At 40.6% G+C, this 1,153,433-nt stretch overlaps 2 protein-coding genes across 11 annotated transcripts; both read left to right on the top strand.

The window, feature by feature from the left end:
* Positions 1 to 106,261: 106,261 nt before the first annotated feature.
* Positions 106,262 to 625,958, top strand: DGKB (diacylglycerol kinase beta). Its single transcript, XM_038392537.2, is given in 30 exon segments — positions 106,262 to 107,104; positions 107,776 to 107,905; positions 168,113 to 168,389; positions 237,611 to 237,687; positions 242,597 to 242,617; positions 265,397 to 265,550; positions 269,711 to 269,851; positions 275,567 to 275,616; positions 279,539 to 279,613; positions 280,801 to 280,920; positions 303,974 to 304,091; positions 310,125 to 310,178; positions 310,181 to 310,220; positions 310,295 to 310,352; positions 310,355 to 310,414; positions 328,307 to 328,405; positions 346,115 to 346,231; positions 355,711 to 355,784; positions 363,876 to 363,950; positions 376,177 to 376,262; positions 379,321 to 379,396; positions 379,398 to 379,408; positions 387,765 to 387,892; positions 387,894 to 387,926; positions 455,542 to 455,606; positions 521,410 to 521,500; positions 527,455 to 527,650; positions 611,414 to 611,534; positions 615,763 to 615,823; positions 623,523 to 625,958. Coding segments are annotated over 28 exon segments (2,379 nt in total). The 5' UTR covers positions 106,262 to 107,104; positions 107,776 to 107,905; positions 168,113 to 168,319; the 3' UTR covers positions 623,631 to 625,958.
* A 64,949-nt stretch (positions 625,959 to 690,907) lies between these two features.
* ETV1 (ETS variant transcription factor 1) lies at positions 690,908 to 766,629 on the top strand. Of its 10 annotated transcripts, none has more exons than XM_038393340.2 (13): positions 690,908 to 691,065; positions 691,506 to 691,640; positions 692,403 to 692,490; positions 694,268 to 694,315; positions 704,035 to 704,088; positions 728,831 to 728,960; positions 730,589 to 730,777; positions 735,510 to 735,757; positions 752,493 to 752,561; positions 753,248 to 753,316; positions 757,431 to 757,600; positions 759,764 to 759,865; positions 763,817 to 766,629. In XM_038393340.2, the coding sequence occupies exons 2-13, from the start codon at positions 691,596 to 691,598 to the stop codon at positions 764,036 to 764,038; spliced, it is 1,434 nt and encodes a 477-aa protein (XP_038249268.1). In that variant the 5' UTR covers positions 690,908 to 691,065; positions 691,506 to 691,595; the 3' UTR covers positions 764,039 to 766,629. The 10 variants fall into 10 exon arrangements, 9 of the variants coding, with proteins under 9 accessions (XP_038249268.1, XP_043365171.1, XP_043365169.1 ...); XM_043509234.1 differs by lacking the exon at positions 690,908 to 691,065 and adding an exon at positions 691,249 to 691,373; XM_038393341.2 differs by lacking the exon at positions 690,908 to 691,065 and adding an exon at positions 691,263 to 691,326.
* The last annotated feature ends 386,804 nt before the right edge of the window (positions 766,630 to 1,153,433 follow it).

Consider the following 1,153,433-nt stretch of genomic DNA (forward strand, 5'->3'; position numbering starts at 1 on the left):
ATCTACTCAGGGAGGTGTGGATGATGCTACAATAAGATGCAGTAATATCTATAGAACAGATGAATCGCTTCTCCCTTGCACACACATTTTGGTCCTCTGTGCAAATACCTGTTAGCTAATTTTGGGTGAACATCAGAAATTTATCCAAAGAGCTTGTTGTTGTTGTTTTAAAGATGAAATCTGAATAAACATTTGCAGAGCACAAAACTGCATAATCACTACAAACTAGATTAAAAGTATCCCAGGAACCACAGTTAGACACAGTAACATGAGGTTATAGACGTATGGATTCATTTTTCACAGCAGGCAAACATAACTGATAGTATTTGTGGACTTATCTACCATAAAGTGAAAATCTCTCCTTGGGGATTAATAATTGTCATTGTTTGGCACCAAGTTCTAATCCTAACAAAATGTTAACTGCTAATTATAATATTATTGGCCAAATTCATGCCGGGTGTAACTTCATTGAAGTAGTTGATTTTTTTGCAAATTTTTAGAGATAATTGAACTAAATTTCATTATTTTTGTTATATTTCTGTCTACACATTATTGAAGCACAGAAGTCATCAATGGTTAGTTAATGGTCAGCAAAACTGCTGACTCCCTGAAGACTAAGATGATGTAATGGGTCAGGAATGAATATTTCTTCAGTCTCTATATACACTTCTCAAAGTTGTAAATGAATCATACTTAAAAGCCATCCTGGTAGAAGTCCTCAGGTGGATAATATTGCCTTGCCATCTGGCTAAGCTAATGATGATGACATGCCATGGAATTGCCTATTTCCTTCCCTCTTATATCCTCCCAAATTAATGGTCAGTTACATCTTTTCTGCACGGTTAGAAAGATCTGTACTGGGTTTAAAGTAACTGTGCTCCTGTTGCTTGTTTTTCTTCAAGATTGATGCATATGCAAGGTTGGGTAACTGACTTGCTAAATATATCTCAACACCAAATATCCTATCTTCTGTTAATTGCAGTTCCCCTTAATAAATATATTTCTCTTTTCATCAACAGCATAAGAAATGTTCTCTGGAACGTTGGCTGGATTTTTGTCTTTTAAACAGCTTTGCCCATGTAATGTCTGTTGTGAAATTAAATCCCAAGAGGTCAGGAAATTTGATTCTCTTGGTAATGTTAATTTGCCCACTATACGCCTAGTGAATGTAATTCACCACTGTTACACCCCAGTTTTCCAAGGGTGGCCTGATTTTTGTAATCTTGCCAACTAGTGGCATCCTCCCTGCACCCCCCCCCCAAAAAAAAGTTTGTGTTAATCCTAAATGGAAAATTTGTTGGATTGATGCCTACTATGCTGCTAGGTCTGCACAGCTGAGATTACTAACACCAGACAAGCTCAATATGTTTTCAAAATCTTTCTTTTAAAATTGCTGGTAGAAAAGCCTGTCCCATGGTAATTCACAGAAAACTAGGATCTGCTCCAAGCACGATTAATACTGTAATATGGATGACTGTCTGCAGGACACAGGGACAAATACTGCGTTGAACTGTGATAGATCATTGTGCTCTACCAAAATCTAGTGAAAGAGTCACTGAGAATGAAGCTTCCAGTTATGATATTAAATATTAATTCAACTACCAACATGGAAAGTAAGGTTCCCTCCACCTCTCCCCGCCCCCCAAGCTCATACACTTCAAAAAGCTGTGACTAGAGAGTCGGGTTCAGCTTGCACACCTGGAAGCCAAAAGAACAAGGAATACTGTTTTATTTGTAAACCACTGTTTCTTTTGAATTAATCTTTATTGCTTCAGTACCACAGAAAAATTAACTTTTATTCTGGGCATCCACCTGTAGGCAACCCAATTGAAGAATAATTCTAATTTCATATTCAGCTTGTGAAATAATCATGAGGAGACAGTTCTTTGGTTACCCCAAACCTTAACATAAGGTATATTCTTTGATTGCTGTGAATGTTAAAAATTATATATTATGAATGAAATTCACCTGCGCCTGCACAAAGCTAGAATAGTTAGGCCTTGTGCAGGAGATTCCGTGTGGGATGGGAGGGACAGAGTCTATCTTCTTAGTATGTGGGCAGGCTGTTGAGCTCATCTGTAATGCAACTATCCACTCTACATTTTAGTTTTATGGACTAGGGATCCTTTATCAAGATTGTCCTGCATGGTCTGATCTATTGGCTTACTTAGGACTTACTTATTGAACCCATCTTCACGATCTACAAGGGGTACTGTGAGGCTCCTTTGTGTGGCTGCCAGCACCACATGTTCACCACCCCAGGTTTATCACAGGGTTTAGCCCTATATGCTATTCTATCTTTAGACAAAGGATATGTCTACACTACCCGCCGGATCAGTGGGCAGTGATCCATCCAGCGGGAATCGATTTATCATGTCTAGTCTAGACGCAACAAATTGACCCCCGAGTGCTCTCCTGTCGACTCCTGTACTCCAGCTCCGTGAGAGGTGCAGGCGGAGTCGATGGGGGAGCACCAGCAGTCAACTCAGACGACACCACAGTAAGTCGATCTAAGTATGTCTACTTCAGCTACATTATTCATGTAGCTGAAGTTGCATAATTTAGATCACCTCCCCTCCCACCCCCATGTAGACCAGGGCTAAGAAACAAGCAGATTAATTCAGTTCCTATCCTTGGAGCTCATACACCAGAGACAAATGCATTCAATAACATATCTGTGGCTTAGTTGGTTCCTTTCCTGTGAAACCAAATCACAATATCACTGGGGGATTTTCAAGTAATATTGAAACTGTTATGCAACATTTTCTTTTGTCCATATTTAAATTATTCCTTGATTTGGAAAAATATAAATAAAAAGGCTGCCAAGGTTCCTAATACTGTAATGAACACTACTCAGCCCAAGAGGTTAATGGCTTTATATTAGAAAAGACACACTGATCATGGCATCTCCATTAATATATTACTTTCAACAAAGCATTAGCCTATGGTAAACTTTCTATGTGTCAGGGCTACTGGAATCCATAGGGAGAAGGTTTCTGATAGTAAAGGGCACATTAGTTGAATCCTTACTCTGAGTGTGAATTGATTTTTTTTAATAGTGAGGGTAATTAACCATTGAAATAACTTATCCAAGGGATGGATGTTTTTCTAGAAGGTATTCTGAACTCAACCAGAAGTTGTGGACTTGATGCAGAAATCACAAATCATGCAGAAATAGTGAAATGCTATGGTTTGTTAGGAAGAGGCCTTAAAATATACAAATCTATAGTTGACATTCAAAAAGGCCAACATAGAAAGACTTAAATAATAACATGGGGCAAGTTGCTTTATCCTCAAAGCCACACATTGATCAGGATTTTAAGATTTCAAATATAATAATCTTCACAATGCAGCTGTTTGAACTCTTTAGGTTTTGTTTCATGTAATTCACATTAATGTATCCTGTCATAACAGATTGGAAGGTCTGGCTGTATGCCTGAAGGTTTGCTTGGAGGTATCTGAAACTTTTTGGACAAATGACCACAATTTCAAGGGGGAGAATCAGACCACCAGGCTTCCCAAAGATATCTAAAAAGAAAAGGAGTACTTGTGGCACCTTAGAGACTAACAAATTTATTAGAGCATAAGCTTTCGTGAGCTACAGCTCACTTCATCAAATGCATCCTTTTTGTGAATACAGACTAACACGGCTGCTACTCTGAAACCTGTCAAAGATATCTAAGGTAAAGTTGGATATGGGACGTGAGTGAAGGATGAAAACAGAAGGGACTGGTTTGGGTGGGACATTAGTTTGACTACTCTCATTATCAGGAAGGCTTTCCTGATATTTCTCTCTGTTTCTTCCATCCCTGTACTTCTATTCATGCCCCCTTTAGTTACCCTGTCGTCACTTGATGTTTGTGACCTCCAGCTATATGTAAACTTATGTCATCACTGGATGCAGCCTTATCCTCGCCTTCTACAACTCTATAGTGTCATCCCTAAACACTTTGCCTTAATATCAACACAGATAATGTTAATACAGTATTTTCAATATTTCCTCCATTTTTCAAAGGCTCCCTCCTTCCAAGGGAAGACTTTAAAGGCTTGGAAGCATTAACAGAGCACAGCAAAGCAAGAATTTCAGTCACCCTAGTTTGGGATCAGCAGAACTGTTTTTTCTTCTTCCCAAAGTAGACTTGTGGGCATCATCTACAAGCAAAGTCAGGAGGGAATGGGAATGATGTGGGAAGTTGTTGCGCTTAGATAGGGAGTAAGTAAAAGATGTTGATGTCTCAGTCAGAATATGAGTTCCTAAATAAATGGAAAATGTAGGTAAAGATTTATTTCTACAAAAAAATAGGACAGAGTTAAAGAAAAGTGTTGTCTAGGATTAATTTTATATTAAAACTAAAAGTAAAGATATTAAAAAGTAAGAATAAATTAGGATCCTAAACCCAACCTAGAACGATCTGATTTTCAAAAGTGATGAGCACTCACACTTTGACTTAAAATTAGAGCTGTGTGAATAATTGATTTGTTTAGTTTCTTGGCACTTCTGGAAAAAAATAATTTTAGGTATATAATAATTTAAAAAAAAACAGCAAACCAAAAAGGCAAAATAATTTCATTTGGGTTAATTGAAACATTGAGGTTTTTTAAATGGTTTTTAATTTTTTAAAATAAAACTTAAGGAAATTTCAAAAGATAGTTTAGAATCTCAACTTCTCATTTCACATTTGTTTTGTAGAATTTCTATTTTTTTTGGTCAAAACAATTTAGTGAATTTAACCCAAATCTGTTGTTTTGGGGGAAAAAATTTCAGCCAAAATTGTTTTTGCCCCACTGCATTTAAAATTCGTATAAGAAAATTAAAGCAATAGAAACTTTTGGGGACTCAACACTTCTTAAAATCAGGCCACTCATTAGGTGCTTAAGTATTAGGAGTTTAACTTTAGGAGTTTAGAAGTCTAACTTTAGGTTCCTATTTTTTTAAAATCTCAGCCAAAATTTAAAAAAAAGTTAAAATCAAACAATAATAAAGCAGGATGTGGGAGGATGTTTGGGTGACTCAGAGTTGGGGGGTGAAGATATGAAATGAAAAAGCTAAAGGCTTGATTCAAAGTCCATTGGAGTCTAGATAGATTCTCATTGGACTTAAGTGGCCCATTAAAATCAATGGAGTTAGGCACCTAAATACTTTGGAGGATCTGGGCCTATGCACCTCTCATGACCACTTTGCTTGCATGCTCCAACTCTTTGTGTGGCTTTTGTAAGCTCTTTGAGCCGGGCCTTATATTTACCTTATATTTGGAATATGCCTAACACATTAAGGGCACATCTGCAATAATAAAATTATAAAATACATTATATTATACTACAGATAGGATAATTCAGCTGTACAGTAAATCCTCTAGCTACTGAGGGACCATTTTCTAAAACAAACCTAGAAAGTTTGTATGGGCCACCTCTGCAGTAAGTTTATATGATACCAGCTGTTTCTGTGAGATGAAACAGGATGGATTTGTATTGGCGTTTACTGCACCAATCTAATGGCGAGACCATTGCTATTTTAGATCTTTTGAAAGATGGAAAAGTAGCTCAAAGTAGCTAAACTGAGGCAGCCCTTCTCAGGAACCAGCAGAAAGTTAGGGAGGTATAATTAATCCTGACTCAGTGCAGCGGGATGGACTAGATGACCTCCTGATGTCATTTCCATCCCTACATTTCTATGCTTCTATTAAAAAGGTGCCTTTGTAAACCAGCAGCTTAAAGTCAAAGGTTTGCCTGGCAGCAGGCTTTTACCTCTGGAAAATTATCAGCCAGAGCTAGAGGCCAATTTTGTATAGTTTCATAGTTTCAAGAATAAATAATAACAATAAGGTGAAATAGCACTTTGCAAGCCAAAGCCACTTAGACTGCTTTAACCCAATCAGTAGCAATCCACTGCAAAGAGATACTGGAATCAGTAGGGTCCAATCCTGCACTTAGGTCAATGGGTCCAGGATCAGACTATTAGCCTGCTCAGAACAGATACCCAGAGATACAGCAGCCTGTTTTCAAAAAACTAAAAGGATCTTCCTGGTGTAGACCAGATAGTCTCAGAATGAGTTGGTTTTTATTTTATTCAATAATTTTTTTAAAATTACCAACTTCTCTCTCCTTGCCACCTTTTTTTCCCCCTCCTCCTCTTCCTAGCTAGTGAATAGGGAACTGCAAACAGGAGACTTTGAGAGGGGGAGAAGGAGATCCCCCTGCTGAACAAACAAGGTGTGACTAAAAGAAAAGGAGTACTTGTGGCACCTTAGAGACTAACAAATTTATTAGAGCATAAGCTTTCGTGAGCTACAGCTCTCTTATGCTCTAATAAATTTGTTAGTATCTAAGGTGCCACAAGTACTCCTTTTCTTTTTGTGAATACAGACTAACACGGCTGCTACTCTGAAAGGTGTGACTACTAACCTTGGGGTGAGTGAGTTTGCTTGGCTGTTTGTGTTTTGCTTTCTCTTTCAGGTTATTTCAGTTGGGATTGTGTGTCTGGGGATTGTTTGAGCCTTTGTTCCCTGGATCATCATTGATCATCTTTGATCAGCCTCAATCAGCCTTGTGATCACCCTCCCCCTGTGTGATTAATGAGGGGGTAGGGCTGACCTAGGAGAGAAGGACTTAAAAGCCAGAGGCTTAGCGACCAAGGGAGTTTGTAAGAGGAAGTCACTCTGAAACCTGTCATAATATAATCGATATGGTTAGGAGGGGCTGCATCGCCAGTGTCAACGCTGCTCCTGTCTCCTTCACCTGAGCCTGTATCCAGACAGAGAACCTTACCATGGATTAATTTACCCAGATCCTGATGTGGATTTACAGAGATTGAGGTCTGCATTTCCCACTCACAGAAAATCAGTCTGTAGCAGAATCTTAAGCTGCTCTTGCGGCACCTTCCTCCTGAGTCCAGTTTGGGAAGGCCCCAGAACCCTGCGCAAAGAAGGACTCGCAATACCCCAATTCCATTCTCCATCTTATGTATCCCATAGTCTCTCAAATAGGCAATAGTCCCCAGAGTCTTCTATCTTCACCTTGTATCGGGTGACCATGTGCCCCCATTCTTTACCATGTGTGACGAGCTCAACTCACTACTGCAGCGCCTCCTGCTGTGGCTGTCCTGGGAATTACCTCAGGCGTTGTCAGTGCACCTTCCTCTAGGTGGTGTCTCACCTGTCGTCTTGTCTGTCTCCAACTTCAAGGACCTGTGTTGCTCCCCAGACCACGTTGTCATCTTCTGTGCACAGGCCTCCAGTTGTGCCCCAGTCAGTTCTTTCCCCCCTTCCGAGGGACCAACAGTCCTCAATCCAACCATTTGTCGCAGTGGTAAACTGCAGTCCCAATTCTTTTTCATTGAAACATAATAAGAATAAAATCTATTCTTTGAGCAAAACCCTCTATCACACCATTGAAAATCGAAAGCTTCCACTGACGTTTTTGCAGCAATATATTGAGACCTCTAGGCAGGATAATGCATCACAAACTTTAAATTGACAAAAAAAATTAAGTAGCTTAAGTCACACCCAGCCAAATGAGGTTATAGGACTATGAGAAAGAGAGAGAGAGAGAGAGAGAGAGAGAGAGTCTGAAACGAAATTTCAGTGTGTGAATTAAAGTACAAATTGGGATTTATTTTTGCAAGTCTTGGCCAATAGATTTTAATTTGACATTATACTTGCAAATGGCATATATTAATACATAATCCATGAGAAGGTATATCCGAGAGAAGACTAGTTAGTTAATTTTGAGTCCGCATGAACTGCGAGAGATTACTCAAGATTTTTAAATCCGAATTCCAAGTTATCCCCGTTTGAAAGAACATTTTCTAGGAACTGCAAATTGACCAAGCTGTGGCTAGTAGCGTGCTGTACTTGTTGGAGTGCTTAGTGAGTAAAGGCTTCTGTTGATCTTTTAGTTGCTAGTAGGAGGAAATTTTTTTAGTACCTTTTAAGGGTACTCAGTTTGATCTTGTTTGTAAAGTGCTTTAAGATCTTCAAATGAAAGGTGTTAGAGAAGTGTAAAGTTACTTTATTTAGTAAGCAGTAAAACATAATTGAATGCTTGGTTTTCTGAGCTATTACCAAGCGACCTAGAGTTGTTAGGTAGAAGCCCAGTTGTCACAAATTCCCAGGCAGGGAAGCAATACCTCAGCACAAAACAGCAATACTCTCAGGATTTTCTGATTACAAACTACAATAACTCCTCGCTTAACGTTGTAGTTATATTCCTGAAAAATGTGACTTTACGCAAAATGATGGTAAGCGAATCCAATTTCCCCATAAGAATTAATGTAAATGGGGGTGTTAGATTCCAGGGAAATTTTTTTCACCAGACAAAAGAGTGTGTGTGTATGTATGTATATATGTGTATATACAGTATATACATACAGCATAAGTTTTAAATAAACAATTTAATACTGTACATGTATGTATGTATGTATATATGTGTATATACAGTATAAGTTTTAAATAAACAATTTAATACTGTAAATAGCAATGATGATTGTTTCAGAGTAGCAGCCGTGTTAGTCTGTATTCGCAAAAAGAAAAGGAGTACTTGTGGCACCTTAGAGACTAACAAATTTATTAGAGCATAAGCTTTCGTGAGCTGCAGCTCACTTCATCGGATGCATTTGGTGGAAAAAACAGAGGAGAGATTTATATACACACACACACACAGAGAACATGAAACAATGGGTTTATCATACGCACTGTAAGGAGAGTGATCACTTAAGATAAGCCATCACCAACAGCAGGGGGGGGGAAGGAGGAAAACCTTTCATGGTGACAAGCAGGTAGACTAATTCCAGCAGTTAACAAGAATATCAGAGGAAAAGTGGGGGGTGGGGTGGGAGGGAGAAATACCATGGGGAAATAGTTTTACTTTGTGTAATGACTCATCCATTCCCAGTCTCTATTCAAGCCTAAGTTAATTGTATCCAGTTTGCAAATTAATTCCAATTCAGCAGTCTCTCGTTGGAGTCTGTTTTTGAAGCTTTTTTGTTGAAGTATAGCCACTCTTAGGTCTGTGATCGAGTGACCAGAGAGATTGAAGTGTTCTCCAACTGGTTTTTGAATGTTATAATTCTTGACGTCTGATTTGTGTCCATTCATTCTTTTACGTAGAGACTGTCCAGTTTGGCCAATGTACATGGCAGAGGGGCATTGCTGGCACATGATGGCATATATCACATTGGTAGATGCGCAGGTGAACGAGCCTCTGATAGTGTGGCTGATGTGATTAGGCCCTATGATGGTATCCCCTGAATAGATATGTGGACAGAGTTGGCAACGGGCTTTGTTGCAAGGATAGGTTCCTGGGTTAGTGGTTCTGTTGTGTGGTGTGTGGTTGCTGGTGAGTATTTGCTTCAGATTGGGGGGCTGTCTGTAAGCAAGGACTGGTCTGTCTCCCAAGATCTGAGAGAGCGATGGCTCGTCCTTCAGGATAGGTTGTAGATCCTTGATGATGCGTTGGAGAGGTTTTAGTTGGGGGCTGAAAGTGATGGTTAGTGGCGTTCTGTTGTTTTCTTTGTTGGGCCTGTCCTGTAGTAGGTGACTTCTGGGTACTCTTCTGGCTCTGTCAATCTGTTTCTTCACTTCAGCAGGTGGGTATTGTAGTTGTAGGAATGCATGATAGAGATCTTGTAGGTGTTTGTCTCTGTCTGAGGGGTTGGAGCAAATGCAGTTATATCGTAGCGCTTGGCTGTAGACAATGGATCGAGTGGTATGATCTGGATGAAAGCTAGAGGCATGTAGGTAGGAATAGCGGTCAGTAGGTTTCCGATATAGGGTGGTGTTTATGTGACCATCGCTTATTAGCACCATAGTGTCCAGGAAGTGGATCTCGTGTGGACTGGTCCAGGCTGAGGTTGATGGTGGGATGGAAATTGTTGAAATCATGATGATTGTGAAGCTTGGTTGAGGTGGTGAAGTCAGAGGGTGGGATATTTCCCAGGGAATGCCTTACTGCTAAATGATGAACTAGCACTTGGCTGAGCCCTCAAGGGTTAACACATTGTTAATGTAGCCTCACACTCTACAAGGCAGCATGAATGGAGGGAGGGGAGACAGCATGGCAGACAGAGATGGAGATGCACACAATGTGTGTGAGAGAGCGAGCGAGCTGCGCATTGCCCCTTTAAGTACGCTGACTCCACTCTAAGTACATTGCCTTTTTAAGTAGATCAGCAAGTTGAGGCAGTAGCTTCTGCCAGCAAGCTCCCTTCATCCTGAGCCCTGTTGTGTTCCTCCCTCCCCACTCTATGGACATGGGGTGAGTGGGGGGCAGGAGTAAGGAGGAGGGGGATACCCTGACATTACCCCCTTCCCCACCTGGCACAGCAAGCAGGAAGCTCCCAGGAGCAGTTCCAAGGCAGAGGGCAGGAGCAGCACGTTGTAGTGGGGGAAAGGACACTGAACTGCCAGCAATTGATAGTCTTCTGGGTGGCTGCTGCACAGGGAACTTAAGGGAACAGGGAGTTGATGGGGGGCTGCTGGTCCACCCTGGTTCCAAGCCCCCACCAACTTGCTCCAACGGGCTGCTCTTTCTACAAGCAGTGGACAGAGCAGGCAGCTTCTAAACAACTTTAGAAAGGAGCATGTTCCTTAATTGATCAGCAACATAACAACATTAATTGGGACGACTTTAAATGGGGAGTTACTGTATATCTCTGTATCAGTTTTCTTAACAAGAACACACAATGATTTATTTCATTTTGTTAAGGTTTTCTTACACCACTGAAAATAGTGCCAAACAAAATATAAACAAACTTCATACAATTCTCTAAAATTAAATTATCTTTGTCCTGACCCATAACTATTTCACATTTGGTGACAATGTATACCTTCAAATCAGCGGCACTGCGATGGGTACCCGCATGGCCCCACAGTATGCCAACATTTTTATGGCTGACTTAGAACAACGCTTCCTCAGCTCTCGTTCCCTAATGCCCCTACTCTACTTGCGCTACATTGATGACATCTTCATCATCTGGACCCATGGAAAAGAAGCTCTTGAGGAATTCCACCATGATTTCAACAATTTCCATCCCACCATCAACCTCAGCCTGGACCAGTCCACACAAGAGATCCACTTCCTGGACACTACGGTGCTAATAAGCGATGGTCACATAAACACCACCCTATATCGGAAACCTACTGACCGCTATTCCTACCTACATGCCTCTAGCTTTCATCCAGATCATACCACTCGATCCATTGTCTACAGCCAAGCGCTACGATATAACCGCATTTGCTCCAACCCCTCAGACAGAGACAAACACCTACAAGATCTCTATCATGCATTCCTACAACTACAGTACCCACCTGCTGAAGTGAAGAAACAGATTGACAGAGCCAGAAGAGTACCCAGAAGTCACCTACTACAGGACAGGCCCAACAAAGAAAACAACAGAACGCCACTAGCCATCACCTTCAGCCCCCAACTAAAACCCCTCCAACGCATCATCAAGGATCTACAACCTATCCTGAAGGACGAGCCATCGCTCTCTCAGATCTTGGGAGACAGACCAGTCCTTGCTTACAGACAGCCCCCCAATCTGAAGCAAATACTCACCAGCAACCACACACCACACAACAGAACCACTAACCCAGGAACCTATCCTTGCAACAAAGCCCGTTGCCAACTCTGTCCACATATCTATTCAGGGGATACCATCATAGGGCCTAATCACATCAGCCACACTATCAGAGGCTCGTTCACCTGCGCATCTACCAATGTGATATATGCCATCATGTGCCAGCAATGCCCCTCTGCCCTGTACATTGGCCAAACTGGACAGTCTCTACGTAAAAGAATGAATGGACACAAATCAGACGTCAAGAATTATAACATTCAAAAACCAGTTGGAGAACACTTCAATCTCTCTGGTCACTCGATCACAGACCTAAGAGTGGCTATACTTCAACAAAAAAGCTTCAAAAACAGACTCCAACGAGAGACTGCTGAATTGGAATTAATTTGCAAACTGGATACAATTAACTTAGGCTTGAATAGAGACTGGGAATGGATGAGTCATTACACAAAGTAAAACTATTTCCCCATGGTATTTCTCCCTCCCACCCCACCCCCCACAGTTCCTCTGATATTCTTGTTAACTGCTGGAATTAGCCTACCTGCTTGTCACCATGAAAGGTTTTCCTCCTTCCCCCCCCTGCTGTTGGTGATGGCTTATCTTAAGTGATCACTCTCCTTACAGTGTGTATGATAAACCCATTGTTTCATGTTCTCTGTGTGTGTGTATATAAATCTCTCCTCTGTTTTTTCCACCAAATGCATCCGATGAAGTGAGCTGTAGCTCACGAAAGCTTATGCTCTAATAAATTTGTTAGTCTCTAAGGTGCCACAAGTTCTCCGTTTCTTTTTGCGAATACAGACTAACACGGCTGCTACTCTGAAATCTAAAATTAAAGACAGTTTAACTCTTAACACTGAATGTGTTTTAATTAGTTTAGCTTTCCTCTTTTTATCCACTTGTTTTCCACCTCCTCAGCTCCTGTTCTGTGGTTTCCTTTCTTGCAGGAGGCTGTTTAGCTTTAAATTTGATAGTGAAAAGAGCTGAATCAGAAGCTGTAAAATATTACTGATACAACTACGGTGTATGTCAAGGAGGTTGAGGCACGCTGGATTCATCATTACTACTGAAAAGCTGATTATTCTGTGCTGAGATCTGTGGGACTGAGACATCAACATATCACAGTAAGGGCTGGGTTTTTTTAAGGATGGTTTGCAATGGTGGTAGAACTCTTGCAGGTGGGCAGTAGGACAAGGTTGGTCACTGGGCATTTGGTAGTTGTGGAGCCTGTGCTCTGGGGCATTGTTTCTAGAGCATGGTTCAGAGGGGAACAGGGAAGCAGATATCACAGAAAAACATTCTCTGCTCTACTTTACTCTTCCTTCCTGTGGCCAGATTCCTCCTGCTCCCCTCCCAATATCAGATGCCAGACTGACTTCCCAGCTGTCAAACCCAAGTCCCCATGTAGTAAGATATCTGACTACCCACCCTCAGCCGGATCACTTTCTCTTCCCTGACAATCTGCCCAACTCTCTGCTCCCAGATGGTAGTGACATGACACACGCCTCCTCCTAACTTCCTTCTGCTCAGTAATAAGGGCCCCGGTCCTTTTCTATCTACCAAACCTTCCCCAGTCCATCCAATTATACATTCCTTCCATGCTTCTAGCTGCAAGAACCCTTGCCCTCCTTTCTGCCCCACCCCTGATATGGACCCTCATCTGATCCTTGCCTTCCCACCTCTCTTTCCTAACTGCAAATGGCCTGATACCTCTCAGTTCTCATGCATTCAGAGTTAGGCACCTTAAGAAAACTTATTCAACATTTATATAGCCAATGAAAACATAGACAGTTACATAAGATGAGAGAAAAAAATATAATGGATATATCCTGCTTCTGGGCTGCGACCCCAACAGTCCCCTGATGCCAGCTGGCAAAAGGGTTCACTCTTCTGTAACAGCAACTCCTATCAGGTGGTGCAGTGCCTCCCAGATCTGAGTGCCCTGGGGAGTGTAACAAACCAACTACTAACTGATGGGAGTTAGGAAGCAAGTTCCACTGTGGGCAGAGTGTTTATTGCACCCTCCCTGAATAATTTGGCAATGGTGCTGTAAAACAACTACAGGGCTAATCTGGTATAGCAATTCCTATGTTCCTAAGCAGTGCTGGGACCTCCTGTTCTGGGGTCTGTTGAATGTAAACAGGATCTGTTTCCATATTCACCTAGCGTTCCTCAATGTTCAGCATGCCGAATGTTTATATAAGCTTCCTATTTCCCACAGTGGCAAAGGATAGAGGAAATAAGTGTAAAAGCTGTATTGGGTTTAAAACAGGCACCCTTCTCCTCTTACTCAAGGCTCTTTTGAACCAGGAGCATATTTTTCTCAATGTGAAAAATGTGGTCCGCTGCTCTAGACAGAGTATTTAAAAAAAAAAAAGGGGGGGGGCAAGTAATTGGCATGCGAGAGCAGTTAGACCAGCCTGAAGGATAGAGTACAAACCAAAGCTTGATCCCAGATATCCATTCATAAACTTCCACACTGGAGCAGCCAACCTAGCAAATGTGCAACCTTGCTGAATGAATATAAAAGACAACAGAGGCAGTTAGATTTGGAAGGAGAGAGAGGGAAAGGACTTTGCCCATTCTTAACTTAACATTCAGGAGTCCGAGTGACTAGCTGTTAAGGAATGGTCACACATACTCTCTTTATAAAAAGAAATTAACTTTCGTGACCTGAAGCAGGATAGAAGTGATTCAAACTAAGAAGCAGAAAAATAAATTGGTTGTAAAAGATTTGCCAATCTGGGCTCCAAACCAGCACATTGTCAGTGCTTTGGAAATGCAGGCATGGACTGTAAATAAGCATTTGGGTCACATTTTTGATAGAGTGTGGGAACTGAGAAATCTAGTTAGTTACAGTCAGGAAAGGAAGAAAGACTCTGGAGAAAAAAAAAGGATAAAAAGTCAGTGGGGAGACAAACATTAAAGGACACTGCAACTGAGGGAAAAGGCTGAGAGAAAACATGTTAGTGATGAGGAGAGGGCATTAGAATATGATCATAACCAATCCAGCACACTTTTAATAGCTCTTGTTTCATCATAATGAGCTAAACAGATCATAAAGATCTGGAATAAAAAATGATTGATGGAATGAAAGTTTGCCATGTGGATCTGTCTAAGAGTTATGATTGTATGTTGTATGATACAGTTCTTGCTTTTATTTCCCATTGTATGTAATTAAATGAGGAAATCCCCATACATTGATGATGTGAATTGATGTTTCCTTTATTACTGGTCTGGACTCTCTGTTTGGCCTATTATAAGAAAGCACAGCTCGGGGCAGGGATCAGTAAACTAAATGGTAATTCAGATATGGACTGCAAGGAAAGTCAAATCCTACTAGATGGCACAATGAACCAGATCCCAAACTGACAAGGCATAGACTTCTTCTCAGTTGTACAAAAAAGAGGCAAGTTTGTGGGCAGAGGAGGGACAGTCTTGTATTAATTCTTGAGAATCGGTTTCAGTCTTTGCTCCCTTTGTAGGTTTGTACCTCAAAACTCTGGTGCCAAGTTGTATCACAGGGCTCTGTGGTTTGGGTCACACTTCCCATCAACTGCATCTTATTATTCAGCATAATTTAAAAAGAAATAACTGTGCTGCTTCCACCTGGACCTATAAAGTCCACATTTGTTGAGTGTGGGAGGTATGGCAGTATCTACATAATCATTTTGAGCAGAATTACATTTTTATTAGGAAAAAAGTTATTAATACTTCCAGTTGCTTCCACATGAACAAATTGTAAACTAATGCAATGTTGTCTTGCTGGGTTTTAAGACAAATTCATTGCCAAACAATGGTAGAGTGAACTAGAAAACATCAAGTTAGCTTGTCAAAACCATGTGGGAAGAAAGCTGTCAAGAATCATCAATTTCATGCTGCATCTGCTTGGGGAAGACAAGCTGCAGCAGAGACAGGCACTGGAGATACTGCAAACCACGCTGAAAAACTGAAGAGGGTTACAAGAAGGATTAAAAGTCTTGAAAAGATGCTTTACGGGAAAGACTTAAGGAGCTCAGTCTATTTCTTATGAAAGAGGAGTAGCAACTTGATCACAATCTATAAGTACCTACATGGGGAGACCATATCTGATAGAAGAGGGCTCTTTAATCTAGAAAACAAAAATATAGCAAGACCCAATGGCTGGAAGCTGAAGCTCAAAAACATCTAACTGGAAATATGTTGCAAATTTTTAACAGGGAGAGTTATCAGGCATGAATGTGATAGATTCTCCTTCACTTGAGGTCTTTAAATCCAGGCTGGGTTTGTTTCTAGGAGATATGTTCAATCTCAGGCATAATTAATGAGCTCAATGCAAAAATTACTGAGTGAATTTATTTGCAGGAAGTCAGAGTAGATGACCATAATGATCCCTTCTGGGCTTAAAATCCATTTTCATGGGGAGAAGAATCTTAAAAAGGAGACTGAGGAGGTATTGGGAAGCCAGTGTCTCACCTACTCCCTTGCAGCAGCAACAGGATCTAGGAGAGGGACAAAGTACTGGACATCCTTCCCCATCACAACAGCCAGGAGACTCTAGTATGGGGAGAAGACACAGATGTATTTCTTCCAGAAGAAGAGGGGGCTATCTCTTCAGAGTTGATATTTATGGGCCATATGCTGATAAGAAAGAACTTTGGGCAGTGGCTATTCATGCCATCCTTCTAGGAAGCCTGGCACTATCCTTTCCAACAGCTGAGAGTGGCAGGAGGATTCTGTTTCACCTTTGGCTAGTTTTCAGTTTCTTTTAAGGTATAGATTCATAGATATGAAGGTCAGAAGGGAACATTATGATCATCTAGTCTGACCTCCTGCACAACACAGGCCACGGAATCTCACCCACCCACTCCTGCAAAAAACCTCTCACCTATGTCTGAGCTATTGAAGTCCTCAAATCGTGGTTTAAAGACTTGAAGGAGCAGAATCCTCCAGCAAGTGACCCGTTTCCCATGCTACAGAGGAAGGCGAAAAACCTCCAGGATCTCTTCCAATCTGTCCTGGAGGAAAATTCCTTCCTGACCCCAAATATGGCAATCAGCTAAATCCTGAGCATATGGGCAAGATTCACCAGCCAGATACCCAGAAAAGAATTTTCAGTAGTAACTCAGATCCCACCCCATCTAACATCCCATCACAGGCCATTGGGCCTATTTACTATGAATAGTTAAAGATCAATTAATTATCAAAATCACTATATCTGAAATGGAGCTGGTTAGGAAATGATCATTTTCCCCATAGCACTTTTTTTTAAGACCGTGATATTCCAATTTATGCTAAGATCCAGATTTATCCTTCCTATAACTCCATAATGGTGTTAGCTCCAATGCTTACCTTGGAGCAGTATCTTTATATACTCTTAAAAGAGAGTTAGATGAATTCTAGTATACATTTGTAGTGTATAGGAATAGGGTAGTATCCCTTTACAGTGTGCTTCCAGTGGTGCTCACTATAATCTGTACTTCAAAAGCCTCCAGAAATGAGTTAGAGCAGCAGTATGTATGTACCTATGTCTTGCATGCCTGTATATCAACACAGTTATCTGGGACCCAACTGTCTCCTTGTGATACTTCATATTGTTTTTGTTGTGTAAAGAGCAAAAGATGCAACAGTAAAATTTTATTACTTGATTTTATAATACAGAACAAGTCAAAGAAGTAGGAAAAAAGATGGTTGCAAATTTACAAAATCTAAAGACAAAAAGGGCAGCCAATAATTACTCCTCCCTGTAATTCAGACTCTACTAATGTCTAAAATAAATTTTAAAGAAATTAATAAAGGAGCAAAAACTTCTATCACAGAAAACCTTTATATATCGTAAACAATTATAACAAAGACTCTACAACAGACTAAGTGTCAGTGTCATCTTTATGCTGTACTGAAGCTACAACGTCTAAAATCTCTCATACTAAATAGAATTAAGGCACAGAAAGCAGCAATGGGGGAGGGGGGAGGGAGTTCCAACTTAAACCTCCCTGTAAATCATTGTCTAATTTAAGTGAATTTTTCTTTAGTTTTTCCCTTTTCCTTTTAACAAGACAACAATTTATTATGTCTCATCACAATGGCTGGAAACAAAATGTGTGGACATTATTGGTCTGATGCTACTTGGTGCAAAGGAGCCTAACGCTTCACAGATTTGACCCTCAATTTGTTCTTTACTTGGTGCTTCTATGCCAATCTCATTATTTATATAGCAGCATTGATTTTACTGACATATAAAGTAGCCCAAGAATCTGACAATTTAGGATTTTTATTCTAATTAGACCTTTCTTGATAGCTCTTAATGACTTATTTTTTTCATCAAGCTTGTGTAATTGTTGCAGTATCAGGAAATTGTGTATTCCCACTACAAGATAGATGTATTAAAGCCGGACAGACATATCTAATTAGGTGCAATGAGGAAGAAAGTACAATTAGTATGGTTTTTAAAGTGATTTGATTAACATCAGTAACCTGGTTAGAGGCTTCTCTCAGAGCTGGAAATCTCTGTGTACAAAGACATCATGTACAAGGTTTTGTACATAGCTGCATAAACCTTGGACTTGAACCTACAAACCCTCACTCCTGTGAGTAGTACCATTGATTTCAAATGGACTCAATGGGGTGGCTCGTGTATTTAAGGACTACTCAGCTGAGTACAAGTGTGTAGGATTGAGCTTTAGTAATCTACCACAGTATACCACAGTATAAAGTGCCAGATACCACAGTATAAAGTGCTATGTCTAGCATCTGCTACATGTGCTTCCTTGCCCACTCTCCAAGGAGTGATTTATCTAACCCATTGCTAACACAGTTTAACACCATTTATATGGAATAACATTTGCTTCAAAAACATTGTGGGCATTTTTTTACTATCCAGAAAGTCCAATTTTTGGTTTTGAAGGACATGACAAAATGTTTTGGTCTGTAGCAGCCAACTTTTTCATCCCGATGAACTAAAATGTTATTACAGAAAAGTCAAGGGGTCACAGTCAATACTTTGGGGTAGAGTCTCTGCCATTCAGCCTCTCAGGTGGTGCAAAGGGGGCAGAAACCACCTTTAAGTCTCCTACTACGTATTTCCTGTTATGGGGGAGTCATCAGTGGGTGCAGAGCCATCAGAACCAGCTCTGATGTCTCCTTCACTGCAACTTCTGGCAAAGGTGGTGCTCAATAGGAGGGGATGTAGATGGATCATACTATGCTGCAGCTGTCCCTACCTAGCACATGATCCCTTGGCTCCACCAGGCTGCTCTAACCTGCACAATAGAATCATAGAATATGGTTGGAAGGGACCTCAGGAGGTCATCTAGTCCAACCCCCTGCTCAAAGCAGGACCAATCCCCAACTAAATCATCCCAGCCAGGGCTTTGTCAAGCCTGACCTTAAAAACCTCAAAGGAAGGAGATTCCACCACCTCCCTAGTTAACATATTCCAGTGTTTCACCACCCTCCTGGTGAAAAAGTTTTTCCTAATATCCAACCTAAACCTCCCCCACTGCAACTTGAGATCATTACTCCTTGTTCTGTCATCTGCTACCACTGACAACAGTCTAGATCCATCCTCTTTGAAACCCCCTTTCAGGTAGTTGAAAGCAGCTACCAAATCCCCCCTCATTCTTCTTTTCCAGGGTCAGGGCAGAGGATAAGGGAGCCATAATTTGCAATTGGTTCTCAGTGTTTCTCCTTTCCTGGACTGTTCTGGGTGATTGTATGGGGGATCGTCCCCATCTTTTGCTAGGCCCTTCCCTTGGCTGAGGCAGAGCAAGTGAAGTGCCTGTCCTGCTCTCCCTAGGTTTCTCAGAACAAGCATACAATGAAAATCAAGAACTGCTTTTCTCCATGGCTGCAGTATAGCATGCTGCAAGCCAGGAAGCTGCTGAGCAGCTATGGAAGAGAAGGGCCAACGGCTGCGCAGAATGCTCCAGGCTCATGCCAGAGCTGCTCTGAGGTCAGCTGGGGAAGCATTGGCAATCTGAGGGATGTGACTGATTCATACACTTCAATGTAAATATCACAAGGTGTTTCTCAGAACACATTTTTCAATTCATAATCAAACATAATTTATTAATACAGTTGCACTTGAGGGCCACAGGCTGGACACCACTGGTCTATAGGAACTCCAGGTACGTTGTATTCCCTAATAAAGACTAGTGTCTCTGAGCATTTGAAATAAATACAACTTTTGGTACTATAATTTTGAATTATTTCCTATAGTTTTTTTTAAACTTGTGAGATGTCTGAGCTCTCTGGAGACTGTAGGTCTCTTGGCTAAAACATGTATAGGTTTATAATTGCTACAGGAGTAGACAGATCTACCAGGGATGGGTCTTTGGGATAGTGTATCAAGAGTTAACTTGGAACCTGCACTCTGGTCACTCTCACACCAATTAGTTCCCCTGGAGAAAGCTTTTTGTGGTAATTGGAGATAATTATCTAATTGGATAGGGTGTGGCTGGTTGAGCTAATGAGCCCATCAGACAGCTAAGAAAAGCACAGGAAGGAAGTGCAAGAAAGAGGAGCAGGTTTAGTTGAGCCCAGAGTCAAAGATATCTCCAGGAAGGGAGACCTCTTCACCTCCTATGTCCTGGGAGAAGGGCTGAGGATATAAGGAATGCTGTAAATAGCATTGCTGCATGGAGCTGTAAAGGTGTTGGTGAAGGAAATATAAATATACAGCACAGTAAGGATATCCACCCACTGGACTCTCAGTACTGTTCTGTAGTACAAGAAGGCAGGAGTGGAGCTCCCCCAATAGTCTTCTATGCCATAGGATCCAAAAGAGTGGGAAAAAAAATCACTGGAATCAGATGCCTAGAACTGTACCCAGACTGGACCAGATGTTGCCTGGAGACAAGGAACTGGACAAGATCTTTCTGAAGGAGAGGAAAGGAGCCAGACCAGGGGGTAAGTGTGAATTTCTGGGGAAGCTAGAATACGCTTGCCTATAGGACCCATCTGTAAACTGTTATAATTTATAGACTCTGGCTTTTGATGTTTGAGCCCTTGTTGATTCCAGTTCTACAGGCATTTATCCAGATAAGAGGATTATTCTACAGGGTAGTTATAATTACCTATGAAATTTGTGCTTAGAATAAGTCAGTTACACATCACTGATATATGTGTATTCCTGGAGTGGCTTCCAGTTAAAGTGTATTGTTCTATGAGAGGATTACTGGGTGCCCAGTAAAGAATTCTTGCTTACAAGAAGATATTAATGCTTTTCTCTCCCATCCGAGTATTCAGTAGCCCACATTTTCCTTAGTCTGTGAGATTTGGACTTGCTCAAAGCCCACAGTAGTATGGCAAAACTATTTTATGTTCACTGAAGCACAAGGGAGCAAGATAATAGGATGAGGTAGCAAACTCACGTCTCATGTAGCAATGCAGGGTACTACCACTAGCTCAGTTGGCAAGATACCACACAACACTTTTTTTTTCAAAACATACTATCATGAAATATGTACAGTCAGTGCCACTTCCAGGGGATGTAAATCACACAAAAGCCACAGGAAATCATTTCTTTGCCTCCATCAAACAGAACATGCTTTCTGTGGTGGTACTGGGACAATCAATCTCTCAAGCCACTTTATTAGGGAGATTTTGGGGGGGCTTAACAGTCCTATCATTTACAATTTAGGGGTGTTAATATGATTCATAGATACTAAGGTCAGAAGGGACCATTCTGATCATCTAGTCTGACCTTCTGCACAATGCAGGCCACAGAATCTCACCGACCCACTCCTGCGAAAAACCTCTCACCTATGTCTGAGCTATTGAAGTTCTCAAATCATGGTTTAAAGACTTAAAGGAGCAGAGAATCTTCCAGCAAGTGACCTGTTTCCCATGCTACAGAGGAAGGTGAAAAACCTCCAGGGCCTTTCCAATCTGCCCTGGAGGAAAATTCCTTCCCGAACCCAAATATGGTGATCAGCTAAACCCTGAGCATATGGGCAAGATTCACCAGCCAGATACCCAGGAAAGAATTCTCTGTAGTAACTCAGATCCCACCCCATCTAACATCCCATCACAGGCCATTGGGCCTATTTACTATGAATAGTTAAAGATCAATTAATTACCAAAATCATGTTATCCCATCATACCATCTCCTCCATAAACTTATCCAGTTTAATCTTAAAGCCAGATAGGTCTTTTGCCCCCACTGCTTCCCTTGGAAGGCTATTCCAAAACTTCACTCCTCTGATAGTTAGAAACCTTCATCTAATTTCAAGTCTAAACTTCCCAATGACCAGTTTATATCCATTTATTCTTGTGTCCACATTGGTACTGAGCTTAAATAATTCCTCTCCCTCTCTGGTATTTATCCCTCTGATATATTTATAGAGAGTAATCATGTCTCCCCTCAACCTTCTTTTAGTTAGGCTAAACAAGCCAAGCTCCTTGAGTCTCCTTTCAGAAGACAGGTTTTCCATTCCTCGGATCATCCTAGTAGCCCTTCTCTGTACCTGTTCCAGTTTGAATTCCTCCTTCTTAAACATGGGAGACCAGAACTGCACACAGTATTCCAGATGAGGTCTCACCAGTGCCTTGTATAATGGTACTAAAACCTCCTTATCTCTACTGGAAATACGTCTCCTGATGCATCCCAAGACCGCTTTAGCTTTTTTCACGGCCATATCACATTGGCGGCTCATAGTCATCCTATGATCAACCAATTCTCTAAGGTCCTTCTCCTCCTCTGTTACTTCTAATTGATGCATTCCCCAGCTTATAATTAAAATTCTTATTAATCCCTAAATGCATTACCTTACACTTCTCACTATTAAATTTCATCCTATTACTATTACTCCAGTTTACAAGGTCATCCAAATCTTCCTGTATGATTTCCCGATCCTTCTCTAAATTGGCAATACCTTTGTATCAGCTTTGTATCATCCGCAAACTTTATCAGCGCACACCCACTTTTTGTGCCAAGGTCAGTAATAAAAAGATTGGTCCCAAAACTGATCCCTGAGGAACTCCTCCGGTAACCTCCCTCCAGCCTGACAGTTCACCTTTCAATATGACCCGCTGTAGTCTCCCTGTTAACTAATTCCTTATCCACCTTTCAATTTTCATATTGATCCCCATTTTTTCCAATTTAACTAATAATTCCGCATGTGGCACGGTATCAGATGCCTTACTGAAATCTAGGTAAATTAGATTCACTGCGTTTCCTTTGTCTAAAAAATCTGTTATTTTCTCAAAGAGGAGATCAGGTTGGTTTGGCATGTTCTACCTTTTGTAAAACCATGTTGCATATTGTCCCATTTACCATTAACCTCAATGTCCTTAACTACTTTCTCCTTCAAAATTTTTTCCAAGACCTTGCATACTACAGATGTCAAACTAACAGGCCTGTAGTTACCCGGTCACTTTTTTTTCCTTCCTTAAAAATAGGAACTATGTTATCAATTCTCCAATCATATGGTACAACCCCTGAGTTTACAGATTCATTAAAAATTCTTGCTAATGGGCTTGCAATTTCAGGTGCCAATTCCTTTAATATTCTTGGATGAAGATTATCTGGGTCCCGCAATTTAGTCCCATTAAGCTGTTCGAGTTTCAGATACGGTAATATCTATCTTCATATCCTCATTCCCATTTGTCATGCTACCATTATCCCCAAGATCCTCTTTAGCCTTATTAAAGACTGAGGCAAAGTATTTGTTTTGATATTGGGCCATGCCTAGATTACCCTTGACCTCCAAACCATCCTCAGTGTTTAGTGGTCCCACTTATTCATTCTTTGTTTTCTTCTTATTTATATGGCTATAGAACCTTTCACTATTGGTTTTAATTCCCTTTGCAAGATCCAACTCTACTTGATTTTTAGCCTGTCTCACTTTATCCCTACATGTTCTGACCTCGATAAGGTAGCTTTCCTTGCTGATCCCTCCCATCTTCCACTCCCTGTATGCTTTCTGCTTTTTCTTAATCACCTCTCTGAGATGCTTGCTCATACAGCTTGGTCTACAACTCCTGCCTATGATTTTTTTTCCCTTTCTTGTGATGCAGGCTTCTGATAGCTTCTGCAGCTTTGATTTAAAGTAATCCCAGGTCTTCTCTGCCTTTAGATCCATAAGTTCTTCAGTCCAATTCACTTCCCTAACTAATTTCCTTAATTTTTGAAAGTCAGCCCTTTTGAAATAAAAAACCCTAGTCACAGATTTATTTTTGTTAATCCTTACATTCAGTTTGAACTGAATTAGCTCATGATCACTTGAACCAAGATTATCCCCTACAACCATTTCTTCTATGAGGTCCTCATTACTCACCAAAACTAAATCTAAAATGGCATCCCCTCTAGTCAGTTCAGCAACTACTTGATGAAGAAATCCATCAGCTATCGCATCTAGGAAAATCTGAGCCCTATTATTATTATTACTAGCACTCGTCCTCCAGTCTATATTTGGGAAGTTAAAGTCTCCCATGATCACGCAGTTTCCATTAGTATTTTCTTCATTAAAAACATTTAAAGAGGGTTCTATCCGTATCCAAATTAGATCCCAGCGGTCTATAGTACACCCCAAGCACTATCCTGGGGAGGCTCTAATAGTTTTCTTCCCAATGTGATTTTTGCCCAGACGGACTCTGTCTTATCCATTCCATCGCTTCTTATTTCTTTACATTCTACCTCATCATTGATACACAATGCTACTCCACCACCTTTACCTTTATTTTGGTCTTTCCTAAACAGTAAATACCCTTCAATACCTGTAGTCGAGTCATGACTACTATTCCACCATGTTTCTGTTATCCTTATAATATCTGGTTTCACTTCCTGCACCAGTAGCTCTAGTTCCTCCATTTTGTTACCTAGGCTTCTCGCTTTGGTGTACAAACATGTTAATTTTTGCTGTTTGGCCTCGCTCACATTCTGTACCCTATTAGGCATGGTCATTCTACAGCCAGTATAACCTATTAGACTGGTATCCACACTGCCCTTCCTCTATATACATTCTCCTACCCACGGCTGTATCCTTTCTTACTTCGTTTTCTTCCCCCTTAATGCTAAAATCTGGCGTGGAGATTACCTGGACATCTCCCAACCATCTTCCCCAAATTCCTAGTTTAAAGCTCTATTAATCAGTTGTGCCAGCCTCCATCCTAGAAGTCTATTTCCTTCCCTACTCAGATGAAGTCCATCCCGAGAGAACTGTCCTCTGTCCATGAATGCCTCCCAGTGGCCATACATCCCAAAGCCCTCCTTATAGCACCACTGCCTAAGCCATCTGTTGATAGTCATAATCTTGACACCTTTGTTGCCCTTCTCTAGGAACAGGCAGAATCCCACTAAAGATTACCTGAGCCTCGATTTCCTTAAGCATCTTCCCCAACCTAGCATAGTCTCCCTTAATACTTTCCAGCGAGAATCTAGCCATATCATTTGTTCCAACATGAAGGATAATTAGGGGATTCTTTCCTGCTCCCTTTAGGATCCTTTTCAACCTCAGGTCTATATCCCGTATCTTAGCACCTGGAAGACAGCACACCCTTCTATTCTCTGGATCAGCTCTAGTTACAGGCCTGTCTATTTTTCTCAGTAAAGAGTCCTCGATCACATAGATCTGCCTTTTCCTGGTGATAGTGCTATTCTCCAGTCTATCCCCGGTTCCCTCTGGCTGCAAGTTCTTTCCATTCCTATTCTCCCTTGTAATCCTCTTCAACCCATCCTGTATCCTCTTGGGGCTCATATTTGCTGTAGTTTCCATTGACTCTTCCCCTTTTCCTGTAGGACTAGCCTCTCTTCTCTTCTTCCTTGGCCTTCCACCTTCAGTGACTACCTGCTGAGCCCCTTCTTCATTTTCCAACTCTGCAAACCTGTTCTTGAGCTCTATTTCTCCTTCACTAGCCCGTCTTTTCCTCCGCCTGGTTCTTTTAGTCACATGCTTCCACTGATCACTTTCCTCACCCAGTCTCCCCTCAGAATTTCTCAGTCCTGCTTCCATCTGCAAGTCTGAGCTTTTCCTTTCAGATACCTCATGTCTTTGCTCCATATGATGGGTAAAAGCCAGAAATTGCTCATGACTGTTGCTTTTCTTTGCCTCACCTGAGGGTATCCAGGAAATAGTCATCAATTCAAATCAGAGGTGTTAATGTGCAATTAAAGATCACAACAGTGTTTGCTGAATTAAATGAGTTGTGGCCTAGAAAAAATTTATTTTAATGGGATGTCTGCTTAATTGGGATGGATGAACCTTCACAATTAAATAGCTGCTTTTCAAAGGGGCCAAAGAGTTAGACCTAGTCTAAGCAAGAAAATTAATTGGGTTTAACTATGTTGTGTACGGGTGTGAAAAATCAGCCCCCCGAGTGATATAGTTAAGCCAAACTAACCTCCTGTGTAGACAGTGCTAGGTCAGTGGAAGAATTCTTCCTTCAGCCTAGCTGCTGCCTCTCAGGAAGGTGGATTATGTATGCTGATGGAAGAATCCCTGATATCAGCATAGGTATTAGAGCTACAGGGATGCAGCTGTGCCACTTTAACATTTCAAGTGTAGACAAGACCTTAAGTTCCCAAATTCCAGTGTCATTCGATAGGAGTTGGACACTTAACTCCTGACAGTCCCTTTGAAATGAAAATATGGCTGAGATTTTCAAAGTTAACTCTGCTAATCCTAAAAATGTTACCCGAGACATGGTGTAAGCAGGCACACTGTAAAGCCATACCTGAGTTCCTGTGTCCTTACTGGAGTTGTGCTAACCCGTGTGGTGTTGCTAATACTTCTGGGGTACGCCGTTGGGTCTTTGAGCTGCACTAAACTGAGTTGCTGTGTTATTTCCCAGCAAAATGAGGGAGCACATGTCTGTCCTTCTGGGCATACAGGGGAAATTGTGGGAAGGCATTGGAGGACTACCATCGCTCAAGTTGTTTAGCCTGTGTCCTCACTGCACTGTGGGCATTTAACCAGCCTGACTGAAAGCAGCATCCTGGCTTTAGTCTATACCCCAGGACAGGTAGCTCAAGTGGAAAGCACCACCAAGTTCAAGTGAGAAGGTTTTATGTGTGTGGCCAGGCGGAGGGTTGGGGCAGCATCTGAGTAAGAGCCTGTGTTAACTCTATAATATAGACATATCTCCTAAATGGAATCACTTAATCTAGGGAAAAAAACCCCCTCAAATATTTAGGTATCAATCCCAGGATGTACTTACATGGCTACAATGTCATTATTAAGATTGTAATACTGTTAGTGGCTTATGAAGTGCTAAAGCTATATACAGGTGTAAAAAAATTAAGGCGTGTCTGTGTGGTGGTGTCCCAAATAAAATGCACTGAACAGTAATCATCTGGATTAAAAGGTCTGAGCTCTTAAGAAATTTGCTCTCTTAATACCTGGAAAATTCTTCAAAGCAGAAAGACTGACAGCTCTAAACTACTCCTCATTATTCTCTCTCCCCATAAATCAAATGTTTGCATCTGAAAATATTTTTTTTCCTATGCTGAAGAGCCTGTGCGAGGTGATGAAGGCCACTAATGTTCACTGAACTCAGTGTGAGCTGAGGTCAGAACAGGATTGGATTGGGCTGTTAGGACCTGCTCCTGCTTCCATTTGAAGTAAATAGCACAATGTCAGTATTTTAGGGATTGGGTCCTTATTAATTTAAGTCACAGAATACAGGAGCAGAGGAAATGCCACACTAGGTCAGACTAATGGTCCATGTAGTGCAATATTGCATCTCCAGCAGTGGCCAGTATCCGATGTTTCAAGAGAAAGTGCAAGAAGCGCTATAATGGAACGTTGTTATTCAGCGGTTAGTGGTTTGTTTTTGACCTAAAACAACAAGATTTTAATTTCCTTGTATATTTTTATCCTATCTAATGAAAGGATAGATGTTTTACTGTCTATATGAATGGATCTTGCTAAGCTCTTGGCTTCAGTGATGGCTTCTGGCAATGTGATGTACAGGCTAATTATACTTTTTGGTTTCTTACACATATGTATTTCTTCTTGTTTGTAATTTCTTTTTGGTATCCTTGTTTTACAAGTAGGAGTGCTCAATTAACCTTCTCTAGCATAAAGAGAACATGACAGACGTATATAAAATTGCTTAAACAGTCCCCATCCTTTCATTCCTTTCTCATATGGAAGTATTTCCCTGTATCTATCTGCCTGTCTCTCAACCACACTGTTTCTAGTACATTTGCTGAAGTAAGGTGATCAGAACTGAACATTGTCTTCCAGGTAACATTACTTAATGTATGTAATGTATTTATAATATGTCCAGTTATATTTTCTATCCCCTCTTTATACTTTCTAACACGGTTTGCTTTTATGACCAGTGCAAAGCATTGAGCTGATGTTTCCATTGAAATTAAAGTCCAGGTCAGAGAGTCAATCAAGGTGTGCATTACTTTGATATGTCAACAGTGACTATCTTCTGCTGTCATGCTGCCCATTAACCTAGATGTGATAGGTCCCTCTGGAGTTCCTCAGTCTTCTGTAGTCTTGATTAACCGAAGCAATTTTGTACTGCACACATGGTATGATTTTTTTCAAATTTTTAATAACAATCTTTTTTTCAAACTAGGCAAAGCCCACATTCCTTTACAGAAATAGACATAAAAATTTTAAAGTTTTAAAACAAAGATGGTTTTGAAGTATTGAATAAATGTTGTTTTTTTAATAAAGCTCAAAAAGAACTCAAACAGATACTGTAATTGTTTCTCTTCAAATGTTCCAAGAAGGAGATGCCCCCGTCACCTCTGGACCATGAGAAATTTTAGTCTAAAAGATAAATACATTTTTCTTCTTACACTATAATTCTAGCATGGGAAATGATGGCGTGGGCAAATACTGACTCACTGTGGGTAGGAAGGACAAAGACTGTTTGGGGAGAATATGAAATGGATTTGATTAGGTGAGGTATAAGAAAAGGAATGAATGTGATCAGATGAATATTCTTTTAAATATTTCCTTCTGGCAGAATGATGAGGGCTTGTCAAAAGATATTGCCCAGGATGCCAAAGATTGTCAGTGTGGCCCTGAGTGAAAGAAGAAAAGTAAAAGCCTACAGTAAACTGTTTGCAGCCTCCCATTCATCTCAATGGGAGTCTGCAATATTGCATTTCTGCCACCATGTGGTGGTGTATACAGCTATAAATCAGCGGACTTCTTACAAATTCCATTTGAAGAGATTAAGGAGTCATAACAAACTGCTTAGAGAGAGACAAGGTGAGTAAGGTAATATCTTTTTATTGGACCAATTTCTGTTGGTGAGAGACAATCTTTCAAGCTACACAGAGCTCGTCTTTGGGTCTGGAAAAGGTACTCAATGTCACAGCTAAATACAAGATTGAACAGATAGCACATATTCTGTTTGATCTTGTATTTAGCTGTGACACCCATCTTGCATCCTTGGACCAATACAGCTACAACTGCATAAAAAAATAAACTGCTTAATATTCTGCACACAGCATCATCTGCCTGGATTGTGCTACCTATTAATGAGGCCCTGCTGGATCCAACAAAAGTAATTTGACATACCACAGCAACAATACTACCTGTTTGTAAAAGGGCTGTTAAGAATTATTATGTTACATCTAAAGATTTGGAATTTGTTTACTCATTCCTCACCCAACTCCCTAGTTGTCGAGCCTGTAAATGGACATGGAAGGCAGTACCACACTAAATCAGTGCTGTAAGATAAAAATCAGAAGTGTCTCGATTTATTTGGTCACAAATCCTATTCATCGGTGATTCTGCAGTTAGAATCACCAACTACCAAGCACTGATGGTGAGATATAATCCCACCAACTACTCAAAGTTCAATTTGTTTGAGCATCTACCTCCAGAGCAGAGAGACCAATTCCAGGCAATTACAGAGTCAGCTCCTTGCCAGAACATCTCTACAGGCATCTCTGCATGCTGCTATACAGCTGCTTGCTCTGTTTCTACAGCGGTGGTCATGTGATGGGTTTCAAGTCTCAGGATTTCCAAGGGAGGTCCAGAATACAGTCCGGACCTTTCTCTGCGAACAATTTAAAGCCTTTTGAGGAAACAAATGAGTCTCTCCATACATTGAAAGCATTTCATGGCATTCTCTGGAAATTTGCACATAAAAGGAAATGTAGTAAGTCCCAGATAGGGCAGAGATCTCATCCTGTCCTATTCTTTGCCTTCCAGAGACCTTATGAACGCTAATGAAAGAAGCAGAGGTTCCAGAAAAGGAAACCACTTGCTACACAGACCTCAAATTCATAACTCTTCTCATCAAAACACCAATCTTGATGGAGTGGTCAAGGTTTTGAGTTATCTCCTTCCTTCTCTTTACCAGATGCAATGGTTTGCATGTCTTCCTTGCTTTAGAGACCTTCTTTCTCACTTCCAACAAGCTTAGGATCACATAATTATGGACAAGTGGGTTTCGGAGATCATATCAGTAGGATACTCCATCCACTCTAATTCCTTCTTCAGGGACCTCTCTCATATGCATCTTCTAAAGCAGGAAATAGATTTCCTCCTGAATTTAGGTGCTATAGAACTAGTTCCTGTACAATATAGAGGTAAAGGGCATTATTCCAGGTACTTCCTGGTTCCAAAAAACAGTGCATGGAGACCCATTCTAGATCTAAGGCTCCTCAACTGGTTTGTGGTGATCAAAATGATAACACTTGCAGCAATACTGCTGTTATTTGGACCTAGGAGATTGGTTCCCAGTACTCAGGCTACAAGATGCATGTTTCCATATAGCGATCCATCCTTTCCACAGAAGCTTCTTACATTTCATTCTAGGTCAGAACCACTTGCAATACAGAATGCTTCCATTTGGTCTCTCCTCTGCTCCAAGAGTGGGTTGTTGGTTTTTTTTGTTTTTGTTTTTTTTAAGGGTCTGTCAGTGCTAGCAGTTTACCTTTTCAGAGATGGAATATTAATATCTCCTATCTTGACAATTGGTTCCTAAAGAGACACTCCTACAGCGAAACCTGTGTAGCCACTCTGAAGGCCATGAAACTATTTTTCATCCTGGGACTGCAGTTAAATATTCAGAAGTCCACCTTGACCTTAGTGCAAAGATTGGAGTTTGTAGGAGCTTGCCTTTATGCAATACTGGCAATGGTGTCTACACCATGCTATGTCAATGGGAGATGCTCTTCTATCAACATAGCTTTTGCCTCTCAGGGAAGTAGAGTACAGCTGTTGACAGGAGAGTATTCTCCCACTGACTTAGCGTGTCAACTTAGCATGTCTTCACCAGACCCGCTAAATTGACACCTGATTTAGCTGGTAATATAGACATGGTCTGAGATAGTATGCATCACATCTATCTATCACAGTTGGCCACACCAGAGGTCAAGGATTAAACTGATATGAAGACTGAACTAAACTCTACCAGTCCTAGAAATTGTACATCTAGGCCAGTATGAGGAAACTGCCACTGCCTGTATTTTGTCTCTGTTACAACTCTATAGTTATGGTTGAGTAGAATTTTGCCATTAAAACCAGAATTCCCCGCGCTAATGGATGGGGGAAATACAGTATATTTCCCCCCAAAATTACAGAGCTTTGAGTACAGAATGAATTTGTGGAGAATTCACTAGCAGATTCATTAATTGGTTGAGTTAAATTAATTGGTCCATTAAGAAATTTAGTACTGAGTGTCAGTTTCCCGCCAAATTTTCTCAATGGCAAAACACAGACTCTTTAAACTCCTATATAGTTAACTCTCACTGATATCTAGAATCTGAAGAAATTTTTTTTTTGAGGATTAATGGTCAGTTTTGTTGTTCATAAGTAAACATTTCTCTTCATTTGGGACTGGTGAATAATCTTCAGAGAATTTAATGAACTGCTTTCTTTCTAATTTTTTTAAGATGCCACAAGTATTATTAGAAGCGTACTCTTTGAGTGTGCTACCACCTCCCATTATTCCCACTGGCAGAGAAGCTAGGCTGCTCTCAGGAGGAAACTTGTGACCGGTAGGCAGGTAGGGTCCCTTCAGGGCAGAGTTAAAGTTGTTTGGGTGCCCTTTGTGTGTATTTGTATATCCTAACTTATTTAGATTTCATTAAATTTGACCATAACTCTGCATTTCCTGAGTTATAAAGCTTGTTTCTTGAATAACAACACAACACTAATAGCTATAATTCATGTTTCCCAAATTATTGATATGTACTCTAATTTTCACTTCATCTTGCCATGGTTTTTGTCTGGGATTTGTCTTACTTCTGTGGATTAAGAGAGCTTCATTTTCCAGAGCTATCAGCCTGGCTACTTCATAGCTTATGAAGCTTGGAGCCTTACTATTAAAAAGTAAGTATGTACTCTTAGAAATGCCATACACAAAAATGTTAAAAGAACATTAGTCAGGCTGCAAAGTCAAGAACTCAAAAGCTAGGAAATTTCAGCATTAAGGTTGCCTGTGCAATCTTAATTTGGCCCCTTTGTCCATATACATTATGAAACAACATTTAAACACATGGTCACATTTTTCCACAGAACCCCTCCAGAACCTGGAAAGAAAAACCCCACAAATTCCATCAGGTGCATCATATTTACACCCACATGGTTCATCAGGGCTGGAATCTTTAGATCCACCTCTGACTTGAGCTAATGGAGTTACTGATAGTAGTAAATTATCAACCTTTACGAGCAGCAGTGCAAGAGGGGGATGAGACACCTACTTTGACAGCAGGATTCACACACTTGCAGACAGCAGAGGAATGACGACACTTGGGAATCTTGGATTTCATTCTGTTCTCTGGGGAAGGGAGAAGAGTGCTGTAGTGGGTGCCGACTCTTCTGCTCATTCTCCAGAGCTTTGACTCCTTCTGCTCCGACCCCTCCAGTCTGTCCCAATCCTGTCTCTTCCCCACCCCAAGCTCTGAATCCCAGTCCCATTCCTACCATCCTCCCATTCCCTTGCCTACCCAGTCTGTCTCCACTCCTCAGATTTCTCATCCCGTCCCAGTCTCCTTGCCCAGCCAATCCTCTTCTTCCTCTCTGGGTTCCCTGTATGAGTTCCAATGTCCCACCTTTTTCTTTTGAGGTTCCTGTATAACCCTTCATATTGTGCACTAAAGTAATACAGAAAAATAATGTATGTGATATGATTAATGTAATTTATGCTGGCGAGATAAATCAGAGAGCATTTAAAGAGGTGCTGAATACCCATAACTCTGTTTGTTTGAAGATAAAAGCTGCTCAACACCTCTGAAAAACAGGCCCATAATACAATGTTGTGGTTTCTTGTAAATGATTGCTGTGCTCTTGAGCAATCACCAGGTTTACAGTGAAGAGAAGGTAATCTTTAGGCCTCTGTAGTTGTCTTGTCCCTTGCTGATATCTCCATTTTGGAGGTCAACAAGAGAGAGGCTGCTTTGGATCCCTCTCCAAGTCTGTCTTTCTGTGGAAGAATCTGCCCTGGATTTGAAAGTTGGGTGAGGGGGAAGCCTCATTAACATGCTTCCTTGGTGTCATTTTTATGCAACTGACTTTAGGCAAGTAGCGTTGAGAAATCAGAGTTGCCTCTCAAGTACTGAGCGGGGAAAATACCCCACTTAGAACAGATAAAAGCCACTAAAGGCAGTTTCAGGGCATATTGGTAATGTTGTTGTATGGGAAACTCCCATTGTTGCTCTCCATGTTCCATTTTCTTTATAAATAAAGGGGGGCTCTCAACATCTAATCTGACACCTTTCATGAAGACAAACTCACTTAAAATTATGATGTGAAGAATTACTATGTCTTGAAGAAAGGCCATTTAGCTAATATGCAGCATTTCAAAGCAAAAACATACATTCTCAATCATCAACTCCTAATAAAGGACCCTTTTCTGCTACTTTTACTCATGTTGAATAGTGCTTTACTTTATAAGCAGCCCCTGCTGATTTTAATGGGATTATATGCAGAGGTAAGGTATTGTGAGGCAGGGTGGTAGAATTAGGCCTCACATGGTTTTTGTGATGCTAACAAATAACTTTCAGTTTTTGATATGTTTGACATTTTGGCACAAACTTAGATTTTAAATAATTCTTGCATATAAAAAATAAGCTTGTTTACAGTGTGACAAAGTTCCTCCTCTACCTGGTGGGTCTTGCACTTATTGGCAGATTTTCTCACCTTGGAGCTTCACGGCAGCCCTTAGTTTGGCCGTTTTTGTGAACCCACAGTCCAGGTCAACTCCTTCTGTGTCGGACCAGGAGTTGGGAGGTTTGGGGGGAACCCAGGCCCATCCTCTACTCTGGGTTCCAGCCCAGGGTCCTGTGGAATGCAGCTGTCTAGAGTGCCTCCTGGAACAGCTGTGCTACAGCAACAACTCCCTGGGTTACTTCCCCATGGCCTCCTCCCAACACCTTCTTTATCCTCACCATAGGACCTTCCTCCTGGTGTCTGATGCTTGTACTCCTCAGTCCTCCAACAGTATGCATTCTCTCTCACTCTCACTCTCACTCTCTCTCTCTCTCTCACTCTCTCACTCTCTCACTCTCTCACTCTCAGCTCCTAGCGCCTCCTGCTCCCAGCTCCTTACATGTGCACCACAAACTGAAGTGAGCTTCTTTTTAAACCCAGGTGCCCAGATTAGCCTGCCTTAATTGATTCTAGCAGCTTCTTGATTGGCTGAAGGTGTTCTAAACAACCTGTGTGTCTTAATTGTCTCCAGAAGGTTCTTGATTGTTCTGGAACCTTCCCTGTTACCTTACCCAGGGAAAAGGGACCTACTTAACCTGGGGCTAATATATCTGCCTTCTATTACTCTCCTGTAGCCATCTGGCCCAGCTCTGTCACAACAGCTAGAAGAATTGGTGTAGTATAATCTGAATTAAGAAATAAGAAACAGCATAGTAAAAATCTAATAAGACTTGAAAAGGAGATCAATATAAAATACACTGAGGAATCAAATCAATGCTGCTGATTTCTTTAGATAAATTGCTGCACTGATTGTCATGAAGTATATTGATGTCACTGTCATTATGACAACATTATGACAAGAACTAGTCACTCTAGGCTACCTTGTAAAAGGATCTGTCATCTATATTTTTGTATAAAAAGTAATAGAACTGAGAACATCTGACTTAGTACAAGCCTTTAGTCATTGTAAGGTTAGATGATTTGATGTAGACATTGGATCAAGGTGTATTCAAGCCAAAGACAAGCTAACTTATCATGAAAGGAGAGATAAAAACAAATTATCCAAGCTGTATATGCTTTTACTTTTTCAGCCAATCAGAATAAAAAGAGAATATTTTCATAGTATTGGTATAAATAACTTTATTTTAATGCAGAAAAATCATTTAATGTTAAATTTGTTACAAGTGCAGTAGGAGTGTGCATTGAGGAAGTATTAGCATTTTTGCAGCGAAATAATAGTTCAATTTGTTTCTGTTTAGTTGTTTTCACCTTTGTCGTTTAAAACAGTCTTTCATTCTCTTCCTGCATGACTTTCAGATTTTTTGTGCCATGTTAGTTTTAGCCACGGGGCCTTTGATGTACTGGACTTCAGTCATATTGTAAAATCCCTAATCCTAGATTTTTCTCAAATCACTTGGCTTCCACTATCTCATATTTTAAATGCTCATTTCCCACATCAGAAATATTACACTGCTGCTGGCAAAAGCTTCTTGTGAAGATCTTAGTCATTAGAAATATCACAAGTTTAGCAAAATCTTTTAGTTGCATTTTTGCAGCTGTTCCAGTTTTCTACAGCACAGAGCCAAAATTATGACATTAACTCTTTAGGAATATGTAACACAAACATAATAATAGCATGTGAATATAACCAAATAGCATTTTCCCTAGCAGTCAATATTTGTGTTATTAAATCAGATCCAAATCCAAAACTCTTCAGGGGATCCTTTGCCTGTCATCTCTGTCTGTCTTCACACAAGCCTGATTCAATAGCACTGGCTTGTTCCATCTTGATTTCACTTATTTATTACAATAAGTTCAATGGGAGAATATTTCTAAATGTGGACAGCTCACAGTGACCTTCTTTAGTTTTGCTACAAAACCATCATAAGTAGTGAAAAGATGACGCTTATTATTCAAACATCCCTACAGGAACAAAAGCAATTACATTTGTGATTAAGATTTAATAGGATTACTTTTTACATGCATCCATAGTTTATTTTACTTGGAGGATAGGTTATTTCAAGTGAATGGGAAAAGAATAGAAGCCAAAAAATGTTATTCATATTGACATGAAACTTCAACAATGTTCATGATTTAAGCAATATCTGCGTAATTAGACTTTGGGGATGTGCATGAATGGTCAATCTTAAAAAAAAAGACCACACACCAAACCACCACACAGATAAAGGGGGGAAAGGAGATTAAAACCTTGGCAGTACACTTAATAAATAAAGCTGTAATGTTACCAAAGATTATTACTTTGAGGTCTAGCAATGCATACAGACAGGCCAAACTGCTGTTCTAGAGTACATCTAAGCAACTGGAAGAAGCATCTTAGTAAATTATCTCTCTGGAGAAAGATAAATTGCTGCACTGAAAAATTTGCTGCTTCTCTTTTTTTAAAAAAAAAAAAAGGTGGGGGAATGAGGGAATGGGGAGAGGAGAAGCTTTCCCCCAAAGAACACTATAGAAAATAAATACTTATTTCTAAAATAAATTACTCAAGGAGCTAAGTCACTCTCCATGAAACCAACACAGTTGTGTATTTTCTATCCTTAACTTAAAGCACCAGCGTGGTAGAATATCATTTCAATTTCTTTATAAAGCCTGACTTAAGTAGTTTTGATTAGTTCCCCTTGCACACACAGTTGGGGAGGAATGTATCATATCGTCTAAGTGCAGTTTATCTAAAGATATGTGAAGCATAATAACTTAAGTGACTCTTAGACCGCTGGATAAATGGAGCAATGTTAAGAAGAAAGAAGACTGTGCCCCCATAACGTCAAAGGCGGGTCTTTGTTTGAACTAGTGGAGGCTGCTTTAAGGGTCTCCTCCCCACTTGGGGTTTGGTGAGCGAGGGAAGGCATCACCTGGGTGGGTGGGACAGTGGGACTTGGAAAAGTCATTGGCCCCTATTACCTGGGGGAGAGTATATAAACCCCGCCCCTGCAGCCTGAGGTCCTTCTCACACCTGGATTAGCCACACACACCCGCCCCTGCCCCAGGATTAGCAAAGACTGAGATTTTTGGTTTGCTGTGGGTACTGTGCTAGTTGCCTTATTTGGGACTGGAAAGGAATTTTTCCTTCACTGCCAGATTAGCTGGGGTGTGTGGATATTTTTTTTACCTTCTTCCTTGCAGCTCAGGGACTTGGTGGGGTTAGTTGAGGAGGTAATATTTAAGTTACAATTTAGCAAGAGGCAGGTATCTAGTGCAGGTATCGGTGGAACCAGAACCCCTATGCCTGAAAAACTGGATTTAGAAGTAGACTTGGGGGAAGGAATCCCCTAAAGAAGCTGGGGGACAGGGCTGAAGTTCCTAATATCTGGTACAGCAAGGAAACAGCCCCCTTTCCCCAGCCCCCTAACCTTCATCTGAGGGGAGGGGGTGGGGTTCCAGAAACAGCGGGGGCCAGCTGGGAAGAGGGGCAGGGAGCTGATGCTAGGCAGGTGAAATGGCTAAGGAAGGAATCATGAGGTGTACTGATGAGTTATTGCTGGATAATTCCCAGATGAGTTAAATTAATAAAATTGCAGACTAATTAAACCACATACCTTGTATCTTTTTTCTTCTTCCCACATGCTTGGGACAAAGGCACTATGATAATGGTGGGCAACTTGCGGCCCATGGGCCACATGCGGCCCCCCCTGGTAATCCACTGGCAGGCCATGATACAGTTTGTTTACATTGACCATCCGCAGGCATGGCAGCCCGCATCTCCCAGTAGGAGCTGTGGGAAGCATCAGCCAGCATGTCCCTGAGTCCCACGCCGCTTCCTGCAGCTCCCAGTGGCCACGGTTCCTGGCCACTGGGAGTTGCAAGCAGCCATGCCTGCGGATGGTCAATGTAAATAAACTGTTCCTTGGCCCATCAGCGGATTACCCTGACAGGCCACAGGTTGCCCACCACTGCACTATGGTCTAGTGAAGTGGCTCTCAGCCTCTTCTATACAGTAAACATATTAGACCAGAAAAATCTTTCTGGACTCCCTTTCATCTAGAAGGCATTAAAAAAACCCTTTATGTTTCAAATTTAAACTAATCTCTAACTGTTCGGGATTAGGATGAGACCTCGGGTAGGGATAGGGGTAGGGTGGGGGCAGATTGTTTACAGTGGGGTTCTTGTACCTTCCTCTGGTGTTAGCTACTGTCAAAGAGAGGCTACTGGAGAAGATGGACTATGGTTTGATGTAATATGATAATTCCTATCTTGGGATGAAGAATAATACGCTGGTTGTGACCCCTTACATTTATTTGTGATTCCCTGGGAGTAGTGACCTCCTTCTTCACAAATTTACAAGTCGTAATGAGTGATTTTTATCTTCTGAGGTAAGAGACTAACATTAGATTGGGTCCTATCCAGAGGGTAGGTCCGCATGCTGCTGAGGAGGGGGAATTGGCTCTGCAGGAGTGTGCCATGGAAGTGATTCACCTTCTACTTTTAGCTTTGGTTTTCCTATTCTGAGGTTTGCAAGCACAGGCAAGTTACTACAGCCATACATGACAGGTTTCAGAGTAGCAGCCGTGTTAGTCTGTATTCGCAAAAAGAAAAGGAGTACTTGTGGCACCTTAGAGACTAACAAATTTATTAGAGCATTAGCTTTCGTGAGCTACAGCTCACTTCATCGGATGCATCCAATGAAGTGAGCTGTAGCTCACGAAAGCTTATGCTCTAATAAATTTGTTAGTCTCTAAGGTGCCACAAGTACTCCTTTTCTTTTTACAGCCATACAGCTAGATAAACTATATGAGAAATTTGATCATTTACAGAGAGCCCTGCAAGGTAAGACTTACCACCTTTGCTGCCGCTTGCTCTCCAGCTTGGTCACACCACAAAGAAAATGCGTTCTGGCAGGGTTTGTGGGGAAAATTTCTGTCTACTCTTTAATTGTCAGTCTGCTTTGAAGAAGGAGTCCCAGACTTGATCCTCAGGCTACTGGGCAGGCCTCATTATTGGCTGTGATGGCATAGGCCCCTCTCTAGTTGATAAAATGGAGCTGGTGGCAGATACTGATGATTTTGGGATGTGGACACTTACAAGGTCTTGCCTAGAAGCCCATTTCTGTATCTCCCTGAATCCAGTGTCATTCCTGAGGGTTTGGCTGGACGGAGACATAGACCCTGCTCCTGGGATTTCTGCCCCTTCCACATTTGCTATAGAAGCCCAGAATGAAGTGCTGTCTTTGACTTGGAAGCAGTTTCCATAGCTGCATAGCTCAGAAAATTCTCAGTGAAGCCACAAGGACCCCCTTCCTATTGAGAGTAGTCCCTATCATATTCATGTAGTGTGAAATTCCCTCCCCTCTTGGAAGGCTTGCACACCCATGCTAGCAGTGGGAAGAAGGTTTCAGGCAGAGTGGCCATGTAGGGATGGGAGCTATCCATCCCATGCACACAACAGTGGTAGCTTTTACATCTGTTCTGAATGGGCTAGTAGTGGACAGTGCTCCCCTGAATCAGGGGAAGTACATATTTGGATATAATATCCAGAAATCACCCCACATAGCAGAAGTGGAGAAGCAGATGTAACATTGACAGACCCCAGTTGGTGGTGGACAGGATCAAACCTGGGACCTCTGGAGCTAAATGCATGAGCCTCTACTAGAGGCGCTAACTTCTCCTGGCACCCATGGGTGTTCCCCCCCCACCCCCACCCCACCCCATTCCAACCCCTTCTCCAAAGTCCCCGCCCAACTCTGCTCCCTCCCTGCCCCATTGGACTCCTTCCCTAAATCCCCGGGCCACCTCTTCCTTGCCTCCTCCCCTGAGTCTGCCGCATTCCTGCTCCTCCCCCCTCCCTCCCACAGCTTGTTACGCTGAAACAGCCATTTTGCAGCAACAAGCACTGGGAGGAGAAGTGGGGATGCAGCGCGCTCAGGGGAGGAGGCAGGAAGAGGCAGAGGCAGAAGTGAAATGAGCTGGGGCACAGGGAGGGGAGCTTGACTGCCGGTGGGTGTAGAGCACCCACCAATTTTGCTCTGTGGGTGCTCCAGTCCTGGAGCACCCACGGAGTTGGCACCTATGGCCTCTACTGCATGAACTAAAAGCCACATGATCTTTAGCTAAGACTGTAGCCCGCTCATTAATCTTTAAGTGGTCTCATTGGGACAGAGCACCACACCCAGGAGGTATGTGGGTTACACAGACACTGCTTTTCTCTTGCATAGGCTTGAATAGCAGCCTTGCAGGAGCTGTGCTTGCAGCCCTGCCAGCTGCTAATGGGAGATGGATTCCACTTTCTACACAAAGTCCCAAATCAGGCACCTAGATTTGAACACTTTGAGTTGAATCCTGAGCTACTGTGAATGAGCATGGACTTGAATGAAGCTATGCTAGTTTACATCAGTGGTAGATCTGGTCTTAACTGTTAGGGGTTAAGTTTTGAGGTGGGTTTTGCACTTACTGAAAACCTAAATACCTCTAAACTTGAGTCCAAATCCTGGTTTGATTTTTGCAAAAGTAAATCTGAGCGGATCTCATCCTGCTCGTCTCTGTGCATTCCACAAAGCAACCTGAGAGTTACTAGTAGAGTCCTGCAAACCTGTGGATATCCACTTTATATCTGCAGATGTGGATATCCATGGACCACGTTTGCTGATTGCACATACAAATTTTGTATATATGCAGAGCTCTAGTTACAACATTTTGCTCAAAAGAAAATCAGCATCACATTATCAGAGGTGTTGCAGGCTAGGGGTGAATTGCATAGAGAAGATTGTACAAGAGTAATTTCATCCCTTACTTTCACAAACACTAAATTCACTTTCAACAGAAAAATATGTATTTGTGCTATTATTGGGATAGATAGTGTCCTCCACTTTCTTACATACAATATGGTATGCAAACAAAGAGCTTTTGGTTTCATTAGGCATCCCTATGAGTGTAGAGATGACTTAAAGCAGATTGGTGGCAAGTACCTCTGCTGTGAATTACTGCTCAGAGATTAATTGTATATGGTGGTTTATCACACCCAATGCAAGGCCATATATCTAGAAATAGAGCGTAGGTCACACTGTCATGGGATCAGGACTCTCCCCCGCTGGCACGTCCCGCTGGTTGCTCCAGGAATTAGCTCCTGTCAACTGTGGAGTGTCCTCAGCATGTGGTGTCTCACCCGTTGTCTGCTCTGCTGTCTTGGGACCCACATTGTTCCCCACTCGGCAGCATCTTCAGGACACTGCCACTACTCCAGTCTCACCCCCTTCCTGGAGTGGGGGGAGAAGATAACAACAGTCCTTCAGCTAGCACCTGCCTCGGTGGCCAACCACAACCCCAAAGTCTAGCCCCTCACCTCAGGGGCAAGTTGCAGTCTGTCTCAGCCACACTCCTCTGTGGCCAGGTGCAGTGTAAGGGGGAAGGGAGGCCCACCTGCTACTCTGGGTCCTGGCCCAGGGACCTTCTAGCAGCAGCCTCTCTCTGACCTCCTTTGCTCCCCTCTTGTCCATCTATCTTCCCTAGGCCACTTCCCCTTTGGCCCTGTGCACTTTCTCAATCCTTTTTAGCAGGGGCCACAGCCTGGCAGGTAACTGGGCCAGAACTCTCCTCTGCTTCCCAGAGCCTGCCTAGCACTGCTCTGTCCAAGGTGATACCTCCTTGCTAGTCAGGGAGAGACCACTCTCTCATCTGCCAGGAAGCCTTTATGTAGGGCCTAGCCCAGCCCTGATTGGCTGCCTCTTCCTTGGCCCTGATTGGCTCTCCACAGGCCTTTGTCAATTGGCTGCTGGTCTGTGCAGTCTCTCTGGCCTGTTCCAGGCCTTTTCCTCATGGGGTGGGGCAGCCACCTCACCACACACACTTACATAAGAAGGGGGCTGTATCCTGGAAAGTAGTGACTGAAAGAGACTCAGGGATTGGGGTATATAACCAATTCAAAATGAACTTCCACTGTGGTGCTATAGCTAAGATGGCAAATGTGATCCTTGGAATATCTAGTAGGAAGATGGCATTAATGATAGCTTTATAGGATAAAGTGATGGTACACTCCAAAAAGAATGTTAGAAAATCTAAAGGGTTGAGAAAAGAGCTACAAAAATGACTAGAGGTCTGGAAAACCTATCTTGCAGGGAGAGACTGAACCTCAGTCGATATTTAGTTTATCCATGAGGAAGATTAAGAGGTGACTTGGTACTTGTAAACCATGATCTACATGGGGAAGAGATTTCTGATAGCCCACAGCTCATTAATCTATCTGAAAATGATATAAAGTCCAATGATTGTAAACTGAAGCTAGACAAACCTAGATTAGAAACAAGGCACACATTTTAACAGTGAGGATAATTAATAACAACTTAACTAGGCTTATAGTGGCTTCTTTACCACCTGTAGTTTTAAAATCAAAATTTTGATGTCTTTTTTGTTTATTAAAGTATGCCATAGGGTTGTGGTTCATTCTCCATCACTGGCAATTTAGATCAAGAGTGGATCTTTTTGAAAAAAAATACTCTAGTTCAACCAGGAATATAGGTTGCACTAGAAAGTAGTCCATTCTGGCCTTGGAAACTATAAATCCATGATAATAAACATAACAGGATAAGGTTATTAGAATGTATAAGTTTAAATGTTGTGTGTGTGTGTGTGTGTGTGTGAGAGAGAGAGAGAGAGAGAGAGCTGGTATCATTAACTGATGTATGGATAAAATATTTATGTAACTCCTCAACTGGTCATTTTCATACTTTTTAAGGCTTAGTAGTTTTTAAAATTTTTATCTTAGGTGTTGTATATTTTGAAATAAGGGTTTTGATTTACTGCAACAACTTTTAATTGTAAATGAATTCAACTTTTGTTATGGTATTTATATACTCTCAGACCAATCCCTATGGGGGAATAACCCACAAAGATAATAAGGAACTGCAGGTTTTCCTTCTTTGAGATCAATTTTTTGTCAGTGGAAGAACGGCTTGTCTCTTGTAGAACAAATAAGGAGGCTGTCTCCAGCATGGAGTTCCCATCCAACTGTAATGCCAAGGCCTTGGCTAATCTAAACATTTCCATATGGGCTAAAAAAAAAAATCTGTTTTTTGGTTGGTTGGTGGTGATATGGTGTGTGTAGTTTGTTTGGTGGTTTTTTGAGGTGTGGGTTTGGGGAAGAAAGGTGACAACTACTGGAGAGCTCAATTAGGTTTTAAGCATTTTTTATTTTCAAAAGAGGCTGCCTGACTGAAAAGGAAAGCACGTTGTCTGTTATTCTTTGAGTTTTACTGTATTTCATTCTTTGATCTGCCAGAGCCCTGATGGAGAGAGAAGTGAAACTTAGGCTCCATACACTTGGAGCTGGAGGGGTGATTCCCAACTTGAGCAGAACTATGCAGCAGCAGCACAGAAGTAAGGATGGCATGGTATGGTAGGTATGGTATGGTATTGCCACCCATAGGCGCTGACTCGTGGTTGCTCTGGGGCTGGAGCACCCACGGAGAAAAAATGGTGGGTGCTCTGCACCCACCGGCAGCCAAGCTCCCCGCCCCAGCTCACCTCATCTCCACCTCCTCCCCTGAGCGTGCCATGTCCCAGCTTCTCCTGTGTTGCCACCTGTACTTCTGCACAACAGCCGCCACTCTCCAGTCACTCAGCTCTGAAGACAATGAAGACGTAAGGGCAGCAATACTGTGCTTACCAAATACCAAATACCAAAATAACCTTGCGACCCCCCCCCGCAACTCCCATTTGGGTCAGGACCCCCAATTTGAGAAACGCTGGTCTCCCTGTGAAATCTGGTCTTTGATGTGCTTTTACCCTATATTATACAGCTTTCACAGGGGGAAACCAAATTTCACAATCTATGATATATTTTTCATGGCCCTGAATTTAGTAGGGCCCTAGTTATGGTCTAGCTGCCCTCAGTACAAACCCACCAGGATGCTGTGGGTATGAACTTGTGCCATCGTTCGCTGCTGCCTATGCTACTGCAGTTGTGCTATTATTATTTTTAGTACACTAGTTTGATCAAAGCTAGCACAACTATGTCTGCTTGCTCTGGGAATTACCTCCCTGGAAGTCAAATGGTCAAATTCTGGCAAGTACAGAAGTGCATATCCACCTCAAAGAAGGGGCTCTTACTCGCCGTCCAGATGGTGATCATAATATGCGTCCACTTTCTGCACAGATCCTGCACAATCCATCCTATTGAGAGCAGAAATAATTTGCCCAAGAGTCTGGTCTCACAATGACAAATATGCACAGAGAGCAAATGTGTATAAACAAGCAAGCTGTGTTTCCTTTCCCTTTTACTGTGCCCCATTACTCTGTTTGTCCTGTCTCAGACAGGCTGTTGATACAGTTTCACTGTAAGAACATAGGGGGCTGGAATAGGGTAGAAAATTTCTGTTCTGCAACCATACTGCAGGCCATTTGTGCAGTGCAAGCCACTCTTTGGCTCCATATTTTCATTTTGGAATGTCAGATTGGCTTTGCCTTAAATAAGTGTGAGCTGTTGCAAGTTCAGAATCCACGTTATTATTGCTATAACATATTTATTTACCAGTGAACATTACTAAGGATTTGCTGTCCACTCTTCCTCCTTCACTGAGGAAATAATGTGTAACTGTCGAGCTGTTCTAGCACATACAAATAGTGAACAATGTGAAGGTGTTGGTATGAGTATTAGTTCTTTTATCTTTGTGTGCCCTTTTACTACCAATGTAATCACCTCACATTGTTCTTCAGTTGTGGGTACAGGGTGAAACTCTGATCTAACTCTCTTGGGAGCATTTTAACCCGGTCTCTAACTTGGGAGCATATTAATGAAGACCTGCCAGCATGCTGTTGCCCATGCAATTTACAAATGGCAGCAGTATGACTTAATTGCATTAGAGGAAAGATCTTGGTGGATCTAGATGTTATGTGCTGAAATGAACCTCAGATTTCGTCCCAGAACACTGCGGGTGGGGCAGCTGTACAGAATGAGCTTTGGAAATTCTAGCTAAGCATGGCACAAGTGTTAGCACATACCTATTAGCTGGAATTGGTCCCAATAAATCAGATAGTAACTGAGTTACTATAAGATAATAAGAGGTTTCAGAGTAGCAGCCGTGTTAGTCTGTATTCGCAAAAAGAAAAGGAGTACTTGTGGCACCTTAGAGACTAACAAATTTATTAGAGCATAAGCTTTCGTGAGCTACAGCTCACTTCATCGGATGCATTTGGTGGAAAAAACAGAGGGGAGATTGATATACACACACAGAGAACATGAAACAATGGGTTTATCATACACACTGTAAGGAGAGTGATCACTTAAGATAAGCCATCACCAGCAGCAGGGTGGGGAAAGGAGGAAAACCTTTCATGGTGACAAGCAAGGTCAGCTATTTCCAGCAGTTAACAAGAATATCTGAGGAACAGTGGGGGGTGGGGTGGGGTGAGGTGGGGTGGGGGGAGAAATAACATGGGGAAATAGTTTTACTTTGTGATGAGTCATTATACAAAGTAAAACTATTTCCCCATGTTATTTCTCCCCGCCACCCCACCCCACCCCCCACTGTTCCTCAGATATTCTTGTTAACTGCTGGAAATAGCCGACCTTGCTTGTCACCATGAAAGGTTTTCCTCCTTTCCTCCCCCCTGCTGCTGGTGATGGCTTATCTTAAGAGATCACTCTCCTTACAGTGTGTATGATAAACCCATTGTTTCATGTTCTCTGTGTGTGTATATCAATCTCCCCTCTGTTTTTTCCACCAAATGCATCCGATGAAGTGAGCTGTAGCTCACGAAAGCTTATGCTCTAATAAATTTGTTAGTCTCTAAGGTGCCACAAGTACTCCTTTTCTTTTTGCGAATACAGACTAACACGGCTGCTACTCTGAAACCTGTCCAATTACGAAACCTCCCCTTTATTTCCTCATGTCTTTATTTTGATATTCTCTATTGATTTTTTTCCTATTCCTCCTAATATATATATATGATAGTTGTATGGGTTGCTCCCAACTTAGGTATGACAGCAATATATTGCCCAACTGTTTAAAACAACAAAACACAGTATTGTTTTTTCTCTTCACTAGATTCTTTGCTATGTAAATAGTTTTGCTGCTATGTAGCATTTATATAGTGCTTTACACATTAAAAGCACTGTACAAACACTAGCTAATCTTCATAGCACCTCCATGAAGTAGGTTGGCAAGTAGTAGTCTTATATTACAGGCAGGGAAAATGAAGCAGAGAGGTCAAGTGACTTGTCCAAGCCCACACAATCAGTTAGTGATGGAGTCCAGATTAATAGTTGGAAGCACCTAATTCCAAATAATGATTATTCCTTCGCCAAAGGGATAAAATGGGGTCTTTAAGTAAACTCATACTTATAATATTTATAGTACTTCTACCAGTAAGTGCTACTTGCAAGTGATCAATCACAAGTCTAACCTACGTTATTATCTATACTTTGTTGTTTGAAGGTTGAGTCAGCTGCTATTGCTTCCCACAGTTTCCTCACTGATATCCCCTAATAGCACATGAATAATGACGGACATCAGGCCTTTGTAGACTATTTGCATTATTTTCAGTTTTATCGAGCCTGTTAAATGACTTTGTATGCTAATTTATTTTGCTCTTTAAAATTCTCCATTGACTTTACTTAGCTTCAAAAGCTTGCAAACTTTATAGGTTTCCTTTTTAGAAGTGAACTAGCTTGCCAAATAGGCTGTGCCATGTTCTCTCATCTTTTACAACTAATTTTCCCTTCAACTGCTAAGAAGATTGTTTTCATGTAGGAATAAATTACATATGGCTTAAGTTGTGAAACATATTCTCCTCAAAAAGAAAAGGAGTACTTGTGGCACCTTAGAGACTAAGGTGCCACAAGTACTCCTTTTCTTTTTGCGAATACAGACTAACACGGCTGCTACTCTGAAACCTGTGATTATATTCTCCTCAGATATTTGTGGCAGGGGTAATCAAGAGTTTACTTATCTTCATTTGTGTAAGTGAAAGCTTCTTTCAGCTTTAATTTCCTGAGTGACTTTTTTCCTGCAGAGTTTAATTTTTTTTCAAACTATACACCAACTTGGACTTCCTATAAAAAATAAACAGTTAACTCTGAACCAACAGCAGCTGTCAGGTAAATTACTGAATTGTCTCATTTCAAATAACTGTCTCAGAGCAATGCAAAGTTATGTGCTATATACAGTAGATAATGTCAGGATCTAATTAAAGTTGTATAACTTATACAGATATAAAATGCACATAAATATGTAATTTTTCATTACCGAATTAACTAATTAAAATATGGCATCTGCTGCTGAGATGTATTAATATTCGACATAATATAGGCGTTTAACTGTGTGAAAGGGGGTATGGTGGGAGATTGTATCTGTGAGAATTTCAGGCAGTTTGATTGGCCTTGTCCATATTGAACAGAAAAGTGAAGGTCAAAGTATCCCATAACAAACTCTAGGTCAGTAATTTATCAGACCAGCTTGTTAGCATTCAGTTACTCCCAAAAGAGTATTCTATTATGATCCAATCTGTGTCAAATCCTGCTTACCTAATCATGCAGTTAGTCCTCTTGAACTCAATGGACTGATTTCATGACTAAGGTGAGCATGATTGGATCCAATTTTAAAATTGTGATCTATCTGTGTGCAAAGTAAAAGATACAATATAACTTGTCTTTTATTTCATACACAGAAATACAAATGACTAAAACAGTTGAGAGAGACAGATCAAATGAATCCAATATTTGAAACAATCATACTGCACCTATTTATGGCAACTCACTGGGCTGATTCTCCATCCTCACTGTTTATTTATAGAATGTACAGATGACAGCTCCTGTAGACTCAGATCCTATAGAGCTGATTCCAGCCAGGGCTTGTTTGTGGGGGGGTGAGAACAAGAATATAGGAAAGATTGTACAAGAATATAGGACAAATAATCACTAGACTCAGAATGTTAGTACGTCATTAGAGTTGCCAACTTTGGTTGGCTGAATTCCTGGAGGTTTTATCACAAGACATTATCTTTAATTAAAGAATTTTTTTTAATTCCTGGAGGGTTGGCAACTTTATAAATTCATTGGTATTCTCTTCATAGAGCACTGTCCTCCTAAAACAGTTCCATGAAGCCTTTCAATGGTAATCCACCAGAGTGGGAATTGGGGAGAAATCTACATTGATTTCAGATTGGGCCTTCATCTGTTGTGGGACATGTAACTGTATTGTCTTTTAATTTAGAGGGTAAGCTCTTTGAGCTAGGGATCATGTCTTCCTCTGCTGGTAAAGTGCAAAGGATATTGTTGTCTCTAGACAGTGTATTGCATGCTATATTATTATCAGACAGTAGTCTGTAAACAAGCAGAGATGAAAGTAAATAATCCAAAATGGGGGAAGGAAATGCAGTTTGATTAACTGAATAAGGAAGAAAAGAGCCCTTCTAAAATTATAAAATGTTTTGTCACCTTGGGAAAAGAAATGCAGCACTAAGGACTTGCATAAATAAACTTGACTTCAAAATGTAGGATTTTAAAAGTCCCTCAGTCAAAATATGTTCAAGTAATTGAGAACTCAATATTAGTTTAAAAGTGAATAGTCTTTCAGACAGAAAACGAGGGAGAAAAAATACGACGATCTGCACAAACTGTGACATGGTCAATAAATCCTCTCTAAAACCATTACAGAAGAGTTCCATGCTATAATGCACAAATGGAAATGACAAAAAGTGACAAATCAAGCTGAAACAGGCTAGAGCAAATGCGGACGGAGGATGGTAGAAATTGCTGTTAGTTAGAAACAGGAAATCATGAATCCTTCAACAAAAGAGAGAATCCTGAGAGCCATAAAATGAAACAAAGATGATTGTCTTGAAATTCAGACTTCCATGATAGATGGTGTTAGGGGGCTTATTCCTTCACCCATTTACTTCCCTGGTCCTTCTCGCATGAACAGAGAGCAACAATACCCGAAGTCCAAAGGTGCAAACAATTGGATATTTATTGGGGTGAACTTCCAGCAAGCATGATTCCAGTTTCCTTCCTTAGTATCCCCCTTCCTAGCTCTGACACCACAGAGCCTTACCCATGGCCCTGTTCCCATCCCTGCCCTTAGCTAAACTTGATTCCAATTTCCCCATTCCCATTCCCCCCCCCCCACGCTTCCTGATTGACTGCAGACTATATAGTAAAACTTGAGTTCTGCTTAGCTATACATTAACCAGTCATTTTACTGAAATTTAACTAACCAATCCTAACATATTGTAACATGATTATGTAACCAATTATATCCACCATCTTAATTAGTTTATACCCAGCAAAATTAATTATACAGCAGACGGAAACAATCACAGAACCAGACAGAGATTATACAGACAAACAATAGCAAAGTGGGAACTATAATGACAAAACAATACAGAAGTGAGGATTTCACATCCCAGCTATTGATAGGTGAGTTCTTGCCAGACAGGATGCTATCAAACTAAGTTTCCTTTTACATCTTCTAGGCACTTCCCTTTCTCTGGAGGCAATAGGCACTCTCAGGGCAGGATTGTATTCCTAACAGCCCAATAGCACCTTATTTCAATGTGACTAGTTTGGAATGTGAGGAGGTGACCGGTCGCTTCCCAGCTTATGGCTGCCTCTGCTGCTTAGCCAAAGGCCTTAGCCTAAGCACAGGGCCTCACACTGTCACAGTAAGAGAAGGACTTTACACTGGCAGACAGTGATTTTGATTCTCACTTTTATACCTCTAGAACTAGCCAAGTGATAAGAATACACCTAAATTCTTAGAGTATAGGCCTTTACAGACAGGCCTGAATATCTATATCCTAACAGATGGTGTCCAAGGAATTATAGGTCTGAGTATACTCAGCATTGGAGGAGGTGACTAAACATGAGGTAGATATCAGATTCAGCAAAATACATAAGGTCAATTGAAAAGAGAACTAAGAAGTTCAAATGAAGAAAGTGTTTTGGTTTTACACTTGCAGTAGTTTGGCTGCCTCAGTGCTAGGCCTAGACCAATGGGTCAGTCAAAGCTTATGATCTTAAACTTCCTGTCTTCAAGGTAAACACTTCATGCCGAATATGAAAGTATCATTTAGGCTTGCCACAAAGTGCAAGACTTGAGGAAAATGCTATTTGAATCCCAGATTACCCAGACACACAAAGTTTTGAGAGTGTGGATTATGAAGAAATCACTGACTATAATGATCAGATGTAGAAAAAGATAATTGACCCATGATGTCCTTCTGAAGATGACTTCCCCACCACAGAAGGAAGAAAAGCCAATGATGAACTGGTGCTCAGGGGAAAAGAAAGGAAAGATGCTCATTGAGCCCTGTGATAGGGTATACAAACCACACACTGAGCAACAAGGGTTTAAGGGCTCATTCTGGGCTCAGCCAGCCCTGCCCTGCCACACCTGCAGCAAATGCTCCACCTGCTGTAGGAATTTAAAGGTAGTGAATTAACTCAATTGGAGAGCAGTGCTGAAGGTGAGCAGACCTGTAGCTCACAGCTCGAGCAGAGCAGAGCTGCCAAAATGAGCCCTCCGTGAGGAAAGGGAGGACCCTCCACAGAGGCAAGCAGAGAGGGAAGTATCCTGTGGCCCTGGACAGTGGCGACTCCCTCTTAGAATCATAGAATCATAGAATATCAGGGTTGGAAGGGACCCCAGAAGGTCATCTAGTCCAACCCCCTGCTCAAAGCAGGACCAAGTCCCAGTTAAATCATCCCAGCTAGGGCTTTGTCAAGCCTGACCTTAAAAACCTCTAAGGAAGGAGATTCTACCACCTCCCTAGGTAACGCATTCCAGTGTTTCACCACCCTCTTAGTGAAAAAGTTTTTCCTAATATCCAATCTAAACCTCCCCCATTGCAACTTGAGACCATTACTCCTCGTTCTGTCATCTGCTACCATTGAGAACAGTCTAGAGCCATCCTCTTTGAAACCCCCTTTCAGGTAGTTGAAAGCAGCTATCAAATCCCCCCTCATTCTTCTCTTCTGCAGACTAAACAATCCCAGCTCCCTCAGCCTCTCCTCATAAGTCATGTGCTCTAGACCCCTAATCATTTTCGTTGCCCTTCGTTGTACTCTTTCCAATTTATCCACATCCTTCCTGTAGTGTGGGGCCCAAAACTGGACACAGTACTCCAGATGAGGCCTCACCAGTGTCGAATAGAGGGGAACGATCACGTCCCTCGATCTGCTCGCTATGCCCCTACTTATACAACCCAAAATGCCATTGGCCTTCTTGGCAACAAGGGCACACTGCTGACTCATATCCAGCTTCTCGTCCACTGTCACCCCTAGGTCCTTTTCCGCAGAACTGCTGCCGAGCCATTCGGTCCCTAGTCTGTAGCGGTGCATTGGATTCTTCCATCCTAAGTGCAGGACCCTGCATTTATCCTTATTGAACCTCATTAGATTTCTTTTGGCCCAATCCTCCAATTTGTCTTGCTTCCTTGAGATTTGGATTTTCCCACCAGGTGAAGGCCTTGGACTGAGATGACCCTAGGAAGGGAGATGAGAGCAAGAGGCCCAGGGAGGACAGCCTTTAAGTAGCTTTGGTTGTGAGGATCCTGGTAGCCCAAAGGGCCCTGGGTTGGAGCCTAATGGAGTGGGAGGGCCTGGGCTCCCCTCCCCACAACCCCCTTGGCAGTCTAGGGTTGTGGCCATGACCACTGGGCCATGCTTCCCTACCGCACCCTGAGTGGAGACTATTACAAGCCCCTACAATATTGGAAGCAACTCTTTTAAAATGCTCTTCTTTAAAAGCCAGAGACTGAAGAACAAAGAAAAGAGAGAAGAGCTTAGATTTTTGCCAGATAAATCACTTTAAAATTCATCTTGAGGAAAGAAAAATCACACAGGAAGATGGAAGAATGAGGAATGGGAGAGCATGAAATGAACCTCAAATTAATTTTAAAACTCTTTTTTTTCACTTCATCATTAGTATGACAGGAGGAAAGCTTGTTAAAACTTTTCACGTTAGAGGAAGAATGCCTGGGAGCAAATCATCAGCTGGTATAAATTGTAAATTTATACAAGCTAAGGAACTGTTCCCAGGGGTATGGCAGCAAGCTTAACTTTTTTCCCACAAGAGTACTGATAAAACAAACTTAGGGAATACAAGAGTATCAACAAGTCTCTTCTCCAAAGATATTGACTTAGTTGATTCACTGAACCAACAAGAGAGGCAAATTCCATACACATGATCAATTATTTCTATAAAGGACAACCAAACGTATAATAATTTCTCCACTGAATATTTACTGGCTAACAATTTTTTTAAAAGCAGTAGAAATTGGGAGGGACCCCTTTGTATATTTAAAGTAATATTCTGTAATAAGCCAAAGAATATAAAGAGGTTAAATTTAAATCCAGATTGTAAAATTCAGACAAAATGGAAACAATGCTTTTGTTGTGTTTTTAATAGATTCCAGAATGTACAAACCAGAATTATGAGACTATTGATTAAAATCACTGATGACTTCAAGAAATTATAGGACCAGGAAAAGCCTCCATAGTAATGGGAAAATGGCATTACAGTATAGTCAAAATACAAAAAAAAAGGTGATCTAAACAATTGCAACAATTGGCAAGTTGTTATACTTTTAGTGATAGCTAATGTTTTCTGCAATATCCTCTTAAGCAGCTTCATCTCAACTGCTTCTTTCGTTCTAAGTGAAGAGCAGGTAGGATTTAGGCCCAAAAGATCATATGTTGGCCAGATTTTCAACCTAAGAGCAAGCATCAAATGGCAAAACCCGCTCATCATAAACTTAATTGATTTCAAGAAAGCATTTGACATCCTCCAATCACAATTCACTCTGGAATATCTCAGTGTTATGATATGCCTACAAAAATAATTAACATAATTAAGGCTTTATATCAAGGTGCAGCATGCACACTTAAAGTAAAGACAGACTTGGGCAGGTAGTCCAATATAGAGGGCATCAAAGAAGGATGCAGTGTCACCTTTGCTCTCTGGCATTGCCATTGAAACACAGCCATTATATGGCTCAATAGTAGTACACTGAAAGAACTAGATTTTGTTGAGGAACTAGCTCTTCGAAGTGGCAGCTTAACCAACATACAAGTAAAGAAAGACACTGTCTAGAATTGTGGTTATAATCAGTTGTGAAGAAAAAAAAATCTAATTAGCAACTCCTATCCTAAGTATTACTTTACAAGGCAAAAGAATACAAGAACTGAGTTGCACATGGTGACCGTAACATTCAAGCCAGTGGAGATTCCAAAAGGAAATAATGTGTCACACTGGGAAGGTGGCAGCTGCATTTACCAGCTTCAACAAGATTTGGTCATAGAAAATATACAACCTAAAGGCCAGACTATGAACATATGGATATGAAAGCTAAAAATCCACCTGAGGTACAGACAGACATCTAAATGCCTTAAATACATTAGAAATTAAATGGAATGAATTTATAACAGCATACAACCTCTTATCTCTAAAGTTACCCAGAAGAGAAGATAGAAATATTTGGGACTTGTGGTGATAAGGAAACCAGAGCAAGTATGTCACAGGGAGTGGGATTCACAAAGGCACTTAGGCACCAAAGTCCCAGTTTTGGATCCACAAAACTCCCACCAAACCCTGTAGGTGCCTAAACTCACTTGGCGCCTAAGTTTCTGTCTGAGCATGTGTTCACCTGCCACCCCCTAGGTGCCCAGATACCTATCTCCTGCCAAAGCACCAGAGTGAATCATAAACCTGGGAAGACAGGCATGTGGCAGCCTAGCTCCTGTGGAGGGCTTGATCCGGTAGGCAGCCTCTGAGTACAACTACTGAATCAGGTGTCATTAAAAATCTGGCTGGAGGAAGTGGTGCCACTCTGATAACTCTTAGTCTCTGTGGTTAGAGCACTGATGTGGGATGTGAGAGACCCAGGTTCAATTTCCTCCTTTGGTGGTGGGGTCCTTTGGGCAATAGCATGAGAGAGAATATGTGAGAGACCCCAGGTCCAGTCCCCTTGCTCAAATGACTTTCACTCATTTATCCATGGTGGAACAGCTTTAACAGGAGAGATTAAAGGTGTCCCACATCAAAATATCCCATAGGCAATAGTTAGACTACAGTCCTCAGAGGTGGGCAAAACTTTTTTTCCCCTCTGAGAGAGAATCGGGTCACTGAACCTGGGTGTCTCGCATCCCAGGTGAGTGCTCTAATCATTGGTCTTAAAGTTATAAGATGGGCACCACCACTTCCTCCTCTGTCAGCCATTTTGTATGCAGTGAGCAGGCACCTGTCTCATTCCCACAAGAAACTGTTTAGGCACCTAAGCCACCTGACTCCAGGCAGAAGGTTCCCATTTGTGGTTTGCACACAGAGCTAGGCACTTTCCTGCAACTTGGAGATAGGTGCCTATCTCCCAGGGAGGGATGGGACTTAGCACATACCCCTCTCTTCAGCATCTCCATTGGCTAGTTTAGGCAACTCCTTGCCTATTTGTGATGGCTTTTGTGGATTGCATTTTTAAACGCCCATCTCTCCCTGTAGATTGTAGAGGGAGCTTCAGCACCCAACTCAGGGTTTGTGAATTGCAGTGTTGTTCCTGGGACTTTCTAGATGCCTAAAAGTTAGGTGTCATGATGCAATGTTTAAGTTCCTATGTGGACCCCACCCAGGGGGACTAGCCCTTGTAGGGGTGATGGATCCAGCTCAACCTGTGATACACTTGGTTTGCCTCCCTAGGTGGAGAAAATAAAGTCCTGTGACAGGCAGATCATGTGGCTAAAATCAGGCCTTCTGATGTGGTGAGAAAACAGCCTCCAGAGAGCCAGGAGGAGAGAGAAGGGAGACTCCATGAAGCAGGGCTGGAACCCAGCTACTGATGAGCTGGGGGTGCTGGCTTGAACCACTGCACATCAATGAGGGAAGGCTGTGGAGAAGCATTGTACAGCCTCAGGAAGGTGGGCTGTGGAATTCCTTACCCTGAGGGAAGCACTGCACAACCCTACAGGGTAGGACTGTGCATTCCTTAATAAGGAAAAAGTGTGTGTTTGTGCCTGAGACCAAAGAAGATAGTGCCCTTCTTTGGATCCAGTTTCTTAAGTCTTTAAATAAAGATACTATCTGAGCTGTGAACAAGTTGTTAGGGAGAAGCCTGTGACTGAGGATGTCTTGCCCATATGGCCACGCCGTGACACAAGGGGGTGTGCTCTGTGATGGGACCATGCCACAGTTTGCCATGGCAGATGGGCAGTTGGGCAACTAGAAGAATGCACAAAAGGGGCTGACTGAAATAATCCCTCCATTGAACATATTCAGAGGGAAAAAATACGGGATTTAACCCAAGAGACATATAAAGAGCAGCCCAGGATAGACAGGGATAGTGAAGCTTGTTTGTGCAGTTAAGTGATGTCTGATGGCATGGGAAGGGTTCAGATTCAGACAAACCAGAGTTGACTTTAAATGGTTTTACCCCATCACAGATTTACAGATGGTATGATCTTGTTATGGACAATACAATTATACACTGTCAGGCACTTTCCCAAAGGGTTTCAACCTCAAGATCTAGAAAATTAGACTGAAAATAACCATAAACAGAGAGAGCTCTCAGGAATGCTACAGATCAGCATCATGAAAGATCAGCAAAAGAGCACTACTGGTTTTGGAAAGGTGGATTGTCTTGCAGAAACCATAAAGAGGAGGTCAGGAGGACCACTAGATTGCTAATGGATATAATTGCTATTTTGGAAGATGGAACTGGGCTGATAATAGGTTTGATTACTGTCAGAGTACCAAGCAATGGTTATAATTAGAACAGGGGAATAATTCAGAAACAACTCATGAATATTCCATTGACTACATGGATTGTTCATAAACAGGAAAAATGGCTAACTTAGTTACAGATTATTTATTTGTCCAGCCCTAGCTGCACCTAGAGAATTGTTCCATTAATTGCAAAGGGCTCAAAGATACAAAGTACATTGCCACAAAAGCAATTAAGTAAAAAATCTTTGCCCCTCAAAAGAAACATTAGGAAAGATGTTATTTTCCTCCCCATTCTACTGGAGTAGCAACTGGTTCCTTGGATAATGCAGTGTGCTGAAAAAAATAACATTTATTTTGAAAGTCAAAGGAACTGAATAGCAATAAATGACAGCTCTAAAAGCCCAATGCTGAAGACTTCTGAGAGTTTTGGCTGAGGAAGCCTGAGCCTTACAAATGTATGATTTTAAAAAAACAAATTAAACTAGTCAGTGATGATCTGAGATGCTGATACTGAAATCTGTGTTCCAGTACTAAGGAAGTGTTTGTTCAGCGGTGGACTGGCAGAGCATGATCATGATTCTAATAACTAACTTAGTGCCAATGATTTTTTCCAACAATTTGATTAAATATACTGTGATACAGCCATGTGAGCTAACAGCAAACGTCACAGAGAGCAATAGGGCAGAACTTAAAGGTGACCACAGACTATTGCACCAGTGCTTTCCAATCATATTCAAATACTGAAAGAACACAGAAGACAGTGCTGCAGGGCACTAAATCCAGAGAGTGTGCATGAGCCTCGTTAATGTATAGTCTGCTTTCTTTACCTGCTGAGGCCAAAGCTAAGGAGTGAAGTGGGTTTTTCTGCCCTAGTTTTCAGTTTGCTTTTTAAACTACTGCTTGTCCTCATGGATAGTTACTCTTTAAACATATATATGTCATGTGTAAACAGACTTCATTTGTGTACTGAGGAGCCCAGAGGTAACAGGCTTTACAGCAGATCTGATTAAATGACAGTATTAACTTTTCCAGATCTAACTGTGCTATGGAGTACAATAGTGATGGTTCCAGTGCTGCCTACAAGAAAGACCTGGGTACTTTGGTGCCTATATATTAATTTGAGCATTAAAATGTATTAACATAAACGTAGTAATTGATATGCTAGCATACTAAAGACAAATACTTCCAACTATATGGGAGCCCTCTAGATCAAAAAACCCCTTCACTAAAAACAGCTAGTTATGTAAGTGAATACTTTTAATTTCATTTCCTTTATATACAGTATGCATATGTGACCTGGATTCTTACACTGAATGCAAGCTGGCACTTAAAATACTCAAGGCCAAATCATGTCTTGCCCTTACATGGCTATGCATTGGGGGCAGCAGAAGGGTCATGCCTCAATAATTCTGTGGCCTGCCTAAGGCACAGCTAAAATTACTGTCTGCTGTGCTTGAGTCTTTAGCACCGCTACCAATCAGTACCAGCCTGCGGAGTGGGTCTGGCTCATGCGGGAAGGAATGTTGTAGTCTGTGCATCTCCTATTCCTGTGTGTACTGGGAAGCTCAGAGTAGGATCATGGCTCCTCTTTTTTTTTTTTCTTCCTAATGATAGGGTGTCCCCTGACTGGCTTTTCCTGGGCTTCTGCTGACAGTTCTAGAGCTGTTGCAAGTTCTCTCCTAGTCACCACTACTTTTCTCTTCTTTCAGTACAAAAGTCAACATGGCCTCTGGCCACATGGGGCCATTTCAAATAAAGGAGCAGATTCAGCTGCTGGTTTCTGGCATCTGCGGAGGAAAGGAAGGGAGTAACACTAACTAACCTGTTTCCAAACCCTTAGCACCAGCAGAGGGATGAGGTAACATGGTGGGCAGAGGAATGGAATGAAGGAATATGTTCTATTTTATTGCCCGCCTTCTTCCTAAGCAGCATCAGCCTCACTCTGTGTGGGGAAGTAAGAGCATGAACACTACTGATAGGAGAGAGAGAAAAGAAGGCCCTATTTAAGGGGAGGAAGGGAAGCAGATATGTCAATAGTGACTGAGGCAAGTTAGTAAAACTGCTTCACTTTACTAACAAGAGGAAATAACATGTAAAGTAAACACAGCACTGGTGCTGCTATAATCAAGCCCATATTCCCTATCTCATTCTCTTCAGCTGGATATCATCTCTGTGGGAGAGTCTTCGTGAAACGTGGCACTCCCTTAATTCTTCATTATGTGTAAAATGTTATACTGCTGAAGCTCAATATTTTATATCAAAGTAAAATTCAGGAGATGGCAAGCAAGAATGAAAAAAGGAGAAACGAGAGTGTCAAACCCTAGAGAACCAATGGGAAACAAGGAGAAGAGAGTTATTTAAAGGCCCCAAACAGAACAATATATCATCCTGGATGTAATAATTGGTTTATGTATTTGTAGACACTTCACTTCCAAGGTGATGGTCTCTCATCAAGGAACATATATTATTTAATGGGAGTTATGGGTATGTATCAAGAGAAGATGAAACACCTTATTTTAAATAGAACAAGACTATACAATCAATTTAGTGCTTGATACATATTGGGCAGTATAATAATACTTCAATCAATGTATGGCCACCATCAAAGAAAAGACGGTTTTGATTCTTGTGCAATGGGGATTACCTTATGAAAATTGAAAAATGTAAGTGACTTATGATATTATATGTCTGGTACCTACTGAGGCAAAACTATTTAAATATTACAAATGGGATTTTTAAAATCTTCTTTGCTAAATAAGCTCTAATTTTTTCCTAATCATCACAGACTTACACTTAGTGACAATATATGCCATATTTGATACTATATCTGACTATTTTGACATCCTTGATTAAATTAAAGAACCTTCTGTTCTTTTCTTCTTTCATTTTAAGTGATCTCACTTTCTTAAAAGCCAGTTAAACAATTGTTTCTCTCAAGTGACTTTTAGTATGAGTGATATCTTCCTGGTTGGTAGTATAATAGAGCAGACGCTGTGCAAGCTTCCCTATGTTGTGGCTTCCCTTGCCTGTGTGCCCCAACCTTAGTCTAAAGGGAGAACAGGTAGTGCTGTCTGTAAATGGTCAACTGTTGACACCTCAGCTGATCATGCTAGCAAGTGTGCCACTTACTGTGGGCATCTTCCCCTGGGGGGACTGGATTGAAACCCTCTGCTCCTTTAATATAGATCACTGATCAACTATCAGATGGAAGCAAATTTCACTACCTACTTGGGTCCAATTTGAACAAGTGGCTGAGAGGTGAGTGACTCAAAATTCCAGTGTCCCTGAAACATCCAGTGTTCTGGAACTTATCTGAATATACCTTTCTTTGCTTTTAAAGGGAGATCATATTGAGCTCTGTGATTGTTTAGGAGTTTTGTTGTTTGTTTGCTCTGATTTTCCCATAGCCATGAATATTGAGCCTTGTGCAAACTGTTCTCTGGCAATCAATGTATTGGCAGATGTTTAGTTTTGTGTGTGTGTGTGTGTGTGTGTGTGTGTGTGTGTGTGTGTGTGTGTGTGTGAGAGAGAGAGAGAGAGAGAGAGAGAGAGAGATTTTTCACTGTGTTAGAGGAGTGGGGAAGAAAATAACTAGATGCTAAAACCAGATAAGCATTAGCTGCTAGTGCTTTGTAAGCCTCCTGTACTTCCATGCTTTGAAATGAATCTCTAGTATAATTTATATCTGTTAACCACTGACCATGCAGTAGGTATAACACAAGACACAAAATGAAAACTGTCCTTGCCCCAAAGAGTCTGGCAGATACACCAGAGACGGTATGCAAGGGGAGGCTTGTGCCCAAAGTAGGAGGTGGAGTTGCAACCCTCCTCGCCTCCTACCTCCCCTTACAGGTTGACCAAAGTTTTCAAACAAAAACCTGGGGGGGATTTTGGTGTGAGATGAAGAAACCCAGTGGCAAAATAGGAAGAAAAAGGAATCCCCTGTTTTTGACTTGAGAGAATCCATGATGATGATTTGAAATTCTTTGCTAGCTCACTAGGTGGTGTGCATTGTGTAGTTAATCTGTGAAACCTCTATTGAAAGAGAGGGCAGTGGAGAGTCTGTAATGAGTGGTTTGCAGTACAGAAGTGTTTGAGTTAATTAATTGCCTCATCTTTATTTAATAGTCAACTTGAGCCACTATCATAGCAGTGCTTACAAATGACTCTTATTAAAGGTTTTATACTTATTGAAATGTATGTTAAAATGTTCCCTGCTTTTGTTCATTTTAGACAGAACCAGACAAGTAACACACCTTCAAAATTTGTTAATTTTTATTAGTGATGATGGAATTTTTTCTCTTTTGCTACAGAAAGGCTTTTTTGTACAGTTCTTCCCTTTAGTGACATCCCTTAGGACTACAGGAACAGACATAAACTTCTCTAAAATAATTGCATAGTGTCTGAGTCATCAGACGAGCACTTGGTGTATACGGTTGAAGGGACATGTTCTAATTTATTCCTTTTCCTACATTCAACATCCCAAGTTCTCTACCTGTCATTAAGGGAAAAGCAATTACTGGGCTGTAGCTGATCAACTGGAATTAAGAAACAAAATTAATTGATATATCCTTCTGACTTATGCCGCTATGTGAATAATTATATAAGGCTTAAACCACTGATGAACTTAAATAGTTCTCAAAGATCTATGACAGACTAGAATATTTCTTGTTTCAAAACCCAAATTGATTGATTGTTTTGTAGATGAGAGGAGCCCATTTTAATATCCTTAATGTCTCTCTTTTTAAGCATGTATCAGCATTTTGGGAGCTTAGCTGCTTTGGAATAATTTAATTTACTAAGAAATAGTCATTTTGCTACATCTTTTTAGAGATTTTTATTCGCTCTCCAATTCTTTTTAATGTGGATTAAAATAAGTAACTTGATGAAAGATCTGAATTACTGTATAAGGGAATCAAGCTTATAGTTTAATCGAATTATTCATGTGAATAAGCATTTGCAGGATCGGGTGCTAATACAGGATATGGTCACCCTGCCCTCCCAGTGGGAAAAAACCTATGAGGCTTGTCCTAGAAGAAAATTTCTATGCATATCCCCTTGCAATGAATGACACCATGCACATTGTTCCTTTTGGGCAAACTTTGTTTCCTTCCTTTCCCAACACCATCCATCTGAAGTCAGCAAAGAAACCTACCACCAAATCTGGGAGATCCTCAAAGATCCATGTTGTTCTTCAGGTCTCTGTGGCAGCCAAGGCCTTATGCTTCCATGCTGGCTTACGGTCCCAGTTGGTCCCCAGCTCCCTGGAAGTGTGGCTCCATTGGACCTGTGCCACCAGAGACTCACTCTATCTGCAGCTGCCTTGGAAGGGATCAGATGCAAAATTGGTAGTAATACACAATATCAGTTGTCGCTGTGCTAGGAAAACAAAAGATGTATGTATTTTTCATTATTTCTGTATCTGTTATATATGTGTGGAGTACAGGTTTCATATAACTACCCTAGTGCATGTAAAAAAAGTGATCTTTATATGTGCACACTATGACATTCTGGGGTGCAATCCAGACCAGTAAGGAGAAGTGTCACCACTTGCCCTGCAATCTGCGGTGCCTCACAATGCCTTGCTGCTGTAGCGCCCAACCTGGGCTTCTCATAAACAGCATGCAGTTCATATCCTGAATGTCATATAGAGCCACAGGCCTGGTCCAGTAGCATTGACTCCAGCAGCCTGCCAGCAAACATGAGCCACACTCTGGCTTCCAGCAGCCTTGCTTACTACTTGCAAGGTGACCCCCCAACACACTCCCAGTCCCGGATTTCCCTGCAAATACATGTGCTCTGCACATTCCAGCCATCTCCTGGAAAATTCAGATATAATAGGCCCATTGCCCCTCCAATGGGATCAAGATAGAACAGCTTGTCCTTTAAATGAAGTTACCCACACAGTTCACAACACTCATGGTGGGAAGGGCCAGCACAATGCCCTCTGCTCCACTTTACCTCAACATAGGTGCAGTTCAGGGACTTGTTGGTTGAGCTATTCAGGCATGCCTGTGTGCACACCCTGTCTGCCAAGGAAAGGGTCTGTGTGCTGGTCCCCTAAGTCAGTGATGAAAGTTGCAATAATATGGCTCATAGGATGAATAGCCATGCTTACGCAGGTGGCCCTGACACTTTGTGATACCAGTGTAGAGTGGCTGCAGATGCTAAGCCGGAATAGTAGCCATGGGACTGGCTGAGCAGAATCCCTGCATCCCAGTTGTAGGCTTGGCAATGGATTTCTTGTCCCCAAACCCTGTGAACTCCAACTACGTACAGTCTAAATATGCCTCTTGCATGCTGCCCTAGTAAATGATATTCTAATAAAGCAGCTTTGTAAAAAAAGCTGCTGTCTATAAAACCATTTTTCTGCTTGGAAAGTGAAGGCATTTTATAACTTGCAATCAACACACAGGTGCTGATTATTTAAATATCTACTACTATTCAGGTGACCTGATTTTTCTGTCAAGACTCCTTAAAGTGTTCTTTTAAAGAATTATAATCATACATGTGTTAAATTAAGGACATGAAAGAGGTGGCACCTCTGCTATTAAGGCGGTTTCAGCTTTCCACTTAAAGAAGAGATTCAAGCTCTCTGTTTCAGAGGAGGAAACCAGTGTATCTTCACCAAAATCTATAGCACATCAGTTTTGGGTGAAGATTGGATTTTCAGGAGGTGGAGGGGGGCGGTTTGAAATAAATCTGTTACTTTATTTGGGTTCAGTTGTGGCTTTGCTATGAATCCAGAGCAAGGGTCAGCTCTTTGTTACCCACATGTGTTAAGGGTAGGTGCATAGTTGCTGTGCAGAACCCGCTCTCCTGCCATACACTGCAATCTCTGGTACAGGTAGCCTGCACGCATGACTAATGGGATGCTGATGCCCTTTGTAGCTGGATCACAGGTTGACTCCATGTGCATTAATAAGATAATTAAAATATATGACCTTTAAAAATTTACTTTACTGTAATCTCTTTTGAATGAAGTTTTTAATTTATGGAACAGAAGTTGGGGAAGAAATGCATGAGAACATTTTCATATATAATTGACTACCTTTGATACTGGCAATAATTTCATGTTAAATAGGTGTGATTTACACACCGCTTAGTGTTCACAGTGGTATAGCTTGTTATTTAAACAGTTACAGAAACAAATGATGTCCATACACTGGAGATAAAACACAAGCCAAACAAACAAGCTTTTTCAGACTTTTGTTTTTTACTAGTGTTCAACCATAGCTTGTTCATTTAACCTGATAAGAAAATGTTGTTCATACTACTGGTGACTCAGACACACTTTGCTGATTCTCTGTGATTAGCAAAATACAATAATAGCACCAAATTACTGTTATTTGGGGGTTGTATCTGTGACACTGCACTGCCTTTCTGTTTGCCTTTCTTTTGTGCTAAAAAGGTTAGATCTCTAAATAGGACATGATCTAATAATCTGTAGAATTGCCCATCCTTTGCTTTTGAGACTCCTGACTTTTTCTTAGGCTGATAACAGGTTCGGTAGTGTTAGACAAGTACAATTGTTTTGGAAGAAAATGGATCCTAAAATGATTTAAGCTCCAATCCCGTTTATCACAGCATATTTTTCTGCTAATAGTCACAGTTTATTTGTATTATCATTCATCTAGACCCCATTTTAGATGATGTTTTGGTATTATTTTTTTAATCATTTGCTTGTATTTTGCATGTTTGCCATGCAATATTATATAGGGCAAAATTGTGGCTTGACCAGAAGCACCATAGAGGGGCAGCACATTGTTGCACTGCCCCAGTAGGAGACTGAGAACCAAATTGTGACCCAGAGTTACAATTGGCTTCCCACTTCCTCCCCCTGCTTAAGGGAGAGGAGGGTAAAATCATCTGCATGAGCCCTACAGCTGATGAAGATTAGATCACTTGGTGGCTTTTGGGGGGGATGAGGTGGACAAAGCTCCACCCATTCCATGCCCACCTGCATGGGAGGGGTGAAGTAGCAGATGCATGCACTGCTACCCACCATGCAGGTATCTGGCATCTCTTAGTCTGATGTTCCTACGCAAGTGGCTGTGACCCATCTAGTGTTTAAGGAGTAGTCTCTCACAATTTAAATTCTAGTGGATGGGTGCTCAGGGTTCAAATATTTTTGGAGCAGAAGAGATAGTAGTGGTACTCTTCCAAACTCATGCCATGCACCAGTGTTCATTCACAGACCTGGGATAGTAAAGCAAGATTCTACTCACAGTGTATGTCTGTACACGTCTTCTCTTGCATTTCTTGATCAAATGATCAGTAGTGACACACAAATAAAGAGGGGAGTGCCGGGGGGTAGCAGAATGCCCTGTAGATAAAGTTAAGTTTCTAACTCCATTTATAGGCATGTAAGTAAAGGTGATGTGATTTTTTTCAAAGATGCTGAGTGCCAACAGTGGCTATTGACTTCCGTGGGATTTTTAGCTGTTCAGCAGTTTTAGGATTGTAAGGAATTGTCAGTAAAGGTAGAGTGGGCAACATCATGTGCATCTGTCAAGAAAAATCAAGATGTGAAAATTTGTTGCAACTAATCCAGTTTTAAAAGTTGTCAAATAGCCCTTGCCATGTATAAAAGATATTTTTTGCTACATTAACAGCTGGACAGTTGATGCTTTCTCACTACATAATTCAATCCCATGGTTCATATTGTCTCCTACGCTTTCCACGCTTTGTGTTTTGATTGTTCCATCTGTTGTGTAGCGTATGTAACCTACATCATGTATATCCCATTGCTCTCTAGTGACTGGTCCACTTGAGGATAACTTTCTATTACTTTTCTATCAATTAATGGAATTGTTTCTTTAACTCAAGTGGTAGAGGATGGTGTTTTGGTACTGAAGTTTCTGGGTTCAAACCCTGAGGGCTAAACATGCATTACATTTCCAAGCAGTACAAAGGACATTAAATAAAAAGTTTCATTCTTCCATCAAACACTGAAGTGGACTCTCTGATGTGCCTAAAATGCATATGGCATCCTGTTTGAAACAGGCTGCTCTGAATGTGGCAAGTATGCTATAAGGCTATGCAAAGCAGTTGATGACTTGATATATGACTGTGTCATGCAAAAAAACGAGGAGTACTTGTGGCACTTTAGAGACTAACAAATGTATTTGGGCATGCGCGGGGGTTGCATAACTAGTCATGCAAGTACCTAATTGATTCTAAGGAGCACTTGCTGTTATCAGTCCATACTTTTGCATGCTTGATATATGTTGTTGATCAGGTTTATGGATCCACATTTGTAATACAATCCCCAGTCCAAGACAGCTACTTATAAAGTAGCCTGACAGGTATTGTGTGGACAGTGCACTGAATACCAGCATGTTAGGAAGTGCACCTTCAGTTGGAGTAACTAATATCCCTCTTGCTGTACTGCAGGGGTGCTGATTTCTGGATCAAAACTACCTTCACACTGATGTCCTGCACTACCTCACTCTCAGTACTGCATCCGTATTGATCTCTTGTCTTGCAGCTGTTGTAAGCCAATAATGACAGGTCTTCTAACCAGTAGTGTTTCATGGATGTTTCCTGTGAATTCAGTCTATTGCATTACCATCACCTCATCTAACCATGAAGCATTTTTATTAGGCATGCCTACTGCAACCTTAGCTAGGGCTGTTGAGTATTGCTTTAGGGGAAGCTAAGATGTTAAGTTCATAGATTTATTTTGGGGCACATCTGTTTCCCTTTGCAACTTTTTGCATGTAATAGTGACTATCTGGTTCCTATGCAGATATGTGTGAAGAAAGCTGTAGAGGGGGATGGGGGAGAGAGAGGACTGTATTGTATCAAGATCGTCAATATATTGTATCAAGCTGTTCAATATACTGTTGAATGAAAATATTACAATAGATATTTTTTATGGAACAGAAAGGGAAACATTTGACTAAAACTGTGAAAGGAATATTTGTCCAGATCTACATTCCAGCAGCTCTCTCTAGAACTGCAATCTAACATGATATGTATAAAACAAATGTTAGACATGTTGTGTGGCATTTTCAAAAGTGCTCCACGTTGGCCTTTTTGCTCACAGTGAAGTGGATGGTAAACTCCCATTGTGTAAAGTGGCAACAGAGTAAAGAAATGCTTGGGCGCTTTTGAAAATCCCACTCACTGACTGGATCCAGAAAGAGAGATTAGCAACATATTTGTTATGTACAAATTACAGGGTTTTTTAATTATCCAGAGTACAGCAAATAAAATTTAATTTAAAAGATCTTACCTCTGGACACCAAATAACAATATTTCTTAATTTGAACAGACTTCCAGACTAACCAGAAATGTTTAAAGCTTCTAGAAACAATAGAAATAGTTGGAATACATAACAAGCTACCATAAAAATCTTGTTGTGAGCTCAGAATCAAAGTGCAGACATATAGAACCCAAACTGGGACAGCATGTGCTTAAACATTAAATATTCACTGTTAGGTTTAAGAACATGAATTATTCCAGAAATAAAATCTTCTGAACACATTAGACTCCAAATAAAAAGCATTAATATGGTATATCAAGGGGTAACGTTTGCTAGCATTATAAAAGTCACACTGTGGGGGGGCAGGGAGGGGAGAGTGGATGACGTAGGGATTGGCTAAAACTTTTCATCTCGACAGTGGGTCATCAATTCAGGAAATCAAATTAGGAAATGATCCAAAATCATTACCATCTGATGATAGTTTGCCCCAACATAAACATTGCTTAGCTTTCAATGTTATAACAAGTTTAACCCCTGTTTTTTTTTTAGGATAGATCTTGGAAAATGAAAAGGGTTGGTCAGTTGAGTAATGGAGACTCTTTGACCCTATAAAAATGGAAAAGCCGATTGATTGTGGACTTAAGTGTTTTCTTTTGAACATGTTAATGACAACATTCAAAATTAAAAATAAAGGGAAAATCTTCATTTCCAGTTTGAATAACTTGGGAAAAGTTCAAGAAGGGCCAAAAGATGGGTTCAGGGTGGTTTTATTACTTTAGATTTGATGTCTCACTCATTAAAAATACGTTTGTTAAATTGTTTTCCTAAATCTTTATTTAATATCGAGTCTAATTGTTCTAGATATATCCAAGTTGCCATATATGGTATCAAGGGACAAAATTTAGTTCTGAGGGCTTGATCATGTCAGGTGCTGAACAGTCTGCCTCCAATCTAGGAAAGCACTTAAGCTATCAGCATGTGCATAGTCCCATTGACTATACGGAACTACCCAAATAAAACAAATATTTGAGTGCAATGCTGGATTGGGGCCAGAGTGCTTTGCACCTTGCAGGATTGAACCCTAAGTGAATGAAGTGGCTGATTTCACCTGAGTGGATGTATGGAGTTCAACATTTTAATAGACTCCATTTGACTTTCAAAGTGTGACTGTTTCTCTGAATGGTCTAAGGGCCTGATCCAAAGACCACTGAGGTCAATGGGTATGTGTGGGACATTCTGCTGACTTCAACAGGCTTTGGATCAGGTCCTAAAACTTCTTAAGAATAAGTGACCTAGGGCCAGATTTGATTTCAATGGGAGGTAGGTGCTTTTAAAAATTCTACTAGCGCCTATCTGCATCTTTTAGCAGCTTTAAAAATCTGGCCCATTGGGCCACATGCCACATTCTCAGCTGATGTGCATGGCCTAGCTCCACTGAAGTAAATAGAGTTATGCTGATTTATACCATCTGAGGATTTGGCCCATTAACTGAAGTACTGAGTTGCTGTGAATGCGTTTTGGTTTTCAGAAACGTTTAATACAATGCTTCACTTGAATTACCCATCTTTGACAAACACAATCTTTGTGGTGTTTGATTTCATGCAAGTAACATCTCAGGGTTTTTATATAAACTAAAACCATGCACCCTGCTATCTCAGTTCACTTAATAGTTCTGTACCAATTTTGCACATTTTCTGTAAGCCTGACAATTAAAAAGTTCAAAGAAAACCAGAAGGAGTACACTCCTAATCTCAGATTTAACTAGCATTCTGTCCATTTATGCAACATTTGTTTCCACATTTTACACTAACATGAGCAATTAGCAGCATTCTCAAAAAACACAGGAATTTGAATTGGTACCCTGTCTTGGGGTATATGCCAAACCGCTAATGCTCCCTGCTGCTGTTTGGCAAAAACTTAACTCAATACCATTTCCTCCCCCGTTCCAAACTGGACACTCATGGGAATGCAGATGGAGTGACCGCAATGAGATGTAGTCAGTCACAAATGGTTGACAAAATGGATCATTTAAAAGACTCAGTTAACAAAAATAAGCTCTGATATTCTTGGAAAAAGTTTGGAAAACATGTTTGCTACCCAAGCTGTTTTCAGCTAAATAAGAAGTCAGCTGTGAAAATACACTGCCAGTTCCTTTGGCAGATACCCCATTCTCAAATTTGCACACTCTGTGCCAAAAACTATTCCACAGCTCTACACTTGCAAGTTTGCTATGTAAGTGTTGTAAAATGATAGCTTTCAGAATGCGATTGATTTCAATACTACACAGAGTCTCAATGAGGATATGCACATGTAACCTATCGAACTTTAACAAGAAACTTAAAGGCTGTATAACAAATGCACGTTATGGGTGAAATCCTGGCCTCTTTGAAGTCAATGGGAGTTTTGACATTGACTTCAGTAGGATCAGGCTTTCACAATATATGGCTAACATAAGACTAACTATATTTGTACTACAGATAGTGTACATTCTGCATTTTGTCCTCCATGTACAATAAAAGTATTACAAACTGTCAAGGTAGGTACAATTGGTGGACAAAGTCCCCATTTTTTAAAAAAAGGGGATGGGGAGGGAGGCTCAAGTCCATAAGCAGAAAAATATTCACAGGATGAAAGATTCTTTCTTTCTCTAGTTCAATTATTTATACAAAGTGGAACAGCTTCAACAGGAGAGACTGAGAGTGATCTACTCCCCCACACCCCCCCGTCAGCCTGAGAGGTGGGAGACCCAAGCTGTAGTCACTGCACCAATACAGGAAAAGCAGGGATTCAAAGCTGGGTTTCCCACTTGCTGGATGAGTGCCCTAACCACTGAACTATTAGATAGAAGCAGTGTCATGACAACATGTGTGTTTGGCATGCTCAGAGCACATCTACTAAATCAAGTAAGAGAGGCAGGGAAATGTACAGTTCATGAACCCAGGCAGGGCTTAGGCGTGAGCTAGGCACTAAGCAACTAGGCTGTGTTAGAATGTAGGTGGATGTGCATGTGTCCATCAGCAGAAATTTAGAGGATTCACCAGTGGAAACTTAGGTGCTTAGGGACTTCGGGTAAAGCTGAGTGGTGGTTTTGTGAATGCCAGTAGCGCCCAAAGGTTGGCTTTAGGCACCTAAATCTAGTCCATGGCACATAATCTGTTGCACTGTCTCTTTCACTCCCTGTTTCTGGACCCATGAACCCACCTTGTTGAAGAGTCTAGCACCTCTGGAATCACTTCCGCTGGGCCCGGTTTGCCATAAGCGCAAATTTCGTAAATTGTGGGGCATGTTGCACATGTAACCCTAAGGACCAGTGGCCACTCCTGCTTGCAATGAGAAGCTGAAACACCAGGGATTTTCCTTTTACTGTGGGAAGCCTGGTTCAGAGATCACCAGTTTCAACCCCACATAGTGAACTGAAACCAAAAGAGATTAATCATTCTGAATCTAATACTGTATATTTTTGTAATATTAACATCTCTTTATCAAACACATTGAGTAAGTGGCTTTTAAATAACCGGTGCTATAATCGTATTTGTTATGAGCCAGAAAGAATGAAGTAAAGCTACTGAAGCCAATATACTGAAGCAAAGAGAATTGGCATAAATGAATGTTGTATTTTTTCCACTAGAATTTTTTTTTTAGAATTTAAATTGTTCTATGTCAAACGGTCCATTAGAGACTAACTTAATCTAAACTTTAGTTTCTTATTTTGCATTGCCTATTCTCTGCTTTCCTTTTGCTACTGTCTGAAAATGGAGGATTAGTCAGAAGTTTTGTTGTTGCTGCTCTACAGCTAAATGTATGTTAGTAAGCTCATGTTTTATCAGTTTTCCTTTACATACACGTAGTAATTAAACTAGGCAATCATCACTTAAAAGAAAGTGTAGTTGAAGCCATGTCAGCCCCAGGATATCCTGGCGCAGCTGCAGCCACCGGATTCCAGTTGTGGGGTTTGCAAGGGGAAGTTTTTGCTTATTATTATGCACCAGGCAGGTTCCAGGGTGGCTGAGGAGGCAGTATGTGCTACTCAGCTTCCTTGGTTTATCAAGTCACGTTCTTTGCAAAGAGACATGAGATTGTTCCCATGGGGTGGATTGGGGTCTCAGGAGTGGAGGTGCTGCACAGGTGTGGGGGCTCTGGCTGGCCCGGGGGTCCTCCCCGCCATGGTGGAGGGAAGCCTTGGGCAGAAGGGGTGGGGCCAGGTGGCCTACCCTCCCTGAAGGGGAGCTCCACCCGCCGCTGATGAGTAACCCACAGTGTCTCCACAGACAACTGCATCGCCCTAACTACACCGACATAAGCCCTATGCCTCTTGTGGACCTGGAGTTTTGTCAGTGTAGTAAGGGCATTTACACCAGTGGGAGCAAGTCTGTAATGTATACACTGACATAATTAGGTCAACGTAAGCTGCAATATGTTGACCTAACTCTGTAGTGTAAACCAAGCCTTAGCTATAAGACACTTAATTGGATTCCCATCTCACTGTTTTCTTATTTGACATGGATCAAACAGCATGAAATTCAAAAATGTCTTGGGAAATTAGGAAGGCCAATATATCACACAGTTCTTTTGAAGTTATAATATTAGTATCACTCAAAATTTAATCCTTTCAAGAGCCCTTGGGTGGTTTATATGCCAAAGGTTCTCAAAGCGCTGCTTAATACTGTGTGTTATACCAGTCAGTTACATATGTGTAGGGTTCTGTATTCACTCCGGGTCAAACCCTATAGTCCTTACTCAGACCAAATTCCAGTTGACTTCCATAGGAGTTCAGTCTGATTGAGGAGTGGAGGTTGTGATCCTCAAGGTTTGTTTGGCCTTTGTGTGTACAGGAAGCTACTTGTCAGAAAGAGTCTATTTAGTTTGATAATGTTGATAAGTTGTTTCATTTGAAGTTTGGCACTACCTTGTCTAATAAATGCATTTTTATCCATAAACAATAATAGAATATCTTTTGCTGTAGGCCTGTACAAAAACTGTTCAGGCAAAATTTAGTATGAAAGAATAATGTAGCAGAGGTATGTAAGTATTTTGCAATGGTAGCTAAAAAAAATTTCTCTTTAGTGTTATATGCACACTCAGGGTACAAGAAGGTTTTCTTAGCACCTACTTCATTACATGAAATCTCAGGTGCATGCTCAGCTTTATAGGGTATGTCCATAAGTCTCAGACTGTCGCTGCTGTTACTCTGACAGTGCATTGTGCGTGCATGGAGCGGTGAAGGGTTTAACTCACTCAGCCATCACACTGTTAATATAGGAATATTAGCCCTTTATTGGGATTATTTATTTGTATTACACTGAATGCATCCGATGAAGTGAGCTGTAGCTCACGAAAGTTTATGCTCAAATAAATTTGTTAGTCTCTAAGATGCCACAAGTACTCCTTTTCTTAGCAGCTTCTAGAGGCCTTTTCCAAGACAGGACTCCACTGTGCTAGGTGATGTTCAGACATGACCACTGGAAAAATTTTCTTGAGTTTCAGTTCATGACACTCCTTTTTTGTAATCTAAGGATTAGAATTTCTCTTCTTGCTTCAAAGGTTTTAAATGCAGTTTTTATCAAAGACCTCACTTCATGCAGCAATTTGAGATTCCCTCATTCGGTTCCTCATTGGCACTGGTGCTATTGCTTAAGCCAGAGATTTTTCAAGGTCATTTAGGGGGTGGGATATCAAATTGAAGGAGAGACTGTAATGACACAGAGTGAGACCTTAATCATATCCCATTCTTGTCCATTCAACCAGAAAGTGACCTTGAATAATCAATTAAAAATAAAAACAAAATCACTCCATTAAAAATAATTAAAGTGATTCATGTCTGAAGCCCGCTGACAGCCCCCTAGGTAAATGACACTGTTTGGCCTTTGAATTGATAGCAGAAAGGGACTATGAGATCATGGATACAGCATTTTAAGTCCTTCGTGCTGCTGCTGCTGTGTAATACAATTTGTTTTTTGTTTTCATACTTAGCAATGCAATGTGCAAGAAAGATCAATGGAAATAAATGTATCAAAGGTAGAATGTAGTTCCTTAGTCTTTGCAATATTTCACTCCTTTCGTTAACTACAGTACGATCATTTTCTCATCACTCTTAAAATTATTTATCATAGATATACTTCAGTCATCATAGGTATATTGTGCAGGGCTTACATCTTAGCATAATCACATACTTGGGAATGATTTGTCTTATTGCTATAAAGAATGGCTATTGTTTTATTAATAGAAATATCAGGTACATGTTAGTGGATTTTTGTTTAAAAAATGTTTAAATGTCTTCATACTAGTTTCAGAGTGGTAGCTGTATAAGCAAAAAAACAAAACGAGGGGTACTTGTGGCACCTTAAAGATTTATTTGAGCATAAGCGTTCATGGGCTAATGAATCTATGAAGTGGGCTTTAGCCCACGAAAGCTTATGCTCAAATAAATTTGTTAGTCTTTAAGGTGCCTCAAGTACTCCTTGGTTTTTTCCCCTCTATTAGTCTTTCCCTTTGGTTAACTTCAAGACATATCCTGTGTACACAGATCTATAGTGCTCCTGAGGCCACTCTAAATTTGAAAGCTATTTGCAGCATCATTAGTGAACACAAAGCAGATTACTCACCAACCATTTGTTAACTGATATGTTCAAGGTGATGTAAAAGCTTCAATAGTTTTCCAATCCACTCAAATGCTAACAGATTTTAAAAAAGTTGAGAACTCTGTTTAGGACCCTGTTGTATTGATAACACAAATGGAATAATAAGGGATAGCACTGTACATTCCTTTAAAATAAATCATAGTTGTATCATTCTCTTCATATTGAGATCCTATTATACACTCTTAAAGTGCAATTCATTGGATACGTTTGAAAACTGAAGATGCCACCTGCAAAATACAAGCAATAAGTTCCATAAGAATCATTAGCTAATAGGTACGATAACTTCAGTAAAACAGATTTGTAGCTACAGCAAACATTACCTCTTATCGCTCTTTGTTTCTGTGCTTCTTATGGTTCAATGACGTTCATTCAAAACACTGGCTATGGAGTTCTCTTGTAGTGAAATCATCTTCACAGGAGTAAACTTTTTCTTACTGAAGAGAAAAAAGGTGTGTATTTAATTAAAATGAATATCCAGAAATGTGTGAGTGGATGAAAGCTTTCTGAATCATTACAAATGATTTATCTAGAGTACAATCCGTTTATGGTCAATGTGGATGTGAGGTACAGCATTTCTTTTCAGATGTAAGACAAAGAGTCACATCAACTGTGACATAAATGGAAGCATAAATTACACATCAAGTGTAAATTAGCAGAGTATGGTGGTTAAATAGTGTATGTGTAATGATTTGGCATTGAGTGGCTGTACAAAATGAGACTGGTTTGGTATTCTGTGGAATCAAATTTAGCAAAAGCATAATTAGGCACAGTTCCCATTAAATTTAATAGGAGTTGTGCCTTCTTATGGCAGTGCTGAATATGACTCCAGAAATGTTGGGAATAGTGTGGGCATAAGTTAAATTAGGGGTGGAGAAACTCGTATCTCATATCTTCCTGCTATTTGATTTTCCTGCTATGTCTCCCATCGGGACACTCATTTTGTATACCCATTGAATAACAAATTGGTGTAATCTATTCTAATTTGTCATTTATGGCTATTATGTGACCTAATTAAAACACCACTGAATTTGGTCCTGGCTGCTTTTGGCTAACTATAGCCCAAACAATCCATGCTATTAATCAATGGAAGGAATAAATTTAATAGCTGATGAAACTACACTGATTTCAATGGGATTACACAAATTTTGCTGCATTTGTTTTGTTTAAGGAGAGGGTAACAACGTTTTAAACTCAGAATGTAACCATGTTTGCTTTGAACTCTTTTTCAAAACTGTTGTACATGTAAATGCATTACACCTCAGTAAGAGCTCCAGACATTCTAATCTAAATGTAACACTTGCAGATGAAATGGTGGTTGAAACCAGACACAGGGACAACATGCTCTGCCCAACTCATTTCTGACAGGTAATTCTAATATTTCTTGGCCTTCAGGATATAACTGGGCTGTCTATGGCTATAAAAGAATAGAAGATATTCAGATATGAATAAACAACCACTGGAAGGGTTTTTCTCCTCCTCCAGGTGCCATCAGATAGCCATGCAGAACACATAGGTAAATCAAGCATTTGGTAAGTCAGTATATCTCAAAGCACTGGGGATTTGTGAGTCTGATTCTTCTGACAGCCACACCAATCTCATACTAGCAGCCTGGGCTATGCTTAAAGTTATACTGGCCTTGCTATGTTGGTTAGGCATGTGGAGAACAGTCACACTGCTAACCAGCATAGCTATACTGGCAAAATCCCTTGTGAAGAAGCAGTCTGTCAAAAAGTGCTATTGGTGATATATTTTGTGTCATTTCAGTAAATGGTATAATCTGCACTGGCAAAAACTTTTTTTTTTTGTATAAAATAGCTCTAACCTAGTAAACGTTTGCCAGTATAACTACATAGTGTCTCTAGTATAGACAATGTAACTCCATTGAGTTAAAGGGAGCTACTACTGATTTACCTCAGTGGAAGTGACTATTTAAGCAGCTACTGAAGTCTTACATTTTTAAATCAGCAGGTCCAAATAACTTGCTTCCAAGAATTTTAAAGAGCTGGCTGAGGAGCAAACTGGACCTCTAATCTTGATTTTCATTAACATGAACACTGGGGAAGTTCCAGATGAAAGCAAATGTTTCCGTGCCAATATTATAGACCTGTCAGTCTGGCATTGATCTTGGGCAAGATAATGGAGGCCAGTTGTAGGGGACTTTATTAATAAAGAATTAAAGGAGGATAATTAATGTCAACATAGGTGTATGGAAATGGAGCCTGTCAAACTAACATCATATCTTTTTTAAATGAGATTACAAGTTTGGTTGACAATAGTAATAGTGTTTGAAAATTAACATGGCACACACTAAATGCATTAAAAACTAGCTATTTGATAGGTCTGAAAATGTAAATGGGGACTCGTCATTGAGCAGGTTTGTTTCCAGTAGGGTCCTGCAGGGATCAGTTCTTGGCCCTTGCTTTTTAGCAGTTTTATCAATGACCTGGAAGAATATAAAATCATCACTGATAAGTTTGAGGAGGGGGAGTGGTAAATAATGAAGAGGACAGGTCAGTGATTGAGAGCAATCAGGATCACTTGATGAGCTGGGCACAAGCAAACAATGTATACAGCTAGGAGCAAACAATGTAGGCCATACTTACACAGTGGGATACTCTATCTTGGGAAGCAGGGGATCCGAAAAAGATTTGGGGATCTTGCTGAATAATCAGCTGAACATGAGCTTCCAGTGCAGCTCTGTGGACAAAAGAGCTAATGCAATCCTAGGATGCAAAAATAGGGGAATTTTGTGTAGGAATGGAGAGATTATTTTACCTCTGGAATGGCACTGGTGCAACTGATGCTAAAATACCGTGTCCAGCTCTCATGTTCACAGTTGAAGGACATTAATATATTGAGAATGATTGTCATATGATGACAAACTGAAAAAGCTCAATCTATTTTACTTAACAAAGAGAAGGTTTAGGGGTGACTTGATCACAGTTTATAAGTACCTATATGGGAACCAAATATTGCATAATTGGATCTTCCTTCAAGTGGAGAAAGGTATAACATGATCCAATAGCTGGAAGTTGAAGCTAGACAAACTCAGACTGGAAATAAAGCATATTTTTTTTAATAGTGAGGACAATGAACCATTGGAAGAATTTACCCAGGGTTGTATTTTTAAAATTTTAAAATCAAGATTGGATGTTGTTCTAATAGGGTGCACTCTGGGAATTATCTTGGGGAAGTTCTATGCCCTGTGTTATAGACAGGAGGAATTATGCAGAATCGAGACCCAATTTTTCATTCATGAATTAAGAGTAATCTATCATTTTGAACTGCAGGGATAAGACTGAGGTTAAATAAAAAGTCACTTCAAACTCAAACTAAATTCACTGGCTTATTTCAGAATATGGTTCATTATGCCATATTCCAAAAGTACTATACAGACAGTTGTATGTGCATACTGCTGTGAGACAGAAGCAGGAAATGTAACACTCCTTTCTTACTACATAAGAATGGCCACACTGGGTCAGACCAAAGGTCCAGCTAGCCCAGTATCCTGTCTTCTGACAGTGGCCACGCCAGGTGCCCCAGAGGGAATGAACAGAACAGGTAATCATCAAGTGATCCAGCCCCTGTCACTCATTCCCAGCTTCTGGCAAACAGAGGCTAGGGATACCATCCCTGCTTATCTTGGCTAATAGCCTTACTACCTTTACAATCTATTATCAAAGGAATACTTCCATCTCTAATATTCATCTTCCTTAGGGATGCTATGCAAGCTGGGTTTTTTTAACTTTCTGTTCATTTTTAAAGTGTCTGATTTAATTCCCGACTAATAATGCATCTTGTGTTTATATAGGAATCCCATAAGGTTTTTATTTTTACTATCACAATCATTTATATTTTATTTCTTTGCAAATATAGGGATCCAGTTTTGGTTTTTATGATTTTGTGGAATAATATTATTTACAAGTATTAGGAGAATTGCTGAATATGAATGAAAATTATCCTGAGTGCTAAAGTTTCATGAATCACAAATGACTATGCATCCGCAAAAAATCCTTCCAGAAATGCATGATTACTTATTTTCCTGTTTTGAGCCATTTCCGTTATCCAAATGGGGAGCAATATCAATTCCATACAACTTGGGTGGCCAATCACATACCATGAATAACAAAATAAGTTACCCCATTATGTTGAAATTATTCATCCAAATTATTCTTCCTATATTTATGAACAATTAATACATTCAAAGAAAATAGAGAAAATTCAAAGAAATCAAAAAGGAGACTAAATTATTAACAAATATCATTCATAAAACTATTCAACGGGCTCTAGCCAGGTCTCCTCATTTTATAAAAGTATCTACCCTAAAAGCTCCAGCGGACTTGAATTCAGGCATATGGGGCTAAATTCCGTTCTCATTGATTCTGACATGGATCCAGCTCAAATTACTCTGTTTACACCTGACTTACACAGGTGTTACTAAGACCAGAATTTTCTCTATCTACACCCCACAATTAGATTCCAAGGCCAGAAGGGACCATTGTGATAATCTAGTGACTTTATTCTGCTAGGCTGAGGATTTGTTTTGGAGAACATGTTATTTTAACAGTTGTGGGGAGATAATGAGGTTGATGTAATACAGATTATCAAATTTCCTTGGTGTTCTCACCTAGTACAAAATGCATGTTGTTATGGTCACAGGCTCTCATGACTTGCATACTGAAAAGAGTAGCAATTTATTTCAAATCTATGCAGAAGATCTGCAGATTTATAAATTCTTCTAAAGTAGGTGTGGTTTGGAGATATATGGAAAGAGTAAGGACAAAGCATAAGTACTTAATGCTACCTGGAAAAACAAAGAGAGAACCAGATCTTGCCTTGGTGATCCACCCCATGGCTGTTCCTTTGCCTCTGAGAAAGGGTGCCCCATTGCCTTTCTATTACCACCATTTTGTAGGGAAATTTAATTGGGTTTTGCAATCCACACGAGGGGCAGGGGCTGGGCTGGAGGGGATGCACATAGTTAACTGGACAGTGGTGGGTAGGAAACTTGTTACAGTGTGGGTGCTCTACACTGCTTCTGGATAAGAAGGTGGCAACTGCCAGCACAGACTGATTCATGGGAAATGTAAGTTGTTAATGTATCTTGTCTTTATTATGGGAACTGAATCCTAAGCAGAAAGAAAGTTGTATGAGGCTTCTAATAAACAGCATATTAATGATTTTGATAATGCACAGTTGGGAGACTCTTAATTGAGAGAAAAGAATAAGACCGATTGGACTGGTGGTCTCCAAACTGAGGTGCACGAGATGATCCCAGGGGGTGCGCGGCAGGAGTAGCGCTGCCAGATGGCACGCCACCATTTTTTTCTTCAGCGGCAGCTCTGCACATCCACAACTGGTGTTCCCCTCCGGCGGCCTGCCTGTGGCAGGTCTTCCGGTCGTCCTCCGTCGGCGGCGCGTCTGCAGCAGGTCACCCTGCGGGTGCATAAGCCAAAAAGTTTAGAGACCACTGGGTTAGAGGTTTTCTGACAGATATTGGTTTGGTTAACTCTTTTGGGAAATCTAATTTGCAAATCTTCAATTTGTGTTTGGTGTAGTTAAGATTTGGGAGCTAGGAATAGATGACTTGAGAGGGTAAAATAAGAGCTAACTCAAATTTTGCTCAAAATTAAACCCAAGTCAAACCTTTATGGAGTTTTGCAAAAGTTTAGATAGTCTTTTCTGAGATATTTAGTTGGAGTGTTTCTGCACTTCCTTGTTCTATCAGGAAGCCTGAACACCAGAATAACACAAGAAAGTCTATTGTCAAGACATTTGAAAATGTCAGAGCCACTGCACACAAGTAGAGCAATAGAGCGGATGTCTTTTAGCATGGCAATTTAAAAGAAGATAAAGCTTTTTGTTTTATTCCACACACACACAGAGAAAGGAGATTACTGGAATTAAGACTGCCTCAATAATACTAGATACATTCCTTACATTTTATTGTAAGGTAGGTAGATGTGTGTGTGTACACAATATAATTTTTTTTTAAAGGAGGAAATCACTGACACCAGCAAATGTATTTTATAATTCTTGTATACATTCCCTTCTCTGTCCTCAGAAATTGAAATCCCTTCAGTGCCCATGTATAGGTATTGAAGTACAATAAACCACAGGATCGTTTGAAAACAAAGCTACTAGCCCCAGTAAGTATACTCATGAATCCATTTTTCTTTTTAAATTCTTATCTTGCTGTATTGTAAAAGCTTTTAATTATTTACTGGAAAGGGTGGGGTAGGTCTTCTCCGATCCTCTCCTGTTTTTAATGAGATATTTTCTGGCTTTCCTAACCAGAAAAGAATCTCAATCATATGGAAATCATAAAATCTCATGGAAATTTGGTCTGGAAACCTACCTGAAAGGGAAAAATGGTTACATAATAACATGCCCCAATTGAGTAGCAACCGCTAGTTCCTCAGCAGACATAATGTCAGAGATGACCTCTTTGGAGCCTGGCAGGGGCGGGAGGGTAGGCGGCCAGGGAGGTCAATTTGATTAGTTCATATGGGGACTATTCACTTTATATAGTGGATAGAGGGGACACAGGGCACCTAGGTTCTATCCTGGCTCAACTATTAGCCTGCTAAGTGACCTTGGGCAAGTCACTTCACTTCCAAATGCCTTGCCTTGCTTTCCTCATCCGTAAAATGGAGAATGATGCTTACCCTCTTTGTAAAGTGCTTCAAGATCTCTTAATGAAAAGTGCTGGGAGGTATCATTATTATATGTCCCCTTGTAGCTTATCAAGTGTGTAAGCATAAAATTTAACCCATTGATTTTTCCACCATCATTCCTGAGTGAACATGTGTCACTCTGGAATTTCTTAACCTTCATCACAGAAATGGAGGTTTATCTTATTATGTATATTAAATAGTACCTAGATTGAGACCTAATTGTGCTCGGCGCTGTATATAAATACAGACAGTATTGTATTGTATTGAAACAGACAGTCCCTGTCCCATAGAACTCATAGTCTAAGTAGACAAGACAGACAGGCAGGAAGACAATAGTGAAGTGGCTTGCCCAGCAGTGTCACAGTCAGGAACAGGACCAAGGTATTTTGATTCCTAGTGTAGTACCCTATATACTTCCCCTTGATAATCCTGAAACAATAGAAGAAACACCATGAAAATTTCCACTTGCTTTACAGTTTGGCTATTCTTAACTCTTATTGCAGCTATCTGTTGTCCCACCTGAATTGAATCTTTGGGGCCATGTGGTCAATCTGGAGTGTCTGAGAAAAGTTAAAATATTTCACGGTACATGCCGCGATCTCAAAATTATTCATGATGTCCAGGGTCCTTTCCCAAAACACATTTTCTCAGTAGGCACCTCTTAATTACTTGATGTGCTTCTCCCTGCTGCTAATTTCATACACAAATTGCTCTCTCAGCTGTCATAACACAGCACTAAACCTCCACAGGGAAACTAGACCTTTAAAACATGCTATAAATACAGGCAACTTTTCACCTGGATGCTGTCTGCTGTTTCAGAAACTATAAATTTCAGCTTAAGACAATTTTCATAAGTGAATAAAACTCTCAACACTTCACTGAGAACATTAAACTTAATTTCACCTTTTTTCTCCCAGTGCCATGAGCTCTGTTAGCCAAGGAAACTTCTTTCACTTATTTGGTCCAACTATGGCAAGGAACACCATTCTTTGTATGCTTTCCTCAATATTATTTGCTTTTCAAAAACTCTGCTAGATTCATAATTGCTAAACTCATCAGATTTAATCAAAGCAAAGTCCAGACTGATTGCTGAAACAAATCATTTTCTTTCTCTGTTTTCTTTCAAAAAAAAAAAAATTTTTTTTGGTCTACCTTCTCTTCTATAACACCATCAGTCACATCCTTATTTTCATATTGTGCTTAGTGTAATACTCTCTACAGGTTATGGGCCCAGCACACTTCCGCTGCACCACTCTGCTAGGTGACAATTAAGGGCTTGATCAAATGCTCACTGAAGTCAATGCTTCAGTGCTTTATTTAGTATTCTGTTCTGTTCAGTTCTTGGTTTCCCTACTTTTCTCTGCTTCTTCTCCAAGAAAAGAGGAAATACATTTTTGTGTTTCTGCTCTGAAAAGTGACTGTAAAAATGGTTCCTTCAAAGTTCAAATCAACAGCTATGCTCCCTTTGTGCTCAGATTCAGGTCTGCTTCCTTTTGTGACAATTTTTTAAAACTGCTTTACTCCTGTTAGTTGAAAGTGAATCAGCTTGGATTCTCTTCTTTCCTGTGTATCTTCTATAGTATTGTTTTTCTAATCGGTTACATCTGTGTAAACTTATTGTGGCCACTGGAGTGATGCAGATGTCGCTGAGGATATAATGAAGACAGCAGGGTCACACAGGTGTAACTGAAAGCCTAATTTTGCTTGTAGAACATTTATTACTGGTAATGATACATAAGAAGGATGAACCTAATTTGATTCTCAGATCCAAGGCTGAGGTTGCAATAGCAACAAAAAAAACTAGTTGCTTTTAATATGAACGCAGCTGATAAGGAAATAATGAAGAGCCAAAGAACACTGAAATTCCACAATCCCATTTTTACAGATTAACTTTTACAGAGTAAAACCACTTTAAGAAGAAGCAGAGTGTTCTCTTTCTCTCCTCTTTACATTTTGAGAGGGGGGAGGAAAAGGTTAATAGGATTCTTTCATGGCTAGGCAGAACAATTAAATCCTGGAGAGTGGGCTGAAGGGACTGGATTGAATTAATGTCCTTACATGGTTTGCTTGACAATATTAGGAGTTATATAGTGGTGAGGTTAGGACCAAACTTCTATTCGTGCCTTTCTCATAGATGAGGGGCACTTGAATCTCTCTACAGGAGAGATGGAGTATCGAGTACACCTGGGAATTAGCTCTTAAATATTCACAAAAAGAAAAGGAGTACTTGTGGCACCTTAGAGACTAACAAATTTATTAGAGCATAAGCTTTCGTGAGCTACAACTACAGCTCACGAAAGCTCGTGCTCCCATAAATTTGTTAGTCTCTAAGGTGCCACAAGTACTCCTTTTTTTTTGCGGACACAGACTAACACGGCTGCTACTCTGAAACCTCTTAAATATTATCACTGCTAATAAAGCTCACAAACAAACATCACACTCTGCTTAATGTGAAAAGCTGTTTCACTTAAAATATTTTTCTTGCTTCCAGATGAAGAAACCCTTTTCACCAGTGACCATCAGGTTCTCTTTTGCATGCTAAAATGCTGGTTTGTGGCAACATTTAAAATGGAAAGTGTTCTCTCATAGCCTAGTCTGCCAAACTCCCCCATATTGTCTAAAGCAAAATTTCACCATTTATGGCAAGGCTATGTCTTGATACCCTTAGGGCGTTGGAAGGTGTGTGGAAGGGCCACGCTCTTAATATCAGAATTCCTCGTGGGGTTCCCAGTCATCAAGTGCTTGCACGATAATAGCGATATCACCCTGTAAAGTCTTCAATCCATCCGTCCCCGATACCTCTCTCCCACACATCCATGGTGGGTCACCAGGGTGTAGGGAAGAGCCCTTCTTCCACTTTCCTTCAGGTATGTATAGAATGGTGCGATGCTAAGGGTGAGAAGGGCTTGCACTTCCAAGGCACACTGTGGCCGCCCACTGCATGGCACGGGTAGATTTTGTTGCACACTTCCCACTCTTGAACACCCATCCAAGGGTCAGATACAATCAGAGCCTTAAAAATGTATTTAGATCAGATTCGTGCATTCTTGTGAATACTACTGAAAATTAGCATTTCACATACAATATTTATAAGCTATGATTGGTAGCTGCGTGCAACTCTCGCCTATCAACACTGGAATGTTAACTGCATTATTTCTACTATGCTGCCAGTTTCAGATGATGGCTGCATGGGGGAGCAAGTTCTAAAATGGGAAAATGGAGCCAATGTCTTAGTCAAACTTCTCATGTGTCATTGGATACTGACTGTATTCTAGATATTTTATTTTTGTTTACATTTTGGAGACCAAATTGTAATGACAGGAATTGGTAATCAGTATATTTATAGTTTCTGTAAACAGAGAAGCAAATCCCAATGGAGAAATCTTAGTCTGTGGATTGAATAATTGTTGGAAAACTTATGAGAAGGTACAAGCATCTAAAAACTGATACTGGAGTATGGAAAACAGGGAGTTTGCCTCTTCTGTGTTTAGTTGGTAGTAGGGTAAAGTTTGCATGCTTGCTAGCCTGACTTTTTCTTGTTTTTTGTTTTTGTATAAATCTTTTCTATTTCTTTGATATTTTGTTTAAACATTGATGGAAAATTGGTGCTGCTTTTGTTACTCAGCTGGTTTATAAAGAAGGGGTATAAAAAGCAGTAAACAGCCTAATTTGGTCCATTCTCCAAACATCATATTTTAAAAACATAGGCACAGGAGGGTTGAGGGGACATTTTTGTTCAGAAAATAAAAATTAAAACAAACAACAACAAACCCAACCCTGATGAGAGTGTTTATTAAATAAAGAGAACCCTTCCACTCTGCATACTATTACTGTTAGATTAGATTAGTAGGTGAAGTCAGTGATACTTTTTCACAGAACATCCCATTCAAATGGGATTTTGTTTATAAGGCATCCTTGATTTAAAAAAAAAAAACTGCAGCTCTTCAATTAATCCATACATTCTCTCTTTACAATATATACACCTCACTGTTCTACTGAAGCTATGTAAAATTATTGTTCTTCCAGAACAGCTAAAGAACCATATACTGCTTTTAAATCCTACAACTTCTTCTGAAAACAATGATAGATGTTTGTGAATCAAAGGCAGATGTTGTCCTTTGTGAATTAAACCTGCACTAAGGTATTCCCATAATATCTAATTAAAACGTCCTGCTTCCTAGTTGCCCTATATTCATTTATCTACCTAGTCCTTAGCTTTTGTATCTTTCTTCATTCTGTTCTATTAGCTCTATGGATGCTACCTGTAGCATATTATGAATTGCAATCTAAATTTTATGCTTGTATTTGCATGCCCAGATTGTAATAGACTGTGAAACAATTTTCTGATACTTTAATATAAAAGAATAGACAAAGCAATTGTGCTCAATAGTGCTAAAGCCATGAGGGTTCCACTAGAACAATCCTTCCCCATTATTATGTTTGAAAAAGACATGCACTAAAAAAGAAGTATGTAATGGAGCGGAATATACAAATGCAAATCAACAGTTACTGCAATATCATCAGGGGAAAGGAATACAAGTGCACTTATAACAATGCTACAGACAATTTTTTTAAGCACAACATTTCACACTAAATTAGATGTAGATTAGTTAATCAAGAATCTGTTATATGCTTTAGTTTCTGTGTCATTAAAATCAACCTTGTAATTAATGAATTTTGAATGATATATTTGGTCATCTTTTAAAGGTGAGCTGAAAGCTTTAGTAAAAAATAAGAGGAGAGAAACAATTATGATAGCACATGGACAGCAATATGACTTTTTTGGAACATAAAATGTAATCAAAGTATTTTTGAAATAACAAATGTTTCTGATGTGTGTTTTTAAAAAATAAAAACCAGGAATTAAGCAATAAGGACATTTTAGTTTGGCACTTCTAAGTGCTCCAGTTTCCCTTTTTAATTATTTTTAGTTAAGTTACAGATCATAGATGTATCCATGAAACAGAAAAATAATTTAAAAATAAACTATTACAATAATGTAAGGCTACATTATGCAACCCTTACTGGTGAGCACTTACTCGTATGATTGTCCCACGGTCTTAAATGAAATTATTCATGCAACAAAGTGCTTGTCACTGTGAATAAAACTGCCCAGTTTAGCCCATAGAATGTACAGTAAGTTCGTGCATTCAGGCCTATGATATTTAAACTTAGGCCTTGATCTGCAATTGCCTGCCTACAGAAGCAGGCACTTGAATGCAGTCTACTGCAGGTTCAAGGCTTTAAGTGTTATGGGTGAGATCTTCAGAACAGTTCTGGCCCCTATACACTGAGTAAATGGGCCAAAGTGGTGTAAAATCCCTATTCCAGCTGGGACAGGCATTCATAGACAGCTGTTCTATGACAACCCTTCCCATTCATTCTTGTTCTTCCTCCATTCGTCTTCGGCTCTCACCACTCCATTGGCAGCATCAGTATCAAAGTCATTAATTACCTCTTCCTTACTAATTTAAAGAGGCATCTCCCGTTTGACAAGTTTCAGAATAGCAGCCGTATTAGTCTGTATCCGCAAAAGGAACAGGAGTACTTGTGGCACCTTAGAGACTAACAAATTTATTAGAGCATAAGCTTTCGTGAGCTACAAAAGCTTCATTGGATGCATAGAATGGAACATATAGTAAGATATATACATACAGATAAGTTGGAAGTTACCATACAAACTGTGAAAGGCTAATTAGTTAAGATGAGTGACACCTTCAGCCCCCAACTAAAACCTCTCCAGCGCATCATGAAAGATTGACAACCTATCCTGAAAAATGATCCCTTACTTTCACAGATCTTGGGAGACAGACCAGCCCTCGCTTACAGACAGCCCCGTAACCTGAAGGAAATACTCTCCAGCAACCACACAACAAAAACACTAACCCAGGAACCTATCCTTGCAACAAAGCCCAATGCCAACTCTGTCCACATATTTATTCAGGGGACACCATCATAGGACCTAATCACATTAGCCATGCCATCGGGGCTTGTTCACCTGCACATCTACCAACGTGATATATGCCATCATGTGCCAGCAATGCCCCCTGCCATGTACATTGGCCAAACCGGACAGTCTCTATGCAAAAGAATAAGTGGACACAAATCTGACATCAGGAATCATAACATTCAAAAACCGGTAGGAGAACACTTCAACCTCTGTGGCCACTCAGTAAAAGATTTAAGGGTGGCAATTTTGCAACAGAAAAGCTTCAAAAACAAAAGGAGTACTTGTGGCACCTTAGAGACTAACAAATTTATTTGAGCATAAGCTTTCATGAGCTAATAAGTGATCTGTAGCTCACGAAAGCTGAAGCTCAAATAAATTTGTTAGTCTCTAAGGTGCCACAAGTACTCCTTTTCTTTTTGCGAATACAGATTAACACCGCTGCTACTCTGAAACCTTCAAAAACAGACTCCTAGGAGAAACTGCTGAGCTTGAATTAATATGCAAACTGGATACCATTAACTTGGGTTTAAATAGATACTGGGAGTGGCTGGGTCATTACACATATTGAATCTATTTCCTTAAGTATCCTCACACCTTGTCAACTGTCTAAATGGCCATCTTGATTATCACTACAAAATTTTTTTTCTCCTGCTGATAATAGCTCATCTTAACTAATTAGCCTCTCACAGTTTGTATGGTAACTTCCAACTTACTTGTATGTGTGTACATATATATATATATATCTATATATATATATATCTATATCTATCTATCTATCTATCTTACTGTATGTTCCATTCTATGCATCCGATGAAGTGGGCTGTAGCCCACGAAATCTTATGCTCTAATAAATTTGTTAGTCTCTAAGGTGCCACAAGTACTCCTGTTCTATTTCCCTTTTGGTGAAGTGTCTGCTGCTTTTTGCATGTATCTATTCCTATTGTAATGTAATGGCAGGCATTTACATTAAGTATATTCCTGTAACTAAATAACTCATTGAATATAAATGAAAAAGAGTGCTAAATTCAAAGCAATTGGCCATTGTATGGGTACAGACACTTGTCAGATTGTTGTCTGTGAAAAGAAGCTGTAAGTACTGATTCTAAGAGAGATCCTTTGTTTCTGGAAAAAAGAAAAGGAGTACTTGTGGCACCTTAGAGACTAACATTTATTAGAGCATAAAGCTTTCGTGAGCTACAGCTGGATTGTTTGGATTCTAACAGCGCAGAATAACTGAACGAGAAGACAGAGCTCCTCAGAGTTATTCTGGGTAGGACGTTCGGTAAACTGGCAGTTTATTACATGGTTGCCACCATTTGGAGTTACAAACTATGATTAACCTGTTATATTTTATCTGCTTCAACCTCTCAATAACTCTCATTCTTTTTTCTTAGTGAATAAACCTGTAGTTAGTTTACTAAAGAACTGGCTGCCAGAGTTGCCTTTAATATAAGATCTGGAGCATCAGTTAATTTGGGGCGAGTGACTAGTCTCATGGGACCAGAGGGAGAAACCTGATGTGGTGTGATATTTGGTTTATGTGATCATTATCACCAAGTCCAGTTTGTCTGGGTGGCAAGATAAACTGGAGAGTCTAAGGGGACTGTCTGACTCGATGAAAGAAAAGGAGTACTTGTGGCACCTTAGAGACTAACAAATTTATTAGAGCATAAGCTTTCGTGAGCTACAGCTCACTTCATCGGATGCATTTGGTGGAAAAACAGAGGGGAGATTGATATCACACACAAAGAACATGAAACAATGGGTTTATCATACACACTGTAAGGAGAGTGATCACTTAAGATACGCCATCACCAGCAGCGGGGGGGGGAAGGAGGAAAACCTTTCATGGTGACAAGCATGGTCGGCTATTTCCAGCAGTTAACAAGAATATCTGAGGAACTGGGGGGGGTGGGGTGGGGGGGAGAAATACCATGGGGAAATAGTTTTACTTTGTGTAATGACTCATCCATTCCCAGTCTCTATTCAAGCCTAAGTTAATTGTATCCAGTTTGCAAATTAATTCCAATTCAGCAGTCTCTCGTTGGAGTTTGTTTTTGAAGCTTTTTTGTTGAAGGATAGACACTCTTAGGTCTGTGATCGAGTGACCAGAGAGATTGAAGTGTTCTCCAACTGGTTTTTGAATGTTATAATTCTTGACGTCTGATTTGTGTCCATTCATTCTTTTACATAGAGACTGTCCAGTTTGACCATGTACATGGCAGAGGAGCATTGCTGGCACATGATGGCATATATCACATTGGTAGATGTGCAGGTGAACGAGCCTCTGATAGTGTGGCTGATGTGATTAGGCCCTATGATGGTGTCCCTTGAATAGATATGTGGACAGAGTTGGCAACGGGCTTTGTTGCAAGGATAGGTTCCTGGGTTGGTGGTTCTGTTGTGTAGTGTGTGGTTGCTGGTGAGTATTTGCTTCAGATTGGGGGGCTGTCTGTAAGCAAGGACTGACCTGTCTCCCAAGATCTGTGAGAGTGATGGGTCGTCCTTCAGGATAGGTTGTAGATCCTTGATGATGCGTTGGAGAGGTTTTAGTTGGGGGCTGAAGGTGATGGCTAGTGGCGTTCTGTTGTTTTCTTTGTTGGGACTGTCCTGTAGTAGGTGACTTCTGGGTACTCTTCTGGCTCTGTCAATCTGTTTCTTCACTTCAGCAGGTGGGTATTGTAGTTGTAGGAATGCATGATAGAGATCTTGTAGGTGTTTGTCTCTGTCTGAGGGGTTGGAGCAAATGCGGTTATATCGTAGCGCTTGGCTGTAGACAATGGATCGAGTGGTATGATCTGGATGAAAGCTAGAGGCATGTAGGTAGGAATAGCGGTCAGTAGGTTTCCGATATAGGGTGGTGTTTATGTGACCATCGCTTATTAGCACCGTAGTGTCCAGGAAGTGGATCTCTTGTGTGGACTGGTCCAGGCTGAGGTTGATGGTGGGATGGAAATTGTTGAAATCATGGTGGAATTCCTCAAGGGCTTCTTCATCATCTGGACCCATGGAAAAGATATCAATGTAGTGCAAGTAGAGTAGGGGCATTAGGAGACGAGAGCTGAGGAAGTGTTGTTCTAAGTCAGCCATAAAAATGTTGGCATACTGTGGGGCCATGCGGGTACCCATCGCAGTGCCGCTGATTTGAAGGTATACATTGTCCCCAAATGTGAAATAATTATGGGTGAGGACAAAGTCACAAAGTTCAGCCACCAGGTTAGCCGTGACAGTATCGGGGATACTGTTCCTGACGGCTTGTAGCCCATCTTTGTGTGGAATGTTGGTGTAGAGGGCTTCTACATCCATAGTGGCTAGGATGGTGTTTTTAGGAAGATCACCAATGGATTGTAGTTTCCTCAGGAAGTCAGTGGTGTCTCTAAGATAGCTGGGAGTGCTGGTAACGTAGGGCCTGAGGAGGGAGTCTACATAGCCAGACAATCCTGCTGTCAGGGTGCCAATGCTTGAGATGATGGGGCGTCCAGGATTTCCAGGTTTATGGATCTTGGGTAGCAGATAGAATACCCCAGGTCGGAGTTCTAGGGGTGTGTCTGTGCGGATTTGTTCTTGTGCTTTATCAGGGAGTTTCTTGAGCAAATGCTATAGTTTCTTTTGGTAACTCTCAGTGGGATCAGAGGGTAATGGCTTGTAGAAAGTGGTGTTTGGAGAGCTGCCTAGTAGCCTCTTGTTCATACTCTGACCTATTCATGACGACGACAGCCCCTCCTTTGTCAGCCTTTTTGATTATGATGTCAGAGTTGTTTCTGAGGCTGTGGATGGCATTGTGTTCTGCATGGCTGAGGTTATGGGGCAAGCGATGCTGCTTTTCCACAACTTCAGCTCATGCATGTCGGCGGAAGCACTCTATGTAGAAGTCCAGGCTGCTGTTTCAACCTTCAGGAGGAGTCCACCCAGAATCCTTTTTGTAGTGTTAGTAGGAAGGTCTCTGTGGGTTAATATGTTGGTCAGAGGTGTGTTGGAAATATTCCTTGAGTTGGAGACGTCAAAAATAGGATTCCAGGTCACCACAGAACTGTATTATGTTCGTGGGGGTGGAGAGGCAAAAGGAGAGGCCCCGAGATAGGACAGATTCTTCTGCTGGGCTAAGAGTATAGTTGGATAGATTAACAATATTGCTGGGTGGGTTACGGGAACCACTGTTGTGGCCCCTTGTGGCATGTAGTAGTTTAGATAGCTTAGTGTCCTTTTTCTTTTGTAGAGAAGCAAAGTGTGTATTGTAAATGGCTTGTCTAGTTTTTGTAAAGTCCAGCTACGAGGAAGTTTGTGTGGAAGGTTGGTTCTTTATGAGAGTATCCAGTTTTGAGAGCTCATTCTTAATCTTTCCCTGTTTGCTGTAGAGGATTTTGATCAGGTGGTTCCGCAGTTTCTTTGAGAGTGTGTGGCACAAACTGTCAGCATAGTCTGTGTGGTATGTAGATTGTAATGGATTTTTTACCTTCAGTCCTTTCGGTATGATGTCCATCTATTTGCATTTGGAGAGGAAGATGATGTCTGTCTGTATCTGTACGAGTTTTTTCATGAAGTTGACAGATTGACAGAGCCAGAAGAGTACCCAGAAGTCACCTACTACAGGACAGGCCCAACAAAGAAAACAACAGAACGCCACTAGCCATCACCTTCAGCCACCAACTAAAACCTCTCCAACGCATCATCAAGGATCTACAACCTATCCTGAAGGACGACCCATCACTCTCACAGATCTTGGGAGACAGGCCAGTCCTTGCTTACAGACAGCCCCCCAATCTGAAGCAAATACTCACCAGCAACCACACACCACACAAAAGAACCACCAACCCAGGAACCTATCCTTGCAACAAAGCCCGTTGCCAATTCTGTCCACATATCTATTCAAGGGACACCATCACAGGGCCTAATCACATCAGCCACACTATCAGAGGCTCGTTCACCTGCGCATCTACCAATGTGATATATGCCATCATGTGCCAGCAATGCCCCTCTGCCATGTACATTGGCCAAACTGGACAGTCTCTACGCAAAAATGAATGGACACAAATCAGACGTCAAGAATTATAACATTCAAAACCAGTTGGAGACACTTCAATCTCTCTGGCACTCGATTACAGACTAAGAGGGCTATCCTTCAACAAAAAGCTTCAAAAACAACTCCAACGAGAGACTGCTGAAGTGGAATTAATTTGCAAACTGGATACAATTAACTTAGGCTTACATAGAGACTGGGAATGGATGAGTCATTACACAAAGTAAAACTATTTCCCCATGGTATTTCTCCCCCCCCCCCCCCACCCCCACTGTTCCTCTGATATTCTTGTTAACTGCTGGAAATAGCCTACTTGCTTGTCACCATAAAAGGTTTTCCTCCTCCCCCCCCCCCGCTGCTGGTGATGGACTTATCTTAAGTGATCACTCCTCCCTACAGTGTGTATGATAAACCCATTGTTTCATCATGTTCTCTGTGTGTGTATATCAATCTCCCTCGTTTTTCCCACCAAATGCATCTGATTGAAGTGAGCTGTAGCTCAACAAAAGCTTATGCTCTAATAAATTGTTAGTCTCTAAGGTGCCACAAGTACTCCTTTTCTTTTTGCGAATACAGACTAACACGGCTGCTACTCTGAAATCTGTGACTCGATGGTAAGACTAGTATAGTGATTCAGGAGTTCACATTGTTACTGGCTTGGTGAAATCTAATTATAGAGTACACCACTAGCCTGGGGCATCTGCCCTGTGTTTTGATGGTCTGAGCTGAGATTGGCACTCATAGTTGTGAGCCACTCCAGACAGCATGACAGCACCTGTGTCCTCCCATGCATACTGATGATTATCAGGGTTCTGTCCTTGGCTTCATTCTTCTCGTCTGTATTCTTCTTCTTGAGGCAACCTTATCCATTCTGCCCTTATCCAGCTCTTCTATGTGGATGATTCCAACGTCTGCCTTTTGACTCCTGACTTCCTCCCTTTTCTCCAGATGTGCTTCAGGCATCTCTCTTGAATGTCATGCTGCTTTCTCAGATCCATCTTTCCAAACCTGAGCTGCTTATCTTTCCTCTTAAATGCTCTTCACTTTCCCACTCTTAGTATAATAGCAGTAATAGGATATTTATATTAAGATAGCACCTGAAGATCTGACGGGGCCACATTGCTGTTGACTGTTCTCCTATTCTCCCTTGGCCAGATTCACTGCAGTGGCACAGCAAGGTGTGTATCTCTGCCCTCTTTTCCTACTCCTCCACCTCTGTCTATACTTACCCTTCTCCCCAAATCTTATTTCCTGATAAGTTTGTAAAAGCCCAATTAAGTAAACAATTAGTTAGTAGATTGGGGACTCCCAATTTCTGTGGTAGGTGTTTTTGTTTACAGAATTTCAAACTTATTATGAACTCTGTTTATGACTATTTATGTTTGAGGAAGAGAGATACTTAAGCAGTGAATCTCATAGGTGTGTGGGTTTTTTAAAAAATTTCATTTCATTAGACTTTGTGGTTCTTTCCCCCCCCCCACACATGATTTTTAGGTGTTCCACTCAGTTTGGGGGAAATAGCAGTCTTGCCCCTTCATCTCCTCCTATTACACTCAGCTCTGTGCCTCCCTCTATGACAACCTGGAAGTTGGTAACACATTCTCCTAGTTGTTTTCCACAACGTATATTCAAATCTCCGCACATGTTCTTGAAATTCACAAATTAAACCCTACTTCCTATGTTTATCTCTTTGCTATTGGTACCTTGGTGCCCTCAGTTATCTCTGAACTGTTGTCCTCTGTTTTGCCTATCTCTGTTAGATTACACGCACTGCCTCTTTATCTGTATCTTGTAAAATGTTGCACAGATACGCAGCAGTGTATAGTTGCTTAATAATAACCTATAAAAACTCTGTATGTTAGCAATAGAAAATACATCACTGAGCAAAAAATCTATGCTCCCTTTTCTACCATGCTCCTCTCTCCTTGTGAAGGACTCATCAGGAGTGGGGAAAAGGCAGGCTGTTAACAGTTTTTCCTGTACATATTTAGATTTAGAGATGTGATTATGCTTTTGCTGGATAACCCACGATAGCTTCCAGCAGGCATCACTCTTCCTGTGGCTCATTGAAATGGACTCTGAGGGACACAGCAGACAACTGTCAGTGGTGACATCATGCACAAAACATCCCAAAATTCAAAAGAAACTGTTGGGGGTGGGGGAAGAGATAAGGGGAAGAAGGCAACCAACAAAAATGGTCATTTCAAAGGTTTGTGTCTGTTCTTATAATAGTAAGAATGAGCTCTGCACAGGGCACTTTCTGGGAATCAATAGCTCATTGGGGTTAATGATCCTTGACTACAGGCCATCAACTATTCTGAAATGATCAGTGGCCACCAGAAAACATATTGCGCTTCAGTTGTTACTACATGCTGCAAAATTACATTTGCTATTGAATGTTAATAAAATAGTGATTATCAAGAACATTTTTTAAGGTTCAACAAAGGTTATAGTGATGTTACATATTTTCACAGTCGTCATACCTCAGTAAACATACAGATGGTAATTATATTTTAAGACAGTTTTTAAATGATACATTAGAGCCATATTTGAGACACTTCACATAAATTTAATACTTTTGTGGAAAGTCTGTGGGTCATATACTCTCTTTATGTAGCACATACTGAAGGAAAACATAGTATGCAATAAAAAAAAATCTCGCATGTCACTGCGGGGAGATTATGCATGATATTATGCCAAGAATACATAGGAATATGATTTACCACTTTGCTTACAGTGCAGCCAGAGCTAAAGAACTCATATGGGCTAGTACTCTGCTGTCTTTATTCCACAGCATTCACATGGGGAGCTATCGCCCATCTGCTTCTGAGGTAAATGTAAGCCACATGCAATGCTTTGTGCTGTGCACAACACTTATGAATTGGCAAAAAGAAAAGGAGGACTTGTGGCACCTTAGAGACTAACACATTTATTTGAACATAAGCTTTTGTGAGCTACAGCTCACTTCATCAGATGCATTCGCTCAATAAATGTGTTAGTCTCTAAGGTGCCACAAGTCCTCCTTTTCTTTTTTGGAGAATACAGACTAACACGGCTGCTACTCTGAAACCTATACTTATGAATTTGTTTCCACTATTTGCTCACTTCTGAAGTTGAGTCCCACTGTGGCTTAATCCTGCACCCCATTGAAATCAAGTGAAAACATGGAGACTACTTAAAATTACCATAATGGAGACTCTGATTAAATGTATAGCCCAAATAAAAAAATACAGTAGGAGAACCAAAAGAATCCTCACCATGGCTAAACAGCAGACTAATGAAGGGCATTAGAGGCAAAAAAGGCATACCTTTAAAAGTTGGAAGTCAAATCCTAATGAGGAAAATAGGGAGGAGCACAAACTCTGGCATGTAAAATATAAAAGCATAATAAGGCAATCCAAAAAAGAATTTGAGAAGCAACTGGCAAAAGATGGCAAAACTAACCAAAGATGTACAGCAAAAGCAGAAAGACTGCCAAACAGGCAGTGGGTCCACTTTATGACAAAGGTGGTAAGGAGCACTCAGGAAAGGGAAGGCCATGCAGAGAAGTTAAATTAATTCTTTGCTTCACTCTTCACTGCAGAGGATTTGGAATACCCCGGGGTGGTCCCGGATAATAGGAAAAAGGCAAATATAGTGTCCATATTTTAAAAGGGAAGAAAGAGAACCTGGGGAACTACAGACCAGTCAAGCCTCACTTCAGTCCCTGGCAAAATCATGGAGCAGATCCTCAAGAATCCATTTTGAAGTACTTAGAGGAGGGGAAGGAGCTCAGGAACAGTCAACATGGGCATTCACCAAGGGCAAGTCATGCCTGACTAATCTAATGCTTTCTATAATGAGATAATTGGCTCTGTGGATGAGGGGAAAGCAGTGGACATGTTGTTCCTTGACTTTAGCAAAGCTTTTGACACGGTCTCCCACACTATTCTTGCCAGCAAGTTTAAAGAAGTATGGCTGGATGACTGGACTATACGGTGGATAGAAAGCGGGCTAGATGGTCGGGCTTAATGGGTAGTGATCAATGGCTCCATGTCTAGTTGGCAGCCGTATCAAGCGGAGTGCCAACCAAGAGTCGGCCCTGGGGCTGGTTTTGTTCAATATCTTCATTAATGATCTGGAGGATGGTGTGGATTGCACCTCCAGCATATTTGCAGTGACACTAAAACTGGGAGGAGAGGTAGGTACGCTGGAGGGTAGGGACTAAGATACAGAGGTCCTAGACAAATTGGGAGATTGGGCCAAAAGAAATCTGATGAACTTCAACAAGGACAAAGCAGAGTACCTGCACTTAGGAAGGAAGAAATCCATGCACTGCTACGCGCTAGGGACTGACTGGCTAAGCAGCAGTTCTGCAGAAAAGGACCTGGGGATTACAGTGGATGAGAAGCTGGATATGAGTCAGCATTGTGCCCTCGTTGCAAGAAGGCCAAGGCATATTGGGCTGTGTTATAGGAGCGTTGCCAGCAGATCAAGGAAGTGGTTATCCTTCTATTCAGCACTGGTGAGGCCACATCTGGAGTATTGCGTCCAGTTTTTGGTCCCCCCACTACAGAAGAGATGTGGACAAATTGGATGGAGTCTAGGAAGATAGGAAACAAAAGATAGAACTAATGGTCATTTTTCACAATGGGGAGAGGTAAACAGTGGGGTACCCAAGGATTGGTACTGAGACCTGTGTTGTTCATATATTCATTAAGGATCTGGAAAAAGCGGGTGAATAGTACAGCTGGCCAAGTTTGCAGATGATACAAAATTATTCAAGATAGGTAAGTCCAAAGCAGCCTGCAAGGACTTACAGAGGGATCTCACAAAACTGGGTGAATGGGCCAAAAAAATGCTGATTAAATTTAATGTTGATAAACGCAACACTGGAAAAATAATCCTGACTATACATATATAAGGGTGTGTTCTAAATTAGCTGTTACCAACCAAGAATGAGAACTTGGAGTTACTGTGGCTAGTTCTCTGAAACTTCTGCTTAGTGCTTAGCAGTGGTCAAAAAGGTTACCACTATGTTAGGAACTATTTGGAAAAGGAAAAAAATAAGACTGAAAATATAATAATGCCACTATATAAACCCATGGTGTGCCCACGCACCTTGAATTCTGAATCCAGTTCTGGTCACCCCATCTCAAAAAGGATATAGTGTACTGGAAAAGGTTCAGAAACAGCAACAAAGATGATCGACTGTATGGAGAGCTTTCATACAAGGAGGAGAGGACTAAAGATCAGGAGTGTTCAATTTAGAAAAGAGACGACTAAGGGGATGAAGGATATGACAGAGGCCTATAAAATCATGAATGGTTGGAAAAATTGAATAGGGAAGTGTTATTTATCGTTGCACACAATACAAAAACAAGGATTGCTGATGAAATTAATAGGCAGCAAGTTTTAATACAACCAAGAAGTATTTTTTCCACACAACTAACCTGTTGAACTCATTGCCAAAGTACAGCTGAGTAAAAAAAACCAACCAGGTAAATTCAAGGAGGATAAATCCATCAGTGTCTTGTAGCCAAGATGGTCAAGGATAAACCCCATGCTTGGAGCGATCCTAAATCCTCTGTTCTGACCCAATATGGTAGCTCTTACGTTCTTAAATTCTAATGGAAGTTTTTAACATTGACTTCCAGTATGGTCCCTGTCCACTGAATGTGGGACGGCTTTCCATTGACTTCAATGGGCATTGGATGCGGCTTGCAAGTAGAATCAAGTCCTGTATGGTCAGTCACGTGACAGAATGACGTACACACTGTGTCTGCACTGATGGCAAAATACACATGAAACCAAAAAACAGAGATGATGTTAAAAATTAAAAGTGGAGAAGCGAAGTGATACAAAAGACATATACATAGATATACAACATAGACAAATTCAGTGGAATGACCCTCCTCATAAGAACGGCCATACTGGATCAGACCAAAGTCTTCTAGCCCAATAGCTATCTTCCAACAGTAGCCAATGCAGGTGCCGAGAGGGAACGAACAGAACAGGTAATCATCAAGTGATCCATTCCCTGTCACCCATTCCCAGCTTCTAGATCCTCCCCAGATCTAGTTTACCTGAAAGGAATTTTAGTTTGACCATTTGTATAGTGACCATATTTTTTTCTTAAAACATGGCAGTGTTTATCGAATCAGAGTATTGTCAAACAAACAATAACTTTGTTGTATTAATTTAATGATAGAAATTTGTTTTAAATTTGTTTATATGGGCAGTAATTAGCATGGAAATTTCACTCCTGCCTCCCCACAACTCTCTTATTATTCAATAGCGTTATCAAACAGCTGTTTCACTACTGGTGATTTTAGAATGTAAAGATCAGCTAGGGAGTCAAACACGCATGCTTTTATATCAGTAACAACCCAATTGTTGCAGATTTTTAACACTTCTTTGTACTGTACCTGCACTGTAATGACTAAAGTATATCTAAAGAATTCAATTAGAATTATTTCATTTAAAGATGAAAAAAATAATTCACAACAAATTAATTGGAGAATTTATATTATGTTTTCTGGCTTACAGAATATCCTTTAGCAGGTCATGATTCCCTCAAATGCAGATATATCATTTTTTTTCAAATTTCCCCCTCGCTTCTGTGGCTTTATCTAAGAACAGTTCCCTATAAGTATTTGATAATCATATTCAAAATATGTTTTTAAGTGTGATTGGTCACAAGTCACATATTATTGATTTGTTCACTGATTGATTAACAAACTCTGGAGGGTCTGAAGTTATTTTGTTTTTAATGATCCAGGCAGAAGTAACAGATAAGCAGAATTAGGGACTTTTCTAAAATTTGGGTTATTGTGATCTTACCCAAAAAGATCATTTGTTGAACACGGAGGCCAGTGTGAACAGTGCTTTCCTCGGCAGGAGAGCTCTCTCCTGCTGACAAACAGCAGCTACACTGCATGCCTTTTAGCAGCAAGGCTGTAGCAGCACAGCTGTGTTTCTGAAAACCTCATAAGGTAGCTATAGCCTTATTGCCTTTTATATCCCTTTCTAGATTAACTCACTTGTGTGCCTTAGCCTGTCTGATTTCGTCCCTATGTACATACGCTATTCTTTTGTACTCCTCCTTAGCAAATTGTTCATCTTTCCACATTTTGTAGGATTCCTTTTTGATTTTCAGGTCATTAAAGAGCTCCTGATAGTCATACTGGCCTCTTACTACCTTCCTATCTTTCCTTTGCATAGTTTGCATTTGTGCCTTTAATATTGTCTCCTTGAGAACTGCCAGCTCTCCTGAATTCCTTTATGCCTTTAGATTTTCTTCCTATGGGACCTTACCTACCAGTCCTCCGTGTCTGTTAAAGTCTGGTTTTTTTAAGTCCATTGTTCTTATTCTGCTGCTTTACTCCGTCCTTTCCTTACTCAGTTATACCATACACTACTTCTGGTGAGAATACTTGACCATAAAAGCTTAATATCTACTTTCTGCAAACTGTTGTGTGAGTATACCTCACTTGCTTGAAAGTTTGCAGAAAAAGAACACAAAATGTATGGAAGAATGGCCAAAGTTAAATAGCTTTAAAATGTGATCATATACTTAAGAAAGATTGTTTTGTGGCATATGCCAAGCTCTAATAAAGAGACACTATGGGGCAGACCATTAGCTTGTGTTTACTGTCATTTGTCATAGCTCCATCGAAGTCAATGATAGTTTATATCAGCTGTAGATCTGCTTCTTTAAGCCTGATCATGCTGTCACTGAAGTGATGGCAAGCAGGATTGGGCCTATTTGTCCCAAAGGTTCTAAGAGTATCCATAATTCACCATAATTACAGGTGAATTATATGGTTACAACTTCTCAGTAGTAAAAAAATGGTTTGGGAAAAAGTTTTTAAAAATGTGTATCTGAAGTCCATATTTAAGCACCTAAATAAGGAGTCTCAAAAATACTGAGCAACAGGATCCATGAGTCCAACACATGCCTATGACAAGATTTGGTGTACCTCATCCAGTGCACTAAATGCCCCAATAGCAACTATGTGGGTGATATCAGACCATCGCTATACCAGGGATTCTCAAACTGGGGGTTGGGACCCCTCAGGGGGTCGTGAGGTTATTACATGGGGGGGTCGCGAGCTGTCAGTCCTCCACCCCAAACCCTGCTTTGCCTCCACCATTTAAAATGGTGATAAATATATGAAAAAGTGTTTTTAATTCATAAGGGGGCTTGCACTCAGAGGCTTATGTGAAAGGGGTCACCAGTACAATAGTTTGAGAACCACAGCACTATGCTATCAAATGAACTCATATAGGAATATGATAAAAGACAAAAACACCATATTACCTGTGGTAACCATTTCACAAATCGATCACTATCTACCCTTTCAGTCCTCATCCTCAAAGAAAACCAGTATAACACTTTCAAAAGATGACCCTGGCAGTTTAAAGTCATAACTTTGCTAGACACTAAGGCTAGTCTACTCTGGCAGCACTACAGCGCTGCCATGGCAAGCGCTTTAACATGCCTTGTGCAGTCACCGTGCAGCGCTGGGAAAGAGCTCTCTCAGGGCTCTAAAAAACCCACCTCAATGAGGGGCACACCTCCAGCACTGGGGCACTGTTTACACTGGCGCTTACAGTGCTGCAACTTGCTGCGCTCAGGGAGGTGTTTTTTTCACATCCCGAGCGAGAAAGTTGCAGCGCTGTTAATTGCCAGTGTAGACAAGCCCTAAAAATCATGGGCTTAATAGAGACACTGGATTTATGGTTTATTACAATAATCTGCAACCCACTAATGCCCTCCCTTCTTTTCCTCCCTATGACTGGATAGGTTGTTAACAGGCCACTTAACACATATTTCAAGGGCCATTCAAGGTGAAATACTTTGCAATGCTGGCAAAAAAAGTGCCATGGGAACACCTGTTCTCACTTTCAGGTGACATTGTAAATAATAAGTGGGCAGCATTATCTCCGTAAATGTAAACAAACTTGTTTTCTGAGAGATTGGCTGAACAAGAAGTAAGACTGAGTGGACTTGTAGGTGCTAAAGTTTTACATTGTTTTGTTTTTGAGTGCAGTTATACAGAAGAAAATGTACATTTCTAAGTTGCACGTCATGATAAAGAGATTTCACTACAGTACTGTATGAGATGAATTGAAAATACTATTTATTTTATCTTTTACAGTGCAAATATTTGTAATAAAATAATAATATAATGTGAGCACTTTGTATTCGGTGTTGTAATTGAAATCAATATATTTGAAAATGTAGAAAAAATCTAAAAATATTTAATAAATTTTAGTTGGTATTCTATTGTTTAACAGTGCGATTAATCACAATTTTTTATTCGTGATTATGCTTTGAGTTAATCGCGAGTTAACTTTGATTAATTGACAGCCCTAAAAAAAAAATAAAATAAAATCCTATATTGAGTTAAAATGATCAGTGATGAAGAATCCACCTCAATCCTCAGTAAGTTGCCCCAGTAGTTAATTGGTCTCACTGTTTAAAATATATGCCTTATTTCCAGTCAAATTTGTCTACCTTCAACTTCCATTAGATCTTGTTAGCAGAGAAAGATATATTTATTAAATATTTGTTCCCTATGTAGTTAACTGTAGTCAAGTCACCCCTTAACCTTCTTTTTGTTAAACTCAAGGAGTTCTATCTGTATAGTTTATCTATATAAGGCATGTTTTCTAATCTTTTAATCATTCTTGTGGCTCTTCTCTCAACCCTCTTCAATTTATTAGCATACTTCTTGAATTGTGGGCACCAAAACTGGACATGTATTCCAGCAGCACTTGCACCAGTGCCAAATACAGAAGTAAAATAACCTCTCTACTCCTACTTCAGAGTCCCCATTTATACATCCAAGAACTGGATTTGCCTTTTAGGCCCCAGCATCACACTGGAAAACTGATGTTCAGGTGATAACCAGAAATGACCCCCAAATCTTTTTCAGAGTCACTGCTTCCCAGGATAGTTTCCCATCATGTAAGTATGGCCTACATTCTTTGTTCCTAGAGCATACATTTACATTGTCATATTAAAACACATCGTGTTGCTTGCATGCAGCTTACCAGGCGATCCGGATATTTGTGACATCTCCAAACTTTATCAGTGATGACTTTGTTTTGTTCCACATCATTAATAAAATACTAAATAATGTAGGCCAAGAACCCATCCATCTGGAACTCTACTAGAAACAAACCCATTGATGATTTCCTATTTACAATTACATTTTGAGACCTATCAGTTAGCCATCTTTTAATCCATTTAATTGTGGCCATGTTAATTTTATATCTTTCCAATTTTTTTTAACTCAAAACCATCATGTGGTACCAAGTCAAATGTCTCTCAGAAGTCTAAGTATATTACATGAAGACTATTATCTTTATCAACCAAACCTGTAATCTCATCAAAAATATGAAGTTGTTTTGACAGGATCTATTTTCCATAAACCATTGTTGATTTGCCTTAATTACATTACCCTCCTTTAGCTGTTTATTAATCAAGTCCCATATCAGCTGTGTCATTATCTTGCCTGGGACCAACAGCAGGCTGACAGGCCTATAATTACCTGGGTCATCCTGTTTATCCTTTTAAAAATTGGAACATTAGCTTTCTTTCTTCTGGACCCTCCCCATTCCTCCAAGACTTATTGAAAATCAGCATTAATGAGCTCCTCAGCCAGTTCTTTTAAAAGACTTGGATGCTAGTTATCTGGACCTGGTGATTTAAAAATGTCTGACTTTAGTAGCTTCTGTTTAATATCCTCCAGAGATACTAGTGGAATGGAAAGAAGGTTATCATCACCATATGATGGGATTCTGTTCTCTGTTTTCCCCCCAAAATACAGAACAAAAATATTTATTGAACACTTCTGCCTTATCTGCATTATTATTAATAGTTCTACCTTTCCCATCTAGTAATGGACAAATACCATTGTTAGGATTCTTTTTGTTCCTAATAACTTAAACAGCTCCTGCTTACAGTTCTTAACTCTGCTGGCCATGGATTACTCTTTTTCATCAATTTTCTATAATTCCCTGCCTCTGATTTATATTCATTACTATTAACTTCTCCTTTGTTCCATTTGTTATATATATTATTTTTATAGCTACCTTCACTTTCCCTCTAAACCAGGTCAATTATTTAACCAAGACAGCCTTCTTCTTTGATTGCAGGATTGTGACTTTGGGCATCTAGTAAAGTTTCTTAATCAATTCCCAATGATCATTCACATTTTTCTGATTAAATTCTTTCTCCCAGCTAATATGGCTCATAATTGTTTTCAGTTTTGTGCAATTGACCATTTTAAAGCACCAAATATATATATTATTGGTCTGGACTTTGTTTGCACATTATAAACGTGATCAAGTTATGATCATTTGGACCTAAGCTACCATTAGTTTTTTTTTTAAAATTGCATTCCCTTCATCCATGCCCATACCATCTCAGCTTCCTCTCATGCAATTTATGTATGATACCACAGACCCTGGTGTGACATGGTGGACTAGGCCCAGAGGTTCCTGCCACACCCATCTCAGGAAAGGAGCAGTGGAACTAAATTCTCCAAGTGGCCTAGAGAGACTGCATAGGAAGCAGCCAATCAGGGGAGGCTGTCAGGGGCTTGCCAATCAGAGGGTTGCAGGCTAGAATAAAAGGAGCTGCAGTGCTGACCGGAGTCATTTGCTGCTTGGAGCCTGAGGAGTAAACGCAGGTGCTGCTAGTGGGCGGAAAGACTGCAGCACCTTGGACAGCTCAGTTGGCAGGGACCAGAGGAGTGAGAGAACACTCCTGGCTGGCTGCTGAGCTTGAATATAGAAGAGTCCTGAGGTAAGGGTGAAGGTGGGGACTGCAGGGAAGTGGCCCCGGGGGCTGAAAGCAGTTTCATTAAAGGGACACAGTGGCATGTGACTGTTATTAGGGTCCCTGGACTCGGACCCAGTAGTGGGCAGGCCCAGATCACCCCCTAGGACACTGGAGAAGTGGCCTGCATTTGGACAGTGATAAACCCCCAGTGATGAATTACTTAGTGGCCGAGCTGGAGAGCTGGGGCAAGAAGGGCCCAGAGAGGGTGAAATCATTGCTTTAGGGAGGAACCCCAGGAGGTATGACCGGATACCAGAGCTGGAACTGTTAAAGACTGCAGACACATCTGACCAGAAGGGGTACTCGTGAGAGGTAGGTGCCATACTGTTACACCTGGTCTGACTTCTGATGACATCATTCTGCTTGTGGTTCACAAAATCACTGTTCTCATTGCCCAGAAACTTCTCATTTTTATGGCTTCAGGTCTTATGTACCTCTTTGGTTGCCCATGTTTCTGATCCTACAGAAGAGCTTGTTTTACCAGAGTTTTGTATAGTTGTGTCTTAAGTAGTCTAGGTGTCTGTTTGTTTATCATAAATCACCCTGGTGCTCATCAGCCTTGCTTGCAGTTCTCTGTCAGTTTTCTCCCTTTGCTGCTAACCAGCCTGCAAGATATTTAAACACAGAAATCTGATTTCGATGTTGGCCCTCATATTGATATTCATCGGTCTTGGTTCTGCCCCATACACTTCAGTCTTTTCTTTCCTCATTGTGAGACCATAGTTTGTTAGTTCCTTGTTCCAGGCATCCATCACCAGGACCAAATCTTCCTCACTATGGGTCATTAGTAATATCATATGCATAGATCAATTTCATACCTCCTGTCATTTGGATTTGCTAATTTATCAAGCCCATCACAATTATGAGTATTGGGCTAAGTGCTGGTGCCTGGTGGAGCCCAATCTTAGTCTCAAAAACCTCTGTGATGCCAAAGGGCATCCATACTTTTTTTTGTCATGGAACCATCATACATCTGGACAAGATTCTCTGATATTCTATACAGTTGTAGCAGAGGAATGAGCAGTCACCTAGGTACTTTGTCAAATGCTTTTTCCAAATTGAGGAAAGCCCAACTGTGCTCGCTGCTTCCTTCTGGCTTCTTTTCCACCAACTATCTAGCACTAACCATATGATCTGTTATCCTTTTTTCCTTTTCTAAAACCAAATTGCTTCTTTCCTAGAATGGGCTCTGCTATTCGTTCAGTGAATGTGACTATAATACTCTACAATAGTTTCATGCAGTGGCACAACACTTAATTTCTTAGTACTTTGAACAGTCATGTGTGTTACTGTAGTGGTCCCCCAGTCTCAGGTTTGGAGGGAGGCCACTCTGTCTCGCTGTGTCAGGCAACAAACAGTCACTTAGCAGTCTATGGCCCAAGCAGGGCAGAGCAGTAAGCAGCCCCTAGCCCAAGACTCTGGGCCAGGGGAGGTGGCAATCAGGGTCTGAGATCTAAGCTTCCTGGCTAAGGCAGCAAACAAACAGTCTGGGTCTCCACAGTCTTCTGGCTGGGACAAGCCAAAACACAGTTCAGGCCTTCTGGCCATGGGGAGTTTGCCACCACTCTAGGGGATGGGATTGGCAGTAGGGGGACCCGGTCCAAGACCAGGGCCCTAACAGTAGTGGATGGTTCCGCCACTGGGTCAGCGGGGATCCCACCAAAACACACTGAATCACTCTCCGGCAGCAAAACCAAACTAAAATCTGGTTTCTCTGGGCTACTTCCTACCACAGTCTGAATGTAGGGCTCCCTAGTTCAATGGTCCTCAGTCTCCTTGCGGTACACGACTGATGACAGTACTTGCACATGTCCTCTCCATGGTCAGTCTCCTGGGGGCTAGGCGCTGCACAATGCAGTTTGGGCTCTGGAGTTCTGCAGCAGGCTGAAGATGTCTGGTTCCAGCCCAACTCAGCTGTAGGGCCTGCCTTTTATACTTCCTGCTATGTCCAGGGGGAGAGTAGTGGCCCCATGCTCTCAGGCTTGGAGGAAGGCCAATCTGTTTTGCTACAGTTATCCTTTTGTTTGTATATTGGTACCAGTATGGACTTTCTCCTTTCCCTTGTGATTTTTCTTCTAGTTACAAACTGCATGAAGGACTTGCATGAACCAGCGTGTGCCAACCTCTGTCAAGGCTTTGATAACTTCTGCCATGATTTTGACTTGGACCTGCTGCTTTTCCAAATGCCATCTTCAGCAGTGCAGCCTTGATGCTCCCTCAGGTCATTGACATCTATAATGATCAATTCACAGCCTATCAAGGGTTTTCCATTAAGTAGATCCGCATAGTATTTGTTAGTTGCATACTGTCTTCTGTCACAAGCAGTCTGCCCCTGCATCTTTTGTGAATGGTGTGTTCACTGTCTTCGTTAGTTTTGTTTCTTGTCAGCATGATTGCATACATTTTCTTTTTGAGAAGTTTGAAGGCAATTGTTCAACTCATATGGCTTGTCTAAAGCTAGGTTTCTTGCCTTTCTGTTGGTTTATGTCAGGGCCAAATTCCATTTTTGAGTGAGAAAAATCTCCTTGAAATAGTGTATTAAAAAGGGGAATCAATGTCTTGAATATAGAAGAGGTGACAGGGACTAGCAGTGTACCAGAGGTAAATTGTTGTATGGACAGAGGAAATGTCTAGTTTCAGTTTTTGCCACATTGTATCTGCATCACTGGCTGCAGTTGAAAAGTTAGTCTGCCCGAGACTGTCACCAGGAAATGCTTCTCCAAATTCATTGAGACTCCCCCCCCACCCAAGTTTTGTGTGTGTGTGTGTGTGTGTGTGTGTGTGTGTGTGTGTGGTGGGGGTGCTCTGGCATGTTGGAAATAGTTGCTTACATCAGCCTGATTTTATCATGCTCAGAATGAATTGTGGGAGTTACTTAACATGGGAGAACAGGGTATTAGCACCACTCAGAAGTCTCTCAACACCTTTTCAGCTCAAGTCCTTTAATCCAGGACTAGCTCCCATTATGGAAAGACTCATTAACTTCAGTAAAAAGAAAAGGAGTACTTGTGGCACCTTAGAGACTAACAAATTTATTAGAGCATAAGCTTTCGTGAGCTACAGCTACAGCTCACGAAAGCTTATGCTCTAATAAATTTGTTAGTCTCTAAGGTGCCACAAGTACTCCTTTTCTTTTTGCGAATACAGACTAACACGGCTGCTACTCTGAAACCTATTAACTTCAGTGTGAGATCTGACTCTAATCTATTTCCTGTCCTTTAGGCATTGGTTCGGAGGATGGGGGAAGAGATGTTTTAATAAACTATGCTCCGGGATTAACGAAGAGAGACACTTTCTGTACAGCTTCTATTTCACTAAGGGAGGTAGGGGTGAGTGTTGTGGGAAATAAGGGTGCCAGAAGGTGAAGTAGGTAGAAAAGGAAGAAGGCCTCTGGTTGTGGGGATGACAAGACTGGCCGTTAAGCCTACTTTTTGCTCTGAAAAGTGTTCCACTGTCTCTCTCAAAATTTATTCACAGATTCTTCTAAACTCCTTACTGCTGCCTACCACTCCATAAATAAATGCCCCCTTGGGTGCTGCCTTGAGAGCCATGTCTAGGGACGGAAGTGGGGGAACAGAGGGGGCAGTGCGTGGCAGAACTTTATGGGAGGAAGCTTCATGAAGGTATCCACATCCCACAGTGGAAGGGCAAGGCCGCTCAGGCTGAGAGGGGGTCTTGTGGCAGGGGAAGGTACGTTGGTGACGGAGCTGGGCCTGAGGCACTGGGCACAGGTGCAATGGTCCGAGGGGCTGCGGGCAAGCAGCCAGAGCCTGGGGCGAGCGGAAAGGCGGAGGTCCCAGCGTCGGGGAAGGGAGCGACACCCTGACACACACACGCACGCCACATTTCACACACACACACACACGGCCACTGCCCAGTGAGCTCACACCGGCTGACACACTTTGCTTGTTTGCGCGCGCCCACACACACGCGCGCGCTGCCCGACATAGCTGGTGCCCCCAGGCCGCCCACGCCCGGCGCTGCACGCTAACCCCTCCCCCCCCGCCCGCCCGCCTTAGGGCCCCCACGCTAACCCTCCCCCCCCCCTGCCCGCCCCTTAGGGCCCCCACGCCTTAGGGCCCCCACGCTAACCCCCTCCCCCCCCGCCCCGCCCGCCTTGGGCCCCCACGCTAACCCTCCCCCCCCCGCCCGCCCGCCTTAGGGCCCCCACGCTAACCCCTCCCCCCCCGCCCGCCCGCCTTAGGGCCCCACGCTAACCCCTCCCCCCCCCCGCCCCGCCCGCCTCAGGGCCCCCACGCTAACCCCTCCCCCCCCCCCGCCCGCCCGCCTTAGGGCCCCCACGCTAACCCCGCCCCCCCCCCCCGCCCGCCCGCCTTAGGGCCCCCACGCTAACCCCTCCCCCCCCCGCCCGCCCGCCTTAGGGCCCCCACGCTAACCCCTCCCCCCCCCGCCCGCCCGCCCGCCTTAGGGCCCCCACGCTAACCCCTCCCCCCGCCCGCCCGCCCGCCTTAGGGCCCCCACGCTAACCCCTCCCCCCCCCCGCCCGCCCGCCTTAGGGCCCCCACGCTAACCCCTCCCCCCCCCCGCCCGCCCGCCTTAGGGCCCCCACGCTAACCCCTCCCCCCCCGCCCGCCCGCCCGCCTGCCTTAGGGCCCCCCGCCCGGGGCTGCACGCAGACGCGCAGCCCCGCTGAGATGCCCGGCGAGAGGCACCGACACACACGCGCAGCCCCGTGCGCGGCGCCAGTCCGCGGGCTCTACCTCGGGGAGGGGAGCCCGGCACGGGGCTCATTGCCGCCGCCTCCGCCGCCGCCGGGAGCAGAGCGACAGCCCCCCCGCGGGCAGAATCGGTGAAGTTTAGGTGAGTGCTGCCCAGGCAGCCGCCGCCGCCCTCACCTGGGGGAGGGGACTGAGCAGCTGCTACCGCCGCCGCCTCCTCACTGGCAGCGGCGGCGTTGGGCGGAGTCCTTCCCGCATCTCCTCCTAAGGAGACCCAGCCCGCAGGAGACGCCGGGGCTGGGGCTGGGGCTCGCCCGGCCGCCGAGCAGCGCGGGAGGAGACACGCCGCTGCTGGCCAGCGGGTACCGCCGCTTTGCTGGTGCCGGGCTGGCGCTGAGCAATCCCTGGGCTTTATTGGGAGCTTCTGTGGGAGACCCTCCCCCTTACCAAAGGGCGTGGGGGTTTTGCGGGTACAAAGCCCGCATACAACGCCAGGGCAGGGCTTGGGGGTGGCCTCTCCCCGGGACGAGAGCGGCGCAGTGAAGGTGCGCGGTTAACTGGACAGGTCGGCCCATCTCCAGCCGGGGCTGGCAGAGAAGCTGCGGTTAGCAGTTGTTCTGGAGGCCGGTGTTGTGCTGTTTCAGGGGGGAGCCAGGTTAGGGGCTCTGCTGCCGCAGCCTGCGAAAGGGGTGACGGTGGCGGAGACTGTGTATTTGCAATGAGCCCCCAAGGGGGCGATCCGATGCTGCTGCTCTCTGCTGCGCTGATCCCCCTCTCCGTCCAGAGCTGCACGTTTGCCCGTTCTGCATCGCACTGCAGTAAGTTAGCAAATCACCGGGCGCTTAGATTGATTGATTGCAGTCTTGAAAGCTTAGCTGAGAGGAATATGTGTGTGTATACATGGGAGGGGTTGGGGAGAAAGTTGTAGCAGCCATGAGTGCATGGGATGTTTCATGATTCAGTAATCTTCAGTTAGTTCCTACTTAACGTCAAGTCCATTTGTCTCGCTGACCTGTATCTTTTTTGTTCATGCCACAGTAAATGTCATGTTGCCTGTTGGCTTTTCATCAATTGTTTGATTCAGTAAACTTGGCCTCTTAAGCATTCAGTGTGACTAATAGAGAAGGGAGTGGATGAAACAAAACATGCCACTGGAAACTTGAACTGCCAAGGGCCATCTCCTGAAACTTTCTGTTGAGGTGGCAGCCTGTGTATCTAAATGGCTTTCCAAGAAGGAAATCAAAAATATTGCAATGTTGTTGTATTTTGCCTAAAATTTCACATGTCTGAGGCCAACTTATTTACCGTTCGTTCATGTTTTACAAAGTCCAGTTGTGCTTTGATTCATTTTGTTGCATGAAAGAAGTGTGAAGTTTTTTTTAAATGTCAGAAGTGTTCACATTAAATTTCTGATAAGTGCACCTTTTTTGAGGTGGATTAGGGATTCCTCAGAACATTACATAATGAATATTCTTCCTCTTGCAAACAGGCAGTCTTTGAGTTCCTCTGGTAATAATTCTCATGGAGACTGTTTTATAGAGGAAAACCAATGACCTTTTGCAGTATTGGAAGAAAGGAGACGTATTAGTCATCTTGAAAAAAAAAAACAATTTTAACAGGTTAGTATAGCTTCCAAAAGCCAACATTGTAAAAATATGTCAGCAAAAAGAAAAGGCATGGCAACAGAATGAAAAGAGGTAGCAATATTTCCACAAGTGAGGGGGGAGGCAGACAGGGGCTGAGATGGGGGAAGCCATAACTCAAAACCCAGCTTTTTTAAAAAGAAATGCCACACTCCGGTTGAGGTTTAATAACCTATTTTTCCCCTCCCTGTTTTGTTTTTTAAATGGATTTTTTTTCATATGCAAAAACCACACGATTACCATTGTCTCTGAAAATTCTAGGAAGTGCTGTAGGTTCCAAGGAGTGCCTTAGATCTAAGTGAAAAATATGCCTGGACCCCTCGCAGGCTTTGCAGATTAAATGAGTGTGTGTGTGTGTGTGTGTGTGTGTGTGTGCGAGAGAGAGAGAGAGAAATGACAATCCAGAAATACTGCATCATGTGTTAAAAGGATAGGATGTACAGAAGGACAGCAGCTTCTAAGTGCACCTTAGTTGACATCCAGAAGCAGAATCTCTTACAGGATTGTCATGATGTCCCATGTTCATTTGTGGGGGAGGAACAACAGGGACATGCAAAATAACAGCTGTTTATCAGGAAATGCAAGTCCTCAAACAATGCTTTATTAGGGGTCTAAAATGGAGAGGGGGTAAACTTTCCTCCCTTCCCCCTCAAGTTTTAAATATTTTGGGCCAAGATCTAGTAACCCATTTGGAATTAGTAGGATTGCATGCATCTACCAGAATACAGATTCTTTTATTTGTCTGGGAGGAGGAAATATGTGCAGGATGCTACTTGCAGAGGCTGTTTCATAAGCTAATAGAATATGATATTTGCAGTGTTGTTGTAGCTGTGTTGGCCCCAGGATGTTTGAGAGAACTGGTGGTGAAGTAATGTTGGGTCAGTATTAATACCTAGATGGATAGATAAATAGCTTTTTAAGAGTTTAAACAATCTGTGAGTAGCAAAGCTATTACAGATTAAAGTATATTGTGTGGTTTTATTATGTACAAGGATTTTTGTACCACCACTCCTATGAGGCAAAATGTCATCCATATGGTCCCTTTTTAGGATGCAGGTGGACACTCTTGACAATTGCTGAGATTACTAGAGGAGGAATGAATAGAATAGTGAAACAGCTGTAGGAGTCTCTAAGGTGCCACAAGTACTCCTTTTCTTTTAGCTGTAAGAGAGCTGCTAGAGCAGCATGTGGACAAAGCAGGAAGTAGATTTGATTGATGTCTTTACAAACAAATTTATAATAGGCTGACTAAGGCTATGGTAGTAAGACAACACTGTTGAAAACTTTCAAGACGGTCAGCTAGGTGACAGAACTGGATTTGTGCTTACATTGTAGCATCTGTAAATGCTTTTGAATTTGCCTTTTAAAACAAACTATACTCTTGCAATCAAATTTTTTGAAATCAAATAACTAGAGGGAAGCTTGTTTGAATGTTAGTATAACATTCATTTCCTCTTTGAATTGGCATGACCTTTATAGTGCATTGGTGTGTGAAATATACATTCTCCCCACACATAATTTTAACAGGTCTGTTTTTAGCAGGCATTATTTCTGGCATTTTCTCTGTTTTTATAATTTAAATTTGTCACACAGAACATATTTTTATAATGAAAGCTATGCACATATTGTATCTCCCTATCCTTTGTTATTCCTTGGTCTGCTGTGTCTACTCTATGGCCAGTTGTTCCCTGCTGTTTCCACAAGTGGAAGAGAGCAAGCAGGATATGTACAGGGAGAGGAGAGGGATGTGGTATCTATGGACAATTCTTGCTCAGTGGTATGCTGTCCAGAAGCATAGGAAACTCAGACAAGTTCCACGGATGGGAACGGGATGGAATTCAGACCCGTTCCCTCACTGTGATATGCCATCCCCCTGAAAGGCAGTGTGGAGAGTGACAACATTTGGGGGACATGGTAGGAATATGCCTCCCTGGTGGATAGGAGGCAGTTCAGAGGCACAGACCTCTGGTGGCCTCTTGAGATTGATTGGTTTTAGAGTCAAACCCCTTCTCTGTTCCACTAAACTCTGCTCCCATTCTCAGTGGGGATAATCACTATCTCCTCTCTTCAAAAAGAAAAGCAGCAATGGAACTTGCATAATGACAGGTTTCAGAGTAGCAGCCGTGTTAGTCTGTATTCGCAAAAAGAAAAGGAGTACTTGTGGCACCTTACAGACTAACAAATTTATTAGAGCATAAGCTTTCCTTTTCTTTTAGCAATGGAACTGATTCTCTTCAGCCTTGTGAAAAAAATGTGTACCTGTGCAAAGTAGTCTAAAGTGCTACGTAGTCATAATGCCAGCAATTTATATATACATTGTACTTTTAGTAGTAAATTACGACACAAGATGAAAGGCAGTGGAGAAAAATTGTAGTCCCTTTTGCAGGAAAATCACAATTGTAGGATGGCTTGGTTCTTTAGTTGTAAGCTCTTTAGGGTTGGGAACTTTCTTCTATTTGTTGTAATGCTCCAGGAATACCTGTGGTGGTATATATTATTATTTTATTAATAACCTGGAGTTTTCTCGTTATAATTCTCTACACACCATAAAAAAAATTCTTTGTAGTAACATAGCTCTTCAGCGCAGTAATTTTTCTATACAATGGTTGGCATGGTATGATAGCTTTCTACCGGGACAAACCAATTAATAATGCTGTTAAAAAGTTTAGAAACTTTTTTAAAGTTATTTTACATGTGTTCTCACTTTTATACTCTGATAGGGAGAAAAAGCCACTCAGAAAATTCATATATTTGGCATTGGAACTGTTATTGCTAATTAGTCTAATTTTACCTATTTTTTTTAACACCATTGTTGATGGTTTAATTATGCAGTGATGAAAATAAATGATTTGTTGAAGATAAATGATTTAACATAATACTATCAGCCAGGCTTGCTGACTACACTATCTACTCATTTTTAAAGGAATATATACAGTGTGCATGCTTTTTAAAATCCATATTTAATAGTTCTAAATCATCAAATAAAACAGGTTTATACAATCTAAAACATTTTCCTCCTTTAATTATTTTTTGCCTTTACATGAAGATAATGGAGGCTTTGTCTGAGTAATGCTTGCAATATTGGGCCTGAGGGATGTGTTTTTTCTTTAGTTACTTTGACACACATTTGAAATTTTAATGAATGTAAGCACTTTGTGGTTGCTTAATTATTCTGTGACTGACCCATTAGTAGCAGTTTGGGATGAAAATAAACAACTTGTGACACCATTGCGCTGTCCTAAACTTTTTGGGGAAAAAAGAGAGAATTTACAAACATATCTGTCACTTTAGTGTTACTAATTAGAGTTCTAGTTGATGTAATTCAGTAACTTCCTCCACCCCACATAAATGTTCTTCTGTTTTAAATAGTGTTTCTATTATTTAATAAACTAGACATTTTTGAAAAATGTCATCCCGGTAAACTTTTTTGTGTTTAAAACATTTTTGTGCCACAAATGTCAGTTTCTCTGTGTTTCTCAGTTTCTCAGTATTGATCCTTTTGAATTTCATGCAACTTCATAAGAAGCAGAAATGACATTTTCTGTATATAATAGCAGAGGGATTTTCTGTCCTTCTCCTCTCCCCAGTTATTTTCAAATTTTATAAAAACATATTTTTCTTGAAGCTTTTCAGCTTCATTTGAGGATTTTTTTTGACAATATTTTTTCTTTTTGTAGTAATAGTTTTTGTGTGTTTAATAGAAAGTTCTGAAGAAGCTGTATGAATATTGTCAGGTTGTTATCAAAATTGTTAGGAGTTTTTGGTATCTATATTTTATTCCACCTGACAATTTTTGGCAAAAATAAGACTATAAATTAGACTTGAAAGAAAAAAAATGACTGATCTATTTAAACACAAAAGAGTTTGTGCCTCATTTTGATCGGAGTTTCCAAAAGCTCAAATTCCAATCTTAATCATTTTCTCCTCCTTCTGTACTGAAAAGGGTATGACTTTACAGTGTATCTGCATAATAATTACAGGAGAACCTCAGAGTTATGAACACCTCGGGAATGAAGATTGTTTGTCATTCTGAACAAAATGTTATGGTGGTTGTTTCAAAATTTTACAACTGAGCATTAACTTAATACAGCTTTGAAACTTTACTATGCAGAAGAAAAATGCTGCTTTCCCTTTATTTATTTATGTATTTATTTTTAGTAGTTTACATTTAACACAGCACTGAACTGTATTTGCGTTTTTTTTTTTTTTTTTTTTTTTTTTTTTTTTTTTTTGGTCTATAATGCTGTTTTATTGTGTGCTTCCGGTTCCAAATGAGGTGTGTAGATGACTGGTCAGTTCATAACTCTGAGGTTCTACTGTAAGCTTGTAATGTTGGCTATGAAAGTAGTCAGACTGAAATGTATGCAGGTTTCTTGCAGATAAGGCTGGAAGCTTTGTGTATGTACTTAAAAATTGGATTTCATAATTATGCAATCTCCATGAAACAGAAGGGGAAATTGACTTGAGGTTAGTGGACTAGTTTCATGATACATGGGCAATGCTGGCACTTATTGTCATGTAGATCATTTAGTCCAGGGGTTCTCAAACTGGGGACCCCTTAGGGGGTCACGAGCTGCCAGCCTCCACCTCAAATCCCCCTTCACCTCCAGCATTTATAATGGTGTTAAATATATATAAATGTGTTTTTAATTTATGGGAGGGGGTCGCACTCAGAGGCTTGCTATGTGAAAGGGGTCATCAGTACAAAAGTTTGAGAACCACTGATTTAGTCGGAGCCCATGTTCATTTGTCCCACTAATGAGCAGTTATGTGCATGAGTAGACTCACTGGATGTAATCCCAGCCCCACTGAAAACATTGTGAGTTTTACTATTGTCTTTAATGGGACTACTTGTATGATCAACAGTTAATCAATGCGAGTAAGGGGTTCACAGTCTGGCTTTTAAAGAGGGACTAGTACAACAGGAGTAAGAGACAAAAAAAAAATCATTGCACATGTCCAAAGTAATTTCCCCCCAAAGTATATATTATGCTTTCCGCATTACACACTGTGGACCATCCGCCATGGAAAAACTGCTCCATTTCCCAGTTATTTCTCTTGTGTGAGTTTATGAAGTATTCTGTTGCAATGGTGATTTATACAGGGAACAGAATGTGAAGGAAGCTTAGCAGGATTGTGCAATCCTGATCATATCATATAGCCTTTACCATCTAAATAATTTAATGCCAAAGGAAACTGACCAATGCAAGTCATTTTCCCTCTACCACAAATGTATAAGCCTTTAGGTGTTCAAGAGTTGTCTTGTGAAATTGGCAAGAGTCTTCAGGACTTTTCATCTTCAAGGCTCAGAATGGGCTTCAGGGATCCATTATGGGGAGGCATCCCTGGGGAAGAGTAGAGTCAAGAGACACAGAATGCAGGATTCAGGTTGACTAATGGCTGTCTCTAGTTGACCTCTGCTGCTACTTGTGTTTGTATTACAGCAGTGATTTGAGGTATCACATAACATTAACAAAGGCCTCAATCCTGTGTGCATGTGAGTAACCATATTGAACACTAAGGGACTACTCAAATAAGTAAAGTTTCGTGTGTGCTCATGTGCTTGCAGGATGGGGGCCATAGCATGATAGTGCGCTAATTTCAAACACTAGGGACAGGGAATGGCAGGAGAGCAATACCTGTGGCAAGCCATGCACTGAGGCAGCTCAGCCCTCAAAGAATCACAACAAGATGGTGGCAGTCTTTCCAGGACCTTTCTGTGAAAGGAGAAAAGTCTGTTTCCATACCTCTGGGACCTAAAAGTGGGGGCCATGAGTTAGCACAACAAGACTATAACATTCCAGGGTGCAGTCCAGACCAATGAAGGGTTGTGTGCAATCTTGGGTGCCTTACAATACATTGCTGCTGTAGGTCCCAACCTGGGCTCCTCATAAACAGCCAAACAGAATGCAGGTCACACCCTGAGTGTCTTTTGTATAGCTTCAACCTGCTAGCACACTCCAGTCACACTTCCACTAGCCTTTGTTACCAGTTGCAGCGGGACCCCAACACACTCCCAGCCCTGGATTTTCCTCAGAAAATGTGTTCTGTGCTGTACAGCCCTCTTCTGTAAAGTGATATCGGAGGTTCATTGCTCCTGTAAGGTGTCAATGTACAACAGTTTGCTACTTTATTTGGAGTTACCAAACAATTCAGTTTAAACACAATACTGAATTAGTTTTGATTAACGTTTACTTAACTACAAGCAACAGGTTTTAAGTGATACAAGTATAAGGCATTAAAATCAGAAATGGTTACAAGAGAAATAAAGAGTAAATGCATTTAACTTAACAAGACTTAACTAGACTTGGTTCAAGGTAAAATCCTTACTACATGTTCCCAGCAACAGAACTGACCAAATTCTCAAGTCAGAGGCCCTCCCAAAGTCCAACTCTTTGTTTTCTTTGTAAGGTGAAAGAGAGAAAACCTGAGATGTTTTTGCTCCTCCCTTTTATGGTTTGGTTACTCTTTGAAATGCATTTTCCTGAGGATTACTCCTATATAAAGCACCTTCCAGCTGTGAGGATGAAGCCATGGGGTCTCCTGATGAGAGGTTCCATGTTATTGTTTGTTAAAATGCAAATTGATCTGTTCCTGCCCCTCTCTGCTGCCAAAGAATGGCCACTTGACCAATGACTGCCAATCAACTTTGACACGTGGCTAGAAGTGTCAGTTTATCTTTTGTCTTGAGAAATTGGTTAACCCATTCCCCAGACTTGTCTCTTAAACACATTTTAGTCATAACTTCAGTTTATGATAATAACTTTATATACTTTGCTCTTATGTGCATTTCACCATGATATTAATGACCAGTGAGTTATTAATTTTCAAATGATACCTCACAAGGCATATTTTGTACAAAGATTATTACAATGTGTAGGGTGTGAATATAAGGGTACAGTGAGTCACCGCTACCCAGTCAATCCTCATGGGCTCCTCTTGTTTACCTGGAATTCCTTGCCTCCCCATTCCAATGCTTACCTGTCTCCTGCCAACTTTTTGTCAAGCAGAAGAGAAAGCAATATTGTGATTGCAGAATAGAAGGACATTTTAAAACAGAGCAGAAAAAGGGAGGGACAGAAAGTAAGAAATAAGAGCAAAGAAGATAGATGGATAGGGAGGAAAATATGCCATCATGTGCCAGCAATGCCCCTCTGCCATGTACATTGGCCAAACTGGACAGTCTCTACGCAAAAGAATGAATGGACACAAATCAGACGTCAAGAATTATAACATTCAAAAACCAGTTGGAGAACACTTGAATCTCTCTGGTCACTCGATCACAGACCTAAGAGTGGCTATACTTCAACAAAAAAGCTTCAGAAACAGACTCCAAGGAGAGACTGCTGAATTGGAATTAATTTGCAAACTGGATACAATTAACTTAGGCTTGAATAGAGACTGGGAATGGATGAGTCATTACACAAAGTAAAACTATTTCCCCATGGTATTTCTCCCTCCCACCCCACCCCCCACTGTTCCTCTGATATTCTTGTTAACTGCTGGAATTAGCCTACCTGCTTGTCACCATGAAAGGTTTTCCTCCTTCCCCCCCCTGCTGTTGGTGATGGCTTATCTTAAGTGATCACTCTCCTTACAGTGTGTATGATAAACCCATTGTTTCATGTTCTCTGTGTGTGTATATAAATCTCTCCTCTGTTTTTTCCACCAAATGCATCGGATGAAGTGAGCTGTAGCTCACGGAAGCTTATGCTCTAATAAATTTGTTAGTCTCTAAGGTGCCACAAGTACTCCTTTTCTTTTTGCGAATACAGACTAACACGGCTGCTACTCTGAAAAAAATTAAAAATGGAGTTTACAAATCAGAGATGGGGAAGAGATGCAGAAAAAGAAGTAAAAAGGAAAGGTAGAAATAATAGTTAATGTTCTATGCTTATGGAAAATAGATTTTAAAGAGATGACACCAATAGGCTTCTATAGAAATCTAATGAGGTTTTACAAAAATGAAATATTAAAAGTTGATTCCTCTTCTTTCCTTGCACCGCAGACACTTGACCACATTTTTGCTTTTAATTGTTTTTTAACATTGTGGATGGAGCAATTAAGTTGAATTGGTGGTGGTTCAATAGTTAAAATTTGTCACAGACTTCAAAATATAATGAATGATCTTCATAACTAGAAAAATCTGGGAGAATCCAAATCCTAATAATACATACAATACATTTTCAAGCATTATTAAAAATGAATGAAGTAAAAATCTCTTATAAAAATAGAGTAAATTTTCATCTGACTTAATTATTAGCCATAGAAAATGTGAACACCTTTTAAAAAAATTGCCTTTACAAAATAAGTACTTTGTCAGACATTTCCATTTTTTGTTAAAATGTATTTTATTAAAAAGTTTCTCCATGCCTTAGTTCCATCTCAATAAAAGATACTCAAAGTATTTTATTAGAACAAAAATTAAAACCCTTTTATAATGTTCTGAAATATTGGATTTACTCTATTAAGCTTCAGTCCACCAAGAGTTACTCAGTTATTTTACATAATATTATTTCTTTATTATTTACATCCTAAATAAAATGAAAATAAACATGGCAGTGAGCAGACATATTAATTTTATATGATATGTCTGAAAATGAGTGCATTGAATGCAGCATTACTATAATTTCATCTTAATCGGTAGAAAACCAGCTGTCCTAGAGATGTGGGGACTTTTTATCCCTACCTGATTTTTCAAAGCAGACACAGAAGGAATTAACCCTCCTTCCCTTAGCAGTTGCATGGCTGCTTTGTAAGATATTTTACAGATTCTATAACTTTGTGCACTATGTAATTGTAATGATAAAATCTTCATATCATGGCTACAGTACTATTCCTAAGAACTCTTTCAGAACAAAAATAAACAGGTTTGAGAGATCCCAGGAATGCTTGCAAAGCACAATAGATGTTCTGGGGATTAAACAATGTTTGCACATTGCAGGGCCCCCAGTCCTCAGGATTAGTGGAATGTACTAACTACTCCCGAAAGAAGGCACTATGGAAAATGGTAAAACACAATGGAAAGAATTGGAAGCTCCCAATAATTCTCATGGCCTTAAGATTGGCTCCAGTGAGCCATGGATATACCCCTTCTTTGCCACAATGGGAAGAAATATGAGGAGCCTGCAGCAGGGGAGGCTGGGTACAGAAATCCCAGATGAATGGTAGTATAGAGTGCTGAACAACCAGTGGATACAGTGTGCTTATTGTTTAACAACATGAAATGAGTACTCAGTGTTGGATGCTTGAAAAAGAAGTAAAACACTATAATCAGTTGTGAAATTATCTGTCTCTGAAAAATCACTAAGAACTTTGTACCAAAGACTGAAACCTCTCCATATTTTGTAATTTAGTTGGGGCATCCAGAGACTACAAAAGGAGCTCATGTGGTTAATTGTATGACCAGTCAAGATACTTTTCTAGCTCAGTTTGTGTTATACAACATACTAGTAAACTTTGGAGGTTTTTACTTGTTGCGGTTGGTGATGAGAAAAATAATCTTGATGGATGACCCAATATTTCCAGTTGTATTTCTAATGCACAAGAGGAAATTCTAGCCTTGTTACCAAGAATTTCTGTGAATTCGTACTTAGGTTGGATGAACATAAGGTCACAGGCATGTCTTTTGTCTTTTGACAGAAAGAAAAAAGGATTTGTTGAACCTTAGAAACAGACTTGTTCTACTTAGGTCTACATTAGTGCGACAAAGAATAACTAATAGTGTCTAAAGCTTTTTTTGGTTGTAACAGTTGGCATACATGTGGATTGCATTCATAGATTAGGTTGTTATTCTACAGAGGGAATCCAGACCTTTGCAGTAGATATTCTTATATACATATGTGCTGTGATGATGCTTTTGTACAATGTAGGTACTGTTTCCTCTTAAAATTTAAGTTCTTTATTTTTTGTGTTAAATCAGAGCCTTAACTCTAACTCTTAACTTTAATTTTAAAGATTGGTATCATTGTGGGGAGAAAATCTTCTCAGCAAATAGCTGTCATTTAGTAAAACGCTCTCTCTGCTTCTTACCTTCTTGCAAAGTGGAGCTAGTTTGGCCAAACATGTCCCACAGCAATGATACTAAAGACATGGCTGGTCAGATCTGAACACGTAGTCCTCCTGGATACTCACCCCTTTGATGACCAAAATGGGTGAAAACAGAAATTGATTGGCTCCTGTGCCAACAACACTATTCCCAATGTAGCTCATGAATGGCGTTGAAGTGGTTTGGATCAAAAATCAGGGATTCTATTGGACTCTAAACTTCAATAGTTGTGTTAGGCTGCAGTTATTTGTCCTTACTCTTAGTACTGTCTCATCCCCTTGTAACAGCCATGTTTTGCAACTTTTGATACATTTTAGAAATATGTATAACTATAAAAAGGCTTGTTGTTTTCATTAGAGGGGCTGATAGTGTAAATTGTACATTAATTGCTATGGTTATTCAGAAAAAAATGCACATCTAAATTTTAAGTGATTGAATATGTAACATTTGTGGGGATTGTAAGTAGAAAGAAGACGCATGGGACCTTTCAAAATGATGATTTATAATATGAATGTCAACAAAAATGACATTTTAAAAAAAGGTACTTTTCTACTGCATTAATTATTGATTATAAGGTATATTGGGACTTGTGTTCGCTCTAAGCTGTGTGGTTTGGCAGCCACCGTACGTCTCTGGCAGTATGTGTTCAGGTGCCCCTCCCCCCGCTGCTATGCAGTCATGTCGCTACGGCCCTCTGCCTTGAAGCCCCTGGCCAGCTGCTCCTGGGACCCTCCTGCTGGTTGTGCAGAGTGGCGGGGGGGAGGAGGGGGAAGTGCTGATGTCAGGGTGTCCCCGTCCTCCTATACCCTATCTCTTTGGGAGACAGGGCTCAGGAGCAGGAGAGCTGCTGGGTCTGAGGTCTGAATGAGCCTTCCAGGCAGTGAGTGAGAGTGCGTTAAAGAGAAAATGCATGGCTGTAATTTTATTCTTTCAAAGTGTGTTTTAGTTTTTTGACTGGTGTATGCATTTTCATATTTTTTTATTTCTCTTACACTTAAATTTAATTCTTTGAGTTCTAAAATGCCTAACCTGTCCTGGCTGGAGTAATTATCCCTATCGTAACTTTTTAAAAATAGATATTATATCTAGGTTTTTTTGTGTCTACTAGTGGCGCACATCCAAATATTGCCTCGGTGCACATAACAAAATTCATTCCGCACATGGATGGAAAAAATTAGAGGGGACTGTGATTGGGACATCAGTAAACATGGCACTTTACAAAGATGGAGTTCAAGTCTACCGCCTTTACTTACATTATTGTTGTACTATGCAAGTAGTCCCATTGATTTTAGTGAGGCTAATGGTGGGGAAAGGTTTTAGTTAATCACAGAATATCAATATTGGAAGGGACCTCAGGAGGTCATCTAGTCCAACCCCCTGCTCAAAGCAGGACCAATCCCCAACTAAATCATCCCAGCCAGGGCTTTGTCAAGCCTGACCTTTAAAAGCATCTAAGGAAGCAGATTCCACCACCTCCCAAGGTAACACATTCCAGTGCTTCACCACCCTTCTAGTGAAATGGTTTTTCCTAATATCCAACCTAAACCTCACCCACTGCAACTTAAGACCATTACTCCTCGTTCTGTCATCTGCTACAACTGAGAACAGTCTAGATCAGGGGCGGGCAAACTTTTTGGCCTGAAGGCCACATTGGGTTTCTGAAATCTTATGGAGGGCCGGTTAGGGGAGGCTGTGCCTCCCCAAACAACCAGGCATGGCCCAGCCCCTGACCCCTATCCGACCCACCCTGCTTCTTGCCCCCTGATGGCTCCCTGGGGACCTCTGCCCCATCAACTCCCCTAGCTCTGTCGCCGACCTCCCCCAGACCTCCTGCCCCATCCAACCCCCCCTCTGCTTCCTGACTGCCCCCCTGCGACCCCTGCCCCATCCAACCACCTCTTCTCCCTGACTGCCCCCAGACCCTCTGCCCCTAACTGTCCCCCACCGCCCCATCCAACCCCTCCTCTCCTTCCTGACTGCCCTCCCATTCAAGCCCCCTGTTCCCTCCCTTCTGACCACCCTCCCCCCCGAACTTGCCTGCCCTTTATCCAACTCTCCCGCTCCCTGCCCCCTTACTGCATTGCCTGGAGCACTGGTGGTTGGCAGTGCGGCTGTACCAGGACAGGCAGCCATGCCGCGTAGCACAGAGCACCGGGTCAGGCCGCGGCTCTGCAGCTGTGCTGCCCTAGGAGCTTGCTGCCCAACCACCCAGAGCATTGTGCAGGGGGCATGGCGAGGTGAGGCTGTGGGGGAGGAAGGACATCAGAGGAGGGCGGGGCAGGGACTAGCCTCCCAGCCCAGGAACTCAGAGGCCGGACAGGATGGTCCCACGGGCCGGATGTGGCCCATGGGTCATAGTTTGCCCATCTCTGGTCTAGATCCATCCTCTTTGGAACCCCCTTTCATGTTGTTGAAAGCAGCTCTCAAATCCCCCCTCATTCTTCTCTTCTGCAGACTAAATAATTCCAGTTCCCTCAGCCTCTCCTCATAAGTCATGTGCTACAGCCTCCTAATCATTTTTGTTGCCCTTCGCTGGACACTTTCCAATTTTTCCACATCCCTCTTGTAGTGTGGGGTCCAAAACTGGACACAGTACTCCAGATGAGGCTTCACCAATGCCGAATAGAGCAGAATGATCATGTCCCTCGGTCTGCTGGCAATGCTCCTATTTATATAGCCCAAAATGCCGTTAGCCTTCTTGGCAACAAGGGCACACTGTTGACTCATATCCGGCTTCTCATCCACTGTAACCCCTAGATCCTTTTCTGAAGAACTGCTGCCTAGCCGCTTGGTCCCAAGTCTGTAGTAGTGCATGGGATTGTTCCATCCTAAGTGCGGGACTCTGCACTTGTCCTTGTTGAACCTCATCAGATTCCTTTTGGCCCAATCCTCTAATTTGTCTAGGTCCCTCTGTATCCGATCCCTACCCTCCAGTGTATCTACCTCTCCTCCCAGTTTAGTGTCATCTGCAAACTTGCTGTGGTTGCAATCCATGCCATCTTCCAGATCGTTAATGAAGATATTGAACAAAACCGGCCCGAGGACCAACCTTTGGGACCCTCTGCTTAATACCAGCTGCCAACTAGACATAGAGCCATTGATCACTACCCTTGAGCCCGACGATCTAGCCAGCTTTCTATCCACCTTATAGTCCATTCATCCAGCCCATACTTCTTTAACTTGCTGGCAAGAATACTGTGGGAGACTTTGCTAAAGTCAAGGAATAACACATCCACTGCTTTTCCCTCATCCACAGAGCCAGTTATCTCATCACAGAAGGCAATTAGATTAGTCAGACATGACTTGCCCTTGGTGAATCCATGCTGACTGTCCCTGATCACTGTCCTCTCCTCTGTGCTTCAGAATTGATTCCTTGAGGACCTGCTCCATGATTTTTCCAGGACTGAGGTGAGGCTGATTGGCCTGTAATTCCCCGGATCCTCCTCCTTCTCTGCTTATGTAAGGGTAGCAGAGAACAGATTAGAGGGTAAAACATATTATTTTCGTCTTAAACCCAGGTGCCGTCACTGAAGTCAGTGGAGGTGCACGGGTGTAAATTAAGACAGATTTTTGCGTTTTGTATCTTGATATTCACATCTGCTTATTCTGATGACATTTTTATTTCTGTGTCAGTGTTGTAGAGCAAATACAAATATTTTATTATGGCTATCAGTTCTCTTTTCAGCTTTTTTTTTGGGTGGGTGGGTGCATGGGAAGACAAGGACTACTAGGGAAACTGGCAAAGGATATAGATCATTCATCTCTTGGTCACTGAATTTAGACCATATTAGTAGTGACCAAAAGTTGTCATTGTCTGCAGTTTTTGTTGGCCAATGTAAAATAAGTTAGTGCTCTAACCACCTTCCTTAGTGGATAGGTGCAAAAATGAACATCACCGTTGCTGTCCTCGTTATCAGTCTTGGCAGAAGGGACAAGAAATAGACATGGAAACTGAACTGTCATCTCACTTTTAAGGTTGGGTCTCTTCAGGTGAGGGCTAAAGCACATTTGTGCAAAGAAGCTTTAATTCTATTGGCCATAGAGCAGTGGTTTTCAAACTTTTTTTCTGATGACCCAGTTGAAGAGAATTGTTGATGACTATGACCCAACGGAGCTGAGGATGAGGGGCTTGGGTGTGGGAGGGGCACAGGGTTGGTGTGAGGGGGTGAGGGCTGCGGGATGGAGCTGGGCATGAGGGGTTCAGGATGTGGAAGGAGGCTCAGGGCTGGGGCAGGGGGTTGGGGTGTGGGCATATCTCGGGTAGCTCCCAGTCAGCGGTGCAGCGGGAGTGCTAAGGCAGGCTTCCTGCCTGCCCTGGCACCATGGACCACGCTGCACCCCGGAAGCAGCTAGCAGCAGGTCTGGCTCCTAGGCAGAGGCACACAAGTGGAAGTGCAATGGGAGAGCAGAGCTGGTGCTTGGGGCAGGGACAGCGCATGGAGTCCTGTGCCCCCCCCCCCCCCCCCCCCGGCCTAGGAGCCGGACCTGCTGGTGGCTGCTTCCAGGGTGCAGTGCAATGTCAGAACAGGTAGGGACTAGCCTGCTTTAGCTAGGCTGCAATGCCAACGGAACTTTTAACAGCCCGGTCGGCAGTGCTGACCAGAGCCGCCGCAACCCAGTGCCTTGACATTCTGTGACCCAGTACTGGGTCGCAACCCGCAGTTTGAAAACCACTGCCATAGTGTATCTGTTGATGAATACAGAAGAGAACTTGAGTCTCTAGTGCTATCTATATGGCTTCTTTCTGTCAATTCTACATTCATTTAAACACACACAACTACCAGCTAAGTTCTAGTTCCAGAACTTTTAACATTAGCAACAGTGAGGAAGATCCAAGGACTACCTTTTTGAGTGTCGGATAATAGGAAAAATGGCACTTAGAAAAATCCGATATTAGTAAACTGAGAAAATCTTTGATGTCCAAAATAGAAGTTTTTGTTCATCTTTAGCATATTTACTGTAATGGTAGCATGGGGTCATAGTATAGGGATTGGGGCTGACTAAGTGTCTGGATAAAGAAATGGTCTTCATACTTAGGCCTCAAAATAATTAAATATAATATACTTTATATGACTTCTGAATTTGGAAAAAAATATAGACAGCTAGATCCTTGGGACTGTCTCATTGTTTTTGTTTGTCTTTATTTGGAGTAAAATGTCATCAGTGTAATGGCTGGCCTTGATGCTGACAGTGTCTTATTGGCTCAGTTTGGTGAATTGCTGCAGCTGGTGGCCACTCTGGTCAGTCAAGAAGCAAAGCTCATTAGTCTGGTATTTAATCAAAAAAAAAAATCGATGTCCCTGGCTATTATCCTCAAGCAGCATCTAGCTCCAGATGACAACCAGATTAATATTTACCTGTTCAGACAGGACATTGAGCAGGTGACAGCTGTCAAATATTTGGACTGCATTATAGACATTGCTGGGGAATGTCCAGAAGACTTGGATGCTTGTCTTCTGGAGCAGCTGCTGTTGTGTTTTGGGCCTCTGTGGGGACATTTTGACATCAAGCTTCCAAGAAGCTGTGGATTTACAGAACCAGGTGGGCAGTGAGGGAGGCTGAAGAACACTGGATTAATATTGATTCTTGTCTACTCCATGATTTGTTCCATATTAATTGACAGGATAAGATCAGAAACTAGGATATTTGAAGCCAAACTCAGCAACTGGTTCCACTGGCAGGCCCGCCGACAGGGATGGGGCAAAGGGGCCAAGCGATTTAAAAGGGCCCAGGGCCCCCGGCAGCTACTGCTGACGGCAGCACAGCGGGGCTAAGACAGGCTTCCTGCCCAGCCACCACATTCCTGCGGTCCCTGGGGAGGGGGTCTTTGCACGCTGCCTGAGCACCGACTCCACAGCTCCCATTGACCACAATTCCTAGGCCCTGTGGGGGTGGTGCCTGCAGGCAGCGGTGCACAGAGACTCCCTGGGCCCCCCGCCTAGGAGTTGCTGCCAGAGGCGTGTGCCATTTGCTTTTGCAAGCTGCCCAAAGTAAGTGCTAACCTCTTGCACCCCAACCCCCTGCTCCAGCGTAGAGCCTGTACCCTACACCCACAATCCCTTCCAGAGTCTGCACCCCCTCCCACACTCTAACCCCCTGCCCTAACCGGGGGAGAGTGAGCGATGGAGGGAGGGAGGATGGAGTGAGCAGGGGGTGGGGTCTTGGAGAAGGGGCAGGGCAGGGGCATGGTCTCAGGGAAGGGGCGGGGCAGGAGCAGGACAAGGGTATTTGTGTTTGTGCGATTAGACAATTGGCAACCCTACTGGGTGGGCATGTGGAAACCCTGGTTGTGCTGGAAGAGCGTGCCCAGCCACACAGCTGGCAGCTCACTGGGCACCAGCCAGGGCAGACGCAGCACCACCCTAATGTCAGGTGGATTGCGTCCACATGGGCGCATCTTATGTGTGTGTGAGGGCCCATTAACTGTTTGCCCTGCGGCCCAGAATTGCTGTCAGTGGGCCTGTCCATTGGCTCAGTTTCAGCATCTTTCTTGGTAGGGTATTATAAAAATGGAAGACCAACAAATTCTGAAGCATGAGCACCATGGAATGCCAGTACACAGCCGAGGATAACATGGGTGCCAAAAGTTTTGATGGCATAACAAGATTGGTGGTATATTCAGTTTATGTCCATCACCAGCAGACAACCTTAAGCACCTTGCCAGAGATTGATCTGGATGGCACTTGATTTTCGAGGTGGCCACATCCATTTTTGGGATTTGCCACGATGATGATGATTGTAGACTCTCCAGGTATGTCTACCTGGGAAGAGAAGCCTGTGGCTGGCCTGTGCCAGCTGACTGAGGGTTGTCAGGCTGTCTCATTGCTGCATAGACTTCCAGCCTCTGTCTGGGACCTGGGGTCTAGGACCCTGCAGGGTAGGAGGGTTTTAGAGCCAGGGATCCCATACTAGCCTGGAAGTCTACAAGCAATGAAACAGTCCACAGCCCACGGGTTTCTCTTTGCTGTGTAGACATAGAAATGTCAGACTAGAAGGAACCTTGTGAGGTCATCTAGTTTAGCCCTGTGCATTAAGGCAAGATCAAGTAAACATGACAGGTTTTTGTCTAACTTGCTCTTAAAAACATCCAGTGATGGGGATTTCACAGCCTTCCTTGGAAGCTTATTCCAATACTTAACTTTCCTTGTAATTAGTTAACTTTGTAGTGTAAAAATGCCTTAAGTCAACTTAATTAAGTCGACATTCAGCCACAGCATTAAGTCGGTTGAGCATGTCCACACCACGCTCATTGTGTTGGTGGAGTGCATCCTCGCTAGCTTTGTTTGCATCAATGCAGATAGCAGTGCACTGTGGGTAGCTATCTCTCAGTGCATCTAGCTGCAGGGGGTTTTGGGAAGGGCTTGCAATAACTCATGGGACCAAAATATTGTTGCGGGGGGAATGGGAACATGGCTTCGACCTCCCATTATGCAGTTTCCTCCCTAACCTGATTTCAACGGCAAAAACCCCATACTTTTTCATGCTATTTTTCAAAAGGCTGGCTTAGCTACTCATATGCCATAGCCTGAGAAGCATGGACTCCGTTCAGTTGTGCTCTTTTGTTGTGAGTATTACAAACACCTTGTCTTATCCTGCAGTATTTCCAGAACCAACACAGAAGCCACTGCCTGAAACATTGCAATGTTCTTCAAGCAGCCCCGCTGCAAGCCATAGAATGAAATAATTCCTGGGTGCTGCTGGCAGTTGCTCAGCAGCTGAACATAATGGAGTGCCATTTCTGGTTCTGGGAGACGCACTGACTAGAGGGATCACATCATAATGCAGTTATGGGATGATGAGCAGTGGCTGCAGAACTTTTGAATGCGGAAGTCCACTTTCCAGGAACAGGGCAGAGCTTTCCCCAGCCCTGAAGCACAACATCACTAAAATGAGACCTTGCTCTGACAGTGGAGAAGTGAGTGGTGATCTCTGTGTGGAAGCTTGCAACACCAGACTGCTACCGGTCAGTGGGAAATGAATTTGGAGTTGTTAAATCCACCGTGGGAGGAGTTGTGATCCAAGTGTGCAGGGCCATTAATTGTCTTCTGTTAAGAAGGGTAGTGATTCTGGGCAGTGCAGGATATAGTGGATGGTTTTGCCACAATAGGGGTTACTAGCTCTGTGTGTGTGTGTGTGTGTGTGTGTGTGTGTGTGAGAGAGAGGTGGGGGTTGATAGACTGCATGCATATCCTTATCTTGGTACCAGATCATCTTGCCAAAGAGTACATGAACAGAAAGGGGTATTTTTCAATGGTGTTTGCAAGTGTGGAGGATCACACAGGGGCATTTCACCAACATCAATATGGGATGGTCACAAAAGGTGCATGACATGTGCATCTTTAAGAACACAGAAAGCTGTTCAGAAAGCTGCAAGGAGGGACTTTCTTTCCTGACTGCAAAATAACCATTGATGATGTTGAAATGCCAATAGTGATCCTGGGAGACCCAGCCTACTCCTTGCTCTCATGTCTCATGAAGCTGTACACTGGACAGCAGTAAGGAATGGTTCAACAATAGGGTGAGCAAGTGCAGAATGGTGGTGGAATGTGCCTTTGGACATTTAAAGGGTTGCTGGTGCAGTTTGCTTAAGCTTAGTTCTCAGTGAAAGCAGTATCTCCATGGTTATCACTGCCTGTGGTGTAACTCCATAATATCTGAGAGGCAAAGGGAGAGAAGTTTCTGCAGGGGTGGGGCATGGAGGCGGATAGGGTGTTTGCTAATTTTGAGCTGCCAGATACCAGGGCAATAAGAAGAGCCCAGTGAGGTATACTGCGACTCCGGGAGGCTTTGAAAACCCACAGTAATGCATGCTGCTTATCTGTGTTGTGCCTTCCCATACCATTCCCTCCATTGCATCATTTCCCTGTACCTCCCATTCCCTCCACCCCCACCAAAGCTCCTATGCTTGGATTGAATAAAGGATATCTCATTTTTGAAACATTGACTTTTATTGCACATATAAAGAAACTGAAAAGAATTTAACCTTGGACAGATGGTATGACAACATTGGGAGGGCAGAAACCAAGTCAGCTTGTCTGTAAAAGCAGAGTAGACTTGCCCTTCAAAGGTCATCTAATGGCCTTCTTTTAGTACACTCCCCCGGTGTTGAGTGGAAGGGATACCTTATCTCCCCCTGCCTCCTTGAACGTTCAAGGGGGAGTGAAGGGGGATACGGCAATGTTTGAAGGCTGTTCTGCAGGGGCTACAGAGGGAGTCTCATCTCAAGCTATTTCTCTTGAAGCTTAACCAGATGCCTCAACATGTCTAATTGGTCATTCATAATCTGGAACATTTCATCCTGCAAGCTGCACTCATGCTCCTGGGCTGCTTTTCTTTCTTCGTGTCCAGTTTTTCAGGGAGTGAAATCCTCCAGGCTCTTAGCTCTGTGTCTGTTGTCCCAGAGGTGTTCATTATCTTGTTGAACACACTGTCATCTCATGTTCTTTTTTTTTTCCATATTCTAATCTTGGAAGTCCTCCGGTGGTGTGGAGGATGAGCTAAAGGCCAAGTCTTCCACTGTAAGGCATGCAAAGCACAAGGTAACCATTGTCAGTGCTTACCCTGGGTCTTGTACACACTTGCTATTTAAATATCACTCCCCTTATTCCACTGAAGTGCAAGCCAGAACATAATCAGTATCACTAGCTATTCAGTGAACCAATTGCTGTTCCAGCCATGTGACTATGGTCCCGTGGCATGAGTGATGAGCCTTGTACTGCAATTTGTGGGCAACCCTGTGTTGGGAGTACAGGTGGGCAGGTGTACAATGCCCTCTCTTCTTAGCAACATGGATGGTGTGAGGAGACTGGGGATCAGTGTTGAGCCTCCCAAAATGTGATCTTTTTTCTGAGGTGGCTCCAGGGAAACCTCCTGCCTCCTTCCCTTAATGCTGGTGGTAACAGTTGCCCTGGACTTGCAGGTTTAGGTTAATGCCAATCTCTGCCACCCAAACCACCAACATGTTAGTGGTTGAGAGACCCAGAAATCACCCTGGGTGTGGGATCACATGCTCTATTGTTTGCGGTACGAGCACTTGTAATGAAACCGACCACCGTCTCCCCTAGGTGACCCTATGTGATATCAGTCTCTGAGGGTAACAGAGGTGGCAAGGGAGCAGATGCTGCAAGCATCTGGTTACAGATCTGGTCCTTTTGCTGCTATACTATGCTATTGCTATGCTATGCTGTGTACCACAATGATGCCAGCAGAGTTAATACTGGAGTGGTGTGGGAAAATGTTCTACTATACTGAAAGAAACAAAGCAGCCCTCCCCAGAAACCTTCTGCAATGGATTGCAGGGTACCTCTATGAAAGTTTCCTGGAGATATCCATGGAGGATTGCTGGGCTATCCGTGTGCACATAAACAGTCTTTTCTTTTCTCTGCCTAGCTGGAGCGGCCACTGAGAATCAGATGTCCCCTGCATCTCACTTTTTCTTCATATTAAACATAAAATATAAGAGCGTGTAATCCCTACAGTTTGACTGGAATTGCATACTCACCAGAGCTGCCTTCCCTGTCATCACACTTGGCCATGACACTGTCCTACAATTGCCTGGACTGCCCAGGGGTTAAAAATAACTCCTGGCTCTAGGGCAGAATGGATTTCCTGATTTCCTGCTAGTCTGTCTCCCATTTTCCTGTTCCTCGTCCACAATGTCCTCCTCAGTGTTGCCCTGCGTGGCCTGGGACTCGGACTCCTGTGAGGTGTCCATATTGCATTTGGGAGTAGTGGTGAGGTCACTGCTAAGAATTGCTTGAAGCTTATTATAGAAGCGCAATGTCTGTGGTGTAGAACCAGAATGACTGTTCGCCTCTCTTGCCTTCTGGTACCCCTGCTGAAGTCCTTTGATTTTCTAAGAGATGCTGCTGCATATCCTAGGTGTAGCACTTCCCTCCCGCCCCATGCCCTGCATGATCTTCTCACATATGTCAACGTTTCTCCAGCTGGTTTGGCACTATGCCTGCACAGACTTTTCTCCCCACACACCAATAAGATTCACCACCTCCTGTGTGCTCCAGCCTGAAGCATGGTTGGGTCATTGAGTTGTCATGATGAGCTGGGCTGCCGAGCTCTCTGCACTGATCCAACAGGAAATAGGAATTCAAAAGTTCCCAGGACTAATAGGGGAGGGGCTGTTTCCTATGTACATGGCTGCTGTGCAGCGGAGTGGAAAATGTTTACCAGAGTGGTCACAGTGGATCATTGTGGGACACCTCCTGGAGGCCAATTCAGTTGACTTAAACAACGCTGCTTCTACACTGCCTCTGTATTGACCTATCAACATTGAATTAAGCGCTACGCCTCTCACAGAGGTGGAGTAATTAAGTCAATGTAGCAGCTGAGTTACATTGGTGGAAGGGATCTGATAGTGTCGATGTAAGGCAGCTTCTATCGACCTAAGTTTGTAGTGTAAACCAGAAATCTTCAGAAATCTCCCTTGCTGCAGATTAAACCTTTTATGCCAAGTCCTATCTTCAGTCAATAGGGATCACCATACTTTGATAACATCCTTAATGTATTTGAAGACTTATCAGGTCCCTGCTCAGTCTTATTTTCTCAAGACTAAACATAAAAAGACAATTTTTTTTAACCTTTCCTCATAGGTCAGATTGTCTAAATCGTCTATTTTTGTAGCTCTCTTCTGGATTCTTTCCGATTTGTCCACCTCTTAAAGTGCATTGCCCAGAACTGGATATAGTATACCAGCTGAGGTCTCACCAGTGTTGAAAAGAGTGGAACCATTACCTTCCGTTTCTTACATATAATACTCGTATTAATACACTCAAGAATATTAGCCTTTTTTGCAACTGTATCATGTTGTTTGACTGATATTCAACTTGTGATCCTCTGTAACCCCCCAGATCCTTTTCAGCAGTACTGCTACATAGATCAGTGGTTTTCAAACTTTTTTTCTGGCGACCCAGTTGAAGAAAATTGTTGATGCCCACAACCCTATGGGTGTGGGAGGGGTCCGGAGTTGTGGCACAGAGTTGGGATGCAGGGGTGAGGGCTGCGGGTTGGGGCCAGGAATGAGGGGTTCAGGGTGTTGGAGGAGGCTCTGGGCTGGAGCCTGGGGGTTGGAGTACTGGAGGGGGTCAGGGCTCTGGGCTGGGGGTGCAGGCTCTTGAGTGGGGCTCTGGATGTGGGGTTTGGGATGCAGGATGGGGCTCCAGGTTTGGGGAGGCTCAGGGCTGGGGCAGGGGATTGGGGCACAAGGTTGGGCCGCGGGCTTACCCAGGTGATTCCAGGTCCGTGGTGCAGCGGGGGTGCTAAGGCAGGCTTCCTACCTGTCCTGGGACCAAGGACTGTGTTGTGCCCCAGAAGCGGCCTGCAGCAGGTCTGGCTCCTAGGCAGAGGCGTGCAAGCGGCTCCACACGTCTCTCACCTGCAGGCATTGCCCCCAGCTCCCATTGCCCGGGAACCAGCCAATGGGAGTGCGGAGCTTATGCTTGGGGTGGGGGCAGAACGTGGAGCCCCATGGTCCCCTTGCCTAGGGCCGGACTTGGTGGCCGCTTCTGGGGCGCAGTGTGGTGTCAGAACAGGTAGTGACTAGCCTGCCTTAGCTGGGCAGCACCACCCATGGGACTTTTAATGGCCCAGTTGGCGGTGCTGACCAGAGCCACTGTGACCCAGTGCCTTCCATTCCACCACCCAGTACTGGGTGGTGGTCCGCAGTTAGAAAACCACTGACAAAGACAGTTATTCCCCCTTCTGTGTTTGTGCATTTGATTTTTCTTTCCTAACTGTAGTATTTTGCACTTGTCTTTATTGAATTTCATCTTGTTGATTTCAGATCAGTTCGCTTATTGGTCATAGTCATTTTGAATTCTTATTTTGTCCTTCAAAGCACTTGCAACCCCTTTCAGGTTGATGTCCTCTGCAGATTTTATAAGCATACTCTTCACTCCATTGTCCAAGTCATTAACGAAAATGTTGAATAGTGTCGGACCCAGGACTGACTCCTGTGGGAACCTTCTAGATACATCCTCCCAGCTACTGCTGCTGATTTTCTCTAAAATGATAGGACTCTTATGCATGAAAAGTGTTTTTTAACATAACATTTAATGCAGTAAATAACTTATGTAAATCAAATCAGCTCTATTTGTTATATTTATTTTGATGAGTCCAGAACTGCATTTTTTCCATGGAGCCTCATTCAGGAGCCTTACTGCCATGATGAGGGCAGCAAACCATGCCACTCCAATGGGATAATGAGGGCTGATCCTCAGTGTTTCTCATGGAGATTTCCTCCCCTGTGGTTTCTTCTGTAGGTGTTTCCACTGGAGAAGAATATTTGGGCTTGATTTGAACATGTAACCATCACTTAATAGAACTTTGTCAATTTATGCTCAGAATAACAATTTTTAATAGTTGGTGTGGAATGTTCTATGGGTTCGGAAAAAAGGTTATTTTAAAAATTCGCTAGTCTGTTGATGTGAATCAACACAAAAATAACATTTTGTTCTTCTTTGTACCCTTTGCTACCTCTGCCTCAGTAATTAACTAAATGACAATAGCCTCAGAAGTCTGCTGACATTAATGATACTGGTAAATAACTAAACAAAAGCCATGTTAATTTCAAGGTCCATTAAAAAACAAGGGGAAAAGATCTGCATAAACAATATAAAGGAAGTTTATACATCATACTATTTTGTTAGGTAACTATTTATGAAGAGTTGGTAAACATTTAAAGTTATGAACTCCAAATGACACGTGAACAAAAACTCTCAAATTCTAGTAAAATAGAGATAAAATATGTTATAGAAAAGGGGGGAAGGGAATTTAAAAATTAAGTTGCAAATATATTTACAAATATGTAAGAAATCTGATATGCAAAACCTGTGTTTTTAAATTTTTTGAAGGAAGATCTATACTTCAATAGTTCAGCTGAGTTAATTTAAGAAAACACAAGATGCTCTGACACAAACTTCCTGAGTGATCTTAGGTAGGTCACTTAGGATATGCCTATACTGTGTAGTGTGTGTAGACATATCTGAGCTATCTTTAATCTAGCTTTCTTGGGCATTTGAGCAGTGAAGGCTCCTCATACAATATATGGGAAGAGTTAGGTGCTTAAGGATTGGATTTTCCAAAGCCAGCAAGCTGAGCTGGAGCTGCCTGAGATAGCCAGGAGTGAAGTTCAGAGGAAAGTGGCTAGAGGGTAGGGCTTACATCTTTAAAGATATGTAGGTGCCATTGATCTGGGCCTTAGGCATCTGAATGACAGGCTGGAGGGAGGCACATATGTCTGCTCAGGACTCCCAGCTATGAATCCTTTTCTGGAGTAATGTGCCCAAGATACCTCATCCCTTTCTTGCAAAAAAAAAAAAAACACAAAAAACCCCACAAACAAAAACAAAAAACCCAACAACAACACAGAGAGAGACCTGCTGCATTATAGCTAATACCCCAATGTTTGGGGCACTCCCATGCAGTGTAGGAGACTTGTTTTTCAGATCTCTGCTCTGCTTGATTTGGAGCAGGGACATGAACCCAAGTGGCTCACATCCCACTTAAGTGCCCTAACCCCAGCCTATTGGTATTCTGGGGTGGGGCTCTGTCAATTTCTTTTGCTGAAACTTTTCACTTTGTATAAACTAATGAATGAATATTCTTTGGGCCAGAGAGAAAGGAAAGATGAGAATTGACTGTACCCTGTGGTTAGGACATTCAGCAACGATCTGGGAGAGTCTGGTTCAAGCTCCAGCTCCATTTAAATACTTGAACTTGGGACTCCCACAACCCAACCTACACACATACTCTTGCTACTGGCTGTCTTTTGTAGAGGTGTTTGGAACATGCCTATTGGATTGGGCTCTACAGGCAAAAAGATAGACAGGGAAATGCCTAGTTTGAGAATATCACTAAATTAAAATAAAGTCCATGTTTAAGTACTTTGTTGAATCCTGTGCGGCCACATGATACTGGTGTAGATATGAAAATATACATGTTTATTTAGAGACCTATGCATCTTAAGTATATGAGTCACATCCATATTCCCTAAAAGGGTAATAAGTAAGAATGATATAATGGTAATAGTCTCACTTAACCTCTTCATCATGTTATTAAATTGCTTTTATGATAAATAACCTAATGAAATATGTGCTATTTCCCCTTAAATAGCTCCTTGTTGTTTTGATGGTTTGTTTATCTGAAGGTTAAGAGAATGGCAGCTACATGTATCACAGTAGTCTGTTGAAACAACACTTTAAAATCACCTTATAATAGTTTCACCTACAAGTTTAGGTTTAGTCATGTTGGATTTTCTACTGTAGATATTAACCATCAACCATGAGATCTGAGTGGCATCTTTTTAGTTTTAATTCATGAAAGAATTAAACAGTGGAGGACTCAAGATTGAAAGTGGCCAGAACATTTCACTTCTAGATCATCAGTTCATCTCTGAACTGGTAACCAAGTCAGTGAGAGAAGGTTGAGAGAAGAATCTGACTGCTTTCTCAGGCCCATGTGAAATGAGTTGGTGGTCTTAATTCAGTTCTTACTAGATATGCAAGCCGCCACCACCACAATTGGTACTAAATTACTTCTTTGTTGGCAGTGTCTATAGATAGGCCAAGATCTAAATGTGCATGTGACCTCAAATACTCTCTTCCCCTTAGAGGTGGTAACTCCTGAACTGGGTTGAGGTACATTGGTGAAACGGTGTGAAGATGCTTGCACTGTTGCTTGCATTTTTAACAAGTTTCATCTTTGTATTATAGTGTTCTACATAAATAACTGCTAAAAGGAGATTATGGTGCATGGTAAAACATTCAAAAGTCAGAAACTGTTAACGCTAAGGTAACATCTGTTACCTTAATTTTGCTTTTATTGTGTGTGCATTACAACACAATATATGATTACATAATCACATACTGTTTCTCATATAATACAAAAAAGCTGTAAAAAGTTAGCATCACAATTGTATTTTAATTCTTAAAAGTGACTTTTGTCTAAAAGATTACGTGATAAATTATGACAGCTGGGTGTTACTTGATTGCCAGGAATTACTATCCATAAAATTTAATATATTTTTATTATCTGAAAGAATAATGAGACCATTATGCTGACTATGCAAACAATGTACGAAACTACTCTGGTAAGATGTTTTTAGATACAATTATTGTGAAGAATTTTATTCTCTTTAAGGGATTATTCAGTTTTTAAGGACTCTGATGGGGTGGACTAGGTTCAGAGGCCCACTGGTGAAGGCCTCATGGCCTTGTCTCACCCTGCCGTAGAAAAGAGCAGAGGAGATGTCCTCCAGGCAGCCCAGAGTGACTGCAGGGGAGCAGCCAATCAGAGGGACTGCTGGAGCAACCAATCAAGGGCCAGAAGGGCCACATAAAAGGAAGGAGCATAGGCATAACAGTCAGTTGCTGCCTGGAGCTCAAAGACTGGGTGTCTGGTTGGCTGGAAGAGCAGTAGGACCGCGGACAGCTTACTGCAGGCAGGACTGAACCCAGGGAAGGCTGCAGAAGACTGGTGTCTGGGTGGCTGGAAGAGCAGTAGGACCATGGACTGGTCAGTGTGGGCAGGCTGAGGCCAGGGGACTGAGCCCAGAACCTAGCCAGACTAGGCAAGGGTTCTCTGACGGGCTCTGCTGGTCTGGTTGAAGACTAAGACCAGGTGAGGGCTTGTAAAAGCACACCAACTCAGGGTACCAAGATGGGACCCTGTTGGGAGGTTAAAGAAGGCAGGGCCTCCAAGGAGGAAGCCTGGGTGCTACAGCTCCATACAAGAGCCGTGAGCAAGAACTAGAGACTATACACCCCAGAAGTGGGGACAGTGTGTGTAACTTGACTGGAGGGCCAAGTCGTTGAAGACCTGCTGAAAGAACCATCGGTGGGTGGGTGGGGGGAAGGAGGAGGAGGAGGGAGGGGCACTTGCAAGAGGCAGATGTCACCCTATTCAAAACTGAGCGATTTGCAGTCACATATCAACCCGAAGAGGGCACTTTCGAAAGATGGGGACTGATGCCATTACAAATATGTAATAAAGTTGTTCTTTGAAATACTGAGAATAAAGAGCCAGAATCTGTCACCCTTTCTTTGTTGAGTAGTATCTTGCTCCATAGATAGTTCCTGATTTAAGTGGGATGACTTGAGGAGTAAGAGATTACTCAGTGGGAGTAAGAGTGACAGAATCTGATCCAAAAGGAACAGTTTTACCAAAGAGAGAATATCCATGGTTTTGGGTGGGAGGAGGTTGTATATGTAGGGTTTTTTGGGTCGGGTTGGTTCTTTTGGTTTGCTGTCTTAAAATGGCTGGGCTCAGCCATTTTTTTTTTTTTTTTTTTTTTTGGGCATTCGGCCCAGTTTCCAATAAAAGTTATGCGGATCTGATTCCTTCCCCTGGCGCTTTCTTGCCTCAGTTGGCTTTTCAGAGACAAATCATACAATTTAAGGTGAATGTGAGTCCAGGGGTGGAAGGGCCTGATTCAAAGTCCATGGAAGCCAATGGCAAGACTCACACTGACTCTGGTAGGCTTTGGATCAGGCCTTAAATGGATTTGGCCCTCAGCTCTCTAAATGTAGGTGTGCATGTACCTAGAAGCTGTTTTACTTTAAATGACAAATTGTGGGGAAAACAGGTTTTCATTAATTATCTTCTCAAATAACTAGGATCCATCTACTTCTCACTTCTGACATTTTATGTAGAGCACACTTTGTTGTTCAATTCTTTTTTAATCGATCTATGGTTTTTATAGAACACCAGTCATTGTAGAAGGCCAATTATCTTCATAGTTCCAAAGGGATATTGGGGCTGACGGTATACAATTAACTCTGTAAAAGTATGTCTATACTGCAGCTGGAAATGTGGTTTCCAGGTCAAGTAGATGACATGTACTAGCTCCACTTGAATTAGTGCGCGAAAAGTAGCAGTGTAGCAGGGGTTAGCTAGGTGCCTGAGTGTGTACCAAGGGGTTCTGGGAGGATTTGTACTCAGGTGGCTTCCCTGAGCTACTGCTTGTGCTATTCACAGCTATTTTTAGCATGCTAGATTGACCAGAGCTAATGCATGTCTGGCTACCTGAACTGGGAAGTACCCTCCCAGCCGCAGTATAGATGTATTCTAAGGGCAGGTCTACACTACAAAGGTAAGCTGATCTAATTTAAGTTGACATCCAGCTGCCACCGTAATTGGGCACCGTAATTGTCCACTCCATGCTCATTGTGTCGGAGTGAATCCTCACTAGCAGCGCTTGCATTGATTCAGAGAGCAGTGCACCGTTGATAGCTGTCCTACTGTGAATTAGCTGCAAGGGTTTTTGGGAAGGGCTTGCAATGTGTCATAGGACCAAAACATTGTTGCAGGGTGGGAATGGGAACATGGCCTTGACCTCCCATGATGCAGTTTCCTCCCTTCCTACCTCCCTCCCCTAATATCAATGGCAAACAACCCATACTTTTTTGTCCCTTTTTTCAAAAGGCTGGCTTAGCTGCACAAATGCCATAGCCCGAGAAGCATGGACTCTGCTCAGCTGTGCACTCTTTTATTGTGAGCATTACAAACACCTTGTGCCTTATCCTGCAGTATTTCCAGGAGACAGGAACTGCTGTGCAGAACATTGCAATGTCCTTCAAACAGCCCTGCTGGAAGCCATAGAATGAAACAATTCCCAGTTGCTGTTGAGACTCACAGCAGCTGAACACAGTGAAGTGCCATTTCTGGTTCTGGGAAACAAGCACTGACTTGTGGGATCGCATCATAATGCAGTTATGGGATGATGAGCAGTGGCTGCAGAACTTTTGAATGAGGAAGTCCACTTTCCAGGAACTGTGCAGCGCTTTCCCCAAGTACAGCAACACTAAAATGAGACCTGCTTGGACAGTGGAGAAGTGAGTGGTGGTCTCTGTGTGGAAGCTTGCAACACCAGACTGCTACCGGTCAGTGGGAAATGAATTTGGAGTTGTTAAATCCACCGTGGGAGGAGTTGTGATCCAAGTATGCAGGGCCATTAATTGACTTCTGCTAAGAAGGGTAGTGGCTCCGGGCAATGTGCAGGACATAGTGGTTGGTTTTGCCACAATGGGGTTCACTAACTACGGGGTGCATGATAAATAGTACGCATAGCCCTATTTTGGTACCAGACCACCTTGCCAAACAGTACATAAACAGAAAGGGGTATTTTTCAATGGTATTGCAAGTGCTGGTGGATCATGGGGCATTTCACTGACATCAACATGGGCTGGTCAGCAAAGGTGCATGACATGTGCATCTTTCAGAACACAGGTCTGTTCAGAAACCTGCAAGCAGGGACTTTCTTTCCAGATTGCAAAATAACCATTGATGACGTTGAAATGCCAATAGTGATCCTGGGAGTCCGTCTACTCCTTGCTTGCATGGCTCATGAAGCTGTACACTGGCCACCTGGACAGCAGTAAGGAGTTGTTCAACAATAGTCTGAACAAGTGCAGAATGGTTTTGGAATGTGCCTTTGGACATGTAAACGATCACTGGCACCGTTTGCTTACTAGGCTAGACCTCAGTGAAAGAAATATCCCCATGGTTATAGCTGCCTCCTGTGTGCTGCATAATATCTGTGAGGCAAAGAAGTTTCTGCAGGAGTAGGGCATGGAGGTGGTTAGGCTGTCTGCTAATTATGAGCAGCCATATACCAGGGCAATAATAACCCATACTATTCCCTCTGTTGAATCATTTCCCTGCATCTCCCTTTGTCCCTCCTTCCCCCTGAAGCCCTCATGCTTGGAATAAATAGAGTATTTCATTTTCAAAACATTGACTTTTACTGCACAAACATAAATTATTTTCCTGGTCTTTCAGTTTCTTTATCCTTGGACAGATGATGTGATAATGTTGGGAGGGGAAAAAGCAAGTCAGCTTGTCTATGAAAGTACAGTATTTTTGCCCATCAGTGGTCTTCAAATGGCCACCTTCTGTTCTTTGTACCCTCTGCTGATGTTGAATGGAAGGTGTGCCTGCAAGGGCTGGGGGGAAGATACTAGCGAAAGGAGGATACACAGGCCTAAGAACAGCAAACTATGCTTTATTGAAGGAAGGAAGAACTTGCATGCCAATCTGCGCAGGGAGCCCCTAGGACATGCGGAGGGGCTGCAGGGGACTCTGGCTGTTCGGGATAGCTGACCAGACAGGACTCCGCCAGTTGGGAGTCCTCTGTGGGTGCTATATTCTCCATGCTTATCTCGGGGTTACATGGGATCAACAGCCGGTTACATTCTTACATGTATGATTCATGCTTATTACATAAACTGACTTGTTTACAGGCAAAAATGCGCTGAGCTATGCTACAATATCTTTTGGCAGGGTCTGTCGGACAAAGTTCATTGCAACTGCCTGCATCATCCGCTTACATCTAGTCACATACTCAGTCCACCAGTTAGCTCCTCATCAATCTTCCGTAACCTTGCCCCTACAGAAGGGGTACTGAACTCTCCACTTCATTGCCTCCTGGAACGTTTCAGGGAATGGGGAATATGGTGATGTTTGTAGGCCATTCTGCAGAGGCCCAAGAGGGAATCTTGCCTCAAGCTGTTTCTCATGAAGTTCAACCAGACACCTCAATGTATCTGGTCCTTCATAATCCACAGCATCTCATCCTGTGTGCCACGCTCATGCTCCTGGGGTGCTCTCCTCTCTATGTCCATGTCCAGTTTTTCAGACAGTGAAGTCCTCCAGGCTCTTAGCTCCATGTCAGCTAGCCCCCTTTGTTTTGTTTATTTCTAATAGCAGTATAAAGAGGGGAGCTCATTACCACAGCTAGGCAGGTTCAGCAAAAACTTCCCTGTGAATAGTCATTTGAACTTTTTAAACAAATTCACTTTGTGTGATTTGTCCCTTTTTTTTGGCTGCCTTCCAGAAACATTATAGCGGACAAATTTACTTTAGGGATGCTTACAAAAACAGCAAACTTTAAGTGAATTTTGGAGAACGTTCACAGAAAATGAAATGACACTCATCCAGTCAGGCAGCAGAAACATACTGTTTGACCTATGCACTCCCTAGTTTGTGCACAATCTGCACGACAGGAATTATTTATCAGAGTTATTTGGCAAGTGCTTCAAATAACAAGTAAATATGGGAGAATTTCAGAGTAGCAGCCATGTTAGTCTGTATTCGCAAAAAGAAAAGGAGAACTTGTGGCACCTTAGACTAACAAATTTATTTGAACATAAGCTTTCGTGAGCTTCAGCTCACTTCATCGGGTGCATTCAGTGGAAAATACAGTGGGGAGATTTATATACACAGATACCCATTGTTTCATGTTCTCTGTGTATTACCATACACACTGTAAGGAGAGTGATCACTTACGATGAGCTATTACCACCAGGTAGGGAGGGTGGGGGGGAAGGAAGAAAACCTTTTGTGGTGATAATCAAGGTAGGCCATTTCCAGCAGTTGACAAGAATGTCTGAGGAACACTGTTATAAATCTCCCCACTGTATTTTCCACTAAATGCATCCGATGAAGTGAGCTGTAGCTCACAAAAGCTTATGCTCAAATAAATTTGTTAGTCTCTAAGGTGCCACAAGTACTCGTTTTCTTTATGGAAGAATTATAATTTTTGTTCACAAATTTTGAATAGGTGGTGCTATTAATAAAATAAGTTTCTTGCTGTTCCTTTACCCAGACCTCATATATTCACTAAAATACAAAGAATGAAAGAGGAAGCTCTATTGTGGTATGTTTTTCTTTTATTATACAGAGTAGAAATCCACTCTGCATATTCCAGAATGTAAAAAAAGAAACTGAAGCTTTGATTCCTAACAAATCATTTTATGAAGCAGCACCAAACCCCTCTTTTAATTGTTATGATAAATGAACACATGAGTTTTATTCTCCCATTGGTGGAAAAGGGCTTTACATGGCTAAATCATTTTGTAAGGAAGTTATGCATGCCAAATTTGTGCATATTGATAAGCAAATAGACCACCCAAATGGCCTTTCAAGAATCATTTCATTTGAAAACTTCTACAGTGATAGAGTACTATGGATACAGTCAGGAACAAACGGTAGAGAATAATTCTTGTAAACCAATCTGCTTGTTAGACAACAAATATTCAGACTAGACAATGTCATTTATATTTTCTTCTGTAGGATTTCAATTATGTACAATATTTGTAATGTACAATTCAATTATAGCCTTCTCCTTACACACCTCAACCTTTAGTAACTTCCCAGTGGAGGTGGAATGAGAGAGAAGTGCACAGTGGTAACTGTGTTCAGTATAGTCTGAACTACACAAAGTCTTAACATGAAAAACAAGAATAAAATACAACATACTGGTATAATGGCTAGCTTTGAAGTAACAAGGTCTTCATTGTTTGCATCTCTCTTTAGATGCAAAGTCCAAAACTGGATTTGTAAACAACAACCCTATTTGTAAGATACAGTGCAATGAAACTATTCACTAAAGTATAATTTGAGCCAATCTTCTGTAACCTTCTGTGCCATGTACCTACCAGCTTCTTCAATCACCAGAATGTCCTTCCAAAGTCTCTCCCACATCCATCTTACATGGTCTTTTCAAAAAATAGAAATAAATGTCCATTTGTCATCTTTATTATTTGATTGGTACTAAATAGTTTAACTGTGAAATAACAGAGACCTTCTGAGATCTCTTCCAACCCTAATCTTCTATGATTCTTAATTCCTACAGTGAAAATGAAATGTAAGGCAAAAGAAACTATGTATGTTGCTGTAGAAAATGTTAAGCATGCTTATGAGTGTAAAGTGATTGGATGCTCTCATGTGGAGTGGGCTCAAAATCCAGTTCCTAAAACTAGTAATGCCTTATTCTTGTAGAATTTTGGAAGAACGTAATTATTGAACTAATGTGTAGTAATGAAAATTTTATGCTAGACTTTTCTAGCAAACCTTATCTAGTACCACTTTTTAGAAACCATCTCCTATAATAGGACCTTTTTAATTAGGAAAACAATAGTCCCCCAAAAGAAAAAAGCAAGAGGAAAAAGCCCCCAAACCCAAAACCACTCTTTAAAAATTATGTGACATTCATTAAAATAGAGTTCTGTATTTTAGTTTTAGTGTATTTTAGTTTGTTTAGTGTGTCATGAATTGAAGCATGAAAGATGCCATGCTCTTTGAGTCAGCAGGGACTCTCTGAATCAGTTGCTGTTAGTCTAGGCTCTGTTTCTGTCATGCTGACTTTTGTAGTTGAATGTGATATGTCAAGTGCAGTGGACACATGCCAACATTTCATCTTAAAAAGAAAATGGAGCCCAGATTGGAAGCAGAAAGTTTTTCTTTTCTTTTTTTTTCTTCCCAGAGAGAGAGAGAGAGAGAGAGAGAGAGAGAGAGAGAGAAGTGATGGTCCTAGTGAAATAGAAATAAGTTTGTGGTTGCAGCTATGCTATGTACTTAGTGCTGTTGCTATAGAAATACATACATAAATAAAAAGAAAAGGAGTACTTGTGGCACCTTAGAGACTAACAAATTTATTAGAGCATAAGCTTTCGTGAGCTACAGCTCACTTCATCGGATGCATTTGGTGGAAAAAACAGAGGAGAGATTTATATACACACACACACAGAGAACATGAAACAATGGGTTTATCATACACACTGTAAGGAGAGTGATCACTTAAGATAAGCCATCACCAACAGCAGGGGGGGGAAAGGAGGAAAACCTTCCATGGTGACAAGCAGGTAGGCTAATTCCAGCAGTTAACAAGAATATCAGAGGAACGGTGGGGGGTGGGGTGGGGGGAGAAATACCATGGGGAAATAGTTTTACTTTGTGTAATGACTCATCCATTCCCAGTCTCTATTCAAGCCTAAGTTAATTGTATCCAGTTTGCAAATTAATTCCAATTCAGCAGTCTCTCGTTGGAGTCTGTTTTTGAAGCTTTTTTGTTGAAGGATAGCCACTCTTAGGTCTGTGATCGAGTGACCAGAGAGATTGAAGTGTTCTCCAACTGGTTTTTGAATGTTATAATTCTTGACGTCTGATTTGTGTCCATTCATTCTTTTACGTAGAGACTGTCCAGTTTGGCCAATGTACATGGCAGAGGGGCATTGCTGGCACATGATGGCATATATCACATTGGTAGATGCGCAGGTGAACGAGCCTCTGATAGTGTGGCTGATGTGATTAGGCCCTATGATGGTATCCCCTGAATAGATATGTGGACAGAGTTGGCAACGGGCTTTGTTGCAAGGATAGGTTCCTGGGTTAGTGGTTCTGTTGTGTGGTGTGTGGTTGCTGGTGAGTATTTGCTTCAGATTGGGGGGCTGTCTGTAAGCAAGGACTGACCTGTCTCCCAAGATCTGTGAGAGCGATGGCTCGTCCTTCAGGATAGGTTGTAGATCCTTGATGATGCGTTGGAGAGGTTTTAGTTGGGGGCTGAAGGTGATGGTTAGTGGCGTTCTGTTGTTTTCTTTGTTGGGCCTGTCCTGTAGTAGGTGACTTCTGGGTACTCTTCTGGCTCTGTCAATCTGTTTCTTCACTTCAGCAGGTGAGTATTGTAGTTGTAGGAATGCATGATAGAGATCTTGTAGGTGTTTGTCTCTGTCTGAGGGGTTGGAGCAAATGCGGTTATATCGTAGCGCTTGGCTGTAGACAATGGATCGAGTGGTATGATCTGGATGAAAGCTAGAGGCATGTAGGTAGGAATAGCGGTCAGTAGGTTTCCGATATAGGGTGGTGTTTATGTGACCATCGCTTATTAGCACCGTAGTGTCCAGGAAGTGGATCTCTTGTGTGGACTGGTCCAGGCTGAGGTTGATGGTGGGATGGAAACTGTTGAAATCATGGTGGAATTCCTCAAGAGCTTCTTTTCCATGGGTCCAGATGATGAAGATGTCATCAATGTAGCGCAAGTAGAGTAGGGGCATTAGGGGACGAGAGCTGAGGAAGCGTTGTTCTAAGTCAGCCATAAAAATGTTGGCATACTGTGGGGCCATGCGGGTACCCATCGCAGTGCCGCTGATTTGAAGGTATACATTGTCACCAAATGTGAAATAGTTATGGGTCAGGACAAAGTCACAAAGTTCTGCCACCAGGTTAGCCGTGACAGTATCGGGGATACTGTTCCTGACGGCTTGTAGCCCATCTTTGTGTGGAATGTTGGTGTAGAGGGCTTCTACATCCATAGTGGCTAGGATGGTGTTTTTAGGAAGATCACCAATGGACTGTAGTTTCCTCAGGAAATCGGTGGTGTCTCGAAGATAGCTGGGAGTGCTGGTAACGAAGGGCCTGAGGAGGGAGTCTACATAGCCAGACAATCCTGCTGTCAGGGTGCCAATGCCTGAGATGATGGGGCGTCCAGGATTTCCAGGTTTATGGATCTTGGGTAGCAGATAGAATACCCCAGGTCGGGGCTCCAGGGGTGTGTCTGTGCGGATTTGTTCTTGTGCTTTTTCAGGGAGTTTCTTGAGCAAATGCTGTAGTTTCTTTTGGTAACTCTCAGTGGGATCAGAGGGTAATGGCTTGTAGAAAGTGGTGTTGGAGAGCTGCCTCGTAGCCTCTTGTTCATACTCCGACCTATTCATGATGACGACAGCACCTCCTTTGTCAGCCTTTTTGATTATGATGTCCGAGTTGTTTCTGAGGCTGTGGATGGCACTGTGTTCTGCATGGCTGAGGTTATGGGGTAAGCGATGCTGCTTTTCCACAATTTCAGCTCGTGCATGTCGGCGGAAGCAGTCTATGTAGAAATCCAGGCTGCTGTTTCGACCTTCAGGAGGAGTCCACCCAGAATCCTTCTTTTTGTAGTGTTGGCAGGAAGGTCTCTGTGGGTTAATATGTTGGTCAGAGGTGTGTTGGAAATATTCCTTGAGTCTGAGACGTCGAAAATAGGATTCTAGGTCACCACAGAACTGTATCATGTTCGTGGGGGTGGAGGGGCAAAAGGAGAGGCCCCGAGATAGGACAGGTTCTTCCGCTGGGCTAAGAATCTGGACCCATGGAAAAGAAGCTCTTGAGGAATTCCACCATGATTTCAACAATTTCCATCCCACCACCAACCTCAGCCTGGACCAGTCCACACAAGAGATCCACTTCCTGGACACTACGGTGCTAATAAGCGATGGTCACATAAACACCACCCTATATCGGAAACCCACTGACCGCTATTCCTACCTACATGCCTCTAGCTTTCATCCAGATCATACCACTCGATCCATTGTCTACAGCCAAGCGCTACGATATAACCGCATTTGCTCCAACCCCTCAGACAGAGACAAACACCTACAAGATCTCTATCATGCATTCCTACAACTACAATACCCACCTGCTGAAGTGAAGAAACAGATTGACAGAGCCAGAAGAGTACCCAGAAGTCACCTACTACAGGACAGGCCCAACAAAGAAAACAACAGAACGCCACTAGCCATCACCTTCAGCCCCCAACTAAAACCTCTCCAACGCATCATCAAGGATCTACAACCTATCCTGAAGGACGAGCCATCGCTCTCTCAGATCTTGGGAGACAGACCAGTCCTTGCTTACAGACAGCCCCCCAATCTGAAGCAAATACTCACCAGCAAGCACACACCACACAACAGAACCACTAACCCAGGAACCTATCCTTGCAACAAAGCCCGTTGCCAACTCTGTCCACATATCTATTCAGGGGATACCATCATAGGGCCTAATCACATCAGCCACACTATCAGAGGCTCGTTCACCTGCGCATCTACCAATGTGATATATGCCATCATGTGCCAGCAATGCCCCTCTGCCATGTACATTGGCCAAACTGGACAGTCTCTACGTAAAAGAATGAATGGACACAAATCAGACGTCAAGAATTATAACATTCAAAAACCAGTTGGAGAACACTTCAATCTCTCTGGTCACTCGATCACAGACCTAAGAGTGTCTATACTTCAACAAAAAAGCTTCAAAAACAGACTCCAACGAGAGACTGCTGAATTGGAATTAATTTGCAAACTGGATACAATTAACTTAGGCTTGAATAGAGACTGGGAATGGATGAGTCATTACACAAAGTAAAACTATTTCCCCATGGTATTTCTCCCCCCACCCCACCCCCCACCATTCCTCTGATATTCTTGTTAACTGCTGGAATTAGCCTACCTGCTTGTCACCATGGAAGGTTTTCCTCCTTTCCCCCCCCTGCTGTTGGTGATGGCTTATCTTAAGTGATCACTCTCCTTACAGTGTGTATGATAAACCCATTGTTTCATGTTCTCTGTGTGTGTGTATATAAATCTCTCCTCTGTTTTTTCCACCAAATGCATCCGATGAAGTGAGCTGTAGCTCACGAAAGCTTATCCTCAAATAAATTTTAGTCTCTAAGGTGCCACAAGTACTCCTTTTCTTTTTGCGAATACAGACTAACACGGCTGCTACTCTGAAACCATACATAAATAAGGTAGGTAACATATACAGAGTAATAATTGGGTATTGCTTTTATCCCTGATACTCTGAGTGGGAGTTAGGTCTAGAAGAGTGAATTATATAATTCTTCACTTTATGAAAGAATCAATGTAGTAGTATCACACTGCCATCCATCTGGTGTTGTTTATTCTATTGTCCCAGATGTGCAGGAAGAAAGACAAGATGCAAGAGATGTGGTTTAATTAGGCCTCAACTTTATTAACTTATCTGGGAACTACTGGCAATAACTCATACAGTGCAGGTTGTGATTCCTTCCTTAATAGATTTCAGCTGCCATCAGACTCCCCACTCCTCCATAGTTAGTCCCAGCTCTCCTGTCAATTAGCAAGGTTCTCCTCTCCAAGGACCTCATCACTCTGCTGAGTTCCAACATGCAGTAGCATGTGTGCTCCATAAGTTTTGACTAAAATCATGAGGCCCCTGCAGTCTTAATCTACATCTTGGTTGATCTGTTGCAGACACAGCCAACCAACCAACTATTTTGATTGGATACTTGGTATCATCATTAAGGGCCAGATTTTGCTACCCTTACTCACTCAAAGTAATCACTCACTAACCAAAATCAATGGAAATATTTGTGGAGCAAGGTACAACATAGCAGGAGTAAGGATGGCAGAATCTGGTCCTAAGGAAAGTCTACATCTATTATGTCTTTTTTGGCTTTGGTATTTGGGTATGCTATGCCTCCCACTTCAGCATGCAATACTTATAGCAATTATCTTAGAGTGGAGCATGGATCCTTCTTTTCTCTCCTTGCATCTTACCTGATTTACCTGTTCCTAGTTTCATCTTTCTCTTGCCCTTGTCCTCCTTTCAGACTAGATGGAGATTATAAAACATTTTAGTACAATAGAGTAGCCAGTTCATTTGTTTCCTCCTGAGAGCAATCATATTTTTAGCCATACATTATTACCACCTTGACTATTGGTATCCTCTATGCTTGTCTACTCATCAGCTTCACTCGTCAGGCGACATCATAATGTCACCAGAGTCAGCATCAGCTTCTCTCTTGAGCAGTTCATTAGCTGAGTCTGATCCTGCTTTCCTTCTGTCTATTTCTGGCAAGGATTTCAAATTCAAATTGAACTTTTCTTCAGCAGCTCTGGCATGTTTTATGAGGAGATACCAGAAGTGCCTCTTAGAGGGATGGATGCTGGAGATCCAAGCACTGGAACAAATTACCTAGGCAGGTTATGAAATCTTTGTTACTGGATGTTAGACAAACATCTGTCAGGGATGGTCTATATACTACTTAGTCCTGCCTCCATCCAGGGGACTAGACCAGATGGCCTATCAAGATCCCTTCCAGTCCTACATTTCTGTGATGTCACATCTGTCCCAAAGTCCGGTTTTGACCTCCTTGTAGGTGCATCATGCTGCATGTCAACTTTGAAAGCACACAAGTTACAGCATAGCTTGATTTCTTTTTGTCAATGTAGTTATCTCACTGAGTCACAAAATAAATTGTCTGAGGAATGTATTATGGCTTTTGAGTGAGGGGCTTCCCATGCAGCTGCTGACACACTTAAATTCTTGTTGAGCACTTAAATTTTACCTGAGTTATGAAAAGATTGAAATTTTAGGCCTGTGCTTTGTACAGCCTGTGTTCAGGCCTTCCCAGTAATGATATGAGTAAATACTTGGTACTGCTAGCATCTTTCGTTCAAGGATCCTAAAATAGTGTTAAAACATTAACTCACATGTTGCAATTTTTGTCAGAGGCAAAGTCCAGTCAGAACCTCTGTCTCTGTACCTCCAGTCCATGCCGGCCTCCTTTCTGTACAAAGGCAATGACTCTGCAAATATTTAAAATTAGGACTTTTTTGGTGCTTATGGATACTGTGAAATTACAGAAGTGTTCTAAACACTGCCTTCCACTGTGTTAGCCTACACTCAACTGTTATTGCTGACATGATAATGTATGGTAGACTCAGCCAATTAAGGATCAGGAGGAGCTAGCATGTGTCTTGCACCATGTGACATCCTGCACAAAGTTTCATAGTGAAACCAGAACAAACCACAAAACTTGGTTTCTCAATCTTTGTGCCTATTCAGGAGCCACAAAAAGTTTTGTTTTGAGTTTGGGACTCAAGGTGCCTTATGCTTTGCACTTGGGTTTCAATGAAAGGCAGGCCCAAATCTTGAGTTACCTTCCTCCCTGCCCACTTCGTTTCCATATTCTAACCTGAACTTGACTGAATTTCACCTGTGAGAAAGTATTGTGGAAGATCTAGCTGTACGTATGTGTGAGATAGAAAGAGATCATGTCAATTCTTGGTTAGTTGACAGACAAGAAGCCAGGGAAAAAATGAGTTAAGATGGTGGATATGGGATAGATCTTATACACCATCTTAACAGCTAGGATTGATTTGATTTGGCCATTTTGGCAACAGCTATTGGTTTAATCCTTGATGGTTGCATTTATGCTGATGAAAGTATAGTAGAGTTGGACTAAACCTTTTCTGTTGTGAAATGGAGGTTTCCAAGTACACTGGATTTTGAAAGGTTTTCTTATTACAGAGATCTCTCCACTGGTCCACAGAGGTTCTGCATAGTGGCAGAAATACTGAAGTAGACTAGTACAATTGATGGCTCATAAAACAGTCTGGGAGGTGCATTTTATATGTGTCATCTGCTAATAGCAAGCACTAACTCCTTGTAACAGGGCAGCCTGTCCCTTTAAGGGTCAGGGGGCCTGGGGCCAGCCTGCTCTGTTCAATTTATCAGACTCAGCTGGGAAAGAGATGGACAAGTGATCCCTATAATGAGTTGATGGAGCGGCAGGAGGAGATGGGTTGTTGCAGTAGGAGGGACTGACAGGCAAAGGGGAAAAGCCCTTGGGAGCTGTATCTGGGTGGGCTGAAGTGTTTTGGCGTTTGATATTGCCTTATTTTTATGATTGGAGAATAAAACTGAACCTGAAAAAAGACTGAGCGTAGCTGTGAGTCCTTCATGGGCTAGGGAGACAAGCCAGCAGTCTACATGTGGTAGAGACATGAGCAGGTGATAAGCTGCTGGAACTGAAGGGAAACTGAGGCAGAAGCTCTCTGAGGAGTATGCTCTGGATGGTTTTTTATATTAAAAATTTAAATGGACATTTTTACAAAGTCTGAAGCCAGACTGAGTAAAGCAGCCCTGCAACACTCTTAAACTGCAGTTCCATTGTGTCTGTCTGGGAAAATTAGAAAATAACAAAATCATAAGATAAATTTGAGATAAACGCACAACTGGGAAAACATACAGGGGAAAAAATAGAATTTAAAAGATCCTAACTAGAGAGATGAACTGGTAAGATGACATGGGCTCCAGTGCCAGCAATATGCAGATGAGACACTGCTCTACTTAGTCTTCACCACCTATGACCATATTACTCCCACCAAGGTAACCCACTGCTTGGATGAGATCAACTCAGATGAAGAACAACTGGTTGAAGCTGAACCCGAGCAAGACTTAGTTATGCAGGTGGGTAGTAGATAGCACTTTGAGGTGCTACTGTCACAGTGCCATCTCCTTGAGTTGAAGATACAAACCCACAATTAGTTAATCTAGTCCGTACTGTCAATAAGCTCTCTCATAGCAACATCCCTAAGTAACACATTCAACCATCTCCAGCTGTCTGAGACTCCATTCTATCCCAACAGACAATGATCTGACCTCGGTGATACACATCTTGACTCTGGACTATAGCAATACACTATACTTGGAGCCAAGTATCAGGGAGTAGTTGTGTTAGTCTGTACCCACAGAAACAACAAGGAGTCCTGTGGCATCTTAAAGACTAACAGATTTATTTGGACATAAAGGAAAGCTTATGCCCAAATAAATTTGTTAGTCTTTAAGGTGCCACTGGACTCCTTGTAGTTGGAGCCATCACCCTTTAGGAAAAGCCAACTAGTAGAGAACATTGCAACATCTCTCCTCTGCAACAAGGGCTACCTCTGACTACATTTTCCCATTGACTAGCAAATCTGGGTTAGAGTCTCAGGCCTTATCCTCAAGGCAGTTAGTGGCCTGGGCCCATGATGTCTAAAAGATCGCTGAAAGCTCTGGGATGAAGAGTGTAGTTAACAACACTGCACCTCAGGCACAACAGAACATCAGGATTGGAAGAGCCCTCTAGAGGTCATCTAGTCCAACCCCTTGCTCAAAGAACCCCAACCCCAACTATGCAGGAGACAGAGGTGGGTTTTTTTTTTTGAGGGTCTGTCTGACACTGTCGAACACCAAGTACAAGGAACGCTTGTTCAACTTAACTTTCTCCCATATCAACACCCAACAGTGTGTACATATAAATTAAACCAAGAAAACAAACTAAAAAACCACCACCAGCAAAAACCTACTGAAGCAAAATATTGCATTGCACACACATACACCCTGTGAAGGGGATGGGAGGAGTGGAGAGAGAATTTAGCATTTAGATTGAATTCTGTATAGCTTCTTCTACCACCTACCTTGCTGTTGTATTTCAGCACCTTCTAGTAGTATGTTAAGCAGTGTTAGCCAGGGCTGAAAGTAACTCTGAAGACTTGCCAGTACGGGGTCCAGCTCTGGGTCCCAGAAGGGGTGGGGCCTCGGGTGGAAGGGTTGGGGCTGGGGGTGAGTATCCCCCACAGGCAGCCCTTCCACACTGCCTGTCCCGCACCACCCAGGGCTCTAGCTGTGATTTAAAGGGCCTGGTAGCAACAGCAGTGCCCGGAGCCCTGGGCCCTTTTCAATCGCTGGCCCTGGGGCAACTGCTCCCTTTGCCCCCCACAGTGCTTTAAGCGGGGTCCTTTGCTGTGGCAGTACTTTAACATTGCTGCCCCTTCCCTTCCCCCTGTCAGTGGCAGCGCTTTAATGTGAGCTACATACAGGCCGGTACCAGCTTCTTACTGGTACGCCTCACTTTCACCACTGAGTGTAACTAACGTCTGCCATGTGTGGTTAATTCTTTCCCTGGGTATGCATGGGTGGTTCCTTTTGATCTAAAGAGCTATACACATATATCTGAAGGCAGAATTTGACCCCAAGATGTTTATTTCCCAGTATTTCTGTACTTTTGGAACTTTATTTTTGGGGTTAGGGAAAAGTGACAAACTCATAACATAGAAAAATGTTTGTTTGGTCCATACAACAGAAAGTTTTATTTAATGTTCTGTAGTGCAAAGCACTCCGTATGCCAGCAGTTTTATAGTACACCTATCAATTGGTAACAGGCAAATCAGAAATCACTTGCAGCCAGCCATTCATTAACTGAGGCTGGGTCATAAGTTTTGTGCTTCAGCAGTCTTTCATTTTAAGAGTCATTTGAACTTAAAACTGAGCCAGCATATCCCATGTTTCTGAAATGGGTCATTTGCGGTATATTAACAGATTTTGATCTAAATAATTTATTATCCACTTTTTTGGTGAGATTGAATCCCATTGTGTTGTCTCTCTGTAGACCACGGATTACATATAAAAATCAGTAGAGAACGTGCGTGTGTGTGTGTGAGACACACACACACACACACACACACACACACACACACACGAGGTGGATGAGGTAATCTTTTATTGGACCAACTTTTTCTCCAACAGAAGTTGGTCCCTGAAAGGTATTACCTCACCCACCTTGGATCAAAACAGCTACAACTGCATAGAATTTTGTCCTATAGTGAACAGTACCTATTCTGATGGGACTGTAGATAGTTTTGCTCATTTGTGTACGTGTGCACTTGCCTACAAATGGGGGGAAAAAAGGACTTGCTCATCAAACGTCATGTTTTCACTTTTCATATTTACATAAATGATTTTTTTAAACTCTGATCCGGGAGTTTGAACTCTGGGAAACAAGTCGCTTGAGGCTTATTTGGAAAAGCTTTTGAATAAGTATTGTTTGCCTGTAAAATGGGGGCCTGGAGGAGATTTAGACTGGCATCTTTCATGCTGGAATTATATTTATTTGAGTCAGTTGTGTTGTCTAAAAGGAAGACCGCCAAAGGACAAGAGAGGCTTTGTGAATCTATAACAATGTTAGTACATTTATGTGCTTATTTTGTTCCTCTGAAGTTTCCTCCTTTGATTTTATTTTTTCTTTTTAAAATGTTTTTTTTTGCAGCAGAGAAACCCTTAGGCATTCAGATGTAGTCTTCCTGACCGAGCAAAAAGCTTACCTTAACGCCCTGGACATAGCAAGAATAAATGGAAGTGGAAAGCCTTTTTTAGGTTACTTAGGTTTTGGCTTATGTAAGTTCTGGCTTTTAAAATATTTGGAAGCTTAGAGAGACAAAACTTGTACCCTGATGCACCCCAAATTATTTCACTATAACCATAGTGGGAAAGATGCATTGTAAATATGTACCTCTACATTTAAAATGTAATTAAGTGTTAAATGATTTTATTCATGACACCAAGTCTGTTTCTCCTCATTGGCATAAAACTTGATATATTGGAGTGGAGGATCAGGGTTTCTCTGGTTAATATTCCTCTTAACCATGGGGACTATAACAGTGCAATATTTTCTCCCCAATTCAAATGTTCTTCTTAACGTGTCACATGTGTTTTCTATGTCACGTGTCCCCAGTGTTACTGGATATATTGCAAATAAATAATGTAAGAAAGAGCATTTGAGTAATTGCTTTTCTGAGGAGTACACTGGGTGGTTTTTTTTTTTTTTGTAATATTAAAAATTTAAATGGACATTTTTACAAGCTCAGGAACACACTCCAGGGTGTACATTTGTCAGGCAATATGCACATTTCTTAGTTGTGTCAAAGGCATTCAGATAAATTTTATGGCTCAGTGGGTAAAAATCAGCAAAGCTCCATTGACTTCAGTGGAGGAATTCCAATTCATACCAGCTGTGTATCTCACTCCATACCTCAGTACATTGGGTATGTATTACTAAAATGAGTGAATGCTCTTTAATGTGGTTTTTTTTCTATAAATAACAAAAGAGAAAGTTGCAGCTTCTAACATTTGTCAGGTTTCAGAGTAGCAGCCGTGTTAGTCTGTATTCGCAAAAAGAAAAGGAGTACTTGTGGCACCTTAGACTAACAAATTTATTTGAGCATAAGCTTTCACGAGCTACAGCTCACTTCATCGGATGCTTATGCTCAAATAAATTTGTTAGTCTCTAAGGTGCCACAAGTACTCCTTTTCTTTTAACATTTGTGTATTCAGTTAGGGGTTATGAAAACTGTTACTACAAAAAAAAAAAGGCAAATAAAATCAGGCCTCAAAAAGAGGAGTGGTAAATGCCTTTGATTAGTATTTCATTCAAAGCGCATAATGTAAACGTAATTGGCAGGTGAAGTCTCGTCAACACTGTAGCCATGAATTTTCTAGAAACTGCCAAATGAATTGTAAGGTGTGATGCATTCATCAGTGATTTCACATACACAAATCTAGAAAGAACTCAAGGATTGTTAACATTTCCCCCACCCCCCCGTATAGCTTGTATGGCACTAACAACCTCAGTGCAGGGCACAGGTGATTAATAGTGAGGCATCAACTCCTCTGAGCTGGTCATTAATTCCCAGGAAATACCACCTACTTTGATCAATATTGCTTAATTAATAGAGCAGAAATAATGTAACTGGTAACCTTGCACATTTTTAATATGCTACAGAGTTGGAAGTTAGAGTAATTCAGGACTAAATCACTCCTCTGCTGTTCATTATATATGCAATTTTTCATTGTGTGACAAGCCTGCAAATGGCAATGTTGATTCCTTAAAGAAAAATGTTTAGACACTGTCTGTATAAGGAAATTCTCTGTGTTCTCAACTGACTTACCTGAAATAGTATAGAAGATAATTTCTTGAATGTGTCTGTGCCAGCATCTGCTGGCTAATAGATGGTCTTAAACTGTTATGGAAGACTATTTTGAAGAGTCCATTTAAGCACTTCAGCTCCCTCCCTCACAAATAAAAGTCCTTCTAAATGGTTAGACTTTGCAAATATCCTTGTGTAGTCAGGGCCTCGCTCTACAGAGGTTTGACTGGTTCAGTGCTGGCAAACCTGCAGGCAAAGGGACTCATGGGTCAGAGGTGCACTGCCTACGAGCAGGTTAAAAGACCAATGTGATGTTTGTTGGTTGTGCTCCACTGCTGTGTGACGTGGAGTACAAGCTGTTTTTGTGCTGACCAAGTGTACTGTGGTGAAAATGTTGAGCCACTGGGGAGATTTTGATTTCTTTCCCCTCATTGTTGCCTTGCCTGAGACATATCACAAATTCGTCATCCCTCTTACATTTCCCCCCCACCCCACCATGTCTCCTCCTGTGAAGCAAGAAACATGTGATTGCTGTTTCTATGACTTTCTTCACAAACACACACAAGTTTGGAACCATCCCCTAAAGCCCAGCCTCTATGGGAAGGCTGCCACCCAACAGGCATGTGAAGGATGTGAATGAAAATGTTTCACACTGAATCTTTGACAGTGAAGTTAGGGGGGCCAATACAATGGTATCACAGAGGGCCTCAAGTAACTTTGCGTCAGCCCTGTTTAGAGAAGTTCAATTCTTGAAATGCATAATTGTTTCAACCTCTATAGCAATTAAGGGGTGAAACATTCTGCTGATATATTATTTGTTCCTGTTACTCAAGGAAAGCCACCAATCAGTCATGCTTTGGGGGAGTAACTGGTTCCATAGAGAGAAATTGTTGTCCCTCTGTGGTGTGTGTTCTCTTTCTCTTTTCTTTTCTTTCAGAAGCATAAAGTTGGAATAGGTTTCTATGATTGACTCCCATTCATTTAGCCATTCTCCTTTTTAGTGGGGGGGTAGTGTTGAGGCTCACTGGTTGGCAGGAATGGGGAGAAATGAGTTTGCAGAGGACCTAGATCATCCCACTTCTTTCCTTTTCCTATAACTTGGAGGATGCCTACTTAAACACAGGTTTTGTGTTGTAAAACCTTGTTGTAAAATCTTATGTTCTTGACCAAACCATTCACTCAGCCCAAGACTATAACAGGGTTCAAAAAAGAACTAGATAAATTCATGGAGGATAGATACATCAATGACTATTAGCCAGGATGGGTAGCGATGGTGTCCCAGCCTCTGTTTGCCAGAAGCTGGGAATGGGCGACAGGGGATGGATCACTTGATTACCTGTTCTGTTCCCTCTGGGGCACCCGGCATTGGCCCAAGGATACTGGGCTAGATGGACCTTTAGTCTGACCCAGTATGGCTGTTCTTACGTTATCTTCTTATGTTTTTCTTCTGTTACCATCAAACCCACCCTCCCCTTTGAAGAGTAAGTGACTGGAAAGTTTGTGAATAAAGTTGTGTGAGAGAATTTCCATCATAGGAAGATGGAAAGACTTTCTATATAGTGGAAAGTCACAGAGACAACAGAGTAAATTCAAGGGCCAATTTCTGGGACATATTACTTGGAGACACATTGTGACCAGGAGATACCAGAGGAAGTTTTTTATATTTGTATTGTAATAAAATGGATGCCTTAGTAATATTAGGTCTTCAATTTGTCTTATTTGAAGGATCTGCTTTGTCTCTAAGCTCTTCATCAAGGAGGACTGGGAAGTTACCTAAACAAAGATTTTATGTGAACAAAATGATGGCAGAGATCCATGTATTCTGGAATAGGTCAAACTCTTAGAGGATCAGTGGAGTTTAGTATTTGACATCCTGTATATTTTAAGAGTATACCTTATTGCTTTCTTCGAAATAATTTGCCTTTGCATGGAGAAGTAAATGCACTGTTTATATCTGTAAAATGCAGGCAATCAATATTTTGCTTGCCAACAAGCAGGGTCATGTTTGATTAATGCTTTGGTTGTTTTCTTTTCCCATTTGTTGTGCTGTCACTGTGATGGCTTTCCACTTGGTAAACTAGGATAGATTTCTCTCATTGCATGACTTCTATAAGGTCCTCGGGGAACAACATTTTAAAACAAAGTGCAAATAATGTATTTTAGTTGAAACTTCATCAAATTCATGTAAATTATATGTTGATTTACATTACTGAAACCCAACCCATTTGTATGAAATGTGTTTCTTGTTGAAAGGAAACATTTATATCTGATCTGACTTATACAACTGAGGAGAAGTGTGCATCAGTGGATATTTGGCATGTTTCCACTATCTCTATAATCTATGGTACACAGGATTTTTATAGCAACATCATCTATATATAATGAAAGACTTAACTGTAAAAAAAAAAAAAAAAAAAACTTAACAATGAAAACAGAGTAACAGAGCTGCAGGAATGCTACCTTTCCTTATATAGGGCTGGATTGCTCCTTCTGAGTAAAACACGTGAGAGGACTGAGAGGGGAATCTCCATGAGGTTCCCCTTGTAGAGATTCCTCCATGTTCTGCTGCACCATGTGATAGTCTGTAAGACCTGACCCCAAGTTAGGAATCAGCAGGAGGGCAGGGCATCCTTATAGGGACTTTGCACCTCTGATTTGCCTCCACAGCATCACTCAACCCATGCGAATTGGTTTCATTGGTCCTAGCTGCCTCAAGGGCCCTCTCCTTAAAACAGATCAGAGAGGGCTTTGTCGAAAAGATATAGCCCCAAAGTCTAAAAGCTTTTCCTTGAAAACTCTGCTGGCCCCAGGATAGGCACCAAGTACATTTCCCCAGGCCCCACACCTTGTCTACCCACTGCTCCCCCTGCTTGCTCAGTTCGTGGCCCCTTCTCTCTTGTTAGTCTCGATCAGTGGAGAGCCTTTCAGGGGGTTTTGGGAGAATGGCATGCTGTCTCAGAGATGGCAGAGACCTCTTGCACATGTGAGGTGGGAGATGTATGTATGTGAAGGGTACCCCCATACATGGACTGGGCACATGATGATCCCCCTTCATAGAATGTTCAACTATAAAATCATTCTAGTTGCACAGGGACAGAGCAATTAGTTAAGATCTCTGATTAGTCACTGTCTTGTCATGGGCACTAATGCTAATGCCAGATTTTTCAAATTAAGTATGTTTATTAAATAGTTGAACTAAGCTACAATGATACAGCATACACTAACGTTAATTTGTACAAATGAAGAATTTAATATAATTCAGAAAACCAGCAGTAATGTGATAACAGCGTAATAAATTACATGAATCGGCTATTTAAAAATAAAACTGTCTTCAGTAAAACCTAATCAATCAGAACCAGTCTGTCATTTAATGAAAAATTCCCTGATGATCTTAGCTATTTTCTGACATATAAATAAAACAATGACTGAAGTTCCCAAGTTAGAATTGTAGTGATCTGCTAAAATGTCAGTACCGCCTAATGTAGTTCTTCCCCTTTTTCTTTGCTATTGAAGTTGACTCATTACTATCTAGCACTGGCTTCTGTGAGAGCTGACATAAATTACCATTAACTGCCATCATCCGCAATTTTGCTATTTTTCCATTCCACTGTGCTTGCTTCAACCAACCTTTACTATTGTTCAATCATCATTTTAGTGCCATCTCTTTCACTTCTATCCCACATTTGATTTTAATTTGAGAATATGAACACAGTAATCTATCTTTAATGTGTCTTATTTGTAAAGCCTGTATTGATTCTGGTTTTTAATTGAACAGGACAAGGAAGCAGTCCAAGCAGAGATTCACATGAACAAAGATAACGATTATTCTCATCAGATGGCCATGATTCTTTCTTGATCCATGTGTAAATGCTCACCTTGCTAACCCGAGCGTAGCTTTGGTGAGGCCAGGAGCAGTGGAGAGAGAATGAATATCTCAATTGGGATCAGCTGGGGCAGTGCTCCATGTGCTTCCTTTGCTTGCCCCTCCATTTTCTGCTTGTTTTTAGCATGCATGGGGTGGTGGAGGGGGACTGCTTCTTTCTCCTCTCCCTTTTTCCCTTCCTCATGCTGCACAGTATAGGGATATGTGCGGGAGTGTCACATGCTGCATCTGAGCCTAAACTTTGGAATCTCTCACTGCTGCTACCATTAAGTGCTGGAAGTGTTTGTCTAGTGGCTGGAAAGTGAGGGTGCTGCTGCTTCGATGAAGTAGCCATTGTGGGCTCCCTGTTTCAGCCCCACCTTCCCATTCTTAATCTAGTTGCTGGATCTGATCTCCTGTGATGCTGAGAGCTAGACTGATTGTCAATTTTGGGGTCTGGAAGAGATTTTCCCATATGCCAAAATTGCCAAACTGCTGCTGCCAAAACTTCCATCTGGCATCCAAGAGGGATGGGTTTTTGGGGGGTGTAAGTTACAATTGTTATAACTTTGGAGGGTTCCAGTGCAGTTGGTGTGTTAGAGAGGGTCTAGTCTGAGGTCCTGTAACCCAGTAGTCTGCTTGGGCATTGGTCCTGAGAATGACATTGCTTCTATGTCTCACAGTGTTTGGCTCCACTTATCTTTCCTACTTCCAGTGTGGAGGAGGAGAATGGGCTGGAACTCTGGTTTCCAGTCAGGATCCCTTCGTTGATTGGAGGGCAACATGGGGACCTGACCTTCATATGTGCCCTCAGGTTGGTAGTACCACAGACATTGGTGCCGATTTGAGAACCACACTGGAACAATTGTGCCATGTAGTTTGGGGTGGCTAACCAAGTTAGGTAATAGGTTTAAATAAAGTTGCCGCCTCCACATTTAACCATACGATGAGCTTTGTATCTCTTTGTTTCCATGTCCACATCAATAATCTATATTTCTTAGATTCATCGATTTTTAAAGCCAGAGGGGACGATTGTGATCATAACACAGGCCATAGGACTTTCCCAAATTAGTTCCTGTTTGAACTAGAGTATATCTTTCAGAGAAACAGACAATCTTGATTTAAAAAATTTCCAGTGATAGAGAATTCACCACAACCCTTTCTAAGTTGTTCCACTAGTTAATTACCCCTTACTATTAGCAATGTGTACCTTATTTCTAATCTGAATCTGTCTAGCTTCTACTTCCAGTGACTGGACCTTGTTTTGACTTGTGTCTGCTAGATTGAAGAGGTTTTTTTTTCTATTTTCCATGTAAGTAGTTAGAAACTGGTGAAGCCAACTCTTCACCTTCTCGTTGTTAAGCTAAATAGATTGAGCTCCTTGAGTCTTTCATTATAAGGCATGTTTTCCCATCCTTTTAATGATTCTCTTGGCTGTTCGCTGAATCCTCTTCCTCCCCAATTTTTCCACATCATTCTTGAATTGTGGACACCAGAACTATACAATGTATTCCCGTAGTGGTTTCACCAGTGCAAAATACAGAGGTGTTGCATATAAAAATTGGTGATTAATATAGATTTTTTTTTTTTAAATATTTTTTTTGTTTAAAGTTTTGTTTGTGGGAGGCTGTGGTCCTAGTCCTTTGCAGCCCTGGCCAGGAGTCTCTGCTCTACTGAAGACTAGACTAGATGATCTCCTGTGGTCTCCTCCAACCCTAATCTTCTATGATGCTAAGAGGATGGTCCCCCAGCCACAAGGGAGGCCACCCTACTGCTGAACAGTTCCTACCCAGGGATGTCCTACCCTCCCACTCCTGGCTGGTGAATGAATGAGGATTGTGACAGTGGAGCTGCAGAGGGCTCCTCGCCTGGCTGCAGGGCTAGTGACACCCGATCCCTGCAGTGCAAAGTATGGGGAAGGCCCTGGTCCTAGCCCAGAAGTGGGCAAACTACAGCCCGTGGGCCACATCCAGCCCACAGGACCCTCTGGCCCCTCCCCTCCTGTTCCCCTCCCACGCAGCCTCAGCTCACTGCACCGCTGGCGCAATGCTTTGGGTGGGTGTGTGTGTGTGTGGGGGGGGGCTGTAGCTCCTGGGGCAGCGCAGCTGCAGGGCCCTGGCCTGACCCAGTGCTCTGTGCTGTGTGGCTGTAGTGCCGCCAGCCACCAGTGCTCCAGGCAGTGTGGGAAGGGGGCAGGGGGGTCGGATAGAAGACAAGGAAGTTCGAGGGGGGTGTTCAGGGGCCGGGGGTGTGAATAGGGGTTGGGGCTGTCAGAGGGCAGGAAACAGGGTGGTTGAATGGGGTCAGGGGTCCCAGGAGGGCAGTCAGGAAGGAGAGGAGGGGTTCGATGGGTGGGGGGGGGACAGTCAGGGGCAGGAGGGTCTGAGGGCGCTCGGGGACAGGCAGCAGGGGGTGGTGGATGGGGCAGGAGTCCCAGGGAACAGGGAATGGGGGGAGGTTGGATGGGGTAGCAGTCCCAGGGGGGCCATCAGGGGGCAAGAAGCAGGGGCGGTCGGATAGGGGTCGAGGGCCGTCCACGCCTGGCTGTTTGGGGAGGTACAGCCTACCCTAAACGGCCCTCCATACAATTTTGGAAACCTGATATGGCCCTCAGGCCAAAAAGTTTGCCCGCCCCTGTCCTAGCCATTCAGCTCCCTATGGATTGGGGCTCGTCCTCCACTCTGCCCTGGTCCAGCAGTCTCTGCTCTGCCCTATCAGGATTGCAGCCTTCCTTACATCTGCATGGATCCAGTGTCACCAGCCCCATGGTCATGCAGAGAGCCCTCTGCAGCTCTGCTGTAACAGCCCTGCAAGGTTGCAGAGGGCTCCTTGCTCTGCTACAAGGTTGGGGGAATGCAATCCCGGCAGAAGCCAGGTGTGAGAGGAGGCTACATTTCCACAAGCTGCTTCTGATGGATATTGTTTTTGTTGATTTCAGTGTGTTAGCGGAAATCGACATTTACCAACAGCTATAAATTTAATTTAGATCTGTCCAAGCCTAAATTTTCTCTCTACTCCTGGCCAAGATTGTCCTGTTTATACATCTCAGGATCACATTAACGTTTTTGCCCCAGTGGTGCTCATATTCAGCTATTACCCACCCTGATTCTCCCCCTCCCCTCCCCCACCAAGTTTTTTTTGGTCACTGCTTTTCAGGATAGCATCTCGATTCTGTAAGCATTATCTCCATTCTTTGTTCTTAGATATGGCTTTGTATTTGAACATATTGAAATACATATTATTTGCTTGCATGAACAATTCCTTCAACTTCACTAACAAGATGCTCTCCTTTCACTACTGTAGTAGCTACTAATTCTTTTTTTCTTAACATTGCTAGCCTTTGTTCACTGTAATTAGTTGTTTTGGCTCTTCAGCCTATACTGTGTATCGTGTGTTGCGCAGGATTTAAACTGGCTACAGCTTCAAAAAGCAGGCATGTCAATATAATCAATATTGCTAATACTTTGTCTGAAAATGTTCTACTGAGGAACTCAGGACTAGGATATTAAGTATTTGGCATCAATAGCTGCACCCTGTGGGCATATTCTACTCCAGTCTGCCTCAGTTCTGGATACTGTTGATTTTGCACTTGTCTTGATCTTCCATTGCATATTGTCACAGGTGTGAGTGTAAACCATACACCTCCTGAGTGTGGTGTTCTGTACCATCTAGTGGCAGCGAGACCACTGTGAGAGAGAATGAGATTGAGTCTGCTCTATAGCCTTAGCTGACAGCCAGTTACCTTTTAGCTCATGCAGTAGACTCCTGCACTAAGCTCCAGAGGTCACAGGTTCGATCCTGCCCACTGGTGTGTCACTGTGGCATGTGTCCCCCACTTCCCTCTCCTGCCACAAGGGGTCATGAATACCCTCTACTGAAATTCCAAATGATTAATGGGTCTATTTTGATGGGCAGGGAACGTGACCAAGGAGTAAATGCACTCAGCAGCAAAGTTCCCCTGGGACATGGCTGGTTTCTGATGGGAAGTCCGCGTTTGAGTAAGTGTTGCTGGAGCATTAAATCCTCTGTATGGTGAACTGGTTGGGGTGGCTAGGGAGTCAGCCAGTTGCAGCATGGCTATGAAGAGAACCATGATACTCTTGGGGAGAGGATCCTGCATTTTGTATAGATTTCCCAGTCATCTCTGGAAGAGTCTCTAGAATCTGCACAGATACCCTCTCCCATGGTTGCTTTCCAACCTGAGAGACAAAAGAAACTTCCCACAGATAAACTTCTGCTGTTTCTAGAGCATGTTTATTCTCCTGAATGTTTTTCCATACAGAGATTATTTGTACCATTGTTTCTTGAGCACAGGTGGAAAAATAATTCAATTGAAAACAAAACACCTTTTTATGCTATTTAGATAACAGCTTCTTGGCATTTGTTCTTATTTTTCCAACTTTCCCCAGATAGAAAATTAGCATGTTTAGGGCTATTAACATACTTATTCTTAGATACCCATAAAGTAAATCACATATGCGTCAGTCAATACATTTTGATCACTTGTGTAATGAAGGGAAAGACATTGTTACCTGGTTGTTGTTCTATGATATAATAGTGCTACACAAGTTTGCCATTTAGGTGACACTAAGGCCTTGACTACACTACAAAGTTAAGTCAACTTAAGTTACGCTGATGTCGTAATTAAACTGGGGTTGCATGTCTGATCTACGCTCCTTGTTTTGGCAGAGCGCGTCCACAGTAGCAGCTGTTGCATGGACACAGAGTAGTGCATGGTGGGGAGGTCCTCCAGTTTTCAACTGGCTGCAGGGTGTTTTGGGAAGGGTTTGCAATGTCTCATGGGGGCAGGTTCAGGATCTCATGATGCAGGTTTCTCAATCCCATCATTCCATGGGCATCCAGCTGCTTTTCAACTGCCCTGGTAACCTGCAAGCCAGCCATCTCTGTCACAAAGCATGGATCCTGCACTGCTCTTCAGTATTGTGCTGTGCATTATAACCACAGGGATATAAGAGGAGATCAATAGGTGGGCTATTTGGCTGAGGGGGCCTTGAAGGAGCATTTTAATAATGAGCCACAGTAATGTGTGTTTCTGTAGTGTCCTGAGCCTGATGTTTGTTTGCATCATGCTATGAACCTTGTAATGATGGCTGTGTGTGCCTGACTATAACAATGCACATGCACTTATTGCTATTGTCCAGTGAATGTAATCAACAGCCACCATGTGATAGAGAATAATAAAGATAAATTCAGTTTTCATAAGTAGATTTTTTTTTTTTAATTTCACACCCATGCAAACGTACCTATGTAATTCTGAGGTAAACTTCATACATGCAGGGGAAAGTATCTTTAAAGGGGAGGGAACAGGGAGTTCACAAGCACATACACCAACAAGGCGCTCACAGCTAGGTGTGGCTGTCCATTGTGTTTAATCTCCTGTGGGGTGGAGGGCCTTGGGTACTGGTTCAGCCCTGGAAGATGCATGGAATGGGGGAGCGGAAGAGTGTAGGGAGGTTCTGGATACTGGAATGCTTTTTCTTTTCTAATTAAGCTTTTGTATGATTGAAGAATGTTTCAGTCAGAATTCAAACAAACCTCAAACACATGAATTTGTTTCAGATAGAGATTTACATTTTTATCTAAGGATTGGTTGTTGAGTGTTGTAACTCGCATGCAGTACACTTCTCTCCCCTCCCTCCCTATGATCCTATATCAGGACATGTGCACTTATGCAAAGAGAAAGCAAAGGGGAATAAATCCTTATGATTTCTCTGTAGCTACTAGCTCTGATGAATTCTGTTGTAAATATATTTCAGTACTACCACTCCAATAGAGAATTGAGGCAATAGATTCCAAAGAGTATATCAGAGCAAATGTAACTACAAGTGTAGTAAGAAGACAGATTCTTGAAACTGGAGGCACTGGTCCAGTTTTTTTCTGACATCTGGTTGCTTTTCAGACTCCTTCCTTCCTTTGAAAGAGGTGAGAGACCACTGTGATCACTGTGGAGGTAGAGACCCGAGTCATGTCGTCTCAATAACAAAAGTTCATTCCAATTCTGAATATGTGCAATGCAGTGGAAATACAGTATCTCTCCACATGACACTGACTCACTTTTAATAACACTGTACAGAGCCATGTAATGCTGCAATTTATTTTAATGTAACATGTTTACGAAATTAAAGATCTTCTAAACTGGATTTTGTTTTAATACAAAAACCTTCCTCAGGATAAGTAAATCTCTCTTCTTTAATGAATAATGTACAGTAGGTGTACAAAAATTGTACCAATTTCCCACACTCCATCAGTAATTAAACCCTGTGCAGTTTACATCTATATGAAAAAGTGAATGCCAGTGGTATACATTTTTACTTGTTCCAGGAAAAGTTTTAAATCCTTTTTTTTTCATTCTTCCTTAAAACCATGCCCTCTTTTCACACTACTTGAGGCTAAGCACTCTGACCCCCACTCTGATTGCTCCTCCCCATTTCCCTCCCATACCACCTCCCTGACCCCAGCCTCTACCTTCCTCATAGCCCCTCCCACCCATATACCATCCCATATCATAGAATCATAGAATATCAGGGTTGGAAGGGACCCCAGAAGGTCATCTAGTCCAACCCCCTGCTCAAAGCAGGACCAAGTCCCAGTTAAATCATCCTAGCCAGGGCTTTGTCAAGCCTGACCTTAAAAACCTCTAAGGAAGGAGATTCTACCACCTCCCTAGGTAACGCATTCCAGTGTTTCACCACCCTCTTAGTGAAAAAGTTTTTCCTAATATCCAATCTAAACCTCCCCCATTGCAACTTGAGACCATTACTCCTCGTTCTGTCATCTGCTACCATTGAGAACAGTCTAGAGCCATCCTCTTTGAAACCCCCTTTCAGGTAGTTGAAAGCAGCTATCAAATCCCCCCTCATTCTTCTCTTCTGCAGACTAAAGAATCCCAGCTCCCTCAGCCTCTCCTCATAAGTCATGTGCTCTAGACCCCTAATCATTTTTGTTGCCCTTCGCTGTACTCTTTCCAATTTATCCACATCCTTCTTGTAGTGTGGGGCCCAAAACTGGACACAGTACTCCAGATGAGGCCTCACCAGTGTCGAATAGAGGGGAACGATCACGTCCCTCGATCTGCTCGCTATGCCCCTACTTATACATCCCAAAATGCCATTGGCCTTCTTGGCAACAAGGGCACACTGCTGACTCATATCCAGCTTCTCGTCCACTGTCACCCCTAGGTCCTTTTCCGCAGAACTGCTGCCGAGCCATTCGGTCCCTAGTCTGTAGCGGTGCATTGGATTCTTCCATCCTAAGTGCAGGACCCTGCACTTATCCTTATTGAACCTCATTAGATTTCTTTTGGCCCAATCCTCCAATTTGTCTAGGTCCTTCTGTATCCTATCCCTCCCCTCCAGCGTATCTACCACTCCTCCCAGTTTAGTATCATCCGCAAATTTGCTGAGAGTGCAATCCACACCATCCTCCAGATCATTTATGAAGATATTGAACAAAACGGGCCCCAGGACCGACCCCTGGGGCACTCCACTTGACACCGGCTGCCAACTAGACATGGAGCCATTGATCGCTACCCGTTGAGCCCGACAATCTAGCCAGCTTTCTACCCACCCTATAGTGCATTCATCCAGCCCATACTTCCTTAACTTGCTGACAAGAATGCTGTGGGAGACTGTGTCAAAAGCTTTGCTAAAGTCAAGAAACAATACATCCACTGCTTTCCCTTTATCCACCGAACCAGTAATCTCATCATAAAAGGCGATTAGATTAGTCAGGCATGACCTTCCCTTGGTGAATCCATGCTGACTGTTCCTGATCACTTTCCTCTCCTCTAAGTGCTTCAGGATTGATTCTTTGAGGACCTGCTCCATGATTTTTCCAGGGACTGAGGTGAGGCTGACCGGCCTGTAGTTCCCAGGATCCTCCTTCTTCCCTTTTTTAAAGATGGGCACTACATTAGCCTTTTTCCAGTCATCCGGGACTTCCCCCGTTCGCCACAAGTTTTCAAAGATAATGGCCAAGGGCTCTGCAATCACAGCCGCCAATTCCTTCAGCACTCTCGGATGCAATTCGTCCGGCCCCATGGACTTGTGCACGTCCAGCTTTTCTAAATAGTCCCTAACCACCTCTATCTCTACAGAGGGCTGGCCATCTCTTCCCCATTTTGTGATGCCCAGCACAGCAGTCTGGGAGCTGACCTTGTTAGTGAAAACAGAGGCAAAAAAAGCATTGAGTACATTAGCTTTTTCCACATCCTCTGTCACTAGCTTGCCTCCCTCATTCAGTAAGGGGCCCACACTTTCCTTGGCTTTCTTCTTGTTGCCAACATACCTGAAGAAACCCTTCTTGTTACTCTTGACATCTCTTGCTAGCTGCAGCTCCAGGTGCGATTTGGCCCTCCTGATATCTTTCCTACATGCCCGAGCAATATTTTTATACTCTTCCCTGGTCATATGTCCAACCTTCCACTTCTTGTAAGCTTCTTTTTTATGTTTAAGATCCGCTAGGATTTCACCATTAAGCCAAGCTGGTCGCCTGCCATACTTACTATTCTTTCGACTCATCGGGATGGTTTGTCCCTGTAACCTCAACAGGGATTCCTTGAAATACAGCCAGCTCTCCTGGACTCCCTTCCCTTTCATGTTAGTCCCCCAGGGGATCCTGGCCATCTGTTCCCTGAGGGAGTCAAAGTCTGCTTTCCTGAAGTCCAGGGTCCGTATCCTGCTGCTTACCTTTCTTCCCTGCGTCAGGATCCTGAACTCAACCAACTCATGGTCACTGCCTCCCAGATTCCCATCCACTTTTGCTTCCCCCACTAATTCTACCCGGTTTGTGAGCAGCAGATCAAGAAAAGCGCTCCCCCTAGTTGGCTCCCCTAGCACTTGCACCAGGAAATTGTCCCCTACGCTTTCCAAAAACTTCCTGGATTGTCTATGCACCGCTGTATTGCTCTCCCAGCAGATATCAGGAAAATTAAAGTCACCCATGAGAATCAGGGCATGCGATCTAGTAGCTTCCGTGAGTTGCCGGAAGAAAGCCTCATCCACCTCATCCCCCTGGTCCGGTGGTCTATAGCAGACTCCCACCATGACATCACTCTTGTTGCACACACTTCTAAACTTAATCCAGAGACACTCAGGTTTTTCCACAGTTTCGTACCGGAGCTCTGAGCAGTCATACTGCTCCCTTACATACAGTGCTACTCCCCCACCTTTTCTGCCCTGCCTGTCCTTCCTGAACAGTTTATAACCATCCATGACTGTACTCCAGTCATGTGAGTTATCCCACCAAGTCTCTGTTATTCCAATCACGTCATAATTCCTTGACATCACCAGGACCTCCAGTTCTCCCTGCTTGTTTCCAAGGCTTTGTGCATTTGTATATAAGCACTTGAGATAACCTGTTGATTGCCCCTCATTCCCAGTATGAGGCAGGAGCCCTCCCCTCACAGACATTCCTGCCTGTGCTTCCTCCCGGTATCCCGCTTTCCCACTTACCTCAGGGCTTTGGTCTCCTTCCCCCGGTGAACCTAGTTTAAAGCCCTCCTCACTAGGTTAGCCAGCCTGCTGGCAAAGATGTTCTTCCCTCTCTTCGTAAGATGGAGCCCGTCTCTGCCCAGCACTCCTCCTTCATGGAACACCATCCCATGGTCAAAGAATCCAAAGCCTTCTCTCCGACACCACCTGCGTAGCCATTCGTTGACCTCCACGATTCGACGGTATACCAACACCTGACCCCAGCCCCCTCCTTGTAGAAGCGGCTTGTCTGCAGCTCAACACCGGAGTGACTATTTGCTTCCCTTGCCTTCTGCTCTCCCTGTTGCAGCTCTTTGGGTTTGTTTTGTTTTTTTTTACATAGCACGGCTGCATGTCCCTATCATTGTCCTTCTCTACCATGCCCTGAGCAAATTCCCGCAGCTGGAGTGGAGCTGTGCCTGCAAAGCATCTTCTCCCCTCAAACTCAGCAGATCCACCACTACTACACAGGTACTCCCAGGCAGGAGCCTGTTTGTTGCATGGAGCCAGCTACTGCCCAGCTGAACATGCCATTTGAGCTCTTCACACTGAGCAAACAGGAAGAGCAATTTCAAAATTTCCTGGGGTTTTAAAAGAGAGGGCCGCCTACATGTGTACCTGGCTGCAGGGCAGTGGAGTTCAAAACGGTGATCGGAGCAATTTCAGTGGGCATTGTGGGATACCTCCTGGAGGCCACTTAAGCAATGCAGTGTCTACACTGACACTGTGTCGCTCTAACTATGTCACCTTAAGCTCTGCACCTCTCCTTGAGATGGTCAGCGTATCAGGCAAGTTAAAGTGGTGGGAGGAACATTGTAGTGTGTATACCTCCATAGTTAGGTCGATGTAAGCTGCCTTATGTGGACTTAACTTTGTAGTGTAGACGAGCCCTAAGTATGATCAGACATTCTGCAGTGTAATTCAGGATTCAAAATTCTTCAAGGTGATATGGTATTGCACTAATGTCTAAAAATAACTTAATTTGGGATTGACCCTTAATTTTTTAAAATTATCTTACATTAGGTGAATTAGACCTACCCTATTGCTCATTTCTCTTCTTGATTTCTGAATTGGTTTACCCAGATACCGTAATCAAGCCTGAGACTGAAAGGAGATGCTGTCTGTTGTTAAACATTTGTTTGTCTTTCTTTTCTAGTGCATTACCCTCTCCTGTTGTCCTTCATTTAATTTTCCTCTTCTTCTTTGACACGATGAAAGGGAAAGTGGTCTTCTCCTGTCTGAATTCCATCTTCATCATTACCATAGCCCGACTCTCCCATTTAATACTACTGTTACCCATCCAGTGTACCCCATTAGTAAGCTTGCCATCCTGTCTGATTGGGGATGAAAACTGCATAAAGTTGGATTGAGACTGGGCACTAGTTTTATCCTGTTGCCTGAATTGAACCATCGTATGTAACTATATTTATGCTAAAAATTGTTTTTTAGAGATGGCATATAAAGATTAAAACTCTAATTATAATCATAATTTTAAAAATTAATTAGCATTACATAGCTAATGAAAAATGAGATTTGGAAATACAAGTAGAAAGTAGTCATTTTGGAATATTAATATATTTGAACAACTATTAATCCCATCATTATTAGCAAAAGGTATACCAATTTTGTACTTGGTATGTATATTTTAACTATTTTTCCCTCTTCTTTTAACAGTGCTGTAATTCGTCATTGAAGCCACATATTCAAAACAGTTTATACCGTCAAACATTGTATATAGACGGATTCTATGTCTATAAACTCTCTAACTCTCTATAAACTCTGTGAATTGAAACTACCAAACTACGTGGAATTTGCAAGCGACCAACACGTGGGTCAAATGGCACATTTTTCTGATATTTAATAAGGAGCCTTATCACCATTATGATGAACCGAGAGAAGTGGGTTAACCTCAGTCCTTCAGAATTTTCTCAACTTCAGAAGTATGCAGAATGTAAGTACTTACTGTTTGAAATTTTCTACATAATTTCACTGTTAATTCAACATTAAGTCTACTTCAAATTGAAATGTAATACAAAAGATTGTCCTGAGGCTTTATGTTGGCATGTTAAATTTGTATTCTACGGGTTTCAGAGTAGCAGCCGTGTTAGTCTGTATTCGCAAAAAGAAAAGGAGTACTTGTGGCACCTTAGAGACTAACAAATTTATTAGAGCATAAGCTTTCGTGAGCTACAGCTCACTTCATCGGATGCATTTGGTGGAAAAAACAGGAGAGATTTATATACACACACAGAGAACATGAAACAATGGGTTTATCATACATACTGTAAGGAGAGTGATCACTTAAGATAAGCCATCACCAGCAGCAGGGGGGGAAAGGAGGAAAACCTCTTTCCACTATGGATGTAGAAGCCGTCTACACCAACATTCCACACAAAGATGGACTACAAGCCATCAGGAACAGTATCCCTGATACTGTCACGGCTAACCTGGTGGCTGAACCTTGTGACTTTGTCCTCACCCATAACTATTTCACATTTGGTGACAATGTATACCTTCAAATCAGCAGCACTGCGATGGGTACCCGCATGGCCCCACAGTATGCCAACATTTTTATGGCTGACTTAGAACAACGCTTCCTCAGCTCTCGTCCCCTAATGCCCCTACTCTACCTGCGCTACATTGATGACATCTTCATCATCTGGACCCATGGAAAAGAAGCTCTTGAGGAATTCCACCATGATTTCAACAATTTCCATCCCACCATCAACCTCAGCCTGGACCAGTCCACACAAGAGATCCACTTCCTGGACACTACGGTGCTAATAAGCGATGGTCACATAAACACCACCCTATATCGGAAACCTACTGACCGCTATTCCTACCTACATGCCTCTAGCTTTCATCCAGATCATACCACTCGATCCATTGTCTACAGCCAAGCGCTACGATATAACCGCATTTGCTCCAACCCCTCAGACAGAGACAAACACCTACAAGATCTCTATCATGCATTCCTACAACTACAATACCCACCTGCTGAAGTGAAGAAACAGATTGACAGAGCCAGAAGAGTACCCAGAAGTCACCTACTACAGGACAGGCCCAACAAAGAAAACAACAGAACGCCACTAGCCATCACCTTCAGCCCCCAACTAAAACCTCTCCAACGCATCATCAAGGATCTACAACCTATCCTGAAGGACGAGCCATCGCTCTCTCAGATCTTGGGAGACAGACCAGTCCTTGCTTACAGACAGCCCCCCAATCTGAAGCAAATACTCACCAGCAACCACACACCACACAACAGAACCACTAACCCAGGAACCTATCCTTGCAACAAAGCCCGTTGCCAACTCTGTCCACATATCTATTCAGGGGATACCATCATAGGGCCTAATCACATCAGCCACACTATCAGAGGCTCGTTCACCTGCACATCTACCAATGTGATATATGCCATCATGTGCCAGCAATGCCCCTCTGCCATGTACATTGGCCAAACTGGACAGTCTCTACGTAAAAGAATGAATGGACACAAATCAGACGTCAAGAATTATAACATTCAAAAACCAGTTGGAGAACACTTCAATCTCTCTGGTCACTCGATCACAGACCTAAGAGTGTCTATACTTCAACAAAAAAGCTTCAAAAACAAACTCCAACGAGAGACTGCTGAATTGGAATTAATTTGCAAACTGGATACAATTAACTTAGGCTTGAATAGAGACTGGGAATGGATGAGTCATTACACAAAGTAAAACTATTTCCCCATGGTATTTCTCCCCCCACCCCACCCCCCACTGTTCCTCTGATATTCTTGTTAACTGCTAGAATTAGCCTACCTTGCTTGTCACCATGAAAGGTTTCCCCCCCCCCCCCCCCCCGCTGCTGGTGATGGCTTATCTTAAGTGATCAAAAAGAAAAGGAGTACTTGTGGCACCTTAAAGACTAACAAATTTATTAGAGCATAAGCTTTCGTGAGCTACAGCTCACTTCATCGGATGCATTTGGTGGAAAAAACAGAGGAGAGATTTATATACACACACACAGAGAACATGAAACAATGGGTTTATCATACACACTGTAAGGAGAGTGATCACTTAAGATAAGCCATCACCAACAGCAGGGGGGGGAAGGAGGAAAACCTTTCATGGTGACAAGCAGGTAGGCTAATTCCAGCAGTTAACAAGAATATCAGAGGAACAGTGGGGAGTGGGGTGGGAGGGAGAAATACCATGGGGAAATAGTTTTACTTTGTGTAATGACTCATCCATTCCCAGTCTCTATCACTCTCCTTACAGTGTGATGATAAACCCATTGTTTCATGTTCTCTGTGTGTGTATATAAATCTCCCCTCTGTTTTTCCACCAAATGCATCCGATGAAGTGAGCTGTAGCTCACGAAAGCTTATGCTCTAATAAATTAGTCTCTAAGGTGCCACAAGTACTCCTTCTTTTTGTATTCTACGATAACTGAATTTTTTTTTTATTCATGTGACAACTTGAATTAGACTTTGTCCCCAAAGATTTGGTTTCTAAGTAAATTATCTTTTTAGCATAGATGGCTTAAAAAGTTTTTTATTAACATATAGGGTTTTCAGTTTGGGAAGATCTACCTATACTGATTATTCATGGATGGGAATGAAACACTTCTGCCAAAAGGATTGTGGACTATCTGGAAGCCAATTTGCCTGCCATATGGTGTTAAGCTTACTGTTTCACTTCACAGGCATGCAGGATTTGGAAGTGGTGTAGAGGTAGCATGCTCAGCCATCAGTGAAACTAGTATCTTGGCTTGTACTACTGCATTAGCCTCTGGTGGATGCAGGGAAATATTAATTCATTTTAAAAGGAGCATATCCAGCTCTTTACCAGGAGGATGGTTTCCAGTGTTGAGACATATGAAGATACAGTAGGGATTTGAAAGTGTTGAAAATAGGAATGTGTGAGTCCTGTTGTTTTCAGTGGAATCTGTTTGCATGCATTAATGGGAGGACTAGGATTTTATAAAGTAAATTATTTTACCCAATCTGGGTTGTATGAAACAAAAGGATGTTATGTCTTCCAGGTGCTTTGTATCAGTAATAAAAGTTCTCACACAGTAAAGATAATTTATTCAAGAGACTATTGGGTCTGCGAGATATAACCCTTGGTTTGAAACTCTAACCAGGTGAAAGTGTTCTCACTGGATGATGACACTGGTAAGAACATTTTTCAAAGTGTGCTCAAGACTTCTTAATTTAAAATGTATAGCTTCGTAAGAAACACTACTTGGACATCCGGTACAACTTTTTTCACAGTGTCTCACAAATTTGGCTGGGTTTGAACCATTTCACTCAGAATCCAACTACTGAAAATAGTAAAGCTAATGTTGAGAAAAGAGGAGGAGATATAAATATGGCAGAATTAGATTACAGGATATGTTTCCAGTGTACCCTAAATCTGAGTCTTAAACCAAATACCACTCTCAGAAGGATAAAAATTGTAAAAAAACCTGAACTTTAAACAAGGTGAATGTTTGGGCTTATGGATTTAGCAGTTACTGAAGGAATAAGAATAGGAACATACACAAATATTTTGACAGTTTAAATGAGCTGGCAGGTGTAATATTGTAACAGTAATAAGGAATGATACAATATGTATATTAAAGGCTTTTATTACCATGATATGTATAGTTAGAACAATGCTGGCTGCCACAGTGAGAGTGCTAGGGAATCAGTCAGCACAAGAGTCACATTAATAGTGCCAGAGCTACATGCTTTTAGATCCACAATAATATTTGTAAAACGAAATGAAAAGACATATTGGATACTGTAATATCTTCATGGGAACTGAGAAAGGGTTAAACAAGCTCCAATTGTTTTTTTTCAAACATGTTAAACATTTTTATGTATAACATATTTTTGAGATGGTTTGTGAAAATTATAAAATATATCAGTGATTCACTTGCCAGCCACAGACAGACATGGGATTAGCATTTGTTGTTTCTTGCATTTAATTTGATGTATCAGCTTAATTTTCTAAAATCTTAACTAAATTATGTTATGTATAATTTTAACTTTTCTGAAAACTCTTAACAGGTATAGTAGTTTGTAATTGAGAGATAACATTTACAGTTTTTATTTCAGTCAGTCCTGATGCATATAGTACTCCTTTTTGGGGCCTGATTCAAAGCCCATTGAGGTCAATTGATTTTGGATCAAGCCGTTAGTGATTGATAGGACAGTCAGACTCTTTTACCAATCCTCACTGAGATCAGGCTAATGCTTCTACAGCAAAACAGTGTGAACAGGGTTTTTTTGGGAGATTTTTTTTTTTTTGGCTGAGAACAATAATATAAAAGCATGCTTTAGATTATTTTAACTGCATTGTGTTGACATAACTGGTATGGTACACCAAACCCTTTTAGATATTTGGTAGTGTATTACATGCACCAAGAGATTGAAAGAAACCTTTTTAAGCACTTCAGCATTTCATTTCAATATCAATTTTTAAATATTTTTTAAATATAATTGAAAGAAATTTTGACAAATAAAAAACAAAATATTTCATTTCAAAACGGTTGAAACAAAACATTTAGATTTTTTTTTAAACCTAAACAATTTGGTGAAATTGACATGAATTTTCAGAATGTTTCAGTTGACCTGAACTGCCTTTCTCACTGAGAAAAAGCTTTGAATTAAAAATTTCACCTATGTCTAATTTATAGCTTGATCCTAGCTTTGTTAGAGGTGAGGACTGATAGCTCAGTGAATGTAGTCCCTAAATCAAGGGACTTCCTCAAGGACTGAGCCTTAAGGACTTCCCCAGTTTCTGATTAGTGTGGATTGAGAGTAAAGAAGAGTGTTCACCCAGATTCCTCCTCATTTGCTCACAGTTACAAGAAATGTCACTTAAAGTTGCCCAGAAGTTGGCAATAAGTATACACCTCTCCACTACTATGTTTACATATGATTATAGATGTCATGTCCTTGGAATCCAACTGTGGATAGGACCTATGTAAGTAGCACATTGGGGATTGCTGTCATTGCAATATAGTGGAAGGAATGTGGTACCAGATTAAAATAATGCTTTCTGTACTATCTATTAAAAATTTTTTAGTGGATGATGTCATGCAGGGCCAGTGACTTTCACAGTTTTGAACTCCTCCTTTCCGCACTACAAAAACAAATAGACTAAGAGTAGCTACAGAAATTCCCAGTATGGAGACAACACTTTATTTCCAGTTTAAGAGCTTTCCTCTTCCTGGTGTCTGAGATGTTTGTAGAAGATTAGGAGTACTTGTGGCACCTTAGAGACTAACACATTTATTTGAGCATAAGCTTTCGTGAGCTACAGCTTACTTCGTTGGATGCATTCGATGGAAAATACAGTGGGGAGATTTATATATATATATACACACACACACACACACACACACACACACACACAGAGAACATGAAACAATGGGTTTTATCATACACACTGTAAGGAGAGTGATCACTTAAGATGAGCTATTACTAGCAGGAAGGAGGGGGGGAAAGGAGGAAAACCTTTTGTGGTGATCAAGGTAGGCCATTTCCAGCAGTTAAAAAGAACGTCTGAGGAACAGTGGGGGATGGGGTGGGGGGGGAGAAATAACATGGGGAAATAGTTTTACTTTATGTAATGACTCATCCACTCCTAGTCTCTATTCAAGCCTAAATTAATTGTATCCAGTTTGCAAATTAATTCCAATTCAGCAGTCTCTCGTTGGAGTCTGTTTTTGAAGCTTTTTTGTTGAAGGATAGCCACTCTTAGGTCTGTGATCGAGTGACCAGAGAGATTGAAGTGTTCTCCAACTGGTTTTTGAATGTTATAATTCTTGACGTCTGATTTGTGTCCATTCATTCTTTTACGTAGAGACTGTCCAGTTTGGCCAATGTACATGGCAGAGGGGCATTGCTGGCACATGATGGCATATATCACATTGGTAGATGCGCAGGTGAACGAGCCTCTGATAGTGTGGCTGATGTGATTAGGCCCTATGATGGTATCCCCTGAATAGATATGTGGACAGAGTTGGCAACGGGCTTTGTTGCAAGGATAGGTTCCTGGGTTAGTGGTTCTGTTGTGTGGTGCGTGGTTGTTGGTGAGTATTTGCTTCAGGTTGGGGGGCTGTCTGTAAGCAAGGACTAACACTGCTGCTACTCTGAAACTTGTAGAAGACTATAATTTAGAGATGCTCTCTCATAAGGGACAGTATTATTTACATAGGAATTTGGAGATGTTCCCAATCCCCACCTTCAGGAGGGGCTGGATTTACACCTTATGTGCCAGTAGGCACAGCGTCTTTAGCACCTCCCCTGCCTACAGCTGACCTTTAAAATTTTTCACGGGAAACACAAACTTTTAACCCACTTTTAACTTTGAGTGGTAGCCTGTTACTCTATATCAGCAAAAACAACGAGTACTTGTGGCCCCTTAAACTAACAAATTTATTTGGTCATAAGCTTTCGTGGGCTAAAACCCACTTCATCAGATGCATGGAGTGGAAAATACAGTAGGAAGATGTATATACAGAGTACATGAAAAGATGGGGGTTGTCTTACCAATTCTGATGAGACAATTCAATTAAAGTGGGCTATTATCAGCAGGAGGAAAAATCACTTCTGTAGCGGTTATCAGGGTGGCCCATTTCAAACAGTTGACAAGAAGATGTGAGTAACAGTAGGGGGGAAATTAGCCTGGGGAAATAGTTTTTAGTTTGTGTAATGACCCATCCACTCCCAGTCTTTAGTCAGGCCTAATTTGATGGTGTCCAGTTTGCAAATTAAAGTTCTGCAGTTTCTCATTGGAATCTGTTTTTGAAGCTTTTTTGTTGAAGAATTGCCACTTTTAAGTCTGTAATTGAGTGTCCAGGGATGTTGAAGTGTTCTCTGAGTGGTTTTTGAATGTTATAATTCTTGACATCTGATTTGTGTCCATTTATTCTTTTGTGTAGAGACTGTCCGGTTTGGCCAATGTACATAGAGGGGCATTGCTGGCACATGATTGCATATATCACATTGGTAGATGTGCAGGTGAACGAGCCTCGGATGGTGTGTGTGGCTGATGTGATTAGGTCCTATGATGGTGTCTCTTGAATAGATAAGTGGACAGAGTTGGCAACAGGGTTTGTTGCAAGGATAACCCAGGAACCTATCCTTGCAAGAGTAGCTTGATTAGCTTAAGAAGGTGGGAAAAAGCCACAAATGAATGGGTTGCAACCTCCATCCAGTCTGCAATTATCAGGCAATGTTGCAGAGAACTGGACAAAATCCAGACAGAGATCTGAATTGTATTTAGCAGCCATGGGGCAGAGGAGAAAAATGATTAAGTGAAGTCATCACTCTTTTAGCATGTTATTGGGGCGGAAACATTGGATATTTATAACAACTTTCAGTTTGAAGAAGGTGAAAGTATGAAATTAAGTAAAATACTGAGTACATTTGAGGAATATTGCATGCCAAAAAGGAATTAAACCTTTGAGAGAGACACATTTTTACATGCATGCAAAAAACTAATGACACCATCAAGCAATATGTCACAGAATTAAGGAAACTCAGTAAAACCTGGGACTTTGGTGAGCTGATAGAATCTCTGGTCAGAGAGAGAATCATTTCTGGCTTTAAGGGCAATGTGGAGAGAGAGGGGGAGGGGGAGAGACTCTGCTTCATGAAGGAGACTTAATTTTAGAAAAAGCTCTCCAAATATGCAGGGCAGCAGAAACTGTGAAAGTACAAGCCAATAAGCTGAACTCACTGAGTACAAAAGAATATAGCCAGAATAGGTCAAATCAAAGAGTGGAGCCACTTGCTATGAAAAGCACTGCTGGGGGAAGACTGGGTGCAGATAGTCATGTGGAAGGTGTGGATCACAGCATGGCCCCAGACAGTGTGTTGCCTTTGGGACATTGTCATAAATGTGGGGAAAATAATCATTTTGCAAAATGCTGCAGATCCCAAATGCAGAAAAGTCAAATTCAGTTAAAGACGATCTGGTTGAGGAGTTTTTCATAGACATACTGGGATCTAGCAAGACTGAGGGACTGGATACTGCCTATGACAGTGAATGGAACAATTATTCCACTGAAACTGGACACAGGTGCTCAGGTCAATATTCTGTCTGAACAAGATTATGAGAGCCTGAAAATAAGATCAAAACTGGAACCTACAAAAATAAAAACTGATTATTTTGGAACAAATATACCAGTGAAGGAGTATAAAAAGAGAACATTTCAGACTACAAACCAGAGAAGAGATTTTGACTCAATTTGCAAATGCTCAATATTTCAGTAAACTGGATGCAGCCAAAGGTTTTTGGCAGCTAAAATTAACTGAAGAAAGCTCAAAGCTATGCACATTTACTTTCCGATTTGGAAGATACAGATTCTTATGCTTACCCTTCAGCATAGCTTCAGTACCAGAAGTGCACCACAAAACCATACATATTATCTATGAACATATTAATGGTGTTGACGCCTCAGTGGGGCTCAACGAAAAAGGAGCATGATCGCAGACTTTGGGAAGTCCGGGATATAACTAGAGCTACAAACCTCAAACTAAATAGGGAGAAATGTATTTTAGGGATTACAGAACTGACTTTTTTGTTGGGGACATTATTTTCAATGAATGTTTTAAACCTGACAAGAGGAAGATTTCCGCCATTGAAATGATGCTATGTCCGCAGTCAAAGAAAGATGTCTAGCAGTTTCTGAGAATGGTTAATTATCTTGGAAATCTCATATCTAAGGCTACATTTTAGTCACTGATATTTTTAGTATAAGTCATGGACAGGTCATAGGCAGTAAACAAAAATTCACAGCCTGTGACCAGTCCATGACTTGTACTATATACCCCTGACTAAATCTTGGGGGGGGGGGGGGCGACCTGGAGGGTGCTGCGGGTGCTCTGGGGTTGGGGTGGGTGGCCCGGGGGCGCTGTGGTTGCTCTGGGGGAGGTTGTTGGCAGGACTGGCAGGCCTCCTATCTGGCTCCTTGGGGCTCCCCCCTAGACGCAGGACCTTCTTCCCCCCCCCCCCCCCCCCGCCACGTGGAGGTGCCAGATGGCTCTGTGTGCTGCCTCTGCTCCAAGTGCCAGCTCCGCAGCTCCCATTGACTGGGAACCATGGCTAATGGGAGCTGAAGGGGCGGTGCCTGCAGGCAGAGGCAGCGTGTGAAACTGTCTGCTAGGAGCTGAGGGAGGGACATGTTGCTGCTTCTGGCAAGGTAAGCGCTGCCCGGAGCCCCTAACCCCCTCCCGTGTCCCAGCCCTGAGCCACCACCTACACCCAAACTCATGCTGCTGCTGGGGGAGGAGGGCGCAGTGGCCTGAGACTGTCCCAGCAGCAGCCGATGAGGCTGGCCCAGGGGCTGCCTGAGCTGCTCAAATGACCCCCAGGCCAGCTGCTGGAGAAGTCACAAAATCTGACTTCTGTGACTGCCGTGACAAACTTGTAGCCTTACTCATACCTAATCCTATCTACCAAAGCAGTGGCATTGAGAACTCCTAGAGAATAAAAATGAATGATATTGGGATGCAGAATAGGAGGAATCATGGGAAGGTTTAAAACAACAACTGATACAAGAACCAGTATTCAAGGTCTATGCACCCGTAAGGCCTGTTAAAATCTCAGCAGATGCTTCACAGTCTGGGTTAGGTGCAGTGATTTTACAGAAGTGTGAGGATTGCTGGTAATCAGTGGCATAAGCATCAAATCACGGATGGAGGCAGAAACCAGATAGAGAAAGAGCTTTTAGGAATATTGTTTGCTTGTGAGAAATTTAATCAGTATATTTATGGACAGCCGGTGGAAGCTGAAATGAACCACAAGACCCTGATTACATTATTTAGTAAACTTCTAAATGACTGTACCTTAAGGATTCAAAGCATGATGATAAAGCCACAAAAGTATTATTTGGTTGTGACCTATGTGCCCGGTAAATTCATGTTCACTGCAGATGCATTTTCCAGAGCAGTGGCTCCCATGAAACCAGACAAAACTTTAGAGACAGAGAAGCAAGCGTATGCAGATGTGATTGTAAAGTCAATTCTCTTAGCTAACAGGAAACTGCAACAAATAAGAGATGAAACAGAGAAAGATGAAGTGTTGGGATCCTTAAAGTAATCATTAAAGGGTGGCATGAAGAAATAAGTAGTTGTTGTCCAAGTATAAGAGGCTATTGGAACTGCAGACATGAACTTACTGTGATAGATTGGGTGATTTTTCAAGGGCAGTAAGGTTGTAATTCCAATGAGCCTCCAAAAAGAAATGCTACAGAGTATCCATGAGGATATTTAGGAATTGAGAAGTGCAAACAATGAGCACGATATATGCTGTACTGGCCGCGGATTGATCACAGCATTGCTAATATGATAGGAAACTGCTTTTCCTGCCCGAAATACAAACCATGCCAACAGGCAGAGCCACTGAGACCTCATCCAGTTCCACAAAGGCCTTTTGAGGCACTGATTTATTTATCTGGCAATCAAAGGATTATTTAATAGTCCCAGATTATTATTCTTTTATATGCAGAAATTTGCACACTGCACAAACTAATAGTAAGTCAGTGATCTCCAGCATGAAGGCAATCTTCTCCAGACATGGAATTTCACATGAAGTCTTTAGCAATAATGGGCTTCAATTTTCCAGTGCAGATTTTAGGTAATTTGCCATAGATTGGGGGTAATTTGGACTTGATCTTTTTTTGATGAAAATCCCAATCAAATGGAATTGTGGAAAGGGCTATATGAACAATAAAGAATCTTATGAAAAAAACTTTTGACAAAAGGGGTGATCTGTATAAAGTGTAACTTTGTTTACCGAAGTACACCCCGGGAGAATGGCTTTTTTCCAGCTCAGCTGTTAATGGGGAAAAGGATCAGATGTTTAACAAGCACTGATATCTTGCTGAAATCTCATAACAATGAAAACATCCAGAAGATTAAAATCAGACGTGGAAGCAGAAATATTATTTTTACAAAAGGGCCCATGATCTCCCATCTCTTAGCCCAGGTGATGGAGTGTGTCTGAGGAATCACACCTCTAATGCTTTGGGTCAAAGAGGTACCATTAAAGAACAGCTGCATCCAAGATCTTATATACTCTAGACAGACCAGGGGGACACATTCAATGTAAGCAAAGGGATTTATGACTAATCCCAGAAAATTCCAACACTTTGACTCTGGCATTTCCCATCTGACTGATCCTTTATCATTGAGGTACAAAGGAGAAACTGTCAAGGAACAAGAGAACCACGCAGAAGCCAATGAAGATCAGAGTGGGAAATTGAGTCTTTCAGGACTTTTAGAGACTTGCTAACCTGCCTGGAGAAGGGGTATTTGGGGAAAACGAGTGGTAAAGATTCACTTGAGTGTGATTTGCTGTAACCTCTCCTCTCTAGGTAGTTGACAGATTGGGTTTATGGAAATGTACTAAATGGGTTGAGAATTGTTGTTGTTAAATAGTTGTTAGCTGTTTATATATACCTCTACCCTGATATAACGTGGTCTTCGGGAGCCAAAAAATCTTACCGTCTTATAGGTGAGACCGCATTATATTGGAGTAGGGAGAGGAACTGCTTCCCGCCCCAGCTCATCTCTGCGCTGCCTCTGCCTCCTCTCCTGAGCACGCCGCCACCACTCTGCTTCTCCCCCCCCCTTCCGGCTTGCTGATGCGGAAAGCCTGGAAGGAAGGAAGGCGCGGGGGGTGGGCGAAGCGGACCGGCGGTGGTGCACTCGGGAGGAGGTGGAGGTGAGCTGGGGAAGGGAGCGGTTCCTCTGGCCCCCTCCACCCTGTCTTATCTCCGCTCCGCCTCCTCCCACAAGCGCGCCACAGCTCCTTCTCCCCCCTCCCAGGCTTGCTGCGCCAATCTTGGTGCGGCAAGCCTGGGAGGGGGGAGAAGCAGAGCTGTGGTGTGCTCGTGGGAGAGAGCGGAGGTGGGCTGGGGTGGGGGAGCTTTAGCAAGTAAGGGGGAGGTGCAGAGGAACCGCTTGCGGTAACACGAATTTGGATATAACGAGGTAAAGCAGCCCCACTTCCCAGAGCGCTGCTTTACCACGTTGTATCTGACCGCATTATATCGGGGTAGAGGTGTATATGTACGTAAGAGTGTATATGTACGTAATTTGTTTTTCTTTAAGAGGGAGGATGTAGAGAGATGTTTGTAGAAGATCATAATTTAGAGATGCTCCCTCATAAGGACAGTAATCTGAACATAGGAATTTGGAGATGTGCTCTGAAGGCAGGCACTGGGGACACCCCATGGCTGAGGTCACCAGAGACGCTCTCCAGTTGGTTTTATTAAAGTTTTAATCTTTCTCATTAACTAATTTTGTTATTTAATGAACCCCAAGATCATTACAGTATCCATTTTTAATTAATTTTCTGCTTCAAAAGTCTATCTGTGGAGCAACACAAACTTTAATTTAAAGAGAAGGAAAGTGAATTTGTGGAAGTGAAAGTACATTTTAATTCAGATTTGGCTCTTCAGTAGCTAATGACTTTTAAAAAATAATAATTGTTCCAGATTATAGTTATTCTTTTGTCTCCTCCAGTCTGATCAAGTTAAATTCTCATAGCTGCTACTCTTATGAAGAAGGGGTAGTGGAAGGTTGTGGGGGCTTGTCCTTTTGGTTTTAGAACACTGAAGATAATAAAAGAAAAATAAACTACTCTCTGAACACATTATGATTATGAAAATAGAGTAGATGCCAAATCCTGAAGAGCAAAGCATAGAGAAATGCGTACAAGTTATAACTCATGGAGTAGAAGACCAAGGTATACTTCTTCCTATTAAATCTTCACAAGTGATCACCTCTTTGCCCTGTCTTTGTTCTCTTTGCTCCTGAACCTTTTACTGTTTTTGTTTCTTTATTTCTTAGTCCAACTTAGTGACTGATCCAATTCCTGTTAAAATCAAGGGCAGTGTTTCCATTGCCTAAAAGAGGAGTTTGGATCAGGCTTGTATTCTTGAAACTGCAAGGTCTGCACATGAAAAGCTCTTATTGAAGTTGGTGGGTATTCTGTGTGCAGGATCAGGCCCGTAGTCCAAAAGGAGAGACCTTGCCTCCTTGAGTGTTTGTAAAGTGCCAGGTGCATGTGTGATGCTACATTATTAATAACAATAGCAGCCTGGATGGTTAGGATAGTGAGAAATGTCAGTGAAGCTGGGATGATAACTCTCTCCATTTCGATCACATCGCTATGTGCAGGACTAGTTTTGGAGGGTCAGTGCTCAATGGGACATCACATTTTTGTGAGCTAGGTATTAGAATCCTCATTTTCAGATGGGGAAACTAGGGCTCCCATTGATGTCAATGGGAGATTTGTCATTGACTTAATCATCGTAAAATATGGCCTTTTGTTTAATTCCAGAAGCAGGATTAGGAAACAGTGCCTTGCTCTTAGGCTGATCTTGCTCTCCTGAATCATGCAGCATGTCATGCTCCTGAGCTGCTCTTTGTGACCAAAGGGCATAGTGGCTGCTCAGGCACCCAGCTGGGAGGGAGCTTGTTACCACCCTAGTGCTATCAGTGGCAGCTGAGTCAGTGCTGCAAATTGATCTAGAAGTACTAAAAAGAGCAAAGCCACAGGTCCTCAAATCCCAGCCCTAAATGGCAATAATGGGGGGGGAGCATGAATAACCTATAATCTTTAGGGAAAATCACAGTGACAAACTTTTAGTCCTGGAGATTGGTTTTCATAAATTTTATATTTTCAAGGATATCTTTGGCAGGAACACTTTTAGAAACTTCCTTAAGAAAAAGAGAGAGAGAGAAAGAGGAAATGAGTGCTGATATTTCTAGCTTTTCTGGATCAGGGGTTCTCTGGTTTTGAGATTAACAAGCCTTAAACGCTGGTATTGTTTCTTACCATGTCTCAGGGTATATCTACACCAGTGGTTCCCAAACTTTAACAACCTGTGAACCCCTTTCAATAAAATGTTGTTGTCTTGCGAACCCCCTCCTAAAAACGAATTTTCTCCTTTACCTGAGTATAAATTATAAAAGCAGTGATCTTGGAAATATAAAATTTTGTTTCTTATGACATGCTTATTACACACTATTTATTTATTATGATTACATTATGAAAATGGCAACACTTTTCCAATATCTCACTTTTGTAGCTTGTATCACTTTGAATGAGCCTGTTTTAAGACAAGGCTCCTATGTTTCATCAAGGAGTATCAGATGTGAAACAGCATAAAGATATTTAAGAAGCCAACTCAAAGAGTTCCTCCTTACCAAGCATTCAGGTCTTGAGCAGTCCAGGCAAACAGCTCACGTTACAACAAAGCTTAAATTTGTTCTTCATAATAATTTTAAAAACAATACTAGCTGCCTATTTAATTTTAAAAACAGCAAAAAATATTCACCTCCCTTTCCATTTCTTAAAAGGAGTCTTGAAGTTTAAATCTCCTCAGTGTGATAGATAGGCGTGCTTTGATCTGCTTAGTTTTTGGAAGTCCAGGGGCTCCGGGCTGCTGGCCCCGTGCTGCCTATGGGGGTCCCTACGGACAGCTCTGTCTGCCATTAGGGAATTTTTTTCCGCGAACCTCCTGTAACATTTCATGAATCCCCAGGGGTTCATGAACCCCAGTTTGGGAACCATTGATCTACACAGCAATAAAACACTCATGGCTCGCCCATGTCCGCTGATTCGGGCTCGCAGGGCTCAGGCTGTGGGGCTATCAAATTTACAGTCTAGATGTTTGTGCTCAGGCAGGAGCCTGTGTGCTGGGACCCTCCTTCCTGAGTCCAAGCTACAGCCCAAGCCCAAATGCCTATACTGCATTTTTTACAGCCCCAACAGCCAAAACCCCACAAGCCTGATCCAGCTAAGCCGGGCAAGCCGCAGGTGTTTTATTGAAGCATAGACATATCCTCAGAATCCTGAAGGACAAAAGGTGTTTCCTATCCCTTATTGAGGCTTGATTCATTAGCGCAGTGGACTCTTCCCATACTCTAGACTGAGAGGGAAGTCTGTCTGAACAGATGTGCTAAGAGAAAACCCAGAGAAACCTCTAGGACTTTGCCTAATACTGCAGCCAAGGTGTTGCAGCATCAAGTGATACTACCTTTGAACATAAATTGCTTTGGCTATTTAAAAAAACCCCTAACCAACAACTTATTAAAATTCTAGAAAACATTATTTGAGAACTAATTATGCCTCTGTCATGTTTTTTGCGTTTATTTTCTCATTATCTACTTTTTTTTCTTATGGACATTTGCATGCAAGCAGGCAAAATCTTTCATTTCTTAAGAGTTCATCTGTTTCTGTTGCTCATTCCCTATATGGAGGATACAGGGGATAAATATAACTGATTTCGGTGGAATTGATTATGATGGCACAAACAAAGAATTACAATGTCAGTTCAGCAAGCTGAGAGGAAACAAAGTCCTGGAATTGTGTAATTATGACAGAATATCAGCTTTAATTTTTTTAAAGTTGTGAGCCCTCTTCGTTATGAAGAAATGCTTGAAAATGTATCACACCCAAGTGTAAACAATACAGTCTTGTCTTCCCGAGTCAGCACACAACCTGAAACAATAGCTCTGAGAAGTGGGAACTGCCTTATTTGGCTCCATCAGATGTTTACTGTGGGGTCCACTGGCTGGAGGGCCCATCAACATCACCTTAGTAGAGGAATGTTTGTGGCAGGAGGAGAGGTGTGCAAAGATCTTGGCTAACCCACTCAACAGATATATCCTGCTGCTGAGTGGGCCCTTCTGCTGCTATTTCTGCCTCTCAAGAAGCCGGCAAAGCTCCCATCCCTGCTGCTCCTGAGGGAAATTGTTGCTGTTCCGTGTGGGGACAAGGAGGCCCTATGCTGTTTCCTTGTCTCTGTGATAAGGTGTGGGTGCAGCAGGGCTGCATGATGGATCCCGCATATCAAGGTGGTCCAAGGGCCCTGGATTGCCTTATTCTGGCAATGCTTTCTGCTAATAAAGCTACCATTGTTCACATTCAATTTGACTTATTCATTTAAATAACAATTTGAGTCATATTTTAATATGTTCATGGTTATATGCATTTTCATTGTTTTTGAAATACTGAAAATATATTGCTTATTGTGTTGCTTTAGAAGAGTTTTATTGGGACATTATGGAATACCACTATGTATTTCTGTTGGCAGCATTGCAAATTTTATTGGCTGTTTGTTGACTATCTGCAGAAAGACACTGCACTGTGGTATATAATTTATTGCTTAGTAAAGCAGTGTGGAATATACTGGAAGACTATACTGCCATTAAATGTCAATATTGTATAATATAGTACTTTTTTATATGGTTAACAAAATAAGTTTCATTTTTGCTTAAAGATCAGATTACTTTATATGAAACCTTGCATATATTGAAACCGAATAATGTTTTAAAAACTATTTGTTGCCTGATAAAGGTGACATATCTTGGATTGAATGTAATTGTGATGGTAGCTGTTGATAATGGATTTACTTAGAAAAATGTAATAGGTCAGGATGCACTGACTGGCCTATTCAGAGATAATGAGGTTTTACCCAGAAAGACACACTCAATAGCCTTGGAATTCTGAGATTTTGCTTGTGTGTTGAAATTTAAAAGTATTCCTTTTTTTATTAATTGAATACTATATGAAATTGATAGTGGACAACTCCTGCCTTTAGTTTCTCTTTTATATCAATGGCTCTTCACAGCAATAAGGGCAGAATTTGGCTTCCTTTCTTTTATCAGAATATTAGTTAATAGTGAATATTTTTGGCATATAGATTTTGTCATGGTTGCTTGGAAGGAAGCACCATGTATCCTTAAGTAAGGGGAACTCGAATGAAGGGAAAACAGTAGTGATAGTCTGGAGTGTCACAAGAGAACGATGAGGACTTTAGATAGTACATGATTTCAGTTAACCATGTACTTAGATGCTCCCCAGGGAAGCATTTAAGTAGCTGGGAAATTACTAAAATGACACCAATGAGGATGAGAGAGGATTGAATAGGTAAGGAAAGGGGTCAGGGCTTTATGGATCAGGATGTAGGTGGTTTAGCCTGGTGGTCAGAGCAGGAGTCAGGTCCAGGGGGCGGAGCAGGCATGTAGTTTGAAGAACAAAGCCAAGGGTCAGTACCAGAGTTAACTGCTGATTTACCAGAGTCAGGAATCAAAGCTGGGTCAGATACCAAATGCCAGAGCCAAGGGTCAAGCAAGAGTCAGAAGTCAGAACCAGGTCTATTAACTGATGACCGAAGCAAGATGTAAGGAAGGAGCTGGAGGAGAAGCGAGGAGCAAGCACAGAGCAGGAGCACAGTGGGATCAGGAGAAAAGGCCGGGTTGAGATAGGAGCAGAGCAGGAACAGTGTTGGGTGTAGGAAACAGGCAGAAGCAGAGTCCAATGCAAGAGGAAATCACCTGGTTGCTCAGACAAGTTCCTGTGTCTCCTTCTGGCTTAAATAGTGAGGTTGGGCCAATCGATGGAGCCAGTTCCTGTGAGTGGTGCCTTGGCTCAGGCTGTAGTCCTACTAGTTTCTTGGTCCACCAGGTTTTACCAGACATTAGATGGAGGCCAGGATGTGATGGCTGTCCAGGAACTCTCAGGCCTGGGTTTAGGACCTGGGACATCCCAGAAAACAGAGACCAGAGCAGTTAAGGGACTTAAAATATGCATGCCTGATTCATTACTGCATTAGTCCAGTTTTATGCCAGTGGTTGCAAATAGATATTGGAAGTGCAATTGTGAGCCTCAATGAGGGAAGAAAAGCATTGCTGTTTTGCAAGAAAAATGGAAGAGCTGGAAGAGGAAAGGGGAAGTGTGTACTGGAGCAGTGGTGCCCAACCTTATTACACAAGAGGGTCATGTAAACCTAAGCACAACCTTGTGTGGACAAAACAGATTCTACATATTTTAATAAGATTTAAAGTCACCTGTATCAATGTATATTTTAAGTTCAGCTTGTTTTGTATGTATTTAGATAGAAACAACCTATGTACAGTACTGTCTGTTTAAAAACAAATAAAGAAATCAGTGCATAAAAAGTGTATCAGAATGACAGAAAACAGAAAAAAAAAAAAACCATTAATGAATCTGCTGTTAGTATATTGTGTTGAAGCAGGCTGAGGGCCTTACGAAATGCGCTGGTGGGCTGTGTACAGGCCATAGGTTGGGCTCCCCTGTACTGGAGGAATTCACCATGGTCCTTGGAGTTTCTCCAAAGATCTTTAACAGTAAGGGAGCATAGGCCAAGGAAGTGGACTGAAGTATGAACAATGGTTCATGAGATGAACTGAGTGGTAAGAAAGCAAATAAAAAAATACATAATTGATAAGAAAAAATGAAGGGGAAAAGGACTGAAAGGAAGAATATCACTCTTCAGAAAATATGAAAATGACTTCATATTGAATTTGAGAACATGTTGTTCTTAAAAGGGTTTGCAGACCAAGACCCATGGGTGCCTTGTAAATTTACAGCTCCGATATTAAATTAGTTACTGGAGAGGTCAGGAAGCTGAGAGAGATCAGACCTCAGAATGGAATGAGTTTAGAAAAAAATCAGAATAGTGTTGGAATAGGTTTATAGAGAAAAGAACAGTAGAGGCAATCCAGCAAGGTAGCTTAGCTAAAATTCATAACACATAATTCAGAAATTTTTGCTTTTAATGAACATTTGTATACAATGAATAGTAAACATTTGGTATGAAACAGAATGACTGTGACAAAGAGGCGGATCAGATGAAAGGAATCCAAATGACATCTACTGAACAGAAGAAAACTGTAGAGATAGGGTAACCAGCTCTACAAGAGCTATTGCATTTTCTGTGCAAGTTCCCTGTAAAGATTCCGCAAGTGTATAAAAGAAATTTCATACTGAAAAGCTGTTAACTAAGTAAGGCAATAAACATTATTTTAATTAGCAATTAGCTAGTAGTTGTGGTAAAAGAATGACGGCTTGCTTCTAACTTCATGGCTTTAACATAAATGTAGAGCCATGTGTCCCTACCCTATGAATTTTGCATGAAGCTAGACTTACTGAATATTGTCACGTTGTTGCTTAAATCCAAGCTCAGTACTTCATCTTTTAATCTGCAGAAATGGTCAAGCACATGTTCTTCCTAAAATGTATTACTAAACAGGATTGCAATCACACTGCTATGCCTTTTAAGTAATAAATGCTTTAAAACAATGTTGCAGTTTTGATATATACCCTTAAAAGAATGGCATTTGTAATAAGTTGTCACTTCGTTCCTAATGCACTTTAATACTTTCCAATCAATTCATATAGGCCCTGATTAATCCAACAGTTAAGCACATGATTAAAATTAAGCACTTTATGAAGTGTTTTGCTGAATGTGGATGGTTATAAATATGTGCTTTAAAGTTAAACGTGCACTTATGTTCTTTGCTGAAATATTCTTACCAGACAAAAGTCTCAGTCTCTCTCTCTCCATATACATACACATATACACAGTAAGTTTTAAATAAACAATTTAATACTGTACACAGCAGTAATGATTGTGAAGCGTGGCTGAGGTGATGGAGTCAGAGGGTGGAAGAGGGTGGGATATTTCCCAGGAAATGCCTTACTGCTAAATGATCTAGCATTCAGCTGAGCCCTCAAGGGTTAACACATTGTTGCTAATGTAGCCTCAATCTCTACAAGGCAGCAGAAATGGGGGGAGGAAACACAGCAGGGCAGTGGCTGCAAACATTTCCTGTGGAAACTGAACATGATGATGAACCCACACTATCCCACTGGAGTGCACCACTCCCTCCACTTTCCAAAGTGCTGGGGGTGTGTGTGTGTGTGTGAGAGAGAGAGAGACACCCACACACTCACTCACTCGCTCACTCTATGTGTGAGAGAGACTCACATAGCCCCTTTAAGTACACTGACCCCACTCTAAGTACACTGCCTTTTTAAATAGATCAGCAAATTGAGACAGCAACTGCTGCTAGCAAGCTCCCTCCATCCTGAGCCCTGTCATGTCCCCTCCCTGCTCTGTGGAGATAAGGTACAGGAGCGAGGAGAGGGGGGCCACCTGGACATCAGCACCCCTCTTCCCCCCCCCATCTCCTGTACAGCAAGCAGGAGGCTCCTGGGAGCAGCTCCAAGGTAGAGGGCAGGAGCACCACGCGGGGGGGGGGGGGGGGGGAGAGAAGGGACACCTGAACTCCCTGGCAATTGATAGCCTGCTGGGTGGCTGCCACACAGGGAATTTAAGGGAGCTGATGTGGGGGCTGCCGGTCCACCCTGGTTCCAATCCCCCACCAGATAGCTGCAATGGGCTGCTCTTTCTGCACGAAGTGAACAAAGCAGGTGGCTGTCAAACAATATTATAAGGGAGCATTGCGCAACTTTAAATGAGAATGTTCCCTAATTGATCAATGTAACAACGAAACAACGTTAACTGGGATGACGTTAAGTGAGGAGTTGCTGTATTTTGAACTGAGATTGTGTTGTATCCCCATTCCTGAAAAAACAAGATGCTGATCAGGTCTGATTTGCATCACCTCACTGGCATGCCTAATGGAAGGCTGAAAGTGAATACCTTATGTAATGGTTAATGTCCCTAGTAGCAGTTATGGCCAACACTGAGCACTGGGGAGAGCAATAATAATGTGTGTTCCTTGAGGGTAACCATAATTGCCATTTGGAGTCATTAACAAAGAAACTAAACTGGAACGCCTCTATTTACTTTCCACTGGGTGTGAATTATGGAGTGCCATTAGTTAAGTGAGGTAGGGAGAGCACTTAGCAAAGTAAAGGAGTACTTGTGGCACCTTAGAGACTAACAAATTTATTAGAGCATAAGCTTTCGTGAGCTACAGCTCACTTCATCGGATGCTCTAATAAATTTGTTAGTCTCTAAGGTGCCACAAGTACTCCTTTTCTTTTTGCGAATACAGACTAACACGGCTGCTACTCTGAAACTTAGCAAAGTAGTGGTCTGGGAAAGCAAATAATCTATTTAACTTATTTCTTATCCCATTCAGTAGATTTCATCAGGCAGCTAAGATGGGTGTCTAATTTCATTTTCAGCTTTAGGTTTTATGTACTGATCAATCTGAGTGTAACTGAGTATCTTTCTCTCTGTGTATAACTATTCAGACTCAAAGCAGAATGTTCTGGACAATGAAAATGAATGGAGTTTTTGAATTAAAAGGTTGTGGAAGGTTCCATGGTATGTTGAAATGGCAGTTTAGGAGTAGGAGATGTGTAGGTAGGAAGGGTAGTAGAGAAAAGCAGTGGCAGTTGGGATTTGCAATTGGGATTGAGCTGTTGACAAGAGGCAGGAGGAAGGAGAGGCAGAGAGGGAAGACTAAGAGGAAACAGGGTAATGTGTGCAAGTCATGGATTTGTGAGTGAGTTGAAAGAAGGAAGAGACCAAAAGGAGGAGGCTGCAGAACCAGAGAGGAAGCGAGAGCAGAGATAGGGCAGAAAGAGACAAACAGCTTGAGAAATGCACCTGGATGCTTGCTGAGATCATGTGGTTATCCAATGAATGTATTTGTTTTGCTGCATGCAAATTAGCCACACAATCATCTGCAGGCTTCTAAAAGACTTGACTGGCATTGAATTCTAAAGAGATTAATAGTAACCCAGTTCTTAATTCTTAGGAAGGGATCACTCCCCCACAAGATGCAACTGGCTGAATCAGAATTCTTCCTCTTAATTTTCCAGCTTTTACAAGATTAAGAACAGCCCATAGAGTGCATGATGAGTCATCTTTGTGATTAAGGCATGCACATGACAGCATCTATATTATACTAACCAGGTGAGCCAGTCTTTTATCTAAGTAAAAGGGGCCAGAAAACTGCCAATAAAAGGATCATCGCATACTTGTAAGTTGTATAGTATGGCGCAATAGGGGATAAAAATAGAGGACTTCAGTAATAGTTTCATTCTAGATATAGGTACTTACTTAAATATTAAGGCCAAACTTAAGTGCCTAATTGTAAGAAATGTGGAACACTTAGGGAGCTCTCGCTGACTCAAATGGGAACATTAGGCACCCATGTTGAGAATCTTGGCCTAAGAACTTAGTTGTGAGATTGATTTTGCTGGGATAAACATAGGTGAACCCCTGCACCAACCTGGAGCCCCATTAATTCCAGTGGAATTCCGCTTGGGTACAGGGTTACATGTGTTCACATCTCATTGCAGAATCCGGGATGGATTTGCAGAAATAGTTACACATTGTAAAATATATTTTTGTATTAATATCCTCCATTGTGATATCTTAATTGTTTACTGACTCTTAGATGTAACATAAAAGATAGCTAAAACATTTAGGCAGAGATTTCCAAAGCTGCCTTAGGGAATTTGGGTGCCCAAGGAAATTTGAATGAGATTTCAATGTTCAAATTCTTTAAGCAGCTTGGAATGTCTCGTCCTTTAAACCTGTATTTAAAATGGAAATTACCTTCCTCACTATCAGACGGGTAGCAGAGTTAGTCTGGATCTGTAAAAGTGGCAAAGAATCCTGTGGCGCGCTATAGACTAACAGACGTATTGGAGCATAAGCTTTCGTGGATGAATACCCACTTCGTTGGATGCATGTAGTGGAAATTTCCAGAGGCAGGTATAAATATGCAAGCAAGAATCAGGCTAGGGATAAGGAGGTTAGTTCAATCAGGGAGGATGAGGCCCTCTTCTAGCAGTTGAGGTGTGAACACCAAGGAAGGAGAAACTGCTTTTGTAGTTGGCTAGCCAGTCACAGTCTTCGTTTAATCCTGAGCTGATGGTGTCAAATTTGCAAATAAACTGAAGCTCAACAGTTTCTCTTTGAAGTCTGGTCCTGAAGTTTTTTTGTTGCAGGATGGTTACCTTTAAATCTGCTATTGTGTGTCCAGGGAGGTTAAAGTGTTCTCCTACAGATTTTTATATATTGCTATTCCTAATATCTGATTTGTGTCCATTTATCCTTTTATGTAGGGACTGTCCAGTTTGGCCGATGTACATAGCAGAGGGGCATTGCTGGCACATGATGGCATATATTACATTGGTGGACATGCAGGTGAATGACCCGGTGATGGTGTGGCTGATCTGGTTAGGTCCTGTGATGGTGTCGCTGGTGTAGATATGTGGGCAGAGTTGGCATCGAGGTTTGTTACATGGATTGGTTCCTGAGTTAGAGTTACTATGGTGCGGTGTGTAGTCGCTGGTGGAAAATATACTTCAGGTTAGCAGGTTGTCTGTGGGCAAGGGCTGGCTTGCCTCCCAAGGCCTGTGAAAGTGAGAGATCGTTGTCCAGGATGGGTTGTAGATCACTTATGATGCGTTGGAGAGGTTTTAGCTGAAGACTGTATGTGATGGCCAGTGGAGTTCTGTTGGTTTCTTTCTTGGGCTTGTCTGGTAGCAGGAGGCTTCTGGATACACGTCTGGCTCTGTTAATCTCATAGACTCATAGATATTAAGGTTTGAAGGGACCATTATGATCATCCTGTGTGACCTCCTGCACAATGCAGGCCACAGAATCTCACCCACCCACTCCTGCAATAAACCTCTCCTAAGTCTGAGCTATTGAAGTCCTCAAACCATGGTTTAAAGACTTCAAGGTGCAGAGAATCCTCCAACAAATGACCCATACCCCATGTTACAGAGGAAGGCAAAAAAAACCCAGGGCCTCTTCCAATCTGCCCTGGAGGAAAATTCCTTTCCAACCCCAAATATGGCGATCAGCTGAACCCTGAGCATATGGGCAAGATTCACCAGCCAGGTACCCAGGAAAGAATTCTCTGTAGTAACTCAGATCCCACTCCATCTAACATCCCATCACAGGCCATTGGGTCTATTTACTATGAATAGTTAAAGATCAATTAATTGCCAAAATCATATTATCCCATCATATCATCTCCTCTGTAAACTTATCAAGCTTAATCTTGAAGCCAGATAGGTCTTTTGCCCCCATTGCTTCCCTTGGAAGGCTATTCCTGAACTTCACTCCACTCCTCTGATGATTAGAAACCTTTGTCTAATTCCAAGTTTAAACTTCCTGATTGCCAGTTTATATCCATTTGTTCTTGTGTTCACATTGGTACTGAGCTTAAATAATTCCTCTCCCTCTCCTATATTTATCCCTCTGATATATTTATAGAGAGCAATCATATCTCCCCTCAACCTTCTTTTGGTTAGGCTAAACAAGCCAAGCTCCTTGAGTCTCCTTTCATAAGACAGGTTTTCCATTCCTCGGATCATCCTTGTAGCCCTTCTCTGTACCTGTTCCAGTTTGAATTCCTCCTTCTTAAACATGGGAGACCAGAACCGCACACAGTATTCCAGATGAGGTCTCACCAGTGCCTTGTATAATGGTACTAACACCTCCTTATCTCTACTGGAAATACCTCTCCTGATGCATCACAAGACTGCATTAGCTTTTTTCATGGCCATATCACATCTTATAATCATCCTGTGGTCAACCAATACTCCAAGGTCATTCTCCTCCTCCGTTACTTCTAATTGATGCATCCCCAATTTATAACTAAAATACTTGTTATTAATCCCTACATGCATGGCCTTACACTTCTCACTATTAAAGTTCATCCTATTACTATTACTCCAGTTTACAAGGTCATCCAGATCCTCCTGTATGATATCCCAGTCCTTCTCTAAATTGGCAATACCTCCCAGCTTTGTATCATCGGCAAACTTTATTAGCACACTCCCACTTTTTGTGCCAATGTCAGTAATAAAAAGATTGGTCCCAAAACCGATCCCTGAGGAACTCCACTGGTAACCTCCTTCCAGCCTGACTGTTCACCTTTCAGTATGACATACTGTAGTCTTCCTTTTAACCAATTCCTTCTCCAGCTTTCAATTTTCATATTGATCCCCATTTTTTCCAATTTAACTAATAATTCCCCATGTGGCACGGTATCAAATGCCTTACTGAAATCTAGGGAAATTAGATCCACTGCGTTTCCTTTGTCTAAAAAAATCTGTTACTTTCTCAAAGAAGGAGATCAGGTTGGTTTGGCATGATCTATCTTTTGTAAAACCATGTTGTATTTTGTCCCATTTTATCATTGACCTCAATGTCCTTAACTGTTTCCTTATTTCCTCGTGTGAGTATCGTAGTTTTGAGAATGCTTGGTGAAGAACTTGTAGGTGTTGGTCTCTGTCTGAGGGGTTGGAGCAAATGCAGTTGTACCTCAGCACTTGGCTGTAGACAATGGATTGTGTGGTGTGTCCGGGATGGAAGCTGGAGGCATGAAGGTAGGCATAGTGGTTGGTAGGTTTTTGGCATAGGGTGGTGTTAACGTGACCGTCACTTGTTTGCACAGTGGTGTCTAGGAAATGGATTACACTCCTGTGTAGATTGGTCCAGGCTGAGGTTGATGGTAGGGTGAAGCTATTGAAATTGTGGTGGGAATTCTTTGAAACATTTAAATCAAAGGAAAAAACAATCCAGGGTTTCCTTCCCATGGGTCCAGATGATGAAGATGTCATCACTGTAGCATAGGTAGAGAAGGGGCATGAGTGGACGAGAGCTAAGGAAGCATTGTTCCAGGTCAGCCATAAAAATATTGGCATATTGGGCCATGCGGGTGCCCATAGCAGTGCCACTGGTCTGGAGGTATATATTGTCACCAAATTTCGAAATAATTGTGTGTGAGGATAAAGTCACAGAGCTCAGCAACCAGTTGTGCTGTGGCATCATCAGGGATACTGTTCCTGACAGCTTGTATTCCATCTGTGTGTGGAATGTTCGTATAGAGAGCCTCTACATCCATGGTGGCTAGGATGATGTTTTCTGGAAGATCACCGATGGATTGTAGTTTCCTCAGGAAGCTCACGAAAGCTTATGCTCTAATAAATTTGTTAATCTCTAAGGTGCCACAAGTACTCCTTTTCTTTCTGTCTTTTTTGAATTACTGTTGATAATTCTACCATTTCCATATAGTAATGGACCAATATCATTGTCAGAATTCTTTTTCTTCCTAATATATTTTTAAAACTACTTATTGTCCTTAACTCTGCTGGTGATAGATTTCTCTTGTCCCTTTTTATTCTTTTTTTTCTTTTTTCAATTTTCTGCAATTCCTCATTTCTGATTTACGTTCAATACTATCAGCTTGCCCTTTCTTCCACTTGTTATGCAGTAGACCTCAGAGTTGCGTACACCTCAGGAATGGAGGTAGTTTTTGTAACTCTGAAATGTTCGTAACTGAAAAAAATCTTATGGTTCTTTTAAAAGTTTATGGCTGAACATTGACTAAATACAGCTTTGAAACTTTGCTATGCAGAAGAAAAAATGCTGCTTTTAACTATCTTAATTTAAATGAAACAAGCACAGAAACAGTTTCCTTACCTTTTCAAATCTTTTCCTAAAGTTTCCTTTTATTTTTTGAGTAGTTTACATTTAACACAGTACTCTTCTGTATTTGCTTTTTGCTTTTTTTCGTCTCTGCTGCTGCCTGATTGCTTACTTCAGGTTCCAAATGAAGTGTGTGGTTGACCGGTCAGTTTGTAACTCTGATGCCCATAATTCTGAGGTTATAGTGTGTGTGTGTGTGTGTATGTATATGTATATGTATATAGCATAGCTGCTTTCAGTTCCCCTCTAAACCACGTCGGTTTCTTAACCAGCACAGCTGTCTTCCTTGATTGTGACTTTTTTGGGTATCTAATAAGGTGGTGGTAAACAATTCCCAATGGTCATGCACATTTTGCTGATTAAATTCTTCCTCCGGTTGATTTGGCTCATAATTGTTTTCAGCATTGTGAAATTAGCCCTATTAAAGTACCTACTGAAATGTATATATGATTGATCTGAACTTTATTCTGCTTGCACAGTATAAATGTGATCAAGATGTCAGAAGTGGGTTTGTTTCCAAATTAATCAACTTATGACTAATTGGTCATGCAAATTTCTTGCCAGCAAAGCAATTTATTTGCTCATTTTCCTCCAGTGAGAATTGTCTTAACAGAGCCATATATGGCAAGCAAGTGGTTTCTAGAAAGTAGATAGTGTGGTTTTTTTTCTCATTCCCTTCTTTTGCTAGACATGGATGAAATTTGATTTCCTTGCTGTCTCTATGAATAGAGAATAATCATGCTTAAATCTCGGGGGAGACAGAACAGTTAAAACAGCAAAAACGTACAAATACTTAGTAACAGCCCGAAATGTTGGATGGTAACTTTATGAACAAATAGCACATGATTTATCAATTGCTTCCTTTCATAAGACAAGCCTTCATCTATTTTAAGGATAATATATATCCTATACGTCTTAAAAGCTTTTGTTGATATCATAAGCAATAAGAGTGATCTGGGTGTCTGTTTAATGCAAATCCAGCTTCCTCTATGTACTTCTGGGTATTTCAGTACTATAATAATAGATATAGAGGGTCTGATATACTACTGTTGTTACTTCAACTTTACCAATTCCATAAAAGTGGAAAAATTCAGTGGTTGACCAGGTTCAAAATATATAGTTTGGTACATTTGGGAATTCCACTGCATTTGTCAATCTAGCCATTGTCACAAGGCCATGTTCTTTGAGTGCCTTGGTACAAGGAGAGGAAGGGAACTCTAACCTATACCAGCATTGCCAACTCTTGCGATTTTATCTTCTTGTGATATTCGATATTTTATTTACAGCCTCAGCTCCAGGAGGACTGACTGAATGGGAACCTGCAAGAATCCACTGAGCCAAGAGCTGTCTCCCCATCAGACCACCTGGTGGGCTGAAGGGGAGCTGTGAGCCTTGATTCTGTCACAACTTCTTCAAAATAGGACTGTCTTCATGAAACATTTTGATTTGGCACATAAACATTCTCTGATGGGACAAACCTTCCACAGGAGAATTTCTAACCAGCTCTACTTTACATAACATGACATAATTTATTATTTACTATCTAGTGTGAGGAATTTTTATTCCTTTTTTAGAACTGAGAGAATATTTTTTGGTGAGAAAATATTCTGATATATCATTAAGATACTGAAATGTACTTGATTTAAAGATGAACAACCATAGCTCATTAAAATCAAGTTAACATGGTAATTTAAAACAATAACATTTTATTGGAGAAATTTATTTCTGATGGTTTAATTCATAAATATAAATCCCAAAGGAGGGATAAAACAGGTCAGCTTGTGAAAACCCAGAATTACCTGGGGAAAAATGAAGAGTTTGGGAACACTTCTTGTGATTTTCTTTTTGGCAGCTGAGAAGGACTCAAACTACTGTAATGAAAATGCTGTTATACAGGAAGTTATCTGAAATATATTTTTGAATGTGTAATTTTTAGTATCAACACAATTATCTATTTTTACTGTTACACACACAATAAATAACGCTTGCTGAGAAATACAGAGTGAAAGTCTGGCCCCACTGAAGTCAATGGCAAAACTCCTATTGACTTCACTCAGGTCAGGATTTCACCGCCACACGTTTACACACATGATTAATCTCCATGGTTATTTTGGTGGAACTTAAATATGCAGTGAAATTCACCTGGGTATGGTGTGCCAGTGCAAAGCTTATTCTGCTAATGCTTACACACATACTTAATTTAAAGCAGGTGAATAGTTCCACATAATCCTTCATTTCATCCCAGCGGTCAAGAATCTGAATTTTAATTACTACAGTTTGTTTTTTTTACACATCCTCACAGCGTGTGTGTTTGTCTCTATAATATATATAATTGAAAATCCTATTCACTAATTCTTCATAAGTCACACTTAAATATTAGACAGTCAGTTTTGGAGTTTTGAAAGTAGGGGTCAGAGTGAGAGAGGGCACTGAAACAGCAAAGAAAACTTGTGAAAAAATCTGACAAACAAAACAATTTTTCTAATACCCATATCTCAAGGACAATCAGTGCAATGAACCTCACACTCTTTAAAAAGAAAAGAAAAAGAAAAAAACTTTTTTTTTTACCAGAAATCATAAATGACAAATTTCAGGAAAAAAAAATTTCCCTTAAAAAAATAAGTAGGATGTGTGTAAAGATAAGTATCTGGGCTTTTACAATAGAAACTGGCTCACAGCCTTATTTGTGCAGTCAATAGCATGGCTCCATGATTTAATGGTGGTATGATTGTCTCATTCTGCCTTTTTATAAAGCTTTATCTTACAGATACAGACAAGTACTGTGAAACATGGACACAAATGAACAGAGAATGAGAGAAAAGTGACTTAGAGGGAGAGCACCACAGAGTCACTGACCTTTCATCGCAAATTTCAGGTGTAGGTGCACAAGCATGCACGTACCCCGTTCAATTAATAAATCTGCAAGTACTTGAACTTCTTTTCATATTACAGTGTTCTTGTTATAAATAATATTATATGTGTTTTGGATGATGGGGGATGTGTAATCTTTGGTACCAAAGACTGCATTATCAAATGTCTGCTACTTTTGGCCTCCAAGGGGCCATTGCAGCTGGAGTATCTCTGTCTGTTCCAGCCCTAATCTACCTAGAAATTTCCTCCATGCCAGGGAAGAAGCTGGGTAAGGCTGTCTTACACTGCCAAAGCAATCTTAGTGGAGAACGTAACCTCAAATTTGTTAATTAACAAAATATGCACAGAGAGCCTGAGGTTTCCCAGAATTCTGGAATACTTGTTGCTTCAAAACAATTTCATTTAAAATTCTCCTTTTCACTGTTCATCCTGTTTAGCAGTATAAAAAAGCTTCTTCTAATTGTTTTGTTTGTTACATATAATGAAAACAAAGATTGCTGGGCCTGATGTAGTAAGATTTGGAAGCCTTTTCATATGTATGAAATATGGTGGCCAGTGCCATGTTTGGAAAATCTTTCTGAAAATTCTTTGGAGGCTTTCTCACCTCCACATATTCGGGATTTTGGAAGGTTGCTGACATTTTTTGTGTCCCTACTGTATTAGGCTTACAGAATGAGGTGCAGGGCTAGAAAATGACTTTTCATTTCCTATTTATTGTAGGTGTCAAATTCAGTTACTGTCCAATAAGGAACTTGATTATGAACAAAAAGAAAGAGTATTTGTGGCACCTTAGAGACTAACACATTTATTAGAGCATAAGCTTTCGTGAGCTACAGCTCACTTCATCGGATGCATTTGGTGGAAAAAACAGAGGAGAGATTTATATACACACACACACAGAGAACATGAAACAATGGGTTTATCATACACACTGTAAGGAGAGTGATCACTTAAGATAAGCCATCACCAACAGCAGGGGGGGGAAGGAGGAAAACCTTTCATGGTGACAAGCAGGTAGGCTAATTCCAGCAGTTAACAAGAATATCAGAGGAAGAGTGGGGGGTGGGGTGGGAGGGAGAAATACCATGGGGAAATAGTTTTACTTTGTGTAATGACTCATCCATTCCCAGTCTCTATTCAAGCCTAAGTTAATTGTATCCCCGATACTGTCACGGCTAACCTGGTGGCAGAACTTTGTGACTTTGTCCTGACCCATAACCATTTCACATTTGGTGACAATGTATACCTTCAAATCAGCGGCACTGCGATGGGTACCCGCATGGCCCCACAGTATGCCAACATTTTTATGGCTGACTTAGAACAACGCTTCCTCAGCTCTCGTCCCCTAATGCCCCTACTCTACTTGCGCTACATTGATGACATCTTCATCATCTGGACCCATGGAAAAGAAGCTCTTGAGGAATTCCACCATGATTTCAACAATTTCCATCCCACCATCAACCTCAGCCTGGACCAGTCCACACAAGAGATCCACTTCCTGGACACTACGGTGCTAATAAGCGATGGTCACATAAACACCACCCTATATTGGAAACCTACTGACCGCTATTCCTACCTACATGCCTCTAGCTTTCATCCAGATCATACCACTCGATCCATTGTCTACAGCCAAGCGCTACGATATAACCGCATTTGCTCCAACCCCTCAGACAGAGACAAACACCTACAAGATCTCTATCATGCATTCCTACAACTACAATACCCACCTGCTGAAGTGAAGAAACAGATTGACAGAGCCAGAAGAGTACCCAGAAGTCACCTACTACAGGACAGGCCCAACAAAGAAAACAACAGAACGCCACTAGCCATCACCTTCAGCCCCCAACTAAAACCTCTCCAACGCATCATCAAGGATCTACAACCTATCCTGAAGGACGAGCCATCGCTCTCTCAGATCTTGGGAGACAGACCAGTCCTTGCTTACGGACAGCCCCCCAATCTGAAGCAAATACTCACCAGCAACCACACACCACACAACAGAACCACTAACCCAGGAACCTATCCTTGCAACAAAGCCCGTTGCCAACTCTGTCCACATATCTATTCAGGGGATACCATCATAGGGCCTAATCGCATCAGCCACACTATCAGAGGCTCGTTCACCTGCGCATCTACCAATGTGATATATGCCATCATGTGCCAGCAATGCCCCTCTGCCATGTACATTGGCCAAACTGGACAGTCTCTACGTAAAAGAATGAATGGACACAAATCAGACGTCAAGAATTATAACATTCAAAAACCAGTTGGAGAACACTTCAATCTCTCTGGTCACTCGATCACAGACCTAAGAGTGTCTATACTTCAACAAAAAAGCTTCAAAAACAGACTCCAAGGAGAGACTGCTGAATTGGAATTAATTTGCAAACTGGATACAATTAACTTAGGCTTGAATAGAGACTGGGAATGGATGAGTCATTACACAAAGTAAAACTATTTCCCCATGGTATTTCTCCCTCCCACCCCACCCCCCACTGTTCCTCTGATAATCTTGTTAACTGCTGGAATTAGCCTACCTGCTTGTCACCATGGAAGGTTTTCCTCCTTCCCCCCCCTCCCCCCCCCCGCTGTTGGTGATGACTTATCTTAAGTGATCACTCTCCTTACAGTGTGTATGATAAACCCATTGTTTCATGTTCTCTGTGTGTGTGTATATAAATCTCTCCTCTGTTTTTTCCACCAAATGCATCCGATGAAGTGAGCTGTAGCTCACGAAAGCTTATGCTCTAATAAATTTGTTAGTCTCTAAGGTGCCACAAGTACTCCTTTTCTTTTTATAAATATTGAAGTACACCTGGATTTTTAATTGACATTACTCGTACTCTAGCTATTGTTCAGTAGCAACTACTGCAGTTCAGGTTGCAAAATAGTTTGTTATATAGCCCCTTGTTTTCACATTGTCTTCCAAATTATTCTCTTTTTGGGACTTAAATATTTCTTGCTTGCTCTCATTCCAAAGGATTTTTTTATTATTATTTTGGGTGGTAGTAAGGAAAATCTGATCAAAATTTCCATCATATTTGAGTTATCTGGAAATGGAAAAACAATACATTGAATCCAGTTCTTAGGTACACATTTTCTCTTGGCATCAAAACTATGCTTCACTGGAGAGAGAGAGAATTAAAACAAAACAAAAAGCAGGAACCGTACTTTTTTAATGTGGATTACAGCAAAAATGGTTTGGAATGAGCATGCAATTAGTCTTCAGTGAGAACTAGCATCTTTGTTAAATCTGAAAAAGTTGGTTTTAACAAAGGTTCTGAGTCTGAAAATTGCACTGTAGCATATGCAATATTACTATTTCTATTGTTGTAGATTTATTTATTCTGTCTTTAGACTATTCTGAAACAATATTGTTTTAGCTCAACCCTCACTGCATACCCTTTTCTTTGAACCCTTGTTTTTTGTTGTAAAGTAACATTTCTGCATTTCCATCCCCAGTTCTACCTACACCATCCTTCCTGGCAGTGGCACTATAGCAGTGTTCTTCCCACACTACCATTGTGGCAATCATCCTGTGACGTTCCACTCTGGTGTTATCTGTACTGGTGATCTCTAGGTCACTCCAATTGACTCTGGGAGCCAGCCTTACCCTGCTGTGCTGTGAGAATCCCCACTCCTGGGGCTGTTCATGCACAGACTCTGGCATGTAAGCTGCTCCTTGGATTGTGCAACCGAATGACACTAACCAATATCTCCGATCCCAGACACAACCCTAGAAACCTCCGTCTTGCAGTGCCCAGTTATGCCCGCTGGATGCTTATGAGTTCGTCAATTTAACAAAGAAAATGATATGTACCAGGCTTGTTATCCCAAGGGGAATCTCTGACACACTTCAAACCAAATGCACTGCTTCAGGTACAATAAACAAACAAAATTATTAACTATAAAGATAGATTTTAAGTGATTATAAATAAAAAAATAAGTCAGATTTGGTCAAATGAAATAAAAGCAAAACACATTCTAAGCTAACTTCCCTGTTAACAGTTTTTGAGACTTTTATATATTAGCCAGTTTTAAATGCATTTAATGTGTTACATATTGATTTTTGTATCATTCTTGTTTCAAGATGTCATGTGGTACCAAGCCAAATGCCTTACAAAAGTCTAAAAATATCTTTTATCAACTACACTTTCTCCACCCCTGCCCCCCAAAAAGAGATCATTAGTTTGACAGGATCTAGTTTCCATAAGCCCATGTTTATTAGCATTAATGATATTATCTTCCTTTTAATTCTTTATTAACTGAATTCCATAACAGCTGTTTTGCCCAGGATCAATACTAGACTGACAGTCCTATAATTATCTGGGTCATCACATTTACTGTTTTAAAATATTGGCGTGACATTAACTTTCTTTCAGTCTTGTGGAACTTCCCCAGTATTTCAAGACTTATAGAGTATCAGTACTAACAGTCCAGAAAACTCCTTGAGCACCTTTTTTTAAAATTCTTGGATATAAGTTTTTTGGATCCACTGATTTAAAAATTCTTAACTTTAGTAGCTGATGTTTTAACATCATCCTGTGTTAATGTTGGAATGTAAATTATTTCATCACCATCATATGATATGAATACATCATTTGGCTTTTTTCCAAATATAGAACAGAAATATTTATTGAATTCTTCTGCTTTTTCTGATGTATTTTTTGGCTTAGAATTGAAAGAGTATACCATGTATTATTTAGACCTCACCAATTATTTTATGTTGAGTATTGTATGGAAACATGTCTTGACAGAAGCTAACAAACAAGCTAAGTGGAGATCAGTCGGGTACCTATCTTGTACTGTTTTGAAAATATACCCATGCTTACTCAGGAGATTTCTGAATAAATTATTAAATTGAACTGAATATTTATGCTTACAAAATTATCATTTGGGTGGCAGACTCTGAATTCAGATGCGTGGTTCCATCTCTAGTCTCTGACAATTAGTAGGTTCCCTTTCTCAGGGTGCACAAGCAATGCAGCCATCCATGCTACATATGAGACTAGCATCTATTTATTATTGTTTATACCGTCATAATGCCTTGGAGTCCTTACCTTGGATCAGGACCCCAGTGTGGTAGGCATTGTATAAACACAAAAAAAGACTGTCTCTGTCCCAAAGAACTTACATTGAAGTATAAAGCAAATGATAACAGATAGCTATAGATGGACAGGAGTACAAGGAAACAATGAGGCAATTTGGTCAATATGATAGTGTGTTGTCAGTACACCAATGGCTTGACTGTTGTCAAGCTTTTTGTAAACATCATGGAAAAGGAGAGTTTAAGGAGGATTTTGAAGGAGGATAGTGAGAGCACTGCAGATGTTTACAGGGAACATATCCCAAGAATGAGGGGAAACATGGGAGAAAGCACAAAGGTGCTTGTTTGATAATTTAATAAGTGGGTGATGGAGATTGGCATCATGGGCCAATCGGAGGCAGGAGCTGACATTGATAGTGAGTGACAGATGATGTCTACGGTGGGGATAGGCCATGAAGGGCCATGAAAATGAAGACAATTAAATTTGTTTTATGCGATAGAGAAAGCGGAGCCAATGGAGGAATGCAAAGAGAAGGGTGATCATGAAAATGAGGGGCTAAGAAAATGATCTTTGTAGCAGAATTCTGAATGGATCTGAGTGGGGCAAGAGTGCATTTGTCATGATCGGAGAAGAATGTTGTAGTAGTCGAGATGCAAGATTATGAGAGCCTGGAAAAGAATGTTAAATGTGTGGATGAACAGAAAGGGCCATATCTTAAAGATATTATACAGAAATAATCTGCAAGGTTTAGACATAACCTGGATGTTTTAGTACCAAGAGAGAGGTAGGTGTGAGTTGAAGATGACAAGGGTCACTTTGTGTACTTGCATGACAGGCAGGATGGTGGTGATGTCCACAGTGATCAACAAAAGAAGGTAGCAGAGCGGGCTTGAGGGGTAAGATTAAAACCTGTGTGTTAGCAATATTGAGCTTCAGATAGACATCTGCAAGGAGGTGTCAGAGAGAATGGGTGACATCTGGTGCTTTATTTTAAATTTTGGCAGTTCAGTGGTTTAGAATTATAAATATTATTTAGAGTCGTTACTTGAGAATGATCTGAGATTGAGAGCTTTAAGCAGAGGACTGGGAATCAGGAAGCCCTGAGTTCTAATCCCAACGCTCAAACTGATTTCCTGAGTGGTCTTGCGCAAGTTATATGACCTTTGATTAAAATGTAATGTCAATCGTTTCACTACACTTGTGGTTTGCTATTAACAGTGTTCAAGAGACCAAATAACCAAACTAGCCAATTTATTATTGGCTAAAGGCAAAACAGTACAGTACAAAAAAGACATACATATCTCATTTTTTGGGAGGCAATTGTTGTCTCGCAGCATGTTGACTTTCTACGGTAGGTGTGCTTCAAAGAAACACCCACAAAACTACCTCTATTTATACCATAGCTGTTTTGCAAATTAAAAAGCACTGTCCCCTGGGACTAAAATTCATCAATCAGCTTTTAAACTTATTTTTAGGTACCATGATGTGCCTTCTTTATTTTTTGTTTTAGAAATCGCATCCCAACCTGTGCTAGGACACACCATTCATGTTTCTTGTCCTTGACAGGATTCCTGTGTACTAATGCTACAGCTTTATGAAAGTGTCGTGGGATACTTGACATGGGTAAGCAGAATTGTGGGAAGAGCATAATACTTTCAGTTAATATAACCTCCCAATACATACACATACAATGAATATTATATTAATAATGTGCACATAAATACTACGCCTAACATGTATGTATTAGCTAACAGACCCCTCTGCATTAATATTAACATTTTATAGATGAGGATACTACTTACCTCCCTCAAAGAACTGTCCTAAGGATTAATTAAATAAATTTGGAAAAGTGTTTGAAATGTTGTTCAAAATACCACTTTTTGATTAGTAGATACAGGTTTCAGAGTAGCAGCCGTGTTAGTCTGTATTCGCAAAAAGAAAAGGAGTACTTGTGGCACCTTAGAGACTAACAAATTTATTAGAGCATAAGCTTTCGTGAGCTACAGCTCACTTCATCGGATGCATTTGGTGGAAAAAACAGAGGAGAGATTTATATACACACACACACACAGAGAACATGAAACAATGGGTTTATCATACACACTGTAAGGAGAGTGATCACTTAAGATAAGCCATCACCAGCAGCAGGGGGGGGAAAGGAGGAAAACCTTTCATGGTGACAAGCAAGGTAGGCTAATTCCAGCAGTTAACAAGAATATCAGAGGAACAGTGGGGGTGGGATGGGAGGGAGAAATACCATGGGGAAATAGTTTTACTTTGTGTAATGACTCATCCATTCCCAGTCTCTATTCAAGCCTAAGTTAATTGTATCCAGTTTGCAAATTAATTCCAATTCAGCAGTCTCTCATTGGAGTCTGTTTTTGAAGCTTTTTTGTTGAAGGATAGCCACTCTTAGGTCTGTGATCGAGTGACCAGAGAGATTGAAGTGTTCTCCAACTGGTTTTTGAATGTTATAATTCTTGACGTCTGATTTGTGTCCATTCATTCTTTTATGTAGAGACTGTCCAGTTTGGCCAATGTACATGGCAGAGGGGCATTGCTGGCACTGTTTGTCAAGCAAATTGGACCCAGGTCCTGATTGAAGCCTCTAGGCACTATGATAATACAAATAATTATTAATAGTAAATTCTGCTTTTAGTTACACAGGTGAAGCGACAATTGAAGTCAGTAGGAGAGGCACTTCTGTAACAGAGCAGAATTCAGCTCCAAATTTGTTCTGTGATTGCCATCGCTAATCATAACTGCAGCGAGAGTCATGTGAAGTGTTTACTGAATACTAATTTGAAAATCATCCCACTGCTTACATATATGATAACCTGAGTAGACCTTTTTTTATGGCTACCTTGATTTTCTAAACAAATGATGCATTTTTTCTCATGTCCACAGTAAAGGATGCCAGGAAAAATTATTAATAATGACAGTCATTTTCCTCTCAGTATAAGGAGTAAAGCTGTCTCCCTAAAGTACAAAATATACACTTTTTTCAGCATTATCCCATGCATTTCTAAAATTCATGTGATGTTCTTATAGAGCATTTCCCTGGGCCAGTGTACAATACCTTCCTGTCCACTGTGTGTGTATATGAGGGTGCCGTAGAGATGCTGGATCCCTTGTTTGAGCAGTTGGGTGAAAAAATATAGGGAGTGGACAGAATTTTGGTTCCATCTGCAGAATTTTGGTTCTATCCCATTTGATTTTTATTTATTTAGGCAGTTCAACATAAATAATATTGAATGTTTCCTGCTTAGTTCTCTTGACTATTAGTATATGTGTCATCAATTTTTCTGTGTATACACTTCCATAGAAGGAACGTTATCAGAAGTGTGGAGTCCAAAGGGTCTGATTTTGGACCCTGAATATGCAACTGTGATATTATTTTACTGAACAGTTATAAGGTAATGATACAATAAAATAGTTCACACTTGAATCATATATTCTTTAATCTAAACCTAACCATGGCAGAAAATTGAGCCAAAAGACTTTTTTGAACAATTCTGTTATTGTATATTTTAATTAACAATGGCAAAGAAGAAATTAAGGAGTTCAAAACAGAGGGTAGAAATCCTTGGAAAGATGGACTTTTTTGAAGTTTGAATGCCATCTGCTGGTTGGGCAGGAAACTTGTCATGACACTTGAACTTGTTCAGTTAATGAATAACCATCTGCAATAAAAAGAAATACCTTCCCAAGTTTAAAAGGGCAAATGGAAAATTGCCAAATTTCTACATTTGGAGTACACCAAGCCCTTCAATACAACTAAATCGGTAAATAACTATATAAAATGGTTCAAAATCCCAGTTTGTTGTTTCTTTCTCCACTGCAGAAGAATTCTCTCCATCTGAGAAATCCTCCACCTACAGGTACAGAGGTCTCAAACACGAAGACATTCTGACCCTGACTGAAGAAGAGACCTCCTATTCTTGTCAGCAGTCTTCAGTGATCTCCCAAGAAAGGGTTCCTTATAACTAAAGTCCTTTACTGACAAGAACCCAGGTTTTGGAATCTTACAATATGTCTAACTGTAATTAAAAACTCAAGGCTGGCCCATGCCAGCTGATTCAGGCTTATGGATCTTGGGCTAAGGGGCTATTTTAACTGCAGTGTTCTGTTCAGGCTTGGGCTGGAGTCTGGGCTCTAGGACCCTGTGAGGTGGGAGAGTATCTCTACACCATAATTAAGCAGCTCCTTTAGCCCGAGCCCCACTAGCCCAAGTCAGCTGGCATGGGCCAGCTGCGGGTGTGTAATTGTAGTGTAGACATACCCTTAGAAGTCCAAAATCCCCAAAATAAGCAGCCTTAGGAAAGAAAGTGCTTTCCTGAAAATCAAAGACGTCAAGAAAGAGATCCTCACCACACCTGAAGTCTCCCCAGACAACAGAAGGAAGCATGAAATAAATCCCACTTTGATCTAAGGCATAGGAAGATTTAAGTCAATACTTACTGATATGATTCCATGGGGAATTTTTGTGTTTTGAAGGAAAGCAGAATTTGGCCTGGGAAAGTGTAAATACTGCCTTTCTAGAATCCTGCATTCCCTTGTAGTTCAGATTCTTGTTTCTAAATTCAGACTGTTCTGAATCTTTGAATTAATAAACTTAATATCTTCCATAGATACTGTAAAGATATCCTGATCTCAAATAGAGACCAAGAAAAATTATACTAGAAGTAGGAAAGAAATAGAGCCTTAAAATTGTTTTAAATTGGGGAAAATTCTACTAAAAATGTAACTGGACTAAGTTTTTTTTATAGCATTTGAATCTGACAACATTGTAATTTAAACTGACTTGATACTGATTTAAACTACAGGTTTTCACTTGTATCTGTCAGAGTTATTGTTTACATCTTGTGTATCGTGCTAAACTCACTTCACCTGTCTTTCTAAATTATCTGGCTTACTGCTTAAAAGAGCTACCCTTAAAATCTCTGGTTTGATAAGTACATAACGAAATCTAAATTGTACTTGTTGTGTTCAGATTGGGAAAAATCATTGGTTAATTTTTGTTTTGATTTGCTTCAACTAAATTCCTAACTTTAAGTGCTATTAACTAGTAACTTCATTAAATTACTGTTTTGCTGTGCCCTGTATTTTACACACTTATCCTCTGTAGCTATGCTGTTTTTGCATGTGTGAATTACCTGCCATGAGAGAAGCATCTCTAGATCTCGTCCCTTTGTAGTAAGGGTGAGAAAAGTGATCTTTTTAACTTCAGAATCTCACTTCAATCGTTTTTGGGGTGTGTGATATAAATTTTAGAATACTTTTATGTTAACTTTAATTATCATATTTTTCTAACTACAGAGGGCAAGTCTACACTAGAGCACTACATTGGCACAGCTGCAGCACATCTGGTGAAGACACGCTATGCAGACAGGAGAACGTTCTCCTATTGGCATAATTATTCCACCTCCGTAAGAGGCAGAAGCTATGTTAGCGGGAAAGTGTCTCCTGATGACGTAGCGTCAGTGTGGACAATGCTTACATTGATGTAACTTACGTTGCTCAGAGGGGTGTCTTTTTCATACCGCTGAGTGACACAAGTTACATTGATTTAAGCGGTAGTGTAGACCAGTCCATAGTTACCTAATGCTTTAATTCAGGCGTGCTTATGTGCTACATGGGGCTCTTTTACAGTTAACATGCAGCTTGTGGAGCCCTCCCCGTCCCTGCCCCGATTCTCCATCTACCAGTTTTGGGGGGAGCTTCTGCCCTGTGCCAGAGTGATGGGGGGGTAGGGGCTTCTGCCCTGTGATGAAGGGGGTCTCAGGGCTTTAGCCTTGTGGGGGGATGCTGGGGCTCAGGGCACGTGTGCTGAGGCTTGGGGCTTCAGCAGGAGTGGGACTGAAGCCCCAAGCCCTGGCAGGCATGCCCTGTGGCTCTCAAACTTCTGAAGATTATCTTATGTGGCTTGGAGGGTCAGTAAGTTTGGACACCCCGTTTTAATTCTTTACACTCCAAACTAGCCTCATTTCCATTTTTGTGTGTGGATGGTAACTGCTACTGGTTTGCCTGAGTTTATTCCAATTACTAAGTATTGTGCTCCTTTCATTACTTTTCTGCATATCCTACTTTTCTTGATAGTGTTTATACAATATATGTATGTGGGCTTTGTCTGTGACCATCTGTATCTAAAACAGGGGTGGGTAAACTTTTTGGACCAAGGGCCACATCTGGGAATAGAAATTATATGGCAGGCCATAAATGCTCACAAAATTGGGGTTAGGGTGCAGGGGTGGTGGTGAGGGCTCTGGCTGGGGAATGTGGGCTCTGGGGTTGGGCTGGAGATGAGGAGTTTGGGGTGTAGGAGAGTGCTCTGGACTGGGACTAAGAGGTTTGGAGGGTGAGAGAGGGATCAGGGCTGGGGCAGGGGGGTTGGGGTGTGGTAAGGGGTAGGCTCCGGCTAGGGATGTGGGCTCTGGGGTAGGGCTGTAGATGAGGTGTTTGGGGTACAGGACGGTGCTCCAGGCTGGGATTGAGGGGTTTGGAGGGTGGGAAGGGGATAAGGGCTGGGGCAGGGGGTTGAGGCATGGGGAGAGGCTCAGGAGTGCTGTGTCCGAGTGGCGCTTACCTCAAGCAGCTCCCAGAAGCAGCGGCATGTCCCTTCTCCAGCTTCTATGCGGAGTCATGGCCAGGCGGCTCTGCACGCTGCCCTGTCCACAAGCACTGCCCCTGCAGCTCCCATTGGAGTGCTGCAGGGGGCCATTGGAGCAGGGCCATTGGAGTGCATAGGAGCCAGAGGGAGGCCATGCCGCGGCTTCTGGGAGCCGTGTGGAGCAGCCCACTCACTCTGGGCTCCAGCTGAAGCGCCGGATCGGGGCCATGCAGCAGCTTCCAGGAGCGGCGTGGTGCGGTCCCCGACCCTGCACCCTAGCTGAAGTGCTGGATCCAGCCTCGGGCCGTAGTTTGCCCACTCCTGATCTAAAAAGTCTCTCCCTTCTCCAAATTAACTGAAAGACAAAAAGAAAAGGAGTACTTGTGGCACCTTGGAGACTAACAAATTTATTTGAGCATAAGCTTTCGTGAGTTACAGTTCACTTCATCCGATGAAGTGAACTGTAGCTCATGAAAGCTTATGCTCAAATAAATTTTAGTCTCTAAGGTGCCACAAGTACTCCTTTTCTTCTTTTCTAAACTGTTCACCTTGCCCATAATTCAGCTTGCAACCTTATGTACTAGCTGCATTATGATCTTTTTGTCATTGCCAACCTTTAGCCTACTAACTCCACCAAATCAAAGCTAATTCCTGTCTGCTCTGCACTGTTGTATAATAATCACATTGGATGATTCTTGTACCCCAGCTTTTATGTGTTGTAACCATTTCGACTAGGGTCTGGGTATCTAAATACTGATTAATTTTGAGCAGTAATGGTTGTATGACTGTGAATTTGCCTGAGACTCGTACTTAGCTCTCAGAATATTTTTTTCTGAAGACAGAAGTAAAGAAATAGTAATGGTTTAGCTAGCTTTTGTTTTAAATTGACTACTTTCAATTATATTGTCCTATTAAGTTTTATCCTAAACTGTTCTTTCATTAAGTCTTGCTATCAAGTTGAATTATAGTTGTTGTAATTTAATTACTTCATTTAAAATTATACTTCATTATCTGATTCTATTTCTTTCAATTTAGCCATTTAATTATGTTAAAAATTCTCAGCTACTAGTTAACCTTAATTAGGGTAAACAAACTGTTGATGCTGTTAATATCTTAAATAACCGAGTGAATATCATGGTGGTTGATGCTCACAGTTTTTTGAATTTTATATTCAGTTTAAACTATTAGTTTGTTCAATATTGTTAACTAACCTTGTTTTAATTTATTTTATATTTTAGAATTTCATGCTTATTTAAGAGGGTGCTTTAAGAGTTGCTTCATTGTATTAGTCAGTATTTTTCTTTTTATTTGAAGTACAGTAACACCCCACTTAATGTCCTCTCACTTAACGTTATTTCGATCTTATGTCCTGCTCAATTACAGAACATGCTCCATTTAAAGTTGTACAATGCTTCACTATAACATCGTTTGGCTGCCTGCTTTGTCCACAGCTGGCAGCCCCCCTATCAGCTCCCCTATGCCCCCCCCCCACAGTGCCTCCTGCCAGCTGGCAGACCTTGCGGATCAGCGCCTTCCCCCTCCTCACCCCGCTTCCTGCCTGCAGCAATCAGCTGGCTTGCGGTGTTCAGGAGGGAGGGGGGAGGAGCAAGGACTTGGTGCGCAGGCTACCCCCTGCCCCGCTGCCTCCTGATCTCGGCAAACCAGCTGATTGCCATGGGCAGGAGGCAGGGGAGGGAGGGAGGAAGCTGCGCACTGAGTCCTCGCTCCTCCCCACACCCTCCCGCACCCTGAACCTTGCAAGCCCGCTGATTGCCGCAGGCAGGAAAGAGGGGAGAGGAGGGAGGACGCGGCGTGCCTCCCCCCTCCCTCCCCTGCCTCCTGCCCATGGCAATCAGCTGGCTTGCGGTGTTCAGGGGGCAGGGGAGGGGTGAGGGAGAACCTGCACACCGCATCCTCGCTCCTTCCCCCATCTCTCTTGAACGCCGCAAGCCAGCTGGTTGCTGCGGACAGGAGGCAGGGAAAGGAGGGGGAGAAGCGAGGACGTGGCATGCGGAGTAAAGGGGCAGAAGGGGGGGAAGAAGAGGCGGGTTAAGGGTGGGGGCTGGGGGGGAGTGGGTGGGCCGAGGGTTGAGCCCCCCACCCCTGGTGCTTGCAGAGTAGGGGAAGCTGCTGCTGCTGTTGCACAACGTGCTTCTCCTAGCTTACAGCACCTTCAGCCTCCTTGCCTGCCTCATTGTCTCTAGTGCCAGTGAGCTGTGCCTGTGTAGGGTAAGGCAGGGGCACCTCCGAACTATCGTACTGTACTGTATGGCAAAAAAAAATAAATTCCCTGGAACCTAACCCCCCCCCCCCCCATTTACATTCATTCTTATGGGGAAATTGGATTCACTTAACATCGTTTCACTTAAAGTTGCATTTTTCGGGAACATAACTACAACGTTAAGTGAGGAGTTACTGTAGCTCATTTGCATACTTCTTGTTTTAATTGTTTGGTTTCTTTTACCATTTTTGAATACTTGAATAAACATTTGATTTCAAAGTCAAGTTAATTTGTTTATTTTATGGCATTCCTTAATGTATAGGAAAAAGAATCCTTGGTAACTTTTATGTGATGCAGTGTCATTAATAACAATAATTAATTCTATCTCTTGATTTATTTTCCTGAATTAGTTGTAGGAGAAGCAATTAATTCTAATTATTTGTTTTCTCTGAATTATTAATTTTAATAATTATTTGTTTTTCTTTTTGTAATTTTATTTTTAACATTACCTGGCACCCATCTCCTCTCTGCCCCACAAAAGTACAAGGCCAAAGCCTGCTTGCCCTGCTTATTTGGATATCATCAATAATAATATTTTAATAATTGTATTACCATAGCACCTGGAAGCCCTAGTCATAGACCGGGATCTTATTGTGGTAGGTGCTGTGCTAGTCCCACAGACTTCAGTAAGACTTCTTCTCATTTTACTCACATGAGGATTTGGCTCATAACGAGGTCACTGTTGTGTCTGTGTGTCTGTGTGTCAGAGGAAGGTAATGTCAAAGCTTGGATAAATTGTTTCTTGGGATCTTTAAACAGTATTTCCATTATTTCTTTTAACAAGTTCAATAGGGAAGCTATACATCCATAAAGAGAAAAAACAAAGTCAAAGAAACACAAGAGAACATATTTTCAGGGATATAAAACAGTGTTGCAGCCAAGGTCTTCAAAACACACAGAAAAAAATAAATACTAAAGGGATTACTGAATACTAGTTGTAATGATAAAAACAGAAAAACAAAACTGACCATAATTTTTTTTAAAAGCCACAAGCTAATTAAAAACATAATTAAAAACCTAAACATATTCATTTTATTTCAAAAGATAAATGTTTTGCAAATGTGCAAATGTTTAAACTCCAAAGGGGCTTCCTACGGCTGTAATAGTATGTACTGGAACCACAGAGTGGTTAGATTGGCATTCATTTTGGATGATTATTGTTCCCCCCCCACCCCCGAGTATAGTACCTGCCATTGTACCACAGTCTCTTCACCTCTACATATGAGAATTTTCATGCATAAATGTATGTATTTAATAAAAATAGCGGTCTTTGTGTTTAAGGTCATGTATTAGGACTGAGGAAACCTGGATTCAGTTTGCAGCTCTGCTACAGACTGACAGCCTGGCATTGGGCAAGTTGTTTAGGCTTCATTCCTGAAGACTTGTTCATGTTTACTACATGAATATTACATTTAATATTATGTATTGTGAGTAGTCCCGTTAAAGGCACTCAGGCCCCTTTGTTTGTACGGTTAAATGTGCAGAATAAGATCTTTAGTCTCTTTGAGTCTCAGTTCCCCATCTGTAAATTATGAATCAGGTGACTTCTTTGTCTGATGAATTAGATTGTAAGGTCTTTGGGGTAGGGATTGTCTCTCTATATGCGTAGGCAGCACGTAGCTAGGGCTAGAGGGAACTCGGTCCCCCCAAATCAGAACCACCCCACTGCCCATGCACACAGCCCAGAGCAAATCTCTGCCTTTGGTGGCACCAGGGCCAGCTTGGCACTGAGCTGCTGGGTGCCCAATAGCAGGACAAGCAGGGAGAGTCCCCAGAGACCAGCAGCAATCGGTGAGGTAAGTCTGTGGGGCCCTGGCATAGTGCTGCAGGCAGAATTTATCCCCAGTGTGGCCATCGAGCCTGCTCCATCCATGGTGTGTCCCACATCTCTGGTCTCTGCAAGAAGAGCCGGGGCTGATGTAAGGGAGTCAAAGGGAGGAGAGGAGAGGTGAAGAGGCTACACAGGAGGAAGCCAGACACAGCGACAGCCAGCTGTGGCCGCTGGCATTGCCACACCATTCCCTGCATTCCCAGCCCCTCCTACCATAGACCCCCCACATAAACCCCTCCCACAGTCACCCCATTCTCCTCGCCATGACCCCCAAACCTCTCTGTCCCATAGCCCCCCAGATAACCTCCAGAGCCCTGCTTAAATCCATCAACCCCCATGATAACCTATCCCTAGGGTGACCATATTTTCCAAAGGGAAAATGGGACACTGAGTAGTTCTGGCCCAAGCCGCTCACCCATGCCCTGTCCCTCTCACCACCCGCCCACATATGGGCTGGCCTGTGTCCTGCACCCCCACTCTTGCCACAGAGGGCTCCTATCTGAGCCCAGGTTGCCCCCCGCATGGGGCTTGGATTGCTCAAGCCCTGCCTCCCTTCCCCCACTTCCCTCGCTGGCTGTTGCTGCTCACCTGAACCCTGCCTCTCCCTCCCCACCCCAAGTATAGCTGGTGTTGCTGTTCGCTGGAGACCTGATTTCCGCTCCACCCCCCGCAGAGCTGGCATCACCACTTGCCCCTCCTGCACATTCCTCTGCATCCTGCTAAGGGTGCGTGCTGCAGTTTTGGGGCAAAAGTGGGCATTTATCCCATTTGCTCTTGCCACCTGATCATCACTTTTGCCAAAAAAAAAAAAAAAAAAAAAAAAAAAAAAAAAAGAAAAAGCCAGGACAGAGATTAAAGAAAGGGACTGTCCTGGTCAAAGTGGGATGTATGGACACACCATCCTATCCCCAAAGAAACACACCCGATACAAGTTGAAATTGCCTACTTTGGATCAATCTATAGTCCTGCTTGTAGAAGCAATCTTTCCAGGGTAATTACTTGTTAGAATGGTTTCCTCACAAAGAAGGATAATAATTATTCATTGGATGATTAATCGCTTTGTTTCCTTTTTGTATTATGCCTGATCCATATCATACTTTGCAATGTGTTTAGTTCTCCCAGGAAGCATTTACTCATTAGTTGTTTTAATTATCAGTATGGTTGAGAAGGTGTTTTGTTGGATCTTCCCGTTTTCACTGGCTTATAACTTTCCAAATCAATATTTCTTATTTTATTTGATGTGGCCTTCATGTAGCAACGAAGTTTGGAAATGATCTTACAATTCAAGTCCTCTTACAGAAACATATTAAAGCGAGCTGGGCTGAACATTCTCCCAGTATTGGTTTATGTTACCGAAACTGTGAAAGGAGAACTTGATTTCTTTTCTGATAGACGTAGTGAATGAAGGGCAGGCAATCGATGTAATATATTTGGATTACAAAAAAAGATATATTGTCTCATGACATTTTTAAAAATTCATTCAAGTTGGCGTGGATATTAATACTGTCCTATGGATTGAAAACTGCTTGAAAGACTATAAACAAGGGGAAATTATAAATGACCGTGCCTCAGTAGTTGGAAGGTATTGCGCTTTGCCTAAAAGACTCCTGGGGAGTTGGGGCAACCCAGGCAGAACTTAGACCCTCATCCCTCCTTTTCAATTACAGGTATGCAGAGTATGGGAGAAGTATGTCGTTAGACCACAGAGTCCGGCTGGCATGCATAAAGGGAAGGGGTAGAGATGCTATTGCTGAAACTTTCCCCATCTTAGTTCTACTTGAGATTTTTTTAAAGCATCACTGCTGGGAGCAGAATTAAAAATATTCAGAAGTTATAAGAAACATATCCAACTTGTTGGTAATACGGTTTGTATTAATTACAGTTACATGTGTATATAATCACAGGTTTCAGAGTAGCAGCCGTGTTAGTCTGTATTCGCAAAAAGAAAAGGAGTACTTGTGGCACCTTAGAGACTAACAAATTTATTAGAGCATAAGCTTTCGTGAGCTACAGCTCACTTCATCGGATGCATTTGGTGGAAAAAACAGAGGAGAGATTTATATACACACACACACAGAGAACATGAAACAATGGGTTTATCATACACACTGTAAGGAGAGTGATCACTTAAGATAAGCCATCACCAACAGCGGGGGGGGGGGGAAGGAGGAAAACCTTTCATGGTGACAAGCAGGTAGGCTAATTCCAGCAGTTAACAAGAATATCAGAGGAACAGTGGGGGGTGGGGTGGGAGGGAGAAATACCATGGGAAAATAGTTTTACTTTGTGTAATGACTCATCCATTCCCAGTCTCTATTCAAGCCTAAGTTAATTGTATCCCCGATACTGTCACGGCTAACCTGGTGGCAGAACTTTGTGACTTTGTCCTGACCCATAACTATTTCACATTTGGTGACAATGTATACCTTCAAATCAGCGGCACTGCGATGGGTACCCACATGGCCCCACAGTATGCCAACATTTTTATGGCTGACTTAGAACAACGCTTCCTCAGCTCTTGTCCCCTAATGCCCCTACTCTACTTGCGCTACATTGATGACATCTTCATCATCTGGACCCATGGAAAAGAAGCTCTTGAGGAATTCCACCATGATTTCAACAATTTCCATCCCACCATCAACCTCAGCCTGGACCAGTCCACACAAGAGATCCACTTCCTGGACACTACGGTGCTAATAAGCGATGGTCACATAAACACCACCCTATATTGGAAACCTACTGACCGCTATTCCTACCTACATGCCTCTAGCTTTCATCCAGATCATACCACTCGATCCATTGTCTACAGCCAAGCGCTACGATATAACCGCATTTGCTCCAACCCCTCAGACAGAGACAAACACCTACAAGATCTCTATCATGCATTCCTACAACTACAATACCCACCTGCTGAAGTGAAGAAACAGATTGACAGAGCCAGAAGAGTACCCAGAAGTCACCTACTACAGGACAGGCCCAACAAAGAAAACAGAACGCCACTAGCCATCACCTTCAGCCCCCAACTAAAACCTCTCCAACGCATCATCAAGGATCTACAACCTATCCTGAAGGACGAGCCATCGCTCTCTCAGATCTTGGGAGACAGGTCAGTCCTTGCTTACAGACAGCCCCCCAATCTGAAGCAAATACTCACCAGCAACCACACACCACACAACAGAACCACTAACCCAGGAACCTATCCTTGCAACAAAGCCCGTTGCCAACTCTGTCCACATATCTATTCAGGGGATACCATCATAGGGCCTAATCACATCAGCCACACTATCAGAGGCTCGTTCACCTGCGCATCTACCAATGTGATATATGCCATCATGTGCCAGCAATGCCCCTCTGCCATGTACATTGGCCAAACTGGACAGTCTCTACGTAAAAGAATGAATGGACACAAATCAGACGTCAAGAATTATAACATTCAAAAACCAGTTGGAGAACACTTCAATCTCTCTGGTCACTCGATCACAGACCTAAGAGTGTCTATACTTCAACAAAAAAGCTTCAAAAACAGACTCCAAGGAGAGACTGCTGAATTGGAATTAATTTGCAAACTGGATACAATTAACTTAGGCTTGAATAGAGACTGGGAATGGATGAGTCATTACACAAAGTAAAACTATTTCCCCATGGTATTTCTCCCTCCCACCCCACCCCCCACTGTTCCTCTGATAATCTTGTTAACTGCTGGAATTAGCCTACCTGCTTGTCACCATGGAAGGTTTTCCTCCTTCCCCCCCCTCCCCCCCCCCCGCTGTTGGTGATGACTTATCTTAAGTGATCACTCTCCTTACAGTGTGTATGATAAACCCATTGTTTCATGTTCTCTGTGTGTGTGTATATAAATCTCTCCTCTGTTTTTTCCACCAAATGCATCCGATGAAGTGAGCTGTAGCTCACGAAAGCTTATGCTCTAATAAATTTGTTAGTCTCTAAGGTGCCACAAGTACTCCTTTTCTTTTTATAAATATTGAAGTACACCTGGATTTTTAATTGACATTACTCGTACTCTAGCTATTGTTCAGTAGCAACTACTGCAGTTCAGGTTGCAAAATAGTTTGTTATATAGCCCCTTGTTTTCACATTGTCTTCCAAATTATTCTCTTTTTGGGACTTAAATATTTCTTGCTTGCTCTCATTCCAAAGGATTTTTTTATTATTATTTTGGGTGGTAGTAAGGAAAATCTGATCAAAATTTCCATCATATTTGAGTTATCTGGAAATGGAAAAACAATACATTGAATCCAGTTCTTAGGTACACATTTTCTCTTGGCATCAAAACTATGCTTCACTGGAGAGAGAGAGAATTAAAACAAAACAAAAAGCAGGAACCGTACTTTTTTAATGTGGATTACAGCAAAAATGGTTTGGAATGAGCATGCAATTAGTCTTCAGTGAGAACTAGCATCTTTGTTAAATCTGAAAAAGTTGGTTTTAACAAAGGTTCTGAGTCTGAAAATTGCACTGTAACATATGCAATATTACTATTTCTATTGTTGTAGATTTATTTATTCTGTCTTTAGACTATTCTGAAACAATATTGTTTTAGCTCAACCCTCACTGCATACCCTTTTCTTTGAACCCTTGTTTTTTGTTGTAAAGTAACATTTCTGCATTTCCATCCCCAGTTCTACCTACACCATCCTTCCTGGCAGTGGCACTATAGCAGTGTTCTTCCCACACTACCATTGTGGCAATCATCCTGTGACGTTCCACTCTGGTGTTATCTGTACTGGTGATCTCTAGGTCACTCCAATTGACTCTGGGAGCCAGCCTTACCCTGCTGTGCTGTGAGAATCCCCACTCCTGGGGCTGTTCATGCACAGACTCTGGCATGTAAGCTGCTCCTTGGATTGTGCAACCGAATGACACTAACCAATATCTCCGATCCCAGACACAACCCTAGAAACCTCCGTCTTGCAGTGCCCAGTTATGCCCGCTGGATGCTTATGAGTTCGTCAATTTAACAAAGAAAATGATATGTACCAGGCTTGTTATCCCAAGGGGAATCTCTGACACACTTCAAACCAAATGCACTGCTTCAGGTACAATAAACAAACAAAATTATTAACTATAAAGATAGATTTTAAGTGATTATAAATAAAAAAATAAGTCAGATTTGGTCAAATGAAATAAAAGCAAAACACATTCTAAGCTAACTTCCCTGTTAACAGTTTTTGAGACTTTTATATATTAGCCAGTTTTAAATGCATTTAATGTGTTACATATTGATTTTTGTATCATTCTTGTTTCAAGATGTCATGTGGTACCAAGCCAAATGCCTTACAAAAGTCTAAAAATATCTTTTATCAACTACACTTTCTCCACCCCTGCCCCCCAAAAAGAGATCATTAGTTTGACAGGATCTAGTTTCCATAAGCCCATGTTTATTAGCATTAATGATATTATCTTCCTTTTAATTCTTTATTAACTGAATTCCATAACAGCTGTTTTGCCCAGGATCAATACTAGACTGACAGTCCTATAATTATCTGGGTCATCACATTTACTGTTTTAAAATATTGGCGTGACATTAACTTTCTTTCAGTCTTGTGGAACTTCCCCAGTATTTCAAGACTTATAGAGTATCAGTACTAACAGTCCAGAAAACTCCTTGAGCACCTTTTTTTAAAATTCTTGGATATAAGTTTTTTGGATCCACTGATTTAAAAATTCTTAACTTTAGTAGCTGATGTTTTAACATCATCCTGTGTTAATGTTGGAATGTAAATTATTTCATCACCATCATATGATATGAATACATCATTTGGCTTTTTTCCAAATATAGAACAGAAATATTTATTGAATTCTTCTGCTTTTTCTGATGTATTTTTTGGCTTAGAATTGAAAGAGTATACCATGTATTATTTAGACCTCACCAATTATTTTATGTTGAGTATTGTATGGAAACATGTCTTGACAGAAGCTAACAAACAAGCTAAGTGGAGATCAGTCGGGTACCTATCTTGTACTGTTTTGAAAATATACCCATGCTTACTCAGGAGATTTCTGAATAAATTATTAAATTGAACTGAATATTTATGCTTACAAAATTATCATTTGGGTGGCAGACTCTGAATTCAGATGCGTGGTTCCATCTCTAGTCTCTGACAATTAGTAGGTTCCCTTTCTCAGGGTGCACAAGCAATGCAGCCATCCATGCTACATATGAGACTAGCATCTATTTATTATTGTTTATACCGTCATAATGCCTTGGAGTCCTTACCTTGGATCAGGACCCCAGTGTGGTAGGCATTGTATAAACACAAAAAAAGACTGTCTCTGTCCCAAAGAACTTACATTGAAGTATAAAGCAAATGATAACAGATAGCTATAGATGGACAGGAGTACAAGGAAACAATGAGGCAATTTGGTCAATATGATAGTGTGTTGTCAGTACACCAATGGCTTGACTGTTGTCAAGCTTTTTGTAAACATCATGGAAAAGGAGAGTTTAAGGAGGATTTTGAAGGAGGATAGTGAGAGCACTGCAGATGTTTACAGGGAACATATCCCAAGAATGAGGGGAAACATGGGAGAAAGCACAAAGGTGCTTGTTTGATAATTTAATAAGTGGGTGATGGAGATTGGCATCATGGGCCAATCGGAGGCAGGAGCTGACATTGATAGTGAGTGACAGATGATGTCTACGGTGGGGATAGGCCATGAAGGGCCATGAAAATGAAGACAATTAAATTTGTTTTATGCGATAGAGAAAGCGGAGCCAATGGAGGAATGCAAAGAGAAGGGTGATCATGAAAATGAGGGGCTAAGAAAATGATCTTTGTAGCAGAATTCTGAATGGATCTGAGTGGGGCAAGAGTGCATTTGTCATGATCGGAGAAGAATGTTGTAGTAGTCGAGATGCAAGATTATGAGAGCCTGGAAAAGAATGTTAAATGTGTGGATGAACAGAAAGGGCCATATCTTAAAGATATTATACAGAAATAATCTGCAAGGTTTAGACATAACCTGGATGTTTTAGTACCAAGAGAGAGGTAGGTGTGAGTTGAAGATGACAAGGGTCACTTTGTGTACTTGCATGACAGGCAGGATGGTGGTGATGTCCACAGTGATCAACAAAAGAAGGTAGCAGAGCGGGCTTGAGGGGTAAGATTAAAACCTGTGTGTTAGCAATATTGAGCTTCAGATAGACATCTGCAAGGAGGTGTCAGAGAGAATGGGTGACATCTGGTGCTTTATTTTAAATTTTGGCAGTTCAGTGGTTTAGAATTATAAATATTATTTAGAGTCGTTACTTGAGAATGATCTGAGATTGAGAGCTTTAAGCAGAGGACTGGGAATCAGGAAGCCCTGAGTTCTAATCCCAACGCTCAAACTGATTTCCTGAGTGGTCTTGCGCAAGTTATATGACCTTTTGATTAAAATGTAATGTCAATCGTTTCACTACACTTGTGGTTTGCTATTAACAGTGTTCAAGAGACCAAATAACCAAACTAGCCAATTTATTATTGGCTAAAGGCAAAACAGTACAGTACAAAAAAGACATACATATCTCATTTTTTGGGAGGCAATTGTTGTCTCGCAGCATGTTGACTTTCTACGGTAGGTGTGCTTCAAAGAAACACCCACAAAACTACCTCTATTTATACCATAGCTGTTTTGCAAATTAAAAAGCACTGTCCCCTGGGACTAAAATTCATCAATCAGCTTTTAAACTTATTTTTAGGTACCATGATGTGCCTTCTTTATTTTTTGTTTTAGAAATCGCATCCCAACCTGTGCTAGGACACACCATTCATGTTTCTTGTCCTTGACAGGATTCCTGTGTACTAATGCTACAGCTTTATGAAAGTGTCGTGGGATACTTGACATGGGTAAGCAGAATTGTGGGAAGAGCATAATACTTTCAGTTAATATAACCTCCCAATACATACACATACAATGAATATTATATTAATAATGTGCACATAAATACTACGCCTAACATGTATGTATTAGCTAACAGACCCCTCTGCATTAATATTAACATTTTATAGATGAGGATACTACTTACCTCCCTCAAAGAACTGTCCTAAGGATTAATTAAATAAATTTGGAAAAGTGTTTGAAATGTTGTTCAAAATACCACTTTTTGATTAGTAGATACAGGTTTCAGAGTAGCAGCCGTGTTAGTCTGTATTCGCAAAAAGAAAAGGAGTACTTGTGGCACCTTAGAGACTAACAAATTTATTAGAGCATAAGCTTTCGTGAGCTACAGCTCACTTCATCGGATGCATTTGGTGGAAAAAACAGAGGAGAGATTTATATACACACACACACACAGAGAACATGAAACAATGGGTTTATCATACACACTGTAAGGAGAGTGATCACTTAAGATAAGCCATCACCAGCAGCAGGGGGGGGAAAGGAGGAAAACCTTTCATGGTGACAAGCAAGGTAGGCTAATTCCAGCAGTTAACAAGAATATCAGAGGAACAGTGGGGGTGGGATGGGAGGGAGAAATACCATGGGGAAATAGTTTTACTTTGTGTAATGACTCATCCATTCCCAGTCTCTATTCAAGCCTAAGTTAATTGTATCCAGTTTGCAAATTAATTCCAATTCAGCAGTCTCTCATTGGAGTCTGTTTTTGAAGCTTTTTTGTTGAAGGATAGCCACTCTTAGGTCTGTGATCGAGTGACCAGAGAGATTGAAGTGTTCTCCAACTGGTTTTTGAATGTTATAATTCTTGACGTCTGATTTGTGTCCATTCATTCTTTTATGTAGAGACTGTCCAGTTTGGCCAATGTACATGGCAGAGGGGCATTGCTGGCACTGTTTGTCAAGCAAATTGGACCCAGGTCCTGATTGAAGCCTCTAGGCACTATGATAATACAAATAATTATTAATAGTAAATTCTGCTTTTAGTTACACAGGTGAAGCGACAATTGAAGTCAGTAGGAGAGGCACTTCTGTAACAGAGCAGAATTCAGCTCCAAATTTGTTCTGTGATTGCCATCGCTAATCATAACTGCAGCGAGAGTCATGTGAAGTGTTTACTGAATACTAATTTGAAAATCATCCCACTGCTTACATATATGATAACCTGAGTAGACCTTTTTTTATGGCTACCTTGATTTTCTAAACAAATGATGCATTTTTTCTCATGTCCACAGTAAAGGATGCCAGGAAAAATTATTAATAATGACAGTCATTTTCCTCTCAGTATAAGGAGTAAAGCTGTCTCCCTAAAGTACAAAATATACACTTTTTTCAGCATTATCCCATGCATTTCTAAAATTCATGTGATGTTCTTATAGAGCATTTCCCTGGGCCAGTGTACAATACCTTCCTGTCCACTGTGTGTGTATATGAGGGTGCCGTAGAGATGCTGGATCCCTTGTTTGAGCAGTTGGGTGAAAAAATATAGGGAGTGGACAGAATTTTGGTTCCATCTGCAGAATTTTGGTTCTATCCCATTTGATTTTTATTTATTTAGGCAGTTCAACATAAATAATATTGAATGTTTCCTGCTTAGTTCTCTTGACTATTAGTATATGTGTCATCAATTTTTCTGTGTATACACTTCCATAGAAGGAACGTTATCAGAAGTGTGGAGTCCAAAGGGTCTGATTTTGGACCCTGAATATGCAACTGTGATATTATTTTACTGAACAGTTATAAGGTAATGATACAATAAAATAGTTCACACTTGAATCATATATTCTTTAATCTAAACCTAACCATGGCAGAAAATTGAGCCAAAAGACTTTTTTGAACAATTCTGTTATTGTATATTTTAATTAACAATGGCAAAGAAGAAATTAAGGAGTTCAAAACAGAGGGTAGAAATCCTTGGAAAGATGGACTTTTTTGAAGTTTGAATGCCATCTGCTGGTTGGGCAGGAAACTTGTCATGACACTTGAACTTGTTCAGTTAATGAATAACCATCTGCAATAAAAAGAAATACCTTCCCAAGTTTAAAAGGGCAAATGGAAAATTGCCAAATTTCTACATTTGGAGTACACCAAGCCCTTCAATACAACTAAATCGGTAAATAACTATATAAAATGGTTCAAAATCCCAGTTTGTTGTTTCTTTCTCCACTGCAGAAGAATTCTCTCCATCTGAGAAATCCTCCACCTACAGGTACAGAGGTCTCAAACACGAAGACATTCTGACCCTGACTGAAGAAGAGACCTCCTATTCTTGTCAGCAGTCTTCAGTGATCTCCCAAGAAAGGGTTCCTTATAACTAAAGTCCTTTACTGACAAGAACCCAGGTTTTGGAATCTTACAATATGTCTAACTGTAATTAAAAACTCAAGGCTGGCCCATGCCAGCTGATTCAGGCTTATGGATCTTGGGCTAAGGGGCTATTTTAACTGCAGTGTTCTGTTCAGGCTTGGGCTGGAGTCTGGGCTCTAGGACCCTGTGAGGTGGGAGAGTATCTCTACACCATAATTAAGCAGCTCCTTTAGCCCGAGCCCCACTAGCCCAAGTCAGCTGGCATGGGCCAGCTGCGGGTGTGTAATTGTAGTGTAGACATACCCTTAGAAGTCCAAAATCCCCAAAATAAGCAGCCTTAGGAAAGAAAGTGCTTTCCTGAAAATCAAAGACGTCAAGAAAGAGATCCTCACCACACCTGAAGTCTCCCCAGACAACAGAAGGAAGCATGAAATAAATCCCACTTTGATCTAAGGCATAGGAAGATTTAAGTCAATACTTACTGATATGATTCCATGGGGAATTTTTGTGTTTTGAAGGAAAGCAGAATTTGGCCTGGGAAAGTGTAAATACTGCCTTTCTAGAATCCTGCATTCCCTTGTAGTTCAGATTCTTGTTTCTAAATTCAGACTGTTCTGAATCTTTGAATTAATAAACTTAATATCTTCCATAGATACTGTAAAGATATCCTGATCTCAAATAGAGACCAAGAAAAATTATACTAGAAGTAGGAAAGAAATAGAGCCTTAAAATTGTTTTAAATTGGGGAAAATTCTACTAAAAATGTAACTGGACTAAGTTTTTTTTATAGCATTTGAATCTGACAACATTGTAATTTAAACTGACTTGATACTGATTTAAACTACAGGTTTTCACTTGTATCTGTCAGAGTTATTGTTTACATCTTGTGTATCGTGCTAAACTCACTTCACCTGTCTTTCTAAATTATCTGGCTTACTGCTTAAAAGAGCTACCCTTAAAATCTCTGGTTTGATAAGTACATAACGAAATCTAAATTGTACTTGTTGTGTTCAGATTGGGAAAAATCATTGGTTAATTTTTGTTTTGATTTGCTTCAACTAAATTCCTAACTTTAAGTGCTATTAACTAGTAACTTCATTAAATTACTGTTTTGCTGTGCCCTGTATTTTACACACTTATCCTCTGTAGCTATGCTGTTTTTGCATGTGTGAATTACCTGCCATGAGAGAAGCATCTCTAGATCTCGTCCCTTTGTAGTAAGGGTGAGAAAAGTGATCTTTTTAACTTCAGAATCTCACTTCAATCGTTTTTGGGGTGTGTGATATAAATTTTAGAATACTTTTATGTTAACTTTAATTATCATATTTTTCTAACTACAGAGGGCAAGTCTACACTAGAGCACTACATTGGCACAGCTGCAGCACATCTGGTGAAGACACGCTATGCAGACAGGAGAACGTTCTCCTATTGGCATAATTATTCCACCTCCGTAAGAGGCAGAAGCTATGTTAGCGGGAAAGTGTCTCCTGATGACGTAGCGTCAGTGTGGACAATGCTTACATTGATGTAACTTACGTTGCTCAGAGGGGTGTCTTTTTCATACCGCTGAGTGACACAAGTTACATTGATTTAAGCGGTAGTGTAGACCAGTCCATAGTTACCTAATGCTTTAATTCAGGCGTGCTTATGTGCTACATGGGGCTCTTTACAGTTAACATGCAGCTTGTGGAGCCCTCCCCGTCCCTGCCCCGATTCTCCATCTACCAGTTTTGGGGGAGCTTCTGCCCTGTGCCAGAGTGATGGGGGGGTAGGGGCTTCTGCCCTGTGATGAAGGGGGTCTCAGGGCTTTAGCCTTGTGGGGGGATGCTGGGGCTCAGGGCACGTGTGCTGAGGCTTGGGGCTTCAGCAGGAGTGGGACTGAAGCCCCAAGCCCTGGCAGGCATGCCCTGTGGCTCTCAAACTTCTGAAGATTATCTTATGTGGCTTGGAGGGTCAGTAAGTTTGGACACCCCGTTTTAATTCTTTACACTCCAAACTAGCCTCATTTCCATTTTTGTGTGTGGATGGTAACTGCTACTGGTTTGCCTGAGTTTATTCCAATTACTAAGTATTGTGCTCCTTTCATTACTTTTCTGCATATCCTACTTTTCTTGATAGTGTTTATACAATATATGTATGTGGGCTTTGTCTGTGACCATCTGTATCTAAAACAGGGGTGGGTAAACTTTTTGGACCAAGGGCCACATCTGGGAATAGAAATTATATGGCAGGCCATAAATGCTCACAAAATTGGGGTTAGGGTGCAGGGGTGGTGGTGAGGGCTCTGGCTGGGGAATGTGGGCTCTGGGGTTGGGCTGGAGATGAGGAGTTTGGGGTGTAGGAGAGTGCTCTGGACTGGGACTAAGAGGTTTGGAGGGTGAGAGAGGGATCAGGGCTGGGGCAGGGGGGTTGGGGTGTGGTAAGGGGTAGGCTCCGGCTAGGGATGTGGGCTCTGGGGTAGGGCTGTAGATGAGGTGTTTGGGGTACAGGACGGTGCTCCAGGCTGGGATTGAGGGGTTTGGAGGGTGGGAAGGGGATAAGGGCTGGGGCAGGGGGTTGAGGCATGGGGAGAGGCTCAGGAGTGCTGTGTCCGAGTGGCGCTTACCTCAAGCAGCTCCCAGAAGCAGCGGCATGTCCCTTCTCCAGCTTCTATGCGGAGTCATGGCCAGGCGGCTCTGCACGCTGCCCTGTCCACAAGCACTGCCCCTGCAGCTCCCATTGGAGTGCTGCAGGGGGCCATTGGAGCAGGGCCATTGGAGTGCATAGGAGCCAGAGGGAGGCCATGCCGCGGCTTCTGGGAGCCGTGTGGAGCAGCCCACTCACTCTGGGCTCCAGCTGAAGCGCCGGATCGGGGCCATGCAGCAGCTTCCAGGAGCGGCGTGGTGCGGTCCCCGACCCTGCACCCTAGCTGAAGTGCTGGATCCAGCCTCGGGCCGTAGTTTGCCCACTCCTGATCTAAAAAGTCTCTCCCTTCTCCAAATTAACTGAAAGACAAAAAGAAAAGGAGTACTTGTGGCACCTTGGAGACTAACAAATTTATTTGAGCATAAGCTTTCGTGAGTTACAGTTCACTTCATCCGATGAAGTGAACTGTAGCTCATGAAAGCTTATGCTCAAATAAATTTTAGTCTCTAAGGTGCCACAAGTACTCCTTTTCTTCTTTTCTAAACTGTTCACCTTGCCCATAATTCAGCTTGCAACCTTATGTACTAGCTGCATTATGATCTTTTTGTCATTGCCAACCTTTAGCCTACTAACTCCACCAAATCAAAGCTAATTCCTGTCTGCTCTGCACTGTTGTATAATAATCACATTGGATGATTCTTGTACCCAGCTTTTATGTGTTGTAACCATTTCGACTAGGGTCTGGGTATCTAAATACTGATTAATTTTGAGCAGTAATGGTTGTATGACTGTGAATTTGCCTGAGACTCGTACTTAGCTCTCAGAATATTTTTTTCTGAAGACAGAAGTAAAGAAATAGTAATGGTTTAGCTAGCTTTTGTTTTAAATTGACTACTTTCAATTATATTGTCCTATTAAGTTTTATCCTAAACTGTTCTTTCATTAAGTCTTGCTATCAAGTTGAATTATAGTTGTTGTAATTTAATTACTTCATTTAAAATTATACTTCATTATCTGATTCTATTTCTTTCAATTTAGCCATTTAATTATGTTAAAAATTCTCAGCTACTAGTTAACCTTAATTAGGGTAAACAAACTGTTGATGCTGTTAATATCTTAAATAACCGAGTGAATATCATGGTGGTTGATGCTCACAGTTTTTTGAATTTATATTCAGTTTAAACTATTAGTTTGTTCAATATTGTTAACTAACCTTGTTTTAATTTATTTTATATTTTAGAATTTCATGCTTATTTAAGAGGGTGCTTTAAGAGTTGCTTCATTGTATTAGTCAGTATTTTTCTTTTTATTTGAAGTACAGTAACACCCCACTTAATGTCCTCTCACTTAACGTTATTTCGATCTTATGTCCTGCTCAATTACAGAACATGCTCCATTTAAAGTTGTACAATGCTTCACTATAACATCGTTTGGCTGCCTGCTTTGTCCACAGCTGGCAGCCCCCCTATCAGCTCCCCTATGCCCCCCCCCACAGTGCCTCCTGCCAGCTGGCAGACCTTGCGGATCAGCGCCTTCCCCCTCCTCACCCCGCTTCCTGCCTGCAGCAATCAGCTGGCTTGCGGTGTTCAGGAGGGAGGGGGGAGGAGCAAGGACTTGGTGCGCAGGCTACCCCCTGCCCCGCTGCCTCCTGATCTCGGCAAACCAGCTGATTGCCATGGGCAGGAGGCAGGGGAGGGAGGGAGGAAGCTGCGCACTGAGTCCTCGCTCCTCCCCACACCCTCCCGCACCCTGAACCTTGCAAGCCCGCTGATTGCCGCAGGCAGGAAAGAGGGGAGAGGAGGGAGGACGCGGCGTGCCTCCCCCCTCCCTCCCCTGCCTCCTGCCCATGGCAATCAGCTGGCTTGCGGTGTTCAGGGGGCAGGGGAGGGGTGAGGGAGAACCTGCACACCGCATCCTCGCTCCTTCCCCCATCTCTCTTGAACGCCGCAAGCCAGCTGGTTGCTGCGGACAGGAGGCAGGGAAAGGAGGGGGAGAAGCGAGGACGTGGCATGCGGAGTAAAGGGGCAGAAGGGGGGGAAGAAGAGGCGGGTTAAGGGTGGGGGCTGGGGGGGAGTGGGTGGGCCGAGGGTTGAGCCCCCCACCCCTGGTGCTTGCAGAGTAGGGAAGCTGCTGCTGCTGTTGCACAACGTGCTTCTCCTAGCTTACAGCACCTTCAGCCTCCTTGCCTGCCTCATTGTCTCTAGTGCCAGTGAGCTGTGCCTGTGTAGGGTAAGGCAGGGGCACCTCCGAACTATCGTACTGTACTGTATGGCAAAAAAAAATAAATTCCCTGGAACCCACCCCCCCCCCCCCCCCATTTACATTCATTCTTATGGGGAAATTGGATTCACTTAACATCGTTTCACTTAAAGTTGCATTTTTCGGGAACATAACTACAACGTTAAGTGAGGAGTTACTGTAGCTCATTTGCATACTTCTTGTTTTAATTGTTTGGTTTCTTTTACCATTTTTGAATACTTGAATAAACATTTGATTTCAAAGTCAAGTTAATTTGTTTATTTTATGGCATTCCTTAATGTATAGGAAAAAGAATCCTTGGTAACTTTTATGTGATGCAGTGTCATTAATAACAATAATTAATTCTATCTCTTGATTTATTTTCCTGAATTAGTTGTAGGAGAAGCAATTAATTCTAATTATTTGTTTTCTCTGAATTATTAATTTTAATAATTATTTGTTTTTCTTTTTGTAATTTTATTTTTAACATTACCTGGCACCCATCTCCTCTCTGCCCCACAAAAGTACAAGGCCAAAGCCTGCTTGCCCTGCTTATTTGGATATCATCAATAATAATATTTTAATAATTGTATTACCATAGCACCTGGAAGCCCTAGTCATAGACCGGGATCTTATTGTGGTAGGTGCTGTGCTAGTCCCACAGACTTCAGTAAGACTTCTTCTCATTTTACTCACATGAGGATTTGGCTCATAACGAGGTCACTGTTGTGTCTGTGTGTCTGTGTGTCAGAGGAAGGTAATGTCAAAGCTTGGATAAATTGTTTCTTGGGATCTTTAAACAGTATTTCCATTATTTCTTTTAACAAGTTCAATAGGGAAGCTATACATCCATAAAGAGAAAAAACAAAGTCAAAGAAACACAAGAGAACATATTTTCAGGGATATAAAACAGTGTTGCAGCCAAGGTCTTCAAAACACACAGAAAAAAATAAATACTAAAGGGATTACTGAATACTAGTTGTAATGATAAAAACAGAAAAACAAACTGACCATAATTTTTTTTAAAAGCCACAAGCTAATTAAAAACATAATTAAAAACCTAAACATATTCATTTTATTTCAAAAGATAAATGTTTTGCAAATGTGCAAATGTTTAAACTCCAAAGGGGCTTCCTACGGCTGTAATAGTATGTACTGGAACCACAGAGTGGTTAGATTGGCATTCATTTTGGATGATTATTGTTCCCCCCCCACCCCCGAGTATAGTACCTGCCATTGTACCACAGTCTCTTCACCTCTACATATGAGAATTTTCATGCATAAATGTATGTATTTAATAAAAATAGCGGTCTTTGTGTTTAAGGTCATGTATTAGGACTGAGGAAACCTGGATTCAGTTTGCAGCTCTGCTACAGACTGACAGCCTGGCATTGGGCAAGTTGTTTAGGCTTCATTCCTGAAGACTTGTTCATGTTTACTACATGAATATTACATTTAATATTATGTATTGTGAGTAGTCCCGTTAAAGGCACTCAGGCCCCTTTGTTTGTACGGTTAAATGTGCAGAATAAGATCTTTAGTCTCTTTGAGTCTCAGTTCCCCATCTGTAAATTATGAATCAGGTGACTTCTTTGTCTGATGAATTAGATTGTAAGGTCTTTGGGGTAGGGATTGTCTCTCTATATGCGTAGGCAGCACGTAGCTAGGGCTAGAGGGAACTCGGTCCCCCCCAAATCAGAACCACCCCACTGCCCATGCACACAGCCCAGAGCAAATCTCTGCCTTTGGTGGCACCAGGGCCAGCTTGGCACTGAGCTGCTGGGTGCCCAATAGCAGGACAAGCAGGGAGAGTCCCCAGAGACCAGCAGCAATCGGTGAGGTAAGTCTGTGGGGCCCTGGCATAGTGCTGCAGGCAGAATTTATCCCCAGTGTGGCCATCGAGCCTGCTCCATCCATGGTGTGTCCCACATCTCTGGTCTCTGCAAGAAGAGCCGGGGCTGATGTAAGGGAGTCAAAGGGAGGAGAGGAGAGGTGAAGAGGCTACACAGGAGGAAGCCAGACACAGCGACAGCCAGCTGTGGCCGCTGGCATTGCCACACCATTCCCTGCATTCCCAGCCCCTCCTACCATAGACCCCCCACATAAACCCCTCCCACAGTCACCCCATTCTCCTCGCCATGACCCCCAAACCTCTCTGTCCCATAGCCCCCCAGATAACCTCCAGAGCCCTGCTTAAATCCATCAACCCCCATGATAACCTATCCCTAGGGTGACCATATTTTCCAAAGGGAAAATGGGACACTGAGTAGTTCTGGCCCAAGCCGCTCACCCATGCCCTGTCCCTCTCACCACCCGCCCACATATGGGCTGGCCTGTGTCCTGCACCCCCACTCTTGCCACAGAGGGCTCCTATCTGAGCCCAGGTTGCCCCCCGCATGGGGCTTGGATTGCTCAAGCCCTGCCTCCCTTCCCCCACTTCCCTCGCTGGCTGTTGCTGCTCACCTGAACCCTGCCTCTCCCTCCCCACCCCAAGTATAGCTGGTGTTGCTGTTCGCTGGAGACCTGATTTCCGCTCCACCCCCCGCAGAGCTGGCATCACCACTTGCCCCTCCTGCACATTCCTCTGCATCCTGCTAAGGGTGCGTGCTGCAGTTTTGGGGCAAAAGTGGGCATTTATCCCATTTGCTCTTGCCACCTGATCATCACTTTTGCCAAAAAAAAAAAAAAAAAAAAAAAAAAAAGAAGAAAAAGCCAGGACAGAGATTAAAGAAAGGGACTGTCCTGGTCAAAGTGGGATGTATGGACACACCATCCTATCCCCAAAGAAACACACCCGATACAAGTTGAAATTGCCTACTTTGGATCAATCTATAGTCCTGCTTGTAGAAGCAATCTTTCCAGGGTAATTACTTGTTAGAATGGTTTCCTCACAAAGAAGGATAATAATTATTCATTGGATGATTAATCGCTTTGTTTCCTTTTTGTATTATGCCTGATCCATATCATACTTTGCAATGTGTTTAGTTCTCCCAGGAAGCATTTACTCATTAGTTGTTTTAATTATCAGTATGGTTGAGAAGGTGTTTTGTTGGATCTTCCCGTTTTCACTGGCTTATAACTTTCCAAATCAATATTTCTTATTTTATTTGATGTGGCCTTCATGTAGCAACGAAGTTTGGAAATGATCTTACAATTCAAGTCCTCTTACAGAAACATATTAAAGCGAGCTGGGCTGAACATTCTCCCAGTATTGGTTTATGTTACCGAAACTGTGAAAGGAGAACTTGATTTCTTTTCTGATAGACGTAGTGAATGAAGGGCAGGCAATCGATGTAATATATTTGGATTACAAAAAAAGATATATTGTCTCATGACATTTTTAAAAATTCATTCAAGTTGGCGTGGATATTAATACTGTCCTATGGATTGAAAACTGCTTGAAAGACTATAAACAAGGGGAAATTATAAATGACCGTGCCTCAGTAGTTGGAAGGTATTGCGCTTTGCCTAAAAGACTCCTGGGGAGTTGGGGCAACCCAGGCAGAACTTAGACCCTCATCCCTCCTTTTCAATTACAGGTATGCAGAGTATGGGAGAAGTATGTCGTTAGACCACAGAGTCCGGCTGGCATGCATAAAGGGAAGGGGTAGAGATGCTATTGCTGAAACTTTCCCCATCTTAGTTCTACTTGAGATTTTTTTAAAGCATCACTGCTGGGAGCAGAATTAAAATATTCAGAAGTTATAAGAAACATATCCAACTTGTTGGTAATACGGTTTGTATTAATTACAGTTACATGTGTATATAATCACAGGTTTCAGAGTAGCAGCCGTGTTAGTCTGTATTCGCAAAAAGAAAAGGAGTACTTGTGGCACCTTAGAGACTAACAAATTTATTAGAGCATAAGCTTTCGTGAGCTACAGCTCACTTCATCGGATGCATTTGGTGGAAAAAACAGAGGAGAGATTTATATACACACACACACAGAGAACATGAAACAATGGGTTTATCATACACACTGTAAGGAGAGTGATCACTTAAGATAAGCCATCACCAACAGCGGGGGGGGGGGAAGGAGGAAAACCTTTCATGGTGACAAGCAGGTAGGCTAATTCCAGCAGTTAACAAGAATATCAGAGGAACAGTGGGGGGTGGGGTGGGAGGGAGAAATACCATGGGAAAATAGTTTTACTTTGTGTAATGACTCATCCATTCCCAGTCTCTATTCAAGCCTAAGTTAATTGTATCCCCGATACTGTCACGGCTAACCTGGTGGCAGAACTTTGTGACTTTGTCCTGACCCATAACTATTTCACATTTGGTGACAATGTATACCTTCAAATCAGCGGCACTGCGATGGGTACCCACATGGCCCCACAGTATGCCAACATTTTTATGGCTGACTTAGAACAACGCTTCCTCAGCTCTTGTCCCCTAATGCCCCTACTCTACTTGCGCTACATTGATGACATCTTCATCATCTGGACCCATGGAAAAGAAGCTCTTGAGGAATTCCACCATGATTTCAACAATTTCCATCCCACCATCAACCTCAGCCTGGACCAGTCCACACAAGAGATCCACTTCCTGGACACTACGGTGCTAATAAGCGATGGTCACATAAACACCACCCTATATTGGAAACCTACTGACCGCTATTCCTACCTACATGCCTCTAGCTTTCATCCAGATCATACCACTCGATCCATTGTCTACAGCCAAGCGCTACGATATAACCGCATTTGCTCCAACCCCTCAGACAGAGACAAACACCTACAAGATCTCTATCATGCATTCCTACAACTACAATACCCACCTGCTGAAGTGAAGAAACAGATTGACAGAGCCAGAAGAGTACCCAGAAGTCACCTACTACAGGACAGGCCCAACAAAGAAAACAGAACGCCACTAGCCATCACCTTCAGCCCCCAACTAAAACCTCTCCAACGCATCATCAAGGATCTACAACCTATCCTGAAGGACGAGCCATCGCTCTCTCAGATCTTGGGAGACAGGTCAGTCCTTGCTTACAGACAGCCCCCCAATCTGAAGCAAATACTCACCAGCAACCACACACCACACAACAGAACCACTAACCCAGGAACCTATCCTTGCAACAAAGCCCGTTGCCAACTCTGTCCACATATCTATTCAGGGGATACCATCATAGGGCCTAATCACATCAGCCACACTATCAGAGGCTCGTTCACCTGCGCATCTACCAATGTGATATATGCCATCATGTGCCAGCAATGCCCCTCTGCCATGTACATTGGCCAAACTGGACAGTCTCTACGTAAAAGAATGAATGGACACAAATCAGACGTCAAGAATTATAACATTCAAAAACCAGTTGGAGAACACTTCAATCTCTCTGGTCACTCGATCACAGACCTAAGAGTGTCTATACTTCAACAAAAAAGCTTCAAAAACAGACTCCAACGAGAGACTGCTGAATTGGAATTAATTTGCAAACTGGATACAATTAACTTAGGCTTGAATAGAGACTGGGAATGGATGAGTCATTACACAAAGTAAAACTATTTCCCCATGGTATTTCTCCCTCCCACCCTACCCCCCACTGTTCCTCTGATATTCTTGTTAACTGCTGGAATTAGCCTACCTGCTTGTCACCATGAAAGGTTTTCCTCCTTCCCCCCCCGCTGTTGGTGATGGCTTATCTTAAGTGATCACTCTCCTTACAGTGTGTATGATAAACCCATTGTTTCATGTTCTCTGTGTGTGTGTGTATATAAATCTCTCCTCTGTTTTTTCCACCAAATGCATCCGATGAAGTGAGCTGTAGCTCACGAAAGCTTATGCTCTAATAAATTTGTTAGTCTCTAAGGTGCCACAAGTACTCCTTTTCTTTATGTGTATATAATGTTTGTTTAAAGAGTAATAAAAATACCGCTGGGAAAACAAAAGAAGGAAGAGGTATAGCCATTTCTAATAAAAAGCCTTGACTCAACCTTATAGCACTTCAGAGAGGGGAGGCTTTTATTTGGGAGTAACTTCTGGCCCAGAAAGGGGGAATTTTTATATTTGTCTATTCTACCTACCTGTCTTCCCACGAACATCAACTTTGTGTTCCTCAGATTTAGTTTCAGCCATCTACCTTTCATATACTTGCTGATCACAGTTAGGCTCTCAGATAGTTGGATGACTTTGCTATCAGCAAGGGAAGTGATTAGAATATAGTGCAGGTGTGTTCATATGGTTATTCAGCAGGATGGTCAGTAGAATAGTTCCTTGTGAGGGGTCTCGTGAAAGAGGAGAAGTTGTCCATCAGCAAGCTCTGAATGCGGCTCAAAAGGAAGGATCTCATCCAACTGAGTGCTTTCTCCGTGCAATTCCTCAGATGACTAAATGTTTCTAGGATCAAGGCCTTAGAGCCTGAAGTGCTTCTCTGCATGGAATATGAGTTTTACAGCACTTAGCCGGTAGCACTTTGGGGCCCTAATACTGATTCAGGCTTCCTCTGGCACTGCAATCACATTAATGTTTAATAATACAAATAGGGCTAATTTTGCCCTGTATCTGTGTTCTTAACATAGTGTATAACTTGCATTATATGCAAGTACTATTTTCTTATTACAAAGATTTTTTTTGTGTCTAGAAAATGAAGTGAACTTGTTTGGTGCATTTCAGATTGTAGGGCATCCACACACTATAGATCATGGAACAAGACAGCAATTAGCAACAGTCTTTCATTATCAGGGTGGATAAAAATCAATGATTTTTTTTTTTTAAATCAAAAATATTCATTTGGTTGGTTGATAACCGTATTACCAACAAAAACATTCATTTTTTTTATTTAAATCGGATTTTTTTTATTTAAATCGGATTTTTTTTATAAAAAGGTTTTTTCCCTGAAAAAGCAATCTAAAGATATCTCGTCATGGAATAGGGATTATAAATTCTAAATCTATAGTCTGAGACAATATATTCATGTAATGTTTATGAAAAGTTTTGAAAATGAGTTCCAGTAGTTCCTGGATTCCAGGCCCAATCTTATGGGGTTCCTCAGGCTTCTGTATAGATTATTTAGGTTAATCTTTCTATCTACCCAATGGGACTCAGTGCTCAGTCTAGAAGATACCATCAGAGATTTTAGTTTTGCAGTTCTCAAACTGCGGATTTATGTCTCCAGCAAAAATGTTTTAAAATAAATAATAATATATAGAGATGAGAAATAACAGACCTCAACTCTGTTGTCCCTCTGCAAATTTGTGTACACAGTTCAATCCCTTACCTCTCTCTAAAAGTGCAAAGTTTCAAAACGTTCAATGAATAGAAGATTGTTGGGGGCGGAATAGATCTGGACAAGAAGAAGTCTGGAGAAAAATGTGAGAAGTGAGGGACATATGCTTGTTTTGTTAAAATATTATACATTTGCTGTTGAAAAAATATCCAGAATACTTAACGTTGTTGTTTTAGTTAAATAAAACAATTTAAATGTCTGTCTGGTGATGTTCTCCTCCTAATACATCATGGCAAGAAAATCCTCCAAGTATTAATGATTAACCGGTTGAATTGGAGATAGTTTAGCTCCCAATGACTTCATAAATATCTGCTTCAATTATCTTTGGTAAATGAAATAACCAAACAATCATTCATTTTCTGATACAGCTGTAAAACTAATCTGAAATGTTTTCCAAATAAATCCTATTTAAAAATGTATAGTGTACCTTCTAAAAATGAAACCTACATCTATCTCTGAGTTGTGAAGAATATGTATTAAGCTTATAACAACCAATAAGAATGCACTTTTATGTAGAAAACCATTACTAATTCGAGTCTTCCTGACTGGTGATTTAAATCATGATTTAAATCAAATCCACTCTGCTCATTATAGTGTCTTATTCGGCTATCCCTCAATACAAAGATTGTCTGCGAAGGGGGTTCATTGGTAGGTTCTTAGGGGGCTAAGGAGTCTTCTCTGATGGATCGCAAAATTGTCATGGTGGAGAGGCTTGCATGGGCTAAAGACTCTCAAAACTATATTGTCCGGAGCTTTCATTATAATGTAACTGTGAAAGCATTAGTTCTTACAGTGCTTGAACTGCTTTGAAATTATTTTCCCTAAGTTTGTAATGTGTTACAAGCATGACTTTTTTTTAAATTACATACATTCCTCCTTGGTGTCATATTTCCCTTTTCAGGTCTATTTATTGATTTAAAGATGCACTTTCTTTTTTAAAATCAGTTTGCAGATGGTTAACTCTCAAAAGCTACCACAGTATTGTATTTTGCTGATATAACTTAAAAAACCACAGAGCTAGGCCTGCTATTTGTAACTTAAAGTTTCAGCTTACTTGCTGAAAGCTATTTTAAGACATGACTGAGTTGTTAGTTTCTTTTAGCTGGTTGAAATAACATGAGATAGTCATGTGTAAGTGAATGGTGTGTTTTGAAAGAATCTGAGTCCAGGGATTTGTATAGTGAATAGTTATTGAAATTTTTGTAGTAATAGTGAGCAATCAGAATGTCAGTTGAAAATTATTTATCAGTTGTGAGTCAATACCTGCAGAGCATTCCTGCATGTGGAGTGCTTAAAATCATTAAATTTCAGTTTGAGATTTATAGCTGTGGGGAAAAAGAAAATACAAAATTAAAGAGCCATACTGCTCCATACTGCTGCGGTAGTGTTTCTTTGAGCCATTCTGCTGGGGTAAAATAACTCTTAACTCTTGCATAGCTGGCCCTGATAAGAGAATATTTGAGTGGTATAGAGTTGGTGCAATGGCTTCTATGCCCTTCCCTGTGTCTGGGATAGAGGGCATGGTTGCAGAGAAGGGGCATTGCCCTGGTCTTCCCTGCATTCTGGTGTGCGCTGGCTGCTTTGATGACCCTTGTGCCCATTGGGACCTATGCCTGAAAACATCCAGTTTACGCTGGGGAGGACTAGCCTGATCCACTGCTGGTACAGGATCAGGAGAGTGCATCAGTGACTTTAAGTCACTTTTGCAAACAGCCTTTTCTGAAATGTGTTATTCAACCACAGTCAAAGATTAGGTCACAGAGTATACAATTTTTCAAATGTTTTTGTCTTTGTTTTTATTAAATTGGAAGGTACAATATGTTCTCTTCTTACCGCACTGGTAATTCCTATACTCCTAGAGGAGATTATGCATGCACTTTGAAAAGAGACTTTATTCTCAACAGCACAAACCCAATCTGAAACAAATAATGCCTTTCTTGACTACAGTTCATACCGTATAAATCAATTTCCTGTAATTTTTCTGTTTTGTTCTAGATTCCACCAAGAAGATTAAGGATGTTCTGGAAGAATTCCATGGTAACGGTGTGCTAGCAAAATATAATCCTGAAGGGGTAATTCTTCTTTGTAATTCAGTGGTTTAAAAATGTGATTAATGTAAAAAATGTTTTAAAAATTGACATGGCAGAATAAGCATTTATAAATAGATAATTATTTACAAATTCTCTGTTTGGAGTGATGCTTTATGCTTTTGAAAGTAAAACATATACTGAAGAACTAAAAAAAAGATTTATTTAACTAAAAGGATCTATTAATATGATCATTTCATAGAATCCTAGAAATGTAGAGCTGGAAGGGACCTCAAGAAGTGATCTAGTCCATCATTCAAAAGCCATAGAACACGCATGTTTATTCTGATGAATAATTTATTTGTGTAAACAAAGTTAGTTGCTTTTTTATTTAAAAAAAATCACTTACAAAAATCTTTGAGGTGAAGTTAAGATGCTGCCACAGAACAATGCCTTCTGCTCCATATAGCCTTTTGGGATTTGGGACTTCATAATACCACATTCAAATTTAAAAAAACCTAGAAATGCTCAGGTAAGATCTCCTCATGTATCCATGAAAGAATGTTTAGGTTAGAAAAAACAAACTCAGGAAAATCAGGCAATGCTTATTTGTGGTGCTGCTTCACATGCAACCTTAATCCTAGCCACATAAGGACGCAAACACCTTGGTGTATCATTATTTTGGGAGTGAGGAATATTTGCCTGAATTGCAAATTGCTTGACAGTAATATTAAGAAATTCTACAATGCATTGTTAGGTTCTGTAATTGCGGTAGTGCAGCTAGACCAATAAGGAGAGGTAGCTCAGTGTGTCCAGCGTGATTCCTGTATCAGTGCTGCTACACAAGCTACTACAGGGTCTTGAATATGAATTCTGATTTGGAGTTATGGCGGACACGGATATAATGCCCATTATTATTAGGAGGAGTAAGGGCACTCTGATGTTACCAGTTCCTATTGAAATCAGTGTAGGATAATTAAGGTTGTGTTTGCTCAAGTTTAACCACAAGTTACTAGGCTTCATGCAGGAATTATTGGGTGAAATTCTATGGGCTGTGCTGTGCATGAAATTGGACTAGATGATCACATTGGTCCATTCAGGCCTTAAAATATATGAAGAAGTGGGACCTTGACTGGTTTTCATAAACTTTTTTTAAAATATTAACTTTCTTTAGTGATATGGAGGGAATCCTTAGCTGAACAGGGAGCTGCAAAATTTATGCTGCTTTTGGTATTGCCCTCAATTCTTGTAGGGAGTTCTTATGTATGGATATGGGTTCTTAATCAGTATTTAAAATAAATATATATATTTAAGAAAAAGCATTTGTTTATCTTTAAAAGTATTTTTCTATTTAAACCTATGGAATAAAGCCACATACTACTTTTTAGCACATCCATATAATGTATATCAAAATAGCTAAATAGCTCAATATGTATTTTCCTTCTTGGCCTATTTTTCTGTGACTTATATGGAATTTATAATATGAGAGCACTTGTGCTAAGTAAACTTTGTTGTGAATCAGTTCCCATATATATTACTTTGTATTGTATATATTAAAGACAAGAAACATTGGCAAGTAAACCAAGTAAAGCCCCTTGAACTTTGAGATCTCTTTAAATTGTGGTGGTAAAATGCAATAATAAATAATTTTATCTGACCTCTGGATCTGTATGTATCTGTAGAGCAGTGGTTCTCAACCTATTTATCATTGTGGGCCACATGCACACAATATATATACTACCTGTATGGCCCTGAGGATGTCACATGGGCTGCAGCTGTGTGGTAATTGGGCACCCGTGGGTTGAGAACCACTGCCATAGAGCTAAGAGTTATCCTTGGCTGATCATCTTGAATCTGCATTATTTTTATGCCTGGAGTTATGCTATGAAACTTTGTAGTGAACTATATTTATGGAGATAAAAGAGCCTAAACAATCTCATGTTCCAGGTTTCTCCTTGCCCTGTGGGTTCAACACTGTATTCCACTCTAGTGCTGTTGTAGTGCAATTCTTCATTATATGCCACTTTAATAATCAGATTGCTCCAGTACAATTATTATCTTTTTGACATTCAAAACTGAGTTCTGAAATCAGAGTCTTGTTTCTTCATTGTCTTTCACCTTGTAGAGTCACATAAAGCTGTGCAGAGCGGTCAGATTGGGAGGTTAGTTCAGCAATGGAGATGATGAACTTGGCCATCCGAGGGTTATCCAACATAGGAGGGGACCCTCCTTTGTCATGGACCTGATTGTAGCAGCTCCTATGCCACTCCCTCTTCCTGCTTTTGGTGTAGGGAATGTGATTGGGGCTTCTGTAAAGACCATTGATACCCAGACGTCATTTCAGTCTCACTGTAGTCCTTTTCAGCTGGCATAGTTTGGAGCAACCTTTTAGACTTGCTAGGGGATGAGCTCCTAAAACTCATCTCAGTTATTCAGGATTTATCTCAGCTAGTTCATGGCACCCAATGGCCCTTTAGAAAAGCTATATTGAAAAAATAGTCAAGGTTAAGTTAAGAAAGTAGATGAAGACAATGAAATGTTTATGTATAGAAAGACCAGGGCTCTGTTGTAACAAGACTGTTTCAAGGCAGGCTGTTTCAGCAATTGTGTGGCTCAAGGGGACATGCTATGGCCATTGGATCTAAGCTGCACCTATGAACTGTGAGTTTGAGATCCTGCCTTTGTCAGAAATGTGAGAGTACTAGGTGGGTGTGTTGCTACTATCCACCTGTGTCAAGGGGATTTTATACTTTTGGGGACATTTTCCCTCATTAAAGCTACTTTACAAGGGTATCTATTTCCTGGGGGACCCCTCTCTATGCCCCCCATGTGAGTTGGTGTCAGGAAGAACCTAGTCCCTCTGTGTGGGAAGCTGAGAATAAGCATGCATGGAACTTTCACCCAGTGCCAAGACTAAGGTGAGTCTTGGGAATGGGCATGCTTGGTGCACAGCACAGACTCACAAGTGCAGTCATTGGGGAGAGGAATAAGAACACCCACTGAGATTAATAGAGCAGTTCACATGTCTCAGAGTTATTGTTTAAAGCTGTATTGATCTCCCTGGGGTGTTCTCGTTTAGCTGAGAACATGTCATTAACATGAAATGGGCCACTTCATCTCTCTGAGGTTATGTTTACTCTGCAATAAAAGACCGGTGGCTGGCCCAGGTCAGCTGACTCAGCTCAGGCTGCATATAAAATTGTAATGTACTGTGACCCTCCCCACCTCTCAGGGTCCTAGAGCCAAGGCTCCAGCTCAAGCCCGAACGTCTTCCCTGCAATTTTATAGTCACATGAGCCTGAGTCAGCCGAGTCACACTGTAAGTCTTCTGTGCTGCATATGCTTGTCCCAGATTTTTGGGGTAGTGACTCTGCAACTCCATTCCCCTGCCTCTTTCTGCCTCCTGCCTATGGTATATGCACGCCTCAGACTCACCACTTTCCCACCTCCGTATGGCCTGGTAGCATGAAGTGGCAAGGTGGAGTTGGTGAGAGCGCGCGTGTGTGTGTGTGTGTGTGTGTGTGTGTGTGTGTGTGTGTGTGTGTGTGTGTGTGTGTGTGTGTGTGTGTAGGGTGTACTCAAAGCCGCTGGTGTGTGTGGGGGGGGTGTTGGCATAGTAGGTGTGCAAGGAGGTGGCTTGGAATAACAGGCATGTTGGAGGGACTGAGGCAGTAGTAGTGGAGTAGTAATCTCAGCAGTTAGTGGGGAATATATGAGTCAGAGCAAGTGAGGGGTAGTCTGGAAACTGTGCAGAAGAGTGTGAGGTGGAAAGAAAGAGTCAGAGTGGTGCAGTGGAGGATGTTGTGGGGTCTGCAGCTCTGTCTCCCTCATCCCCCACATCCCTCAATCAAACAATGATAGGTACTAATATGGCCCTATCACTATAGCATCTGAGCGTCTCACAATCTTTCATGTATTTACCCGCACAAGACCCACATGAGATAGGGAGGTGCTGTCATCTGCACTTTTACAGACAGGAAACTGAGATACAGAGAGTCCAATTGACTCGACTGAGGTCACGTAGGGAGTCTGTCGCATAGCAAAGAATTAAACCTGGGTCTCCTAAATCCCCTGTCCTTATCCTGGACCATCCTTCCTCTCACATCACCCACAATGTCCGTTCCCCCTTCAAAAAATATCTCCACTGACTCCATACTTGTTCCCATATCCTCTGCTCAAACTATGGGTTTCATGTTGATGCCTGCCTCTTCTTGGGGAGGACAGTTCAGAAGAGAGAACCAGGCCGTACGGGACAGGCAGAGAGATCTGAGATAGAATTCATACCCAGAACACATCTTCTATAGATACATCTAGAGTGGTAATTTTTGCTTTGAAGTAGTTTTGAGCATTTGTAGATAAATGGAAAAAGTGAATACAATCCCTTCATCCGAAGCACTGCTTTGATTTACTTATTGTTCAAATGATAGGAAATGCAGCATTTCATCACAGGTTTTTAAATGGTGCTGACCAGAGTCTGTCCTTCTCTGCGCTTGCAGTTAAACTGCTCAGAACTGGTTCAGCATCACCTGTTGCTGACATCAATTGTTGACAACATATAACTTACATAAAGTGCACTGGGGTGATGGTGAAAGTTTCAAGACATTGTTTTCATTGTTATTTTTCCTTGGATATCTATCATTGCATGGTTAAAAACCAAATGCTTGCACTGTCTAACTAATCAAGACTAGACCCATTTTTAACAACTATGCTAACATAAAATAATGGAATGAGTTTGTTTTCTTTCAAACCTGTTTATCTACAAAATGAAACTTTCAACTAAAATAGTCCTATTATAAAAACAGAGTCTGAGTGTCACTATATATATACTACATTAATATGTGCTTTCTTTCTTTCTTTCTTTCTTTCTTTCTTTCTTTCTTTCTTTCTTTCTTTCTTTCTTTCTTTCTTTCTTTCTTTCTTTCTTTCTTTCTTTCTTTCTTTCCATGCACTACAGAAACAAGACATTCTTAATCAAGTAAGTAATCTTTCTTTATTAGATTTTTTGTTATTACTAATATGAACAGTGATTGTTTATTTGCTGGGTTCCACTGAAACATTCTTATATTGATAAATATTTCATGTGGCCACTCTTTCAGGTAATGTATTATAATTTGAAGCTGAGAACAAGGTGTATTCTTACTAAGACAGCATGCTGTTTTTCATTAGGTGAATTTAACTTGTATCATTGTGACTTTTCCAAAATTTTGCTAAAAGTGTAATTAAGAGTAACATGGAAAATTGAGGTAGGGTAATCAGCCACAAGATAATGTGTAATTTCTAGTGAGCTCTTGTCAATGTTTTCTGTTCCTGTGAGATGATATTTTTTGAGAAGCATTAATGTGATCACATAATCTTTTAATGATCAGACTGTGTCATTGACATGTACACTGGTGTGTGATACAAAGCCAATTAATTCCATAAACTATCCACATTTCAGAATTTGAATAGAATATAAACTTTAGTGTAATTAACTATATAATAACATTACCCTGTTGTGCTCAGAGCCTAAAACAACAAAATATATCCACACTACAGTAGATAGCTAACCAGATGAATCTGGAAGTTGAAAGCTGCTTGTGTCTTCCTTCTGCACATCTGTGCAAGGGCCAGAGACAATGCAACTCTTAAGGTTTGTAAATCCTGCTTAGTTTACAAAATTTATTTTCAATTGAAATCTTCCATATTATCCAAAGAGCATTTATTTTCCACGAAACAAAACCATGTCAAATGCAACACAGTTAGTAGCCATGACTCTAGAGAGGCTCAGTGCTTGGTATAGGAATGTTAAAAATCCTGATTTATATTCAGGAACAAAGTGTCTGTGAGAAATATTGAATAGAGCAGTCAAACACTGTTCCTGACCTCTAAAAATCCAGTGCAGCTCTTCCTTAGCTTTCATTTATACCAAGTTCATCCATTTCCCAGACCCCCAAAACAGTAAATGAAAGATATTTATCTGGGATATGAAACCATGAGAAGAGGGAGTGAATGCTCTATATAATTGGCTTATTATACAATAACAGCTTAAACAGCAATATGTTTGAAGAGCCTCTGCCAACAGTGGCAGCAAGGGATTTCAGAAAATTATGTTCCTCAGCTTTCCAACTACCCCACTACCCCAATATAATGTGACCCAATATAACACAAATTCGGATATAACGCAGTAAAGCAGTGCTCCGGGGGGCTGGGCTGTGCTCTCTGGTGGATCAAAGCAAATTTGATATAATGTGGTTTCATCTATAATGCAGTAAGATTTTTTGGCTCATGAGGACAGCATTATATCAGGGTAGAGGTGTACTAGAGAACAGGTCAGCTAGCAAATATTACATACTAACTCAGTGATGGGTAAACTTTTTGGCCCGAGGGCCACATCTGGGTATGGAAATTGTATGGCGGGCCATGAATGCTCATAAAACTGGGAGTTGAGGTATGGGAGGGGGTGAGGGCTCTGGCTGGGATTGCGGGCTCTGAGGTGGGGCCAGAAATGAGGAGTTGAGGGTGTGGGAAGGGGCTCTGGGCTAGGGCAGGTTCCTGGCCAATGGGAGTGGTGCTGGGGGCACAGACAGTGTGCAGAGCCCCCTGGCTGCCCCTACGTGTAAGCGCCAGAGGGTGGACGTGCTGCTGCTTCTGGGAGCCGCCAACCCGCTCCCTGGTTGGAGCAGCAGAGTGAGGCAAGCCCTGGACCCTGCTCCCTAGTGGGAGCTCGAAGGCCAGATTAAAACGTCTGAAGGGTTGGATGCGGCCCCCAGGCCGTAGTTTGCCCACCCCTGTACTAACTAGTTACTATATGTCACGTTCTGGGGTGCAATCTAGACCAATGAGAGGTTGTCACTGCCTGCCCCTCTAACCCATGGTGCCTTACAATGCTTTGCTGTTGTAGCTCCCACTCTCAGTTGGGCCACTCTCAGTTTAGCAGCATGCAGGTCACGCTAAGTGTCTGTGTGTAGTTGAAACCCTGATCTGGCAGCTCTGACCCTAGCAGCTTGTCATCAACACACCAGTCACAATGGCTTCCACCAGCCTTGGTTACAAACTGACTTATGACTGACATATGACTTATTTTTAAATATGATTTTATGTGTGCACAAGATTCAGCTTTTATAAGCGAGAACCTGAAATGATTGAAATGCTAAGCCTCTCCAAAATCAGGATCATAATGGAAACAATATATGAATATAGTAGCAATTTGTGGATGGTGATATTGATGATGAGAGGAAGGATAAACATTATCCCTTTTTATGTGACAGTATTTCAAAGTACTGTTTAGTGATTCACTTTAAAATGAAAGTGATTCACTTTGTTGGAAGCAAGATTCATTCAGATAGCTATTGATATTTTTTTTGTATGGCTATTGATTAATTTTTAAAGGTAAAGCATTTGTAAGCTCACAAGTATAATGAGAAGAAGCACAGTCTTTATGTTTTGGACTTGATTATGGGTTACAGCAATTTTGTTTATATCAGTTTTCTCTGATTGATAATGTGGTACAGTTGTTAAATTGATATGCTGAAACATCAACTGAAAAGCAGTTTTTCTGTGAAATTACTTGCTGCAAGAAACCATTAGAAACAAGGTGTCTTCATTGCAGATATTGTCCTCTGTTTTTGTAAAAAGAAAAGGAGGATTTGTGGCACCTTAGAGACTAACACATTTATTGGAGCATAAGCTTTCGTGAGCTACAACCCATTTCATCAGATGCATGCAGTGGAAAATACAGTGAGGAGATTTTATATATACCGAGAACATGAAACAATGGGTGTTACCATACACACTATAACGAGAGTGATCAGGTAAGGTGAGCTATTACCAGCAAGAGAGAGAAAAACCCTTTTGTAGTGATAATCAAGGTGGGCCATTTCCAGCAGTTGACAAGAACATGTGAGGAACAGTGGGCGGGGGGGAGGGGAGCTTGGCTGTAGACAACGGATCGTGTGATGTGGTCTGGATGATTATAAAAAGATTCTATAGTGATTTCTAATATCCTTTAACTCCAGTTCCAAGATGGTGTTATGTAAAACACATCAGAAGTTTGTGGTCATGTTCATCACAACACTCTTTTGCGAGTCCTAGTGTTCATATTGTATAATTAACAAGATAATAGAGAGATGAGATTGATGAGGTAATGTCTTCTATTGGACCAATTTCTGTTGGTGAGACAAGCTTTCTAGCTTACACAGAGCTCTTCTTCAAGTCCTGGGGACAAGATGGTTACAACAAGACATTTACAACACTGCATATAACAAAATAATGACATTCACAGTATAAAAATATCTATAGAGGAAGGAGCGAGCAGTGGCTCCGAAGCTAATTACTTTGTTTATTAGACCCTGTGGTATGCAGCACAGTGCTCGTGATAAGAAAGCATGGTGTAAAAGAACCTTCTAAGCTGCACAAAAGAGAGTACAAATAATATTTGATTCCATACTGTATAGCTATTCATACTATATACCCAGAAATCATTTTACTAATACAGTAAACCTCAGAGTTACTAACACCTTGGGAATAAAGGTTGTTTGTAACTCTGAAATGTTTGTAATGCTGAACAAATCATTATGGTTGTTTTTTGAAGGTATACATTGTCCCCAAATGTGAAATAGTTATGGGTGAGGACAAAGTTCAGCCACCAGGTTAGCCGTGACATTATCGGGGATACTGTTCCTGACGGCTTGTAGCCCATCTTTGTGTAGAATGTTGGTGTAGAGGGCTTCTACATCCATAGTGGCTAGGATGGTGTTTTTAGGAAGATCACCAATGGACTATAGTTTCCTCAGGAAGTCAGTGGTGTCTCGAAGATAGCTGGGAGTGCTGGTAACATAGGGCCTGAGGAGGGAGTCTACATAGCCAGACAATCCTGCTGTCAGGGTGCCAATGCCTGAGATGATGGGGTGTCCAGGATTTCCAGGTTTATGGATCTTGGATAGCAGATAGAATACCCCAGGTCGGGATTCTAGGGGTGTGTCTGTGCGGATTTGTTCTTGTGCTTTTTCAGGGAGTTTCTTGAGCAAATGCTGTAGTTTCTTTTGGTAAGTTATTACACAAAGTAAAACTATTTCCCCATGTTATTTCTCCCCCCCACCCCACCCCCACTGTTCCTCAGATGTTCTTGTTAACTGCTGGAAATGGCCTACCTTGCTTGTCACCATGAAAGGTTTTCCTCCTTTCCCCCCCCCCCGCTGCTGGTGATGGCTCATCTTAAGTGATCACTCTCCTTACAGTATGTGTATGATAAAACCCATTGTTTCATGTTCTCTGTGTGTATATAAATCTCCCCACTGTATTTTCCACCAAATGCATCTGATGACGTGAGCAGTAGCTCACGAAAGCTTATGCTCAAATAAATGTTAGTTTCTAAGGTGCCACAAGTCCTCCTTTTCTTTTTGCGAATACAGACTAACACGGCTGCTACTCTGAAACCTGTCATAAATCTGGTGTGTCTATTCAGTTCATGATTTTTAGTATCTAGCAAAGTTATGAATTTAAGCTCCCAGGCTCATCTTTCGGAAGTGTTGTGCAGGTTTCCTTTGAGTATAAGGATTGATAGGTCAGGGCTTGGCTACACTTGCAAGTTAGAGCACATTAAATCAGCCCCGGGCTTCCTAACTTCTGAGGTGTCCACATTAGCAAGGCATGTAGAGAGCCTGTAAAAGTGGCAAAGAGTCCTGTGGCACCTTATAGATTAACAGACGTATTGGAGCATGAGCTTTCGTGGGTGAATACCCACTTCATCGGATGCATGTAGTGGAAATTTCCAGAGGCAAGTATAAATATGCAAGGAAGAATCAGGCTAGGGATAGCGAGGTTAGTTCAATCAGGGAGGATGAGGCCCTCTTCTAGCAGTTGAGGTGTGAACACCAAGGGAGGAGAAACTGCTTTTGTAGCTGGCTAGCCATTCACAGTCTTCGTTTAATCCTGAGCTGATGGTGTCAAATTTGCAAATGAACTGAAGCTCAGCAGTTTCTCTTTGAAGGTTGGTCCTAAAGTTTTTTTGCTGCAGGAGGTTGAAGTGTTCTCCTACAGATTTTTGTATATTGTATATTGCCATTCCTAATATCTGATTTGTGTCCATTTATCCTTTTACGTAGGGCCTGGACTCTGCAGCTGGACTACTCCTCGTAATCCACCTCCATGAGAAGCATAAAGCTTGCTGTGCCCCGGCTGAAATGCTCAGATGTCAGTGTGGATGACGAGTTGCATTACTGCACTGTGATTGGACTCTAGAAACGCCCCATAATCCCCTGAAGTCAAGGGGCCACTCTTCTCCTTGTTTTGAACTCGGCTGCAGGCATCCGGATAGCCCCTTTCAAAGCTCCATTTCTGACAGCCCGCATGCTTATCTGCTCCGGGACAAAGCAAACCATTACTGTGGAATGCTGCTGCTGTGAGTGTGTGTAAGAGAGAGAGGCTGGGGGAAGGAGGGGTCTGCTGCTGTCTGAATTTACAAGACAGCATGCTGACACACTCTCTGCCCCCCAAAAAACAGGTTTCAGAGTATCTCTCCCCCCACATACACACAACACACTCACTGTCACATTCCACCCCACCCCACCCCCATTTGAAAAGCACAGTGCAGCCACTTGCACACTGGGATAGCTACCACAATGCACTGCTCTTTGTGGTGTCGCAAGAACTGCTAATGTGGCCACGCCAGTGCGCTTGCAGCTGACAGTGTAAACACTTGGCAGCATTTTCCCTGCTGCGGTCTCCGAAAGCTGGTTTAACTCACAGCATTCTACATCTGCAAGTGTAGCCAAGCCCTCAGTTATAGAGTGATTGCTTTGTGGAAAGTGTTCAACGACAGGTGATGTGGTGTGTTTTTGTCTTTTATCATTTTCCTGTGTGAAATTTGAGAGTGTAGTGATTGTCTGGTTTCGCCCACGTAGTTGTTACTGGGGCATTTAGTGCACAGGATGAGGTACATCACAGGTTATGACAGGCACTTGAAAGACCCAGGGATTTTGAAAGTTCTCTTGTGGGAGGTTTTTTTTTTTAATCATAATAGCAGTGGAGATATATCTACAGGTTTTGCATTTGTTGCTCTGGCAGGTCTGGTGCCCCTTTGAATCAATGTGTCTTGGTCTGTAGGGAGCTTGTTTGTGATGATGAGCTTGGAGAGATTAGGGGGATTGTTTTAAGGCCAGAAGAGGGGGTTCAGGAAAGATTTCTTTCAGAAAGGGGTCCCTATTGAGTATGGATTGTAGCTGTTTGTTACCCTATATAGGTTTCGGTGTGGGATGATAGGTGACAAATAGGGGTGTGCAGTCAAAGGGTGGGAGGGTTATTTCTGTATTGAAGCAAGTTCTTTTGGTGTATTTGGGGTTGGGAGGGCTGTTCCATGATGCGATCTACTTCTCAGGTGGAGTGTATGTAATTTATCTAAAATACTTGACTGATGTAAATGTTGAAGTATTGTGGCTTCAGAGGAATCTCTTGAACAATGGCCTAAACCAAGGGCATGGCTACACTTGCAGATGTAGAGCGCTTTGAGTTAAACCAGCTTCCGTAGAGTGCAGTAGGGAAAGCACTGCAGTCTGTCCACACTGACAGCTACAAGTGCACTGGCGTGGCCACATTAGCAGCTCTTACAACGGCCACTGAGAGCAGTGCATTGTGGTAGCTATCCCAGCATTCAAGTGGCTGCAACGTACTTTTCAAATAGGGGTGTGGTAGGGTGGAGTGTGACAGGGAGTGTGTTGTGTGTATGTGGGGGGAGAGAGATGGGTTTTGAGGGGGCTGAGAGCATGTCAGCATGCTGTCTTGTAAGTTCAGACAGCAGCAGACCTCCCCTCCTCCCGCCTCTTTCTTACACACAGCATTCCACACTAATGATTGCTTTGTTTTGGAGCAGATAAGCAGCCGGCTGTCAGAAACGGAGCTTTCAAAGGGCACTTCCGTATTCAAAACAATGAGAAGAGTGGCCACTTGGGGGATTACGGGACATTTCTGGAGGCTGATCAGAGTGCAGTAATGCAACACCTCATTCACACTGACACCCAGGCATTTCAGCCAAGGCGCAACAAGCGTTAATCTTCTCGCCGAGGTGGAGTACCAGGAGTGCTCTAGCTGTGGAGTCAGAGTGCTCTACATGTCTTGCCAGTGTGGATGGGTAGTGAGCTAGGGCACCCAGGGCTGCTTTAATGTGCTCTAACACACAAATGTAGCCAAGCCTCAAGAGTGAACTCTTAAAATTAAGTCGGTTTCCCAGAAAATCTCTAGGGGACATGAATGCAAATGAATCTCCTCTGGTTATGCAAGAACTGAGGTTTTTGAAGCTTCATCCTAAGGGTGAAAGACCTTTGTTTGGCTGATTACCTATTCATGGTGGCTTCAAAGACCCAAACAGGATAAAAGAATGACTCTCAGAGTCGTGAGGGTGCCTGTTCTGAGCTGAAGCTGTGATGCATATGTTGGCACAGGAAAAAAAAAAAACCCTTGTGCTGGGGTATGAAGGATTAATCAAGTGAGGGGGTGATCTCTGACAGGCTTTTAAGTTTGTATGTAGGCTCTTATTTTTAATGTGTGTGCTCTGTAATGCTTCACCTTAAGAATAAATGTGTTCTCTTATAAAGGGCTGTGTGGTAACTTAAACTGCTGGTAAATACACTGTTAGTCTCTGAAGAAAAAGGACACTGCAGATCCTGGCCATTTAGGCATTTTGCCTTGCTAGAGGTTATCACCATGTAGACAGGGAACTGTTCATCCTGGAAATATCCCAGTCAGAAGGGAGAGAGATGAGGGTCTCTGCCCAAAAGGGGTGACGTCTGAGGTCAGACCCGGGAGCCTAGAGTGGGTGTTCTTCTGGACTATAGAAGAGGAATACAGGTGCAGTTGCCCTGAACTGTGACAGATAATACTGTCACATAATATGTGTGTGTAAAAAGCCTCTGACATGCCCTTTTGTACTTGTAAGATATTACTGATATTTTTTTCCCATCCTGCAGCATTGTTTGTTTCTTACTAATAATAAATGAAAAAAACTTTAGGATTCTTAAAGAACATGAACATCTTGCAAGATTATGATACAATTTTTTTTTAACAATGCTTTTGAGAATGGCTGGAAGATGTCAGCAGGGGATTTTTTTCCCACTCATTCTGCTTCATAGTTTCATATATTTGCATTCTTTAGAAAAAATCCATCCCTAATTTTGAAACATTTCTTCTATAAAATGAGAAACCTGAAGACACTAAACAGATGTTTCTGTGGTTCTGTATTATAATGTCTGATTTATATCCAGTTATACCTGTTGGCTGAAAAAGGACTGTTCAGTGCTTGTAAGCAATTCTATAAGCCTCTGTATTTTCTGTTCAGATACACAGTAGGCCTACAGTATTTTCCTCTACTGGATATTATCTGTGAAATTACAGGTAGTGACCAGACTTTGGTAGAATCTCTAAATTCATTTAATTGAATTAAAGTTTATTCAGGTTGAATTAGGAAATACTGGTTAAAGTATTTTCCCAATATATATTGAATTGTTGTTTTTCTATTTTTTATTCTAATGTACAATATTCCATCCCTTTCTGTTTTTATGATGATGGCTTTGTGCTGCAGGTCTGAACTTGTGCAATGATATGTGGGTGATACTTAAGTATTTCCCCAGTAAAACAACATAGGAAAAACACTCCCTCCAATCATAATACTTACAGTCATTGACGAACCATTGGATGTGACCTGGGGCCCTTTTTAGTAACACAAACAAGAAACCATCTTTTCTGGCATCACCCCAGAATAAGGAGGTTTTAGTACCATTATACAAGGCACTGGTGAGACCTCACCTAGAATACTGTGTGCAGTTCTGGTCTCCCATGTTTAAAAAGGATGAATTCAAACTGGAGCAGATACAGAGAAGGGCTACTAGGATGATCCGAGGAATGGAAAACTTGTCTTATGAAAGGAGACTTAAGGAGCTTGGCTTGTTTATCCTAACTAAAAGAAGGTTGAGGGGAGATATGATTGCTCTCTATAAATATATCAGAGGGATAAATACAGGAGAGGGAGAGGAATTATTTAAGCTCAGCACCAATGTGGACACAAGAACAAATGGGTATAAACTGGCCACCAGGAAGTTTAGACTCGAAATTAGATGAAGGTTTCTAACCGTCAGAGGAGTGAAGTTTTGGAATAGCCTTTCAAGGGAAGCAGTGGGGGCAAAAGATCTATCTGGTTTTAAGATTCTACTTGATAAGTTTATGGAGGAGATGGTATGATGGGATAATGGGATTTTGTTAAGTAATTGATCTTTAAATATTCAGGGTAAATAGGACTAATCCCCTGAGATGGGATATTAGATGGATGGGATCTGAGTTACCCAGGAAAGAATTTTTTGTAGTATCTGGCTGGTGAATCTTGCCCATATGCTCAGGGTTTAGCTGATTGCCATATTTGGGGTCGGGCAGAAATTTTCCTCCAGGGCAGATTGGAGAGGCTCTTCGCTTTCCTCTGTAGCATGGGGCATGGTTGACTTGAGGGAGGCTTCTCTGCTCCTTGAAGTCTTTAAACCATGATTTAAGGACTTCAATAGCTCAGACATAGGTGAGGTTTTTCATAGGAGTGGGTGGGTGAGATTCTGTGGCCTGCGCTGTGCAGGAGGTCGGACTAGATGATCAGAATGGTCCCTTCTGACCTTAGTATCTGTGAATCTATAAACATCACTGTTGGGCACATGCCATCACTCGCTTTGTAAGCCACCCCTTTTACTATTTATTTCAAATACAATAATTTGTCTTAGAAAATATATTAAAAAAAAAAGCCCAACCCCAATTGGATCAGATTAACATATCTCTACTGATTTGAAGTGGATATATATCTGAATGTGAAGGGAACCAAAGCAAGGGGTAAAGGTCTAGATTCACCACTGCCCTACACCTTGTACATTGTTGAACACTAGTGCAAAGTGGATGTAAATTACTGCCAAATCAAAGTGGTAACATTTTACACTCACTTTGCACTGATATAAATTACTATATAAGGTGCAGGATAATGGTAATTTGGGCCCAGACTATTTAAAGCTCCCAGAAAACCAGTCAGTCACAAGATGAAATACTGAGGGTGATTTGCCAATTTGTAACTCTTAGCAATTTTCAAGGCAGAAGAGGAAGAAATATGACTATTCACATACCTTACCTTGTACATTTATTTTTCATTAAAAATCAGAGGTAGCAAATCTTTCACTGAAGAAGGCTGAAAAATTTGGAGCATCTATGCAGGTTTCACTGTAAAGGAAATTTCATTACAGTTAGTATGCAAGATAATATGGCTGCAATAACATGTTTTTATAATATGAAATTTCTCAAGAATTTTATCAAAATAAAATTAAATTAAAATTTATCCAAACTCAAGCTATCACTGGATTTTGGCAGTGCCTTCACAGGCAGGGGAATGGTTTGAAACAATCTGACTTCCACTGTTATCAGCTTAATCCCTTTCAATCATAGTTATTCTAAAACAGTATATTATCCCCCTTTCCCAAACCTGCATGGTAACTGTAATTTCTAGCTGTCTCCATTGCAAACAGTCTGTTCTCACCTTTATGTATGCACATGATAATTGTATTTGTGTTATCACTTTGGCTCTGTTTGCACTACCACTTATGTTGGTATAACTTATGTCACTCGGGTGTGACACACTCCTGAGTGACACAAGTTACACTGACCTAAACAGTGCTGTGGGCAGCACTATGTTGGCTTCTCCCACTGACAGAGCTACTGCTGTGGGTTGGGGTTGGATTAATTAAATCATGTATTAGTGTAGCAACTCTACCTTTCCTGCTGAAAACTATAAATCTCATGTGCTTAAATAATTACTACTGGCCAGATTCTTCTCTGAATTAAGCAGATCATGATGTAAATCCACAAAGGTTGATTATGTAACTTGAGATTTAAACCAGCATCACTGAGATCAGGTTTTATAATCTACATCATTTGTTTCTTTATCATTTCTCATGTTATCGTAATGCATGATTTCATGCAATGACACTTTTTTGCATAAACATAATTCAGGCATAGGGTTGCAGTGTGACCAGTCCTCAGAACCCTGCGTCACTGGAACTGTGAAGATTTTCCATTCTACTCTAGTGCATCCTGTTGAATTGACTTCTTTGAGGAGACAAACCATTTACGTTAAACATTGTGAAGCTTTGTTGTCCTTCGAATGCTTCTTCATGTCGATTCCATTCTAGGTGTGTGTGCGCCCACGTGCACAGTTGTTGGAGACTTTTGCTTTAGCATTATTAGTAGGTTCAGCTGTGGAGCCTCCTTAAGTGCCGTACTCATGTGTTGGTATATTAGGCATCACCGACCCTATGCTCGCTCGGCTCCTTCTTACCACCCAGGACGGTTGGTTGGAGTTCCTAGTCTTGCATCTCAAGAGCATTAGCGGTTCTTTACAGCCATTGTCTATCTTCTCTGTATATAGTTTGTAGGTACTTAGTTAGTGGTTAAGTTAAGTGTTAGGTTAGTTTTATAGTTAGAGTCCCAGCTGGAACTTCACCCCGGAGCGGGCATACCCAACTCTCCCAGCTTCAAACCATGCTTGTCATGCAGCAGGCCAATGCCTATTAGTGACCCCCACGACAGCTATTTGAAGTGCCTGGGGAAGTCCCAGAGAAAGGACAAATGTAGAATCTGTAAAAACTTCAACCCTTGAACGCAAAAGTAGCAGAATATCCACTTGAGGGCCCTCCCTCCTGGAAGCTGCACTTTGCCTTGCATCAGAGCCCTCCCACTCAGAATGCATGCCAAGCACCTGGGCATCGGTGAGGAGCACATCGCTGGCATCGGGCTCCACCCAGCACTGTTTCCCCCTCTCTAGTGCCTAAGAAGCGGCAAAAGAAGAAGAGGTCCTTTGCCCAAAGCCCATGTCAGACCATATGCCCACCCCTGGGCTTCACGGGGGTACCACAGAGATTGGACCCCCCCTAGCCCAGCCAGGGATCTGCCTCCGCCTCCCGAGAGCGGCAGGGAACTTTGGACTCTTCTAGGACCCTCATTGCCAAAAGCAGCCCTAGCGGCTAAAGAACAAGTATACCAACTGGCACCGCAGACACCGCACCAGGCAGTAGACTCAGCTAAGACCTCGACACTTAAGGGCAAGCTGATTATTGGACCATCCCATAGGTCAGTAGAGCACCCTCAGTCACCTGATCGCAGGCATAGATCACCATCTCTGTGGCCTAGAACCCCAGCACGGCATCCTAGATCTCTGGTCAGAAGACCCAGGTCCCTGACATGCTTTCCTCCTACAAGACATGGGACACTGAAGTCAAGGCACCAGTCCCCGTACCACCGGTACCAGTCCTTTGCCCAGACGGTCTCCCAGACACCGGTCCCCACTGGGACAGGGTTGCTCCCTGTCACTGCACGGGTCTCCTTGCCCCGGTACCATTTGTCAGGCAGGCGCTGATCATCACCCTCGCCTCACCAGTCACTGACCAGGATCAGTTGGCAGACCCAGGCCTTGATGGCTCCTCCCTGGTTACTGGAAAGACAATGATCTGAGTCGGACTGGGAGTTCAGCCCATCAATCTCATAGTCGCTCACCTCCCCGGGGCCAGGAATGCTTCAGCAGATCTCCTCAGCAGGACATTTTCATCTTGACACGAGTGGTCCCTCCATCTGGAAGTGGTCAGCTTCATCTTCCACAAGTGGGGAACTCCCGAGGAGGACCTGTTCGTGTCCAGGCAAAACAGGAAGGGCCACATTTTCTGCTCAGTTTGGGGGATTGGACCTGAATCTCATGCTGTCATGGCTCATGGGATCCCCCTTTGAGCCTCTGGCTTCCTGCTCTCTCCTTCTCCTGTCCTGAAAGGTTGGATTCCTGGTTGCAGTAACATCTGCCCACCAGGTCTCTGAGATTAGGGCACTCACCTCGGAACCGCCCTATATGGTCTTTTACAAAGATATGGTCCAGCTGCGGCCACACCTGGCATTCCTGCCCAAGGTGGCTCACAGCTTCATACAGGCCTGACCATTTATTTATCTGTCTTTTTTCCAAACTCACATAAGTCGGAGGACGAGCATCGGCTGCATTTCCTAGATGTCAGGAAGGTGTTAGCCTTCTACATTGAAAGAACAAAGCCATTCCGCAAGTTGATGCAATTGTTTGTCACGGTGGCCAACAGGATAAAAGGTCTTCCAGTATCCACTCAAAGAATTTCTTCTTGGATTACTGCCTATAATCACTGCTGCTATGATCAGGCAAAGCTACTGCCTCCTGCAATTGTAACCTCCCATTTGACCAGGACCCAGGTCTCTTAGTCAGCTTTCCTGGCCCAAGTGCCTATCCGGGACATCTCTAGGGCAGCCACCTGGTCGTCCGTCCATACATTCAAGTCCCATTATCCTTTTACCCCCTCAGGCCCAGGATGATGCTGGATTCAGTAGAGCAGTACTGCAAGCCATTAGACTTTGAACTCTGAGCCCACCTCAGAGGATACTGGTTGTGAGTCACCTAGAATAGAATCGATATGAGCAAGAACGCAAAGAAGAAACAGTTACCTACCTTTTGTAACTGTTGTTCTTCAAGATTTGTTGCTCATGTCCATTCTATTACCCACCTTCCTACCTCTCTGTTGGAGTTGCCGGCAAGAAGGAACTGAGAGATCGGCGGCACCTAATATACCAACACATGAGTGCGGCACTCAAAGGAGCGCCACAGCCAACCCTACGGATACCACGAAGGCAAAAGTCTCCAACAACTGTGCACATGGGCATGCACACACCTAGAATGGAATCGACATGATCAACACACATCTCGAAAAACAACAGTTACGAAAGGCAGGTAACCAGTATTTATTTATTTTTTTTATTTGGAAATACATAGGGCAAAATTTTGGCAGCTGTATTCACATGGGCATGTAATAGAAAATTCCTCTGGAGAGGGGACTCATGAGCCAGAGTTTCTAATACATTATCTGGCACCAGAAAAACCAGCAGACATGTCACTCTGTGTGCGCTCCTAGAGTGGCAACATCTCTGTGTGTGTGGTCTATGCATTGGTGTGGCAATGACAATTATGCATCTTATCCTGAATATATGATTTATGTTCCTAGTAGGAATATGTTCAAAAGATTTTTAGTTACAAATGCCAATGCCATTATCTGCCACATAATAGGAATCCAATTCTAGCTCATTTTGGTGCATATTAACTCAGCAAAATCACAATTATTGTGTTCCTGTCCATAGACTGTTCCCAAGAAGCAGTGCTCAAATATGCAAGGAGAAGTCTATGTATGAGCACACACTAATTCTGATTTTGCTGTGCTAACACCTGCACCACAATGGGCCAGAATTTGGTTTCTACTGTGTGGTAGATAATGACATTTATATTTGTAGCTAAAACCTTTCAAATATATTCCCTAATTTTATTTAAAAAACAAAAAAAACCCTAAATACTTAATTCAGGAAATGCTAAGAGAACACATTCACCTCAATACTCAAATGCAACTCTCAGTAAGGGCAATCTCCATAATAAATTTCCACATTCTACCCCTATCCATTTCCACACTAGAACAGTTTAAAAAAAACAAAAAAAACAAAAATACTCTTTCAACTTCTGTTTTAATGGGTAATGTCTATTTTATTAGCTCTCTTCATACTCCAAAACAATAGAATAACATTAGCATCTTTTCCAGACCAAGGCTCTGCCCAAAGTGTGGAAATTTAAGAATGATTTAAAAATTGGGCTTATATTGGAAATTCTTAGGCAATCTTAACTACAGCTGTGACTAGTGCTCCAGCTTTAATAACGTATACTTCTGAGAGTACTAAGTCTGTGCATAGCAGTGCACCTAGACCCTGCAAAGTCTTGTCCTGTGACATCATAACATTTTTCAAGTATTGGGCCCATATAGTGTTTTAAAAAAAAATGCTATCACCATCAGTAGGTTAATACCAATTATACTATACGTGCTTGGGATCAATTGGAGAACAGGCAGGTTAATGTATAATTAAACAAGCACTTAACTGAAAATTGTATTTTAACATCGTCGTCCTAATAATACTTGGAATGATCTTGTTTACTGAAATAAACATATATTTCATGAAAATGTGACAGAATGTGTAATGACTTTTATTTTCCATTTACGTGACAATGGATACAAAGGGACTTATGTTGAAATACTGCATACAGTTTTGAAAAAAAAACAACCAAGGGAGTATGATGATATTTTAAATATTATTTGTATAAAGATAAATTCTGAAGCACTAGATTGTACCTAATCCCCTTTACTTGGACAGTGAGTTGGTGAAGAGTGTCCAGCCCTTTCTGTAGCCCACCCACAATAGTAGCTTTTGTGCTCAGGTGAGCAAAAGACAACAAGTTTCTCCTCTGCCCTCTCCCTCATAGGGTATATTTGGCGAGGGCAATGTTTCTAAGCATAAGTAAGGGATCCTCAAGATGCTTAGCTTAGGTTAGTCCTAAAGGACACATAGAGCTTGTGCTTTACAACAACTTTTATTACTTTTTGGAAGCTAAAACTGCAATTCATTGGTTTGTGTGTATACTTTCCCTCTTTAACCTTGTAAATAACTCTCATTTCTTTTTCCCAGTTAATAAACGTTTAGTTAGTTTAATATAGGATTGGCTACAAGTGTAGCCTTTAGTGAGAGATCTAGGGGTAAGTGACTGGTCCTTTAGGAATGGGAGTAACCTGAATATTGTTGTGATTTTTGGTGTAAGGGATCATTTATCACAAAGGTAGGCTTGCCTGGGTGGCAAGAGCCCATATGACTCCACGTTAAGGCTGTTGTGGTGGCTTGAGGAGTTCACACCTGATACTTGGCTGGTGAAATCTAAATATAGAACTCACAGCCACTTTGGGATTAGTGCCTTGGTTTGTAAGTCTGCACTGAGGTTAGTGCTCACAGTCATCAGCCATTCCAGATAACTTGACAAAGAACACACCTTTTTTTTTTTTCAGTGTAGAAATGCCATTACATGTCCCTACACCAAATGCTACAACAAGTAAACGGGAGAACTCCAGGAGTTATTTTACCTCCCTCTGGGGCAGTTTGGATCCAATGCAAGTCCATTTAGCCCCAATAAAATTACGTATTGTGTACAAATGTGTAACTGTCAGATATTAAATGTTATATGCCATGATCAAAAACTCTTACTATTTGTCATTAAGAAAAAAATCCACAGGGGAGCAAAATTTGTCTAATGGCCATATCGTGTTTTGAATGTAGAAATCCCATTTAAGTCAGCAGGAGTTATTTATGCTTAATATCCGGATATAGCTAAAGCTGTATGAATATGAGAGCCTTGTGGCATTTGTTCAGTGCAGGAGTCTCTGTCAGGCTAAGTCTTGTTAATATTAGTTGGAGTCACTTACATAAATCCTCATATAATGGAACAATAAATGTCTCTGAGCTCTACACTTCCATGTGCTGTGAGACATGGAGAAGAGCAAAAGTAAAATGGAACAGACAAGCTACAAAACAGCAAGAGAAGGAGTAGAGCTAAAGCATCATGTTTCCTCATTCCGATGAGCCTGTGGAAGTGCCCCTATTATCAGTTCTGCTCTATGGGGGACAGATGCAGGGAAGGGACAAGGGCCCAGCCACTGTATGTTGTGTGCTGCACTTTAGGGCTTGTCTACACTGGCACTTTACAGTGCTGCAACTTTCTCGCTCAGGGGTGTGAAAAAACACCCCCTTGAGTGCTGCAAGTTTCAGCACTGTAAAGCACCAGTGTAGACAGTGCACCAGAGCTGGGAACGACTCCCCTCGTGGGAGTGGTTTTTTTAGAGCGCTGGGAGAGCTCTTTCCCAGCTCTATGCTGCGACTACACAAGCCACGTTGAAGTGCTTCTGCAGCAGCGCTTTAACATTGCCAGTGAAGACGTGCCCTTGAAGACCCACACGTATTCAGGCAGGTACCAATGATAAAGTTAATGGGCAAAGATGTGTTAATTTCTATGTCTTCACTGTCAGAGAAGGATCTGCTTCAGAAATGTGGAATGAGGAGCCAATGACTGTATGGATCCTAAAGGAGCTGCTCTTTATAAACTTGTGGTTATTAAGAAGGGTGTTTTTCTTGAACTGTAATTTTTATAATGAGGAAACATCCTATTATTTTGCATAACCATGCTACCTCTCCACATTTATTCATATAACCTCTTTTGCTATGAAAGCACTAAAATAAAGTAAAAATAAAATGATGCATCAGATTTTAAAAGAGGGTGGGAAATCAGATTTTATCAATAATTTATATACTTTTCAAAGAGAACTGGAAAATGGAATTGTTTACCACATTAGTAATTGAGAATATGATTGAAAGTGGCTAGGGATTTTTAATACCTATGCAATCTGACATCCCTTTTAATTTTACAGCTCTGTTGTATACAAAGTTGGCTTTCTTAACAAATATAGATTCAAAATGAGCAAGCAACTCAGAATACATGGTTACAACCACCAGAGGCCTGTCCAGCTTCAAGCAAGTTGGTAAGGATGAGAACACAACCTTTCTCATGGGTAGCCTTTTCTGCACATATTAGGCTTTTTGTCAGGATCCCTGTAGAGGGACTTCCTTCAAGGTCTTTTCTCAGCCTTCATAGTGAACTCGGGCTAGCCCTTATGTAGTTTCCAAAAAACTTGTCATTTGTACCACAGTCTATTTCCACTTAAAAAAAATATCTGACAGCTGCAATAGATGCACTGATAGCTCCTGCTTGGCTTTTTCACGTGGCTAGACAGCTTCATAGGCAATTTGGAAGCACAGTACCTAATACAGATTCTGGTGTGTGGAACCAGAATACATTTAACCATGGACACTTCCGTTCCTGCATATTTGTATATAATGTTGTCTGCGCATGTATGTATGTGACAACATGGTGCTTTGTATTTTCAATTTCCTGTCATCTCTTCACAAGCCAAAATCTTCAAAGATTTTGCACCATCACTTCTCTGTGATTTTTTTTGAAAGTGTAAAATGGTGAAACCATGAAATTATGAACTTGAGGTGGGTATGAGAAGCCAGTGTCTGAACAATGAATTGAGCCCTTGGAGTGTTCAGTACTTTAAATCACAGGAAAGGAAATGATGGAAATGTTAGTGCAAAGATTTGTGGAAAATCTTCCACTAGTGTTTCACAGACCTATCAGATACTAAGTTGTCTGCAAATATTAGTTTTGAAATGCACAGCATCTGCAGGCTGACTTTTGGGTGCACTGTTTCCTTTTCAATATGAAAATGTTGTGCCATAATATCTCAGTATGAATATTTTTTATCAGTTGTTTTTTTTACATACCAGTAGGTCACTTGATGAGCTAGAAGAAAAGAGACAGGAGTAACATTAGAGAAAAAGAATAAATTGAAAATTGTGCCTACGTATGTCCGACATTCCTACTTTATCAATTCATTAGTCTGTTGGGGTGGCACAGTGGGAGGAGATCCCTAGAGTGCAGGTGAAATTTGTCAGCCCACAAGTCCTCAAATAAAAATAGTCTTTGCAGAAAATAGCATCTGACATCTTATGAACAGATCTCTCAATTGACCGTAGGAATGTACGAGATTGCAAGACAAGCACAGATCTGTATTTAAAGTTTGCATGCTCGTCTTAAATCACCTGTAGTAATAACAAATGTCTTTGGAAGATGCTGGTATGAAGATGCTGGTAAAGCTTATATGTTTGCATTGAGGATAAATTGGCTTACAACTGCATATGTCTTACAGTATCTGAGAAATTAGCTTAAATGTGGACAATATATAATGTAGTTTTTAATTTATTTTCATATTATGTGGCATGGATCAAGGTGTAGCTTTGTATGTTTATTGTCCGATATAATTTAGTTTTCTGGTAATGATTTTCTTACTGCCTTATGGTAAGGCAACTGTAAATAATATGAGCCAGATTCTTGGCCTCATTAAATCTGATTTGCACTGTTTCCATGCATAAATGCCTACCTGAGGGTTCCTTTAGCATACGGTTGTCCTTCAGTGCTGTAGAAACAGGCATAGCTGTCCCTACACTATTCCTCTTTTTGCACTTGGTTCACTGGAAGCTCCTGTGACAAGCTGAGCTCTGGAACTGAGGTACTAGCCTAATGTATGTATACTTATTTATTGTATCTTTTATATTGCACTATTTTCATGTTACACGGAAATAGTTTTGACCTGGCATTAGCCACTGTCAGAAAACAGGATACTGGACTAGATGGACCGTTGGTTTGACCCAGTGTGGCCGTTCTTATGTTCTAGGGCTTTGTGGTTTTGGACATGTGCTAATAACATCATGCATCTGGGATGATGTTGTTATAGTGCCGAGGAGCCCTAGTCATGGGCCCCACATTTGTGCTGGGCATTTGAGGAGGGATTTCAAGGAGGATGGTGAGGTTGCTTTGTCAATATTTACAGGGAGTGCCTCTGTCACATTCCGGAGCAGAGTCCAGGTCAGTGAGGGGTTGTGGCACTGCCTGCCCCGCAACTCTGGGTGCCTAACAATGGTTTGCTGTTGTAGCTCCCAACCTGGGCCACACACAAACAGCCTACCCAACATTCAGGTCTTACCCTGAATGTCTGTGTATAGTTGCAGACCTGGTCCAGCAGCTCTGACTCCAGCAGCCAGCCAGCAACACACCAGTCACACGCTGGCTTGCACAAGGCTTGGTTACTATTTGCAGGATGATCCCAACACACTCCAAGTCCCGAATTTTCCCAAAGTTGTGTTTTCTTCACTGTCCATCACTCTTCTGGACAGTTCAGATATTAAAGGTTTCTTGCTCCTGTAAAGAGTTAATATTCAACAGTTTGCTTCTTTAACTGGAGTTACCAAACAGTTTAGTTTAAACACAGCACTGGATTGCCTTAGATTTAAAAAACAAACAAACAGTTTATTAACACAAGAAGATAGGATTTTAAGTGAATTCAAGTATGAGATAAAGTTAGAAATGTTTACCAGCAAATAAAAGTGAAAACACATATCTAAAAGTCTAAAATTTAATCTAGCAAGTTTTGGTTTAAGGCTTTAAGATGACCTTTCTCACCCCCAGTCTTCTAGCAAGATGGTGACTGACCCTTTCCTTGGTCAGGATCTCTTCCAGAAGCCCAAAGATGCTGGTGCCTTTGTCTTCTTAGAAATAGAGAGAGATATCTCTGGGTTCTCTGCCCCTTTCACTTATAGTCCAGTCAAACTTTGAAGTATATTCTTCTGAAGCAAAAGTCAAGTGGTAAAGGAGGCGTCATGTTTTTTCTTCCCATCTGTGTTTGGTGAGATGCAAATTTTGGCTTGTCTCCTTCCATTTCCTCTCCCTACTGTCTCATGGACTCTGTTTACTACTCATATGTAAATTGGGATAAACACACATTTCTTTGTTTAGGATAGACCTGTTTAACAATTTCTGCCTGGGAAAAAGTGTCCCTAGCATCTGTTTTGCCAGAAGCTGGGACTGGGAGACAGGGGAAGATCATTCACTTGATGATTTACTGTTCTGTTCATTCCCGCTGAAGCACCTGGCATTGGCCACAACCGGAAGACAGGATACTGGGCTAGATGGACCATTGGCAACGACCAGTATGGCTGTTTTTATGTTCTAGGGCTTTGTGGTTTTGGACATGTGCTAATAACATCATATAGGGGGATTTCATAACTTTACATATAATGTTGCTACATACATTTCACCATGGTATTATTGACCAGCAAATTATTAGTTTTCAAATGATACCTCACAAGGCATATTTTCTACAAAGATTATTACAACAGTGTACAGAGTGTGAATACAGGTGTGCTTGTGATCACAGCCTCCCAAGCATGAGGGGCAACATGGGAAAAAGCACAAAGGTGCTTATATGAAAATTTAATTTGACAGTGGAGGCTGGCATCTTGGGCCAATTGGAGGTGGGAGTTGACATCTCAACAATGAATGACCCTTAATATCCACATCTCAGCAGTGCATTTTAGTCCTTGGGCTCACCATAATTTGTTCAAAGTAACTCTAGAATCTTGCTGCTTAAAATATTTAAACAGACTGGTTTATTTTAAACAACAGTGTCTGCTTATCTTTATTATTTCAGAAATGAGAGGCAGAATGTCTTACTGGCAGACGTATAGCAATATAGTATGTGATGAAGGGACTTACTTGGGGGCTAGTAGATTTGCAAACCACAGGTGCTACATTAGTTACAAATGACTTCTGCAGCACCAAAGTATCATTATATAACATTATAGCTTGATTCTTCAGTACTTTAGTGAAAAATCTCTAGGTTATTTGTCCTGTTGACTTCAGCCATATTAGAGGTATGAATAAGTTGTTTGCAGTGTAAGTGTAGCTGTGTTGTTCCCAGGATATGCGAGATACAATGTGGGTGAGCTAATAATTTTTATTGGACCAACTTCTGTTGAAGAAGGCAAGATTTCAAGCTACATAGATCTCTTCAGCTCTGGAAAAGGTAATCAGAGTTGAAAAATGTGCACAACAAAAACTTGCTGAAGAGGACAAACGTTGGTGTTGGTGCTGGGAGAGCAGGTGGGAGCGTGCGGCCTAGGACCCCTGCTGCTGCTGCTGGGGAGTGTTGGTGGGGCTGGTAGGCTCCCTACCCAGCTCCACTTGGCTCTCCGGAAGTGGCAACATGTCCCTCCCTCAGCTCCTAGGCAGAGGCGCGACCAGGGGACTCCGCGCGCTGCTCCTGCCCCAAGCCCTGGCTGTACAGCTCCCATTGGCCGGGAATCGGGAGGCAATACGCAGAGCTGCACCTCTGCCTAGGAGCTGAGGGAGGGTCATGTCACCGCTTCTGGGGAGCCCCCCAAGTAAGTGCTGCCCAGAGCCCTCACCCTCTCCAGCTCCCCTGCCCCAGCCCTGAGCCCCCTCCCCCACCCAAATTCCTCCTGCTGCTGGTGGCAGGGGGAGAGCGTGGTGGCCGAAGAATGCCCCTGCAGCAGTAAGCTGCCCGAGCTCCTTAGTCAGCCCCGGGTCAGCCACACCGGCCGCTGCAGAAGTCATGGAGGTCCCGGAAAGTCATGGAATCCGTGATGTTCGTGACAGACTTGCAGCCTTATTTATGATATAGAAACAAAGGCAGGCAACATAATTTATCCTTTATATTAATTTTAAAAAAATGATGAGCTGCTTTTTTGATATTATCACTGACATAATAATATAACTTCAGTGATAAGTATATAATTATGACACTGTAATTGTAATATCTCAAAATCTTTTGATCAGTTCCATGCCATCTTTTATCTCAGAGTCACTCTATATTACTTAATAGGATAAAATGTAATTGTGAGCTTTTACTGTTCATTTAATAACTGATATTACCAAAACAAAAGCAGCAATATAGGCTGATTAGTCTCTCCATTTTACTTTGATGTAGAATACAAGAACAAATTAAATTAAATGGCAAAAAACACAAGGAAACTTTTTTGTTTATATAATGCTGTATAGTCAATGTGAAAAATTTTGCTATTGGAAGTCCTCAAGACAAATGGATTGTTTCTCATTTACACTGAGGTCCCTTTACAGCATTCTGGTAGTGTAATGGAGCCATAGAGTGAATGTAATTTACCAGATTTGTATAAATGAGCCTTAGAGTAAATAAGAATCAAGGCCAAATACTGTAGGTGGAGTTTTGAAGGCTGTGAATTTTTGAAACATTAATAAAAAATGGTTGCTATGTGAGTTAAAACAGTGTGATTGCCATATTTTATAAATGTATATTATTGAAGTTTTTCTGCTGTTTCAACTAATAACCAAAATTTATTTAATATTAGACTTATCCTGAAATGCCAGAAGTTAAAGGTGTTTTTTTTTTTTTAACTTTAGACAATTGATTTAGAAGGTTTCAGGCTGTTCATGAAGACCTTTCTGGAAGCTGAGCTGCCCGACGATTTGAGTGAACATCTCTTTACATCATTCAGCAACAAAATCTCCCATTGTAGTCCCTTAGTAAAAAACAAGCCCCAACTCCTACCAGGAGGTAAGTAATCAAAATAATACTGGTGTAATGAAGACTGATCTATTTTAAAGAAAAATATCTACATGAGAAATTGAAAGTATAGCAGTAACATTTGTTTCTAAGAGCCATATAAGTATAGAGTTCTAGGCAGTGTATTAAACTTGTGCTTTTATCCAGGACTCATGTTGTGATCACGTGTTTGCAGAATTGGGGGAAGTATTCCATTAAACCTGTTTTTCAAGGCTGTGCTGTGTTGTGAAGGGAGAATGAAATTAAATATTTGCACTTTATTAATCCACAGTCACCATCCAGCTGAGGCACCAAGTGGACTAACTTTGCCAAATTAAAACCTATTCAATTTCCAATCTTACGTGGCACTGCTGACTATTTTCCATGTTACTTAAACACCATTTAGGAAACCACAGTTCCTGTAGCAGGTTCCCACAACTCCTGCTTGATGCTTTGAAGCTTCCTTGCCCAATTACTTCCTCCCCTGTAATTGACTGGTTGGGCTGCTGCTCCTACCCATCCTTTCCATTGGCTATTTAAGATAGCTGTAGTTACTATTGATCTGCCACATTTCCTCAAGCAACATAAGGCCCTTGTACTCATTGAGTAGTTTGAAGTTTTTCTGCCAGTTTGCAGATTTTTATTAAATATGATTGAGTTCTCAGAGAGGATAGAGCATCTCAAAAATATATAAAAACAGAAAAGTGTAATAAATAAAACAAAACACCAAACATCCACTCCCCACCCCCAATAAAAACAGATAGACTTTTACTAAACTTCACAAGAAAAATTAGGTTTAGTGTAAAAATAAGCCTGAGATATTTCAGTGCACACAGTAATTATTTTGAGAACTTATAACTGCTTGGAGAAACTAAATAAGTTCCCCAATCCTGAAACTACTTATTCACAGGCTTATTGAAATCAGTAGGATTACTCATGGCAGTAAAGTTACATGTGTGTAAGAGTATGCAAGACTGGGGACTGTTTAATATAATTTTAACCATTAGCATAATGCTATATTAAGTGCCTTGTAGTCTCATCATTGATACTTATCAGAATGCTTGTGCTGTTATACCAATAAAATAAAAACCAGCAAGATCTTCTTAAAGGGGATAAGACAAAATGTCACATTTATGTGAATACAAAAAGAATCATAGTAGGCAGTCAGTTATAGCTATAACATTTCATTCAGTTTCTCTCTCTCTCTCTCTCTCTCTCTCTCTCTCTCTCTCTCTCTCTCTCTCTCTCTCTCACACGCACACGCACACACACGTTCTGCAAATTTGTTATACTTACCAGCCTACAGGTTGCTCATGCCAAGTTACTGGCCAGGTTCTTCAGTTCTCCCATCCTTGAGGCTGTTGGGTGGATTCCAGTTTGCTCTCCGGAGGTCATCTGGTTGTCTCCACTCTGCGCATTCTTTGGCCAATCGATACTGAACTCCTAGGCTGGCACCTCCCTGATCATTCATTTATTATCTACACCAAGCATCCATCCACATACATCCTCTGTCTCTATTTTATTCACAATTGTTAACAAAACAAGATAAATACAACAAAAAGGTGTGGAGTTTCTGTGTGCTGTTTCTGTTGTTACAAAGTATCGCTTTGAGTCTCTGTTTTAGGATGTACTAACACAATTAGCAGCTTGCAAGTTTCACAGAGAGGGAGAGAAACAGTAACAACAACAACAAAAACCCAAGAGATCTCTTAATTAGCAATGTCCTGGAATTTAAACTATGGGGAATCAAACTTACTTGTGATTTTAATACAGAACTTCTTTAATATGATCCAACAGTGTAAGCAGTTTTCTACTGTGTAATTAGCCTTTTGCTCCTGCCTGATTTTTACAGTGGTGTTATAATCCGAGGTTTCTAACGTCACAAATTCCCCAGTGTGGAAGCAATTGAGATTCATTGGCTGGAAGGAGTATATGACATTAGTGAGAGCATTACTGGAATGCTGTGTCCAGTTCCTGGGTCCATTTTTTAAAGTAAATGATGGGAAATTGGAAAAGGTTCAGGAAAGAGCTACAAGAATGATATGAGGTCTTTACAATCTGCCTTACAGAGATTAAAGAAGATCAAACTGTTTTGTTTATCCAATGGAAGATAAAGAGGTAACTTGATCATGGTCTATAAATATCTCTAGGGGAAAAGACTTTTTGATAGAGGGCTTTGTAATCTCGCAGACAAAGACATCATCATAAATCCAATGGTTGGAAGCTGAAGGTAGATAAAATTAGACTAGAAATAATGTGAGGGTAATTAACCATTGGAACTGCTTACCTAGGGATGTGGTGGAGTCTTCATCACTTTGGAGTCTTTAGTTTGGGATTGCATGTTTTTTATAAAGGATACTCTCTAACTCATCCAGAAGTTATGGACTTGATGCATGAGCCAATTGGTGAAATTTTAGGTGTGGTGCTATGAAGAAGATCAGTCTAGATATCATAATGGTCCCTTCTGGCATTGAAATCTATAAAATGTGGTGATTCTTTGGGTGTCAGAAAAAGAGGACAGGACACCTTTAAGGCTTCCTACTGCTCTTGGATTACAAGGGAGTGGGAAAGGGGGATAGAGTTACCTCATGGAGCCAAGGGGGAAATAGGAAGTAGCTGGACTAGGGAGCGGCACTGACCCATCCCCACATTGGGAAAGGGGACGGTATTTATACCCCTGCATTATGGAACTCTCTCAATCACTGACCAGAATCACCCTTTTCCCTACCCAGGGGATCAGAGTAGAACCAGATTTTATGATGTTCCCTGTGCTTGCACTAGTTGCCTTTTTGGGGGGGACTGAGAAGGAATTTTTACCTGATCACCAGATTGACTGAGGCAGCGTGGGTTTGTGTTTTTTTTTTTTTTTTGTCTTCCCCACAAGAGGTTGGTGACGTCACGATGTTGCAACTTAGTAAGTAACAGATGTGGCAGGTGTTCCAGTACAGGTAGTCATTACAGAAGGGATACAGTTCCCTGATAAACAGGAATTGGAAGTGGATTTCGGGGATTGCTGAAAGGCAAATCCTTCTCACCTTACTCACTCCAGTAATCCCATTGAAATAAGCAAGGAATACAATTTATGAGATGAATGTAGAAGATAGTGGGATTCTTTTTCCATTAGCTACAGTAATTATTTTAGCCAAGAAAAATATGTGTGAGAGAGAAATTATGTAGGCAGCTTATCAGTGAAGAACCTGTTCTGAATGAATTACACAAAGTCTTTAAGAACAGTTAATCCTTTTGTTAAGATTCTCTTTTAACATTGCCAACGTCAGTGAGAGACATAATAAACCTCCTTAATTAGAAACTTTTATGATTCCTCTCTGGGTTGTCATGTCCTCCTGTTGTTCACATCTTAACTTGGGGCTTGATCCTGCAAGTAGTCACACATCTTTGGGAACAGTCCAACTAACTTCCGAATTGAAGCATGAGGATTGGCAGTGCTGAAATTTGTATTTTACAAATGTTTTCTCACTAATTTGGCTCAATAATAATTGAAATATTTATATTAAAATTGGGATATTTATTTTCATAATATCTAGTGGCAGGGATTTTGACAGTTTGTTTATTTGTTGCTCTGACACGTGTATGACTCTGCCACTGGCCAGGGTACAAATGTAGGTGGCATGAAAGAGCATTATGTGGCAGCAAGCATCTTTGAATAGGGAGCAGCTTATGAAGCTACATAATTTAGAAGGCCCATGGAGCTTCTACAGGGCTGCTGTACTGGAGGCAAATTTGGGCTGGATTGTGACAGCACAGTGGGGAAAAAAAACAATAACATATCCACTAAGTGAAATAAGGGTATTCAACAAAAACTACTGCACAGTCAAATGACAACAGATCACCCTAATTGGAAAGAAACTCAGTGAGTCCCAGAATTCCTTTCTTTATTTCCAGTAGCCAGGAAGAGTTTTGCTTTACCTGTGTATTTTATTGTTTTAGTCCTCTTTTGTGAGACCTATAACACTATCTTTATCTTTATTCTGTTTTTTGGGGTAAATGTGAAATAAAACTATAGATGTTTCAACTGTCAATTGATCTATTTATCTAAATATTAATTTAACCCCATTATATCTTTAAGGACTATAATGACATGCAAGAAATCTGGTTTTGATTCTCTATTTATTTTTTTGATAAAGATAACAAAGCATATGTATTATTTCCAGGTTTGAGAATTAATAAAGGTACCACTACATCACGACCTGCTGCTCCTGCAAATTTACATGTACCAGATGTAATCCAGTTGAAAGACATTGTTTGCTATTTGTCTCTGCTTGAAAGAGGAAGACCTGAAGACAAACTAGAATGTATGTATATAGTTTTTCGTATCTGAGGAAAAAGCTGCTAAATTAAAACAAAATAACAAAAGCCCCTAATAATTTGCTAATACATCCACCTGACTATAATGCTAATAACAACAGACATTGGTTTATTTTTAGCTTTGCAAACCTGAGCTGTACGCAATCTTGAGGAAATTCTGAAATGGAAATTTCTGGCTCTAAATTTAAGACTTAATGAAGTGTGTTTTTTTTCTTAAAAAGTGACACTATAAAAATGGCATAGCAGAGTTCTGCATTCTTGTGTTTAGCTGATTTCCATATCAAGTTTGCTCAGTAAGTTACAAGATGTATTTTTTCAATTTCCAGCCTCAGTAATTGATCCTGAACTCTGACAAACTGGGTTCTTTCCATCTTGCACATCATCACTAGTAATATAGGCTCTGCAGGCCAAATTATCCCCTCAGATACACTTGCAGGACCACATTTTCTCCATCAGTCATACCTTTGAAAATCCACGTAAGGCTAATGAGGATGCCTAGGGATGCATAAGTGTGAGTGTAGACAATAGGACTTGCAGATGTAGTTGAGATTTAATATGGCCCGTATATACTATGTTGCTAGTGGTTATCAGCAAGATGGAAAGAACCCAGTTGTGTGTCCAGGTGAGTCTGTAGGGCTAGCAGTTAGAAAATATGTCTTTACTTACAAACAAAGGTCTCAGTTCAGAAAAGCAATTAAATATGTGCTTTAAGTTAAGCATGTGCCTAAGCACCTTTCCTGAACAGAAATGCTTTCCTCAATCAGGACCTGAAAAGCTTGATATGGAAATCAATGAAACACAAAGAATATAGAACCTCACAGAGTCATTCTTACAGTCAGTTCTTGGGTTAGACTAACACATAGGCTACATCTACACTTGGAGTTGGGGGTGTGATTTCCAGCTTGAGTAGACATACTCGCGTTAGCTTTCATTGAGTTAGTGCTCTAAAATAGTAAGGTATCTGGGGTAGCCTGGGCATTGTCTAACTGCCCTTAATATGTACCTGTGGGGTTCAGGCAGGTTTTTGCTTTTGGCTAGTCCATGCCACATCGCTCTCCACTGCCCGTGCTACCATGGCTATGCTACTAATTTTAGTGTGCTAGCTGAATGAGAGCTAGTGCAAGTATGTCTGCTCAAGCTGGGAATCGCACCCCCAGCTCCAACTATAGACTAAGGTCCTTGCTGTCCTTACTGAGGCAAAAGTTGTATTGATTTTGATGGGAGGTTTGTCTCCATAAGAAATGCAGGCCCAGAACCTGATAGTGTACCAAAGGTAAATATTCAGTATCACTGCTGTAAAAATACAGGCATTAGACTCTATCTGCTGGAAATTTATATTCATTGCAAGTTTAATGACCATGTCTTTTATAAGCCTTCAAGTTTTCTAGACTATAGCTAGTGTATAACTACAGCATGCAAGGTCCTAGTCCTGATAACATAGGGTTAGTGGGAGTTTTGCTGAGTAGTGACTGCCCCAAATTTCCCAATATCATAGTACTGGTATCGTATAAGTGCTACAATATTCCAAGGTTAATGATGTATTGGATGCTTCTCTGCAACCCAAAACAAAATCTGTGGATTATGTGTTGATCCCATGAATAGGAAAATCTAAATTCCTAGGTCTTAATTCAGCAGACAATACATTGAGCCCATCCAAGTGGCAGACTGTGTAGGCCCTTCCAGAATCCTAAAGCCCAGATCCTCACCTTCAGATCCACATACAGAATGCGAGAAAGCTGCCTCCACTGATCCTAGGGATCTGGATTGTGGGAGAGGGTAGTGACCGGGGTGCTAGACCCCGGTCAAGGATGCACATCTCCCTTAGGTCCTGCAGAGGTTCTCCAGAAAAGATGTTGCAGTCTGGGGCTGTATTATCTTCTGTATGCAATCTCCTTTCCAGAAGCTGCATTGCCAGAGAAATCCCTGGTATTAAGATTCCAATGGAGCCCTGCTGCCAGGGAAAAGGGATTTGTCAGGAACCAGAGGTGCTCCAGAGGCACAAGACCCCTGCCCAGATGGTAGTGTCCTCTCACCAGTCCCTTGCTATCTACCAGCTTTCAGAATAAATCCCACCCTGACTGGACAATGTGGAGAATTGTCTGTGAGGGAATTTTGTGGAAATTTCATGCCCTGGGGCCATCTGCCACAGAATGCAGTCCAATAATTTAAATCACAGCCCTTGCAGTATAAAATTGTTCTTAATACTGAAGAGATTTGATTGTGATAATTTATTTGGGATGGAGATAAATGTGTAATCTTAATGAACATCAATTGACGCATCATGCAGAATATAATCACTTGCTACAATGCTATAAGAAGTGCTTTGATAAAACACAGACTCCAAGTGCAAGAGCACAGAGTATTAAAAACAGGTCTATATGCATTTTATATTAAGTTATTTGGAATGTTATCCTCATACACATTACAATATTTACATAAAACCACTCAAAAATCTATTCTAATGTAGATGTAACTGTTTTTGCTTCCTTGAAAGGCTGTTTTTTGATTATCAAGATTTTATTTGCTGTTCTATTTTTCTTCTACTACAAAGACTGGTGCATAAGGGAACCTGATTGAGAGATTTGTCGTAATTAATAGCATTTGAAAATGACAGTGTACATAATTCAACTTTTTTTTAATTTACAAAAAAAAACCCTGTAAATAAGTAGTTTACATATGCTTTGGATGATCTTTGGAAATTAAAATTAATTGCATTGGATAAGCATATACAGCAAACACTGAGATTATATATTTTTGGTTATCACCTTCAACAGAGGAAAAATTTGTCCATATGGTCACAGTATATTTCACCATGTAAATTAATGGTATTTACTAAGAGGTCCTGATCCTGCAAACATTTAAGTACTCAAGTAACTTTACACATGAGTAGTCTTGTTTGTAGAATCAGGAACCAAGTACTTACTAAAGTGAAAACATTTTAGAGTTAAATAATGCAGTGGTAGAATTAAATACAAAAAGAGTAGCAGAAAAAAAGAAAAATTAAGAGGTGGATTGATTTAACTGTGCCCATAAAGAAGTCAATGGTTCTCCCATTGTCTTCTGTGTCAGCAGGGTTAGATCAAAACTGGATGCTTTTGAAAATCAGATACAAGACACACAAAGTAGTGGAGAAGTTATGCTTTCAGATACAATTTGAAATACAATGGAGACCCACTGAGGAAGAGAGATAAAAGTATGATATAATTAATGTTTTTAATAATTGGTTAATCATTTGTTATAGATTGCTATAAAGTCCAACAAGTCAATAGGTTGCTTATAACCATGGCTTACAACTGTTTATAAAACCTTCTTCTGATGTACTTAAAGCCATCTTTAATGCTATTAATCATATCTGTGATGTGCTTAAAACATCTATTAATCCTTTATAAACTATTTATAAATGGAATTTTACTATAAAGTGTTATCCAAAATTGTGTGGTGGATCGGAGAAGAATATAATACTGATTGAAGAATTGAAGTTCTACAGATTAATATTGAATACATTTGTGTTAATCAGTTTAATTCATCCCTGTGCAGAGGATACTTAAATACTAATTTGAAGACCTAAGTGGGAATTAAATCATGTATGGGCCTGATTTAATCTACATTATTTAAAATTGCTAACATTATTGGGATTTTGCTATGTGTTATAGCTATTTATTGATGCTTGTATATCAATAGTTATCTTTGTCTTGTACAGAGATACATATTTTCATGATTAGTGCATTTTACTCTAGTACCATGTGTTAAAACTTCGGTGTTGTATAAAACTCTCCAGCTGACGGCACTGCTAGAGACTGCAGGATTTAGTATGAAATCCATTCTGGGAAGAGAAGGGGAATGGTGAAACAGTTTTCTTACTTTGAACTGAGAACTTTTAAGAAAAATATATTTTTCTTTAATTTAAACATTATCTGATGAGTCTCTTTCAGTTTGGGAGATTCTGAAAGGTTTCATAAGTAAATCAGTTTCCTCAAATGTAATACAAGTGGCTGCTCAATGGATGAGACAATAAAGACAGACACATTTATGCATGGGCACTGTACCTTTTCAGAGGTTGATGGTATACGATGTCTTTACACTCGCTATAATAAATATTCCATTAGTTACAGAAAAGAATATGTGAGATGCTGCCCTTAAGATACTTACACTCACAAGGGACCAAACAGTGTACATTAAGCACTATCTATGTGGCAGAATGGAATTGCCCTCGAGCACCAATTCAGGAAAGCACTTTCATGCATGCTTACGTTCATTCTGTTTTCTGTAGTAGAACTAACTTATGTGCACGCTTAAAATTAAGCATGTAATCAAGTGCTGAATAGGAATGAGCTCTTGAATTGGGCCCAGATATGTAAACAAAATTTCAGACAATAAGACCAGGGAGATGCTCTAAAGCTATGTCTACACTGCACTTTCATCGGTAAAACTTTTGTTGGTCAGGGGTGTGAAGAAAATACATCCCTGACCAACAAAAGTTTTCCTGACAAAAAGAACTGGTGTAGACTGGTGCTCTGTCGGCGGGAGAGAGAGCTACCGCTGCTCGTTGGGGGTGGTTTTATTTTTTCAGCGGTAGAGCTCTCTCCTGCCGACAAAGAGTGGCTACACTGTGGACCTTACAGCAACGCTGCTGTAGTGGCACAGCTTTGCTGCTGTGAGGTGTGCAGTGTAGACATAGCCTAAGAGACCATTACAGTTGACTTCAAATGGAGAAGAATTGTGTCCAGTAGCTCTATTTTATATATAGGGCCCTACCAAATTCATCGTCCATTTTTGTAAATTTCACCGTCATAGCATTGTAAAAATCTTGAATTTCATGGTTTAAGATATTTAAATCTTAAATTTCATGGTTTAAAAACCAAGAATATGTATTTTTAAAACAGCAAAATATAAACATGTAAAGTCCTTAAGACTCAGCATTCCTCTGAACTGGAGGGCGCAACCAAAAAGGGGGTTGCAAAGCTATTGTGTGTGTGTGCGTGGGGGGGCTTGCGGTATTGCCACCCTTACTTCTGCGCTACCTTAAGAGCTGGGTGACTGGAGAGTTTCGGCTGCTGGCCAGGTGCCCAGCTCTGAAGACTGCACCGCCACCAGAAGCAGCTCAGAGGTAAGGATCTCATGGTATGCTGGCAGCAGTATTGCCACCCTTATTTCTGCACTGTTGCTGATGGCAGCTCTGCCTTCAGAGCTGGGAGCCTGGCCAGCAGCCGCCAAACACCAGGCCAGGCCAGCAGCTGCCACTGGCTCTGCAGGATAGGGGTAAAAGTACACACAAGACCAGATTTCATGGGGGGAGACCAGATTTCTGAATTTGGTAGAGTCCTAATTATATACCAGTATTGTGAACTCAGTGAAACCGGGAACATTTTACTTTGCAGGTATGGAAAGTATATTTACTATTGCATTCAGCTGACCTGAAAATTAATTTCAATAATTTCCATGGGTACAATTAGCTAATGAGTAAGCATTTGTAGAGCTGCTATCATCATAGTGGACTAAAAGCACAGTGAGAGTGCAAGAGGAGGCCAGCAAATTTTCTAACTGGAATCCTGTTTTCTGTAGATATAATCAGGATCCCAGTTTCGAGTCAGATGTTAACTCTCTGTCTTGCTCTTGAGTTAAAGGAAAATGATGTATGTCCTTACATTTTTTCTAATTTAATGGTCCTCTTTTTTCTTTTTTTTTTTTTTTTTTTTTTTTAGTTATGTTTCGCTTGTATGACACAGATGGAAATGGGTACTTGGACAGTTCGGTAATTTTATTTCTATTGACATATTATACTAGCATGAACCATAACAGTGTATTTGTATGAATCCATGCAGAATGCACACTTTGGATAAACACAAGTAATAACTGGGTATAATAAAAATATTTGTCATCCAGGATATTTTGAGGCTACTCCTAACAATTTGTCCTTCTGCTGAGCATATCCACTTCCCCTCAACTATAGTCAAATGTTGAATCTCTCAATGTGAAATCATTCTTCTGATTTTTAGTTGTAACGTTTTACTGCAGGAGGCAACTTAATTCAGCTCCCAAAACCCCTCTGTACTTACTGGGAGCTGTACATGAAAGAGCTATTTGTAGGGTTGCATTGAGAGGGAAGAAAGGTGAGGCTCAACTTTCTGGGAGAAGGTAATAGCAGAAGATGAAGGGGAAAGGCCAGCATGTTCAGAGAGGCCAGGAATGAGGATACATTGTTAAAGGAGAAGTTTAGGAGTAATGCCTGATTATACAAGAGAACATTAGAGAGATGTTCAAGAAGCGTGTGGCTTGTGGGCAGAGCTGGTGCTAGGCATAAGCAGACGAAGCAATTGCTTAGAGCCCTGAACAGCTCAAGGGGACCCACTGTTCACTTTTTATTATAAGACCTTGCCTTTTTAGTATTGTGTTTTGGGGGGAGCAAAAATATTCCTGCTTTGAGCCCCTAACAGGCTAGCACCGGCTCTGTTTTCAGATATTGGGAAGGAGCAAAGACTAGCAAATTATTGGAAATGGGGATAGGGCAGGCATCTTTGTCTTTTGCTTCCTCCACTCTCCCCCACCCCCCTGAAAAAAGGGGAGGAGAGAAAAAAGAGAGATTGGCATATAGGAGGAAAGAAGGTAAGGGGATATATTTATAATTAAACTGGTACTGATAGTGTTCTGGGCAACTGGGGCTTTTAATAAATATCAGCCAACTAATGTGTAAGGGATAGAAAGTAGATCATAGATTAGTTTCTCAAAGCTTCTAGCACCCTGTAGAATGAATGTGAAGAGGTTCTATTTTCTTATTTCAGGCTGTAACAGTGGCTGTAGGGTTAGAGTTCATCTCCCCAGCTGTTACACTCCCCTCTCCTCCACCTACCTACTCAGACTTTATGTGCTGGAGTGGATTTGACTCAGTGATATGAACAGACATTTTCCAGTGGGTGAACACCATGTTACTACAATTCAGAAGAGAGAACCAATTTAAATATGCCTTTCATTGAATTAAGTAAGGATCAGTGACAGCTCAAAGGAGAGAAGATGTGGTGCCCAATGCTAATATACTAGTCAGAACATAATATACAGTTGATCTTTAAATTTAACTCAGAAGAAATTGTATCCCTGATTAAAACATCACCCTTCATAAAGGATTATTAAAGCACTCTTGGATGTTAATAAAAATTTTAATCATGACAATGTGAAGAGTTTTTGGAATGTAAAAATCACATTTTAAGGACTAAGCAAAAGTAAGATTATTCAGGAATATAGTGTCCTTGTTTCTCCACACTATTTCTTCTGCCTTGTTCTTGTAAGTTTTTTCAAGAGCACACACACACAAAAGAGGCTGGAGAGAGGATTAGAGAGCCTTCACTAAGTTGGGTTCTGCAGAAAACGTACATAACTGCAGAAAAATATTGACAGGAACTCTTTCAAACATTGACATCTAAAGTGTGCGTGTAAAATCACCATGAGTAGCTCCCATTGTGTGTGTTTGTGAGCAGTTGTGCATCCAAGCATGCATCCAGTTGCATGCACAACTACTGATTTTGTGTGTATGTATTTTGCAGGTGCAACTTTGATGCCAGTGTTTGAGAGTTTGTTCCAAAAATTTTGTGGCCAAATTCACGTTGCCTCTTGTTCATAAGAAAGAAAAAAGGAGGGTAAGCATGGTACAACTTTTGTACCTTATTTCTAGCTCCCCTAAACCCATGGAATTCACACTCCATAGATGCATTCCAGGAGGAATCTGAGATCAGAAAGTATAGTATCTTTAAGTGTGTGTTACTTGAACCCCTGTGTGCCCTTCCTTGCTGGCATTACTTTTTGGCTGCACGTGTAGGAAGTGGTGGTGGTGGCGGTGGCGAGGGAGGCGGTTATAGGAACTCTGGGGGTTTGAATAATGTTGCAAAATAATGCCATTTTTGTTGAGCCTTACACATTATGGCCATTTTCTGAAGTACTGACAACTTGGACTGCAACTGGAATTGAATCCTCAGCACCTTTAAAAATAAAGGCCCCATAGAAATAATTGTAATAATAGTATATATTCACTTGCACTCAGTTTGAGAACAGTAGTGAAGAAGGGCTGAATGTGTCCCCTTCTCCCTTCCTCCCCCCCAGCCCGACATGCATGCTTTTCTTATGGATGCAATTTATACTAGGCCTGAGTGCTGAACCTAGAGCAAAGTGGCAGATTCTTAGCTGGTGTAAACTGTCATAGCTCCATTGACTTAAGTTTACAGTAGTTGAGGATTTGCCCCCAGGTTTGTACAAATATCTAAATGGAAGCGTACCAAATTTACAATTACATTAAAACATATCCATATCTGCATAATATACATTACTCAAAAATATTAAAATATCATTTGCATACAGTAAGTTCCTGTGAACCTTAAACACTCAAGCATACCTTGATGAACCAAACCCATGGATTTAAATTAATGACATTCTGAAATGAAATCAGCAGGGTGGAGATAACACCGCAAATTTGAAAGAACATAGATTCATAGATACTAAGGTCAGAAGGAACCATTCTGATCATCTAGTCCGACCTCCTGCACAACGCAGGCCACAGAATCTCACCAACCCACTCCTACGAAAAACCTCACCTATGTCTGAGCTATTGAAGTCCTCAAATCGTGGTTTAAAGACTTCAAAGAGCAGAGAATCCTACATCAAGTGACCCATGCCCCATGCTACAGAGGAAGGCGAAAAACCTCCAGGGGCCTCTTCCAATCTGCCCTGGAGGAAAATTCTTTCCCGACCCCAAATATGGCAATCAGCTAAACCCTGAGCATATGGGCAAGATTCACCAGCCAGATACTACAGAAAATTCTTGCCTGGGTAACTCAGATCCCATCCATCTAATATCCCATCTCAGGGGATTAGTCCTATTTACCCTGAATATTTAAAGATCAATTTAATTTCCAAAATCACATTATCCCATCATACCATCTCCTCCATAAACTTATCGAGTAGAATCTTAAAACCAGATAGATCTTTTGCCCCCACTGCTTCCCTTGGAAGGCTATTCCAAAACTTCACTCCTCTGATGGTTAGAAACCTTCATCTAATTTCAAGTCTAAACTTCCTGGTGGCCAGTTTATATCCATTTGTTCTTGTGTCCACATTGGTGCTGAGCTTAAATAATTCCTCTCCCTCTCCTGTATTTATCCCTCTGATATATAACATGGTTCAGTGAGAGCCAATCCTTACTAGTCTCACTTCCAACAGCACAAATCATCCCAGTTAAGTGATGAGCATAAGTTATACCTGACCAAAGCAACCTGCAAAATGTGAGTTCAGGTCCTCCTTTTTCAATTAAAGATTTTCTTTCACCAAGGCCAAACATATACACACACACAAACCTCACCCTAAAATATTCCCTTCTTAAAACAATTAAAAGTAACCCTTTTATTCCACTTAATGGAGTTTTTAATGGATATTTATTTCTGATTCTAACTTCTGTTAGTAATTATATTGATATTTGAATATTTTTTACCATATACTTTGATGTATTAAATGGTTTGATGTTTAAATGGTTGTTTTGTTAAAATATACATTTAATATTTTCATTCATAGAGATGATACATCCAAATACGCTGTCAGTCTATATTAAAACAATTATAAACTATATATCTGAATTGTAAGAAAATCAGCCAGTATGGTACTGCATTAAAATAAGTTTGTTCTTTTTTCCTGCCTAGGAGCTAGAAAATATCGTTACTCAAATGATGCATGTTGCAGAATATCTTGAATGGGATATCACTGAACTCAGTCCAGTGAGTATTTTGTCAGATCATTGATGCAATTAATTCTGGAAAACGTTCTGTAATGTCCCATGAATATCTGTGATATTAATACATATATTGAGTACTAAAATAATAGTTATTACTTCTTTCTGGGGCTGGCATTCAGCCCTTTCCTACTCTTTTTTCCAATGAGGACAACGTAGCACGATGGTCATAAGTCTGAAATATATGCCCTCCACTAAAGTTTAAGGCTTTCTCCTCATTACATTTAGTAATTCACCTTCTCAATGTGCCTGGCACATAACTACCCAAAACCCATGAGAGGCGGGAACTATCATCTATGTACAGCACACCTAGTACAATGGGCCCCAAACTGCACTTTAGAAATCCCCATGACTCACTCCATAGTCTGCATTACTGCTCCATGACAAACCCTTAGATGCAAGCAACCATTTCTGGTGTTTTTCCTGGATTTATTAGCTAAACATTGATGTAATTTTTTTTTGTTTTTATTGGTGGTGTTTTATTGGTGCTTATCAGTCAAAAGCTAAAATCAGAAGCCATAAAAACAGAATTTAAATGATGCATAGGGCCTTGTGCTACCCTTGGCTCAGGGTGAATTTTTCCCTAAACTTAATCCTTCCATAGAATTCTAAGAATCTGTAATGCTACAAGGATGGTAATATGAAACTATGGTATATTATGTCACTTCTAGAGCTGAATAAAAATAGTAAGCATGTGTCACAAAAAATGATTTTCTTGAAGTTTTTGCTGAAAACTGGAAACTGTAATATTTCCAGTTCTCCCTCTCCATTATTTCCCTATTTATTTATTTGCTTCCCCCCAACCAAAACAAAATGGAGGAAAGAGGGAGGGGAATACAGAAAATACAAGGGTCAATGAAAAAATTGGGATATTTAATTTTTTTTGTTTCAAAATTTGAAAATGTTGAAAAAAATTTCCACAAAAATATTTTTTAAATGTGCTTTTTTAATTGAAAACAAAGTTTTACCAGTTATAATAAGGACCTAAGTATGGTTTGGGGGCGAGGGGAGGGATAAAATGACTTTTAAATACGTTTCTTCCAAAGTTGCCACATATGATACATTTTACTTTGCTTTTTCCTTCAGAAAGTGGGTGGCTCAGGGTTAATACATATTTTTGTTTTCTTAGCATATCCAATTTTTGTTTGTTTGTTTTTGTTTTTAAATCTACAGATCCTTCATGAAATGATGGAAGAAATTGATTATGACCATGATGGCACAGTATCTCTGGAGGAATGGATCCAGGGTGGAATGACGACAATCCCACTCCTGGTGCTCCTTGGATTAGAGAATGTGAGCATTAGTCTAGCAATGTCCAAAGGGTAACTTGTGGATCAGATGTGGCCCCAAAACGAATATATTTGCAATCTGCCACCCACCTTCATCTTAACTATGGAGCTATGACATGCAGAGACGATCCAGGATGTAGCTACCTCAGGGGGAGCAGTTGAGCCAAGGATGGAGAATTACATAATGAGACCTATTATTGCTGTAGGCCACAGTTTCGTATTAAGGATGTAAACAGCTGAAATATTATTAATTTTATATCAGTTGGATGCAGCTGTTGTATTGTTGGCAAATTGCCAACACCATCTGCCTTCTTGCATTTGAGCTAACTTTGGGCACCTCTCTTTTAGCATGTCTCAGTTGTGTGATTTTGATATAAAAATATTTGTATTGAAAATTTTTGATAGTACTTTACAGACACTTAAATGGAGATATTAAAGTCCCTCCACCCCAAATCAAGCCCAGAGTGTTGCAATTATGCAATCAATTATATGATATTGTTATGAAGGTTGGTTAAGTTTAGCACTTTCTATTGCTAAATATATAACAATATAATAGTTGTGTAAGACTTTTTAATCACAGGATCTCAAAATTCTTCACAAATGTTAATTGATTAAGCCTGTGAAGGAAGTATTCCTTGGTAAATATTATTTTCTTCTTTTTACATATGTGGAACTGAGGTACAAAAAGATTGTTACTTGCTCAATATCACAGAAGAAATCACTGTCAGAAATGGGTTGCCCTTTTTTCTGACTCATATTCCTAGATTCATAGTTAGATAGATTCATAGATTCCAAGTCCAGAAGGGACCATTGTATCTATCTAGTCTGACCTCCCATACAGCTTCCCCCAAACAGTTCCTAGAGCAGATCTTTTAGAAAAACATCCAGTCTTGATTTAAAAGTTGTTAGTAATGAAGCATCCACCACAATCATTGGCAAATTGTTTCAGTGGTTAATAACCCTCACTATTAAAAATGTACCTTTGATTTCCAGTCTGAATATGTCTAGCTTTGACTTCCAGCCATTAGATTGTATTATACCTTCCTCTGCTAGATTGAAGAGCCCATTTATTAAATATTTGTTTCCCAAGTAGGTACTTAAAGACTGTAATCAAGTCATCCTTTAAGCTTCTCTCTGGGTATCTCTATGCTGGGGTGGGGGAACCAACAAAAAACTAAAACACCTCCGGCAGTGAGTCTCAGAGCTCAGGTCTGTAGACTTGGGTTTGCAGGTCTTGTGCTACACTGTTTAAAAATAGCAGTGCAGATGTTCCTGCTCAGGCTGAAGCTTGGGTTCTGAGAGCCACCCCTCTTGCTGGTTTTCGGATCCAGAGCTCTAGCCTGAGTGGGAATATCTAGGCTGCTATGTTTAGCACCATAGTGTGAGCCGCAGTGTGTAGACCTGGATTCTGAGACTTACTGCTGTAGGTGGTTTTTTGCAGTGTAGACATACCCTATGATTTAGTGTATAGATTGAGCTCCTTGAGTCTATCACTATTATACTTTCTTAATATTGAAATCATTCTCATGGCTCTTCTCAGAGCCTTCTCCAATTTGTCAACATCCTTCTTGAATTATGGACACCTGAACTGGACACATTATTCCAGGAGAGGTCACATCAGTACCAAATACAGATGTAAAATAACCTCTCAAGATTCCCCTGCTTATGTGTCCATGGATTGTGTTATCCCTTTTGGCCACAGCGTCAGACTGGGAGCTTTTGTTTAGCTGAACTGAACAGTAAGGAATGCTGCCTCTCATATAATGGATATAGAAAGTCTATATGCTGCTTTTCCCTAGTTCTTATTGCTATATGGAATGGCTACTTTGGGGAGTAGTAAGAAACTATAGTTTTCAGTGGGTAAACTTCACTTTTTTAGAATTTGAATCTGCCTAATTCCATCTATAGATTAATGTAAATCCTTCTCTATAAAATTATTTCATGAGTATGTTGAAGGCAGAAGCTGAAATATTCCAGTGGTGCACATACTGAACATAGGCCTGGAAAATACTAAATTAGATTAAAAAATGACTTCTAGAATTTCATAACTTGTTTAAAAACATTTCTTTTAAGGAAAAAAATTGATAATGAATATTTTCCTGAGCCAATCCAACAATCAAAATTCCCTAGCATTCTGAAGTACTTTTCGGTGTGCCTGTGCATCAGTACTTCGTCTATCCAGGAATATTTGGATTTATGTGGGAGAAATTAAAATACACAGTTCTGAACAAACGCTTATATAACTTATATGAAGTTTATTTTTGATCACTTAACAAAACAATATTAAGGGATCTCCATAACGTTTTATTTCTTGAAGATTAGTATGGGTGTCTAATGAGAACTGTACTGTTTTACACTACATTATTGTTCGTGGATGGTTAGGCCACCAACTTGGGGGAACTACACAAGCTGCATCATTAGTCTACCAGGAAAAGTAGTGTAACATTACCACAGGAATGGTGAAAGGCTCTAACATTGCACCTCCCCCCCATTTTTTTCTTCTTCTTCTTTTTTTTTTTTTTTTTTTTTTTAAGAGGCCTGTTGGTCCAATGGAATCATACAGCAGTTTCTAGAGGAAAGTCAACATTTCACATTTTTCATTGAACCAGCAAAAAGTTTTTTTTGCCTTTACTGTTAGGTTTACAATTTGTGTATATGTTGAATGGTCAAATCTAGATATATTTTTGGATATTGAAAAGTAAAGTAATATGAAACTCTTTTGTCTCTGTCCTCCAGAATAATTTACAAAGAGAACATAAGATAGGTGATGGAATGATAGATGACATAATTGTGGGAATGGTATGAGAAATATTTCTATTTAATAAAGACGCTGCATAATTGTGACACTACATAATACTCCTGAGGAAGTTCTGTGCCAAAAAAATAAAAATTCTGAATCTGTGCACAATATTTTAAAATTCTGCAAATTTTATTTGTCAATAAATAAATGTGGAGGCTCCAGCATGGCAGTGGGGAGCACAGGACACTGGCTGTATGGAGGTGGGAGATCACCCTGCAGCCCTCTCACTCACGGGACATGGACTTGGCAGTAAGGCTGCACTCAACCCTGACACAACGCAAGGGCTGAGTCTGCACCAGAAACATCCCAGAGTCCTGTCCCTCTGTGCCAGGTGCACCAGGTGTGGATAGGCAGACTGAGCTTGGCAGGATCCAAGTGTGGAGGGTCTTAATGTGTGTGGCGATCCAGGTCTGGGTTGAGAAGGTTGTATGTGGGGCAATCTGGGTACGGGCAGCTCAGTGAGGGGGTCCAGGTGTTGGGGAGAATCTGGATGTACAGGAGGGGTTGTTGGGGGGTTCTGGGTGGAGAGGGAATGGGATTCTGCTGAGAAGTCAAGGTGAAGATGGTTGGGGTTCAGCAGGAGGGGTCTGGGTATAGGGGTAGAGGTCCAGTTGAAGGGGATAGGGTCAGCAGGGAGGAGAGGTGTCCAAGTGCAGGGAGATTGGGCTCAGCAGGGGGGGTCCAGATACAGGGGGGAGGGGCTCAGCAGGGAGGGCTGGTGCAGGGGAGTAGGGGTTTACGTGGGAGGTGAGCCTTGGTGTGGGGGGGTCTGGGGATGAGAGGCTCAAGGTTGGGGCTCCCCGTGACAGGGTGGTGCTGGGTTGCCTGTGTTTGGACTGGGCCACCCGGCCTTCCCGGCCACGGCTGCATGCGGGCCGTGCTGCCCTGGTTGCAGCTAGTTCTGAGCCAGGCCTCCCGTATTCTGAAAGAAAATGGTGTATTGATTGTCTTAATTCATTGATTTTAAGTCCAGAAAGGACCATTGTGATCATCATAACAAAGACATGGTTTCACCCTGTAATTCCTCCACCATGGTCAATAATGTGTGGTTGAACTAGTCCATATCTTTTAGATAGACATCCAGTTTTGATTTAAAGATTACAAGTGAATGAGAATCCACCCGATCCCTTAGTAAATTGTTCCAATGGTTAATTACTCTCAGTGTTAAAAAAATATGTGCCTTATTCCCGCTATGAATGTGTGTACCTTCAACTTCCAAACATTGGATTTAGTTATATCTTTTCCTGCTAGGTTAATAAGTCCTCTTGTGCCAGATATAGTCTTCCTTTGTAGATACGTCTAGACCATGATTGAGTCAGTTCTTAACCTTTCCTCCTCATCCCTCAATAAGCTCCTACAGTCTTTGAATTGCTTGATATTGGGACAAATAGGGGTGGGGTTGTGAATTTTTGACTGTCTACAGGGGTTTTATCTCTTTGCTGAGATATTCTTTCTCATTTTGTATAAAACATACATATGTCAATCAGTGAGACACATCCTCAGTTGGTGTATTTGGTCACAGTTCTATGGACTTCAGTGGAAATATGACAATTTATATCCACTGAGGATCTGATACCTTTATCACCTCTGTGTTATACCTATAATGTGTGTATCCCTTAAAAGAAAACTGAATTGCTAACATAAAAACTATTTAAGATATTAAATCACTAACAATCCTTAAATTAGTCTTTCTTACTGACTATATGGCTGTCCCACTTAAGGGAATAGCCATCTGAAAATAGTTAAAATGAGACAAGGAACTATATTACATAAATTGCAAGAATTAAAAAATGATCTCTCTGTTTTTCCCCCTTTATTTGCTTTATCTCTTTGTTCTTTTTTCTTAGTGCCTGATTCTGCAGCTGCACTGCAGGCAAAACTTTCATTGAAATAAATGGGAGTTTTGCCTGTGGAGCAGCTGCAAAATGGAGACAAGTAATTGTATTTGTATGATGCCTCTTGCCAAGGCAATCAGCATGCTGAACAAACAATTATAACACAATGCAATTAAATTTTAATTGCTAATTAATTATTTCTTGTTTTATACAATGCTTTGAAAATCTAAAACAAGATCTGAATGTTGTGTAGTACAAATATTGTTTTGTAATTTATGTATTAAAAGGCCAGATCTAAGAATATTATATCTGGTTAATCACCAGTTAACCCTTTAGCACTGGCTGAATGCATCCATCAAGCATCATATCTACTAAAACTGTTCCCATTAAACACCAATAGTAATTATTCAATAACATTTGCTTAAATTGCTTCCCTTGGAGATGTTACAGTAAAGTAGCTCTGGTTCTGACTAAATGAAAATTCAGGATGTTTTGAATGATTTAAAAAAAAATGGAGTTAGAATGGAAACTGCCATACAGTCTTAATTCCTATGGTTGCAAAATATCATATTGTGGTAGTAGCAGCATCTATTTTATATAGTGCTTTCCATTTCAAAGGATTTCAAAGTGCTTTAAAAACACTAATAAATTAAGCCTGAAAACAGCGCCATGAGGTAGCAAACCATGTTCATCCCTTTCTTACAAATAGGGATCTGAAGCACAGACAGTTTAAGTGATTTGTCCAAGGTCAAAAGGAAGTCCGTTGCAGTGCTGTTTAAAGAATCCAGATCTCCGGTGCCTCGGGCAGGTCTAAACTTCAACTTAAAATCCTGTAGCAGCACCACTGGTATCATTTCAGTGAAGATGCTACTATGTTGATGGGAGAGCTTATCCCATTGCCATAATTAATTCACCTCTTCAAGGGTGGTAACTCTGTCAATGAGAGAAGCCTTCCTGTCGACGTAGCAATGTCTACATCATGGCTTAGGTCAGGATAACGGCATTACTCGGGTCTGGATTTTTCACACCCCTGAGTGAGGTAGTTATACTAATGGAAGTTTATATTGTAGACCTGACACTAGTCTGCACTTAATATTTAGCCACAAGACTCTTCTTCCGTTGATTTGATAGTGTATGAAAAGCTATAAGAAATCAAAGGTCGGGAATGTAGTCATTGGCCATGGTTCTGGTCTTAGCTCTGCCAGTGATTTTCAGCTTCCTGACCACTAAGATCAATTAGGATTTGGAGTAATCTCCAAAGTGGAGTGGTGGAAGTCCTTCACATAAGAGATACTTTAGATGGGACAACACATTGCTAAATTCACAGGTCCAGACAGTGTAGCTTCATCACCCTCAGGATAGCATAGAGTGGACTGTGTCTCTAGAACTTCTTCCTGGCCTTGGCCAAGTTTTCCATCTAGAAGCTCAAGCACCGGGCCACTTTCTGGGTCTGTACGGTCTCCATGCCTCCATTTCCACATCTGAGCAGAGTTCCACTGAGCTATATCCACTGATTCCTGTGATCTTTTCTCAGAGCAGTGGGTGTCATCTGAGGTTCTCTGATTAGTATCCTCCACTTGCACAATGTTGTTAACCATTTAATCCCACTACCAGCCCTACACTTTTGTGTTTCATGTGTCCTGATCATTTGATGCTGCTTGCTTTGTGGCTTCTCGCCTGTGACTGAGGGGTGGGCTATTGCTGTGCCAAGATCAGGGCCTCTGTCTTGGGCCCTGACAGTCTCTCATGGAGAGCAAGATTCCCTTATGGGCGTGCCTCCACTCCAGCCTTGTTCTGCAACCTGCTGGGCAGTTAGTTGGTGATCCCTTCACAGAACAAGAGTACCCTGATACCTACTCTTTCTGTAGTGAGAGTAGGACCCTGTAACACACACTTACTTCCCAAGTCCAGGCTGAAGCCCCTATTCTTCTCCTCAAGTACTCCCTTCTGAGTTTTGGGCTGTATTTCTCCCCCAATCTTCATCCCCTTTTTCACAAGCACTGGATTTACTTTCAAAAGCTAAGTTACAAAGTGGGTGAGGAAATATATTTTAATTTATTGGTGAGACACAAGCTTTTGAGCTACACAGTGCTCTTCTAGCTGGCCTCTCTCACCAACAGAAGTTGATCCAATAATAGATATGACCTTAACCATCTTGTCTGTCTAATATCCTGGAGTTGACACAGCTACAGCAACACAGCTGACCCCTCTCTTCTGGCCTTCAAACAACCCCCAGCTTCTCCAAACTCATCATCTGGGGCAAGCTCCCCACAGACGAGCACACCAACTCAAAGTGGGACCAGACCCTGCCAAAACAGCAGATGCAAACATATCTCCACTGCTACAGTGATCAACACCCCTCCACATCACACCTTTCAAGATCCATGGTTCCTACACTTGCCTATCACAACATGTGGTGTACCTCATCCAATTCACTAAATGCCCCAATAACAACTATGTGGGTGAAACTGGACAACCGCTATGCTCTCTAGTGAACTCACAGGAAAATGATAAGACAAGCAACCCGTCACCTATGGGTGAACACTTTTCACAAAAAGAAAAGGAGTACTTGTGGCACCTTAGAGACTAACAAATTTATTAGAGCATAAGCTTTCGTGAGCTACAGCTCACTTCAGCAAATGCATCCGATGAAGTGAGCTGAAGCTCACGAAAGCTTATGCTCTAATAAATTTGTTAGTCTCTAAGGTGCCACAAGTACTCTTCTTTTTGCGAATACAGACTAACACGGCTGCTACTCTGAAACTTTTCACAAAGTGATCACTCTATAACTGACCGATCAGTCCTCATTCTCAAAGGAAACCTGCACAACACTTTCAAAAGATGAGCCTGGAAGCATAAATGCATAACTCTGCTAGACACTAAAAATCATGGCCTGAATAGAGATACTGGTTTTATGGCTTATTACAACAATCTGTAACCCACTAACCAACCCCCCCACACACACACTCCAGCTGCTTCCACTCCCACCCATCCTTTTCTCTCTGTGTGGTGGGCCACTTCATCCTGAGTGGTCCCTTGAAATAGGTGTTAACTACTTATGCTAAACAATCAGCTGTGGCATTCTAAGTTTCCCAAACCTGAAGAAGAACAACTCTGTGTAAGCTCAAGAGTTTCTCTCTCTCACCAACAGAATTTGGTCCAATAAAAGATATTACCTCATGCACTTTCTCTCTCTAATTCCCTGGGACCAACATGTCTACACCACCACTGCATACAAAAGCCAAGGCATTTTGGAGCTGAATATTTTACATTTGCTCTCCTCTTGGCTGCCACTAGATGTCATAATTGCACCACAGCTGCTATTTTGTTGCGGCTCAGAAACAATCTGCTTTGCTTTTTTATAGTAAGAGAGAAATTCAACAGGAACAAATGCCTTCTAACTAAGGCTAAGATTTTGTCATGGATATTTTTAGTAAAAGTCATGGACAGGTCATGAGCAATAAAGGAAAATTCACGGGAGCTGTGACTTGTCCATGACTTTTATTAAAAATATCTGTGACAAAATGGGGATAGGCAGGTCCCCACACCACCTGCAGTGGGACAGCTGTACAGCAGCTGGGAGCTGCAGGGCCTCCACTGCCTGCAGCAGCTAGGGGCTGTAGGGTTTCCCAGAAGCTCTGGGGGTCCCCCCACCACCCACAGGGGTCAGGAGCTGTGCAGTACCCCCACCGCCCACAGCTCCGGGGGTCCGCAGTGGCCGGGAGCTTGGGGCTGTTCCTGCTGCCTGTGGCAGCCGGAAGCTGCAGGGTACCCCCAAAGCCTGTGGCGTCTTAGAACTCCCTGGGCTGCCAGAGATGGCAAGCAGACCCCACAGCTCCCTACCCCCTTAGGCGTCAGGGAACCCCAGCAGATTCTAACCTATGCAGGCTGAAGTCATGGAGGTCGCTGGAAGTCACAGATTCCGTGACTTCTGCGACCTCCGTGACTAAACCGTAGCCTTACTTATAACTTGTATTTATTTGTATCACAAGTAATCTGAAACAAATCACGTTTCTTTTTTAAATTACCCCGTTTAGTCTTAACCCATTACACCTACACTTATGAAGCAGACACTGAATATCTGTAAAATACAGAATTAATCATGTCAGTGAGGTAAATACTATACAACCCAAGCATGACAAAGCTACAATTGAATTATAAGGACATTTCCTTGTGAATGAGATTCACTCATATCCCCATACATCTAATGTATTATGCTATTACCACAGAGAATTTAAAAGATGAGTATTTTACTCTTTCGTTGTTAAATGTGAAATCAAGTGCTTTAGTCTGAGTTCAACATCTTTGTGTGAAATGCCTCCTATTGTGATGTGTAACATGTTATTGTCTGTTGTTTGAGCCCTACATATGTAGAACAAAAACCGTATTTGGAACTCTCACAATTCATTACAATCCATCTTGTCAAATTTGTTGTGAATTGTTTGGGGTCCATGGTATTGTGAGTGGTCCTTCTTAGGTTGAAATGCAAAAATGCTTGTGGATGATGCCCAACAATTTATGATTTTTATAAGATTCTGCCTTTTTCTTTAATTAGAACTAAGATAAATTATGCTTTTTATATCAACATTAAATGTGCAATTCGTAACTGTGAGGTCACAACAATCAATTGAGGTTTTTAAAAGAATGAGGCGTAGATGGACTGTGTACCATTTTCATATTCAGAGCTAAGTTCATTGACTCTTACACATGCAGTGCCCATGAGTCGTCTTGTCAGAGGGGTGGGTTCACCTTAAAGAGACAATAGGTGCTATTTCTATCACTGCTGTCTCTTAGATTTAGCACCAGAGGGAGTAGCTTCAATTCTTTCCTGGAGACTTTACCAGGAACTATTGGGGAAAAAAATGTATGCACTGTTTCTTGTCAGTGCTGCCCACTTTCACCTGCACTAAGACCTCAGAGCCTTTTGGAAAGGAGCTTGCAGACACATTCATCTATTACAGCCTTGTCCCGGGAAGACTTTTTCTTTCTTGGGAGCCTTCTGCCAAGGCTTATGGTGGTAGAAATTGTTGTAGAACCAGGAGTAACTCTAGCTCATTCTCTGTGAATAAAATATACAAATTGTATCAACAACTCACTTTTATTTGTACTGTGCATTAAAAAGTATCTGTAGCTTTCCAAGCTATGCATACAGTAGAGGGCCGGCAGATACTGGCTTTGCACCTATTTAAAAATGGTGGTGTGGTGAATTGTAGTTGTGCCTTTGAGGGAGCAAAGCTCACAGAAGCAAGATTCCTTCCATCCTGTGCTCCCCAGTCTATTATATACCCGTTTATTTTGCACTTGAACTGGCAGTTGTTCGAGCCTGTAGCTCCCCTGCATGCCCTGAAGACGGTAGATGGTCCTGGGTCCAGCCTAATATGAGGCTTTCTTCTTCTTTGAGTAATGTCTCTGTGGGTGCTCCACTTGAGGTATGCATGCACCCCAGGTGCCTTCTATCAGAAATTTTCAGCAGCAGTGCTCATTCGATCCGTTCATGCTCCCTAGCTATTCTCATGCCTCAAATGACAGATGAACTGCCCCTTGATTCCTTCTCGAGTTCCCTGGCTAACGGAGGACCATTCACAGTGCTCACAGACACCTACTTATTTGTTTATAGTTTTATTTTATTTTATAATTAAGTCTTTAATCTTTTATTTACTTCATATTTTATTTTTGAGGGTTAGTTTTCCCATTGATGGAGGTTTTTGCCTCCCACGTCCACCCTTCTCTACTGTTAAAGAACACTGTTTTGTTTTGGCAGCATGCTTAAGTCCCAGGCTTCAAATGTTACCTAACTTGCCAGGAGTCCTTCCCAGTTAGTGACAGCCACTCTTGCCTCCAGGATACACAAGTGTCTTCAAAGTGCAAAATCTGCACTAGTTTTAAGAGTTGCTTCAGGAGGGACAGGGCGATTCAACTTTATGATGAAGTCCTCCCTTGGATCTCCTCTTTTCCCTCTTTTAGTATAGTGGCTTCCAAGTGACCATAGGGCCTCCTCTGCCTCCAAGAGATCTGCAAGTGGTGTGGGAAAGACTTCCACCAAGTCGAGTACTAAATCTCCTCAAGAAGAGAATACCTCTAAGAGATCGGCTGTACGGGAGACCCCAGCCTCCTCAAAGGCTTCCATGGATGGTTCAAGCAGCCTCAGTACCGAGAATGCTAAAATGAAGTCCTCAAGCTTGTCTCAATCACACAGTACCCGACAAACCATACCAAAGCAATCGGTACCATTGAAACATGACTGAACTGGTAAACTCCAGGGACTCCACACATTGAAGAAGTTGGGACCTCCAGCTGCATTGACTGCATCTTTGGCACATTGACCGACCATCTAGCAATTGTTGGAACCTCTCACACCTTTGTTGGTACCACAGACCTCATTGTGGGAGCCTAGTAGGCTGCAGACATGGCACCACTGCATCTGGCACTGCAGGAGTTCAGGTTGTACCCGAGTATCCTTTACTGAGCTCATTCAGACCTCTAGTACCTCATTTACTGATGGATCTGCCTGATTCCCCTATACCCAGGCATATGGAGAGACAAACCATCACTTCTCCTCTCCCTGTTCCTTCATTCGACTATGCAGATGAGAGTTCTTCAGACTCTGATTTCTGTTCAGTGGTCTTATTATTATCTGTGTAGACCACCCTCATCTGAATCTGCTCCTTTGAGGGACACTTCAGAGCTAGGGTGAACTCAACCTGCTCTGTGCATTGTTACAATCAGTCCTGGATGCCTCCCCCATTCTCTTATGGTCTTCCCCAGTGGCCACATTGGGACCCTTGGCTGTTTACTGCCAATAGTTCTCCAGGATTTTGAGTGCTGTCAGGGAATCCAAGGATCAGCACTGTTTGATTCTCTCCATTTCCTCTCAGCAGTCTCCACCGCAGAAGGTGATTGTGAGGAACAAGAATGGAGAGCTGATGAAGAAGCTATGCCAAGGATGAATATTTCATCATCCCCAAATGAAGCTGTTATGCCACCTCCATGTACAGTAGATTTAAACAATTTCAGGATTTGATAAGAAGAGTGGTAGACACTCTTCAGATCCCATTAAAAGAAATCCAAGAGACTCAACACAAATTGCTGGACATACTTCATACACCACTTTCAGCAAAGGTAGCCATTCCTGTAAATGAAGTATTGTTAGAACCTGACAAGACAATTTGGCAGACCTCTGATGCTGCCCTCCCAACAGCTGAGAGGGCAGACAAAAAGAACTGTGTTCCAGCTAAGGGTTCAGACTTTTTATTTTCCTGGTCTACCTCTAGCTTCTTAGTTGTGGATGCAGTAAATGAATTCAAAAGGCAACACCATTCCAAGACTACCCCACATGATAATGACCAAAGCACTTTCTCCATGGATTCAACAGTTACTTGTCTGCCACCCTGCAATTCAGAATTGCTAATCACCAGGCAATTCTATTAAAGTATTACCAAATTATCTATTCAAAATTTTATTCCTTTATTGAACACCTCCCAGAAGAGAACAGAGAATGATTTCGGGCCCTCGTCATAGAGGTACAGCTTCTTGCAAGGGCAACTTTTCAAGCTTTTCTCAATCTCCACAGCTGTAGTCATGCGCTCAGCCTTATGGCTGTAATCTTCAGGATTTCCACATAAAGTCCAGAACAGTATAAAGGACCTCCCCTTGGTGGTTTTAAATTATCTGGCAAATCCACTGATGACTCCCTACATTCTCTGAATGACTCTAGGGTGACTCTCTTCACTCACTGGACATATATACACCTGCAAATAAGAGGAGATTTAACTGGTCTCAGAAAGCTTGGAGATCTCTCCCAGCCCAGTTTTCCACCTACAATATGGTGCCAGAAACCCAGAATCAAAAGGGGAAAGTTCTCAACCACTGCACTTGGATCGATGCAGCAGCCATCATCTGCAAAGTGTTGATTTTTATACCTTGGTTGTTGGCCACGAACACCATTGCAATTCAGATCCACCGCTCTGCCCCCTCCTACCTTTTGGGGATAGTCTCTCCCATTTCCACAGCTCATGGGAGCATATGACCTCCAACAGATGGAGTTTGGAGGTCAAATCTTGGAGATTATAACATCAGGCTACGCTATCCATTTTCACTGCATCCATTCCTCCCACCCTCCTTCCCCATCCTTTTTCAGAGGTCATCTCAAGAGACAAGAGGTTCTGTCCCTTCTCTGCTTAGAAGCCTTGGAAGCATTTCCCACTCAAAACTTTCTGGTTGCCAAAAACAAGGACCAATTAAAGATCTCAGGATGCTGAATACCTTTATCAAGATACAGAAATTCAAGATGGTAATACTCACAGCTGTTGTTCCATCCCTGGATCTGGGAGACTATTTCATGACCCTCAACCTTCAAGACATGTACTTTCTTGTTGTGGTAAATCCCTCTCACAAGATATTCCTACGCTTTGTCATAGGTCATGACCCTCTATCAGTATTGAGTCCTCCCTGTTGGACACTCTGTCACACTCAGTGTGTTCACAAAAGTGAGGTGGCCCAGTATGTACTACATAAATTGAAAAGATCCTCTTCCCTCTGTTCATAAACAGTCAGTGATGGAACTAATACAGAGCCCAATGAATCCTTATCTTAGCAGTTGGTTTGTCGGGCCTCCAACACTATACCCAAAGATCTCAGCAGACAGTTCACCCAAGATCAGGCATGGGAACTTGACAGTTCCATCTCAGGCAGATATTCCTTACCTGGGGTTTTCTGAATATAGACCTTTTCGCTGTTGCTATCAACCAGAAATATGTGAAATTCTGCTTGAGGGGAGTTCTTTGTCACCGCCCCCTTTCGGACACATTTCTCCTTTCTTGGTGAAGAAGTGTCCTCTATATCTTTCCTCCAATGCCTTAGGGTTCTAAAAAAAAATTAGACTGGACAAAGCCACTGTAATCTTGATCTCACTAACCTGGCTGAGACAGATGTGATTTTTCTGCCTATTCTGTCTCTTCTCCTGGACAGCTATTTCCCAATGATGCCTATTCTTCCCACTAAGGATTTGGGGAATGTTTGTCACCCCGGTCCACTCTGACTCAGAGGATGGTATTTCCTGTTCCAGAGAGGTTCAAGACGTCCTGTTGAACAATAGAAAGAAATCCACCAGAAAAACATACCTTCGGGAATGGAAAAGATTTTACCACTGGTACACTCACCATCACCTATTTCCTGTTGACGTGATTCTCATGGAGATTCTAAGAATACCTTTTCACTCTAAAGCAAAGAGATCTCTTTTGAGTTCCATTAAAGTTTACCTAGGAGCCATCACAGTATTTTGTTCTGCCGTGGAAGGTTTTTTGGTATTTGTTCACCTTGTAACTTTCAGATTCATCAAAGTGTTATCCAACCTATTCCTGAATGTCAAAGAGCCCACTCCAACTTGGGATTTGAACTTAGTTCTTAATTCTTAGATGAAACTTCCCTTTTGTTGTTAGTTACCTGCACCCTTTTAAACCTTTTTCATGAAAACTACCTTTTTAGTGACCGTTACCTCCGCTTGAAGAGTTGGTGAATTAGTGGATTTGATAGTGGATCTTTCTCATTTTGGCTGCTAGGGTAAGGTATCTCTGTGATCAGACTCCCACATTTCTCACTCAAAGTCGTTTTGGACTTTTGTGTAAATTAGACAATTCATCTGCCAGTTTTCCACCCTAAATATCATTAGAGAATGCTGCCCTTTACACCTTAGATGTCCTATTAATAGGACAGAGCAAAACCTTTTCAAGATTCTCCAAGGCTTTTTGTGGACAAAGTGAAAGGCTTCATCCAGAAACTTTCTAATTGGGTTTCCAGCTGCATCTCTGCTGCTAGGCAGCTGCTAATGTGTTGTCCTCCTAGGGTCATAACTGATTCTACCATATCTCAGTCCATATTTGTTTCCTCAATGAAAGATGTTCCTATTCCAGAAATCTGCAAAGCTGCTACATGGGCTTCAGATCACACCTTCTCAAAACACAATGCTTTAGTGCATGCCTCTAGAGCAGATGCTAGCTTCGGTTCTACAGTTATGCAAACAGTTCTAGACCTGGTTCTGAAGCTCCCACCTCCTTCAGAGGGTAATGCTTGGAAGTCACCTCAAGTGGAGCATGCATAAGGACCTTTCTTGAAGGAGCGGTTAATCACTGTGTGCAGTAATTGAAGTTTGCCGAGTTTGTCCCTATGGGTGTTTCACTGCTAACCCTCTGCTTTGGTGTCTCCTCTCATAGAATCATAGAATATCAGGGTTGGAAGGGACCTCAGGAGGTCATCTAGTCCAACCCCCTGCTCAAATCAGGACCAGTCCCCAACTAAATCATCCCAACCAGGGCTTTGTCAAGCCTGACCTTAAAAATTTCTAAGGAAGGAGATTCCACCACCTCCCTAGGTAACACATTCCAGTGTTTCACCATCTTTCTAGTGAAAAACTTTTTCCTAATATCCAACCTAAACCTCTCCCACTGCAACTTGAGATCATTACTCCTCGTTCTGTCATCTGCTACCACTGAGAACAGTCTAGATCCATCCTCTTTGGACCCCCCTTTCAGGTAGTTGAAAGCAGCTATCAAATCACCCCCCTTCATTCTTCTCTTCTGCAGACTAAACAATCCCAGTTCCCTCAGTCTCTCCTCATAAGTCATGTGTTCCAGTCCCCTAATCATTTTTGCTGCCCTCTGCTGGATGATTTCCAATTTTTCCACATCCTTCTTGTAGTGTGGGGCCCAAAACCGGACACAGTACTCTAGATGAGGCCTCACCGATGTCAAATAGAGGGGAACGATCACGTTCCTCGATCTGCTGGCAATGCCCCTACTTATACATCCCAAAATGCCATTGGCCTTCTTGGCAACAAGGGCACACTGTTGACTCATATCCAGCTTCTCGTCCACTGTAACCCCTAGGTCCTTTTCTGCAGAACTGCTGCCTAGCCATTCGGTCCCTAGTCTGTAGCGGTGCATGGCATTCTTCAGTCCTAAGTGCAGGACTCTGCACTTGTCCTTGTTGAAACTCATCTGATTTCTTTTGGCCCAATCCTCTAATTTGTCTAGGTCCCTCTGTATCCTATCCCTACCCTCCAGTATATCTACCTCTCCTCCCAGTTTAGTGTCGTCTGCAAACTTGCTGAGGGTGCAATCCACACCATCCTCCAGATCATTTATGAAGATATTGAACAAAACTGGCCGAGGACTGACCCTTGGGGCGCTCCACTTGATACCGGCTGCCAACTAGAAATGGAGCCATTGATCACTACCCGTTGAGCCCGACAATCTAGCCAACTTTCTATCCACCTTATAGTCCATTCATCCAGCCCATACTTCTTTTAACTTGCTGACAAGAATACTGTGGGAGACCGTGTCAAAAGCTTTGCTAAAGTCAAGGAACAACACGTCCACTGCTTTCCCCTCATCCACAGAGCCAGTTATCTCGTCATAGAAGGCAATTAGATTAGTCAGGCATGACTTGCCCTTGATGAATCCACGCTGACTGTTCCTGATCACTGTCCTCTCCTCTAAGTGCTTCAGAATTGATTCCTTGAGGACCTGCTTCATGATTTTGCCAGGGTCTGAGGTGAAGCTGACTAGCCTGTAGTTTCCCGGATCCTCCTCCTTCCCTTTTTTAAAGATGGGCACTACATTAGCCTTTTTCCAGTCGTCCGGGACTTCCCCCGATCACCATGAGTTTTCAAAGATAATGGCCAATGGCTCTGCAATCACATCCGCCATGGGTTGGTAGAGAAGGAACTGAAGGCAGTTCATCTATCGCAGTCCTATATATTTTTGATAAGGGGCATGAGGATAGTGAGGGTGCATGCACAGGCTGAATAAGTACTGATGCTGAAAATCTCCAATCGAAGATGCCTGGGGCACATGCACACCACAAGCAGAGCACCCATAGCATACCCATCTCAAAGAACTGCACAAGGTGAGTCATCTCTCCTTTCTTTTTCTCGTTATTAGTTGGGAATAGGAAATGAGCACCTCTCTCACCCATCTCTTTGGCAGGGGACGTGATCCTGCCTTAACTGTAGCAGAATGACAAGGGGAGCCTCCCAGTTTTTGAAAAGTCTAGAGGTGGGGTGTGGCCTTCCCTGGAACATACGTGTGTGTGTGTGTGTGTGTGTGTGTGTGTGTGTGTGTGTGTGTGTGTGTGAGAAAAAGAGGAGTTTCTTGGCATGATAGACCCTTTCCTCCTACCCTTTGGCTGACAGGCACAGAGAGGTTTGTCATGAAAAGCTCTGTCTTTAGGCTGTATAGGTCATTTAAAAAATAAACAGAAAACCACACACTACCAAACAAACAACTACAGGCATTTAGGGAATAACTTGCCTACTATGTCCCTTCACATCATTTCTCTGTCTGATTGCCAAAGAATTTGTACATAGGAAACATAATGCGTACTCTGGCACTATGTTGTTGTTACCTAGGAGGAAATACTCCTCAGAATCATAAATAGCCTCTACTGCTGCATAGTGGGAGAGGCCCTAAATAAGAATGGCCATACTGGGTCAGACCAAAAGTCCATCTAGTCCAGTATCCTGTCTTCTGACAGTGGCCAATGCCAGGTGCTCCAGAGGGAATGAACAAAACAGGCAATCAGCAAGTTATCCATCCGGTTGCCCTTTCCCAGCTTCTGGCAAAATGAGGCTAGACATAGCTCAGTGGTTTGAGCATTGGCCTGCTAAACCCAGGGTTGTGAGTTCAATCCTTGAGGGGGCCATTTAGGGATCGGGGCAAAAATTGGGGATTGGTCCTGCTTTGAGCAGGGGGTTGGACTAGATGATCTCCTCAGGTCCTTTCTAATCCTGATATTCTGTGACACCCTCCTTAGCACATCCTGGCTAATAGCCATTGATGGACCTATCCTCCATGAATTTATCTAGTTCTTTTTCAAACCCTTTTATAGTCTTGGCCTTCACAACATCCTCTGGAAAGAGTTCCACAGGTTGCCTGTGCGTTGTGTGAAGAAATACTTCCTTTTGTTTGTTTTATACCTGCTGCCTATTAATTTCATTTGGTTCTTGTGTTATGAGAAGGAATAAATAACTCTTTCTTATTTACTTTCTCCACACCAGTCATGATTTTATAGACCTCTATCATATTCCCTTCCCCCTTAGTTGTCTCTTTTCCAAGCTGAAAAGTCCCAATCTTACTAATCTCTCCTCATATGGAAGTGTTCCTTACCCCTAATAATTTTTGGTTTCAGAGTAGCAGCCGTGTTAGTCTGTATTCGCAAAAAGAAAAGGAGTACTTGTGGCACCTTAGAGACTAACAAATTTATTAGAGCATAAGCTTTCGTGAGCTACAGCTCACTTCATTGGATGCATTACGATGAAGTGAGCTGTAGCTCACGAAAGCTTATGCTCTAATAAATTTGTTAGTCTCTAAGGTGCCACAAGTACTCCTTTTCTTTTGCTAATAATTTTTGTTGCCCTTTTCTGAACATTTTCCTATTCCAATATATCTTTTTGAGATGGGGCAACCACATCTATACTCAGTATTCAAGATGTGGGCGTACCATGGATTTATATAGAGGCAATATGATATTTTCTGTTTTATTATCTATCCCTATTCCCAAAATTCTGTTCTCTTTTTTGACTGCTTCTGCACATTGAGTGGATGTTTTCAGAGAATTATCCACAGTGACGCCAAGATCTTTCTTGAGTGGTAACAGCTAATTTAGACCCCATCATTTTATATGGATAGTTGGGATTGTGTTTTCCAGTGTGCATTACTTTGCATTTATCAACACTGAATTTTATCTGCCATTTTGTTGCCCAGTCGCCCAGTTTTGTGAGATCTCTTTGTAGCTCTTCTCAGTCTGCTTTGGACTTAACTATCTTGAATAGTTTTATATCAAATGCAGATTTTTGCCACCTCACTGTTTTACCCCTTTTTCCAGATCATTTATGAATATGTCAAATAGTATTGGTCCCAGTGTGGACCCTTGGGGGACATCACTATTTGCCTCTCTCCATTCTAAACTCTGAACATTTATTCCTACCCTTAGTTGCCTATCTTTTAACCAATTACCAATCCATGAGAGGACTTTCCTTCTTATCCCATCACAGCTTACTTTGATTAAGAGCCTTTGATGAGGGACCTTGTCAAAGGCTTTCTGAAAAATCTAAGTACACTGTATCATTGGATCCCCTTGTCCACGTGCTTGTTAACCCCCTCAAAGAATTCTAATAGATGGGTGAGGCATGATTTCCCTTTACAAAAGCCATGTTGACTCTGCCCAGACAAATTATGTTCATCTATGTGTCTGACAATTCCGAGGCATTTATATGCCAGCAGACAAAGAGGCAGCTCTTCCCCCTGCATAGAACCTATAAATTCAGTTTATAAATTGTAACCTTGTGCCTTGGTTCCTAATCAAAATCAAAATTACATTTATTAATAAATATCTGAAAAACTAAAATAAGTGAGCATTAGCATTAAACTAGTCTAGCGTGGTATAACTAGTGATTGCGTGCAACTTTTTCATTTGTAAGGTTGGTTGTTCCTTGGTTTGTTGCTTATTTATGGTCCAATTCTTCTGCCTTAAAATCAGTAACAAAGCTCCGATTGACTTCTGTGAAAGTGGGATCAGGACCATAGTCAGTCATGAGACTTGGTGTGAGTGAAAAAATGTTACTGTTACCGTTGTGTGCTAATGTCTGTGTATGCCATATGGAGGATTCATTTTAAGTGTAGTATAATGAACTTAGGAAGAGATTTGTATTGAAGCTGCCCTGGTTTGAGATCTTCTGAATGACTGTTTGTTGTTAAATTCTGTTTCAGGATGTGGAAATAAAATGACTGAATGGGACTCAATGCACTATGTGTCAGTAATGTGGATTTTATTTATATTGAAAGTCTTACACCGAGGGGGTTTGTTTCACATTGTGTGGGCTTTTCTCCCCCCCCTTCCCTGCCCCCCCCCCCCGGCAGTGTTTTAAAAAGTTATGTACATACATAATCATCTGCAGTACTTTATTGCTGATTTTTGGCAGTGCACAAGAGCAAAAATTTAATTTGCTATTTGCTAAAAGTGCATTGTGTTTATGTAATGGATTTCTGCATCAGTTGCTGCCTGTAACACAGTTAAGTGTTTTAATTGGCAGAACACCCACATCAAGACTTGTTTGTTTTTCTGATACGGAAAATGCCAGCTAACTTAGTCCATATGTTCTCTTCAAATAAGAAGAGGCACATTCACAGGGAATGGCCAGTTTTAAAATTGAAAAAAGTAAAATGAAACTAATGTGAAACAAAAAGTGTATTTATTTGTTATAATTTATTTTATGTGAACTTTAATACAGAGTAAATAGTTTTCTTTTTGAGGAAAAAAAGATCAGTTTGGATTTTAGGTTCTTTTTAGCTTAATACTGTACATCAGGGGTAGGCAACCTATGGCACGCATGCCAAAGGCAGCATGTGAGCTGATTTTCAGTGGCACAAACACTGCCCGGGTCCTGGCCACCGGTCTCGGGACTCTGCATTTTAATTTAATTTTAAATGAGGCTTCTTAAACATTTTAAAAACCTTATTTACTTTACATACAACAATAGTTTAGTGATCTATTATAGACTTATAGAAAGACACCTTCTAAAAACATTAAAATGTATTACTGGCACACAAAACCTTAAACTAGAGTGAATAAATTAAGACTCGGCACACCACTTCTGAAAGGTCGCCGGCCCCTGCTGTACATATTGACCACATTAATATGTCTTAGAATTAGTGTTTAAAGTTTGTAATTATTTATCTCAAAAAACATGTACATAATCTTTATTTTCCAGTGCCTAGTCACTCTGTTAGAAGACTTGCAATGTATTTAGTACAGTAAAATTTAACAATATTAAAAAAGTGTGTTGAGTGGGGTATTCAGATAAGGGTTAAAATTATGGAGCTGTATCTAATAAAACATGCAGTATACAGCTGCCAGTCCTGAAGAAGCTCAACAGGACTCTGGGGCTCCACAGCTGCAGAATCTATTTCTGATTCTTCAGAGAATATTGGAAAATGTCCATACTCTTTGTTAGCCTTAAAGTCCCATATTAGGCATCTTTCTTGCTCCCTCTACAGAAAAGAAGCCCTGACAGTGCCCAGCTGTCAGAGATGGCATTTGAGCTCCTGATGATAATATTAGGGGAGCACCACACAGGGTCTGATCCTGAAGTGTCCAGATAGGCAAAAATATTCCCCCTGATTTCAACTTCTGTTGACTTTAGTTGATGTAGGTATTTGTAGAAATCATTGAAAGTTGTGTTCTAAGTAGGATTTGGCTTTGGACCAGATACATAAATTCTTATTTCACTGATGTATCGCTCTTTATTACACAGACATTGTTATCTTCATGATATTGAGTAAATCCTCAGGGACTTTGACTCATCAGTGACAAATAACTTGAGTTTAAAGAATAGAACAATACTATGTTTTTCAGAATTTAACTGGTAAAGTTACTCTAATATGTAAGGTTTCAGAGTAGCAGCCGTGTTAGTCTGTATTCGCAAAAAGAAAAGGAGTACTTGTGGCACCTTAGAGACTAACAAATTTACTTGAGCATAAGCTTTTGTGAGCTACAACTCATTTCATTGGAAGCTTATGCTCAAATAAATTTGTTAGTCTTTAAGGCGCCACAAGTACTCCTTTTCTAATATGTAAATTCTGATAGAGCTACGTGACATTTGAGTTGCATTATGTTCTTTGAATTATGCTGACAGTACTATGACTAAGGCCTCACACAGCACATTCAAAATCAGGGCTGTTATATAGCATTGCGAGACGCATTATTGTGGTCTTTGATATCGTAAATGAATTACTGGATAAGAACAAGCCATGCATACCGCTATTTTTTTTCATGTCCAACAAATATATTGAGGATGATCTTCATTTACTTTACTTTTTCAGAACGCATCTGTATGTGTCAAAACACAACAGAGTGGAAAGTGCTTAAGCAGTATTGGCTAAGTTCAGTTGCATCCTGCTACACCAAGTCTGAACTTGGCTCAGGGTGTTGTGGTATATTTTAGTCAGGTATATGGTATTGTTGGGCTACACCTTCTTTGGGCTTGGTTGTAAAGCTAGGATGAAAATTGGAACAATTCATAAATATTAGGCACAGTTTTGCTTTTTCTTGCACACACACAAGTAACATTTCTGGGTCACTTGAATATTCATTTGTCCAGACCCTGCAGTTTCAATCAGAAATTATGTATTCCTTGTATAGTTGTAATCTTGGTTAGAATGGTAGTACTGAATGTCTAATAAAGAAATGGCCAGGACACGCACAGCAATATAGGAACACACAGAACACAAAAATCAAAGAACAAAAATTTGAAAAATTCCTGCTGCTTGTATTTAACTGATGGAGATTCACTACTTTTATTATGTTACATGCTGTTTTGCTTATAAATACAGATTGACATTGAGTGTCTCAAAAAAGAACGTAAGGTAGTTTTAATAAGGCTGTTGGTATATGTTAGGTAAATCTGTTGCTTATTAAAATAAGTTTAATAGTTACTAATTTTAGAAAAATAAAGAAGCCTGCCAACACACCAGCCAAGGAACCTGGGATCTACACAAATAGTTACAAATTATAATTAGCAACCATGAAAGTAGCACAAAACAAACATTTAAAAAAAAACAGCTACAATATAAAAAAAAAAAAACCCAAACCCTCAGTGATAGTGTTTGAGTGTTTTGTAAATGAGAGTTTGTTGATTAAAACTGAAAAGAAATCTTTTAAACATTCATGTTTTCATTCACGTTTTAAAGGCAAGTGTAATCGATACTAGGAGATTGTAGGTCTATCCCCATCTAGTGGCTGATCCACACATAAGACTCATGAGTCTGCTACTGCTTCCAGCTGAAGGATTTAGTCCTTTGGATCAAGTACTAGGGACTCATTCTTTTAGTGGTGAAGATCCAGGATATAAATCCCACTGTCGGCCCAATCGAGATCGGTTCTTAGATAGACAGAAGAATATGGATTCATAGAATGTAGGGCCAGAAGGGACCATTATGATCATTGTCTGACCTCTTGCTTAGCACAGACCATATGATTTCCACAGGGAGTGTATTTTACACCCTGAAGGTCCCTCGAGCAAATCTGTTGAAATGTTAACAATTCTGTAGCTGTTAAGCTGGAGCAATATATATTTTACAACTAACTCCTGTCTAGTTAAATAGTTGCCTTATTACATCTACTGACAGGAATCTGTTGCAATCTTAACTACTGGTGTCTACCTTTCTTCATGGCTTTGGAAATGCATGGCATCCATGAGCTTCTGGGGAATCATAATCTATAGGATTATGTTGTGATCTGGTGTGAAATAATAAATGAAGTAACAGCTTGTCTTTTACGTTCTTAAGTCAATCTCCAGTTTTTATTGGCACTTATATGTTTCACTATATATGTCATTAAATGGAATCTGTTTCTTTTATGTCCCTGTGCAGAATGTGAAGGATGATGGGCAGCATGTATGGAGACTGAAACACTTTAACAAGCCTGCCTACTGTAATCTTTGCTTGAACATGTTAATAGGAGTAGGCAAGCAGGGTCTCTGCTGTTCCTGTGAGTATATGTATTCCAGTGAGCATTCTCTCATGCTGCTGTTTGCTAAGTGTTACATTCACAGTAGATCTTCTAGATCCTCTGGATCCAGACTCCTGCTGCCACATTGATTATTTTCTCTGTATTTTATACTTGAGTTTTGAGCCAGTTTTAAATTCTTCAAACAGTGAGACTTTCAAAACTCCTTTGAGAGTGCATTCTGTATTATAATGACCTCAGTATTAGGGCATTTCCTCTTATATTCGGCGTAAATGTACCTTTGCTTAATTTCTTCCTGTACATCCTGGTTGTGGTGTGACCTGAAATATTTGTTCTCCTTCTTTGATATTTCTCCCTTTAAATAAATATAAATAGTTACATCATTCATATTCTTCCTTAGTCATCAACTAGCCCAGGTACTGTGTAGCCATATTTAGTTATTCTAATCTTCCTCATCATTCATTCTGTCTAACATATTGGGGCCTGATTTTCAAAGTACCAAGTTCCTAGGACTGGCAATCAATTTATATAAATGCTATGAGTTCCTCTTCAATCATAAATAGGGTTACCAACTTTCTACTCACACAAAACCAAATACACTTGTCATGCCCCAGGCTCTAACCCCTGCCCTGCCACTTCTCCCTGGCCACGCACCCCATTCACTCCATCCCCCCTCCCTCAGTTGCTCTCTTCCCCACCCTCACTAACGTTCACCAGGCTGGGGCAGCGGGTTGGGGTGTGGGAGGGAGTGAGGGCTCTGGCTGGGGGTGCGGGCTCTGGCATGGGGCCAGAAATGAAAAGTTCAAGGTGCAGAAAGGGTCTCTGGGCTGTGGCAGAGGGGTTGGGTGTGGCTTCTGGCTTGGGGCTGGTGATGAGGGGTTTGTGGTGCAGGGAGGGGATGCAGTCTCGGGGATGGGGCAGGGGATTGGATTGAGGGAGGGAGGTGTGAGCTCCTCGGTGGGGCCAGGGGTGAGGGGTTTGGGATGCAGAAGGGGGCTCGGCTGAAACGGAGTTGGGGTGTGGGGGGGTGCTGGATGTGAGCTCCAGGAGGAATTTGGGGGCAGGGGGTTGGGATGAAGGAGCGATGTGCGGGGTCTGGGAAGGAGTTTGGATGCGGGAGAGGGCTCAGGGCTGGGACAGGGGGGGGGGGTGGAGGAAGGGGTGCTGGGTGCAGCTCTGAGAGGACATTTGGATGCAGGAGGGTGCAGGAAGAGTTTGGGGTGCAGGCTCTGGGAGGGAGTTGGGGTGGGGGAGGGGGTTCCAACCTGGGGCAGGGAGTTGGGGTTCTGGAGAAGGTTCCGGGTGTGGGCTCCAGCCTGGCGGTGCTTACCTCAGGTGGCTCCCGGTCAGGAGCACAGTGAGGCTGCGGCCTAAGGCAGGCTCCCTGCCCTAGCTTCGCATGGCTCCCAGAAGCAGTGGCATGTCCATGCAGCCTGTAGGCGGCTCTATGCACTGCCTCTGTCTGTATGTGCTGCTCCCACAGCTTGGCGTGGGGGGCATCGTGCAGAGATCCCTAGGAGCTGGACATGCTGGCCACTTCTGGGAGCCACGTGGAGCCAGGACAGGCAGGGAGCCTGCCTTAGCCCTGCTGCACCTCCGACCGAACTTTTAATGGCCCGGTCACCGGTGCTGACTGGAGCCGCCAAGGTCCCTTTTTGACCAGGAATTCCAGTCGAAAACTGGCTCCCTGGCAGCCCTAATCATAAGGCTTGATTTATGTCACTCGTCCTCACATTCATACATTTATAGAGCTTAAAGAGAGAAGGGACCATTGGATCATCTACTCCGGCCTTCTTTATATCAAAGGCCATTAAATTTCATTGGTATTCCATATTGAGCCCAATAACTTGAGTTTGGCTAACACACATCTTCCAGAAAGGCACCCTGTCTTGATTCAGAGACATCAAGAGATGGAGAATCTGTCACTTGCTTTGGTAGTTTGTTCCAGTGGTTAATCACTCACTGTTTAAAACAAAACAAAACAAAAAACAGTGCCTGATTTCCTATTTGAAATTTTAGCTTACAGGCATTGTTTTTTGTTATAACTTTCTCTACTAGGTTAAAGAGTCCTTCAGTACCCAATATTTTCTCCCTGTGAAGGTACTTATACTCTGTAATCAAGTCACCTCTTAGTAAAAAGAAAAGGAGTACCGGTGGCACCTTAGAGACTAACAAATTTTTTTTTCTGTCACCTCTTAGTATTCTTTTTGATAAACAGATTGAGCTCTTTAAGTATGTCACTGAAAAACATTTTCTCCTTCCCTTGAGTCAAAGTAGCCCATCAACAATATACCTTTGTATATTGACTTATATCTTTCTGAGCAAGTAGTCCTACTGAGGAACTTGAGACTACCAATTGTGAATAAAGGTGGCAGAATCAGACATTTACCGTTTTCACTGGTGGACACTGTCCCATTTAGGAAATTAATCCTGTATGTATTGGTTTCCACATCAAATAATCAAATACACTGGAGTAAAATAGCCCTCTTTTTTCCAAACATTTTAAACATATAGCAGTCTAGCAACTCCCTTTTCCCAAGGCCTGACTGCTGACTACTCTGCAGTCCCTTTTGCTGCTCTCAGCTCCTGGGCTTTATACAGGCTCCTCCTGTTCTCATCCAGCTGAGCCTCATCTAATTAATACCTGCTCCCTGACTTCTCCTCCAAGTGCAGCCAGGGCAGTTAATTGGTCCAACTAGCCACCTTAATCCTTCAAGCCTGGTGTGGGGTGGAGACACCATCTCAGGGACAAAGAACTTCTGGCCGTTGGGTCTGCCATTGAGGAATGGCATCACTTCCTTGGGGAGGGGAGAGGGCATGGTCCTGTCCAAGTCTCTGTACAGATCACAAGAATTTGGAACACCTACAGACAACCTGATGACTCAACGAATTTCAGATTGGCTGGGTTTTTTCCTCTCTTGATTTGACTTTTTATGGTTACTTACTGTCTGGGACTACAAGCAGGAAGGTGGACATCCTGTCCTGCAAGGACGAGTACCATGAAGAGGAGTAGGAAGCTCTCACCACAGAATCCTTAAATTCTCCCACTTTGTCTGTGAGGCCATCAATGTCATCTGACAACCACTATCCTAATTCTGCTCCCAGATGATCCATTTGCAGCCCCAGTCTGTCAGTCTCTAAGAAACACTGCTGTCTCCCCAGATTCAAGCTTCCACCTGCAAGAAGACCTCCTCTATCATAGGTATTGCTTCTTGTTTTCTGGCAGGAATTTCTCCACCTCTTCGGCACTGAGCCCTTCACCTCAACAGCCGACCACTGGCAGGCAGATGGCCAAACTGAAAGAGTCAAGAAGACCTTGGAGCAGTACTGCCACTGTTTTTAGAATTTCCATCAGAATGATTAGCTTCCACTGCTGTGGGTCTTGTACAACAATTCAACCTACGCTTCATCTCAACAGACCATATTCTTTGTGAATTCTGGTTTTCATTTTCATCCAGTTTTTCATCCAGACCTACCAGAAGGTTGTGCCATCCCAGCAGCCACAGACCCAGTCCTCCACCTTCAATGAGTATACCAAGAATTCAAAGAGCACTTACTTGCATCTGAAGAGTCTCATAGGCATTATGCCAGCCAAAAGCAACAAGCTGCCTCTAAACTTGTCATGGGATTAAAGGTTGGACTCTTGTTCCAAACTTGAGAACAGACTTCCCTTCCACCAAGCTCGACCACCAATACTTGGATTCTTTTCAGATCATTGAACAAATAAACCCAGTGCCCTTTAAGCTTCATAGCCCAGAATCCATCAAGATTCACTCTGTCTTTCGTGTTTCCTTCTGCAAGCTGTTTAACAACCCGTTCCCTGACTAGTTAGACCCTCCTTCAGTCCCCATGATAGTCCAGGGGCAGGAAGAATACGAAATCCAGCAGGTCTTTGATTCCCAATGGGTCAGATGGAAGCTCCAGTATCTGATAGAGTGGAAGGAGTTCCAGGTCAGAGGAGCAATCCTCAGAGCCAGAAAAAATGTTTCACACTCCCAATCGCTTCTGAGAGTTTCACCAAAGATATTCTGACAAGCCAGGGCCGGGATCAGCTGGGGGAGGTAATGTCAGGAACTCAGCTTGCTCCGGATGCAGTCTCCTGGCAACACAATGAGCATGACTAAGCCCAATAAGCTCTCACTAAGTGACTGTGCTCCCTGGTTGGACAAAAGAGCCAGCACATCATTTAAGCCTTGTAGCAACAGCAGCCAGCTTATGCCCAAATAAATCTGTTAGTCTTTAAGGCGCCACTGGACTCCTCGTTATTTTTGTGGATACAGACTAACACGGCTACCCCTGATACAGTAGCACATCAGCTGCTCAATATGTTCTACACCTGCAGTTGTCACATCTGCTTCCTGTAACTGGCTTTGTGCCAACCCATGCCTGTTTGCGCCTCAGCCCTAGCCTCTATCTTCCTCTGAACCCCCTGGCTCTTGGCTCCAATCACTGGGTTGTCTCCTGACCACAATTCCGTTTCTGTTCTGAGTCTTGTCTCCTGACCGTGACTCCAGTTCCACCTTCCAACGCTCTTCTGACGACTAGGCCTGGCTCCTGTTCTGACCACCAAGTCGGACCACCTACATCCCAGCATATGACAGGTATATTCTGTTCTGTTGTAGATATCAGTAGTATGAAAATAGGACGTTCCCTGTCTATAAAATAAAACTTCCTTGGAAAAGAAGAGTGCTCCTGTTCTTAAATTTCCTCATTTGCAATTACCATGACCTTCTCTTTTTGCTACCATATCGTTCTTTTTTTCTTACTTGCTATGTTGCTTGATACTAAATTGGTCATTTTTCAGTAGTGATCATCATTCTGTAGGGAACTTATGGGGTCCTTTCAGTTTCTACAAGTGTGCAAGTAGGAAGGGGCCTGAGTTTTCTTACTAAACCACTCCTACATTTCCATATCTTCCTGAAACCCTCCTCCATTCCTTCCACCTAATAAATGATTCCCCTCCCACATATTTTTGAAGCATTGCTATAGATTGCACTTTTTTGTGTGTGTTTAAAATTGTGTAGGGAGGAAAAAAACAGCTAGAGAACTGCAGGGGTTCCCACCATCCCTCCATGGCACAATCAACAATGTTACTCCCTGCAGTTTGTCTGATTAATGGCTGCACCTCCCACTGGGTCTGTGTAATAGGTGCAAGCAAGGTGTTTAGAAGTCCTTTGTGCTTAATTGCTGTCAAGGCCAAAACATGAGACTTGTCTAATTCAGGGCAGACATTCATCTTTAGGTTTAAATAGTTGAATCTATTGAATGCTGTCATTATAAGCACTAGCATTATTTCCTCATCAACGCACAGTGATGCACTAATGTTAACTATTCAAGTATCACAGAAATATGAGCATAGAGTTTTATAATTGAAGTCAGGAGAGCTTTGCATCATAAACTGGCCATTTTATATTCCCCATTATAGTTAGTGTGATCTTTATAGACAAGGTTTGTCAATAAAGACAAGTATGCTAAAACTGATGGTAGTGGATTTAGAAAAGGAAGCTTCTCTGTATAGGAGTAGCATTATGGCAAGCAAGAGATGAACTTTGGATGATTACATGTAATGCATGACAACAATAGCTCTCTGGAAATGAACTAATCAACCCATTTAAGATTTATAAATCAATAGAGAGAATAACATAAACTCATTGGCTTTTATTTTCATGCTTACCAGCTGCTCTCTTGCCTATAGTTGTAAAATATCGATTTCTTCCTACTAGCAAATGACACCAAACCATTTGGCAGTCATCAATTGTCTTTAATATTACTTGTCGTTTGAGAATATTGTGAAAAATTTTAGTGAGGACTATTTAATTAAGCATTTCTGCTGTGCCATGATAGAGCATTCTTGGATTTTTCACTTGCATAATATTTCCTGTACTAATTGGCCTTTTGTATTGCATGGAAAAAAACAGCCTACTTTGAGTTTTTATTGACTGATTGGATGATTAAATAGTAGTAGATATGAAACCTAGCTCTACTAATGTCATTTTTTCATAGAAATGTAGTCAGAAACAGCATAACTCAGTCTTAACATGCTTCTCTTTTCAGTTTGCAAGTACACAGTCCATGAACGCTGCGTCTCAAGAGCCCCTGCCTCTTGTATCAAACATATGTGAAATCCAAAAAGAACACTGATGTAAGCCTGTGGTAGCGTTTACTTTTGGTATGTAGCTGTTAAAGCTGGCAATCCTACCTACGACTGCACTTTTCTTTCATAGGTAATGCCACCACTACTGGGTAGACGGAAAATGTCCGACAAAATGTGATAAGGTGTCACAAAAATTATAAAATGTTACCAAGGCCTGACTGGACTTCATTGTGTTTGGTGTCAGATCACAGTGAGTACCTACAGTGAAACATTAGCACTGATAAGGTAGGTTGAAAACATTGCAGCTTCCTTTACAGACACCTAATGTAAAAGGTCTGTTTCAATTTTACCATCAATTATGGTCAGCGTGCACTTGAGATTGACACGTTCAGAATACTTATGAGCGTCTTAGGTGTATAGCCTAAACACACTGAAAGATATCTCCTCTGTGTCAATATGTGAATCCGTTAAACTTAATGAGAGCTGTACACATATTTTCTGAAGAAGCATAGAATCATATAGTGCTTCCGTATGTATTTATAGAAGATCATAAGTGTTTTTCATTGTGGATAGAAGTAAAAGGGAATGGTCTCTGTTAAGTTAGGGCAAAATAACACCCTATGTTGCACTGTGGAATAGAGGTATTAATTGCATCTTGGCCCCTGAATAAACAGCAGAGCAGAATGTTTTCATAGCACATGAGATTAGTAAAAATAGAGGGCCAGGAAATCCATGCACCAAATCCAGTCTTCCTCAGCTAAGGTGTATTCAGCAGCAACTGTATGAACATTCACGGAACACTGACTTTGTTGGTGGGATCTTTAAGACAGAAGAAACAACATCCAGCATCTCTACTCCCAGTCACTGTGCTTCCAGGATTTGAATCTAAATGTGGAAAAAGTCAGTACTGTATTTATTTTTTTAATCTGAAAGATTAAACATTTGTTCAGTCTTCTAAAGAATATCGTGGACAATCACTTGTGAATGTGTGGGTAATTTAAGGTTTCAGAGTAGCAGCCGTGTTAATCTGTATTCGCAAAAAGAAGAGGAGTACTTGTGGCACCTTAGAGACTAACAAATTTATTAGAGCATAAGCTTTCGTGAGCTACAGCTCACTTCTCGGATGCATCCTATGAAGTGAGCTGTAGCTCACGAAAGCTTATGCTCTAATAAATTTGTTAGTCTCTAAGGTGCCACAAGTACTCCTTTTCTTTTTGGGTAATTTAAGATTCATTTTTTTAACATAGGACTAGTACAAACTTTGAATCATCATAGAAGAAAATGGGTCCAACTTATTTTCTATTATATATGTTAGGACTACAGATCTAGCAATATTTCAGGAGGAAAAATATATAGCCCAGATTGCCGTCATGATTTCGGTAGTTTGGTTTGATGAGTAAAACACCTAAGCCAAATTTTTCAACGTAGGTAATAACTAAAGTCAGGCATTTAGATGTCTAAATAAGAGTGGTATGATATTTTCAGAAGTGATGAACATCTAAAACTCCCACTGAAGTGAAAGCAAGCTGCAAATGCCCTGCACCTCTGAAAATCATACTCTTATTAATTAGGTACTTAAATATAGACTTGGGGCCAGATTTAAAAGGTATTTAGGCACTTAGGAGGATTTTCAAAGCTCCTAAGTGCCTTGGTCCTATTGCAGTTAAGAGCTTAGGTGCTTTTGAAAATCCCTCAGGCGCCTAGATGCATTTTTAGGTGCCTAAATGCATTTTAAAATCTGACCTTTGGATCCTTAAATTTAGACCTCCAAATTTGAAAATATTGTGAATATTTATTATTTCATAATATTATTTCATAATATTATTATGAAAATATCTGGAGTTTCCAGATCTGTCAACCATGATTCTCTCTATCTGCCAATATTTTAAGAATTTATATGTGTTTTTTTGAAAATAATGTGCTCTGTTTTCAAACTCAGTGTACTCGTCCTTTCAATTTGCTTCTAGGATTTCAGGTGTAAATTAGAGATGGTCCATTAGTAAACACCTCCTAGTTTTATCAGCCTTTAAAATATTTCTGCTTCATTTTTATACCACTTCTCATGTAATATTCATTTCCCTTGTAATTCCAGTTCAGAGCCCTTTTTAACCCTTTCTCCTTCCAAAACTATCATGTAGGTATAAAAACTTGCTGAAATGCCTTAAAGCTACTAATTTAAAACCAAAGCAAAACCCAGATATTGTAACAAACACACAAATGACTTTTGAATGGTCATATTGAAGATATTAAAACTATCACCACTCTTTGCAATCCTATCTTTTCACCTGCTTACATACAGTATACCTTCTGCTTGTTGCTGATATATTTAGTTGCAGTGTGAGCAGTTGTCAGATTCAGAATTGCTTTGTAAAACCTACCTTGCATCTATTTAAAATGTGTGCCTTTTTTATAAATAAAGAGAAACACACACAGAGAAAAAGAATTTGGCAATGTGTAATAATGCTCTTAACAAGCACTGCATTTTAACAAGCCAATGCTGCTGTATGTTTGTATTGCAACTCAGTTAGCTACACTGAATCTTTCTCTCTTTTGGCCCAATTCTCAGCAAGCAATAGGTTTAAAAAGTGACTTGAATCACCTCTCTTGCTTTTATAGCAAAACATCCATGGAGAGGTAGGAGTTCCTATCCCTGTTCCAGAAGCTGAGTGATTAACTCACTGTATTTGTTTTTTCTTGACCTTTTAAAAGTGATGGGCCATGGTCCCCTGACCCCCTCCCTCCCCCCCGCCCCATTCCGACATCCTTGGCCTGGGAGGAAGAATATGGTTGTCTGTCTCTACATGGATCTCCAGATTTCGCTACAGCTTCTGGGGATTCTCTGCAGTTAAAGGTCCACATCCCCTCCAAGTGGCAGCAAACTCTTTCCCTAGAGAGGTTGCTGGCTCAGAAATTTTATGCCATTCACCTTGGAGTTTTCTAAGCAAGTTTTCCCCTCTTGGAGTTTCTCTACAGGATGGAGATATAATATGTCATTTACTGTTTTGTAATATTGATTGTAATAGGGCTTTTTTTCCCTTTTCTTTTTATTTTTGGCAGTAGCAAGAGTAAAGATGTGTAGATTAATTCTTAGAAGATAAGAACCATTTTAGACATCAGCTCTACCTCCAGACCAAATCTCAAACTTTTCAATATGAGTTTGACTAATAAGACTTCCTTCCCTGGGCTACTGGTTTGCTCTTTGTGACTCTCTTCCTAATTCCCTATCCAGCTGTGACCTGCCTTACAGCTGGTCTTCTTTCAAGGCTCTTCACAGACGTCCAGACTTTCCTTCCTCTTCCCTAAAGGAAGTCATCCTACTTCAAGCTACTCACAAATTCTTGGCTTTCACTACAGTTCTTCATTTCCACATCTCCTAGGCATCCTTGTGAGATAAGTAATGTAAACTAGTTAGCTTTGTGGACATGAGGCTATTGCAGGGGGAAGGATACAAAAATGTTTATAAAACAATTATTTTTAATATGAGGTGCTTAGTTTATTACTATGTCACTGTTGTTTTCATTAGCTATAGCATACACATCTTCAGCTATTCCTTTTGTTCCTATACCTCACTTCTGTTGTCAAAGATCAGCAGAGACTAATAAGATTAAGCTATTTTTTTATTGATATGTTTGCATGCAGTGAGTAGCAGAGCTGCTAATTATCACCAAGTGTGCGAAGATACTTTTATTTGATGTTACATGGCCTAGTGTGCATTAATTATGGTACAAGTAGCCTTACCACTGAGGCAGGGAATAGCATGACAAATGCTTTAGATTACAGGGCTACCAAAATACCCTCAGGGTAAATAAGGCTTTAATACTCAGAGTAAATCCAAACTCATTAACTTTTATTTTCTGTTGCTAAGTAACTGCCTGAAAAGGTAACTTTGCAGTATAAATGAATACGGACAAGACTAATATTGGGTGTCGTTCACTTCAAAATTCAGACTATTATGTCTACATTATACTATGCTAGATAACTTTTATCAAAAGTGTGTTACTGGTAAAGTGTATATATCACCTACTGAATTGATTATATTGTAAGTTTGATACAGTTAATGCCAACATGAATAAATCATCTAAAGAAAAATGTATCTGTCGCTCACTGGAAAAATATGATTTATAGGAGCAACTGTTGAACTACATATTTTTACATCACCTTCTGAATGAATATCACCTATTGAGCTAGATGCTAGAGCTACCTATTAAACCACTTAATAAATAAATTGCATATATTTCCTAAAGTTTTAGATGCTTAGGACAGCAGGGTACCCCCTATCAATTAAAATATACATAGCTGCTAGTAAAACGCATCAATTGGAATCATGCTCTTATGTGACATGCACATGCTATCTGACTGACTTAATATGCAGTATATTAAATCAATGTAGAGATCATAAACTGCACCAAATTCCACACTATAAAGTGGTATTTTATTGTGATCGCTGATATTGTAAACCATGAAAATGAAACTTGAGTGGATTGCATCTGTCTCTATAAACCAGAGATAACATTATAGCTTTGTATTGTATTTGGGTGCATATATTTAAAACATGCTGTTGAGGGAAATTTGAATTAAATTCAAATTTGAATTAAATTCTAGGGCACCAACAAGAAACCCAGACTTCTATCTAATTCAAACTATTTTTTCCAACAGTTTATATCACTAATTTTATTTCTTAATATTTTATGTTGGCTTGAACTTCTACAATCCCTCCCTTTCTTCTTTGAATATAGCAGTAACTCAGTGCTTTTTAGTAAATGATCTTTGGAATATTCTCTCATTGTCCTGAGAGTTGAACTATTCTCATTGCTCTCAAAAGAATCTCCATGTTAGGAAAAAATGGAGAAGTAAAATCCTAATGGAGTTTTGCCATTCACTTCAATGGATCCAGGATTTCACTCATGCCCTTTAGAGCTTTTTGATGTTCCCTTAGTTATATATTACATTCTCATTCTTGGTATCCTCTTAGTATTGATGGCATTATTAATCGAATGAAGGGTAGTGGTATTCAGAAATGCTCGAAGTATTCACCCAGAAATGGGGATCCTTTGTGCAGGCACTGTACAACCATAGTAAGAAACAGTCCCTGCCTGATGAACTTATAGATCAAGGAGATATCTTTCATAATAAGGATTGTGACCACTGATAATGCTACAGTGATGTGCTGCCTTCCTCATCTTGCAGCACTGCTACTACTCTGCAGTCTGGCTCAACTGCTCCACTTCTACCATAGAGGGATTTTGAAAACGATGGCTCCTCTTCGCTATAATATAATCAATTCCAGGCCAGGAGGGACCACTGTGATCAGCTAGTCTGACATGGAATGTCCCCAAAATAATTCCTTTTGAATTTGAGCATAAATTAAAAAAGAAAATCCAATCTTGATTTTAAATTGCCGGTGATGGAGAATCTACCATGACCTTGGTAAATTGTTCCAGTGGTTAATTACCTTTTACCAATATCAGCTCAGTGGTTTTGGGAAATTGAAACCTTGATGACTGATTTCCATTATAGAACTCACTGTAAGAACAACTTGTTTCTGTATTATTACCTTGCATTTTGTCTAAAGTTGTCTTTTATTTTCAGCTGTCAGGTCATTAACCTGCCTGTACCTTTCCCGAAGCATTCACCACATGTGGAGGGAAGTTAGATATCATGCTTTAGACATTGAGGGCCTTTAGTTATTATCTGAGTACCAAACTAATCTGCACATTTCCTGAGCATTTTGAGGCACATGGGAATAAATCCAGGGTTTAGTTCATAATAGTACAAAAACTGGCCAGATGAATTAAGCTATGCATACATGATTGCTATGACCTGGGAAGTGTTCAGCCACCAGGCAGTATCAGTGACACTCATGCCCCCTTGCATGTCTGCCCTCATCTCACCTGCATTCTCATGCATCCTGCTGAGCTGTGGAATGCAGCTGGCATTTGCATGTAATTGCTCCTCCCAACCCCCCAGGCGCCTCTGTGCCACCTTAGCTAGGTGTTTCTGCCCTTTCCCTAGCTCCTCCTGCTGCTGGATCCCAGCCAGGAGGAGGCAGTGGCAGAGGTGGCAACGCAAAGAGGAGGAGGTGTCCACTGGTGGCAGTATGTGCCACCCTCTGTTAACAAGCTCTCCCCCATCACTCAGCCCTGAGCAGTACTTCTCAATCCACCCTTTCCACACCCCATTACCCAGCCAACCAGCAGCCATCCCATGCACTCATCCACCAACGATTCAGCTATCCCAGGAACATGCAGCACCCATCCATTTGCTCCAGGATCCACCACAGGTATCCCCAGTACCAGTGTATCCAGCTGCCCTGGCACTCATCCCAGCCACACCGACTACCCATCCAGTAGTGGCTGCTGCAATGTCACTCAAGGAGGGGAACTGGAGAAGCAGATAAGTAGAGATTCAATTGAAGGAGCACAAAAGAGAAGAAGGGAATTGGAATGAGAGAAATAGGGGGATTAAAATTGGGAGAGGAAAATAGAAGTGAATAAGAGGGGCGGGGGAGGAGGATTGAAGGAAGGGACGCTGAAATGGGAGAAGCTAAACCACAATTCGTTCCTGTGACAGAAGTCATTCAGAGGTCTCAAAAACTTGTTAGATATATTGAGGCATATTCAGTTAGATCTAAAGCAATTTTTCCAGACTACTTTTGCAATTGCTGGCACATCTGACCCATTCTGACACCAGCATTGCCCCTCTGCCATGTGGTGGAAGATGTCTTGGGCCTTGCAGGTTAACTTCCCAGGGCAGGTGGTCAGTGAAGCAGAATCTGGTATATTCTAAGAGATGATTACCCCTGTAACAACATGTTCCCAAGGATAATAGACTTTACAGATGGACATACTTAGGTACAGAAGCATTTTAGGTTACTTTTAGAAGATTTTTATGGCTCTTGCTGAGCCCAGTATAGTTAGATCACATTAAATCAAGTATGAAGGAATCCTAGTGTTCAAAAATCGTGAGTTAGGCCTTCCAAAAATCATGAGATTAGCTAAAAATTCCTAAGGACTTGTCTATACATACAGCGCTGCAGTGGCACAGCTGCTCCGTGCTGCAGCAGCGCTCAGTGAGGATGCTCCCTACACCGATGGAGAGCTTCTTGTGTCAGTGTAGGTACTCTATCTCTCTGAGAGGTGGAGGAAGTCCTCCCATTGAGATAGTGCTGTCTACAATGGGGGTTAGGTTGATATAACTGCGTCACTCAGGGGTGTGGATTTTCCACACGGCTGAGTGATGTAGTTATACCAACATAAGTCTGTACCATACACAAAGCATAAGGTGTGTGATTTTTTTTTTAATAAAAATTATCAATTTAGATTCTTTGTACTTGTCTTCTGGTTTCTGAGCCTTTAGGTCACACTTTCTCTATGTTTTCAACATTTTTTCCCCCCACCAGGAGGGCTAGAAACTTACTGATCCACCCAGGATACTACATCATCTATCCATGATCTTCTTTTTCTGCCTTGTATTCATATGGAAGGGAAAATTGATAGCAGTTCCCATAAACATGCATTGCCTGCTGAACCTCTTAAAATGTGCCCATAAAGCAAATCTTATTTTCTTAAGATCTCTGACTAGCCTATGCTAATCATCTCCAATTCTTTGTTGTGATAACATGGTCTCTCCATTATATTTTTTGAATTCTTTCATAACTCCCTAATTCAAAGGATTGTAGTTTATTGATTGATTGATTGTTTATTGATTGTTTTAATGTCCATGTTTCACAGCCGTAATTTAATACACAGCAATGTAAATTTTTTAAAAGTCAGAATTAGTCTTTAGATTTATGTCCCTTCTCATCAGCTGTTTGTTCTTCTGGAATGTCTCTTTCACTCTTGCAGTTCTGGTTCTGATTTGAGCAGCCGATCTTCCATCTTCTGTAATGATACTTTCTAAGTAGCAATCATTTCTCACTTGCTATATGGCTGTATCATTCACTGGAATCTTGCATGTTTTCCCAGGATCCTTGTATGCTATTACTTTTTTTTTGTCTTGTCCATATTCAACTCTAGAGCATTTCTTTGCCTATTCATATATAATCTCCACTAACTTCATCAGACCTTCTTCTGAATCAGCCAGTAGTACTGTCACTTGCATTGAGAATTGTAATTCACATCATTTTCCATTCATCTTTATACCTTCTTGTTTCTTCGATTGATTTAATCAAACATTCACTATAGATGTTGAATAAAGATGACAGTATACAACCACATCTCACTCCTCTCTTGATCTCTACTAGATTTTAATTTTCATTGCCTATTCTATTGCCTTCTGATTCCAATATAATTGTTTTATTACTTGGAGTTCATACTCACACATCTTAGTATGTTGAACATAGTGGTAGATGGTAGATTCCATCAGTGCTTTTTGGAAGTCAATAAAACAAAAGTGTTCTGTCTTCCCCATTTCAGTTGATCTTTCTGATACGAGCTTCAGTTCATAATGGTGTTCATCATATCCTTTCCATGTTTGAAGCCACATTGTTGTTCTCTAATTTCCTTATGAATCGTCTTCACATTTGGTCTAGAACAACTTGCAAAAGTATGTTAAGGTATTTTGTGACTGTACACCAGGGGAGGGCAAACTACGGCCCCCAGTTCGGCCCATTAGGGCTTTCAGTCTGGCCTGCGGGATTGCCAGCCACGTGGCACAGCAGGACTAAGGCTCCCTGGCCCAGCACCGCTCCCGGAAGCGGCCGGCACCACATCCCTGCGGCCCCTGGGGCGGTGGCAAGGGGCAGAAGGCTCTGTGTACTTCCCTCGCCTGCGGGCGTTGCCCCCCGCAGCTCCCATTGGCTGTGAACAGGGGACCCGGTACCTGCAGGTGATTGCAGCATGCGGTGGACTCCCCCCTCAGGAGCCACTGCCAGACATGCTGGCCACATTTGGTAGTGGTGCAGGGCCAGGGCAGGCAGGGAGCCTGCCTTAGCCCCACTGCATGCTGCTGCCATCCCAGAGCCGCTCAAAATAAGTGGCACCAGGATGGAGCCCGCACCCTGAACCCTTTCTGCCCCCTGCCTTGAGCCCCCTAACTCCCTGCCTTGAGCCCTCCTGCACTCCAACGCCCTGCCTGAGCCCCCTGCTGCACCCCTTACACTTCCTGCACCCCAACCCCTTGCCCTGAGCCCCTTCCTGCACACCACACCTCCTGCCACACCCCAACCTCCTGCCCCAGTCCTACATTCATGGCCCTGCATACAATTTTCCCCACCCAGGTGTGGCGCTCAGGCCAAAAAGCTTGTCCACCCCTGCTGTACGCAGTTACATATGCATTGTTTGCCATATCCCCTACCCCCATTGTTCAGTCTGAAGCACTGAAAGAGTGCACTCAGCACAAAAGCTAGCATGCACGAGGGGGTGGGTATGTACATGCCTCTGCCATGGCATGGCCCATGTGGATTGTGCAGTGTGGATGGGGGCAAGAGGTGTGTAACAGGTCCTGGGAACCAATCGTCCTCCAGGGCCACTACCACAATGCATTGATCTCTTGGCTGCCTGACTCTTACCAAAGATATAACTGTCCCTGCCCTACTTATGCTGAACATTTCAGATCAGTTTTCCCGTGAACTCTATTGATTTGCAGAGTTGATCATGGCTCACGTTCCAAGCGCTGCCACCTTGTCTCTGGAGCGCACCTGGGTGCTGATCAATGTGTGGTCAGAGTACACTGTCCTCCACAACTTTGCCCAGAATGGCAGGAACGTACACCTGTACTGGGAGATTTTAAAGAAGCTTGAGGAGGCCGCATTCACCAGACTCCATCCCAGTGCCAGGAGTATATGAATCCCCTGAGGCTCCCTGTACCGGAGAGTGAAGGACTCCAAGAATCGTTTGGGAAGGGATCTAGCACATGTCCATGCTATGATGGAAAGGATACGTGCTTTCCAGGGCTCCGCGTACAGTACCTGAATTGGCTCACGATCCCCTTCCTTAACCCAGCTGGCCTCACTGTATGACAGGATGTCATGAGGGGAAGGGCAAGGAGGCAGCAGGGACCTCAGAGGAATTCCAAGGGGAAAACCCTGGCAGACCCGGAGGAAGAGGAGCATGTGTTTCTGAACCTCTACCTAGCGGACCCAGTTGAAGAAGCTCCACTGAGGAGCCTGAGGAGGACCCCAAGCCACTGCAAGAACCAGAACTCAAGGCTGGTAAGTTATAATACATTCCCACATGCCCCAAAAATATCCCCGCTTGCTCTGATAATACATACTTGAAGGTGCCCCTACAAGATCCTTGCTCTACCCCGACATGGTCCCCAAGCAGATATGATTATAAATCAATGATTGTATTGAAATCCCATGATCCACTGTAAAGCTGGAAGCTATAACAGTGGTGCGCAAACTTTTCCAGTCATGGCCTCCTTACCATCTGTCTGTGCCCGTCCCACTCCACTTCTGTACAGCCAAGACTTCCTCAGCAATGGGGATGGGGAAGGAGCTGAGGCTAGAGATGGAGCTGGTCTGGGGGCAGAGGGGGAATGAGGGCAGAGCCAGGCTGGAGGCGGAACGGGATGGAGTGGAGCTGGGATTGGGGGCACAGTGGGATTAGGGCAGAGTGGGCCTGGGGGAAGATCTGGACTGGAGGTGGAGCTGGGCCTGGAGGCAGAGCAAGACTGGGAGCTGAATGGGGTTTGGGGAGGAGCAAGACTGGGCAGAGTTTGTTTGGGGATGGAAAGAGGCTGGAAGCATGGTGATCCTCCCTGCCCCCTGTGCGGGCTGGTCTGGGAGCTGGCCTGAGCCCTGCCACGTGCCGCCCCAAACGTTCCTCCATGCCCCCCTAGGGGGCATGCCCAACAATTTGGGGACCACTGATATAACAGATGACTAATGAGCAGTTATTGTGCCCCTGTATCTGTGTGTTTCTCAGCCATCACTCTGGCTGCCATAGTCCCTGGGCTGTGAAGATTTGGAGGAAGAGGGAGGGTGGGAGTCAATAGGTCCTGAAAGGGACCAGTGGGGAAAGAACATTTTTGTGACAGTGATGGTTGTGCAAAGACCCACCACCACTACCCCTTTCCCTCTAGCTACTCTGTTTTCCCTTCCCCTTATGAATGGGAGCCAGGGAGAAGGAATTGGGGGTGCTCGGTTGCTTCTGTGCAGACTGGCCTAGGGCCAGGAAAGGAAAAGGAACTGTTGGTTGTCCGAGCAATGTCATAGCGGTCAATCTCCCTGTGCCCATTTCCTAGTGTCTATTCTCTCCCCTCACGGAGCCATTCGGCAGAAGCTGGGAGAAGCAGGATTTGGTGAAGCAGCATCCACTCCAGAGGTTGCAGACACACAATGCCATATCCCTTAGCAGTGGGAGAGGTGACTGGTTTTTGGCATTAATCCAAAAGTTCAGGGAAGAAAATGTTTGTGCTCTCTGTTTCCCTGTCCCTTTCTATGCTGTTCGCTGGATGCAGGGGCCAGACTTTCTAGCGAGGCGGGGGTGGGGAGCTATGGGAAGGGGGGAACATTTTCTGTGGTTCTCTGTTTGTCCATGGGAACTCAGCCTGCTAGCTTAGAATACAGTCAGTTTCCTCTCAAATTGCCTCCCAGTCCTGTAAGTGTATTTCTGCAAATATTCGGTGTAGCAGAAATTCAAACTAGTTCTTCAGCTTTAACCGCAGGTAAAATGTGCTTGGTCCAGCTTCATAGTTCATGAAAGCAATGTGTAGAAACATCTCTCTCGGTGTCTTCCACAGGACTGTAAAGCCACTTCTATTTTCCATTTTGACACCTTGAACACTGCTATGTTCTACAAATGATAGCCAGCCTTTAAGAATAATAGGTAGCTAGTAATGTAATCCCTGAAGAGAATCAAACCCCACCCCCAACCGGCCCCTTGAGGCACTGTAAACGGTGCCAACATTTTACTAACAGTACTGCAGGTTTATTACCATTTTTACCCTCATCTCTTTCCTTGTGAGCTGCAAATATAGAATGAAGGAATGAGGGTGAAAAAGAATAATTCCTGATATGCTCAAAAGTATCAATACTATGATCTTCGGTAGCACAGTTACATTATGCGGAACCATTTCTTAGGTTCCTTCAAAGAAGAATGTAATATCATGCTAGTCTTGTCTTTGACTTGCCCAGACATTCCGATGACAGGGAAACTATTCTGCTGGTTGGGCAGGAGCAGTACCACAGAGATAGCAGACACAGATGGAGAGGAACATTGGAGGAGCTGCTCCTTGGTATTGACAGAGTCAGGAGCAGTTCAAGTTCCATACAGCAAGGGAGGATCAGACTCTTAGGCAGGAGGAGGCACTGATAAACCAGTTCTTGGAGTGGGAGTCTGTCCAGAGGAAACAGGGCCCCACCCTCATGTAGTCACTGGTACAACTGGTGGCAGAACACTTTCAGGGCCTGCCCGCTGCTGTGTCTACTGCGTCTCTTCGGGAAGAGCAACACCTTCTCCTCCATCTCCTCCCAATACTCTTCCTCCTCCAGCTGCCACCAAGGCTGCTGCTGAGGCAATGAATCCCACCTCCCTCCCCACCAGGGAGGAGCATGCTGGACACTTGGCACATCCTCTGCCAGCACCTGAAGCCCCTCACAGAGGAACCACTCAGAGCAGGCAGGTGGGGAAAAATGAGCCAGAACCACTCCCTGTAGCCCAGCTGTGTTCCGCTCCCAAATCCCATGCAGGAGACATCCCTGTTTGACCCTCGCACAATATTCCACAGCTGTCCCCACCTCCCCTTGTCAGGGAGAGGAGGAGGAGAAAGGTAAGGAGATGTCTACAGACAGTAATGTTTGCCCATTTCTTAGGGAATTTGACTGGGTGTTTTGTTCATTTGTTCCTGTTACAAATCGTTTTAGCTCTGTGTTCAATGTATGTAAATAAAAGTTATTGTTCACTTCACTGCTGTGGGCGCCTTGCTTTCCGAGTATGATGAACATGATATTTCCCACACATTTGGGATGGCTCAGTGCTGGATTCACAGCACATGACTGATTTCTGTAGGTGTGTGGGGTGCCAGAGAAATGCAATGAATTCTGATCCATCCATATCCTTTCCTCCCTAACCCCTTCCATGAATTTCCTACTATTTAAAAAAAAAAAAAAAATCATGACAATGAACTAAGCTATGAAATATCTGTTACTGTCCAAAGCACCAGAATGAAAAACAGAAATTAACTGTAATGTCTTTATGGCTTTGTTAATGACTTAATTAACAATACAGACAAAAGAAACAAAAGGAAATTAACAGTGAAGATATCTGACACAGAAGGGTGCTTTTTATAACCGCTCCCCTTTCACCCCCACCAAGCAGTCATCACTTGCATCCATGGGAGTACTCATGCATAGTACCTGATCAGTGCTGTGAGCAATGGTGTCAGAAAATATGAAAAACATGAATATGTAAAACCCCTTCCAAAATCTTGCAGAAGTGTTTTAAATTACTTTAATGGTAGGTAAATGTTTCCCATAAAGCACCCTGAAATACATATTACAAAAACATGATGTCACTAAAGTGTATATACACTCTCTACAGCACAAAACCGTGGCCCAAGATGTTAATTTTGAGGGCCCTCACGCAATTTTCTGCTTTCAGGTAATACATTAATGTTGGTTGCAGCAGGAGTTTGTGGCAGTGTTCCATTGAGCTTTTCCAGTAGCACTATAACTACACAGCTTTGCAATCGTATTTGTTGGCACAGATCAAAATCGTCATCTGGCTCCATGCTGATTGCACATACATAGTATCATGAATTTCCCTTGACTACTGGGAACCAGGAGCAGTGTGCAAGTGGGTGGATCTGCTGCCTGTTCAGGCTTTGAAAACCAGATCTGTCCTGTGCCCACTCTGAAAGTATTCCACTTTAGCCTCACATATTCTGCAGAAGGCACAGCACACCACAATAATATCCATTGCATTGGCCACATTTACATCCCGACAGGCCTCAAGGCATCGCCAGTGAGCCAAAAGGTATATTCCATTCTGCAACTACTCAGTGTATAGTTGAATTCACTTTTTCTTGTGTGGGTGATACCAGGATATGGCTTTATGGGCCATGTTAGGAGAGAGAGGTGGGATTCCCCTGAAATAAATGTTGGAACAGAAACACCATACATAACCACATCATTTATTGAGAATCAAATCCCTTCATCTCCTCTCTGGTACAATCCCAACCTCTTGAGTACTTTTCCCGTGTGTCCAATGTCGGTGTTCATGAACTGACCCCTGTGGTGCATTAAGTTTTGGAGAATAAGTGAATAGTAATTCTTTCAGTGGGCAAAGTATTGGGATGTGTGTTTCATCAAAGGCTCCTGCACGGTTCAGAAACCCCATTCTTCGAAATCCCACTATAATTTCACAGACTTCTATTATGGCAATCACTTGTGGATAGATTACAATATTGATAGCATGGCAAACCTGTACAAACTCCACCCCGACAGTTGACTTTCCAACCCTGATCTGATTCGCAACTGATGGATAGCTTTCAGGTGTTTCTAGCTTTCTAAGGGCAATAGTCACCCACTCCTGTACTGGTACGAGTTTATGAAAACAAGTGGTCTGGTGCTGGAGGATTGGTGCAAGTTTCATGCACAACTCCATGAAGGTCTGCTTTCTCATTCAGAAGTCATCATTCCAGGCTTCCCCTTCTATGTAGTACCACCACACCATGCTGGTTCTTTAGGACAAAAAGAAGTGGTCCCTCCGTCTTCAGCATCTCAAATTTTTCTGGACTCATTCTGTACAGTATCCAGTACTGGACCGTGTGAACATTTGTCCCATAAGGTATAGCAGGAGCAGCACCACATCATCATAGACTTGCTCCGTGTCTTCAATGCAGTTTGACAGAAGGGAAAGACAACTGGGAACTGCTATCATCAAATGTATGAAGGTTGAATATAGTAGCAGCAACACCCGCAAGATGGTTCCCAGACTGTCTCCTGTGACACAAAGGACTGGGATACCATCCTTGAAATGGTAGTGCTACCATTGCATACGAAAAAGGGGCAGTATGGACACAGGCATGTGTTGTGAACAGTGTATACCCATGATCAGCACAGCAAATGTGGACACTTGGCATAAGTATGAGGTATGTGTACTAATGGTACATGGACAAGTACCAGGAAAGTATGCCAGTTAAGATGCAGCCTTAAAGGAATGCAATACTAGCATGATTGTTCTGTAGCTTTTACAATACATAACATTTTGGATTTGGATACACAATGAGGTTGTAAAGTTTTCTGACAATTCTTCTGTCTCTGACACATTCTTTGTTATCTCTGACAGCACTTTCAAGGTTTCATCCCCTATGCTTTTTTACAATTCAGTCTGTATTCAAACACAACTTGCTGCTGTGATTTCTTCATCCATTATTGGTGGGTTTACTGGATTAATCTCTACTTCAGGTTTATAACCATGTAGTTCCTTGATATATTCTTCCCATTTCTTGTTTTTATCTTTGGAGTCTGTCAAATACGGTATTGTCCATATTTGCCCTTAAGGGTCACATTGGTCACCTTTTGTAATTGAAGACTCTCATCTTCTGATACATCTCTCTTTGTTGTCTTAATCCAATTATTTTGTTGTGGGTAAACTTCCTAGGGGCAGTGTCTTTTTTTCCATCAAGCACATTCACAGGCTGAGGATGATGTTACGGCCTTTAGATAAAGAGGCTAGCTATGATATAAGCAGGGAAACATGTCAAATAAGCAGTCTTGAACAATTTGATAACGGTACTAACAGGGAGTGGTGGGGCAAATGCTCCAAATGTCCAAAGATGGCACTCTGACATGGCAAATGCAAGTCATCATTCAATAAGACTGTTGCCAAAATCCCTGCTGCCTTGTGGGTTATGCCTTTTGGATAAAAACTAGAATCCCAACCCCACCCACCCACCCCCACCCAAACCGGCTGCACTTAATTATTGGGGCCCTTGTGCAGTATTAACCCTAAAGTTATATCATAACATGACTTACTATTCCTCAACTGCCACACAAAAGGACTGGCCTTCAGTGTGAACTTGTGCCCTGCCTGGCCAGATGTGTGCAATTGGCAACTGCAGGGATCACTGCATGGACTGTCAGGGGATTGAATCAACCCAGGAACCCAGCCAATATATGCAAAGTAATGGAAAGGCTAGACATTACCATAATGGGACTAAGTGAAGCATTCTGGAGAGGTCTAGATTTTGTTGCAGGTCTTCTGAGCGGCAAAGAATACATAGTTATCAGTGCAGGTGGATGTCAAAGTAGGTAAGGAGTGGCGATTATAGTAGACAGGACTATAACTGGAAGGATAGAACAAGTGAATATATCATCTGAATGAATGTGCAATGATAATAGTGATACAAAGACTTCCAAAAGATATGATTATTCAAGTATATGCCTCAACAACTGCACATTCTGATGAGGATGTCAAAACATTCTATTTAAACTTTGAAGTAATGGAAATCAGTGGTGGAAAGAAAAATAGTCATCCTTACGTAACTTGTATGGAACGCAAAAGTAGGAGGGAAAAGAATATCTGTCACAGTTGGTTTATTTACCCTTAGTGAAAGAAGCAACGGAAAAGAAAGATTCATAGACTCTTGGGAGAACATGACCTCATTATCTGGAATAGTTATTTTGAATAAAAAGTGCAAGACCTACATGGGAATTACCAGGAGGTGATTTCCACAGGGAAGTAGCCCAGGGAGTTGTAACTGTCGCACAGCTGTTCCAGGAGGCACTCTAGACAGCTGCATTCCACAGGGCCCTGGGCTGGAACCCGGAGTAGAGGGTTCCAACTCCCAACTCCTAGTCAGACACAGGAGGAGTTGACCTGGACTGTGGGTTCTCGAAAATGGCCAAACTGAGGGCTGCTGTGAAGCTCCAAGGCGAGCAAATCTACCAATAAGCGCAAGACCCACCAAGGTAGAGGAGGAACTTTGTCACAAAAGTTACTACCAAGATGAAGTGTTGCAGATCATTAATAAAAAGAAAGACCGAATGATTTGGGAATGTCTGAAACAAGCTATAAAAGAAGCTGCAGAGAAACATTAAGGGAAGATGTTAATAACTAAGAAAAACCCATAGATAACATATGAAATCATTGATCTGATGTATGTAAAGAAAAAAAGATCAAGAACTGGAAAAAACCGTGAAGTTACAATAAAAGATAAAGAATAAATGCAGATTAATAAAATCTGAATGAGAAATGCAAAGAAATGGAACAATTGGATAAAGAGAACAAAGTGAGATGTAAATGGATTTATAGATTATATGAAGAATAGTCCCAATTACATTTTTTGTACTTCTCTAAACACTTGAAAAATAGTTTTCTGGACAATATATTGTCTGTACAGAATATATAATGATGTAGTATATTATATTATTAATAATAATAATCATACTTATTACAATAGAGCCTAAAGGGCAACCATAAATGGAACCCCATTGTGCTAGGCACTGTAAAGACACAGAGTAATAGTCCCTGGCCCCAAAAATATTATAATCTAATGAGACCAGAGAGACACAAGATGGAGGAATCGAAGGTGGAACACACAAGGAGAGCGAACAGTATGTTGACAGCAAATTGCATGTTAGTTCTACAGTTTTTTTGGAGATCAGCTAAATGGAAGGAAAAGGGAAGGAGTGGGAATGAGGAGGACAGGGCAGGTATGGAGTGAAGCTGAGGTGAAGACTGAGAGAGGGCAGGCTGGTGCAAACATCCAGTCAGCACCGGGCAGGGAAAATAAGAGAACATTCAACAGTTCTGAATGGAATGTCCAAAGGTGAAAAAGGTCCCTCGTTTGGCTGCTTTTGCTCCTGCTAGCTGGAGTATCTATTTGGCTTCTCTCTGAACTTTTCTCCCAAGACCACATGGTGGGCAGGAGGGGAGGCAGCAACTGGGTCCTAGTGCCACCCCTTTATAGTTCTTCCAAGAGATTGGTTAATCTACAGAGAGAATTAACTTTTAGAATTTTGAAAACTAGAAAAAGAATAAAACGGAAGCAAAGTGAGTTCCTAGAGTACTGTATGTGAGTCAAATAATTCTGTCACTTGACAACAGTTCTTAAATATTTTCCTGTATTAATTCTTGTACTGATCTAGTGTATTCATATTTACACTATTCCAGATGGGGGAAAGATACTTTATAGAAATATTCTAGTGAGGTACTGTGGTGGTGATTATTAATTTTCTCTCTTTTCCCCACAGCTCCATAATAAATGTGCTTCACATCTAAAGCCTGAATGTGACTGTGGCCCTTTGAAGGACCATATTTTACCACCCACAGCAATCTGCCCAGTAGTATTGGTGAGTTTTTCATATGCTCTATTCTGATATAGCCTTGTGTCATAGATACTGGAACAACCTGAATGAATGTTTGACTGCTTTAGCTTTTTGTTAATTTGACAGCACTATATAAGCTCAAAACAGAACAGATAATTCTAGTTCATGACTTACAGGCAGAAATGCTTTCCCCCCAATATATTGCATTTTCCTTCATGTGACAATGAACTTTCTGTGGGATTTGCTATAACCGAAGCTGATTCAGGTTTTATTACTTAGTCATGCTGTACTTACCAGAAATTGTGTAGGCAGAACACTGCTACATTTTACATCTTTTATAGATCCAACTTCCCAGAATAATGAAGTTATTCTTATGGGCAATTTTTGCTTGAGATGCACATTGTATATCTGCAGTGCTAAGGTCTCTCATCTCAACCGGAGGTTACCTAGAATGATGACATTGGCCTTGCAGCAAGCTATGCATCAACATTATGGTGTATTTTATTCTGCAGGAGTGGACAGTAAATTTCGCTGTCCATAAAACAATTACTCAGTTCAATGAAAATAGAAATAGAAATGTACACTGTACATAGGTACGACTGAAAAAGGCTGAGCAGTTTGTCATGTTAAAGACCTTCACAATTAATGTCTATATTAATACATTAAATTGAGTTTTTGTGTTTATGAAAGTCACAGCATCATCATGTTAATGGTAATAATAGATGTGATATACATGTACACATGGACATTTCATTTTAAATACACTTCATAACAAAAAAAGTAATGATTGAATTTGAGAAAATATACAGTAGTCAGAAAAATTAGGAAAAGTGGCTTTCTAAAATTTTTCCTAAAAATGTTATTAAATATTCTGTAATGATTGGTAAATTATCTGTTTTCTCTTTTTGCCATTTGTTTGTTAATGCCTGAGTCTCACTCTGCACCTATGTAAATCAAGAATCACTCTATTGCAGTCACTGGAGCCAAAGCTATGTCAAGCTGGTGTTAGTAATTTAAATTGCAAAATGGTAGTTTCCTAGATGATCTGTAATGATGTTTCGATTTCTATGCCCAGCGGAGGGCAACAAAAATGTTAGGGGACTGGAACACATGACTTATGAGGAGAGGCTGAGGGAACTGGGATTGTTGAGTCTGCAGAAGAGAAGAATGAGGGCAGATTTGATAGCTACTTTCAACTACCTGAAAGGGGGGTCCAAAGAGGATGAATTTAGACTGTTCTCAGTGGTAGCAGATGACAGAACAAGGAGTAATGGTCTCAAGTTGCAGTGGGGGAGGTTTAGGTTCGATATTAGGAAAAACTCTTTCACCTAAGAGGGTGGTGAAGCACTGGAATGCATTACCTAGGGAGGTGGTGGAATCTCCTTCCTTTGAGGTTTTTATGGTCAGGCTTGACAAAACCCTGGCTGGGATGATTTAGTTGGGGATTGGTCCTGCTTTGAGCAGGGGGTTGGACTAGATGACCTCTTGAGGTCCCTTCTAACCCTGATATTCTATGGGTATGTCTACACGATGAAATTAGGTCGAATTTATAGAAGTCGGTTTTGTAGAAAGCATTTTTATACAGTCGAGTGTGTGTCCCCCCACACAAATGCTCTAAGTGCATGTAGTCGGCGGACTGTGTCCACAGTACCAAGGCAACCGTCTACTTCCAGAGCTTTGCACTGTGGGTAGCTATCCCACAGTTCCCGCAGTCTCCACCACCCATTTGAATTCTGGGTAGAAATCCCAGTGCCTGATAGGGCTAAAACATTGTCGTGGGTGGTTCTGGGTACATATCGTCAGGCCCCCGTTCCCTCCCTCTGTAAAAGCAAGGGCAGACAATCGTTTTGCGCCTTTTTTCTTGAGTTACCTGTGCAGACGCCATACCACAGCAAGCATGGAGCCCGCTCAGCTAACCATCACCATATGTCTCCTGGGTGCTGGCGGACGTGGTACTGCATTGCTACACAGCAACAGTTTATTGCCTTTTGGCAGCAGACAGTGCAGTATGACTGGTAGCCGTCGTCAACGTAGTCCTGGGTGCTCTTTTAACCGGGCGCCAGGGCAAACATGGGAGTGACTCAGCCAGGTCATTTCCCTTGTTTCGTCTCATGGCGATTGAGTCCTACCGGCAGTGCACTGGCTTTTAATCTGCAGCTAGCAGAAGATGATGGCCAGTAGTCATACTGCAACGTCTTCTGCCGAGCACCCAGGAGGTGACGATGGCTAGCAGTTGTACTGCACAGTCTGCTGCCAGCAAGATGTATAAAGATAGATGAAGTGGCTCAAAACAAAAAAAATCTGGTCTATTTCTTGTATTCATTTTCTCCTCCCTCCCTCCCTTCCTCTGTGAAATCAATGGCCTGCTAAACCCAGTTTTGAGTTCTATCCTTGAGGTGGCCATTCAGTTTCTCCCCATTGTTGATTTTAATTCCCTGTAAGCCATGTCGTCAGTCGCCCTTCCCTCCATCAGGGCAACAGCAGACAATGGTTCCGCGCCTTTTTTTCTGTGCAGACGCCATACCACAGCAAGCATGGAGCCCGCTCAGATCACTTTGGCAATTAGGAGCACATTAAACACCACACGCATTATTCAGCAGTATATGCAGCACCAGAACCTGGCAAAGCGAAGCCGGGCAAGTAGGCGATGTCAGCACGGTTACGAGAGTGATAAGGACATGGACACAGACTTCTCTCAAAGCACGTGCCCTGGCAATGTGGGCATCAGGGTGCTAATGGGGCAGGCTCATGCGGTGGAACACCGATTCTGGGCCCAGGAAACAAGCACAGACTGGTGGGACCACATAGTGTTGTAGGTCTGGGATGATTCCCAGTGGCTGCGAAACTTTCACATGAGTAAGGGCACTTTCATGGAACTTTGTGACTTGCTTTCCCCTCCCTGAAGTGCAAGAATACCAAGATGAGAGCAGTCCTTACAGCTGAGAAGCGAGTGGCAATAGCCCTGTGGAAGCTTGCAACGCCAGACAGCTACCGGTCAGTCAGGAATCAATTTGGAGTGGGCAAATCTACTGTGGGGGCTGCTGTGATGCAAGTAGCCAACGCAATCAAAGATCTGCTGCTATCAAGGGTAGTGACCCTGGGAAATGTGCAGGTCATAGTGGATGGTTTTGCTGCAATGGGATTCCGTAACTGTGGTGGGGCCATAGACGGAGCACCAAGCCAGCGAGTACATAAACCGCAAGGGGTACTTTTCAATAGTGCTGCAAGCATTGGTGGATCACAAGGGACGTTTCACCAACATCAACGTGGGATGGCCGGGAAAGGTACATGATGCTCGCATCTTCAGGAACTCTGGTCTGTTTCAAAAGCTGCAGTAAGGGACTTTCTTCCCAGACCAGAAAATAACCATTGGGGATGTTGAAATGCCTATAGTTATCCTTGGGGACCCAGCCTACCCCTTAATGCCATGGCTCATGAAGCCATACATAGGCAGCCTGGAGAGTAGTCAGGAGCTGTTCATCTACAGGCTGAGCAAGTGCAGAATGGTGGTAGAATGTGCATTTGGGCGTTTAAAAGCGTGCTGGCGCAGTTTACGGACTCCGTTAGACCTCAGCGAAACCAATATTCCCACTGTTATTACTGCTTGCTGTGTGCTCCACAATATCTGTGAAAGTAAGGGGGAGACGTTTATGGCAGGGTGGGAGGTTGAGGCAAATCGCCTGGCTGCTGGTTACGCACAGCCAGACACCAGGGCGGTTAGAAGAGCACAGGAGGGTGTGGTGCACATCAGAGAAGCTTTGAAAACCAGTTTCATGACTGGCCAGGCTATGGTGTGAAAGTTCTGTTTGTTTCTCCTTGTTGAAACCCCTCCCCCGCCCCTTGGTTCACTCTACTTCCCTGTAAGCTAACCACCCTCCCCACCTCCCTTCAATCACCACTGGCAGAGACAATAAAGTCATTGTTGCTTCACATTCATGCATTCTTTATTAATTCATCACACAGATAGGGGGATAATTGCCAAGGTAGCCCAGGAGGGATGGTGGAGGAGGGACAAGGCCACACAGCGCTTTAAAAGTTTAAAACTTATTGAATGCCAGCCTTCTGTTACTTGGGCAATCCTCTGGGATAGAGTGGCTGGGCGGCCGAAGGCCCCATCACTGCATTCTTGGGCGTCTGGGTGAGGAGGCTATGGAACTTGGAAAAGAGAGTGGTTGGTTACATGGGGGCTGTAGAGGCAGTCTGTGCTCCTGCTGCCTTTCCTGCAGCTCAACCATACGCTGGAGCATATTAGTTTGATCCTCCAGCAGCCTGGAATCCTGCCTCCTCTCATCACGCTGCCGCCACCTTTCAGCTTCAGCCCTCTCTTCAGCCCGCCACCTCTCCTCCCTGTCATTTTGTGCTTTCCTGCACTCTGACATTGTCTGCCTCCATGCATTCGTCTGTGCTCTGTCAGTGTGGCAGGACAGCATGAGCTCAGAGAACATTTCATCGCGAGTGCGTTTTTTTTCGCCTTCTAATCTTCGCTAGCCTCTGGGAAGGAGAAGATCCTGTGATCCTTGAAACACATGCAGCTGGTGGATTAAAAAAAAAGGGACAGTGGTATTTGAAAACACACATTTTATAGACCAATGGGTACACTCTTTCATGGTAAACCTTGCTGTTAACATTATATACATAGCACATGTGCTTTCGTTCCAAGGTCGCATTTTGCCTCCCCCCACCGCGTGGCTAACAGCGGGGAACATTTCTGTTCAGCCATAGGCAAACAGCCCAGCAGGAACGGGCACCTCTGAACGTCCCCTTAATAAAAGCACCCATTTCAACCAGGTGACCATGAATGATATCACCCTCCTGAGGATAATACAGAGAGATAAAGAACGGATGTTGTTTGAACGCCAGCAAACATACACTGCAATGCTTTGTTCTACAATGATTCCCAAGTACGTGATACTGGCCTGGAGTGGTAAAGTGTCCTACCATGGTGGATGGAATAAGGCTGCCCTCCTCAGAAATCTTTTGCAAAGGCTTTGGGAGTATATCCAGGAGAGCCACAAATGCCAGGGCAAATTAATCATTAAACTTGCTGGCTTTTAAACCTTGTATAGTATTTTAAAAGGTACACTCACCAGAGGTCCCTTCTACACCTGGTGGGTCCGGGAGGCAGCCTTGGGTGGGTTCAGGGGGTACTGGCTCCAGGTCCAGGATGAGAAATAGTTCCTGGCTATCGGGAAAACCGGTTTCTCTGCTTGTTTGCTGTGAGCTATCTACAACCTCATCATCATCGTCTTCCTCGTCTCCAAAACCTGCTTCCGTGTTGCCTCCATCTCCATTGAAGGAGTCAAACAACACGGCTGGCATAGTGCTGGCTGAACCCCCTAAAATGGCATGCAGCTCATCATAAAAGCGGCATGTTTGGGGCTCTGACCCGGAGCGGCCATTGGCCTCTCTGGTTTTCTGGTAGGCTTGCCTCAGCTCTTTAAGTTTCATGCGGTACTGCTTCGGGTCCCTGTTATGGCCTCTGTCCTTCATGCCCTGGGAGATTTTCACAAATGTTTTGGCCTTTTGAAAACTGGAATGGAGTTCTGATAGCATGGATTCCTCTCCCCATACAGCGATCAGATCCTGTACCTCCCGTTCGGTCCATGCTGGAGCTCTTTTGCGATTCTAGGACTCCATCATGGTCACCTCTGCTGATGAGCTCTGCATGGTCACCTGCGGCTTGCCACACTGGCCAAATAGGAAATTGAAATTCAAAAGTTCGCGGGCCTTTTCCTGTCTACCTGGTCAGTGCATCTGAGTTGAGAGTGCTGTCCAGAGCGGTCACAATGGAGCACTCTGGGATAGCTCCCGGAGGCCAATACCTTCTAATTGGGTCCACAGTCCCCCAAATTCGACCCAGCAAAACCGATTTCAGCGCTAATCCCCTTGTCGGGGATGCAGTAAGGAAATCGTTTTTAGGAGCCCTTTAAGTCAAAAAAAAAAAAAAAAAAAAGGGGGCTTCGTCATGTGGACTGGTGCAGGGTTACATCGATTTAACACTGCTAAATTTCGACCTCAACGCCTACTGTAGACCAGGGCTATGATTCTATGATCATTGTGTTTCGCTGACTGCAGATTATGCATGTTTGTGTAGAAAAATATTTTTCTTCTTGTTTTCTAAAACACCACTATTGCAAACTCAGCCTGAGATCTGAAAGCCAACTTGGATTTCCAATAATAATAAATAATACATACTACTTATGAATCATCACCAATAATAAAAATTCTGCATGTGAAATTTTGCCCTTGGTTATATTTGTGCAACTCAGTTTTTCCATGGTGTTTTACAAATGCAAAGGAGGCAGACTTTTGTCCTGCAGTTGAAATTTAGTTAACAGTTCCGTTGATATGTAAACCTAGTTCATCCTTGCATAGCTTTTTTGAATCTGCAAATTTAAAAGGAGTAAAAGTACTGAGAAATATTTCTGACCTAAAGTAAACAGAGCTGACTCAGACTACATACCGGTAAATTAATTTGGACAGTGCATTGCAGTACTGGACATGTACATTGTCATGAGAAGGAAGTGGTTGCCTTTGATGCAGTGTGTTTCATTGAGACTTTACTGCTTTACAATACAGGGTGTTTGGTCATTCAGCTGATCCTTCCAAAAATGTGGAATAATACAGCACTATGTATACTCACATTACAGATTGCACATTGCTGACCTGGATAACAGGAATTCCTCCTGGATATGATTGATTATAGTGCATGTGGTGTTTGTCTTGGCAATTTTTAAAATTGGTTTCTCCCACTTCCTTTGTTGTGGAGATTGCTCTTGATGAATATAATACTTCAATGAATATGAAACCAGATCTATCAATAACTGAAGCAAAGCAGTGAATACCTGCGTGCAGGAAGAACCATATGGACATCATCCTCTAAGTGTGCAATAGTAAACATATTCATTTGTTCATCAGTAGAAATGTTGCATTTCAGAGACAGTACATTATGTACTAGGAATAGGGAGGATCTCTTATCTGATACCAAAGTAGTGTATCACTGATCACTAGAGAAAGCGGTTTTTTGCATTATTGCTTGTAAGTAGAAATTTGATGTGTCATAAAAAGAAAAAGCAAATAAACATCATAACAGGTTGCTGTTTGTAGAAGGCCATGCCCATGGAGATCATCCAATATCATCCATGACTGGAGGTTTCATTTTCCTTGGCCTTCCTCCAGTGAACCCAGATTCTCCCCAGAGGTCTGGTGGTAAAGACCAAACACCAAACTGAAAACTCGTGCATCAAGTTCATATAAAGAAAATAGCCCCTCCCTCCTGGGTATTGGTATCTGGTAGTCGAAGTTCAAAGGAGACAGACAGTTTCTTTATCTCTTGGAAGGACTGCCAGCAGGTCAGACTCTTTGACAATATGTCCTTTTTGAGGGAATGAGGCAGTTTGTATCCAGTCCCCCTTGCTATCATGTCTGTCTGGGAAGGCCTACAAATTCCAGAAGCCCTAGTGGTTGAGAAGGAGAGAAGCCTTGTATCACCCTCATTTCAAGGTAGCAGTATATTGGTCCCTAGAGAGAGTTAGACACCTGGGTTCTTGAACCTCAAATGGCACCCCGGAATATTCCTTCTCTCTTTACCCATGTGCCTTTTTAGTAATCTTACAGTTTTGTTATTGCCATTGACACTGTCCCACATGAAACTGTCATAAGCAAACTAGGGAAATGTGGTCTTGATAAAATTACTACACTATAAGGTAGGTGCACAACTGGTTGAAAGGTCCTATTCAAAGAGTAGTTATCAGCAGTTTGCTATCAAACTGGGAGATTGTATCTATTGGGTTTCCACAGGGTGAGTCCTGGGTATGGCACTAGTCAATATTTTCATTAATGACTTAGATAATGGAGTGGAGACTATGTTTATAAAATTGGTGGATAACAGCATCTGGGAGGGGGTAGAAAGCACTTTAAAGGACAAGATTAGAATTCAAAATGACCTTGAAAATTGGAGAATTAGTCTGAAATGTACATGATGAAAGTCAGTAAAGACAAGTGCAAAGTACTTCACTTAGGAACTAAAAATCAAATATACAACTACAAAACGGAGAAGAGGTGGTAGAGTTGAAAGGGGGCAAACTATCCAGATATGTTACATGGATTGAACATCACCAGCCTGCTGGAAGAGATGGAAATAGGCAGCAGCTAAGATGATAAAACTTATAATAATTGATATTACAGTAAATAAAATCTTGCCCTCTGCTCTGTGAGCACCACTATATACAAGATTGACATGACATGTTAAACTCCTTATTTTAGGTCGCTTGTGACTCTCTTCATCTACTGTCCTTTGGTCTTAAATTTCTTAGGCTTGTTCTCAGCACAGAAATTAGGTGTTTGTCAAAGTTTGATATAAATCCATTTGCTGTTTGTGAATTACATCAGTATAAAATAATTGATTGTATGCTTTTTTTAAAAAAAATGCACTCTTTTGCATTCAAAATAACACAATTTGCTTTTTTATTTTTACATATTAGTAAATCAGCAAATCAGATCACAGATTTCACCCAGGCCATTTTACAAACTTTCCGTATGATGTATGTATGTTCATTAATGTGAATTATGTCCTTTTATTTAATTATGTCCCATAGCCCTCCATTTATTATTGCAAAAAAGGGTTACAGACTGTGGCCCCAATCCTGCAAGTTGCAATGCATGGGCAGACCTCTGTACCTACATATAACCTCACTGATTTCAGAGGAGCTACCATCAAGCTGATGGAACCACTCGTGGAGAATACCTTTCAGAATCATGACCTGACTCTCTGAAATCAACAGGCTTTCAGTGACACATTCTCCGTCACATATCCAAATTACGTCATAATAATGTTAAGCTCTGATATAACATTTACTTTATAGGTTCATAAAACCTCCAAGTTTGAGTAACAGTAAAATGTTAAGATTGTTAAATATGTAAACAAACAAAAAAAGTACTTACTTCCAAAGAGGATGCAAGACTGTCACCTCTAACAGCCAGTTAAAGAAGCAGGGTTTGGGGACATATTAAATTCAAATCTCCCATCCGGACATGAAGTATCTTTTTAAAACGTTAAAAACGAGGCCTACCAGATTCTGCGTATACATTCAGGAGGCAAAACTTTCAGCTGAAAAATATGGGAAACACACACATTTGGGAAATTGCCACTGTGTATTCTTTAAAACAACTGTATAGAAACACAAAAACTTTGAATGCTTCCATATCATACAAATATCCAGTACTTTGTACGTGGCTCATCTGTAATTTTTACATGTTTTAATAAGACATATTTTGTCTACGTTAAAATGGGTCATATTCACAGTTCCAGTTTATTGTACATATTGTATATTTTATGGTGAAGTTTCTTGCCTGACTTAATGAGTTTAGTTATAAACTGTGCATGCAGATCTCAAGTGATAGTCTTTTAATAGATGTCAGATACACTTTATTGCTACCCTCTTTTATTTCAGTAACGTTTAATTAATTCACACTGATTGAATAAATGTACATTGAGACTTGTTTCCTAATGAGGGCACATTTAGAGGAAAGGTTTTGCATCATTCTGATATCCTGTGGGTAATTATATTCTAATTATATGGTGGGGGGGAAAGTCTATAACTCAGTGCTGATATTGTTCATTGGACCCAATTAATTACATGCACATAATGAAAGTTCATGATAAAGTTGACTGGCAGTGAGTTTAAAAGTCTTTAACTCAATTGAATCCTAGCCTAGCATGAGTATAGAATTAGACTATAACCAGATTAGAAATGGAGTATTGGAATGGGATGAGTGAATCTCCAAGAAGAAAGAAAAGCTACCCTCTCTTTGCAGTATGGCTTGTTATATGAAGCAGAAAAGGAGTAAGGCTGCCTGACATCTTGGCTTCTCCATTTTGGTGCCTTCTCTCTCTTTTTCATTTTATCAGTGCACAATCACACCATTCTCTCTGTCAGTGTAAACAAGTAATAGAACAATTAGATTTTCCTCTCTATCCATTCTAAATCATATATGTTCTTTGTGTAACAACAAACCAACCAAATCGCACAATATGATTAATACATAATGAGTCTGATTCTGCTGTCACTTACCACTTTCACTCTGGTGAAACTTCATTGGAATTACTGCATATAATTACTTCAATCGACATAAGTGATCTTAAAAACCATAATCCAAACTTTGTATTACAAATCAAGGTACACATTGTAAACCATTATGTACATTGACTTTACATTGGGTATATTATGAAACTCCACACATCATTGTTTCCATAGTAACTAATCAGTTTCAGAAAGAGAAAGTGGAGTGACATTAAGATGTATCAAAAAGTGAAAGAAATAAAATGGATAAAATTGACCATAAAGTCAGCATGTAGTGGTGTTGGGGTTTATTGCCAGTAGTTAGGATTATCTGCCTAAATCATTGTTGGGCCATTCCTGAGTGATTTGGTCACTCCTAAAAGTTATTGCAATAGAAACCTTAGAATACATCACACTATCTTACATTCTGTTGCATAAATTAATTCAGATTGTTTTTCATCTGGTGAAAATACACATTATAAAAGCAAGATTTGTGATGCATAGGAAAGGTAAGTGACTTGGTAATGGCATGACAGAAAACGTGTAACAGAATTGGGAATTAGTTCTCTTGGATCCTATTCCTGTGCCTTAACCTTAAGACTATTCATCTGTTCTTCTCGTGTACAGTGTATGGGTGAAATTCATTCTTGTGCAGAGAGTCGGCTCAAGGCCTATGCACCTTTTAAACCCTCAAAAAAGATGGTAAGTGGTTCCTAGGACTTGTTCAAGGCTTCAGCACAGGGGTAAATTTCACCCTATTTAAGTAACTTTCATTTACACTAGTAAGCATTATTTGTGTATGTCCTTGCGCTGCAAAATTTATACAATAGTGCTGCACACCATATAATGAACTGTGAGATTAAAACACAGAGAAAGGTATTTCCTCAAACACATAGTATCAAATTCCAGATTCAGTTCTCTGCAAATCTAAAACAGTCGAAATGCAATGGTGTTCTTATCTACAGCAAAAGCTTTTCCATTTCTTTGAAGTTAGATTGAAATTAATAATTGCCCTGGAGGAAAGAATGTATCTTTCCTAACTAATTATCTGTATTGCAAACACAGTTCAATGTTAAAATGAATAAGATGCTGATAAACTGAAATGGCAGATCAATGAAATGGCAAATTCAATCATTTTGAATTATACCTTGCTGCCTTCCCACCTCATCACTGTTATCCATTCCTAAATTTGTTTCTCAGATCATCTTCCATTGGACTTTAATACACGTTTATCTTAAATCTATTTTTTTCTGTTTGCATCTTCTTTCTTAGAGGATCATGTAGTAGTAGCTACTATGGTATACGTTTATTTTAGTTTTAAATGCAAGTAATAAGCCATGCTGTCTTGGGCCTTACTGTTGATTCATTCTTTGAGTGCACTGTGAGTTGTGAGATCAAAGGCCAACTGTCTTCAATTGCTCAAGAAGTGCACCCATGATCCAGAAATGTGAAACAGAAAAAAAAAATCTGTTTGTGATCTTACTAGGACTCTTATTTTTTTTTAATTTGATATCTAAACACGTAACAAAAACATCAGGCTCCATATTCTGCACAAATATACCCTTGTTCTCAAAATAGCTCACACAGTAGAGTACAAGGGAAAGAGTAATTAATAGAGAAAAAAGTTCTAAACAACTTACCTGTGCTATTTTTGGGTTACATTCACCGGTACAGCCCAGCTACTTTGTGGTACTCTCCTGTGGCAAAGCAGTCTCATATCTAATGTAACCAGACTGCTGACGGAAACCTTGGGAGACATAGAGAGAGCCTCCACAGCAGCTCTGAGGCTGTCCCTCTCTTGGCTTCCAGTGCAGGCATATAGCTAAGGCACAGAGGTTTGGCCACAATGTCCATGTACCTGATTGATCCCGGGCTGCTGGCATAGCCCCTTGGGAATGAGGGCAGCTGGTGCAAGATTAGAGCAGCCTGCTTTTAAAAAATATGTAGATGTGGATGTCAACAATCTCTCCCATGTTTGATCTGTTCTTACTCTCATTCAATGTTTGTGTAATATTATTGAAAAGCTTGTAATAAAACCACTCACAATAAATGGGTAACTCAGGTTTCCTTGACCGTTCTTAGTCTGAGTTCCAAGATGCTTATGGCACTGAGACAGCTTTTGCTGAATGATGGTCTGCTCCTGGAGATTCATGAAGATCAGATGCCCATTCATCTATTAGTTTATCAGGTGCCTTCAATACAGTTTATTGCACACCTTAGTGGGAGTAGACAGAGCTGTATTTGTGAGTGTCACAATTTCATTTTTTAAAAGGTGTAGTGTATATCTTTGCCTATCAACAGAAAATAGAAATTCTTTCTGTACTTGCACACTGTATTAACCAATTAGTAGAAAAAGATCTTTTGTCAGAAGCTCCTGGCTTTGGACTAGGATTCAAAGGACCCAAAAGGAGAAAAAAAAAAAAAAAGAAGAAAATATTTACAAGAAGCAAAAGGTGTCTCTTTAAACTATTTTGGGCAACACAGGCAGTCTTTCCACATTCTTTCTCTGAATCTATAACCAAGTGTTCTCAGTCTCATTCTCAGAAATATGAATTATGATGTGGTAGCCATATTGCTGTGAGAATATACTTTTGTTCAAGAGTATCAGAAATAGGAATAAAGCAGCTCACTTAATTGTTCTGTATGTCTGTTGTAACTTAATGTTCCTTTTTAATGGATTTCCCCTCTCTCCTCCTATTGTTCTAATGTTTTAGCTGAAACTTTTTTTTCCCCAACAGACTCTACCCACTTTAAGAGTTTCACTCCCTGAGGTGTGTAACATAGAGGTGTCCACATATACGTACGTGTAAAAGGATCTTGATATTGCAACATTCTTCTTGCAATAAAGTGCATTTTGGGGCTGGCCTAGTGGTTTCGTGGTGGAGGTCTACATTGTCAGTTGAAAAGCCCTATTTCAGTTTTCAAGTTCTTTCTCTTTTATCTGGAGGCAGTCCTTCATGGTACTCAACAGTGACTCCCTGGAGTGATATTGAGTGATCCAAGTTCCATCCTATCTAACAGCCAAGGGATAGTGTGACAAAGTGGGGAATGCGAGGGGGAGAAAAAGGGGTATGAAAGATGGGAAAATGTATAGAATTAGAATACTCACTTGGTGTAACAGGGGTTGTTTTGAATGTTATCAACCTGAAGAATGGACAGGAGAGCAGAACAATTTGATTCTGTAAGCCATCAAAATGTACATTAACTTTGCAAAGTGCTACATTGAGTAACTCTCACTCAACTTCACCCATGTCCATCAGACAAAATAATTTACAGCTACATCATTCATTCAATAAAAAGAATAATTAAATAGAACATAGTTGTAGTATAAATGTCTCCCATCTTGAAAATAAATGTCTGCATTTTGCAATTTCATTTATTTTAAGTGTCAGCTTTGCCTAACATTAATTTAGAAGTTGTGCACCATTATTCAAAAATGTTTTTATTAAATTATCTCTTTAAATTGCCATTTTTAGTTTCTGATAAAACCTTGGATATCGTAATAATATCTCAAATCTTGAAAACTATTCCTTTTTAATTGTAACTAGAAAGGAACCTTCATTTAGATGTTCTTTGATAGAAGTATACAAAACATCAGTGCCAGGGAATCTGAGAGAAGTTTTTTGGTCACAAATGTAAATTTCTTTCTGTATTTGTATTAATGCAAATATACAGTAAACAGTCAAGATGTCAGTCATAGTATACATGTATCTATACTATGGGCCAGATCCTTCTGGTGCAATGCACATAAAAAACCTGTGCCTAGCAGTAGGCATGTGGAATAGAAGGTGGACAGTCCCTTATCTGCCCCTTCAAAACATTACAGAGAGGACACTCTTCTGCCCCCCCGCCCCGTGACATACTCTGGTGGCCTATATGTACCTAAGATAGATGGCAGGAAGTACAGATATTGCTGAGTATAGGCTAGGGTACTGCCAGACCAAAATAAGGCAATTCATGATCCTAAGCACACTGCAACATGCCATTAACTCTGGTTCCGCCACTCCATCCCTGCCCCAGCAATGTGATCCCACCATCAGTTGGAAAAGTGACAGCAGGTTCCTCATAATACAGAAACACTGTTTGGTTCTGTACATTTGAGATGTTTAGAGTTGCAGTTGGGATTGATGGGTGTATTGCAACACCGTTTTTGAAGCAGGTATTAGATTCACTGAGGCAGTCCCTTGGGGGAAAATCCTATAGAAGTTAATACAAAATAAATATACATTTTTAGAAATCACTGTAAAACAATAGATTATAGTAGATAATGTCTGTTCTATAGATTTTCATAACACCTAATGGATTCTTTAGCAGGAATATACATTTTCAGTTATACTCTATAGGGTATAGATATGCTACAGAAAACTCCTATATTTCTGTTAAAGCCTGTAGGATTTTTCTATTTCCAGTGTATGGAGAAATTTTACAGTATAACTGTGCAGGAGAAGCTTTCTTGTTCAGTTAGGCAAATTGTTCTCTTAACCAGACTACAAGTAATACAAGCTGGATAAAGGATGTTGCTGGAAATGGAAGTATCAGCCATAGTGCCAAGTGAGGGGCTTTGCTATTATCTGTGTCTCACGCTGGGATTAAAAAAAAACCAACAATAACTGTGCTTGGAGGTAATCATCACTTGCTGCATCTAGTTTGTGAATGATCAATAACAGCAGGTTTGGCATTGTGGTAAACATTGCTTTTGTTAAGACCATTCTCAGCAATGTAAAAATACTTTTTCTCTGAGAAACAGCATGGTGTAAAAAGATTTTTAACAGCACATATTAGGAATAGACCTATTTTTAAAACAATTTATTTTTTCTCTGTTGAAATTATTTTCCCCTTTATATGTTGGATTTTACCCCTTTCCCTTATCTTCAGTGTTACTCAATTTGACACTATTTAGAGTTTGAATTCTCCCCAATCCTCTGACTTCTGTCCTTAAACCATTTTTGTACATCACCCACAAATTATTTGATCTTTGAAAATACTTCAACATCAATAGCCATATTTGATCTTTTGCATCAAGGTATTACAAAATCCTGCTTAACTCAGTTATTTTCTCTTCATGTAGCTCTTATTAATTTTTGAGTGATTGATGTTGATGATAATAATTATTTCCAAAGTTGTTTAGAATGTTTCTTGTTGTGCAGAATTTGTTTTAATATTTGAAATTGTCTCTCTTCACTCATAGCACTACCAGATTTCCCATTTAAAAATACTAGAGTGAGTGGCACAGTGCAAGGCATACCTGAGTTTAACTCTTGTGTTAGATAAAAAATGAAAATCCGATTGGTTGTCTCATCCTGGTCCCAATTTGTAAAAATCATAAAAGCCATGCACTATTGACAGTCTCGGGACAACACAGAGAGTGTGTGCGTTTTGCAGGTCAGTGCTGAGATGCATTGCCAAGGCTGTTCAGGTAAGCTTGTACAATGCCTGGCCAACACTGTTAATCTGTTCCTTGACTAAGCATTAAATGTATTTTGGTATTTAAACAACTAAATTACATGCCAGATTCTTGGGCCCTGTGAAGGAGCATGTCCTCACATTGGTATGGAGGAGACTAACAAGCTCTTCACGGCATGTTCCACACTAACAAGATGTACCTTGAAGGCTTGTTCAGCCTGCAGGAGCAGGAGATTAAAAGGAGGAATTTACCACTGGAAGGGGTAGTGAACAGGAAGAAAGCTGCTCCACCCAGAGACAGAGGATAACAGAGGTAGTCCAGCAGAGTAGGAAGCAGTCACAAGATGCTCTAAACCCAAACCGTTTTGATTGACAGCGAAGCAATATGTCCTAGGAAGAGGGGTAGAAAGTAAACCCCACGAAGGGGTAATAGACTCTGGGAGACTAAGCCCTTAGAGCAGAATATCCAGGAGCTGTCTGAGAGACTGGCCCTCTTTCCAGACAGATCCTCCTTTCTCACAAGGGAAAGGGAAGAGGAGGAGCCAATCCTCCGTCCCTGTGCGGTTGCCTCAGAAAGCTTCCCCAAGTGCTAGAGGGTAAAGAATGGACAGTGGGATCTGGGGGAGGGGGTGGGGGGCAGGCCAGGGAGCCCCTTCCCAGCCCATTATAATCCTATTGTGCTGGTACAGAAGTGCAAAGCATCCAAAAGGCCAACTTAACTGGCTTCTTGAAGGTTCTTCCTGTGTAGGGAAAATATCCTGCAAGCATAGAGTGCCATATCTGTTCTGTGCTATACACTCATAGGCTCCTATTGGAGGTCAGAATGCTACTGTCCTTCAGCAATCCCTGGCTGCTGAAAGGGTCTCTTTGTGGCCATAAGCAGCCAGGTACAACTTAGGGCATCAAAAGGCAACTAGGAGCATTAATTTCTGCCAGGGCAAGAATGACCCCCTGCCCAGCCCCTGATTTGGGGAATACAATGATGGTATAAAGCCTCTGCTGCCCCCAATTAAACCCCAATAACAATAGTTCTGTTCAGGCATTGTACTGAGTCGAATGCCTGTCAGCTATGCCAGTGAATCTGTGTCAAAATCTCTTACTAATTAATTTAAACTGCTTTAGAAAGAATGGGACAAAATAATTGCAGTGAAACCCCATTGGCTTTTCTTCAAGTACTCCAGGGATTGATTTGCCCCAGTATGTAACATAAGCTGTGGCATTTAATACATTGCTTATTGAGCACAGTTGGGGGGAATGGGGGAGTGGCACAAAAATGCTCTTCATGTGGTTTCCTGCTGAGGTAGTTCTGTGCCAGTCTAATCCCCTGGCTAGTTTAAAGCTCCTTTGTATGTCTGGAGTGATGTAAAATTAATGGAGCACAGCCCAGGATTGGGGATACAGGTTTTACGTAATCAAGATCTGCCATATCATTTTGCATTGTATTTTGTGGACATGTGAAAAAGGACATGATGGATCTATTTATAAATAGAGTAATAAATGATTAATACAGAGAACAAGTAGAATTCTGCCTCTTTTTAATTTTAAAGGTATCACAAAGTTTGGTGAAACTAGTTGATAACAGTTGAAAATCTGGTTGTCAAATCTCACAGTATTTCTCCTTCTACAGAGTTGTATCTTCTCTGTCTTTCACCCACCCATATGCCCTATGCATCAATATTATCAGAAGTTGCCAACCTCTTAGAAGTCTGATGTAGGTTAGCTGTGCTTTCTGTATATTGTTTCCCTATTCTACAAAATGTATCTTTTTTTAAAAGAAAATATTTCTCTTAAATCTATATTGTCAGTTTATTACAGTACCTGAAAGTATGAGTATATTTTGCCAGTGCCCAATGAGTGTCCTTAAACTGTCTGTCCTGCATCAGAAACAGTTTTCTAGAGATTAGTGATCTGTTAAAGAATTTCATTTTAAATTATTAGGATTTTATGTGATTAGCTTCCATGTTAGAGAACCTAGACCTGGCAGATGGGGATAATACATATCAGATTATCTTTCACACCATTGCATTTGTTTTGTGATTGGACAGTTGTCATCTATCTATTGCCTAGCCTCTGTGGCACATCTAGGCACATAAATAGATGTTGTGTGAAGTAGACAAACGTCACATAGTGACTTGACTGAGATCTCATTTTCACTAATGTAAGATCTGAATATTTGCCTCTAGTGAAAAAGCTCGTACTTGGCTCCACTATGTCAGCTAGAGTAAACTTGTATTCCATGTTAAAATGCCTTTTTGTACTTTTCTTCTAGGAAAGACAGGCAACTGTGAAAAATGAAAAGAGTTGCCCCCAGCAAATGAACAAATTGGGAGAACGGACTAAGATGCAAAGAGCAAATTCTGTCACTGTAGATGGACAAGGACTTCAGGTGTGATTGTTGTTGTGGGTTTGTTGTTGTTGTTGTTTTGTTTTTATATATGGGCATTTATAGATTAAGAGAAGACAACACACTGAGCAACCTTAAAAAGGAACCATTTCCTACAGTACAATATGAATATTTCCAATACTTCTAAGTATTAGAAAATACTACAATTTACCTTACAATAATGTAAATGTTTCCTTCTGTAAGAATCACAGGTTTCAGAGTAGCAGCCGTGTTAGTCTGTATTCGCAAAAAGAAAAGGAGTACTTGTGGCACCTTAGAGACTAACAAATTTATTAGAGCATAAGCTTTCGTGAGCTACAGAGGCTCGTTCACCTGCGCATCTACCAATGTGATATATGCCATCATGTGCCAGCAATGCCCCTCTGCCATGTACATTGGCCAAACTGGACAGTCTCTACGTAAAGAATGAATGGACACAAATCAGACGTCAAGAATTATAACATTCAAAAACCAGTTGGAGAACACTTCAATCTCTCTGGTCACTCGATCACAGACCTAAGAGTGGCTATACTTCAACAAAAAAGCTTCAAAACAGACTCCAAGGAGAGGACTGCTGAATTGGAATTAATTTGCAAACTGATACAATTAACTTAGGCTTGAATAGAGACTGGGAATGGATGAGTCATTACACAAAGTAAAACTATTTCCCCATGGTATTTCTCCCTCCCACCCCACACCCCCACTTGTTCCTCTGATATTCTTGTTAACTGCTGGAATTAGCCTACCTGCTTGTCACCATGAAAGGTTTTCCTCCTTTCCCCCCCCTGCTGTTGGTGATGGCTTATCTTAAGTGATCACTCTCCTTACAGTGTGTATGATAAACCCATTCTTTCATGTTCTCTGTGTGTGTGTATATAAATCTCCTCCTCTGTTTTTTTCCACCAATGCATCCGAGAAGTGAGCTGTAGCTCACGAAAGCTTATGCTCTAATAAATTTGTTAGTCTCTAAGGTGCCACAAGTACTCCTTTTCTTTCTGTAAGAATGTCATCTGTGCAGGATTCTCACTACTGGTTCTCAGCTCTCTAGAATGAGACTGCTGGAACTTCTGAAACTCTTAAATTATTTTAGCCACAAAAATGTACCAATACCAGGACAAAGCATGATTCAGGCCCCTCAATAGCTGATTGTACAGCCTATGTTGTCCATACTTTGCAGATAACACTAAGCTCTGTGTTTCCATTAATCTGATACATGGTGAAGGTACTCTATTTTTATTTATTTTGTAAAGCACCATGCCACGCATATGGAACTATATGAACAATAATAGAGTAATACCTTGTTTCTTACCAGGATTCAAGCTTGGTTGAAGGCAAGATTGCTGAGGCTGTCCATATGAGCCTGAGTTTATAGTAGTAGGTCAGGGAAACACTAGAAGATATGGCTAAACAACTAGAAGAAAGTGATATCTATGCCTTTGGTTGAGGGAGTTTGCCTGCATTTTGGTAAGACAGGTTCAAAGCTTGGTGGATTTATGGATTCTTTACTACTTTAGGTTGCCCTGCTAGTGCTAGTGTTGAAAAGTACTTTTATTATTTGTTTGGCCAGGAAGCTGTTTCTTGGAATCTACCTGACCCAAGTAGTACCTTAGGGCCCATTAGAGTGTTTCCGTTGGAATTTTCAGAAGCACTCAGGTGCAGTTTCAGGTATTGGTTTAACTTTTAAAGTCTTAAATGGCTTGGATCATCCTGTGTACTTCAAAGTCCCCCCTTTTTCCTTGTGTGATGCTGCAGCAGTTGGCAGTAAAATGACTGTACCTACTTGGGCAAGGAATCTGGGTGAAGCCAAGTAGAGACAACTGTGATGTCTATAGACCAATGTAAGGAGCCTGGGTAACAAAATGCAGGACTAGAACTACTGGTGCAGGAAGTAAAACTAGATATTATAGGGCTAATGGAAGCACAGTGGAATAGTAGTCATGCCTGGAATATAGGTACTGACAGGTATGTGCTGCTCAAGAAAGACAGAGATAAAGGTAAAGATGGTGGAGTAGTATTGTATACTAATAGTGAGGTAGACTGTAAAGACATTAGAATTGGTGTAAGGGATATAATGAAATCTGTTTGAGTCAAATCACTTTGGGGAAGAATGACAACAGTGGTATATAGTGCTTGGGGTCTGCTACAGACCTCCAGGATCTGATTTGGGTAAGGGATAGAGACTTCTTTAATATTTTTAATGAAATAAATACTACTGGGAATTGTGTGGTCATGGGAGACTTTAATATCCCAGATATAGACTGGAGGACAAGTGCTACTAATAATGATAGAGACCAGATATTCCTGGATGTGATAGCCAATAGATTTCTTCACCAAAATAGTCACTGAACCAACAAGAGGGAATGCTATTTAAATTTAGTATTGGTAAGTAGCGAGAATTACTTAAAGGGCATCCTTGGGTTGAGTGATCATGACTTAATACACTGTAAGCTAAAATTACATCTGCAACTAGGGACCCTTGATTTTAAAAGGGCAATTTAAAAAAAATTAAGGGAATTAGGGAAGTTAAATGGACTGAAGTTAAGGTACTGAATGTGGACAAAGCTTGGAATTACTTTAAGACAAACTTGCAGAAACTATCTAGATCCTTCATCCCAAGCAAGGGGAAACAATTTGTAGGGAAGAGTTGCAGACCAAACTGGATGAACAAGCTTCTCAAACAAAATATTAAGAGAAAGCAGAAAGCCTACAAAGGATGGAAGAAGAGATGGATCATAAAGGAAAGCTACCTACTGGAGGTCAGAAAGTATAGGGGAAAAGTGAGAACTGTCAAAAGCCAAGCAGAGTTGGACTTTGCAAAGGAATTAAAGCCACAATAAAAGGTACTTTAGCCATAGGAATAAAACAAGGAAAGAAGTGGAACCACTATGGACAGAGGATGGGGTGGAAAATAAAGATACTATAAGTATGGTCCAACATCTAACCGAATACATTTGCCTCAGTTTTTATAAGAATAATGAGGAGTTTGGGGGGCAGTAGCAAATGGCTAATGGGAATGAAGATATGGAAGTAGAAATTACTACATCTGAGGCGGAAGTTAAACAATTTAATGGGACCAAATCAGGGGGCCTGGAATCTTATCCAAGATATTAAAAGGAACTGGCGCATGAAATTGCAAATCCAATATGCAAGCATTTTTAATAAATTTGTAAACTCGGGGGTTGTACCCTGTGACTTGAGAATTGCAAAGTATAGTACCTATATTTAAGAAAGGAAGAAAAAGTGATCCAGGAAACTACAGTCCCCATTAGTTTGACTTCAATATGTATGCAACGTCTTAGAACAAACTGTTGAAAGAGAAAGTATTACGGACCAGAGGTAAATGGTAATTGGGATAAAATACAACATGGTTTTACATGACCTTACAAAAAATCAGGCCAGGAGAACCCCGATCTCTCTCTCTCTCTCTTTTTTTTTTTTTTTTTAAAGAAGATAACTGATTTTCTAGACAAAGGAAATGCATTAGATCTAATCTCTTGGATTTCTAGTAAGGCATTTGATACGTTCCACACTGGAAATTATTAGTTACATTGGAGAAGGTGGGGATAAACACACAAATCGAAAGGTAGGTAAGGAACTGGTTAAAGGGAAGACTACAGTGGGTCATACTGAAAGGGGAACTATCAGGCTGGATGGAGGCTACTAGTGGAGATCGGTCTTGGAACCAACCTTATTTAACATTTTCATTAAGTGACCTTGGCACAAAAAGTGGAGTGTGCTAATAAAATTGCAGATGTCACAAACCTGGGAGGTATTACCAATACAGAGAAGACGAGAATATCACACATGATTATTTGGATGACATTTAAAACTGGAGTAGAAATGGGACAAATTTACTAGTGCAAAATGCAAGGTCATGCATTTATGGACTAACACAAGAATTTTGCTACAAGCTTCGGACGTATCAGTTGGAAGTGACAGAGCAGGAGAAAAGACCTTGGTCAATCACAGGAATGACTCTGAACTGCCAGTATGAATGTGGGCCTGAAAAAAGGCTAATGAAATACTAGAATGCATCAGGAGAGGTTTTTCCAGTAGAGAAAGAGAAGTGTTATTACCATCATACAAGGCCCTAGTGAGGCCTCAGTGACGTTTCACTCCATATTCTTTATGAAAATATTTATGATATGAATATGACATACTGAAAATACTTTATGCAAGTATGAAATATACTTTATGGCTCATGTAAGATATCATTAGAAAGGTTGTGATTTATTGAATGTAATTATCCAGTTTGTATGCCTGTATCATTTTCGTCTGAAGTTAGGAATATTAACTATGTATCGTATTCAAATGTGTTACTTGGGAGTCAACTCCAATCAGCCCTTCAGGTTACCAGTGGAAAAGCCAGACAGGACTAATGGCCATTAGGAGAGACAATGGACTGTGAAAGAGCTTAAACAATGAGGAGACCTTGTGGCATCAGAGACTACACTTTATTTGGGCATAAGTTTCCGTGGGCTATAACCCACTTCATCAATGCATGGAGTGAAAAATACAGTAGACAGGTATACAGTAGGCGACATGAAAAGAGGGAGTTGCCGTACGAAGTGGGGGGTCAGTGCTAACGAGGCCAATTCAATCAGGGTGGATGTGGCCCATTCCCAACAGTTGACAAGAAGGTGTGAGTATCAGTAGAGGGGAAATTACTTTTTGTAGTGACTCAGCCACTCCCAGTCTTTATTCAAGCCTATTTGATGGTGTTCACATTTTCAATTATTCCAGTTCTACAGTTCTCACTGAAGTCTGTTTTTGAATTTTTTTTTGTTGAAGAATGGCTACTTTAAATCTGTTATGAGTGTCCAGGGAGATTGAAGTGCTCTCCTACTGGTTTTTGAATGTTACAATTCTTGATGTCCGATTCATGTCCATTTATTATCAAGAATTGTAAGGGTTTAACTCAAGCTGGACGATCATCTAGCTTGTGAGTAATAATACCTGAGGTCTCAAGAGGGAGACCAGTGCAGTTGCCTTTCAAGACTTATGTAATCTGCCTGCAACAATATCTAGGATGAGAAATACTATTTGTAACCAATTTCTTTAGTGAAACTAGCTTAGTTTGCATATTTGGTTTCATTTGCTTAGTAATCTGATTTGTACTGTCTGCTATCCCTTTTACCACTTAAAATCTGCCTTTTAGTTAATAAATTTTGTTTTGTTTATTATTAAACCCAGTTTCTGTAATTTCTAACTGGGTGGGAGAGGAGAAGTTGTGCATATCTTCCTCCACATTGAGGGAAGAGGCGGATTTTATAATATATCTTTGGGTCTGCGCATGCCAAGGGAGGTGAACACCTGTGTGCTGGGGGCAAGTCCCTTAAGTTGAGCCTTCCCAGAACTGATCTCAGCGTCTGTTTCATTCTGCAGTTGGGTGTAGCGCTGCCTGTGTGTGTGCTGGAGGAGGCTTAATAGCCTGACAGGTAAGATAGCAAGACAGGTAAAAAGGGTGCCCAAACTGGCATAGAATTGGGCTCAGTGGTATCTCAGCACATCAGGTGGCATCCTAAGGAGTCCAACCTGTTACAGCCCCATCTCGAATACTGTGTGCAGTTCTAGTCTCCCGTGTTTAAGAAAGATGAACTCAAACTGGAACAGGTGCAGAGAAGGGCTACTAGGATGACTAGGAGAATCTACCTTATGAGAGGTTTCAGAGTAGCAGCCATGTTAGTCATGAAAGCTTATGCTCAAATAAATTTGTTAGGCTCTAAGGTGCCACAAGTACTCCTTTTCTTTTTACCTTATGAGAGGAGATTTAAGGAGCTTGGCTGAGGGGAGGTATGATTGCTCTCTATAAATACATCAGAGGGATAAATACCAGGAAGGGAGCGGAGTCATTTAAGTTAAGGGCCAATGTTGGCACAAAAGCAAATGGATATAAACTGGCCTTCAATACGTTTAGGCTTGAAATTAGACACAGGTTTCTAACCATCAGGGGAATTGAACTTCTGGAACAGCCTTTGAAGGGATGTAGTGGGGGCAAAAACCTAATGTGTGTCAAGAGTGAACTTGGTATGTTTATGGAGGGGATGGTGATGATGAGCTTGCCTAAAATGCCATATGGTCCATCCACGACTGCTATTAGCAAATGCCTCCAATGGCTGGAGATAGAATACAGTATGGGGCAGGTTCTGAGTTAGTACAGAGAATTCTTTCTCAGATTTCTGAATGGTGGGTCTCACCCATCTGCTCAGGGTCTAACTGGTCGCCATATATGGAGTCAAGAAAGAATTTTCCCCCAGGTCAGAGTGGCAGAGACCCTGGGAGGTTTTCACTTTCCTCTGCAGCATGGGGCACAGGTCACTTGCTGGTTTGAACCAGAGTAAATGATGCACTCTATAACTTGAAGTCATTAAATAAAGATTTGAGGACTTCAGTAACTCAGGCAGAGGTTATGGATTTATTACAGGGTGGACGGGTGAGGTTCTGTGGTCTGTGATGTGCAGGAGGTCAGTCTAGATGATCATGATAGTTCTTTGGTTGTAAAGCCTATGGGTCTATGAGATTCTCCAGATTTGTGAGGGTTTTAGTTTTTGAACTTATTTTATAGTTCTTCCTAAGAACATTTATGTAACGATTCAGATTTGGTTAATAAATTCAGTAAATATAGTAAATTGTCCATTCATATTGGTGTCCTAATTTTCTGTATAAAGACACTCTGATGCTAAATTTTTGTAGTTACGATTAATTTGTTTTTTTACTACTTAATTACACAGTAATAACAAATGCTTATACTTTGTTGGATCAATATAATCCAACTATATATATATATGTATATTTGGATAATAATCCAAATATATAAACTGCCGTCAGTAATTTACTCAAAACAGGTGTTCAGGCAGTTTAACTTGGAAGACAAATATTTGGATCAGAAACTTAATAATTGGCACTTATTTACTGTTTCATAGTCTCAAAACACTATATAAACATTAACAGATCCTCCTCATATTTCTGTGAGATTGGTAGTGTGGTCCTCATTTTAAAGAGATGTCTGGTCTTCTATTGAAAGCAATGGCAAGACTTCTATTGCAGGATTGGGCCCAGATAATTTGAGTGACCTGTTCTGTAACTTCAGGAAGGCCTTCTTTAAATTAAATTAAGGCATGAAAACGTTCACTAATTTAGTCTAAATCTCAGGTTGCATTTTGAATTATCTGGAAATGTCTACATTATTTAGAAAAGTCATTTAGAAAAGCTGTAAGAAATTAATTGAAAGAGACCTTATTTTTTTCAGAATGGAATAGAATAGAAATTGATTATTAGGCTATTTAGATGGTCCAAGAACTTTTACCTATGATAATATGGTTGGACTTTGAAATATAAAAGCTTTGAAAAAGAAATAATTGCATCTGAGATTTATTTTTTTGTTTAGAAAAGTATCAAGAAAAAAACATAATCACAGAAGAAAGTGCAGGTAACTCAGTGGCATTGAGGATCTGTGCTACTTAGAGAAGACTATTAATCATAGTTAAGCACATTAATCTTACTTCTTTCTAGCTAACCAGCATAATGATCAGGATTATTATTTCTAATTAGAGGAAGTAATAGATCATGTGTAACCTTAAGATGAGTCTCATTAATTAACCTGAGTCCTAAGGGATTTCAGATAGGTAGTCCATCTTTGTCACAATGAGTATCATTAGTTTACACTTAGTTCACAGGAACAAACATCATTGGAATTGGACTAAACAACTAAAATTGATTAAAATTATAGATAAGAAATAAATATATGGCAATCCTTAATATATCCTGCAATTTTATATCCAAAGTATACTGATGCGCAAACATCCAGTGCATACTCTGTATATATTGGGCCTGCTTCTGGTGTTGTATTGATTTTACACTTGGGTGACTCCATTGACTTCACTGTACTTACCCCTGATTTACCCTGGTGTAAATTAGATCAGAATCAGAACCACTCTGTATACAATTATAGGTGGAACTGGTAGTGCTGTCTATCTGTAAGATTGCCTGATACTACATTTTAAGACCTTTTTTAATTGCTTATTGCATTATCAAACTTTAACTGAATTTTTCCATGGCGTATGTCTGTCCTAGACTGAGTGAGTATTTTGGAAGTTTTCACTGAAAAGGTTTGAGAGAGAATGAGATTAAGGAGAAATACTTTATTTTGACAATGTTAAAAAAAAGTAGTTATTTTATTGAGAACTATTAATGCCTTTGTGCTTTTGGAGCAACCACTTGAATTTTGATAGAGAAACTGAATTTTTTGTTCCATTATGTGCTTTTTTCTGTCTCCATCAAAAATCAACCTAATCCGGCCAATTTATAAACCTCTGAAAAATCTCAATTTGCACATACTCAGTGGAGACTTGCTAGAGTTTAGCAAATAAACTCCCTGAAGATTCCATCTGCACTGAATATGCTCCAGCCTAGGGCTACAGGAGCTGAGCAGGACTTTGCCATGGGGATCAGGCATAACAGCTGAGAGCTAGGACACTCTTAATTCTGGCTTTTGCTAATTTGTGAGTGCTCAACTTTACAACCTTAATATTCGTTTAAGGTGTTTTTTCTTGTAATGTTTGTATAAAATGGTGTTGAGAACTTTAATGTAAAACTTGCTTAATGGATTGAAAATGGATACAGGATCAGATCCTCAGCTGGTGAATATTTTCATAAATTCATTCATGTCACTCAAGCTATGATAATTTACATCAGCTGAGGATGTGCCTCATAATATCTGAAAGTACAGAGCAATTATATTGTCTACTAGAGTGGTGATAGTTTTGCTTCTAAGCTAAAAACTGATGCCAATGTCTATTATGTTACATGCCCAACTGAGGGAGGGGAAGCACATAGAGAGCATTCATTTCTCCAATATTATTTCTATCTTTGACTGGTACTGATTGCTACACTTTTTAAAAAAAACGCATGGTTTTATGCCATTTCAATTAGTGAGGGTTAGTAACATGAAAAAAAAATACAGATCATTTGTGAAATCACCTTTAGATTCAACATTTCACATAGTTTAGGTTCAGACTCTCCTGGAGACTTGGCTGAAAACATTCCCCAAAGGACTGGGAATGCTAGTTTTACTTTGTTTTAAAAACACTTTTTTCTTGAGACCTTGTGTTTTCTTGATTGCTTGTCTGCCAAGGCATATACCTGCTCTCTCAGATCAAAGTTATTCTTTTCTTGCATCAGCAGATGTGTACATCCTTTATTTAGGTGTATAGTTTATATGTGCCAATGCTGAATTGATTTCAATGGAACTTATGTTTAAAATGGCAGCACAGCAGTATGCCAAGAGAGAATTAATAAATGACAAAATTTGTAAAAAATCAGTCAAAAGGGAATTATTGCAAATTGTGGAATTATTTCAACTGGATTACAGTTACAGGAGCACAGCCTGAGTTTGCATTAAGCTTGTTGCTTTCTGTCTACTGTAGATAAATTGAAAGCAACACACAACATTAATGAATGCATGTGTTATTCCCTACTTTTAGATCACTCCGGTTCCAGGAACTCATCCACTTTTAGTTTTTGTCAACCCTAAAAGTGGGGGGAAACAAGGAGAAAGGTATGTTCTTTTTTTTTTAAAAGTTTGTCAGTCTTTCTGATATGTTGATCCTTTGTGTCAAAATGCAGTTGACAACCTGAAGAGCAACTAGTTTGAATGACTTTTGGAGTATATTTTAAAAATGTGATGCCTTAGATTTGGACATCCCTAGTACTCTTTTCTGCAGAGGTATTAGTACAGTAGTTAGTGATAAGAGTGTGTTCTCTGCAATATTTTCACTTTAAGACTCCAAATATATCCAGTGATTTATGTATTTAATTACTCCTGAGGGAATTCTGTGCCAAAAAATTAAAAACTATGCACACAATATTTTAAAATTCTGCAAATTTTGTCAGTAAATAAATGTGGCTCCAGCATGGCAGTGGGGAGCACAGGCCCTGGCTGCATTCAGGTGGGAGATCACCCTGAAGCTCCCACCTTCTTTGGTACAGGGACTTGGCAGTGAGGCTGCACCTGACAGTGACACAGTGCAAGGGCTGCACCTGCCCCAGAAACACCCCAGGGCCCTGACCCTCTGCACTAGATGCACCAGGTGTGGGTGGGCAAGCTCAGCTCAGCAGGATCCAACTGTGGAGAGCTTAATGTGGGGAGATCTAGGTATGAGGTTCCAGGTGCAGGGGCAATGGGACTCTGCAGGGATCCAGGTAAAGGTGGTTGGGGTTCAGGAGGGCAGGTCTGGGTGTGTGGGGCTCAGTGGAGGGGTCTGGGTGTTGGGGGAGTGGGCTTGATGGAGTAGGGGTCCATGTGCAACTGGTTGGGATCAGTGGGGTGGGGATCTGGATGTGGGGAGCTCGTTGGACGGGTCCATGTGTAAGGGGGTAGGGCTTGTCAGAGTGAGGATTCAATGGGCCTGTTTACTGGGAGAGCGCCAGTTGCTGCCAAGGGGATGCCACATGCCAGGCTCCTGCTCCTCCCAGCGATTCCCCTATCTCCTTTTCTTCTCCATTCCCCTCCCCATGACCCATTCCACCTCCTTTCTTCCCCATTGTCTCTCCCCCTCGCCCTCCTTCCCTCATATCCCCCATCTCCTCTTACCCAGCCCCACTGCGGTCACTCACTGTTGTACACAGAAAGGTAGCATGACTGGCACTAGGACCCAGAGGTGGCATTAAGCAGCAGAGTCAGCAGAGCTCAGACGCAGCTCTGCGCTTGCAAAAATGGCGGAGGACAGTGGCACGTAACCCTGTTTGCCCTCCAATGCCTCTTCTCTGTTTGGAGGGGGGCAATCCCACCCAAAAAATGCTGCCCATGGTCGCCCCTCCCCACGTGGTATCCCTTTGCTTCCCTGCTATTTTCTGCAGGAATTCTGCGGGGGGACATTTTCTGCGGATGCGCAGTCCTGCAGAATTCCCTCAGGAGTATAATTTAATTTGCTCTTCTATCTCTTTACTAATTCTGATATTTTAACAGTTCTCTTTATAATTCCCATAATAGTTAGCCATTTAGGCTAATGGTCTATCAAAGTGCAATAGACATACTTTTTGTTCTAATGTAAATCTACCCTTAATATGAACAATAAAAAAAGTTTTCCACCCTCTGGCCACAATGGCCAAGTATTATGAGGACTACAAAAGGGAAGCATTAGAATAATGGCTATAAAGTATTAAGTCCTGATCCTGCAAACATTTACATATGTGCTTAACTTTATGTATGTTAATAATCATATTGACTTTAATGGGACTATTCACAAGTGTTAAGTTAAACGTGTGTAAGTTTCAGAGTAACAGCCGTGTTAGTCTGTATTCACAAAAAGAAAAGGAGTACTTGTGGCACCTTAGAGACTAACAAATTTATTTGAGCATAAGCTTTCGTGAGCTACAGCTCACTTCATTGGATGCATTCAGTGGAAGATATAGTGGGGAGATTTATATACACACACAGAGAACATGAAACAATGGGTTTTATCATACACACTGTAAGGAGAGTGATCACTTAAGATGAGCTATTACTGGCGGGGGAGGGAGGAAGAAAACCTTTAGTGGTGTAATTAAGGTGGGCCATTTCCAGCAGTTGTCAAGAACGTCTGAGGAACAGTGGGGAGTGGGGCGGGGAGAAGTAACATGGGGAAATAGTTTTACTTTGTGTAATGACCCATCCACCCAGTCTCTATTCAAGCCTAAAGTAATTGTATCCAGTTTGCAAATTAATTCCAATTCAGCAGTCTCTCGTTGGAGTCTGTTTTTGAAGTTTTTTTTGTTGAAGAATAACCACTCTTCGGTCTGTAATCGAGTGACCAGAGAGATTGAAGTGTTCTCCAACTGGTTTTTGAATGTTATAATTCTTGACGTCTGATTTGATTTGATGTCCATTTATTCCTTTACTTAGAAACTGTCCAGTTTGACCAATGTACACGGCAGAGGGGCATTGCTGGCACATGATGGCATATATCATGATAATTGATCATGGTAATTGATCTAAAATAGCCAACATGGAGACTTCCCAATCAATCACCACAAGGAGGCTGTCCATAAATGAGACTGGAACTATCTTTGCACCATAGGCAGACCTAATCTGGCTAGAAATGTGCTCTTGGCCCATAGGCAGAATATCCTCTGAAGAGGATTTTGCTCTATACCTTTAAGGGGTACTGCTGTGGTCATTTCATTTCAGTGCAAGTAATATTTCAGGAGAATAACAAGAATGTAATTAAGGGCACATGTTGTGTTAAAGGATTAATTCTTAAGTGTGAATAAGTCTTCAGGACCTGGTCATAGTAGTAGTATTTTACTTTTTTAATTTTCTTGGAATACCTTTTTTGAATTGCTATCTGGACAGCAACCAAGGACAGGTAACAGATAATTATAGACTGTAGCGGCTACACAGGGCAAAATAGGGCATTTTTCTCTACTGTTTTGCACCTTATATAGTCATTTACACCTGTGCAAAGTGAAATCATAGCACTTTACACCCACTTTGCACTCACTTTGCACAGGTGTAAATGTGACTACTCAAAGCATGAGGCAGTATAGAATCATGTGCATGGTTTCTGCCCCAGACACTATGTAGCTAAAAGGTAGAGGATAGGATGTAACAAAACCACAATGACTAACCAGCAGTGTTTGTTGTTGTCCCTTGTTAGTCCCAGGATTTTTGAGGCTGGATTTATTTATTATTTAGTAAAAAATAGTATTTGAAAGGAGGACTAGTGATTTTAGGTCTCTTGGGAGAAACATGCTTTTGGTGTGTTTTTGTAGTTAGTTGGTTTTTGGTTTGGTTTTGTAGTTTTTTGTTTTGTTTTTTAAGAACTTGAAGGAAGTAAGGGGAAATACTGTGTTAGGTTAGGTCCTTGCATGAGCCTTGTACCCTTAAACTTCTCGTCCAGAGGGAGAACATTTTCTACTGAGTCGTACTGACTCCATAGTAGTGTGTGCACTTATTTCAGCAATAGCGGTGGACTTTTCAAGTGGCTGAAATTTAAGGTTTATGAGCTATGGCAGATTCCCCAAAAAGAAATTACAGTAGTGTAAAAACACCTAATTTTTATAGAATTTCATTATCTTGGCTCACGCACATTACACTGATCTACAGACTTTACTTAGGATTTTCTTTATTTGATGCATCATGATGAGCTGAGCTACAGTTTTTAATCGATTTTCATTCAATAAAGAAAGGTTGTGACAGATTTTGTTAAGAATCCGATAGTTCTTCATGATGTTCTCTGCGGATCTCCACTGTGAGACTGTGGGTACATGAACACAGCAAAAAACAAAACCAAAAAACAAGCCCATGGCAGTGAATCTAAGAGTCCATATCAACTGATTGGGGCTCTCAGGGCTTGTGCTGTCAGGCAAAAAATAGCAGTGTAGAAGTTCATGCTCAGAGATTCTACCTCCATATTGTACCACCCCATTTCAATGCAGTTAGCCTTTTGGGAAGTGTACACATACCCTTCTGTTTCAGCATTATAGAACTAATTTTATAAATACCTGTAACTTTCCCTTAGTTCCTTTCTTATTCTAGCCAATCCTCTGAAACTGAAGGAAGGAGACTGAGGAATAGTTTAGAGTAGGGCAAGTGGGTATCTTGAATATTGGCACAGTGCATTCACACAGCATGTTGATCTGTTGAGGCAACATATTCAGAGAACAAAAGTTACTATGGCTAGTAGCCTCTTTTTTTCTTCAACAGTGTCTAGTGTTATCTTTATTACAGGTAATAAAATTCAAATTATTTTCAATAAGCAGTGGTTTGGCAAATTTATATAGTTTAATAAAATTTTATTCTTGAGATTTTAAAGAAATCCATATACCAGTAAACAAAAAAAGTTGAACAACTAGTAGATATTTATAAATAAAGGATATTATGAAACTTGCTGCAATTATACTTTCTTTTTAAGTGGGGGCTAGATAGTGACTCTCAGTTTACAGCATTTTAACATTGACTTGGACCAAGGATACACTACAGCTGTAGAGAAAAAGTGTTTATAAAGAATTAGAAAAAAAAAACAATTAAATACAGTATACAATAACAGGAAAATAACATTAAGATTAAACTGACGAATCCAAGTTTTTTGTGTACCAAACATATCCCATTAAAAATGATTACATAGAAGTGCAGCAATCTCATAATCATATTAAGATAGCCTTCACATACTAAACCATAACATATGATTTAAAAAATACTGTGGCTACCCCCAACCAAGATCCCAGCTGTGACTGCTATGGGTTCATAAACTCTCATTTGGCATTGCAACTGTTTCTGCACCATGTCTCAAAAATATGCCTTAGGAAGTTAGACTGTCCTAGCAGGAAACGTTGCTCCTTTTCCCCTTTTTTAAGGAAAGGTACATCTCACTATGCCGTATGCTCTGATCCTTTTTCCGTGTCAGTATGGATGTTTTAAAGCTAAATTCACCTAATATGAATGCCCCTAATGCACCACTCTTATGACCGACTTCTCCTCCCAGTCTAGCCACCTTTCCTTTAGAGATGATTTTTAGACTCCCAGTATATCTTCTGTCTTCTTTTAAAGGCTTGATTTTCATCCCAAGAAAATCAGCCCAACCCAACGTAGCAGTCTGCCTAATGAGCTATGTGAGGTAGTACTATCTGCCATCCTTGTGATTCTGTCTGCAGTCCTCCATCCCCCAAACCCAGTCACAAGGCAGGGTGTATTAATTATCCTCCTCTACATGTAAAAGCAACATGTCCAAATAATTGTTGTTTGCTACTTTACATATCAAACTGGGGCAGAGAAATTATTTAATTGTCCATTTCCCAATCTTGAGCATATCACTCACATTGTTTCAGACAGTTACAGTTTAGCATAAAGGGAAACATTTACAGGCAATTTCTTCCTCCTTCTTGGTAAACGTATGAACTGAAATGAATCATTCCCGAGTTCTGGCTTTTGCATAAAGAGTAAATCTTAGCGTTACAATAGTAGAAAGCAGGATGTGTGGGCTCACTATGACTCATGACTGAATGATTCTGATAGCGCTGACTTGAATATATCTACTGGCTGGAATAGGATATGTTCAAGTAAGAGGGGCAGTGATAAGAATATTTGCTAGTCTCTACATTACAATGTGATCGGGTGAAGATTATTAGTGTGGTGAAAATATTGAGTAAGAATGTCACTTGACTCACTGTAAACTGTGCCCAGGTAATAGTTAAAATCAGCACTATAAGACTCATTCAGTGAGTTATGACCCACCCAAATAGCTAATGGATGAACATTTAAGGCAGTCACCTGTGATGTGCCCTAACCACCAGGCTAAAGAGTCAGAGCTCCTCATCTGTGGCCTAATGATATATAATTATTTACACAAAGTAAAGCAGGTCTAACAGCTGCTTTTTAATAAATAAATAAATTTATTTATGCTCAAATAAATTTGTTAGTCTCTAAGGTGCCACAAGTACTCCTTTTCTTTTTTGCGAATACAGACTAACATGGCTGCTATTCTGAAACCGGTCTAATAGCAGAAATTGAAAGAGAGATTGACTGTTGTGTCCTAACTGGACTACTGGCTATTCTGGGTTAGTGCTCTCTTAGGAGAGATTCTGTCCATCAGAGAGGGCTGGCATATGTACACCAGTCAGCAAATTGAAAGTGCAATCTTTTGCCCTTTCATGAATAAGATACTGCACTTTTTATAGCTAAATGTTTGTGAAAAGACAGACAGCATTTTAAAATCCACCTGTCACACGTCTGGTTTAGTAATCATCATGATAATTCAAAGTAGTCTGCCCATCTGCAAGATGAAGCCAGTCACACACATTGACTTTCTCTCATGACTGGTACTAGGGCTGTAGTAATATGAGTTAGACTGGGTGGGGTGATTTATCAAGGGACTGACAAGCATTGATAAATTATCGGACTTTAAAAAAAATCTTCAGAATGGTCATTTACCATATTTTAAGAGGTTTGTTTAAATAAAGCCTTTCCCTCTCCTACCCTAGTAAATTACACATGAAATTACCAAAAAGTACATAGATATTATATACAGGCGACTTTGGGTTTTTTTTCTCATTTGAAACGATTCAAACATTGTAAGTTCAAAAGTTCAGTTCAGATGTTATTAGATTCCCATTTTGCTTAGGGGAATGTCTGTGGACAAAGGAGCAGAGAGGAAAAATCTAATGGAAAAATAGGTTGAAAATGGAGCAGAGTGGGGGGAAAAAACGACAATTAAACAGAGACTTTTAAAAAGGAACAGATATGGAAGAGAGAGCTATTACAGTGAAAAAACTAATACAGTATTAAAATGTGTGATTCCAAAACGTCAATTATTCTGAGGAATATACATTTAAATTACAAGAAGGAGGAAAGGCTTTATGAACTCAAATTAGTATGATAGATCCCAGTCACTGTGTCAGGGTCACTCTATGCGGAATTTTCTCATCCATGAGTGAGAAGTGGAAAAGAATATTTATGACAAGGAAACAATTCTAGTTGTTGTTGTCATTACTAGGAATTAATTAAACAATTCAATACTGTGAAAAAACGTACCCTGGTTTTAGGAGACATAGCCTTAATTTTTAATAAAATTATTTTTGTTTGTTTATTTATTTATTTATTTATCATAGTGCCTAAACCCCCTAATCATGAACATAGACCCACTGTGCTAGACACTGTACAACACAGAGCAAAAAGATGGTGCCAGCCCCACAAAGTTTACAATAAAAAAGTGTTGCCAACCTTTTTGCAAATTGTTTTCTTTATCCTAAAATATTTGATGGCTATTTTTGGTTATGGGATATGACAAATCTTTGTATAACTATATCAATAAGTCCCATTGTGACATTGATATTAGGGGAAAACACACTTAATTTTAACTAAGGCTTTTCAAGACTGCCTCATGCATCTCTGCTCCACTATCCAACTATACTTGTACTCTCCCCGCACACCCTTGCTCAGCACTTTCATTTTTGTCTCCTAGTGATGACTCCACTCCTTTTTTTCATGATGCTGTCTGTTTCTGGATCAGCGTGCCCTATCAGGTGCTCCCCATTTGCATTCCTACATATTTTAATAAATGGTCAGAACATGACAGCCCCAATTATTATATTCCCATATATAAAACACTGGGAAAAATAAAAATGATTTTGTAATTTTTGATGGATAAAAGCACTACTACTTTGCCATCTGATTGCACCCTCAAATCAAATAGATGTCTAAATGCTAGCATTTGCATCCACAATTAATTATTTATTTTAATTAATTTTGTGCCAATAATTAATTGCAGGCATAAAAGTGTGCTTCTAAAATTTTGTACCCAAATGCTTTCCCAAGTACTTTTTTGCCTCATCCCTTGCTTCGTCACCATACCTATCCCACCCACGTGCTGATGTCTACTCACCTGTTATTTATTTACTTCTTATTTGAACTTTGTCTGCTATACCTGCAAAACTCTATGCACATCTACAGAGCTATATAAATTGTAATAGAAACAATCATATTTGTTTTGCTTTATTGTAATAATGTGAGATTTTATCTTAAATTATTAAATTTATTAAGGTACAATTTATGTTAACCGCTTGTTATTTTATTCAAATTTCTTTCATTTGTTGTGTTTTTTCAAAAATCCAAAAGCATAATTTATTAATTTAAAAAAATTACTAAACTCTCCTAACTTTTTCTCCTTTGCAGAATTTATAGAAAATTTCAGTACCTTTTAAATCCTCGTCAAGTTTACAGTCTTGCTGGAAATGGACCAATGCCAGGGTAAGTCAAAGGCTAATAGCATTACCAGGAACTCATTTAATAAAATACTGCATAATTAAATAAACAGTCTGATACACATAGATATAGTATGTTTTTGAATGTGTCAGCAGTACATATTTATGTATTAACTGCAGAAATGACAAAATTGTGTGTATGTACACATATAAAACTACGCATCATATGTGGTATTAATAGCCCAGAGTGTCAAATCTGTACTCTGATTCACGCCCTCACCTCTCGACTGCCTCTAATGTTCCATATATCTGAGCAGCCTCAATAAGCTACCTGTGGTAGAAATATTTCCTTCTGTCTGCTAACTATGGAATATTTTCCCCAAAAAATGACATTGGCCCTAAGACACCTACTCATTCTATAGATCATGGAGCCACTGGGAGCAAAATTGGCAGTTGATGTAATTTAGAACAGTGTAAGGGCATATCTAGGTTATGCTGGCTGCAGCAATCCCAGTGGTTCTCCACTCTACTTCCAGCATGCCCCTTCCCTGCTTCTCCCACTTCCGACAGGCTCCCAGTGGAAGGAGCAGAATGGGTAGCATATAACCAACTAGACTGATTTAAGTCACTAAGAATGGTATGTTAAAGAGTTTCTGCTATTGCTGCTTAATGAGGCTGGAGACTCAGGGCCTGAATCTCCTTATATACCCATGTAAATCAGGTGTAAATCCATTAATTCCATTGCAGTTTTATATTGATGAAAAATTGATGAAAGTGAGGGCAATCAGGCTCAGGTTTTTTATGACTTGGGTTTTCAAGGTGTGTTGCATTGTGTTGGCTGTGTCTTCTAAAGGAAAATAGAAACTTAGAATCTGTGGAATGGAGAAAAAATATATTGAGAAACCTTGAAACTATGGGATCCATGATGTATTTTCCTGCCTATGATATTCTCCTGCATCCAATGCAAAGGCAGGTTTTGGGTTTTTGGCAGAACACAGTGCCATCCACAGCCTCAGAAACAACTCTGACATCATAATCAAAAAGGCTGACAAAGGAGGTGCTGTCGTCGTCATGAATAGGTCGGAGTATGAACAAGAGGCTACTAGGCAGCTCTCCAACACCACTTTCTACAAGCCATTACCCTCTGATCCCACTGAGAGTTAACAAAAGAAACTACAGCATTTGCTCAAGAAACTCCCTGAAAAAGCACAAGAACAAATCCGCACAGACACACCCCTGGAGCCCCGACCTGGGGTATTCTATCTGCTACCAAAGATCCATAAACCTGGAAATCCTGGACGCCCCATCATCTCAGGCATTGGCACCCTGACAGCAGGATTGTCTGGCTATGTAGACTCCCTCCTCAGACCCTTCGTTACCAGCACTCCCAGCTATCTTCGAGACACCACTGACTTCCTGAGGAAACTACAGTCCATTGGTGATCTTCCTAAAAACACCATCCTAGCCACTATGGATGTAGAAGCCCTCTACACCAACATTCCACACAAGATGGGCTACAAGCCGTCAGGAACAGTATCCCCGATACTGTCACGGCTAACCTGGTGGCTGAACTTTGTGACTTTGTCCTGACCCATAACTATTTCACATTTGGTGATAATGTATACCTTCAAATCAGCGGCACTGCGATGGGTACCCGCATGGCCCCACAGTATGCCAACATTTTTATGGCTGACTTAGAACAACGCTTCCTCAGCTCTCGTCCCCTAATGCCCCTACTCTACTTGCGCTACATTGATATCTTCATCATGGACCCATGGAAAAGAAGCTCTTGAGGAATTCCACCATGATTTCAACAATTTCCATCCCACCATCAACCTCAGCCTGGACCAGTCCACACAAGAGATCCACTTCCTGGACACTACGGTGCTAATAAGCGATGGTCACATAAACACCACCCTATATCGGAAACCTACTGACCGCTATTCCTACCTACTGCCTCTAGCTTTCATCCAGATCATACCACTCGATCCATTGTCTACAGCCAAGCGCTACGATATAACCGCATTTGCTCCAACCCCTCAGACAGAGACAAACACCTACAAGATCTCTATCATGCATTCCTACAACTAATACCCACCTGCTGAAGTGAAGAAACAGATTGACAGAGCCAGAAGAGTACCCAGAAGTCACCTACTACAGGACAGGCCCAACAAAGAAACAACAGAACGCCACTAGCCGTCACCTTCAGCCCCCAACTAAAACCTCTCCAACGCATCATCAAGGATCTACAACCTATCCTGAAGGACGACCCATCACTCTCACAGAACTTGGGAGGCAGACCAGTCCTTGCTTACAGACAGCCCCCCAATCTGAAGCAAATACTCACCAGCAACCACACACCACACACCAGAACCACTAACCCAGGAACCTATCCTTGCAATAAAGCCCGTTGCCAACTCTGTCCACATATCTATTCAGGGGATACCATCATAGGGCCTAATCACATCAGCCACACAATCAGAGGCTCGTTCACCTGCGCATCTACCAATGTGATATATGCCATCATGTGCAAGCAATGCCCCTCTGCCATGTACATTGGCCAAACTGGACAGTCTCTACGTAAAAGAATGAATGGACACAAATCAGACGTCAAGAATTATAACATTCAAAAACCAGTTGGAGAACACTTCAATCTCTCTGGTCACTCGATCACAGACCTAAGAGTGTCTATACTTCAACAAAAAAGCTTCAAAAACAGACTCCAACGAGAGACTGCTGAATTGGAATTAATTTGCAAACTGGATACAATTAACTTAGGCTTGAATAGAGACTGGGAATGGATGAGTCATTACACAAAGTAAAACTATTTCCCCATGGTATTTCTCCCCCCCCACCCACCCCCCACTGTTCCTCTGATATTCTTGTTAGCTGCTGGAATTAGCCTACCTTGCTTGTCACCATGAAAGGTTTTCCTCCTTTCCCCCCCTGCTGCTGGTGATGGCTTATCTTAAGTGATCACTCTCCTTACAGTGTGTATGATAAATCCATTGTTTCATGTTCTCTCTGTGTGTGTGTGTGTGTGTGTGTGTGTGTGTGTGTGTGTGTGTGTGTGTGTGTGTGTATATAAATCTTTCCTCTGCTTTTTCCACCAAATGCATCCGATGAAGTGAGCTGTAGCTCACGAAAGCTTATGCTCTAATAAATTTGTTAGTCTCTAAGGTGCCACGGGTTCTCCTTTTCTTTTTGCGGTACAAAGAGAGAATGTGTTTTAAGGCATAAGCACAAGAGGGCAGTATTAAGTGCAGACTCAAAGCCCTAAACTGGGAGTCTCAACTTTCAAACACTGTCTCTTTTTAAACATAACAGTGGTTTTTAGGTTTTTTTGAATTTCTCTTCTAATTAGGAAACTAACTGTTTTACTTAGTGTTTTCTTGAAGAAATTTCTAATCAATTTTCAAGCAGATATTGTATTTAATTAATCAAATTTTATTATTTATTGCATAGAAATGAATAATCATATGTTTCCAGGTATCTCTTGCCAGCCCTTCTTCATTCAGGAACTAGAGTGTGGATTGTGTATAATTTGTCCCTTTTACAGGAAGTTGGTTCTGTGAAACTCCAGACAGTTGAATAAACCTATTGTCTAACTCATTTACCCATTTTTTGTTTGTCTTCACATAGGCGTTTTATCAAACACAAGCCAGTTATTTTAGATTGTCAGTCAAACTTTTACATTTATTAAATTTCACCACATATTGCATTTCAAGTAAAGGGAAATATGGAAGGGAGTTGAATATCACAATGAGAAATAATCAAGAAGTATGCACTTCCCACCACTATTACTAAATCGAAAAGGGCTATAATGCAACTAAAATTTATTTTTAAATTATTTATTCACATTTTTCATGATCACCATAATCCATTTAAATTGTCTCTCTTGAGACTATTTTATTGAGCATTTAATTTCACTTCAGGTATGTTTACTGGACTTACGTATTGTTTTATTATGACTGTGCACTTTAGTTGTTTTCTGTTCAGTTAATATTAATTGAAAGTTTTCAGTTTATTTTCACTGGGGACCTTTGTGCTCTTAAGAGCACTGAACAAATATGTAGGGGAACCAAGAGAGTAGGAAAACCCCAGGTTGCAGAACGGGTCTGAAGCTGTAGCACTCTGTGGAAGCAATTAGAACCCACTGGCTGGGTCCTTCAGCCTCACCTCTATGATGGAATGCCTATAGCCTTTTCCCCGTGCATATTGCCGCAGAGGGCCCATCCACAGAAATAAGCTGCTGCAGTACCAATTGAGGCTCAGCCCAGAAGGAGACAGGGGCAAGGTTGGCCCATTAATGGAATCATATCTGTAATTTTTGGAAGAGTTTAAATAAATTCTGGAAACAGTGGATTCAACTTTTCCCCACTAATTCTCTCCTATTCAACAAAGCATTTCAGAAGGAGATTGTTTCTTTTAGAATGACAGTTAGTGTGTGTATGATAATGAATCTGCTGAACAGTAACAGGTTAGTAGAGGTCAATGTGTTGAATCTGCTGCTGCTCTCTGTATCCTAACTGGGAAATGGTCAGGCCATCTCGGAGGGAGATATTCTATAGCAGTTCCGAGAATGGATGGAGATCTGGAGGGACTGGGATGAAGGCAGATGCTCCTGTAAGCGATCAGGGGTCTCAAACACAGATCCCCAAGCAGTCTTCAGCCACCACTCGGCCACTTGCTTGTACCAGCAGAGGGTGTGAGCTAGTGGACCATAGCTCACCATAGGCACCATCCACCAAGCTCCCCATTGGAGGAGATTTACAGCCTCTTCAGTTGGCTCAGATTCACTATATGTCAGAAAGAGGCACAGGAAGTTGTCTTAGCAACTAGGCAAATCTCTGGGTGGCTGCTACATTGAATGATGCCTTCTTGCCTGACTCTTGAGCCCTGCCTTGTTCCTGATTCCTGCCTTCCAGTCCTGTTTCTGGTTCCTGCCCTCCAGTCTTGTTTCTGATCCCTGCTTCTGTGCCCCACCCCTGACTATTGACTCTGTCTCTGACCCTTGGCTTGACTCTGTCTCCATCTCTGACCTCTGGTTCCTGGCTTCTGACCATCGCTGATCTGAGCACTAGGAATGATCGCCACTGCTCTGACTTTTAGATCTAACTGCCTGCGTCCCAGTCTACAACATCCTGGTGTAATGACAGGTTTCAGAGTAGCAACCGTGTTAGTCTGTATTCGCAAAAAGAAAAGGAGTACTTGTGGCACCTTAGACACTAACAAATTTATTTGAGCATAAGCTTTCGTGAGCTACAGCTCAGCTCACGAAAGCTTATGCTCAAATAAATTTGTTAGTTTCCAAGGTGCCATAAGTACTCCTTTTCTTTTTGCGAACATCCTGGTGGCATCTCAGACTGGCTAAGTTATGATTTTCAGCTGTGTGTGGTTGGGTCTATCTCAGTTTAAAATTGAGAGCACTCATGTACATAGTGTAGATAAAAACATGTAAATGATGTCAATAAACAAATCTTGCCACATCTAAGTCCAGGGACATTAGTTTCTCACCAAAGACCACCTGCAAAATCAACTGCTGCTCAGCCTAGGAGCAGCAGTGCTCTAAGCACTGGCACCTTAATTAATGGTTTAGAAATTCTTTATTTGGGAGCAGAAAGATACGGGTGCACTAGAAAAACCCTGCAAATGCAGCAGCTGAAGTATAAACACAAGTATAAAAGGTACTGCACAGTTATAGACTGCCACAGTTAACAAATTGACATGAAAATTGCCAAGCTGGTACATTGTGCAATTTGTGACGAGCACCTGTGTGTTTAGCCTTGAAAAGGTTTCCGTGTTTGGTTGTTATATCTCTATGGGAGTCTTCTACTTCTGTCAATAACTGTTATTGTGGATTTAATGATCTTGAAGAATCTGAAATTCAGTCATCATTCACCTTACAGAGAGGTAAATACTAGTTGGATGAAAAGGAGTTGAACTGTAGACCCACTGACACTGTGGAGAGGTCACCATTTCTCAAAGGCTTTGTCCATCTGAAAAGACTTCACATTGCATTAAGTGCTTTATTTGAAATATCTAATTTATATTGTTTTATACCTGATCATGGGAATTATGTCCACAAAAACTGTACTTGTGTTAACTGTTTTAAGCACTTAATTTGGTAAAATCTCATTTTTAGGAATTCATACAGAAGTTTGTACCACAAAACTTTTCCTTCCATCCACTTAAAAAACATCATAAGTCTGCAGCATGAATCCTCACAACTTTCTCTGCAGTGCAGTGGGAAATCTATAGCAACTTGACCTTTGTGACTTCACAAATGACAGAGTTATTTTGAGAATTACAGTTTTTCCTTGATTATTGAAATCCATTATCACAGTGTGTTCATGCTCATTTTGCTGTTACAGATCCAGGGATCTGTGAAGCCTTTCAGAGAAGTAGAAATATACTCTAGAACTGTTTCTTAGAAAGCAAATGTTGCCAGCAAAGGTGGTGGTACACAGCCTTCAAAACAAAATCGTGAGTCCATGATTTTTCTTAAGGACGCCTCCCTTAAAAGAGTTTTATGTTTTACCCAAAGAACATCTGTAGCCTGCCATGGCCCCCTGCTGCTGTCATAATTAAAACCCTAAGAATTAATACAAGTGGATAAAGACTCAGAATAAATGGTAATAGGTGTAACTTAAATCTTGTCCATACGTGTGTATTTTCAACAATGTGTTTACCCTGTTGTTCAATAAAGGAAGGGAGTATATAAAGTATTAAATGCACAAAAATGCAATGGATACCCTGTGTTACCTGACAACTGAATTGTTTATATTAAAGTATTTTTAACAGAATCATGAGCCACCCTTTTGTCCATCCAGAGTGCCAAAGCTCCCATCCAGGGCTTTTTTTTTTTAAACTAACATAAAAATTACTGTAATCTCCTTTCTGGCTGCACTACTGTAACCTTGTTAGTCTCAAGTCCATTAAAAAAGTTACTGCCAAAATCATTTGACTCATTGCTTCGATTCTGCCACCCTGCTCTTTGAGACCCTTGACTGGTTCCTTTTCACCAACATATCAAATATAAATAGAAACTGAATATCTCCACCTTTAAGGCATTTCACAACTGAGCTGCGCTCTGCCAATCAGACCCATTACCTTCAAGTATCATCAACCCATCTTCACTCCAGCAACTTATTTTTCTAGCCTGCAGTACATTAATCTCCTCCACAAGCAACTCCGTACTTTCTTCCATGTGTTATAAACTTCTCTCTGAAATTTGTAAAGTATTTTCCTTTTAATAAATCCTTCCTTAATACTGATATATGCTTGGATGTGTTCAGAACACTGTCTGTTAATGGCTAGGGAGGTGGTGAGCTACATTGTTTACACACCTAATCTATATGTAACATGTTCATACCAACATTATCTCAGTTTCCCTCTCCCCACTAATACTCATTTGTTTCATCCACCTCTTGTGTCTTGTTAACTTAGATTGTAGGCTAATTATAATATGTGGTGTCTTTTTACTACATATTTGTACAGTGCCTCTTTACTGTGGTTTGGACTCGGGCATTAATCAGGTTAAATGAATTTCACTCAAATGGAGGTCATTGATTCTACATCAGAGTTATCCTTTCATATCCATGTTTGACTGGTGTTATATCACTAATTAGCATATACTGCCCTGTACTGGTTTTGTTTTGTTTTGTTTTGTGTGATAGATTCCTAAATAAATCCATAAATCTGATTTAAGGAAAACGCAGAGTATGTTCATGGACTGGTATAATATCCACATCAGTGGCCAACATTTTCAACTAGGATGCCTTATGTTGGCCACCAAAATATGAATTTAGGTCCTGACCTTAAAATGCATTTTGCATGAGCAGAAGCCTTCATCTGTATGGAATGCTGTGAATTAAGTGGGGCCCACAAGTACAAAGCTCTCCCTGTACACAATGCACTGAAGGATTGGGGTTATATATTGCAATACATTATTCAATTAGTTCTCTAATCTGTTGTGTTGAAAACTGTTGCACCCTTAGGTTGCAGACAGTGCTGTCTGAAAATCAGTATTTTTCAACTATTCAGCTGCTTGGCACCCACATACCAGTTAATCTTCTCACATTAAAATATAGTCCTCAGGGAGAAATATTTTGCCCCTCACTGTAATAAACTGCATGTTAATTAAAGAGATTTTATTAGAGTGATTTACTGTAATTATCATCTCATGAATAGTGTCTTTTCAGTGTAGACAGCATTGTAACTGAGTGTTATAATGAGGATGGAGTGTGTGCTGTCCAGTTACACGGCCAACTCAAGCCAGCTTTGGCAGTCTGGACGGAGAGAAAAGCTGTGTTTAGTTTTCCATTCATAGAACAGAGTCTAGAAAATAAGCAATTTCAGGCATTGATATTCATGTTAGCGTCCAATTTTTGTATGGGATGATAAATATAATTAAGAAGTAAATATTTCCACAACCTAATTGCTATGTCTTTGGTCTCTGTTCTGCTCTATGGGTGCTTGGTTTAAGGGGGTTTAATGATGAATTAGATAGATAGACAAGATACATCAATTGGGTTAGTCAATTAATCCCAGGATTCTGTGTGTAGAGAAGGAGAAGCAAGTAAGTGGCAGAGATCACCTGGAAAGGGGAGAAATTGATGGGGTCATACTCTTGCTTCAATGGAAACCTACTAAAATCTATCTCTAATTTACTCTGAAGAAGTAGTGCCAAGGGTGAGCTTTCCTCTTCTTCCCCTCTCCACCCTCCCCCATCCATATACTGCATCAAGGTAAAACGCCAACTATATTTCTGTATGTGACTGAGATATTAGTTACATTACTTACAAGTAACAAAGACATGAAAGAGCTATACAGGTCATCTGAGATATGTGCAGGTAAAATCTAAATACAGTAGAACCTCATAGTTACGAACATCAGAGATATGAACTGACCAGTCAACCACACACCTCATTTGGAACCGGGAATGTACGATCAGGCAGCAGCAGAGACCAAAAAAAAAAAAAAGAAAAGAAAATGCAAATACAGTACAGTATTGTGTTAAAATGTAAACTATTAAAAATTAAAGGGAAAGTTTTAAAAAAAAAAATGTTTGACACGGTATGTAAACTGTTTTTGTGCTGGTTTCATTTAAATTAAAATGGTAAAAGCAGCATTTTTCTTCTTTATAGCAAAGTTTCAAAGCTATATTAAGTCAATGTTCAGTTGTAAACTTTGAAAGAACAACCATAACATTTTGTTCAGAGCTACGAACAACCTCCATTCCTGAGGTATTTGTAACTCTGAGGTTCTCCTGTATGTGGCTTATGTTAGACTTTAGGGAAAAGTTTTAGAGAATATATTAGAGTTTTCAAACTTTTTAGTTCAGTACTATTTTATTATCCCTCCACCTGTAAAGCCAGCCTCCTTAGTTACCATGAATGTAGAAATCTTAGAGTACCTTGCTTGTACAGGTTTCCGAGTGAAAGTAATAGTAGTAATTTAGTTTTAATAATGTTTAAAACAGTTTTTCTATCAATCAGATTTTTGAAATTATCTGGAATTAGAAATTAATGCTGTAGCTGATACAGTACGTACACAAAACAGATAAAGTGATGATGATGATAATAATAATACAAAGCAAAAAGTGTTATTAGAAAACAACCCAACTGCAACAAGTATTTAAGATTGCTTTCCTTTTCCATACATGTGGGCCTAATCTGCCCTGGGAAAAACTATTTTTAAAATCTGTTCGGAACACCATGGTTTAAGCCACAAGAGCTGAACCAGTTTTAAATTGCTTGGAATTTTGTAGACTAGGCCCTTGTATTTCATTCTCTTTTGGCTCTTTGACCTTTTCTGCACTAGAGAAATCTAGCATGCTAAATAATATTTTACTTTATCAGTTGATTGTGACACACCTTGCATTCACACACACAACTCTTCAGTACCATCCATGCTAAAGTAGCTGGCCAAGTAGACTATGTGTTATCAGGGTCAGTACTATCTGATCTTACATCATTCCAATCTCAGCAACTTCTCTGCCATTATGGTTGCAGACTGGTGGTAGTCCTCAGCTATTATCCCATTGCAGTGCTGATCTCGTGAAGTTTCCATGCAGAAAGCGCTACTTCCAGGAGCTGAGCAGGAACTGTATCATAGGTATTTAAAGGCCATTACAACTGAAATGTTCATTATATAATAAGCCAGTTACCTCAAGCAACTCCCAGAAACAGCGGCATGTTCCCGCTCCAGCTCCTCTGTGGAGGTGCGGCCAGGCAGCTCTGTGCACTGCCCTGTCCATAGGCGCTGCCCCTGCAGCTCCCATTGTTTGCAGTTCCCAGCCAATGGGAGCTGTGGGGGCAGCGCTTAGGGCGGGGGCAGCATGTGGAGCCCTCTGGCTGCCCCTACGGATCAGAGCCAGAGCAGGGACATGCCGCTGCTTCCAGGAGCCTTGTGGAGTGGAGCAAGACCCTGCTCCCTCTCCCCGGTTGGAGCACCAGAGCAAGGCAAGCCCCGGACTCTTCCTGGCAGGAACTTGAGGGTCGGATTAAAATGTCTGGAGGGCCAGATGTAGCCTGCAGGCCATAGTTTGCTCACCACTGCTCGATACAATGGTTGTCTAAGTCTGAACATAGAGAATTGAAATGGCTGAAAAAATACATACATATGCAATTTTGTTGGAAAACATAGATACATTATAAATTAAATATTTTATATTTTTATATAACTGTGGCTATTATAGGTAAAGCAATGAAAACTGGACAATTTTCTGAGCAAATTAAGGATAATAGATGTGATTCTCATGTACAGTAAGGCTCATTTTACTGTTCTGACAGTGCACAGTACACTTAAATTAAGTGTAAATTTACTTCCACTTTAAGGCCCCTTTATACTGCCATAGTGGTGTAAAGAGGCCTTCGTATAAATGAAAATCAGGCCCAACATTTCCATCAAACTGTTTAAAAAATCTGTTTTGTTCATTGGAAGCTATAGGTGCAAGTAATATGCTAATTGACTAGAGAAATCTTGATAGAACATATTTATACCTTCCTTCAATCTATGTTAGCAAATCCATCCAATTCTTTATTTACAATGATGACTATTACTGTGTTTGAGTGAAACCATATGGGAACCATATGGAAACTATTATTAACCATTAATGCAGGATTGAAAACTGTATTCATAGTTAATAGGCTGTATGTATGCTTCATTTATCCAAAGCCAGAAGAAACATTATGTGAAGTTCCTGGGTATAACTGTAAAGGTTCACTGTTTGGAGAAGTTAATGTGTATCGATATAAGATACTTCAGAGTAGACCTGAACATTCATTCAGAATATGACTGGTTTAAAATACTTCTGTAATTTATATGTTCCAATTATATTTATTTATATTTGTGTGTTTTTGGAGAGGTTACAAAGCAAAACTGAAATTAAACCTGTACATTAACATTTGCGACATGTGCACAATCACTTTAGCACTGTAACTTCGTAATATATGTCCTGCCATGATTTATTTGGAGGACTAAGTGAAGGTTAAAGGATTGGGCCCTTAAAAACAGACAAATCTAGGATATTGAATCTTCCTGCCTAGTTTCCATGTGTAATCGTTCTAAATTATGTATTTGATGACTTATGAGTATGTGCAGGATATTTTTTGATGAGTGAACAAAACATTGTTTGTGTTTCATACTTTGGAAAAGAATAAGCTATACCACAAGCAAAAATGATGTGATGAACAAAAAGCTGCTCAAAGTATGAATCATTGAACATGGATGTTCTTCAATCGTTAAGCTACAGCTATTTTAAAGTTTTGTTTTGGTTTATTTTGCAGTGGTCTGGGTGTGCACATAGCTATTGCCTAGGTGTCTCAAAGTAGATATAGAAAAGGCATTTTTAACCACATGCCTCAGATAAAAATCACTTTTTAAATAGGACAAATGCAGAATTTTAGACCCATGGATTCCCCATTCTTTCCACAGACAGACTGATTCAAATGTTTCATATTCAGACTTATTCGATTTGTAAAATATTAGTGTTCTAAACTCAAGAATTAATGTGTTCTAATAATCTAATTAGATTTATTGGATAATTTTGTTGGATTGTATTTGTTTTCTGCCTCCAAAGAAAAAAATCAGTATTATGGATACAGGTGATTTTTATTGGGAACTGTTAAACTTCCCAGTTTTTATTAGATGAAGCATGTATTCTTTTATATGACAAATCACAAAGATTAGGCATCATAAAACTGAAAGACTCACAAAGTATAAGCTTATATTAAATTAAACAAGTACATTTACTTATTATTTTGCAGATTAAATTTTTTCCGAGATGTTCCTGACTTCCGGGTACTGGCATGTGGTGGAGATGGAACAGTGGGTTGGATTTTAGATTGCATAGGTAATGAGAGGTTTATTTATACTTGCTCTTGAGCTGTTATGTTTTGGAAATCCCTTTATAAGACTATATCTTTTTTATCATCTTGTGGAGCCAACAATTTCAAACAACATTTCAGTCACTTTAAATGCTGATGGTCAGACTCTTTGAAGTATGAAATCAATGATCTTTTAAAAGTTATTGTAATTGAAAATAATTAAGAACATCTAGAATACCTGGGTCACTAATTCCCATCTGGTATTACTTGGGTATCTACAGATTAGGGATGGTAGAATTTGTTTAATTTTTGCTTCTGTCTCCTTTCTTCAATCTGAATCAAACGTGAGTCATTTTCAAAGTGTAGGGCAGTTCCTGCAAGTTCCCTTTGGTCATCCCCTCCTTTCTATTACCATATTCTTGCTTTCTCTCTGTGACCTCCCAAATACTTTTGACAGGGTCTGTTTCATGGTTGAGTAGGTCTCCAGTCTCTGTGTAATGCTTCAGACTGGCCACATGCTTTATTTAAAAGTTTAGATTCCTATAGTCAGTCAGATTGTACTGATTTTTGAATGATCTAATGAAGGAGCCCCTGAGGTCATGAAATTTGAACTTTGTGAACCACTCAAGGCTTATGGGAGAAAATAGAGACTATTGGCACCATGTGATTGGTTATTCAACCCTAAGAAGGTTCCAGAAAAGAGCTGGAGGTATGTGGTATTGGAGGTCATGAAAACAGTGTGTGTTGATGGTGGAAGGCAGTAAGGGAGTCAGTTGGAGTTTTGATTAGGAGTGCTGGCTAGAGTGTGCTGTTGGGAGGTGTGGGGTAAGGAAAATGGACCGTAGAACCTTTTGAAGTTAAGGGCAAAGTAAAGAAGACACCTTTCTAAACGAGATAAAAAAGTTTTGTAAAAACAAAATTGTCTAATAGTCATAAATCATTGTACCTCAATGATAAACATATTGCTGAAAGTGTAAAGTTTCTAAACTCTTCTCCTGTCATTAGGTAGTCACGGGGAATGCCTCAGATTAGGTAGTCACAGGGAATGCAGTTTCCCTTCTATTATAGTGGAATTATCTGAACAAAATATTGTATTTTGGCTAAATATTGGCTTCCACAGCTTTGAGTAGTGCAGTCTTAGTAGGCAGTTTTGGTTCAATCAAGCTCACTGATGCCAGGAAGAGATTATGATAGGCACAAACTATGTACATAAAGTTTATGAAACTATCTGCTCTGGGAAATAAATATGCTCTTCAGTGGAAATTCTTTCCCCCTCTTGCGCCCCCCCCCCATGTCCACTGCCCCAACATAAAAAGGAGAATCATCGTTTGGATCAAAGCAAGAGAAAATCCCAAATCTTTATCTAAGCAGTTTGAGCCTTTTAAACTGAACTTTTATTTTTTTCTAAAAAGCTTAGAGTTTTAAAATCCACTTGTAAATACCAAATCCTCCACACGCTTTCTGCAAAGATGACAGATAAATTGGTAAAATAACACCGTGTTCCCTCAGATCTACTGGATGTGTGAACTCCTGGTGAAATTACTGATAGTGTGCACTTCAACCTGTGTAATCAAATAGCTGATTAGAATCATAGAATATCAGGGTTGGAAGGGACCTCAGGAGGTCATCTAGTCCAACCCCCTGCTCAAAGCAGGACCAATCCCCAACTAAATCATCCCAGCCAGGGCTTTGTCAAGCCTGACCTTAAAACCTCTAAGGAAGGAGATTTCACCACCTTCCTAGGTAACGCATTCCAGTGCTTCACCACCCTCCTAGTGAAATGTTTTTTCCTAATATCCAACCTAAACCTCCCCCACTGCAATTTTGAGACCATTACTCCTTGTTCTGTCATCTGCTACCATTGATAACAGTCGAGATCCATCCCTTTTAAACCCCTTTCAGGTAGTTGAAAGCAGCTATCAAATCCCCCCTCATTCTCTTCTGCAGACTAAATAATCCCAGTCCCCTCAACCTCTCCACATTAATCATGTGCTCCAGCCCCCTAATAATTTTTGTTGCCCTCCGCTTTTGTTTGCCTTTACGTTATTTTTGTTCGTTGTTATTTTGTTGCCTTTATCTTGTTCATGCAAATATCAGTTTAGGACTAGGTGTAATGCTAGTAGTAATGCTGTTCATTACTACTAAATGTGTTTTGTGCACTGTCATTTGAAATTATTTGTTGTTTTGTGTTGCTGTAGTTGTGAATTTGAAATATGTGTATCTTAAATATTCTTTCTGGGTGAAATTTACTCCATTTCAAAGGGCCACAAAAGGCTGTCTACTCTGTGATAACCCTTTGTTGGGGTGGGTGTGAGTGGAGCATGAAACTTTGTTTGGGGTGGGACTACTGGATCTATGCTTATATTTTATGGACCCAATGAAAGGGGTATGTGTGGAATCAAAAACTACTTGTGTTCCAGCCTGTAGACTTTCAAGTACTGGGAGGTTTTCATACATAAAGCCCTCAACGTTTTAGTCCCAGACTAACTCAGAGGCCTGATCACCCATCTCTGACTGAACACATAATCAGTGCTTATCCTGAATATTGGAACTTGATTTCCCAAGCTTTTGGGTGCTGGTTCCAGGGCACTTCGGGTGGTGGAGCCTCATGGAATTCGCTCCATGTGGAAATACAATTAAACATAATCTTGGCCACTGTAAGAAAAATCTACAAGACTCAGTTCTTTGCACATTCTCAGCTGATTAAATTCTGCTTTTCTAGCTGAGCAGTAAAGCTGAAGGCAAGAGGGAGCATGATGTTCAGTCTTACTGAGATCTTCAGTATCTCTGTTTAAGACAGATACCACAATGGGTGCCAAAATGCCCGTAATAATAGTAATAATAATAATAATATATAACAATAATGTAATTATAGATTGGAATAGTAGTAGTTGTGGAGGGGCTGCAGCCAATAAAATGCTTGTCTGGGGGTAGTTTTTCCTTTGCAAAGCATGTTTCACTGAACCATTAAATCAAAATCTAACCTGGTTATCTTATCCATAATTTTAAGTAGTACATGTACAACTTGATTTTGACTTATTAGTTTTTTTATCCCCTTGATTGTGTTTTTTTCTTTATTCACAGAGAAGGCAAATTTGCTTAAACATCCTCCAGTTGCTATTTTGCCTCTTGGGACTGGCAATGATTTAGCAAGGTGTCTGATGGGGAGGAGGTAAACACGAGTTTAAAATATATTGCATTATGTGTTAAAAAAGAAACAGAAGTTTACTAACAAATCTACTTGCAACATTGATTTCTCTCTTATGATGTGTGAAGACCCATTGTCAATTTTATTTCTTTTGCCTCTTGGAATGAATTGTAAGTGTAAATATGGAGTAAAACTAGATTTTGGTCTCTAAATGGCATATCAAAATTCCTTATGGATAGTAAGGTCCATATTCTATTACTTTGCTTGTAACTCCAATTTCTGTCAATCAGAGCGCTATAGACTGAAGGAGAGTACATATGATCATGAAGGTTTAAAATTGCCTGGCTTTGTATCATCTTTATTGCATTTATTCACATGATGAGTACTTGGTAAAAGAGTAAACTTAAAGGTAGGGAGAGGGTTTACTTCAAATGGCTAATAGTTTATTGTTTTTAATATATTCAGAAACATGAAAGAAAAATGCAAGTGTCAGCCACACTAAACTAGTAGCTTTGATATGACTATTCTTTGTTGTTCATTGCCTCTTCCTCATCCTGGTGAAGATTCAAGACAATCAGCATGTTGGTGCCATCTACCAGAAAGCAAGGAGGCAAAGAATAGTGAAAGCAAGAGGATATGTAAATCTTTTCCTGGATGCATGGAACCTTCCTCTCAGCTCTTTCAATAACTGGCAAGATGAAAAGAGAAGAGCAAGCACAACCTGAAGACGAGGGACAAGAATAGGAAGGTTTCAGAGTAGCAGCCGTGTTAGTCTGTATTCGCAAAAAGAAAAGAAAAGGAGGACTTGTGGCACCTTATAGACTAACAAATTTATTTGAACATAAGCTTTCATGAGCTACAGCTCACTTCATCGGATGCATTCAATGGAAAATCCAATGAAGTGAGCTGTAGCTCACGAAAGCTTATACTCAAATAAATTTGTTAGTCTCTAAGGTGCCACAAGTCCTCCTTTTCTTTTTAAGAATAGGAAAGACTCAGCCAAGACTAAGTAACCTGGTGGCTGTATACCAGCTGCACAGGCTCACAACAATGTTGGAGAGACCCCTTCATGGGATCCAGCTGTGCAAGCTTTGTCTCAGCAGGGGGCAAATAGCTCTAGCTCTAATTCCTTATTCCCTCTAGACCCATGGATTTGATCTCAACCTGCTGGTGTCCAGTGGATTTAGTTTGGGATCCAATGCTGATTCCATTTCGACTCTCCCTCAGTCATTTCAGTCTGAATGCTTCCCTGTTTCTGGTGCTCTTTCAGCTTCTGCTGCTCATTTCTTCTGTTTCCCTCACTCCTCATGCTTAAATGTAAGTAATTTACAGGAATTATTTTATCTTCCCCCTTTTTCTATCCTTCATTGATTCCTGGGTGAAGATCTTTGTAACCCCACTTCAGTGTTGTAAACTCTTCTGCGGTGCAGTGGCTTTTATTCTGCTCTGGGGAGAATGCTTCTAGGCATTCTTTGCCTCCTGCAGTTGTCTTTCTCACTTCTGCAAAATTGGTCATAGGTGGAGGGCTATCTTGATTTCTGTCTGGGTTTTCCTCCTCATTACTGTGTGTGCATGACCTCCTCCCCCTAATATTTTCCACTGATGGAAACCTCAAAGAACCATGGCCTCCTTCACAGGAGCAGGAAACAGGACCCCTACTTATGAAATCCAAGGCAAGCTTATCATTCGTGCCCTCTAACAGCTATGTAAGTAGGCAGTGAGTTGTGGGACAATGACTCCCTCAGATCTCATGACCCCTAAACCTAGATTTCATCTGTCAATTTGCTGTCAAAAATAGCTCTCCTTAGCAGGCACCCCTTCAGCACAGCATGCACATTGCTAGCTCCTGTGTGCATTCCTTTATATATTGGGCACTGTGAGCACAGTTCCCATGTCTGGTCTTTCTTTGGGATCCTATTTCCGTTTTCTAAAAGAGTAGTCAATAAATGAGTATCTTGATTTCAGATGCTGAGTGCCTGCAGCTTCCAGTGGGCCTGATGCAGCTCAGCTTTGTCTTACAGAGTAAGATAGTTTAGGTTTCACAAGGTTACCTGCCTCCATCTCCACAGGGCCGCAGTTCAGATTCACTTTCCCTTCCATCTTACTAATTGCAAGTGCTGGGTCCACAGACTCAAGTCTCTACATTCTTGCCTTCTAACCAGTGAGAGCAGGAATCTAGAACTCTAGGTTCCAGATCCACAGAGGATCCACCCTAAGAGGTAGATGCCTAAACCCGTTTTTTAGGCACCAACTGACCTCTACAAAACTCCTGCTTGGCTGCCACCTAACCGTGTAGGTGCCTAAACTCACTCAACGCCTACATTTTTGCAGTAAAAGTTCCCTGGCACCTTTGTTCCAGCCTCTAGGCAAGTACACTGCTGCCTCATTCTAGGAGTCTGGATGCCTGTCTCCTGCCTAAGTCCCAGAGTGATCCACGAACCAAGGGAAGACAGGTGCTCCTCTGCCTAACTTGCATGCAGGGCCTGATATAGTATGCATGCTTATGTAGAGGCCACCTAATTCCACAAAACGTAGCTGAGCGGGGACTTCCCTAATAATCTTTAGCCCAGTGGTTAGGAAACTTCACCTAGCATGTAGGAGACCCCCCAGTCCTTCCTCTGCCTGCTGAAGAGCAGGGATTTAAACATGGGTCTCACACTTCTCAGGTGAGTTCCCGAAGCACTGGGCTATAGGACTTTCTGATGTGGGTCTCCCACAATCTCTCCCATTGACATTGTTCCATTTTAATTAAATAATTGAACAATTAAATATGAATTGGGCCAGAGAGAGAGTGAGATTGACCCTATAGCCAACTGGTCAGAGCATTTACCTAAGAGGTGGGAGATCCCTGTTCAAATCCCTTCATATTAGGGAAATGGGGGGACATAAACTGGGGTCTCCCAATCTCAATCTAACCACAGACTAAAGGTTATAAAGGAGATTCTCCTCCCTTCCCTTTCTTCTCTCACTTGTTTTATGTGGAGTTAGGTGTCCTCTGAGCATGCATACCAGGTCAGGCCCTGCATGCGAGTTAGACAGAGGAACACTTATCTTCCTGTAGAGTGTGGATCGCTAGCAGAGATAGCCATCTCCCTGCAGCCGGGAGTTAGGTGCCTATCTCTGAGAGAGGGAGGCGGGGCTTAGGACACACTCCTCTCATCAGCATCTCAAATTGGCTAGCTTGGGCAGCTCCCCGCGTAGTATGCTGGCAGTTCACGTTCTAAGGTGCCCTTCTTCCCCATTCATTCTATAGGGAGCTTACGTGCCTGACTCAGTCTTTGTGGATGACAGTGTTCTTCCTGTGATGCTCCAGACACTGAACATTGCAATGCCTAAGTCCTGGATCTAAGTTTCTCCATCCTTTTTTCCTTTGTTTGTTTAATAGGAATTTCTGTTGGTCTCTGATATTGGGTGGGGCTCATCTTCCTAATCCTTCTCTCCTTAGAGGCTGTTTTCCCTCCTGTTTTTCTGTTCTAGCTCAGGCAGGTTGTATTGTCTGTTGGTTCATTTGGAACTGCTGTTCTCTTGACAGTCACTGGGTGAAGTTCATTTTCGTTCTTCTACTCCATGGTGACAGGTTGCCCTTCAACTGTGTGTGTGTGTGTGGTGTGTGTGTGTGTGTGTATGTGTGTGTGTGTTTCTTTGCTGTGGTATCTCTCCCCATCAGAAGGCTCTTTGGAGAAATCTCAATAGCTTGCTTGCTACAATGCTCCCTTCTGAGTTGCAATGTCTGTTGAGTATCCAGACATTTCAGGGACTTTTTAGCTTCCTGTCTGGTGCCTTTTCAGTGCATGATAACTGTCCACTTCCCAAGCCTTAGACAGAACAATCTGGTAGGTCAGGCTTACCTTCTCCCTAATTCCTGCTTAGACAGTCCCTCTTGATGGAAGATATTTTTTAAATCATTTGCCTTTGCTAATGGAAAGAGATAAAAATAACTATGACATTGTTTAAAAATATTGATGAACATTTCATCCCCAAAATGGATTTGATACATGAATCAGCATGTTTTTACCAAGTGTGCAGAGGTCTGGAGAAGGAATAGAAGCCTTGATAAATGGTCCTATATTAGTAAGCAGAACATCATTAAGGTATCAGTAGGGAAGAATACCTGAGAGATTGTCTAGAAGGTGCAATTTTAAATAAAAAGAGTGTTGTTAGACTTCTCAAAAACCTTACCCAGCCCCTTCAGCCAAACATTTTGCTACAAACTTAGAGACAGTATGCATATCTCATGCTGCTGTGTCTCAGGAATGGAATACCACATTTCAGACATTTTGTTCTTAAAGCATCCCGGTTGATTTCCTGTATTTTCTATCCTTAAAGTTAACGTGTTGGAGTTGGAGATGTTTCTCTCAGCTTCTATGATCATTCATGATGCTATCACTAGATAGCCAAAACTTGCTCTATAGATTTTTTGAGGTCTCGGTATTGTCCTTTAGATTTGCTGCTCTTGTTGATTTTCTACAGAGGTTGGATTTACCTCTCCTCTTAGATTCTTTACTTGTAGACCTCAGGCCTAACCATCATTTTTCCATTGAGCATTGTGGGGAGGGGGTACAGGGGGAGAGAGCGAGAACTGCTTTTATCTGTTATGCAGTGAGAGCTATGGCAAAGGTCTTAGTAGATCAAAGTCTTGTTCTATAATATTTTGCATTGTATAGCACCTTCTCTTTGCATCATAGAGAACTTTTTTCAAATATTAATGAGTCAGTTCTCACACATCACCCAGAGGTAGATTATTGTGTCCCTGTTTTGTCAATGGTGAGCATGAGGCATGGATGGTGGGTAACTTGCCCATTGTCTCATGGGAGGTATGTTGCAGTGCTGCTTGTGACAGAGCCCTATATGGCTCATGACTTTGTCTGTGGAGAATCAGATGTTGGCTTCACTTTACGAGCTCCAGACACTCTTTTCCTCAAAAGCACTGAGTGCAGCCCCATGCCTCTGTTCTCAATTTTTTTTTCTCCAGTGTGAGAGGGAATAAGAGTGGATCCAGTTTAGACTTCTGTTCTCATATCCATGGGGAAAGGAAGTTAAATTAAGAAGCATCCTTTCTTTTTATGCCATCTGTAAGGATCTTTTTCAGTGTTTTGATCTGTCTCCAGATCCCATGACAAGTATTCTGGTCTTAGACCTTACACCCTCTTACTGGGATCCCTTCTGTGGGACAGGTAAAAAGAGTTTATCTCTTTCCTAAACTCCTTTTAATTCCCTGGAAGTTATGCAAGATCAGAGTTTAGAGTGGACAAGGCAGTTGCTATTCAGGTTGTTCCCACCTGGCCTTGTAGATTCTGCCCTCCAAGTCCCTGGATCTAGTGATGATGCACATGTGAACCCTTTCAATCTGCCCTGATTTCCTCTTCCAGGGCCTAGTCCCCTACCTCAACACTATCTTCCTCTACTTTATGGCCTGGAAGATGAATGAAACAAGTTCATAGAGAAAGGAAGTATATTGACTTTAGTACCTGCAAGCCATTGATCAAGAACATTAATCATGGGTCTTGATGGCCTTTTTTAATTGTTGTGCATGCAGGGATACCACACCTTCAAGTTTTTTGTTCAAAAAGTCTCACAGTTTCTTTTATCTGAGGACATCAGTGCCTGAAATTCCCTTCTCTGTATTCAGGTTTCAGCTGCCTTGGCCAGAGTTAAATGGGATTTTTCATGCCATACTGATGCCTCCATTTTTAAAAAAGCCCTCTTCTTATGGGAACTAGTTTTCAGAAATGTTAGTGCTCAATGAGACTTGCCAACTGTGGTCCAGAATTGGGATATGCATGAAAAGTTTTCTTGCATTTGTTGACTGTGAAAGTGGCTCTATTAATTGTTATACCCCAGTTCAGCGTATTGGATAATTATTGTACTCCCTAATTATCACTGTCCAGTTCTCACTAGCTCTAAATTGATTTTAGAATTCCACATGAACGAGTCTGTGGTTTTGCCAACCCTCTGTTTGAATCCCTCTAATTCCTTTGAGAAGAAACTTTTTCTGGATGTAAAAAGAGTCCCTAGATTTTACCTGCACCATATACAGCCCATGAGAAGAATGAAGAGTCTGTCCATTCCCAGAACCAAGGCACAGGTCTCGGCTTCCATGCAGCTGTCAGTTGTTGACTAACATCAATTATTAATCTGATTTGTAGATGGGGAAGACTCCACCTCTGCCAGTGAAAGCCCACTGTACTCTGGGTATATTTCTTCCTCCTGTGCCGAAAAGGCCAACATAATTTTAGTGGAAATGTGCAAGGCCATTACATAATTCTTGCTTTCCACTTTCATCATATACTGTCTATCTTAGATACCCATCACCAGAGTGTGAGTGCCTTCTACTAGGAGAACATTAACAGCAGAGGCAAACTTAGCTTGTAAAGCTCCCCAAACCAACCCCCTCTGATGCATCTGTGTGCTATGTCTGATGATTGTCTGGAATCTTCTGCAAGATGGAAGAAGATGGGGATAAATAACAATGGAAAATTACTCACTTGTAATTCAATTTGTCAAGTTCCTCTCTCCCATCTGGCAACCTTCTCTCTTTTCCCTTGTTCTGAGTTATTCCATCTGGACTGAGAGATATCAGTTTGAAATTTACTGATCAGATGGTGGGAAGAGTCAGTGCTCTTTATTCTCGGTCTTTCACTATTCTTTGCCTCCTAGTTTCCTGGTAAACAGTACCATAATACTGATTTTCTGAACCATCAATAGGATGGGAGAAAAGATGAGACCACTGCAAACTGAATTTCCGGTGAGTGATTTTCCCTTCTCAAAGATACAGACTCCTGGCATGGAGTATAAATAGTGAAACAAGTAACTATGATACTCGGAGAATCATATGCACTGCTGCTGTATGTGGAGGGTGGCAATATGTAGCTATGCCACTACATACCAGTGTAGATCACAATTGAAAGAGTCTAGGAGGGGTTTGAATGGCTTTGAACACACTCATTGCAACTGCAGGACTTTGCACCAATCAACAGATGTGGTTGCCTGTGTTCATGGCAACTACTATCTGCAGATTAGTTCAAAACATTCACACCTACTTGGTTTTAAAAATAATGGGGATCTCAGATCTGATGTATTTGCAGAGGCTAAAAATAACTGTTGGTACTCCGTCACCCTCTACCATAACTTTAACAGCAAGTAAACCCATTGTTTGGTGTGGACATACATTTTTACTGCTGACACTGGTGGTGACCCAAATGGACATATTCTTGTCTATGTGCACTTAATCTTGCTTTGGAGAAGGGTAAATCCATGGATCTAGGGTTGTTGCTGCACAGCCATTTTGTCTGAACAGCATATGAAGTTGGTCAGTGAAGTCCCCTTTTCCTGTTGGCCAGGATGTAGCTTGTTGGGGCTCTGCAGATGGTAATTAAGTCAATTTCTACCCAATACAATGTATGGTGCAGTCAGTATTCTAGTGGAGGGCCTATTAGTTACCAGAAGTGCCATGCAAGTGGTTCTACTCATAGGAGTAGATTTCTCTATCCACAGGATCAGGCCTAAGGTATGTGCCCATTGGGAAAGGAAGGGAGGATGCATAGAATAAAAGTGGATGCACCATACTTCATTTATCATACTAACCCCACAATGTATTAGGGTTATGGTAAGTAACTCTATGTTTGTGAAAAATCACTGCTATAATTTCTATTAAGAAAACACACATTTCTATTTATAAAACACACACAGGGACTTGTATTGCTGCTGTCAAAAGCTGAGCACAGCAACAGCGAAGTGATTCAACTTCTGGATGAACTTTCCAGACTCTAATCAAATATGGAAAACCAGTTAATCTGCTGATCACTATCCTTCTCAGTTCGAATGGTTTCCAGGCATTAGTTGTGTTACCACAAATCTCTTTGGAAACTTTGACAAAAGAGAGAGACACATAAACAGAAGTTTTAGTGACACTTTTTAACTCCTCAGCATACTGTCATACTTTCTTAGGGCACTGCCTATGCTCTTTTAACCTCTGTACGTATATTTTGAAATGAAAGTATTTTATATGTTAACATTCACTGTATAGCATACACATGCTACAAAGTTTAGAGCTTGGTGGTGTCTGAATACAATCAGGTAACTGCTGGAAAATTCCAGTTAGTAGATCAAATGTGCTCACAGTTACACTGAGTGTAAATTCAAAGTCTATTGAAATCAGTGAAGTCACTTTAAGTTTATATTGATGTGGCTGAGTGCAGAAGTTAGCATTGTATTTACATTTCCCTTAATTATAGTTTACTGAAGATTGGTAATAGAGCAAAATATAATTCTGTGCTTCAGGTTTTGTATGTGCAGATAAAATTTTCCCTAACTAGAGAATGGGGGTAACATCAGCAAGTTTGTCACATTTATTAAAAATCATCATGTTCACCCTTGCTAGGATATGAAGGTGAGAATCTGATGAAGATCTTGAAAGACATTGAGAACAGCACAGAGATCTTGCTGGACAGATGGAAATTTGAAGTCATACCCAATGATAAAGATGAGAAAGGCGATCCAGTGCCTTACAAGCATCATCAATAATTACTTTTCTATTGGCGTGGTAAGAAAGTCATGCTTAGCCTTCAGTGATATTTTTTCTGTTCTGAATAAATGTATGCATGCGTGTCTCAGAGTGAAGAATTACTGGCTAAAGATCATTTATGATGTCATTTTGCTAGTAAAATGAATACATAGGTGGCTGACAACGATTTACATAAATTTACTTTCACATTCAAAATAGAATTATTTTTCAGAATCTTCCACCCACTTATGTATAGAGGAGAAAATCATGTTGTTCTTAATGATGTGATGAGCAGCTGCAGTACTAAATTAGGAGTGTCACTATAAAGACCCAATAAAATATAAAAGAAGACTAAGCATTATTAACATCTCTTAGTCACCTTGTCTGGTTAATATTCACACATTCAAAATCATACTGAAGAACAGTGGGTGGGGGGGGGGGGTCCATCAGTACTTCTTTAAGTATGCTGTTTCTGCCCCTTCCTCTCTCCTTTATCTGCTATCAGATCATCAGGGGTAGTTCTCAAATAAAGGGAATCTTTTTGGTTCAATCCCATACATGGTGAATTCACAGAATCTTCCATTCTGGAAAGTACTTTGCACAACTCTTCATTTCTTCCACATTGTGGCCTGTTTCTGCTCCATGGGAGTCAAAAGTGGGAGGGTGGGGGAGAGAGATCACCATTGGCTTTATTGAAAGTAGGATTTGTCCCTAGGTTTCTTGGATCATCAGTAGGTGGTATGGGTTGTTCTGAAAGGTTCATTCTTAGTACAGGCACTGCTTAGTCTGACTTTTCCCACATCTTCACAGTGGGTTAAACGAATGTCAGTCCAGGTGGCAAAGTTATCCATTATTTGGATAATGCAACAACTTCCCTGATAAGTGACCCAGGATATTTGGCCTTCTTTCTTCAGAGGAGCCCTGGATGGTCCACAGTCCTGCTCTCAAATTTTCTGGGTCGTCCCCTTTTTAGCACAGGGGATCTGTGTTCTGTTTCTGTGATGGCAGAGGCTCTGCTAGCTACCAGGCTTCTTCCAGGGAGCTCAGAAGCTCAGCAGCGGCTCCCTTCCTAGGGCTCCCACTACTGAGGAGCAGTGCTGCTCCAGCCCAAATCAGCTCCTCCACCCCTTCACCCTAGTGCAGTGTTTATCCACCCCATCATAGGGACAGAAGAGAACGTTAAGTATGTAAGCAGATTATGCTATTCATGTTTAATTTGCTACCTCATATAAATGGACAAAAGGGATGTTAAGATAAATGGCTTTCCCACATTAAGGGTGATATATATGTGATTACATATAGGAACTTAGAACTCTACTTTCAGGAAATGCTTGATGAGAGAGAATAGCACATGTGGAGGAAGGAAACAAGTCTGAATGCTGCACTGTCTTGGTTTTCTCTCTTTTCATGCCTGAACACTGAATGCATACCATTTTCACAGGAGACAGCAGAAAAGATCCCAGCAGCTCAGAGTGCTCTGCACTCTTCTCCCCTCTTCCCTCTTGTGGAAAGTGGTTCAGCTCCTCCTCTCTCGTCCTTTAATCCTTCAACATCAGGCCTTGGAAGGAGTAGAACGAGCCACTTCTGGAGTTTCTCTGCCCCAGGTTTGGGGCTGGGAGTTAAAGAGCTCCTGGAAATGATCTTCTCCAGATTTGGGGCTGGGGATAGTGAAGACACTGCTATGGCGATGGGAGAGCTTCTTCTGTTGGCATAGTTATCCACCTCCCGAGAGGTGGTAGCTATGTTGACCGGGGCAGGGCGGGGGGGCTCTCCTGTTGACATACGCTGTCTATACCAAGGGTTGTGTTGGTTTAACTGCATCACTCAAGGGTGTGGATTTTTCACACTCCAAGCGACATAGTTATCCTGATGTAAGTGTATAGTATAGACTTGGCCTAAAGAGCTCCTGGAGCTGTAGAGGAGTGAAGGTATGTGGAGGCAGCAAGGAACAGATGGTGGGAGGTTGGTTTGGGGGTGCGGAATTGATGTGAGGATGGATGGGCAAAGTTGGTGTGGGGCTGGGGATACGCATATTAATTGATGGAGCTCTGAAGGGGCACACTATCGAGATGGGCGGGGAGTTTATTAATTGATATGGGGTTGGGGGACGGGCAGATGTAAGCCTGGTGGAGTGTCATTGGATGATCCGAGGAATGGAAAACCTGTCTTAAGAAAGGAGACTCATAGAGCTTGGCTTGTTTAGCCTAACCAAAAGAAGGCTGAGAGGAGATATGATTGCTCTCTATAAATATACAGAGGGACAAATACATGGAGGGAGTAAAATTATTTAAACTCAGTACCAGTGGTGGACACAAGAACAAAAGGATATAAACTGGCCATCAGGAAGTTTAGACTTGAAATTAGACGAAGGTTTTCTAACCATCAGAGAAGTGAAGTGCTGGAACAACCTTCCAAGGGAAGCAGTGGGGGGCAAAAGACATATCTGGCTTCAAGACAAAGCTTGATAAATTTATGGAGGAGATGATATGATGGGATAGCCTAATTTTGGCAATTAATTGATCTTCGACTACTAGAGGTAGATATGCCCAATGGCCTGTGATAGGATGTTAGATGGGGTGGGATTTGAGTTACTACAGAGAATTCTTTCCTGGGTGTCTGGCTGGTGAAACTTGCCCACATGATAAGGGTTTAGCTGATTGCCATATTTGGGGTCAGGAAGGAATTTTCCCCCAGAGCAGATTGGCAGAGGCCCTGGGGGTTTTTCCTTCCTCTGCAGCATGGGGCATGGGTCACTTGCTGGAGGATTTTCTGTACCTTGAAGTCTTTAAACCACGATTTGAGGACTTCAATAGCTCAGATATAAGTTAGGGGTTTTTTACAGGAGTTGGTGGGTGAGATTCCGTGGCCTGTGTTGTGCGGGAGGTCAGACTAGATGATCTTAATGGTCCCTTCTGATCTTAGTCTATGAATTAATTAGTTGGCATTTTGGGACTTTGGGGAAGCTGTAAGCCCCACACCATGAGGCAGCACTTCATACAGATTTTGTAATTTGATCTCCCTTGGGTCTTCTAGCAGGAACTCCTGAGCGAGGGCCAAATCACCTTATTCTGTAAATTTGGGAGAGTTTGCAACACTGTAAACTACCCCCACACATGCTGGGGATGAGCAAGGGGAGTTCAGAAATCAGAAGACAGATCAGAAACACAACATCATTTTTTTAAAAAAACCAAACATCTCATAAAAGACTCAACTTCAACTTTTGGAGTAGACATTTCTGCTTCCTCAAGGTGTGTAGCTGTGGGAATGCTAAGAACTCCTGGTGACGGCCCTCTTTGGAACAAGGATCACCGTACCCATCTCAAACACACAATTGATTCGGAATGAGTATCCTTCAGCAATATCCAGTTTTTGTATTCACTGATATCTTATATTTATTATGCAAACAATGTGAAGTTGTAGAAGTGAGTAAGTAAACAAATAGGGTTTTCTTAGAGTAACATAAATGACAGCAGCCTAAACAAGAATAATTCAGTGCATGTCCCAGAATGCATTTGTGTAGCTCTAATTGGCTTCAGTTGTAGCTGCTCATACATCATTATTTTATTTGCATTTATGTATATAATGCTTCTGTAGGAAATTGTGCTAAGATTAGACTCTTACAGTGGGATTTCCAAAAGCAACACTTAGCACAATGGCAATCATTGTATATAATTGCATTTAATTGAAATGCAGGGCCAGCTACCTTCCTTTCATACAGGGTATATTGAGGTCCAAATGGAACCTTGTGACAATGCAAAAATGTTTAAGTGCTACCATTCTGATTTGGTGGCATTGTAAACACACTTAGCACCAGTGTAAGTACAGGTGCAGAAGATTGGTATATTTGTGACTTTATCTCCAGAGGTAGAACTAATGGTCTATGTGCAAATGGCAATGCAAGTACTTGATCAAACTGAATCAGATTTCTTTGCTAATACCAATAGATACTCAGCCCTATGCCAAAACAGTGCTTGTGCTAGTCAAGCACCTTAGCCCCATTCTGTTTCACAACATGCAATATTGATTTCTTAACAACTCTTAATCATCCTAGTAAATTCTAATTTGGATAGTTTTCAACCAAAAAAATCTGCATTGCAAGTATATATGAGTAAAGCAGTGAGAAGATTCAAAAATATCTGAAAATATTCTCCAGGTTCCATGAGAAACAATTCAGTATTACATGCTGTTTAAAAAAAAAAGTCATCATAATGAGTGGAAGCCTCATTTATATTAGTACTGTTGATGAACTGAAATCAGTATGTGTTTCCTGCAAAATTGTCAGAAGGTAGCCAAGGTTCACAACAAAGACAATTGTACTTTTACGATATGTAATATATTGCCAACCAAATGCACTATCAAATCGATATTTGCAGTCACGATTTACTATTCCTCAGCTTTAACAAGACACTAACAGCCTCTTATTCTGCCAATGTAAAAAAAATATGACTGCTTACTTCTTATAATCTTAAATTTGAAGTTATGGTTCTAGCTCCCCATCACTACCTCCTAAGTTGTCAGCATCCTCTTCCATTACATTTTCTTAATTCTTTTCAGCAGAAGTGGAGGAAAATCTCATTTAAAACAACTTGGGGGCATATTTTACTCTTGTTCTATATGCGGACTTCCTGCTGACATCTATGAGACATTTATGTAGAGACAGGAGTTTTAATCAAAGGGCTAATATAGATTTTAGTCAATAATGGCAGAGTCTAAATATGATTGTCACTTAGCTGACAGTAATGGTTTCACAGAGTACTGTTCAATCTTGTATTCCACCTACCTCTTTCAGACTATACTGATTTCTATAGAGTACTAAATTATCACTCATAATATTCAGGTACAGTATTATTTTTAGGTTTGTCTTGACATGGGTTCATGGAAAATAGATCCTGTCAAACAAATGTGTTACATATTACAAGTTTGGTTGATAAAGGTAATAGTGTTGATGTAATATACTTAGCCATCTGTAAGGTTTTTGATTTGGTACCTCACAACATTTTGATTAAAAAAGTAGAACTATATAAAATTAACATGGCACACATTAAATGGATTAAGAGCTGGGTAGCTGAAAGGTCTCAAAATGTAACCATAAACAGGGAATTTCATCGAGTGGAAGTGTTTCTAGTGGGGTCCAGCAGGGATCAGTTCTTGGCCTACACTATTTAATATTTTTATCAGTGACTTGGAAGAAAGCATAAAATCATCACTGAAAGTGCAAATCACACAAAAATTGGGGGAATGGCAAATAATGAAGAGGACAGGTCACTGATTGAGAGCGATCTGGATCACTTGGTAAGCTAGGCGCAAACAAACAGTTTGCACTCTAACATAGCTAAGTGTAAATATATACATCTAGGAACAAATAAATACTAGGCAATACTTTAGGCAATGGAAGACTATATCCTGGGAAGCAGTGACTGAAAAAGATTTGCGGGGGGGGGGGGGGGGAATAATCAGATGAACATGATCTCCCTGTGCAACAGGAGAATCTTGTGCAGGAGTTAGAGAGATTTTCTTGCCTTATATTTGACACTGGTGTGACTGATGTTGGAATACTGTGTCCAGTTTTGGTGTTCATAGTTCAAGAAGGATGTTGATAAACTGGAAAGTGTACAGAGAAGAGCCACAAGAATGATTAAAGGATTAGAAACCTGCCTTGTAGTGGTAAACTCCAGGAGCTTAATCTATTTAGTTTACCAAAGAGAAGGTTAAGGGGTGACTTCATTAGAGTCTATAAGTATCTAGATAGGGAACAAGTATTTTATAATGGTCTCTTGAGTTTAGCAGAGAAAGGTCTACCACAATTCAGTGGCTAGAAGTTGAAGCTAGACGAGTTCAGTTTGGAAATAAGGTGTAAATATTTAATAGTGAGGTAATGAACCATTGGAACAATTTACCAAGGGTTGGGGTGGATCACTGACAAATTTTATATCAAGATTGGATGTTTTTCTAAAAGATATGCTCTAGGAATTATTTTAGGAAAGTTCTGTGGCCTGTGTTATATAGGTAGTTATGCCAGATTATCACAATGGTGTCTTCTGGCCTGAGAATCTATGAATCAATTAATCTACTAAATAACTAGGAGGGTGAAAAGACTGTTTCTTATGGTGACCAAAGGGACTGTTGTTACAGGTTGTGGATAACTTCTGTACCAATTAAACAATTCAGCAAAGCACTGAAGTATGTACTTAAACCATCCCAGTTCAACAAAGCACTTAAACTTGGGTTTGGGTTTATCTTAATTCAGCAAAGTATTTAAGCATGTACTGAAATCCCATTGATGTCAACGGGATTTAAGCACATTCATGTGCTTTAGTGTTTGCTGAATCAGGACCAAAATGTGTACCAGTTGCTAATAGAATGCTATGATATTTTGCATTATTTCTCTATCAAAAAGAAGATTACACTACAAAAAAACAATATTATCCCTCTGATACAACACACTTCAGATTAAAAAAAGCTAAATTAGAAAAAGAACAGTTCATCTATTAACAAATGTGAATTTTTATAAAAAGTGCCATATTAGTAAAGGGTAAATCATATGCTAGACCTAAATCCTGCAGTCTAATCTTCATGAATGAACCCTTTCTCCCATGCAGAGTCTTGTTGATGGAGGTGGGGCTCTGACGTGGTCCAAGAGTCCATTCATACAGATCCTGTTGTAGGGTAGAGCCTTGAAATGATTGCCTCAAATATACAGTTAGTATTAGTCTGATCTTTAACTGGCTTGTTTAATTTGACTATTAAAATGATTAACTCATTTAACAAATTTCACTTGCTTGGTTGGTTGAATTGTCCTTATTCCACTTTGGCTTTTTCACTACAGCTGATCAATTTACATTTATTTAACAAAAAATAGCTTTTTTGACCTACACGCAAAAAAAATTCCCAACAAAAAAAGAACAGAAGCTGAAAACTGAATTCCTTTGGTAGATGTTTTCAGTTTTTGGTTAATTTTTTTTTTAATATAAATATGTTAGGTTTTGTCAGGCAAGAAGAAGAAATGAACTATAAAGGCTCTTTATACCCTCCCACCCAAAAAAGTGGTGGTGTTTTTTGGAAACCCCAAAAATGTAGTAAATTCTGGGGATATTTTTTTCAAAATTTCCCACACACAAAAATTGGCAGTTTTTAATCAGCTCTACTTCTACCATATGGAACCGCAGATCATTATAGCAGATAGGGATGGTAAAGACCTTTTAGACTGTCAGTCCATCTTTTTGAAAAAGAAGATAATTCCCCACAGCACATCTTCTAGTTTTTTTTGATACAGTTTATTATAAAAAATTAATCCCAAGCAGTTGGACTTCTACCATTTCCATTGCTTATTTTTCTTGCCAGCAGGATATTCTTCCACAAAATTTGCCATTTTTTCCCACCTTTTAGTTGCATACCATTGGTCCTACATAAATCTCTATCACGGTCAATAATTCCTCTTCCCACTGTCCCAAAGTACTGTATGTGCATGTATATTGTGTGCTATCACGTACACATTGCAATTACCTGAAAAGTATTGTAGGTTTGCACGGGGGGGGGGGGGGGGGCTAACCAGACCAGTGTGTGCCTATAATGCCTGTTGTTCCCCTTTATGCTAGCACTGAGGTGGATTGAATAACAGAAGAGATACATATATGAGAGCTTGTGTGTGTGCATGCACATTCATGTGTACATAAATATACAGAAGAACCACAATTTTACAAATACCAGTCATACAAATGACCAGTTATACCTAACCATTTTTCCCAATGCACGGAAAAGATCTCATAACTAGAAGTGATGCAGATAAAGAACAAGTCAACATCCCTTCCCATTTTGATGCTTCAGTGCATTGAAAATTGTTTTGTAGTGATTTAACAGACAAGAAGAAAGTGATGCAGTGCACCACACTGCAACTTATGTACCATATTTACCATAATTTTGAGATGTTAAATTTTATGCAATTTTCTATTTCATGAACTCCTCAATCCTGAATTAGTTTACAAAACTCTTCCTGACATCAACTTTTCCCTTGGTATTCTAAAGAAATGATCAATATTTGCTTATTATTTTTATTTAACTTTCTACAAGTAGATTAATATATTGGTTTGCAGTCTGAACAGAAAAAGGAAGTCTCTTCTTTTCAGATTTATGAGTAATGTATGAAATTTTTATCATTGATTGCTCATTCCTGTCATGTAAAATCATTCTCACATTCCAGGCAAAGACAAGAAGGTGAGTTGTTTCCTATAACCAGTAAAAACTGTAAGTGGAACTGTTGGAAAAGCATGCAGCATACTCCTAAATCCTTGTCTTTAACTTGTAATGAATTTTGAAAATACAATTTATAGAATTTTTCTGAGGTGGTTTATATTAAATTTAATGATTGATACATTTAATTGCATTAAATTAAATGTAGAGAGATGTTGTGGATAGAAGTGTAGAAAATTAAACCTAAGCTTTCCTGTTGTTTTTATATCTAACTTTAATTTAGTTGGTAGAAAATTTGAAACTTGCAAAGTCCTTTTGTATTGTGCAGGGTTGGGTTTTTGGATTTTTGTTTTTGTTTTTTGTTTTGTGTTTTTAAAGCTAGATGTTGCAAAACAATTTAGCCAGCAACTACAGTGTCACAAGTGACAATGATAAATGAGAGTGAATAGCTAAAGACATTAATCTGCAACAAGATTAGAACACATCCTTAGGTAAATGTAACTAAATCAGCTATGTAGTGCATAATTAACTTACATATATATTAGTCTAAGTACAATATTACTCTTTAGATATGTAAGGTATTATCTCCGTATGAAATTTGTAATGTACTAAGTAAAGATTACCAGTTTATCATAGTACTTCATTCATATTATTATAATGTATGATGTATATTCCTCTTGTTAATGTTATTCTTGGTAATTCTTGAAGGAAATGTGATGTCCTTCCATATATGGCATGTATGGTTGGTTTTTTTTCATATATATAAAAAGAAAAGTGTGTGGAATTGTATCAAATTGGGGGACATTGCATCTTCCTCTAGTCCTTAGGCTGATTTCATAATTCCTCTTGTTAGTAATGGCATGAAATTTGGGAGTCCAAAAGAAAGATAAAGTGAAGGACCAACAATTGCATATATCAAGGTCAGGAATATTGTGATTAAGCTGAGGGTTTGGTCTTGAGTCTTACTGAACTGTAGGTAAGAAGAGGCTCAGATAATAGAGAAAATGGCCTTGAAGAGGGAGGCAGAGATTGTGGGAGAAAATATGAGTGGAAATGGAGGTGAAGTAGAGAAATTAAGCCCAAAGCAACGTGTTTGTAGAAAAGAGCATGATTTTTCAGAAAGTGATCTAGTCATGATGAAACAGAAGATGAGAAACCGAACTGAAAGAAAAGGAGTACTTGTGGCACCTTAGAGACTAACAAATTTATTAGAGCATAAGCTTTCGTGAGCTACAGCTCACTTCATCGGACAGACTGGCCAGAGAGAAAGAGAGGCTTGAGATTTTGCAGAGAAAGGGGTCAAAAAAAACCCAGACATAGAGCTCTGAGATCTGAAATGGGCATGACTGGGCCCTCAAAAAAAAAAAAAAAAAAAAAAAAAAAGGATATCTTAGGTGGAGAACAGCATCTAAAACAAAACTTTGGGAATGGTACAAACCCAACAGACATGGGAACCAGGAAACAGAGAAAATTTATTCAAGAAAGAAAGAAAGATTTAGCCCTGGGAGATTTTTTTATATGTGAGGATTTTTTCATGTCACAAAATGTATAATTATATATATTGATTTTTTTTTATTAATACTACTTGGAGGGAGTGGGGATAGACATACCCTATTGTCTTAAAATCTCCAAGGACCTAGAATTTGTTGACATTTGCATTATTTACATGGCTAAGGAGTTCACATTCTAACTGAAGTTCCAGTGGTATAAAAATATTCTTCATATCTCCAGAACTGCATGTTTTCTACATTTTTATGGCAAAATCCCAAAAGGAACATGATTTAACTAAAAGTTGGCAAATTTAGCCAAGAAACAGTTAGTTGTATGTTACCATCTGAACCAGGTGGATCTAGAGGCAAATTACTGAACATAATTTATTCCAGGCCCTTGTTGGAACAATTTGTGCTCAGGAGACTGCAGACTCGCAGTCATTAGAGAGCTGCCTTGCTGTATGTGATTTTACAGTTCCTCTAGTTAAACTAGAGATCCACATGCAAAATTTAGCACAGCCTTTGTATTTGTGCCATAAAACCAATAATGGGTTAAAATTATAGATAGATATATAGATATGGTTCTAATTGTGACAAGGATGCATTATTTTTAATGTTATATTAAATAAAACTTCTCCCATTTCCCTCCTCCTAGCTGCCTATATGTTCAAAACTTACACTTCTTTGTTATGACAAAATTATGACATGCACTTAAAATTCAGGTATTAATAATCATTATGTGACATGCTTCACTCAGAATTATGCCGCATGCACAGAAGTGCTGCCGCTTCTAATGCAAATGCTTTGGCTCATAGTGGTCAGATATATTGTAATTCTATGCTTTGTCTACATTGTCACTATATGGCATAAGAGGAATATGAGGAGGGATATATTTCTTTCTCACACATATTCTCTAACTCTTGAACTCTTAAAATTTCAGTCAAAGATTGCTCGAACTAATGTAATGCTAATTTCAATTGTTATGCTAAACAATGTTACATTGACTTTAAAAAATCTAGAGACCATTTTAAAAAGGATAGCTGGAATGAGGTGCATAAAAGAGTCAAAAGAAGGTAAATATAGGGCAATCTATGTGAATATAAGAATAATAATATAAATAGGTTAAGCTCTGTATCTTTTCCAGGCACCATACGAGTATGATATCATGAAATATGTTTTATGGTAGCTCCATAGATAGGTTTGAGCTGAGTTTTGTAGTTGAATCCCTCCAATATATCTGAAGAATATAGCATATCCTCCACAAAATTACAACACTTCTGGGGTCCAGAATGAATTTTAATCAGTTAAGGAAAGGTCATATTCTGCTTTTACATCTGAGTATCCCCCATCACTGCTACTACCATCATCACGTGTGTGAAGAGGACAGTACAGTGGGCAGGGCCAATGGATCCAGGACATGCAAGAGAATGAAGACACAGACCCAAGGGTGGAATCAAGGCAGCAGGCTCAAACTTTATTAACTTTAATCACACTAAAAGTGGGAGATCCTCCCCTGTAATGTATATGTTGTTTGGCTTCATACAATCACAACAAATGAGAGCTGGCATCCTTAACTAAATCTCCCTATTTACATATTTATTAACATTACTGAAGCCAGGATTCAGCTCTAATGTTGAATCCTCCTAATTTCCCACACAAGAGGGGTTGAGGGTGTAGATTAGCAGTGCCTCAGTCAGTGAAAAATGTAAGATCTCCCCGTGCTCCACAAGCTAATGGGGTCCATGCCAGGCAACACCGAGGTCTTGTGCTCAGGTTTACCCCAGAACTGGCCATTGAAAACTTCTTTCCATCACTGCCACAAGTTTCAATAATTATTATTCAGTGTATATTACCCCTTAGTAACTTATTCAATTATCATTACTATTCCTTATCCTCCTCATCATCCTAACCAACCAGGCCTCTGAGAGGAAAGGGAAAAAAAAAAACAATCGGACATCTTGCCAATCTTGGCTAGAGGGAAAACCTCATTCCTGGTCAGACCCAAAGCAAGCCTTGAAGCCCAGCTCTGATGTCCACGGCAGCATTTGGGCCACCCAGGAGAGTTTTAACTGATGGAGAGGACTCAGAGGGAGCTTGTCAGCTACCTCTTCTCCTGTGAACCAGTTTAATATGTGACTGAAAGAGATGGAGCCAATAGGCAAGCTCCATGTGAGTTGTCGGCAAGAAGTGGAAATGGCACAGGCTCCCAGAACACCAAAGGCACATCCTCCCATCTAACAAAGCCCATCTCCTTGCAGGACCAGTAGACCTCCTCCACCTCTACTAAGATGGGGTAGGGGAGAGGTGGGAGGCATCCTCACCTAATAAACCACAATGGAGAGGGAATCTTCAGGCAAATTAATATATTCTGTATAATGCTCCCAATGGCGACACACAAGCAGGAGAACCAGCCTCAGGGCAGACTGTTAAAAACCAGACACAAACCTCTAATTCGTTGTGAGCTCAGATTTCAGCTACCAACTGCCTCAAATGCAAACTCCTCCAGCACTTTAACAGCCTTCACATGGAGTCACATGTAGTCTCCTTAGGTATTCTAGTCTGTCTTGCCACCCATATTAGTGTGGTAGATGGCTTGTAATGCTAAGAACCACAGCAATATTCAGGTTACTCCTGATCCCAAAGGACCAGGCACTTACCCCAGGTCAGGTGCACTTTTGGTTTCACACCAAAGACAATGACAACACTTGTAGCCAATTATATAGTAAACTATATTAAGGTTTTATAAATAGAAAAAGGAAATTAGAGTTATTTACAGGATTAAGACAAGGAAACAGACGCACAAATGAGTTAGTTTTAGATTTCAAAAGGTAATATAGACTTCTCTAATCAACAAGGTGCATATGACCTTAGGACTAACCCACGGTAAGCAGCTGGGGATCTCTTGCTTAAGAAACACCTGGTCCCCCCCAGAATCCAAGTAACATAGACAGCCTTAGTTCCTTTGGTTTGGGATTTCTATCCCTTTCCTTCCATGTGCTCTGAACTGAAAACTCAGCTAATGGGAAGAGCCCACTGGCATGACTTATTTTCATGGGAAGTAGAGCTGAAAAACAATGACGTCTTTAGTCATTTTGTTGATGGTTTCTCAATCCAGATGTAGGGAGTTTCTAGTTGTGAGATCCACCCAACACCCATCTGGTATCCATTAGTCTCCTCTTTCAGGAGGGGAACAACAATTTCTGTAGAAGAGCAGCTCTGCGTGATAATTAACTTCCCTGTGCTGTATGGTGTGTCATACAGTCACAGAGGCTCACAATACAACCACTCAATTATTGCATTACTGTATGGAACACAGATATTAGAAGTAAGATTAATGAAGGCAGCAACTCACAAACATTTGATAAAGTCTAAACAGTAAACATTTTCTTATAATTAGAGTATCTGTTTTACCAATATTAACCCACACCTGAGCTGGACAGATTCCAGCTATATATATATATATATATATATGTATATATATATATATATGTATATATATATGTTAATGTTCGGTTGAGACAATGGTGACTTTGGCATGAGCTGGCAGTTGCTCTGCCAGCATCAGACCCTGCTGTAGCCCATGATTCCCATCTCTTGGTTGGGTAACAATATAAAATTTCTCCTTAGACTTAGAAATTGTTCCTATTCCCACTGTATCAATGGGAATTTTACTATTGATTTTACAGGTAACAGTATAATTACTTTTCTGTTCTATCATTTCTGCAGTTTTAAATAAAAATGTTATGAGAGAGAGAAAAAAATACCACAAGTGTTTTAAATGTTTGAAAGTAATAAGCTATTTTAAACCTCTAAAGGCAGTGGGGGAGAGAGTATTTCCAGGACAAGTTTCCTAGGTCCAGGTGATTATGGTATATGTTCAAAAAGTAGCTTTCTCAGACTCCAGTTATTATGTATCTTTGAAGAATGTGGACTAATTTTTTGAAGGGAAAAATAAACTTAACAATGGGGGTCTAATGAGAAAAATAATTTTCTGAAAGCAACTGTGATCATTTTTGAAGTTATTAGATTAATAAGTACAGCCTTCATCAGATGACATTTCCCAACTGAGGAGGGTTATTGACATTTTGATATGAGACTGAGAGACCTTTAATGAGATCTCAATCAAAGGTAATATTTAGATAATGATACATGAATTCACAAATGCTAGTCAAATAAAATGTTGTAGTCCATTTTGGCCTCTGCCTTATGGGAAACTGCACAGGTTACCAGATGAACAAGATCAATGAATGTCTACCAATAACCTCTCATTTTACTGTCTAATTATGTCTGGCTAATTGTATGAGATAATGTTTGAAGCTGAGTCTTACAATGTAACTTAATCCATCACCCAGACAAATCCCATGGAAGAGATACATACCACTTCAGATATTAAAAATTGCTACTCATGTTGAATGTACAGTATTTTCAATGTTTGATTCGATGGTAGTGGGTCTTACATTCCTCTCCCATGCAAAAGTGTGTTGGGAAACAAATGACTGTAGAACCTGAAGGGTTAAAAGCCATTGCTGATGTAACATGGTATATGGATTTGTGTACAGGCCCAAAGTCCAGAGTTTGGTCAAGAGGTCAGAGGCCTAGCAAATAATAATTAGCTAAGAGAAAGCAAAATAACCAAACATAACCTTGTTTTTATTAAGCTATGCCTGGTCAGCAAAACCCCAGATGTTGGGGGCAATAATTGTGACTTATTCAAAGTTGCAAATAGAACAAAGAAGCCCTGTTTCTGTTGTGTTAGTTTCTTCTGTAGGGAAATTTTCTTCCCACACATCCAACCTTGAATTTATGAAAAGTTTGGAACATGTCAGCAGAAGATATGGCCTCCTCTCACTTCCCTTTCCCAGGAACCAATGCCTGCCTTAAAACACAAATAAGCAACTTGAAAGACAATCTTTATTGCCCTATGCTTTCACTGTTTCTTTGCTTTTTACCCCTAGATATGTATCTGTTAAACAATCAAAGGAGCTACTTCATTCCTATAAACCCCAAATTAAATTCAACATATATTCTATACTAATACATTTATTAAAGTACTAATTAAATGCTAAATGTTAATTTGTTAACATTAAGACCATGTTTGACCATTGGCTACTGTGCTATCATGTCTTTCAGCTAAATCTATCCAGGGGTGTGGGACTGCCTACCCTGTCACTTTCCCTGCCCATAAAAAATCCATATATTCCATTATAATCAATTGATTAACAGTGTCTCTGAGCCTAATAAACAAGGTGACACTCCATCAGCGCTGTACGTAATAAACTCCTGTGCTTGACCTCTACACAGTGTGGATTTATGTCCTTCAAACCTAAGTCAGATCCTCGTCTATGACTCAAGTGCACAGAGCACAAGGCGGTGATGGGTGCTTAAAGCTCACATTTGGAGTTACCTGATTTGCTGCCCTGTGCAGGGCAGTCCCCCACATGCTATGCTAGAGCAACGAGGGCTACTGTTTCTTACAATAGGTTGCAAAGGCTACAGAGGACCACAAATGCATCTGCCTTTTCCTCTGACCACACCTTCAGCAGAAAGTAAGAAAGGCAAATGATTCCCTGATTCGGCTCTGCATTACCAGAAGATCACCCTTATGCTGCAGTGATTCTCCCTGGTCTGCTTAAGCTTGTTTTAGGGCCAGATTTACACTGGGGAGGTAATACAAAATTGACCCACTGCTCTAGAGGACCTGGTCTCCTGGCATCACAGGAACCCAAAAGCTGTATCATGGGTAAGGTGAGAGAGTGGAAGGACTATGTGACAATGGGAAAAAGGTTTGGATTCTTTATCTGTTCAGTTTTAGACATTGTAGTGTTCGGGGGAGGGGGTTAAATAATAATTATACCTAGCCCTTACTCATCCATAGGTCTCAAAGCACTTTACACAGGAGAGAAAGATCAGTATACTCATTTTACTGAGAGTTTAAGTGACATCCACAAGGTCATCTAGCAAGCCACTGTAAGAGCTGGGAATAGAACCCAGGTTCAGTGCTTTGTCCAGTAGACAATACTGGCTCCCCTTTCAAGGAATAGGGTTCTTCCAATAGTTTTAAAATGGAATTAATAAGCTTTATCTTCCTTTGCAAAACACTTTGAAATCTTTGAAATTAAAAGCTTTATATTAGAGCCAAATATTTTGTGATAGTGTTTGTGTGCCTTCTATGTCTACCTATCTGCTGTACTAATTAAAACCTTCCTTTCTTACTACTGTGTGGATTTTATATTTTATATAGCTCTATAGTATATATCTTTGTAATTCCTCTTCTTTTCCCTAGTTGCACACCGCTGCCAAAGAAAAGGGAAAAATAAAACTACAAAAGACACTTCTCACCAAGTGCCTCAAAAGAAGTTTGAGGTTTCTAAGCTAAGCCATTTGGGGGAGATGGTGAGGAGAAAATATAGTAAGTGAACTGTAGGTAAAATTTGAAAACACCATTGCCAAAATTTTCCTAACTGCATTCTCAGCTTGCTTTTTATTCCCAATGATTTCAGGCAATTTAGATTTTTGTGCTAACACTTTAGACAACCAAATTCGAAAAGTTTGTCCCTTAGCTTTAAAACCCCTTTTCTCACTTTTACTAAACTTCTAAGTAAAAATTCTGTGTGACATGGAACATTTCAGGGAAGTCATTTTCTTTTTTGTGGAAGTTATGGATGAGGTTTTAAAACTAGGCTTACAGTGAGAAGTGAGATTAATCATAAGTGTGGAGCAGCAGTTTTACTCCTGATGATTTTAACTACGGAGGACCAATTTTCAATGACCTGTTGATAACAGGGAGAATAATTTGGCTAATGATTTGGAGCCCTGGTGAAAATTATAATGATAGCTACCTTACCTTATTCATTTTGTAATTGATGAAATGTATGCACCTCATGCCTCTTTATTCGGAGTTACATTCATGCTACTAGTTATCCCTTTAAAAGAAACAAAAGTAAAAACCTGTACTCATAAATAATAAAAATAAATCTCTTTCCCACTCCCACAGCAAGAGGTTATAAGTGCTACCACCTGGCATCTCACTGAAAGATCATAATAAGCATCTTTTCTTACAATATTTCAGTGAGATGCTACATGGGAAGAATTAGTAAATTTCCACTCTTAGATCCAAATTAGAGGCTCAGTCTTTACGCAGGCAAAAATTAATGGGATATTTGCCAGAGCAAGGCTTAGAAAGTTGCTTTTTAAAATACAATTTACAAACCTCCCCTTTTCTTTTTTTCTTTTTTCTTTTTTTTAAATGCTCCCTGTCAGTGTTTGTTTTATTTTTGTTTGTTTGAAGAATGAATGACTGCTCAAATGCACATTTAAAATCCATGAGTGCAACTTCTCCCTCTCTTATTCTGTCTGTTTCCCCATTCTGTCTACTCCTTCATTCACTCATGCCCTCTATTTCCTTCCTCTTCATTCATTTCATATCCTACATTCATTTTGACTTCATCTTCACCTCTCTCTCTCTCTCTCTCTCTCTCTCTCTCCCTCCCCTTTGCTTAGTATTTCACATTGGATTGGTCTATGCACAGAAGTTGTACCTATGTAACTAAATCATTTTCTAAATTGATTTAACTAAATCAGGTCCACTGCTTCATATAGACACTTGGCTCAGTTTAAAAGTGTCTAAAATAGTTTTAGCACAAGCAAATTAAGCTAAATCAATTTTAGCTACTCTTAGACCCCTTTAAAGATGCCCACACAAGCAAGGTGTACTAATTTTAATTAAACCAATTTAGTTAAATCAGTGCAATTTATATATGTAGATCATACTTTAAATTCCTTCTTCCTTTAACTGCCCTATTCTTCCTCTCCATGTCCTACACAGTATCTCTTTCATTTTCACACTAATCCAGTGCCTTGTCTTCTGGACCGGACTGCTTCTGGATTATACTCTGGAAGCTGCTTCTACATTCCATTTTTTGGTTGGTGAATTCTTATCTGTTTGTTACGATTGTTTATTCCAAATGGATAGAACTATTTTTTGCTATGAGTTAGCCAGGGTGGCTGTCTGGTAGGATTATAGGCATATTCAATTGGAACTTGAGCAGCTTCTGTGGCTTGCTTAAGAAGTGTCCTATTAGATAGAATATGTAAAGCTGTGACCTCTGATCATATCTTTACACAGCACTATTTTTTTGTCACAGAATTGAGGGGCAAAGTGCAATTTTGGAGTGTGATGCAATCGTTAGTTAGTTAGTTAGTTTACACCCCAGCCTTTCTTAAAACTAGCAGTGCTTGCTTATCACTCAGCAGTGGAAATCTGTGTGAGCCAATTCTCAGAGAATAAGAAAAGATTGCTTAACAAATAACTGATGTTCTTCCAGTGGATTCCCTTGCCCTCTTCTTCTCAGCCCTCTTGCCCACCACCTTGCCCACTTCTTCTCAGCAAGAACAAATTTTATCACTCTAAGGAACAGAATTCTCTGTTTTAATATTGCCAAATGCAATTGCATACATCTAGGAACAAAGAATGTAAATTATACTTACAGAGGCCTGTATCCCCCAAAGAAGTGACTTTGAAAAAGTCTTGGGGACCATGGTGGATGACTATCTGAATACAAGCTCTCAGTCTGCTGCTACTTTTAAGAAGGCTTATGAGATCCATGGGTTTACAAATGGGAATACTGAGTAGGTGTTGGAATACTGTGGCCAGTTCTGGTGTCCACATTTCAAAAACAATGTTGAAAAATTGGAAATGGTTCAGAAAAGAGCTACAGGAATGCTTAAAGGTCTGGGAAACCTGTTTTACAGTGAGAGACTTCAGAATCTCAATCTAATTAGTTTATTGAAGAGACCGTAAAGAGGTGACTTAATCAGTCTATAAGTATCTACTCAGAGAGAAGATTTCTGATAGTGGATATGATACTGGCAGACCAGGTTCCAGCTCATGTCAAGGTCACTGGTCCTCACTGAACACTGAGAAACTCGTAACTGGAAACCAGTCTGGCTTGCCTGTGTGTTAGTATTTTTAAAATAGATATTAGAGTTAAAAGAATGTGTTTAGTGTTTAGACTTAATGAAGTGCTTGTAGGATGCTGCATGCATTAATCTTACTTATAATATCTGTGTCCCATATTATAAGGTTATATTTAAGTGTTTATTCTGTAACTATAAAAGTGTTTGCTAAAACAGTAACACCCCACAGTCTGGGGAGAAGCATTACCAAGAGTGAAATACTAGTTTACCACAAGAGATGGCATCTCCTCCCCAACAAAAGAAGGCCTATAGACACAGACAAATGATTGTGGAACACCGGTGGGCAAAAGATTTTGTTGATTGCTTACCCCACACCCATGAAGAAGGTATGTGCACAAGCCCATATCCCATCATAACTTAAACACTGGGGAAAGGGCATAAAAATCCCTGTCAGTGTGGAATTGTTATCACTATGCTGCTTGGAATTTGGAGAAGGCAATATTTCTAAGCATAAACAAGGGATCCCCAAGCTGCTTGGCTTGGATTAGCCCTAAAGGAGATATAGATCTTGCATATTATAGCAGTTAGTATTACCTTTTGGAATGGAAGACTGTATCTCATTTGTGTGTTTGTTTACCTGCTTTAACCTTGTAAATGACTCATGTCTTTTTCTTAATAAATCTTCAGTTAGTATTATAGGATTGGGTACAAGCATTGTCTTTGGTTTGAGATCTAAGGTACAATTGACCCAGGGTAGGTGACTGGGCATTTGGGACTGGCAGTAACCTGAATATTGTTGTGATTTGTGGTGTCAGGGACTATCTGTCATAAAGGGAAGCTTACCTCGGTGGCAAGATAGACCAGACTTCCCAAGGGGACTGACTGTGACTCCATGTATAGGGTATTGCAATACTTTAGGAGTTCACACTTGTTACTTGGTTGGTGAAATCTAGTTATAGAACATACAGCCAGTTTGGGATTTGTGCCCCGTTCCTCGAGAGTCTGCCCTGAGGTTGGCAATCACGTTTGTGAGCTACTCTGGACAATCTGACATTGGTGTAATATTAGTGGGATTCACATACCACAGGTCAGTTGAATTTATAGATCATAACCCAACACTGTTAAAAGTTTAAATGTGATATTGAGAGTTTTAAAGATTAGTCACAATGAGTGAATCATAGTGACATGATAGCCTTGACACAACAGACTTTAAACATTTAAACAAGGAGAGAGGAATATCCTTTAAAAAGGAAAACCACAGATCAAGAACGGAGAGCTTTGCTCATAAGTGTTGACCAGGCATCTGAGCACCCTACTACCCAGCTGACACAGAGATCACTGAAAGGGAACTGGCCCGATTAGAGCACTTGGCAGTCCAAGAAGAATGTGAGCATGAATGAGAATGAGAGTGAAAATGTGAGATTGATGGCAGAACTTCAGATCAGGGAGACCAAAGAAATCGAGGAGGCAGAGGAAAGAGCCACCAAAGATGAATTGAAAGACAAGAAGCTGAGGAGAGGGCACACCAGAATCAGAAGCTCATGCATTGCAGCAAAAAGTACTGGAGTACCAAAAGGAATTTCTTCAACTTTGATTAAAACCCCTAGGGTGCTGAGGTTTAAAATTCCTTCTCTAGGGGAAGTCTAGTAGTCTGCCAACACTAGGGGGTGCTCAGCTCTTTAAAATCAAACACTGGCATATCAAGATCCACCGGCTGCATGTTGAAGTTAGACAAATTCACATGGAAAATATGGCACAAATATTAACTGTGAAGGTAATTCACCATTGGGACAAATTACCTAAGGATACAGTAAAATCTCTAGTACTTCAAATCTTTAAATCAAGATTAGATACCTTTCTAACATATATGCTGTAGTTTAGCTAGAAGTTATAGGCCTCATGCAGTAATCAAATGGTGACATTTTATGGCCGATATTATGCAGGAGATCAGATGATTACAATTGTTCCTTATGGCCTTAAAATCTATTGATGCAATCTTAGTTTCAATAAAGTCAGTGGGAGCTTTGCCAATTATTTTAATTGAGTCAGGTTTTCGTCCTCTGAAGCTATGAGAGGGGAAAAGAAATGAGGTGGTTGGGAGACATGCATGTTTATAGCCTTCCATGGTTGTATGGCTCATGGCTTCACTTTAGTGCTAGTAAAATATTCCAGGCTTATGGCCAGATGCATGTGCTTTCAGAGGACCAGAGGGGGAGTGGTCCTCTGGAAGCAATACAGCAGAAGAATATCAGTTACTTGTTAAGTAACACTTTCTTCACATACATAAAATGATGAGATCCATTTTTATCTACAGCCATTCGCCCTTGGGAGGAGGAGATTTTATGACAATTAAATTATGAGAAAAGTGCATTATGCAAGTCTTCCATTTCTTACAAAGCTAAAACATACAGCATTTGATATTTAAAGCAGTAGAGCAGTTTGATTTGAACCCCATTATGGGCTTCTGCATTGCATGATTCTTCCATTGCAATTGAAGCAGGTACACTTTAAACTAAAAAACCTTTAATTAAAACAATATATTCCTCTTCAAATGTCTTCTTTTAGTGACATTATCTCTTCTGATTTCTTTCTTCTCTCTTTAGTTCTTTTCCCTCTTTCTATTTGTACTCTCTTCGGAAGTAATTGGAGTTTAGGCATGTGTTATGTAGAGCTTCATTTAAGATACTGCAAGAATGCTGGCTTTAAACATATCTGGTGAATCAAATGGCATTTTAGAAGGAGAGGCTCAAGGCAAGAATAATATTAAGTTCAGAGAAAAAGAATAAATTGAAAATGTTGCAGAAAAAAGAGTATGTACATATGTGGAATTCAATTAGAAACAACATAGAAGAATTGTGCGCAGGTCTACCTCACCCTTGGCTCGCTGCTCACACTGTGTGGATCCTTTCATTTGTGAACCATATCTCTTTAACTATATTTGAAGTTAAACAGCATGTGTTTTTTCTTTTTTCTCTTCATATTGCCTCTTTTCTGTCAAACAGAATGACAGCTTTTACAATTCCCTTGTTTCACAGAATATGAATATTCCAATGACTGTTTTGATGGCTATGCTCATTGAGTTTTAACGTATCTGTTTATTAATAGCCTTGTTCTGTTAATTTACGGTCTGCTACTATGAAGTATTAAGGTTCTCTTAAATACAATATATATATTTTTTTTAATTTAGCTGCTTTTTTTCGTTGGTTGGTTGGTTGGTTGGTTGGTTGGTTTTCTAACATAAAAACACAAGGAAGATATCACAGATTTGGTATTTGTGTAATTAGAAGTGGTTTGGGCACAACTTAATCTCCAAGTTTGTCTACCTAAAGACCACACTGGCAACTTGCTGGGAGACCTGGGCTGCACTTAATTTGCATAAAATTAATTAGAATGCAGCCCCTCTCATACTTAATATGAAATTGCTGCTGAGGAGACTCTACGTTCCAGCGTGTGTAATGCAGCCTAGCTGTTCAAATCAAGCTGGGGCATTGCATACTGGGACATGTAGGGCCTGATTCTCCATTGCCTTCTACCTTTTGTAGTCATTACACCTGTGCAAAGTGAGTGTAAATCTCACTTGGTAACATTTTATGACTACTTTCCACAGGTGTAAAAGATGACTACATGGGGCAAAAGGCAAGTGAGAATGAGCATCATGGTCCCTGCAGTTTCCACATCTGGAAATAAGAAATATTGTGGGCCATGTTGCAGAACTTTGTGGGTCATACTTTGTCTATTCTTATACGTATAAGATTTCAGAGATATTTGTACTTATACTACTGGAGTACTCCAAATGTGCTAGGAAAGCCCCTGCTATGGAGAACGTAAAGTGACAGAACCGCACATTTAAGCGGAGGTGCACTTTTAAGTGGGCGGTAGGGTCTGGGGAGGGAATTTGGCTGGCTAGTCGAATGAAGGGAACAGTGCTTTATGGCTGAGGGACAGGAGGGAGGTGAAAACTGCTGCAAAAGGATCAGCATAGCTGCTGATTCGTCCCCTGGGAATACAGGATTTAAAAGAGGCAGCTCTGCATCTGAAACAGTGGTGATTACAGCATCATCTAATTAGCAAATTCACTGCTGAGTTGTAGGTAGGTTAGACCTCAGTCCTGTAGGGCTCTGTGCAGGTTTCCGTCCATGCAAATTTCAGTGAAGGACCAGGGCCTTAGTGGTTATATTCACATACCCGATAGTCTCATGATTAGACTAAGTGCTAGAAGTCTTAGCTCCTGTGTTAATTAGTCAGTACATTGCTGCTTCATGTAGCACTAACTATTAAAGTGGTTTTTGTGTTAATTGGTTGATTATATCGGGTAGCAAAATAGTCTGTGAAACTGACTCGTCCCACTTTGCATCTTACTGCCCCCTGTGTGATGTTATTGCTATGTATTCATATATACCTCTTAAGAGCACTATTCAGTGCAGTAGCATGCCACCTAAGCAGTAATTTCCCATGTAAGGGGTTTACTAGCACTTTTTTGCATGTAAGTTGTACAACTTGCGACCAGCTGCTTCTGTGCACGGCATGTAATTGATGGGAACATATGGCTTTAATTAAGTAGCCTATTCTAGCTGCTTTTTAGGCATCTATCCACATGGCATACAGTATTTGTTGAATCCAAATCAAGTTTCACAGCTGTCTCTTGAGAGAAACTGATTGACTGACATGAGCTGCTTTTAAACACTATCAGGTTAGTTCCCATAACCTCAGGAGATTCAAACAACGGGAAAGAATGGCTCAGCCACATGCATTAAAGCTCATATGTCTGAGTCACAATTTTTTTAACATTTCAGGCTAACCTTACATGTAATTAGGCTGGAGGAAACTGTTATGTAACTGCTAAAGCTGGCAGGCAGCACCAAAGAGCCAAAAATGATGGAGAAATTTCTCCCATTTTTTTTTTTTTTTTTTTTTAGTTTCAAGTACCGAAATGTATTATTGACAGTAGTTCACCATACCAAGTTGACCTCAGTCTGAATTCTGTTTTAACAGTAAAGACATTTACATAGCTATTGGTGGAATGAGGTACAAATACAGCCACTGAAGAACTGGGCTCCCACCTAGAAATTTCATTTCAATATAGACCTGGCTCATGCTGATAGCTAGAGAAAACACTTTGATAGAAAAGAAAAGGAGTACTTGTGGCACCTTAGAGACTAACAAATTTATTTGAGCATAAGCTTTCGAATGCATCCGATGAAGTGAGCTGTAGCTCACGAAAGCTTATGCTCAAATAAATTTTGTTAGTCTCTAAGGTGCCACAAGTACTCCTTTTCTTTTTATTATAAAAGTGTAAATGTATTTTCAAATGTATCTTCTATTTTTGGTGGTGTTCCATTCTGATAGAAGAGACAGATAATCATAATGGATGCCAAATAATATGTTGACCGTAGCTTTTTACTAAAGGTTTCAAATTAGAAGTTCTACATCGTATTGGCAGGGGAGAGACACGTCTTATATCTAATATTATGTATCTGACTCTCCAGCTTTGTGTTTCAAAAGGTTGTATTTTCTTTAACAATATGGAGAGAGTGAACCATAGCTACTAAAGAATTATGAAAATAATTCAGGAGGCCATGAAATTAATACTGGGTAAATTAAACATTTGGAAAGTTGATTGCATCTTGTGAATCACAATTTACTGATTTTTCCGTAGCAGGATGAAATCTAAGTTTTACAAACATGTATTCAAAGTCACCTGTCTCCAAAGAGAAACTAATAACAAATCATTTTCAGAGTAAAATGGTGGCATTAGTTACTATGGCTCTTTTTTGAAATGGGTTACTACTTCATTGATCAAAAATTATTCACAACTGTGACATTTTCAGCCTTCCCCTCTTTTTTTTTATTGGTGGGTACAATTATATTTTCATAGGGAGAATGCACTGGACCCCTTGGTAGTAGTGGAACTGCATCATTCCATTCCCAGGGGCAAGAGGGCATAGTTGCTACACAGGAGGACTCGATAGTCCTGGGGACACTGCGAGAAAATTGGAATAGGGTTTGCAGGCAAGCCAATGCATGGCCAGTGGCCAAGGCCCATTTTTAGAATACATCTATAGTGCAGTCACACCTGAGCTAGCATTAATCTAGCTAGCTCAGGTAGCACAGCAGGGAAACTACAACAGCACATGCTTTGGCATTGGCTAGCCCTGCTATTAATTACCAGCGTTCCTGGTGGGTTTGCATAGCCTATTCTGACGTGTGCTGCCACAGCTTCACTGCTCTGGTATTTGAGCTAGCTAGATTAAAGCTATCTTGGGTATGTCTACTCCAGCTGTAATCATACCTGTGATGTCAGTACATGCATACCCTTAGAATAGTTGGTAATAGGTGGTGGTGCACCCCACTTTGGATGGTAGGGTTGGAGAAAAGATTTCCTTCCTTCCAATTCAGCATGTCCTTCTCCAAGTAAAGCCTCTCCACTAAAAATATTCAGCTCTACCTAAATGTACCAAACTACTGATGTTGGTGGGAGACCAGGGAAAACAGACTAATGGACACATGATCTGCCATGCAGACTGGGCAAGGGAACTTTCCCCTTGACTTCGATTAATCTCCTAGTTTAATAGTTGGCAACTTTTTTGACAGTGGAAGAAAATTGTTCAGCTGTGTAATTCTTTGTCAGACTGAACTACTAAACTTGTTTAATTGTAGAAGTATTGAAATAACTACATAACTGTTCACTGAGTTACTGAGGGAGTCAAATAACTGAGTTTTGTTTCCCAAAAGTGTTCTGTACAGAATCAGGGAAATTATTGCAGCAAACTCTGTTTAAAAAGGTTTTATTACTGACAGATGACCTCCAGAAGGTGTGGTGATTCAGAGTGACTCTCTGTGTTGCACCTCCACGAATGCTCAGTCCAGGAGGAGGAGGGATTAAGATGGATTTAAGCTACTTTTGTGCCTCCCCAATTATTGGCTGCTCTGGGGACCCAAGAGACCCTGGATTTTAAGTAGACAGCTCTGGAGGTTGCCTGTGGGCTGGTCTATACTAACACTGTAAATTAACCTAAGTTACGCTACTTCAGTTACGTAAATTACATAACTGAAGTCGACGTAACTTAAGTTGACATACAGCAGTCTTTACACCATGCTATTTCAATGGGAGATGCTCACTCACCAACTTACCTGCCGCATCTCGGGGAAGTGGAGTACAGATGTCAATGGGAGTGCACTCTCCCCTTGATTTGGCTTGTTTTCCCCAGACCCATTAAATTGACACCACTGCATTCATCGCAGCAGTGCTGATTTAGCTGGAAGTAAAGACAAAGCCCTAAGTTATGGCAGCTTGCCCTCAGCCCAGCACTGCCCAGAATCTCTGTAATATGTGACACAGCCTCAACCCTGAGGCTTTTCACTCCTAGACCTATTTCCAGAATGCCCCGTGTACTAGGTCTTGTGACAAGATCCCCAACATCCCCAATACCGAAGGAATTCTCCTTTTGGCAGATCCACAGCTTTTAGAGCCTGCACTGGCCCTTTCGCCTGGCATGAAGGGGCTGGATGGGGTTGAAAATCTTTGGCTTGGGTAAACAATTGCCTTTAAAAATACACTTACCACTATCAAATCCATAATAAAGCTGCATATGAATGTTTACTAAACTTTTACCTCCCAAGCTATCTGTCTTTCCAGATGAAATGTCATTGGTGGAAATGGTGTTGTTGTTATATTCCACTGTAGAACATAGGGTTTCCAATGAGCTTAAAACAAGTCCATATGTGGTATATGCAGCAAAAACACACTCGCAGAACAAATGCAGATATGAAGGATTGGGCCAAGTGAAAATGTTTTATCCCTTCTATTCTCAAATGTCCTGATGCAGGACCAGGAACAAAACATATTTGTGGACACAATGTACTCAGCAACAGAAGGTAACCATGGAGGACTACTTGTGCTGCTCTGTGTGATCAGATCTAGACTTCTAACCAGATGGAATTTATCCAGAATATTACTCAGAAGGTAGAATTAACTTACATGCTATTTAATCCTGCAATTTGGTGACGCAGTAGCTGAAGGAAAGTGCATCCGAATTTTTCCAGCCTTTTTATGGATTAATTTGGACTTGCATGTCTCTCTGTAAACCTGTGATTCTAACATTAGAAGCTAGTATTCCTTGCTGTTTGGAAACATGGCAACAGGGTCTGGCAATTCAGTGAGAAAATAAATGTGTGTCAAGGTGACACAAATAATGGTTAATCAACCTAAGGCCATTATATTTGGGGAAATTGTTTAATACTGAAACTCCATATTAGAAGTACATTTTAATCATGAACAGTGCCTCTGAACTGTTGAGTTGTACTTGCATAATTATGTGCTCACAGCTGAGTTCTGCATAGTTTCAAGAGTGAATTTACTGTAGGAACTTCATACTGGAGTAATAAAAGAGTGGGTTAAAAAATCATTATGACCAAGTGAGAAAAATTCTTTATGAACTGTTAGTTTTAATTGAAAAGTGACCTGCAAGTATGTTTTTAAGTAATGAATTTCTAGAGGTGAATTCCGCAAATAGGAAAGGCAAGATCTATATAAGTGATTTTATGCTTGCCTTTTTTTTGAAGTGTCCCCCATAAACTGTCAGTCTCTTGCTAATGCATTACGAGATATCCCATTATTCCTACACTGGAAACATCACAGTCACAATGGACAGTCCAATCTGCATTCCTTACCCAAACAAAATTCCAGTAACTGCAGTTAAAATCAATAGTTTGGTTTTAGTGGAGAATGCTGGGATGTAGCAGGGAACTAGCCTCCATTGGCTTAGGTAAGTGATTTTATTTACTTATTTACTATCCAGTGTGATTTTTGCAAACTTTTCTTTATTTTCTATCCTAAAGGATAGAAAATGAGAGTATTGTCCTGTGAGGGCACTGGACTGGGTGTTAGGAGGTCTGGATTCTTTTGCCTACTTTTCCTTTGAGCCACTGTGTGACCTAAGGAAACTGCTCAGTGACTCTATTTCATCATCTGTAAAACTAGAATAATAATGCCTACTGACCTGTGTAAAGCACTTCGGGTGAAAGTCGTGCCCTGTTGAAGTCAATGGGAGTCTTGCCATTGATTTTCTGGCTCAATGAAGTCAATCTTTGAGAGCTGTAGATTAAAACGTGGTACGTGTAAGAAATTATTAGTATTGATGCTATTTTTTTGTTTTATTTAAAAAAATAAAATGCACTCATGTTTCTTGGGAGCTGTGAACTTACAATGTGGAGAAAATTAAACAGTGTGAAATCTCAGAAAGCAATCACTTGAAAAAGTACAGAAATTGAAATAATTTAGAATGTCATGTTATCAGCAAAGTACTTAGTAGATTCAACTTCTCTGTTTAGCATAACACTGAAAAAGGATTTAAATTCCTATGTATTTTTTTTAACTTTTATGCACATTTACAAAATAACCACTCTCTGAATTTCTCTACCTTTGGTTCACCCATCATGTGAATTTATGGATGCCCAGTTCTTCTTGTGTTCACTTTGTTTATTCAGTTCACTTTCTGCTTCATTTTGCAAGGACAGGAAAGATAGATAATGAAGTCAATTCCTGTAAGAAACCAATATGAATAAAATATTAAGAATTACCATGCTTGTCTAATTTGTGATAAAAACAGTAACTAAATAGAACAAAGAATTATTTCCATTACACCTGGAAGAAATGCATTAACTAGCAAATCTAGTGATATGCAGTACTTTTCACTTATTATACAAGCATTTTTGTATGTTAATTCTACCAGTGTTGAGTTTTCTGTATTTAAAAAGCCAAATATGGAGAGGAGAATGTGCTTCAAATGGCTTCTTTATGCTTTGAACACTTGTATAGACAAAAATATTAAGGAATCATTGGAAAGCATCTTTGATGAGAGATTTCTTACATTTTTCTTTATTGTCAGTGATAAAGGCCAATATTGGGTACACATTTGGGAAAGAAGTCATATTTTCACTGGACGCATACATGCAACTCGTATGTTGTATGCATTCCACTTTTACTATGGTAGCTTCATGGCTACTTCAGAATTACTGCAAAAGTAATCAAACTTGCTAGTAAAATGCTACCAAAATTTTAAAAAGGAGCTCCCACAAAAATATTCCCCCTAACCTGTGATTAAATCCTATGTTAAACTGTGCACTTAAAATATTTCTACTGTTGCAAACGCTTTTACTAGTTCTACAAGTTTTTTCCCTTTATAATTAAAGGAAATTTCTATCTGAAGCTGGTTGGATATTTATAAGGTAAGATATTAAGATAATCTTTGCTGGAAAAATGTTTTGAATTTGTCCTGAAAAATTATATTGAGTATTTTGAAAGAATAGCACAGAATTCAACATGTGTAATTTGAAGCAGTGTCCAGACTTTTCTTTCCGTGGATGGCAGAATATTTAACTTCTGGCAGCTCACAAGAGAATCTTCCAACACATTACTGGTGATTACCTGGATTATAAAAATGACAAATACTGCTCCAAGATGACTGGAGGAATGCAATACAGTAGTCTAATTCACCAGTACTGAAAAGAGAACTGTTAGTCTATTAATGATCTGATCATTTGTTTCTCAGATATACTTAGCATTGAAATGGTCTTTATTCCCAGAAGAATCCCCAAAAGAGTAAAGCAATCTATAAGCAGCATTACTGGAAATTCTCCCTTAATCACTGTTAAAGGTTCTTCTACCTTTGGAATTACAGATCATTGTTTAAAGTCTAAGAGATGGTTCCTCACAGATTTAAAATGTACTGTCATGACTCATTTAAAGTAGGATGACTATTTATGTTCAAGGAAGTAAAGGACAACCCTGTGTAAAGTACAGAACAAACATTGTTTTCAAGGCATTCCACTTTGCAGTAGTTTATTAATCGTACAAAATCATTCCTGTGTACATTCCATTACTTGATTATTTTTTGCAGCATAATTGCTTGAAAACTGTTTGTCTAATCAAGTGTTTTTAGTAGTTCTTCAATAGATATGATTTGTGGTACATTAGTCACGAAATAAGTGATATCTGTTAAAATACACTTTGGATGGTCACCCTAACTTTGATATAGTTAAGTCAGTCCTGTTCAATTAATTTAGTTATACCTAGCATTCCTAATTCCTGATCTACTAATAGTTGGAAAAGGGACTCACAAACACCTTGATCAGGACTGTTAATGTGGTCTTAAGAGACTTGGAGGGAGATTTCATGGAGATTGCATTATCCTTTACCAGTTCTGAACTTTGGAGATATTCCTAGATGTGCTATCTGTTTGCATGACCATACTTACAAGTAGTGATGATTTATTTGTAATTGAATTTTGAAGACAGGAACCATAAGGGATTGACTTATTCCTTGTCCTGTTGTTGTTAGCTGGTTAATTGTTTGATTATTATCAACCTTTTCAATTCTTCTTTGTATTATTATTATTATTATTAGCTGGTTAGTTATACTGGAGTAGCCAAAAGTGTATTTAGCGTTTAAATGGACTGAAAATCAAAAGTGGTAATATAAATCTAGTATGACAGAGAGAGGAGAATGGACTTCAAATGGCTTCTTTATGCTTTGAACACTTATATAGACCAAAAAAAATCTATTTTTATCCAGATTGGAAAAATCTTTGATAGCTTTTAAGACTGCTTATTTAAAATTAATAAATATTTCTGTATTTTTAAATGGTGACAAGAGGTTTTACTATTCAGCATTTCATTGTGGACATTTCAAATAATTTAAAGTTCAAGAAATTGACCTTATAGTAATGTTTAAAACTATACCCAGAATAATTTATATGCATTTGATACTGATTATAAATTATAAATCTGTGGGATTGTGTTCAAAATTTTTAATTGGTGGAAAAATCAGTAATTAACTGGGAGGACAGAAATAATTTTCTATCAAAGCTGTCTTCGACTGAGAATTCTACTAAAGCTGTTCACGATCATAAGGGTTATGATACATGGAAACACTATAATTTGTATATAAATGTCAGAATTATATAATCTTATAAAATGCTTTTGGAAAATAGAACATTCTGATTGGTTAACAAAAATGAAAGCATTACTATCCGCTTAGAGCTCTTTAACCCTATCAATCTCCATGAGATTAACATTTCTTTCAGAGGTGGAGGAGGTGTTTAGGGAAAGGAGAACAAGGGAGAAGTCAAAGAAAAGAATCTTTGTGTTCCCAGCAAATTTTACTCTTTTTATTCCAATTTACATAAGTGAAGAACTACCAACTTTAAAGTTCTGCAGCAACCAGCACCTTCAGAGAACTGAAGCCTTCACTTTTTGTCATTCCCATCTTATGAAGCTGCCACTGGGTTATTTTATGGCAGCTGAATTTCCAGCCATAGTATTAATTGAACTTGTTGAAAGTAATGTATGCAAAACTACTCAATTTTAAAATACTTCTCTAATAAATATATTGCTCATGAAATATGTTGGCCGCAAGCTTTCCCACACTCCATACTCCCATCCACAAGAGGTAAGGTTAACAATGAATTTAACACCTTCAGGACCCCATCTCCTTCATATAACACACATTGTTATTTACCGACACCCTCATCATCCAGGCACCCCCATAATCCCTTATTATTCTGTTTGCATTCAAAAATGTGGGGTATGGGCAAGATGAGGAGAAAAAGAACAAAAAGAAAAAGAACACGAATAGTAAGACACAAAGAGAGAAATGAAGTTTTACCTAATTCTGCCTGCCTTTGGAGGCAGATAAGTGAAAAACCAGGTCTCTGTGCAGATAGCTCACTAGGGTTGTTTAATTTTGTAAGATGCTCAAATACGATGGTGATCAGCTTGGCATAAAATCCTAGATGGATTATTAGGTTAGACATTGACCAATTGGTACACCTCGTCATATTCTGGAGGACCGCCTGTAAGGGAGAGGATAATTTGGCGTGCATGTGGGTTCAATTAACAGCCATTCTGCGAGAATTACTGTTGCAAACACATCCTGTTTTTTTATTAATTATTGTTGTTATTATTATGATGTTTCAGATTTCTGTTTTTAGTAGTACGATTCTGATAAGAGCATGCTTATTCTTCCATTATCCTAAGAAAATACAATTACTCATCTTTCTTTTCATAATTTGAATTATAACCTAAAGGACTCTGGAACATATACACTACAATAAAAAGGCATAATTTTACAGATACCAAGATGTAGTAGTTTTTATATGGATTTAGCTATGTTGATTTGGCATGTAATCAGGGCTCAAGATGTGTTGGGTCTGTCATGGGCAGATGATGAAATTTAATTAAATTATAGCAAAAAGTTTGGGACAACTTGTTTGTACATATTTATTGTTTGCGTGTGAGGGGCAGAAGCATGATTTTCAATACTAGATGGCAGAATTCTGCAGTGGTTATATCGGGAAATGTCCTGAGTTGCCAGGTGGGGTGTGTTGTGTGATTGCACCAGCCCACTTATGGTGGCATCCAGGGATAAGTCAGGAGCAGTATTACAAATGGTAGCTCAGCCAAACACAAGTTAAGACATCTCAAAATACACACCCATCCTACTCCTTCCCCTGACAGCTGTTATCCCCATTTCAGACCCACCTCAAAGCTCTCCATTGTTTTAGGTCAGGTCAATGTCCATAGGGAACTCAGCCTACTGTAAGCTTTTAGTGTGGTAGCACTAGGATGGTTGACACTGGGATGTATATATGTTATGAGCAGGCTGTAATGAGTGACCTGTTTTAGGAGAGAACATATATTAATAAGTGTGGATATACTCACCAGAAATTAAAGCTAGGTCTCCAGGGACCCAGTCCAATGCTAGTACCACAAACCATCCTTTTCTTTCATTTATTTCTTGTTTTTAAATCATGCTTTTGTAACTCAACCCCATTTGATATCTACTTGTGAAAATGCACACTAAGAAAAAAAATGCCTACACCATGGCCTGAACCTTTATAAGCTTTTTTTGGTGATTTTTGGCTGCCTCAGTTTGTAGGTGCCCAATTTAAGAAACCTTAAAAGGGGCTTAATTTTCAGAGGGGTGGTGCACAGCATTTTTTTTAAATTTAGGAACCTTTAAAGGGTCCTAGTTTGGGCACCCAAAATTGAAGAAGGCAAAATCCCTAGTCACTTTTGAAAATGTAGGGGCTTTGCATTTGTGAAAATATAAGTATTCTAAAGAAAGACTGTGATACTACAATACTTATATAAAATGCATGTAAACATTACAATCATTAGGAATGGCATTTTGAAAAGAGTAATAATTAGGCCAATTTTCTTATTGCAAAATAATTATTGCAGCCCAATCCTGTATTCTTTAGGCCACAAGAGCTGTCTTCCTCTGGGCCCTGGGAGTGCTCACCCTGTCCCCTGCTTCACCCCCACCTGCCCTCTTCCCCTAAGCCCTCATCTCTACCCTGCCTCTCCCCGCCCAGTTCCACCCCCTCCTCTGAGCACACCGCGTCCTTGCTCCTTCCAGGGCTGGCTCTAGGTTTTTTGCCGCCCTAAGCAAAAACATTTTTGGCCGCCCCTGCTTTTTTTTTCGTGCCTCCCCAGCTCCGCCCAAACTCCATCCCTTCCCAACCCCTTTCCCAAATCCCAGGCCCCACCTTCTCCCCCGGGCGTGCTGCATTTTTTCCCCCATTGCTTCTTGTGGCTCCCTCCGCAAACCCCTGCCCTAGCTCACTTCTGCCCCTGAACACGCCGCTGCTCTGCTTCTCCCTCTCCCTCTCAGGCGAGGGAGAGGCAGCGCGTTCAGGGGAGCAGGCAGAGCGGAGATAAGCGAAGGTGGGGGGGAGCGCAGGAAGTAACAGAGGGGGGTAGAGGAACCGCTCCACCACCACCCCTGAGCTTGCCTCTGCTCGGCTTCTCCTCCCTACCTCCCTCCTAGGCTTGCTGTGCGAATCAGTTGTTTTGCACGCGGCAAGCCTGGGAGGGATGGGGGAGAAGCGGAGCGGTGACGGTGCGCTCAGGGGAGCAGGCGGAGGTGGAGCGGAGGCCAGCACCGGAATGCCGCCCATAGAAATATGCCGCCCCAAGCACCTGCTTGTTTTGCTGCTGCCTAGAGCCGGCCCTGGCTCCTTCCCCTCTCCCTCAGAGCCTCCTGCATGCTACAAAACAGCTGTTCCACTGCATTCAGGACGTGCTGGGAGGAAGGGAGGGGAAGGAGTTGATTGGTGGCCAGGAGGCCCTGTGGTGGGGAGTGGGAGCTGGCTGCCGGTGAGTGCTAAGCATCCATTAATTTTTTTTCCATGGCTATGATTTAGGCACCCCAAACCCGCAATGAAGTCAGTAGGAGTAGCCTACTCATAGTTATAGATTCCAAGCCAGAAGGTACCATTGTGATCATGCAATCTGACCTCCTGTATTATACAGGCCATAGAACTTCCCCAAGATAATGCTTTGAATTAAAGCAAATCTGTCAAAAAAAGACATCCAATCTTGATTTTTAAAGGTGAGTGATGGAGAATTCACCACAATCTTTGATAATTTTTTCCAATGGTTAACTACCCTCATTTCAAAATGTATGTATTATTTCCAGTCTGATTTTGTCTAGCTTCAACTTCCAGCCACTGGATTGTATTATACCTTTCTCTGCTAGATTGAAGAGCCTGTTATTAAATATTTATCCTCCATTTAGATACTTACAGACTACAATCAAGTCACTCCTTAACCTTTTCTTTGTTAAGCTCCTAGAGTCTACTACTATAAGGCATGTTTTCTAATCCTTTAATCATTCCCGTGGCTCTTCTCTGCAATTTATCGACATCCTTCTTGAATTGTGGACCACAGAACTGGACACAGTATTCCAGCAGCAGTTGCACCACGGTCAAAGACAGAGTTAAATTAACATCTTTACTGCTACTTGAGAGTCCCTTGTTTATGCATCCAAGGATTGTAGTAGCCCTTTTGACCTCAGCGTCACACTGGGACCTTCTGTTCAGCTGGTTATCCATCATGACCTGCAAATCTTTTTCAGAGTCATTGCTTCTCAGATAGAGTCCCCTATCTTGTTAGTATGGCCCACATTCTTTGTTCCTAGATGTATATATTTACATTTGTCCCAGGAATTACAATCAAGCCCTGAATCTTCTGCATTTCTTTGTGTGTTTGGATCTGAGCAACTAACTTTTTAATAATAGGTGTGTATATAAATCCTTGTCATGTGATGAAAAGATACTACCTAGGTTTGATACTGTTCTGAGTTGGGAGAAATCTTCTTCTGAGTTGGGTTAAACCCCCACTGAGATTGACAGGTGTGAACTCACTCTTCAATTAACATAACAGTAACCATAAGCCCCATCAAAGACAAAAATTGTGAACCCACCCTAAAGCTTTTGGGTGGACTGTTGTTTTGGTAGGTGTGTGTGGGAGTGCGAGAGAATGTACGGATATTGAGGTTCAAACAAAATAGAAAAACAGAGGGAAAGATGCAAGAAGAACCAACCAGTGGCCTGTAAGCACAGTATGTGAGCCTGGAAATAGCTAGAGGGACAGTTTTGGGGTATGGTGTTGACTGAAAAGGCTTGAGGCGGCTGTAAGCTAAGAAATGCTTCTTTTGTTCTTGGTTCTTTCTGCGTTCAGAGGCACAGGACTTGGTACATTCTTTGTCAGTGAACAAAGCTGCACCAAAGAAATACCTATTACCAACTTCTGCTTCCAACTGGAACACCCACCAAGACCCCAAACTTTGACTAGCTGCTCCGGTCAAAAAGGGTCAACAATACCATTAGTCAACTTGTCATTTCACCACTTGAAAAATCAGTTTATCTTAATTCTTCTGCAGTTGTTTATGCACGCTTAAAAGTGGATTTACTTAGCTAGGCAGGGATGTAACGTTATTCATATGAGATTAGACTACGCCCCAGTGTTTTGTAGTAAAACTTTTTACATTCTGTTACATTGAAGTTTAAAGAATCTAATTATAGAAATTTAGTATGTTATGAAGAAAAGTATATTTTGAGGTTAAAGATGAAATTGTATGAACTGCATGTAATCCTGTTAGACACATCAGTACGTTGACCTACTAACATTGTTGCAATCTGGGTCACTCTTGGATTTCTGACTGCCTGTTCAGATTTTCTGTCCTGTATTGCAAACATGCATGCAATTTAAGATTGTATATCTGGCTATACTATCTGTAGAAATTACTGTCCATATATAGGGGTGTGGTGATGCAATAAGCCAATCCACCAGTCTTTTAACTTTTGGAGTCTTCAGTTCACATGTAGACTTGGAACTGTGATACTCTGGGGTTCAACCCACACAAGTCCACTGTCGTGTCATTGCACAACCAGCAATTCTAGGTGCCTTCAATGCTCACAGCCCTGAAACCAACAGCTAGCCTACAAGCATGCAGATCACACCTTGGCTTCCACCACCCAGTTACTTTTTGCAAAGTGACTTCTGCCAGTCTTGAATTTCACCTAAATTATCTGTCAGTGTGACAATCTGCTGAGGTTCCCAGAATTGTGAGTTCCTGTGTTAGCCCTGAGACAAGGTAGGTGAGGTAATATCTTCTATTGGACCAACTTCTGTTGATGGAGGAAACAAGCTTTCGAGCTACACAGAGCTCTTTCCTCAGGTCTGGGAAAGGTACTCAGTGTGTCACAGCTAAATACAAGGTCGAACAGATAGTTTAGCATAAACAACACATATTCTAAGGGACCATTCAAGGTGAAGTGTCCTGTTAATACCCCAGTAGTCATGGGAAAAAATAGAGGGTTAGTGGGTTACGGATTGCTGTAATAAGTCATAAATCCAGTGTCTTTATCAAGACCATAATTTTAATGTCTAACAAAGTTATGAATTTAAGCTTATTTTTGGCTCATCTTTTGAAAGTGTTGTGCAGGTTTCCTCTGAGGATGAGAACTGATAGGCCAGATACAGAACGATGGCTTTGTGAAAAGTGTTCACCAACAGGTGATGTTGTGTGTTTATCTTTTATCATTTTCCTCTGAGAGTTCATTGAAGAGCATAGGGATTGTTTGGTTTCACCCACATAGTTGCTATTTGGGCATTTAGTACACTGGATGAGGTACACCACGTGTGATAGGCATGTTTAGGACCCTTGGGTCTTGAAAGCTGTGTTGTGGGTGGGGTGTTGATCATTGTAGCAGTAGGTTCTGCAAGTTTTGCATCTGTTGTTTTGACAGGGTCTGGTGCCACTTTGAGTTGGGTGTGTCCTGGTCGGTAGGCAGCTTGCTTCTGATGATGAGTTTGGAGAGGTTAGGGGGTTCCTTGAAGGCCAGAAGAGGGGTTCAGGGAACATTTCTTTCAGAATGAGCATGGGTTGTAGCTATTTGACGATACCCCATATGGGTTCCAGTGTGGGATGGACGATGACAACGAGGGGACTGTGCAGTCGGAGAGGGTTTTATTTCTGTATTAAAGCAGGTTCTCTCAGGATATTTAGGTGGCCCATTCCATGATGTGATCTTCTTCGTTGGTGGAGTGTCCTTATTTGGTAAAGGCAGGTTATGTGTGTTTTGAGATATATATCTCTAACTTTCTCCTTGGAGCATATTCTGTGGTATCTGAGTGTTTGGCTGGAGAATACAGATTTCTTGGTGTATTTGGAGTGGTGAAGATAAGTGTTGTGATCTGTGGGTTTCTTGTATATAATTGGCAGTAGGGTTCCATTGTTGAAGCTGATTGTGGTGTGGGAGTGTTCCAGAGACAGTTTAATGGAGGGTCATGGTGGTTGAAGTTGTGGAGGAAATCTAAGAGGGAGTTTGTTGTCTGTCCAGAGGATGAAAATATCATCCATGTATCTCAGGTATATCATTGGTTGTGTGGTGCATTTGTCTAGAAATTTATCTTCAAGGTGTCCCATGAAGAGGTTGGTATATTTGGGGAGCCATCCTAGTATCTATGGCTGTTCCAATGGTTTGGCCAAAATGTGTGTTGTTGAATGTAAAATGGTTATGGGTGAGGATGAAATGGATGAGTTTGGGATGGATATCTGAGGGCTGTAAAAAGAAAAGCAGTACTTGTGGCACCTTAGAGACTAACAAATTTATTAGAGCATAAGCTTTCGTGAGCTACAGCTCACTTCATCAGATGCATTTGGCATCCGATGCATCCGATGAAGTGAGCTGTAGCTCACGAAAGCTTATGCTCTAATAAATTTGTTAGTCTCTAAGGTGCCACAAGTACTGCTCTTCTTTTTGCGAATACAGACTAACACGGCTGCTACTCTGAAACCTGAGGGCTGTGCATTGTCTCGTAAATATTTAAGGCAGGCGGCAATGCCATCATTGTGAGGGATGTTGGTATATAGGGTGGTATATAGGGTTGGTATATAGGGTATCCATGGTGACAGAGATGATGTTCTGAGGGAGATTGTTCATGCTGCAGAGTTTGTGGAGGAAGTCAATTGTGTCCTGAAGAAAGCTGGCCCTTTTTGTGATGAGTGGTTTGAGGATGGTTCCTAGGAGTCTTGCTATTCCTTTAGTAAGAGTGCTGTGGCCAGATATGATGGGTCTCCCTTGTTTGTGTATTTTGGGAAGCCTGTAACAGGTCCCTGAGGTGGGTTTGTGTGGGCTGAGTTTGTAAAGTTTCTCTTGGAATTGTTTGGGGAAGGATTTGATGATATCTTTAAATTCCTGTGTAAATTATGGTGCGGGGTCCTCTCTGAGTTCTTTATACAAGGTGGTTCTGGAGAGTTGTCAATTGGCCTCATTAATGCAGTCATCATGTTTGAGGACTATGATGGTGCCCCCTTTGTCTGCTGGTTTGATCACTATCTAGTGTTTTGATTTCAGGGGTAGTCCTCTTAGCAATGGAGATATGGTGGTGAATGTGATGTTTGTTAAAGATTTCACAGTCAATTTTTTTCCCCCTGAAGCAATCAATGTAATGATCAAGTGTGTGGTTGGACACCACAGAGTGGACAAAATCAGATGATTCTTTTTTCTTATGATTGTTGGTGGAGACATGATAATTGTGAGTGGTGTCATTGTTGTGAAAGAATTCTTTGAGGTAGAGTCAGCAGAAGAATTCATCTAGTTTCTTCATGTGTTAATATGGTATCAGGTTCTGTAATGGAGCAGAAGTTCAGTCCCTTAGAAAGTACAGATAATTCAGTTCCAGTTAAGAGTAATCTTGATAAATTGATGTTTAGGTGTTGTGTAGTGTCCATGTGGTGGATACCAGTGCCATGGTTTCTCCCAGAGGTAGTATTCTGTGGGTTGTGGAGTAGTTGTAGTTGGTTCAACTTTTTGTATTTGTGTTGGATGGCTACCATCAGGTTTTTTAAAAATAGTTAATTGGATTTCCTGCATGATTTCCAGGTAACTTTCCTGATTTTTTTTCTTCCAGTGTGAGGGAAAATGTGATGATTTCATGTTTGTGGTGGTCCCTTCTGGAGTATGTGAGGTGCAGTAAGTGGTTCTTCAGTTTTTATGAAGTCTGTCTGCAGAACTGATACCCCTCTCACTTGCAGAGGCTCAGAGAAGCAACACAGTAACTCACAATTCTGGGAACCTCAGCAGATTGTCACATCAGCAGATTGTTTGGAGGAAATTCAGGACCAGGAGGGTGTTGGGGTCACTTTGCAAAAAGTAACTGGGTGGCGAAAGCCAGGGTGTGACCCGCATGCTTGTATGCTGGCTGTTGGTGTCAGGGCTGTGAGCGATGGTGGCACAGCATTTAAGACACCAAGAGTTGCCGGGCACATGATGTACTGGTCTGGGTTGAATCTTAAAGCATCACAGAAACTCAGCTGGGTTTTGCAGTCTACTGGAGCTCTCTTTTGTTCACATTGCACATATTTGGCATGGCTGTCAGTGTCTGCTCAAGAAAGATTCTGAGTAGGAATGTATTGATGAAATACTGTGGATCAGGTTGGAAGTACATTAAGAAAGCCCCTCTTTGCAAAGCTGAAACCAGTGCTGAACCAATAGTACCATGCTAAGTACTAAATTCATCCACAAAATACTTGTTTAAAGAAATTAGGTGGATTTTTCAAAAGTGCCTAACTGAGCTAGGGTCACAGGCTGGAACTTTTGAAGGAGGTGCTCAATTTACATTGAATTTTCAATGAAAGTTGGGTGTCTAACTGTCTAATCCCCTTTGAGAATCAAAAGTCCAAGGGAAAGTCAGTACGATATGTGCTCCAAACTCACTTAAACACTTCTGAAAATCCCACCCATTCTTTAGTATCCACTATTCTTTAGAAACAATGCTGTAATGGTATTGAAACAGCCATCTTCAGTCACAATTAGATTAGTTTTGTCTGGATATTTTTGTACAGCTAAAAAAGAGTATCCAAAATAAAATTGTATTAAAGCTGACTGTGAACAATCAATTAAACAAAAAAAGTCATTATAGGAAATTTAGTGTAATCTTAAGTAATAGCTCCTCTTTCTAATATGAATGAGAAAAATTAACTTTTACTTTTAATTAAATATAATGCCAAAAAGGTGTTCAACCCATTCTGACATATGTGGAAGATAGAATAATAAAGTATGGACACAGTCTTAATCACTCTGCATTATTAAACATTAATACACTGTCATTAACAATAACTGTTATCCTGTCATTTTGGGCCTCATCTCCTTTCAAATACTAATCACAAAAGCAGGTGTGTAAGATACTAGAATAACCCTTTTATTGCCGAGCTTGAGATGTAGATCAGTTTTGGGTTTTTTTGACAGTGTGTCATTGAGGCATATATAGGCAAGATGGACATCAGTGACGTTTCTTTGGCTGTATTATGCGGAATTCCCCAAACTACAGAAATATATTGAAGAGCTCTTATGTACACATTGCACTCCACTCTCTGTATCAATCTTGTGGTTTATATAGCTACTGTGTCTATAGCGCATTGTAGTATAATAGCACTTATTTAGCACCTTTTGTCACAGATATCAAGATACTTTACAGTTAAGCCTCACCATGTCCCCAGAGCTAGACACATATTATTTATTCCCCTTTTATTCCTGGGCAGACTTAGACACAGCGAGGTTGAAGAGGTGCTGTCAACTTGAAATCTGGTAAGTTTAAAACATTGACTTTAAAATAGTTTCAGGTACTATACCTGTCCTTAAGTCCCTCTTCATTTGGAGGGGCAGGGAAGTGCAGGGAAAGGGGAAGGAATATTTACAGTTTATTTATTGTGCTGCCCCTATTATTGTGTGACATACCCATTATCTAAAGGGGAAAGTTAACTCCACAGCTAGACTTTAAAACTGACTATAGACAGAATATTTTTGAATTAACAAAGTAAACAAAAGGGGAAAATAGAAAATGTTTTCTTTTCCCTCACCTGTCTTAACTGTAGTAAATCTGGGTGTTACTTGATAATAACAGAAGTGAAATCATTCTGAAATAGAAGTGTGTATGTGGGAGGGTGGTTTAAGTTGGCAGTGTCCCTTTAATTCACTTGACCATGGTCACAGAGCAAGTCACTAACAGAAAAAGGAATTCTGACTTCCAGGAACCTGCTGCTATCATCACAAGTTACCTTGCCTTTTTCTGAGATGATATTGGAATTGGGCATAATAATTTATGATCTAATTGTAGGAAATGCTGCTGCTTTAGTTTTAAGATTTTTATAGGAATAACACTGGCTGGTCAGATGACAGTATTGCCAGTTACAATGCTGAAATAGAGACAAGTAAAATGGCCAGTTTTAGTAACATAGAACTGTCACATAGACATGATTCTAGGCAGGTGGTCCTTAATGAGGGTGAACCAATTACACTAATAATCCATGTGGCACAGCTGTTTTTTGTCACGAGGTACCAGCAAGCTGCCTGTAGAAGCACAGATCCTACACAGCAGTCCAGTGGCACAATTCAACCTTCACACCCAGCCTCTCCCTCCCTTTCAAGTTCAGAGTTTTCACAAATCATACACCAGGAGCCAGCAGCTACCTATAGTCCCACTATTGGACTAGTTAACCGTACTCAGTACTACCAGGATTTTGTGTAGCCATCCCCATCTTGATTTCTTGAAAGTGGTAAGACACTGCCCTTAAGCACACCAATACTTGTGTAGCTGAAAGAAAAAGTGCCTCATATTTGGTTATATTGTGCTTTTAGGTTTAGCCTTGAGTAAGAGATGCTACATAAGATGTACCCCCATCAGAGCAGCCTTGGGAAGTATTGTGCTTATGGGACACCCCTTTGGGGTTAAATTTCTACTCTTGCTCTTGGTTGGTAATTGATAATTTGCTGCTGCCCTATAGGAGCAGGAAATTATGACAACCCTTACTCTGACTTGGCTCCCCTGACTGATATGGTCTGGGCCAGAGTCCACAATCTGCTCTAGTAGAGAATAGCAAGTGCAGAGCCTGCTTATCTCAGCACACTCAGACCCATGGCTTTGTAATCTTCACAGGGGTCCACAAGGAGCATTCTGGGTCCCTTTTATGTCCCTGATCAGTCTCTTAGTCCTAGTAACCAGTCCCTCTGATGCCCCTTAATCAGCAAGATGTTTTCAGATGTAAGGAAAATGCAATAGTGAATACAAAAATAAGCAAGCTATGCCAATAGTGCCTGTATATGTAGGGTTAAAAAGTCATGTGTGATCAAAGCTTAACGGAAAAGCAAAATAAGACCAAGCATTCAAAGATAGAAAGAAGACGAGAGAAATGTTTGACAATTGGTTCTAGCACAAACTTGCAAATAAAGTCAGTTTATATTATTTAGGCATTACATTGCACAGAATGAATGGCCAATTGTGGAGGGAGCTTTTCACATGAATAGTGCGGAAAAGTGAGGTGAGTTGCAGGTGCATGGAAGACGAAAAGACCTTTGCATTTTTTCTTTGCTGAAATGGAAGCCAGTGACTTCCCACTTATCCAGCTGGCTGTAAACAACCACAGATCTGTTTGGTACCATACCACAGTTACCTGTTTACTGGATCTCATGTGTCTGCTCCAGCAAATCTATCCATTTTCCATCTGACAGCGTCACTTGCACTGTGCTCATTGTGTATTCCTAGTAAAGCAGTAGACATATTGATTTGTTCAAGATAACCTAGAATCACCCTGCTTTATCTCTACATTATTCCCCCAAATTCTTGATGTTGTACTGTATGTTCATTTTGATAGCATGCAGGGGCGTGCACAAGGGGAAGCAAGAAGGGGCACAGGACTCCTTCAGGGTGGGGAGTGTGAGCTCCTCCGGATGTCGGGGGAAAGCAAGCTCCACTGGCTCTGGGGTTGGGAGGGAAGGGAGAGCCAGCTCTTCTGATCGTGGGTTGTATGGAAACCAGCTCCTCCAGTTGCAGGGGGCACAGAAAGTGCCCCTCCAGAAGGAGCCACATTAGTATTCCTTTGCATACCCCTGCTAACATGGAATTCACAATGCATTTTAGGCCAATTTTTGGTCCCACTGATATTTTCATTGACTAGAGTGGGACCAAGATTGGCCTTCCTTGTTTGCCATTTTACTTGGCATTGAGCAGGGATCAGCAACCTTTAGCATGTGGCCCGCCAAGGTAAGCCCCCTAGCAGGCTGGGTGAGTTTGTGTACCTGCCGCGTCCGCAGATTCAGCTGATCGCGGCTCTACTGATTGCGGTTCACCACTCCAGGCCAATGGGGGCTGCGGGAAGCAGCAGCCAGTACCCTGGCAGGCCGCATGACAAAGGTTGCCGATCCCTGTCATAGATAATGGGCATCTGTGAACAAAAGCTGACCTAGGTGATGTTAGTTTAGTTGATGGTCTCTTGCACATCTCGTTGAACACAGTCAGATTCACTCTTGCAATACTGGAACTCGGTCCTAAGTTCACCACACAGAATCAACTAATTTGGTCAATTTGTAGGAGTACAATTTTAAAACATGCACTATCATTTGCCGATTGATCGACCAATATCAATGGGCTTCAAAGTGAAACTTAAAAATGATTTAGTACCTAACAGAAGAACAACATTTTTTGTTTGTTCTGCTTATGGAATTGTTGCTTTTTGCTGCTCTGCAGTAGACTCGGGCTACTTCCACACTACTGCAGTAAGTCGATCTACGCTACGCAACTCCAGTTACGTGAATAATGTAGGTGGAGTCAACGTACCTTAGGTCGACTTACCGCGGGGTCTACACCACGTAGGGTCAACGGGAGAAAGACTTACCTTACTTGTCTCATTGGGGATAGAGAACAGGGGTTGACTGGAGAGTGATCTGCTCTCCATTTGGCGGGTCTTCACTAGACCTGCTAAATCGACCACCGGTGGATTGTTCTCAGAGCGCCAATCCCGGCTGTAGTGTATATGTAGCCCTAGAAAGCAAAGTAACAGTCATTTATGTTTGTGGCCCTGTAAATGTTGGGTTTCCATTAATTTCAGGAAATTGAATTTACTAACAGGAAGATTCACAGAAACAAACATTTTATAGAGACAAATAAGAAGTATTTGAAGAAACAAATTTTGAACTTAAAACTAACCATTTTCACTAGAATCCAGATAACAAGAATTAAGCTCATCCAAGCAGGGAACAGAAAAAAATAACAAGTAACCAGTGTGTGTGTCATCAAATACAACTATGAATACCGAATGTATATGATAAACTGCTTGTGCACAAAATATAGGTTAAGTTATTCACTGAAATGATTCAAGAAATAATTTCAAGTAACAAATTAATATGGAAAAATCATAATCTGTGTGTGGGCAATTTGCAAACAGCAGAAAGGGTCATACTTCTCGAGTAAACAGCTAGTTATGAATTATTAGCCTAGCTGTTCTACTGATCCACTTACATGAAAAATGCCTGAGCAAAATCATTGGGCTAGATCCTCAGCTTTGGCTGAGAAACACTCACTGTAGGGATGTGGCACAAAAGTGTATTTAAGCCTCCTTTGTAGCTCCATGATGTAGGGTTACTCAGGGGATGTCCTAGCTCCCTAGCACAATTTAATGGATGCTCTTTTGCTATTTGGACCATTGCTGGGAATTACAAGAGTATTCTGATTATGGACCTTATTCCCTGGAAATGTTGCTTATTCTGGGAATGAGAAGGTAGTGAGGATGTAGAACCAGTTACAAAGGCTCTGTACCACACAGGAATTTCTTCACTGGGGGGAATTCTCAGCTGGCCAGATTCACCAAGTTTCTGGCTGCTTTGTGCTGCTAGAACAGCCTCAAGCAGGCAGAATGGCGCTGAGGATATGGTTCATTGTTTGGTCCTCCTTTTCCATTATCTTGTGGAGTAACAAGAAAGTGAAGACAGGGAGCAATTGTTGCTTGAATTTTAAAAGTTAGGTATCTGATATATTCAGCTACAGAAACATTATTTTGTATTTGAAAGTTAATACTGGATTATTATAATGCTGGATTATTGGTGACAATTCTCTGTAAACATAAGCATGTAACCTCATGGTGGACCACTGTTTAGACCTTCATGGTGCTATCACTACCCACAGTTGATGCACATACATGGCTATTTGGATTTCTACCTCATGCCGTCTGTTCAGATGGCATGGTGCCCACTCACAAATTGGTAAGACCTGTGCCAACAGCAATTGATGTAGATGGTTGCATTAGAAAACACTGCAAGTGGCATCTCTTCTGTAGGAAGTTCCTCACTTTTGGACACAATGTTAACACAATATGGGGCCTCACAAGCATACCTGAGATTAGAGATGTAAAAGCCTCTTTGAGTCACCTACCTAACCCCCTGTCATGGAAAAAGAAAAAGGAACAGAAAGAATGATGTTTACAGTTAGCTGTGGATGGAACCCAAGAGTATAACAACTCATTAACAGGGATTAAGGTAACCTTTCCCAAATCTCAAAAAAAAAAAAAAAACACCTTTAAAAATCAACAAAAACTACAAGATTTTTCTTCGTTTTTTATCTGAGAAACCATTTTTTTTGTTTTAGTTTTTGTTGTTGTTTTTTGTGGGTCGCAGAGTCAGTGACATACGGCCGGAACCAAATCTCATTGAAGTCAATAGGAGTCTTTCCATTGACTTCAGTGGACCCTGGAGTGGCATCATAAAAAGCACTAAATCATGTATTTGCTAGCCTCACACTTTTCATGGATAGAATCAGCTCAAGAGCAAGTTGAAACCGGGGACTTGGATGGCTTCAGGGCTTAGTAATGGGATGCAGAGACTCTCTCTTCTAGGTTATTGGTTTAACTTCAGCTAAGGGCTGTAGTGACCAAAACTTATTATCAAATTACATTCATAAAGTCTACTGAATAGCTGTGCCATTTAGTGCTCAGGGTCCTTTGCCGAGTGGACAGATGGACAAAAAGACAAAAAGCACTCAATTGGTACCCCTGTTGGCAATCTCAGCAAAGAGGCCAAGGACTAAATTGGCATGGAGAGTGAACTAACTTTTCAGCAGTGTAAGTGGTCCTAGGTCAAAAGATGAAGGAAATTGGCAGTGCAGTATGAAAAAATTTGCACTGTTACTGTCAGTTGTGCACCTGTTCTGTGAATATAGGACTTTATTTACCAACACTGTCAAGTTGTCAGCTTTCAGTTATTAAAATCAGTTTGAAATAAAAAACAAAATAACATTAGTTGCACCAAGCAAGTTCCACAGTATGAAATGGAAATTCCAGAGTATGTGCAAAACTAAAGGAACTGGTTGCATGTTTCCCTTTAAGTGTAATTAACCGTAGGAGTGTTGTCATTTTTCCGCTGTGATCTTTTCCCTGTGTATGAATGTCAGTGTTCAGTCTGAGCATGCTTAGTTGAGTCAGTATGATATCATTTACGTGGGTGAGTTTCCATATATTGGTTTGTGGGAGGCATGATATTTTGCTGATTGTTAATCTTGAGATATTGCCAAAACCTTAGTCTGAATTTCACAGAAGTAACACTGATTATCTTTTGCTTCCTACAGGGAATTCAATAGGAAAAAAAGCCAGCTAAGCCTTAAAAAGGCAAGATAACAGATCAGAACAGAGTTTTTTGGCTGGAAAAAAATTGCTTTTATAATTTTCATAAATTCAGATTTCAGGAGATTGTCCTTTAAGGCAAGGACATTTTTTCTGATATAGATTTAGATTGTGCAAGCTTTTTACATTGGTGAGTGTCTTCATGAATATGAAGTTGGTGGTTGAAAGCCTGGCCCCATTGAAATCAATGGCAAAGCTCACATTGATTTCAATAGGCTAAGGATTTCATATAAATTTATATATTTAATATATTTATATATTTAATATAAATTTCACTATTCATATAAATTTCACCTATATAAGAGCTGTATAATCTAGCCCATAGTTTATAGTAATTGAAAGTTTACTTAAGGGCTTTATCTTTTTTTAATATGTGGAGGGTACTTCAGAACATCAGTCACTGTACGTTAATTCATAGGTGCTAGAACCATTTTTCCCTCCAGTACATGTTTCAAGGCACATTGTGTATTTCATAGTGGAAAAAAAATCCTATGTCTGTAAACAAATATTACAATAGATGTGTGCAATAGAATTGTGCAGAAACAAAAAGTGCACTGATAAAAGTAGATAAAAACAACGCTTTTGCTGGTTTTCTGAAAATGAAAACTTTGTCTGGGTTTCCTTCAAATTTTTCACAGGAGAGTCAGTTTCCAAAGGTATGAACTGTTTTTGCACTGAAACTTGTGGAAGTCCTTTAGTGCTGATGTGTGAAGAATTGCATTTTATTCTCTGATCCATTTTCTACATGGAAAATTGTCCCTTTGTGGAAACAGGAAAATTTCTCCATACAACTGTGCAGTTTTTCATTAAGACATGTGCAATTTTCCATGCATAGCTGAGCAAAGCAAAAATTGATATATTCACACGGTTCTATTGTGTAGATTCATTCAAAGTAGAAAATTGGATATTACTGAATACATGGTTACCCTGTAGCCCTATCATTCTGAAGAAATATGAACGGTAGTATACTTCAAAAATTCCTTAAAAATTGGAAACTGATCTATGTTGTTTCCATTCAAATGAATGGGAGTTTTCTTTTAACTTAATTGGGAGCAGAATTGGACCCTCTTGAGTTGACCAGCACAAAGTAATATTTATAGACAAAAAAGGAGAGGATTTTTTCAGTTCCAACAAGTTTATTTTTAAAAGACACATTGCTGTTACCATGAAAACCTATGTAACTCTACAGTTTGTCGACACTGAACTTCAATGAGTCCTGATAAGAAGCCAGTCAGTGGATATCCATTTAGCTAGTGATGATCTGAACTCCAGCTGATTGTCCTAGCAGCTGTGTGACTTCATTACCATTAGAAAGGCATACAGCCAAGCCAGCTGGTATCCAAAGAGGCTACTCAATACACATAGCATGTCAGTTTGTTGGTTTACATATCAGAATTACAAGATGCTCCCATGAAAATGTTTAGTATAAAATTAGAATCGACATAAAGAGTTAGTTTAAAAGCCAAGTTTAAAATTATTGTGCCAAATGAAGGCTATTTTATCATATGAATGTTTTGTTTCTTCTCTGATGTACTATATTACTGCTGTTTACAACTCTTCATTTAATGGCGCCTGTGTAAGATTTGCATTTTGATTCCAAACATAACTGCACTGCATAATTTCTCAGTTAAGAAAACATCTTTTTATTGTGTTTTGTATTAGTACTTTTGAGAACACATTGCCACTTTCTTTTATTGATTGGAGAGGAAAGCTGCTGAACTTTGATGATATCAGTTCCTTACCAAAAAAGAATAACAAGCCACAACTATTGTAATAGATTGTTTAACTTTTAGAGATAGCATCCCCAAAGACCAATTCTACCTGTGGGCAGCATGTATTTTTAAATGTGGAGTGTTAGGGAGAGAGAACAGAAATAATGAAAGCCTCAGTACTGCACGTGCAGAACATGGCAATCCTCTGTTAAAGAAACCAAACAAATACCCTCAGAAAATGTCTTCAGATGGTAGTACCCATAAAATAAACAAACCAGTCTTATTGATTCTACGTTGTTCAAACAAAGGGGAGATTTTTCAAAATTAGGGACTAAAGATGGCTCAGTTTTTCTCAAGGCAGAAGTTTGAGTGTGGGAAAAGTTGAAAGGACACATTTTCTATAGTTTTTGTTATTGTACATTTATAATAACCTCTGAAAGTGAATTTTAATTCTCTGATAATTTTGTCAGTTCGGTTAAACATTCTGTCAAGCTCTCGCGCTCTCTCTCTCTCACACACACACACTCACTCTCTCTCTGTTTTTAGTTGGCCTGAAATTTAAGAACAATACTAGCCTGAAACATAATAAAATAAAAAAGGCACCTTGTTAAACAGAAGAAGTGGAGTTGTTGAGTATTTGGAATCTGTTTACTTTGGTGACAATGTACATATTTACTATTTTTTCCTCCTGCCATCTTTGTAAATCCTGCACATGCCAGGAGAAGTGAGCTGGAATCTCTTTTAGATCATGTCATCTTATTAAAATTGTTAACTAAATTACAGTTAAAAGGCCAGATTCTGCCTCATTAGATGTAATCTGCTTGTGAGAATTTTAAGGCAATGGAACTATGGTTTAACTGAAAACAAACTTTGGCCTGCAAAGTCTTTTATTACTGTGACGATGCATTATCTAGAAAAGAAAAAAATATAACATGACTTTCAGATTCTAGACTCCTCCCTGGCTCATCTGTTTTTAGGTTTGAGACAGTTTTTTTTGTTTTGGACCCAGTGGAGAATATGTATGTTTTTAAATTGATTTCTTCAGAATAATGTTTACTTAAAAATAGATTGGCTGAAGTTTAAAGGTGGAGTGGGGAAAAACAGATCTTTTGAAGTTGGAAAATATTTTCTCACTAATTTTACAAAGGTTAAAATAAAACAAAACTTGAGATTATGCTATCTGATTGGAGATTTTTAAAATTCCTATAAATAGTATTTTCGACAACATTCAGTACAGTGCATATGAAGAGTTCAGCACTGCCTAAAGCACATTAATAAGAAACCTGCTTCCTACTGAAATCTAACCAACATTGTGTGGATTGAAAATAGATTAATTTTGAAGGCTATGATGAGACAGCATTGTGCACAATGCATTCATGTAGGGTGCATGTGATGGGGTATACAAACCCAACACTGTAGAGCAAGGAGTTAAGGAACATCTCCTGGCTCAGAGAGCCCCCCCCAAGCACACCTGCAAGGGCTGCACAAGCTGGAGGTAAAACTTATGAAGTTGTTCACCTGATTGGGGATACCAAGTGAGATGCTGATTGATCAAGGAACTAATTTAATGGCACGCTTGATGAAGAAGCTATGTGCTCTGTTAAAAGTAAACACGTTAAGGGTGTCTGTTTACCAGACCCAGACAGCTATAGTGGATTAGTTGAATGTTTTAACCGAATGCTGAAAAAGATGCTGAGGAAATTCATAAAATCAGATCCTCGCCACTGGGACCAGTTGCTTCCATCTCTGTTTGACATCAGGGAGTTTCTAAAGGTGTCCATGGGATTCTTCCTATTTGAACTGCTGTATGGGAGACAGCCTCGCGAGATCTTAGACCTCGCATGGGAGGACCAAAGATAACCAATGTGATGCAGCATGTACTCTAGTTACGGGAATAGCTTAATGTGTTAGGGGATTTTGCAAAGGAAAACTTATTGAAAGCCAAACACAACCAAGAAAGAGGGCCTACAACAAAAGGGCCTGCCTACAAGAATCTAGACCTAGTGACAGGGTACTATTACTGTTGCCAAATTCAGAGTCAAAATTATTAGCTTGGTGGCAGGGGAGCCGTTCAAGGCGGTGAAATGCGTGAGGCCAGTTCACTATGAAATCCAACAACCAGGGAGGAAAAAAGGAAATGCAAGTGTACCATGTTAACCTTTTGAAAGCCTGAAAAGCCAAGGAAGGGCTTCTCATAACATCAGTGACCCCAGGACCTCTAACCGTATCAATGGGAAAAGAGCTTTTACCAGTGCAGAAGGCCCAAATGGCGCTGATTGACTCCTTCCCAGAAGTATTTTCAACCTTACCGGGATGGACATGCCTGACACATCACCATATAGCCACTTAACGAGGACAGAGGGTCTGCAAGAACCCCTGACCCCTCCTATGGAAAATGTGAGATCCTGTGTGAGAGGAGGTGCAAGCCATGTTGGACCTGGGGGAGGTGGAAGAGTATTGCAGTTCATGGAGAAGATAATGGAGTAAATAATCAAGCAATCAATTTGCAAACAACTAGAAGATAAGTAACAATCAACATGGATTTGTCAAGAACAAATCCTGTCAAACAAACATAGTGGCTTTTTTTTTACAGGGTAACAAATTTTGTGGGTGGAGAGAAGCGATAGATGTGTTATATCTTGACTTTAGTAAGGCTTTTGATACTATCTTGAATGATCTTTTCATAAACCAACTAGGGAAATATAGCCTAGATGTGAAGGATGCTAGGCCCAAGAAAGTCATTTCGTCAGAAGACTGCGACCGAGACTTCAGGACTCTAAAAGAACATCTGTGTTAGGAGCTGTTACTGTTTACAAAGACTTTGAAAAAGGGTTTACATTACAAACAGATGCCTCTGGGGTAGGATTGGGGGCAGTTCTTTCCCAGGAAGTTGAGGGAGATGAGCATCCAGTGTTCTATAAAAGCAGGAAACCATTTCCTCGAGAAATAATCTATTTGGTAATAGAGAAAGAATCTTTGGTGGTGAAATGGACTGCAGATCTACTAGGAAACCCCTTTTCACATGATGGGCCATGCCCCCCTGCACTGTCTGAACATTGGGAAGGATACCAACCCCAAGATTATATGGTGGTGCATCTCATTACAACCATATAGTTTTCAGGTACATCACTGCACTGGAAAGAACTACCAGAACACAGATTTCTTTTTACGAGATGGCAGGGACCCGGGACAAAGAACAAGACCCCAGGCCCTGTTTTGGAGGGAAGGGTAGGTGATGGAGTATACAAACCCCACTCTAAAGAACATCTCTGGGCCCAGGCAGCCCCACCCAGGCACACCTGCACAAGCTGGAGGTAGGGCTTTAAAAAGGGGAGCACAGTTGTTCAGAGACAGGCAGTGGAAGGTAGCAGATGGCTGCTCTGAGGGGAAGTACTGCACAGGAGCTCATTGCCTGGGACCTGACAACACAGACTCGTGCAAACCCACAAAAGATAAGCAGGGGATAGAGTATGTGGGTCAGAGACTTGACTGGAGTGATTTACTCTGGAAAGCTGAAGAAGACTGGGATAGGAAGTGGTTCAGGGGGCAACGGCTTAGCATCCCAGATGTTGGGTATAGCTGCCCATAATTGGGCTCTGAACCCGAGCATGGAGGAGAGGGCAGGCCCCGGCTCCCCTACCCACTCCGAGAGGACACTACAACAAGAGCCTTCACCTCAGGCCACAGGCCATCGGTGACTGTTCAAGGGCTCATCCCTCAAAGCCCCAGTGCTAAACGGGAGAATTGGAATCTCACAGATGTGGGGCATAAAGGGACAGGACTCTGCTTCAATAGGGAGATGTCCTGCCAATCCCTGCCTGACCAGTAGGCAGCACCAAAGGTGGTTGTGCACCTTCTACAGTGCAATATTAAATGTTTTATAATCAGGTGGTGTGATGCATCAGGGGTTCCTGATATACTTCACATTAAGCACACGCTTAGGTACCTTGCTGAATTGGATTATTACAACAGAACAAGCCCTGATTCAGGAAACATTTAAGCATGTGCTTATGTCTCATTAACTTCCATAGGATTTAAGCATGTGCTTAATTGCTTCTCTGAATAGGGATGTTTTCCTGGAATGGGGCCCGACTGCTAATGATTTTGGATTCAATCATGCAGTTTTCTCGCAAATAAAACTCTTTGTATGAGTCAATAAGAATTTTAACCGAATAATGACTTCAGAACTGGGCTTACAACAAACTTGGAACTTTGTGAAACGTCAGAGACGTAAGTCCTTCTCATACCAAGATCTGCTTTGGAGACTTAAATATTTCCTTTAATAAGTTTAAGTATTTATTTTTCCAAATTTTCTAAAGATCCCCCTCCCTGAAATAGGATTGGATGCCTTCTCCTTGTTCCCCCTTGTAGCCTGGGGTGGTTGTGCGTGTCACTGCCTTTGTTTCCCCTTCTCTCAGGCTGCTTGATAATTATACAAAGGCTTATGTCCAATAATAATGCTTTCTTTTGGGGGCTGGCTTATTAGCATAAAATATACTCAAAATAAAGTCTCTTTCATCCCAGTTTCACTTTGGGTACACCCCTCCTCCCTAGGTCTGTCTGCCTTCCAGAGTTCAAACATTTTTCTGCTCCAGTTCCAAACTGGGCACAGTCCTTCCTCCCTGAGAAACTGTCTTCCTACTCTCCCAGCATTTCTGGCCTGGAGTTTGGCCTTCTCCTTCCCTGATGTTGGCTTCCCCACTGCTAATTTAGGGCCCTGCACAAGCCTTCTTACTCTGTGCAGTATCTGGAGGCACCTGCCAACACCCACGTGCAGCGTCTTCTCTCTCTAGGCCTCTTCCTGATCTACCCCAGGCCTGCTTGGTTCTCCTGACCCTCCTCGTTCTCCTCATCTGGGGAGAAAAATTGGCTATGGCATTTGGGGGTGTGTGGAGTGGGGCTGATCCCCATCTTGCCTTAATGGGGCCAGTCATCCTGTGATATCCCAACCAGTACATTAGAGCTTTCATTTTACATTTGAGAACTTCCTTGGTAAAATCCTCTCTTTTAGTGGATTTTCAAATTATAAGGCTATAAACCATCCCCAAACAAGTTTTTGAAATGAAAGGCTAGCCCTGTCTTACCACACTGCTACAGTGAAGTGTAGCTTTGATCCTACTTTCTGTACTAATAAATACTGTATATAGTCTATGTACTGTATTTGAGGAAATAAATATCCTCACTTTGCTTCTTCCTATTACAATCATAAACCACATCAAAATAAGAGAACCTCAGTGTCTCTGCTTCAAAAGGGAAAGTGCCATAACATATTTTTTTTCTTGTACTAGGTTTAGGCTGAATATGTGCTTTATGGTCATCACTGCTAGAATATTTCAAATTATGTGCAACTCCCTGCTAGGCTGTTGACTAAGAAACTCAGAATTTTATGTTGCTTCCTTACTACCCTTATTTAAAAAAAGACTCAGCACTGCCTACAAAATTGTCTAAGAAATATTGTTGCTTGCTCTGTTAGATTTCAAATGTTCCTATATATATTATGCCTCCCAAACTGATTTATATTAAAAATTAGAATAATCTGTTGTGTGCTGCATTTGACAATAGGTGGATTGTTTAATTGTTAAAGGTGAGGTTAGAATAATGCTGTATCAGAAGATAAAAAAAAAAAAAGAAAGGCATGAGGTTAAATATTAATTTGAATGTCTACAATAATGGGTACCTATGCTATTTAAGGAAGTCATTATTCCACTGTGTAGTCAACCAGAGTATTGATTAGAATTAATTCACTACAAAAAGTCTCCAATCATTTTTAATATAAGTTTTTCCTCTTTAACAGTACCCTGAAGCTGGTCTTTTTCCGTGGTCAATTTAGCAACAAATTTGCAATTAATCATTTGCTGATTGCAATGAATGGTCTGTCAATAATATGCAGCTTACATTGCTAAAAGGGTTATACAGAGTTTTATTGTTTTCCTTTTGTCTTGGGAACACTTTGTCTAGCTGTGTTTCCTAGAATGGACTTTGAATAGATGTTTTGAAGTAATGCATGCCAGTTTTAAAGAGACACCGTGGACTGCTCTAAGGGTATTAATCAAGATATGCCCTAGCTTTCTTTTGGCATTACAGTATTTGGACATCTGTTCTGACTCTTTATATGTGAAATAGGACACCCTGGCATAAATGAAGGGTTTCATTATCTTAAATGTCACAACATTTGTTTGAATTACTTGGTGTACATTTTAAATACGGAAATTGTAATCTTGGTTTTTTTATAGATTTCATTGTCCTTTCTAAAGACTACAAAAATGGAAGCCTTTTAAAAATTCCATCCATAATTCAGATGGCATAACTGACAATTTGTACAATAACAGTGAAATTGTTGTGGATGATACTTTAGTAATTTCTAACAATGTAAGTATTTTTACTGAAAGAAACATAAGAGCAAAAAAAATGTTTTATTCCAGTGACAATGTTTAGTAACAAATAATGCATGAATGAAAGCAGTCTTAGCCCATTATGAGATTTCCCTTTAGGGAATGTTGACATGAAGTCTTCTTTTCAGTTAAAGTCATTGTAACTTGAACATTTTCATTGTGCTTATCAGAAATAAATGTCTGTGTATATTCCAGCTAGCACTAAGGTGAGTGCCTCAGTAATGTGCATTTCAATTTGAGGATCAGAAACACTGCAGAGTCATGTATGTTCATCATGAAACTAGAGAGGTACCTGAACCCCAGGTTGAAATCCAGACTTCTCCAGATTGTATAGGTGTTTGGAGCGGGCTGATCTCTAAATTATACTGGCTTTGTTCTAGAAGTTAATTGGTGTATCTAACACTCCAGTAAACAAACATACAACTCCTCTGAATTGTCATTTTAATGCTGATAGTATACCAAATAGTTACAACAATTTAATTAAAAAGAAAAGGAGTACCCGTGGCACCTTAGAGACTAACAAATTTATTAGAGCATAAGCTTTCGTGAGCTACAGCTCACTTCATCGGATGCATTTGGTGGAAAAAGCAGAGGAGAGATTTATATACACACACAGAGAACATGAAACAATGGGTTTATCATACACACTGTAAGGAGAGTGATCACTTAAGATAAGCCATCACCAGCAGCAGGGGGGGGAAAGGAGGAAAACCTTTCATGGTGACAATTGTTCATATACGGTAGTCTAATGGTATGGTTGCCCTGGTATGACTGTGATACTTATGTCTGAATAAAAATGAACATTAACAAAAATTATCTGCTCTGTAATTACAAAGATAATTTTATTACAAGCATTGTCAAGCCAAGTATCTGCTTATTGTGCTGCAAATTTGAGACTACTAGCTTGTCATTTAACATTCATTACATTATTTAACTATCTGAGTTGCTGAGGCAAAACAGTGCTTTACAAACAGGTGCATTTTGATTTGCAAATTTATAAAATCTAGTAGCATCTTTCAGCCTTTCACTTTTTTTAAGGTCAAAAGTTCAAGGGTGTTTTGACTAAGCTTATGTTTAGACCAAAAGTTCACTTAGAACTTTTGATTAGATGAATCAATTTAAGTTATTGCAGTTTACAGGGAAAATATATTTCTGAAACTGTCTCTATAATATATATGCATAAAATATATATTTAGCCCAAATTCAGGAAAACCACCCTATTCAGGACAGTCTCATCGAACTTAATGCAACTTAAGCATGTGACTCTACTTAAGCATAGGCTTAAATGCTTTGCTTGCGTATGGGTGGACTGCTTAATTGTTGCACAGCTGTTGAAATCAGCATTTCATTTCAGATATTCAAAATGGCAGAAGCCTCTAGCCATGCATAAAAAATTGCATAAAATGCATAGATAAATGACCAGTTTAGCATCTAGTCGGCCATTTGCATATTCAGTCATATGGACCCAGGTTTATGGTCTGTTGAAAATCTATTTATAGATATTAACAGGTGTGTAGGCACCTAAATATGAATTTACACACCTATCCTCAGGCACCAGTTTGAAAATGCATCTATATTGACACTCACTGGTCTCTGGGACGGGCACCATATAATTGGATGTAAAGAGTGTGTGCGAAGTGGGGTGGAATGGGAGTGAGGGGAAGCCTTGGCAAAACATTAGATGGGTTTTTTTTTCTCTCCTTGACAAGTGTACTTAAGGAACTCAAGCCCAGTCATTATATTAGCAATTGTATACTCTTTGGCAATGATTTTAACTTTTACCAAACTAATTTGGGTACGATAACTTGATTATCTTATTCACTTGTTGGAGAATTCTCATCTCACATGGTAGTCTCAAGTATATCAGCCTTGCACAGGGGACTAATATGTGGTTTCATTACTGGAATCTTCCCAAAAAACTTGGAGCCAGAAAACTGAATCTGCTACACCAGTGCCCTAAGTGACTACAAAAGCCACAAATTGCTGGAGCAGCCTAGGCCCACTGTGGAGCATGGTGTAAATGCATAGACAGTAAATAGATGTGGGTTCTTAGTTATTAGATCTACTCAAGTTCAGAGACCCACTGGTCATGCTCTCGTTCCTTTTTAGGCCCGTGCGTAGCTCTTTAGCATAACTTATTTCTGTGGCACAAGGGGCAGGAGAGCCACTCTCTCTATACATAACACTCTTCACAATAAGAAAAGGAGTACTTGTGGCACCTTAGAGACTAACAAATTTATTAGAGCATAAGCTTTCGTGAGCTTGCATCCGATGAAGTGAGCTGTAGCTCACGAAAGCTTATGCTCTAATAAATTTGTTAGTCTCTAAGGTGCCACAAGTACTCCTTTTCTTTTTGCGAATACAGACTAACACGGCTGCTACTCTGAAAACTCTTCACAATGGTTCTGCTAAAATTTTCTAGTCAGGAGATTACTCCATTGGAGCCAAATTCTGTCTGTAAATTCACACACACAAGTATTTCAGACTAACTTAGTCCCCTTTTGGGGACACTCTCCAGCCGTGAAGTTGCCTTGCAAGGTGTGGAGGTGAGATATGGAATTGGTTTACACAAGTCACTCTGTTTTTCTTTAGCAACTGATGCCAAAGAGAGCAATTTAAATAGATTCTAATGTTGTCCCTTCACAATACTTAGTTATTAGCCAATTGGAGACTGTGAAGGTAAATTGATATCCTTTTAAGAAACATTCAGATAATAATCTGTGACTTATTGCTTTTATACCACATAATAGAATCTGTCTGCAGAATAAATAGAAATATTTAACCTCAAAACCTTTTAATGTCAAAAGATGACAAAAATATGTACTGTATTGCTCTGCACTCCATACACTGTGTAGATACTGCCTGTAAAAAAAATTTGCATAACTAAATTATTTATTCAAACCAGATATAAAGAAAGATGGTTATGTTTCTGCAGGGAAATGTGTGTGACTCAGTGTAGAGAATTTGACTGTACAGATCACAAAGTACAAGTCATATATCTATTATTATTGGTGCTATTGACTTGTTAGTAATGTCGCTAGCTGTAACCTGTTGTCATTTATCCAGTTACCAACTTATTTCAATTATTCTTAATATGCTTTAATCTTTTGGAAATAGGGGACTTGGATTTCATACTGTGATTTCATAATATTCATTTCTTTTTCTGCCCCTGAATGCTCAATGTAATGATATCTAATTACACTGATTTTAAAAAAATTCAGTCCCATTTTTCAAATAGCCATTTCTGCACTGGCTATCTTTACTGAAGAGGAATTGATATGAAGTGTCTTCCATGTATCCCATATGTTAAAGAATTAACCTTAGGAATGTGAGAAATATTTCATATAATTTTCAAAACACTAAAATATGCTATTTGTTCAGGTGTCAACTTTATTATTATTTTTGAACATTTATATTATGGAAGGCCATAGCCAGGTTGAGCCCATTGTGATAAGCATTGTATAAACACATAGTAAATGACAGTTCTCACACAATTTCCTTTGTTACTGTGAGTTGTTTCACAGTATAGTAAAATTGTACTTACTAATGGAACTTATTGGAGGGCCACCCACTTCCTCTCCCAACTTAATGTTCAAAACTACTTAGAACCATGCGTGAAATGCTGGATGCTTGTTTCAAACCAGGTTGAATCTGAAGCTGCTTGTCTGCTTTTTCACTTATATGAACTATTGCTGTATGTGCTAGAAAATCATCTGTAGTAACAGTAGTGTATATTGCATTGTATTGATTACACTGATTGCTAGTTTAGGCAATGACCTTGACTGAGTTCTGCTCAGTCACTGTAAAATATTTTCTGGCAATTTCAGAGCAGTTCCCCATTGGCAGTTATCAGAAACACTGGAAATGTTTACCACAGAAATATTTAGTGTATTAAATAAAGATCTCTGAGCAACATATGATGATGATACTGTAGTTCCTTCGTCTTTATTTGGCCAAGCTAGCTGACTAGCATATGATCACTGCTCTACTCTTCTCTTTGCTGACCATGTAATCAATCAGCATGGCAGTCTGGGTCCAGCAAATTCACCTGCACAGATAATTCAGTTCTATGGTAGGTTGTGCTGTTGTGAAGATTGACATACGTGTCTTTCTGTTGCCTTTAGATCACTCTACATAGTCAGGACAGCAAATATTGCACAAATACCTCCTTTCCTGAAAAATGGATTTCACTTTGTGGTGTTGGGAAATATTCCAGTTCCCTGTTACTCAAACACAAAGCCAGGGATTCAACAGAAAGCTAGCCCTAAATATGAGCCTTAAGCATGTGGTGTTGGTTATGACTTCCAAATACACATTTCTCTGTTCATCCATCATTCATAAATAACTGGGTGAATACATAAATTTAATTTTGGTATTAGAGATATTACCTATACTTAAAATATGGAACACCACTTAATCAATAATATCTCTAGAAACAGAATGAACTTCTTAGGTATCAGAGTAGCAGCCGTGTTAGTCTGTATCCGCAAAAAGAAAAGGAGGACTTGTGGCACCTTAGAGACTAACAAAACAGCTCACGAAAGCTTATGCTCAAATAAATTTTAGTCTTTAAGGTGCCACAAGTCCTCCTTTTCTTCTTAGGTGTGTCCATCTAAGTGCGGATTGTGCAAAGAATATAATTGACACTAGGAATAGCATTATCTAAGCACTCCTAAATTTGTCCTGGAAGAACAGGGACACACAAGATTATTAATCCAAGAAAGATTCCAGCAATTTTTGACTTAAAAATAAATATCATTATTACGGTTTAATTTGTCAGGTTCAGTTTCACTAAAACCATTCACTAAGCTTTAATGATTGAATAGCTTATATAATATCAATTGTTCCATTTCATTAGCTCTTTTAAGATGTGGGGATGGTATGTATGTAATTATTTATACTGAAAAAATTGACAGGTATAGGCTAAGAGATTTTCTGCTGCTTAGGAAATATGCATGTACAGTAGAATGTATAAAGAGCAACTGTAATAAGAGAATTCCTTTATCTGAAAATGAAATTTTATTCTGAATTCACCAAAGCAAATCTCTCTTAATTATGCTTTCTGTGATTTTGTGTATCTCGACTACTCTATGTTAACAACTGAGTTGAATGAGCAAACTCTTTGCTAAAGTTAGATTTTCATTCTGATCCCAAAGATTACAGGTTACTGAATTACCCCTTAAACTTCATAGTCTTGTAGATCCATTTAACCTAATTAAAGAAGCATCTTAGAAAAATAATCAGCTTGTTTGCATCCAAAGAAGATGCATATTAGTCATGTGGTTGTTTATTAGCATAAAAATATTATTTAATAGAGATTTTAATCACAGCAAGCTTATAGACAGACATATATTAAATGCATTAATCTTTCTATAAGGTTATTCTCAATGTATAAGGTTACTCCTCTGAAAAGACTGCTTCAGATTGCTTTCCGGTAATGCTAATACCCATTAAAAAGATGAATATATATGTGTGTAAGTCAATCATAAGGTATTAAAGAGGTATAGCAACTTAAGCTTCTTTTCTTCTTGGCAGGTCACTTTGAGAAATGTCCCAGTTCAATTAAAATATTTTTTCCATTTCCTAGGAGCAGATACAGATGTGTTCTGTCCTGTCTCTATCTCATCTTCACTGTCAGGGTTTAAAACAGACCTGAGCAAGAGGTGACTAAGGATTGTCCAGCCATTTAAAATTCTAGGGGGTTAGGGTACGGCTAGTATCTCTTAAAGAGAACAAGGGGCTTCCATTCTGTATATGTGTACTTTGAGGTTATTACCTCAGATGTTATAGAACAATTCATGTTCTTTACTAAAGCCAGGATTAACTAGGAGTTATATTTACCAAGTATTTATCAGTTACTTCATCTCTGCTTCCAAAATACCAAGGTAGCATAGGCAGTGATTGGGCAGTAAATGGGGAAAAAAGTCTTAAGGGACAAGGGAAAACCTATGATATTTTCAGGTTAGATGGGTGACATTGTCTAGGAAAAGAGAGATGCAGAGAAAAGATGTCATCATTCTGGGCAACTATCTTAATATACTGTATAGATGACTGTAAAACAAACTGCATATGTTAAACAGGAAGTAGTAGACATTGGATTATTAACATCCTATTATTGAAGACTTTTTAATGATCTTCTCAAAGCATCATGCAATAAATCAACTAGTTAGAATAACTTGATAATAAAAGTTTGATATTCAGCATTATCTGCAGTGGACTTGCTATAGATCTGAGACAAAAACGTTTGTTTTCTTGCAAGAGATTTTTCCTCTTGGAGTCACTCACTGATGTTGCATTGACCCAGAACCATTAAAAGCAGCTTAATAGCTTAATAATGGGCCTTGTGCTTGGGCACATTCACAGTTAGATGTTGTGGCTGCATATTAAAACAATCATAAGCCTTTCCTTTCCTTGTTTCCTTCTTCCACCTCCTAACAGGCATCCCACCAGTTGTATCCCAACTGGATAAAACTTCTACCACATGAAAAGAAATTAACTGTCTACTAGGTGACATCATGGGGGAACAGTGATGTATTTCCAAATTATAATAAGGGATTTCCCAAAACATTTTTATCACAATTAGTTATATATGTGACATTTCCTGGGATGAAGTACTTTTGTTTCACCTCCTTCACAAAAAAACCACAAATCCCATACTTTCTTTCCTACTCCACACCATAAAATATCAATTCCACACACTTTTCTACACTTCAGAAAACCCATCAGTTCCATACTCTTAATCTCATAACTCACTAATTGAATACTCTCTCACCTGATGGTTCTCAGGGGACCCAGAGCTGTGAGACTCCTTGTTACCCCCCTGCCACCAGTGAAAGAGAGCCTCCCTGAGACCAGCAGCCTGTTAGCCACCGAAGCACCCTCCTCTGGGCAACGTGAGTCCTTACTTTGCCTTATGGTTAACAATAGGTGTACCCCAGTCCCCAAGCCCTTTTGAAGCATTTTCTGATAGTGTCCAGCCCTGCCTCCACTGAACACTCACAGAAATACCAGGGCTGCTGTCCCCAAGGGAATGGTGTATATGTCACCTTGTAGGATTCAACTGAGGATCAGCACCTTGCTTAATACTACAGCACAGAGATATATTTATAGTGAAAAAAAATAAGTTTATTATCAAAGATGCAAGAGCTACTGAGTTAGGATAATGGAAACAAAAGGGTTACATATGAAACAAAATCATAACACACTTTTTTAAAGACTAAACTTAACAGGCTAACTACCTGTCTAAAGATGTTTTGTCTCACCCAAAGTCCTTTGCAGCATCTTTCACTGAGGTAGGCAGAGATCCTGTTTTTATGAATGTAAATGTGCTGTCTGTTTACTTCCTAGAATAAAGGGGTGTCATTTTGCCTTCTACTTATATTCCCAATGTTCATTGTTTGTACTCTGTGTGATAAGCTTTGTGGCTTATTTTCCTGCATGCTGCTACCTTGTTGATTTCATGTGCCCCTTCCGGCTTCCTATGTAGATGTGTAGTCATTGTGTTAACTTACAGTGTTTAATTTTCATGACAATATAGAGACCAATGAATAAATATCTTTTGTCTGACAGAAAACCTGTTTGTCAACTCTGCCTTGAATAGCTTTTAAAATACATTTTCAGTATACTTATGTAACTTTTGCATAGTCTCCATCCATCCATTTCACAATGATATTAATGAGCAGCGTTACCCTAGCTTTCATTAAAGACCTCACATAATGTGCTTTGGTGATCCAGAATGTACATACCAGGATCAGTCTATTCAAGAAACCCCCTTGCTAGTTGGCACTGAGGAGGTTTTGAGTTACATCATCCCAATCCATTAATCCTCCACCCCCTCTCAATATCCTTTAATGCACCAAGCTTGCCCAGTAGCTCATGGAAGCTAGTCTTGATGGCTTACCTACCTGGCAGCTTTCCTCAGTAGCAGAAGCTATTGGAGGCAGGCAAACTGCCCTCTGATCCTTGGCTCTGGAGTGATTGGATGGGATAGAGGGACGGTCCTGTTTTGTGGTAATTGGATCATTGGTTGTCAAATGAGTCTTCTGTGGTTCTGCAATTCATTGGGTCTCCTCTTCCGGCTGGTGCTCCCCTCCCTCCAAGCTGGTTTCTCCCCTGGATTGTGTGGGGAATGGATCTCTAGGCTTCCTCCCAGTACTGACCATTCAAACTCTGTGCTTAGATTGGGCAGGCAGTTAGAGGTGAATACAGGACTTCCTCTAAGTACAGCAATAGCTGGGCCTTCCTCTAAGTACAGCAGTAGTAGTCCTCCTTTTAACATGCCAGAGTGACTGGTGGGGCTGAGTAGAGAGCACTTTGGTTGCAGGATTTGCTATTTTTATTATTTATTGGTGCACTTGTCATGTTTTCCTTCTGCTATTGGTGTGAGATGCAGGAATATTTTTCTTGAAGTGGCTGACTTGCCTGTATTGCTAGTGAGCTCCACTCACAGCTCAGCATCTGGCTGAATGAGCAGCAGCAGCTTGTTCTTCCCCAACCTTAGAGCAAGCTGGAAACATTAACATGCCCAGCCACAGAATTGTGGGAGGGAGTTTGAAACAATGACCCCTAACCCAAATTTAACCCGTTACTGTCCACCAGGAGCATATCACTGTGCACAGAACCAGCCTAAGGAATCTGGAGAGATTTGAGATACAGCCCTAAAAGTATTTGATTCCATTCACTTTAAAAGGTGTGTGGACCAGCTCTCTGGTCTACTTCTCTGGTGGTGTGAAGCTCGTAATAGATTTCCCAAGGTAAAGAGGATGTTGTCTGGTGATCTCTAGCTGCTATATTTATTAGAGAGTGGATCTTAAATTTACTCCAACCTCCAGATTCCTGCTGCTGGTTTGTTTTGGGCCTTGCAATTAGTTTGCATTTGTTTAGACCATTTTATGTAACACTAACTTAAGAAATGGGCTAAAATATTTTTTTAAATGAAAGCTGGGAGTCTTCATAGGAACAAAGGGCTGCCCTGTTAACAAGGGTCCCATGTGAGTCCCTTTCAGTGTCTCAGTGACATGGAATCCTATGTAAATTGGCCAGGCCTGGGTGCAGGTTAAAGCTACAGAATCTAAGTGCCAATCAATGGATCTTGGAGTCCAGATTGGATGCACCATTGATGCCAGTCTTATGCCAATCAATTGAAGAGCAGCTCCTCTGCTTCAAAGCATATATGTGTGTGGGTACCAGTGATCAGTTTGGTTTATATTTTTTATAAACAAAGTTGTACCCTTTCAGCAATGTTTATATTAAATTTGTGTGTCATGCATCTGCCTGGTGCTGTGCTCATCAAAATAGATTTTTATGCATTGTCCTTTTTAACCTCTCAGCTCACTAAGTTGCTTGATCTGTTTTGGAGTCAGAAAATGTTCAGGTAGGGGAAAATTTCAAGCAAATTAACCTTCCATGGAAAAATAACTGCCTATTTGTCATCTGCAGTAGGCATTGATCCCTAACTTGTTTATGCCTTGCATTTGTTATGCATGTGTAAGCACATTAGCCTTTTCATTTCATTCATTAGACAGTTAGTCCTTGATTAGTGTGTTCTAGTTTCTGTCAAAGACAGTACTACTTCTTTATTCATTTTGTTTTAGGTCTTTCTTTTCCTTTTACCTTAATATAGAGGAAAGTTAACAATTTTAAGCACAACGGTGGTCCTTTCTGTTTATTTTTTTCTAATAAATATACTTTCACTAATTGGAGTGTCTAACATGTGGATAAAGTACCCAAAACGGTGCTTTCTAGATAGCAGAGTTGATTTTTATCTACTGGCTGTCTTTACATGGATGATTGGCAGCTCAAGTTTTACTACCAGCATCACTTTGAGGATAAAGTATTTGTAACTGCGGGATTACCTATAATAGTGAATATTTGCCTTGTAAAATTACTTTTCAACTTTCTTATAAATACGATAATACGTGAATGATAAGCAAATGAGACTGACAGGACAATGAGTTTGGGAATACTCCATTGAGACAAGGAAGTTCCATTGAGGAGTTTACAAGCAAGGTGAAGCAGATAAGGATGTGTTTAAGGTTAGCAGTTTCTCTCTCTCTCTCTGTTTTATCTTGCTCATAGGCCACTACAGTTGAACTTAAATAGTACTGATTTTACAGATAGATAAATATGAAAAATAGCATCAATAATTTTCTATTTTTCTATAAATACATGGCACTTAAATACATGATGTGAATATGGCATAGTCTGAAGGTTTTACTGACACACATTGGGGATGATATGTGTAACTTGTAAGTATTGAAGCTACTTGGGAATAATTTGGTTAGCCATCACAAACTCATACTGCTTAAAATCTTTATTCCACACCACATCATCATGTGTGATGGTTGTGTGTGTGCACACGTGCGTTTGCACCAGGCAAACTGTAACTTAGACCCCTTTTAGTGCCTCTTGAGTGTACCCCATGGGGGACATGCCTGGCTTCCTGTGCCTCACTCTGGGTGGAACAACATGGCCCAACCTCTCTTAGATTGGACTCTGGGCTGTACCTTCCTGTTCCCAACCATGTTAACAACACAGGTCCAACTTGGTTTTGACACCTGTAATAGTTTCCCTTTGAGAGTCCATGATAGCATATGTTTTCAATGACAAAGAAACAGTATCTTCAAAACAAAGCACTATTAATTCATTCCTCAGAAGTACAAACCACTTAGAGCAAAAGGGGGAAAAAAAACAATAAAAAGCCTAGACGCTTTTTTAATTATACCTTTGTATGTTCCCCTAAAGTTTAAACCAAGCCAATTCCAGCTCTGGCAGGGAGAAAACAGAGGGCCCCCTCTGTAATTTCTACCTCTGTCTCTGTCAATCGGGTATCAGCTTTTCATTACGCTGCCTCTTCAAGCTCACCCAACCCCGCCTCCCTTTTTTAGGATCTTTGGGAATTAGACGTCCTTTGATCCAGGCTTAGCTTTGGAAAGAGTAAATCATTCTAAGCTGGATGGAGCCAGACAGGTAGTTTATTCCCCAGTGATAGCTCAGCCATTGTTTTCTCATGGATTCTTACACATGTTATTGTTTTACCTTTCCTGCTTGGTTCCTTAAACAACCCCTTTTGAGGTGCCTCCATAGCAAATAACCCATCATAACCAAACACAGAGAGGCCTTGTGTGATACTCCCTGGGGGTACTTAGGATTGTGAGCCATAGTCACTATTATATACCCTTTGCATCAGTGAGCTTTGTCTGTGCCTGCCTGGGTTCAGCTCCCAGACTCCACCAGCTACTGGCAACACAAGCACCTCTCCTCCAGGCCTCGCTGTCTCTTTACACGTTAGTGTTGGGCACACTTCACCCCACAAGTCGTCCTAGCATTCCCAGTGTCCAGCCCCTGCTCCAGTGGACACTTACAGAATTACCAGGTTTGATGTTCCCAAAGGAACAGTGCACCACAGCTTACTAGTTCATAGATTCATAGATTCCAAGGCCAGGAAGGGTCACTGTGATAATCTATTCTGATGACCTGCCCAACACAGGCAATAGAACTGTAATTCCTAGTATTCACCTTAGAGCACAGCTTTGCTTAAGACATAACAATTAAATGTCTGTATAGAGAAAGAAAGTATGTTTTTTTTAAACAAAGAATAGAGATTCATCTAATAGCAAACAGAAATATTGAAACGAAGTGTTACATATAAAACAGTCATAACATGCTTTCTATGGCATCAACTTAACTAACAATTGTACTCCTGTTTAAAGAAGTTTATCTCACCCAAAGTTCTTCCCAACCTTTTCAGCTAAGCCTGGTTAAGATCCCTTTTTCATGAAGCAAACACACTGGCAATTTACTTCTTCAGTGAAGGACGTCAGGGCTTCTTTCACTCCCAGATATACCAGAACAGACCTTTAATCTTCACCTGAGAACTCCCCCTCTCCCTCTGTTTACCTCTTCCTGTTAATTTTCTTTTAAAGTGCCCCCGAGCTCTTCATTACTGTTTAACTTGATATGCTAATAGACTTCTGTTGTAAGACACATAACCATTAGCTAGGGAGATAAGTGTCTCTCACCTCCTCTCTGGAGAAGTTTTTCTCAAGTAACTTGCCTTTAACTACAAGGCCTTAAGAACATAATTTCCAATATACGTGCCTATCTTCTTACATGTTATCCACACATGCAACTCGCAATGATTCTGATGGCCAGGGTGATACAGGCTTCCATTAGAGACTTTACATGACGTTCTTTGGTGGACTAGTAGGTAAACACCAGAAACTGGGGATCCCTGTAACCCTTTTATACTCCTGTCCGTCTTGGCTCAGAGAGGTCCCTGTGTCACACCTGCACTATATAAAGAATCAATAGAGATATTTCCAGTCCATCACGTGTATAAAAGCTTACTACTTACTTGTTATTTTTAATCCATGATTTTAAAGTGCTTTATATCCTCTTCATAAATTAATGTCATCAAATCTGTGTGTATTTGTAATATATATGATATAATATAAAAATATACCCCCCTACACATTTCTTCCAAGGTATCTATGAGGTAATAGGACATGTGTATCTAAAGGCTGGGAATGCCTGTGCTCTGGAGGTGCCTTATGTAGGGATCTGATTTAGAGATTTAGCATGCAGTCATTTTGTAATGGCAGTGGTGGTGGTTCTCCTATATAATGAATCCACTTATTTTTTTTTAAATGTGTATATAATATTGGGTAGCCAGATCACGACCTAGACCACTTAGAACTCTATATACAAGACTGTTGAATGGTCCTATACAAATGCTCAGGCTGTATACAGGTGAGGTTACCCGACTGGGTCTTCCACCCTATTTTACCAAATAAATAGATTTCATAGATGTACTCTGTAGTCCAGCAAAAATAATGATGTGGATAGTAAACCTTCACTGAAAACAAATGCTTGTATGCTGCACAACAGTTAGTTATTTTTGCTGAAAGAATCTCTATCACTTTCCATTCACATAAAAAGATGTAACAGACTGTAAAATGTGTAGTAGGTGAATGATCTGGAGATATATCTGCTTGTTGGAATACTGTATATCTGAGATTTCAAAATTATCAGGGCACTGCTCTGGTATAATGATAGTGCACAAAACATCTTGTGGTTTATGTGCCTCGGTTAGAATTGCGATTTTATATTTTGCAGTTTTACCCATGATGATAGATTTACACATTTCTTTTTTCCTGTTAGGATGCTTCAATTGCCCACAGATTCCACATCATGCGAGAAAAACATCCAGAGAAGTTCAACAGTAGGTAAGAATATAAACGATTTTGCATGTGAATAGGTTGTTTTCAAATGGGTAAGATGTATGTTCCATGAGGAGGTAAATTCTGCATTTTCCTTCAAAATATTGATTGTTATTACAAGACAGAATGTTACTGCATCTTAATTTAAATATCTGGTTCCAGATTATTCCGATTAAAATCAGTGATATCTGGTCGCAGTTGAAATGAGCAGCATTATAAATAAAGTGTTCTCACATGCAAAATGATTGACTCTGAAGATTAGCATGATAGAGATGATGCACTGTGGTATCTGAGGATCCCTGAGTTGACACTTTGCCATTAGGAACTGCAGAGCACTTATTAGACAGCTGCAGCTGGGGATCCTTATCTTTCATTCCTGCATACACACTAGTATGTTGACAGGGGACTCTTCCATATATACTCTTTGTGAGGAAGGGCAACTGAATGCTGTTTTATAAATATATACTTCTTATCTTTAAGAAGCTTGGGAAATGTCTAAAATGTGCGAACTGAAACTTTGCGTATATCCACGTGTTCCTTTTTGAGTTTGATATGGACTGTTGTTCCAAAGCTTTTTTGGAAATGTAAAATGTGTTAACATATACTCTAAATACATCTTTCCTCAATAGACGGCTTACTGAGTAGATAAAATCCATAATGCAATACTTGTTTGTCTCTCATATTAGGGTAATTTAACAGATCAACAATGATGGGGAATGGCAACATTTCAGAAGCCTTAAGTAACATTTTAAAGGCACAAGAGAGGAAAATAAATCAATACAATATATAGGAATATATACTGCACATATTTATTTATATACTTATTTATTTATGTACTCTCTGGATCAAATTGTGGCATTTATCCACTGACCAGAATTGGGGGCTATGTGGAGCTGCTATTCTCCATAAGGAAATCTTGGAGCAATTGTGCCGCAGGTAAGCAAGCTGCCCTAATGGATGAGAGTTACACAGGCTGCCATTTCTATGGGATAGTGGATCTGCTTTCCCTAGTATGGCTGTCCTGCTTTGTGAACTAGTACAGAGTGATATGAGTGGGGCCATTAACCACTGCAGTGTGGCTGAAAACACTGTGCTCCCCCAAGCACAGGGACTGAGGTTGTCACAAGCCATACGCCAGGAGGCTTCTTACACGTTCAGTACCCCTCAGCATCTGTGAGGATCTATCATGATTCAGGGTTAGATATATTACAATAAATTCCACAATAAGCGCCCATGTTATAACACAGTGGTGGGCAAGATGCGGCGCCCATCAGGGTAATCTGACTGCGGGCCACGAGACATTTTGCTGACAATTGACCATACACAGGCATGCCTTCCCCCTCCCCGCAGCTCCCGGTGGCCGCAGTTCACCATTCCCGGGGATGTGCTGGCCACCACTTCCCACAGCTCCCATTGGCTGGGAACAGCGAACCATGGCCACTGGGAGCTGAGGGGGGGGACGTGCCTGTGGACGATCAATGTCAGCAAAATTTCTCGCAGCCCGCAATCAGGCTTGATTGGCCATAGGTTGACCACCACTGTTATAACAGCTCCTCTTCATAAAGCTCATATATTTTTCACTCCCAAGAAATATATAATGAAGAGAATACAGTGGTTCATAAAGACATATTGCTGGAGCTATCGGACACTTATCAAATGCAGGTTTTCTAGACTATGAAGGTGAAGCTGGTTTATCCGTGGCCCTTCTGCATATTTTCAGCAGTTGGAAATTTTAATTTATAAAAAGCTCAGCTAATAATATGAGTTTCAGATCAGATTTCATGTCACAATAAATCATATGCCATTAATAACATCTGCTGCAGGCTCACCTTGAAATTCATCTATATTTTAAAGATTCTGATGTTTCTAACATTATCTTAAGGAAATTAATTACAAAAATATATAGTTCCAATCTTTACACTTCTTGTTACTGAGATACTGAAAGAACTTGAAAAGGTAATGATATTTCCAGGGGTTAGAAGAGCTCTCGTTCAGATGATATAATATTTATCAAAAATAAATCTAAGTATTAACTGTTAAAAGTTATAATTTGCTAGCATGTTTATAATAGAGAAGTTCTAATGTCAACCCAGTCATTTGTAGATAGCCAAAGCGCTACCTTTAATTATGATATTTTAGACAAAGACAGTACATATCTTTATTCACATAGTTTCCTGAAGCATTTTGCTACAGGCTTATCATTTTAAAAATATTTGTTTTATTTTGCAGAGAGGGAGAAAATGACAAATCCTGCTAATGTAATTTTACATACAATTATCTCAGATGTAGTTTGTTCTTTTAACAGCAGTTTGCAGATGGTGACATTCCATAATGAGAAACCTGCTGTAAGATATTATGTGAAAACAAATCCCATTTTAGAACTCCACTGAGCCAGTGGCTATAAGCTTTGTAATTTACTAGAAGGTGGCATTTTCAAAAGCATCTCGGTGACTTGGGAGCACAAATCCCAATAAGGGACTTGTACTCCTAAGCCATTTAGCCTCTTGGAAAAAATCTCACCTTGAATTCCTAAATTCTTATCCTGTCTCTGAAAAAAGAATCCCTCTCAGACTTGGAGGTCGCTTAGTAAGTTCTGATTTCTCAGAGACGATAAGCACTCAGAACTCCTGTTAAACTAAGTGAGAGATTAAACATTTCTGTAAGTCAGACCATTGCACTGCAGTTCTACTTTCAGAAATGCCTATGTAACAATCTGTTACCCAAGTAAGATGGAATTCCTTGCCAAACAGAATTTGATTTTTTGTGTTATACAGAATAGATATAGAATCATAAAAATGTAGGGCTGGAAGGAAGCTCAATAGGTCATCAAATCCAGCTCCCCTGCACTGAAGCAGGACCAAGTAAATCTAGTCCATGTCTGACAGGAGTTTGTGCAACCTGTTCTTAAAAACCTCCAATGATGGGGATTCCACAACCTCTCTTCCAGAATAGCTGGAATAAGCTCTGAATATCACTTTAGTGACAAAACTAAGTTTTTGTTACTTTAAACAGACAGTACAGGTTGGGGAATGTGAGCTGGATTCTATCCTCGCTCATGCACCTCAATAAAATTGATAACTAAGATCCACATTGAAGGATAATTCTTCCCTCATTTAATACACCTGTTCAATTCCATTGAAACTAAAACAGGTTATAGCTGCAGCAGTGTAAATTAGGACAGATTTTGGCCTGATTTTTTTTTAAATGAACTACTGATGATTCATAAGCTGGAAAGAATCCAACTCGACAGTCTGAACCCAGGTTATATTTGTAGGGCTGGCCATTTTTTACTTGTAAACTGAGCAGATGTGATAGGAAAATGAAATCACTGAGATGCAACCACTATGGGACCTCCCATGCCAGTTTTATAGTCACTTCTCAGAGGACAACTTTGCTGCCTCAGTTTCACCATGTATGAAATAGAAATAAAAAATGTTTCTATTTCAATGGATTTGGAGGATTGTTCAGTGAGTGTTCATAAAATGCTTTCAAAGTAATACAATCTAAGTATTAGGAACTCCTTCCTCTATTCAACATGTGACAGGAGTAATTTTCTTTTTCATACAAAGCTTTAACATTGCTAATTTCTCAAAAGTACAAAAAATAAAGTAGGTCTGAGATTTTCAAAGTCACCCACGGGATTTGGACACCCAATACCCTCTCAAAACCTCAACTTAAATACATAGCAAATAAAGAAATGCACATAACTAAAGAATGTATGCAATAAATATACTGTAATCTTTAAAGTTACTCTTCCGAAAACCTAGAGTTGCGTCCTTTAGTGTGATATTTTTCTTTTCAATGATCAAGTGTGTCCCATGGTCTTACTGATAAGATACATACTGTTACCATTCCACAGACACTTAAGGAGGTAAGTGTTTAAATGCATTCATAACTACTAGAATCTGAGTTGTCATAGTAGCCAGACACCGGTGGCTTGAAGTGCTGAGATTACTGCACTTGAGAAAGCATGGTTCAACTTCTAGTGCCTCCTGTTCAGAGCAGGATCAAATTTCTTGATTTCAGTGAGCAAGTGTCTAGTAGCTAACCCTAAGGGGAAGCAAACTTGCAGAGGACAGCATTTGAAGTAACACAGTATCACTAAACTGGAATGCTGTTAAAATAATCTAGTTTGGCCAGAATGTGAGCCCAGGAGCTGTGCCATGCTTGGCCAGACAGTGGGTCCACTGCACTACCCCATAGACCACAATGTTTGATAGATAGCCACTAAAAGGTGCAGAACATTGGTGATATATGCTTACATAATTATGCCCTTTAGAAGTTGGGCAACTGCATAATGATGTAGGTTGCAGATGGATTCTGCAGAAAATCCCTAGTGGAACAGCACAGTTTTCACCTCCATGATGTGAGAAAAAGAAGGCCCTTGGGAGTAAGGGATAGCCTTGTTGTCTGATCAGAGAACTTGATGGTTAACAAATGACATTTGCTATACCGTTGATGTTCTGACCCAAGCAGCATAAACTGTATCCAGCTTTGTGACTCAGTCTGGAGACTATCTGAGAAAACCTCATCTTAGTCATTGTGAACATTAGATCTTGGTCTAATGTTTTAGAAATGTTATCTGTGCCAATATTGATGTCCTTTAAGGTGAAGAAACACAAATAATTCAGATACTAAGTTTAACAACTATTCAATAAGTTCCCAATGGAAGCCAATAGACCTGCAATATAGTCTGGATGGCACCAGGATACCCACATTGTCTTTGTCCTAGGCCAGTGCTTGCATAGCATGTGAGTGCACCAAAAGTATTTGTTTGGGGGAGGAGGGCATTCCTGCATTTGAGGTCATATGCAAGGGGCTGCCCCTCCTCCCTGGCCTAAATTCATGTTATAACCAGAAGCCAACTGGGCCAAGGTGGGCCAATACAAGCCAGCTTTTGACTGTATATAAACATTTTCGGTTCTGTGTCAGAAAACAGATTATCTTGCTCTGCTTTTGTCGAGGATTGCTATTACATTAGCAATTATGAGCCTGAGTTCAGAGGTGTAGTTCCATGGAGTCTTATCCTTTTGTGAAAAATGTAATCGGGCGGGATCAATGAGACAGGCAGTAGATGTCTGCAACCTGGTCTCTGCATTGGGCTGGTGTCTTCTGACAGAATCTTCTCATCCAGTCATAGCCAAAACAGAGAGAAGAAGAGAGTTCCTAAAGTGCTTGTAGTACTTGCTCTCAGGAGCAATTGTTTTTGCTCTGCTTTCAAAGCTACAAGAACAGCAATTGTGTTCCGTTATCTTTGCTACCAGGCCAGAACTGGAGCCCACAGAGGGACATACTTTCACAGCAGGATGCCTGTGTAATATAGCACTATTAATGGGGTGAGAGACTTGGGAGTTTTTTTGTTGTGTGTTTTTTTATTTTTTACAAGAGATATCTAAGGTGAGATAAGGTGATGTGCTATGCTGACCTCTGTACACTGCAGTACTGGACCAGGAGGAAGAGGGAGAACTGGCTAAAAATTCAGTTATTTTCAGTATCTGCTTTCTCTTTGTTCCCAGAATAAAGCTCATGGTTTACAGGTTATAAACTAATCCACAATTATGTGCATATTATTCATTAATAAAGGGCTTATTTTCTTGGAGGTCACTTGCACAAAGTAAATTGGTATTTAGTGTTGTTTTTTTAACACCAGTGTCTTTAGAGTTTAAGTGCATAGATACTGGCACAAAATAGAAGCATAATTCAACATGATAAAAGTGAATTTCTAAAATATAAAATCAAGAATTCTACACTAATCAAGTTATTAGGAATAGGAGATTGTTTTTGTTTTAGGATTTCTTCATCATAAAACAGCTTTAGTGTTTGAAGAGAGAGTCGTGTTTGAAAATCTCTAAAATGATGTACTTAGAACTGTAAATGCAAACTATAAACTCTACTTTAGTTTCTTGAACCTCAAAAATATCTTGTGCGCTATTTGGTGCCAGAGGGTATGTCTACACTGCAAAGAAAGTCTCAGTGGCTCAGGTCAATTGACTTGGGCTTGCAGGGCTCGGACTGTGGTGCTAAAAATAGCAGTGTGAATGTTCCCATTCTCACTGCAGCTTGGGTTCTGCCACCCTCCCCCTACACTGGGTTTCACAGCCCGGTCTCCAGTCCAAGCAGGAACATCTACACTGGTATTTTTAGCACTGCAGCCCAAACCCAAGTCAATTGATCCAGATTCTGAGATTCAGTGCTGCGAGTTTTTCCTCTGCAGTGTAGACATACCTAAAGAGTCATGTTAGCAAACTTAATTTAATCAAATACTATTTTAGACTATTTAATATGGACTTGAATGATTTTTGTAAAATGTTTAGTTTGTCTCCACATGCAGGTTCAATTCACATAAACCATATATCTATTTTTCTCAGCACCAGTCTATGATGTATACACAGATCTCCCTGCCGGGGCATTCTGACCAAACTGGATTATTTTAACAGCATAGACCAGTGAGGCTGTCAGTCTATACCTGGTGTTCAGTACTCTGAAAAACCTTTTCTCTACTCCCAAGTCCATCGGAGTATTGGTAGGGGAACCCAGACCCACCCATTCCACTGGGTTCCAGCTCAGGGCCTTGGAGTTAGGTAAGCAGGGTCAGTGTTCTTCAGCCCTGAGCTTCTTCCTACCTTCCCCTGGGTCTCTGCAGCCTCTCCAGCCTATTGATCAGTTCATCCCCTCTTGAGCTGTTGCCTCTGGGCAACTCTTTAGTAGCTTACTAGCAGGAGCCCCTTTCTCCAGCCTGCTCACTCCTTTGCTTCCCATCCCTTTGATCCTCCCAGCTGCTGCGGGGCTTCCAATCAGCAGTGCTGGCAATGCCTATATTAACACTTTGGTTGCTGGGCCAGTGTGGGGTACATACATCCCATGACAGGGCCATCTCAAAATTCTGTTCTTTGTCTTGAAAGTTCTAATGGGCTAATGACGAGCTATTTAAAAGGCAACCTCTCACTGTTAAACACAGCTGCTGTAGAGGACATCTGGGAGGCTGAAATTGATGGAACTTGTGTTCAAACTTGTGGGGGCTGCTGCAGCATACTCTGGGAGGACATTCACCCACATAGAGGGCCAGCACAAGTCTTTTGCCCTACCTAAGACTTCAAAATATGGCTTCACAGACGACCTGTACCTGCTGATAGTGGGGATCACAATTTAAAGGTTCGGCTGCCCCTGGAACAGCTCAAATCAGACCTCTCCCCAAGCTGGTCTCCCCCCTTACCCTCAGTCTTTCCTCCTGGAAAGCAGCAGCCCCTCCCTACAGCTCCCAGCTGTTGCTCCTGTTTCTCCCCATGGGTTGCAGCTTGTTGGCTCCGGTGTGCAGGGAGGTGGCCCAGCCACACTATGTGACCAAGCAAGGCCAGCAAACCCTGGCAGAAATCTGGGGATCATGATGGCATGAGCCCCCTCCCCCCTCCGCTTCTCCCCCCACATCACTTCCTTATGGCTTAGATGGGAATTAAGCAGTATGTACTCGGTATGCTGACCTTCAGCACAGGAGTGGATTTTATACTCTCATTGTAGGGTTCTCAGCTTTGAATTCGCTACTGCTGGAGATCAGGGTGAGCTAGAGTTTTCCACTTTTATAATGCAATGTAAGACTTATCTCTTTCACCTCAGAAGTTGGTTCTGAAGTGTCTCCAGCTGTGTGCTCTAGAAAATTGTGTTCTGTTAATTGTGAGGGGATAGGAGGTTTTTTTCTTGAGGGAATTGATGTATTTTTCCAGTTTATTAGAAGAATGGTTGTCTTAGAACCATGTATAAAATAATAACAATGAAATTAAGAGAGAGAAAGTCTCAGGCTGTATGCACTATCTAGCATCTCAGTATTATTTAGCAAGCTATGATATTGAATTGTAGAAAATGGCCCAGCACACACTCTACAAGTAAGAAAGTGTTGATTCATAACAGATCTATCCATATGCTATAGGCCAAGGTCAATAAAATCTAATTCTCTTCAAATGATGTCAAGCTGGCAACTTATTTTATTGAAGAAGATATTTCATTATTCAGAGTAGGTCATGAACCTATTTTTATGGATTTTGAAATACCAATTGGATATTTGGTACATTCTTTAATTAATTAAAACCACTGCCTCTTATTGCATAGTAGTTTTAAGGCTAATCTCAGTTATTAAATGAAGATCAGCATATGGGAACTATATCTACGAATTTTTCATTTATAATCTGGTCATTTGGAATGAGAAGTAATAAAACAGAAAATGATACCCAAAGCTCTCTCACGACTTTCCTTCATAGTCAATTTAACATATGAGAGTGTGTACCACAGCCAGAAGGCTTTAATTTGACATTTGTTGCCTGCTGATAAAACATATTTGTAGTTTTTTGTTTGAATTAATAAAATGATTTTGCCCAGCTTTCAAGTGTCTACTTTGAATCAAATATGCCAACATTGTGCTAACAATTCTTGGTAAAATATCTTTTTAGTGGGGGGGGTGGGCTGTTGATTTTGTACAGGGAGAGAAATGGAACAACTGAGTCAATGAATAGTATAGCGGAGGTACAAAACTGGTTCTGGATCTAGTTTGGCAGATATGCAAAATAAAGTCTGCCTCCCTATGATAAGATGAGAGTGGTTATGTCTTGGAAGAAATGTTTATATCAGTTCCTGAGCTGCATAAAGAGGTGAGTAGCACCCATTTCTGATATATATTTCCAAAACAAAACAAAAAAAGCCGAAACAGCCAACTTTCATTTAAAGAAAACAGTTAAGATTTCTAAGTGAATACAATGGTCTGACCGATCACAAAGCCTATGCTGTTAAAAGCAAAATGAAGTGAATTGTTAAGGATGCAATAATTTTTACACTTACCATTTAATAAATATTAGTAGCTGAAAGCCCATGCTGTTACATGGGTATGGCAGTTGGGCCAAGTAATCCACCATCTATGCAGTCTCCCTCATACAAACAATGAAAGTTAGCTGTAGAGTAAGGATAGTGAATGGTCAAATTACCACTAATATCATAATGATCTAGGGCTCTTGGCATATCATATGTACGTGCTTGGTTGTCACACAAGTATAATTTATTAAGTCAAAAATGGCTGAGAACTTAACAATTGGACTGTAACAGACCCTGGATTCCAGTGATGGTTGAGCCTGGGGATATTCTGAACAAAAAGAGCTCTCAACCCTGTCACTGTTTCTATGGCTTTTTACTGACTCATCAGATGTTCAGGCTTCAGAGTGACACAGACAGGTGACAATCCTGGAATCTTGTACAGATAAACACATTATTCTTAAGTACAAAGAAATGAAAATTTAATCACAACACAGAACCTTAACTCTGATTCATAGATGTTTTATGGATTATTTTTGTTACCTTGATTCCAGTATCTAAACCCTAATTCAGGAAAGCATCCTATTCATAGCTCTTAAGCAGATGCTGGTAATGAGGAGACCACCTGCTGTTGGACTGGCATGAGATACAGCCTAAATCCTGGTCTGTGACCTAGCCCATAAGCAAGACAGCTTTGGATCAGACCCTAGATACTGAAGAATTGGAAATCTCAGACAACCTGTTTTTACTAAATTTCCAACCCAGTTTTTCAGACTGGAGCGGTATCTATAACTTCACATAACAACCAAAACTTGAGGTGCTGATCCAGCTCTAACTGCTTAACCTTTTAACATTTCTCAATCATTAGTGCTCAGCATTTATGTTTGTTCAGATTGCCAGAAAACTAATCATATTAACCAGCGTGCCATGATCCTAAGTCAATTTCCTGCGGCTCCTGTCTTTGCTAAGCATGTGAATGAGGCATTTTAGATATTTGACATATCCTAAAATTTACTTAAAAAAACAAAACAACTCCCCACACCTCCACCAACCCCTATGTGAATATCTGCCACATTTTTATACAACATTTTCCTTTTTCTTCCTACTTGTATTTGAATGCACTTGCCTTGCTTATGTTGTTTTAGTCCATGTATCATTTTCATGCAAATAACCAGACTTCTTGCTGACTTGATTACAAGTTTATAATTACACAGCATCAGGACTGTTTTTTTACATGGCTTTTCAAATTTGATATATGCAAAATGAAAACCATTTCCTATTATATAATGTATAGCAAATAATAATCTGTGAAGGAATTATAAAGTAAATCCTGCAGACTTCCCTCAATCAAAACTTTTGAAGATTCTAGATAAATTGCTTAGATTTAACACATATTCCTCCAATAAATAAGCTGTGAAAATATTAACTTTCATAAAAATAGAAAACATCTGTACACACATCTACATACATATATATTGTGATACAGCATGGCCAGAGGGCAGCAGAAGAATGTTAGAAGGGAGCCTTATTCCCTACAGAGGGAAGAAAGTTTGCTATAAATTAATTAAAGCACCTGAAGCCAATTAAAGCACCTGAAGCCAGTCACATTATAAAAACTCCCTGCTTCAATCGGACAAGAGGAGGAGTTGAAGCAGAGTGGATTGGTGTTAGAGCAGAGAGCAGTTTGGAGGGAAGCAGAGGAGAGTTTGGATAAGTGCTGCGGTGGGCTAAGAAGACCAAGATCCTAGGTAGAGGGACATCTGGTTTGTGCAGAGGGAGGGCAGGAAGCCCCACAAGCTGAAGGGCAGGAGAGGGAAGTAGCCCAGGGGAAGGGACCACTAGTTCTAGTGGTTTACCGCTATCCCTAGGGCCCCTGGGCTGGGACCCGGAGTAGAGGGTGGGCCCAGGTCCCTCCCTCTCTATTCCCCTTCTCTAGGTCACTAGTGGGGCAGTTCAGGGGCAAGAAACAGTGCCCTAAACCACCCCCCCGCCCAAAAAGAGAAAGCGTGAGACCCATCATAGTAGTGCCAGCAATTTGACACATATATAGTAGTGAATTCATATGTTTGTGTGCTATATATATTGTTCCAGTCATACAGGTGCTCATGTCTTCTTTAGAAGAATTTTGATCAGTATTTATTTTTATTGCAGTCATAAAAAGGAATAACTATATAGCTAACACTGAAACAAATTAGCTCCTCTTAGTATTATCTTTAAAAATCAATGTATAGTTAGTCTCATGGTTTCTAATGTGAACAGGTAATAAAGAATGAAACTAGATTTCATATACTTACACTCAGAAGATAGAAAGCTCATAATATATATGGTACTGTACTACTTTCTTTGGTTCCCTTATATTTGGCCTATCTGTAGGCTTCAGACATTAATTTTAATAACATACAATGTCTGGGCATGGTATAATCTCATATTTTAGTTGGTTAGTGACACTTCAGTTTTCATTTGTGACTTTTTTAGAAAAGTTTGTAACTAACATCCGTCTCAGCCAGACATTATCAAATTGGCTCCTGCAAACTGCTTAGTTCCTTCCAAATTGCTAGCTGCTGTAGCAGCTGATCCACAAGAGTCTTGCACATCTCTGATTTATTTCCATATCCTAATATGTCACTGAACAAATGGCATTCTTTATTTTTCTCTTATAACCATGTTCCTTTATCAGCTGTCATTTTTAAGGAGCACAGTTCACTCCAGAAGAAAATTGTTCTTGGATAATCTCAAAAATTTCCTAGGTAATCCGTAAAGAAACATTCACAATACCCTGTTCCAGAAAGCATCTATATACAATATCATATTGACACACTGACATTATAAAGTCTTATCATTGCAGTCTGGTAGAGAAAGAACCCCAGTCTTGGGCCCAATACCTTAAGTAAAAATGTGTTTGGTTAGCAAGGTTCCTTTTTTGCTAAATAGTTATTTATGAACTCTCATTAGTTCCATTAAGCCCTCTTTTCTCTTCACTTCTTGTCCTCAACACTCTATATGGAAGTTGATGCCATCTTTTCATGAATGATAGCTCCTGAGAGACATTGAGCTGCTTCTGGTTCTAAATCAATAACTTAAAGGATTTAGTGATGGTATTCTACCAGTGGTCAGGGCGGTAGCCATCCTAGTCTGAGCTTTTGCACTTACATGGTGTAGATGAGGAATTTCTTGGAAATTGCAAAATGTTGCCAGCTCATTTCAGCAAACTCCTCCTTCATTTCTATGCAGGTCTGCAGAATCTTCTTGTAGTGCAAAAACGTTATCTATTCCTGCCCACTTGGCAGGTTCTATAGCTCCATAACACTCATGTGCTGCTGTGGGGCTGGAGTTGTGAAAGAGTCATACAACTGTGAGTTTCATGCTGTGGAGGTTATGGATTGCTGGTTGGGGAATCAGCAATTCTCTCCCCCCCCCCCCTCAAGCTGACCAAGGTCAACAGGAGATTGGGGAGAAAGAGAATAGTATGGAATTCCATGTCATCATTTTGATGATGTCTTCCAGTTTTTCAAGCAGCAGTGGCTGGTGGAGCCTCTGAATTCAATGGTTAGTCACTGATTCCATCAAGGGGGGCAGAATGTTGACTGGCAGATCCAGTCATTCCCAGAAAAGCAATGGAAAATGTTAAAGAACCAGAAATAGCCTGCTTCTGGCTTTTGACTAAGGCTTGCATTCTTGAGCCTGAGGGAAGATACTGCAGGCTATGTCCATTTATTTTAACACTGACACATAAAAGGGATACTTTATTTACATTACCTTGATCTTCACTGTGTCCACACCACCAGTCCCATACACTGTCATCTTGTGGGTGATGTGAACTACCTTAGCCTCCTGCTGAGACAGCGTCTGCTCTCCCTCTGCATTCTATACCCACAATTCCTACACCAGGCTATGGAATGGCAGTTCAATAAACCAAGAAAACAAAAGATGGAAGTTTTAAATCATGTAAACAAACTCTCATTGACTATGAAGTGATACTGAGGTCAGAATTCTGTTACCTAGCTATTTCTGAGAATTTATTAACTCTTCCATGTATTTTAAATAATGTATTACTTGAATTACTAGAACTAACATATCGGGTATACTTTTGATATCCTTATGCCATAGAAGTACTAATACCATTACTGGAGTTCAGGACAAACAAGTTGATAACTTGGAGATGCATATTTTTAGATTTGACAGAATTCAATATTTATTTTTATGAATAATATTAATGCATATTTTTAAGAATTTTTTTAGATTTGTATTTATTTAAATTTGATCTTACCATAATTTTATGCAACTGTGAAGACAACTCTTTAATGACAGTAGATGTTGAGATTCAAAAAGTTAAAGCTTTATAAAAAGTTAAAACACAAATTATCAACATCATATTGTTACCCACACAATTTATGGCCCTTCCCTTTCCCTAGGGGTTAGCAGGACCTTTTTCCAGTGAAAGAGCCTTCACACACAAATCTGTGTTTATGAGCAATTAATCAACAGAATACACATGCCAAGCATACAAAGCTCATATGTCAAAATATACAAAGTAAATATACTTAAATCAACAAATCATACCTTTTTACTATTCATTCTCTAGTCCATTTGTAACAAGTCTAATTCAAAAGTCTCAGTACTGGATTTTGACTCTAATAAGTTGTCAACTAGCATTTTTCTTACTTTGCCTATCTGTACATTTCAATTATTACCGATGGAAATATACTTTTGTCAGTTTGTGTGTGTATGGCAGTATCGATATTTAACAACATTTACTGATAAAAATCTAATCCTTACAAGCCTACATATTTAAAAAAAATAATGAATTTGTTAAAAAAAAAATTCCTGGTGAAGCCCTAAATTTATTATTTGACTCTCTGTAGTAAAGGTGGACATGTCACAAACTATTTACAGTTGCTATTCAGACAAAGAGTCTGTGTGTTAGTTTTGCCATTGTTTGTTCAAATGAGACTTAGGGAACAGCAGTGAGTAACATATTTTCCTCATTCTTGAAAACCTTTCAGTTTTAGTGTTCCTGGGAACTATTAAAAAAAAATCCATATGAGGAACAAGGTCTGGTAGCCTCTCTTGCATCATGCTATTTCTCAGCCAGTTATGGAGATATCTAAAAGCTTTTTCAATGCTCTTTGGAACAGTAATTTGTGGTTTGGGAGCATAATGGACATCTAAAGAAGTTTTTCAATAGTTGGAATATTTTGTATTACAACATATTATAAACAAGGGTAGTCCTGAGGATTTTTTATATAGTTTAAACAGATTTCCAGGACTTCTGCCTCCTCTAGTTATAGTGACATTAATTAGTACAGTATCAATGTACTGTAGAAGAAGTTTAAATTTATTAATGGTTCAGATATTGATGATAAAGCCTCTAGAGTTGTATTAAGCTGGTAATCTTTACTTCTTGATCATGATTTTGTTTGTCTAAGGGGAAAAAACATGTTAATCTTAGAAACATGAACTTTTTGCTGGTGTGAAATGTCATTTAAGTCATTCTGAATGAAATCTTCAATATTTATTGTACAAAGAAATCTAGGGTAAAATTATGAAAAATGCCTAATTGACTTAGGAGCTTAAGTCCCATTTACAAAAGGAACGTAGGAATTTAGCAGCATAAGTGTGGGTTAGGCACGTAGGTCGTTTTGAAAATTCAACAGTCTGAATCTTTAGGTGCCTAAGTATATATAGAAATCTGTTCCCCAAGTGCCTGTCACTTTTGAAAATAGGGCTTAGACACTTTTGAAAAATTATCACTAATCAATATACCTAGTTTTACACAACACATCAAGAATATTTTTATCTTCACTCACAAGGAGTATCACTTCTAGTGACTTTTTTCAACAGGATGACAGAACCATGTACCTCTGTCTTCTTTAACAATTCTCAAAGGCCCTCAAACTGTTCCCAGTAACAGTGGCAAAAATAAAAATCAGTGGGTGCAGAGCAGTTGTCTTGAAAGTAACTGTCTCAACATCATTCATTTCTTCTAGGCCTATAAACATCATCATAGTTTGCTGACACTGATTTAATTAAATCTACCACTTGGGCATAGACTGTGTCCATTTTGTAGGTTCCACTTGTAAGGGTTATTTTTGTTTCTTTGTTGTTTTTGTCTTGTCACTAAGAATTATTTATATTTAACAAACCATGAGAACATACAATATATTGACTCTATGATAGACAAAGTTATTTTGTATTAGTCATACAAATATAGAGAACTACTAGGTTATGTACTTTAAATGCCTAACAATGAACATTAATGATGGGAAAAATGTCTTCAACAAAGAAGATTTATGACATTTAAGGGACCTTCATGAAATAGATCCATTGTAAATCTAATTCATTACCACAGAGATCTTTGTGTATAGTGATACCTTTTTAGCATCCAGAGGCTCTGTGTCACAGAATGTAAGGGGGGCCAGATAATCGTTCTATGCAAAAATGCTGATGGGAGAAGACCTTTGGGTAAGGAGGGTAGGTAGAGACCATAAGAAGATGCCTTCATGGAGTTTTCCCCAAATCATTTATGGATGGCTGCGGCTGGCCCCCCATGGAATGAACTGTGGTTCTGCTTCTAGAGCAGGTGGAGCCTGGGAGATCTGCAGGAAGAACAGGGCAACTGAAATATATTACTAGATTGTCTACTGGCTTTAGAGTCATTTGGAATCTCTGTAGTATTCCAGCTCAGCTGGATTCTGCAGGAAAGATAATATAAGTTGGAGCTGTACCTCTGGCAGCATGGATCTGCTGAGGCTACAGCGTAGCTACTCTTGGCATTTAACACAGCCCACCCAGTCCTAGCTTCTTGAATGGACCTACCATCGTGAAGATCATGGTCTGGTCAAAGGATTCTAGTATAAATCCTTTTTATAAAACATTTCATGAACACAGCAGTTTTCTCTCACTCTTTTTTCTTAGTTCATTTTCACATGTATTTAATTTACTATTAATTCTTTCACTTCTTTTTGGAAGGATGGGGATGTATCTGATGCATTTCTGATGGAGCAATGAGGGATGCTCCCATACCTACCAGCTTTAAAGCTCCTCCTTTCTTACCAATGATGCTGATACCAATAGCATAGGGAACAAGAGACTGTGGTGAGAATGTTCTCACATAGAATAGCAGAGCGCAAACAGCAGGGCTGGCATAATTCTAGCTCTTTCACAGAATACATCATAATTTCATTTTATGATTCAGGAGAACAATACGGAATATTTTAAATTGAATTAAAGATTTTTTTAGAATTGACATTATTGTTGACAGGTCTAACAACTAATGAAAGCTGCCTATATTAGTATTTACATTCACCTCATCATTTTTATCATAGTCTGAAAAGGCTAGTACTTGATGAACTTGAGTTGTTGCGTGGACAATTTTTGAGAACAAATTTCCTTCTGCCATGTGCTTTGTCATCGCATCAGTATTTCTGCATGTGCCCTTGTAAATCTGGAGCTGTGTTGAAAAGCATATAAATAAGTAATATTGAATATGATTATTTTATAAATGTAAGTGAACTTAAAGGGTGGGAATTCAGAAGAAATGTTCCTAGATCACCACAAACACAAAAGTTCTTCATTTGTAATATCACAGAAACAAGGCAGATCTAAAGAAAATGGTGTACTAAGATGAAAATAGGGACCAGCAAGACACACACATAGCTTAATCATGCAAATACTTAGATGAATAACTTAATGCACTCAAATAGTCACTTACTCCAATAGCACTGTGCATGACAGTGAAAGTACTCGGTGTGTAAATGTTTGGAGGATGTGAGCCCTCTATTTTTTTTCATATATAGAGCCCTATACATATACTGTATAGGAAGATACCTAACAGCACAGATTACACATCATAACATTAAGGATATGTCTACACTGCAATCAGGAGGTGTTATTGCAGCAGGTATAGACATACCCTAACTAGCTTTCTGATAAATCATTTTCTGGAATAAATATTAATGCTTTTGAATTCAAATCTCTTTCCACAAATATTCCACAATATTCTCTTAAAATTTGCTTTTTGATCAAGCCTTCCTCACAATAAAATCATGTATGTGAAAATTCAATATTAGATGTGTACAAAAGCAAGTATGTTCACAAATTCAAATAGATATTTTCAATAATCTTTTCCAGAACTTACACAGCTTTCTCTGTACTAAACAGATGTCCTTGCAAAATTGTCAAGAAAAAATATCTACTAGTATTTAGTAATACAGTAAAATATTCACTAAAACAATTAAGTGTTAAAAGGGAAAAGAGAGAGTTTCTCCAAATATATGCCAAATGTTGCCAGTCTCAGATGCAGTTATATTGGCCTCAATCTCCAACCATGAGTTTATAGAATAAGAAAGACCACTTTGAACCAGTGGCTTTCTTTTGGACAAGTGATCGGTCTGCTCTCCCCACAACTTCCCCCTTCATGCTCATGCTTAAATATCAGACAAAAATGCATGAAAAAGTCTTCCATCAATATGCCTTTATAATCTTGAATGCTCTGGGAAATAAGAGGGTTTCATTTAGTTGTGCTCCAACTTTGTCAGAGCTGTGACATTCTGATTACATTGATGTCAATAGGAAAACTCTCATTGACTTAAATGGGACCAGAACTTCACCCCAGGTAATGCATAAAGCTCTGAGCTATAGTTTGATTTTTCTAGTCATTGTTAGCTGAACCTAACTCAGATGAATTGAAATCTCAGAAATTACAGTGATATCTTCTTGATGCCTCCCAAATTTAAATTTATTTCAATTAAATTCATATTAAATGGTTTGGTTAGACAGTCCATTAAGGATTCATTTTACTTTTAATCTTTTGGCATTGCACTCTGTCTCCTCACCTTGTACACTACTTGTTTGTTAACACGCAGTGTAGAACCATCTTACTGTATGTGCTTGTTAGATAATATGATGGCATGAGTTGCTGTCCCAATCATTCTTTTTTAATGAAGAAATACCCCATCTCTAAAGTTAAAAAAATGTATATTTTGGAGGACAAATTACAATTGTGCATTTTTAAAATTAAATAATAATGAATTTACCTGCAGTATGTAAGCTACAAAATTTGCTGTGATTGCAAGTCATTTTTGTACATTCAGTGAGAGTATAAATCAGTTTGTAGTTTAATGGAAGATCAGAAGATTTTAATAAATAATCTCTCATTTACTATGAATTTCCATGACTGCAAAATAGAGTTTACAAATGAATACACCCATTCAGAAAATCAGTGGTGGTGTTATTTATTTGTACTACAATAGTACCTAGAGGGATCAGGGAATAGTACCTCGGGGATCAGGACCCATTTGTACTAACCTTTATACAGACACATAATGAAAACATAAACCCGGCTCTAAAGAGCTTATAAGGTCCTAATCCTGCAACTTATGTGGGAACAGCAGTCTACATAGGCACAACAGAGCCCCACAGACTTCAATAGATCTCTGCAGGTGTGTCAGTGTGCCCATGGCTAATGTGTGCCCATGGCTAACTAATTTCAGGATAGAAGCCTAAGTATAGGGGGAAAATACCATCAGTGTGGTTAGAAAGCAGACATGGGAGCACAAGCTAACACCCAGCAGGAGTCACAGCACACCACTTCCCTGACCATTGTGAGTGTTTTGTTTCTCTCGTGATACCTACAACTTATTAAAGAGAGAAATTTTAGAGCTGGAATTATAATCTTATTAAATATAGCAATCAGTTCCTGAACATAGTATATGCTAAAAATGTGTCAGAGTAGCATCCGATGAAGTGAGCTGTAGCTCACGAAAGCTTATACTCAAATAAATTTGTTAGTCTCTAAGGTGCCACAAGTACTCCTTTTCTTTTTTTGCTAAAAATGTATTTCACCTTTATTCTGCTGTTTTTCTCTTTTTTGTTATAGCCTGCATTTCTTCTCTTCGCCCACTCCATTTGACTCCTCCCTCCTTCTGTTGCCTTTCTAGATTTTTTGTTCCTTGACCCCATAGAATAATCAAGGTTGTAAGGTTCAACAGAACTACACTGTTGGCTAAGCAGGATTTCACTTTTTATTATAAAACTAAATCAAGAGCTACTTAATGCTCCTGGTTTAGTGTTTTAATAAAAAATGAAACTGACAAGCCGACAGAGCCAGAGGGAAGTGCTGTAATGAACATGTCTGCTACTTGAAGTTTAAAGTGTTGCAGTGTTTGGACTATTTTTATTTTTTCTCATGTCTTTATCTTTTGGTATATACTTTTGTCATTAAATTCTTATTCACTATTAAATGTTAAGAATACAGCTGTATTTTACATACTTAGTACAGACTTCTTGTGTCAATTTGAGGTTAAGTGATAAAATAACAGAGATGAGCCAGTTTACTTTGAGTGGGTAGCCCTTTCTGCCCAGAGGCTAGAGGTCACACATTCAAGTTCCATACCAGGACTTGAGAACATGCCCAGTTCTGACATTGAAGACCCACGCCCAGAGCTGCTGACTGTACTATTGGAGATAGCATTCTTCAGATTTGATGTCAAAATAAGGTACTTTTGACCTATCCCTGTTGTCTGGGCAGGTGGAAGTTAAGAAACCAATGTACTTTTTGAAAAGAGTATGGAAAAATAACCCCAGTTTCCTGACAAGCCTTCGCTCTGTTAGTAAAACCAGGCCTTAAGTGTGAGGCTATGACTTAGCTGTTGTTGACGACATAATTACAGTCCCATTTGTCCACAGAATCACTAATGTTTAGCTTTTTTAAAAGCACTTTGAGATACCAAAGTATGAAAAGTATCTTTTTCAGCTCTACAAGAATTTAGGTTTGGGAATAAGTCTGAATCTGTTGGTTTTAAAATTAGCTCTAGTAGATCAGGCTGTACTGCCATAGAAATCCTAATCTATATTATATTAATTATGTTATATTATAGGCATGATTTTAATTTTCACATATATAACCACAAAGAAATGCAAAGAGGTAGAATTAATTTAAAACTTGACTTTAAGATGTGTTTCATTGGCTCAAGTACAAACTTCTACTACCTAAATTAAGTAACCTAATATGTTAGGCTGAGGAAATGTCTGGTTTTACAGATTGCTAATAAAGTTCCTTGTGAGTGGGGTTTTATGTACATTATATTGTCCCATAATGTAGACATTCTTGATAGCGGCATACAGGATTTATTTGTCACCTGGAGCTACAGAGGCCAACATTCAGAAGTGTCAGAAAGCACTTAAAGGTGGTAAGTTTGTCTTGTAGCTGAAAACTGTTCCTCATTAGAAAGAAATTTGGAAGTAGTGAAAAATCATTTTTGTGTAGTAAATATTTTCATAAAATTGGATGTCATCACAGATGTCGTCTTATTGCCATTAACAACAAAGAAAGGATGTCTGAAAGTTTACAGACTGATGTAAGAAACTTTCTATGAAGGCTCAAAGCTTTACTTTTTCAGGATTTACATCCAGCCATACAGAGCAGGAGAAAGCTCCGTTCACTGAAGCCATGAAAAGAGTAGAAACCTAAATGTAAATTCTCTGTGCTATCCATGAGGGAAAGGATTTGCATCTTCTGGGATGGAAAAACAAGACTTAATGGTGTATGTCATGCAAAAAACAAAACAAAACATGGATTCAAAATGCATTGCAGTCCTGGGATGCAAAGAGTTCATCTCAGTGGAAGAAAACCTTAAATAATATGTGGACTCAGTAGAAGTCACACTGTCATGCTGTCCCTTGCAGGAGAGGTGCACTCATGGCTGGAATCCTGTCCTATCCCTTGAGCAGCAGACAGCACTGGTTGCCACAGGAGAGGGGAGCCTTTGCAGATTCAGATGTGGGATTTCTTCTCTAGAGATTCTATAGATTTTCAGAAATAGCATTACCAAACTATACATTTCAGGGCTCTATTTTACAATCCCATGGGACCATCTAAAGATGATCTCTAGGAGTGGCTGTGGTAACTCCTCTGATTGCATTTTTCTCAGTCTCTTAAGCTGAGGTATAGAATAGGAACTGGCAGTTTTACAGAAATATTTGGTATAGAGAAATCAGTTTCTACTTGTTGAAAATCCACACTGTATTTGTTGAATATACACTGACTGGATCAAGAAATAGTGGAAATAATTTCAGTGTTTGCTAAATTATAATGCAGAGTAATATAAAATGCACATGGAACATATTTGTTTCTTTCAGTTTTAGAAACCATTGATATCCTCATTTATGCTTCATGATCCACCACAGTGAAAGCTTAATAGACCATTCAAGAAATGGTGGGAAGTTAATTTTAATATGAAATGGTTATGAGGGGTTTTAGTTTTTTCCTTAATACAATGAAGCTTCTAACAATTTTATTTGCAAAGAAGATGATTATTTAATAAAGTGACACACTGTCCCACTGATCGGATACATTAATTTGCTTCTAAAGCTGTTCCTTGAACTCCATAAGAAGGTGATAATTAGGTTTGCAGATTAGAATAACATAATCAGACCACTTGTGTCGGTGCTTGTTAAAATATATTTTCCTCTTCATATAAGCCTTGTAATAATTAAAACCTGTTTTTTTAAAAAAAGAATCCTTCTTTTTTCAGCATAGACTGTTCAAACAAATCTTAATAATATATCAAATTATTCTTAAGATAATTCAACTTTTTAAAAGGTTAATATTTAAAAAAGAATATGGGAAGTGATTCACTGATGAGTTTAAGCATTAGCATTGGGTTTTGCTGGAACACCTACAGTATAAAACAGCATTCATTCATATCCTGATTTAATTTCTTTCACTGTCACTGCTGATTGTTCCATTTAATCTTTCTTAAGTTACATGAAATTAGCTTGTATGTGTAAATTAACAATCATTTTCTAATGCTGCTGCAGACTTGAAGTATTATAAAAAAAGATATTGCCAATGATTTTTTTTTTAATTTTAACTACATGATGTTACAGCTGAAACATTGCACATTGAGTCTGTGCAGGATTGCGTGACAATTCTAGAAATGATAAAGTCAGCAGAAAAATAACAATGAATGTGAGAGTTGTATACTTCTAAAGTCTTCAAAGTTTAAAGCTTGTCTGTACCGCACTGGATCAGAGTTGTATCCGCTGATCTTCAGTGTTAAGTCACTAAAGCCAATTTCCTTTGCTTGGGATTATATACTTAAAACTAACTTCCTGACCTGAACCAAGGTGGGCACTGTGCAGGCTAAGATCATGGCAAATAGCTTCAAATGCTGTTATTCCATTACTTTTAATAAGATTGAGAATTGTTTTATTGTACTTGAAGCACATAGCAACACACATGAAATTAGTTCAATATAAACAGGACCTCTGTAGTGGGGGAAAAGGTTTCTCACAAGTAAATTTTCTTTTCCATTCCTTCATTGGATTATAAACATACCCTGTCTGAGTTGTTTTGTTATAATTTTTATGGGCAGTATATATACAAAGGATGAGGACCCACCAAACCACTGAGATAGAGGATTCATCCCCATTACCATCAATGGAGTTGCATCCTCTAACCCCATAAGTGAATTTGGCCCAAAGTAAGTAACTACTGGTTGCAGAATAAACTGTACTGTGTTAGCAGAAGATAATTGTTCACCAGGTTGTGAAATATTACACCCAGGCACTGCTGTATGTGCACAGTTCCATATATATATAATAGACTAGCTTTGCACAATTCTATTTGCCTTTGACTAATTTTGTCTGAGTGAGTAAAAATTATTTATTTTTTTGATTATCATGATAGTAAAGGGTGGGGGGAATATATTTTGTGTTTGGATTGGAAAATATTCCTATCAGAAGTGACAAATTTACAGTCCTTCACTTGAAGAGATGGTAGATAGACTTCTTTTGATTGAAATTAACCATTAAAATAATAAAGGGGTTGATAAAATATGTATTTTAAAATATTGCTAATTATTCTTTTTTTCCGGTTATCCTTGGATAGCAACCAAATATTCCAGTCTGTTTAAATAAATCACATGACCAAAATTACCCTGTGCTGTTTTCCAGATATTGATCAATAATGACTCTACAAGTCTACAGGTCAGTAATTTAAAAACAATTGACCACAGCTTTTCCTTTACAAATAGACAATTCATGTCAAACAACACTGTAGATTGCTTCAATACGTGGCATGTTTGCCTGGGTATTTCATTCTAGGTTTTCTTGGTTTGACATGAAATACTTGTCAGAAGACACAACCCAAGGAGGACCAAATATTCTGATCATTTCTGAGCTCTCACGAGCTAGGGGAGGTGGGCACTGGGCAGAAAGAGAAGATGACTAATGAGGTACACATGGGGGAAAAGATCATCCTTTTGCCTCCCCATGTCTGGTTTTATAGTTTTAATGCTACCTGTCTTGTGTGGTTATAAATTCACTTTTAAAATATGTTGCACTTAAATACCATATAAAAACAATGCATAACAACATAAGAGGGCAGGAATTAAATGTCCTTGATTTCTGCAGCATGTAGATGAGGAGGCACCTTTACCCCCTGACCAGTGCTATAGCTGTGTGGCTATGAGCTGGATAGGGCCCTGCAAATACCCTCCATGTATTTTTTTTATGTACTGGTCTATGGCACTCTTCACCCTACCACTTTATAAATGTTAGTGTAGTTATTTAGAGAAGTAGTATTATCCCCATTGTACAGATAGCTAAACTGAGGCATATAAAGATGTAAAGCCTAGATTCACAAAAGTACTTAGGTCTGGGTTTAGGTGCCTATTTCAGGCTCCACTGTGATTCAGAAACTCCTTCTGAACCCTGAAAATGCTTAAAGTCACCTGTCACCTAAGTTTTTGCAGTAAAAGTTCCCTAGGTATTTATGTTCCTGCCTCCCGGGATATGCAGCCTCACTCTAGGCGCCTGGACCCACTATCTCCTACTGAAGTCCCGCAGCAATCTGCAAACCAGAAGATGGATGTACTTTGAGGGGGGAAAAGGGGTTAAAAACAGGTATCAGCAATCTCTCAGATGAGTGCTCTAACCATTGGGAAATCCTGATGTGAGGATACATGGGGCTTCCTCAGTTTCTGTTGTTGCACTGAGGATAAATAATTAGTTATTTGGGGCAAATTATTATGGGGTTTTAAATGTTAAAAAAATGGCTTAGAGAGTGGTAAAGGTTAGAAAGTTTGTCAGGTCACTACATCTTTTTCTTATTATCTGGATTTTAAGCCTTCAAGTGTTAACCTTTTGAAAAGGCAGAAAGAAAAGCTAGATGATTAGGAGATACTTAATTATGTTTCCTCAAGGAAGATATGGTCAGGTCCAACCTGGTTCAGTTGCCGACACCTGCATAAGGCTGCTGGAGAGAGCTCTTCTGAATACCCAAGTGCACGGCCCTAATTTGAGATAAAATAATGCATCTAACTATGCTGTCATCTATAATTCATGGGTACTTGTGAGTATAATTCATTGAAACCTCACCTCTGGCCCAACCTCTGCCACTCCAGGAAGCAAGATTCATAGCACTTGTCTTTCTGGTTTTATCCAAATCATTATGTGAACCTTATAGGGGGTTTAGGCAGTAAATCTTACACAATAAACATATAGCGGAAGTCTGCTATGAAGTTGAGTCTTTTAATAACAGAGTTTGTATTTGTTTTCTTTCCCCCTCTTTTAGAATATAGGGTGGGGAAAAAACAATTTGGTTGGTCCCCTGCTAAGACTAAGCTCTTCATTGAATGTCATCTGTTTTCTAGGACTGTAAAAAATTGAAGAGCTTTGCCCTTTTAACCTACTAATACATCTCAGTCTCAGTTCACTGAGGAGCTGTGGCAACATACACACTGATAACAAGGCAGACAGTTACATCCCCATTTTTTTAATCTTGGCTGGACTGGCATTACACTGATAAACCTGATCAGCAATTTGGTATAATGTGAATTAATTTGTACTAGTGCCCTTTTCAATTTATTTAATTTAAAAAGTCACCTGTAAAATTGTCCAGAAGATTCAGGTATCTTAATGTTACCTAATTAGACTTTTATTCTTGAGTTTGTCAGTGAGAATATATTTATTGGGTTTTTATTGTGTACTTCTGTGAATATGTTTTTCTCAGGTTAAAATAGTCTTCTTGTACTTATTTTACTGAAATGAAAAATTTTACTCTGTAAAAAGAGAATCCTGTGGCCCATCCCTTCCCCACCCCACCCACAAAAAATCTTGTATGGGCACACAAAATCCAAGAATCAGTGTAATTGCTGTAGTTCTATTGCATGGAGGTGCATGAGTGTGCAAAATACAGAGAAGGACATATGTGCTGTGGGCTAGTAGATTCTTTGCTTTCTCCATGGCCGCACAGGGGTGGGAGGGGGAGCAATGATTTGGCCAGTGGTTCTGTCAACAGCAGTCAGAGCCCTGCACTACGCATAAGCAGACTAAGCAATTTCTTAGGGCCCGGAGCAGCTCAAGGCGGACCCCTATTCATTTTTTTTTTTTTTAGTATTTGTTTGGGGGGGGGGCAAAATATTCCTGCTTAGGGCCCCCAGTGGGCTAGCACCATCGGTGGCAGCAGTCCACTCATCAAAATTCTCTCATAGACTTGTCTGCATGTAGAATTCACAGTGGTTTAACTAAAGATTTTTACTGATTTAGTTAAACCAGTCCTACTTTGTGTGTGGACACGCTCGCATGGTTAAAAGTTGTCTTACATCAGTTAGCTTGCCCCATTTGAAAAAGTGAGAATTGTATAGGGGTTATTTGTGCTGAATCAAAAGAATGCCAGACATACAGCTGAAATACCACCTGTTGGGATAAGTTAAACAATAAGAATTCACACACAAGTTGCTGGGATTTAAGTAAATGGGAGCAAGAGCACTTCTTTAGTTAAAGCAGTGTAGTGCAGGCTTTAAGGATGTGTAATAAGCTGCAGATACCTAGAGACTGAAGTAGCAACTTTGGACTAGATGTGTAGCTGTTCTGATCCTAACTGCGTGAAAGCATTCTATCTTTGCCCTGCTATCAAAATATATACTCGGACTTTACATAGACATAAAAATATGATGATTTCCTCCACCTTCTTTTTTCCAATTTATTGAAAACCAGAGGTGGTTTATTTTAATATTGTGCTGAGAACCTGTTAGCCTTTTAAAATTTGTATGCACTAGTATTAAAAGATTGTTTTTTTTTTTCTTTTATTAGTGACTGTTAAATATTGAAGGTAATAATTACAGCTCTGTGTATATGCAAAAAGAAAAGGAGTACTTGTGGCACCTTAGAGACTAACAAATTTAATAAAGGTGCCACAAGTACTCCTTTTCTTTTTGTGAATACAGACTAACACGGCTGCTACTCTGAGCTCTGTGTATGTGGTTTTATTTTGATTCAGCAGAAATAACCTTGATAAAATTCTCAATTTTGCAAAGATGCCCTTTCAAGATGCAAATTAACACAATTACCATTGCTGAAAACATATTTCAGAGGTATGCAATCAAAATAATAAACTAGTTAAAGCGTGCATGTGCAATCACATTTGGTAAATAAATATTTCTTAATGAGGAACTTTACAAGGTTTGCTGAGTGTAGATTTGAATTCAGATTGTAGTCAGTTCTAATATAGATACAGCAGAACATCCCACCTAAAAACCAAGTGCTCCTTTACTCTGCATAGCACAAAGGGAGGAAAAGAAGCAGGAATTGCTTTGGAAATGGCCCAAGCAGGACATGTGGAGGAGAGCCCAAGCTACAGAGTATGCTCACTCCTTTCCCTGAGCTCAAGTCTATTGAAGATTCTCCAAGCAGACATCATGATGGAGGTACTATGAGTTTTGGGGGACCATGTCAATTCTGGGAGAGGGGCATATAAAAAGAACAGCCATTGTATTTGGTATACTCTTGTTAGGAGCCTCCATTTTGAGACCAAAATCCATGCAGGTATTATTGATGCTTTTTGGAGAGAGAGAATAGTGCACAGCCTTGGAAGTGAGCACAGTGTCACTATAGCTCAGTGGATCTCAACCTGCGGCCCAATCAGCACAGAGCTGTGGCCCATGTGACATCCTCAGGGCTATATACTATTGGATGCAGCTCACCATGGTAAATAGGTTGGGAACCATTGCTTATATCTCCTAAGTGATCTGGTAGCTAGTGGGAAGGCAAAGCATTGGAGCAATATCTCCAGATTGATGTCTTGGGATTCATGGAAAGAGGAAAGTTCCCACAGATCCTCAGGCTCTGCCCTGTTTCAAGGATCTGTTTCTCCTCTCTTTGGCCAGAAGTCTGTCCTTCTAAGCCTTCTGGATATAAAATAAACCAGGCTGGACATCTGAGAACAGGCTTTCTCATGAATTTTCACCCAGCACTTCCTTGTTTGAGCCAAGCCAGAATTGCTATGTGAATTCTCTACCCTTATGGTATTTTTTATTTTCTTTCCTTTAAGGAAATAAGTTTGATTTTAAATAATTTTATAAAAATGTGCTTTCTGCTCCTCTCATATCTTGTTTAGTTTAAACAGCAATTTAGAATATGCACTATTTTGGTGTCAAAGGCAGACTGTAATCTGGGTTGTCCTACGTTATCAGTGGAGTGTATTATTGGTTCAGATATGGAAAGCTAATTTCTAGTAGACACTGGAGAGGATTCTTAATAAGGCTGATGCAATACAAGCTTTGATTTCAGTAGGTAGAAGGGGCTGAGTATATTGAGAGGTGAATAGTTTTCCTTTTGCATTACATAATAGACAATGTATGTGTTCTCTAGCAAGACAATCCATGATAAAGAGATTTTATTTGTTTTGTTTTACGCTGGTCCTATTCACATCTATTTTTTGGTCTCCATCCTCACCTTCCCCGTAGATGGCTGAATCAGGGTGTGCAGAATTATATTCTCCCAAAGCCCGTAGTTTTCATATTCTTTTTATTGTAGATACAAAAAACATCATTGCAAAATTACATGAGGAAAAACAATTTGGGGCAGTGGTCCTACTGTTTTTGTTCCTGGACCAACATTGTCGATCCACAGAATGATCTGGCTGCAGAACCAAGAAGTGTGTGTGTGTGTGGGGGGGGTTGTGGGGATATGGGTCCATCAAAGAATTTCTGAAGTGGTGTGCTAAATGAAAATGATGGAACACACCCAGCACAAGGCAACAGTACACTCCTCTTAACAATAGAACTGTAGGTTAACATATGCTCATTGTGATGCTTGAAATATAATTATCATCTATTTGTAGTCTATGTAGATGTGTTAAAAAATGCTTTGGGGGGGAGTCAGCCCTCCAAAATGAAAACTGCTCTGCTGCCAGTGCTCATGAATACTGCATGTGCTTTCTGAATCCATGAAAAGGAACTTCAGCTAACAATACCATTCTTTTATAGCATGATGTCATAGTGTTATGTTCCTTACAACAAATGCCTGCTCACATCTAATCACTCTTTCATCAACTCAGCTGACAATCATCCTTGTCTTTGCTCATGTCATTTAAATATCTGAAAAACGAGAAGAAGTACTTGTGGCACCTTAGAGACTAACAAATTTATTTGAGCATAAGCTTTCGTGAGCTACAGCTCACTTCATTGGATGCATTCAGTGGAAAATACAGTGGGGAGATTTATATACACACACACAGAGAACATGAAACAATGGGTTTTATCATACACACTGTAAGGAGAGTGATCACTTAAGATGAGCTATTACCAGCAAGGGGGGGGTGGAAAACCTTTTGTGATGATAATCAAGGTGGGCCATTTCCAGCAGTTAACAAGAATGTCTGAGGAACAGTGGGAGGTGGGGTGGGGGGGAGAAATAGTTTTACTTTGAGTAATGACCCATCTACTCTCAGTTTCTATTCAAGCCTAAGTTAATTGTATCCAGTTTACAAATTAATTCCAATTCAGCAGTCTCTCCTTGGAGTCTGTTTTTGAAGTTTTTTTGTTTTTCCTGCCTCTCACCACTGCCTACAGGCAACTTCCACCAGCATGCAGTTTATTTACAAAGTTGCACTCTCTTGTTTTGGCTTCTTTGTTTCTATCAGATGCAGAAACTAAATTGGATAAAATGTGGATGAGTCAATCAGGTTTCAAATTTTATCTGAGCCATGGCACATAGAGCTAATAACGTCATTTTTTTATGTTGGGATTACTACAAAATATTGAACAATCCCTTTCAAAAATCAGAAATGCTCCATGGGATCACCACCTCCCTCTGAGATATGCTCACACTGTAAGTTTTTGATTTATTGTTTGGGCCATTTTCTCAGCTGCTGCAAATCAGCATTGCTGTATTGACTTCAGTGGAACAATGCCAGTTTACACCAGCTGAGGATCTAGTCGTTTAGATCCTATTTTCCACTAACCCAAATGTAACATAAACATGGAAATACATTGAACATCAGTAGAAATTAGATGAAAAATAACCCATTACAATCTTTCCTGTTAGTAAGTCATCTTATTTCTTTTAGTGGTTCAGGAGTAAGTGCTTTTGTTATCCATTGAGATATAACTGTCATAGCCTTTAGAAACTGGCAAATGTCAAGATGTTGCAAGATATAACATTTGTAAATAATACATCTGGTGTGCATTTACAGAGTCTCATTAATCCTTTATTGGACTATAAGTACTCAGTCATGTGTACTGTACTTCTCTTAGGAAAAATCATTTATAGTGTCACTATATTAGGTAAAATGTGTGGGTCACTGCATGCTCATAGATAAACTCAATACTAAAAAATAGAACTACCTAGCATGACATTCCTGCAGCCTTTCAGGGCAGTAAACACACCCCTCTAGTGGCATATTTTATTCACGCTACATAGTAAATTTAGATGCATGCATGCTGTTCAGAATTGTTAAAGATGGCATGCAGATGGTGGGAAATATGTTTATAATGAATTAAATGATCAATTAAAAATACAAAACTCTATATTGCATTAGCTGTAGGTTTCTGGGCCTTGTTACAATTAAGCAACATGTGAAACAACCCCCTTTAAACTGCAGTTATTACACTGTTTTTGTGTAGGCAGTGTATTGGTGGAGTGCCATGTATGTATTATATATGATATAATTATAAGGCCTGAAAATAATTGACTCTTGAATTTAATTGTCATAAAATGACTGTTTGGTTTTTCTATGCTATTGCAAAGAGATCCTGTACAAAAGAGTGATATATAGAAAGTAGAGATGTACACCCATCTCAGTCAGGGGGAATTTGGTTAGACCAGTAGGGGGATGGCCAATCCTTAGGGTCCTGATGGTGGTTGGGAAGGAGAGCACTTGTAATCAGATGGCCTAGAATCTTTCCCCTCAGAATGCTTATGGTGAATGTGCTTTGGGAAGGGAAGCAGCTTTTTTTCTCCACCCTTCTCCACCTCCCATTGGCCAGTCAGGGTTTGGGCAGGCAATTGCTCTCTCAGCTCTCCACTTTAGTACTTAAACTGATCCTGCATGTTCAACGGCCATCATCCCACTATTGCTGCCTATCTTCCCTTCCTATGTTTGAGGAACTGCTGGTTGCATTTCCAGGATGCCTTGGGTCAGACCAGAACACATTTGAGGATCAGGAAGAATTTTTTTTTTCCCCTCTTGGCCAAGAAGGCAGGACATCCACGGGGTTTCACTTTGCATTATCCTGGAGGCCTGGTTTATAATTTATATTTGTAAGAATAGGAATTTAATGTTAGAATGTAATATGGGCATGTCTGGTTTCTCACAGCTTGTGGCCAGTGCACATAAAAGATTAAAATGGCCAGAGGTAAACATGAGTAAGAGCACTGGGAGGTGGCTGGTGGACCTGTTAGCCTGTAGGAAAAAGGAGTGAATTTAGGGCTTCACAGACTAAAGTACCCTCATTCCCCTCATGGGAAGAGGAGTGACAGGATTCAGAGGTGGTTACATCCTAGGAGAAATGAAATCCAACAGTGGTTTGGTATAGCAAGGGTGAGCAAACCTTTTGCCCTGAGGGCCACATCTGGGAATAGAAAGTGTATGGCGGGCCATGAATGCTCACAAAATTGGGGTTGGGGAGCGGGATGAGGTGAGGGCTCTGGCTGGGAGTGCGGGCTCTAGGGTGGGGCCAGAAATGAGGAGTTCAAGGGGCAGGAGGGGGCTTTGGGCTGGGGTTGGGCAGGGGGTAGGGTGTGAGATCCTGGGATGGGCTGGGGATGAGGAGTTCGGGGTTTAGGAGGGTGCTCCAGGCTGGGATCAAGGGGTTTGGAGGGCGGGATCAGGGCTGGGGCTGGGAGTTGGGGCATGGGAAGGCTGGATCCGGCCCATGGGCCGTAGTTTGTCCATCACTGGATTATATGATGTGAGGCCATTTAACCCCACACTAGACACAATAAACACCTGGTGTTTCAGAGGGGGACAGAAGAGTGGAGGCCTAATAGCACATCCCCCCTGCCCCTCTCCATACCTTTGGTTAAAGTTATTAAAGTTATAGTCTCCCACTTTGAAATCTATTCCTGTGTCTGTGTTTTATCTACCTGTGAGTCCTCATCAATTACAACTCAGGGCAAAACTACTATTAAACTTCATGGAAGTTTTACCAAAGTGAGGTATTACCTGATGACTAGTAATGGTTCTTCATTGCCAATATAGTCCAGCTCAGTGTAAGCGTGACACATTTATAGTAAGAAGGCTTTATTTCTATGATTTACAAGTGCAGTATAGCTACTGACAATTATTTACACACAAAATAATCTTATGTCACTGTTTTCAATGACAGAGGGCTTGTATACACTAGCTATTTTAATAACAAGCATCTGTTCTTTTTTTCCAAAATAGCAAATCAATTAGTCCAGTTTACAAATTATTTGCCTCCAAAAGTCCATTTTAAAAAATCAATTCTTTTTTGTCTTTAAGCCATTCATTCCAACATTTTATTGCACTCATATCTCAAAAATAGTTACATATTTTTCATTATTAAATTTTGCAAACAAATTTTTAGAAGCTCAACTTTTAGTGGCAAGTTTAAATGTAAAACACATTTTAAAGGGCTAAAAATAAGAATTTATTGATAATGAAAAAACAGACAGACCTTCACTATAGTGTATTTGGACAAATGGCACTTTTATAAGAGGCACAAATATACCTGAAGAAAATGTAAGAAACGGAATATAGAGTTCCTGGAAAAAATGCCAAATTGTACTGATGAGTGATTCTTTTTAAACAAAACACATTCTCACAGGAGTCCTAAACTCTTTTTTTGTAATGCTGGAAATACACATCTGCTAGCTTTTCCATTGTAAAATTCCATTTTAATGGGTTTATAATTGGACCATAAAATTCACTTTTTGCTCAAACTTGAAATCTGAAAAAGCTACAACAGTCCTTAGGATAAGTTATAAATTAGATGATAGTTAGTAAACACATTTGCATCTCGCCCTCTCTCTCTCCTGATAGTCCATTTGACATATAACTGTTAACCCTAGCTAACCATATATTCAAAGCTAACCATAGCATCCTCCTCTGAGACTTATACATTTGGATTCAAAGACTGATTGGTCAATTCCACAGTAAAACCCATGGGAGAAGGCTTGGAAAAGGAAATCTACAGCAGGCTCCGCTCACTGAGATTCCTCCACACTGTTTCATCAGGATTGGGGATCGCCTGCAAAACAGGTCACAGGATCCACCCCTAAACCCTGTGAATCTTGCAGCATAGATTCATAGATTCATAGATACTAAGGTCAGAAGGGACCATTCTGATCATCTAGTCCGACCTCCTGCACAGCACAGGCCACAGAATCTCACCCACCCACTCCTACAAAAAATCTCACCCTTGTCTGAGCTACTGAAGTCCTTAAATTATGGTTTAAAGACTTCAAGGAGCAGAGAAGCCTCCCTCAAGTCACCCAGGCCCCGTGCTACAGAGGAAGGCAAAAAACCTCCAGGGCCTCTCCAATCTGCCCTGGAGGAAAATTCCTTCCCGACCCCAAATATGGCAATCAGCTAAACCCTGAGCATATGGGCAAGATTCACCAGCCAGATACCCAGGAAAGAATTTTCTATAGTAACTCAGATCCCATCCATCTAATATCCCATCTCAGGGGATTTGGCCTATTTACCCTGAATATTTAAAGATCAATTACTTACCAAAATCCCATTATCCCATCATACCATCTCCTCCATAAACTTATCGAGTAGAATCAGCAGGTTGGGTCGACCTTCAAATATGTGCTTTTACTTCCTTGCTCCCTTTCTAATATTAATTTGTTAGAAGGGTAGAATTTGGGAGCCTTGAATGAAAATCTGGGATGGCTTATTCTAATGTTGGTCTTCATATTTTTTAAATCTCACTATATATTTACAAAAATAAATAAAACCCCCCATAACTCAAAAACCATCCCTTGCCAATAAAATGTTATAAAGAAGTTAATTTTTTTAAAAAATCATTAACACAGAACTGGATAAATTAAATTAGATATTTTTGCATACAAAAATATGCAATATGCAGGGTTTTATCAATATACTTTATATTAAAGGCTAAACATTTGAATATAATTTACCATTGTCCAGTGCTGAGTTCTTGACAGCAGATACTTAAATCAGGTTTGTAACCCTAGGATTACAAGTCTGGGTACTTGGATCTGTTTGGGCTCCTTCTGTACCAAAGGCCGTATACGGTCATCCCTAGTCATCCGTGGAGTAGCTCAGTTAAAATGGTAATGGGCCCTGTGGTGGGGCAGTGCCCCACCCCCAGGCAAGATTGGGCTACAACAGGCCAGAATGGCTGCACGGAACGGCAGCCAGTCGGGGCCAGGCTAGGCCCTATAAAAAGGCTGTCCAGGAGAGAAGCAGGGAGTCAGTCTCTCCCATAGCTTCAAAGGGGAAGGTCTGTCTCCTGAGTGAGGAGACAGCACCTGGGACAGCGCAGTGCTGGGTAAGCTCTGGGGAGCAGATGGGGACGCAAGCCCGGTATCTGCCAGGCTGCAGGCCCTGATAGAAGGGCCCACAAGATGCAATTGGGAAGCAGTCCAGGGAGGAGACGTGAACAAGGGGAGCGAAGGAGGGCAGGGAGGCTGCTGCCAGAGGGTCCCTGGACAGAGACCCAGAGTAGAGGGTGGGCCAGGGTTTCCCCTTGTATTACACCCAGCGTTTAGAGCAGCCATAGCAGACTGCACCCGACCTCTGACAGAAGGGGTTAGACTTCGGGGGGGGGGGGGGGTCTGCTGTGGCTGAGGCGAAGAGGAAGGACTGCTGTTAACACTCCCCTCCCCCAGAAGGGGGTGAGCGTGAACTAGGGGGCACTGCTGGAGGCCAGTGTCCTGAAGAGGACGCCGCGAGAGAAGGGAGCAACACGGGTCCAGACGCCAACAGAGGGCGAAAGACGGACGGGACACCACCAACGGAGGGCACTCCACATAGACTGAGCTAATTCCCAGACCTGCCAGCGGGAAGTGCTGCGTTGGTGAGTCCCAACCCCGTCACAAGCCCCCATGGAAGAAAGTGCTGATATGTTTTTGAATACTGCAGGGCTGTGAGGAGAGAAAGAGATAATTTTATCTATTGGACAGTCTAGAATCTCAGACTGGCTTTGTGGTTGCTCATGAATCTTTAACCCATCTTAATAACAAGCTTAGAAGGACAGACCACATCAATCTGGGAATGTCATATCTTCCTCAAAAAGGGCCTGATCCAGTGCTCATTGAAGGCAATTGGTGTCTTTCATTTGACTTGGAACAGTGCCAAAGTCTCTTTCTTAGTACTTACGCTGTTCTGCACATTCTTAATTACACTAGATCACATCTTACACTTCAATACCAAGAGAATTTATGTGTATATAGGTATATTTGTATTTCTGCACATGAGAAAAGGTGATATCATTTGCAGCCACTTGTAGTTGCCATCACAGGTGCCGGCGAAATCTTTTAAGATTCAGGTTGTCAAAATAATAGTCTCGTGTTCTGTTTGAGTCTGATTCTGTGTTACTGGAAGTCAATGGCAAAGCTTCCATAGAGCTCAAAGGTGCAAATTAGACCCTTAAGTTGTTGACAAATTATTATCTCTAGATAATGATGAGCTCAGCCACAAAGAAGCAAAATCAAATGAGCACTTTCTGCACCTGGAGTTATTTCATTGGTTAATTCACTAGAGTAACCCTAGTCTTAGAATGACATAGTGAAGAGTGGAATTTATCCTCCAAAGGGAGCAACCAGATGAAATCATGTAAGACTAAATAATGGTGAAAAATGGAGTTGAGGTGCTTTCAATATGAGCCAAAGGTAAAGTGGAAAACTTGCAACCCACTGTTCAGAATGAAGGAAAAAACATGAGAATGAGTCAATAAATGTAAACTGAGTGATAATTGGATAGCTTACTAGCTCCTTCTTCTAACCTGATTCCTGATGTGATCTGATCCCAATGCCTGGAAATGTATGTAAGGAGAGTACTGGTAGGGAGAGCAAATACTTCCATTAGCAATTGGCTCCAGTGCAATGTCACATGTCTTCTGGATCCCTCCTGTCAGTGATGAGGATGTGAGCAGTCATGTTTAGTGGTTAAAGCCTGAGTCGGTAGTCAGGAATCACAGGCAATGTCAGAACTGGAGCCAGAGGCCAGAACCAAGGGTTGAAGTCGGTCAGAAATTGGAGCTGAGGGTCAGGATCAGGTAACATGGAGTGGAGGCAAGGCACAGGAGCTATCACAACCACAAGTGAAGGCTTAGAGCTGCTGCTGCTGCTGGGCTTAAGAGATGGTCTGCTGAGTCTTCCAACCAATTAGGTGGTGTAGCCAATCAAGCAGCCTACTGCAGGCCAGCTGCACTGATTATGTTACCCAGAGACTGACTCTGCTGCAGGCTCTGGTTCCTGATACCACCTTTCTCTTGTGGTGTAACTTCTGGGTTTTTCCCAACCTTAACAATTATAAAGCATATATATTTTTAAGTGGCATTGTTATTTTGATTTTTATAAATGCTTTAATAGTAATCTTTTCTTAGCAACCTGCATGTAGGAGGTTGTTGTTAGTTATTCACTGATCCTTTCAAAAACATAGTGCAAATAAAGCCTGGTTACATTAAATAGATTGCTCCAAACAGTCGTTAGTAGTTTCAGAGTGCTTACCATGTAGGGCACTCTTACCTTCTTGTGAGGGTTCTAAAATGCTCAGTATGTTTCAAGAAAGGAAGTTTTTTTGCAATATTGATTGTGACAAGTTCCCCTGATGTGAGACAATGAATAATGTAATATTAAATAGGTGTGAACAAATGAAACAACCAAACTTTTAATTAATTGATCTCATGGAAATTTTCCTGAGCACACACTTGTTGGGACAACCATTATGTTTGATGATGAACTAGAACTTTGGGCGAGATCCTGAGCTGATATAAAATGGCACAGATCTATTGACTTTAGTGGAGCAATGCAGATTTTAAATGCCAGTTCAAGAGATGCAAGTGGCTCTAAGAGTAAAATATTTTTTAAATTGATTAAATCACTATTTGAAACTCATAACCAAGCACTGTTGAGAGGAAGCTCATACTAGAATTTAGCATGGCAGCTACCTGCTGTTGTAGAATCTTCATTTATAAATGAACACCAAATTTAAGAGAAGAAAGTAAAATTAGGTGGGAGTTTAATAAATAGGCTTTTTTAGGTACTTGATTTGGATAAATGATCTGCACTACAGTACTGTCAGTACTTATCACAGTTCAGATATTACAATACAACCATTTAATAACATGGTTTTTAAAAAGACAAAATTTTAAGACAATTTATTGGCAAACCATGTAAATGTCTAAATAGTTACAGGAATGCAATTCGGTTAAATGGCATGTTTCTCAAGTTGTAAAAGTAAAACCTTAAATATTCAGTGAATTAATTTGCATTAAAAGTGTCCAAACCCTGTGTTTTAAGGAGAGGACAAGCCTAACTGATCAGTCACGAGGGATGAGTCATAACCCCTTCAGTACTGGCTTTTTCTGGGGAATTTATTTTGGGTCAGAGAGTGGCAATTTGTTTTGCATTATTCATTCAAAAGATAGAAATCTCAGCAACAATAAAAGGTTTGCCAAAGGAACATCAACATGTCTATCTCAGGTTTAGAGTAGCAGCCGTATTAGTCTGTATCCGCAAAAAGAACAGTATCCACACCTTCTTGTTAACTGTCTAAATTGTCCACCTTGATTATTGCTACAAAAGTTTTTTTTTTCCTCCTGCTGATAATAGCTCATATTAATTAATTAGTCTCTTACAGTTTATATGGCAACTTCCACCTTCTCTGTATATATCTTCTTACTATATGTTCCATTCTATGGATTTGTTAGTCTCTAAGGTGCTACAAGTACTCCTGTTCTTTATGTCCATCTCAGTGTTTTACTACCATAGCGTGAACTTCTTCAGAAGAGAGAAAGAGAGAGAGAGCGAGATCATCCTTTTTTTTGAGGGGAAACTGGTTAGCACAAGTGCCAGAACAGGGTTATTATACCCATCTGAAATATATACAGAGTAGTTCAATGCAAGCAGTAGCATTTAGATTTAATGAAACACACTGTTTTCTGTAACGTAGCTAGCTAGAGGAAAGAAAGATCTCGTGCCAATAAAAATCGCATCAGGTGATGGCTTTGACAGAACATCCCAATATCCCTGTCACCCAGAGCTATCATAAACAAACCACTGAGGAGACAATGACAGTAATTAACATAGTGTTAATGGGGCAGAGATGCTCACAGTTATTTTTCAGCTACAGTGAGCTGAATGAATGCCAGCCAGTGCATGTGGCATAATATCGTAACATGCTTCTCTTTTTATTTACTGTGGTTACTGTTGGGTCTCTGCATGTTCCAGATTGCAGATGCTTGCTTTGATCTCATGAATAAACTGGACACCAAATAACAATATTTAGTAATATTTCAGGAGATGGGGAATCTCACATACTTTTAAAAAGCTAGCTGTTCTTGGAGCGGGCTAGCTGAGTGTCCTTTGCTCTTGGAATATGAAGCGGTGAGAAATCTTTATAATTTAAGATTTGGTCCGTGTATAAAATCTGTTTTTCATTTAAAAAACAACAACCTAATTTTCTACTCCTCTTGGTCGTGAAGAAAGGCATCACTTGACCCGACTGCACTCCTAAGGCTAAACACCAAAGGACCAATAAAAGGAATGTAAAATGAATTTTGTTCCAAATCTCATTGAACGTTGTGGTTGGCAGTAGTGTTGTTCTGAATTGGAAAGCATCATTGTATAAGAAACACTATTGACATTCTCTCAGGAATCTTCTGTCCTTCTAAATAATAGCACCCTCTTATCTGACCAATGAGGTGGGACAATAGAGTCTATTAGATTGTACTTTTTTTTTTTTGAGAAGGGAGCGTCTTTTTGTTCTTGTGTCTGATGCCTAACACAAGGGATTCTGGTCCAGGACTGGGCTGCCTACGTGCTACCAAAATAATAGTAATAATGCACAGGTGAAAATTTGAATTTGAAATTCCTGTCAGTCCTGACTTGAGAGTTATTGTCATGACTTAAAGACCTATCGAAAAGCTAAGGCCACCATTTAAAAAAAAAGAGTTCCTGAATTAGGCTTGTACAACTAAATGTAGGTGTTTAAATAAGTGGCCTCAATTTCAAAACTGCTGTGTACTCACAACTCCCATTGAAAGTCAGGCCACATTGAAAATCACACCATTTATTTAAGTAGGATACACCCATTCTGCAGACATGTATGACCTGATATACTAAATCTAGTGTAGTTCCACTCTGCAGAGAAAGATACAGGGCATCTGCAACTCCTGAACATAGTTTTGTGTGGCTCTGTTTGGACAGAAAACAGAGGGGTGTTTTAGGGTGAGTTTGAGGCATGGCTGGTGGATCTATGATTAGTTGGATGCATCAGCCAAAATCCCTCCTTCCACTCTTCTGGCTGGATGCAGCTACCTCAGAGGCTATGGAATGAATTTATTCCCTGTGGAGAGAATCCTAACCATTTCCCCATTCCCTGCAGAATTCTGTTGTACATCCATTTGAAGCATAGGTGTAGATTTTTCTTTATAAGGGCAAACAAAAATAGGATAGCATGTATCCAAGGTTAAATTAACTCATCACTATACTAAGGAGCTGCTCTGCACCAATGGAGACATCATGTCAACTTAGAGTAATTTGTGGCTAGCAGATACTTAGAACCTGGGAACATATAGCACTTTTTAACTGCTACATCAGTTCATTTAAAATGTGCTACCTGCTTTAATCTTTACACAATTAATTTAAATTGATTATTATGCACTTTAAAGAAAACCCATCAGCAAATGATAGCTAACATCAGGCCTCTGGTTCACAAAGATTTAAAGCCAGATGGGTTTTTCTGGTTTTAAGTTAGCTTATAGTATCATCTGTGCATTAAAGGCTATTAACAGAGGTTTAACACCAGAAAGAATGACTTATGAATTTCAATTTAATGTTATTTCTGGTGGCAAGCCAAAAAAGGCTATATATTTGCCAGAAAATAACATTTTTTTTAAATTATTTAGATAAATAATGCAAAATCATTATGTAGTTTTAGGCTTCTTACTAATAATGGAATAATTTTCAAAGGTGTCCTTGGACCCCAGTGTGCCTTGGTTATAGCAAGCTCAATTGGTTTCTCTTTTACTTATAACAAAATTGAATACCTTTTTACAATATCTGTACCTGTACAGTACTGTTAAAAAGTCAGATCTCCAGGAAAAGACAAAAAACATGGAATTAGAATATAATTGTAGATCAAGTTGTTTATATACACACCCCTCTCACCTGCCATATATAACTAAAAATGCTTGGCACAGAGAATTCACAACTTTGCACATAAGATTCCAGTCAGGAACAGTTGTCTTGTAAGCTTTAAGTGGAAAAAGTTATAAGTAATTAAAAACTAGCTGTGGTGCATACTCAGTACAATATTTATTTTAGGTTGTGAATTGCATAGTTACTGGTGGCAGTTTGAATTGGCAATAAACACAATTCCCTACTCCTCTATGTTGCAGCTAGCTGATAAGGCTGCGAATAGCAAACTGATGTACATCCCCATTTCTAGTTGCTGGTAATAATCTCAGAAGATTTCTTTTGAGGCTGAAATGTCACATAGTTGGAAAGAGCCTTCCATCGAATTTTTGTGGAAAGTCTCAGTAGAAACAGTGTGACTTGTTTTTGAGTTACTCACGACACTGAGGACAGAACAAGAAGTAATGGGCTTAAATTACAGCAAGGGACATTAAATAAAAATTAATTGTAAGGGTGGTTAAGAACTGGAACAAATTACCAAGTGAGGTTGTGAAATCTCCCTCATTGGAGGTTTTTAAGAATAGATTAGACAAACACCTGTCAGTGATAGTCTAGTTAATAATCGGTCCTGCTTCAGTGCAGGGGACTGGACTAGATGACCTATCAAAGTCCCTTCCAGTCCTACATTTCTATGATGATATGATTCAAGAGTGAAAACAAATCACCATTTTTGAATTTACTGTAAAAGATACTTTACCATGAGACCTACACATAATAAGAAAGACTTAATGAATAATAGTCTGGAAAGGAAACAAACTGATGTAAGATGCTACAGTTCTGATTTGGCAGCATTGTACAACCATGTACTCAGTTTCTACAAGGGTAAATAGCTACTCAGGGTGCAAGTGGTGGAGAATCAGGCATGCATTTAATGGTTTGGAAAATGGGAGCTTTGTTGGATTACTCATACTGATATAGCCACATTATCAAATCCCTTCCTGCAAACAATGATGGTGTATGTGAGTGCACAAGCAAGCACTAATGCTGGTAGAAACCACTAGATCTATATTGTTCTTTGCTGACGTATGGACTCAGAGCAATATGACACAACCCTTCCTCAGCCTAACTGCTCACTGGATTGACAGGACTTTAATAGAAGACTAGGCAGTTCTGCATCGTAAGGCTTTTGATAGAAAGCATAAATGTACTGCCCTTTCTGACGGCGTCTAAACATGCTAGAAAAATGACAGGATGTCAGAATTAAGCACTATGTTGCTCACGTGAGGAAAGAGCAAGCATTATGAAAGCTTTTCATGATAGCAGTGTTTTTGGTTTGGGCTGTTTTGCTTGCACCTTGCAACTATGTATGTATTGAATGCTTTATTGAAACCACTGTCTGCAGAAAAATGGGTTGTGGTGACCAGAATTTGCACAGCTCTTTCAGACATGCCTCCTTTGCTACCTCTAAACGCTACAGCAGAGAGGACTGGATATGAACCTGCCCATTGTCACAGAAGTTAGCTGTAGACTGGGTCAAATGAAGGCATAAGCGGTATAGGCCCATACTGAGGGCCCTGATTTCCGGAGTCATTTGACTGCATCAGCATCTAAGCTTTTTTTTTAAAGCCAGTTTCTAGGTGCTGTGGTTGCGAAGAAAAGCCTTGAAAATATGACCCGAGTGTAACCAATGCACAGTGTCTGCCTTTGGTTACAGACAGTCTGAGACACGAGCTCTGAAAAATGTGAACTGCCTGGTTCCCACTGTCCAAACTAAGAAATGAAAATAAATAAATTAATTTAATTAAATAAGGGATGGAGTGGTAGGGAGGAGAGTGATAGATGTATTTGACTTTTCCAGTTCTCTCATTTTTCTTTGTAATCTAAGTTTGTTTTAATAATAGCTAAGTAAATTTTTATTTTTAGTACATGAATTTTAGCCTGACGCTGTCCCTTTAAGGGTGTGATCTTACATCACTTTATGCAGTACTGAAAAGGAGTAGGAGAGACTTGTGCACCATTGCAGTTGGACAAAAGACAATGCTAGTGCATGCATTATTTGACTGGGTCATGATACATACACACACGTGTCCTGCTTCCCATGTTCCACAAATTGTATCATGGAGTGAAAGGGTACAAAAAGAGAGACACAAAGGTAGGCCTCCTTATGCCTAGTCTTGGCCCCAGACTCTGGTTTTCTGGAGTCATTTTTTGTGGGGAAGCTCCTCCACATGCACAAGAATACTGTTTTGTGATGTATTATTATGATTTTTATTTAAAATGTATAATGTGTCATTCATAACCTTTAATCTTAAAGGTACTACAATATCCCTGTCTCAACCAATAAAAAGTGAAAGGTGTGTGAGTTCGGCCTTTCAGTGTCTTTAATTATGTTCTGCAATGTAATTCTGGTTGCCTTAATTACAGTACACAATAACAGTTTTTATTGATCAATTGATACTTCACAGTGGGAAATCTTGTAATGAATACAACCTTTCAAATATATACTATGGGCTGGTGAATTGTCAGTTTAAGTAAAGTAGACATTCAGTGATGCTGATGCAGAAAAGAAGCACCCAGCAACAAGACAGAACTCTGGCCATGATTTTTAAAAAGTAGCGGTTCATATACTATGGAATGGAAGAGAAACACTAGGCCAATTATGTTTCTTTCTGTCTACTCTCCTCATTCGAAATGTTTACCAGTTACTGCTCTGAAGATATTGGTTTTTCTTGCACTCTTTTCTACTTATGCTCTGGTTATACCTTTCTACCTGAATTTTTTTGTCCAGTTAACAAAAGTGAGAGGATGTCGAGAACTGCAAATATTTTATCGTCATAATCATCATCATAAATCAAATACACCATAAGATTTGCCTTGGTGTTTAACAGATTCAGCTTTTTTATTGACTGTCTTCCATAATTAATAGCATTTTACTCTGTAAATCAAATTAGCCCAGTTTTTCTATAAAGATTTAGTGAGATCATTTTTAAAAACACTAAATGACCTTGACAAAAACGAGGGATCAATAATGTTTTGATTAGCAGTCTGTTTGCTGTAATATTGGATGTTTCCTTTGTCGTTAGTTTTTCCTGTTGCAATTCTAGTAGAGGTTGAAGGTCATGGCTACATCCTGGTAATGTTGTTTTCTATAAACAGTAGATCCTACTCAATATGTAACACTTATGGATTCAATTAGCCATCTGGATTTTCCTAATGTGCCTTTTAATCTATACTTTTTTGGATGTAAGGTTATCTTGTGGGAGTGTTCATCAACTTTATTTTCAGAAATAAAATTTTGTTTTGGAATTATGATCTCAATTTCACCTGCTACCTCAAATTTAAACCAATTTACTAGTTTAAAAAGTAGCCCAACAATCAGAGAAGAAAGGTGACCCAGTGGTTAGGGCACTAGCTAAGGACTTGTGAGACCACTAGGTTCAATTACCTGCTTCACCACAGACTTCCTGTGTGACCCTGCTCTCTTTGGGCCTTAGTTCCCAATCTGTAAAATGAGAAGAATGGTATTTCCATACTTAACAAGTGGCTTGTGAGACTAAATGCATTTAAAAGTGTGAGGTGCTCAGATACTAAGGTAAAGGAGGACATATAAATACCGAAGATAGATGTTACAGCTGATCAAAAATGGGAATTTTTATCCGTTAGGAAATTCCAATATTTTGACCCTTGTTTCCATCCCAATTGGGATGAAATATCAAAACTTTGCATTGAACAAAAACATTTTAGTTTGGAACAGTTTGACTTTTTCAATCCAAACTAAATGTTTCAACATTCCTGCATTGAAATTTTTCATTTAGGCTTAGTTCAATATTAAACTGTATCTATTTGAGGTGCATGGTATCTCATGGGAGTTGTAGTTTGAATGCCTCATGCCACCTTTCTTTCCTATGGGCCATGCTACCAAGCCAGATTACATCTCCCATTATGCACTATGGTCATGGAACTCTCATGATTCATTGCATAGGCTCAGCCAGAAGGGAGACCATTCCAGCAGCAGCTGATCAGCAGGAGGTTGCAGAGTTTGGGAACATACCACCTTTCCCATAGGCTAAGCATCAATCATGCCCACTGCATTAAGCACTATAAAGGGGAAGAGCGATGTCTTGGACTGGAATTGAGTACACCTCTCTGGAAGTCCCTCACACAAGGGCAAATCTGGTTATATCAGCTGTAAAACATTGCTATGTATTCTGTGTGCAGACTAAAATATGGATGGCCCTTATGTGTCTTAATATCTTGCTCCCATTTAAGGAGTATTGTCATTGCTTTTGATAATAGTTGGGACTTATACTATACAGTTTTCAGAGTAGCAGCCGTGTTAGTCTGTATTTGCAAAAAGAAAAGGAGTACTTGTGGCACCTTAGAGACTAACTCTAAGGTGCCACAAGTACTCCTTTTCTTTATACTATATAGTGCTTTTCATCTGTAGATCTCAAAACACTTTGTAGAATTGAGTATTCATCCTCATTTGTTGGATTGTGAAATGAGATATGGGTCATTTTTTTCCCCAAATTTAGGTGCCTAAAGTTAGGCGTCTAAGTGAGAGGTTTGATTTTCAGAGATGCTGAGGTTTCTGTTGATTCCCTTAATAGCACTATGAGGATTCTGTTTATGACTTCATTGGCATTTGTGAATGTCAGCACCTCTGAAAATCAGACCACTTATTGAGGTGCTTAAATATGGATAACTTTTGGTATCCATCTTAAAAAAACAAAACAAACAAAAAACTGCCTGTGTTGCTTGCCCAAGGTCATAGATCAGGTAAGTGGCAAAGCTAGGAAAATTTCTCTGGTCTGGATCGGCCAGTTTGCCTTGGCCCCAGGTACATGGGGAGCAGATAAGTTAAGTAACAACATACTATTTTTACAGAGTTCATTTTCTTACCATAACCACATATTAAAATAGCCAAATTGATTTTTTTTTAATTTGCTCTCGAGCTAAGACCAAAATGTGATCACAAACATATGCATTATAAAAAGAGTATTGCTAAAATCAGACATTCAATAGAGCTACAGTTAAATATTTTATTAGGGGTGAAATCCTGGACCCATTGAAATAAGGAGCGTTTTGCCATTGACTTCAATGGTGCCAGATTTTATCCTAGGAGCCCAGATACTTGAGTGACAGACACTTTACAAATGTTAATTTTCAATTACTAAATTAAAAATAAACCTTATCTCATTTTGTGTTTTTTATGCCACTACACGTGAACATAGTCCAGAGAGGTAACATAAAGATAAAAAATATGAAGAACACTAAAGACATAATTGATTACAAACACTTTTCTATAGACCTTAGTTTCATTTTTATGTTTTAATGTGTTTTATGTAACAGGAAATTAGAAATATATTGATTGAAGTGAATATTATAATATGCCATACCAAAGCTCTGAACTTTGCTTTTTTGTGTGTGTTTTGTGTTTCCAGTTTCTTATGAACATACTAAAAAACCCACTAAGGAAGTCAGAGGAATGCAACCACTGAAATTTATGTATCCATAATAATAATTATCGTGCCTTATATGTCCAAAGAACTATACAGATATTAAATAGCTAATCTTCATAATGTTGTTCAACATTTCTATTAGTGATCTGGAAAAAGACATAAAATAATTGCTGGTATAATTATCATGTGACGCACAAATTGGTAGAGTGGTAAGTAACAATAATGCCAGGTCAGTTCTACAGTGCAATGTGGATCACATGGCAAGTTAGGCTCACTTGTACAGCATGTATTTTAATGCAGGGGAATACAAGGTCATACATCTAAGAACCAAGAAAGTAGTTCACACTTATGGAATGGGGGACCATATTATAGAACACATTGACTCAGAAAAAGACATAGAGGTTATGGTGGATAACCAGCTGAACATGAGCTCCCAATGTAAGGTGGTGGCTAAAGAAAGCAAATGAGATCCTTGGATATATAAGCAGGGGAATAATAGAATAGATGTTATTACAAAAACACCTGTTCAGCTGCTGCGTAACCCTGTAGGTCTCTAAAGTCCCTAGATGACTAAGTTTCCACTGGTAATGTCCTGGGAGTGCCTAGATTTCTGCTGGTTAGCATGCACAAAGCTGCCTGAGTTCTGACACCTCCAAGCTGCTCAGTGCCTAGCTCATGCTGAAGCCCTGGTAAGATCCTCAGGTTAGGCGTTCCCCTGCTTGTCTTGCCTGCAGGGCTTAGTCCAGTAGACGTTCTCAGAGGCCACTTTAGAGCATGCCGACCAGCTGAACAAAATATGAGGAACAGATGGTGGTGGTTCCCCCCCCCCTTATATCATATTGCTTGTTGGATGTTCAGTTTGGGAGAACAATTCTATTTCTGTTGACCCTCCCTTTGGCCTGAGGACTGTGTTGTCAATTGCCTATGTACAGTGGGGGTAAATGCAGGCAGTTTTCAAAGAAGACAATGGTTACTTACCATCATAACTCTTGTTTTTCAAGAGGATTGCCTGTTTGGGGCCACTCCCCTGCCCCTCTTCCTAGCTGTTCATTCAGAGTCTTACTACTCATTCTTGAATTACAGGAAGGACTTGGGTGGTGGTTGGGGCTGGGTGTGAGAACACAGACAATGTGCATTCTCATCCCCAGAAGATACTGCTATTCAAACACTCCAAGCTCATGTATCCAAGGAGTGTGTCACTTATAGCATGCATCCATGCAGGCAATCCTCCCAGAGAACTACAGTAACCATGGTAAGTAGCTGTTCTTTTCTATGTGGTCACTTCTGCAACTAATTGAAGCTTAGTTACTGGGTATTGGGAGTTTTTAATATTTAAAACAAAACAAAAACTATTGATAGTAAAAAAAAAAAAGTGTGGTTTTGTCATATTTTGATGGACTATTTTTTTAATCAAAGAAAATGTGTGTACCCCACAAAAGGGAGTACTCAGTGTCATGGTCTATAACTATCTCTGGTAAAGAACACAGCAAAGTCTCTGCTATCTCAGAGCGTCTTACCATATGCGAGCTTTTTGCACACTTCTAGATGGGAGAAGGGCAAAACATTTGGTCCAACAAACATCTGGTAGCTCAGGAATGGGGAAACAAGGTACTGATTGGTTCTGACATCTGTCTGCTTCGCAGCAGTATTTAACCAGAAATATTTGAAACAGATTGATATGAATAATGAAAGATTGTGTGATGTATGACAAAAATAAACTGCACCGCAATTTAACTCATTAACAAAGAAATTGTTTTCCATCTAGAAATTGGGATTTAACCCCCACCCCCTTTCTATGTTGACCCCACTTTGGATATTTTGTTTTTTAATAATCTGATGATAAATAGGACTTTAAACATCATTTTCCCCGCGATATATTGCAACTGTTCACTGTGAAATAGGTTGAATGGGATGTCATCATCCTTTAACTTTAACAAGTGCTGCTGATGGATGTGATCCATTTAAATGTACAATAGAGAAGTGAACTAGATAACGAACTTATTATTACTCTCTGAGGATTATAGTTTAGTCCCAAAGGAGTGCAGTAAGCCAGAGAAAATCCATATCTACTGGCTAAACAATAGCCAGAAGGCTGACTGGAGATATTGATTTACTTTCTAGGCCATTTAGACCTTAATGGTGGAGAAAAGCTGAAGTGCTGTTTACTTTTCTGCCAGAATCGACCAAACAACCAGTCCATTTTTTACAGACTTTGATTGATTTCGCTTAGAGGAATTAGAGGTGATTTATTTTTAAAATGAAAGCAACTCATAAATATCCCCAAGTACACAGGTTCCCTGAGAGTAAATGTTAAGTGGAAATACCTATTGAGAAATACTTTGTTGCAAATCAATGTGAGCAGGTAATACACCTCACAAGGAACAGTCAGGTGTCAGACACCTTTCCAAAGAATGGCCAAGACTCTAATTATATTACTTGAGACAGAGCGCTTTTGAAAAGTCTCAAGTTTTGCAGACTAGTATAAACCTGATTGTGCAGCTAACTTTGAGCCAGCTGCACCCTGCTGACTTAGAAAGGGCCTTGGATAGGATAGCAAAAATTGTGTTCAAGGCTAGCATTGAGGAACTTCAACGTTTGATGGACAAAAACAGTAATGTATCACAAAAATGACAGTTGTCCATGATAGTTCAGACTCACATACAGAAAATATGTAACTCTAAGAAAGGAACAATTCAGACAAAAAGTGGGTTGGGGTTGAGGACCCAAACATTAACATAGACAAATTTAAAAAAATTCCCACTGAGACTGGGAATGGATGAGTCATTACACAAAGTAAAACTTTCTCCATGTTATTTCTCCCCCCCCCACCCAACCCCCCACTGTTCCTCAGTTGTTCTTGTTAACTGCTGGAAATAGCCTACCTTGCTTGTCACCATGAAAGGTTTTCCTCCTCCCCTCCCCCCCCCCCCCCGCTGCTGGTGATGGCTTATTTTAAGTGATCACTCTCCTTACAGTGTGTATGATAAAACACATTGTTTCATGTTCTCTGTGTGTGTATTTCAATCTCCCCTCTGTATTTTCCACCAAATGCATCCAATGAAGTGAGCTGTAGCTCACGAAAGCTTATGCTCAAATAAATTTGTTAGTCTCTAAGGTACCACAAGTACTCCTTTTCTTTTTGCGAATACAGACTAACACGGCTGCTATTCTAAAAGTTTGTAAAAGCACTGAATGCTCTTAAGAAGAAAAAAGTGTGGTGATTGTTTCAAGCACTGGATAAGCTAAAGAGAACATGGCTGGCAAGTGAATTGGCTTTATTTAAAAACTGCCAAGTTTATTGTGAACATAGAGGATATGTAAAAAAAGTCAATGGAAGAAAAAAGTTCTTCAAAGTTTTATTTTGGAGCTTGGCATGAATGTTAATATACACGCACACAAATCTCCTATTTCTATTTTAATAGCACACACACAGCCTACAATTTCTACTTAGGAAAGCTTGTAGGAAGCAATATGTGAATATTCCACCTGCAGTCCGTTAAATACTTTTTCTTTTCCCAAAAAGCGTCTAATATTTCTGTGTCCTGGAAGTGCTCTTGGTTTGTATTTTTCTCACTCCAGTTTTTACTCTAACTTTCTTTTGTTAATGTGATTGCTGTCTCTTATTTACATGTCTGCTATATAACACAAGAGTTTCACTTACCTGAAGTCTATAGTTATGATTGGCAAGTTCTGAGGCTTAAACATAAGCAAGTTTTGTGAATTATGATGCTTTTAATCTAAGAATTACAGCTGAGATCCTGGATTGTGTCTTAACCGTTTTAAGCTACTTTCACTGTCTCCCCCCTACCCCTCTCTTGCTGATCCTGGGCCCATTCATTTGATGGGCCAATCCCTAACATAATTTAGAGCAGTCCCCCTAGAGCCGTATCTATCAACTGGGGATTGCCAGAGCACAGACATGCTTCACCCATACTCTTTTTCCCTGTCCATGCCCACATACATCAGTCAGGTTTCAGAGTAGCAGCGCGTTAGTCTGTATTCGCAAAAAGAAAAGGAGTACTTGTGGCACCATAGAGACTAACAAATTACTTCTTTTCTTTTTGTGAATACATCAGTCAGTTGCATTTGTATGGCCTAGAAGCCATTCGAGTAGTTGCTTTCAACAAGAATCCTCCCATCATCAGCTCTGCTGAGCATACAGTCCCTTTGCACCTGTGGACTGGTGCAAAGCACCAACAGAGAAGCTAAGAATCTGGGTATACATTTCAACCTACTCCTCAGCCAGTCCACCATTAAATGCTAATGGTGGAAGACCCATATTTTTTAAAAAAAAAAAACCTGCACCCTCTCACAAAACAATAACAATAGTGCACCCTTGAACACCTGAGAGTAGAAGTACAAATGTTCTACAATTATTTCAAAAGCTTATGAGAGAGAGAAATATCTTAGCGAGCTATTTTAGAGGCTCAGATGATACATCCTTATTTCCTTTTGAGCTTTTGACTTTTTGAAAGAAGGCCAAATCTTTAAGCTTGCAAGCTAAATTCTATGAGCTTTGTACTGCTATTTTTGCTAGTGGGACAGTTTGCTGCATCTCTCATGTAATTACTGTGAGGCCAGTGCTGCAGTAATTTATGTGCTGATAATTTACACTTTCTTGCTTATCTGCAACTGTTCACTAAGAACTATGTATGTATGTTAGGAACTGGTATGTGGTTCTAGCTGTGGTGGATAGAGGCTTGTCTAAACAGGAAAGTTGCACCAGGTTTACTTAATGTGTTTATTTAAACCTATATCATTAAACTGGTGCAAAAGACTGTGTGGACGCTCTAATTTTGGTTTAGCTTAAGTCAATTAGGAACTGGTTTAACTAAACCAAACAAGTCACTCTTCTACTGAAATAAGGCCCTGATCCTCCACACTTAAGCATGTGCTTAACTTTGTGTAGTACCATAGTTCCATTCAGGATCAGCCTTTTGCACTGATTTAATTATTTTGGTTTAAAAACCAGTTTGTTACACCAGTGCATATAAATTTCATATAAATAAACCCTAAATCTCCTAAGATGGAAAAGAATTAAAAGGTGATTGTGGCCCCATTACCTAACGCATGAGTTCTTTATCAAGTTTACATCCCAAAGTATCACTGGCTTCAGGCTAAGTGTGAGACAGCTCATTTTCCTTTTGTCTTGGGAGCTTAAAAAGAGAGACTTACAGTGAGTAAGTATAAAGAAAAGGAGTACTTGTGGCACCTTAGAGACTAACAAATTTATTAGAGCATAAGCTTTCGTGAGCTACAGCTCACTTCATCGGATGCATTTGCATCCAAATGCATCCGATGAAGTGAGCTGTAGCTCACGAAAGCTTATGCTCTAATAAATTTGTTAGTCTCTAAGGTGCCACAAGTACTCCTTTTCTTTTTGCGAATACAGACTAACACAGCTGCTACTCTGAAACCTATAAAGAAAAGGAGGACTTGTGGCACCTTAGAGACTAACAAATTTATTAGAGCATAAGCTTTCGTGAGCTACAGCTCACTTCATCGGATGCATTTAAGTGAGCTGTAGCTCACGAAAGCTTATGCTCTAATAAATTTGTTAGTCTCTAAGGTGCCACAAGTACTCCTTTTTCTTTTTGCGAATACAGACTAACACGGCTGCTACTCTGAAACCAGTGAGTAAGTATGAGGTTCAAAGAAATTTAAATCCTTTTCTGCAAGTGAAGTTCATTAGGAAAGAAAACAACAGCTGGTATCACAGAGCTGTGTTACATTTTAAAAAGCAGGGGTGAAGTAATGATTAGAAATGCAATATGGAGTTACAATACAAGAAGTAAAACCACAGAGGCACTGAAGAAGACAAATATAATTTAGGTAGAAGCACAGGTCTAATTACTAGGCTTACTTGATAACTTAGAATTATCTCTCACAAAGGATGGTTCTTCACTAGTACTCTGGCTGCAAAAAGAGTCCCATTAGACACTGAAACTACATTTAGCATTTCTTCATTATATGATTACCTAAAAGTTAGAAGTATAGTAGCTTTCTAAAAATTTGATCTTTGTTTGTATACTTGTAGAAAAGTCCTGAAGAATTCAGTAGACTATAGAATTGTTTCACCAGCCTATACAATTCCATAGCGGGGAGGTAGTTCCCTATTACATTCTGTAAGGTGGTATAAAACTTCTATGGAAAAGATATCATTTCCTGTGCAATTTATATAGGGTTACTTTTTAGTCATTTCTGTGGTACTGTAGCAGAGCTTGGGCTTTGGGGTGCATATCCATGCCCCAATGATCCTGTGATGGCCTTTTAAAACTGGAAGCTCTAATTTCTGATCATCTGCTTACTCTTAGTCATGTGCCCCACAGGAAATCATTTATAAGCCTACCTGGCTTCTAGAAAGAAGAGCAGATACAAGAGACCCAAGCTTGGGGAATGACTTGGAAGATGGCTCTTGCACCTATCAGGCAGGAGGCCTGAGAGGAAGACATCTGGAGGGAGAAGGAGCTGGCTCGGAGGGGGAGGGAAGCCTTAGTTGGGGAAGGCTGAGAAACCCCGGTGACTAAGGGCTAAGAGAAGACCCTTTGGGGACAATGAGGACTTTTGGGAGATGGTTTTGGTTGAAACAGGGTTACTAAATGAAGAAAGAAAACCCCAGATCAAAGGAACTGTAGCTGGGCAGGTAGATCTGGCCACCATCTTACATGAACCCCATTGGTTTCATCTCTCACATTCTATAGGGTTTTTTCATACAAATAACATTGTCTCTTTAATACTTTCTTAGCCAGAAAGGTTAATGAACGTCCTCACTTTATAGATTGATGATAATTGATAAGCACCAGGGCTCAATTTACATCTTGGATGTGGCATGTCCTATGCATGCACACTAGTAAAGTAAGAGTGTAAAGCGCTCCCTATGCCTATGCTCTCCATAGCAGTGCAAAGGGCAGAGCAGTCTGCCTCTGTGGGATTTCTATGACTCTTCCCATTCCCCATGCCACACCAGATGTGTATGTGGGAAGAAGAACGGGTAGACCCTGATCAGGAAGCTGGCTTGTCCTCCTTTCTCTTTGAACACAAAGAGAGTGTAGGTACCTGGGTGTGATTCCAATGGGGTGCACTACAGTGACAACTGTGAAATACTAGGTGGCTACATATCTGTTACACCCTCCAAGCCCACCCTACGTAAAAACAAACCAATAGCGAAACGGTGTAGATTGTAGAGGAATTAACAGCGGTGCATGTACAGCTGTGCATATCTATTGGACAGTTGTTTGAGCATATATTTGTCAACCATCCAACAACTAGATTTTCAAGAGAGGGAATCACTAATAAGCTTCATAAAGAGAGAGAGAAACTGTGGTATTCTGCGCTTTACTCCCTCCTTGTCAGCTTAATTCATCCTATAAAGTGCCATTTAAGTGTGGGAAGTTTTTGAGATTTTTTATTTCAAACAGTGATGTGGTAAAGAGCTGTAGTAGAAGATTTTATTATTTATATAGCCACCATGGACACATATGGTGCTAAGCTTTGATTTCACTAAGTAAAGACCTTCTGTCATACTGAAGATACCCTAAGATAACTCTGCATGTGGGGAATATTTATATAACAGTATTTTGGGCCACCATTGGTCACTCAGTGAGTGTTTAAATTACTGCAGAATAAACTATTGCTTAAAATTATTGGGACTCACTACTCAAAGGGTGTCTATTGATAATGTTTGCTTGTTTCTGAACAATCAGTGAAGAAATTCATATGAATTATATGACATACTTTTATATGTAACATGGTTTATTTGTATGCAGTGTTATTGTAGCCATGTCTTTCTAACATGGTTCATTTATCATTCCTGTAAGGAGTGTTCTGCATCTCAGAAATAGCCAAAACTATTTTCTAGGAAATAGTAAAGCAAAACAACCCATAAATTCCCAGAACATAAGGGTCAGCTCCCACCCCCTTTTGGGAAAACCCACAGGAGGAAGCTAGAGAGGAAGAAAAGCTCTGAGAGGAAGTGAATAAAGGATTGGATTAGGATTTCGGTGATCTTGGTTCAATTTCCAGCCCTGCCTCAGACGTCTTCTGTGATAAATCACTTAATCGCTCTGTGCCTCAGTTTGCAATCTGTAAAATGGGGTTGCGGGTAGTAATTCTTCCTTTCTATTACTCTTTGACTGTTTTGTCTATTTAGACTGTACGACCTTCAAAGAAATAACTGTCTCTTGCTATGTGTCCGTACAGTGTCCAGCTCAAAGAGGTCCTGATCTTAGCTGAAGCCTCTATGTGCTACCAAACTACAAATAATGAAGAATAGTGGCATAGTTGATCTGCAGAGATTTGCTGAAATCAGTGGTTCTCAAACCATGGCCTATAGGCCATATGCGGCCCAATTAGTACATGGCTGTGGCCCAGCTGTGTGGTTTAAAAAAAAAATCTGGATCCTGGCTGTCTGTGGTCCATGTCCCAGCTGGCCAGCCCTGAGTGGCAGGGTGTGGAGGCTGGCTGTCTTGCCCCACACCTGGGGCTCTGCTCCTAGTCCTGCTGTGTGGAGGGGTCTCTGGGTGGGGTGCTGGGCATAGGGGGCTCTGTAGGGAGGAACTAGCGGGGGAAGGGAGTACGCTGTGGTTCTCAACCTGCGGCCACGTAACACATTGTGGGCTGCATATGTGGCCCACAATGATAAATAGGTTGAGAACCACTGCCTTAAATCATCTTTTCAAGGGGATCAGACCTGGGGGCAATGGAGCTTCAAGGTGATGGACCCTCCCAAACCCACATAACCACACAATCTGCAGAGAAGGGCACATTCACTAAGTCCATTGGTGCAGGACCCATCCACAAGGATACCTGCTCCGTACTCCAGCAACATTTCCCCCATCCCTCCCAATACCTGGCTGCATAGCTCCTGCGGACGTCATTCACTATTGTCTGAGTTCCCCTGCAGCAGGGCAAGAGGGGACCAAAGGGAATAATGGAGCTCTAAGGGTCTATTAACTCTCAGACAAAATGCTGGGGGTTCTCCTGCTACGTCCCTAGGCCTGCACCAAAGCCCAGCAGAATTCCAGCCCTGTCAAGCTCCAATAGAGCAGCTTCTGCAGGGATCCTAAAGCGGAGAGATTGTGCTATGGGCAGCCCTCCTCCTCTTCTATACAGGCAGGCGGAGGTACATGTGAGGAGGATGCCCCCTTGTGTATATGGAAGGGGTTCGTTCTAGGTCCTGGAATTTGCTGTAATTGCTTTGTGTCCTTTCAGCAGTTTTTTTTTTCTTGTTCTGTTGTTTTCTATTTGGAAGGACTATCAATCCTTTTTAAAGGTGTTTCAGATCTTTTAACCTTTTTTCCCCAATTGAACATCACTGGGCTACTTCAATTCATCAATGAGAGTTAAACACGGCTGGGCAGAGGGACGGAATAATGAATTCCATATGGACCTACTTTACAGGGAAGCAGTTCATAAAACGGCTTTATGCATTTTTAATTCTAGAATATAGTTTCATGCAGCTGCAGCAGCCAGCCACAAGATTCTTCCTATAAACCTGTCCCTAAACCTTTGGAGAACTATAACAATGGTTTCATTAATTTAAGTAGTACTCAGTGTCATATCTGCTTTTACATACCAGGATATTAGGGTGAAAAAAAGGAAAATTGTTTTAGTCCTCTGACAAAATTTAAAGATGAAATGTGAAGTTCTGTGACCTTGCTCTAAACTATTTGGTCTATTATAACATACACATTGAGGTTTTCAAACAGTGCTTTATTGATTCCCTGGTACAGACAGGCCTGTTAAATGTGAATTAGTTTACAGACTTCATTTTTTTTCATATTAAAAACCTCTTCAGATTAATGAGTCATTGGTACATCAGCATCTGCTCCCAAGACTAGGGAATTGCGAGAGAAAGTGACAGGAAATATCAGGATAAATATAAATAAATTGTTACGTGTAGGAATCTTCATGGTGAGTAACAGACCCAGAATAGTTAGAGCATGGTATAGTGTGGTAAAGGTGTATGGTATAGTTTATAGTAATAGACACAGTAAACGTATTGATTGGTTTTTCATATATATATATATATATATATATATATATATATATATATATAAACTAAATACATTTTCAACCACATTGATCATTGTTTTTAAGGCTGAAATTAGTATCTGACTGAAATGAGGAATCCTGGCATTTGCTTCTGAAGGTAGCATCACAGATCAGAAAGCCAGTTTGGTTATGTGAGGAGTCTCTGTTAAAATCCTGTCATTTAGATACCATACTGCTTTGTCATTACAGGTTTTTATGCCAGGTGCTCTATGTTAACCTCCTATTAACTTGTGCCAGTTGAGAGTAACACATCTCTATAATCCTTGGAGAAAGATGTCATCTTTTTTCCCAATTAAACAACACAATGTGTCATGTTGCATATCAATACAGCACTGGTGTATTCAGTAGTATGACTCCGAAATCATCGAGCCATCCAGTGACTAGAAAAGTTCCAGTATCCTGCACAACAAATCTTATAATGATTGAAACATGTTGTTTATCTATTAAAATATCTACTTTCTGAATAGTATTTTAGGATAAAATTCATTCCTACATAGAGGCCAGCATTAGTCCTATCCACTGCTTAAGTCTCTCAAACTATAGGATAAGCAGAGTATGTGGGAAAATCAGCCTCATAGGTAAGACAGAGGGTAACAGTTGGGTTTCAGATATGGCTAGTGATGGAAGGAATGGGATGGAAGGAGGTCACAGGTGGCAACATGCTTTTTGAGGAGGAATAGGCAACTCAGAGAGTAAAATAACAAAGAAGAGGAAATATGTATGGGACCAAGAAGCTATTGGAGTTAGCAAAGTGATTGAGGGGAAGATCATGATTCGGTGTGACAACATGCATGGAGGCAGGGCCTCAACCATCAGTAAGGAGGTTGAAAATGGATGTTAATTGGTGATATATGGAGGTGTGGATCACAGGAACAAAAGGGAGATGGGCAGAGAGCTGGAGAAAGTGGGAAGATGACAGGGTTGTGCATAGTATAGCAGGGATTGTCGAAGAGCAGAATATACAAATGCAGGTTACAGAACAAAATAAATTGCAATGCAAGATAGTATGGAGTGAAATACTGATAAATTGCTGAAAAAGCAGCTGTGGGACTACTTAGTGATAGGATAAGACAATGGCATAATCTTTTTGAATGGCATAGCCATTTTTATATGGTAAATTTACATCTGATCATCTATAATGTAGTTATGTGATCATATGGATGCCTTAGATTGATTTGTGTACTGTGCAAATCTAGTTTGCAGCTGTCCCTGCATAGTCCTTAGGAATTTAGCCATGTATCTATATAATCTATGCTTATACCATGTACTGTAGGAGATTAACAATGATTTGCCATAAGTGTAGTTGGTAATGGGAAAGAAAAAGTTGGCAAAGAGGTACCTATTAAAATCTTGCCAGACACCCATAAATCTTTTATGGATGTGCATCTCCAGTGGCTATTTCCTTACCTTTGCATATGATTCATTATAAAGGAGAACAGGAATTATATGATTGTTAATACAGAACTGGAAAGAAGAACATTAGAAAAAGTCATACAATCTTATTAATATATATTATGTGCTACAATGAAATCATTTTACCTAAGTATAAAATTACCTAGATAATAGATCTATGAACAATGAGAAAAGATGGAAAATATGTTGTCTATTGAACACTGCTATAAGAAAGTCAGGACTATATTTTTTTTAAAAAATCCTTAACATTTATATGTATGAAATGACCAAATATTGATTAATTTTTAGAAGCTGAAGATTGTTTGGTTTTTTTATTGAAATAAAAATGATCACTTAAGTAACTCTTTTACCAAAAATATAAAACACAGTAGTTGTATCATACAGTGTTAGGTTTATATAACTTATTTATCCATGTATGTATTTTAATTTATCAGATCCAGTCACTCAGGTAGCCCGATCTCAAACCTGCAACACCTTAAACTGCAGCTGGAAAGAGTTTGCAGAATCTTGAGTACATTCAGATGTTTGAGGCCCTCAGCATTCCCCATAACCTTCACGTTTGGGGTTGGAAGGTTTTGCAGCTGCTTAGGTTTCAGAATTTTCTTCTTCTTTGGGTTAGGGGCCAGCACTACAGTTTCTGGATGGGTGGTGTTAATGTCCACAATAGATACCATAAAATAAAAATACAGTGAGATGTAAGAGGCCAAATTCTGACATGTCCGCGGAATTGCATGAGTGCACACGCACATAGATTATCACTTGGTAACAAATTTTCCAAAAAATATAAAATTAAAGATTGCTTGTAGTTTTTTACAATCTCTTTTTATATTCCCTCATGCTTTATGGTCGAAGCAAATTACTAACTGCCTGAAGCTAGGGAAAAACTTCTCTTATAGTCAAATTATTCCGTAACTGTCCACTAGAGAGATTCTTGGACTTTCCTCTGAAGCCTCTGGTACTGGATGCTGTTAAGTACAGAATATTCAGATACATTATCACTGGTTTGCTGCAGTATGGCAATTTCTATATTCCCATGTTAATTTTTAATGTTTTACTCTCACTTTTCAGACCTTAAAGACAAACCAAACCAAAACAAAACAAAAATTTTTCATACTTCAGTCTTTTCAGTTTATTTTTCCCTCCTCTTTAACTTCCCTGGTTCAGCCTTTTTCCCTCTCCCTATTTTATCTTTGTTTTCTCTCTGTAATATGATATAAATTGTATACATTTATTTTGGAGTTCTTATCTCTTACTGATATTCACCTCTTTCCCTCACTCTGGCCTCCACTTTTTCACCATAATTCTCAGCCATAGCTCTACTTCTCTCAAGTAGGTCTCTCGTTTATGGAAATTTGCCACTTCGTATCCTCTTGCTCTTTGCTGGGCTCTGTGTCTCATTCTCAGTCTCCCTCACATCTCTGGCTCTTTGTTTCAGCCCTATTTCTCCCCACACACAACAGCTCTTCATCAGATCTGTCTCTTCTCCCCCTCACCTCCTCTGCCTACCCCCTCAGGTTCTAAGCCCCAGTCTCCTTGCACAGCCAGTCCAAGTCTCCCAGGAGCTCATCATCCAATCTCCATTTCTGCCTCTGGCTTCCTGTCTCCTTACCCAGCTGGTCCCAATCTTCCTCATGTGCCAACTTCCAGTCCCAATTTCCTTCTTCCCCCTGCTACTTTCCAGTACAAGTTTCTGACTGTCCTCCTCCCCTTCTTTGTTCTCGTTTACTCTGCCACCCCCCACTTCAGTAGATGTAGTTCTTGTTCCCTCTGCATTTGAATCAGAAAAATTCCTCCCTGACACTGCCTGGGCCCAGCAGAGGGACCACTGAGAGCTCAAGACAGAGAGTCTCCCTCCTCTCAGTTCAGGTTCCTTGATTGGTATCAGCCACAGCATCCCAGAGCTTTAATTTCAAGAAAAGTCCTGTTCAGCCCTAGGCTAACATGGAATAGGCTAAGATGGAATCTTCAGGGAGTATAACTGCTAAAAGGTAAGCAATTTCTACTGAGCATGTGTAAACTGCAATTTTTCAGATGCTTATAACTTGGTCAAATTTGGATTTTCATGGAGATGGCAAAAGACACATTCCTGCCACAAAGACAACTGTTGTGATAAATTTCAAGCCTCTGCTCCAAAGAAAGCTACTATAACTTTTCAAGGAGAAGGTCTTCAGAATTTTTTAACATGGGTAAAATGTGTCTTGTCCCAAGCCGCACTGGCAGGAGCTGAACCATTTTATTTGAAATAAAAAACAAAACAAAACAATACCAGCTTGAGGTAGACACCCAGTATGGAAAATTTCAGTCCAAATGGTTAAAGTTGGGCAAAGTTATAAGCAGCTAAAAATAGGGTCTTATAATGGGAACTCTTAGGCAACCTTAATAATAGGCAAGGCTAATAGCCTTGTGTATAATACTTTTAGGTCAGAGAATGGGGGTTTTGTATTTTTTTTTAATTTGAAGATATACTTTGTCATTGGCTGACCCCTTTTTATGAATACAATTAATGTATTAATCCACTTTGCTTGACTGATTGCATAATGAGATGCAGTGCATGTGCTCTTCTGGTGTATAATAAAACATATTATTTCCATATTTAGATATAGGGCTATTTTCCCAATAATATGCCTTGTAATTTCCTAATCAGAAAGGTTACATAAAATAATTTTAGCAGTTGGGGGTTTCTAATTAACTGATAATAATGCAAAGCTGCAGCATAGTCAGCTTAAGCAAACTCACTTGATTCTCGGATGAAAATAGTGCTCTATGCTTTTTTCTTTTTTAATTAAGTGAATGTAGCTCTTGTGCAAGGTGTTGGCTTGGGAGAACTAGAGACAAAAGTCTGCTATTTATCTCCAGTACAAGAATAGTATAGGTGATGTCAGTGCGAGCGTTCCTATGCTGTACTGCCAACTTGTTTCAAACATGTTTTAGAAGATGGTCCCACTTATCACACCATGTTCCAGTATTAGGGTATGTCTATGCTTAAAATGCTCCAGCAGCACAGCTGCAGCGCTTCAGCTGTGCCACTGTAGTAGCACTTCAACTGTAGACATTCATTAAAGTGACGAGAGAGGTTCTTTCATCACTGTAGTTAATCCATCTCTCTGTGAGGTGATAGCTAGGTTGACAGAAGAATTCGTCCATCGACCTATTGTTGTCTACACCACCCGAGGTTAGGCTGGCATAGCTATGTCTCGTAGGGGTATTCACCAGCCACGAGGCTACAAGGAACAAAGGCGAGAAAGGGCTTGACTACATGGGGAAACTAAAAGCTGGTCTATACTAGAAAATTACATCAACCAACCCAGTTGCGCAAGGGTGTGGAAAATCCACAACCGAGTGACATTGTTCAACCAACCTAAGTCCCCATTGTAGCTCACGAAATTTGTTAGTCTCTAAGGTACTACAAGTACTCCATTTCCTCATGTAGGCAGTGCTACATTGATGGAAAATTTCTTCTCTTAACCCAGCTACTACCTCTTGGGGAGATGGATTTACAGCAATGACAGAGAGAGAGAACCCCTCATATAGTAAGTGTCTACACTGAACCACTCCACCTTCAAAATGAATTATGATAAACTGAATTAAGGCCACTTTAAGGCCAGGTCTACACTACCACTTACTTTGGTATATCTTATTTCAGTCAGTAGTGTGAATAAGCCACCCTCCTGAGTGACGTAAGGTACACCGACCTAAGCGCCCGTGTGGACGGAGAGAAGCTATCGCCTCTCGTGGAATTGGCTTTATTATACTGACAGGAGAGCTCTCTCCTATCAGCATAAGCACCTTCACCAGATGCGCTACAGCAGCACAGCTGCATTGGTGTAGCTACGCTGATGTAGCACTTCTAGTGTAGACTAGCCCTAATTCTGAATGAGAGTGTACACACAAAGATTTAATGACTGGTTTTAGAGTAGCAGCCATGTTAGTCTGTATCCGCAAAAAGAAAAGGAGTAATTGTGGCACCTGAGAGACTAACAAATTTATTTGAGCATAAGCTTTCGTGAACTACAGCTCACTTCATCGGATGCATGCAGTGGAAAATACAGTGGGGAGATTTTATATACACAGAGAACATGAAACAATGGGTGTTACCATACACACTGTAATGAGAGTGATCAGATAAGGTGAGCTATCACCAGAAGGAGAGAGAGAAAACCTTTGGTAGTGATAGTCAAGGTGGGCCATTTCCAGCAGTTGACAAGAATGTGTGAGGAACAGTGGGGGGCGGGAGGAATAAACACCCAGGAACCAATCCTTTCAACAAAGCCCATTGCCAACTGTGTCCACATATCTATGTGACACCATCATAGGGCCTAATCACATCAGCCACACTATCAGAGGCTCGTTCACCTGCACATCTACCAATGTGATAGATGCCATCATGTGCCAGCAATGCCCCTCTGCCATGTACATTGGCCAAACCGGATAGTCTCTGCGTAAAAGAATAAATGGACACAAATCAGATGTCAAGAATTATAACATTCAAAAACCAGTCGGAGAACACTTCAATCTCTCTGTCACTTGATTAGAGACCTAAAAGGGGCAATTCTTCAACAAAAAAACTTCAAAAACAGACTCCAACTAGACACTGCTGAATTGGAATTAATTTGCAAACTGGACACCATTACATTATGCTTGAATAAAGACTGGGAGTGGATGTGTCATTACACAAAGTAAAACTATTTCCCCATGTTTATTTTTCCCCCTACTGTTCCTCACACATTCTTGTCAACTGCTGGATATGGCCCACCTTGATTATCACTACAAAAGGGTTTTTTTCTCTCTTGCTGGTAATAGCTCACCTTACCTGATCACTCTCATTACAGTGTGTATGGTAACACTCATTGTTTCATGTTCTCTGTGTATATAAAATCTCCCCACTGTATTTTTGCACTGCATGCATCCGATGAAGTGAGCTGTAGCTCACGAAAGCTTATGTTCAAATAAATTTGTTAGTCTCTAAGGTACCACAAGTACTCCTTTTCTTTTTACAAAGATTTAATGCAGTTTAACAAATCCACTTTTAATTCACACCTTTAGTTAATTCAGATTAATTTTCCAAAGTGTCCCCACATATATGAGCCCAAAGTGTTAGGGTGTTGAAGCAGGATCTTGTTTGGTTTTCATTCCCCACCTGCCATTCCTAGATCCATAGACTATGTATGTGTTTTTGGGTATTATCAGCTGTTTGCATTGGGCAGCATTGTGTTTGGATTCAATTCCCTGGCAAGTTAATTTTTGCTTTTTAAAAAGAGAGATGAAACACAAGCTTCAAAATGTACACAAAAATACTTTCTTATAAAATACACTATTTCCTTTACTGTTCTAACAAAGGCAGTGAAGTAAAAGAAAAGTTTCCTTGAATAGCTAATTAATTCTATTCTAAACATCTTTAAAATAAGTTGAATTTTTGACTCTTATTTAAAAACTGATGGTGCAGAAGGAAGAGCTGCAACCCTCAATCATCGTCTACATATCAAGAAAAATTAGGTGCATGAGAATAGCCTATGTTTCTGTTACTGATGTATTTACCCAAGCAAAATCATTATCAAATATATATTTCTGCCATTGTTTACCATTCTACCGTATTCATAATATGATGATTAACTCAATAGTGAAACAAATTGTTTCTGTAGTGTGCTGTCAAAGTGAAATGCGTACTATACTTCCAGGTGGTGTCTTACTATTGTGACAGGATCGGGCCAGATGGCTACAGGAGAGTGATAGAAGGCAGATATATTAGCCCCAGGTTAAGTAGGTCCCTTTTCCCTGGGTAAGGTAACAGGGAAGGTTCCAGAACAGTCAGGAACTTTCTGGAAACAATTAAGGCAGACAGGCTGATTAGAACACCTGCAGCCAAACAAGAAGCTGCTAGAATCAATTAAGGCAGGCTAATGAAGGTACTTGGGTTTAAAAAGGAGCTCACTTCAGTTTGTGGTGCATGCGAGGAGCTGGGAGTAAGAGGCGCAAGAAGCTGAGAGCGAGAAGGCGTATTACTGGAAGACTGAGAAGTACAAGCATTATCAGATATCAGGAGGAAGGTCCTGTGGTGAGAATAAAGAAGGTGTTGGGAGGAGGCCATGGGGAAGAAGCCCAGGGAGTTGTAGATGTCACACAACTATTACAGGAGCCACTGTAGACAGCTGCAATCCACAGGGCCCTGGGCTGGAACCCGTAGTAGAGGGCAGGCCCAGGTTCCCCGCATCCCTCCAACTCCCTACTTGATACCGCAGGAGCTGAACTGGACTATGGATTCAGACTCCAGAAGGGAAGGTCTCTGGCCTGTTCCCCGATCCACTAGGTGGATCAGCAGAGACTGCAGGGATTATTGTTCTTCCTTTCCCTGTGCTGGCTAGTGATGAGGCTAACTGAGTGAATGGCAGATTTGAGCCATGAATGTGGCCAAACTGGGGGCTGCCGTGAACCTCTGAGGTGAGAAAATCCACCAATAAGCGCAGGACCCACCAAGGCAGAGGAGGAATTTTGTCACACTATATATGCTCTGCCGTTAATAAAGCAGACAAGCATCGCCTATTTAAAAGAATAGTGCAAGTTGTAGAGATGAGAATATAGATTTTTTTTTTGTCTGTTACAACAGAGGGAAAAAGTATTAGCAATCAAGACAGGGTCTGCTTATGGTAGAGTTTAATGTCCTTTGCAAAATTGAGAACGCCATATGTCTAGCTTGTTAGTTTCTCTACTTTTAACTTTGTTTCATATGTATTGGAAGAGACTATATGAATGACACAGCTTAAAAAAGCCCTCTGTTTTGCTATAAAAAGGAACTTGTGTATTTGAAGGTAAATAACTAATCTAATCCATTTCAGGGTTTGCTGATGGTTATATACCTATTTGAAAATGAAGCCAACAATATAAGTAATACTTATATCTATTTTTCTAATGGTTTTGTTTCTGGCCTTCTTGATAACAAATATATTATCTATATCCTATTCTTCCAAGTAGAAAAAGGAGAACAAGCATACTACACTGTATTTTAGGGAATAATATGATCCCAGAGGACACAGCTCAGTGATAGGAAATAGATACACGATCCAAACAGCAACAGGTAAAAAGATTAATCCACTAGCATATGATTCCACAATATTCTGATGTATAGAATTTTTTTTAGTAAACATCAAGTGCTCTGTCAATTCCTGGCTTTTGTTATTCTTTACTCGTGCTGATTAAGGTGATTTTAACACCATTATATTCTTGATAGCATTAATAGAGCTATCAAATTGCTGTGTGTTTCTTCTTTTGAGTGAGAGATTTCAATTTATGAAGCATTAAAAAGGAGCCAAATTAGAGCATCCTTTGCAGAATTGAGGGAGAATTAGCAAGTAAAGGGAAAGAAAGGTTACTCTTATTCTTCCCCAAATGAAGTAAGTGTCAAGATGAAAGTCTTTAAAAGAAAAAGGGTGTATTGGTTTATTAATCTTTATTCAATAGGTTTATTATGTGAAGGAAAAGAAACAATACAGTATTTTTTCAGTTTCTTTGAATCAATGTATTGATTAAATTTTCCCTGCTCTTCATTTAAGTATTGTCCAAGAGTATGCAGCAGTAGAACAATACCAACAGCCAAATTTTCAAAGGGTTGCCAATTAATTTTTGCTCATATTTATCTGAGATAAGGCTGCTATCGCTATGGTATCAAAGCATTAGATGATACAATGTAGGCACCATATCTTCTGCTGATGTCAGTTTTGTTCTATCTCTATTGATGGAGCTAGACCAACTGACACCAGTTAAGGACATGGTGTAAATGTCTAACTCTCTGATTTGCAGGCACCATGGTAATTAGGCATTCCTACTTCACAGGGGTGTTGTGAGGAGAAATGCATTAAAGATTGTGAAGCGCTTTGAGAGCCACTGATGAAAAGTGCTATATAAGAGACAGGTAGTATTTTGAGGATATTATTATCTATCATTTGTGCTTACAAACAAGGGTACCAAAATAGGGACTGTTTTGAAAATCTAGCCATATAGCTATTTCTGAAAATACTGTCACCTGAAATAGTTTCATACTGCTTGTTAGAGTTGCTTTGTGAATCATGTCTCTGTTCTCGGAGACAGAGCAGATTGACGTTTAATGTAGAATTCAGTGCTGAAAATTGTTTTCCAAGACTTTTAAATCATCCGTGTAAAAGCCCTTTTTGAAAAAGGTTACACTGTTTTACAGCAATATGTCATCTCGCTCTCCTTATAGTTTGGTATCTTGGAGTAGATCTTTACACCCTATTCCAGACTCTAATAGTGACCACTCTTGTGTCACTCCCCTGGTGCACCAGGCAGGATTCTGTTTAACTCTTTTATCAGCAGGTTTCTGGGAATGACAACTAATGTAGTGTCCCTCCACATTGCCTTTAACTGGCTGTCACTTTACAAGCCATAAAATTGCCTTAGGTTTCTAACTGAAGCTACCGAGCTGGTAGGATGAGAGCGACACTATAGCTGGCAGATTTTATAACTTGATCTATCTATATCCACCTTCCAACTTGTGCACTGATGCAGGATTAGCCAAATTCTAGTTCAAAGTGCAGTGTACTGTGTTTGTACCAAAGAATGACAATTACAACTGAATGCACTATATTCATGTCTGGTTCTTAAATGTGAATAATGAAGTGTAACTTGGTATTTTTTTTTTAAAAGGATAGTTTCTCTTTTTGTCAGAGAATAATTAAAGTTTCACTCTGGTTACACAAAACTGCTTTTAATTATATGAAGTGATATTACTGATGTACTGATTATATTTAACACTATACAATAAAACTATTAAAATAGAAGTGCGAGCTTCATTATACCTTTTGGAGGCTACACAGGTGTAATGTCTCCACAGGTTTCATGCTATCCTGTATATTTTCAATATAGATTTTCATCTGCTTTTATTTTACCCTAGAATCCAGTAATTAACTTCAAAATGCAAATTCCATGCCCCAATTTACGTGTCAGCTGTCAAACAGCAAAATATCTGAGGCGATATTAGGGCAGGAATTTTGATTTTCTTCGAATATCTTATTTGTGATAATGAACTAGAATCACTCAAATGGCTTGGGACAGACTTAATTCTCGTCTTACCTCTGCTTCATCCTGAGGATCTCCGCTACTTCCATATGCTAGAACTCTGTGGAATAGGGATTTGAATTCTAAACCACAAGGGTGTAAGACATGAAATAAGAATCAGTAAATTTTCTGAGGCATGTCACTGGTTAAGTGACAAAAAAAAATTCTGATTGTCACTAAAATAGAAAAGTCAAAGGAACATTTGAACCTGTCAGTTCCACTCATTCCTGTTATCGCTTTAGGGGATATCATACAACTTGACACCAACATTTAAGCTTTGAAAATTACGAGCTCATCTATTTCAAATGGGTTGGCACACGTTCCCAAGCCTTTGCCATTACTTATGATGGGAGACAGGATGATCACTTTTTTGTTCAGATATTGATATTGCATAAGCTGCTGCTGCTGCTTCTTCTTCTTCTCCTTTTTTTTTCCTGTTTCAGAATGAAGAACAAATTTTGGTATTTTGAGTTTGGCACTTCTGAAACTTTCTCGGCCACCTGCAAGAAGCTGCACGAATCTGTAGAAATAGAAGTAAGGAACTAATTAGTGCATGTTACGCTATAAAATGTTTCTGGTTTGACTGGAATGCAGGGGGTGGGTGGGGGGTGGGGAGGGCAGTGCAGAGTGCCTAGATCCAATAAGACAGAGGAATGCACAAGGTTTTGACCTCAGATCCCAAAATATTATTTTTGTCAAGTCTATTTGTGGTGTGGGACAAAGTTCAGTTTGATGATTAGTGAGATCTTAATACAGTAGAAGAGGGCAAGAGGGGAACTATAACATTAGAAATCAATAGGGAAGCTACTATCACTGGGTCAGATAGAAAAATGAAAGATTGTCAGAGGGAGGGAGAATTGCTGCAGCATTAAAATAAAAAATCTTATTATTTCTAAGTCCCAAGTTTTTGTAACCTTTAAAACTCAATTCACTAAAATTGTACTTGCTTTCCTGGATAAAGTTTAAAGAATACATTTTTTTTTAATCATTCCCCTTCATTAACTACTTTTTCCGCTTTGCACAAGGGGCCATCTTACCATTATACATCCAAGGTTATCTGAAAAGTCACCCTTGATAGATGTGGACAGAATAGACATTAAAAATGTTAGATCAGGGAGTTTCGATAGTCTATGGTGTAAGTGACTGATGAGGGCTATTAGTCACATTACCAAAGTAAGGGGAAAAATATTATATAATTAGAAATATAAACCTGAGGATGTAAGTTATAATAATTCAAACATTCCTCAAGAGTATTGAGCCCCTTTTCTTTTCTGATAATAATGGCAAAGGGCCCAGACTCGCTTTTTGCAACGTCAATGAGATATTTTGCCACTGATGGTAGGATGAGTGGGCCCAAAATGTGTAATGAAAGGTTATTATGGCCTGATCCAAAGCCTGCTGAAGTGAATTGAAAGACTCCCATTGACTTGATTTGAATGGGCTTTGAATACTAGGACCTGATCTAGACCTAAAACTTAGGTTAACCTAGCTATGGTGCTCATGGGTGTGAAATTTCATACCACTGAGACACATAGTTAAGCTGACCTAAGCCCCGGTATAGACACCACTATGAGGCCTGGGACTTGCTCAGTTTGTTGTTAGGTTGAAAGGCAGATTTTTTTTGTGAAGGTATTTTTTTGCTTCAGAAAAATAAATTGGATGTTACTGCCAAATTGCCATTTCTCCTGAAATTAGGAGTATTTATATCTTGCTCTGGAAGCAGATATTTTATACCTAATTTTGATTTTAAAGGAAGTGCTTCATATTCAGTTCTAAATACAATTAACTTGAGAAACATTTTCCTAAATATTTGGGGAACTGACTAGCAGGTTTGATTTTTAAATGTGGGTCTTGGTATCTAAATTTCAGATATACTGTAATTTAGCAGAATATAAAGCATAGGAACAGGTTTTTGTCCAACGAACAACTTTCCACCCAGCCATTACATGAGCTCTGTGCCTAGTAAGAGTTAATCTCCTTAAATACAGAAGCTATATAGCTGACCATATATTTTTACATCCCACATAGTCAAAGTTAAATGAATTTCCATCCAGTCTCAAAATGGTGGTAAATTGGAGTCTTTAAATTATTATTATTAAATTCAAGACTAAAAGTTTCGTTATATTGTGTGGGCTTGTTTTTATTCACTTACTGCATGATGGTTAATATCATTAATGCTCAAGAGAGGTACCTGAGCAAATCAAATAGAAATGGACTCCTTAATATTGGGTAGTGGGAATAAATTATGCACAGCTATTACCTTGAAAAATAGGTTACTCTTATACTAATAATACCTAACCGTGTATTTGTATTTTATTCTGTTTTGTTCTTATATTATAAGCATTTACGTTTCAATGTGTTTTCATCTGGTTTGTTACCTGCTGCCCTTTGCTCAAGGATATCACTGCAAATAAGACCTTGATGAATAATACCACATTTCACTTTGTGAATAAAACGCACAGAGTGCATTTGCTACAGAGCCAAATGTTGCGTGAACGAAGCCCACGAAGATTAAGGATCTGTATTTCTGAGCTGGGAGAATGTAATCAGGCATTTTACGGGCAAATATTAGTTCATCCTTATATTTGGTTTCTAACTTAATTAAGCCTGGCCTTCCTAATTTGCACTCGGATTTCTTAAGTCCTGTGCTTTCTTTTCTGTACAAGATGAATAGTACATTTTAAACCTCGAATTCGTACATGAAAATCCATGTCAAGGTTACAGGAAAATCAGTATTTCGGGAAAACAGCACATGTTCAAGCGCTGTCCTGAATAGGAATGCTTTCCTGAATCGGGGCCCCAAAAGACAAGTCTTCTAAATGAGAAGGAAAGCAATTTTATGGAGGAAAATGGCAATCTGTAAAATTAGTTTTCTTTCCTTTGTATTTGAGTTGTTACCAAAATTAGACTTAGCCCATGACACTCTATAAAGGTTTATCAGCTTCTCCTCCATAAATACCTTTTTATATAAATGAGCAAGATTAAGTGAGAGAATGATGTGGCACAGTATTGCACTTATTCAGATTCTATAGCCTTCATCTCAGTTCTTTTCAGTAAACTAAATCACACTTGATAGCTTCACTCTAAGACAGATCTAAAATGTTCCAGGCTAATGAACGTAATAGAAAAGCTAACACAGAAAATTGGACTGCATCCAAGAATGGACCCAAAAGGAACCAGAACAAAACTACTATTTTCTAGTTGATACAGACAAGATATACATCTAAAAAGCATGCTGTTATATTAACAATACCTTTACATTACATGAAACAGAAAAAAATAGGAACAGAATACATATGTGATTTGTTATTTTAGAATATGAATGTATTAGGGCAACAAAAAGCTACCTATAGAGCAAACTCCTTCTCTGTCTATGAACAAAAGAAATCCTTCTTCACTAATTCTGAAAGTAACTCATCACAGTGGGATTCTGAGGCCTAGTCAAATAATTGTCTTAGTGTACTACCTGCTGTGTTCAATATTGAGTGAAAATGGAAGTGAGGCCCCTGCACCATCTTATTTTAAAATTCTTCTTTTATTTAAATAATTCCAGTCGGTTTGGGGGATGCCAGACCTTTATAAATTAACAGCAGGGAAATACCAAAGGTGTCAGATTGCATATTTATCATCTTTTTCGTGTAATACTTAAATATGTATTAAGAAGTGACTGACATAAATTAGGCAGATTTCAGAAGCCACAGGCCGTGGCTTGTAGAGGACCCCCTTCTGCTTGACATTTCATCCTTGTCAAAGATCAAATTATTTTAATTTAGGCTGCAAATTATAAGGAATGAAGACTTCTTTGTGGGAATTCCCTGTGGTAATCTGACTTTTGTTGTTACTGCTGCTTGTCAGTGTGCAAAAGATATAATATGCATGCAAATAAGGTTAAAAAATATGTACTATCTAATTATCCAGCCAGTACATTCCACTTGAAGACAGTGGGAGGCCTGACACACAGTATGTGTTTGATTCATTGAGGCCTGCAGGGTATTTACACAAGATTACTTTTAATTATGAAATTAATATCTGTTTATCTAGAATGTATAGCAGTAAGTAAGTATACACATGAACAGAATTTTTTAGTAAAATAAATTGTCTTTATCTTTAATACATATAAAATATAGAAAAACCATGAGTTTTCTTCCAAAATGACATTGAAGATACTCATCACCTTTTTTTGAAAGTCAATAAAAATGTGCCATTTCTGTTATACTTGTTGCCACAACTGCCAAGTCATTTCAAGATGTCATTGCATCTTACCAGCTTACCTCACTGAATATTTTACATGGCTTTAAACTTTTTAATTTTGGTGAGAAAATATAAAAAGGAAGCCTTTTTATTGTGATTGCTCTTGTCTCTTCTCTAGATTTGTAATATTGTTAAAAGCATTTGAAAGAGACAGGGTATACGCTAAGTATGGTTTGGTTTTGTGCTTTGGGTCTGTTACAGGATAAGTGAACAATTGGGGCAGGGATGATCATAATTATATATAGCGGGTTCTTTTTCTTGGTAAAAGCCTTAATAAAGGCTTAATGTTAAGCAGAGAAAGAAAATGACAGTGGCCTGTAGAGCAGTGAGCTACCAGATGTAAATGAACTCTCACTGAACCATATATTTTTTTCTAGATTTCTTCCTCGTAATTATATATTGGCATTCCAAATTCACGCCATAAACTTGCATTTTAAAATGTACAAGTGGGTCCCTGTAGCTATGCAGAACCCCACTGAAAGGGCTTGATGAAAATGCAGGCATCCCCTAGCATATTGTAAATTACAGGACCGGGACCTAACATATACATGCAGTATATAATAAAGCATGTGGTTATGCCAGGATGTGTTGTGAGGCATGAGGCTAGTGTACAAATAACTTCAGCCAATATGGGAATGTGGATCCTGGTAATTTGGATGACTCAATGAATTAATAAATGGATATGAAGCCTTTGCCCCTGTAATGGGTGTAAATATAATCCAAGTTGTAGTAACCAAAAGTTGTTTGTTTTCTATCCGATTGCTGTTCAGTTCCTTGCTGTAAATGGGATGGGTTAGTGGTCTCGGTCTGGTTCCTAAGGGAATATGTGTCTGTATTGGAAAACCAGCACTACATTGTATGTGTATTGGAAGTATCAGCTGAGAGGCCAAGGAGTGAATGAGCACAGAAACTAAATTATCTTCACACACCCCAATCTACCTCATCTTTAGGAGATGTGAACAATGCAGTGTGTAGTGACTCCTGTTCTAAATAGGTTTCCTGTTCTCTGGATAAACAGGGGAGTTTTCTGTTTAGGACTTCCCATCTGGCACCCGTCATGAGCACTAACTTTCCTAAAGAGATAGCAAATAAACCAAAGTGGGACTCTTTATATCACTTTCAAGGAAAGCTATTATATTATTGAAGAAACTGATTTTTAAAGCAGAATAGAAGTTTCCTTATGGCTCTACTGGTAGCACTTTGCTTCTGGCCAAGAAGATCTTTGGTTTATCTCCAACATGGGCTCATTCCCAATTATTTGACTGCTGTAAAGTACTAAACAGGTGTGTGCTATTCGTCCATCAGATGTGGTGATAAACAGCGGTTTATCAAACTTTAACAACCCGAAGACCCCCATTTTGATTTTAAAAAATTTGGAGACCCCCAAATCTTCACCCACTCAACCACAGGCCCTCGCCACACCCCACTTTCTGAAGGCCCCACTCCACCACCCCTGTCCCTCCTCTTCCCCACCTCTTTCCATCCCATCCCCGCTACTCCCTTTCCCTCCCAGCACTTCCTGCATGCTGCTGAACAGCTGTTCCTTGGCGTGCAGGAGGCGCTGGGAAGGATGGGGAGGAGGTGAGGGAGGAAAAGGGAAGAGTTGATCAGGTGGCCCATGGACCCCAGTTTCAGAAACATTGCTCTAAAGGTTAATTTAAATTTTAAGAGTAAATTCATGTTCAGAAAAGGGTTTTGATTACCAGCAGTGGAGGTGTCAGAAACTCCATGAAGTCTATGCAGGGACTTCTACTATTGCTACTGATCTTACATGGAAAGTGCTCAGATACTATGGTGCTGTGCAGGAGTATAAAACCCTAAAATAGAAAAAGTGTTTCTCTTGCACAGATAGATTATTGTGAAGGTAGTTTTTGCCATATGGATATTTGTCCAGTATGAGCTGTAGTGAGGTCATGAACACATTTCACATCAGTCAATGGATAACTATTAGATAACAACCTTTCACTGCCAAATAGTTCCATATTTAAGCAAGCAACCTGGGGATGAATAGTAATCATATCCATATTCTGCCTTCTGAACCAGGACCTTGTCCCCTTCTTCCCAGCTCATAGTTCCTTTCCAGGTATGATATATATATTTTAGTATTAAACAGGAATATGTATTTGACAGTAGGAGGAATGATGAAGGAAAAAAACAACTGGTAGGTAGAACATTCTGATTTCTCTTTCTGTCTTACTGCTTTCTCTCTTTATTTCTTTGTTTCCTTTGCTAATCAGTGTGATGGAATTCAGCTAGACTTAATCAATATTTCTCTGGAAGGAATTGCCATTCTGAACATTCCAAGCATGCACGGTGGATCAAATCTTTGGGGAGAGACCAAGAAAAGACGTAGCCATCGTCGAACTGAAAAGAAGAGGTTGGATAAAAGAACCACTGTCACAGATGCTAAGGAATTGAACGTTGCATGTCAAGGTAATCTTCAGATTAAAATGAATAGACAGTCAAATAACTAGACAGTCAAATAACTTTTATAAAACTATAATGCTATATTCCTCTTTATCAAAATTAAGCGTGGCTTAAAAAAACACACACACACACACACACAATGCTTCAGCAGTGCACTGGCATAAACACATCTACACTGATAATTGTGATCTGTATGCAAACCTAGATAGGACGTTACATGTGAAGCAGACTAAACAACAACATGGAGCACTGTTCTGTTCTGTTCTGTAGAAAAAGTGCTTAATGCTACAGAAGCCAGATAAAAGCTACTCATGAATGGCACTCTACATACAATTCTGACAGAATTTGTTCTCCATGGCCATGGAGCTTGTCTCATCATGGTAATAATGACGATCTGCTACCACACTGTAGCATACCATACCTGGATCCTATCTGCACTCCCTGATTATATACACTGCAGTTTGCCTGCCAGCTTTCCCTTCTATTTAGTCATTACTCATTTTTATAGAGATCAGGATTCAGTCCTAAGATTTCATTATTAAGTTATTTCTGACAATCATTATTGTAAATAAGTGTCCATTTTACTTGGTGGGAGTTGGATGGCATTCATTGTAACACAACATTAAATATCACAAGTTAAGAAGTTTAAATCAGTTTTTCTCCAATTTTTGCATTTTGTGGACCACTTTCTAAAAGAGAACTTCTTATGAACCCACCTCCCCACACAACACTCCGACGTTTTGGTCTAAAATATTATTTGGTACAGACCACATGAAAGGATTCTACAGACCACAGTATGAGAGTATTGGCCTACAGTTATCTATGTACTCCTTCTTTTGCTCTCTTTGTATTTTTCACTTTCAAAGAGAAAGATCACTTAGCCCAATGAGTTAAAACATTCAAAAGGCGTATTTCTCGGTAAGCTTGATAAAACTCAGGATTTTTACATTCTGATTTTATTTGAATCCTTTTACTTTTGCTGTTTCTCTAAAGATTCTAAATATCTGGGGGGGGGGGGGTTCCAGTTCTGGTACTCTGACATTAAACTTTTTTTAAGTCCTTGTTTGTTCATGACACTAGTATACGATATATTGTAGCTTTGAACCACTACCTGACTGGGATGAGAAGGCAATGTGTATTTAAAAGTTTACTGAGGCATTGTCTTTGAAGAAGGCACAAGAACTCTGGGATTGCTGGGGGGACTGGCCACAACAATGGCATCTCCTATGCCCATTAGCAGGGTGCAGCACGTTTCCTTCACCCCTGTCCTCATTTTAACGCTGCTCTGATAGTCCAGATGGAGATGGCACAGGTCCATGATGCTACCACACCTTCCTACCAACTACAGAGTTTCTACTGCTACTGTCAATCCTAGAATCCCTTGTTTATTGAACACCAAGAGAAAAAAGATCACAATTGTGTGCTTGGTCCACCAACCAACATAAGTTTCACTGACAAAAGTGCTGGTGTGGACAGTGCTGTGCCAGCAAGAGAGGCTCACCTGCTGACATAGCTAACACCATTTGTTGGGGTTGGTTTAATTATGATGGCAGCAGAGCTGTCTTCCCAGCAAAAAGAGGCTACACAGGAGACCTTACAGTGGCGCAGCTGTAAGGTCCAACCATGCCGCTGTAAGGTCCAACCGTAGTGTAGGCATAACCTAACAAACAAAGGGATACAGAGCCTTTCACATCAAGGGCAGCAATTCACATGCCTTTCAAATTGGTATGAGTGAAAATTGTAGTAACCTCTCAGGTGTTTGAAGATCTGTATCGAATGGGATAGCAGTTTCAGTCTAGTGACTGGTGAATTTGTCTCCATGTTACAATAGTAATTATTACCCTTTGTTTATGTCCTTGTTGGCAGTCTCAGCAGAGATATTAAGGACTGAATGAAGAACACTAGTTACCTTTAAAGGTGGTCCCTCCATGTCAGTGTTCAGGAACGTTGCTGGGCAGTGCCAAGAAGTTTGGAATGTCACTGGCTGTGTTGTTGTATCTGTTCTGTGGGCAAACAATGTGACTCTGCTTCCAATCTCAATCAAGTACCTTTTCCAAGCCTTGTATTAACTTAAACATTTAAGTCTAAAGTAAATAGTTAGTGGATAAACCCTAGTGGTTACCAAATAGGAAAAAAACAAATTTGTGAGGTAAACAAATGTATTTTCAAATTTCAAAGAGCTTCTTTTAAAGGACAGGGTTTTTTTAAGTGTGTGAAGAAGTACTTTGACTTTACATTTGGAATTTATAAAGAGCTTTGGTTAGGTAAGGTGAAAAATTTAAATCAATCGGCTATCAAAACAGCTGACTTCCTGTCTGTTCTCAGACAATATGATTTCTTTGCTAGCTTGAGAATAGTATGTCCTTGAGTCACATCTTGTCTTAGATTAGTGTCTTTTTAAAATACATTTTAGTTACTTAAAAGCTTGTGTATTTTTAGTTTGGAGCAAACATTTCACAAAATGTAAGACTTCTGCTGAAGTTTGTACTGGTAGTTTGAGAACCAAATACACACCTGCATGTTAATCTCTATTCTTTTATTTACTTAGTCTGAATAAATATCCTTTCAGCTGGTTTTATATCCAAACACAGCATCTAATCACAAGACCTAACTAAACAGCCCCGCTTTATATGAAACTATTAGCTAACATAAGGCTTTTATAAGGATACCTATCTGATTTTCCTGAAAATCTAATTCTCCTAATTAGGACTTTTGAGCAGTATTGAAGCTCATTTTTAGTATTATCAAATAATAGCAATGCAACTGTGTCACTAAAACTGTGGATCAATCTGTGTTTCATTATAAATCCCTGCTTTTGTGATTTTATAACTTGACCATAAAAATGTGCATTGGGCTGAAGCTTGGCGCACACAATCTGAATCCTGGATTAACACTGTCAACACTTAAGACTGGATTGTGACTGTGAAATCTTCCCTGAATAAGAGGCAACATGTTGCTTCACTTACCCTGAAGCAGGCCAGGAGACAGATTGTGGAACTAAACCGATTAAGTTTGTTTGGTGCAGAATATGTGGCTTGATGCATGCAGCAACACCACTTATTGAAGGGGGAGGAGCCAAAGCTTTACCTACTCTTGGCCCCTCCTGCCCACTGGGTGTGGGGGGATGTATTTATTCTGTGGAACCTGCTTCCTCTCCTGCGTTGCTACTTGTGATGGAGATAGCCAGCATAAGGGAATAAGGTGTCCCCTTATACTTCTTGTGTGCTACCATACTAGCCAGGCCATAATTTGCCCCCTTAACTAGAAAGAAGAAGAAAATCAAAGAAACATAGGGCTGGAAGGAACCTTGAGAGGTCATGTAGCCTAGCCCCTTGTGCTGAGGCAGGACCAAGTATATTTTGACCATCCCTAACCAGTGCTTGTCTAACCTGTTCTTAAAACCTCCTGTTTTGGGGATTCCATGACCTCCCTTGAAAGCTTATTTCAGTGCTTAATTATCCTTAGAGTTAGAAAGTCTTTCCTGATATCTAACATACATTTCTCTTGTTGAAGATTAAACTGATTACTTCTTCCTTATCTTCAGTGAACATGGAGAACAATTGATCAGCATCCTCTTTATAACAGCCTTTAACATAACTGAAGACTGGCCCCCCTGAGTCTTCTTGCCTCAGGACTAAACGTGCCCAGTTTTTTTTAACCTTTCCTCAAAAGTCAGATTTTTCTGAACCTTTTATCATCTTTGTTGACCTCCTCTGGACTTTCTCCAATTTATTTGCAAAACAATCCCATTATTAAAATCTGTGAAACAAAAATTGAAAAACTAAGTTCTTCACTTGCGTGCATGAGTGCAACTCCCACTGATTTCTACGGGAGTTGTGCAAGGATGTCAGAGAGTGATATTTGGCACTAATATTTTCTATTTGTAACTGGCTTTGATAGATAGATATTTATGCAAAATTTAATATCTATAAGATGGCATATTTCAAGAAAAGTTTCTAGAGCAGAAATGCACATGCTTATTAATATATGATTGTTAAGAAATAATTATTATAGTTTCTCTTGTGCAAAATACATTTTATTATAAAGACCTAAATACTGATTTAGTTGGCAGTCTAGAACAGCTAGAGGATTGGTGAACATTTTGCTTTGACAAAATTTTCATATGCAATATTTTACTAATCAGATCCCCAGGCAATAACAGATCTGTGAAATGTCTACACATTACTGATTATTCTAAGGACAGCATTTTAGCTGCAACTGTGAACCATCTTCCTTTCTGGAGCTTAGACAAAATCCTTTAACATTATTTGGCCAAGATTTTTCTTTAGGAATATACACAAATATTAATAAAAACCAAGAATCAATATTTTACAAAAGGTGAACCTATGGCATGAAGACTAAAATATGAGCTTAGACATATAACTGTAAACAACTGAGCTACCTGCTTTTTGGCAAATGACATTCACTCAAAATACTGATTATATTATGACACTATATTTTCTATGAAAGATATACCAATTCTGTTAGGTGATATAACAACAATGATTATATATTAAATTCTCTTCCTGCCAGAAATGTTAAATCTAGTTCTCAAACCTTTCCCTGTTTTCTTTAGTATTTGTGACAGAAGGAAATACATTATTATAGGAATTGCACTGCCAAAGTTTTCTTTAGGTAAGGAAAATATTTGTTTTGTTTGCTGAATCTTATTTGGAAACCAGTCCGAACTGCTCAAGTTTATTGGGAGCCTAATTTGGTGCTGGATTATGTTAAGCATCTCACTGAATCAGATCCTGGGGCCCAATCCTTCAAACATGCATGCACGCACCCTATGTGCGTGCACACACACACACACACACACACACACACACACACATATACACACACACACACATATAACTTTACTCACATGAGGAGTCCCATTGACTTCAATGGGAATGCTCATGTGAGCAAAGTTTATAAGCGCAAATCTTTACAGGATTAAGGTCTTAAATTATAAACTCTTCAGGATAGGACCATTTCTTCCTATGCACTTTGCACAGCAACAGGCACACTAAAGTTTAACAAAATGTGAAGAAAAGGGAAATCAAATTGAACAGCTTGACAGCAAAACTGTAGTGAGCTACTAGCCAGAGGCTTCTTAAATTTAAGACAATGCATGTTCATGGCTTAATTCAGCATTTAGATATAAACCAAGCTCATGGCCTATGATTCAATAACTCTGGGTGAAAATTTGTGTTGATGCGCTTTCTCTATTATGAGTTTCTGGATGGAAAAGCAGAAGCTATAGAAATGGAGCAACATGTGCCAAGACAACATATGCACAGTCACAAAAATGGGAAGATGCTGAAGCAAGGGAAAGTGACAAGGCCAAAGGGGAACTCAGCTGTAACATAGTGGTCTGCATCTTTAAGGGCCAGGGCACCTGGGGCCGGCCAGCCTGTTTGATTGTCGGACCCAGATGAGAAGGGGTCCATGCCCTCTATAAAGGGGTCAGTTGACAAAGGTCGCAGGAGGAAAGTTGGCTTCTGTGAGTAGCTCTGGAGCAGAGGAAGTGGGTAGCAGAGTGAAAGGCCTCTGGGTCCTGGCAACCTACTTTGTTTTGTGTTTGAATTAATACAGTAGTGCCCTGGAGCAAGAGCCTCAAAGACTCTGTGTGGCAGTGAGTCTTTAATGGGATGGGGAGACAGGTCAGCTGTCTACATGTGGTGGAGAATACGGGCGAGCAATCAGCTCTTTGAACTTGGGGGAAGATGAGGCAACAGCTAGTCTGAAGCTAGACCAGGTAAGGCGGCCCTGCTGTAAGCCATAAAAAGAAAAAAAGAATACTCAGTACAGCTAACATGCCACAGCAAGGTAACAAACCCATCCAAGCATCCAGCAGAGCTAGGAATGGCAGGAATTCTCAAAGGTAGGCTTGGAATGCTTAATGGGTCTACAAAATCCTCAACAAGCCTTGTTTTGGGGGGAAATTTTAAGTTACTGTATGGCTATTTTCAGGGCTGTCATGGCTCTCTGAACTTCAAGCTTTGAATCAGAATGTTGACTTTCAATCAGAAAGTTGTTCCAATGGTTAATTATTCTCACTGTTCAAATAATTTATGCCTTATTTCCATTCTTAATTTGTCTAGCTTCAACTTCCAGCCATTGGATCATATTTTACCTTTCTCTGCCAGATCAAAAATCCCATTATTAAATATTTGTTCCCCAAGTAGGTACTTATAGACTGGGATCAAGTCACCCCTTTACCTTCTCTTTGTTAAATTAAATAGATTGAGCTCCTGGTGTCTGTTACGGTAAGGCAGGTTTTCTAATCCTTTAATCATGCTCATGGCTCTTTTCTGAACTCTGTCCAATTTATGAACATCCTTCTGAATTGTAGACACCAGAACTGGACACAGTATTCCAGCAGTGGCTGCACCAGTGCCAAATACAGCGGTAAAATCCTCTATGCCTACTCCTCTCCTAATCCTCTGGTTATGCATCCAAGGAATGCTTGAGCCCTGTTGGCTACAGCATTGCACTGGCAGCTCTCATTCAGCTGATTATCAACCACAACCCCCAAATCTTTTTCATAGTCACTGCTTCCCAGGATAGAGTCCCCATCGTGTAAATATGGCTTACATTTTTTGGTTCATAGATTTAGCCATATTAAAGCACATAGTGTTTGTTTGTGCGTGTCTTACCAAGCAATCCAGATCACTCTGTATCTGTCCTTTTCATTAGTTTCCACTCCCCCAATTTTTGTATCATCTTCAAACTTTATCATTAGGGCCCTGCCAAATTTCACAGTGATGAGATTTTAAAAATCTTAAATGTCATTGTTTCAGGTATTTAAATCTTAAATTTCACAGTGTTGTAACCCTGGAGGTCCTGTCCAAAAGGGGATTATGGGGGTGGGGCGGTGCAAGGTTATTGTAGGGGAGTCATGGATTGCCACCCTTACTTCTGCGCTGCTGGTGGTGGCTGGAGTTGGGCGGCTAGAGAGTGGCAGATGCTGGATGAGAGCCCGCTCTGAAGGCAGCGCCACTGCCAGCAGCAGTGCAGAAGTGAGGATGGTATGGTAGGATATTGCCATCCTTACTTCTGTGCTGCCAGCAGAGGTGGATTTGACCTGGCTCTGGGAGTGGCCCATGCAGAGGAAGAGGAAGTCCCATCCCTCTGCAGCTGGGTTGGGACTAGCAGCTGGAGCATGGCACATGGTAGGAGCCCCCAGTTGGTGTGACCCCAACCCTGCCCCTTCCCAGCACTCAGGGGTTAAAGGATCCTTGGTCTGCCTGTGTGTGTCACAATGCCACCTCTGACCATGGTGCCCTGGGCATTCACCCATGTAACCCACTCATAAGGCCATCCCTATCCCCCTGCAAAAAAGAGATGACCCCCCCATATCATGCCACCCTCACTTCTGTGCTGCTACTGGTGGCGGCGCTGCCTTCAGATCTGGATGCCTGGGAGCAGTCACTACTCTCTGGCTGCCCAGCTCTGAAGGCAGTGCAGAAGTAAGAGTGGCAATACCATGAACCCCCCCTACACTAGCCAGATTTCACAGGGGAGATCAGATTTCATGGGGGAGACCAGATTTCACAGTCCGTGACACATTTTTCACAGCCATGAATTTGGTAGGGCCCTATTTATCATTAATTATGTTATATTTTCTTCTAAGTATTTAATAAAAATGTAAAATGACATAGGGCCAAGAATCAATCCCTGCAGGACCCCACTAGAAACACATGTCCAGTGATGAGCCTCCATTTACAATTACATGTTGAGACCTATCTGTTAGATAGCTTTTGATCCATTTAATATGTACTGTCTTAATTTTATATCTTTCTAATTTAATCAAAACATCATGCGATTCCAATGCCTTATGGAAGTCTAATTATATAACATCAGCGCTATTATTTTTATCACCCAAACTTGTAATCTCATCCAAGAAAAGATACAGGATCTACTTTCCATAAATCCATGTTGATTGACATTATATTATCCTCCCTTAATTTTTTATTAATCAAGTCCTGTATCAATCCTGTATTATCTTGATGGGGATTGAAGGGGAATGATAGTCTGATAATTGCTCAAGTCATCCTGTTTACCATTTTTAAATATTGGCACATTGGCTTTCTTGTAGTCTTCTGGAACTTCCTCAGTGTTCCAAGACTACTGAATCAGCATTCATGGTCCAGCGAGTCCTCAGCCAGCTCTCTTAAAACTCTGGAATGTAAATTATCGAGATCTGCTTTATTTAAATGTGTAGTTATAACAGCTGCTTATTTTAAAATGTGTAGTTTAACATCCTCCTGAGATTCTAGTGGAATAGAAGACTGTTATCATATAATCTGATGACATCATCTGTTTTTTCCCCAAATACAGAGTAGAAAATATTTATTGAACACTTCTGCCTTCTCTGCATTATAATTGATAATTCTACCATTTCCATCTAGTAATGGACCAATACTATTGTTAGGATTATTTTTGTTCCTAATGTACTTTTAAAAAATCCTTCTTGTCCTTAACTCTGCTGGCCATAAATTTCATTTTGTGTTCCTTGATTCCCTTATCAATTTTCTACAATTCCTAGTTTCAGTTTATATTAATTACTATCAAAACTAAACTATACTATAAAAACTTCTGTTTTCTTCTACTTGTTACATTTATTTTTATTTTTTCAGCTACAAAATTAGATGAAGATTCTTTTTGAAGATGCTTGTTGCATGCTAAAGCTAATTGAATATATGACTTGACTCTCCTACCTAGGTACTTTAGAACATACACTTGTTATATGGATTGATAGAAATGGACACATCTGCTGTTGTCTATTTCACCAATATTATTAATCAGTTTTCTGGGTTATTTAGAGGAAATAATTTAGAGGAACTTGTTTTAAATTGGCTAAATATAACTCAAATGTCTATTTCAGAACCATAAATGATACACTTGGCATTCAATTTCCAGTAAGCAGAAAAATTTCCAATTATTTAAATTCAGTGACTAAATCAATTAAACGTTGAAGCAAGAAAAGAATTGCATATTATTCCTTAATGTAAAAAAATATTGAAAAAAAGGATTATGGCAGATAGAGTGTATCAATTCATAGAAGAGTTATGCATACTGATGTTGGATTAGCTTCATTGACTGAATGTAGAGTGGTCAAATCATCAGTTGATTGGAAATTCAGTGTTGGGGATCCTGAGTATTTCACGGGAAACTCTAGTATATGATATCCAAGGTGTTGCACACCACCTGTGGAACTTATTTCTGTGCAGTTAATTCTCACACATGCACACTTGATACAATATTTTATATAATTGCATGAACCTCAAAAGCTTGAAAGGTGTGGCTCAAACAACCATTTGATTTGGATGCTTCTTTGAATCTCTTTAGTTTGAAAATTTCACAAATTAAACCGTCAGGAGATTTCCATTATTTCCTAGTTTCAGCTGTTCTGAAAATACTTTTAAGGACATTGTTTCTCATGGGTTTTTTGATTTTTTTTTTCACTTCAGCTTCTGGCCCTGAGTGAAACCAGGAATGCAAAAATACTCAGCAAACAGAAAATAAATATATATTAATAGCCCTCTCCTCCCCCAAATACTCCCACAAATAGATACATGAGTATTTCATGTGTCATAAAAGATTTGCGTTCATTTTAGTTAGTTCTAATTTTATTTGAACCAGTTTTCCCATCTCTAAAGATTGTGTGTAAGTTTCTACTTTCAACAGTCTCAAATAGGAATTAAAGGGCTTCAACAAAAATAGCACATTCAAAATACATTTGTAACTTAAAATTTAAAATAAAACCTAGTGAAATTGGTAAAAATTCAGAGATGTTCAACTTGGGAGAGTCCTGATCCAATTGGACCCAGAGTAAGTAAGACGAGGATTAACCCAGGGTCAATAAATGTATAGTGCTGAAAATGTGTAAAGAAGAGTGCAGAAGGGAAGAAAAAGACAGAAAAAGGCTGGCTGGAAGAGGAGGGAGGAGAGTATGAGAACAAAAAGCACAGTAATGAAAACATCCACATCATCATCATCTAATGGTATAACTTGAAAGTTTAATTCCTTGTCCAATATTGGCTTAAGGTTAGGCCTGGATTCATATAATCATAGAATATTAGGGTTGGAATAGACCTCAAAAGGTCAACCCCCTGCTCAAAGCAGGAGATTCCAGTTGAGACTCTCCTGTTTTTTTTCCTTGATGGGTCTTGGGAGAATTTACTGAGAGAGACTGGATAGAGTAACAAAACTCAGTTTTTAATATAGTCTTCAAAATAACAATTTTATTTAGAACTCTGAGATTTTATTTAGAAATTAGAACTTTCCCTTTAAGAGCTGTCCCTTCCAGGTTTATCACTGTTTTGAGAGATTTTCATGCTTCATTAGAATGCTTAATCATGGACATACTTGAAGGTGACAAGCCAGAAAAGATCTTGGTGTTAAAATCAAATAATTATTGTAATGTGTAAACCTTTGCAGTCTGATCTTTTTTTCAGCAGTTTCACAAGAGCTGGAGTTGATGGCCCAGTGTTCTAAGCATCTTGTTTTTTAAATGCCTACACTCACCAGAATGACTCTCTTTAAATACCAACAGGGAGGACTCAGTCCTTTATCCTGCTGACATATCTAAACTGTATACCATGTGCTTCATCTGGTGAGTTCTTAAAACCAAAATCCTGTCTGCTTTACATGGACATTAAAGATAGGATGACGGTCTTCATAAGAGAAAGGGTTGTCTTGGGGTCCTTGCTGAAAATATCTTTTTCCCCCTTTCCTCTCCATTGTTGTGCAATAGGCTGTGTGCCAGTTTTCCTCCTGGAAACCAACTTTTCACTGCTGTAGCACTACATTTATGCAGAGTCTGATTCTGCAGCCCTTACTCACATTGAGTAGTTTTCACTCATGCAAGTAGCCCCACAGACCTCAGGAACTGAGCCCAGAGTAAAACATTTTGAATCCCATAGAATGAAAAGTCTTAGCTGTGATAATTGCAAAATGGTGATGATTATTCTTATTATTGGGAAGTAGTAGCCTCTTAAGAATTAGAATGACAGTCTGATTTGGATTTATATTTATAAATTATATTTATAATATTTATATTTATATGTTTCTGGGTAGTATATATTAGAATTTTATAAAAAAAATCCTTTTATTTACAAGGCAATTGAGATTGCCATTGTATTATTCCTTTGTATTATCCCCCAGAATGTTCCTTTTATTTCAAGTTATTCATTGAAAGAGGATAATTATGGTGTATTTCATAGGCTGCCAGAAGGAAAATGTATCATTGAAAAGTTTCATTTCCCTTAAGTTGCTCATTTTCTATAGGAAGACAGAGCTATTAAGTAACACACATGGCAGAGATTGATTAAAATGGCATAAAGGACTATCTTATTTCTAAGTACAGGGATTTGCATGCATAGCTCCCATGCTTTCAAACAGAAATTCACTCCAGCTACTCTGTAAGGAAGCGGAAATAAATGGGAACTAGGCAGAAATGGGAGGGCCATGTGCTGCACCAACCCAAAAATGGGGAATAGGCAGTTCTTTTATGATCTAAATCAGCTACTCCAGACTCTGGCCTGCAGTAGGGGGTGCAAGTGTTATATACATCCTATGCAAAGGCATGTGGCTATTTGCTTTCTGTAATTATGGACCAAGTCATTTCTTCTCCTGCAGAGGGCTATATGCCAAGGAGGCCTTCCATGACTCTTATGCCTTATCACTCTAAGTAAACTAGTATTTTCTAAACTGACAGCCAAATGAATACTTAAGAGGGGATATGCAATATAATATATGTCCAGGCTCTCGAAAGGGTTTTAATATATTGTACTTGTGATGCATAATCAGGGATGCCTACAATTTCCACAATTAATCCTACATTGGCAGGGTGATGGATTAGATGGCCTAACTGTTTCCCCTCCCCCCCATTTCTGAGACACTAGCATTGCTAGTATTTATCCATGTAAAGATCTAAGCTCTGAGTTGAGAACATACGTTGCAGAATGTGAAACTCTCTAATATTTAGCTCTTGCATGTTTCAGTGGAACCCAGGGAAAGCTAAATTTTAGCTCTGAGATTCTTTTCCTGTTTCTTTCACACCACAGTCTTTTTTTCTGACAGCATGTCACTGGTGTAGGTTGGCAGCCTGGGAAATACAGAACAGGATAGTGACAATCTAGAATTAAGTGTGCTAAAATAAGAGACAAATAATTGTTACTTTAAAATTTACTGTGCAGTGTAGATATTTGTATAGTAATGTACGATGTAAATACCCTAGGATGTAACTCCCCTTGGTGTAACTCCATTGAAATTACCAGAGTTATACCACAGATGAATAATGCAGTGCGTTAACTAAAAGCAGAATTTTGCACATACTGCACTCCTAAATGTGGATCTGAGAAATCTGGTAAGTTCTAGCTGAGGAAATTCTAATATATAAGAAGTCTCTTTCATAGAGATATTTTTGATAAACCCAAGAATATGCAACTTTTCCCCCTGCTCTGGCTGTAGTCCCATTAAAATCCTGTTTTTGAAATGGGACTATTGCTGGAATAGAGGACTCTAAGATAAATCAAAAAAATTTCTGATGGAGGTTTTCTTTGTTTAATAATATGTAATTTTTTAAAAAATTGCTCCATTCAACCCTTTTTCTAGGGCTTAAATCTGATCTCACACTCATGGAGAACAGGACTAACTCCACTGTTGCAGTAATATTAAATCAATGTGAGAATAGAAAAAGGCCCCAATCTGTGTCTTAAGTGTAAAATAACCATAATCTATCAAGTGCTTTGGTAAGGACTTTTCCCTTAATTAACAAAATGAAAACATCTGTTGCTTTCTCTGTTAAGCTCTTTTGGTTTCATACCATTTTTATAATACACTTGTCTCTTTGATTCAGAAGTTTTTCAGATATGAATTATTGTAAAAGTTACTTTTCTTCGAAATGCTTACAAAAAAGTCAGCAATTAACTACTATAACAGGTGTTTCCTTTCTTGTGGAAAAGAATGCATATTGATTATTGTAATTTAGATTCCTTTGCAAATTAAGGAATTGTTCTGTTGTTCGAAAACACTGCAAGTGCACAGAAAATAATAAATATGCGGCTTTTAGGCAGAAAGGTTGGATTAATTTAAGACTGAGACTTTGTTAACCCTTTCTAAGTCTTTTTGGCTGTGCGATCTATGAATGTTATGGATAATTGTTACTAATGAAAGTGCCTTAAAAAGGCATGACATAAGTGCAATCAGGTGTATGTGGGTATGGTTAAAATGCACATTGATATTTGCTACTGCCAAATAGATGCTTTTTCATGGTGATCTTTATATGAAAAGGCAGCAACATCCATCTTTCGTGTTCAATTTGTTTAACAGCAGACAAGTATCCCATTGAACATCTAATTGTATATTACCCAGACCATTTTCCCAGTTAACCCTGCCCTAGATGTCTGAAGCGTAGGGCTAAATGTTCAGAAATACAAATAGGGTAGCCCAGCAGATCATTTTTGGGCTATTATTTCACATAATCATGTTCTCCAATCCATTCGAGTACAAACTTACTGTTTTTCATTACTTGTTAATAGAAAATGTTAAGTTCTTTGAGTGTTTGTGAAAGGTGTCATATTGATAGCAGTTTAATTCTGAGTAACAATTTCAGATTTTATATAGGGATGATGCCAATCATTAAAAAAAATAGATACAATTATCTGAAAATACTGGTGATGTGAAAAAATTTTATTATAGTCTTGTAAGATTAAAAGTTAGGTACTATTTCCTCGCTAGTGCACTGCTCACTTGCCACAACACTGTAGAGAAGAATGGGCGGGGCGGGAGAGGAAGGGAAGAGAGACTGAGAGCATGTACATATATACGTTAAATCTCTCTTTTATTGAGTAGTTGAGTTCTTTTGGATTTTCTTTTGTTTGGAAAGAATCAGGCTCACCAAATGTAAGCCCATTTAATCATACAAATATTTTACTCATATCTAGTTCTATTATTTCTTGGCAAGTAGAGGTCCTGCAAAGCTTGTCCTGTATCTGGGAAGTGGGGATAAGCAAATGTCACATTGCAGTCACCAAAAAAGGGAGCATTTAGATAATGTTGTCTCCATCCTCCCTCTGCAGAGACCAGGCATAGATCAGGAATCACTTTGCTGAAGTCAATGCAATTACACAGGTGATAAGCCAGCCTCGGTGAGACCAGAATGAGGCCCTCCATGTCACCTCAGTGACCTGTTCCATTTTTACCTGCTGCCTTTAAATTGTGGCCTCCCTCCTGAGACTGTGAAGTGTTGCCAGTAAACCACCAGGCTGTTTGTAAGAGCACATTATAAAGTGCGTAGTATTGGAAAGTATAAGCCGCCTAACAAATTAATGGCGCTCTGAGGAGCTGCCTGCTGGGGTGAATATAAATTGTAAAAAAGTATAGGCAGAAAGGTAATGGGCACTAGCAATGCTGCACACACTTTTCAAATTGCTGCTGACTGTGTGCCAATAGATATGGCAATAACTGTCAACAAGATTTACAATATTTTCACATTTACACAGTGAGAGTGGAAAGGTTGAAAGAGTTCTATAATTTTAAAGTTTCATGCCAACTATTTCTGAATCAACTATTTCCAGGCAACAGGGACACTAACATATTGGGTGTCATTCATATATGTCAATGGAAGGCATTTTTATCATCAGAAGTCCTTGAAACTGGACTTTACAAAAAATTCAGTAATGCAGAGATGTATGCGTGCTTGTAAAATCCAGGGAGGTACTGATCCCATTTATTGTCTACTCCATGATTTGTGATTGTGCTAAACCTCGCCAGGCTATCTGTGGCCCTAACAGGCTGTTCCAGCAGCCAGGGATTGCTGGAGTGAGGAGCTCCTTCAGCTACGTCCCTGTCCCTGAAATTAGAAGGGGCTGGCTTAGAGTTGCTAAGTCAGCTTTAAACACATTGGAGGAATCCTCAGGAGGCTGGTTAAGCAACTTTATGGCCCCATTGTGGCTCTGGAGCAGTTCAAATGGGCTATAGAAGGGCTGAGGAACTGGCTCATCATCATCTCACACAATGGATCTGCTCCCTCTATGTAGTTAGTCACATCTGCTTATTTTACTGACAATAAATTTTGACTACTTTATTAGATGTTAGCATTAGATATGGAGCTGGCACGCCTATCGGAGAGTAAGCAGGATTCTTTTCTGACTCGCACATCATCAGTAGAATTGTCCATAAACATCTGAGTGCAGAATCCTTGTTTCGTTTGCATGACCAGAAAGGGAGAACATTTTCAGATCTCAGATTACTTATTCATTTTGGCTTATGAGGTTTCTTTTGACTTGTAAACTGAGCACATTTGGAATGGACATCACTGAAAGATGATAGACACGAAATGCACTATAGCATTTTTCAGTTAATAACTGCTCTCTAAGTGCACTATTAGGAAAGTCCCTATTTTTTTTCTCTCTAGAGCAGTTATCAAATCTAGAAGTGCTTGCTTTGCTGAGTTACAGCCATGAAAACAGCTTTTTTTTTTAGTTTCTTTTAAAAAATCCTGTTGGTGATCACACTGAAATCCATGTTTTGTAACTTGGCTGGTGTGATTTTAGCTCCTCTGGGAGAGATTCCTTGTCCTATAAAGCTGAATGATAGACTCAGATTGTCTGTCTGGCTTCATGTTTGACTCTGCTTACTTCCCAGTCTGATTTAACTCCAACTTCTCAGTAAAGCTCTTGCTTGCTGCTGACTTTTAGTAGTTTCAAAAAAAAAAAAGAGAGGAGTACTTGTGGCACCTGAGAGACTAACAGATTTATTTGAGCATAAGCTTTCGTGAGCTCATGAAAGCTTATGCTCAAAAAAATCTGTTAGTTTCTCAGGTGCCACAAGTACTCCTTTTCTTTTTGCAAATTTTCTTCTCTACATTTTCCCTTCTCTCTTTGGCCCTTATTCAGGAAAGTACTTAAACATGATTAAATCTGATTGGCGCCAATAGAACTTAATTGCATGCTTAAAGCTAAGCACATGCTAAAGTGCTTTCCTAAATCAGGACCTTTATGTAGCATATGTCCTATTCAGCTATCTATCCCCACTTCCACTGTTTCATTCTTGTTTTTCCTCTTTCCTAGTCCATTCACTGCTTTTTTTTAATTCCAAGAAACAGTGCACAAATCACTGAAAAAGTAGCAAGCACTTTTTGCCTTACAAGCTATTTCAAATTTGTAAGACCAACTATAGGCATTTTTTTAAATGGTGCCCATCGCCCGGCAAAACAGCATCTGGGTGAACATGCACACAAATTAAGACATGGCACACTGTATAACACTGATTTATCCTTCAAAAAAGTATTTTACCACAATCCATGCTGAGGCGAAAGCCTCAAAAGCCATTACATTGAGTAAAATTCACCTCTATGCTGAAGGCCCATGTAAAAATTCTCAGGATAAGACTTAAATGGCACTCAGTGGAGCTTAGACTTCATGTGCACTCTCTGCACAGGAGTAAATGTAACCCAGTGAGCAGTGGGTTGTGCCACCCATTTTCTGCCCTGTGTTTGGAACTCAGGAGCTGGTTCACCATAGCTTGAAAGAGAGAGAGAGAGAGAGTTATATCAATGACAGTAAACCCACAGGAAAAGTATGACATAATGATGTGTCCACGCAAGATAATAGTTACTTAATCTGGTCTGGTGTTTTTGCTGGATGAATTCTCTGCTTAAAAGTGACTTTCATTATTTCAAAAGAAATGAGCTGAACACAAAAGGGGGGAAAAAAAGGCTCTTTAGTCAGAACACTCTGAAAGTCTTTCTTCATGAAAGATGAAGCCCTACAAATCCAAAACCAAGAGTTCCTGCTGTGATGATCAGTGTAAGAAGTGAAATATTTACAATGCTTAAAGTAAAAGATGAGTCGATGATTTTTATGTTGGATGGTGACCTTGATTAAGGCATTTCAGTGCATTAGTCCAGGATTGTCTCAGAGTTATAGACATGTAACATATATATATATGAAAAAAACCTGTTTAGTAAAAGAATTACAGCACAGATCATGTCTTTGTGTATTAAATTATCTTCAGTCAATTGATGCTTGGCACATATTTGGCCCTAACTGTACGGTAGGTTGGGCCTGTAATATAGCCATATTCATAACTTCTTAATAAGTTACATTCCATGCCATGTATGAGACAAAGCAATGGAGATATTAGTCTGACTCTTATGTGTTTAAATCAAGATTAGAAACAAAAACTTTGCAAAACTAAAGTGTGCAGTAAAGCAACATCCCCTATTGTAAAACGCATAAACTAGGGCTTGATACTGCCCCTGAAAGCCAAGGTGACATTTGCTGATGTCTTAATTGTTACCTGGATTGACTTCCTACTCAAAACACCGGGAGTTCAATTCAGAAAAGCATCCAAATGTTTGAATAATATCTATTATTTAATGTGTGTATTATAATAGCACACAGAAGCCCTAATCAGGATCAGAGTCCCATTTGGGTAGGTTCTGTATAAACACACTGGTTGGAAGGCTCTCTGTGCCAAACAGCTTTCAGTCTTCAAAGATGACTCACATTTGAAGAATGAGAGAGAGGTACTGTAACAGGGTGGTTCACCCCATAAGGGCTGGAGAACTGAGGGTAGCCAACCCTGATCACAGAATAAGTTCTCACAGAGCGAGAGCAGGATGATTGCTCTGTAAAGAGCAGCAGAAGGCTGCAATGAAGGGGGGAAGCTCAGGAAATGGTGGCAAGACTGCAGAGAGTATGAAAGGCTCCTGTAGGGAAGGCCTTGAGATCAAGGAGCTGTGACAGAGACAGGGTCGGCTCTACCGCTTTTGCAGCCCCAAGCAGTGAAAAAAACCTGTTGCTGCCAAATTGCCTCCACGGATGGCAGAAGAGAGAAGCTGCCGCCGAATTTCCGCCGCAGCAGAAACACTGCCACCCCTTTCTGACTGCTGCCCCAAGCACCTGCTTGGAACGCTGGTGCCTGGAGCTGGCCCTGGACAGAGAAGAGCTGCATGGAGAAGGAGGTTCCTGAATGAGAGAAGGATTTGGACCTTGAAGACAGAACCAGAGGGCTAAGGAAAGTTGAGCTTCAGCCAGGGAAAGCCTGAGAATTTTAGTCCCAGCTCCTGCTAGAGACCCTTATTGGAAGGAAGCTTTGGGGGCGTGGAAGTCAGAGGGCTGAAGACGGCTGAGATCCATCCAGGTAAATCATGAGACTTAGTATTAGGACCTAGCTCTGGGAAGAAGGACTGCAGACTCCCCTTCTCTCCCCCATTTTCCCCCCCCACCCCCCCCACCCCGCCAGGGAGAGTGAATGAACTAGGGTTGGGGCCTGGAGAGCCCAGTTTGAATAAATGAATTGAATAAATGAAACTCCAGGAGGGAAATGTTTTAATTACGTGTTCACTGTGAATTATTAAGGGGCCCTGCAGATGGGAGTAATTGATAGCAGGGAACTGCAGAGTGACCTCTGGCCATGAAGGAACACTTAGTAAGTGGCCATCCCATTACAGGGATACTATCAGCTGGATTTGGAATGTTGAAACCAGGGCCTTCCGTCTCCTCAGTGCCCCTCCTTGCACCAGATCTCATAAAAGGCCTTGCTTTTCACAGACTAGTACCTTGTATTGTCTTCTTTGGGGAGAGGAATGGTAGCCTGTTGTTTCTGCGCCTTCAAGTTGTATCTCCTCCCTCCTTGAAAAGTTCTGATAAAACTTCTGCTGACCCTCGAAGCTGAATAGCTAGGACCAGTTGTGGTGATCACTGCAGTGTGCAGGAGGGTGCAATCGTGCTGCTCAGGGTCTCTTCTATTTTTGACTCTTGAGAAGCTGAAATACAGCTCTTGGGTTATATGCATCTGACTGGGATGGCTTGGATTTGGCCCTAACATTTGAAATAATCTATTCTTTTCATTAGTGTGCTCCAGCAAAACACTTTTTGCTCCACTCGACTCTCTTTTAACATACATCTCTTAGAAGTGTCTGTCTGAAGCGTCTTTTGGGCTGTTCATTTCTGTCTCTGAAATGTGTTTTGTGGTCTTTTTTCACTTTTTCGTAGACATATATCACAAAGAATGATGCCACAACTGTTCACTTGTTGGTAGTCTGACCAGGGTGGACAAGAATTGGATGGGTCTGGAGACTGAATACCCTGGCCCAAGTCCCTCCAGGTCAGGGTTTAGGTACATTAGAGGAGCAGCATCTATATAGGACTTGTTCTTTAAGTAAATAGATATTCCAGACCTTGATTGAACACCCCTTTAAACCAGTGTCACTCAACTGAAATCAATGGTGTAAAACTGTTTACCAGTGTAAAACTGGTGTAACAGGATGGTCATTCAGGCCTTTTGTCTCCTCAGCTTTCCGTATGGCTTGTATTCATAAGCACTAAATTCACAGAAAAAGCACTTGCTTACTCCCCCTTTTAAGTTTTGCTCAAACAGAAACACCAAAACTATATGGAAATGTTAGGTAATTTAGCAAAAAAATGTGTTGTGTAACTGCATATTTTTGTTTAAACAGTATTTCACAGACGTTTTCCCTGGGCTGCCTATACTGCTTGTGTTCTATGTTTGTTTGTCTTTGAAGGTTATATCTGCCCTGTACAAGGCCTAACAAGGGGATTGTGTGGAATTTATTTTGAATTCTTCTAAGACCTGTCTGAGAATAGCATGTCTTGTCAAAATCTGACAATCCCATAATTCTCAGATGTTCCTTTAGAGTAATGTTCTAGGATCTGGCTTGAGTTCATAGAAAGGCAGTTAAAAGACTTTCATTTAGCAATCCAGCACATTGGAAAAGCAGAGCTCATCTGTGGAAGTAAAAGGATTGTACTAAAACAAAAGCTAATAGGAGAGAAGGTGGTCTTTTAGCTGTAAAAGTGAAGGAACTACTTGCAGCAACTTGAAAGGGAGGGTGACATTGTGACCACTGAATTCAGAAAATCACTCGATTCCTTTCATGGCACATGCATTAAATATCTTTTGGTCTGGGCCATATGTTTGATTCTTATAGGGATTTGGGGGTCTTCTTAACATATGTCCCATCATTATAGGAATCTGACAGATCTATGAAGATTATGACAAGTTTGGACAATGTGAGTTGCTAGATAATTGACAAAAGTTTTGCTAGATAATTGAAAAAGAAAAAATCCATTTAACTAACCTGAACTGCTTGTACAGCATGCTGAATAACATTGTTATATATCTAGCCACACACAAAAAAAAAGATGGAAAGTACGTAAAGTATCAGAGTTGGGTTATGTTGGAGGGATAGGAAGTCAGCCAAGAGTGTGCTTCTTCCCCTCATTAGAAAATGCTTCATACAGTGTGTTAAGACCCCAGGAAGGCATTAAATCTGGTCTGGATTTTGTCGTGATAGATTTACATGATTATGATGATGCAAGATGTTAAGCTATATTGTGTGTGCTTACAGTTGCTCTCTTTGGAACATGGCCTTGAATCTCATAGAGATTCTCCTAATCTGAAATGTTAATTAAACCAATAAATAGACTACATTTGTTTCTTCAATGTTATGAAACATATAGTAATGCTTTTGTAGGGCATCATCAGAAAACCTCCCAGGAAATATTTCATACATACTTGAGAATCCAAAGAGCCTGACTAATGTATAAATAGAGGTACCCATCAAGTAGTGCATTCTCCTCAGCCACACATGTCCTGAATACCAGTCCAGATGAGTTCTGAGAAACACCATCTTGTCATTTCAGTGGCCACTTTTGCCCCCTCTTTGACTCCTGAGCTCTCATAACAGCTGTTAACACAATGACCATCATTCAATTGGGAATACTACTGGAAAACAGATTGCTTTTTAAAATTTGCCATACATTTCAGATTTGAGTGAGCAAAAGCAACACAAAGTTAAAGTGTAAGATGGAGCTTAAAAAAATAAGTAGGGCAATAAAAATCAAATATTCATTCTCTAATAGTTAATCCCACCCAGAGTAAAGTATTTGCTAGGCAGAATGTTTTTCAGCTGGCTCAAAAGTAGCACAGATAGGGGAGTGCACAGCCAGTGTGCAAAACTTGGAAAAGGTGAATCCTAAACACTGAAACTAGAAGACAAATAAAAACCCCAACATTTATTTTTTGGGAGAGGTGCTACCTTATGATTGTTGAAAGCTTGTGGTTGATAATACTTTCTGTGATGCTGCTCAATAAACCTAGAAGTAGCAACAAAAGAGAAGCGAGCATCTTTCTGCAGATTTTGGAAGAGAGCAGTGCATGCTCCGTTCACATTCTGGGTGGCTTTCTTCACAACCATATGGGCTTACAACTTATTTTAATAAAAGGTGAGATTCTCTAGAAATTGGCCAGTTTTCACCTGAGAAACTCCGACTGCTGTGCTGAGATTTCTAAAGACCTGCCTCTGACAGTCAGCAAGAAAAAAACCCACTTGCTCAGAAATAGCCATCTTCTAATTACAATGCATGCTCACATTCACAAAGGTCTCACAAATATCAGCAATAGTTAGCTGCAAAATCACAGGCCTCCTCGCAGAAAGTAACAGTTCTAGTAGCTCAGAAAGTGGAGGGAACAGGAAACTAGATACTTATGAGCAAGCCTGTTACAGCACAATTGGCCAGATCCTCAGCTGATATAATGGTCATAGCTTCATTGACTTCAATAGGTTTATGATCACTTACACCAGTTGAGGATTTCTCCCCTTGTGTTTAAGATACTGATGTCACTAAGGCTGCTTAATTAAAGTACTTGATTTAGCTGCCTGAGCAGCAGCCTAATTAACTATAACAGAGTTTCAGATCCTCAGCATTGCAATGGCAATTCATAGATTCATAGATACTAAGGTCAGAAGGGACCATTCTGATCATCTAGTCCGACCTCCTGCACAGCGCAGGCCACAGAATCTCACCCACCCACTCCTATGAAAAACCTCACCCATGTCTGAGCTATTGAAGTCCTTAAATCATGGTTCAAAGACTTCAAGGAGCAGAGAAGCCTCCCTCAAGTCAACCATGCCCCATGCTACAGAGGAAGGCGAAAAACCTCCAGGGCCTCTCCAATCTGCCCTGGAGGAAAATTCCTTCCCGAACCCAAATATGGCGATCAGCAAAACCCTGAGCATATGGGCAAGATTCACCAGCCAGATACCCAGGAAAGAATTTTCTATAGTAACTCAGATCCCAGCCATCTAATATCCCATCTCAGGGGATTTGGCCTATTTACCCTGAATATTTAAAGATCAATTACTTACCAAAATCCCATTATCCCATCATACCATCTCCTCCATAAACTTATCGAGTAGAATCTTAAAGCCAGATAGATCTTTTGCCCCCACTGCTTCCCTTGGAAGGCTATTCCAAAACTTCACTCCTCTGATGGTTAAAAACCTTTGTCTGATTTCAAGTCTAAACTTCCTGGTGGCCAGTTTATACCCATTTGTTCTTGTGTCCACATTGGTGCTGAGCTTAAATAATTCCTCTCCCTCTCCTATATTTATCCCTCTGATATATTTATAAAGAGCAATCATATCTCCCCTCAACCTTCTTTTAGTTAGGCTAAACAAGCCAAGCTCCTTAAGTCTCCTTTCATAAGACAAGTTTTCCATTCCTCGGATCATCCTAGTAGCCCTTCTCTGTACCTGCTCCAGTTTGAATTCATCCTTTTTAAACATGGGAGACCAGAACTGCACACAGTATTCTAGGTGAGGTCTCACCAGTGCCTTGTATAACGGTACTAAAACCTCCTTATCCCTACTGGAAATGCCTCTCCTGATGCATCCCAAAACCGCATTAGCTTTTTTCACAGCCATATCACATTGGCAGCTCATAGTCATCCTATGATCAACCAATACTCCAAGGTCCTTCTCCTCTTCCGTTACTTCTAATTGATGCGTCCCCAACTTATAGCTAAAATTCTTGTTATTAATCCCTAAATGCATAACCTTACACTTCTCACTATTAAATTTCATCCTATTACTATTACTCCAGTTTACAAGGTAATCCAGATCCTCCTGTATAATATCCCGATTCTTCTCAATTTCAACCCTCAGCTGTAGCACTGAAACTCATTTAAGCGCAGCCTTAGTTACATAGATATATACAGGCCTGTCCATCAAAAACTTTCTTCTCAGCACCAAATATATCAGCTCTGCAGCATTTAAGTGCCACTGATGCAGTAAAGAGACTTCAGGTCATTCTTGAACTGAGCACGATGCTCCTATCGATCACATGCCAGAGCACTGCTTCAAAACTACAGGGATGGTGGATTTTTATTTATTTAAATAATGGAACCATTGTACTGTCTGAAATGAACGCCCCTTTTTTAACTGGAGTCTTTTCTCTGTCTCTCAGGCATGGGGTTTTGGCTGAGGAAAACTGGCTGAAACTTTGGTGAAAAATCTTAAATAATTTAAAAAAATAATATGCATTCTAAAATCTCCTGCTCTTTACTGAATTTGTTTTGGCATACGGAGCCCCTAATGCACCTGTGGTGATAATGTTCTCAGTAATGGATGACATCTGGTTTGAAGACAAAAGTGGGATGTCAGTAGATACAGTTAAGGGTATGACAGTAGTTAGAGACAATCTAGCTGGCAACTGCTCAGAGGTCTCTGAACAACTGTGTAGAAATATACAGCTTCTTCAGAAAACTCCATTTATCTGCAAACGGCTTACAAACAGTACTACCTTTTCTTACAGATTTTGTGGTTAGTTTAGGCTAATGTAGATTTATCAAAAACATTTGAAATTATCAGGTTTTATGTATGATTTGGCTTGTAACTTTAAATTTTGCAAAAACATGGAGATAACATTACATGTACTCACACAGCACAATCTCCTGCTTTCTTTACTCCACATTCAGACAAAGCTCAAACTAAACTTGCTTTAGGCCTTTCTAATAGGTTTAAACAATTGCTTTCTATGGGAGTTTAGCCCGATTAAGGAGTAAAGCCAGCTTCTGCAAGGATTTACCTACATGCTTAACTTTATGTAGTGCCATTGAATTCAATGGGATTAACCACAGTGTGTAAATTTAAGCACCTCTGTAAGTCTATGCAGGATTATGTCCTTAGTGAGGACTACAGGATTTGGCCTGTATGTTAATTAACAGTTTGGTCCAAAATTAAGATATTGGCAGTCGTTTCAAATTATTAAAATTTATATCAAAGTGAATTGCTCAGGGGTCACTTTCTCTTTATATTGGCACAGACTTTTGCATCTGAATGATGCTCTGAAAGATGCTGTTAGCATCTTGTGTATGTATGTGTTTGTATAATGTGTGAATCGGTGTGTGTTAAAGAACCCTAGGAATCAAAATAGATAGTAAAAGATTTATAGAAAACAAAGGTAAATGCAATGATTTCAACTGAACAGGCTGGTGCCTTTACCAGAGTGGTGTATTTTATAGCTATGCATTTAAGGAATTATGAAGGGGCCCTAAAGGCAGGGGTTGCCATTTCTTTCACAGTGGACATATGTACAAATAAAAGTAAGCAAACAATAAACACTTAAGCAATTTGGTTATATTGTGACCAACCATTCTTATTTTTAAATAGATCAAACCCTAATAGTCTCTGCCCCAAAGAATTACAATCTAAGTGTGTCTACACTAGGAAAAGCTAGGTCAAGATTAGCTCTCTTGTTTTAGGGCCCTCCCTAAGATTAATTTAAACAAGCTAAACTGAGGTAGAAGGTAACCTGCATCAGCACAGAAAAGATCAAGGTGAAAGTGGAGTAACACCAATCTAAAATCAACCACTTTTTTTCTAGCCAAACCTTAACTAGACATGGCAGACAAAAAGTGGGAAGGGAAACAGAGGACAGAGATGTGAAAAGATTTACCCAAGTTTATACAATAGTTCAGAGGCAGAGTCTGGAATAGAACACAAGTTCCTGAATCACAGTCCAGTGCCATATCCTCCAGAACACAGTGTCTCTCTAAGTGGAGGCAATATATATCAATTAAAATATTAGAAGTAAGTCACCAAAGTTTTGTTGTTAATTTGTATTTTATCAATGCATGATTGGATCTGTTAACAGGACTTTTGACAGAATGTGTGGAAATGGTACCATCGCAACCACTTCACATAACTTTTAGTTCAGAATAATTTATAGCCCTCTATGTGCCATCCAGATCCAAATTTAATATCCAGTACAAAGGAATATTTTTCCATCAAGTTACCTAAATTCCATATTCAAACCAATACTGATCTTGCCTTGTGAATACTTCGGTGACAGTTAAAAAACAGAATAACCGCTAATAGATTCTGCCCCCCCCCACCATTTTACTATTACTATTTAAATGAAAGCACCACAGTGAGTCAGAGCAGTTTTAAGGACCACTCTATCTCCTTCTGCCACTAGTAGACCTATAATGCTTCCAGAACATGAGGCTGCATTTGGACAAAATTTAGGAAAACTTGAGTGTTGAAACAGAGGTGGAGTTAGAATAGCTGGGGAATTTGAGGTTAACTCTCGATAAAGAGCTGCCTTTAGAAATGTTTACTGAGAAATAGAAGGCAACAACAAAGCGCGCTCTAATAATCACACCTCCAAAACAGTTGTGACGAGGCAGTCTGATAAAATGTACCCTTGGTGAGCCTTGAAGATTTTCTTGTAGTAATCCTCCTTCCCCAGGTACGTTTCTTTAATGTGTCGGTATTTAATTTCCATTTGTTTGACTGTCCAACTGAAAGGAATGCTAATAAATCCTTCAAGTGTGCAAAACAATGTTTCAGGCATTCCTGTTTGTGGGAGGTGAAATGATGCAACTCAGGTGAGAGATTTGGTTTTATCAATATACAGTGGATTAATGTTCAGTGGGATCAATATACCGTATTAGTATATAGTAGAACCTCACTAATTCACAATAATGACTGGGAAACCTATTGCCAATTATTGAGGCCCATATTGTTCCCTATACCAGTTTCTCCTGCAGAGGGGAATCAACATTTTTTTTTCTGTTCCCATAAGCTACAGAGCCCCTGAGACTGCAGTACTTTAGAGGCACTATTTTTGTGTATGTGAATTATGGAATATGTGTTTTAGAGCAGTGTCAATTAGTAAACTTGCAAGGGAGAAAAATACCAACTCTAGCCCCAAAAAATTTGTAAAATGTAGACAAAATTTAGAGATATTACCTGGCAGAATTGGTCCTAGTGACAGGCATAACATGGTGCACCACATGCAGGTGAAGTGTGCATCTCACCTGACTTTCCTTACTCATGCTGCGCACGTAACTCCAGAGCACAGATAGATATGCCAAGCATTAAGTGCATATGATCTAGTTGACACATGTGCATATATGATATGCATGTTTCGAGCACCACTTCTTCACTGCCCAAAATTGGGTGGAACAGGTAGAATTAAAAATATAGTATAATTTTATATGTATGAATTTTAGTAGAGATTTGTATTGACATCTTTCGTTATTGCTAGGTAAATTTAGTCAAATAAAAACACCAGGAAGATTGTTTTCAAACAATATGCAGCATGTTTCTCAACTAAGTGTGGAAAGCCTCTACATGCTCATTTTTAGTAGCTCTAAAATTGCCATTGAGTCTTTTGATTAGAAGAAGGGTTCCGTGCAGTTACGTTGATTTACGCTGGTGTGAAAGCTGAATCAGGCCCCTTTTCTCTTTGTGTGTTGTACAGTACCAACTGTACCATTAAGCTGGAACACACCATTAATAACAATAACAGCATGAATACAATAATCATAGGTGCCGACTCAGTGAGTACTCTGGGGTTGGAGCACCCACAGGAAAAAAATGGTGGGTACTAAGCACCCATCGGCAGCCCCCCCATCAGAACCTCCCCCTCCCCACAGCACCAACTGCCTGCCATGGATGAGCTCTTTCGCGGAGTCAGAAGGCGCTGGCGGGGGAGGGGAGAGGAGTGAGGGCTCAGCACACTCCAGGGAGAGGTCGGAGTGAGATGGGGCAGGAAGAGGCATGGATGGAGTGGGGATGGGAAGAAGCAGCGCGGGGAAGGGGCATTGAGGGACGGGGTGGAGTGGGGGTGGGGCCTGGGCAGAGCCAATCTCACCCCTCCAGCAGATTAGAAACTCTGTGCCTATGACAATAATAACACAATACAATCGGCCCATGATGCCAGCCTCCATCACCTACTTGTATATTTTCAGACAAGCACATTTGGGTGTGTACTCACTTGCTGAACAATCACAAATCTGCTCATTTTCCACCTTCAAATTCCTTCTCAAAACTCTCCTTTGCTGTGATGGTTGCAAAAAACTTAACAGTTAGGCTGCTGGTGAGCTGAGATGGCCTGTGATACTGACCAATATTGTCTCCTTATTTCTTTATATTCCCACGTCTGTCTGCATCTGGTGTCTCTTGTCTTATACTTAGATTGTGAGCTCTCTCGGGCAGGGACTGTCGTTTTGTTCTGCATTTGCACAATGCCAAGCACAATGGGACGCTGGTCCATGAGTGGGGCTTATAAGTACTTGGGCAATACAGATAATAAATAATGTAATTGAATTCTGATTTATGTACAGGACATACAAACTATGTCAACCCAGGGCTGCGCTGATTATTTACAGAGGTCTAAGAGATTACCTGATTTCTATAGAAAGGGACTAGATTGCAGCCACCCTCAGTTGTAAGGTGAATGTCCATCTCTGGAAATTATAGTTCCTACTAGGCAATGTCTAATTTAGATAAGAATGTGATGCTGCTTAGTAAAATCTCTGTAATATAAAGAAGTGTGGGCACATTTAGCTTACAGGCTTCACTTTGGCCACTTGATACAGTATGAAATTCACAAAAGGGTTGGCTATTTTCTAATTCATCAACCTTTTTCTGGGAAAGAGGGCACTTCTCCCCCACATCTGGCACTATGACTGCAGACTCTTCCCACATCCTTTTAGAGGAGGGTTAGCTATAATCTTGGGTTGTGCAGCTGTATCCGAGGAAAAGATTAAACATTAAATCTGGTAAGGTTAGAGTAGAGAGATTTATGACAGCACTTAATGAAAGCTAGTAGCTGTATGTTTTAGAGGCTTAAAGTAAAGCTTAATCATAACCCTACAAAAGTTAAATGTTAGCATTCGGGTAGCAGCAAGTCTGGCTAAAAATGAAATGTTGCTATAATACCAGACTATTATGTTGGCTGTACTTATACCCAGGGGCTACTAAAACTAACTGGGAACAGTTACTTACCTGCCTTTTCATGAGCTGCAAACTCACTATAGTCAGTTACAGTTTTCAGGTGTTATTAACTGAGGCCATAGACTCTCTAATATATTAAGACTGACAGTACAGACTCCTTCATTTAAGCAATTGTGGGGGGAAAATTAAATTACTGTTAAACTGAGAATAGCTGAAAATACCACACTCCTCTGGTTTCCATTGCTTATCAATTTATTCTATGGCCTGATCACCAAAGCAGTTGCAAGCACAAGATAGTAGCTAGAAGGTAATTTGTTGCACTTTTTCCTGAGTAAAATTATGATTGAAAACCGTTCACCTGGGAAAATCCAAATTCACATTATAAGCATAATGGTGCTTTAAAGAAGTACTAATGATATACTTTATGAATTTTAATTTCTGTTTGGAAGTCAGCAAGTGTGCTTTCTATAAATGCAAACCATCTGTTGGCACCTTCTAAAAGACTAGAATTCAGTCCATCCAAACATGAATTATTTATTTTGGAGTTTCTAAGTAAACTCAAGTGTGGTTTTTTGTTTTTTTTTATAATCCATGTTTTTTATCTACCATGAAGTTTGAAAGTCAAGACATTAACTTCCAAATAAAACGTATCTGAGCTGCTTTGAAATACCATTACATCATAAGGCTGGTTGTAGAAATTTTTAGAAAGCACAATTTGTAACAGGACACTCTAGTTCCAAAATAATCAAAAATTCCATAGAGTCTGAGAGGTGATGACAGAGCTGCTGCTGTAGGTTTGCCCTGGTAAGATTTTTGGCATGAATGGGTGAATTACTTATATGGTGCTTTCCCAGTTTAAGAGTCTTTCTTTCATTATTTTTTTTTTTTTTGGTAAACCAGTCAAGGCTCATCGTACATTCTTCAACTAATACAAACATGGGCAGACTAAATCTGTAAAAATGCTGCTCTACTGTGCGTTGATAGCAAAAATCCCCTGATCAGGTGTACAATGCAATACAAGTTGCTGATGGAGAGATTGCTGCTGTTGTGGGTCTTGCTGTTTTTCATGACCCTTTTATTCCCAGATGACATTTTAGTTATCTTGCCCTTGTACAAACTTTGACAGAATGTGCTTGGATGACATGGGGAAGAGGTAGAAGAGGGTGACCTATCTTGTTGCACTTTGTTCATTAGAACATTTTCCATTGACATCTGCGTTCTTGGGTTCAATTTTTCATTTGAAGCAGGGAGTGTATTCTTCCCGGAAGCCCCAGGCTTCTTGATGGCAGCAGGAGGCCAACAGACCAGTGATAACATTCCGATGTCGCAGTGTGTCTGAACCTCACACACTCTAGTCGCCATGTCTGGGCCTTATTGCAACAATAGAGACCCACGACCTGCACCAGCAGTACACCAGTCAGGCAGCCCACAGATTGCTAAGGCCCTGTCAGAATTTCTAGATTTAGCCAGATGTCAGCAGTGGATTGAGAGCATTGAAGGTCTGACTATCCATGCTTTCCAGAATTGGTGCCTTAGTCTGTGAGATCTTGTGAGATCATTAGTGATATCTAGTTGTACAAGCATAGTTCTGACTACACATTATGGATCTAAAACCTAATTTAAAATAAAAGATCTCTAACGTGTAGAAGTGTAGCTGAATCCCTCCTTCCTCAGAAAATCTGATGAGATGAAAACCTGTTGATGTCACTTGAAAATAGCACATAATATCTGCAGAATGCCTAGCTCTTACATGGCACTTTCCATCAGTAGATCTCAAAATGCTTTCCAAAGGAGGTCACTGTCATTATCCCCATTTTATAGATGGGGAAACAGAGGCATAGAACTGTGAAGTGACTTGCCCAAGATCTGTTTTGTGGAAGATCCAGCAATAGAGCCCAGATATCCTGAGTCCTATTCCAGTGCTATCCACTAGCTATTAAATACTTCAGTGTTAGACTGTAGTTCACATGAGATCCAGTCCAGAGTGTTTTCTGTGATGAGGCTTTACTGTGGTGCTTGATAGCAAGGGCCATTAACTACTTCTCTAGAATAAAAGAAATGAACTTGCCTCTCCAACATTTTCTCTCTTCTCTGAGTATAGGCAGTTATCACCAGATGAAGTTGATCAAAGTAACCAGCAAGGGAAGTATCTTCTAGAGTGATCAACCGTAGACCATAAAAGAAGACACCTTTGTTTCCTGTTTTTCATCATGTCACTAAGAAACCTACTAATGAAACACTTTAGATTGTTAATAAAACCAGTGAAACCATAGTTACTAGAAGAGCTGGTAAAAAAAATTTCAACATAACCATTTTCCATCAGAAAATGCAGTTTTGTCAAAATCAAAATGTTTCACGGGATCATATAGATTTTGACAAATTGTTTGATGGAAAAGTGTCTAAATGAATCCTTTCAAGTTCCTTGTTTCTTTTCAATGATTTATTTTTAGATTTATGTAATTTTAATATTTTATAGGTCATTAAAATTTTATAGTAGATTTTTTTCAACTCTGTTGAAATGCGATGTTTTGACATTATCTCAACAAAATGTTTTGAAGTTTGAATCAAAATTTTTCAAAATTTCCATTCCATGAAAAATTTCAACTTGTGTTATTTGGAACAAAAACAAATTTTGAAATGTTGGAATTTCCCATAGGATGGAAATTCTTTTATCTAACCAGCTCTAGTTGCTAACTTACCTTTTTCTTGTCAACTTGTACAAGTGAATTGGCCCAAATCCAGGGCAAGTCTCCCTTCACTCCAAAACAATGATGTACAAATTGATATACATGATACAATAATTCTAATTTGTTTATTTTTAATTTTTGTTGTTGCTGTTTGGTTATTAAAATGGCTGATATGTTAGGAATTAGGATCTAAATTGCCTTTTAAAGGTAGTGCATGTAAATTTATTGTAACTACAGATACAAGTGTACAATCAGTATAACGAAGTGCAAATAAATTATGCTGTAACACAGCCTATAAATCCATCTAGTAGATCTTCACTCAACAAGAGGATGAACCAAACCCTGCTCACTTTACTGATGTGTGAGCAGTGCTACTGATTTTAATACAACTGTTCATGTGAGTAAGGGGAGCAGGATTTGGCCTGAAGTCATCAAACACAGGAATTAAATATCCTTATTTAAAGGAAATATCATTTGCATTTTTGTAACATGCATTTTAGGAAATGCTTAAGAGTTAATATAGTATTTACTGAAGGACAACAGCTGGCGCTCCCATTCCACATATACTGAAACAAAATTCTGTGCAACATAGATTCACAGAACCATGTAGATCTAGACTGTGCCATTTCAGCACAGCCCTGCATTGGGAGCTGCATAGAGCTGCAGTTTCCCAGAGCGAGCAGGAGCATTCTGCCTGAGAGAAGCAGAATTCTTCTCAGAGATCCTCAATGCACAGGGGCACACACAAACTGCAACATGCCTTTAAGGGGTTGCATTATGCTTCGTTCCTCCAACTTCCACCAGTGCCCATCAAGCTGCATGCCAGATCTGAGGGCTGTAGAATAATGCAGACAGAGCCAGGGCTATGCCTACTCGCTGCTCCCTCTTAGGGAATCTTTTCAAAGAGAGCTGTATTCCTAAACATTATATAGCATAGCACCTGCTCTTATCCTCGTGTTTTTCATATAAACATCTGAAGTCAGAGGAGGCTTTCTTGTTCTATAGACATTTAACTTAAACATTTGTCTTTATGTTGTAGCAACTGTGTGAGTCCAGCATCTCTCTGTCTAGCTGGCTCAGGGACTTGTTTTGTAACACTTAGAGTGTTGCCAACCCTCAAGCCATTTGGTGTTTGTCTTAAATCCCCAGATTCTAGAGTCACATGATTCCTTGAGAATCTTTCCGCATTCATTTTTTTTAAAAGTACGTTTCTAGTCTGAATGGGGTGGAGGAAAACTTAGAAATATTACCTTCAAAGGCTCAAACGCCCAATAAATAGAATCTTAATTTATTATTTTTTAATTTATGATTTTTAAACTAATCTCACAATATTTGGAGGCCTGAGTTATGATTTTTGAACAATAGGGGATGGCAACACAGCAATACATGGGACAAATCAACAGGTATTTTTTTGTCTTGTTTTTGTTTATAGAGGAGCTTTCATATCTTTGGGTATGAGGCTCTTTTAAATTTACTGCTGCTGACACTTCTATTGAGTTTAGAAGGTCTAACTAAATATTTGGACATTATTATTGGTCTGGGAAGGCATGAGAGGACTGTTTGTATTTCAGATATTAAACTGTTCTGAGGTCACCAATTAAACTTTATGGGTAATCTTTTTTTACTCCATTTGTGATGTGACTTATACCAGTAATGAATACTGACAGTTGTTCATATCTCACATTATAAGAACATAAGAATGGCCATACTGGGTCAGACCAAAGGTCCATCTAGCCCAGTATCCTTTCTTCCGACAGTGGTCAATGCCAGGTGCTTCAGAAGGAATGAACGGAACAGGTAATGATCAAGTGATCCATAACTTGTGGCCCTTTCCCAGCTTCTGGCAAACAGAGGCTAGGGATACCATCTCTGCCCATCCTGGCTAATAGCCATTGATGGACCTATCCTCCATGAACTTACCTAGTTCTTTTTTTAACCCTTTTATAGTCTTGGCCTTCACAACATCTACTGGCAAGGAGTTCCACAGATTGAATGTGCATTGTGTGGAAAAAAATACTTCCTTTTGTTTTAAACCTGCTGCCTATAAATTTAATTTGGTGACCCCTAGTTCTTGTGTTATGAGAATGAGTAAATAACACTTTCTTATTTACTTTCTCCACGCCAGTCATGATTTTATAGATCTCAATCATATCCCCCCTTAGTCATCTTTTTCCAAGCTGAAAAGTCCAAGTCTTATTAATCTCTCCTCATATGGCAGCCGTTCCATATCCCTAATAATTTTTGTTGCCCTTTTCTGAACCTTTTCCAATTCCAATATATCTTTTTTGAGATGAGGTGACCACATCTGCATGCAGTATTCAAGATGTGGGCATACCATGGATTTATATAGAGGCAGTGTGATATTATCTGTCAGATTATCTATCCCTTTCTTAATGATTCCCAACATTCTGTTCACTTTTTTGACTGCTCCTGCACATTGAGAGGATGTTTTCAGGGAAATATCCACCATGACTTCAAGATCTCTTTCTTGAGTGGTAACAGTTAATTTAGACCCCATCATTTTATATGTATAGTTGGGATTATGTTTTCCAATGTGCATTACTTTGCATTTATCAACATTGAATTCATCTGCCATTTTGTTGCCCAGTCACCCAGTTTTGAGAGATACTTGTGTAGCTCTTCACAGTTTGCTTGGACTTAACTATCTTAAGTCGTTTTGTATCATCTGCAAATTTTGCCACCTCACTGTTTTCCCCTTTTTCCAGATCATTTATGAATAGTACTGGTCCCAGTACAGACCCCTGGGAGACACCACTATTTATCTCTCTCCATTCTGAAAACTGGTCATTTATTCCTACCCTTCGTTCCATATCTTTTAACCAGTTACCAATCCATGAGAGGATTTTCCCTCTTATCCCATGCCAGTTTACCCTGCTTAAGAGCCTTTGGTGAGGGACCTTGTGAAAGGCTTTCTCAAAATCTAAGTACACTATATCGACTGGATCCCCTTTGTCCACATGCTTGTTGACCCCCTCAAGAATTCTAGTAGATTGGTAAGGCATGATTTCCCTTTACAAAAACCATGTTGACTCTTCCCCAACAAATTATGTTCATCTATGTGTCTGACAATTATGTTCTTTGTTCTTTACTATAGTTTGCCTGGTACTGAGGTCAGGCTTACTGACCTGTAATTGCCGGGGTTGCTTCTGGAACCCTTTTTAAAAATTGGTGTCACATTAGCTATCCTCCAGTCATTTGATACAGAAGCTGATTTAAATGATAGGTTACAGACTACAGTTAATAGTTCTGCAATTTCACATTTGAGTTACCTCAGAACTCTTGGGTGAATACCACCTGGTCCTGGTAACTTATTACTGTTTAGTTTATCAATTTATTCCAATAAGATATTGTTTTGAAGAGTCTGGGTGACGTACTGGATAAAGCCTGACCTAGATTCCTAAGGGAAACAAGCTTCATGGCTCTCAGACCTCTCTCAAGAAGTAATCTGTATCTCCAGTAAAATCGTGGTCACAGTGAAATTAATGGGAGTTTTGCCACTGATTTCACCCCACAAGTGTAGTCAGTTGTCATAGCAGCTCATCTGTACTGTGTGTAGTGCAAGTATAAGGAGCATGGAGACTGGATTAACTTTCCCCTATAGAAAAGTCAAATTGGAGATCACTGTCAGGGCACTATAAAGACAGGTGCCATTCTGTTTCTTTGCACTGTTTTGATTTTCAATTTTGCTGTTTATCCAGCCTAACACGCACATCTGGACTGATCAGTAATTCAAAGAAACCTCACCCTAGTAGATGAGATCAAGACTGGTATACACCAGAGACTGGGAACAGTTGAAAAATTATGTCAGCCTGCAGGCAGGTCATTTGACAGACAGATGTTTAGTTGCCTGCATACTCTCTGTCTAATAAATATGAACTGGAGAATGTAGATTTGCCCCACACTTGGCCTTCTATGTAGATGTGTGTTGAAACGTACAAATTGCAACAGTACAATAACCCATTGCAATTGGTTATATTTTTCTGTCTAATTATGTTACATCTGCTGATAACAAAGTACTTCAGTACACAAAATTTTCTTTTTCATTATTTCTTTTATATTTTTTTTCTTGTTCTAGTGTACTTGGAAGATGTATGGCATTCTTCCTCCCCAAATATATGGTTGTCCTCTCCTCCTTCATAGATTTTTGAATTTGTGATCACAATGTGATTGGGTATCACAATTGTGGTGGGGTATCTCTAAACATTCCTAAAGCAATGACTAGTCAATGTCACTGATTTTAGCACTTTCTGGGATAAAGAAATGATCTTATGCAAAAGGTCTTAAAAACCAACAGAATTTAAATCTCCAAAACAGAACACTTTCTACTCTACTTCTGAAACGTGTTTTCTCCCATAAGAAAATAGTAATAACAGTGGAATTGAGATTTGGTAAGCCAAGCATCTAGAAATAAACATTAGTAATTGCCACAGACCCATCTAGGCCATAGGTCCATCTTGTGTCACCTCTCTGAGTGTCTAGAGATAGGGTATGCTTCAGTCAAAGGTATAAACCTTCCATAATGGACAATTTATTCACAAACCCACCTAAGCAGGAGGTTTCTTCCTTATATGAGATGGTTAGTGATTCGCTTATGTTCTGAAGTAGGATGGTTCTTCGTAACTAAAATTAATGGATGATATTTTTACATTTTTTATCCTAATATGCTTTTTTTCCATCTGTTTTTGGGCTGTGAGTTCCATAAGTTAATTCTATACATAAGTTGTCTGTTTTCACTTCATTTAATTGTGTGTATGTTTTTGAATTATGAGAAATGGTACAGGGTTACTAAAGAAGCTAAGATGTCATGAGTGGTTAGAGAAAAAGTTAGCAATAACGTTTTAGAGAGAAAAACAATATGAATAAATGACCCATTTACTTGATGGAAGGAGGTTATTAATGGAGAGACTGAAGGATCTGTAAGATCACTGTTGTTTACTACTGATTCCAAATAGCTGCCTGTGGAAAAACTCAGGTGAGGAAGTGGCAGTCTCTGCAACCTTTGGAGAGTTTGTCAATTGTTCTGTTGGGGGGCATGGTTTGCTGCCCTGACTAAACATAGGCTTCTAGACCTGCCATAAACAACAGGATTCTCAGAGGTCCACATGGATCCCAGGGGACTGCCAGGAGGCCAGGGCTATCCCCAGAGAGGCCTTCTGCCTCTGTATTGACTCTAACTTCCTAACAGCCCCCGGCAGCACAAGGCCAAATGTCTATGGCATAGAGGAAAAATCTGGGTCCAGGCTTTCATGTCTCTCATAATTTGACATGAAAATACAAAGTCAAACATGAGTGTGATTAAAATTCCTTGCCTTCTGCAGTGGAGAGCTCTTTGGATTTTTATTTTATTTTATTTTATTTTATTTTTGTTGTGTCTTGTATTCCTAGCTTTTCTCATTTATCGTACCTTTGAGCTATGTGAATTATAAAAGTTTGATGTTCAAACTGCACTTTTTTATGGGTTTATATACTTGCTTCATTTGACTGAGCTTAAAGAAAACACAAGTTGGAAACAAAAGCTGGGGCGAAGATATGAAAAGGATGCAATGACTGCTAGACAGCTACAGTGTAGATAAATAATAGAATAATACATAAGCGGATGCAAGCCAAACATGAATGCAAAATGAACGAGGGGAAGCAAACAGCAAGGAGTTGGAAAATTAGGCACTGAGAGTATGTAATCCTTTCTTTGGGAAGATGCTCGACTGCTGACATAACAAATCTCTCTCCTTATTCTCATATAATCATTCCTTTCCAAGTATCTATCCACTTTCGATACTCACAAAGAGAAGACAATCTAAGTACATATGAATGAGAACTTTTTTAAAATTGAGTAACTGTGGAACAGAAATCTAATGGAGTTTTTAGACTAAGGGTACGTCTGCACTTAGTTGAAGGTATAATTTGCAGCTTGCGTAGGCATACCTATGGTAGCTTTTGCCTAGCTAATGCGCTAAAAGCAGCAGTGAAGCAGCATGAATTCAGCATGGGCTAGCAATGCAAGTACCTACCCTGGGAGACTGGGCAGGCTTGTATAGCCCACACTGAAGACAGGGCTGGCGGTTGTCAATGTGATTATTAGCATGCTAGGTAGATTAAAGCTAGTACAGGTAAGCCTACCTGAGTTGCAATCATGTCTTCAATTGCAGTGTTAGATGTACCCTAAACTAGGGCTTGCTTTATGAAACTGAGACAAATCAAAACCTTTTTACCAGGATTTGAAGAATAATGCTTGTGGGTAACTGGATAGCCATATCTGCTAATTGACAGGTTTCAGAGTAGCAGTGGTGTTAGTCTTATTCGCAAAAAGAAAAGGAGTACTTGTGGCACCTTAGAATAATAATAATAAATTTTCTATCTGCTAATTGAGTAACTGGTATTTGAAAAGTGAGAGTCAGATGTTTGATAATAGAAGTTATTACCCAAATTTTGGCAAGGGTTTGCAGCAAGTATCGTTTCCTTTGCATGAGTACCACTGCAATGCATAATGAGAAAAGAAAAGAGGATACACAGAAACATAAGGGAAGGAGGTAGAAAAATAATGGATGAGTGAAGGGGGGGGACTTCTTGATAAACAAAATAAGAAAATTACTTAATTCAAATCCTGATGTACTGAGTTGTATCTTTATTTCCATCATGCTGTTGTGTTCAGTTCATTTGCGCTATAGGAAAACTGATTGCATTGCCTATATTGCTTTGTGTAGCAATAGGATGCACTAGACTAGGTCAAGCTATTGATTGGAATGTCTTTTTGTGACTATCAGGAAGAAGGAATTTGGAGGTGTACCACCCTTGTCTCAAGGATAAATCAGGGGCAAGAAAAATATGGTTGGAGCTGTTTCACTGTAAAGAAAGTGCTTTGATTTGTACAAAACTTTGTTGAACTTTATACTATTTCTTTCAGTTAAGGAGTTTCAGGCTGGAAATGCTAGTCTAAAGGTTCACGGAAAGCACTCTTCTATGTTAGCTGTAACAGGCTGTATAAAATTTAATCCCCAATTTGATTCAGGTTTTAGCCTTGATTCAACACACGGAAATTTTCCTTCATCTAAGAACATATTGTTCCGTTTCTGTTCTTCCTAATCTTAATTCCTCTCCAATAACGTTATAGAAAATTATCTGTGCTGGGAGAGGTTAATTCAGAAATGGTTTATAGCTCTTCTTGTAATTCTCGTGAGTCTTGTAATTGCACTGCTTTTTATTTTGCTTTCATACTGGGAAGGTCCAGTAGTTGATTTTTTTTCTGACCTCTGTAGTATAATATTCAGCTTAATTTTACATTAAAATAGCTTTTCTGTTCTGAAAGGCATCATGCTTGGGAGGTCGGGTTGAAATGTGAACAATTAAAATGCTATTTTAATGATCTCTTGCTGTCATTATTGGTCTCTCAAATGATTGTGGTAGTTTAAGAAGCATGGCAGTCCTTTGCTGTAGAATTTCAGCACATATACAGTTCAGATCCCAGAGCAGGGCTACAGTATGCAGTCATTGTAACAGATATGGTTAAAATAATTGACTCAGCAGATTTGTCATCCTAATAATTTTGACACAAAGTTTGGTGTAAAATTAGCATCATTATGAAATGTAATAGCACTGACACTATGAAAGAAAAATAAAACAGCCAGGCATTCCAGAAACATTGCTATGCAATTTAAGGCACATCTCTCATGTTTACTGTCATAAAATTTTATAGCTGCATAGAGCAGGCAAATTAGCTACAGGAAGCTTAACATTAATAAATTCCTCTTTAAGTATGCAAGAATAGATTATGTCTTTCCAGGAGAGGTGAAAGTATAGTTAAACAAAGGAAGCTATAGTCACACATGCATATGTACCTAGGACCCAGTCCTGCTCCTGAATCGAGGGGAGTTGTGGCATTCATTTCAATGGGTACTGAATGATACCTATGATCCTGACTGAACCTATTCAGTCATTCATTTTATTTCAGAGTGGACTCAGTTTGGTAAATTTGGAGTTAAAAGCACTTAGCATGTCACAGGATTTAGCCCCATCTTCCTGACTGAATTGTCTCTAGTCCTGGTGCAAATTAGAAGAGTCTTTTCTGTTATTTCAAACATATACCAGCTCCATATGATTCCAAAGGGATGATTGTGACTCAAGAACCCCTCAGAGCCACCTGTCAAGGGGATTACAGGAATGTCCTGATTCTGGTGTGTACATTTAGTTCACCAAAGAATATCATGTGAGGTCTTAAATGAAAGCTGGGGTCACCTGGGTCATTAATATTGGTGCGAAAAGTATGTACAGATACTATGGAAGGAGTTACGTATATAGACCAAAAATATGTTTTGAAGTCTGGGTCGAGGCAGAGTTGACAAACAGGTTTTCTGTTACCTAGACGAGGGATGTTTATTCACCTGTTTCTCTGTTGAAATATAAATTGAGTATTGTCTCATTCCCAATGGGTCTCACGTCACCCGTCCTAGCTGAATGCAAATGAAGGATTGTAAGAATTTCAGAGAGGAACTAAAAGGTATTTCAACACAGCAAGGAAAGAGAACCTTATCTTGAGATACACATCAGAGGTTTGCTGGCCTATATTTGGGGAACAAAGAAGAAACCCCATCGTCCTGCATCTAGGAAATAAACAGGCAGTGCATTTTCCTTCATGAAAACAGGGTCACAGCCAGCCTTGGTTGAAATTCTGGAGAGGGCTATTGGGGTGAGGTAAACTTCTTTAGACAGGAGGTTAACCTGGACAGTGTACTCTAGAAAGCGTATTATGATTTTGCTTTATATGTAGCATTTCAATTCCATTATCCTTACTCGCTATCTCTTGAATTTTGAATATTTGGTAATAACTTTCTTTGTTTTCACTATAAATATATCTCTGTGCTGTGGTATTATACAAGGTGCTGATCTTGTGTTGAATCATACAAGCTGGGGTATACACTGTTCCCTTGGGGCAGCAGATCTGGTATTTCTGTGAATGTTCAGTGAAGAAGGGGCTGGACTCTACATGGGAATGTTTCAAAGGAGCTACAGACAGGAGTGCACCTGCTGTTAACCTCCAAGGCCAAGTAAGGGCTAGCAGTGCCCAGAGGAGAATGCTTTGGTGGCTAATAGGCTGGGGATGTCAGGGAGCTAATCACAAGAAAGTCTCCCTCACACTGGTGGCAGGGGGGTAACCCACAGTCCTGGGTGCCCTGAAAACTGCCCCTTCCCATCCTCAAAAAATTCCTCTTTCCTCAGACACGCCCCCCCCCCACACACACACACCCTGCTGAAAGAGTTGGGGGTGGTAGTTGGTGTAGGAGCTTTCCACCAGTTGAGCATGCCCTCCTGCACCAGTGAAATTTTTCGTTACAGCCAGATTCCAGCTCCTTTCCATTTCCTGGGCAGTGACCAGACTGTTTCTAATTCTTCTTAAGTTACTGACTTTTTAGTTCACAGAAAGCAATGTTTTGGGGGTTTTTTCCCATGAAAGGCATTTCCCTTGGGTTTAGCAACAGATTGCAAAGACTGAATCTGAAATTCCCAAAGCGCTGTATGCTTTTTTGGCCTTTTCTAGTAATTATGACAATTTATGTTGTTATGTAAATTACATAATTCTTGGAAAATGGCATAAATAATTCTTAACTGTCTCATGAAACACTGAAGCAAAATGCCATTATAATGTAGAAAATGCAGTGAGACAGAGCAGTTATACTCCATTCAAAACCCTTGATTTGAGCTCTGGCATTCTGAGGACAGAGATGGAAAAATGTTTATATTCTGGATGTTCTCTCATTTCTGAAGATTTCTCCACTGAGTGAGAGGAAAGGATGGAAACTAGGTTAGTTCAGTGTTTAAGTGATCAGTGTTTTCTGGACTGGAATATTGAGTTTGTTTTATATGTTGAACATATATTTTGGTGTAGCCACTCACCCATCCTTCTCCTTCTTTCCACTGTGAAAGTAAAGAATTACTCAACAGCTTCAAGTTATCTAACAGCATGTAATGCAGTATGTTGAACTTAATACTTGTAATCAGAGGGATGCAACAGCTATCGCAGGCCTAGTTCTTTTGTCCAAAGGCTTTTGATGCCTGGAACAAAATTCAAACAAGCTGGTGCTAAAAGATTTTTAACCTTTTTTAGCCACAGAAGTTGTGAATGTTTTTAAAAAAAAAGAAAAAAAAGAAAAAAAAGAAGAATTTTGATATTCCTGTTTGCTTATGCGGCGTGTCTGTGTTATCAGGTCTTTCATTTGCAATTTATAAGGGACGCTGTAGCTTCATGACGTCTGTTGCGATCCCAGTGAAAAAAATCACTCAACTGAAGTATGCTTTTTGAGTTCAATTTCACATGTAAGTGCTAGAATAACAAAGCCATTGGCTGGTTCTGTTGTTTTCTCAAGAGGAGGGAATTCTGGTGCCAATAACAGGGAGTGACGCTCGACATATGCAAGTATGCATAGTGAGGACAGCCAGAGCATACCTACGCTGCATCTGTGAGCAAGCCTCCCAGCCCCAGTCCAGAGACTCATACTACTGCTCTAAAAATAGTTGGGTAGACAGTGCTTTGACAGAGGAGTTCAATCTCTCAAGTCCGCACCAGGCTTCAGAGCCTGACCTCCAGCCAGATCTGCAATGTCCATACAGCTATTTTTAGAGTGCTAAAGCAAGTCTGTGGATCTGGTCTCGGAAGCTAGCTCCCAGCTCATGAGCTTTTCTACTCAGCCCTGCCAATGTGTCTTAATCCCAACATGAAACAACCCTGCTGTGCCAGCTCTTTGCCTTTTCTGAGCACAGACAACAGCCAGTTGTGACATATTGTGGTGGTTGTGGCTGGCTCTCTTTATCTATTACCACACTACAATGTTGTTTGTTTTGGCAGGCTGTCTAGTAGCATTGCACCAGAATCCAAAAGAGCAGAAAAGGAGATGCTTCTTGGTCTTAATGAGTCTCAGTATTGACCTTCTTGAAAAAAAAATTGGATATTTCTCTTAGCTTGTTTGTCCACTACTACAATTGTCCTTGCTCAGTTGTGGGATCAGAACTTCTAGTTAGAGAACTTTAAATTTTTCTTATATGAGGTGCAGTAGGGAAGGAAGTGTAACTTATGCTATTTAATATAGAGCAAATAGGGGACAATACTTTTCGGAGTAAGAAAGAAAAATGAAGTACTTAAAATGAAAGTGTCAACGTGAAAATCACATTTTCTGTCTAAAAGATTTTTACCCATTTCTAAGTAACAATGTAGACCTAGGTCCTGCAAAGACTTAACCACATGCTTAACTTGAGTCACGTCAGTAGTCCCATTTTTCCAGCTTCCTTAGTTTGTACATTTTATAGCACTTTGTGCTTAGTTCCTTTTCAATGTTTCCATGTATAAACAGTTAGCCCTCCCCCACCCCACCCCAAAAACTAATGCAGAAGTCTTTGGAATGCTTTCAGCCTAACATGATCATTTTGGCTACACCTACACCACTGCAACTACACTGATGCAAATTTCCTTCATGGCTGGGGTAGTCAATTATTTGTTGTCAAGGTCCACATCTCTTGGTCAAGGTATAGTCAAGGTCCAGACTCCAGAGAAAATAATAATAATAAAAACAAAAATGATAATCGTAAGTAAATAAAAAGATTTCGGGGTCCATTCAAAAGTATCTGACGATCCTGAGTTGGCCCATGGTCCACCTATTGACTATCCTGATCTACGCTATGAGCAAGGGATGTGAATTCCAGCTCGCATAGATATACTTATGCTAGCTTTCATCTGAGGTAACATGCTGAAAATAGTAGTGTATCTCTGGTAGCACAGATAGTGGCAGAACTGTTCTAGCTGTCCCAAGAACAAACCTGCCTGAACCCTGTGGCTACATCCTCAGGGCTGCTAGCCAATGCTGTTACTCACTGCTGCCCATGCTGCTGCAGCTACACTACTATCTTTAGCATGCTAGCTTAGTGAGCACAAGCATGAGTATGTCTACATCAGCTGGCAATCACAAGCCTAGCTCGTAGTCTAGATGGAGCCTTTGATTAAAAAATGAGTTTTGACTGAAGAAAGCTACACTAAAGAAATCTTTCAGTAGCATTAATGTGCATATTATCATTTGTGTTAGTAGGAATGCACAGGTTTAACTCAGGGTAGAATTTGGCTCCTGGATGTTATGTGAAGGTAACTTTTCAAAAAAGTATGGGGTGATCAAGATACTAGACTCACTTTACATCAGTGAGTAACGTGGCTCTCCACTGCTTTGAAAATATACAGATCAGATATTTTTGAGATTTCGTTGCAAAGATGTAGATTGCAAAGGAGATATTACAATCTTGGCTACACGTTTTTGATTCCTCTTATTTGTACAGCACTATGGGTATATACAGCCTCTTAAAAAGTATTAGATATGTTTTTGCCCCAAAGAACCCCTATCTAGATTAAGGAAATTTGCACCGGTGTAGCTAGACCGATGTGACTACTTTCGTGCTAACTTGTATTGTAAAATGGGCTGTTTTGGCATGGGCTTTGCATGATAGTGCCTTAAACACAGAAGTTACACTGGTTTACCAAAAGTGTGATGTTGCACTGATGCAATTCAGCCAGCGTAACTTTGTGTGTGGACATGCTTACCTTGGTTTAACTTGCCCCAAAGTTGAACCAGTTTAACTAAGGCTATGTCTATACTACAGAGCTTATTCCAGCATAGCAATGTCTACCCAAGTATGGACTCAGTGTAGGAACACCACTTCTCTGATTGATGTCAGCAATGCCAATGGATGCATTCTTATGTCAGCATAGCTGAGTCTACGTTGGGGGTTTAGTTGGCCTAGCTGTGTTGCTAGTGGGTTTAGTTTTTTTCACAAGCCTGACCAATATAGCTATGCCAGTTTAAGTTTTAAGTGTAGACCAAGCCTAAATCAGTGCAACATCACCCTTTTAGTTAGCCCAGGTCTACACTCAAAAGTTAAGTTGACCCCGCTATGTTGTTCAGGGGGTTGAAAAGTCTACAGCCCTGAGCAACATAGTTAAGCTGACCTAACCCCTGGTGTACACAGTGCTAGGTTGATGGAAGAATTCTTCCATCAAGCTGGCTGCTGCCTCTTAGGGAGGTGAAAGAACTACGGTGACAGAATAACCCCTCCTGTCGCTGTAGTAAGTGTCTACACTGAAGTGCTGTGCCGCTATAGTGTTTCAAGAGTCGACAAGCTCTTAAACTGGTGCAACTTTGTGTGTAGTCCAGGTCTTACTTCAGTAACTCATTGCAGGGAGTCTGAACAGTGCAAGCCCTATTTTATGCCAGTACAGCTTGTCTACTTCAGAGGGTTCCACCACTGCAACTACACTGATGCAAATTTCCTTCATGGCTTATTTAGTGCCTGTCTACACTAAAAGAGTGGGTGAGGACAAGAAGAGGATCACAACAAATAACATTTGGTGTAATTTGTTTTGTAAATTTGCTGATGTGCCCTCTCCAGATGTGATACATTTGGGGGGGGCCCTGGATCACCACAGTCTGCCAGCTTTACAGCGTCTTTATTCATATCTGTGGAAAAAATACAATTCTGTTTTAGACGGCAGACTCTCAGGGTGGCATTAATTATTATGAGCACAGTGTAATGCTATAAAGTTTTAATGTAACTGATAATATAAGGCAAAACCTGTTTCCAGAATGTTTATATTGGATTTACTGTCTTTTTCATATTGGAGGCTTCAGTTTTTACTAAAACAGTAATAAGATTAAAAACTTCCCATCACACCAGACAATTCCCTACGACTTCTACGGAAGTCTACACATTAAATAATAAGGGCTACATTTTCTGAATTAATTCAGTGCAAGATGCAGTGGGCAGTGGCTAGCTTAGCCAGAGATGTAAAGCAACAACTTAGCCTTTGTCCTCCAATGTTGTTAGCCTCCTAGTTTACTTCCTTCAAATTGAGGAAATAATCACTAATACCAGCTGCAGCTGTTTCTGTTCCTTTGTCTTCCAGCCAATCAGTTTCAATTGCAAAATCAAAATCACAAATAAGCCTGCCGTCATTGGAATTAGTGAAACACAGAAGCTTATGACATAATACAGTATGTCTTTAAAAACAGAAATTCTGCTTGATGGGGAAAACCTGGTACCTTTTATTGTCTCTCTCCTGCTCTAACACATAAAAGTGTCCATGCCTGCAATAAGATACTACGAGGTGGAGGTTTGAGTTCTGTTTTACAATTTTTTAAAAAAAGATAAATAAAAATAAAGTACACAGAAAATGGTAAAAATTTCCATCTCTTATTCCATGACCAGTATATGATGTTTTTGGCGGTAGATATTTTTTAAAGCCCAACAAAGTTTTTCTGCATGTGCAACTCCCAAGTTCCTGCATGTGGAACTCCCAAGCACCCCAGAAGTTATATGCTGGCCAGCTATAGAAGTGGGTCATTAAAATCTAGACTCAGAGTGGTAGCTGTGTTAGTCTGTATCCACAAAAACAAGAAGTTGTCCGGTGGCACCTTAAAGACTAACAAATTTATTTGGGCATAAGCTTTTGTGGGTAAAAAACCACCATCTGAAGGCATCTGAAGTGTTTTTTACCAACGAAAGCTTATGCCCAAATAAATCTGTTAGTCTTTAAGGTGCCACCAGACTCCTCGTTGTTTTTATAAAATCTAGACTGTATGCACAAATAATTCTCATGTCTTTGAGATGGTTACTTTGTGACAGCTGTTTTTGAGATTATAAATTTTCCGGAGTTAAATCTTGTAGATTTGATTGGAGTCCTTGTCCATAGTTTTGTGAACTCCACTCCAAAAATGTTATATAGGTTAGGCTGAAAATTAAAATGACATAGTTGTGTGGAGGGAAATCATAGCTTTAAAACTGAAGGATCAGACTGTGACAGGCTTTTACAGGGGAAGCACACAAGGCTTCTTTACCCCTCTTTGTGAGTCCAAAGCCACAATTGCATGGGGGAGGGGAAGGCCTGTTCCCTAGAACACTCCTAAGGATGTTCCAATGGGGATTGAAGAGGAGGAGGCGAGGTCCTGGCCCTTTCTTCCAGCTCTCTGTGGGCTAGCTATACTGGGAGCCATGCAGCCCCACACTCCCACTGGGCTGCTTGAAAGGAGATTGTGAGGCACATTACCTCCCCAGGTGTTCCATTGGATGTGCGACTCCATAGCACCTTCTACTGAGACCACTGGCTAAAATTCATAATTTGATCCAGAATTAGCATTGTATTTTAACAAAACCCATCACTGGCTCCCTCAGAATCTAAGGCATGATCTACACCACAAAGGTAGGTTGACCTAGTTGTGCAGGTGTCTACACTTAAATTCGTCTCCCACCAATATAAGTGCCACATTGTGCCAACATAGTAACACCAGTTCCTCAAGTAGTGTTGAGCCATGGTTGATGTCATGAGGTTGACAGAATGAAAGTGTAGACACTGCATTATCTACATTGGCTGTAACCGTCCTCCAGCAGCTGTCCTACAATGCCCGACACTGACCACTCTGGTCTCAGTTATGAATTCCATTGCCCAGGGGTCATGAAGACTGGAATTCTCCCCCCACTTTAACATTCTGTGAATTTTTGAAACATCTTTTCCCAATAGTCTATCTTGGTGAGCGCATACCCAGCAGCTTTCCATTGCAGCACGCAACTGCCCAGCTGACCATGCCAGCTACACAATCCAGACGCGCTGTGGCCTCGAGTACGCAGGAGATAGTGGTATTGGGGGGGGGGGAGAAGAGGCTGTATAGGCACAGCTCTGAACCAGATGTAGCAATGCTGGCATCTGTGAGCAGATTGCTCAGGAGATGCAGGAGAATGGGTAAGTCAGGGACCAGCAGCGGTGCCGTGTGAAAGCAATAGAACTGCAGCAGGCATGTCAGAAGGCCAACAATTGATCTGGTGCTCAGCCATAGACCTGCTGATTTTACAAAAGATCTGCATGCCACACTTGGCAGAGACCTCGTCACCACCCAGCACACCACCATAGATAGCCCTGAGAAGTCCACATCACAGGCCTTGGCAAGTATAGTGCTGAGGAGGAGGAGAATGGGGGTCATGCAACCAAGGGGATCCAGCTATGACACAAGGAAGGACCCATTTGAGACTCCACTGCAGTCCAGTCAGTACCAGCAGTCGATCACGGGCGAGCCTGATTCAGGGGAAAAAACCTTGGGTAAGTGTATAAATTTATTTCCCATTACAGTGATGGTGTCCCCAACTTAAAAGGACACAGCTATTGACTTTTAATTAATTTACTCATACTAGGAGAGGTAGCGGTGCAACAAAAAGAGGTACCATTATTATCTGCTTTTCATTCCCCTTTAGAGTTAGGCAGGAGGCAAGGGGAGCATGTGGAGCAGTTTGTTCATGTACACAGGGATGTCCCTTGAATCCTCCTCAGAAGCTTTGACAAAACATTCATGGAGATACTCTGCCGTCCTCTCCCAAAGGTTTCTAGGTATGGCAGCCTTATTTCTTCCTCCATCACAGGACACTTTCCCATATCAGTCAGCAATAACTTTGACAGGTACTACTGCAGTAAATAGGCTACCACCATATGGGTACAGTTGGCTTTGGGACACCACCAGCAGCTGTGCTCTCTGTGCCTTTGTTACCCTCAGGAGTGAGATAACAGCTAAAATCACCACTGCTTATGGAAAATGTATTCAGTGTACAGTGCCATTGCCCTCTACTCATAGTTTCATGCAACCAAACAATTTCCTCCTCGTTTCCCTCACCACTGGTGGCCCTTACTCACCATGGCTAGTGCTGTGAGTAGAGCCATGCACAAGCATTTGCAAGCAGGAGTGTGAATAATCATGTCTTTTTTAAAACTTTAGGGGAGCAAGGGAAGGGAGTTCTGAATCTTAAGTTTCACTTTACACTGTGACTACATTCAGAATGGTACTTATGTGTATTTTATCTGTGGCTGCTGCCATTGCAGCCTTGAGGGGTTCCCCCCTGCACCTTAATGCCTGAGCCAGAAAGGAAGAGAAAGAGGAGGACTCAGGATGACATGTTCAGTGATATCATGCAAGCCAGTTCTGCATCAGACCATGAGCAAAACCCCTGGAGGGTGAACATTGTGGACTGTGTGGAGAAGGAAGGAGTGAACAGGAGAAAGTACCAGCAGGAAAAAGATAGGGAGATGGACGTGGGCTTCTCTGGCAGCAAACAGATGTTGCAGACTCTTCAGGTCCTACAGGTTCAATGACAGGATCACCTCCCTTTGCAGTCAATGGAGAACTTCATCACAGAACCTCCCTCCATCCACTTCGACAGTCCACATAGCATCAGGGGCTGCAACCCTTCACCTACCACTCCACCTCTGGGGACATTAAGGACAACCACAGCTTCACAGACGCTGACCTGTGAGAGCCACAAAATGGATATGAATGCTTTTTCTCCTTCTTAAGCTCTGTTCCATAAATTTATTAAGTGTTTAATGTACTTGCTATTAGCTTGCACAGATTTTTTAAAGTACTTTTGTTACTAATAAAACTCTATTGTTTGGAAAATTATTCATCTTTATTAATTTACAACATATTCTGCAAAATGACTAGTGATAGTGAAAGCACCCACTACTTGTTGCTGTGCAGTGTGATGCAACTTACAGGATGACTGATACACAATGTAATAATCATAAATGTACAGTAAGTACAACAAAAATTAATAGATGCATTGTTAATGTTAAATTCATAGAGGTACACCAAGCACCATGCAATTCCTAACAGGCCCCCAAATTGCAGGGCTAGGGAGAGCACAGTACACCACAATGCATGACTGTGGCTCACTGCTAAAGTGCTCTTTCAAAGCCCCTCTGAGCCGTTTTCAGAGTAGCAGCCATGTTAGTCTGTATCCACAAAAAGAAAAGAAGTATTGGTGGCACCTTAGAGACTAACAAATTTATTTGAGCATAAGCTTTCGTGAGCTACAGCTCACTTCATCAGAAGTGAGCTCCACATTGAGCTCTTGTGTCTGGCTGTTTAAGCTCAGACAATCACTCCACATCTGCTCTCCACCCTGATGGCAACTTTTCCCCTTTTCTTTCACAGATATTATGCAGGACACAGCAGGCAGTTTTAACAATTGGAATATTCTTCTCATTCAGTCTTGTGAGTAAACAACACTGGCATCCCTTCAATCTACCAAAAGCACATTCAGTTTTCATTCTCTACATGCTGAGCTGGTAGTTGAATCTTTCCTTGGTGCTGTGGAGGTGGCTGGTGTATGGCTTCATGAACTATGGAAGCAAATGGTAGGCTGGGTCCGCCAGGATCACTATTTGCATTTCAACATCGCCAGTGGTAATCCGTCGGTCAGGAAAGAAAGTCCCTGCTTGTAGCTTTCTGAACAGTCCTGTGTTTTTAAAGATGTGAGCATCATACACCTTCCCTGAACAGCCAACACTGATGTCAATGAAGCATCCTTAGTGATCCACCAATACTTGCATAATCAAAGAAAAATAGTCCTTTCTGTTGATGTACTCTGTGGCAAGATGGTGTGTTGCCAAAATAGGGATGTGCATGCCATCTATCACTCCACCGCTGTTTGGGAACCACATTGCTGCAAATCCATCTATTATGTCTTGCACGTTGCCGAGAGTCATAGTCTTGCATAGTAGAAGATGATTAATGGTCCTGAAAACTTACAGGACAACAGCCTCCACACTGGATTTTCCTGCTCCAACTTGATTTCCCTCTGACAGGTAGCAATCTGGCATCGCAAGTTTCCACAGTGCAATTGGCTCTTCCTTCTCCACTGTTAGTGCAGCTCTCATTTTAGTGTCCTTGCACTGGAGGGCTGGGGTGAGCTCAGCACACCCATCCAGGAACTTGGCTTTGCACATCTGAAAGTTCGGCAGCCACTGCTCATCATCTCAAGCCTGCATTACGATGCAACCCCACCAGTCACTGCTCATTTCTGGGGCCCAGAAGCAGCGCTCCACCCTCTGCTGTTGCTCTGTGAATCCCAACAACAACCTTGAATTGGTTCTTGCTATATCCCATTCAGTCTATCCTCCAGGAAATCTTCATTCTTCCTCTAGTTTTTGTGGCTCCACAAGTACTGGAGGATTTTGCGTCCTGTGCTTGCAACACTCATGACAATAGTGCAGAGCTGTTCTGGCCCATGCTTGTGTCGGAGATGGCAGACAGTGACATGTCCCACCCAGGTTATTAGCATTTTAAAAATAGGCACCCAAATTATGGGACTGGGATGCATGATGGCAACTTGACCCCGAATTCCTAGTCACCCCTGCGTGAATTGTTTCTGCCCCATCATGTATTTTCCCAAAACTTCCCAAAAGGCAGTGTACTGGAAGGTGGCAAGTTGCACACTGGGGTACCTACCCATGGTGCACTGCACTGTGGATCAACACAAGCACTTCTGGTGAGTAGTTGCAGTGCCGATGAAAGGAGCCAAGTATGCGTGCGCACAAGCAATAGATTAACAGAGGTGGCTTTATGCCAACATAACTTGCGGTGGCAAAAGTTTGTAGTGTAGACAGGTCCTGAGTTACAAACTTCCCTGTTCCTCTGCCAGTGGTAGCAGGACAGAACTTTCACAGTCCCTGCTGCATTCCCCCACTGGCAGAGGAGACAGGAAAGTCTGGACTGTGAGTGACAGCTCTTCTTAAAGCACCTTCCCTTTTTCTATGTACAGTTGTAGAAGAGAGCATCACAGAACTGAACTTAACACCTGCTGGATACCAAGAATCCTGCCCCCACCTTGAACAGTGGAATGACACTTGTTCTATTGACTGGCAGAGTCTCCACACCTGGACATAAGGAGGTTGCATTCAGGCCCTTGTGAAGCTTGCAGGCTGAACTGTCTGCACTCTATTAGCCGTTTCCATAACTAGCTGTATGTGCATTCACAGTGCACATTTAAGCACATCTGTAGATTTAATTAATATATTCTCTACTGCTATGGTTGACACTCAATTTTCAATTCTGTCTTTGTTTGAAACCAACCAAAGGGGAGGACAAGGTCTATGACAAGTTTCAAGTTTAAATCTTCAGCTATTTTTGTTATAGCCATCTAAAAATACCAATGGTTATTAATGGCCTTAAATGGGAAACTAGCAAGTAAGATTTTGTTCAGACTTCCTAGTAAAATTCACCTTGATCCAGAGACCAGGCTTGGAAATTTCCAGCCCACAGATGAGTTTTTCCGAACATTATTAGCACACTATAACACAGCGTAAATTGTTTATAACTCGAGCTGGTCACAATTTTTCAATCAAAAGATATATTTTTTCCCTTGAAAAATGTCCTTTTTTCCAATAACTAAAAAAGTAGTCAACATTTTTCATGAAGTTTGAGACATTCTAAATATAATTTTTATCAAAACATGATTAAAACATCATGGAAATCATTAACACTTTTCATTTACTGAAAACCAGGTTTGGGGATAAACCATAACCTTAGTTTCAATAAACAGAAATTGTTGATAATGGTTTTGATATCATTTTCAATAAATAAAATTAAGTTCAGAAAAATTGATCCATTTTGATCACTTTGAAATTTCAAAAATTTTCATGTAATTTTGGTTTCATTTTTCCTCATGCTCTATTTATAGCCATACCTAAACGCCACTTGTCCTGTCATCACGTCATTCTTCTAGTGTGGTCGCCTATTATAATCTCTCCTAACTCTAGTATAAATCAAATAAAACTCAACTCTGTTTAAAGCATACAAAACTCCTAATTTATTCCTGCTGAGTCTTCTGCTCTAGCAGAAAACAGCTCCCAGATCTGCACAGTGCAGTGTTCTGCATGAAAAATGTTATCCACAGCAATATGAAATGCACACCCTCTAGCTGCTATTTCTATACCTTTTTCTTCTTTCATTACAGAGCATGCACTCGATCTGGTTCATTTTAATTTCTCTGTCACCATGAGCTTAGTCCTCAGTGATATCATAGACCTTGAATAAGTATGAAGAAATGCTATTTTTTTAAAGGTATAAACTAGAGGAAATGCTCATGCACCATGTTTCATTCTCCAGATGTGGGTAGGCAGTTTACTTTTTGTATTTGCGTGTGGATGTGAGTAATTTAGTCATTTTAAAAGGTGAGCAGATGTAATAGAATGGATTTTTCATCCTTTTGTTTAAGGGAGTTGTCTCAAAAGCAGAGAAAACAGGGAAATCTGCAGCTCTGACCCCTCACAACAGAGATTTTCTCCTCTTTTGGATTCTTGCAAGCAAGTTTTAACAATAAAACAATAACTAATATAATAACAGCAACTGTGGAATATAGTCAAGAGCTCCTGCCCAACTCTGCACTTGACTCCACTGAACTCTTGATCAGTTAAGATGACTTAATTAACTCTGGGCCAGGTTTGGCCCTTAATGCTTGTACATCATGTAGTCATATATTCAGGTTTTTTTAAAAAAGCCCTGTGTCATTTGCTAAATGGCTTATTAGAAGTTTGAATTTTCTCAGAGGAAATGAGGTTGCTGCATACTGCATATATACACAGACTAGTTCTATCATTGCAAATACAAGAGTACTTAAGCAAATCAGGAAGGGAGATCTGGCACACTGACTATTTTAATTGAATTGTTTCCCAGATCACCCAGGAGATCAAACTTCTTTTCTTTACTCAAATATTTCTTTTGTGAAAGTGAAGTGGAGCCATCTACCCCCTCACTACTCCCTGTAACTACTTTTCCAATTCAAGACGTTTGTGAATTATTTTCCATATGAAATGAATACACCCATCCTATGTAAGTGCTTCTTTTAGACCAGCTTTCCATCTCTGTAGGATGCACTTGTAAAATAAAGCTTTGCTGTCATATTCTAGCTTTGAACATACCAGTGTCTCCCATTTATTTCAATGGGAATTTTGTGCATGAATTCAAAGTCAGAATATGGCCCTATGTCTTCTGAGCAAATGGCTCATTCTGATCCGTTTAGGAAAAGAAAAATTATATACACAATACTGTAGCTACATAGTGTAGAATTTATTGAGTCCTTACTGGACCCAAGGAACAATGATACAAAAACATAGAAGATTAAACAGTGCAGGTAACCTAAAAGATAATATCTGTGCATGACTGCTTTGAAATAAGATAAATCCTCATGCCCTGCACATTACCATGGGAAACTGACTTCCAGCATGACTCTCCTAGTGTCTTTGAGATCAGTGTAATTTATTTTTTTCATTCAGTGTTTAGTGAAGAAGTGGTTTTGTTTACAACACAGGGTGTGGTGCTCTTTGGGATCACTGGTATATTATAATATCACTGTGCATAACACAGTAATTCAGCATTTTCATCACCCTATCTTCAGGGTTTATAATCCAGATGCAGAAATTCCCATAGACCAGAATTTGACATTGAAGGTTCTGTAAGGACAAAACAGAACAACAAAAACATTGTGGTTGTTTAAAATGTATTTTATTTATATATATATATATATATAAATAAATGTATTTTTATATATATATAAACACAAGTATCAATTTGGTTTTAGATTTTGATTTATTTTATTTTTGCATTGGTATAGTTCACGATAAGCTCACTGATTATTTTTAATTAAGGATACTAGCTTAATTATGGATTTTTTAAAATTCATTGATCTATAACCCAAGCCTGCACTGAGAACCACGTCAGCAGACCCTGCAATCAATGGGGCTCTGTAAGGGCAGGGAGTCTGCTAACACAATCCTCATTGCAAGATCAGAGCCCAAATTGTTAAACTAGTTATAGCAGAATAACAGTTTTAGAATCTGTTCAAATCCCTGTAAAGACAGTCCATTAATTGTAAAGCAAGATTGCGGTAAATGTGCTTCACTTCAAAAAAGAAAATCTTGTGGCATTAACAGAATCAGCATTGCAGGAACGGATGTAGTGTTCTTAAGAGTCAGTAGTACATGGAAGATGGGATAGTGTAAAGGATACAGCAGATGGCAGATCTGCTACCACAAATACCAATATGGCTCTCAGGAAGCTAAAGGGTAAGAAGGAACTATATACAAAATAAGAAAAAGGAGAAGAGTAATGGGTGGGGGAGGGATGTAATTAGGATTGCTGCAAGCAGAAAATATTACATCATGAAATACTACCAAATGGCAGCAAAAAGAAGTTGTATAAATCAGGGGATAAAGAGAAGAAGGGACAGAGTAGTCGATAAGGACTCAGTTGTGAGTAGCCCAATTGTGGCCATGCAGGGAAGCAGGATGGAGTGAAGCTCTCCCTCCTGCTTGCATGACAATGTAAGAGATGATCACAATAGCAGGCCTGGTGCTTGAGGGAGAAGTGCAGGTGCTATTCCTGGGTTACAATTGGTGTGGAATAGTCAGAGCCATGGCTCTGCCCCCATATGCTGGTAAATATATGCTACATCCTCTAAATGAGAGAAGTAAATTCCTCCTCCCATCCAGCACAATGGGGGCTCCTGGTGGTCCCTGTTGGATAGTATGTTATGTATCTTCCCTGATTCAGGGCTTTGCCTAAACAGCACAGTCTCACCCTAAACAATGAGGGGAAACAGAGGGTTCAGAGATAGGTGAGTGTTTCAGCTCTCTTTCCCTCTTTCAATCTTTACAAACGCTGGAAAGCACAGTGAGTTAATAGTTAATGAGGATCTGGGCAAGTCAGTGATGATGACTGATAAGAGGGAGGTAACAGAACACCTAGACAAACTAAATATATACATAAATCAGCTGGGCCAGATGATTCTCAGTCAAGGGTTCTTAAAGAACTGTCAGAATAAATTGTGGAGCCACTAGCCATAATTTTGACAACTCATTAACAACAGGTAATGTACCAGAGGACTGAAGAAGAGCAAATGTATTACCAGTTAGGTGTAAACTGGCAGATTGGACTACCTGGGCAAACAGCAACTAAATGTCTTTCACTAAGAGTTTTTCTTCCAGAACTTTATTCTCAAGGTTTTGGCTGCAACAAAGAGAAACAACTAAAGGATTTTACATAAACAGAAAAGCAAAAGCAGTCCAGTTGGGGCTTTAAATGCAGGCTTTTAGCTGCAAGGCATGGAGCTCTGTGTCCTCAAGGCTCTCTCTGATTCTTAGTGAGCCTCTTTTGAACAATTCCCTCTGTTTTTCCTCTATGTTTCTAAGTGTATTTTGAGCCTAGTAGCATCCAGAGGCTCCAGTCACATCTGGGTTGTACAAGCTCATATTAAGAGAGAATTGGTACTTGGAAGAGCAAAATAAGATTCCAGGGCTGCACGGAGAACTATGCCCACACTATGCAAGAGCCCATTAAAATCACTGGGAATCTATGCAGGCCCATGGGGCGCATGGGGGTTCACCTGTGCAGTTGTAAAGGCAGGATCAGGGCCTAAATTATGAGAGAATGGAACAAGTCAGGATAAGTAAGTAGTACAGAATGGAGGGTGTACATTATGTCCATTCTAGATAATTTTAAAATACATTTATGAATTTGGTGTAGAAGACAGTCATGTAACGATAGAATATATAAATCAAGAAGCCATTTCTAGGCTTATCTTTGATTCTGTTATATGAAAATAAAAATCACTGTGTTTATTGTATATCCCACACTTAGACAAATATATACTCAAAGATGTTCTGACAAATATCTCTCTCATTATCAGTGGCTGCCATAACATTCAATGCCAAAAAACAGGTTTCAGAGTAGCAGCCGTGTTAGTCTGTATTCGCAAAAAGAAAAGGAGTACTTGTGGCACCTTAGAGACTAACAAATTTATTAGAGCATAAGCTTTCGTGAGCTACAGCTCACTTCATCGGATGCATTTGGTGGAAAAAACAGAGGAGAGATTTATATACACACACACACAGAGAACATGAAACAATGGGTTTATCATACACACTGTAAGGAGAGTGATCACTTAAGATAAGCCATCACCAGCAGCAGGGGGGGGGGGGGAAGAGGAAAACCTTTCATGGTGACAAGCAAGGTAGGCTAATTCCAGCAGTTAACAAGAATATCAGAGGAACAGTGGGGGGTGGGGTGGGGGGGAGAAATACCATGGGGAAATAGTTTTACTTTGTGTAATGACTCATCCATTCCCAGTCTCTATTCAAGCCTAAGTTAATTGTATCCAGTTTGCAAATTAATTCCAATTCAGCAGTCTCTCGTTGGAGTCTGTTTTTGAAGCTTTTTTGTTGAAGGATAGCCACTCTTAGGTCTGTGATCAAGTGACCAGAGAGATTGAAGTGTTCTCCAACTGGTTTTTGAATGTTATAATTCTTGACATCTGACTTGTGTCCATTCATTCTTTTACGTAGAGACTGTCCAGTTTGGCCAATGTACATGGCAGAGGGGCATTGCTGGCACATGATGGCATATATCACATTGGTAGATGCGCAGGTGAACGAGCCTCTGATAGTGTGGCTGATGAGATTAGGCCCTATGATGGTATCCCCTGAATAGATATGTGGACAGAGTTGGCAACGGGCTTTGTTGCAAGGATAGGTTCCTGGGTTAGTGGTTCTGTTGTGTGGTGTGTGGTTGCTGGTGAGTATTTGCTTCAGATTGGGGGGCTGTCTGTAAGCAAGGACTGGTCTGTCTCCCAAGATCTGTGAGAGTGCTGGCTCGTCCTTCAGGATAGGTTGTAGATCCTTGATGATGCGTTGGAGAGGTTTTAGTTGGGGGCTGAAGGTGATGGTTAGTGGCGTTTGACAAAGTAAAACTATTTCCTCATGGTATTTCTCCCTCCCACCCCACCCCCCACTGTTCCTCTGATATTCTTGTTAACTGCTGGAATTAGCCTACCTTGCTTGTCACCATGAAAGGTTTTCCTCTTCCCCCCCCCCTGCTGCTGGTGATGGCTTATCTTAAGTGATCACTCTCCTTACAGTGTGTATGATAAACCCATTGTTTCATGTTCTCTGTGTGTGTGTATATAAATCTCTCCTCTGTTTTTTCCACCAAATGCATCCGATGAAGTGAGCTGTAGCTCACGAAAGCTTATGCTCTAATAAATTTGTTAGTCTCTAAGGTGCCACAAGTACTCCTTTTCTTAATGCCAAAAAACTAACTCTGTCTTTATTTTATCATCACATTGATGCAGAAAATATATGGAAAGAACTTTCCTCTGTAAAAGTGCCAGTTGACGATAGGAGGGTAAAAAACGGGGAAGATTGTGGTCTACATACCTACATACCATACATGGATGGGTAGTTAATGGTGCCAGTGGCAAAAAGCCATAAAGCAAAGAGCCTGCATAGCTGAGCAGCTGATATTTGTAGTTAGGCCCTATGCTTGCTCTTCCTTCTAATTTTGCAAGCAGTACTCACACCGAGTAACATCTGTTCATGTGAATAGGCCCATTGAGCTGAAGAACCATTTAGGAGACCAGAGAAAAGCCATGATACTGTATAAAAGTGACTCTCGGGTGGTCTGCGTGGAAGTTGCTCAATGGGATTATCTAAGGGAGTAAGACCTACCCAGCATGAGAGGGGTTGGCACTAAGTTAGATTTCCTGTGCATTTTGAATGTCCTTCACAATTGTCCTCGTCCACTCATGTTTATTTGAAACTCTTGTGGGTGGAAAAATGGTTGTGAAAAATAAGCAAGCATTCATAGATTCTTTCCTGCAACCAGACTGAATGACTGAGCTAAAGCAAGCAAGACTTCATGAAAAGGTGGCCATAAATATAAAGTACAGAGTAAATTGTCCATTAGTATGGGATAAGAATACTGCTGAGTTAATGGGTCAACATTACACAAACTTGTGTGTGTGTGTGTGTGTGTGTGTGTGTGAGAGAGAGATGCTCTGAAAAGCACCACACATTAGCGTTCGCCAATATGGAGTGTGCCTTACTTCGGAGTCTCTGAGAAATGGATTAACAGTGATCATTTTTAAAAATGTTACCGCCTTTTGTTGTTGTTGTTATTTCTTTATATTTCAGTAGCACCCATGGTCCTTAATCAGGTGTCTGGGCATTGTGCTATCAAATAACACAAAGACAGTCCTGGGGTTCACAAGCTACTTGGCACATATCTTAAAATTGCTGATCAGTGACTTCCTGTGTGAAAAATTTGGTACTGGAAAATTCCAAGTGAATGCGTATAAGCTGACACTTTTTTCAGTCCCATGAATCCAGAAAAATCCAGACCCACAATGAATCTAACAGTCCTGTTACTGTTTACCTTCATTTGACCAAAGTTACACAGTGCTTACAGAGCAGTTACATGGCAGAGCTGGCCAGAACCCAGATTTCCTGACTTCCATCCTTGTGTTTTAACCACTAGACATTCTTCCCCAAATGTGAATATGAACCTTGCTGCCATTTATCTAGCATTTGCATATCTTGCTGATAGAGGTACAAGTCAATTATAAGACTAAAGAAACACTGCTAGAGACATATTAGTAGAAAGCAGAAATTCTAAAAATACTCCAGAATCAGTGGCATATTTGAAAGAGAATTATACTCTTGGAAACACATCTCTACGACATAATGGGAAACATATTTCCACTTCATTCACACACAGATTGCTGGAACAAAGACAGTTCTCATAAAAAGTTTTAGAGGCCACCTTATTTTCACTTGTTTCCAAGAGTGGTACATTCCATGAAGCAATTTGCTTTTAAATCATAATAAAACTAAAATGGATTCAAATGTCCATTCCTTTCAGGGACTAGTTATTCCTCCATTCAGGAAGTGAAATGCCAAACAAGTGGAAGGTGGGCCATTGCTAAAGAACCAATGAGGATTAGACCAGTTCCCAAATGAAGACCGGCACTTATACCACCAAGACTGTGTAGCAGGAGCTAAAGCAATAGACATGTCATTTTAATACCAATGTAATCTAATTTAAAACAAAAATAAATTTAACCATTTAAAGATGGGAAAAATGTTTAAAAGAAAGTAATAAGTGATAGTTAATATAATTAATGTATATATGTGATATATTCATCCATAGATATTATTTTATCTACAAATATATTTATATATTATGCACAAACTATTAAAAGAACATTATTAAGGTTGCCCAGTCAAGAAGTCCAAGATAAGAAATGCCAAAATTAAGGTTGCTTGTGCAACCCACCTTGTGCATATGCAGTCTTTAATTACATTCCCACATGATATATTTTCCATAGGACGCCTGCCTCATTCAGTGCACAGGCCTATTTGGTCCCCATGGAACATGATGGATCCCAAAAGGGATCCATCCAGTAAACTGAAAGGGCCTCCCCTCTTCATCTTGTGATGTGAAAGACCAGAAAAGCATAGAGATCAACTGATTCCAGGGGACAACAAATTTAAAAACAGAAACGGGAGTGAGGATCAGTTTCCAGAAGGGGACATTGATCGGAGACCCCCGGAAAGTGCCCACTGCTCCTTGAAAGAGTCTAGGGAGTTAGTGGATGCCACCCAGAGGAACTCTGCCCAGAGATGTGACTGGACAAGTGTACAAAATTGAGCCTCACAGTCATGGTTACAGAGAGCCCCACCATCCAACCCTCCTCCTTCTTGATTGCTATATGGCCAACTTGTCTAATGCCAGAAGAAGGTTGGCAAGGAGGTCCCACGACTTTCTGAGGCCACAGATAGGGAGTGCATACATTAAAAGATATGGACAACAGTGCAGCCAGAACCTCAACAAGAGTTTCTGGAAGAGGCAGAATAAGGGCTGCAACCTGGTGCATTATAAATATGCATGCACCAGGGTCTCCTACTGCACTATTTATATGCAGCACCACAAGAAAAACAAAGATCAAGGGAATCTGAAAGCCATGTTAACAACATGTCCAAGCTCATGGACCTGTGAAGGAGCTGCCAACTTATATCCCCGGTGGGCCATGGTACCAACGTGGAATACAGGTTGACAAACCTGGGCTCCTTGCCTTCAATAGATGGCAACAGGTCCCACCATTTCATATCAGGGCAAGACAGGAGGTCAGGAAATGAAAAATATGGAGCCCAAGCATATATAACTGTTCCCGGGATGCTGCCTAGAGGTGGACTGGCTAGATCTTACTAAGTCAGTTCAGATGGGAGGTCTGAAGAAGCCAGGGGAGCTCATGGAGCAGAGGCTCAGCATCAAGCTCTGGAGGGCGAGAGGAAAGAGCAGATGGGAAACACCTGCTGCAGGACTCACTCGAGGAAAGTTATAGAGGAAGGGGGCAGGACTGCCTTTACCTCCTAGAGCATGCAGTGGGGACAAGTGGGGTGGGAAGCCCCATATGCTCAGCAAGCTGCGTGGGGTCCACCCAGTCTGCCAACAATAGTCCAAAAGTGTCTCCAACTTTGGTGACACCAGGTAGGACCAATCTCCAGGTCACTGAGGGGACCTCTACCACCTGTGCCACAAGATGCAGATTGTGGAACTGAGGTTCAGCAAGGCAGTCTGCCCCCTTGGCGGCCATAACTGACCTGGCAATGGAGACCAACTTCCAGTTCCTGAGGAGGTACCAGTAAAAGACTGGCTGCTCAGAGAGGACTCAAAGGAGACCTCTTGGAAGGAGATAAAAAGCTGGTGGACATATCAGAGCTCTCAGAGATGGTGTAGGAAGGTATACCCCAACTGGCTCCAGGTTGGACTATGACCACTATAAAGCAGCCACTGCAGTGTCTGAAGACAGAAAGTATGGATCTGGCTGAGAATGCATATCATACCCTGCCATTCCTCTTCCAGACCCTGCCCTCAGCCAAAAGAACTCCAGAACCTTTATCTGGAGGTTTTCTAGGATACAGCGGGCTGGGTTCAGGGTGTTGAACCAGTGCCAGACCATGACAAGACCAGCTGGTTAACAACCAGAACCCTCCCCCGAAGAGAAAGGCGCTGGAGAAGCTCCATCCATGCCCGCAACTAGAGAGGCATCCTGACCTCCAAGGCAATCCAGCTTTCCAGTAGGCAGGGATCTATGGTAAAAAGGTAAATAGCCAGTTAGAGCAGCAGACCTGTGCCCCATTGGATGGCATGGAGCGCGGATGAGAGGTGACTCACCTACATCCATCCCCAACAGTCAGGCCAGAGCTCTTGACCCAGTTGACCCAGGCAGAGGAAACCAAGTAGATGGTTTGGCAGGCATGTAGATGCATCAGGTCTTCTGGGTCCTGGGCCATGAAGAGCATGTTGTTGGCATACACTGACAGGAACAGCCGGAAGGCCAGGGTGGTCTAAACACCAATCCTGTCAATTGTTTGTGTAAGAGACAAAGGAAGTGCTCAACAGTGATTGCATTTGCCAGACAGAGAGCACCCCGATGCGCTCCCTGACCAAAGATGACAGGTTCAGTCAAGGCCCAGTTGAGCTTGACCATACACTCTGCAAAGGTATACCGCACCTGGAGGCACCTCATGAAACAAGGACCGAAGCCAATGCCCACCTGGTTCCCATGAGATACCCATGATCCGCCCTGTCAAACACCTTTTCCTGGTCAAAGGACAGGAAGATGAGAGACAAATCATATCTACATACCAGATAGAGAAGGTCCCAGATGAGATACAGATTATCAATGATAATCCAGTCCAGGACAGTGTAGATCTGATCAGAGTAGATAACATCCACCAGCAAGAACCTCAGCCGCAGTGAGAGGGATTTTGCTACATCCTTATAGTCCAAACTGAGTAGAGATAGATGATGAAGATGAAGTCCAGGATGAAGAGTCCCAGAATGCACAGTAGAACTCTACAGTCAGCCTGTTGATACCCAGAGATTTGTTGGTGGGCATCAGATGCAGGGCTTCCGAGAACTCCTCCCCAGAGGGAGAGGAAAGGGAAGACACAATAAGTACCGCCTCCTGGGGCTCACCCCAAATGACAGTTGGGGGATTTCCCCAAGAGTTATGGAGAAAGTAGAGAGTCAGGTCCCTTCAGGTAAAACCTCTCAAAAGGGCAACTCTACCATGGCAGGTTCAACAGACCTAATGGCTCCAACTTTCTCTGCCACAACAATGTGGCTGAGTGGCTTGACATCAGGGGCCAGGACAACCTCAACAGGCTTGGTGTCTGCCAACCTAGTGTTAGCACTCTCCTGAGCAAGTTTACAATCCCAGGCCTAGATCTTGAACGGGCCCAGGGCCAAACTTCTCTGTCTCAGAGGACACTCCAAAAGGCTCAGTACCTAGATGCTGCGTGCCAGTCAATACCATTGCCCCATTGGGCTTGATGGCTAAGAGGTCAGAGCTGTCATTGATTGGGCTGGGGGCAGGATCAAGGGCAGAAGGTGAATGGGTGGGGCAACAAAATAAGCTAAGCACTCAGACTGGGGGCTATGGGGAGATGGTTGTCCCTGCCTGGGTCAGGAGATGTTGTTAGACCCAGGGCTCCAATTTCCCCCAAGCTGTCTGGGAAGCCCTGCAGTCATAAAGTCCAACCCTCTGGTGACCAAGGACGAAATCCTAACCTCAGTGCTGAGATGGGGGGCGGGGGAACAATGTTAAGGATGAGGGAACCGCACCGGCAACTTCTTCCACTACAGGTTCCTGAAGTGTGTATGTCGGGAGAACAACAGCAATAATGTTCCCTATTACCAAGGGTCATGATGGATTCTCCATCACTAGCAATTTTTAAATCAAGATTGGATATTTTCCTAGTGGCTACATGCTAGGAATTATTATTGGGAAGTTCTGTGGATTGTGTTATACAGGAGGTCAGACTATGATCACAATGGTCCTTCTGGACTTGGAATCTATGAATCAATCTCCGTGACAGCAAGTCCTAGTTTCATTCCTCCAGACTCCCAGTCCCAAGTCTGCTTCACCTGATTCCCCAACTGATCGTGCTCTCTCCCCACCTTTGCTTCCAGTTGCCCCCCCATCCCAATCTCCTTTCTCAGGCTCCTCATCTACTCTGTGTCCCTCCCTCCATGGACTCCTGTCCAAGTCTCTTGTCTCAGCCAGTGCCACTTCTCTCTCCTCACCCTGATTCCTTATGGAACTTGTCTTCCCTGACCTATTGGATCTCAGTTCCTATCTCCTTGCCCCATTTCCCCTGGCTCCTCCTCAAAGCTGTCTTCTCACCTACTGACTCCCAGTCTCTTTGTCCAACTAGGCAGAAGTTTCCCTCCCCTCATGAGCTCCCAGTCCCAGTCATCTTGTCCAGCCAGCCTGGGCTGGGTAAGAGGATACCATATGAGTCAAATTGTTTGTTTTTCCTGGGTATTTGAAGAAGGGGAAGGGTTTGGTTTGGTTTGGTTTTTTTCCTTATACTAACTATACATTGATGCTCAATTTCCCCCCCCCCCACTGTTTTTTTTTTTTGCATTTCTCACAAGCTAGACAATACAATTAGACTAGCTGGTTTTACTTTTGTTTCTAGTCAGTTTCTAGTCAATTTCATGGTCAGATTCTCAGGCACTAGCAAAATGTTCTAAATTCTGAGCTGCAAACAAAGCAGCCGAAGGTATGTTGTTTGGATTTTAAAAAAAAATCCATTCAAATTAAAATAAAATACCTGAAATATTTATACGTTTTTGTAAGAGCTTGGGGATAGTTTTAAAACAAAAACAGAATTGGATTGTATACAAAGTAGTTTTTACTTGCATTTTTAAAAGCTTTTTTAACTTAGTATTCCCAGAAATTACAAGCTAATAACAGTCTGCTATACACTTTTATAGATATTTCATTTTCACGCATAAGTACTCAGATAAGGTTTTCAAGACCATTGATATTTTTAGCATTTTGTAACTCTAGTGACCATTATCAGATAAAAGGCTATGAGAAATGAGGTATTGTAAAACATAGCAAATGGCAGCTTTTACAATTATTAAATAAAGCTTTTATTCATGTAGGTTGATGACATAGTTTACAGCATGTTCAACCCAACTCCTAAAATGTGATTAACAAAAACTGATGGCATAGTTAAATATTCACTGGGCATATTCGCTCACAGTTTCTTGGTATTGTTTGCTTTTTCTTTAGGTACATCAGTCTGCACTGCCCATATCCATCAACCAGCCTTTCCCCTGAATGTGTTCTATTTATGGCAAGGAGCATTAAAACTTTGCTAGCTTTTTTTTATAACTCCAATGTCAACTAACAAATATTTTATTTGTGAAATGAACGATCAAATGAAACTTTTAAGTGACTTCTTTTGTCACAGGAATATAAAGTGGTTTAAACTACCATGAGTGGGTTTTCATTTATTTTAGTAAAATAATTTTCAATAGAATTGTAGAGTCACAGAAATTAGAGATGGAAAAGACCTGTAGATAAAGGACATATATCCCAGTTTTACAAGGGGAGTCCTGGTTTTTCATACTATCTCACAATCTGTGGGAAAATGATCTTCTTTCAGGAATCCTGAAATGTCTCAGTTTTTCATTTTAATCAATCAAAATAGTCGGGTTTTTTTTTATAATTGCAAAATGTTTGTCCAAGATGTATTTCTGCACTGATAAAGAGTGTATTGTACCTTTTCATCACATACTAAGCATTTGTTTTTCTGCTACCAATTGTTCAAGGCCAAGCTCGTCACAATTTGTCAAGCACAACACTGTAACACGTGTCCAATTAGTCTATGACTTCATCTTTGTTTTTTTACTCTCCAATTCTGCAATAAGAATTGTGCAGGACAACACTTGCATCCATCTAGAGTTTCATTGACTTCAATGAGACTCTGTGCACGCACAAAGGTCCCCCTGCATGGATCCGATTACAGGATCATTGCCTTAGACTGTAAACTCTCCCTACATTATATATCTGTGCACTGCCAACCCGAATGAGGCCTTGATTCTGACTGAGGTAGTATCATAACCTATTTGATGAATAATAATAATTAATAATAGATGTGTAAAATAGATATAAGCTCATAGAACTTGAAATCTTATTACACTAGAGGAAATATCTATATTCTGAACTGTAGATACCAATTAGATCTCTGGCATAGACCTATTGAAAGAAGTTTATACAATATTTTAATTATTACTGATAATTGGAAAAGATTAAACTTACCTCCACACATGTTTTGTTGCAGCCTATTTTTAAATTCATTTAAACACTAATCTTAATAGTCTCAAATGATTTTTTAAAAATATATCTTAAAGCCATCTCAAGAAAAATAATTCTGTTTCACTCATGTAGAATCTCAACATGCTCACTCCAGATGGTGTTTCATATTGGGTCAGAAACTAATGAGGGAATCTGGCTTTAAAATTGAAGTAACAAGAAAAGATGAGTAACAAGGGATTACAAATTTGCAATAGCAATTTTTTATAAAGTAACTCTTTGTTTCATTTTTTGATAATGTTGGGTGTGTTTTTTGTGGATTTATTTGTATTTATTGCATTTCTGCCACACCTTGTTACAGTTATAAAAGATTGTTTTATGAGGCAATGAAACATGCTCCAAATCCCCAGAAAAAATAATTTGCAATAATTGGACCTTCCCTTGCTAGTTTATTTATTGGAAATATGTAAGAAACTTAATCGCGATCGGGGTGGAAGAAGCTGTAGATTTTAATTGCCAAGAGAAAGAAATAGTTTTTCAAAAAAATGTTTCTGAAGAAATTAACTAAAAGCTCAAACTGTCCAACTGTATTGATGACAACATTTTCTTTGTCTTTAATTGAATTTAGTGTTTTTAAAGGTACTGTATTAACAGAATTATCCATAGGACAAATACAATGTGAACAGCAGCAGTTCAAGGATTTCAACTCTGCCAAGGTTAAAGCATAACTTACTCCCCACGTTCAGTCACTTTTTAGCCTCTCTTGGGCCTGATCGAGCTCCCACTGAAGTCACAAGTATGAATCAGGCCACTGATTTCCACCCAGGGTGCCAAATGCAATGGTGGTTTTTTGTAATGTAGAATGTCCTAAAGTTATGTCTGCACTTATGGCAGTGTGTAGATGACATAAACTGCATATCCACTAGCGTGGGTATAAATAGCAGTGTAGACAGTGATGCACTGCTTAGGTGAGTAGAGTGCCTGCATCAAAGGGTATATACCTAGACAGCTCTCTGCAGGCCCAAGCAGTGCCTCCTTCCATTTCTACACTGGTGTAGTGTCCTGCTACCTCCCACTTGCCGAAATCTTTCTTCATCTCAGTGAACAGCTCCTTTAATGAAGAAAGGGTCCAGCACCAGGGAAAGGCTCTGGCACCTCCCTCATGTGGGAGCCTTTCCCCACTGCCCGCCCCCTGCCGGAGCCTTTCATTGCATCATGTCACTACGCACGCAGCCTGCTTTTAATGTGTCATGTAGCTACATGTGTAGTGCCTGTACTCTACATGGTGCCATAAGCATAGACAAGGAATAAGACTAAAAACATTTTCCACCATATAACCACTGAGAGTTTTGCCTGAGTAAGGAGTGCAGGATTGGGACCCTTGTCACTACTGATGGAGGAACAGATCATGCTCCCAATGAACTCAATGAGAATTTCTCATTGATTTTCAGCAGGAGTAGGAAAAGAGCCTTGGACTGGATTCAGATGAGCAATCCAGAAGGGAAAGGCTCTGCATTTTATAGCAATCCTTAGAGCCATCCAGTCCTCCCTTTTTCAATCATTTTATCCATCTACAGTTTTGCCAAATCCAATGATTTTTTTAAGTCTTTGTATAGTTCATGTTTTTCTTAGTCCCATCTGCTGGAATTACGAGATTGCATGAGAATCTCATCTTTCTTTTTTCTTTTTAAAAAAATAAGTTGATAGCCCTTGTAGTTGGGGAGAAAAGCTTGAAAATATAAAATGAGCTCACCCTAACAGTGGCTGAGAAACAAGAAGGCAAAGAAAAAGACCTCCAAAGGTATTATTTTTCAAAAATAGCATAATTTTTAATTTTAATGATTTTGGGGGACTTGATTTTTTTTTTTGAATGCTTGAAGTTGACAATAGTGCATTTACCTAACATTTTATCACCATGCACTGAATGAGGCAGGAATTGTGTAGAAAAAATAGAGTGTGATCAAGCAATTAAATACTGTATCCCAATGCATACACATGAGGGGGCTGTATTAACTTTGCACAGATCCTTCCAACACCAATGTCGGTACGCAAGGTGGAGAAACAAGTCTGTTTCATTTTTCCCTGTTATTTGATGCTGCTTTCATCTGCTCTGTGGTGTTGGGCTCAATTGTTTTGTCCTCCCTACTGAGGGTTCTTCTTGAGGTTTCTCTTGGGTGCCCTCATTTCCTCACACCATATGGTTTCCATGTGATGGCTTCATGTGGGAGTCTGTGTGTTGGCATCTGCAGTATATACACCAAATATATCCAGAGCATCTTTCTGATTCTGGTGGAGATGAGCTGCTTGTTGGTGATTTCTTGGATTTCTTCATTGGTGATGCCCAGAATCTTTCAGAGGCATTTATTTTTGTACAGTTTTCTGTCTAACATTTTGACAGATCTCCAGCTTTTGCAGTGGTGTGTTAACACTAAGATCCTGTTAGAGTTGAACATTCTCAGTTTTGTTCCAGTATTGTATATCTTTGACTTGCCTACCTTGTTGAGTTTAGTGAACAATGTGGATGCCATTCCTATCCTTGATGTCATGTCCTTCATGAGGTCTCCTATGGCTAGTATGTTGTGGCCCAAGTAGCTGAACTGTTCTGCTTTCTTGATGATTTTGCCTTCTAATTTGATGTTGCTGCTTTCATTCTGGAACTTTTGTGTGCTTGTTCTTTAGGTTATAAAGTCATTGCTGACTTTTTTTGTATGTAATGTCTTAGATTTTTAAAAAGAGAAAACAAATTACTTCATGTGCAATTGTAATTGTAGTACAGCAGGGCTGGAGAAGTCATCCTGTCCAGCCCGCTGTGCTGGGGCAGGACCACATAATCCTAGACCATCCCTGACAGGTGTTTGTTCAATCTGTTCTTAAAAACCTCCAGTAAGGGAGGTGGGGCTCAACAGTCTCCCTTGGAAGCCTATTCCAGAGCTTAACTACCCTTATAGTGAGAGAGGTTTGGGTAATATCTAAACTAAATCTTCCTTGCTACAGACTAAGACCAATTCTTCTTATGCTACCTTCAGTGGACATGAAGAACAATTGATCACTGTCCTCTCTATAACAGACTTTAACATATTTGAAGACTTGTCAAGTCCCCCCCCCACCCCCTTCTCTCAGGACTAAACATGCTCAGGGTTTTTAATGTTTCATTATGAGTCAGGTTTTCCTTTTATCATTGTTGTTGCTTTCCTCTCAGATCTCTCCAGTTTGTCCACATCTTTCCTAAAGGCTTTGCTCTTTCTTATCAACAGCAGCGTTTGAACCCTGGACTTTCAGCACGGCAGTGCAGACCTTTACCACTGGACCTGAAGGATTAACTACATCAGGAGCAGCAAGAGTAGTCTGTTTTCCTCTGTGGATCAGCCACTAGAGGGAGATGCATAATGCTCTGAAAAAATAGGTTACATACACATAAGCAGACCCATTTTACAGGCAGCATAGTTGAATACTTAGATAAGGCAGATTTCTGAGAGGCAGTGTGGCTAAATGGGTCTGCCATATGAATGAGCAGGGTTATATTAGAGTTCTGTTTCTTGCATATTGAGTAGAATGCCTTATTAAAGAGGCTAGGACTTTTCAGCTTGGAAAAGAGGAGACTAAGGGGGGGATATGATAGAGGTATATAAAATCATGAGTGGTGTGGAGAAAGTGAATAAGGAAAAGTTATTTACTTGTTCCCATAATATAAGAACTAGGGGCCACCAAATGAAATTAATGGGCAGCAGGTTTAAAACAAATAAAAGGATGTTCTTCTTCACACAGCGCACAGTCAACCTGTGGAACTCCTTGCCTGAGGAGGTTGTGAAGGCTAGGACTATAACAGGGTTTAAAAGAGAACTAGATAAATTCATGGTGTCCCTAACCTCTGTTTGTCAGAGGATGGAGATGGATGGCAGGAGAGAGATCACTTGATCAATACCTGTTAGGTTCACTCCCTCTGGGGGACCTGGCATTGGCTACTGTTGGTAGACAGGATATTGAGCTGGATGGACCTTTGTTCTGACCCAGTATGGCCATTCTTATGTTCTTATGTTCAGTAATAAAGAGACAAGGTGGGTGAGGTTATATCTTTTATATCAGCAATAGTCAAGAGAAGTGAGACTTGAACTCATGGTCTCCTACATCCAAGCAGCAAGAATGGTGAGGGGTGGTGGTGGGGGGACATTCATCTTGTCTGTTTACTATGTTTGTGAGACAAGGTGGGTGAGATAATATCTTGTATTGGATCAATTTCTATTGGTAAGAGTGACAAGCATGGGAGCTTACACAGAGCTCTTCTTCAGGTCTGTGTAAGGTCAAAAACTTGACTCTCTCACCAACAGAATTTGGTCCAGTAAAAGATGTGACCTCACCCATCTTGTCTCTGTAATATCCTGGGACTAACATGACTACAACCTCACTGCATACTATATTTGTGTGTGGCATAAGTCCTGTAGGATGCACCTCTGTGATCCCAGTATTCTATTGCTAAATCTCAAAGTCTGCTGCAAACTGGCATGAAAGTTCTTTTTTAAAAAAGTCTGAGGAATTTTTTTAAGGGAAGGTATTATAAATTCTAAATATAGAGGTAGTAGCTGCTCTTTCTGTAAAAAAAAAAAAAAAAAAAAAAAAAAAATTAGACTCGTTCAGAAAACCAACAATTTTCTTGTGAGAAATTTCAGACAAAAAAATAAGAACATAAAAATAACCCATCTAGCCCAGTAATTCTGTCTTCTGACAGTGGCCAGTGCCAGATGCCCCAGAGGGAATGAACAGAACAGGGAATCATTGAGTGATCCATCCCCTATCGCTCATTCCCAGCTTCTGGCAAACAGAGGCTAGGGACACCATTCCTGCCCATCCTGGCTAATAGCCATTGATGGACCTTTCCTCCGTGAACTTATCTAGTTCTTTTTTGGGCCCTGTTATGGTCTTGGCCTTCACAACATCCTCTGGCAATCATTGACATTTTTCCCATTGGAAGTTTTAAACTGATTAGAAATGATATTTTAGGTAAAAAATTAAATGGTAGGTTTAGCTCATTTTGAAATGTGGTAAAAGCAAAATTTCATAATTTCATCACAATTTTCCTCTGCAAAAATTGAATTATGGTTTCACAGGAAAATGTAAATGCCAATGAAAAAAACTGATCTGATGGCAATTTTTTGCATAAAAAATCAAAATAAATAAATAAATAGATAAAAAGATGAATGAGTCTTTCTATAGGGAGAGTCATTCATTTCATTATTTTTTTATTTTCTATGCAAAAAATTTCATCTTCCCAACAGTGCAATAAACATTATACAAATGTTAGTAAAGCTAATATTCCTGTGAAAAAAAGAGTTTGTTCTTCATCATCATTCTAAGAGTCAATAATGGAAGGACTGCAACCTGCCTATAGCCATTACAGAGCCAGATGTAGAATATAAATACTCTAGTGGATATTGGTGAGCTAGGAACACAGGAGGTAATCTGATGCATGCAGATGCTGGCAGTCAAGATTACTCAAGTTGTGCTGAAATTTCCTTTGCACCTGGCACTGGAGGTATTAGCCATGCCAGTTCAGTCCCCCAACACAGATGTGCTTGTTGTACCACTTTGTATGTATAGCATTTAGGTTTCTGTTTAGCTTGGCATAGTACACATAAATACTGTAATCCAAAGACCACCCATTTATTAGTGCACCTGCATCTTCCACTTTCTTTAATGTATTGCAACCCTTTTACATTGCTGAGCCTAGTGCAGGCAAACAGGATATAGGAACAAAAGGTAAAAATATTAATCTGACTTTACTGTGCATAGCTCACCATGTCAAAGTAAATGGTATATTTTAAAAATTATCACATTATATACTACTTTAGCAGCTGATATGCCCAACAGATGTCCCATTGTGCTCTACCCAAAGCCTCAGGTCCTCACATATCTCCAGAAGCTCTAACAAATACATTTTCAATAAAAGGCAATATATATCCTATATTGTATCAATGTAGGCCTTGATATGGAGAGAAAAATAGAAAAGGAATGCAAACAAAAGCAAGCTAATAAAAAAGAACAGACTGTTATCTTGTAAAATACAAATTCCTTCTGAAGATCCACCTACATCACAATGCCTACAAGTAACTGTAATGGCACGATCATAGATTAATTTCAGTTGCGATATAAGAGGCCTGATCTGACAGTTTAAAAGGTCCTTTAAATTGGTGTAAATTACATTTATACTGGCTTTAGGGCAACTGTATATTGCCAAGGCAGTATAAAGCAGACTGAGTGTAAATGAAAATTAGGTCCAAAATATGCAATCTCAAATTACCCTACAACCTGACCATTATAGCTACTAGCAGATATCAGAGTTCAGGAGGGATTTGTATTTTATTCATTTGAAATATCCTTTATTTTTATGACCTTTCTTTGTACATATAACACACATAAATAAAATGCATATATATTTGTAACATTAAAAAATACCTGACCACCTATGGGTTTGTTGTTCCCTTTCCCCTACTCTCCATGTCTCTGTTTGTATGTTTCTCTGGCAATGCAAAGGGACCTTAAATTTGGTGTAAATTATACAGAAAAAAATATATATTTACTTTAAGGCCCGTTCATACCATCTAAGTGATGTACTGTGTATTGAAGTCTCAATGTAAATAAGAATCAGGCCCTCAATCTTTTGAGGGCTCCATCTTGCATCAGCATCCACTGGTATGGACCCTTGTGCCCATGCCAAATCTCACTGAAGACAAAGTTGGTGGGAACCCACATGGGCATAGCAGTCAATGCCAATGGATACCCATGTAGGTTCAGGGCCTTAGAATGTGCATTCTTTGGGGCAAGGGCTGGCCTTCATCTGTGTTTCTCCCATTGCTAGCAGCACTATGAACAAATAATATGTACTAAAATCTCATCTTCACTAAACAAAACCAAACTTCACATTTGTGGAAGACCATCAATCGAACAAACCAAGTTTTGTTTGTAAAGTTTCCTTTGGTATTTGGAATGAAATAGTTGGTTTTTGTATTTGGATTTGTTAGTAGTATCCAGAACCTGGGCATTGGAAAGAACTTTAAATGGCCTATCTGCTAAGCCAACTCCAGCTGATGGTGTTTCTTTTGGTCCTTGGGAAGGAGAAATCTGGAACCTTAACTTGATTGTGGTTATACAGATAGATATTTTTGTTGTTGCTGTTTTTCTTTGGTCTATGTAAATACCTCTCTATCATAAAAAGAAAAGGAGTACTTGTGGCACCTTAGAGACTAACAAATTTATTAGAGCATTGAATAGAGACAAGCCATGAAGTGAGCTGTAGCTCACGAAAGCTTATGCTCTAATAAATTTGTTAGTCTCTAAGGTGCCACAAGTACTCCTTTTCTTTTTGCGAATACAGACTAACACGGCTGCTACTCTGAAACCTGTCTCTATCATAAGGTAGCTTTATGTCAATAATTAAAACTGTAAATATTGAATAGGGTATAAAGAAGTTCATTTTTCCTTTCTCTGTGAACCTTTAAAGATGTTTCTTTAGCTCCTTGCCAGATAAAACACGTTTGGACAGATGTTTAGTATTCATTCCAAAGGCACTATCCCTTTGGTTCTAAATTCAGTGACAAAGAAAGGCTGTTCCTACACATATCCGAATTCTGGAAAATTAATATAATCATACTTCAAAGTACTCTAGTTTTCTCAAATTCAATTTATATCCTTCTCTGGGCCTCAGATTTGTTGCAGATGTCTCTGATAGTAATACATTAGTGATCTCTTGCAAGGTATCAGTTTAGAAATTAATGGGAATAGCAGCTATCTTGTAATAGTCCTAGACAACAAAAGAAACCCAAGGCACAACAGTAAATAATCAGTCTGGAACAAATTAGCGGTTAAATTCTGCTGCCACTTCCTGGACATGCTAGGTGGGAACAATGTGTGGGAAATCTGTCTTTCTTGCTAGTCTACTCAGGGCTTGATTCTGAGAGGTACTGGGCTCCTTCACCTACCACTGAAGCCAGTGGGAAGTGAAGGTGCTCATCACCTTGCAAGATCTATCCCTTGTACAGGAGCAAGCAGAAGGGTGACCAGCATTCTCTGTTGAGTGTTAGGTAATAGATAAGACTTAACTTGCCTGGTGGCTCTTCTTGGGCTCAAGAAGGCATGGACAGATTTTTTTGCCCCTTAAATATCTTAACATGGATGTTTCACACTGCTGGAAATGGCTAAAAGTTCTGGATTTGGGAATATGTCATTCACGGCTTGCTTCCAAAATTTTTTGAAATGCTAAGCGCATGTTATATGTGGCTTTCTCACCTGCAATGCAAGTGGATTTTCTACCAGGAAGTGCCTCAGAAGTTGTTGAGGTTCAGAGCTCCAAACATCACAGAGTGCATGCAGCAGGGGACACAAATAGGAATGTGTCTCACCAAAGAGTTGTGCACGAGAGAGAAGGGGATCCTAGTTCTCTGAAGTTCTGTGCTGTGCATCTGTTCCAATGAAATCAATGGGAGTTTTGCCATTGATTTCATTAGGGCCAGAATTTCACCCCATGTGCAAAACTATAAAATCCTTCCTCTGAGAAGAAGATGCAGCAGTAACTGCACTCGTACATTTTTTGGAAGGGAAACATTTCCCCCCTTCTTAGTATGTAGTAGTCTTAGAAATGTACAAATCAAAGATGGTTTACATTGATCAAACTTTTACTGTTCCATCAATATTACTGTATCTTTCCTTTCTGGGCAGTGGCATTTTTATAGGCTAATCAAATATCCAATATTACTTGGAGCCATTTGAAGTGAATGCCAGAATTACATAGAAAGTAATCTGAGAATTAGATCTATTTTTGTTAGTTGAAATTATCTTGACTTGTTCGTATTGTACCTGATGCCCAGTAAGTTGATAGCCCCAATACAAATGGAAGGATATCCGGTTTGAAGTTCTTAAATATCTGTTAAAAGTGGTGAGCAGTCCAAGCACATTAAAATTCCATGTTCCCCCTACAAGTGTTTGCTGCAGATGACCCCCACTGATCTTAAATATATTTCTGTATCTGTAACTGAATAGAGGTTTTCCGTACAGCATGTTCTAATGGTACTCTGGCCTTTAGCCAACAAGGCACTGAATAAGGCTATTTTTAAAATACAGAAACTGGGAACAGCTGCAGCAATCAAATTTGATAAAAACAGAGAGGAACTTTGCTTTTTTTACAGTTTGTCCAAGTTTAGACTCCTTTCATAGAATAGCTTTTGTTCTGTTGGATGAAGGGGATACAAGAGTAACACAGAGAAATTCTTTTAAACAAATAACTTTTTAAAGTATACAGATTAAAATAATAGGGTGAGCTGGGGTTTTGTTTGTTTTTGTTTTTTGTTGCACTGATATGTTCAATGCTGTTGTACTTCAAAATATTTAAAGAATAAACCTCTAAAAACAATATACTTTGTCTGCCAAGCTTTACCATGAAAGTCTTTTCCTTAATGAGCTCCTAAAACAAAAGATGGCATCTCTTGTTTCAAAATATTAGAAATGTGAATGCTGGTATTTGTTCTGAATGTCCTATTTGCAGTGACTGAGGATGGGAGCGATTTAATTTGAATCCTGCATTTTTTTCTCCTTTAATATTAATCAAGACTTATCTAAGAAAAAAAGTTCACTTAAGAAAAAAATGTTATCAAGACCTTTTTGTGCACATTAAAATGATTCACAAAATATTTAATTATCATGCTGTATTCTTCCTTCTTTCACCACCTAGTTCTTAGGAAATCTGCCACACTGTCTGATTGATAAGAGTCAGGAAGTGCTTATGTACAGAAGGTCCAATATACAATTGTAGGCTGATCTGTTAGGTGATTTCATCTGAGGAATGAATCTCTGTATTCAACTGATGCAAGACAAAAAATATTGAATGGAATTCTGGGCTCACTGAAGTAAATGGAAGTTTTGCCATTAACTTCGTGGCACCAGGATTTCACTCATTACGTTCCTTTAAAGTACTGTATATACAAATTACATTAATTTTAAAATCCTATTCTAATAAAACTATTTTTAGGTCAACACCAGTTCACAATGGTAAGCCAAAAATATATTCTTTCTTTGCCTCTTCTCTTGGTTTCTCTAGGGGTCTTTGTGTGTGCGTGTATGTGTGTGTGTGTGTGTGTGTGTGTGTGTGTATAAACATTTGTAGACTAGTCTGAGGCTCTCAGAAAGACTCTCTCTTGCTGTATGATTGTATACTATTACACAAAATCTTGGGCAAAAAAATGGGTTTACGACCCATATCTTCATGAAATAAAAAGGACATCCCCGGGACTGGATACCATAGAATGTGCACCTGAGTCTTTGTGTATATTAAAGACATTCATAGTAATTCACAGGATTGTCAGAACTGTGTCAAATTCTGCAGATATGCATGTTGTGTAACTTTACTGTCATGAGCAGTCCCATGACATCAATATTAAGAGGAATATTGTCAATATTGTCTTGTTAAGGCACTGGATTAGAATTTTGGAGAACTGGATTCAATTCCTGGTTGTGACCTTGGTCAAGTCATTTAGGCCCTAATTCTGTATGTGCTTAACTTTGTGCAGGGTAAATAACCTTGTGGACTGTGGTGGGACAACTCGTTATGTAAATTTAAGTATATATATAAATCTTTTGCAGGATCAGGCCCTTGATCCGTTTGTGTGTCAGTTGTCCTTTTATAAAGTCAGAGTAATAATATTTCCTTTTCCCAACTCTTTGTCTATCTTGTCTGTTTAGATTATGAACTCCTGGAGGCATGGGCTGTCTCTCTGTACAAGCACTAGAATAACTGGGCTCTCATCTAAATAATTATAAATGCTGTGGTATGTCTGTCTACTAGCTGCTGTTGGCTTCTTTTTAAAAATCAGAAAGCACAGCTTACAATGAATTTGGTGATTTATTTTAACATACACCAAGTAATCCAGTAACTGATCATCTTAAATCATACATACACTGTGACATCAAACATATCTTTAGCACTTTATACAACATATCTTTAGCATTTTCCTCTCTCTGTATATGAAAGTGTCCCCACATTCCTGCACAATGGAAAATTGTACTTTTAATACATGCACTGTTCTGAGCAGATACTAGAGACTCATGTCATGTGGAGCATTGAACTCAGCAGGTTTTCAAGGATCTCTGGCAAGTCACCAGTTTTCAACTTCTTATTCTATATTTTAACTTTGGAGCCAAAAAATATCCAGCATGATGATTACTAGGGTTTAATTAAATTTAGTCAGTCCTGTAGTCCCTTCTTTCCAAAGACAAACTGCCGCCAGAGACCGATTTACCACTGACCAGCAGTGTTTTTATGCAAATCTGCCTGAGTAAGTGCAGTAACCCCAACTATAATAGTGTCTTTCAATCTCTTTCCAGGACTGCAATATTTATATATTATGAAGATAAATTGGATATCAAAAACAGTTCCATTACAGAGGGAAATTTCTCTATGTAAATCACTTTTTCTAATCACACTGTATACCTCCCCACCCCCTATCCCAGTTTGCTTTCCTTGCTTTAAATGCATAGATGAATTCCAAATGTATTATTCTTTTGTACATTCACTTTGATATTGAAATATTGAGTTAAGGGACAATATAAACTTCTTGTTAAATAGCGTTAAGGTCTTCAGGAATGTATCTTCTGGGGCTGAGAAGTACCATAAAGGGCTCATATTCACATATGTCATTTTGTCTATCACTAGAGCAGATTTTTATTTGGGCTTCTTCCCCTCTCCCCCTTCCCCCACCTGATCATAAGAAGTGGGCTGGCAATCTCCCTAGTGACTTTATCTCCCCCCAATCAGGAATGAGTGCAAGGGGTCAGAAGTCCCTCTGCATGCTATTCAGAATCTGCTAACATCAGCACTCCATCGTGAGAGCTGGCTTTGTTTCCTGGTGGTACTAATATGAGGAGACACGTGAAGTAATTTGGTTTATGGAAGAGGGCAGGAGAGGCCTGGTGCTATGAAAACATTCCCACACAGACTACTGGCTCATTGATACAGAAAACAAGTAGGAACCTTCAGTTCTTCCACAAAGCTTAAAATAGAACAACCTAACTCAAGAACCCAAAGGCAACAGTTAAAAAACACTCTTCTCACACACTGATGCTGAAGTATTCTCTAGGCCAGATTTGCTATAAAAGTTCAGCTCCCATTTAAGCACCTAAATGAAGTGGCCGAACTGCAGAAGTCCTCAGTGCCTGGAGTTCTCGATCTCCATGGGAGCTTTTGGGTGCTGAGCTCTTTTGAAAATCTGATCTTCAACCTCTTAGCATTGGTTAAAACCTGCTATAGTGAATGAATGATGCATCTAGAGTGAAAAAAATGTTGTGTTAATATATTTGGCATTTCTGATTGTCATTTTTGCAGTTACAAAATACATATAATGCAGCAGCAATACAATATACCTGAAAATATTTGTTGTATTATTTATTTGAGTGCTATCAGCGTGCATGCAGCAGTACATAACTTAAAGGTTAATGTGGCCACTGTCCCAAAAAGATTACACTCTAAATTAGATTAACATTACAGTTCAGACACATAATGTAGCAAATAGCCATATTATAATCTAGTCTCAAAATGATGGAGGGTTTTTTGGTTTGATTGTTAAAGAGCAAACAATTATTTCTTTGGAGTAACATTCAGAATCTTTGCAGAAGTAGAGCATGCAGTATTTTAAGACCTCAGAATGTGTCTCTTAAAAGGGAACTTATGCCCCATGTTGGCCTTGTTGTTGTGGCTACCACCTTTGCTTTGACAAAACACAACTTTAGTGGTCATGCATCGTCGGCAAGTCAATATGTGCCATGCTTTTCACTTTCCTTTGAGGCCCCATAAATGCCATAAAATGGTTCGACCACCTCAGTTAAGCAATTTCCATAGGTGTTCTTTTCATGGATGGTGTTCTAATGACAATATCAATATTTTTATATATCAAACCAAAAGTTTCTCAATTAGTGTAATCCATTCATTGACATTTGGACCTTTTGTCCTCAAGGGGAGTATCCCATATCCATTGAACATCCTTCAGACCTGGGGCCAAAACCTTCACTCCCTTTCCGGTTCTTTCTCAAGCTAAGCCGTCATCAAAGTCAGTTTACCTGAAATATATTGAAATGCATGTAACCATACAGCTCCCTACTGGTCAAATGTATGAGGCAGGTTCAAGAGCATAAATTAAGCATTCCAAAATCAATTATGTTCACTAAGCTGGCTTTAGCTCTGATTTTTCTGAAGGTAGACTATGACTGACTTAAACTTACTGTTAAAACTTCTCATGTTTGCCCTAAGCTCACACCACTTTGCAATGTACCATAACAAATGTGAGGGTTCTGAAGAGGCCCCACTTTTTGTAGGGTAGCAGTGTATTGTGGGATTCTAACTTACTGTATATGCATCTGAATTGTTCTCATCTCTTCAAATGTTTAACATACCACAGTGTTTGGACATATGCAGTGTGGCTCAAAGGGTAGGAATTGGCCTTTAGTTACCTGCTGTCAACTGGCACTAAGTTTACAGCTACTGAAAAGTGACACATCAAATTTAAGTCACTGAAAATCACTATACTGAATCCTTGCATATGTTTCATGAGCTGTCAGTAATACAAATCTGTTCTTAATTATTCTTCCATTTAATTTTTTTTTTCTGCGTGGATGAGAATTTGATGTTTGCTTTGGCCAGAAATGTTTTAACAATTTAATAGTCTATAAAATTCTGTATGCTTTTACAATCGAAGAAGTTTGGCAAATGAGTAAGACTTTTCTTTTTTAAAACTGTATGGAAATTGAGAAAAATATAATATGTTTAAGCTTAGAGTTCAAGTTAAAAATACGTATGAGTAACTTCAGGGAAAATGAACGAGAAGTACTTGTGGCACCTTAGAGACTAACAAATTTATTTGGGCATAAGCTTTCGTGGGCTAAAACCCACTTCATCAGATGCATGCAGTGGAAAATACAGTAGGAAGATATATAAATATATATACAGAGAACATGAAAAAATGGGGGTTGTCATACCAACTCTAACAAGACTAATCAATTAAGGTGGGCTATTATCAGCAGGAGAAAAAAACTTTTGTAGTGATAATCAGGCTGGCCCATTTCAAACAGTTGACAAGAAAGTGTGAGTAACAGTAGGGGAAAAATTAGCTTGGGGAAATAGTTTTTAGTTTGTGTAATGACTCATCCACTCCCAGGCTTTATCCAAACCTAATTTAATGGTGCCCCGTTTGCAAATTAATTACAGTTCTGCAGTTTCTTGTTGGAGTCTGTGTTTGAAGTTTTTTTTGTTGAAGAATTGCGACTTTTAGGTCTGTAATTGAGTGTCCAGGGAGGTTGAAGCATTCTCTGACTGGTTTTTGAATGTTATAATTCTTGACATCTGATTTGTGTCCATTTATTTTTTTGCACAGAGACTGTCTGGTTTGGCCAATGTACATAGGGTGACCAGACATCCCGATATTATCGGGACAGTCCCAATTTTAAGACTTTTGTCCCATGTCCCAACCACACATCGGTCGCGATGCCCTTTGTCCCTATATCGGGGACTGCTCACCATGAGTCACTGCGCGCACCAAAGTCTTGGGGCTCCTGGCGCCCACCTGCCAGCAGGAGCCTGCAGTGCGGGCGGCACAGAGGTGGAGGGGGTCTCTGCATGCTGCACTGGCTCCCTCCTGCCCAATCAGAGCTGTGGGGGCAGGGCTCACAGGCACCGCAGAGGGCAGAGAGCCCTCAGCGCCCCCCCCCCCCGACCCAACCCTAGGAGCCAGAGGGACCTGCCAGATGCTTCCCAGGAGCCGCCCCAGGTAAACACCGCCAGAACTCCCCACCTAGCTCCCCGGCAGGTCCCACTGAATCTTAGGGTCGGGGGGGGCAGGGGGCTCTCTGAGCACTGCCGGCGCCGGCAAGCCCCACTCCGCGGCTCCGGCAGCTCCCATTGGCACTTTTCCCAGTCAATGGGAGCCACGGAGCTTGCACTTGTGGCAGGCGCAGCATGTGGGGAGTCTGGAGACCCCCCTTGCCGCTCTGACCCTAGGAGCTGAGACCTCCCAGCAGGGCTGGTGAGTGCGACCAGGGAAGGGAGCAGGGTGTGATGGAGTGAGTGTCTGGGAGATGTGTGTGGGGTGCTGGGCTGTGAGGGTGTGGAGGGTGCTGGGAAGTGGGGGAGGTTTGTGTGTTTTGGGGTGCTAGGCAGTGGGGGCCTGTTGGGGGGGTGCTGGGCAATGGGGGAGATCTGTATGTGTCAGGGCACTGGGCAGTGGGGGTCTCTGTGGGGCATTGTTTAGTTGTGGTGGTGGGGCTGTGGGGAAGGGCACTGGGAGGGAGGGAGGGAGGAGAAATCTGTCTGTATTGGGAAACTAGCGAGTGGGGGGGTTCTGTGTGAGGTGCTGGGTAGCTGTGGTGGGGCTGTGGGCGGGGGGGTGCTGGGGAGGGGTGGTGGTGTGCACAGCACTGTGCATTTGCAGTGGAAATGTGGGGGGACTAGGGGGGCTCTGGGCATAGTGGGTTCGGGGATGCAGGGCATAGTGGATCCAGGGGGGCTGTGTGGCGCAGCATGGGCCCACCCCCAACAGGACGGGGCATGCTGGTAGCACAGGGCTAGGCAGACCAGTGTATCCCATTGCCCCTGGCCGGCCCCGCCCTTCCCGCTGTTCACCTCCTCAACTGAAGGCGGAGGGTAGGGGCTGCAGGGGTGGGTCCCGGCAGTGCTTACCTGGGGCGGCTCCTGGGAAGCAGCCAGCAGGTCCCTGAGGTGAGGGTCGCTGGGCTGAGCCAGCAGTGTGGCCCGGGCTCCCCGCAGCAAAGTCTGTGCAGACTGGTCCACCTAGCTCATGGCACAGCCAAGGAAAGGAGGCACCTGCCTCTGCACATGCTGATTCCCCCCAGGGCAGGCCGGGGCTGCGCACTGCTAAGCTGCTGCCCAGCTCACTTACCCACACTAGCAAGCAGGGATTGCACCTGGCGGCGGACATCTGCCTCGATGTACTATCGGGACGCCATGTGTCCCAAAATTCAGGTAACATTTTACATTTGGGAGTGAAATAGAAAATTAGTCGATTCGGGAATGTCCCATTAAACCTGATTGTGATCTGTTATCTACTGGCAATTTTGGTTTTTCAGGTTGTTTTCAGGTATATCGCTGAAGCAGGGGCTGAAGAAAGTACTATGGGCCTCCCCTCTGTGACTGCGGCTAGGGCTGGAGCCAGGGCTAGAACTGGGATGGTTTGCTCCCCTGCCCTGCAACTGGGTCTGACTTTGCAACCAGGATCCTGTGCCCCTGTCCTGAGGCTTCAGCCAGGGGCTGGAGCTGGAGCCCTGTGTCCCCTGGCCCATGGCTTCTGCTGGGGGTTGGAGCTGGGGCCATGAGTCCTTGAGTCCTTGCCCCGTGGCTTGTGGTGTGGGCTGCAGCAGGGGCCGTACACCCCTCTTGCAGCTTCCTAGGGCTGTGCCCCCCCATGGCTCCAGTCGGGGCTGTGCACCTGTGGCTCTCCCCCTTCTTGTCCCTCCCCGCTCCCCCACTTGCCCATTGTGTCCTGGTATTTCACTCTTGTGATCTGGTCACCCTAAATGTACATGGCAGAGGGGCATTGCTGGCACATGATGGCATATATCACATTGGTAGATGTGCAGGTGAACGAGCCCCCGATGGTGTGGCTGATGTGATTAGGTCCTATAATGGTGTCCCCTGAATAGATATGTGGACACAGTTGGCAATGGGCTTTTTTGCAAGGTAGGTTCCTGGGTTAGTGTTTTTGGTGTGTGGTGTGTGGTTGCTGGTGAGTATTTGCTTCAGGTTGGGGGGCTGTCTGTAAGCAAGGACTGGCCTGTCTCCCAAGATCTGTGAGAGTGAGGAATCGTCCTTCAGGATAGGTTGCAGATCCTTGATGATGCGCTGGAGAGGTTTTAGTTGGGGGCTGAAGGTGATGGCTAGTGGCGTTCTATTACTTTTTTTGCTGGGCCTGTCCTGTAGTAGGTAACTTTTGGGTACTCTTCTGGCTCCATCAATCTGTTTCTTTATTTCAGCAGGTGGGTACTGTAGTTTTAAGAATGCTTGATAGAGATTTTGTAGGTGTTTAAGAATGTTGTCCTTTTAACACATCAATTGTATTTCTTGCTCTCTATCAAAGTTATGTTTACACTTTTTTTAAAGAATGGAAAATACTGAAATACAGAGTTAGGAGCTGTCAAAGAACCTACATTCTTGTCCATTTTCCCTCCTAATGTCCCCCCCCCCAATAATAGTCAGGAACTGTATTCATTTTTGTTTAGTTTCCACTGTATGATACTGACTTCTCCCTCTCTCATTTTAGCATTGAGAAAAAGAAAATAGCAAGGAAATAAAGAAAGGGAGGAAAATAAGAATGAGGGTGGTGGACAGAAGCAAATTCTCTGGGTGTTAACAGAATAGTTAGGACCACCCCCCAACTACACTCCAATCCTTTATTCAATTTCTTCTTTAATATATAGATTTCAGTTAACTACTTTGATCCAAACTCCCTTTGAAAGTTTCGCTCAACCCCATAGTTAAAAATAGCATGAAATTCCACCTACAGTGAAGGTTGAGCTACACATGTTAATATTTTCTCCTTTCCTTTGTCAATGTCATGATTCTTGCACCTGAGGTTTTAGCATTCCTCTTTCTAGTTCATTGGCTAGCATATCTCTCAGAAACGAGGATATTAACAGCCACTTTATAAAGCAAGAGACATTTAAGCATAATCTACAGCTAAAGAAAATGTTTCTGTTCCTTGTCCATCTGTTCTTGGCAGCATACATTTCACTAGAACTTGTAAAATGGTTCACACAAAACAAGTCTAGTGGGTTCCAGAGAGGATTTAACTCACTTTGATTGCCCCTCAAACTAGTCTGATGTATTAATGGTTAGAGACTCTTTTTGTCTTCTAAACTGAAGACTATGAATTTATATTATACTTGTTCCTTGAAATCAAGACAAATAGTATTTATTTAACTTTTCATTTTACTTTTTGAATAATACTGTTTTAAATGATATTTTACAGTTTTTTATTACACAATATTTTGGCACTGAACTACATGAGAAGAAAAATATTTACATTGTAAACAAGTGATCAACATAGGAAATGCCAGATTAATGCCCATACTTTAATTATGTCCCCTTGAGCATTCAACCTGTGCAATGAATGAGGCAAAAGTCCTATGGAAAAAAATAGCGTATGATCATGTAAATAAAGTCTGTATTAAAGTGCATAAGCACAAGGAGGCCAAATTAAAGTTGCCTAGACCACTTGAATGGAAGATTATGGGACAAATAAAAGGCACTTTTCTAGCCCAAGGGCTTTCTCTTCTTAAATTTCAAAGACCTGCTACAAACAATGGAGGCATAGAGCTTCTCAAAAAAAGGTTGAAAGAGTCTTTTATAATGTAAAGTGTTAAGCAATCTAAATATAGAGGTTGCTACCAGAACTGTGTATGCTTATTATTAGACTTTAGAGACATTTTTGTCATGATGTTTTGGAATGAGATGACAGTGAGTCCAGGTATAGTAATCATAGATTCATAGATACTAAGGTCAGAAGGGACCATTCTGATCATCTAGTCCGACCTCCTGCACAGCGCAGGCCACAGAATCTCACCCACCCACTCCTATGAAAAACCTCACCCGTGTCTGAGCTATTGAAGTCCTTAAATCATGGTTTAAAGACTTCAAGGAGCAGAAAACAAACAATTTAATATTGTACACAGCAATGATCATAGAATATCAGGGTTGGAAGGGACCTCAGAAGGTCATCTAGTCCAACCTCCTGCTCAAAGCAGGGCCAATCCCCAATTTTTGCCCCAGATTCCAAATGGCCCCCACAAGGATTGAACTCACAACCCTGGGTTTAGCAGGCCAATGCTCAAACCACTGAGCTATCCCTCCCGCCCATAGAATACTAGGGTTGGAAGGGACCTCAGAAGGTCATCTAGTCCAACCCGGACCAATCCCCAATGGCCCCCTCAAGGATTGAACTCACAACCCTGGGTTTTTAGCAGGCCAGTGCTCAAACCACTGAGCTAGCCCTCCCCACAAATCCTGGGGATTTGTTCCAGTAATGTTCCTACTGCCTTTTATCTTTTCTTATGCTAGTAGTTCCTATTGCTGTCATTTTTACTAGTGAGTCCTAGCTCTTACACCATTTCAGAATTAATTTCTAGTTGAAGTGTTGATGTCTTCCTAAAGGGAAGTGTGCTGAATTGTTTCAGATCTGAGTGATCAGCTGATGGAAGTGGTTGGTCTGGAGGGAGCCATGGAGATGGGTCAGATATACACAGGATTGAAAAGTGCTGGCAGGCGGCTTGCACAGTGCTCATCTGTTGTCATCAGGTAACTGTTTATAGTACCTTCTAGTTATAAAATTTTGTATTGCTACATATTGAATAAAAATCAGACATTAAATGCACATGAAAATTTGCTGAATTTGTAAGTATTTACTGAATTCATGTATTTAAATGTTTTTCTTTCATTAAAATACATGATAAAGTGAACAGGAAAATTCTTAACTTCAGTCTTCTCGCCTTATAGTCCTCTCTCACCTCATTGTGAGAAGAGGTTTTGTCTAGTGGTGAGAGAAGAGGACTGGGAGTTGATACTCCTGGGTTTTATTATTCACTGACTCTGAGTGACCTTGGACAAGTCATTTACATTTCTTTGACACATTTCAATCTCTTCATAAGATGGGTATCCTAATATATTCTTCACCTGGGAGTTATAAATTGCCATTAGTATTTGTAAAGCACTTTAAGATTCTTAGGAGCAAAAAAATCCTACATTTTATTGTTATACTGTACATTGAGCACTGACAAGTCACCATGAACAAATGCATTGGTATGAGTTAGCCATGAAACAAGAGAACTGGCTAATTTGATTGTGCTGTATTATTTGGACAACATTGTCAAATTCCTAGGAGTGAGTACAAAAGAATAGCACAAGTATGTAGGGACAAAATCAGAACGGCTAAGGCACAAAATGAATTACAACTAGCCAGGGACATAGAAGACAGTAAGAAGAGGTTCTATAAATACATTAGGAGCAAGAGAAAGACAAAGGAAAGTGTAGGCCCTCTCCTTAGTGGGGAAAGTGAGCTAATAATGGATTACATCAAGAAGGCTAAGGTGTTTAATGTCTGTTTTGCTTCACTCTTCACAAAAAATGGTAAATTGTGATCAGATATTCAACACAATTAATATTAACAAGAAGGGGCAAGGAATGTAGGCCAAAATAAGGAGAGAACAGATTAAAGAATATTTAGATAAGTAAGGTGCATTCAAGTTGGCATGGCCTGACAAAATTCACCCAAGGGTACATAAGGAACTAGATGTTCGCAATTATCTGTGAGAACTTATAGAGGACAGGTGAGGTCCCAGAAGACTGGAGAAAGACAAACATAATACTTATCTTTAAAAGGGGGTACAAAAGGACTCGAGGAACTATAGACTAGTCAACCTAACTTCAATACCTGGAAAGATAATGTGACAAATTATTAAACAATCAATTTGTAAGCACCAGGGGATAATAGGGTCATAAGTAATAGCCACCATTAGCCAAACTAATTTCCTTCTTTGACAGCATTTCTGGCCTATTGGATAGGGGGAAGCTGTAGAGATGGTGTACCTTGATTCTAGTAAGGAATTTGACATAGTCCCACATGGCATTCTTGTAATCGAACTAGGGAAATGCGATCTAGGTGAAATTACTATAAGATGGATGAAAAACTGATAGAAAGAACAAACTCAAAGAGTAGTTATTAATGGTTTGCTGTCAAGCTGGGGGCATGTATTTAGTGGGATCCTGCAGGGCTCTGTCCTGGGTCTGGTACTATTCAATATTTTTATTAATGACTTGGATAATGGAGTAGAGAGTCCGCTTATAACATTTGCAGATGACTCCAAGCTGGGAGGGGTTGCTAGCATTGTGGAGGACAGGATTGGAATTCAAAACAACCATTATAGATTGGAGAATTGATCTGAAATAAACAGGATGAAATTCAATAAAGATGTGCAACGGAAGTTGGTCCAATAAAAGATATTACTTCACCCATCTTGTCACTCTAATGTATAAAGTACTACACTTAGAAAAATCAGATACAAAACTAGAAAATGGGGACTAACTGGCTAGGAAGTAGTACTTCATAACAAAAATCTGGGAGTTATAGTCGGTCACAAATTGAATATTATCAGGCACCTCCTTAGTCTTCTTTCCCACCTAGATCAGGTTTGTCCCAGATCAGCTGTGTAGATGATCTGCCTGAAGCTGGAGTCTGAGCTCTGGGATCCAATGATGGGGGGGCGCAAGGTGGAGTTGCAAAAGGCGTGTATTAACAGGAGTATTGTATGTTACGGTGTAGATGTTCAGGCTCAGGTCTTAGGACCCTAAAAAAAAGGGAGACCTTTCCCCTCAACCCTACTCCACAGGATCCCAGAGCTCAGGCTCCAGCCTGAGGCAAATCATCTACACTGCAATTTTACAATCCTGGGCCACCCGGGGGTGTTAAATTGCTGTGTAGACATACCCTACGATATGGGTAATTGTCCCTCTCTACTTGGCCCTGGTGAGGCTCAGCTGGAATACTGCATCCAGTTCTAGACACCACACTTTAAGAAAGATGTGGACAAATTGGCGAGAGTCCAGAGAACAACAAAAATGATAGAAGGTTAAACCTGATCTAGGAGGAAAGGTTAAAAGAACTGGACATGTTTGTGATGGGAAAAGAAGCCTGAGGGGAGACCTGATAATATTCTTCAAATACGTTAAGGGCAGTTATAAAGAAGATGGTGATCAATTGTTTTCCATGTCTCCTAACATAGGAAAATAAGTAATCGTCTTAATCTTCCACACAGCAGGTTTAAATTAGAGATTAGGAAATACTTTCTGACTATAAGCTCTAGAATTGGCTTCTGAGGGAGGTTATGGAGTTCCCATCATTGAGGGTTTTTACGAACAGGTTAGACAAACACTTGTCAGGGATGGTACAGGTTTACCTGGTCCTGCCTTTGTACAAGGTGCTGGGCTAGATGACCTCTCAAGGTCCCTTCCAGCCCTACCTTTTTATGATTCTATGATTTACTGAGCTAAAAGTGAACACAGTTTTCATTGGTATGACAAAGTGCTGAATAGAACCAGAAAAATCTCTATATTTCCAAAAAAGTTTTTTTAAATATTTGACAATTTTACAAAATTGTACAATTTTTCACCAGCGAAGCTTGCCTCATCCCACCTCACCTCATGTGCGAGAGAAAACCATTAAGAAACTTTAAGAAAATAAGGTGGGATTTTCCAAGGTGCCTTAGATGATTTTGAAAATCCTACCCACAGTGTTTAATTCAGGATGGCTCCCGATTTGGGGTAGCAAGCATCCAATCTCAGTTGATGCAGAGAAGAAATGGGTTTGCCATCTGGCCTCCCTTTTTTGGATTGCCATGTGCTCGGGTGCACACCAAAGAAACAATACCTATGCTCTCCTACAAGTCGGGACTCCAAATGTGACACTCTTACTCAGCTGTAGGGTGAGGCCACTTGCACGATCTCCCCTGTTTCTACCTGTTGCGCCCTGGCCATTAATTACAGCAGTTACTCCCTTGAAAGTGTAGGTATTTCTGAAGGTGAAAGCCTACCTTCTGCTGAGGGTATTGCACTTCCCTTCCATTTCCCTTGACTTAAATGGGTGCAGAATTGGATGTGCCCGGGGTTATTATTTTGATTCCTGCCTTTCCATTCCTGTAGGTTTATGTAATTATCTGATGTGCATCACTTCCAGTAGTGCTGGGTCTATAAAACTGTTATTCTGCAAATCATATTAGAGCACTAAACATTCTAATTGTTTTATCCTTAAAGGCAAAGCCTCTGAACACAGTCGTCCTTGGAACTGACTTTACTGCTATATGAGTATGAGCAGGGTACTGGAATAGATGCAAGCAACAGAATATCCTCCCAGTGCTAATAAAAAATACTAGTATGGCTGAAAGAGTTTTCTTATTTGGTTCATAAACAATAGTTTGAAAATTGTTATGGGTAGCATGGACTTCTCTTTATTATTTGTATTGTGATAGCATCGAGACACCCCGTCCCATTGTGCTCGGCACTGTGCAGACATGTAACAAAAAGGTACTCCTTGCCCCAAAGAGCTTCATTGTGTTCTTATTTAATAAAGTAGATTCATACCTAAAGTTCATGCAGAAGTCAAGTTCCACTATCTGCACTCTGCTCTGTCATGAAGGAATAGCTGCATATTTTTAGCACATTGTGCCTGTTTGGTATACTTTTGTTTTGCATATTAAAAGTACACTTGAGGCTGTTCCTGAATGACAGTATATATGTTTGCACATAACATTGCAGAAGAGTACTTAAAATAGGTGCATTACTTTTTTGTAGGGGCATTGGGTCATGTACCTGATCTGTGGTGGAATAGCAGTGGAAGTTGCATGCACACTTGTGGCCAATAAATGTCCTGAGATTGCACACATCTGTTCTGTCCTCATATATCTCTGTTCAAAATAGAAGTTTGATGAATTTTGTCCAGCCACTCTTATTCATATAATTAAATATTTTACTTTAGAACCAGCAAGTCGCTGCCCATGCAGATTGATGGAGAACCATGGATGCAGACCCCTTGTACAGTAAGTATGCTTTATCAACATATCCAATAGAACTGGAAAAGAAATTTGAGGGGGAAATATTTTTTTCTATGATAAAAAATGGCAATCAGTTTTAATGATCAAACTTTCATTTCAGCTCTCCTTAAATGTTAGAAACTGCTCCTTTTCAATTAGAGACAACTGTAGTTATCAACATTGACTTAGCTTATGCTTCATAATTTCTGTACACCCACACAGATACACAGCACACCCATTCTCTCACGCGAACATAAAGAAACAAAACCTTTAATTTAATCATGCTATTTCTTCTACAGGTTGAGATGGAAGAAAAAGAAAGAGATTGTTATTACATTTCTTGTTCTGAATACTTGGGAGACTCTCAGATATGTAGTGATGGGAGGGCCATATAAATAGATGGATGTGTGAGGACAGAACAGTGGGAAATCTCATGAGATTTGTGACAAAATCTTTTGGAGTGAAGAGGTTGTGCATAATCTCTTGCAGCCATAAATCTGTGGTTATAGAGCAACAGGACTTGTGATTTCCCAGTCACTGGACTTGCAGAACCTATGGAAAGATGTTGGTCATGCCGTTTTTTATAATAACCCCGATGTCTGATCCATGGAGCATCTGACCCATGGTTACAGCCAAGAACACCACACACCATAGTCCATTTTGTTACCTAGTCAAACTACGCTTTAAAAATGGGCATAAAATGCATGTGTTCTTGTGTGCAGCCCCTTCCCAGATTTACTGTATCATTCCTAAAATAAACTACTCTGTCCTCTGTAACAAACCCATTATGGAACGTGTTTTTTCCCTTTTGTGGGCAGACTAGTCCACAGACTTTAAGTTTCATAAAGGTGAGTATCTGCAGAATCTCTATACATTTAGTCACAGAAGAATGATTCTATTTGATTTCATTTTTTACATTTATATTGCAAGAAATATTTTCCCTTTTTCTTCTGCTGAAAGAATCCTGTTGCTCCCTGCATTCTCACAAATTTTGCCTGAACTGTTCACTGTCTCTCCATGCACAAAAAATACTTGTGGCACCAAAAACAAAATTTACAAATCTTCTTAGACTTTCTCCTTGTCTTGGTTCTAAGTGGTCAGATATTTATCCAAAGCTCACATTCGAGAAAGGAGTTTTAGATATCTTTGTTTGATTTTGGGATCATATTTCCAAGGCTCTGCTTCAGAAAGATTTTTTTTTTTTTTTTTTTTGGAAATCAGAGAGCATTTGTTCATGGACTATGTAGCTTTCTCTATTCAAGCACACACACACGAAAAAAGTGTTACTGACTGTAACTGTGTGAACAAACTGTTTGAGCCCCAGGATTGTAAACTTCAGAAAAAAATATCAGACTAGTATAGAAATCATGAGTTTTTGCCTATAGTACAGACTTCAATAAAGTTTGCCTTGAGGTTGTCCCTCTTAACAAAAAGTACATGATCATTTCTTTTAAGATGAAGAGGAGTTCAACACACACACACACACACACACACACACATAGAGTGAGTTCCATCCCTCCAGCATTGACATCAGGCACATGGCTGCATCTTTAGGCACTTAAATACCTTTTAACTTTTGATCCTACGTGCCAAAGTCACTTTTGAAATCTGACTTAGCCATCTGAGTTACTTATGCCCAGATTTTTAAAGGTATTTAGGAGCTTTTGGAGTTAGGCACCTACATATCTTTTAAAATTTGGGCCCATGGCTTTTTGGTGAAATCTGACCCCACTGAAGTCAATGAAAGTTTTGCCATTGATTTAAATAATTCCAGGATTTCACCCTATAGCTCTAATAACATAGAGAATATGAAAGCTAAAAATTATTATTTTTATTGTGATAACACCTAGAGTTCCCAATAAGAATGGAAGCCCCATTGTGCTAGGCACTGTACGCATACATAAAAAAAGACAGTTCCTGCCCTAAATATCTTACAATCTCAGGCCTCCATTCTGCATTATGTTGCACATAGCCAGGCTTCTATATTTATCTGGAGATCGACTGCAGGCTGCCCAAGAAGCACAAGCTGCAGGATCGAGGCCCACAATTTATTGCTTTCATCATCTTTTCATATAGAACTCTTTTTGTGAAGGAAAAATTATAACATTAGTGCTTACATTAAACATCTTTGATAATTAGCTGAAGAGGAAATTCTATCACAGCTCACCCAGCCAAAATATAGTGACATAAAATATATTTATGGTCTCACTTGATCTCCAAACAGTCATTAATAGTAAAAAATCTTCAAAGGCTCTCGAGTTAATTTGATAAACTTCTATCTTCAGGCACCAGTATTTCTTTAAGAAAAATAATATTTCCATTTACCTACAACTGTCTTTAGCATTGTTTTGAAAAATCTCGAAGAATATCTGTCTTAATTACAAAAAACTGCAATTTCATTTCTTTCATCTGTTCTTGATTTGGTAAGTCCCAAGTGTGAATCTCAAGCAGCCAGTCTCACTAAATTAAAAATGGAAAAAAGAGACATTTATGGCAGATGCAAGAATATTTCCTCTGTGAAGGAATGGAAATGCTAGTCCACTGGCAGGGCCATTTTATGGAATGCAAGAAATTAAAAGTATCATTGGTGTTTGTCACAAAGCATGTTACATACTTTCTGTCTATTGGTGTTGATAAGATTTATTTAACAACAGGAAATTTATTACAGTGGCATGCTTTTTTTTCTCATTATAAGAACTCATAATACATGGCACCAGAAAATTATACAGGTGCTTTTATCATCCCTGGAAAAGAGGTTTGAATATTTATGTTTGAATGAATTTATGTATGAATTTTTCCCTGGCCTTTCTCTTACTCTTTAAGAGTGTAATTGAACCATTGTGCAGAGAGCCAGCACAAGGTTTATCTCATTACTTAAGCCTCACCTAGGGGCAGGGATGAACAGACTGAGGGATGAACAGCTTGGACCTCTTACTCATTGTGGAAAGAGTCTATGCGTAGCTAAGAGAGGAGCCACAGACCAGCTTTTACATAGATCCACTTGCCTCAACACCCCAGGCAGCAGGCACAGAGGAGCTCTAGCTTTCGTGAGCTACAGCTCACTTCATCAGATGCTCTAGTTGCAACTCCATCCCATAGATCTCTCAAGCCATTCGGGCCTAATCTCACTGAATTCAATGGGACTTTTGTCCTTGATTTCAGCGGCAGCAGGATTGTGTCCTGGCTCTATAGCAGTTGATGACAGGGGAAACTATCCAGCAGTAGTTAAATAGTTAATATAGAAACCAATGCCAGCCTGTAAAAAGTTTATCTTGTTATAATGACAATTTGCATGAATTTCTGTTTCTAGCCCTGAGGTTTGGGGGGAATTGGTTTTTGTTTGTTTGTTTTGTGCTGCTGTTGTTTTTTTGGTTCAGGTGCAGTTGGGCATTCTTTTTTCCATTCACTGCTACACTGCACATTAGTGTTGTTTACCTATGCATAATTTTTCTTAATTTCACAATAGTCATTTTTGTAATTGACAATGCAATTTCCTGCATGTGTGCTTTCTGCACCTCAGACAAGTGTGCTACCATAATGCACCTATCTTTCCAGTTCAAATTGTTAAGAAAAAATTAGTTGTGACTAATTGCCAATTAATTTGCAGTAACTTGTGGGAGGTGGAACAATTGCACCTACTAATTAAAATTTAAAATATTCCAACGTGTCATCTTTAGGTGTCTGTGGAATACATAATTTCCATTTTAGTTCTGCACTGGATCTGTAACAACCCTGAGCTTGACAGCTCTATTAATTTAAAAGCTCAGTGATACCTATTAGTACAAAACATGAAAAAAATGCTATTAATCATTTATTTTAATTTTGCAGCTGTCATTTTCACTGTATGTTTAAGAATTATGGTGACACCATAATGTTTTCCAATCTAACTGTGTGAAGGGGAAACAGATCACACTACTTAAGATAGATACTAGAGTATATCATTAGAGCTTAATTAATGTCAGAATGATTAGATGTGATTGCATTTTGCACAATAATATTGTTAAGAAAAAAAAGAAAAGGAGTACTTGTGGCACCTTAGAGACTAACAAATTTATTTGAGCATAAGCTTTCATGAGCCACAGCTCACTTCATCGGATGCATTCGATAAATTTGTTAGTCTCTAAGGTGCCACAAGTACTCCTTTTCTTTTTTGCGAATACAGGCTAACACGGCTACTACTCTGAGAATTGTTAAGAAATTGTTTAAAAGGATTGTCACATACAGGTCTATTTAAAACCACTGGGCTGGATCAGAGAGGTTTGGCCCAAATGTACACAGCCCAAGCCAGGAGAGAGGACACAAAGGGAGCTTAAAACTCACCTTTGCACTTCTCTTATCCTATGGCTTCTCTGTGCAGGGTAGTCCTCTGCACTGTGTTAGACATGGAAGGTGTGTGAACTGCCTGTTGTGGGAGGCTAGCCCCCCAGCCCTGCCCCTGGAGCCCAGAACCCCCCACTCCAGGCTGCCTCAGCTCCGGAGCACCAGACGGGTGGGCAGCACGTCCCCAGTCCCCACAGCACTGGGTGGGTCGGTGGCGCCCCCCAGGCCATGGCATGGGTGAAGACTAAGCTGCAAAATGGGAAGCAACGTGGGGCAGAGCGTGGGCAGGGCCACGCCTGGCTGTTTGGGGAGGCTCAGCCTTCCCCAGCCTATCATACCCACCACCCATGGTGTTAGAGCACCCTTAAGGGCTGTTCTTTCTGGCACATCTGCATCTGGTCTCAGACACTTTTGGGGATAGTTATGATGTAGTATTGCCCCAGTCACTCCTGCCCCAGCAGCAGAGAGAGGAGTGGCATACAAACCTCTAGTCTGTGGGATAATCCTGTGAATCTCCCTGCTGATAGTGTGAAGCCAAGTGGCCACCTGTTACCCATGTATATGGCTCAGTATGTTCATATTTGAATTTAACTTTGTATCCTCTGAGGTGTAGAGTTGACTATTAATCCAACATAACATAAACTGGGAGTATCATTTATAGTTCCTTATTAGTTAGCGTCTTGATTTGTTCCTGTATTTATAACACCACATTCTGTTTTCATTGGAAGAGCAATGATGACCTCTTATTTAAGCATACTATGATGTTAGGAACACACACATAACTAGCACACATTGTAGAGTCCAGTAACACAAAAGGAAAACTATTTGATCTAAGAAATATAGTTAATACATTAAACTTATTACTCCCTAGTGCATTTCATTTATTGGATGCATTGTGTTACTGTGGCTTCAAGGCACATTTTGAAGCTCTGACATGCTCCTGAAAAAAATAAATGTCCATTTTATGCATTTATAAACATTTTTAATATGACAGACTCAGACTTCTCATTTATTAGCAAACATTACTATCTTCTGATGATACAGACTAACATGGCTATCACTCTGAAACCTATCTTTAAATAGGGAGCAATTACTATCTCTAATTTTAAGAGTTATGCTCTTCTTTAAATTGAATATGGTTTTCCTTTTAGCAAGTATATCATTAGCTGCACTTCTTAGGGCTGCAAAAATGATTTTAAAGTTTCTAATGCTACATTTTCCCTGGAGCCATTTATTGATGTCTCAGCCCTGTAAAACTTCTGCATTAGGACTACAAACTTACAGGGTGAAATCCTGGTTCCATTGAAGTGAGTGGGAGTTTTGCCAATGATTTCAGTGGAGTCAGAATTTTACCTATAGTGTTATATACTGACCTTTCATCAAATGCATCATAAACTACTGGTAATACTTTTGGCTGCTTACAGTTTCTGTTTGGGTGGAGCTTTGTTTTATGTTTTTTGTTTTTCTTAAAATAAAACGTTTTCTAAGCAGAAGCATTTTCTCATGTTTTTTCCTATAGCTGCAACTTAACTTTGCATCTTTTAGAAATATTTTTCTTTAATTTTCTGATAATCATTCCACATACATTGCTTTTTCAAAATAATCACAAAAACATTCAAATTGACCCAATGGTCAGATTAAATTCTCCCAACCCAACATAACTAAATGGTTTCTCCACTCAGTGCTTTCAGTTCATGTTGAACCCACCGTCTCCAGGAAAGCATGAGAAAATAGCATTTGCAGCATTCCATGAAAGTCAAGACAATTTGGATCTTAGATGCAGTGTCTGTTCCTAAAAGAGGCCATCCCACCGCCCCATGCCCAAACATAACACCTACATATGATGTATGAGTGACAGCAACCCATGAGATAAATTCACAGGGCCAAGTCATCAGCTAGCATCAATGGAGCTATGCTGATCTGGTCCCCAAATTGGTGCCTGAAGCTAGGTTGACTGTGAGGAAAGAGAACCATACACTAAATTTCATGCTAATAAACAATAACATACTAAAGTTACATATTAGGTTGCAGTGCAACCAACATGTGAAGAGTAAGCTAAAATTCCCACAGAGTTAAATAAACCCCCTCATCCTGTTGAGATTTTTATGTTTCTGTCTCCTTAGATTGTAAAGTAAATTTCCACCCCCAAGAAAAGGATTGTTCTATATTTTAATGAACCTCTCCATGTGATGTACATTTTTGTTTCATTACTATTAGTGAATGACAAGTGAAGAATATTCATTTTACCTTGAAAATGTCAGGTATGCACTTTAAGAGAAAGATTTTTTTGCAGTTTTTAATGAGGCGGTGTTTCTTTTGAAAGAAATACCCATTTCTGATGTGGATACTATGCAGGTGACAACTGATATTTAATAAGTGATGGTTCTTGTATTAGTTGTAGTTCACTAAAGAAAATGTCTCAGATTGCTTTTGAAAAACTTTGTGTCACTAGCCCAAAGGCAAGATGTGACCTTTTTATTACATAATGAGAATCATTTATTATCTTACAATGTATCTTAAAGTCACAGACAAAATGCCACTTTGATAATTGCTTTCAATTAGCTTTGAGCATAGCATACATTCATAAAATGTCTTCTCTAATTTAGACTTGAATTAGAGAAAATTGCAGACATAATATACTTTAAGGTTGTCTCATTTAAGGTGATTCGTAGTTTTATATCAAAGAAATCAAAATGAGTGGCTTTAGAGCAGTCTTTCAAAGTGTTTTAAACAGGCTTTTCAATATTTGATTCTATTCTATTACCAATTAATTAACAAATTAGAATGCTAGTTCATCATTTTTGACCTTTTTTTCTATGTTAACTTTTGACTTTTATTCCTAATGGTTATTTTGAAATTAAGTATCATGGCTTGTGTTAAAAGAGAAGAACAATCTGATTAGGGGAATAAATAAGGCATGTTATGATACAGTGTATATCTTAATAATGGGAAACCAGCTTAGTGTCCCCAACATACAATGTGTCCTTTCCTGCTTTTGAATTCCTTTTTACTATGTGGATATGTAAAATATTCAAGTGACAAGCAGTGATAAAAGGGCAGGTTATAAATCTCATGCTCCTGTAGTAAGAGAGCATATTGCTGTATTCTTATTATATATGATTAATAATATGGATTTCCTGTATGATTACAATTTATGTGTTGTAACTATGACTATAAATGAATTTGTTTATGATATAAGCAAATGTCAGTTGTGACAAAATGTATTTCAATAGCTACTTTTCAATCCTTGGTCATCTGAAGTTTCAGAAGTCACATTTTAAGATTTTAAATGGGTCAGTCACTTTGTATATTTGTAAAAATATGATTAAGAAGTTGAGTTAGCTAAAGGGATAACTGTTTGTTTTTTTTCTTTCCCTCCCCCCAGATAAAAATTACCCACAAGAATCAAGCCCCAATATTGGTGGGACCTCCTCCAAAAACCGGTCTATTATCCTCCATTATCAGAAGAACAAGGAACCACAGCAAGGAATAAGCCTCTGTAGTTTAGTTCTGAGAAAACAAATTAGCAGCGCTGGGCTTTGGAATATTTATGCCAGAAATCTTTCAAAAGTTTTAGAATATCCTCCAACTCACAAAATTCTGGAATTTGGCATAACAGTTTCTGTGACTGAGCAAATGTAAAATTATGCTATTAGAAAAATTTATTGTCACTTTTTTAGGCAATTTTGCATGAGGAAAGCAGATTTTCTATACAGTGATATGGCATATTTTTGTTGCATGCATTACCATTTACTAATTTATGGTAGAATTCTGCCATGGAACATGAGGAGGGAATGCTCTCGGTAATTTGATTTATTTCATAAGATTTTATTTGTAGTTAATTCTAATGCAGTGATCATAATCCAGAGATTCTGTAGTTGCCCCTTTGAACTCAAGCATCTTCAGATCAGCAATTGATTTGACCTATATCACATAAGTGCTTGGAAGTTCACAGGTCCCATTAACTTGGCCTTTTACATTTAACATTTCTTTCCACTCTTGTGAATATTTTTCTTCAGCAATTTAACCCCACTGAGGAGTATTAAAATACTTTTTTCTTTGCTAAAATAACTTTCATCGTTCAAACACTGAGGCATGACACAAAAAGTCCCACTGGATCACTGATACTACTCACATGCAGATAACTTCTCACATGTGTAAGCTTTTGCAAGATGGGAAGTCAATGCAGGGTTGCCTGAATGAGGACAGGGCTAACAGTTAATGGGCAGCGAATAAAGGTAATGGTACTTGCAAAACTAGTCAGCAGTGTTGTTTGTTGAAACATTAAAACATTTGACTCAACAGTAAATCTTTGTAATATGCCAAACTTTAAATCATCTTGCACATTGGCCAAGAGTGCAGTATGTATGCACACAAATAACCAAACCACATGCCTTATAAACTGCATTTCCCACCAAAGATCTAGTGAAGGATGCTTCAGAGAAATGGGTTAATGCATAATTAATCATGAACACTGTAGCAGACTTATTTCTGAAAATTTATGGTTCTTTGATTACCTTGGCAATGTTCAAACTAATGCTGGAATAGGAAAAATAATCTATTAATTACAATTTTCATGCTCACCTTTCATTTGTTTCATACATTACTAGACTGACACACAAACTTGCTGCTTCACAGTTAAAACCATTTCTAATTTTGTTGTTGTTGTTTATAAATTTGCAACATCCCTTATTTTCTCAGGCTTTAAATTAGTCTCCTTAAGGAAAGGACATGCTCTTATCAGTTCCCTTTCTATTCATTGCTACGTGAAATCAAAACAATTCCTATTATAATAATTTGGGAGGCAATTGTTTCGGTCTTCATTTTCTCAGCCCTCTGAGAGACTTCTTAACAGCTTGGAAATCACATCACAGGTCTTATTGTCTATGGCTCGCATGGTACTGTCAGACTGTCTAATGGTTAGGTCCAAGAATGGCAACCTTTTTCAGTGTTGCAATAAATTTACAATATGGGTCTACAGTAAAATGCTTTTTTATGCAGTCTTGACATTCTTCTTTGTACAAAATAACCTGCACCTCTTCACTGCATGTTTTATGTTCTCAAACATTCCATCGGGGCGGGGGGCGGGTTTCTGCTTGAAATGCATGATTTATTAGTTTCCTCCCACCTTTATCAATACATTAAAGTGCCAATGAGTTATCCAATCTATATTTTGATTGATTCATTCATCTTTAAAAAGTAAACAGCATTTAATCACTCTGTTGTGCACGGGTACTGTGCATGGATTTAAGTAAAGCTGCTACCATTTGGTTCCTTAGTTTGAGTATTCAGCATCTCTTTTGTATATAATAGATACTGCAGAAAAAGGCAGCATAGTGCTAGTGAGGATTATGTATATGAAATATGCTCTCAATCTTCTGTAAACATTAAGAGGCAAAGACCAACATTAAGTTCAGCATCAGGTAGAAATATGAGATGACAATTATTCCTTAAAATTAAGACATAATTCACCATTGCTGGGTCCAACGATGTTAACAGTTACAGCAGGATTTGAATGTCCCTTGTTCTTGTATATTACATGCACACAGAAGATTCTGATGCATTAGTTACTGCAGATTTCCATAATTACAAGGTAAAAAGTATTTGCATAAAGAAAAACCTTGCTGGCATAATGCGCACACTGGCTTTCTGAAATTATGGTTACAGGTAATAAATATTTGCTCATGACTTGACATAGAATTTTCTACTGTTGCTATTCAACCTTTTACGTCAAAACATGTTGAATGATACCATTATATAATGTGCCCTCGATGATCATCTCTTGAACACTGTCTCTCTGAAAAACAAATAAAATGGTGCATAGGCTATTCTTTAACAATGGATGCCATTATTAAAGTGCCTGATAGCCTGTGAATAGGTAACTGCCAGTTATATGGTTTTCCATATATAGAGGGATGGATGGGCTCATATATACACTCCCCACACATACTCCATCAGAACAGCTGATGTCTCTCATGGTATCTTTACTCAAGAGGATAACTCATGACTGACATTCTCATTGAGGAAATAAATATAACAAAACAGTCTCTTCACTGTATATGGATACTTACACTATCAGTTTGTTTTTTTTAATCATAGGGATAGTTTTTGTATTAATGTATTATGTATTAATCATAGGGATAGTTTTGGGATTTTTAACATAGCCTATTGGTAATTTAATACTGTGTTGTGATTTCTGGTCATTGAAAGAATATGATAGTCTGAAGGAAAGGATAAAAGCTTGCAGCAATTGGAAGATGACCTGAAGTGAAGGCAATGTATTTGATGAAAAAATAATGGACAACACTTTTTGTCAAACTGTGATGTTCCCTTCTGGTGTTATCAGGATGGGTGATCTGTTAGGCCACTCCAATCCTTGACTCTCAGAGCCAGACTTACCCTGCTCTGCTGTGAGAACCTCTACTCCTGGGCTGTTCATGCACAGCCTCTGACGTGTAAGCTGCTCCCAGCTACCTGCAAGCGAATGATACTAGGCAATATCTCCGGTCCCAGACACAACCCTAGGAACCTCTGTCTTGCAGTGTCCAGTAATGCCTGCTGGAAACAACAAACTTATATGAGTTGGTCAATTTAACAAAGAAATTGATATGTACCAGCCTTGTTATCCCAAGGGGAATCTCTGACACGCTTCAAACCAAATTCACTGCTTCAGGTAGAATAAACAAAAAGATTTATTAACTCTGAAGACAGATTTTAAGTGATTATAAGTCAAAGCACAAGAAGTCAGATTTGGTCAAATTAAATAAAAGCAAAACACATTCTAAGATGATCTTAACACTTTCAAGGTCCTTACGAACTTAGATGCTTCTCACCACAGGCTGGCTTCTCTTCAGCCAGGCTCTCCCTTTTGATCAGCACTTCATAGAATCATAGAATATCAGGGTTGGAAGGGACCCCAGAAGGTCATCTAGTCCAAACCCCCTGCTCAAAGCAGGACCAAGTCCCAGTTAAATCATCCTAGCCAGGGCTTTGTCAAGCCTGACCTTAAAAACCTCTAAGGAAGGAGATTCTACCACCTCCCTAGGTAACGCATTCCAGTGTTTCACCACCCTCTTAGTGAAAAAGTTTTTCCTAATATCCAATCTAAACCTCCCCCATTGCAACTTGAGACCATTACTCCTCGTTCTGTCATCTGCTACCATTGAGAACAGTCTAGAGCCATCCTCTTTGAAACCCCCTTTCAGGTAGTTGAAAGCAGCTATCAAATCCCCCCTCATTCTTCTCTTCTGCAGACTAAACAATCCCAGCTCCCTCAGCCTCTCCTCATAAGTCATGTGCTCTAGACCCCTAATCATTTTTGTTGCCCTTCGCTGTACTCTTTCCAATTTATCCACATCCTTCTTGTAGTGTGGGGCCCAAAACTGGACACAGTACTCCAGATGAGGCCTCACCAGTGTCGAATAGAGGGGATTCATTCGCTTAGTGGTGGTGGTGTCTGTAGGTGTAGGTGAAAGAGAGAGGAAGAGCATGGCAAAGGTCTCTTCCTTTTATCATGTCCTTTCTCCCCTCTTGGATTTGTCCTATGCCCCCTTCAGAGTCGGTAAACATTACTGAGTCTCTCCAAGTAAAGTTGAGCAATTTCCTTGGCCCCATGCAGGTGAGTCATTGTACTGTAGCTCCCTTGCTGGACAATGGTTGTTGATGGGTTGATTGATACCCCACCCAGGCATTGGTTACCTTCCTTGCTGTTGCCTCTGCAGAGTTAATATCTGGCTGATTTCCCCAACTTACAGCATGTTTTAGTGACAACCATACTACACAATTCTCATAACTTCATATGCATTAATGATATACATATGATCCACTGAAAGTAATTTCTCTATCCATATAACATTTCCCCTGATACCTTACAAGGCATGCTTTATACGTAAAATCACGATTATATGAAAATGAGGAATATGGAGGTTACAGCACGCTCCCCCAAGGTATAGAATGTCACATAAACCTTCAGTATCTTCTTTGTTGTCCCCAGTGAAATAAAATAATGGTGTATGCTAGATTGGAGCAAAGAATAAATGGGGCTATCTTCAAATAGTGAACACACACACACAGACTCCAGTGGTATGATTTTGCATGCATTGAAATCAATGACAAAATTCACATTGACTTCAATGGGCACAGAGTAGGAATCAATCTATGATGATTTTTGCAAACTAACTTGATATGCAATACATGAAGTGAGACTGTCTGAATATTCGCACTGGATTTAAAAATTTGGCACTGACTTGCTAGAACATTGCAGCTGCTCAAAGCAATGTTCAGTCAAAAACATCTCTTCTCCCTTTTCTTGACATCTTTTATTCACTCACTGCTTCCTTTACTCACCTCTTTTCTTCCCTGGATTTCATTGGTAGAAGCACTGCAGGATAATGTATATAGGAAACATTTCATTATAATACTCTAGGGAGAAATCTAGTTTAGAGTCTGACTGATTGAATCCACCTGTGTCCAAGAAAGTGAAAAGCAAGACGGTAACCATTCTGAGCACTGAGATTAAGAATAGGCCACCTATACTTATAGAATTAATCCAATGTTTAACTTGTTCTATATTTTACAAATCCGTTCATAAAGCTACATGATTATTACTCATATTTTATGGTTACTTTGTATCCCTGTGTTTGGTAGACACTTGGGTGTTACACCTAGTGCTCTGATATGCTAGAAAGTACTGAAATTTCCTTGACTGTTAGGTTCTGAAACAGGAGCAGACACTAAATCTACCACCCTTCTCAGATTTGTTCCATAGTGTATTTCAGAAAGATAGACATCAACAATGAGTGCCCATTTTTCAAAGTCGGAATACAAACAGGCCCACAGCATGAGTTAAGGATGTTGAAAGACATATTGGTCTAAAAAAAGGTGTTTAACACCAGAAAATATCTGTTTTTGATACAGATTGAACCACATAAAAATTATAGAGCCACTTTAAAGCAAATTGAGTGAGGAAAAATATTTTTGATCCAGAGATTGGGGCTTGTGGGCTAAGTCTATAGATTGATAACCTTTTTATGAGCAATTTCACAGAATGAGATGGTGCTTTAAGAGAGTTTCAGTGCTGGCTCTATTCTGTGACTTGCTTTCTCCCAAGCCAAGGGAATTCTGGGACTTGTAGTCCCCAGAGCAAGCACGTGATTGCAAGGTTTGCTGGGAAAGGAGCAGGTCCATACAAAGAGCTTCCTCGTGCTCTTTTGGAAAGTCACTAAGGGAAATATAGCAGTGGAGGGGAGAGGAGCGAGCTGAGCTTGCTGTGACCAGGATCGGTACAAGATCAACAGTGGTTACCTGCAGAGAGAGAACCATTTTAGGCGGCCAGGAGGACTGTGCTAAGGGACTCTAAAAGTAAGCCTGGAAGGGCTGTGCTGAAGAAACCTCGGGGAAAGGCTGGAAAAGATGGGCACTGCAGAAAGAATACTGAGAAACAGTGAAGTTGGTTGGGCTTTGGTTGAGAACGCTCAGCTCCTTTGTAGTTAAGAGCTCAGACCTAGGCCCAGAGGTGCCAGCTCAGGATGGTGTGGAGACCCGTGTCCTTGGAAATGCCTGCTGCTTAGGGCTAAAAGTGCATAGGAGGTTTAGCCCAGACAGAGTGAAGAACCACCAGCAAGGGGGAAAGGGACTTTGGTAACTCCTGCAAGCAAAGGAAGGGCTTTCATAAAGACTGGGAGGTTGGCTGGGGAAGGTGGAAAATCTGTGGGGTTGTGCTTACTTCTGGACACCTTGTTACGCTGAAAGAGGAGGACTCTTGCCTTGGCTGGAAGGGCCAAAAGCATTGAATCAACAGCGGAGGCAAAAGAAACCTGATGCACTGGTGGGATACCTGAGGCACAGCCACACATGTGGATAAGCAACATAGCTCTTTTTCTACAGCGAACTAATGCTGGTCTTGTCCAGAGTGTGGTCTTTTGGCAGTAGCTTGCAAGGTAACCCCCCCTTTCCCCGATGTTTTTTTCTGAGCAGAAGTGAGCTCTTCTTGTAGCCCTGCCCCCTTTCCCAGAAAGCTTTGCTATCGCCTGCAATCACATGTTTGCTCCAGAGGGTAAAAGCCCTACAATTCCCTTGACAAGGAGGAAGCAAGGCATAGGTCAAAGCTGGGGCTTGAACCCTTATTAAAGAGACAGTTTGCCCTATGACAGTCAAGTGATAAACCTCTGCAAGTGGGATTTGTAAAGAAAATATGGGCAGGCCCCCTTTGTTAAGGCAGAGCTAGTGGTTCCTCTCAGGCTGTCTTCACTATACAGCTTTTAGCAACATGGATGTCTCGCTACAGCCATGCCACTAAAAGTCACACACTGTAGCTGCTGTTTGTCAGCTCTCCTGCCACCCACAATGAGTGGCATTAGCGTTGTTGGCAGGAGAGCGCTCCTGCCAACAAAGCACTGTTCACGCTGGCACTTGTCGCCGGAAAAAAAAACAAAAAAACCCCCCTGAAAGACAAAAGTTTTGTTGTTCAATTGCCAGTGTAAACAATAGCCTCAGTTAAATAAAACTCTGTTTCAGAGTAGCAGCCGTGTTAGTCTGTATTCGCAAAAAGAAAAGGAGTACTTGTGGCACCTTAGAGACTAACAAATTTATTAGAGCATAAGCTTTCGTGAGCTACTGCTCACTTCATCGGATGCATTACGATGAAGTGAGCAGTAGCTCACGAAAGCTTATGCTCTAATAAATTTGTTAGTCTCTAAGGTGCCACAAGTACTCCTTTTCTTTTTGATAAAACTCTGTGTTCACTGGAACATGCAAAAATATAGCTCCACATTGAGAGCAATTTTCATGCTGAGTTTCCACCTTCTACCCATAGTCACTTCAGCAGTACAGCTACTCAAAAAGGGTTACTGATCATCTATTTTATAACAGGGAATGTGTATTTCTCGTATTGTCATATTCAAACACTGGACTGGTTTTGCTTTAAACCTTGAGAAGTAGTTTCCTTTCAGGCAGAAAACTTGGAAAATTGGAGCCCAGTTTCAGAAAGTTCTGAAGAATGGAAAACGAGCTTATGGCTCATAAACATGTACACCAAAGATGTATAAAGCTGTGTACCAGGAGTTTAGTATTGAACAATGAATGTGTTGTGTGGTAGTAATTGCAAGCAAGTAACAGAAACAGGGTGCTCAAACCCTCTCCTTTCAACAAGAACAACAGTTGAGGCAGAAAGAAAAGGAGTACTTGTGGCACCTTAGAGACTAACAAATTTGCTCACGAAAGCTTATGCTCAAATAAATTTGTTAGTTTCTAAAGTGCCACAAGTACTCCTTTTCTTTTTGCCAATACAGACTAACAGGGCTGCTACTCTGAAACCTGTCATTAGTTGAGGCAGAGAAACTTCTACATAATCATTCATTTCTCTTTTGTCAGATTGCCCTACAGCCTGAAGCTATAGATAGGGGACAATAGCCTCTTCTCTTTGATATCTAGAATCTCTTGTCATGGTGGCATTTCAGAAGTTGAGTTCTCTCTTTGATTCATGATTCAAAGAGATTACCTGAGAAGCACCATGGGGAGCTTTTCAGGAATGATTCAGACAAAGATTAAGTAATGCTCTTTTTTGTTATTTGTTTTTGTTATTTATAGAAAAACTGCATCCATGTTGTTAGAGCAGCACAATTCAATTTCAAATAAACCTGGGACATTATTCATCAGGACTGGATGGCTTTGGAAGTGGAAATAAGATTTACAGTCTTTCACCTCTAGGTCACCAGTTTGACTCTAACCAAAGTTGTTAGTGACTGGAAGTTGATACTATCCGATCGATGGTCAATTTGAAATAAATTTTGTGTTCTCATTCCAATGATAAACGGTGTAACAAGAAACTACAACACAGTTGGCACTGATTGGCAGCCTTGGTGGTGGTCTTGTCAGCAAGACCAAGGAGTGGATGAGCATGGATTAGGAACTCCTTCCTCTTTGTGGCTGAGGCACACTACTACCCAGGGGTACCATTTGGGGCCTCAAGTGGGGGAGGGGGATGGAAGTCTAAAAAATGTACCAATCGTTTCTTAAAATTTTACCAAATAGTATCAGGTGCAGAGGGAAGATTGTGGTCGACACCCTGAGGAGAGGGAGGGATTAGGGTCTTGGAGTCAGGTGGGGAAGGAGGATGGGAGGACAGGCCTTACCAGATCTGACCCAGAGCCATGCAGTTGAATTGCTGGGTGGACCTGGTGCTTTTCTGTGCCATCACCCCACTCCACGTTAGTGCCCTTGGTGCCCAGCCCTGGGCCTTTCGCTCTGGCCAGATTCCTGGGACTGACCCAGTCAAGCCCTGCCCTACGCAGCCTCAGGCATTACTAGGAGATGGTGGCAGAGTCTGGGCTCCTGGATGGGGCCTGCGCAGGCTGTGCAGTGCAAAAGGCCTGGCAGTGGCAACGCTGTTCCCCAGGCCATCACTGCTGCCTCCCCGCAAGCAGCACCTCCAAAGCCAGCTCCTTTGTATCCCCCCATAGCACCCCAGAGCCAGCATCCCCTCTCAACCCAGGCAGCAAGTGGGTAGACCTGCAGAGGCAGCAGCAGCCCCACTGGCCAGCAGGAATAGCTGCTCTGCCTCTGCCAGTCTCTATGGGCAGAAGCAGGAGACTCACAGGTGTGGCACTGGGCTGCCTCTGGGGCTGCAGCAGCACTACCAGCCAGGGAACACAATTTTACCAAATGTGTCAGAAGCAGAGGGGAGCTTTGCTCCTCTTTGCTCCCCACCCCCTGTGGCCTCTCTGCTGCTACCACCCAGGTTCTACCTGTTTGGTAGAAGAGTTCCAGGGCTGTCATTTTATCCCCCTTAAATTCAGACAGTTTAAAAGGGGGGAAGTGACTTGTTAACGGTATCAACAGTAAAAAGAAAAGGAGTACTTGTGGCACCTTAGAGACTAACAAATTTATTAGAGCATAAGCTTTCGTGAGCTACAGCTCACTTCATCGGATGCATCAGTGAGCTGTAGCTCACGAAAGCTTATGCTCTAATAAATTTGTTAGTCTCTAAGGTGCCACAAGTACTCCTTTTCTTTTTGCGAATACAGACTAACACGGCTGCTACTCTGAAAGGTATCAACAGTGGCACCCTGCTCATTTGTATGTTTTAATTCCAATGAGGCAGGCAATGAGCATCATGGCTAGGCTAATTGCTTCCCTTCAACTGTAAGTCTGAATGCTGCTGAGGTTGCAAGTGAATCTGAGCAGTTACTACTCTCCAGAAATCAGACTTGTATAAACTCCAGTGCTCAGTGGCTCTTTCGTGTGAATTAATGAGGTACTACTTCTTGTTAGCTAATATGAGAATGTGTCCATTCGCTTAAGGGTGACCTAAAATTTTTATGATTGCTTAATTTTTCTTCTCATTTCTCTTCTGCTGGCTGTATCATTATCACTATTTAATGTTAGAATGGCTACCTAGATTTGTCATTGCTTTAGGAAACTGGGCAAAGCCATTCAGCAGCCCCGTTTTTACCGTTGTGGGATAGGAGATGACTAGACTGGAGTAAGGTTAATGAATCTCTGACAAAATGTTATGTCCCCTTAATGCAGACTAGGTTCTGTTCCATCTGATGGGAATCCTATTGCTCTATCGGACACAACTGCTTTCTCTGCCACAGCTCCTGGTCCATGTGAAATGATTTCTAGTTTTCCCTTAGGCTGCATTCTGAATCTTGGATAAAAATATATCTTATGGCAAATGCCAGTTGTTCCCTATTGGTTTGACTCTAGAGATATCTAATAATATGATAGCTAGTCAAAGCAATAACAATGTTTTTTAACAGTAATGGCATAATAGAGTAGCTGAGAACACACAGAAAAGTAGTAGTTTGACATAGGAAACAACAACCAAAACATTAGAACCTTGGATACTTATTAAACTTTGATAATTCATACATTGAAAGTATAAGAACCTAGATGGATGAGAAATCACCAACAGTGTGAAAAAGAGATACCACTGTTAATTCATACTCGGAGTGTAGGGGATGTACTTTGCTATCTCAACTATACTGCGGTATTAGTTGATAAATGCTTACTTTTAATGACTGATCCTGTAAATGTCCATTTGGAGACACAATGACACTGGTGACTCCTACAAGATGTGCACTTTTTGAAAATGCAGTAAAATACGGTCCCAAGAACCCTGTAATACTGTCTGGCCATGTGTGGCTGTGGAGATCTAAGAGATGCCACAGAAGGCTGAAGTATCATCATTCCCAGCTGAACTCGGTATTAATTTGCAACAGATGTGAATTCTACCTAACTAATCAGTAGGATGAATATACTCTTGATCCTTTCATTGTACCTTGTGACAGGTAAATTTTGGAGCGGGCACTGCACATAGCAAACTCACACCACAGCAGCGGGAGTGAGGCCTGAAATCTTTCTGCCCAATTCTGATTCCTCTAAAACTCGCAGAGACTCCTCTGCAGGGTCTCTTTAACAAGGGCCTCTCTAACAGGAGGGACATTCTAGAACCAGGCGTACATGCCAAGGTGTGGCCTGTGTGTTTATGCAGTTATTGCCATTATTTGTATTCTGCTAGGTCCCACAATCTCCTAAGCACTGTCCTACCACATCAAGACACACAGTACAGCAATAGCTACTAGTCTAGGCAGGAATAATCAGCATGGATGGGGTGAACATTCTGTGGACCTGCAGCTAGCTAAATATATTGTGCACCGTGCTGCTTTTGCTGCACCAAGGTGCACCCACTTGAGGTCACTTAAAAGCATGGTACAGAATGTGACCCTAAGTCATAGCTCTGTAAAACAGGGTTCAGATGTCATAACCTTGATTAAAACAAGATTAATTCTGTGGTGAAATAGGACCATAAGGTGAAATCCTGGCTCAACTGACATCAATGAAGAGATCCCCATTGATTCCATTGTAACCAGGATTTCACCCATGGTATGTTAGCTCTTATGTGTTCTACAGGGTATAATTTGGGGTCATATTCTATACCTCTGCTTTAAGGGCCCCTAAACAGATGCCTATTGGTGCAGCCAAAACGGCATTATGTGCAATATGCCCAGACGATCCTGTGGCCAGACACAGTCCCCCTCCCTCCATGATTATTTCTGCCTAGAGCAGCTGCAGTTCCTGGATTCCTAGTCTTATATGCTTAAAACAGCAATGGTGAGTCAGGCCGATTGTCACTGCTTATATAGGACAGTGATATTAGGTGCTATACAGAAACACCAGACAGCCAGACACATGCAAACCCTGATTTAGCATGTAATGTGTAAGGGGTGTGCAAAATTCTTACAAACTCTCAATCTCGCTCACAAAATGTTCACTCTGAGGCTGTTCTGGCTATCAGGAAGCTAGGCAGCTGCCTCTGGCTGCAGATTTGGCACAGCTGCCCCTCCATCATGATCAGTGGTGCTGCAATCCCATGGGCTAGGTCACAAAGCCACTTGCTCAGATTTCGCCTCTCAGTGTCATGATAGAGGGATGGCCAGGCCAGATTTGAGTGGCATGGGGGCAGAACAAAAAGTGTTGCCTAAGGTAGCAGATTTTCTTGAGCAGCATCTGCATTTATTATTATGTATAGACATACAGCCTCTCATTTACCGTAGCGCTTCATATGCACTCTGACTGCTATTTTTTCGTCCTTGCACAACAGTGTATTTCTTTATGCTTCTGGTATCTTAAGGTACAAGTTCCATTCCTGGTAATTACTATTAATTTCAAGGTTATTAGGTTGTGAATTAATAAGGTGAGATAGAATATTATAGTAAAGCATATGTATGGTGCTCGAGTGGTTGTTTTTTCCAGACACATTCTCCAAAGAAAGAGTAGCAGCTTCTTCCCACGCACAAAGAAAAAGCCACTGTCCTTACTCCTTGGCCAAAGAAATGTTATAGGCAAAGTCAGCTAAGTGCTTATAATGGTGTTGACTTCTTCCAACATCACCCATTACTAGTGCTGCAATGAAGTGCCAGGGACTTGAGAATCTTGTTTAATAATATGGATTTATTTTTTAGAGAGTGAGAATGGCTGATGTTTCCTGTGGATCCCTTTCTTGTACCTTCAGTGTCTGTTTGGCAAGAATATAGGTAACCCACTGCTGGTGTATTACAGGTCTACCTCTGTGCTCAATTAGCAGGGGCTATGAGTCTACCTACAGAGCTCAGCTTTAATGCATGTTGTAGTAGATCATGCTTTTAGCTTTGGAGGCCCTCAGTTCCATCCTCAGTGTGTTGGCTAAGATGGCAGTTTTCAAATATTCTGAGTATTTTTCTTTCCATCTGAACTTTGGATGGAATTTTGCCCAAGCCTTTCTCATCCTCCCTGTCATTGGAAGGCGCTATGCATGCAGAAGTCCTGACATTGCTTCCACTAAGTCAATGGTAAACCCCTACTATCTTTAACTGAAGCGAGAACCAAAAGAGCTGGGCCAATACTGTGCCCTTCTTCAAATCTCAAGCATGAGCCCAGAGCCAGCAGCATCAATAGCTTCCCCAAATTTGAAAGGTAGGGCAAGGCCAACTCCTGCTTCACTCGCTCCTTACATGTCCCAGATAGGGGATCTGACCTCTGGCAAGGGGAGTGCATGCTGCATTCTTGCAAAGGGTGAGCAGACAAGCTCCAGGATACCTTATACCTGACACAGGCACAAAGAACCTGTCAAACAAGCTTAACCCCAGGTTTAACTGAATGACCAAGGGATTACTTTTAATGGCTCTGATTTTGGCTGGCAGGTGCCCAGTAGCTGACAGGTGCAAGGAGTCTCCCCTCACCATGTTACCCCCACGAAAGGTGAGAGCATGACGACTGCATGGGGTTTGGCATCCCAGAAGGGGTGGCAAAGAGGCATCTATAGCTTGGCCTCATTCCCTCCACAGTAGCAGGCAGTGCTGGCTAGTTCCAGAAGGGAACAGGTGCTGCCCTCCACCGTGTGGGGAGTATCCTGAGATGGTGTGGCTCTGGATCACCCCACTGGAGAACTGTGTGTATAAGGCACAAGCCAGGACTTGAGGAGGGTGTTTGCAAGAATAAAAAAATATTAAAAATGGGGACAAATAACAAGGAGCAAAGTTTGTTGTTACTCCCAGTAAACTGCCTCTGTTGTTTCTCCTACTAACACCTGTTATTTCCCATTGGTGTTTGCCAGGACATGGATGTTAACAGGATAAAACAGAGTAAGATTTCTTGGAGTCAGGGGAAATTAATATGTTATTGGCAACAGAGCTGAAGTGCAGCACATTGAATGGAGGGTGGTTTTAATTAAAACTTGTATTTCAGAAATAATGAAAAATTAGGTTGAAGCCCACGTGGAAGGAAAAAAACATTGGAGCTGGTATTATCCACTGTCTTGCATTTCTGTATCTGAGAGAGTCTAAGGGCTCAAAGTGAGATTCTGTGTTGTGCTGCTACGAGGTGCAACAAAAAACTCACAGCAGGTGGAAGACAGGGCAATGGTGGCTTTAAGCCTCCTCTGTGCCTTCTGGATCTTGGGCTGCTTGAGGAGCAGTGGCCCATGCATAACTTAGGCTGTCTAACTTATTGCCATCTTCTCCCGTTGCCCTGTGGGCTGCTGCACTACCCGGGACCTCCACAGCACTGTCTTTGTGGTCCTGCTCCTGACATGGCCCCCGTGAAGGGGTCCTCAGAAGACAGCTGTCTGCCACAGTGCATGTGTTCGGGGAAACCTTTCCAAGCTGGACTAGGGCTTTTACACAGGTGCCGACTCCATGGGTGCTCAGGGCTGGAGCACACATGGGGAAAAAAGGTTGGGTGCTCAGCAGCCACTAGCAGCCCTGCAAATCAGTTCCTCCCTCCCCTCCCCGCCAGCGCCTCCCACTTGCTGGCTGTCAGCTGTTCAGCAGTGTGCAGGAGGTGCTGGGGGAATGAGAGGGGCAGGGCATGCTTGGGGGAGGGGGCAGAACAGAGAGAGAAGAGGCAGGGCAGGGCCAGAGCGGGGGCAGGGCAGCACACGAGCAGAAATGGCAGGGATAGGAGTTTGGGGGAAGGGGTGGAGTTGGGGCAGGACCTGGGGCGAAGCAGGTGTCAAACACCTCCAGGAAAATCACAGAGTCGGCACCTCTGGGCTTTTAAGACAGGTTACGCCACTCTGGGGCACTGGGGCTGGAGCAGAAGGGAGGATCTCCCCCAGTGGTGCAAGTAGAATTAATTTCTTACTGGTACGCTGCATTCATGGGGGAGAGACAAGGGTGGGGGGCACCAGTGAAAGGGCGGTCACCTGACCTCCCTGCATGACACCCCCCCACGTGACTCCTCTCGGCCCCGCCCATAGCCCGCGGGGTCTCCATGCTCTCCCTGTACCCTCCTCATATCCATCCCACATTACCTGGGAGTTGGGGAGGCTCTGGCCTTCTCCTGATGCACCAGAGACTTCTGAACTACAGGAGGGCTCTCTGGAACTGCAGTTACATGCCGGCAGCTCCTCCAATGCAGCTGTACTTCCCCCAGCCTGTCCATGTAGTTGCATCTTCTGAGTCCTGTCTGCGGTCTGTACAGTAGCCCCACTGCACAACAGGGCTGAGAGCAGTACAGCTGCTCCAGAGGAGCTGCCGGCATGGGGCTGCCTGGTGCCCCATGTTCTGCTCCTCCTGTGTCTTTACAGTACAGAGTACCAGCTATAGCTATCTTACTGCTATGACATACCGGACTGGACCGCCCTACTTGCACCACTGATCTCCCCCTATATTGTTACGACCCTTATGCCTCCATTTCGAGGATTGAGGAGGAGTAAGACTCAGATCCACAAAGGTATTACCGGGTGCCTAAATCCCAGTTTTAGGCTTTACTTGATGCACAAAATTCCTGCCACACCCTGTAGGCACTTAAACGCATTCAGCATCTAAGTTTTCAATATCAGGTTTCTGCCTCTGAGTATGCACACTGCTGCCTCACCCTTGGTGTCCAGATATCTATCTCCTGCCTAAGCCCCAGAGCAGTCCATTAATGGGGAGAACATAGGCATTCTTCCACCTATCCCGAGTGCAGGGCCCAATCCAGTAGGCATGCTCAGAGGCTGCCTACAGCCTTGGGTCCAATTCAATATCTGGCTGCAGGAGGAGGGGCAGTCTTTTAGCGTACTGGTTAGAGGGAGATGGGATGTGGGAGAGTTAGGTTCACTTCTCTCCTCTACTTGAGGGTGGGAGAGGATTTCTACAGAGGTCTCCTACTTCTCAGGAGAGTGCTCTAGTCTAACCACTGAGCTATGGGATATTCTGTTATGGGACACCTTCAATCTTCCCTGTTGAGGCTGTTCCACTGTATGTAAATATTTGAAGAGTGATTGGAGCAGGGGGCCTGGAGCCTTCACACTCTCTCTCTCTCTCTCTCTCTCTGTGACACAATAACTCTAAATATTTATACAGAGTGTAACACCTTAAACAGGAGAGATAGAAGGAGTCCCACATTAGAATACCCCATTGCTTATTCATTGGGGCAGGCTCCTGAGACGTGGGAGACCCTTGTTCAAATCCTTTCTCAGGCAGAGGTGGGAATTGAACCTGGCTCTCCCTCATCCCAGGTGAGTGCTCTAACCACTGGGCTAAAAGTTAGAAGGCAAGCATCTCCTCTGCTAGCTGTTTTGAGTAGAGAGAGGCAGGCACCTAATTCATCACAAGGAACTACTTAGGCACCTAAGCTGCCTGATTCCAGGAGAGGGGTGTCAAGGTTCCTTCCCCACTCTGAATTCTAGGGTACAGATGTGGGGACCTGCATGAAAACCCCCTAAGCTTATTTTTTCCAGCTTAGGTTAAAACTTCCCCAAGCTACAAACTATTTTACCTTTTGCCCTTGTACATTATTGCTGCCACCACCAAATGTCTAACAGATATATAACTGGGAAAGAGCCCGCTTGGAAACGTCTTTCCCCACAAAATCCTCCCCAAACCCTACACCCCCCTTCCTGGGGAAGGCTTGAGAAAAATCCTCACCAATTTGCATAGGTGAACACAGACCCAAACCCTTGGATCTTAAGAACAATGGAAAAAGCCATCAGGTTCTTAAAAGAAGAATTTTAGTACAAGAAAAAGTAAAAGAATCACCTCTGTAAAATCAGGATGGTAAATACCTTACAGGGTAATCAGACTCAAAACATAGACAATCCCTGTAGGCAAAACCTTAAGTTATAAAAAGACACAAAAACAGGAATATACATTCCATTCAGCACAGTTTATTTTCTCAGCCATTTAAACAAAACAGAATCTAATGCATATCTAGCTAGATTACTTACTAAGTTCTAAGATGCCATTCCTTTTCTGTTCCCGGCAAAAGCAACACACAGACAGAGAGAACCCATTGTTTCTCCCCCCACTCCAGCTTTGAAAGTATCTTGTCTCCTCATTGGTCATTTTGGTCAGGAGCCAGCGAGATTATCCTAGCTTCTTAACCCTTTACAGGTAAAAGGGTTTTTCCTCTGGCCAGGAGGGATTTTAAAGGTGTTTACCCTTCCCTTTATATTTATGACAAGGGGTTTCTCTCAATGGATCACTAGCAAAGATAGGTGCTTCCCTACTGCCTGGACTTAGGCACCTAACTCCATCGGAGCAGTAGGATTTAGTACATACCCCTCTCCTCTCATCTCCCATTGATCACCTTAGGTGGCTCTCTGCCCTGTCTGCTAGCTTTAGTGGATCACATTCTAAACTGTGTATACCTCCCCATTCATTGCATAGGGAGCTGTGATGGAATTTACAGACCCCACACAGACACTAAGGCCTTGGCTACACTTAAAACGCCACAGCTGTTCTGCTGTAGTGCTTCAGTAAAGACACTACCTTGGCCAACGGGGAGGGTTCTCCTGTCAGCATAGGGGATCCATCTCCCCAAGAGGCGGGCCATGGTTGTAGACAGTGTTAGGTCAGTTTAACTGTGTCACTCAGAGGTGTGGATTTTTCACATTCTTGAGTGACGTAGTGATCTTGGTCTGGTCCAGAGTAGCGACACACCTTCCCAGGGAAGATTGTCAAGCTACAGTGTAGCCCTAAATCTGGATAAGCACAGCTCCATTACAGCAGCTGGACTATATTCTGATCTCACTTACTGTAGTGTACAATAGAGTTAATCTAGGTCTACACTGGTGTAAATGAGATTGGAATCTGATCTGGAATATTTTGTATAAATAAAGTAAAAAAAACCAGAACTCCCTGGAAAAGACCAACTCTGCCATATCTTGCATGGATCCATCAATTATATTAATGGAGGCTGCAACTGTATGAGGGCAGAATTGGACCTCTAGACCCAGATTCTGCCTCCTATACAGTAATCTTATTGAATTCAAAATGAGTACAAGTGATAGAATCTGGCCCTTAACATCGAATTTTCCTTTTCTGGAAGAGGCCTTCTGTTCAGCTTGCCTTTTCATTGAACAGCCCTGCTCATTCAACTGGATGGAGAATTATTTGTCACTTATACATCGGATGTTTTTGTAAACTGAAATACTGTAAAATTTGTGGATTTAATTTTAAAATAATAATACTTTGCTTTAAGATAGTGCTTTTCATCAATAGATCTCAAAGTGCTTTACAGAGTACTTTACGAAGGAGATAAGTATCATTGTTCCCACTTTATAGATGGAGAAAAAGCCCAATCAAATTAAAGCCTAAACAAATAAATAAGACTTAATTCTTCCCCTGAAGTGAAGACTTTAGAAAGGACTCTACCTTATCTTAATAAAAATGAACAACTCCATGAGTATCTGTCTTTGGCTATTCCTGTCTATATTTATTGATTTTCCATGGTCACCATACATTAATCCTATCCAGCTGTGTTCTGCGATCTTTACTCAGCATTTACTTAATTCTTAGGCAAACTTCTCACTGGGCCAAAATGTGATCTCTCACCAGTTTTGTACTCCATGGACTTCAATAGCTCTTCACTTGAGTCTCACCAGCATGAGACCAGATCCAGGCTTATTGGGTCCTTTGAGACTTTGCTCTGGTGATAGATGAGGAAGACACTTGACTCAGGAGCTCTGAATTTGACGTGCTATATTTGTACAGAGATGCCACTGTCGCAGTATTTGTAGTTCATGATGCAAAGTTTAAGGATTTCCTGATATTAAAAACAAAATCTATTGCCTATAAAACCTGCAGTGTGAGATTTATTTTGCCAGTTAAACACCTACTTCACCACAGGCAGCTAGGAATCTGGCCCTAACCTGAGATGTGTGGGGGTTTTTTTCTGTGAGCATTTGTTCATTTACTGTCATGCAGATAATGCAATGGATTTCACAGCACAGCAAGTTTAATCAGGACATGTCATCATTAATTTGTACTGATATGCGCTGATGGACAGGATTTTCCAGGAGCATGACTGGCTGTTTATCAAACAATCATCAATTCTGGAGAAGAAATGGTGCTACCCCCCTGTTGTTTTACAGCATCTGCTTTATCATCTGCTCACAGGAACACTTTTTTTTCAGTGGGTTTCCATTTGTAGCTGTCACTTGCAGACAGCTTCATTTATTTCTGCTGATTTCTAATTCCTTCAGGAGAAGGGTCCAAAAGACACAGTTGATTCACTGGGCCTGTTGTGGGAATGCAATGGTTAAAGATGGTAAGACAAAACAAATACCACAATCTGCATTTGATTTCTCACGCTTTCCTGTTATTTACTATGTGTCTCTTTGAGTGCCATAAATAATTTAGAGTTCAAAGTGAATTCTTCTTCTTCTTCTAAGTGCCAGAAAGCCAAATTCACATTTATTTGATTACTAATGTTTCCACAATATAACATAATGCATAAAATAACTCACATTGCTCTATAGTTTAACAAGAGAGCTATTAGAGGAGCATACAAGCTTAAAGGTATCTTATAATGGCAAACAGGAGGAATAGTGCTGTGGTGGTGAGGAGGCAGGCCCAGAGATACTTAGGTACTTAACTCGCACTGATTTCATGGGAGTTAGGTACCTGAATACGTATGAGGATCTGGGTCTCTCAGTCCTTACTCAGGCAAAATTCCCATTCAAATCACAGAGGTTTTTGTCTAAGGACTTGAGGATTAGCCCTTAATATGCACAATCTATTACTTATGAAGTACATCATTTTATCGTGCCTGGTAGTAACACATTCTGTTATAACTCCTTCAAGCAAGAAAGCCAAACCCAACACATTAAAAATAGATCATACTCTTTATTAGTGGGGTGTATGAGACATTGTTGATAGCAGATGCAGGTAGCATTTACTACATTAAAGTGCAATTATGGTCAAGAAAAGCAATTACTTCAAAAATGGGGCCTTCAGAATCAAAAGTTCTGCTCCCTGGGTGTATTTAGAGTTACATCCATTTATTTTAACTGACCAAAACTATTTTTATTTCTATTAACATCAGAGAGGCAATATGTCTAGGAACAGTGATGCTCGAGTGCCTTGCTGGATTGGGGTCCAACTAAGGCTACACTTAGGGCAGCATATAGAGTACAGACACTGCATGCCCAGCTAGCACGAGTCTAAATAGCATGGTGCGTGGAGTACCCCGCATGCTGGCATCCCCAGGGTGTATACCCTACACAGCTCTCTTCGTGCCCAAGAAGTGCCTCCCACATCCACACTGCTATTTTTAGCACTGCAGTGTTCCTCTGCCTCCCTGCTGCCTAAGCCTTTCCCTGCCCCAGTGAAAGACACCAGCAGTTGGGAAAGGCTCCGGCAAGGGGGAGTCAGCGGAGAAAACGTCTGGCAGATAGGAGGCAGTCGGGAAAGGACTTGGCAGCTTGCAACTGCTGGACCCTTTCCCTGCCGTCTCAGCCATGCCTCACTACAGTGAAAGGCTTTGGCAGCTCCACGCTCCCAGAGCTTTTCCCTGTTGCCTCTCCACTGCTGGAACCTTTCACTGAAGTGTGTGGCTGAAGCCTGCCTTTCTTCATGTCAGGTGTAGTGCCTGCACTCTACATGCTGCCATCTAGACATAGCATAAGGGTAGAGATCTAGAAGATGAAGAAGAAGCTGTACAAATCTACTCTACTGTTGTAGCTGAAAGATTAAATTTTTTGCATAATATAGTCCTTTCCTTTTTGTCCATAGCCCACAAACTTTATTTTAGTGAAAAACTGTGCTTAACACATTGCAAAAGCAAAACATGTTAAAATAATGCCTGAGAGCAATTACTGAAAAGTGAACTTAAAGTCAGCATGATAACAAACCCCTCTCTAGCTAAATGACCTCATTACTATTAATTTCTGCTGCCTTTTGAGATCACTTTCAAGAGCAGGTTCATTAATAAAGGGGAAAACGTTTTAAAAATAAAGATAAATATCAAATCCCTCTTATAAATGCAGCCCAAACAAGCCACTCTGAACGGATATTAAACTTCAGCTGAAATAAGATGTGAAATATATGTCTGACATTGTAAGTGATGCATAATTTCTAGAATTACGCATGGGTGTTTTGACATTAGTATAAAAAAGAAGCTAAATATTTGCAGAGTGCTACTATACACATTCACACGCAGCTCAGTTTGGAGGGAGAAAGCTGTGTTTAATGGTTTCTCTAAAGCTAGAGAAAAATACTACTGTTTTTCCTACCATATATTTAACATTACTATTACCTAGTTAGTCAAATTTCTTAGCCAGTCAAGTTGATTTGATAATAATATCCTTATGCACCACCTTTCATTTTGAAGTATCTGAAACAGCCTTAAAAAACTTAAATTGTTACACAAACTATACAATAAGGAATTCAGCCTCCTCTGGAGTGAAACACAGCAAATGTTTAATACAACTTAGCAACATTGTACTACAGTTTAGGGTGGGAAATGGAGATGACCATTATATTCAACAGATTCTGCAGAGGGCCTTGGGCCCTCAACAGATTCTGCACTTGAGCCATATTCTCGTGTGAGGAAAGGAGGCATAGCTCAGTTGACATCAGCAGAGCCGGATTGATTTATATCCGCTAAGGGACTGGCACTACAACTATAATGTTTCTACTCATTTGAAACCCCTGTAGTATTTCCAATAAATACAATGGTTAGGGCTTCACTTTTAAGTCTTTTCCAATACATGGAAAAATGCACAAACTATAAAGTTAAGAGCAGTCTGTGAGTACAGATGTAATAATCCTGACAAGAATAAAGACAGATTATCCTGGCTGCTAGTTAATACCATCTAGTATTTGCATTTAGATCAGTACTCAACTTCCCAACAATAGCTCATTTTGCTACTATTTAAAGCTTTTCATAGAGGCAAAGTGGGCTAGTGGCTAGAGCACTGGGAGATGCGGGGTTCTATTCTCAGTCCTGCTGCTTGTTTGCTGGGTGACCTTTAGATAAGTCACTTCACCTCATTGTCCCCAGCTGTAGCATGGGGATAATGACTCTTGTAAAGTGCTTTGAGATCTATTGATGAAAAGTTCTAGATAACAGATAGGTATTAGTATTTTATTATAACTCTACTTTTGGGCTGAAGAAAAACAGCTAAATTCAAGTGGGAAGGGATAGATTCATAGATATTAAGGTCAGAAGGGACCATTATGATCATCTAGTCTGACTCCTGCACAACGCAGCCTCCTGCACAGAATCTCACCCACCCACTCTTGCAATAAACCTCTCACCTATGTCTGAGCTATTGAAGTCCTCAAATCATGGTTTAAAGACTTCAAGGAGCAGAAAATTCTCCAGCAAGTGACCCATGTCCCATGCTACGAGGAAGGCGAAAAACCTCCAGGGGCCTCTTCCAATCTGCCTTGGAGGAAAATTCCTTCCCGACCCCAAATACGGAGATCAGCTAAACCCTGAACATATGGGCAAGATTCGCCAGCCAGATACCCAGGAAAGAATTTTCTGTAGTAACTCAGATCCCATCCCATCTAACATAACCTAAGTAACTTATATTTTTATTATTATACTGACCTCTGTCATCTCTTTGCTGAGTATTACCTATTGTTTTGGTCAAAATTAAGTTAAGATTCAAGATTGAGGTAATAAAATATCATTATTCCTGTCTGAGAACAAAAGGGCAAGAAAACTGCATTAAATGTGCCTAGAATGAGAGTTCACCCTAACCAATATGACAGGTTTCAGAGTAGCAGCCGTGTTAGTCTGTATTCGCAAAAAGAAAAGGAGGACTTGTGGCACCTTAGAGACTAACAAATTTATTTGAGCATAAGCTTTCATGAGCTACAGTTTACGGGGAAGTGGCTATTGCTGGAACACTCTGCCTTATTGAGCAGTCACACTACAAGTGGAGGACTAAATTTAAAACTATTATCAAGACCTCCTGGGATGCGTGTGTGAAAGTGTGTCTTCTTATAATTATTACATATATTGTTGATTGATTATTACTGGCTTTCCCAAGTTTATTGTGTGTCCTCTTTCCTCCCTGCCCCCAGTAAAGTTTTCCCTTTTTGAGACTCGTTACTTGTGAGTTGGGAAGTATTGCCTATCAAGGGAATACCCAGAAGGGAATTTAGTTTTCCCACATTTCTGGGTGACAGCTCTGGTGGTATTTGTTACATTTTCAGAAGGAACTGCTTGGTAATGGAACCTGACCCTTTTTGCTGGCAACAACACATGGCAGAAATGTTAAATCTGTAAAGAGTTATGAAGATAAAGTGGTATATAGGTACCTATTATTATGGGCTTAAGTGTAACATCCAATTAGGAGAAGGAGCTCAATGAAGTCGAACTTTAGAATCAGTAACGTTGCTGAAGTGACCGTTTGACTAACCTTTAAATCCAATTATTCCCTCCTTCAGTTCATCCTTAAAATATTGTCATTAACTTCATTGGTAAGGAAAGAAATGCATATTTTTTTTAATATAGAGAACATACACTACAAAAAATACCTGAACTAAATGCTCAGAATTTGAAAAGAGGTTAGAATTGCAGACAGCTTCAATGGTGGTGTGTGGGGTTTTTTTTTTTTCTCTTTTAACATTCAGATCCACAGTTTCTTCTGAATTTGGTTTGGCAAATACGTCCCACTCAATATGAAGGCGTGTGTGAGAGAGAAAATCAGTCTGCTAGCATACTCGATTGGACCCAATTCCTTACTCATCTCATGGCAGGAAGGCTTCTTTTTGCTGTGGCAACGCCAACAGTGAAAGCAAGTGACAGATGAAGCCATATGAAACTGTTTGGATATGGAATTTGGGACACTTCTTTCTCCACTGTGACATACCCTGTAGGGCTGGCAAAAATAAAGAAATAAATAAATCAAATCTGGGATTTTTTTAAAACTGCTTAAGTGATTTGACCCAAGTGCCAATCTTCTCAATGTAATTGCAAAATATTTCTTTTGTACTATCCCAGGAGAGCCCAAAAGTTTTTGTAGATGCAATTGTTAGGGGGAAAGCTGTGAGTGACTGAAGAGTTAAGTGAAATGGCTGTCCTCTGAGCCTGCCGAGATAAGTAACCTACTTTTATTGCTCAATGGCCTAACCTTCAGTTCAGCCTCTGACTAGATCACCACTAGAATTGTGGTATGAGTCAGTGACTCTCACAAGTGTCTGTTCACACTGGATTTAAGTTAGGGCAGAGTAGAAAATATACCTATTGCTAATTAATATTTTGTTTGTTTTACGGCAATAAAATTGTCCCCATCTTGATTCTTATTTTTCCTTTTGTTCAAGAGATTTGCCCCTTAACATTTTTCAATGCCTCTGATCTTTCAAAAGTGTCCTCTCTCTAAGAGAGTTCACAGCCATTTTCAGTTTCATGTATTAAAATTATCTGTTATCGTTTGCTTTTTATTTCCTTTCACTTGGAACTCCAACTGCTTCCACAGCTAATTAACTATAAACTTTGTCCTGTCAATAAAATGTAGTGTGTGAGTAGGAATGATACTGTGGCATCTTGTAGAGTACTATGTATTATATTTCATATGTCTTATGGAAGAATGTCTGTTTTATGTGCTGAGATCATTTTTGATCTACTGAAAATTGCTTTTCATCATCATGGTGAAAATCAGATAAATGCTCCTGAGTAAATCCTAGAAAATGATATGAGACATGTGCTGTCTTTTATGTGCTGAAGGAGCCACAACTCTTCAGATAAGTTACAGCTGGATCACTGAGTTTTGGAGAAACTAACTGATGGTTCACCTTCCTGTGTTTGTAAAAAGAAAAGGAGTACTTGTGGCTGTAGCTCACGAAAGCTTATGCTCAAATAAATTTGTTAGTCTCTAAGGTGCCACAAGTACTCCTTTTCTTTTTGCGAATACAGACTAACACGGCTGCTACTCTGCTTCCTGTGTTTGTGTTTCACTTAACTATTCATTTGCTCACAGCTTTCATCCTAACAATTGCTGTCCATCTAGAAGCCTATGTGATCTCTTGGGGTATTACAAAGGCAGAGTTTCTCAATTAACACTGCAAAGAATGACAACAGTTTGAGGGCCAGAGTTGAATTTGCAAGTCTCATCAAGAGTAAGATTAAATTGGTGAGCCACAAAATACAGAGACCTTATGGATGATCTTTTCTATACATTCATAAACTCTGGAAATAGTCCTGGAAATTGTCTGCTATGAGTGGAAAACTCTGCACTCTTGTTAGTTTCAAGGCTGTTTTAATATAGGTAAACCTAATCTGCACTTTTTGATTTGAAAAATTAGAGAGAAGAGAAAACCAAAACACCAAATTCCCCCTTTCTAAGCTTTGTGAAATTTGTAATTATATAAATGATACTATTTATGGCCCTGATCCAACCTACAAAGAACCTAAACACATGCTAAAATGTTAAGTGTGTGAATATTTCCATTGAAGACAATGGGACTGCAAACCTGCTTAAAGTTGAGCATGTGTTTAGCTGCTTTTCTGGATGGGTTCTATTCTATGTATTTAGCTAATTCAGTGGCTCCTATCACTGTAGTATCTGATTGCCTTCTGAGTACTTACAAAGAAATTGCTGTATTCATTTCTTTTTTTATTATTATTTGCTTTCTTGTTTGTATGAGGTGAGTCGTTGGCATACATCCTTAGTCACCCACAACAATGAGTCTAGTGAACTTCATCATCAGACAGACAGTGTCTCTGTGTTAGCTCCTCTAGGAAGCCTTTGGTGTCTAGGGGTTCAGAGATTAGCAAATTGCTATCCAAGTTAATCTTTCCTCTGGTCTTCCAGATTGAAGGACTCTCAGAGGACTTCGATTTGAGTGAGCTTTCCCTGCATTTGAGCTCAAGCAAGAACTGAATAGCTACTCTGCCTCCAGTTTTGGCTTCCCTGTTAGCGCTGGGCATGTACACAGTATCTCCGTGAGATGAAATGAGCTACCACAAGTTCTTCAATGATAGATCTGGGTTTCTGTGATGCAGACCAGGTTGGGGATTTGTGAGAGATAAGATAATGGATGGTGAAGAGCTTATCAGTTACATTGATCCTGCATTAATCAAATGAGGCAGAGGTCCTGGCATTTTTGGGCCCATGGGAGGTAGCTGTATGGAAAAATATATTTATCATCAGGCTAATTTCATGTTATTCCCTGAATGTCGATATTCCTTTAATCTCTGTATAGTGTGTACTGGCTCCACATTCCCGACATCAGACTGGAATTGGAGCTAGGACAGCAAGGAATGCTGGGAAAAGCAGGACTGCATAATGCAAGCTTCTTTCTTAGACTGCTGAGACCAGGGATGAGGCAAGCCTTGGAGTGGGGACATTTTAATGAGAGAGAGAATCAGCTCAGGAGGGGCAGTGGAAAAGCTTCTGGGAAGGGGAGAAATTTTTATTTGGTTGGAAGTCCAAATATCCAAACCATATCAAGTAAACCTGCAACAGGAGGCAGACTGACCAGCAGAAGGCAAACTGAGGCAAAGATGCATCCAGACTTTGGAAGAGTAAGAACCTACTATTAAATCACATTTCTGCTTATTTTAATAGGTGCTTCTCCATCATGCTATCTGGAAGCATTCAGTTCTCTAACATCTGGAAATAAAACTTAGTGATTAACTATCACATTTTCATCATGTTCAGGCTGTCAGTCTTGAGCATCACTTCCTTGTATTTCCAAAAATAAAACTAAGGTTTTTTTTAATGTATTTCGCCAATGTTTTCAGATGTTCATGGAATTGAATTTCACTGTGGTAAAACAACAAGTTTCTTTGAGCTACTTAATCACTGCAAATGAGTTCCATGTGTTATCATCTCCACAGTTCAGGCTCAGAACCTCTCCCTGTTAAAGTGGAGCTCAGCAATTTTTGTACAGGACTGCATTTGTTTGTGTTGAAAGGCTTTCAATTTATCTCTCACCTGTGAACCTGCTGGTGTTAACATTAACAAATAGGATTTTCTATGGTAGAAATGTGTCTAGTACAGCTTCATATAGAGAAAAGTAGACAATTGAGTCCTTCCGCAGAGTGGTTTTCACATCCAGTAAAGCCAGTTATGGATCCTTGTCATTTATAAATTATTTTAACCTAGGGCATGTCTTCACTAGTGGCAGTGCTTTAACGTGGCTGTGTAGTCGTGGCACCAGCGTTGGGAGAGAACTCTCCCAGCGCTCTAAAAAAACCACCTCCACAAGAGGAGTATCTATGTTACAGCTGTGTTACAGTCCTTCATACTAAAAAAAAAGTTGTTTTTTTTTCCACCAAATGCATCCGATGAAGTGAGCTGTAGCTCACGAAAGCTTATGCTCTAATAAATTTGTTAGTCTCTAAGGTGCCACAAGTACTCCTTTTCTTTTTGCGAATACAGACTAACACGGCTGCTACTCTGAAACCTGTCACATTTGGAAACTGTGTTTTCTCATTCAACCATTAGCACCTAATGAAATAGGAACACATTTCTTTTCAGCAATAATCAGCTGCTTATTTCATCTCTGTTCAGTATGCCTCTGTTTCAGAATCAGCTGCAGATTTTTTTTCTCTGACCAACCTTTAAGAAATGTGTTAATGAGTTTGTTTATGATATGATTCACTCTTGCTTCTGCTTTAAAATTGAACAGTTTTCTTCAGTCATTTCTAGAGAGCCAAAGTCCATGCCAGCTGCTATCTCCCCAGCCTACATACTACACCACATGCACCTAGTTAAATCCTGCAAAGGGACTGTATTCAGAACTAGTTCGGTGTAGGGTGACCAGATGTTCTGTTTTTAAAGGGACAGTCCCATTTTTGGGGACTTTTTCTTATATAGGCGCCTCTCACCCCCTGTCCCGTTTTTTCACAGTTGCTATCTGGTCACCCTAGTTAGGTGTCAGAGTAGCAGCCATGTTAGTCTGTATCTGCAAAAAGAACAGGAGGGCTTGTGGCACCTTAGAGACTAACAAATTGATTAGAGCATAAGCTTTCATGGGTTACTGCCCACTTCATCGGATGCATAGAATGGACCATAGAGTAAGAAGATAGATATAGATATATACATACATACAGAGAAGTATCCTGACAGATGATAGGGCTGATGATTCTATTGGTTTGGATTCTGCTCAGGCCAAGTTTTTGTCCATCTGTCACTTCTAGATCATAACTTTACAATCTGCCCTGGGTAAGGGGCAGCACATAGCTAGCTGGATGGCCCCCAGAACAAACTAAAACCCCAGCTTTGACCCAGAGTCATAATTTCCTCCCTATTCTCCCATGCTCTGGAGAAGGAGTAACTTCATCCCTTTTTGTGGAGCAGTTTATGTTTGATGTGCATCTGGCCAAATGCTCTGCTCAGGGAGTAGTGGAGATAGAGCCAGAGTTAACTTCCATTCTCTCTGCCCATTGGGCCTTGCCCTGCCCACTTGCTAGCAGGGGTGCATATCAGGCAAATAGTCACTTCTTGTCCTCCTGTAGCTGTAGTCACACTTAGAGTAGGGCCAAATGAGGTGGACCTCAGTGACAAGAAAGACAGTGTGTATAGGGCAGTCCTATAGGATAGGCAGATGGGAGCTGGATTGTAGTAATTGGGAGATTGGGGCTAGGGAGGCAGTTGGGAGGAGGAGTCCACAGTGTTGGCCTGATGTACAAGTCCACAGGTATGAAGGGGCTCAAGGAGAGTGTTGACAGACTGTGCTAGGTGTTGCTAGCTCAGTATGTGCGTGTATGAACACAGACACTGTGGGAACAGCAGTGACTGCTACTGTCACAGTACATCTGTGATAATAGATACAGACAGTCTCTATTATGTGGCATTTACTAACACATTTTGTAGCACCCCAACAGAATGGAGTTTTCGATTCGCCTTATGCTATGTTTTGAGTGGCAAATTAGTTTACTTGGGATTTCCTCTGGGGTGTTATTTTTAACCAATCAGTGCTTTGGACATTTTGTTACTTACAATACACCCCTCAATCTAATATAAAATCTGTTATTGAATTTTCAGTTTCCAAATCTGATCTCCATTCTTTCTCAAACTTTTCCTTCCAACACTTATAATATGTTGGGGAAAAAATACATTTTCACTCATCTGTATCTTAATTTTGCACACCGTGTACTTCTGATCTCAGTAGGAGCATTGACCTGACTCAGTAAAATGAACATTTTGTTGTATTTTTTACTGGGGATCTAACACAAATTGGTGCGGGGTGTTTACTCTATTTTGTGTGTGCATGAATTTAGTGCTTGTGAAAGGTGTCATCTTGACTGCCCTAGAAAATCAAGTCCTCTATTAATCCCCGGAGTAGTTTGTTACAGCATAGGCAACAAGCATTGCAATCTTCACACTACTCACTATTGTAACTCCATTCTGAGACCACTTTTAAGGGTAGAAGAGTAATTCAGTCTTCGGCCTCTATTTTGTGATGGCCAACAAGGCCATCAAATGTACCACGGTGGTGACTTTGAGCTGCGTTGTAAACTAACGTATTTTACTCTATTATATTTATAAGTAGATTTACATGTCACCAATACCTTTCCATATATTTTCTTCATGTCAGGTGATCTGGCTTGAACTGATCTGACATCTGTCCTTAGCTCATTTAGCAGTTTAATCAAAAAGATCACTAATTTCTGACGTTCTGAAAATTCCATGTTGTTTGCATTTAAATTTGTTTTTCTTAACAATCAGGCTCTAACTAGATCCCTTATTATTCTGCAATCTATTCTATCCCTAATTAAAGAATCCTGTAACTGGCAGCTCAGGTTTTACTCTTCTTCTAAGTTCTATTACATATGCAGCTGTAGGTAATGTTTGACATTAATATGTACGCTTGACCTTCACTCTTTGCATTAAATACATGCCTGTTATTGTAAAGAACACAGTAATTCACACTGCACTATCTTTGGAAGCTCTCTATTATTCAATTAAATACTCTTAATTCTTCTTCAGTCAAATGTTTTATAACCTGTTTCTACTAGGTTCAAGAATCTTCTGGCAGCAAACACATGTCCTTTCTTAATGAAAAGCAAATGTCCACAAGGAATGATGTACTTTGAATATGAACTTTAATAACTTACAGAGTTCACAGTATTTTACAAAATTCCATATCAAGATGTTTTCCCTTGAAATGCATCAGGTCTTGATATCATAAACCACCATGGTTGACGCATACAATTTCTGTCTAAAATCTCATGGAAGGTTCAACTCTTAAGTACCTTAAATCAAATCAGGGCACAACTTTTCACTTCCCATTTTTTTAAGAGTTTCCTCAGTTCCCTTTGCAATCTGCCAGCCTGACTGTCTTCTATAATTCCTAAATTCTGGAACCCATCACAGCTCCCAACCCTAATGATTTTTACTCTGTTGGCAAATGAAGGGATATTTAACTGGCAATTCTGATTGGCTGCCGAATAGTGTTCCTTCAAGTCGTCTTTCTCTCTTCATGATGGTTTCATTTCATCTTCAAATGGCACAGTGTATGGACCAGTTCAGTTTTGCTTAGTTTATAGTAACTTTTAAACAGGTGAAGAGCTAAAACCCAAGGTATTTTTGGTTAAAATAAGAATGGAAAACCATTATGATTATTGTATTTCTGATTTAATTAAAACATTATGAAAGGTTTACATTCTTTGGCGGCACTGGTGATACACAAATTTCCAGAACCAAGTTTTCAGACCCTTCCCAGTATCTCTGCTATAGGACCTCTGCTTTGAAAGACTACAACCTTATTTGTACTTACTGCAAACTTGAGCTTCTAAACTATAACTTTGTAAACATGAAAGATAACTTCTAACTCAACAGATCTGCTCCTTGTAAACTCAGACATATCCACTTACTGACAAAGGCCAGGTCTACACTACACACTTACTTCAGTATAATTATGTCACTCAGGGGTGTGAAAAATCCACACCCCTGAGCGATGTAGTTATACCAACCTTAACCACCACCACCCCGATATAACCAGCACTATTTCAGCAGGAGGGCTTCTCCTGCTGACCTAGCTCCCACTTCTTATGGATATGGAATTATTAAGCTGACAGGAGACCTCTTTCCTGTCAGCTTAGTGCGTCTTCACCAGGAGTACTACAGCAGCACAGCTGCACCTTGTAGTGTAGACCTGCCCAAAGAATACTTTTTTAACTCCAACTTGTGCTGCATAGTCAACACAGTTAGGGCAGAGTGAGCTGAATTCTTTTCTTGGTCACATACCAACAGAATCTGATCATCACATTTTTTTACTGGTGATGAGTTGTGAACTGAACAGGACATAGCTTGATTGTCACATCCCTAGTTGAGTTTACAATATGCCATATCTTTATAGTCTAAGTAAGTAAACTTGACCTGGAAGTTACTGAGGCTATGTCTACCCTTAAAATACTATAGCTGCATCACTGGAGCGCTTCAGTGTAGATGCTTACTCCAACAACAAGAGGAGTACTCATGTCGCTTTCAGTAATCCACCGTCTGGAGAAGCAGTAGCTAAATGGATGGAAGAATTCTTCCATTGACTTAGCGCTGTCTATACCGAGGGTTAGGTCAGCTTAACTACATCTCTCAGGGGTGTGGATTTTTCATACCCCCGAGAGACATAGCTATGCCGATGTAACTTTTCAGTTTAGACCAAACCTGACAGACCACATGATGGCAACATTACATAGTCAGTTTTCAGAGCATAATGACACTTTAAATGTAGTCTCCACCTCTTAGGGCCACTCTTATTCATGATGAGAACAATACATAACATACAGTCAAAATGTAACAGGTCAAAAGGACAAAGGATCTTACTACCTATCAAAATAGCTTTCTCATTTAGGGACAGATAATGCCATCCTTACACTGAGTAGCATAATACAGTGAGATCCATAGACAACATGCTCTAAATATGCAATGCATGACATATGCCTCTGGCATATTAAGGGTTAAAGACCTACCCCAACTGTTACTGAAGTCAGTGGAAAAAGTCCCATTGGCTTTAATGGAAGTTGCATTAGGCCTACTTGGGTGAACTCAGTGATGAAGAACAGGTGCACTGCAAAGACCTTCCTCTGCTTCAGGAATCCTGCCAGCCAGAATAGGGTTCCTCAGAGCAGAAAGATGAACATGAATTTATCCTTGTTGATTCTCTGAGCAGAAACATGTATATACTAGCCGATGGGACTGGAAGTGCCCTTTAAACCACTGATTATGCCACTTTGGGTGTCTATGCTGGAGAATTTCAAGGAGTAAATTCCCATCAGGGCTACCAGGAATTCGGTCAATTCAAGCGGAGTTAAGGGTGCTCAGCATTTCTGAAATTGAGTCTACCTTACTTTAAAAAAAAAAAAAAAGGCATCCAATGAAGTGAGCTGTACCTCGCGAAAGCTTATGCTCTAATAAATGTGTTAGTCTCTAAGGTGCCACAAGTACTCCTTTTCTTTTTGCGAATACAGACTAACACGGTTGCTACTCTGAAACCTACCTTACTTTAGTGGCTGAACTATAAGCACCCACATTTGAAAATATAATTTTATCATTTTAGCCTACAACTTACAAGCAAATGAATCTCACTATTTTAAAGTAAATTCTATGCCTTGTCTAGAGAAGAGACATTAATTATTTCTTATTCTACAAGCATCCAGCCCAAGAGTTGTGTTCAAGAAACTTTATGGGCTCAGTTATGCCTTTAAGCCACAATTCATGATTGCAGGAGGTGGAGTGTGCACCACCCAAGCAGGAGATCCTAGAGGCATTGGGTCAAAAGCACCAATGAAGAAAAGTTCAGTTTCTTAGCATTGGCCACACATTAGCCATCCATATCCAAATGATAATAAGCACTTCAGTTCTTCTGTTAATTTTAGCAGAAAATAATTTAATAGATGTGTGAGGGATTTAATATAGCAAATTTAAAAAGCTGGAAAATTGGGCAAAAGGATGCTTTCTTACCTGATGACCAATTAAATGAATTAATTTCTTCTGTGAAGTAGTTGTCCTCAGTGACTGAGAACTTTGTGGACTTGCTAATCTATCAACATAAACTGAGAAAATGAATTTGTAAATGAACAAATCAAGAACAACTGAGTACTTATATTCATGTAATGTGATACTTTTGCTTGCTATCCCCATTGCTAGAGGCAATTGCTTAACACATGGAAACTAAATACCTGCCTAAATAGCCCCGCTTAGCAGTACACAAACTTCTACCTTCCATTGCAAATGTCTGTCCTTATGATGTGTCAGAATATTTAAATAAGAGATTCTGAATTATCTAAATACAACTATGCATGTGTGTGCTGGTCTTTAACACTCTGTGATGTTGCCAATATTTCTGTAGAGTTGGGTATCATTCAGCACTCGGACTCCTATACAGAGAATTGGGCTGTGGTCAAAAAGAGCTTATCTGCTGACAACAAAAGGACGTGCCTTAAAAGAAAACATTTCATTCACTTACATGCAGATTGACCTACAGTTCAACTTTCGGTTTTTATGAACTCTCCATATGTTTTGATGGTTATCATTTAATGGTTCACATGAAATCCATCAAAACACACAGAGAGGCACAAACCCCCAGGAGAATTTATTTAATACGTGAAACTTCAGTTTCATAATTACTTAATATGTTTTTCCTGTATCTTTAAACCTCACTACTGCATTTACAATTTATTCCATTGCTCATGCAAGGGAGTTTGTTTTCAATCCTATAGATTCAGTAACAGATTAGCATATTTTTTGCCCCCCGTGTAAGTATAGTTAGTTTAAGGAGAAACATTTCCCACCATAAAACTTCTAACCACAATACAGGAGATGAATCGAGATATCTTTTGTTCTTCTTGGGTCTGTGACTCTTGAAGCAGGAGAGTAGCATGTATTGCTATCCAAGTGGAAACAACTTTTTGGAACTGGGCTCAGTAACTTTTATATCTTCATGATAATTACAAGGATTTTAGTTTATTTTCTGCTAGTCCTTTACATATGGCACAGTATTGATCTTTTTAACCTATGCATTTTATATGAACAGCAAGAGATTAATAGCCTAGAGATCTACACTTAAGGTTTATATGCATTGTATGTCTAAATGCAGACACTGATGCATAGTGCGCAGGTCAGTGCTCCCTCATTGTGTGTAGGGAATTAGGTGTGCAGTTCAAATTAGAAAAATCAGGAGATGTGCATTTGTAGTTGCCCCTTAAGTCAAGCAGATGATAATGGTATACCAAGATGAAAAATACAAAATAAATGCTTTCAAAGCAACTTTTATCTGTTAGGAAAGGGGTAAAATATAAAGCTTGAATATTTCCCCAAAAGACATAGGTACATTTGACTGCTGTCAGAGACAGGAACAGAACTTGCAAGGAACTATGGTTTCATCTCCATACTTTTCAGTGAATAAACATTGCTAATCGATAAAACCTCAGGCATGAGGTCAACATTAGGTAAGACTGCAACAAACATCTTGATAAATTATGGGTTAGTTGTAGAGACAACAGCAAAATCTAAAAACTAAAGAGAACCTTTTTGAAATAATTCTGTGGAGATTTTAGCCAAATGATTCATTGGGCATCATGCAGCAGCTTTTAGCCACATGGCACTCATTGGGAGTCCTAATGCTAAAATCCCACACACCACTTTGAACTATTCAGTAAAAGTTCTTGAAACAATATAAATGTGTCCTTAATGCTCTTTGGCTCATACTGGAAAAAAACTATTCCCCCTTTCTTTACTCCCAATACTAACAATATTTTGCACTTACATCTATCTTAGTCACTTCTAAAGTGCAAACACCTAGGTAAATATTATTATCCCCAGTCTACAGATAATGAACCTAAGGCACAGACAGGTAAGGTGACTTGCTAAAGGTCACAGTAGAAACACTCAGAACTCTTTGCATCTCTTCCTGTGCTTAGCCATAAAGCCATCTTTCCCTTTTTATAGCTGAGGAAGCAAAACAAGGCTAAATTCTTCTGTCAGTGTGATCCAGTGGGTGGATTTCCATATTCTCAGTAGAGCTGAGTGGAAGCAGGATAGTAAAAATAAGTTCAACCCCACATGTTGCTAAGAGGCTCTTGATGAAGAAAGGGAATTTCTGATTTCTGACTACTCCTATAGCACAGGGTCAGGCTTCAACCAATAACTAGTTGTGTGTGTTTCAGAGTAGCAGCTGTGTTAGTCTGTATTCGCAAAAAGAAAAGGAGTACTTGTGGCACCTTAGAGACTAACAAATTTATTTGAGCATAAGCTTTCGTGAAACTCACGTGAATTTGTTAGTCTCTAAGGTGCCACAAGTCCTCCTTTTCTAATTGTGTGTGTGTGTGTGTGTGTGAATACATACCTATATAGATGGTGCTAGATTTCTTTTGATTCATAGTAAGTTGATTTGGCTGCCGAATACAAAACTGACACCTTATTTATTCTCCTTCAATACATCAAGTGTGACATTGCCTAGAGCACATCTATGTTTTTCCAGGAAAATCAGCATCAAAACATCTATCCTGAAAGTCTGCTCCACAGAAATGCGTTTAGTAGTTTATAAATAATAATAAGTAAATAATAACAACAGCAGCAACAAGATGCTATTGATCTAAATGAGCTTCCTTTGTAGTCTGTTGCTGAGGAAAAAATTGTACCCAGCTCTCCAGTGCCCTATAGAAGACCATTCTTCCATTAGTCTGAGGGTAGCTCTCAAAGGGTATCTTGTCTTGTTCTCCTTGGATTGCATGCTGATCACAATATAAGCATCTACGATGACAAAGCAAAGAAAGATTAAGGTGAAGAGGTAATCTTCAGAGTCTTATCCATCAAAGAGAGAGGGGGCCTCTTTGGTAGTGGGAGGGAGGAGAAAGGAGTTAGTGAAAAAATTATTTTAGAATGTTAACTGAAGGTGTGTTTGTGTGTGTCTTCTGGAACCTGATGTATAAGAGACAAATGAAGGACCCTATCTACTCTGCTTATCACCGTGAATCATTATAAGTTATTATAGCATCTTCTTTTTGTTATTATTTATTAATTATTATTTGTATTAGCATAATGCCTAGGAGCCCTAGTCATGGACCAGGATGCGGTAAATTGTTCTATGGAACAACAGAGGAGTCCCAGTGAAATACGTCTGAGATTTGAAGTATTTCTTGACTTCCACAGGTGTCTTGATCATACAGGATATGATGTGAATGTAGAATAACATGCCTAGGATTCCATAGAATAATCAAGATATGACCTGAAGAGCTCACTAGACATATCCTTTTGCAGCCTATCCACAGGAAGGTAAAGTCTGCATGAGGTAAAGAAAAGTTCACGTTTGGGTTGATATAATTCTTTATAGGAAATAAAGGGAGAACAAGGCCATGTTAGGACATAGATATTCAGGCCTGTCTGTAAAGGCCTATACTTTAAGAACTTAGGTGTATGTTTATCATTTGGCTAGTTATAGAAGTATAAAAGAAAGAATCTGTGTAAGGGCCTTCTCTCACTGTGACAGTCTGAGGCCCTATTCTTAGACTAAGGCCTTTGCCAAGCAGCAGAGGCAGCCATAAGCTGGGAACCGACCGGTCACCTCCTCACATTCCAAACTAGTCACATTGAAATAAGGCAATCTGGGGCTGTGAGAAAGGTGATCTGATCTATCACCTCCAGAGAAAGGGAAGAGCCTAGAAGATGTATAAGGAAATTTAGTGTGATAGTTTTCTGTTTTCTGTTGTCTTATCAATAGACACAGCTGGGAAACCCTATGTCTTTATAGATGTAGTTGTGAAATCCTCAGTACTGCATTGTTTTATCATTATAGTTCCCCCTTTACTATTGTTTATTTGCATGGTCTCTGTTTGGTTCTGTGATTGTTTGTGTCTGCTGTATAATTAATTTTGCTGGGTGTAAACTAATTACGGTGGTGAGATATAATTGGTTAGCTAATCATGTTACAATATGTTAGGATTGGTTAGGTAAATTTCAGTAGAATGATTGGTTGAGGTATAGACTATATAAATTAGGGGCAAACAGGAAGTAAGTGGGGATTCAAAAATAAGGGAAAAGGAACTTGGATTTACGCTTGCTGGAAGTTCACCCCAATAAACATCAAATTGTTTGCACCTTTAGACTTTGGGTATTGTTGCTCTCTGTTCATGCAAGAAGGACCAGGGAACTGGGAGAGGGAAGGAATAAGCTTTATAACAGGCCATATTTGTCTTTTTTTTTTGAAAGGTCACAGCATATTAAAGTATTTGCTGGTATAGTGATGCATACTCCAAATCAATAACTGAAACCTCATGTTACACAAAGGATGGTAAGCAATTTTGTTTTATAATAGGTTGCAGAAAGTGACCACACTTTGCATTTCCTGCCCTTGTAGTGGTTTTTGGCTTTCATGGTCTCCATCAATCTAAAGAAAGTAAGAGTCTAGTGAGATACAGTCTGAAGAGTAGAGAACAGAGACATGAAAAACTAACAATAAGGTAGGAAGCAGACAGATCTATACCATGGTTCAAGTTTCAGTCATACCTCCGTCTCCATGTATGTTATCACCTCGAAGTGCTTAAGGCTGCTGGATATTAAGAGACAGGCAGGACTATTAGCATCTGAAGTATAAGGACTATATCCGAAGGTTTGCAGTGGTGAAAGATCTCCAAGCAGCTCTCTATTAGCATACTGCCTTTAACTACTAAAATCCTAAATTAAAATGAAATCAAAGATCACAGTTAAACCAACAAAAGCAAGGAGATTCAGAGTTCAATCTGCCACAGCATTCTTAGCTCACCCTTTCAAGGCAAAGTACCGCAGCATTTAAAATATGTAGGATCACTTATGCTTAGATTGTGCCTTGAGGCCCTGGAAGACATTTAGCTTCAGAAGCAAAATTCCCTCACTGCTTCCCTTTTGCTCCAGTGTGTAAGATTCGCTGCTGGTTTACCCTGGCTCAGGTGTGTAACATGGTACATTGTAGGAGCAGAGAACAAAGCCAAGGTTCTGCCCACCTGCTCTGGGCGGGTGGGGGAAGTAAGGAGGTGTGCAGCACGTTCAGCCCCAAGGTCTGGGAGCCCAGACTCGTGGAGGATTCTTACTTTTTTTCTGCATGAGCATATAGCCCAAATCACAATTCATGTCCTAGTGTTCCAGCATATGGAAATTCACTCAATGTTTGTACTCTTCAGGCAACCCCTCCCTGCCAAAAACTCCCAAAACAGTACTAGTGTTCTATACCTCAGTACAGCAGAATAAGTGAAACATATAAAACACGTGGCCACACTGAATTTCATGGCTTGTTGCCATTTAGACAGGCCAGTTACATTTAAATATAATATAAGATTTTAAAAAATAATGTCCTTTGGGTTTTTTTCCAAAGCAGGAGAATATGTATAAGACTTTTCCATTGACATCCTAATGGCTCAGATATCAAAGGAAATGCAGGAGACACTAATCCATTATAATATCAGTGGAAGTGTATGAAACACAGCAACTGGCATCTTCAATGGACGTTCAGAAGTCACTTTATACGAGTCGAGATTTGTTCATTGACATGCATAGGATACTTCTATGGGTGGACCAGATTCAATGTCATTTTTTATTGTTAGTCTATGTCTTTGATGGTAATGAAATAACATAACCCATAAAAGAGTTATAAAAAGTGTCTAAAGTGTATGTCGCAAAAAGAAAAGGAGTACTTGTGGCACCTTAGAGACTAACAAATTTATTAGAGCATAAGCTTTCGTGAGCTATTTGGTTTTCCACCAAATGCATCCGATGAAGTGAGCTGTAGCTCACGAAAGCTTATGCTCTAATAAATTTGTTAGTCTCTAAGGTGCCACAAGTACTCCTTTTCTTTTTGCGAATACAGACTAACACGGCTGCTACTCTGTAAAGTGTATGTGTAGTTGCTGTTTTTCAAAGTGTGCTAGGGTGGCTTTCATAACATTTTTGTGTTTAATTACCCAAGGACTGATCCTTCAAACATTTATATGAGTAGCTATTTTCATGAGTATTCCCATTGAACTTAATTGGAATACTCACATGAATAAAGCTATTCACATTCAATGGTGATTTCACTACTGGACCCTGTGGGGGCATCAATCAAATTATGTGATTAAAAAATTCTCAAGAAAAGAGGAAGAGAGGCTGTGGTGATGGTGGGGATACTTAAGAGTAAAATCCAACAGCTTTTTGGTTGGAGCTAGTCGTAAAACTAAATCTAAAACTACTTTTGGCTGCTCCACAATCAAACAAAATTATTCAAATGATAACATTAGAAAAAATCCATTGTGACAGATAACTTACATGTCAAATTTCAACTCACTCTGATTTGAAGCTGCTATAATATTAAAGGGTAAACTTCAAGTGCAGCGAAGAGTATATTATGAATTTTACTGTCCACAGAATCAGATGAGGCTGGAGATAGTACCCCAATGATCTCCCTAGGCAGGTCATTCCATTTTCTAATTGCCCCTGCAGTTAAGCAATGTTTTCTAATGGCTAACCTATTGTTTTATAGTTTCAAACTGTAGTTCCTGGTTATGCAGTTCTCAACTGCTTTAAATAACCTCTGTACCTCCATTATATTTTTACATCTGAAATATTTTGTCCTAAAAATGTTTGCGAGGTCGACTTTTGTCTAAGCAATACATTAGGCTTCTTTAGCTTCTTATCATGGGTAATACATCCTGCTTTTTTCCATTAAATGGACAGGTAACATTAAATATAAAATATGCTGTTAAAAATAACGTCCTTTTTTCTTTCCTTTTCTTTTCAAGTAGGAGATATAAGACTTTTCCATTGACTACATAATGGCTTGGAAATCAAAGGAAGTGTAGGAGACACCGAACCATTGTCATTTCAGTGGCACTGCATACAGCAGTGGAAGCATCCTCAGTGGAAGCGTAATCTTGTCTTGTGGTTAAGGCAAGTGATCTGGGCTCATTCCCAGCTTTGCAATAGGTCACTCCAATGTTTGAGGACATCGCCCAGACCAAAAAAAGTTAAACTTGGGTGCCTAAAGTGACATCACTGGCAATTTTGTGTGCTCAGCACCTTTGAAAGTCAGGTCACTTTTATCCAGCTCCCTAAGTATGGATTGTGATGCCTATCTTTGGGCAGCATGGAATACTGAAAGTGTTGGTCTTGTCCTCCCTGTGTCTCAACTTCCCTCTCTGTACAATGGGGATAACAATAGTTCCTTATGCCACAGGGATGTTGAGGCTTACAAGGCCCACAGACACAGCGATGGGATCCATGGAAATGCTCACCCCTTCCTTCATTTTTTGTTCATTTTCTCTGAACTATTTTCAAGATCTCTGTAGTTCAGAGGGGGTGCTGCAGTCCCTTCTAGGTTGCTGTCTCATCTGCAAATCTGAACACAATGTTCTGAAGGATAAAGCTGATTTTATGTTTATGAATACTAAATAATACTGGTCCCAATATTGATCCCTGTGGTAATCCACCTCACATCTCTCCCTCATTTAATGATATACCCTTCAAAATTACTCGGTTTGTACTTGGCCAATCTTTAGCCAAACAGCAGCTTTCCAATTTTCCTATAAAGTTGCTAAACTAGTTTGTATGAAAACCCTTGCTAAAGTCTAGGAAGATCACTACATTCTCTTTGGCCATCTATAATAAACACCCACTTTTGCTCATCTATTAAAAAACCTAGAATATTTTCAGAGGGCTTTCTTGTGGTTGTGGCTTGATGGCTTTTTTTATTCTTAACTCTTGTCACTGATCACTCATGATGTCTTTTTTTCCTAAGAGTTTCCATATTGATCTCTTTATTATTTTATATTTGACCTCGAATGAGGGATAAGGAATCTTCTTCACACCCAAATCACAGAACAGCAGTGAAGGTGAGCCATGCCTCTGCTATAGCCCCTTCTACTCCTGTTTATTTCTTACATTGGGAGCAGTTGCCTGGGGATGCATGTAGTGATTCCACAAGCCCTGTTGTTGTTGTTTCTTTCCTGGTCTGCCACTAACCTTAAACCTCACAGTGTGGAACGCTGAGGAGTCCCTATGGAGCAGCACTCCGTGGCATAGAGGGATTTCAGTTGCTCTGTGCAGGCTCCACATAACCTCCCCATCCCCACATGGACCTGCACTAGTTTGACTTCATCTGTGGCCCTCTGAAATTGCAGAGAAGGGAGTAGGAGCTGGTCCTACAATTGAATGGGTGCTATCTGTAATGCGTAGAGATGAGTTTTTTTTGTTGTCCTCCAAGAAATGGAAGTGTTGCATTGCATGGCAGCCATCCCAAAGCTGACGGGGGGAAAAAACGCCAAGAACAAATTGTCTTGGCTGGATGTACAAAATTATTAACACAAACGCGAAAGGAGAAATGTCCCCCAATTCAAGTCTGCTTCTTTTTTCGCGAACCCGAATATGGAGAGCATTTTTTAAGAATCCAACTTGCATCTATTTTTCCTATACTAAGGCTATTGTGTGAGTGGTGTACCTTTTTGTGAACAAAAGCAAGTGTCCACAAGGAGTCCTGCACTTTAAACAAGAACATTCATTAACAAAAATAACTGAAAGAAAATAATCAGAATTGCATTACAAGTTATTTTGGTTTGGTACATGCTAGGGCTTGTGTAGATAACCTTATCCTTCCCTAGCTGAAAAGTGTTCTTCTGTCAATGCCAGCCTCTGAGTTTCAGGAAGAGACCCATTCTTAAACCCCTGAAGCCAAATTAAAACACAATGTGGCCTATTTTATTCCAATTTCCAGCTTCTTAAGTTTCCTCATAGCCCATTACAGTGTTTAGGACAGATTCTCACCTGCCTTTCACCTCATTAGACACACTTTACCTTACATTCTCATTGGGTGGGGTTTTACACCCACTTTGCACAAGTATATACACCCTTGTAGAGAGATTGTAGTTTCCTTGCAGGACACTGGGCTATAGGATGTAGCTTTCTCAAGATACCATCAGTCAGGCACCCTAGGGTTGTACAACAGCTGTAACCCTAGGGTTCCTTTTTATGCATCCTATTCCAAATAGAAGAACTTTAGGCAGGCTACTGGCTTCCTGACAACAGGCTATTGGCTTCCTGTGTAGAGCTGGATGAAATTTTTTGGACAAATAATTTATTTGACAAAAAATGTAATTTCGGTCAACCCAAAATTTCTGATTAGTTTGACTTGAATAATTTTGATCATTCACAAAATAGCCAGAGGACAAGAAAAAGGAGATAGTGGTAGTGACACTGACATCTTTCTCTGACCAACCTTCCCTGAGCCATTAACCCACTGGTTACAATATGCACCCTGGTATATGAGAGATCTAAATTCAAATCCCTGCTCTGGAACAGGCCTGAAGAAACTTTCTTTGATTCCTCAAAAATTATGAAAAAATTCAGATTTGGATCAACCCTAACTGATCTTTTTTTAAAAAAGGGTTTTTTGGAACTGCCAGTGAGACAACAAATCAATTATTCGTCCAGCTCTACTCTTGCACATTTGGCATGAATCATAACAAGTCCACTTAAACCAGACCAGTTATTCTATAGGCATTCTATTGTTCTAATCCAAAAATAATACTTGTTATGTAAACGTGTTATTCTGCAATCAGGTTAGCGATGGTTCATATGTTGGTTACTCAGGAAGCACTACTTTAAAATTTTTGTGTTAATCTGTGTGAACTGTTGTGTTAATCTCTGTGTGTAGAACCATTCATTTCTGTATACTAAATCTGTATAAAAATCAATTGTGATGTTTTTATCAGTGTGTCATTTACATTAGAGTATATTATGGAAAGATTTTCTATTGTTTTGCATCAGTCAATGGAGAAAAGAAACTTAAACATAATAGAACAAAAAAGAGGATTAAAGTATATCGACTATAATATAACTGCCAGGATCTGTTGGTTTGCATCGTGGTGTACCAGTCTGACAGTGTAACTGTTATACTTGTGAATTACTGAAGAAATAAACTTAAATTCACTCTAGAGTTCTCTCTCTCTTTTTTGTGTGTTATTTCTCAGGAAAGGAGCTGGGAGTTTTAATGGGAAATAAAGAAGTCCATGTACAGTACTATGAAGAGTCAAACTAGAAAGAGAATCACATTCCAAGAGAGATCTAGTCCGGTGTGACATCAGGGCCTCAAGCGTGCAAGTTGGGCTAGGCTGTTACCAGACAAACACAGCCTTTCCAGCATGTAACACTGGCCTGTATGCATGCTCAAAAAAGATAGTTTGTCTATAACTCTGCTTGCTTGCTGTATCATTTGTTGGTAATGAACCAGTCTCAGCATTTTTAAGCCCTCATATTATTCAACTACTAGAATGGCTCCTTGGAGTTAGGAACAGGCATTGTAAAACAGAGCAGCTTTAAAGCTGCTCTAATTTATACAGGTGGCAAGCCCAGTGGTTGAATGGGCCATGGGGTAAAGGAATATAAATACCATTGTAAAAACCAAGAAGCACTTGGTGCAGCTGATGGGTCACCAATTTCTTTTTATTGTTAATCATGTATATTATAATAGTGCCTAGGGATCAGCTGGGAGCAGGGCCCCATTGTGTTAGGCACTGTACAACCATAGAATCAGAACCCATCTCCTCCCCCAGATGCTTGCAATCTAAATAGGTAGGACAGACACAGGGTAGGGGAAAGGGATAGAACATAGAAGCAGAGTGCACAATGCGATGGCTGTAAATGTCATGTTCTGCAATTATTTTGTTTTTTCTCTTGTTATTGAAATCTTTCAGTAGGGGTTATGTTGGGAGGGGATTAGCTAGTCAGAAAGATAAAGGAAGGGTGGGGAATGGAGACCATGAGGGAGAAGCAGGAGGGGATAGAGCAAACAGCCAATCAGCATGGGGCTGGGGAAGGAGAAAGTTCAAGGTAAAAATGGTAGAATGACATCATCAGTGCCCATTTACACAAATAACAAGCCAAGCACAAGGTGCAGATGATCTGTGCGTCACCAAATAGAACAAGGAGTTTGGCATATTAGAAAGTACCCTGATGATGCACTTAACACCCTAGACTATGCAGCCAGACAACTGCATGCAAACCCAGCAAAGATGCAAGTTGATGCATTCCATCTCAAAAACTGAGAGGCCAAATGCAAACCCAATATCAGCTGGTCTGGGACAAAACTCACCCATTCCTCAATCCTGTGTACCTTGGTCTTACTTTCAACCCCACACTCTCCTTTAGAGTCCACATCGCAAAAACTAAAGCCAAAGTTAGCATACAAAACCACAGTCTCAGCAAGCTAGTTACATCCTGTCCACTCTGCGATCAACAAGACACGCACTTTGCTACAACTCAGCTGAATACTGTGCAGCGTGGAAGCAATCCCTTTATACAAAGAAGGTAGGCCCTGTGCTTAACATTGCCTACCATTATATCACAGGATGCTTTAAGGCTACCCATATCAACAGCCTCACATCCCATCAGGGATGCTGCTCCTGATATACACCAGGAAGTTGCTAGTAGAGTTGGGAGCACAAGGCAATGCCCAGATCCAAGATATCCGCTATATCATATAACACTGACGCTAAGTTGACTGACATCACAACAGAGTTTTCCTGACACCATTAAACCCCCTAAGATTGTCACCCCCATCAGACAAGGGTTCAGTTATGGCAAACAAAAGTAGAGAATGACCCTGAAGCCGTGTATGCCAGTTCCCACCAATTGAGCTCCTACCACTTGGTGCAGAGCAGCCCTGGACTACATAGCATTGCCTTAATCAACTCTGCACTGGAGTTGGCTGGTCTAGAGATGCAATGGTCAACTGGGGCTATATCACTGTACTTGTGACTGCAGCAGAAAGCCTCAAAATAAGAAGACTCTCCTGTGGTGCCAGCTGCTTGAGCAGGAATGCTCTTACATTGACCTGGTGGAGTGCAATGATTGGGCAAACAGTCTGAGGCCATGACAAGAAGAATCGGTGTCTACTGGTCACAACTGGCAGGACGAGCTCTAGGCATCAGCAAAGCAAGCACGTGCTTGGGGTGGCATTCCGGACATCCTTTTTTTTCGGGGCAGTTGCGCTTCGGAGCTGCACCACTTAGACGGGGCAGGGTGCCGCGTCCCTGGCCGCAGCAGAAAGGGGAAGCCCCAGCCCCGGGATGCTGAGCTGCCAGGGCCCAGCTGCTACCTGGGGAGGAGAGGGTGAGTCCTGCCAGGGAACCGGGGCTGCGCCACCTCATCTGTGCACTGGCTGCTGTGCTGCCTTGTGCCACCCCTTATATCAGGGCTTCTCTGTGTGGCCGGGCGGGGGAGAGGGTAAAGCCCCGGCAGGCGCTGGAAGAAGGTGACATCACTCCCTCTCAGAGCCAGCTCTAGGTTTTTTGCTGCCTGCAAGCCCCAGCCCCACCTGAGCTTGGGACGGCAAAAAACCTAGAGCTGGCCCTGCCAGCTTGGCCCACTTTAGCCCTTTCCTCTCACCCCCAGTGCAGCAGAACATTCATGAACTGCTTTCTGAATGTGAGAATCTCTGTGTGTCATAATAGCTGTTCCAAAGGAGCAAAGTTTTGGAATAATAATACAACACACTTCATATCATTATGGCTAATGTACCATAACAATTAAACAAGAATTAGCAAAGCTAAGGCTGATCCTCCCATCTTTAACTCATGTTTTTATGAAAATAAAAAATTGCAGCATGAATTAGGCACAGTGTGAAACTTAAAAAAACACTGAGTCCTTTATATCTAGTTATTAATCTACCATTAAAGTTTAATATTCTCATAAGAATATATTTTCTGTTCCAATTTAGTTTAAAACAAGCAACCACACCCACCCACTGCCAGTGCTAGATAATTTTAAATTTAAAAAAAATAAACTATGACTACAAGATAGAGTCTAAATCAGTGGTTTCAACCTTTATTGGTATATGTACCACTAAAAAAAAAAGTGATGTTCTACCAATTCACTTACAACAAGCTTATGTATGACCAGTGGTACATGTACCACAGTTTGGGAACACCTGCTTAGAGTCTACATATAAACAAGACAGTGTGCTATCATGAAAACAGAAGATAATATGTATGCACCTCACTGTATATGACCTTGAATAAATGTGCCATTGGAAAAAAATGTCATGGTACTGGAAATAATTTTAAAAATGAGAAATAAGGATTTTTCCTGCATATCTTGGAGTCAGAGTATGTTAAGGTACTGAAATCCAGTGATGTCAGTGGAAAAACTCTCATAGACTTTCCTCGGCTTTGGATCTGGCTCTAAACGTGCAGAGATTATGCAGTTCCCAGAACACCATCACTAATGTTACAGCTAAAAATTATTCACCCATGCATGACATCTATATCATTCAGCCATAATGAAACTTTGTCCACTTTATTGACGTTATTTGATAGTTTTCTCTATTTTGGGACATAAATCACTTACCTTGTGTTTGAATTATTACGTAACTCTGTTTTAAAAATGGATGGGTCTTTATTAACGTTGAAAGCAACAGGAGTTACTCTTCTGAAGCATCACACAATGCCCTTCTCTTAAAGTCCTTATAATCCACCACAAGTGAGATAATAATGCTCATACAAAAACTCAGGTATTGATTTTAAGAACCTTTAAAATCCTCACGAGCTGTTTATATGCCTGCATAGTTCAGGAAGCGCACCACAGCAAATTCCCTGGAATGTTTGCCAAGTATTTACAGTTGTATGTTATATTTAGTGACCTTCCAAAGAATCATTCCTCTGTTGGAAAAGCAGTCTCAAGCAAAGGGACAAACATTCTAAAAGTAATTAATACTAAAATATAACTTTCAAAGCGGCTCTTCAGTTTTTATAATCCAATCACTGTGACAATCTGAAGCTCAAATAATATTTCCTCTCTTTTAGCAGCTTCATTTCCCCACAAATTGGCAAGTTTTTTTGGCAGATTTTGAAGGTTTTTGTCAAAGATTTCTCCTCTAATGCAGTGTCCTCACAGTGCTGTGGAAGTATTAAAGGCATTTACAAGCAGTCACACAATGATGATGGCACTGTAATAGTGTTACAGTTTAAGATGAATTAAGATTTGTACTTGGGATCTGATCCAACCCAATCCAATCTGAAGTCAATGGGGGTCTTTCTACTTACGAAGTGGACTTGGATCAAGCCTCTAAAGGAGAGATTAAACCTCTTTGTCATGTATAGATAGCATTGTGCACCCTCCGGAATTTACATAACTTAGGGCCAGATTTTCAAAGATATTTAGGCATCTAAAGATACAAATGGGCATTGTAAGATTTAGTCACTGCAGTATGTTTGAAGATCCCACTACATGCCTATGTGTATCTTTAGGAACCTAAATACCTTGAAAAATCTGGCCCGTATATGAAGTACAGAATGACTTTTCTGAAAGTTTGTAAATAAAACTTAATTGCTTTATAAGAATTAAGGCCCACATGTGGAATTCAGATTTTTTTAAGACAAATTTTGTCACAGTTGAGAAATAAACAAAATTCAAACATGACTTCAAGTGCAATAGTGTTTTGTATTAATATAGATGTTCATACCCATTTCTATCTTCTTCACAGTGATCGTAGGTAAAAAATATTCAGTGATAAAAATATTAACCATCAAATGTAAGATTATGTAAGATTATTAGTTTAAGCTTTAATTTTTAAAAAAGTTTCTCATCATTGTGAAGAAAACCCTGCAAAAGTGAACTACATGTAAACCTCTGCAGTGTTGTTGCCTGGATCTCCAGTTAGGGTGAAAGGGAGCTCTGAGATCATTGAATTGTCCCTGTCATAAATATAAGGGGAAGGGTAACACCTTTAAATCCTTCCTGGCCAGAGGAAAAACCCTTTCACCAATAAGGGGTTAAGAAGCTAAGACAACCTTGCTGGCACCTGACCAAAAGGACCAATGAGGAGACAAGATACTTTCAAAGCTGGAGCGGGGGAACAAAGGGTTCTGTCTGTCTGTGTGTTGCCTTTGCCGGGACCAGAGCAGGAATGTAGGTCAGAACTCCTGTAAAGGGTTAATAAGCAATCTAGTTAGATATGCGTTAGATTCTGTTTTGTTTAAATGGCTGAGAAAATAAGTTGTGCTGAATGGAATGTATATTCCTGTTTTTGTGTCTTTTTGTAACTTAAGGTTTTGCCTACAGGGATTCTCTGTGTTTTGAATCTGTATTTACCATCATGATTTTACAGAGGTGATTCTTTTACTTTTTCTTCTATTAAAATTCTTCTTTTAAGAACCTGATTGCTTTTTTCATTGTTCTTAAGATCCAAGGTTTGGGTCTGTGTTCACCTATGCAAATTGATGAGGATTTTTATCTAGCCTTCCCCAGGAAAGGGGGTGTAGGGTTTGGGAGGATTTTTGGGGGGCAAAAGACATTTCCAAGCGGGCTCTTTCCCTGTTATATATTTATTAGATGCTTGGTGGTGGCAGCAATGAAGTCCAAGAAAAGGTAAAATAGTTTGTACCTTGGGGAAGTTTTAACCTAAGCTGGTAAAAATAAGCTTAGGGGTTTTTTCATGCAGGTCCCCACATCTGTACCCTAGAGTTCAGAGTGGGGAAGGAATCTTGACAGTCCCATTCATCTCAATGTAGTAATTGGCTCAAACTTAAAGATGACCATTTAAACAGAAATCCTATTAACTATTTTATGGATGATCCCTCTAGCAGAAACATCCACTTAATGTGCAATATTGAGATAATGAAAAATGGATTTGAAGCAATGTTTGTTACTAAATACCTTTGATGACTGAGTTATTGATACAATTGTTGATGTCACTTGTAGATTGTTCCAAAATCCAAGCCATGGGCTACTTTTAAAGTTTATTAATGTGCAGGTTTTTGAATACTGAGCTGTAACCATTTCTCTTTATGCTGTAGTCTGTAATAATTTTTAGTCAAAATAATTTGTTGTAGTAATATTTGATGAATATCACAGCATACAATTGATTTTTGCATTGATTATTTTCAGCAGAGAATGAGTTGTACATTGTGTTCAGGTGCCACAAAGGGAATAGACTAGCATTAGAGAATATGGCTCTGTGTCCCCAGATACAACAGTCTGATTCAATTTAATGTATATAAAAATAAATAATTATTTATTTACAGATTACAGGAAACAAATAGAATAGCATAGATTTTTTAACATACCACTTATTCCTTCCAATAATGGTTTGTGAAAGTGTACCCTTTAATTACAAAAAAGAAACTACATAAATGCAGTTAGGGCCAGATAGTTAAAGGTATTTAGGTACCTACAGCTGCAGATAGACATCTAGTAGAATTTTTCAAAAGTGTCTAGGCGTCTAACTTCCAATGGGACTAGACACTTTTGAAAATACCACTCAGTGTCCCGCTGCATCTTTAGGTGCCTAAATATCTTTACAGATCTATCCCTTACTAGCCTTCTTTAGGAATTACACTTGGCCGAGAACATGGTCACTTCTGATCCATTTCCATGGTAGATGGGGTGTCTGGCCCTACAACTCCTTCTGTTCTCTCTCTGACCCAAAATGGGAATTGTGTTCCCCCAGACCTTGCAGTTGTGCCTCTCTGCTAGTGCGTTCCCTTTTATTTCTCCAGAGATAGAAATAGGAACAATATCATATTTCTGGATTGTTATTCAAATGCTTTCTCTGTCTTATGAGAGAGACAAGGTGGTTGGGGTAATATCTTTTATTGGACGAACAGAGTTGTTCTTCCTGGGACCAACAAAGTTACAACAACTATCCTGGATCCATCTTATGGAATGTTTCAGAGTAGCAGCTGTGTTAGTGTGTATTCGCAAAAAGAAAAGGGGTACTTGTGGCACCTTAGAGACTAACAAATTTATTTGAGCATAAGCTTTCGTGAGCTACAGCTCATTTCATCGGATGCATTCTGTGCAATTGTGTCCACATATCTATTCAGGGGATACCATCATAGGGCCTAATTACATCAGCCACACTATCAGAAGCTCGTTCACCTGTGCATCTACCAATGTAATATATGCCATCATGTGCCAGCAATGCCCCTCTGCCACATACATTGATCAAACTGGACAGTCTCTACGTAAAAGAATAAATGGACACAAATCAGATGTCAAGAATTATAACATTCAAAAACCAGTCGGAGAACACTTCAATCTCTCTGGTCACTCAATTACAGACCTAAGAGTGGCTATTCTTCAACAAAAAAACTTCAAAAACAGACTCCAACGAGAGACTGCTGAATTGGAATTAATTTGCAAACTGGATACAATTAACTTAGGCTTGAATAGAGACTGGGAGTGAATGGGTTATTACACAAAGTAAAACTATTTCCCCATTTTATTCCCCCACCCACCCCCCACTGTTCCTCAGATGTTCTTGTCAACTGCTGGAAATGGCCCACCTTGATTATCACTACAAAGGTTTTCTTCCCTCCTCCCCCCCTTGCTGCTAATAGCTCACCTTAAGTGATCACTCTCCTTACAGTGTGTATGATAACATCCATTGTTTCATGTTCTTGTGTATATAAAACATCTTCCCACTGAATGCATCCGATGAAGTGAGCTGTAGCTCACGAAAGCTTATGCTCAAATAAATTTGTTAGTCTCTAAGGTGCCACAAGTACTCCTTATTTTATGGCAGTTTCACTTCAGACCTTCCTGCTCTGTCAGATGAGTAGACTTTAATGACCCTAAATAGTTGCTTAAGCAAAAATGTTAAAAAATAGGCAATTGAAATCCATACTGAGGCACAAATGATGGCTTCTCAGAGGTGCTGAGCATCTGAAACTGTCAGTGGAAGCTCAGCAACAGTTGGCACCCAATTTTCATGTAAAACACTCAGCAGGGTTACTAAGATCTAGTCACCATATGACATATTAGCATTTAAAGTGGCTGTTTTGTGGGTTACCATTTTTCCAGTTACTGATATGACTTAGGTCTGAAAATTGCCCATCAGCCAGACACATTCACAATTGCAAATTTATAACTAAGCCCCACAGATGCAGGTAAATAAATTTACATCTAAGAATGTGTGCCTGGGTTATCTCTTGTCAGACACTACCTTAGAGTATGCAGTGTCCTAAAAATGGCTTGACTGTTGAATGGACCTTAATGACAACACTGCCACAGCCTTTAAATGTTAGGTCCTAGCAAAGCCTTATCCCAGGTTACCAGTTCTAGGATGAGTCTAGGAATGGTGATAAAATCCTGGGAGTATGCTCAGTTTGAAATGATCAACAGGCAGTCAAATAAATACTATTGCTTTAGGCCCGCTTATTTCTCAAAGTTGCTAAACTCCTTCCAGCAATAATATATGGTAGGAGCATAACCTACCATATTACATATAATCCTTAAATTTATTTTACGAATGTATTCAGTTTGATATTACATGTCTACCTATCCCAATCTTTAGAAATATTAAGCAAGTTAAAGTCCATACTTATCTCAGTAGATCAAGCAACATGTAAAAAGAAAAACAGAACACTAAAATTTCACCCCCACTCCAGACACTGCCACCATCCTATCCTTTTCTCTAATCAGAGCTGCATTTTATAATGATATAAATATGTAACATGTTCAAGGTTCTTTTATGTTAAATTTGAAAATTTATCCAAATGCTTTTCTATTGTTGGCTGAAAATATTCCTCTATACTTTTTCAAGCAGTTCTTGCTCAATTCAGGTTCTTATACCATATCCAGCACCATGTCTGAGCACTTCCTGACAATGCATGAGACAATGTGATTAGCATCTGCCACAGGTAGTTCTTGCTTCATTCTTCTGCTCATGGAAAAGAACTGTGTGTGTGTGTGGGGGGGGGAGGTTTTGTTGTTCCATTTTTCTCTTTTAGGACAGCTTATGGTCCCTTTTCCATGCATCAGTGGCACAAAAGGGCTACAGTAAAGGCCCAGATCTGGCCTGGGACTGTCACCCCCCACAGGAAAGGTGACCGTTGGCCTCCATACAGACTTGATAATGGCTTATCCATGCAAAGGGCACATTTTCCATTTTTCTTACCTCTAATGCCACCTCAAGAGCTAGAGTGCCTCAACAATATGAGTTAAGCCAGAAATCACCTGGGACAGCCCTATGGTTGTCATGATAGCCCAGAGAGCTTGAGCTGATTCACAGGAATTGTCATCCACGTGGAAATTAAAGCCACAACAGGACAATTAGTCTTTGTGGCTTAAAAATTGCTATTGAGCACTAATTAAATAACTTGCCATTCAAACATGGAGGATAGCTACTTTACTAGCCACTGACCTTGTATTTCAAAACATGAATTAAAGAGCAGGATTTCCATTGGCTAGCATACCATGTTCTCAAGGTGAGATCCTGGATGTGGCCAGTGGAACCAATGAGCCTTTCTCTGGGCCTGTCTCACCTCCCAAATAGAGGGGAGTGGACAAAATTAGTTCTGATCACACCCAACCAATCAATGTCCATCTGCATGGATATGGAGTGAAACTGGTAAACTCCTTGACTCCCTTACAATTGCTTGACATGACTGATTTGGTTTACACTCAAACTTTTTCATCTTTATTTTGATATTTACTTATTAATCTTAAAAGTGAAGATGGATGTGATGCATTAATGCTCAGGGGAGCTAAATCATGGCACAATGTAAAGGAACAAACATCTGGGAGTTGTAACAAATTATCTGTAAAGTTCTTGGCCTGCCATGTTACTGCAGACAAGGTGGCAGAGATGGGCTATTGGAGGGACAAAAGCTCACTTGATATATACAAAAAATATTGCTGTGCTATAATAAACCATTGGAAGAAATCATTGGCTGGAATGTGGTGAGTTCAGATCACTTGTACAGTACCATGCTTTTGCAACTGTAGTTCCACGCATTTTACAAGCATTGGCTGTATTGATTCACTACCATCCTGGCAAACTAATCTTTTATTCAGGTCTGAATGAAACAACGTGGTCTCCAATGGTTTATCTCCAGTGTATACAGAAGCCAAAACACCTGCAGCTGCACCAATCCTCCCAGTTCCACCCTGCATTGCTATTCCTTGTATTTGGAAAATATCCTAAAATCCCTGATTCAGCAACTTCTCACTAGGGGTAGATGCTTCAGATATGTTGGAATTCACTGGCCCAAGAATAGATATAAGATGTGCTGAGTGTAGAAGGCACCAGACGTATTCCTGTCCACCGTGGTGTTGCAGTGTGAACATTCCACCCTGTTGCATTTAAAAGGGATGCACCAAGTCAATCCATGCAATCCTTCTCCAACACAATCCTCTTCTAGGCACAAATCCTGGGCAAAAACACAGAGTCAAGAGTACTGTTCCAGGAGAGCTAGTTGAGGAATCTATATCCCAGTCATGCTGTTGAATGGCTGTGGAATGGATAGGGTCCCTTAATACAGAGAAGAGAGAGGACAGGAGGATCACTTAGCAAATCTCAGGACCTGCCCAGCAATAATCCCATCTACCCCTATAGAATGATGCTGGTGACCCTGCCATCTTCTGTGCCATTCTGCCCCTTCGCTTATGTAGCAGAGCTGTACTGTTTCCTTTGCTAAGAGAGCTTCTGCTACCATGGAAGCAGAGGCAGTATTTGCCCCTTAATGAGTACAAGACCCTAGAATATTGTGGAGAATACAGAGAAACAATATAATTGCTTGAGAGACTGTACAGAATAAATACTGTGAATGGGCTAAGCTCTAAAGTATGGTTTAAGAGCAGTCACAAATGGGCAGGACAAGGGAATGCAGAGTTAGAGACTCTCAACAGCTCTAAATCTAGCCTTTGATATCAAAGCATTGCAGCAGCCCCTCTCGATCACCTGGTTTTGGTAATACTTACCATGTATTCTACATGAAAATGGTAGAATAGAGTTCTCATTTGATGCAATGAATAATGTCAAGGAAAATAAATTCAGACAATATACACTAAATGTCTCAGGAAGGGCTTTCATGGTCCCACTGTTAAAACAGTTGTGATATGGAGGCATTCCTTTTCTAGATCACCTGCTAGAGACTGAGCAATCAATACCATCTCTTTGACGGAGGCTCAACTTCAGGGCCAGGTTCTAAAGAAAATGAGCAGAGCCACTCAGTCTAGCACCTAGTGGACAGGTTCTTTATGAAGAAACCCACCAGCAAAAGTGGCAGTTGGACAGTTTCAGTAGAGAAGCAAGGCTTGGATGAATGTAGGAGAATTAGTTACCTTTATCCCAAGCTGTGACCTCTGTGGGTCAAAGCAGGCCAGCTTTGGAGGATAATGTGGGCAACCTTGCAAAGGGGATTAACAGCTGAATTTACTCTCTAGTACTGTCAGTTCACCACCGCTGAAGTTTTTTTTTTTAATAAATGAGAGGAAGGAAAAATCAGAAAAGGCCAAGTGAGAGAGAAAAGGTATATTAAAGTCACTTTTTCCCTCCTCTTATTTTTTCTTATGTTTCCCCTTTTTCTTTAGTGCACTATAACTTTTTTCCTTTATGTATTTTAAACCTTCCTACCTTGCTGCCACTGGACTAAAAAAACCCCATGCTGTGCTAAATCATCATCAGCCACTCATGGTGGTGGACAACAGGTGCTGCTTGCAGGGGTGGTGATTTAGCATGGTTTTGAATCAGCAGACTGGCAGCTGCAGGAGTTTTATGTGCAATTCCTATCCTGGGACTATAGCAGTGTTTGAAATGTAGACTGTGCTCCTGCTTTGTTGGTACATTATGTTCTAATACTCAGTGTGTATTCGCACAAGTCTAATAAAAGAATGAAAGGCAAAAGAAATGATCAGTTGACAAACCAGTAGGTGTTTGGCTCCAGAGGAAAGTAGATTTCCATATCTTCCATATCTTCCATATCTACATTTCCATATCTTCATCTGTTTGCTGTCTAAGGGCTTGCCTACACAAACAATTGGTTTACAGCAAGCTGGGGTGTAAATCTACCTGCACTAGCCTGCTGCTCACTAACTAGCTTGCTACGAACTAAATGTTCATGTAGATAAGCTCTTAGACTGCTCTTATCCCTCCCTTCTTTTGGTCTATTAAGAAGATACAGGATAAGTCAGAAAACGTTTATTGTGGACATACTTATTCTAGTGCTCCTAAGAGGATTATATGGGAGAATTTCAGCTGTTAGATGTTTGAAAAACCTTGTTGATATGGGAGACTGTATGAAGAAATGTGGGAAGGATGTGACTGCCAGGAAAAAACATTTTGTCCTTTCTCTATACTCATTTTTCTCCAGATGTGTAAGATAGACCAACTTCCATGCCAGAGATGCATCCTTTGGTTCCACAATACAGGCCTCCCAGAACTCTTGGTATTCTGTCTGGTTTTGTTTCTACAATGGTGGCTCCAGTATTTACCTCTGGAATAGTATCTGATCTTGCTTGGAGGCTGATATTTTTCTTTTATGGTTTAGTTGGTGTTAAAATGAAATTCTTAGATATTTCAGTATTTTCTGCTGTACAGTTTTTGATGGTTTCTCAAAATAATTTGGCTTCTGTGAATGAAATCGTGAACTTATTGAAGTCAATAGCAAAACTCCTATTGATTTCTAGTCTATATAGGTTCTTACACCACTCACATCACTGTAGCATCTGCATACCTTCTAGTAGTGACTCACTGTGACTCACATCTGTCATGTGTGGTTTGTTCTCTTAGCCTTTCCCCAATGGGAGAGTTGTGCATGTGTAGGTGTTTTGGTTTTTCTGGTAGAGATATGTGTGTGTGTGTGTGTTGCCATGTGTTTATGTTAGAGAAGGCAAGCTCAAAGAAATAGACCTTGCACTTACAGTGGAAGGTTTGTAATATTTTTTAGTTCCTGGGGGAGTTCGTTCCAGAGCCTCAGTTTGGCCCATAAGGTAGTTCTGTCTCATGCACAAATTAGGTTTTTTCTTAATATAGAGAGTTCCCTGTGCCAGAGCAGTGAGTTGTCGATAATGGTCTTTATCCTGAAGCCTTAGTTAACCTTGGGCCCAGGTCATTGAACACAAGAAGACAATGACAGAGGCCTTGAACTCAATTCAAAATTCAATGAAGCCAACCTAGAGAGTGGGAATTGTCATTGCTACATAGTTTGGGGACAAAGCTCAGGCTACAACATACAATATGTGAAATCCATGAATGCATTTGCCAATGCACTGATTCGGCCTCAACGTGAGTATTGTATTCCATTATGGTACCAAATTTCAAGAAAGATGTGGACAAATGGGAGAAAGTCCACACAAGAGCAACAAAAATGATTATATGTCTAGAAAGCATGATGTATGAGGGATGATTGAAAAAATTGGGTGTGTTCAGACTGAAGAAGACTGAGAGGGGACATAACAGTTTTCAAGTACATAAAAAGTTGTTACAAGGAGGAGAGAGGTAAATTGTTCTCATTAACCTCTGATGATAGGACATGAAATAATGGGCCTAAATTGCAACAAGGGCAGTTTAGGTTGGACATTAGGAAAAACTCCTAACTGTTAGGATGGTGAACCACCGGAATAAATTGCCAAGGGAGGCTGTGGAATCTCCATCACTGAAGATTTTTAAGAGCAGGTTAGAATAATAGAATAGCAGCATTGGAAGGGACATCAGGAGGTCATCTAGTCCAACCGCTGCTCAAAGCAGGACCAATCCCCAATTTTTGCCTCAATCCCTAAATGGCCCCCTCAAGGATTGAACTCACAACCCTGGGTTTAGCAGGCCAATGCGCAAACCACTGAGCTATCTCTCCTCCTGGGTTAGACAAATAGCTGTTTTGGATGATCTAGATAATACTAAGTCCTGCCATGAGTTCAGGGGACTGGACTAGATGACCTTCTGAGGTACCTTCCAGTCCTACAATTCTATGATTCCATGTTCCTAAAATAGCTATTTTTAAATACACAGAAAAAAGTAATACTTCAAAGAGTCCATATAAAAAAACCCACAAAACATTTTAAAGTAGGAATACTTTTGTACCTCTTTTGTGGAAAGAATATCTCAGTGGAGGTTCTAGGGTATATCCCTGGAAGATTCAGACATTCCAACCTAGGAGACAGATGAGGCAAGGAGAAGTCAGCTTCCTTCAGCAGAGCCTCATCCAATGCTCATTGAAGACAATAGAAAGATTCTCAGTGACTTAAATGGGCTTCGGATCAGGCACCTCCTGAGGAAGTAGTCCTTTAAGAGATGACAAAGGACACTGGAAAATTTTCTACCTTTAGACTCCTAGTTGGCTAAAATAATGTTTATGATTTACTCTAGGCAAGTTTATAATCCATAATACACCAGGTATTTCCATGTTGGCTGAACATCTGTTGCTGCTGAAGCAGAAAGCCTGCATTCCAGCTCAGCTGAAATATGGTTTCTAAATGCAATTTGGCCCCATTCACAAGGGCCAGACATACCATGTTAGAATCAGCTTTACTAGGAAGTTAATTTAAACAGAATTCCTTGGCCCAAATTGAACGGAGTTGTGCATTAAAAATTTTGCATTTTATACCACAAACCTCTAAAACAAACAAGTTAAATAAATATAGCAAGATAAACTAAGAGAAGGCATTTGAAACTAAAAATAATTAGAGATGGACCCAAACCAAAATCCACAATCTGATCACCCCTGAACATTGAGGTGATGAAAACTGGCATTTGATTCTCTTGTTACCTGGGTCCAAAAATAAAATGAAAGGGACTGTGACAGGAATGGCATAATGCAAGTACATAATCTAAATGTTACCAAATAAGAACGGCAACTTTATATTGTATTTTTGTTAGAGATGTTTATTTCTTTCCTCGCTTCCTCTTTCACAACCAAGATGTGCTTTTGAAACACAAGCAAATAAATGTCAAATCCTTTCTGCCTCTGTTCTGCCATTCCACGTCTGAAATTCTGCCAAACTGAAAATTTCCATTCAGACTGACTGGCATTTGCTGACCTGATTTTTCTCTTTAACACTTATTTTCAAAAATAGTGGAAACTTTGTGCAACTCTTGCTGTTTTTATGCATGGAATTTTAAGAGCAGCTGCCTCTGTGGATCTTTTTCATAATGGTACATTTTCTCCGATGGATACTCTGAAAACCTTCACAAAAAAACTTTGGAACCACTTGTTAGTCTTGGTTCTCTATAGTGCCAAACATGCATAAAAAGCCAGTACCAGCCAATTTACTCCCATGCCAAGCCGAGAAAAGAGAAACTTATAATCAACAGAGTCAATAAGATCAGTGGCAAGTTTGTTAAAATCTTACCCTCCTCCCCCTGTCCCCTTTTCTTTTGAAAGAAAAACAAGAGATTGTGCAGACTTTGGCTTCATCTCTCTGCTTTTACTAATACATGAGATCACCATTTTCACTTTTTTTTAATGATTACATTGAATAGCTAGAATAATATGCACACGGAAAGTGTTGGAGCAGAATTGCTTATGGGAAATTCCTTATGTAAAAGAAGCCTTTGACGTTAACTGTAGAGAGCATTCTCTCCAGCCTGAAGTTTGTGACATTGATTTGAAGAGGAGCAATGTGGTGATGTACTGAGTTGGGGAATCCCCATCAGTTACGCTGTTAGCTGGTAAAAAGCAACAGCGTTTTGGAATAATCTGCACTATATTATACGTGGCTGTGATTTTTTTGTATAATGAAGGAAAATGAATCCCCTGTTAATTAATTCAGTAGCTGTGCAGACCTAAAAAACTCTCTCTCTCCCTTTCTCCCAACTACCTGTTTCCTCCAATTCCCGGGGTCTACTTGGGATAGGGGGGAAAGACTAATGACTCTTTGAATGCAGGAGATTTTGAAATGTGATTATTCCCAGTCTAAAAACTAAATACCATTAGGGTGGAATTTGGGTCCATTAAGATGGAATTATGTATCAAAAATTTAAAAGAAAAATACTTCAATAAAACAGTCTTATTAAAAAACACATCTGAAATGGAAGGGTAAGACTATCCTTTCCCACCTGTCTTCCCTCCTCCTGGAAACATTGGAGCAGAATGAAACACGGTGTTCTAAATAACCTTAGCTTGGCTTACCAAACCCCACTGCCTTGTGCACTTTCCGTAGAAAGGCTCATTCAGAATTACAGCTGGGTCTGGTGACCCCATCACGACAGAGTCCAGGAAGCAACAAAGTCATGGAACATGACTGCAGTCCTTTCAGCACCACAAAATATGCCTCTGTTCATGATTCTGGGCTGGGTGTACTTTGGGTCGCTGTTCATTTCTGGATGGTGACCCCATTTTGGCTATTTTATTTCAATAAAAAAGTTTCAATTTTGAAATCAGTTTTGCCACATCAACTGGATTTGTCACTGGCCTATACATGGTCTAAGGCAGTGTTTCTCAAACTGTGTGTCGGTACCCCAGAGTGGGTCATGGCCCCATTTTAATGGATGTTGCCAGGGCTGTCTTAGACTCACCTGGGGCTGAAGCTGAAGCCTGACCCCCACCGCGTTGGGCTGAAGCCGAAACCTGAGGGCTTCAGCCTTGGGCAGCGGGGCTCAGGTTACAGGCCCCCTGCCTGCAGCTGAAGCCCCTGGGCTTCGACTTTGGCCCCTATACCAGAGGCAGCGGGGCTCAGGCAGGCTCAGGCTTCAGTCCCCCCCTCCTGGGGTTATGTAGTAATTTTTGTTGTCAGAAAGGTGTTGTGGTGCAATAAATTTGAGAACCCCTAGCTTAGGCAGAAGCTTCATTATTCTCTTCTGTGAAATGGGAATATTGATGCTTACCTACTTTGCAGTGGAATTTTGTGAGGCATAATTAATGATTTTAAGCACATTAAGATTCTTGGATGAAAAAGATCACCCCTGCTTTTAAAATCCTACACTGTCTTATGACTCTCACAGTTCTCCTCTTACTTCACTGATTATTGGTTTGGTGAGTCCTTTTCCAGTGGGAGTCCCCGCAAGGTCTTTGGCCTCCTGCTCATTTTTCTTTACATCCTGGCTCTATGTGCTCTTATCCATAAGCATGGCTTCAAACACCATCTTGATGTAGATGATTCACCAATCTATCTCTGTTAAAGAACTTTCTCACTCCAGCTAAACCTACAGTTATTCCTGTCTTTCATATCTCCTCGTAGAAGTCCAGTAAGAAGTTTAAGCTTAACGTGACCAAGACAGCTGTTAAGCCTCTCTGCCAAGCCTTTCTCTATCCCCCATTTCTTTAAAAAGAAAAGGAGTACTTGTGGCACCTTAGAGACTAACAAATTTATTAGAGCATAAGCTTTCGTGAGCTACAGCTCACTTCATCGGATGCATCCGATGAAGTGAGCTGTAGCTCACGAAAGCTTATGCTCTAATACATTTGTTAGTCTCTAAGGTGCCACAAGTACTCCTTTTCTTTTTGCGAATACAGACTAACACGGCTGCTACTCTGGAACCCCATTTCTTTGTCACTATGGACAGTCACTTGGGCCCATAATCTTTGTGTCATCTTCAATGCAGCCCTCTTTCAGATCTATATCCAAGTCTTGCCACTGCTACCTACCTAACATATCAAAGACTTGGCCTTTTCTGTCTCTCCAGCCTCTTGTTCAGCCCTCATCTCACACCTCAGTTTGTGAAATCTCTTCCTTTTCTCTAGATTTGACACCAGTCACCATAGCCCCAGCCCATAAAAAAGTCAATTACAAATATTCCTGGTAGGATCCTCTTCCTGGCTCATCATTCCGACCAGATCACTTCTCTCTTTGCATCCCTCTGCTGGCTCTCTACTTTCACCACAGCAATCACAAGCTCCTTCATGATTGTGTTCCTCCCAGTCTGTTAGATCTTCTTGTTTAGTTGATTGTAAACCCTGCCATCTCACTGCCAATGATTACAGCCTTAATTGCCCATTAGAATGCTTCTTACTCAATCACTACTGCACTTCCCTTCATGCTGCCTCTCATTATGGGGATCAACACCCTGTAAATATACTTATTGACCTCTTTGTAAATACCTCCTTAAAACCCATCTCTGTTGTGATGCCTAGAAATTCTTTTCTGTCTGGAATTGGTTAGACAAGTGGCAAGCTGAGACTTCTATTTTGTTAGTTCATCCTCCCACCCCAACTGTCTGTCTGTTTTCTGTTTTGTTGACATGTTGCATGCATCCTGTCTGACAAACAGAATGTAAGCTCTCTGTGACACAGACTGTCTTCTTTGTTCCATGTCTGCACAGTACCTCTCACAAGGGGGCCCTGATCCACCACCGGGATCACGGCAATACAAATAAGTAATAATATCAAATGCAATGCATTAAGACTATATAGTGTGTGGCAGAACTCGGACTACAACTTGTGAGATCTCACCTCCCCTATAAAGACTCAACTACTCCCTCTCCCACAGTAGCAACCCAGACAACCATCACACCATCTCGGCCATATGCAGACATATAACGAGCGCCCCATTTAATTATATCCAGCCACCCCTTCCTCTAGGTTCATGTCCACATCTGCCACAAGAGCAACTTCCCACACATTCATCCACAGAATTTTTTTCATCTGCTGTGGCATTTACAGCAAACGTGTTTAAAACTAATGTAATGGATAAACTGTTTTTCAGTCCTAACACAGGTGGCACATTTACTATTTGGAAAGATATTAAGTGATACTGTTTTTTTAAAAGCAAAACTATAATAATTACTTGTCCATGTACTAACGTTTTACAGTCTGAGGACTAGAACTTCTGTGCTCCGTTCTGAGCTACAGTATTATATTTTTCTCGGAGTAGCGTGACATGGTGTTCCTGTACGCATAGAGGGTGGTGGGTATATGGGGGAAGGGATGGCTGGTTGTGTTTGGGAGGACAAATGGCTAGAGTCATGCGTGGATGGGTGGGTGGCTACAGTGGGATGTATGGAGGGAGGAGAATATAAGGATAGTTAGCATGTTATTCATGTGGGCGGTATTATATTAATAGTTGTGTTAAACCTCTGAGTATGCCTAGTGTGGACAAGGGGTGAGATTCTGTATTGCACCTCCAAGGGAAAACTGTGTGAATAATTTTTATGCTCCCTGGATTACAGGCTGCTCAGAGGGCATCATTTATACAGCGTATGTTGGGATGCTTATGAGTAGCAGTGTGACCTCTGAATGACAAAAGTTTTTAACACCTTTTTAACATCTCTGAATGACAAAAATTTTGTCTTTCACTTGCCAGTGTAGACAAAGCCTTAATTAAACAATATGGGCCAAATTGTGACATTTAACTATTGTTGTAAGCAGAGGTGTTGTAGCCAGATTGGTCCCAGGATATTAGAGAGACAAGGTGTAGCTTGAAAGCTTCTCTTTCTCTTACCAACAGATGCTAACCAATAAAGATATTACCTCACCCACCTTGTCTCTGACATTTAACCATTGTCCAGAGTAAGGCACATGGTCTCACTGAATGGCCTGATTCCAAGGTAACCCTAGGTTGCTGCATCAGCTTTTGATTGGTGACAGTCTCAGGCTTCAGAGTAGCAGCCGTGTTAGTCTGTATTCGCAAAAAGAAAAGGAGTACTTGTGGCACCTTAGAGACTAACAAATTTATTTGAGCATAAGCTTTTGTGAGCTACAGCTCACTTCATCGGATGCATTTTCTCAGGCTTATGAGTGGGAGAGGAAAGAAAGCAAGGAATCTCCTTTCCCTCTGTTGCCTGGGCAAGGGCTTGTCTCAAGGTACATCTATGTGGACTTTTTTTTTTTCATTTGTTCTTCCCAGTGACTCATGTATTATTGTTTTAGGTGTTAGTCTAGTGTCTTGAGCTGTTTCTCATTTTTGGTTACATTTTGCTCTTGGGTCAGGAAGTTTGTGTTGTTGAGTCTGGGAAGTAATTACATGTAGGAGTGGAACGTGCTGTCATTTGAATTATTCTCTAGTATTTTGCGGTGGAGGAAATGTTTGCTTCTCTGGTTGAGAGGGAGGACAAAGAGGAAAGAGTGTGGTGCATCATGGGAGATGTAGTCTGACCAGGGAGCCCATTCTGTAGACAAGAATGGGAGCGTGAGACATCTGAATTATACCTCCCATGAAGTATTGTAGCCTCATTTCAGAATCAATGTATTTCATATTTCGGCTTTCCATTTTTCTGTGGAAATTTTTGACAAAAGTTATATTTTGTTTGTTTGTTGTCTAAATTTTTCACAAGGGGGGAAACAAAACAAAACAAACAAACAATCCCCAGCTCCCCCCCCCCTTTTCTGATGGGTTCTAGCTCAGATATCATGAGAGCCATATAAATAGGTAGGTAGAAAGATAGATAGGAGGGAATCTGAGGCTTGACGGAAGTCCCAAAGGTCAGGCTCCTGTTTTTCTGGGCTGTCTGAAGAGTGTCTGTGGTCCAAGCCTGTTCACTCTGAATAACTAATAATAGCCACACCTAGCTCTCTTATATAGGTGATTCCATTGATAGTTCCATTCCATTCCATTGAGATGAGAAACAGCTCAAGACACTAGACTAACACCTAAAACAATAATACATGAGTCACTGGGAAGAACAAATGAAAAAAAAAAGTCCACATAGATGTACCTTTGAGACAAGCCCTTGCCCAGGCAACAGAGGGGAAGGAGATTCCTTGCCTTCTTCCCTCTCCCACTCATAAGCCTGAGACTGTCATCAATCAAAAGCTGATGCAGCAACCTAGGGTTACTTTGGACACCAGGTTTTAAAGTGCTTTACAAAGGAGCTCAGTATTATTTTACAGTTGGGGAAACTGAGGTACAGAGAAGTGACATGACTTACCAAGGTCTCCCAGCAGGCCAGTGGTATGTCTCTTGAGCTCCGGTCCAGTGATTTTTCTCACTAGACCACATTATTCCAGGGCTGCCACACCTTTTTTTCTTTTTATGCTTTTAGAGTGATTCTGGGTTTTCTAATATCTTTATTATAAGGACTGGATATATATAATTTCAAGTGTGTTCAATTTCCACCTCTCTGTAGTAAAATATTAGGTTGCGCTGGTTATTTTCTGGATTCTTTCTGAAATATTTAGATTTTTTTCCTGGTTAGCATATATTGCTATATGTTTCCAGTTTCTAAGTTTCTAAGAATATCTAAGTTTCCCTGAAGGCTATGTTGCATGGATGTTAATATGACCAGGTAATCAGTACATAGCAATCATTTAGTGGGGAGTCCCATGTTTGGGGATTGTTCCAGGAGGGTTATTAGATCATTGATGTACGAAAATGGTCCAATTATATCCCTGTTTTCTCTCCTTATTTTCTTGAAGACCCCTGTTTGGATGTTATTTATTTTTAAACCTATGTTTGATATTTAGCATATGGATATAATTGACATATATTTTTCCCACCAATACTACTATGTAGCAATTTAAGTCCTGGGTGCCATGTTGAATCAGAAGCTTTATACAGATTTACAAAGCAGGCAAATATCTTCCCTGAGTTTTTGCTTTTATCTTATCTAATCTATCTATCTATCATTTTGTTGTATTCTGGTAGCATCACAATGTGCTAAGCACTGTCCACACAGGAAGACACAAGCACAAAAAATGTGGCGGGCAGTTCATTTCTGAGGGAGAAATTGAATTTGGTTTTCATGGACTATACTACCGTCGGTCAGACATTGTATTACTAGTTTATTGAGGCTGCTACAGAATAATTTTCTGATGTTGCTGCTAACACAGATAGTTCTATCATTGTTTGGGTTCTAGGTATCTATGCTTTCATGTACTGGGTTAATTAGTCTCTCTGCCCATATATCAGGTAAGTGTTTGGATTGGAGAGTTAGGTTAAATAACTTCAGAAGGGCAACTGGATGTACTGTATTCAGTGTTGTTTCAAAATCTTTTTTAATATCCTATTTAAGCCATTATTTTCAGTGTTTGTTTCTGAAGGATTTTCTTTAGTTTCAGTATTGTAATAAGGGTGTCCAGGAGGGTTGGTAGTTTTAATGGTGTCCTCAAATATGTCTGTTTTTGTTCTCAAGGCAATTTGGATTATTTTGCCATATTCTGTACAGATTTTGTCATTCATGATTGCTGGGGTTTGTTTCTTCTTTTAAAATGTGTTTAAATTCTTTTCAAATTAGCCAGAAGAAACTGATGTTTATCATATTCCTTGCTTTAACTGTACTGGGGTGTTTTATGTACTGATTTGTGCTTTCACAGTGTGTTATAATAAACAAGTGGCACACAGTCCTGCACATCCTTACACACACGGGTGAAGTGAGTAGCTTCATTACATATTGGAAATAATATATAATTTGTAATACTTAATGAAGCTGTATTTGAATATGAGAGAGCATGTTTCCAAAAGAATATTGAATGTCTTCACTGTAAAGCTTGTAATTAAGGCTGGGTTGAAGTTGTCTTTGTAGAACTTTTTTTTTAAAAAAATGGCTTTTCAATCAATTTGAAAATTGTTGTGGAAAATTTTCAATTTGTTCAAATTTTTCAGGGTTTTCACAGAAATCTGGAAACCAACAGTTTTTCATTAAGGTTTGCAAAATTCCCACACCAGAAGTATTTATCAAAAATGGTATTTGACAATCAAAATCTTTTTGGTTTCATGTAGTTGTTCAAAAACTTTAAAAAAATACACAATAAATTAAAAAGAAAATTTGGAATTAAAAAAACCTTATAAAAAAATTAGTGTTGTCCCACTAGTTTTAAGTGTAATACAGGATTAAGTGTAATATATTATTGGCTATTGTTAATGAAGTTGCATCATCACGTATGGATGTTTGTGTGTGTTACTGAAGGAAAGTTGGTTTCTTGCTTGCAAATATCTCTCTCTTAATAGTTAATGAAATTGCAGGGGGCCCCACTTGATAAGGAATTAGGACATGGTGGGGGGGAGGAATGTGGCTTTAAGTCATATCTGCATTTCCCCATCTTCTCAATCATGCTGAGGCCCCGCCTAAAGCTGCTTTAATTTATGCTTAGGCGAAATGGCCTCCAAAGTCCAACACCTGGAGCATCTTAGCCACAACCTCACCCTGGCCACACCTCTAGTATGATTCCCCTAATCTATCTGCTGTTGCATGATGGCTGCAGAGGGGGATGGTGGAACCATTCTCCTGATTTTACACTCACCAGGGAATCCCATTTATACCAGATTATTCTCCAGTGATCAGTTTCACAACTATGTCACTGAAGCAGTTTAAACTGGCAGCAACAAGTTGAACACTTGCACAAGACTATGCTCTTATAATGGACTAATAAACTGTTTAAATATCATAAAGTACTTTCCTATAACCCAGGCCTGTTTAAAAAAACAACAAAAAAAAAATAAACAAAAACTCCAAAGCAGCAAAAGTCTGGAAGTAGAATCTGCTGGTGATAGTATATTTTCTCTCAGAAGCAAGAGAGAGAAGGCCAAAGAGAATCCCAAAGAAAGACAAAAAGGAAGAAAGAGGGAAAGAGTTGTGCAGAAAAGTGAGACAAATTTTCTTCATCCCAAAGTAGAGTGTAATAAAGTTACAGTAACTTTCAAAACAAACTATACTAAGATGGAAGCAGTAACATACAAATCGTTAATAACTGCAGACTATTTGTGCAAACCCATTTTCACTGGTTGCATTTACACCAATTGCAGGAAGACCAGAGCATCTAGAATAACCTGAGAAAGGAGTCAGGATAAATATTGGATCCTTCCAGATTTTGGCTCCATTAATTAAATAGAGAATACATTTAGCTGCTTTGACTGAACCTTAAAAGTCTGAATCATGATGCTTCCCACCACAGCAGTGCCACAGATAACTGGATTCAGCACCTGGTTCCTGCCATACCCAGAAAATGTTGATCCCCCCACTCTGCAAATTTAACTGCCTCAGTAGAGAACAAGTGTTGATGCTCTCAGAATGCCAACGGATCTTGGTACAGCAAAGATACAGATCTGGCCAGCTTTTGACTCCAACCCTCCAAATTCCATTGCCTAAAGAGAGTCTTTATTACAATACTTCAGAAATCCCAGCACAACAGCACCACAAAAACCCAGTTCTGGTACCTGGATCCTGCTAAATTTTGGCTACAAATCCCAGAAATGGTGTCATCAAAATAAAAAGCAAGTGTTGCTTCTATTAATCAACTGAAAAATCTGGACCTCAATAAATCCCAATACAGGAAAGATGCAAAAACTCGAATTTGGCACTGATATCTTGCTGTATCCAGCTAATTTTTGGCTGCATACCCTGCTTATAGTCTAAATTTGGTACACATGCAGTTTCTCCTAATCCATCAAAAAATCCAGATCCCTATGTATGAATCTGATGGTACAGTTTCTGGGTTTGTGGCCAAAATTTGGCAGGATCCAAATGCTACATCTGATGCTTTTTGGGCTGATGTTGTACTGGAAGGTGTTGGTGTTTGGATTTTGGTATAGATATGGACAAACATGTTCTGTATTTAGGCAGTAGAATTCAGGGGTTAGAGGCCAAGTCTTGGCAGGATTTGGCAGGATCCAGATGCTGGTCATGGGTTTTTGTGGTACGGCTGTGCAGAGATATATTTGCATCTAATGTTTTTTGTTCCTGGAATAAGAGAGAGCCAAATTGGTTCTCTATTGAAGCAGTGGCATTTGCAGATTGGGGGCCAAACAACTGTCTGGAACCAGGTGCACGATATGGGTTTTTGTGGCACTATTGCACTGGGATGCTCTGGATTCTTTCTGAGTGTAAAACAAGCACCTACACTTGTTCTTTACTTATGCAGTAGCTTTAAGGGAGGTAGGACCAAAAATTGGGTGGACCCACCAAAATCCGGCAGGATCCAGCTTTTACCTTTTTCCCTGAGGGAGAGAGGCAGCCTGACTGACAGGCAGAAATCTGATCCTGTGAAAGACACAGAGAGCCAATGGGAGGCAGAGATCCATCAGTTTGGACTGGAGGCCCCTGGAGGAGAACCAGAGGAAAAACCACCGAATTGAGCTCTGTCAGTGGCGCTTACTGCTTCCAAGGGGGAAGTGCTGGGAAATAATTAATGTTTTTATTAAATTTGGAGGGAATTTTTTGCAGCCGATCGCCTTGCGTTACCTTCAGGTGGGTCTTTCCAGCAACTTTTTACGTAGCTCCAGATAATTGCATGGTTGTGGGTTGCAAAAATGATCCTTTGAAACAGGCTAGCTGTGTCTCGCTCGCTCGCTACTCCCGTTAGGTGCAAAGCGAGTCATGTTGTTCGCCATTACTAGTTCTGCACACGTTTGCGAATCAGAGCTGCCAGTTACACAGATCGCTCTAGGGATACAGCAGGAGCGTAAATAAATACCTCGCCTCTTGTTTTGCTTTCCGCTGCTGTAAAAAGTGGGTTTTGCTCCGTAGTTTTAACCTGGCACTTGCTTAGAACCCCGGTGAAAGCAGGGAAGGGAGGGTTGTTTTTATGAATGGGACTCTTTGAGGTTAATTAGCTATGCAAATTCAAGCAGTTCATTCATGGTTTTGCTTTTTTTTAAATCTAAAAGCCATCTTGTGTTCCCCTCTAGGCTGATTGGAGACCAGATCCCGAGGAAATCTCCAGGTCAAATGCCCAGAAAATAAAAACACTGAGCTAAGACTTGTGGAAGAGCCGCAGAATGGATGGATTTTATGACCAGCAAGTGCCTTACATGGTCACCAACGTGAGTGATCAGTTCAAAAGTTGGTGTTTATTAACTTGAGTCCGACTTATTTCTCTGGGGGAGTTTTGCGTCCATAGTATCTGCTTTGTTACCGCTGTAGGGACGACTCTTCATCTAGGGGTCGTGCCTGCAAGATGGTCTTATCGTCTAGTTATTTGAATATCGCATAATATTCTTTAAAGACAATTTTTGGATCATTTTTTTCCCAAAAGTAAAACCATGCACACGATTAGTAGAAGAGGAGGGCACCGGCAGCAGCTGCATGCAAAGTTTCTGGCTGTGTTTGCCTGCAACACCGAGAAGAATGAAGTTGAGGCAAACGTTAACACTTCTTGTTTTCAGGATTTTTGCAAACAATTTTACAAATAACATTTGGAAACAAACCATCCTTCTAGAATGTCTTTATCCGAATTCTCCTGAACAGTTTAAGCAAAGGGGATTTTATGCTATTGTGTGCTGGATTGCTAAATATAGATGTTAGTAGTGTGCTGCAGCTGGAGCATATTGCAAATGTATCTATACAGATAGAGGTATACATGGATAAATAGGAATGTGTTGCATCTAGGCACAAGTATGAAGGATGTTAGGTACCCAGCATAATCCTCTGCTGTAAATTTGTATGTAGAAATTAAGAACAGGAACTGTAGGATAGTCATTTTCTCTGTGGAATATGTAAAGAATCCATGTAGGTTTTGTTTAAATGTGGAAATGTGAGGGGTGTGTGTGTGTGTTTTTAAAGTAACTGATCTTTCCTGTTTATAGAATCCGCGTGGGAGAAACTGCAGTGAGAGACCAACAAATGTCAGGAAAAGAAAATTCATTAACAGAGACCTGGCTCATGATTCAGAAGGTGAGGGCTCACTCCCTTCTCCCCCCACCCCACCCTGCCCGTGATGAATTTAATAATGCAGAGAAGCTAAATAAGACAAGAAAATTGCATTTAAGGTTGTGACACAAATTGGCAAAGGCAATTAACTGTTATAGTTGCTATTCCTCCCTGACTCACCCTATTCTGTTTTAGATATTGCTGCACATATGGCTCATAAATGTCACTCACTGAGGTGAGAATTTTGCAGTATCTGACACAGTACCACAAGTTAAGGATGCACTACAAGCCAGCATCTTCACCTTCAGGCCTTGCCTACACTTCTTTCACATTTTCCACTATTGCTACCACTGTGCAACTCCATTAGTGATAGCAAGAGTGCCAGTGCTAGTGTAGGCCAGCGGCTGGTATTCTCACCACTGTGCTAGTGCAGGGCTGAAGGGCAAGACAGAACACCAGCAGTTTCTTCCGGCATATCATCTACACTAGCATTTGCACTACTGATACCACCAGTGGAATTGGTGCTGGTAGTTCCTTCCATCCATGGGAAATTTAAGCAAGAAAGTCTAGTTTGGATCAGGCTTGGGAGGGCCCAACTGTTGTAGACCGCACTCATATAACAGCCGTGTTAAAGTCAGTGGCAATACTTGTGTGAGTAAGGTGAGCAGGATGTACTCCTACTTGACAAGGGTCAGTGTAGCTTCTACACATACTCGCCAAACATTGTGTACACCCATGTAACCCTTCTAATGGTAAGAAGAGCAGAGACCCCTGAATCGGTGTGCTTAAAATCCCTGCAAAAATGCCCATTCACAGCACACATCTAAAGCAAAACCACTTGCAGTTTTTACTTAGTGCCAAAATAAACACAGGGCATCATCCCCTCATATGGACTAATAGCCTGTAACATTTAAACACATATCTGCCAATATCATAGAAAAAGGAAGTATCTTTCCAAAAGTTAATAACCTTTAAAAACATTCGTTCATCAGTTCAGACATCATGCTAAGTTTTAGCTCAGAGTAAATTTTCATACTGAGTTGCTAAAATCTCTGAAAATAGGGACCACAAATGGGATCAAATTCTGCCCTGACTTACACCCAGTATGACCCCATGCGTGTCAGTGCGGTTGCATGGGATGTAAAGCAACATAACATTTTGTCCATGGGTGTGGCGGTGCCACTTTAATTTCAAATCTATGTGTGATGCTAATATAGTGGAATCAATGTGTATCAAAGCAGAATTGTCACTAAAACATAAAAGAGTGACACCTTACTTAACTCTATGTCTAATAGAGCTGCTGGGTGTCTTCCCTTTTACATTTTGTTTGCTATATTTTGCCCTTTACTTATGTTGGATATGGTGTTTTAAAAAATCAAATCGCTACTTAGGCAAAATTCCCAGAGAAGTCAATTAGAGTTTTGCCGGAGTAAAGATTGCAGGAAGAGGCCTGTATTATGTAAGGAGAAATAGATCATTTGAATGAGAGGTTATCATCTTAACTTCTGTCTGAGTTACTTAATAGGCATTATTTGCTATAAAAGCAAACTTAAAAGATTGTGATTATTATTTCAGGAGTCAATTAAATATTACTGTAGTATGTATACCTCTTACGGAAAAAAGAGTAGAATAATCATTAATTGCAACCAGAGTATATCTGTTGTTTTTTATCAGTATGTAAGGTTGCCAAAGTAAAATTCACATGCATTGTTCTTCAGGAAAATATTTTTTCTAGTGTAGTTTCATTTTATGGGAAGATTAAAGGTGTGCTTCTTTTATATGTGTCTTTCTCTTTCTTCAGAACTCTTTCAAGATCTGAGCCAATTACAGGAGACATGGCTTGCAGAAGGTAAGGGGAAAAACTGCTTGTAAAAAGAGGAAAAACAACTCTGGAGAAAAAAAAAGTCCTGAACTTGCTGTCTTAATGTTCAGCCCAATTAATTGAGCTCTAAAAGAGCCACCTCATGTGTCATGCATACATTAGAGCCTCTGATGAGTTTGTCTTTGGGGACTCTGGGGCTGCTCTATCCAGTGTCATCACAAATTACCAGGAGAAATTGCTTCCAGCTCACAATCACATCTGCTTTTGGCAAGAACTAATGCACCAAGACTTCAAGTTCTAAGCCTCTGTTCAGATTTTAATTGCAATTGATCAGGTTTATATTATTGTATCTCGAGAGACTGCATACAGCCAGAACTGGGCTTGCTGTTTCCTTTACAGCAGCACATATAATTATTTGGTGTTCTGGTGGAGTACTTTTCTGATGGCAGAAATTAGTTTCTCTGGGTTCATCGGGACGGGATGCTTCAAGATTTAAGTGCAAGTGTCTTCTTTCCACCTTGTTCACAACACAGAACATTAGGTGTGTATCAAATACTTAATAAGGAAAGATTTCTTTTTTCATAAGCCTTTTGATGTTGTGCATAAGTTAATTTTTTTCTTCATGTCTTACTTTTTATAGGACTATATTGGGAACTAATTGGAAATCTGAGATTTGTCATTTTACATTTTTTGATATTTCAAGTAACCTTTCAAGGCTCATGATATTGATTGAGATTGATGGTTTTAAAAACAATAATATTGAAATCTGAATTTAGATTATCTATTGAGATATGGGTAATAAAAAGGAGGACATACTGCTACAAGAGAACTTCAACAAAATTTAGAGGAGCTTTCTGCTGCTCGAAGTGTATTTGTTCACTTCAGTAATTTATGTTTATTATTTAATACTGTTTATTTTGAGAATGAAGATTCTTATGCATTGTCTGTCTCATATTACATTAAAGATTTTTTTTGGTTGAACTTTAAATGGAAAACTTTTATAGCCAAATTGAACATGATTTTGATTTAAACTAACATAATTTCTGTGAATTTACCCTGATTTAGGCACTGTGGGTATTCATGTGTTTTATTTTTAGCATATTATACTAGATTATACACTATTGTTTACTGAATGGATGTTTTGTTTCTCTGGGAGTGGGGAGAATTGCATGCGACTGCTTACCATGGAAAGAAGGAAATATTGCTGGTGGCTACTTGGCTTCAGGCTGATTTTTTGATAACCATGTATGTTGTTGGTCAAGCTGTTAGCCTGTAAGTTTGTTTGTTTTACTGATTGTTTTAATTCTCTTAGCATGAATTTTTGCCTTTCGTATGTGTTTTTGTCAAGATATAATCAAAAATTCTTTAATGAAGTTTTGGAATGGAGTTGGAATATAAGTATTAGTATATTTTTTAAATCACTGAAAATAGGGTGTATTGCAACAGGATAGTCTTATACTATAATCATCAGATAAAACAGTGACTGTCTATCTTAAATGGTAATTTTATCAAGGATCTGTTATTGTGTCTAATCTCATTCATTTTAACAAACTAGAAGGTTGTCAAAACACTAATTAAAAGGTATGATTTTTTTTATGATAAATAACTTTTATTTTTATTTTTAGTGGCATGAATCTTCTTTTTGTTCCTGGAAATGATAATTTTTTTTTATTCTAAATCAAAAAGATTCTTGGCAGGTTGGTAATGTATGTGCAGAGTAGTTTAGTAAATAGAAATTAAAATATGGAAATCAAGATTGACTTACGTCATTTCTGTAGATATACAAAGGATTGTAGTGGCAATTTTTACTTTTGAACTACTTTTGTTTCTTAAGAGTAAATGAATTTTTTTCAATGCTCTAAGTTTTCCCTTATGTTTTTAAACAGCGATTAGTTTGACAGATCAAAGCTAGGTGTCTAGACCTTTGTAAGTTAGGCTGAGGAAAGCTTGTAAATATTCTTAATATCATATGGTAAGTATAAAAAGTTACTTTTTATCAGGAAAGAAATACCCAAACTACTGAGTTTTACATTTATATTTAATTATATGTTTCTACAGAGTATTAAACTTAAATATTATACGTATTCCACTATTCTGAAAATATTTTAGCAAAACTATAAATTTCAGACCACTACCATTTTAGTTCTCATTTAAAACAGACAATCTGCCTCCCCCCCAGCTTTTACAGGCTTTGCAGAGAATCTGTAAGAACTAAAGACAAAAAAATCAGGATCCTGTTTCTGATCCTATTTATAGCCTCTGACGCCTTTTGTAATTATGATATTTTTAAAAAATCTTCATAAATAAAAGTTTGTAAATTTGCACTATATTTACAATATACTGGTGTTAAGGATGCTATATTTTAGCTCTGCTGAAATGACTGCATGGATGACTTGTTTACCCATTGCTAGATTTGTCCATTTATGTCCTCCTGGACCTTCATAAACTAGAAATCTGCCAATTTGGCAGCATCAGTAATGTTTACATATTTCTTTTCATGATGCTCTGTAGCCAGGAAAGTGACCATGAAATTTTAAGAGCAATGGCAACTGACCAGGTTTCTCCCATGAGTTTAGAACCCCACTGGGGAGTAACCAGGTCAGAAAATCTGCTTCTTAAACAAGAGAGTCAAGGGAGTTACAATGTATCACACGTGAAGAATGTTGCAAAAAATTATCAAGGCGCCTTTCCTACTTGGGATGTTTTAGACAGCATGTTTTTATGGAACAGGGTGATTTGTTGTTTTCTGTGAAGAATCTTAGTAAAAACAACTAAACACAAAGGGATTTATTCTCTTCTCAGTACTTGTACGCAACTTCTATTGTAAATAACAGGATTTGCAAATGTATATTAAAGAACAAAAATAATCCAAAGTACAAAATGTAAACAGATTATTGTATTAGTTTGTTTATCTAATATATTTATTACCACCCCCAACCCCAGAAGCAAAATGCCACTTGTAGAAAAGTTATGATGTATTATACTTGCTTCTGCAGTACTTGAATTCTACAAAATAAGTAGCTTTTTCTTCATGTTCTGTTAAATGTATCAGGAAGAACACCCACATTATTTTGAGGTAAAATTTAAACTGAATGTGGTTTCCCAAAATCAGTAGATGGGGGACGGAAAATAATTTTGAACTATTTTCTGATGCCATAATTTGAAAGTGGAAGGATTTTAATAATTGTCTCCACTATTAAACTTGGAAACGAAGAGTTAAAATTGCTTATCGCCAACCAAGACAAATATTGTTCAGATAATATCTTTGTTTTTTTATTTAAGTACTGAGGCAGCTATATTTTGTCATGATAATATTGTATAATGCCTTTATTGATTCTGTATATTTGGAATTATATTGCAGTTGGCAGATAGCAATTATTCAGTGACTTGAGATAAATTGGTTCAAATATTAATCTAATGCTATCTCATTATGGTTGTTTCTGTGTATTCTGGAACAAACAGGAAAGAAAACAAACTCTTCGCCACAGAAAGCCTGCTATGCATTGTGGAAGCACTTGGGGTGGGAGGATAATAGACAACAGAAAAGCACATTATTTATTAAAAATGGCTGTTCTAGTATTTCTGTCACTAATTCCTAACCGAAACTTGATAGAAATGAGTAAAAGACTTCCAGAATGAATATAGGTAACTAAACTATTCAATAGATTAACTTTTTAAAACAATAGATCTAGATGATGGAGTTCCTTCTTTGGTAGTAACAATGAGAATTTATCATGTAAAACTCATTAATATTTATTGTATTTTTTGCTCTAGTGCAAGGTAATCGCTTTATAATAAAAACGCAGGTAACGGGTTTGTTTTCTCACTGCAGTTTCTAGCTAGCCAGGCACAGCAGGGGTGGCTCTCTCAAGTTTTCCAAACTGAAGAAGGCACCCCACACTGATTTCTGTAAAACATTTATATTTCTACTACCAGTTAATGGTTAAATTTGGGATGAACTCCCAAGAAATGGTTTCCGTGATCTCTGCTACCATTGTCAAGTTTGTGTACACATGATTTGGTGTTGCCCAATGAATTATCCCTAAATGCACATATATGAAAGTGATCACTTAATTTGCATTGTTCAGTAATGCTCAAATTCCCATTTTTAACAGAATATAAAACTTTAGGGCTTGACCCTCAGCCGGTATAAATCATAGTCGCTCCATTGACTTCAGTGGAGCTATGCTGATTTGCACCAGCTGTGGATCTGGCTTCTTAGTTGTCTGCTGCCCTATAATGAACCCCACCTTTGGTAAGAACACTAATCTGACTATCGGGTATACAACCATTAAGTACTGTATCTGAATATATATGTATTTAGTGAATGAACATGGTCAAACCGCTTCACATCTTGGTTGAAGTTTGCCAAGTAGGGAATGTTCTGAAAGGGAATAAAAACATGTTAAAGATGAGACTTGTAGCACAGTGAATCATTTCCCTTTTTTGGAGTTCTGGACAGTTAGTTGATTTGACTTTTAAATACTTGAAATGAATGCCTGATTTCAAAAATCTCTGCAAAACAAATGAAGAAAAATTGGATTTGGCAAAATGGTGCTAACCTTTTATAAAATTGTTGGTCCTGAAAGTGTGCCCATTACTAATCTGGGGGTTTATTCTTTGATGAAAAAAACAGATTAGTAATTTTGTCCCATTGCATAGTTACTTACTGACTATGAAGGACATAGCAGATGTAAAATGTGAGTGTGCATTTTAAACCAACTTCTATATTATTCTGCATAAAAGTTGAAGTCAAAAACAAAGGCCAGATCTTGCAAACCCCTCTTCATCTTAGTATAGATCATTCACACTAAGAATGGCTTGCAGGATCTGGCCCCTAGTTTTTAAACTACACATACGTTTATATGTCAGAGCAAGTCACTTGGGGAAAAAAAAAGTTTGGTTGCTTTGACAGCACATCCAATGTTCACTTGGTAATGATATTTGCCGTTTCGTATTCAAAAAATGGTTATTGTCATGCCTTATGAGTACTTCTATATTAACAACAGTTTATCCTTTTTTCATCTTTTTTTAAATAAAAATATGCTTTTTGTATTAATGTCTGTACTTTATATAACCTTTACTATTCAAAACGGATATTGAATGAAACAAAGCTTAGGAGCCTCATTACTTTGTTTTGGGGCCTAAAACTTTATTTTAGGGTAAACTGGAAATAGTACTACTCAGATTTGCTCCTGTCAATTTCAGATTATTTTGCCACACTGAGTAAATCTTTGTTGTTTTGGAACAAATTGTGTCTAAGTCAAAAGTGAGCCTCAAGTTCTGAGAGGGGAGTAGTATAGGAAATGTTAGAATATTTAAATTAAAGTTCTTAAGTGACTCAAGAAGAAATGGCAAACACTCTGCTTGTCCAGCAACCTTACATGCATGCAATGCTGAATTTCTGGCAGAAGTTTCTGGTTGGGAAAAGAAGGGTTAAATTTTATTGCCTTTTCGTTTATTAAATATGTTCCTTAGCGGGTTTGTGCTACCTCTGAGACAAAGCAATGGAATTGGTGTGTTTATGCAGAAAGTTCAAGTTTACTTTGCTGTTGCGTTCTGGAAGGGTGTGACATGAAAAGATTGTGTTGAGGCCACATGGTTCATGCTGGACTGTGTTTTTGTGAATGGAGGCAGAACTCCAGTTCTGACTGCTTGTCTTGAGGAATTGCTTAGGAGATCAGCTGTCTCATTCACTGGCAGAAAGAATGACTCATACATCTTCTTCCTTGTTTGGCTCCAGGTCATTGTTACAGTGGCTAGAGCTGGTTTTAATTAAATATTAACTCTTTTTGTACTGGATATTTGTTGGTGGTGACTTTTTAAAAAAATGTTGTTTGCAATGAAAGAGAGGAAATTGCCCTCCAGTGTCAGATTAAATTGCTTTTCCAAGTTGCTTTCCATTTGCAAGATATATTCTAAGTTTAGCTTTGTAAAGTAACGTCTTAATATTGTCTCTGAAAATCAAAAACAGGCATTAAGTATTTCTTTGCTTTGAACAGTTGCTATTGGCAAGTTGATTTTAATTGAGTAGGTGATGAGACTATACAATCCAAATGGATACATTCCCTGTAAAACTAGGATTATAATTAACATTATTGTGCATTTCCCACACACACCCGGGACATAGTGCTGTAGTCAGAAAGAAACTTTTGGTAATAATCTCAGCTAAGGCAACTGGCTGATAGTACAGATGTTGCCCATTTCAAGTATGAGAGTCTGAGACTTGATGGCAGCTTGTCTATTAATGTGGAATGACCTGTTAGAGCTGCTTCTGCTATTACCAATAAAATCTACATGCTTAATCTCCTTAAAAGCCTTTTATTGGGCTTTTCCCCTCCTCCTTTCCTCTAGATCCCTTAATTAAGTAGTGTGGGGAAATTGTCTCATTCTCTGCGTGGTCATTTCAGACATGTTTTCTAATAGTCTGCTAAATGCAGAGGGAAAAAGTTTTGTTGACTTGTGTGTTATCCTGAATGTGATAATAGAAGACGCTGTAGCTGTTATGAGAGCCTTGTCGAATTGCAGTGTCTATGACTAAAGAAAAGAGGAAACGAATGATATATCCATATATATATAAATGCGCATGAAATTGCAACACTCCCAAGTCACATTTTCCTTTCAGAGATCCAAGTTAAGCTGACGTTAACTGTGTACTTGCTGGTTTAACTTGTTACAAAGACTCCCTTTAATTATCAAAACTAGGGGTACAAAAGCCCTTTTCTGTTTGAGTAATGTGATGGTGCACTCAATCCATTTTCCTTCTCATAGCTAGCTACTGTTGTAAAAAGTCCGTGTATTGGGTGGACAGTTGCTTGAATTTCTGTAATATGAATGCATGAATTTCAATTCTGCTCAGTTTTTTTTAAAAAAACAGAGTTGAAAAGGGGGTATAAATTGACAGTTCTGATTGCCATGGGTCGTATGGCTAGCAGATCGGTGACTCTTATTTGTTTAGTTTTCGGGGTGGGCTCACAGATTTACTTCCTACAGCATTTGTTTTATTTTGGTGCTATGTGGTTTTTCTAAGCATCCCAAAAAAAATGTACGGAACTATGTGTCTGACATTTTTTGTGCAATTTTTAATGTAAAAAGGAATTGCCAGCTTTGCTATGTTCTTCCCTCCCCTCCCGCTCCCCTGCCCCCCACGCGTAGTAGCTTTTCGAGAAGCGCATACCGGCAAATGTATTTAAAACTATTATAGTTTTGATTATACTAGTCACCTCCTATTTTTACTGTTCTTTTCTAAAGCGGTCTGTTTGGGTTTTTTAACTAGGTTCTTTTAACTATTAGATGTTCAGTAGTACCTTTCAGTAGTCAGACCCAATCCTTCTCTCCTTCACCCCGGTGCAAATTAGGGGGGATAAAACCATTGAAGTCAGTGGAATTATCCTGGTATACAGGTAGACACTGGACCTGGACCTTAAAAGAGGTTTTTGGTCCTACACTTTTCATTCTCTGGATAGGAAAACAAAGAGTTTGATTCACAACTGTATTATTCCAGTTTTATGAAGTGACTCCACTGAAATCAATCAAACTGGCAAAAAGCAGTGGTGAATCAGGCCCAGAGGCTGGAGTTGGTAATTTGCTGCGAAGAATGTAAAATATGATGGGCCCATTTCTGCAACCACCACAAATCAATCTTAAGTGGAGATATTCACTAGACCGATACTTAACCCGTTGCTAGCTGCATTTAAAAATGACATAAAATTATATATATACATATTTTTTCTATTTATATTTCATGGACAAGGGATATTACATGGATATATCCTATTTATAAACAATAAAGTTAATGAATAAAAAAGCTACAAGTTTATATGTGCCCCAAAATTTAAAAAAAAATTAGGAAAGTAAAAGATCCCTATGGTAAAGTTTGTTAACTGGGAGAGCTTGACTTCAAGATTGGAGTTTCCTGTAGCAGTCAAATATTTAGCATATTGAAGGGAATATTTTAAAGTTCTTACATGCACTGATCTGAATGAACCAACTGAAAATTACAGAGTGTTATTTTTTGTTTGACTTTACCTGTTTGGCTTTGCATTGCCCTTGAGTTCATCACTGGTAAGGATGCTGAAGTTTCTTTGGAGGGAAGAGAAGTTTAATTCATCAAAAAATTACTTGGAGTATTTGATTTGGTAAATCTGATGTGCATTCTGAAGAACTTTAATTCTTGTTTATTATTTAATTAAAAATGTCTTCAGATATACAGTTTTCTTCTTAAAGGGCTAGTTTTAGGTAATGTAAATGCTAGAAAAAGCTCCAACATCTGTGTTTGCCTCATATTAACATTAATGCCATTCACATATTTGTCTTAACACTTGAGCTACACCCTTGTTTATAGTTTACCCAAAATTATTTTGTTTTTAAGGTGTATTTACTGTAATAGATTAGGTAGGATTATAAACATAGTCTTTGGAATCTTGAGAGTACTGTTTTACTGCATTATGGGCCTGATCCTGAAATACTTAGTCAAGAAAAACTTCTAGTAAAGTCAGTGGAAATTTTCCCAGAATTAAGGAGTTTAGGATCAGGTCCACAGAATATCTTATACCTTTGCACTAAAGGATCAAGAGTGACTAAGTTTAAAGAGATATTCTTACCTTTTGACTTGCATGCGTAATTCCCATTGATATAAGCAGGTGTTAGGTATATGTATAAAAAGAAACCAAGCCCTTAATAGTTCCTAACTTGGAAAGCTTTCTAAAATGATGAAACAACATATTTTTCTTTATTGCTTTTAATAGTTTGATATTCATTGTTCCAATAAATGGGTGTATAACCACTGTTTACTTTTTGATGAAGCATGTTGGGTTACCAGGTCATGGAAGATGTTTTTTTCAGTTGCAGATTACTCTCAATTTACTTCTCTTTGGACAAGACTTGTCACATACTTTCAAACTGTTCATTTCATGTCACTTTGCATGGAAGTTCTAGATGAGGTAGTTTGACAAAAGAGCAATATTTTTAAATTATGGTAAGCTGAGATTTTGCTAAATATGGAGGTATCTAGAAAGGTTACTCCATGGCTGTCCCATGACCTGGTTTCTGCTAGTTTCCACCTTACACAAACTAAACAGTATTTCATCTATATGTCTAAACTGTGCTAAAGCCTTAGATGTTTACAAGGCATTAAGATAATTTGGGGAGACTGTTAATGTCTTGACTATGCAACAAAATGGCATTGTATTATCACCGGGGGACAACCATGATGTTTCAGATGCAGTTGGAGTTATAGTGTTAGTTGTGTCATAAAGTTTCCTAAAAGTAAAGATATTACAGAAGGCAGAGGGACTCTGGTTATGGTTCTCATCCTAGGTACGTATTTTGGGCCCATCTGAAAACAAAGATTGAAATGAAAATTCTATGGTCCAGCCAAAGACTCTTTTGACCCTTTAAAAAACAAAATAAAAATGTTTTCTGCTATTTTGGCTGCAAGTGTTACCCGTAAATGAGTCCAGTTTCTCCTGGTGAAGGAACACAAGGGCGTTAAATGTACAAAGATGGTTTAAACACTGGGATTTATTTTTGTGCAGAAGTCCCAAATACCACTTTGAAAATTCATGCTAACGGGTTTTAGTACTGGTTGAGGTTGTTCTCATTCCTGATTTCAGTCCTAATAATAGTTGAGCCAACAAAATCCTAGTTTTGACCTTGGCTGTGCTTCAAGGTTAGCACAATAATCTTCACTATGCTTTAGTGGCTTCTCTTAATTTGTCCCCCCCTTTTTTTCCCCCTTTCTTCAGCTCAGGTACCTGACAATGACGAGCAGTTTGTGCCAGACTATCAGGCTGAAAGTTGTAAGTATAGTATGATTCATCACTTTCTTAAAATATATATTTATATATATATATATATATATTTTGTCTCAATTTCTAGTATTCATGGTCATGTGACAGTCATGTGGCCGATCTATTTACCTGTCAGTTACATCAGCACTAAGAATAGATGAAGCAAGTAGGGCTCTGAAGTGCAGCCAGCAAAGGTTGTTTTTGCTGAAGGTGTAACCTTTAGCAGGTGGTCCCATTTTTCGTTTGTCACTGATGCAGAGAAATTCTCTCTCAATGAGCTCAGTAAGATAGCGGAGCTTTCTGTGTCTCTTGAATAGAGGGAGAAGGATGGTAAGCACTGTATGGATCCAAGTAGTGTAAAATATAAGCAACTAGTCCCTCGCATAAAAATTACTTGAGATTCTCTATGGGTTTTCTAAACAGCCCTCTTGTTTTGTATTTACTAAATACAGCTAGTCTCTGTCAACATAGTATATTAAGTTATATTAATATATACAGCATGGCTCCATGAATCATATGTTGCATTCCTATCTCAAGCAAAATTTCCGTTGGAGTTAGTAGGAGTTTTACCTGAGTTAGAACAACAGGAATTAGCCCTATGTTGTGCTAATCCACCTGCTTTTTCTGAGCCTTTTTGTGTGTGAATCAGATGGGCATTCTGTCTGGTTTGCCACTTATCTTATTCACGCCAGAAACGTTTTATTTATTTTTAACACATGCACCCCAAACTCTTCCTTTGCTGCAGTTCCCAGTGCCCTACTTTTCTACTTTCCTTTTTGAAGTCCCTTCCATTAGTGCTGCTCTGAGGTTTGACTGGCAGAGGATACATGAAGGCAGTGGCATGAGAGAGATTGCCTGGTGAGGCCAATACTGTCTTGCATCCTCTCTCTGTCCCCACCATACACATCTCACTCATCTATGGCAAGTCTGGTCTCCATCAAAGGTCACTTCTAGACACTTGTCTGCTTATGGCAGTAGAGTTCATGGTTGCTTTTCCACTGAGCTAAATAACTTCTATTATTGATCCTACTAGAGAAAATTGCTACAATCAGCTAAACTGAATACCTGTTAAAACTAACATTCGTGTATCATAAAAACAGTAATAAATGAAGGCATGATCAATTTTATAATAGAGATCTCAAACAAATTAGAAGAATTTAAAAAAAGAACAATAAAGCTAATGTAGTTCCAAAGTTGCTTAATTTCCCTGCATATCTTGAGATTGTTCAAGATACTTAGATACATTTCCTTAACATAGTTTCCATCGAGTGCACATAACATACATATTTGGCAAAACAGGATTTATTTTCCTAGACTGATTTTATTCCAACACTGAAATTGCTTTTAGTAATAAGTTGCCTCAAATAATTCCTCGCACTAACTCCTAAAGACACACAAATGAATATGGATAATAATCATTTTGAAATTACTATTTGTATGAAGTTTTTCTTCTCTCTTTGTATAGCAAGTTTGTGTAGTATAATACCGGTGTAAAATTTGTCTATAAATTTCATCCTACATACACTGTTGTGTCCACATAAAATTTGCACAGCACAGATCTCTTGTATAAGAGTGCAAAGTTCTGCCAGAGCTTCTGTTAACCCACAATTATTGTTCCAAAATAAGTCAATGATTCCTGGAGAATAATTTGTGAACTGTGAATGAAAAACCTCATCAAAGTTTGTCACTGCTTCTGGTGATAAAGAAATTCACCTAACATGGATACTTCATTAATGCTATTGTATTTCAGAATTCTTTAGCCACGGCTTACACAGTATTATCAAAGGATCATTTATTTCCTCATTTCAGTTGTTTTCTTTATCTTAAGTAAAGGTCAGGCGAGCTTCCTGGAGAGTACTCTAGCAAAGGTTACAGAATTTCAAACATAGACTTGGATATAATGTACATAGCTTTGAGCTATTCAGACAGAAATGGGGAACAGCATAAGCAAAGTCAGAAGAAAAGTACAGTTGCGAAACATCACTCCCCCACAATTTTGACTACTTCCTCTCGGTTCAGAACTTGCCTTTACAATGTATTTATTCTGTTGTTTATAGCTCTATAATGAACCCCCCGCCCCCAGCATGGCAGGAGCACCCAAGTTTCACTTGTGTGCGAGAGGTAGAGTCAGCTGTAGGTTCTGTGCCAGGTATATAGTTGATTAATAGTGGAGGTGAAGGACAGAGATGTGGCCAGTGGAATGGAGGTAATGGCCACTATGCCATCCCAGAGGCAGCTGCTCCATGCTCGTCTGGATTTCATAGGCCTAACTTCAGTGATGTTCCCTGAACAAAGCCTCTTTAGTTGGGCTTTGTACCAAAAAGTGTGTGGGGGTGTGTGTGAGAGAGAGACAGAATTTCATCCAAGTTGCTTAGAAAACATATTAAAAAAAAACAAAAAAAACCCCCAAGGTTCTGACCTGCAGAATTATAATCTACAAATAGTAGAAAGGAGAACAGTTTAGGTGCAAGAAGTAGTGACATTTTCTTTCTAGCTTTTTCCACTCAAAGACAGCCCTCAGATATGGTATAAACTTGTGGTGTTAACCCCATCATGAAAGAAACACTTGCTAATCAAATAGCAGCTGTAAGCAAGATGGGGAAACTATTCCCAGCCACACCCCAAGATCGTAGCAATGATGGCAAAACTTCTTCTAATGCTGAAAACATCAGTGATGGCAATGATGGAAGCGCTAATGTAGAAGAGATGTTGGCGGTTGCTGGTGTTTTTAAGGACCATGTCTTTTGACCAGTTCTAAGCAAGCTTAGATGACCTGGCACTTAAAATACACTGGGTGCCTGCATCCCTCTATTCGTTAGGGTTACCGCTGCTGAAACTGTACTGGTATTTATGACAGTGGGAAACTTTGTCAAAAATATACTGCTGTAGATACACAGCCCGCCTTGCATGAATCAGTGCATGTCTACATGCCATGGCGAAGCACGGTAGAATGTCACTCTATTCACAAAAAACAGGGTGAAACAGGCAAATTTCATTAAAAAAATTAGTTGAAAATTATTTGCTTTGCAATATGTCTACAGCTAAGCTTGAGTGTCCTGCTTTGTTGCTTCATACAGCAGCAGAGAAATTCCTGCTTAGTATTTTGCACAACTCTTCTGCTTATTCTATATTTGAGGAACAGTGGCTTGATTTAAGGTAAGTGTATGAGAAGTACCATATATCAAAAATATAAAAAATACTCCAAAAATGAGAAAAATGCCACCCAGTGGTCTGTAAATGTTGTCTATATTTTTGACTAGTGCTCTCCTCAGATTTCAATAAACCTATTTTGGTGTTGACCTCCAATGTGTAATTACATGCCAGGAAAAAGTGGCGGTGTTATCTCTCTGGGATAAGATTTCCTATTGTTTAAAGTCCATTGACACATACTGATGACAGGGGCCAGATCCTGCAACCCTTTTAATTAATGGTAAAGATCTTAGAGATGCGAGGCTGTGGGAGAGTGGGCCCCAGACTTGCCATTGTAGGAGCTAAAATTGTATTTGGTTGAAAGCTTGTTTAGTTTGAGTGGAGATTTTAAAACATTACCCTGCCTCCTCCCATTGTTTGGTGTTATCTATGAAAGACACAAGAAGAGGTAGGCAGGCTTTGATAAAATTGTCAGATGGCTAAAGGATGTAGCTGGCAGTGAAAACTCATAGTGTCAGCAACATACTGATTTGTAAAGTAATCTGGTACATTTCATTATAAACAGGGATTACCCCTGCACCAAACTAGGAAGTCTGGTCCCTTAATGTCATAATTGTGTGTTTGGCGTTTTGTTTCAGAATTTTTATTTACATTGTTGCTTTTTGGTGTTTCTCTATCCCTTAAAATGTAGATTCATGATAAACTTTTCTTTTGTCTATTATTGAATTTTCTTCTAATGAGAATTTGTGCTGTGCTTTACCAGGTGGCCCAGGCTCTCTTTTTTCCTTTTATTTTTGATTATGTATTTTTTTCCTGACTGTTCAGTGCTTTCACTTAATACTGCCAAGGGGTAAATGTTAATATTAGACCTCAACTGTTGACAGTAAATCGGTAAGGCTGGCTATAAAATTCTCTCTACTCAGTGTCCGATTAAACTTTAAGATAAGAAAAATACTCTTTAGTAATGATTTTGCACGTGATCTTTCAAGACCTTCCCCCCCCCAGGTTTAGCAAAGAAATTCTTTCATTGCAGATGCCAGGATCCTTAAATTATTCAGGGACTGTGCTTTTTAGATTCTCCAGCTTGCAATCTTTAAAAGCCTGTTAAAGAGAGATCTTTTACATAGGCTTCAGGTAGCTGTGTTCTTCCATCATTTTAAGTAAAGGCACAGTGTCTTCTATCTCCTGTGTAAGTAGGAGAAGTATTAAAATATTTGCATCCATGTTTGTGATACACAAAATCATGGTTAAGTTTTTTTCTGCACCATGAAATGAGAACTATTTTTTCATCTTGTTCTTTTGGTGAATTAAATATTAAAAGCAAATTACACAAACTACAGTTTACACAACTGTAACACTTTCCTGTCTACCCTTGCATATCTTGTGAGCGCAGTTCCTGGATGTTTAATTATTATTTCATTCTCTGCTATTTGATGTGAAAGTTATTTTTAAATCAGAATTGGAAATATCAGTGTAATGTAAGTTCCAATGTTAGGCCCGATCCGGCTCCTATCAAAGTCAACAAGAGCTTTGTAAGGAGCAACTATATCCTGTGTTCATTTTTGTCTATAGTGATGATGCTGTGTAGTTTCTTGGCGTGTAAGTTTGCATCCTCAAGAAAGTGGCCTGAAAAAAAAATCCAATTTTTTAAGTTCAATATTATGTCTCCTGATTTTAAGTGGTGTTTCATTGCCTAGGCAGCTGGTAACTACATATTACTAGAACAAGATGTCCTAGAAAGTACAGTTGCTAGTATTTTGGTTTTTCAAGGTGCAGTGACTAGATGGCTAACACAAATGCACAATTTTTCTGTGATATATCAATCTTGCTAGAAATGCCTTTTCTTTTAATGTAGTTCTGCAGGCACAGTACTGGAACACTTTGACAAATACTCTAGATGGTAGGGCTTTAAAAGTTTTCCAGTCTTAGCCCAGATTTCTCAGATAACTCTTACTAATAATGCTTTCTGCAGCAATTTTGCTTTGTTTTTTGGTGCTTTGTTATAAATTACTTCCTCTATTAGGTCAGGTTTTTTTTTTGTCAAAACACTGATGGAATTTATTTGTTTAGCTTGAACGTAACTCTGAGGGATATTTTTAGGTGATCAGAACAAAGGTCAGGGAATCAGGACTCCATGGTTCTATTCCTGCCTCTGGCTCTCTCTGATCTCAGACAAGTTGCTTAACTGCTGTTACCACAGTTTGAAGTGGATACAAAAACGCATGCATCTCTCACAGTGAGGTGGAACAGCTCCCTTAATCATCTCTTGTAAAATAATTTGAGATTCCTGAATAAAAGGCTTTACATAGCACAAAGCATTTGTTACTATTATTATTATGTACTTACTTTATTTCTATTACAGAGTCAGGTTAACAGTTATTGACTGGCCCTTACCTCGTGCTCCCCACGTGTCCTCACCTCTTTCAGTCTCTCCCTCACGATGACTTTCTTCCAGAACTCACTAACATTACATTTTAGGTTCTGTGTTTGTGTTTTGTTTTTTTTAAATTATTTGTGAATGGTGCCTTTTAGAGAACGCTGTGGGCTCATTTGTGGTTCAGCCCTGGGAATTAGCCTTTGCTAAGTAGGGCTTTCTCCTTCCTCTAGGGGATTTTTGGGACTATTCAAACCTACCCTAGCCCAGCCTGTTCTCGCTTTTGCTAAATTTAATTCTTGGAAAAGTTTTACCATGAGGCCTTTCTGAGTCCATAATGCTTTTCATCTGTGGTCCTTATAAAATCTTGAAAGCTTACGGATTTGTTTTGATTTTTAGTAAGTAGATTTTGTTTTCTTGCCTCACTGTATTTCTATACTATATTTCTCGCTCTGAAGAATAATAAAGCCTTGTTATGTATTCTTGCAGTGATATTGATAATAATAATTAAGTCAGTACAATTGGGACAATAGTCCTGTGAAACAAGTAGCTAGCTCTTATCCAGAGATGGACTTTGCTGCAGCCAAATCTCTTAAGTTTGAGCTGTTGCTTTTGAAATGACCTTTGTGTGGTGAAGTGAACAGTTACTGCTGAGTAAGGTTGCCTTTCACTATCCCAGCGGAGAGTGCAGTCCTATTATGTTGAGGTGGTTTGACTTTGTAGTGCTTGGCAGTGGGGCCCAGATGTGAAGTGACCTGATAGTCCAGCGAGCTAGAGACGGTAGCACAATCCAAGTAAATGGACAGCATTGCTACGTTGTCTTGGCTCCCTCTAGAGCCCTCCAGGCACTTGTCCGTTCCTTCCAGGCCAGTCCAACCCAATTTTTCTTCCTCAAAGCCCCATTCTCATTCATGGTTTTAGTGCAGATTAATGGTTTTGGTTGCATGAGGAGGTTATCTGCTAATGAATAAACTTCAGTCATCCCATCCTGTGATAAAGCTGTCTCCTAGGTCAAAGGTGAAGCATGTAACCTTTTTCCCTCTCAAATGGTAATTTCTTAAGGCTGTCAAATAACTTCCTGAGGGCTGTTTACATTAAAAAAAACCCACATATTTTATTCAAAATGAGGAATTTTCAGTTTTACAACAAACTCTCGTTCACTCTCTCTGAGGAAGTTTCGTCTAGAATTCTATCGATCTTCCAGTCCAGGAAATACACAAGTCATTCACATAGTGCAACTACTAGGCCCCTGCCAGAGTCCTTCTGACAGTTACAATTATTTTGATGTCTAAAAGGACAGTCATTTGTGTATAGGATTAAACATATGAAGTATCTGTTATGATCTTGTTTGTGTTAATGAATGTAAGTTGAAAAGTGGCTGATTTGTTTTACTGTCTTTTTCACAAACAAAGCAAAAAGGCAAATTAAAGGGACTCTATTTTGACACAAACATTTATGCTCCTTAAAGTTAACTACTTCCCATACAGTCTCATTGGAGAACATATTTTGTGTTGGAGAAGGGGCCCAAACTAAACCCCTGAATGTGAACATCATTAACTTTTTGGGGTGTTTGAAACCCAGATCCAGTTTTGGAACTTGGGCCCACCTCTACTACTGTGTTTGTTTCCATAGATAAAATAGATATATATTTAAAATGTATTTCATGTTGTTCTTCCGTCTGTTTGCTGCATCAGCAATTTAAGACAAATGTCACAGTCCTCAGCAGTCAAATCTGAGTTTTTCATAGGAAAGTGGAGGAGGGAAAGGGAAAAGGAAAGAATGACTGTCCCAGATACATTAAGTATTGACAGCTTGGAGAGGCTGAGATGCACAATGCATCCACATCCTCTCAGGACAACCCTTAAAGCCCATGAAATACACATAATATCCCTGATTTCAAGGTTCCATGTCCCTTCATTAACGATCTCTTTCTTCACATTATTGGGAAATAGTCTTACTGGATTGATAAATCAAATGGCACTGGTATATAACAAATGAACATATATTATGAAGGAAGGATAATTAAGTGGTTGTCAATTTAATCAGTCCTGAATACTTGTATACTAACAGTCTAAAGCTGTAGAAATAAAATTTGTCTTAAAACTTGTGGGCAGAATACTGGAGTCTATTTAAAGGTATAGACTCTGAACTCATAGTTTGTTTGGTGAATGGAAGCTTTGCCTGGGAAAGAATTAGGTCAAATTTTTCCCCGTCTCATGCTTTGTGTCTTTCGCACATCACCTCTTAGCATTATCTGCTGTTAGATTGACCTTGAATGAAGGTGAAGAAATAAGTAAATTAGAGCAATGTAGAACATTTTCATTCTTGTGTATCTACCTGTTCTCTATGCTTAGGGATATACGTATTAGAAATGAGTGAACCATTAGCAATTTTATTTCTGGTCATCTTTCTCCTTTTTTCTGTTTGTGAACTTATTCATGAAATGTAGTTACCAGTAAGTTAATGTGGTAAAATATTTTGAGAGTAATAGCATTTACTGCCAAGTCATGGAGTCACTAAACAGGCAGGTTGCTTACTGGCTGGGTTTGTCTTCTTTGATTTTAACTTTAAGCATTATGGGTCATGATCAAGGATGCTGGAAATTTGCATGTGCAAGAAACTTGCCAATTTTGCAAATTTTAGGATCTTTATGCAAATGTTGCTGCTTTTCTACAGACTAACTTTTGGCTTAAAAAGAAAATGTTTCTGACTTTTATCCCACTGCAAAGAAAATCTTCAGAATGGAATTTGATGTGATATTTTCTTATTAATCCAGCCTTGAAGAACATTTCATCCAGCCAAACCACTAGCAGAAGCTAAGGTGTTAACTACCTCAGGTTTCAGAGTAGCAGCCGTGTTAGTCTGTATTCGCAAAAAGAAAAGGAGTACCGGTGGCACCTTAGAGACTAACAAATTTATTAGAGCATAAGCTTTCGTGAGCTACAGCTCACTTCATCGGATGCATTTCCGATGAAGTGAGCTGTAGCTCACGAAAGCTTATGCTCTAATAAATTTGTTAGTCTCTAAGGTGCCACCGGTACTCCTTTTCTTTTAACTACCTCAGTAAGTTTCACAGCTGAAACTATTTTGGACTGTTGGATGTATGCAGTACATACCTGATGTATTTATGTTCATTGTGAGTTTGCATGCAAAGGTTTAACATGCAGCTTAAGAAGCAACTGCATTCAGGCGTATGTTGAAATATAAGTGTAAATTCAGACCTGAATCTCATTTACACTAAGGTCACTTTACACTATTCTGGCCTTGTAAAGGAGTCTTAAGTGACCTTAGTTAAATTAGAATTAGGCCTCTTTTATTGTAGGCAGCCGCAAGTCTATTGACTTCAATAGGATCTCATTGCTCAGCACCTCTGAACATCAGTACACTTATTTAAATTTCTAATTTTAGGTATCTCTGAAAATTTTCATGATGGCTTCTTTGATTAACTGCTTATGCAATTATAGTAATAATCAGCTGGCAATACGTTCTCCTGAGTCACTGCAGTGACCTATGTCTTGTCCAGTGGAGACTGAATAGATTGTTTTTGCAACGGCTAGACTTTTACAGTCTGTCAGAACAGACTTGAATATAGAATGGACTACAGACTTAGATTTGAGCTTCAGTCTTCCTTTTTACTATCTGGTGTTGTTTAAGCTGAGTTATTGCCTAAATTAGGGGTGGCCAACCTGTGGCTCCGGAGCCACATGCGGCTCTTCAGAAGTTAATATGCTGCTCCTTGCATAGGCGCCAACTCTGGAAAGTTGGCGCCTGTAGCTCCAGCCCTGATGTGCTACAGGGTGCTCACTGCTCAACCCCTGGCTCTGCCTTAGGCCCCAGCCCCACTCCACTCCTTTCCCCAGGGGCCCCGCCCCTTCCCCCAAGTTTGCTGCGCCCTTGCTCCTCCTTCCCCCCCCAACTCCCTCAGCCTCCTGAACACCACAAAACAGCTGATCGTGGCGGGCAGGAGGCACAGGGATGGAAGATTAGGTGCTGATCGGCGGGACTGCTGGCGGGTGGGAAACACTGGGGGAGGGGGAGCTGATGGGGGGCTGCTGATGTATTACTATGGCTCTTTGGCAATGCACATTGGTAAATTCTGGCTCCTTCTGAGGCTCAGGTTGGCCACCCCTGGCCTAAATGGTGAATATTTTTGCTCATGTGTCATTTATAATGGGTCTACAATGTTTGCACATTTTCCCAAGTAAGGTCTGTAAACAGATCTCCCATTGATTTAAAGGCTGAGACTGATTTCAGGGGAAAATCTACTTGACAACTTCGTAGTCTCCCGGAAGAGTACACAGGCTTCAGATGTGCAACAATACTATTATGGAGCAGTGCAAGGATTAATGATGACTTGATGCATATGTTATGGTTCTGTACCATAGTGCTCTATTTTTTTGGAGGAAGTAAACTGTCATATAATCAATCCTAATACTCTATACAAACTTGCCACTAGAGCCCCCAATTTCTTGTAGGTGGAATCAGCAACCCTCCAGGATGTCAATAAAATGGTAGGTTAGTCTAACCACCAAAAACCCAACACCACCTTGCATGCACAGCTCACAGGAGGTTAATCACTGTGATGCAATGTCTTCATTGCATAATTAGCTCAACTTTGCCTTCCATTCACATAGAAAAACCTCTGACCTGTGTTTGAAGGTGCTTTAAGCCCAGGTTATTTTACTAGGCTGGAGGTGGGGATTAGAGCCTTAGCTCAACTATCTCGGGCTGGAACTCACAAACGTTGCAGTGAAGATGTAGGCAAAATCATTGTCCAAATAGCCCTTCCCACAATTCCCCTGCAGTTGATACAGATGACTGTTACTCATCACAAAAAAACAAGGGATATGTCCCAGATACCTATGGGTGAGTGAAGACACAGTTATGTGAATATAGCATTGCTGGGGAATGCTCACATCTGGGCTAGACTAATCTTGGTGCCAATTGCTGGGTTAACTGTGAAGGGAAGACATACCCTTGAGTTCCTAGGTATACAAAGGCAGCACACCCACTACTTATATCCCTTTGTTGACTGTATCTTACTTACCTGAGCAGCTCTGCTGGCCAGTGCAAAGGGGAGGGGCACCATGTGTTGTTGGAGTATAAAGAGAGCAGCCACTTTCTGCTTGGGCTTTAGCTGGGTGTAGCTGATCCTTAGAGAGTAATAGTTAAACACTCAAAGTCAGCAAACAAAATTGACACGGCTGCATTGCATTCAGGCCTCAGTGATTTGGCAAATTTTGAAAAAAAATGCATACCAAGTTCAGGAATTCTTGTTCTCTTTCTTGGAACTACAGTATATGATTGAGCAAGGTTAACCAGGTTAGAATCTGATTAATTACTTTTATGTTTGCTTATAAAACTTGAAGTGCATTGTGTGCTTAGGGTTGCCAACTTTTTAATGTCTGAAAAATGGACACTACAGCAGGAGAGCTGGAACCTCCCCCATTTCCCCGAGGCTCCACCCCTGGTCTGCCTCTTCTCTGTGAGGCTCCACCCCCGCCACTCACTGTTCTTTCCCCCCCCTTCCTCCTCGCTCAATACTGTCTACCTCCCTCCCCCACTACCAGCTGGGCTCTCTTTGCTCCAGGAGCCTGCCTGCTCACACACGAGATGCAGGTAGGAGGCAGCGCCAGCTGAGTAGGGGCTGGCATGGGTTGATGACCCAGCGCCTCCTCCCTTGGCCTCCCTACCTGTGGTAACTGGACTTTTGGGGTCTGGTCAGTACATATGACCGGTCACTGTACAGGTCCCCTTTCCATCAGACTTTCCAGTCGAAAACTGGACACCTGGCAACCCTATGTTTGTAGAATTTAGAGTTAAGCTACAGCGTGTTTTGTTGACACATATTTTATTTTATCTCGCTATTGAAAAGACACAGTCAATTTAAAAATCAGACTTTGAAAATGTACTTTCTCTTGTTATTTTTAATACTTCTCTACAACAAAGAGAGGCTAAAATAAGACTTTTCAGTTAGTTTACTTTGTGCCTTGGACAGCGCTTTGTGTAGTCAATGTTACTGTTTATAGGTTTCTCTGTGGCATTTCCCTTCATAGTATCTAAGCACCTGACAGATATGAATGTGTTTATCCTCACAACACCATTGTGAGATATGGAAATATTGTTATTCCAATTTTTCAGGTGTGGGAACTAACACACAGTGATTAAGATTTCTCAAGTTGGGCTACCAAAACAGAGATACCCAAAACCAGAGGCCATCTTTTGAAAATGTAGGTCCAAGTGACTTGGTCAGGTTCACATAAAAACTAGGAACTGAGTGTAGTTTCCTGACTCCCTGTCCACTTTCTTAAATACGAGATCAGCCTCCATCTCCTGTTTGCTCTGTTCATTATGTGGATTTGTCACTAAGTTACTGGGAAGTGAGAAAACATTTTTTTAAAAAAACTAGAAAAATGTGATTGGAAACTCCCCAGAATTGGCAGGCCTGAGTAGGTCCTGCTCTATGTCCTGCTAACTACTGTTTGTTTTTTCTTTTGAGGATGGAGAGGGAGGGAAATTGACAAAATGTTAAGTTGACAGTGTCTCTTTAAAATACTAATTTTTATAGGTTTTGCATTTAAGCAATCTATTCATTAAATGATGTGCTAAAAAGAGAAATATAGGAAACGTTCTGGTTAGTTCAGGGGTTCAGGTGAAAGTCTCAACCAAGTTTCCCAAAGTTTCCTTCAGACACTGTTGTCCCCAGAAAAAATATCAAGTTGCCAAGTTTTCCCCTAAAGCTCTTCTGGAAGAATTGTATAGCACAAATACAGAAATGATAAACCTACTTACTGAAAACTGCAGCAGGGATATTATCTATCTACCCATGTGAGACAGGCAAGCAAAGGCCTATCTTCTCCCACTTTACGAACGGACTTAAGCTGGAGATAGGCATCTAGATGCCTACAGTGAGGCAGCAGTAGGCATTCTCAGAGATAAAAATGTAGGTGCATAGGGAACTCTTACTCTGAACACTTAGGTAGCAGGTGAATTTAGGAGTTACAGGGTTTGGCAGTTTTGTGGACTTGAATGGAGCAAACCTGGTCAAGTACCTTTTTAGAGTGGGACCACAGAGCTCTCAACCATGCTTGTAGCTGTTTCCATGGTTTCACACTGACTCAACAGACATTCTAGGCTTCCGGGTGAGAATTCTAAACTCTTTATTACATAGATGTATTTATGGCTCCCATCATCATAGTGTCTGAATGCCTACTACATTCTCTAGCTTAGTGTGAATGGCTAGATACCTACCCAGTCCTCAGCAGAGTACACAGGCCCTGATTTAGTTCCCAAAATCCTCTCTTCCCTGGGATTTGGCTTTATTGATAACTCACAAACAGGAACACAAGAACTTAAACTTCCTCCTCAAGCTTGGCTGTTTCAATGTCCTCCAGGACATTCTTTTTGTTTCCTAAATTTCAAAAAGACACTCCCATTCCCTGTCTGGACTCATTTAACCCACATACTAGCGTGATTGTCAGGGGTAATTATGCTAAATCTTAATGTATGATTTTTGCACCTGGGTCTAGTGTGATGCAAAAGAAGTCTTTTGTATTTCTGTACAGTCTTGGGGGCTGCCATCCTGGTACCATTGAATTAATCACTCTAAAGAATAATTCCATTATCTGTTAAATTCCATAGGTCTTCAGAGTAATTTATGTAGAACCCAATTGGTTTTCATCCCAGTTAAACTAGGACTTTTCCATAAGGGGATCCATCAGTGCAGCTCTTATTTATCCAAAGGCTTGAATTTGGCCCTAATTGCTTCATACTCTATCCCTTCCTTCCCATCAACAGTCTGAAAAATTTGCTGTATTAGCCCCATAGTTTTCTAGTGCTCTGACATTTAGCAACTAGTTAACTTGCTCCAAAGATGTTTGCTTTGGAGCAATTATTGTACTGAATTCAGGGCATCTGCCACTAGTACCAGCGCTCTCCCCTCCATCGCCTGCAATTGCAAGTCTCATAAACTCAGACAGGTAAATGTCTCGAATGAAACATGAAGGGGAAACATATATCAGTGTAAAATACTGCCTGTGACAGCATTTCTGCAAGATTGCTGTGTTCAGAGACTAGCAAACTGTGTCAACAGCTGTAGTGCATACCGAATAAAATATCTCAATGCATTTCTGGACTAGATGTTGAAACCTTATGGGGGTGAGACAATAGGGGTATGTAAACTAATTGAAACCATGTGCCAAATTAATAATTTCCTTTTTTTTAAGTGTTGACAGAATCTTCCCTAAATAATATGGATTTTCAGCCTATTCATAGCTAAAACAATTTAGACCAAATGCCAAATAGTGTCCTAACAAGGTGTTTACTGGCAGGCCATTGGAAAGTTTGCTATGTAATTGCTTAGTCTTTATTTTAGAAGCAGGTTAACTTTATTGGCATTTACTGAAAGCTTCTTTCCCTTCCCCCCCACCCACCCAGCTGGCTTCCCCTTTGGGCAAGCTTACCTAGTTTTGATATTCAGAAAATATTTGCAACTTTGGTTGTCTACTGATGGGTTTTTTTGAACAAGAAGCTATGTATCCAGATTGATCTCAGTCGTGCCTTCAGTAGAATTACATCATCAGAACATTGCAGGTGTACTCCACTAATTCTGAATGTAGCATTTTGTACTGTAGTGACTGCATGGTCATACAAATAAGAGCTTGTTTACACTAGAAAGATTACAACTAGTCTATTAATGTTGTAATTTTAAAATAAATCTATTAGGCTATACTAATGTAAGCCCTAATGTGGACAAAATTGTTCTGGTGTAACTGCGCTTTATATCAGTATAGCTTGTGCCAGAAACTGATATAACTGCATCCACAGGTGGAGGGTTTTGCTGGTTTAGCTATACCAGTGTAGTTAAGCCAGCAAAACTTTCCAAGTGTCCCCTTCACATCCATGCTTTAGAAGCAACACATTAAGTAATTAATCAGTTATATTATTCCTATGAATAGAGAAATGCAGAAAAGATCCTATTTGCTAAAAGGATACAGGAGGGCAGTTTTCAGCAGCCTGATAGGCAGGGAAATTGGTGAATAAGAACTTGTCAACACGGGGACCAGCACAACTATAGCAGCAGCATAATTATACCATTATAGCAATGTCAGTATAACTCCCCAGGTAGACACTCTCTCTATTCTGGAATAAAATTGACTTTCTTCCAGTATAACAGGTCTGCTTTAATTGTACTGGAATAAAGTCAGTTTTATTCCAGAATAGAGTGTTCACATGGGGAGTTATAATTATACTGCAGTTATAACTGTGCCGGTCAGTTTCCTCATGTAGACAAGCCATAGTATATATCAGCTCCATGGAAAGTAAGGTGACATTTCTTTTCAGTACATAAGGTGATGAACAGCGATAATGTTCAGCAAAGGATCCAGCGCAACTGTGGTGCCCAGCTCCACTGAACCCCACTCCATTCTTTAGCCACTGCACTTCAAACCTCTTTTTAGTCTTGGTCCTGTGTTACTCAAAGGCTATTTGTTCATGGCAGTTCATGCTGAAACATTTGGAATAACTGTGGCGGAAATTTAGAACTATAATGTCCTAGAGGGGAAAGGTCAATGTAATTAATTAGCTAATTTAAATAAGTGCTTACTGATACCTTTCTTCGTCATTAATCTTCTGTTTCTTGCTATTCTTTTTTTTAAATGTCACCCTTGCAGCTAGAGAAAATGATTCTAATGTGGCAATGTTTTCTAATGTAAACTCCTCCGGTACTACAGATTTTAGTGAGGTCCATAAGCATTCAGTATTTCCATAGGTATCAGAACTGGAGGAAATTACCTTTCTGTTTTTCTCCTTTCCCAAGTCTTTCAGTGGAACAGAAATAAACTTTCACTTAGAATGCATTTTTATTTTGATCTGCTACTGTTATAAATCTAGGTCAGATTTATAGTCAACATTTTTTCTCCTGTCATACCTTGTCATGGTGAGAGCAATTAGGGTAGAAATAGAAGAGAGACTCCCATGTATTCTGACATTTTTTTTGTCCAAAGAAGACTTTAATGACTGCTTTAGTCTGCTTCATGCTGTGTTATGTAGCATTTATGCAATGCAGTGTTTAAAACGTTTTTGCATATTCCATTGGACCATGAATCAATGTGGATTACATTATGTATTATAGGCAGGGAGACAGAATAGTCATGTGCTTTGTCATATAGACTGAATTTTTAAATGTTACTGAAGTGCGTTTGTGATTTGTATAAAGGTGGCAGCTCACTTCAAAGCTGGTTATTTTCCTTTTTGTTTGATGAGGTTCTCTAATAGTTCCATCTTGCCCACATATTCCCTTATTGCCAGTTGGCTCTGAAATCTGTTGCTTGGGCTCATCATACAGAATTAGCTTCCAAAAATGAGATCCCATGCAGTTTCTATCCAGTGGACTAGTGAAGGCTGGAGGGATTGGATTTGAAGCCAAAGCAAAACTGAATCAGATGGGATAATATCTAATATGTATGCCAAGCAATTTCCAGTTCTTGAAGGTCCCATTTCTGGGACAGATCATTGAAAAGGGGGTGGTAGGTCATCTCAATGACATTGGATATCCTCAAGTTCCCTTCCAGTTAGTCTTAACATTGGATCACTGCATAGAAATAGAGCTAATCATGATGGCCAATAACCACCCTAGTGGAATGGACAGAGGCCGTATGTCCTGAGTACTGTTGCTTTACTTTTTTCAGTGGGTTTTGATGCTGCTGTTTATGAGGCTTTGCAGATACAGCCACAGGGTGGAAAGAATTACCGTATGGAGTTCTACAAATTTACTTAAGAACCATCAACAAAGTAGCTTTAGAAAATTCCTTTCCTAAGCTATGGTGTTCCACACGGCTCAGTCCTTCATCTCTTCTGTTCAATTTTTATATGAAGATCATGAGATTATGATGATATAACTCATCAGTATGCTAGATATCCAGTCTCTGACTATGTTCTCCTGATAGCTGGTAGAGATTGGGACCTAAATGAAATCCAGTTGACTGGAGCTAAGATGAGATCAGATAGAGATGATTATGATGTGCAGGCACTTTGAGAACCTGGTGAAATTTATATTGATCTTATCTGCTCAACCATTTCAGAGCAATCTACAATCTTGGGACCTGGCTCATCTCTGTCACTTCCTCTGCTCTCTCCAGTTATATCCGTGGTCAGAAACACTTTTTTTCATCTCTGTCTTTCAAAGAGATTGCACCCAGTCCTCTCAGATGAAGATTTTGCCTCTGTCCTCTACACCTTTTAGACTAGACTAACTGTAAACCCTTTCAGCTAGTGCAGAGTGGAATAAGAGCATACCACAAGTAGGATCTGCTGTCTGCACTGTATCCCTGTCAGCTGCTGGGCCACTATCTACAAAAGGTCTAGGTGGCCTAGACCAGAGTTATCCAAAAAGATCTCTATCTCTGACTTGCCATGTGACCTTCATCCATCCAGAATGTTGGCACTTACTGTTCCGAGGTGAAGCTCATGTCTTCACAGATACTAAAGAAACATTTATAAAGACTGATATTCCTATCTAGAATGCTGTCCAATAAGTTTTTAGTTTTGTGTTCTGTTGTACTTGATATGAGACTATGAATACTGAGTTTACCGGCTGTGTATTTAAACAGTAAGTAGCTAGCTGTTGGAGCATCATAGTATTACAGTCCTCATGAGAACCCAGTGTTTGTTTGTTTTTAATGACAGGTTTCAGAGTAGCAGCCGTGTTAGTCTGTATTCGCAAAAAGAAAAGGAGTACTTGTGGCACCTTAGAGACTAAATAAATGTGTTAGTCTCTAAGGTGCCACAAGTACTCCTTTTCTTTTTGTTTTTAATGTCTGCCAGTAAGAGCCATTGTAGAACATCTTCTCAGCTGAGAAGTAACTAACATTTTGCCTTCTTTTGAGTGTACCATTTTGTAACTAGTAGACTTTAATCTTTTTGGCTCAAAAAAGTCTATCTATTATGTGACAGAATAAGTCCCTTCTTAGAATCATCAGGTGAGTGCTTCTCCAGGAGAGGAGGGAAATCACAAAAACCACAAAGTAGGGTCCCTGCCCTTAAATGTATTTCAGTTTGCATTTTGATACCAGTTTAGAAATGTTATCGCCTGTTTTGTCACAGACATAATTCACATCTTTCTTCAGGCACTGTAAACAAGAGAAATGGTTTAATGGCTCCATAAAAGCCACTCTCTGCTGATAGCTGAGATTAGACCCTTTAGTAATAGCGTCTTGTGTGTTGGGGGAGGGGGAGGGCTTGGCAGAGGTAAATGTACTGGAAAAGAATCTTTGAGAGGCTCTGATGTATTTGAAGTGTTTGCTGCTTTCTGTGTGTGTATGGGAAGATGAATTTAAAGAGTCTGTGACACTGTTGGCTTTATCAGTACACAGGGCCTTCCCCTTTGCTTCTGGAATTTAACTGACTACTAACTGAGGTCATCTCAATCAGTTTATGACCTGGAATTGAAGTGACCTTAACTTAAAGTGAATGGCTTTTCATCTTCTCGCTGGTGTGAAAAACCCCATGCCACCTATTTATATGGTATTTCATTGGCCCTAAAAGCAAATGAGATCACATACAAAATCTGATTGAAGGTATTTTACACTGGAGCTGGAAAGCATAATTTCTAGCTCAAAGAGACATACCCAAGCTAGCCCTGTTAGAGCTAGCATGCGAAAAATAGAAGTGTAGCTGCAGTGAGGCTAGCCGTGGGACAGGCGGATTGACCCAAGAACATACCTGGGCCTCAGATGGGATCATACTTGGAATGGTTAGCTTCTCCTGCTGCTCGCACTGCTGCGGCTACACTTCTACATTTACTGCACGAGCTTGATCAGAGGTAGTATGGATGTGTTTCCCGGAGCTGGATGTTACACCTTCCAGCTCCAAGTGTAGATATACACTTAGAGATGATTGTATGAGTGTTCAGCAGATATGTCCAGAACATGACTCATTGTGACTTCTCCATTACTATCTCTTTCTGGTGGTGCACAAAATCCTCTAACTTATAAATATGTGTCTAGCATTACTAAATGACTGGAAGTTCTCTAAAGCATGTGAAATTGCAGGTGTCAGTGATTTGATCCTGACACCATTTTACATCAGCTAGTACATGATTGTCTCCATACACATGCGGATAATAAAGTGATAATCTTTGGTCTATAGAGTGAAAGTGAACACTTAGAAACTAAGCTGAAAGCGAAGACCCCTACAATTACCCGCTTTATGAGGGTTTTTTCAACACACAACTTTTCTGAAAAGCGTACTTATTTTGTGCTTGTGATCGCAGCAGGAGTCTCAGCTCTGCAAACTAAAAATTAGCTTTGCGTTCAAAGGTGAAAGGCTTGCAGCCAGTTTCATGAGGTGTTTTCCCAGTTCTTCCTCATCTCAAGTATTCAGCTCACGATTGACTTGAATCAATGGTTTCACGTAGTATAGAAGTAATTAAAGGCTTGTCAATATGGACAGTTAGTGAACAGTAAACTGGATTATAAATCTATAGCGCACTAGCCTGCCACTCACTAACTAGCCACATGGACCTTGCTCGTGCACAGTACAGAACCTTTTATGCATGGTAGCAGGGTCCACATGGCCAGTTAGTGCATGACAATCTAGTGTGCTGCAGATTCACAATCCAGCTTAATGTGCACTGTCTGTATAGGCGGCGCTTGCTATCTGACACAGCTCCTTCCTAGGGCTTTCCCAAGAAAAGTAACTTATTGTACCAAATTGACCAAAATGAGTTACAGTTTGACCATGTGCAGAGAAGCTTACTGCTCTGTTTATCTCAGGTAGCAGGGCACTAAAGATACCAACATATAACATATAAGTCTTAGTCAAGGCAAGGTGATTTCTAATCACTTACAGACGTTTTAATGAAATAGGTATCCACTGGGTCCTAACACGAAGACTTCACTCCGGACAAGCCTCATTGACTTGAATGGCGAGTCTGCATGAGTAAGGTAGTCAGGATCAAGGTGTTGATTGGTAACAATAGTTAAAGGAAGACAGTGCCTCAGACCTAGTGGTGATGGCCTGTAGTGTATATGTGTGCATGTTTATATATGCATGCCATTTACGAGTTTATAGCACAATGGAGTTGTTTGCTTTATGAACTTTTCCACAAAAAAGCACTTTTTACACACACACACACACCCACGCCAGGGATACATTATAGAATGCAAACATAAAGAGAATACAAATTAGCACATTACATATCAAAAGTGTGTATCTTTTTATAAGGCACGTAAAGGCACACCAGACTTACACAGTGATCCATTTACTGCTAAATGCAAAGAGCCAGATCATGCTTGTCTTATGTAAGCAGGCATGGTAACTTCAAAGGGACCACTACTAACATGAGCAGTGCACTGAGCAGGATTAATCCGGACTAACTTTACTCTCACAGGTAGACCAGTTGCTCACAAAGAATCCCAGCAACTCATCCAAGTAAAGTTTGTAGGATTGGGCCCTTGTTTTTAAAGGGTCATTTTTTTATTTTTTTTTTAGTTTGGAGGTGGCCATCTATGAGTAATCAAAAATTTGGAGTGAAATCCTGGCCCTATTAAAGTCACTGGCAAAATTTCCAGTTATTTCAATAAGGTCAGGATTTCTGGATTTCACCTGGTGAGTTTTGGGGAGGAAAGGCCTTGGTTATTTTAAATACCATTATTTTTTAACTTGGATGTATGGTGTGACAAAGTTACTGCTCTACCTTGGTGGGTCTTGCGCTTATTGGCGGATTTGCTCGCCTTGGAGCTTCACGGCAGCCCTCAGCTTTGCCGTTTTTCCTGAATTCACAGTCCAAGTCAACTCCTCCTGTGTCTGACCAGTAGTTGGGAGGATTTAGGGGGAACCCAGGCCCGCCCTCTACTCCAGGTTCCAGCCCAGGGCCCTGTGGAATGCAGCTGTCTAGAGTGCATCCTGGAACAGTTGTGTGACAGCTTCAACTCTCTGGGTTACTTCCCCATGGCCTCCTCCCAACACCTTCTTTATCCTCACCATAGGACCTTCCTCTTGGTGTCTGATAATGCTTGTACACCTCAGTCCTCCAACAGTCTGCATTCTCATTCTCAGCCCCTCGTGCCTCTTGGTCCCAACTCCTCACACACACACACACCACAAACTGAAGTGAGCTCCTTTTTAAAAACCCAGGTGCCCTGATTAGCCTGCCTTAATTGATTCTAGCAGCTTCTTGATTGGCTGCAGGTGTTCTAATCAGCCTGTGTTAATTGTCTCCAGAAGGTTCCTGATTGTTCTGGAACCTTCCCTGTTACCTTAACCAGGGAAAAGGGACCTTCTTAGCCTGGGGCTAATATATCTGCCTTCTATTACTCTCCTGTAGCCATCTGCCCTGACCCTGTCACAATGGGTAGCTTACTCTTTTCCAGTAAGAATACAGATATTTAAAAAAAAGCAACCCCCCTTTCCCCAAAAGTACTTCATGGTTTAAAAAAACTTAAATTCAGTGTAGCAAAACAACAAATAATATTAAATAGTTACAAGAAAATGTTGCAACCTACAATGAACTGTAATGAATGTGTGTGTGTGTGTGTGTGTGCAGGGGGGTGGGGGTGGGGAGGAATGGCAGTGAATATAAATAGGTATTGGCATTTTGAATGCTTAAAATTTGTCTGTTGCGGTAACTCAGTCCTCATCAGCCAGCCTCAAGGTGTGGTTTGAAAGGTCAAGTAGCCATCAAAGAAAAAATGTAACAAGTATATTCTCAGGATCTCTTGTCCTCTCCTTCCCCTTAAAGTGCCCATTTAAGGAGTGATGGATGGAGTTTTGCATGACAAGTGTATCTGGGGTGTGCCTGAGGAGGACTTTACATTTTACAGCTATGTTATCTGTCCTGGCCATAGTTAAGATATTGATCTAATATAAAATCGCTTTGGACTGAACTGTGTTAAGAAGTTAACCTGTTTAATTTGATACACTTCACCCTAGCTCATAAAACTTGGAAGAAGGTGGGGTAAACTTTAATTAAAACTATAGCACAGATTCCTTCTAGCTATCTGCCCTGGGCCTAGCTAGGACTGTACAGTAAGCAAAATAAAATGTACCTCTCAGTGGAGGCAGCAGGCTGGAGCCGTGTTCAATGAAAGTAATTTAATTAGTGTTGATCATGACTCCAGATGATGGTGATTTGATAAGGAATAATTTAGTACTTAACAGCCTTTTACATGCACCGACTCCATGTGGGAAGGTAAAGCAAATTGCACAAAATGAATGTGCTGCTTTCACTTGTGCTTGTGCCAGTGAGCTGGGAAACTGCCTGTTAGCAGACGTTCAGGCTCTCAGCACTGTGATGAAATACCCAATCCGTTCTGCATGCAGGGCTGCGGTGTGGGAGTCTCTCTACTCCCGTTATTTAAAAATAAATAAGGGAAGTCATTTTTCATAACAGATTAACTCTGAGGAAGCAGTAAAGTTAAAAAGAGAAAATAGAGCGGCGTGTGGCCTTTGTGCGACTATACAATCATTGGCTTTTAAAATAAAAAATCTGTTGCATTCATAGGTTAACTTGCCATAGATTCAAATCAGAACAAGTCACAGATTTAAGGTAAGAGCCAGAGATACTGGGCCTGTCAGAGGTGGAACACAGTCTCTGTGGCCAGGACAAACAGGATATGTCTACATTGCAATTAGACACCTGTGGCTAGTCCGTGCCAGCTGACTCAGGCTCGCAGAGTAGATGTTTGGGCAAGCTGAGCTGCAGCCTGAGCTCTGGTCCCCTCCCAGCTTGCGGGGTCCTAGAGCCTGGGCTCCAGCAAAAGCTCGAACATCTATACCTCACTTAAACTGCCCCACAGCCCAAGTCCTGTGAGCCAGAGTTAGCTGGCATAGGTTAGCCATGGGTTTTAATTGCAGTATAATTTGCACCCTGTCCTTAACTTGGGTTAGCAACAAGGGTTAAAATAGTGGTAAAGACACAGCAACGCAGCTTTTAACTTGGGTTTGCAGCTAGATTTATATAGGGAAACCTGAGGTTGAACTCAAGCTACTGACTTGAGTTAAAAGCCATGTTACTGTGTCCTCCCTGCTATTTTAACCTGAATTAGCTAACATGGGCTAGCTAACCTGAGTTGCGAACACCCTTTTTTTGTGGTGAAGACATACATGGAGTCTGAACCTATATGCTGACTCTTGTTGGCTGGATAGGTGGTTGTAGGAGTTGGCACACAGATGTCTTTTCAACTGAAGATCTGATCCTGCTCTCACATGGGTGTAAATTCAGATGTAACTCTGTTGAAGTGAATGGAATTACATCAGTTTCTTTTTGTGTAAATAACTGAGAGAAGAGTCAAGCCTTAAGAGGGAGAGAAAGTTGTATTTAAAGAAATATTGAGTTTCTTGTTATTGTTTTTTTCATTTAAGACAGATTTGTCCAAGCTCTGTGATAGATTGGGGAGAATTGGCAACTAATCAGGAGCTCTGGGGCCACAACTAATTTGCATATACATTTACATAAAGGACTAGATCTTGCTCATCTAATCATACATGGAATCTCATTTCCTCCAACTCCTCACCTGATTAATGAGAGTTAGATTTGGCCCCAAATCCTTTGGTTAAAAGTAAATGTACATAACTGTTGTACTTACATCATAGAAATTGTGGTTAAAGTACAGTACACCAGCAATAAAATCCTGTAGGATGTCAGCATTGTTCTACCCCGCAATGACAGGGTAAGCCTGACCATGGACCACATTTTGACCTCTCATTTAAATTTTGGCGCCTTAATTGAAGAGGTCCATTCAGACTTTCCCTTGGTTTTCCTCCAGTGCACGTTCACTTTTAAGAAGACTGCATGATCTGTTGCAATATATATTATTTTAGGAAAAAGTATATGCGTGTGCACATGCTCAACAAACCCTCCCCCGCCCGCACGCACACACATATTTTGCAGCTAGCACATGTCAAACTATCACTTTTCAGATTACATGCAAGTGAAGGAATGATGTAAAGCCTAAGGGTACATAATAATGCTCTGATGCTGCACTGACATTTGCTAACGTGGACCCTGGAATGTGGGGGGAGTCCCTCAGAAGTCACTGAAACTCCCCAGAAGTACAGGGTTGTAGGAGGATCCCAATGTGATACAGGTGTCGAAAGCTAAAATTTCAACAGGATGTTCTGGTGATATCATCGACCACAAGAGTTAAGATGAAAGGTTTTAGGCATGCTAACAGAGTCCAGCGATGGAATTGTAGCCTTGCTGTGTATTGGACTGTATTTTAAAAATATTTTTTTTAAAAATTGTCTTTTAGGACTGCTCTTCTCTAATATTTGTGTACTCCCATGGCCCTATTCTGTTGCCCCTTATTGGATTAGCAAAAGGGGTTGAGGTAATTCTGAGCTGTCAATGTAGATGCAGATGAGCATCTTTTACCTCGTTTTGGATAAGGTGGACCTTGAACTACAGAAAAGGTTGAGGTTAACTAGCTAGCCCTATCCTGACTTTGACCTCTTTGCCCAGTTTAGATAAACCTGTGCTTCTCATTCGTATTCCATTTCTGTCCCATCCCTTCCTCTTGGTGCCTTTGAATACACTGGGTAAAATCCTGGCCCCATTAAAGTCAGTGGCAAAATTCCCATTGTCTTCAGCTGGGCCAGGATTTCAGCTAATAAATCTTTTAGTGAAATATATAAGGCTTTTTTATTGTGTACGTTTCTGACATTACTTTGTTATTATAACATCAACTGTTAAGCCTGTAATTTGCTAATTTTGTAAATTTTATTACAAGTTTTCACATATTTTGTGAAACCAAAAAAATTAGAGGTCCTGTATTTGTGGCTCATACATGAGAAATTAATTTTGCAGTAATAGGTGTGTTACTCTTTAAAGTGAACTACTATGCCTTTACAGCTGAAAGCTACCACGCTAATATTACTTAGAAGCATTTTGTGCCTGGGAAGTATTTTGCCTCTGACAACATTTACAGTAGCTAAGCCAAATATAAGTGGGCTGTTATTTTCCTGCTAGCGAGATGGGAGCCTGGCCATCATTCTGTTAAACAATAAAAGTGCTAATAGCCAATGCAAAGGATCTCTGGTGTCTATTTCTCAATTTGACACCCAAAGAAATGCCTGAAATGTTCATTTCTTCCACTGTGTCTATTATTACAGTCATTTAATTAATTGTGTTTCATTAGCAGCATCTAACTTGCTTGATAATGCACACTGTTTAATACCATGCTTGGTTTCTAACTCCATGTTTTTGTTGTTGTTTTTTCTCCTTTCCAGTGGCTTTTCATGGTCTCCCAGTGAAAATCAAGAAAGAACCCCATAGTCCATGTTCGGAACTTGGCTCTGCTTGTAGTCAAGAACAGCCATTCAAGTTCAGTTATGGGGAAAAGTGCCTGTACAATGTCAGGTAAAGCAACAAGGAGTACTTTTATAGTAGCTTCAGTGAGGACTGCAGATTTAAATGAGGACCGATTAAAGAAAATAAAACCAAAATAAAGATGTTGTTGTAAAAGTTACCTCTTCAGCAGATAACAGACTCATGAGATAATGCATTTAGCTGAAGATTGATGGAACTGTTTACAGTCCTATCAAGCACTTAATCATTTTAAAGCAATAATTTTCATTGAAATACTCGTGGTTGCACTTCTCCTCTGGATGTAGCCATAGTTTAAAAAATGGGGGAGGAAGTCTTATTTACTGCGAGCTGTGATGAAAGTACTTTTAAAATGCATTATGCACTTTAGGCTGAGAGAGAGCTCCTGGTAACAGGCGAGAGATTGGCAGGTCTGAGCAACGCTTTAGGTATTTGACGACTTTTGCAGATGATATACATGTGCATTCATGGACAATTACAGTATAAAAATAGTATTTTATTAGGCTTTGCAGATACTTTTATATTTTCAGAAGGAAGCGGTCTCCCTCTGATAATCAGGATAGACAGTAAATGTTTTAATTATTTTAGGAGATAAAAATGGAGTTTGATATCATTGCATTCTTTATGGATGTTATTTTGGTTCACATTTTTGTCTTCCTTTTCTCCTCAAATGTTAGCAGTTGCTGGGTGTCTTATTGATGTTTTAGTCTATTTGGGAATCTTTAACCCAGTCAGCACAGAATTTTTGTTCACATAAGTACACTACCATTATAGGTATCAGCAAAACCACCTAGATCTGCCTCTTCATGTGACAGACAGGGCACCCCTGTTGCAAACATGATAAAACTCAGTCAGAGAGGAATGATATTGGGGATTTCTGCTTTACTTACCAAGGTGACCCTTGTCACCTATTAGGTACCCTATTAGACCCCCTTATTGTTTTAGCCCCCACAGATTCGTACTCGTGTGCTCTAACGTTGAGCAGGCAAGTAATTCCACTAACTTTAGCAAGACTACCAGTGGTCTTGATTCAGGAAAGCACTTATGCATGGGCTTAACTCTAAGCACCTGCATTAGTCCTTTCTTGAATAGGAATGGACTTGTGTACATGCGTTAGTGTTTTCCAGAATCAGGAAACATGTGAATAATGTTAAGCACACTCATAAGTGTTTGCAGGATCAGTGCTTCAGTTTTGAGAGAGGAAAAAGTCCGTCAGTGGAGGCTGCTAACATCTGCGTGTGGGTAGATAAACTAACAGAGCTGTATTTTTCTGGGTCAGATTCCTTTTCTCCAGTTGCATTCTTTATTGTCTCACTCTGAGGTCTGTGCAGACTACTGGAAAGCAGGGCAGGCTCTTTCTACTCTGGTCCAGCTGTCTGTGCTTTGAAATTTTCTTTGCGCCTGTCTCCTGTTAGTGTCTCACTGTAACACCAAATCCTCACTGTAGCCCCCACAGAGGCAAAGAACATGACCTCCATATGTAACTGCTAGCTAACTTTTCTGTGTGCTTATCCATGTACAGAAAAGAGAACTTCCCCAGAACTCCCCCTGGTCCCCTCAGAATAAAAGGAAGATGAATAGGATAATGTTTCTGTGGTACTACATTTTATTTGCAGAGAAATTAACTTTTCGCCTTCCCCCCCGCCCCATTCTGCTGTTAGTGCCTATGACCAGAAGCCACAAGTTGGAATGAGGCCCTCTAACCCACCAACGCCATCGAGCACTCCAGTGTCACCGCTGCACCATGCATCCCCAAACTCAGCTCAGACTCCTAAACCCGACCGGGCTTTCCCTACTCACCTCCCTCCATCCCAGTCCATTCAAGACAACAGCTTCCCTATGGATCACAGGTAAAAAAAAACCAGAAAACCAATATCCTAATAACCACAATAAAAGATATTGGGTTGGTCCCTTGGCATTGATAGTTAAGGCTGTGGTCTGATTCTGCTACCCCTCCTTGGGCTGAGTAGTACTTGACTCTGTAGCTATTCCCATTGAAATGAGTGGGACCAAGATACTAGTCAGTAATGGCTAAGAGTGGCAGAAGCATCCTCCGTAATTGCATTTCTATAACTCCTTTACAGGGGACTGTCAGCCTGAGACTTTAGCTGTGGAAGCTCAGATTGGCAACTACAGTGTATCAGGGCCTGTTTCTGTCACCTTTACTTTCTGCCTTTACTTACCATGAGTGGTACCATACTCCTCAAGTAATTCCACTGAAGCCAATAGGACTACCTGAGGAGTGAGGTACTACCTGGCATGAACCAGGGTTTCAGAATCTGGCCCCATGCTAACAAACAAGTATATAAGATTGTCTAATACACATCTGAATAGAAGGATGGGTATCTTCTGGAGTTGCTGTCAGAGAGTGTAATGTCACTTTGCATACTTTTCCCTGAAAGGGTGAGTATTATTTTTTGAGAGCTTTTTGAAATACAACAGCTTATAAAAAGGAAATTAAGCTGCCAAAATAAACCATGTTCAAACAATATTAAACTGAATAAAACTCACAAGAGCTAAAAAATCCAGAATTAAAACTGAAACTGTGCCCTTAAGTAACCCTGTTCTGTTTTGCTGTTTTAGAGGTCTCCCGACAATGGATGATCTTTCTTAGCTCACTCCCCTGTGCCTCAGTTTTGCAACACATATGCTCAGGATGGAGTTTCTTATTTTTGCAACTGTCAGTTTACCTGCCTGTATGCGAGTTAAGTAAGATCTTAACCTTATTATTTGAACATGGTTTTGTTTGTTAAATAGTGTGTATACCCATAAATACACACATGTGCAGAGTGACACATTAGTGCTTCAAAAATATATTAAAAAAACCAATCCATGTTCAAATAAAATTAAGATCTTACTTGCTCATAGAGCATATGGGTTCAGATTCACCCCTGCTATGCCAGGAAATGCAGTTTGTATGTTCCTGCACCAGCAAGCACTGCTGTATGCAGGGGTCCCTTGCCTCATTTCCAGGGAGAGATGGTGGTGTTTCCATTTCTGCTACCTATTTTGGGTTCTGCTGGGGAAACTTTAAGTTCTGCCTGAGACTGTATGAGCCTCACTGGCAGGAGATGGAGTAAGGAGGCACTGAATCAACACATTCAGTTGCCTTAACCAAGATCCTGCCCCATCCTTCTTGACCTGTGTTGGAACTGTGCAGGCCTCAAGAGAGGGCAGATTGTGGTTTTGATTGCAGGACATCGGACAAGTGTATTTCTGGAAGTACACCAAACTCAGATGGCTGAGCAGGTTTGGCTGAAATTCTCTAAACATTAAATTGCTTTATTCAGAGAGCAAGATGGACTATTTCAGATTAACAGGTTTTTGTTTGGGAGCAACTGAAAAGGAAGATCATAGCGGAAGCTGTATTTCAGCCTTAACATATACATTTGGCTCACATATACCTTTTCTCCAGTGTGTATAGTTTCTCATGACACTTAGCTTTATAATAGGTTTGTCACATGATGTTTTCATTATATTACCATATGGTTTGATGCACGCCCTCCTAAGGACATTTTGCATTATGCTTCCCTTCAGTGAAGGAATAACTAGTGAACAACCTTTTAGCAAGGCCCCAAGTAATAAACTCAAAGAGTAAGGCTAATGTTGTGTGGCTAAAAATTCCATTCTTCTTTATTTCCAAAGAATGGTACATTTTGCTGTGGAAGGTATTTTTTCCTTTCTGTTTTTAATCCTGAATTTGTTTCATGTTCTCCTCCCACCATTCCTTGCTTCCCTTTCTGAACTCAGTGGTGTGTACGCAGATCTTGTAAATATTTTTGTGAGAAGCATATGGAAAGGTCTGGACTGCAGGATGATCTATTGCATTCTGCACAGGTCTGGTAGGAGAGAGGCAGGCTTCCTTTATAAGTGTATTCAAAAAATACTGTTGTTTTAAACAAATCAGTTCTATGGTTGAATATGATTATATGTATCTATATAAAATATGTGTACATTTCTCTGGACCATACATTCTGTGGCTTAGGATAACAGCAGCCTCAAGAACATGCAGCTTCATACAAGGCATGAGTGTATGGGGGACAAATAGTCCTAACAAGTACCAAAAGGAATCAAATTCACTTGTATAAACAAATGGCTTGATTCCATACAAAGCTTCCAGTACAACAAGTATTATTAACTTCCTTTGAGGCTTTGCAAGTGAGCCTGTTTCTTATTTTAACTTCAAGTTGCAATTTTCTGATTCACTCCTTGACAGTTCTTAATGATAATTTCTGCTTCTTTTTTTGGCTAATGAAAAAAGGAAGAGAGGGGAAATGAATGCAGTGCCAGTCAGCCTGACTATTTCATAATATGTTTGAGTTTCTAAGTTTATTTTGAGCAGGTGTAGGTGGAATTGCAAAGCCTAATGTTATGGTCTACCACTCCAGAGTGGAATATTAATGTTTTTAAACTAATTAAAGTTCAGTCTCTATTGCTGTCTTATTCTTCAGTTGTTTCTACACATGACAGTAAATATTTGGGTTCATGGGAGTGTTTTGATGAAAGTTGAATAGATTTTAAAATTTGTGTTTGAAATATGTACTTCATAAGATTTATATTAAAGAATTTATTGACCTAATGATCAAATTCTACTCTCCTTCTCCAGCCAATTTTCTCAAAGCGAGCATCTGATTTTACTTGCAGGAAGCGCGTCAGTTCACTCCCAAAGTACAAGAAACTGAAAAATCATTGGTTCCTGGTCGTGTATATTTTGACAGAGGGAAACTTCCGTCTCTCTCTTGAAGATGGTTGTGTTAAATAACATCTTGTCTTACTCTTTTAGGGTGTGTCCACAGTTGGAGGTGGAGGTGTGATTCTCAGCTCAGGAAGACAATTGTGTGCTTGCTCTGATCAAGCTAGTGTGCTAACAATAGTGTGGCCACAACAATGCAAGCAGCAGTAGGGGCTAGCCACACCCTGTATATACCTAGGGTGTTTGATGGGCAGGGATTTGGGGCAGCTAGTCCCTCCCCATCTTGTGCTGCCATGGCTACATTTTATTTTTAGTGCTTTAACTCAGTCAGAGCAGGGGTGAATATGTCTCCTCGAGCTGGAAATCGCACCCCCATTTCCAAGTATAGACATACCTTTGGTTGAGGGATGGCAGGACAAACAAACAGTTTACTTCAAAAATATTCCAGTTACTGTTATGTGGATCAGCACAGAGGCAATAGGTCCCAACTCCACCACGGTTGTTCAAAACCAAGCCACCTGGGGCTGGCTGATCTCTTCCCTTTATGGGGGGGTGGGGAAGCCATGTGAAAATGTATAATTCACCAGGGAAGCATGCCATTGAGCCTCTCTTTTCTCATACCTCTGAACATTCAGAAGCCCAGCTGTTCAAATTCAGCACACATAGTTGGGGCTCTGAAGTTTTGTGGGGGGAAACATGCCAGAGCTCGGGGAGGGGAGAGCATGGACCATGCTCCTTTCTATTCTGGTGCATTACATGGAGCACTAACTCCCCTCCATAGCTTCCACTTCTCTTGGAGAGGAAGACTGTGTACAAATGGTTGGGGGAGCAGTGAACTCTTATGAGCCCCTTGTTTCGATGACAGCAGTATGAGTAGAAGGCCATCCGTGGGGCTGTGTTTTTTTTGTTTGTTTGTTTGTTTGTTTTTGGGGTTTTTTTGCTGTTGTCTCCCAATAAATCTGTTATGTCTGTGGGATTTGCAAGGTGCACCCTTCCTTTTTCCAGAGGGGTGAGAACTCCTCCCCACTGAGACAGGAATGTGACACCAAGTCTGCAAGGTGAAGCTCCCATGGTTTTTTCACCATGAGGAGACAATTGAGGCTTTTTAACTTTGTGGAATGATGCCCAGATCTTACCACTGATATCTTTATTTGTTTGGAGATGGCATCTGTAAGCAAACAGATACAACTCTCTATTCTTTCATAAGACCTGATTCGCTAAGGTGCCTTTATGCCACGCTGGCAGCACACAGGGGCCACCCCCATGAGAGTGTCCTTGTGCAGGCCTGCCCCCTCCCTCAGCATGTGGAGAGCTGGTGTAAGGCACGGTCCCTGTTGGAATAGCAGAGGAAGTGTGTATCTTTTTAGACTGTAATCCTTCTGGGACATGGATTGTCTTTAGTCTTTTTATACAATGCCTAGCACAATGGAGCTCAGATCCTGACTGGGGCATTTGGGAAGTACCATAATATAAATATTTACTTCTAATAAAATGATAGGGCTATTCTCTGCTTTCCATGTTCTTTGGGGGCCTTGGGAAGCAGAGTATAACTGAGAGTATCCCTTGGCGGCTCTAATTTATGCTGGAAATAGGCGGGACCATAAACAGCCCCAGCGTATGGACAATGTAAAGGCAGTTGAAACCCATCTTTCTCCCTCTGAATTCCTGTCCCATTTTTAGGAACAGAGTAACTGAGAATTGGGCTCAGAAAATTTGAACTCTTTTTTTTTTATTTTTTTCTTAATTCCATCTTTTGTTGATTAAGGATAAAAATTTTAAAATTATACCTGGTTTGGGGTTTTGGTTTGTTTATTTACCATCTTGTCTCTTGAGTTACCAAGTCACTCTACCTTTGCACTTTTGAGTGACTTCTCTCATTTGTGTCATAGATTTCGCCGCCAGCTCTCCGAACCCTGCAATTCTTTCCCGCCTTTGCCTGCAATGTCAAGGGAAGGACGCCCAATATACCAACGCCAGATGTCTGAGCCAAACATCCCTTTCCCACCTCAAGGTTTTAAGCAGGAGTACCATGATCCAGTCTACGAACACAACGCCATGGTTGGCAATGCAGCCAATCAAAATTTCCCCCCTCCTCTGATGATCAAACAGGAACCTAGAGATTTTGCATATGATTCAGGTAGGTAAGACTTTTTTCTTTAGTTCTGTGGGGAAAATAATAAAGCCTAACAAGGGCTAGGCCAAATGGTCTTTATTCTCAGTGATGTTTAGATGCATCTGAATTCAGACTTGCTTTTTGAAGGATTTTAAATCCTTTTCGTTCATTTAGGCTTGGAAAAGTAGCCTCTTTGGATAATAACGCTGATAAAGCAGTGTGATGAACCGTGCACTGCAATTGCCTTCTCATGTTTGGTCTGTAAAGGACTTCAGTTTATAGAGCTATCTAGAAATCAAATATGAAAGACAGAGGAGAAACTGATGTTTTTAAATTTAGGTGGGTTACCTCTGACGGGTTTTGTTTGTGATATGCTATATATATATACACTTTCAAAAATGGCCTCTAAATTTGTGCTCACAATTTTATGAGCACATTCATTTTTGTCTGCCAAGAATAGGGGCCTGATTCTCCTGCTACTTATGCTCCTTTATATCAGGAGTAACTCCATTGAAGTCCAATGGGGTTTACACTACTGTAAAACCAGTGAGCGATACGAATTAGGCAAATCAGTGCTGACTTCTCAATTTGTGTGTAAACTGTTGTGTTTTGTGGAAGCAAATAACCTGTGGATGCCAATTTGCTGATGTAGAAGATAAATTGTTATTAATCATGTTTATTCCAGTAGTGCCTAGGGATCAACCACAAATGGGGCCCCATTGTTCCAGGCATGGGATATAGTAGCAGTCTGTCACTGCCTCAGAGTGAAAGTTGAAAGTTTTACAGTTGAAATCAGTGGTTCCCAAACTTTTTCTGTCTTGCCTCTCCCTAACCCATAATGCAACCTGTCCGTGCCCACCCTGAGAGCTGCGGTCAGGAGCCGTGGCCTGGAGGTAAACCACAGCCCAGGCCAGGGTTGGGAGCTGGGCCCAGGAGCGGGGCCATGGCCAGGAGTGGAGCTGGGGCTGCTGTCGGGAGCAGGGTTGGGAGTGGAGCCGGGGCGGGGCCAGAAAGGAACGAAACTGGGGGCAGAGCGGGGCTGGGTGGCGCTCCCGTCCCACCCCTCAATAGGGGCTGGCCTGGGTCCTGCTGCGCCCCTCCCCAGATGTTCCTCCATATATCCCCTAAGGGAGTGCACCCCACAGTTTGACGGTTCGGGGACCACTGGTCTAAATAGACAAGACTAACACTGGGTGGGGAAGGGGTAGAAAACACAAGCAAAGTGAATAATGTGAAGACATCATGCTAGTGCCAGGATTATTTTGGTTTTTGAGGGGTGGGTGGGTTGGGGTTTATTTAGGAAGGGATTCGCTGAACTGAAAGACAAGAGAAGGGACTGGTGAGGAGGACAGCAGGTACAAAGCGGAGATGGGGAGGAAGGTATAAGGGACAAGTGTGGAGAAACTGTGGGATGTGTGGAGAAACTGGGATGAGGCAGTTGGGGGCTAGAGCAAACAGTCAACTAGCACAGGTAGAGACACTCTGAACTGCAAAGGATCAGATCCAGAGCTGAACTTCTCCATAATTGGGGGGTTGCTGAGATCCCTGGTTTTGGTTCTGATGTACCTCTGTTCTTATCAGAGCAGCGAGAGAGACTGTCGGCACAGTCAACATGGCCATGGATAATAGAGGACTTCACAAGTCTCTTACAATCTTCTAAAGCACTGTTATTCATCTTACTAAATTAAAGGGTTAAAGAAAGGCTCTCTTGTATGCATGCTTCATACTCGGCAAGGGAAAGGGATCTTCTTATTGCATACTGTTACTTTAAATCTGAGGCAGTGTTAATTTTCATTTCTGTTCCAAATTTTCTTTTTAGAGATGAAAAGTGAAATTTAATCTGAAAGAAGTGCATTTTTTTACCTCTCTCTTTTTTTCACTGCCAGTGACAGAAATGTTCCATTTTAGAGTAATGACATTCAAGCAAAGTTGTTGTTTCATTTGTAGATGAATAATTAGAATTTTTAAAAATGTAATAGCTGTGTAACCAGTGGTCATGAAAAATTAATCTCTTGGTATCAGAAAGTATTTTATTGGCCTTAGAATCACTGCATTTAAGTTGACACATCTGTACACTCCATAAATTGCAGTCAACAACTGTGGTCTGTTGATATTTTGTCTTGCTGCCATCTGTTCTCTAGAAACCATCATTTTCCCATCTTTGCTAAGAGTACATTAAATAACCCCTTAGGAAACATAATGTATTTGTCACTGAATCATTGATTTCATTTTTCACCTATGGATGTTGAGGGGAACAAATGCCATAGTGGAAAATCTTTTTTGCATGATATTTCCTTGCAGCTTAAATAAGAATACTGAAACATATTTAAAAAGTTCATTGCAATTCACTGAAGATGTTCCTTTTGGGATGTTTTTAAAGGAGCCTCATAAAAGTTCATTGCTTTTGTGTACTATACTTTTATACATTGTGGAAATCTGGTGAATGAAAAGCATTATTATGGAATGATTATAACTCTATTAAAACATGACATTAATTATGACATGGGAAATGGCAGACCAATTAGTTGTAATTATAATTGCAGGTATGCAATTTCTATTGCAGAATGTTTGAGATAATGGAAAGAGAGAGAAAAAAAAGAAAAATGTCAACAGAGCAGAAGCTCTTTACCACCACCACCCCCGTTCTCCTCTCCCCCTGCTCCTCCTCCTCTTGGAAAATACAGTTTCTCGTATATGTTGAATTGCAGCAGAAAATTAAGTCTAAATCTTCTGGCTGTCACTTAATAGATGTATATAATATTGTACATTTTACACAGCACCTTTTAACTCAAAGGGTAAGACCCTTAGCTGGTATAAGTTGTCATGGCTCTGTTGAAGTCAAAGGAGCTATGAAAATTTTGTTATGACAGTTTACATTCGCTGATACTCTGCCCCAATGTGCTTTAGAAGCTGGATGTGTGTGTGTGTGTGTGTGTGTGTGTGTGTGTGTGTGTATGGGCATCTCAGTGGGTTCTGCTGTGTGCTTGTCACTTTTTAAAACCAAGCATGTATATAAGTACTCAAATATAGATGGAGGAGTCTAGCAGCCGATGTACGTTTTTTGAAAATCTTGGCCTAATTTTTTCTAGGTAGTTTCCATCAGGGCATGACCCTGTTCTTATCTTATGAAATATGACAACTGCATAGCCTAAGTGGTATACCAGGAGGTACACTGAATATGACCACAATTGTGCCTATGTATGTGTGCAGTATTAAATATCTGCTTTTAAAATGATTCCTTTTACAATTCCAAAATAATATAAATTTCACCTTCTACTCTCAGTGAATTATTCAAAGGAAACAAATAAGTATGAGCACGGTTCATTCTGTCATGCTGCCTGCTATGCTGATGCCATACAAAGTGTATTCTTATTAAGGTTGCCTGACACTTACCCTTATAAGACAATGTTTTTATTTCTCCATAGCTTTGCCAAACTTTAACTGTTTGTGTTGCAATTTTCAATACCGGTGTCTTCCTCAGGCTGAATGTTTCAGCTAAAATAGCTGAAATTTTCAGCTAAAACAGTTCCACCATTTTTGAGAGAGAAAGCTAGTGAAAAACACATTGTTTTGGCCATATTTAAAAAAAAATCTGGCAATCTTTTATTTGAAAAGCTCTAGTGCTTCCATGCTGTGGAGCAGGGAGTTTCAATTTGACAAGGGTGGCCATTTAGTCACGGATGTGCCTTTGCCATCATGTGAAAATATGCCCAAAGCTGGCCACGTTATAAGCTTTTGAAAAACCACAGTTTATATCTCAATGGAGACATCTTAGATTTTAGCACTTAAATTCCCCAAAGATTTTGTTAGCACTGGGCATGCAGCAACCTGGAGCAACCCTGCACTTGCAGCGCTGGGCTTCTGTTGGCCAGATTGGGTGCAAGTACTGGAACTGAGAGCAGGGAACCTATCTCTCATGTGCTCTCAATGACTCCTTTGGGCCCAGGCAGTGTGGAGGAGGAAGCTGTCTGATTCATACACAGAGGGGATAAGAGCTGGAACTGCAAAGTGTGTGTGATCGGGAGGAGGCAGAGAATAGGACTAGATGACCTCCTGAGGTCCCTTCCAACTCTGATATACTATGAATCTATGAATAGGATAGGGAGATGATTGGGATAAGGAAGCAGTAAGAGACAGGTACTGGGATGTGGAGTGGGGATGGATTGGGTGGGCTAGGGGACTGGGACTAGATGTCCAAGTCAAGGGCAGTGACTGGGTCTGGAAGCCTGAGGGAGACTGGGACTGGCTGAGCAAAGAGATGGGGAGTGAGAACCAATGGGTTGAGGCAAAGAGGTGAGAGGAGTAGAGGAGACAGATCTGATGAGGCTGTAGGGGAGAACAGGGAATGGCTGAGCAAAGAACTGCAACAAGGAGCCATAGAGAGGCAGAGATTGGATGAGTATCCTGGAGAGGTAGATTGGGACTGGGAGCCAACGGGGACAGGAAGTGGGGTTGTGGGTGGCGGGGAACTGGAAGTCATTGTAGGGGAGAGAGATGGATTGGATGAGTGTCTGGGGAAGGGAGGGAATGGAACTGGGATGAGAAGTTTGAGGATTGGAGATTTAGACTGGCTAGATGAGGAGAATGGGATTGAGACAAAGAGCCAGTGGTTGGTCAGAGATAGGAATGGGATAGGGACAGGGTGGAGGTAGCAGGGCAGAAGGGGCAACCTTAATTCTGACATATCCTAACTTTTTGAGTGCTTGACTTTACAACCTTAATGTTCTTTTAACTTAGTTTTTTGTGCCAGGCTATCGTGTTACATGTGTGTGTTTAAAGATAGAACGGGAACAAAATAAAACCTTTTAGACACCCTCCCCATCCCCCCAAATAATGTTTAAGTGTCATTGTCATTTTTAAAAGACTTAGGTCAATGTGAGTGAAACAAAAAAGATTCCTTCCCATGCTTTGTTCAGCATTTGTGGGCATCACTGGGGGAGGGGAGAGGGTGGTGACATTGTTTAAATTTGGAGGTCTGCTGAGCCACACTGGTAGAGATGCTGAATTAAATTTTGAAGCAAAATGTATTTGTTGGGGGTTTATTTTATTTGCCTAGGTTTTTTTTAACTTATTTGGGGAAGAAATAATAATTTTATGTGTTTCTACTGTGTGGTTGTTTTTTAAATTGGGTTAGATTTTGGTCTGTGAACACTTTGGAGATGAAGACAGAAGCGAAGGAGAGAAATCCAGTTGTCAATCTAAGCCAGTGGAGGATTGTTCCCTATAAGATATTCTCGAGACGTTGCTTTGTGCAGACTAGTTTTTAAGTGACTCAACTGTTGGGATTTCTACTACTTCCCTAAATTATTTTGTTGATTTCCATCAATAATCATCTAAATTTACAGATAGGTGAAGTAAAAAAAGTGCTATTGGAGCACTTATTAGACTTTGATTTGAGGATATTTACTGTGTATATTCTGACGTGATGTTGGCAGTTTGTGTTTTAATGGTTTTAAAGCTTTAACTTTTTGAATCTTAAGTATTTTGAATCTTAATGGTAGTAAATGTTGTTTACTGTCATTAAATAATTTATTGTCTGACACCCTCCCACCCCCCATCTCCATTGCCACACCCCACCTTCATATTTTCCCACTAAGTGAAAATTTAAATGGATAAAAATCGGGGAAAAATGTTTAAAAATAAATATTGATACTATCCATCAAAATTATAAAAATATAAAAATTGAATTCTGCCAAGCCTAACTATGTAAGTGTTAAATATTATTACTACTGTTGTTTTTATTCCCTTAGGAGATTATTCCATAGTCTAACAGACTTCACAATTTCTTAATAATGGGCTTAAATTTTCTTTTGATCAATTTCATTCCATTGCTCCAAGTTATACCTCCTTGAATCATACTAAACAATTCCTAGATATTAACATACCACCTCTAAATCTTTGTAGGCAGTTTGCATGTATTCTCCTAGTCTGTCTGGTTGTTGAAATCTTGTTTTGTAAATCCTCTAGCTCTTAATCCTGCTTTTCCTCAAATATGCTGTGATTTCCCTTCTTCTGTTATTATGCTGCTCACAACTCTGTGCAATATTTTCTGCATAGTCTCACCAGTGTTCCATAAAGTGGAACTAATACTTTCCTAAAATGTGATGTAATGCTTCTAAATGTGCAGTTCAAAATTATGTCCTTTTTAATCATCGTACTGTTGTGCAACAACATATATAATTTTCAGTTCACTATCATGGCTCCGGGTGAAAAGCTGGCCTTGGTGGAGTTTTGCCACCAGGATTTCACCCAATATATGTTCTAGCATTTCCAGTGTCTTCCTGGAATACATAACCATGGTTAAAATACCTGACACTCTTGCTTCAGGAGCTTGTCTTTGCTGTGTTGCTTAAGTAAATGAGCTTGGGTTTCATTCTCCTGGTTAAATGCTCTGTGTAGAACTTGTTCCTAAAACAATGAGTGCACATATCCTCAGTCGGATGTGTACAACAGTGGAAAATAATATGATGACCTAATTGAGGTGCAGGAAATACTTGGACTTGTTGAGAGGTCATTGTTAAAGCAGCAGATTTACTGTCTCACTTGCTTTCTGGGTAGCTATTTCCTTCTAAATATTTGCTATTTCTGTCTTTGAAAAGCTAGGAGCTAATCTTACTAAGTTATTCCTACTCTTTCTTCATAAAATAAAGTAAATCTCAGCAACCTATTTCTCTCCTGTGTACAGCAAAATATCAAATGTGTATTTTTTCATTTCAAAGCAGACAACAAAAATCTAAAAAGTTGTCCTCTGGCTGCTGTTTTTCAAAGAAATGGATAAATATCCTCTAAATCTACAGTTACAGTAAGTGGCACTGGCTAATGATTTGATTTGAGAATTGAGAGTACAGTCTGGATTTACTCTTTGTGCATTAACGCAGGTCAGATGGACACAGGCTGCATTTTAAATCAGTAATGGAAGGCTGAAGCCTGTCTTAAACCAATCACATCAGCCTTACCCAAGACCAATTGATCCCTTGGGGCTGAACCCTGTGAGCGCAGCTTTTATATGAATGGACTCTGTACAGCCTGAAGTTTCATTCATAAAATGGATGCTGAAGGGGGAAAAAAAACAAACCCTGGAATGTTCATTTATATAAAACTAAAGAGTGTAGTGTTCCATCAGCTGCTGCTTTTGCCAGTTGACTTGAAGTAATGATTAATGCTCATTGGCCCTGCCTGCATGTAACCTGACACCATTTATGGCCTTGGTGTGTTTCTAATGTATAGTGAATGAGAAGGCTACATTCTCAAATCAGAAACATAAACAGGAACTGGTTGGTCTGAATTCCATTCAAATATGTCACTTCAGCCATGCAGTGTTTGTCCAACTTAGATTTTACAGGCAGGGAACCAGGCGGGGGAGAAAAAGCAACACAGACATTTTTTGCAGTAAGCTCACAAAAAAAAAAAAAAGAGAGAGAAAAAATCCGTTTTGCTTTTTCGTTGAATTTAAAGGGAAATTTGTGCTTAAACTCAAAACAAATTTTGAAGTTAATGAAAGTGATGGAAATGAATATCTGATTTTAAAATAGCCTTCAAAGACCAGATCTATGTGGAATTTAAATTCCGATTTTAATATCGGAGCCTTTGTTTTCTGTTCTGATGTATAAAGTTACATGTTGCCCTGGCAGACTGTTGTCTTAAAAATGTATTTTCAGAGACCAGATGTCATGATGTTGTCATAGTGAAGCCCCATTTCACTATAGAAACCAAAGTTGGTGCATTTCAGAGGGGAAAGGAATATGTTTATTTAGAAAAAAGAAAAGGAGTACTTGCGGCACCTTAGAGACTAACACATTTATTTTAGCATAAGTTTTCGTGAGCTACAGCTCACTTCATCGGATGTATTCAGTGGAAAATACAGTGGGGAGATTTATATACACAGAGAACATGAAACAATGGGTGTTACCATACTCACTGTAAGGAGAGTGATCACTTAAGATGAGCTATTACCAGAAAGAGAGCGGGGGAGGGCGAAAAAGAAAACCTTTTGTAGTGATAATCAAGGTGGGCCATTTCCAGCAGTTGACAAGAATGTCTGAGGAACGGTGGGGGGTGGGGAAATAACATGGGGAAATAGTTTTACTTTGTGTAATGACCCATCCACTCCCAGTCTCTATTCAAGCCTAAGTTAATTGTATCCAGTTTGCAAATTAATTCCAATTCAGCAGTCTCTCACGAAAGCTTATGCTCAAATAAATTTGTTAGTCTCTAAGGTGCCACAAGTACTCCTTTTCTTTTTGCGAATACAGACTAACACGGCTGCTACTCTGAAACCTGTTTATTTAGAGTTTGTTTTTTTAACTATTTTTGCTTAGGTGTAAACTACTTGGACTAAATCTGATTCTAGCTGGTAGGTTTATGTCAGGGATTATAGATAGGAATTAATCTTGCCATGGTTACCTTTTAGGAAGATTTTTGTGTGTGTCATAACAGTGTTTCTGTAATACTGGGATGCAGGTGAAAAATAATGAATAATTCAAATGTGGAGCCTTGGAAAATGAAGGAGAAATGAGCCTTTCTTTGAGCCTTCCTCAAACAGGATCCTGTAAGCTCTGCACGCAGATTTAAGTCTTGCTATCCCAGCTCCTATTCATAGCACCATGGTGGCACCCTGCAAACACTTGCCTGTGCACTTAGCTTTGTGCATGAGAGTAGTCCCATTGAATGCTATGGGGTTGTGCACAGGTGTTTGCAGGATCAGAATATAAGAGAGATCCCTGGACAGATAAGCTACAGATTGGGGCGGGAAGGGGGAGCTTACTCCGCTATTACCACCTGTCTAATGAAGAATGAAAAAAGTATTCATTATGTTTTCCACTTGGTGTGTCTTCATTGTCCAGAAAACTAAATTGCATTATAAACAATATTGTAACCGTGAGTCACCATAAATTCTGAAATTAGATTTTTTTGGTGGAGCAAATACAGTACTTATTTGATACATAACAATGCTACTAGAAATGCAGAGGCTCTCATTTAACAAAATTACTTTGTTCTCTTGTGCAATATTTTTGCCCAAGCCAAACAATATTGGGTTGAAGCGCTGTAGTAGAATTGTCAGATGAAAGCAATCTATGTAATTTTAAATGAAGATTTTAGAGAGAACATCAGGCATTTGTCTGAACTGCAACATGTCTACATTTTGGGTTGAATCCTGGCCCCATTCAAAGCTGTAACAAATCCCACAGTAAGTAAGATGTTAGCAACTGATCCTCAAACAGATCTGTGTGCAAGGATCTTTACTGCTGGGCAGCAAGAGTTGGGGTCCACATGTGTATATCTGTTTGCAGAATCTGTCCCTTAAACAGCATTCTGGAAGTGCTGTCCATCTGATGAGATGTAACACTGAAGCCCTACACACTTGTGGTATGTGAAAGTCCCAAAAAGCAAGAGGTGATGTAGCTGTATTGCAGCTGGAATCGTTGCATTCTGCCTACCAAGGTGGATAAAAGTAAAAAAAATTGGATTTTTTTAATTTAAATTGGATTTTTTTGACAAAATGCTTTTTGAGGAAAAAACCTATGTAAAGATAGTTTTAATTAAGATACAGTATAGCTCAAAGATATCTCATCATGGCATAGGGATTATAAATTTTAATTCTATAATATGAAACAATATATTCAAGTAATGTTTATGAAAAGTTTTGTAAATGAGTTCCAATAGTTCATGGATTAGGGATCCAATGTTATGGGGTTCCACAGGTTTCTGTATAGATTATTTAGGTTAATCTTTCGATCTAGCCAATGGAGACTCAGAGCTCAGTCTAGAACATGGGTCGGCAACCTATGGCACGCATGCCAAAGACGGCACACCAGCCGATTTTTAATGGCACGCTGCTCCCTGCCGGGTCCCAGCTGCCAGCCCCGCTCAGCACCCACTGCCAAACCCAAGCCGGGACCCCGACAGGCAGCAGCATGCCATTAAAAATCCTGCCCACCCCGGTCCGCTCTTCTCCACCCCTGTTCCTCCCCCCCCCCCGGCAGGGGGCCAGGGTGAAGCAGCTTGGTCCTGCTGGCTGCTGCTGCAGGGCAAGCAAGCTCCCCCATCTCCCCGCTGTGCTGCGTGCCTGCTCGTCCTCCTCTCCCTTCCTGCCACCAATCAGCTGATGGCCCTTGCGAGGGAGGGGGAGAAGTGGAGCCATAGCGCTCTCATGCTCCAGGGAGGAGACAGAGAAGAAGTGGGGACGGGGCCTTGGGGAAGGAGGGTGGAATCAGGGCATACCCCCTCCAGCCCCCTGCCATGAGGTGCTCTGGGCAGGGGTCTGGGAGCACCCCAACCCCCACCACCAGCCCTCTGCCCTGATCCCTGCACCCCTCACACACACCCCAGCCTTCTCCCCTGATCTCTGCACCCCCACACACCCCAGCCCTCTGCCCTGACCCCTGCATCCCCCCACGACCCCAGCCCTGACTCCAGCACCCCCCACACATACCCAGTCCCCACACTCCATCCCCTGACTCCTGCACCCTTCTCACACATCCTCTGCCCTGACTCCTGCACCCTCACACACTCCCAGCCCTCTGCTATGACTCCTTCACCCCCCACGACCCCAGCCTTGACTCCAGCACCCCCCACACATACCCATCTCCCCCATGCCCTGACTGCTGCATCCTCCTCACACACTCCCAGCCCCCTGCCCTGACTCATGCACCCCCACACATACCCAGCCTCCCCACACCCCGTGCCCTGACTCTTACACCCCCCGCATTCCCACCCCCACTGTGAGCACCAAACGGGAGCTCCTGCACCCTCCCCCCCACATTCCTACCTGCACCCCTCACACCAAATGGGAGCTGCCCAGGTAAGCACTCCACACACAAAACCTCCTGCCCCAACCCTGAGCCTCCTCCCTCATTCTAGCTCCCGGCCAGACCCTACACCCCAACCCTCAGTCCTGTGCTCAGTGCACTCCCACCCTCAGCTCAGTGCAGAGAGAGAGGAAGAGAATGGGCTAGAACCAGGGAGAAGGTAGGTACCCCACTCTATGTGGGCAGGGCTGGGATCCCAGACGGGCAGTGGGCTGACTGGGGCTGGCAGCCAGGACCCTGGCTGGCAGGAGCCGGCGGACTGAACCCCAGACGGGCAGCAGGCTCAGCCCACTGCTGCTCTGGGGTCCCAGCTGTCGGCCCCACGGCCCACTGCTGGTCTGGGGTTCTGGCTGCCAGCCCTTTGCCAGCCGGGGTCCCGGCCACAAGCCCCACTCAGCCTGCTGCTGGCCTAGGTGAACAGAACCCCAGCCCGGCAGTGGGCTGAGCGGGCCGGCGGCATAAGATCAGCATTTTAATTTAATTTTAAATGAAGCTTCTTAAACATTTTGAAAACCTTGTTTACTCTACATATGACAAAGTTTAGTTATATAATATATACACTTATAGAGAAACTTTCTAAAAAATGTTAAAATGTATTACTGGCAGGCGAAACCTTAAATTAAAGTGAATAAATGAAAATTCGGCACACCACTGCTGAAAGATTGCCGACCCCCAGACTAGAAGATACTATCAGAGATGCTTAGTTTTGCAGTTCTCAAAATATGGATTTGTGTCTCCAGAGGTAACATGCTTGTTAACAGCAAAAATGTTTTTAAACACATAAATAATATATAGAGATGAGAAATAACAGACCTCAACTCCATTGTCCCTTTGCAAATTTGTGTACAGAGAGTCAATGCCTTACCTCTCTAAAAGTGCAAAGTTTCAAAAAGTTCAATGAATAGAAGTTTGTTGGGGGCGTAGTAGATCTGTTCAAGGAGAAGAAGTCTGGAGATAAATGTGAGACGCGAGGGACATATGTTTGTTTTGTTAAAATATTATGTTTGCTGTTGGAGAAAAAAAATCCAGAATACTTAACTTTGTTGTTTTAGTTAAATAAAACAATTTAAATGTCTGTCTGGTGATGTTCTCCTTCTTATACAGCGTGGCAAGAAAATCCTCCACATATTAATGATTAACCTGTTGAATTGGAGATAGTTCATCTCCCAATGACTTCATAAATGTCTACTTCAATTACCTTTGGTAAATGAAATAACCAAACACCCATTCATTTTCTGATATAGCTGTAAAATGAATCTGAAAAATTTTCCAAATAAATCACTGTTTAAAAATGTATAGTGTGTACCTTCTAAAAATGAAACCTACATCTAGCTCTGAGTTGTGAAGAATATGTGTTAAGGTTATAACAACCAACAAAAATGCACTTTTATGTAGAAAATCATTATTAAATTGAGTCTTCCTGACTAGTGATTTAAATCAAATCCACCCTGCTGCCTATCTAAAAATTCCCCTTGTGGTTTCAGCTGATTACTGTATTCTTCTTCGCCTCACACTCTAAACTGTTGGGTTAAGTTGCTATATTAAACAGATGTTACTTTCCATCCTGGAGCTGGCTGCATTTTAGTGGTCGATGTAATGACCCTGGTGCATAGGCAATATATTAATTTAAATTTTAAGTGTTCCTGGTTCAGTAGAGATGATAAATGCTATATACATATACTGTACATTATTATTTTATTAAAATGAGACGTTGTTGAGGTTGGGAATCCTAAAATATAACCTGTCCTAACTTTTAACATTTTCTTTAAAAACTTAAGTTGGCTCTTGAGCCTAGAAAAGAAAAGGTGAACAGGATTCTATTGATTTTTTTTCTGTCTTGCCCACTTATAAGAACGGCAGGCAGAGCAGAGGGATAGTGTGTGTGTGTACTTGTGAAACCAAATACAGCTACGAATTTGATGTATTGAGCCCCTGTCATGGAAGCCTGGGATTTGACCTACATCACAGCCCTTCTTTTGAGGGGCTGACGGATTTATATTTATTTTAAGGACCAAAAGGACAGTTCAGAAGGAAATGCTGTCAGGTCAAGTTAAATGATTGGCTGTTTCTCTAGCCAAACTCCTTGAAGTTCTAGTGATTAGCTTCCATTTTTATAATAAAAGGAGTACTTGTGGCACCTTAGAGCCTAACACATTTAGCTAAGTTTCAGAGTAGCAGCCGTGTTAGTCTGTATTCGCAAAAAGAAAAGGAGTACTTGTGGCACCTTAGAGACTAACAAACTAATAACTAATAATAACTAATAAATTTGTTAGTCTCTAAGGTGCCACAAGTACTCCTTTACATTTAGCTAAGGTGCCACAAGTACTCTTTTTCTTTTTGCGGATACAGACTAACACGGCTGCTATTCTGAAACCTATTCTTATAATAGTATCCTATCCAGTCCCAGAGGGTAAGTGAGAGAAGAACTAGGAGAGTAAACAGGAAGACAAGAGCATGGTCCCAATGCCAATACTATCATTTTATTTTCTGTCTTTAAGGAAGAAAACAGGTTTTGTCTGTGGATAGGGTCTATTGATCAAAGCGAGAGACTTGTTTGCAGGCTCAATATAAGTGACTGCCACTGGGGGCAGAATCACATCTGTGCTTCCTTTCTTTGTGTTTTTTGTACAGAATTTAATCCCTGCTGTGTTATCATTGTCACCAGGCCCCTATCTGCTATGCGTTGTAAACAGGTGTGAACCAGAAGGTCTGCCCCTTTTAGAGCAATGGAGCTCAGCGGCAGAGTATTTCTTCCAGGGAAGCTGGAACCTCACGTTTCTAACAGAACTATCATTTTGTCCCAGAAATCCATTTATTCTGAGATAGGTAGTAATAATCATTCGGGGCTAGATGGCAGTTTTGCAGCCTAAGGGGTGCTGTGGAGCTGCACTGTGCCAGGAGACGACCTGAGAATGAATTGTGATTCGAATTCCCAGTTCCTCCTCTGCTTCCCCCTTGCTCTGGGGGAGGGAGAAGTTACTTCATCCTTTCTCATGGCAAGCCTTACTTTCCCTTGTGCAGCAGGCCAACTGCTCTGCAGGAGAGGGTGGAGCTAGAATGCTTCCTACTTTGCCTGCTTCTTCACAACAGGGAGCATTGGGGGCAAGTAGCCCTTGCTCTCCTCATCTCAGTCAGAGTCAAGGTCTGAGCAGCGGACTTCAAGAGCGCTGAGTCACTCCCCTTGTGTCTGTGACAGTCCCTCAGGTTGCAGTATATTAATATGAGAGTTGTGCTAAACAAGGAGGGTCTAATCTTGTGCCCTATTTGAGTTTAGAATCCAGAATCCAGTATGAGCTGCTCAGTTAGGACATGACCTTGCTTGCACTGGAGTTAGTAGCTGATTTCCTTGTTTTCAGTGGGAGGAAGGTTGGGCTCTTACTTTGTACTTCTTGATGAAGGCACAGCATACTTCATCAAGTTCCTCCTTAGCATTCCCCGAAGAGCAGGCATTGCTGCAATCTCTGGATTATATATTTTAATGGGGGAGGAAAGGTGTCAGGACAATATAAAATAAGTCCAGTTTCACAATTTTAAGATGACTACTAATTGCTCTTAGGGTTAAGGGAAATCAGCGTGACCACAGTGTGTTCCAGATTAATAGCAGTCCTTATGCATCCTTACTTTTTCGCTGGACTCTGCCCTTCGTAAGGTGATATAACTTTATAATGTGAGCTAAGAATGTGCCATATGTGTGTTGCATATCCAAAAGCCAGGCATATTTATTTAATTACTATAATCCACTAAAAGATCCGAAGGTGATACAACCAGTTCACCTCAGCTACTTGCACTGTGCCCTGAAAGTAGCTCCATGCCTTTGCACTATTGTGTTTATCTTTTTAAGACCATAATTTAACAAGAAGAAAATACACAATTGCTCTGCAATTTCTGCTCTAAAATGTTTGCTTTTGAAGTAACTCCGCTTAACTAGTTAAAATACTTCTGGGTCTTAGTTAAGCATTTAGTACAATTTAAAACTGCAATGTTAAATTTCATTGGTTGGACTTTTTATTAGATAAGGTTGAAATGAAAGCAGCAGGCAATTTAATTAGGAGTAATTTTTCTGGGCAAGTCATTACTTTGATGAACTTCAGAGCAATGTTTATGGCTCCTAATTAACCATGTTAGTCATTTGATTGAATAATCACTTTGGAAATGTTTCTACAATTTGATTAGAGTCTGACCCACTCTGATAGTCATAAATTAACTGGTAGCACTTTAGAATAACAAGACTTTAGTTACTTTATGAGGAATAGACTCTTCTCTGCTATATTTTTCAGTCCTCCACGAGTATTTAATCTTAGGGTTCGGTTGCATTTAAACAATGTTGGTACAAACAAGACTTGTCTTGAAAAAAATAGTCTCCAGATGTTAATTATAATTGACTTTGGCGCACAAGAGATATTACCAAGGTTGGCTAAAAACACAACTGTATCGATAGATACATGCATAGCTCCCTTGTGCTGTCAGTTTGATTATTTTGAAAGAGCCAGCATCATGAGTTTTGCTGCCAATATTAGTGAATTTTTACCTAAAATAGAAAATGTCTGTTTCAATTCTCAAGCTTCCTCCTTTTACATAGATTCTTTTTCCGTTCTCTTACAATCTAATCTGTTTGGTAATCTGAGTGATTCTTTGCTTGTGAACCACTGCTTGCAGCTTTGACTTCTGGTGTACAAAATTACACTTGACCTGTCTGAACATTGAATCACTGATTCCTGTGATTACTCAGAATAGTTGTAAAAGATGCTTGAAATACTAGAGCCCAAGGAGACAAGTACTGAATGCTTAATAGGGAAAACAAGTAATAAAGGAGGGAGGGGCTTTCAGACAGTTAGAGGAAACTTATTACTATCCTGTACTGTGCTTGCTGTGGGAATTCAGTGTAAAACCTCATTTTCTTATCCTGCCAAGCCCTTGATACTCATCACCACTCAGTGAGCAGTGAAATTTAGAATTGCATTCTGAAAAGAGTTTGTAGACAATGTTAGAAGAATAATGTCCCTCTCTCCTGACCTCTCTTTGCATCTCTTCCAGAGTGATGTGTTATAAGATTGCATGGCTTAGGGTAGGAGTTTATCACTAGATCAAGTAGACTCTCTTAAACAAGACTTTTGGTATTCAATAGGCAGGTTAAAAAAATGGACTAGAAGGGCAACCATTTGTGGTTCGGTTTTGTGTGCATGGGGTATAACTAGGGATAGAATCAGATGAGGGGAAAATACAAAGTTGGGTGCCTGCATGGAGCATACCATTTTAATTAGTATTGTTTGGTTTTCTCTTTCTTCTTCCATGCTTATAGAAACATTGGCAACATAGATAGTAGAAATGATAAACTCTATATGTATCTGTATTGCCTTAAAAGTGAACAGTGCTGTAAAAAATGGTAATCAATGCCACTGAATTCCTTAAATGTGTTTTAAAGTGTCTAAACAATTAGCAAAAATACCTTTAAACTTTCAGATCTTGGAACCCAGGCTCAGAAGCCTGGCATTCCCTGGGTAATTATGCCATATTTTGTGGTTTATTAGTCTCTGCTATGATTGGCAAGCTATTGATTTCAAAATCATTGCTATGTCAGTTTGGTTACCAAAAGACCTAGATGCATAAGTGTGGGGTTAAAAAAATTAATTCTGACTTGTGTATTTTGGTCTGTAATCACACTGAAGTGTGATTGTCATGGGAGTTGACCTTTAACAAGGTTAATTATGATAAAAATTTGAGTTCAAGTGCCTGTGTTAGACAAGATCAGTGTTCCACACAATATGATTTTCTTTTTTGCCATGCTTTGTGCATGCTGCTCTGAAATGCTAACTATGTGTTGACAGGTTCCCCCTCACTGTGACTTATGTCCCTTTCTGTTACTCTTCTGTCTGTAGCCTGTCTCACTGATAACCTGCGCACTTTCAATTCCAGACAATCTTTTGACTAGCGTTGTCGTCTTCTCCTTTCAGAAGTGCCTAGCTGCCATTCCATTTACATGAGGCAAGAAGGCTTCCTGGCTCACCCAAACAGAACAGAAGTTAAGTTTTCTATTTTTTATATCACTGTTGTACAAGAGAAACTTTTGGGATTATTTTTTAGTGGAGAAATTCGAAGATCACACGACGAATTATTGTCCTGCTTGGAAAACTCCATCCTCTGCTTCCCCCTGCTCTATCCCTGTGTTTTTGATGTGCAAAAACATTGCAACCTGGACTAGTACCAAAAGTTAGATAGGATACAAGCAGCTGAAATGTGGACTTGCTCAACATTCTTTCCAGTGGCACTAGCTATTGAATGGGCATTTCTCATAAATTTGCCCCCCTGAGCCCTGCCTGGTAAAATGCTGCTCCCCAGTCTATTGGTTTGACAATCTCAGTCACCTGTTAAGGAATCTAGTTGACACGTTAAAGTTTGGAGTGCTGTTTGATAAATCTCTTAAGGTGCTCTTTGGGCCTGATCCTGCACCCATTTTAAAGTGGCAGACTTCTGACTTCAGTAGGTGCAGCTTTGGCGCGTTTGTCAAAATGAAGTTTGTTAGTGCGCAGTAAAGGCATTTCATACATGTAATGAAAGTAGTCCAGAACTAGAAGAAATTACCAGGAAAAGACAGATATTTTGCTTCCCACTTTTCTGCTTTAACACATATTTTAAGACAGTATACAATGTGTTTTCTCCCTTCATTACTCATACATCTAGCAAATAAACTCTTCTCTTCAATTTACAGGTTGTATGTATGAAAAGGGACCTAGACAGTTTTATGATGACACTTGTGTTGTTCCAGAGAAGTTTGATGGTATGTATTCCATATTTCTGTCCCCCTCCCCCGCCCTCCCCCCCACTGGTGTGGAGAGTTGGAAAGGGAGTTGTTGATCAAAAAGATCAGTAACATTCCAATTTAAGATTCCTTAACACACCATTTGCAGTGCACCCAACCAAAGCTGACCTTTGCCTCTTGAAACCAAAGTCTCCTTATCAATAGGATGTTAGTCTATTTTTGCTAGTGAGAGATTCTGTATCCAGAGATATGTTAGAGGAGCATAGTTCTGGCTATGCTGAGAAGTAATAGGAGGATTTCCATTGCACTGATGATCACATACAGCTTGTTATTAGAGATTTATTGAAAGCTGATCCTGTAATTAACAAAGCAGAACAGAAAGCAGCTCCTCTGGATTTACTGATGACTAATGCAGCCTGTTGTGTCTCATTGTCCATGAAGAATTGAATTATTGAACATAAGTGCAACAGAGCAATTCGGGTTTTGCTGTATTTTTTTTTCTTTTTTTGTCTAGAGAGATGTCTGTATTAAGCATTGTGCTACTTGGTAATTGTTGAAAGGGGTTCATACCAAAAGAATTACCTTTTCATAGCACTGGCCATTATAATAAACATTTTCCAAAGATGACTAATGGGGTCATGTCAGATAAAATAGCCCAAAGTCATCTCAGTATATGGATTTCCTGGTGCAACTCTGATTTACTATAGTTCTGTACCATTGTAACCAAAGGCATAATTAGGCCCAGAATGTGATAGTCTGCAGCTTTGGCTAAGTGATTTGCAGACTGAACAGCTAATTGATTTACAGGAGAACCTCAGAGTTATGAACTGACCAGTTAACCACACACCTCATTTGGAACTCAAAGTATGCCAGCAGGAACCACAAAAAACACCAGTAGGGTACTGTGTTAAACGTAAAATACTAAAAAAATAAAGGGGAAGCAGCATTTTTCTTCTTCATAGTAAGTTTAAAAGCTGTGTTAAGTCAATGTTCAGCTGTAAACTTTTTACAGACCAACCATAACGTTTTGTTCAGAGTTACGAACATTTCAGAGTTACGAGTAACCTCCATTCCTGAAGTGTTCGTAACTCTGAGGTTCTTTGACTTATTTCAGAGTAGCAGCCATGTTAGTTTGTATCCGCAAAAAGAAAAGGAGGACTTGTGGCACCTTAGAGACAACACATTTATTTGAGCATAAGCTTTCGTGAGCTACAGCTCACTTCATCAGATGCATTCTGACTTAGTCTCTGTATATCCATCTTCCCTTGTTTCACAGGACTGAGTGGATGTCCTTCTGATAAGTTGACTGTGAAAGGCTCTCTGAACTTTGCTTAACGGAGTTTGGAGAGCTCAAATTTTTCCCTAGGACATCTGTGCGTGTTATCAAACCTTTGCATGTCTAACACTGGTTGCATCTGCTTATGAATAGGAGGGCTCACATTAAAATCAACCTGAAGAATTACATACCTTTGAAACTGAGGTGCCACCAGCAAATCAGAGCTGCTGTGGAATAGCAAGAAGCAAATGGAGGATTCTGAGTGCTATTAGACCTAAGCTCTGATGTTTGGTAAATCCAGCACTGTATTGTTATGGGGTTGATGCTTTCACAGAAGGAATGGTTTTACTCACAGTCATCCTTGTACTGTGGGTGATGGAACATATGCTAATTGTGTTTTTATTTAGCACATCAACTCAGATCTTTATTTCTAAACAAGAAACATTATATGTCTGCTCCTACTTCCATGGGCACCGGTGACAAATTTCTGTTTACGTTACTGGGTGCAGGATTGGGCCCTCTGGTTCTCTACTTCATAAAGTTAAAATTATCTGTAGGAGCAATGGCCATCTATTTCATTCCTGAACAGCTGCACATATTATTTTAAAAAAATAAGAATCAAAAGGTGGAACACATTGCTTCAAAAAATAAATCTTTGGAAATATGTGCTCTTCCAAGAGAAACAGCTGACTTGAAGCTGCTGTAAGTGGACAGTGCAGTGCTCTTCACAAGATCAGGCTCAGGTATAATAAGAATCTATGTGTTTTTACATACTTCTAATGTGGTGGGTGCAGAGAAACTAGCACAATCGCCCATCGTTCTAAAAATGGTATTGACTCTTCATTGAATGTGGCCTATAGGGTAAAAGTGGGATAGATCCAGCAATGTGCCTCAAGTTTTGGGGCTAGATTCTGTGCTGTTTCTGTTGAAATCAGTAGATCTCTCTCTGCTAGCTTACACTAACTAAGAATTGGGTCCTCAGTAATACTGCACTTGCTGTTTACATGTTACTCAACTATAGTTAGAAGAAAAATCTTGTCCTTGAAAAATAAGTGGTTACAGGATCAGGATTTAACACAAATCAATGAGCCAGGGGTTGTTTAATTTCTTTTTTGCCAACTATTGCCTTAGTTTTCTTTTCTTTTTATAAAAGGGGGTATTCTATTTGTAATGCTCTTTTTCTTTTGACTACATTGAGCCCTTCTATAATGGCAAGGAGGCTATCCTTATGCTTTTGGTTAATGTAAAATCCTGACTTCCATCACTAGCCAGACAAGATTGGTGAGGTGATATCTTTTATTGGACCAACTTCTGTTGCTGAGGGAGACAAACTTTTGAGTTACACAGAGCTCTTCTTCAGGTCTGAGAAAGGTACTAAGAGTGTCACAGCTAAATACAAGTTCAAACAGATAGTTTGGCATAAGTAGTTAGCCCATATTCTAAGGAACCATTCAATATGAATGTAAATATAAATCTCTACTCTGTTTTTTCCACCAAATGCATCCGATGAAGTGAGCTGTAGCTCACGAAAGCTTATGCTCTAATAAATTTGTTAGTCTCTAAGGTGCCACAAGTACTCCTTTTCTTTTATTCAATATGAAGTGGCCCATTAATGCCCCTGTAGTCATAGAATAAAAAGGGGAATTAGTGGGTTACAGATTGGTGTAATCAACCATAAATCCAGTGTGCTAAATGTTCCCTTTGAATATGTGCTAACTACTTATGCTAAACTGTTCCGTCTTGTATTTAGCTGTGACACCTTTAGTATCTTTCCCAGACCTGAAGAAGAGGTCTGTGTAACTCAAGAGCTTGTCTCTGTCACCAACAGAAGTTGGTCCAATAAAAGGTATTACTTCACCCACCTTGTCTCTCTGATATCCTGGGACAAACACGGCTACAACACTGCTGCATACAGCACTACCCAGGTCAGGCTGCTTGGCAAAAGTTGCTGTTCTGGTGGTGAAGCGGGGAATAGAGTTTTACCAGTAGACGAGGATTGCTGTCATTAGCAGAAACAAAATCTCTGTTATAGCCCCAGACCTTTTAGCTGTTGTTTCCATGAGCTGTTCAGTAGAAATACAATTTAAAAACAAGCAAATACACAGTTTTTCATTAGCAATTTGTGCAGAGCAGTTAGCAGAATGTTGTTTATTTGATAGATTTCCCTGGGTCTGAAATTTAAGCAAAAATAACTTAGTGCTCTTCAAGGGGAAATGCTAATCTCATATGTAGGTATGAGTAAATATAAAGCTTGCTAAAGATGAACCATCTTGTGTGCAAGTCCAATATGCCACAGAGGAACTCACTTGCCTGCAGGATTTGCATGCCTATACATAAAGCCAATGCTGTTTAAGTCCAAGTCAAATGCTCTGTCAAATTTCCCTTAGAAGTATTTGCATGCAAAAGAAGTTTTAGTCAATGGGGTTTTGCAGCTATCTGAAGCATACATTAAATCTTCAAAATGGGGGTTGTGCAAAGTATTGTATACAAATGAAATTCTTCAGGCATCAGAGTTGTTTACAAAAACAGTTCATGCTCTTTCAGATATAGGGTATTGCAAAATGTTGTTTGCAAGTGAGATTTCCATATATTAGAGTTCGATGAAAAACAACAAAGACTGACATGAACCATGGCTGAATTTAGGTACTCTACTTTTTTGTCTTAATTTGCTAGTAAATTACCTGTATGTGTGTATTATACATAATCAGCAAGAAGAAGGGAAGATAGTATATACAGACTTGTAAGGTGATAAGAATTTTTTTATACAGTTTTATGAACTGTACTGGTTGGTTTGTCATTTCATCTAACAAAAACTGACCACTGATGAATATTTGACATTATTTTGTGTGTGTATAGGTGACATCAAACAAGAGCCAGGGATGTGCCGTGAGGGACCCACATATCAGCGGCGGGGCTCACTTCAGCTGTGGCAGTTTTTGGTAGCCCTTCTTGATGACCCATCAAACTCTCACTTCATTGCTTGGACTGGTCGAGGCATGGAATTCAAACTGATTGAGCCAGAAGAGGTGGGTGTAGAAGTTTACTATTTGAAGGACAACACATCTCAAAATAGATTTATGCGTCCTACGAATTGTATTCCTTTTCTGGAGAGATGCATTCCTCTCCTTCTGAAAATGTACTTAGGGAATATAGAGAGGACAGGTTTTGTACGTGCCAGTAGGTTTAGAATAGGTGCACATTATTTTAAGTGTCTTGATTCAACTAATCATGCACAGACAATCACTAAAACCAGTGGAAGCTTGAGTGCCGTATTTCAGACTACTCAGCACTCACAGTTGGAGGCCAGAATTTCAGATGAGTTACATGGAAAATAATGGGAGCTACTGGGTGTTGAGCTCTCTTGAAAATGTGCTCCCCCACCCCCGTGTTTTTATGAAATGCAAGGTTATTAACCCTGTATCTTCGAATTTAAGAATGCTAAGGTAACTTTCAAGGGCTTGGGCCTTAGCCTGGGAGGTCCAAAGTCTATGGCTAGAATTTTCAAAGAAGCTTAAAGGAGATGGGCACCAAACTTGCATTCAATTTCAGTAGGAGTTAGACGCCTCTGAAAATCCTCACCCATGTGCCACCAGCTCAGGCTTCAATCCGGCAAACGCTTCTGCACACGCATAGTTCCACTGAAATCAGGATTGGTCAGGGATATAACATTACTCATATGCATAAATATTTGCTGAATGGGGGCTTAAATCATGTGTGGAACAAAAGGAACAGGAATAATTAATAGGCTGTTTTATAAATAAACTTTCTTTTCACTAGCTAGAGCAGGCCTGCACAACTCATAAAGCGGCGAGGACCATATTACTCCAAAGAAAACAGCTGAGGGCCGAAATCCCCTCCCCCCCCCCCGCCAGCGCTGCCTGGCCTCGCGGAAACAACACCCCCTCCCCTCACGCCGCCCACCCCATGGAAATAAACCCTCCTTCCCCAGCGCCGCCCCGCCGAAACAGCTGTGGGCCAAAAAGGAAGGGGGGGGAACCACTGGCGAAGGGATCAGGGCAGGGGGCTGGGTTTGTGTGAGCGGGGTTCAGGAGTCAGGGCAGGGGCTGGGGAGGCATGAGGAAGGGTGCAGGGGTCAGGGCAGGGGCTGGGGAGATGTGAGGTGGTGCAGAGGTCAGGGTGGGTAGAGGGCTGGGCGTGTGGGCTGGGAGTGTTGAGGTGCTCACGGCAGAGGCTGGAGGGGTTATGCCCCAATTCCAGCCCCTTCCCCAAGGCCACACTCCCTTCTCCTCTCTTCCTCCTCCTCCCAGAGCATTGAGCGTGCTGAGGCTCTGCTCTTATGCCTCATGTGGAGTAACTTTCCAGCAAGTAATTGTGATTTCACAAACAGTGGCTTATGACTTCAGGTGGAGAACGAGTAACAAAAAGCCTTCTTTCATGGAAGTTCATCTGGTAATAAAACAAGAGGCATAAAGACAGACAAAAAATAAAGATGACAGCAGCAGGTATATCATTCTCCATAGAATAGCTTTCATAGTTTTCCATGAGTTGTCTGCCATTCATCTAAAAATAAATATACAGGCAGGTTTCTAAGGTGTGGTCTGCGCTGCCTATGTTTGATATCTAGTTTTTTCACCAAGCTGGTTATCCAACCAGCTCTAGTAGCAGAATAGGGGTTTTTTTTTAGTTTCTCTGCCTTCTTCACTTATAGTAGCATGTACACGGGGAAAGATGGGGTTTTTTTTATCTTGCATCTTCTAATAGCCTCACTACTGTGGCTGTTACAGCTGCAATCTGTATGACTTCCTGAACTGAAGTGGAAAGGTTTTGTGATATACAGTGTTCCAGTAAAAAAATGATACAGGAAAAGCAGGAAGCTCATCTACAAAGTAGCATGAAAGAAGAATTTTCTCCTTGTCTTTGGGAGGCTCAATCTACCCACTCTTTAAATGTGTTTCTCTTTATTTCTTTTCATTTTTCTTTTATTTTTTTAATTAAGCCACCACATTGATAAATAAAAAGTCCTGTTGTCGTGTTATAATAAAAAGATTGCATGCATGGTTTAAAAAATCATGCTAGGACACAGGAAATTCAGATATCACACCAACCTTTTTTCCTTTATTTATGTCTCCCACCTGCAGTGGTTGTTTTTGTATTAAAAAAAAATCTGATGCTAAGGTCTGCTTGTTAAATGCATTTAACAGATCACTGCTAATCCATTTCTGTGTCAGGTGGCTCGTCGCTGGGGGATTCAGAAAAACAGACCAGCTATGAACTATGATAAACTTAGCCGTTCACTTCGCTATTATTATGAGAAGGGAATCATGCAAAAGGTGAGCAGCTAATGCAGCATTAAATTTCACTGGAATGTTGCACGTTAATCCATAAGTCATGTTATAAGAAGGAACACTGGTAATTGCATTGCTTAAGCAGGTTTTTCACTCTTTTGGACATATGCTGAGGTTTTGAATTTTATATGCTACAGGTCTGTGTGTGTGTGTGTATACATATAATTATTACACTGTGTTAATGTGTCATTATGTGTACATATGTTTTCTGTACACATTCACATTGAGCTGATCATAATGCAAGGATAAAAACCAGCATGCAAAAAATAGGTGAAGGGATGCCTGTGGGACCTGAGAGAGGCAAAGTACAGAATATACTGTGAATAGTGCTTTGCAGATCTAAATTACCTGTCCAGCAAATAGATACTTTAGTAACTGCAAAATAGAAGAATCATCGATAGTTACAATATTATTGGTTCGGTATATCACAGAGATAGTGATTTTTAATGGATTCTGGAATGTAATGTAACAACCATTGACAAACACTTAATATTTAAAATAACTGATATGCAGTAGTGTGGTCACAGTGACAAACCACTCCCATATTCCTGTGGACTTGATTGTATTTGAAGTTGTTGCGTGCATTCAATAGGAGTCAATAGGAGTTCCCTGCTTGCAGCAGCTGCCGAATCAGGCTCTTGTGTTCCTTGATGTTACCAGAGATCCTAATTATTTTCTTGCATTACTTGCTTCCTTTTCTATTATTCACATTAACTTTGTAAATCCACACAGATAACAAGTTTAAACCTGGCACTGTGCAATCCAGTGATCTGAGCGGGCTTTTACAACTACAAAGTACAACACTTGTGTTATTGCAGCATTAAGCTTGTGAGATCCAGCTTTCCAAAATTGGGAAGTTTCAAAGTCAGGAACTGATTCTGTGAAGTACTAAGATTCAGGTTTTTAAAGGTGTTTAGGTGCCTAGATATAAGGGTAGGCACTTTGGCCTAGATCCTCAGAAGTGTTTAGGATCTAACTTCCATTGATTCCAATGTCAGTTTGGTGCCTAAGTAACTGAGGATAGTGCATAGGCATCTTTAAAAATCCCACTAAGTGAGTCTCTCTATATGTAGGTGCCTAAATACCTTCAAATATCTGGCCATAAGTGCCTCTTGTGAAGTGTCGAGAGCCCTCAGCTTCCAGTTAATTCAATTCAGCACCTCACAGGAGATGCTCAGGCCCTGCTTCCCCAGAGTGGGCCCATAAGCTGCTGCAGCAGTGTTAACTCGCCTGCATTGCACATCCGGTCTGTTTTACAGTATCCATTAATAACCACGGCTAACTTTCATATTTCATAAGCAAAGATGAATAGGACACGTTACTTAGCCATGTTGCGCAGAAGATAGCATAATTGAACAAACGTCACTTTTGGAATTTCCAGACATCTGACCCTTTGAGCTCACTCCATTAATTTGTGCTAGCATTTACTTTTTAGGTGTTTCTGGGGGTTTTTCAGGGGAAGAGAAGAAAAGGCAGTTGGCCCAAACAATTTATAAACTTGCTTTCCCAGCAGAGCTTGTATAGTCCTAGCTTAGACTGTGCACCTTACTGGCCCAGCCAGTGGAACATATTAGTTTCTTCCTCATCTGCTATTGGTCCACTTAGCACAGTTTACAAGCGTTCTGGCAACTAGCTGGCTAGCCATTTACCTAACTGCACATATGTGCATTGTGCTTTTAAGGGTATTGTGACCAGTGGTGCCTGGGACAGCCCTCACTGGAAATGCCAAGGTCAGGGCAGGCTGCAAAAGGAAGAGCAGATACCCACCAGTCTTGGGAGTAACAATGAAGTTAAATTCCCCAGCCAGTCACAGACTGTGCTTCTGATCCCCCATATTCGTTATCAAGAAGCAAAAAAAGAAATCACACAGTCCCCCTCTATTGCATTGCAGTTCTCTGGCTCCCAATCAGCACCTAGGTCCTGTACAGTGAGAAGTTATTTAAAAACTTCTGTACACTATACAAAATGTTCTGACCCCAAAGGGTCAGCCACACTAACCGGTCAGTATAAGTTTGGATCTTACCCAAAATACCACATTGCCAGCCAATTCTTTAGTGCCTAAAACTAAAGGCTTATTATAAAGAAACGAAAAAGAAAAAGAAGAGAGATGTTAAATGGTAAAACAGTCACATACATACAAAGACTCCAAAGTCCATATATCAGGTTCTAAGCAGTATTGGTGAATTTGCTGGCTTGAAAGTCCCTCTAGAACACATCCACAGCTGGGATGGGTCATTCAGTCCTTTGTTCAGAGCTTCAGTTTGTAGCAAAGTTCCTCCAGAGGTAAGAAGCAGGATTGAAGACAATATGAAGAAGATACAGCTGCCTTTTATAGTCTTTTGCCATGTGGCCTGTGCTTCCTTTGTTTCAAACACAAGCTGCCCAGCACATAACTTGAAAGCCTTAGAGTTCTGTCCATAGGCATGCCCCTGCATGCCTTGCTGAGTCATCAGGTGTATCTGCCTTCTCTCAATGGGTCAATTGTATAGCTTATGGTCCTCAATAGGCCATCAAGCAAGCTAGGCAGTGCTGCTGCCAAACTGTCTGGGGGTGTCGCCCAGAAGCATAGCACAAGTTTTGAAATACAGACATACATACATATCTATAACCCAAAATGCAAAGGTCATCCAAACACATAAATTAGATTATCATATCTGGAAAATTATAACGTTTTTGCAGATATCTTACATGGAATATCTGGCATAACTCCTTGCAGTTTTACAATATTTGTATTGATAATATCCTCAAGTATCTCCCAGATTCCATTCAGCCTCACAGGTATGCCTCCACTAGAGTTTTTTGGACAGTACTTAACAAGTTTGTAAAGGCTGGATGCTTCTTTGTTCTAGAGTAATAATGTTTGTAATTTACCCTGGGGATGGCCCCAAATAATCAACTAATTTGAGGTAAAACCCGTGAAGATAAGCCCTAAGTTGTAGTGGGTACTTGCAGACTTAAGACAGTGTCCTGTTTTCCATGCTCAATATGCATCTCTGTTAAATTAAAACCGTTTGTTCCAAACCAAGCAAAGATGGATGTAATGAGGATTATGTTTCCATTCACTTTCAAAAACAACATTACATTTTTAAAGGAAAATATATAGTTTAAATTCGAAAGGAATTTTTAAATAGTGCACTGTAAACTTGATAGAGATTGAGGTAAAACCACTTTTCAAGTAAGATGTTAAATCTAGCACATTTTTGCCAATATTTGATTGCTATGCAGATAGAAGTCAGAGGCCCCCAACACCTTTTGGAAAAAAGTAAGGGATAACCCAAGTGTCTTAGGCCAACAGGCTTTCACTCAGTAAACAAATCCAAATGTCTTAGCCTTTGCAGGAGCGGCTGCTTAATACATGAAGACATCCTTGTTTGCATGCAGTCCCTCCACTACCAACATATGCTGTGACTCAATACATTACAAATTATGTATATTTGAGATAACTTGAGTATGACTTGACTTACATCAAGCTAAATTCAGTTCTGTTTTATCATGGATTATCTATATTTTAGTTGACACAACAGGGTGCGTAACTTAGTGTTTTGATCGTATTACTGTGGTAAAAAACTGTTTACTTTCCCCAGACAGAACAACATTGTTGGCCATTGTTTTATGTACAGAAAGTGATCACAAGTTATAGGCTTTAGAAATAGAATCTTTTAATTCATTCCCCACCCCCATTCCCAAAGGAAATCAGGGTTGTGTTGTGTCCTGAAGCCCAAAGTGTTTTATGTAGTCTGCTTTTGCACAACTCCCACTAGTCGCAATGGGACCAGGAATTCATTCCTAATGTTGGTGCCCAAGAATTCCCATGGCACAGTATTTCATGGTCTAGTAAAAGCAGATTTCTCAGAAATCTGTAACTACAAGTTGTTAAAGTGCTAAAACTTACACTATTCTTTTTTCTTTCCTTCTTCTTTTTGACCTTGTGTTAAGGTTGCCGGAGAGAGATATGTCTACAAGTTTGTTTGTGATCCCGAAGCGCTTTTCTCCATGGCCTTTCCAGACAACCAGCGCCCCTTGCTGAAGACGGACATGGAGCGGCACATCAACGAGGAGGATACCGTGCCACTGTCCCACTTTGACGAGAGCATGGTCTACATGCAGGAGGGCGGCTGCTGTAACACCCACCCCTATAACGAAGGCTATGTGTATTAATAGCAATGACAGAAAAGGGGGCATCCTCCCCTGTGATTCTCCTCTATCACAAGATCCAGAGGAGAGCAGAATCCACTTCAGTTTGTTTTTTAAATAGTACACTAAAAGGGGCTTTTCCTGTTGCATTACTCCTATGTTCTGCCATGGACAGCGCACTTTATTGAAAGGAGAGGGTTGGAATCTAAACATTTATTATGTGCAACAGGAGGAAAAGGGTGGGTTTATTTTTTACTTAAGTTTGGGAAGGGAACATACAGGTTTTAAGTACAATGAAGCTATATTGTCTGTTTTGTTTCATATTGGCATAAGATATTGTACATTTTCTCTGGGTATCCATAGTACAGTTAATTCTTATTGTGTAAATTAACTGTTTGGATATTATTATCAGAGTAACATGCCTTGGACATTTGTCTCTGATCATTCCTAATTGTCTTTCTGCAGTTATAAAGAGGATCAAAGCATAGATTGCAGGATTTAATGTAGAAGCTAGACGTGACACACTGTCCATCTTTCATTTACACATTTGAACATCTTTGTCATTCTGCTTGCATTTTATATTTTTGTTTTTCCTGCCTTACAGAAGATGCCCATTTACTTGGATGTTAGGCAGAGCACACACCATTACTGGTGTCTAAGGAGCACAATTCCTGACTTCAAACTGCAAGTTGCAAACTCGTAGCATAGCATGTTGATCTAGTGCCACCTTGCTATGCAAATACAGCCCATCCTACTATTTTCAACCTTTCAAAGTCCAGTTGAGAGTAGTAATTACATATGGTGGACTTTTCTCATGATCATGTCAGCATTAAATGCAGGATCATGATAAGGGGAAAAACATTTTCTTTCCTTCCATTTCCTTTGCAACATAAATAAGTTATTTAATCAATAGGAATTAACTGTACTAAGTCACATATCTAATTATGCTGTTTAGACACAGCAAGCACTCCTTGAGAAAAATATCCAATACACTAAATAGGTACTTTAGTAATTTTTAGACACGGTACCCATTAATATGCATTTAAACCTTTTACTGCTGTGTTATGTTGATGACATATATAAATACTAGATAACGCTAATGCTTCTGCTGCTGTCTTTTTCTGTAATATTCTCTTTGATGCTGAATTTACTATGACCATTTATAAGCAATGCTGTAACTACAGATAGCATTTCAGGACAAAATAGATGACTTGAACCATTTATTGCTTAGAAAATAGCTTATGCCATAGCTGTGCTATAAGCAGCTTTTATGCGCATCGACAAATGAATAGTAAGCTTCAGCTTGCTAAGGGAAGCTCTGCGGAACCTTTTGTAACTTTCGGTGGAACGGAGACTTATGCGAACTGTCAAAGAACACAATGAAGTCGCTGTATGACGTTGTAGTGCTGGCACTGATGTTATCAACCAACTTGTTTTGGACACTAAATGTAAATGTGATCAGATATGTTTGGAAGACAATTTAAAGTTTTGAGGTTTGTTTTTTGTTTTGTTTTAAATCATTTTATTTTTGAGAGGGGGTGAAAGACACTCTTGAAAAAGCAAGACACATTATTCTACGTGTAAAACAAAAAGAAAAAAATAAGTTTTAAATATTTATGAGCACCTTTTCTGAAATGTAACATTTCCAAGTTTGAAGAGGGTAAAAAATGGGATTTGAACAGCCCAGTGAAATTTAAAAACAGTTACTTCACAGGAGTTCCTCACTTTCCAGTTCTGTAACAAATCTAGGGGAGGAAGGAAAGATGAACTCATAAACATAAAACAACAATAATTGTAATAGATGTGATTTCAAAGACACCCTTTGGTGGTGGCTTAATTTTCCACTCAATGTCAATCAAGAAACCAGTAAGCTATAAATGATATCTTATGCAATTCATTCAAAATTAAAAAGCAGTGACTATTAGAGACCAAAGGTGCAGAAGAACTCTCTGGGCATGCATCTAATTCACCGAAATCCCATAGGGCAGCCTATTTTATGGGTGTATATATGCCTTAATATGCCATCTTGTTCTGTCAATAATTTATAGGTCTCAATGGCACTTAAAATTTCAATGATCAACTCAACAAAATCAAAGCAAGACCACTGAAGCTGCAGCAGTTTCACAAAGAAGTGGAAAAGTCAGAACTTTGAACATTGTGGCTTCCATTGAAATAAGGTTCGAAGGAAACACATTTTGATTAAAAGTCCTTTGATCCATTTTGATTCCATTAATGTCATTGTGGAGCACTTCCTGTCTGGAGTTGGGCATTGGTGGGAGGGGCTGGGTCAAAAAAAAGAAGAGGACATTGTATCAAGTGTGTGATATTTAAAGAGAATATATATGTATGTGTGTGTGTGTGTGTGTGTGTGTATATATAGATATATATATAGATATATATATATATACACACACAGTGTATGGTAGTGACTCACTGAACAAAACAAGCAATCAGCCCAACATTACATGATCTCCCGGCAAAAGAAGAAAGGCTTTCATTGAACTGATTAACCCTTTTGAAATTGTACCTAAAAGGCTTATTTAAAGTTTGGTTTTATTCCATTTTTTTGTTTTGTTTTCAGGTAGATTAATAAATCTGGCAGCTGATTTCTGCAAGATTCTTGTGTATTTTAATTAGAGAGGAGCTTATTGCAATGTGGTATAAAGTTCTCCTTTTGGAAGAAAGGAACTGACGGGTCTGTTTCAGTGGTTAGCATTGCTTCTCACGTTAAAGCAAAAAAAAGCAAGCAGGCAGTGTGTATGTGATTATAACATGAAATTTAACCAATATTTATGATGCCAAAGAAAGTATATTTGGCAGAGGGGTGGGGAAATGCCTGACTGCACTTGGGTCAAGTCCATCCTTAAAGAACAGTTGCAGTGATTAAAGTGCATCTTTTTTGCTTGTTGTTTTTTTTTTCAATAGCGGACAACACCTTGGTGGCATGTGCAAAAGATGAACTACTATAGGGAAGACACAGGCAAGTCTGACTAGTTAATGGCTCTACGTGTCGACTGTTGCTTCTCATGAAGGATGTTAGGCCAGGTTCTTCATGTAAGTGCAATCATTGCTCAGTAGTCCTACTTAACATTTTCAGGGAGTACTGTACATGTTTTCAAACGTGTTTTTCTGAAAGGGGATGATGAAATTTCATTACTGCAGTACTTTAAAAATATACGGCATTAGATGTGCCAAATATAATTTATTATTTTTATCTTCAAAGTGCTGCACATACCCACCAGTCCTTGCCAGTGCCTCTGAGTTGGGTAGCTAAAAAAAAGTTGTTATTCTCCTGTCTTACTGCATGAGCTGGGGCCATTTCACTTCCCTAGTAAATGGGATGCCCCATCCCTTGCTGTGAAAGAAGAATTTTGTAACAATCCCTTGTTACAAGAAATTCCTGTAATAAGCCTCCAAGGTACATTCCCATGGAGCCATCCCCTGCATTCAGATGACCAGAGTGGAGTTGCCAAAGGGGGCATACGTAGGCTGGAAGGGGCAGGTGTCCATCTCAGACCAATGCTGTATGTGTACCCTCAAAAAACACTAGCTCATCTCTTACTGTGAGAACCTACTTTATACTAATGCTGTTACAGAAAGTATTATCTTCTGTTACTCAGCCCTGTTGGGGGGAGTCAGAAACATTCAGTCAACACCATAGATAGCAGAGGAATGGAGCCTGCCATAGTGCTAGGAGGAAGCTACCTCAGAGATACAGTGATGGTGCGTGAGAGCATCTGGGCTTGCATTTGCTTCTCCTGGTGATTCTCAGTCACTGTTTCTTTGCTTTCCATGCTAGTTCCCTAGGCCGTATCCTTTGCCAGTTGACACCACAGTCAGACTTGCCTTACCCTGAGGTGGCAGAATAGCATGACACCTAGGGCCACAGATATTTCAAAGTCCTCCCCTCTGGACCTAATTAATATGATTACTACGCAATCTGCAGTACATGCTATGCTACTGAAAGTGTTACTTGGGGAAAGAATGCTAGAAGCAGAGAGTTGAGGGATTTCTGTCATTAATTTTTCTGACTGATGATCCATTTGTCTAGTCAAGTCTTGGTAAGGTAATTCTTCATTCTCCCATGATTTCTCACTGAGTAGTGTGTTCCGTTGCCAATGCGGTAGCATTTATGGCACTCCAAGCAGTTGGCACTTGAGTAGCATGTTGAACATACTGCAAAGAACTGCGCTGTGACTTTCAACCAAAGCCTTCCACCGGGAATGGCATGTACGTAAATTGCCACACCACTGCAGTGAGACCACCAGGAGTCACTTTTCTCCCAAAGCTCCCCTCTATGCAGGGAGGGAGCACACCCACTTTAGAAATTGCAACATTCGCTCCACTGTAGGGTGGGGAGGTGAGCTGGGGCCATCACTCGCACCTGCTCCCCTGGGGGTGAATTGTGACCCAGGAGATATAGCAGAGAGCAGTCACTGCACATAGAAGAATAAAAGGCCTGATCTTAGTCCTGTCCTGGGTGGCGGGACAAAAGGGGACACTGTATTGTTTCCCTGCCTTCCCTAGCTAGGGGTCAGCTATAATCTGGCCTTTACCAGCTGGAAATCCAGAATAGAAGGTGCTGGAAAATAGAAGAAAATATAGATGGGAGAATAGATGTGTACATGTGCTTTCCTGATCTAACTAATTAGTGAAGGATGATGCGGCCGGTGGGGTGAGAGGGAACATGTATGGAATCATAGGACTGGAAGGGACCCCTGAGAGGTCATCTAGTCCAGTCCCCTGTACTCATGGCAGGACTATGTTATCTAGACCATTCCTGACAGGTGTTTGTCTAACCTGCTCTTAAAATTCTCCAGTAATGGAGAATCCACAACCTCCCTAGGCAATTTATTTCAGTGCTTAACCACCCTGACAGGAAGTTTTTGCTAATGTCCACCCTAAACCTCCCTTGCTGTAATTTCAGCCCATTGCTTGTCCTATCCTCAGAGGTTAAGGACACTTTTTTTCCCTCTTCCATGTAACAGCCTTTCATGTATTATCATGTCCCCTCTCTCAGTCTTCTCTTTTCCAGACTAAACAATTTTTTTCAATCTTCCCTCATAGGTCATATTTTCTAGACCTTTAATTATTTTTGTTGCTCTTCTCTGGACTTTCCTCAATTTGTCCAAGTCTTTCCTGAAATGTGGCTCCCAGAACTGGACACAATACTCCAGCTGAGGCGTAATCAGCGTGGAGTAGAGCGGAAAAATTACTTCTCATGTCTTGCTTACAACACTCCTGCTAATACATCCCAAATGATATTAGCTTTTTTTGCAACAATGTTACACTGTTGACTCATATTTAGCTTGTGATCCACTATGACTCCCAGATCCCTTTCTGCAGTACTCCTTCCGAGGCAATCATTTCCCATTTTGTATGTGTGCAACAGATTGTTCCTTCCTAAATAGAGTGCTTTCCTAAATGGAGACGCAGTGGAAGGGCTGGCAAGCAATTGGCTCCTGGAACCGGCAATGGACTTCTGGCACCAATGGCCACAGGCACGGCTTTGCGAATGAGAGGGAATCACAAAAGACAGCAAAATGCAGAACGGGACACTAACAGTAGATGAGCTTAGCAGCAGTAAAACCATGACACACATTAGGGGACCTGAATCTTTGGTGGTGTTTTAGATAAAGATGTAAAGGACTTCAGATAAGTGCTGAAGCAGTAAACCAAGATAAGAGCTGGAGGGAGGAGATAACTTGAAGCAGTGTGCTTGGGGGTCAGTGGGCCAAACTTCTTGTGATGAACAGAGTTACACTAGGGATGATGAGTCTGGCCCAGTAACTTTAGCCCCAAGGCCAGGAAGATCAGAACTGACTTTGGAGTGACCGTTTATAAGGTAAAAAGAACAGGCCTACTTGTGGCACCTTAGAGACTTACAAATTTATTTGAGCATAAGCTTTCGTGGGCTACAGTCCACTTCATTGGATAGAATAGAACATATAGTATATAGTTCATAGAATAGAACATATAGTAAGAAGATATATATGTACATACAGAGAACATGAAAAGGTGGAAGTAGCCATACCAACTGTAAGAGGCTAATTAATTAATTATTAAGTAATTAATGTAGTTACCTCCCTGCACAGTGTTTGGTAGCTGTTAAAAGAGCAAATGAGAGTTTGCAATATGCCTAGACTTACAGGATGTAAATGCAGAAAAATTATTGTCACACAGTATTAAAAAAGTAAGCAAAGACAATGGGCCAGATGCTGAGCTGCTGTAAATCAGTTTAGTACTAGTGAAGTCAACAGAGCCACTGGCTGAGGTTCTGGCCCTATTTTTGGCCTATGACATGCAGTTCTGGTCAGTGTATTCAGCCTGGGCTTTGAAACCTGGTATGGCGGGCGAGCCTGCGCCCGAATAGCTACACTGCTATTTTTAGCTTTACAGCACAAGCCTGAGTCAATTGACCCAGGCTCTGAGAGACTGCGCCAGGTCTTTTTTTCCTGCTGTGTAGGCATACCTAGAGAGACAACCACTTCATGATGGACAATGGCCCAGTGATTAGGGTGCTCAGATAGGCACCTATGTTCCACAGCCTAACTGACACTTTGGGTGTAACTGAGATCCTCATAACACCCACTCAGCTGCAACCCAACCCTGTAGGCACCTAAAGTTTCACAGTTGATCTGTACAAAGCTGCCTGAGTCCCTTTGTAGATCTAGCCCTAAGTGAGTTGCCCAAGATCCTACAGGAGGTCTGGGGTAGAGCAGGCACTTGAACCCCCACTCATCCCCAGCTCCCTAACCAGTGGCCGAGCGTTCCGTTCTCTCCCTGCATAGAGCATTAAGGATCTAGCCCAAACATTTTAAGCCGATGATAAAAGAAAAAGTTTGTTGCTTTCTCTTGAGGGGGGCTGGGGTATGGACTAAATTGCCACTAACAATAACAGACTTAATGGGCTCAGGCATGAAGTCCTTGCTCAAACAAACCTCTCATTGCAGTCAGGGGGAGGTTTACAGATAGCTGAGTATAGCAGTCAGTGTAGGGGTCGGACGCCAGAGGCAGTGCAGAACAACTCCCAAGAGCTGACATGAAGCCACAGGACTAAATGCTGCACTACAGCAAAGAATGGTGTTAAGAATCTCATTTGCTAGCTGTGGACCAAGTCCTGTTTACACTATTTTTGTACAGTGCTTACCCAGACATACTTATTTACTCAGGGCTAGATTGTCCCCATCATGCCTGGCTAGAGTAGCCAGCTTGGTTGCACAGGGACTAACCCCACCAACCTCCTGCTCACATCCCCACTCTGGCTGCATTGGGAGTGCAGGGCTGCTCACCCCAGGCTACCCACTGGGAGCTGGTGGGTAGGGAGGGGGTTAGAGAGTAGGAGGAGCCCTGCCCCCTCCGCTTTGCACTCGTGGGCCAGAGTAGCTACCTATACACACAGGAGGAAGTAAGCTGCCATCCTCCAAGCAACAGCAGCAACAGGATAGGTTGTTTTTTAGCTACACAAGTCCTTTAGAAGGATGGATTCTAAGGGCTTGGTTACCCAAACATGTAGTTCTCAGCAAGCTGGGGTATAAACCTACTCCCCACCCCATTCGTTTATTTCTCACTGTGTCCAGGTGGAGCCTTCTGCAGTGTACTAAAAGTTCCCTACTGCCATTTCAATGCAGGGTAGATCAAATCTCCTTATGGAACTTTTAGTGCACAGCAGCAGGGTCCACACAGACAATTGGCGGCTGGCTTGCCACACACTAAGTGTTTGTGTAGACAAGCCCTACAATTATAATTCAGCCTTCAGTAAGTGACACAGTCACAAACTCACCACTTCAGCATTGGCCTATTATTTCTTTAGGTCAGACAGTTAACATAAATGATGGGGAAGACGGTTTCTTGGACCATAGGATCTTCTCCTGACCCTTGATAACAAGTTAGAAATGGGGAGTAGGGGGAAGAGGGGATGGGACTATAAAAGACTGAAGAAGAGAGTACATGAGTGAAATGCAGGCAAAAAAACAGATCAGGTAGCACAAGTCGGGGGGAAGACACAGGATTTCAGCTTTCTTCATCTAGATTTTTGTTTGTTTTTTTTAACAGTGGAAGTTTCCAAAAAAATCTGGAATATTGTTTTTTCAGTAAATACTTGCAAACTTTAAACTAGAATCTGTTTCACTACTGATTCCCCCTTATATCAAATGCTGTCCTTACAAAGGTCTATTGTAAGCTTGCACGTGATTGCTAAGCTGCTGACATTGGGTTCTTTAAATTTATTTTTATGGGGAAATGAAATTGCTGCATTTATGTATTGGGGAAATGCATGACTTTTGCACAAAAATCAAGAGCCACTTCTGAGTAATACAGCCATCCTGAACTCCAACACCTTATAACAACATACACAAATTTAGTGGCAGTTACGGCTGCAACAGGACATACCCCATCCATCCAAAAATGCAGAAGCAGAAAAATAAAAAATTATGGGGGAAAAACTTTTGCATGGCTTTCCACATTCATATAGCATACAATACAACCCATAACCCAGCTTCATACTTGTGCTTCAAGGTAAACGCTTTGACTGTTTTGGAGCATGACACACCTGTATTTCTGTAAGGTGGCCTTTGAACTAGCTGCTAGTCCAGCAGGCTTTATAAGGAATGTTGGTATTGGGGCTTCCCCTGGGTCCAGCTAATGCTGGACTGCCCATAAGGAGAACTATTGCCATTTGAAAAACTTGAGCTTCCTGCTTTGTATGAGAATTTCTTTAACCAGCTGAGAACAGTGTCTGTCAAACCAACCAAGTTAAATAAGTATGGATTGGATGAACGGCCTATAAGGTGGATAGAAAGCTGGCTAGATTGTTGGGCTCAACGGATACTGATTAATGGCTCAATGTCTAGTTGGCAGCCGATACCAAGCGGCGTGCCCCAGGGGTCGGTCCTGGGGCTGGTTTTGTTCAACATCTTCATTAATGATCTGGATGATGGGATGGATTGCACCCTCAGCAAGTTTGTGGATGACACTAAACTGCAGGGAGAAGTAGATATGCTGGAGGGTAGGGATAGGATCCAGAGTGACTTAGACAAATTAGAGGATTGGGCCAAAAGAAATGTGATGAGGTTCAACAAGGACAAGTGCAGAGTCCTGCACTTAGAACGGAAGAATCCCATGCTCTGCTACAGGCTGGGAACTGACTGACTAAGCGGCAATTCTGCAGAGAAGGATGTGAGGATTACAGTGGATGAGAAGCTGGATAAATGAGTCAGCAGTGTGCCCTTGTTGCCAAGAAGGCTAAAGCCATATTGGTCTGCATTAGTAGGAGTGTTGCCAGCAGATCGAGGGAAGTAATTATTTCCCTCTATTCGGTACTGGTGAGGCCACATCTGGAGTATTGCATCCAGTTTTGGGCCCCCAACTACATAAACGATGTGGACAAATTTGAGAGAGTCCAGCAGAGGGCAATGAAAATGATTAGGGGGCTGGGGTACATGACTTCTGAGGAGAGGCTGAGAGAACTGGGCTTATTTAGTCTGCAGAAGAGAAGAGTTTGGGGTGGGGGAGGGGGGATTTGATAGCAGCCTTCAACTACCTGAAGGGGGGCTCCAAAGAGAATGGAGCTAGGCTGTCCTCAGTGGTGGCAGGTGACAGAACAAGGAGCAATGGTCTCAAGTTGCAGTGTGAAAGGTCTAGGTTGGATATTAGGAAATACTATTTCACTAGGAGGTTGTGAAGCACTGGAATGGGTTACCTAGGGCGGTGGTGGAATATCCATCCTTAGAGGTTTTTTAAGGCCCGGCTTGACAAAGCCCTGGCTGGGATGATTTAGTTGGTGTTGGTCCTGCTTTGAGCAGGGGGTTGGACTAGATGACCTCCTGAGGTCTCTTCCAACCTAATCTTCTGTAATTCTATGATCGCCAGAGCCTCCTTGCAAGCTACCCTGGACACGGCCACCTTGGCAGTCAGGTCCATAGTTTCAGCAGTATCCATGAATAGGAAGTTGTGGCTACAGTCCTCTGGTCTCCCACCTGAGGTCCAGCAATCTCTTCAGGACCTCCCCTTTGAAGGGACATTGTTCTTTTCAGAGCAGATGGACACAAAGCTCCATGGGTGAAGGACTCCAGAGATACCCTCAAGTCCCTGTATAGGCACTGAGAGAAAAAAATTGTGGGTGCTTAGCACCCACTGGCAGCCCCCCGATCAGCTCCTCCCCCGCCTCCCAGAGCCTCCCATGTGCCAGTGATCGGCTGTTCCATGGCATGTAGGAAGTGCTAGGAAGGAGGGGGAAGAGTGAGCGTGGGGCATGCTTGGGGGAGGGGGTGTAACAGGGCAGGAAGAGGCGGGGCAGGGAAGAGTGGGCGTGGGAAGGGGTGCGGTTGGTGTGAGGCCTTGCGGGAAGGGGTGGAATGTGGATGAGGCCTGGGGCCCCCAGTGCCTCTGAGTCCCTGGACCTTATACTCTCTCAACTTTGAGGAAGCATTACAGGTTTCAGCAGCCTGACTATATTTGGCACTGCTGTCCCACCAACACCTGCATAAGAAATGCAACAGGGATTTTAGGCATAGGTAGACCTCCTGTCCACCTCAGTGTTCTCATCAGGCCCTCCCAGGCACTTAGGGGGCCCGAAACACCCCTTTTGTTGGTACACCCGAGAACATTATATCAGTTCCTGCATTGTCGGATCCGGTGTCCTCTTTATTTTCAGACTGCTTGTCCCATTTCAGCACAGTGTGGTCTCTCATCACCATGGACTGTTGGGTGCGGAATATCGTGCTGGCAGGTAACATGGTCCAGTTCATTTCTGTCTTCTTCAGGGACCCTTCTCATAAGCAACTTCTAGTCCAGGAGGTGCAAGCCCTCTTGTAAGTGGGGACTGTGGAAAAGGTTCCATAAGACCTAAGAGGGAAAGGGTTTTACTCCCACTATTTCCTAATCCAAAAAACCAAGGGTGGTCTCCAACCTAGTCTAGGCCTGTGCTGTCTCAACGGCTACCTCAGGAGGCTAAAGTTCTGCATGATTTTCCTAGTTTCCATCATCCCCTTCCTGGATCCTGGGGACTGGAATGCAGCCTTAGACTTAAAAGATGCTTATTTCCATATCTCAGTTTTTCAAGGCCACAGGAAGTTTCTCAGGTTTGTCATGAATAGAGCCCACTACCAGTTCATTGTTCTCCTGTTCAGCCTGTTGGTGGCCCCGCAGGTCTTTACGAAGTACATGGCGGTAGTGGCAGCATTCCTGAGAAGATGGGATGAGCAAGTCTATCTGTATCTGAACAACTGGTTGGTCAAAGGCCAGTCCATGGCTCAGGTAGAATCCAAAATTTGCCTCATACAGTCTACCTTCCAAGCTCTGGGCCTGTTAATAAACAATGAGAACTTTATTTTCACTCTAGAGCAAAGAATAGAATTAATTGGAGTGTGCTTAACTCCACCCAGGCCAGGGCCTTCTTCCCAAAGGGCCAATTTCAGACAATGGTGTCACTAATAGCGCATGTCAGGAACCACCCCATTATGACAGCCTGTTTCTGCTTCAGACGTTTAGGTTATATAGCCGCATGCATGTACATGGTGCAGCATGCAGGGGTACACTTCTGGCCACTTCAGGCTTGGCTATCTTCAGCTCACCAAACCATCACCATGTGGACTCGGTTCTCACAGTACCTTCCCTGGTCCTGGCCTCCCTCAACTGTTGGTGGGACCATCTATGGGTCAGCACAGATGTTTCCTTCACAAGGCCTCAACCTTCCATATCCTTGGTCTTGGATGCTTTGGCCCTAAACTGAGGTGCTCATCTGGTCCCTCAAAACCAAAGGCCTGTAGTTCTCAGAGGAGTTTTTGTTGCACACCAATGTCAGGGAACTCAGGGCAGTTCACCTGGCATGTCAAATGTTCTTCCCTCACAGTCCAGGCAAGATTGTCCTTAGTTTACAGTCAACATCATGGCCATGTACTACCTAGACAGGCAGAGAGGAGCTCATGCCTCTCCCCTGTGTCAGGAAGCAATTAACTTATGGGAGGTTTGTACAGCTTACTCGATCCACCAGCCGGCGGCACAGAACCATCTGGTGGGTCACCTCAGCAGGGTTTTCTCCAATCACTATGAATGGTCCCTTCACCCAGACATCACAAAGGTCAGAGGTGGGGAACTCCCCAGATAGATCTGTTTGTGACCAGACACAACAGAAAGTGTCACCAATTTTGCTCCCTGCAAGGCCACAGCCTGGGCATAATATTGGATACTTCTTGCTCCCATGGACAAGACTCTTGTTATACGCTTTCTCCCCTATTCCGTTCGTACACAAGGTCCTGCTGAAAATCAAACAGGGCATGAGTAATTCTCATAGTCCCATCTTGGCCCCATCAGCATAGGTTCACCACACCACACACACACACACACACACTGGACTACTCAGTACTGATGCCAATGCCGCTCCCTCTTTTTCTAGACTGGATCTCCCAGGACCACAGTGGCCTGCTCCACCTGAACCTCATTGCCCTTTACTTGGCAACATGGAAGCTCCATGGCTGAAGAGCACAGAATTGGCCTGTTCAGTTCAGGTCTGCCAAGTTCCACTGAGTATCAGGAATACCTGTACCAGAGTTACGTACCTTGCCAAGTGAAAGCATTTTTTCAGTTTGGTCTTCCTAGCAAAGCTCTTGCCCACACAATCATCTCTGCAGACCGTCCTTGAGTATTTGCTACACCTGAAAAGCAAGGTTTAGTATTATCATCAATTAAGGTACATCTCAGCGATTTCTGCATTACCCCCACCCCCCATGGTTCTATTGATCCTAATGGGCTGCCCGTTTGAGCCACTGGCAATGTGTTATACCTTTCATGGAAGGTGGCTTTTCTGGTGGGCATTATTTCAGCTTGAAGAGTCTCAGAGATCCGTGCCCTTCCATCAGAGCCACCAGACATGGTCTTCTTTAAGAATGAAGTGCAATTGCCCCCTCATCCTGCCTTCCTCCCAAAGGTGGTTTCACAGTAATCAAGTGATTTTCCTACTGTTTTTTTTACCCAAAACCATACAATGTCTCCATTCTCTGGATGTCAGATGCACCCGGGTGTTCTATATCAAGAGGACCAAACCATTCCATAGATCCACTCAGCTATTTATAGCAAGAGGAGATAGGATTATCTCCATCTCAGCTCAGAAGATCTCCTCCTGGATAACATTGTGCATTCGCACATGTTCCGCCACCAGCTATCCTGACTGCCCATTCCAAAAGAGCACAAACTTTGTCAGCAGCGTTCTTGGCCCAGCTCCCTATTCAGGAGATCTGCAGAGCAGCAATTTGGTTGTCAGTGCAGGTTGTCAGTGTCCAGCGTTTTGGAATGTGAGATGTTTCAGTGAAAGGGGAAAGAGAAGGTCAAAGATGTATGATAAACGTTTTTATCACATAGCTCTATGATTTATCACATGGACATCACCTTCCTATAGGTAGTGTGTGTGTGTGTGTGTGTGTGTGTATATATATATATATATATATATATATATATATATATATATACACACACAAACATATATATACACACATAGATACACACACTCTACCTATAGGGAGGTGATGTCCATGTGATAAATCACAGAACTGTGTGTTACGCACCCACACATTCACGGATGTGATGTAATAACAAATTTATATAAACATGTGCATTATATATTATACATTACCCCACACATACATAAAAGTGTTTCTATTAATGTTTGTAACTAATAATTTCAGTCATGTAATTTCACGGGGTGGTAAGGTACAACTTCATCTGTTCAAAATAAGACATTTATTGAGGTCAGATAAAAATAGACAAAAAGACAAAATGAAATCAATCATGTTCATAATTCATATATCAGGAGCAGTTAAAGGAAGAATAAAATCTCAGTGTCAAAAAGAGTATCAGAAACTAATCTGGTGGTGAGGTAGGTATATAAGATCTGGAACTGGATCAGGTAAACTTAAAATAAGGTAATAAAAATAAATTTTTCCAGGAGCAGAATAGATCAACTACTGCACAAGTAAAATGCATAATGTATTAACACTAAAAATCCAACTTTTTCCTTCATCCCATGTCCAATGGTAAAAAATGGTAGTGGAAATTAGAAAAGGATAGAGAAACGTATTTAAAGTGAAGATCATGTAAAAGTTTCCTGTTACCACAGTGAGACAATCCACTTATTTGCTCCAAGGTTTTTAAAAGTAATAGGACATTTTTTCAACTATCTGTGTGCCTTTAAAAGCAAAGAACATTATATTTTCCTAAGAGTTCATAGATTCATAGATTCATAGATACTAAGGTCAGAAGGGACCATTCTGATCATCTAGTCTGACCTCCTGCACAGCGCAGGCCACAGAGTCTCACCCACCCACTCCTATGAAAAACCTCACCCATGTCTGAGCTATTGAAGTCCTCAAATCATGGTTTAAAGACTTCAAGGAGCAGAGAAGCCTCCCTCAAGTCAACCATGCCCCATGCTACAGTGGAAGGCGAAAAACCTCCAGGGTCTCTCCAATCTGCCCTGGAGGAAAATTCCTTCCCGACCCCAAATATGGCAATCAGCTAAACCCTGAGCATATGGGCAAGATTCACCAGCCAGATACTACAGAAAATTATGTTATTACGTAATAAAGTTATGGGAAAAGAAAGTGTAGGCTAATTATAATAGCTGTGAACGGTAGCAGAAATCTTCGATTTGCAATGGTAAATGCAAAAGTACTGTGAAAGCTATTCTCATTCAAGAGACAAGAAACTCTATGAGGTTCTCCTATCCTATCTTGGAATATATGGCCCTGATCACTGGAGTATCTGTGCACCTCACAATTTTTTCCTCCCAACACTCATGGGATTGGAAATAATTTCCCTTATTTTACAGTGAGGGAACTAAGTCACTGGGAAGATTAAATAACTTAATCCTGATCACTGAGGAAGTCTGTAGTTGAGCCAAGAGTTGAATCCAGATTTCGAGTCCCAGTTTAGTGCATTATTCAGTAGGCCATCCTTCCTACCTTCTCCTCAGAGAGTCTCCAGTGCATTCTTCAGGCAAGACCCATGCGTATCTCAGGGGTCTGTTGAAATACAGATCATTCATGCAGAGAGCTAGAGCCTGTCACTGGATCCTAACCCCTCTATGGTGATCTGCCAGCATGTTTTCTGCAAGGGCTGTGTTGACAGGTTTTCCCCTGAAGCTCTTGGTCACTGTCCTCAAAATTTATTCCTAAATTGTGGTCCCAGAGAAGTGTGGTCAAGTTAATGCTGTCAGGATCAACATAGATTTAGAGAAGATTTAGAGAAGTCCTGTGGATTTCATGAGATAGACAATACTGCAGGCATGTCATTTCTGCTCCACTCCATCACCACCAGTGGATAGGGGGATGGAACAACTTGGAGAGTGGGGGTTCTGCGAGCCATTGAATCAATCTGTAAACCCTATATATAGTGGAAACCACTTCAAGCCAGGGGGTGTGGCAGCACCCTTAATTCCAGCACCTTTGCCAGTGGCTCGTAACCCCCATTTAAAGCCCTATGTAGGTCTTCTGCAAAGGCAAAGGAGGGGCAGAATGATACTGCAAAAGGTTGTATCCACACCTTCAGTGACTCCCAGACTGGGATCTGCTGGTTCCCTATGCTCTTCATTTGTGAAGGAGGAGGAGTCAATCAAAATCTTTGATTTTAACTTATTTTAAATCAACGAGTGAATGAATTTAGTGTTCACCAAAATCAGGGACTAACGAACATTGATGTGAGCCAGGCATGGCTGTAGGCATTGTGCAAACTGCCCCACAGAGCTCTGTCAATGCACTTCAGTCCTTACTTGCATCAAGCCTGCTGTTCCAGACCTGGCCCTCCCTTAAACATTAATAATCAAATGTACGGTGTGTTTTGTTTGTGTGCACAGATACGGACTTGGAAGAGACCTCAACATTTGTTTGCCTTTGTACGTAATGCCAGGCATTAAACCTCCCCTCCTCAGGCTGAAAGGCTAATGTACTCACTTACAATGTCATGCAGATGCCTATTTGGTTGGAACATTGATTTCCATGAAAGGGATTTTGATTTGACTGGACTTGTTTGGACGAGAATTTGTTAGATTTTGTTTCAGTCACAGTGTTTGGTGTCTGTTGCATAAAGAAAGGTAGCACAAGAATGAGAGAACACTTTAATTTTTCACTAAAACATCCTATCAAATGTCTTTTTGTATTAAATGTATGCGCAGGTATATAAATATATCAGAGGGATAAATACCACAGAGGGAGAGGAATTATTTAAGCTCAATACCAATGTGGACACAAGAACAAATGGATATAAACTGGTCATCGGGAAGTTTAGACTTGAAATTAGATGAAGATTTCTATTAGAGGAGTGAAGTTTTGGAATAGTCTTCCAAGGGAAGCAGTGGGAGCAAAAGACCTATCTGGCTTTAAGATTAAACTCGATAAGTATATGGAGGAGATGGTATGATGGGATAACATGATTTTGGCAATTAATTGATCTTTAACTATTCGCGGTAAATGGGCCCAATGGCCTGTGATTGGATGTTAGATGGGGTGGGATCTGAGTTACTACAGAGAATTCTTTCCTGGGTATCTGGCTGGCGAATCTTGCCCATATGCTCAGGGCTCAGCTGATTGCCATATTTGGGGTCAGGAAGGAATTTTCCTCCAGGGCAGATTGGAAGAGGCCCTGGAGTTTTTTCGCCTTCCTCTGTAGCATGGGGCCATGGGTCACTTGCTGGAGGATTCTCTGCTCCTTGAAGTCTTTAAACCATGATTTGAGGACTTCAATAGCTCAGACATAGGTGAGAGGTTTATTTAGAAATGGGTGGGTGAGATTCTGTGGCCTGCATTGTGCAGGAAGTCAGACTAGATGATCATAATGGTCCCTTCTGACCTTAATATCTATGAATCTATGAATCTATGAAGGTTCAGACCACTTGTAGCCATTAACTGTTCCAGGTACAGTTCATAAGCATAGAATTGCAAACTTCAGTACCTCTGACAGATTCCAGTACAGGAAATTTCATTCTCCCCTCCTAATTCTCACTGGGAATTCAGTTGGATTCATATAGTTCAATATCTGTCTCGTTGTCTTAGTGTTGCTAACAGAACCTTTGTTTCACTCAAGATGTGGCTGCAGTTTAGCATTGGCCATTGTAATTCCAGTGTACAGTACCCAATTCAACTCCCATGGAAATCTATCGGAATCTTTCCATTGACTTTCATGAGAGCTGGAACTGCCCTTTTCTGTTCAAACTGTAAAATGTCTGATGCAGGGACTGCCTGTTACATTGCAGCTATACAGCACAGGGGTGTCCTAATCTCGGTGGTGCTACTGTAATAAAATTAACACAACCACCACCACTCTGGGAATTGCAAACTGCCAATTTTAAAATTGAATCTACAATTCAAAATGAGCTTTTGGTGATGATAGAATGTTCAGGCTTTGAAACTTTTCACAAGTATTTACACTAGTAAAGCTTGATTGTGCAAATGTTTGTGAAAAGTGAATAGGAAAGGATCACAAATACAACTGAATGAACATTCACTTTCCAAGAGGAATTAATATTTGTGGACAGTATTTCCCTGCTGTTCACAGAGCTCACTTTCCACTAGGATTAAATATTTATGGGCAGTTTTTTCCCCTACTGTTCACAGAGCTCTACTCATTGTCGTTTCTCACACAATTGCCCGAACTCATAAAAGTTATATTGCTCTCTTTTATGCTAGCCCTACTAAATGTTCATGGGTTCCAAAGCCCATGACAGCAGTAGCATAACATTTGTTCTCCATTCACAATAGTAATAAATCCCTCTCATGAAAAAGTGACTAAAGTAATTGAGTAGGAGATGGAAAAAGCTACATCACTTCTTGGAAATTTTAGACATATCCTTCCCAAAAGTCAGCCCAACTTGCATTCATGTGATTGCATGTTGCTGAAGGGTAGCTAGGAAGGAATCAGGATGGGGAAAAAGAAGTAAACAGAATAAAATTATTGTTACTGAAACAAAGATTAAATAAATATTTCAAGGTAAATCAACCTCCAGTAACTATCAAAAGCATCAGCAACATTTTCTCAGATCAAATATGCAAGGATAGCAAAAGGCCATTGCTTCTGGACAGAATTCTCAGGGAAATTTAAAGGACAAGAATAATAAGAAGAGACTAAAATCACTTTGTGAATCAGGACGTGTTGGCAGTACTTCTTAAACTCTTTACTGAACAGAAAATTTGGCTTTGAACATAAACTTGGAGAGAGAATCTGCATATAATGCTGGATGGATGAATGAGGAAGCATATTAACTGCTTAGTTAATGAAGAAAAATTAAATCATAATAAAGGCCAAAAGCCTTCTGGACCAATGGGGCAAAACCCTATGGATCCTCGCCTGGGACTCAAGAAGATAGGACTGTTGCCTCTGCAGCATCGTTTCCCCATTCTCAGAAGCAGGTCTTCCTTAGGATGGTGGGATCTGTTCATGAGGAAGAGACTGGTTGAGGAGCAAAAGGGGGGGGGTGGATGTTAGGCCCATTTTCCCCTTATAAACTCCAAAGGGGTTCTGAAGCACAGTTAATATTGAGAGAAACAGACTAACTTTTGCCATGGACCACTCATCTCCCACACAAGCCACTGCCCCTGGAACAATGTCTCAGAATAGTGCAGACATACAGGACTTATGTATACACAGCCCTGGCTTTTTGTAGATCTGATTTCTGCTAAGATTTTGAGACCCAGGTTTTGTAAGGACCACCATCTCTATGGGACAATAGTGCAGACAAGCTGAGAGGTTAGAGAAGAGTGAGACTATCTCCCTCTCAGTGCTTGCTGTGGCAATTAGGTCCAAAGTAGTTCACCTAATTATTATAGTTGTTAGAGCTTCACAGCTAAGTTAAGATCTTTGGAAAACAAACACTTTTTTTTAATGTAACAGCCTGGATGGAAGCATGGTCATAGAAACATATGTAATCAGAGATGGAAAACCAGAGATGGTCATTCAACCACCTCCCACTGCCTGGGTATGCCTTTCAGTACAATTTCTACTTCTTTGCAAAGTATTGTTCTAAACGTCCCAAGAATGGTGTTTCCATCATTTTTCTTGTGAGACTATTCCTCAGTCAAAGGCTATTCAGAGAAGACTATTTTAGTCACAGATGTCTGTGCTAGACAAGCATAAAGTACATGCATGTAAGAAGAGAATCAGTGCAAAAAATAATCAATGTAGAAGGCAATCCTTTAACCTCTGGATTTTTTAAAATTGTGGTGAGCGATCAACTGAGAATGTTATTGTACAGAGGATGGTATCTAGTGCTTAGAAGTAGTACAGAGTATGTAGTAAATATTGTGTAGAAATCATTGTGGTAATAGTGTGGTAAAATCTGGAATTCAACTGCTATTTATGAGCATTTTTTGGATAAATGTCAAATCCTCTGTTACGTAGTCATCAGCCATTTCATGTGATCTGTTATGGAACCAAAGATGTCCCTAGTGATCTCTTTCTTGTCCTCTGTAAACATAAAGATATGGCTAAAAGGTTATAAAACCTTCCAAGAAACATTGTGTGTGAGTGTGTCAGCAGATGTTTTTCTCCTGACTGGAAGACAGAATGATGCCAATTATAGGTTAAACATCTGCGAAAGGATTACAGTGAATGAGATTGAGGGATCAGTTCTTATTGCAGAAACATAAGTGGGTATGGTTGATTTATTGGGTTCCTTGTCAATTTAATTCTCATGGTTCTGTGATGCAGTATGTGTTTTTATTCTGGAGACTGGTGGTGAACTCTGAAAGATATATTTTCACCTGCATGTGTGTTGGTGTGCTTGAGTAACTTTTGTTTTATATTTATAAGGAGAAGATACATTTTAAAAGTACTATAAAATATTTCCCATAAGAATTTAAGAGATTTTTGGAAAAATAATAGCGTGGTCCTGTGAATAACCCACAGGACTGAAAGTCAGGTACCTGGATTTGATTTCCTATTTTGTGATTTGAGAGGGACTAGTCATTAATCTCTCTGGACCTCAGTTTCCCCACCCACAAAATGAAGGAGATATTCCTTTTTGGCAAATGGACACTTTCTACATGTGTCTGTGTTGGGAGTGGTTACCTGCAACATGGAATTATTAAACTTCAGAATAGTGTAAAATATGGGATTTCTCAATCTCAGTATCCAATAATATCTGGCCAGAGTCAATAGGCCTGAATTTTTTAATGGGGGAGGGGCAAGATTTTTTCTAACGTACTCTTGCTAAAGATCAACTTTTTTGTTGTTGAATATTTAATTTCCTTTCCCATACTTTAAAATAGAAACTACAAGCTATGTGTTAAACCAATCAAAGGATTATCTGGTTTCGTTGTAAATTTGGTATTGTCCTCTAACGTCTTCTAATTTACCTTCCCAAGGAAATACTTTGTGACTAAACAGCTCTTCCAAAGCTTCCAACTGAAACAGTACACTACTGTGATGCTTGTTACTCTTCATTTAATGGCAAGACTAGCTGTCTTGATACTATTACCAATAGGTGGCTCCTGCCATGACAAAGTCATGACAATAAACAGACCCCAGACTTGGAGTCTAGCTGAGCCACATCTAGGAAGGACCCAAGAGGGTGGAAATGCTGGTTATATGTCACCTTCATGCTCCCCCATGCCTGAAATGGTGCCCTCTACACAAGTCACAGTAGGCCCAGGGCTGCTCTAATTTGTACCAGCAGTTACATTCCTAAAGGCTATTACAATTGCTATTTCCTTTCCTGACTCTGGTTTATCCATGACATGCCCCATACACAAATACAGCAAATAATGTATAATGACAAGGGGGTTCCTCAATAGGTGACCAGATGTCCCAATTTTATAGGAACAGTCCCGATTTTTGGGTCTTTTTCTTATATAGGCTCCTGTTACCTCCCACCCCCATCTCGATTTTTCACATTTGCTGTCTGTTCACCCTATTCCTCAATGGCCCAGTTAGAACAATTTTACAACCCATTGTGCCAAAGAAATAGCCTGCAATACTTGCCCGTGGCACACATTAAATGATTAATAATGTTTAAGCAATGCTTTTGATCAATTTTTGTGGCTATATTTTAAATCTCTGTCCTACTTTACAGAAGCATGGACAAGATCCTGTAGCTGCTTTTATGTACAGTATGTAGAGGAGTTTTAAGATGAAGTTTGGTACTCGGTATAATGGTGTATTATTTATGGGGAGACATGCTATATTATATCTCTGGTGCAATTGTGCATTTGAGCCATTCAAGATGAGGTCAGTACCTGAAATATCAGTAAAAGGCTCAATCGTATATTTGAGTAAAACTTACAGAAAACAACAAAGATCAAATGAGATTTAAAAGCAAGAGAAAACCATGGGCCAAAAGGAACATGTATGATCCAGAAAGTTATTAAGACTTACAGCTTCTTAAATGAGACTTCTTTGGTCAAAGGAGTACAGTATGTAGCCTTTTAAAAATAACAAATAGTAGTATTAACCAAATGATTTATTACATTTTATTTACTGTAGGACTTTCTCAAAAAAAGACTTAGTTTTTATTTAAGTGGACCATAGAAACTAATTTGAAAGTGAAACAGTGATGATATTTTTATGTTTATTAGACCATATTTCAGTGGGAGATTAAGCTTTCCTTGAAAACTATAAACTACAGATTTTAATGGTTGAAAAACAGGGTCATCCATCTGTTAGAGATCAACAAAACAATTACCTCAAGTTACCTGTATAAGCTGGTTTCTCTGTAAATGTATTTCTAAATAGGCACAATGAGAACTGATAATACTGCTCATTTTTTATACAGCATGTCAAATTTAGGGTAAATGATGCTAAAAATATTGTAAAATGGTCCCTCGCCTTTGTGAGTACAATAAAATGATCACAGCAGTTCTTTTTCTCATCAAAGCAGATGGCTTTAATGATTTTTCAAGCCATAGTTAATTCATCTGCAAACAGCAGAGATCGGTTTGCAAATGGGTACTGAAAGAGAGAGACGTTACTCTTCATAAATGCTCCTTATGTTTGTTTTGCCCTATCATTAGTGGCAAATGGTGTTTACTTAAGGTAAATTATTTGTGTGAATCATCTCAGAGTCAGTGTTGCAGCTACAATAAATTACCTGTAAAGTTAAATGAACATCACCTGGTTAATGTGGTTAGTGCAATTGACCTCATGGAATATGTGAAATTATCTATTTTCTTTTGAATTAAAATGACATTAAAGAAATGATTTACATCTCTGCTAAATGCAGACTTTCTGGTTCCTTCTTTTGTGTGTGATTTAATTGGTTGTTTTTTAAACAAGTTTCTGCTGTGACTTTATTATTAATGTAATGTTGTTGTTATTTAATGACATGCAGAAAAAAACCACATGATCAATGCACGTATGGGTTCATATTTAAATAACAGTATTAAATAGAATTTGTCAAGTATCAGAAATAAATGTAGTCCAAATCCAACTGAAGAAATATTCTGGATTGAAAACTTTCTGGAGGGGATATAACATATCCTAAGTAAGCCTAACCTCCCACCCCCACAAAACTCATTCTTGCCCTTTTACACCAAGAGAGAGGAAAATTATATTGATCCATTATAGATAATAATTATATTATATACCCACTAATATTACAGATTTCTGGCAAAATGTGCACAAGTTCTTTCTCAGTTTACTTAATGTAGTGGGACAAAAATATTTTTATTTTATTGGTGAAACACTGAATATACTTCTGAACTTTGAGACTCAGTTCTGAAGATCCTTTCTCCCATTAAAGGAATTGGATTTATTAATATCTTGGTAGCTCCAGGTTACAAGGGAACTGGAGATTTTTAATTCTGTCCATATCACATACTAAGAATCTGGAAAAAAAATTCTTTCCCAGAACAGGCATTTATCACGTATAGATGTGAGTAATGTATCCAATTAGACCATATAGGACTTGTTTTCTTTCTAAACTGATCTTACTTGAAGTTAAAATATGTTTCATGATTTATGATTGATGGTTTGCCAGCTAAGCCATTTAAAATGTAGCAGGAGTAGACAAAGGTGTTGGGATGACACTGACTATAATAAATAACATGAGATATGTGTTAAGAAAACTGTGAAATTAGATATTGAAGAGCATTGGTGCTTGGGGTTGTAGATGTTCATGATTTCTAACTGGAATTATAAACAAAAGAAAGTTGTATTAAATAATTTAAACTAAAGAAAGTTTCAGGTGGCATTTTTGATGGGCATTATCTATTTCTTCATAATGCTATACTTTGTCAGCATTCAAAACCCAAATGTGTCGATATGCTAAACAGTTTTGTTATAATCAGTAATAATTCATTTTAATTATGCTACATGCGTAGTGATGCCTGGAGGTTTTGCAAACAGCTTTACAACACACCGTATTCCAAGCACTGCTCATAAAGTTAAAGTCTTCTGCAATTAATTACAAGTGAATTGCTACTTGCGGCTTTCACAGTAAATTGTTACCTTTTCTCAAAGAGCAAAATGTTCTTTCAGTACATAATAATTTTTCTTTTCTTTAAGAAAAAAATCCAACCCCCTCCCCTGGCCCCTGATCTAAAGTCTCTCTTTGGCTAGATCTGCACTACAGGCTTATGTTGGTATAACTACATCACTCAGAGGTATGGAAAATCCATGTGACGCAATTATACCAACCTAAGCCCAATAGACAGCACTAGGTTGATGGCTAACTGTTTGATCAGCCGTTCAAATTCATTTGGATATGTCATTCATTCCACTTCTTGGCCTAAGATTGTGTGTGTGTATTGCTGCTGTCAAAGGGCTTGTCTCCACAAACAGTGCTGCAGTGGTGCAGCTGTACTGATGCTTAATGAAGATGCCACAGGTGATGTGGTGTTTTTGTCTTTTCTCATTTTCCTGTGCGAGTTCATTGCAGAGCACAGTGATTGTCTGGTTTCACCCACATCATTTTTATTCGGGCATTTAATGCACTGGATGAGGCACATCACCATTACAATAAGCATGGGACTCATGTTAGGACCCATGTATCTTGAGAGGTGTGCTGTCGGTGGGGTGTTGATCATTGTAGTGGAGATATGTCTGTAGGTTTTGCATTTGGTGTTCTGGCAGGGTCTGGTGCTGCTTTGAATTGGTGTGTCCTGGTCTGTGGGAAGCTTCCTTCTGATGATGAGGTTGGAGAGGTGTGTGTGAGGGGGCGTTGTCTGAGAGCCAGAAGAGGGGGTTCAGGAAAGAAGTCCCCCAATAAAAACTTTGTGGGTAAAACCAGTCAATCATGACACTCTCAAAGGCACTCACACAGGAAAACAATAAAAGACAAAAACACCACATCATCTGTGGGTGAATGCTTTTCACAAAGTGATCACTCTATAAATGACTTGTCAGTTCCCATCCTCAAAGGAAACCTGCACAACACTTTCAAAAGATGAGCCTGGGAGCTTAAATTCATAACTTTGCTAGACACAAAATCATGGTGTTAATAAAGACACTGGAGTTATGGCTTTTACACCAATCTTGTAACCCACTATCCCGCTTTTTTTCCTATGTACAGGGATGTTAATGGGCCACTTTACCTTGAATGGTCCCTTGGAATATGTGCTAACTACTTATGCTAAACTATCTGATTTTGTATTCAGCTGGGACATTCTGAGTATCTTTGTCAGACCTGAGGAAGAGCTCTGTGTAGCTTGAAAGCTTGTCTCCCTCACCAACAGAAGTTAGTCCAATAAAAGATATTACCTCACCCACCTTGTCTTTCTAACATGTTACTTTGGCAGTGTAAGATGCTCATTGGTTATTCAGTAGACTAGGCCTTTCCACATAGTCTTTGTGTTTCACCTTTGGAAAGAACATCTTAAAATCATATTCATTTTTAAAGTCTTGGATATATAACACCTGATGACATCAATTGTCCTGAAAGGAAGACAGCAAGCCACTTCATGCAAAGACGTGAAATTTCTGAGTAACAGCAATCAGCTCAGTTATCTAACACAATACAATCAATAGTGACAAAGGAGCATGTATTCAAAAAGGCCAGAACAAGAATAATCTACAACATGCTTTTCAATTCAGCTTGGAGGTCAGGGTTATGAGGATGGCATTAAGGATGCTAGCAATAGCGTTAGCGCATAATTTAGCCTCAACATCCACGCCTAATACCAGGAAAGCACCTGGCATCCTGCAAGAAATACCCTTTAATGAAGCACATTTAAAGAGATAATATCAGTCAGGGATGTACAAGTCTGGATAAAAAAAGCAGTTTTATTATAAAGTGAAGGGTCTCTCTGGCACTGACGTAGTGGCATTGTGTAAAAGAGGGGCAGAGGACTGTATCTCTCTAGCTAGGGAGTTTCAGTAATAAAGGCTTTACTAAGAGAAGTGCAGAGCAACTATATTCAACATACATTCCAGACAAGCAATCAGATCATATAGCCAGAGCTTCTGTGAATAATTCATGTGAAACCTGATGAGATAAGAGGATTGACATGAAAGAAAATCATAAATAACATACTTTAAAAAGACCAGAGACCAAAGATCTCATCTTTCATCAGTAGGTACAAGGCACCCTCCTCCTCTGGACATTATGGTCCCTCTGCTGCCAGGCTCACACCTGTTCGACTTGTATTTTCACGTTTTAGCTAAGAAAGTGGCAGAATGCAGATTCCCCATTTGACAAATTTAGTATCACTGTTTTCCCACCTAAAAAATTTGTTGAGCAACATTACATGGTAGAAAGAAAAGGAGTACTTGTGGCACCTTAGAGACTAACAAATTTATTTGAGCATAAGCTTTCGATGAAGTGAGCTGTAGCTCACGAAAGCTTATGCTCAAATAAATTTGTTAGTCTCTAAGGTGCCACAAGTATTCCTTTTCTTTTTGCGAATACAGATTAACACGGCTGCTACTCTGAAACCTGTCATTACATGGTAGGATTCTCCCTTCTTTCACTGTGGATCCCGCTACTAGATGGTAAGTTCTTTGGAGCAGGAACAGTCTTTTGGGTCTATGTTTCCACAGCACCTACTACAACAGGCTCCTGGTCCATGACTGGGGCTCCTAAATGATAAAATACAAATAAATAAATATTGTGTCACTCAGGCCCTAGGCATCATCTTTAACTGTGCTCTCTATCTAGACCCGCATATCCAGGCCATGGCAAAATCTTGCTGTGTCTTCCTGTACAACATGACTAAGATCTAGCCTTTCTTCTCTATTTATACACTATAACTTTTCCCCAGGCCCACATCATGATAGCTTTTGACTATTGCAACCTCCTCCTGTAGCACTTAATTTCAGAAAGGGGAACTACACAAAAAATGAGGAGGTTAGCAAAACAGAAATTAAAAGGTACAGCACCAAAAGTAAAATCCCTGCAAGCTGTGTGAAAACTTTAAAGACACCATAATAGAGGCTCAACTTAAATGTATATCCCAATTTAAAAAAACATAGTAAGAGACCAAAAAAGAGCCATCATGGTTAAACAACAAAGTAAAAGAAGCAGTGAGAGGCAAAAAGGCATCCTTTAAAAAGTGGAAAATAAATCCTAATGAGGAAAATAGAAAAGAGTATACACTCTGGCAAATGAAGTGTAAAAATGTAATTAGAAAGACCAAAAAAGGTTTTGAAGAACAGCTAGCCAAAGACTCCAAAAGTAATAGCAAAACATTTTTTAAATACATCAGAAGCAGAAAGCCTGCTAAACAACCAATGGGGTCACTGGTCGATCGAGCTGCTAAAGGAGCACTTAAAGACGATAAGGCCATTGCGGAGAAACTAAATTAATTCTTTGCATCGGTCTTCACTGTTGAGAATGGAAGGGAGATTCCCAAACCTGAGTCATTCTTTTTGGGTGACAGATCTAAGGAACCGTCCCAATTGGGTGATCATTAGAGGTGGTTTTGGAACAAATTGATAAACTAAACAGTAATAAGTCTCCAGGATCTGATGGTATTCACCCAAGAGTTCTGAAGGAACTCAAATGTGAAATTGCAGGACTACTAACTGTCATCTGTAACCTGTTATTTAAATCAGCTTCTGTACCAAATGGTTAGAGGATAGGTAATGTGATGCCAATTTTTAAAAAGGGCTCCAGCAGTGACCCTGGCAACTACAGGCCAGTAAGCCTCACTGCAGTACCAGGCAAATTGGTTGAAACTATCGTAAAGAACATAATTGCCAGACACATAGATGAACATAATTAATGGGAATTTTTTTTTTGAAAAGGGAAATCATGTCTCACCAATCTACTAGAAAATTCTTTGAGGGGGTCAACAAGCATGCCAACAAAGGAGACCCAGTGGATATAGTGTATTTAGATTTTCAGAAAGCCTTTGACAAGGTCCCTCACCAAAGGCTCTCAAGCAAAATTAAGCAGTTATGGGATAAGAGGAAGGTTCTCTCATGGATTGGTAACAGCTTAAAAGATAGTAAACAAAGGGTAGGAATAAATGGTCAGTTTTCAGAATGGAGAGAGGTAAATAGTGATGTCCCCCAGGATCTGTAGTGGGCCCAGTCCTATATAACGTATTCATAAATGATCTGGAAAAAGGGGTAAACAGTGAGGTGCCAAAATTTGAAGATGATACAAAACTTCTCAAGATAGTTAAGTCCCAGGCAGACAGTGAAGAGCTACAAAAGGATCTCACAAAACTGGGTGACTGGGCAACAAAATGGCAAATGAAATTTAATGTTGATAAATGCAAAGTAATGCACACTGGAAAACATAATCCTAACTATACATATACAATGATGGGGTCTAAATTAGCTGTTAACACTCAAGAAAGAGATCTTGAAGTCATTGTGGCTAGTCCTCTGAAATCATCCGTTCAATGTGCAACGGCAGTCAAAAAAGCAAACAGAATGCTGGGAATAATTAAGAAAGGGATAGATAATAAGACAGAAAATATCATATTGCCTCTATATAAATCCATGGTATGCCCACACCTTGAAAACTGTGCGCAGATGTGGTTGCCCCATCTCAAAAAAGATATATTGGAATTGGAAAAGGTTCAGAAAAGGGCAACAAAAATGATTAGGGGTATAGAACGGCTTCCATATGAGGAGAGATGAATAAGACTGGGACTTTTCAGCTTGGAAAAGAGGCGACTAAGGGGGGATATGATAGAGATCTATTAAATCATGAATGGTATAAAGAAAGTAAATAAGGAAGTGTTATTTACTCCTTCTCATAATACAAGGACAAGGGGTCACCAAATGAAATTAATAAGTAGCAGGTTTAAAACAAACACAAGAAAGTATTTTTTCACACAATGCACTATTAACCTCTGGAACTCCTTGCCAGAGGGTGTTGTGAAGGCCAACACTATAATGGGGTTCAAAAGAGGGTAAATAGATTCATGGAAAATAGGTTCATCAAAGGCTATTAGCCAGGATGGGCAGGAATGGTGTCCCTAGCCTCTGTTTGCCAGAAGCTGGGATTGGGTGACAGGGCATGGATCACTTGATGATAACCTGTCTGTTCATTCCCTTTGGGGCACCTGCCATTGCCCACTGTCAGAAGACAGGATACAGGGCTAGATGGACCTTTGGCCTGACCCAGTATGGCTGTTCTTATGTTATGTTCTTTCTGGCCTTTGCAAATGACATCTTGAAACCCAACCCCGCTTCTATATCCATTCCTAACACTATTGCCAAAATCATCTTCCTGACTACTTCCTCTGCTAAAAAATGAACACAGAGCATGAAATTTTCCACAAAGTTTGAGCTATTGTGCAGATAGCTTGTCAAACTCAAAACCCAGCATTTTTTTTTAAATTAATTCCGTGATGGATCAACTCACTTGAAGTCAGTAGGACGACTCGTATGCTTAAAGTTAAACATAAGCTCAGGTGCTTGCTGGAGTGCAGGCAGCTCAGTAGGTTCAAGCCCTTAGTGAACATCAACTAGAGTTGGATGGGAATTTTCCACTGGAATCATTTTCTGAAGGCAAATACAGTTTTGGCAGAGTCAAAATTTTCTGCAGGAAAACCAAAATTATATATTTCATTTCCAGTCAGTTCATCCCAAATCAGAATATTTCCTTTTGCCTAACTGACCCAAAAGGATCAATTTCAAGTCAGTTCAAAATTAAACTACATTTCCCTATTGTAATGCATTGACTCATGGGAATTGTAGTTTGCGCATCTCAGGTCCCCATTCTCTTCTGTGGGCTGGGATCCCATCTCCTTTTCTGGAATGCAGACGCTCCCTGACTAAGCTCAGCTGTGTGGTACATCATGGAAGATGTAGTTCAGCCAGGGACCCTAGCCAATAATGGAAAATGGGGCAAAAGGCTCCTGAACTACAATTCCCATGATGCAATTCAGCACCATATGGAAATGAAGTTTAATGTTAAATTGACTTGAAATTGAACATTTTGGGTCAGCTCAACAAATGGAAGTGAAATATTTTGATTTCAGAAATGTCAAAATGTTTCCTTTTGACATTTCTGAATTACATTTTTCAGAATATTTTGAGCTGTGAAAATTATTTCAATTTTTCATCCTGAATTTAAATGAAAACAAATGGAAACATCAGAATTTCCCCAGAATTTTGATGCTCAGCCACACCTGAGGAACAGCACTGGAATATTGGATCTTACAGACTGGTGCTGTGCTGTCATCTGGCAGTCCCCATATTTGTCATTTCTGTTTTGTCAGCAAAATTATTTCTCAGAGTCCTAACATGCTGTATGTATGTGTGTGTGATGTCTTCCTCTAGTGGCTCACTTACAGAATATAGAGATTTCTAGTGGTAAAGACGTGTGTTAGGAGCAGAAAAAGACTAAGGTACTAGTCCCAGTTTTGCTGGTTTACCTTTGAACTTTGTTTGTCTGCAGACATGGGCTCGTTAAAACAACGGATCCAAAGCCAAATAGACGTTGTTTTTATGTACTTAACTGAGGACAGAAATTTGCATGAAGCATTCAAACCAATGGTGGAGGAAATTACTTCAATACAAAGGTAGGCCTATATTTTCAGAGGCGAGACCAGCTCTCATTAACATTGCTGGCAGTCATGCAGCTAAATCCCAAGCAAGTAACTTGAACTCTTCCTGGATGGTTAAAGGGCCAAGTATTCTCAATGAGTTTCTAAACTTGTAGTAGGCTCCAAACGCTATATTTTCTTGTGAGAAAAGGTTGGATTCCAGCATAGCTACACATAGTGTTTTTAGTAGGCCAACACCATTTATCAAAGAAAAACGCTGACCTTTTTTAAAAAATAAAACCCCTACATCATTTTTATTATGCTCTTTTAGCTATATTCGCAACAGCCTTCTGAAGCACATGCAGTAGATTCAACAGTGGTAATGATTAACAAGTTCAGGGCCCCTGCTGGTAAACTCAAATGGCCATCTCATCATGAGCTCTGTTTTTGCTGTTCAGCAGCTTTCCTTCATTACTCCCCAAGAAACAAAATTGGCAAGTCTCCACTCAACTCTGAGACTACAGTGACAACATAACTAGCAAAGTCAAGATTTAAACTGCAATCTCAAATGAACAGGGGCTTTCAGAATAAGAGATGGTAGGTATTTTTATTTCAAATCTTTGCAAGGAAAGGATGAAAGAAACTGGGGGAGGAGGGGAATCCCCAAGAAAAAGCTGTCATAACAGATAAACTTTGGTTACAGTAGTGTTCTCTGTAGCTCAAACAAAGTGACTAAAGTCTGCATACAAGGCCTTCTCACAGTAGTTTCATGTCTTGGAGATCATGGAAACAGAAGCTTCTCCTGAAACAATTTTATTCTTGAATACTGCAACCTTGCAAAGAGAATTGATAAAACAAGAGGAGAGAAAAGTGGAACATAAATCTTAGCTTCTGGCTATAGATTCTGAAAAGCCCTTACTCCTAAAAAGGATCAGGATATTTATACCCTTAGCTTGTAGAGCATTGTGTGAAGCCATGCTTTAGACATCTGGTTGACTGCTGTCATTACATACCCAGGAATGAATTCTCTATGGATAAAATTCACTCACCATGCTCCCAACCTCACACTCCCTATGTGAAACTTATGAGTTCTGGATCCACACAAGTGTGGCTACATTAGCTTTACTCCAGTGGCTCCCACTGCTCTGGCCTGTTTGTTGCTGGCATGAGTTATCCCTTCTCCATCTTCAATTAGTGTAGTTTCTTTCTGGCAGGGGAAAAGTAATCTGTATGAGAAACAGGGCAGGAAGGTCAACAAGAATTCAAACCAAAATGCACAGCCCATTCTCACAAAGTTCCATGTCTCACCTTAGAATGCTTCTCTCATGGACCTAGTCCTCGAAAACCTGTGGGCTGTGAACTATGTGGATGTCAGTGACCTAGGATTTGGTATTACGGTTGTACCCCACTGGACATCCCTTTTCCAAGGCCAGCATATATGAAAAAGGAGGCTTTAGTCTGGTTTAAAACAATAGCTGTTGCATCAACAGTAACATGAGTACAAGAAATTGGGCCAGATCCTGCCTTTGCAATGCTCCAATAGTGCAAAGAGGCCATAAAGCTGCCCTAACTAGGTAGCTGAATATTCCAACCACATGAGAAACTCCTTGATTGACACAAAGCTGGTATAGCCTTCATTGTAGAGGAATTTTCAGGGATACAACTGGAGTGCCGCTTTGCCCTGGAAACACCCAGCCGGTGTAACTACCCTTTGGGGCTGATGCCAGCCGAGACATACTTAGACCAGCCCTGAGATATGGCTTGGCTTGAGCTGTGGGCTTGGGTGTGGAATGGTATGGGCAAGTGCTAATACCTGGGAAAAGCTGACCAGGTCTATTACAAGGGTGGGGAGTGGAGCGGCATAATGCAGGTGCTGGGAACCTGGGTAGGTGAGTCAATCTGGGTTGTAGATATGGTAGTGGAACGTAGCAGGTGTGAGGGTCTGGATCAGGGCAGGGGATCACAGGACAACTCAGGATAGGTGCTAAGGTCCTAGAGAAGGAAACTGGTTCTGCACTGCAAGATGGGGAGAATGGCAAATAGTTGGAGGAGAAAACTGGACCTGAGGTGCAGGGTTTGAAGAGAAGGTAGAGGATGGTGATAAATGTTTGGAGCCAGTTATGTCCAAGCCAGGAGTGGGTCAGTGGTAGGGCACAGAAGAGTCAGATAATGCAAAGGCCTAGAGGGGATAGACAGACTGCCAGGGGGAAGCTATCATGGGGAGGGGAAAATGAAGAGTAGTGCTAGTGTCAAAGGGATCCTGGATGAGATAGGGTGTGAGTAGGAGGGTGGCATTAGGATTGATGGGATGGTGAGGTAAAACAAGTGTCTGCCAATAATATGAGAAAAGAGACGGAGGTCTCTTCCATAGTGCTCCTCTCCTAGCGCAAAACAATGTGAGGTCGGTCTGCCCTGATCGCCCAATGGCAAAAGAGACTACAGTTGCTTGCAAAACTCTGTGGAATATGCAGTGTCCATGTTTGCTCTCTTTATTCTTCAGTATCATTGCATTGTTTTTTTGGGTGCAGCACTCTGCACACATGCTAATGTTTTATTGACAAGCAGAGCGGTGTCAAGTTAAACCCTTTATTAGGCAATGGAACTGGGTATAGAAGAGAGGTAATAAACCTACTAATACTTTGTGTAGCTGCAGCCTATGGTGCCCTATCGTGGGATGCTTTGCATCTGTCCCAGCACAAAGTATCCCAGGAAACCAAAGCATGCACAGGACATGTGGCATCCCTGCACTTCCTGAAGGCCTTAATCTATAGCACACACCCCTAATTCACTTCAGAAAGAAGGAAACAGAGATAGCTCCATAACCAAAAATTCTTTAGTTCCAACTACATTCTTCAAGAGCTCTCACTGTCAATCCAGCATCAGCCTAACAGGCTTCCACTTTAGCCACTCTACACAGCAGTCCCTTCAGAAATAATTGTGTAAACTAATACAAAGTCAATCCCCTGGTACCACAGTAAGAGGATGTGCCTGATATATACCTGGGTCAAGTAGGCAACATGATAGCATATTGTTTTATAATCATCTTATCCTTTGCATACACAGCTTAGTTTAAAGGAAACCAGGGTCCTATTACCACATAAGCTTCATCTTTATAGACCACAATAAGGATTAAAAAAACCCACCCTTGGATTGAATAACTATTCCTGCCGGTGACAATTGCCCAACTGCTTTCTGGCAAGTCCAGTCCTCTCTGTACTCACTTTAAAGCTGATATGTGCAAATTGCTTTGCAGTGGTAATAAATATATTCCTGGTCAGAACTGGGGAAAGTAAATGAATTTCCACTTGAAAGTTGAGGTTAGTGATTGAGCTTATGTGGTAGTTTTGTAAAATCTGTTGTTTCCAGGAACACAGTTCAGGAGCTGTGAAGCAATCTGTAAACTATCAGTGTCCTTTAATATCCTTAGGTTTTAAATATAGATTGGTAAAAGAGTACATACTGATTCATATGTCCTTCCCAGAGCTCTGAATGAATATATAGCCAGAACTGAACAAGGTGCCATGACCAATATGTGCTGAAAAACCATCATTTTGAAATTTGAGTTGGTCAAGGTGTTCCCCCTATTTTCTATTATCCATACCAATGTGCCAGAGGTCCCTACTTACCTGAGCAAGGACTCACTGAGAATTGGCAGCTTTGGCATGAGAATACATCCATTAGTATGAGTACTGAGTGCCATAGGGAAAGATGGATGAGAACAGAAACACTTAACTGGAAGATACAGTAAATATTATTCTCATTTTGACATGTGAAAATCAAGACCTAATTCCTTGTCCTCCCCACTCAGTGTAGTGGCAAACAACAGAGACAGACCTTCCACATCAGCTGGAACCAACAGCTTTGCAGTAATCAGAATTGATAGGAGAAGTAGGATAGTGCTAAAGCAGGGCCTGATTTTCTGGAGAAGGGATCAAGTAGAGAGGCAATTTCTGCTAAGTCTTCTTTATAGAGTCCCTCCACAATTATTCCTTTGGGGGCTGGATGGAGGTAGGGATGCTTCTTCATTTAAGACCTGATTCTGCCTCCCTTGCCCATATTGGTGCTGAGTCAGTGAGGTACTTAAATGGGTGCCTAACCTTAAGCACATGGATAGTCCCATGTTGTCAAAGTTAGGCATATTTTTAAGCACCTGTGGCCATATAGAGTAGTACCATATAGAGTAGTACCATACTATATGAGTACTCCCCTTTATTATCATGGGGCTACTTGCAGAATAAGGTAGAAACAACATGAATAAAGGTGACAATCAGGCTCTTAATTAGTTCTTTGCATCCCTTTGGGCTCCTGGCCCACAACCTTCCTCGGTTTGTTAGTCTTCTGATTTTTTTAACCTTAAGAGATTTTTGTAAAATTTCTCTGTGCCTCACCCACCTTTCTTCCTAAATGATGCAACAACTGGAATGCTCAACCATGGACCTAGAATGACCTCTTTCATGAGATATCCTCTTCAGTCAAACTAAGTCATTGCCAAGACACCAGAAGTAAGTAATAAACGTTTTATCAGAACTGATCAAAAAAAAAAAAGAGCAATCCAAAACTTGGTTCAGGTGCTTGAGAAACCTGTAGTTCCAGATGTTTTGGATTTTGCCAGAGTAAATTCATCTCGAATCCTTATAAATTTCAAGCTTTTATTCTTCAGTTGCTATTAAAATACACAAATATCATTATCTCAACCCTGTAACATTTCAGAGGAGAGGGCCCATGTATGTTGTGATTTGTAAAGTGCTATTTGAAAACCCTAGACTATAATTGCATATGCCTGGAGTGAAAAGCATACAGAGTATTAGGTAATGTGCACTGGTAACATCAAATTGATTTTGAAGGCTGAGTTTCAAGTCTGCTGCTCTTTGTAGCAGAAATATTGTTTCTGCTACTCGTGACATACATCAGTGATTCATCTACAAATAATGTTGGATTTACATAGTACCTTGGCACATGTTGCATCACTTGGTAGAAATAGATGGCCAGTTACACTATTATGCTGTATCCCAAATCCAACCCATGTGCAGTGAAGTGAGGACAACACAACACATTAACAGCAATTAATCCATGCACAATACTAAGTGAGAGAGATGTGCTATGTGCTCTTCCCACAAATGTGGGTATTATAAAGATGCCAGAACAGCATGCAATAAAGCAGACACAAACATCTGTAAAATATACAGCTAGGAATGAACAGCATGTCTGAAAGAGGGATTTGGCACAGCTGGAATAGGGTTTCTCACTGTCAGCACCTGCTCTTCTTGTGACCACTTGTTCTTGCTTCCATTCTCTTCTATACTGCCCTCATCACTGTAATTTCTAAGCACCACAGATTTGTACTATCCATTTCCTGTGTCTATATTGTGATGTGTGAGCTGTGGTCAGGGTGGTCACTTCCTTAGTGCGGGAGTGATCTGATACCCCCGGGCAGTTGTTTCTGTGCCTTGGAATTGCTGCTGCAGCCAAGAATGTGTCTTGATGCTCCTGTTGTCTGTGCTTTTGTCTCCACTTCCTCTGCCTAGGTGCTCTCATGCTTTGCTCTGTGCTCTTTGATTTCTGTGGTGTGCTAATGTGACCACTGAGTAGGCTAATGCAATTTCCACTTGCATGAGTCTTGCGCCTAATGTGTGGCTATGTGAACTGGAAGTAGCTGTGTTCTCCCCTTTAAACAATTTCCCCATGTCTGTAGCTATGTCACTTCATAAGTAAGTGCACCTATGTCCGTTCATCAAGGAGCTTTGCTTCATCCCTCTGTGATTATACCTTTTTCTGTATATTACTTGATGGTCTTTTATAATGTCACTGACCGGATATTCACTTTGTTCGCTCTATACCTCATCCTTCCACCCTTCCTTGTGGTCCCCATATCCTTTTACTGTGGTTATTGAGTTCAGACATGTGGTGCTGCCACAACTTATACACATTTAAAACCAACCACCCTAGGACCTTTTATACACATAGGGAGGCTTAAGCATTAACTCCGCTGGGCTTTAGATCAGCCGTACAGGCTTCTAGGTGTCTTTTTACACAAGGGGACGAGTGTGTATTTTAAAAAATTATTTTTCTGCATAATGCTTTCCTCTATGTACTTTTTCATATGATGCAAAGATAGGAGGTGATACTATGAAATGCTGCTGTTGTCATATTTATCCATGTCCGGTGACTTCCAGACTGGGTGCAATACGCCCTACGTGGTGCTACATTAGGATTGCCAGGTGTCCGGTTTTCGACCAGAATGCCCGATTGAAAAGGTGGCTCTGATCAGCACTGCTGACTTGGCTATTAAAAGTCCAGTTGGTGGCTCAGTGGGGCTAAAGCAGGCTCCCTGCCTGCCATGGCTCCCGCGCAACTCCTGGAAGCAGCGTCATGTCCCTCCTCCAGCTCCTATGCATGGGGCAGACAGGGGGCTCCGTGCACTGAAGCTCTGGAGCTTCCATGGGCCAGGAACCATGGTTAGTAGGAGCTGTGGGGGTGGCGCCTATGGACTGGGCAGCGCGCAGAGGTACCTGGCTGCGCCTCCATGGAGGAGCCGGAGAGGGAACATGCCGCTTCTTCTGGGAGCCTCCTGAGGTAAGCACTGCCCAGAGCCTGCACCCAGACCTTCTCCCACGCCCCAACCCCCTGTCCCAACCCTGATCCCCCTCCCGCCCTCTGAACCCCTCTGAACCCCAGCCTGGAGCTCCCTCCTGCACCCCAAACCACTCATCCATGACCCTACCCCAGAGCCCACACCCCCAGCAGGAGCCCTCATTCCACCCTTACCCGAATCCCCTGAGCCAGCACGGTGAAAATAATTGAGTGAGTGAGGGTGGGGAAGAGCGAGCAACAGAGGGAGGGGGGATGGAGTGTGCGGGGTGGGGCCTTGGAGAAGGGGTGGGGCAGGGGCGGGGCAAGGGTGTTTGGTTTTGTGCAAGTAGAAAGTTGGCAACCCTATGCTACATTTTAAGAGCATTTTAAAATTTCAGGTGGGGTAGAAACATGACCGCATGCTTGTTAAATGGCATTTCATGTACATGACACCTTTATTCTGTAGTCAGCATTGGCATCACATTTCTGAGTGAGGTTTAAGGTATTGTTTTGACCCATAAAAAAGCCCTTTAAATGGTTTGACTTCTAGCTACCTGTAGCAAGGTGGCTATTTACCGAGCACCCTCTATTGGGCAGAAGTCACTCGGCAGCACCCTGCTTCTGTTCCCCCACCTCCTCCGAGGGCTCCTTAAGAATGGCACACAGGCTTTTTCACATGGAAACTGCCACCCTTGCCTGGGACCAGCTTAATAACATGAGTATTTCTTAACACTCCTCAAAGTCCCAAAATACAGACCATTACCACATTAAAAAAAATCTATACTTAGCTTGGTGTCTTCTCTCACAGCTAGGGCTCTTCTGTTCTCACAGCCCATCCTCCAAACTCTAGCTGAGCCATCTGACTCTGCTCTCTAGGCCCAAATCCTGTCCAGATTTCCCCACAGAAGCGTCTTGCTTCCTGGGCTCTGGCCCCCAAATCCTCCTCGTGTCAGGGCTTTCCCCTGTAGGAGCTTTTCTCACTGCATGCAGCTTCCTGATGCTGTTATAAAGGAATCACCTGGTCCAGACCCAGTTGTGCTTCTTTAGTAATCTGGGTTGGCAAGCCCCAGGCCCTCCATCTCTTAAGGGGTGAGCCACCCTGTTACATTACTTCGGTGATAACCTGTGTCCTCATCGTTGACAGTTGATATAAGCTGAGGGACCAAGCTAAAAGCCCTCAGTTTTAAACAGAAGGAACTAGTGATGGAGTGTTTTAAGTTAAGGGCCCTCAGCTATAGAGTTAATTTCCTCCTTTGGTTTCCCATAGCCTGGATTTGTTGGCCTATTTGTAAGGCCTATCTAATTTCCCAGGCTGTCCTTGAAGGGGCAGGTTGGTTAGGGTAGGAGTGAATTGAGCGGGTGGGGAATTTTTGGCAATATTTTGTGACTAGTAAATGAATGTGAGGGGGTGAATATTAATTGTGGATAATACTTTATGGCTATGAATCCAACAGAAATTTTGTATACATTTTTGTGCTTGTAAAGCCCCTAGAGCTCCAAATAGACATTTATTAAACTGAAACAAAATCATAATAATTCTGCCTCTCTCCCTTGCTAATCATTTGGGTTTTGCCGGGCCAGCTGGAAATTCCAACCTTCTAAGGTTTAAGGTTTGTCCTTCAGAACCTAAAGATTCTTTAACTAACAAAATTAGATCCTTGTAAAGAAAAGAAAAGCTAAGTCTCGCTGGCTTCCTTCTTTCTTTTAGTTGTGCTCTCTCTCTCCCTCTCTTTCTCGCTCCACCACTTGACTGTATCATACTGTGTTGCTGGTTGCTGAGGTGCTGCTTCACCTTCTGCAATGTTGCTTGATCTTTGATTTCCTGTGAAGCACAATGAATCTTACATTAGACTGTTCAGAGTCAGGTGGTGCACCATCTGTTCCCAGGCTTGGAAAACACTGAGTAACAGAGATCAACAGAAAGCAACAGCTATACCAGTTTCATCAGAATATTCATATTCACACAGTGATAAGGAGGCAGATGACTCTGTTTTCAAGCACCGACAAAGCTTTTTCGTTTTCGATATTAAATCTAACGTTATTTTTAACAACTTTATTAAAACTTATTTAATATTCATTAACATGACTGCACAGTAAAATATGTTAATGAATTCTGTATTATTTGGGTGATATGTTATGGAGACCGTGTGATTTAGGCTGGAAAATAGCTTTAATTTAACTGTATTTAATAGCAGCTGTGCATGCAGCTACCCAAAGGTAGCTGGAGCAGCTGGCAAACCTCGCTACTAGCACAGAGAAGTACAGGTAATGTAGTAGATATAACAAATTGAGAGCTCAGTGAATCCCTAGCTGCCAACCTATAACAACTCTTTTTGAAAAATGGATACTAACATTCTGTTAAGAAAAAACGTGTCCCTTGCAGATAGAAATCCCTATGCTAAATTATTAAACACAGTTACGAACCACAGGTTACAGCTATTTTAACGATATGTTGTTTCAGCTGCAATTTAATCAGAAAAAAACAATAACAGAAAGAACACCCATAAATCCCGCCAAAGGAAACAAAAAACCCCACCCTGAGTGCTCTGGAATATGCTCATCAGTTTAGAGGAATAATTCGAAAGATAAAAACCCAAGTTGCTAAGATATATGCTTCTAATGCTTTCATGTTCCACAGTCTCTACTTAATGCTAAAACAGCTTAAGTCAGATTTACAGGAGTCCGAAGTTGCTTTAAATACTCTGCTAAATATTTGCCTATTACAGAAGAAACTTTTACTTTCCGACATACTTTTTTCCAAGCACTACAATGAAAAGGCTGAAAAAAGAACTTCCACCAAAAATGAGGAAATCAGGAAAGAACAGACTGACAGATTCACACTTTATACAGGTTTCAGAGTAGCACCTGTGTTAGTTTGTATTCGCAAAAAAAAAAAGGAGGACTTGTGGCACCTTAGAGACTAACAAATTTATTTGAGCATAAGCTTTCGTGAGCTACATCCATGAGTTGCATCCGATGAAGTGAGCTGTAGCTCACGAAAGCTTATGCTCAAATAAATTTGTTAGTCTCTGAGGTGCCACAAGTACTCCTTTTCTTTTTTACACTTTATACATATATCCAGTGTCCTCTTTTTGTCCTGTCTTGAATCTCTTATAGCACTGAGGACTGCATGTTACTGGTAGATGTATCATATGACTAGGCAGTCCTATTCTTAGTCCTATCATTGACTTCCTGAAAGATCTTGAGAAAAAGTTATTCTGTGCCTCAGTTTACACATCTGTGAAAGAGGGATAATTACATATACATTTTGCAAGGATGTTATGAGGCAAAATGAATGGATGTTTGTAAAATGCTCTGAGATGCTCCAACGAAAGATATTAGGTTAAGTGCAAAGCACAATTTTCCCACTTAAAAAGAATACTGACCACCCTGTGTTGAACAGGGCTGTGGAGGAGTCGGGGGAAGCAGCTGACATTTAAAAGCTGACACAAACACGTGGATTTTATGCTTTGCTATGCTTGAAACAAAATTGGTTTTGATCTTTCAAAGTAAGAAGCAGTAATTTAAAAAAACATTAGTTATACAGATGGGCAAATGACACGACAGCTATAAATGGACCTATGTGGATATGGCCTTTGGAAACAAATTAAAGTAGAAGGTGGCAATCAGGCTTGGCCTGCCTTCTAGTCTTTAACCTGTACTCTTTAGTCCCCAAGATTTAAGTGGCTCCAGGCACAATCCCAGGCCTCAAATAAAACAATTTAGTGAGGCTGGTCTATCTTAAAGCACTTAAATTAAAGACTTCTGATCCCCTGAGCTGCAGGCATGTTCCAGGTGTGTTAAGCTTAGAAGTCCTTCAGGACTGGAACTTCAGTTCTCTGATGACTGAGCCGCAAAGATGCTTCCTTTCTTTCTTCTCCTTAATAACCTTAGGAAATTATATGCAAAAAACTGTATCAATGCATTACAAGGATCTAGTGTTTTCTCATTAAATATATGACTAAACATATTAGGGCCTGAGTCTGTACCCACCAAAGTGATGGCAATATTTCCATTGAATTCAATGGATACATGATTGTACTTCTATTTCTGGGCCCAATCTTTCCTTCTGCTAATAAGAACAGAGGAGACTCAGAGTGGACACAGCTAGTCAGATGGGATGTTGAAAGCAGAGAGAGCGGTTGTGAGGAGACAAGCTGTGGACAGGGAGGGAGTAAGGCCAGCTGGCCAGTGATTTTCTACTCTATCAAGGTTCTTATATGGTCCCGATCACTGTGGCATCTGAGTGTCTCACACTCATTAAGGATTTTATCCATTCAACAGTATCCTTGTGAAGCCACATGAAGTACTCTTCCCATTTTGAAAATGAGGAAATGATGCGCAGGATAGATTAAGTGATTTGCCCAAGGTCACTAAGGATGTTTGTGGCAGAATTAGAAATTGAACTCAGATCTCTCAAGTCACATGCCAGTTCCCTGTCATCTACTAGCCCAGGGATCAGCAACCTTTGGCACATGGCCCGCCAGGGAAATCTGCTGGCTGGCCGGGACGGTTTGTTTACCTGCAGCGTCCGCAGGTTCAGCCGATCGCAGCTCCCACTGGCCACGGTTCCCTATGCCAGGCCAATGGGGGCTGCGGGAAGCGGCAGCCAGCACATCTCTCAGCCTGCGCTCTTCCTACAGCCCCCATTGGCCTGGCATGGTGAACTACGGCCAGTGGGAGCTGCGATCGGCCGAACCTGCGGACGCTGCAGGTAAACAAACCGTTCCCTGGCAGGCCTAAGGTTGCCGAACCCTGTACTAGACCATCCTTTTACCCCTGTTACCCCTCCTAACCCGCTCAGCACCCTGGAGATTCCTGGCACAACATAATGCTGCCCCATTGACTTGAATTGGAGGAGTTGGTTGTGAATTTCAGCAGCTGAATCTGGCCCAATGTGTACACCTCATTACCTGGAAGTATAATGACAATAATCTTGCCTGTTTGGAATAATACAATCTCATGCATATTTATGTTTCTGCTGAAAGAAGAGTTTCCCAATGGAGAATCTAGATGATAATGATAGTATCTGTGATGATAGTTTTCAAATATCATATATCATAGGAAAGTCAAGTATCAGAGAACTCTTGTACTGGACTCATCCTCAAGTCTCTTTGATTGTACCTAAAAAGAGACATTATTTCCATTTGTTTAGCACCGATAGTTAATATTACTATTAATGTGTTTATACATATTAATATTTTATACAAAAGGTGATTTATTAAATAAAGAAGTTGTGCCGCATTTTGAGGCATGGGGTCATTACAGTGCAAAAAGGTCATTCTTCTGCTTCTCAAATGTAGACTATAAATTAGCAGCGAGAAGATGTCATCTGAAAGTGTCTGTAGCTGAAAAACAGGCATGTAACACGTTTTGTACTTAGGCCATATAGCCATGTTGGTCCCAGGAAATTAGACTAACTTCTAGAAGAGCTCCGTGGAGCTCAAAAGCTTGTCTCTTTCACCAACAGAAGTTGGTCCAATAAAAGATATTAACTCACTCATCTTCTCTCTCACAGAGTCAGGCTTGGCAGAATTCAATTTTTTTAATAATGTTGATAAATAATATCAATGTTTATTTTTAAGAATTTTATTTTTATGTATTTAAATTTTCATAGTTGTGCAAAATTAGGGGGGTTTAAGCATTTTAAATTTTTGTTATCTGTTTAAATTGTCACAGTCTGGCAAAAGGGGCAGGGAATCAAACAATAATTATTTAACAACAGTAGACATTGAGATTCAAAAGGTAAAGCTGTATAAATGTTAAAACACAAATTGTCAAATTCACGTGTCAAAAAATACAAAGTATATATCAAATCAAACTGTAATATGTACTCAGTCAAGCTGTGTTTTTCTTAATCTCCCTAGTTGTACATTTAGATTATTACTCCCGGAAATATTTTTTGTTGGTTTGTGTGTGTATGGTGAAATGGGCGTTTACTAATATTACCGATAAAAGTCTAATCCTTCCAAGCCTATTCTGATTTCTGCCTGTCACAGAATGCTAGCAACCTCTATTACTATGTATTGGAATATAACCCTGCAGTGAGATTTCATATTGTGCTGGCCTGAGGCAAATAGTCTGAGACAGGATAGTGGGTAGTCTGTGTCACAGTTTAACATTTGTCTCCATAGACGCATACTCCTCCAGGATTCATCCCAACTCTAGGTGAGGTTTCAGAGTGCATAAGTTTGTGCTGGTATCTTTACGTTAGTAAATATGTTAGTACAAAAAGAGGTTGAAAATTGTCTCCCCACCAACAGAGTAAAGTGAGTTATATACTTCTCCTTAGGAGTGGATTAAACTGAGCACTGGAAATGGTGTATGGTCTTCATTTAAGCCATTTTTTAGGTGGTAGAAGGTGCAAGTATTGTTCATTGTGCTGAAAATAACCCTTTTAAAATCATGACCTCATTTTGTGCTCCATCACCTGTAAGTGAATCTAGATATAAGCATATTTTGGATTGTACATGAATCTTGAATAGCATCAGTTAAGGGTTTCATCCACAACTGACAGAAAGCCAGATGACCTAGTTGTATTTTTTCCACCCAGAGCCTATAACTGGTTTATTTTAAGTCTCCTTCAGACAAGCATGTGACAATTTGACATCAGAATTTTGCCTTTACTGGCTGAAAATAAGGGGGGAGAAGACTAAACCTGTTTTTAAAAGAATTCTAATTACATGGTTCTCTTCCCCCGGACCACCTTTGTGAGAGAATTAAACTTTATTTCTACTTAAACTCACATCATGATAAATTTTCAGAGATTTGAAAATAAAAATTCATGTATTAATCATATTTAAGGCTCTGTTGTTTAAAGTTGACCTACAAAGGAGAAAAAAAAGAATTTTACCCTTTTATTTGCTTCTTTATGATATATAAAGAAAAATCAGGATTTTCAAGTCTTATCTTTCCTGTTTTTAGCAGTGGCTTCCTTTGAGGGCCTACAGAGGTGGAATGGGAGTGTTTTCAGCCCTTAGTCAACAAGGAGAGTGTTGGATATTTAACAGCAAATCTATTTTCTTTTAATTGTTTGTTAACAATTTGTATAACAGGAATGCTGTATATCTGTGTGTATGTAAATAGTTAAGCCAGAAAAATCTAGTGACAAAGAAATCTCCTGAGGTTAAAGAGTAGAAGGAAGAGACTCAGAGTGGAACCAAACAAAATGGAAGTGGTATGATGTTGGTTACTCATATGAAAAAGTGTATAGTTAATTGACATTACTCACGGTCCATGGTAGGAGGAAAGGTGATTCAGGAGTGGTCTATCTTTGTGTATATGCTAATAGTTAATAAATAAGGGGCCAGTAGATGGTGCTCAAGAATATGTAACATTGTTCCTTTATTTTGTAGGGCCAATAAAACATGCTGCTTTGTACTGGCTGCTCTCCACTTCAGCTCTTAGCATAGACAAGCAGGTAACAACAAATAGAAACCTACAAGTTTTCAGTAGGCTGATTTACCCTGTCAGTCAGGATTCACTTCCTTGGTAATGTAATATCATAATCCTACTTGTTCTCCAGCTATCTCCAGTGTCTTTTAAGAAAGATGGAATTGACAAGGTCTAGGTTTCTAATGTAACAAAAAAACCACAGGCCCAGATTACCTTTATATGGGGTTGTGGAGACCATCCTGAGAACCTCCTCTCCAGGGTCTGACACAATAGCTTTTGGGGAAGTGCAGGGATTGATTGCTATGGGGTCAAGGAAAGGGTACAACACAGGCCCATAGAGAGGGGAACAGACTGTGGTATTCCTAAAGACAGGGCAGCCTGTGCAGTCCCCTCACATGCTGGGGCACTCAGAAAAGATGTGTCTTCTTGAGGCCCATAGTCCCTGATATTCTTATGGGCTGAGCAGCTCTGCAGGTCCTCTACACAGTGGTGAAATATCTCAATTTGCCCAACAATGCTTATTTTCCCCCTTTTTCTTTGCCGTTCACCTTTAGTTGGAAAATTACTTAATAAATCCTTGTATTTTGTCTCATCAAAGAGAGCCATAATGTGTGCAAATATTCATTACCCATTATCTGGTTCAAAACCACTTTGATAAATTATCTTCATAACCTTTAGAGAACAGGAAGAGATAGGAAACCAGGACATAGCAGAGACAGACATAAAAAATGGAATGAAAACCTGAATGTGTAGTTCAACTGAGTCATTTTAAAATCTGTTCATACTAGGTTTGATTGTGACATTTGGCACAGCCTTAAGAAAGGGTGGCAGATAAGATGCATCACCTCAGGAGTAGCTATGCTAAGCGCTCTCATTCACAGTCACCCCTCGGAGGCATAATTCCTCCCCAGCTTCCTACTTGCTCCAGAGTTGTTTATGGGGGGTGGCGTTTAGCAATTTGGTGCTGGCCTATAAAAACAACAAAATACAACAGACCCCTGTGCCCGCTCAGCTGTGCAGGACAGCAATCAGAAGGAGTGGAGACAGAGTACCACCCACCCACCATCTCCAGCAACAGAAGTAAGCAGGTATGCATGACATACTACTTAAACCATAAGCTCTTTGGGGTCAGGGACTATCTTTTTGTCAGCACTGGTTCATGACTGAAGCTCCTAGGTATCATATTGGTTCAAATAATAAAAACAATCTATAAATAAAATGCCTGCTTACCCCTAAATGCCTGGCCTCAAGGTCCAGTAGACCACGCAGAGGTGAAAGGAAAATCCTTACTCCCTTGTACATCCCCATAGTCTAAGGCACAATCTAGCCCTAAGTCATTTTGACACATACCACAAAATATATTTAAAGAACCATAGAACAGAAGTAAGAGGATATAGCTGAGGTCTGAATCTGGTTCATGTTTTCATGTTGATCATATTTCCCAAAGTGAAAATGGGACACCATGGGGTGGGGGGTGGGGAGGCAGGGCTCAGGCGAGCAGTGAGCATTTACTAGACAGGCGATCATATTTCCCAGAGGCTGGGGCTGGCATTGCTACTGATCGAACCCTGCCGGCCTCCCCCACCTGTGCAGGGCTAGCGTTGCCGCTCACCCCTCTGCACGTTCTTCCGCACCCTACTTTTTTGACAAAAGTGGGCATTTGTCCCGTTTGCTTTTTCCAACTGATCAAGTTGCCAAGAGCAAACGGGCCAAATGCCCACTTTTGCCCAAAAAGTCAGTACGTCTGGAACAGGGCTTAAAAAAGAGACGGTCCTGGCCAAAACAGGGCGTATGGTCACCCTAGAGTAAAGGATCCATACCAGATCAACCATGTGGAAACAGAAAATAGCCATGGTGATTAGCAAGAGTAGTACAAGCCTCAGCAAGGATTGATGAAAAACAAGCAAACAAAAAAAAAAAAAATCCCAGCTACTACAGCACTTTGGAGCAGCCCACTAGCAGCAGAGGCACATAATGCAATTTCTTCTGATTTAATTAGATATCTGTGAGGAGTGGATTCTCTAGAGATAAAAACTTCTGTTTACCCTACCCACTAATTATCTTTTTTTCCTTTAAACAGATATGTGACATTAGAATCTACTGTTCTTGGGTAGATTTTTTTTTTGTTTTTTACTCTGACCTTTGATGTGCCACCACACAGTGAATGAATGAAGTAGGATGTGATGAAATGTTACAGAGAGACAAGGTGGGTGAGATAATATACTTTTATTGGACCAATAGACGTTGGTGAGAGAGAAATGTTGTTGGATTGCCTTTGAGAGTACGGATATACAAAGCAGTATGATAAATAAAAAGAGATGAATGTGGAACTTATTTATGAGATCCACCAGTTTTAGCACTCAGATCACAGTTAAATTTGCAAACCAATAAATGCTATTCATAAACTATTGTAGAGTTCATCCTCATTTCCCCACCAGTTAGTTTAGTCTATTATAATCAATGTATATGACAAAAACATTTGAGATAACTATTTTCTAAGAGGACACATAGAACTACAAGATCCCAACACATCTAAAGGAACTAGAGGGTTTGAAGGGCAAAAGTACATTTTTTGTAATTAAGTAGATGGACAAGATTGGAGATAAGTATAATAATGATTAAGTTAATTGCCACCAGGTACTGCAATTTCCCTTATATTTTCCTTTACAGAAGCTATTGAATAAGCTGAGTTAGCAGTTATTATATGGAATATTATTATTAGGGTTTGGGAGAAAATAGTTTTCCCATCCTGTGAGATTGTTTGACATTTCAAAAGCTTCTCCCCTCCCGAACTGGGATTAAAAGTCTTCTTGAAAACTTTTGCAAAATGAAACTACAGGGGAAAATATCAGTTCAGGTCAATCAAAATGTTTTGTTTAGATAATTCTGAAATTATGTTTTGTTTTGATGTCAACCTATCTCCCTTTTAAAAAAACTTTTTTAGTTTGAATTCGCTAAAACTTTTAAACACAAAGTTGTTTCCACTCAATCTGCCCTCCCCCAACCCCCCGAAACTTTCTAGCCTGACCATCTCAAAATTTTTCTTTTGAACTGCACCAAAAATGTTTCAAGTTGGATGTGTTGGAAAAGCCAACACTGTTTAGGAAACAGCTATGGTTTTGATGAAGCAGCATTTTGGGGCAAAAAATTAATGAGCTGAAAATGTCCTGACCATCTCTAATTATTAGTAGGGGCACATCTTAAAGTAGGTAAGGTTATGACATTGTTGTATTACAAACTTTTTGTGACAATGTGGGACCTGGGAAGCGTGAGGTCTTAAAAGGACTATTATACTGAAATGTGCCAGACTGACATGGATTTTTGTGACAATAAGTATAAAGTGTGTTTTTGGAGTCCTGGTTTGCTGAGTTAGTTTCCTGGAGAATCCTTGGGGTGGAGAAGGGCAGGAGGGTAATGTAAATTCCCCAACACTGATTACACAAAGAGTCAGCCTTTGAACTCTGGCCCCAGTGCAGAGGGCCATGGACTGCGATTACATGGACTGTTGGAGCAGGCCAGAGATCAAAGGCCCAAACTGTATAAAGAGACAGCTGAACTATCCCAAAATGAAAAGGAGTACTTGTGGCACCTTAGAGACTAAAATTTATTTGCTTGCTTATGCTCAAATAAATTTGTTAGTCTCTAAGGTGCCACAAGTACTCCTTTTCTTTTTGTGAATACAGACTAACACGGCTACTACTCTGAAACCTATCCCAAGATGGTTCTTGTTCTTGATCTAAAACCTGACATGAACTTGTAACCAGGACAGAAAACCTGGTTGAGAGGTTTGAAAGACTGACACTTACCAGAGCCCTAGATTGGAGCAGGGGTGACCTCTGTAAGATTTTAGTATGTGTGTAGGACTGTTTGTTTGTTTGAATATATTTTCTCTGTGATTCTTTAGCCCTAAGAATAAAAGTACTTGGATTTGTGAAGGATGACTGGTGTATGCTGGTGTAACCCCTGCAGAAAGAGTGAACCACAAGTGCTGGACCCCAGTGAGACCTGCTGAGGAAATCACAGTGAGGTGGAAAGGGACTACAAGCCTAAACCCCCAGTCTGGAGGGAGAGAGAGACAGGTCTTTGCCTGAGAAAGGTGATGACTAACAAGCCTGAAACCTTAAGTAGGTGCCCTCAAGGAGGCCAAAAGGCAGGTGATAGAATCTGGCTTGCTGAAGCCGATTTCTAATGTGGAAGCCAACTCTTTCAGTCCTGCACTACGCCATTAGACTTGCTAAAATGGCAGCTTCCAAACTTACTCTTGATCATTCCCTTTCCTCCCTTATATGTTAGAGAAATAAAGCTTTCTGGCCAATTACACTTCTCAGGTATAATGATTTCATTACTCTGAAGTTTTCCATATTAAGGGCCAGATTCTGCCACTCTGACTCAGGCTGAGTGACAGCCCCAGTGCATTCATGGAATAAGGTGCTATTCAGTGTAAGGGTATCACAATCTGGGACGAAGGTATTAATCAACATGAGTAAAGTGACAGAATCTAGCTCTAAATTCTGGTCTCCACCTTAATGTTGCTTTAGTAACCACCTTGGATCAGACTAAATATGTGACTATTTCCAAGGGATATGGGAAAGGAGCTTTAAGGTGGAGGGAACTTTTATATTTACCTGTGAGTTCAAGAAATGCTAAGGCATTAAGACACTCTGTGTAAATTCTAACCGAATATAGCATTTTCCACTGCCTCTCTCAAAGTGTTGTGATTTCCCTTCCCCCCGAATTTGGACCTGAGTGAGTCGCTAAAAAAGAAAAAATGCAGATGGTGGGTCACCTAAATAAGAAGTGTGGGAACTGCTAGTTCCACCTTTTAAGTTAAATAAATTTAGTATGACAATCCTCTTTTACAAAGTTAGAATGTTTAGGATATATTTAAAATACTGTACTGGGATGCTGGATTATACACCTTTTATATCTGGTGTATAACTGAAGACCTGATTACTTGCGCAATTAAAGACCCCATGGTCCTTTTGCACCAGTAGGGGTTTAACCCCACTGTACTGATCCAATTTCAGCTCAGGTAATGACACTCTGCCTGTGTAAATTCTAACTAAATACAGTATTCTCCACTTCCTCTCTCAAAGTGTTGTGTATTCTGTCTGTGAGTTACTACACAGCAGCAGCATTCCACTCAATAAGTGTCTGCATTTCTGCTGTTGGTGAAGTGATTCCAATGCATGTAATAATTTGAAGCTGGGCACTATTGCTAATTACTATATATTATCTGACAGGTTTCAGAGTAGCAGCCATGTTAGTCTGTATCTGCAAAAAGAAAAGGAGTACTTGTGAGACCTTAGAGACGAACAAATTTAATTTGAGCATAAGCTTTCATGAGCTACAGCTCACTTCAGCGGATGCATGCAGTGGAAAATACAGTGGGGAGATTTTATATACACAGAGAACATGAAACAATGGGTGCTACCATATACACTGTAACCAGAGTGATGTGAGCCATTACCAACAGGAGAGAAAAAACCTTTTGTAGTGATGATCAAGGTGGGCCATTTCCAGCAGTTGACAAGAATGTGTGAGGAAAGTAGTGAGGGAGGGGGGAAATAGTTTTACTTTGTGTAATGACCCATCCACTCCCAGTCTCTATTCAAGCCTAAGTTAATTGTATCCAGTTTGCAAATTAATTCCAATGCAGCAGTCTCTCGTTGGAGTCTGTTTCTGAAGTTTTTTTGTTGAAGAATTGCCACATTTAGGTCTGTAATCGAGTGACCAGAGAGATTGAAGGGTTCTCCGACTGGTTTTTGAATGTTATAATTCCTGAAATCTAATTTGTGTCCATTTATTCTTTTATGTAGAGACTGTCCGGTTTGGCCAATGTACATGACATAGGGGCATTGTTGGCACATGATGGCATATATCACATTGGTAGATGTGCAGGTGAACGAGCCTCTGATAGTGTGACTGATGTGATTAGGCCCTGTGATGGTGTCTCCTGAATAGATATGTGGACACAGTTGGCAATGGGCTTTGTTGCAAGGATAGGTTCCTGGGTTAGTGTTTTTGTTGTGTGGTATGTGGTTGCTGGTGAGTATTTGCTTCAGATTGGAGGGCTGTCTGCAAGCAAGGACTGGCCTGTCTCCCAAGATCTGTGAGAGTGATGGGTCATCCTTCAGGATAGGTTGTAGATCCTTGATGATGTGCTGGAGAGGTTTTAGTTGGGGGCTGAAGGTGATGGCTAGTGGTGTTCTGTTATTTTCTTTGTTGGGCCTGTCCTGTAGTAGGTGACTTCTGGGTACTCTTCTGGTTCTGTCAATCTGTTTCTTCACTTCACCAGGTGGGTATTGTAATTGTAAGAATGCTTGACAGAGATCTTGTAGGTGTTTGTCTCTGTCTGAGGGGTTGGAGCAAATACGGTTGTATCGTAGAGTGTGGCTGTAGACAATGGATCGTGTGGTGTGGTCCGGATGAAAGCTGGAGGCATGTAGGTAAGTATAGCGGTCAGTAGGTTTCCGATATAGGGTGGTGTTTATATGACCATCGCTTATTAGCACAGTAGTGTCCAGGAAGTGGACCGCTTGTGCGGATTGGTCTAGGCTGAGGTTGATGATGGGATGGAAATTGTTAAAATCATGATGGAATTCCTCAAGGGCTTCTTTTCCATGGGTCCAGATGATGAAGATGTCATCAATGTAGTGCAAGTAGAGTAGGGGTGTTAGGGGATGAGAGCTAAGGAAGTGTTGTTCTAAGTCAGCCATAAAGATGTTGGCATACTGTGGGGCCCTGCGGGTACCCATAACAGTGCCGTTGACTTAAAGGAACAGCGAAATGCCAGTGAGGAGAGTCTGAGGCAGAGACTGATAATGTCTGAGAAGGCATGATCTTTTGAGGGAAATTCACCTGTTAACTATGGCCCCTCTGTGCATATAGGCTAATAAGAGGCTATAGGGCTGACCCCCAGAAATGCCTTCCGATTAAAGGCCTTGGGCACATGAGGAGTGGTAAGGGAACAGGTTAGGGCAGCCTTCATAACTGCCCTGACCTGTGCCAGAGACAACATAGGCCCCTGGTATCCCTGAATGGGTCCTCTGAGGTCAGGTTACATTTTGCAAGGCTGGTAGTCAGAAAATAAAATTACTTCTGGATGTGGCACACAGGATATGGAAATTATTGATTCACAATGAACAGGGAACCCCACAATGCCATTTCCATGGACTAGAACTGCATTTTATTTTGCAGCTTTTAGTAGTGTTAGGATTTCCTTTGCCAATTCAGCTAGAGTCTTGAAATTTCAGCTCTAGAAAACAGAAAAAGGTGAATCATTGGTGATTATTTTCTGGAACCCTACTGGGAATTATCTTCTGACACCAACCTAACGATACTGAAAAACTCCACTTAGAGAGCACAGCTTTCTGATCACTGGGGGAACATCTAGAAGCAGAAGTAAAAAGCTTGATAGGCAAAATATGCTGACTCTTTGATAGCTTTAATTAGAAATCCTGTAATTGGGTACCATGTCAGTTATCATGTTACTGGCAGCAATCATCAGGAACACATCTAAATCCCTATTCTTTCATTCTCTCGCAAACACTGTCAGTCATTTGGGTGACTATTCATGCATACTAAGATAGCCCTGGGGGACAATTAATTTTAGTAATTGTACAACTTAGTATGAAAAAAAAAAAAAAGCATTACCAGGACCATGTGCAGTCTGAAGGTCAGATGATACCACAATTTACACCTTTGTGGCAAGAAATGAAAATTAGCAATTAACACACATGTATTAATTAACATATGGATGGTTTAGCTTCATGCTAATCATATGGAACTAATCATATTTTTCACATATGTAAGCATTCAACTGGTTCTGTAACTAAAAATTTTTTTAGACCTTTTAGAAGACCGCATGGTCTGAAAGGAATGTTTAGCACTCATGAAAAATAGAATACAGAGTAACTATAGTGTAAAAAGAATAATGTGGCTACCATTGAAAGACCTGCTATGGTCAAATAACTACATAACTTGGTAACCTTATTCACATTCATTTTCACTTTTTATTTTTGAATTTCTTGGGTTTTATTCAAAAATTTTATAAATGGGAGAAAATGAGTATAAACTGAAAATGAAGGGCAATAGGAGGGTGTGTGTGGTTGGTGCTCATGGGGACTGGGAAATAGAGGTGAAGGTGTGTCTGGTACTCGCAGTGGATGTGGGAGAGGGGAGTGGTACTCACCATGTGGCAGTTGAGGAAGTTGTCTGCTCCCTACCACAGTTGGATAATCTCAGCTTCTGGGACCCAGACTCCTGCCAGTCTTGCTCCCCCACTGAGCACAGAAAGCAAACGGGGCCATGCCAAAGGCTGAAATCCACGAGTACTGCCCTCTGTGCTGGACAGAGACCCCCTCCTGAGCTCACCCTGCAAAAAAAGCCAAGATTCAGGTGAACAAAAATTCAAATACTGACTTTTTCAAAAACCCGGGAATTTTTCAGGGAAAATTGGTGCATACTGATAATGAAGGGTCTTAATTATCTGCTCGCTAAATAAGCAGTGATGAGGTGTTCTATACCCAAAGCTCATACTTGCAGTAACAACAAAAGCCCTCTCCTTAAAAAGATGCTGCAGCTTAGAGGGAATTTAGGTCCACACTGTCCTTCTTGACAGGTTTCAGAGTAGCAGCTGTGTTAGTCTGTATTCGCAAAAAGAAAAGGAGTACTTGTGGCACCTTAGAGACTAACAAATTTATTAGAGCATAAGCTTTCGTGAGCTACAGCTTAACATGGTGTCTACAGGGATACTGCGTCACCCTAATTACACCAACATAAGCCCCAGGCCTCTCATGGAGGTGGAGTTATTATATTTGGCATAGGCACCGACTCCGTGGGTTCTCCGGGGCTGCACCCACTGGCAGCTCCCTACCCCGCCTCCCTGCCCCAGCTCACCTCTGCCTCTGCTTCACTCTGCCTCCTCCCCTGAGCGTGCCTGGGAGGGAGGGGGAAGAGGGGGAATGCGGCGTGCTTGGGGGAGGAGATGGGGCGGAGGTGGGGATTTGGGGAGGGATCCAATAGGAGCAGGGAGGGGTGGAGTTGGGTGTAGGGCCAGGGGCGGGGCACGAGCACCCACCAGCACCGACAAAAGTTGGCACCTGTGATATTTGGTATAATAGGGCACTTACATCAGCAGAAGCAAGACTGTAGTGTGTGTACAACACTGACATAATAAGGTCAATTGAAGCTGCCTTACGTCAACCTAACGCTGTAGTATAGACTAGCCCTTAACCTCCTTGGTCACTTTTGCAGGTGGTTCTTTCCCACTTGCAAGCAGGAGTCCTTGGGTTTTACCTTACAGAGGAAGCAGAGAATCCATTCCTCTAAACCAGTGTTTCCCAAACTTGGGACGCCGCTTGTTCAGGGAAAGCCCCTGGCAGGCCGGGCCAGTTTGTTTACCTGCTGCGTCCACAGGTTCGGCCGATCGCAGCTCCCACTGGCTGCGGTTTGCTGTGCCCGGCCAATGTGGGCTGAGGGAAGCGGGATAGCCAGTATGTCCCTTGGCCCACGCCGCTTCCCGCAGCCCCCATTGCCCGGGCACAGCAAACCGCGGCCAGTGGGAGCTGCGATCAGCTGAACCTGTGAATGCTGCAGGTAAACAAACCAGCCCCACCCGCCAGGAGCTTTTCCTGTACAAGCAGTGTCCCAAGTTTGGGAAACACTGCTCTAAACCTTCTAGCTCTGGGGCTTGTACTTCCAGGAATCTTCTAAGTGCTTTCCAAATATTCTAGGCTATCCTATGTTGTAGGCACAACCATATAAAAGGGATAGTGCTTAGCCATGCTGCCCAACGAGCAATCCCAGAATGGAACTACACACAAAAATTCCTTCTCTTTTCCCAAATCACTCCAGGAGGAAGCAATTTGCTACTGTCTCTTACCAGGTGCAAATTACTTCCCCTTACAGCTCTGGCCTGTACATTGGAGGGATGGAGTCAGTAATGGGCTCTTCCCCATTCCCCAGCCATTCTCTGCCCACTAGCTTGCAGGGGGAAGTAGGAGCCATTTGGAGTCTTCTTTTTCTCCCCAATACGCTAAACCTGGGATACAGGGAGGCCATACAGGAGAATGTGTTTCCTACGGCTAGTCTACACTGGCAAAGCTAAAGCTCTGCCATGGCAATGCTTTAACGTGCCTTGTGTGGTTGTGGTGCAGCTCTGGGAGAGCTCTAAAGAAAACCAAAAAAAAAAAAACAAAACCCAAAAAACACACTTCAAGAGGGACGTAGCTCATTTTTTTTCACCCCCTGAATGAGAAAGTTGCAGCGCTGTTAATTGCCAGTGTAGACAAGCCCTTACTCACCCTTGATCCCCTATGTAGGCATGGTAGAAGTAGTCAAAATCTTGCCCATAATGAATTAAAACGCACAACACTTCTAGTAGATAACCATTATTATTTCCATATTATGGATGGGTAAACTAAGGGATATTGGGTGGGATTTTCAAAAGTGTCTTAAAAAAAAAAGGAAGTTAGGCATCAAACTCACTTTGGCATTTTGTGAATTGCACTCACTAAAGTAAGTGACTTGTCCAAAATTTCACAGCAAGTCAGTGGCAGCCACCAATATTTTCCCTTCCAAGAGGAAAGATGTTCAAGTTAAATTATTTTAAATAATGAAGACAAAAAGATCACATAGTTAGCTCTCTCTCCAAAACTCTAAGGGCCAGGAAACTGCACAACACTTAATGAGCTTAAATTCACAAAAGAGCTTAAATTCATTATTCTGGTGGACACTAAAATTCATGGACCGAACAGACATTGGATTTATAGTTTATTATAACAATCTGTAATTCACTAACCCCCTCTTTTTGTCCTATGACAGAGGTGTTAATGGGCCACTCTACTTTAAATGGTCCTTTACAATATATGCTAACTATTTATGCTAAACAATCTGTTCCACCTTGCATTTTGTTGTGACGCTGGGAGTTTCTTTCCTAGACCTGAAGAAAAGCTGAGTGGTTCGAAATCTTGTCTCTTATGCCAGTAGAAGTTGGTCCAATGAAAGACGTAACCTCACCCACCTTGTCTCTCTAAGAAGTCTAGCCATCATTAGTGTGAACTGTGAATTAGTGAAGTTTCACTTTACGTAAGATTGGACTTTGAGACACATGCACTATGGGCTTGGAATTTTCAAGCCAGCAATTATTTACTTTAACTTACTCTTGTTTAACTAAACCATCCTACCATAGACATGGCAGTAGAAGTGTGAATTTTCCTCTTATATTACATTTGCCACTAAATAAATCTGTACAACTTCCCTGTACAAATATATTGTTGAGTAGGTCTTAGATATCTAGTCTTAGATATCTTAGATATCTTATCTTATCTTATATCTTAGATATCTAATCCTGCTTGTCTAGCAGTTGCAGGTTTAAACTTCTATATAAAATATGTTTCTGTTATCAACAGGATGGCCTCTAGGTGTCCTCTGCCATGACTTCTTTCTCTCAGATCATCTAGGACAAGTTAAATGAGGGTAAAGCAATGGGAGCTGCCTGGGGGATGACAATCTGTTTCATGGAAACTTTCAAGCTTTAGACCTTAATTTTGTTCCACATTAGAATGAAAATAAAACCCTTTGAATGGTTTTGAAAAAATGGAATTGGGCCAAGGGGCATGTGTGTGTGTGTCTCTCATGGATTGGGAAAGGCACTGGCTTTATATGTGGGAGATCCAGGTTCAAATCCTTGCTCAGATTCAGAACTGAGGGTTTCTCATCTCAGATAACACCATATCCAGCAAAGTAGGAATTTGATCCTGGGTTTTCTACATCCCAGCTAAACACCCTGGTATAGCGTCAGAGTCTCACTCAGCTTCACAAAAACAACTAGAGTGCCAGTATCAGAAGTCTTTGGCTGAATAATGATTGTGTCATAAAGATGGTTAAAAAAAAACCCTAATGCTTCTGACTACACAGGGAGCAAAGAGGAGCTTCTTTGTCTTCACTACACAAAATCCCAGTTAGGAGATCTATTTCAAGTTGATAACAGCAGGATTAACTGTTCAGATTTGGGCCAAAATATCTGCTTTTGTGATAATAGAGCAAGGGCAGGCAACCTATTACATGCGTGCCAATGGCGGCACACCAGCTGATTTTCAGTGGCACTCACTGGGTCCTGGTCACCGGTCCCGGGGCTTCCGCTGCTGGCCTGGGGTACCGGCCACTGGCCCCCTGCCAGCCAGGGTTCCATCCGCCAGTCCCGCTCAGGCCGCTGCTGAGCTGGGGTCCTGGCCGCCAGCCCGGGGCTCTGCAACTGCCCTCAGCTGTGGTCCACTGGCCCCAGCCTGGGGCAGTGAGGGATGCAGACAGGGGCAAGAAGGGGCACAGCTCAGCACCCCCACCTTAAAAATTGTACCAGAACCACTGTACTGGGATATTTTTAAGTCCTGATTTGCTGCTTAGATCACTATCACGCCACGTGGAACAGCACACTGCATTTGACGTTGAGATTAGAATGTACATGAAAGAACAGAATCAGAATTTTCTGACAGATTTCTAGTGATTTGGCCCAATGCTTTCTTTTCTAATTAAACCTGAAAAGTTCAATGAAAGTGACTTGGATTTGTCTGTATTTCTGTGGATGGGTGTTGAAGATTTTGAAATGCAGCTCACTCAGTTAAAAAGCTCAGAACTGTGTGCATCAAAGTTTGGATATCTGCGGAGTGAACTTGAAGCTACTGAGTGAGATAATGGGGCTTCTACTCTGACCTGCTGGACATCCCTGCCAGTGAAATGTAACTGTTTGAAGAAAATTGCATTTGCAATGTTTTCAGCATTTGGATCCACATACCTGTGTGAACAGGTATTTTCACACATGAAATCTGTCCTCTCTCCCTCTCAGAGCCGGTTCACAACTGATCACTCAGAAGCCTGTGTGCAACTTAAAGTATTCAAATACATGCCAGACATTGGAAAACTAAGCAAGGAAAAGCAATGGCAAGGATCACACTAAACTGATAAGATCAGCATTTTAATTTAATTTTAAATGAAGCTTCTTAAACATTTTAAAAACCTTATTTACTTTACATACAACAGTTTAGTTATATATTATAGACTTATAGAAAGACACCTTCTAAAAACGTTAAAATGTATTACTGGCAAGTGAAACCTTAAATTAGAGTGAATAAATGAAGACTCAGCACACCACTTCTGAAAGGTTGCCGACCCCTGTAATAGAGTGACGCATTGCAATGTAAACCAATGTATTCAGTTCTTAAGTTTTAGCCTGTGCACTTACTGAGGCAATGGAGTTCTTGGGTGAACTTCAGACCATTTGTCATTTAGTTTGATATCCTTCTAGGCTGGGGAAGGTCCATGGGGCCTATTATTGTTGGTTATTGTTAACATCTTACAGGATGCTGTCTCCTTTGAAGGAAACTGGCATATATCCCTTGCTCAGGAAATTACTGGAGGGCATTGACAATCAAATCCATTGTCAACTAGATTCAAATTTTCACATTTTATTTAGGAAAAGGTAATGGTGAGGCAATACTCAAAGTACCTAAATGCCCCAGACCTCCTTAATGAGATCCTTGGTAAAAGAGAGCATACAAAGTGCAGAGAATGACTTTTGACATGGTTCACTGTCCATATACAATTGCTAATAAAAACTTAATTTGATGCTTGAAAAATTCAGTTCTGTAGAGTTGGTGAAGTGGTTTTTTTTTTTTTTTTTTGCGCTACTGAATCAAAATTAGCCTCTGTTGGCTCCAAAATGGGGAAGCCCGTGAGAAGGCTCGAGAGCAAATTTCACGCCAAATACTGTAGGGCTCTATTCAGCAGAAATTATATGCTGGCTTCCATAGATCTGGCTTTTGTACCTAGATGAGCCACTCAGCAGGGAAATTGGATGGGCCCAAAAAGTATCTTTGCTGTTACATGTGGCTGTCTCCCAAGCTGAGCTATAAATTCCCATTCCTCCTTCTCCCAGCAAAACACTAATTATAATTCTCCAGAGGTAAGGTTGGTCCTAGATAGCTTTGGAAAACATTGTTTATTTGTAAAAGTGAATTTGTCTTTGAGCTTGATGAATGATGGTATATTCCTTTAACCATTGGCACAGAAGCTTTGCACAGACACTCTCATTTCCACATTCTTGGATGCGAGGCTGGCCTATTGTACTCAAACGTGATGCACATACTGATTCTCAGGATGCCAACACTCATGCCCATCTGTTCAGATGGCATTGTGCCTACCATAAAGGTGGTACACCATTCTCAAGAGGCATAGGTGACAACTACACACAGATCTAAAAGGATAGTTTACAGAATACAAAAAGTGACACTTCCTTGAAGGTGTCCTTGCTGAAACCACAAACTATTCTAATGTTGTCTGCCTGAACCAGACAAAACTTTACTAACCTTACAATATCCTCTCACAGTGAGGATTCCCTTCCAGGCGAGGGGACCCCAGTTGTTAAGAAGAGACAGGTAATAGTAGTTGGGGATTTGTTCATTAAAAATATAGATAGCTGGGTTTGTGATAAATGGGAGAACCATATGATGAATTGCCTGCCAGGCATGAAGGTTGCAGATCCCTCGAGACATCTAGACTGACTTATGTGCAGTGCTGTGGAGGAACCAGAGATCATGGGACATGTAGGTACCAATGACATAAGGAAGGAAAGAACAGAGGTCCTGGAGATCAAATTTAGGCTGCTAGGTAAGAGGTTAAAGTCCAGGATCTTCAGGGTAGCATTCTGTGAAATGCTTCCTGTTCGATGCACAGGTCCAGTCAGACAGGGAGAACTGCAGGGCCTCAATGCGTGGATGAGACTATGGTGGAGGGAAGAAGGTTTTAGGTTTATTAGGAACTGGGGATCCTATTGGGAAAGGAGAACACTATACAGAAAGAAAAGGACTACTTGTGGCACCTTAGAGACTAAAATTTATTTAAGCATAAGCTTTCGTGAGCTACAGCTCACTTCATCGGATGCATTCAGTGGAAAATACAGTGGGGAGATTTATATACATAGAGAACATGAACAATGGGTGTTACCATACACATTGTAACGAGAGTGATCACTTAAGGTAAGCTATTACCAGCAGGAGAGTGGGGGGGGAGGGGTGGAAAACTTTTGTAGTGATAATCAAGGTGGGCCATTTCCAGCAATTGACAAGAACATGTGAGGAACAGTGGGGGGGGGGAATAAACAAGGGGAAATAGTTTTACTTTGTATAATGACACATCCACTCCCAGTCTCTATTCAAGCCTAAGTTAATTGTATCCAGTTGCAAATTAATTCCAATTCAGCAGTCTCTCATTGGAGTCTGTTTCTGAAGTTTTTTTGTTGAAGAATTGCAACTTTTAGGTCTGTAATCGAGTGACCAAAGAGATTGAAGTGTTCTCCAACTGATTTTTGAATGTTATAATTCTTGACGTCTGATTTGTGTCCATTTATTCTTTGCCATAGAGACTGTCCAGTTTGACCAATGTACATGGCAAAGGGACATTGCTGGCACATGATGGCATATATCACATTGGTAGATGTGCCGGTGAATGAGCCTCTGATAGTGTGGCTGATATGATTAGGACCTATGATGGCGCTAATAAGCGATGGTCACATAAACACCACCCTATACCAAAAACCTACTTACCGCTATTCCTACCTACATGCCTCCAGTTTTCATCCAGACCACACCACACGATCTATTGTCTACAGCCAAGTTCTATGATACAACCGCATTTGCTCCAACTCCTCAGACAGAGACTAACACCTACAAGATCTCTATCAAGCATTCTTGCAAGTACAATACTCACCTGGTGAAGTGAATAGACAGATTGACACAGCCAGAAGAGTACCCAGAAGTCACCTAGTACAGAACAGGTCCAACAAAGAAAATAACAGAACGCCACTAGCCATCACCTTCAGCCCCCAACTAAAACCTCTCCAACTCAACATCAAGGATCTACAACCTATCCTGAAGGATGACCCATCACTCTTACAGATCTTGGGAGACAGGCCAGTCCTTGCTTACAGACAGCCCCCCAATCTGAAGTAAATACTCACCAGCAACCACACACCACACAACAGAACCACTAACCCAGGAACCTATCCTTGTAACAAAGCCCATTGCCAACTGTATCCACATATCTATTCAGGGGACACCATCATAGGGCCTAATCACATCAGCCACCCCACACTGTTCCTCAGACGTTCTTGTCAACTGCTGGAAATGGCCCACCTTGATTATCACTACAAAAGGTTTTTTCCGTCCGGCTCTCCTGCTGGTAATAGCTCACCTTAAGTGATCACTCTCATTACAGTATGTATGGTAACACCCATTGTTTCATGTTTTCTATGTATATAAATCTCCCCACTGTATTTTCCACTGAATGCATCCGATGAAGTGAGCTGTAGCTCACAAAAGCTTATGCTTAAATAAATTTTTTAGTCTCTAAGGTGCCACAAGTACTCTTTTTCTTTTTGAGAACACAGACTAACACGGCTGCTACTCTGAAACCTGTCACTATACAGAAAGATGGGCTCCAACTAAACCAAAACAGAACCAGATTGCTGGCCTGTAAAATTAAATGGGTTGTAGAGGAGTTTTTAAACTAAGGTCTGGGGGAAAAGGTGCAAAGGAGCATGCAGTTTGGACAGAGACATCCCTTATGGGAGGCTCTAATAACAGGAATTCTTTACATCTTTGTAAGTAGGAGAGGATAGAAGTTGATAAAGTACAGGTAGGAGTTGAAGAGAGACCCATTCAAATGGAAGAGACCCATTCAATTACATTACATCAAGGCAGACAACTAAATATTGACAATTTTTATAAGTACTAGTATACAAATGCTAGAAATCTAAATACTAAGATGGGTGAACTTGAGTGCCTGGCATTAAATGAGGATATTGATATAATAGGCATCACAGAACTTGGAGCAATGATAATTAATGGGACACTGTAATACTAAGGTATAAAAAAAATAGGAATGACAAAGTAGGTCATGCTGGTGGGGGAGTGGCACTATATATGCAAGAAAGCATAGAGTCAAACTAATAAAAAATCTTAAAGAATCAGACCGTACCATAGAATCTCTATGGATAGAAATTCCATGTTTGAATGATAATAATATAGTAGTAAGAATATACTAACGACCACCTGGGGATGGTGACTGTGAAATGCTTAGGGACATTAGAGAGGCTACAGAAACAGAAAACACAATAATAGTTAGGGATTTCAGCTATCCCCATATTGACCAGGAACATATCCCCTCAGAGCAAGATGCAGAGATAAAATTTCTAGACATCATTAATGACTGTTTCTTGGAGCAGGTAGCTCTGGAACGGACAAGTGGAGAGGCTCAAATTAAATGTATACTCCAAAAAAAAAAAATCCACCATGGCTAACCAACACACTAAAAGAGGCAGTTAGAGGCACAAAGGCATCCTTTAAAAACTGGAAGTCAAACCCTATTGAGGAAGATAGAAAGGAACATAAACTCTGTCAAATCAAGTATAAAAGTATAATTAGGCAGGCAAAGAAGAATTTGAAGAGCAACTGGCAAAAGACACAAAACCTAACCGTAATTTATTTTACGTATATCAGAAAGAGGAAGTCTGCCAAATAATCAGTGGGGCCACTGGATGATCAAGGTACTAAAGGAGCATTCAAAGAAGACAAGAGCATTGCAGTGAAACTACATGAATTCTTCATGTCAGTCTTCACTTCAAAGGATGTCAGGGAGATTCCCACATCTGAGCTATTTTTGTTAGGTGACAAATCTGAGAAAATCTCCCAGATTGAGGTGTCAATAGGAGATTTTAGAACAAATACCTAAATTAAAGAGTAATAAGTGACCAGATCCAGATGGAATTATTAATCAAAGCATCTTGAGGGAATTCAAATGTGAAATTGCAGAACTATGAACTAGTAACAACAAACTAGTGGCAACAAACTGACTAGGGGTATGGAACAGCTTCCACATGACCTTACCTTAAACCTTAGTCCTTCCCATGCTTTGCTGCACATTGGATTACCCACATTTGCCATCCTTGCCTGTCAACTGCCCTTCTCTCCAAATCTTCCTGTTTCATGCTTAGGTGCTTGATGTCATTCAGAACTGTTCGTTTCCATGTTATTTGCTCTTTTCGCTCTTTTTTCTTGCGTTTTCTGGCTTCCATTCCAGGGCAGTATTTGGTAAGTGTTCTTTTTCCATTCTCAGCACATGTCCCAGTCACTGATGTCTTCTTTTGCAGATTTATGAGAGGGTGCTTTGTCCAGTAATTTTTCTGACTTCTTCATTCATCTTCCTATCTCAATACGTTATTCCCAATATTCTTCTCAGACATTTGTGATGAAATGCATCCAGCTTTTTTGCATCTTTCTTGTAAGTTGCCATGTCTCACTGCTATATGTTGTGATGGCAATGACAATTGGTTTGTACATGTTCAGTTTTGTCTTGAGGGAGATGTTTTTGAATTGCTAGATGGTTGAGTCTTCCAAATGCAGCATTTGCTTTCCCAATTCTTTTTCTTATTTCCTCATTTCCATTTCTTGGCTGATGGTATTTCCAAGATAGATAAAATTGTTCACCTTCTGCAGTTTCTCTTCTTCAATTTTGATTTCTGTCACTGTAGTCCCCATTAACATGACTTTATAGTTCTTTGCATTGTATCTCAAACCTATCTTCTCCATTACTTCTTTGACCTGGTTTGTGCATTTTTGTAGTCCAGTGGCATAATTGATAAAAGCACTTCCACATGAGGAGAAACTAAAAAGACTAGGACTATTCAGCTTAGAAAAGAGATGAGTAATGGGGGATAAGATAGAGGTTTATAAAATTATGAGTGGTGTGGAGAAAGTGAATAAGAAAGTCATATAACACAAGAGCCAGGGATCACCCAATGAAACTTAAACCTGATGCCCATTAAACAAACAAAGGAAGTATTTCTTCACATAACTCACAGTCACCTTTTGGAATTCATTGTCAGGGGATTTTGTGAAGGCCAAAAGTATAACTGGGTTAAAAAAGAATTAGATAAGTTCATGGAGGATAGGTCCATCAATGACTATTAGACAAGATGGTCAAGGACACAACCTCATGCTGAGTGTCCCTAAGCCACTGGCTGCCAGAAGGTGGACAACAGGGGATGGATCACTGAACGATTGCCTTGTTCTGTTCATTCCCTCTCAAGCATCTGGCGCTGGCCACTGTCGGAAGAGAGGATACTGAGCTAGATGGACCATTGCTCTGACCCAATATGGACATTCTTATGTTCTTGGAGCAGTTCCTAAGATCTGATCTCTGCAACATTTAATAGAAAAGATTTTGTATAGGAAAACAAAGTCTTACAAAGTTTACTAGACAAAGACAACACCTTAAGGTAGACAACAACCCCCACAGTTGCTCCTGATCTAAACATGAAAAAAAAAAACAGAGTCAGGTAATATCAGCTAATATAAAGAAGGAAGAGAAAATGTGCTATTACCAGCCCATGGAACTCCAGGCAGCTGCTTGTCTTCTTTCTCTGCTCTCCTCCTGTTTTATTTTGGAAAATGCAGTTTCTTTCAAATCAGAGTGATTGTACACAAAGCTCAATGAACAATCAGTTTGATTTGTAAAAAGAAACTGTATGTACCAAAACAAATACCAAAAGTCCTCTCTGAAAGAGAAGAAGGGGGGAGAGGGAAGAGCAAAAAATTTTGCCTAGTTTGTTACACTTTCCTGTAATATGTTTTAACTTTGTTAGCTTTCCAGGACAGGGAACCTCAGGTTTATGAAAGCCTTTGGGGACACCCAAAACCTTTATAAAATCAGGGTTTTTTAGAATCAAAAAGGCTGAATACCCTTACTCACATTCAGTAGCACCTTACTTTGTGAATTGTCATATTAACTTCAGTGGGAGGTCTCATGGAGTAAGGTGCTACTCAAGAATACCACTTTCTAACCTAGAGTGAGATGCACAAAGGCCTTTTGAATTAAAGAGGGTTTAATAAAATCAATGTTATTAAAACTAGATGGTATTTGGCTTTTCAGCAGGAAAATTTGTGTGGTTTTTCTACTATATGGCTGTCAATACTGAGACACTATCTAATCTAATAATTTATACTCCTATAATATTTTGCAAATTGTAAGAGTCACACACACAGTTTTTCTTTCTCTCCCCATCACCCTTTTGTCAAACAGACAAGTTTTACTCTTTACATTTCACTCTGAAGGCAAGAAAAGTTGTGGACCTTCAGGCCCATGGCTACAAGTCTTGGGTTTAGGCACACACAGGTGATCACATTGATTTAATTAAGAAAAAAGGAAAAATGAGTTGTTGCTATGGTAAAACTGTTAAAATTAAAGTTGAAAAGTTTGCTTTGCACTTCAAGTGTAAGAAAAAACATGTCAAGCACCAATGTTTTAAAACTTAACAGTTAATCTTTGCTCAAGTCCGTGTCAAATAATGAAAGCACAACCAAAATGGTCAACGTCTTTAAGGGTATTTGGGGTACAGCAATGACAAAGAAAATAGATCATAATGAGAATCCCAATTGCTCAGTTAGAATGGCTTTTGCCAATACTGTTTATAATACACGTGGGCAAAACTTTTATACCAAAGCCTTTTTTTGGTGAAAAATGCATATTCAAATCAACCAAAACATTTTTCAAATTCATATAGAATTCACTTAATTGTTTCAGTCGAAAAATGAAACAAATTCTGAAAAATCAAAACATTTCCTTTCAACATTTTCAAAACAAAACATTTCAATTTTTTTGATTCAAAACAATTTTTCATTTAGAAATGTCCTTCAATTTTATTTTAAAAACCATAAAAGTTTCAATATTGAAATGAAACATTTTGTTTCAGGTTTACCTAATGTTTCATTTGACCTCAAACTATTTATTTTTTTTTTTAATTTGGAACTGCTAGTGAACCAACAAAATAGTTATTCACACAGCTCTAGTTTATAAGTGTCTTGTGTGTGACAGACAAATTATATGAAAATTGGCTCACTCACCTGTGCTCAAACAATTAGCAAGCCGTGTATCAATGTCTCAACATTACCCTGGAATATTATGATACAGAGAATGGAAACTAAATATTTTGTCTTCTGCCGATAGAACACAGGAGGGAAAACCAAATTATGACTGTCATTACAGTGAGTTTGTAATGATGTGTACACACCAACTGGGCTGGGGTATGGAAGAAGATGCATGAGCCAGAAAAAACCCCAGCTTGAGTTTGCAGGGATGGCAGTTAGAGGAATAACATCTTTATTCTTGTAAAGTGAGCAAATTTGAGGTATGCAATGAAACATCATTGAGGTTGCATAGGAATTACCTGTAAAAACTTAGAATATTTTGTCTTTACTCATCGTGACTAAGGAACCTACAGCTTTATCTCTTAGTTCTTTGAATCTGTAGGAGGACTTATTTTAGATAGTTCTTTGGAAAGAATCAGATTCTAATTCTGACAGTGGCTAACATGATTCTTTTCATTTTGCTGGCATTTGGGTGGAGTGATGGCTCACTGTCATAAAGGAGACATTTTAAGCTGGGCCTCTATCCAGAGTCCTTTTGGGTTCTAACAAAATTGTATGAGTGTAAACATGAAATCCCGCAAATGCCATATTTATAAACCGAGCAGCTCATCCTTGCATTAGTATACTGTGTTTGTAGTGGAAGCCAGACCTCCATGAATTGTTGTCCACCTTTATGGAGAAAGGTAGATTAAGCTTCACTGTTAAAATGTACAAAGGGTCTTTTTACTAAAGACTGTATACTGCAGCCATTCACTTTCACAAGGGCATGGCAATGGAGTTGAGTGCTGGTGAATCAACTGAGAAATCATTTCTTTAAAATTGTCACACTTTTTAAAATCTCAAAAAAGTTTTGATTTGATTTCGGTCCGAGTTTTGGTAATTTGCGTCATTTCTTACTTTATGCAGTTGCTTTGCCCATCTCTCATTCTGGCATCTTCAGATCAAGACTGAATGCCTTTCTGGAAGACATGCTTCAGCCCATGACAAGCCCAAGTTGTTGGGCTCGATGCGGGGGTAACTGGGTATAATTGAATGGTCCATGAAATACAGGAGGTCAGCCTAGACGATCTAATTGTCTTTTGTGGTGTTAAATGCTGAAATTTCTATTGATATGATTTTCCCTGAATGGTTTTGGTATAATCAGAACTTCATCTATAAAATTAATTAATAGACTAACCAGAATCAGAGACAAATCTGAAAACCAATTTTTATTTTATATGACTGTCCTGGTCCTTGCATTATAGATATATAGTAGACCATTACAGGTCAAGCACGTGTGCTTAGCTAATTTCATAGATTCATAGATACTAAGGTCAGAAGGGACCATTCTGATCATCTAGTCCGACCTCCTGCACAGCGCAGGCCACAGAATGTCACCCACCCACTCCTATGAAAAACCTCACCCAGGTCTGAGCTATTGAAGTCCTTAAATCATGGTTCAAAGACTTCAAGGAGCAGAGAAGCCTCCCTCCAGTCAACCATGCCCCATGCTACAGAGGAAGGCAAAAAAACCTCCAGGGCCTCTCCAATCTGCCCTGGAGGAAAATTCCTTCCCGACCCCAAATATGGCAATCAGCTAAACCCTGAGCATATGGGCAAGATTCACCAGCCAGATACCCAGGAAAGAATTTTCTATAGTAACTCAGATCCCATCCATCTAATATCCCATCTCAGGGGATTTGGCCTATTTACCCTGAATATTTAAAGATCAATTACTTACCAAAATCCCATTATCCCATCATACCATCTCCTCCATAAACTTATCGAGTAGAATCTTAAAACCAGATAGATCTTTTGCCCCCACTGCTTCCCTTGGAAGGTTATTCCAAAACTTCACTCCTCTGATGGTTAAAAACCTTCGTCTGATTTCAAGTCTAAACTTCCTGGTGGCCAGTTTATACCCATTTGTTCTTGTGTCCACATTGGTGCTGAGCTTAAATAATTCCTCTCCCTCTCCTATATTGATCCCTCTGATATATTTATAGAGAGCAATCATATCTCCCCTCAACCTTCTTTTAGTTAGGCTAAACAAGCCAAGCTCCTTAAGTCTCCTTTCATAAGACAAGTTTTCCATTCCTCGGATCATCCTATAGCCCTTCTCTGTACCTGCTCCAGTTTGAATTCATCCTTCTTAAACATGGGAGACCAGAACTGCACACAGTATTCTAGGTGACGTCTCACCAGTGCCTTGTATAACGGTACTAAAACCTCCTTATCCCTACTGGAAATGCCTCTCCTGATGCATCCCAAAACCGCATTAGCTTTTTTCACAGCCATATCACATTGGCAGCTCATAGTCATCCTATGATCAACCAATACTCCAAGGTCCTTCTCCTCTTCCGTTACTTCTAATTGATGCGTCCCCAACTTATAACTAAAATTCTTGTTATTAATCCCTAAATGCATAACCTTACACTTCTCACTATTAAATTTCATCCTATTACTATTACTCCAGTTTACAAGGTCATCCAGATCCTCCTGTATAATATCCCGATCCTTCTCCAAATTGGCAATACCTCCCAGCTTTGTATCATCTGCAAACTTTATTAGCACACTCCCACTTTTTGTGCCAAGGTCAGTAATAAAAAGATTAAATAAGATTGGTCCCAAAACCGATCCCTGAGGAACTCCACTGGTAACCTCCCTCCAACCTGACAGTTCGCCTTTCAGTAGGACCCGTTGCAGTCTCCCCTTTAACCAATTCCTTATCCACCTTTTGATGTTCATATTGATCCCCATCTTCTCCAATTTAACTAATAATTCCCCATGTGGCACGGTATCAAATGCCTTACTGAAATCTAGGTAAATTAGATCCACTGCATTTCCTTTATCTAAAAAATCTTACTTTTTCAAAAAAGGAGATTAGGTTGGTTTGGCACGATCTACCTTTTGTAAAACCATGTTGTATTTTGTCCCATTTACCATTGACTTCAATGTCCTTAACTAATTTCTCCTTCAAAATTTTTTCCAGGACCTTGCATACTACAGATGTCAAACTAACTGGCCTGTAGTTACCCGGATCACTTTTTTTTCCTTTCTTAAAAATAGGAACTATATTAGCAATTCTCCAATCATTCGGTACTATTCCTGAGTTTACAGATTCATTAAAAATTCTTGCTAATGGGCTTGCAATTTCAGGTGCCAATTCCTTTAATATTCTTGGATGAAGATTATCTGGGCCCCCCGATTTAGTCCCATTAAGCTGTTTCAGTTTCGCTTCTACCTCTTTCTACTAATTTCTTCTACCTCTTTCTTTCTAATTTGATAGACAGCTTTGAGTTTCTTTTGTTGGGTCTGGCTTATATATAATTAATACTTTTTCCTCTCCTTTCTTTGTTTGTCTGCAAAGCAGGGACTATGCAAATAGCCTGCACCCCCAATCAATGGTGCCAGCACAATGAATGATTAGAGAAGAGCCATGCCCAGTGGGTAGCTGACAGGTGCTTGAATTTAGGCTGACTCCTTTCAACAGGAAAAGAGATAGTAAATGCATCTCTGCTGGGATGGCTCATTGGGAAATGCAATAGATTAGTCAGTGTGGTGATGGGATGTAACGTTTCTTATCCGTAAATACAGAATATTGCACATTGTATGGACCTGATCCTGTGAGGTATTTTGATGTCAGAACCTTCAAACTACCATTGAACGTTAGCATAAAATGAAGGTAGGGCTCAGAGATAACATGACTCTTATCCATTGAGGAAATTGTATTCATTGCATTTCCTTACATTTTCAGAATATGTGGATCAAGTCCCTCACTTTCTAACAGTCAAACAGGTACTAGCCTCATAGACTTAATGGGAGCAAAGGCTCCAAGCTGAATAGTTACAAAGGAAAAGGAAGGAAGGGAGACAGAGAACATAAAGATCACAGGAATTGATCCACTGAGTAACCTCAGTGAAGTATAACTACAGTTCTGGAACAAAGCGAAACACACTAAGAGGGGATGGAGGCAAAATGACACAAACCCCGGAGAAAAATTCTACAGCTTTCAATAGTTGCATTCCCCTCCCCCGCATTTACAGTTTATTCAGGAAGAGTGTTTTTCAAGCAGCTATATTAAGAATCAATACAGGGCATCAAGAGCCTCTCTTATTGTATGAAAAGACTGTCCAATGAGAGGCATAGGTATGATAAGCAAAGCCAGACTTTGAACATGACACACTTACACCATAAGGCAGAACCCTTAATCACTTTATCAATAATTCTAATATTTTTTCCATCCACCCTACTATAAAGGAACAGTAAATCTAGCTTTCTCAAAAGCTCGTCATGATTTCCTAGTATTCTGTGAGCTGTGCAATGTTATGTTAGGAACTTAAATATTATATTAATTAGTAGTAGTAGTAGTAACACTACAAAACCCAGTGAGGTCAGGGATCATGGTGCTAAGCATTGTACAGACACAAAGTGTGAGAGAATCTTTGCCTTGAAGATCTTACAATCTAAACAGACAAGAGAGACAAAGAGTGAGAGAAAAGTAGTATTATTATTTCCCATTTTATAGGTGGGGAACTGAGTGACAGACAGGTTGAGTGACTTGCCCAAGGTCAAACAGGGAGTCTGTGGTAGAGATGGGAATGGAACCCAGATCTCCTGAGTCCCAGGTGGTTATCTCTTCTTACACATGAAATACACACCACTGTATGTCAGCAACAAACTCCTATGATATTTTTCATCTACAGAGACAGACTTAAAATGAGTGCAGCCATTCTGTAATTTTTTAAGGTAGGAGCCTGTACAAGGACTATTCTTCACGTTTTTTTAACAATCAGCTAACTTCTCATTGCAGCCACGCTACAGTTTTTTTTTAAGGTAGTCTATTACGATTAAGGCTGTCTTATACTACCTTAAGGAGCATTTTTCCCATGGAAAGCTAGAAAGAATAAATACATAACAAAGAATGTAAAACATACCTAAATGACAGTGCTTCCGATTACTGGGAAACCCTGGATATTGACTGACTGGCAAGGATTTAGAATAATTCTAAGAGCTTCTCTAATTTCTTTTGGTTTATTGCTTTTGTTCCAAATGTAGCCATCGCTATTTCAAAAACAAGAAGGAATTTTAGCTAAATCAAAGAGAATAAAATGGGGGTTCAGTTTTAGAAATCCCACCGCATGCAGCACTTATCTAAATTTCCTTCTTAACAAATCAAATCAAATGACCCCCCCACACACACACAACTGAATAATTTCTCACAGCCTCTATTTTTAATGGCAACTCATGCCTATCTTCAAACCCCTGCCAACAAAGAAGGGTTTGTTTGTTTGTTTTTTCCTGACATAGGAGCCTGTGAGGATAAATCTGTCAATAGCTTGGTGGTCAGATGGGTAACCAAAAGCTGCGTTATAGGTATGGCAGCCCTTCATGGCCATGACTAACTTTATTAGTCCACATCATTTTTGGCATGAAACAGTCTTTGAGTCACACTGATTACTCTGCCCCAGTTTTGGGCACACAAAACAAAATAAGAGGTTTTAATCAATATTGAAAAAATTTCTCCAAAACAGAACAGCTGCTCCGAATAATTTATTTTGTATTTAACCAATGTACATTCTTTTTTCCCCATGCAGCGTACTGATCTAAAAGCCATGCCCATGTTTAAATGCATTAGTCTTAATTCCACAGTAAATGGAAGTGCTGTATAAAAATCACATCTCACTTTTGGTTTGCAAATGAAAATCTAGAGACAACTGAATGTTACTCTGCTGAGTGATGGAAATGAAGTGTTTATAGAGGATGAGGATACTTATTATCTATGTGGTTGGATGACTCACTTGCTTTCTTACATAGTTCAATTTACCTTTTATATTTTCTGTCTCCTCCTTTCCTTGGGTCGGAGGCCTTAAACAAAGTAAATACAAAGCTGCAGCAACTGGTGCTGGTGATTCAGAAGACTGTGTCTTAACCAACACATGTGCCATTTGTGGCTTAGAGTCTTTTTTGGATGAAATGCAAAATAAAGGACCGAGTGCTTATGGTCATTTAACATCCTCTCGCACTTTCTGTAAGAGAAAAAGGTGTCAGTGACAATGCCATTTTAGGAATCCCCCTGTAGTTTCAACTGGCTACAATACAGCAATGGTAATAAGGCAGTGATAGCTTAGGAGAGAACTTCCTTGGTGCAGGAACTCAGAGACTGGTGCATATGCCCCCCCAACCCCCAATTCATAATCCTTAGTATAGGTGGTATGCCAGTGGGAACTGCTGGAATGTGGCAATCAGTTTCTGTGTCCACTCCACTCTCAGTTCGAGAAAGACTTCCCCACTCATTGAACTGGCTACTTGTGCCTGAACTGATGCCTCTACTGCTTACAGTGAGGTTCTCCTACTAGTCAAACCAGCTCCAAGGGCCACCTGTCTCTGCTCATGGCTGGCAGCATGGGATCTCTCATTAACAGTGAACAATTCTGTAATTGTTAAACACATAATAGAAAGAAAATCAAGGAAGGAATAAAACTGCCCTAAGCAAGAACTGATCTTCAAAGTCCCAGCTCCAACAATTTAATTCTCAGTGTACCCTGTCAGCAGTTAAAATAGTGGCACGCCAACAGGAAGGAGAGAGAAGAAGAATGACCCAATGGCCTATAGCTTGGGAGACCTGCCTTCAGTTCCCTGTTCTGCTACAGACTTCCTGTGTGACTTTGGGCAAGTCACTTAACCTCTCTGTGCCTCATTTCCCAATCTGTAAAATGAGAATAATAGCACTTCCCTACCTCATGGGGTGATGTGAGGCTAAGCACATCAAAGATTGCGAGGTGCTCAGATGCTATAGCCATATAAGTGCCTAAGATAGCTACACAGGGCTAGCAACTGCAATACCACCCCTTCAGCAAGCTAGCAACAGGGAACATTGCTGGCATGGACCTGCCATGCATATAGTTACCTGGTGTGGCAAATTGCCGGCACTACTATGATGGATCTCGTGCTTTCTCTTCTGGGGGGAGGGTGGTGGTTAAGGGCACCATTTCTTGCCCCTGAACTGGGGTATTAACTGCCCCACTAGTGTCCTAGAGGAGGGGAGTGGAGAGGGAGGGACCCGGGCCTGCCCTCTACTCCGGGTCCCAGCCCAGGGGCCCTAAGGATAGCAGTAATCCACTAGAACTAGCAGTTCCTTCCCCTGGGCTACTTCCCTCTCCTGCCCTTCAGCTTGTGGGGTTTCCTGCCCTCCCTCTGCACAAACCAGGTGTCACCTCCTCCTCTTGTCTGATTGAAGCAGGGGGTTTTTATCATGTGACTGGCTTCAGGTGCTCTAATTGGCTTCAGGTGCTTTAATTAGTCTATAGCAAACTTTCTTCCCTCTACAGGGAATAAGGCCCCCTTCTAACACTTTCCTGCTGCCCTCTGGCCATGCTGTATCACACTGGATATTAAATTATTATTTTGATTACTGGCAGATGTAGGAAGTAATTGAGGTGTATTATATCACTAGCACATGGCCATTAACCACATCTATACAGTATCATTTTCCTGATGGGCATATGTGAAATTAAGTATTATCACTTACCTCTTCTATAGCACCTCCATCTGAAGTCTCAAGCATGTAAGCCTTAAGGAATGCATAAGGCTTCACTGCACTCCTGTGAGGTTCGTTCACGGTCATATTCTGCCTGGCCTTTGCACATCTTGCTCACAAGGAGACTTTCCCCTCACTTGCATGGCTTGCTTAAGGGCCAGGCCCATGTGCAGGTGAGTACAGCATCTCTCTCTAGGAACATAGGGGTGGGCAGGCAGGGACAAAGGCATGGGAAGGGAATAGAGAAAAAGAGTGCCAAGGTGCCACTCAGGACCTTCCTTCCATTACCTGCAACAGCTTTGTGTGGGACCAGTCCATGAGGGGTGGACAGATTGTACCCCATGAAGGATTTGTAGCAGACACACTCCCTCTGCATGCTACAGAGTTCAGCGAAGCATTCTGCATCTCTAGCCCTAAACAAGCAAGCAAACAAATAAATCTTATCCTAATTTTGCAGAAGAGAACATTGGATTTGGGTGATCAAAGGCCAAAATTTTCAAACTCAGATGACAGAAGATTGGGTCCCTAAATCCATACTTAGGGAAACAAATAAAAGTAGCCTGAAATTCAGAAGTATTGTGCTCTTATAGCTTGAATTGACTTGAACTGATTTTGTAAGGGATGCTTACTGCACATGGTAGCCCCACACCTTACAAAGAGAGATAATCCATTGCCCAGTTTAAGGTATGTTTTGGTCAAGAAGATCATTTCTCACTCCTGCAACATAGTTGCAATTTAGAACCAGATTTCTTCCCTCTTGAATTTTTCAGCTTCTTGGAAAATATTCAACAAATAAAAATCGTGAAGGGATTTTTTTTATATAAATCCTAAACATGAACTCTGAACATCAGTGGTAGTATTGCTACCAATTTCAAATTGATAATCCATTCTAGATTTTATATCCTTTTTAAACACTGGCATTTTGTAATTTATTTTGCAAGGCTGCAGTTAGGTGGCTAATGGAGAAAGGTTTACAGCTTGATATAAGTTTTAGGCTAGTTTCTAGAGCTCAACTTCATTCTACAAGCCTTCTGAGGTGAATTTGAACCTCAGTCTAATTGAAAGTGACCCAAGTTTTCTCACCCTTGCCTGCAAGCAGGTCTTCATATGTCCTTTTATTTTGAGACAGAATCTAACTAAAACGTGATTTTACACAGATTCCTTTTGTCAGATGTTCCCGGTATTCCATCTAAACTGATCTATGCATTCACAGTGAAGCTTCATTAAAGATCAGGCCAAGCAGTCTTTAAAAAGTACAGGGCTTCAATGATAGACAGATGGTGGCTTTCATGATGTCAGGAAGTGTCAAATATTATGGTTGGCTTCAGAATGATGGCAACTATCCAAACAGATTGAGAAACAGACAGAAAGAGCAAGAACACCATTTGTTGTATTTAGATACATTGTGAACAGAAGGAAGCAAGACAGAGCATACTTTTACACATCTTTTTCCCACTCCTTGCGAAAACAATTTAGGATTTGTTATGTTATATTAGCCCTTTCATTATGCAAAAACATGTGAAAGCCAGAGATGCTGATAAAAGAATTTGCTTCCATTGTGACTTTCTGTGAAGTGTTTTTATTTGCATTTCTGCAATGCTGTTTTTTTTTAAAACGTCAGAAGTACTTAATGTTAGAGACAGACCGAACACTCAGTTTTGACATTTTTCAGGAGTAGATCTGTGCTATTGAAATAGTGTACAAGAGAAGTTACATGCTCTCCAGGGTTCCTATTCAGGAACTTAAACTTAAGTACATGCTTCAGTACTTTCCTGAATAGGGATGGCCTTACATACATGTTTAGATGCTTTTCTGATATGGGACCAAAGGGGATTTTAAAATGCAGTAGGCTTCACTTGCTAAGAGGCTTCTGTTTACTGGTAGACAAATACTAAGGCAAGATCAAGCAATCTGCTCTGTGCCTGCACGGAGCCCCACTGAATTCACTGAGTCAAAAATTGATTTTACCAGTTCTGTCCCTCAGCACAGGGGTAGATGTCACCATTAAGGGAATAGGGAAGAGCACAGTCCTGTATTAGAGCTTCATCCTGTACCTTGGAAATCAATGGCGTGTTTGCCATTGACCTCAGTGGGAACAGGAGCAGGCCTTAGAGCAGGAGGATGAACTAGATGACCCAGGATGCCCTTTCCATCCCTATTACCTACACTAGGGGTGTATAATTGTGACCACTGCTTTCGTAAATACTCCACCCTAGCTGTTTTCATGAATTACACTTATACTAAAATATGGGCTTTAGAAGCCTGATTCAGCATTGGGGCTACCGTGTGGGCATAGGGTCATGAGAGTGGAAGGAGGATTCAAAAATTCTTTCCCTCTTGTGCGTGTGTTTATGTGCTAGTCAAAATTACAGCCATCGTGCAGGCATCTGGTCCCAAGAGGGATCGGATCTTTGCCCCACCTCTACACTGGTCTGCAGGTCAGACCTCTTAAGGGATGTAGCAGTGGCTGTATTCCTCCTGTGCATTAGGATACTCTAGGAGAGAGGGCGCTTGCTTCTGTGCTAAAGCAGGCACAATGTCTCCAGGAGCTCCTCCTGGCACAATGCAGCTCCACCCTTCTCCCCACATGGGGTGGAACTATGAAGCCCAACCAAGCCCATGTTCAACTACACTCTTAGTCATGTGGTTCTGTTTGGATGCTTTGGCACTGTTTGCTTTACAAGTAGTGGAAGGAGATTGGGGTCAGAGAGAGAAAGAAGAATGTGAGAGTCTGTTGGCAAGAGAGCTCCAAAAGCTATGAACTAGGATAATGTGTGTCTTTGTGCTTAGCTAAGCATTTCTGTTATACTGATCACCATATCATTTCCATATAAACTCTCCTTCCCACCTCACTGCCTGCATGCAATGTCTACTTGGGTCCCAAAGAATTATCCAAGCTATCCACATTTTAGAGGGGAAATGTGTGTTTACACTGATAATAATTAAACCCTTTTCTTTTAAAATAAATGACCAAATCCCTTCTTTCCTTTTGCTTTCTCTCAATTCAACAGTAGAGTAGCTGAATACATGGAACAGTCATGTAAGAACAATTGACACATCTAAAGTATAACGAACATTGACAAACAGACTAGCAATTAGGAACTCCTGTAAGCAGAATCCTTTTGCTGTATGTAAACAAAACAAAACTGCAGATTGCATCTTAGGCCACATCAACACTACCACATATGTTGGCAAAATTTATGCCGCTCAGGGGTGTGAAAAACCACCTCCCCTAAGTGACATAAGTAGTAGTGTGCACAGTGCTATGTCAGCGGGAGAGCGTTTTCTGCTGTCGTAGCTGCTGCCACACGTTGGGGGTGATTTAATTATACTGATGGGAGAGTGTCTCCCAGTCATGTCGGCATAGAGTGGCTAGATGAGAGATCTTACAGCGGCACTAGTGAAGACATAATCTTAGTCAAGGGACAGCAAACAGGGGAGTTTGAGTGGAACAGGAGGAGGTCCAACCTGCTGAACACAGTGAGAGTACTAATCTTGGGGTGAATGAGCTTGTTTGACTGTTTTGTTTTTTCCTTTCTTTCAGGTTACTTAAAGTTACAGTGTCAGCTGGGATTGACTGTTTGGGGACTGTTTGATCCTTTGTTCCCTTGATCATCTTCGATCAGCCTGGATCAGCCTTGTGATTACCCTCCTCCTGTGTGATTAAAGAGGGGGTAGGGCTGACTTAAGAAAGAAGGGCTTAAAATCCAGAGGCCAAAATGACCAAGGGGAGCTAGCAGATAGGGGACAGCAAAGAGGGGAGTTTGAGTGGGAGTTTGTGGGAAGAAGATGTAATATAATCGCTATGGTTAGGAAAGGCTGCATCATCAGTGCCAGTGCTGCCCCGTCTCCTCCACCTGCACAGACAGAGAACCTGACCATGGATGCTTCTACCCAGATCCTGATGTGGATTTGCAGAGACTGTGGTCTGCTTTTCCCACTCACAGAAAGCCAGGCTGTGGAGACTGTCCAGTGTGAAAAGTGTCTGCTGGTGGAATAGCTCAGGAAGCAGGCAGGAGAGCTACAGAAGAAGATGGATAGGATGAGAAATGTCTGTGCACATGAGAAATTCATCAAGAATATTCATATGGAGACATCCAAGGCTGAGGAAGCTATCCACATAGAGACAGCTGCTGTCACACCATGGGGAGAGGAGGATACAGCTCTGTCACAGGGAAGATACTGGCTGCCAGTTACTTCTGGTGGCAGGCAATGCTCCACCTCTACTCCTAACCTATTACATAGTGATGGAGAACCGTTGTGCTATCCTAGCAATGAGGAATCTCCCCCGAAGGTGAAGGAGGAGGAGCTCTATGTCCCCAAGGCTGGGAGGATCATGGCCACTACTCTCTAAAGGAAATGTAGGGTAGTGGTGGTTGGTGACTCTCTTCTGATGGTGATGTAGGCACCCATCTGTCGGCCTGACATGGCATCCCAGAAGGTGTGCCTGCCGGGGGCCTGTATCCAAGATATTACAGAGGGATTGTCAAGGATCATTTGGCGCTCTGACTACTACCCCTGCTACTCATCCTTGTGGGCACTAATGATACTGTGAGGTATGACCCTGAGTACATCAGAAGTGACTACAGAGCTCTTGGACTAAGCGTGAAGGAGCTGGAGACGTAGGTGGTGTTCTCTTCAATCCTTCTGGTCAAGGGTAGGGGCCCAGGTAGAGAGGATGCATCCTGGAGAGGGATGCATGGCTGCGCAGATGGTGTTTCTGGGAAGTCTTCAATAACCTTGAATATGGGATATTGTTCTGGGAAGAAGGACTGCTAAGTAGTGATGGGTTCCACATACCAAGAAAGGGGAAGAGTATCTTCAGATATAGACTGGCTAACCCAGTGAGGAGGGCTTTAAACTAGGTTTGATGGGGGCAGGAGACAAAAGCCCTCAGGTAAATCAAAAACATGGAGACCTGGGAGAAGGGTCAGAATCTGGGGTGACCATGGGCAATTATATCAGGGACAAAGGAGAGATAAGTGGGAACCCAGAGGGGAAATCAAACCAGTATTTTAGATGTCTGTATACTAAATGCAAAAAGTATGGGGAATAAGAACAAACCAGACAAACTAGTTAATAAACACAACTATGACATAGATGGCCTCACAGGGATTTGGTCGGATACTATACATGACTGGAATAATGGTAGAGATGGGTACAACTTTGCTCAGGATGGGCAGGGAAGGAGAAAAAGGAGGAGGTGTTGCCTTGTATATCAAAGACCTATATGCTTGCACTGAGGATGAGGTGGAAATAGGAGACAGACTTGATGAAAGTCTCTGGGTTAGGATAAAAGGGGTAAAAAAAAAGGGTGATTTCATGATAGGGGTCTACTACAGACCAGCTAACAAGGAAGAAGAGCTAGATGAGGTCTTTTAAAAACAATTTAAAAAGTCATCCAAAGCACTGGACTTGGTGATGATGCGGGACTTCAGACATCAGTTGGGAAAATACAGCAGGGCACAGATTATCCAACAAGTTTTTGGAATGCATTGGAGACATCTTTTTATTTCAGAAGGTGGAGAAAGAAATGAGGGGAGAGGTTGTTCTTGGCTTAATTTTGACAAATGGGGGGAACTGGTTGAGAATTTGAAAGTGAAAGGCAGCTTGGATGAAAGTGATCATGAAAGGATAGAACTTATGATTCTAAGGAATGGTAGGAGCGAAACCAGCAGAATAAAAATAATGAATTTCAAGAAGGCAGACTTCAGTAAAATCAGGGAGCTTGTACATAAGATCCCATGGAAAGCAAGCCTAAGGGGAAAAAACAATTTGAAAGAGTTGGCAGTTTTTCAAAGAGACATTATTAAGTTCACAAAAGCAAAGTATCCCACTGCATAGGAAAAAGATAGGAAATATGACAAGAGACCACCCTGGCTTACCTGGTAGATCTTTAATGATCTAAAACTAAAATTACAAAGGATTAATATAAAAAACACAACACAAGCATGTAGGGACAAAATTAGAAAGGCCATATCACAAAATTAGATTAAACTAGCTAGAGACATAAAGGGTAACAAGAAAACATTCTACAAACACATTAGAAGCAAGAGGAAAGATCAAGGAAAAGATAGGCCCTTTACTCAATGAGGGGGAAAAGACAAATAACAGAAAATGTGGAAACAGCGGAAGTGCTAAGTCTTATTTGTTTCAGTTTTCACCAAAAAGGTTAGTAGCAATAGGATGTCTAACATAGTATGCCAGTGAAAATAAGATAGGATCTAAGGCTAAAATAGGGAAAGAACATGTTAAAAATTACTTAAGGCCTGATGAAATACACCCTAGAATACTCAAGGAGCTGACTGAGTAGATAGCTGAGCCACTATGAATTATCTTCAAAAACTCACAGAAGACTGGAGAGATTTCAGAGGACTGGAAGAGGACAAACATAGTGCCAATCTATAAAAAGGGGAATAAGAACAACCCAGGGAATTACAGACCAAACAGCTTAATTTCACTACCTGGAAAGATAATGGAGCAAATAATCAAGCAATCAATTTGCAAACACCTAGAAGATAATAAGGTGATAAGTAACAGTCAACATGGATTTGTAAAGAACAAATCATGTCAAAAGCAACTAATAGCTTTTTTTGACAGGGTAACAAGCCTTGTGGATGGGAGGAAGCAGTAGATGTGGCTTTTGCTCTTGTCTTGTATGATCTTCTCATAAACAAACTAGGGAAATATAGCCTAGATGGAACTACTATAAGGTGGGTCATAACTAGTGTAAAACTGTTCCCAGAGAGTAGTTATCAGTGGTTCACTGTCAAGCTGGAAGGGCATATTGAATGGGATCCCACAGGGATCAGTCCTAGGTTCAATTCTGTTCAATGTCTTCATCAATGATTTAGATAATGGCATACAGAGTACACTTAGAAAGATTGCAGACAATACCAAACTGGGAGGGGTTGCAAGTGCTTTGGAGGATAGGATTATAATTCAAAATGATCTGGATAAACTGGAGAAATGGTCTGAAGTAAACAGGATGAAATTCAAAGTACTCCATGTAGGAAAGAACAATCAATTGCACACATACAAAATGGGAAATGACTGCCTAGGAAGGAGTACTGCAGAAAGGGATCTGGAGGTTATAATGGATCACAAGCTAAATATGAGTCAACAGTGTAACACTGTTACAAAAAAAGTGAACATCATTCTGGGATGTATTAGCAGGAGTGTTGTAAACTAGACATGAGAAGTAATTCTTCCACTCTATTCTGTACTGATAAGGCTCTAACTGGAGCATTTGTGTCCAGTTCTGGGCACCACATTTCAGGAAAGATGGGGAGAGATTGGAGAAAGTGTGGAGGAGAACAACAAAACTGATTAAAGGTCTAGAAGACATGACCTATCGTGAAAGATTGAAAAAACTGGGTTTGTTTAGTCTGGAGAAGAGAAGACAGTGAAGGGACATCATAACAATTGTCAAGTACTTAAAGGTTGTTACAGGGAGGAGGATAAAAAAAATTTTTCTTAACTTCTCAGGATAGGACAAGAAGCAATGCACTTAAACTGCAGCAAGAGAGGTTCAGGTTGGAAATTAGGAAAAACTTCCTGTCAGAGTGGTTAAGCACTGGAACAAATTGCTTACAGAGGCTGTGGAATCTCTGTCATTGGAGGTTTTGAAGAACAGTTTAGGCAAACACCTGTCAGGGATGCTCCAGTTATTACTTAGTCCTGCCTTGAGTGCAGGGGATTGGACTAGTTGACCTATTAAGGTCCCTTCCAGTCCTACACTTCTATGATTCTTAATTTTGGCTTATTAAGGTGCAGTATACAAAGAACTGTGCACAATATAGTGATTTAATTTTATCAGTTTGCTGCATTTGTTGTGGAATTCCAAGTTCCCAATTTGAACTCTGGATTCTTTTAAGAATTCCTATTGCTGTCCCTGGTCTATCCAAATAAGGGCAAACAGTGTACCTTGGCTTTAAGATCTCATCTATTTTACTAGCCTTTGCTTGAGCAGTTTTCACATGCAGTCACGATATTATGCGCTCAAAAATGGAGGTATACAATTATGTGCATTTCTGCCTGCAGATCTCAGGTCTCCATTAAAAAGTTGTGGCCCAAAATATCCCATCAGATTTTTCAAGAGTAAAGGTTTTCCACAACATCCATAGCCAAATTTCTTGGGGCCCATTAAAAACTAAGAGCCCAGCATTATCTCTAGTGTAAATGCTCAATAAATTGTAAATATAATGATATACATGGAAGGTCTCAGAAAGTTAGGGCATATCTACACTGCAATGAAAAACTCGAGGCTGGCCTGTGTTAGCTGACTCTGGCTCGTGGGGTTCAGGCTAAGGGTTGATGTTTGGGCTTGGGCTGGAGCCCAGTCTCTAGGATCCTGTGAGGTGGGAGGGTCCCAGAGTTTGGACTGAAGCCCAAGCCTGAACATCTACACTACAATTAAACAGCCCTGTAGCCGAAGCCTGAATGTCTACAGCACAATTAAATAGTCATTCAGCCTGAAACCCGTGAGCCTGAGTCAGCTGGCAAGGGCCAGCCGAGGGTTTTTCATTGTAATGTAGATATACTCTTACAGACCCATTTCCACAGCCCAGCAGCATCTCTGGGGTTTCTTTCATTGAGAAGCATGAAGAACACTTCAAGTTATGCTGACTAGGGCTGTGAGACAATTCCTGCAGTCCTAGGAATAAAGAGTCACATTCTATAGGCCCTTTGTAGACTCTAGCCCTAACCCCCATTGCAAAGGACTCCCTGACTTGCTGAAGTCCTCAGTGAGTGTAGCTGAGATGTAACTGTTTCCTGTGCCACGTTCTCTGTGGTCCCTGGAGATGTGTTGGTGGCAAGAAAGCATGGGTACGAGGAGTGGCTGGAGTGCTCTGGCTATATTCAGCTAATGGGATAGTTCCTTAGGGACTGTTGCCAATGGGCACAAGTTAGAGTGGTTTGGTTCACTTATGCAGGTAGTTTCTATCTAATTCATTTCCTAACTCTCTATAAAATAGTGATTCATTAATTATACAGAAAATGTCCACAAATATTCATTAAAGTTACTAATTTGCTTTGGCCATTGTCACCCAGAAACCATTTGAGTTTACTTAATATGAACATACAAGCAATTGAATTTTACTGGCAAAAATATTCATAGAAAGCAAATAGTGAAGTCTCATGCATGAATATTTGTGGAAACTTTATTTTATTTTATTTTTCACACTCAATCAGTTAGGGAACATAGACAGTATCATATGACCTGTTTGATCAATCGCAACTAAGCAACACAGTTTGAATTTAAAATATTTGCAATCAGTTTACAGACTAAAAATTGAAGTCTATTTAAATGAGGGATAAGTTTGAGGAAATCATGATCTTCTAATGGATATTCCATGAGGGAAAAAAAGAGGCCAAATTAGTCAAAGAAATTATGCACTGTGAATAATTCACTCAGCTCTACCATCAAGCAATAAACAATCAGCAGCAAGGTTTTAATTCAAAACACTTAACTAAGAAAACAACTAATAGCTCTTTCCTTTTCTGCCTGTCAGAGAGCGAAATTCTTAGCCAAATTGCTTTTACAAAAACTTAACTTCCTTGTTCACTAGTTTTATTCAGTTTATCATAACAAAAAATAAACTCTTAGGGCTGATTCTGATCTTATTTACATTAGTACATATTCACTAATTTACACTATTGTGTATTCACTAATGGATTTACTCCTCCCGATTTACTGCTAGTCTCAGCAAATCACAATTTACTTTCCTGGAGAATATTCCCTCATCCAAACCTTTTCTTGATAAATACTCTGTGTTTCAATATTTTCCTTCTACAGGAATCACAGTATTTAACTTCCTTTCATAAGCTCCCAACCCACACTTCCTTCTTTTACCTTAGCACTAGATTTTAGGGAAGAAAGAATTATTTTCATAATCCCTGAGAAAAGAATCAAACCAAACCTCTATTCTGCATCCTGAGGTCAAATATGTAAGGTGTATGACGAGAAGTTGGTGGAAGCTTGGTGGCTCAGAAACCTCTCCTTCACCCTGGGGATAGCACTGGAGCACCGATGCAGCTCCTGCCTCATGCAGGGTCAGACCACTGGCCAAGCACTGGACCCTACCATTGACTCATTCCCTCACAATTCCTTTCGGTACATCGGTAAAGATGGTGGACTCAGAATTACATTGGGATCCCTCTCCACACTCTGCTCATCTAAGTACCGATTCCACTGCAGCCAGGGCTTGAGGAAATAGCCTACAGGGAGGAAAACATCCTCCTGCTCACAATCTGAGATGTGCAGTATTATACTTAACTGGCTACATTTTATACTGTTTCTTGAGCTTCAGTTAATCAACAAACAGAACATGCCCAGGCTAAAGAGCCTCAGAACATTGCTTCATAGCAATATTGCAGGTTTGCTAGACATTTAAGGGCTACATAGCTGCTACTCAAGTCCTTCTATTTCTGGTTTAGGAACTCAACCGAATTAAAGGAACAGTCCTTCTCTTCCCCCCCCCCCCAATTTACAAAGGCAACTAACCCTGATACCATTAGAATGTTGTGGAGCCCTGTTCTTTTAGAATATTAATTGTCATGTGAAGATGAAAAAGAATAACAGAAAAAGTCACTTTCTTCTGATATTGAACTCAGAACCATACAAAAAAAAATATTTTCTCAGACTATTTTAGACTATATGCTCTTTGCAGCAGGGATCATCTTTTTGTTCTGTGGTTTATACAATTTCTAGTATAATGGGGTCCTTGTCCATGACAGGAGCTCATAGGCACTACAGTAATACGAATAATAAAATCATCCTACAGTCTCTGCCAAGAATATTCCTAGCTCCCTACAGCTTAGCTTCCTTCTATAAATTTAAAGAAACTCTACATATACCCTCAGTTGTGTAACTTTAACAAATGGGTGCTGAGTTGATGGTATATTCACACCTACTTATTGCAGTCCTGTGTTTGGTGAATAACATGAGACTGGACTGTTTTGTATAGAGTTATGGTAAACACGTTTGAAAAAATGGGCAAAGTAATTCTATGCAATGATTCCACATTAACACAAGAATATTGAAAACGGCTGCTCCTCTAATTAATAGATTGAGTGTTTATCTTCTTTTCTTGTTCAAAATGTCAATACTGTTCCATTACAACACAAGCAGGAGACACTTTGATCTAGACAATAAAACAAGATATCTCAATCAGTACTAAGTAGCAGCTGCCCTTAATGATTTAAAAAATAAAACAGAAAATATAAAAAAACCCTATTATATCATATGTCATGACCATATATTTTGACAAGACTTGACATATGACATGTCATATTATGCACTAATATTACTAATGTCATGAAATGTACAAATAAAGAATATACACATTTTAAAAATTCTAGACAATAATTTCATTTTGAAACAAAATTTTGAATTTTTTCCTTATAGGATATTTAAAAAATTATTCATTTTTGTTCTGATGAAATGTCACTATTTTCCTCTAGTTTCAATGTGGCATGTACCATAACCTGTCATTACTGCTTAAATTAATGGTACATAAAATATAAAATTTAAAAAAGAACTGGATAAATTCATGAAGGCTAAGTCCATTAATGGCTATTAGCCAGGATGGGTAAGGAATGGTGTCCCTAGCCTCTGTTTGTCAGAGGGTGGAGTTGGATTGCAGGAGAGAAATTACTGATCATTGCCTGTTAGGTTCACTCCCTCTGGGGCACCTGGCATTGGTCACTGTCAGTAGACAGGATACTGGGCTGGATGGACCTTTGGTCTGACCCAATATGGCCCTTCTTATGTTCTTATGTTAAAACCTTGGAGAGTTCATTTTATTCAATAGAGGTAAGCACTCCTCTATACCTGTGCAGTATCTGACAGGGAAGAAGGAAGTCAGAAAGGGTGTACTTTTTCCAATGACATTTGCGCCTTTACTCAGATTTTCACATCTGATCTAAAGCCCATATTCTATACAATGTGTGAGACAAGGAGGAACAGTTTCAACAAGAGAAACTGAGGGATTGCCACATCTGAATAGTGCAGAGGTTGGGTTCCTCACCTGAGAGGTAGCAGATCCTTTGTCAAATCTCTTTTCTTCAGCAGGTGGAGCGGAGACTTGAATAGGGCTCGCCCACATCCTGTATGAGTGCTGTAATGACGGGGCTAAAAGTTATAAGGGAGTGTAACATTCCCCTTTGGTGTTATCTGGACCGGTGATCTGCTAAGTCACTCCAATCCTTGATTCTGGGAGCCAGCCTTACCCTACTCTACTGTGAGAATCCCTACTCCTGGGCTGTTCATGGACTGCCTTTGGCATGTAAGCTGCTCCCAGCTACTTGCAACTGAATGACACTAGCCCATATCTCCAGTCCCAGACACAACCCTAGGAAACTCCATCTTGCAGTGTCCAGTTATACCCGCTGGATGCTGCAAGCTTATATGAGTTTGTCGATTTAACAAAGAAATTGATATATACCAGGTTTGTTATCCCAAGGGGAGTCTCTGACATGCTTCAAACCAAACACACTGCTTCAGTTAGAATAAACAAACAGCTTTATTAACTAAAAAGATAGATTCTAAGTGATTGTAAGTCAAAGCATAACAAGTCAGATTTGGTCAAATGAAATAAAACCAAAATGCATTCTAAGCTGATCTTAACACTTTCAATGTCCTCACAAACTTCTCACCACAGGCTAGCTGGTTGCTCTTCAGCCAGGCTCTCCCCTTTGATCAGCACTTCAGTTGCTTGGTGTGGTGTCTGTAGATGGAGATGGAAGAGAGTGAGAGAGCATGGCAAACGTCTCCCCTTTTATCATGTTCTTTCTTCCCTCTTGGCTTTGCCCCCCCCCTTCAGAGTCAGGTGAGCATTATCTCATCACAGTCCCAAACTGACCAAAGGATTGGGGAGGGAGAGGTGTGTGACTCCCTTGAGAGTCTAACAGATTCTTTTGTTGTTGCCTAGGCTAGGGTCCTTTGTTCCTGTGAGGTTGGGCTGGGTTTGTCCCACACATGCCCTGATGAGATGTGAACTGCCCCTCTGTTCTTGGAGAGTTTTTGCCTTGGCTTGCTTTAAGCCATGAGGATACATTTTCAGTCTCATAACTATATACATGAAATTATAACCTATAAACTTTCTATAACCTTATTGGAACAATTACTATAACATCACAATAACAACCATGCTCAGTGCATCATGAGCCTTCCAAAGACACCCAACATGCCAAACTTTGCATTGGATACCACACAATCATTTTATAAAGATGAACATGGGAGTGTAGGGTGTTCCCCTGAGGTACAGAGCATCACAGGGAGGCAGCCTTCATTACTATGAGCGGGACTGACATTTAATTTACTTTATTTATTTGGATTTTTTAAAATGCACCCATTTAATGCTCTTGGATATACGTAGTCTCCCTCGCACTGATAGGAAAACAAGCCCATCAGTGATCCAAACTGCATCAATATAAATACTTAAATTTGTTTTCACACAGGACATTAAACATAAATAACTGTCCTGGTTTTATGCCGAAGCAAATTTACCAGCAAACACCTACTTGGCATTGCACAGGACAGAGCCTTTCCCTAGCCCCAAAGATTTGGAATTTAAGGCTTAGCTGTGAGCCACCTTATGCAAGAATATGGGCGAACAAGGTACCCTCTTACTCCCTTGCACAGGCTTAGTGCAGGGATTCTCAAACTGTAGGGACCCCAAAGTGGGTCACGACCCCATTTTAATGGGGTCACCAGGGCTGGCATTAGACTTGCTGGGGCCCAGGGCTGAAGGCGAAGCCCAAGCCCCACCACCTGGGGCCAAAGCCAGAGGACTTCAGCCCTGAGTGTCATGGCTCAGCTTACAGGCTCCCCACCTGGGGCTGAAGCCCTTGGACTTTGACTTCCCTGCCTGGGGCAGTGGGCTTGGCCTTTGCCCTCCCCTGCCTTCTTGGGTCATGTAGTAATTTTTGGTGTCAGAAAGGGGTCGCAGTGCAATGAAGTTTGAGACTCCCTGGCTTAGTGTATGAACAGGATGGACAGCAGCTGCTGTAGGGCAGTTCTTGGTGCATGTGGGAACCACGTTGTTACTCTCAGTCACAATCTGGTCCTGAGTCTGTTCCTAGGGCAACACAACTCAAAGTTGCCCATGCATAGGGCAGGTGACATAGACAAAGTGAACACTTAGTGTTATCCCAGTCCTGAGCTCCTTGGCTCTTCCAGGCTTAGTGTGAAAATAAGACAATCAAGCCAATAGCTGGAAGTATCATGTACTGTATACATGTGGTAAAATACCCTGAAACCTTTTAATTAACTGTAACACTTTCAATGAAAAGGTTAAAAATTACCTGCTAAATGTTCAGCTTCTTTTCTTTTTGAAAGCCAGACACTGTCATAAATAATATCACCTGACTCTATTAGTGACCTTACTAACTCATGTATAGAACAACTAATAAAAAATAAGATGTCAAGCCATCAGACTGTCTTATACCTCAGTATAATTCCAAAATGCAATACTATCTAAAATTCAAGTGAGTTTTAAGATGATTCTGGATACTTAACTTTCAAGACATAATTTAAAGTACTAATGTTTAATTGTGCCTTGCAAGAGCTGTCTCAACAGAAGACTTGATTATACCTAAACCAAGGCAGAATGATATTAAAATCATGCTGCATAGTAATTTAAATCTGACCCAGCACTGATGCAGTTCCAGAAAGAATGGCATTGTCTTCCTGAGAGCCATTTATTTATATTTTGCACAAACCCGATAGTTACTGAAAAAGCCTGCAAGGACATAGACTCTCAGAAAGAGCAGTGGATATCTGGAAAGCCTCTGATTTTTTTAAACCACTGGATTCCCTTCATAGGCAGGCAACAGGGAACTAATGCACCTTAAATATATTTTAATATATTTCATACAAATTCCCTTTTAACATTTCTACAATGTTTGATAATATTCAGCTTAACCAAAGGCCATATAGTAAAGGCAAATATGGAGAGCAGTTGATAAATTACATCTGTTAACAGGCACCTGTATCTATTACCCAAGAAATTATGTCAGAGATGAATGCAGTGCCAATGCCATGCTGCCACTAACTCAGGCAACAAAGATGAAATCATCAAACCTGCTTCAGCCCCTTTATGGTGGTAAAAGGGCCAGAGTGGTGTGAGAGGCTCTAAAATCCACAGGGGAAGCTTATTCCAGAGCAGGCCCTGCAGAAGATAGCCATTTGGCTTGGGGGTAGAAGTCTGGGGCAGATCTTTAGTGCACAGTATTGCAGGGTTTCCAGGCAGTTGACTGACCTAGAGGACAGCTCTTGGAGGCTGTCATTGTAACTTAGGCAAGACAGCAAGACTGTCTGAATTATGCCAGCGGACTCACCAGCCCCTGGAACACCCAAGGCTCAGGAGAGCAGAAAGGTGGCTTAAACTCATGTTAGCCCCTGTCTCTACCCAGGTCATGAGTTCTGAGCTGCACCTCTTGCAGGCACAGAATCTTCCCCCAATTCTGTAGCTGCTGTGTGCCTGGAACTGCCAATGATAGGAATTGTGTGGGAAAGAGCTGCAGAATCTTCAGAGCATTTGAAGGGCAGAAAAAAGCCTGTTTCATTTACTTCAATGGAGTTACTCGTGATCAACACCAATGTAAGTGAGATCAGACTCAGGCCCATACAATATGAATTATCAAGGTATGGTTTTATAACTCGAGCTGGTTGAAACTCAAAATTTCTGTTTCATGGGATATTTTGACATTTCAAAATTTGTTTTCAGTCTGAATCACAACAAAAAACAATTAAAAAAAATATCCCATGAAATGACAATTCCAAACCATTTCCACATAGAAGATTTCATTTTGGAAAAATTTCAAAATGTAATTTCAAAACAAAATTTTCTTTAGTTTTTTTTAATTTTTATGTTATTTCTATTAGTTTTACATTATTTCATGACATATACACAATACATAATATTACATAGTGATATAATCTCAAGTCATGTCAGAATGTGGCGTTAGAAAAGTTTTTTGAGAACTGCACTATGGAATATATGAAACTCTGCATCTTGCAGACAAGTTTTGGCTCTGAGAACTGCACTATGGAATGCTAAGAGACTGTGAGATTTTGATTTGTCACAGCTACAGGCATAGTTAATTTTCAGCAGACTTCGCGGAATCTGAAATCCTAATTTTTCTAAGAATGCCATGGCTTGTGAACAAAATACTTTATTATAAATAGATAAGTCAACCAAATAGAGTAAATATACAATATCATACTAGAAAAATAAACAAATTGCAATGATTTGATAACATTGTAACTGTTTCTGAAACAGGAAAAATGTAGGCTCAGCCTCCTCTTCACTGGAAAGCTGATTCTAACTAGTGCTAAGACCCTTCTCATAGATTATTAGGGCCTCACCAAATTCATGGTCCATTTTGGTCAATTTCATGATCATAGGATTTTTAAAATAGTAAAAATCATGATTTCAGCTATTTAAACCTGAAATTCCACAGTGTTGTAATTGTAAGGATCCTGACGCAAAAAGAAGTTGGGGGAGGGAGCGGTGTTGCAAGGTTATTGTGTGTGTGCGGGTGGGGGGCGGGGGGTTGCAGTACTGCTACCCTTACTTTTGTGCTGCTGCCTGCAATGTTGGGGCCTCAGTCAGCAGCTGCCACTTTCCGGCTGCTCAGCTCTGAAGGAAACAGCACAGAAGTAAGGGTGGCATGGTATGGTATTGCCATCTTTACTTCTGCGCTGATGCTGGAGGGATGCTGCCTTCAGAGCTGGGCGCCTGGCCAACAGCCTCCGCTCCCTGGCTATCCAGCTCTGAAGGCAGCACAGAAGTAAGGGTGTCAATACCACAACCTCCCTTAAATAACTTTGTGACTTCCTTCAACTCCCTTTTGGGTCAGGACCTGCAATTTGAGAAACACTGGTCTCCCTCTGTGAAATCTGTATAGTATAGGGTAAAGCATACAAAAGACTAGATTTCATGGGCGGGGGGGACCAGATTCCATGGTGCGTGATGTGTTTTTCATGATCATCAATTTAGTAGGGCCCTATAGATTATAGACTGTCAAGGAAACTTTACATACTGAATATTGAATGATGACTTAATCAATCTCCTGGCTAGTGTGCAGGTCAGTGATACTCCAAGAATATTCTGTATATATAAATTCAATTACATCATCAATTTTTTAAAAAGTCAAATGTCTATGGGTGCTTTCTAGATTTATTTAAGTTAGGGCTTGTCTCGATGAACAGCTAGTGTGTGGCAAGCTGGGATATAAATCTACAGCACACTAGCCTGCCATGCACTAACTGTCCATGTGGACCCTGTTACCATGCACTGAAAGTTCCTTAATGAACTTTGATCTACTCCACTTTGAAACAGGAGTAAGTCATTGTGCACTCTGGAAGTTTTAGTGCATGGCAGGCTAGTGCGCTGTAGATTTACACCTCAGTTTGCTCCTTGCTAACTTTTCATCTAGACAAGCCCTTAGAGATAGAAAAAAACATCGTAGACAATTTAGCCTAACACCCCACAATGCAAAATTGCTCAGGAGATTTGCTAGTGCTTTCTAGAGTCCACATTTAAATGTCTCATGTAATAGTGCCTTAGGAGACTATTTCACACTCTAACAGATCTCCCTGTTAGGTCTTATCCCCCCAACATTCAGCCAAAGCTTTCCTTTGCTTAATGTCATCCCAATATTCCGAGATGTAACAGATCTGATTCCTTAGCATTTTCAGTTGAGAAATTCTAGAATTCTGGCCAGTCGGGGCTTGCAGGGCAGAGACAGGGGAAAGAGAACATCTTCCTGGTGAATATACAGAATATGCAGTCAAAAAAGTGAACAGAATGTTGGGAATCATTAAGAAGGGATAGATAAGACAGAAAATATTATACTGCTGCTATATAAATCCATGGTTTGCCTACATCTTGAATACTGCATGCAGATGTGATCCCAGAATTTCAAAAAAGACACATTGGAATTGGAAAAGTTCAGAAAAGGGCAACAAAAATGATTACGGGTATGGAACAGTTTCAATATGAGGAGAGATTAATATGACTGGGACTTTTCATCTTGGAAAAGAGATGACTAAGGGGGGATATGATAGAGGTCTATAAAATCAGGGCTGGTGCGGAGAAAGTAAATAAGGAAGTGTTATTTACTCCTTCTCATAACACAAGAATTAAGCATCACCAAATTAAATTAATAGGCAGCAGGTTTAAAACAAACAAAAGGAAGTATTTCTTCACACAACACATAGTTAACCTGTGGAACTCCTTGCTAGAGGATTTTGTGAATGCCAAGACTATAACTGGGTTCAAAAAAGAACTAGATACGTTAATGGAGGATTGGTCCATCAATGGTTATTAGCTGGGATGGGCAGGGATGGTGTCCCTAGCCTCTGTTTGCCAGAAGCTGGGAATGGGTGACAAGGCATGGATCACTTGATGATTACCTGTTCTGTTCATTCCCCAAGGTACCTGGCATTGGCCACTGTCAGAAAACAGGATACTGGGCTAAATGGACCTTTGGTCTGACCCAGTAGGGCCGTTCTTAGGTTCTTATGTACTGTTTGAACAGCTGGGAAACACCATAATTAGTCTAGTCCCATCCAAGTTTAGCATAGTCACAAAGCCAGCATTTAGCCGAAACGTTTCTCTGTAGGATTTCATTGCTTTGCTTTTATTCATAGCTGAGAGCCTAGCCCATGGCAACCTGTGCCACAGTTAATGAAAATTGAAAAGTTACATTGTATATTGTCCTTCAGGGTAAAAAAAATATAACATCTACTTTATCTACAAAGACTGTCTCATTCCAGCTGCTGTGTTGAGGGAGTGAACAGCACATAAGGCATATGCATTATCCAAGTATCTCTGTCCCCATAGAATGGATGAAAGAATGTTTTCTGGGCATAGATCTCTGTTTTTTTGGAGATGTGTTATGATAATTTGTTGTTTGTACTAGAATGTGCCATAAAGAAGGTTTTACGCGTAACGTTCAGATTGAAAGATGGTACCCACAAATCCTACTGTAAAGGGATGGATTCCATTCTTTAAACTGATTCTTATTAGGGTAATATTTAAAGTACTAAATAACAAAGAACAATTTCACTGTATATGAGGCCATCCCTGTCTTATATTAAGAGCTAAAGTACTGTGGCTCCAATTCTTTACTAAATCTGACCTGACCAGTAAGGATGGCCAGACAGAGCAAATTTCAGCTTCCTGAGTCAGGGCCTTTCAGTCCCAGCAAAGTTAGGGACCAGAGACCTTACCCCAATGGAGGATTGTGCATAGTGGAGCACTACTCAACCCTGGCTCCTCCCATTCTTGTCCTGTCCATGCCCCATCCCCAACACAACCTTTCCTTCCCCCTTGTGCTGTGGTTGATGGGTGACTAATAGAGTGAGAACTCAGTCAGAGCTAAAATGTGCCATGTCTGCTATAGTTATTAGTTTCTTTTGTTGTTTGAGTCTTATCACTTTCATCTACTCTTAAAAACAAAATTGTATCACTGTCAGTTGTGCCAGACCAACTGAACCAGGAAAGAGAGCTATTCTGTTATACTGTATGTATCATAAGCAGAGGCCTACTCTTGACATCTTCACTTTTTCTCTTTAAAAGAGAACATCACAAAAGAAGTTGTATTGAAAATGGCAAGAAATAGACTGAAAAAAAGGAAAGGGAATATCAAATTCTAGACAATGGGCCAGATGCTCAGCTTGTTTAGCTCCAGAGAAATCACTGAAGCTACGCTGGTTTACAGTAGCTGAGGTTTGGGCCCATTAATTCTAGAGAATTTTCCAAGTTCAAAGTCAGATTTGCTTTTAGATCCAAATTTCAACTTCCTCCTTCCCAACCAACAAAATTCAGGGTATTTGGTTTCAGGGTCCCTTTGAGGACTATTTGTAATTACTTTGCATCCAAAATAAACCTTTTTTTCTTCATGGTCAGAGTGACTGCTAAGCACAGCACATGGTTTGTGGCCACAGTGAGTTTTTGAATGTGAGAACTGTCAGCATGGAGTTGTGCATTGGTGCACCTAGTTTGATGCTTTGCACAATAAAACACTTTAGTGACCCTGGGGAATTATACCAGGGCAGGGCTGGAGGTTTGTCAGCATAGAAAGGCATTGAGGAGTCATGATGAGTGTCAAAAATCATGGACATGTTTTATTAGCAAGCACATTATCTTAAGCTTATGCTCTAATAAATTTGTTAGTCTCTAAGGTGCCACAAGTACTCCTTTTCTTTTCACATTATCTTTGTAAACTCCACCCAGTTCATTATATTCTTAAAAATGCTTTTCTCAAAGCTCATAATGAAATTTGTTCCACTATGTACAATCATGCTTACTCTTCAGCTGGAGTCCACAAGACTAGTATATTCCTTAGCCTCCCATGCAGCCCTATTTTAACTTTACAGTTCTTAATGAAATTTGTTTCACTATGTACAATTACGTTCATGGAATTCACTGACTCACACGCAAAACTCCAGAATGTCAAAAGACATGGACATGTATTATAAACACATGTAAATCATGAAATCCCAGACTCCCATGACATCTCTGAGAAAACTCCAGCCTTCAGCAAAAAAGCAATTGTCACCTACATTCTGATTTAAGAATCTTTATCATTGGTAATGATGGAGCAGAAAGAACACAGGCTGGTATTTGTGTGCAGGGCAGACTGTGAGAAAAATCTTCTATCTGGTGAGTAAATATGACATGGCAGTTATTAAAAAAAAAGAGCAATTATGGACCATCAAACCATCATTATTATGAAGTCTGTTGCTCACTGCACTTTCACACACAAACTCCCAGTAAATGATTGCCACAATTTAAATTAGAAAATTAAATTCAGGCTAAATTCAGACATCGTGTAAGCAGGTGCATTTCCACTGACTTTAGCATAGTTCTATCTGTTTATATCCTGACTGATAACCCCATGATACTGATATTACACTTGCTGGGATTTTACAAAATACAGTGCACTAAGTATCACTTGTTAATTTAACAGCACTGTAATATTTGAACAAATCACTGTGAGTTAACTATAGACTTTTAACTTTCTTCAGTCATAATGTCATAAAAAGATTCCCTTTGAATTTAAGGAGAATTAGTATATCTGAAGTGAATAACACAATATTTTTAACATAAGAACCTAAAAAAAGGCCACATTGGCTCATACCAATGGGCCATCTAGCCCAGTATCCTTTCTTCTGTCAGTGGGCAGTGCCCCATGCTCCAGAGGGGATGAGGAGAACAGAGCAATTAGAGAGTGATCCATCCTTAGTTATCCAGTTCCAGCTTCTGGCAATCAGAGGTTTAGGGACACCCAGAACATGGGGTTGCGTCCCTGACCATCTTGGCTAATAGCCAATGGATGGCTTGATGGACTTGATGGACTTATCCTCCATGAACTTATCTAATCCCTTTTTAAACCCAGCTGTACTTTTGGCCTTCACAACATCCCCTGGTAACAAATTCCACAGGTTGACTGTGTGTTATGTAAATAAGTACTTCCTTTTGTTTGCTTTGAACCTGTTGCCTATTAATTTCATTGAGTTATGCGAAGAGGTAAAAACGCTTCCTTATTCACTTTCTCCACCCCATCCAAAATTGTATAGACCTCCATCAAATCCCACATTAGTCATCTCTTTTTTAAACTAAACACTCCCAGTCTTTTTAATCTCTCTTCATATGTTCCATACCTCTAATCAGTTTGTTGCCCTTCTCAGTACTTTTTCCAACTCTAAAATATCTTTTTTAAGATGGGGTGACCAGATCTGCATGCAGTATTCAAGGTATGGGATTGCCATGGATTCATATACTGGCATTATGACATTTTCTGTCTTACTATCTATCCCTTTCCTAATGATTCCTAACATTCTAGCTTTTTGAATGCCAATGCACGTTGAGCAGATACTTTCATAGAACCATCCACAATGACTCCAAAATCTTTTTTTTTAATGGTAACAACTAATTTAGATCCCATCATTTCATATATATAGTTGGGATTATGTTTTCCAATGTACATTACTTTGCATTTATCAACATTGAATTTCATCGGCCATTTTGTTGCCCAATCACCCAGGTTTGTGAGATTCTTATGTAATTCTTCTCAGTGAATCTTTGGACTTAACTATCATGAATAATTTTGTATTGTCTGCAAACTTTTCCACCTCACAGCTTAGCTCTTTTCCAGATCATTTATTAATATGATGAACAGCACTGTTCCCCCTATGGATCCTTGGGAGACCCCAGTTTTTAGTTTTCTTCAATGTGAAAACTGACCATATATTCCTACCTTTTGTTTTCTGTCTTTTAACTAGTTACTGATCCATAAGAGGACCTTTCTTCTTATCCCAAGACTGTTTTCTTTGCTTAAGAGCCTTTGGTGAGGGACCTGGTCCAAGGCTTTCTGAAGTCCAACCTTAGTATATCCATTGGATCATCCTTGTTCACACCCTCAAAGAATTCTAATTGGTGAGGCATGACTTTCCTTTTAAAAAGCTGTATTTGCTTTTCCCCCAACACATTGCATTAATCTATGTGTCAGATAATTCTGTTCTTTATTACAGTTTCAGCCAATTTGCCTGATACTTAAGTTATGCTTACTGGCCTGTAATTGCCAGGATCCCCTCTGGAGACTTTTTAAAAAATTGGTGTAACATAAACTATCCTCCAGTCATCTGGTACAAAGGCTGATTTTAAGTGATAGGTTACAAATAAGAACTCATAGTTCTGCAATTTCATATTTGAGTTCCTTCAGAACACTTGGGTGAATACCATTTAGTCTTGGTGACTTATTTCTCTTTAACTTATCTATTTGTTTCAAAACCTCCTCTATTGACACCTCTATTGGGACAGTTTCTCAGATTTATCACCGAAAAAGAATGGCTCAGGTGTAGGAATCTCCCTCATATCCTTGCAGTGAAGACCAAAGCAAAGAATTCATGTAGCTTCTCTGCAGTGGCCTTGTCTTCCTTGAGCGCTCTTTAGCATCTTCATTGTCCAATGACCCCGATGATTGCTTGGCAAATTTCTTGCTTCCGATGTACTTAAAAACAATTTTGTGGATACTTTTTGTATCTTTTGCTAGTTGCTCTTCAAATTCTTTTTTGGCCTGCCTAATTACACTTTTACACTTGACTTGCCAGAGTTTATGCTTCTTTCTATTTTCCTCAGTAGGATTAAACTCCCAATTTTTAAAGGATGTCTTTTAGTCTTTAATCACCTCTTCTACTATGTAGTGTAGCCATGATAGCATTTTTTTTGTTAATCTTGCTGGTTTTTGTTTGGGGTATACATTTAATTTGAGCGTCTATTATGTTTCTATATTTAGGTTATAGTCTGTCTCTTTAAATGACATATGGCAGGGTCAAGGGAATCCTCATGCCAAAGTTCAAGTTTCCTTACACTATAAAAGGGAATACTGTCTAATCATGGACTATTTTGAACAGATGCATGCATGAAAAAGGCTAAAGGTGCCTGTAAAACTTGACAAATTCAATATCTAGAATGAGAGGGAGAATTCCAGTAATGTGGCAGAAAGATAATAAATATAACTGAGTTTTTAAAATAACTTCTGTGGAACATTAGCATGAGAAGATTCTAATCCTAAACATAGATAGAATGTGTTTATCTCACAAAGTTTTGAAGTCAGTGAAAATTATTGCTGGGCACATTGTGACTAACCTGCAGCCACTTAGGATGTCATCATTGTTGTTACTATGTTCCTTGCCAGTGCCATTCAGAAGTTCAATCAGTTGTGAGAATAAAAATAAGTTCTCTTTGCTCCCATAGTATAGACCTCTAGCACTGAGAACCAATAAGCCTTGCAAAGTTCCTTTCCATGATGGAGGGAGCAGACAGCTCCACCTGACATATGTCTCTTGTGGATTCCCTCTTGGACAAGAGAAAGTTTAGGAACAGTCTGTGATATCTACAAAGCCTAAACAGTAAGTAAGGGTTAGAACACTTTTTTCAATGTTAATTAAGAACTCCTAGGCCTTTAAGACCTGATCTGTGGCCAAGCCAAGCAAGTCTTAGGGACCGTTCTGACTCTGCTGCAATCAAAATGTCATTTAAGTAAATAACCATTTTTACATCCAGTGATCTTAATGGTTGAATAACCAGTCTACAACCATCATCATTTGGAGGTGTGGAGGTCCACAGACCAAAAACTATTACCTTCCTCCAGTAAAATCTTTGGATTGTAGGTATCTTTTTGTAAAGTTTAGATACCGTTTAGATAAAGTAGAAATACAGTTTTAGCCCACTTTAGAATAGAAGCAGGGTGAGGGGCAGGGGAGGGGGGGAGGAGCAAAAATCTTTCCCAGATCTGAACAAAGAACTGTAGCGTGTAGGGGTTAGAAAAAGCCCAATAGGGCTGTGAAGGTTTTAATCTTTTAGCTTGTGAGATAGTAACAAAAAATTGCTTCCTTCTGCCAACACTCAGTGGGGACCATTACCTCTCATTATGGAGCTGGGGCCTTTCAGTGGAATGTGTCTCTGGAGATGTTTCATTCTCCTTTTTCTCAGATGCATGTGGAGTTGCATTTCCTTGCCATCCTCATCTTTGAGATATTGCTTCTATTCTTTACTTCCTGTATGTAACTTTGGCACAGGAGATCATTGCTATTTGAGCTTGGAGACCCCAAAGCAGAGCCATCCCTTGGATAAGGCGAATCAGGGCAACCGCTCAAGGTCCCATGCTTTGGGAGGCCCTGCAGGCCAGTGCAATTGGCCAGGGTGGTCAGTCCCGGAAGAAATAGGTGCAGGAACTAAGGGTGCCGGAGGTCTCGGCTTTCGTCCTGTGCACCTGGGGTTTATGCTGCCGCCCTGCATGCCCAGGGTCCTGGCTGCTGTTGCAGAGCAGGGCCTCCAAGCCAGCAGGGGCTGATTTGTCCCAGACCCCGCACGCCCCCTAGGGACAATCCTACCTCAAAGTAATAGAGCATTTTCTCCACCCTACCAGGTTCACTCAGGCAACAGCAAGTCAACAATGTGTCTGTGTCTTACCTCTGTAATGCCTTAACCCTGGGTGTATTGTCAGCAGTGGAGATTGAACCCGAGACCTCTGGTTCTAAAAGTCTGAACTTCTACTGCTTGAAATAAAAGACCAGATGTATTGGCCAAGATGGTAACAGGGTCATTATCATAGCTGTGGATGGGGACAAAATACAACACTCAGTGGGTTACACCTATAATATCTTTGCATTTTGCAAAGGTTAAAATTGTCACCCACAGTTGGACTTCAGGTAGAGTACCCTTTTTAGAAGTTGTTTGCTAGATTGCCAGAAAAATCAAGCACATTCAGAAGGACTTCTATTGTTTCTGCGGCCTCTCACATGACGGCCTATAACATGTGACCAAATTCTCTTACAGGCAAATTTATCCTTATAATTACACTTCATTTGGAATCCCTTTCCTTCCTATTAGGAATTGTCTTCCTGAATATTAAAATTGAATGAATGACTCTTCCAAGTCTGATGTAAGCAGTAGTCCCAATTCATGGATTCTGACTGTTCCGCTACAGTTTTTTCATTGTATTCTAACTTTGGGTTCTAGTAAGACAGGTGGTCAGAAAGAAGCTGTGATTGGTATACCCTGTCCAGGAGCAGTGTCAAAGGTTGGTGCCAGACTTATGGGTATCTCCCAGACATGCTGAGGCATAAGCATTCCTTAGTTCCCCATGGGAAAGCCATTGATGGATAAGCAAAGCAGCTGAGATGTAGAAGTCCCCTAAGGCATGCACTTCTTCCATCCCTACCATAAAGTGTTAGAGATGGGTGGAGAGAAAGTAGGATGCTCCTAGACAGATCTAGTATGACAGGTGGATGCTGGATGATGTTCTTTTTCTTAGTGTGCGAGCAAATGTTCAGTCTTGGATAGATATGCTCTGTTGTGGCTAGTTTTGGATTATGCAAGGTTCATTTTAAAGGCCACTTTGGGGAGATAGAGCTGTGGAATCATGGGAAGAGAATTATTTCTGCCTTGGTATCTGATTAGATTCAGCTCTTGAGACAGTTGTTTCCTGGGATCCGGGCATTGATCTTGAGCTGAGATTCCTGAAAGAAGGGACTTCCCTGCATTCTGTTTGATCACTTCTGCTCCAGAACTGGTTTATATGTGTGAAGGAAAAAAATGTTACAATTATACCCAGACTCCATGTCACCGATTTCTCCTCCACTAGAAAGCCAACCGACCAGATCCCAGACACCTGCTACTGCTCAGCAGAAAGGTGAAGATGGAGTCAGAAACGGGACACTCATGTCGGAAGATGGGGTGACATTATCAAGTAAAAAAAGCATCCATACATAGGAAGAGGAACCCCTTATTACTGAAGGAGATTATTTAAACTTTTGGCAGGAGAGAATCTCAAATGAAAACCCAGCTGTAGAAAAATAATATGGTATTACTCCTTGATGGACAAATAATAAGTATGTCTGTAGTGTTGTTGTAGCTGTGTTGGTCCCAGGATATGAAAGAGACTGGTGGATGAGGTTTTTTACTGAACCAACTTCTGCTGGTGAAAGAGACAAGTTTTCAAGCTCCACAGAGCCAGACCTGAAGAAGAGCACTGTGGAGCTTGAAAGCTTGTCTCTTTCACCAGCAGAAGTTGGTCCAATAAAAATAATAAGTATGTAACTTTCAAATATATTTGCACTTATATTGTAATATTTTGGTATTTAAAAATTAATGTAAAAATAAATGCAGCAATATCCATGCATCTTTTTGTTAATAAATTATTATTTAAACGTGACAAACAAACAAAAAAGTGTGAGCTCCCTCTGCTGGGGCCTGATTGTTTCCACTGATTTCAATGGTCTTTGGCTCAGGCTCTTGACTGTAGAAAGGAAATGACTATCACACACTATATCCAGAGCTGTGCCACCTTTCTGCTGGTGCAGGGAGGGCTTGATTCTGCACATTGAACTGTGACTCCTGGAGGTGCAAGCGCCTGCAACTCCCACTTCTTGTTCCAGAGTAGCAGCCGTGTTAGTCTGTATTCGCAAAAAGAAAAGGAGTACTTGTGGCACCTTAGAGACTAACAAATTTATTAGAGCATAAGCTTTCGTGAGCTACAGCTCACTTCATCGGATGCATTTGGTGGAAAAAACAGAGGAGAGATTTATATACACACACACAGAGAACATGAAACAATGGGTTTATCATACACACTGTAAGGAGAGTGATCACTTAAGATAAGCCATCACCAACAGCAGGGGGGGGAAGGAGGAAAACCTTTCATGGTGACAAGCAGGTAGGCTAATTCCAGCAGTTAACAAGAATATCAGAGGAACAGTGGGGGGTGGGGTGGGGGGGAGAAATACCATGGGGAAATAGTTTTACTTTGTGTAATGACTCATCCATTCCCAGTCTCTATTCAAGCCTAAGTTAATTGTATCCAGTTTGCAAATTAATTCCAATTCAGCAGTCTCTCGTTGGAGTCTGTTTTTGAAGCTTTTTTGTTGAAGTATAGCCACTCTTAGGTCTGTGATCGAGTGACCAGAGAGATTGAAGTGTTCTCCAACTGGTTTTTGAATGTTATAATTCTTGACGTCTGATTTGTGTCCATTCATTCTTTTACGTAGAGACTGTCCAGTTTGGCCAATGTACATGGCAGAGGGGCATTGCTGGCACATGATGGCATATATCACATTGGTAGATGCGCAGGTGAACGAGCCTCTGATAGTGTGGCTGATGTGATTAGGCCCTATGATGGTATCCCCTGAATAGATATGTGGACAGAGTTGGCAACGGGCTTTGTTGCAAGGATAGGTTCCTGGGTTAGTGGTTCTGTTGTGTGGTGTGTGGTTGCTGGTGAGTATTTGCTTCAGATTGGGGGGCTGTCTGTAAGCAAGGACTGGTCTGTCTCCCAAGATCTGAGAGAGCGATGGCTCGTCCTTCAGGATAGGTTGTAGATCCTTGATGATGCGTTGGAGAGGTTTTAGTTGGGGGCTGAAGGTGATGGCTAGTGGCGTTCTGTTGTTTTCTTTGTTGGGCCTGTCCTGTAGTAGGTGACTTCTGGGTACTCTTCTGGCTCTGTCAATCTGTTTCTTCACTTCAGCAGGTGGGTATTGTAGTTGTAGGAATGCATGATAGAGATCTTGTAGGTGTTTGTCTCTGTCTGAGGGGTTGGAGCAAATGCGGTTATATCGTAGCGCTTGGCTGTAGACAATGGACCGTGTGGTATGATCTGGATGAAAGCTAGAGGCATGTAGGTAGGAATAGGTATTGACTGGGAATGGATGAGTCATTACACAAAGTAAAACTATTTCCCCATGGTATCACCGCTATTCCTACCTACATGCCTCTAGCTTTCATCCAGATCATACCACACGGTCCATTGTCTACAGCCAAGCGCTACGATATAACCGCATTTGCTCCAACCCCTCAGACAGAGACAAACACCTACAAGATCTCTATCATGCATTCCTACAACTACAATACCCACCTGCTGAAGTGAAGAAACAGATTGACAGAGCCAGAAGAGTACCCAGAAGTCACCTACTACAGGACAGGCCCAACAAAGAAAACAACAGAACGCCACTAGCCATCACCTTCAGCCCCCAACTAAAACCTCTCCAACGCATCATCAAGGATCTACAACCTATCCTGAAGGACGAGCCATCGCTCTCTCAGATCTTGGGAGACAGACCAGTCCTTGCTTACAGACAGCCCCCCAATCTGAAGCAAATACTCACCAGCAACCACACACCACACAACAGAACCACTAACCCAGGAACCTATCCTTGCAACAAAGCCCGTTGCCAACTCTGTCCACATATCTATTCAGGGGATACCATCATAGGGCCTAATCACATCAGCCACACTATCAGAGGCTCGTTCACCTGCGCATCTACCAATGTGATATATGCCATCATGTGCCAGCAATGCCCCTCTGCCATGTACATTGGCCAAACTGGACAGTCTCTACGTAAAAGAATGAATGGACACAAATCAGACGTCAAGAATTATAACATTCAAAAACCAGTTGGAGAACACTTCAATCTCTCTGGTCACTCGATCACAGACCTAAGAGTGGCTATACTTCAACAAAAAAGCTTCAAAAACAGACTCCAACGAGAGACTGCTGAATTGGAATTAATTTGCAAACTGGATACAATTAACTTAGGCTTGAATAGAGACTGGGAATGGATGAGTCATTACACAAAGTAAAACTATTTCCCCATGGTATTTCTCCCCCCCACCCCACCCCCCACTGTTCCTCTGATATTCTTAGGTTTCAGAGTAGTAGCCGTGTTAGTCTGTATTCGCAAAAAGAAAAGGAGTACTTGTGGCACCTTAGAGACTAACAAATTTATTAGAGCATAAGCTTTCGTGAGCAACAGCTCACTTCATCGGATGCATCCGATGAAGTGAGCTGTAGCTCACGAAAGCTTATGCTCTAATAAATTTGTTAGTCTCTAAGGTGCCACAAGTACTCCTTTTCTTTTTCTGATATTCTTGTTAACTGCTGGAATTAGCCTACCTGCTTGTCACCATGAAAGGTTTTCCTCCTTCCCCCCCCTGCTGTTGGTGATGGCTTATCTTAAGTGATCACTCTCCTTACAGTGTGTATGATAAACCCATTGTTTCATGTTCTCTGTGTGTGTGTATATAAATCTCTCCTCTGTTTTTTCCACCAAATGCATCCGATGAAGTGAGCTGTAGCTCACGAAAGCTTATGCTCTAATAAATTTGTTAGTCTCTAAGGTGCCACAAGTACTCCTTTTCTTTTCACTTCTTGTTCGGCACCTTGCAGCACATAGCCCATAGGATTTGATCCTGAACCACTGAAGTCAATGGGAGGTTTACACTTGATTTCAGTGGGAGCAAGATCAAAACACATAGGCAGAGAAGTAAGGAAATGGCATCTGGGTTAGTGTCAGCCCAACAGACAGGTAGATAAAAATAAGTGGCTAGAATTTATATTAAGGCTGCACAAACAATTTATAAAGGGTTAATAAAAGATTATTAGCTGTTTTACTAAAGGGTTAATCAAATGTTATAGATTGTTAGAGTCCAACAGGTTGCTTATGATCATGGTTCATAACCATCTATCACAGTCTACTGATGTGCTTATAACCAGCTATGATATGTAGTATTATTGTCTGTGACATGTATATAATATCTTTAATTGGACCAACTTCTGCTGGTGAGAGAGAAAAGATGACCTGAAGAAGAGCTCTGTTATATCATCCACCTTGTTTCTCTAATATCTTGGGACCAACATGGCTACGGCACCACTGCATACATGCATATAATATTTATTAATCTTTTATCACCTATTTATAAAAGGAACCTCAATATAAAAAGTGACCAAGTAAAAATATTACCAAAATAGTGAGAATCAGTATATTCTAGATGGAGGATAACTAGTGCTAGAGAAAAAAAAATCTATAGAATTTTTTAGCTTATAAACTTTAAAAACAAAAGAGAGAAAATAAAATCTATAACAAATATTTAGTGTTGTCAACTCTTGAGATTTTATTACAAATCTCATGGTAAACGATGTTTTTCTTAAAGCCTTTGCTTCTGGAGGCAAGTGATTATGTGAGAATCTGAGCTTTCATTTATAAACAAAAATAAGTTTCTAGCCTTCCTGGTTATAGAGCAAACATGAAACTGAACGCATTTAACAACTCTGAAACCAGAAGGCAAATAAAAAGAACCGATTTTAAAAAATACTCATTATTTTTATAACAATCTCCTGATCTTGGGAGCTTGATTTAGGACGTTTGAATACTTGACAATACTGATTTCAGAGTAGCAGCCGTGTTAGTCTGTATTCGCAAAAAGAAAAGGAGTACTTGTGGCACCTTAGAGACTAACAAATTTATTAGAGCATAAGCTTTCGTGAGCTACAGCTCACTTCATCGGATGCATTTGGTGGAAAAAACAGAGGAGAGATTTATATACACACACACAGAGAACATGAAACAATGGGTTTTATCATACACACTGTAAGGAGAGTGATCACTTAAGATAAGCCATCACCAACAGCAGGGGGGGGAAGGAGGAAAACCTTTCATGGTGACAAGCAGGTAGGCTAATTCCAGCAGTTAACAAGAATATCAGAGGAACAGTGGGGGGTGGGGTGGGAGGGAGAAATACCATGGGGAAACAGTTTTACTTTGTGTAATGACTCATCCATTCCCAGTCTCTATTCAAGCCTAAGTTAATTGTATCCAGTTTGCAAATTAATTCCAATTCAGCAGTCTCTCGTTGGAGTCTGTTTTTGAAGCTTTTTTGTTGAAGTATAGCCACTCTTAGGTCTGTGATCGAGTGACCAGAGAGGTTGAAGTGTTCTCCAACTGGTTTTTGAATGTTATAATTCTTGACGTCTGATTTGTGTCCATTCATTCTTTTACGTAGAGACTGTCCAGTTTGGCCAATGTACATGGCAGAGGGGCATTGCTGGCACATGATGGCATATATCACATTGGTAGATGCGCAGGTGAACGAGCCTCTGATAGTGTGGCTGATGTGATTAGGCCCTATGATGGTATCCCCTGAATAGATATGTGGACAGAGTTGGCAACGGGCTTTGTTGCAAGGATAGGTTCCTGGGTTAGTGGTTCTGTTGTGTGGTGTGTGGTTGCTGGTGAGTATTTGCTTCAGATTGGGGGGCTGTCTGTAAGCAAGGACTGGTCTGTCTCCCAAGATCTGAGAGAGCGATGGCTCGTCCTTCAGGATAGGTTGTAGATCCTTGATGATGCGTTGGAGAGGTTTTAGTTGGGGGCTGAAGGTGATGGCTAGTGGCGTTCTGTTGTTTTCTTTGTTGGGCCTGTCCTGTAGTAGGTGACTTCTGGGTACTCTTCTGGCTCTGTCAATCTGTTTCTTCACTTCAGCAGGTGGGTATTGTAGTTGTAGGAATGCATGATAGAGATCTTGTAGGTGTTTGTCTCTGTCTGAGGGGTTGGAGCAAATGCGGCTATATCGTAGCGCTTGGCTGTAGACAATGGATCGAGTGGTATGATCTGGATGAAAGCTAGAGGCATGTAGGTAGGAATAGCGGTCAGTAGGTTTCCGATATAGGGTGGTGTTTATGTGACCATCGCTTATTAGCACCGTAGTGTCCAGGAAGTGGATCTCTTGTGTGGACTGGTCCAGGCTGAGGTTGATGGTGGGATGGAAATTGTTGAAATCATGGTGGAATTCCTCAAGAGCTTCTTTTCCATGGGTCCAGATGATGAAGATGTCATCAATGTAGCGCAAGTAGAGTAGGGGCATTAGGGGACGAGAGCTGAGGAAGCGTTGTTCTAAGTCAGCCATAAAAATGTTGGCATACTGTGGGGCCATGCGGGTACCCATCGCAGTGCCGCTGATTTGAAGGTATACATTGTCACCAAATGTGAAATAGTTATGGGTCAGGACAAAGTCACAAAGTTCTGCCACCAGGTTAGCCGTGACAGTATCGGGGATCAAGGAAAAACATAATTTGATAAACAGAGGCACAGATTTGCCCTGGTATAAGTGGTGTAATTCCTTTGATTGCCGTGCACGTACACCAGGTATGAATTTGGCCCCTGATGTTTAATAAAGAGAAAAACCATTGTAATATATTATACATTAGAACACATGTACTGGAAACCATTATTCTATGCTTGGAAAGCTTTGGCCGTTTTTTAAACGATGAATATCTCTGCTGTTTTCAAAGATGATTTAAACCAAAATTTACTTGCAAGCTGTAACTTGAGACTGTTGTGAGTTACACCACTATTTTATTATTCTTAATAGCATGAGTCAATCCACAGAAACTTCATCCTGCAATTTTCCTCTGTTATTAAAATGCATAATGTTAATATTTGTAATACTTTATAAACTGACCATAAAGCAATGTTTATGGTCAGTTAATCGTTGTATTACTTTGCTGTAGGTAATTTAGTACATTACCATAATGTAACAATCTACTTAATATAAATTTTAAAGTGAACCCAGTGCAAGTTGCAGGGCATTAATATATTATGTCTTCTAACCAGAAACTCACAAATGGCTGGAGTTCGGCTGTAGCTCAGCTATTCTATACCTTTGATTTTCTCAGTGCATTGCTTGAAGGAATGTCAAGATTTTATGATAGACACAGAGGCAACTGTTCTATTACTTATTATTTATATTACAGTTAATCTTAGAAGTCCCAGTCAGCTTAGTGCCTCATTGTGCTCCATGGTATACAAACACAATAGTATGAGAGATTCCCCATCCTCAAGAGCTTACAGTCTAAGTTCCCAACTTCACAAACTGTTCTGCAGTGGCAGGCTCACGAAGCACACAGAGAACCCACTAAATTCATAAGAATTACTGTAATAAAAATATGTATTTACATAGCCAAATTATCAACAGAATTTGATAGTACTAAATCTTTAAAAAGGATCTGGGTACATATATTGATAATCTTATTAGGCTTTTATGTTGCTATTATCAATTACCAGTATTAGTGGATGATCAGTCATGCTAAATTCTTTTTTAAATTGCCCCCTTAAGCTGCTGTATATATCACCTGGTATATCACAGATTCACATCAAAGTTGCATTTTAGCTTTCAAGTACAACAGAAGTGGCTGGATTTCGTGGTCCATAAAAAGTGATTTATGTACAGGGCTAAATCATGGTCATGAGCAGGGCTTGTTGGAAAGGTTTTTTTGTCTATGGAAAATTCCAACTTAAAAAAAATTAATTGAAATGTTCTGCAAAAAACTCTGTAGTTCACACGCCTTATTCTCCCTACTATTGGCTTGGCGCTCAGGCTAAACTACATGTCCCATGATGCACCATAGCCTTGGACTCCTATGACACACCTTCTCTCCTCAACAAGAAGGGAGAAAGTGGTGCATCATGGAAGATGTAGTCCAACCAGGAACTCCAGCCTATACAAGAGAATGAAACTATAAGACACCCATATTATAACTTCTATAAAACATAGTGCTACCATTTCAAAATTGAAATATTTTGGCTTTTGGGCAAAAATGTTTTGGTAAAATATCAACATTTTCCTCAGAAAGCAGACACATCACACACACACACACACAAAATCAGAATCAGAATCTGCCTCTTGTTTACCCATTTGCTTCATACATTGCCAGACACTATGACCCCGCGCATGCTAAGTTATCTAGTGCAAGGCTCGACCCATTTCCCACCCATACGCATCAGAGGGGGGAATGTTTATAGAGGCGTTATGAAAGCTGCTCTTTCTCCTTTCTTCAACTACCTATGCTGTGTGTAATAAAGGGGTCTCTCTTGGACTCCCCTCCCCTGAATGGATGTACAACTGGGGCCACAATTTGGACCCATAATTTGTAAAATACCACTTGGCCTTTTCAGCACTTTCTAATCTACATTTTAACGTATATTATTGTAAACTAAGCCATATTAAATAGAACTATGCTGCTTTAAAAGCACTCAGAGAATGACCATGTTTGTAAAATGATTTTAACCATGAGGAGAAAAACTGTAATATATCTTTAAAACACAGTGTAATCTGGGATCACAAACACTAAAATGTCTTTATCGTAATTACATATTTATTGCATTGTGTCACTCTAGGGCAGAATTAAATTGTTTAGATAACCTGTGTGGTTCTATACTTTAACATGTATAGATTTCTTTTATGTTTAAGATTAGCTCTGATTTTCCTGGGTTTATAATGATTGGTTGTGGGATAATTAAAACATCCCTGTAATGTATTTTACTCTAAATTATTATATGTAACTCAGTTACTGCTGGTTGGAAAACAAGAACGCTGTTTAGCGAAAAACTTGGAGGTTTCAACATTTGTTTTTGTTCCATATCAGAAAGAAAGAAAGAAAAAAAAAGAGACCTTTCAAAATTTTGTGCAAAAACAGGAGAGGGTGAGAGAGAGAACAAACACCCACCCCAAAACAGCAAGTAGCCTTGTAGTTAGATCCTTCAGCTGGTATGTGCAAGACTTGCACATGTCCCTGCTCTGAATTGGATGAATGTCTACTTCACCAGGCCACAGAGTCAGTCTCTCTCTCTCTCTCTCTCTCTCTCTTACCTGTTGAAGCTGTTCCACTTCATATAAGTAATTAAAAATTCATCAATCCAGAGAGAGACTGACCCTACAGCCTGAATCAGGCAGAGCAGGGTCTTGAATCTCCATCTCTCACATCCCAAATTAATGCCCTATCCACTTAGCAATTCTGTAACAAGCTTTGGTCTCTTGCCATTGAAATTCCATCCTGTATTTGAAAAACATTCTCGATAAAAGTTTTCCAGAAACTGATCTGTTTCTGCTAAATGTTTTGGTTTCGATGAATCAGTGTTTCCTGACAAAAAGAAGCTTCATCAAAAAATTCCTGACTGGCTCTTCTTTCAAGTTTATGCCCATCCTAAAGTAGTTTTGTCTGCGAATAATAACTAAATGTTACTGCGTTAACATGAGCAACTACAGCTGCTATAAAATGTTTACTGAGTGTCCTGACAATCACTGAAGTATGGTGTCAATATGATATGCTCCAAAACATTTCTATGGAAATAATAAGAAGTTGAAAGAACAGTCATTAAAAAGTTGTGACTAATAGAACAAAAGAACCATGTGCGAAAGAGCTAGCTGTTTAAATGGTCATATGAAACAAGACACTTAAGGCTCATCACTGTCTGTTAAATTTTGTTTTATTTTAGAAATGTGTTAAGCATTAATCTGTAATGGCGTAGATGGAAAGCATTAGTGGAAATGTTAAACAAAAAGTACAAGAGTAAAGAATTTGAGCTCTAGCATCTGAAATATAATGCAGTTATCTTATCCATTAGGCTTCACCGAATTTTCTCAGTCATGGACATTTTAAAGTAGGGTAATGTGAAAAGTTCTACAAGGATCCTCAACCCGCCCACAATCAGGGGGTTAAAATTCCAGTGGGTAGACCTGGGCTGAGCAGAGTATACAGATTTCACACTTGGCATGCCTTACCACAGTGGGCCCCTTAGGTCTTTGCCCTCTGAGACCCCTATGCCCCTGATTATAGACACATGGCCCAAGTTTGCTGCTAGTGTGAATTGACACAGATATATTGCTGACAATGGGAGATGAGTCAGTTGGAAGCAGCAGAAAATGTGGCCATTCTCAAGGGGAGAGGGTTTGATTTCCTTCTACCTTAGGCTACATGGCTCAATTCTCTCACCACTGGATTTTTCAGAGAGCAGCTGCAGGCTGCTTTCTTTTACCCTGATGTAGGATGTTTAGAGGTTTGCAGTGCTAGGCCACTGCCTTCCCTAAACCACAGCAGGGTTTACAGGAGGCCTGCTAGGAGACAGCCCTGGGCCCCCTACATGCCTATGGAAGTCTAACAACAGTCACATCCCTCCACACTAGCAACGCTGTTGCTGATTAGGGACAGATAAAGCCCCATAGTCTTTCTGTGCAAGTAGCTAGAGAGCCTGGTAGAGCTGGTTGGAAAGTAGGTCCCTCTTCTCCCCCCTCCCCTCCCTTAAAAAAGAAAAGAAAATGTCGCTTTTCAGAGAAAAATCAAAACAGAAAATATTTAATTTGGAAGTGTTGCTGGAATGCCTCATGGGAGTTGTAGTTTGGATGCCTCAATTTTTCAGTTTTGGGGACTCTGAACTGTCAGTGGAAAGCAGATGCTTTTTGTGGAACTCTTCATTTAATTGAAAACTCAAATTTCCATTAAAAACAAAATAACGTAGATGGGAAATGATCAGTAGGTCCTACCTGGAACCCATTACAGACAAGGCATTCTGGAGCATCTGAGTCTGCTGGGTGTGCCCTAGTGATGTGCAGAAATGTTTTTAGGACATCACCTATGTGGAGTGGTGGTTGTTGTTGCATATGTGGGGTGTGGATCCAGAGACCAAAGGTCATCCTCCATTTTGGGAGGTGGGGCTCTGGATGATTCCCTTTGCCTTATTGTGGGGCTAGGCTGCCTCCTGGCCCATTGAAAATACAACTGTGGATTATAAAAAACAATAACTCACTTTGGAGTTTCCTAAAGAGCCTGTGTCAGAGAGGTACCCCCACCCCCAGCACCAAACCTGCAGACCTCACACAAACAAGTGGGAGCGCCTTGTCCCTGAAGGCATCTAAGGGAAAAAGTTGTATGAGAAGTGTTGTGGCCTGATTGAAGGAGATAAGACATGAATGCAAAGGTAGCTGAGCCCAAAGCACTAGGTGAAGTAGCAGAGGTTTGCCCAGTGCCAAGCCCCTGCAGATCTCACACAGCAGGATTCAGTTTGCCTAACATATGAAGGGAGCACTGCAGTGCAGCCCTGATTTATAGGTCTTAATCTGGCCACCAGATGGCTCCCATATTTTTTACCATTAATTCAATACAAAACATATTGGCAGACAGAAGGAAACATTTTAAAAATTGTAACTGAAAGCATCGGAAGCTCAAAGCAATGTTTCCTGCTGCATCAGCCTGACTGCCTACAATATACCTACAAAACTCATGACAATTGAATGAAATAGTGTATGTCAAGGTTTTAAATAAATGATATATTTTAATATTCAGTTAAGCCTAAAGCATTTTGAAAAAGATAACTGATAAATATTGAAAAAGTACCACAATTTTCCCTCTAGAATACACTTCATTTATTTGGTGAGAACAGGGCTAGCTCCACCTACCTAATGAGACTGATTAGTCCCTAATTTTGTGTTAACACCCTTTCGTCAGATATTCTTAACCAGTTGTATCATTTCTTTTCATTGAACCCTACCTGTCTTTTCTCCAGCAAGTTTGATACATTTCCCCCCCGTCCCCCATAATGTCTGCCTTTATGCTGTCTCTCCCTTCCCAATTCCACACTGGCTGCCAGTCCAAGCTATTAATCCTCTCCAAGGTATACTGGTGACATACCTCAGCAACTGTTCCCCTGAGAAGGCCACTTCAGCTATGCCTGCTGAATACATGCCGATTACTCTTCAAGGACCTTCTGTCTGCCCAACTCCCCTTCATGCTGCTGTTACCTCAGCCAACTATTACGTCTCCGAGCATGGCCCCCCCAAAAAGCCCTAGGCCCAGGCTTATGGTGCAATGGTTAATATAGTCTGGGTGAATCAAATTATTAGTACAGGAGGCATGTAGGGTTGACAACTCTCTAATTCCAGAAAACCGAACACTCTTGCTCCTCCCCCTGCCCTGCCCCTTCTCCCCCCCCTTTCCTGAGGTCCCCCTTTGCTCCCCCCTTCCGAGGACCTGCCCCCCCACACTCACTCTATCCCCACTCCCTCCATCACTTGTTCTCCCCCACCCTCACTCACACGCTCATTTTCACTGCAAGGCCCAAACAGGCACCAGGAAAAGGCCAGGAGCTGCAACAGTTTCAATGTGGGAGATGGAATGTGTAATTCAAATACCCTTCTCCTCATCAGGGAGAGATTTTAAACACTACGGGAAAATGAAACTTTTTAAACTTCTTCCTCTTCTACATCCTCTCCAGTTTTCCAACATCTGATTTAAAAAGTAGATACCAGAAAAAGATACAGTATTCCAATATTTGTTTCACCAATGTCATATACGTATACTCCTAAATGCTGGTACTGCTCTCCAAAATGGATGAATGATAAAAGAATGAATAGGTCAAAGTGAATTTAATCTTCAAATGCAGGTGAGTAAGACAGCTAGTAAGAATTTAACTTGTAAAACAGAAATTGGGGATCTATTTTACTTTCTTGGGGCATCATGGGTAATCCAAAAGGGAAACTAAGAATCTGATCCACCCTTAGCTCTATTTTTTTAATAACTTGTCAGATATTGCTCTTGACAAGTAAAAAACCTCATTTCTTCATGTCACATCATCTGTATAAATGTTTTGTATAATGCAATATTGTGCAACAATTCTGTTCCATCTACAAGAAAATGGACTACAATTCAGATTTGTCAATGGTGGTAAGTTGTGGAAATGATAGAGCAATAAATATTTTTTTTCATAAATGCCTATATTGTAATTTTGTGTGTGGAATTAGGACTACACCTTATCATAGCTGCAAAAGGTCCATTAAAGGCCCACTCCTGAAGCCAAAATACAAATCCATAGAGCACAACCACAGAAATGCACACCTATCCAGATCCCTATATAAATAAATCTGTAGAAACTGACTTCCATACTGACATGCAGACACACCCATGTATTCATGTATACACATCTAGCATTCACATATACTTCACCATTATTTATTATTACAATTGTTGTTTAGTGTCTAAAGACCCCAACTGAGATCAGGGCTCCAGGGTGGTACGTGCTGGACATACACAAAAAAAGAGAGAGTCTGCAACAAAGAGTTTATAATGTAGTGACACAAAAGTGGAGAGAAATGTCTGATACATTGGCTCTTCTGCAATTACTAGTGAACGACATTCACTTTTTAAGAAATAATACATTTCTTTTAGAGTTCCCTTCTCTTGTAAAACTTATTATGAAATTAATACACACATATTTTATGTCATCACTGTAGGGGCTGCCTAAATCACCCAGCCAGGAAGGGAGAAAGGTGGGCTGAGAGGATGGGGAGGGAAAGAGGCCAAGGACCAGAGCAAGGTGGGGGTGAAAGGGGGCAGTGAAGGAGAGAGGAAGAGGAGGGGGGGTATGTGAGTTATATGGGGATGCAGGGGGAGGTGCATGAGGATGTGGGGGGCACAGGGGTGTATAGAGACATAATGGAAGAGCAGCAGTGTATGGAAGTGAATGGGGTGCAGGGCTGTGGGGGGTGAGGGACATGGGGTGGCGGCTCTGGGAGATGGAGAGGATGGGTGGGAGAGCTCTGTAAGGGGTACAGGGCTGGGAGGGGTAGGTGTGGGGGGCAGGGCAGAATGGAATGGGGGAGGATGCAGTGAGGTGGATAGGGTGCAGGGAGGTTGGTACAGGGAGGGATGCAATGACAGGGGGATGGTGGTGCAAGGGGGGTTGCGATGAGGAGGTATGCAGTGAGAGGGATGGGGGTGAAGCCCCATTCCCAGCATTCAGAGATGGGGATACACATACCTCTCTAACTCCTGGGTGCTGGCGATGGGGCAACAGACTTCGGTTTGCTTCAGGGCATGCGCCGCAGCTCGAGCCCAGCAGCCACAGGAGGAGTGCGAGGAAGAGAAGAGGGCCAGCAGCAGCAGGAGAGGTGCACACCATGACCCCTCAACAGCTGCCTGCTGAGCTCTCATGAGTCATACTAGTTTGTCCCCTGCCCTGACCCAGCCAATGGGAGCTGACCCTGCGGCCGAGGCAGCACATGGAGTCCCCCTGGCCGCCCCTAAGCCTAGGAGCTGGACATGCCGGCTACTTCCCGGGAGCGGCACAGCAGCTAGCAGGGAGCCTGCCAGCTCCGCTGCATGCGGCCTCCAACTGGACAGTCAATGGCCCAGTCAGCAGTGCTGACCAGAGCCACCAGGATCCCTTTTCAACCTGGTGTTCCAGTCAAAAACCGAATACCTGGTTCCAAAGAGGCATGTGTAGCCTCACCTATAAGTTAACGTTACCCAACACTTTCCATTATAACGTCCTCCTTGCAGATGCTTACAACTGTGCCAAACTGTAACTGTCTGGGTTGATTTTCCATACCAGGTGTCTACCTCAGGCTTAAGCTTTTGGAAAAATTTTAACTGAAATATGTAAGCCATTTCCATGAACAAGGTCAGGGACAAATACAAGGTTAGGGCCCTGCTAAAAAAATTCTTTCAACCATTTAGTTGAAAAGCTCCAACATCTCCATGCTTTGGAGGAAGGACTTGAAAGATGTCTCTGCCTTTTACCACCTCAGCAAAAATTAGTCCAAATTGTAAGCCCCTGAAAAATCTCAGATTGTACGTGCTCAGTAGAGATTTATTAGAATTTGGTAGCTAAATTCTTTGAAGATTTCATCTGCAACTGAGCAAGATCCATCCCCTCACTGCTGCTATGTATTGACTGGACTGTACATGCACCAGAGAATGACGGACCATGCTTTATCTCAGGGTTGTGGGGGATGAACTGGACTTTCCCTGCAATTGCTCCTCTTCTCTCCTGTGGCAACAGGCAACAGAATGAACTGACAGCAATGGGGAGGTTAGGAGCAGAAGCTGAGAGAAAAGAGAACAAGTGCAGGAGCAAAAGGGACAGAAGACAGAGAAGATCTGAATAAGAGGGGTAAGGGAAAAGGGTAGCAGATGGAGATGATAAGAGAATAGGATGGAAGGGGGCATGGACAGGAGCCAGCAGGGATAGCAGAAGGGGTGGGAACAGGGTCAGGATCTAGGGAGGAGGGATAGGAGCACAAGGGGACAGGAAGGGGCTAGGGAGAGAAGAGCAGAAGGGTGTATAGCCATTAAAGCACAATCCCCTCTAGAACTTGGAATTGAACTCATTATCCCTGAGTTTCAATGGTCCTTCATTTGGATGACTGGTAAAGGCTGAGAGTGGGAGACTGGTACTGGTTGCCCAAGGAGACTGGAGCTGGGATGAGGAGCCTGTGGCAGTTGGAGACTGGAACTGGCTAGGTAAGGAGAATTGGATACATAGCCAGGAGGGTCAGATGGGATTGTACTCAGGGGTGGTTAGCCTGAGCAGCTGCCTATGCTGCCACAGACAAACTGCTATTTTTAGGGGCTACCTCAAGCACAGCTACTGCAAATTGGTAAGCACACCTCCCAGCTCACATGTAGATGTACCCTGAGTTAGACATAACTACCATGCAAGTTATACAACACAACAGGCTGTATGGATGGAATGAGGATGGAGTATAATGGACAAAACCAGTACAGAAGATGAATTGCATTTGGGAGAGCATTTTCCTCTGTTCTCCTCTATTTTCACTAAGTTGCAATCAAAATGTTATCTTGCCTTGGTAATATCTTATTGTGGCCAAATGTTGCAATGAAGTGAAAGGCAATGATTGGTCATGGTAGTGGGAAGTTCTTGACTGGACAATAGAAGTAGAAAGAAGTGAGTTTTGAGAAAATATTTAAAGAGGGACCTCGAAGTTTGCCCCTTCAATTAGATTTGCCCAAATAAAAAAAACACCTCATCAAACCAATCTGGACAAAATTCTGCTCTCAGTTACCCTGGTATAAATATGCATTCCATTCATATCAATTTAACTGAGAGTAGAATTTGGCCTACTGCATTATATAGTTGCCACATACAGTGTCTAAGGTAAAGAATTATAGCATTTAAAAGATTCAAAGTAGGATAGCAGGACAGTTACATTCTTGCTGAAATATGGATCCTTCCATTGCATTCAGTAGGAACTGGAAGATATTATGCACTGAGCACAGTGTGTAAGCTATTAAGATTGAAGTCATCTGCACAAGCAGCTCTGACTGCTTTTTAAAGGCTAAGCTGCACAATTTGTTTTTCATTAAGAGCTGTTGTGCAGTTTTGTGATTTGTAGCCAGCTCAGTGGAGCTTCCAGAGTGTATACTTCTATTTTGAGATTTTGTCAATAAACAAATAAGACATATGCTTCAGTGAGTCATCTCAGCAGAGCAAACTATCACAGGGATCAGTTGACCTGCACTTCCTTCCTGCTACTGACTCTCTCTCTATCTTTTCTTGTTAGCACGAAGTGCGCCCCACAAAACAGAGAAGCCAGAAATGGAACAAAGACAAGGTCTCCTTAGTCCATATGGTTTTATTTGTGTTCCGCTGGCACAGTTATAGCCATACAGTAACCAACATAAATTTTTAGTTTTATTATCACCTCTAAAAAGAGACAGAAATGTGAAAATTGAAGCCAGAAGGTTTGTATCACAGGATTAATTAGGCAGGGCCAAGTGGAGTCACACTCCTCCTGGCAGTGAGTGCCTCAAGAAGGTGCCTGCCTTCAATTATGGAGCGCACAAAGCAATTAAAAACCCTGTTTCTTTTTCCTGAGGTGTTACTTGTTACTTGATAAATCTCTTTTTTAAAATTCTCTGGAGACCTGAACTGGCTTGAGGTGCAATCTACTAGGGTAGATATTCATGAAAAATTGATTTAGCTGTAGCCTAAGTGCAATAGGTTTAAAATAAACCTGAAAGGAATGAACAGTGTGTTTCTTGGCTGACATTTTATTGGCCATTTTTAATACACAAAAAGGACCAGATAATTAAGAATCCAGACATTATGGATCTCAGGAAAGAATTTTGTCACTGGGATATATGAATTGAATTAGTCAGCTACCCTATGCATTTCCTTAAGTCATACTGCTCTCTTGATTCATCTTTTCCTCCATACTATATATGGGTAGCTGTCCTTGAAAGTCAGGGTTGTATGCATGTGTCAGATTTAAATATGTCTGATGCAGCCTTCATCTTTAGTAAATAGAAAATGAACACTAGATTTCACCTGGTTTATAGAATTTGAAACCTCAAGCCATTTGCCCTACTTATGCTCCCAAAAGGATACTTTCTTCTTCTTTACTATGGTATTACTGAGTGATCCATTGCTACCACTGATTCTGAACCTTTATACCAGTATCCACGATGATCTTATTTTGTGCAGCTGGATCTGCATGTTAGGCATTTGCCACCTTCAGTTCAATCACCCAGCTAACTCCTTCCCCTCATGTTAACTCCCATAAAATATAAATAATTCAAAATATGAAATAAAGTACTGAGTGTATCTGGGATGAATAGTGCTCTAACAAGACATGTGTTTGAGCTATAGCAATGACCTCATACTTCCTGTTGAGGAGGAGAGAAGCAAAATAATATTTAAATCAATAGAATAAGAGAACCAAGATCATAAAGACAGCAGTGAGTCTGAGATATTTTCCCCCAGTTCTCATTTTAAATAAATACAATTTAATAAAATAAGAGTCCAAGTATCAACCACTAGGTAACACTAGAATCTACTATTAGCATTTCTGTATTCCCAGCCTTTGTCATTAATACTAACTTAATTTTTAAAAGTAATTACATTTTAAAAAAATTAAGTAATGTAGAGTGGAAGTATTTTTTCCTATTGTGCACTTTATTTTTTATTACTGCTAAGTTTAAATATAACCAGTAGAAGAATGAGAAAATTCTTTATAAAGGTCATTAAATAAATGCTGCTGGAACAAATCTTTAAAGAGGATCATCACTGAAATGAGGAAATTATGCATATGGAACACTTTTGCTTGTAGTGCAGATTAAACAGTTGGCAAAATAAAGTTTTAAATTGCCAGACATTATGTGTCACTAGAAATCAGTTCTGACAGATTTTATTGAGCCTTTTACTCATATTATTGCTGCTATATTTTTTCAGTTTAAAAAAATAGAGGAAAAGAGGATTGCCTTTTTCAATACAGGTCAGGCCTGTCACATGGCAAATTTTTATACTGCTTGTGCTTTAATGTGCATAGCATGTTTATCAGAGTAAAATGTCAAGATGACAATAGTTTGAGATATCTAAGCCATTGCCAGAAGAACTTAGATATGTTCTCTCAAGCTTATTCTGCTCATCTTCTAAAGTTTCAGTAAATCTTCCACGCATGAGAAACTTCTTATATTTTATCTTTAAATGAAATGTCACTAGCCAGCCTTTGTTACCAATTGGGGAATGGCAGAGCAAAACATATGCATCTGCTGTATGAGGTACATTTTCCTAGGAAAGATATTAGTAATACTGTTGCAAAAAACCAAACAACAAAGTGCACATCATTCTGGGATATATTAGCAGAAGTACAGTAAGTGAGACATGAGAAGTAATCCTTCCACTCTACTCAGCACTGATAAGGCCTCACCTGGATCCAGATCTGGGTCCAGATCTGGGCACTGCACTTTGGGAAAGAGGTGGACAACTTAGAGAAAATCCAGAGGAGAGCAACAAAAATTATTAAAGGTCTAGAAAACATGACCTATCGGGAAAGATTGAAAAAACTGGGTTTATTTAGTCTGTTTAGTTAGTTTGTTTAGAGAAGAGAAGACGGGGGTGGGTGGGTGTGAGGGCGGACATGATAACAGTCTTAAACTATGTAAAAGGTTGTTATAAAGAGGATGGTGATAAATCGTTCTCCTTAACTACTAAGGGAAGGACAAGAAGTAATGGGTTTAAATTGCAGCAAGGGAGTTTTAGATTACACATTTGGAAAAATTTCCTAACTGTCAGGGTAGTTAAGCACTGGAACAAATCACCTAAGGAGGCTGTGGAATCTCTGTCATTGTAGATTTTGAAGAAAATACCTGTCATGGAGGGTCTAGATAATACTTAGTCCTGCCTTGAGTGAAGAGGACTGGACTAGGTGACCTAACAAGGTCCTTTCTAGTCCCACATTTCTATGATTTCTAGTAGGCCAGATTAATCCCTGATATAAAAGCATTGATATCACTGGGTTTTGGAGTGGGGATGAATTTGTCCCCATATTTCAGTTGTTTATATATTACTTTCAGCAGAGATTCTCAGATAATCAGTGCTGTAATTCAAATAGCAATCAAAATGAACAATTTGTAGAGAACTAGGCAATTTTCATGTTAACTAAATTACCTTTGGGGTAGTTTAGGTAAAACAGGAGATGTATAAGAAGGGTCATGAGAGAGGTATATAAAATAATGCATGGTACTGAGACTGTAAATCAGGACCTCCTATTTTCTCTCCTTCACAACACCAGAACAAGCAGATATTCAATGAAGTTGCAAGGCAACAGATTTTAAATGGACTAACAAGGATTCTTTTTTCTCTATATGTAGGGCATAATTAACCTGGATTCATTGTTACTAAATATCACTGAGTCCATGAGGCTAGTAGGATTAAAATAGGATTAAACATTTATATTGATGAGAACACCCACAGCTATGTTACACAGGATTAAAAACAATCTTGTCAGAAGAGATCTAAATCCCCAGGCTTCAGGACATAAACCAACAACTAACTGTCTGGATTACGGGGAGTGGACCCATTGAGGCCACCCATAAACACATTTTATGCCAGAGATGTGGGAGTAAACCACCAGGCCACCACCTGAAGATCAGGCTATCCGATGGAGTTATCAAGATGCTGATTTGCTTGCTCGCTTCTCCTAAGAAAAAAGTGCCAAGCAAAGAGATGTGTGTTGTGGATGGGAGTATGTAGGGGACCAATGGTTAGAATTTCAGATAAGTACCACAGTATAGAATGCTTATAGGAACTGAACCAAAACTCCAAACCCAATAATACCACACACAAAATAATTTCCCTTGCCCACCCTCCCTGCACTGTTCTTGCTCCTTTCTAAAGACAACTTCTCTGGTCAGTTCTCAGGCAACTTCATCTTGTCCTCATCATACTAGTAGATTAGTCCACTTTCCTAAGGATGCTAATAAATTTGTCTTCACTTCAACAGTCTCAAATGCTCAGCTGTAGATGCTCCTTACACCCTAACTTTTTAATTATGCTGCCCCAGTCTGTTACGTCTAATGACACTGATTGTGTTTGTTTGCAGGCCGCAACTGACCTGGGAATGGATGGGGTGTGGCATGAGACACCTACAAAAGCTGGATCCAAATAAATAAAAAAGAGATTCATATCACTTGGATGATATAAACCAAACCCAACTACTATGATCCAAATCAAAATCAAACCTAAGCACTACATCCATAAGGGCTGCACTGTGTGGAAAGGAACAGGTCTGAGACTTTGCAGGCTTTAGGAAATATCAAGAAATGAGAAATAAAACTCAAGGTGCTATTCACCCCTGGACCAGTGTTCTCTTACTGTCTCTTACTTTTTCTTAGGCTAGTCCCAAAGGGGCAAGCTTAAAAGGCTCAGGATTAGGGTGACCAGATGTTCCAATAAAATCAGGATCATCCCAATATTAGAGGCTTTGCCCTTGTCCCAATCAAAGTACTGTCGGAACATTATTTGTCCCAATTTTTCATGGGGCTGAAGGAGCCAGAGCCCCACCACGCCGGGCTGAAGGAGCCCAAGCCCCGCCACAAGGAGGCCAAGTCCGAGCTGCGCTGCTTAGGGCTGAAGGAGCCCCAGCCTGAGCCTTGCCACACTGGGCTGAAGAGTCATCCAAGAAGTATGAGACTGATGCTGAAAGTTGAGAGCTGTATAATCTACAGTACAAGGTAGGCGTATGTGCATGTTCTATTTTTAATTTTTTAAAAAACTTTATAGGCAACAATTCCCCTTCACCCCCCCCTCCAAAAAAAGTGTCCTGATTTTTCACTTTTGCTATGTGGTCACCTTGCTCAGAGATAATATTGGAATAAGGATCCTAAAGTTAGGATATTTCTCTGAAGTGTATTTGACCTTTCTGGTGTAGAAATGGAGCTTGAACTCCCACAAGCACAGCCTCTCTCTGACATTTGCATTTATTTCTGGTTTTGGCTGTGTTTGGAAGATCATGGGGGGGGGGTAAAAATGAAACAAACAAACCAAACCAAAAATAGTCAAACATTTAGAAACTTTGTTCACATTTCCACTGCAGATTCAAATACATTAAAAAAATAATATAACCAGATTTTTTGCCATCCCTAGTGATTTCTCTACACACCAGGCTGCCACAGGGGCTTTCATTTAACACTCAAGTTCAATGTGTTAACGGGACTTCCCTGTTCAACGTGCGTCACATTGACATGCCCCTGCTCCAAATGAGAAGGCTTGAAAGGAGAGCATCTCCTCATTGATACATTATATATTACAGATAGATAGACAGAACTATGTCTCCTTTCTTTCTTAGTACTATTTACAGCATGTATGTTTTGTGTACCTACAAGCAGAGGTTTTATGGGAAGCACTAACAGCAGGCTATTTAATATAGTTTATTTGCATGTGCATGCAGTTTGTAAGTTGTATTGTTGACAAAGAAAAGGTGGTTTTTTTGTTTGTTTGTTTTTTAAAGGCAGCACTTTTTTAAAAGTGAAGAGTGTTATTGTCAGGCTGAATGTACTTAGCAAATGATGTGTTTCAGGAGCGAAAGGGAGGTGTGGGCACATGTGTGTGTAAGGAAAATGGGGACAAGAAGAAGGAAGGGAGCAGGTTGTTCAGACAGAAGATTCTCTTGGGCTTCTTGATTCACAAAATTATATGCTAATTGAGCGAACGGTCCTAGAAAAAGTAATTACAGACGGACTCAAGCCTTACAAAAGTTGAGTAGTGAAAGGAGAACTCAAGAGTGGTATTGATAGGAGAATCCAGAAATGTATTAAATTTAACATTGAGAACTGTAATATATAGGACATTTTGTGCAATGGGGTCCTAGTCCATGATTAGTGCCCCTAAGCACCATGGTATTTAATAAAATAATAAAATAAATAATAATTTATGAAATTAAAAAGGTTTTTTTCTTTTCTCCTCCCCTTAAATCTCCCCATTTTTTAAATGTAACTATTTACTAAAGCCAGAATTTTCAAAAGTGACCATTAATTATGGTTGGCTAATTTAAGAGACTTTAAAATCTCTGATTTTAAGAAAGAGGTGAGCATCCTCCCCTTGAAAATCAGACTCTTTATTCTCAATATGGGCACCCCAAATCAGTAGCTCCTGGGCACCTAAAGACTGTGCCTGACAATCATCAGACAGTGTATTTAGTGAAATATATCTGAGATCAGGTAGCATTAAAAAGCATCTTAAGGCTCAGATCAGATCATTTATTTTTAAACATGAAAAGCATTCCAATAGATAGCAAAGCCACCTCAGACATCTTTGTGTTGCTGTTTCATTAGGACTTACAAGTTCAATAGATACTGCTCAATGAGAAACACAAGGCAGCAGAGGTTTCACAACATCTCAAAAGTAACTTGGATGGCTAGGGAGAGTGATGGCTTAAGTGCCTTTTCCCATTGACTTCAATTTGCTAGTGAGTCGGACAGGAAATACTAGTAACACAACTGCAAAAACACAATTACTTTCAAATTGTTGATGGACAATAATAGTTGTAACCAACTGCAAGATATGCTGCCTCGTAGCTTCTCATCCTCCAGCCTTAATTCTAGATGGTTAATTAAAGAGGATGGAGAAATGCAGCTAATCATGGTGTTTTTGATACACTTAATCACATTTGAAGAGAGTTTCACTGAACTGTTGAGCAAACTATTTAGACAGTTAAATTCTGTCTTTTTTATTGAGCATTTCCTGGACTATTTTGTGGGTGGGACAGCCATAGCTCTCTCTTCAGACTTCTAGAGGAGAAGATTCAATCAGTTATTTGACAACGTTTTCAGCCAGTGATTTCTAATTACAAGCTGATAAACGTACATATTGTTAACATGACTTATCTAGTGGAGATTACCCATGAGCAGCTGTTGAAGTGTTCTTACCTATTTCTGAGCAAAAACTTGAGCCCAGTCTGACAGTGGCACAGGTCTTCAATAAACTTTATTAAAACGATCAATGGGGACCAGTGAGAAGTTCAAAGATCCTTCCGATTTCCTGATGGTAAGCCAAAGATTTTTCATTTCTTCACATCAGTCATATGCAGAGGATACAATCAAATAAAAGTATTTTTTAACAGTGGTGGATTAGCCACTGGGCTGACAGGGCCCTGGCTAACTGGGAGGCCCCAGAAAAAAAATCGCAGCTGGTAGTGGAAGTCTGGAGCCCTGGCCACTGGGTGTGTGAGGGAAGACCCCACACCCTGACCCCGCTCTGTGGCAGCAGCACCGGGCGGGGAAAGCGCCCCACACAGTGGCCCCAGCCCTACCCTGTCCCCAGAAGAAACTGAGATGGGGGAAGCCCCAGCCAGAACCCATCCCTTGAAGATGCCACGATAAGCCCCCCACCCCAATGGCCCCTGACCGCATCCTCAGTAGAAGTATCCAGCTGGGGGAAGTCCCCCCCCGTAGTGGCCCCTAACCCCATCCCCAGGCAAGGAAAGCCCCCACACCCAACCTTGCTCTCTGGCAGAAGCACTGTGGGGAGGGCGGATGAGATGGGACAAGTCCCAGTGCCCTGACCTGGTCCCCCACAGAAGCACAGGGAGTGTCGGGGAAAGCCCCAGGCCCCCACTGCGCCCAGGGTCTGTGGTCCGGGGACAGAGCTTCTCCTAGGGGCCGGAATGCAGGGGCAGAAAGGAGCAAAAGGAGTTGTGGGGCTGCCGTGGGGGGATGGAATGGGGGGACCCTGGGTGGAGCAGTTGCTGGTCCCAAAGAAGGAGCAGGAAGGGGTGAGGCTAGGAGGAAAGGGTGGAACAGAGCTGGGGCTGCAGGCAGAAGGGCTGGGGAGGGCGCCCCCACTTGCTCTGGCCCAGGGCCCCAGGAAACCTTAATCCGCCTCTGTTTGTTAATCATCCACTTTCAGGATTGCTTATTAGTTTAAACAAAGTCTAAGATTTGGCTATATTTTAACTTAAGTAGACTGCAATCTCACCAGATGTTTCTTTTTCTACACTCTGATCACATGGAATCTTATCAACGCACTGTGAGACGTTCAGCTTCTTTTACCATATCTCACAATGTAAATTGATGACTAACACCATATTTTAAATATTCATTATCTGTTACCACCATTTCAAATTATGGGAAAAGTTGCCTTTATAAAACAAACATCCTTCCTTGTCTTCTATAACAAATGCAAGTGTTCTAATGATAATTTAAGCCCAACTTCTTTAATAAATTAAACGGAACCCTTATTCTCTTTTATGGCAAGATAGTAAGTGCAAAGCTTTTTCTTAAAACCATAGGGGAACACTAAGGTAGATTCAGCTTCTTCAACACAGAATTACATTTCTGGTCATCCCATATGGACTATCTTACTAAATGTATAGCAAGAGACCAAATTCTACCTAGATCTAAAATAGATTAACACTATGTAAATACATGTTGTCTGAGTAATTTACTCTCATCTTCTTCTGTAGGAGAGTGTAGAAATTGGAGTGCCATGGAAAAGAGATGTAAAATAAAATACCTTGTTTTACTATCTACTTTATTTAATAACCCAACAACCCAATCATAGTATGAGACCCAATTTATAAAGAAGAGACACAGAAAGGTTTATTCTATTGTAAAGCTTGACTGGCAAGTTAAACAATACAACTCACTTTGGAGATCTTATCAGAAAATCAATTATCCCAAGACACCATGCATTCTATTATTTTCAAGCAAAGTGTTTTATTGAAAGGAATTTGTTTGATAACAAAAACCCTATAGAACTACACCCTATGTAAAGAATGTTACAAAGTAAAGGGGAAAAAAAAGGAATTACAAAATCATTACACTACAAACTGATGCAAAGAAACCTGTACTGAAATACTTATAGTAAAATTCTGGCTCACCTGAAGTTAGTAGCTTTGCCATTAATTTAAATGGAGCCAGGATTTCAGCCATAAAATATATATGGGTTTCTTTAAGAAAACAATATTGCATATATTTTAAAACACAAAGTGACATATAATTGTTTTTTTTAATAGCAAAGAGAAGACTGAAGATAAACAGTACTGATATATTTCAGGGGGAGATTTTCAAAGGCACAAATGATAGGCACATAATTCCCATTGACTTTCAGTAGGAGTCAGGTGACAAATAGTCATTGTGCTTATGAAAATCTCCCCCACAAAAGCAAAATAAATAGCTTCTCTCTCATACTGCAGAAGAATACATTTGTGATGCTAGCTTTGTATGTTTAGAATTCCATGTGAAGAAAACAGAAACAATTTCATATGTACTTATAGTCCCACTGTATCACAAATATGCATTTTCCTTTTTAAAAAATTGCATTGCTTTACCTGTAATTGAGTTAATAAATATAGTAAATAAAAATATATCACTGAGGTCAATGAAGGCTATAGACATAGCTGCTTGATGTTTCATAAGACTATGACTGCAATAAAAAAAAAAGTATAGACCCCAGTTTTACTGGTTTTGACATGGGAGAATAGGGTTGTGGATTTTTCCCCCATCTTCTTTAACTGATACTGTTTGGGCAGACCTCAGCATATATATGGAGCCCCAGTGGCTTCAACTGGAGTAAGAACATAAAAACGGCCATACTGGGTCAGACCAAAGGTCCATCTAGCCCAGTATCTTGTCTTCCGACAGTGGCCAATGTCAGGGGTTTCAGAGGGAATGAACAGAACAGGTAATCACCAAGTGATCCATCCCTGGTCATCTATTCCCAGCTTCTGGCAAACAGAGGCTAGGGATACCATCCCCTGTCCACCCTGGCTAATAACCATTGATGGACCTATCCTCCATGAACTTACCTGGTTTTTTTTTTAACCCTGTTATAGTCTTGGCCTTCACAACATCCTCTGGCAAAGAGTTACATTGGTTGACTGTGCGTTGTGTGAAGAAATACTTCCTTTTGTTTGTTTTAAACCTGCTGCCTATTAATTTCATTTGGTGATGCTTAGTTCTTGAATTATGAGAAGGAGTAAATAACACTTATTTACTTTCTCCACACCTCTATCATATCTCACCTTAGTCATCTCTTTTCCAAGCTGAAAAGTCCCAGTCTTATTAATCTCTCCTTGTATGGAAGCTGTTCCATACCCCTAAACCATTTTTGTTGCCCTTTTCTGTACCTTTTCCAATTCCAATATATCATTTTTGAGATGGGGCGACCACATCTCCATGTAGTATTCAAGATGTGGGTGTACCATGGATTTACACAGAGGCAATATGATATTTTTTGTCTTATTGTCTATCCCTTTCCTAGTGATTCCCAACATTCTGTTCGCTTTTTTAACTGCCACTGCACACTGAGTGGATGTTGTCAGAGAACTGTCCATAATTACTCCAAAATCTCTTTCTTGAGTGGTAACAGCTAATTTAAACCCCATCATTTTATATGTATAGTTGGGACTATGTTTTCCAATGTGTATTACTTTGCACTTATCAATACTGAATTTCATCTGACATTTTGTTGCCCAGTCACCCAGTTGTGTGAGATCCCTTTGTAACTCTTCACAGCTTTGGACTAAACTATCTCAAATAGTTAACTCCTATATGATCCTGAATCATGTTTAAGTACTTTCTTACGATCACAGTACAATGTAACATTTTCCTCCCATTTCTGAGTTAAAAGGTCATTTGATTTGAATCCGTGTAGACTTAACAGTAGAAAATATAAAACAAACATGAGGTTTCACTCAGTGAATCAATGAAAATATCGCGTTCACAATTTTGTGATCTGTATCAACGTCAGACACTAATTTAGCCATTCCTTCCTTTGTACAGGTCTGGTCACATTTGGCAAGGTATTGACTCATTGCATGTGCATAATTGCACACAGGGGGAAATGGTGAAACCCAGGAATTGGTGAGATGCTCAAATGATTTGTTTGTGAATGATTGGAACTTGGAAAGTATTGTGAATATGCAGGATCTGAGAAGGGCGAGGCCAACACCAAACTAACAGACAAATGTTTCCCCTTTAAGGCCCGCAAACCGATCCCAGCTAGCAGACTTCCTAGCTTATTTAACGTGCTACGAGGCAGGCAGGCTTTTTCCCTCTCTCCTAGGCATCAGGTCAGGGGAGAAGCTACTTAACCTTAAGTTCATAAGGCCCTTGATTCAGAGCCTTGAGTCATAACTACTCACCTTACAGTGAGAAAAACAATGTCTCCAAAGCCCAGGTCAGACTGTTAATCTGGGGTCTGCAACCTGTAGCAACCAGAATTATTTCTGATCCTCCCTTGCTCAGCTTCTTCTTTCTTCCTGTTTATATAGCCCTAGCAGGCTATGGTGAGACTGGGCTCCTTGATGTCACCCAGGCTGTTTTGGCTGTAAACTCCAGACTGTCTCTTAAAAGGGTCTCACAATCCTTTACAATGAACGCCTCCTGGTATTTTAGTATTACTGCATACAATCCTAGCCAAAACTAGGAAAAGCAGAGGTCTATGAACATTTGGAACCAAACTTCTCTTTTCTTTTTAACTTCTAGTAAATTTCTGGCTTGATCTGAGGCTCTGGTAACAGCTTGGATTAACTGTTATTTTGTATGGAGTAATTTCCACTACACTTGTTCCTTCCATATGGTAGAAGGTTGCCTCTTAGAACTCTTAGAACAAGGTTGCTTTAAAAATTATGACTTTGCTTTTTGCCAAGAAAGCTCTCTTCTGAAGTACTCTGCTGATTAACAAAGCTGTCTGTGAAAATCATGATGTCACTGCAATATCGCCCTAGAAGAGAATAAAAATGTCCTGTGTTGACTAAAGCAATACTTTTGTTCAGTATAAAGAAAGATAACATGAAATATGTTAGAATTGAGTTATATTCTGCAGGCACCAACTTTTCTTGTAACAATTAGTATTTCATTTTAATTGCATGAATGTGGTATAAAACTATTCCTCTTATCCTAGTCTATAGATATAGTTAAGCTGTTATTACTTCTATTTGTTAAACACAGTTTAGCGATTTCTAATATTTCATGTGCACTAAGGGGTAGATGAACTTATTGGTTAGGTTTTGCCTCCACCCCTATATTGGGATACTATTTCTCCCCATATAATTTCATCTCTTTAAAGATGCAACGTACGTGACACCCAACTGACAGATGCCTGAAGATCTCATGGCTCCTCAACAGTGTCCACAAGAGATACTAGAAAAGTAACATAGCTTTTAGCCCTCCAGGGGAACAATTCACAAACATTCTTTAGGTTGAAATTGAAGCTCTTTGGAGAAGACTTAGGATAGGTTCAAAAACAATTCATGAAGAAGGAAAAGGGCTAAATTTGTCTGATAGTTTGTTCACAAAAATTAGACCAGCTCTACACCTGATAATCATAGTTGAAATTGCAACACTGAGGAGTAAATGCTTGATTAGGCTCTGATCAGTCTGTACCTTCACAGTCCCAAATGACTTGGACTCTACAAAAGGTTAACAGGTCATGAGACAGGATCAGGTCTTAATAAAGCTCCAAAAATGACACATTAGAGTTAACATTACTTGCAGGTATAGCCAGACCTACATTATTAACCCTTAAAGCACCTTCTAGCACATAAATAAATCTATGATTTTGGGTAAGATTGTCTCTTTCCCTAGTCTCCTAGGCCAGGGCAGTAAGGGAGCATACAGGTACCAGCCCCCTCACTGCCTTGTGTGGACTACTAGCAGTGTAAGACAGCAAAAGCACAGCTGTTTCCACAGGGCATCCCCCAGACAAGTGTCAGGAGCAGGCAAGCAGAGGTGGAGCTTTAGTCCACCCCTCACTTCCCAACACACCTGCAAGCACAGCAGAGTGGGAAGTAATCAGCTATTGATACAGGACAATAGCAGATTACTGACCTTGGAGCAGAGTGGGGATCCAAGACTCTTAAACTCACTATTCCTTCCTTAGGGTATATCTTCACTGCACAGTTAACTTGGGTGTTCAAAACTTGGGACTGAGTACCTGGTTAGCCTAACCTGGGTGTAAGCAGCCATGCTGCAAAGCCCTATCTGAGTTAGTGTGTCCTCGCTGGTGCTGCAGCCAACTGTGTGTGTCTTTAGGGATTCCGGGGGCACGGCCCATGGTTCTTTGTGCTAAGTAAGCTGTATGATTCTTTCCTAGTGATTGTGGGACAACTTGTCTGTCCTAGGCACACAGGGGGAATTGTGGGAAGGCATTAGAGGACTATCAGCACTTGAGTTAATTAACCTGTGTCTGCAAAGTGGGTGGGTTACCAGCTGAAGTGAAAGTGGCTCCCAAATTTTGGACTATACTCAGAGCAAGGCCAACTAACCTGGGATTAAAGCACTATGAAATTCAGGTGAGAGGATTTTGTGCATGGACAGGAGCAAGGCTGGGGGCAACATCCAATTTAACTCAGCAGCAAAGATGACACACTCTTAGACTACTCCTGGGGCAGCACCAACTATGCACTGTCCCTTCCTCTGGGCTAGTGGTAAAACCACAATCTAGCCCTTCATAAATATGAAGAAAATAACCAGTACAAACCTTTAAGCCCATTACAAAGTTCAAAATGTTTTATTAAAGCATTCTTGTTAGAAAATAAGAATATACTCATACTGGTCCCTGAAACCACTGGATAATAAAGCAGAAATAATGTGAGCTACCTCCCTGGAAACAGTGGCTCATTATTTTGTACTTGGTGGTATTCATGCTGAATTTTGCAGTAATTATGTAATGATATAGGTCACCACTGCATACTACAAACAAAAATCTGCAAGAATTTTAATGACAATGTCTGTTCTGGAGAATAGGTTTGTTTTTTTTTAATTTGATCAATGTTGGAGAGTATAAAATGTCAGAACTATTATTTTCTATTAACTGTATCTGGTATTGGAATAAGCAGTCAACGTCGCCAAGTGCGTGAGTGAGAAGGGAGGTGGGAAAAGGAAGGGAAAGTGCTTGCCAAACTTAGTAAAAACTTTACAGTCACTATATCAAAGGTCTCTTTTGCTTGTGGTTTTTATTTTAATTTTTATATATATAAAAACAAAATTCCTTCGATATTGCTTAGCTAAAAAAAAATCTCACATGTAAGAATGTGAATGTCTGGCTCATCACAATTTTAATTGTAAATCCCAGGAAATGCAGAATATGAAAATTAAATTAGGAAGTGCTCAATGGATTGCAGAGTAGTAAATTTTATTTTGTAAAGAAATTTAATAACATTTGGAAAATAATTTAATAGAAAGCTGCATGTGCCTTACTAAGTACCAATGGGAAAGGTTTGAAGCAGTTTTTAATACATCCAGGATATTTTTTTATATCTTACACTATTTATTCAACTCCAACTTCCATTCAAGTCAGTCCATCTTCAATATCTACACTATTATCTATGTATAGATTATTGCAAAACTGATTCATAGTTAATAAATAAAAGGTTTATGAAAAATCTTCTATAAATACCTCATGTGAAGTGACAATATAACTTATTCTCTGCAGCTACTCCTTGGGAGCTATAATCTAATATTTATAGTGGGCAATATATTGAATCAAACTCTTTTTTAAAATGATGAAACTAAAACAAACCATACAGGATTTTATAGTGAATGGAGTGGAGCTCATGGCATAATGTTCAGATTTGTGCTCATGTAGAAATCCAGCTCTGAACAAATTAAGAAAGGAAAGAGGGATGAAGGTGTTACTTGCCAAAATCTGAAAGACACTTATTTTATATTTGTCTAAGAAGGACACAACATGAATAAAATGAATTTGTGAGCACTTGGTTTTAAAGCTGGCTCCATACCACTTTCTTCAGACCCCCCACTTTTACATTTGTTCCTTTTGCAGTATTTTAAACTGGATAAGAGAGAAAGCAGGTGGCAGCTTAAAAAGCCAATACCACGTATAGATATCCTTGGTTTGGGACATTCTCAAAAGGTTGTTCCTTGAAGTCTATGGGAATTTTGGAATTTGTTTCAGTGGAAATAGCCACAGACAGCTAGCTTGGTGTAGAGATCAGCCAAAATAGAATTGTGTATCTAAGCTCATTCAGGTCAAATCAATATTGCAAAGTGCCTATTTTCCTCTTCTAGTTTAGATATGGAAGAAAACACACAAACACAGTAATGAGATTTCAACCTAAGATGGCAAATGCCTCATGAGAACAATTTAGCTCACAAAAGTTCTATTCCCAAAGGTAGCAGAAGTCTCATAAATTCAACTGTGGGCTTTGAAGTTTGGAACAAGATGTCTGGATGGGGCCAGTGAAAGGATTGAAAGGTGAAGGTAAATAGGATTAATGATAGCCACAAAGGGAAAAAACTGCAGCCAAGGATTGGTTGACACACAGTTTGACCCTATTGTGGATCACCGTTATACTGCAGTGATCGTCCTTTGGTCAGTTAAGTTAGCTTTAGGGCTAGATCTCACTATGTCTGATAACTTGACTCAGGATCTTTTCTTCCAAGTTTACTACACCAACAGCTTCAGAGAAGACACATGTTAAGGGTTCTCTATTTATGTCACAATGTCATGTGGCCCTGCTTCAGCCAATGGCACAGTAACTATTAAAAATAGCAAAATATGGGAGCGATTTCTCCAAATGACAGGGAAATTCACCCCAGTAGTGAGAGAGAAAATCCCACTTCATACTGGAAGCTGCTCAGTACAGGCCCTCCACTGTTTCAGCCTCCTTCAGGTTTTGTTCGTTAAGTGACTGAACACATGAAACTAGCTGAAATAACGTCTTAGCTGATTTAATTAATACAATGAACAATAAAACCGGAAGAGAGAATTACCTAACCCCAGATACTTATAACCCTACCAGCACAAATATCTCTCTCACCAGGTCTTTATAGCTCTCAGGTCTACACGTGAACTGCTCTGGCAATGCCAAGGGAAGAGTGGCAAGTGAGACCTGGACTGCATGAACTCAGAACAATGACTGAGCAGTATATTGATGTTGTCATCTCTTCAGGAGAGTGTCACACAGGGAACTCAGTCCTCTCACTGTCCCAGTGCCTTACTTAATGCCTGGGTGCTCCTCTACAATGAGTTGCCAAGCATTCCTGAAGCTCAGTGGAGAGTGCAGGAAAGCTTTTGTTTCATGCCTCATTTGTCCCAATATCCTTGCATGGACTTACCCCAAGCATGTTTCCTTAGCAGTTACAGAGAAAGAGGAGGTTTATGGAATGAATTAATATTTTCACTGTGTGGACACACAAATGCAAACAATATGACACTAGTTATATATCAGCCCTCACCTTACAATGCATCCTTTTGAGATTTACAGAAGGGTTTTAGCTAATTAATGAGAAGTTGGCCAGTCAACATGTGTATGTGCTGAGGGCTGGGAGAGGAGTTTTAGGCAATATAGATGTGCTTCCAAGAAAAATACTATTAATTTAATTAAGGTTAATTGATGGGGTCATCAAAGAGGAAGATTCCCTGCTTCTTGGTGCCCCAGACAGACCTATATGCAGTCACTGTCTGGGGGATTGTTGAGTTGCCAACAAGCCACTCAATCAATATCTATATAAGACTTAACCCATAGGGGTCAGGAGATTATGAAGGGAAGGCCCCCAAGTGCGCATGTGTGCCAATCATATTTATACAATAGATCTATCAGATCAACAAAGCTAAGAGGGATTTGAATGATAATCAATTATCCACATGCTAAGAATGCTCCTAAATACATATTTACATGATAAGCTCTAATTGTTTTGAATTAAGTTTCATTTAAATTGTCTACAGTGTAGATAATATGAGTAAAAATATAAATGGGCCATGTAAATGAGCTGTGATACAAATTATAATATTAATAAATATTGATATTAAAGGTTTTTTCAGCACACATTACACCAGAGATAGCATGGTGGTGTTCTTATAAAGGCACAGAGTCTGTATTTAACAATGACTTTTTTATCTAAATGTAACAGAGCAATGAGGATCTGCTGTAAGTTCAAGCCAACCAAAATCTGTTCTGCCTTCTGCCATCTAGCACTACCCCTGAACTTTGATTTCTGCAGCCACACCCTCCATCATTACACAACTAGAGCCACTCCTCATAAATTGAGTTCGCTTTTGTGAGTTAGAACACCTGTTTGCAGTTTAAAATGCAGTTTCTGGGCCAGAGTTTCTGCTGAACTCAGCTGATTGCAGAGAGGGGGGAATGTGAATAGAAGATCAAGGAGTCAGTATGGCTCTCTAATTCTCTGCCCCACCCTAGATCAGCTTAGAGCAGCCTGGAAGCCACTCTAATTTGTGCCCATTGGCAACAGTCCCTAAGGAATTAGCTGAATATAGCCAGAGAACTCCAGCCACTCCTCCTACCCATGTCTTCTTGCCCCCAATACATCCCCAGGACTGCAGAGAGCTTGGCACAGGAAACAGTTACGTCTCATCTACACACACTGAGGACTTCAGCAAGTCAGGGAGTCCTCTGCAGTGGGGGATAGGGCTAGAGTCTGCAAAGATCCTATAGAATGTGACTCTTTATTCCTAGAACTGCAGGAATTTTCTCACAGTGCAAGTCAGCACAACTTGAAGTATTCTTCATGCTTCTCAATGAAAGAAACACCAGAGATGCTGCTGGGCTGTGGAAATGGGTCTGTAAGGGTATATCTACATTGCAATAAAAAACCCTTGGCTGGCCCATACCAGCGGACTCAGGCTCACAGGGTTCGGGCTGCATGACTATTTAATTGTGGTGTAGATATTCGGGCTAAGGCTATAGAGCTGTTTAATTGTATTGTAGATGTTTGACCTTGGGCTACAGTCCAAGTTCTGGGACCCTCCCACCTCACAGGATCCTAGAGACTCCAGCCCAAGCCCAAACATCTACCGCACAGTTAAATAGCCCCTTAGCCTGAACCCCATGAGCCAAAGTCAGCTGGCACAGACCAGCTGTGGGTTTCTTCAGTGTAGATATGCCTTAACTTTCTGAAAGCTTCCATATATATCATTATATTTACAATTTATTGGGCTTTTACACTAGAGATAATGCTGGGCTGTTAGTTTTTAGGGGGCCCCAAGAAATTTGGCTGTGGACGTTGTAGAAAACCTTTACTTTTGAAAAATCTGATGGGATATTTTGGACCACAGCTTTTTAAAGGAGACCCGAGATCTGCAGGCAGAAATGCACATAATTGTATGCCCCCATATTTGAGCGCATAATACCATGACAGCATGTGCAAACTGGGTGGTTGGTCAAGCAAAGGCTTGTAAAATAGATGAGATCTTATAAAGCCAAGGTACACTGTTTACCCTTATTTGGTTTTATGGGCTACATTTTTGAAAAGAGAGGCCTAATGTCCACATGATGAAGTGAGGATATAATTGCATATGGGTGTGTACCTTCCCCCTTCCCGCCCCCGAGATTATAAGGTGTATATGACAAACCCACACACTGTAAATGGCATAGTGATTTCTTGGAAGTCTAGTTTTTCAGGATCCAGTTGATCAAAGCACCTATGCATATGCTGAACTTTAACCATGTGGAAGCAATAGGACTAAACACATGCTTAACATTAACCATTGTTTAACTGCTTCACTGAATCAGAACCTCAGACCCCAGACTTAGATCACTAAAGCCACCTCTCCAGTTATAGGAGGGATGTAACATATTTTGGGGAATATGTGACATTACAAGGTAAAAAACAAAAACAACAAAAACCTAATTTTTGTCTCTCCCTCTCCCTTTCCCACTCCTTTTTATTCTGGGTTGATATCACAATCAAGTATATGATATTTACAGTGATGTCACTTTCCTGATAAAGTATTAGAGAAGGCTGTAGCAACAATCTAGGACTCAGCAGGGAAGCTGTAAGGGAGCTATTTTTGAAATGTTTAAAATTATACTAAATTAATACAAATAAAGTCTCCTGCCGGGCTTCCCGCTTTAAATAGCATATTGTGGTATAAATGATCAGAGCATCAGGGCTGTGCTAATTTAGTACATATTATAATGGTGCAGGAATTAAAAGATCATAGCATTTTTCATTTAAAAACAACACTTTAAGAATGAACTGGATAGTTTCAATAGATCATGCTAAGAATTGCTAATACACAATCAAATGGGACTGAGGGAAATTGGAACCCTACAGTTGGTAACTTTGAGGGGTTCCAGTCTGAAATGTTTTAGAACTCCAGGGATGAGGTTTGTACATGTTCCATTAATTGCAATAGTCTAATACACAAAGCTACTGCCTTCTAAAATTTCTGGGGGGTTTTAAAAAAAGAAAAATTACTATATGTAATCTTTTATTAAAACAGGTAGAAGGAGCTCCTTATAAATAAAAACAAATAGTTTTAGAATTAAATAAAACTGGCTGTCTCACATCAGACGAGAAAGCAGTAGCAAAAATATCAGTAAGAAAGGCTTTTTGAAAATATTATGTGACAGATAGATCCCATTCCCGCTTCAGTAAGAGTCAATAGCAAAGCTTTCATTGGTTAAATGGGAGCAGAATTAAATCCTAAAGTTCCAGTCCTGCAAACACTTATGCATTTGAATAACTTTATGAACTCAATGCATCTACTCACATGCATAAAGTTATTATGTGTCTAAATGTTAGCAGAATCATGGCCTAGATGGAAGGTACAGGTCCTAAATAGAAAGGTAATATAAAACAATTGAACAATTATAGGCCAGTAAAGCCACATCATCAGTGTCCTATCAATGGTTGTGGCTGCATTAGACATTTATCCCTAACATTTCCAACTGTTGCTACCAACAGGGCAATTCCACTGGTGGTAGAATTGATCGGTGTGCTAGCGTAGTAAAGGTGCCAGTGGCTACTTGTGTTTCTACCTGCCTATCACCTAGACTTGCTTTAAACACAGTTAGAACAAGGGTCGCCAACCTTCGGCACGCGGCCCACCAGGATAATCTGCTGTCAGGCCGCGAGATATTTTGTTTACGTTGACTGTCCGCAGGCATGACCTCCCACAGCTCCCAGTGGCCGCGGTTTGCCGTTCCCAGCCAGTGGGAGCTGCGGGAAGCCACAGGCCGCAGGGACATGCTGGCTGCCACTTCCCGCAGCTCCCATTGGCTGGGAACAGTGAACCATGGCTACTAGGAGATGCGGAAGGCCATGCCTGTGGACAGTCAACATAAACAAAATGTCTCGCGGCCTGCCAGCGGATTACCCTGATGGGCTGCGTGCCAAAGGTTGGTGAATCCTGGGTTAGAAAGATGACATAAGGACAAAAATACCAGTGTGTTACCTACACTGGCACTACCACCTGTGGAGCTATGCCTGTGGTAGCAACAGAGGGACATGTGTTTAGTGCATACGAGGCCATAAATTATGTTTAAATAGTTGGGTCTATCTCAGTTCAGTATTAGTGTAAATGGGCCTCTCTCTCTCTTTCCCAGAAGATGTGCTTTTGTAGAGATGGCAGAGGCAGTTGTGCTTGCAAGCCTGGAATTCTTCTGAGTATTTTTGTTAGTGGTCATATTCTCTTAATTCAGGACTTATTCTCATACAACCCCTGTCAGTTTACTGTAGGCCTGGCTTGACATGAGTAACTAAATATGGGGGAGTCCTCATTCCTTGAAAGTCAGGATATGGGAGGTAAATATGCAGGCTGAAAACGGAACATTTGTGTTAATAAGGTAAATGGATCAGTGAGCTAAGAGACAGAATGTCTGAACTAACTAAGATAAGGGGGAACACCATTACAAAGAACCATTTACAAAGAACAAGACAACAATGGGCAAGCTATGGCGGGAAGTTAAAGATGAGGTAAAGAGTAGGTCGTATACAGATAGTGTGTGGACAAAGTGTGATGTACAAGGATTGGTTCCTACAAAGTAACCAAGCCACTCCCAAAATGTGTGATGCAATGTATAGTAAATGCAATGAGATGTGCCAATGTATATAAAGGGAGAGGATTTCTGTGTAGCTCTGGATCTGTGGTGTACCCCACATGTACCCTGTGCATTTGAGTCTGATCAACTCAGCATAGACTTGCTGTATGCCAAATAAAGACATCTGAATGATGATGTCTGGTGTCAAACTGAGGTCTTGGGAAGCTGAGTGGATAAAGGTCTCAGAGGGAATCCCAACATTTATGAATGAACAGATATACAATCATGGTAATTATTAGATATGCAAGGACTTAGAACAAGTTGGAAAACATCCCTGTTTGGCTGGCCAATGTAATGTGAGCTAAGGTAAGGTGTTATTAAAGAGAAGAGGCAAAAAGTCCCAAGAGTCAATTCACTGACACCACAAGTCTCATGAAGAGAGCAATATTCATGCCACTCTGTGAAAGCCTACTGTGTATACACACTAAAATATTAAACAAGGGAACTGGAGCAACAAGAGTGAAACCTTGTTGGATGCATTTTAGTCAGTGGCTCATGAAAACGGACACTCCTAGCAGCACTGGTCGTACGTACACAGTGCATTTGTCTGAGCACTCTTCCTTGCCTAGAACACTGGGATCTGACTCAGCACATATGATGAATTTAGAAGTGGAAACGCCAAGGTTTTACAAATCCCAGATCACTCCTGGTTTTGCCCATCAGCAACATACTGGGGGTAGGTTGTCCCATTTTGCACAGCCTTGCTGGGGCAGTGTGGCCCCATACCACCAGGAAGAGCCCAGGGAAGCAGTGTGTCTCAGAGACACTATCCCAAGAGCTACATAGGGGAAGTGCACAGGATATGCCAATCTTTAAGGCAGTGCATCTTTTTCACTCTGGTGAGCTCATCCCACTGCGTATGCCAGAGAGAAGAAAGATGATCCAGCGGGTAGGGCACTTGCTTAGACTTGGGCTCAGGTCTCTGTTCCACCACAGACTTCCTGTGTGACCTTGACAAATCATCTAGCCTCTCTGTGCCTCAGTTTACCACCTGTAAACGGGGTAATAGCACTGCCCTACCTCATAGGACTGTTGTGTGGATAAATGTTGTGCTTTGATATTATGGTGTAATGAGGGCCATATAAATATCTAAGCCAGGTGGAGACATGGTTTTTCCATCTTGCCTTATATCTCTTACGTTGCTCCTGTGAGCTGGTCCATAAGGCTATACTGTGGCTCAGAAGACCCACGTCCACTCTGATGCCAACAAGAAATTAATCAATTAGTAATAGCAAGCTTGAGAGGCAATTGCAAATAGTTCACATAGCTAATAAATGCAAAAATTCAATCGGCAAGATGTGACCAGTCACCACCTTGACCATTTTAGTGGCATGTTGTGTCCTTCCTCCTACCCTTTTTTTTTTTTGTTTGACTGCAAGCTGAATGCATCTAAAACCATCCTTCCTACGTCTGCACAGTACCTAGTGCATTGTGAGCACTATAGGAATACATGTATTGGTAAATAATACAAACCCTAGCGGGCAGGGAAGCAAGATTCCTTGTACCCTTCCCCATACATACACTCTGCAATGGGCAGGAAGAATCTATCCCATCATGTATTGTCAATCTACATAGGTCCTCAGATGGGGCTGAGTAAACCCAGAAACTGGTCACCTCTGAAAGTTTATTCTTGAAGACCTGGGCCTGCCTCATGTACTGAATACTCATGTGCTTTCATTATGTTAAAAAATAGAGAGGTGCTTTTGTCTTTCCCTGTTTTTCCTTCACTTCGTTTCTGGGGCTGGGCTGTACCTGTATGGATATTTTCATTGTTATTAATTACAGATGACTTTTCTTCACACTCGACTGCAAAAACCAGACTAAAATGGACATTTATTGACTGGAGATGATCTACGCTGCAATAGCAGCTCATGTGCTGCCTAGGTAGATTCTGACGGCTCCCACCACTTCCCTGTGCACTGCATTCTTTAAACTCAGCAGCTCTGTCAAAAAACAAAACTATAGCTCAGCAACACTAATTGCCACTTGCATCCCGAAAGCAGCAATCCATGCTCCCTCTGTGCAAACTAACCAAAGGAATGCCAAGGCAGACAGACAAAGGAATCTCACACTCCGACAAATATAATAGCATGGCTACTGCTGCTAACAACCCATCTCTTATAACAGCAAAATGAAAAACAAAGAACGGCTACCAAACTTGGAGCATACATGTGGGCTGTGGAAGGACTGAATAATTAAAACTGGGGGTGAGGAGGGGGAATGTCTAGGAGGTTGGAATTTAGGGAACTGCATCAACATCAGGCCACCATTATACTGAGGAGAGCTGAAGAACACATCTAGGAATTTGGAGCACCTATTGTATCACAGAAATAGGGTTGGTGATTACACCTAAAGATTGCATGGAGAAGTGATACAGGATCTCATTGTAGATAGAAGCATGGAGCAAAGAACTCTAATTCGGGTGGTTTTTATTTTTAGTTTCCCTTCTTCTAGTTGTGAGAATAAGTGACAGTTCATTTTTGTCTTGGGCAAAACCCCAGAGTTATGCTTGTATCACAATAAAAAGAGGAAGGGCAAATTTAGAGTTGAGGTTGGTTTACAGGTGTATTGCCAAAATGGCACTGGGGGTGGGGAGAAATGGATCTGTAGGGCATACTCGGAGCTTGTCTATACTTAAAATGCTACAGTGGTGAGAATTCTCTGGTGACCTAGTGCTATCTACACTGGGGGTTAGGTCAGTTTAACTTCATCACAGAATGGTTTTAGAGGTGCTGTGGGATCAGTGATCATTACTGCTGGTTCAAAATGGAAAATGTGTTACTTCCAGCACCTGCTTCCAGGTGACAGGAAGCCTGAAGTGACCTCACCAAACCCCAAGTCACCAAAAGAACCCTTTGGAGAGGAGGAGCTATTATACAGGAGTATTAGAAGGCCCTTGACTGAGGGCCCAGTGGAGAGACAAGCCACAAATCTGCTTGGCTCCTACTGGAGCATGGCTGGCATAGGCCCAGAGGTTCTGTATATTCTCCAGACCCTGCCAAGACCTATGCAAGATGAGGCTGAATTTATTCATTAGGTTTCTTCGTCTCTTGTTCTTGATCACAAGTTACCGACATGATCAGGAGCACTCATGCCGTACTCATTGCAGGGATGAGAAGAGTATGTGCCAGGCACAGTCTTATAGTTGGGGGGAAATCCCTGCCACCTACTGAATCTTTGTTCATCTCTTGAACCAAATCCCACAATTAAACAGTTCTGAAGCTCCAGAAAGATTAACTTTGCAAAATTAGTATTATTTGCAGTTTTAAGCTTACCTCTGCATGTCCAAGTTGTGGCTGGGTCTGGAATTGGAAGTGCCAGAATATGGTTGAAAAGACTGTACTCCCAGTAATTCTGACCCTAAGCCAAATAACTTGAAAGAAACCAGATATGATGAACAAAACTGAAGTTGGAGTTAGTGACGGTGTCCATGAGCATAATATTGTGACATGTGTCCTTATAGGGAGCTAGGCACTGTGCACAAAATCTAGCTTGCCTTTCTCAGCTGTGTTGTCCTTTTTGAAATCAGTGTTTTGGAAATGTGGTCAGGATTTAGTCCTCTCTCTGTGTCATACATGGCCACCAACTCTGTTTAGCCAGGGAGGATGTAGGCTACGAATTTGATTTAAGACAATAGAGAGTGTTGCCTAAAACATGAGTTGGGGGGGGGGGAAGAAACTGGAATAAGATTTTGATATAAATAAGCTTATTCTAAAGAACTTCAGAATAAAATTACAAACTGAGGTTGGGGCTGTACGTTTAATTACATTCATGTAATAATTCATGAATTATTACAGTGAATTTGCTTAACAGTGTGGAATTAAACAACCCTTTTATTCATCACACACACTCAAACTGCAAACCTATAAAACTAATATGATAATATGACAGTTCTCTTTGCCTTTGCTAGAGACAGAGACATTCAAAACAAATTTTAGAAAGCATCACAATAAATAATGAAAACACAAGTCTCTGGGCACTGTAATAATATGTATCAGAAAAGGGTAGAGGGAGAAAGATCCCCAGAGGAAAATTTGTTTTGTGATATTTAAAACTACATCACTAGTTAGTGTTTAATAGGAAACAATCTTGCATCGGCAGTGAGGGGCATTAGGTGACCTAGTAGGTTTTCTCCATCTCCAGATGTTATGACTCTATGTACCCATGTTGCCACCAAGAATCTTCTATGCATGTTGACATCACTGTCACTTATCTTCTTGAATCCCCCCACAGGATGGCTCCCATGACATTTAAAAGTCCTTGACCTCTTCACAGCTCTTTTCTGAACTACATCTCTGGTTTTACTGCCAAACCCATCCTTTTTGCTCCCCTAACTCCTCCTGCCTGATCACTTCTTTACAGCCTTCTCCCGTGGCCACTTCCGTACATTGTTCTTTGCTGCCTCTTATACCTGGATTCTTCTCTCTAGCCAGGTATATCAAGCACCTACTTTTTCCTCTTTCAGATCCCTGCTCATGATCTACTTCTTCTACAAAGCAAATGCCTCGCAATAAATAATTTAGCCAATTTCAGCCTTTTTTCCTGTTGCAGAATATCCATTCCCCTCTAATTTATTTGTTATTTGAAAGTATTCAATATTTTTCTGTGTGAAATACTTTAACCCTATGGATATGAAAAGATCTGTGCAAGTCTTTAATATTCACTACTCTACCTATAGCCCTGGTCAGCCATTCAGGCAGACTTTTACAATTGCAGGATCAGGAATCAAAAATAAAATATCAATGTTAAATATTTTGGATACAATCCAGACCCCATTTAAGTCAAAGGCAAACATTTCCATTGACTTCAGTGGGACATCATTTCACCATTTGCCTTAAGAGAATCGGAATGCTATTCTTTGGAAAGGAAAGTTTAAGAAAAAAAAGAGATACATTATTTCTTAGCAAGACAATGCAGTCCAGTGGAGAGGGCATTGAACTCTGACTCAAGGGACATGGTTTCTATTCTCAGCTCCACTGTATGACCCTGGGGAAATCTCTTCTTCTCTCTGTGTTTTTCTTTCTCTGTCCCTCCTCCATTCTTTGTTGATTTAGACCATCTCTTGTTATGTGTCTGAATAGCAGCTAATACAATGGGACTTCACTCTCAGCTGAGGCTCCCAGGTGCTACTCTTGGTACGTCAGTCAGAAGTCCGCTGTGGCAGACTGTCTTCATTCTTTGCCACTCTCTCCAAGGAATAGCTGTAGGGCTATATAGTCCTCTGCTCTGGGATGAGGAAGCTGTTCTGACAGCTCACGAATATGGTGCTGGTCTTACAGAATGTGTCAGTAAGGAAGAAAAATGTATAAGACTTAAATTTGTGGGTTTTCATCTCCCCTCCTCCTTTTTCAAGGGAGCATGTCCCTGGGGAAGCAACCTTATGATAGCAGGCCAGAGGGGTGACATACATGTGAACATATGGCACTGCCCTCCTGGGGTAATGTACATGCAAACATATGGCACTGCCCTCCTGGTGCACATTACTTGTCAACAGACACAGGAAAGACCTTGCCATGGTTACGTTGTTTATCACCCATATGCTTTTCTATTGCTTCTGATCTGTGCAGATAAATAACAAATACTTCCAAAAGCCCTTGTTCATAATCGTTCAGATTTATTTCAAATACAGATGCTTACTCTTGCCTTTTGGTACCTCAACAGAGTTCATTGAGAGCCAGGCAGTGTCTTTTGATTGCACAGCAGGGGCTCTGACGCACGAAAAAGACAGAAAAAAAAAAGAGAGGCATCAGCAGAGACCGAGCCAATAAGGGGAGTAACTGGGGAAGGGAACACATCCTTGCTCCTGGGATTTAGCAGGTTCTTAGTCTCAGGGGAAGAAAAAGTCACTCTTTCATACAGTGCAAAATTTTGCATACGTTAGTGGACAGCTGACAGAAGTGGATAATGACTCAGCATGCTGAGCAATTTTTCCCATGAAGTGTCAGGCAAATGACATGATAGATTTACATACCTGTTACTAGAGATACAAGATAGGAAAATTGACTTGACCTGTATATAGACTCTCCTTTCCCACAAGCCCACACCACGGTACAAATCCAAGCTGTGCACATTACCAGGTACATAGTTAACACCCTGCCTCTTGGTGATGATAAAGTTTAGACTTTCAAATGTTAATGATCTCTATCTTGCAGACGGAGAAACAGAAGCTCAAAAGATTAAATAGCCAAATTTTCAAATGTGTCCTCTGATTCGGGGTGCCTACACTGAAGCCTCATTATAGAGATGGTAAACATCCAAAACTCCAGCTGAAGTCAAAAGGAGGTGGGGGTGCTCAGTTATACTAATAAGCAAGCCTCTGGTGTCCTCAAAAATTGAGGCACCCAAAATCTATGACCACCTCTGAAGATATTGATCTAAGTGATTTACCTAAAGTCACACTGCAAGATCTGTTGCAGACAGAGGAATAGAATCTAAATCTCCTGGCTCTGAGCTACAACCACTATATTAAGATATTAAAACAAAACAAACAAAAAAACCCCAAAGAAACAAGAAAACCTCATAACTTCCCACAAGGTAAGGATCCCTGACTTGGGCTACCTATGTGTTCCCCATACAGATCTCATAATGGTCCTGCTGAATTCAGAGGGTCTTCTGAGATGAAGGACAAAAGGGAGAGTTTGCTGTAATGTGGATGTTCAGACAGGAAGCAAAATTATTTCTGAACAAAAAAAATCTCAAAATATTTATAATATATTTTGGAAGGTATGTTGATTTCTTCGTTGTCTGGCAGATTTAAGAATCCTTATAGAAGAGTTGTTGTATTTTATAGCCAGTTTGCATAGGTGAAAGGCAGAGCTGCTTGGAAATTGTTTAACCAACTGGTTTTTTTAATGAAAAATGCTGATTTGTGAAAAAAGTTCATGAAACAGGATCAGTTTTGGTGAACTTCCCAACTGAACATTTATTTGACAAGATGTTTTGAAATTGTTGAAACAGCCTGTTATGACATTTTCAAATGGGAGAAAAATATCCTAAACTTTTGAGTCAGAAATATTATTTATTTTGAAATTTTAGTAAAGTTAGACTAACAAAGGTTCAAAAAAGAAAAAAGTTGAAACTGCAATGAAACATTTTGAAATTACTGAAACAAATATTTATGTTGATCTCTATATAGATAGATTAATGGAGTTTGTAACAATTTTGAGACAGTCTGTCTTCATCCTGATTTGGGAAAAATGTTCAAAAATCTAATAAATTCTCACAGGATGGGAAAACTGTTTAAGGCAAAGGACTAGGGAGAATTAGGCCTAATAACTTACAAGTAAGAGTAGTTTTACTTTTTAAAAAATATTTCCTCGGGATAACTTGTACAGTTTAAATCAGACTTGGTTTTTCTCAGTGTCACCTAGCTAATTCTTCCACCACTATCCTTGTACTGCAACAAATTCCATTTGAACGCTTTTCTGCCTGTCGTGCTCTGGAGGCTGTTAGAATCATTTTTGATGAAGTATTGGGAGCATGGCTATTATCAAGGTCTCAGTCCTGGAATGAACATTATACAGATTGGCTCCTGTTCCTGAGTCTGCAGGACTCTGAACAGGAGTCATCTGTGCAGAGCTTATTGCAGCATGATACATTTTTATTCACAGATAACTGAAACCGATTCCATAAATAGTTTGATGGGATTATATAAAGTAGTTAAGAGTAGACAAAAAGAGGAGGAACATTATTGAATACAATGGGAGATGCTACCTGGGTGTAATGATTTTTTGCCTATAATTATTACTGAATTGGCTTGGAGGATTTATGTTTAGTGACCATTCTAAGCTAATTACATTTTTAGCAGGGTAGGGCAGATCATAAAAGAAATCCTTAGGACACACTGAAGGGATTGTCTTTTCCTTTCAGGTAGACAGGACTTTATGACAGGAAACAATGACAGGCTAATGTAAACAACTTTTTTTTGCCTACCTTTATGTTTCAACAGAGTAGTTCAATATAACCACATTTCTCAAAAGACTCATATTCTGTTATTGAAAGGTAATGGTGGGAACCAACTTAAGAACATGTAAAACGCAAGATTTTTTAATCAATGAGAAGCTATTAATTTAACCAACCCTTCCTGTAATAATATTGAGACAGACTGTCTGCCTGTTTTTACATTATAGCTAGCTTTGCAATCTGCGTGGAACCTAATGAGGTGTGTAATTTTTGCGAATTTATTGTGAATAGACCTGGGAATTAAATGCTGCCAAATTTTTAGCATTTCTCTCCCAGTTTTTTTTTAAATGAAGAACTTATTACACATACTATACTATTTTAGTATGAACTGTTGACTTTTGCCGCTACACATGAAACTAATTTCACTGGTCTCAAATAGGCCAAATTAAGCAGAGACCTGATGTGACCCAGTCCAGCATGTAAAACTACAGGGCCGTCCTTAGGCATACACAGCATACACGGCTGCGTAGGGCACCTGAACATTTGGGGCACCATTCCCCTCATTGTCCGCGGCTGGAATCCTCTCATCTCCAGCCCCTCCCGCACGCTGGGCCCATGGGCTTCTCTCCTGCTCTGGTTTCAGAGTAGCAGCCGTGTTAGTCTGTATTCGCAAAAAGAAAAGGAGTACTTGTGGCACCTTAGAGACTAACAAATTTATTAGAGCATAAGCTTTCGTGAGCTACAGCTCACTTCTGCTGCCCCAGCCCCGGGGAGCCCAGAGCGGCGCGGCCAGTCCCTGGCGGTGCAGCAGCCCGGCCCACTGCTACCCAGAGTGGAGTCCCGCCCTGGACCCTGCCCGCCGGGCTGTGGCAGGGAACGGGAGGAGCAAAACTTCCACTGAGTCAGCTGGAGTGGAGTTGGGGGGGTGAGCAAGGGAGGTAAGGAAGGAGGCAACGTACTCTCTCTCACACTTCTAACAGACACACCCACACACTACCTCTCGAGTCACACTCCCCAACACAAAAAGAAAAGGAGTACTTGTGGCACTTTAGAGACTAACAAATTTATTAGAGCATAAGCTTTCGTGAGCTACAGCTCACTTCATCGGATGCATTTGGCACAGGCTCTCTCTCTCTATCTCTTTCACACACACACACACACACACACACACACATTATTGTTGTTGTTATTACTGCTTGGTACTTCCTGTCAAAATGCTTGTGGTGAGCCAGGAGTGGCTAGGGGCTGCAGGAGGGCCATGGGCTCTGGCAAGATGCAGACCCCATGTGACAGCATGAAGCCTGCCTTTAGCCACTGCCACAGTGTCTGCTGTGTACGAAGCTCAGTGTGTGTCAGCAATGGGGGTGGCGGGATTCTGGGGGTCCGTGGTGGCTGTGCTTCCTCGACACACTGGGGTCAGTGGTGCTGGCTGGGGAGCACCTTCAGTGGAGCAGAGGGGCACCAGTTTAATAATACTGCGTAGGCCCCATGAATCCTAAGGATGGCCCTGTAAAACCATGTCTGCTGCTACAACTGCTTTCATTTAAATCATGCTCTGGCTGTACGGGCAAATGGCAGCACAGGTCCTGCTGTGCCTCACATGCCCAAATAGAGATGCTAAACAGTTCCTCAATCTACATAATCAGCAGCTGGACAAAGTTCAAAACCCCTCCTTGAGCTTTATTATAGATAAAGTGCTGCACCTTTAAGGCCCACATAAATTCACAAGGGCTCCCCTAATCCAAAGTATATGCCTTCATTTAAGCATATACTACCCCACCCTTATGATTACCACCATTGTCTTAATGGCTTCCCTGGATTGGGGCCTTGCTGCTCATAATGCTGTATAAAGAAAAGGAGTACTTGTGGCACCTTAGAGACTAACAAATTTGTTAGTCTCTAAGGTGCCACAAGTACTCCTTTTCTTTTTACGAATACAGACTAACACAGCTGCTATTCTGAAACCTGTCATAATGCTGTATGTGAGTCTGCTCTTCACTGATGGGAGTTGTATGACATGGCCTTTGAGGATTACAGAATCTTAAAACGGAGTCCAATTCACCAATAATTGAGCTAGATCTTTTCTTTCTTTCTTTCCCTTAATTTCTATTCAATTCAATATAGATTCCTATACAGTCTCATCACTGTGGTTTCTGAATGGCTTCCATTAGTGCATTAAGTGACATGACTAACATCCGAAATATGAGTCATTTACACTGGCTTTTGCTCAGTCTTTGGAGAAATATATCAGATGTGTTACTGGCATATGCAGAGAATATAAGAGGTGCCCCTCACCCTCAAGTAGGGTTGACCAGAAAACAAGAACTCCATCCTGTGAAAAAATTTGAGGTTTCACAGTTGGTTTTTGTTCCACATCAGAACAAAACTGATGCTTTTCATGGAAAAGCAGAGAGACTGACCTAAAACTAGCCAATAGCCCAATGGTAAGGGCACTGATCTGGGAGAAGCAAGTTCAAGTCCTTGCTCTCAATCTGGCAGAGGAGGGACTTGAACTTGCATTCTACATGTCACAGTTCAGTGCCCTATGCAGGCCCAACCTGGAACTGAGACACCTTCCTGAGAAGAATTTAATTGAAACCAGCATGTTTCCATGAAAAGTTTTGGTTTTGATTAATCAGCATTTTCCAATGAAATGTCAAAAATTCCTGACTGGCTCCACTCCCTAAGGAAGATATGAGAGAACTTCAGAATCTCCAGGGAGCTGAGCTTTTCCTGCAGTGAGCCTGTCCTGCGAGAGCTTATACTCTGATCCCACAAGGCAGCAGAGCAGGTGGATTAATGATACATGAGCGTATACATGCTACCTACCCACACAGTCTTGACTAAAGACTGGAAAAGCCTACCTGTCAATCAAGATTTGACACATATGTATTGTACATCTCTTAGGACAGATCATATGTTTGCAATAAGTATCTGAATACACTTGTTGATCAGTGGTTGATTCTTGATTTATCAGTTTTCTCTGCAATCTTTCCATAATCTTTTAACCTGCACATCACCTAACACAATACTGCATGTAAAAAGAAAAGGAGTACTTGTGGCACCTTAGAGACTAACAAATTTATTAGAGCATAAGCTTTTGTGAGCTACAGCTCACTTCAGCTCACGAAAGCTTATGCTCTAATAAATTTGTTAGTCTCTAAGGTGCCACAAGTACTCCTTTTCTTTTTGAGAATACAGACTAACACGGCTGCTACTCTGAAACCTGTCAATACTGCATGTAGTAGCTGCAGTACAACCACAAAGAATGGTTACATTTTCTGATAAGGAGAGCTATATTGATACGGCTGCAGCTTGCAAAGAGTGTTAAATCATTTTTTTTGTCACATTTTACTTATAATATCTTTTTAGTCAGGTACTCAAGAACCACATTGCTTTTAAAAATACTGCACTATCCCTTTAGGGAATAGCCAAATGGAGGCATCATTACCATGCAAATTATGTGGAAACAAAGGTCCCATTCAGCAAGGTACTTAACCACATGCCTAACTGAAAGTGTGTGAATGGTCCTACTGAGTGAAATCCTGACTCCCCAGAAGTCAAAGGGAGTTTTGCCATTGTCTTTAATGGGGTCAGGATTTCACCCATTCAGTTTAATAGGGCTAACCACAAATAATAATATACTGAAAATTAGCCACAAGTTAGAATAACTTGATGAATCAGGGTCAGAATGGATCCTTTTATCAAACATTTCTTCCATAAAAGGTAAGGTGTCAAAAAACAAAATAAAAGTAGGCTGATCTATATTTGGTGCCTGAATTATAGTAACACTCGACACTTAAAACGGAAAGAAAACTGTCCAATGTATGTAATAACTTTCTCAACAGGCCTGTTTTATGTTTGAATCTAAACAGTTCTGAAATAAGCTCTCTCTCCTCCCCCTTCTTTCATGAGGATAGGTTATTGTTTACAAATAAAATACTATTAAGTGAACATTAATACAGACTTACTAATGATAAGGAATGTACAGTTAGGTAATAAATCAAAGACACTTGACAAATCTGCTACTGAGCAGTAAATGTAATTGTATTCCTCCCAAGTTAAAGTGAAAAACTAGAACATAATTATAAGATGACCTCAGTTACCACAACAAAAATAAATAGCAAACAATAACAAAGAACAAAGAACATAAGAGAGGTTTATTTTATGAGGAAAGAAGAGTTAATGTGACTGGATAATGAATGGTAGACACATTCTAAAACTCAGGGATATGTACACACCAACCAACAGTGTATGACAAATGAAACATATTTAACAAGCCTAATTTTCTTTCTGATTTAATAGAACCCAATAAATGGAAACTGTGTGTCCAGAATAATGAAAAGAGCACAAAATTTATCTCATTCTGTTGCATCCTTTCTGTGTTCTTTTGTCCTTTGATTGCACTGGTGGATATTATTATTTTGTTCCCAAGGAAATATGTCCCTTTGATTAGGTTGCAGATATTCTCTCATTTGTCACTGTTCTATCAAGCTATGCCATGTAACAGCAGGAACCCTTGATTATTTAATTGCTTGTAAGAACTCATTAAATCTTACTATCAATCATAGGACATATGGTAAATATCACCCAATGGTATGAGAGGTTGTAATAGTTAGCTGTCACTGGGGCATACCCTTTCTTTAGTAGCACAGGCCCTTTGTTTAGCTTCCTGATCATAATATTTTTTAATTAATATTGATTTACAAGAGAGGATTCATCTAGTGGCATTTATCTATGGTTAGAGGGAATAAACATAAGCTTTTGTAATTTCTTTATTAATTTTTAAAAACTTGAAAGAAGAGACATTCTTTTACAGTGTTATGTGGCTGATTTTGGTCCAATGATAATCTAATTTGTTCCTAAAAGTGTACGTGGCTCATTAAGAAAACTATATAGTGATTCATACAAGAAGTGAATAGGCTTTGAAATGTCAATATCAACACCTGGATGGGATCACTGGTGGAAAAAATTATATCTGAATCAATTGCTGTGGGAAAAATCTTTCAAATTACATAAAATTAAAAGGAGCTACTTTCTTTGACTAAGAAAAGTAAATTTTTAGTTACAGTTGCTACTGGGAAGAAGTCATTTAAAACAGCATTGTGCTAAATATCTTCAAATATCATTATGATGCACTTTAACTTTAAAGATTATGTGTGTACATGGGATAAAACTGAAATACCCAACAGCCAAATGGCTTTGGGGAAATGTTACTCACATGATCCTCATGAAAATGATGTTTGGGTTTTTGTAGTCTAAAATAAGCTCCCATTGAAATTGATGAGGCAACTTATTTCAAATGGGGAAATGCTAAAGGAAAAACTATGCAGTAAAGATAAATGTGCTTCTCTGAAATAAGGCTGCAACAGCCAAATTCTACTGGAGTCTGCTGTGTGTTATTCCAGATTTTATAGCGGTAGGAGTGAGAGCAGCATTTGGTCCTCTTTTTATAATGATGAATCTTTCAATGTTTGCTAATATGGACAGACCGCACCAGCCTTTTCATGGTAATCCTCAGTAACACTTTGAGGTCCTTCAAGGACAAAAGGTTCTCATTTGCTGGGTGAATGTATTCTGCAAACCACCACTTTTATCCATGTTTATTATGGCTGTCAGTGCTGTGTCGATAGTATGTTTAGTTGTATTTTGGGGAAATTTCTCAGTTTCTAAGATACTGTTTTGTAATTTCTGACTACAATTGTCTGTGCAAAACCCAAGAGAAATAGCTAGTCAAATAAATAAAGAATTAATTTTCAGAATGAATTTTATTCCTGTATCCTACATATAACATAGCAGGATCCCCATACGATCTGAAGCTCTGAATGTTCTTCAGATGACATATAGGTTTTGCATTGACAGCTGCCTAGGTTTTTTCAGGTTAAATTCTAGAATAGTATTTGTAAGTTCTTGGAATAAATTTTTGCAGATGAATCACCATTTGGTGTCAGTTTCATTTCGGCCTTTGATTCAGTGAATTATCTCTATAGAAGTAGTAGTGGAGATTTGTGTCTCCATAAATAGTAAAGAGCCACAGTCACTTCACCTTAAAATATATCAGAAGGGGAGTTGTGAAAGGCAAGAAACAGCTGTCAGGGCCTGATTACCTGCGACATGCATCTGCTTTCAGGTGTGGAATCACTGAACAGAGAGTTTTCAGAGTAGCAGCCGTGTTAGTCTGTATTCACAAAAAGAAAAGGAGGACTTGTGGCACCTTAGAGACTAACAAACGTATTTGAGCATAAGCTTTCGTGAGCTACAGCCGATGAAGTGAGCTTATGCTCAAATAAATTTGTTAGTCTCTAAGGTGCCACAAGTCCTCTTTTTCTTTTGAACAGAGAGTGTTTATTCTTTTCTGTCATTAGTTATTTAGTATAATAAGGTAAAGATTGCATTTTTTGCTTTATCTGGTACTGGTTGTATATGTTTCTGTAGATATCATTCCTCTTCCATCAATAGCAGTACTACTGTGCATATTAATCATTTGTCACCATTGAGCAATATGGACCCAGACACAAATGGGGGGCTGGAGGGGTGGGGCTTTCAGAAAAGCCAGTTTCCCTGAGAGAGATGAGAGGCACTCTGGGAGATGAACTTAAAATAAATTAGGAGCGTTTCAGTTTTCCATAAGAACACAAGTTGCATCTGTTCTGTTCCTGTAAATTAAGAGGAATTTTGGAGCACTGCATTATAGCTTTTGCAATAGTAAAGACCAATGTTAAGGTTCCTTGGGGACTTATATTATATTATAACACCCTCTGATTTTCAGCCAATCATGACAACTTTCTCAAAAATTTTCCTTTTTGATCTGAAATTTTCTATGCTTGCTCACAATAAAAGAGGGGATTCAACATATAAAAAAAAATCTGAGGAAAAATAGTTCAGTTATTTTCAAATTGGGATTCAATTCTGTACTCCCTACTCAAGCAAAGCTTCCATTCACTTCCATGGAGCGCCAGATTGATTCGCATGATGTGAAGGGAAAAGATAAGGCCAGATTCTCATCTACTCCTAATATGTGCTGAACAAAGCTAACAGAGGTGTGAGGGGTGTAAAGGAGTCATTTTCAGTTTCATTTCCTCAAGATTTCTCTGAAGTATGCCACCTGCCAATGACCCCAAAGCCTTGCTCAACACTCACAACATACATAAATAATAATTCTTTTTCATAGAATCACAGGACTGGAAGGGATCTCGAGAGGCCATCTAATCCAGTCCCCTGCACGCATGGCAGGACTAAGTATTATCTAGACCAGTGGTGGGCAACCTGTGGTCCACGGGCCGCATGCGGCCCATCAGGGTAATCTGATTGTGGGCTGCGAGACATTTTGCTGACATTGACCGTCCGCAGGCATGGCCCCCCATGCTCCCAGTGGCCACGGCTCACCATTCCCGCAGGGACCCCACTCATTATGCGGTTCCAGCATGACTGTGAACCACTGATAACTACTCTCTGGGATGGTTTTCCAACCAGTTATGTACCCACCTTATAGTAGCTCCATCTGGGTTGCATTTCCTTAGTTTGTTTATGAGAAGTCCAGTGAGACAGTATCAAAAGCTTTACTAAAGTCAAGATAAACCATGTCTACTGCTTCCCCCCCATCCATAAGGATCGTTAACCTGTCAAAGAAAGCTATCAGGTTGGTTTGTTCTTGACAAATCCATACTGACTATTACTTATCACTTTATTATCTTCTAGATGTTTGCAAATTGATTGCTTAATGATTTCCTCCATTATCTTTCCAGGTACAGAAGTTAAGAGGACTGTAACTGTAACTGGATTGGACTGGTCTCAGGTTGTCCTTATTTCCCTTTTTATAAGTTGCCACGATATTTACCCTTTTCCAGTCTTCTGAAATCTCTCCCGTCTTCAATGACTTTTCAAAGATAATTGCTAATAGCTCAGATATCTCTTCAGTCAGCTCCTTGAGTATTCTAGGATGCATTTCATCAGGCCCTGGTGACTTGAAGACATCTAACTTGTCTAAGTAATTTTTAACTTGTCCTTTCCCTATATAAGCCTCTGATCTTACCTCATTTTCACTGGCATTCACTATGTTAGATGTCCAATCACCATCAACCTTCTTGGTGAAAACTGAAACGAAGAAGTCTTTAAGCACCTCTGCCATTTCCACATTTTCTGTTATTGTTTTCCCCCCGTCATTGAGTAATGGGCCTACCCTGTCCTTGGTCTTTCTCTTGCTTCTAATCTATTTGTAGAATGTTTTCTTGATGTCTCTAGCTAGTTTAATCTGATTTTGTGCCTTCGCCTTTCTAATTTAGTCCCTACATATTTGTGTTATTTGTTTATATTCATCCTTTGTAATTTGACCTAGTTTCCACTTTTTGTAGGACTCTTTTGATTTTTAGATCATTAAAGATGTCCGGTTAAGCCATGGTGATCTCTAGCCATACTTCCTATCTTTCCTATGCAGTGAGATTGTTTGTTCTTGGGCCCTTAATAATGTCTTTTTGGAAAAACTGCCAGCTGTCTTCAATGTTTTTCTCCTTAGACTTGATTCCCATGGGATCTTACCTACCAACAAATGCGACTTTCTGGCAGCATTCTGGCAGCAAGGGATCACCAGAGAGCAGAGTGCCATGCCACCAGGGAAATCTTCCAATGGTAAGATACATTAGATTTAAGTCTTTTCTTATACTGTACTTCATACAAGTGCATTGGCGAAAAGCTACAAGTAGACAGTACACGAATAGCAAGTGTTAGTCTTACTGGAGTGGTGATGATCCTGGTGCCAATTCTCCGCTGCCTTACACTTCATGATACCATTTAAGTCTGTACAAATCAGAATGGCAATGTTTTACACCCATTTTGCTCAAGTTTAAATGACTACACAAGATGATGGCCATGCAGAATCAGGCCTTTTGGGTGAAATCCTGTTGCTACTGAAGTGAGTTTGGCCATTTACTTCAGAGGGGCCGGGATTTCACCATCTGTCTCCAAAATGCATGCACTCATACTTCTATTAGTGATTTAGGAATTCATATCAACTTCAGAGACATTTGTCAGATAAGCATTTTTGGGAAAGGTGTCAAGGGCTGTACAATACTCTGATGTCATCTTGGAAGTACTCTGGAGACCAATTCAAAACAAACCCACAAACAAACAAAAATAACTTGACGTCTGTAGATATATCAATTTCTTTCTCTATATGCAGAGATATGGTACCTGTATGAAGATGATCTCTAGCAGGTATAGAACCACATATCAGGTGATGGGGATAAAAATCTCCTTTGTTAAATGCTTTGAGATCTATGGGTGTAAAACACAATATAAGAGCTAAATATTATTAACAGTACAGAGCAACTGAATATACTCTATTTTCCTGAGCATAATGGTTTTAACCAAAAGGACCTCACAGACTTTAGCTATTGATGAGAACTACATTACATTACAGTAACTTTATTACTTTCAGGTTAGAGTTGGGCCAGTGAGGTCAATTCAAGAGTAATGAATGATACTTTAAAGTAGCAAAAATAATTATTATTTACATATGTAGTGATATCTTGGTGGAAGTATACCAAAGAGGCTATGAGATTATGCCACAAAGTACAGAAAGTCTTCCAGGAAGTAAGTGCATAAGCTTTGCTCTGTGAGTGTTGAGCAAAACCCATTAAAACCCATTAAAGGAACCCAAACTGTAGACAAAAGGTAAAAAAAGATTGATTTGCTGTAGTCACAGAGGCAATAGAATGTCCATTTATTAATTAAAAGTACATTTTATGTATTGTGATGTGATAAATAGTTTGACTGTTTAGGTTAATTTCCTTACAAATGCACCTCGGGCTATTAACATTGATAAATTATGCACTACTACTTTTTTAAGTTTCTGAAAGACAGTCTTCACAAGTACCTGCTATTTTCTTTTGCATTTTAAACAACAGTTTTGTCTAATTATAGCTGACATTTAACCCTTCTTATTACACATTTCTTAGTCAGGAAGAGAAAAAGAAGATAAACCTCTGCAAACATCTCTGTCTCTCTCCCCTCCCCCTCGCCCCCCAATACACACACACACACACACACACACACAGTGGACACATTTGAAAAGTAACTTCTGTTTTGAAAGATTTCACTGGATTGACGGTTATGCCCTACAGTTTAAATAAGGACTACTGTAATCTCTCTTGAAAAAAGAAATATTTTAAATGTGACCACTATATTTGTGTATGTGGTCACACACACATACATATAATAAGTGTTTTTTGGGTGCTCAGTTTGGGGCCTGGGCTGAGTCCTCAGCAACTGAAAAAGACAGGCCTCTTTAAAGTGTAAAACTTAGCGCCAAAAATTCAACTCAAAATGGTATTTTTAAAAAACTCTTGAGTGTGTGTATGTATGTCTACACACACACACACACACACATTCAGCAATATGAGTAAGCCTTACACAGTTGCATGCTGTGTCTGCATACATGCATTTCTTTCTTATGGCATTTAAAGGGTGTGTTTCTTAAAATGAAAGAGCTATTTAAATTGTAATAATGCAATCTATCACAATTTTACAAGAGCAGGAGCTTTCAGTTTATACATATTTTGTCAGGAAGGCAATTTAAAGCTTATAAACACAAATCTCATCACAGAAAACTTACACAACACTGAACTACCACCAACCGTGCCTCAAGAGACTCACAAAGTAGAGCTATCCACCTGGAACACAAGCAGGAGTATGGGGGAAAGACTTGGACACAATATTGACTTTAGGGGCAGATCAAGCACTGATGCCTCAATTCATGGACCATCAGAAGATCCTGAGATAAAAATGGAGCTGTTTACTTCCTGCCACAAGACAGGACTTAGGTGTTTCTACCTCCTCTCCAGGCATTTGTCATTCACTATAATTAAACCAACCTTATGGACCACAAAAAGTTATATCTAGCTAGTTAGCAAGAGATTTTCATGCCTCATAAGAAGGTATGGCACCATGGGATTAGCTCTCCTCTTGGAAATATTCTACCTAGGTGCTCACATGCCTTCCATCAACATAGGAGGTCAGATCCTTAGCAGGTATAAATCAGCAAAACTTCTTTGGAAACCAGCTGAAGATCTGGTTTTATATCCGAGCACCTCACAAATGCTAATGAATGTATCCTACCAACACTTATGCAAAGTAGGGAATTTTGTGAGACCTGAGGCACAGAGAGATTACATCATTTGCCAAAGGTCAGAGTGACGTGTCTAAATGAATTAGCCAGTGTTGTCTCCTTTGTTTTATCACCTTTGACATTGTGTTCAAAGTTTTCTAATTAGCTGCCAAGCTCTCCTGTCTAAAGATTTACCCAGGAACTCTGAACAAGATTACCATTTGATGAACGCTATTTATACACAGTCATAATTTAGGTGTTATAGGGTTTGGGATTGGCTGGGAGATGGCTAATTACTTCTCAGTGAAATGGTGTTTGGCAAGGCCATCTTTATAAGAGGCCACGTCTTAAGAACTGCTGAGCACCTGCAGCTCCCTTTGGGGTGTATGGGAATTGCAAGTGCTCAGCAGCACTGAGTATTGGGTCCATGGTCTTAAAAAGAAATACTGGGGAAAGTTTACTGCAGCTTTAAACAAATCATTTAGAAATAGAAAAATGAACATCTGGTTATGCACTGCAGTATAGGAAGATCCCTTCATTAACAGTGACAATCATGATCACAAGCCAATAAGAGGACTTCAGAATGAAGCATCTAGTGCTACATATAGTAGTCAGGTTCTGCATTATAGCTCCATTAGTTTCCCTCCACCCCAGCATCATCAAATTGGTATCCCATGTTTTCTATCATTGGGGACCATGCACTTTTGGCATTACTAAATGGCTGCATATTGCTTCTGAACTGTTAGCTTTTACTGGCTTGTTGGCACAACTGAATGTTAGTCCCAAGTGAGTATTTTGTGTTGTGGAAGCTTTCCAGCATACTAAGGAACCAAACAGCAATTACCAAAAAGGTAATTCTGAAATCTTTTCCCCAATTTGTTGATGCCAGCAGATTTTTTTTAAAAATTCACATCTTATGTTTTCTATACGTAAACTGTATAAAATATGAGCCCAGCACAAGTTGGAATGTTTTAAAACAGACATAACTCTACACTTTCATAGTTGCTCCAATTCAATTCATGCTGACCCAGACACAGAAATGGGAGAGGACAATGTTTAAAAAATAATAATGCTATTTTCCTTTTCTAGACAGCAAAATTATATTGGAGGAGAAAGTGCTGAGAAAAGAAAGAAAGAGATCAATTCAACCCGCAGTTATATATTTACTTCAATGGGAGTTGCACATAGAAGTTATGCCTCTATATTTGAAGACAAAATATGGCCCGGGGCCTGGCACAAAACAGACAGTTTGGTAAATAAAAGAAAGGGCCTGAAGAGGGAAATCTTGGCAGCATCTATTCTATAGAATCTTGCAGATGAGAAGATCATAGACAGAAGATACACAGTCATTATTTCTGAAGCAGAGAACAGTTACAATGAGAGCAGACATGGCAGCCTGGAAGTAGCAATTGGGACTTTGCAAGGAAAAAAAAAAGGAAGAAAAAACCAAAAGCTTGGAATATTGTGTGTATGTAAGACACATTCCCCGTCACACACACCTCTTCCCTGGACCTAGCATTCCAGATGCCTGAGTAGCTCCCAAAAACCAATGTTAAAAAAACAAAACAAAACAGACAAAAACTCCCAGACAAATATTTGTTTCTTTCCCTGCAAATTTGGAATTCACAATCCCAAACACCATTATGATGGCCTGAGGGGCAAGGTTGACATCAATAGTGTGTTTAAGGGCTGATATCTCATACCCCATCAGGGATAGAAATGGTAGTTTTACATCCCTGGGAAAGGGGGATTCCCAAGGTTCCAATGGAAAAAGGACTTGCTTCTAACCCTAGTAAACCATGAGATGCCTCTGATATCTGTACAGTAGGAATCATAGTACCATGAGAGAGGTAGTGTGGCAAACGGGACAGAGGACTGGTCTGGGACTCAGGAGACCTTATTTTTACACCCAGCTCTGCCTCGCTGGGTATCCTCAGCCCAGACAGGTGACGTGACTTGCTCCCTTCCCCTCCCCCCAGCTCTAAAATGGGGAGAGATGAAAAATGACAACAATATGACAATAATAATAATAATTTTTAAAATCTCTATACAATATTCCTAACAATTTTTTTCTGTTAAATATGGCATATTTGGAACACATAACACTGCCATGTGTAATTAGAATCCCGTGTACTCCAGGATTCTTTTTGATCACAGGATGACTATGAGCCGCCAATGCGATATAGCTGTGAAAAAAGCTAATGCAGTCTTGGATGCAACAGACGAGGTATTTCCAGTAGAGATAAGTGTTAGTACCGTTATACAAGGCAATGGTGAGACCTCATCTGGAATATTGTGTGCAGTTCTGGTCTCTCATGTTTAAGAAAGATGAATTCATACTGGAACAGGTACAGAGAAGGGCTACTAGGATGATCCGAGGAATGGAAAACCTGTTTTATGAAAGAAGACTCAAAGTGTTGGCTTGTTTAGCCTAACCAAAAGAAGGATGAGAGGAGATATGATTGCTCTCTATAAATATATCAGAGGGATAAATACCACGGAGGGAGAAGAATTATTTAAGCTCAGTACCAATGTGGACACAAGAACAAATGGATATAAACTGGGCATCAGGAAGTTTAGACTTGAAATTAGACTAAGGTTTCTGACCGTCAGAGGAATGAAGTTCTAGAACAGCCTTCCAAAGGAAGCATTGGGGCAAAAGACATATCTGGCTTCAAGTCTAAGCTTGATAAATTTATGAAAGGGATGATATGATGGGATAGCCTAATTTTGGCAATTAATTGATCTTCGACTATTAGCGGAAGATATGCCCAATGGCCTTAGATGGGGTGGGATCTGAGTTACTACAGAGAATTCTTTCCTGGGTGTCTGGCTGGTGACTCTTGCTCACATGCTCAGGGTTTAGCTGATCACCATATTTGGGGTCGGGAAGGAATTTTCCTCCAGGGGAGACTGGCAGAGGCCCTGGAGGTTTTTCGTCTTCCTCTGCAGTGTGGGGCACGGGTCACTTGCTGGAGGATTCTCTGCACTTTGTAGTCTTTAAACCATGATTTAAGGACTTCAGTAGCTCAGACATATGTGAGGGGTTTGTTACAGGAGTGGGTGGGTGAGAGTCTGTGGCCTACGTTGTGCAGGAGGTCAGACTAGACGATCATAATGGTCCCTTCTGACCTTAAAGTCTGTGATTCTGTGGGCACAGAATTCACTACAGAATCTCACCTTTCATTTTTTTGGAGATGGTTCTAGAATTAATGGTTGAGGGAAGAACCTTGAAAATGAATGCCATATGCAGGGTTTCCCCCCATCACAAACAGCTGACAACTTAAATAAACTAGACAGGGAAAGAAGTATTATAATCCCCATTTGACAGATAAGGAACTGAGGCACAAAGAGATCAATTGGCTTGCTCAAAGTCAAAAAGGAAGTCTGTGACAGAGCCAGGAACCGAACCCAGAGCTCCTGAGTCCTCACCCCATCCCTTGACCACCAGCTCATCTTTCCTTTCTTTGCCACAAGGCCATCATCTTCCCATCACCCCATATTGTTTAGTATTTTAAGATTCACTCTGCTTGCTCAAACTCTGTAACCAAAAAACTCTTTGTAACCCTTTAAAAAAGTGTATATTAATAAACACAAACAGGTCTTTTCAGTGCAGCAGAAAATAAAACAGTCTGTTATATGCAAAGCATAGCTTTAATGATGTTTAAAAAGGAGCTAAACTTCTCCATGGGAATTCTTAAAACACTTATCTCTGAGGCAGTTGTTTAGTTTCACAAGTCTTTGTTGTTTAACAAGCTGGAGAAATGGGTCATCTAATGTTATATTAATCAGTAAATTAATATTTTAATTTGATTTTCTTTATAGTTGAGATGCTTGCGGCATCTCCAATGTTTTTTCTCTCTTTGCACTGATATTAAGCGGTATCATTATCATATTGTACCTTGGGGTTGTGAGATAACAGGGTCCAGTGATAGCTCTATTCTTAGGAGAGTGGGAGGTTTATGATGACACTTAGACATTCTAAATGGCACATGGAAGCGCTCTTGTAATGAAATGTCTTACAGTTGAGTCATAGGCTTTTCTACATCAGGTTTTTCAGATCATATCCTGGAAATCACTGCTTTAAGATCCAAGTAGGTAATAAGTTTTGCCTTGTGGAAATAATATCTTTACATATCTTGTGTTGGAGTAAAAATCTATTCATTCAATTTTTATGAATAGTTCTATTTCCAAGGTTTTTGATATGCTGAAAGATAGAGACAGAATTATCAATAGATGGAGAACAGAGAGAGAGAGAGATGGAGTTAATTCACTGTTTGCAAATGAATCCAGTTCATGCACGTAGTAATTGAATATAATTCTTCAAATGTTCCGTAATGTGAGTGCACCAAGAACTTTTAAGCAGAGATGAAGGTTTTATTTAGGACCATGAACTCTGATTACTTTTTAAAATCAGTTTTGGAAAATCTTTATATCTGTAGGACCAAATACTGCTCATACCTCTGCAACCTCATTGACATCAATGTGGATCACCTTTGTGAATTGCAGAGAAGAATTTGTTGCTATATAAAGCCTGATTGTGCCTGGCCCTTATGTGGCTGTTTGAGGAGGTGACAGGAGTGAAGTATACTAGGAATCTTTCCCTTGTGGTCTCCACACAGGGATCTACAAAATCCCTGAGCTCAGAATAGTGTCAGTATGGATATTGTTGGAGGGCCCTGCATAGGGAGCACCAGAGAAGGAAAGCTTACATCCTTGGTCCACAGTCATTTTTTTTTCCACAGACAGAATCCAGCTCTATGGTCATTCTCGTTTCCACCAGTTTGCAGAATGGAGCATGCTTACCATATCAGAGGATCCCGTCATTCTGACTGGAGGTTACATTTCTGAAATATGAAATGTGTTCATTGATGTCCTGGGACAAAAGGTACATTCACAGTTTTCAAATTAAAGCCATTCTTCAGCCTAGTCTCCACAGTCCCATGCGAGTGTCAAATTGCAGTTAATATGCTCCCTCAGTTTCACTTTTTTAGATGCCTAACTCCATGCTTTGTGTATGCAGTCAGATAGTAATCTCAATGGATGCAAGCAGGGGGCTTATTTGCACCCACAGTTATGCAGGTACAAAATTGCCTGGACCATATTAGAGACAGTCTCTATCTTAGAGATAGAGACAGCTTAGGCCTAAATATTCCAACATCCAAAATGCATGCAAGAACAAAGAGAAATTTCTTGTTGCCCTAAGACAATTATCAGACAATTAATAATTTCCTGCTACTGTATTCTGAGAGCTAGGAGAAATTTGGTGGTTTGATTTCACAGAAGCTTGCATGAATGCTAGCTTTGGTTTTGACCAACATGGAGTCATGCCCCTCTGTCAAAAACACCAAGGTTTCACCCAGGTTTGCAAAACCATTAATGGGGCCATAGTTCACACAATAGGTTTACAAATCTTCCCACAAACCCACAGTGAAATCTTGGATCAAATGAAGTCAACGGCAAGACTCCCATTGACTTCAGTGGAGCCCGGGATTTCACCCTGGTCTGAATTTTAAGAATCTGAAAACGGATGAGTTTGGGTTGGTTCAGGTTTGTTTTAGGGCAACAAGAAAATTCTCTTTGTTTCTTGCATGCATTTGAGCCAAGATTTCTTGTATGCATTTGAGCCAAGGGTTTGTGGGAAGATTTGTAAACCTATTGCATGCCCTATTTATGGTTTTGCAAACCTGGATGAAACCTTGGTGTTTTTGACAGAGGGGCATTACCCCGTGCTAGTCAAAACCGAACATCACCAAATTTCCCCTAGCTCTCATAATAGCAGGCAATTATTCATTGTCTGATAATTCATTGTGGACATTTTGCACAGCCCTAGTTATCATTTTGCAAATAGATGAGAGCAACGGGAGTGCTTGTGCAGTCAGGGGCTACAGACTATGGTTAAGGAAGGCAGTCCTGTTTTGTGCTTAGATGGCACAGAGGCAGATTCTGATATCCTTACACATGCTGAGTAGTCCTTTATTCCACAAATAATCCCATTGGCTTCAATAATTACTGATGGAATTAGTTAATATAATCAACATATGCAAGGGTGGCAGAATGGGGCTTATGGGTGATCGGTGCTCCAGAAATTAAGTTAGCTAAAAGGAGAATAGGTAGCATGCTCATGATAAACTAAATATTCCATGGAACATGGTATGCATTCCTGTTGTACAACACATGCAAAAACAAATTAGGAAGAAGTTGCTTGGTTTACCTACTTAAAAATATAGATTGAATTTCAATTTTATGTTCCAAAAGCACAGCAACCATTGATTATCAATCCACTTCAGTCAAAACAGTCCTGACTAAGATCAAATCTCTTTGCAAAGCTGACTTTAAACCTGATGTAATACCAGTCCCATTGCACTGTGCTATCAGATGGATATTTTTGGAAACTGAAGGTAAATCAATATTAATAATATAAACCAGAAATGGATTCACTAAGATATGTAATGGTAAAAAAAAAGCCCAGATATAATGATTTTTTTTAAAAGTCTATAGTGACCTATTAATTAAATCGGATACAGAAAAAAAATTTGAAGAAATTTGTAAGACTTACTTGGGTCAACCAATTTTTAGAAGTGAAAGTTCTATCATTAATAAATTTGGAAAGGCTCAAAGCCATAAAACAATAAGGACGAAAGGCAAATGAAAAGATGATTATAAGAAATTTGTCAAAAGAATTTGTAATCTCCATCTTTCTCTGTCTCTTATAGTCTAATATGTTAACTTGTACTGACTGGCAAGAGAGGCGATAAAAATTGATAATTCTTTAAACGACACTAATTCCAGGATGTATGCAAAGCCTCACCAATGCCTGAGTATCTATCAAGTATGTATTAAATAACTCAAGATAGTGGATTAACATTGTGTAACCATCTTCAGAAATTCTAAACCATCTATCCCAACATCCTCACAAGCATTGATTGTGAACAGTTGACTCAGTACTTTATGTTCATTTCCTTTTACTTTCCATTATTTTACACAAGGGAATATTTGCATCTGTATTTCATGCTTGCTTTAAGTCAAACACAATTTAAAATTCATACCTGCCTTAATGCAATAGTAACTTTGGTATCTATTATTTCCCTTGACAAGTACAATCTTTGCTTCCATGGAAAAACTCAGTGAAAAAGTCAGTGATATGTTTCAAATATAGTAGTCAAGTAGCAACTCAGAGATTTTAAAATTAGCACTCAGTATGTTGTAGCAAAGAATTTCCAAAAAACTTAACAAAAACTAGAGTTAAAAAGTACAGTCTGATAATCAGTAAATCATTTACACAAAGGATCAAAATCACTACACAGATCTGAAAACCATTAAATCAATCCGTATTGTCAGGCCTAATGTTATCCAACGTACTGTACAGGGGGAATGGGAAGGAAGTGTCTACACCACATGTTGAACTAAACCAGCCATTTACTTTCATTTATTTAGTAACCTTCATGATGAGATCATCAAATATACTGTCTGCCCTGGAATTGTATAATGTTACTATCACTCTTTTTTTCTCCTCCACTCTTTCCAGCCTGATATTTCTGTCAGGCTTCTGTATCTGTCAAATACATCAATTTATCTGGGAAAGGGAGAAAAAGTAAAATAGGACTTACTGTTCATTGAACAAATGGTATAGAAGGCGATTCTTAAATCACCATGAAACAGATGATTGCCAGCTTGTTAAGAATTACAGTTCTGTGTGAGTAACCAACAACGTTAACAACAGATTAAGATAACCGGGAATGATAGGAAATCATTTTATTTGAAAGTATTGCTGAGTCAAAGAAACAAAGGTTACATTTTCCCTGCTCTGCAAAAAAACAAAAAACAAAACCAAAAAAATAAAAAAGGATAGAAAACAAAATTTTCACAATAAAAAGGTAATAAAATGTATTATTTCACACTAAAGTAAAATGTACTCCAACACACACACATACACACAGTTTTCTTTAACTCCTGACCTCAGACTGGTGGAAATGATCTCCAAGGGGATTTGGTAATTATCACTTGTAGTGATCATTACGGACTAGATCACGCTATTGGGCACAGTCCTGAGCTTTGAGTGTTGCAGGGTCAGGAAGAGGGAAGAATGTAAACTGCATCACCTCAGCTCAAAAGTAACCCAGGGAGGCACCGTGCCTCAGAAACGTTCCCCTCTGAGAAGTCCTCTCCAGCCTCAGAGGGTAGTGATTTACTGCTGGTTCTCGTGTGATGGGAAGTGGAATCAAGGCTCTGCCTGTTACCTATTGGTCCTATCCCACTTGCTCCAAAGTGGGGAGCAGGCAGAAGTGCAGTGTCTGCACTACGGTGCATTCAGACTCAAAGTCCAGGTAGCCCATACAGGGGCAAAAGTAGAGTTCCTATTCTCCTTTATATAATAGTCCAAGTCACACTCTACCCTTTTATATGTAGAAAATCTTACTTTCCAAAAAGCATTTCCCATAAATTCTGATCTGTTTGCCTCTGCCCTTCATTCATGGAGATCAGTGGGGTGTATAGTAGTGCTAGGTGTATACTACAAGAAAATAGCCATGAATATTTTGTTTGAATCTTTAAATTAATAATCCACTTTGACCATGTTTATGCTTTCATTAAATCTTCTAGCAAACGTGTTTACTAGAAGAAACATTTTCAAAAGCACCTAACTGACTTAGGAACCTAAGTCACATTGAACAAAAATATCAATGAGATTTAGGGTTCTCAGTGCATATGTCAGTTTTGAAAATGGGACTTTAGCACTTTGGAAAATTTTTCCATATATATGTGTATATAATTACATTTTAACATCTATTTCATGTTAGCCTTAACTATAATAACCTCACATAATTATAGATGTTGATTATTGATTTTGTGAATGGTAAAAGATTTCAACGAAACAAGAAGTCACATGAACCTTTGCCCCACAGGAACAAAACTTTATTCAAGCTTTGAAGAAGTTTGATTAATTTTTTTTTCAATTATTTTTCTCTTTACATCATTTTGAATGTCTTATTTACACCCTAACTTCCACCATGGAAATGGAAATAGCAAAATAATTTAATAGTTTAAAAAACAAAACAAAGAGAAAACATTTGTTTGAATCCTCAGAAATGGAAACATAATATTGCTGAAACCCAAATAAATTTTAAAGGAATGCAGCAGAAGGTTAACTTGTTTATTGTCTCTTGGAATAAATTCTGAGACTTTTTCCCTATGAAGAGGCTACTGTACAAATTTTGTAGATTATACTTGGTAGTGTTGTAGATTATATCTCTGAACAAAAGTTTACGTTTGGCACATAAACTGTTCACAAACATAGAAGTCTTTTACCAAACAAGGTCAAACTTGATTTTTTTTACAGTTAGAGCTGGCTGAGTGAATATACTATCTCAAAGGATATATTCCTTTTTTTCTGTTCGCAAATCATTTGGTAAAGGACTTGGATTTCTATGAGTGTACTCACTGTTTGTAATTGTTCTGGGATTGCCAAATTGTTATTGCCAAATTTCAGTCTCTGGGCTGTTTTGCCAACTGTTCATTTTAACTATTCACTATTTGACATGTATTGTAGTTTACCTGTGTCACAGGCTATTGGTGCTGCTTCCTCATTGGATGATAAGTTTTAAAAACAGGAGAATAATGAATAATGATGGGCAAATAACAAATACTGTATAGTAAATAATGAATACTTTTTTTAAAAAAACCCACTGATTTCCGATTCTTCTTCCCCCAACATTCATGCAAACATAAACCTGTTTGTGTGAATGTTTGTGAATAGCAAAACAAAGAGGCATGCATATACAGGGAAATGGTTTCTAATTAGTTGTTTAAAAATTAGTTGTTTATAAATCTAAAAGGAAGATTAAAGGGAAGATGTTTTGTAGTGAATATCACTCACATCTAAGAAAGGACAAAGGTTATTTTCTGTGCCTTGTATAAATACTGCCATCTAGAACTGTGGAAAGGACTTGTTTTAAGAACAGGTCAGACTCATAAGACATGTGATATCCATCAGCTGTACAAAGAGTCATACTCAGAATCAATAGGATTTCTTTGACCACACCAGCAGAAAGTAACTGAAAAATCTTGTGATACTTGATCTCTTCCCCAGCTGTGAAGACCTATTGAAGCAGCTCTACTTATAATGCATTTGTCAGAATGCTAATTGGAAAAATGACTTCATTGTATGAGTCATACAGTCACCTTTGAGGACCTCATTAGACTTAAATGAGCAGACTGAAGGCCAGGGCAATCATTGTGAGCAAAGCCATATGTTGGTGAAGAAGATCCCTCAGAGACAGGGCTCATGGCCAACTATAGATTCCTCTTCTAAAAAACTGGATTGGAGAAGGTGGTGTTTAGTGGCAGGCATACACTGAAAATGCCTGCATACATATTTTGTTCTCTTGAATAACCAGGATTAATTTAAAAACAACTCTGACTGTAAAATTAACAGATTTGCTTAGCTGAAACATATATGTAACTTGAAACTGCGATGTTTTGAGTTTTATTGGTGATTTCTAAGATAGCAGTAGAAAATTCATGTGCTGTTTACAGTACAGTTCTTATCACTGGTTAGAATTCCCTGAGAACACAGAACCTTTCACTGTATGGTACTTTTATTCTATTATGACTTCAGAATCCAATGGCAATAAGTGATTTAAAGACACTGGACAAGATTGTAGCTTGCCCTATATGGACAACCCACATCATGGGTCACAGTATAAGGGGATAGTGGCTCTGTGGAGCCATTACCTACTCTCCTGCGCAAGTTGGCAGGATGTGGGCAGGCACAGGTGGAGAATAGGAGATGCTCTGACTTCAGCCTCAACCCGCAAAGCACTGGCTAGCACACCTGAACTGGCTTGGAGGGAGGACATAAACTGCTTTGCTACCATTGAGGAAGGTAGCTCAGAAAGGATGAGAGAAATTTTATCTGCAAAATAACAAGAAAATGCTTCACAGTGAATAAATCTTGATTCTTCAATTTATATGGAGGCAACATAGGTTGCCCAGCACTCATATTAAACAAGTCTGAGAGTTTATTGCAAATTTGGAGAAAATTACTTTTAAAATGAAATATGACATATTTTTCAATTCTTAATAGCAAAAGAGGAATTCAACTTATGTACTTTCTTAGAATGGCAAAATGAAAAGACTTTGATCATTAAGATCCAAGGAATTACCCTGCACCAAACAAAGTTACTAAAATACAAAACTGTTGAGATTACAGATTTGCTTATGTTAGGCAATCCTATTTTGAAGTTATGAGTTAAGTATGGGCATGAAAAATGGATTAGTTTGACCTTTATGAAGTTTATGCTAAATATTTATAGAAGTCTGGACTTCAGAGAAGGGCACTCTTTTCTGCTTTTTATCTCAGTTGCTCAACACAAAGCCCATCTTCTATCTGACCTTGAAATATACAAGCATGAAAGAAACAGTTACACAACTGGAAGCTTACTACAACCATGCAGAAATCAAAGAGGAGGCTTTTTAAACTCTACATTGTTAGTACAATGTTTAAACTAATTTGAGAGCTGCCGAGAGCTATTTTAGTAGAGCTGCCAACAACAAACCACAGAATCCTGACATTCCCATCATCACATGAGAGACAAAATTGCATCTACACAATTCCTTCTTCCTGCATAATGGAAAAAAAGCCCTCAGAGACCCGGGTCTGATAAACTAGATTCAAAGTAACCTTCCCATGGGGATCTATGTGCTTACAGAGGTGTGTTCTCATTGTGCTACAGGAGTTTTATCATTGGTGACACCAAAGGTAGTCTGGAAAGAGAAGTCGGAATTTTTAAATTCCCATGTAACCAGCAATAATGTTTCATTCAGCTTATAGTAGCACAAGTTTATGAAAGCCAGGAAATAATACACATTGGCCATTGCAAGTTTTGCCTTCAATGTACATATGAGTAATCCCATAAATGGTTGGGATGCTTGTTGTTTGTGCTGATCTGAGAGAAGAATTTGACCCTAAAACTCAGTGACTCATTGTTTAAAGAACTATAAAGTATATTGAACACATGGTTTGGCTGAGCATTGACACTAAACTACCTAATTCTCTAAAGTTCCTGTCTTAGTATGTACTGGGTTTTAGATAAGATTTGGGATTAATTGGGGCTAATCTGTTCTTTAGTTGTTCAAAAGTCCTGTGTCATACTCAAAGATCCTCAAAGATGTAAAGGGTAACAAGAAGGGTTTCTACAGGCATGTTAGCAACAAGAAAAAGCTCAGGGAAAGTGTGGGACCTTAACGAATGAGGGAGGCAACCTAGTGACAGATGATGTGGAAAAAGCTGAAGTACTCATGCTTTTTTTGCCTCTGTCTTCACAGACAATGTCAGCTCCCACACTGCTGTCCTGGGCAACATGATATGGGGAGGAGGTGAACAGCCCTGAGTGGTGAAAGAACAAGTTAAGGACTATTTAGAAAAGCTGGACACGCACAAGTCCATGGGTTTAGATCTAATGCATTGGCTGATGTGATTGCAGAGCCATTGGCCATTATCTTTGAAAACTCGTGGTGATCTGGGGAGGTCCCAGACGATTGGAAAAAGGCAACTATAGTGCCCATCTTTAAAAAAGGAAAGAAGGAGAACCCGGAGAACTACAAACCGGTCAGCCTCATCTCAGTCCCTGGAAAAATTATGGAACAGGTCCTTAAGGAAACCATTTTGAAGTACTTGGAGGAGAGGAAGGTGAACAGGAACAGTCAACATGGATTCACCAAGGGCAAGTCATGCCTGACTAACCTGATTGCCTTCTATGATGAGATAACTGGCTCTGTGGATATGGGAGAAGCAGTGGATGTGATATATCTTGACTTTAGCAAAGTTTTTGATATGGTCTCCCATAGTATTCTTGCCAGCAATTTAAAACAAGTATGGGTTGGATGAATGGACTATAAGGTGGATAGAAAGCTGGCTAGATTGTTGGGCTCAATGGGTAGTGATCAATGGCTCGATGTCTAGTTGGCAGCCAGTATCAAATGGAGTGCCCCAGCGGTCAGTCCTGGGGCCAGTTTTGTTCAACATCTTTATTAATGATCTGGATGATGGGATGGATTGCACCCTCAGCAAGTTCGCAGATGCCACTATGCTGGGGGGAGAGGTAGATACACTGGAGAGTAGGGATAGGGTCCAGAGTGACCTAGACAAATTGGAGGATTGAGCCAAAAGAAATGTGATGAGGTTCAACAAAAACAAGTGCAGCGTCCTGCACTTAGGATGGAAGAATCCCATGCACTGCTACAGGTTGGGGACCAACTGGCTAAGCAGCAGTTCTGCAGAAAAGTACCTGGGGATTACATTGTACAAGAAGCTGGATATGAGTCAACAGTGTGCTACCACTACAGAAAGGATGCGGATAAATTAGAGAGAATCCACTAGAGGGTAATGAAAATGATCAGGGAGCTGGGGCACATGACTTGTGAGGACAGGCTACGGGAACTGGGCTTGTTTAGTCTGCAGAAGAGAAAAGTGAGGGGGGATTTGATAGCAGCCTTCAACTACCTGAAGTGGTGGTCCAAAGAGGATGGAGCTCAGATGTTCTCCGTGGTGGCAGAGGACAGAACAAGGAGCAATGGTCTCAAGTTGCAATGTGGGAGGTCTAGGTTGGATAATAGGAGGGTGGTGAAGCACTGGAATAGGTTACCTAGTAAGGTGGTGGAATCTCCATCCTGACAGGTTTTTAAGGCCTGGCTTGACAAAGCCCTGGCTGGGATGATTTAATTGGTGTTGGTCCTGCTTTGAGCAGGGGGTTGGACTAGATGACCTCCTGAGGTCTCTTCCAACCCTAATCTTCTATGATTCTATGATCCAGCAACTTCTTCAGACAATTTCCTGTTTATAAGAGTTCATCCAGTCAGGGAACAGAAATGCTACTATATCACTTGTGACCAAACAAATCTCTTTTGTTTTCCACTGCAGTGAATGTGTCATGATCAAACAATAAAACACTGGGAAGAAAAAAGTGTGAAAAAAGCCTTTGAAGTCCACTTGCACCCACGTTTCTGCTGATGGACTAGATCTGGCCCCCCCAACAAGCTGCATCATAGCTATTAGTTGCCAACTTTGATGACAGTTTCTGGAGCCAGACCAATGGCTCAAAGTTCATGTAGTTTCCATGGCCAGACCCCTCACCTCCAGAGATGGCCACTCCAAGTCATCATGGTGGGGCAGTGAGATGGTACAGCTTGCCTTGCCACTTTTGTGACAAATACACCCCTATATTCAATAATATCATGGTAACATTTATTTAGCAACATTACATAGGAACATAAGAACAGCCATACTGGGTTAGACCAATAGTCCATCTAGCCCAGTATCCTGTCTTCCAACAATAGCCAGTGCTAGGTGCTTCAAAGGGAATGAACAGAACAGGCATTCATCAAGTGATCCATCCACCGTTGTCCACTCCTAGCTTCTGGCAAAAAGAGGCTAGGGACACCCCGAGCATGGCTAATAGCAATTTATAGACCTATCCTTGATGAATTTATCTAGTTCTTTCTTGAACCCTGTTATAGTTTGGCCCTCACAGGATCCCCGGGCAATGAGTTCCATAGGTTGACTGTGCACTGAGTGAAGAAGTACTTCCTTCTGTTTGTTTTAAGCCTGTTGCCTATTAATTTCATTGGGTGACCCCTGGTTCTTGTGTTATGTGAAGGGGTAAATATTCCTTATTCACTTTCTCCACACCAGTCTATCATATCCCATCTTAGTCATCTGTTTTCCAAGCTGAAAAGTCCCAGTTTTTTAAATCTCCCCGCATACAGAAGCTGTTTCATACCCTTAATCTTTTTGTTGCCCTTCTCTGTACCTTTTCCATTTATAAAGTATCTTTTTTGAGATGGGGTGATCTGAGATCTAAAAATTTAATCCTGCCTTGAGTGCAGGGGACTGGACTAGAAGATCTCTCAAGGTCCCTTCTAGTCTTACTATTCTATGAGAACTGCATGCAGTATTCAAGGTGTGGGCGTACCATGGATTTATATAGTGGCATTATGATATCTTCTGTTTTTTATTATCTATCCATTTCCTAATGATTCCTAATATTCTATTAGCTTTTTTGACTGCCACTGCACATTGAGTTGATGTTTTCAGAGAACTATCCACAATGACTCCAAGATCTCTTTCTTGAGTGGCAACAGCTAATTTAGACCTCATCATTTTATTTGCATAATTGGGGTTTTATTTTCCATGTGCATTACTTTACATTTATCAACACTGAATTTCATCTGCCATTTTGTTGGCTAGTCACCCAGTTGTGCATGTCAAGTTATGAAATTCCTCCTATACAACATTAAAGGCACCTGTTCAAACTGAAGTAGTTAAAGGGATATGTTCAAACTCATGAAGCCTTGATTAGGTGCAACTGGTCAAGCAGGTCTTAAACAAAGGGCAATGTGGTTACCCCAATTTGCATATAAGCTGTAAACAGAGTCCTCAGACAGTGAGAGGGAAAAGAAAGGGGACAAAAGAAATCTGGGGACAAAGAAAACAGCATGAAGCTTCTTTCCTACTAGACTCCATGTCTCCTTATGCTCAACTGAATAGAACTTTATGAGGGGGGGCTGAACTTTAAAGGTGAGGAGCAAACACCCTGTTCACCTCCCTCTTTGTAGCTAAGATGACAAAAGAAACAGCCGCTGGACATTGGGGAAGGGATCCGGACCCAAAAAGTTTGGTCAGTAATGCTGTTAGAAGGATGTGGTAAGGACTATACTTTGAATCAAGTATAGTTTTTTAAGTTAGGCTCTAGGAAGTGTCTTACGTTTATTTTTCTTGTACCCATTTCTGACGTTTATGCCCCATTACTTGTGCTCACTTGAAATCCCTTTGAAATTAAATAAACTTATTTTATTCTTTCATTGAAACTAATCCAGTGTGTTTAAGTTAAATTGTCCAGATAACTCCATTTAAGGTGGCAAGTTGTTGTATATTGTCCCCTTAGAGGGACAATGGACCTAATAACTTTGAACTGTCCAGGAGAGGGCTGGACAGTACAGAACATACATTTGGGGGGAAAATCCAGGACTGAGAGTATGTTGGGGTCACCCTGCAGGAGTAAAAGCCAGAGCATAACCCAAGTGTACTAGCAGGCTGCAGTTGCACACAGACACTCAGGGTATGAGCTGTATGCTGCAAGGCTGTTTGTGAGCAACCCCGGTGGGAGCTACTGCATCAAGACATTGTAAAGCACTCCAGGGCAGGGGTGACACAGCCCCTCATTGATCTGGATTGCACCCCAGTGTAGACACCAACTCCGTGAATGCTCAGGAGCTGGAGCACCCACAGGGAGGGGAGGAATGCACCCACCGGCAGCCCCCCATCAGCTCCTCCCTGTCCCCCAGTGTTTGCCACCTGTCGGCAGGCCCTGCTGATCAGCGGCTTCCCCTCCCTCCCAGCATCTCCTGCCCACAGCAAGCTGTTTTGGTGTGCATGAGGCTTTGGGAGGAAGGGGGAGGAGTAAGCACGGGGCATGCTGTGGGGAAGGGGCGGAATGGGGCAGGGTGGCCGTGGAGTTGGGGTGGGAAGAGGCGGGGTGGGGGCAGGGTCTTGGAGGAAGGGGTGGGGGGGCTGGGCTTAGGGCAGAGCCAGGGGGTCAAGCACCCCCCAGCGCATTAGAAAGTCGGCACCCATGCACTCCTGTATGTCACAACTGTCTATGCCTTGAATGCAGGGGACTGGACAGAAGTTTACAGTCTTTAGGGTATCAATTTCTCATTCCCCTTACCTAACCTCTGTGACTTGTGAACTCCTCTGAGCAAGAAGTGTCCTTTCTTGAATATCTGCAAAGTGTCTACCACATAACAAGTAATGATCAGAAATAAATAATGGTAATCAACATGGCACCTTTCACATGCCATATTTTAAAGAAAAAAATTAAAAAAATATTTTAAAAAATTCTACTGTCATTAGTGAAGCTTTTTCTAGAGTCACAACAATGAATTATCATTTCTTAGACTGGTTTGCCAACATTTCTCATGGTTTTCATTGTAACAAGCAACACTGTTCAAATCCCAGTGTACCCTATTCTAGAACACGTGCATCATAATTTATCAATGAAAGTGCTTTAATTTTATCAATAAAATTTGACTTGGAAAAATATTTATCTATATGAATAAATATTTCTCTTACCTTCCGTTATCAGAAAGGATGCATACAGCTGACACTTTCTACATATTTCTCTAGGATGTATTTTATAAATTCTTGGTTCCTCCACTGTGCAACTAGTAGCATAAGAAAATAACACCTCATAACAGAATGGTGCAAAAATTTTTGATCAAAACTCTTTTTTTGGGGGGGTGGGGGCAGAAAATGCAGATTTGGGTTGACCAAAACATTTTGCGAATGTATATCCATTTTGGTGAATTGTTTCGGTCAAAGGGAAAGAAGAAAAAATTCAGAAATGTCAAAACAGTTCATTTAAACAATTTCAAAATGAAACATTTCAGTCTTGTCAGTGTGCTCAGAGCTTGTCTACTGGATCAGGCCCCAAAGGTGAGCTACAAAATGGCCAGAGGAGGATCTCCCTCATAACTTTTAGCCCAGTGTTTAGAGCACCCACCTGGGATAGTGGAGACTCCTGGCTCAGGGCCCCTCTCCACCTGAGGGAAAGAAGGGATTTGAACTGGGATCTGCCACCTGTCAGCAGAGTACAAATATTCATTGGACTATGGGATATTCTGATATAGGATTCCCCAGTCTTTCCTGTTGAAACTGTTCCACTATGAATACATAATTTTTAAAAGGCATCCGAGCAGGGAGACTGGATCCAGGGTCTCCCACATGAGTTATCCTGCGCCCAGACTCCAGAGTCACTTTCATGCTTTCTCTCTCTGGCCCAGTGATATATTTTTTCATTATTTATTCACAGCGAAACAACTTCAACAGGAGAAACGGAGGGAACCCCATTTCAGAATATCCCATAGTTCAAGGGTAGGGCACTGACCTGAGAGGTGGTAGATACCACTTCAAATCCCTTGTACCCCTCAGGTGGAGAGGGGACTTGAACTTGGGAACTCCCACATCCCATGCATGCTGACTTTTTAAAATCCAATTCTGAGGTACCTCTTTCCCCCATTCACTTAGTTAGGCACCTAATTCAGACTTTGTGAATCCCAATGATTTTCTAGGCCCCTAAAAGTTTGACATGGCAATTCTCATTCCTATGTTTCATTGTGAATCTCTAAGTGTATTGCAGCATTTTAATTTACTTTTCTGTTACCTCCATTTCAGAGATATTATACACCCAATATACCTACTTTCCTTTGCTGGTATAGTTCCATTGACTTCAGCAAAACTGTGCCAATTTATAGTAGCTGGGGATCTACTCCGAGCTGTTTGAATAATCCCATTGCAATCAAGTGACCTTCTTGCCCTATCAAAGTTTAGAATGTGCATAAGCATCTGCAGGACTGGGGCTTTATATGTTACATGAGTGAAAGAAGAAACAGTCAGTTTGCCTTGGAATATAAAGCTATATAATGAAAGCACCTCCGCATCATTGTAATTTTCTAGTGTTGTGTACTTTAGTCTTAATTTTCATAGCAGTTGCTCTGATTTATCCATTTTAATTTTTTCGTTATTTCTTTTTTTGCTGCCAGTTTATTATTGGTATATATTTTTAGTATTTTTTCTTTGGAATTTTTTTAAATTGACAAGATTTCATCTGTTTGTTAAAGAGAACCAGCTGTTTTCTTCTAAGATAATTTTCTAGAGCTGTTGTGCGCCATAATTACACAGCAATTACACAGCAATATCCATAAAGGCAGATGAGGATTCTATGTGTCCTCCTAACTCATTAGAAGTTGCAAAAATGATAGATGCAGCCTATCCTAGCTTGACTATTGCCCTCTGTTGGCACACTGAAGTCCTGTCAAAGCCCAGAAGACAAGAGGAATGAGTATGAAGATAAAACCTTCAAAAGAGAATTAATTCCCATCCTGGTCGTGGAGTGAAATGATTGTGAAGTTGCAGAAGTTTTTTATGTTTGTTTTAATTTTTAAAAATTGGAGTGTTAAAAAAAAGTTTAACACATGCAAATTATGTATACTTTAGACTCTGATTTATGAAAAAGTCCCCTCTCCCTCCTTATCTCCAGTTCATTTGAGCAATGCCTCCTTTCCATTTAGCCTCATTCATATTTATTCATTCCTCTTACAACTACCTTTAATTGGTTCTTTGGTATACTGCAGTATGTCTAAAGACTAGGCCAAAGTTTGATCTCAGTTGCTTTGGATTTACACAGATGTAACTGAGAGCAGAATCTGGCAACATAATTTTAGACTATCCTAGAATTTCCAAATTTTATAACCATGGTGATAAATAAAAGCTGAGGGTCTGAGTCTGAGAATCAGGATTAGTGTCATTCAAGTCAATGGAGAGGAAGTGAGATCAGAATCAGGCCCCAAATATTTTGGCTGGAAAAAGGGATTCATTTCAACTGGTTTGCTGGGGAAGATTTTTATATTTTTGGCAAATTAGTTTAGTTATTCAAGCTTTTCCTATTTAGGGTATGGTTTGGTGACTATAACGTCTTGCATTAAGGGCCTGATCCAATGCCTAATTAAATCAGTGGAAAAACTCCCACTGAATTCAATGTACTTAGGAGCAGGCAGAGATTCTGAGTTTCTCTAGGGCCTTGCAAATTTTAACACAAGATGTAAAGTGGAAAAAAAAGACAAATCCACTAGTTTCTCTTACATAGACTCATAGACTTTAAGGTCAGAAGGGAGCATCATGATCATCTAGTCTGACCTCCTGCACATTGCAGGCCACAGAAGCTCATCCACCCACTCCTGTAATAGACCCATAATCTCTGGGTGAGCTACTGAAGTCCTCAAATCATGATTTAAAGACGCCTGTCCCACTAGCAGTCTCATGGCTTCTGGACGATTTCCCTTGGATCAGTGCTTCAGCTCTTTATCCTGCCAGTCTCCCCATACCATCACCTCCAACCAGAGCTGGGAACTACAAGGTTTTCAAAACATTTATTTTGGCTAGGGCCGCAGGAAATATTCTAGTTTTGTAGCCAGCGGGGCAACCGAAGGATACCAGGCTCTTATTAACCCTCTTTCAACAAACAGAACCTTTGTAAACTGTGAAGTTAAACAGAACTCAGGCTTTAGTCTCAGTGCTGAACAGGGATCCCTTTACACCTGTATCATTTTCAATTACATTGTTGGCTGTTATAACACCTATAATTGGTTTTCAAATTGCAGAATTTCAAGACTGATGTCAGTTTTAGAAGTTGAGAGTTAAAAACTATCTTTATTTTGCTCATTAAAACAAACCATGGAATTAATTTTCTGAGACTCTCTAAGCATGTTGACAGCTAGAACAGCCAGGGAGGAAGCTTTAGCGATAAGAATGGCTGCTCATTTAACATCATTATCTTCTCATGATACTACTCAAGTTGCCTTTTCCCCACTTCTTCAGTAACAATGTATTCATTTTTCTGCTTTTTTTTTTAAACACTACAAACATACACCATGGCAAGTTGCACTCAGTACATTATCCAAATTATAGAAAAGGAAACTTTATCCAGATACCATTTTGTGACATCTTGCTTTAAGAGACACTTCTTTTCTTTCTGCTTTTGCAAGTGTATTGCCAGATTTCTATTTCCATGCATGGCAGCACTTTCAATAAGGAGCACAACTGTATAATTTCCAAGGTGGCATCTTTTCTCTCTAGAAATTCCATTTCACAATTAAAGGCTGAACAGTGTTGATTACCTTTTAGCATAGCGTTTGACAATGGTTCTGCAATCATTGCCCACAGCTTATACCAAGTTTGTATGCAGAAAGCCAGTCAAGTTTCTTTGGTATGACAAGCACCTGATGAAGTTTAGAGTTGGAGTAGCAGCTTTTAATCCATTAGGCTAGTAAAATATTTCACTTTTGATGCCACATATAATTTTTCTGTAATCTTCTGTGCCTTTCTTCTATATTTACTTTTCATTCAATTTTCCATTATTTGGCTGCATTTTTGTTCTTATTTACTGTAGCAGTAAAATAGATAATGTGGCATTACTTGATTATAACTCTAGTATTTAAAATGTACTTTTCAACTCCCTTGTGATGAATCTGTAGGTGTTACACTTTTCATTAAAGCATCACTGTGTTCTGCTGGCTCAGTTCTCACTATTTTGTGCTACTGACACTGTATTTGTGTAAAGCATTAATAACTAGGAAATTAAAATTCACCTAATGATACTGAGATACATTTTTGAATGTTTCAGAGAAGATTTTATGCATGCACAAGAACTACTAAAACCATGTTCATGAGTACATACATCTCCAGTCAAACATGCAGCACTTAGAACATTTCAATTATTTCCACATTTACTGAACCTCAGACATTTTGACATAAAACTGGGCTGGTGATTTGTTGAACATGTTTCAAAGCAGTAATAGGGAGATCAAGTATAAATATCATGCAACTGGATCCCATTTAGGAAAAGTATTGTCCTGAACTCCTTTTAAACAGCCATATATTAAGTACATAATATGAGTGTTAAACACCAGGTGCTTAAACATTATAATTTAAGTTAATTTTACTAACTTACCATGTAGACAAATCCTTAGAAAATTTACAGTACTAAAGAGGATAATCCTGCATTGGATGTGACATGGATTTACTAATCCAAATAGGTCCTCTCTCTAGCTTTGATATTTCTGTGACTTGGTAGACTTTTAACAAAGATTGTTCACAGATTATGGAGGCATTGATACTACAGCTGGGTGAATAACAGATTTTTCACTTCACTGGCAATTTCAAAAAGCCAGAAAATTTTTTATGTTTAGACTTGGACCAAAACCAAAACACATTGGCGAATTAAAAAGTTTAAAAAAAAAGTTCATTTTGAGTGGAAAAAAATGTTTGATTTAACACAAAACAAGATGTTGAATATCAATTTTGAGCATTTTTTAAAACATTTTGAAAATTTTTAAATCCAATGAAGGATATTTTGAAACAAAAAGTAATTTTAATCCAAAATATTAAAATGTCATTTTGAAAATATTGAAATAAAATGTTTTGATATTTTCATAACTTTTTAAAAAATTCTTTCCCTCAAAATAAACAATCCAGCAAAACTGATAAACACAGTCACAAAATGCTTACGTGACATTGAATTTTTATTTTTAGCCAAAAACAGTATAGGGCAAAAAATTTCACACAGCTCTAATCAGTAGTGCCTCCAGAGTTAAGGTTGATTGCAAATTATTCTTCAAGGAATTTGAAAATCCCTCTCCTTCACATTTTAATGACTGACTTTATTCTCCATATTTAACAAAGTGTCTCTTTAGGGAACATTTGATTTAGCCACAGCATTTGCATGATAAAATATTTACTAGTTTTACAGAAGAGCCACTGGAAAATAAATTATCTTTTTACTTTTTGCCTTATATCTCACATTTTTGGCTCCCTGTAGCTAAATAACCACAATTACTGCAAATTCCAAACTTAACACACATACAACACACTTTATCATAGTACCTCTGACATGGGACCTGATCCTTCATCATAAAAGTGAATGGGAATTTTGTTATGGACTTCAATGGCAACAGGATCAGGACAACTCTGGTCTACTTTTCAAATCTGACATCTTAGGCATTCGTTCCCTTTTTCATCACATCTTAAAAAGCTCCATACAGAAAATATCACCACAGATTCACTAATTACTGCCATTTTCCTGTGCTGTCTGCCTCTTTCAATAGCCCTCCTGCCTCATCTACATTCCTGTTTCTTGCCTATAGCCCTTGGGAGCCACTCATCCTTGATGCTTCTGAGTATGATTGTGAGGAACTAGTGGTGTGTATTTTGGTTAGTGAATATAGGAACTGGAAAGGACTTTGTTATGGATCTGTGAAGAATGTGTATGTTTTGGTATTATAATCTCTGGGTAATAAGACACAAAATATCATGATGGTCTGGTTATTAAATAGTGATTTCCTGGATTTTTATTGATGGCATTGATGGGACGTGTCTGAGCAATCTGACTGCTATGGTTTTTTGAATGTATATGCTAAATTCAAAATCTTTTCTGGTTTTAACAGTTAGGGACAAATTTTCAAAACTGTCTCTATAGTTTTGCAAGCAGCTGAGGGTGAGCATCTGAGGACACCTGTAATGAAATTTTAGGGGCTTGGTCCTGAGCCAGTGTACATTGGTATAACACCATTAACTTGAATGAAGTTATGCCAGTTTACATCAGCTGAGGATCCAGCCCCAGATATCTAATTTTCTGTTTGTTCCCATCAGCCTGCTAGTAAGATACCTAAATTGGGTCATTTGCATCCATAGATTATTGTACCCACAGCTGAGTGTATATAAAAAATGACAGGTTGAGTTAGGTTCATCTTAAAATTTGTTTTAGATAAATTTGTAATGGAGGTTCCAGATGTGCAACAATCTTAATGTCACTCAGCAATACAGGGTTTTTCCTTTGGAATGATTTCACTTAGAACATGTTGCACAAGTTTCTGCTAATGTCATCCCAAAGCTGATGGCGTTTCTGGTCCTTTATTGCTTTCTGACATATCAATACAATTTCCCTCCTGTTCCTGAGGCTGAGTTGACTGAAGTGGTCTTTCAGTTACAACCTGTCATGTGTTTGTTGACCAGGACCTTCATGGTTTATTTGTGATTAAGAGGTTATGTCTCTCCTGCTCTAGGAATAACAGTTTTGACTATTCCTTTAAAGAAACTTGTCATTTCAGACTATTTGCCTGGGTACCTCTTTGTTGGCAGTCTCCGAGTTCTGCACAAGATTTTCCAGTAAGTGGTCGGAAACCAGCCTGGACTTTATTTAAAAAACACTTCTTGATACATTCCGGTCTGATCCTCAGCCCTACTGTTTAATGAAGTTCATAATTAACAATTTTGGAATACTGGATAATTTGTCATTTCTGTATCATGCTATTTTCAACATCATGGGCCTTGTTATAAATACAGATGATCTCTTGTGCATAGGCACAGAGGTGATGCTGCATGTATCTCATTGCAGGATCAGGGCCTCAATTTGTGACTTTGGAGAGCAAAACTCCACTACTGCAGAATTGTAATGTGAAGTCCACAGCTATCCATATGGGAGTTCAAGCTATATCACATCTATGTGTCACTATGCTTCACAGAACTATTAAGTAGGTCTGTTAACTGATGTGGGGGTTGGTTGGTGGGTTGGGTTTTTGGTTTGTTTTTTTTTTTTTGCGTTCAGCTGTTATCCACACATATATAATTTGGGACTGATCCTGCACCCTTTACTCTTATAAGTAATCCTTACTTATGTGAGAAGCATTGCTGAAGTAAATGATGCTACTGGTCAATGGTGGTAGGATCAACCAAATTTCTAGTGGACACAAAGTCAGCATAGGAGCATTATGTCAATGATACAGGAAAAAAATTGAAAAGTCCTACATGCATACAACTTGGCTGTGACTAACTGCTGAAAAGGCTGCTTGGCGGCTAAGTGAATAAATAAGAAGAGCTTCCTATATTTGCATTTTGATGGGAGCAAATGTTATTCCAGGAAAATCTATAAAGCATCTTGGTGGTGTCCAGAAGCACAAGATTTCTTTTTACTCAACACATCTCTACAACCACTAGGTCATCTTTTTCTGAAAACCACCTTAGAATTATTGCCCTGATAAGGTGTTCTGCTACCCAGGACAGTGCTATGACCTTCATCCAGGCATTTATCACAAGCAGGCTTTATTATTGCAATGTTCTTCATGCCAACTTTCCTGTAAATGTTCTGCATTCCCTTCAGCAGTTTCAGTCATATCTCTAAGACTAGCTGCCTAAATCATCTGATCACATCACCTCTATGCTCTTCCTATTGCATTGGCTCTAAGTGCATCAATGCCAGAGGTCTTAAAGATATACAACACACAAGAGCCCTGATTCAGCAGTCCTTCCCTACTTAAGAACATCCTTTTATTTTAGGCACATATCAAAGTCCTACTGAAGTCCCATTCAATAGGACTTAAGAACCTGCTTAAAGTTGACAAGATGCTTGAACGCTTTGCTGAATTGAGCCAAGGAATTCAAGGCAGCAGCATGCCCCAAAGGGCATGCAAGGACAAAAACAACAGTATAGGAGAAGATGGCCTTAACATCCCCTTTGAAAAGATCATCTCCCTTCTAAAAAGTCCCTTCTTCCCTTGCTTGAGGGTCATCTTTTCCTACTTTTCCGGGGCCTGGCTGTAAGCAGAGTTGTGGCATTAAGACAAGACAGTAGCCAGTCTCAACCTGCAAACATAGGATCCTATGGGAGAAGACTTGTCAACTGCGATCCCGTCTGTTATTTCTCTTTCTCAACTTGGATGCTGCTTTTCCTGGGGTGGAGGTACTGTTGCAGCCAAACTCTAAAGTGGGAATCAGAGCACTGAACTGCCCATCCATCTTCATAGGAAGCTGGGCTAAGAGGCCTAAAATCAGCATTTCCCGAGAGTTTCCACAAAGTGGTATCTGAGACTACAATAATCTCCTCTATAATTAGTATAGAAGATATGTGTTAACTATGTTGTTGCGATTGGCGAAGGTTGACCTTGGAAAATGCTGACTTTGATTGCTTCTCCTCTACACATCCCCAGTACTCTGAGATAAAGAGACCCAACCAAAAAATGAAATGAAGAATTAGTTGACTAGACATATTTATCTCAGAGACAGGGAAATGACAGGACACAGGCTCAATAATGAGAATGTCATAATCCAACCAAAGTATAAAATGTGATCAGAAAAGTAAAGCTAGTTTATAAGCATGTTAACAAATATAATATTTACTCTTCTTTATTTAAACAATTTAATGTATCCAGAAGCTTTGGAAAAAACAAAGCCAATACTACTTCAATTCATTAGTTCCAGAGAAATACCTGCTCTGATTAAGATAATTAAGGCTTAGATTACAAATCCTTTGATTTAATTAATTTGCCAGCATAACATTGGTTTATTTCATACTTAACACTGAGGTGCTCTGAATAGGGACAAATAGGCTAAGCAATTATTCCAAGGTATCTGTATGGAATTGATCTTGCTGTTTCAAAAGACGTCTCAGTGATCAAAAGGGTGTATTATGTTACAGTATGGTCATGGTTGGTGACATTCACCCCGTATAGAGAGCCAGCACAAGACTTATGCACCAATTTAGTCCCAATTAAGATTATTTTGAAAAGTTGAATGGGATTTAACTGGCACATAAGCCTTTTGCTGGTCTTCTGATAGGGTGGAGAGATGAACTTTTCCCTGACTTTGTGGCAGCCTAGAGGTGCTCATCCATTCAAAATCTTTTGCCAAGCTACAATACTTGGAAGGAAAAAGGAATCATAGTTTAGAGGATGCAACTCCACTCTGTAGTTAACCTATTCTGAATGCTGAATTCTGGTTGGGGGTGAAGTCTGCATGGGGTGACCATACTTTCCAATTAAAATAAAGGCCATGTGTTTTACTCCTGCCCTCTTTTTCTCTGCTCTTTACTGAGCCTTAGGCACAAAACCACTTGGGTTGCTTGTGGGGCATTCCTCTCTCTTACCAGTGTGTTACGGGGTGACCACCTTCAGAGCACCTGCCTTCTGGCCCTGCAAGGGTGCTGCCCACAGCATCCACTCTGACTCTTCCAGCAGGCTACCCAAATCCGAGTAGTTCAGAACACATCTCCCACCCCCGACTTTCACATGTGTGTGGCAGGGAGGGGTCCGTATAGTAATGCTTTTTTCAGCTTGTAATTAATTTCTTTAGCTCACGCCCCCTCTGGTCCTGATAGGTTTTTCTTGCTCCTGGTCAGTAGGCTCTCCAGACCCCCTTCCTGGAGCTGTATTTTAAACAGTCACTCTCTCCAAACAGGTTTCAGAGTAGCAACCGTGTTAGTCTGTATTTGCAAAAAGAAAAGGAGTACTTGTGGCACCTTAGAGACTAACAAATTTATTTGAGCATAAGTTTCTGATGAAGTGAGCTGTAGCTCATGAAAGCTTATGCTCAAATAAATTTGTTAGTCTCTAAGGTGCCACAAGTACTCCTTTTCTTCTCTCCAAACAGGAGTCCCTAGAAATTTTACCTGGAGCTGCCTTGTGACATAGGGAGTCCCTCTCCTGAAGGCAGAAGTCCTCAGCTTTTCTCTCTAGAGCTCAACAGTAATGTAGGCCAACTGCAGGGCCTTCTCCTTCAGCTAGCTCCTTTCCCTCAAGTCAGTCCTCAGACTTAGAGGATTCAGCATGTAGCTTTGTGCTGGTGTCTCTCAGATATGCTGGTCTAAAGCTCATCCCAAGTGGCTGGGAGAACCTACTCTGTAAGGTTCTCGGTCCTGGTTCCTTAAAGGAACGGTAACAAGATCTCCTCCCAAACAGTATTTATTCCCAGGACCACTTCCTCTCTACCAATATGTCCTATGTCCTTGTATATATCAGACCTACCAAAATCTTAAAAGGGCTATACCATGTGACGGGGATGGGCTGACCTCTGAGCACCACTACCCTTAAGGATGCAGACTACCCTGTTGTGCAGGGGTTGGGGCTTAAAATCAGCAAGATAGCCAACAATAGCCTCAAAATTCTATATACTCTTTTAAATCTACTCTCTCTCTCTCTCACTGTGAGCAATTTTTACTAATCATTAAAATACAGGGGGAATAAAAGCCAGAAATTGCTATAGTAAAAGAGCAGCCAAAGACAAAAATGAGTAATCATCAGTCCCCTTCCTTCCTAATAAAGGAAGCCCTATGCTGTTTATAAGCTAAGCAGGGGCCATGGCTGCAGTTCTCCTTCCTCTTTTATCCCTCCCCCCATGTACTTCTGCCATGATGAATCTTTCCCTGGAGGGCTGTAGGAGCTCCCACATTCATTGTTGCAAATATGCAGCCCCCTCCAGAATTTTTGCACGACATCAACTAAGCACAGGCAAAATAATGGGCTGCTAGTTTGGAAGCTTTTCATCCCTTGCCAGCTCTGTAGTACATGGCCCAGGCCTATCCTCTCCAGCCATGTGGTTGGAGGGTGAAGAAACAATACATTGATAGACTCCCTCATCTCTTCCAGCAGCAGCACTAGAAAGAAAAGTGTCTTCTTGAAATGCCTGAGTAAAGGTTATTTCCCCTTCCTCCAAGTACAGGTCTTGTTAGAGAATGCTTGGGTGAAACTATAGATGAGGGACTTTTTAGAAGCTTTGATTATGTAGAATCTGAGCCCTCAGACAAAATTCTAGGAGTTTGTTTATTGCAAATGAACCCTGCACAAGTCATCCACCACTGTCCACATTGCTATACTTGCAGAAAGTGGTATATTATTTTCAGTGGTCTATAAGTTTTTAGGACATTGATTCTATGTCTCATCAAAAGATGGCACCTAAAAAAAACAGTGGCATGGGAACCCTAACACTGTGCTGAGGGCATTATTTCGATACTGGCTCAAAGGACAGAATCCAACTCGCTGAATCACCAACATAATTTCCTGCCACACCTTGATTTTCTCTAGTGCTCCGCTCTGCTATCAAAGTACTCACCCAGCCTGACCCTACTTATCTTATAAGTACAAAAAGGATTAGACACACACCCCTGGCTGAACTCCCACCAGAGGAATGTCTGAGGTTACCAGGCTCAAATTGTTATAGCTCAAGCTTCCTTGAAGCAGAGAACCATAAAACTACTTCTTTGCTTTTGTTTTTCCTCAACCTATTAGGCTTTGTGTTAGCCTCCACATTTAGACAATAATCAACAGAAAAAAAATCTTATTCTTTCCCCTGGATTGAATCAGAGTGCAGACCTGTCATGTACAGTGTACAACTGGATTCTGTGGTCAAATAAAATACGAGAATACTATTGTTATACAACTCAAATTAACAGCAGTTTTTTTAAAAAGAAAACCCAACAATATAGTTGTTGTCTTTGTAGTAAACCAAAATTAAAGAAACATTCCCAGTGTCTTCAGTTAAAGTCAGCAATAGATAAGAACGATAAATCAACCTTCAGGTACTTTGCCACTAAAGATACTGTGGTTTTCCAAATAAATATGGGTACTCATTTTCTTGCATTTTATGCATAGTTTATTTTACTAAAACCTTTCAAACTTACAAATCAGTTTTGGTTTAAGAAAATACTGTCCAAGTTATACTGTATATCAGGTGGGAAAACCTTATTTCCACCGTCTATGGCCCTGATTCAGGAAAATACTTACGTGTGTACTTGACAGGTTTCAGAGTAGCAGCCGTGTTAGTCTGTATCTGCAAAAAGAACAGGAGTACTTGTGGCACCTTAGAAACTAACAAATTTATTTGAGCATAAGCTTTCGTGGGCTACAGCTCACTTCATCGGATGCAGAGCTGTAACTCACGAAAGCTTATGTTCAAATAAATTTGTTAATCTCTAAGGTGCCACAAGTACTCCTTTTCTTTTTGTGTATAGTTGAGTTCACCTCTGTTCAGGAAATCACATACAGTACATACTTTAATAGGGATGGAGTTAAGCATGTGTTTTAAGCCCCTTTTTTGTATCAGAATGCTTTTCTGAATCAGGGCCCACTCTCTCAGCCTAGTCCACTGTTGAGAGATCTGGGTAAAGTTGGATGAATACTGCAAAATTTATTCTACACAATATGCTTACAAACATTTTAATGGGCTCACTTTGACTCTGTTTTTACCTCTTTTGCAGCCTGTGCCTTTACAGGTAGGAATGTTCACTTAAAATTGATATTTTTGTAAATATTGCAGATTATTCCTGAAAATTAAATTCCAATTCATGGGTAAGTATCTGTCCCAGAAACCTGATTCTAAAATCTGTGAACTCATCCTATCACGAAATAGAGTAAGTTGAATACTGAAAATTCATAATGAACTGCTTTCAAACAATCCACAGATTGAGAATTATTTGCAGAAAATATTTGGCAAAATATAGTGGAAAAAAAAGAAAGACAATCACAATCCCTCTGTAGTCAATTCACAAACAGAAAAAAGATGGTGTTTCATCCACTAAACTAGTTGTTCTGAATTACTAGCCTAGCTGTACATCTGATATTTTAAAAGAATTCTGACTGGATGTAACAAATACTGTCCAAAGTATTTACTACCACAACTAGTACAAACTTCATTTTAAATTCCTGGATAACAAATATTCTGTAGAGAAGATGGGGCTTCTAGCCATCCAATCAGCTGTAGCTGTAGCTAATAGCTGTAGCTTCCAAGCTATTAATTCCAGCAACTTTCCAAAGATTTAGATAATAATACACAGCTTTGGTATAGCACTTTTAATCAGTAGAGCTCAAAGTGCTTTATAAAGGAGGTCAGTATCATCATCCCCACTTTAGAGATGGGTAAACTGAGGCACAGAGAAGGGACATGACTTATCCAAGGTCACCCAGGAGACAGTAGTAAGCAATGTATGAAAAGAGATTGGTTTTAATTTTGGCATCTTAACTAGTGATACTAGATTTGTTCTGCTACATTTAGTTCAGTAATATGTTAAAATAAAAAGGAAACTCTTCCCAGTGCTAATGTCAGTTCCATCTTGATTATTACTTATGTAGTGAATGAGATAGGGTGTGCCAGTTTTTCAGCACCCCTTAAAAGCAACCCTGCAGCCTTAGCACACCTTATCCCAGAGGCGTCCCTAAGAAAAGGCATGACTGAGCCAGACAGCTGCCTAGAGTTTGGTGCATTCATGACTTGTGAGATGCCACAAGGATCAGTGATAGGACCAGGCTCATTTACATCTGGATTCATAAAGGGAACTAACAGCATGTTTTTGAAATTCACAGGTAATAAACTGGTGTGTGTGTGTGTGTGTGGGGGGGTAATTACCAAGAACAATAATGGCAGAGAAATAACACCAAGGGGCTTAGAGAGAGATTAGAAATTAAAAGCTAGATCCCACAAAAATTTACACATGGGTCGTTCTAATCATCTAATCTGAGTTATTATATTGGAGGCATTGGGAATACTTGTGTGGAGGCAAAATTACTTACTATATGTGTCTCTTAGAAAAATCCAGACTAATACATGTAGAGGAAACCTGTCAAACACAGTTTATCAGTCCAAGGGAGAAATCTGTAATGGCAAAAGAGCTCAAAGGTGATAATGGATAGCAAATTAAATCCATATTTTCAATAGCATCAGGCACAAACAAAAGTCAATGCAGTTTTGGGGCTGACATAGAGGAGAGAGCATGCATGGAGTGTTGCAAACCTGGATACTTCTTAACAGAAGCTGAAGGGAGTTTAGAGGGGAGAAACTGAAATGATGAAGGGGTTGAAGGAATTAGGAGGAACAATTAACAAATTCATGGTATAACTCCCAGGCCATGTTAACAAGGGAGTGAGAGCGCATAAGGTAACTCCATATTTGGCTCCTAGGTAGTAGCTCAGGGTAAGGGAAGAAGGGGTTGTTACTCACCCTCCTTTGCAGGTGGGAAGGCAAGAGGGTGGGGCACAGCATTGGTCCCCCTTCTCCAGCATGCCAGCCAGTACAGCTGAACCGCTGTGCAGGGGGAGAGCACTCTATGTAAGCCATAGGGCTATTGCAGCTCACTTCTTGCTCTTTTCCCCTGCCACCCAGAGCAAGGAGTGTGTGTGTGTGTCCGGGGGTGGGGGAGAGGCAGGATCGGGAGACCAGGAATCAGACTCTGACTGTCAGCATCGCAGTCTGATTCTGGGTTGGCTCCTGAGCAAGCGCAGCTGCCCATTCATTGCCCACTACTCAGGGCCTATGGCAATGCCACAACTGAGTGCATGGTTTGGATCATAGCTTGGCGAAGTGCTGATTGTTTGGGTAACACAACAGCCATCTGCAAATACAAACAGTGGCTAGAAACCATACACGGAAAGTAACTGGGAACAGCAAAAAGAGTGTAACTGGGAGCACTGGGATGAAATTAAGAAAAGAAAAATATATTCCAAACATCAGGAATAGGTAAGACAGTGTGAATAGGTAAGAAAATCTCACACAGGGTTTTAAGAGGGTTGACTCGAATATGGGGCTTCTGTTTGCACTTTGGAGGAAGTAGTGCCACTTGCTAAAATGTATTCTTTGGTTTAGTCATATCTCAGGAGTTAATAGTGAATTAATCATCTGTACACCAAGGGAGAGTGGTTCAATCAATATCCAAAGTATACGCTCCACTAAGGCAACACATTTGGTAAGTAGATCTTGAATAAAACTCCTTCATGCACTGAGTCATTTTTCTTAAAACATTAAACCAATAAGCATTAGAATTGTTTGGAGTAAGGGTGATCTCAGCAACCCTTCTGACTGGTCTAACCAAAGCGTGCCCATCTATGCATCCACAGCTATGCAATAAGCACATCTAATGCATTATTAACACAGAGTGAAAATAATAATGGATCAAGGATTAATCTTTCATGAGCAATATGAAGCTCTGATGCTGTGCCTACAAAAGAAACATCTGAATTTATCGAGAGAGAGAGAGAGAGAGAGATTTCCTTCTAAAGCAAATGAAATTAGGAAAAATCTACAGTGAAATTTCAAACCATTTAACCATAAGATTAAATGCTTCAAAATATATAAAATGGAGATGTCTTTTCCAAGGTATAAGTAACTGATACATTATAATCCAGGTTTCAGAGTAGCAGCCGTGTTAGTCTGTATTCGCAAAAAGAAAAGGAGTACTTGTGGCACCTTAGAGATGAACAAATTTATTAGAGCATAAGCTTTCGTGAGCTACAGCTCACTTCATCGGATGCATTTGGTGGAAAAAACAGAGGAGAGATTTATATACACACACACAGAGAACATGAAACATAATCCAGGAGTCTGTGGATCTCAAAGGTGTGTTCTGAGTCAAAAGATCCTCTTTAGATTCAATTTGCACTTTATGACACTAGGTTTTCTGTTTGTTTCTTTTAATAACTGGCTAGTGAGGTATCACTTTTCCAAGAGCTTTACCTGGAGTTAGAATCAGAGACTGGGAGTAACAACACCACCTCTGCTTAGAATATATAGAATGCTTTTCATTTTCACAGCACTTTGCAACCATATGCGGCCATTTCATCCTTCAATTAACTCCACCAAGTCACTGGAGTTACACTAGGAATCAAGTTTCAGAGTAGCAGCTGTGTTAGTGATGAAGTGAGCTGTAGCTCACAAAAGTTTACACTAGGAATCAAGTTGGCCTATGAACTATAAAACATTTTCCACTGTTTTTTCCCCAAAAAACACTTCCAAGTAAACTGTATTACAGTCTATTCCGTGTGCTATAGTAACCAAGAAATGAGAAAGAATCACTTATGTAAAACAATCAGTAGGCAAGTGCATTACAATGCAGACACAATATTGCTACAATATTTTAAAACAATCTGGGGCCAAATTGTCTCCTCTACCTCCACTTCTTATAGAATCATCCTCTTCTTGACTCAGTGGGGACTTTCTGGCCATGTCTGAATTAATATCGGTTGGTTCCTCTTAGAATTCTATAGAATTTTTTTTTAAATACCCTGGATTTACATTAACCTTAAACAAAATCTATGAGTGTCACTGACAAGATAAGACTAGAAAAAAAGATATTTGAGAGGCTAATGGTTCCATAGATTAGGAAAAAAAACCTGACAAATTAGAAGGACTATCCTAGAAAAAATGAAGGAGGGAAAGGAACACTTGCTTGGGATAAGTAAAGGAGCAACAGGGAGCTAAATAGGAGGAAGAGAATTTGGTCTAAATTACAGCACCTTAGACAGCTCAAAATTACTGTAGAAAATGTAAGGGGAGTACACTGGGAGAAAAGCAAGAATGTAGTTGTTCTAAACTAGGTTTAATGAACATATATGGCTTTAATATAGTGTGGTGGAAGAAAATAGATCTGAAATCCAAACCTTCCTGTGCCAAAAAATACAGAGAGAACCAAATTGCTTGAATCACTGTATTTTATTACCAGTTTTTTTAGGTACCACACATATGATCTCAATAGGAGTTGTGCCTGAGTAACGACTGATCAGAGATTTAAGATGGGAGCACAGCATCTGAAAAACCAGAGGTTATTACTGGAAGCGTAAGAGCAACACTTTCTGGATGGTTCATTTAACTCTATTTGACAAATGCTATGGGGCAGTATTAGGCTCAAAACCTGCATAGATTTATTCTCATGCTTAATTTTAAGCACATTCTTAAACTTTGCAAGACCATCAGGGCATTAAACAGTCTCTTCTCTGTAACACATGCTTTCTGCAAAATTGTGTCTGGCCTGCATAGGTGCACAAAGATGGGGCTGAAATTGTTTTCTGCAAGGGTCTCTCACATCAAGAAATAAGTAACCATATAAACTGCAATATATTTAAATTGGGGGTGGAAGGAGGGAAGTTGTACAAAACCTAATGTTAATGGAAGTGTTTGCAGGCAGTATTTTAAATTTTTCATCACTGTGGCTCTAGCTATATTTTTTAAAAGTTAAGTACAATAACCAATTATGGCTACATATTCTTACATACAGAGGTATTATATCTGGTTGCTGCTGCTCTCATTTGTCTGTGAACCCTCAGTGAAACTAGTGAAATAGAGCTGTGTAGTTCCACTATCCAAACGGAATGAAGTACAAAAAGTAAACGGAGGGAAATAAATTATAGTTTCAAAATTCTTTCAGTTTTAATAATTTAGACTGCTATTAGTAACACAGGGAAGGACCAAATGTTAAAAGTTCTTAGCCTGACAGTGTCCTTTCTAATTGCATTTTCAAGTCCATGGTTGGCTTCATTATTGTTATGCTGTGAAAAGCCTGGTTTGCTAAGTGAAGGTTAAACAGCTGATGGGTGATACAATACCCTCATCTCTCCTCCTCTTTCAGCAATCAGATGATAAACAGTGCTGGTCATACACCAATGCTGATGGCTGGATTGTGGCTCCTTCTTCTTACATACTACATACAAAGTTTGACTTGTTTTTAATGTTGCCTTTGTAAAAATGTCTACCCGCTTCTATGGCCCCGTGATCATAGTCTCTGAGCACTTGATAATCTTAAATGTGTTTTCCCCATTTGATACAGAGGTTCAGAGAGACTAGAAGTAAAAGTCACAAAAGCACCTATGTGACTTAGGATCCTAATTCCGCCTTTGAAAAGTCTAACTGAAAATCAAAGGGACTTAGATTCCTAAGTCATACCCAATTCTTTTGAATATTCACAAAGGTATTTCGGTGCCTAGCTCCCATTGTTTTCAATAAGAGTTTAACACATAAGTACCTTTGTGAATCACACTCTAAGTAACTTGCCCAAGGTCACACAGGGAGCTGGTCACAGAGCATGCAGGATAGTGCCCCAGCTACTGAACTATCCTTCTTTTCATATATATTACTAACACCAAAAGAAAATTTAATATAAACATCACTGGATCTGCAGGGAACTTACCATATGAAAAAGAACAAGACTATTGATTAGTACCAAAACATACGATTAAATAAATCAGCACTTCTGAATATCAGAAGCTGGGAGGAGAGAGACAGAGAGAAGAAAAATATTGTTATCCATTCACAACTAGCTGAGTTTTAGGAGAGAGACGAAGGGCCTGATGGTTCATCAGTTATTCTGAAATGTGCAAGGAATGTAGGATCAAAGTCTGTTCTGGTCTCCCCTCATGCCCTGAACTCCCATTATTACTGAAAAGACAAGAATGCAGATAAAACACATTGATTCACACACCACAAACATTATCTTGCTTTCCCCCCCAACCCCCATGAAGTTCAAAAATTCCTCTTCAACTGTTCAAAAAATCTTTGTTGAAGCTTGCCAATGGGTTCAAAACACTTAAGGTAAGTAGTGACATGTTAAAACTGCTCTTTCAAAGATGGTCACTTCCATGCTGATTAAAGCTGCTTAAAATAAAAAAATGCAAGTCACCAACACTGAACTGGGAAGAAAAATTACCAACGCTATTAATTGCTACAAAGAAACTAGTAGGTGGAAGCCTAGAATCATGGCCTTCTTCATTTCATTTTTTCAGACATGATGCTTAATAAGATCTCAGTGCATCTGCTTGAGACCTGAACTACTTGTGTTGCAGAACCCACATTTCAGATACATCTACCATGCAAGCTATGTAATAAATGACCACATGACTAAATCTTGTGATAACCAGCTATCCATATTGCTACCTAACCTGAAAACAGAAGCAGTCTGCAGAGCATAAGACTAAACTACAGACTCTAGTTGCTCACCTCTGTTCAGCTTAACCTCCCCTTCAGTCAAATGTATGTAGCTGTAAGATACCTAAAATTAAACAAAACCATCATGACAGCATAAATCTCCCCCCCCCCCACTCATTGAAAAAGGCTTTGCTAACATACCTAAACTTGCCCACGGTTTTTGCATTGCTTTACAGTATGAAATCAGGTACTGATTTTATTAGATTCTTCCCCTCTCCCTTACTCCCATTTCCTCCTCCCCCTCTTCACAGAGAGAGAGTGAGAGAAAGAGAGAGAGAAATGTGCACTGGGCAATTCACAATAATTAAAAAAGACTTAGGAATCAGAAGCATAGCGTTTCCCCAGTTAACTTTATGACTTTATACTTTACTGAGCAGAAGAAATACCTCCTGAAATTCAGCCAACATTTGCAATCTTAACTCATAATCACAGCCAGTTTTGCTTAAATTGTTCTAACTGCAAGTTTTTCCTCTGGGTTTTAAGAAAAAAGTAATCTATTATCTGCTTGTTGCCTTAGACCTTACATTTGCTGAGCTGATGAGTTCCCTTACACCAAAAAATACCATATCACTTATAAAACACTTCCAGCTTCATCATCTGAGTGAAGATATGACAAGGCTGTTTATCAGTAGATAATAAGACAGATAATTTAACTGTACAAGCTCTAATTGGTCTAATTCACTAACTGACCTCTCTCCACTTGATTCACTAGTACAATTGAGCTCTGATAAAGCCTTTAATTGTAAATTGCACACAGCTGTGAGCTGCTTCGCACGCTGGCACAAAAACACTATCATCGACTGTTTCATCTCTGCGACCTGCTAATTTGGAGCATATGTAACTGTTTTTAATGCTGAAGGCTTGACATACCACAAACAGCAGATGTTGCAGCTGCCCCTGAGACGCTTTATTTAATTCAATTACGTCTTTTGGAGATATGTAAAAAAGCTAGGCGAGATGAGAGAGGGCAGGAAAATGTTAAAAATGGAGCCCCTGGTTGAGGCCCAGGTGGCTCGATAGGCAAATGATTGGGTGAATGTCTAAATGATCTTTTTAATTGAGTAGACTGACGGCTAATCAGGGTCATGAAGTGTTATCACACTGATGAGCTGAGTGGAGCCCTGGGCTGCTCTGCAATTAATGCTGCTTTTGTGAAAGGAGAAAAAAGAAAGATAATGTATACCATCTGGCAATTGTTTATGATAAAAGCAGCAGTTTGCTACAAATTCAAGTTAAATGCTATTCATAACATTATTTCTGCTACTGCTGAGGGCAAGGACACGGATCCCAGGCCTTTGTCTGACTTTCTCATTCTTTTTCAACAAGCAAAACATTCATTTGTTTCCATGTGTGGTATTATTAATTACTTGGCTGCTTGCTAATGGATAGCCCAAACGATACTCTCTTTGATATGCCACTAAGAAGTCCCGCAATATACTTCTTGGATGCACACTCAGCCTTCATGCCAAAGCATCAGATTACAAGCAAACAAAGCAAGGGCTAAGCTCACAACCAAAAGCCAGAGAAAACAAGTAATTTCCCCCCATTTCAATTCAATGAGCTTGCTTCTTTGGCAGATATGGGTAAAGAATCAGAAAAGAGCTTATTTTTGAGGAGGGGAGGAATTAAAAACTGTGACAGCAAACGCCTTCTCAGAGTGTTTTACTGTTGGCACAAGGAGACCAGCTTGTGCAACCCTCAAAGCAGTTCCAGAGAATCACTCAACCAATGGCCAAGAATGTTCCTGGGACTTGCCTCCTTAGAAACGTGCAGGGAAGTTGACAAGCCTTAATAATGACATAACATTGAATTGAAAACTAACATGGCTGCAGGTGGAATAATATGCTACTGGTATGTGTGAGGACTTGAAAAAAATCCTGTCAGCTGTGCATCCAATTTTGAATCCAGGGTAAATTGGAAATGAGAATCCTGGTGAGATGCAGCATAATGGCAAACAGAAGAATATAAAAGAACGTACCACAATGCTTTTCATAAACGATTGCCTGTTTAAAATGTTAGAGGGAACATGGTCCTTCAAAGGGCCACATAAGGAGTTCAAAAGTAAAGCAACAGCAGAGCAGCTGGTCTAGTGGTGAGGGCTCATAATGGAGAGTTAGGTGAGCTGGGCTCTATCTCCTACTCTGCCACTGGCATATTGTGTGACAAAGTCACTTAACCACATTGGCCAAGTCACTTAACCTCTCTCTCTCTGGTTACATATTTGTAAACATAAGAAACAACAGTACAGCTACCTAAAATATGAACTACTTCAATACCCAGCGCATGTCAATTAATACATGTCCCATTCAGTTCCTCGTTTCTCCATGAGGCACACTAGCAGTTGCTATGAAGGGTCCTTTCTCCCTTGCTAAATATCCCTTTAAAAAAAAGGACTATGTTAACATGAAGTAGGTAGTTTTTAGTTTGCGCCTGCAGCATCCACATGAGGGAGTTACAGGACAGCACACTAGTGCCTGGTGTAATTCACTCCCCAGAGTCTGAACTGAGGGGCTATGTAGATGAGCTCCAGAACAAGATTGCAAGAACCTCTATAATGGAGAATGCTATGCAATTTAAATATAGGACTCACTATCATATAATTATAAACATTTTACAGATGGGTGAATTTAGGAACAAAGGCTTTGGTGACAAGTATGTCTACATCTGAGCTGGGAGGTCTGATTCCCAGCTCACGATGTACCCACACTAGGTGTGCTCACGCTAGGCACACTAAAAATAGCATTGTGGTAAGGGCATGAGCGGCAGCTTAGGCTAGCCACCCGAGGATGTACTTTGGATATCCAGGCAGGTTTGCATTCAGGCAGCTAGCCAGAGCCACCATTATGCTACCCCAGCCACATGGCTATTTTTCATGCCCTAGCTCGAGCAGAGCTAGTGTGGGGACATCTATGCAAGTTGGGAATGTAGACATACCCTCACATCAGAAGTACGGATGCAGTGCTAGACCAGTAAATGCCTTAAGAATGGGATAGCAGTAGAGGTTGGGGCGGTGAGTTATATGGGCCCGTGGTGCCAGTGCTCCAGCAAACTCAGGGCCCAGGAGCCCGGCCCCACAAATGTTCGGGGTCTCTCCCAAGGGAGTGGCACCAGCAGCAGGCTGAGGGGGCGGCACAGCCACAGCCTGCAGAGGGAGGAGGTGCACATATGATGGCAGCCTTCCCTCCCCCGGCACCCACCATAGGGGAGGCGAGGAGGTTTCCTGGACCTGAGAGGGGCCCAGCCCCCGGAACTTGCTGATGCCAGCGGAGAGAGGGCTGGGGGGACTGTGGAGTTCTCTTCTCTGGTTCCAGCTCTGGGGCATCCTGTCTGCACCCCAAACTCCTCATCCCCAGCCCTGCCCACCCCAAAGCCTGTACCCCCAGCCAGAGTCCTCACCCTGCTGCACCCCAACCCTCTGCCCAGCACTGAGCCCCCTCCCACACCCAAACCCCACATCCCCAGCCCCATCCCACAGCCCTCACCCCCAGCCAGAGCCCTCATCCCGCCCCTGGTAGAGGTCATGGGCCTGAAAGAAACCCTAAGAGAGAAGGTTGTAAGAACTGAATGTGATATTGGCAGTTGTCTTTAATCTTTTTGGTTTCTTACAGCAGCTCTTGTTCTTAACAGTTTTTTTCAGTGAGGGATGATGTTGGGAAGTACCAACCATTGTGCTATATACCTTCTTTGCCTCGGGCTGAGCTTAAGCACTTTTTCAGGAGGTGCGTTTTGCACCCCTTGGCCCTTCACCGGGGCTGGGTGGCATAACAATGGAACCCTTTTCCTGCTGGCATCACGGAAGGGTAGCTAGGTCAAATCTGAGTGGCATTAAGTAACACTGTTCAAATTTGGGTAGCTAGGCAGGTAACTTGGGCCCCCTAATTAGCAAAATTCTATTTGTGCCTTTAGTTTTGTTGGACTGTTCTCTAGTGGCATTGACCTTCTCATCAGCAGCAGAGGAAGTGTTAGTATTGTCCTCGCTCCCAGACCTCAGCAAACTTTTGTTGGTGTTGTAGAATCCGGGAATTCTAGAGCATCCAAACTGTTAATGACTTCTGCCACTCTCTGATCCCAGTGACACCTGATGTAAGACCACCGAAGTCAAGAGAATGATCCCAGATCCCAGTGCCACTGAGATCAGAATGTGGTGATTTTGTCATTCCATGCTGGTTCTAACTAAGGGCTTGGCTACACTTGCAAGTTAAGCGCAATAAAGGAGCCCTGGGTGCACAAGCTTAATGTCCATTCACACTGGCAAGGCAAGTAGAGCGCTCTGACTCCGCGGCTACAGCGCTGCTGGTACTCCACCTCGGTGAGTGGAATAATGTTTGCTGTGCCCTCGCTGGAGCGCCGTGGCACCAGTGTGAACGAGGTGTTGCTTTACTGCACTCTGATCAGCCTCTGGAAATGTCCCATAATCCCCTTAAGTCAAGTGGCCACTCTCTTCATTGTTTGGGATCGGCTGAAGGAATACGGAAATGCCCTTTGAAAGCGACGTTTCTGATAAGCCAGCTGCTTATCTGCTCTGAGACAAAGCAACCATTAGCGTGGAATGCTGTGTGAGAGAGAGAGGCGAAGGGGCGAGGGGGGTCTGCTGCTGAACTTACAAGACAGCATGCTGACATGCTCTCAGCCCCCCAAAAAACCCCACTCTCTCTCCCCCAACATACACACAACACACTCCCTGTCACACTCTCCCCTCCCCATTTGAAAAGCACGTTGCAGCCATTTGCATGCTGGGATAGCTGCCCATAATGCACCGCTCCCAACGCCGCTGCAAGTGCTGCAAATGTGGCCATGCTAGTGCGCTTGAAGCTGTCAGTGTGGACAGACTGCAGCGCTTTCCCTACTGCGCTCTACGAAGGCTGGTTTAACTCAAAGTGCTCTACATCTGCAAGTGTAGCCATGCCCTAAGTTTGGTCCAGGCTTGTAACTCAAGAGCTGTAAGCAATAGAGCTGAACTATAAGAAATACTCTTATAAAGAAACCAATACAGCAGCAATACAGTAATTGCTCACAACACTGCAGCATCACTATTGAACGGGGTAGCATAGTGGGCCATAACAGTAGAATACTGCCCTTTTTCAGCCCTAAGTAAATGCAGAAAAACAAAATAGTGGACAAATTGCAGTGAGAAATATTGCGCTGTGAATTTTGCTAGGAAGATATGCCTGCTGAGTGTATTTTGACAGCATCAGTAAGTTATCACGTATCATACCAGGCTGCTACTCTTATTAAGACAACAGATACAGACAGAAACCTCACTACTAACACAGTGCTTTATGAGATAACTCAAAAATAATTCTTAGATATTCTTTGTGGCTCTCTGAAATCATTGTATTAAGCTAAGTATTATATATGAATGCTGTTTTACTTTAGTTTAATAAAAGTATCACACTTTCTCTGACTAGTATTAAGTACAATAAAAAAAGAAACACTCTCTCCGAGATTTAATTTGCTGTTTTATTTCTCTTCCACGATTCCATAATCACAAAGTTCCTTATTCCCTATCTGATTTTTCAAACACAGAATATTATAAAAAATACCAAAATACATTTATGGTTGTACCTCTATTCATTTTCTCAAGTGTAGGAGGGGTCCTGTATATCAACTACAAATTATGAGACATTTATGAACTGGACTAATTGAACATGGCCATTGTGTGACAGATAGCTCTCATGACAACACAAATTGCTATCACTTTAAGAGTGTGGTTGCAGACATACCTCTACCACACAAGCTCAAAGCTACCACCTTGCAATCGTGTAGGCCTAGAAGAGTGCTAGGGAATTTCTCATTAAAGCAATTAAAGCTCTACTCCTTATACAAATACATATCTGAGCATAGACTCGTGCAATTTTAAGACTGCAGTAGAACAACACCCCCCATCCCCCATTAGGACAGTCAAATGGCTTTTAGGAACTGTTGTTTTTTTCAAAGGCAGGTTTACCATTTAGTGAATGACCAGTAGCTGCCATTTTGGAAATGTTCCTGGGAATTACGTTCCACCAACTGCTTTGATAGTGAGCAAAGTTACCACTGTCTGTTCACTGAGAAATCATGAATGCCCAGATCACAAAAACTGACTCCAGAGTTGGCACTTAGTTTCAGCAGATGCACAAAGGATTTCATGGGCACAGAGGAAGGTCTACTATCCTCTCCCTCTAGACATGATCTCACCAGATCAGAGATGAGGCACACTGGCAGGGCAATGTGGGTAGGCTTGCATGGCTCCCTCTATGTACCTGCTATGTAGATAAACAGAGGAATTCACTTTTGGACTGAGATTTTGAAAGGCTTCTTAGCAATTTGGATGCCAATTAAAAATAAATGGAAATTGGGAATCCTAATCTGTAAAATAATTTTGAAACTCTCAGGGTTCACATTTTTCTATCCAGGGCCTTGCACAATGAATTCACAGTGGGAGAAAAAAGCCAACCATGTTCTACACTTCAGAAAACAGTTCTGAAATAAATCTAAGAACAAAACTATCCAAATGTAAACAACATGAAATAACTTGGGACGCTATAACTGGCCATGGTTCTTGGAAAAATGAATTTACTACAGTATAAATAAACTCTGTCACAATGACAAAAAACACCCACAGAGCTGGGAGTTTATATACTGCATTTGTGTTTTAGGTTTACACTAAAACCAAAGGGGAAGATTTTCAGTGGCAGAAAGGGTATTTAAGTTCCCCACTCCCTAGAAAATTAATGGGAATTAGACACCCAACGTAAAATTTTCAAAAGTACCAAAGTGACTTAGTAGCCTAAGTCCCATTTTCAAAAGTGATTTAGTTACTTGGGAGACGAAGGCTATATCTAGATAGCCACTAAATTTGGACTATGGGGGTATGAATTATAGCATTCATTCGTGTGCTGTGCTTTAACTCCCCCATGTGAATGCTGCAGGTGTGAACTAAAAGTACGTAGTTCACTTGAACACAGGCCTCTTTAAAAAGGACTATATTAACGTGAAGTAGGTAGTTTTTAGTTTGCGCCTGCAGCATCCACATGAGGGAGTTACAGGGCAGCACATTAGCGCCTGGTATAATTCACTCCCCAGAGTCTGAACTGAGGGGCTGTGTAGATGAGCTCCAGAACAAGATTGCAAGAACATTTATAATGGAAAATGCTACGCAATCTAAATATAGGACTCACTACCATATAATTATAAACATTTTACAGATGGGTGAATTTAGAAACAGAGGTTTAATTACTAATATCAGGTATGTTGCTTTTACACTAGTGTAACTCCATTGATTTCAATGGAGTTACTTCTCATTTACACCCGTGTAACAGAGAAGAACCTACATTATTTGCCAAAGCCACTGCCTTCTGACAGTTTGTGCACAGTAAGTCACAGAAGGGTTGGGAACAGAATCTAGGAGTCTTAACTCTCAGTCCCTTTCTCTAACCACCAGATAACAATTCCTCCTCCTCACAGAACCAGTATAAATCAAAGTAGATTAAAACTGGCCTACACAATTCAATGAATGACAAATGATATTTGAAGCTGGTGGGAGACTAGCACCAAATATTATGAGGTGGAAAGGTGTCGCATAAAAATACAAATTGTACAAATATGCCTCATTGGTTTCAGAGGGTATCCAAATAGATCATCTTATGAGGATTTGATTTGGAGACCAAATTGATCCAAGCTATCATAACTCCACTAAAGTTATGCCAGGAATGTAAAGGCCCTTGTTGTGTTTCCTTTTCCTATATCATTTTAGCACTGACATGTCACATGTAAGCAGGATATTCTGTTTTGAGAGTTCTCTGATATGTTGCTGATGTGCTCTGATAGTTCATATCATTTCACATACCCTTTTGAATGTTTTCAATTTGGAATTTTCTCTCCTTTACTGTCCAGTTTTCTAAAAAGTGTTTATAGCACAATGAAAAGCTGCTTTTTTCCAGATATAAACTAATGCACTCTGAGACTGATCCTTCTCTCATACATTGGTTTACACCAGCATAATTCCATTGACTTCATTGGAAGTAATCTTGATTTACACTGTCATAACATCTGTTGCAGGCACTGTATATGTAACACCCTGCCAGAATTTGATGATGATATGACACAGGATTGGCAAACCAACTTGGCTATAAGGTCTGACACAGACCTTCAGTCTAAACTTGAACCAAACATCTGAGGTTTAAAAATATTTTGTTAACTTTTTGCTTTGTATTTGTTTAGGTGCAATTAATGTTTCCAGACTGACACTGAAGTGGAAGTGGAAAATAAAGGGAGAAAGAGCTTAATTCGGTTTCAGAGTAGCAGCCGTGTTAGTCTGTATCCGCAAAAAGAAAAGGAGGACTTGTGGCACCTTAGAGACTAACAAATTTATTAGAGCATAAGCTTTCATGAGCTACAGCTTTAGTTATCCTAGGGTACAGAGTCCCTATGGTGTTATCGTCCTGGAGCGGGATTGCAGCAGCACCAAGTGTTTGTACTCCCTGCTCAGGTGGGGACTTGAAGCCAATCAGCACAGCTTAAAAGTAGTTGTTATTGAGAGGAGAGGGGTGTGTGATCAGGGTTTCTAAGGGATGAACTGAGTCCAAACATCTCCTGAGTTGCCTCCACTAGTAGGGAAGGCACCAGTTTTTTTAAACTGCCATTTGCTGCTGGAGTTTCCGGGGCTGATTTCCCCCAGGACTCACAGGTATTGATGCAGGAAGTGTACTTTGCACCCCATCTGCCAACAAAGGTGACTCAAGCCCCCAAACTGTTCTTGTTCTGGTCCGGTGAAACAGGAAATACAGCAAATCACAGACAAAATCCTGATCTGTGAGGTTTCCAGACCAAAGAGGTTTAAGTAAATTTTCATTAAATATTTTTGAATCCAACCCAACCAAACTTTTAATTATAAACAATTCCTTTTTACCACATTAGATTAAAAAAATAGGGTTAAATACTGAGGGTTGAATTAATCTCTTAGGATCCACAGCCTGCTACACTACGAAAAGCCACAGAAAAAGCAGATCTCAGCTCTTCAGCAGCACAGCCTAATTGGCGAGATGTTGGCTGGTCCATGGAAACCTTTTTCCCTCTTCAGTGTATGGTAGATGTATCGATCTACAGGGGTGAGAGAGCTCATGCTAATGAACTCTCCACTTCATGCAGATCTTTATGCTTAATTCATCAGGCACTTTAAAGTGTGATCAGCTCATCAACAGCCACACACTGAATTTTTTAGCTCAAGGCTGGCATATGCTCTGCTCCCTGGATGGTTGTGGTTAAAGAAGCTTGAGTACATACTAATAAATGAAATGTAAAAACACCTCAAACCCCTGGCTTCCTGCCTGCTAGACACTTCTTCCTCTATTGGTTTGGAGGACTCTCTGCCTTTGGTAGTTGAAAGCAACGTTGCCAATTTGCCTTCTTATCCCTCCCCCCCCAAATTGTCTTATTTAAAATAATTCAATTTTATGACAAAGCAGACTTCCAATAAATAGCATGTCCCGATATATATTTTTATTAGAAGGGTTTTTCTGCTCCCCCATTTATTTCTAGACAAGTCTTTTCCAAGAACATGAGAACACCACCATGACACATGATATGTCCCACTTCCCCTCCCTTTTCTCTGGGCTAGTACCTGTTTGCTGCCTGTTAGTTTTCAGTTCCACCTGCAGGCTTTCTGCTGCCATTACTGCTCTTGCAGTGCCTGGGGAAGGGTATGTTCTGGCAACGAACAGGAAATTGATGACTGTATTAAGTAAAAAAAGAAAAAAAAATTAAAAAAGGAGGTTTTTCCTTTTGTTCTCCTTGGTTATACTGATCTTAGAGCTTGCATGTGACAGTAGCAACTATCAGCTTTTCAAATAGAGATATGATGACCAACCTTTTTGAGGCCTTTATAAATTTAAATAGCAGACCAGCCTCATTCTGGTTAGCATTCCTGATGAGCAGACAATAAGTGTCAGCCATTGAAAAAGGAGGGATTAATAGATGTAACTTGAAAACTACCGTGAAATTAACCTGATATGCATTCAAATTGTGCATTTGTGAACTTAAATATAGGCTTCTAAAGTGCACAGTGGGTGCATTAGCAATGGGCTTTTTAGTTCCCCCATTGATACTTTCACTCTAAGGCTACAATAAGAAGCCGTATATTTGTCTGCTGTTGTATCTGACAGTTTGCTATATGGGCTGAAGGATTAAGTACTCTCTACTAGTCCTGGGTCCTCCACTAAAGAGATTAAATAACTTGTAAGGCTTTTGCAGAACAATTTTATCAAAAAATGAACAGAGCCCTGAATCAATCTTTTAAAAAACTGTACAGCTCTATCTAGAAAATACATTACCTCATAGGACAATGGAAGCTGCATGTGCGTATTGCACTGACTAGGTCTCTGAGTCACAATTTTTCCTTGAAGTGTCAGTACACATTAGGAGACCCATGTTTTATTTGGCTGGCATTGTGCCTTTTAAGCAGTGACCAATACCGAGCTCCATTTTCCAAGTAGGAGCTCCAGGAGGCATTCTTCTTCAAGAAGTCTCAACAGCTCACAGAGCTCCTGGGAGTGCAAATCTTCCACCATCTCTTAAGTGGCTGCCTCAGCGTGCACTATATATGTGGTGATGTAGCTCTGATGGCCAGTGCAGGCTTTGGCAGTCAGAGCCATTCCTTCCCACTTCTCCTTTTTCACTTTTGGATGGCTATCACCACCCAAGGTGCTAATACTGTGTAGTCCTTGTGCTCGGTTGAACCCAAAGTTTGTGAATGGGTCCAGCCCTTGCATGGGCACACGAGCAGCATGGGAATGGCATCTTGCCTCAGTACTATTTACTCACATAAGTTAAAGTATGCTATAAGTACTGAGCACAATCTGGCACTAATATCTATCTATCAGCACTAATATCTATCTATATATGATCCTTCATAAAACAGTAGGTAAATTTGGACTACATAATCCTTGAGGATTATATAAATTTTTATAGTACTGTTTATATTTTGCAACAGCCTCCCTTTCTTTGCATTTAATATTTTTGTAGTTTTTAAAAAATAATAATGAGCAGCTTATTACAATTTGTATACACTTGTGGCCAGATTCTCTCTTTGTACCACTCTGGCTGTGGAAACATTGAAGGCTCCTTTACATTTTTTAAAAAAAGGAGTACTTGTGGCACCTTAGAGACTAACAAATTTATTAGAGCATAAGCTTTCGTGAGCTACAGCTCACTTCATCGGATGCATTACATTTTTAAGTAACTGTAAATGGGGCCTTAATGATGAGGCCCAAATTTTCAAACAGCTGCCTAGAGATAGGTATGTACATTCAAAGTTGCTGACTATGCACCCACAGCTCGCCCTCAACTTCAGTGAGAGATTTGGGTACACATGCATTGGGACTAGAGATGTTGAGAACATTTTTGACGAAGCAGGTTTTTGTTGGGAAATGCAGTTTTCTGGAAACTGAAACATTTTGTGGAGACAGACAGATTAAGATGACTTTTTCAATGGAAAGATTCCTGACGTCTAAGATGGATGGTCAGCTCCAGACAGAACACAAGAGAGATAGAGAGACCCAAATAGATATTTTGATCTTTTCACTCTGAAAATGGACATTTCACTAAAATTCCATTTCACAAAACTTTTGAAAGGCCTGAGTTTTGTGCCATTGTAGAACACACACAAATTTCAAGACCTCAAAAGTCTTTGCAAAATGGATTTGTTGGTCTCCATCTAGCACCAGTTGGGACTTACATTTATACAGTAGCATGATCAAATAACTGCTGATCCATCAGGCTTTTAAACTCCAATATGTATAGTCTCAGGACTGGGGTTTTAAAAGCTGAAACCCCACTTGATTACGTTTGTAAGTACAGTAATTTTTACTAGATATTTTAAGGAAGTGACTAGAGATACCCAACAAAAACAAAAGGAAAGTCCCACATTTATCATTTATATTATTAGATTTAGGTCTCACAAACAGCAACAGGTTGTTTCAGTACTATAGGGACTTTCTGTAATTTTGTTTGTAGCAGATCAAAGATCTACTAGTAACAGAACTATTTCCAAAAGTTCAGAGAAAAATATTTAAATCTATCTGGTAGCATTTACATTTACAACATCTATTTTATGAAAAACTCCAAACAACAAAGAACTAAGCTATTGTGCCTAAATCTAAAGGTCTGACCTAGACATAAATTGTTCCTGTTTTTTTTATAGACCATTATTTGACAAATATTTAGAAGAGTTAGGAGTTCATATTACTCACTAGAATTTTTTTTAAAAAGCTTTGGAGTGAAAACCTATAATAAAACATCTGAGATTTAACAAAGAAGCAGTATAGAAGTGCTAGTCCACATACATTTTTAAGAGTCCTGCAGTTCCTATTTTGATTTTGAACATATTTACTAGAATAGAGATGCTCTAAGATGTAATGCTTCTTGTAAGGAGAGCTAGAAAGGTACACAGTGATTTTAGTGAGTTTAGTCTGTACACTTGGAGAAGCCACAACACTTATCAAAAGTTTTTGACTTTGTAAATTATGAAGGTTGAGTGGGCTTTCAGACAAAGAGAAGAGCAGCAGCTGTGTTCCTTACAGATGGACTGTCACAAGTTCAGCAACACTGGAGCAAATGAATATCAGAAGTACACCAGAGAGACTCTGTGTGTGTGTGTGTGTGTGTGTGTGTGTGTGTGTGTGTGTGTGTGTGTGTGTGTGTGAGAGAGAGAGAGAGAGAGAGAGAGAGAGGGTCCACAATTGTCACCTTCAGATAACCAGAACCATCATGTATTATACAGGGTGGATAAGAATGGTAGGAATGAAGCAAAATGTGTTCTATACAAAGTTAGTAATGCCTTAGCAGTTTTTACTGTGAAATACAATACACATATAAACCAGGCTCAGATACCAAGGTGATTAGCCAATATATGCATATAGAGCTAGAGTCTCATTTGGTGTAATGAACATAATTCTGTTAACTTCAAGGGACCTGCACTGATCTGCACTAGATGAGGATTTCCTCATATATAAAACTAATAAGCTATTTGGAAGTAATCATATATTCCTCCATTCAAAATAGCCTAATATATGCAGAAGCCTCAAATTTAGCTGTCAGACAATCAAACTAGGGTCATAAATAAAGTAACAAAACATTCCTCATGATTTCCTGTATTTAGGGACTGAGCCAAAGATCGTTGAAATCAATGAGTCTTTTCACTGCCTACTATAGGTTTTGGATCAAGCCCTTCCTTCCTGGGGAGGTGGGTCAGCACCTTCTACAAACATCCCAGATTTTGATTTTGTAGGAAGAGAAGTGTTTTTTTTGTGAAGTCTTTCTTTTTTTTAAGTGGCTAATGAAACTCTGTAAAATAATTGGAACAATTTAGCTTTCTTTAAAAAAATTCTCCTTCATATTTTCTCCTCTGTAACTTTCTTGTTTACACATCTAAACCGGAGTAAGAAATTCTCTCTTTACAAGTGAACATGATATCAAGCACCACAAATGTTCAGCTTAAACCTGTCAAGCCACACATAAAATATTGATACCTCACATTGGCAGGGTTAACACAGTGTTATTTTAATTGCAAACACACTGTGGGTGATTAGTCAAACTTGGTGTGTCTTGAATTCTAAGATAAAGATGCCTTCTGGCTGGACCGCCTATGCAATTAGCATTATGACCCTCTTGTGCCTGTCTCTGTTATTAATATGATTGGTCTAATAAGAGTATTAGATATCTTTCATTAACCTTTTGTGAACCATGCTGGAAACCATCCTTGAATAATAGACTATGTTCCTTTATGAAGCCAGTTACTGGTGAGGAGAGTGAAAGGGATGAAGGAGATGTTTTCTTTCATTGAATGTGAACTCACTGGTTTGGACTTAAATGCAATATACACTATGAAGTTATGAAAGAGCAAATAAAATATTAGAGTCTATCTTACCGGCATTAGTACTGGCTTATTAGTAATGGTGATCCGTTGTTCGTTATGTTGAATTTCCACGCACTTCAGAAGGTGAATGTACATGCTAGAATAGAAATGTTAACTGACCTCCCATCCCTGGAAAATACAAGCTAATGCACATCTGGAAGTGCATTTTCATTTTCTCTGTTTATGAATTACTCTTTTTTTTTCTTTTTCTTTTTTAAGCAAGCCATTTCAGTAAGATTCTTTCACCTTTTACTTAACTGGGATTTCATTTAACTACTGATCACTCAGGATTTACAGAAAAATAATTATAATGAAGGAGAAAATGGGGTTCAACATTGTAAATGTTCAACATTGCAAATGTGCTGCAAACTTAATTGGCCAGATTCTCAGCTGCTCAGAGGTACTCCCCTGGTTTCTGTGGAGCCATGCTGATTTACACCAGCTGAGGATCTGGCCCAGTATCTGTCCTTCAGAGAAATTACCTAGCTCCTATAATGCTCATAGGCCAAATCCACAGCTGGTATATATCGGAGTAGCTTCAATAACCATATTTTGGTCAGGTAATGCTTTGAATTTTGGGTTGTTAATAGGGTCCATGTGTGAAGATTCTATCATTTTACTTTAAGTTATACTTATCTTTCCTCCTAGAAATAATAACATATATTAACATTTGATAATCTCTAATTATATAAAGGCAGAAGACTATTTGTATGTGTGCTTAAAATTTTAATGGGGATGGTATTATGATGCAAGTTTCCTGAGTGTGTCAAAGCTTGAGTTGGCTGCCTGCTTCAGGAAGGACAGACCACAACAATGACTTTTGTTTAATTCTTTGCTTTAGAATCAAGCTTGAAATTGCAAAGGAAATTAAATTAAGGCCATTTTTAAAATGCATATTTCACAAAAGAATAAGAACAGCTCAGCATGGCTGTTTGGTGTGACTAGGAAAAACAGCAAGGAGAAGACATTAAATAAGGAAATATCTAATGTCTTGGTAGCCAAATGGGCACTCTGTTTTCAAAGGAGACTTACAGAACCTATTTAAGAAGGAACAGTTGTTAGATTTACTACTTAAATTATACAATGTACCTTATGCAACCTCTAGAGGTCAGCTAGTAATTATTTAAAACAACTGTTAATCATCTGCTAATACCCTGAAGGACATTTCAATTGTTAGGAATTCTAGGGATGTAAAGATTACCATTGAGCTGAATTATTAACAGGCTGTATCAAAGAATGAGCTTCAGTTGCTTTGGTCTTGTGTAAAAATTCCTCTGATCTTTGGCAATCATAATTTATTTACAGCTTCCATACGTTCTCCCCTTTGCAAAGAAACAGAGGATTCTTAACTATGGCCAGGAGGCACTGAATTTTTATACTGTAGTACTGTCTCTTGGTTAGAAAGACAGGAAAGAACTGCTGGCTTGAAGGTTGAGCAGCCAGCTTTTCTGTGTGAAAGGCAGGTTATCTAAACATTTTCTTCCCCTGAGAGAGATATTCTTAATATTTATTCTAAAATACAAATATTAGGGCTCTTTGCTCCATGTGAATTATCCTGAGGTATAGTAAATAAAGTTCAGGTTAAAATAAAATCAGGGCATAGTAACAGCTGATGTTTACATTTATGTGAAGATTACAGAGAGAAAATGTTCTGGAATTAAATAAAAGTCCTCCTTTCAGCTGGATGAAGAGCATTTTAGCATTTGGATTTGAACCTAAATTGGCTGTAACCACATATTGTGGCTTACAAAGAAAAGGTCTATGTTTAATGTGGATGTCTTCCTAAAAATTGGGATTGGTTCCATTTGCAGAAGTCAGATTAATACCAAATGTCCTGGTTTATAAATTGCACAGAAGAGGATTTTTTATTCATCTTAGATCTATCAACTCGTGCCTTGCCAATCTTTAAAGATCAGGAAGAGAGAGGATCACACATTTATCCAGTGTTACTTGATTGTGTGCAAAAGGCCTTTTCAGTTAGACACATAATTATTTGAAACAATTGGTCAGGCACAATGGAAAGTGAATAGTGAAACAAAGGAGGACATACCTGAGACATCTATCACCATAGGTCATATTTAAAGCTGCAACTTACTTTAAATGGGGCATGAGCAGTGTTTCCCCCAGGAATTGAAATTAGGGGGAGGTGTTTGAATTTACAGGGGGGTGAGGGGGTCAGGGCCGATGAGGGCGAGACCTTGAGGGTGAAGGTGGGCTGTATGGCACCATAGTAAAAACTGAAAAATGTTTCATGACCATTTAATTAGATTTAACTCATGTTTTAAAATCATCACACAAATTAAAGTTGGCTACTCAAGCTTTCTATGAAGCGCTACATCTACATCCTTCTTGGTTTCATAGAATCATAGAAGATCACAGTTGGAAGAGACCTCAGGAAATCATATAGTCCAACCCCCAACTAAATCATCCCAGCCAGGGCTTTGTCAAGCCTGACCTTAAGGAACCTCTAAGGAAGGAGATTCCACCACCTCCCTAGGTAACCCATTCCAGTGTTTTACTACCTTCCTAGTGAAAAAGTTTTTCCTAATATCCAACCTAAACCTCCCCCACTGCAACTTGAGATCATTACTCCTTGTGCTGTCATCTACTACCACTGAGAACACTTTAGATCCATCCTCTTTGGAACCCCCTTTCAGGTAGTTGAAAGCAGCTATCAAATCCCCCCTTCTCTTTTGCAGACTAAATAATCCCAGTTCCCTCAACCTCTCCTCATAAGTCATGTGCTCCTGCCCCCTAATCATTTTTGTTACCCTCCCCTGGACTCTTTCCAATTTTTCCACATCCTTCTTGTGGAGTCCAAAACTGGACACAGTACTCCAGATAAGGCCTCATCAATACCGAATAGAGGGGAATGATCACGTCCCTCGATCTGCTGGCAATGATCCTACTTGTACAGCCCAAAATGCCATTAGCCTTGTTGGCAACAAGGGCACACTGTTGACTCATATCCAGCTTCTCGTTCGCTGTAACCCCTAGGTCCTTTTCTGCAGAACTGCTGCCTAGCCATTCTGTCCCTAGTCTGAAGCAGTGCATGGGATTCTTCCGTCCTAAGTGTAGGACTCTGCACTTGTCCTTGTTGAACCTCATCAGATTTCTTTTGGCCCAATCCTCTAATTTGTCTAGGTCACTCTGTATCCTATCCCTACCCTCCAAATTACTTACCACTCCTCCCAGTTTAGTGTTATCTGCAGACTTGCTGAGGGTGCAGTCCATGCCATCCTTCAGATCAGTAATGAAGATATTGAACAAAACCAGCCTGAGGACTGACCCTTGGGGCACTCTGCTTGATACCGGCTGCCAACTAGACATGGAGCCATTGATTGCTACCCATTGAGCCCGATGATCTAGCAAACTTTCTATCCACTTTATAGTCCATTCATCCAGCCAATACTTCTTTAACTTGCTGACAAGAATACTGTGGGAGACCATATCAAAGGCTTTGATAAAGTCCAGATATATCATGTCCACTGCTTTCCCCATATCCACAGAGCCAGTTATCTCATTATAGAAGGCAATTAGGTTAGTCAGGTATGACTTGCCCTTGGTGAATCCATGCTGACTGTGCCTGATTACTTTCCTCTACGTGCTTAAGAATTGATTCCTTGAGAACCTGCTCCATGATTTTTCCAGGGACTGAGGTGAAGCTGACTGGCATGTAGTTCCCTGGATCCTCCTCCTTCCCTTTTTAAAAGATGGGCACTATATTAGCCTTTTTCCAGTCATCCGGGACCTCTCCTGATCGCAAAGAGTTTTCAAAGATAATGGCCAATGGCTCTGCAATCACATCCGCCAACTCCTTAAGCACCCTTGGATGCAGTGCATCTGGTGCCATGGACTTGTGCTCGTCCAGCTTTTCTAAATAGTCCTGAACCACTTCTTTCTTCACAGAAAGCTGCTCACCTCCTCTCCGTACTATACTGCACAGTGCAGGAGTCTGGGAGCTGACCTTGTTCATAAAGACAGAAGCAAAAAAAAGCACTGAGTACATTAGCTTTTTCCACATCCTCTGTCACTAGGTTGCCTCCCCCATTCAGTAAGGGGCCCACACTTTTCTTGAACTTCTTCTTGTTGCTAACATACCTGAACCTGCTAACATACCATATCTTGTTACTCTTAATATCCCTTGCTAGCTGCTACACCAAGTATGATTTGGCCTTCCTGATTTCTCTCCTGCAAGCCTGAGCAATATTTTTATACTCCTCCCTGGTCATTTGCCCAATGTTCCACTTCTTGTAAGCTTCTTTTTTGTGTTTAAGATCAGTGAGGCTTTCACTGTTAAGCCAAGCTGGTCACCTGCCATATTTACTATTCTTTCTACACATCGGGTTGGTTTGTTCCTGCAACCTCAATAAGGGATTCTTTAAAATACAGCCAGCTCTCCTGGACTCCTTTCCCTCTCAAGTTATTCTCCCAGGGAATCCTGCCCATCAGTTCCCGGAGGGAGTCAAAATCTGCTTTTCTGAAGTCCAGAGTCTGCTCTTCTGCTGCTCTCCTTTCTTCCTTGTATCAGGATCCTGAACTTGACCATCTCATGGTCACTGCCTCCCAGGTTCCCATCCACTTTTGTTTCCCCTACTAATTCTTTCCTGTTTATGAGCAGCAGGTCAAGAAGAGCTCTGCCCCAATTGGTTCCTCCAGCACTTGCACCAGGAAATTGTCCCCTACACTTGCCAAAAACTTCCTGCATTGTCTGTGCACTGCTATATTGCTCTCCCAACAGATATTGGGGTAATTGAAGTCCTCCTATGAGAACTGTGAACATCCAGGGCCTGTATCTAGTAACTTCTGTTAGTTGCCTGAAGAAAGCCTTTTCCACCTCATCCCTCTGATCCGGTGGTCTTAGCAGACTCCCACCATGACATCACCCTTGTTGCTCACACTTCTAAACTTAATCCATATACTCTCAGGTTTTTCTGCAGTTTCATACTGGAGCTCTGAGCAGTCATACTGTTCTCTTACATACAATGCAACTCCCGCACCTTTTCTGCCCTGCCTGAACAGTTTATATCCATACATGACAGTACTCCAGTCATATGAGTTATCCCACCAAGTCTCTGTTATTACAATCACATCATAATTCCTTGACTGTGCCAGGACTTCCAGTTTCTTGTTATAATTTTGCACAACTCTGTTAATGAACTTCTTGAATGAAATGGGTTCATCTTTGGTGGCTTCTTGTGTGTCTGGTACTTCCATTCCTTCAATTGATATGCTCATTCGTTCATTCAGATGATCAGGCAGAAGGTGACTTCTTTCAGAACATAACATTTTATTCAATGATGAAAAAGAATGCTCAGTTCTAGTTGTTGTGACTGGGAGTAGCAAGAGATGAATTCCTACTTCTTTCATCCCAGGAAACATAGCATAAAGATCGGGTTGAGCCACTAGTGATGATAAAAAGAAGTTGAAGTCAAATCTTCATTCATTCGTCGTATGATATTCTACTCCGTGTTCAAATTCTCTATTCTGTCCTGAGCACATGGCAGCCCCATTGCTGGTAGTGCCTCACTCCACTCAACAGTCAGTGTTTCATAGGGCAGGGATCTGAAAAAGCTATGTAGAGGTTGAATAGAATCTAGAAGTCACTGTTGTAGACTTTTAAGAATCAAGTCTGTGTATTTTTTCAGACAAACACTTCTTGTCCTCTTCACTTAAGGATTCAATATAAATGCCTTCAATAGTCAACTATTGGACTGAAGTATTTGCTTATTCCAATACTTTTTCAATGGATAGCTCTCTGATTGATCCAAATGTAGCTTCCATTGCTGGACAAAGATCTACTACTGTTGTAGCAGATGCCTGGATGGCATTGTTTAATGACCCAAGTGGTTTCAACAGTAGACTTACAAGAGAGAGAATGGCAATAATCTTCTCTGAATGTAATAGCAAAAGTAATATATCTGCCTCACTACTTAGATCCATCCCATCTTGGTAGATACTTTCCAAAGCCAGTAATAATGGCTGGAGTCATTTTAAGACAACAGCCAAGGATCGCTCATGAACAAGCCAGAGGGTTTACCCAGGTTGGACTAATTTGAACTTCAGTCCCAGTGTATCTTCTATATTTTCCAAGATATTCAGTCTTTTTGGACTCTTGCTGGAAAAAGAATATAATGAAGACATTAAATTTATAGCTTTTTCATTTCTTTTGAAGAGTCTGCAGCTTGTACTAGTACTAGTTGGAGTAGATGGCCTCTGCAGTGTATATAGGAGAGATTAAGGTTACACTTCTCTCTGAGCAAAGCTTGTACTCCACCAGGTCTTCCAGAGAAGTTTGCAGCTTCATCAAATGCACAAGCAGCCATCTGTTTGGGGTCCAATTGAGAAGCATTTAACTCTTCTAAGATGTGGGTTGTCACAGATGCAGCTGATATGTCTTCTATAACGTGAACATCTAGAATGCATTTACTGGCCTACCACTGACATCAAGATAATGTATACAATGACTTAATACTTGATGCCCATTTACATTGGTGCATTCATCAGCCATGTATGCAAATTTTTTGAACATGGTGAGAGAGTTCAACTGTTTTAATCAACTGTTGAGCCTTTCACTGTTGCATGCTTCTAGCCAGTCAGTTGACTTTCTTACAGAAAGATAGTGAACGTTTGCTGGTCTTGTTCAGAACCAGTGTTCAACTTCAGGATGAACAAGTGACAATGCACTTAACATTGGCCTCCAGTTTGTAGTGTGTGGTATCTCTTGCTAAAATAGAAAGTATGATGCCACAACCATGTTTGTTCGCATGAACTGTTGTGTCTCCAGAATTCTTAACAGCTTCATTAATACTGACGGTGTTGTCTTTGGTCAGTGGTGACTCAGAGTTCAGAGGTGCTTTCACATGAGTTCACTACCCAGGTGAGGGGCAAGAAGGCACCTTGCTCATTCCTCCAGCTGCTCACTGTTCACTCTGGCCACTGTTGTGCGTTGTGCCACCGTTCACTCCATTGCTCTGTTGACAATGGCCCTGCACCATCACCTTCTGCTGCCACCTGACACTGTGACCTCTGCGAGTTGGTCTCTTGAGGTTCCACCCAGCTCTCAGTGGGGGAACCTTGCTGCTAGTGCAGACTGGACTAGTCAGAAAAACACTGTCCCCACAGCAGGTCTAAGCACTTAGACCTAATTATCAGTGATTTCAGCTGTAGTGGTCACTTAACAAAACAAAAGACTATCTATGGAACCTAATCAGCTCTGTCTTTAAACAGTGGAGAGGGGCAGGTCCAATAGTACTTGTGACTCAGGCAGACCATCAAGCAAAACACCTGTCCCCACCCTCTCTCTTGATGCCCTCTATCAGCACAGGCTAAGTACAGTTCTACTGCCCTTTACTCATACAATAACAACATTTCATTCCCCCCCTCGCCACCCCCGCATTCAAGTGATTTGTAACCCAACCCCAGCCAAAATGTATCACTTGGGCAACACAGCTCTGTTTGCTGGATACCTAGGTAGATTAGGTGTGAATGTAAATACAATCTGGTCCTGAAGTCTTTCCCCCAGCTCATCACTAGCTGTCAGGGAGAGCTCATTTAGACTTTGCTTACAAATCGTAATTTGAAATTATTAGGTTGGCCAACATCACCGAAATGAATGCACTGAAATTTTCATAAAAAACAACAGCTGTATAAGGAAGCTAATCTATGTTCATACTTTTCAAATCTATTATACTTTTTCAGATACACGTATTTTATCATACACTTTATATGCTTTTAAAGTGTGTATTAATGTTTCAATTTTAATTCAAATTTCCAAACAATCACTAAATTGGCAACACTGCATGTAACTAGTTCACAAAATTGGGTGGCAGGGAGGAAGGGAGGGAGGGCTGTTGGGGAAATTCAGAGTGGATGTACACTCCCCATAAGGGGGGTGTAGGGAAATCCCTGGGCATGAGGATGCTTTACAAACATTAGTTAAATTAGTTAAAAAGAAACAAAAGCTGTATTTTAATGTAAAAATAATCAACTGTATAGTCACTCAGAACTGATGTCCCTTTGTTGACAATCTATTTAAATTCTCTTCACAAGTAATATATTTCAAATATATTTCACAGCCACAGCAAGATGCTGATATCAGATCCTCCCTGCAGGTCTCAAAACTGATATTCTTAGTTTATGCTATTTATACATTAGGGAATAAAAACATTGCTATTTTTCTTAATTTTATTACCACCTAGTTGTGTTTTGTGCTCTCTTCTGTACAACAAACGCAACTGGAAGGATCCACGTGTGCACAGTGGGGCCCAACTGCCTGTGTTTACTTACAAAACACAAGGGCTAACTACATAACTGCTGCTCTGACAGGGTTCTGAAATGGAGAGGAGAGAGAGGTCCACTAGAGGGCTCACAAACTATTTAAAGGGATACTACCAAGTTCCTGGACACTACTGCAGTCCCTGAAGATAGCATCAGATCATTTATTTCTGACTCTCTGGCCAAAATGCTTTTGACTGTTAGCGTGTACCTTGGCTTTCATTCCTTTATTGGTTGATTTTCCACCCAATTCCTACAACAGTAAATATATGGTAGGTACGTGTGCCTCTATATACCAGTATTGCAATGTCCCTGACCAGCTAACTCGTGCTTCACCAAATTCTTTGAGTGGAAGTACAAAGAACCTGTGCGCACAAACTTATTAATATTCAACTCAATCTCTGTCTCAAACAACCTCTCTGACAATAGGTCAGCAATGACTGACCTCTCTGGATATCTGTCCACTCCACTTGACCAGCAACTCCTGCTGCATGAACATGGAAGGACAAATGGGGTGGAGGGCACTGTAGTACTGGGTACATCTTAGAGCCCAGAATGAAGACCATCATCTCCTGTGGATCCTTTGCCACAGCCCAGGTTTACCTTCAGTACATTTTTCACTGCACAGCAAAGCTGGCAACAGACATACATGTAGCACAGTCCTCCTTAACGTGCACTTTACAGGCAAGTATTTCTGAAAGTGGCTCAGCAGTGGCCTAGCCTTGCTCTAATTGGCAAAACTCCCATAGACTTCAATGGCAGCAGAGTCAGGACAACACTGCACACATTTGAAAAATCTCAGTGTGACATAGAGGCCCATTGGTGGTTCATTACTCTGCGTCAGCAACTCTTGTCAGGCATAGCGTACTCGTTACACCTTAAACACTGTTCTCATGATATATACCCAAAAGATGCCATGTAATATAGACTAATAACTCACTGATCATGTACAAAGAGTTATAAATATGTGCTAGAATTATGTTCTTAAAATGTGTTTGCCATGCAATGCATAAGCCCAGTCTGCCTTAGACAAACGAATATGTATTTGCTTGTCTGACCAGCCTAGTCGTCAGGCAGAGACAACGAAGGAACATTTACATAAAAGGTAAACAAAGATATCTAACTAGCAAGTGGGGGAAGGTAGCCTCTTAACTATAAAGACAAGGAAACCTCAAATGATAAGTAATTGAATCTACTGATTGTATACAATATTACTTGTATTATAAAAGTGTATCAAATAAAGTCTTTTATGAAAGCCTGTGACACATTGGTGATTCATAGCATTGTGAAATATTTTATTAATACTATACAAGGAATTATAGATATTCACTGATATTGTGCTGTAATGTTGGTGACCAAACATAAGAAGAAACAGTTTTTTCCCCAGACATGAAGGAAGGCAGCTATCTACCGATCCCCAGTGTAAATTAAGCAGTGTGAAATCAAAATAATGGAAGCCCCATTTACATCAGCAGAAGGATGGAGACTGCACCTCCTGAAAGCCTTCCTGCCTCTTGAAGCAGGGTTGATGAACTTTGAGAAGACAGCATGATGTCTACCCACAAGCAGAAGAGTCAAGACTGATCTGGGCCTACTTTTCGAAGAATACAGTTCAAAGGTTTACTGGACAAAGAAGAAAAGGCGGAGAACCCCATAGTTATCCATCACTTGGTGGGTTCAAGGAGTCAGAGCTCTTGAAATCATAGAACATTGGATCCTTCAACCAAGGGGGCTGAAGCTCTGGGAACTGAATATAGGTGAGAAACCTGCTTAGGAAAAGATTGTAACTTGCTGAATTTAAGTTTTAGTCATAGAAGCATCACTAAGTAGTATAACTGATTGTGTGTGAAAATCAGGTAGCAAGCTATTCAGGTGCTAATATTCATGCTCACAATTCAAGTTGCCAGCACAAAAAAAATGGTCATGATTTTGTGTGTGTGAGATAACTGGGGTGAAAATTTGGACCAAAGAGTGCCCTATTGTGTACAGGCAAAGAGTTTATTATTAATATTTGCTGTTATCTATTAGGAACTGATAAGATTCATGTAACCATAGTGCTTTCATGCATACAAAAAGATTAATAATCCTAAAATTATCTTCTTTCTCAGCCTGTAGGAGAAATAGCTTTATGTTTTTGTTTATTCTCTTATTTATGTTTGTGCTTGTGTCTGGATACCACATAAGTCTGTGTGAAAATTATTAGTCTCACAGTCATTCTTAACTCTTGTGGGAATGAGCTGTATAAGCTGCAGAGTTTGAAAGTTCTGTCTCTAGCACTTGCCAGCCTCCCCTACCCCTTATTGGGAGCATGACCAAACATCCCATTTTGGCTGGGACAGTCCCTTTTTTAAGCCCTGTCCTGGCTATCCCAACTTTTTTTTCCAGAAGGAGGCATTTGTCCCATTTGCTCTTGCTGATTTGATCAGTTGGCAAGAGCAAACAGGACAAATGGTCCCTTCTGGCCTTCAAATCTATGAATAAGACTCTGGATACCAAGTAGTAGTTTACAAGAGCTTCTGGGTCCAATAGTGGTTTATTGGGAATGAGTTGTGATTTAGAGTAGGCAGTAGGTAGGATGTGCTGACGATCTCTGTCAACAGAGGCCTTGAGGATCCGGAGTATCTCTTAACTAACCGCAGAGGGTCTCAGTCATATGTGGTAACTATAATACATGGCAACTCTGGCATCTTGCTCTGTGAATGAGCCAAATTCTGGCAAAACTGGAGTGTGTCTGTCTATTGTATCTTGGACTCAGTATATGGTTGTTACTATCCAAAGAAAGCAAGAAATCTGCTCAAAGAAGTATATTGTCAGTTCTGCACTTTATGCAGAGCTAGTGTCTAGGATGCTGTGGACGCAGTTTGGGTTGACAAAGTGATTCATGGTCTGGAATGTACTCTAAGGTGAGACTTAGCTGCAGTGGCGCAAAAAAAACCCACAAAAAAACCAAACCACCACCACCACAATGAACACCTCACATTCTTTACAATAGCTATAGTGCAAGGTTTTAGTAATACTTCTGTTGGATTTTGTCTGCATCAGATTATGTTTTCTGCCCATACCACTTGAATTTCCTTTCTTAGCTTATGCAGGTCATCGGAAAACTATGGTAAATGGTAAAGAGGATAGAGATTTTAAGCTTTGCTTTTCTACTGTCTTTCTCCAGTTATTAGTCTGGCATTCTTGTCCTAAACAGTGGTTAGCCTTTTAATTTTGGGTGGTAGAGACACATGTGGCAGTTCACATTTCTCAGAACTATTATTTCGGGCCTCCTACAGACTCAGGCAGAAGCCACTGACTGAAGTAAATTTGGGTCACACTTTCAAAGCTGTTCTTTGCAATTCTAATGGCTGGAAACTGCCTTTTAAACAGGAAGAAAGCTGAGATTCTGATGCAAGCAGATGATTCCGGGCACAGGGGCCCTAGGCACAAGCCTATGCCTTACTCCTGTCATGATTAAAGTAAGGCATGTTAACAGGAAATGCACACACGTTTCCTCCTGGAAGTTTTCTAACTTCTATAATGTCATTGTGTTATTGTAAAAAGCTGGGATCTTGTGATGGTTCTTGAAGAAGCAGAAGCCACTAGAATTTTATTTTTAGGTTTAATTTCTGGTTAACAAGGGAGGAAACCTCTCATGGAAGTCACCCATAGGAACTCAAAAGGATCCCCTGTTCTCTGCTGCATTACTTCCTGGGAATTCCTGAAGGGCAGAAATGCCTTCAGAACTATGAACAGAATCTCGCTTACTATAAAGACAATGCATAATCACAGGTTTCAGAGTAGCAGCCGTGTTAGTCTGTATTTGCAAAAAGAAAAGGAGTACTTGTGGCACCTTAGAGACTAACAAATTTAGTAGAGCATAAGCTTTCGTGAGCTACAGCTCACTTCATCGGATCCGATGAAGTGAGCTGTAGCTCACGAAAGCTTATGTTCTAATAAATTTGTTAGTCTCTAAGGTGCCACAAGTACTCCTTTTCTTTTTATAAAGACAATAAAGCAGAGGTTTGATTTTTAAGTTAGAACATTTGTTCTCTCAGCATCTAACTTAAAGACACATTTGGAACAAACAGAAGGTGAACTTCTCACTATGAATACATAATGTGAACATATTAAATCTGAACTTTATAGTGTTCATTCTCCCCCTTGAAGAAAGTGCTGTTGGACAGTGAAAATTAGAGGTGGTGAAAAATCTGTTATTGTTGTTGGAGTTTCCCATCATGGTTGATGTGCGAGAGACAGTTTGTATTGGTGCATCTTCTTGTGTGACTGTAAGCCAATAGGCGATCCGCAGATGCATCCACACATCAGACAGACATGGCCGCATGTTTTTGCCATAGCCTGGTTTCTTCGCTCACACTTCTCTTTGGCTTTTTCTGTTCTGCTATTCTCAATGCCTTTAACTGCAGACCAACATGTCTGCTGCCATTCTGATCCATCGGCAGAAGCAACAGCTTTCAAGGTGTTCAGGTCAATTTAATCAGCTTTTAGGTGAGATTCGAGAGTTTCCTTATATTGTTGACATTGGTGTCCCAGTGTACATGCTCCTGTTTTCAACTGTCCATAAAAATATGGCTTTGGGGAGTCATGTTTCATCCATATGGACAAGGTGACCAGCCCAGCAAAGTTGCTCCTCTATGTTTAGGGATTCAATGCTAGTCATGCAACACTGGTTCAGGTCTTCAACGTTTGGTATCCTGTCTGACCATTTGATGGTACAGATGAGTTGCAGACAGTGCATGTGAAAATGTTCTAGTTGCTTCAAGTGTTTGCTACAGTGCCCATGTTCCAGAGCTAGACAGAGGAGTGCTTAACATAATTTCATGATATATACTAACTGGGTCTGAGGTCGAATGCCTCTCACATTCACAGGTGACGACAACCATAAAGTCAACCATAGGCAGAAGTGGCTTCAGAAATACGCTGTGCGATTTCATCATTGATTGTGGCATTATTAGATAAAGTGCTGCTAAGATAGCAAAAATTTTCTACTGAATTATTTCATAATTTCAGGGATAGAATACATTTTTCCTGGTGCAGGCTGGTAAAGCACTTTGTTTTTGGTGAAAAATCCACAGACAAGTAGAGATCTTAGCATTTTTAGGGATTTAGCAGGATAATAATAAAATCTGAATTGGGAACTGGGATTTGACAGATGATTCACCATCTGAAAGTAGGGCCCAAACTGTGAATGTTTTACTCGTGCATACTATGCTACTGCCTGCAGTAGACTGTACTGAAAGCAAAATTAGATGCAACTTTGAACCCCATTACAAGTAGATAAAACTTTTTGTATTCAGAGTAAATAGTCATGGGCTCACCCAGTTTAATATTTAAATCAATGCAATTTATGTAAATATTTTGCTATTCATATTTGCAAGCATGTTTATCAAAGCTGCTAGTATATTAAAATAATTGTCACAAATTCTGGAATTAAGATTTGGTAAGCTGTTACAACACATACTAGAGTGGGAACAGGTTTCAGACTAGCAGCCGTGTTAGTCTGTATTCACAAAAAGAAAAGGAGTACTTGTGGCACCTTAGAGACTAACAAATTTATTTGAGCATAAGCTTTCGTGAGCTACAGCTCACTTAAGCGAGCTGTAACTCACAAAAGCTTATGCTCAAATAAATTTGTTATTCTCTAAGGTGCCACAAGTACTCCTTTTCTTCTTAGAGTGGGAACAGTACCTTCAGTGAGAATATAAACCTTGACTGTCCAATATAAATTGTAAATGTGAGAGAAGGGTGACAAATTTAAGCTTGTGCCTGAAAGACACATGCCAAAGCATCCATTCAAGCTGAAAAACAAAGAACATGCCAAGACGAGAGGAAAATAAATGTGTTTCCCCAGTTCCTCAGAGGCTGTAAATCAGTGTAGCTCCACTGGAACCAATGGAAGGTCTGACTTTATTAGTAGCACTGGTGAATAATTGTAACTAATTATTTATTTGCTTAGTTTCCCCTCTTTTTCTGTTCATGAATTATGTAATCAGATTGTCTTAATTTATGTATTATTAAAAATTATTTTATAGTACAGCTTGTAAAAAAATAAGGCATATGTTTCATGGAAAGTTTCCATTTCATTCAAAATGTTCATCAAAAATGAAAAAAAATAATAAAACAATTTAGAAACATCTTTCTAAATTTTTTTAGTTGGAAAAAAACCTTCTCTTTGCAACTTCCTTCAGCCCTTTTCTTCCCCGAAAGAAAAAAGAATAGGGAAAGTAAAAACATGCAAGAAAGTGAAAGGAAGAAAGATTTTTTCCAACCAAACTGAAAAAATTCAATTTTTTTGTTCTTTTTGGAAAACCAAAAAAATTGATAAAAAACTAAATTCTTGAAAAAATTTCCATTTTGTTAAAAAGTCATTTTTCATCAAAAAAAATGTTGACCAGTTCTATTTAACAGTAAACTTATTTGTTAGACTATGGAGAAAGCAAACAAAGAGGAGGCAATTACCGACAAAAATGGAATGTATATTTGTCAACTTTCTTTTGCAATATTTGTTTATTACATGGAATATTTTTGGCCATTATGATTAGTTTTCTTTCACATGCCAGGTTGCTGAGTTGTCATGAAGTAAGCTGGTTGGCTCTTTTTGATTGGCTTTTAATGTTTTGCACTGTGATTTTTATTGCACAGTGCTTAATTGCTTTGTGATGAGGGTACTCTATAAATGGTTCCTATCAGAACCATATTTAAAAAACTTCTGGGAGTATGTGTCCATAGGGCATGGTAGCAAAAGGAATACAGAAATAGTGCACCAGAGGTTGATCTCCATATAATCTAAAGACAACCTGCAACCTAAGACTTACCATAAAAGTAAGTCTTAAGCCTGGAATTTACTTCAGTATAGCTACATCTCTCAAGGGTGTGTAAAAAAATCACACAAGCTATACTTACCTAACCACTGGAGTAGACAGCGCTAGGTTGATGGAAGAAACTAACGTAGTTACCACCTCTTGGAAAGGTGGATTACTTATGCCAATGGGAGAAATTTCCCATAGGCGCAGGTAGTGTCTACACTGAAGTGGTGCAGCTATGCCACTGTAGTGTTTTAAATGTAGACATACCCTTATTCACTGATGCTAGTTTATTTCCCTGCCCTCTAGGGAATTAAGTGCCTGCTGCCAATTAATCTTTTCTTAACATTTCCTCATGAAGCTCTTGCTAATCTACCAGTCCTCCTTAGTGAACTATAGAGATGTTTGTGATGAGGAGAGGAGGGAAGGAGGTAGCTTCTTCTCTGCTAGATCCCATGTAGGGTCCATTCACCATAATCACAGAAATACTGAAAAATCATAACCACTATATAGTACCCTTGTGAATAGGTCTAGCAAAGGGCAGAAGGGAAGAATCCACAGGCAAGGAGATCACTATTAGGTGGCATATTTCATCACCTTCCAATATTTTAGGAGCCCATCATTTTAAACATATGTTCATAATACATTTTGCTTTTAGGTAAGTAAAAAGACAAATACATTTTTGATGTGAAGGTTACTTGGAAAGGATTATTCACTTACAATAATTAGCTTGACTAGTGAGATTTTAATCATTTCATTTCTAACATAAATATTTGGCTAATAGATATGAAAGGTATTTATTTTCTCTACAGTTGGCTTTCCTTCCCAGGATTAGTATAACATGACAGATGGCTGATGTCATCTTTGCTTGGAAGAACTCAGCTGGCAATAATAGCATAGTACATTTCTGGGGATTTGCAGTACTGTATGTCACGACGCAGTTTTCAACCAAAAAAAGCCCAAAAGGGAATTCCCCAAAGTAAATATCTGCCTATGATAGCCTACCACATCTTGTCGATGCATCACAAACAGAAGCAAGCATAGAGTCTATGTAAAACTCCATAAATATTTACAACAGTGTTGAAAATACATTGAAATGCTACAGGTATGGTATGGGCCCCCTTGGCTCTGCATCTTTAATTTTGCTGTTGTGTGAGAACAACAAAAACTGTATTACCAAAATCTGTTATGCGTATATCTGATTTTTGTCATATTTGACATTTGTGTACAATAGAGTGAATGCATTAACGCTATTAAAATGTAGATATCCTGGTTGATGGTTTTACATTTTGCTCAGGAGTACTGTAAACACTGGAATAATATCAGGGTCTGTGGGATACAGTTAATGAGGGTATTCCATGTTGCCACTGATTAGTTATGGATGGAGTTTTCAATAGCAAGAGGATCGGATTCAATCCTTAAAATCAGTAGATTTTTGTTTTGTTTTTTTAATATTCTCCAGTTTGCTATCTATCCATTCCATCCAAGGGATCTCTAAAGCTTCTGTAACCTTGGCATCTAAGAGTGAACCAAAATTTTGATAAAGTCCACAGAAAAGATGTTATTTCTTTCTCTTCCTTCATATGCAGTGTTTTGTGAATTTAAGTGTGTTTTATAGATGGGCAGATGCTCTCTCTCTCTCTCTCTCTGAGAATGCCACCATGTGTGTTTTACAGTAATTACTGTTGGGGGAAAAGTTTTCTCAAAATGGCCTTATAATATTTAGGTGAAATCCTGGGCCCATTCAACCAAGTCACAACTCCCATTGACTTGAATGGAGCTACGATTTCAAGCATGGTCTAAGTCTTACCTCTTCCAGAAAAGAGTTCCACAGCTGGAGTCTGATCACTGAGAATACATGATCCTCAGTGAACGATACACTCATGAAGTAAGTATTATGATACCCATTATAAAGACATTGTTGAAACATAAGGAGTTTAAGTGACTGGCCTAAGATAGCAAGTCAGTAGCAGAGCCAGATATAAAATTCTGGAATCGAGAAGTTAGAGAAGGATTCCTTGGGACTGATCTGACTTACATTGGTTTAAATTGGCAGTAACTTCACTGCAGCCAGTGTAATTCCGCTAGGGCAAAATCAATATAAGTATGAAATCAGACCCAGTGCTTCCTAGTAGAATGGTAGGGCTCATGGTTTAGTTTTGAATTTCACGGACATTTGCCATAAGAGAGTCACATGTGGCTGCTTCCAAAGGAGCAATGGAAAATAAAGGCCTGATTCTACTCTCACTAACACCAGGCAAGGCCCCAGTACAGCAGCACTCTTTAGGCACATGCTTAAGATCATCTCTGTTCAGTAACTACTTAGTCATGAATTGACCTGGGGTATAAAGAATAACTCTACGAGGAGAGGCTGAGGGAGCTGGGATTGTTCAGTCTGCAGAAGAGAAGAATGAGGGGGGATTTGATAGCTGCTTTCAACTACCTGAAAGGGGGTTTCAAAGAGGATGGCTCTAGACTGTTCTCAATGGTAGCAGATGACAGAACGAGGAGTAATGGTCTCAAGTTGCAATGGGGGAGGTTTAGATTGGATATTAGGAAAAACTTTTTCACTAAGAGGGTGGTGAAACACTGGAATGCGTTACCTAGGGAGGTGGTAGAATCTCCTTCCTTAGAGGTTTTTAAGGTCAGGCTTGACAAAGCCCTGGCTAGGATGATTTAACTGGGACTTGGTCCTGCTTTGAGCAGGGGGTTGGACTAGATGACCTTCTGGGGTCCCTTCCAACCCTGATATTCTATGATTCTATGATTCTACTGATGCCAGTGGAGTTCTAACCATTCTCAAAGAAATATAAGTGAAAGAACAAACAGGCCCATTGTCTAAAACAAAACACCACCAATATTTTCTGATGAGGATTTCCCCGCACTTCATCATCCATCAAAACAGTATGAAAAGCTAAACAAGAAATATTGAAAAGATGCCTCTAAAAAACAAAAACCTTCTAGAGTATCATCTTGATAAAATAAGATTATAATTGTTTTTAAAATCCGTATCTCCTGGCATTTAAAAATGTTCAAAATATATGTTTTGTAGCAAAGGATCTTAAATTAGAGTGATGAATATGGCAGGCACAATACAAGAGAGACTAATGCCGTAAGACAAATGTCTTTGCCTGTCATATTAAGCTCTCTTTATATACCTGAGAAATGCACAAATAAAATATGACCATGACATTTATAAGACAATGTTTTTATTCCTTTTCCATTTTTTATTAGGGAATAAAATTAAATGGCAACATGTACCATCATTAAGAAAAGTTTCATCTTGATCCATCATCTGAAAAACATTATAGCCAATGAATGATAATTGACCCTTGATACCTATTAGTTCCAATGTAGGCTTTGCCTATTACACCAGCAAATTTGAAACAGGTCAGCCTTATAACACATAGCATAAAGCTGTCATGTTCTACTGTAGATACATTCATGGTGCCCTGAAGACACTGTCATGCACAGCAATATAGAAAGTAGTAGGCTGATAGAAAAAAAAACATTAAAAATCCTTTAGTGGCACTGTGTATTTTTTTCCTAAATATGATTAAATAATCATAACTCCTCTAAGGACTAATCTGCGTTATTTTCCAGATTTTCACCTTGGGGACATATTGTCCCTTGTCTCTGAAACCTTAGGGACAGAAGGTACGCCACAGGGTAGCACAGCAGGAAGCTGAGATACTGATGAAACAGTGTTCAGTTAATGAAGGCATGGCCCATGGCCTCTGCTGGTATGCCATATGTTTGAAGAAATGCTAATGACTACAATTCAAATACCTTTTTCATCTTAACTATATGTAAATGTGTTTATAAATGCTCTCTTATAAATATACTATCACATTTTAAAAAGCTAAGTGCTAATGTTGCTTTCAACATCTATAATACACAATAATTAAAACTTTAGCAATTCTGCTTAATTATACCTTATGGGAAACTGTACAGTAATTTATAGAAATTAAGCAGAAAAACAAAGATCAACAGAAATAAAGCAGCAGTGGAAGAACTGAATAATAAGTCACTTAGATCATTAATTTACAAAAACAAAATCATTGTACAAGGAAGACTTATGGGGCCCAATTCTCAAACAGCTGAGATCTGCAAGGGGAAGATCACTTTTGAGAACTCCTTTATAAACTCCTCTAGCAGCTTGAACTTGTTCCCAGTTCAGCCATGCAACTTTCTCAATTGCCAGAGTAAAAAGTGTATACACACACACAACTATTTCTATCGCTGAAAGTCAAACAACAAAACAGGTATAAATTTGAAAACTTTAAGGATTTTAATTCCAGCATGGAACTTCTTTCTCTCTTCCCTTATTTAATTTATTTATTTTTAACACTAACACTGCAGGTGATCATTAGCCACAAATGCTACTTTGCAGTGAATCATCTCCTACAGAATTGTCCAGAACATCATCTCCATTGCAGCAGCACAAGTGTTGTTCAGGAGTAGCAGCTGGTGACCAGTTTGGAATACCTGGCACACTACTATTTTTTTGCTGTGAGACAAGGCACCCTGTAGCAGTCATAACTATCCCCAAATCCCACTCAAGCTGTAATTTAATGTATAGTATTGCAAGGTCTTTGACTTTAAAAATGTCGTACATTATGTTTTTAAGCGGCTGAAAGCTTCGGCTCACACAAAAATGCTGCTTACTAATGCCTACCTTATAATTTACTGAATATTAGACAGAGAAGGACCAACTATATTAAAACACACTTTATACTCCCAGCATGGTGTAATGGGGCCTCCATGTAAATGAAAATCAGAATGTTTATTATGGGCCAGATTCTCTGCCATGTAAAACTTATAATTGGAGCAGCAAAGACAGGATTTGTCAAGTAGATGGACACAGCTCCCCATCTGCTCTGGTAAAAGCAATCTTGGGATTAAGCTAAACCATACCAGCTGACTATGGTCCCAATAGTACTCCCACAGAGATTAGGAAAGCACATCCTTCTCTGCCTGACTTCCTGTTTAGAAGACACCTATTAATTTCTTTTTCATTTCTATATCTCATTTTAGCTCTCTCTCGCTTTGCTTTTTTAAATTTATTTAGCTTGCCTCACTGCCACTTGTGCATGTTTGGAGTTCGAAGTCTTAAGGCTTTTTGGATTTTATACCTTGTTTATTTATTTAATTTGGAGGGAAGGGAGAGGGAGAGTGCATCTCCCTGTATGAAATAGATAACAAACATCACATAGCTCTTTATCTCAAAGAGTGTATTACACTATCGTTGATAATGATTATGATAACTAGTGAGCACCAAAACAACTTAACTACAATCACATACAGAATGGCCTTCAAAAATCTTCAGCGGGGACTTTGCATAGATCACAAGTCAGACCAGAGTGCACAAGATTCATTTACAACAGGGGTTATATTTTGAAGGAAAACTAGTGTACAGAGGAAATAGCAAACCTAAAATAAAATAATATTAAAATAATGATGATAATAATAATAATAATAATAATAGCACTTCAATCTGGCCGGAAACCGAAAGCACAAAGACCATGCTTGGATTTCCCAAAGAGTCACAAATCCAGACACTAAAGCAATGGGGTATTTCTTTTCTTTTTTTAAATGTGCCTCTTTTTGGCTGCTGTGTATCCTTTCTACAGACTGATTATTCCATTGTGATGCTTTTCATCTGTCCACTTATATCACATCAACATGATATATAAACTCTAAAGAGGCTGTGAGAGTTGACTCCAGTGAGAGAAGCCCAGTGTTAACTGGGCACCTATTATATACAGTTGCGGAACAGCTAGAAGTGAAAAGAACTTTAGACAAAAATGGAAAGAGAAAATTGTGAGGCAAAGAGGAACTGGATAACAAGCAATAAATAAATGTGCTATCTGCTCGGAGCTGCCTGTTAAGTAGCATTATGCTTGTGAGACTGTACCAGAAAGACAATAATGGGCATGATAAGGCACAGATAGCTATTCAATTTTTTTTAAACGTAGGAGTCACTTGATCTCTGCTTTAAAGGCACTTCCTTGTCACTGTTCCTTGGAGTCACAGAACATACAATAAAAAGAAAAGGAGTACTTGTGGCACCTTAGAGACTAACAAATTTATTAGAGCATAAGCTTTCGTGAGCTAAGTGATCACTCTCCTTACAGTGTGTATGATAAACCCATTGTTTCATGTTCTCTGTGTGTGTGTATATAAATCTCTCCTCTGTTTTTTCCACCAAATGCATCCGATGAAGTGAGCTGTAGCTCACGAAAGCTTATGCTCTAATAAATTTGTTAGTCTCTAAGGTGCCACAAGTACTCCTTTTCTTTTTGCGAATACAGACTAACACGGCTGCTACTCTGAAACAGAACATACAATGCTTACCATTGCCGAGCCATAGTTCATTTCACTAGAGGTACACAGTGAGCTAATTATCTCCTGAGAACTTGCTATAATTTTAAGGGTTATGCACAAGATGTTAACTAATCACACAGCTCCCAGATATTTGTAACATGCAGTGTGACTGTGAGGTTGCATTTAAATGAGAGACAGGCAGGACTACTGATGTGTTGTTTGTTAGTGCTGCACAGCAAGCAAAATGTTACATTACACAGTGCCAAATTCACAATACTTGATAGTTTATGCTTCAGAGATAAAAGAAAGCATACAACATTTAATCAGTGTTCAATGTTCCACGGGCTATATTAAATAATAATAATAAACTAAGAAGTACTTGGGTGGGGGGAAAGACTACAATCTTAATTAAAAATTGCAAATATGCTGCAAATCAATGCAAACCAAGGACACTACACATGCATGTTTTTGTACAAAATATGGGTCTGATTCAGAAAACCCTTACTCACATGAGTATTGAGAATCTGCTGGTTCAGACCGTAAAAAGTACAACAGTTCTACACTTTAAAAACTCGCAGTAGATCAGATATTAAATGGGGAACTCATGCTTACTGGTCTTTTTTATTATTTTAGACTTCGAAAAATTTTTTCATTGCAAAGTGACAGGATACATTTTCAGACAGCTCAGAATTGGCACATTTTTATTACAGAATTCTCCTTGCACACGGAAATTCTCCAGTTAAATCAAGACTGCTGCTGACAAGTAACTTAGGACTTTCCACTTTTTTCAGAAACTGAACTACACAAAGGGAATATGCATGTCTGGATTTGTAAGCAATGACATTGGCTTCTTTTGTAACTAGCAACGGCACTGAGTGATTTATTTTCAGTCAAGTGTAATTAAAAGCAGCCAGTCACATTTAATTTTTTTTTGTAAAAATTCTCCAAATTGTTTTCAAATTGTAATTGAATGCAACCATGCAGCTGTCAATAACGTTTTGTCTTTATAGTGTGCTTTCGTATGAAATTAAGATAAGATAACCATGGAGAATTAGACAAGGAAAATATTTAAACACTGTCCTTACAGTAGTTTAGGATAACATTAATTATACCTAATTTGGACAAGACTATCGAATTATGAGACAATGCATAAATATAACTTTACTCTTTTGATATACCAAAAAAAAAAGAGATTACAATCCTTCTGTATTTTGAAACTTAAAATTAAATGGGAAGAATGTCAACGTTATAACTCTGTAGGTATTTCAATAGGTCCATCTTTCTAAACATATAGAAGTAACTCTATCAGACTAAACTACAGATCAGACAATTAACACTACTCTACTTTCGCAAATCACATTATTACGTGGAACCATTGCATTTCATTTCATGTGTTTAAGTAACTATTACAACTAAATATTATGACACCTTTTGTAATTTTCATAGAATCATAAAATATCAGGGTTCGAAGGGACCTCAGGAGGTCATCTATTTCAACCCCCTACTCAAAGCAGGACCAATCCCCAACTAAATCATCCCAGCCAGGGCTTTGTCAAGCATGACCTTAAAAACTTCAAAGGAAGGAGATTCCACCACCTCCCTAGGTAACCCATTCCAGTGCTTCACCACCCTCCTAGTGAAAAAGTTTTTCCTAATATCCAACCTAAACCTCCCCCACTGCAACTTGAGACCATTACTCCTTGTGCTGTCATCTACTACCACTGAGAACACTTTAGATCCATCCTCTTTGGAACCCCCTTTCAGGTAGTTGAAAGCAGCTATCAAATCCCCCCTTCTCTTTTGCAGACTAAATAATCCCAGTTCCCTCAACCTCTCCTCATAAGTCATGTGCTCCTGCCCCCAATCATTTTTGTTATGCTCCCCTGGACTCTTTCCAATTTTTCCACATCCTTCTTGTGGGGTCCAAAACTGGACACAGTACTCCAGTTGAGGCCTCACCAACGTCGAATAGAGGGGAACGATCACATCCCTCGATCTGCTGGCAGTGCCCCTACTTATACAGCCCAAAATGCCATTGGCCTTCTTGGCAACAAGGGCTCACTGTTGACTCATAGCCAGCTTCTCATCCACTGTAACCCCTAGGTCCTTTTCTGCAGAACTGCTGCCTAGCCATTCGGTCCCTAGTCTGTAGTATTGTTCAAGTACTTCAGAGATAATCATAACAAGAGATAGAATAACCTAAACTAATATTACCACTAGAAACGCAGTACTTGCTGTGCTAGATCAGCCCATTGGTCCAATATTTTGCAGCTACCAGTGACCAATACCTGATATAGATGATCCCTCATCCCATATAGTGCTCCTTGTCAATTCTGCAGTACTTTTTATTAGAGTAAGAATTCCTTCCTGACTTTCAAACGCAATCAGTAAAGCTGGTCAGGAAATTATTTTTTATTCCATGAAAAGCTTTGATGCAATTTTTTTTCAATGATTGTCAAAAGCTGTCTTTAACCTTCTTGGGGAATTTGTCGAAAACAATTGTAAAAAACTTCAGTTTTGTTCAAAAGCCATTTTCCGCAGAAAATGTTTCAATAGAAATTTTATTTATCAGCTCCAGCAATCAGTTAAGCCCCTGAAAAATCAGAATTAATCAGCCTTCTTTTAGCTCACTCTAAATCCATGAGCCAAATTCTCTGCAGGAGTAACTTCGTTGACTTCAGAGAATCTGCAAAATTGCAGCAGCAAACAGCTGCAAGTCTGGTTAAGGCAAGGGTAAAAATTTGCCTCCAAAACTATCGTCAGAATTTCTACAGAGCTTTCCCTTTGGTTCTTGCTCTTCTAAACTGATTCAAGGCCCTGATGCAATAAAGTATCCCTATTTAGGACACTTGAGGGTCCAACCCTATTCAGGACAACACTCAAGTGCATGCTAAATTGCATTGAAATCAATGGGGTTCAAGCAAGCACATGCTTATAATTAAGCATGGGCTTACATGCTTTCCTGAATCAAGGTCTATATATTCAAAGCTCTTGTTGTTTAGCATTAATTGCAGTTGGGTTCACAATGTATTTTCAAGTGTTTACATGAGAGGGATCACCAAGCCCTGTGGGGGAATACGTCAATATCTGTTCACTTCGCTTTCCTAACTTCCCTTTATGTCATCCTATGCTTGTTCATCCCACCCCCTTTGCCCTCCCTTTGGTTAGAAGCCTATTCTGTATCTCTCTTGCACAATATACCATGTCAGTATCTTCATTACGGAATTACTATACAGTACATTTTATTTTGGTTGAAATCATTTTGGTTCCTGATTTGCTCAATGCTAGATTATACCATTTTATTTGTATATTTCCTTTGATCTTTTCAACTCATTGTCCCATACTTATAAAAATAGAGGGTGGTGTGGAGAATTACAAGGATTTGAATGATGATGTAAAATTAGCAGATAAGGTGGAAGTGAGGTGAAGGGTTTAAAAAATGTGCATGCTGAGAGCGGAGCCTGACTTGCAAATGCAGTTCATAGAATCATAGAATATCAGGGTTAGAAGGGACCTCAGAAGGTCATCTAGTCCAACCCCCTGCTCAAAGCAGGACCAATCCCCAACTAAATCATCCCAGTCCAGTTCAGAAAGTATAAACACCCCAAGGACTTTTGATGCTTATTCAAGCCTTATTCAAAAGGTAAAATTTTCAAAAGGCCTAAGTCTTGTCTTCAACAGGGACTTAGGTCCGGATTTATGAATTGGTATTTAGGTTCCCAAATATGCAGATAGGCACTTGTAAATCCCACTACACACCTATGTGAGTCAGGCATACAACTTCTATTGACTTTCAATAGGATCTAGGCACCTAAACCACTTAGGCATCTAGTAAGCTTTTCAAAGCTGCGTATTTGCATCTTTGAGCACCTCAATACCTTTGTAAATCTGGCCATTAGGCACTTGAGAGTCCAAGTGCCATTCACTTTTTTAATGGACTTTGGCTCCTAAGTGCCTAAATACTCTTATAAATGAGACTATGGGGGAAATTTGGAGATGTGTCTGAATCCCTGAAATCTGTAATATTGAACTGAAAATCTCACCAGATTCTTTTTCATGAGATTTCATAGGAACATAGGATTTGCCATAATGGATAATACCTGTGGTCCATCTACTCCAGGATTTGTTTTCAATAGTAGCCAGCACCCTATGCTTCAGAGGAAACATGCAGCATGGAGATATATTATCTAGTGCTCATCAGGAAATTTCCACCAAAATGGTTTTCCGGCAGAAATGATTTTCTGGCATTTTTGCAAAATCAAAATTTTGTGGGAAATTCAATTTTGCTGGAAAATTTTGATTTTCTTATGAATAATCAAAATGAAAGGTCTCTAGCTGCCCACCTGGACAACTCATCAGTTTCACGTTCTGCCTGCAGGAAAAAAGTGAAATAGACAAGAGCCTTCCATGGCAAAGCAAGAAGCAGACAATGGAGACTTACCTTTGCCCTTATAAAAAGAAAAGGGTTGCTTGTGGCACCTTAGAGACTAACAAATTTATTTGGTGCCACAAGTACTCCTTTTCTTTTTGCGGATACAGACTAACACGGCTGCTACTCTGAAACTTTGCTCTTATGTCAGCTTTCATAATCCCAGAAGGCCCAGGGTCAGAACAGAACAGGATTGTTGGTAGCTGGAGATGAGGTAGAGCCGATACGGTAGGTATGAGAACAGGGCTGATTGAGAACATCTCTTGGACAGCCTTTCCCAGTGGGGTTCCCACGGTGCCTCAGCTGGAATTTGAAGGTGTCCCAAACTGGCAGTGGTACTGCTGCCTGCTCTCTGCTGGGGTTGAGAGCTTTCAGGCAGAGCTTGCTCGCTGGAGCACGATAGCACAAATTCTGGGTGGTTCAAACACAGAGTAACAAAGTTGATTAATCTGAAAATTCAAAATGCCTTCAGTAAACTTTACAGGAATCTTAACAAACATGGAAAATTTCCTGCAAGGAACCAAGAACAAGCTGTAAGTACAGAATATTAAACTCAGCTTGGTTTAAGATGGTATTGTGGGTAAGGCAGAGGGCCTGGGAGCCAGGAGCTCTGTGTTCCATTCCCACCTATGCCCCAGACTGTATGTGTGGGCTCAATCCTGAAAAATGATAGGCATAACATCCCGCATTGATCTTAATGGGACCACCACCAGGCATTGCTTAGCACCTTACAGGATCAGACCCTAAATGAACCCCTCGCTGCCTCATTTCCCCCGATCTGTAAACTGCCTCACAGGGATGCTGTAAGGCTTAGTCAGATAGGGTCGTAATGTGAATCCCTTTGCTCCCCAGTGTGAGTGCTACCCACTGCCATATTCAGGTAAGTAAATGGTTCACAATCCAGCCTCATTGTTTGGAAACATTTTTTGAGCTTTAGTGTATCTATGTTTAAATTGTATAAATAGACAGACAGAAAGCATTAAGAGTATTATTAAATCTTTGGAGGTAAAAAGAGCAACACAAGCTAAAGTAATTGGAGAAGGAAAGAGAACAGAGAGATGGAAAGTGCAGTATTAGTGAGAAGCAGCAGGATTTACAATTTGTTCAGAAGGACTGCGAGAGCTGTGAAAAGAAAGAGAAGCAAGTTTAGAAGGATAATTAGAGAGGATCAAAAAAAAGATACTAACTGTCAAACCTGCAAAGAATATTTTAAACTAATGATAACAGATTCTTCAAATATTATTCAGAATAGACATAGGGAGGAGGGGGAAGAGAACCCTGATCCACTAGCAAACAATAAAGAGAACTGGAGACAGGATATATAAGAATATGCTGATTTGTTAAGTAGTTCTTTTGTGATGTATTTACAGAAGAGAAAGAAGGGGAAAAGTTGTGAGGGGAAGCTATATAGTATGCAGATAAAAGCTTAATTATTTAAACATATCTAGATTGCTTTGGTCTAGAAATCGGACTCATTAGTTGGATCAGCATTATAATGGGAATCATTTTTCTTGTGGTATTTCACTATTTCCTCCTCTGGTCCCAGTATTTCCCAGCTGAATTCAAGGTGTTCAGATCACACCACACGATCCATTGTCTACAGCCAAGCTCTACGATATAACTGCATTTGCTCCAACCCCTCAGACAGAGACAAACACCTACAAGATCTCTATCATGCATTCTTACAACTACAATACTCACCTGCTGAAGTGAAGAAACAGATTGACACAGCCAGAAGAGTACCCAGAAGTCACCTACTACAGGACAGGCCCAACAAAGAAAATAACAGAACGCCACTAGCCATCACCTTCAGCCCCCAACTAAAACCTCTCCAACGCATCATCAAGGATCTTCAACCTATCCTGAAGGACGACCCATCACTCTCACAGATCTTGGGAGACAGGCCAGTCCTTGCTTACAGACAGCCTCCCAACCTGAAGTAAATACTCACCAGCAACCACACACCACACAACAGAACCACTAACCCAGGAACCTATCCTTGCAACAAAGCCCGTTGCCAACTGTGTCCACATATCTATTCAGGGGACACCATCATAGGGCCTAATCACATCAGCCACACTATCAGAGGCTCGTTCACCTGTGCATCTACCAATGTGATATATGCCATCATGTGCCAGCAATGCCCCTCTGCCATGTACATTGGTCAAACTGGACAGTCCCTACGTAAAAGAATAAATGGACACAAATCAGACATCAAGAATGATAACATTCAAAAACCAGCCGGAGAACACTTCAATCTCTCCAGTCACTGGATTACAGACCTAAGAGTGGCTATCCTTCAACAAAAAAACTTCAAAAACAGACTCCAACGAGAAACTGCTGCATTAATTTGCAAACTGGATACAATTAACTTAGGCTTGAATAGAGCCTGGGAGTGGATGGGTCCTTACACAAAGTAAAACTATTTCCCCATGTTATTTCTCCCCCCCCACCCCACCCCTCACTGTTCCTCAGACGTTCTTGTTAACTGCTGGAAATGGCCCACCTTGATTATCACCATAAAAGGTTTTCCTCCTCCCCCCCCCCTTCCTGCTGGTAATAGCTCATCTTAAGTGATCACTCTCCTTATAGTGTGTATGATAAAATCCATTGTTTCATGTTCTCTGTGTGTGTATATAAATCTCCCCACTGTATTTTCCACCGAATGCATCCGACAAAGTGAGCTGTAGCTCACAAAAGCTTATGCTCAACTAAATTTGTTAGTCTTTAAGGTACCACAAGTACTCCTTTTCTTTTTGCGAATACAGACTAACATGGCTGCTACTCTGAGACCAAGTACAATATCAGTACTGTAACAACCAGGGCCTTTATGCTCCCCTTCTGCATCAAAATGATCAGAAAGGAAAAAAAACAAGATCAATGCTTCAACTTCTGAAGTTATGTGCCATCTGGTTCTCTTAGCATACAACCAGAAGGCATGTGACCTGCTTGATGGTAAATGTGAGGCAACCCACATGCAGCCCAAGCCAGACACACACAATAGTTAACTGTGTGCACCTCTTTTCAGAGTAGCAGCCGTGTTAGTCTGTATTCGCAAAAAGAAAAGGAGTACTTGTGGCACCTTAGAGACTAACAAATTTATTAGAGCATAAGTTTTCGTGAGCTACAGCTCATTTCATCGGATGCATTTGGTGGAAAATGCATCCGATGAAGTGAGCTGTAGCTCACGAAAGCTTATGCTCTAATAAATTTGTTAGTCTTTAAGGTGCCACAAGTACTCCTTTTCTTTGTGTGCACCTCTGAGATCCCAGCTCCAAGCTGACTCTTTTGCCATCCTGCCATCGACTCACTGTCTCTCTGGTGAGGGAAGGGGTTTGTCAGATAGCGTTTAAGGACAGTTAATGCTGCTCAGAGCAACATTTACTGACACTGAGACATTCTGAAAGTCCATAATGTGCAGCATAGAAGGAACTACAAAGTTCCTTGGGAGCCCCACTGATTTGTTACACTGTTAAGTTTAGGATGTCTCTAGAGCCCTTTTTAGAGATGAATAATGTTGACAAACTAAACTGTGATACCTGACAGATTTTCAAAGGCCTTGGGTCCGATATGAGTGCTCCACCCTGCAGTCATGTAAGACGGGGTGTAGTATTCAAGACTTACTTGGTGTGGCAAGCACTGCAGCTAGTAGAAGTGCTAATAGTAAGCATGTACAAAATCAGGGCCACAAGAATAAATGGGGAAAACATTACATATGCACGCTTGACCCAGGTCTGAGCAAATTAAAAAATAAAAATACAACAGATGTGATTCATTTTTCAGGGTGAAACACTTGTTTATGATGTCTAGTGCAATTAGTATTGTGAAAACTTAAAGATCTTTTATACACTTTACACATTTTTGACTAATCAGAACTGTTTCTGTAGGGGCTGTTTTATGTAGATATGGCACAGCAGTCCCTTTTTGTACCTTTTTTTCCCCTTCAGCAACTGCTGAAGTCTTCATTTACACTGCACAAATTATCCTTAGCAGCAGGTAGGAAGCAATCAGCAAGGTGTAGCTGGCAATAGGTCTATTTTCATTACAGGATGGAGAGAGCCAGGGGACATGACATTTGTCCAACATAGTAAGGAGGACTCTATTAGGAAAGCTGACTGGAGAATTGTGTTCTTGCCGAGGAAACACTGAAAAATGGAAATGTGGAAAAGCATGCATAGTAGATTGTAAAGTAAAGTAAATATTTTCTTTGTTGTTGCTCATAATGATAATAGAGCAACCTGAGATATTTTAAAAGCCTAACCCTCACCATTATATCCACTCCCCCCAAAACCCCCCCACACCTTATGCCATTCTTATTCTTCTATCTAGAGACTCTCAAAGCATCTCAGGATTCATTTATCTGTGAGAAATGGGACTGCACAGTGCCCTAAAGGGATGAATTTATTAGCAAAAAGGCAGGGGGAGGGAAATTTTTCTAGAATGTGAAGATTTGATGGTGCTAGGAGGCAAACCAATTAATAGAATGATTGCAAATTAGATCAAGTCATCAAGAACTAGTGGCACATACACACTGAGGCTTACTATTGGTTGTATCAGTTCTCTTGTGAGCAATCATACCACATACACATCGTAGGTTGTATCAGTTTTCTTGTGAGCAATGGGAATAGGGCATGTTGCACACTTGAAAGTATTTACCTAAGTGATTTATGAGAAAGATGTTTTATTAATCTGTAGATGAAAATAAAAAGACCACCTTTCAAGAAACTAAATTTCCAACAGCCAAGATTTTTCCTTCTGATGTATATGCTTGGCTTCTATTTGTCTTTGTAGCTAAATTTCTACACTTACCATGAGGCTGGAACCAAACTATCTTCAAAATTATCAGCAAAGGGTGCAAATCTTGCATTCTTAGTCAGGCAAGACTTCTATTATAATTAAAAGGTGTTTAGCTTAAGTATAGGCTACAAAATAAGACCATAAAGGGACTCTAAAATGCTACACCTTTAATTGATACACCTCTAATTGATGAGCACCTCATAATCTTCAATGGATTTATCCTCACAATAACCCCATAAAGTAGGGAAGTGCTATTAGCTATTAACCCCATTTCACAGCTGAAGCATTGAAGCACAAAGGAAGGTGAAGTGACTTGCCGAAGGTCACATAAGAAGTCTTTGGCAGAGCAAAGAATTGAACCCCAAACTCCTGAGTTCCAGGCTACTGCTCTAATCCCTAGACCATCCATCTGTCTTTGCATGGGAAACAGATCTCCATCTTTAATTACACTGCCACCTGGAAGTATAAAGAAAATGCTAATATGAAAGCTCTCCATGCACAGCCCTTCTCTCTTTGAGTTAAATATTAGTTTGCTATTCTGAGTTACTGCAAACATCACAATGAAATTCAGTTTTGGAGCCCCCGAGAGGGTATGGTCTGCCCCTCTCCAGACTCAGCCCAGGGACTATGTTCTTCAACGGAATTTGTGTAAGGTACTGCTACACATCCAGAATATTCTAGCACAGGCATTGCCAGAAGATGAGCTTCCTTTGGTAAGTGTGCCATAGAATCGTAGGTTCAGAAGAGACCGCAAGGGTCATCTAGTCTAACCCGTGCCAGAAGCTGGGAATGGGTGACAGGGAATGGATCACTTGATGATTATCTGTTCTGTTCATTCCCTCTGGGGCACCTGGCATTGGCCACTGTCAGAAGACAGGATACTGGGCTAGACAGACCTTTGTTCTGACCCAGTATGGCTGTTCTTATGTTCTTAAAATGCGGGATTTGTTGTGTCTAAACGACCAAGACAGATGGCTGTCCAGCATCCTTTTGAAAATCTTCAGTGAAGGAGTTTCCATGACTTTGCAAGGTTATTATTTCAGGGTCCAAACCCCAGCAAGAGTCCTGGTTAGTCCTTTAGTGGAATTGCTAAAAGTAATATTAAAATAGAGCTTTAAATACGCACATTTAGTCCCTAATATTGTTTCCAACTTTATGTCGAAGTCTGAATGCTCTGAGCTGATGCTGTGATGAATATAGATTGTTGGGGGAAGTGAAAAATTAAGGTTGCCAACCATCCTCATTGTTATGGGACAATCCCTAAATTGGGCAAACTGTCCTGCACAGTTGTACAGGCATGCTGGTGCACTCTTATTTTTAGAAAAAGAGAGCACTCGTAATCTAAATCCACATACCTTTTTAGTTTGGGGGAATATGGTCTGGCTTGGAAGCCAGGAGAACTCAAGTTCCATTTTCACCTTTTCTACTGACTATTGTTATTTTTTCTGTGCTCTTCACAACCATCCTTACTGCTCAAGACCTCACATGCTTACAAAGAAACTACCATTCTCCCATTTTACAAATAAGGCAGTTGAGAAGTTGCACCAGGTTAAATCTCACAGAGCTGGGAGTAGAATCACAACCCCCTGATCCTCAACCTGCTCAGCTTTCTGAACTATACCAGCTGCTAATGGCCCCAGTGGGGTACCCCAGCACCCGTTAATTTCCAGTTATATAGCTGCCTCCTAGATATGCCCCTTGAATCAGGGATCATGATGAAGGTAGTGTAGGAGCCACTACAGCAGCTTTACACCACTCTAGAAATCCCCTACACATGGGAAATCTTCCAGTAGCCAGATTCATCTGCTTTTGAGTGGCCCTACCCGGCTAGAGATTATAGTCAAAAGGCTTTAAAAATAATTACAGATGGTCATCATGAAACAAGGTGCTCAGGGAAGTGAAACACTAATAGCGCTGGCTGAAGATAGGGATAACACATTGGGGTATTCTACAGGTTTCTTCACTCAGGTCTGCTAAAGCATCTCAGTCCAATCTTACATGATCCTCTATTATTTGACGTATGTATTTGTCTCTCAGCTGTGTTGCACACAAGGGAGCAAAAAGGAGTCGGAACAATCTGCAGAAGTGGGGTGGTGGAAGCAATGAAACATACTCCACTACCAACCATGTGAGTCCACAGAAGCCATTTGGTACCTAGCTCACATGGTCAAGTTTTCACTATGTTTTTCCAAGGTATTGAGTACCCACTGAATTCAGCTTCTCATTTGAGCTGAAGAGTCAGTAAATACAGGCACTCAACCTAATGACTTTTATAATACTGGATTATCACTGGGTATATATCCATAATAACTCCAGTGAAGTGACTCCAGGGTGGAACACAGAACTAGAAGCAAACCTGAGAGCACTATTTTCCATGGTCTCTCTTTTAATTCTCAAGTGAAAGGGATTTATTCTGAACCTCATTTTAGAGATCTTGGATTAAATTCATTTTCTCTCTAGGTTTACATAAATCCAAGTGAGTCTAGCTCTTTTGGAATATCTCGCTTTTTTGTATTTATTGTTGTCTCTTTTGTTCTTAGTTGGGACAGGTTCATTATTGGAGTAACTCCATGGAAGACAATGAAATTACTGAGTGGTGTTGGTGGACTGTGATATATAGTAGGTCAGTCTAAATGATCTGGTGGCCCCTTTGGGTCTTAAATTCTATGACTATATAACATCAGGGCTGAAATTGTTCTTACGAATCCTTACAGAAATTAAGTGGTGTTTGAAGGAAAAGAAAACAGCAAATATATCCACCTCTCTGATATGATTTTCCTGAAACTTTCTCAAGTTCTAGGAGGCAGGAGAAAAATGTAATTAGAACAATTCACTAAGTGCTTTATTTGCCACTTGTCATTCTCTGAATGCCTGCTGATAAAAGTGAGGTGTTTTACTTGCAGATTTGTCTTGATAGTCTGGAATTATGAAAGGTAGTGAGTGCTGTAAAGTGAGTGCTCCAGCAGCCACATGAGGATAAAGATAGATTCAATCAAATCAAAGTTTGGCAATAGAGAAGTAAAAATTATATTGTACTTAATGTATCCCAAGGAATTTTTTTTTAAATGGAAACAGTCATTCATGAATTCAGTTTGCCAGAAGACCTAAAAACCTAAATACAATAGGTTTTCCTGTTTAAGCTGTTTACCAACTGTAGCAGTCTTCTACTAGCTATAGTGTGAATTTGTGCAAAACTTATCATGACTTTGGAATGGTTTCTATCACATGATCAACATTATTCCTTTTTATCATAATTTTTAATTTCAAATCTGATTCTTCAACAATCAAATTAAGTTCCGGATTTGAACTAGAAGTGGACATGTGTTGAGTTCAGAACTGAAGAGGATCCACCAAAACAGGGTCACATGAACATCTGATTAGCTGCTACACTGCTTATCAATATCTTCACATCATGGTGATTAGTGTAATTGGAACTATCACTGCACCAAGTTCAGTACAGTGTATAATAGCATAGTAAAGGGCCAGATCTCAGCTGTTGTGAATCAGCATATGTTCATTAAACATATACATTCAAAGCATCTATGTAATTTACACCAGCTGCAGATCTGGCCCTTACATTTCAGCAATAGAAATTATGATTCATTGGGCCAAATTCAGAAGTCAGGCAAATGATGGCATGAATTGCCCATGGTCAACTGGTCATTAATTAGTGTAAATTAATTAACCAGTCATTAATTAGTGTAAATTTCATGCTATGGTGGCATAAAAACTGGATTATGGAAAGAAATGCAACTACAATGAGTTGTGTAAGAAGGAGAAAAGTAAGTAGTGCTGTATCTTACACATTATTTGCTACAGGACAGAAACCCTTAAAAAGTGTTAACATTATCTATGCTATAATTATAGTGCATGAAACAAAAGATGTGGTCACAAAATATAAGTATAAGATCTATTCTTTGCTCTTGTCTATAGGCACATGATTCCAAATCATGTTTAGGGCATTAAACACACATGAAGCATGTAGAAAAGAGTACATCCCTCAGCCATGTAAATTGTTGAATGAAGACTTTAAGGTTCACATAGGAGACTTGGATTTTAAAAGGCACTAAGAACCTGAAATCCAGTGGCACAATGGCAACAGTAGCTTAGCACCTTTGAAAATCAGGTGTTTGTGCTTTTTCACAAAAAATCAGGATAACAAAATGATTTTTAAATTCAAGAAGTTATTTTTACTGTAAGTATCTGTATGAGCAACTTAACTTCAACAACTCAATTTATAATGTTAGTAGTTTATAACATTAATAAAAATAAGGCTTTTTTACTATACTGCTGGGTGTAGTTTTAGCTCTATAAATCAAGCAGATGGAACCCTGTTATTTCAACTAGTTGCATAAGGAAGTGTCTACACAATGGCAGGTTAGTGAGATACGCCCATATGTCTCTCACTAAGGGGGGCATCTACACTAGGAAGTAAGTGGGTTTTTTTACCCCAATTTAGCTAATGTGATGAGCCAACTAACATGGTAAAATCCTAGTAAAGACAAAGACAGTTGTAAAGCCTTTATGTGAACCTGCTAACACATGTTAAAAAAAACACCTGCCTTGTATTCATCAGGGTATTACCACATGCTGGCTAATGCCTGGTTTTGAGTGAAGACAAAGCCTAAAAATGTGGTAGCTTCAAGTGGAACTGAAGAAACAAAAGTACTATATGGCTTGCCCACAAGTAAAGGTGCTATAGTGGCAGGGTTACTGCCATCCAATCCAGCAAGGTGCTAATTGTCTTTTCTGTAGAGAGAATGTACAAAAGTATCAATAGAAGAGAATAAGCTGTGTAATAAATATTTCAATAGGTGTTTTTACAAGTGCCAGGAGTTTCTTTTAAACTAAAAACCCAAAACTATGTACAAAGTTTTTTTGCACTAATGAAATGAGCTCTTTACATATAAATTATATTGTAATAGCAGAGCTCCCTGGTGGAAAAGAGTTCCTTCTCCTGCTGGCAAAAATTAAAATAATCACAGATGGCTAATGATCAAAAATACTGACTGACAGCTCTGAAGTACAAGGCACAGATAATATTCTCAGAGAGGCAATTTATTTACACTCAGAGCTGGCATTAGGCACCCACAAAATCTGTGTGTGTGGTATACCACTATAATGGGGATCCTTTAACCACTATTGCATTTTCTTATGTTACTGTGTTTCCGTAATGATTAAACCAGAGTACCCTATTGGTTAGATGTGCAAGTTATCTGAAACCATTGTTATAATTAAAACAAGGGGATGCAAAGCATTGGTGAATGCTTTGACACTGTATTATATTGATCGCAGCATGCTTAAATATATACTTTATTAAAATGTTTACCTTTACTAAAACTCAAAGCAGACATACTTCAGAATTCAATAAGCATGAAGAAAGAGTACTATGATACTTAAAATATATGGCCCTGAATTATAGTGCAAAAAGGCATCCTATGTCTTCATAAGTGTTCAAACAGATAGTTCTCATTGACATCATAAGGAATCAATTAATTGATTTCCATGGGAGTTGGATCAGGCCATAAACTAGTTCGATTAACATGGTCTTATATTATAATTAAATATTTTATAGCCACCAAAGTTAGTACTAAGCCCTTTGTCAAAAAGGAGCCACTGTCCTTGCCCGAAAGACTTTACAGCATATATCCGCAGTGTGACACAGTGAAGGGGGATGAAAAATATCAGGGAGGAGATGGGCGAGAAAGGACCCTGTTACTCAGTGTAGATGTGTGCAACTCAATGTTTCCTGCTTTTATAATTTTATAGTGAATCTTGTGATATTTCACGTTTTTCTTAAACCTCCAGTTTCAGGAGTCATGAGATTATGTGAGAATCTTGACTTCCATTAAAAAACCCCAAAAAACTAGCCTTCACTGACCCAGAAAAAAGCTGGAAAACAAGCCCTCAGTGTATCCTAAAGGCTCAGAAACCATATTAAAACAACTTCCAATTTATTATTGGTAGGTTTTTTTTTTAAGACTCTTTAGATTTTTAAACCAATTACATGATTTTCTGGGGCCTAAACTAATGAATTTTGAGCACTTGAGGTTGGCAATACTGCCATCCTGGTCCATAAATAATCATGCAGTTGAAGTGATATCTGTGGATGTTTTCTCCCTGCAGACAATATTTGCATAAAATTATTCTGCTTCACCTCAAAACCAGGAGTGCTTTCAGCAACTAGGTGACATTTGTACTCTCTGTACACTTTAACTGAGTTTCAGGCAATACACAAAAATCAATGACTTCCCAGTGTTGCTAGAGTGTCATGAAGCTTCTGTGTCCTGGACAACTGCACAGTTAATTCTTATGGAGAAGCTTCTGTACTATTTTTCTATATGCAACAGCAAACGAATGAACCAGAAAAGAACTGGCAGCTGATTAAGAAGGTGTTGAGAGCTATGAGTCCCTCACAAAACAACACTTTAAAGAGTGTATATTCATTCTAACCTTTTGTTTTTTTAATGCAGTCACAGCTAAGTGAACCATCACAAGTAAACTGAACTGAACAACAATAAACTAAAATGAGTAAAAGTATTACAAGCATGCTGCTGGCAACCAAAACTTTGGTGTTAATTTCCATTTCTTTCAAGTGCATTTGATGAATGATGTGACAAAAGAATTCTAATTAAAGTCAAAACGCTGAATACTAAATAAATTAGAAGTGCCACTACATTCAAATTCCACAATGATACTTCCACTTCTGCTTCTCCTTTGTGCCCCTTTGCATACGCGTGTGGCACTAACTCAGCAAAGGGCTCTGCCAGCTTCCATGGGGGAATGGAGATACTTCCCACAAATAAAGAAAAAGTGGAAGAGGATAACGCTACCATGTGTCCCCTACCCCCTGTCCATTTCCTATTACACATCTTAAGTTTGGAGCCTTTGATGGATTCTATTTTTATTCCCGTTTATCTAGTTCATTCCTTTACTTTTATTTAAAAAATAACACTGTTCTCTATGCACTCTAGTAGTACTCTAGTAAGTTGCAGTGTTCATGACTATGAATGTGGAATAGTATGGTATTATTTATTATTATACTGAGGAATTAGTAAGGACACAGATAATTGTTGTGATACATAAACATAACCATAATGGGCTAGTTTGTAACTTTACTGGATGAAATTATATGACCAGCATTGTACAGGAGATCAGACTAGATGATCATAATGGTCTCTTCTGGCCTTAAAATCTATTAATTTTTCCCAAGGAGCAGTATGTAGCTGTCCCATCCCACAAGTTGACCAGAGAACTGATGATAATGGCAAGAGTTACCATCCTTCCCCTCCTCCCCCATTGTTCTAGGATATATTGTATATGGCCTCCCTAAAACAATAAAACACGACAATGACATAAACACACAATAGCTATCTTCTTTAGTCTTCTACCACCAATCCTCATTTTTGTTTCTCTTTTTATAAAACAATCTTTTACTGTTTTCGTAGGTGACAGAGCCAGATTATAACAATACATTGTGTTTGCTTTGCCCTCTTCCTATGAGATTTTTTAAATGCTTTTCACATTTGCCCTCTGAAGTCCACTGCGAACTCTACGTCTTTCAGAGAAGGACAGATACTGATCTTAGACAGAAAAAATATAGAGGATTGGCTTGTATTGGTCTGTATATTTTAAGGGGCTGATTCAATTTAGCTGCCAAAGAAGTTCAGTTGGAAGACCATTAGAGTGAAGATAAAATTCAATCCTGGGCATTAGCAGCCCTCTAAACTTCTAGCAGATTCCATGCTCAGCACTCTGAATCGAATGATCCTAGTTCAAACACTTGTGGGACCTCAATAAGCCTGGTTTCTCTGATTCCCCCCCCCCACACACACACACACACACACCCTGTGCATTAATCTATGGCTGGAAGTTGAAGCTAGACCAATTCAAACAAGAAATAAAAGCACAGTTTAAGTGAAGGTAATTAACCACTGGAACAATTTTCTAAGATGTGTTTTCCATCACTGGCAATTTTAAAATCAATTTGGATGGTTTTCAAAAAGATCTGCTCTAGAATTATTTTTTGGCGGGTAGAGGGGAGGGTAAAAGTTCTATGGCCTGTGCTACACAGGCGATCAGATTAGATTATCACAATGGTCCCTTCTGATCTTGGAATCTGTGACTCTCGTAATGTAGTTAATGGAATAACGATGGGCTCCATTTTCAGAGAAGTACAAGTATAGAAGTGATCTGTATACCATTTCCACAACAAACATTTCTGAACACACTTAAAAAATCAGTTTTCTCTTTCAGTTAAATAATTTTTAATCCTAAATGTGAGTGACATAACAAGCATTGTTATTCCCATATTTTGGATCAAGACAAAGGCCAAAATTTTCAATCTTGGGTGCCTAAAACTTGGCACCTATCTCCATATTTGGCACCAAATAAAAGTAATCAGGTGGTCAGAAATGCCGAGCTGCTGCCAATTTTATGAAAATAAAACCACTTTTATTTAGATGCCTAAATATGGAGTTGGGTGCCTAACTTTAAGCAACTAAATTTGAAAATTTGGGCCTAAATGATACAAGCTGAATTTTACTTTTCACCTTCCACCCTCAGCAGTGAGATACTCAGCTTCCAATTTCACTTGGCAAAAAGCAATTTTTCACAAATGTTTGTAATTGGCATGTGAGCTGTTTTCCTTAATGTTAAAAATATTTCTCACAGCTTGTGAGCTAAAGATCAGGCTCGCTTTTGCTTTCATTTGAATAACCGCATACACATTCAGCTTGGAATGGAAACTAAAAGACCATGACAGCAAGTAAACTTTGAGAAAGGGCCATCTGCATGTCAGAGCTCAAAGAAACAAGGTGGGTGAGGTAATATCTTTTATTAGACCATCTTCTATTGGTGAGAGAGACAAGCTTTTGAGCTTACAAAGAGTTCTTCTTCAGGTCACTGTGTAAGCTCGAAAGCTTGTCTCTCTCACCAATAGAAGATGGTCCTCACTCACCTTGTCTCTCTAATATCCTGGAACCAACCTGATTAGAACAATGCTGCAAGTAAGAGCTTAAGTCTTTTGGACATCCCTTCTGTATTCAAAATGAAGCTTTATTCAATCACACATAAAGCTTAGAGGCAAGCAAGGCCTACTAAAATTAAGACACAAGTAAGAGACATTAGGACAAAGAAACTATGTGTAACTCACCTCTTCCATACTGTGACTCACATTACAAGACAACAGAAAGTTTCAGAACCCCACTCCCATCTAGCCATGAGGAAAAGGAGAGTGGTCATGACCCACTGAAACCTATTCATGACCACCTAGATTGAAAACCCAATACTATAGTAATTGGAATTCTTGCATTTAGAACAGATTTTTCAGTTCACTGGCAATTTTGTAAAGTTGCAAAAAATAGTTTTGGGCTGGATAGAAAATAAATTTTTTTGAAGTGTTCAGTCTATCAAAAGGTCGAAAAAATTAGTCTTATGTCTTAGTTTTGAGCCAAATGAAACACTTTATTTTGACAAAACTGAAACTTCAGATTTTGATCATTTTTAAATACTTTTATTTTTTTAAAAACAAAAGTAATGGAAATTTTGAAACAAAATATTGTTTCAAATTTTTCTTTTTTTGGGGGGGGGGAGGCTAGTTGGCAAAATCAACTCAAAATTTGCAAAACATTTTGGTGTTGAGGAATCTCCATTTTTCACCAAAAAATTGGCCAAAAATTTCGTCCAGGTCTATTTGAAATCTCTCACTTCTTAGGGTTAGCCCACAACTTGAATTTTGGTCTTAATTACCTTAACTTTATTATCACTGACATTGGCCTCTGCTGCCATTGTCTGCTCTGACCCATGCAGATAAAGCATCCACCGATTATAGATTTCTATATATGTGTATGAGTTGTCATCTATGTGTTCTTAATAGATTTTAAAGTCACTTTTACACAATCCATACTGTTCTGTTTTGTTTTTGGCAGAAGCGCCCTTCGTTATTTCAATGTTCAGATATTCTTTTGGGGGAAATACAAGCATAAATAGACAAAACTGTCAGTAGTGACCCAGTTGGCAGTATTCACATCTCTGGGCCAGAAAGTCACAGAGAGCGCTAATCTTTTCCAAGCGTAATACAATATTGATGTTTCTTTTGTGCCTATGACAACACTCTCCCACAGTCAGTGGAAAATGGCAAGAGGCATGGCCCTTACAGGAAAATAGAGGGTGGAATTTTCAAAAGCGATGGTCTTCTAATGAAGATGGAGCAGAAAGATACACTTATGATTGGATTTTTAAAAGTACTCAGCATTGGCCTAACTCTGCTCCCATTGAAATAAATGTGACAAACTTCCTTGTCTTCACTAGGATTTTACCTCCAATTAGTTAACTCCAGATGGCTCTCTCCAACAAAGAACACACCATTCTTTCCCAGTAAAGACAAACCTTATATGAAGCTAGTTCTTTTGTGATATATAGAGTTAGGGCTTGTCTACACTACAAATTTAGGTGGACTTAATTTAGGTTGATTTACAGCCACCACAGTAATTCAATCGGCTGTTGGTGTCCACACTACTCTCCATCTGCTGGTGGAGTGTGTCCTCACCGGGAGCAATTGCACCGACTGAAGTTGAGCTTTGTGAGGCACTGACAGCCACATGTGAGGGGCACTGACAGCCATATGGTGTTCACAGTTGGAGCCCACCATCCGCCCCTGGGTGACAGCCTCAGCTGTGAGCCCCACCCTGGCTCAATTTCACAGCAGAGAGCCTACTAGCAGTGAAATTGACTTTCTTGTCAATTTCATGCTGCTATTGTCTCCAGTCAGAGCCCCCGCACTCTGACACCTCTGGGAGTTTCCTGCAGAACTGGGAGCCTGGGCTTTCAGTGCCTGGCAGCCAGGCTTGGAGTGAGGATCGTGGGCAGCAGCCTGACTGGGATCTGGGAGCCAGGGAGCAGAAGGGCTTCCAGCAGGAAGAGGGGAGCCCCGGCAGCAGCCCTCTGCCAGCGAGATCCCTGGGGGAAGCCAGGCTCTAGCTGGAGCCCCCCACTTGCCCCGGGGTGACAGCCTGAGCTGTGAGACAGGCACAGGCTTCCAAGCAAGAAATCTACCAGCCTTTCTTGTCAATGTCACGGCTTCAGCAGGAGGCATGAAATTGACAAGAATTTAAGCCAACAGCCAATATAAGTAACACAGTGTCTTTAGGGACACTGCGTTGCCCTAACTACACCAACATAAGCCCTATTCCTCTCATGGAAGCAAAGTTATTATATCAGTGTAGTAGGACACTTACATCAGCAGGAGCAAGGCTGTGTGTACACTGACTCAATTAGGTCTAAAAAAACTGCCTTATGTTGACCTAATTCTGTAGTGTAGACCAAGCCTTAGTAAACAAGGTTATAGCAACCCCACTGTGTCCATTTGGTTCCTTCTTGTTACCTGGGGTGTGTGATAAGCTCTTGAGTGTGGGGAGAAGCTTACCGTAAGGGAGGCTAGCTCCCTGACCCAACTATTCCACCCAAGGCCCCACCCACACTCCACCCCCACTCTGTGCCAGGCCCCACTGTGATAGAAGATTTTTGCCTCAGTTGCCCAGAATGCCTTACTAATCTCTAAATTGGAAAATCTACAGAAAAACCTCGAAAAATTGCTGAAATTATAAAAATTGCTTAATTGAAGATAAAAGGAATGGTGATGGTGTCAGGACACTTTGACATGCTTAGAACAGTGATTTGTTTTAAAAACAAGGCTTTAATTAACTAAAAATCAATAATAGTTTAAATTAGAAAATATAGTAATGGCAGCTATTGGGTTATGTAATGTAGTGAAAAATCCCATAGAGAAACATGGTGCCCCATAGAAACCAATGGGAGTTTAGCTAGGGTTCATCCAAAGGTTATCTGAAGTAGCTAGGGTTCATCCACAGGTCAGCTAAGAAAACCCCATAGAAATGCATTGGAGCCCATAGGAAACAATGGAAGGAAAGGCTACTTCACAATGATTCAGCAAAATCCCATAGGGATACAGTGTAGCCCATAGAAGTCTATGGGACAGGGGAGGAGCTCTTTGTACAGGTAACTAATTAGCATATGATAAGTAGCATTAACATATGCTAATCTCTGGAAGCTGATTGGCTGAGCTTGAACGACGTGTCAGTACATGTGATCTAAATTAGCATATGTAAATCCTTGAAAGCTGGTTGGTTGAATTACGATGATAAATTAATAGCTAATGAGCTGAAATCATACAGAAAGGCAGCAGCCAGCAGGCTAAAGCTCGGCAGGAGACAGGGACCAGCAAAAGAGGAATGCTGGAAGGAAGAAGACACCTGCAGAACAGCGAGTGCAGCTCCAGCGGCAGCCAGTGAAAGAGCGGCTGCCTGGAAGATAGCTGTCCTAGCAGTAGCCCACCAGGGGTTCCAAGGTGGCCCCTGGCAACTACCGCTTCTGGCAACCAGTCCACAGGAGGCCTCCGCAGCAGCAACCAATGGGCTTCCGGCTCTCTCCCCCGAGGAGACACTTTACCCCAGTGTCGGCAGACAGCCGCCCCGCGCAGCACTGCCCTCCGGCCATCGCTCTCCAGCAACAGACAGAGCAGAAGGGCCTTGCCTGGACGGTTCAGCGGGATTGTTAAAAAGGCTCCTCAAGTCACAATCTTTTCTATTTCACATCCTAGAGCAGGGGTTCTCAAACTGGGGGTCGGGACAAGGTTATTACATGGGGGAGGGGGCGGGCGTTGCGAGCTGTCAGCCTCCCCCCCAAACCCCGCTTTGCCTCCAGCGTTTATAATGGTGTTAAATATACAAACAAGTGCTTTTAATTCATGGGGGGTGCGGGGGGGGGGGGTCACGCTCAGAGGCTTGCTGTATGAAAGGGGTCACCAGTACAAACGTTTGAGACCCACTGTCCTAGAGTGTCTGGGTTTCAAGTGTAAAGAAAGTGGAATGCCTGTGGTTTGAGTGAGATCTCCCTCCCCATTCAGTGACCATAAGGCCAATGCTCACTGCATGTTAGTATTAAGTATTTAACATTGAATGTTAATTGACATGTTATATGTGTTTAATTTGTAATAGATATTGGTATAAGGTGTGGAGCATTAAGTGAATGATTATATTGTTCTAAATTGTAATTGTGGCACTGTGTCTTTATTTCTCGCGCCGCTTCCTGTACACTGTATCTGTAACCGTTACTGTTTTATTATTTTTATTTTTCTCTCTCTCTCTCTCTCCTCTTTTATTGTAACTTTTTACTTCTAAATAAATATGCTTTTTGTTGTAGAAGAATTTACTGCTTGCTGCCTATTCTTGATCAGAGGGCTGTATCCATGTCCTTCAAAGGGAAAGTTAGCTGGCCTTGGTTAGTGGCTTTTCTCTGGAAAAATCTGTAGGGTGGGCCACAACCTTTAATACTGGAATAGATAAATTGAGAATAAAGGGTTTTAAATTAAAAAGACAGTGGAGTTTAAATTTTCTGGTAACTACATCCCCTCCCATGCTGGGGCTGCCCCCGATCGCTGCGGCCCTCCTCTCCTGCCACTAGCCGTATCCCTCCTCTCCTCCACCCCCTCCCCCTGCCTGCTGCATCCCTCTCTCCTCCACCCCCGCAAGCCCCCCCCCACCTGCCACTCACCACATACCTCCTTCACCTGCCCACCCCTGTGGAGGGGATGCGGTGAGGGGGGCATGGTGAGAGCTGGACGGGGGGAATCTTGCTGGGGAGGAGGATGGAGGAGAGATGGACGCAGCAAGCAGAGGTGTCTCATGGGGAAAGGGGTGAGAAGGGATGTGGCGGGAGGGGGATCTTGCAAGGAAGGGGCGTGGAGGAAAGAAGGGACATTGGGGACCTCCGGAGGGAAGGGGGCGTGGAGTGGAGGAGAGGAGAGGAGGGACTCACCAGGCAGCATCGTGTGGTGGGGGCATTAGGGAAGGGGCAGAGGTGGGAGGGGAAGAGGTGGAGCACAGGCACGGCCACCAGGCATCTGGAGGCGACTGCGCCGGGGAGGCTTAACCTCCCCAGGCTTATTATACCCGCCACCCAAGGATTAGCTATCTGATATTTCACTTGCTCTAAGCCTGGATTTTGCAGAGGTGAGTGGTTTACAAGGGTAGCCCAGTAGCCTCAATGACATGTGCTGCTAGATAGACTGCTCTGTAGCTATGGCATGGTACACTGCCCACACCATGGCTGATCTTTGTCTGCAAAGGGGGGGATCAGGATGGTTGCCCAGGATGCAAACTTCTGGGGGCACAAAATCTTTAGGGTTATTTTTTTTTTTGGCTCAGCCATTCAGGGGCTGGGGTAGGGCACCAAAACCTTTTTCTGTCTTGGGTGACAAAACACCTAGGGCTACAGCGTGGGGCTATGACTTACAGATACTACAACTACACAACCCACACTGGTTTAGTTCTTTAATATTTCCCCCCACACCCACCATCGTCTTAAATACTACAGAGATAAGTTTGGATCCTTTATCAATTAGTTCAACAAAGCAACCTATTTAAATAATGTGTCTGCAGTTTTATTCTATGGAGATAATCAGTAGCTTATTAACCTTAATCATAACAACACATTATCACTATTTGGTTTCATGTTGACTAATTTGCAAAACAATGGTGAAGAGCACACTCAACACATAAGACTACATTCTCAAGTTATTGGCACTGCATAAATACAGTGACCCTCACTTGAAATGTCAGGGACTTAAGAAGCTATATCACATAATAAAGGAAGAGAGTCAGGGAAAAGGGAGAGGGAGAAAATCATATAATCAGAGAGTTGGTTAAAAGGTAAACACTTGTTAAACCTTGGGACAAAGTGAGATCATTATCAGACAGATACCTAGATCATAGAATAAGGGTCAGTTACCTTGTGTAGCTTTAATTAAAGTAACAAACAGCAGCAAAGTGATCAGATCAGAGTTAAACGCTTTAGGATTGATAAATGAGCTGTGTATTTAGTGCTTCCATTTGGACAGAATGGTCATATTGGAACTCTGATCTGCAAGAATAGGACATCAGCTCTGCACATAGCAAATTCCTTCCTCTCTTGAAGTTGCGTATTTCATTCATTCATTTCATATGGTAGCAGAGAAGCTTCCTGCATATATCAAGCAACCAGATTCAGATCAGTGATGGGTAAATGTCAACAAGTTGGAAGGCTCATTTTAATTTTGATGATCATCCAAACAATTGGCTAAAGCATGTCCGAGTTCACCTGAACATCTGTGGTCTGAGAATGAGATAGAAACTTCTCTTATAAGGTTTTCCAAATACTGCCAGGCTTAACTCACAAATAGCCACACTCATAGCATTTTGGTACTTCTGTTCTCAGTCCTGATGTAAACAAAAAATAGATGAAAAATCTCCTGTCATTTGCCAACAAGTAAAATGTTATCTTAACAAAATTACTGAGTGATTGTAATCTGGGGAAATGGTAGATGAAGTAAATACTGTCACTCTCCTACACTGCCCATGAAAATACCTTTATTGAGGTCTGTTAAAACAACAATTCAGTTTTTGGAACAGACACTCCTCTAAAATTTCCACATGCAGAGTTAAAATGAGTCCAACTGTGATGGTTGCACTGAATGAAATTAAAATGAAATAGAAAAAGGAAAAGACTCTCTGAACCTTGGAGTTTGGATTTGTTTTCAGTTTAGGGCATATATTCAAATTGAACAACTTTCAGTTTGGTTCCTTTTCAATACAAAATATGATTAGAGCTTCAAATCCAGCAAAAGACTTAAGCACATACTTAACTTTAAGGATGTGAGTAGGCCCATTTAGAGCTATTCAGGAAGCAGAATTTCCATCCCACAAGAAATTTTGAATTTCCAAAATTATTTTCATTCCAAATCCAGGAGCCAGAAATACTGCCCAGTGGGGTGGCAGACCTTCATTGAAACTTGATTTGAAAACATTTGATGAGCTCTAGTCCCACTAATTTCAATTAGTGCTGAGAGAATTTTGGAATTTCTATCCCACAAGAAATTCTGACATTTCAATATTTATTTGAAATTTCAAAATGTTCAGTGGAACAGAAATTCTCAGAAGTTTTGATTCAGAAATGTCAAAATGTTATGTTTCAACATTTTTGGAGAAAAAATGATTTCCCAAAATTGAAATGTATCATTTTAGTTTATTGAAATGACCCAAAATGCTTTGCTCGGAAGCACTAAATTGGATTTTTCCCATAACTGTGTATTGCCTCACGGGAGATGTAATTTGGGAGCCTGATGAGCCCATTCTTCCCTTTGGACCAGGCTACCTGACCAGACTACATCTCCCATAATCCACCCAGTGTTGTGTGACTTCCATGATACACCACACACCTCAATGGGAGGGAAATGAGCACATTGCCTTATGGGAGATTTAATTCTCCAGGAAACCTGGCTCATAAAAGAGAATTGGGGCTGGAACTACAACTCCCACAAGGCAATGTACAACAAAAGGGAAATGCAGTTTAATGTTTTATTGAACTGATTCAAATCAAAACATTGAAATATTCTGATTTGCAACAAGCCAACATAAAATGATATTTCATTTTGATTTTTGTAACAAAAATATGTAACTTGACAAAATCTAAATTTTCCCAGAGGAGAATTCTTGTCTAAACTTCCATATTTTTCAAAAAGAAAAGGAGTACTTGTGGCACCTTAGAGACTAACAAATTTATTTGAGCATAAGCTTTCGTTAGCTACAGCTCACTTCATCGGATGCATTCAGTGGAAAATACAGTGGGGAGATTTATATACATAGAAAACATGAAACAATGTGTGTTACCATACATACTGTAACAAGAGAGTGATCACTTAAGGTGAGCTACTACCAGCAGGACAGCTGGGGGAGGGAGGGGGAGAACCTTTTGTAGTGATAATCAAGGTGGGCCATTTCCAGCAGTTGACAAGAACGTCTGAGGAACACTGGGGGGATAAACTGCAAACTGGATACAATTAACTTGGGTCTGAATAGAGACTGGGAGTGGATGGATCATTACACAAAGTAAAACTATTTTCCCATGTTTATTTCCCCCCCTCCCCCCACTGTTCCTCAGACCTTCTTGTCAACTGCTGGAAATGGCCCACCTTGATTATCACTACAAAAGGTCCCCCCCCTGCTGTTAATAACTCACCTTAAGTGATCACTCTGGTTATAGTGTGTACGGTAACATCCATTGTTTCATGTTCTCTATGTATATAAATCTCCCCACTATATTTTCCACTGAATGCATCCGATGAAGTGAGCTGTAGCTCACGAAAGCTTATGCTCAAATAAAATTATTAGTCTCTAAGGTGCCACAAGTACTCCTTTTCTTTTTGTGAATATAGACTAACACGGCTGCTACTCTGAAACCTGTCATATTTTTCAAGTGGCTTCAGTGAGACTACTTATGTGCTTGAGGGTTCAGTATACACTGAAGGTGACAGCACCTCAGATTCCATAAAAAGAGAGTTCTGCTACTGAAGTCTGTGGCAATCCCAACTACCTAAACTACATGATGCTTCCTTTCATGGACTCGGTTTTATCAGAAAATAAGGCAAGCTGGTGCACATCCTAAATATGTTGTAGTTAATTGGCCATTGGGTCACAAGGTAGTAACTGTTCTGTGTGATTTCACACCTTTCAGAAAGATATGCAACTGCATCTGCAACTAACTAGTGTGTTTATAGAATAAAATGACCATGCTACAGGGAAATCTTTCCCTGAGGCTTGACTACAGCTATTTCTGTGAGTGTCAAACAGAATGATAATAGGATGCATTCATGCTGTGATAAGATAGCTCAGAAAGACAGCTAACAACTGAAAGGCAAAACTAAGATAGACAAGAGTTTCCAAGTATGTAGCAAAACAGTTTTCAAGCCACTAGACTCACAAGGGAATAGAACATTTTCTCTGCATTTGGAAATGACCTAATTTGAGAAAGTCAACAAAGAGTGAAAGTAGTAATAATACCACCTAGCTCTTATTTGTAGCTCCTGGGTCTCCTTCCATGAGACTGTTTTTTCTTGAAACTCTCAAAGATAAGCTAGAACAATAAAGAAAATAAGGAAGAAAACAGGAGATAGGAATATCTCTTTGTTGATGTATAGAACCAGCTCACACCTTTATAGTCTCTGAGTTCTTGACTTAGAATAACAAAATGCATTGTAGGGTATATCTAACGGGGATTTCTCTGAGGCTGAGAAATCTGAATGACTTGTTGAGGCAGTAGGCTGGTTGAGAAGAAGGAATTAGCAAAGGAGCTGAAGGAAGTGAGTAGCATTTGTAAGACTGGGAGTAGTTGGGGTGAAGGATGGGAGGCAAAGAAGTGCAGAAAGAGAAAAGAAACTTCAGAATTTTGGATGCTTAGATAAACTGAACTTCAAGGCTGCAATGGAGTTCCATCCATCATCCCTCCTTGATCAGTAAATATCAGTGCAAAATATGAAGCCTGGAAGGATGGAGGAATTCCTTCAATGAGGACCATAATACCACCAATAATATTGATGTTAATCTACAGCACTGTAGAGTGGGCCTATTTCCATTTATCCACAGACTAGGTACAGCCATGAGCTATAGCAATGTGGGCTTCTCCAGCAAAGGTCAAGGCCTCTGAACCTTGATCCAGATGGGACAATCTCTGTTCATTCATGTTCATAGTCCAAATCAATCCTTGGCCTCATTATTAAGACTGCCAACAATGGCATCATAAAGTGTGATACTGGTTAGAATGATGGGGACTTCTGTCCACTAAGAAAAGGACCGAGTTGACCAGCATTTCTCACATGTCAAACACTGATGTTGTCGGCCAAATCCAAACCAATGAGCCAGTCCCTGATCTTGTAATGAACTCCAGATGAGCAGATCCTTCAGCCCACAAAGAGCAGGATGGAAGATCTGAGCCCCAGAAACAAAAGTCTTGATATCCTATTTTCAGCCCTTTATCCACTTAATGCCTGATTAACAGAGGATCAGAGAGGTTCAGCGCATCTAGAATTGCATTTTCCACATTTCAAGGCACTGATGAAATTTGGAACTATAGTCCTTCAAACTGAGTTTTATTATAACGAAATTTGCTGTAAAAAGATTCCAATGTAAATATGTCAGTCTGTCCTGAAATAAAGTAGTGAAAATGTATCAGATGTTGTGTTGATTAGACAAAGTATTGTCCAATTGAGACTTGCATCTAAGTGGTAAGTAGAAAATACAAACATTAGAATTAGCTTTCTGAGTATGATTTTGCAGCTAATGTTTAACACACTCATGAAAACGTTCAAGCATGGAAAATAAAAGCTGATTGCACCTTTTTTGCCAACCTGTTGCCCATCTCATGTTCCTTATCATGCCTTTTGCTGATACACTTGAATAATATTGGTTTATGATGACATTGCAACATGTCTTCGCTTAATAAAGAATTTATGTTTTTATTCAGTGTTTATGTTGATATCTTAAGTATCACGCACATTGTTGTGTAGTGACAAGACCAAATGCACTTTGGCGCAATTTCAATATAAAAATTAGAAGGTGTTGATTTTATTACCACTCTGGCAATACATTTGAAAGAGTGTTAATGACTATTAATGGCCTAATGCTCAGCCAAAAGAATTCCTGAAGTCAGAGAGACATTTTATCTGCTTTTAAACATTAGTAACAAGGAGTTTTTTCCCCATCATAAACAAAACACAAATCATAATTAAATGAGCTTTAATTTAATGTTTAATTGGATCCCATGAAAAACTACACCCACTGCACACACACATCTTATGTTTTATTCTGGTAAATATTTTGCTGGGGTCACCCAGCAGTTGATGATGAATGAAAACAGAATCATTCAAATGAAGTTATCTGATTCCTGTTTTTATGTCAGCCACCTTTTAAAGAAAAGAAAGGATTTCTGGAGTGTTGTTTTGAATTGTTTTCAGAGATCCCAACTAGTCTGGACAATAATTGGATGGAAGTTGCTTAGAGTCTTTTCACATTTCCAATGAGAAAATGTTCTCAATATTTTTCCTTTAAAAAGTTTTTCCATCCCTCAAGGACCCTAAATCAACAAGGAATTAGATGAGAAATGGAAACGTCTGTTTCAGATAGACAACAGAAAACAGATGCCAATTATTTGCCAATGGCTGCTGAAGAACAAAACATTTTATGACATTTACTTTGCTTTAGCAGAGCTGCAGTTGATGTCAGAGAAACACAAACTATTAAAATTAAAAAATTAGTCAGCAGGCTCTGAAAGGAGACTTAGTATGGCCTAGAATCTGAGACCCTCTCTTACACTCAGATGAAGGGAAGATGACACATTCCTGCCAATTCATAAACAATATGGACAAATATGTTACACCAGTGTAAATCCAGAGTAACACAGTCTTAGTCAACACAGTCACACTGGATTTACACTAGTATAAACGAGAACGGAATTTGGTCCTGTACATTTTCCGACAGTCCTGATGAAATACTATGGTAACTCTATGCGTTAGATTATGACTTGTTATGACTTTGTCATCTTTTAAAATAGTTCTAGAATCACAAGTCTGACACCTATTTTTATTTCATATAGCAAAGTTTTAAAAATAAACATTTGGTTCTCTGCAGCATGCAACTGAATTATTTGTTACAATAGAATAATATAGTTTATTTATAATAGTTAATATAGTACATATAGTGATTATATAAATATAATCAATGGAGATTTGTCAAACATTCTACAGTGAAAAATAATGCCTTCATAACCCATGTCAGATCTGAGTTACATGTACCTCTCTATTCCCTATTGACAAAGGATGAGAGTCAATTGCAGCTCCCAGCTACATAGCCTGGCTTTTTAGTTCAAACTTTTCAAACTTATGTTCTTAGGTCAATCTCTGGTACATTGACCAACACAATGGCCATCATGCAGTATCTCATTTTAGTTGCCATCAGCTCCGCCCCCCCCCCCCAGCCAAAAGATGAAGTCCTTCACCAACACATTTACATCAGTTGCCTCACTCTTTCATAATTCATCTACGTCTTGGAGAGAACATCAAGGGGGGTTGTGAACCTTTGAGATGTGCTGTGAGCCGTGAATCAGTGCATCTTTAATGTTCAGAACTCATTCAAATACCACTTGCACATAACAGAAAGCTAGGAGAAAATCCACACTGTCAATTACATTTAGGCATCCATCTCCTAGTCATGGATCGGCCACCCTCACATCTCCTTCTTGCTACATGCCAAGTGCCTTCAGGCTACCCAAATCCTGCCTTCTTCACTGTGCAATGGAACTGCAGTAGTTTTGCTGCAACCAGAGTATTCCATGCACATGAAGGAGGAGCAGGAGTTGACCTATGGTGAAAACTTCTAAGACTGCCCATCAATGACCTTTTTTAGGTATATAGATTGGATTGGAGATGTGCCACAGAGCCTTTCACTATAAACCCCAGTTGACATATACTCTAGCTTGGTAATGACTGTGTTTTATTAACTTTTTTTTGTAACTGTAAATTAAGTCTAGTCAAATTGCCATTAGACAGAAATGGGGAAAAAATGGGGAAATAATTCCATTACAAATTTTGAAATTAAGAAGATGCAGGGTTTGAAATGGATCCAATTTTTTCTTATGTCAAGTTATCATTTTTTCCAATATTTTTAATGAATTTATCAAAATAACTTTTAACATTTTAATGTACTGAAAACTTGGTTTTTAATAAAAATGATAATGATTTTGATAGAAATTTCTATTAACATTTAATTAAATATATTTTGGCAGATGTTGGGAAGCAGAAAATTCAATGACATTGGTAAGTTTTGCAAAACTTTGTTTTTTTTTTTTTTAAAAAAGTCATTTTTTGCTGCACCCACCCTCTCACCGATCTGTTTGGTGCAAACTAAGTCATCCTGCTCTGCTACTAGACAAGTATTCAGATGACAAAGAGTCATTCTCCCAGTTGGTACCTTCTTATAAATCTTAAAGGAGAGGTTAAGATGACTGAACTTACTCCTCACTAACGATAACCTAAAACGTGAGGGGACAAAATAGATTTAATGAAGCCAAAGGGGAGCACTGCATTGCTGGGGCCCAGTCGTCAGTCCTTACTCCTGTAAATAGTCCCACTGATTTCACATCACTCATGGCTGCAGGACTGAACTCCTGCTGATTAATGAACATTTTAAAATCAACTCATTGTTCTGATTTTAGCCACAAAGGCTGGACAGTTTCCACCTAACCTAATAATCAGTATCATAATTTGCTCATTAGTTGAAAAATTGATCCCCTTATTAGGCCCATGTTCACTTCAAAGAACAATATGCTGGAAATAGCTGCTGTTCTGCACCAGATAAACATTGTACCATTAGAGGAATGATTGTTAAATGATTTTGAATGCAGATTATCATGCCTTTTAAAGAGTCCCTTCTAAATGAGAGAGTGCCTGATTGACTGTGGTGTCAAGGATCAGTAGTGGGAGAGGTTTGCACTTCCCAGATGGATTTATCAGGGAGTTTGTGTTGTTTTCCTACAATGGGATTTAGGCTTATTGATTCAGTCATTCTTAAGATGCATGGGAATTTTGCCCAAATAAGAAATTTGCAATTTGGACCAATAGTCAGAATATGTAGCTCTCACATAGGCAAGGTTAAATTTGTTTACAATTTTATTTCTTTGAGTGTCAGTACAAGTTCACAAGACAAGGGCACTTTAATCATAGACGTCAACAAGTAACTTTGTTTTTCGTCCATGAAAACATGAACAGATATTAAATGGGACTTGATAATAGTAGGAACCCTGCATTATATTGAAGACACATAAACTACTGTTGATGCTGAAGTTGATGCTGAAAATAAGATTTCATTTTGTGACTTTAGCCTCTCTATCGCCTTTTTCTTTGGCAAGCTTGTCAAGTTACACAGCAGTGTCCTAAAGGGTAAATGGAGGAAGAGGGAAGGATGCATATACTATAACATGAGGTATTTATTTGTGAAAAAAACAACTCATGCAGAAAAAAACCCACACTAGACGGATGAGACTGGGGATGTTCCTATGGCAAATTATGGTGAATACTGACCACTGGTTTGAATTAGTATGGAACTAAAGTACACTATTTTGTGATTAAATTGATTTATAAGTGGATAACTGTCATCTCCTGTCAGCATGAGGAATGTTCAACTCAAATAGGGTGCAGATTTAAGCCAAAAAGCATGTTTCTTTTTAATACAAGTTTATTCAACTTCATAGCCATGAAGAGCTGGATGGCTCCAGGAATTGATTATGGGCTATCAAAACTCTCACCTCTAGAGGAACAGTTTGAATCTGCCCTGTATTTGTGGCAATCTGATGGTTTGCTTGGTTCAGGCAAAATATGTTGATAGTTTCCACATCCGTGATAAAAAAAAAATACCATCACAATTACAATTCATTGGCAGTCTCATTAGAGAATTAGTTACTCTCTTACCATCAGAAGTAGTTCTTCCAGACCATGGTTATGGCACATTGAAGGGGAAGTTTTCATTTTTCTATCGTTCATCAGAATCAATAACCCTGGAGACCTCTGAGAGTTCATAATCTGGCATTTGTCACAAGCAATAAAACTGTATTTAACAAAATATGAAAATCCAAACAACTGGATCAACAACTGAATAAAAACAGTTTAAAATAAACACACAAAATCCAGCTAATCAAGCAACCTTGTTTGAAAAGGAGTGCAAAGTATCATCGCTTAACTCTGTTCCTGATAATACTTGGTTTTCTCTACAGTCTCCTTTGAGAATGTCAGTGAAGCTTTCTGTCATCAGGGAGAAGCTGTCAATTTACAAGGAAGAGCTGACAGAGGATGAATGTCACAAAAAGCTGACCTGAGAGAATCAAGCTGTAACAACCCTTTTCCAGATGCACCTTACTTTCCTATCCTACCAGTACATTGCACATCCACCTGCATGGGCGAGGAAACAGCAGTCTGGCAGCAGTTGCTTTCCCCACAGCATATGGGCTGGCAGTGCTTACAGGAACTGATGGAAGTATCTTGTGCCCCTTTACTGCAAGTGCATTAGGCTGTTTACAGTTCAGACCCAAAACTGTAAGACGTCCTGCATTGGGTCATAAATAGGGCTGCCTGGAAAATAACAAATCTGTTTCACAAAATTTTGCATTTTCCATGCACCCCGTGAATTATACTTTACCAGACAGCAGATAATTACAGCAGATATAACCATGGGCCAAACCCACCTCTTCATTCCAAGCCTTGTTCGTCTTCTCTAATTTACAATACCTCATACCTCATTCATAGAGCTTACTCTCTGGCTGAAATATGCAACCTTTTCCAACTCCTATTAATGCTGTTTCAGTGACATCAATCTGGCACCTTTCACCAGCTCTGAATTCACTTTGAAGGAACAGGAAAAAGAGGCCCTAACTAATAGGAATCATTAGGAGTGGTAGAGTTGGCAACTGCTTTCTTTGGACACAGGCACGTGTCTTTGGGAGCAGGAATGCAAAATTCACCCCCAAATTTATGCCACTATGGCACTGAATGACCTTTTCTTTTCTTTAAGAAATTGGTATGAAAAATTACTTTTGGCACTTTCCCTCTCTACCACTGTTTTATTTATAGTTCTCTTCGAGGCCACTATTTTATTCATGTTATAAAATACACAAATATATTATAATGCAGAAAAAAGTCTATTATGTTATTGCAGAATGAGTAGCTATTCTCTCCAAGATCCCTGTTTATGAACAAGGGTCACATCTCTTCACCCATGCAGTATCTATGCACTCACCTAAACCCCTAGCGCACATTGATATTCAGCCACATACAGAAGTGTATCCTTTCATTTTTCTTTTTAAATCTTCTATTTCATCTGCATCCCCCATGGGTGCATCAAACATAGGTTGTGTTTTTTTTTTTTTTTTTAAAGGCACACACATGAATCAGATTTTTTCATTTAGAAAGGAAAGTGTTCAATTTTTTTCGGTCAGGCCTCTGACTTTCTTTGCTGCCTGAAAGTACATTAGTCTTAAACAGAGCATTTATCCCACAAGTTATTATGTAACAGTTGTAAATAATACATAAATACTTCAGCTTTATCTTAGCTTAGCACTGCTTTTAGTACTGGATGCAATTTATTAACACTTTTTATTAGAACTGTTAGTAAATCAATCCCAGATTTTCTCAATAAAGCAGTCAGCTCCTCCTAGTGGCTGCTTTCAAGCTGCCATCAAAACACTGCTTCAATATTGTACTCACGTTGTAGAGTGAAGACTAGTAATAAATGCAAGGGAAACAATAACTTTTTTTCAAATATACAAAGGGGAAGGAAAAAACTCTCTGCTCAGCCAGGGTTAATGCAAAATAGAAATTAAGCTGCGCCTAAAGTTACCACTTAAGGTTCTTGCCCTTTTAGATTTGATGGCTTATCTACACTACAAAGTTAGGTCAGCTTAACTATATTGCTCAGGGCTGGGGAAAATTGAATGCCCTGTGCAATACAGTTAAGCTGACCTAAGCCCTGATGCAGACACTGCTAAATCAATGGAAGAATTCCTCTGTTGACCTAGCTGCAATCTCTCAGAGAGTGGGATTTACTACAGCGACAGAACCCCCTTTTCCGTCATTGTACTAAGTGTCTACACTACAGCTGCACAGCTGCAGCATTTCTAGTGTAGACATACACTTAGAATCACAGATGTGAGAGATGGGAAGGACCTATTAGATCATTCAGTCCATATCTTTGCCATTCCAGGATTGTTCCCTACAACAGTGGTTTTCAACCTTTTTTCATTTGTAGATCCCTAAAAAAATTCAAATGAAGGCATAGATCCCTTTGGAAATCTTAGACATAGTCTGTGGACCCCCTGGGGTCCATGCACCATAGTTTGAAAACCACTGTTCTATGGTAACAACAACCTTTCACAGACCCCTTAGCCATAGTCTGCGGACCCCCAGGGGTCTGTGGACCACAGATTGCAAACCCCTGCCCTACAATACATTTTGGAGTATTTGTGAAGTCTAGTTTTAAAGATGGGGTTTCAACTAATTCACTAGGGAGATCATTCTATAACCTAAGGGTGTAGTCTTGCAAACACTTCAGCACAGCAGTTACTTTCCTTTTGTACACAGTTCCCTTGATTTCAATGGAACTACTCAAATCAGTAGAGTTACTCATAGATTTCAAGACCAGACAGGATTGTGATCATCTAGTCTGACCTCTTGTGTAACACAGACCATAGAACTTCCCCAAAATAATATACTAAGGTGTTTGCAGAATTGGACCTTTATGTGTCTCACAGACAGGATCCTGGCATTCTGCCTAAGTTGTTCCTTTCTTGATTTCACTGCTTTACTCCCATGAAGTTTCAACTGCTGAAATACCCCTATGGTGATTTTGAACAACAGCCAAACTGCAATTGTTTCCACATAGTTTTGTGGCATTTTTTCTCTTTTCCAACATCTCAAAGCTTCACAGAAAACAATAGCCTAGAAAAGAATATGTTTTGGTAACACTTAAGAAAAATCCAAATAAACGTTGTTGATGTATGATGTAAGTATTGCAAAGAATAGACAACATGGAAAAGAGAACTATATATACCAGTGTTCACAGACTGCATGGGACTAATGGCAAAAATCAAGTGTATCTAAAGGGCAAACACACATTTACAGACAGAGCAACATAATTACACATTGATGGGAAAGAATATGAGTTCATTTGTCTGCGATAAAATGTTCAGGTTAACAAAATACTAACTCTATAATTAGATACATTGAGTCCAATCCTACAAGATGCCGAGCACTTGCAACCGCTGCTGAAGTCACTGAGGATTGCACTCTCAGATCTGGCCGTTATATTTAATCCATTACTCACCCAACAAGGCATGACAATATTTTTCAAGATTAAAATGCTAAAAAGAGCCAAGATTTTCAAAAACAAGTAGTGACTGTACATATCCAACCTGAGATACAACAAAATGGCCTGACTTGACAGAAGTGGGTACTCAATGCTTTCTGAAAATTAGGACCTTTTAAGGTGTCTCTTGTTGGGCACCCTCCTATATGAAGACATTCAAACTCTCTAGTTAGAATCTGACTGAGAGTTTTAGAACCCAAACTGCACAATAATCTCATAGGACAACATTAATTTGTGATACAGTGTGTGACCTTATATATTCTCAACAAAATTATGTCCCCTAGGTTGCAGCAATGTATTGGAAAGAGAGAAGAGGCATGTTTCTCAGGCAGTGATGACTGGAAGCATTACATCTTCCAGGATCATTTTAAATAGCTTACTCATAAAAGCAAAATATTGAAAGGCACAGCCTTGAAGTTATCAGAACAGGTAAAGGAAAAATAAACAAATTTCTCAGTCTCCAGTCACTGGGAGAAAAATCAGTGGGAGGAGCCACCGTTGATATTAATAGAAGAACAAACTGATGTAAACGTTCCTGGGAGCCCCCTCCCCCTGCCCAAATAATTACGGTGGTGGGAAAATCTGGGAATCATGCTGTGTTCTGAGGCACAATCTCTCCCAGAACTTTGTGTTGGTGTGATTTCACACTGTCCCCTGCACAAGACTGAATATAACCACAAACTATCCATTTACTATTGTTTAAAATTCCAAGACTAAAAATCGTACACTTGTGCTTTACATGTTAATGCATCATTTGAAAAGTTATCCCAATAAATCCTTTTGTCACTGAACGCTAAGCACTCACATATGAAACAAAAATAACACATACCATTAAAGTCCTTCTACACTGGCTTGTAGCCACCTTTGCGGATTTGAACCTTAAAACACTTCCTGGTTACTTTTGGAATAGCTTTGATCAGTACCAAAAAGTTATTAGGGTTGTTGGTTTTTTTTTTTTTTTTTAACAGTAGCATCTAGGCTCTAGTTGAAATCTGGGCCCCATTGTGTCAGCCACCATACACACAAATAGTAAGAGACACTCCCTGCACAGATTAGTTTACAACATAAATAGACAAGACAGGTAAAGGAGAGAAAGGAAGTGTCATATCTTTACTTCACAGATTGGGAACTGAGGCACAGGTGAAGAATTGAACTGGCACCTCTTACACTAGTGTCATAACCACAAGACTATTCTCACTCATTAAAGAATATTTATTAACCACAATATGCACTTTGCATAGAACAAGAGCTGTTCGGGAACAGGAATTTTTTTCCACAGGAAATTCCAAAATTTTGGTATTTTTCATCTGAGTCAGAATGTAGGAATTTCCAATTAAATGAAAAATCTGAAAAGTTTCAATTTGGAGCTATTGAAAAGTTGTGTTTTGGTAGTGTTGAAATGCTTCATCTTGATAGAGTTAGTTTGATTCATTTTGTTTTTACCTTTATATTATATTAAAATATTAAACAGACATATTATGCAGAAATAGAATACATTCACATGAATATTTTAACATAATATTGAAGTTGATGTTGACATTGTTGAAATGAAACATTTGGACTTTTTTCACTCCCAATCAAAAAATTGTTGAAATAAATATGCTCCCACAAAACTCCCATTTCAACAAAACTGTTCCACTGAAAGCTTTTTGACCACCTCTGCAAACAACCTTTCATCTGAGAATTTAAAATGCTTTACAAAGATGGGTGTGTATTATTTTCACTTTACATATGGAGAAACAGAGCCAAAACCACCAAAAGTTGTTAGTAGGGGTTTTTTTGTATGGGTTTTGTTTGTTTGTTTTGTTTTGTTTTGTTTTTAACAGGAATAAGCCAAGCTGATGGACAGAATTTTGACGTTCTTGTGAAACCCCGCAATACTTTGCACTCAGTCTTAACAGTCATGATACTTTTAAAGCAACAGCACTGTAAATGTCTCAAGACCTGATCCAAAGCCTACTGAAGTCAATAGAAAGATTCCCATAGAGTCTAATATGTTTTGGATGAGGCACTCAAACATTAAATTAACTTACAAAGAAAAAAATATCTATCACCTTTCACTTTCAGTGGATCACAGAGTTAGGTGTGACTTATTAGTGAAGTGGTAAACAATGATGGAGACAAGTCAGACTAACCAGGATCACTTGGAAAGGTGGGCTCACAATTGAACCACACGAGTTTTAACATAGCCATGCAAGATCTTACATGTAGGAACAAAGAACGTAGGTCACAGTTCTAAGATAAGGGACTGTATCCTGGAAAGCAATGACTCTGTAAAGAACTCAGGTTATGCCTACACTGTACCTGGGATCATGCTTCTCAGCTTGAGTAGTCAGAAGAGCTAGCTCTGCTTGAGTTAGTGCACTAATAATAGCAGTGTAGATCAGGATAGCATGGGCGGCGGCTCAGGCTACCTGCCTGAGTACAAACCCAGATCCACTGGGTATGTACAAGGTGGCTAGCCTGAGCCACCACCCATGGAACCCTCATCTACACTGCTATTTTTAGTGCACTAGCTCAAGCAGAGCTAGTGCATCCATCTACTTACTCTGGGAAGCATGCTCCCAGATGCAATGTATAGGTATGACTGGCTGAACATGAACTCCCAGGGTGATGCTGTAGCTAAGAGGGTGAATGTGATCCTTAAGACATTTATAAGCAGGAGACTATCAGGTAGGTATAAGGAGGTGGTATTACCTCCAAATACAGTATCATGTTATTGGAATACTGTGTGCAGTTCTAGTGTCTATACTTCAAAAAGCACATTGAAAAATAGGAAAAATCTCTGAAAAGATCTCCAGGAATGATCTGATGTCTGGCAAACATGCCTTACAGTGAGAGATTAAAGAAGCCCACTCTATTTGGGTTATCCAAGAGAAGGTTTTGAGGTGACTAAGTAGCTACATGGAAGAAAGTTTTCTAATAGCAGGAGACTCTTTAGTCCAGCAGAAGAAGGCATAATAAGATTCACTGGTTAGAAGCCGAAGCTAGACAAATTCAGACTAGAAATAAAGCAGAATTTTTTAACAGAGAAGGTAATTAACCATTAGAACAACTTGTCTAGGGATATGGTAGATTCTCCATCACTTTATTTAAGTCAAGTCTGAATATGCCTCAGTTCAATTGGAAGCTACTGGCTTGATGTAGACATTAATGGGTGAAGTTCTTTGGTCTGTGTTATGCAAGAGCTCAGACTAGCTGACCATAATGGTTCCTTCTGGTCTTAAAATCCATGTCTTAACCAGATCAGAAAGAAGAGTATCTGAGTGTCTTATTCAACTGTTGTTTTCTACTTTACTAATTATTTTCAGAATGACATAGGTTAGACTCTCATGAATAAACAACACAATAAAGCTACCAAACACAAACAAAAAAAATAAAAAGAAAAGGAGTACTTGTGGCACCTTAGAGACTAACAAATTTATTAGAGCATAAGCTTTCGTGAGCTACAGCTCACTTCATCGGATGCATCCGATGAAGTGAGCTGTAGCTTATGGAAGCTTATGCTCTAATACATTTGTTAGTCTCTAAGGTGCCACAAGTACTCCTTTTCTTTTTGCGAATACAGACTAACACGGCTGCTACTCTGAAAAAAAATAAAGAGCACTTAACTGAATAAAACTCTGACTTGCTGTTTCAACTTTTAATACACTCCATCATAATTAATTTTGATGATCTTAAGCTAAATTAAAAGCAATGGGTAGCACTGCATGGAAGAAAAAGTATAAGGGCACCTTAATGGAGCCACCCAACATAGTGCCCCGTAGGCAACCCTAACTTAATTTAAAAGCACACTTTATATGCAGCAATATACCCAAGTAAAATGGCAGGTGATCTCAAAACAGAATGAGAAGTAGCTGTTGTATCCATGCTTAGCCACAGTACATTTGTGTGAATGTGGTGCTTTTCATTAGGCAATCAATATCATCTTTTATTAGTTCCAGAACACTGCACACAACCCACTAGAAGTAATCTCACTCCACTGTTTTGAGTGTGAATGCTGCAATTAACCCAAGAAAAAAATAAATTAGTTTTTCTGAAATCTGGAGGTTTCAAGTTGTAAAAGTCCAATTACAAATTAGCAAGCTGTGAATAATTAGATAAAAAAATCAGTCTCAACGCTGCATGTGCTTCACTTGTAAAATCCCCAAAGATTTATGAAGTTGAAGTTTAAACAGTAATTGATGGCAAATGGGATCACCACTGATGGCTAACAGAATCATTAATTTTCACCTCTAATTTCAGAAGTCAGACCTTATCTTCTGTGAACTCTCCAATTTTTCTAGCACAGGGATGACAGGGACATGGACAGTACAGGTATGTGGCTAGATAGATTATCTGCCGCTCCAGAATATTTGATCAAATAGGGCTGGATTTTCAAAATAGTTCATTCAGGCACCTAAATGCTGTGGGACAGATTTTTAAATGTCCTCAGCACCCTGTAGCTCCCATTGAGAAAAGCAGGAACTGCTGAGCACCTTTGAAAATCTGGCCAATTCATTTCGGAGTCTAAATGGGAGATCAGCTTTTCTGAAAAATCTGACTCCAGATGCAGTTCCCCAGCATTTTTGAAAATCTGCCCCATATTGTATTAGCAAATTAGCATCAACTGTTGCGTATCAAGGACTTGTTTCTCAAGCATTTGATCTAGGTGCAGCTCTTCATCACATTCATAATTCAATAATATTGTGGCATATTTTTTATGTGTTCCATCATGTTTTAAATCTTGAGTAACAAAGTGGTTGAGTACAATTATATTGGCATCCTGTTCGCACGTGAGAATTTAAAACCAACTGTGTTGGGCTTTTATTCAGCTGCAAAATTGGCACTGAAAAGGTGGATGACTGGGTGCCTTTTTAAAAGTTAAGATACCTGGTCTCTCAAAATAAAAGGTTTGGCGTATTTCCATTAGGGGCCCACTTTGATTTAGGAGTATGGAAACTAGTGAGAGTTATGGACAAGTCACTACTAGGGAATACAGGACTAGAAGAGATTTCCAGGGTCACTGAGTCTAGTCTCCTGCTATCCCAAGCAACCCTGTCATATAATTCCACTCATAAACTTGACAATGAGATTGGAATTGAGAGGGAGGTAAGTGGTGCATGGATATATTGTACTCCTATCCTTGCCTGTGACTAGTTGTATGTAATATAATCTATGCATTTCAAATATTCCCATTAGTACAAAAGAATAGCCTATTTTTTGCCTACAAATAGCTACAATGATAATTCCTAATACATTAAGTTCTCTTTTGCTAACAGACTGTTATTAATGTAAACTCAATGTCTGGAGAAAAACAAGGAGCCAGACATGTCATTTTTGAATGTTGCTTTTCAAGGGCCTGATTTCAGAGCTATTAAGCACCTACAGCTCCTATTGACATTAACTGAAATGGTGGATAATTAAGCACTAAGTGTTGACAATGCACGCGGAACAGTACAAGACAGAAAAATAAAAGAGTATATGCCCCAAGAGTTTACAATTCACGGATCCAGGCCTGTGAATGCTGTCAAATAGTGCAGTCTTGTGTGAGCACTGACTTCAGTGGGCCAATTCATGGAATTAAGAACTACTTTCAGTAATAGGTTTGCAGGATTTGGCCTGAAAAGGCCCACAGAAGAGACATGCTGCACTGAGAGACTGAGAATAGATTTGGTGAGTGGGTTTGCTTTTTATTATTAACAACATTGCATAATGAGCTCACTGCCACCATAGGAGAAGGCAGGATGGTCAGTGGTTAGGACACTAGCCTAGGACCTTGGGATACCTGGGTTCAGTTCCTTACTCCATTGTAGGCTGGTTGTGTGACTTTGGACAAATCACTTGGGGCTCATCTACATCTAAGCCAGTACACTGGCATCGCTGTAGCACTTCAGTGAAGATGCTACCTACGTTGATGGAAGGTATTCTCCCATCAACATAGGTAATCTATCTCCCCGAGAGGTGGTAGCTAGGTCAAGGAGAGAATTCTCTTGTCAACCTAGCTGTCTACACTGGCAGATAGGTTAGTTTAGCTGCGTTGCTCAGGGATGTGGATTTTTCATATCCCTGAGCAATACAGTTATACCAACCTAATTTCCTAGTGTATGATAGGCCTAACTCTCTGTGCCTGGGTTCTTTACATATAAAATGGGGATAATAGCACTTCCCTACCTCACAGGAAGATAAATAAATCAAAGATTGTGAGGTATTCTGATATTATGGGGGTGGGGGTCATGTGTACCACAGGTAGAGTGAGATTTTAGGGGAGATCTAAGGATTGTTTAATCACTTTGGGGTCATCCCTCAGTCCCTGACTATTATGCCTGTGCTTACTATATGCTATGTAATAAGTAATGGATGTGTTGTATGTTTTTTTTTTAAAATGGCTGCTCATATTTGTATGAAGTAGCAGATAAACGAGACACATGCAAATCTCAGATTCTACTCTGCAGAGTGCTGAATATCTCCTTCAAGACACTGAACACGCTACTCTTGCATTGATACCGGTCCCCGATACTGCAGTGTAACATAGGCAGGCAGACTCCTGCAGCCAAACAGCACACCTGTAAGCAGGACCAGGGCCTTAGTTTGCAGTTCATGTCATTTTCATGCTTGTGTACTCTATTTTCCTAGAAGAAAGTGATGATACCCCTCACATTTTAGTTCTCAGCCTTTCACCTGAGAATGCCTTCTGATATAAATTCAGGTTGAATAAATCTTTTCATGAGCTGCTCTGACTTCCCTTCAAGCTATGGGCCAACTCACAGAAAGGCTGGGCGACTCCCATTTGCTCATTATCGCAGGTGCTCAGAACCTCCCTGGAGCTTGTGCTGACAAAGATTTGCTTAAATGGATGCCTGAAGGCAGGCTTTTAAATTCAATACTTACAGCATGAATTTTAGCAAAAGTACTGAGCACCTAGCAGCTCCCATTGACTCCAGTCAGAGCTGTGGGTATTCAGCACTTCTGAAAATCAGGTCACTTAAGGAGCCAGAATTTAGGTGCCCAGTTTTTAAAGTCTTGAACCCTGTACTTTAGTATCCATATTGTGATTAGGGGCAAAATTGGGATCTAAGGTTTTGTCTATACTCAAAAAGTTGTACTGTATTCCCTCCGCCACTTCCTCCTGCCGACCAGCGTGTGGATGCAGTGATACAGTCTAGCTCTTCCCATAGGGGAAATGCAATACATTATACCAGTATAAGACACCTTATAAAGTTATAACAGTATCAATACTAGGGGTTACTATTTTGGTTAAAAGTTGCACCCCTAATCTACATAGATATGCCAGTATGAAATCTGTGTGTATGCCTTATAGATATACATGAATATGGGTAAATGACTGTTATTTGCTTTCATTGCAAATCTCACTGATATAGAAAACACAATTGAACACAGAACCCATGCAGTTCAAATTATAACAGGATCTCTCTGTAGCCTTTATTTCAGAGATATCACAAGTTTAAAACTGAGTTCATTTGTGTCTATAAATAGGATAAAATAAACAAAGGATTTCAGACAACAACTCAACATGGGGATTGAAAAATACCTTCAATCTACACTAGCTACCATCGAATCACATTATGTTTCATTTGAATGACATATCAACCACATAACAAAAAAGTTCTACATTTAGAAGCCATAATTTGACTTGCTTCAGTTGCAAAGCCTTCTGATTACTACTATTAAAAAACCCACTATGATTCATGCCTATTTCTAAGGAAAAGAGCCAGCTGGAAAATAGTATGTTTTTCATTAAAAAGATTTTTTTAAAAAACTCATTTTTAATGATTTTTTAGTTTTCAAAATAAAATAATTATTTGATTCTTTTCTCCCCTCCACTCCCACTTTTAATTCCCCTTTCTTTTCTCCCCTTTCATTCAATTTGTTTCTATTTGCCAGTGCAATGGGGAGAAGAAGAGGGGAATTGGAGAAACAAAAAACAAAGCAAACAGAAAAGATTTTTAGTTTTGTTGACAAATTGTAAGGTTTTGTTTTTTTTTTAAAAAAAGGTAAAAAAGCTTTAAATTAAAAATTCTGACTAGCTTGTAGAGGAATAAGGTGAAACTGTGGGCTGTGAAACTTATTAAAATCAGATGATTGATAATTCTAGGTACCTTTTAAACTTTCCTTTCAAAACATTTTTGATGGAAATTTTCCGAGTAGATCTAGCTAGTGTGTCTGCAGTGAAAGGGGCAGATTGTCAGGTGAAATGTGGCTGATTTGTGCTACACCCTTGTTGGAATCCAGCCACAGTGCTAGTTTAACAAGCCTCAGGAGGATTACTCTCATGCAGGCTGGATACCATGGTGTGATAGAACCAAGTCTTTCCCTGAGTCCTGTGTCACAGGAGAAAGGGGACCCAGCTAGAAGAAAAGCAGTGAGGCCACTCTGAGCCCAGCTATGGTTTGGGTTTCTTTGGGCCATTTGCGGCTGCTGTAAAATACAGTAACCTTAAGTCTTTGCTCCTGTCATCAGGATTGGGCCCTATTAGCCCAATTCTGCCCCAGATATCTACAATTGGAGTTGCTGTTGGTATCCAAAGACATCATCGTGTCCTAGTGTATACAGGAATAACTTAATTCCCTCTGAAATGTGGCCATCTCTGGGAAGGGGGAATGTGTCATCCATTTAACACTGTATAGCAATGCTGCACAACAGACAACAATTAAGAAAGGAACTGATTCAGCCTTGTGACTTATAATTCCCTGTCTGAGAGGCATAAATGATATGACCTATAATTGACATTTTCTAATTAATTTTAAGATCCATAATGATTTTTTAAAGGTATATTTTAAAAGCTGGACTGTTCTTTATGGAGGGATTCAGATGGATGATGCTGTTAATTTTCAAGGTTTTGGCTAGTCTACTTTACAGTGCATAAATGGGGATATGGAAAATTATGAGTTATGCTCAGTGGGTTTTATGGTGGGGTTGCACTTGAACATTTTTCTCCTATTGTTACACTTCTCAGGTTTTTTTATTATTATTATTTCCAACCCAGTTTATAGTCTGTTTTAAGATGAAAGATTAATGGTGAGAAGTCCTGTAGTTGTCATCAGTCAGATAGTTAACACATGTGTTAACATTAATTTACTTACATATTGCCAACTTGGCAGCCTTCATTAAAACCCCAAACTTATGTTGTAGAGAGCAAAGCATGGATTGGATTCCTTGGAACTATGAAGGGTTCAGGAAATGAAAAGTGCCCTCATTTATATATGTATTAAATATATAAATTAGAGTATTGTTAGTGCTGAATCCATGTATCAAACTGAGTGACCCATTTACTGGGTATTCTTTCATAGTTTTAAAGGCATTATGAATTAGAGCTGTGCAGTCTGATTCACATCAGATATGTGAAACAAAACCCTTGTGCCTCAGTTAACCTTAAACAAGTTTCTAGGATAGAGACAGATTTAATGGATATGATGTCATTCCACTATATCATACATGCCAGAAAGAATATAATAGAAAACCAGGCAACATAGAAAGCCATTTGTTAGCTATTTAAAAGCTTCAGAAAATGGAGCCAACCCTGTGAGGATAAAGCTGGAGTGCATTTAGCAATGCATCCTAAAGCATCAGATATTACAGATTTTTACCCTTCTTTTAAATGTCTCCACTCCTGTTCCAGTGGAAAAGTATCTTTGTGACTTTTACCTGGCGTCTGATCCAATACCACTGAATTCAGTGGTAAAACTCTTATTGACTTCAACAAGCTTTGGATCCGTCCTTCAGTTGGAGCAAATATTTGTAACCTTACTTGCTAGCAACAACAGAAAGCCAGAAAAAGGTTATGAAAATCCATTCTGCTTTTTTGCTGTTTTGGAAGATCCACTGTGCCAGCTGTAACACTAAAAGTATATGGAGTACAGGAATAATTATGTGCTATAAAAGGGGTTTATCCAGGTTCCTTAAAGCCAGTGGGAGTCTTACCATTTATTTCTATGAGAGCTGGATCAGGTCCAAAGAGTCTCTATATTAGGACATCCTCTGGGTGTCATAGTGCTTTAATCAGACATCTTTTTACCCCAAAGACCAGTTAGTCTCTATCCATCAAAAAGAAGCAAGACATCCCCATTTTCACTCTTCAGCATCAGACAACACATTTTGGGGCATCAGCTATCAGGAGTCAAGAACAGGGCAACAGGAGGATGTTACCTGATAATGAAGTCTAAATGTTATGAGCTTGTAATTTATTTACATTCTTCACATAACCCAGACAGGTTGGTAGAACATTCTGAAGAGATAAGATAATAAAATCTGAAAGCTGAAGAGACTGGCCAGCTTTTAAACTGAGCACCTAGCAATAGCAAATGACGGCAGCATACATGTGATTAACTAGGTATGGGATAAAAAAGAAAGCCCATTGCATTAATATTGCTGTACATTGCCATTGTACAAGACTGCATCTCCCTTTGCATTGTGTCTAGGTAAATATGTTGCCTCGTTAACACGGTATGTGAGCATCTCTGAAACATTTATATATTTATCCTCACAACCACTTTATGAGATATCCATTTTACAGGTGGGGAGCTCAGGGACAAAGAGACTTAGGAACATGTTCTAGATCACAATGGAAGTTCAGAGCAGAACCAGGAAGTGATCTCGTCTCCTGAGGCACAGACTAGTGCCTTCAACAAATACCATCCTGCCTCTACATGCTCTGGCTAACATGAGTTTAAATACAGTTTGTCTCTCACTAAAAAGTATTTATTTTATTCCAGTAGTACCAGAAACCCTGAGCAGGAATCATGCCTTAATATGGTAGGCACTGAAAAAAACACTGAACAAAACAATCCCTGCCTTAACCTGCTAAACATCTCATCCATAAAAAGCAGCAGCAAGTGTGTATATAAAAATCAGTGAAAGGAACTGAGGAAATAGAGGACAAAGTTAACATGACAGAAAATGTAATTTTAGAGACCACCTTTTAGGTCTCCTGTGGAGTCAAGGAGCAGGAAAAAGCCACAGGAGGCCTAGCAGTCAGTGCCATGGGTACATAGCCCTGGCCTCTGAGAGATTCCTCAAAGATCTAAGTGATCTTAGCAGATCATACTGTTTGGTGGCTGTACTTCCTTCTTCCAGAGAAGCAAGTCTTCTGCTCCATGCCCAAACTAAAGGAAGACTTCAGAGGAAACTGAAGGAAACTTTGTTTTCCCTCTTTGAATCACCTTCCACAGGTTTCACTGTGAAAGGGCAACACCTGGCCTTCACCATGTGCTAACACAAGACTCCTCATCTTCAGTGGGGAATGCAGGTTTTCAGCACCTCCCAAAATTTAGCCCTCAGCTTGAAAAAGACACCTAATTCAGCTGAACAAGTATGGATCCACTGACTTTTGTGGCACTGTGCTGACTTACACCAGGTGTGTATCTGGCCCAAGTATTCAGATTTTTTCATTATACCATGAGAATCTCTCTAAAGTAAAATGATAAAATCTGTTGTTCAAAAGTTTCTTTATAAAATCATAGAAGTTAAACATTTTTATTGCTGTAGGTCATATTTCTAGTCCATGTCCCAAGTCCATGCAATTTGTGTGGTGTAGAAGCGCACTAAAAATCTTGGAAAATGTCAACGGGTGATTTTTTTTTCTTATTTTTTAATTCAAAAAACAAATGTTTTTGTTATGAAACCTTCCAAGAAAATGCACTTCCGAACACTGGCTGAAGAACGAGCATGAGAAATTTTCAGCCCCCAAAAAATAATACTGAGAAAGTTTGAGTGTTTAGAAAATATGACGGAACTGTAATCTCACCTTTGCCCTACAGCATCAATAATGAGGACTGATTATATGACAGTAGGTGTGCACACACATATATAACACACACACATAAATTCCATGCGTTTACCATGAGATTAAATATAAAACATTACAACATTTCCTTCATCATTCTCAACCCCCTGAGGCATAGTAACATTTGGTACATTTACTTTTCCTTTTAAGAGATGATTTTTTAATTCTTTGAAGCAGGTGGAGGAAATATTCAGCAGAATGTTTATGACAACTTTACAGTGGAAGAATGGGGAACCTGTGTGCATAGAAAGACAGAACTCGCTTTCTCATACAGAGCCCAATTTTCAAACATGGGTAGTGAAAATGAAATCTTAGCTTCATTGAAGCCAGTGACAACGCTCTCATTGACTTTCAAAGGGCCAGGATTTCACTCCTAGAACATTGAATTAAATTGGAGTTTTGGCATTAACCTCAATCGGAGCAGAACATAGCCCCTAATCCAGATATGGATGCTTAAATGGATACCTGGGCATCTAAAATGTGTATGCAGTTACCTAAGAACACATTTAAATACCTAAATTTAAAGTCTGGACTTTGAAAGTGTACACTAATTCTCGTTTTGGCTCTTGCGCTAGTGATCAACAGCACTTGGAAATACTTGAAAAAGAAGAAAGGTAACAGAGCTACATAAGAAAAGCAACATTTATATAAAAAATTATTCAAATGACATCTCAAATTTACTCCACTGTTGTAATTTTCAGTTCATTTTTTGTGCACTGAGGTCCAGTTTTTAAACAGTATCTGTTGCTGAAAAAGGGAGAAGTGAAGATATTGGGATTTTTTGCTCTCAGCAGTTGGGGGTCCTGCCTTTTAGTGATGTTATATATTGATAATATGGGCCCTGACTCTGCAATTCATTGCACGTGAGCACAGCAGTCTGTTCGCATGCAACAAACTACAGGATCAAGTAAAAAGGGATAATCATTACGGGGTTTTAATGATGGAAAATCTTGGGTTGGATTTTAAGTGAAAACGTTTGAGATTTTGGGGAGGAAGCTCAGAAAACAACTTACCCCATCTTTACCTGCAAAAGTTTAAGGTTGGAGCCTTCTAGGAAGCATGGGTTATAGCTTGATGAAATCCACAAAAGTACAAAAATCATCTATCCCATTGGAATTAATATATGTGCCCATGTGTGTGTTACTGTCGTGTGCACTGTAGGATAAGATAGATATGAGATATAAACACATGCGAAAAAAATCAATATATGAGAATTGATCTACTGTTATTCCACTGAAAAAGTACCATAGAGCGTATGTCCTCTGTGGTGGATACTACAACTCCTATATCTTAGAGTCTTGATTACAGTTGAATCAAGAGCTTTTTCTTTTATTGTCCTTAAATTAATGCTGTGTGTTCTGAACTCTCCTTTTAACTTTAGCACACAAGACTTTACATAAAGAAATTACAAACGGGTCTTAGGTGACACTGGGATCAGGGTGAGAGGATATTTACATGTTGCTTCTCCATCAGGAAATAGGCCTGATTCATGAAATTGTTGCTTGAGTGCTCACCACTTATGGGATCTTCCCCAGTCTAGGTTACTTATAAGTAAACGCATTACTTGGAGATGGCAGCATTAACACATTTTGTTTGTCCAATATAGCCCTTTCCCAGTACTTTTTGTCTTCATCTTTTACAAGGCTTTTCTTTTTAAAATCTTCTTTGAACTCTCTATTCTACCTCTCCAATCTGTCTCCCCCTGCCCGCTTCTCTTTTACAAAACATAGCAGATATCTAAATGACCAGAGTACAGAGTGGGTCCTCTACTAACAGAGGTCTGCTTAGACATGGCATGAAATCCTGGCCCCATTCAAGTTATTGAGAATCTACCATTGACTTAGATAGGGACAGAATTTCTCCCACAGTACCTTACTTCAAAAGTAGTCCGGTTGACCAGTGGGTTCTTTAACAGAGTCAGCCAACTCCTGAACACTCCCTCATGGCCAGAGACAACTGTATAGCACCCTGCCTCTGTTTCCCCCTCTTCAAGGACCCTTAAGAATGTCACACACACCAGTCTAAAGGTAATTTAAAACATTCCCCTGTTGGAGTCCCATTTATTTAGTCCTTGGAATGTATTTAGTCTGACCCTCTCTGGGCACTAACCCCAGTTCAATATCTGTCTGTCTCTCTTCCTGCCCCATCCCCCACCCACCCCTGGGGGTGGGGGTTGGGTGGGGGGAGTTCCCAGTCATCCTTCCCAGAGCTGGGTCCAAACTCAGTCACCACTCCCAGGCTTTACCTGACTGGAGCTCAGGCTCCAGCATCCTCCTGCCTTAGCAAGCTACCCTCAGTCCTCCTAGTGGGGACAATTCCCGTCAGGGGTTTTTCCTTGTAGGAGCTTTTCCTCATTCTCTGCAGCCTCTTCCTGAGTTTCTCCCTTCTCCAGTGTCCTGCTGCCCTTTATTGGAGAATCTGCTGTCCTCCATCAGATCCCATCAAACCTAATACCGCACAGGTGGCTCCTTCAGTAATCATGGTTGGCTGGCCCCATGTTTCCATCCCTTAAGGGGCAAGCTACCCTGTTACAGATTCTCTTGCAGAGTTATTTATTATTTCACGTAAGTTAAGGTGGTGGAACTTAGCCCAGAATACTTTACATCTTTACAACTTAAATGCAATAAACAAACAAAAAATGTCCTGTAATAATAATTTAGTATTTTCACTGACATGACATTTTTTTGAAAAAACATTTTTATTATGAAAATAATTTGGTTTCAATTACGATATAAAAAGGTCTCTCCAAAACACAGATATTTGATATATTTACAAAAGCTTATATGAAAATTAAAAAAAATTTGGGAGCTTTATTACTTTCTCCATATTCCATCCCTGTGCCAGCCACCCTCTTGATTTTGCTAAAGTTTCTGCATTGTGTCAGAAAGCCCTGTTGATCAGATACGCATCGTTCAGCTCAATATTTTGATGCAACAAGCATCAGTTGAACTTTACCTTCTGCTTCACTTCTACTCTGACACACAAACACAGAATGCAATACAATTCCATGACATGTAAAGAATATTTTTTAGTCTGGTCAAAGCTGCTTTTTGTTTATAGCTCAATAACAGTAACAAAAGTGCTCCCCAAAATAATACATTTCCCACTTGCTACAGAGAGTTAGTAGAGATAGAAGTTCTCTAACATCTATTTCAGTTGATTTTTTTTTAAACTAGAGGTGTGCAAACAATCAGCTTGTCTTATCCCAGAGTCTGATAGTAGAGAACCTTTGGTAGAGTTACCTGATTTACTGTGGCAAGACTCAAGAGCCCTGTTTATGCCCCCAAAACTTATATGCTCACTAGCAATGCGCCATGCAGAACAATCTCACACTGAGAGGGCATGGTCTAATGGCTAGACCAGCTTGGAATTCAGGAGACCTGGCTTCGAGACTTAGCTTTTTCACTACCCTCACTGTAAACTTGGGCTACTCCCTTCACCTTTTTGTGCCTCTGTTTTTCCCTCCCATTTTTTGCTTGTCTTATCTACTTAGAATGTAAGCCTTCAGTGAAGGCACTATCTCTTACCCAGTGGGCTAGAAACTTTACAAACAAAGTACGTCTACATGGCAAGCAGAAACCACCTCAGAGTCTGGATCTACAAACTTGGGCTCACAGGGCTCATGCTATGGCACTAAAAATAGCTGTGTAGATGTTTGGGCTCAGGCTGGAATTCAGCTCTGAAGCCTAGGAAGGAAGGTAGGCTTCATAGCCCGAGTCCCAATGTCTAACTCAGCTAGTTTTAGCACCTTAGCACAAGCCTGAGTCTATAGACCAGGGCTCTGAAACTCACTGTCGTAGGTGTCTGCTTGCCGATTAGACATACCTGCTGTGGCCCTGATCTGTTGAAGCCATTAAGCACTACAGTAGTACAAATAAATCATCATCATAATACTTGTATTTGCCATTAAGATGAAACCTAAACTTACATCACTGGAGTGTCTTCCTGGTTCCTGTGAAATTTGTCTGAAACTTTTTTCAACAGTTCAGGTCTTCCAGCGTAACAAATGTGCTTCAACCCCATTGGGCAGCTTCTTCCTCTAATGCAGGCTGCTTAATGGATTTTTCCTAAGTACAGTACAGCTTGTTTCTTAGTATTAATTTCAACTTCAGGTTATTGTGCAAATTATGTTCTAGCTGGAAATTGAACCATGGTGACCACTGAAAAAGAAAAGTCTAATATATGACCTGTATTAGCAAATTTTGCCTCGCCAGCAAAGTAAATTTGGATTGATTTCATCCTGGCTTGATCTGATAGTTTGTTAGACAAGTTCTCCACCCAGTGGCTACAGCATTCACTGAAAACTAGGACCAAATATCTAATACAGTATTATTGAGGCTTTGGAGACAAACTCTCTGCAGACCTTAATGTGCTGGAATGAAGACAAGGAGACAAATATTTTCTATACAGAAAAAAAAAAATCCTGCGGTGCTCAGTTCATGGAGCATGAGAAAAGAAGGCAAAACAAAAGTTTGTCATCAAGAATAAATTGTTTAAATTCATAACATTGAAACACACACATGTAAAAATATATCCGATAGGTTATTTCTGCATTCCTGCTCTTCGCAATAATTTGTGAATGTGTAACTGGGAGGTGTGAGCTTTTGGCTTCAGCATAGAACTGGAAGTCAGAACTTCTAGTAAGAGTTCCACAATTCTAGAGATATGAAAGTGATTCAGTTTAGAGTCTTCTTGTAGAAACTTGCATAAGGCTACAAGTAACTCTTTAAACACTGTGCATCCATTAGAGTTAAGTGAAACCTCTGAGTTTTGCTTTACAAAAATATCTGCATAGATACAGATAGTTCTAATTATTTTGTAGGCCTGCCCACTTTCCCACAAATTTAAAATTGTCTGTGGCTGAAATTCAGGGTCTCTGGGAGCTTCGAGCATACAAAGGGTTGACACCCAGACTGAAATGTAAGGGACCCTCAATTTAAAGGGCTAGCCTGCATCCCTCAGTGCTAGGGTTGCAAAAATCTAAATCGAAAAAGAAATACAGCACAAAAGCAATAAAAGTGTGTATATACTGACTTACTGCCTCTGTGGGATTTTGCACTTTGATTTGTCTCTTCTAGCCTGTGGAGATGCCTTTTTAAACACCTTCCTCTAATTCATCTTGGAGCTCACAATGAAACTGTAAATTCTCTGGGTCAGGGACCGTGTCTTCATACAGATTTGCACAGCACCTAGCACAATGGAACACTGATTGTTATTGGGATCTCTAGGTGCTATTGCAATAGAAATATTAAATAAAATACTAATAACGTATAGCCTACCAAAGTGGCATTAATCATACTTATTCACAAGTAATACTGCTAACTCTGTCCCATGCGGGTACTATTTCATTTTTTGGAAGATAAAAATTTAGGCTCTGATCCTGCAAAAACAGAGCTGACCCTCTTCCCAACTGTCCACAGTTGAGGTATGTCTACATTGCACACTAAGCCCAAGCTGTGGCTCAGGTTTGAGACCAACTCCTCCTTCCATCCACACACAAATCAATCTGATTTGGGTCAGCAAGCACTCAAGACCCAAGTCCTAGGATCCTGCTGGGGGGGATGGAGAGTAAGAGCCTGAGCACTGACATCACTTGGATCCAAACCCTGTCATTTTGCAGTGTGGATGCAGCTCGAGCCGCAGACATGAGTCAGAAGTTCTGCACGGTACATATGAATGTGTTAGCACGTCTGTGAAGCCTGGATCCAGCAATTGTAAGCCCAGGTTTATAATGCAGCATGGACACTCACATGCAAGCTTGGAAACACTGAGTCCACAGACCAGCATTTATAATGAAGTGCAGACATACGCAGAGAGTGTCACTGGCTTTACACAAGTGCAGGGGGCTGTACATCTTTTGGCAGGCAGGGGGTTAGTTTACATTATACCCAGAGCAGTTTCACTTGGAAAACCCAGTATCCAGCAGTGCAAATTGCATACCTTAAGACAGACAAGAGAGCAGAGTTTGCAATTAGCACTGTTGTGTGACTTCAGAAAATGAGCTAATAGAAACGCTCCGTCATCCCACAGGAAATAATCCAATACAGTTTATACACGATACATTCCTTGCTTCCTTCACAGAGCCCCCAGATAGGGTGATCAGATGTCCCAATTTTATAGGGACAGTCCCGATTTTGGGGTCTTTTTCTTATATAGAATCCTATTACCCCCCAGCCCCGTCCCAATTTTTCACATTTGCTGTCTGGTCACCCTACCCCCAGAATACTAGAGGCATACAAGGCCCTGCAGTTAGCACACCTCCCAAGTGCCCTGCATTGTGCGGGGGGACAGCCCAGCTACGAGCACACCAGTGTTGCACCACATAGCAGGAAGTTGTCAGAGAAATCCTGAAAAGTTGCTAGATGTCGCTATTTAAGCATTCAAAATGCGTCAAAAATGTCACTAAACAAAATTTCTACAAGAATTCAACAGAGAATTATATATATCTATATATATATATACACACATAGGCACACAGAGGATGATAAATTTTTGTTACAAAGAAAATACTGAAATAATACATTATAGAATTTCTATATACACTAATCACTGAAAGTGTTTTTAGACTGTAAGTCGTATTCCAATAGGTGTTTGTCATAGAGTTTTTAAGAGCATAACTGGGCATGTCCTCGGAAGGAAGCACATTCCAGGGCTTGGGCTGAGAGGCTGCGAATGAGAGGAAGGGTTTGACTTGAGCTCCGGTGGCGGAATAAATGCTTAGCAAGTAATTGGGGCTCAGCTTCAATTCCTTGGTGGCAGAGAGGGGGTGAAAAACCAGATTTAATGAGTGGGGGAGAAGACAACTGCCCCTAGGAAAAAAGTTATGATCTCTGCTTAGTAAAAAGAGTTAGTGACACGGGGCAGGGCTGGGATCCCCCTACTTCTTATCTAGGCATTTGGCTGCCCCTCCAGCCCTTCCTTCGCTTGTTGCATGTTGCTTTCCATAACTGCCAGAGTACCACTGCTGCCTACAGGCAACTACAACAGTACACCATCATCATCAGGTGAGTGTCACTCACAGTGCCATGGGTGGTGGCTATAAGAGGCTTGGGAAGGCTAAACCTCCCCAAATGGGACAAGAAATGCTGGATGCGGCACACCTCCCTTTGGAGGCCTGCTGCCTTTGGAGTGCTACCACCAAAAGCTCTCAAGACATGTGGGGGAACACCAGCTCCGGGATGGTGGCCCTACCTGTGCTCCACCCCCGGTCCGAGGCCCCACCCTGCCTCTTCCCCCAAGGCCCTGCCCTTGCTCTGCCTCTTCCCGCCCCTGCCCTGCCTCGCTCCACCTCTTCCAGGTTCCATGCTGCCTCTTCCCCTGAGGCCCACTCACCTCTCCACTCCCTCATGCAAAGCCCCCCACCTGCCACTCGCTCCTCTTCACCTCAGGGTGGGAGGGGGAGAGGAGCGAGTGGCGGGTGGGATCAGGGGGATCTTGGGGGAAGGGCCATGGTCCAGGTGCTGCCCCCCCCCTTCTAGGGAGCTTCCAGTACTCCTGTCCAGCCTCCCCAAATGTAAGGTTGCTAGATGTAATGACATTGACTTGGTGTGCAACAGAATGCAGTAAGAGCATGGAATGGATTTTAATAACGCTCGTGAGCTGCTTGTGAATGATTCTGATGCAACCGATGACTTCTTTCTCTCAATATCACTGTAATCAGCAGTGAAAGTTGCTAGATTTGTTGCCGGTCGCTTTGACACTTATTTTGCTGCACTAGAGAACCCAAAATGTCGCTAAATCTAACAACAAAATTGACAACACTGCACGCGCCTGCTCTCCCCCATTGCCATTGAGATGTCCCAGGGCCAGCTACTCTGCCTAACAACATATCTCACCCACCAATTAGAAATTCAGGCTGGCAAGGCCAAAATCATATTGCCTTTGCTAACCAGGAAGCTCCCAAACCCAACCTCCTCTGCCCATTGCCCTATCAGAGAATGAGTGGTTTCGCTACCCAACAATGTGGAATGTATGGCCAATCACACAAATGTGCCAATGGAAATATCATACAGGGCCCACCCTCTTTGCTATCCTGCATTCGCCCCCCCCCACCATGGCTAGGGCCGGTAAAGGCAGGACAGAGCTGGCCAATCACAAAGGGAAGTAAGGGGATTGACAGTCCATCATTAATCAATAGGGGAGGCCAGTGCTGCTGCTGCTGGTTTGATTTCTTTTCCCTCACTGGGATCAGACCCAGGCCCAGACAGCTGGATGGAAAGACCTCGGGGGGTCCAGGGCTTGGGTTTAGTCCTCTCCCTTCTCTGCAAGGGGCTCTGCAGGGAGGTCAGCAATTTAGTTTTTTGGGGGGAGGAAATTTAATCCCTTTGCCACAACCCTGGTGCAAGTTGGGTTGCCAACTTTCTACTCACACAAAACCGAACACCTTTGACCCGCCCCACCTCTTACTCTGAGGCCCCACGCATGCCCTGCCACCCCAGCCAATGGGAGCTGCGGGGGCAGTGTGCAGAGCCCTTTGGCTGCCCCTACGCATAGGAGACGGAGGGTGGACATGCTGGCTGCTTCCTGGGAGCCTGCCAGTCCCACTGCGTGGCGCTGCCAACCAGATAGTCAACGATCCAGTCAGCAGGGCTGACCGGAGCTGCCAGAATCCTTTTTCAACTGGGTATTCCGGTCAAAAACCGGATACCTGGTCACTCTAGGTGCAAGAAGCAGCAGCCCCCAGTTCCCTGTGCATGGGGGTGGGGAGAGCACCCATGCATGGAACCAGAGGCAACTGCCACCTGTAACTTGTTTAGGCTCTTCTGAGTAACTCCTCCCTCTGCCTTTCCCAGTATATCTTAGATCCGTGCTATCCAAGTATTAGTAAAAGTGTTTATCTGGGTTTTTTCCATATCAGGGTACTGGGAAGAGACTTGTGTCTCTCCTTTTTCCTGTGAATGCTTGTTTATATATAAACAGTGTGCTGAATAAAAATAAGTGGGGTCCCTGATTTCAAGGTGTGTTGTCCTTATTGTGAAGTTCACTGTCCTTTCATTTCAGCCTCCATATTTGATAGATATGTGTCAGTGAGTGGCATTACTCTGCTACTCAAGTGGAAGTGCTAATCAGAAACACCCACCACAGAAAACAATAAAGAAAAAATGTTTTTAAAAAAAAGCAGCTTTGTTAGAAAATTTTTTTAAAGCTTTAGCATGTTTTTTTGAAAACCCTAGAAAACAGAGAGCGTTATGAAGTGGTTGAAAAAAGTGACAGGTTCAATGGGGCCTGTCTGGAGCTGGTAACACTGAAAGTTTGCAAGCAGAAGAAAAGGCTGTAGAAGTACACCCTTATATAGCTATATTCAAAGTTGTGCAAGAAGAAAAGGAAAATGCATCTACTACTGACTGAGTTTCTACAGATCATGCACTGTGAGGAAAATTTGATGAAAAACAACACTTTAGAGTTGCCAGGGGTTTAGATACATGTTGAAAGATTCCTGACTTCTGTGCAGGTAATTGAAGGGAAGAAATTAATGTTTTCTAAATAATTTTTTATTTTATTTTGCACAACAATGAAGTTGTTGCACAAGATTGCCTTATTTATTCTCCATCTACTGGAATATTTACTGCTTTGTATGTAAGCTTCTCTGCAGTAGCTTGCACGCTTTTACAGAAAGATTTAGCAATTGGAAACATCCTGAGTGACTCTCTAAGCATGAGAGGGGTACAGAACACAAACTGAATGTTGTCTTGGATAAACAAGTACAAAATCATCTGAAAGGTTTGACTTTGATCTGGCATGCCAAATTAATTCAGATCAGGGCCAGATTAACTTTTTGTGGGCCCGGCACCAAACCTATTTTTGGGCCCCCATGGAAGCAATAGAGCATGGCATGGGGAAGTCAGTCCCCACAGTGAGGGGCCAGCCAGGGGCAATGGGGCATGGCATGGCAGGGGCGTCCCAGGTCGGCCCAGCCCACTGTGAAGGCACTATTTACAAACCGGAAGTTGCCAGACATACAGTGGCCTGCCCCGCCCTGTGCTGCCAGCATGCCCCTTCCCCTTGGGGGGCGGGCCCATTCTGCACCGCACAACCCCCCCCCCCACAACATCCTCCCAACACTCTGTGGTCAGAGCACCCTCAGAGCCACTATGTCCAGCGCCCCCCCCACCCTCTCCACACAAATGCATAGTGCCCTGCACAACACCACCCCTGCCCAATGCCCCCCTGCCCACAGCACCACCACAACTGCCCAGCACCCACCACAGAACCCCCACTCCCTAGTTCCCCAACACACACATCTTCCCTGCCCCCTCACAGCCCAGCACCGCCCCCGCAAACCCACTCCCCCACGCCCTGCCTCCCAGCTGTACTCACGTGCCCTGCAGGGAGGCAAATGCGTCTGCCAGGCTGAGCTGGCAATGCAGCCAGAGCTGGTTCGAGGTGGGGAATTGCTCCGGTCCCTCTGGAGTAGGGTGATCAGCCAGGCCAGGACCTGCCCCGGCCAGGCTCCTCAAGATGCGCTTCCCCAGGAGGGGCCCAGCCAAGCTCCCCGCACTGTCCCCTTCCCCCACCCCTCTCATCCTGACTTCTGCACCAGTCCCAAGGGGCTCAGCTCCGGGGAGGCAGGCGGAGCCCCACAGGTGGTGGGAAGCAGAGACTGCCCGGAGCCAGAGGTGCACTGGGGTCCGGCCAGGGGGCAGAGAGGAGCAGAGGAATGGGGCCAAGGAGGCAGCAGGCAGGCAGGCCAAGAGGAGCAAGTGGTGGATGGGGGAGCCAGAGGGGTCTTGGGGCACAGTGCAAGCGGACCAGGCCAGGTCCTCTTCTGAGCATGGGCCTGGCTCCATGGAGCCACTGTAAACCCTGGGCTGATTGGAGAGAGATAATTTCTTTAGTGTTTGGTGGCACTTACCATTTTTAAGTGCTTGCAAGCTTGGCTTTCTTATCCTGGATGAACTATTAGAATCTGAAACTGATGGAAATTGACATTTGCTCCAAAAGCCCCAAATACAGTTTGATCTATTTTTGGCTGGGCACCTGGCTAAATTTCCACAAAATAGGAAAGGTAAACCTTCTAACTTGCTCTCAATTATGTGAGATAAATTAATTTAATTGATGGGAAAGAAAATTTAAAATATCCCTACAGGACAATTACAGCAACCCAAGTATTTCTCTGTAATATGGTTAATTCTGTGGTTGATGCAGCGTGTGTAGACCAGCTCACATTTATCTTCTGATTTCTTAATTCAGAGGGGCAAATAATTAAGCTATTGATGGGGTTTTAGCCACTTGAGAATTACACAAGTGCAAAACTGGCTGAAGCTGAACTGACTATAATAAATAAGCTGGGGTTGGATGCATCTAACTGTCACTGACAATTGTATGAGAATACTAGTTCGGCTGTTCATTACGATGGTCTGCAGGCCCATCTGCCACGTAAAAACCCAGTATAACAGGGAATGCTGCACTTTCCCTAAATGTAGTTGGAGTCAACAACAAACGGTTGCTCAGACACAGTCACTATACCATTTTTTTGCTCAGCATATTGATAGAAAACTATTTTCCACGAATGCTAACACTAGCCACAGATTGTTGATTCTCAAAAGTCTGTCAGAAATGTGATGGTGTACTGTAGACATGCTGATTCTATCAAGACTGTGTCAAAACTATAGCAATATTTGACAAGCCTTGTCAGATATGTCAAAAGATACAAGTCAGGCTCCCACCAGTTGTTTATATGCAACTTCTCTTCAGAAGAAAATGGAACATTTTGAGACAGTTCTTATGGCACACTTCTGAAACGCTGCTTCAGCAGTTCAACCTGAGCAGCTTCCAGCTGCAGGAAATGGACATAGATTTAAGTACTGTTGTTAATTTACTGCCCTCTTGGGAAACATTTGTTGCAGTGTTGAACGACCAGTTTGAGGATTTTGAAATCAGTGCAAAGGAAATGTGCAGTGCTACTTCTCTGTACTATCAACATGAGTTGCATCTTCCTCATAAAAGAAAATGGTTTGAGGATCAACCTGAAAAGTAGTAGACCTAAGACTTGAAGAAAGTCATTAATTTTGCATTAAAACATTTTGTCATAATTGTCAAACTTACAGTTTGTCTACATCACTGACTAGGTGCCTACAAGGTGTTTGTTGTATGAATGCTTTGGAATCCAGTTTAACCTGGGTTCACTGGATATCAATGAAGTTCACAGATGTGCAGCAGAACTTGCTACAGTTTACCCTCAAGACTTGGACTTAACCTGTTTCAGTTCTTTGTGCAAAATGAGACAGATAAGCCAAGCCACCAAATGCATGGCATTAGATGCTACAGCACAGTTGTCTTCAATCTACATTTCCTAATGTTGTCATTGCCCTGTGAATTTATCTCACCCTACCCATGACCAAATGTGAAGGAGAGTGGTCCTTTTGAAGATGGCTACATTAAAATATGAACTGAGATCTACAATATAGCAAAGCAGCTCGCACTCTTTGTTCCTCCCAGCAGTAGAACCAGAGTTGGTCCAAGAAATTAAGTTTGGCGTCCTAATTGCTGATATTAGTTTGCTTAAAGCTAGGAAGAAAGCAGTAGCACAAAAAAGTAGTAATTGTTTTGTATTGCTTTGAAGTTCAGAAAAATGCCCATAGCAAAAACAAGTGAATAAAAAGTATCAGACACAACAGTCACTAAATTATATGAACTATTATTTAGATTGTTACTGTATTTTCTAGTTTGTATTTAAAATAAATTGCTTTATCTCTACAACTATCGGTTGTGCTACATCGTGACCAACAATTAATATTTTAGTAATTTATCTTAAAAGTTTGAAGAATAACCCTACTTATAATTTGTTTTGCTATTGGGCATGTGTTGTTCCCTTATTTTGTCAATGCTTTAAATGACATGTACGTTTGCCAGAAAAATTGAGGAGTGCCACTGAAAAAAAGAGTGTGTTGGTGTTTCGTCTCTGCCCCTCCAGCAGCAAAATCTTTTGTCAGTTTTCTTTTCATGGTCATTTTTTTTTAGGCTTTAAAAACAAACAAACACAACCAATCAAAACCCCCAACAGCCGTGCAAGTTGTCAGGTTTTTGCATGGATATTGGGGAGGTGGGGGGTTCCTTTTAAAGAAACAAATATTTTTGCAGGAAATTTAGAAAAAAAAAGTGGTTAACCATTTCCTATTTGCTTTATTTGTTTTCTTTTGATTTTCTTAATGGATGAGGAATTAAATCAGAGATTTAAGTTAAATTAGATATTTCAGAGAAAGCCAGAAATAGGCTTAGCTTTCATTCTCCCATCGTATTCAACTGTAATTCATTGTATACAGAGTTTAGAACTTCTAAAATTATCAAGAGGTTAAAATGCAGGAGAAATAGAAATAACTGCTTAATGAAATGTTATTTTGTACAAGTTATGCATAGTAATTTAGAGGGATCTTGTTGATTTCCAGTAAGTGTGGAGTTTGCCCATACTGTAGAGAACCACAAGACATATGTGCCCTTTATCTTCTGTCTAAGCCCTGAATTTACATGGTGCAAAAAAAATTCTGCACAGGAATGAATCACACATAGAAGAAAATTATATTGGTTCTGCTGCTATCACTGTATTGTGGACAAATATACCGTCTCTGAACTGTTTGTTAGCTAACTTCACCACCTAGTGGTTGAACGGTAGAAGTTACCAGGACTGTCCATGCAATTTACCTTCTGGTTATTGTTATTAAAAATGTGAAGCACTAAAGAACTCTGACAGTGTTGGCCTTAGAGCTATGCAGTTACATAGGTTCTTGCACCTCTATATAGATACTCCATTCCCCTCTGCCAAGTTATGACAGCTCCAATAAAAGTGCTGCTGATTAACTATCTGTTCTTTTGGTATCTTGCAGTATCTCTTCACCACTCCTTTTTCACAGCTTTCAGTGGTTGAGGTTTGCATCTATGGGCCAGTGAGCAACAAAGATATTTTACTTCTGGCCCCTTTCCCTGCTTCACTTGATGAGACCCTAGAGCCCTATCATGCCCCTGCAGGAACTGAGCAACTCGCACTGACTTAAGTAATAATAGGGACCCTATTAGGTGTATAGGTCATCAACCTCTATATTTGCTTGGCAGCCTGGGGAGGAGGTTTGCACATATGCAAAGTCACAGATAGGAAAGAGGCTGGACGTTCTCATAAGATTTTGGCTGCATTCATATCTAAACCAGAAAACAGGTGAGTAATGGGGTTCACTCACCGCTGTCGTGCCTCCTTATAGCTGGGTTTGGGGATCAGCTCTCATCTGGTCTAGTGCTCCCTTTCTGTCACTTGCTCTGTAGTCTCTCTCTCTCTCTCTGGGACTCGTGTGATCCCTTTTTGTGACTCAGTCCTCCAGCCAGGTCACAATAGTCCTCTCCTTCCAGGACAACAAAGTCCCACCAGACAAACTATCCATATGCTGTCTCAGTCTTCAGTTCCAAGTCTAGGTCCAGTGCCACTTTCCTCAGGGCTAACAGGGGAACTAGGCCCTCCTTCTACACTGGGTTCCAGCCACTACTTAATTTGTAATGAAAAAGGTACTAGGGCTTGAGCAATTAAATGCTGGGGCTCAGGAAATTTTTTTTTACATTCATAACTGATGCAGCAAGCCCAGAGGTGCCAGGGCTATGAACTGCAAGCCTAGTGGTGCCAGGGCTCAGCCCTGCTAAGCCCTGGCACGAATTAAGCACAGGTTCCAGCCCAAAAACCCTATAACCAGCAGCCAAGGTCTGCACAGTCCTACTTCTTGCTGCTGTTTCCATGCGCTGCCTTCTACACAGCCTCTCTCAGGCTCTCTTCCCTGTAACTTCTCTGGGTTGACCTTTCTTTCAGGGCTAGGATCCCAGGGCTTGTTCACGCCATGGGTGTCTTCCTTTCCATCTCTCTGTAACCAGAAAGAGACTGCAGAGTTCCTTCCTAGAGTCCTCTTCTACTCTCAACTTCCTAGCTTTATACCAGCCATGAAGCCCAGCTGGATAGGAGCAGGCTCATCAGTTAAGCCTGATTCTCCCTTCCAGTGCAGCCAAGAAGCATAATTGGCCACTCAGGCGCACATTAACCCTTCAGGGCCTGTGTGGGTTACACACCCCATCACCAGAACTTAAAGTTTTGGTTTTAAGCAGGATGGGGTTAGGTTTGGATACAGAGCTCGGGGGCTGCTGCACATCCTCAAAATTTAAAGGGGTTCAAATTGGAGGGTCTGCTTTGTGCCCATCTCTATACAATGTTGTCTTGATACCCCACAAGCTCCTATGTTATTCTTCATGATGTGGTTTTCTGTTTCACAATTGCTGCTTCAGGAGTTTTTAATCCTTTATGGTAGAGTTCATAAAGATTTTTATTACCCAATTTTCCACATGGCCCAGGTGTGTGTTCCTTTACCCCTATAAGCACCCAAATCTGCTATTTAGAATGGACATTAGTAACATCTTTGATGTAGAGGGCTCTGGTACTGCTGATTTAATTTCCAAAATTTAAGCCATAAATGCTGTTAACTTTGGGTCACAAGAATCTTAATTTCTCTAATGAAGGCTACTCTTTCATGCAGAGATACTATGTTGCTGCCTTGTTTTTGCTACCTCTTGAAATTATTATATTAATAAAAGAGCTGGTTACAAAGTGTGAAAAAAACAAAAACCTTATTTTTTTGAATATTTGGCTGCCGAAAACAGAGGCTTTTACATTTTTCAATTAAAAAAACATTTTTTTTTGAAGAGCAGATAGATATTTTCCCATGAAACATTTCATTTAATCAAAAACCTAGTTTTCTGCTGGGAAAACAAGCAAACAAAGAAATGGTTGGCAATAAATTTGACCAGTTCTGTTAGTACATTTTAAAATTACATTTAGTATTTAAAGTAGAACATTTGATCATAATTGCGTGGAATTTTCAAAGGCACTCAAGCATTAGACTAACTCCCATTGACTTCAATGGGAGCAGCTAGGCCAACACTACACAGTCTTCAAAATTCTACACTAGATCTTTGTTTAAACTACATACAATACTAGATGAAGATAGATCAGATCTAAAAAACATCCTAATCTAGTTGCATCCTTCTTTGATTAAAAATGAAAGAGATCCTCTAAAATCAGGCATATTATATCTACAGGATAAGTGCCCACATCAGTCAAGCTAGAGGAAGAAGGAAGAAAAACCTTAGGATTTATTTGCACAGCTGATTTATGATCTTATATACATGTACGAGAAAGATGAAGATGCCAATCAAATAAATTCTGCATCTCACTGAAATCAGCCAAGCCATGCATAAGTCTACAGACCAGCAATTAATACAGCCAGCAGAGAGAATGGATCACCCGATGAGTTAGTGTCCAGAGATGCCCAATTACATTGGGAAAAGCAAACATTTTTGGGGAACAAAGTCTGATTCTGTCCTCTTTAGCATTTTATTAATAGGGTTATGCAAATAACTGAATTTTTGGTTCCCTGATTAAACAAAAAAAAAGTTTCATTTATTCTATTATTATTATCTATTATTCACAAAAAAAAATTGAATATTTTGATTCACTGAATTTCATGTTGTGTCAAATGAAATGTTTCATTTGAGGGTTTTATTTATTTTTAAACAACATTCAAGTAAAATTCAGAAGTGTCTGAATTAAAAAACTGTCACTATGAAACTGATTTTTCGAGATTTTTTTAACCAAGACAACTCAGTGAATTCAAACAAATTTGCAAACTATTTTGTTTGACCCTAATCTGCAGATTTTTCCAGCAAAAAAGTTTCATCCAGTATTATTTATTAAGAAATTATACATTCGATCATCTTTTTACCTTTCAGAACAGAATCCATTAATTTGTGCTATAGTTTTCTTACTGCAAAAAGTTTTTATTCATTTCTCCATATGTACTTTGATTATCATCACAGGATTGAGTCCTGACTCTCTGAAATCATCACTACTGAATTTGACTAATTAGATTTCCTACACAGTCATCTTTGAGGCATATTTAATGGTCTATGAGAGAGAGATGGGAAATCTATGTCTATAGAGAAGTTTTCCCGCGGCAATGGTAGCAGATCTGTGACGTTAGTCGTTCTAATCTGGGTTGGACCAAGCAGTTGTGAGAGCATAAAATACAGAAAATAATCCGGAACCAAGAGGCCTTTTCAGTCTCTAGTTTGCACAGCTAAAAGAAAAGGAGTACTTGTGGCACCTTAGAGACTAACAAATTTATTTGAGCATAAGCTTTGGTGAGCTACAGCTCACTTCATCAGATGCATGCAGTGGAAAATACAGTGAGGAGATTTTATATACATACAGAACATGAAACAATGGGTGTTACCATACACATTGTAATGAGAGTGATAGGTAAGGTGAGCTATTATCAGCAGGTGAGAAAAAAAACCTTTTGTAGTGATAATCAAGGTGGGCCATTTCCAGCAGTTGACAAGAACGTGTGAAGAACAGTATGGGTGGGGGGAAATAAACATGGGGTAATAGTTTTACTTTGTGTAATGACACATCCACTTCCCGTCTCTATTCAAGCCTAATGTAATGGTGTCCAGTTTGCATATTAATTCCAATTCAGCAGTCTTTCATTGGAGTCTGTTTTTGAAGGTTTTTTTGTTGAAGAATTGCAACTTTTAGGTCTGTAATCGAGTGACCAGAGAGATTGAAGTGTTCTCCAACTGGTTTTTGAATGTTATAATTCTTGACGTCTGATTTGTGTCCATTTATTTTTTTCTGTAGAGACTGTCCAATTTGGCCAATGTATGTGGCAGAGAGGCATTGCTGGCACATGATGGCATACATCACATTGGTAGACGTGCAGGTGAAAGAGCCCCCAATGGTGTGGCTGATGTGATTAGGTCCTATGATTGTGTTTCTTGAACAGATGTGTGGATAGAGCTGGCAACGGGCTTTGTTGCAAGAATAGGTTCCTGGGTTAGTGTTTTGGTGTGTGGTTGCTGGTGAGTATTTGCTTCAAGTTGGGAGGCTGACTGTAAGCAAGGACTGGCCTGTCCCCCAAGATCTGTGAGAGTGATGGGTCGTCCTTCAGGACAGGTTGTAGATCCTTGATAATGCGCTGGAGAGGTTTTATTTGGGGGCTGAAGGTGATGGCTAGTGGCATTCTGTGATTTTCTTTGTTGGGCCTGTCCCACAGTAACTAACTTCTGGGTACTCTTCTGGCTCTATCAATCATTTCTTCACTTCAGCAGGTGGGTATTGTAGTTGTAAGAATGCTTGATAGAGATCTTGTAGGTGTTTGTCTCTGTCTGAAGGACTGGAACAAATGTGGTTGTATTGTAGAGCTTGGCTGTAGACAATGGATCGTGTGGTGTGGTTTGGATGAAAGTTGGAGGCATGTAGGTAAGCATAGCGGTCAGTAGGTTTCCAGTATAGGGTGGTGTTTATGTGACCATCACTTATTAGCTGTAGTGTCCAGGAAGTGGATCTCTTGTGTGGACTGGTCCAGGCTGAGGTTGATGGTGGGACGGAAATTGTTGAAATCATGGTGGAATTCCTCAAGGGCTTCTTTTCCTTGGGTCCAGATGATGAAGATGTCATCAATGTAGCACAAGTAGAGTAGGGGCATTAGGGGACAAGAGCTGAGGAAACGTTGTTCTAAGTCAGCCATAAAAATGTTGGCATATTGTGGGGCCATGTGGGTACCCACAGCACTGCCGCTGATTTGAAGGTATATATTGTCCCCACATGTGAAATAGTTGTGGGTGAGGACAAAGTCACAAAGTTCAGCCACCAGGTTAGCCATGACATCATCAGGGATACCGTTCCTGACGGCTTGTAGTCCATCTTTGTGTGGAATGTTGGTGTAGAGGGCTTCTACATCCATAGTGGCCAGGATGGTGTTTTCAGGAGGATTTCCTGAGGAACCTACAATCCATCAGTAGTCAGTGGTGTCTCAAAAAAGACAGCTAGGAGTGCTAGTAGCGTAGGGCCTGAGGAGGGAGTCTACATAGCCAGACAATCCTGCTGTCAGGGTGCCAATGCCTGAGATGAAGGGGCGTCCAGAATTCCCAGGTTTATGGATCTTGGGTAGCAGATAGAATACCCCTGTGTCTCAATCCACAGACTGAGTCTATATTGCCAGCTGATAAAGATGTGACTTTCCAGAGATTAGAGCTCATTGCTCCCTGTTGTCAATGCAAGTTAAGCATCCCCATACTAGTGATAGCAAAATAATGCAATTCTTGTTAAACATACACAAGATGCACTTTTAATACTTGTATGTCCCCCTCCCTACATTGCCACCTCCAAAAAAAAAAGTTTTTATCTTTCAGAGACAGAATATTTTTTTCTAACCCCCAGTTCAGTAATGTTTTCTCCCTTTAGGTGTCAGTACAGCTCTACAGCAATTCCATTCTTGCAAACACCAACTTGCTATAAACTGACCTGCTATTCAACATATTGGGATTCTAATATATAATAGGCAGACCTCCAGCAGGAAGTCAGCTTTTATAAATCTGGTAACATAACTCATCTAACATCTCTACCACAAGGCCTGATCTACACACAGTTTTTGTACCAATATAATTATTTTTGGTATGATATTTTATCAATAGTTATATTTGTACAACCTCGGGCAGGGGTATAGACAACTTATTTTTATTTGTTAGGTCTTGAGTTAAATAATGAAATAGCTATTAATGACTTTAATGAGTATTTTTGTAGCATGACTAAATGTGTCAACTTCAAATAAAATGAGATAAATGAGCTTCTGTTCCAAAACCTGAGTATTTCCTTGGTAAATGTAATCCTTAAAAAGATTTTTGGAGAGACTAGAGCCCCTCCACCCCCATGCCTTGTATAGATGCAGTTATACTGTTATAAAGGAGCCTTTTACCAGTGTGCCGTATTCCTTTTCACGTGCAGGAATTGCTGTATAAAGCACTTCATATCAATATAATTGTACCCACACCAGGGTGATTGTACCATTTTAACTATACCATTATAGTTAATTAGTATAATTCTTGTGTTTAAACAAGCCCAAAGCAACAGAACCTCCCATAAGGCTAGATGGTATCTTTATGTCAGTGGTTCTCAAACTTTTTTTTTTTGTGGACCACTTGAAAATTGCTGAGGGTCTCGGCAGACCACTTAATGATCTTTCCAAATGTTGTTTGTTCCAATAGCGAACTATTGTAAAGCACTTTGCATAAAAGCGCTATATAAAAAAAATCTTTATTATTAATTTTTTTGTTCTACAAATATAAGCACACAACTCATATTTTAATATCAGTAGTCTTACCTTTCTAATGCGATGGATGTGCCCTCTCTTCCCCGCCGTGGCAGCCTCCGAGCTGGGGCTGGGAAGGAGGACCATCTCTCCCTGGCAGCTGCAGCCCCAGAGCTGGGGAAAGTCGCCTCTTTCTCTGACTGCCACAGCCCTTCACCTCCAAAATTCCCCACACCCCTCTTCTAACCCCACTGCCCCCTCCCACCTACCTCCTATTCCCCCCAAGTCCACCACCTCACCTTACATGTGCATCTTCTCCAGGGTCCAGGCACCTAATTTGTGGAGCCACGCCTGCACGGTGGGTGGCCTTTCATTCTTTTCCATGCAGCTGCCCAGGCATGCACCTTAGAGTGAACTATCCATGGACCACCTGAATGGAGCTCGCAGACCACTGGTGGTACACGGACCACAGTTTCGCAAAAAGAAAAGGAGTACTTGTGGCACCTTAGAGACTAACAAATTTATTAGAGCATAAGCTTTCGTGAGCTACAGCTCACTTCATCGGATGCATTTACCACAGTTTGAGAACCTCTGCTTTATGTGATAAAATCCATGTAAGAACCTGGAAACATGAGGGTCCCCTCTAATTGAGCTTGCCCTCAATTCTTCTGAGGGCCACTCTTCACTGCTTATAATAATGTCCTAAGTGAAGGGGGGCTCCTTAATCCACCACTGCGAGAGGCAATAGCTATGTTGACAGTTCTCCCAACGACATAGCACTGTCGACACCATGGGGGGGGGGGCGCGCGTAGGGCAGTATAACTAGTTATACTGATATAAGTCTGCAGGGTAAACCTGGCCTTATGTAAAGTCACACAGCAGGTCAAGGGCCAAGCCAACACTAGAACCAAGGATGCCTGACTCACCACAAGGTGGCTCAAGGCAGTGGAGAAATGGGCTGACCTTTTTATTTAAAGCTACCACTCTAAATAAACAAATAAACAAAAATAAATAAATAAATAGAAGCAGAAAACATGTTCTCTCCCAAAAATATAGTATACAAGTAAGTGGTTCTCTAAATGGTTGTTTTTATGCCTCTCAGTATTGTCAAGCTAGCTTTCATTTGTTGCATTACATTTATATTTCAGTTCCTATGCATGTTATAGAGAATTTCACTCATCAGCACATCTGCTACTCTACAGCATCAGGTGTCCAAAGTAGTTAAGTTTAGCTTTGCTAAGTCACATTATTTGGGAAAGGAATACCCTGTTGGCTGCCCTCTGATACTTTGTCATGTTGGTTGTGATGTGCTCAGCTGCACTTTCATTATAAGGTAGTGTTTCCTGAAGACTCATTTAACAGAGATTATTATAATGGGTCTCCACTATGTTTGTTCAGTCAAGGGATCCTTGGATATCAGAATCCTATTAGAGTCTGGAATTGCTCTGTTGATTTCATTTGCTCCTGTGAAGTAAGACAATTGTAAATGCATCAGTGAAGTACAACATTGCCTCCAGAAACCACATGAGAATCTTGGATATGGCTTCAGTTTAGCTAGCACCTTTGAGAGGCTAAACACAAAGATATTATGGAAATATATTCCAAGACAAATTGAGTGTGTTCACATGGCAGTTACTCTACAGGATGAAGTCAGCTCCATTTGGGATGATGATCTTACTTAATGGTGCAGCCTTCCTGCCTACATAAGAAAATATTAGAATTTCTGCCTGCTGAAGAAATTCAGAATGAACTTAAATCACAAATAATATACTCTTGGTCTGTAGCCAGTTTACAGCATATCAATGCTGTTTAAAGAAAACTCCACATTACTTAAAATGTATTGTTAGATGATGGCCCTCTCATGTCCCCTCACACGATCACTATTGTTTCTCTCTGCCTCCTCCCCCGCCATCCTTATTATCTTTTCAGTTTTTTTTTTTATAAATTTTCTTGCTTCTCTTTTGCTTTGCTTTTTTAATTATGCATTTCCAACTCTCCTCCTCTCTGGTTTCTCCAATCCCCCTCCACATTTCTTTTGCTCCCCAGGTGGCTATATACAGCTAAGGGTTTGGGAGGAGTCCTATTCAGCATTCAAGCATAAAAGAAAAAGACCCAAGATAGTGCAACATTCAGGCTTTATTCCCTCCTCCACATAGGCTGTTCTCTCTCATCAAGCAGTTCCTGAAAAAACAAGTTCTCTAAGTTCCTAAACATAATCATAGTCTAGTGCCCCCTACTAGAAAGCTATTTATCGTAAGAAATCAAACGGTGCCACAGGAAGCTGAGCTGAACATCACAGGAGTGTAAATGAGAAAGTTAACTCAGATGCTACTTAAGCCTGCAGCCCTGTATATGTGGACCACTCCCAACGTCATCTGCAATAGTGGCCACAACACCAGCAGGGAGAGTCGATAGTTTCAAAGAGCTACCTACTGCTTTACCTGCACATGTGACAGCTGCATTATGTGTGGAAGTGGGTGTGTATCAGGGTGGTTTCACAGCTTTCCCTGCCCCAATGATCCTTTCCTCTGCCTCTGTCTCCTGAATGGTCCATTACTAGCCTTGGAATCTATGTGATGCAATAAAGGTTAATATTCTGTGGTGTATTAACAGGAACATCGTATGCAGACATGGGAGGCAACTGTCCTGCTCTACTTAGCAATACTGTGTACAATTCTGGGTCTCACACTTTAAGAAGCATATGGACAAATTGGAGAGAATCCAGAGGAAAGCAACAAAAAATGATAAAAGGTTTGGAAAACCTGACCTATGAAGAAAGGTGTAAAAAACTGACATGTTTAATCTTGAGAAAGGAGACTTAGGAGGGGACCTGAAAGCAGTCTACGAATATGTTGAGGGATATAATAAAGAGGATGGTGATCAATTGTTTTGTCCATGTCCACTGAAGGTAGGAAAAGAAGTAAATTATTTAATCTGCAGCAAGGGGGATTTAGGTTGGATATTAGAAAAAACTTTCTAACTATCAGGTTAGTTAAAGACTGGAATAGGTTTCCAGGGGAGGTTGTAGAATCCCCATCACTAGAGGTTTTTAAGACTAGATTAGACAAACACCTGTCGGGGTGGTCTAGGTATATCAGTCCTGCTTCAGCATAGAGGGACAAATTGGAAAAGTCCCTTCCTGCCTTACATTTCTATGATTCTTTGTTTTAGCTTTAGGAGTCCTCTCCTGGAGTTAGTGGGTAGTGCTACAGCAGTCCTGAAGGAGGAGTCATTTACTTTATCCTTCTCTAGGAGAGTTTGCATTCTTCTCATTTAGGGTTTCTTTATTCTTTCAACATGCTCAGACATGGATGCAACTGAAATTTCTAAATCCACATTAGGATCCCAACTAAAAATGGCCTGATTTTGAAGGCACTAAGCACCTGCAGCTCCCACTGCCTTAAACAGGATTTGTAAGTTAGGTACTCAGTACTTCTGAAGTTATTTTGCTGTTGAACTGTATTTTCTATCCAGCTCTAACTAGGTTCAGTTGCTTGTAGTTTGAGCAGCTTGACCCCATTTTTATAGCTACTTATTTATTTTACCTAACGTTCATCATTATTCTTTACATCATTATTCTTTAGGATACACAGGGACTCGCATCCATGTCTCAAAGTGAAATTTATTTTTCCAGCCTCCAATCTAAATGCCCTGGCAACCTTTCAGATGGCATCTCTGCCCATTCCTGTAATTTTAAATTATTCTTCTTTTTCTTCTTTACACACACAACGTAAGAACCTTGAGTGTCACTGTACTGAACCCCTCCCTCAAGAATTCAGTCTCTTTAAACTCACTAAATGGAAACATTAAATGCAAGATTCTAAGATCCTAATTAATCTTATAGAAGAAGGCATTCTAGTGGAAAGAGCACTGGACTGGGACTCTGGTGGCCTGAGATCTATTCCTGGCTCTTCCATTGGCCTGCTGGTTGACCGTGAGCAAGTCACTTCACCTCTCTGCCTCATTTCTCCTCATATCTGTATCTATTGTTTAAAGCTGTAACAACAGATTATACATTCTTCTCAAGCAATGGAAATTAAGGAGCTTCTTCTACTGCTCCTTATGACACAGAACAAGTACAATCTTTTCTTCTAAATTTCTCCTCTTTAAGGAAAGAAGTCCAATATATTTAGGAACTCCATGTCTCACCCAGGTATTAACACTACTTTAAAATAATGATGTACACTAATATAAAATTCTTCTTTGCTTTTCTGTTCCAACTAGGTCCCTGGCCATGCAGTCTGATCTAGGTGGGTAACTTGAATGATAGAACACAGCCCCACCAAATTCTCTCATACATAGGGCCCTACTAAATTCACTGTCCATTTGGTCAGTTTCACAGTCATCGGGATTTTAAAAATCATATTTAAATCAAATATCATGGTGTTGTAATTGTAGGGGGAAAAAGAAAGAAGTTGGGGGAAGTAGCAAGGTTATTTTAGCCGGGGTTGTGATACTGCTATACTTACTTCTGTGCTCGCAGCAGTGCTGCCTTCAGAGCTGGAGAGCTGTGGTTGCTGGCCAGGAGCCCAGCTCTGAAGGCAAAGCCACCACCACCAGCAGCGCAGAAGTAAGGATAGCATTGCCACCCTTACTTCTGTTTCAGAGTAGCAGCCGTGTTAGTCTGTATTTGCAAAAAGAAAAAGAGTACTAGTGGCACCTTAGAGACTAACAAATTTATTTGAGCATAAGCTTTCGTGAGCTACAGCTCACTTCATGCATCCGATGAAGTGAGCTGTAGCTCACGAAAGCTTATGCTCAAATAAATTTGTTAGTCTCTAAGGTGCAACAAGTCCTCCCTTACTTCTGTGCTGCTGCATGCAGAGCTGGGCCCTCAGTCAGCAGCCACCACTCTCCGGCTGCCCAGCTCTGAAGGCAGCAGCCCAGAAGTAAAAGTGGCATGGTATGGTATTGTCACCCTTACTTCTCTGCTGCTGGTAGCAGGGCACTGCCTTCAGAGCTTGGTGCTTGGTCAACAGCCACCACTCTCTGGCCACCCAGCTCTGAAGGCAGCGCAGAAGTAAGGGTGGCAATACCACGACCCCCCTTGTGCCCCCCCCCCGCAACTCCCTTTTGGGTCAGAACCCCCAATTCGAGAAACACTGGTCTCCTCCGTGAAAACTCACAAAAGACCAGCTTTCATGGGGGGGAAACCAGATTTCACAGTCCATGACGCTTTTTTCATGGCCGTGAATTTAGTAGGGCCCTACTCATACATATATGTTAAACATTAAGGGTCTGATCCAGTGCCCATTGACTCCCATTGTCTTCATTGGACCCTAATTTGATGGGTAGTCTGGAGACTGCCACTGCCCCAAGGGTTACATTTCTGAATATTGGTGCTCCCCTCTCTAAATGCTTAATTTCCTTTCACTTCTGAAAATAAAATCCCCCTAGCTTCCTCTTGGGCCAGATTTCAAAAAGTACTTTTGCTCAGAGGCCTATGCTGTGGAATGTTAAATGCAGTTTCCCTTCTGTCAACCTTGTGTGTCTGTCTTAAGTGCCGTAAGTTGCCAATTGCCATTACTGTAATGCAATGGAATGGGAACGATTTGTTAAAATGAAGACATTATCAGTCATCTAAGCCTTAGAAGCAGTTCTCCTCTCTCCTCTGGGTTGCTATAAATAAAACATCCTTTGCCATTGCAGCATTTCTCTCAAAGTGCAAAGGAAGCTCCTGGGAAACCTTTATCTCTGCTCAGCCACTGACACCAAACCTCTGGTGTAGAATTCCATTTGAGTAATTTCATGATAATTAATCCACAAGGGAGGTACTATATTTGGAACTGTGGGCCTTCTGACCTCAAAGAATGGAACAGAGATCTATCTATACTATAGCTGTCAAATATGGACTTTCAAAGGCCTTGCATAGATTTAGCAATAAGCGTAACAGGTTCTAAGACTAATTCTGTTATTCTGACTGTTGCTATGAGGCATTGTCAAAGAAAAATATACATCAGTCTTCTATTTCCTGTACATCAATGGCATATTATGGATACATATTGTCCCTCACACATGGATGCTTAACTACATTAAAGTAATATAGGTTAAGTGTGGGTTCTTTAATGAAACAGAGAAATACCATGAAGTCATTCTTTTTTTACCTGTGGTTAAAAGTATAAAATCTGATCTGTAAGCCTTTTATTCTAAGGTGCCACGAAAGCTTATGCTCAAATAAATTTGTTAGTCTCTAAGGTGCCATAAGTCCTCCTTTTACTTTTATCCTAGACATTTATTTATTTCTACTTAGAGTGAGGGGCAGCTATTAGCTTTTCCTTTTTATTTGCTTGTTCAGTTCTTGGAGACTGTGCTTACAGCCCACACTAGGCCCTACTTTGATATACATTTATTTTAGATTAAAAGAAAACCTTAAAATAGTGAGATGGCAGGAGATAACCTATAGAGCCAGTGGAAGGGCATGGAGGCTCTGCCCTTTTCTCAGCCAGGAAAAAATGGGCTCCATCAAAAATTCAAATCGATTACACAACTTAATGCTGAGAGAAGACAGACAAGGCCGCAGCTGTTGGCTGATGCAAGCGTTTCCTCATCCAGCAGAGTTGTAGATTTCTCTGTGCTTTTTCTGACTGCTGTATGCCACCCTCTGATGAAAGACCTATCTTGCAGTTACAAAGACAAGGTGGGTGAGGTAATATCTTTTATTGGACCAACTTCTGTTGGTGAGAGAGACAAGCTTTCGAGCCACATAGCGCTCTTCTTCAGGACCTACAGAATTTGGTCCAATAAAAGACATTACTTCACCCACACTGTCTCTCTAATATCCTGGGACCAACATGGCTACAACTACATGACATGCTATCTTGCACTTTACATAACAGAGGCAATGAAATATAAGGTGCTGCCTTCATCATGTGCTTTGAAGACTGGTGCCCTAGAACTGTGGATCTGACTTATATCTGACTGCTGCTCACTGATCCTCCGCTGCTTTCAGTACTTTAAAGTTTGGTTCATCTTAAATTATTTACGTTTAGTACATCTGTAACTACTATGTATTGAACTGATAGTCTAATCACACAATGTCTCAGAGAAGTGGGAAAAGGAAGAGTAAGTCAGACTTGCACACATACCTGTACTTCACATCCTCTGCTCATTTTGAATAAGAATTCCACACTGGGGGACAAAATTCCCTTTCCCATTTCTATTTAGTCCTTTAGAGCAACAAGATCTTAATATTAGGGCACAATTACTTTTTAAAATTTTATTTCTTTATTTATTGTCACATGAAATATTTTAAACTGTTAAGCCTCCAATCTTAATTATTGCTTGTCGTTATATAATGTTTTAAAAAATCAAAAATCAATTAGGCCTCTTCCGCAAAAAATTCAAGCGTGTGCTTAAAGTTTAGCATTGAATAGTCTCTTCAGTGTCAATGGGACTAGTAAACTGCTTGAAGATAATCATATGCTTTAGTGCTTTGCTGGATCAAGACCTTATTGCTCATAAAGAGCCAGACTATGTAATTTATGCAGTGGCTCATACTGGCAAGTGGGGCAGAGATTCACTGCCTGTAATGGGGTACACTCAGCATGGTAGCACCTTCTCCTTTGGTTGTTCTTTTTGGGGTTCTCCCTCTTCATGATTCAGTCCTCTGGCCAGGTCACTATAGTCCTCTCCTTCCGGGGTATCAAAGTCCCACTGAACAAACTGTCTATTTGCAGTCTCAGACAGTCATTTTCTCCACTTCCAAGTCAGTGCCACTTTCCTAGTGGGCCCACCCATTGCTCCATCTTTCAGCCCAGGGACCCTATGCCCAGCAACCATGGTCTGATCCTGTTTCTGTTTCCCTAGGCTCCTTCCTACTTCTCTTCTGGTCCACCTCTGAATTACCCCTGGAGCTTCCTCCACCACCCATGGCTACTTCACCCCTCTCAGCTTCTTGCTAGCATCTGTAGTCCAAGGAAGGATGCAAGGGCCTACCTTCCTCTTAGAACTCCTCCTTACACATAGTCAACTTCCCTCCTCTCTAGGGAGTGACTACAAAGCTCCTCCCTGCAGCCCCTTTCTGCTTTCAACTTATATGGCTTCACACAAGATCAGCCGACCCCTTCACAGCTGGGCTTCATCATCCATTAGGCCTTATCAGTCCCTGGCTCTCCTCCAGGTGCAGCCTATAAGGTTAATTGGCCTATGGTACCTGTTCAGGCCTTGTGTGAAGTAGATGCCTCATTGCGCTGCCCCACCAGCTAGAAGGCACAGTGTGTCCCAGAGCTCCCTGGAGTGTGCAGAGAGCCCCCATAGGATGATGCAGTGTGTTTCCCTTTCTGTACCCAGTCAGCTCTACTGGGAAAGGGCACTGACTGTTCAACCTCTCCCTTCCCCTTTGAGATGGAGCTAATACCCTTTGAGGTTCTGTGATTGTATAGAGAATGCGACTATGGCTCCTGCTGAGGAGCACAAAAAGGGGAAGTCTCTTTCTGCAGAACAGTCATTCAGAGGCTGGCCTAAAAAGTGCTGGATTGACAGCCTGGATATAAATAAGGAACAAATAAGTGTACCCACTGAAGAGAAAGCACAGCCAGGTTCTCAACAATGTCCTGCCAACATGCTGCTAACCTGAACTGGAGCAATCATCTCTGGGGAAAAGCTCACTCTTTCCTTTGCTGGAATTAAAGTACCATTTCAGTTTACTGTGTAATCATCTAATTAAGTGAGGTCTACAGAGAAAAAATCCCTGTCAATAATATGTGAATACTGTACACGGGCACTGTCTTGCATCCCAGCCATTTCTGGGGGGGGGGGAAACAGCAGGTTTTTTTAACAATTTATAAGTTGCTCAAAAATGAGAATTATAACAGAAGTGCAGAAACAGCCTCAGTGAAAATTCATGAAACTAGTGTTGTAAAAATAATTTACACCCTTATGGTTCATGTGTAGTGACTATTTCCTTCACAACCTTCCCTCCAGCAAGGTAAGCAGGCTGTGTAACTCCTTCCAAGGACTTTAGGCAGCACAGTGCACACAGTAAATAGCAATGTGCTGGACTGGGAGTGCAAGAGGACCCTAATTTCACTAATGAGAGCTCTACTGTGTGGCTGCCAGTTTAGTAACGTTAATTAGAAGGCCTAAAAGGGAACACATAGCTAAGCATTTCATTAGCATGGTGAGGATTGTGCTTAAATCACATTGTATCAAATATGCCCAGTCTCCTTCCCTTTTTTCCCCTGCACATTTGCAAGTAAGGGTACCACTGTTCCAAAAGCTTGAAGCTTACAACTGCTTAGCATAGATAACTATGGGCAACTTTCTGGCACCCCTACATAGTCTCCGTTCAAGTTAATGCTACAAAAATCCTCTGCATTCTGTATCCATTCCTCCATGGACTGGTGGGTAGGGAGTGCCTCAAAAAGCAATAGTGGACTCCTTCCTCTCCTGAGAAACAGGTGAGAGACCTCTGCAATGCTATCAGTTTCCATTGGCCTGGGAAGTGAAGTGCCTGGATTTGTACAGAAAATGGATCTGAGGCCTGGATCTCAAGGCCAGTCAGAGTCATAGACCCCAAGGCACCCTCCATCTGAGTGCACAGAAAGAAGCCTGTGCCTGCAGGCACTAGCTTAGGGCCATACAAAGTCAGAATTCTGCAGGTACTATTCCCCTTTGTGGGGCTTCATGGGATCCCAGGTTTGGGGGAACTAAATAGTGGCTGATGATCTCGGCTCCCTCCCTGCTTCCAACCCACTGAGCACAGCAGTATAAATTGCTGAAGATACATTTTGCAGTACAATAAACATTTCCCCTTCCAAACACTGTGCCATCAAGAAAGATTTTTAGGGGCAGATGTAGGTTGGGAGAGTCCTAAAAGAAGCCAGGGTGTCCAGAGCTGGTAGGGACCCGAGGAACAACAGTCACGCAGCAGCACGGAGGGAATAGGCTTCTGCTTGAATTGTCCTTGCCTGTGGCAAATCCCCTGAGATCCATGGTTTGAAGAGTGGAACCACCACATACGAATTAAATAGAAACTCAAATTTCTCATTCCCTACACAATTTAGTCTCATATAGGGGGACATCATTCCGATACTGGCCAGTGTGCTGACCAGGGTTGTGTCATTGTTTGCTTGTGCCATCTGTCTGTATCCAGCTGTTGTCTCTTGTCTGATATTTAGATTGTAAACTCCTCTGGGCAGGGAATGTCTTTTTTGTTCTGTGTTTGTACAGAACCTAGCATAATGGGGTCCTAGTCCAAGACTGACTCCTCAGTGTGACGGCAGTACAAGTAAGTAATAAATAAGTTGACTTATCACTAATTTGAGCAATGTCCCTCATTTTGGCCATTATATTTACATTCTTTAAAGTTTAGGATCCCTCCATAGGCAGTTCCATTGATAGCACCTAGAACATATTTATCACATGCTTATGTATAATTAAATATGAATGATGGGTAGAGCGAAAACGTGGGTAGCAGACAGCACACACACATCTTCTATATATGTTTCTCATGTACACTTCTGCAGTCCTTCACATAGGCCACATTATCAGATGAGACCAAAGCCCCACTGACATTACACTCCATATGGAAATATGCTTATGATATGGATATGACATAACTGAGATGTACTTTATGCAAGATTTCTCATGTAAGATATCAGAGAAAAGTTATAGTTTAATGAATGTGATTATCCAATTTGTATGCATGTATCATTTTTGTATCTGAAACTGGGAATATTGACCATGTGTCTGTGTTCCAAATGTGCTACGTTGGATGAGGCCAATGTTAGTGGTTTATTGAAGAAATGCACACAAGCATAAGAATTATCCCAGGAACTATGTGCAATAGAAACCTCTCAGAGATAGCTCTATACAATGGGAACTGTTTGACCCAGGTCACAGCAAAAAATCTTTCCAGCAAGTTTTGGAGGGTGGAGAAGAGAGATATAATAGAGGGACAATGACAACATGAGTGGTCCTCACTCTCCCTCCAACAACACACCTGAAAACACGTGAGAAACAAAGAATGAACTGTGAAAAGTGGTGGTCCGAGGCTAAGATCTTTAGCCTGTGTAAGAAAACCTGGGAAAGCCAAGGCAACTTGTGCCTTAAGAATCTGCCAGCCTGTTTATCACTCAGGGTGAGAATTTGCTAATTTGTATCCTACCTATTTAGTGTGTCAAGCTTAGTTTGCGGCTTTTGTTTAATTTGCTTAGTAATCTGCTTTGTTCTGTTTGCTATCCCTTGAACCACTTAAAATCAGCCTTTTATAGTTAATAACATTTGTTTTGTTTATTATTAAACCCAGTTTATGCAATTTCTAACTGGGGGGGCAAGAAGTTGTGCATATCTGTCTTCACATTGAGGAAGACTGCAAATTTTATGAGCTTGCGCTGTACAGATATTTCTATACACTGCATGATATTATTATTTTGGGTGTGTCTCCAGAAAGGGGTGGGCACGTGAGTGCTGGGGGAGCCATCTCTCACAGAGCTGACTTCAGTCTGTGTCTGCAGTGAGGTGTGGCCCTACCTGTGTGTGTATGCAGCGATGGCCGGAGAGCCTAATTCAGCAAAGCAGGGAGAGGGTACCCCAGGCTGGTTGAACAGGAGAGGCTCAGTTAAACCCCAGTACATCAGGTGGCATCCCAGATGGGGAGGGGGGTCTAACCCATCACATCCACTCCTAACCCTTCAGGCCAGGACATGCTGTCCTTCTAGTAATGGTAGATGAGTCCTCCAAGAATTCCTCTCCCAGCTCTGAAGATTCCATCTGCAGCTTGGCTACAATAAATTATGAGCTCAACACCCCCCCCCCATGTTCCCTCAAGGTGGCTATGTGGATGTTAATGCTATCAGCAGGGACAATTAATTAAATAAAAGCTCCTGACTTAACTGGCATAAAATATGGAAAACGATCCTTAGTATTTGGCATGTTATCAGAGTAATTAATTAACAACTAAAACAGGATGGAAGGAGAAAGGAAATGATTCATTACAGTGGAACAATTTTTGTTGATACATCACATTTTAAGCTACTTTTTTTAAAATAGCCTGTCCATCCAAACATCTCCCAAACAATGAATTTATCTTCACAACAGTAGTGTGGTAGAGAAGTATTATCATCTCTGGAGGCAAGGACAGATTTAAATGCCATAGGTCACCGAAGAAGATGGTACAAAAGACAGGAAATGGAAAACAACCTTTGAGAGTTGCAGTCCAGTGCCTTAATTATACAGCCCTCCTTCTTCTTGAAGGCATCTTTATTAGGGCTGTCAAACGATTAAAAAAATTAATCACGATTAATTGCACTGTTAAACAATAATAGAAAACCATTAATTTAAATATTTTTGGATGTTTTCTACATTTTTAGATATATTAATTTCTATTACAGCACAGAATACATAACGTACAGTGCTCACTTTATATTTATTTTTGATTACAAATCTTTGTATTGTAAAAAATAAAAAATAGCATATTTCAATTCACCTAATACAAAGTACTGTAGTGCAATCTCTTTAAAATGAAAGTTGAACTTACACATGTAGAATTATGTACAAAAAACCCATGTTCAAAAATAAAACAATGTAAAACTTTAGAACCTACAAGTCCCCTCAGTCCTACTTCAGCGAATCACTCAGACAAACAAATTTGCAGGACATAATGCTGCCCACGTCTTGTTTACAATGTCACCTGAAAGTGAGCACAGAGCATGGCACTGTTGCAGCCAGTATCGCAAGATATTTACGTGCCAGATGAGCTAAAGATTCATATGTCCCTTCATGAATCAATCACCATTCCAGAAGACATACGTCCAGGCTGATGACTGGTTCAACTTGATAACAATCCAAAGCAGAGCGAACCGATGCATGTTCATTTTCACCATCATGAGTCAGATGCCACCAGCAGAAAGTTGATTTTCTTTTTTGGTAGTTCGGGTTCTGTAGTTTCCACGTTGGAATGTTGCTCTTTTAAGACATCTGAAAGCATGCTCCACACCTCACCCCTCCCAGATTTTGGAAGGCACTTCTGATTCTTAAACCTTGGATTGAGTGCTGTATCTATCCTTAGAAATCTCACATTGGTACTTTCTTTACGTTTTGTCTAATCTGCTGTGAAAGTGTTCTTAAAATGAACATGTGCTGGGTCATCATCCAGGACTGCATAACATGAAATATATGGCAGAATATGGGTAAAACAAAACAGGAGACATACAATTCTCCCCCAAGGAGTTCAGTCACAAATTTAATTAATACATTTTTTTTAACGTCATCAGCATGGAAGCATGGCCTCTGGAATGGTGGCAGAAGCATGAAGGACCATATGAATGTTTAGCTTATCTGGTACATAAATACCTTGCAATGCCAGCTACAAAAGTGCCATGCAAACGCCTGTTCTCACTTTCAGGTGACATTGTAAATAAGAAGTAGTCAGCAGTAAATGTAAACAAACTTTTTTGTTTTAGCAATTGGCTGAACAAGAAGTAGGATTGCATGGACTTGTAGGCTCTAAAGTTTTACATTGTTTTGTTTTTGAGTGCAGTTATGTAACAAAAAAGATCTACATTTGTAAGTTACACTTTCACAATAAAGAGATTGCATTACAGTACTCATATGAGGTGAATTGAAAAATACTATTTCTTTTATCATTTTTACAGTGCAAATATTTGTCATAAAAATAATAATATAAAGTGAGCTCTGTACACTTTGTATTCTGTGTTGTAATAGAAATCAATATATTTTAAAATGTAGAAAAACATCCAAAAATATTTAACAAATTTCAATTGGTATTTTATTGTTTAACAGTGTGATTAATCACGATTACTTTTTTTAATCACAGTTAATTTTTTTGAGTTAATCATGAGTTATCTGCGATTAATTGACAGCCCTGATCTTTATTCATTAAAATTAGAAAGTGTTTGAGGAAATGATATACAGTGGACAAATTCTAAGCCAAGAGGGTATCATAAGTGACAACTCTAATAGGGTTCTATTTTGTAGCCCAGATGCAGGGAAAAACTCCTTTACCGTGTTTTAGCACCTTTAGTTGTTCAGCTCTCCCACACTGGCCTGTTGCTCGCTATCTTGTAGCATTTTTTTTTAAATTAAGGGAAGAAGGATGAGCATCCCCTTGCTTGCAATCTTGTATTGTGGTCATTACGCACTTCAGATTGTTCTTATCCTGAAATCAGTGTTTAGCTTTCATACACTTACCTAGTCAAATACTTTGGAAAGGTTTGATAGGTACACCCAAAGATTAAGGTACACAGAACTGTTTACATATCTGAAAATCTTTCCTGGTAGAACAACTTCTCCCTCCGTCTGTCATAGACATGTCTACCCAGGGCTTACATTAAGCTGGAGCTGTCTAGCGCAGAGCTCCAGTAAATGTATTCAAACCCGTGGGAGCCCAGGCGCCTCCCGCGGGGCTGAAGCCCCAAGCCCTGGGGCTCTGGAAAATGTTCAAAGAGAATTTAAGCCCTAGGTCTAATTATTAGCCAAGACTCTACCTCTCACAATGCTGCCCTTTTTTCTCCTTTTATCTGAGGGAGCCAATTAACTGATTCTATAAACTAACTGATATTAGTTTCATCTCACTCAGGCTTTGTCCCAAAACCAGACAGGTATGGACATCAGGCAGTGTCTCATTCCAATACTGTGAACATAGTCATTAGCCATTTGTTCAATTCAATGACTTTCAATACACGTCTTTGGAATTAAGTCTGGGCACATCATCTAGGCAAACTCTGGAGCTGGTTTTACATTTCCAAGGTGACATAGCAGTACAATATCTTTATTTAGCATGGAATTTGCATAAGCTTGCAGTGGACCAGGTTCTCCATGCCATGTAAGCTCCATAGTGCCTCTTTTTGCATTTGAAAAGACAATTACAGTATAAGTTATAATGTTTGCACTTGCAAAAGAGTTATATGGACCTTGATCCTATTCTTTTTTCAGATCCTAAGATCTTTATTCAGGTAAAACCCTCCTGAGTTCAATAGGAGCCTTATCTAAACAAATACTGCAGAATTTGGGACCTGAACTTTTAAACCGTAGTAAATGGAGTTTAGTTTTGGACCAAGATTTGGGTTCTTGGTTCTTACTATATTTCAAATAATACACGATGGTCCCCAAATAAGTTCCCTAGGTCCCACTAGTTTCTTGTTTAATCTCACAGTTGTCATATTTAGGCATGATTCCCCAATGGTATTTGCATTTGTGTCTAATGAAATACTGTGGTTAGGACTAAAAGAGGGAAGATGCTGAATAAACTGTGATGGAGACACCCCAAAATAGAGGGAGAGGCACTTACAGCGCAACCTATATATATATAATGCAATATACATGTAACAAAGTTTGCTCTGAAATAAATACGTTTATTGGACTGATACAATGCTCAAAAACTTCCATTGACTTCAATGGGCATTGAATCGGGCCCTATTTTCTTATCATAACTTTACAGTGGAAGTATTAAGATGGAGCAATACAGGGGCTTGGTTCAATGGAAATGATGGCCAGCCTATATACACTGTTGATCAGTTTCCATCTCTGTCTGTTTCTGCAAATAAAATGTGTCTTTCATGCTTTTACACGGTGTAGAACTCAAAAATATTTTGTAATGAAGGCAGACATCCATGTCATTAATTCTATGGTATCCCTCCCCACTCTCTGAAGCATAAGAGGTTTATAGGAGTGCTTAGTTACTCCAGAAATCTGGATGATGGATCATTCCCAGATGCTATATCAAATAATTTATTGATAGCTGATTATCTTGGCTTAGTTACTTTATACAAAGTTAGCAAACTAATTGTTTTTAAATGCAATAAATTAACAAAAATGTAGTTATGCACTTACTGCCTGAGTAATTTTGATTAATGTGTCAATTAGAACTATCTGCTATGATGTAAATCACCTTTACACAAGTATTTATTCTGAATCGCTATTTAACAATAATGATTGTGAAATGCTTTATTAATCCTATATTAAATATTTATCAGACATTTGATTAAATGTTTGCACACACGCACACACACACACACACACACACTCTCTCTCTCTCTCTCTCTCTCTCTCTCATTGATATTTTCACTGATCTTGAGTGAAATTATTTAATTCATGTTTTCCCTTAGTCTTAAGCATGCTTAGTGATAACTTTCAAATAATACAAGAGAAAACAACGCGGAGAACAAATGAAGGGGAGACGTATTCATTATAAGTACAACTACAAATCCCAGTCTCTTGCAAATCTGAAACATTTAAAAGCTTTGTGCAAACATGATGACTATCCAGGACATTCTTACAGCTCCACTCCAAACAGACAACCCACCTCTCCCCACCCCATGATTTAGCATCATCCTTTTAATTTAAGATGTCTTTTGGGGGTGTTGTAACTTGCAACTGTCTCCTTTCCCCCAGTATCTTCATGGGAAGCCGTAGATCAGGCCTATTTCTTCACGGTATAGGATTTACTATGCCAGAAGTATATGTTAGAGCAGGAGTACCCTAACTCTTCCCAGGGCCAAAGCAAGCACAGACCAACATTCAAGAACAGAAGGCCTTAATCAGCTCCCTGTCATACATCCCCAGCACCAGTTGGAGCTTGGCTGCAGGATAGAATGTGGCCCAGTAACATGGAGTCAAACCTGGAGAAATGCCGAGCACCTCAACACAATGGGAGTTATGGGTACTCAGCACTTCTCAGGTGGCCCATAAAGTTTTAGTAAAATATAGACAAATATAAATGAATGCCTAAGAGTGGAACATGTCAAAGATATCACATTGTTTAAACAACTGAAACAAAAGTGTTGAGGACACACCTCTGTCAATACAGTAAACATGTAGAATGAAGCATGAGAGTTTAAAAGAAATAAGAGGGCTAAGATTAGATTGTAAAAACTGTGACAGACGTTCATTCCAAATAGACATGAATATTTATGAAGAACTCCCCAAGAGAATTGGTACTAAGGTTTTTAACTGTGTATCTTATCGTTTAAGTGGGAAAATGCATAACCCATAAAACATTAAAGATACATTTTACTGTCTCTCTGGGAATGGTGCAAATAGTTTACAAGTCTTTTTGAAAGCATTTGGACTAATTTTGCTAACCCAAAGAACTATTTCTTCATACATTTAGACAGGAGAAACTCTGGAAATACATTAAAAAGCAACAAGCCATTTCTGATACTTTTCATAGCACCAAGGAAGAATTAGATCTAGAGCTCCAGATAAACAACTAAAAATGCTTTCAACTTTCTTTTTAAAGAACTGCACAGGAAATGATCCTATTTACATTCATTTACCTTTCTGTTTGCTTTTAACTAAAATAGCGTTGACATGAAGTAAGAGGAACGCATGAGGTTTAAAAACGAAACTTCTTTTCAATGTGTATTAAGACCCAAGTAAATTAATTTGGAATTTATGTGAAAAAATACTTTGCTCTTAACATAATATTTTTCAGATCTCAGAGCACGTTAAAAAGGTAGATAATTATTCTCCTCTTCCTCCTCCTTATTTTACTTATAGAGAACTGCTATTGTCGCCATGGAAACTATCATGCAAAATTTCAAGTGCATAGACTTGTAAAATCAAGATGTTTTAAGCTAGGCATGAACTGAGCCAACTAATCTATGAAACACTGTTGGGAATTGGGGTGCTCAAAGTAAGAAACAAACAAATGGAGGGCTTAAACATGAGAAGTGGACCTGCAGAAATTTGTGTATGAAATTTCACAGACTTTTTGTCTTTAAAAATATAAAGAAGTTTGACCAGCCTTATCAAAAAATTAAGTGTTGGCTTAACACTTTTGAAAAATGTACCTTAAAGTCCCTATGCAAAAATGTGTGTTTCTGCTTTATTCCAGAACATTCTGGGCAGGGATTCAAGTGAAATCTCATCCCCACTGAAATCAGAGTTTTGCTGTTAACTTCAATGGGGCCAAGATTTCACCCAGTATGTCTGCTTCTCTGGTTACATCTCTTATTACTTTCAAAACATAGTTTTTGTTTTTCAGAGAGTAAGTGAGTCCATCTGGTAATGAATGCTTAAGCACTAGGGGTAATATTATCAAAAAGATGTGGCTTAGGGGCCTAAATTTCATTTTCAAAATTGCCTACATCACACATAGGATTTTCAATTAAACTTAGGCACTTTTGAAAGTGTCACCTCCTGTGGGTTCAATTGCATCTCCAGGATCTGCAAGCAGAGAGGAACCCCCAAGAATGGATCTCCGCCTGCATGTGTGGAAATGGGATGCGAGTGGTGGTGGAAAGGGAGACAGGTAGGAGGGACTTCTGTTGAAGCATTCCATCTATCCAGAAGGCTCTTTGCAGGTCTCAGTATCCACACAACCAGAGGGCATGACCATAGAGGACCTGAACAGTTTAGATGTGGATTGAGTAACACAATTCTCAGAGCCATACAATCCCCTTGTGTACTACCCTTGTGTGGCCCCTCCTTCACTTTTAGGAAGCACACTTTGAACAAAATCCAGTGGAGTTGGGGTGGGGTGGGTGGTCAGAGAATCTAACCCAAGTGCAGAGAGTCAGGAGAACCTTCTGGTGTTTGCTTCCCTGAAGATCACTCTGGGTTTGCCTGAAACAGGCAATCTGGCCCCATATAATTAAATCCACCCCATGAAGAGATCTGGGCATCTTAAATAACCTGTTTCAATTAATCTCATCTCTTTACCTCTTTTGTTTAGTCAGAATCAATGGTTGCTCGGTTTAACAATACGATTGTGTATTTTAATTAGATTCAGAGAGCTAACCTGCCACAGAAAGGTTTGGTACAGGTGAAATCCGTTTGGGGGCTGAGAGGGTTACTTATGACTCATTTGTTGCTGCATTGTTACATTCTGATCATTGCTTACATTGTCCTTTTATTTGCAGCTCAAAAATATGATAGGTACAAATAAATAAATACTTTAAACCTTTTGGGCTAAGTCCTGCTCTCAGTTTAAGCAATATAACCTCACTGAAGTCATTACCCACCTGTGCAACCCCACTGACACACTACTTGAAACTAAGCAATGTAGCAGGTGCAAAATTACACGAACGTGCAGGCAGCTGGTGATTCCCAAGCTGTGAGTTTGATAGTTTCTTGTTGCTGTTGAATTCTTATGAGCACTTCAGCAAACTGCATGCAGCTATCTTTCTGTTTGTTGAACACATGCTCTGTGATTCTGAATCTGAATGCAGGAGAAATCAATACCAGTCTGTTAGAGCTTGTATCAAAAATTAGCTTGCTTAGGAACTGTCATAAAAATAATGTTTATCTTCTTAGGCAAAAGCTAGCCATTGAAAACACATTACATTTCTCATGCATAGTATTACTCTTTTCATGTAAGTGCTGCAGGTACAGCCAGTGACACATTTAAACACTTTGGAATCCAGAGACTCATTTGGATCTGTATTCTCATCCAGTTAATAGAGATAATGAATGGGATTTGCTACAGCAGCCTCACAAACACTGACCTTAGGAAAGTTCACAAGCAATTAATAATGTGCCCTCAACTGCCTCTACTATACTGTCCCCAGGAGAAAACTGAAGTCTTGTGGCAGTTAGTTCAATCTATGACACATTCAGTTGAGGAAAAGCTGAGGCCAGAGCTAATCTACTTACTCTCTGTTCTTTGTTGTCTGTATTCCCAAGAGGTGCAGTAATCTGCAAGAGGATGGCTCAGTGGGCTTTATATGATACACTCATTAAGCATGAGAAGTATGCAATAGTAGTAAATTGATGCTATGAAATCGCACACGTATATTGTACAAACATACATATTCACACTGGATAATTTTATCATTGATCATCTATTATTGCAAAAGCAATGAAAAAAAAAATCTACCTTAAGCATTTGAATGGCTATTTCGTAACATCAAAACAAATTATGGGGAAGGTAGAAATCAAATCAGTTGGTTACCCTCTCAGTATGGATAAAAAATCGCTTGAGTGAAACATTAAGGTTACAAATGTAAATGCTTAGAAATCAAGACAAAAGTAAAAATTTTTACAGTCACGTTAACTGGACTACATTACATATTCCATGTTGTTCATTGTTGGAAGGAAGAATCCTCATGTAGAAAGAAATATCTGCTTCCAACTCTCTCTAACTTCCCTGTGCACTGCCATGTTTGGAGGCCACCCAGAACTGGACTCAATAGAGGGGCTGTGTAAATTACCTGCACAGCCCTCCCCGCCCCTTCAAATCTCCCCTTTCCTGCTACAGGGACAGTGGGGTCTGGATTTGGGGTACAGTGAAATTTCCTGACAGCTCTGATCACAGAATCTATTTTTAAATCTGTGGAGGTAACTCCAAATGTCAGAGAAATATGAATGGCATCTGAAATAGTTAATGCCCATCAACTAGCTCGCAACCCTATGAAGGTTTCTCACTCAGACCGTTCTGTGATGGATTCCAAGGGGACATTTTCGTTCAAGACTATTCCAGTTCTCAGAGATGCAAAGCTTCTCATTTGTCTATTTTGGGAGCTTCTCAAGGTTATGAGAGAAGAACAGGTTTCAGTCTATAGATGTTGGCAGATAATGCTTATGGGCAGTGTGCTGAGCAAAGTAAGGTGCGGGACATAAAACCTATGACTGTACCATGTATGGTGTGGCACATACGTGAAAGAAGAATTTCTGCTTTAGCAAATACTGAGAGTTATTTATTTGGATTTGAATGTAACAGAAATGAACATCTACGCAGGGTCCTCAACTTTCTTGATACTTACTGAAAACACAATACAAAAATAATGAATAGCCAAAACAGAGGCTCAGTAGTTTTCCTCCCATCATTACATAACAGCATACACAATACAAATCAGACCCTCCTCATCCCCATATCCCTTAAAATGCCTATTCAAACCGATGGGCTTAGCAGCATGCCTGAAAGGACTATTTTAGACAAACAGGTGAGTAAGGGAGTTATAAAGCCAAGGGGCCCTCATGGAGTATGTCACACTGGCAGCTCCCTCTCATATCAAGAAGGTTCCAGTCCAGACACTTCAACTGATCAACAGCAGCAACATGGCACATATAGGAAGGTCCGAGACCATTTAGGGCTCTCTAGATCAAAGCCAACAGATCAAATTCCACCAGGACATGGAAGAGAAGATAAAGGTAAGGCACAAAAAGAACATGTGCTTCTTCAAAATGTCTGATAAGAATTTATCCAACAGGTTCAGAACAAAAGTAACTGGTGGATTATTTTGGCGGGTGAGGAGGCTGTAGGTAGATGAAGGGAGGAGAGGGGAGAAGACTAAATGGGAAGAAAGTGTGGTGCTGAAGAAAAAAACAGAAGGGAAAAGGAAGGAAAGGGAGAGGAGACTGAAATTGATGGGGAAAGGAGGGTACAGAAGGAACTGAAGCAGGGCCATGTGAAGGAAGGCTCAAATGGAAAAGGGCCCAGAGAGCCCCCCCACCCCCGGCTTTTATTTTTCAGTAGCATTGGGGGGGTCTCTACGATTTCAGGGGTCTATGTGGGGCTGGGGTGCAGTGAGATTCAGAGGGTGAGGGTGTCTAGGATTTGGAGGGTCTCTTTGGGGATACAGGTCTGGTAGTACAGTGAGAGTCAGTGCAGTTGGGGTCTCTGTGGCTGGTGGTGCAGTTAGATTCAGTGTGGTGTGGAGTCTGTGGGTTTGGGGGTACAGAGACATTGGGTAGAGTACAGGGATCTCTTTGGGGCTCGGGTGGGTGTGGTGATAGCATGGATGGGGCCCATGCCAGGACTGCGTCCTCTGCACTCCTGGTCCACCCCACCTCTTTTCTAGCCCGGCAAAGAGCCTGTCCCTACAATGTGCTGAACAGCCAATGGGGGAAGGTCCAAGGTCCCTGTAGCTTCTCCCAGCCCCACCTCAGCTTTTAGGCTGTGATGGCTGCCCCCATAGCCACTAGCTCTGCTGCTCGCTGGGGCTTACCTCAGTCCCCACTCCAGGATCCACTCCACTCCCACCCCTCCATGGACTCAGGCACCATCCGCTGATGGATGGGCCCATGAGTGGATAAAAGAGGATGGGCCTAGAGAGTTTTATGAGGCAGCATCTCTGGGAGAAGGTCTTCATGGACCTTAGCATCCCCACTTGGTCTTCAAAAAAAATTAGGAGTGGGGTTTGCAGCCCCCACATCAAGTAGCACCTTCTAGATATAGTTTTGTGTTTCGCCTGATTTCTCTGAGAGTTTCACAGAGATATTAGTTTGACCAGCTATCGCACTCAGTCCAAACCTAGCAATTCATTTGCAAAAAGGTGGGTGAATTTTTACAGTAAATTGTCATTTCCCCCATAAATATCTACAAGCATAAGGATGGTGTTCAACAGCACAAGCTGTAGCAGGCCCATGAAAAAAGATCATAAAATTGTGCGTGACCTACAAAGTTTCTTTAAATGAGTGAAATCTGACCATGATCCTGACCATGTTCCATGGAGGGCTTCGCTTCTTGCACTTCTGAGCCTTGCTTGGCTAGTGAGGTTGTTGATTTGGGTTTGTCAAGCTTATTGGGTACTGGAGTCTCTGATTGCCACACAGAGCTTGGTGAATTGTTGTCCAGGAGTCTCTGGTTCCAGGACAGAAAGTCCTGTTGATTGCTAATGTTATTATTATGGAACTGGATGCTGAAAGCAGTTTGATTATTGAAAGTGTGGGGCAGAATTTTAACTTTGACAAGGCAGGTCCAGCTACTGGCCACATGTGATGAATTTTTTGTTTTGTTTTGTTTTTTGGTAGAAAATTGTCCCATTGTTAATTTAGAACATGATTTTTTTTTTTGCCTAGAGAATGCAAAGAAAGGCAAGTATTAAAATCATGGTTCTTTGTCAAAACTCCTAATGGAGAGTTAGGTCAAAAATATTGGTTGATATACAGTTCACCTCTTTCCTCTGTTTCACTTGCTTGATTTTGTAGCCAAATTCCTCATCTTCCTTTTGTGAACTGTAAAACTGGGTTCACAATCTTTTTCCATTTTAGCTCGTGAGTATGCCAAAATGAATGTTCTATTTTTTTTGAATTGTTTAAAGATTGTATATGCTGATTTTGCTTCTACAAGTCATTGGGCTGTTTTGAAAAAGCATTCCAGCAATATATGAAAATGCCATAGGATGACTACATCAGCCATACAACCTCAAAATTAGGTTGAGGGTGTTTTAGATGAGATCAAGACTTCACATAATTTAAGTCAGAAGCTGACAGCTTGCAAACAAACATTTCAGAGTTTTTGTTTTTCATTTTGGCGAGAACTGGTATACTGCCTTACCAAAAATAACAGTGTGAGCAAAAAACTGCAGAGTCCAGATCTTGACCTTGCAACTGATCTTCAATCAAATGGCTCACTGTTTATTTGGTGGCCTTCAAAATAATTTATTGGAACCTCTTCTGTGGTTGTTGCATGTAAGGAAGACTAAACCCCACACACTCACTTCATAGACTAAAATGTTAGGAATATATATGCATTTCAAATTTTAAAAAGAAGGAAAGTAATGCCAGGCAAACTTGCAAAGGTGAAAGTTTTTGAATGAAACTCCAACACCATTTTAGACACAATATTACCACAATTAGATGATAAGATGAATAAGTTTGATGGAGTTGGAGTAGGGTTTGCTATTTTGATGGGTGTGACAGTGAGAAGTCTCAGCAGTGAAAACCCAAAGAAGAGTGCTCGAAATTTATCAAGCAACTACTTTGAGGATTTAAACTCAGAGTTTTGAGGATGAGATTGAGTTTTCACCAGTTTTTGCAAGCAAATCTTTGAGGGTTATTTGGAAACAAAGGTGCCCATTGATTGCCTTAGCTACACTCACAAAAGGTCTTTAAATGTGAGTTTCCCTAACACAGAAATGGCACTGAGTAGTTTTTGCTGTCTTTCAGCAACTATGGCCACTAATGAAAAGAGTTTCCACAAGCTAAAATTAATCAAGACCTACTTAAAAATGTCCATTGTGCGGGAAAGGTTAAGCAAACTTTCAGTTATTTCTATACAGAACTCAAAAACAAAGGAGGATAGATTGGGATGGGCTATTTAATGAGATTGCTTCAGGGAAGGCTAGGAAGAGCTTTGTAAAAATACTTAGCAGTGAGTGTGTGGGGTTTTTTGAGGGGCGGGGAGTGTAGCCAAGAGATGAATGGAGAGGGATTTGAGTCTTTGAACCAGGCCCGGAACATGCTTAGGCATGGCACTGAGTTTAAGGTGGATGTAGCAAGAGAGAGGACATTGGTGAGTGTGTATGTGTGAGACTGGGAAGTAGGAGGGAATTGAAGGGCATTGAGTATAGAAAGTATATATGGGAGCAATGGATCAGTGTCTTTGTCGCACCACTCACCAGTACCTGACAGCAGTCAGGGAAGTTAATAATCCAACCAGTAAGCTGAAGCCATGAGCATCAATTCAACGAATCCCGGCACTGTCGTCCCCGACAACCCCAACGTGCAGCCCCAACTTTTATGTCGTTGATCCAGCTATACGCGTGTTACAACTTAATGTGTAGGGTTTGTCGGTTGCCAGGCATGATTTACTTGGCGTTCTTGCTCATCGACATACTATTTACATCATTTGCTTGCAAGAGACACACGTGGCAAATGCTGAAGCTGGGCGTTACAGTATTGGCAGCTTCAACCTGTTGTACCATGAGGCACGCCCAAAGAACAGCCGAGCCACATTCATATTAGAATATAGATATTCAGGCCTGCCTGTAAAGGCCTATCCTTTAAGAACTTAGGTGTATTTTTATCACTTAGCTAGAGGTATAAAACAAAGAATCAAAATCACAAGTCTGCCTGTGTATGGGCCTTCTCTCACTAGGACAGTCTGAGGCCTTGTTCTTAGGCTATGGGCTTTGGCTAAACAGCAGGAGAAACCATAAGCTGGGAGGCAACTGGTCACATCCTCACATTCCAAACCAATCATATTGAAATAAAATGGTATTGGGCTGTTAGGAAGACGATCCTGTCCTGATAGTGCCCATCACCACCAAATAAAGAAACAGATCTTAAGATAGTTAAAGAAAACTTAGTCTGATAGCATCCTTTCTGGCAAGAAATCACTTCTCAATGGTTGTGAAACCCTCATTTCTGCATTGTTTTATCTTTATGGCCCCCACTTTTCTATTGTTAATCTGTCTGGTTCTCTAATTGTTTCTGTCTGCTATATAATTAATTTTGCTAAGTGTAATTAATTAGGGTAGTGGGATATAATTGGTTAGAGAATTATGTTACAATATATTAGGATTGGTTTGTTAAATTTCAGTAAAATATTTGCTTAAAAGTATAGCTGAGAATATTACTATATAAACGGGTCAAATAGGAAGTGGGTGGAAAAATTGGAATCATGCTTGCTGGAAATTAGCCCCAATAAACATCAATTTGTCTGCACTTCGGACTTCGGATCTTTTGCTGCTTGCTGTCTGTGTGACAAGAACCAGGGAAGTGGGAGGGTGAAGGGAAAGCCCTCTAACAATACGTTCAGTCCGATATTGCAGATGCCACTCAGCTGATGTCTACTGAATTCTGTGACACCATCCAGGTTGGCAGTTTCTGGCTGGCAAATGTCTACAAGCCTCCAAGCGTAAGCTGGAGCCAACAGGTTCCATCAAGCCTGCCACACCCAGCTGTCTACATTGGAGACTTCAATAGCCATCACACAGACTGGCAGTATAAGGAGGTTAACACAGATGCTGAACAACTTGCAGACTGGGCATCTCAAAATGACCTCGCCCTTATCCATGATACTAAGCAGCGAGGCACATTTCATTCTTCCAGATGGGATTGTGACTCTTCTCCTGACTTGTGCTGGGTCAGTTCAGTTCATGGCCATCCTCAGCCAGCAACACGCCAAGTCTTTGATAACTTTCCACACAGCCAACACAGACTATCGCTGATCCATATCGGGCTAAAGCTCACAGTTGTCAAGAGTTCCAAAAAGTAGCAGTGGAACTTCTGAAAGGCCAACTGTGAAAAATACTGGGAAGCACTGGAGAAGTGTGTGGTGCTATCTATAAAGCAGCCTGCAGAGCCATCCCACACAGTTTCCACCCGGTCTACATTCCCTGTCTCAATGAGGAGAGCACCTTGCTTGAGCAGTATGAGCCATCTGGTAACCCAGATATCACTCACCATCTGATCAAATCATTGGATGCTGCTCACCGAGCCAGATGGGAGGAGATGACAGAGAATGAGCATTACCCACTCCAGCTGCTTGGAGCAGCGCAGCAGCCACCTGCACTCTGCCGACTCTCAGTGACACACAGCCTGGTAGCTGGCCACCTAATTAAAGTGGCCAGAGCACCTCTGGAGAAACAGGTGTGAAGACAAGTGAGGAACAAATGGCGTATGTTTAAACGTGCACACCAGATCAGAAGCTACCCAGAACCATTCACTGTAACAGAGCTGGAACAGACACTGGGTAGCATCAAGTGTGGAACAGGTGCAGGCTATGACAACATATCACAGGTCCTGCTACCTTGGGTCACAGGTGTCATTGAACTGTTCCTCCATGATAGGCAATTCATAGTTAGGGTGACCAGATATCCTGATTTTATAGGGACAGTCCCGATTTTTGGGTCTTTTTCTTATATAGGCTCCTATTACCCCTCACCCCCTGTCCCGAATTTTTCACATTTGCTGTCTGGTCACCTATTCATAGTCCATATGAGGGAGAAGATGAGTGCTTGGAGACAACAGAGCAATGGGTTACCCCAGGGCTCTGTGCTTTCTCCAACCCTGTCCAACCTTTACATCAATGACTTGCCAACAACAGAGTCATGAAAGTTCATTTACACATTCATCTATTGTGGTGCCCAGGCCTGGACGTTTCACGAGCTTAATGCCACCTTCAACTGGTACATGACAAAGATAGCTGACTACTAGAAGACTTGGTGCCTCCAGCCAAGCGTCATAAAAACAATCTCCAGTTTGTTCCATCTTCATCACGCGAGCCCAACCCGAGAACTGAATGTTTATCTGAATGGTCAGAAGGTGAAGCATGAAGTAGAACCTGTTTATCTAGTTGTGACCCTAGACTGCACACAGAGTTGTCATGCTCACATGAAGAAGACAGAAGCTAAAGTTAAGACACAATCTTCTTAGCAAACTGGCAGGTTCGTCATGGGATGCCCGTGCTCCAACTCTGCGGAAGTCAGCTCTTGTCACCACGTATTTGATGGCAGAGTACTGCACACCAGTATGGAGCTGATTGTCACACACCAAACAGGTGGATACGCAGTTACCCCATACCGCCATGTGCATCATCTCCGGAACCCTGAGTCCAATTCCACTCCTTTGGCTTCCAGTTCTGAGCAATATTGCTCCTTCTCATATCTGATGAGAGGTTGCCACTGGCAAGTTACTGGAGAAAGCACACGCAAACCCAAGCCTGCCATTGCACAATGACCTTTTTAAACCACCAGCTGCACGTTTGTTGCCACGTCATCCATTATAGTCTCACCTGCCACATCAGAATGTTAGGGCAGAAACACTTTGGTAAGAGGAATGGATATCTGTTATAATCCCAAACCAGTCCCTCATGACCGACTCCACAGTCTGCCTGCCTGGTTTTGACCTGCCCTGTTGCCAATGGTCCCATTTGAACAGGTTTCGGACCGGGCAAGGTCTCTGTACAGCTAACCAGTATTACTAGGGCTTTCGTGGCACCACTTTGTGCAGTGGTGGTGTAACACAGACAATGATGCACATTGTAGATGAATGCCTGCTGAGCAGTGGCCTAGAAGAACTGTATTACGCCACTGAAGATGCCATCGCTTGGCTAGATGACTATGCACACACTAAATAGAATCATAGAATATCAGGGTTGGAAGGGACCTCAGGAGGTCACCTAGTCCAACCCCCTGCTCAAAGCAGGACCAATCCCCAACCAAATTATCCCAGCCAGGGCTTTGTCAAGCCTGACCTTTAAAACCTCAAAGGAAGGAGATTCCACCACCTCCCTAGGTAACGTATTCCAGTGCTTCACCACCCTCCTGGTGAAAATGTTTTTCCTAATATCCAGCCTAAACCTTTCCCACTGCAACTTGAGACCATTACTCCTTGTTCTGTCATCTGCTACCACTGAGAACAGTCTAGATCCATCCTCTTTGGGATCCCCTTTCAGGTAGTTGAAAGCAGCTATCAAATCCCCCCTCTTCTGCAGACTAAACAATCCCAGTTCCCTCAGCCTCTCCTCATAAGTCATGTGTTCCAGTCCCCTAATCATTTTTGTTGCCCTTCGCTGGACACTTTCCAATTTTTCCACATCCTTCTTTTAGTGTGGGGTCCGAAACTGGACACAATACTCCAGAGGAGGCCTCACTAATGTTGAATAGAGGGGAACAATCACGTCCCTTGATCTGCTGGCAATCCCCCTACTTATACAGCTCAAAATGCCGTTAGCTTTGTTGGCAACAAGGGCACACTGTTGACTCATATCCAGCTTCTCGTACACTGTAAACTCTAAGTCCTTTTCTGCAGAACTGCTGCCTAGCCATTCGGTCCCTAGTCTGTAGTGATGCATGGGATTCTTCCATCCTAGGTGCAGGACTCTGAACTTGTCTTTGTTGAATCTCATCAGATTTCTTTTGGCCCAATCCTCTAATTTGTTTAGGTCCCTCTGTATCCTGTCCCTACCCTCCAGCGTATCTACCGCTCCTCCCAGTTTAGTGTCATCTGCAAACTTGCTGAGGGTGCAATCTACACCATCCTCCAGATCATTAATGAAGATATTGAACAAAACCGGCCTGAGGACTGACCCTTGGGGCACTCTGCTTGATACCGGCTGCCAACTAGACATGGAGCCATAGATCACTACCCATTGAGCCCAACAATCTAGCCAGCTTTCTATTCACCTTTTAGTCCATTCTTCCAATTCATACTTCTTTAACTTGCTGGCAAGAATACTGTGGGAGACCGTATCAAAGGCTTTGATAAAGTCCAGATATATCATGTCCACTGCTTTCCCCATATCCACAGAGCCAGTTATCTCATCATAGAAGGCAATCAGGTGGGTCAGGCATAACTTGCCCTTGTGAATCCATGTTGACTGTTCCTGATCACCTTCCTCTCCTCCAAGTGCTTCAGAATGGTTTCCTTGAGGACCTGCTCCATGATTTTTCCAGGGATTGAGGTGAGGCTGACTGGCCTGTAGTTCCCCAGATCCTCCTCCTCCCCATTTTTAAAGATTGGCACTACATTAGCCTTTTTCCAGTCATCCAGGACCTCCCCTGATCACCATGAGTTTTCAAAGATAATGGCCAATAACTCTGCAATCACATCTGCCAACTCCTTCACATCCCTCACATCTGCCAGCACTCTCAGATGCAGTGCATCCGGCCCCATGGACTTGTGCTCGTCTAGCTTTTCTAAATAGTCCCCAACCACTTCTTTCTCCACAGATGGCTAGTCACCTCCTGCCCATGCTGTGCTGCCCAGTGCAGTAGTCTGGGAGCTGGCCTTGTTTGTGAAGACAGAGGCAAAAAAAGCATTGAGTACATTAGCTTTTTTCACATCTTCTGTCACTAGGTTGCCTCCCTCATTCAGCAAATGGCCCACACTTTCCTTGACTTTCTTCTTGTTGCCTGAAGAAACCCTTCTTGTTAGTCTTAACATCTCTTGCTAGCTGCAACTAGTGTGATTTGGCCTTCCTGATTTCACTCCTGCATGCCTGAGCAATATATTTATACTCCTCCATAGTCATTTGTCCAATCTGCCACTTCTTGTAAGCTTAGATAGTATAGAAAGTAGGAGAATAACTTAAATGAATCTGGGTGAAGAGTTCAGGAGATACTAGATATTTACCGACTGGGAAATTGCAGACCAGTCAGTTTAACTTCAGTACCTGGTAAGGTAACAGAGCAAATAATTAAGCAATCAATTTGCAAACACCTAGAAGATTATAAGGGCCATGTGTCAGCACGGATTTGTCAAGAACAAATCATGTCAAACCAACCTAATAGCCTTCTTTGACAGGGTAACAAGGCTTGTGGATAGGGGGAAGCAATAGATGTGATATATCTTTAGTAAGGCTTTTGATACTGTCTGGCATGACCTTCTCATAAATCAACTAGGGAAATACAACCCATATGAGCTACTATAAGGGAGGGAGGTGTATAACTGGTTGGAAAACTGTTCCCAAAGAGTAGTTTCACTGGTTCATGGTCAAGCTGGAAGGGCATATAGAGTGAGGTACTGCAGGGATCAGTTCTGTGTCCAGTTCTGTTCAATATCTTCATCAATGATTTAGATAATGACATAGAGAGTACACTTATAAAGTTTATGGACAATACCAAGCTATCAGGGGTTGCAAGTGCTTTGGAGGATAGGATTAAAATTCAAAAGGATCTGGACAAACTGGAGAAATGGTCTGAAGAAAATAGGATGAAATTCAATCAGGACAAATGCAAATAACTCCATTTAGGAAAGAACGATCAGTTGCACATATACAAAATGGGAAATGACGGCCTAGGAAGGAGTACTGCAGAAAGGGATCTGGAGGTCATAGTGGATCACAAGCTAAATATTAGTCAACAGTGTAACACTGTTGCAAAAAAAGTGAACGTCATTCTGGGATGTACTAGCAGCAGTGTTGTAAAACAAGACACAAGTAGTAATTCTTCCACTCTACCCTGTGCTGATTAGGCCTTGACTGGAGTATTGTGTCCACTTGTGGGTGCCACATTTCAGAAAGGATATGGAGAAATTGGAGAAAGTCCAGAGAAGAGCAACAAAAATGATCAAAGGTCTAGAAAACATGACCTATGAGAAAAGATTGAAAAAATTGGGTTTGTTTAGTTTGGAGACGAGAACACAGAGAAGATATGGTAACAGTTTTCAAATACATAGAAGCTTGTTACAAGGAGGAGGGAGAAAATTTATGCTCCTTAACCTCTGAGGATATGACAAGAAGCAATGGGCTTACATTGCAGCAAGGGTGGTTTAGGTTGGACATTAGGAAAAACATCCTAACTAATAGGGTGATTAATCAGGGGAATAAATTCCCCAGGGAGGTTATGGAATCTCTATCACTGCAGATTTTTAAGAGCAGATTAGACAAACACCTATGAGGGATGGTCTAGATAATACTTATTCCTGCCATGAGTACAGGGGATTGACTAGATGACCTCTCAAGGTCCCTTCCAGTCCTCTGATTCTATGATAATGACTCGAGGCTGCTGAGTCTGAAAATTCTTTCCCTTCTCCAGTTACAGCTGCTAGAGAAGCACCTGAACCATGAAGTTTTGGTATCCCAGGTTCCAGAATTGCTACTTTCCATGTATCATGGGCCAAATACTGATCCCATGGAAGATAATGGCAAAGCTTCCATTGACTTCAATAAAATGAAGATTTAGCAATCAAGTCAGTGTTCAGTTGTGGCTACATATCCCAAGGCAGGTGGGGAAGGGAGAGTTTCACATGTACTTGAATTCAATTATCCATTCTATTGCATAGTTTCCCATTAGCAAAAGGAAGATAATAATACACATTTGTCTACCATACAGTAGTGTGCCTTGAAGGTTTAAGGGCTGATTTTTAGGATTTGTAAAAATGCACATGAAAATTACTATTGTGCACAATTACCGTAATTATACATGTACATTCCTATACATGAGCTTGATCCTGAAGCATAATGATAATTACCCTTGTTGACATTTAATTTATTTCATTGTTTTTTGGAACTGTGTTTTGTGAGTGGGATGGTGGATGGAGTTTGAGTAAATGTACCATCATTTTTTCCAACAACCCGACCTCTATATCTATCTGAGCCACACCTTCTAAAATCTTGTCTCCTCCTTTTAGGAAAAACAAGTGCCTAAATCCTGTGTATTTTTTCATAAATTGTTAGAAAATACAGAGATATAGGTAAGTACCATTTATGTTCCCTTTCCAGAGGGAAGAACTATTTGTCTGCTTGGAAAATAGCAGACTGAGACTTGTAGATGAATTGAGTCTTAACCTCATAAAGCATCCTAATTGTGTAAAATATAAGTGGTCATAGTATTGGCTCTGTTTTACAGATGACAATTTCCAGGGCACGGACACACATCACATGCATGATAATGCATCACAGAGCTAGAAATACAAGACACTATAATCTTTATATAACCATGCAGTGTCACAATTTTTTCTGCATTAATGAAGTGTGTATGCATGGGATACGTTAGATGAATTCCTGCCTTTTTCATTCACAGATGTTTTACCTCCTGCATTTTATTTAGGGGAGAGGGACAATCAGATTAGGGTGGATTATTCCCCCTCTACCATGGCTATGACAGGTTTTGAAAATATCACAGAACTCAAAGGAGCAGTGTGCTGATGGCTGTGACTTCACTCTGACAGTATCATTATTCCTCCAACAAGAAATCAACAGCTAGATATTTTCAGCCCCTATAAAAATTGTGTGGTATAGATTTTGCAACAGGACACTGTTATCCATTATTAATTTTTCATAAGTAAATCACCAGGTGCAGCAGTTAAGAGGTACCATGGAGATGAGGAGTTATTACAACTCCTGTTTGTAAATTGGAGAATGGATTCCATCACTTTCCCCTGCATCGCTCAGAATAATAATATTGTCACAGAGCAGAGCCAATGAATATTGAGCGGAGAAACGCTGTTCTGGTAGAAGTGTTCCTCAGGTTAGAACAGTGCAGTGAAAAAATAAGGCTGTCAAACCCATTATCTTGTTTTCCATTAAGCAGTCAGGAGGATGATGACACAGCTGGGATGTACAGAAGTATGTATGTCTTTGTCTAGTTAAGATTATGTTTTCCAAGAATAGATATACAAAATGTACACACATTGACAGGCAAATATTATATATCTATATCTATATCTATCTCCCCATGTTAAATTAATAGTAAACCACCAGACTGAGGACAATGCCCATGCTGGTAGCAAAACATCTGTTTTAATATTGCAAATTACTCAGGCTTCAAACAAGCCTGAGCTAACCACCTTATTTGATCTGTGGACTCAACTGACAATTTCATGCAAGCAACCGAATGGACAAAATATTACCAGTCAATATAACAGTGTTTAAAGTGTAAACAATGCAGTGAATGAAAGAAGCAATCATATCATCTTGCCTTAATAATATGTTTCATTCCTCTTGCTGAAAAGCCAGTCTTACAACTTGTTTACCAGATTCCTTACTGATAATGGTGTTGAGCTACAGTTCTGTAACAGTGAACAATATTAACTGATTCTCAACAAACAGTACACATTTGCCTAAATCCTTTCTGAAAATGAGCTTTAGGCTTCTAAATCCATTAGGCCTTTCAACACTAAGAGCCACAATGCCTAAGTGCCTTTAAAAATCTGGACCTAAGTGCCTAAGCCACTTTTGAAAATAAAATTGAGTTTCCCAGGTCCCTTAGACATAGATTTGCATACATGTCTAAGACACAAATGGACAGTATAAGGTGCAAGTCTGTTGTGGCATTGTATAGGACTAATGTCACCATATTTTGACTGATGACATTCCTTACGTAATAAACCTCAACTGCAGCTCTTTCTTTCCCAAAGCTACTGGTATTGATCTATTAGGAGAATCCTGTAATTATTATGGCACCAACATTACCAACAGAATATCATCAAAATGGTTTTCACTTTTGGTAGCACAGCAGATTTCTTATTATTCCACGGTGCACAACTACATATGTTCAATGGGAATGAGAAAATGGTGGCGACTCGTCTGTTTTTTTTTCCATTTTCAAAATTTTGATGAAAAATATCATTAAAATTTCAAATTTTGCCAAAAACTGTGGGAATTGAAAATTGACAGTTTGTGTATTTGTATGAAACATCACCTTTCTCTGTCCAGGTAGCAACTATAGGATAGTCCTGTGTTTCTGAACTAGCTTGAGTGGCGTGTACTGAGTCTTGTTAACGTGGTACTCCGGAACCAAATTCATGCCTCTTAGTGGGAGGCAGTGTTTTCTACTAGATAGAGCACTAGACTGGGACTTAGATTTCCTGAGTTTTATTCCCAGCTCTGCCACTGACCTACTGGGTGACTTTGAGCAAGTCACTTTACCTCCCGGTGGCTCAGTTTTCCTGTATGTAAAATGGGGATAATGAAACCACCCTCCTTTATAAACCACTTTAAGATCTACTGATGAAAAGCAGTCAGAGCTAGATATTCTCATGATTATAATCATTATGGTATGAGGAGTGAATTTGGCCCACTGTATTTACATGTGTTTTCCAAGAACAATGCCACTATAATATTATTTTATTGTCTGACAACTGCTCCAAAGTCTGTTCATTGACAGATCTTGTCTTTCACTGCAGGATACTTTTGGATAGCCTTGTAGTTGCAAAAACACTACATTAACATTTTTGTGCAGTAACACTGCCGTTTCTTCCTGTTGGGTAAAGGGATTATTATTTTTAATCTTAGATTTTCATTGAACAAAAATAATCTAATTCTGATCATAACGATGAGGAGAAATATGTAAATGATGATCAGACACTACTGCTTACAAGAAAAAGGAGTGGAGCAGAGGCGAAGGGCAAGATGAAAACATTTGGAGTTCTAGAAGCAAAAGGCAAAAGCCCCTCTGAAATATGAGACAGGAAAACGTACTTATCTATTTTAGGGATTTACGTGGCCCCCTTTCCCATAGTATGAGGTAGGGAAGTTCTATTATCCTAATTTTACAGGTGGGTAATTGAAGTATAGAGAGAGCAGGTAATTTGCTCAGGGCCACACCAGAAGTTTGTGAAAGAGCAGGGAAGTGAACCAGGTCTAAGTTCCAGGCTAGCACCCCAACCACTGAACCATCTTTCCTGCGTTATGTCTCTGGAGAACCAGTTCTCTGAAGTATGTCTGTGAGGACTGTGAGTCTAAGGCCGATTTTCCCTATGGAATGAAATCGTGGTAGTTCGCTGCCATGTGGAAGACATCAGTCCAGTTCCCTTTTCTGGTTTCAGCTCTTTGAGCCAAAAAGGGCTGAAAGGGATGAGAAGCATGACTCCTCTGCCCTCACAGGGGAGGAAACATCATATCACAAAGCTTATTATGTAATTTTAGCAAAATTGAGTTAACTGGCTCCAAACAGAATATAATCTAGTCATCATTGATCAGAAGGCTTCATTGATGGCCTTGACAAGGCTTCCAGGATTGGGTTGTAAAACTGGGGTGCAAACAATACAAGTTCATTTTATTATTTGTATTACTGTAGTGCCCAGGACTCCCAATCATGGACCAGGACCCCATTGTGCTAGACACTGTACACAAACTTACATATACACACAGAACAAAAAGACTGCCAGCTTTTTGAGACAGAGACTAAGTATAAGACAAGAAACAACAGATGGATACAGTCAGACAGAGGGATGTAAAATGAGGTAACACTGGTTAGCATCACGAGCTATAGTCTCAGCACACCAGCAACCTAATCCTTGTCAAGTTTTTTACAGGCTTCATCACACAGGAGAGTTTTAAAGGAGGGTTTTGAAGAAGAAGAATGAGTTAGTTTTGCAGATATTTATGGGGAGCTCCTCCCAAACATGAGGGGCAGTAAGGGAGAGAGCATGAAAGTACTTGCTTGAAAATTTAACAAGTGGGTGATTGAGGCTGGCACCATTGGTTGATTAGAGACGGGAGATGACCTTCAAATACTGAAGAGGAGGGACGGGTCATAAAGAACCTTGAAAGTGAAGACAAGTAGGTTATGTTTGATACAATAAGGAAGGGGGAGCCAATGGAGGGATGCCAAAGAGACAGATGAGGTGATCAAAGTGATAGGATAGAAATACAATCTTTGCAGCAGCATTCTGAATGGATGTGAGTGGTGCAAGATGGCATTTATCAAGGGCAGAGAACAGGACGTTACAGTAGTCAAAATGTGAGATGATGAGAGACTGGACAAGAGATTTAGCTGCCTGGATGGATAGGAAAGCTTGCATTTTACAGAAATTACGCAGAAAGCATTTGCCATACTGAGACATAGTCAGAATGCGAGGACCTAAAGAAAGGTCCTGGTTGTAGGTTACAGAAAGGTTACAGGCCTGAGTGACAGGCAAGATGGTGGCGTTGTCTGCAGTGATCAGGGTCTGGGGAGGGGTGGGTGTTGCGGTCGGGATGGGAAGGAGCTGGAGATTAGAAACTCTGTTTTAGCCATGTTGAGTTTGAGCTGATGGCTAGAAATCCACACTGAGATGTCACAGAGAAAGGCTGAGATTTTAATTTGGGCAGAAGGAGACAGGTCTGGACTAAAGAGGTAGGTTTGTGAATCATCCGCATAGAGATGGTGGTTGAATTTGTGAGATTACTCAGAGATAAGGCTCTGTGGAAAGCCTCATAGAAAGCTGGAGGGGGAATGAAAAGGACCCTTTGAGGGACACAAAAGCACATTTTCAGGCTAGCTTCCTGGTTTGCTGTTCGTACCCAGGGATATGAGGAAGCGGACATTTTAAAAAAAAATCAATACTTCTTCCCAGGGTGGCATGAGCTTTGACCTGTGCAGAGAAAGCTCTAAATTCTTGGAGGGCAAAGATCACCTTATGTTACTCAGCAGTGAGACTTCCATCCAGTTGGTGAACTCCAAAGGAAGCTTTATACAGCTTTGGTTGTGAGGTGAGATGGTCACTGCAATATGAGGATTCTGGCAAGAGAAAAACAAAGATTTAAAAAATGCAGGGACAGCAAGAATGGCTTGGAGGACATCCCATTGGAATAAGGTTTGGAAAAACATTTTACTGTATTCTGAAAAACTTTCTACAGTTGGAATAAACAAAATAATGGGCCAGATCCTCAGATATATTGGTTATGCTCCACTGACTTTCAGCTGAGGACATGGCCCCATGTTTTCCCCTTCCCCCCCCGCACCAAGCTCCCTCTCAAAGCACTTCAGGAGTCAATTTAAGTGTCTTATATTGCTATACGAATATCTCCCAGCATGATACAAATGACATTTTGTGAGGCAACAGGAAGCGGGAGAGTAACACTGTTCACACTCCCTTTTTCCCTCTAAATGTCATTACACCGTTTGATAAAGAAACGGAAAACATTTAGCCAGCCAAACAGCACAGCAGGTCACTCAAGAAGTGAAGTGATTTCAAACAACTTTCTTTTTATTAAAAGTAAGATCTGCACAAACAATTAATTTCAAAGTAATGTGCAGTCCCCAAAAGGATCACTAAGAGTTTACTTACTCAGCACATCTTTTGCCAAGGGTATTTTGTACGTGTATGTAATAAAGTTGATTGCATATTGGAACAGCATCATATATTGGTTCCAACACATGAACACATTATGCAGTCATTTTTGTATGCTTCTTCTCCTCCTCACTCTCTCTTTCCTCCCAGACATTATACAAATTCCCCAGAGTTGTAATAACATATTTGTACTTGATGCAGTATCTCTTAAAAAATACACCCCAAAACGTATAGCTAGCATAGTGCATTGTGAACCATGTATGTATAAAATGCATTATATGCAATGGCCATATATTGCTTCATTCTTTTGTAGAATTTAAAGGCCCAGTACATTCTTTTTGAGGTAAATAGAAATGTTAACTCTGTACAGAAAAAAATGGCTGAACAAATGATTGATCCATGGAGGGCTGAAATGCTTTTGAGACAAGCTACCTATCCTTGCAAACCAAGTGACGGAGAACTGTAAGGTAATGCAGCAAAACAATTTCCATGCATTAAGATTTGCTCACTGATGGCTTTCTAAAAAGTTAATTAATTAATGAAATAAAGCTGATTTAACATACAGAAAAACAAACTCCCATAGGAGACTGTTATTGCACTCTTTGACAGGCTATTCAAATTCATCCCTTCTCAGTCACCAAATTCGCATAAAACAGGTATAAAGACCAGTATATAGAGAATTTTTTTTAAAGTTTCAGAACTTGTGAAAAAAAACATGGTGTTCTCTTTTCCCACTGGATTGAACACACTGGTCCTCTGCAGTATTCCTAGGGTCAGACTGGGGCCTCAGTAGCAAAAAAAAGTCTATCTGGAGGGGATATCTTGGCAGCACAAGCCCCCCACAACCCTATTCTTCTAGGTGGGCCCTGGAACTGTCCAATATACCCAGAAAGTAGGTAAAGCCAGGTGGGGAGCCATTGGGACCTAGGCAATCAGGAGATATATTGCTTTTGCTCACATCCTAGGTGAGTGCCCTAGTCACTGGGCTATTGGCTGTCCTGAGAGTTTCTCTAACCCAGAATTTCCATCCTGGACCTGAGAAAACTTTCCTGACAAAAGTTTTGTCTAAACCAGTGATTCCCAACCCACAGTCCATGGGACACTTGTGGTCCACTCAGCACAGAGCTGCAGCCCATATGACATCCTCCTGGCCATAACTAGGACAGGGCTGGAGGGGGACCTGCCCCAGGTGCGGAGCCAATGGTGGGGTGCAAAAATGGGTTGGAACAGGATTGAGTCCTGCATCAGCCCTCCCCTCAGCAGGATCAGGTGCAGTGGCATCAGGCCACCCCACCGCCCAGCAAGATTGGGTCCACTGGCATCAGCAGAAGGCCAGGCTGCTCAGCACACCATACTCCCACCCTCACCCTGCAGGATTGCGGGTCCAGTGACCTTGGCTGGAGGAGGCTCCCCAGAACTAGGACTGCAGCAGGGTGGACTGCAAGTCTGAGTTACGTGCAACAGAGGTAGGACACCAGTATCATAGAATCATAGAATCATAGAATATCAGGGTTGGAAGGGACCCCCAGAAGGTCATCTAGTCCAACCCCCTGCTCAAAGCAGGACCAAGTCCCAGTTAAATCATCCCAGCCAGGGCTTTGTCAAGCCTGACCTTAAAAACCTCTAAGGAAGGAGATTCTACCACCTCCCTAGGTAACGCATTCCAGTGTTTCACCACCCTCTTAGTGAAAAAGTTTTTCCTAATATCCAATCTAAACCTCCCCCATTGCAACTTGAGACCATTACTCCTCGTTCTGTCATCTGCTACCATTGAGAACAGTCTAGAGCCATCCTCTTTGAAACCCCCTTTCAGGTAGTTGAAAGCAGCTATCAAATCCCCCCTCATTCTTCTCTTCTGCAGACTAAACAATCCCAGCTCCCTCAGCCTCTCCTCATAAGTCATGTGCTCTAGACCCCTAATCATTTTTGTTGCCCTTCGTTGTACTCTTTCCAATTTATCCACATCCTTCCTGTAGTGTGGGGCCCAAAACTGGACACAGTACTCCAGATGAGGCCTCACCAGTGTCGAATAGAGGGGAACGATCACGTCCCTCGATCTGCTCGCTATGCCCCTACTTATACATCCCAAAATGCCATTGGCCTTCTTGGCAACAAGGGCACACTGCTGACTCATATCCAGCTTCTCGTCCACTGTCACCCCTAGGTCCTTTTCCGCAGAACTGCTGCCGAGCCATTCGGTCCCTAGTCTGTAGCGGTGCATTGGATTCTTCCATCCTAAGTGCAGGACCCTGCACTTATCCTTATTGAACCTCATTAGATTTCTTTTGGCCCAATCCTCCAATTTGTCTAGGTCCTTCTGTATCCTATCCCTCCCCTCCAGCGTATCTACCACTCCTCCCAGTTTAGTATCATCCGCAAATTTGCTGAGAGTGCAATCCACACCATCCTCCAGATCATTTATGAAGATATTGAACAAAACGGGCCCCAGGACCGACCCCTGGGGCACTCCACTTGACACCGGCTGCCAACTAGACATGGAGCCATTGATCACTACCCGTTGAGCCCGACAATCTAGCCAGCTTTCTACCCACCTTATAGTGCATTCATCCAGCCCATACTTCCTTAACTTGCTGACAAGAATGCTGTGGGAGACCGTGTCAAAAGCTTTGCTAAAGTCAAGAAACAATACATCCACTGCTTTCCCTTCATCCACAGAACCAGTAATCTCATCATAAAAGGCGATTAGATTAGTCAGGCATGACCTTCCCTTGGTGAATCCATGCTGACTGTTCCTGATCACTTTCCTCTCCTCTAAGTGCTTCAGGATTGATTCTTTGAGGACCTGCTCCATGATTTTTCCAGGGACTGAGGTGAGGCTGACCGGCCTGTAGTTCCCAGGATCCTCCTTCTTCCCTTTTTTAAAGATGGGCACTACATTAGCCTTTTTCCAGTCATCCGGGACTTCCCCCGTTCGCCACGAGTTTTCAAAGATAATGGCCAAGGGCTCTGCAATCACAGCCGCCAATTCCTTCAGCACTCTCGGATGCAATTCGTCCGGCCCCATGGACTTGTGCACGTCCAGCTTTTCTAAATAGTCCCTAACCACCTCTATCTCTACAGAGGGCTGGCCATCTCTTCCCCATTTTGTGTTGCCCAGCACAGCAGTCTGGGAGCTGACCTTGTTAGTGAAAACAGAGGCAAAAAAAGCATTGAGTACATTAGCTTTTTCCACATCCTCTGTCACTAGCTTGCCTCCCTCATTCAGTAAGGGGCCCACACTTTCCTTGGCTTTCTTCTTGTTGCCAACATACCTGAAGAAACCCTTCTTGTTACTCTTGACATCTCTTGCTAGCTGCAGCTCCAGGTGCGATTTGGCCCTCCTGATATCTTTCCTACATGCCCGAGCAATATTTTTATACTCTTCCCTGGTCATATGTCCAACCTTCCACTTCTTGTAAGCTTCTTTTTTATGTTTAAGATCCGCTAGGATTTCACCATTAAGCCAAGCTGGTCGCCTGCCATATTTACTATTCTTTCGACTCATCGGGATGGTTTGTCCCTGTAACCTCAACAGGGATTCCTTGAAATACAGCCAGCTCTCCTGGACTCCCTTCCCTTTCATGTTAGTCCCCCAGGGGATCCTGGCCATCTGTTCCCTGAGGGAGTCAAAGTCTGCTTTCCTGAAGTCCAGGGTCCGTATCCTGCTGCTTACCTTTCTTCCCTGCGTCAGGATCCTGAACTCAACCAACTCATGGTCACTGCCTCCCAGATTCCCATCCACTTTTGCTTCCCCCACTAATTCTACCCGGTTTGTGAGCAGCAGGTCAAGAAAAGCGCTCCCCCTAGTTGGCTCCCCTAGCACTTGCACCAGGAAATTGTCCCCTACGCTTTCCAAAAACTTCCTGGATTGTCTATGCACCGCTGTATTGCTCTCCCAGCGAGATAGGACAGATTCTTCCGCTGGGCTAAGAGTATAGTTGGATAGATTAACAATATTGCTGGGTGGGTTACGGGAACCATTGTTGTGGCCCCTTGTGGCATATAGTAGTTTAGATAGCTTAGTGTCCTTTTTCTTTTGTAGAGAATCAAAGTGTGTTTTGTAAATGGCTTGTCTAGTTTTTGTAAAGTCCAGCCACGAGGAAGTTTGTGTGGAAGGTTGGTTCTTTATGAGAGTATCCAGTTTTGAGAGCTCATTCTTAATCTTTCCCTGTTTGCTGTAGAGGATGTTGATCAGGTGGTTCCGCAGTTTCCTTGAGAGTGTGTGGCACAAGCTGTCAGCATAGTCTGTGTGGTATGTAGATTGTAATGGATTTTTTACCTTCAGTCCTTTCGGTATGATGTCCATCTGTTTGCATTTGGAGAGGAAGATGATGTCTGTCTGTATCTGTGCGAGTTTTTTCATGAAGTTGACAGATTTCCACTCTATACGGCTAAATTCAGTGCCTTGCATAATCACAGGTTTCAGAGTAGCAGCCGTGTTAGTCTGTATTCGCAAAAAGAAAAGGAGTACTTGTGGCACCTTAGAGACTAACAAATTTATTAGAGCATAAGCTTTCGTGAGCTACAGCTCACTTCATCGGATGCATTTGGTGGAAAAAACAGAGGAGAGATTTATATACACACACACAGAGAACATGAAACAATGGGTTTATCATACACACTGTAAGGAGAGTGATCACTTAAGATAAGCCATCACCAACAGCAGGGGGGGGAAGGAGGAAAACCTTTCATGGTGACAAGCAGGTAGGCTAATTCCAGCAGTTAACAAGAATATCAGAGGAACAGTGGGGGGTGGGGTGGGAGGGAGAAATACCATGGGGAAATAGTTTTACTTTGTGTAATGACTCATCCATTCCCAGTCTCTATTCAAGCCTAAGTTAATTGTATCCAGTTTGCAAATTAATTCCAATTCAGCAGTCTCTCGTTGGAGTCTGTTTTTGAAGCTTTTTTGTTGAAGTATAGCCACTCTTAGGTCTGTGATCGAGTGACCAGAGAGATTGAAGTGTTCTCCAACTGGTTTTTGAATGTTATAATTCTTGACGTCTGATTTGTGTCCATTCATTCTTTTACGTAGAGACTGTCCAGTTTGGCCAATGTACATGGCAGAGGGGCATTGCTGGCACATGATGGCATATATCACATTGGTAGATGCGCAGGTGAACGAGCCTCTGATCGTGTGGCTGATGTGATTAGGCCCTATGATGGTATCCCCTGAATAGATATGTGGACAGAGTTGGCAACGGGCTTTGTTGCAAGGATAGGTTCCTGGGTTAGTGGTTCTGTTGTGTGGTGTGTGGTTGCTGGTGAGTATTTGCTTCAGATTGGGGGGCTGTCTGTAAGCAAGGACTGGTCTGTCTCCCAAGATCTGAGAGAGCGATGGCTCGTCCTTCAGGATAGGTTGTAGATCCTTGATGATGCGTTGGAGGGGTTTTAGTTGGGGGCTGAAGGTGATGGCTAGTGGCGTTCTGTTGTTTTCTTTGTTGGGCCTGTCCTGTAGTAGGTGACTTCTGGGTACTCTTCTGGCTCTGTCAATCTGTTTCTTCACTTCAGCAGGTGGGTACTGTAGTTGTAGGAATGCATGATAGAGATCTTGTAGGTGTTTGTCTCTGTCTGAGGGGTTGGAGCAAATGCGGTTATATCGTAGCGCTTGGCTGTAGACAATGGATCGAGTGGTATGATCTGGATGAAAGCTAGAGGCATGTAGGTAGGAATAGCGGTCAGTAGGTTTCCGATATAGGGTGGTGTTTATGTGACCATCGCTTATTAGCACCGTAGTGTCCAGGAAGTGGATCTCTTGTGTGGACTGGTCCAGGCTGAGGTTGATGGTGGGATGGAAATTGTTGAAATCATGGTGGAATTCCTCAAGAGCTTCTTGGGGCCTCTCCTTTTGCCCCTCCACCCCCACGAACATGGTACAGTTCTGTGGTGACCTAGAATCCTATTTTCGACGTCTCAGACTCAAGGAATATTTCCAACACACCTCTGACCAACATATTAACCCACAGAGACCTTCCTGCCAACACTACAAAAAGAAGGATTCTAGGTGGACTCCTCCTGAAGGTCGAAACAGCAGCCTGGATTTCTACATAGACTGCTTCCGCCGACGTGCACGAGCTGAAATTGTGGAAAAGCAGCATCGCTTACCCCATAACCTCAGCCATGCAGAACACAGTGCCATCCACAGCCTCAGAAACAACTCTGACATCATAATCAAAAAGGCTGACAAAGGAGGTGCTGTCGTCATCAAGAATAGGTCAGAGTATGAACAAGAGGCTACTAGGCAGCTCTCCAACACCACTTTCTACAAGCCATTACCCTCTGATCCCACTGAGAGTTACCAAAAGAAACTACAGCATTTGCTCAAGAAACTCCCTGAAAAAGCACAAGAACAAATCCGCACAGACACACCCCTGGAGCCAGGACCTGGGGTATTCTATCTGCTACCCAAGATCCATAAACCTGGAAATCCTGGACGCCCCATCATCTCAGGCATTGGCACCCTGACAGCAGGATTGTCTGGCTATGTAGACTCCCTCCTCAGGCCCTTCGTTACCAGCACTCCCAGCTATCTTCGAGACACCACCGATTTCCTGAGGAAACTACAGTCCATTGGTGATCTTCCTAAAAACACCATCCTAGCCACTATGGATGTAGAAGCCCTCTACACCAACATTCCACACAAAGATGGACTACAAGCCGTCAGGAACAGTATCCCCGATACTGTCACGGCTGACCTGGTGGCAGAACTTTGTGACTTTGTCCTGACCCATAACTATTTCACATTTGGTGACAATGTATACCTTCAAATCAGCGGCACTGCGATGGGTACCCGCATGGCCCCACAGTATGCCAACATTTTTATGGCTGACTTAGAACAACGCTTCCTCAGCTCTCGTTCCCTAATGCCCCTACTCTACTTGCGCTACATTGATGACATCTTCATCATCTGGACCCATGGAAAAGAAGCTCTTGAGGAATTCCACCATGATTTCAACAATTTCCATCCCACCATCAACCTCAGCCTGGACCAGTCCACACAAGAGATCCACTTCCTGGACACTACGGTGCTAATAAGTGATGGTCACATAAACACCACCCTATATCGGAAACCTACTGACCGCTATTCCTACCTACATGCCTCTAGCTTTCATCCTGATCATACCACTCGATCCATTGTCTACAGCCAAGCGCTACGATATAACCGCATTTGCTCCAACCCCTCAGACAGAGACAAACACCTACAAGATCTCTATCATGCATTCCTACAACTACAGTACCCACCTGCTGAAGTGAAGAAACAGATTGACAGAGCCAGAAGAGTACCCAGAAGTCACCTACTACAGGACAGGCCCAACAAAGAAAACAACAGAACGCCACTAGCCATCACCTTCAGCCCCCAACTAAAACCCCTCCAACGCATCATCAAGGATCTACAACCTATCCTGAAGGACGAGCCATCGCTCTCTCAGATCTTGGGAGACAGACCAGTCCTTGCTTACAGACAGCCCCCCAATCTGAAGCAAATACTCACCAGCAACCACACACCACACAACAGAACCACTAACCCAGGAACCTATCCTTGCAACAAAGCCCGTTGCCAACTCTGTCCACATATCTATTCAGGGGATACCATCATAGGGCCTAATCACATCAGCCACACGATCAGAGGCTCGTTCACCTGCGCATCTACCAATGTGATATATGCCATCATGTGCCAGCAATGCCCCTCTGCCATGTACATTGGCCAAACTGGACAGTCTCTACGTAAAAGAATGAATGGACACAAATCAGACGTCAAGAATTATAACATTCAAAAACCAGTTGGAGAACACTTCAATCTCTCTGGTCACTCGATCACAGACCTAAGAGTGGCTATACTTCAACAAAAAAGCTTCAAAAACAGACTCCAACGAGAGACTGCTGAATTGGAATTAATTTGCAAACTGGATACAATTAACTTAGGCTTGAATAGAGACTGGGAATGGATGAGTCATTACACAAAGTAAAACTATTTCCCCATGGTATTTCTCCCTCCCACCCCACCCCCCACTGTTCCTCTGATATTCTTGTTAACTGCTGGAATTAGCCTACCTGCTTGTCACCATGAAAGGTTTTCCTCCTTCCCCCCCCTGCTGTTGGTGATGGCTTATCTTAAGTGATCACTCTCCTTACAGTGTGTATGATAAACCCATTGTTTCATGTTCTCTGTGTGTGTGTATATAAATCTCTCCTCTGTTTTTTCCACCAAATGCATCCGATGAAGTGAGCTGTAGCTCACGAAAGCTTATGCTCTAATAAATTTGTTAGTCTCTAAGGTGCCACAAGTACTCCTTTTCTTTTTGCGAATACAGACTAACACGGCTGCTACTCTGAAACCAGGAAAATTAAAGTCACCCATGAGAATCAGGGCATGCGATCTAGTAGCTTCCGTGAGTTGCCGGAAGAAAGCCTCATCCACCTCATCCCCCTGGTCCGGTGGTCTATAGCAGACTCCCACCATGACATCACTCTTGTTGCACACACTTCTAAACTTAATCCAGAGACACTCAGGTTTTTCCACAGTTTCGTACCGGAGCTCTGAGCAGTCATACTGCTCCCTTACATACAGTGCTACTCCCCCACCTTTTCTGCCCTGCCTGTCCTTCCTGAACAGTTTATAACCATCCATGACTGTACTCCAGTCATGTGAGTTATCCCACCAAGTCTCTGTTATTCCAATCACGTCATAATTCCTTGACATCACCAGGACCTCCAGTTCTCCCTGCTTGTTTCCAAGGCTTTGTGCATTTGTATATAAGCACTTGAGATAACCTGTTGATCGCCCCTCATTCCCAGTATGAGGCAGGAGCCCTCCCCTCACAGACATTCCTGCCTGTGCTTCCTCCCGGTATCCCGCTTTCCCACTTACCTCAGGGCTTTGGTCTCCTTCCCCCGGTGAACCTAGTTTAAAGCCCTCCTCACTAGGTTAGCCAGCCTGCTGGCAAAGATGTTCTTCCCTCTCTTCGTAAGATGGAGCCCGTCTCTGCCCAGCACTCCTCCTTCATGGAACACCATCCCATGGTCAAAGAATCCAAAGCCTTCTCTCCGACACCACCTGCGTAGCCATTCGTTGACCTCCACGATTCGACGGTCCCTACCCAGGCCTTTTCCTTCCACGGGGAGGATGGACGAGAACACCACTTGCGCCTCCAACTCCTTTATCCTTCTTCCCAGAGCCATGTAGTCCGCAGTGATCCGCTCAAGGTCATTCTTGGCAGTATCATTGGTGCCCACGTGGAGAAGCAGGAAGGGGTAGCGATCCGAGGGCTTGATGAGTCTCGGCAGTCTCTCCGTCACATCACGAATCTTAGCCCCTGGCAAGCAGCAGACTTCTCGGTTTTCCCGGTCAGGGCGGCAGATAGATGACTCAGTCCCCCGGAGGAGAGAGTCCCCGACCACCACCACCCGCCTTCTCCTCTTGGGAGTGGTGGTCGTGGAACCCCCAACCTCAGGACATCGCATCTCATGCCTCCCAACCAGCAGAGTCTCCTTCCGCTTTCTCCCCCCAGACATATCATCTGGTCCACTCTCCGCATTGGTACCTGTGGAGAGAACATGAAAGCGGTTAGTTACCTGTGTCTGTGTTACTGGAACCCGGACATTCCGCTTACCTCTTCTGGAGGTCACATGTTGCCAAGCTTCTTCACTGGCCTCTTGGCTCCTCTGTGCAACCTGCTCTATATCTTTAGAGCTTTGTGCCCCTAGAAGGCTATCCTGAGTTTGGTCCAGAAAATCCTCAGTCTCTCGTATACAACGCAGGGTCGTTACCTGTTGCTCCAGACCTTCAATCTTCTCTTCCAATATGGAGACCAGCTTGCACTTTGTACAGACAAAGTCGCTTCTGTCCTGTGGAAGAAAGACAAACATGGCACATCCAGTGCAGGTCACAACAGCTGAACTCCCCCCTTCCATATCACCTACCTACTATGAGCTTCCTCAGAGACGTTGGCAAGATGTAAGCCTCACTGGGCTCACTCCAGGCGAACTCCCAGGCAAACTCCTGCTGTGAGCTGCTCTGCTGTCCCCGCTGCTCCGCTGGTTCGCTGCCGCTCAGCTGGTTCGCGAGGCTCTGGCTATTTTTAAACAGCCAGGCTTCACTGACGCAAACACACAGACACCCTAATGCCCTAGACACCCTAGTAGGTATGGGGAGGGGAGTGCTGGGGGCTAGGGCAATGGGGAGGGGGATGCAGCTGGTACATGGGGGACAGACTCTAGGTAGGGGGGGACTGGTGGCTTGGGGAAGACCCTAGACGGGGGTGGTTGAGTCCTGGGGAGGCAGTCCTTGGGGGTGCTGGGTACGTGGGTGGTAGTCCCTGGGTGGGGAACTGGATGCTGGAGTGGGCAGTCTCAGGGGGGGGGGTTACCCTGGACAGGACACCCAGATGTTGCAGGGTAGACGGGTGCCAGCCCAGTGTTGGGGGGATCTGGATGCTGGGGGGACAGTCCCAGGTGTGTTAGGTTATAGGGGGCATTCCCTGGCTTGGATGGCTCCCCATCTTTGCAGGTATTCTCGGCAGCCGCATTCTCCGGCGCCCAGCCATGCCGTGGAAGTGGAAGTGAGGGTGGCAATACACCATGCCATGCCACCCTTACAACAAATTAATTAATTTTAACAGTTAATGTTTTTTCTAATTTAAAATGCTCTTGGTAGACATTTGCCAGTGTTGAAATGAAAATTACGATGTCAATTTGAATCATATTGCTATCATAGAACAAATAATAAACCTTTTTATTTTCTAGATGTACAGGTAGTATATATGTTGTGTGGATGCAACCCACATAACACAGCGATCTGCATATGTAGCCCGCAATGGAAAATAGGTTTAGAACCACTGTTCTAAACTGATGAAAAGTTTCAGTGTTGATGAATTGGTATTTTCCTATGAAAAAACATTTTGTTGAAAGAGTCCAAGTAAGCTCCACTCACTAATGATTCTTACTGGGTGTTTTCAGTCTAATTAGAATAAAGAGTACTGAAGTATTTGTTTTAAAAAGCCCATAAAAAAAAACACGTGGATTTTGCAAATGGCTACAGTAATTTTTAAAGTAATTAATAGTATTATGGGTACTTCCCATTATAATACCTTCCAGTCACAGGGGATATAAAGGTTGTGCCCAAGGTCACATATTAATCAACTCACTGCCAAACGGGAGGGGACCTAGGCCTTGTGGCACCTCCATTAGAAGGTCTATGATGCCACCTTGGTCAACAGGAACTGCATCTCCTGCTTTACTATGGCTGCAAGGAATATGATCCCCCGCCTACCTAACATTGAGGGCTTCGGGAACTCCTCCCGGCTTCTTTCTTCCCCTTCCCTTGATCCAGGTTACTAGTATTAGTATTTAAGTTTATAGGTCTATGATTCAACTATTATTTTGTATGGACACTGTCTATGAGCAATAGATACATTTGATGGAGCATACTAAAGGGAGTATAAGCAGACATGCCAAACCCGTGAAAAAAAAAACACAGAAATTGGGCTTGTTTTTGGCTTAATTGTCTTGTGAGTTGCTTGTTGGCTAGTTTTCGGCTTGTAGCTTGTTGGGCTTGTAGCTTGTTGCTTCTTTTTTTTTTTCCAATCCATCTCCCGGCAAGCAGGGGCAAGGGGAAAGCAAGGGCATTGGGGGGAAGAGAGTCAGGGATGCACAACAAGCCCACCATAGTCCCAGACTGCATGCCGGGAGGACCAAGTCACATAGTGTTGGGGTTCTTCGGTGCTGGCTTGTTTTGGCCTTGTTTTGAAATGGGATTAGTTTGATTTTTGTCTTATTGTGAAAGCTGGGGTGCTTATTTACCGCATGAAAGTTGGCAACTGTGAGTGTGAGTAAAAAAAGGAATAAGGGAGTAGAATGCACTTTTTTTTAAGTGCAAACAAACATTATACAAAATGAATAAAACAAGGTCTTATAAGGAAGAGGATGGACAGCAAACAGATTGGGTTAGATGAAACTAGAAGTGGGATGGAAATGAGAGTTTTGCCCACAATTAAAGCATCAGGAACAAAAAAGGTACTGTTAGAATCTTAGGCAACCTATTAATTATTCACCAAATTTGGATTTAGAAGAGTGGATCAAATCCCAAATTAATTACTCAAAGTAGGGCCAGGGATTGGAATAAGCATTCTTTTGCTATCAGAATGGTAGAGGGAGAAAAAGTGGAAAATTTTTTTTCCACCAAATGCATCCGATGAAGTGAGCTGTAGCTCACGAAAGCTTATGCTCTAATAAATTTGTTAGTCTCTAAGGTGCCACAAGTACTCCTTTTCTTTTTGCGAATACAGACTAACACGGCTGCTACTCGGAAAACTGATTTAATTATGTAGCAGTTCAAGAATTCCCTTTTATAATTATATCTAATCACTTTGTCCAACTGTTCCAAAGATGCAACTAAATTTGTTACATTATTGGTTTTTTAGATAAATGTATGTGGCATTATTTAAAACATTTAAAAAAACCCCCACAGAATATCAACTACATTCCTTAGGCAAAACAGTTTAGCAAATGCCAGGGAGCTAATGGCTGATCCTACAAACAGTGAGGTTAATATGTGCATGAATTCCCATTACTCAAACTTTATGCTAAAGTGATCAATTTCTTCCCAAATGAGGTATTTGTTTATGGTAACTTTATTATAGAATACATTTTATATATTCTACTTTTTAAAAAAATATATTGAAGGAGGCTTGTTATAATGATAAGTTGTATGGAGAGGATTTGGTTTACATTCATATTGGCATTCAATGCTGTCAGAGCAGCAGAGTGTAACTGTTATTCCATGCTCTTATCATTTAACTTCAGCTGATGGTACAAAGCCAGCGCAGCCTGCCATAAGCCAATAAATCCCATAATAGTTGTAATAATTAACTTTATAATTTCCATGTGTTACTATGTCTTTGAGCTTTCTTACACACTCTTAACCAATTCCAGGGGGGTAGAGAGAGGGCACTAAAAGGGAGTCAAGAAGAAAGAGATGATAAAACGTGAGATAAATGACAATGGAAAGATGATGGTGGTCGATTGTGAAATGTTTGAAAATAATTTCATTTCATTAATAGAGTGAGAGAGGAAGGAACCCACAGGCTACAAAAAGAATAGTCACAATTAAAGAGAAGTGTAAGGATTGGATTTTCATAAGTATGCAAAGAAGTTAGCTAATGGGATACGGGGCTCTTTCACCTTAAGACACCCTGAGCAGCTCAACATTGAGGAGTTGACACTAGCCATGAAAACTGTGAATGTGAAAAGGCAACTGGACTTGATAGTATATCTAATGAACTATTACTACACTTCAGGATGAGAGCTGCTTGACTTCTTTAATTCCTGCATGGAGACAGTGCAGGAACCCAGGCTGTAGAGACAGGCCAAAGTTGTTGCACTACTTAAACCATATAAAGTCTCTAACTCTGCAAAGTGTAATCACCCAATATCCTTTTTCAGCTCAACCTAAAAACTATATGATTGAATGATAATTGGTAGTATAGCACGAATTGCAGAAGGGCAGCTGACTGATGATCAAGCCATTTTCACCCAGGACATTCATTCTGTGGCCAAGTTGTAAACCTAACTCAATACATAAAGGATGGCTTTGAAATCTTTAAAATTACAGGGATGTGTTTGTTGATTTGTTGGCTGCTTATGACACTGAACCACCATACACTACTGAAACCGGCAAAAAATTTGAGAAATAGCAAGATGGTCTAGTTCATCACCTCTCTGATTAAGAATCAACATTGGTGTATTCAGTGGAATAGACTGCTCCAAGGTTCCGTACTACCACCCTTGCTGCTTAATGAATAAACAAATGACCAACCAGAATTCCCTGATGTGTGAAGATTCATTTATGCAGATGATCTTTGCATTGCTACTCAGCTGGAAAGATTTGAGGCCATTAAGCTCATTCTAACTGAGCACACTTGCACATCAATCCTTGACGGGAAGACATAAGTGTGCACCATCCACCAGAAACACTGTCAGGCCAAGCAAATACAGATAAATCTTTGAACACTGTGAACTTCTGGTGTACCTAGAAGTCACATTAGACTGAGTGCTGACATTCAAAGAGCACATCCAGGAGCTGAAAAAGAAAGTGAACTCCCAGAATTGTGTACTCGAGAAACAGGTTAACACAGAATGGGGAACTGACCCCAAAACACTCCAAGCAACCAGTGTCACCCTGTGTAACTCAGCTGTAGAGTACTGTGTCCTCATATGGCCATGCTCAAGCTATGCACACAAAATTGATACTGAACTCAATTAATCCTGTAGAATCATCACTGGAACATTGAAATGGACCCCGACACAGTAGCTATACTGCCTCGTGGAAGTTGCACCATCAGCGAGGCAGGATGCCTTCAGTAAAAAGGACAGACAGAAACAGGTGCATGACCCAAGACATCCGCTGCATGGACACATTCCATCACCTAAAATGCTGAAGACCAAAAAGAGATTTGCCCTCTGAAAATCCCTTTCCTCAAAATACCACTGAGGCTACAGAATAACAAAATGGCAGGAAATGCCAGTGATCTTAGAAAACCTGGTTGCTTCAGAACAACTCCCTCCAGACACTGACCTCAAATGGAAACACTGGGGTACTCTAAAACAAGCAAGAGAAAAGCTGGCAAAGACTAGTAACAATATTAGCAAGTGGAAGCTGAGGAACAATCCCGGATGTGAATGCAGAGAACCTAGGCAAACACTTGAACACTACATCATGCAGTGCCCTCTGTCAACATCCTGTATTCCTGAGGAAAGTATTTGAGAGAAGTGACACCACCAGGTCTTGGCTGCAGTTTTGGAGTGACAAACTTTGAGATGACCCCAAGACATTAACAACAACAGCTTATCAGAAGTTGGCTACCCAGATGGGCAGGAGTGTTAGAACCTGAGCTGTCCAAAAACTAAGAATATCTTTCAGTGATATTTGTTGTGAAAATGAGCAGCATTTCATTCTGAGCTCTCTCATGAGGAGTTCCACAGTGTTCTTTCTTATTTGCTTTCCTCTTCAACCAGAATACGAGGCTTCCAAAAGCCAACAACATGTGATAATACCAGGTCTGTGATGTGTTTGTTGGAAAGGACAATGAATGTATGTATATGTGTGTGTGTATGTCTCTCTTTATATATATTCATACATCTATATATACACACACAACTCCATAGTTGTAGAGGTAAGAAATGGTCTGCAACAGTCTGTTTCACTAATGGAGGTGTTCTCTTTTGACTATCACTAGTACAATTTGTTTCTTCAGTGAACTTTTAGGTTCCTGACTGGAATGAGATTATTTTCCTTGCATGCAATTTCTTCCTATGGTCTCTGATTTGGCATATCTACATGGGAACACTCAGGAAAATTAAGAGGAATTAATTCAAGGTGTGACTTTAAAGTACATTAATTAAAGCTCATTAAACCCATGTGGACAGTCTCATTCAGAAGTAAACACTGTCAAACAAAACAAGTAAACAAGTAAATTTTTAGACCTTCAAAGGAAATTAAGCTAAAGCAAACTAAAGCCGCTTTAGGCCATGTCTATCCATCCAGCTGTGCCACTGTAGTGGATCCAGTGAAGACTCTATGCTGACAGGAGAGAGTTCTCCGATCAGCATAAAATACCACCTCCATGAATGAAATAAGCTATGTCGGTCCTGCCAACATAGTGTGTGCACACAAATGCTAATTTATGTCACTGGGGGGGGGGATTGTTCACACCCTTGAGCAACACAAGTTTTGCCAACATAGGCTGTTGTATAGATATAGCCTTACTTCTGAAGGGGAGTGTCCCCAAGGGTTTACTTTGCCTTAAATTCACACCTTTTAGTTAATTTGGCTTAGTTTTCCTGCATGCCCCCACATACACATGTCCAGGCTGCAACTGGAAGGGCAGTCACTCTTCTACACTGTGGTTCATTTGGAATACTAGGATGCATTTGCAATCTTGGGTGACATTTGCAGACACATCACTTGATTGACGAGATCACCACAGCACAAGGCTTTCCCCAGCAGACTCTTACCGCGCAAGATGGGAGGCTTCTCATTGTCATGTGTCAATGATGGCATTTTCCAAGGCTACTAATTATATTATCACCCTCAAACTAACTTCTAAAAATAACATTTGCTAAAATATTTGCAGCTCTGCAACCCATGCTTCAGAGAAATCACTGTCTTCTCCTCTTCAAATTATCAGAGGAAAAAAATCCCCTTGGGAAACTGAATAGTAGTGCTGCCTGCCTTAATGCTTTTTATTATGTTACTAATGCAGTGGAACAAAAGCTTGTCCTACATTCCTTCCATTACATTTATTTAAGAGTCATAATAAAATAGATCAAGTATCAGGAGCACAGAGATTCTCATCCATGTCCTGCGTAACTATGTGATATAGGTTTGCTTTAAGAGTGGAAGTGCAGGACACTGAGCCCACACTGGGGCCTGGCACACTGCATAGCTATGTTGTACAAGGTTTCCATTTCTTTAGCATGCAGCGAATTTTTTGATGGAAATGGGTAGATGGGAGAGGTGTAGGGAGCAAGGCCCAGCTGCGGCAGTTACATGAAGCGATGGGCGAATATCCTCCATTGCAATGGCTACAAATCACTCCAGTCTGGCATTGGATTATGCAAGTGACAACACTGTGACTTTTGCTAACTTTGTTTTATGAGCTCCCTTTCTCATCCAGCTTCTTTCCTCCAGCTGTTGCATCCTGTCAGACATACAACTTGAGAGGCCCCTGGGGCAGAGACTGTCTTTTTGTTAGTGTTCAGTACAGGACCTCTGATGGGGCTCTGATGGGGGTCCTAGATACTACTACACTATAAATAGCCAAAGCATATCCTGCTGCACTGGGGGAGAGGATTAAGGGCGCCAGCTGAGGCGCCCTTACCCAGGGGATGCCTTCTCCCCTCATTCCAAGAGCACTAGGACCCAGGTGGTGCCTCTGATCCCCCTACCCCATGTGGCCCTGGGGGAGAACTGCAGAGTGGAGCCAGCCAGACACTCCAGCCAGTAGGATCAGAAGCATGCAAAGCAAGGCCCTCTGGACATCCTGAGCACCTTCTACAGTTCTGACTTGAATTTCTCTGCTCTGCGCTGTTGACTATTTGCTCCAACGTTCTACTTCCTGCTTCTGTCCCAGTCTCTTCACAGCTTCACTCCACACCTGTTCCCTCACCCTTCCCTTTTCTTTCAATTTCGCCAATCCCCTCGTAACTAAACCCACCAATAATTGTTTTTAAAAAAAACAAAGGGAACTAATATGCCATTTGATGCCATCACATTCTTCACTCTGCTTGTGTGTTCTAGCCCTCCTTCCTCCCTGTGTCTGTCTTGTCTATGTAGCTGGTAAGCTTTTCAGGGCAGGGACTGCCTGCTATCTGCGTGTGTACAATGCCTAATCCATTTTAGGTTGATGCTTAGGCAAGACCCTCATAAACATGATTCATAATTATGTTAACTACATCATAGTTCAGACCTAGTATCCTTGGCTGGGACTCTTTCCAGCTCCCAGCTGACAGTTCTCTTCTTTCCACAATTCAAGAAGTCTGTACGTGGTTTGCGTTGTTGCCTGAAGGCGTGTATTTCCTGATGGGAGTCTACGATGCGGGCACTGTTTTAGCCATGCAGGTGGTTCTTGTTCTCTACTTTATAGGTAGCTGCTACTACTTCCTTTTGTGCAACAGAACAGTTGGGAGGAAGTATTTATTAGAAACTTTCTGAGAACTGACAACTCTTTAATATACATACAAGAGTAGCACAGAGTTAGAATTATAAACTATGTATTACAAATTGTTAATTATTGGAGGGTTTCCTTTTTTTTTTTATGAGAAATGTAGTTCTCATGAGTAATGTTCCATTGACATCTTGGAGAATTACTTCCACGCTATCTACAAAATTTGTGCAGATTGGGTAGCTCCAGGCAGGGCCGGCTCCAGGCACCAGAGAAGGAAGCAGGTGCCTCGGGCAGCCAATAGAAAGGGGCGGCATTCCGTGCTTTATTGGGGCAGGCATGTCCGGGTCTTTAGCGGCAATTCAGTGGTGTGTCCCCCATTCCCCCCTTCCTCTCTGGCAGCACTTCAGCAGCAGCTCAATTGAGTTTTTCTTTTTCTTTGCCGCTTGGGGCGGCAAAAAAGCTAGAGCCAGCCCTGGCTCCAGGGTAAGCATGCCCAGTCTGTGCTTCAATCCTGGTCTGAGGGGCCCTTCTCTAGGGCTGAGGATACTGTAGCTCACTTTCAGGTCATTTTGTTCTTGTCTTTTTAGCTGACACATCCAGGAAAGGCACCAATTAACACCACTCATGATGGTGGTGGTGTGATGTGGACAAATCTATTAAGAATAAATAGTCTAAATCTAGGTACATATATGACCTCCGCCACTCTAGTATCCGAGTTTCACATAGGTTACCAAACAGCTATAAAATGGTAATAGCTTTCATGACTTCTTATTCCATACAGAATCAGAGTAACTTCCCTGACTGGCAATGTGACAAGCATCTAAAAACAACTGTGGAACTTACATGACATTAGTACACCATCACTCTGTTGTATGATGTCATATTACCTTCCCACATCCTGTGTTTATCTTGTATATTTAGTTTGTAAGCTCTTGAGGACAGGCATTATTCAGCTCTTGCTTTATGGCTGTCCAGTGCCTAGCACAATCGGACCCCAGTCTTGGTTGGGGTCTCCAGTAACCACCATAATAGGAATAATAACAGCATTTTCCTGTGTGGTTTTCTCTATTTCACTTCCTTCCCTTGGGTGGAAATTATGTGTGCGGTTTTTTTTTTTTAAATTACATGTACACTGTGGTGTGTGTGTTTATATTAGTAAAGGCAATGACGAAGAAGAATGCCTTGCTGTTGGAACAAAAAGTGGTGAGGTTTATGGTAGTTCTTAGATCTTGCGGGATTTCATTCCATAGCCTTGGATTGGGCCCCCAAAAATCTAGTGCACAGTCCAGGTTTGCTCTTATGGTAGATCACTACCATTGTGCCCAAGTTGTTGGCTGCAGTCCTCACCTCAGAGTGTTAGGCATGAGGCTAAAAATGCAATACCATAAATATACAGAATGGTCCAAAATCTGCCCTCAGTTACACCTATGTAAAGCCACTGGCTGCAGTGGGGCAACTAAGAGTGCAAATCTATAGCTACATCTCCTTCTTCTTAACTGTGGGTGCAAATCCAACAATTAGAGATGCAACTACTCTGATCTGTATCTGCAATTTAGTGGAGGATACACAGTGAAAACTGAACCCACAAAGAGTCAATATATATATACATATTTTAATAAGAAAATTCATGAGCATATCATAACTCTATTAGATCTAAATGAACAAGTACTTAGCAGTCTTAACTTATGGTATCATTTTTTCTTGCTACTACAACTTACTGACTCTGAGCAGATACTAATAGTTGGACTCTGTTCTCACATTTCTAATAATGAGTAAATAAGGTGATGTTTTCATTGTAGTTCCTGAATTCCTGGGATGAAAATGGAAAAGTGCCCTCTATTTACAGAAAATAATCGCCTTTGAGAACCCCAAGCCAGCTCCAATATACTAGCTGCTGTCTACTTATGGTATCATTTTTTCTTGCTACTACAACTTACTGACTCTGAGCAGATACTAATAGTTGGACTCTGTTCTCACATTTCTAATAATGAGTAAATAAGGTGATGTTTTCATTGTAGTTCCTGAATTCCTGGGATGAAAATGGAAAAGTGCCCTCTATTTACAGAAAATAATCGCCTTTGAGAACCCCAAGCCAGCTCCAATATACTAGCTGCTGTCTACATAGCGCTCTTCTCTATTTAGAAGCTAATCTATCAGCTTTGTTCTCGAGTCTATATTTAATTATTAGTATCAGAAAGATACCAGTGGGAGCAATGGTCAGAAATGTCAAGAGTTGCAGTAATAGACAGCCAAAGAGGAGTCTCCGTAGAAATGATGATTGCTGAGAATACACTGTTAAGACGAACACTTTTACTTTTGCAAGGAGAAATGCTGTTGCATCATAATTATGAGAATGCTATACACGAGTCTGATCCTACTTCACTGACTTCACAGACATCCTATGTGAGCAAATAATATGCCTGCACCCATTAACTTTAATGGGCATTGAAGGTACTGAGCACTATGCATTAGATAGTCAACATCTTGTCGGATTGGACCCATAGTGTATACAAAGAGCCTGTTCTCTTATGGAAGTCAATGGGACTTTTGCCATTGACTTGAATAGAAGCAGGATTGGGCCTTCAAAAGGCTTTATTTTGTGTATAAAAGTTGTGCTTATCGCCTATGTATTTTTCTCCCTGTGACTTGATGAGATAATTTTTCTGCAAACTGTAGTTGCATTTCTTTCAATAGCTCTGAGAAAATGAATGCCTTTTAGAACTCCACCTAAAATAATTTGCTTTTATTTATTAAATTATAAAACCAACAATGTAACAAATTGAGATACTATTCTAAGCATGGTGATTAGATGCAATTAAGGAAACGTATTGGTCAGCTATATAATTAAATCAATGATGCTAGCAGTATATTTGCACAAATGTTCTAAACATCTTATTAATTCAGCACAGAACCAATAATAGCAAACATTATGTGCACGGGTATTTATGTATTTCAAGCTACTACAGCAAATTGCTAGCTACCAGCAGGTTTAACAATCACTTTTGGACCCATTTCATCATAATTATTTTTTAAAGTTACCTTGGGCTCCATATGATAATGTGATGTCCTAGTGTCTGGCATTATATTATATGAGTCATTCGAGATCGTTAGGTCCCCCTCCCCCATCCCCATCCCCCGCACCCCCATAGGTTCATTGTGTTTCTAGGATACAACAGCAACATTTGTTAGATTAGTGGGCGAGGTGGGGGGTATGCAGCTGAAAATCAAGAGACCAGGGAAATAATGATCCTGTTTATAAATGAAAACTGGAAAGAGGCCCATCTTTAATGCTAAAAGGTTAACAACACTATATGAAACATTTAGAATAGTTTCATGTATAGCACCGTTAAGGATGTCATTTCAAATGCAAAGATTGCTCTATGTTTAATGAACCAGTAATAATTTTTCCTTCAATTGTTTTTCTTCCCCCATAAACCCCAAATTAACTGTGCATCATTAAAATGTCTCTGTTTTGTGTTAAACCTAGAAAGATTAGGGGCCAGATGGAGCCATGGGATCTGCCCCTAGATATTTCCTGACAACAAAATGTAAATATATGCGTGAATGGAATGGAATTCAATGACACCTATATGCCTCACAGGAGAAAAACAAGCTTCTTAAGGCCCCAATTCAGCAAAACATTTTAAGCACATGCTTAACTTTAATGTTGTGCTTACGTCCCACTAACATCAATGAGATGTAAACACAAGCTTAAGTACTTTGCTGAATAGGGATAGGATTATTTGGATGTTTGAAGTTAAGCACATGATTATATCACTTTGCTGAATCAGGGCCTTAGGTGCCTACTAAGTACCCTGGTACTCATATAAGCTTCCCTGAATTGTTATAGGCCCAAATCCTGGCTTTGGTTTACACAGCTGTAAGGCTTGTCATGCACATGAACTTCACATTCCTTAGGCACTCATATTCTGATCCCCAGCCCACACTCTTCTCCCCGCTGGGATCATGGCAGGCCATGTAACTACAGCAGCATTGCAGCTGGAAGTACTTCTGTGACTCAACCAGAGGTAAGTAGAATACAAAGAGATTCAATCCTGGACAGTATGTGTGTGTAACCTTGCAGAGGTGGATTTTATTCAAACGAAGCTATTAAACTTTTAGATACATTTGGCTTGTGTGGGTTTGAAATACAAGTGCTAGTACTGTACGGGCATAGAACTGAACCAGAACCTTGAATCTGAACACCAATAAAGTTCACTCTGTTAGGGCTGCTTTCAGCACTTGCAACAGCTTATTATTTCTTGTTCACTAGGGACTAGACCAACAAATGGACTTGGGCATTACAATGCTCAGCACTGAAGTGCCTAATTTTTAGGCCTCCAGTTAGATGCCAAGGCTCTCTATACAATGCATGGGAAGAGTTAGTCATTTAAGGGCTTGTCTACACTTAAAATGCTACATTGAACCAGCTGCACCGCTGCAGCTGCACTGCTGTAGAGCTTCAGTGTAGACACTACCTATGCACAGCGGAGAAGTTCTCCCGTCGGTATAGGTAATCCACTTCCCCAAGAGGCGTGTCAGGGTTCTCTCCCCACTCTGAAGATGTGGGGACCTGCATGAAAAACTCCCTAAGTTTATTTCTACCAGCTTAGGTTAAAACTTCCCCAAGGTACAAATCTCTATTTGTCCTTGGACTGAGGTATGCTGCCACCACCAAGTGATTTAGATAAAGAATCAGGGAAAGGACCACTTGGAGTTCCTATTCCCACAAAATATCCCCCCCAAGCCTCCACCCCCTTTCTTGGGGAGGCTTGAAAAATAAACAAGGTGAGCACAAACCAGACCCTTGGTTTGTAGGACACTAAAAACCCAATCATATTCTTAAAAAACAGAACTTTATAATAAAGGGGAAAAAAAGTTAAAGAAGCACCTCTGTAAAATTAGGATGGAAGGTAATTTTACAGGACAATCAGTTTCAAAACACGGAAGATTTCCCTCTAGGCAAAACTTAAAAGTTACAAAACCCAGGAATAAACCTCCCTCTAGCACAGGGAAAATGCACACGCTAAAACAAAAGATAAACTAACGCATTTCCTTGCTTTACTTACAATTTTTGTAATCTAGATGCTTAGTTTAAGTAGGGCTTTGGGAGATATATTTTCCTTGTCCTGATTCCTCACTGACCCGGAGAGAACCAACAAAGAGAACAAAGCAAAAACTTTCCCCCACAGATTTGAAAGTATCTTCTCCCCTTATTGGTCCTTTTGATCAGGTGCCATCCAGGTTATCTGAGCTTCTTAACCCTTTACAGGTAAGGAGGGATTTTATGATACCCGTAGCTGTATGTTTATGACAAGGCGGTAGCTAGGTCAATGGAAGAAGTCTTCTATCGACCTAGCACTTCTAGACTGGGGTTTAGGTCGGTATAGCTACGTCTCTCGGGGTCTCCCAGATTTTCCAATTCCCAGACAAGTGCCCTAACCACTGCACTATTGGGGATCACCACCATTTTTTGTGTGAGCTAGAAGTACTCTGAGAACACCTACCAGATTGAGACCAGCAGGCAAGAAAGTCAGGGGAATGCCTAGTTTGAGAATGCCTCCAGGGCTTAGGCATCAAGCTGATCAGCAGTGTCAAGACTTAGGTAGCTTTGCACATGTGCACAGCCCAAAATTTGGGTTACTTTATCGGCATAAACTTTGGGGCCTAGGGACTTTAGGTGCTTCCAAGGTTAGGCAGCAGTTGAGCGGGGGTTCTGAAGATTTCAGTGGTGCCTAAACATTGAACTGAGGACCTAAATCCCTTTGTGGCTATCAGTTAGGCACCTAAATCCCTTTGTGGCTCTAGCCCTAAGATTCTTCTGTTTTCTCTTTAAAATCCACTTAAACTTTCCATCATCGTTGGGCTAGATCCAGGAGTCACTGAGTAAGATTCCCTGGCTTGTGTTACGCTGGAGGTCAGACAAGATGTTAATAGTGGTCTCCTTTGTGACCTTAAAATCAATGAATCCAGAATATGTTGATCTCCAATGTTGAATCCAATGTTATCCTTTCATCATCTTGTGTTTCAATGGTTTTCCTGGGGATCCTATTTTTCTGTCTGAATTAGATTCTGAAATCCTCTTCATAAGGAAGATGTATACCGAGTGTCTGTTGAACTCTGAGCATGCTAACAATGATCCCTCAAGAATCATAATAATAAATAAAATGTAAGGCCAGAAGTGATCATTATGATTATCTAGTCTGACCTCCTGCATAATACAGACCAGAGAATTTCACTCCATAATTTCTGCATCAAGCCCACAACTTTTGGCTGAGGTACAGCATATTTTTTAGAAAGACATTCACTCTTGATTAAAAGACTTCAAGTGATAGAGAATCTACTATATCCCTTGTTCAGCAGTCCCCCACTTAACCCTTGCCCGTTTTCCTTGAAAGCTGCTTCTCTATTGGATGGGACCTGATTAAAAAGGTCTTTCTGCTTTGTGGGGATACATGGAGTGGTTTGCAAGAGAAAGGGTTTGCCCTGATGTCCTTTGTCAAAATTCTCCCCCCTTTGTACAGCACACTGAAAAAGCACAGCAACAGATCTGTGCAGACACATGCCTAGAACCCCGACTAGGAGTTTTCTATTTGCTACCCAAGATCCATAAACCTGGAAATCCTGGATGCCCCATCATCTCAGGCATTGGCACCCTAACAGCAGGATTGTCTGGCTATGGGGACTCTCTCCTCAGGCCCTATCCTACCAGCACTCCCAGCTATCTTCGAGACACCACCAACTTCCTGAGGGAACTACAATCCGTCGGTGATCTTCCTGAAAACACCATGGCCACTATGGATGTAGAAGCCCTCTACACCAATATTCCACACAAAGATGGACTACAAGCTATCAGGAACAGTATCCCCGATAATGTCACGGCAAGCCTGGTGGCTGAACTTTGAGACTTTGTCCTCACCCTCAACTATTTCACATTTGGGGACAATATATACCTTCAAATCAGCGGCACTGTTATGGGTATCCACATGGCCCCACAGTATGCCGGCATTTTTATGGCTGATGTAGAACAACGCTTTCTTAGCTCTCATCTCCTAAGGCCCCTACTCTACTTGCGCTACATTGATGACATCTTCATGGAAAAGAAGCCCTTGAGGAATTACACCATGATTTCAACAATTTCCATCCCACCATCAACCTCAGCCTAGACCAATCCACACAAGCGATCCATTTCCTGGACCTACTGTGATAATAAGCAATGGTCACATAAATACCACCCTATACTGGAAACCTACTGACCACTATACTTACCTACGTGCCTCCAGCTTCCATCCAGGACACACCACATGATCCACTGTCTAGAGCCAAGCTCTAAGATACAACCGCATTTGCTCCAATCCTTCAGACAGAGACAAACACCTACAAGATCTCTATCAAGCATTCTTAAAACTACAATGCCCACTGCTGAAGTGAAAAAACAGATTGACAGAGCCAGAAGAGTTCCCAGAAGTCACCTACTACAGGACAGGCCCAACAAATAGAATAACAGAACACCACTAGCTGTCACCTGCAGCCCCCAACTAAAACCTCTCCAGCGCATCATCAAAAATTTACAACCTATCCTGAAAAATGATCCCTCACTCTCACAGATCTTAGGAGACAGACCAGTCCTCGCTTACAGACAGCCCCCCAACCTGAAGCAAATACTCTCCAGCAACGACACCACCAAAACAGTAACCCAGGAACCTATCCTTGCAACAAAGCCCTATGCCAACTCTGTCCACATATTTTTTCAAGTGACACAGTAGGAACTAATCACATTAGCCATGCCATCAGGGGCTCGTTCACCTGCACATCTACCAATGTGATAATGCCATCATGTGCCAGCAATGCCCCTCTGCCATATACATTGGCCAAACCAGACAGTCTCTATGCAAAAGAATAAATGGACACAGACGTGACATCAGGAATCATAACATTCAAAACCGGTAGGGGAACCAGTGATGAGCTGGAGCCGGTTCGCACTGGTTCACTGGAATGGGTTGTTAAATTTAGACGCCCTTTAAGAACTGGTTGTCCCGCGAGACAACTGGTTCTAAAAGGGCTTCTAAATTTAACAACCAGCCAAAAGTGGCGCCTTAGGCACTGACGCCGTGGGTGCTCCAGGGCTGGAGCACCCACGGGGAAAATTTGGTGGGTGCAGAGCACCCACCGGCAGCTCCATGCCCGGCCCCAGCTCACCTCACCTCTGCTCCACCTCCTCCCCTGAACGCACTGCCCCGCTCTGCTTCTCTGCCCCCCCGGTTTCCTATAAATCAGCTATTTGCCCGGGAAGCCTGGGAGGGCTGACAAGCAAGCAGCGGCTTCGCACTCAGGCCCAAGGAGGCGGAACGGAGGTGAGCAGGGTGGGGGGGGCACAAAGAGGGCTGCCCACGCCATAGTAGGTAACCCAGGGGGTGCGCAGGGGAACTGCTCCCCGCCCCAGCTCGCCTCCACCTCCCTGGGCCTGAGTGCGAAGCTGCCGCTTGCTTCTCAGCCCTCCCAGGCTTCCCGCACGAAAAGCTGATTCGCGGGAAGCCGGGGGGTGGAGAAGCAGAGCAAGGCAGTGCATTCAGGGGAGGAGGTGGAGCGGAGGTGAGGTGAACTGGGGCTGGGCACGGAGCTGCCGGTGGGTGCTCTGCACCCACCAAATTTTCCCCGTGGGTGCTCCAGCCCCGAAGCACCCATGGAGTTGGTGCTTAAGGCACCACTTTTGATGTGATCAGTGGGGGGAGCGGCTGCTTCTCCTGCTCCCCCCCAGCTATGCTACCCCGCCCCTAGGAGCCAGAGGGTCCTGCTGGATGCTTCCTGGGATCCGCTCCAGGTAAGTACTGCCAGGACTCCTCACCTCGCCCCTTGGCAGGTACCTCTAGCTCTTAAGGGCGGGGTGGGGTAGGCACCCACTACGGTGGCCCACGAGACCCTCCTGCCTGGTTCTGGGGGCAGTCAGGGGACAGGGGTGGATGGGGCAGCAGTCCCAGGTGGGGGACGGCATCAAGGAATGTGGGGGTTGGATGGGGCAGGAGTCCCAGCGGGTGGGAGCAGGGCAAGAGTCCCAGCGGCCGGCCACGACCCCCTAGTGGGGTGAGCAGGGAACCGGTTGTTAAGATTTTGGCAGCTCATCACTGAGGGGAACACTTCAATCTCTCTGGCTACTCAGTAAAAGACTTAAGGGTGGCAATTTTGCAACAGAAAAGCTTCAAAAACAGACTCCAATGAGAAACTGCTGAGCTTGAATTAATATGCAAACTAGATACCATTAACTTGGGTTTGAATAGAGACTGGGAGTGGCTGGGTCATTACACGTATTGAATCTATTTCCCCATGTTAAGTATCCTCACACCTTCTTGTCAACTGTTTAAATGGGCCATTTTGATTATCACTACAAAAGTTTTTTTCTCCTGCTGATAATAGCTCATCTTAATTAATTTCTTTAAACCACGATTTGAGGACTTCAATAGCTCAGACATAGGTGAGGTTATTCGTAGGAATGGGTGGGTGAGATTCTGTGGCCTGCGTTGTGCAGGAGGTCGGACTAGATGATCAGAATGGTCCCTTCCAACCTTAGTATCTATGAATCTATGAATCTATGTTCCATTCTATGCATCCGATGAAGTGAGCTGTAGCCCACGAAAGCTTATCCTCTAATAAATGCGCTAGTCTCTAAGGTGCCACAAGTACTCCTGTTCTTTTTGTGGATACAGACTAACACGGCTGCTACTCTGAAACCTGTTCTTCAACTGTACTACTGGGCCCCAGCCTCACCTCCTTTAGGGGGTCTTCTATTTCCATGGTGAGTGAATGGATGTATATAGATATTAAAATTAGAGCTGGCTGTCAAGGAACTCTAGGGTACAGATGTGGGGACCTGCATGAAAAACCCCCTAAACTTATTTTTACCAGCTTAGGTTAAAACTTCCCCAAGGTACAAACTATTTTACCTTTTGCCGCTGGACTCTATTGCTGCCACCACCAAGCATCTAACAAATACATAACAGGGAAAGAGAACACTTGGAAACGTCTTCCCCCCCCATCCTCCCAAACCTTACACCCCCTTTCCTGGGGAAGGCTTGATAAAAATCCTCACCAATTTGCATAGGTGAACACAGACCCAAACCCTTGGATCTTAAGAAAAAGGAAAAAGCAATCAGGTTCTTAAAAGAAGAATTTTAATAGAAGAAAAAGTAAAAGAATCACCTCTGTAAAATCAGGATGGTAAATACCTTACAGGGTAATCAGATTCAAAACATAGAGAATCCCTCTAAGCTAAACTTTAAGTTGCCAAAAGACACAAACAGGAATATACATTCCCTCCAGCACAACTTATTTTATCAGCCATTTAAACAAAACAGAATCTAACGCATATCTAACTAGATTGTTTATTAGCCCTTTACAGGAGTTCTGGCCTGCATTCCTGCTCTGGTCCCAGCAAAGGCACCACACAGACAGAGAGAACCCTTGTTTGTCCCCCCCTCCAGCTTTGAAAGTATCTTGTCTCCTCATTGGTCATTGTGGTCAGGTGCCAGCGAGGTTGTCTTAGCTTCTTAACCCTTTACAGGTGAAAGGGTTTTTCCTCTGGCCAGGAGGGATTTAAAGGTGTTTACCCTTCCCTTTATATTCCATAGGGGGTCTTCTATTTCCATGGTGAGTGAATGGATGTATATAGATATTAAAATTACAGCTGGTCAAAACATTGCAAAATTATTCTAGGATTCAGGGAGTTCAGAGCCTCTCTAGTTCCTACTGTGCATAGGTTGGGCAGTTATTTCATGCCTCTTCCTTCTTCACTGATATGACCATCCTCCTGATTAGTCAGGTCAGCATGGAGCACTACATTACTGGAATGGGGACTCATGAACCCCTGGACCACTGGAAGTTTTGCCTTAGTTAGAACTGGGTCAGAATCTTAGAATACAGTCCTGAGGAAGTATCCCTCAAAGTGTGACCAAGAGAATAATATTGCATTGCCATACAATTCCCTGAAACATATGTGCATAATACCGGGGCTGTTTATAATTCTGTGCAAGTCTGTTTTGCTGTAATCCTGATCTTCATAATCTCTCACCAACCAACAATATCATATACAAACATCTGCATGACACCCTGACTCCCACAGAGAATAATCATGGTCTGATTTTGGCATTTGATAGTCTTGCATAATAACTCTTATAAATGAGCAGCTGCTGTGCCTACTGCAACTATATGGACTGAAAGCCAGGTAAAAAAACAACAACCCATTCTGAGTTTAGTGAGTGCTTGGTGGCAAACATGACTCACCATGTTAAAAATAATTGAAATTTTATTTTTAAATCCTGAAAGCAAGATGAAGGAACAAGTGGAGTGGAACTCCAAAGCTACTGACACTTCAGTCTGAGAGATAATGTAGTGAAACTGAGTGAGCTAGTAATAGTAATAGCAAGTATTTTAAAATTTAATAGCATATTGATTGCCACTGAGAACTAATAAGAAACGTGGAGGATGGACTACTTATTGTCTCATCCCTCTTTCAGAGCCCAACATATTCAGCCAGTGTACACTCATCACTATTCCAAGGAAATATTCATTTGGATGAGCTAGGTTGGAATGTCTTTTATGCACCAGAAAAAGCATCAACCATCCAAACAAAGGACATTACATTTTCCCCAGGGTTTGCAATCATTTTTTTAATCTTTAAAGCTCCCAACTTTAAAACGGCACACACATTAATTGCTTTCCTGCCTTCCATCCTCCAGGATTCTTTTCAAGACTTCTCAGCCATCATGGGATCATCTTTCTGGCTTCCCTCTGAAGCCACATAGCCAAATGAGATAACCCCAGGTGGCTTCCCTTCCCCTTCCCCCATCACTCCCTATCTCACCCTGTAAGCATGCTTATTTTGGTGGGGAGCCTGGCCAACCAGCAGTGGAAATCCAATGTGCTGCTGGAGAGACATCACTCCACACACACAATTTTTGCAGCAGCAGCACCTTCCATTAAATTAACCCGAGGCTCCAGAGTAAGCAGAATTTCAGTGTAGCCACAATACGTAACACACAAAGGTCTTACAGTTGCCAGAGCCAATGGCCTCAGGCCTCCCCTTGCTCCTCTCCAGCCTTCAAACTTCTCCCAGGAAAAAACTTTCATTCTTTTGGCACCTTGATCAGTTCAGGCCCCTGGTCTCTGGCAGTTCTCACCTAGGTATCAGTTCCAAAGAGACACTACTACACAAAGTACCATAGGTTACTTTGGCCTTGATTGAAGAATAGTTACCATCTAGAAGGTTCCAGACCTGCCCCTGAAAAAAAGCTTTTGGAGGGAGGGGGTTGTACAGAGAGGAGTTGCATGAAAAGGGCCAGGGGCTACTGGAAACTGGACAGGGGTCTCCTAACTTTCTTGTTGGTTATCTAAACTCAACCTCGGAAGCTTTTCAGGTTTCCCAGTCACTAGTCACTTCATGAAGTACCAACTGTTTCATTCACAGAGAGTGAAGCTAAATGCGTGCTAAATTGAACTAGAAGGACTTTATTTAATCTTGTGTACTGCTCTGTACATATGGCTGAGTTCCATCCAGCCTAACTCCCCACATTCCCTGTTCTCATAGACTTTAAGGCCAGAAGGGACCATCATGATCATCTAGTCTGACCTCCTGCAGATTCGAGGTCACAGAACCTTACCCACCTACTCCTGTAATAGATCCATATAAGCTCTAGCTGAGTTACTCACATCCTCAAATCATGATTTAAAGACTTTGGTTACAGAGACTCCATCAGTTACTCTAGTTTAAACCTGCAAGTGACCTCAGCCCTATGCTACAGAAGAAGCTGAAAAAAACCCAAGATCTCTGCCAATCTGACCCAGGGAAAAATTCCTTCTTGATCCCAAATATGGCGATCAGTTGGACCATGTTGGCAAAACCCACCAGGCAGACATCTGGAAAGGAATTCTCCATAGTAACTCAGAGCCCTCCCCATCTAGTGTCCCATCACTGGTCACTGGGGATATTTGTTACTAGCAGTAGCAAGTTAGCTACATGCCATTGTAAGCAGTCCCAATCCAGAAGCCAGTCAGATTTTTTGCCCCCACTGCTCCCCCTTGGATGGGCTGTTCCAGAACTTCACTCCTCTGATGGCTAGAAACCTTCATCTAATTTCAAGCCTAAACTTGTTGATGGCCAGTTTATATCCATTTGTTCTTGTGTCAACATTGGTGCTTAACTCAAATAACTTATCTCCCTCCCTGGTATTTATCCCTCTGATGTATTTATAGAGAGCATTCATATCTCCCCTCAGCCTCCTTTTGGTTAGGCTAAACAAGCCAGTCTCTGAGTGTGCACTCTCAAGGTAGGTTCTCCATTCCTAGTAACCCTTCTCTGCACCTATTCCAGTTTGAATTTATCTTTTTCAACATGGAAGACTGAAATGCACACAGTATTCCAGATGAGGTTCCATCAGGCCCTTGTATAATGATATGAACACTTCTCGCTCTCTACTGGAAATACCTCTCCAGATGCATCCTAGGATTGCATAAGCCTTTTTCATGGTTGTATCACTTTGGCAGCTCATAGTTATCCTGTGACCAACCAGTACACCCAAGTGTTTCTCCTCCTCTGTTGCTTCCAAGTGATAAGTCCCCAGTATCAGGATGCCAACAAGAACAGTCAGGGCCAAGGGTCAGGGCAGGAGCAAATTTGAGACTGGGAGTAGCAGAGCAGTTCAGAGTAAGTTCCAGGCCAGGGTTAATGCCAAAGGTCAGAGAGTTCAAGTCAGGTTTCAGAGTCCAAGTCTGGAGGTGAAGTCAAAATCAAGCCGAGGTCAAGGCAGGAATTCAAGAGCAAGGAGCAGAAATGGTCATGGCAGCTTCATAAGATCTGTACTGTTGCCTAGACACTTTCTGGAATGCCCCTTGGGTTCATATAAGGCAGTGAGCCAATCAGGAGCCATGGGGCTGCTGTCTGTCAAACTCTTGAGGCAGAACTACCCATGGTCTGTGTTCACAGCAGGTCATAGGAGGTGGAGTGCAACTTGATAACAGCTACTGCTGAGTGGCAACTTGCAGCTGCCAGGTAGCTCTACAGGCCTTGGTTCTAGACCTGTGAGGCCTTATACCCAGCTTATAGCAAAAAATCTTGTTATAGTGCATGACCTTGCACTTTGTGCTATTAAACTTCATCTCATTTTTATTAGTCCAGCTTTCAAAGTCATCCAGATCTTCTTGAATGATATTCTAGTCCTCCTCCATATTGGCAATATCTCCCAACTTTGTGTAATTGGCAAATTTAATTAGCACACTCCCACTTTAGGCCAAAGTCATTAATAAAAAATGTTAAATAAGATTGGTCCCAAGATGGATCCCTGAGGAACTCCATTAGTTACCTCCCTCCAGCCCTCCACTTCACCTTTCAGTTTGACTCGTTATAGTCTCCCCTTTAACCAGATTCTTATCCACCTTTTGATTCTGTATTCTGCTGCTGTCCCATCAATAACAATACCTCCAGGGCACATTGGCCCTCTGATTGTAGTTCCACTGATCATGATACACAAACCTGAAAGAACTATTTCTGAGAGGGAGACGAGGAGAAGGGACATTTTTTTCCTTGTCTCTCAGTGCTGAATATTTTTTGTCACTGCATCAAATTAGGATGCAAATATTTTTTCCAAATATTATTGAGAAACCACTGTAAACTTAGCCAACAACATCATAGTGTAGATGATATTTAGGTTATATCTATACTACGAGAGAAAAGTGTGATTACCAGCTCATGTACAGAGGCACCAACTTTCTGATTTCCCCAGCGGTGCTTGACCTCCAGCCCTGGAGCACCCACGGAGTTGGTGCCTATGCTCACGTACATAGTCACATAAGCTTTCATTGAGCTAGCATAAGTATAAGTAGTAGTCTAGCTGCGGTAGTATGGGCAGCAGCAGCAGGGCTAAGTCATGCCAAGTACAAACCCACCTGAAGCTCATGGGTATGTCCACAGTGTGGCTAAACCATGCTGCCATCGTCCATACTACCAGTGGCTGCACTACTATTTGTAATCGCACTAGCTCTCATCGAGCTCGTGTGTGTATGTATATGTGAGTTGTGAATCACACCCTTAACTCATTGTGTGGACATAGCCTTAGGCCAATTCATAATTCATATCAGCTGTGGACACAAATACAAGAAAATGAAACTTTGACACACGGAGCTTCTCTGAGAGGCGCTGTTACATCAGCTATCTTGAGTGAGCAGAAGCCAATCACTGCAGATGAAAAATCCTTTCAGCACCACGGTGATTTGGTTGTGGATGCATCCTCATGAAATAAACTTGTGTTGAAGTGTCTCCTATTTAGTTTTAGTGCATAAACACATGTACCATCAGAGGATTTAAAGCACATAGCACCATAGTATACTACCTATGTCACAGAGTGGTTGGCCCCTGTAAATAGAGTGGATCCAGTTCCCCTTTGCCAGAAGAAGTGCTCCCATTTGGCCAGTTAAGAGGCCAGGGAACCACCTCTGGGCTATACAAGATCAGAGAAAGATTGGTGAGAGGGAGTCCCAGTGAGTCAGAGAACAGACTGGAGGAGCAAGGAAAGAGGTAGGTGAGAGCTGCCTGGGTCAGCCAGGGTCAGGTGAGAACTGCCGGAGACCAGGGCAATATCCTGGAAGAAAGCAGTTTTTTTCCTGGGACGAGGCTGGAGAGCAGCAAGAGTGGTTTGCTGACTGATGTCCCTGAACAAAAGCTGGAGAGACATGAAGGCAGCAGCAGGAGCAGCACCAGTAGCAGATGGAGTTGCCTGCTAGTTCTAAGCCCAAAAATTACAGCCAAGGGCGAGAGAGGGTTGAAAGCCAGGGAGCAGCAGAGGGGCTCACCCGCTGACCTCTCCACAGCTAAAAAAACTAGACCCAGAGGAACTATGAGAGGCTCAGGGAGGGGCTGGGGTAGGGATATTCCCCAGCAAAGAGACAGTGGGGATTTCTGCTGGAAAGACCATGGTGGCACCCCAGTTGAAAGGGCTGGGGTTGATGTCCTTATACAAGGATAGGAGAGGACTGACAACAAGTCTGGGTGTGGCTGAAGGCACTGCTGTGCGATATGTGGGACAGCAGGCACAAGATGCCTTAAATTCCAGGCACTGGGGTGAGAAACTGACTATCTTTTTTAGACTTTTATTATAGATTGTTTTGAACTGTGTAGCTATGTTCTGGTAATAAGCCACATTGATGAACTAGAGGATAAACCTTGCACATACAGTTTCTGGATTGCCTGAGAGGGGAAATTGAGGAAGGCACACTTGTTGTGCTGTGGTCTGCAGCAAGAGGGTGTTCCAAGCAAGGTTGCCCTCTGACAGCTTGCTAATATTTTGTGTGTGTGTTTTAGATGTTTACTACTATTTTTAAGCATGTTGGTACATCCAACCAGCACTGTAAGGTCTTCTCTAGAAACATTGTCAGTTTCTAAAAAGGATATCCATTAATCAGTCTAATAGCCCATAGCTGAAAGCTAGTAACCCATGCTGGGAAATAAATTGTTTTGTTTGCCAAGCAATTGCTTGCATCACTGACCCAGTTTATTTATTTCTCTCTCTTATAAAAATGCTGCTGTGGTGGAAGTACTTTCCTGCACCTGCAAGCCAGTCATCTAGTGCTGCAGATATGGTGCTGGCAGAAGGCTTAATGCCATCTGTGACAGGGAGCTCTACTCACTGCAGGACGGTACCTCTTCCACTTTGGGGATTAACGCTGCACAGCCAACACCCCTTCCTGTGGTTGCACACTGTCTCTCTCACTTTCTCTCCCTGCAGCCCCTCTCTCATTCCAGGAACTGCAGCCTCCTCTTTGTGCCTTAGTCTTCCAGCCAGGTCACTACTTGGTTTCCCCTTCGATGTGGTGTATCAAAGTCCCTTCACACCAGCAGTCTCAGGCAATCTTCCTTTTCACTGCCCTGCCCCATGGTGCCACTCCCTCAGTGGCTAGTAAGGGAACCCAGGCCCATCCTCTAGTCCAGCTCAGGAACCCTCTAATCAGCAGCCCAGGTCTGTTCTTTCCTGAATGCTGCTGCCTTTCCTACTTGTCTGGCTTCCTCCCCTCTCTGAGTTTGTCATCCTCCCAAATCCCTCCTCCCAGGGAGCAACCATAGGCAACTTTGTCTCTGTCCCAACCACACCTCCCTTCTCCCAGCAAGCGACTGCAGCCTACTTTCCTGCAGTCCCTTACCCTGTTGCCAGACTCCTAGTTTTGTAGAAGCCCCCCAGTCTCTCACAGGTGAGCTTGTCTCTAATTAGCTGCCTCACGCTCCCCCGTTTGCCACCTACTTGACTGATTGGGTCCATTTGGCTTAATTTAGCTGTTGCAGGGACAGCATGGGGAGTACACCCCCATCACATATGCAAGTAATGAACTAATTGCAAATGTCACCATTTGTGACCTGGGGGACAAAGCATAGCGAAAGTGGACACACATGGGAATCAGCTGGTTGAATAGATTATAGGAGCTATTCATGAGTGACCAACAGCAACAAGGTTTTGAGTTTTATTAGGCTTTTTTGGGTTTCACAGCTCTAGGAGAACACTTGATGTAGTTTTACTTTAATTCTATGCATGTTTTTAATTTGGAAACTCTAATTCTTTCCTGGTGGTAGTGCAATTATGTCTAGTGAGATGTTAAAATGGGTACTACACATTGTGTAGGAAAGACTAACTGTAGTGAACAATTAACAAAGACTGTTATAAATGAAAAGGGTGGCTTGATAGGAATTACTGGGATAGAACAGTCCTATTATAAGTCTAATTAGAGAGCATACTTTACTGCTAGAAATATTGTATTTGCTAGACTTGCATCTTTTCCTCAGAGGGAAATGTCACTAGGAGTATGATCATCCCTTGCCAGCTAGTTTTATATTCATATATTAATGGGATGATTAATTTTAAAATGGACCTGAGACTTGACATCTTTGCCTTCACTAATAGATATGGTAGACTTGAATTATCAGCATTTAGAGGTAAAGCTCAGAATGAAACTAAACACTGTGGTCATACAAGCCATATTCCAAGCCAGTCTACATAGTAATATATTCATGTCTTGATGATCATCTGTTTCTGAGAGTTTGTAAATCTTATTAGAAATGTACATCATGTGGTTGGAATGAAAGGTTTCTGGTTTATAGGCTGAAACAAGGAGGGAGTAAGTGGGCAGAGTTAAGATTGTTTTTTGAACTATGCAATAAAATGTTACATATGTACATTTAACAGACTTCATGAAATGGAAGCATATTTGTACAATTATCTACCTTTCCTTACTGTTCATTTCCATGCTTGAAATAATTACACTTAAAAAAATGCTAACTTTAATTATACATTCTTTCCATAATGTTCCTGGTTCTTAAAAGAGAGTGAAACCTTCTTCAGTCAAAAGGAATAGCTTCAAGTTATAATTCAAAAAGTCCATGAGGCTCAGCTAAACAGGGTGGCATAGCAGACAACCAAGTTAAAGTTTCAATCAGTTATAAATGTGCATTCCTTTGTAATGAGGTACAGCAGCTTAAATTAGATTTAAATGGCATCTATCAACCCATTCATTTTAAGCATCAGGAGACTATACTAAAAGTATCAAGTATTCCAATAAAGCAAGGGATATCTTTACCTACCTTCTTTTCATGTCTGTTATACCTCTGATTTCAATCTGGTGCAATGCTCTTTTGGGTGAGCAATGTCATGATACTGGAAATCAATCTTAGCACTTATATTTACCCTGCCCATACTATCCAAGCACATCACAATTTTATCCTCACAATGTCCCCGTGAGGTGGGAAGTGCTATTGTTTCCATTTTACAGACAAAAAACTGAGGCACAGAGAGGCTCAGTGACTCACCCAAAGCTGCATAGGAAGCCTGAAACAGAGCAGAGACTTAAACCCATGACTCCTAAGTCCTGGGCTAGTGCCCTAACCACTGGGCCATCCATCTTCTGCACTTCAATCTACCTACTTTAATGCAATTTCTAGTGAAATTCAGGAGCGTCCATTAGAAACAGGTTTACAATGTTTTAGGATAACAATTCCCTCTGATTAGAGTGTTGAGAGTAGTGTCAAATTTTATAATAGAGTCAACAGGTAGTTGATGTTTTTGTGCTTCACCCCACCCGCAGCTGAAAAGCAGTGATGCAATTGGATTGTCCAGACAGCACAATGAGTTAGGAGTGCAAAGTGATGTTAGCCCTAAATTGAAGTAGTATTGTACCAATCTGAAGGGAAGCAGTACTCTGAGTCCCAATTTACTTAGGTCTATACTATCAATTGCAGGAGGCAATTCAAGGTGGGACAGGGTGGATGTTCTTATTAGCAAACAGCTGATCTTAACACTCATTTCATTTCCAGCTTTGGTAAGGTTTAGCATCACTACATGGGGACCCAACTATTAATTTATTTTAGAAAATCATTTATGCTGTGAAAGATGCCAGATAGAGAATCTGAAAGTAGCAGCATCTCCTGCTCCCTCAAATAAAGGCTGGGAGAGAAGCAGTTCAGGTTCCAGTCTGATGATATTGCTGAAATGTTCCAGTCGAAAGGGGGGATTAAGGATCTGAGATTCATAATAAAAACAAACAAACCCAGCAAAACATTTTTAAACCTCTTTTTATGAGGCAAATTAGGAGCAGTAAAGGGTAGAAACAAGGCTTTGGGTTTTTCAATGATTTTTGCAGAGATGATGGATGAACAAGAGATTAAAGCAAAACAGACCCTGGAACTAGCGTAACAGATGGAATTGAATGAGATACGTGATACTGCAGACAGCCAGTGTTTAGCGCTAAACATGGAATCAACTGAGGATGTGTGGTAATGTAAGTAGTGCAGAACACTCAATATTCAGATTGTGACATTTGGCCACATCTGAGGGTAAGGGGCACAACAAATTCACACTGGCTCCAGTGGGTACTTCATCACTGCTTGTTCCTCATAAACCCCCACCTCATATCACCTTGGGATGGTGCAGTATGACTGGGTCCAAAAAAGTCTAAGGATAACTTGTCCCCATAGATTGTCATCCCTGATCCATTTGTATGTCTTTTAACTGATTGTCCTTCCTAGAATATTTAGAAATAGTTGCAAAGTGGCTGAATATTTTCCTCCAGTTCACTATGTGATTATTGGCATCTCAGCTTACACCGAAAAGTGCTGGGCCAAATTCATCCATGGTGTAATTCCACTCCTCCGTTGTTATGCAGGGCCAATTTCATGTGTAGTGTAATTGTTCTCTACTAAGATTGCAAGGGAGACTAAATTGTGCAGAAATATTTATAGTGATTGTTTGAAACCTGGATTGAAAATTATAGTATAAAGCTGAAAGCAAGCAACCTAGTTGGATGCTAAAATCTCTTTTGTTCAACACCACAATTGTCTGAATCTGACTCACTTTATCCCATTTAAAGAACAGCGGAGGGTATATGATATTAAGGGTGCACTTTAGTAAGCTGAGACTACACTTCCCATTATGAATACAGAGAACTGTGACAAGATATCACACAGTTTGAAGTATTTAAATGGGATTCTACTTTTGGTTAAATATTCTCCCTGTTGTCAGTCAAAATCTTCAAATCCTTATTCAGCTTTTACTTTTCATAAAAATACACAGTTCCATTATCTTTCTCTCTCCGCATCTATATAGTCAGTCAACAGAAGATGACTTTTACCATTTCTTACCTCTGATAGTGCCTATTCTATGTACAATTAAGGAAGAATGTGATCTCCGACACCACTATGTTTTAACCGTTGGCAAAAGTGGACTTATTTACATTTTAAAAATAGCAACACAAAAAAAACCACCTATAGAAATAGCTCTAGTGGCGAGGCAATTAATAATAATATCACAAAATAAAGATAACTCAGCAGCATAAAAAATCATAACAAAAACTTAAACAATGACAAACTAATCCAGCTAATCAGAGCAAGGAAAATGGTAGTGTAATCTATATGAACAAAAGAGAGAGAAGCCAACACTCATGTCTTAAATGCAAATCCCCTCAGATTCCTTGGGTTCAGATTTGAATCTTCAGATCCAGACATAGTTCTATGCTTTCAGTACTAATGAGATCCATACCAGAGACTGTTTTCTAGTTTGGAAGCAACCAAAATCTCCCAGGCTTCAGCCCAAGGTGCTATACAAATATTAGGAGAATAACTTAACTGGCAAGATTTCCTCAATAGACTCAATATATCCAACTATATACAGCACATATCTAGAGTCACTTCACCAAGGTGAGGATGAATCATATCTCCGCAGATACAAAATAAATAGAAACAACAAAAAAAGACAATAAAAGTTAAGAATACCTACTGGGTGGGAGGAAGGTGCAGTCAGATGTAAAATGGCTACTTTAGGGCTGCAGATGCTTGCCTCTCCCAAATTTAAATGGTCTATCAGAAAAGCATTCTGGGAAAGGTTCCTATGCATGGATGACCCTAGAGTAGAAAATTCAGAGAGGATCAGGCAATTGGAGGATATAGTTCTTAAACTACAACTGTATGTTTTCAAGGGCTAGAAACCAGAGCGGCAAATATCCTGGGTTTTCATAGATGGTGTGTGTGAGAAATAATGTTTGTTTGTCTCTGATATTATAATTTTATAATAAAAATCTAGATTGCCCTTTGACTTTCATTGCATTTTATGCTTAAAGTTTGTGATCATTGTATCACAAACTGCTAAGATAATAGAAGCACAGAGGTTTAAGTGCTTAATGCTTGAAACATGCACCTCAAACTGTCATAGTTTTAAACATATATACTAGTGTCAAAGTCTTAAATAGAGAATGGCTTCCAAAATCAGTGGGTCATGTACTCCATAAAACAGCTTTAATGAGCTCCCATTTCCTGGCTGGTGTCCATTTCAAGCGCAAAGACTGGTTTTTCCAGAAGTACAAATAATGTACAGGAAAATGTGTTTCAGAGTAGCAGCCGTGTTAGTCTGTATTCTCAAAAAGAAAAGGAGTACTTGTGGCACCTTAGAGACTAACAAATTTATTAGAGCATAAGCTTTCGTGAGCTACAGCATCCGATGAAGTGAGCTGTAGCTCACGAAAGCTTATGCTCTAATAAATTTGTTAGTCTCTAAGGTGCCACAAGTACTCCTTTTCTTTTTTAGGAAAATGTGTGTATGTGTGTGGGTAATGCACTGGTCAGTGTGTGTTAGATGGCTGCCTCTGTTCCTGACCTAGAAGGGATGGGTGTCTGTTACAGCCCCTACCTGTAACAGCTTGGCTCTTCAGGGCTACCTGTAGAGATCCATGCTTTTAGATCAGAGGTACCTGGTTTAATCTCCAGGGGTAGCAAGATAGGCTATGACATGTTGTGATAGAAGGCACCTGTGTATTCACACCCTACACATCATTGTAATAATCTTTGTACAAAATATGCCATGTGAGGTAGCATTGAAAACTAATAACTTGCTGGTCAATAATATCATGGTCAAATGTATGTAGTAACATTATATGTAAGGTTCTGAAGATAAACGGAAATCATGACTGAAGTGTGTTTACCAGACAAGTCTGGGGAGTGAATAAACCTGTTTCACAAAGACAAAGGAGAAACTGACATCTCTAGTCAATCACAGTTGATGGGCCATCACCTATCAAGTGGCCATTCTTTGGCAAGGAAGGGGGGCAAGAACAAACTGCTCTGCATTTTAGCAAACAGCAGCATAAAACCTCTCCCACACAAGACTCTGGTATCCAGCTCTCAGCTGGAAAAAAAGCTTTATCTAGGGGTCACTCTCAGGAAAATGCATTTCAAAGGGTAACTGAACTATAGAAGTGAGGGGCAATAGCGTCCCAACTTCTTTCTCCCTACCCATCTCTCTTTTTGCCTAAGAAGACAAAAGAAACAGCCATTGCACCTTGGAAGCAGATCCTGGCCCGAGACTATGTTACTGGAACCATGGTAAGGGACTTCACCTTGACCCAAGTCTAGTTAGTTAAGTTTAGAAAGTGTTTTATCTTTTTTTTTGTCACCATTTCTGATCTCAATGCCTCATTACTTGTATTCCCTTAAAACCTATCTTTGTAGTTAAATAAACATATTTTATTCTTTAATTCAAACTAATCCAGTGTTGTGAATTGTTTAGGTTACTCCATTTAAGGTAGCAGACAGTTGTATGTTGATCCCCTTAGAGGGGAAATGGATCTAATGTATCTGGACCGTCCAGGAGAGGGCTGGCTACTGCAAAACATTTTTGGGGAAAATCCAGGACTGGGAGTGTATGTGTGGTGGGTCACCCTGCAAGTAGTAACCAAGGCTGCTGGAAGCTAAGGTGTGGCTGGTGTTTGCTGACAAGCTGCTGGGATTAGAGTTGCTGGACCAGGGCTGCAGCTATATACAGACACTCAGGGTGGGACCTGCATGCTGTTTCGCTGTTTGTGAGGAGCCTAGGTTGGGAGCTACAGCAGCAAAACATTGTGAAGCACCCGGGGTTGCAGGGCAGCTGGTGACACATCCCCTCACTGGTCTGGATTGCGCCCCCAAAGTGTCATATGTGTGCACAGAGATTTTTGCTGGTTAAGAATTAAATGCTTAAATAGTGCAGTGGGGTATAAAATCCTACACAGAAATTTGTATAGTAACCCACACTAGGAAAATGTGGGTCTTTGTCCCCCTCTTGCTTTCCAGATGAGGTTAATGAGACTCACATAGTAGAAAGGTTTCAGAGTAGCAGCCGTGTTAGTCTGTATTTGCAAAAAGAAAAGGAGTACTTGTGGCACCTTAGAGACTAACAAATTTATTTGAGCATAAGCTTTCGTGAGCTACAGCCGATGAAGTGAGCTTATGCTCAAATAAATTTGTTAGTCTCTAAGGTGCCACAAGTACTCCTTTTCTTTTTACACAGTAGAAAGTAATGCTTTTAGTGCTGACTATCCTGGGCTTCAAACCCCCCCCTCCCCCGGGACTAGTTACCAATACACACAAACTTGACAATCATTCTCCTGAGCCCATACCCAGAATGTTCAAGCACAGCTGCCATTTGAGAGATCCTCTAGAACAGCCTCTCTGCAGGTTTGCAGGGAACCCAGGCTAGGCGTGGCCAGCTCCTGCTGCAAACGTTGGGTTTTCTATGGGATGTATAATGCACTATGCTTCATAAGATTTGGCCTTTCATGATCTAATGAAAACAAAGCAGAGGGGTAGGTATTCCCAAGGGCATCTGCACAATGGTTTCACCAACACGCCATGATTTGTGAAAATAATTAGCCAGCTTGAGAGAACTCCCCTCCCCGCAACTGCAAAACGTTTATTAATCCACACGTCCTATCCTGCAAAGTGCTGCTGAGTGACCTCAGCTCCCATTGCTTTCAGTGGCAGTCGGGGATGCTCAGCACCTTGCAAGACTGTGCCATGTATCGCCATGCAAAAGACAGCTTACAAATTGCTGCTGAATTTAATATTATGAACATTAATCTATTTGTATTAGCTCTCAGAGCAGTGGCTGTTTGCGGTAAAGTATACTTCAGACAGACTATAAAGTAGGCTGAGCCGTAACAAAAAAACAATTTTTGCAACTGCCCACCCCCTCTTGCCACACAGATTGTAACCATTTCAGGAATGCTGTAAAAATAACTCAATTACTTGGGCGGGCCTTACATTCTAGCCATGGAATCAAAAATCTCTGCTTCAGCACCTATTTTGGGATCACAAATGCTCATCAGCGTTTCATGGTAATGAAAGCTTTAAAGGCACCGTCATCATTTTTCACAGTAAATCCTACATCCTTCCCCTTTTCCAGAGGGGAATGTGGAAAGAGAGTCTGCTTGGTCTTTTTCATTAGTGGATCATGCAGCTGTGACAGTTGGAGCGACATGAGGGCTAGCAGTGCTTCTCAGCTGTATAATTACACACACCCTGAGGAACATTCACCTAGTTTCCAGCTGCGTGTTCTCTTTTCGAGAGGGTGGAGAAAGACCACCCAGTCATTAGTTCCCATTATGTATTGTAGCTGAATGAGCCAATTTGCACATTTGTTGTTTCTACAAAATGGAGAGTAATGAGGTCAAGAAAATCAGCGAGGGAGGGGATAAAACCAACCTGGAGGCTACCAGCTAACCACTTAAGGCCTGCTCCTGCTCCCATTGAACTGAGTGGCAAAATGCATAGGCTTTGATCTTGCAACAGACCATGTGGCAGATACCAGCACTTGCATGGAGCCCGGTGGTTTGAAATAATTAAGGATCATATCCTTGTTTTCCTGTAGATGGGCTGGTCCTGATCCTGGGAGAGGTGCTGAGCAGCTTCAGTTTTCTTTGACTTCAGTGTGCACTTCAACAGATCCCGCCTTACCCAGAGGAGGAAGGATTCAAATTATCTTTTGTTCTCTAAGCCCCAGACAGGGCAGAAGTCACTGCAGGAGGAGCACATTGGATGGACCAAAAGCATCACAAAAGGCTAGATTACAGCTTCCCCCACATTAGTATGCACGGGAGATTCCCCCACAACATCCACACCAGGAAGCACTTGGGTTGTCAATCCTCCAGGACTGTCCTGGAGGCTCCAGAACTTAAAAATTAATCTTTAATTAAAGATAGTGTCATGTGATGAAACCTCCAGGAATTCATCCAACTAAACTTGGCAACTCTAGGAGGCACCTATCATGCTGCTGCTTGTGCTCCTAGATTGCAGGAGTGGAGCACTGCACCTTCGGAAGGAGACAGGTCTGATAACAAGCACTTAGAGGAGAGGACAGTGATCAGGAACAGTCAGCATGGATTCACCAAGGGCAAGTCATGCCTGACTAATCTAATTGCCTTCTTTGATGAGATAACTGGCTCTGTGGATGAGGGGAAAGCAGGGGACGTGTTGTTCCTTCACTTTAGCAAAGCTTTTGACAAGGTCTCCCACAGTATTCTTGCCAGCAAGTTAAAGAAGTATGGGCTAGATGAATGGACTATAGGGTGGATAGAAAGTTGGCTAGATTGTCAGGATCAACAGGTAGTGATCAATGGCTCCATGTCTAGTTGGCAGCCAGTATCAAGTGGAGTGCCCCAGGGGTCGGTCCTCAGGCCAGTTTTGTTCAATATCTTCATTAATAATCTGGAGGATGGTGTGGATTGCACCCTCAGCAAGTTTGCAGATGACACTAAACTGGGAGGAGAGGTAGATTCGCTGGAGGGTAGGGATAGGATACAGAGGGACCTAGACAAATTAGAGCATTGGGCCAAAAGAAATCTGATAAGGTTCAACAAGGACAAGTGCAGAGTCCTGCACTTAGGACGGAAGAATCCCATGCATCGCTACAGACTAGGGACCGAATGGCTAGGCAGCAGTTCCGCAGAAAAGGACCTAGGGGTTACAGTGGACAGAAGCTGGATATGAGTCAACAGTTTGCCATTGTTGCCAAGAAGACCAATGGCATTTTGGGATGTATAAGTAGGAGCATTGCCAGCAGATCGAGGGATGTGATCGTTCCCTTCTATTCGACATTGGTGAGGCCTCATCTGCAGTACTGTGTCCAGTTTTGGGCCCCACACTACAAGAAGGATGTGGAAATATTGGAAAGTGTCCAGCAGAGGGCAACAAAAATGATTAGGGGACTGGAACACATGACTTATGAGGAGAGGTTGAGGGAACTGGGCTTGTTTAGTCTGCGGAAGAGAAGAATGAGGGGGGATTTGATAGCTGCTTCAATTAGCTGAAAGGGGGTTCCAAAGAGGATGGATCTATACTGTTCTCAGTGGTAGCAGATGACAGAACGAGGAGTAATGGTCTCAAGTTGAGTGGGGAAGGTTTAGGTTGGATATTAGGAAAAACTTTTTCACTAAGAGGGGGTGAAGCACTGGAATGTGTTACCTAGGGAGATGGTGGAATCTCCTTCCTTAGAAGTTTTTAAGGTCAGGCTTGACAAAGCCCTGGCTGGGATGATTTGGTTGGGGATTGGTCCTGCTTTGAGCAGGGGGTTGGACTATATGACCTCCTGAGGTCCCTTCCAACCCTGATATTCTATGACAATGGTCTAACCCACAATTATATACGAGCATGCGGCCGAAGGGTAGTAATGGGAGAGCACATGCTGCACTTTTTATACCTACGTAGCTGAACATGTTCCTGGAGGTACTATACTTTACCCCCCTCCACCACTGCTCTAACATGACATGCTGCAGACAACAGCCAGAGTTATTAGGGAGGGAGCTGGGACTAGAGCCTTGGCAGACATTCTACCACTTCAGCTAATGTAGTATCACAGAACCATGTTGGGTTGGTCACTAGAGGGTGACATGATCACAAGTACCAAATTAGTACGTTCCCCTTCCCCAGTGCTAAACTGGAGCCAAAATATAGCCCTTTGTTTTTTGGGTAGATTGTGGGGTTTTAGTTAAAGTGATCTTTTAGATGCTATCCTAGCCACATCTGCCCAATTTTGTTACAGAAATATGTTCACCTCTTTCATGTTTGCTCTATATTTGCAATTGTCTCTTTTGAATTAGGGGGCTGACAGCTACTTCTGAGCTTGCGCTCTCTGCAAGCATACTCAATCTAAAGTGTTAAAAATGGTTGAGCTACTTCAGAGCCCAACAATTGGCTTCAATATGTTTCCTGGTAATTTTTTCCTTTGGTTCTTGCTAAAACTCAAGCTAATTAGATGTGAAATGATGCTGTGAAATACTCTTCTCTGTTGCATTTTGGCTTATGATTTGTGTGCGTTCATCTTCCTTCTTGAGAAAGGTTCTCAAATGTCATCTTACGTAACTTGTGAGCACTTTTTGTTGTGATATTTATATACACCAAATCAGTGAAGATACAATTAAATCACATGGGGTTCATAGCAAAACAAAAGCAAATAAATATTATAGGCCATATTCTGCAGTCCACTAAGGCCACAGTGGCTTCAAAGCAACTGGAAGTCCAGGGTAGGGGAACTCTGCCAGTAGAAAGCAGCTTTGCCATCTGCTGTGTCAGCTGCTCACCCCTGCCAGCCCCCCAGCCTGGGGCGGGGCCAGGAGAGAAGGAGCATCTAATGTCACAGGTGCCAGTTCCTAGAGACTACAATTTTTTATGCTTGCTGCTCAGAATATAGTTGCATTCAAGGTGTGTCAATTTTACATTAAAGTTGCTGGCTGGACTGAGAACATAACTGCAATTCCTCATATCTGATTTTGTTTATGGACTATTATAATGAACTGGTCAGTATGTATGTGCCATAGTCTTTCACTGGTTGAAATCAGAACTCATCATAGACCCCTTACTGATGACAGCAAATGGAGATCCCCCTTTAACTCTAAAGGGAGAGACCTGAAGCAAGCAGATCTGAGTTCTACATGCTCTCCCAACATCTTTCTGAATTGTAGCACAGTGAGAAATGTGAAGATGCAGGTGCCCAGTGGTTTACAATAGCAATGCCCTTTGTACTTCCACTTGCCCCTTTATTTTGAATTACTAAGGGCTAGATTGTTAACACCTTACTCCCATTGGTGGTTAGTTATCTGCACAAGTAGGTGACTTCAGTGGGTCTTGTGTGAATAACTGATCACAAAGAGGAGTAAAGAGTTCACGAAGCTAGCCCCAAGCACATTTATAGGAAAACCCAGACCTTGCTTGTTTAGAAACTCCTACTGAAGACCTAGATCCCAATCCCGTTTCCAATGAAGTCAATGTAAATTTTGAAGAGTGAAGCCCCATGACTCACTTTTAGTGATATCACAATTGTTTGAAATGGAGATTATTATGATGCCATTAACAGAAGTTTGACATCAGCTGATAAATAAGAAGGAAGAAGAGCTGAACTCTACAGCAACAAAGAGCACGCTTTTATGCAAATGTCCCTAAAATCATCAGGATGATAAACAGAAAATATGCTGTCTGACAGCAGAATTGGCTTTTATATGGGATCCATGAGCCGTCAGCAACTTTTTAAACTCTGTACTTCCTGCTCTATTCACAAAGGGTTTGGTGAATGAGAGCCACTAAATGAAGTCAGTAATAAAAATTGCTGATATGCTGTGAAAAGGGTTGTACGTCATTCAGTGCATCTGGCAAAGGGGGAAGAGCTCTTGTTATCATGCTTGCAATTATTTTCTCCAAGTGTGCTAATAAAATCCATAATTATCAGTACATGCAGCTGGGAAATGTATTAGGCTAGCAGTTTGCATCAAAGCGATGCTGCAAATATTAATGTTAAAAACATTGATGAATATGAAATCCTCCTGTCTCAATGTTTTTAATGCTCAGAACAGCAGATCAGCCAAAAATGGTCCAAAAATCTCTGATCATCTTAATGATAAAATAGTATTGCCTAAGACTTTATATTTCTAACGTTAAGAAACAACAACAAACTTTCAGATCTTCTTTCTTTATAAGGAAATTAGGGTTGTTGATTAATCAGTTAACTTATGCGATTAACTCAAAAAATTAATCGCAATTAATCACAGTTTTAATCATACTGTAAAATAATAGAATACCAATCAAAATGTATTAAATACTTTGAACGTTTTCCTACATTTTCAAATATATTGATTTCAATTACAACACAGAATACAAAGTGTACAGTACTCACTTTATATTACTTTTGATTACAAAAATTTGCACTCTAAAAATGACAAAAGAAATAGTATTTTTCAATTCACCTCATACTAATACTGTAGTCTTTATCATGAAAGTGCAACTTAAAAATGTAGATTTTTTTTGTTACATAACTGCACTCAAAACAAAACAATGTAAAACTTTAGAGCCTACAAGTCCATACAGTCCTACTTCTTGTTCAGCCAATTGCTAAGACAAAAAAGTGTGTTTACATTTTCTGCTGACTGCTTCTTGTTTACAATGTCACCTGAAAGTGAGAACAGATGTTCGCATGGCACTTTTGTAGCTGGCATTGCAAGGTATTTATGTACCAGATTAGCTTAACATTCACATGCCTCGTCATGCTTCAACCACCATTCCAGAGGACGTTTCCATGATGATGATGCTTATTAAAAAAAATGCATTAATTAAATTGGTGACTGAACTCCTTGGAGGAGAATTGTATGTCTCCTGTTCCATGATTTTACCTGCATTTTGCCATATAGTTTGTTTTATGATAGACTCAGATGATGACGCACCATATGTTGTTTGATTTAAGAACACTTTCATTGAAGATTTGACAAAACACAAAGGATCCAATATCGGATTTCTAAAAATAGTTACAGCACTTGACCCAAGGTTTAATAATCTGAAGTGCCTTCCAAAATCTAAGAGGGGTGAAGTATGGAGCATGCTTTCAGAAGTTGTAAAAAAGCAACACTCCTATGCAGAAACTGCAGAACCTGAACCACCAAAAAAGAAAATCAACCTTCTGTTGGTGGCATCTGATTCAGGTGATGAAAATGAACATGCATTGGTCCACACTGCTTTGGATCATTATTGAGCAGAACCCATCATCAGCATGTCCTCTGGAATGGTGGTTGAAGCATGAAGGGACATATCAATCTTTAGCGCTTCTAGCATGTAAATATCTTGCGACACTGGCTACAACAATGCCATGCAAATGCCTGTTCTCACTTTCAGGTTACATTGTAAACGAGAAGTGGGCAGCATTATCTCCTCCAAATGAAAAAAAACTTGTTTGTCTGAGCAATTGACTGAACAAGAAGTAGGACTGTGTGAACTTGTAAGCTCTAAAGTTTCACATTGTTTCGTTATGGAGTGCAGTTATGTAACAAAAAAAGTCTACATTTGTAAGTTCAACTTTCATGACAAAAAATTGCACTACAGTATTTGTATTAGGTGAACTGAAAAATACTATTTATTTTGTTTTTACAGTGCAAATACTTGTAATCAAATATAAATATAAAGTGAGCACTGTACACTTTGTATTCTGTCTTGTAATTGAAATCAATATATTTTAAAATGTAGAAAACATCCAAAAATATTTAAATAAATAACTGGTATTCTTTTATTGTTTAATAGCGATTAATCACAATTAATTCTTTTAATCGCTTGACAGTCCTAAAAGAAATAACAATGGCCACAACCTCACAATTGTAAGTTACATATCTGTCAGTCCCCAGTATGTTTAACAAGGGGAGGAGAATCTTAAATTACTTTTGCTAGTTGTCTGAATTACCTTGGGACCCAGCAAAGGATGTCTCTTAAAGAACATAACAGTCCCAAATTGATTTGAAGTATCCTGTACTAGAAAAAGTTTTCAGAACGGGCCTAGGTTAACCTTGATTTAGGGTACATCTACAGCACAAATGAAGACATGATGGTGGTGCATGTATGCATCTCTGCACTAGCTTTAATCTAACTGGCACAGGTAAAAACAGTAGTAGAGACATAGCAACATGAACTCCAGCATCAGTTAACTGATCCACTATGATCCATCTGGGAACCCTGGATTGTTAGCTCATGCAGAAGTCCATGTCACTACATCTTCACTACTATTCATCTGCGGTATAGACATTCCCATAGACCTCATCTGTGCTAGTCTTTGTCCTTAAAATTTCCCACTGGTACCACTACAGAACATTTGGACCTTGATTTAAAATCATTGGAATGTCACCCATTGATTACACTTGGCTTTGGATCAAGCCCTTGTTGAATCAGTGAGGTGCAGATTCAGGCTACAGATTGGAACTACTCAAGGGCTTGAAGTTAGGTCATTGCAAAATCGGGACCTGGTACTGCAGAATATTTTTTAAAAAAGAAACCTGAAAATGAAACAGTGGTCAAAATAAAAGGTTTCCTGAAAGGCAAAATTCCTGTGGACTAGAGGTGAAATCCTTGCTCCATTGAAGTCTCCCCTTGACTTCAAAGGCAGCAGGAGGTCCACCAGGATGTACATTTCCACCTGGATGCGATTTTCAATAAGTTTTGTTCAACAATCAGTAAAGCAGTGATGCAGATTTACTTGTATACACAGTGACTGCAGAGCAAATGCCAGTCTTGGTTCAAACTGGCAAATATGAATAGGCATTGGTACCACAGTAGTATCCTTTAAGATGAATCCTGAAGCACACTGCGTTGTTATTCCAAAAGGGGTGGGAGGACTAGCCAAAGAAACTTAAAGCAAAACTTTATTAAATATTTAGGATGTAAAATACCAGTATGTGGACAAGTAACTATTACAACTTGTTTAATAATCCATTATCTCAGAAAAATGATGCAAATCCTCTAACTTCTTTCTCACCTTACATGGTGTCTGAACAAATGTTAAAAAGAACATAAAACAAAACCAAAAATAACCCTTAAAATTCTCATTGAAGAACTCAAACAAAATCCTGAAAATGTAAAAGGTTGAAAATAGTCTGATTCAGTGGCAAAGTAACATGCCTAAGGGCCATGCAATATGTTGTCCTTGATCTGACATGGACAACAGGTGTTCCATGAACAGCTTTATAGCAACATATGGCTGCCATTCTGCCGTGAATTCCATACTGATGGCACCCCATACATTCATCTGGAGCCTAACTAAGTCACAGAGGGTCTGTGCAATTGTCTGCTTGCACGCAGCTCATTGCAGGATCAAGGCCTATTATATAGTTAATTTTGTTTCAGTAGCAAATACATAAGCTTTCCTTGTTTCCTCCATCTTTCATTCTGTTGTTGAGAATGAGAACACAATGAAGTGGTTCTGTGCATTACCTGAGTATATTGTTTTCTGCATTGGCAGCAGTTTCAAGGCTCAGGGGCCTGATAAATACCATTAATCAGAAATGAGACAGGAAAGACTGATTTTTTTCTCCCACTGCTAACCAAGTGTAACGTGTCTGACAAGCAAAAAAGAGATAGGAGGGTGTAGATAATTTTTTCAGGAGCTCATACATGTAATTCCTTTCTCTGACAAATAGTTCACTTCAATTGCAGTGAAAAGCATCCAAAATAGTCTCGGGTAATTAAAAAAAATGTTAGGATACTTTGAGGTATAAATAAGATTTTTGTAAACAAGAAATTTGGATTCTGATATTAATCAAAGAAAATATTGAGGGCAGGAGGTTGTCAGCATAATGTTTTCAGCAGGTTCTCTACACAGTGCAAGATGTAAGATATTTTAAATAGGTCCGTATTTAGTCAACAACAGGTTATCTTTATGTATAAATTAAAAGGACAGTATCAGCTAGAAATGTAATGCCCTTCAAACAATGAATTTTAAAGTAATTTCAGGTACTACACCTGCCCTAGAGGGCAACTGTTATTCTTTTTCTATGACATTTCCCTATTTTTAAAATGCTTTTGTCTCCCACACTAACAACATAGGAAAATTTAGTCCCAGTCATTTATTATTTATTCATTTGAACATAGCACCTACTAGCCCCTGTCATGGACCAGGCACTGTATAGACACAAAACAAAAAGACAGTCCTTGCCCCAAGGGGCTTACAGTCTAAGTGTAAAACAGACAATAGACAGATTGATGGGAGACTGCAAGGAAACAATGAGACAGAATTGTCCAGCATGATAGGTTGTGGTATCAACACACCTACAGCCTACATATGCAGCTGACAAATTGGTCCACCTGTGTGAAGCCCCACTGACTTCAGTGTATAAATTATATGGGATTTGCATATGTGAGTTTGATTAGTCACAGTATATGTTTTAGAATATTTTGTATTATATAATCACAAAAGAGAACATATGTTTTTCTACTTAAATGGAAGAACAGGTAAAATTTGAAAAGAAACAGAGACTGGATGGTTCAAGATACTAGATTTATAGGCCACTGATTCAAATTCAGCCTAGGTCAGTATAGACTGAAAGGTTTTCCATCTAATGAGTGTTTGGTGGCCTATGTATAATGACTAGGTGATTTCAGACCAGTTCGTTAAAAACAGGTGTTCACATCACAAAACCGCATCTGAGGTCCTGATTCTGTCACCCTGACTCACAGGCCTTGTCAAGACAAGGCGTTGGAAAGTGTTAACAGCCACATATAGGCAAGTAAAGACATGCCTGAACCCTGTGAGTATATAGTCTACACCGCTCTCTACATGACCAAGCAGTGTCTCCCACATCTACATTGGTATTATTAGCTGCTTCCCTGCTGCCAGAGTCTTTCTCCACCCCAGGGAAAGGCCCCAGCAGTGGGGAAAGGCTTTGGCAGGAAGGAAGTGGGGAAAGCCTCTGGAAACTCTTTGCTGCTGGAGCCCTGCCAGAGCCTTTCAATGACACGGGTAGCTTCACATTACAGTGTGGATGCAGCAGCATGTAAAGAGAACAGGAGTACTTGTGGCACCTTAGGGACTAACAAATTTACTTGAGCATAAGCTTTCGTGGGCTACAGCCCACTTCATCAGATGTAGTTACACATACTCTACACATCCCTGCCAGTGGAGTGGAGTGTAGACCCAGCCATAGATGTGAGCCTTACAGGTCAGATTTCAGATATAATATCCGGGAAATGTGAGGAGGTGCGTACAGCTGCTAGTCATGCCATGCCCCTTGTTCAGCTATGTGACTTCAGTCTGTAGGACTGTCAATAAAGACCCTTTCAGAAGCACTAAACTGACTTGTTTCACAGATAATGGGTCATATTCAACCCTGGCATAACTGTGTGCAACTTCAATTGACGTCAATGGAAATTTTACCTCCTTTCAGAAGGAATAAATTTGATTCATTATGTTTAGCAAATATACTCTAGAATGTGTCCAGAAACCACTGTGGTTTTGTAAAGCAGAGAAGCACTGAGGCTAATCAGGAAAACCATGCATGGAAGGCCAATGAAAAATAGTTTAAGTAAAGTGACTGAATAATAACAGTGCTGTATAATGTAACTGTTTCTAGATAGGCTTACCATAGTCTCAAATAAAAAGGCAAAATGAACACCTCAAATGTGTCTAATTATCTCCAAAGAAATTGTGCTAATTTATTGGCTTCCCTTTTATTCTGTAATTTGTGCATTACTATGACATTTGGAAAAGATCATGCAAAAATTCTCTTTTGCTATTTAAAAATAAACTAATGATTTATTATTTAAATGTGCCTCAGTTAATGAGACATTAAACACAGATTATTTGATTATACAAAGTAAAAGCGGTGATACAGGGTAATTGCTAGAGATGGGGAAAGAAGGAAAGATGCATGGTATTTTTTTTTTAAAGAAAAGATACATGAAAATGTAATGGGCCGGATCCTCATTGAGTTCTCCAGAACCATGCCAATTTACACCAGCTGACGAGCCAGCCAATAATATAGACATACCACTATGGATGTTTAAGTGAATTTGCATTGTCATGGTACCAATACATTTTTCAATAGAGATTTCAGGCCTCCGCTATGTCTACCAAAGCAAAACAGTTTATACGTGCCCATGGATGCCATACCAGCCGGGGTTACCTGGCTCTGGGAAATAAATGAAAAATGAGTAGTCAGCTAAAACCTCTTGTTTCTGCATTTTTCAGTCAAATGCAAATTTCTTTTTTTAAATCTTCAGCGCTTGATGCATCACTCTGACATGTCCAGCCGTGCTGGCCCATCATAGTGCACATGGTGACTTGCTTACAGTATTCCTGTAACTGCACATGACTCTCCTGAGAGCATTTCTGGTTAAATTAAAGCATGGCTATCAGGCCATAGTCAAGCAACTCTGGGACAATCTGAGTTTGGACTTCTTTGTCACTTCCAACATGCTGCATAGTATATGGAGTTCTGTGGATGCAATCAGTGACACCCCTGCTTTGATGATAGTATGGAGCGATCATTGCACCAGCAGGAGCACTAGGAGGCCTTGTGCCTCAAGGAGACACAAAGCATTCCAGAGCTCCCACTGTCCACTTGGAAACCTGCCTGCCTACAAAGGATGCAGCGTATGCTCCTCCACATGGTCAGCAAGCTCAGAGGAGAATGTACTGATGATCCTACTACCTCCACACTCCCTTGCAGATGGTTAGCACTAGTAGAGAAAAGTCCCTGTCCTCAGGAGATCCCATGGACTGTAAAGGTGGCCAGACCCCCTTGTGTAGGCACTACAATGGGTGAGAGGGATGGGAGAAGGCTCATTTCTTTTCCCCATCCTTGCACATCAGCACAGTCTGGCCCATGGTAGGGTGTTTGATTTAATGCCCTCAATAATGGAAATGTATAATGTTCTAGAATGAAGCTCCAGTCTGGATCTCCTGAGTGTAATATGGCACCTCTTGTACAGTAGCTGAAAGATGGGCTAAAACCCAAACTCCATTCTGAACAACCCTGAATTTCAGGGACTCTAACTGAGACTTATCAACTCCAAGCTCACTGCAATAATAATTAGTATAATCTGTATAATAAGTATTATAATCTGCTCAATAGTCACAGGAGTGAATTGTTTTCCTTTTACCTTTTGTATCAACAAGCTGTTGTGTGAAAACAGCAAACTGCTACTTTCCCTTTTTCTCTTATGCATCAATCAATGCCATCTCCAATTTGTTTTCCATAAGAATATTAATTTATTTCAAAGGAAAAGACAGATTGCTTTCATATGTTCAAGTGCCGGTAGCCCCTATCTGATATTTCTATATTGTTTGTAAATAGATGAAGTCAGCGCACCTGTTGAAAAGCATAACTGTTTTCAAACACTCCCAGAGTGACTTCTCTCTCCCGCTTAAAGGACTTTAATGGAGTAGACAGATATGGCCAAATTTTGGCCTAACTTGTACCCTGGACACATCCATTCACTTCCGTAGCCTTGTATGGGGTGTAAGTCAGGACAATTTGAACTGTTGAATTTTAATGCCATAATATGATATTTCAAAAAATATTGTATTACCCTTTCACATACTCAAGTGCATTATTATTTTAAAATCTATGCCACTGTTCACCTCAGATTTTGCTGGCATGGCCATGTTACAACTTCACGATACAAAATGGCTGAACTGAATAGTCTTGAATAAAAATGAATTTGTCTATTCATGATCTAAGACTTGATGCCCTAATTACACAAAATATCTAGCACCCAGATCCTCAAAGGAGCCTAAACACCTCTGAGGATCTGAATCTAAGTTTGTAACTGGCAAAACACAGACACTTTCCATAACTGGGAGAGGCTTCATCTCACTAAGAGCAAATTAGAATTTAGACTAGAAGGCAATTCCTGCTCTTTGATCTTGGGAACAAAACTACAGAGAGGAGCCAGCCGAGACTCCAGCCAATAATAGTAGGTGTAGAAGCATCCAAAGCAGGGACTGATGAACTGGGGGTAAAATGGGGTTCAACAAGGCATCCCCCAAAACTTTGCAAGGGAGATTCCCCTCCCTCGCGCATACACACACACACTCTGGGGGCCCTAGAACCCAGGTGTTGTCTTCTGACCTACTGTCATGCTGTCTGGAGTGGCTCATGACTGAGCGTGCCAACCTCAGGGCAGACTGTCAAAAGCAGGGCAGACACTGCAAACCGGTGGTATGTTCTACCACTGGATTTGACCAACCCAGTAAGAAATGTGAAGTCCTGGATCACTGTAACAGTCCTCCCATGGAGTCACGGACAATCTCCTTGGGCACTCCAGTCTATCTTGCCACCCAGGCAAGCTCAACTTATTGATAAATGGTCACTTACACCAAAAATCACAAAATATTCAGGTTGCTCCCAGTCCCAAGAAACTGGTCACTTATTGCAGATCACACCAAAGACAAAGCTGATAGCCAATCCTATAGTAAACTAATTAAGGATTTATTAGCTAGAAAAAAGAAATTAGAGAGTTATTTACAGGTTAAAAGCAGGCAACATATATAACCAAATAAATTCAGTCTATGGATCCAAACCGTGACCGAGATGTAGTAATCTGTCAATAATTAATGTCTTTTAGGGCTAATTCCAGGTTGACCCTAGGATCTCTGCTTTTGTTTCTTAGCTCCAACCTTGTAAGAATTCAAACAGCAAAGAAATAGAAAATCTTTATGTCCACTATCTTTATTTTGCTCTTACAGAATTCAAGCTGATGGGACCTGCTTTCTCTCATGCAGCACCTTCACGGGTGTAAGAGGGCCATTAATCCAGCCTTTGTGTTGTGATGTTCCACAATGGTCCACTTAGTCCTGATAAAAAGAAAAGGAGTACTAGTGGCATCTTAGAGACTAACAAATTTATTTGAGCATAAGCTTTTGTGAATGCATCCGATGAAGTGAGCTGTAACTCACGAAAGCTTATGCTCAAATAAATTTGTTAGTCTCTAGTCTAGGTGCCACTAGTACTCCTTTTCTTTTTGCGAATACAGACTAACAAGGCTGCTACTCTGAAATTAGTCCTGATAGTTCTTCTGGATGCGGGGGAGGGAGAGGAAACCATTCTTCCTGCCTCGGTTCACAAGTTCAGAGCAGGCATTTTTACAATTATAAAGAAAAACTTGCATATTACTTTATAGCATGGGATGCAGAAATTACAAGTAAGATTAATGGAGGCAGCAATTTACAGACATTTCAGAGATGCTGTCTTGTTTATTTAGACTGTAAGATCTTCAGGGCAAAAACCATCTACTACTCTGTACAGTACCTAGCACAGTGGGGCCCCATTCTAGACTGGTCTGTACTTAGCCACCATAATATACATGATTAATAACAATCATGCAGGTTGCATAGTGGCATTTCAATATTTCATCTCAGTTAACACAGAATATTCACAGGAAAAAAGGTGGAAACATTGAATGCTTAATGACCAAGACTTAGAATTCATTAAAGATATCTTTATTAGAGTCAATTTTAGCTTTTCTCTCCACTGAGTCAGCTATGTTGCTAAAAGAGAACAGAGATTAGGGCATTAGCAAGAGAAATGGGCCCAATTCATTACCCTCAAAGAAATGGTTTTATAAATATACCTTGCATGGCTTTATTTGGGCTACATGTGGTAGATATTAACCAGCAAGTTTCTGGAAGGGAAACTGAATTATTTCAATCTTAACTCCATGCATATCTCTAAATGGATTAATCACCAGAATGACAACTTGTACTTAATGAGCAAAATGTTTATTAAAACCACATTTTATCTTTGAAAAATATTTTAAGTGCAATTGAATCTGATAAATCTGTTAAGGCAAAGTCCAGTTCATAATGCCATGTTTAAGTCTAGCTTGACATTTGAAGTTCAATTATATTAGCATAAAAGCTGAAACTTTTCCAGATGACTATGGCTTTACATTTAGGAAAATAGATGAATAATTTGGTGAACTGCATGGTAATTTTTTCCTCTCATACATTGTAGTGGCTTTTTGAGAGTTTGCCATCTTAATCTTAAAATTAGTTTAACTTCAACCATAATTTAAGGTCAGTAGTCAGTATCTGTTACCTACAAAGTGAGAGTTAATTTCCCTTAGCACATAGACATTGCTTGTGAATGAAAAGAGAGGTCATTATGAAAATATTTAATGAAAATGATTGAACAAAGGCATACAGCAATTTGCTAATGACAAGTACATCATTCTTATAAATAGCTTTATTAGTTCTATTTTAAGAACAGTGATGGTGCTGGAGATTATCAAAATAAAATACAATTCTGGTTACATTACTTTGTGCCTTTATAATGGTGAGTGTGTTTTGGAAAACCAAGAAAGATAAAGCATATTGCATTAGATTGACTCATATACAGGAATGTTGATATGAGGTGTATAAAATGATTAAATCCACATTTTCAATACTACCATGTTCTGCTAGCAGCATGTAATTTATCTGGATAGTTATACAACAATGCTTCCTGATTATTATACATTTATTATACCTGTGCAGTCTATGACTAAGCCATGATAGATCTTCAGCAGATTCTGATATAAAGCTGGTCAATAATTGTGGATATTTTCATTCAGTGTATATATATTCATAAATAGAGCTAGTCAAAAATGCCAACTGTTTTTCATGGTAAATTTTGAAAAAAAAAAATCATTTTGTTTTTAGAGATTTCCTGCAAAAAAACTGAAATTTTTCAGTGCAAAACTGAGAACAAAAGTTTTTCAGCTGTTTTGAATTTTTCCTCTTTCTCTCCTTTTTTGCTTTCTCCCTCACCCAATTTTATGTCAGCAAAAAATAAAATAAATCAGGATTTTCTGTCAAAACAACAAGAAAAATTGAAAGTAGTAAACTTTGCAGGGTGGGGGAGTTTATTATTAATTATTATTATTATCATCATCTTTATTATTTGTGAGGGGAAATTTTATTATTTTTCCATTGAAAAATGTTCTTGATCAAAGATTGAAGAGTCATCTATCTACTTTAGAAGCTGGACAAAAAATGAAAAAAAGATATTCATCAAATCATTTGTTCAGGAAATTATTTGAAAATTCATCAAGGAAATTGCTCAAATAAACCAACTGTATTCAGAGATTCCCTTTGGGTCAACATCCAAGAATTTGGATGCTTATCCAATCTAACTAAACTTGGATGCTTATCTAAACCATCTAAACTTCTTGTGTCCGCTAAAATTTTCCTAGGAATGGCCATCTGTAATATTTCAGAACTTTGGACCTTAGCAGAACCTGAAAGCGCAGAGGCAGGTAAAAAGTGAAGAAAAAAAGTAGGGAAAAAGATAGTGAAATATTTCAAAACTTCATAAAGTTTCTTTTCTGATATGAATACGGTACGGCCTGATTCTCATTTACACTAAGGCCTTACTACATGGCTCATACATGTATATCTACTTCTTTGGGTATGTCTTCACTGCACACTAAGCCCGGCCTTTGGCTCAGGTTTGAGCCCAGCCCCCCCACCTCCCTCACCCCTTCCAGCCATGCAGAAATCAGTCTGACTCAGGACAGCAAGCATTAAGCGCCTGGGTTCTAGGATGCTGATTGGGGCGGTGGGTCAGAGCCTGAGTCATGCTGTGATCCATGTCCAAGCCCTGTCATTTTGCAGTGTGGATGCAGGTGAAGCCACAGACCCAAGTCAGAAGGTCTGAATAGTACAATATGGACATATTAATCTGGCTGTGAGACTAGGTCCAGCAATTGTATTCCCAGGTTTAAAATGCAATGTGGATGCTCAAGCATGGGCTTGGGAACACTGAGTCCACAAGCCCAGGTCCCACAGCCTCAGACTTAATATGCAGCTTAGATATATGCTTAAGGCTACTTTACACTGTCCGAGTGCTGTAAAGGGGCCCTAGTGTAACAGAAAATCAGGCCCTGCAGTGTACTTTACTATTTAAAAATA

Source organism: Dermochelys coriacea, chromosome 2, assembly GCF_009764565.3.
Source record: "Dermochelys coriacea isolate rDerCor1 chromosome 2, rDerCor1.pri.v4, whole genome shotgun sequence".
Classification (NCBI taxonomy): domain Eukaryota; kingdom Metazoa; phylum Chordata; order Testudines; family Dermochelyidae; genus Dermochelys; species Dermochelys coriacea.

What these genes read in the sequence shown, in the direction of transcription:
- ETV1 (XM_043509231.1), top strand. Translation starts at nt 691,860, where the DNA reads ATGCACACGATTAGTAGAAGAGGAGGGCACCGGCAGCAGCTGCATGCA. An exon ending in AAGTGCCTGTACAATGTCAG is followed by an intron (nt 728,961 to 730,588) that starts GTAAAGCAACAA and finishes TTCTGCTGTTAG; the next exon opens with TGCCTATGACCAGAAGCCAC. An exon ending in TGTTCCAGAGAAGTTTGATG is followed by an intron (nt 753,317 to 757,430) that starts GTATGTATTCCA and finishes GTGTGTGTATAG; the next exon opens with GTGACATCAAACAAGAGCCA.